Genomic DNA, 1,153,433 nt, shown 5'->3' with positions numbered 1-1,153,433 from the left:
TTGTCTCACTTATTCCTTGAACCTCTCTTACTCCTTTCTTGTCATTTTTGAATTTATCTCACCATTTTTTTTCTATTAGTATGAAAGTAATCCATTGGTTAACTATTTTAGCAGAGATGCTAGAAATTTCAAAATGCATTCTTGATTTTGAAACATTTCATATCAATAGACATATCTATCCTTCTTATAGAAAGTAAAGTATATTGGATTACTCCAATTGCAATTATCCCTTTATGGTTTATTGTTGTATAATTCTATTTCAATGCATTTTTGAAGACAGTATTGTATCATTATTGCTTTATACTGTCAAAGTTCACTTAGGTATAACCACAGATTTGTTGGATCTGCATCTGACCTTCCTTCTGGAATCATTAACTTTTTGCCTAAAGAAATTTTTACAATTCTCTTTAGTGTTATTCTTCTGGTGGCCAAGATTCTCAGTTCCAATTGTTTGATAAGGTCTTTTTATTACTCTAATTTTTAAATTTCTTTTTTCATTTATGATGTTTTAATTTTGGAACGTTTTTAACTTCTCTCAATTTAATGACATAATTCAATTGCCTTATAACTTCAGTTGCTACTGTTGAGAAGTCAGCTGTAAGTCTTTCTTTTCATCTCTCATATTTCTTAAAGCTGAAAATGCTTTCCTATATCTTTTTGACTTTTTTTTTTTACAGTTTCACAACTGTAAACATGCTTATATGTTTAAGCAGGGAAATTTTAAAAATTTCCTTGAGAGTTTCTGCAATTCTTGGAACTATAAATGTTCTTAATCAGTTATTTAAAAATTTTCAGCGATTTCTTTTCTTAAAAAATTTACTTTTCCCAGCTGTTTTTCTTCTTTTCTTCTGAAACTGCAGTAGACTATGTGCTGTACACAAATACTCTATTCTCTATGTTGCTTACCTTTATTTCTGCATTTTTTTCCTTTTTGTTTGCATGGTTTACTCTAAATAGCATCCACTGACCTATTTTCCTGGTCACAATTTTCCTTCAGCTATGCCTGTTCTACTGCAGTACAATTTAACTGAGATTATAAGCTTAATATACACGTTCATATACGTATTTTAAAATCTATGTAAATTTTTACTAGTTTTCATTTCTTCCCAAAAGTTTCAAGCTTGACTTTATCATCTTGAATGAATGAAAATATTATTTTACAGCAATATTTCTAATATCTGGAGCCCCAATGGATCTGTTTTTATTAATTATTTCTGCTCTCTCTTGCTGATAGAGTCCAATGTACTGATTTGTAAATGTGTCTGTATGTACCTATATGTTGAATATTACATTTGAAAAGAATTGGAGTCTCATATTGATTATCCTCTTAAACCATGCTAAAGTCTTGAGATTCTCTGGGCCACACAGAAAGTGCAAAGGCTAGCTATCGTCCATAGGCCAATTTATTTTGTTCATTTTTTAGAGTTAGAGCCAAAGGAAGGTGATGGTTTAACAGTTCTCTATTCTTAGTAGGCTCAAAATCCCTTGTGGGCTGAACACTTATGAACCAAATTATGGATTTAAATACTACTAATGCTCCTTATACACAGTATTATTCAAAAGAGAAGGAAGAAATCGTTGGTTGATGGGTAAAGAAACATACACATTTTTAAGTGGACATGAACATATAATCTGTATTTCTCACTATTTTTCTACTACCCATTTTATGCTATTCTTGCACCAAACCAGCACATCAACTAGATGAGAATCTTTACTTAGTAGATTAATATAAGCTTTCATTTTTAATGGATCTGAGTCTTTAGAGGTTCTGCATTTACTGAAATATTATATATTTATTTTGACCATTACTATAGGATATGAAAGCATCAAATATTGTCTTCCCTGCTCTTATTTGTAGTAGCAAACAAATTTTCAGTTAATAAAAGACATTATCATCACAGATTGCAGAAACCACTGTTTGTTCAGGGTCATGAGAAGAGCAAACCAAGAGGAGTGAATTTTCTCACAGGAAGTAAGTGGGTAAAGAAAGAGGACCAAAACTAATTCCTCAATCCAGCTTGGCCCCAGACTCTTCTGTGATATTGTATTTGAAATGTAGACTTTTGGACTTGCTTTAGTCTCCTTTGTTTGGTATTTTTCAGGCTAAGGTCCAGAAAACTTTTATTTAAAAAAAGGTCATATATTTATAAAAGCAGTTTTGAATTGCTAAAACAATTAATAATCTGCAGGTATCTTTTTAGATTCAGATGGAAAACTTGAAACAATGATAAAAAGGTAATGAATAAGTAGATATAGCTTAATATAGGAAAATGTTCTGGAAATTCAATTTTCTTTAATAGAAAGAGCTACTATTTAAGTTGCTGAGCATACCAAGTGTCCAAAATGTTTTAGCTTAGAACAGATGCCTACTAAGGATGCATATTGTAATGAAGATCCCTATGGTGATCAAAGTTTGCAAGTAATAAGTAATTTATCTTCTGATTGATTGTAATATATCATCCTATGTTTCAGCCCCTCAGTTGGATACATTAATATCTAGTGAGAAGAAATAATTTTGCTAATATATATTATTTATGTTCTTATGTTGACAAGACAAGGTTTTATTATAGTAGAACAGAAGTTGCTCATATAGTTTCTGACTTTTATGCTCATGAGGAACTGCTGTGAGACCAGATATTACCAGTATATCGCATTTCCAAAGAGTAACACTGGCAGACTCTCTTCTGAATATGTCTTCAAAACAATGAATTATCCAAGTATGCACTCCTTGGTAAAATGTATGGCTTCTCTGTTTGCAAGATCACATCTTTAATCTGCCTCTTTGATGGACTGCCCTTCCTTCGCCTTATCTTCAACCATGACTTATGTGCTTTTTCTGGCCATCCTTTTTTTAGCATCTAGGTTTACACTGCTACCAAATCTAGAGTTTGGGGTAAAGGACACAAAATTTCCTGAAGTCAGTATCTACACTGTCATTATTCCAGGAACATAACATTTCTACCTTGCTAATAGTAACTTTGAGATGTGACTCACTTGAATTAGATTCATGATTTGGCAATTTATTGGCTAAATGATTTCAAGCTAGCCATTCCATCTTATTTTCTTTTTATTTAAGGGGATAATAATATCTTTCTCTCCCTCAAGGGGCAATATGGAGGTTAATTAAATGGTACAACTTACATAAAGCATTAGACAGACATTAGAAACTCAATAAGTGATGTATACATATTTTGTTTTGATTCTGCAGCAGGCTAAGATATCAAAGGCCTCAGAAGTAGCGTCTGAATCCCAAATCTATTTTGCTCCAAAAGTTTTTAAACAACATTACTTTGTTAGAGAAAGAACAGCCAAGAGGCTCACTTTTTACTCACTGGGAAATGAGTGATGATCTTAATCTATAGCAATTTCAAGCACATTGACAGGTCAGGGAAATATCATATTTGAAGGGATTGATTTTTCCAATGAGAAGTCTTTGTTTTTGTTTACAGTGATTGGGAAGAGGACATTGGAATGAGGCAAATATTAAACTGAGCAAACACAGCTCAACACATCTACATAAAGAAGGCAATCAACTAGCATACTATTGAGTAAGAAATCCCTTACCCTTCCTTGGTTATTTTTAGTCCTTTTTTCTCTGCTTCTCCTCTCTTTTCTGGGGCCACTGATCTACTTCTAATTGCTTTTATGAGGATCAGACTAGGGGGCATTAGAATGCACAGAAAACAGGAAAAAATATGTTGACTATCCTAGGAGAAGGGCAGAGTTGCTCCCTCTAAAAATGCTCAGTTACTAGGTAAGCTGAGGCTTCAGGTAAACAAATAGACAAAAAACATTAGTCACATTAGTCTACAGTCCAGATTGAGAACACTATCCTATTAAAACCCAATTTCTTATGTTTTGTGTCTAAGCGGCCCTGATAAATCAAGGCAAAGAAATATCATGAGTGTAGTGGAAAAACTAAATGTAAAAGTAAGAAAATGAGATTAATTTTGAGAATGCTTATTTTTAAATACCTGCAACATATTAAGAAGAGATGTCAGAATTCATGGTATATAGGAAATACATGAAACTATTCTGTTAGGCTTATTATTAAATGCTACTATGCTCATTTTGCATAATTGTTTTTATTTCATGTATGGTCTGACTACCGAGTAGGTTATAAGATTCTTAAGAAAGGTCTGAGTAAATCATATTTCTACTACATAGAGTTATGCAATTATTATAGCAATTATATAGTAATTATCAATAAATACTTAAGTTGATTTGATTTGACACTAATAAGCTGTATAGCTTGTGCTCACTGAACTTCTGTGGGCTTCAATGTTGTAATCTATAAGATGCTGGCATGAGATAAACACAGTTTCCAGTTCCTGTCATGCCTAAAGTGCTGATTTTTATATATTGTTGAATTGAACTCTATACCTCTTGTTGGTTGTTTATTAAATGTTTGTAGATGGGTCTTTGAAAGCCCATGATTAAATGAGATATGCTAGTTGTCATCTGGATGAGCAAAGAAGGACCTGACTTATGCCCTAACAATAGTTTTATTGTCCAAAAGGCTGTGTGGCCAGGAAACATATTTGGTTCCAGTGATTGTTTTTATTAGTAAAAAATAGCATGAAATGTTTCCTTAAGTTGTATCTATATAAGACAAATTCTTTGAGGTGAATTGTATAAATTTGTGGCTTTTCACCTACTATGTCTCAGAGAATAGGATATGACTGAAAAATACTTATTTTGGTTTTGGAAATTTTAAAGTTATGCACTCAAAGGAGTTCTTTAAGAAAAAAGAAGTATTTTTCTTTTTGTTACAGAAGGCAGAAATGTGAAGATTGGCATTTGCTGTCTATTTGGGTATTGCAGAAATTTCAAAAGGCTACCATCCTCTTTCATCGGTGTCCCAAAGTGTGTTGACTGCCTGCATGGTCTCATCAAGTGGCCTAATCTAAATGAGCCTCTACTTCCTCAGGTCAAAATGTTGACATTTTTGAACTAGTTCAAAAGAGTCATGTTAAATAATAATAATCATACCAAATTGAGCATGCATATATATAAATTTTGTCTACATTATTGAATATATTTTCTTGAACATAGTACAGACCGTAACAAGCACTTACTATAACATAATTATTTATTTCTTGATGAAGTAGTACTGGAATTAAGCAAAAAAGGATAGAACAAAGTTTTGAGGCATTAATATGTAGAAAAGAGGTCAAGAAAAAAAACTAGAATGAGATTATTTAAAGTTGAACTAACATTTCTTGAGCATCCAAGGAATGGCAGACACAGGGTTAGAATTCTTCCAAGTACTATCTGACTTTTTCTCTTCCATCCTGCTAGGCTTATAATCAAATGCTACCAGAGCGTGGCCTGGCAGCAATGAGCATTGTGCACTGCATAAGAGAGGCAGCCCAGAAAAATGAACTAACAATTGAAGTTGGTGAATTATTGAGAATGACTTCACATACCACAGAGGTGGTTGATTTTTATTATCTTAAAGAAACTATCAACTGCCTCTTTTATAAAATAAGTACTGCAGTTATATAGTTACTGTTGAAGAAAAGTAACTTTGTTTCCCATGTCAGAATATAATAAAAGAAGTGGCTTAATGGCAATCAATTTATTAAGAGAACATAAACCCAGGAGAAAAGTGAAAAAAGAAAAAAGCATATATGGAAACAATGGCATGGGGAATGTAAGAAAAGGCAGGATGTTAAACCCCATGGCTATGCCACAGATGCGAGTAAGCCATGGGTCATCCTGACTACATGTAGTTTTACAATACAGCTGGCAGTGGATTGTGAGTAAAGTTCCCGTGTCCAAACCTTGATAGGAAGATTAGAGTTAGAGAGAGATTTGGAAATTATCTTTGTAGAGATGACTGAAAACCATAAGAGATGATAAAATGCCCAGGAGATACAGTTTCTTCATCCAGTAAAGAAAAAAAAAAGAGAAAAGGAACTTGTCATAAATAATCCATTAGATCCTCAATAAGCAAGTGGACACTGAGCAATAATTAAATGACAGGCAATATTACTGGTGCTGAAGACAGGTAAGCAATGTCCATGCCGTAAAGGAACATCAAGGTCCATGCTCTAATGGAACATAGAGTACAGTTGGAAGAAATAAAGTTGGTAAATTATATACACAAATACATGGATTTTTAAAAAATGAGATAGGCTGAGCATGGTGTCTCATGTCTGTAATCCTAGCACTTTGAGAGGCCAAGGCAGGAGGATGGCTTGAGGACAGGAGTTCAAGACCAGCCTAGGTAACAGAGCAAATACCATGTCTCAAAAAAATATTAAAATATAACTGTATATAGCAATGACTGCTAAACTTACAGATGATGGGATAGAAAACACTGGCAGCAAAGTGGAGGTGACAGTAGGTCACTCAGATAGAGGTGTCAGAATTCCCTCACTGTAGAGGGGACATTTGACCTGAATTAAAATAACGAAAGAACAAGAGAACTACTTGGGGAAAGGTCAGCCTATGCCAAAGGGTCAGGGAGTACAAAGATTCCAAGAAAGAGAAGGCTTATACGTTTTATTGATTTATTGGTTTCATTTTTTTAAATTTCTATAGCTTTAGGGATACAAGTGGTTTTTGATTACATGCATTAATTTTATAGTGGTGACATCTGGGCTTTTAGTGTACCTATCACCCGAATAGTGTACATTATATCCAATCAGCAATTTTTCATCCCTCATGCTGTCCCACCGCCCCCCACTCCTGAGACTCCAATGTCCATTATACCACTCTGTGTGCCTTTGGGTGCCTGTCACTTAGCTCCCACTTATGAGCAAAACTCTGCAGTATTTCATTTTCCATCCCTGAGTTACTTCACTTAGGGATAATGGCCAATTCCATCTAAGTTGCTGCAAAACACATTATAGTGTTCTTTTTTTATTTAGAATGTCATGGGTGCTGGTCAGAGCAAGTTAACATTAGGATAGAAAGAAAATAAGTTAATGGTGTGACTGAAAAAAGTAAGAGTAGAAATCTCTAAAATTCCAGGTGATCTGAAGGCAGAAATCTTACACAAAACCTATACCACAAGGTTTTTAGGGCATCAGCCTACACAATATTGCTCAGATTGAACAAATGTAATGCCTATAGTTAGGAACTCCAGTCAAGGGATATATCCGTCTTACAGCAGGTGGAAATTGCTTGTAATGGCTTTATTTATTCTTGAGATTTTATTTTTTTTTTCTATTCCATTCCCTGCCCATGTTTGTTTTGTGTGTACAGGTGCAAAAGGCAAAGACAAAATTAATTTAGTCACTAAAATGAAAAAGCCCACAGGTGACATCAGCTGACCTGCTTCTGCCATGAAGACAACCAGACGGTATTAGGCTTGGGGGTAATAAAGCTACTCTGTACACCACCCCGTACAAAAAAAAAAAAGTCAACCTAAGAAGAGTCTATAATACAAGTCACAACTATACCTCCAGAGCCTGGTTTATAGCTCTTTCTTCCATGACTGTTTTCATTTCTCCCTTTTACACCAAAAGACCTAGAGTCAGTAGATGCAAGCAGAGCAGCAGAATCTTGTTATGGCCTAAGTATTAAAACTCACCAAACTCAGAGAGTTGGACCAAAAAGACAAGCTCAAAAGTAGCCCTCCTAAAATGCAAAGAATCACTTAGGACCAATCAAAACTCCCATGCATAAACACACTTTGAAAATTGGCTTTCAGTAAAATGTATTCCAGTGTAACTATTTTCAACTCCTTTAGAGTTTGCTCTTAAGCTCTGTCATTGCGTATTTATTTCTCAATTTCCCTGACTTTTCACTTATTCTGCAATCATTAAGTTCTGGCTCTTAATGTTGGAGCCTCAAAATCTTTTCTAGTGACTAGCACTGAGCAAACATCTAACAAGCTTGTGATTTTAATGTACAGTGGCAGCATGAATGTAAACTAACAAAGAAGAATCAAAAGCACCAAGTACAATTGTTCATTAAATTATCATCATTTTCTCACACTAAAACCTTCAATAAACCCGTTTCATTTTAACATTGTTATGTATCTCAAAGATATTTTATAATTTACCTAACCAGTAGCTTGTTGTTAGTTATGCAGTTTGTCCTCATTTTTCTCTAACAAATAATGACACAAAAATTTTCTCCCAATGTATAGGTTGTGTGTTCATTCTGATGATAGTTTATTTTGCTGTGAAAATACTCTTTAGTTTAATTAGATTCCATTTGTCAATTTTTGCTTTTGTTGCAATTGCTTCTGGTGTTTTCATCATGAAATCTTTGCCCATGCCTATGTCCTGAATGGTATTGCCTAGATTATATTCTAGGGTTTTAAAGGTTTTGGGTTTTATGTATTTAAATCTGTAACCCACCTTGAGTTAATTTTTGTATAAGGTGTAAGGAAGGGGTCCAGTTTCAATTTTCTGCATATGGCTAGCCAGTTTTCCCAGCAGCATTTATTAAATAGGGAATCCTTTCCCCATTGCTTGTTTTTGTCAGGTTTGTCAAAGATAAGATGGTTGTAGACATGCAATCTTATTTCTGAGTTCTCTACTTTGTTCCGTTGGTCTATGTGTCATTTCTTGTAACACTACCATGCTGTTTTGGTTACTGTAGCCTTGTAGTATAGTTTGAAGTTGAGTAATGTGATGCCTCCAGCTTTGTTCTTTTTGCTTAGGATTGTCTTGGCTATTTGGGCTCTTTTTTGTTTCCTTATGAATTCTAAAATAGCTTTTTTCTAATTCTGTAATGAGTGCCAATGGTAGATTAATGGGAATAGCACTAAGTCTATTAATTACTTTGGGCAATATGGCCTTTTTCATGATACTGATTCTTCCTATTTATGAGCAAGGAATGCTTTTCCATTTGTTTGTATACTCTCTAATTTCCTTGAGCCATGGTTTGTAGTTCTCCTTGAAGAGGTCCTTCAATTTCCTTGTTATTCCTAGGTATTTTATTCTTTTTTAGCAATTGTGAATGGGAGTTCATTCATGATTTGGCTCCCTTGTCGCCTGTTGTTGGTGTAAAGGAATGCTAGTCATTTTTGCATACTGATTTTGCACCCTGAGACTTTGCTGAAGTTGCTTATCAGCTTAAGAAGCTATTGGGCTGAGACTATGAGATTTTCTAGATATAGGCTCATGTCATCTGCAAAAAAGATAATTTGACTTCTTCTCTTCTATTTGAATACCCTTTATTTCTATCTCTTGCCTGATTGCCAGGGCAAGAACTTCCAATAATATGTTGAAAAGGAGTGGTGAGAGAAGGCATCCTTGTCTTGTGCCTGTTTTCAAGGGGAACGCTTCCAGCTTTAGCCCATTCAGTATGATATTGGCTGTAGGTTTGTCATATATGGAGAAATTTTTTACCATCTATCTATTTGACAAAGGTCTAATATCTAAGTCTACAAGAAAATTAAACAAATTTAGAAGAATAAAACAAACAATTCCATTAAAAATTGAGCAAAAGACATGAACAGACACTTCTCAAAAGAAGACATACATACAGCCAAGAGGCACGTGAGAAAAAAGCTCAACATCACTGATCATTAGAGAAATGCAAATCAAAACCACAATGAGATACTACGTCAGACCAGTCAGATTGTCTATTACGAAAAAGTCAAAAAACAACAGATGATGGTGAGGTTGTGAAGAAAAAGAAACATGTTTACACTGCTGGTGGGAGCATAAATTAGTTAAACCATTGTGGAAGACAGTGTGGCAATTCCTCAAAGATCCAGAGGCAGAAATACCATTTGACCCAGCAATCCAATTACTGGGTATATACCAGAAGGAATATAAATTATTATATTATAAAGATACATGCATGTTTATGTTCATTGCAGCACTATTCACAATGGCAAAGATATGGAATCAACTCAAATGCCCATCAATGATAGACTGGATAAAGAAAATTTGGTACATATACACCATGGAATACTATGCAGTCATAAAAAGGAATGAGATCATGTATATTGTGGGGACATGGATGGAACTGGAAGCAATTATCCTCAGCAAACTAACACAGAAACAGAATACCAAATACCACATGTTCTCACTTATAAGTGGAAGCTGAACAATTAGAACACATGGACACATGAGGGAAACAACACACATGGGGCCTATTGGTTGGGGATGTGGGAAGGGAGAGAAGCAAAAAGAAAAGCTAATGAGTGCTGGGCTTAACATTTGGGTGATGAATTGATCTGTGCAGCAAACCACCATGGTATATGTTTACCTATGTAACAAACCTGTACATCCTGCACATGTACCCCAGAATGTAAAATAAAAGTTAAAGAAAAAAAAAGTTGTGAAAAAACAACAACAAAAATAAATAAATAAATAAAAATATTGGCACAAAAAAAGTCTGCAAACCTTTTTGGTCAAAGGCCAGATAGGGAATACTTTGGATTTTGTTGGCCATATTGTCTCTGTCCCAAGTATCCAACTCTGCTTTAGTGACACAAAATTGCTATAAACAATAATAAATAAAGTCTTTCTATAAATTCCATGGGCTGTTCTCCTATTAAACTTTATTTTTTAAAAAATGCTATAGGCTAGATTTGGCCCATAAATAGTATTTGGCCATCCCCTGGTTAAAGCACATTACTAACCCTCACATATTAAATTATTGTTTAAGTATCCCCAAAATGTAATTAATCAAAGAAAGTAATGATTTCAAATTATTTGATATATTTTACCAAATTTCTTTCTAGATCTGTGATATTCAAAAGTAATGCATATGTGTGGCTATCACTTCACATTCTTACCAGTATATTTCTAACATTTTGTATGTATATGTCTAAATACACACATATGTACATTTACATTCCTAATCTGGAAAACCAGAAATATTTTAGCCTATAAGTTCTTTCAGCAATTATCATATAAAAAAATGATATTTCACTTTACTTATAGGCTTACCACAGAAATGTTGCAGGTTTTGTTTCAGACCTCCACTATGAAGCAAATATCACAATAAAAAGAGTCACACAAATTTTGGTTTCCCAATACATATAAATGTTAACTTTATACTATACTGTAGTCTATTAAGTGTGCAGTAGCATTAAGTCTAAAATAGTGCGTACCTTAATTAGAAATAAAATTATTATAAAAATGCTAATAATCATCTGAGCCTTCAGCGAGTCATAATCTTTTTGCTGGTGGAGGGTCCTCTCAGGTTTTTTTTAGCTTTTATTTTAGGGTCAAGTTTACATGTACAGCTTTGTTATACAGGTAAATTCCATGTCATGGGGGTTTGGTGTAGAGATAGTTTCCTCACCAAGGTCATAAGCATAATACCTGATAGGTAGTTTTTGATACTCACCCTTCTCCCAATCTCCACTCTCAAGTAGGCCCTAGTGTCTGTTGTTCCCTTCTTTGGGTCTATATGTACTCAATGTTTAGTTCCCACTTATGAGTAAGAACATACCATATTTGGTTTATTGTTCCTGTGTCAGTTTGCTAAGGATAATGTCATCCAGCTCTGTCTATGTTCCCTAAAAATACATGATCTCATTCTTTTTTATGGCTGCATAGTATTCCATGGTGTATATGCACTACATATTTTTTTTTGTATCTATTCTACCATAGTTGGGCATTTCAGTTGATTTCACTTCTTCGCTATTGTGAATAGTGCTGCAAAGAACATATGCACCCATGTGTCTTTACGGTAGAACAATTTATATTCCTTTGGGCACATACCCAATAACAGGATTGCTTGGTTGAATGGTAGTATTGTTTTAAGCTCTTTGAGAAATTGCCAAACTTCTTTCCATGATGGCCAAATTAATTTAAATTCCCAGTGTATGTAAGTGTTCCTTTTCCACCACAAACTTTCCAGCATCTGTTATTTTTAGACTTTTTAATAATTGCCATTTTGACTTGTGTAAGATGGTATCTCATTGTGGTTTTCAAATTGCATTTCTCTAATGATTAGTGACATTGAGTATTTTTTTACATGCTTGTTGGCCCATGTTTATGCCTTCTTTTGAAAAGTGTATGTTCATGTCCTTTGCCAACTTTTTAATAGAGTTGTTTGGTTTTTGCTTGTTAATGTGTTTAAGTTTCCCATAGATTCTGCATATTATACCTTTGTCAGATTCATACTTTGCAAATATTTTCTCCAATTCTGTGGGTTGTCTGTTTACTCTGTTGATAGTTGATAGTTTCTTTTGCTGCATAGAAGCTCTTTGTTCAATTAAGTCCCATTTGTCAATTTTTATTTCGGTTGCAATTGCTTTTGGTGTCTTTGTCATGAAATATTTTCCTGGTCCTAGGTCCAGAAGGGTATTTTCTATGTTATCTTCCAGGGTTTTTATAGTTTTTAGTTTTATATTTGTCTTTAATCCGTGTTGAGTTTATTTTTGTATATCAACAAAAATTGATTTTCATGTGATGTAAGCAAGGGGTGCAATTTCAGTTTTCTGCATGTGGATAGTCAGTTATCCTAGCACCATTTACTGATGGGGAGTCATCTCTTCATTGCTTACTTTTGTTAATTTTGTCAAATATCAGATGGTCGTGGGTGTGTGACATTACTTCTGGGCTCTCTATTCTATTCCACTGGTCTATGTGTGTTTTTCTACCAGAACCATGCTGTTTTTGTTTTTGTAGCCTTATAGCATAGTTTGAAGTCAGAAAATGTAATATCTCCAGCTTTGTTCTTTCTGCTTAGTATTGTTTTGGCTACTTGGGCTCTTTTTTGGTTCCATATAAATTTTAAAATAGCTTTTTCTAGTTCTGTGAAGAATGTCATTGGTAGTTTGATAGGAATAGCACTGAATCTGTAAATTTTGGGGGGCATTATGTTCATTTAACAATATTGATTCATCCTATCCATGAGCATAGAGTGTTTTTCTATTTGTTTATGTCATCTCTAATTTATTCCAGAAGTGTTTTGTATTTCTCATTGTAGAGGTCTTTTGCCTCCCTGGTTAGCTGTATTCCTAGGTTTTTTTATCCTTTGTGTGGCTATTGTGAATGGGATTGCATTCTTGATTTGGAGCTCAGCTTGGATGTTGTTGGTGTATATTTGTACATTGAGTTTATATCTCGAAAATTTGCTGAAGTTCTTTACCAGGTCAATAAGCTTTTAGGCAGAGACTATGGGGTTTCTAGGTATAAAATCACATCATCTGCAATCAGAGATAATTTGGATTCCTCTTTTCCTGTACGGGTGTCTTTTATTTATTTTATTTTTCCTGATTGCTCTTTCCCCGATGTTGATGGTTTCTGAATGATCAGGACGATGGTTTCTGAAGTTTGAGTGGCTGTAACATTTTGTTTTACATCAGAAATGAGTGAAACACTTAATATTGCGAATTAGTTTTTGTCTGCTGAACTGTATTATCATCATTGTATGTGGAAATTTACTAAAATGAAACAATGAAGTTTGCCACATTGATTGACTCTTCCTTTTATGAAATATTACTCTGTAGCATGTGATACTGTTTGATAGCATTTTGCCAACAGTAAAACTTCTTTAAAAATTGGAATCAATCCTCTTAATCCCTGCCACTGCTTTTTCAACTATGTTTATGTAACATTCCAAATTCTTGTAGTATAGTTTGAAGTCAGGTAGCATGATGCCTCCAGCTTTGTTATTTTGGCTTAGGATTGACTTGGCAATGCGGGCTCTTTTTTGGTTCCATATGAACTTTAAAGTAGTTTTTTCCAATTCTGTGAAGAAAGTCATTGGTAGCTTGATGGCGATGGCATTGAATCTATAAATTACCTTGGGCAGTATGGCCATTTTCATGATATTGATTCTTCCTACCCATGAGCATGGAATGTTCTTCCATTTCTTTGTATCCTCTTTTATTTCACTGAGCAGTGGTTTGTAGTTCTCCTTGAAGAGGTCCTTCACGTCCCTTGTAAGTTGGATTCCTAAGTATTTTATTCTCTTTGAAGCAATTGTGAATGGGAGTTCACTCTGATTTGGCTCTCTGTTTGCCTGTTATTGGTGCATAAGAATACTTGTGATTTTTGTACATTGATTTTGTATCCTGAGACTGCTGAAGTTGCTTATCAGCTTAAGGAGATTTTGGGCTGAGACAATGGGGTTTTCTAGATATACAATCACGTCGTCTGCAAACAGGGACAGTTTGACTTCCTCTTTTCCTAATTGAATACCCTTTGTTTCCTTCTCCTGCCTAATTGCCCTGGCCAGAAGTTCCAACACTATGTTGAATAGGAGTGGTGAGAGAGGGCATCCCTGTCTTGTGCCAGTTTTCAAAGGGAATGCTTCCAGTTTTTGCCCATTCAGTATGATATTGGCTGTGGGTTTGTCATAGATAGCTCCAAATTCTTTATTGTCTATTCAACAATGTTCACAGCATATTCAACAGGTGTAGATTCAATCTTAAGAATCTACTTTATTTGCTCATCCATAAGAAGTAACTCCTCATCCAATAAGGTTTTATTATGAAATTATAGTAATTGACTCACATTTCTAGGATTCACTTCTAATTCTGGTTCTCTTATTATTTCTACCGCATCTGGAGTTACTTCCTCTGCTGAAGTATTGAATCCCTTAAAATTATTTTTAAGAGTTGGAATCAACTTCTTCTAAGTTCCTGTTAATGTTGATAATTTATCCTACCCCATGGATCACTAATGCTCTTAATAATATCTAGAATGGAGAATCAGTTCCAGAAGGCTTATAATTTACTTTTCCCAGATCCATCATAGGAATTACTATCTATGGTACCTATAGCCTTATTTAACTTACTTCTTAAATGATAAGACTCAAAAGTCAAGATTACTTCTTAATCCATAGGCTGCATAATGAATATAGTGTTAGGAGGCAGGAAAACAATATTAATCTCCTTGAATGTCTCCATCAGAGCTCTTGGTGACCATGTGCATTATCAATCAATAAACCATGCTTTAAACAGATGTGCTGTCATCCAGGCTGTGTTGTTCCATTTCTAGGCCACAGTCAGAGTAGATTTAGCATAGTTCTTAGGGGTCCTAGGATTTTCTGAATGGTAAATGAGCAGTGCCTTCAACTTAAAGTAACCAGCTGCATTAGCCTGTAACAAGAGAGTCAGCCTGTCCTTTAAAGCTTTAAAGACAGGCGTTGACTTCTCTCTAGTTAAGAAAGTACTGGATGGGGGATCATGGTGGATGGGAAGAAGGACTAGATTTCAGCGTCCACTTGGATGGGCAGAGCAGCATGTGGAGTATTGCATTGTGAATGCTTGCTTTAGAACTACTACATGAATAAATCTGAAAAGCCAAGAGAACCCATGACCCTCTAAAGGAATCACATTGCTCCTGCAGGAACCAGGAGATACTCCAAATATTGTGAGTGCCCAAACTGTGAAAGTGGGAAAGGAGGGTCATCCACCCCTGAACACACACCCTCACTAGGGAACAGGAATGTCTAGATCACAGGAGAAGATTCTGACCTTACCTGAAGCTGAGTCAATTTAGAGAGCCAAGAAAAATACAGGGGTAGAGGAAGCAGCAGATAAAGCCCTGTGGGCTATCTGGGTCCCCTAGGAAGCCATTTCTGCCTTGCCCCACAGGGGACCTTGGGGCAGGTTGCTAGCGGTACTGGGAAAAGGCCACAGGAAGAAGAAAACATCTAGCCAAACTTTAAAACAATTCCAAATGAATGAGAAGTCTCCTGGCCAGAACTTGGGAGAGGGTGTGAATCCCATATGCAGACTCCACAGGTGGGAAAGCACAAAAGCCCTACTTGCTTTCACAGCTGGGAGGATGGTAGCCTGGGGCAAGTTCTCATCCCTGCTTGCCCACTGCCTGGAAACAGACTTGGTGCTGTTGGGAGTGGGGGCAACAGTGGGAGTGAGACTGGTCTTTTGGGTTTTCTGGGAGCTGGGTAAGTCCTACGACTGCTGGCTTTCCCCCACTTCCCTAACAACCTGCGTAAACAGCAGAGGCAGACATAATCTTCCTGGGAACACAACTCTATTGACCTGGAATCCACACCCCCATCCTGCACAGTAGCTGCAGCAAGACCCATTCAAGGAGAATGGACATGCCTAGCCCTGCCTCACCTGATGGTCCTTCCCTATACCACCTGGTAGCTGAAGACAAATGGCATATAGTTTTGAGAGTTAGAGGGCCCCGCCCACTCTCTGATCCTCCCCATACTACCACAGCTGATGCTTTCTTGAAAATACCACCTCCTGGCAGGAGGCCAACCAGCACAAAAATAGTGCATTAAACAACCAAAAGTAAGGACTCTCAAAGAGTACATTTCCCCCTACCACCACCTCCACCAGAATAGGTACTGGTGTCTACAGTTGAGAGACCCACAGAGAGTTTAACGTCTCAGGACTCTGTCCAGACAACCCCCAGTACCAGCCTGGAGCCTGGCAGACCTGTTGGGTGGCTAGATACAGAAATGAAATAACAATCACTGCAGCTCAGCTCTTGGGAAGCCACATCCCTAGGAAAAAAGGAGGTGTACTACATCAAGGGAACAGCCGCTGGGACAAAAGGATCTGAACGAGAGCATTGAGCCCTATACCTTCCCTCTGACATAGCCTACCCAAATGAGAAGGAACCAGAAAACCAGGGCTGGTAATATGAAAAAACATGGTTCTTTAACACCCTCAACAAATCATACTAGCTCTCCAGCCATGGATCCAAACCAAGAAGAAATCCCTGATTTACCTGAAAAAGAATACAGAAGTCAGTTATTAAGCTAATCAATGAGGCACCAGAGAAAGGCAAAGCCCAATTTTAGAAAATTTAAAAAATGATATAAGAAATGATGGGAGAAATCTTAAATAGATAGTATAAGTAAAAAAACAATCAAAACTTCGGGAAACAATGGACACTCTTATAGAAATGCAAAATGCTCTGGAAATTCTCAGCAATAGAATCAAACAAGCAGAAGAAAGAACCTCAGAGCTTGAAGACAAGGTTTGCAAATTAACCCAATCCAACAAAGACAATGAAAAAAAGAATAAGAAAATATGAACAAAGGCTTCAAGAAGTCTAGGATTATGTTAAATGACCAAACCTAAGAATAATTGGCAGTCCTGAGGAAGAAGAGATATCTAAAAGTTTGGAACACGTATTTGGGTGAAAAATCAAGGAAAACTTCCCCAGCCTTGCTAGAGACATAGGCATCCAAATACAAGAAGCTCAGAGAACATCTGGGAAATCATCACAAAAAAATCTTCACCTAGGCACATTGTCATCGGGTGATCTAAAGTTAAGGAAAGGGAAGAATCTTAAGAGCTGAGAGGCAAAAGCATCAGGTAACCTATAAGAAAAACCTATCAGATTAACAGCAGATTTCTCAGCTGAAACCCTACAAGCTAGAAGGGATTGGGGCTCTATCTTCAGCCTCCTTAAACAAAACAATTATCAGCCAACAATTTTGTATCCAGTGAAACTAAGCTTCATAAATGAAGGAAAGATATAGTCTTTTTCAGACAAACAAATGCTGAGAGAATTCACCACTGCCAGGCCAGCACTACAAGAACTGCTAAAAGGAGCTCTAAACCTTGAAACAAATCCTGAAAATGCATCAAAACAGAATCTCTTTAAAGTATAAATCTCACAGGACTTATAAAACAAAAATATAATTAAAAAAAGTATACAGGCAACAAATAACACGATGAATGGAATCCAGCTCAATACTAACGTTGAATGTAAATGACCTGAATGTTCCACTTAAAAGATACGGAATTGCAGAATGGATAAGAATTCACCAACCAAATATCTGCTACCTTCATGAGACTCACCTAACACATAAAAATTCACATAAACTTAAGATAAAGGAGTGGAAAAAGACCTACCATGCAAAGGATACCAAAAGCAAGCAGGAGTAGCTATTCTTACAACAGACAAAACAGACTTTAAAACAACAGCAGTTTAAGAAGACAAAGAGGGACATTATATAATGATAAAACACCTTGTAAACAGGAAAATATCACAGTCCTAAATATATATGCACCTAACACTGGCACTCCCAAATGTATAGAAGAATTACAACTAGACCTAGGAAATGAGATAGACAGCAATGCAATAATAGTGGGGGACTTCAATATTCCACTGACAACACTAGACAGGTCATTAAGACAAAAAGTCAACAAAGAAGCAATGAATTTACACTGTACCCTGGAACAAATGAACTTAACAGATATTTACAGAACATTCTACACAACAACCAGAGAATAGACATTCTATTATTCAGCACATGGAACTTTCTTCAAGATAGACCATATCATGTGCCACACAAAACAAGCCTCAATAAATTTAAGAAAATTTAAATTATATGAAGCACTCTCAGACCACATGGAATAAAACTGGAAATCAACTGCAAAAGGAATCTTCAAAACCATGCAGATACACGGAAATTAAATAACCTGCTCCTGAAGGATCATTGGGTCAACAATGAAATCAAGATGGAAATTTAAAAATTACTTGAATTGACCAACAATAGTAACACAACCTATCAAAACCTCTGAGATAAAGCAAAGGCAGTGCTAAGAGGAAAGTTCATAGCCCTAAATGCCTATATCAAAAAGTCTGAAAGAGCACAAACAGACAACCTAAGGTCGTGCCTCAAGGAACTAGAGAAATAAGAACAAACTAAGTCGAGACCCAGCAGAAGAAAGGAAATAACCAAGATCAGAGAACTAATTGAAACTGAAAAAACAACAAAAAGCAATAAAAAGACAAATGACATGAAAAGCTTGTTCTTTGAAAAGGTAAATAAAACTGATAGACCATTAGCAAGATTAATCGAGAACAGAATAGAGGAAATCCAAATAAGCTCTAGTAGAAACGAAATGGGAACTATAATAACTGACACCACAGAAATATGAAAGATCATTCAAGGCTGCTATGAACACCTCCATGTGTACAAACTAGAACAGCTAGAAGAGATGGATAACTTCCTGGAAAGATACAATTCTCCTAATTTAAATCAGGAAGAATTAGATACTTTGAACAGACAAATAACAAGCAGCAAGATTGAAATGGTATTAAAAAATCATCAACAAAAAAGTTTAGGACCAGATGAATTCATAGCTGAATTATATCAGACATTCAAAGAAGAATTTGTAGAAATCCAATTGATATTATTCTACAAAATATAGACAGAGGGAATCCTCCCTAAATCATTCTATGAAGTCACTATCACCCTAATACCAAAACCAGGAAAAGACATAACCAAAAAAAGAAAACTACAGACCAATATCCCTGATGAACCTATATGCAAAAATCCTTAACCAAATGCTAGCTAACCGAATCCAACAACATATCAAAAAGATAATCCACCATAATCAGGCGTGTTTCATACTAGTGATCCAGAGATTTTTTTTTGAAATATGCAAGTCAATAAATGTGGTACACCACGTAAACAGAATTAAAAACAAAAATCAAGTGATCATTTCAACAGATGCAGGAGAAGTATTTGACAAAATCCAGTATTTTTTTCTTTTTTTAGATGGAGCCTTCCTCTTGTCACCCAGGCTCGAGTTCAATGGCAAGATTTTGGCTCACTGCAACCTCTGCCTCATGGGTTCAAGTGACTCTCCTGCCTCAGCCCTCTGAGTAGCTGGGATTACAAGTGCCCACCACCATGCCTAGCTAATTTTTTTAAAATTTTTTTTAATTATTATTTTTAGTAGAGACAGGGTTTCAGCATGTTGGCCAGGCTGGCCTCAAACTCCTGACCTCAGGTGATCCACCCGCCTCGGCCTCCCAAAGTGGTGGGTTTACAGGCATGAGCCACTTCACCCGAGCCAAAATCCAGTATTTCCTTATGATTAAAACTCTCAGCAAAATCAACATACAACGGACATACCTCAATGTAATAAAAGTCATCTATGACAAACTCACAGCCAACATAATACTGAATAGGGAAGAGTTGAAAGCATTCTGAGAACTGGTACATGACAAGGATGCTCACTCTCACCACTTCTATTCAACATAGTACAGGAAGTCCTAGCCAGAACAATCACACAAGTGAAAGAAATAAGTGGCACCCAAATCAGTAAAGAGGAAGTTAAACTGTTGTCGTTTACTGATGATACATTTTTCCCTAGAAAACCCTAAAGAATCCTCCAAAAACTCCTAGAACTGAGAAAATAACTCAGAAAAGTTTCTGGATACAAAATTAATGTACACAAATCAGTAGCTCTCCTATACACTAACAGTGACCAATCTCAGAATCAAATCAAGAACTCAACCCTGCTTACAATAGTTGCAAAAAACAAAACAAAACAAAACAAAAACCTTAGGAATATACCTAACCAAGGAGGTGAAAGACCTCTACAAGGAAAACTAAAAAACACTGCTGAAAGAAATCATAGATGACACGAACAAATGGAAACACATCCCATACTTACATATGGGTAGAATCAATATTGTGAAAATTACCATACTGCCAAAAGCAATCTATAAATTTATGCAATTCTCATCAAATTACCACCATAATTTTTTATAGAACCAGAAGAAACAATACTAAAATTCATAAGGAACAAAAAAAGAGACCACATAGCCAAAGTAAGACTAAGCAAAAAGAACAAATCTGGAAGCATCACATTACCTGATTTCAAACTATGCTATAAGGCCATAGTCACCAAAACAGCATGATACTGGTATAAAAATAGGCATATAGACCAATGGAACAGAATACTGAACCCAGAATAAACCCAAATACTTACAGCCAACTGATCTTTGACAAAACAAACAGCAACATACAGTGGGGAAAAGACACCCTATTCAACGAATGGTGGTGGGATATTTGGCAAGCCACATATGGAAGAATGAAACTGGATTCTCATCTCTCCCCTTGTGTAAAATCAACCCAAGATGGATCAAGGACTTAAACCTAAGACCTGAAACTTTAAAAATTCTAGAAGATAACATCGGAAAAAAACCTTCTAGACATTGGCTTAGGCAAGGATTTAATGAGCAAGAACCCAAAAGCAAATGCAATAAAAACAAGGATAAATAGCTGGAACTTAATTAAACTAAAGAGCTTCTGCCCAAAAAAAGGAACACTCAGCAGAATAAACAAACAAGCCATAGAGTGAGAGAAAATCTTCACAATCTATACATCTGACAAAGGACTAATATCCAGAATCTACAACGAACTCAAGCAAAGTAGCGAGAATAAAACAAACAATCCCATCAAAAAGTAGGCTAAGGACATGAACAGGCAATTCTCAAAAGAAGATATACAAATGGCCAACAAACATATGGAAAAATGCTCAACATCACTAATGATCAGGCAAATGCAAATCAAAACCGCAATGTGATATCACCTTACTCCTGCAAGAATGGCCATAATAAAAAAATAATAGATCTTGGCATGGGTGCGGTGAACAGAGAACACTTCTCCACTGCTGGTGAAAATGTAAACTAGTACAACCACCATGAGAAGCAATATGAAGAAAGAACTAAAAGTAGAACTACCATTTGATCCAGAAATCCTACTACTGGGTATCTACCCAGAGGAAAAGAAGTCATTATATGAAAAAGACACTTGCACATGCATATTTGTAGCAGCACAATTTGCAATTGCAAAAATGTGGAACCAACCCAAATGCCCATCAATCAACAACTGGATAAAGAAACTGTGGTGTGTATGTATACGATAGAATACTACTCAACCAAATAAAGGAATGAATTAATGACATTTGCAGCAAGCTGGATGAGATTAGAGACTATTATTCTAAGTGAAGTAACTCAGGAATAGAAAACCAAACATAGTATGTTCCCATTCATAAATGGGAACTAAACTATGAGGATGCAAAGGCATAAGAATGACACAGTGGACTTTGGGGACTCAGGGAGAAAGGGTATGAAGGAAGTGAGGGATAAAAGACTGCAAGTTAGGTGCATTGTATACTGCTCAGGTGATGGGTGCAACAAAATCTCACAAATCACCACTAAAGAACTTACTCATGTAACCAAACACCACCTGTTCCCCAATAACCTATGGAAATATTTTTTAAACGAATGTCCTGGATAGCATCATCTTTCAATAAAAGGATTTTTTAAAATCTACATTGAAAAATCTGTTGTTGAGCATAGCAACCTTTATCAATTATCTTAGAGCTTTTGGACAACTTTCTGTAGCTTCTACATTGGAATTTGCTGCTTCATCTTGCACTTTTATGTTATGAAGATGACTTATTTCCTTAAACCTCATGAATCAACCTCTGCTAGCTTCCAACTTTTCTTCTGCAGCTTCCTCATCTCTCTTAGCATTCATGGAATTAAAGAAAGTTAGGGCATTGCTCTGGATTTGGCTTTGGCTTAGGAAAATATTGTGGCTAATTTAGTCTTCTATTCAGACCACTAAAACTTTCTTCATATCAGCAAAGCTGCTTCTCTTATCATGCATGTGTTCACTGGAACAGCATTTTCAATTTCCTTCAAGAACTTTTTCTTAGCATTCATGGCTTAGCCATGTGTTTGGCGAAAGAGGCCTAGCTTTCAGCTGGTCTCAATTTTCAGCATGCCTACCTCATTAAGCTTAATAATTTCTAGCTTTTGATTTAAAGTGAGAGACATGCAACTCTTCTTCTTTTGAAATAAATACTTAAAGGCTATTGTATGGTTATTAATTGGCATAATTTTAATATTGTTGTGGTTTAGGGAATCGAGAAGCCTGAAGAGAGGTAGAGACTTGGGGCAATATCTGGTTGGGTGGAGCAGTGGCAACACACACAGCACTTCTCAATTAAGTTCACCATCTTATATGGGATCGCAGTTTGTGGCACTCCAAAACTATTACAATAATAACATCAAAAATCAGTGATCACAAATCACTATAACACATACAATAATAATGAAAAAGTTTGAAATATGGCAAGAATTAACAAAAAGTGACCTGCAAAACTGAATGCATAGTGCTGGAAAAATGACACCAATAGACCTACTTGTGGCAGGGTTTCCACTAACCTTCATTTGTAAAAGGCAATACCTGAGAAACACAATAAAGTGAAGCTCAATAAATATGAGATATGCTTGTTTTTTTTTTTTTTTACAAACAATAGATTTGCTGCAAAATACTGCAAAATACTTGGGCTTATACTAAACTAAAAACGTTACTACATTACAAAAATATGAAAAGTACATTTTAATGGGTTTCAGTACTCCAATACAACAATAATTGTACAAAGCCATTATATACTAATCTGCTGTCTGGATGACACTCATTGGCAAGAGTGGCAGACATGTTTACAGCATCCGGGAATAATGGATTAAATTTGGTATACAAGCTTATATGTGATTGAATGATTACCAAATGGAGGAAAGAGAGCCGGGTTTACTGTGCCTGCTTGTCTTAGTAAGAAGTGCTTACCTAAGTGTAGACAAAGTTACTAAAAGTTGAAAAGTATTTCCTTCGTAACAGGGGTGTCTGAAAGGCTCCACAAAGAGAGAAGCAAAAAATGACACACAACGGTTCTGTGCTGACTGAAGACATCAGTGAATGGCTTGAAGTCAGCAATTAAATTTTATCAAAGACAAATTATCATTATTGTAGATTATTGAAATATCATTAATGAGCATTGTTTGAGAATGTCTATCTGTTGTCAATAAACATTGTAAGATAAATAAATGAAGGCATATAGACAGTGGTACTGTTTTTGAGTTATTAAAGGTAGAGAACCAGTAATGGTAGTTCTTATTAGACTTTCCCTATAGCTGATAATAATTATAAACCCTGGACAACAACATTAAAAATGTGAAAACAAACATTTGAAGACACTAGAAAGTGAACAAAATTACGGAGAAACTTGAGAGTAGTCATTCCTTGAAAGAAAGGAAGGCATATGGAAATGTTTGTGTTTGTATGACTTTTCACCTGATGACAATCCAACATCTTTGCAGCAACAGGAAAAAATCAGAGATAAGAGTTCATGGACCTCAACGCGACTAATAAATGGAGCCTCAAGATCTATGTGCAAACACTGCCAAGCTTCTTGGTTGAATCTTTGAGAAAAAGTGTGGGATTCAACCAAGAGTTCAGCAGAAGGTAGCAGCAGGAAGACTGTGAAAAATGAACTGATTTCCACTGCGAGGAAGACGAAATTTGGAGTTTAAGTCCAGCCAATTTAACTACCTACTAAAACAAAAACGACACATTTCAGAGTAAGAAAACACAATTCAGAATATCTAAAACACATCAATGATAAACGTTATATATTTATATAACACAAAATATATGGTTATATTAACATATTTATTTGTGCTTAAATTTATGTAAGTATTGTCATGGTAAGAATATAGTCTTTCAATACAGGAACATGGGATGTTTTTCTACTTAGTTGTCTTTAATTTTTTAGCAATGTTTTGGAGTTTTCAGTGCACAAGTCTTTCACTTCCTTTATTAAATATGTGCCTAAGTATTTTATTCTTTTTGATGATACCGTAAATAATTTTTTAATTTCCTTTTTAGGTTTCTTTTTTGTGTGTAAAATGTTTGTAAATTTTATACCCTGAAACCTTGGTGAATTTGTTCATTTGCTCTAATCGTTTTATTTTGGAATCTACAATGTTTTATACATATAAATACTGCCATCTGTGAAAGCAGTTAATTTTGCTTATTTCTTTTCAATTTGGATGTCTTTTGTTCCTTTTACTTGGCTAATTGTTCTGGCTAAATTTCCAATACTACATTGAATGGAAATGACAAAATGACTATCCATGTCTGGATGCTGATTTCAGGGGAAACTATTTCAGTCTTTCACCATTGAGTATGAAGTGATCTGCGGTTCTTAAATATATGGCATTTAGGCCTGGCACTGTGGCTCATGCCTGTAATCCCAACACTTTGGGAGGCTGAAGTGGGAGGATTGCTTGAGACTAGGAGTTCAAGACCAGCCTAAGCAACACAGTGAGACCTCATGTTTACAATAATATAAAAAAAAATTAGCTTCAGTTTATTAATGTAGTATATTATATTAATTTGTGTATGTTGAATCAACTGTTAATTCCAGGAATAAATTTCAGTTGACTGTAATTTATAATTTTTTAGTATACTACTTAGATCTGTTTGCTAGTATTTTGTTGGGGACTGTGGTATCAATATTCACATAGGATATTGGCCTATAATTTTATTTGTCTTGTCTGGATTTGGTGTCGTGGTAATGCTCACCTCATAAAATGTACTAGAAAGTGTTCCCTCCTTTTCTATTTTTTGGAACAGTTTTAAGAGGATTGTTTTTTCTGCTTTAAATATTTTCACTGGTCACGTCACCTAGTTCTGAACTTTTGCTCGGAAGTTTGTGATTCTATCTCCTTTCTAATATAAGTATATTCAGATTTTCTGTATCTTTTTAAATCAGTTTTAGTAGATTATGTTTTTACAGAAATCTGGAATTTGTCCACTTTATCTAAGATATCCTTTCTGCTGGCATACAATTGCTCATAGTATTATCTCATAATCTTTATTTATTCTGTAAAACTTTAGTAATGTCCTTACTTTTTTCTGATTTTAATACATTGAGTCTTGCTTCTTTTAAAGCGTTTATTTTAGCTAAGGATTGGGCAGTTTTGGGGATCTTCTGAAATAACCAACGTTTGGTTTTATGGATTTTTAAATTTTTTTTATTCTTTATTTTTCTGTGCTTACTTTTTATTATTCCCTTCTATTTGTTAGATTTAGATTGAGTTTGCTCTGTATTCTCTACTTCCTTAAGTTATAAAGTTAGGTTATCGATTTAAGGTATTACCTGTTCTTTAATTTATATATTCAAAGCCATAAATCTCTCTGTTATTGCTGCCTTCAATAAATTTAGGTACATTGTTTATTCATTTTCTTTCTTTCTTTTATTTTCTTCTTTTTTTTTTTTTTTTTTTTTAGACATGGGCTTGCTGTGTTGCCCAATGGGGTAAGGTACAGCTCACTGCAGCCTTGACCTCCTGGGTTCAAGTGATCCTCCTGCCTCAGCCTCCTGAGTAGCTGGAACTACAGGCAAATGCCAGTATTCCCAGCTAATTTTTGTATTTTTTGTAGAGGCGAGGTTTTGACATGATGCCCAGGCTGGTCTATTCATTTTCACTTTTCCTAAGATATTTTCTAATTTCTTTTTTAATTTTTTCTTTGACCCATTAGTTGTTTAAAATTGTGTTAATTTTCCCTATTTGAGAATTTTCCAGTTGTATTTATTGATTCCTAGTTTCATTTCATTGTAACCAGAAAAGATATTTGATGTTATTTCAATCTTTTTAGAGTTGTTTTGTGGCTCTAAGTGTTTTGTGGACTTAACAATCATGTATGAACTCATATGAAATTAACATAAAACACATATAAAATACATACAATGTGTTATGTTAACATATTGTTTATACTGGAAAATGTTCTACTGATGCTTGAGAAAACTGTGTGTTCTGATATTGTTGAGTGGAGTGTTCCGTATACAGTTCTGTATATGGTATGTGTTTTCAGTACATGCTATAACTTTTTAGTTACTCATTTCTCTACCAATTTTGTAGTTTATTTTTGGTGGTAAAATTTCTTATTTATTTCTCATTTCCTTTTTAAAATATTTTATAGTTTGTATGTGTTTGTGTGGTTAGCATGGAGTATATTGTATATATATAAGGATATTATATATATATATAATATATAAAATATCCTTAAGACTTAACAATCTTGTATGAACTCATATGAAATTAACGTAAAACACATACAAAATCTCAACTTCTATGTATCACGAATTACATTGTTATATGTTGTGTGCCTAGTAACATAGATCAATACTTTTGTTTTGCATTTGCTTCTTAAATTCTGTAAAATGTGAAATTACAAACCAAAATTACAATAGTACTGGCTTTTATATTTGCCAATTTATTTCTCCTTAGTGAAGATCTTTATATCTTCATACTGGTTTGAGATACCATCTAGTGTCCTATTATGTCAACCTGAAGGACATCTTTCAGCATTTCTTGTAGGGCAGGGGCAGGGTAATGAACTCCCTCAGATTTATTTATTTCAGAATATCTTTATTTCTTCTTCACTTTTGAAGGTTAATTTTGCTGGATACATAGTACTCAGTTGATTTTTAATTTTGTGGCACTTTAAAAATATCATCCAACTGCCTTCTGGTCTCTAGGGTTTCTGATAAGAAATTGGCTGATTATCTTATAAGGATTCCTTGTATATAATTAGTTTCTTTTCTCTTTCTGCTTTCAAAATTTTCTTTGTATTTATCTTTCAACAATATGATTATAATATGTTTCACCATAGATTTCCTTGGGTTTATTCTTACCAAAGTTTGTTGCTCTTCTTAATTTGTAGATACATTTCTTTCATCAAATCTGGGTTGTTTTGCCATTACTTTTCCAAATATTCTCTCTGCTCCATATTTTTTTCTTTTTCTCCCTTTGATAGCCTCAATGTGTATATCAATCCACTTCATGGTGTGCCACAAGTCCCTTATACTCTGTTTGCTTTTCTTCATACTTTTTTTTTCATTTTCTCAAACTTAAAATTTTAATTTTCCTGTCTTCAACTTTACTGATTCTTTTTTCTTCCTGTTCAAATGTGCTACTGAACCCCACTAATGATTTTTTTATTATAGTTACTGTACTTTTCAGCTGCTGGATAAGGAAGTTGCAAATATGGAAAGTAGAATAGTAGAATATACCCTAAGTTTTGGGGTTTAACTTACGTTTTTTAACATATTACAGATAGATACACACATAAGAGTCATATGCGTAAATATAGGATTAGAGCTGATATATGAATGTATACATATTTAGACATATATATATTTATAAATATCTATGCATTTCCGTGTGTGTGTGTGTGTGTGTGTGTGTGTGTTTCAGCTCTGTTTGCTACAAGGACCTAAAATTATTTACACACTAGTGACAATGAACATATCTTAAACTGGTTGTTTCTGAATACCAGTCTACACTAAAAAGATTTACGGGCCTTGGATAAAAGATTGTTCTAGAGGCTGGAGCAGAAATGTGCAAGATGACATTGAGAGATCTTGTTGCTTCAGAAAGCAGAAAACTATGTTTGGAATAATAGAAACATAGGAGCCAAATATTAGATTATTTGAGTATGAATAAATTAATAATTATTATGAAATATTGCAAGACTATGTAAATATTCCAAATTTTACACGTGCATATTTATGTTTGGTAGTGTGTATATTTGTCTGGCATGTAATACAATTAAAGTTAAGCAGCCTATCAAATCAACATGAATACCATATGCAGTTAGCAAAATGTAGCCAATTCTGCTAATTAGTTTTATAAAAATCATCAATCTAGCTCACTAAAGGCAAAAGTCCAAATGATTGGCTATCACAAGCTAAAAAAAATGAACATAATTGCAGGCATATATCTTTTAATTAAAATGTTTTTTAACACAGCAAATTTTATTAATAAATAATTAATAAAAGTGCTACCATAAATTTATTTACTGATTCTTTCTGAAAATACTTTTGAATTATTCTGCATCAGAGAGTGGTAGGAGCACATGCTCTAAGGTAAGAATGTCAGTCATTAGATCCTAGCTTCACTCTTTACCAGATACATGACCTTGTGCAAATTGCTCCCACCAAGGCCTCTAATGCCTGATCTATATAGTGCAGACAATAAGGATTCATATTTCCTAGGGATATTGTGTGAACTGTGTGAGTTATTGCATATAGAGATCTCCTTACCTAGAATGTACTAAGTTTCCATTAAGTGTTAACCATTTTCTCATCAACTTTATCAAACAATTTGCATAAAGCTGGCATCAGTGTATTGATTTGGTACTCCTAGGTCCACAAAGTTTTAATTAAAAATTACCAATGCCATAATATCTATACCAAATATTAAAACATATGTAACACCTTCCCAGTGAGAAGATACATCACACACACACACACACATATATTCCATGTGCACACACAAATACAAATAATTATCTTTGTACATATTTAAATGTATATATGTGCATTACTATAATTATGGGTATGTGCATTTCTGTCAATATATACATAGAAAATCAATTTTCAGAAGAAACTTATACAAATTGGACAAACTGTCATCTGTGTGAGTGAAATAATGAAAATTTTAATTTATTTACATTTTAAAGTATTTTTGTTTTACATATATAAAGAGTATGGGGCCTGTGCTGCTTCTTTTTCCTTTTCTTTTTTTTTTTTTTTTTTTGCTTTTGAGAAGGAGTCTCACTCTGTCGCCCAGGCTGGAGTGCAGTGGCAGGATCTTGGCTCACTGCAACTTCTGCCCCCCAGGTTCAAGTGATTCTCCTGCCTCAGCTGGCTGAGTAGCTGGGACTACAGGCATGTGCCACTACACCCGGCTAATTTTTTGTATTTTTAGTAGAGATGGGGTTTTGCTGTGTTAGAATGTTCTTGATCTCCTGACCTCATGATCTGATACCTCATGATCCTGATCTCATGATCTTACTGGAAAATTATAAATAATGAATCAACCAAAAAAAAAAAAAACCCAGAACTTTTGTCCTGAAAAGAGACAGCTGTGGAAGATAAAAAGCCCACTGAGCTTTTGCACATTTATTTTCTCTTCTACCATGTGGAAATGATCTGAAGGAAACTTAAAAAGGTTGACAGGTCCCCAACCATTGTTTATCTTGTGAACACAGTGAACTTATTGTCACAGGAAAAGAATAAAGGTTAAAAAGAAGTTAATATGGAACTGAAGCTCTATAACCTAGACCAGAACATATTAAAAACAGATATCAGAATTTGGATATTTAATTTAGGAAAAGGTGAAAAAAATGCTATTTTTAAATGACTAGTATGTTAACTGCATTATCCCATGTTAATCTGAACCATACACTGATGACATAACTATTACCACCAACATTTTAGACATGAGGAAACTGACGGTCAAAGAGCTTAAATAATTTTCTCAGTATTACATAGCTAGGAAGTGATAAAATCAAAATTATATTCAGGTTTTATATGCCAGAGTTCTTTTCTTTATTTTTCTTCTTTGTAAATAATACATTTTTATTATAAAAGTTGCAACTTTCAAGTTTTAGGACATCTCAAAAACACAAAAATTATTAAGATTAAAATCACAAAATAGTTTGAATATGCATAACAATTTATATTAAACAATTTATAGAGAATAAAATCATACTCTATGTTTTTAGTCAATTGATATTGTATTACATGATATGAATATTTGACTTTTGTATAATTTTATATTTTTTATTAGATTCAGTGGTTACATGTGCAAGTTGGTTACATGTGCATGGGTATATTGTGTGATGCTGAGATTTATATTTAAAAGATTCATGGTGTTTTTTGAATTGATTAATTTTTTAGAAATTTTCTGTATATTCTGGATATTAATGATTTGTCACTTATATATGTTGGTAATAAGGTTTTTTGAACCTCTCCGTTGTCTATTATTAATACAATGTTTAAATTATAACATGGTAATTTTAGCCAATTTTTACATCTTCATTCTATTTTGCGGTTAAACATACCATCTCATTTCCAAGCTTACAGATACAGTATTTGTACGTTTTGCCAATTGTATAATCATGATCCTGAATTACATCGAAAAGAGCATTCTTTATCCAACTTATTTGATACGGCATATTTGTTATATGAATGTCAATTTCTTGGCTATATCAATACTACATTATATTCATTTCTGTTAACTTATATGGGGCTTCCACTTTTACTGAAAATTCTACCACATCACCCATCTTTAAAACAGTCATAACTACTGTTGCCTGTTTTTCTTTTTCATATGAAGTTTAGGCTTAGGTTGTAAAGTTGCTTAAAAAGTTATATTTGGTTTTTGATTGGAATTATATTAGAGTTATTGTATCTAGAATTTATATTACTGATTATATTAAATTTATAGACTACTTAGGAGGATAATTATTATTTTTAAAATAGGGTCCTGTGTTTAAATAATATATTACCCAATTTTATCCAATTTCTAGAAAATATTTATGGTGGGGGTAGCAAATACCCATGTCTCTAGTGCCAAAGGAAGAAATATTAACAAAACAAGCTGATTAGGAGTAAAACAAAATAGAAAATTAGTCAATGGTAATTTATTATATATTTTTAAATAACTGAAAAAGTAGAATTGGAATGTTCCTAACACAAAAAACAATGTTAAGTGCTTGAGGGATGGATACCCCAATTTTCCTGACTTGATCATTATACATTGTATGCTTGTACCCGTAAATATATACACCTATCGTATACCCACAATTACTAAAAATAAACAAAAGAAAAGAAATAGAAACTGGTAGGTTATGAAAAAGTACTATGTGTATTATGTGTATTTATATTTATCATTCAAATTCATTGTCTTTAAAAACAAAACAAAACAAAAGAGCTGCTGGTCAAATAAGTCTTTCACCAAGAGTTGACAGCGTTGTGGTCTCTGATTGTTATTTTTTGTGTTTATTTTCCATTTTATTTAGATATTTATTATTTCTTGTCATTAGTAGGTTTTTTCTATAATTTGATTATGATTTTATTTTCTATTGACTTCTGCTAACACATAAGAAAGTACTTGATGTTTTTATGCTGATTCATATCTAGAATAAAAAAGCTCATTATTGTATGTGCTAATAGTATGATCATATGATCAGGTGACTTTTTTGTACTTTACTATAATAGAAATTACAAATAAAAATGGTAACCACTTTTTTAATATTTATACATATGATATTTTACTTTATTACTTTGACTAAGACCTCTATTTCAATATTGATTATTAATAAGGTTTTTAATAGGATTTAATGAGATTTTTAAGAACTCGTATTCATAAGCAAGCCTGCAGTACGTGAGATGAGCAGACTTGTGTTAATCTATTTATGTTTATATTCATAGACACATATGGCATTCTTATCTGATTTGGATATTAAAGTTACAGTGAGTGAGGAAATTTTCATCATATCCGAGAAAGTTTACATTACATGGCAATTATCTAGTTTTCAAAGTTCTGATAGTCACCACCTGTAAAACCATCAAAATTAGATCCTGTTTATCTGGATAGAACTACAGCTTCGTATCCTTTATGCATATTGACATAATCATGTGTCTGCCTTTCTCTTATATAACCTTTTCAGTGTACATAAAATGTATTTATTCCTATAAATTATCTATTCATGTAGGTATTCTAATTTTGCTAAGAATTTGTACAGAGTAGTTCAATATATTCCGTGTCTATAGTTATTAAACTTTGTCATACTTATTTCATTACATTTTGTCTTTTTCTCTATTTATTCTTGGCCATATTTTCCAACATGTATCTTTACATTTGTCTCTTAAAATATAAGGACATATTTTTAATGAATTTTAAAAAACATCATTATGGAGGACTTTGATTTTTAGCCCTGCTATATAAAGAACATGGAAGTCTTCTCTCTCATTCTTACAAGACAAAAGTGAAAAAGTAAAAATTAATGATTGGTTTTTGGATCCATCAGAAAACTGAAGTCACAGGAAAAACTGCCATCCCAAACTCTGGACAAACTGGTGAATCCAGAGAGTCACACTCAATATCTGGGTATATGGATTAGAAGATTCTAGTGCTATGAGTAGTAGAAACACTGAAATAGTCATTTTAATTAATTGACATAGGTTGAGTGTGGAATAATTTGAGAGATAGAAACTACTGCAAGTGTAGCCTTAGAAAGTTGCCACAATTTTACGAATTTTTCTTTCATGAAACCTACCAGGTTATCATAGTAAAAACTCCAAAAAAAATTTTCTCATGGCTAGTGGAAAAAAAGAGTAATCATTTTGGAATAAACTTGAAGTGTTCTCCATAACATATGCCTATTTTCCAAGGTAAAGGCTTATCCCAGTGGCAGAAAGGCTTTCTCCTACTGCAAACCCATATCATTGGATAAACACTTCTGAAAGTCACAGCCCAGAGACAGAGGGACACTAAAGACTGTCACTGAATCAAAATATTATATAGCATTTCCCCTTGCCCATAAATGACCACTACACTAACAGAGGTACAATAAATTCACAATGGATTACAGTTAATATTATTTCAAGGCACGGATTCCATTCACGAAGTAGTTCTTAGAAAAAATCCAGAGAAGACAGGGGAGACAAAAACAAGAACTCTAGAGGAATGTGAACCCTTAGGAACGTATTGCTACAGAAAACAACCCAATTAAACCCAATAAAAAACAACCCAGTTCCTATCAATTAACATAATACTCACATTCATACTCAGTGGTTATTACATTGTAGATGTTCAATTTTAATAAAATATTACAGGGCATGCCAAAGGAAAAAAAAACACAAGATGTGAAGAGAAAAATCAAATATTAGAACCAGACTTAAATATAGCACAGGTGTTGGAATTATCAGACAGAAAATATAAAACTCTGATTAATATGTTAAGAGTTCTCCTGGATACATAACGTGCAATATTAGATGAGTAATGTAAGTAGAGAAAGATAATTTTACATCCAATAAAGAATTAAAAGAAATGTTACAAATTAAAAAAACACTAACAGAAATGAAGCATTTGAAGAGGTCATGATTAGACTACACACAACTTATAAATAAATAATTGAGCTTAAATATAGGTGAATAAAAAATTTGCAAGCTTAAATTCAAAGAAAAAATAAGTGGAAGATGCAAAATGGAAAATTCAAAAACAATAAAATAATTTCAAAAGCTCTAGCCTATGCTTACTTGAATACCAGAAAGAGAAGACTTAGCAGAAGGAATATCTGAAGTAATAGTGCCAGAGAATGTTCCAAAATTAACAGCAGACACCAAGCCACAGATCCAGGAAACCTCAAATAACATCGCACAAGATAAATTGCCAAAAAATTACAAGTCTTGTCATATTCAAACTGCAGAAATACAAGAAAAAAAAAGTCTTGAAAGAAGCTGAGGATGAGAAACTTATCTAAAGAAGGATAAGAATTACAAAGGACTTCTCATCAGAAATCATGAAAGCAAAGAGACAGGAATAAAATATTTAATATTTAACATTTTGAAAGAAAACAAATTTACTAACCTAGACTCCTATATCTAGCAAAATTATCTGTATGAACTTAAGGAGAATTAAACACTTTCTTAAAAAACCATTCTAATAGATAATAACCATTCTAATAGATATGAGGTAATATTGAAAGTTTGTTTGGATAATAACCATTCTTGTTTGCATTTTTCTGGTGATTAGTGATGTTTAGAATTTTGTCATACATCTTTTGGCCATTTATATTATCTTCTTTTGGGCAATTTCTATTCACGTCCTTTGCCATTTTTAATAAGGGTTTTTTTGTTATTAAGATATTTGAGCTCCTCATATATTTTCAATATTAGCCCCTTATCAGGTATGTGGTTTGCAAATATTTTCTTCCAATCTGTGGGATATCTCTCTACTCTGTCAGTTGTTTCCTTTGCTGTGTAGAAGCTTTTTATTTGTTGCAATTTCATTTTTTTTTGTTGTGGTTGTCTGAGCTTTAAGGTTATATCCAAGAAATCATTGTCTGGGCCAATGGCTATTACTGAAAAGATGGAAGATAAGAGTTGGTGATGATATGCAGAAAAGAGTTGAGAACTTTTGCATCCATATGGGATGCAAAAAATGTGCTGTTGGTAGAAATGTAAATTAGTACAGTCGTTATGAAAATTAGTGTGGAAGTCTCTCAAAAAATTAAAAATAGAAATACAATATGATCCAGCAATCCCAATTTAGAGTATATATTCAAAGGAACTAAAATCATTATTATTGAAGAGTTATCTTCACTCTCATGTTTATTGCAGCATTATGCACCATAGCCAAGATATGGAAGCGATACTAGATGTCCATTAATGGATAAATGAATAAAGAAAATGTGATGTATATATACAATATATTACTATTCAGTCGTAAAAATAGAAAACTTTATCTTTTGTGACAACATGGAAGAACCTGGAAGACATTATACTAAATAAAATGAGTCAAGCACAGAAAGACAAATACTACATGATCTTACTTATATGTGGAATCTAAAAAAGTTGAACTCATATAAGTGGAAAAAAGAATTGTGGTCACCAGAGGCTGGGGGTGGGGGTGAGTGGAAAATGGAGATGTTGGTCAGAGGGTACAAAATTCCAATTATACAGGAGGAATAAATGCTAGTAATTGATTGCTCTACACAGTGACTTTAATTAATAACACCATATTGTATTTTTAAAAATTACTATAACAGATTTTAAATGTTCTCATCACAACGAAGTAAGTATGTGAAGTGATGGACATATTATTTAGCTTGATTTAATCATTCTACAATGCATACAATATATTATTGCATCACACTGCATGCATAACTATATACAACTATTATTTGTCATTTTAAAAAATGGAGGAATTTCATCACCATCAGACTCATCCTTAATGAAATTTAAAAAAAATAGTTTTCAGAAAGCCAATGATATAGGTTGGAAACTCAGATCTACATAATAAAAAAAAAGTGATGAAAAAGAAATAGTGAAAGTAAAATAATACCTTTGTGTTATTTTTAATTGATCAAAATATAACTGTTTGTTTAGAGTAATAACAGCAACTATGTGTTAGGTTAGTACAGGTTATGGATATCTTAGTCAGTGTGGGCTGCCATTACAAAAATTCCACAGTCCGGGTGATTTACAAAATAGAAATATATGTCTAACATTTCTGAAGGCTGGAAAATGCAAGTCAAAGCACCATCAGACTTGGTATCTGAAAGGGCACTCTTTCTGGATTGTAGACCACCATCTTTGTCTTAAGCACTATCAGACTTGGTGTCTGAAAGGGCACTCTTCCTGGATTGTAGACCACCATCTTTGTGTTATATCATCACATGGTAGAAAAAGGGAGACACTCAAGATGAATAAATATTATGTGACAGTAATGTCATGAGAGAGGTATTTGGAATACTTTGTTATAAGGTACCTGTGCTGCGTATAAATTGGTGTAATGTTATTTAATCAAATTGAAAGAAAAAAATGGATAAATTTACTTTTATAAATGTAGATTTCAATATCATTTTTTTCCAGTAACTGACAGATCAAGTAGGCTGAAAGCCAGTAATAATACAGATGACCTGAACTACACTACTGATTTCAAATTCACATGAAACATTCACCAACATAGACAACATTCAAAGCCACAAAACACTTTAGCAACTTTTAAAAATAGAAATCATACAAAACATGTTAGACTTCAATGCAATTAAATTGGAAATGAATAAAAGAAAGATAGTTGGAAAATACATAAACATTTTCCTAAATAATATGTAGGTCAAATAATAAATCTCAAGAAAAGTAAAATATATATATATGCACAAAATAAAAATAAAAGTCCAATTTATCAAAATTCATGAAATTCAGATAAAGCAGTGCTTAGAGAAAATGTGTAGTACTAAATAAAAGTGTTAGAAAAGAAAAAAAAAGATTTGAATCAATAACCTAATATTTCTTCTTAGTAAATTAGAGACACAAGAGCAATTCAAAGCCAAATAACCAGAAAAAAATAAAAAAAGTAGAGCATAAATCAATGAAATTTAAAGCAGAATAAAACAATAAAGAAAATCAACAACATAAAAATCTGGTCATATGAACACATTAATAAACTTGATAAAACTTTAGTCAGGCTAGTGAAGCAAAGGAGAGGACACAAATCTCCAATGTCAGAAACAAAAGACAAGTTCATCACTACAAATCCCATGAAATTAAAACAATAATGAAATATATTGTAAACAACTCTTTGCCACACATTTGATAACTTGGACGAATCCTTGAAAGACACAAAGTAGCATACTCAGGCAAGATAAATAGATCATTAGAATGATCCTACATATATTAAAGAAATTAAGCTATGATTAATAATTTTTTAAAACAGAAAGCACCTGGTCCAAATGGTTATACTGGTGAATTCTAGCAAAAATTTCAAGAAGACTAATGCCAATTCTTCACAATCTCATCCAAAAAAAAAAAGAAGCAACAGAAACATGTCCTAATTGTATCTATGAGATCAGCATTACTGTAATGTCAGAACCGTTAAAAACATTACATGAAGGAGGAAAATAAACAATACATCTCACAAATATAGATGTACAAATCCTCAACAAAATTAGCAAATTGAACCCGATAATGTATAAAAAGAATCAGACACTATAACAGAGTTAGATTCATTGCAGTCACGCAAACAGATTCAACATTTGAAAATCAATCAACAGGCTAAAGAATAAAAATGTGATCAATTGGTAGAGAAGGAACATTTGATGAAATCCAATATCCATTTATGATTTTTAAAATGTCTCTCAGTGAACTAGGAGTAAAAGGGGAACACATTCAACTTGATGAATAACATCTCCAAAAATCAACAGTTACATCATACTTACTGGTAAGAAAATAAACTCATCCTCCCTCCCTCTAAGATTAAAAAAGCAAAAATATCCCACTCACCACTCCTATTTATTACTATACCAGAAGCTCAAACTATTGTAATAAATCAGGAAAGGGAAATAAAATGTATACCACAGAGAAAGGAAGAAATAAAGCTGTCCATATTTGTAGATGACTACATTTAAAAAAAATTAAAAGAATCAACAGCAGCAAAAACAAACAAAAAATTTATTGACACTTTTAAAACATAGCGTAAGTTGCAGGATATACATTAATACACAATGGACAATTAATTTTCTGTAAACCAAGAATAAAGTATTAGAACTTAAAATTTAAAACTCAATACTTTTTATATATCTCCATGCAAAAAAAAAAACTCAAGTATAAATCTTGCAAAAAAAAAAAAGTATGGGATCTACATGCAGACAAAAATACAAAACACTCATAAAATAAATCAAGGAGGACCTAAACAAATGAATATATAACAAATGTTATTCTGCTTATGAATTGAAAAACTAAATGTTATTAAAATATTCATACTACCCATTCTAATCTATAGATTCAATGCTATCTCAATCAAAATCCCAGTGATCTTTATTGTAGATATTAACAAAAGTGTTCAAAAAATTTTATATGAGAAGCAGAAGACCTGGAATATTCATCACAATTCTAAAAAATAAAAACAAAAAGTTGGAAAACTGAAACAAATCTATATCAAGGGTGACTACAATGCTGTAATAATCAAGACAGGGTGGTATTGACAAAAGAAGGGATTCATAGATTTAGGACACAGAATCGAGAGCTCAAAAATAGATGTACAGAAGTATGAATAATTGAACTTTGGGCCGGGTGTGGTGGCTCACGCCTGTAATCCTAGCACTTTGGGAGGTCGAGGCGGGCGGATCATTTGAGGCCAGGAGTTTGAGACCAGCCTGGCCAACATGGCAAAACCCTGTCTCTAATAAAAATACAAAAATTAGCTGAGCATGGTGGCCGTCGCCTTTATCCCAGCTACTGAGGAGGCTGAGGCAGGAGAACTGCTTGAAACCAGGAGGTGGAGGTTTCAGTGAGCCAAGATCACGCTATTGCACTCCAGCCTGGGCGACAGAGTGAGACTCCGTCTCAAAAAGAATAAATAAATAAATAAGTAAATAAATAAATAAATACATAATTGATCTTTGATAAAGGAACTAAGGAAATTCCATTAAGAAAGAATAGCATTTTAAAAAAATGTTGTAATAATTGGACATTCACACGCAAAAACACAAACTCAGGCACAGACCTTACGCCTTTGACAAAAATTGCCTCAAAACATATAAATCTACATGTAAAATGTAAAATAACAAAGCATCTGGAAGAAAGCATAGTAGGAAATCTGTTACCATTGGGTTGGTGACAATTTTTAGATGCAGAACTGAAAGCCTAATCCATGAAATCAAAATTGATTTGAGCTTTATTAAAATAAAAACTTTTGCTCTGTGAGATAATCTAAGAAAAATAAAAGATAAGCCAAAAACACAAATCTGATGGAAAAAAAATTACAAAGACAACAATAATACAAATACACAACTAAACAATAAGAAAGGAAACAACCCAGTTTTTAAAATGAGCAAACGATCTGAACACACACCTTACCAAAGAATATATACAGATGGCAAATAAACATACGAAAAGAGATTCAACATGATTTTTCATTCAGGATATGCACATTAGAACAATGAGATATAACTGTGCACCTATCAGAATGGCCAAGATCTAAAATTTGTCATTGCCAAATGCTGGTGAGAATGTGGAGGAACAGACACTCCCATTAATTGTGGGTGAGAGTTCAAAATGGTGCAGTAATTTTGGTAGACAGTTGAGCAGTTAATAAGTTATGAAGGTATAAGCATTGTCTTATCATATTATCCAACAACAGTGTTTCTAGGTATTTACCCTACTAATTTGAAAAATTGTGTTCATATAAAAACCTGAATGTGAATGTTTCCAGCAGATTTATTCTCAATCACCCCAAACTGGAAGCCACCAAGATATTCTTAAATAGGTGAATGGGTAAACAAACTCTGGTGCATCCATATAATGGAATATTATTCAGCATAAACAGAAATGAACTTGCAACTCATGCAAAGGTGTGAATTTATCTTCCATGCATATTGCTAATTGAAAGAAGGTAGTCTGAAAATGCTATCTACTGTGTAATTCAACTATATATCATTCTGGGAAAGGCACAGTTCTGTGATTCTTCTGTGGGTGTGTGTGTGTGTATGTTACATATTTTTTTTATTATACTTTGAGTTCTAGGGTACATGTGCACAACTTGCAGGTTTGATACATAGGTAGACATGTGCCATGTTGGTTTGCTGCACCCATCAACTCATCATCTACATTAGGTATTTCTCCTAATGCTATCCCTCCCCAGCCTCCCACCCCCCCAACAGGCCCCAGGGTGTGATGTTCCCCGCCCTGTGTCCAAGTGATCTTATTGTTCAATTCCCACCTATGAGTGAGAACATGTGGTGTTTGGTTTTCTGTCCTTCTGATAGTTTGCTGAGAATGGTTCAGGAGCGAGAAGAAAGCTTGAAGAGGTGAAGGGCGGGGGACATTTTAGGGCTGTGGATGGATGCATGATGCTCTCCATTTGTCAAAACACACAGAACTTGACCAAACAGAGTGAGCCTCAAAGTGTACAATTATTTAAAAACTCATTCAGGAGATTGTGAGATACCAGGATAGAATGCAGAACATGATAAAAGCAATCTAACAGTATTTCAAATGCATGTACCAAACTAACCAAAGAGGGCGGAGGGAAAAGGGGCTGACCTAAGTAACTCTGCAAATGAGTGGAGTCTGTAAGACTAAAAGAAACTTTACATAAGTGCTATATTCTAGTTGATAGAGTTATTTACCAGAGTAGTATAATTTAACACTTCTATACAAGTATGCTGGAAGTGAAAGTTTAGATGTATGGACGGTGGATGCTGGGAGCCATCTGGAGTCTTCTCAGTGTTGGAGTGGGAGGTTACAGAGAAGAAGGATGGAGATTAGAATGATCTATGCAGTTAGGGGTTTGAATTGGAGGCATCAATAAGAACCATAGTTACGTTACTACAGATGCAGGTGATCACATAAAAATATTTATAGAGATGTGTATATACACTTAGTATATAAATATGTACTCCTTGCTCTGTCAGGTAAGAAAACCTAGAAGGAATAATATTCAGTATCATTAAGCACATTTAATGCCCAGATCTTGGTTTGCATGACGATTCTTCAATTAAAGAAACAGGCTTCTTTAGAAAAATGGCTGATTTGGGGGCTGGGGCTGGAAATTAAAAAAAAAAAAAAAAACAATATGAGCCTGGAGTGTTTTATAGTGCCAAAAAGAAAGAAAGCGCAAACTAACAAACAAACAAAACAAAGAGAGAGATGGGTTTATGACACAAGAACTCCAATGGTGAAAGTTGGAATAAGCAATCAAAATAAATACCATGGTTTTGGATTATAATCCAAAGTTAAAAATAAACATCTGTCCACCTTGGCTTAATAATTTAATAAATTGTTAAATACATAAATATTTGGGAGAATAAGACACATCTCCTGTGCAGAATAATTCCAAATAATTTACTTCGATGTCCTGCCCTGAAGTAGATGGAGGCTGCCTCCCTCTGTTTAAGTGTGTGGAGTGCATAGTGACTTCCTTTTGAAAAACAGGGTATGAAAACAGAAAGAAAACACAGTTAAGAAATCTGAGAAATAATATCTCAGCCATGTGATCAAGACTAACATGTTGAGAGTGTATGCTGTTGATACGATGCAATGAAAATGATAACTTACCTCTGTGGTCTTCCTGACAAATACCCAGAACTCAAGTCTACTCATGAGAAACACAACAAACAAATCCCAATTGAGGAACAGTCTACAAAATATTTGACCAGAATTCCTCAGAATCACCAGGGTCATTCAGAAGTAGGAAAGACTAAGAAAATTTCATAGCCAAGAGGTGACTAAATGTAATATAAAATCCTGGGCCGGGCGCGGTGGCTCACGCCTGTAATCCCAGCACTTTGGGAGGCCGAGGCGGGCGGATCACGAGGTCAGGAGATCGAGACCATCCTGGCTAACACGGTGAAACCCCGTCTCTACTAAAAATACAAAAAATTAGCCGGGCGTGGTAGTGGGCGCCTGTAGTCCCAGCTACTCGGGAGGCTGAGGCAGGAGAATGGCGTGAACCCGGGAGGTGGAGCTTGCAGTGAGCCGAGATCGCGCCACTGCACTCCAGCCTGGGCGACAAAGCAAGACTCCGTCTCAAAAAAAAAAAAAAAAAAAAAAAAAAAAAAAAATCCTGGAGAGGATCCTGGAACAGTAAAAGGATAACAGCTAAAACTCAGGGCATTTTAATAAAGTATGGATTTTAGTTAATTATAATGTGTCAATATTGGCTCCTGAATTTTAACAAATATATGATGTAAGATACTAGCAAGAAAGGATACTGGGTCTGGGATATATGAACGCTTTTGGTATTATCTTTACAATATTTCTTTATTTTCTTTTTCTTTTTCTTTTTTTTTTTTTTGAGACAGAGTTTCACTCTTGCCGCCCAGGCTGGAATACAGTAGTGCGATCTTGGCTCACTGCAACCTCCGCCTCCCAGGTTCAAAAGATTCTCCTGCCTCAGCCTCCCAAGTAGCCGAGATTACAGGCCCTCTCTACCATACCCAGCTAATTTTTGTATTTTTACTAGAGGTGGGATTTCACCATGTTGGCCAGGCTGGTCTTGAACTCCTGACCTCAGGTGATCCACCTACCCCGGCCTCCCAAAGTGCTGGGGTTACAGGCAAGAGCCACCACACCGAGCCCTACAATATTTCCTTCAATCTAAAACTGTCCTGTTACCAGCAGTGAATCTGTACAGGTCTGCAGCAAATTCAATTCTTGCCTCCTTAGAAGAAAGAATTCAATTGAGGGGGCATAGGGCACTGTGAGAGATGACAGCAACTTTTAAAGCAGGAGCAAAAGTTTATTAAAAAGTTTTAGGGCAGAAATAAAAGGTAGCACACTTGGAAGGGGCCCAAGAGGGTGACTTAAGAGAGTCAAATGCACTGTTTGACCTTTGACTTGGGGTTTTATATGTTGGCATACTTGAGGAGTCTTGCGCCCCTTCCCCCTGATTCTTCCTTTGGGGTAGGCTGTCTGCATGAGCAGTGCCTGTCAGCACTTGGGAGGGGCTTCATGAGCAGTGTGTTTAGTGGAGTTGTACGCATGCTCCCATAAGGTCATAAGGTGTTCTTCCCTTCCTAGCCGAATGTCCCTGGGCAGTCATATACCAATTAAACTGCCATTTTGCCTCTTAGTGCACAAATGTGAGCCCACTCACCCAACTCCTGAGATCTTATTGGGAAGCTGCTGATCACCAGTTTCAGGAGTTTCTGTTTATTGGGAGACTGTCTTTCCCTGGCACTGGCTGTGACCAATTGTTATTTTAGAGAGACGGTGCAACACCTGCACTGTGCAGACCATCATTTGACAGTCATCTGGCATTCTGGTGGGTGGGGGTGGGGGGCCTCTCCTGCCCTGCTCATGTCTGACTAGCTACGTACTGTAACAGCACTAAAATAATTTCGAATTATTATTTAGTGTTCACATTCATTCAGGCACTATGGAAGGCAGGCAGATCAAGTGATGAGTAAAGCAGGTGACATTCTTACCACATTGACTTCGTATACTGGGGAAAGAACAGATAATAAAAGTGTAAATAAGAATGATAATTTTATGTAACATAAAACTATAAGAGGGGAATAGATAAGTTTGTAAAATAAAAACTGACTTTGTGAGGCACAGTAGATGGTGGGGGAGATAGGGTTTAACAAGGTCATCAGCAGGGCTAAATTCAGCCTTGAACACTGCAAAGTCTATGGGCCATTTACTCATACAATAACCAAAGTAAAACAATAACTTTAAATAAGGGTACATTTTCTTCAGTTTTTATCTTCTTTGACAACTATTTTTTTAAAAAATAAACACTCACTACAAACCCTGCCTGCTGCACCCTCAAAAACTCAATTATTCTGGGCATCAGGAAACTATATCTGAACTCAAATCTGGAGGTAAGAAAGAATCAGATATTTCAGAATGAAGGAAAGGATTCTTAGAGACGGAAGAGTCAAAATAACAATGGCTACAACAATCATAACAATGTTAACTAAACAATATTTAGCACTTACTAAGTGTCGTGCATGGTTCTAATTGTTTCCTGTGTAGAATCCATTTGATTCTTTCCATAGCCCTATGTGGTAAGTACAATTATGAACACCAATTTTAAAGGTGAAAAAAATTGAGGTCCAGAGACACTGACTTACTGGCCTCAAAAGGGCAGGAACTGGGCAGTCTGGCTCTAGAACACAGTCTTAACCAAATTTCCATACTGGAGCGCTCTATTGACTGACATTTGTTGAGTGCTCAGTGTTTGCCAAGCAATGCTCTTGGTGCTCACTCTATATTAGCTTGTTTCATTGTCACTATATTACAGGAGTTTGGTACTTATAAATATCTCTGTTTCAGAGGTGAAAAATTAGAGTTGTTTCCAGACTAAGCAAGCAGTTTGGCTCCAGAGTCCATGACCTTGGCCATGTCGACACTGAGGCAGGGATGTGTTTAGAACATTTTGAGGATACAAATTGAGCTAGGATTGCTAGCACCAAAGTGGAATAAAAAGTTTTTACTTGATTCTATTATTTGATATTCTGAGTTTTTTAAAAATCATTTTTTATTTGTAGAAATATTTTTATCATATTCATGGTAGGTTTTTTATTAGTATTTTCTTATTCTTTGAGTTAAATGCATAGTTGAAATCTCTTATTTTTATGTTAGCACATATCTTAACACATATAAGACAGAATTTTTTTCCCTAGCTTTTGGAACTTGAACTTTTATAATGATTTCTAAGAGCATTGAGGTTGATGGTATGTACCTCTCATGAAAAAGCAATTTTTACTCCTAATTATATAGGCTAGACTTAACACTTTTACTTTCACTGCTGTAGTAAGATGTTATTTCCACTGCTACAATGCATATATCTGTTCATGATCTTTTCCACCTGTAGTTTACAAGCTCCTTTATGGAAGACTCAAAGTCTTATACATTAAAGATTTTCAGTGCCAAGAGTTGTACTGAGTACAAAGTAGATATTTAATATATGTGTGTCGAAATGTCCTCAACATTTTAAAAATAAATAAAATAGTGAAGATTATTATATATTTAGTTATATCTACTTCTTTGGGAAACTGCCTATATTTCTTGAGACATTTTATTCCCAGGCAGGTTGTGAAAGATGGGGAGTTGTGTAATTAATAAATAAAAGCAAAAAACTCAAAACAAATAACTTTTTTATTGATAAGGAACACATAAAATACCAAGCAGTTATATTTTTAGAAAGAAGTAATAAAACATTAGAAAAAGTCTGAGGATTATAGATCCAAGAATCTCTTGTTGCATTATGTATACTGCACTGTATTTTTTAGAATACCAAGGGATTAAGGGATATATTGGATTTACCATTATGTAAGCATCAAATCCCAAAAGTTCTTAACATTTCTCCATCTCAGATAACCCAAAATATACTTCAGTGCTTATGTAACTCTATGAAATTCAAGTTCCCCAGTCTCAAAAAAACTCAAGCTTAAGCAACAATACTGTGTTAATGATGTTTAATTTTTGCATTACATAGGAGAGTGAGGTGTGTGTGTTATAAATTTATTACCTAAAACTAGAAAATATATTTGATCCTAATTAGAAGACATATATCTGTTTGCCTTTGAAATGGTAATAAAAATAAAGATTTTATTGGAATTGCGGAGAATTTAAATTTTGAATCAAAATATTTATACCTGTACACTCTCAGATCTTTAAGAATTTTAGAATTGGCCATTATCTAAAAACTCCCACAAAATTCTGAAGCTTGGTTTACTAGTATTTTAAATTTATCTTGTACATGTAAGAAAGAACAGAAATAATGGCATTGTAACTACAAGTAAAAAAATTAATCAAAGATAATAATGAGACATTATTATGAGGTTAGTGGGCATTGTGGTTAAGCTACATGAAGTAACAGCAGTGCCATTTGGGAAACTGAGCTCAGATGGGCACCTGATTGGTCTAAAGATAATCCTATTGACAATATTTGTTTCACAAATAAACATTTGCCTAAATTCTGGCCAATGAAATTCAAAACAAACTTGCTACAAGATCTGAGAAAACATACACTTTGTTCACTAAGGACTAAATGGGCCAGGAGCAGTGGCTCACGCCTGCAATCCCAGCACTTTGGGAGGCCGAGGCTGGGAGATCACTTGAGATCAGGAGTTCGAAACCAGCCTGGTCAACATGGGGAAAGCCTGTCTCTACTAAAAATATGAAAATTAGCCGAGTATGGTGGTGGGCAACTGTAATCCCAGCTACTTGGGAGTCTGAGGCAGGAGAATTATTTGAATCTGGGGGGTGGCGGTTGCAGGGAGCCTAGATTGCACCACTGCACTCTAGCCTAGCCAAAAGAGCAAGACTCCGTCTAAATAAATAAATAAATAAAATGGAAAGACTAAATGAACACAGACTTTACTTCCCTTATGATATAAACAAAAGCAACAACAAAAAAACAAGCAACAAGCAAAATTCTTAATAAAAATTACCCATTAATAAAAGAGGAACAAGCTTTGAGGTATAGCCAACAATGTTGACTGCATAATAGAAGTAGAAAAAGAGGTTCACAATGAGTCCAAAATCTGTGTTAACCCTAGGCCTACTATGTGTACTAATGAATTTCATAATTGTGTAAGGTAGTATGGGACAAGTTATCTGTTATTTAAAGCCAAACCTTTTAGGTACTCCAGAGAGTTCTAGAAATAGCACCATTAGAGCTGTTTTCTGAAATCCAACCTTCAAGCTTTCTATATTACAAGCTCTGCTCACAGACAATCTTTCATAAGGGCAAGTGATAAAAAATGACTCACCATCTTCACATGTGCTCTTGTCCTTTTCCCCCAGATACACATCTCAACTTTCCCATGTACTTTCATCACTTTCCAGAAGTGAAAGGATAGAGTAATTGAAGGTCGGATTATATTTTTCCCCAATTACTTAGATAAAAGAGAAAGTGAATAAGAGGGCAAAATGGAAAGGGCAGAGTTAGGCATTTGCACAGGAAACTGTCAAGAAGCATGGCAAAAAGCAGCTCCTCTCCTCTGGTCCTGTCATCCCTTGAGTGCTGGAAATTCAGCACTTACAGTCACTTTCTAAAACAGTGTCTTTCTACATAATGTGCTTAATCAACTAGCCTTTTAAAAGTATATGTTCTACATTAGGTGCTTCAGGGCTAACAAAAAATGTGCAAGGGCAATCCCTACTCCTGGAAGCATTGCAAACTTAACTGTGGTGGGCAGTAAGTACATGCAAAAGTAGGAGAACTTCGAGGAAGAGAATTGAGATTTAGGTGCTACATTTATGTGAGGGTCACTATTTTTACATGGCAGATATAATGTAAAATTCCTCCCGCCTCTCTAAATTTTGTGGTATTATCCCCATTTTGTAAGTGGGGAAGTGGGAGCTTCCAATGTGGAACAATTTGTAGAATTAATACATTTTATGAAAGAGCTGATACTTAAAGTTACTGTTGGGGTCAGGGATAAAGAACCCAAATAAGTACATGGAAGGCATAAACAAAAATACATAATTGAATCAAGAATATTGATTGAGTATAAAAGTCTGTATATTTTTTCTGTTAAAAAAAGTCTGTTGAACAAATAAAAACATAATATAAAATTTTCTGAAAAACAAAAAGGTTGCCATTAGCAAACCAAAATATTGAGGCCTTTCTGAATCTTAAAAACCTCTTGTAAATGAGTCAGCAAAATAAGAAGTCCACCCCTTGTAGGTGAAAACTGTCATTGTTCCTGTAGAGCTCAAGCTCATGGTCAGTAGAGGTGAGAGCAGAAACACCCCTAAGGCAATAGTCAGAATGGGGACACGGGACCTGTAGAAGGTACATTTACCCTCCATAGAGAGACAGGGCCATATGTCCATGCAAATCATAAAATAACTTATATGTAGAGACCATACACTGAGATGACAAACAACAGGCAATTCTCACTTTTAAGTACAGATCTTCTACCCTACTCCTTAACCCACCAGAAGTCATCATGTATAATCACAGCTTGTACCTACCATGATAAGAGAAGAGGATCACAGAACAGAAAGGGGAGCAAACATACCCCAAAACAACCAATATTTGTAGGAACTAAAATCAAGACAAAAGAACAATTACTGGAAAAATTATCAGGAGAGGAAAATGAGTCAATAGACCAAATAAAAGCATTTAAAAATAAAAAAGCTTTTATCCTCAGAGAGATTAAATAGAATATTGTGTCATACATATACAGTGACGCAAAGGAATCAGAAATATTGATGTTTGAGACTTAGTCACACAAATGAAATACATAAAGAAAATAGTTGTAATGTGCATTGTCTTTAGACTCTCAGAACATGGCAAAAAAGGTCAAAGATATTATTTGTGAGAGAGAATTCAATAGATAAGAATAGAAATAGAAATTTTAACCTAGAAAATGTTTTAAAGTTAAATAAAAGACTTTGGTCATCAAATGATGAAAGTTGCCACTTGATAGTACAAAATAGTATTTACATAAAAGAGACCAATAACGAGGCATAGTGTGATGAAATTTTGAAACATTGAGGGCAAGGAAATCATATAAAAACTTCCAAAAGAAAAGGAATGATACTATTTCTTGGAAAAATACAATTAGGCAATAACTTCAAAATGTGTACTGAAATTACTGAATGAAATATAATCTCATATCCAGCAACATTAGCATTAAAATTTTTAAAAAATAATTAAATATATAAGCAATCAGAAAATTAATCACAGTCACACCATCTATAAATAGGCAACTCAAAAACTTGAGAAAGCAAAATAAAAAGTACAACTGTGGGAAATACAAAATATAGCAATAAAATTAAAAACAAAAAGTACATGGTTCAGTATATCAGAAAAAAATAGACTTCAAGTGGATATTAAATAGGACAAAAAGGATTACTTTCCATTTATAAATTTTACAATTAACTCTCAATATTTATCAGTCATGTACATTTCTGTATCTATATATTTATACTACTCATCAAAATAAACTGATAAAAATAAAGTAAAACTTTTTATAATCTATAATCATAAAATGAAATTTGATCATCAAATATTAAACAACTGTTAATAATGAAAAAGAGGTAAATAAACCATGCATTTAATAGCAATTAAAAGCAAAAACATGTAACTTTGCATCCAACAAATATAGAACACTAATTTTTTTCAAAGTTGGAATTATTATAACATACATTTTTCAAAAATAAATTAATAGTGAAACAACAAAGATGACCATGAAAACATCCACAACTCAATGAATAGGAGTTGAAAGTGGTGGTTGTTATGGAGAAAGGAGTGCAGGGACGGTGACCTGGCAGGTGTCATGGCTGTACACTGCTACCTGCTTTTATCTTCCCAGGTTTAGCTGATTAGCCATGGTTCTGCTTTGATGAGCTGTCACACGGACAGAAGTTCACACAAATTTGTGAATTCTCATAGTCAAATTGTACAATGTGGTGCTTCCCTGACAATATAATTCTTGACTAAAGGGTGGAAGGATGGGTGAGTGGCAACTTTCTATTACAAAAATAAGTGGTGATTAGTGCAGAATATATCAACGTTTTGCCAATTATTTTACATTGTCTTTTTAGAAAATAATATTTGAATGGCATGCTGGGATAAATGGGTTCCAGCTGTTTCTTTCCCTGCTTCCCTATTTGGATGCTTAAAGACTAGGGAGCTCAACATCTTGGCATCTACAACCAACTCAAGGTTTTGCCGTCTTACATTGCTACATAAATCATGCTTAGAATATTCAAGAGTAGGACTTAAGCATAGGAAGAATGGACACATAATTCAAAGAAATATGGCAGCCTAAGTAAAAGAAAATAGCATGGTAAATATATAGATACGGGGCAATTTTTAAAAAATCCATAATAATGTGTGTGCATATGTGTGTGTGTTTGTGTGTGTGTGTGAAAGACAGAAGAGAGAGAGAGAGAGAGACTACCCAACATATTTATGCTGTTCTCCATTTACAAAGCATATATATGAGCAAATTGATAATTTCCCTTGGGTAACCTAAAAGCTCAATGGGCTCTCACATTTTTTTAACTGATGTGTCACGTTCAATGCTTGTGATAATTGCTCTGCTTGTTTAAATGGTAATAGAATGCTTGGAATATTAGTGCCAAAGCCCTTCAGATTTCTCTATGTAGGAACACTATTGATAGTTGACTAAATTAATTTTCTCACTAGTTTTTATTTAAAAAATATGTGTAGGTTGTATTAAGCTTAATTAAATTTTGTTTTACAGGCATTTACTTTCACTATCATTCTACACAGTCAATTCCGAAATGATGAATCCATTTGCTCATTGTAATTACAATACATGAACTGTTTGGCAGAAGTGTTTCTGGGCATGAACATCATTCTTTGGATGTAGAACACTTGGGGGCAATTTCATGTTATTTATAGAGACACATAAGCATATAGACTACTCCCTACACGTGCACATGGACACACATACACACACACAGAAGTCACTTAGCTATTAGGAAATTGCATGCAGAAGCAACATGGAGTACTAGAAAGATCTTGGGTTTAAAGTCAGAAAATTCTACATTTCTAGTCCAGCATGGCCACTTACTGGTTATGTGCTCTAGCATCTATTTCTTCTATTATAAAATGTAAAAAGGGTACCTACCTCACAGGGGTGCTATGGAGCATCAGAGTGGAATATAAACTTTCTTAGCACAAAGCTTTATACTTGGTGCTCAAGATATGGTACCTGATAACATTATATAATGCATATTCAGTACTGGTACATAATATGCATTTACTGCTTAATATATTCCAGGCATTATTTTGGGGTTTTTTACTGTATAAAAACCTCATGAGTTGGACAATATAAAGATTATGTCTCTTTTACAGATGAGATTGCTGAGGCCCAACAGGTTAAGTGACTTGCCTAAAGTTACATAGTGTGACCAAAAAAAAAAAAAAAAAAAAAAAAATGCTGGGTGATCATGAATAGTCTTATCCCTAATTTTTTTCCTGAAGAAAACCTCATTCTGTTTTCTAACTGAAGGCAATTGGGCTAAAATGCTGACATCACCCCCAGGACTGTTATGAGAGCCTGCAAGGTCTTTCTCTTGGGTCATTGGCCGATTGGCTGCTGTGGATATGGAAGGGGACTCCACCGGGATGATGGAGCCCCTGTCTCTCTGAAGGGTTAAATGGAGCTGAGCCTCCTCATCTGCAACCTCTTTCACCGGACTGAAATGTGAGGAGAAAACAAACTTGCTGTTTATCTACAAAAACCTAATGATGGCTTATCACAACATTCGGTGTCACCTATGTTGCCTGAAGTTAACGTAAGAGTCTGTGTTCACTGCCTCTTCTAAGAACAACCCTGATGAAATCATTGTAGGCAAAATGTCTTGTTGCCAGGTGTCTCCTTTTTTTTTCTCTTTCCAGCCTTGGTATCCCAAGTGTTCTTGTGTTGGCCCTAGTGTGACTGATGCTTCCAAATTTAGGTGCCCCCATACAAAAGAAGTAACCAGATACACTGGCAAGAGCCCTTTATATGACGCCCCTTCCTCCAAAACCTATTTCTTTTTTAAATAAACACCTTCTCCTTTAAAAAACCACTCTGTAACTCCTGGCTTAACTTACAACTTCTAGAAAACCATACAAAAATGGTCACTAGTTCTTCTCATCTATCCAGTGGCTTTTGAAAAATAATTCTGTACATCATGACTTGTCTTTTATAGAATAGTTTGAAAACTCCTCTTTGTCCTTACCATAAAGATGCTGTATTCACAATCCAACACACCAATCTCTCAATTACTTGAATTTTTTCAATTTCAATGGCTTTCAACTGCTTCACTAATTAAATCTCAAATTCAAGTATCTTACTCTCTCCTACTACCTCATATCATTGGTAGGTATTTTGATCCATTCCTTCCACTATGTTGTTTTCTAGGCCTCCTTCATGTCTTATCCACATCTCAAGTTTCATGAAGTTTAGGTGACAGTGATTCTCAGTGCTCACACATATAGTGGAAAAAATATATATATTGGCTGAAACCCCACCTGTAGAGATTCTGATTCATTGACATGAGTTCTGAGAATCTATCAACTTAAAAATATTTTTTTTCCTTTTTTCAAATATGCAGCTACTGGTTCCATATTCTTTTTTTTTTTTTTTTTTTTTTTTATGCGGAGGATGACAGAGTCTCACTCTGTCGCCCAAGCTGGAGTGCAGTGGCACAATCTCGGCTCACTCCAACTTCTGCCTCTCATGATCAAGCAATTCTCATGCCTCAGCCTCTGTAGCAGTGGGGATTATAGGTCTATGCCACCACGCCCGGCTAATTTTTGTATTTTTAGTAGAGACGGGGTTTCACCATGTTGTTCAAGCTGGTCTTGAACTCCTGACCTCAGGTGATCCACCTGCCTTGGCCGCCCAAAGTGCCAGGATTACATGCGTGAGCCACCACATCCAACCTCTATATTCTTTCAATTAGTCCCCTTTTTGAATACTCGATTCAGCTTTGGCTCCATGGCTCACCATTTTACCACTTTTGTCAATACTTTTAACTCCCCCACTTTGGCCATAAGGCTTCTTGTCTGGAGATACTCCAACCAGGATTATCTCATGATCCTAAGCTTCCTCACCAGCACCTGGGCTTGAGTGCTTCTGGAGCAAACAATGACCAGGAACACCACGCATGCCCATTGCATGGCCTGGCCTTCAACCACAGTTGGACCCTCACTTTCATATTCCACTTCTTCTATGCTACTGTTCCAGCCATGATTTGTCAAGGGCTTCTCCACCATCTCTTTTGCCTCCTAGCCTCTTACTCTCAACACCAAGGAGAACATTCTTTCCTCTTGACCATGGTACAATCTGTGAAGGGAGAAAATGGATGTATACTCATTTTTCTACTAAGAACTAGAAACCCTCGAATAGTTTAAATATTGTTGCATACATTTTGTTTTATTTTGGCTTGTTTTAACTGAGGGCATTGCCAAAAATCAAAAACACTATTGGGTATATGATTTTTTAAAGATAATTTTCAGACTTTTATTCCACCAAAAACAAAAACAAAAACTGCTAGAACACTGAACAAAAGCTCTGGATATAAAACACTTTCCAATTTGCTCAGGGTGATGTTAGCCATCGGGTCCAAATGTTCCATCAGGTGCCCCATTACAATTCCTGGCATCTTTAAATCAAAGTCCCAGGTCACACAAATTATAAATGTTAGGTGGCGATGAAGAGGCTTCTCTGTGCCGTGATCACTAAAAGTGTGTAAGTAATCCACCTGAACTCTCAAGCAAACATGTAGGAAATTGTCTCTCTAGAGCCACAGTTCTGCTTAGTCTATTCTGAAATGATGAATACATTTGCTCATTACAATATATGAACTGTTTGGCAGAAGTGTTTCTGGGCATGAATGCCACTCTTTGGATGCAGAATGCCGGGGAGCAATAGTTTACTATAAATAGAGACATGTAAGCATATAGACTGTTTCCCACGTGTGCCTGTGATCACCTAGGGTCATCTTCCTATGTTAAAGGTGACAGTACCTACATTAAAGACCTTCACTAGGAAAACAGAGAAGCTGAGAATTAGCCATTGGGCTTTACAGGGAGTGATTTTTCAGGATTTTTTTTTTTTTTTTTTTTAAGGCTCAGGTAGATTTAGAAATCCTGCCATCTCAGTATCTATTGAAATTCAACTTAATTCTACTTGAACATCTCCTAGTTAAATCTTCCTCAGTGTTTGAAAAGTCCTGGATGTTTTCCATCTAGATAAGTAGGTCACTTTCTGGGGGCATGATAGGGCTTTTCTGAAACTAATGATTTACCTCAGAGGATAAGGTCCTTTGGCTAAGGCTTACATTTTCAACATTACAAGAGAAAGGAAATTACTGTTTTACATGGTGGCTATATTAACGTTTCATGAAGCAGATTAAAAAGATTTTTTCTTTTAAGTCAAAAGGCAGAAAAAGGAAACTACCTGTCTGGCAGTGAGACCAAAATGTTTCAGATATGTTTCCAGGATGATGGACAGATTGAGAAGAGAATAAGACTAATACTAGGGAATAATGGATAATACAATTGCAAATTCACATAACATATATATATATACACACACATATTTTATATAAATAACATATTTAATATTTATATCAGGCCAGGCGTGGTGGGTCATGCCTGTAATCTCAGCACTTTGTGAGGCCGAGGTGGGCAGATCATGAGGTCAGGAGTTCGAGACAAGCATGACCAATATGGTGAAACCCCGTCTCTATTAAAAATACAAAAATTATCTGGGTGTGGTGGTGTGCGCCTGTAATCCCAGCTACTTAGGAGGTTGAGGCAGGAGAATCGCTTGAACCCGGGAGGCAGAGGATGCAGAGAGCCGAGATTGCACCACTGAATTCCAGCCTGGGTGACAGAGCGAGACTCCATCTCAAAAAAAAAATAAATTAATTAAATCAAACATATATGTATATAAATATTTATATGTTTATATAGATGTTACACATATATAAAGATTGAGGCAGGGTCTCTCAATGTTGGCACTGATGACATTTTGTGCTGTGCGTTTTGTATGTGTTGCCGTAGTGAGCTGTTCTCTGTGTTGTAGATGCTTAGCAGCACCACTGGCCTCTACCCACTAGATACCCATAGCACCTGCACCCCCAAGTGTGATTATCAAAATTGTTTTCAGACACTACCATATGTCTCTGGGGATACGAGGAGCCAAAACACCTCCCAGGTTTTTAACCGGACTAAGGAGTAAGAAATGTACCTGTTACCAGTGAGAAATAAAAGAAGACTTTTGAACAAGGAAAACAGCTTTATAAAAAATACTGAGGTGACATTTTTCTGGATATATTGCAAGTGAGAAGGATCAGCAGAGTAGTTCAGGTGTTGATCTGCAATAAGGCATAACATTTGAACTAAATGATGGCAGTTGGAAGAAAAGGAAAAGATGTTAGAAGAAAAGGATTAGGGAAAACAGATTCAGCAGCATAATGACGGGACCTGAGGAGTAATGAAGAAAGACATAGCTTCTGTGACTTAGGCACTACGTTGAATATTATGTCATTCTTGCTCTGTTTTTGGAGCCAGATTTTATTGTGATTTCTTTCCTTCCATCTCTACGCAAGGACAAGCTGGATGTTTGTCCTTGGTGTGAAGGCAGAGCAAAAATGTGCAATGAGCTGATGGTGATTTGGAATTAGAGCTAAGTAAAACACGTAGAATAACTTTTAGGAAGTATATTATGCACAGAGGCGCTTGCTGAAGTGATGTGACCAGCTATGGAGAGAAAGGTGGAAAATCAGGGAACGTATCAAATGTATAGGTAAAGGCCTCCATGTAGAGAGGAAGAAATGAGAGAAGAAAAAAATAATGTCAAGAGGATAAACAAAGACTTTGATTCAAGGGCAAAAGGAGAAAAGTTTCTAGTAGGGGTAAAATCAACTTGAGTAATTCGGGAGTTAAATATCATGAGAGCTGTAGGGGACCAAAAGATGTAGGTGACCAAAATATAAAAGGTTCAGGTCGTTAACTGAATGATGCTGAGGACAGGAATTAGATATGAGTTACGGGGTAATGGGTGATCGCATGGAGGCATAAGATGATTACTGTAAATATTTTGCTAGAATAAGAAAGATAAAGATATTGAATGTTATCCCGAGAAGAAAGAAAGAACAGGTATCCATTTTAATGAGGTAAGAGAGATTCGAGTGTATATGAGGAGTAGGTAAAGAAAAAAAAAGTTTGAAAACATCACAGATAAGCTCCAAATATTATAGATCTTGATTAGAATATGAACAGGTCCCTGTGTTTGTGTAAACACACATAAATGAACTACTTTCTGTTTCAATGGCTTTGAGCCATGCTGAGCCTTTTAAAAGAACTAAACAAATATTGACACAATTAGATATTGCATCTATTTATGCCAAAAAGGAAGCTCAAACTTCACAAAGTTTGTCATTTTTTTAACAATTAAAAATAGACCTACAAAAGGAAAGAAATAAACCATGTTCTCGATCAAAATCATGAACAAAAGCACATCCACAAGAATCAATAATACTGCTGTATTTATAGACAGTGTTCCTGGTATGGCGAAACAGGTGGCAGATGTTTAGTGAACTTTGTACCTTGGCTATTTGTTTTTCCTCAGACTTTTGCCATATTTTTTGTGAGAAGACTTAAATTTTCTCAGCCAAGACTGTTAACCATAGGGGCTGCAACATGGAAGTTGTGTAGGCTATGTTTACTCAATTTATTTTAGAAATGCAAAATAATGCAAAGAGCCTATTTACCGCATTTGCCTAACACATTGTTAATAATTACTGAGAGTGGCTTTGGGTTCTGATAGAGAATGTGGGGGAGAGAACTAAAGTCTACACCAACCTTCAAAGCCAGAATTTGGAGCTACCTCTAAGGATGAAATTTTTACAAGAAATTAGGATAGAAAGGCAAGGGCAAAGTCCTGATTATTTTCTTACTTATGTCTTTCCTGAGGTAATGAGAGACAGTGAAATGTTCTCATTCAGAAAGAGACAATAGTTCTGCAATTTCAGAGGAGGCTTTGGGAATTCAGCAAAGGCTGGATTGGAGTGGTTCAGGATTTTGGCAGGGGTCCTTTGTTTCCGACATCTTTCCTGGAATTAAAGTACACATGTATATGACTGAGATGTGACTGGCATCCATGCTGATGTCTATGTAACAAGCTGGCATTTAATTTGTTTGCCTTGATCATGCTTTCATTACTTCTGTAGTTAGGCAGTATCATGTAATAGAACCAGACAAGTCTGCTTCAAATTAAACTTCAGCCCAGTCATTAACCATATAACTTTGGGTAAATTGTATACTCTCCTTCCCACATTTCCTTCTTCTTTCTCTTCCTTTCTTCCATATTTGAAAATTCTATTCTAGTGTATTTATTTTATAATATTTATTTTAATTATTTAGGCATGCATATATATTAAAGAATTAATTCTATAAAGATTACTATAAAAACCAGCAGACTCCCACTTTTGTCACCCCAATTCCTATTTCCCAAAGCAATACTTTTTCTTTCTGATTATTTTGGTGTTTGTTTCTAAATATTTTTCTACTATTTATTATTCTTTTTATTCAAAAACTATTTTCTATTGACATCTTCCATGAAAGATGAAGATTTAGATTTGTGTATATCAATAATCTACCTCTACCCACCCCTACACACACACACGCACACACCCCTACCTGTCCATCTTCCATAATCCACATTCTGTCAATAGATAGATATAATTGTAACTAAATGAAAACGCTTCCATGATTAAATCACTGCAGCTATTCACAGTTGAGGCACATATACCCTGTTGACATTTTCTTTCTCATTTAATTGGTTTGGTTTTGCAGAAGTTAAGGTTTGTTGTTGTTTTGTATTTTTTATCTGTCTAATTTTCTAGATAAATTTCTAATTAGCTCAACTCTCAGCCATCTCTCATTTATGTAATTCTTCCATATGTTCAGTCATGACTCCAAGCTTCTGAACTGCTCTAGTTTTGACAGAAATTCTTTTATATACAAGACATAGGCATCATTCTAGATAAGACATAGTCCAACAGAAACAGAATGGGAGCCACGTATTAAGCTTAAAGTTCTAGTTACCACATTTAAAATTTAATTTCAGGCTGGGTGTGATGGCTCTCGACTGTAATCCTAGCATTTAGGGAGGCTAAGGTAGGAGGATCCCTTGAGCCCAGGAGTTCGAGACCAGCCTGGGCAACATAGGTAGACCATATCTCTCAAATAATAATAATAACTTCATTAATATATTCTATTTAACCCAATATGTGCAAAATATTTCAATCTATAATCAATATAAAAGTTTGAGATAGTATGTAGATAGCTAGATGATAGATAGATAGATAGATAGATAGATAGATAGATAGATAGATATACACAGACATACTTTTATGCATTAACTTTCGAAATCCATGGCATGTTTTATACTAAGAGGAGGGGTCAGCAACTTGTGTGTCAAAAGCTGCTTGTCACTTGATTTTGCAACTACACTTTTACTAGGATATAGCCACTACCATTTCTTACTGTCAGCGGCTGTTTTGTGTTGCTATGACAGAGTTGTCTGACCCATAAAGCTTAAAATATTTACTATCTGGGCTGTTACAGAAAAAGTTTGCTGACCCTGATTAGAACATATCATAGTTTGGACTAAACACATTTTGAGTGCTCAATAGCTATGAGTGCTGGCATATGGAACATCACTTCTACATAAATTTGGAAAATGTACTTTCCTCTCTATTGATTTATAACCCTATATTCTACTTTCTTTCTTCCTTTTTTTTTTTCCTCTCAGGTTTTGGCAGAGAATATCCCTTGGTTTATTTCTGAGAAAAGATAATAGGAAGTAAAATTGTATAGACCTTTATGTGTTTATTGTACCCTCAAAATAAATCAGTACACTGGATAAGTATAGAATTCCAGATTGAAAGCCACTGTCCCAAGCTTTAAACGTAAGCTTCATTGCCTTTCAGGAGTGAGGTTTGTTTTTGAAAATCTGAGAATATTTTCTATTTTCTTGTCCTTTGGATGAGACTGTGTGTGTGTGTGTGTGTGTGTGTGTGTGTGTTTCTCTTAGGCAGAGATTCTATAAGAATCTTCTTTTTTTCAGAGTGTGCAGAGTTTTCGCAATGTTTAACTACATTTTCTATTTGGAAATGTTTATTAGAATTCTCTCTTTTAGTGTCACTATCTTGAGCTATATTCAATTGTTCCTTCACCTCTCCTAACTTAAGTACCTGCTTACACCATCATATGGATATTTTGGACTCCCTCGCCTGCCCTGTCCTTCCTTCCTTCCTTTCTTCCTCCCAAGTTGCTTCTTTTCTTTTTCCATTGCTAACTAAGACAAGAATACTCTATGGTTTGTTAAGTAAGTTCCATGCATCTACTTGATTTGCAGCTTAAAAATAAATTATAGCTGTTGTCTCTTATTTAATTGCACATTTATGCCTGTAAACAAATCTTTAAATTAATTCTCATGAAATTTTTGGGTAGATTATATGTGTTTAATTTACCAATGTAATAGAAAAATTTTTAATTGCCTTCTAAACCCTTGTTTTCTCATCTTTAAAGTGGGTATAATACCACCTTACACAGTTGTTATGAAGATTAGAAACAAGATTTGCTTGGAATGATATCTGTGACCTAGAAACTCCAAAAGTGAACAAGTATGTTAAACTTCTTAACGACAAGACAGTAGAAACAAAATCAGACAATATCAAAAGAGAAAGAAGCATTATAGACTATTACACTTCCCTTTCTCTTTTAAAATTTAACTACAAATTCAATTGTAATCTTCCTGCACTTGCTCATCTCAGTCCTTCAGAAGACTGTTCATTGCACTATGCTCGTGGTGGTTTATACCATGACATATAGGTAGAACTCAGGCCAATTATGAAAGAAAAGTAAAAAAAAAAAAACTTTGATGAAGCTGGGAATTTTAAAAGTAACTGGATTATTTAAATGAGACCTGTATTCTTCTATATGCATAGTATTCAATATTTATCTTTTGTCAACATGTCTAATACCAAGTTTCTTCAATCATTGTTAATTCTCTATTTCCTCAGCTGCCAGAGTTGGGACAGGGTCAATGATGCAAGACTATACCAGTTGGCAAAGTTCTCAAGTGTCTAAAACAATGGCTCAAAGTCTAAAATAAGTGTAGAGCTAGAAGAGGGGACATGCAGTGTGATTCTAAAGTGCACTAGAAAGATGAAGAAACCATCCGCCCTTGGAAAGACCAACAAGAAGTGCTAAGCAGACAAGAAAATACAGAGAAGAAATTGAGGTTATAGCAAAGAGGGCAGAAACAGAATACGGATACTGATGTCTTGCAGCTAGATTCAAGACAAATTTCACATGTTCTTTAAGCCTGTCATGGATTGTGCTGCCTTGTTAACAGAGGACATTCCATGGGATTTTGCCTCCCCTGCCATTTCCATATTATTCACTGAGAAAAATCTAAATAGTACTGCATTTACTCATATGTTCTGAATCTGTTCACATCCCTTCTTCAAATGTTATTGCCAGTCCTGCTCCTTCAGACTGGACCCATTTCAGCAGGTATTTACTAAGTCTTCCCTAACTGGTCTTTCTTTACTACAAACCATCAGGTTAACTTTCAAACACCTCTTTGCAAGTATCACCTAAATAAATCTCCAAGGAACAACACATGGACTATCAAAAAAAGTTTTAACTCATTATTACACAGGCTTTCTCAGCATTTTTATAAAGAAGTTATCATTTCGACATTTTAAACAAATGACCAAAACTCCACAGACCTCAAATATTAATGGATGACTTTCAGAGTATAAGATATTTTAATGCAATGGTTAAGAATAAGGCTATGGAAATTTATAGCCAGGCTTCATGTCCCACTCCACCATTTCCTAGGAATATGTCCACTGGCAAGCTGCTCAGTTTCTCTATATCTTGGTGTCTTAGTTCATTTCCTGGTGTTATAAAGGAATACCACAGACTGGGTAATTTAAAAGAAAAAGTAGTTCATTTGGCTCATGGTCCTGGAGGCTGGCAAGCTCAAGAGTATAGCCCTGGCATCTGACAAAGGCACGTGGAATGCATGGCATGGCAAGAGCAAGCACGCACAACAGGGAGGTGGGCAGGAATAAGCAAGAGAAAAAGGGGAAGGGGGCAAATTAATTCATTTTATCAGAAATCCACTCCTGTGATAACTAACCCACTCCTGTAATAACAACATTAATACATTCACAACGGCAGAGCCCTCACAACCTAATCACCTCTTAAAGACCACACTTCAGAACACAGTTACTGGCAACTAAACTTCAACATGAGCCTTGGAAAAGACATTCAAACCATAACACTCAGTCTTCCAATCTCTAAATACAGCAGAGCCAGTTTATAACATTAAGAATTTCAGTAAAAAACAAGAAACAATTTTTAAAGTTCCTAACTCATTTTGTGATTAGTAAATATTAGCTATTGTTTAGATTGAAAAGACATTCATTATGGTTTTAGGTCTAACATTCAAGTCTTTAATCCATCTTGAATTAATTTTTGTATAAGGTGTAAGGAAGGGATCCAGTTTCAGCTTTCTACATACGGCTAGCCAGTTTTAACGGCACTATTTGTTAAATAGAGAATCCTTTCCCCATTTCTTGTTTTTGTCAGGTTTGTCAAAGATCAGAAAGTTGTAGATATGCAGCATTATTTCTGAGGGCTCTGTTCCATTCCATTGGTCTATATCTCTGTTTTGGTACCAGTACCATGCTGTTTTGGTTACTGTAGCCTAGTAGTATAGTTTGAAGTCAGGTAGTCAGATGCCTCCAACTTTGTTCTTTTGGCTTAGGATTGACTTGGCAATGCGGGCTCTTTTTTCGTTCCATGTGAACTTTAAAGTTGTTTTTTTTTTTCCAATTCTGTGAAGAAAGTCACTGGTAACTTCATGGGGATGGCATTGAATCTATAAATTACCTTAGGTGGTATGGTCATTTTCATGATATTGATTCTTCCTATCCATGAGCATGGAATCTTCTTCCATTTGCTTGTGTCCTCTTTTATTTCGTTGAGCAGTGGTTTGTAGTTCTCCTTGAAGAGGTCCTTCACATCCCTTGTAAGTTGGATTCCTAGGTATTTTATTCTCTTTGAAGCAGTTGTGAATGGGAGTTCGCTCATGATTTGGCTCTCTGTCTGTTATTGGTGTATAAGAATGCTTGTGATTTTTGTACATTGATTTTGTATCCTGAGACTTTGCTGAAGTTGCTTATCAGCTTAAGGAGATTTTGGGCTGAGACAATGGGGTTTTCTAGATATACAGTCATGTCATCTGCAAACAGGGACAATTTGACTTCCTCTTTTCCTAATTGAATATCCTTTATTTCCTTCTCCTGCCTGATTGCCCTGGCCAGAACTTCCAACACTATGTTGAATAAGAGTGGTGAGAGAGGGCATCCCTATCTTGTGCCAGTTTTCAAAGGGAATGCTTCCAGTTTTGCCCATTCAGTATGATATTGGCTGTGGGCTTGTCATAAATAGCTCTTATTATTTTTAGATACATCCCATCGATACCTAATTTATTGAGAGTTTTTAGCATGAAGGGCTGTTGAATTTTGTCGAAGGCCTTTTCTGCATCTATTGAGATACTCATGTGGTTTTTGTCTTTGGTTCTGTTTATATGCTGGATTACGTTTATTGATTTTTGTATGTTGAACCAGCCTTGCATCCCAGGGATGAAGCCCACTTGATCATGGTGGATGAGCTTTTTGATGTGCTGCTGGATTCGGTTTGCCAGTATTTTATTGAGGATTTTTGCACCTAAAACCATAAAAACCCTAGAAGAAAACCCAGGCAATACCATTCAGGACATAGGCATGGGCAAGGACTTCATGTCTAAAACACCAGAAGCAATGGCAACAAAAGCCAAAATTGACAAATGGGATCTAATTAAACTAAAGAGCTTCTGCACAGCAAAAGAAACTACCATCAGAGTGAACAGGAAACCTACAGAATGGGAGAACATTTTTGCAGTCTACTCATCTGACAAATGGCTAATATACAGAATCGACACTGAACTCAAACAAATTTACAAGAAAAAAACAATTAACCTCATCAAAAAGTGGGTGAAGGATATGAATAGACACTTTTCAAAAGAAGACATTTATGCAGCCAACAGACACATGAAAAAATGTTCATCATCACTGGCCATCAGAGAAATGCAAATCAAAAGCACAATGAGATACCATCTCACACCAGTTAGAATGGCGATCATTAAAAAGTCAGGAAACAACAGGTGCTGGAGACGATGTGGACAAATAGGAACACTTTTACACTGCTGGTGGGACTGTAAACTAGTTCAACCATTGTGGAAGTCAGTGTGGTGATTCCTCAGGGATCTAGAACTAGAAATACCATTTGACCCAGCCATCCCATTACTGGGTATATACCCAAAGGAATATAAATCATGCTGCTATAAAGACACATGCACACGTATGTTTATTGTGGCACTATTCACAATAGCAAAGACTTGGAACCAACCCAAATATCCAACAATGATAGACTAGATTAAGAAAATGTGGCACATATACACCATGGAACACTATGCAGCCATAGAAAATGATGAGTTCATGTCCTTTGTAGGGACACGGATGAAGCTGGAAACCATCATTCTCAGCAAACTACCACAAGGACAAAAAACCAAACACCACATGTTCTCACTCATAGGTGGGAATTGAACAATGAGAACACTTGGACACAGGAAGGGGAACATCACACACCGGGGCCTGTTGTGGGATGGGGGTAGCGGGAAGGGATAGCATTAGGTGATATACCTAATGTAAATGACGAGTTAATGGGTGCAGCACGCCAACATGGCACATGTATACATATGTAACAAACCTGCACGTTGTGCACATGTACCCTAGAACTTAAAGTATAATATATATAAAGAATAAAAGAGAAAATTCATTGACAAAGAGGCCATGTGAATTTGTGTATTTACCACAGATATGTATGCATATATTGTGAAAAAGGAAATAATGGCTAATAAAGGTGGGAGATATTTTTTCAGTGTGTAGTTGATATTTGGGGCACATTTGAATTTGTAAGTAGGTTTAAATAGTTTTTTGGTCAATTGGGTCTAGCGTGATTCAATTCAAGACCATTTAATTTGCTACTTATATCACTTATGAAATTAATGTTTTAAAATAATTTTGGCATCCTGAAACTCTTTAAAAAATCTGATAAAATTTTTGGCTCTCTTCCCACCATTGAAATACATAAAACAGAGTATATAAAACATTATGTATTTTGGGACTTTCATTAAAATTAGTTAATAGAGATGTAAAAACTGAAAAATGTCTGGAACCTAGTCATTGCATTAAATGCTACACATAATTATTTTACTAATAGAAAAGAATACATCCCCAGACATTTTAAAGAACAAAACAGAAACTCAAGTTTGACATTTAATGAAACTAGGTATTCCATCTGGTGTCTTCTTACATTCAAGAAGAATCTGGCCAGGTGTGGTGGCTTATACCTGTAATCCCAGCACTTTCGGAGACTGAGGCGGGCAGATCACAAGGTCAAGAGATCGAGACAATCCTGGCCAACATGGTGGAACCTCGTCTCTATCAAAAATACAAAAATTAGCTGGGTGTGGTGGTGCACACCTGTAGTCCCAGCTACTCGGGAGTCTGAGGCAGGAGAATCGCCTGAACCTGGGAGGTGAAGGTTGCAGTGAGCTGAGATTGTGCCATTGCACTCCAGCCTGGCAAAAGATCGAAGCTTTATCAAAAAAAAAAAAAAAAAAAAACAAAGAAGAAGAAGAAGAATCTACCAAATCTACCTCCAAATCTACTGAGGATTAAATACAAGAGTGTAGTGGAGAGACACATGCAATGACAGCTGTTGCTGAAGAGCTTGGATACATAGAGAGACTAAGCACAATTCGCCAGAGTAGGTAGCTTGCCTTAAAGCTACATGTTCAAAGTCACTGTTAAGTACAGTGACCATGGGATGTTTCCTCCAATAGCACAACTTTTTTCCAACCCCATTGTACATGGTAAGGTAACAAAGGAGACAGACCTGAATGAAAATACACAGAGAAGCTATTTTAGCAGAAATCAGTCTGCCAGTTAAAAAAAAAAAAATGTCAAAGAGATAGTGCCATTCTGAGTAACCATATAGTTTTGGATCTCTATTGACTAGGAAGAAGAAAAGGCCAAATCAATGTGGACCTGACAACTGCATATCTGTGGAGCTTGTATTTGGTCATTCTTGCATTACCATAAACAAATAGCTGAGACTGGGTAATTTATAAAGAAAAGAAGTTTAATAAACTCTTGGTTCTGGAGGTTGTATAGGAAACATGGTTCCAGCACCTTCTTGGCTCCTGGGAGGCCTCAGGAAGCTTGCAGCCATTGCAGAAGGTGAAGGGGAACAGGCACATCACATGAAGAAAACAGGAACAAGAGAAAGAATGGTGGTGGTGGGGCACACTTTACAACCAGATCTTGTGAGAACTCACTCATCACTAAGAGGATGAGCTAGGCCATTCATCAGAGATGCGTCCTCATGATCCAAACACCTTCCACCAGGCCCCACCTCCAGCACTGGGGGTTTCAATTCAGCATGGGATTTGGGCTGGGACAAATATCCAAACCATATTAAAGCTTCACTGTGATCTAGAAAAAAAAAATCCTTCTGGCTTAGGATGCTTCTCTATTCCATTCCTAAGAACGTGCTGCAACTAATGGATCCAAGAAAAATACATGTTATTCAAAGATAAGTAACACTAAAATAATTCGGCAATACAATGTACAAAGATACTAGGAAAAATACTAAAAGTAGGCTGGGCATGGTGGCTCATGTGTGTAATTCTAGCAGTTGGGGAGGCCGAGGCAGTAGGACTGTTTGATGCCAGGAGTTTAAGAACAGCCTGAGCAACATAGAGAGACTCCACTTCTAAAACTGAAAACTAAAAAACTAGCCAGGCAAGGTCACACAAGTCTGTAGTGCTTATCTGGGAGGCTGAAATGGGAGGATCATTTGAGTCCAGGAATTTGAGATTACAGTGAGATATGATCCTATCACTGCACACTAGCCTGAGTGAGAGAGACCCTATCTCTAAAAATAAAGAAATGAAAAAATGAATAAATAAAATACTAAAAGTAAACAGGTGGTTAGAACCAATAAAATGAATTGCAGAGAAGAAATACGCAGTGGAAAAAAATCACCTCAAAGCAGATAAAAGTGGTGACCACAAATAAATTCAAAGAAATTAATAATACAATGAGATAGAATCAGAGGCATTCAAAATTTTGAAATATCTTACAAAAGTAACAGCAAGAAATAATTCAGAAAATAACACATCAGTTAAAAAGTGAAAGAAAAATAAAACACCACAGAAATTCTATGAAGTAGCATAAAGAAAAAGAAGTCACCACGAAAAACAGGGAAATAGGGAATAGAATGGAGATTGAATAAGTAAAAAGAACAATTAGGAAGAAATAAACAATTAAAAATGAATTAGGAGAATTAAAAAAGAATACATTTCCATTAGGAAAGAGAATAGAGATATAATATTTACATAATTATTTTCCTCTGGAAATAAAAGAGTCTAATTTGAAAAAAAACTAAATAAAAAATATAACTCCAGAAAATTTTCCAAGATATAAAGATGACTTAAACCTTTGGATTAAAAGGTAACATCATTCTCCTAAAGAAATAAATATAAAAATGATCACTAACATAACTTGAAAAATCAATAGATACTTACAAACCACTGAGGGGTATTGAAGTCATAAATCCCAGTACTACAAAATCTGACTCTATAAAGCCTTTGTAAAGGTAATTAAGTTAAAACGAGGCTGTTAGGGTGGGTCCCAATCCAATCTGCCTGGTGTTCTTATAAGAAGAGGAAATTGGACACACAAGAGTCATCAGGGATTTGTGTACACACAGGAAAGACCAAGTAAAGAGGAGGTGAAAGGGTGGCCATATGCAAGTCTTCCTATTTAGGGAGCTCTCAGTGGAAACAAACCCTGTCAGACCCTTAACCTTGAACTTCCAGCCTCCAGAACTGTGAGAAAATACATTTCTATTGTTCAAGACACTCAGTCTGTGGTATTTTGTATGGCAGTCATAGCTAACTAATACAGAAGGACATAGGGCAAAATGAAATATCACACTATAGGTAAAATAAAACAAAGAAACATATAAACTTGAGGTGGGTTTTAGACTTCTACAGTAAAATTTAAATTTAGAGGATATTTCCATAATGCCTTTAAAGTCCTGTTGTCCAGAGTGATTCAATAATTTTGTAGCCAATCAAACTTCCACAACTCCAATGCTACAACTGAATACTTATGAATATGTGAGAATTTGCAAGGTATATTTTGCATGAGCCCTTTATAAAAAAAATGATAAAACATAATTTAACAGAAACACTACATGTCTAATTAACAGCAAAATGTCACTGTGAGAAATAAATTGATTGAAATTTATAAGTAAGTCTAAACTTTTTTGTGTGATTTATTATTGTAGAACAAAATGAATACATTATAAACTACATTAAGGTAGAAATAATATGACTAATAATAGGTAGGAAAGAAAATAAGTTGGAATACTGGGAATATTATAAAGTACAATGGCTTTCTCAATTTTAACAGCACTGGTGTCAAAATATAATTTATAAAATATAAACCAAAGATTAGAGATAGTGAGGTAAAATGTCAAAAACTAAAAACAAAAAATAATCAACTAAAATTCATTGTGAAGGTGAGAGGAGGAGGAAGGGGAAGTGTAGAAAATTATAAAGTATGTTGATCTATTTCTTGCTCAGATAAGAAAATCAAGGGTTACTTTCTAAGGTAGAAGAGGAGTAGGTATATTATATAAAGCTGTGGTTAAAATAGTAATACTGGCCAGGCACGGTGGCTCACGCCTGTAATCTCAGCACTTTGGGGGATCAAGGCAGGTGGATCACAAGGTTAGGAGTTCGAGACCAGCCTGGCCAATGTGGTGAAACCTTGTCTCTTCTAAAAATAGAAAACAATTAGCCAGGTGTGGTGGTGCGTGCCTATAATCCCAGCTACTCAGGAGGCTGAGGCAGGAGAATTGCTTGAACCCAGAGGCAGAGGTTGCAGTGAGTCGAGATCATGCCAGTGCAAACCGCCTGGGCAACAGAGCAAGACTCTGTCTCAAAAAAAAAAAAAAAAAATAGTAATGGTTAGAGAAGCTTAAACTACAAGCATACATTTTGAAAAATATATATTTACCCAAACGAAACAGAAGATATACAGAAAAATGAGAAATAAAGGTAGCAAAATACCAGAGGCCAACAGGCACATAAAATATTAAATATGAGGGTTATACATCTTTTTCTGTAAAGGAACAGAGAGTAATTTTGTTTGTTGTTGTTTGTTTGTTTTTGAGTTTGTTTGTTTTTGAGTTTGTTTGTTTTTGAGATGGAGTTCTCGCTGTCGCCCAGCCTAGGGTGCAAAGGTACAATCTCGTCTTACTGCGACCTCTGCCTCCTCGGTTCAACTGATTCTCCAGCCTCAGCCTCCCAAGTATTTGGGACTACAGGCATGGGCCACCATGCCTGGCTAATTTTTGTATTTTTAGTAGAGACGGGGTTTCACCATGTTGGCCAGGCTGGTCTTGAACTCTGGACCTCAAGTGATCCAACTGCCTTGGTCTCCCAAAGTGCTGGGATTACAGGCGTGAGCCACTGTGCCTGGGCAAGAGTAAATATTTTAAAAGTTGAAGATCATACGGTCTCACTTGCATATATTCAAGTCTTCCATCTTAATATAAAGGAAGCCATAGCAATACATAAATGAAAGGGTGTGAGCATATTTGATTTGGAGGCTATAGTTTTTTGACCCTTGAGTTAATAGAGTGACTGGATTGGTCCACAAAGTAAAACACAGTTACACATTGTATATAAGATAAACTATAGAAAGAATATTTTTTACTTGTTTTTTGGGGGTGTTTTCTTTTTTTTTTCTTTGATTTTCTTTTAAATGTTTATAATAAAGGAAAGAGCAAAGGTTGCTAATAATATAATAATAAAGCAAAAATATTCATTAGTATAACATTTGATTGAATTTAGGGCAAAAAGAAAATGTTAAAGAATAAAAATGTGTTTAACTTATAATGACTAATTAATGGGTTACAAATGTCTCTGTATCGAATAGTATATCATCCAAATCTACCAACTAAAAGTAGAGAAACAAAAAGGGACACAGAGTTCCAGTAGAATTAGTAAATATTGGTCTATTTTTCAGTATATGACAGATGAACTCAGAAAACATACACAGATTACATAAATAAAATGCTGTTGGTAAATTGAAAATTTATAATACTTTATACTTCCTACAAGCTAATAAATTGAACTGCCACAGTTTCCCAAGTACTGGCAGAAGATATCATTCTCCTACATCAGAGACAACATAAACATTAGCATATTGCGTTAGTTCTTCTTGATCACCACAAAGCTCAATAAGACGTATTATAAATACAAAATCATTCACATATATATAAAAGTCAAAGTGTGAAAAACAAAAGTCTTAAAAGCAGCAAGAGAAAAAATACTCATCATATACAGGAAAGTTCCAAGACAATTAACAGCTTACTTCTCATCTGTAACAATGGAAGATGCAAAGCAGTGGAATGACATATGCAGAGTTTCGATGCATGGGGTGTTAGCTGTCAATTAAGAATTTTACTTGATTGACAAAACTATTCTTCAAAAAACTAAAGTGAGACCAAGACATACTTAAACAAATAAAAACCGACAGCATATATTGCTAGCAAAACTGACTTATAAGAAATAATAAAGTTATTCACACAGATAAAAAATAGCACCACATGGTAACTCAAACGTTAAAAAATCATAAAAAATGTTATATATGTGTGATTATGTGAAAAATTACATAAATCTATTTTCTCATTTCTTCTTTTAGTATCTTTAAAATACATAAAATTGTATAAAGCAATAATTATAACAGTATTTTTAAATAATGGTTTTTAGGTCGTGATATATATGATAGGAAACATATTTGAATATAATAATATAAAATATCTCTATGTATCTATTATATATATTTATAAAGAGGAGGTAGAAAAACAGGGTAGGTAGTAAAAGTTTTATTTTATATTTTAATGGAATTACATTAGACTTAAAATAACTCAAAAACCAGTAAAATTTTTTAACAAATGAAGTGGTATATATATATATATATCTGATACATATATATATATATCAGAAAGGAAGCAATAAACTAGAAAAATGTAGGAACAATAAATACAGAAGATATATACAAAACACATAGCAAAATATGAAATGTAAATCCAAAGGAAAGTTAACTAAGAACCAATCAAACATTAGGTGATATTTGACTGGGTGAAGCAACATTTAATTATATATTGCCTAGAAGCAAAAAAAGGTAGGTTCAAATAAACAAGTTTTTACTTTAAAAGTATAAAACAATATATGCTATAGAAACATAAATCATAACAGAAATAAAGGAGTTAGATTAACGTGAGATAAAATAGACTTAAAAAAAAGAAGGCAAAGAGGGAACTTTCCTAAAAAAAAAAGCAATATATAAGGAAGACATAGCAAGCATAAATGGCCTTATAACAGAGCAGACCCAAAATATATGAAACAATAATGGAAATGACTGAAAGAAGAAAGAGACAATTCAGGAGTAATAATTGAGGATTTCAGTACATTATTATTAATAATAGAATGAGACAGAAAAATAAGACTATAGCCTTGAAAAACACAATAAACGACATATATGGAATGCTCATCCCAATTAATGCAGAATATACATTATTTTCAATCATACTTGGAACACTTTCTAGTGCAAATCACACATTAGACCATACACAAAATAATAAAGTTAAAAATACTGAAGTCATACAAATTGTGCTTTCTGACCACAACAAACTGAAATTGCATATCAACTACAAAAAGAAATATCAAGAAGTCCTAGCCAGAACAATTAGGCAAGAGAAGTAAGATAAGGGCTTCCAAATTTGAAAGGAAAAAATCAAATTACCTTTGTTGGCAGATAACATGATCTTATATTTAGAAAAACTTAAAGGCTACCCAAAAACTGTTAGAACTGATAAATGAATTCAGTAAAATTGCAGGATACAAAATCAACATACAAAAAAGAGTAGTGTGTCTGTATGCTAACAGTGATCAATCTGCAAAAGAAATCAAGAAAGCAATCTTATTTATAATAGCTAATGAAAATAAATAAATCAAAGACTTAGGAATAAATCCAACTAAAGAAGTGAAAGTTCTCTACAATGAAAACTATAAAACACTGATGAAAGCAATTGAAGTGATTACAAAAGAATGGAAAAAATGCTTATGGGTCAGAAAAATTAATATTGTTAAAATGTCTATACTAACAAAATGATCTAAAGATTCCATGCAATTCCTATCAAAATACCAATGACATACTTTACATATTTTTTAATCCTAAAATTTGTATAGAACCACAAACACACACACACACACACACACACACACACACACAAACAAATAACCAATACAATCCTAAGAGGAATGGGGGTAGGGAACTGGAGACCTCATATGTACCTTTCTCTCTTTTATTCTCTCTTACTCTTTCACTTTGTGATTAAGTTTTCTCTAGTTGTCTGTTTGATTCTGTGCTATTTATTTTTAGCATATCTATTATAACTTTTTGTTTTGTGGTTACCATGGGACTTAATCTAACTTAAACAATGGCCTGTTTTGTCCCATTCTAGGGAGCAATAAAAGTGAGCCACAAAAACTAAAACATTGAACTGGAACTAACTTGTCCTTCTATTATTTCCTGACCTGGGGGAAGAATTATAATGAGCACTTAAAATATAAACACTGCTCCAGAACTAAATTACTGCTTTGTTGTTGCTTCCTGTTCTGGGGAAGACTTGTAGTGACCGCTGGAACTTAAAAGTTTCCCCAGAACTATATTGCTGCCTTGCCGTTTTTTCTCAGTTTGGGAAACACTTAAGTGAGCATGGGGAATTAATCCTTACATTTCAGGTGTTTCAGTGTTAGGGGGAGGCTCCACAGGAGCACCTGGGCTTTGTGAAAAATCCAGGTACACATTCAGGCCCTCCCATGGATTGTGTCCTTTGCAGCACTGTGGCACTGGCCAGTCTCTTCAATGTTGCATCTCCACTAATTGGAGCTACAGAGCAACAGCCACAAACCACATGTCCGTTGCTGTGGTTAGCACCTGTCTCTTGGTCCCAAGTTCACTTGGGATGGCTCAGCCCTCCTACCACTCCCAGTGGTTCCTGTGAGAGAGAATCAGAGTGGAATTCCCATGAAAATTCCCAGATTGGTGGGAAGACTGAACATCTACCTTTAATTCTCTCTTCTCCCCTCAGCAATCATGGGTCTAGGAAAATTATCTGTGAGTGTTATTATGCCAGCTTGGGAGAGTAGTAATGCAGTCTTGATGACAATTTCTCTATCTGGCAACTGCTCTTGATTCTTTGGTCCCAGGGGCTTCTCTCCTGAGTTCTGGTAAGTTCTGGTAAAATAAGGCTAGATTCTGGTCTTTGAATAGTTTTTAGTTGTATTTTTGTTAGGAGAATGATGCCAGGGGATTTTCTATTCTGCCATATTGCTGACATCACTCCTTCAAATACTTTGAGTTCTTTACAGAAAAAAATAAAAAAGTGCAATGCCTGATACAGACTGAATAAGATTTTTAAAGATGCTAGTTACTTGAGAAATTAAAATTGAAAACAGGGGCATAATTACCAACCCTCCAGATTATGAATAAAATGCCAGGAAATTAGTTTAAAATTTTATAAAGTTGAAAATTACCAAAACTGAACAAGAGTAAAGATAAAACAAACAGAATGAATTAATAATTGTAAATACTTATCCAAATAAAATCCCAAATATTTAAAGATAATATAATGACAATCTTCACACTTTCAGTTAACAAAAGATACAGGACATTTTCTAAAACTATGAGGCAAGTATTAATTCTGATACCAAAGCAAAAGTTAATTCAACATTGATCATAGATGAAGTCCATTTAGCATTGCTTATGAGTCAAGTCTACTGGCAATAAATTATCTTTCTCAGTTTTTGTTTTTCTGGAAAGTCTTTATCTCTCCTTCATTTTAAAGGACAGTTTTGCCAGGCATGGTATTCTTGGTTGGCAGTTTTGTTTTGTTTGTTTTCTTTAAGCACTTTGAACATATCATTCTCCTCTCCTGGCCTGCAAAGTTTCTACTGTGAAATCCACTGATAGTCTTATGAATGTTTTTTATATGTGAAAAGTTATTTTTATTTTTTCATCTTTGACTTTTAATAATTAAATTATTGTGTTTTATTATAGGCCTTTTCAGATTAACTCAATTTGGGATCCTTTAGGCTGCATAAATAGGAATCTTTATTTTTCTTTCCAGATTTCAGATTTTCCAGTAATTATTTTTTAAGTAATCTTTCTACCTCTTTCTGTTTTTCTTCTAGGATTCCCCTAATTTGTTTATTGGTTTGCTTGATGATGTTTTAGACCAAATGCAAGAGCAAAAACTACAAAATTTCTAGGAAGAACATATACAAAAATTTACAACATCGGGTTTGACAGTGTTCTTAGATAAAATACCAAGAGCATGATTCATAAAAGATAAAATAATAATAATTGACCCAGTTACATAATAATAAAAAACATTTATGTTTCAAAGGACACCAATAGAAAATGTAAAAACAAGCCACAGTCCCCCAAACTTGAGGAAAACATTTAAAAATTATATAACTTGTATTTAGAGTACATATATATGTATGTCTCTGTAAATATACAGTAATATGTGTATACATACATATATATTTACGTACATATATATATGACTTTTATCCAGAGTGTATATGTGTTGTATATATAGAGTTACATACACACATATATATTACTTATATTCAAAGTGTATATTTTCATATATATACCCTATATATAGTTACAATTTATTAACAAGAAAACAACCAAATTACACAGTAAACACAATATTTGAACATTTGTCTCAGTGATGTAGATATTCAGATGGCTAATGAGCACATGGAATGATATTCCAAATCAACATTAGAGAAAGGTTAACTTAAAACTGCAATGAGTTATCACTATATACTAACTATAATTACTATAATCAAAGAAAGAAATAATATAAGATATTATTAAAGATGTAGAGAAACTGGAACCTTCATTCACTGTTGGCAGGAATATAAAATGGTAAATCTACATTTAAAAAAAGTGGCAGTCTCTTAAAATGCTACACAAACATTTTTCATATGGCTCAGTAATTTAACTCTTAGGAATCTATCTAAGGATAAAAAAAATATGTCCACAAAAAGGCATGCACACAGATATTACAGCAGCATTGTTCCTGATAGTCAAAATCTAGAAACTGTTAGAATAGCTGTCGGCTTGTAAAGAGAAAAACAAACTCCCATTGTATTCATACAATGGTATACTTTCATTAATAAAAAGGAACCAACTACTAATTTATGCTACAATGTAGATAAGTATATACTATCTTACACAAATATCATTAATGAAACCAGTTAAACACAAAAAGCAACCTATTTTATGAGTCCTTGATGTTAAATGTGCATAAAAGGCAAATTTATAAAGACAAAAATACAGAACAATAGTTGCGTAGAACTGGGAGTGGGGACCGAGTTTACTGCAAATGGTAATGAAGAAAATTCATTAGATAATGAACACTTTCTAAAACTGGATTGTTATGATGAATGTAACATTCTATGAGCATATTAAAAATATTCAATTTTACCTTTACAATGGATAAATTTTATATTTAAATTATACCTGTACGAAACTGTTAAAAATGTGTCAGAATGTCCATAAAAAAATTTGTCAGAATGTCCACTAAAAATGTTTTTTAAATGTTCAAAGTCACCAATAAGAAGAGAAATACAAAAATTCTAACCTTCATTTAATATTCCATGTTATACCATTCAGAATGCAAATGTGTGTATCAGACAGTATCAACTCCTGGATGAAAAATGAAGAAAAGAAAACTCATATGCTGGTAAATGAGATTGTGATACTACTCTTAGGAACAATTTGGGAAACTTAGTAAAGTTAATGGTATGCAAACCTTAAAGCCCAGCAATTTTTCTTTTCCATGTGTACCTACTACCATGCTTCTTACACTGTGCAGAGGAATTATCTTGTTTTTTATAATTAAAATTCTGATTTTGCAGAAGTGACAGCCTGAAATTGTGCACCTATTCTCAGATGATATCAATTTTGCTAGTCTATCATTCACATACCCTAGGAGATGCATAGAAGAATCTTTGTAACAGCATTGTTGACTTTTAGAAAGTCAATAACTGATAGGCTTATCAATAACTGAGTGAAAAATTAAACACATATGTTTATACAATGGATAATTTTGTAGCAATAAATATTTTAAATGAAATATGATACAGTATAAGTAAAGCAAATAAACTAAACCCATACATATTAACACGAATGTATTGTATAAGATATAATGTTGAGAGAAAATAGTAAGTACCAGAAGAATAAGTATAGCTCTTTGTGACAAATATTTTAAATAACAAAGTGATACAATATATTTATTACAAAGAATTTAAATATCATAAATATGTAATAAAGAAAGAGGAAAACAGTTTTATAAAGCTTCAACTGCATTCATCTGCAGTTATTGTTTTAGCTGATGGTGAGGATAAAGAATTGTTCAGTGTATTTTTTAATATACCATTTTGCTTTCAGTATTATAACACAAACAATTTTTAGAAATAAGAATAATTTCTTATTTCTTCATTACCCGAGGTAATACCATTTAGGATATAGGCACAGGCAAAGACTTCATGATGAAGGTGCCAAAAGCAATTGCAACAAAAGGAAAAATTCACAAATGGAACCCAATTAAACTAAAGATCTTCTGCACAGCAGAAGAAACTATCAAGAGAGTAACTTTTTTTTTTTTTTGCAAACTATGCATCTGACAAAGGTCTAATATCCAGCATCTGTAAGGAACTTCAAATTTACAAAAAACAAAAAAACAAAAAAAAAAACCACACACATAAAAAAGTGGGCAAAGGACATGAACAGACACTTGTCAAAAGAAGACATACAAGTTGCCAACAAACATGGAAAAAACATCACTGATCATTAGAGAAATGCAAATCAAAATCACAATGAGATACCACCTCATATCAGCCATAATGCCTACTATTAAAAAGTCAAAAAATAACATGCTGTTGAGGTTGTGGATAAAAGGAAATGCTTATACACTTCTGGTGGGAGTGTAAATTACTTCAGCCATTGTGGAAGACAGTATGGCAATTCTTCAAAGACCTAAATACAGAAATACCATTTGACCCAGTAATCCAATTACTAGATATCTACCCAAATAAATATAATTTTTTTTATTAAAAATACACATGCACAAATATGTTTATTGCAGCATTATTCACAATAGCAAAGACACGGAATCAACTTAAATGTCCATCAATGACATGCTGCATAAAGAAAATGTGCTACATATACACCATGGAATACTATGCAGCCATAAAAAAGAATGAGATCATGTCCTTTGCAGGGACGTGGATGGAACAGGAGGCCATTACCCTTAGCAAACTAACACAAAAATAGAAAACCAAATACCACATGTTTTCACTTATAGTTGGGAGCTAAATGATGAGAACACATGGACATGTGGTGGGGAACAACACACACTGGAGCCTTTGGAGAGGGGAGAGTAGGAGGAGGGAGAGGATTAGGAAAAATAAAGGTACTAGACTTAATACCTGGGTAATAAAATGATCTGTACAACAAACCTCCATGACACAAGTTTACCTATGTAATGATCCAGCACTTGGACCCCTGAATAACATTTTTTTAAATGTTGGGATAAATCTTTACAATACATAGTAGAGATAACTAGATTATGTCTTCAATAAATAAATCAACTTTATAAATTAATACAACAGTTTAATGAGACACAGAAAAATGGCAAAGAATGTGAGCAAACAGCTCAAACAATGAAATGCAAATGTCTTGAAGTGGCTGAAAAGGGGCACAATGTCACTCAAAGAAGTGTTCACATTTAAATTACAACAGGATAACTATTTAGAGTGATAAAGTTCAAATATGTTTATAATACACTGCATTGTTTGATAGAGAAACAGTAATTCCCTTACTTTCTTAGAAAAAGTGTAAAACTCCAATTCTCTGTGATGGCATTTTGGCAACCTTCATCAACATTTAAAGTGCACATTAACATTTAACATCAACATTTCAAATGCACATTGAAGTACACAGAAGCTGGATTTCTGTGACTATGTTGTAAAGATGTACTCGTACCCATGCAAAATGACAAATGCACAGGTTGCATATGAAGTATGTGTGTGTGTTAGCAAAAGATAAGAAACAACTTAGAAGTCCATCCATCAAGGACTGGCATTGTAAATGTATATAATTGAGAATTAACTTTGTTTTGCTTTGTTGTTCCTGCAACAAAGACTGAGACTTCTGTAGATGGATATAGAAGAATTCTTGAGGTATATGATACTCAACAAAGATGAAAGAAGGACTAGAATAATGTTTATAATATGCTACCATTGGTTAAAAAATACATTATATATTTGATACACAGAATATTCCTGGAAAGACACACAGGAAAACAATAGGAGGTGTTACTTGACAGGGATAGAGGGTAGCCAAGGAGGATGAAAAGATACAAAAATTTCTCAGTATATCTATTAGAATAGCATCCATTTTATAACATGTTCATATATGACTTACTAAAAAAATAATTACACAATATACAGAATGGGTGATAGAATGGGATTACTAGCTTTTCATGTTTGTCTGCAACTAGAAGACTAAGAAATAAAACAAGAGTTGCCAAATATTTCCACATTCCAAAGCAAAATACTAGATAACTGATAGAGAAGGTGTTCAAAACCTGGTTCTTCCACTCTCACCCATCATCCACTGCAATGTTACATTCCATACAGATTGTAACATTGTATGGAATGATCAGGGATTGATCAAGAAGCTGAGAAGACTGGAAAGTATTAGGTTTTTTACAGAGTTGTTGATATTCTGTGGCCCCTGCATCTCCCACAATCCTTAAAAAAGAAGAGGAGTGATTTTCTTCACCTTCATACAGATTTGGGGAGCTTCAGGGGAACCCCTTCAGAGAGCTTTATCTTTGTCCCTGAAGTTTTCACAGTGTAAAGTCATATCATACTCATTGCTGAATAAATTGACTTTTGAGAGTCTAGGTAAAGGGTCTGAAAAGGGTTGATGAACAAGTAGCATATCTAACAATTTTGGGCAAAGAATAATTTTGAAAAGAACCCACAAAATGAGAGTTCCTTGAGAGTTAACCTCAGTAGATATTGTCTCTCTGGTGAGGCAGGCTTTTGAGTGTGGAAGCTCATGGGACACCTTAGTAGCCATCAGAAGGGAGGTGGAGAAGCTACAACCTGCAGGGAGTTCTGGCAGAGAAATTTCTGAGACTGCCATGAGCCAAATAACCCACATTCCAAGTTCACTGTGCTGACCAGATCATATATATATATATATATCTGTTCCAATGTATCAATAGGGGCCAATAAGGAAACAGAGAACCAAAGGGGCACAGGAGATCCTGAGAACCTGAGCAAGGGACAGTGAAGGAGCTCACAGGTTTACCATGGCAAGAAGCCCTTACCACTTCAAGAGGCAATGAGAAGGGGCAGGGATATTGAGCCCAAGGGCTGGAGTTATCAAACGGTAGGTTGGTAGGAACCTCAGAGGGCCTATAAACAAGAGACAAGACCAAAGTAGAAATGCCACCTGAAACATTTCAGGAAGGGAGAGAAATGCCATAGCTTTTCTTTTTCTCTTTGTCATAATCTTATTCCAGTGACTTCCATTGGTCAATTCCAGACAGAAGTTCACCTCTTGCTGGGTATGTGGTCAGCAAGGGCCAGCTGCCCTGAATCATAGAGCAGAGAAGAAGGTTGAGAAATGTATCTGAGTGCAGAGGTGCTCAAAACAACAGAAACAACAGCAATCAAATGAGACCTTTGGTGTTCCTATCTTTTCTGTAGTACCCAATAGAGAGGAGAGAGAAGGATCACACCACAGAAACCAGAGAATAAACCAGCTATTCTCTTCCACCTTCCTCTCACTCCCAACCACCCTCCCCACACAAACACTCATACACAGAGCCACTCCTTCCATCTTCCACTGGGAGAGACTCATCTGTGTAAGATTTGATGTCACAGCAACAATGGTCCAAATGCACCTCACACTGACCATCGCTCAAACTACACTAAATACAGACTCTTTGTGCCACCTAGACCAGTTCCATTCTCTAAGCTGAATACAGTCACCAGCTATCGTGGAATTTTTCCTAATGGAAGAATGTAGAATTAGGAATTATATGAATGCTAATTAAAATCTTGTTCTATTCCTATTGATACCTGCAATCTCAATCGAGCTGCTTAATCTCTCAGAAATGAAATGTTCTCATGTGTTAAATGAGGATGGCCATGCCAATAATTTAGGCTGTTGCAGGATGAATGCCTTCACTTAGAACTGGGTAGATGCTTATTAGATATTGGTCTCATTTCCAGAGTTTTATTAATTAGAATGTTCTTAATCACCTCTCCATTTGTGAAAAGCTGGTCTCTTCAATAAAGCCCAACTTAAAATCTCCTTTTCAAGATTATATCTCTGTCAAAGAGAGGAATACTGTTTATCCATTTATTTCTTTCCATTGTATCCATTCCTTTGCAGTCACATGTAGTTATTTGAGATACGAAAGATGCGGGACATGGAGGATGACCACTTGGGAGAGGATCATTCACATAGTGGGCTCCAATTCATTCAGCATTCTTCTGTGTATAATCATCATTTGCTGAGTGTTCACTGTTCACATTCTTGAGAAGCTCAGGACAAGAAGCCAGATGACTTTGGTTCAAATCTTGGCTGTACTTCTTTGGCAACAGAGGGACTTTGGGAATATTATTTAATCTTTCTCTTCTGCAGTTGTGCCATCATCTACAAAATCAAAATAATGACAGTACCTACCTTATAGGATTATTGTGAAAAATTAGTTTATGTAAGATATCTAGTGTTGGATCTAAAGGCTTATTCATACCTCCAAAGGATAACAACATCCAGTGGTTATGCTTCGGAGGTATGAATAAGCCTTTAGATCACCCAACAAGTAATTCATATTCATTCAGGTGTGGTTTGTTACTGGAAGAATTTTCTATTTATTTGTGTGTTTATTCATCCATTCCTTTTTAAAGATTATTTCCCACCACATTTATTACCACAGAGAATTCAGATGAACATGAAATTATCTGGATTCATTTCATCAAATATTTCTGATGGGCTTAATTGACTTTATAGGTGGCTTTTCTACAATAAATGATAGACATCTGAATAAAAAAACACGTGGCTGAATCGAATTTCATGAGAAAATGGAAATCTTATCTATGTGTCTGTATGTATTGAAAAACTACCTCTGTATATATAATCTTTGTATGTATTTCCTCTTAACAGAAGAAATTTTAGAAAATTTAAGTATTGACTAAGATTGACCTTTAATTTTTTTGCAGAAAATTAAAAAAATAAATTTATGTTTAAATGTTTGTAATTTTTTACTATCTTTTCTTATAAAGGAATTTGGTCTTTGACTTCTGTCTCTAGCAGGGTCTATGTAGTCATGCCACATTCTGTCATTCTGTACAGTTGATAGTTTACAAAGGAGAAAAATAAATTACAAATGGGTCTACCCTGGCAGAGGCGCCTGTTTCAGTGAGCAATCATGTCCAAGCTGACAGGTTCACAGCCTCACATCTCTGAGACTTGGCACCCTCTTACCTTGCCAATGGGATGATTTTCAAATTAAACTTTCCCACATGCACCTTCCAAGGAAGTCATGAATTTGATTGTTTTGGTTTGTGTCTTTCAGGTATTCTAATGAACACCTGTCATTTTTAGATCAATATAATTTAAAGCACTGTTTTTTATTTTCTTCTCCTCTCCCCTTTGGTAAATAAAGGTTATAGCACTACCTACTACCCAAAACGAGCCCCCCACATACACTTATCCACCAGCAAAGGCACATCCAGCCAGGCTGTTTTATGTCCAATTTGTTTATCGTGATGAGAAATGAGGGAATTTTTGGCAGAGATCATTAATTTTATAGCTTGTGTTTCAAAAAGTAGTTCCTGGGCTATTTACATCTCTTCATATTAACACCTGAGAAAATGAGTGTGCTGAAGACATAAACCTGGAAGCAAAGTGTGTTTACCGTCCCCCCTAAATATAATTCATGTCTCAGAACAGATCTTTATGACTCATAATCAAATATTTTCCTGGGGTTGCATTTGATGTTTGCTGCAGTGACACTGAATGTCTTTGGGTCTTTTGATTCAAAGACAATTAGCTGCCTGTTGGATTTTGATATTCAAGATGGAATTATTACAATTTATCTTGGCAGGAGGAATCACTCTTTAAATTAACTGGTATTAGTGTCATGCATTGCAAAAGGTTATTAGTCCAGAAAAATGTAATAAATAAAAATTTGGTGAGAGGAAGGTCCTAAAGGAATCCCTGCAATTACATGGTGTCATCTTATTGGTTTGATAGTTAAGGCAAATGAAATTTGATAGGCTGACCTAAACAAGGACAAAGGCTATTCTAACTCTAGCATCTGTACAAAACCTGGCATAAAATATGCTGTCAAACTTACTACAGAATGTAATAATGTATACTATTTCCTTCCCTCCTTTATTTCTTATTTTTCTCTTCTTCTAATGTATGTTTATTGAATGTTCACTGGCTAATCAATTAGAAGTATGTATAAACAAAGGCGGGGTTCATGGCTAATCAATTAGAAGTATGTATAAACAAAGGTGGGGTTCATTTTCAGAGATGCTATGAAACGGGACAGGCCGACTGGGCGCATTGGTTCAAGCTAATTGGTTCAATCTCAGCACTTTGGGAGGCCAAGGCAGGCAGATCGCCTGAGGTCGGGAGCTCAAGACCAGCCTGGCCAATATGGTGAAATCCCATCTCTACTAAAACTACAAACATTAGCTGGGCATGGTGGCCCATGCGTGTAATCACAGCTACTCGGGAGGTTGAGGCAGGAGAATCGCTTGAACCCGGGAGGCAGAGGTTGCAGTGAGCTGAAATCACACCACTGCACTCCAGCCTGGGTGGCAGAGCGAGACGATTTCTCAAAGGGGAAAAAAAAGAAAGGGGACAGGACTTGAGCAAAAGCTCTGACCAGATCTTCTCTAAGGCAAATCATTTTAAATTCTGACCTGCACACCTGGGCCTGCCTACACCACTGCAGCAGAAATTAATTTAAAATTATTTATACATCCATTACTATAAATTCTATTCAGAAGGACTGAAGTGTAATTTAGGGATACACATGTTATTATCTTCTTTTAATTTTATTTTATTACTATTATACTTTAAGTTATAGGGTACATGTGCACAATGTGCAGGTTAGTTACATATGTATACATGTGCCATGCTGGTGTGCTGCACCCATTAACTCGTCATTTAGCATTAGGTGTATCTCCTAATGCTATCCCTCCCGCCTCCCCCCACCCCACAACAGTCCCCAGAGTGTGATGTTCCCCTTCCTGTGTCCATGTGTTATTGTTCAATTCCCACCTATGAGTGAGAACATGCGGTGTTTGGTTTTTTGTCCTTGTGATAGTTTACTGAGAATGATGATTTCCAATTTCATTCATGTCCCTACAAAGGACATGAACTCATCATTTTTTATGGCTGCACAGTATTCCATGGTGTATATGTGCCACATTTTCTTAATCCAGTCTATCATTGTTGGACATTTGGGTTGCTTCCAAGTCTTTGCTATTGTGAATAGTGCCGCAATAAATATACATGTGCATGTGTCTTTATAGCAGCATGATTTATAGTCCTTTGGGTATATACCCAGTAATGGGATTGCTGGGTCAAATGGTATTTCTAGTTCTAGATCCCTGAGGAATCGCCACACTGTCTTCGACAATGGTTGAACTAGTTTACAGTCCCACCAACAGTGTAAAAATCGTCCTATTTCTCCACATCCTCTCCAGCACCTGTTGTTTCCTGACTTTTTAATGATTGCCATTCTAACTGGTGTGAGATGGTATCTCATTGTGGTTTTGATTTGCATTTCTCTGATGGCCAGTGATGGTGAGCATTTTTTATGTGTTTTTTGACTGCATAAATATCTTCTTTTGAGAAGTGTCTTTTCATGTCCTTTGCCCACTTTTTGATGGGGTTGTTTTTTTCTTGTAAATTTGTTTGAGTTCATTGTAGATTCTGGATATTAGCCCTTTGTCAGATGAGTAGGTTGCGATCTTCTTTCCATTCTTTGCTTAAGATGCAAACTGATTTGTACCATTTACCTACCAACCTCCCCAAAGTTTAGTGAAATTATATAGAAAATACACAAAGGAAAATAACTAAGTAACAGAGAAAAGGAGGTGAAGGGCACCAGTGTTTTTGATGACATTCTGGAAGACAGAAAGAGAATAGGACCTTACAATTGTGCTAAAATCTCAGCCCAGAGAAGCTACAGGAAGTTGGGAGCTGGGGCTATTCTTCCCATTAATGGAGACTCTCTTTGAGATTGGTGGGAAGAGAAATTCAGAGCAGAAAGAGGGCAAAGATCGGGGGATTCATTAATCAGAGCTGTCATATTACCTCTCCCTGAACCCTCCCCATGTACAGATACAGGCACCAGAGAGTAGATTATCATCCAAAAGGAGAGGATTCCCATCCAGTAGTGTTTTATTATCTTCCTTGGGAAAGCCAGAACTCCTAGTTTGTACCTAACATAAGGACTTAGTCTTTAAATCTATAGAGTGGAAGTGGGGTAGAAAATCTCATACTTATCTTACTTCTAAGCAAACAGACCAGACACACATACAAGCTTATAACGAGCCCCTCACCCTCCTCAAAAATAGAAACCTATGAGTGGAGAGACAGACCAAAGAACAGAGGAAACACATGATGGCTTCTTACGCTAAACAACACTTGTCTTAATCCATAACCATAAATGAATAGCCAAGACACCACGAGATATTTAAGAAAATCAAATGTAAGAATAGCAAAAACAAAATGAAAAATTCAGGCAAAAATTCACATATCCAAATAATCAAAATAGGTATTTGAGGGGATACAAAGAACTTAACAACAAAAAAGTGTTTTTTAAAGGCATTTTTTTTCCAGAACAGAAAATAATCTATTATTTATTAATTAATAAATATTTCCCAGGCACTTGCTATGAGGCTATAAGTGAGGCTCTGTTGAAATAGAGAGGGTATATCATAGAAAGCAGATAGATGATGTTCTGCCTTCATGAAGCTTACATTCTAGTGGGAACAGCAGACATTAAGGAAATTAGTAAGATAAATATAATTTCAGGTAGCAGTAGTACTAAGAAGTACTAAGTACTAAGTAGTACTAAGGATGTATAAAAGGAATATCACTCATTCATTCAGCAAACATTTTTTCCACCTCCTGCATTTATTAAAATAAAATTTATACTGTCTGCTTCAAGGACTCAGACTAGATATATTAACAATAGTATTAGTATGGCAAATGTCATAAAAATCAGTAAACATATTATCTCAGGGAACAGAAAAATGGTACCTAACAGTTTGGGAAGAACATATTTTATATATATATATACACACATATATATATATGTGTGTATATGTGTGTATATATATATATACATATATATGTGTGTATATATACACACACAAAATTATATATAAAATATATATTATATATAATATACATACATTATATATATAAACTATATAAACACACACTCTAAATATTTCAAATACAGACAGACACACACAAACACATACACACATATTTCCAAGAGATCAAGCTGCATTTTGAAAGAAAAAAGAGTTTACCAGGACGATAAAAAGAGTATGGCTATTCCAGAGAAAAAGAGAACATATGATCTGAGGAAAACACTGAAACAGGAAAGTCTTTGACTTTTTCAAGGTCAGTGCAGTTGAGATGGTGCTTTCTTACAGAGAAAAGCACCCGGAGATTAGGATTTTAGCCGCCTCGTATTGGACTTTGTGTGTCAAGCTAAGTTGCTTGGGTTACATTCTGAAAATGACAAAGCGATACAGGAGAATTTGGGACAAGAAAATAATAAGGTCAGAGCTGACGAGCAGTTTGGAGGTTAGAAGCAACAGAACACATGAGAAATTGATTTTAACAGAATCAAAACAAAGCAGTGATTGCTGGGCCCAAGGAAAGGTGGTGGAGATGGAAACAACGGCATGATGGGTTCAAGAGAAAATATAGACCACTGAAAATGACAAGGATGTGAGGAGGTACACAGGCTAATTAGCTCAATTTAGCCATTCCGCAGTGTATAGGTACTTCAGAACAACGTGTTGTATGTGAAAAATATATACAGTATTTGTCAATTAAAATAAAGCAATAAAGACAGAAAATATGGAAGATGAGCTAAGAGAATGCAGAGAAGTAGAATCCTGAGGATGGTTTTCTCAATCCCTACCAGTAACTTTCAATCCCAGGAGGAGGAAAAGAAAATATATGTGCATTTCTGTGTGTGTACAGACAAGTATGCACATATAGTATATAGATACAAAGTTATAGAAAAGCATAAGAGAGTAAATTGTTACTTTAGATGTGTTTTGTGATCAATACCCTGAGTGCCACATTTAATAATGGTAAATGGTAGCATTTTTATGAGGCTAATATAGTCAAGAAACGGAAATAGTGCAATTTGTATTGTATCCTTAAAAACAATTAATATTTATCTCCCCAGAAAAAATGAGAGGCTAGGCTTTCAGTTGTAGAGAACGAATTGATGTATAAGTTTGGTATGAGTCTGATTCGACCTGGGGTGGTGGGAAGATGATGCCATCTAAATAAACAAACTAAACAGTTAATGCTAAGGAAGTTAAAAAAATCAGATCTCCAGAAGAACCATTGTTTTTGGTCTGTGGATCATTGTAGTAGAAGGAATTGAAAGAAGGTTGGCTTAAGAAATAATCTGGAGACAGAAAGACAGAATGGGGCCACATGAGATAAAAACACTGGCCTTTGTTGCAGATGAGGCTGGCTGTTAGTGGTTGGAAGAAAATGGAGAAAGAGCCCAGGAACTGAGGGGGTTGGGAGGGTCCCTGAGAGCAGGAAAGGTGGAAGAGGTGTGTTGATAACTGAGCCAAAGTCTAACAGAAAGACAAAACAAAGGTCATTTCAGACAGCAGGATTATCCTATGTAAAGACAGGCAAGCACACAGTGGCAAGGCATGCTCACAGAACATAATTGGACATGTCCAAATGACAGGATGTGTGTGTGTGTGTATACATGTGATTTGGGGTTTGGGATGCTGAGAAGATGGTATCAATCATGTTTTCAGGAGAACGTAGTGGGTGGAAAAGACACACGGCTAGAGAAACACAAGAAGTACATTTTAGAAGACTTGATGTAGAATATCATGGAGCCCGAAGCCTGAGATTTATTTAATAAAATGGTGTCATTAGAAAGGTCTATGATAAGATTGCTAATTTTGAGAAATCTGTCATTATAATGGAGAATGAAGGAAGGTAGGAAGAGACAGAATGATCCCATAATAGTTACTCCAGTGGTTATCAGCATTTATTGTGTATATGAAATTCACCTGGGGATACTGTTGAAACACAGATTCTGATTCAGAGAATCTCAGTGCATCCTGAGTTTCTGCATTTGTAACATTTCTAACATCAGAAGATATAAGGCTGCTGGCCTATGAGCAGCACTTGGAATAGCAAGGATGAAAAGATAATTTGTCTGACCCTGGTGAAATGGTGAGGGCCTGAATTATACACTGTAGCTGTTGCTATATACCTTTGTAGTGTCTTAACTAGGTATTTTCCTGATTACTTGTAATACTGATATGTAACATACATGAATTTCAAGTATTAACTGCTATAGCCACTTAAGAATGTTCACACAAACCTGTGTCCTCTAGGTTTTCTCTTGTGTATGAATTAAGGACACATTCTATTGCCACGCTTCCTCATATCAACATGTCTCATTTCATTTACAGGTGAGTTCTGAATGAAGTTATATGTGCAACTGATGCATCTTTTGTAATACTCATGGAAGGAAGTTTATACTTCAAGCTGGAGAGGCTGTGCATATTAAATATGTTCTTTTGCAACGTATACTGAAACGCTGATTAATGAGGCTTCTGTTTCCTCTCTTCTCAAACCAATTTGGGAATCTATACTTGTCAGTGTAAGGGGCTTTCTTATGTTCTATCTGCTTCCTATTACATGTGCATATTATTCATTTTGGTCATTGGCTTTAGGCTAAAGAGTGACTGAGCCTTCATTTTCTAAACAGAATGGAAGCAAAAGAAGACCTCTGCACGCTTTTATTTTTGTCAGTTTGGTCAAGCTGTTTAGAAAGTCAATCTTCTTTATCTGACACAAACTGTGTATCACATGCAAAAATAACTGGTCTATACAAGTTTTAGTTGCAAAATGTTGTATTGCCCCACTTATGGCTTTTATTTGTACCCACCTGTTGTTTATCCTTTCTCATCTCCTGGACCCATTCTTAGTCTTACCTAACTTTTTTTTTTTCTGAAAATACTATCCAAGTTTCTCCTAAGAAAACATATTAGTCTATTAAGTAAAAAGAGGAAATGAAGTGAAATATTTCTCTATAAATAAAAAAAACATCCATTGGGTCCATTGTCTAAAATTACAGCAGGTCAAAGATTTTACTCTCTTCACAAGGTAAGAAGTTAGACTGCTATATTTTCAGTGGCCTAAGAGAAGAAACCAAGACTCCTAGGTGAGAGGCAAAAGATGTATACTCATAGCACAAAAGATTTACACAGGCTTCAGGTTCACATTGGGTTTTCTTATCACTCCATCCCCAGTCCCACAGGGACAAACAGGAAGCCCCAGAAAGGCACTGCCCAGGCAATGAGTTTGTGTCACTGCTGAGAACATGGACCTTAAGGAACCCAGATCTTTTGTAATGGGCTGCAAGCAAACCTGCCCAACTTTCACTCAGGAGAGAGATACAATCTTTATTATATTGGACAGTAAGCCAACCTGTCCTTTCTTCTAAAGGGAGACACTATCTCTATCTTCCAAAGCTGTTGAATCTGTGAACATCCTTGACAAGACAGTCCAGAATGAAAAAGCTGTCCATGTTGCCACTCACGAGAGGTGTAGAAATGTGACAGACCCATGGAAAATTGTCTCCCACAACTATTACCTGACTTCTGTAATTTAAGATGTAAGGCATCAATACCAACTTCACAAATGTAACAGATTTTTTTAAAATTTCATTTTGATCAGCTACCACATTGAAAAGTTACCATTATATTTCTCAAAGAAGGCAGCATGAAAAGGCCTTTGGGGGTTGAAAAGTCATGAATTTAGTTGTGGTTCAACTACATCTAGATGAATCACTTAGAACAATATACATTATCTGTCTAAATCTCAGGTACCAGAACCCTAAAGCCCAATGCCAGAAATATTGCAGGCACTCACTAAATTTGTTTGCTTCTCACATCCTTCTTCTCAGCATTCATTCTAGGAGTCTACTCCTATAAATAAAGGTATCCCAGCCTTCTCCCTCAATTCCAAGTAGTTGCAGAAAGAATTCGCTGTCTGCAAAATACTTGCACTTTATTCTCTGAGTAATCCAAGAAGAAAAGAAGATATAATCTGAGACAGTCTTGTTAGAGAGACAAAAAGCAGCACACTGGACTGCAAATCTTATTACAAACTAATTCTAAGAAAACAATTGTTACAATGATGCAATTTGATTAATTAGGGTTACCTTCAGGCATATGGCATAGCAGTTGGAAAAGAACACAAATGTTGGAGTCATGCTTGCCTTCAACTCAACTGTGTTGCTTAGTTTATATGCCCATAATGTTATCAGACCAGGGAGTTTTCCATTTTCTGTATACAAAATGGGCTTTAAAATATGTATCTACATTATTGCAAGGATTAAATGATATCACATGGGTGAAGTACCTAACACACCAAATGACAGATGCACAAAAAACTCAGTCTCCTTTTCTTATTTTTTCCCTCTATCATTTGTATCACAAAGTTTATTTAACTTAATATTTGGTGACTTTCTGATCACATTTGAGAAATGTCTCATGTGACCTCTTTCTTCTTTCAATCACTATCTTACTTTTTTCTTTCCCTAATTTCTGGAATTCTCAAGTGAGTGACCTTATGTCCATTGCTCTTTAACAAGTTTTCTTAAACAGGAGCTCCCTGCCAACCATAATCCTGTGATAAATCAATACAAATCCAATGTCAAATCACACACCCTGACCTTTCTCTCAAGCATGTTTCCTGTCATACTTTGTGATGAGTTATATTTTCCAAAAATGGTCACAGACATATTTGCAGCCCTCCAATATGTCTTTCCTTTCAGAACCTCACCAATCCCATCAAGATGTAGAGTCTGTTTCTCCTCCCTCTGAGCAGACCTGTAACGGCTCTGACATGTAGAATATAACAGAAACCATGCCATGGGACTTCCAAGGCCAGGCCATAAAATGTATGCAGCTTCTTCCTGGCTCTTTCTCTGTCTTAACATACTTGTCTTTGAGTCCGGCCACCCTGCAGTGAAGAGACTGAGCCATAGGATGAGGCTGTGTGTGTTGTTCCAGCCTTGCAGCCCCACTGAGTTCCAGCAGACAGCCACCATCAGCCACCAGATGTGAGTGAACAGCCTTAGGGTGAATCCCACTTTTAGCAATTATGTCCTTCAAGCCTTTGCATCTTCCTAGTGGAGGCTCCAAACCTTGTGGAACAATCTGTCTCCACTGTGCCTTATCTGCATTGCTGACCCATGACTCTACAAACTTAATAAATGCTTTATGTCACAGATTTTGAGGTAATTACTTTCTCAGACCTGGTAACTGGAACGTATTCCTTACCAACCATTCCTTCTGAAAATTCTCCCCTATTTAAGGGCTAAAACACTTTAATGTTCTAGGCTTTTACCCTGATCCTGTTATAAATCCTCTTTTGTTCTAGTTTGTCTTTCTGCCCCGTGATGATCCCAAGATTTCCTCCCTAAATCTTTCTCTCAGCTCTACAGTGTCCCTTGATGAGAACGCAGGTTCATGCTAAGTGTTTTTAAGCCTCTGTGCCTCAGACCCACAACAACAGTGACACAAGCAAGGCTCCTAAGGAACAAGGTTTAAGGAGGCTGTCACAATTGGGATCATACAAGTCCCTCCTCAAATTTGTATCACAGGTGCTTCACTTGCCCAATCTGAACTCTACCCTCTGTCTCTAGATGTATTTCGACCAAAATCTCAGCCCTGTCTCTGGCTTAGTGATAGAAAGAACAGGCTCATGAGTTTGTCCATATTTAAATCCCAAGTTTGCCACTAACAAACTGTGTCATCGTAGGGGATTATTTTAACTCTAAACATTTCAGTTTTGTCATCTATAAGATGAGAATAATAGTATTATGTATATTTTAGGACTAATGGAGAGAGAAAATCAATTAATAAAAATAGCTTACAACAGTGCCTGTAACATAAACTATTAATAAACATTACCTATTATCATCCTCTATTATAATTGTTACATGCCTCCTCATTACAATCATTTCCACAAGTGTGAAATAGGACTCACAGTCAAAGCCTAAAATTACACTTCTTCTAAGTCTCTGCACTCCAGATGATGGTACCAACATGACTAATGTCACTTAGGCTCAAATCTAAACTAACCTGTGAGCTCTTGTTTCCCTTCAGCCAATTTTGCTGATTTTGCTTTACCCCTATTGCTTGTACCCATCTCTCTTCTTCATCTGGTGTTTTGGCCTTCAGATATTTGATGCAATCTTGATTGTATAAAAATTATCATTTATGTGCATTTTACCAGATTCTCAGTGGAAATGCCATCCTCACCACTCCCCACCTAGAAAACATTCCAAACAGCATCTTTATGGCTGTGTGTGTCACCACCTCTGGCTGTTGCACATTGCCTCATACTTTCTAGCTGACTTGTTTTTCTACATCCTTTGTCCTGCATGTCAATCTTACTACAAAAAATCAGCCTGGGCCCCCTATTTTCTATCACAGCAATATACACATCCCAAGCTCACTGTCAAAGCTATCCAAAAAATATGCTTGATTAATTTAACTGACCTCATTTTACCCAATTTACTTCTTTCTCTATAGATATAAGATATATTTTCCTTTCTCAGGTAATGTTGTATAAAGATACATTCTTCTGAGATTCTACAAAAAATAGCAAATAAGATGCAAATTGACGTGGCTAGATCACATAATCACAGAATCATTGAAAAACTTATAGAAGGCATGATCTTATTTTCTGGCCAGGTTTTATCTAAAACCATACAACATTAATAAAATTATTTATAATTATTGTATTTATCTTTTCTTAACTCATATTAAATTTTATCTCAATTTTCTATAAGATTCAAATTTCCTCCTTAACATTTAGTTTAGAGTTTAAGTTATGAATAAAATGATGCTGAATTTGTTTATTTTATTTTTTATGCATCTTGAAGCACTGAAAAATCCTGTACTATTATTATGACTTACATCGGCTTCCCAATTTTGATACTATAATCACAAGCAAAAACTAAACAAGACCATCTTCCAAGTAAATTATAGTTTTTTCTAACTGACAAATGGAGAAATTTAAATTGAGATGATTGTTTTGGTAGACAAATCAGTGAATTGTAGAAAAAAAGATTTAAAATATGTTGGAAAAAGAAAAAAATTTTCATTGAACGCTATCCTTTTGATTTATTAAAGAAGATGAAATAAATAATAATATTGAAGGAAGAAATCTCAACAGTCTATCTTTTGCAAGTAAACCTGTCCTTCCTCTAGGTATTGAATAGTTGATAATTAAAACTGTGACCGATATGTTGATACATCACAGATGAGAGTTTCCTATGAAGCTAAGCAAGAAATGGGTGACTGAGTATCTTGAAAGGCTATGACTGATGCATTTCTCAAGCCACTGTATTTGCATCTGAAACCTCTCAAATGTGAAAAGCAAATAAATAAATAAATATTTTGTAAAAAAAAAAAAAAGTAAAAGAAGTCTATTGGGGTACTTCCCTTCAAGTTGTAGAAATAGCAGCTGACCTTCACCATCATCTTCTATAATATTTAATGTCAACCGTCAGAGCTATTAACAGAAACAAAATATAATAGCAAATGAATATGTTTCAAGAACGTGGTGCATTTATGATGAAGAAAATGCATATTACTGCAGATCAAACTCATCCCTGACTTTGTATCATTAAAATTAACAATAGACAAAAGATAAAAAGTCTTAATTCTATTAGGTAACCAGAAACCATGAATTCAGCTTGGATTTTATTTGAAGCATCGTTTCATGGATTGAAGAATGACCAACTTGCTAGATCTAAAGTCAGGTGAAAAATGAATGCTTATTCAGCTAAGAGGCTTTCCTGTGAGGTGCTATGCAGCTGAGAGTTGGGTCACATTTAATTTGTCATTGTTATTAATGTTATGGAAAAGAGAATAAACAACAGAAAAATGAGCAAGAAGATTGGAAAGTGTTGTATGCCAAGGCAATACAGTGATGAGGCCAAAGGCAAGCAGAAAATCTATCATGCACCCAAAAGATGACAAATCACCATTTAAACCAGAAAGCAACAAAATGCACACAAAAGCAAATAAAATATATAAATTCAAGGAAAATGAAAATAAGAGCATCAAGTTCATCAAGTTAAAATAATTAAGACTTGAATGGCCTAGGATATATCATATATGTGGTTTTCACATATTCAAGTAGCCAGGGATCTCTTAACACTATATTTTATTTTCCTTTATTGTACTTCAGCTCATTTATAATGTCAAGTTCAAGTATTAAATGTTAATGGTAAATGTCTACTTAAATAAAAATAAATACATGGTTAGTGCCATTTCTTTTGAAAATACGGTATAACCAAAGTTAAAAGAACAGTGACTTAGCAAAAATTAAGCTTTTTTATAATTGTTTCAAGGGTCCTACCAGCATAGAAACTGTCAACCATAGTTCTATGCCTCATGTGGACATAAGGGGCAAGTAGATTCTCACTTCTATTTAGTTCTGTATTCTTGGCTAAATAGAGATTGTGTGTGTATGTGTGTGTGTGTGTGATCATTTCTCATGAATCTACAACCTTGTAGTGCTGCAAACCCATTTCAGAATTGGCTTCTTTGTGGTCCTAATTCTCCTTCAAATGTTCATAATTTCACAAATTGTGAATAGTGAAAAAAATTTGTCCTATGTACAGAAAACAAAATGATTCTTCAGGATAGTGATGGGGTCTTAACTCAATATACTTTATGCTCAACTACTCTCTCTTTGTGTGGGAAGGAGCTCTGCTGGGACAGGAGCCACTAATCAACACAAGAGGGCCAACTTATTGACTCCAATTGTAATATACTTCAAAAAGATATATAACAAATAACAAAATACCAAAAAGTATCAAGAGGCTGCCAAGTTGGTCATAGATCCACCAAATTGGCTCTGGCTATAGTAATCACATTAAAACATTCTTGGAGCACACAACCAAGTATCGAATCATAGACTCTCAGAATGGGAAGAGAGATTAGGTCATCTATATTAACCCTCAATCTAGAGTCATAAACTCCAAATAAGTGACCATGTAGCCTCTCACTACACACTTCCAGTGATGGGAAATTCACTGCCTCACCAAGCAGTTTATTCCATTTTAGGACAACTTTAATTATTTGAAAATCCTTGCTTCCATTAAACCAAAATCTAGCACCTGATAATTTTTCACATATAGAACTTAGCTTTTTTCTAGGGCTACAAAATAAAGAATAAATAAAAATAAGAGGTCTAACAATTTCTTCTTAAAACAGGCTGCTAAATAATTGAAAACAGCAATCATGTCAACCTACGTCTTTGTCACAAGCTATATAATTTAATTATTTTCTTTATACACCCTCAGTTGCACCCCCGCTACCTTCTTGGCCTCTCTTCATCTCTAGTTTATATTGGTAATTTTAATGGGTTTTATTCAAGATTTACTCACGATTCTAAAATGTAATGCAATGAGCATGAAGTAAAGTGGTACTGTCACCATCTGGTGTCAAACACTGAGTTCATTCCACCGCCAAAGATTGCACTAGCTTTCCTGGAACTTCTATTAGCTGATGACGCATGCTTAGTTGGTGGCTGGTCACCTACATGGGATAATTTCTGGCTCCTTCTCCTCTGAAAACTCTTTCTTTATTTGAAATATCATTAGTGTCTCAATAATTTTTAAGCAAAAAATAATTTCTCATTGCGGTATCCCTTGGTGGATGGTAGACAATAGTTTAAAATCAATAATATGAAGGCATAAGTAGTTATCAGATTATTACCTGGGAAAATGAGGAAACTAGTAAAGGGTAATTCTGTATAAGAAATAAAAGGGGGCTAGAAAAAAATGTATACCTGTAAAAATATTTTGCTAACTTACACATTTTTCCTGAAGTTATTCCTAAAGATACATGTGGTGAGGTAGAAGTGTCATCTTTGAGAAAAATATACCAGGCTGTGAATCCATGCTCATCTACCTACTTGTCCTCTGAATTTAGAGCAATTAAAAAACTCCTCTAATCTTTGATTTCCTCCTTCATAAAATCTATATAATTCTAGAACATACTTTAAAAGTTTAGAATGGTAATAGGTTAATGTATGACATTGATAAGCATGATTGACCACTATAGAGGTCTAAATGTATATACAGTAGTTTCCTTTTCCTAATACCTAGTATATGAGTCATAAAAGTCTATAGATAACTCATTAATAACTCTGATTACTCTTAATCCAAACATTGACTAGGAGTAGATGGATACTTATGAACTGTTGAGGGGAAATAAAAGTAGTTTTTTTTTCCTGCAAGCATCCCCTTCCTCTCTTCCACCTCACTGTCACTGTGTCTCGATCCCTCCCGAGTAATTCAGGTAGCAGAAGCTAATGTGAGATGAAGGATTCCTGATATCTTTGGACAGAAAAGGGTACTGGACATGCACGGCCCTTGAATGATGGTCTCTGGGTATGGAAGGTGGGATTTTCCTAGAGTCAAGAGAGATAAAATGCAACCAAGCAAATACTCTTTTGAACTATACCACACGTTAGCCCTTACCAAAGTAACATGCTAGTTCAATTTCTTATATCTTTAAGAATCTTTGTTTTACATGATCTAGAAATACTGAGAATGTACTAATATGCATGACTGGGCAAAATACCAACACCATAATTATCACAGACATGTTAACTATAAATAATGAAGTTGTTGGTTAGATCTGAGCTCATAAAAAAGAAGGGTAGTGATTAATGCATCAGTGCCTAAAGGAGCCACAATTGCTTGTTTTGCTTGTTTGCTTAATTCTCATTATAGACAATGGTGGGTCCTATCTACTTGGCTTGCTTTGTTGAAACTCAGTTTTGTTTTGAAACAGGGTCTCACTCTGTAGCCCAGGCTTGAGTCCAGTGGTGCGATCTCGGCACACTGTAATCTCCACCTCCCAGGTTCAAGCAATTCTTATGTCTCAGCCTCCCGACTAGCTGGGATTGCAGGGGCACACCACCATGCCTGGTTAATTTTTGTAGTTTTACTAGAAACTGGGTTTCACCATGTTGACCAGGCTGGTCTCTAATTCCTGACCTCAAGTGATCTGTCCACCTCTGCCTCCCAAAGTGCTGGGATTACAGGGTGAACCACCATGCCTGGCCTCAGTTTGCTTTTTGTTTTATTTTGGTTTATTTACCTACAAATAGGTATGACTGCTATATTCTTGGCTGCTGAACTCTGGTTGTTATTTTCTACAAATGAAGTAGGTAAGAAAAACATTTTCTTGAATGAGGAAGACTAAAAAAAAAAATTTAAAGATCAAATCCATCACATTAATCATGGTTTGAATAAATCAGATTCCATCTTTTAAGAACCCTTTTAGCTCTAAACAACTTGTAATTTTAGTTAATTCTTAAAAGGTCAGCTGTAAGATTATAAGTCTTTTGTCAAGAGCTTTTGTTTCAGATGCATAGAGAAGCATAAAATGAGTGAGTCCACTGTGGTCATGTCCATGCGCGCACACACACACAGACACACACACCCTGTGCAGCAGAGTAGAACATGATCATGCTGCAGAATCAGCCTCACTCAAATTCAGTTGAAGCCCATAAACTTAGCTTTGTGACCTTGGAAAACACATTTAACATCTTTGTGCCTCAGTTTCCTTGACTGCAAAACTTCCTCAAGTTGATTGTACCAGTTTGAATAATGCTGGCACATTGCCTAGCAAACAGATGTTCGTCATCTGGTGGCCAATAGTATTTTCTTCCATATTTACAAAGAACTTAGCATAGTGCCACATATATAGAGGTTATTTAAGAGATAGTGCCTAGTATTATAGTTATTACTATTTTACCCTCATAGTAAGTGTAGAACATCAAACAGAATACCATATATATAACTGCCAAAAAATAAATGATAGCTGCACAGTGTGGTATAGGTAGACTAAAGACTATTCTTACATCAATCCAGCAGGTGAGTGGTATCTAGGTCAGGACCACATGCATAGGAGGCCCTTGATAGATGGTGGTGATAACAGGGACAATTCATATTGCATGAAAAGCTCCTACTACCAAACAAAACCCACAATAGTTGCTTCATAAATGGTAGATATTACTATGTTCTCCATAACCAGTATCAGATATTTATCCATTGCCTCAATCAATGTCCATATCAATAGTGACTATTTATGCTTCTTAAGTAGATTAACTTTCCTTTAGGAGGCCAGCTTTCATTTTCAGTAAGTCCTCTGCCATTTTGTTTTGTTTTCTTTGTTCAAAGTTATTTAGGTCATTGTTGATACAAGGTTTATCTAAAACAAACAAGGGGAGTCTGTGCAAAGGAAAGCATCAAGTAAAAGGAAAGAGATGTCTGTCTCAGAATCCCAGTAAATACAGGCAGATTGGATGTTTGCTGCAGATGCTACTCTGCTGACATGGAGCTTCCATACATCATTCCGTCGGTGCACGACCGTCCAGAGCTGACAATCACTATACAAGCTCACTGCAAAGTGCAGACTGCAGGAGATAAATGTGAATGGGATATTTTGTTAAGCATTTCTCCTCTGTGTACAATCCCAAAAATAAGGACCACGATCCCTTTAATCTGAGGAGGTGAATCTGCCTTAGCCAGCTTTCAAGATCATACTTCTGAGAAAAGTGACTGTAATAAGCCAAAAGAGAAAGAGCAAGATAATTTAAGCATGTTGTGTGATTGTTGTTTTGCTTGTTTTTGTAACTGGTCATTGTTCATGCCCACTTATGCCTGTTATTGGGTTAAGATTCTGATAGTTGAACAAATTTACCTAAGATTCACCCTTAAAACATGCATATATACTCCACATATAAGAACAAATAGAAATTTGTAAGTACTGTTTGACTCAAGCTTAAGAATAAATCACATTCCATGTACCACAGATTTAGAAGTCCTTGAGCTGCATGCCTGCTGAGAATGCAGCATAAGGTCTCATCTAATGGAGTATTTCTGCTTTTCTCTTCAGAATGTTTTCATAGATGTTGGGTTCCTGACTCCATGCCAGAGGACTCCAAAATATTTGATGTTTGAAGATATCCTCAGACTTGGGAGGTAAGTCCATGGTTATGATTAAGTGGACAAGCTCATGGTCCACATGATGGACTTGCTGAGGCATTGGCCTTCAAACTTTTCCACCATTGCTTTGCTGAGATTCAGTCAGTCGGGTTTTAAGAGACAACTAAAAACTCCACCCTCCTTGGGGAATAAGCACAGTGGCTAATATTTATGTGATTATCAACAAACTTTCCTGAAAATGGACTCAGATCATAAAAAAAGGTGGGGGGAAAAAAGAAGATGATTTAGGATAAAGAAGGAATGGCACTAAGAGAGTCAAAGTGATGACGAAGTTTGAAGGACAACTTTGTCACTGTATTTCAGCAAAAATTCCACCCTGGATATTAGGAACAAACACACTTGTGCATAAACATAGATGCATGACTATAGCAAATTCATGGGTAGAGATCTTTTTCTGGTTTAATTAATAGAAAAGAATTTGCACAGCTGAATTGACTTTATTAAAACAATTATGATATATTTTATTGTATTTACTTTTTCTTTCTTTCTTTTTTTCTTTTTTTTTATAGAGATGAAGCCTAACTATGTTGCCCAGGCTGGTCTCAAAACTCCTAGACTCAAGTTATCCTGCCATCTCAGCCTCCCAAAATGTTGGGATTACAGGCATGAGCCACCAGGCCCAGCCAACAATAGTGACATTTTCTAAAAAGTCTCTGGAAACTTGAGTTCTAAAGAGCAAGTTAGACTCAGAATATGGAAAACACACTTACATGAGGAATATTCTATTTATTAAAGTTTTTAGTTTTCTGCTTAGTTTTCTCTGACAGTTTTTTTTTTTTTTTTTTTTTTTTGGTCTGGGTGTATAGTAGGTTCTTCTAACCCTTTCAACATTTTTATTTTTTATATTTCTGATTATAGCCATACTCGTGGACATGAAGAGATATCTTGTGGTTTTGATTTGCATTTTCCTAATGGATAATGATGTTGAACATCTTTTCATGTGTTTATCGGCCATCTCTGTAACTTATTTGCAGCAATGTCTAGTCAAATTTTTTGCACATTTTTAATTGGGTTTACATTTTATTATCACATTAAATATCACATTGAAGAGTTATTTTTGTATTCCAGATACAAGTTTCTTGTCAGATGTAAGATTTGCAAATATGTTCTGCCATTCTGTAGGTTCTCTTCACTTTTTTTTTTCTTTAAAGACAGGACCTTGCTTTCTCACCCAGGCTGAAAAGCAGTGGCACAATCATAGCTCACTTTAGCCTTGAACTCCCAAGCTCAAACAATCCTCCCATCTCAGCCTCAGAGTAGCTAGGCTGAGTTTTTTTTTTTTTTTTTTTTTTTTAAGACAGGTCTCCTATGTTGCCCAGGCTGGTCTCAAACTCCTGAACTTGTGTGACCCTCCTGCCTCAACCTCCCAAAGCACTGGGATTAAAGATATGAGCCACCACACCCAGCCTTATCACTTTCTTGATAATACATTTACAAAACAAATGGATTTACATTTAGATCTATAATCCATTTTAAAGTAATATTTGTGTAAGATATGAAGTTGTGATCTAACTTCATTCTTCTGAATGTGGATATCCAGTTAACACCAGCAAAGTTTGTTTAAAAAGACAGTTCTTTCCCCCCACTTAATTGTCATGGTTCCCTTGTTGGAAGTCACTGAACTACATATTAAAGGGTTTATTTCTGCCCCCTCAATTATATAGAATTGAAATATGTATTATGACTCTATCCTTATCCCAGTACTACACTGTTTTGATTACTGAGCGTACAGAATGTTTTCAAATCAAGAAGAGAGGAGAGTGACTGTTAATAGGCCAGGGGTTTCTTTTGGGAATGATGTTCTGGAATTAAATAGTAGTGATGAGGATACAACTCTGGATATACTAAAATCATTGAATTGTACACTTTAAATATGTGAATTTTATGGTGTGTAAATTATATTTCAATAAATCTGTTTAAAAAGTCAGGGAGCACTTCCCAGAGAAGCTGAGGTTCCATTTACATTTGGTGTAAGAATTTGTAGGCAGAGAAGAAAAAGAGGCTCCAGGCAGAGAACCTAGGGATGCAAACGCAGGGAGGCATAAGGTTACACCCAAGTGTCCAGGAACTCAAAACACTTTAGTGCTATTTTATTTAAGTGTAAACTGTTGCAGAAGGAAAAAAAAGTCAATTGAAGATTTTATGCAATGCATTAAAAAGGAGTTCAGATTTTATCCTGTTAATAAACGTAATGTATTTTTACCATGTGCTGCCTATATACATAATTACTTAGTACCACATTGTAATATATATGCTACTTATTAAGTGTATAGTATCTATATATTATACAATAATATGTACTATATTTGAATATTTTATATAGCTTGAGTATATGATACTTAATATTTTAAAATTACTGAAACTATAAAATGAACAAAAATATAAATAAATGTAAATGTTTACATAAGCAGAAATGCTAATATTCACTTATCTCTTTCCAGGCAATCTGGCTTATTCCTTGGGAATAATCAAAAACAGAACTCTTCATTGTGTGAGAGAGAAAGAAAGAGAAAGAAAAAGGAAGGGAGGGAGCGAGGGAGTGAGAGAAACAAAGAGAAAGAGAAAGAAAAAGAGAAAAAGAGAAAGAAAGAAAAAAAGAAAAAGAAAGGAAAGAAAGAAGAAAATAGTGTATTCTAATTTTATTTGCAATGTTAAACCACCACCCCTCACCCAAAAATTGAAATTCCAAAGGGAGTCCATTTCTAAGAATGGAGTTTAGCCAAATGTGAGATGTTGATAGAGAAAAACTGTGAAGGCTGGAGGCCTGTCTGGCACATTTAAAATAAATGTGATTTGATTGATGCATTTCTTTACCTTAATCCACATGTCTCAATCCTGCTATTGCATAAGTCTCTTTTTTTTTTTTTATTTTTAAAGATCAAGCTATGGAGAAACAGAACAAAATATCACATTTCAAAATTATGCCCTTCTGGCTGGCTCTTTTCCCGACTTCAGTAGAAAAGTATTTGTATCATCATATTACCTAAAACATGTTCTTCATGATTACTTAGAATAAAAAATAATAAGGTAAAACTCTTGTTCTCTTGACTGTTTGAAGAAAGGACCAATTACTGAAAGACTAAGGAATGATTTTTTTCTAGTTTTCTTTTACCCTTCCTGTGTGGAAAAATAAAAAGCTTCATATTTCATAAATGAGTATTCAAAGTGCCCTCATTATTTCATTTGATGGTAGTTTCAACCTGTTTAACAATAGAAAGAAACAATTTATCATTTCTACATTATAAAGAAATAACAGATAAAATAAAAAACTAATATTTGTTAGTTCTTCTGTACGACACATAATACTTAACATCCAAAATCTTTGAAGAATTTTTTACCAAAACTGTGTGAAATAAGTATTATCTTCCCATTTAACAGATAAGAAAACAAAGTTAATAAGAACAACCACAACAGGGAAAGTAGCCAGCCAAGATTTAGACGCAAGTTCTTCTGCTCCTGGATCAGTGTGCATTTATTCATTAAATACACACTTACTCAGATTTGACTGTGTGCCAGCCAGTGTTTCGAATACAGAACAGTGGACATGATTAAGATGGATCAAAACTTTTCTTGGGCAGCTTACATTCTTGAAAAATCATACAAACAAAAGTAGAGATAGGTAGCATAATCCCAAGTGAAAATAAGTTTTATGTCTAGGAAATAAAGCAGAGAAAGAAGTCAGGAACTGGCTGGGGAGGAAATGCACTATTTAGGTAAAATGGACAATAATAGCTTTCTGACTAAGGGGACTGGTACACAGAGATGGGAACAGAAGTGAAGACAGTGCCTTGCTAGAGGTAGTATTGGAGTGTTCCAGGAAGAAGTGGCAGCAAGTGCAAAGGCTCTGCAGGATGGAGAAGCAAGTAGCCTGTCCTTGCTGAGTAAGAGTAAGAAAGCTGGTGTAGCAGGAGTAGAATGATACATGAGATGGGAAGATTGGCAGGGCCCGTCCATGTGGGGTTTTGAAGATCAATGTAAAGACTTGGGCTTTAATTATTGGTGTAGGGTAAACCATTGAAAGATTGTGAAGTAGAGAGTACCATGATCTTTTTTAAGATTTAAAGATAGTGTTCAGGAATAGAAACAGGGAGACTCATTGGCTCTCTGGACAAGAGGTGATGCTGTTGTAAAGAGACTGTAGTGGAGTGGAATAGGAAGTAGACAGATGAGGAATATTTAATAATGAAGAACTGGTAAGACCTACGGATAAGTTCAATTTGGGAAGTGAAAGAAATGGGGGATTTAAAACAGCTCATTTTTATTTTTGTTTTCTGTTTGTTTTGCCTGAGTGACAGGGAACATGGTATGTCTAATGAGCGATCTTGGGGAAAACTGAGTAGGAGTAAATTTGGGGGGTTAGTTAGCTAAACATTCTGTTTGTGGCATGGTGAGTTTGGCTTGTCTCTAAGCTGCGCAAGTAAGAATGTAGAATAAGCAGAGGAATATGCTCTGATTTTATTGATTCCAAGGCTCATTTTCCAAGCATGCTTTAATAACTGTGTAAAATAGAGTTGCCTTTTTTTTTCCCTCAAGATGGCATATAGGAGCCAGTACTGGCGTGACTCTCCCACTTGGAAGGACAGAATAGTGGGTAAAGACTCACACTGTGAATACTTTTTCCCCCCAAGAACCACCACAGGAACTTACCAGGAAAACTAAAAGAATCCACAAACCCTTTCAAAAAAGCTGTAGGCTGCAGCCTACCCCATGAGACAGGTAAAAAACTAAGTTTCTAGAATGTGAGAGAGGAAGAGCCTGCTTCTGAGCATACATCCACACCAGGGAATCTGAAAATCCAGAACATGCATGGGGGAAGCCCTTAACCCAATCAAGAGCTGGAATAGATTTGGGGAGCCGTGTGAAATATAAAGGTAGAAGCAGCAGTGGGAAGAGACTTGCCAGCATTCCCAGTCTCCAGTGCAAGCCCAGGGAAGCCATCCTTGACTGTATCTCACAGGGGCCCTTGGGGAAGTCAGCCAGTGAACATAGGGAAGAGTCGAAGGGTGAAAGAAGTTCCCAACTGAAATTTGTGATGTAATTTTGATGGGGACGAACTCCCTTGAACAGAATCCAGGGCAAGAGGGAAATGTGTGGCAGACAGGAGCTGAGTGGTCAGTCTTATGAGCAGATGGGGAGGGGCGGGGCCTGAAAGCCACTGTGCTTGCTATCTGAGGGGAAACCTATGGTGTGGGGCAGCTTTGAGTTCTGTGTACAGAGTGCCTAGATCTGCCACCTGGTACTGTTAGTGGGGCACTGCAGGAATGAGACCAGCCTTGCCAACTGCATGGGAGCTGGGTGAGGCTTACTGCTGCCCACTACTCCCCAGTCCCTTTGTGAACTCTTTTGCAAGCAGAAGCAGTTATACTCCCTTCAGGAACATTACCCCAGTGGCCTGAGAACCACGCCCCATTCTCCACAGTGGCCATGGCTGGCAGCACCCAAGGAGAGTCAGAGCTCAGATCTGCGTAATCCTGCCCCTACGTGATGCTATTTCTCCACCTGTTCTACTAGCGGAACACAGAAGACATAAGGTATGGGAGTGTTATACACTTGCCCATCACCTGAGAAACCAGAATACTTCCCCTAGCCACGTTAGGGCAAGCTCAAATCCCACTGCTAATACTGCAGCTGCTTCTCTCTTGAAAGTACCACCACATGGCTAGAGGCCAAACCACCCAGGCCATTACAATACCTCTCCTCTGGAAAGGATTACACCTTGCCCAGGAAGGAGAAAATAGCTGCAGGATCTCAGCTAACACCACTGCCTGCAACACCTCAGCTAACCAGAGGGTCCTGTGTCTGTCCCCATGACAAGTTCACTGCTAGTATAACCAGCATTCGAGAAAGCCAGCACACTAAACCCATCTACAATCAAGGAATCTGAGAGAGTCTACGTCATTCCCCTGCCACGCCCGTCAGAGCAGGTGCTGGTATCTACTTTTCAGAGACATGAAGACAGATCACATCACTGGATCTTTTGCAGACTTTCCCCAGCACTACATCTAAGAGTCTCATAGCCCCACTGGGTGGCTAGACCCAGAAGAGCAATAACAATCACTGCAGTTCAGCTCTCAGGAAGTCTCATTCCTAGGGCAAGGGGGAAGGAACCATATATCAAGGGAATACCCTGTAGGACAAAAGAGTATCAATGGTGGTCCCAAGTCCCAGATCTTTCTGCTGGTGGGAAGTTTCTTACAGCAAAGACACAACTGCAATGCTGGTCATAATAGGGAAAGTCTCCACCTGTACCCCAACAGACTGGCAGCCTCTGTGATTATGAAAAGCCTTGGAGAAGGGATAGTTTCCCCTCTGGTACACCACTGCAAACCACTGCAAATGCAGCTGGGGCTTCTCCCATGGGAACAAAGCACGGATGCACTGATAAACAGCCTTCCTGGAACAATTCAGGGTGATCGCAGCCCCACAGGAGGAGCACTTTCCAGATTCAGGCAGTCAATTCCTATTTGGAAGATCAACATTACTATAATGGAAAAGAGATGCCTGTACGATATGAATAGCTGGAACACTGGGGACAGAAGTGAGGCTGTGAGGTGGATAACTTTCGTACAGACCTGGCTGAGCTCCCAACTTTCATGCTGGTAACACCTCAGCATATTTGAGAGCACCCTTAAGCACCTTCATCAAGGCTGGGACCTCTGCCCATGTGCCTTAGCTACAACCAGTGCCTGCCCAAAGATACCTCCCCTATTGGCCTGAAGCCTGATCACCAAATCAGTAAATAAAATATGGGAAAAAATTAAAGAAAGAAATAAACTCTACACTATGACAGAATGAGGTGAGCTTCAAGAGATCCCTGCCATCCCAAACCCATAGGAGACAGTGAGCTTGCCCACACACCAACTATGTCCAGAATTGGTGGGTTGTTGGTCTTGCTGACTTCAAGAATGAAGCCGCGGACCCTTGCAGTGTGTGTTACACTTCTTAAAGATGGTGTGACCGGAGTTCGTTCCTTCAGATGTTCAGACATGTCCAGAGTTTCTTCCTTCTGGTGGGTTCGTGGTGTCACTGGCTTCAGGAGTGAAGCTGCAGACCTTAGCCGTCAGTGTTACACCTCATAAAAGCCTGCACCGACCCAAAGAGTGAGCAGCAGCAAGATTTATTGCGAAAAGCTAAAAAACAAAGCTGGAGGTGAGTCAGTTTCAGCCAATGGCTCCCTGGCCTGCTTTTATTCCCTTATCTGGCCCCACCCACATCCTACTGATTGGTCCATTTTGCAGAGAGCTAATTGGTCCATTTTACAGAGAGCTGATTGGTCCATTTTGACAGAGTGCTGATTGGTGCATTTACAAACCTTGAGCTAGACACAGAGTGCTGATTGGTGCATTTACAATCCTTTAGCTAGACAGAACAGTTCTCCAAGTCTCCACCTGTTCCAGAAGCCCAGCCAGTTTCACCTCTCAATGGCACTGGCCAGGGGACTTTGCAGCACCTAGCCTGGGCACTGGGGCAGCCCAGAGGGAGTTCCTCCCTGATTAAGCCCAGCAGGCACTGGCCGGCCACTCAGTGTGCGGGGCCCCGGAGCCCGCGCCCACCCTGAACCCGTGCTGGCCCAGGAGCACCAGGGCCCTTTGAGCCCACGACCACCCGGAGATGTGCCGGCCCTGCTCGAAGCCCCAGCTCCCGCGCCTCTCCCTCCACACCTCCCTGGGAGCAGAGGAAGCCAGCTCCGGCCTCTGCCAGCCCCAGAGAGGCACTCCCACAGAGCATTGGTGGGCTGAAGGGCTCCTGGAGCACAGCCAGAGTGGATGCCGAGGCTGAGGAGGCACCTAGAGCGAGCGAGGGCTGTTACCATGTTGTCATCTCTCACAAGTACATAACTACTACAACCAGCATCTAAGAGAGCAAGCACACAAAGACTCACTGTAACTAAGGAACTCATTCGGAGTCTTTACCTCTAAAAGGACCAAGAATTAAATTAGGCTAAAATAAACTATAAACATTAAACCTAAGATTCTTAAGAGGGGGAAAAAAAGAAACTTAAAAAACAAAAAAAAAACACAGTCCAATCAAAAATAAATTCAAGAATAATTTGAAGAAACAGTCTACCCAAATGAGAAGAAACCAGAAAAGTAATTCCAGTAATTTGACAAAACAGGGACCTATAACATGCATAGAAAATCACACCAGCTCCTCAGCAATGAATCTAAGCCAAGAAGAAATCTCTGAAATACCAAATAAAGAATTCAGAAAGTTGATTGTTAAGCTACCCAAGAAGATACAAGAGAAAGGTGAAAAACAACTTAAAGAAATTTAAAAAACAGTTCAGGAAGTGAATGAAAAATTTTCCAGGGAAATAGATATCATAAATCTTAAAAAAAAAATCAGAACCTCTGGAAATGAAAGACACTCTTAGGGGAATACAAAATGCAGTTAAAATTTTCAACAATAGACTACAACAAGTAGAAGGAAAATTTTCAGAACTTAAAGAGAAGGCTTTTGAATTAACCCAATCAAAGAAAAAAGAATTTTTAAAAAATGAACAAAGTCTTTAAGAAATATGAGATTATGTAAAACAGCCAAACCAAGAATAATTGGTGTTCTGAGGGAGAAGAGAAGTCTAAAAGTTTGGAAAACTTATTTGAGGAAATAATTCAGAAAAACTTCCCTGGCCTTCCTAGAGATCTAGACATCCAAATATAAGAAGGTCAAAGAACCCCTGGGAAATTTTTGCAAAAGGCTCATCACATAAGGCTATCTAATGTCAAGACGAAAGAAAGAATCTGAAGAGCTGTGAGATAAAAGCATCAGGTAACCTATAGAGGAAAAGCTATCATATTAACAACAGATTTCTCAGCAGACGCCCTATACACTAGAAGGGATTTGGGGTCCCATATTCAGTCTCCTTAAACAAAACAATTAACAGCCAAGAATTTTGTCTCCAGCAAAACTAAGTTACATAAATGAAGGAACAATAAGGTCTTTTTCAGACAAACAAATATTGAGAGAATTTGCTACTACCAAAACAGCACTACAAGAAATGCTGAAAGGAGCTCTAAACTTTGAAACAAAAGTTCAATGTGTACCAAAATAGAACCTCCCTAAAGCATAAATGTGACAGGGCCTATAAAACAATAACACAATGAAAAAAAAAGTATGTAGGTAACAACTAACATGATGAATCATATCTCAATATTAATATTGAATATAAGTGGCCTAAATGCTCCACTTAAAAGATGCTGAATAACAGAATGGATAAAAACACCACCAAACGAATATCTGTTGTCTTCAAGGGACTCACATAACAATAAGGACTCATAAAAACTTAAGGTAAAGGGGCAGAAAAAGTTTTTTCCATACAAATGGAAACCAAAAGTGAGCAGAAGTAGCTATTATTAAACCGTCAAAACAGAATTTAAAGCAACAACAGTAAAAAAAGAAAAAAGACAAAGGACATTATATAATGATGAAAGGATTAGTCTAACAGGAAGATACTACAATCCTAAATGTATATGTACATAACACTAGAACCCCCAGGTTTATAAAACAACTACTACTAGACCTAAGAAATAAGATAGATAGCAGCACCATAATAGTGGGGCACTTCAATACTCCACTGATGGAACTAAACAGATCATCAAAACAGAAAGGCAACAAAGAAACAGTGGACTTAAACTATACCCTACAATGAATACACTTAACAGATATTTATAGAACACTCTTCCCAACAACTGTGGAATATACATTTTTCGCATCAGCACATAGAACATTCTCCAAGGTAGACCATATGATAGGCCACAAAACAAGTCTCAATAAATTTAAGAAAATAAAAATCATATCAAGTATCTTATCAGACCACAGTGAAATAAAACTGGAAATCAACTGCAAAAGGCACCCTCAAAACTATACAAATACATGAAAATTAAATAAACTGCTATTGAATAACTTTGGGATTAATGATAAAATCAAGATGGAAATTAAAATATTTTAAAAATGAAGGATAGTGATGCAACTTATCAAAACCTCTGGGATACAGCAAAAGTTGTTCTAAGTTCATAGCGTTAAATGTCTACATCAAAGTGTCTGAAAGAGCACAAATAGACAATCTAAGGTCACAGCTCAAACAACTAGAGAAATAAGAACAAATTAAACCCAAACCCAGCCAAAGAAAAGAAATAACAAAGATCAGAGCAGAACTAAATGAAATTAAAACAAACAAACAAAAAAAACTGTACAAAAGATAAATGAAACAAAAAGCTGGTTGTTTCAAAAGATTAAAGAAAATTGATAGGTCATTAGTAAGAGTAGCCAAGAAAAGAAGAGAAAAGATCCAAATGAGCTGAATTAGAAATGAAACTGGAGATATTACAACCAATACCACAGAAATATAAAAGATCATTCAAGGCCACTATGAACACCTTTATGTACACAAACTTGAAAAATCTAGAGGAGATAAATTATTGGAAATATACAATCTTCTTGGATTAAGTCAGAAAGAAATAGAAACCCCGAATGACCAATGAGAAGCAAAATTGAATCAATAATTTAAAAAAAAAATGCCAAGGAAAAAAAAAGTCCAATACCAGATGGATTCATAGCTGAATTCAAAGAAGAATTAATACCAATCCTACTGAAAGTATTCTAAAAGACAGAGAGAGAGAGTGAATCCTCCCTAGATCATTCTATGAAGCCAGTATCACCTTAATACCAAAACCAGGAAAGGACACAACAACAAAAAAGAAAACTACAGACCAATATCCCTAATGAACATAGATGCAAAAATTCTCAACAAAAATCTAGCTAACCAAATTCATCAGCATATCAAAAAGATAATAAACCATGATCAGATGGGTTTCATACTAGGGATGGAGATATGGTTTAACACACACAAGTCAATAAATGTGATACAACACATGAACAGAACTAAAAACGAAAAGCGCATGCACATCTCAGTAGATAGTAAAAAAGCATGTGATAAAAATCCTTACGATAAAAGCCATCAAAAATATGCATAGAAGGGACTTACCTCAAACTAATAAAAGCCATATATGACAATCTATCATATACAACATCATACTGAATGGGGAAAAGTTGAAAGCATTCCTTCTAAGAACTAGAACAAGATAAGGATGCCCATTCTCAGCATTTCTATTCAACATATTACTGGAAGTCCTGGCCAGAGCACTCAGACAAGAGAAAAAAATAAAAGGCACCCAAATTGGAAAACAGGAAGTCAAACTGTCACTCTTCACCAATGATATGACTGGTTGTATACCTAGAAAGACCCATTCAAAAAGCTCCTAGATCTGATAAATTCATTTACTTTATCTCAGGATACAAAATCAATGTGCACAAATTAGTAGCATTGCTATAATCAACAATGACCAACCTGAGAACCAAATCAAGAACTCAATCCCTTTTACAACAGCTACAAAAAATGATAAATAAAATACTTAGAAATCTACTTAACCAAGTAGGCAAAAATTCTCTACAAGGAACACTACAAAATGCTGTTGAAAGAAATCGTAGCTGACAAATCAAATGGAAACACATCCCATGCTCATGGGTATGTAGAATCAAGATTGTGAACATTACAATACTGCCCAAAGGAATCTACAGATTCAATGCAATTCCCATCAAAATACCCCTATCATTCTTCACAGAACTAGAAAAAAAAAATCTTAAAATTCATATGGAACCAGAAAGGAACCCACATAGCCAAAGCAATACAAAGAGAAAAAGAAGAAATCTGGAGGCATCACATTACATAACTTCAAATTATACTACGAGTCTACAGTTATCAAAACAGCAAGATACTGGTATAAAAATAGACTCATAGACCAATGATATAGAATAGAGAACCAAGAAATAAAAACCAAACACTTTCAGCCGATTGATCTTCGACAAAGCATGTAAAAACAAAGTGAGGAAGGGACACCCTATTCAACAAATGGTGCTGGGAAAACTGGCAAGCCACATGTACGAGAATAAAACTGGATCTTCACTTCTCACCTTATACAAAAATCAACTAAAGATGGATCAAAGACTTAAATCTAAGACCTGAAACCATACAAATTCTAGAAGACAAGATTGGAAAAACTTCTCTAGACATTGGCTTAGGCAAATAATTCATGACTAAAGCCCAAAAAGCAAATGTAACCAAAAAAAATGAATATGTGGGACCTAATTAAACCCAACATTTTCTGCACAGCAAAAGAAATAATCAGCAAAGTAAACAGACAACCCCCAGAGTGGGAGAAAAAATTCACAAACTATGTATCCAACAAACGACTAATGTCCAGAATCTACAATAAACTCAAACAAATCAGCAAGAAAAAAACAATCCCATTAAAAGGTGGGAAAATAACCTGAATAGACAATTCTCAAACGAAGATATACAAGCTGACAACAAACACATGAAAAAATGTTTAACATCACTAATGATCAGGGAAATGCAAATTAAAACCACAGTGTGATACTACATTACTCCTGCAAGTATGGCCATAATTAAAAAGTCAAAAAACAATAGATGTTGGTGTGAATGTGGTGAAAAGGGAACACTTTCACACTGCTGGTGAGAATGTAAACCAGTACAACCACTGTGGAAAACAGTACGGAGATTTCTTAAAGAGCTAAAAGTAGAACTACCATTCGATCCAGCAATCCCACTACTGGGTAGCCATCCAAAGGAAAAGAAGTCATTATACGAGAAAGACACTTGCACACCCATGTTTAAAGCAGTACAATTTGCAATTGCAAATGATAGGGACCCAACTTAAGTGCCCATGAACCAACAAGTAGAAAAGGAAAATGTGATATACATACAACAGGAAATACTACTCAGCCAAAAAAGTAACAAAATAATGTCTTTTTCAGCAACTTGGAGGGAGCTGGAGGCCATTATTCTAACTAAAGTAACTCAGGAATAAAAACTAAATATCGTATGTTCTCACTTATAAGTTAGAGCTAAGTTATAAAGATGCAAAGGAATAATAATGATATAATGCACTTCAGGGACTTGGGGGGAAGGATAAAAGACCACACATTGGGTACAGTGTACACTGCTTGGGTGATGGGTGCACCAAAATCTCATAAATTACCACTAAACAACTTATCCATGTAACCAAAAATGACCTGTACCCCAAAAACTATTGAAGTAAAAAATTAATTATAAAAACAATAATAAATAAAATAGAGTTGCCTTCTACAACTGATATTTCCTTTAATCGCTGGTAGTCAAGTAGTGGTCATCATGTAGCTGCCATTGTCTGATCATGGGCAAGCTTAGTCATAGCTGTTTATTTTTTTAGGACTTCAATTAAGTGCTGTACATGTTAGTTTTATCCCACACAAATGCTTTTCTGGTTGCTCTCCAAAATAGTTTGGAAGTCTTCAACATATAAATAGCGTTTTAAGCTATGGGACTGTATGAGATGCCTTCTTTTGATAGAAAGACAAGAAGCCTCAACCTTAGCCCCGTGGCATGCAGACATTAAGAATTTATAAGGCAAGAGAAGACTCAGCTAAGGAAACTGAAAAAGCATAGTCAATTAGGTAAGAAAAATGTAAGAAAGTGGTGTTTTAGAAGTGATAGAAAGTGTGTGTTTACAGAAAGACAAAGTAATCACCTGGGTTAAGTGTTACTGAAAGCTTAAATAAGATACAAACTGAGGACTGACCATTGAATCTGGGAAAATGTTAACCTTTTGTGACTTTGACAAGGGTGGAGGCAGTTCCATGAAGAGATGCAGACAAAAGCCTAATTGTAGTAACTTGGAGGAAGCAAGAGTTGAGGAAATAGTATCACAGAAGATAACTTTTTAAAGAACTTTCAGAAAAAGGATGAGCAAGGCAGGCCAACATTCAAATTCAGGAAATACAGAGAACGCCACAAAGATACTCCTTGAGAAGAGCAACTCCAAGACACATAACTGTCAGATTCACCAAAATTGAAATGAAGGAAAAAATGTTAAGGGCAGCCAGAGAGAAAGGTCAGGTTACCCACAAAGGGAAGCCCATCAGACTAACAGCTGATCTCTTGGCAGAAACTCTACAAGCCAGAAGAGAGTGGGGGCCAATATTCAACATTCTTAAAGGAAAGAATTTTCATCCCAGAATTTCATATCCAGTGAAACTAAGCTTCATAAGTCAAGGAGAAATAAAATGCTTTACAGACAAGCAAATGCTGAGAGATTTTGTCACCACCAGGCTTGCTCTACAAGAGCTCCTGAAGGAAGCACTAAACATGGAAAGGAACAACTGGTACCAGCCACTGCAAAAACATGCCAAATTGTAAAGACTATTGACGCTAGGAAGAAACTGCATCAACTAACGCGCACAATAACCAGCTAACATCATAATGACAGGATCAAGTTCACACATAACAATATTAACCTTAAATGTAAATGGGCTAAATGCTCCAATTAAAAGACACAGACTGGCAAATTGGATAAAGAGTCAACACCCATCAGTGTGCTGTATTCAGGAAACCCATCTCACATGCAGAGACACATATAGGCTCAAAATAAAGGGATGGAGGAAGATCTACCAAGCAAATGGAAAACAAAAAAAGGCAGGGGTTGCAATCCTAGTCTCTGATAAAACAGACTTTAAACCAACAAAGATCAAAAGAGATAAAGAAGGCCATTACATAATGGTAAAGGGATCAATTCAACAAGAAGAGCTAACTATCATAAATGTATATGCACCCAATACAGGAGCACCCAGATTCATCAAGCAAGTCCTTCGAGACCTACAAAAAGGCTTAGGCTCCCACACAATAATAATGGCAGACTTTAACACCCCACTGTCAACATTAGACAGATCAAGGAGACAGAAAGTTAACAAGGATATCCAGGAATTGAACTCAGCTCTGCACCAAGCAGACCTAATAGACATCTACAGAACCCTCCACCCCAAATCAACAGAGTATACACACTTCTCAGCACCACACTGCACCTACTCCAAAACTGACCACATAGTTGGAAGTAAAGCACTCCTCAGCAAATATAAAAGAACAGAAATTATAACAAACTGTCTCTCAGACCACAGTGCAATCAAACTAGAACTCAGGATTAAGAAACTCACTCTCAAAACTGCTCAGCTACGTGGAAACTGAACAACCTGCTCCTGAATGACTACTGGGTACATAACGAAGTGAAGGCAGAAATAAAGATGCCCTTTGAAACCAACAAGAAAAAAGATACAACATACCAGAATCTCTGGGACACATTCAAAGCAGTGTGTAGAGGGAAATTTACAGCACTAAATGCCCACAAGAGAAAGCAGGAAAGATCTAAAATTGACACCCTAACATCACAATCAAAAGAACTAGAGAAGCAAGAGCAAACACATTCAAAAGCTGGCGGAAGGCAAGAAATAACTAAGATCAGAGCAGAACTGAAGGAGATAGACACACAAAAAAATCATTCAAAAAATCAATGAATCCAGAAGCTGGCTTTTTAAAAAGATCAACAAAATAGGTAGATCGCTAGCAAGACAAATAAAGAAGAAAAGAGAGAAGAATCAAATAGATGCAATAAAAAATGATAAAGGGGATATCACCACCGATCCCACAGAAATACAAACTACCATCAGAGAATACTATAAACACCTCTACGCAAATAAACTAGAAAATCTAGAAGAAATGGATAAATTCCAGGACACATACACCCACCCAAGGCTAAACAAGGAAGAAGTTGGTCTCTGAATAGACCAATAACAGGCTCTGAAATTGAGGCAATAATTAATAGTTTGCCAACCAAAAAAAAAATCCAGGACCAGACGGATTCACAGCCGAATTCTACCAGAAGTACAAGGAGGAGCTGGTACCATTCCTTCTGAAACTATTCCAATCGATAGAAAAAGAGGGAATCCTCCCTAACTCATTTCATGAGGCCAGCATCATCCTGATACCAAAGTCTGGCAGAGACACAACAAAAAAAGAGAATTTTAGACCAATATCCTTGATGAACATCGAGGGAAAAATCCTCAAATACTGGCTAACCGAATCCAGCAGCACATCAAAAAGCTTATCCACCATGATCAAGTGGACTTCATCCCTGGGATGCAAGGCCAGTTCAACACATGCAAATCAATAAACGTAATCCAGCATATTAACAGAACCAAAGACAAAAACCACATGATTATCTTAATAGATGCAGAAAAGGCCTTTGACAAAATTCAACAGCCCTTCATGCTAAAAACTCTCCATAAATTAGGTATTGATGGGATGTATCTCAAAACAATAAGAGCTATTTATGACAAACCCACAGCCAATATCATACTGAATGGGCAAAAACTGGAAGCATTCCCTTTGAAAACTGGCACAAGACAGGGATGCCCTCTCTCACCACTCCTATTCAACATAGTGTTGGATGTTCTGGCCAGGGCAATCAGGCAGGAGAGAGAAATAAAGCGTATTCAATTAGGAAAAGAGGAAGTCAAATTTTCCTTGTTTGCAGATGACATGATTGTATATCTAGAAAACCCCATTGTCTCAGCCCAAAATCTCCATAAGCTGATAAGTAACTTCAGCAAAGTCTCAGGATACAAAATCAATGTGCAAAAATCACAAGCATTCTTATACACCAATAACAGACAAACAGAGAGCCAAATCATGAGTGAACTCCCATTCACAATTGCTTCAAACAGAATAAAATACCTAGGAATCCAACTTACAAGGGATGTGAAGGACCTCTTCAAGGAGAACTACAAACCACTGCTCAACAAAATAAAAGAGGATACAAACAAATGGAAGAACATTCCATGCTCATGGATAGGAAGAATCAATATCATGAAAATGGCCATACTGCCCAAAGTAATTTATAGATTCAATGCCATCCCCATCAAGTTACCAATTACTTTCTTCACAGAATTGGAAAAAAAACTATTTTAAAGTTCATATGGAACCAAAAAAGAGCCCGCATTGCCAAGTCAATCCTAAGCCAAAAGAACAAAGCTGGAGGCATCACTCTACCTGACTTCAAACTATACTACAAGGCTACAGTAAGCAAAACAGCATGGTACTGGTACCAAAACAGAGATATAGACCAATGGAACACAACAGAGCCCTCAGAAATAAGACCACACATCTGCAACCATCTGATCTTTGACAAACCTGACAAAAACAAGAAATGGGGAAAGGATTCCCTATTTAATAAATGGTGATGGGAAAACTGGCTAGCCATATGTAGAAAGCTGAAACTGGATCCCTTCCTTACACCTTATACAAAAATTAATTCAAGATGAATTAAAGACTTAAATGTTAGACCTAAAACCATAAAAACCCTAGAAGAAAACCCAGGCAATACCATTCAGGACATAGGCATGGGCAAGGACTTCATGTCTAAAACACCAGAAGCAATGGCAACAAAAGCCAAAATTGACAAATGGGATCTAATTAAACTAAAGAGCTTCTGCACAGCAAAAGAAACTACCATCAGAGTGAACAGGAAACCTACAGAATGGGAGAACATTTTTGCAATCTACTCATCTGACAAATGGCTAATATACAGAATCTCAAACAAATTTACAAGAAAAAAACAATTAACCTCATCAAAAAGTGGGTGAAGGATATGAATAGACACTTTTCAAAAGAAGACATTTATGCAGCCAACAGACACATGAAAAAATGCTCATCATCACTGGCCATCAGAGAAATGCAAATCAAAACCACAATGAGATACCATCTCACACCAGTTAGAATGGCGATCATTAAAAAGTCAGGAAACAACAGGTGCTGGAGAGGATGTGGACAAATAGGAACACTTTTACACTGTTGGTGGGACTGTAAACTAGTTCAACCATTGTGGAAGTCAGTGTGGCGATTCCTCAGGGATCTAGAACTAGAAATACCATTTGACCCAGCCATCCCATTACGGGGTATATACCCAAAGGATTATAAATCATGTTGCTATAAAGACACATGCACACGTATGTTTATTGCAGCACTATTCACAATAGCAAAGACTTGGAACCAAGTCAAATGTCCAACAATGATAGACTGGATTAAGAAAATGTGGCACATATACACCATGGAATATTATGCAGCCATAAAAAAGGATGAGTTCATGTCCTTTGTAGGGACATGGATGAAGCTGGAAACCATCATTCTCAGCAAACTATCACAAGGACAAAAAAAACAAACACCGCATGTTCTCACTCATAGGTGGGAATTGAACAATGAGAACACTTGGACACAGGATGGAGAACATCACACACCAGGGCCTGTTGTGGGGTGGGGGGAGGAGGGAGGGATAGCATTAGGAGATATACCTAATGTAAATGATGAGTTAATGGTTGCAGCACACCAACATGGCACATGTATACATATGTAACAAACCTGAATGTTGCATTCATGTACCCTAGAACTTAAAGTATAATTAAAAAAGAAAACATAGATAAGGTGTGTGTCAAAACAGATATTAAGATGGAAGATCTTAGAACTTGTTTACAAGCTTATTATAGTGTCATAAGGAAAAAAACAAAAAAGATAGAAAAAAGAGATATGAAAGGGTAAGGTGATTATAGGGACAAAGTTGCAAAGTAGATGAGAAAGAATGAGTTGTGACATAGCAGGTCTGGCCTTCAACGGATATAGGAACACCACCATGTTTATTGCATGGAAGAGCCTTCTGCACATTTAGCAGAGGGGAGATCATTCACCTGTACAAAGGGCAGTCAAAGTAATCTAAGGCGCAATGACTTGGTGTTCATAATAGGGTGCTTCATGCTTCCCCTCTGTCAAATGTATGCCACACAATGTGCCTTTGGGTAATTCTCACAATGCTACAGGGATGCAAGGAAGGCTCGATGCCAGGATGGTGTGAATAGTTCAACATGCTCTGCAAAATGCAAGCTGCTGTTTTTCATCACACTGCTATCAGAATCATTTTTTCTTCCCCGTCCTAATGTGTATCTGGATAACACTCCCATCAGCACACCAATTTATTTTATTGGCAACAGTAAAAAGCCGTGCTAGGGGACAAAAACGTGTTTCCCTTCATGTAGCTTTCTGCATACCAGTAGCTCAAATACCAGGACAATTTGGAACACAGTTGGTACCCTGGATCTCCTGGTGTGACTTTCCTTAGGGTGTGATGGCTGTCTCAGCACCACCTGGCACCTTCCAAGCAACCAACTGCTGTGCTTTGGAAGAATTCATGATGACTAGGATGCAGAAGGAACTTTAATGCCATATGTCTTCAGAAAATTGGAAAATGTGAAGAAATATTAGTGAGATTTGCTGGCCAGTGGATTTGTCTTTTTTTTTCTTTTTTAACTTCAGATATATGTTGTATGTGTGTTTGTGTTGACTGTTATCCATTAATTCTGTAAATACCTATGGAATGCCTACATTTTATGCATCTCCTCAATCTTTGAGAGGCTCAAAGCCTAGTGATATCAGTACACAAATTATTGTTTGAGAAAAGCCAATCAGGAAAAACTTCACATCCCAGAGTCTCCACACCAACTAAATAACCTGGGAACCCTGACCATATTTTAAAGGAGGTAGGGGGTGGACATTTCAGAAATGCCAGAAAGGGAGAGCAAGCATTCTAAAGACTCAGATACACAATGGCAATATTTGTGAGAACTGTAAACTTTTAAGTGGATCATTCTTCTGAAGACTCATTGGATCATCAAATACTCAGGGAAAGGATTATCTTTTATTTTTCTATCATCTAATGACAGAAATCATCCGTACAAGATGTGTATTGGACATGGTCAACATGTAGCTGCATTGCTCAAATCCTCATTCAAGAAACAGTTTCTACCAGACACAGGGGCACCATCAGTAGGTGGCATCAGATGTCTCAGGATCTGCCTCTGCTGCACCCACCTCAGGACATGATCTTCCTGTGGTGGCCCACACGTGGTAACTGACAAATGTGGAGGTATCAAGGCCCAGCCTTTTAGCCCTATGTGAGAACACCTCTATCAACAAATATTCACTCCAGGGCTCCTACCAGATATTCTGATGGGTTGTGGGCCTGCATTATGATCGGACCTTTCCTTCTGTAGGTGTTGAACACCCTGCACTTCAAATTCCATGTCCGTGTCTGCTCCTGGAAAGCTCAACCTATGATGAGCTTTGCACATGGTAAGCACTAAGCCAATGGTGCTTATTTTTTTCTCTTGTTTTCATTATGGTTATTACCAGAAATAGAAGACAGAGAGTGCAAGGAGGACAAGCTTCACCTACTCTATAACTTTGCCCAGGTCCAGTCTTCTTGCCTGTGGGAAAGAGTTTCCGGGGTGCCAGTTGAGTTTGTCTCCCCTGTGTGAGACACCCATGGGAAACCATGGGCAGCCTCTATGGAGAAAAGTCTCCTTATTGCCTTCATGTCTTTATGCCTCGAGAGCATAACCGCTCAGCGGCGTTCCACAGGTTGCTCAGGGAGAGAACACTCCCTTGAAGCAGTGGAGTATAATCAAACTTCTTGGCTCCTCCTGAAACCCGCTCCCACCCATTTCACTCCTAATAAGTTAAAGATCCTAAGTAGTTTAGACACACACCTTTGCTCAAGGAAATTCACAGAAACCCCCACTGCTATACATCTTGTCAAATGACTCACAATTTCTCCTTCACTGATTAATCCTTTTCCTTATCCCTTCCTCCCCCTCCCATCTGCCCTAAGAACAAAGAGCTTGTAAACCAATAAATTGGGCGGAGCCCGAGAGCTCTGGGCCTTGAGCAAGTCTCGAAGCTCCAGACCCCTGGACCCGCCTTTTAAACGCTTATTCTGTCTCTTTCTAACTCCTTTGTCTCCGCCGGACTCAGGGTACCCACTGGGTGGTGTGGGGCTGGTTTCCCCAATATTGCCCCTTCAAACCGAAGAAAAATTGCTTAGCATCAATGGTTAAAAATAAATGAATAAATTGCTATAATTGGCTGCAAAGTTTTTCCACAAACGTAAAAAAGTGGGGAAACAAGAAAAAGAAATTAGTAATGATAAGAGAAATTGAGATAATGAGCATTTGAGAATAAATGTTGATTCATTCTTTTGATTGCAATACAGATCAGAATTGATTCAGACCATCTCAGAGGAGGCATATGAAAAGAAGGAAAGAGGGGTGTGAATATCAAATGATTTCAAAAGCATTAAGATAAACTTAGATAAAAGGCTTGTGAAATATTGAATTTTAAATAAATATTCAAGGGATGAAAAAACTTCTTGCCTTGTATAGATAACTGGGTCTGCATAAAAGGAGTGTTCTTGTATCAATACAGCACGATATCTGTTCTCTAAAGAGATATTATCTAGGCTTTTTTTTCCATTAAGTAATTTTATGGGTGTTATCGGGCAAATATTTTTAATATATATTCCTTCTAAAACTAAAATGATAATCAGTAGCAAATTTTATCCCATATGATTTAACCCAATGCTTTTGTTTTAAAACTGATACAGAGTCCAAGGGAGATAAAGCAGTTTATATCAGGTAACAGAGATGGCAGAACCAGGATGAAAACTCAGGTCTTAAATCCCAGGGCAGCATGCTTTATAATATCCCAAGCTACAAAGTATAATTTGATTGCAAGTGAAGCATGTTTCCATGTTGCTATCGCAGATAACACAATTCTTTTTGTCCCAAAAAGTGGTAGAAAATAATTCAGAGGTGTGATGATATACTGGCTCTGTGAGGGAAATGTGGGGAAAAAAGCCAAGATTTGCAGCTTTGCTGATTTCTGTGATGTAAATATTCATAAATGTGTTCAATCTGGACAATCTGAAGCTGCAAAGTGACATCACTGGACACTAATTTGGAAAGAGGTGTGCATGATCAGCTATAATCAAACTCATCCAGACCACTAAACTTGGCCTGCAGCAGCCATCCACATCCCCTCCTGTTTTCTCAGATTCCTTGTATGTTCAAAGAAAGCATTCCTCATAGGTTACAAATACAGTTAATTAGAGAAGAAACAAATGTCAGCTACTGCAAAGAATCTGCAGAGCTGACCCTGAAATGTGAATTACTTGCTTTTGAGATCCTTGGTAAGCAGGTAGGAAAAGACAAAAAATGTTTTGCCTCTTTAGAAACTAGGATACATGTTGATATGCTAGAAAAATCCTGTCTCCATCTGAACCTTATAGTCCTGGATCTTTGACAGTTGCATAGTTTAATATTTTCAGCTGAAGGAAACATTCATCACATAATGGAGCCTTCCTATTCTTACCCTTAACAGATGAGAATCAGAAGTCTGTGTACAAAGCTTATTGGCAAAGTGAGAACTAAGAGTCTGTCTGCTTACTTCCAAATGCTCTCAAACTTACTGCTGTCTACTGACCTAAATAGATTTTTGTTTCTAGAATTAGCACTAAGTTTCTATGAAAACTTTTTATCTCCTAGAAATTGAAGGGTCTGGAATTTCTTCCTCCTATGGGAAGATCTTAATATGAACTGTGCCCTAGGCAGTTTACCCCTGTCTCTAACATCTCCTTCTTGAATTCTGTTCTCAGTATGACATTCTTTCTTTCATATCTTCATCCTTTAACTCATAAAATATTTATCGTGCAGTAATAGGACCTCAAAGCCAGCATTATAAGTGCTCACTGTTTAAAAGAGGCTGTAGACAACTCAAAACAACAACAACAGGAATATCAAAGTAAAAGAATAAATATAAAAACGCATGTAAGCACACACTGGGGAGACATGCGGGGGTAATCTAACCTTTGGTGGCAGGTAATCAGTGTTTCAGCATTGACATCTGATCTGAGTCAATCAGAAGTTTGTCAATAGGTTGGGAGAGGGTAATCCTGGCAGAGGAAATAACATGTACATATGACCAGATGTTTTCAGAGAAACCCAAAGGCATTCTCTCTCTCAAGCTACACTCCCTTTGTACTCATTTTCTTTCAATCCAGACTGTTCGGTTAAGAAGTATTCTTCACGAAGAATAAGAAAACATAGACCTCAAATGCTTGGCTTTCATGTTGAAAAAAGCAAAACTCCAAGTCCAGCAATAGAAAGATTTTGGAAAAAGATACCTGGAGATTGAAATGCCTACATCCTGGAGAAGATCTAAAATTGTTAGGCCAGAGGATTGACAAAAGAGACAAACAAAAGTTAAAATAGGTGAACTGATGAGATGTTTGAGAAAGGGCCCTACCCCTGTTTTCTTCTTCTCTCCAGGAAGTGTTCCAAGAAGGAAGAATGTCAACAAAATCCTTAGTTAAGTTTGGGAGATGAATTTCAGGCATGAGAGCACAAGGAACTCTGCTAGCATGCTCCCAAATGAAACTGGTCGTAACTATTAAAAAAGGACTTTGGAAATGGACTAAAAGTGAAGCAGCAAATAAAGACTTATTCAAACAATGTATGAAAAATTGGTTTGAAAGAACAAGATTTTGTGGTATTTGAACCAAGATTGCACACTTCCTCCTCCCACTGCTCTCAGCTCTGTGAGGTGGAGGCTCCACTCCAGAGGACCACAGTGAAGAACACAGGGTTTCATTTCTCCCAAGCTGAAACACTTTCTTTCTGTTCAATAGGATGTCAATAATCCTGCTCCCACATGCCTGTTGTTGAGGCCAAGTCGCAGATAGTGCATTAGACAGGTGAGGGGGTGCCTTCTTCTCTCCAGGCTTCACTCAGAGAACGAAGGCTGTGCTTCAGAAATCAGATGTCAAGAATAATAGGGTCCAAAGAGTTATTTCCCCAGCATTTGAAGAGGTTGTGGTGAAGACGACTGGTAAGATATTCACAGATCTAATGGAAATACAGCCAAACTACAGGCTAGCTTGTTTGCAAAAGAAAACCAGAGAATAGGAGAAATGGGAGAACTGATTCCTCCTGGAATCAGAATAAGTATTAAAAATTGACCCCAGAAACTATGTTTTCGAAGTAGCCTTAATTGGGTTGGATTTGTTTATAAAGAGACATATGTCCCAGGATATTATTAAAAATAGTAGAGCAATGGCTATTAGTAGATTTTACCGGTTGAATATGGTTTGAAAAAAAAGTGAAGTATAGCCCTTCCAGGATCACTGTCTTCCCAGAGTAACTGTGGGTACACCCACAAACTGCACATCCCCGAGAAGCAGACCCAGAGGCTGATCACTAGGGGTGTCTGTGTGTGTGTGTGTGTGTGTGTGTTTGTGTGTGTGTGGGGGGGTGGCACACAGACTTCATTAAAATAATCTAGCCAGTTACTAAACAAATAAACAAGCAGATAACAATAAGAAGCCTCGGAAGAATGTGGAGACCAGTACCTGTAGTTGCTGCAATTTGTTTTCTAAAATATCCAGCTCCCAACATAAAATGAGTCACGCAAAGAAAGAGGGGAACATATAACCCACACAATGGGGATCAATCTGCCTGTAAGAAGAACCATATGTTGGATTTAACAAAAATTATTTCAAAGTAACCAGTATAAATATGCCCACAGCACTAAAATGTAGCATGATTAAAGTAAAAAAAAAAAAAAGACAATGCCACATCAAATAGAGAATATTAATAAATAGAAATTATAAAAAAACAGATGCTCATAAATTGGATACTATAATAACTGAAACTTTAAAAAAATCACTAGAGAGGCTCAATAATATATTGACCTAGCAGATAAAATAATTACCAAAATTAAACAAAGATCGATGGAGATTATGCAAGCTGGAAAATAGAGAAAAAAAATTTAGAAAAAAAGAACAGAGCTTCACAGAAATATGGGATACCATTAAGTGCACCAACTTAAAAGTAATAGAAGTACCAGAAAGACAAGAGAGAGAAAGTATAAGAAAAACTACTTGAATAAACAGTGCCTGAAAGCTTCCAAAATTTAATTAAAAAGTCAATAACTTACACATCCAAGAAGCTCAATGATCTCCGAGTGGTATAAACACAAAGAAATCCACAAACTAACACATCATAGTAAAAACGCTGAAAACATCAAGGAGAAAAATCTTCAAATCAAGAGGAAGATAATGTGTCCACCTACAAATCAACCCAGTGAGTTATTCAGTGAACTTCTCACCAGAAACAGTGGACAGAAGGCAGTGGAATAACATATTCATAGTGCTCAAAGGGAACAAATTAAACAAAGACTTATCAGACTCCTATAAACAGCAAAACTCTCTCTCAAAAATAAGGCAAAATAAAGACTTTCTCAGAAAAGCAAAAGCTGGTAGAATTTGTAGCTGGCACCCCTGTCTTACAAGAAACACTACAAAAGTTCTTCAGGCTAAAAGCAAGTAACCTCAGATAGTAATCAGGAACCACATGAGCAAACACAGATCACCAATTGAAAAGGTAATTATTTAAACTGTAGAAGACACTGTAAATGTATATTTTCTCATCTTTTCTTATTTAAAAAGTGCATAAAATAATATGTAGATTATGTATTGCTGAGACTATAACATATAAAAAATATAATATATGTATGATATATTTGCCAAAATAGTACAAGGGAGGTGGGTGGGAGCAAAGCTGTGATGTGCTAAGGAAATGGTGACAGATGGTAAAGTAATAACTGTAACAACGTATGGTTGGGTTTCTAACATTAGTGGATGTCATATGTATAACAATAATATTACAAAGTGAAATAGAGCTATATAGGAGAAATATTTTCATATATTACTGGAACTGAGCTAGCATAAATCCAAAGCTTATTTTGTTAAGTAAAGTAATATTCAGTAAACCATGCAGAAACCATAAAGAAATACTAAAATAATCATTAATGCAATTAAAATGCTACAATTTCAAAATAATCCAAAACCAAACAGTAAAGGAGAAAGGAAGAATATAAAAGAAACATGTAGAAAACAAACATTTAAATGGCATATATAAATTTGGCTATATCACAACAACATTAAATGTGGATGGATTAAACAATTAAATAAAAAGATATTGGCCAGGCATCATGGCCAGGCATGGTGGCTCACGCCTATTATCCTAGCTCTTTGGGAGGCCAAGGCAGGAAGATTACTTGAACGCAGGAGTTAAAGATCAGCCTGGGCAACATAGCAAAACTTCATCTCTACTTAAAAAAGAAAAAAATAAATAAAAGATCATCAGACTGCATTAAAAACATGACAAAACATTATCTACAGGAAAAACACATTAGATTCAAAGACAAAAATCAAATGAAAAAAAAGGGATGGAAAAAATACTGTGAAAACAGCAACAGCATGAAAACTGGAGTGGCTATACTTATATTAGACATAACAGAATTTAAAAAAAAATGATTACTAGAGGTAAAGAGGACCTTGAATAATGATAAAACGGCTAACCCACCAAGAAGATAAAAGAATTATAAACATATATATACCTAGTAACAGAGCACCAAAATGTGGATAGCAAAAACAGAGATGAAGAAACATATAGAAAATTACCTTCAGTAATGGCTACAACAAGATAGAAGATCAAGAAGAGAATAGGAGACTGGAAAAAAACTATGAACCAACTAGTCTTAACAGACAACTAAAGAATATAACACCCAATGACAACAGAATATGCATACTTCTAAAGTGTATATGGGGCATATTTAAGGATAAACCACATCATATGCCATGAAACAAAACTCAATTAATTTAAAAGGCTAGAAATCAAGTATCTTCTACAGTTACAGTGGAAAAAATTCAAAAATTTATTAGTTCTTTATCCAAAACAAAAGAGAACCAGAGGAAAGATTTTAAGCAATAGACTATTCTGCCATAATTGGGAGGAAAGATCAGAGTAGATAAGACAAACAATAGGGAGACCAATTAGATGACTTTGGCAATACTCTGGCAAAGGGGTTTCAACTAGGGCAGAGAAGGTGGGAATTCAGAGGAAATTCATAAAAGGTATCTTTACCTGATTAGAAGAATGCTAACAATGAAAATGTGTGATAAAAATAATTAGCATAGTAGCAATAATAAGAATAGCAGAGCTAATCGGAACAAGTATCACAAGAAATTATATTGAAGTGAAGAGAAAGCTTATAATATAAACAATGTTGGAAAACATTTTGGGTCACTGGATCTTTATTAATAATGTATGGGAAAGTGCAGGGTACCTTGAAGGTGAGGGAACTATTGGGAAAGAGAAAGCCTACCTTTTGCGATGAAGTTTTGCTCCTGAGTTTGTTCCTGTGAATTGAGGGAGAAGACATAAATTAGGTAAGTAAAGTGATTTGGACTAGGCTTCTGTTTAACTTAGAGCAGGAACTACCCACTCATGTGTAACCAGGCACAGGGACGAAAGGCAAGAATAGGAGTAGGTGAAAGGTGATGCTACAGCTCATGAGTAAATTCACAACTATGTATGTACAAAAGGTGTATAAATATATGGAATTGAGCATACCCTGTAGGGGTTTTCCAAGTGCAGATGCAGAAGAATGGAGAATCACGGATAAATGAAAGAGGATGACAGGAGAATTAAGAGGAGTTGATACTGAATTGAAGATTTAGTGACCTCAAGAGTGACAGGTGTCAACAGCTGAGTTCCCCGCAGAACCGATTCCTCATTGGATTATCAGCATCTCTGAGGCAAGACTGAACTAAATTATTGTGCCATCCCTCATCTCCAATGGTAAATGATAAATTATTTAAGCTGACAATAAGTTCTGCTACATTGCATGAGATTATGAGGCTCATCTTAAGAAAATCTTCATTCATGGTTTAGTAAATGGAATAGATAGAATACTAATTAAACTTACAACTTTAGAAGTGTGGTTAATACCCATATTGAATGTGAAATTGCTCAGATACCTAAGACGTGATTATTGTGATATAGTTAGTTAAATCAGCTTTAGAAAAAAATGTGAAGAAACTATTAGCAGTGGCAGAGATCCTAGTTACCTTGAGTAACCGGCAGCGAATCCAGATGGGTCTGCAGCAACCTCAATTCTTGCCTCCTCAGAAGAAATAATTCGACCGAGGGGCACAAGGCAGAAGGAGAGACCAAGGCAAGTTTCAGAGCAGGAGTGAAAGTTTGTTAAAAAGCTTTAGAACAGTAAGGAAAAAAGGAAAGAAATTAAAAAAAAAAAAAAGAAGACGGAAAGTACAAGTTGAAAGAGGACCAAGTAGGTGACTTGAGAAACCAAGTGCTCAGTTTTGACCTCTTGACTTGGCGTTTTATACATTAGCATACTTCCGGGATGGTGCCTTACTTCTCCTCACTCCTGAGACTTATGGGGAAGCTGCTGATCAGTTTCAGGTGTTTTCTATCTACTAGGAGCCTGCCTTTTTCCTGGTGCCAGCTGTGAGCAATTATTACTTTAGAAAAACAGTTAACATCTGAATGACTATCACCTGATGGTTGCCTAGGTGTGTTGGCAGAGAACCCTCTCCTCCCCTGCTCATACCTGACTAGCTACCTAATGTAACAAAACCTGAAAAGTATAAAATTTAAAAATAAGAAACCTTCAGGGGATCATAAATCCAATTAGACACAGTCCCCCAACACCACTTCCCGAATTTCCTCTTCTATGAATTTCTCTATACATCCAAGCAAGCAAGATGGACAACCTTGCCTAAGATTTTCACTCTTTGAGAAAGCCCTTAATGATTTTTGTGTCCAAAATGTGTTTGTGGGCATCTTTAAATTGTTTGAGAACATTTTTCAAATTCATAGCAGAGAGGCTTTCTACTCAGCCTACCTCCTGCTAGAGTGTTATATTTGTTATCCCAACTACTGCAAAACTGGTTCTTTGAGATGCCATAGAGGATAAATGCACATAAAAGTGCTTTATACATTAAGAGAAGAGAACTAAATTCAGTGTCCCAAACTGTTCTTTCCTCTCCAATGGCTAAAAGGCTGCTGATTTTCAAAGTTGCTCCTGAGTTGGATGGGGGGATGGGAATAGGGAAAAGTGAAAAGGCAAACAGCCCATTATTCTTGCCAAGGTTCAACATTTTTTTTTTCTTGAATATAAACACTTTTCAAAATATTGCAAGCTTTTGGTTAATTTACAGAGTTCTGAAGAACTTGATTTTGACAAATTTTTGTAGTGTTTTTGTTACTTTTGTGAAGGAGTAGATTTAGGGAGGTCCTCACTCCCCTATCCCAGGTTGTGTACACCATATTTAATTAGATCTTCATCTTCTAAGCAGATATGTAAGGAGAAGAAAGAGGAAGAGATGAAAGAAAAGGAATAAGGAAGAAAAGAAAGTGAGTAAAAGAGAGGAAAGGAAAGATGCGATGAACTGATGCTTAAGCACTTGGCTTGCCTAAAATCAAGTATCTGGGCAAGGGTTGGGGAGTACTCACACCTGCGTCTTCTAACTCAGAACTTTTAGAGTATATTCAAAGAGAAAAAGTGTAATTAAAATAAAAAAAATTAAAGTGGATTCCTTAGTTGGAAAAAGATGTGGCTAGGCCCAAATGCAGATAATCTCATAAAATGAGTGGAGCAGTGAGCAGATCTCAAAATAATGAACAACTTTCAGAGTCTCTTCCCCACAGGGCATGTAGGTCAGGGTCACACAATTGTTTATGATATTGACAATAACACCATAAAAACTAGAGGTGTTTGAAAAATGCGCTAACGTCTTTTTCATCATTGGTATGCATGCGAAAAAATAACATCACTTTGATAATGATTTGTTTTTCCTTTTGGGCCCACTCCCAATTTTTTATAGATGGGTTCATATAGGAAAATTCTTTTCCCACGAATATTTGCCTCTTAAGTTACCTTGAAGAGCAGCCCAAGGACCTCACTGTAGTGGGGAGAAGGAGGAGGATCTGAGAGGTTAAGTGATTTATCCAAGGACTTTATCTTAATAGTAACAGAACCATAGCTGGGACTCAAGTCTCCTGATTCCAAGAGCTGATGCTTTTCATATTATCCCGTTCTCTTTAAAAATAAAATTGGCTGAGCACAGTGGCTCACTCTTGTAATCCCAGCACTTTGGGAGGCCAAAGCGAGAGATTCACCTGAGGCCAGGAGTTTGAGACCAGCCTGGGCAACATGGCAAAACCCTGTCTCTACCAAAAATACAAAAAATTAGCCAAGCATGGTGGCATGCACCTGCAGTCCCAGCTACTTGGGAGGCTGAAGTGGGAGGATCACTTGAGCCTGGGAGGTGGAGGTTGTAGTGAGCTGAGATCTATTGCACTCCAGCCTGGGTGACATAGCAAGACCCTGTCTCAAAAAAACATGATGATGATAATAATAATAAATAAAATCATGTTTCTTCCTGGCTATCATGAAGTCAAGAGGAAAACAGTAATTTGCATCTGGGTGAACAGGGTTCTGGTTCCAATTAGAGATGGTCGGCAGAACAGAGAGCTTGTTGAAAAATCAGTGGTGAGATTGATATTTGGATTAGGTTGCTTAATTATGGCATGGAGTATCAATTTTTTAGCTGCCTTTACCTACTTCCAACCCTGAAATTGAAGTTATCTTTATCATAAAATGTTTGAATTGTTTAAAAAACACATTTTCATGTCATTACAGGTAGCAGGGTTGGGGGGTGGACAAGAAAGGAGAGAAAGCCAAATCATTCATTAGTCAGTTGTCCATCATCACAGGCTTTCCTGACAAGTAACTAGCTGCCTGGGGGGCTAAGGGAAGAACATTCATCCATTGACTTCTTCCCCCAGTTGGTCAAAGTGACCACATGACCGTGAACTTCTATTTTTGGATGCACATGATGAGTGATAAGCAGGTTCCTGTGGATATGGCATGTCGCAAAGTGAAAGAAACCCTAGGGCAGAAGTGTTCCAAGGCAAATCACCAGCAGGTTGCACCTGCGTGAATTGATTAACACCTATGCAGAACTAGTCAGCCCAGCCGTGGTTAGAATACGAGGTGGGCTTCAGAGGATATGACGCAGTGCACAAAGGCAGCAAGGCAGCCCACTCCTTGCTCTTCTCTGTCCTATTTTTGCCTTATATTACATCCACCCTGTCACAGAATTTCCTTCAATTTGTTGGCCAACTACAACTTCTGCAAAGGTTTCATACAAAGGATTAATGAAATAAGCTAGAATCCTTACTATTGCAGCTATACTTGAAGCAATAACTGATTTTTTATTATTTTCCTTTTCCACCCAAATTATAAAATTTCGCACTTTGGCTAAACTAATTTGCTTTCCTGGTAGAATGATCCAGACTTTTATCCTTAAGTACTTTATGTCCTCAGCTGCCTTGTGCTATTTGGTCAGGATTGCTATCATGGCCCCTTCACCCTCACTACCTGTATAGAAGCATGAAGAGTCACTCTAGTGAATTCACAGATTGTGAGACACACTTGTCACTGTCCACATTATGAAGCAGCAGCTCTGCAATGAGGGTTAATCTTTCCCTGCAAACTGATGAAAATGTTTTTCTACCTCTGCCCCCAAAACAAGCATTTTCATTACATCAGAGGCTAGGTTTGTGGGGAAAGTGAAAATAAATTTTATAAGCACATCATTGTGAGTGATGGTGAAACGAGCATGTTACTTGTACCTTTGGTTTCGCAGACTCTAGCTCTTAGGAACATGACATAGTATATTAACTGCTTATTCAGCCCATACCCTTAGAAGGTGGCTCCTCAATGCTACCTGTCCTTGAGCAGGCACCTTATCTGAGAGTTTAATATATCATTTCTCACTTAAGACTTCAATAGCTCCAGTTGCATCATCACCAGATATTCCTAGGGCAAGAGCTCTCTCCAGGACAGCACTTGCCATAATAGCAGCTGCTTTTATTTTAATTTAATTTAATTTAATTTTATTTTATTTTATTTTATTTTATTTTATTTTATTTTATTGAGACAGAGTCTTGCTGTGTCCAGGCTGGAGTACAGTGGTATAATCTTGGCTCACTGCAACCTCCGCCTCCTGTGTTCAAGTTATTCTCCTGCCTCAGCCTCCCGAGTACCTGGGACTACAGGTGCATGGCATCACGCCTGGCTAATTTTTTTTTCTTTTTTTGTATTTTTAGTAGAGATGCGGTTTCACCATGTTGGCCAGGGTAGTCACGAACTCCTGACCTCAGGTGATCCACCTGCCTTGGCCTCCCAAAGTGCTGAGATTACAGGTGTGGGCCACCGCGCCCAGCCAACATCTGCTTTTAAAACATTCAGTCATCTTCTGCCACCATAGACATGGTCTTTCTTTACAACCCTAGAGTTAAGCTCTGCAACTCTTGTATTGGAGCTTGCCAACTTTATATGGCAGCCTTATCTATTACATATGCCATAGCTCCATTGGGTCTATGAGGTCCTATGACTGTAGTGATGTCCACCATACCTGGACCTGCTGAAGATTCTCTCATTTTCTAGATCCTACTCAAAACTATCAGCCTTTCAAATCACCAGATAAATAATATGGAGCATTATTCAAAGTACAGAATAGGCTGACAGCAAAACCAAAGAGCCACATCCATTGCTACACCTCATGCTTGATAATAGCAGGTATGAGAAGCAACCACTTGTCTTTTACCTCAGACACAAGGTACCAGCATGTTCCAAACTATTGGGTCCATGAGAATCAAATTATATTCAGACCCCTAAATGCTTGTTGAGTTTATCTCTCGTCTCCTGTCACATATGTGTTTTACTAGAATATTTATAGTCTACTTGCTACCCTACAAATAAGACCTTCTTCACATTATGTCATCAGTATAGTGGATTAGCCAAATGTTCTAGAGATAATAAAGCTGACTTAGTCCTTCAGGCTACTATAACAAAAATATTATAGACTGGGTGTTTTATAAACAACAAAAGTGTATTTTTTTTTAGTTCTAGAGGCTGGGACATCCACAATCAAGGTGCCGGTAGATTTGGTTTCTGATGTTAGTCGGCTTCTGGGTTGATAGACGGCCAACTTCTCACTGTATTCTCACATAGTGAAAGGGGTGGCAGGTCCTTCTGTGGCCTCTTTTATAAGGACACTAATTCTATTCATGAGGGCAGAGCCCAAAGGCCTCATTTTCTAATATCTTTTTATTGGGGAGTAGGTTTCAACACATGAATTTTAGGAGGACACAGCATTCAGTCTATAGCAATGATCAAGGTCCCTTTCTATATTGTAACAGAAAGCAAACATATTAACTATGCCTGGGGACAGTTAACATAGCAGTTTTTCCCTCACTGATTGCAGCTTTTTTTGTTCCTTCTTACTTATGTGTTTTGAAGAGAGTATATTCACCAGATTCATAGCCACATACTGAATGCCAGAGGCTTTGATATGTAGCCTACTGTAAACTTTGCCAAAGGATTGCCACGATTGTGGCATCATGCTGTACAAAGTTTACAGTAGGCCAGTGAACATTTTCCAAGAGCCACTTTTATTTTCAGGGGTCAGGCAAACTCCTTGAATGTGATTATAATGGCAACATATGGCAGCATCCTTTAGAACTTTGCATCTTTAATGGTGGCTTAATCTCTACAATTCCTATAGGTGCATTTATAACTCCTGATTTACTACTACCTTTGCTGAAGGGGGGAAGCGGGACACAGGGTCATGTCAGGGACTTCATTTCCTCCTTACTATCAACATACCTCTGATTCCACAAGTCATGGAACCAAAATGAGGATTCTGCCAGCTATCAAATATATTTATCCCAATTATACACTTGAAGACTAGGGAAACGATAACTGGGGCAATCTGCAGAAAGACTTAATCCATTGAGAGACGGCTTGGCCAAGAACTCCAATCATAACTGGTCTCAGTAGGGCCTTTAGAGTTGGAAGACTCTGATAGCATTTCGGTTTTTCTGGTACCAGTGTTACATCAGAACTCAAAGCCAACAATTATTTAAAAAACCTGAGTTCCTTTTGTCTCCTGTGCAATTTTAGTCATATTTGTGATCATGGTTTTTTGTGGGGAAGGACCTGGGGAACATTTAGCATTAGTACTTGTGGTGGCATTGCAGAATTCTCCCTTATGCTGTCTCCCTCAGTGAGTTCCAGGCCTATGAACTGTCTTACATTGGGAACCACAGTTTTCTGTGCAGGCTGTCATCTGCCTCCTGGGCAGCAGTTTACGCTCTTCCTTTCTTCTCTTCTTTCATCCTTCCCTTCCCTCCCTGCCTCCCTCCCTCTCTTCCTTCTTTCCTTCTTTCCTTCCTTCCTTCCATCCTTCTTTTCCTTTTTTCCTCTCCTTCTCTTTCTTTTTCTTTCTTTCTTTTCTATCTCTCTCTGTGTGTCTTTTTTCCTTTTTCTTTTGTCATACAAGTGAAATAACACCACAACCAGGCATTGACCTATCTTGCCTCATTGAATGCCATAACCTGTTAGCCCTCACCACAGATCTCAGGGTACAAAGCCACCCTCCTTGTCACTCTAGCTTTCCTACATTTTTGTAATTACACCTTGCCCCTGAAAGTTCAATGCCATCACCTGGCCTCTGCCCTTCCAGAATCTCATCTTCTGCACTGATACCATCTGCTCATTATCTGCATTTATTCTAGGGAGCTCAGATCTATGGCAGCATCTCCTGTTGTGAGCTTTAGCCTCCAGAGGAGGGCCTGCATCAATATTAAAGGTGTGCCCTATCAGCCTGCCTGGGAAACATAATGAAGACTTTTGTTGTTGTTGTTTTGGTTTTACAGAATAAATCAATTACCACATTTCCACTTCTGCTTCCCTAAACCTCCTGGCCCTTACTTCAATGCTATGACACTGCAGCCCTGCCATCTCTATGGTATTTACTGTTAATCATTCTTATGCTCGAGCTTTGAAGCTCTACCCCCACAGTACGTTGAAGCTCCTTCTGGCTGACCTCTTCAGATGTTAAACTTCAGGCATAGGCCATTGCTCCCAGGTTATTAAATTCTTTTCTATCCAAATTTATACCCCAGCTTTGCCCCTCCAGCTCCAACCTTCTCAATATCCATTCCCAGTCCTCCTCCGCTAATTCCTACTGGTGTCTTATTATGTAGATGCTGGTTGTTTTTCTTCTTTTTCTGTTTGCATTTATTTCCTTCCAGATATTGGACTGCATGTTTGTGCTGTGCTGAGACTTGACCTCCTAACCAGACCAAAGACAATGATGAAGGTGAAGGAAGACCTCCAGTTAGGACAAGCGTCACCTGGCAAGGCACACATTATTATTATATATATATATTTTCTTGAGACAGAGTCTCACTGTGTTTCCCAGGCTGGAGTGCAGTGGCGCGATCTCCACTGCAACCTCCGCCTCTCCGGTTCAAGCGATTCTCCCGCCTCAGCCTGCTGAGTAGCTGGGATTACAGGCACACGCCACCACACTCAGCTAATTTTTGTATTTTTAGTAGTAGATTGGTCAGGCTGGTCTCAAACTCCTGACATTGTGATCTACCCGCCTTGGCCTCCCAAAGTGCTGGGATTACAGGCATGAGCCATCGTGCCCAGTCAAGGCACACACTTTTGTAAGGTCCTTATAGAGACTCTAAGGAGATAACATTAGGGCAAAGACATGAAAAAGAAAACTGGAGAAGCAGTAATAAAATCTGGGGTAAGAGTGATGTAGGTAAAGCTAAGTTTAAGAGCAAAGCATTTAAACAAGGGTATGCATGGCAGAATTGGATAGGAGCACGGGATATGGGGCAGCATGCATTCTGAAGAGTCCGTGATAAAGAGAGTGGTAGGAAGTGAGATCAAAGAACTTACTAACCCTACCAGCACTTTATGGGACATTGTCTTAGTCCATTTCAACTGCTATTGTTGGACAAAATGCCATAAACTGGTGATTTTTAAACAAGACAAAATTTATTTGTCACAATTTTGCAAGCTGAGAAGTAAAAGATCAGAGCAGATTTGGTGTCTGGTGAGGACCTGATTTCTGGCTCAAAGATGATACCTTTCTGCTGTATCCTCACGTGGTAGAAAGGGAGAGAGGCCTAAGACACTAATCTCATTCATGAAGCCTCTGCCCTCATAACATAATTACCTCCCAAACGGCCCACTACCCAACACCATCACCATGGGGGTTAGCATTTCAACATATGAATTGGGGGGAGACATAATCATTCAGTTCATTTTCGGCATAATTTATCACTTTCTTCGACTCACAGCTAAGGAAACTTTCAATGAGTTTAAATAGTTTGCTTTCAGGCACTCCTCTAGAGATACTATTGGAACCAAGGAGGACAGTTTCTAAAGAATGCATTCTTAACAACTACACTATAGTATTGAGTGGGGAAAGGAACATGACAGCCAAGTTCTGTGTAAGCCCCTAAGTCTGACATTCCCTGCGTACACTGTTCATGCTCTTGACCTCAGTTTTCATTCTGGTCCCCGCTGCAATGACAGGTAACTAGATTTGCACAGATGTAACCCATCAGTGCTTCACCTTGGGTGTTGAAATTCATTTCCTCACTTGCTTCCCCAAAATACCCTCCATCCTATTTTAAATTGCACACACTTCAGCCGTCTCTGTTCCCTCCCCTGATGTATTACTCTGCATAGCATTTATATATTGCAATATTATAACATAGGCCAGGTGCAGTGGGTCACACCTGTAATCCCAGCACTTTGGGAGGCCGAGGTGGGTGGATCACCTGAGGTCAGGAGTTTGAGACCAGCCTGACCCATATGGTGAAACCCCATCTCTACTAAAAATACAAAAATTAGCTGGGCATGGTAGTGGGTGCCTGTAGTCCCAGCTATTCAGGAGGCGGAGGCAGGAGAATCGCTTGATCCCAGGAGGTGGAGGTTGCAGTGAGCTGACATAGCTCCACTGCACTCCAGCCTGGGTGACAAGAGCGAGACTGTCTCAAAAAACAAACAAACAAACAACAACAAAAAAAAACTGTAACATAAAATGGACCCATTTGTTTACTGTCTGTTACTCAGCTAAAACATGAGCTGTGTGACAGCATGCTGTTTTGTACCCTGCTGTATGCCTAGAGCTCAGAGCAGTGCCTGGTGCATGGTAGGCATGATATAAATATTTATTAAATAAATTAATAATGAATAAATACCTGATATCCACTTGAAACAGTGTCTGACATATGCTAATAGCTCAATAAATGGCATTTATTGTTACTATTACTTGCTGTGTAGCCTTGCTTAATTACTTAATCTCTCTAATTTTCTGCTTTGACATCTGCAAAATGAAAGAATTATCTGCCCCAAGTGATTGGTGTAAAAGATACGTAAGATAATGTGTGGAAGGTAACATGCTCAGAGTAGGAAATTAATATATGGTAGCTTTTATCTTTTTATTATTAGTTTATCAATTTCATAAGTATTAAATTCTGTATGATAAGTTTGCTTAAATTGATAGAGACTTGTTCCATTTAATTTCATTGGGGCTGTGCAAATTCACAGATTCTTTTTCTTTCAATATTTCCCTCCGTTCATTATTCATTATTTACTAAATGCAGCCATCATGGCTCAGCCTCAAGGTCCTCTTTACAAACGGCACTGCATGAAAACCAAACACATTTTCTCACACATGCACACAGGCCTTTCAGAGCAAATAGAGATGATTAAAAAATCTAGAAGAAGTCCCTGGATTCTTAGAGAAAGTGAATTATTCTAGGAAAACACTCATGCCCGCAGCTCTCCATCTCCCTGTGGCTAAGAACTGATTGAAGCCTGGTGCCCCTTTGTGCTATGGGGCACCCACTTGAACTCACTGTCATTAGTAGAACCTTCAGTGCCGGCTCATTTGCATATTGGCTACATCATATTTAAGTGAAAGAGGTTCTTGATTCAACTTCTTTAACTTGAAAGAATGGTTTTCCAGCTGTGGTTAAGAGCTTCACGTTTTTATTATGAAAAATAGGATTTTCTGGAATTATTCCAGTCAGTGTTCAAAATAAAGCACAACCTCAGAGGTCAATCAACTTTTTTTTTTTTTTTTTTTTTTTTTTTGAGACGGAGTCTCGCTCTGTCGCCCAGGCCGGAGTGCAGTGGCGCGATCTCGGCTCACTGCAAGCTCCGCCTCCCGGGTTCACGCCATTCTCCTGCCTCAGCCTCCCGCGTAGCTGGGACTACAGGCGCCCACCACTGCGCCCGGCTAATTTTTTTGTATTTTTTAGTAGAGACGGGGTTTCACTGTGTTAGCCAGGATGGTCTCGATCTCCTGACCTCGTGATCCGCCCGCCTCGGCCTCCCAAAGTGCTGGGATTACAGGCGTGAGCCACCGCTCCCGGCCGGTCAATCAACTTTAAGTAAATTCCGTCTTGGCCACTTAAGTAAGTAATGCAGTGTAACTGATCTCCACTGAGCTTGAGTCTCAGTTTTGACATCTATGAAGGGAATAATAATACTTTATAAGGTCATTATGAAAATAAAATTAAAGGAAGATAATATAAAGTGAATATCCCATACTAATAATTCGAGAACTATAAGTGTCATAGTCTAACATGTGCATGTTTCTAAACACTAACCCATGCCTATAATATATTAAGTATTGCTCTAAACTCTTTGTTTGTATTAACTTACTTGATTTTCCCAACCCTTTCAAAATAAGCAATGTTATTATCTTCGTTGTACAGCTATTGGCCTGCACAGAGATCTCATGGAAAACATACAAAGCAGCATTTCCTAGTATTCTTCCTCCCATCACCGATCACCCATGATTCAATCCTTTTTGCAACTCATGCATGAGGTACAGTCATGACTAGCATTCCCCAGAGGAGGAGATGATGCCACAAAGAAGTCAGGTAACATGAATGCAGTCCCATTGTTGGTAAAAACAAGACTTAGAAGCCATGCCTTCTGAGTCCAGGACAAACTTAATTACTATGCTCTATTATCCTATTTAATCAGTGAGCTTACATGATTAAAGGAAAGAAAACAACTTATTTTTGGAAATCCACCTTCTGAAAAAGCATTATTGCTTTCAGGCTTAATGCGGTTCACTAACTCCTGGAACTGTCAGTTACACTGTTGAGGGCAGGAAGAGACTGAGGCACTCGGCCTCCTCATTGCACATAGAGCCGCCTGCAACACGTACTGCCGTTCTCAGCCTCATGCTGAGAAGTCAGTACCCAGTTGCCAAGCAGAGATAAATAGAGACCTAATTGGTTTCATACATCTCAATTGAAAAAATATTTATTCATGTGAACAAACATCTCACTACATTAAAAGTAATTTGATTTAGAAATATTTTTTGAAAGGGTTCTGAATAATGCCTCCACATTCTATGTCATGAAGGCAGAAAGGGAGATATTTCTAATTAAACACTTCAAAACATCTTATCCATAAGTTATTTTGCCAAATTTACAGCAATAACTCCCACAGAAGCTAATGTGTAGATTGAAAAGAGTGTTTCGTTTTTTCCTTTTCACAATGAATGAGGAACAAGGAAAATATAGAATATTCTCTTTGTAAGAGGACCTCTGAGAATAGGTGGTCTTTACTGATCAAGGTTTGCTAAGGTAATTATTCTACAGTATTTATACAAATATTTTATCAGGTGTTTTTCTTTGTTTGTTTGTTTGCTTGTTTTTCTGTTTAACTCCAGTATGGACTGGATGTTCTAATCCATTCCCACAACACCCTAGGCTTCAACCTTAACACACTACATTTTAACTGTGTTTATTGAACTGTCTTCTCCACTAGAATGTAAACATCTTGAGGCCTACCCCCTAAATATTGCCTATTCATGAGGATAATGTAAGAGAGAGCTCACATTTAATAAGTCACAACCTTAGAGTTTCGACAGCAAGGACCATGAGCCTCTTAAGTGCCAGGAAGAAAAGCAAAGCAGAGAGATAAAAATACCAGGAGACATATTTTCTTCCTACAAGAAACTTAGAGTGGATTTTAATAATTTCCAGCCATTTTTATCCTTTGTTTCTCCAATCAAGGAGATTTTGAGGGACCAAATTTCTACAGTTTATATTATGAAAACAATATATATTTACTTTCTAACTATGAGATCATAGCAGCATATTGAATATGTTAGTTGACACTAACCTCACTACCATAACCCCTTCACACCCAGGAATGCTAATCTCCTTTGAGAAAAGGTCTTTTCTTTTCACTGATTGAGAAAATTTTATATCTGTTGAGTAAAATTATATACCATTATAAATATCTCTGCCTAATTGTATAAAACCACTATTAAAAATGGTTCACTAATTTTGCATTGTTTAGTGTGTACTGAATATGGAACTGTCATACAAATGGTAGTCATATTTGAAGTCATACAATGGGTAGTCATATCTGAAGCACTTATATACAACTGTCACAGATTAAAATTAACATGCTTAATCATGAAAACACAATATTATGTTACTGCAGAAGCTGAGGAAAAGTTGCAAATCTCCTTTTTCTGTTTTTGCTGCTGTGATTTTTGGCCTTATATAAAGGGGGAAACTCCACTTGAACATAAGAATAAAGAGGATGGTATCTCCTCTACTCCCCAATTCTAAAAGCTCCCACTGCAGTTAATCTGCTGATCAAGAATCTGAAGCCAATGGCAATGCTGTTAGCTTATACCAACTTCATTTTGATGTTAAAGAATACAAAAACAAGTAGACCAACCTTTGGTTTCTTAAGTCTCATTCGTACCATTTCTGCCATTGTGTTTTTTCTAATAATCTGTCCTCTACCCTAAATATCTTCCCCTGTCTTCCTGGGAAGTCTAGTGTCCTTTGGCTCCTCTGAATACATATTGCTGTATGGAACCGTTCTTGGCCATTACAAAAAAACAAAAAGGGTAGAGTCTTTCATAGCATGAAACTAACTTATCTGTGTCTCTCCAACTACAAAATGTTCTCATCTATTGGTTGATTCACAGTGATAGTAGCTTTCACTAACCAGTTGGTGTGTCAGGCATGCCATTTCAGAAGTTGAGGAATTTGAAAATCACCACTGGAGTAGCTGAATAATCAAATAAAATACTTCAGAAAATGTAGCAACCTCCAGGCCAGTATGTTTATCCAGGCTGCACGTACTCCCTGAGCACATGCTAGGCAAGGAGCTGGGCTCCATGGGTGAGGAAGCCAAGTCCAAAATCATGTCCCACCTTTTAGAAGTCTACAGCTGATTGAAGAGACTTGTGCACAGATTCCTACAGTTTACTGCATGGTAAGTGACAGATTCAGAGTTGAGGCATTAATATTTCAGAGGTTTAGAAATGGGAAAGATTAACAAAGTGTTATTTTATTTTTATTTTATTTAATGAATCACCTGCAGCCTCAGTGCCCAGAACTTAATGACTCATTATGGAACCATGAGGAGGAAAACTGGGCAACAGTCAACTGATTTCAAACATTTCATTCATCTCCATTGTCCATACGCTACCGCTGACTGCTCATGAGTTTTGGATACCTCTTCCACGAGGGCTGAGAATCGTCCCCGAGTACCAGATATAAATGTAGTTCCAGGCACTAAGGTCTGCTAAGGGTTTCCCAACTGTAAGACAGGCTCTACATTTGACACTCTGAACTCATTTTCCCACAGGAAAAAATTATGTAAATCAGGTTTAGTTCTCAGACTGGGCTTAGAAAATTCATATAGTGACTCACGTACTACAAGAAGCATAATGCCAAACAATCTTGAAAGCTGTTTATAGCAATATTTTCTAGGAGAAATGTAGGTGAAGCTCTAATTTGAAATACTGGCAAGTTTGGTATGGAATTCAGGGAACATGTGTAATAAAGAACCACAGATATCTATGACTGCTCAAAAATGTACTTTCTCTGCCTCCTTGTCATTTCCAGCATCAATCTGCTAATCTAATTGGAATACATTTTAGGACTAGAATAAATGTAAACTAGAAAAGAGTTCTGATAGCTATTTCTATTACTCTCCATTTCCTTCTCCTTATTCCTAGCTGTAGGACTTTGGTGAGTGTTGGTTCTTATTAATATTTTTATCACCTTGGGTTCCCACATATTTTAACAGAGAGAGGTACTGGGCTAAATTTCTAGAACATGATAGGTACTTTATAATATATATTTTTTAATTGGAGCATTATGTGTGATTTAAAAAGTCACCAGTTTTTAGGAAATAATGCTCATAAAATTCAATTTTGTCATACTAACCTATTTTTCTTCTTGACATAGATACCTACTATAATATTGAAAGATTTTGTCTTTGTAATGAACACAAATAGGTTACATTAAATACACCTACCTACCCATGCACTGAATTCCCAAAAACACAACTTCTCTCTCCCACTCGCTTTGTTAGATTGGTGAAGCACCAGGTCAGCAAGTTTGTTCAACATAACTCTTTTCACAGTAGTCACAGTTGATTGGTCAATGAATAAACACTCAACTTAGGCTGGACCAATCAGATGGCCAGAAGACATGGTCTGAGAGGCTGCTTTTATTCCTCCTGTCCACAAGAAAGAAAATATGGTGATCTGCCATCACTGAACTTCCACGTTATGGGCCTGACTTCTTTTTCTTGACCCCAATTTTTATCTCTTGAAAAGCAACATCATTGGCTCTCCTGGGTGAAAGAACCAATCACTCCTGTAATTAGAATCTCTTCACAGTTTATAATAAAGCATTTTGAAAAAAGTGGAATTTTGAGGAACAAACTATTAGGGTTTTCTTTTCTTTAATGTTTCACTTTTTTCTATCTTTTTAAAAATTCAACACATATATTCCCTGAAAGTGCTAAAGTTTTCAAGATATTTTTTAGCTAAAATTGATACATAATAAAATGATCCATAATAATTTGGTAATTTAAAAAATTGACACATATAATTGTACATATTTACAGGGTGTGCACATGATATTTTGATACATGCATACTATGTATAATGATCAGATCAGGATATTTAGAACACCTGTAACTTCAAACATTTATCATTTCTTTGTGTTGAGAATATTTCAAATCTTCTATGTTGAAATGTACAATAAATTATTGTTAACTGTAGTCACCCTATTGTGCAATTAAACACTAAAGTTATTTCTTCTATCTAAAGGTATTTTTGAGCATATTAACCAGTCTCTGTTTACTATCCTCCCCCCTACTCTTCCCAGCCACTGGTAACAATCATTCTACTCTTTACCTCGATAAGATCAACGTTTTTAACTCCCATGTAGTGCATACGATACTCTCGGCTTTCTAGCACTAGAGTTTTCTACCCCTTGCTCAAGAAGCTGGATGAGATCACCGAAGTGGGTTCAGCCCAAAACAAAGTTCTTGGTAATATTTTTTTGCCAAGGGTATGAAAACAAATATTCACAAGATAGGGTAATACAATTATCTCTTTAATGGAGACATAGGAGTTCAAATTAAAGAGAGCTCAAAGCCAGAGGGTTTCACGTATGGGTGGGAACAGAGGAGTAGAACTGGAATTTGCAGCATCAGAATGTTCCAGCTTTGCAGATGTTCTTACATCTGATGTTAGTTTTCGGCTACCCTTCATTGTTAGGCACTCAGGACAAGGATAGCAGAAAGGCACTGAGTCTATTACTTTATGGTGTATTTCAATTTTGGGGGTTCAGAAACTGATACCGCAAAATATAGTGCTTTGTACATGCTGCACTTATATAGAAGCCTCAGGTCTCTCTGACCTCCTCCCCTATCACTTCTGCCATAGCATAGAATACTCTGAAGCTTCCTTGTTCGCATACATTCTAGACCTGTCAAAGAGAAAAACAATTATCTCCAGTCCCTTCCCAGAGTCTTCATGAAATGAACCCATATTGAAGAAGGAAGACTAAAGTCTGTCAACAAACCTGGATAGAATTGTGTCCACAAATCATTGTCCACTCTAAGAACTCACCATTTTTTGCCCTAGACGACTGTAAGTTCATCAAGCCCATTAAATTCTACCTGGTAATTATGTTTGACCCTCAAGAGAATTCTTCTTCTCCCTCTTCCCATAATGTGTTTTGCAAGGATCCAAGCTTCCTTTCTTTCTGTAATGTCAACATGGTATATAAGTTTCTGCACTCCACTGGGGTGTTGGGTGTTCATTCTGAAGGCTCTTATGTCATTTAAAACTATGATCTAATAAATTTGCCTTTTCTCATATTCATCTGCCTTATTATGAGTTGATTTTTCAGCAACCTTCCAAGGGCAATATAACAGTGAGAAAAATCTAACCTGGCTGACCCTATCTTGCTTCTAACCTCACAAGCTAACTGCCTTTGCCCCTTCCTGTATGTAAGCTAAACTAAGCTAAATCACAAAAATAGCTTAGATGATAGTTTAACTTTAGAACTCATGACTATTTCTCTTTCAAAATGGCCCTGAGGAGATAAGGAAGTATACAAAGAAGTAATAATATTATGCTAAAGATGTATAGAAACAAGATGGTCTGGTTTAGCCATCTGAAAAACAGTTGACTCTGAACAAACATGTTTTGCAACCTTTTCTGAATGCTGCTAATGCCCAACTATCTGTGGCCACCAGTCATCTCTTGACCCCAACCACCTCCTTGTTGTCCCTTCCCCAATATAAAAAAGAAGCTTGAGATTCATACCTTTTAAGAGCTTATTTAGGACCTTAGTCTGCTATCTTCTCAATGTGCTGGCTTTCCAAAATAGTCTCCTTCCTTACCCCAACACCATGTCTCTTGACTAATTGGCTGTCTTGCAGTGAGCAGTATGAACTTGGACCTGACTACAGTGGAGGGGAAGTTCCCTTAGGTCCAGCATAATGTGAAAATATATAACCTTCAGAACTTATTGTTTCACTTAAAAAATGGATGTGATATTTATCATGTATAGCTTATCCATTGTGTAGGATAAAATAAATTTATATTAAAAATTACATGGTAAAGTGCACCATTGAAATATAGCCATCATGATCATCATCATTGTTCTCTTTACCTCTCTTGAATCTCACCTGAAGCTTTCATAGTCCATATCTAAAGGCAGTGCTATAGTCTTGCACAGGGGATGACCTCCAATCAAAGTATGCAGTTGAATTCCAGATCCAAATATGACCATCTGCATATTACTTCCACATGTGTAATACACAAGCCTTCTCTGTCAAATAACCTTAAGAGTATTCCTCATTTTCCTCCATAAAATCTCTTCCTGATGTTATGATGTTCTGATATTATGCCAATTGCGAAAGCAGAAAACAAAGAGTCACCCTTGACCTCAACATCCATATAATTGATATTTCTTATTAGTTTCTATATCTATTACCACGATATATACATATATGTGTGCATATATATGTGTGTGTGTATATATATGTGTGTGTATATATATATGTGTGTATATATATATGTGTGTGTGTATATACATATATTACATTAGACAAATATACATAGATTTGAAACATTGAACTTAGGAGTTGAATTGACTAAAGAATGATTTGCAAATTGGACATCCTCCCAAACCAGAATAGGCTCAGAGAGGCTGCAGCATAGCCATGTGGTGGAGGAAGATGTATGGATGGTAAAAAAAAAAAAAAAAAAGAAAGTGAGTATGGAAAATAGAAATGAGGTGTAGAAACAGCCAGATTCATTACAGCTCAGAGTTTGCCTCATGTGAACCTAGTTTGAACAGTTGGCTGCCTGACCAAAACTTGGTGATTGGCACAAGAGTAGGTTGCAGTCTGTTCTACACATCCAGCCAGAGTACAGTTCACTATGTATAAAGAATCTTTAAAATATGTAAAGAGGCAGCTTTAAGCTAAACTTCATTTAACAATGTTTATATACATGTATTATATATATAATTGTATGTAATTACATATAAAATATATTTAAGTGTATATATAATATATAACTATATATAATTATATACCTATGTATAATATATATGTAACTATATATAACATATATAACTATATATGCAGTTACATATATAGTTATACATACATATATGTAGTTACATATATAGTTATATATACATGTAATTCTATCTATCTATTATCTATCTATCTATCTATCTATCTATCTATATCTGCTACTACCACTGCTATTGTCTTACTTATGGCCCCTAGGTTGTCACTCTGGAGCAGATTACGGAAAAGCAAGCTACGGAACAATTGCTGCTTATAATTTAACCAATTGCTGATTATAATTAACTAACCTATTAATTTGTTTTCTAATTCCTTTCTGACTCATCATATACATTCTCTGTACCTCTAACAAAGTGATTATTTTGTGGTTAGCAAAATTGAAATTCTATTTTAACTTACAGAGTTCCTCTACATTATCTACAAACTCACCTCCTATACCCTCCATCCCATCCACCATCTGTCCCCACCAAAACCTAGCTACAGTCCCTGACCTTGGTCAATATTACACAGCAAGTAAGCAGTAAACCCAGGACACAAAAGTTAGTTGTGAAGACCCCAGAATCTTAGTATTTCCTTCACTCGTTTATACAATTGTTGGTCTTTTTGTTATTGCAGTTTTCTCCATCCCTACAATAGATACTCCATGACCTTCTCTTTGCTTCTCTCTTCTGTGTCCCATACCTCTATCTCTCAGGAGGTGCTTGGGAGTATCTATTCTAAGTCACTCCCTCAGGGTAAGCCCATTCTATGTTGTTCACTGAAATGGAAATTGCTACCCCCCACAATTCACCCCATGTCCTCTCCTACTGTGAGTGCTTGTCATTACATTCACCTTAACATCATTTAAAACCAGTCAGGCAATCACATTCTTTAAGGAATAAAATTTATGTTATAGCTAAAATAAAAATTAAAAAAGTCAGTTATCTTAATGAGTTGCAGGTGGAGGAGAGAGAGGAAAAAAAGAGGCATTTGAAAGGGCATGTCAAGGTGCTATGGATGATGGAAACCAGACAAGTACTGCTTAACTCCTAGAGCAGAGAGGATGACTGTGTCTGAATGTTGGGAATAGAATAAGCAGCTGTCCTACCAGATCCTGACTGAGTTAATTCTTAGCCAAGAGAGTATGAGGGAGAATGGGGTAGTACACTGGGAAACTGAATGCAGCATTAAAAGCTACATCATGAGAGGGAGATAAACTATTTGGAGGAGAGAAAAAAAAAGCAGTGGAACAGAAAATAAAGGTATAATAAAGAATGATATTGACATTCTAGTCCTGCCGAAAACCTCTCCCAGGTATGAAGAAGATGAGTTCCTGAGGGAAATGAGTTCAGATGAAAAAGCCTTAGTTTTACAGTACATATTTTAAACAGGGAGAGATTATCTATGCCATTTTCAACTACTAAATGTCTTTCTGGAAAATGCCCTAGGTTATAACAGGAGCTTAATGTAAGATTTATTTGTTGATATGGCTTTTTCTTTCTTTTTTCTTTCTTTTTATTTTATTTTATTTTATTTTTGAGACACAGTCTCACTCTGTTGTCCAGGCTGGAGTACAATTGCAAAATCTTGGCTCACTGGAACCTCCACCTCCCAGGTTCAAGTGATTCTCTTGCCTCAGGATCCTGAGTAGCTGGGATTACAGACATACACCACCACGCTGAGATAATTCTATTGTATGTTAAGTAGAGACAGGGTTTCACCATGTTGGCCAGGCTGATCTCGAACTCCTGACCTCAGGTGATCCACCCGCCTCGGCCTCCCAAATATTGCTATGGTTTTAAGGTGTTTTTCTTTGCTTTGTGTATGTTTGTTACCTTTGCTGGTTTGCTTTGCTTTTAAATAAGCAGGGAGAACAAGAGTCCTCAAAAAGGCAGGAGCACATTAAATCCTTACTGAAGATACTCCCAGTTACCCATCTATTCTAAAAGCCAACTCAAGTCACATTGAAACCGCCTTTGCAAACACTACAACAGAAAGAAGTCTAGCATGGCTGATTCCATCCTGCTTCCACCCTCACAGGTTGGCTGTCCTCATTCATTCCTGGCTGTACCCCGACTAACAATGAGAGAAATTTAGTTTATATTATAGTTTAACTTCGAAGCAAGTATGATAATGGTCCCACCCTAAAACTGACCCTCACCTTGGTCAGGGATTTTAACCACCTTTGTAAAACTAATGAAAGACCAGGAGATTAGGATTATGGAGGGACATTGATTCTGCTAAAATGTAGGCATGGTTAAATTATAATCAGCAATTGTTCCATAGCTTGCTTTTCCATAATCCCTTACTGCTCCAGAGTCATGTGTCCAGAAGTCAATTTGTGACTTTCCCAATTGCTCCTATAGGTAACATCCCTGTTGCAGAACCAAAAGTTGGTCTTTTGAGATGTTTTTCAGACATTTGCATCCAAGTGACTGACCCCACCTGGACCTGTGAGTCATGGCTCAACCTCAACCATTCCTATTTTTCCCACCTAGTGGCTGCTCAGCACACATGACCATTTTCCATACCCCTATGATTTCATCCCCAACCAATCATAGCACCCATTCACTAGACCCCTGACCACCAAACTATCCATAAAACCCTAGCCTCTGAGTTCTTGGGGAGGCTGATTTGAGTAATTCCTCCCATCATTCTGTTCAGCTGTGCCTGTGATTATTCAAATCTTTCTTTGTTGTGAAAACCTACTGTTCTCAGTGCACTGGCTTTTCTGAAAAGCAGGCAAGATGAACCCATCAGGTGAGTACAGCATAACTTTCTGTAGCCTAAAGCTTCACACATTTATCTGCCTGAAATTTCCTTAGATTTCAATCCCTACAAGTGCAAAACTTTGGCCAGGAACTACCAGTATTAACTCTCATTCACATATAAGTCTTAGACATGGTTGTAGTGCAGAAAACAATTCTCCAAAATATGGTGCTTAGACATGTTGAATGCTTTTGAAAATTGAAAGTCCTCAGAAATAAGCCTCAGAATCAAGGTCCTTTTAACCTTGTCTTGTTCCTCCCCTCGAGCGCAGGGGGAAACTCTCTATCTCTATGAAATTTCCTTATCTGGCCAAGAAAGCTTCTCACCAAAAGAAACACAACTTCCTTCCCTGCCATCCCTGAACTCTCATTATCTACAGCAGAAAAGAAGACTGAAGAATGCAACCATACTTAGATGAACCTTTTCACAAGATAATGCCTGCCTCTGGGTCATTCAAATTCCAAAGAGAATCATTTAAAAGTTAATTTCTGCCTCCCTTGTCCATTCTCCTTAATCATCATTTACTGTCCTTCAAAAGAAATGTCTACATTCCTATATCCTCCCTACTCTAGGACAAAGGGTATATAAACTCCTGTACCCCACTGGGGGTCTGAGGTAATCATGTCATTTTTCTTTCTGTGCATGTTAAAAAATAAAGTGTATGCCTTTTCTATCAGTTTGCCTTTTTTTCAGTTGATTTTCAGCACACTTTCAAAGGGTGAAAGGGAAGTTTTCCCTTAGCCCTTATAACATTTTTAGGAATTAACTATTTCCATTAGATTGTGTGATATCGTAGGGGCCAAGGCCCTTGCCCCCGAAGGTGCACTGAAAAACCAACTATCAAAAGGCAGATTAACTGGAGGAAAGGCATACAAATTTATTTAATATGTATATGGAACCACTTTTGCAAAAACTAACAGCAAGAAAATTATCGCAGTGTAAGAGATCAGACATAACCAACCCCTATCTTGCCTTTATTTTTCAAACTGCCCTTAGTTATTCCTGGGCTTGGGCCCAGCTAACTTTGGGAGACATTTAGTATATAGTTTAAATGGTAACAGCCCTTCCTCAAAACTCATCTGCCTTTGTAAAGGTAATGAGAGACAACTAGGCTAAGGATAGGAGGATAAGAGAAGACTGAATTCGGCTATGGTGTAGACATAAACAGTTACCAGCCATTACTCTGGAGGTCACAAAATATGCAACTTCCCCAATTGCTTCTACAGAAAACATTACTATTGTAGAACCTAAGATTGGCCTTTTGAGATGTCTTTTCAGATTTTTTGCATATCTGATGAACAATGGTTCCACCTGGATCCACCAACCACACCTGTGGCACCATCCAGAGGTGACTCAGCAAGCATGAGGATCATTTCCCACATCCCTATGATTGCAACTCAACCAGTCAGCAACAAGCACCCACTGCCTAACCAACACCCCCGCACTGCCACAAGCTATCTTTGAAAAACCGTTGCCTTCAAATTCTTGAGGAGGAGGATTTGAGTAATAATAAAATTCCTGTATCCCATTTAGCCAGGTCTATATGTATGAAAGTTTTTCTATTGCAGTTCCCCTGCCTTGATAAATTATCTCCATCTGGGCAGCAGGCAAGAAGAACCCAGTGGGAGGTTGCATAAATGCGGGGAGATCCACTGAATGATTACCACCCCTCAGTGTGGCTCAGAAGCTTACACAGCATCCTGGAAAAACAGGTTTCGGGAGCAAGGAGAAGTGGAATTTTGTGGAGGGGAGTACTAGGGAGAGTAAGTGGATCAGGGAATAGATATTAACTTGTATGCTATTTAGTGAAAGGGTCCATTCAGGTGTGGTTTATATTTTTGGTCTTACAGGAAGAGGAAGAAAAAACAATTTTTCTCCTTGGTGGGTCTAAATCTTAGGCAGATAAACATCTGTGCTTTTGGAGAGATGATGGGGGTTAGGGATGAGGTCAGAGAGACCTTGAGGCTTCTTCAGTTCAGCAACTCCAAACTCCATGTTTAAATTCTTCCCATAGTTACCTTGGCCTATGCTCAGGAATGGACAAGGACGGCTTGGAGATAAGAAGCAAGATGGAGTCAGGTCAGATTTCTCTCACTGTCATCAGTTTTTTTGCAAAAGTGGTTTCAATCTCAAGTATCTGGGTCTTAGCTTCAGCACAGGCCTCAATGAATAGCAGGAAAGCTACTAAGAAGAAAGCAGCAAAGGCACCATTCATTCCCAACAAACTAAAGTACACTGACGTTTAAACAACTTTCTTACTCACCTCTTTCTCATTTTGGTTTTAGGGAGTTTTTTCTCTGTCTGCTTTACTTTAATTTGTTAAATTTTTTTTTTAAAACATAACCATCTCTGACTTATTTTATAGCATTCCAGCTAATTCCTTTTCAAAAATTTTAATTACTTAAAAACAATTCAACATCCAGTCATTTAAAAATGGCTTTAATTATTTATCTTTAAAAAAAATCCCAAATTAACAACTTTTCAATAGCTAATTTGTCGGGCACTAGTGTTACTGGAAAGGGATCTGATCCAGATTCAAAGAGAGGGTTCTTGGATCTTGCACAAAAAAGAATTATGACGAGTCCATAGAGTAAAGTGAAAGCAAGTTTATTGAGAAAGTAAAGAAACAAAAGAATGGCTACTCCATAGACAAGGAAGCGGCATAGGGTGCTCGACTAAGAATACTTACCGTTATTTATTGATTAGATGCTAAATAAGGGGTGGATTATTCATGAGTTTTCCAGGAAAGGGGTGGGCAATTCCCAGAACTGAGGGCTCCTCCCTTTTTAGACCATATAGCGTAACTTTCTGACATTGTCATGGCATTTGTAAACTGTCATGGTGCTGGTGGGAGTGTCTTTTAGCATGCAAATGCATTATAATTGGCATATAATGAGCAATAGACGACCAGAGGTCACTTTCTTCACCATCTTAATTTGGGTGGATTTTCGCTGGCTTCTTTTGCCTGGCTTAAAACCACAATCTGTTTTACCAGCAAAATCTTTATGACTTGTACTTTTTTCCAACCTCTATCTTTTCCTGTGACTTCGAATGCCTAACTTACTGGTAATGCAGCCCATTAGGTCTCAGACTTATTTTACCCAGTCACTGTTCAAGATGGAGTTGCTCTGGTTAAAACAACTCTGAATATATTTCCCTGCCCTTTTACAATGGAAGCCTTAATCCTAAGGGTTGTAGAGGGATGAAGATCCATCTTCTGTAACTTCTTCAGTCTGAATAATGATGATGATATTCCAGCCTAACTATTAGGTTTCTGACATTTAGGGTAGAGAAGGTCTCAGTCAGAAAGTGTAGGTATGGCCAGGGCCATTCATAACTCTGAGTTCCAACAAAAGGTGATATCTAAAAGATTAATAAATGTTCAACTTAAGAAAACATATAGTAAGCTTATACTGCATTCCTACACAGAGTACAACAGCAATATAGTCCACAACAGTAAAGCAAAATAATCCCAAGTAAATAAAATAAGGCTTTGCATGAACTGGGCAATTGTTGGAAGCAAGCAGATATAAGGTCACTAGCTGATTCCATTGTGTGCCCAGAATTAGAATATTGATCCAGATATTTAAATTGCCCATACCTCTTGTGTCTTCTGAGCAGCAGCCAGAAATCAGTGGTTGGTTCACAGGAATAAGCAGAGTCCATCTAAATTTCAGGAAAAAATGTAAAAAACAACTGATGAGACTAGAATCTAATAACAAGTGTACCACAGTTCTTGAAACATATTTTTGCTTTTTCCAATCTCCCATTTTTACTAAAGACAAATCAAGGTAGAAATGAGTTGTTTGTAAAATAAACTTTGGTCTTATTATACTTGGCCTGATTATTTGTATAAAGTGCAGCAAGAATAATTATTTGCCGTGTAGGTTCTTTTTAACTGCCTTTAATGGAATTTTGTTCCATAAGGAATCTCAGATAAGACCTTTTTAAAACTGAGCCCAGTCATCAATTTGAACCATCAAATACCTATATGGGCTGGGTAAATTCCTCTCCTGTTTAGGTCCCAAGATAACTTTGTGCTCCTGAGCCTGTCAGAAAGTGACCTCCTTTATTACCACAAGTCAAGAATCCTGTACAGGGACTGTGGAGACAAGGGATGAGGCCAGTTTTCCCAATGGGCTTTTGTTGATTCTATAAGTCAAATTTAATTCCTTAAAGGAAAGCATGCCATTCCAGTCAAAGCCTTGGTAAAATAACCAGTTTCTCCAATTGTATCCTGTTACAAAAGAAAACAGATTCTTATGGCACTTATGCAAATAACTATATGGCCATAAGTTAAGAATACTCACAAGTACTTTCCAAATTTTGGAGAAATAAAGCAGAGAGAAACAAATATGCTCCAAATTTTGTCCACAGGAGCATAACTTACTTAATTGTTAAAGGTGTCGATAGCTCAAAAAAAAAAAAAAAATTTTCCCAGCTCCAAAAAGACAAAACAAAGAATCAGCAACCTTTTAAACAAAAAGTCAGAAAAGATTACTTCAGTTTTCTGTTCATTCAGTATATGCAGTTAAATCCTGTTCCACTTGATATTCATGAATATTTCAGCTCTCTATGAGAGTCCTAAAAGTTTTTCCCTATACTCTAACATCACAATCTCCAAAGTTATCAGAAACTTGCATTCAAAAGCACCTGTCAGAGTCCTATAGCTGATTACAAACCATCTTTTGAAGAGGATCAAAACAAGACAACAATTGTCTGTGGATGACAAAAAGCCTTAGGATAGCCACTATTGAAGCCACAATTGACTAGGAATTTTGGTTACTTCTGTGGCATACAACAATTATACATAACAATTAAAACTATTAGTAACATACACTAAGTGCATATCAGAATTAAAGGAGTTTCGTATAATTTTGGAACACATACCAATAACATATTTATACAAATACAGCCCAAAGAAATCCGAACACCAGCTCATATTTGACAATGTTTCTGGTATGATTTTTATACCAAACATGCTGTGGATAGTAGGGGACCTACTATCTAAAGATTAATTAGGTCAGGATAAGACAGAATTTAAAATTTAATCTTGGAAAGTTTGTAAAATATCAAAGGTTTAAAACACTTGATATTATAAAATAGAATTCCAGGTCACATACGTCATTACTTTAGCCAAAAATGATAACTCAAAAATTTTAGAAGGTAAAAACCTTTACTCATTGACAGAGGGAAGACTTAGCTTTCCAAACAATTTGTCTCTTGTCTTTCCCTTATTTTTCCTTTAGTTTATTCTAAAGCCAAACAATTTTTTAAATTATTTTTTAATTTTACATGAAAATCCTGTTCGAGTTAAAGCCACATTTCACTCTTGCATTAGTGTACCATTAATGGCAACCCCAATTCTTAATAAAACTTTAGAGACAAATATATTCAATTTTAATATCTGACCATAAGGTAAGTTTCTTATGAACCTTTTATAACCCTTTATAAATTTTTGTTAAAGAGCAGATTAGTGCTGTAAGAAAACTTGGTTGTTCTTTTATTCCAATGTTCATTTTATGGAAAAAATGAATGATATCCCTTTAACTTTAGCCCATATTTTCCACACATAATTTCTTTTACAAGATTAATTTTCACAAAACTTCCACAACTTACTCAAATGTCCAGCTATATCCTATTCAACTTAGAAGTATCCTTTAACCTTTTGACATGGTTTGGCTATACCCCACCCAAAATCTCATCATGAATTGTAATCTGAATTGTAATCCGCACGTTAGGGGAGGGACCTGGTGGGAGGTGATTAGATCATGGGGGTGGTTTCCCCATGTTGTTCTCATGATAGTGAGTGAGTTCTCATGAGATCCGACAGTTTTATAAGGGGCTTTTCCCCTTTTCACTATGCACTTTTCTCTCCTGCCACCATGTGAAGAAGAATGTGTTTGCTTCCTTTTCTGCCATGATTGTAAGTCTTCTGAGGCCTCCTCAGCCCTGCAGAAGCATTAAGTCAATTAAACCTCTTTCCTTTATAAATTACTCAGTCCTCAGCAGTTCTTCATAGTAGTGTGAAAACAGACTAATGCACTCTCTAAACAAAAACAAAACAAAACAAAAAAAACTACATTCACATGAATTCTTATAATCTTTTCCCAAAACCACATTTTATTTTCCTTACATACCTTGCATGTAAAACTTTTCCAGTAGTCTCAAGTACATGTTACACTGTTAACTCTTAGTAACTTTTACTTTGGTGAAAAAGCTGGTAAGTAAGTGATTCTAATTTTGTACCAGGTGTGGAGCCTAGGACACCAGACAGAAGTTGGGATAAAGTCTGACTCATTCCAGCAAGCTAGTAGGCATGGCTAACTCCACATGTGCCCAGGACTTAACTAGACTCTAATGGCTCCACAGCAGGTAAGTCGAACGATTTTCAAAAGTCAAAAAAGCAGCTTATAACCTTAAATCATTTAGCAAACCTAATATCTGATCTGTAAAATTTAGACTAAATGTCTAATTTTTGAAGACATTTTTATTTTACCAATAAGCTTTATATATATATATATATATATTTTTTTTTTTTTTTTTTGAGACAGAGTCTCGCTCTGTCACCCAGGCTGGAGGACAGTGGCACCATCTCAGCTCACTGCAAGCTCCACCTCCTGGGTTCACGCCATTCTCCTGCCTCAGCCTCACGAGTAGCTGGGACTACAGGCGCCCGCCACCACGACCGGCTAATTTTTTGTATTTTTTGTAGAGACAGGGTTTCACCATGTTAGCCAGGATGGTCTCGATCTCCTGACCTCGTGATCCGCCCGCCTCGGCCTCCCAAAGTGGTGGGATTGCAGGCCTGAGCCACCGTGCCCGGCCTAAATTTTTTTTTTTTTTTAATGAAAGCGAGTTCAGCCCCAAGGACTGCGGCTTGGATATTTTAGTGATTATTTCTTGATTAAATGCTAAATAAGGGGTAGATTATTCAGGAGTTTTCCAGGAGAGGGGCTGGGAATTCCTGGAACTGAGAATTTCTTCTCTTTTTAGACAATATGGGGTAACTTCCAGGAGTTTCCATGGCATCTGTAAATTGTCATGGTGCTGGTGAATTATAATGAGTGTTGTCTTCTTGACTGTGGCTGGCTTCAGCAGGCTTCTTTGCCACATCCTGTTTTATCAGTGGGGTCTCTGTGACCTGTGTCTTGAGAAACAAGTCCTGCTGAACTCCTACCTCACAGTGAACCCCAATGTTAAGAATGAACATCAACTTAGCCACTTACCAATTTACCTTGGCACTCCTTCTAACTCTTCCTTGCCTCAAATTGCTCACCATTTTATTGCGAAGATTAAATAAACTTTTTCCTGTAAAGTACTTTATATAGTACCTCTGCTCTGTACCTATCTGTAATAAGTTAAAAACACTATTACTTTTTAGTCTGAATCTAACAGCTTTCTCTCAGAATTCTAAGGGAGTATTATTAAATTATGTTCTATTTCAGCAAAATAGGAGAAGTCTACATTTATGCTGAGAAATATGGTAATCCATATCTACTATCAGAAATGTTAGAAATTTCTCCTGGATATATTATGTGATGATTTTGAGACAGGTTCCTAGAAGTGGAATTGTAGGTATTCATAGTATTCATATTTTAAAAGTTGGTAGTTATTGTCAAATTGCCTTTTATACCAGCAGTATTTGAAAGTGCTTATTTCTCCACATCGTAACCAACAATGAATATTAGCAATTTATTAGATTTTTGCCAGTTTAATAACGAGAAAAACCTCATTTTAAGTTTGTTTCGCTCTAATTACCAGTGAGAACAGGCATCTTTCTAAAAAATATAGAATGCTTCATGAATTTGCATGTAATCCTTTCACAGGGGCCATGCTAATTTTCTCTGTATCATTCTAATTTTAATATATGTGCTACCAAAGTGAGCACAACCAATCATCTTTAAAAATGTCTTTATGTCCCACAGCTTACTAGTCACGTGAACTAAAAGGCATTACAGTTTGTATTTTTCCCACAAAATATTTGCTTTAAGTTCCCACTATTTTTAAGCCAATTAATCAAAGCTCTTTCATATCACACACAGAACACCTATAAATACTTAGTTAGAAGAGGATCTAGTACTTGTATGATTTTTCATTTGCCAGTTTCAAGTTTCTCTTTAAAGCATGCAGTTTCTATGACTTAATAAGCAGGCACAACTGAAAGGCAAAACAAATCCCCCCAAATTAAGGATCCCTTTTATGTATATATGTATTTTTGAGATGGAGTCTCACTGCTTTGTCGCCCAGGCTGGTGTGCAGTGGCGCAATCTTGGCTCACTGCAACTTCCACCCCCCCGGGTTCAAGCGATTCTTATGCCTCAGCCTCCCGAGTAGCTGGGACTACAGGAACCCACCAACATGCTCAGCTATTTTTTTTTTTTTTTTTTTTTTTTTGTATTTTTAGTAGAGACAGGGTTTCACCACATTGGCCAGGCTGGTCTTGAACTCTTGACCTTGTGATCTGCCTGCCTCAGCCTCTCAAAATCCTGGGATTACAGGTGTGAGCTTCCTCAACCTGCCAGGATCGCATTTTTATAGCAGATCCTGGATTCCCCCCAAAGAAAATCAGCCCATCTCCCGTAGGAATCTTATCTCTCAGAGGGGGGTGGACATATTTCCATACTTTCTGGGAGGCCAAGGGCATGGCTTCTCTGATCCAAACAGGCAAAGAGCAGAGTATCCTCCCACAACTGCCATTAGACATCCCTAAAAGTACATTTTCTACCTAGTTATTACACACCAAAGCCCTTTCATAATTCAAAGTAATTTCTGATATGCCCTCAATAGTCAAAAATGTCAGATGACCTAATGCAAAATGGAACAGAGCCTTAAATTTTGAGAGAGATTTACCCACTTTTAGTTCCTGGGGTTTCATGAGGAAAACAGAGTTTTTTTGTTTTTTCCCAAAACAGGGTTGGTGTCGCCTCCTCTGTTTTCCTCAGGAGTCCCAGGCTGCTAGAAATTCTCTTAGATCATCTGATGTGTGCATCAAGAGTAGCAGACAAAATGGAGAAAAACAATTCAGTCAACTGAGAAGAAAAATAAAAAAAAATTTTTCTTCACAAAAATAAGATTCAAGAAGAGAAAAAATAACATGAAGGCCTTTTAAATATATGTATAGTTTGGATATCTATTTTTTAATTAAGCTGACTTACAACCATAGTGAGAGGTGACAGCCTGCTGGCAGTCCTCACAGCCCTCGCTCGCTCTGGGCGCCTCCTCTGCCTGGGCTCCCACTTTGGCGGCACTTGAGGAGCGCTTCAGCCCACCGCTGCACTGTGGGAGCCCCCTCCCTCAGCTTGCGGGGAGGTGTGGAGGGAGAGGCACGAGCGGGAACCAGGGCTGCCTGCGGCGCTTGCCGGCCCGCTGGAGTTCTGGGTGGGCGTGGGCTTGGCGGGCCCCCGCACTAGGAGCAGCCAGCTGGCCCTGCCGGCCCTGGGCAATGAGGGACTTAGCACCCGAGCCAGGGGCTGCGGAGGGTGTACTGGGTCCCGCAGCAGTGCCAGCCCACCCGCGCTGCGCTCGATTTCTCACCGGGCCTTAGCTGCCTTCCCCCGGGGCAGGCCTCGGGACTGCAGCCCACCATGCCTGAGCCTTCCCCCGCCTCCGTGGGTTCCTGTGCAGCCCAAGCCTCCCCGACGAGCGCCGCCCTCTGCTCCAGGGCGCCCAGTCCCATCGACCACCCAAGGGCCGAGGAGTGGGAGCGCATGGCACAGGACTGGCAGGCAGCTCCACCTGCAGCCCCGGTGCGGGATCCACTGGGTGAAGCCAGCTGGGCTCCTGAGTCTGGTGGCGACATGGAGAATCTTTATGTCTAGCTCAAGGTTTGTAAACACACCAATCAGCACCCTGTGTTTAGCTCAAGGTTTGTAAGTGCACCAATCGACACTCTGTATCTAGCTGCTCTGGTGGGGCCTTGAAGAACCTTTATGTCTAGCTCAGGGATTGTAAATACACCAATTGGCACTCTGTATCTAGCTCAAGGTTTGTAAACACACCAATCAGCACCCTGGGTCTAGCTCAGGGTTTGTGAGTGCACCAATCGACACTCTGTATCTAGCTGCTCTGGTGGAGCCTTGGAGAACCTGTGTGTGGATACTCTCTATGTAACTAATCTGGTGGGGAGGTGGAAAACCTTTGTGTCTAGCTCAATTGTAAATGCACCAATCAGCGCCCTGTCAAAACAGGCCACTGGGCTCTACCAATCAGCAGGATGTGGGTGGGGCCAGATAAGAGAAGAAAAGCAGGCTGCCTCAGCCAGCAGTGGCAACCTGCTCGGGTCCCGTTCCACACTGTGGAAGCTTTGTTCTTTCGGTCTTTGCAATAAATCTTGCTACTGCTCACTCTTTGGGTCCACACTGCTTTTATGAGCTGTAACACTCACCGCAAAGATCTGCAGCTTCACTCCTGAGCCCAGTGAGACCACGAACCCACCAGAAGGAAGAAACTCCGAACACATCCGAACATCAGAAGGAACAAACTCCAGACGCGCCACCTTAAGAGCTGTAACACTCACCGCGAGGGTCTGCGGCTTCATTCTTGAAGTCAGTGAGACCAAGAACCACCAATTCCGGACACAATAGCACTTCTAAAAATAATCTTTTAAATTCTTTTATTACCTAACTTTAGCCAGGGAAAACAGCCAATATGTCTGGCTTTTGTGGTTTACCAAAGGTAACCGCCCAGGTCCTCAGAGAAAGGAAAATTCAAGAAGGGAAGTCAGAAGTTGTTCATGGAAATGAAGATAATCAATACAGGGCAAAAGTCACGCGGATATCAAACCGGAAAGGACTCATTTCCTAAGTTAGGAATTGAACCCTGAACCCAGGCCATCCTTAGGAAAAGACAAAGCCTTAGCCACTAAGCTACAGCACTGGGCAATTTCCGCTGCTCTTCCCAGAAGTCTAAAGCAGCCAAGTTTGAGCTTGCAAAGGCTCAAGATAACTTTTAGAGCTAATTATGACATGAACCCCCAAATTCCTCTTCCCTGGCTGTCAGAGACCAAGAGAAAGTACTGCCACATTGTTACAAGGTCAAACTCTCAAGGACATAAAATAAGATGAGAGGAAATCTTCATCCATCTTTTTTTTTTCTTTTTTCAGGGACCTGCAGCAAACTTTGCAACTGACCAGTTTGCCAGGCTGGTTTGAACAATGGGCTTATGGGGTCCCAAGATGATGTTCTATCCTAAAACGCTCCTCTTTATGACAGAGCAATACAGAGAGACACACTTTTAGCACAAAGTACACTAGATTCTCTACAGCTTAAGAGTAGCCTCACAAATCCTTTTTCCCATTAATCAAAACTTTACAGAGAAAATAAACAGTGATTTTTAACCATTAATTTCAACCAGTTTGCACAGAGAGACAGAGGTCAGAAGCCTGACTGGTAAAAAATTCTTACCCTTTGGCCGGCATGTGAGGTTTCTAGGTTCCCTTGTCCTGAGCAGCCCTAGTGACCCTGCTTGCTGCACATACCTCTGGGGGCCAAGCCACAGTACAAAGGAAAATTACTTTTTTCCATTTCATAAAGCCATAGGCAAAAGCCTCTTAGTTTTGCAAGACACCATGCAAGAGGTTGCACAGGGTAACCAAATTAACATTTCCCATTATGAGCAGAGCAAAATACATGTGATTTGACAAAACATAGACATTAGTCACTTCACTTAGCAGCCAATACCAAACTAGGAAGTACCAAACTTGCCCCAGGATGGGCCGTGTCATCTTTAATCCATTCAAAGTGGGTTAGAATGACCTCTGACCAGGAGTTTCAACATGTGGACTCTGGGCAAGCTGTTAGCCCTGAGGAACAGAAAAGATAGAAAAGGGAAATGAGAGAAAGAGACAGAAAAGCATTGCTTGCCGCAGGGTGAGGAAGGCAAAGAGCTCAGGGAGGCAAGAGAAAGACCCACCTATTGCAGCAAAACTGAATCATAAGTTCAGGCAGCCATTTGTCAGTTGCAAAGGGAACTTTTCCAGCAGTCCCATCAGCTCTCAAGTCTCCCGCTTTAGGAAGGAAAAAAGCTCCCCATGTCCCATGGTTATGTACATGCCTAATCCTGTCCCTCACAGCCATCAGCAAAGAGTGCAAGGCAGATTAATCCAAAGAGAATAGTGGTTAACATCCCATATTGCAAAATCCATTTTTAACCAAAAGAGACTTTACTAAGAGGGGGCTCTCACCCTCTAAATCTTAGGAGGGACACTAACCTTCTTAAGTTGAGCCTTTAATCCAAGTTTGGTCAAGCGTTCTTGCCTTTTATTAAGAGGTGTCTTGGCCAGGTGCGGTGGCTCACGCCTATAATCCCCATACTTTGGGAGGCTGAGGCGGACAGATCATGAAGTCAGGAGGTCGAGACCAGCCTGGCCAACATGGTGAAACCCCATCTCTATGAAAAATACAAAAATCAGCCAGGTGTGGTGGCACATGCCTGTAGTCCCAGCTACTCGGGAGGCTGAGGCAGGAGAATCACTTGTTGCATGAACCCGGGAGGAGGAGGTTGCGGTGAGCCAAGATTGCGCCATTGCACCCCAGCCTGGGTGACAGAGTGAGACTCCGTCTCAAAAAAAAAAGAGGTGCTTTTAACTCTCTGTGTTTTAGGTGAGACTGTAATCCTCTTAAATTGGGCCTCTAACCCAATGTCACCCTTTACCTAGGTAAAAAGTACCTCACCACTTACCCAAAGTCGGCTAATTAGTGCTGCATTCTATTTCCTTTGAGTCGGGTTTCCTCAGTATAGTCCCTTCATGGTTGCCAGGAAGATGTTACTGGAAAGCGGTGCCAATCCAGACCCAGGAGAGGGTTCTTGGACCTCAGGCAAGAAAGAATTCAGGGCTAGTCTACAGACTAAAGTGAAAGCAAGTTTATTAAGAAAGTAAAGAAACAAAAGAATACTCCACAACAGGGCAGTGGCATGGACTGCTCAGCTAAGTATACTTATAGTTATTTCTTGATTATATGCTAAACAAGTTGTGGATTATTCCAGAGTTTTTTGGGTAAGGGGTGGGCAATTCCCAGAACTAAGCGTTCCTCCCCGTTTTAGGCTGTATAGGATAACTTCTTAACATTGCTATGGCATGTGTAAACTGTCATGGTGCTGGTGGGTGTGTCTTTTAGCATGCAAATTCATTATAATTAGTGTATAATGAGCAGTGAGCACCACCAGAGGTCATTTTCATCACCATCTTGGTTTTGGTCGGTTTTGGCTGACTTCTTTACCACAATCTGTTTGATCAGCAAGATTTTTATGATCTGTATCTTGTGCCAACCTCCTTAGTCATCCTGTGACTAAGAATGCCTAACTTACTGCGAATGCAGCCTCTGACACTAGGACAAAGAGAATAGTCTTCTATAAAGGATTTCAAGTCTAGAAAACACTGAGAATTGAAGCTACAGTCCCCTTTTTTATAGATGAGGGAAGTGCAAGCCAGAGATGGCAAAGACTTGTCCAAATCCTGCCAGCTGGGTCACAGAAAGGCCAGGCTCAGAGGCTGGGCTCCTGAGAGGACCTCCTCATCGTGCCCCCTCCCATCAGCAGCTGACACCATGACTGTGGATGGAAGGCTGTCCCCTTCCTATGGCATTTGAAAGGAAAAAATTACTACTTAATTCTGCAGTGGTTGTCCTGATAATTACAACATGCAGGGTAGCAGCCTTCTCTCATGTCTTTCATTTCATTCTGTATCCCATTTGCAAGTTTGGTCAAGCATTCTTTCCTTTTATTAAGAGGGGCCTTTAACCCTGTCTGTCTTAGGAGACACTATAATCCCTTAACCCAGTCCCATCTTTTACCCAGGTAAAATGTACCCTACCACTTACCCAAAGTAAGTTGGGTAATTCTCTTTTCTCTGTTAATGCTCAACTGTGCAACATGAGTAATCACCTCCTCACTTTACTTGCATTTTATACATTTTGGGTTGTAGCTTGAAGGTTTTTTGTTGTTTATTTTGTTTTGTTTTAATCAACTAATCCCAAATATTCTGTTAAAACAAAATGAACACAACATGAAAAAGAGCTTCTGTTGCTGTTGCAAATCTATCCTGTCCCTTTGAATGCAGGATCTACAGTGTTTGGGTTTCCATCGTATTACTTTTGTCTTCGGCTGGATGCTAGCTATGCATTACCTTTATAGAAAAATTAGCAGTCAGCAAATCAGCAAACAGTTACTGAGATCATGCTAGATGTCAGACAAAAAAAAAGAATTTAAATTTTGACTGTGAACATACTATCTATAAATGCTTTAATTACTCAGAATTTTATTTCCTCAATATTAAATTAATATTATTGATCCTCCATTTGAACTACTATATATAATATATATATAATATTATAATGTTATTGATCCTCCACTAGAACTACTAGATATATTTTTGAATATATATTAAATATATATTCTCTAACAGTAGTTCAAGTAAAGGATTAATAACCATATATGTGTGTGTGTGTGTGTGTGTGTGTATACATATATATCTGTGTATGTATACATATATATATAGAGAGAGAGAGAGACTGACACATTGCATATGCCAAATAAATGGATAAATGGTCATTGCTATATTTATTTATTTACAAATTTCACAAAGTTACTTTCTGCTGAAGTAAAATACATTTGTTTTCATTTTCCCTAAGTTAATGTATTTGGTTCTTATTTCTAACACTTCTATTATTTTACAAATTATTTCTTCACCATTGGATTTGTGAGGTTGCTTAATGCAGTTTCATGGAAAGCCTGCATGTTGCAGGGCATTGGAAGACAGAATGCTTACCTTACTCTTCCACTGTCTCTAGGACCATGGAGACAGGTCTTTAAACTTCTGTGATCTCCCTTGCTTGGAAGAAAGGCCTCTTCTTGTGTGAACCTTAAGCTGTGTCTTCCAGTGACATGCTTCCAGAATGGCCATGGCCCAGCTCCAGAGGCTCCCATCACAGGGAGCCTTGTGAATATTTGTTCTGAGTGAGGATGACACAGCTCCTGGTCATCATTCAGCAGCTAAATTTGTTGCATCCTCTACGTAGTACAATGAAAGGTTACGGATCAAATTCAGCTAGAACAAGAGATACCTAGGGCAGTGTCTGGGCCAGGTGCTCTGACTGTGACCAATGGATATAAGTCAGCATTAATTCTCTTACTTGAACACTCACATGAGACACATTGGCTAAAATTATTTCAAGGCTCAAAACAACTTGAATATGCTGTCTCCAAACTCAAGTTCCTTCTGCAGACAAAAGAGAGTGTTTAGGAAAATAGACATTTCAGAAAGAGGAGATGAATACAGTGAAAGGCAGGAGCCCTGAGAGGCTCATGGGAAGGCACAATCTCAGCAACACTGGGGTTTGTGCTGTCCTTAAGAATGAAAAAAGAGATGGAGAAGTTGTGGCTGATCAGAGGAATTCCAGGGGCACAATGACAAGCACTGAATTCTTGGTCAAGTGGCTAAGTCCTTCTGTTAGTGCCACACATTCTTTCTATTTCATTATTTTCTTCTGTGTTTCTTTTCTTCTTTTCCTTTCCTCCAACAATTATTTAGGAATACCATAGGCCTAATCTAGTGTGAAAAGTTAGACCTTCAAAAGTGAATAGAATGTGATCTTTGCACTCAATGACATCACAATCTTTCATGATGAGAGACTTCAAAAGATGAGTACATCCTAACTATACAATATAATGAAAGCAAAGCTACAAATTACCCCATGTGAACACAGATGTGGGGGAAACTAACCCAGTTAAATGGGGAAAGGACAAGAAGGCTTTGAATAGGAAGTGGCCCTTCATAAATTATTAGAATTAGAGAAAAAAAAGGCTGAAAAAGAAACAAAAATTTGGATAAAGCAGATCTTATGCCTAAACACACACGTGTGCACACACACACAAACATGGGTACACACAGATACACAAACACACACAGAGACTCACATACACAGTCATAAACAGGCACACACACAAAAGAAACACAGACACACATGCAATCACAAACACACACACTGACACACACACACAGAGAAGAACAATAAAACTTACAGAACTTAGCTTTTTACTTACAGTAAAAAACAATCACAGATAACAGCTAACATTTATCGAATATATAATTACATGTCGGGTAAGCATATCATATTTATTAGCTTAGTGTTTCTCACACTATCAGTCATAAAGAACCATGTTTTTCTTACTTTTAATCTGTTGCAGTTAGATAATAATCCAATTGCATGACTAATGCAAAGCTGGTGCCCCATGCAACTTAATACATCAGTTTGACAACATCCAAACCAATCTGAAACTTGTTCAACTAGACCCATCCACTGATCGCACACTTAGATGTCATGATAATGTCAAATTACTATAAGATATTCAAATGCTTTCTCTCAGTGTCTGCACTGTTTTTGGACTAGTAACCAACAATGCTCCAAAGGCAGAGGAGCTCATGGACATGTGACCTGTGAGGCTGCCCAGGACGCCATGCTCCTACGGGACCCAGGCTTGGTTACCTGCTCAGCTGTCATCATTTTGAAATTCCTGATGATCTCTGAGCAAGGATCCCTTAATTTCCCTTTTTGCACTGGGCCCTGCCAACTATGTAGCTGGTCCTATCCACAGATCACCCTCTGAGTAGCATGGTATTAATGCATTTAATTCTCACAAATGTTATTTGAGATAGGTACAGTCTTTAGCTTCATTTTCAGAAGAGGAATGTGGGGCACAAAGTGGTTGAGGCTAACACAGCTGATGAGGGACAAGCAGTTCTGAAGCCAGGTAGTTGGTCTTTAAAGCCCAGACTCTTCACCACACGCAAAGTAAGGCAAACTCTGGGAGATTATTGCACACCTAGTGTTGCCAAAGCAGAAGAAGAGAATAGAAATTCCTCATAGGCAGAAAGAATTTGTCGTTTCCAACCTGAAGCGGGGCTGATTTCAAAGATACTGCAGTATAGGCAATAAGGCTGTGCTATTCTACAACTTGGTGAAGATGCCACGGGAAGGAACTGTCCTGGGATTTCTAAATTTTTGGATTATCAACAGATGAAATTGTTGTCAATTTGGGATGCAATCCTGATGGTCTGAATGGTCCACAAACATTTCTTTCAGCCTCCCTTTCCTCAGGACATGGCCAGGTGACTGAGGCTCGGTGAGACAGATATGTGCATCAGGCCAGGAGCTCATGATATATCAGAGCAATTATAGTTAAGGATTCTCTCCAGTGGCTAAAGAGGTGGCGGCGCATCTAGTCCCCAAGGTTCGCAGCTGCCTCATGCCAAGTGCAGAGCCTTGGTTGTACCTTCTGTGGTGACCTGCATCTGGTGATAAGGGACATGGTATGGTGGTGATCTGTCCTGTGTCTGCTCTTGGCTCCTTTCCATTTACAACCTACATCTTCCATGCTTCACTATTCCTTCACTCCCTGACATCCTTTCAATAATTTTCACTTTTTCTCATGCAGCCCCAGTCTGCATGCTTTAATTGCTAACAAGAGCCTTTACTGAGAAAAAGACTGAATGCAAACATGACATAACTCTCGACATTTCAAAGGAAAAGAAAGCCTCAGTTTTAAAAGTGAGGCACTGTGAGTTGTACATGAAAGAAAGAGTTCTAGAAAGACCATAAAAAGGTGGAATTAGAATGGGGTTAATTATTCACTTTAAAATTAAATATTAATTATCAAGATTAATAACAATTTTACATTTATGGAAGGTATTTTCTACCTGAAGAACCTCTAGGAGCCCATTTGAATTTATAAGCCAAGGTAATATATAGAACATAAAATCATTAATTAAAACATGAAATTCATAAAAGATATACATCCTTAACCAGCAAGAAAAAAAGATTTGCAGAAGCCTGTTATTAGCTTCCATTATTAACAGAGTTTCAGGGAGACACTAGTGGTTGGGTCGTTCATTTCTTTCCACTGATGACTTTGTATTGTGCAGTCTTTTTTCCGTTTGTGCCTGGTCCCCAGAATCCTCTGCCAAATTGCTTTCCCTCCTCTATCATTTGTTCACAGCCCATTATGACCCTGCCAGCTACCTTCTCTCTAATCTGGAGGTATGGGGGTATAGAGTGCAGGAAGGGAGTATGCCTGTGTTCTACAATGATGACACACAAACTCCAAAGTCCGGAAGCTAGACTGAGGGAAAACCCAAAGGAGAATGCAAATGCTGTCATGCACTCATTTTCTTGAGCAAGGCTGTGGGCAGGGAGTAGCCATATGTAGTTCCCAATCTGTAGAAGTGATGTGATTACATTAACACACATAACTTCTAACACATGTGCTTCCCAAGATAGTCTGACAATGACTTGAGCTATCAGAGAAAGATTGACTTGGTATTTTTCTAGTGATAAGTGGGTAGGAGACAGGTCCTTAAACTTCCGCTTGGAAGAAAGGCATCTTCTAGTGTGAACGTTGGGTTGTATCTTCTAGTGGCATGCTGCCAGCGTGGCCACAGCCCAGCTCCAGAAGCACCATCACAGGAAGTCTTGTGAATGTTTATCCCAAGTGATGATAACACAGCTCCCGGTCATTCTTCAGCAGCTGCATCTGTTGCATCTTCTACATGGTACAGTGAAAGGGTACTACACAGGGAAACACCCTGGCCCCACCCTCTCTGTTCAATTCTGGGTAAGTGTACATTCTTACATACTTGGTCACCTGCTTTTAAGGGCAGGTTAGGCAGCAGCAAAGGTGGCCTGGATGGAGAGATGCAGGGTGAAGGAAAGCCACAATGGCCAACGTGAAAAACAAAACAGAACAGGGCTGGGCTCCCAGAGGGGAGCAAGGGCTATGGGGACTGGTCCTCTCCTAAAGCCGGTGCTGAGGCTTATGAATGTGTCTATTCTGGTCCCGTGGGAGGAATGCCACACAGCAGCAGCCTGGGCAGGACACAGCGGTCTGAGTCTGAAGTGTCCTGGGTGGGAGCGGGGGAACCTCAGAAATGCAAAGCATCCTCGTCTCCCACCTGCCATCATTTGTTAGAAATATGTTATGCATTTGCATTTTAATAGGTGTTTTCTATGTTTTTATTTTCTTGGTTTTCATTAATGAAAGTTTAAAACATTTTCTCCATGTATAGGGAGCACACTGAAGCTCAGAGAGGTAAAGAAGTAGCCCACTCAAGGTCACACCGTTTAAAAATGGAGGACTTTGACCTCGAACCCACACTCGCTTATACTAGCCCTGCTCTGCCTGGATTCAGAGTCAGAGGCATCTGGTACCTGACCATGGTGGCAAAGGGCCACATGGCCTTCCTAGGATTGGTGATAGAAATTTATATTGGTTAGAGGACTGAGCTTCAACATCAAAAGGAAAACAGTGCGCAGCAACAGCTGACGAAGGCTCCCAGTTCCCATCTTACATTACTATATGACCAATGACCATGCCATGCTGTGTTTCAGGTCAGCGGCCTTAATCACACAGACGGGCTCATGCCCAGTCTTTATCACAAACTTGCTAAATGATCTTTGCTGAGATACTCAGCTTTTCTAAGCTTCTTTTGCTTCATCTGTAGGAAGGAATGAGTAGTTGTCTACTCCACAGGATAGTTGTGGGGATTCAGTGAAATCAGCATGGAAAACATTTGGTCTAGCACCTGGAACTGGGTTCCTGGACTCTAATGCTTTGAAGCATTCTTCACACTTGTTCAGTTGCCATCATGAAGTACTGCTTGTAGTCTAAGTCTGTATAATTAAAAGAGTCAATAAAAGTTCCTTGTATTTAAAGAAAGCAAAGAAACAATTCAGGGTTGGAAGGAAAAAGGAATCCCTAAGTTAAAATAGGTAGAGGCATTTTGTGGAAGACGGGAAATCTGGCCAAATCTCTGGGTCTTGAGGCAAAAAAGGCAAAAACAAGGCACGCCAGAAGCTGAGCAGCACACGGTGTGGGGCTCGTCAGCCACTTACAGTCTTCTGGTTCCCAGGTGCTTTTTGTGGCTGCACACTGGAATCACATGAGAATGTTGAGGATGGCCCAGGACATTCTGGTTTAATTGGTTGGGTGCAGCTGGAGCCCCAGGAGTGGTTGAAGTTGCCAATGATTCTACCTTGTAGCAGTGTCTGTTTAGGTATCCAATCAGCACTCCTCTCTCCTCCTCAGCCACTGCAAGCCCAGTTCTGAAATTCCACTGGACATGTTCTTTTGCCTTCCAGCCTTGCCTCTTCCATCCCATTCACATTTTCTAGGATCTCATCAGTATTGGAAGCTTCTCCTTCCCATCCCTCTAAGCATCGTTTGGAGTTTGTAACAATGTGAGACTCAACATAGACACATGCAGCAGAGGTCATGGTTGCTTTGACTCCTGCTCCACGTGCAGCTCAGTGACCATCAAGAAGAAGCCACATGTAAGAAGTCCCGTATAACCTCTGGGCTTGTCCTGCTTGTTCATTCAGATCATGAGTCTTTGAAGGCATAAACAGAGTCCTGGTTGTCTCTGCAGTCTGAGCCCTAAACTAGGGCAGTGAGAGAAGAGCTCAAGCACGAATGAAAGAGAATTTATGGAATGCAACTGGAAAATATTTAATTGATTGATTGTGTACAACTAAAATGTTAAATATGTGATATTTTCATGGCAAAGATGATGAGTATGCTCATTGAACAATTATTTGTGATCCCCCTCCCTGGCATTGACTGAAATCAGCATTGTCTTGGAAGAGCTCTTCTTTGGAATAAACCTATTGAGATGTTAGCTTTACTCTTTTATATCCCTGTATTGCCTCAGACCCTAGCAGGCCACAACATTAGAGTAAAAGTGAACACTCCTTCAAGAAGCATAGTATTTTTTTATATCGTGAGTGCTCAAAAAATAATCATCACTTTCCATGAGACACCCCAGTCCTCTTCCAAGAGTGAATTCTGCCCCTGGGCGCCTGGCTGGCAGGGTTTTCCTAATATTACTTTGTAAGCCATATATAAGCATGACCTTCTGAACAGGAAAAAGCATATTGAAAATAAAAACAAAAACAAAGTACCACTGTCAACCGCAACAGTATAAACCCTCCCTTAGGACTCCATCAGCTTTTTCAGACCTGAAAAAGTATGACTCCCTCAGGGGTAAACTTTACCTGAACTACACTGGGGTTTGTTTCCCTGAATATCATCCTATATTTTTTAATCATTACCTTCCTAAAAAGGCGGAGATAGTAGAGATTCAGGGAGATGGGAAAAGCAGATTTTCTCGTTGGAATTAGGGGACTTCCTCTTTGCTTTCCATTTAATGTGATTTACCAGGTTCTGAGCTCTACCAGGGGGCAAGGCTTCAGATGGCTTTGCATTCCTCTCCCTTACTGTCATCAACTGCACTGACTTGACTTGCACAACTGCAGAGAATGTGATCCTTTTCCTGTGATAAACTCACAGCCATTAGCAGCTATCCAAATGCAAAGAGAGTTGTGAATGTGACCTTATGGGAAATGAAGAAAAGTCAGCTTATTAAAGTCCACTGAAATGCCTTGTTTTCTTCTTTCAGCCTTTTGTTTATTTCTTCTTCCCTTTGGAAATTTCTGCAAGGCATTGTGGTAATTCTTTGAACAATTTCATGACTTTTGTGTACAGTCTATGCAATGAAAGGCCACTTGTGTAAATTAAAAAAACAAAACAGAACAAAATTGTTTTGTGGGTTATTGAGATGCCCTAGGGAGAGGGGACCTGAGCTGGTCTGGGAATGCAGGACTGCCCTTTGTGCAACAGAGAGCAAGCAGCCACTCTGGAGGAGTGATCAATACTACAGTAGCTCCCACATGGAATGTTTCCTTCTGCTGGTCCAGGGCGATGGCTCCCCTTCTGGCCTAAGCTGTGATAGCTCTCATTAAAGACACATGGACAAGAGGGAAATGCTCACTGCTCTCAAGAAACACACCTTCTCACTGTACTTTGAACATGCAAATTCACTCTTGCATTAGGGCCTCCACAGGACACAGCTTAGCATGTGCTGTTTTCTTGATTTTTTCTAGACAATATAGACACCAACCAACAGCTAAAGAAGAGCTGCTATTTTTGTGTTGTGTGGGAATGAGGTAGAAGGTAGAGGAAATTCAGGTAGAAAAGGTAGAGAATACATGTAACTGCTATGCAGAGCAGCAGAAAAACAGTGGACAGGGAAAGAAACTGAAGGACATGCTGTATCCAGGTGGTTCATGTTCACAGAGAAGACAGTGATAATAAAAATAGGCTGTGCTCATTGCAATCTTTCACCAGGCATGTACTGTCAGGCCTCTGAGCCCAAGCTAAGCCATCATATTCCCTGTGACCTGCACGTGCACATCCAGATGGCCAGTTCCTGCCTTAACTGATGACATTCCACCACAAAAGAAGTGAAAATGGCCGGTCCTTGCCTTAACTGATGACATTACCTTGTGAAATTCCTTTTCCTGGCTCATCCTGGCTCAAAAAGCTCCCCCACTGAGCACCTTGTGACCCCCACTCCTGCCCACTAGAGAACAACCCCCCTTTTTCCTTTACCTACCCAAATCTGATAAAACAGCCCCACCCCTATCTCCCTTCACTGACTCTCTTTTGGGACTTAGCCAGCTTGCACCCAGGTGATTAAAAAGCTTTATTGCTCACACAAAGCCTGTTTGGTGGTCTCTTCACACGGATGCAAGTGAAATGTACCAAAAGTCAACCCTCTTTGCTCTACCACCTAATATGCAAGAGTATAATAAATGTTGTGACTAGAAAGGGCCTCAGGAGGTCACCTAACCTAGCCTCTGTAAAGAAGCATTGCAAACAAATGGAGAATAAGTTTTAGAGTCCAGACCTATGTTCAAATCCTTGATGCATAGTTACTGCCTCGTTCACTTTAAATAAGCTGCTCAACTTACATAAATTCCAGTTTTATCATCTTTAATATGTTAACAATAACATCAAACCTAATGATTACTTTGAGGATTAAGTGAAATGTTTTCGGTAAATATGCCTAGTGCAATGACTGCCTATTTATTATACATTAATATCAGGTAGCTATTACCAGTTTTTAGTAGATAAGTTACTGTATTTTATCATATTTCACTAAACTCTATTGTGGTACATGTTACCAAAAAAAGCAACTGAATCAAGACTTTAATTGATTTGCTGTAAGTCACATGGTCCAGTAGAAAGGAGGTTGGAATCCATATCCTGTCCTATTTATTCAGTATTGTTTTTGGCACCTTAGAGAGCAAGGATTTGTGGAAATTTGAAGAACTTGATTAAGTTCGCATGCTTAGTGACCTATGAGTCTTCCTCTTTCTGTCTGTCAATCAGCAAGTCAATGAATGTTTAATGAGACCTCAGGGTTTGACAAGATATGGAAAGGCATTTAAATGACAAATGATCTAATTGCGTATATGAGAAAAGATCACGGTTACAGAAGAATATATTATCACCAAATTATAACCCAAATACCAATATAGCTTAATGTTATGGGTGTTATACAAGGTAATGGGCACAAAAAGTAAATTTAGTTCTGCCTAGATTTCCTTGTAGCTGTCTGTATGATTCTTCAGATTTAGGTAGATGGAGAATTGGCTGGTCATCCACACAGAAACAGCTAGAGGCTGCCGACAATGGAATACAGCACCTTGCTTGTGACAGCAAGAATGTCTTGTGTAAACACTGAGAGTAGAAATTTGCCCCTTGCCCTCTATGGCCAAGAAGGTCTATGAACAGTGACACAGCCAAGTGAAGAATTTGAATATCAGGAGAAACAGACAGTGAGATGGAAGGTGTTCCTACACAGTACACCACTATCTGATTAAATTCTATTCTATTGAAGAAAATATATGGCAGTTGCTAGATGCTTTCATACTGTAGTTTCACCTATTTGCAATCTCTGAAAAGGTCTTACAAAATTTATCGTATTTTTGTGATCATTAATTATCCAGGATCTAGTAGTTCTATGTTATGCTCTTGAGCACAAGTAGAAACTAACCACTATTTCGTCTTCATCCTCAAATGCCTTTCTCTTTAGCTTACTAGAGTGGTGTAAATGAACACATCTTGGAATCATGTCATTTTTCAATATAGACACCCTGTGAGAAGGCCTCTTGGAACAGAATGTTGCTTGGGTTCAAGAAAGAACAATTATATAGATTGTGTCATTATAGTGAGCTGAAGAGTGTCCCTCAAAAGTCATGTCCACCCTAAACCTCAGAATGTAACATTATTTAGAAACAGAGTTGTTACAGATATAACTAGTTAAGATGGGGTCATGCCAGATAAAGGTGGGCCCTAATCCAATGGCTGGTGTCTTTATAAGAAGAGAAAAAAGACATACACACACATACTCATACACACACACACACACAAACACAAAATCGTTAGGGAGAGCACCAAGTGAAGATGGAGACAGAGAATGGAGTAATGCATCTACTAGTCAAGGAAGGCCAAGGATTATTGGCAACCACCAGAAGCTAGACAGGGCAAAGAAAGATTCCTCTCTAGAGTCTTCATGGGGGCATGGCTCTGTTGAAAACATGGTTTTGGATGTCTAGACTCCAAAACTATGAGAATAGCCTTCTGTTGCTGTAAGCCACAAAGTTCATGGCACTTTGTTATAGTAGCCCTTGGAAATTAACATACTCATCTGCAGGAGGAGAGGAAGCAGTATATTGAAAAGTATGCATTGAGGGATGATGTTTTTTATCAATACCTTTTAGTTGCAGGAAAGAATACCACAAAAACATGGTCAGCATGTAAAGGAGATGGCTGATAAGCCCCAATACATAATCTTATGGATGGCCATAAAATAAATGAAAAGTTCCAGATCTGATGCAATCTGCATCATTCATTGGGGTGTACTGCATCTTGCATCTACTTTTCCCTGCATAGCAACTTTACTCTCTTACTTTTCTGTGAAGATCAGCATTTTCTGCTTATATATGCTTTCCCCATTCTCAGTGCACTTCTCTAAACTTCAGTGGGTTTTGCATTTTGATTTTTATGGTCACTGACTCTGACAAAAAATGAATATTTTGGTCATTGTCATGTCACTGATTATACATTGCTCACTTGCCCAGTTTCTGATTCCCAGGAAAGGCAGCCTGATTGTTTTCTCTTGGGTCAGCTCACCAAGTACATAAAGCTGTCATAATGGGTCCTTTCGGGGCAATTATGTGAGGAAGAGTCCCTAAGATGTTATATGAGCAAGAACACAATAATTGATATGCCTTCCACAGGCAAAACTGGAAGTATCTACCCCAACATTTCTAGGAAAAAGATAAGTCAGGCAGTCGCAAGAAACTTCGACCTTAGAGAACATTTTCTTCTAGAGAAGAGAGCAGGGAACTATTAAGCCTTGCCATTCCTTGGATAAGAGTTTATGGAAGAGTATTTTCCCTCTGTGGGATAATTTCATACTTGACAAGTCTAGCATAGGGGACATAAGCATACTTTCCAATAGAAATGTTCATTGACACACTAATCATATATTAGTAACCTATTATATTAGTCCTACTAGTACTCAGTATTTACGAAGTCCAGTTTCCAGCCAAGCAAGGACAAGGGCAAGATTCTAAAAATGTGGATAATTTAATAAGGTGTTAGTTCCTATCAAAGCAAAGATATTGACATACTACTAAATGGAGTAGACACTTGCTGAAATATTGTGAGTTCTCCTTGGGCAAATTTTCTGTCTCCTCTCACAATACACCCACATGTAACCACAAATGCCTGAAATTTCTTAACACTATATTTCTCAAATTGACTGGGCATTGTTGTTCACATCTATAATCCCTACACTTCGGGAGGCAGAGGCCGGGAGATACCTTGGGGCCAGGAGTTCAAGACCAGTCTGGGCAACATAGCAAGACACCTCCTCTGCAAAAAATCTAAAAATTAGCTAGGCATGATGTGGCAAGCCTGTAGTCCCAGCTACTCAGGAGGTTGAGGCAGGAGAATTGTGTGAGCCCAGGCCTGAGTTCAAGGTTGCAAGGAGATATGATTGCACCACTGCACTCCAGCCTGGGTGACAGAGCAAGATCCTGTCTCTAAATATTTTATATATGAAGTATATATACATATATATGTAATATATATGTAAAGATGAATAAATATATAAAAGGTAAAAATACAAAGTTTAATATATTTATATATCTAAATACATATGCAATATATAGTATATATCTAAATATATACAAAATATAAATATATTTAGATATATACTATATATGCAATATTGCATATATATAACGTATATAAAGATATATACTATATATCTAAATATATTTATACTTTATCATATATGTATATGTTATATTATAGATATATGTAGAGACAGTATATATTATATATATTAAATATATTAAATAAATTATATATATATGTATATATTGCACATTGGAATCACATAGGGAGCATTAAAAATACTTATGCCTGGGTTTCATCCTCAGAGCCTCTGATGTAATTGCTGGGCATTGGGAGTTTTAAAAGCATTGATGTGTAGGGTGGGCAGAGAAAAAGGAGACCTTTCAAATTATTATGACTTATGAATTTTATCAAAAGTAGGCCCTTCATGTGCCCATGAAGAAACATTACTTAAATTACAATGTAAATTTCTGCAGCAGATAAATTCCTACACATGATCTTAGCCAAAAGGCCGAGAAGCAGTTGATAAATTCCTGAACAAGAGATTGCTTACCTTTAAGACAAGTTTGTTATCAGCAGTGGAGACTTAGCCTGTCTCAAAATCCAGTGATGAGTTTATATGTAATCTCAAACTTTCCCCTCCACACTCTACCCCAGATCTTTCTACTGAATATTCCTATGGATGTAGATAGAATGGAGCTGACAGAAAGAATTTTAAATGGTACAAGGAGTCTCACACGCATGATTCATATGAAAGGAGCCTCTACAAGGAGAGAAGAAGAGAGCAAATAAATACCTCATTTCACCCAAAAGCTGAGCTGCAGCTGGCAAGCTGAGAATAGACTGGCTTTGTTCATGTCCAATCTTGTTCAATAGAGACAGTCTCACATGGCTGAAATCAGAAGGTAATGCCAGCATTTATCCTCTCCTTCTGGGTTTCTGGAATTTTGTAATCCACATAAAGCTTGCCTTATGTAGTGCGCAGAAAACAAGACTCATTCCACTCCCTAGGACCAGCTTAACTGCTGCATTCATTACCTGTGGATCACCTTTTAGAATAACAGGGGACAATTTCCCAAACACCCAACACTAAAAAGAAACGAAGCATTTTATCTTCTGTGTAAGCTAAGTGTAGATAGGAAGACAGAGTGTTTTGTGGGGAGCTCAGCATACAGATTGGTTTGACTAGTCATTTCCTAAAGCACATTATTTAGGATCTCTCTCTATGGAATGACAGATTAGGGATAATTCAAGTCTGGGGAGAACTGACATTTCTAAAGATTTCTGTAGAATAAAATGAATATTTCTTAAGATAAAGGACAGAAAAACAGAAGCACAGCAATCTCACTGTTCCTGCAGGATCTTAAGCCTTTGCACCATTTTGCCCTTACCTGATTTAGCTCTTCTTTCCCCAAGGAGCCTGAGAATGGTAGCTCCCGCTCTCCTCGTTCAGAAGAGTTAACAGCTGCTGCAGTTTTGCAATCATGAAAGAAGATATGTTAGTTTCCTATGATTGAAGACTTTTTTCCATATCTTTAGATATCCAATGTGATTGGCTGAATAGGGGTATCTTTGGGGCTTGGAGGGGAGAGCAAAAGAGGCGGGTAGCGTATCTCACTGGTTATTTGCAAAGCACTCAATACATTTTTGTGTGTGTGTGGGGAGGGAGAAATAACAGAAAAAGGAAGAAGGAAAATAGGCAGGGTCAGGGGATACTGAAGGAAAACAAGGAAGGAAGAATGCCCGCAAAAAGCTTGAGCAGCTGACATTATAAGTGGGAAATTCAGAGTTGGAGCCCATCCAAAACAAAGGACAGACAATTAGGGGTGGGTGTGAGTCACTGGAAGGGCAACTACCTGCCTCTTTTTGCTCTCCCCTCCAAGCCCCGAAGATACCCCTATTCAGCCAATCACATTGGATATCCAAAGATATGGAACAAAGTCTTCAATCATAGGAAACTAACACATCTTCTTTCATGATTGCAAAACTGCAGCAGCTGTTAACTCTTCTGAACGAGGAGAGCTGGAGCTACCAATCTCACCCTAAGAGACTCCATTCACCCCCTCTCCATGCTCTCCCTCTTTAGGGTGAAGCTAGTTCTCAAGCATGTTTAGTCTTGGACAAGTAGCTGGAAGCCAGTGAGAAACCCTGTCTGCAATGTGGAGTGAGGAGGAAAGTGTGCCAATCCTAACGGAATGTCCACAATACTTTGTATCAAATAAGGAAAAGGTGAAATTCCAAATGGAAAAATGAAAGCACTAAGTTGACACTCTTTCCTTTCTTCTTTTCCTGTCATTTCTAGTTCTGAACGGACAGATAATTGAACTTCTTCAAGTCAATTTGGAGATATCTATCTACTGTCTATCTATCTATCTATCTATCTATCTATCTATCTATCTATCTATCTACACACATATATATTATATACACATATATATGATTGAAATATCATATATTGTAATTCATATGCTCATAATTTGTCATGGCTCAAAAGACTGTAAAGAATTTGAAATGGCTTATAGAAGTCTATATAAGACTCACATTTTTGGTAATAAAGATATAGGGCATTGTTAAGAGAAAGGAAGATATTTCTATTCATTTTTCTATATGCGTATAGTTTACTGCACATATATAAATGATTGCATTATATATGATTAAAAATAGACATATAGAGTTTCAATCCTGAAATATGCTAACATTTAATTCTAAGAAACTGTTTTATCCGAAGAAAAAAAGTAAAGCCTGAAAAATCTACTTGTTAGTAACATAGACTAAAGCTAGGAAGCCAAGTACCTTAATTGAGTTAGTAACCTGTATCATAGGATTCTATTTCATTGTAAAAGAAAATAAGAACTGTAAGCAGATAATTACCTCTAGAGGGATTTGAGAGAAAAAATGAAAATATTTTCAGCTCCCAAGAGAAACCATATATCTATAAATGGGTACATGGGAAGTATATATTTTCCTCAAAATACATCTGTTTTATGCAAAGAAAATTGCTAGCATACTTATGTTTCCATAAATAAAAAGTAAACTGCAATATTTTACACTTAGGATAGCACAAGAAACTATCTTAAAGCACTCTATGGGTGGGGGATAAATCGTGAGTTTTCTAAAGCTTATTTCTCTTTGATTTCAGAGCAATTATAAGTTTGATTTGCTGAGATTACCCTAGAGAGAGGCAGAGTTAAAATACAGTCATATACACTCTATTCCATAACAATCTTGGCTTCATAAGGAGGAATACAATTCTGACATCTTACATTCCTCTACTTGTGGATTGAGAGTCATTACTAAGCCATTCTACCCATGAGAGGGACTCTGTTACACACACACAGGGACACATACACACATGATGAGATACCTCCACTTATATGAAGCAGAGGTTCTATTTGGTTTCAGTTTAATAAGGCAACCCTGAGGGTCTTTTCTCTTTCATTCCAGAAAAACTAGGGGTAAAGCCTTTTTATACACTGCTGCTGAATGTTTTTTAGCTCCATTTAATCACTTTGTGTATTGGAATTCAAGTTATAAAATTTGGGTGACTGATGTTCTTTAGTTGCACCTGCAGTTTAGACTGTCCATTAGACTTATCTTGAAATAGGAGTGTGACTCACAGAGTTGCTATTAAAAGGGAGAGGCTGCAGGAGTATGTGCTGCTAATACACAAGAAGAAAGGAAATATTCTTTCTCCATATATCTTCCCACATGGAATTTGTTTTCAGAATTGACCTGAGTAGGAAGCCCCTGAACCAAAAAGAGTATAGAGAATTCCCCTTTTTCTATGGCAGCAAGAAAAGACATCACTGAGGATAAATAGTCACATTAAGCTAAACCAAATCTACAGGGAATCTTACTGAGAGAAACAACTTTCCTTAGAAGTTCACACAGAATCCAAGAAGGTTCAACCAGTCATAATAAGAGACTTAATACAAGAGAATAAAACAATTTTATTGGCAACTATTATGAGACCAAAGTGAAGCAAAATGAATAACAGAAGAAAAGGGCTTGGAAAAGACCAGAATGTAGATATTTAAGTGGAATTGCTTGTTCATATCTGTTTCTTAGACAAAAGTCGCTAAAAGTTTGCATCATTAACTATGTTTCTTACAGTTTATTGATGACATTAGTGCTTAATTTATTCTGAAGTGTGAGTACAAACACTACCAATAAAACTGTTATCTTTCTGTAGTATTGAATTTTCTGACATTATTAGAAATGTGTGCTTGAACTTAGTGGGTCACCTCTGACTACCAGAGTAAATAGCCTGCTTCCCAGAGTGGGAAAAGGAGTAATCAGTCTTGTTTACACAATTTTGCTATGGCAAAATATATTTCTAGCAGAGTACGTGATGTGTTTCCATGCCTTCCTGAAACACATTTTCTAGTCCCTAGATAATCCTTTTTTTTTTTTCAGAAGTTTTCAGAAAAAAAAAAAAAAAAACATTTCCTAAATGTTTAACGTTCTTACATTGATGTAGGTAATTGGCCAATGTCTTCCAAAAGTGTAGTGATAGATTTAAATTCACTTCTCATTTGTGATCTCAGGAAAGTTGTTTAATCTGTGAGCCTCTGTTTTTCTCTCAGTATAAGAAAGTACTACTAGTGATTGCATGGAGTTGCCAGGAAGAATAAATAATCTGATTATGTCAGTGTCATTTCTCAAATCCCAATGTCACCCACTTTGCTGTTGGTTTTGCCTTGTTACTACTCTCAGTGAATGATAGTATCTCTGAAACGGAAAAGAAACTGAAATGTTAGAAAGGCTAGGGCCTTAGGTTGAAAGTTTTATTTCTATTTGTGATTTTGTAAAAACTCTTACCAAATTGTCTGGAAATCCGATTTGCCACACAAAATTATTTGCCTGTTGATGTTGGTTTTTCCTTCAGTGATGCTGTTGAAAGCCTAACTCCTGCACACACATCATTCTTGCAACACCCTGGACAGTGCAGTTTTCATCAGCCCTACCTCTGTAGGCCCTTGAAGTCTTCATGTCTTTTCTGGCAGCTATTTCCTCACATGGAATGCAAAGAGATTTTAGAGTCTGTGTCTCTTTTTAAAAATTAAACATAAAGCATTATAAAATAGCTTGCAGGTTTAAGGGAAATTGTTCTATTAAGATTAATGTAATTCATCGGAAGTGTAATATAGTGACTCCCTTTTTATCCAACGTAAAAGGAGAAAATACCCTCTTATTTCAAAGCTGCCAGTAAGTTCTATTTTTTTACACAGGCAATGGCTATTGGCTATTGTCAACTAATTATTATATTATAATTCTCTGCTGATACATGCATACATAATTTTAATTAATAAACTAGAAAGAGGCAATGGCTATGCAATATTATCTGTACAGTTTTCTACCTACAAGATCACCTATTTCATAGTTGTTGAAATAATCCTCAAAAGCTTGATGCCGTGACCTTGATGTCAAAATTTATTCCATTTATTTCTAAGTTATGCAAACTGATGGTTGGTTAAAAAATAAGATGGCAGGCACCACCTTAAAAATATGAGAAGAACAAGTAGAAATCAAAACAGGAGATTTCCCAAATCCAGTATGTTTCTTTTACTTTTAAAGGGGAGACAACTGGAAATGAGTCATAATTGAGGCTAGGCTGAAAACACAAACACAACAAAAAAGTTCCAAGGAAATGAGAAAGAATATCAGTGGAACACTGGATGCATATAATTTAAAAATAAATGCTAAGCAGCAAATGTGAATCTCCAAAATGACTAGGCATAATCCAGTCTCAATCAGAAAAAAATATCTTAGAAATTTTGCAACGGATATTTTCTACCACATTATGTTATAGGAAATATATATGATGGGGCCAAAAAAGAAAACCTCATTCACAGGTGAGAATACATGATTCAGAAGTCTTCCACATTTTATTAAGTAATCTTCTTGGGTGTAAGTCAAAGATGAAAAATTTTTTATTGCTTTTCATACCAATTGCAAATTGAAGGCTTTCAATTCTTTGGAAGTGCCTCTCTTTCCTGTTACAATATGCTGATGATGCTGTAGTCAGGGGTAATATCCCACCAGAACATGGGCTTTAGTAGCCAGGGGCTGGGCTTTCATGTGATCCATGGGCAAGAGACATGGCGTTGGGTCCATATCGAGTTGGAACTAAGGGCTCTGAATAAAGAAAACTCGTGAAATCACTATCTTTTTGCTAAAAGAGACACTGAAAATACATCATCCAAAGGTCTGAGGAAATGTCAAGTAAAGAATAATATCTATTGTGAGATGGAGAGCCCTAAACCTATAGCACCTGTGAATGCACAGGCAGAATTTACACATCACATAGTGGCTATGCATCTCCAAGCTAAAAATGTAAAACGAAAGTGAGCAGGGAAAACCCTGGGGCAACTCACTCACTGAAGACATGTCCAGAAACCCAAGGTAAATTAATATCTGTAGGAAAAAGTCACTCCCAAGTTTACTAAGCCCATGAAGAAAACTTTCAAACTATACATGTCATGAGGGAAAACCAAACAGAAGAAAATTGATAACCACAAGATTAAGAGTCCCAGGAACCTCAGCTAATCAGACAATTTGAAAGACACAGTAAATATGTCCAAAAGTATTAAAGGTATAAAAGTAGGAGTAGAAATCAAAATATAAGAAAAAGATGCTATAAAATTAGAATAATCAGGACAGCTCTTAAAATGTTCTAACTAGTAATCTAATAAAAGGAAATATAATAGCTTCATTTAAAAATTTAATTGGTAAGTTTAACGGCAAATTAGACATAGCTAAATTACAAAAAGATGTGAGAAAACTCTTTGAAATGCAGTAATAACAGACAGAGATTTAAAACAATAAACAAGCAGTAAGCAAACACAGATAACAAAATGACACGATCCAACAAATACTCAGAAGGAGAGTTAGAAATGAATTGAGGGTCAGGTACAGTGGCTCACGTTTCTAATTCCAGAAATTCAGGGGGCCAAAGCGGGAGGATCACTTGGGCCCAGGAGTTCAAGACCAGCCTGGGAAACATTGTGAGACCTCTTCTTTACAAAAAATTGTAAAAACCAGCTGGGCCTGGTGGTGCACACAGGTGGTCCCATTTAGGATGCTGGGGTGGGAGAATCGCTGAGGCCCAGGACGTAAAGGCTGCAGTGAGTCTTGACTGCGCCACTGCACTCCAGCCTGGGTGACAGAGCAAGACTCTGTCTCAAAAAAAAAAAAAAAAAAAAAGGAAGCAAACTGAGAGAATGTTTCAGGTTGAACAAAAGACGTGAATCCTTGGACTGTAGAAGCATGCCAAGTCCTTAGTGATATAAATAAAATTCAGTGCATACTTGAAAATTCCTAGATAAACAATAGAATATCAAATGTTGGGATAAGAGCAAAATATTTAAAAATTTAAAATATTTTAACAATGAAATAAAATCATTCTAGTGCTAATGAAAAATCGCCATTGATCTAGGATTCTGTGCACATCAAACTGTCATTCAGGTGTGAGGGTGCCATGGAACAAAAGAGAGAACCTTGAAATAACATATGAATTTGTCAGCGAACTAGTTTTTGACAGGGACACCAAAAGGACATAATGAGGAAACAATAGTTATTTCAACAAACTGTGCTAGAAAAACTGGATTTTCACATGCAGAGAATAAAAGTGGACCTTTTCCTTATACTATACACAAAAATCAACTCAAAATGGATAAAATACCTAAATGCAAGCTAGAAACTGTCTTAGAAGAGAACATAGGGGAAATGCTGCTAAACATTGTCCTTCCAATGACTTTTTGGATATCACACCAAAGGCTCAGGCCACAAAAGCAAAAATCAGTACATGGGATCAAATAAATGGGATCAAGTGGGATAAATAAATGGGATCAATTCAGACTATAAAGCTTCTTCACAGTAAAGAAAACAATCAACAAAATGAATCCACAGCTTTATACCTTTATTACAACTTCTTCAGTTTTGAGATGCTCATTTTGATGCATTTATTTTTTCTCTTTATGATCAGTGTCTTATCATGAAGTATTTCTAAATATGATACTCTTTCATTTCCGTTTAAGCTTTTTTTTCCAGATAATTGAAGAATCATATGGAGTTACAAGAAATAACACAAAGACCCTATGCACCGTTTACCCAGTTTCTCCCAATAGTAACATCAAAACTAGGGTACACCATAACTAGGATGTCGGCATTGACCCAGACTCTTGACAGTTCTTTCACCACGAGGATGCCTTACAGTGCTTTTTTGCAACAAACCTCCCTATCACCTCCATCCCTTCCCCAGACTCTGGCATCCACTAATCTCTCCATTTCTACAATTTTGTCAGTTTTCAAATGTTATATTAATGAATTCATATGGTATGTAACCTTATAAGACTGGCTTTTTTCACTTGCCATAATTCTCTGGAGATCCATCCGAGTTGTTACTTACATAAAAAATCTGTTTCACTTTGGGAGGCCGAGGTGGGCGAATCAAGAGGTCAGGAGATCGAGACCATCCTGGCTAACACAGTGAAATCCTGTCTCTACTAAACACACACACACACACACACACACACACACACACACACACACACACACACACACACACATAAAAGTAGCTGGGTATGGTGGCGGGCGCCTATAGTCCCTGCTACTCCGGAGGCTGAGGCAGGAGAATGGTGTGAACCTGGGGGGCGGAGCTTGCAGTGAACCGACATTGCGCCACTGCACTCCAGCCTGGGTGACAGAGCGAGACTCCGTCTCAAAAACAACAACAACAACAAAAATCTGTTTCTTTTTACTGCTAAGTAGCATTCATGGTGTGGATATACCACAGTTTAACAATTCACTCACTGAAAGACATCTGGATTTTTGCAGTTTGGAGACATTACAAATAAAGCTACTATAAGTATTTGTGTACAGGTTTTTGTGCGAACATGAATCTATTTCTCTGCGATCCATGCCCAGTAGCGGTATTGCTTAGTCAGATGGTAGTTGCAGGTTTAGCTTTGTTTGTTAGTTTTTATTTTAACAAACTTCCATTCTGTTTTCTAAAGTGGCTAGAGCATTTTACATTCCCACCAGCAATGTGTGACAGATCCAGTTTCTTCTCATATTGGACCTAATAGTTCTACCAATTTTTCATTTCAACCATTGTCACAGGTGTGCAGGGATATCTCACTTTGGTTTTAATTTGCAATTCCTTAATGCCTAATGATGTGGAACATCATATCATGTGCTTATTGACCATTTGTATATATCCTCAACTTATTTTGCCCATTTTCTAATGGAATTGTTTGGTATTTCACTCTTGAATTTTGAGAGTTGTGCATTCTAGTCCCTTGTCAGATATATGGTTTGAAGTATTTTCTCCCACTCAGAAGCAGACCATTTCAATCTTTTAACAAGTTCTTCCAAAGCACAAAAGCTTTTCATTTTTATGAAGCTGGTTTATCAATTCTTCATTTTATAGTTTGTGCTTACACTGTTATCTAAGAACTATTTGACTAGCCCTGAATTCTAAAGATTTCCTCCCATATTTTTTTTAAGTTTTCTACTTTTACCTTTTACATTTATGTGTGTCATTCATTTTGAGTAAGTTTTTTTATGAAATGTGAGACTTAGGTCAACATTAATTTCTTTTGCTTGTGGATGTCCAGTTGCTCCAGCACCATTTGTTAAAAATTTCCTCCGTTTTACTGAATTTACACCTTTGTCAAAAATCATTTTGAAATAGGAAAATTTCCTGATCCCCCTCGCAGGACCTGAACCAGGGGTGTGGCTTGCCTGTTTGGTCACTGCTGCTGCTCAATCCCCTGAGGGGCGGGGTAGCACCCAGATGGACAGGTGCAAGATCCCAAGTGGGAGTGTGTTACAGTGTGCCCATTTAGCCCTGCTGTCCAGGGACGGCTTGAGTGTTAACCAGCTCAGTGGATCCTCTGCCTTTCTGCAAGGCCAGAAGGCCAGCGTGACAGCCTTCTGTATTCTGAGCCAGAAGAACTGGGTCACATACAGGCTTGAAGGATGAATGCAGTGTTTTATTGAGTGGTGGAGGTGGTTCTCAGCAAGATGGATGGGGAGCCGGAAGGGAGGGATGGAATGGGAAGATGATGTTCCCCTGGAGTTTGGCTGTCCAAGAGTTGAACCCTTCTCCAAACGCGACCAGCCAAACTCCTCTTGGCATTCACACGTTCCTCCTCTTCTCTCTTTCTCTGCCCGTGTCGTCCTTCCAAAGTCCATCTGCTTGTCTCTTCATTTCCTCGTCTGCTTATCTGCTTCTGGAGCCTGGGGTTTTGGGGTTTATATGGGAACAGGATAAGGGGCATGGCGGGCCAAAAGGCAACATTTTGGGCCTGTCCCTAACACAAGACAAGAATGCCTGTCCCTATTTAAGGGCACGGGTCTCCCAGGTTTGAGGATGGGGCCTTTGCCGGGAAACCGCTCTCTTCTACCCAGCATTTCCCTGTCTCCTGTCCATATCAATTTGGGCATTTCTATCAGCATCTGTAAGAAGTTCTTCCTCTGGTCCATGGATTGATGTATCTGTCCCTTTGCATATAGCAAATAATCTTGACCACTGTACCTATACAAATCTTGAAACCAGGTAGACAATTTTCTTCCAATGTATAATATTTTCAAAATTGTTTAAGCTGTTCTAGTTTTCACTTTGGATATACATTTTATAGTAATCTGGTTGATATCTACAAAAAGATATTGCTAGGATTTTTATAAGCTTTGTGTTAAACTCATATATGAATTTATAATGGGAGAATTAATAACTTTACTATGTTAAGTCTTCCAATCCATTGATGCAATATGTATCTTTACTCATTTAGCTCATCTTGGATATTCTTTCATCAGTGTTGTATAGTTTTGTGCATGTTTTGTGCAAACAATCTTGTGCATGTTTTTTTACATTTACACCTAAATATTTCATTTTTTAGTAATTGTAAATGGAATTCTATCTTTAAATTTCAATCCATGTATTCAGTGCTAAGATTTAGAAGTGCAATTGACTTGTGTATTTTGATCTTGTATTTGCAATCTTTGTAAAATTACATATTAGTTCCTGGATGTTTTTATAGATTCTTTAGGATTTTCTCCATTTTTAATTATGTTGTGTTTGTATGTTGATCTTTTATTTCCAACCTTGCTGAACATACCTGTTAGTTCTAAGAGGTTTTTTATAGATTCCTTTGGATTTTCTCCGTACATAATTGTGTCACCTGAAAAAAAAAAACTCTTTCTTTTCAATATGTATGTCTTTTATTTTTTCTTCTTTCCTTAGCACACTGGTATAAATTTCAGCACTAAGTTGAATAAAATAGCGAGAGCAGGCTTTCTTGTATTTTCCCCAATCATAGAGTGAAGACATTTAGTTCTGTTTGGCTTTTGGGCAACTGCCAAAATGTCTTCCACAGTGGTTGCATCATTTTGCATTCCCAGTGGCAATGTAGGAGGGTTACAATTTTTCCACATCCTTGTCAACATCTATTATTTTTCATTGTTATTATTACCATACAGGTAGATATGAAGTGATATCTCATTATGGTTTGATTTGCGTTTTCTGAATGACTAATGATGTCGAGCATCTTTTCATGTGTTTATTGTCATTTGTATATCTTCTCTGGAGAAGTTTCTATTCAAGGCTTATGACCACTTTTAAATTGGTTTACTGGCATTATTGTTGTAGAGTTGCAGAAGTTTTATTATTATTATTCTAGATATTAAACCCTTAGGTGATGTATAATTTGAAAATATTGTATTCCATTGTATAGGTTGTCTTTTAGCTTTCTTGAGAACATACTTTGGTACACAAAATATTTTAATTTGAATATCATCCAATTTATCTAAATTTGTGTTACTGATTGCTTTTAGTGTCATATCTAATAATGAATTGCAGATTCCAAGATTATGAATATTTTCTCCTATGCTACATTCTATAAATTTTATAATTTTAGCTTATATTTAGGTTGTTGATTAATGTCAAATAAATTTTTGTATATGGTATTAAGTAGGTGTTCAATTTTATTTCATTGCGTATGAAAACCCAGTTTTCCCAACACCATTTGTTGAAGAGACCCTTACCCCTCCTCTCCCATAGTATGTACTTGTCACTCTTGTCAAAAATCAGTAGGCCAAAATAACAAGTTAGGATGCGCAGTAATTGGAAAGTACATGCACTGTTGCTAGGAATGTAATATGGTATAACCACTGTAAAAAACAGTCTGGAGGTTTCTCAAAAAATTAAAAATAGAGTTATCATATAATCCAGCAATTTCTTTTCTGGTTATATACCCAAAATAATTGAAAGCAATTTTTTTTTTTTTTTTTTTTTTTTGAGACGGAGTCTCACTCTGTCACCCAGAGCTGGAGTGCAATGGCATGATCTCTGCTCACTGCAACCTCTGCCTCCCAGGTTCAAGTGATTCTCCTGCCTCAGCCTCCTGAGTAGCTGGGATTACAGGCACATGCTACCACAACCAGGTAAGTTTTGTATTTTTAGTAGAGACGGGGTTTCACCATTTTGGTCAGGCTGGTCTCGAACTCCTGACCTTGTGATCCACCCACCTCCGCCTCCCAAAGTGCTGGGATTACAGGCGTGAGCCACTGCGCCCAGCCTGAAAGCAAAATTTGAACTGACACTTAAACATCATGTTCGTAGAAACAATATTCACAATAGCCAAAGGGCGGAAGCTACCTAAGTGTCCATCAAAGGATGAATGAACAAAGAAAATGTGATATATACATACAATAGAATATTACTGAATATTAGAAAGGAAGGAAATGTTGACACATTGCAGTATGAATGAACCTTAAAGACATAATGCTAAATTAAACAAGCCAGTCACAAAAGGAAAAATACTTTACGATTCCACTTACATGAGCCACCTAGAGTAGTCTACTATGTAGATGCAACATGGTTAATTTATCCATTAATCTCCCAAAGGGTATCATGGCTGCTTCTAAGTTTTGACAATTATGAATAAGCTGCTATAAATATGAATGTGAAAGTTTTTTTGTGAACACAATGTGAGTAAGCATCAGGGAATGTGATTTCTGGATTATATGATAAGAATATATTTTGTAAGAAACTGCCAAACTTTCCTGCAAGTGGCTGCACCACTTTACATTTTTACATTAATGAATGAGGTTTCCTTTTGCTCCACATTCTCAACATTTGGTGTCTTCAGTGTTTTGAGTTTTTGTCATTCCAACAGTGATATCTCATCTTTGTTTTAATTTGAAATTTCTTAATGAGTATGATATGGAGTATCTTTTCATTACTTATTTGCCATCTGTCTACCTTCTTTTGCAGAGTTATCATCTTTTTTTTTTTTTTTTTTCAGATAGACAGGGTTTAACTCTGTTGCCCAGACTGGAGTGCAGTGGTGTGATCACAGCTTACTGCAGCCTTGAATTCCTTGGCTCAAGTGATTCTCCCACCTCATCCTCTGGAGTAGCTGGGACTATGGATGCACACCACCATGCCTGGCTAATTTTTCAATTTTTTTTTTTTTTTTCAGAAATGGTCTTACTCTTTTGCCTGAACTGGTCTAGAACTCCTGTCCTCAAGTAATTCTCCTGCCCTGGCTTCCCAAATTATTGAGATTACAGGTATGATCCACCATGCCTGACCTCTTTTCATATCTTTTCCTCAATGTTTTATCTGGTTGTTTCTTTCCTCATTCTTGAATTATGTGTTATTATTACATTTTAGATTCAAGTCTTTTTTCAGATATATCTTTTGCAAATATTTTTCCCCAAGTATGCTGTGTTTCTTTGCATTCTCTTAAAAGTGGCCTTTTCAGAGCAAGACATTTTTTTTAGTGAAGTCCATACTATTAATTACTTCTTTCATGGGTCATGCCATTGATGTTATATCTAAAATGTCATTATTAAACCAAAGGTCATATATATTTTCTCTTATGTTATCTTTTACAAGTTTTATCATTTTGTGTTTTACATATAGGTCTATGAACCATTTTGAGGTAATATTTATGAAAAGTGTAATGTCTGTGTCTATATTAACCTTTTTGCCTGTTAATACTCAGTTGTTCCAGCACAATTTGTTAAAAAGATGCTAATTTTCCCATTATATAATCTTTCCTCTATTGTCAAAGATCAGTTGACTATATTTGTGTGAGTATATTTCTGAGCTGTCTCTTCTGTTGTCTTGATCCATTTGTCTGTTCTGTCTCTAATACCGCACTGTCTTTGTTACTGTAGCTTTATAGTAAGTCCTAAAGTTGAGTAGTGCCAGTCCTCAGAATTTATTTTTCTCTTTCAATATTGTATTGACAATTCTGATATTTTGCCTCTCAATACAAAATATGGAACTATTTTGTCTACATCTGCAAAATAACTTCCTGGGATTTTGATTGGGATTACATTAAAATCTGGATCAAGCTGTGAAGAACTGACCTTTAGGGAATATTGCATCTTCCTATCATAATATGAGCTATGTTTCTGCTTCTTTAATTCTTTAATTTTGATAATCAGAGTTCTATAGTTCTTCTCATGTAGATCTTGTACATATTTTGTTAGATTTGTATCTAAGCATCTCACTTTTGAGGGTTCTAATACAAATGTTAATAATTTTTACATTTCAAATTTCAGTTGTTTATTGTTGTATATATACAATTTTCTTCCCTGAAATTCTGGTATACTCACTAATTCCAAGAGTGTTGTTATTGTCATGTTTTATTCTTTCAAGTTATTTACATGGACAATCATGTCATATACAAACATAGATAATACTATTTATTCTTTTACAATCTGTATAACTTTTATTTCCATTTCTTATCTTATCCCTTTAGCTAGAAATTCCAGTACAATGTTGAAAAGGAGTGATGAGAGAGGATATTCCTGCTTTGTCCTGACATTAGCAGGAAAATTTCTAGTTTCTCACTATTAAGTATATTGCTAGCTGTAGGTTTTCTGCAGATTTTTTTATTTTAAAAATTTAATTGACATCTTGAATTATATATATTCAAGGTGTACGATGTGATGATTTGATAGCTGTATACATTGTATAATGATTATCACAGTCAAATTAATGCCTCTATCACCACCCATGCTGTACATTAGATTCCCAGAACGTATTAATTATAAAATTGAATGTTTGTATTCTTCAACTAACAACTTGTTATTTGCTCCACCTCCCCATCCCTGGAAACCACCATTCTATTCACTTTCTATGAGCCCAACTTTTTTCATTTCCACATATAAATGAGATCATACAGTATTTGTCTTTCTGTGTCTGGCTTATTTTACTTAGCATACTGTTTTCCAGTTTATCCATTGTAGATGTTCTTAATCACATTGAGGAAGTTCCTCTCTATTCCTAGTTTGGTGAGGGTTTTTTTGTTTGTTTGTTTGTTTTTTTATCACACATAGGTGTTCAATGTTGTCAAATACCGGTTCTGTATGGATGGCTGTGATTTTTCTTCTTTAGCCACTTGATATAGATTACATTAATTAGCTTTTCAATGTAACTGGCCTTACATACCTAGATTAAATCTCATTGAATATGGTGTATAATACTTTTTGTATATTGTTGGATTCAATGTGCTAATTTTGTTGAGATTATTTTCATCTCTAGTTTTCTTTTCCTTAAATGTTTTGGTCTGGCTTCGGTATGAGGGTAACTCTGACCTCATAGAATCCCTTAAGCATCGTTTCCTCCTTTTCTATACTTTGGAAGAGTTTGATAAGTGCAGTTGCTAATTATTTTTAAATGCTTGATAGAATTCAGTAGTGAAACAATCTGACTTGAGCTTTTCTCTTTATGAAATTTTGATTGCTGTTTCAAAATATTTATTTACTATCGATCTGCTGAGATTTTCTATTTTGCCTTGAACAGTTTAGGCAATTTTCGTGTTATGAGCACTTTTTCTATTTCATCTAGGTTACCTAATTTGTTGGGGTACAATTGTTTATAATATTACCTTCTTATTGTTATCATTTCTGTAAGGTCAGTAATAATGTCCTCACTTTCTTTTCTGATTTCAGTTATTTGTGTTATTTGTGTCTTCTCTCTGTTTATCCGTGTCAGTCTAGCTAAAGGTTTTACCTATTGTGATATTTTTAGAGAAGAAATTCTTGTTAATTTTATTTTGTTTTTCTATTTTCTATGTTGTTTATCTCTGCTCTAAATCCTTATTATTTTCTTTCTTCTACTACCATTTGGTTTAGTTTCCTTTTGTTTTTCTATTTTCTCAATGTGTAAAGTTTGGCTAATAATTTAAGATCACTCTCTTTTTTAATGTATTTGCAGCTATAAATTTCCCTTTTAGTTTCCCTCCATTGCATGTCATAAGTTTTGGAATATTTTATTTTTGTCATCTGTTATATCTATATATTTTTAACTTTCCTTGTCATTTCTTCTTTGACTCTTTTGTTACTTGAGTATGCTTTGCTTCATTTTCACATATTTATGAGTTTTCTTTTTGTTTTTCTTTTATTATAAATTTCTAGCTTCTTTCTATTGTGGTTGGAAAAGATGGTTTGTGCAATTTCAGTCTTTTTAAAATTAGAGACTGGTTTTGTGGCCTAAGATAGTCTGTCCTGGGGAATGTTCACCGTTGCTTGAGAAGATTGTGCATTTTGCCATTATTGGGTGGAGTGTGCTATAGTTGTCTGTTAGGGCTAGGTGTTTTTTAAATTTTTTTTTATAGTGTTGATGAAGCTCTTTTTGTTCTTACTGATCTTCTCCCTAGATGGTGTTGATGTACTAGTAATAAATTATTTTGGATATGAATGTGAAATAACATTTACTTCTTTCCCTTTGATTTTTGTCTTATTATAATTGGAGGGTTTGGGCTCTCAGATGCCATAATTCTTTTCCTTTTTAATGTTAATTTTAGTTTTTTTTTTTTAATTTGCCATCTGTTATGATTTCCTTATCTTTCTTCTTACTCATATTTACTATGACCGTATTGTTCTGGCTCTATTTACTCTGAGATATTTAGGGAGAATTCTTTTAGACTTTCTGTTTTTTTTTTTTTTTTTTTTCTTATTTCAGGCTTGTCTGTTTTCCACTGAAAAACAGTTGAGGCCACACTCTGTTTGATGCATTGTTGTAGCTGAAGAAAGAAAAGGCACATTCAGACGTGACTGTGTTTAGAAGTTGTTGGAACAACCAGGCTCTGTTCTTCATGTATTTTACTAGTAAGGAGGGTGTCCTATTTAATTGAAAAGATACTCAGAGGATACTCTTACATTTTCTAGTTTAGAGCTCTAGCTTCTAAGAGAGAAAACAAAATTAGTTTTCATGTTTTACTTCCTCCATTGTTCCTAAGTCTCTATGGATCTATTTTTCATCTTGAACCTATTCCCACTCCTGTCAAAGAGGGCAAACATCCCTTCATCTACTTCTTTCTAAAAATAGAAATAGAGTGAGAATTCTGGGAATTTTGAACTTGCCAGTACCTGTCCTGTAGTTAATCGGGGCTGGGAAAAATCTTCTTCAGCCAAACTATCCTCTGAAGTCATGTTGATTTTGCCTTTTTACTATCTCAGGACACAAGAAATTTGTGAAATAACACATACATCTAGTAAAGCTCATGTTCCACATAAAAAATATGACCAGACCCACAAACCCATGCCTTTGTCTCTTGTGCTATGCTCATGTTTTAATATAGTGTCTTGCCCATCACATTTGCTTTTTGGTGTTTATGAATAAATGCTTCATTAACGTTGGACTGCAGGTGCACTGGAGCTCTGTCAGGTGTAGCATGTAATTCAGTATGGTTAGAGGACAGAGAATGTGAGAGGGTGTAGAAATACATGAGGCTGAAATGTAGAAGGAAATCAGAAAATAAAGGACATGCTGATTAAACGACTCAGATTTTATTCTGAGGACAACGGGTAGACACTAAGGGAAGTGTTTAGGACACTAAGGAGTAAAATAGTCATATTAGTGTTTCAGAATTCAATCTTTGGTGGCAATGTGGAAGCTGCATTTAATGCCAGAAAAATCGGCTGGATGTGGTGGCTGTATGCCTGAAATTCCAGAACTTTAGAAGGCCAAAAAATATATATAAATACGTATGTGTGTGTGTGCATGTGTGCGTGTATGTGTGTGTGTGTGAAAAATTGGAGACAAAGAAACTGGTTAGGAGATTACTATTGGCTCTAATCAAGAGATGATGTGGATTCTATTGTGCTTCAGCCACAAGACCAGGAGAAGATACCTAGTACCACAGGAAGGGGAAAGGGGGTCTAGCATCAGCGATGATAACAAAACCGGTATTTACATCCTAGGAAAAGTAGTAAGCTCAAATCTATCCATCAGAACCTCAGAACCTCAGGTCAGAGAACTAAATAGTGCTACTAACCTCTCAAGTCTACTGAAGAAAAGTGGGTGTCTTATCAGGTTCTAATAGGATTTCTTTGACATTGATTATTTGTGTTTCTGATCACGTTCATGGTTCTGCAGCAACCTCTTTCTTTCCTACAGGACTTTAGTGCTGTGAGGAAAAAGGAACTGGCAATTCAAATGAGTAAGATAAGTGGTGTTTTATGAGATAGAGAAATTAAAATGGAAGTAAATTAGGGGAGGAGGGAGAAAAGAAAAAGGAAGGAGTTCATATAAATGAGAAATCAAAACTAACCAAAGTGCCAAAATGCCAGCATCCTTCTGGTAAGTGTACTAAATCTAAACAATTATCAGATAACCATGGTGTTGTAGCAACTGAACTCTTCAAACCATTTGTAGGTTTTGAGAGTTTTCGAAAAGTAGACTGGCACCAGTCAATTTGTATTTATTTAAGTTTGCATTTTAACGAATATTTTAATTCCATCAGGATCCACAGTTAATCTCCACAATGTGTGGCCCACAAGTGGTATACTGCTGCCTTCCTTTTCCCTTCCTCTCCAGGAAGTGCTGGTTTTTTAATAGGACTCTTTTCCTTCTTACCTCAATATCTTCAAATAACATGCTATTATTGTTACTTCTTGATTTTCACTCTTAAGCATTGGTTATTAACCTTCCGTAATAAAAAGTAATGTGTCTTTAACCTTAATACAGATTTAGATTTACCTGCCTCCTCCCCACACCCTTACACCCTTCACAACTTTCCCTCCCACCTCTCCTCACCCTTCCAATAACACAGAATGGTAATCTGGGTTATTTTAGTCATCAGTTTTCACACGTTTTGGCAATTTAAGTGCTTTTTCAATATGAGCCATGTAATAAACGGATTACTTTTAATTTTTCCCACAACTTTCATATTTCTTGAAATAAATAATTATTATTTGACTGTTGTCTAGTTCTATTTGTTAGTTTTTTTATAGGCTTGTTACTCATTTCATCCCAAACTCTCTTAGAACACTAACATATCAGGTCTTATATCAATGGCAACTTCTTGGAAAAATCTGTCTTGAAACCTCTGGCTCTTTTCATTATACCGAATCCCTCTAATTCTGGTACAAATCTGTCACGTGGCTTCTTCCTTCACCAGCACAATGGTGACTTTTTGGGAATCCCCTGATTACTAGACGCTTCTTCTCATTTCTATTAGCATATTTTCTCTTTTTATTGGACCAAATACTCCCATAGCTTGTTGTGAAAACAGACCACGGTAGGTACACTTTTGGAGATGCTATATCTTTTAGAGATTTTTCAAACACCTTACCATTTGATGTATAATTTAACTTGCAACATAATTTTAGATCGAAATTTTTTTTTCTTAAAATATTTAAATCTTGTTTCTTTTGTTGGTGTAAGAAAATCTCAAGCCATTCTGGTGGACTCCTGGTTTTTTTTAATGCAATCTCTGTATTTTCTATTTGTCTTTCTATGCTTTTGTTTTGTTTTGTTCTAAGCATTCAGATCTTTTTTTACGATACACTTTGTCATGGGTTTCTTTTCATCCAATCAACCAAGTGCAGGTACACTGAGCTCTTCCACTCCGGACACTCATGCCCTGCATGGATAAGAATATCTTTTCAATCTTTTTTTTTTTTTGCCAATTCTCTTCTCGATTATTATGAAACATGTCTTAGGCACATATTATAATTTCTGGACTGTTTCTCTAGTTTTTGTATCTTTATTGTTACCCATATCATTTCTGGAGTTTTATTTTCTGGCAATTTCTGCATTCAGTAGGCATCCAATTATAAAGTTCTTTACACGCATAATTTTAAAATGTTCTCTTGTCCTATGAATATTTATTTTCCTTCTAAGTTCTTTTTCTTCATAATTGCAAAGTCTTTTCATATTCCTCTAAGGGCATTTATTGAAAATTACTTATTTGAAGTCTTGCTCTTCTTGACGAAGCAGTTCTAATTTGTCTTCGTTGGATGTGATGTCAATCTCTCATGTTACAGGAATTTTGAAGATACCAAATAATCTCAGGTTGTCTATTCATAATTATGTATGGGAAGCTCTAAAATCTATTTGTAAACTCTAAGAATGTGTGCTGTATTCTTGCTTGCTGGGATGTGACTGATCTGTTTGGTAGGGCTGGTTAGAGTTTCCAGAGAAATCCTTTCCTGTCTGCAGAGGAAAGGGCCGAAGGCCTGACTGCCAGGATTCTGGAGACTGAGTAGAGTGCAGGCTCCCCTTCATGCAGTAGGCATGCAGTCACGCAGTGGCTGTGACTTCAGTAGAGTACCCCTGGTCACTGTATTTTGGTCTTCCCTTATTTAGAGACTTTGTTTTTCCCCCTCTTTGAAGAATATTTTCACAAACTCTCCTGGGATCAGGGAGGGCGTTAGCCCAGGGATGCAGAATGGAGAAGGATCAGGGGAACTAATTCTTAATGATTTCTAACCACTCATCCTTGATCTTACTCACCTGCCCACCCCATCACGTCTATTTCAAGGAATACATTTTGTATCAGCCGCCGAGCTCTTAGAGATGATGCAGTGTAAATCATGTTGTTTTTCAGTTCACACCCCTTCCGCCCACCCTTCTGCCCATGGGCTTTTACTAAGTGAGTGAAACCTCACCCCCCAGTGTTTTCCATCTTCCAAAATACTGTTGCTGTGTCTCTCCACTATGCTGCCACTCTTTTTATGTTTATAACCAACAAGCAAACAAAAAAAAGTCTTGTATCAACTGTTTAATGGGATTGTACGATAAAGTGAAATTAAATGTGCATTGTCTATCAGCCTTATATATCCATAAGCCACACCCTAGTTTTCATTTGAGCATGTGCGTTAAATTCTGCTCAGGTTAAGTCACTACTAATAACTCCAATGGGTGACTTGGGCAAGTCCAATTTGTCCATTTCCTGAATAAGCACATAATCAGGTTTTCTCATATATGTAAAAGTCTGAAACACATGCATAGACACACACATACAGTCACACACACATATAAGAATTGTATGCAGTTGGTGCAAATGTTTTGCGATTTTTGCCGTTGAAAGTAATGGCAAAGACCGCAATTACTTTGCAACAACCTAATGGAGTTTGCAACAACCTAATGGAGTTCCTCAGAGAAATACAAGCAATGAGATGCACAGAGAGAGAGAGAGAGAGAGAGAGAGAATTATTTTAAGCCATTACAGAGACTGACAAGTTCAGGAACACTTGGACACAGGAAGGGGAACATCACACACCGGGGCCTGTTGTGGGGTGGGGGTAGGGGGGAGGGGTAGCCTTAAGAGATATACCTAATGTAAATGACGAGTTAATGGGTGCAACACACCAATATGGCAAATGTATACATATGTAACAAACCTGCATGTTGTGCACATGTACCCTAAAACTTAAAGTATAACCAAAAAAAAAAAAAAAAAAGAAAAAAGAAAAAAGCTAATGTTAGCAGGCTGGAAATTTAGGAAAAAGCCAGTGCTGCCATTTAAGTCTGAAGGCCATCTGCTGGCAGAATTTCTTCTTGTTGGAGGCGGGGGACAGGGTAAGTCAGTCTTTGTTCTATTAAGTCCATCAGCTGATTAGATGAGATCCACCCACATTATGGAGTGCAATGTGCTTGGCTCAAAATCCACCAATTTCAATGTTAATCTGATCCAAGAAACACCCCTACAGAAATGTGCATATGGCCAGGCGCAGTGGCCCACGCCTATAATCCCAGCACTTTGGGAGGCCGAGGCGTGTGGATCACAAGGTCAGGGGATCGAGACCATGCTGGCTAACATGGTGAAACCTCATCTCTACTAAAAATAAACAAAAAATTAGAAAAAATTAGCCAGGTGTGGTGGCGGGCGCCTGTAGTCCCAGTACTGGGGAGGCTGAGGCAGGAGAATGGCGTGAACCCAGGAGGCAGAGCTTGCAGTGAGCCGAGATCGCGCCACTGCACTCCAGCCTGGGCAACAGAGCAAGACTCCATCTCAAAAAAAAAAAAAAAAGAAAAAGAAATGTGAATATGTGTGAGCAAATACCTGGGCATTGTGGCTCAGCCAAGTTAGCATGTAAAATTAACTCTCTTTCCATCCCTTTCTCTCAATCTCTCCCTCTCTCTTTCACACACACACCCCAACACACATACACATTTTTTTAAATTTTTTTCTTTTTAGAAATAGGTGTCTCCATGAACATAATGGCTATGGACTCAGGTAGACCAAGATTCAACTTATATTTCACCTTTGAAGGTGAAACATTTTCTTTGTCCCCACTTCTTTTCTCTTCCTTATTTTCTTACAGTGAGAAGGATCTCAATATTCTACAAGCATAAGAAGAGTGAGTGTCTTCTAACATAGTGTGAAGAGTGAATTGATTGCGCACGTGAAACAGACTGGTCTGTTTGGCTCATAGAAAAGGCTCAAAAAATGTGCCATATCACTTTGGTTACCATTATAGTGTTTGCCTAAATACACATTTATCAGAGAGGCGTTTCCTGCTCATTTTTTCTGACATGGTACTCCCTCCACATATTCAGCTCTTTTCCTGAATCATCTGCTCCCTACTGCTGAAGGACAGCAGAGCTCTTTTTGTTTTGTTCACCATTGTATTCTTCGGAAGAACCTGAGAAACAAATGGAACTAAACTGAGAAGAGAATTGAATAAATGCATTATCAATATCACAGAGATTGGATTTCTGCTGAAACCATTTTAACTCTTTAGGTTTACCTCTGACTTGGTCTCAGAAGTGATTAAAGTCATTTTCAAAACTAAACACAATATAAACTGAGACAAGATAGGAGACAAAAAGTAAATAAATAAACACAATATAAGCATCTATTCCTAATAAAAAGCAGAATAATGGAAAAAATTAAAAATTGAACTTTGACAAAATAAAATTTCCATTCATTAACAAGCCACAGACAGTGAAAATATATTAAAATGTTATACACACACACACACACACACACACACACACACACACACACACAGAGTTCTGGCAAAGGGCTGGTAATCAGGGTTTATGGGAAACTTACATTTCAATAATAGAAAGACAACCAATACAGTAAAAATATGAGTAAACCATTTTCACAGACACCTCTGAAAAGAAGATATAAAAATGGCCAATAAGAACATGAAAAATCAACATTATTAGACAACAGAGAAACATTCATGAGAACTTCAGTGAGATACATCTACCCCTCGCTAGGATGGCCAGAATTAAGGATTGATAACAAATGCTAGTAGGCATAAGAAGCAGTAAATCTGTTACATTGTTAGTAAGAATATAAAATGGTACTAAGCACACACCTCCTCAGCAATTCTAAAGCTATGCATGTACCCAAGAGAGATGAAGATATATGTTCACAAAATACTTACATATATACTCACAGAAGATTTATGCATGTTAGCCAAAATATAGAAACACCCTGGTGTCCATCGATAGAACAATGCATAAATAAACTGTGATATAATCATTCAAACATATTATTCAGCAATAAAAATAAATAACTATATATACCAAGGGTGTATCTTAAAAAGTTATTATGCTGAATAAAGGAAACTTAACATAAAAAATTCCACACGATAGGATTCTATTCATGTTAATTTTTTAAACACACAAATCTAGTCTATGGTAGAAAAAAAAATCAGTAGAAATTTCCTGGGATGGTGGTTTGGCAAGAAATACATGGGAGAAATCAAGAGAAAACTTCCTGGGGTGGTAGTAAAGTTTAGTCATTAATAGGGGTTTGGTTACCCAAGTGTATGCATTTGTCAGCACTTAGCAGAACAAAATAAGATTTATGCAGTTCATCTTTTGTAAATGTTACCTCAAAGGGCATAAAACACTCTAAACAAATCTTGTGCTATAGTTAATGATATGCAGGCTGGAGTATTTATCATGCACATTTATTTAATTTACTGTGAAATAAATCAAAAAGATAAGATGGATTCATAGATGGAAATTCTGATAAAAAGGAGGATGACATCTGATAAAGCAAGTACAATAAAATTTTAATAGTAGGTTCCAGAGCAAACTTCTCCAACTTGTAGCCCACAGGCTGCATGTAGTCCTGGATAGCTTTGAATGTGGCCCAACATAAATTTGTAAACTTTCTTAAAACATTATAAGATTTATTTTGAGATTTTTTTATTTTGAGATTTTTTTTTTTTAGCTCATCAGGTATCGTTAGTATATTTTATGTGTGGCCCAAGACAATTTTTCTTCTTCCACTGTGGCCCAGGGAAGCCAAAAGATTGGACATCCCTGCTCCTAGAGGAAGTTCACTGTAAAATTAATCTAATTTTGCTACATGTTTGAAAATGTTCATAATAAAATGTTGGAAAAAATAAAATCAAAATTTAAAAATAACCATCAAAGATATTGTAGGTTTTCAGGAACTGATTGTGTGCTTGTTGCTCTAGTTGTACTTCTAAACTTTAAGTTTTCAAGATGTCAAAGAAAAAGGACAAATCCACTGAGTTATAGAGTCTTTCTTGCCAAGAATTAGATCGTTTCTGGTCATGCAACGATCTGTGATTCTACATAAGCCTAGCTTGCTCTCCAAATATCACTTTGGCTCAGAGATAATCTGAAAAACAAACAAAAACAAACAAACAAACAAAAGCAGGCACATTATTCTTTCCATTGACTTTGAAATATACAAAGAAGTATATGTCTTCCAAGAAAGTTACATTTAAAGGTCAAAGATTTAAACCATATTCCAAAACCATGGCACACACATTGATGGCCCCCAGTGGGGCTGGCCCAATTCCTGCCTTGTGAAGTTTTACAGCAACGATCATCCTCCCTGTGGTTACATCAATATCTTAAAGTCAATACCTGAAGTTTTGGTGTTTTGTTACCACCAAGCATTTCTAAGCATGCTGTTTCACAGAAAGTTCTTCAAACACTATTGTTCTGGAGAGGACTTGGGAAGAAAAATACAGCTATAAATCTTAAAAACACTCAGTGATGCAAAGATTGCAAAGTAGAAAGTATGGATTCCATAGTGACCATGCTTTAATTCTCATTATAGACAGCATTTCCCACCTTAAGTCTTCCTCATTTTGCAAAACAGATCCAGATGCTCCAGGCCTATGTAACATTTGCCCTTAGCACTTGTTTGCATTATAACATTTATCACTCTGGATTATAACGACTTGCATAGGAAACCTTTCACTGTACTCTGAGTCCTTGAAGCCAGCCCAATAAACTTTCACCTCTATATTTCAGCTTGGTGCTAGATCTTGTTTACAAGGTAGAATTAAAATTACGTGATAAATAAATGATGAATGAAAGAATGAATATTGTTAGTTAATTTGATTTTGTACAGACTTTGACTTTGTATTTTCTGATGCCATATCCTAAGATCTTCTATCACTTAGAAATTTTGTAGTTGCAAATAAACAACAAAAACCAATCCAAATTGGATGAAGCAAAAAGAATCATGTAATGAAAAGTCCAGTGATAAGACTAGTTTTAAATGTGCATATGTTTGGACTAATGTGAATCTATTTTCTCTTCATCTCTCAGCTCTCCTCTAACCTGGTATTCTCTACATTTTTAAATCACTGTCACCCTCCCCTGAGGTCTCAGCTGGCTGACTGCAACCCCGCGGAACATCCTTCCAGGTTCTGAACAAATGGAGAAAGAAAGAGAATCTTCTTCCCTGTATTCACATCAATAGTCCTGACAGTTACAGTGATTGTTATAGCTTGGTTGTTTCCCCTACCTGAAAGTTAAATTTTTTGTTTCACATAAACTATCAACTTTCACTTTATACACAATGAATAAATTCACAATTCACAAAGGAGCTTTAAAATATTTTTTTCTGAAGCATTCCTCACATACAATACTAGACCAAGTGTTTTCATGACTTTTTTTCTCCAAGTGATATTTCAGCCAGATGATACGTTATATAGAAAATCACATCCTAATGGTTTTACTCCATCTTGCCATGAAAACTTAACTTGCTCATGTGGCCAGAGCCTTTCCTTCCCTCCTTTATGGCTTATCTGAATCCTACCAGGTCATTTTTCAAGGGTGCGCTCAAACACTGTCTTTTCTCTAAATATTTTCTAACTATGCCCAAAGTGAAGGCTGTGTTCCCCATCTCTGAATTGAGATGATATTTAACGCCCTTGCCAATCTTTGTGTATTATCTGTAACACACATTTTGGCACTGTATGTGGACCTTAGTTTGGTATAGTGGATATAAGCACTCTATAAAATTAATTTGCGATGACATCTCGCACCTTTTTCTTAGATGCAAAATAAGTAGAAAGTTTGCATGCCATAAATCTAACCAGGAATAAAAAGATATCATAAGCAATGTGTTTAGAACTGTGTTTGGCATACAATAGCATTCCAGAAGTTGTAGCTGCAATTTTCATTATTTTATTATTCCCATTGGTAATTTTTAAGTATATATTGTGGCTTCACAAAATTGTAAACTCTTTGAGGACAAATACTTTGTATCAAAGTTTTTTTGTATCCTTAGGATCCACCACAACACCTTGAAGATCAAAGACAGTCAATAAATTTTGATCTAATATCCCCAGTTGCTATTATCTGCTATGAGAGATTTGTGCAGTGGAAATTTTCAAACATAAAATACTATATGCTAGTAAAGAGGTATCTTTTTAGTAAAATATGTATCACTTTTTTGATGGATTGCTTGTCTTTTCTGAAATTGTTTTGTCCCCAGTACGTTTTTCAAGGGTCCTTGTTCCTAGAAGCCTGTCTATGCAGTCTGTATAACACTGAGCTATTTCATTTCCGTTTTTATCTTATTGGGATAAAATTCTGACAGTAAAATGATGTAGAAGGAAAAAATGCTCATAATAGTGATTATTTTAGGGTGGGCAGATTCTCTTTGTTAAGAACATTCTTTGAAAAGGATTTTCAACAAAATTATTTGCCTTCACTATACATATATTGGGTGGAACTTCTGGGCTTAATTTTTAAGATATTTTTCAAAATGAGTAGCTTATGTAGGCATATGGTTTGTTTTGACATGTGATTACAATTTGCTGTTATGGTGGTTTAAAACATGTTTGCAAATTATCTGACACTTCGCCATCAAAAGGCAAGATCTGCAATCCCTTCCCCTGGGACTTTGGCAAGGTGGGACTTTGGGATTGCCTCAGCAAATGGAAAGTGACAAAAAACACATGACTTCCATGGCTACTTTAAAAAAGCATGTGTAGCTTCTGCTTATTTCTCATGGGACACTGGCTCCACCAGTCATGACGTGACACGTAAGGTGTCTAATTATCTTGAGATGACCATATGGAAAGACCAAGTGGAGAGACCTCATAGAGACAGAGACACCCAGGGAACCCCAGTTCTTCCAGCCCTTACTGTTTGAATCTCCCAGCCCAAGAGGCAGGCATGTGAGGGAAGGTGCCTTCCAGATGGTGCCAATCTCAGCCACCATCTGACTTCAATGGCATGAGAGACCACAAGAAAGAGCTGCCAAACCAAACCTAGTTATTTCCCACATTGGTGAGTAAGCTAGATTATTGCCAATGTTTTAAGCTACTGTTTTGGGGTAGTTTGTTATACAGGAAAAGATAACTAGAAGAGTCCTATAGCCATTAGCAAAGGCAATATTCTTCACAATTAAAGTTCTAATACCAAGGTATTGACAGCAACCAATCATGATATATTAGTTTTAACATTGATTTGTGTGGTTTTGCTTGATATGAAAGAAATTGATGAGGGGAAGATTATTTCTCAATTGCTCTGGATAGAGGAAAACAAGCGGCAAATCTGGTTATTTTTCCCCCTGATTTTTCATTAATAGGTTTCACTTTTTGTTAATATATTAGGTGTTGTAAAATATTATAAGGACTTACTGTATTAGTCTGTTCTTGCATCGCTATAAAAAAATACTTGCGACTGGTTAATTTATTTAAAATGAGGTTTCATTGGCTCATGGTTCTGCAGGCTGTACAGGATGCCTGGTGGCATCAGCTCCTGGGGGTCCTCAGGGAGCTTACACTCATGGTGGAAAGCAAAGGGGAGCAAGGCATCTCATATGGCTGGAACAGGAGAAAGACAGAGAGGGAGAAGGTGCTACACACTTTTAAACAACAGATCTCATGATAATTCATTCACTATCACCCAGGGAATGGTGCTAAGCTGTTTATAAGAAATCTCCTCCATGAGCCAATAGCCTCCCACCCTGCCACACCTCCAACATTGGGGATTACAACTGAACATGAGATTTGGATGGAGACGCAGATCCAGATGATCACTTATATGCTTGCTAATTCATTTATGTATTATGGCTATAGCTTATTGTCTCTATCTCCTGACTCCACCAGGTATCAGCTTGATAAGAGCAGACACCTTTCTTCAATGTGTTCACTGAAGAATCCCAGAAGCTGGGAACAGTATCAAGCACAGAACAGGCACTCAAGACAATAAAACAACCTTAATAGTAATTAGGAAGAAAAAGTAAGTTGAAACACCAAGATTCTGTGCCACATCAATCAAGTTGCTGGTGTCTGAAGGACCAGAAATTCAACAGAGATTCAGAGAAGTGGGCACATATATGTATTGAAAATGTGTGAATAAATGGTGCCATAATTTTGGAAATTTCCACCATTAGAGGAATAGATAAGATGTGGCATGTACAAAAGAATGTTTATACCATAGCTTTCATTAATAAAATGTATCCAAATGATTAAAACCTGAAAACTTAACAGTGAGTAGAGATAAACAAGTAGTAAAAGTATATGAGCACTATGATACCATTTGTTTTAATTTAAAGAAACTTTAAAAATTGACAATATATATAAATTTGTTTAACATGTAGACATTTATATAAATTGATGTGTATTTATATGTAATACATTTTGATGGGTACATAAATTAATAGCAAATGTATAGAACATTGTTCAGAAGAATCCTGGTTACCTCTACCAATGGATGGAGGGAATGGTAATGAAAAGCGGCACATAGTATAGTCTATGTCCTTAGCAATAATAACATTATTATTAAAATATTAATAATAGTTTAAAGACCTGAGCCAAAAATGGCAAATATCTCTAATTGTTAAATATGATTTCTGGGTGCATGAGAATTGGTTATTTTCTGTACTTATATCTACATTTGAAATATTTCCCATAAAAGAACCTAATTATATAGTCTCAGCATATATTTAAACTATTTCATCAAAAAAAGGAGCTAATCACATAAGAGTCTGTTGAGGAGTATGTGTGGGGCTCAGGTAGAGATGGAACAATATTCCTAGAGCAGTGACAAGAAAGGTTGCATAGAGGAGATAAAACTACTGCTAGTCTTTAATGCCTTGTGAGCGTTTACCAAGGTTATGCACTGAGAAAGGAGACCCCAGATACAAATTGCAAGACCAGAGGAATGGAGGTGAGGGGAGCTGCCATGGGAAGTCCATGCCTAGAAGAAGCTGCAGATAGGGTGTTTGGCAGGATGGAATGCAAGGCTGATTCCCAAAGTGGACAGAGGGACAGAGGGCAGGGTCCCCTCATGAGCTCCTCTGTTGTGGGGGTCCCCAGGTCCCCATGCTAAGTCAGAGACCATGCTATACTTTCCTCAGTGGCACAGCTAGCTTACTTTATTTACAATTGTAGCAAGTCCTTTTTTAGAAAACAATTATCTTCTTTTGTAGGACACAGTTATTTTTGCAGTATTAATAATTTAATTAACTTAATAATATCAATGGCAAAGAAAGGAAATATGGACAGTGAAATTTTTCTTTTAATTAACTCTGTCTGTATAATTATGCCAATAAGTAATGAAAATGATAAAACCTAAAATAAAGTGAACAATATAGTGTTAAGTAAGCACAACAATCCCAGAAATAACTTTCTATTTTAAAGATGTGCATGTATGAATAACATTTCACGCATGAATTAAATTTTGAAACAAAAATGCTATACCTCACAGTTTCCACTTTAACAAATATTTAATCAAATAAGAATTTCAATCAGTCACACAGAATACCAGATTCAAAGTAACTGAAATTTTATTTCTTCTTATTATATTTATTTATTTATTTATTTATTTATTTATTTATTTATTTATTTTGACACCTAGTTTCGCTCTTATTGTCCAGGCTGGAGTGCAATGGCACGATCTTGGTCCACTGCAACCTCCGCCTCCCGGGTTCAAGCGATTCTCCTGTTCTGCTGCGTCAGCCTACCAAGTAGCATTTCTGCTGTTTTCTTAACCACGTGACATTGTTTTGTCCACATGCATCTGTGGGGTAGCAAGGGGATTGGAGATAGCACCAAAACACACTTGAACAATTCCATATGAGGACTTACTGACTCTTCAAATGAATATGTGTGGTAAGTCCTGTAACACATGTCAGTCTCCTACCTCCTGCCTTCTCGCAGTCAATCTGGAGCCAGCATCTTGTGAGGGCTTGGGAGCTGGAGGTATCTGGCCCAGAGAAAAAGTACCTCCCCCATCCCCTCACTGTAAGCCACCCTCTAGCCAGCAGTAGCAGCCCCTGGTTTGGGAAGAAGAGTATTAAGTTTAAGCCTGGCAAAGTTTTGATTAATAACTGGTTCTGGACATGTTAAATTTCTGAAATGAGACTGTGTTGAGATCCCACATCACTTCAGAACTTCAGTTATCTACGAAGCACCAGAAAGCAAAAATGACTGACTAAATTTTACACCAGGAACAGAGCTCCCTTTTCTTCCAAGCTGATTATTTCTAAAAGTCAGTGGTTGGGTTCATCCCACAGGAACCAGCATAGTGTAGTCACAGAGTAGTTCACAGAAGGTTGATTGGATTATTAGATAACTGAGTTAGCCCTCTATGGCTGCCATAAGAAAACCACACACTGGATGGCTTAAATGACAGAAATTTATTTTCTCACAGTTCTGGACTCTAGTAGTCCAAGGTCAAGGAGCTGACATGGTTGATTTCTGGTGAGGTTTCTCCTACTCACGGCCTCTTCTCTGTGTGCCCAAAGAGAGAGGGAATTCCTGGTGTCTCTTCCTCTTTTTTTTTTTTTTTTTTTGAGACAGTTTCACTCTCATCGCCCAGGCTGTACTGCAATGATGTGAGCTCAGCTCACTGCAACGACTGCCTCCAGGGTTTGAGTGATTCTCCTGCCTCAGCCTCCTGAGTAGCTGGAATTACAGGTGCCCGTTACCATGCCCAGCTAATTTTTGTATTTTTAGTAGAGATGGGATTTCACCACGTTGGCCAGGCTGGTCTCGAACTCCTCACCTCAGGTGATCTGCCCGCCTCAGCCTCCCAAAGTGCTTGGATTATAGGCGTAAGCCACTGCACCCGGCACTCTTCCTCTTCTTATAAGGATATCAGTCCTAGATTGGGGCCCCATTTTTATGGCCTCATTTTACCTTAATTACCTTCCCAAAGGCCCTACTCCAAATGTGTTCACAATGAGAGACAGGGTTTCAACATACAAGTATTGGCAGCAAAATTTAGTCCATCAAGTAACCGTGGTAGAGGAAAGACCAATGGGCAAGCACTTTTGCAAGCTGCATTTGTTTAACAGCAGATGAGAGCAGTGTGTCAGCTGATAAGCAAGGAGGCAATTAGGGTTAACAGGTCTTTGGGGCCAGAAAGGGAAGGAAAGGAGGAGGCCCGCTTTACTCCTACTGTTGTCTGATCAGCATTGCTGATGAGGAGCATTTCCCCACACCTGCAGGACAAATGTATGTTTATACAAATCTACTTTAAAGAGTAGCCTGTCTGAGAGCAAGTTTGCATGCATAAGTTTTTCTTAAACAGATATTAAAAAGTGAATTTGTTCAAAACTGTTAGATTTGCTCCAACTCAATGTAATTTAATTTTGTCAGGGATGAAGGAAGGTAGAAAATAAGAAAAAAGAACAGGGCGTTATAATAAGGAAGGATTAAGATAATAAAGTGAAACTATGATAGTGTAAATTCAAAGTTCAGAATTGGAAATGATAAAGGTTAGTGCAAAAGTAATCGCAGTTTCAGACCATCAACTTTAAATCTTTATAACTAGGCTCAAATATATCTGTATTAATCAAAATAGGAAACATTACAGTCAAGTCATTTTTGCCAGTGAGAAATGTTTGTGTATTCCTGTAGCATAAAAATCTGTCTTTGGGATTCGACAAAACTCCTGGAAAAACATTTTCTGCATCTTGCTGGTGGTGGAAACGTTTACCCTGCACAAAGTTGTCAAGATGCTTGAAGAAGTGGTTGTTGGTTGGCGAGAGGTCAGGTGATCATGGTGGATAAGGCAAAACTTCATAGCTTAATTTGTTCAACTTTTGAAATATTCATTGTGTGACTTGCGGTTGAGTGTTGTTGTGGAGAATTGGGCCCTTTCTGCTGATCAATGCCAGCCGCAGGTGTTGCAGTTTTTGGTGTATCTCATGGATTTGCTGAGCATACTTCTCAGATGTAACGGTTTCACCTGGATTCAGAAAGCTGCAGTGGATCAGACTGGCAGCAGACCACCAAACAGGGACCATGACCTTTTTTTGGTACAATTTTGGTTTGGGGAAGTGCTTTGGAGCTTCTTCTCAGTCCAACCACTGAGCTGGTCATCACTGGTTATAGTATAAAATCTACTTTTCATCGCATGTCACAATCTGATTGAGAAATGGCTTGTTGTGTAGAATAAGATGAAGACAACACTTCAAAATGATGATTTTTTTGATTTTCACTCAGCTCATGAGGCACTCACTTGTCGAGCTTTTTCACCTTTCCAACTTGCTTCACATGCCAAACAACTGTAGAATACTAGACATTGAGTTCTTTGGCAACTCTTCTTGTAGTTGTAAGAGGATCAGCTTTGATGATTGCTCTCAATTGGCCATGGTCAATTTCCAATGGCCGGCCACTATGTTCCCCATCTTCAAGGCTCTCTTCTCCTTTGCAGAACTTCTTGAACCACCACTGCCATACGCTCGTTAGCAGTTCCTGGGCCAAATGCATTGCTGATGTTGTGAGTTGTCTCTGTTGCTTTATGACTCATTTTTGAAGTCGAATAAGAAAATTGCTCAAATTTGCTTTTTGTCTAACATTATTTCCATAGTCTAAAAGAAATACAAAATCAGCAGCAAGTAATAAGTTATTAACAAAAAAGCAAGAAATGTGTGTTAAAATGATGTATAACATAACCACATTTATTTAAGAATGTACTCCAATATCAAATGGAAAATTTCAATTATGCTAAAACCACAATTATTTTTGCACCAACCTAATATTAAGGAGAATACTTAGAAAGAAGAGTAAAATGATGGAAAAATAGAGAGAGTGAGAGCAAAAGCAAGGAACAAAACCACAAAATCAGACTCAGATGCTCAAAATCATTTTGTTCCCAAAGACAGAGAAATCAGAAAGGAGGGATTTATGACAGAAATGCTTGAGATTGTCCAGGCTGCATCCTGGAGCAACTTGCTGTTCGCAGAGCACATGAGTGGAAAATCACTCACACCAAGTGACAGCATCATGCAGTTTCAGAACAAAAACCAGAGGAATATCCTAAAAGGTTGGAGAAATGGTAAATCAGCAGTCATCCTATAATGAAGGAGGAGTTGATGTAAGGTTCTGCAGTCGCTATTTCAGAAATTAAAACTGCAGTGGAAGAAATGCTTTCAAAATTCCAAGGAAAACGATTTTCAAGCTAAAAATTTTATACCTCACCCAGCTACTAATCAAGTATGAGAAAGTAATTCAGACTTTTCAGATAAACAAGACCTAACATTTTTGGTTTTGTCCTATTTTTTTTTTCAGGATATACTCCCCAAAAAGGAGGAAAAGAAGCAAGGAGTAGGAAATCCTGGTATTTGGGCAAAGGGAATGTGATGCTTAATAAAGCACAGTGTGATTCCTGGCTGACGGGGAAGGGGACACTCAGGAGAAAAGCTGAGCTGCCGGCCTGGGAACAACGTCTTGACTGGAGCAGTGAAATCAAACGCTTCAGGATGCAAGGATGAAATGAACCCGCATGTGTGATGTGTTGGGACTCATTGAAAGGAGAATCACATCTCTGGTAGTTTAAGGATAAACTTGTGATAGACCTATAGTCCATCAAACATGTGAAAACTTAAGAAAATAGAGATTCATGAGAGAATCAATGTAATACAGTAATTGGCTTAGGTCCACTACTATTTATGCGGTCACAATGACAACAACACTGAATACTGATGTGAACCAAAATGGTGCCTTAATTATTCTGGGTGGAGGTGGGAGGATGTGCAAGGAAGTGCAATCCTGATTTTCCACAGTAAGAAACCCATAGTGATACCTGAAATTGACAAGTCAAAAGTTATTAGCATAAACAGGTTATTTAGAAAAATAGAGGATGGTACCAGAAGAATTTTTAGGGGATGAGTTAAAATCAAGGGAAAAGATGGATGGTACATCTTATAAAACATTTTTACTTTTTAAAGTAAGTATACTTTATATGCTGGTTAGGTAATTTTTAAAGATTTAATTATTCAATTAAAATTCAAGTGTGGAATACCTAGGAATTGAAATTGGCACTGTGGAAGATGTAGGAAATACAGGGGAAATTTCAGTATATGTTCTACAGAGAACCTGGAAAAGTTAAAAGTCAAAGTCTTGTACATAAATAAACTACTCAAAGATTGATAATTAAGTGGTAAGTTTTCTGGAGCAGGTTGGAGTAACAGGGAACCAAAGAAGGCAGTCCCATGTGGACGAAGCAGTCAAGGGCAGCTTCATGGAGGAGGTGAGATACAACAGGCCCTGGAAGGAGATCTTCATGTAAACTGAGACTTGGCAACATTTTCTGAATGTTTCTGCTGATTTCCTTTCTTTTTTTTTTTTTTTTTTTTTGAGATGGAGTCTTACTCTGTTACCTAGGCTGGAGTGCAGTGGTGCGATCTCTGCTCACTGCAACCTCTGCCTCCCAGGTTCAAGCAATTCTCTGCCTCAGCCTTCCAAGTAGCTGGGATTATAGGTGCCCGCCACCACACCTGGCTAATTTTTTTATATTTAATAGAGATGGGGTTTCACCATGTTGGCCAGGCTGGTCTTGAACTCCTGACCTCGCAATCCACCCACCTCGGCCTCCCAAAGTGCTGGGATTACAAGCGTGAGCCACCACGCCCGGATGGTGCTGTTATGATTTCTGTTCATTCCTTGATTTAATTCTCGATTTAACTCCATGCAGTAGGTTTTACTGTGATGATCTCTCCTTTTCAGATGAAACCTTGCAAGAGCTACACAAGCTGAGCATCTTGTCTGCACTCACATGAATTTTAAATAGCTAGTTGGGGTTGAATGAGCAACTTACATGATAGTTCAGTGTTCTCATCTGAACAATAAGTATATTAGACTAAGAGAACTCCAAAATCTCTTCCATGCGCCATTCTTTGGTCCTATAATCCTGAAATTGTGACTTCTCTTGGACCTTGGCTAGGGGTGAAGTGGGGGATGAGCGTGCACCCAGCGTGTTCATGTCTTACATTTTTATAATTTAAATATTAGTACCCCTTGCCTCCAAGTTAAAAAATAATAATAATAATAAAAGAAAAGGGGGTGGTGGTTAGGACTTCAATGTTAAAAAATTCAATAACCCACCAGCTAGTTAGCTCTAGTGACTATAGTTCCTCTTCATCACCAATACAAGGTGACTAGAGCTTAGCTTCCAAAGTCAGTGAATTCAAGGTTTGGAAAACAGCCCAGTTTATAGTTCAAGCACCTTTAACTTGTATTCTAATTTAGTTGGGTATTTCATTGAGTTACTTGACCCAGAGCAAAGCATTTGATCTCTTCATGAATTCCAGCCTCACTTATATGCACCTCATAAACACTAAGAAGGCTTGAATCTAAGTGTGCTCACTTAATATTAGGAGTTAAACCTGATAATCCTAAATTTCAGCCCAGGCTTTCTTACTGCATTTTCCTACTGGCTGACACAGGGAAGTAGTACATAGTGGTTGAGATCAGAGGATTGGGATTCAAGATCTGTCCATAAGTCCTTGCTCTACCCTCGCTGTATGACCTTGATGCTCAACACTCTAGACTCTACTTTCTTATGTGAAAAATAAAGAAAGAAAACAAAGTAGTGCCTACTGAACAAGGCAATTGTATTAAATGAGATAATAAACATAAAACTTTTAGCATAGCACTTCAAATTTTATGTTTCAACAAATATCAAGTATGTTTTGTTGTTTTTTTGGTTTGGCATTAATTTGCTTATTTATCTAGATCTGTCTCTATCTATCTATCTATCTATCTATCTATCTATCTATCTATCTATCTATCATCTACCTACCTACCCATCTTTTTCAGGGACTTATTGATAATATGTATTTTTATCCTTACCCCAATCAAATCATTGGTTATTTGGGGACCACTTCTGGGTGTTCAGACTTCATAATCAATGACCAGATATACTGTAACCAGCTACTTTGTACTGACTTTCCCACTTCGGTCTCTGGAGTTTGTTTTTTCCCAGTCTTATGACACTCTTTTTGAGATGGCTCTAGGAGACTAATATAGTGGTTGTTGGGGCTCAGAACATGCAAAATAACACAAAATATGGCATGCTGTCTTGCCGAGTCCTTAGAACTGAAGGAGATTTGGAAGGACTTCAGCTAGGTCTTCTGGACCTTCTCCCACCCTCCTTTCTTCCTCTCTATTATCTACCAAGTGAGTCACAGAAACTGGAATTTCTATCCTCAAAAACAAGCCATAAAACCCAGGAAGGTCTCTGACCCCCCCCCGCTCCTTCCCCTTGAAGGTCCTCCGCTGACCAGGGCCCTGTCCCATTCCCCAGGTGATAGGAGGAAGAAATTTCTTACACAGACACAGAAAACAAGCTGAGAAAATAGGCCTTGCTGGGTTCACCCCTCATTTTATTATCTAGATCATACACTTTTTGTCCAATCATGTTTCTCTATAATCATTCACTTCTCTCATCAGACTTAGAAGTACACAATTTTCCCTGGGTCTTGTAAAACTGTGATTAAATAAATTGTTTAAGCCTCTCTCTTGTTATTTATTTATTTTTTTTTTGAGATGGAGTCTTGCTCTGTTGCCCAGGCTGGGGTGCAGTGGCGTGATCTCGGCTCACTGTAACCTCTGCCTCCCAAGTTCAAGCAATTCTCCTGCCTCAGCTTCCCAAGTAGCTGGAACTACAGGCACTCGCCACCACACTCAGCTAATTTTTGTATTTTTAGTAGAGATGGGGTTTCACTATATTGGCCAGCCTGGTCTTGAACTCCTGACCTTGTGATCTGCCCACTTCGGCCTCCAAAGTGCTGGGATTAGAGGTGTGAGCTACCATGCCCAGCCTTTATTCTGTCTTGTCTTGTAGTAGTGTTGGTCATGACCCCTGCAATAAATGAGGAGGAGATAGTACTTTTTCTCTTCTACATGGTATTAGTTATGCTGAAAAATAAGGTATTCAGAATCAAATTACTCCATGTCCTATGTGCTCCTCTTCTAACAATGACTAGCAGAGCAGCAATTGAGGTAGTTATCTTTTGGAGACTAAACTTCCTCATCAGCAAATGGGAATGTTGGGACATACTTTGTCCTTAGAAAGTAAGAGTGTGATTGTGAGACTGGGATGGTGAGAATGAGAGATAATGCACAAATGCAGTGCAGAGAACAAAAGCTCAATAAAATATGTTGACATCATTGTTATTACCTGCTCTGGCTAGAAAGAAACTTAACTCATCATTATTCTCACTTCAGAATTTAATCATGGTAAACTCTAAGATTTTATATATTTTATGGAAAAGTGAATCAATTTTTATCTTTTGATTCTCCCTCAAAACTTATGAACATGTTTCTTAAACTCAATGGATTTTTATTTTTTCTCAGAATAGAATCACAAACTGATAAATTGAGTGGAAAGGACCCCAGTATACATCTTATCTACTCCCCTCCTTTGAAGGGGAAGACACTGAAGTTCCAAGTGGCAAAAACCAAACCAAAACAAACAACAACAACAACAACAACAACAACAACAAAAAACAAAAAAAAATCTGCCTCAACCCTCCCAGCTCCTTAGGAGAAGAATTCTGCCCTGTTAGAGGAGTCTCACATCTTTACAGAGCAGCATTCTGTGTCTGTTCTCTGCTGAGGTTTAATGCATTATTTGATAGCCTCTTTAGCACTTGAGATTATTAAAATTATTAAAACCACTGACAATTAAATCACAACACTATTGTCCTTCTTGCCCCTCATTTCACTCCCAAACTTTAACAAAGCATTTAGGCTCTCTTTTCTGCACAGAAATGCACCCTAATCTTTCCAGTTAACATCTCTAACCTGTTTCAAAACAGAAACAGTGGTGGTATCCGGTAGCCTGTTCCAGTTTCTACAGAGCTATTCAGAAAACTGTTCCTTAAAACTGACAGTCTAGCTCTCATCAGATGGACACTTTCATGTTCAAATCTATGAAAACAGCACTATATCTACTTAACCCTTCTTCATTTTCATCTAAATAATACTAATTCTTCTAATCTCCTTTTGAGTCTTCTTTGTGTGTTGATTATTTATTGTCTTTACTCTTTTCTTTTCTCCAGAGAGAGGTTCCCCAGGTATGAGGGCCTTTATATTTATTTGAATAGACTCAGTGGGGATATTCTCCCTGAGAAAAAGACAGGAGCACAGGTTAGGCATTTAGTGTACATTTGTGAGGACGAAAAGAGGCAGAAATTCAAGATGAGAGGCTAACACCATGGTTCTGTACACAGAACAAACAAACACAGACATTTGTACCCAAGACCACTTCTTGCCTCAAGTTGTGCCCAAGAAGGAAGGCAGGGCTTGAAAGCTCAGTGATGGGCCTGAGCCTTGATTTCAGCTCCAGGTGTTGCTCTTGTATTTTTCTGCTCACCTCTTCCGACTTACCTGGGATCAAATTCTGACCTTTTAACAGTGTGACCTTAGATATTTGACTGCATCTTGCTAATCTTCTCAACTTCTGCATGGTGTAAAATGAAGATGAGAGTGCTTTTCACTAATTCTGGAAGAATCTGAACTGACAGTGTTGAAGTAAGTACCTGGCAAGCAGTTGCTCAACATATGGCTGAGAAAACACTGCTGCTGCTGTTGATGTGGAATCAGAGGAAACAGATAGCATTCATTCCAAATGTTAGGGAGAACGATATTTTCTTAATCCTTCAGGCTATTAGTTTTAGTAAAACAAACAAAAATCATTTGCTTTGCCAAAGAACCCAAATCTATGAAATTAACCACTTAGACAACTTTCAACAACCAGATAAATTTATGAGTTGGAGGATAGTCTAATCCACAGATAATAGATTCCTAGTTATCAATAGTGATGTGGTAATAAATGGGGTTTCTAGGAGGTGTTTTCACCTTGTGGATAATGTCATGGTAGTTAACTAAATTGTTTTGCACAAAGCATTTCTTGGTGTCTTCTGCCAAAAGTTTATCATCCTGCCGTTCAAGAACTAACCAGGCCCAACACTGCTTAGCTTCTGAGATCAGACAGGATCAGCATGGTATGACAATACACAAAAAGGTATCATCCTGAGCTTGAAGGAACATTCATCACATTCAGGGCACAATTTCAAAATTCTTAACATTTTTACCTATGCAATTATTTTTTAAAGAAGTGACTGATTTGATCGGTCTTTGGTCTCATCCTACATGAGCGTTATTATTTTGTGTTCTTTGGCTTGACCTAGCCTCGTGGTGGAAAACCGATATTGAAGAAGCAGCGTCTTCTTGCCTAGACCTTTCCTAATGGCATCAAGCTTGAGAGCTGTAAAGCCTCTGCATCTCCCCTGGACCAGCTCTCTCATTTCACATTAGAGGAAATTGCATCGTGGAGAGTTGAAATGTCTAGTCCAGGGTCACACCATGTGTCAGGAATAGATTTGAGGCTAGGATCCAGCCAGGCTTCTGAATATCAGGCCACTGTAATGTCCACTTTCACAGAATAAAAATAAATTAATGGGGGCTGAGAGAAAATGTCACATGCTGAGAAACACTGGTATAAGTGATATAAAATCATCATGTCTCTTCACTGCAGAGGTTCGTTCAGTTTGTTCATATACATTAAAGTGTCAGATTTAGGGAATATACTTTATTTCTAAAATATTTACTCATATGATGCTTTTTATTTGTATAGTATTTTAATTTTTCATGGGAACCCCATGTATAGCTTTTAGGACTTTTTTGCAGACCACAGTTTCAATGGCGCTACATTAACTACTTCCTTACATTAACACAAACTAAATCACACCTCAAATTGCAGGACCAGCAACAGCTATTCCTGTATCTCTGAGACCACCAGATACCTGGCCCATAGTGGGAGCTATGTGCATTTTGAACAGTGCTGCATATTTTCATAAGGATAATAAAATATTAGGCCAGTGAGCAGTTAGCCCAATAACTGAACCTAAATGGATTATTTCCATTTAGCCCATCACGCCACCGTTGAGATGCATTTTGATAAATTCTTTCATTAGAAAGGCTTTATTTCTTTTCTTTTCTTTTTTTTTTTTTTTCAGAGTTTCACTCTGTTGCCCAGGCTGGAGTACAGTGGCACAATCTCTGCTCACTGCAACCTCCACCTCCCAGGTTCTAGTGATTCTCCTGCCTCAGCCTCCCGAGTAGCTGGGACTACAGGTGCGTGCCACCATGCCCTCCTGGCCAATTTTTTGTATTTTTAGTAGAGATGGGGTTTCACTATGTTGGCCAGGATGGTCTCCATCTCCTGACCTCCTGATGCCCCTCCTCGGCCTCCCAAAGTGTTGGGATTACAGGCGTGAGCCATCGCACTCAGCCAGAAAGACCTTATTTCTAAGTGTCCTTCAGTTAGAAAAATAATAATCAGGCTTCTGAAAGAGTTGCCTTAATATAAGGTTAACATTCAAAGAATACATATAAAACTTAACATGGAAATTCAATAAATATTCAACAATAAGAAACTAGGGATAATTGCTAAGTTTTCTAGGATACACAAGTTATTTACTTTCCTTCAAGGTTTTCAGGAATATATTCAACACTTTATTTTTGTCTTTACCAAATTCAAAATCTTCTGTCGGATAGAATTTCAAATACCTGATTTTCTGAACTCTCCTCACAGTCCTCTCCTGTTCCACACTTCTCACTGAAGTCTCCATGCAATTTCAGTTTGACCCTTAACTATTGACCCGTTCAACAACACGAACATAGAGGCCCCAAAGCCTTGTATGTGCTCAGCAGCACATAACGGATAGTGTGGTATAAGGGATACCGTGTACTCAGTGTTGGCCACTGCCCTCAGGAAGCTCAGAAACTGATGGGTAATCCTAGAAAGAGATAATTGGCAAACACCATCCTAGTAACAGAGGCATACAAAAGTTGCAAGAGGAGGAAAGCTGAGGGGCGCACGTCTGTATCATACAGAAAGAGCACAATGGAGAAAGGGTCCTTCCTTTGGCCTTTATTCATACTAAAGGTGTGGTCTTATTTGACTCCACTTTATTTTTTTCTCTACAAATCCTCCCTTTCTGAATTTAGTTGTGTTTTCTCCTGTCATTCAGGTTCATCAAATTTTGTCACCCTTTTCTCAGTAGTAACCTTTGGCCAGCATATCCTGTCACCTTAAAATATATTCATTTCTTTCACATTCACAGATTTTCCTAGTGAGCTTTAACTATATATTTGATAAGCATATTATCACTCGTGTAAGTGGAGTTATTGTAGATTTGCAGTATAACATACTCTAGGACTAATTATTGCAAAATAGTAAGTATGGCCTTAGTTGAGATTGAGTTATAGAAAGTCACTCTAAAAGTCAGTTATTCTTCCACCAAAGTGTTATACTCAAGTCTGCACCATCCGTGATTATGGAGAACATCTTTTGAGACAGAAATCATCAAAGCCTTTTTAAAAAGAGATAGATTGTGGTTATTGTTTCTACCTTGTTCCTACATTCCTGTACATTTTCACTGAAACAAACTAAATTGGTATCGAAAGGCTTGTTCTTTTTGGAGTCTTGTGTTATAATGTCATAACATCTCATGCTTTTTTAAAGCATGATTACCCCAGATGGGTTATATGATGGTTCACCGTACCTTTCTTGTTTTCTGACTGGCCTGAAACTTTTCAGAATGTCTCCTTTCCCCTCCTAAGGACAAGTATCTAGAGTCAATGCCAGGGATTATGGCGAAGAGCACTGAAAGCCCGGAAGGCATGGCATTCAACTCTTCTGATCTGGGTGTGACACCGCTCCTGGGTTTTTCTTTATCTTTCAGCATGTAGGTTTGACCTTGCCACAAAGCTGACAGTTATTCAACTCGAAAATTCACATCCAGCTTTTTAAAAAGTGAGCAATGAGGAAGCCATACAAACTTTTAGTATTTTTATGGCTTTCTATAAAGGGCTCTTCTTTCTAGCAAGCAAAAACTTTTTGGCCAATTATTGAATGTGAATTTATATCATTTATTTTCTCTTTTTTGCTTACAAGTGCCTTCCAGCTGTAGGCTTCCTTGTTTTGTCCTTAAACAGCCTTTTTACTTCTTTATGCTTTTTGCTTAACTGCCTTGTTTGTATTATTTATCCTAACTCAAAAATGCGGATCTGAAGTTATGTAATTTGACCCACCATCCGTGAGATGCTCATTCTAATCAGACCATTTTCCCAAAACCTGGGGACAAGATCACCAGTTGGATTGTTCCAGACACCCTAAGCCCTGCCATTTCTCACAAAGGTTTTAGGTGATCAATATCTCATGACATACCTATTACTCATGTAAAGCACATGTTTGGAAGCTTAGAATTATTCTATAGACATTTCTATACATTAGCATCATCTATGCTAAGCAAACAAAACTCCCTTTCTCAATATAATTATTTTCTTTAAAGTGGCCCACTTAGCCTGATTAACTTGATTGTACAATTAAATGCATAGTCCAGTCATGTTCCTGAGACTTGTGCAGAAGTTTTAAACTTCCTCTGGGTCCTCCAACCCAGACAAACAAGATTCCAACAAATAAGAGTTTATTTCTATCATTTAAGTCAAATGTTTATATGTTTTATGGCTGGAAAATATTTTCATATTCACAACCTCTTCTTTTTAAAAGAAAAAAAAAATTTCATGGGAACTCTTTTAATTAAAAACAAGAAACTGGGATTATCTTGTTCATCACTGTCAATGCTGTGACCCAAAAATCCAAAACGCCCCTTTGCTTTAAATCCTTCCCTATTCAGCTTAAGAGTAGTCTTGGACTTTTGAACTCCACACCTTTCCAAAAGCTAGCCCTCGGTATTTTCAGCCTCATTTTCTAAGTGCAAGTGCGCACTTTAATAGCATCAGTTTCCAAGAGGTAAAGAGCATTTATTTCTTATCTCTGCTTCTCATACTAAAACAGGCTAGACTTTGAATTCAATTAATATTTGTCTAATTCTGGAGTCAGAAAAAACACAACCTGCGAGTAAAAGCAGGCCAAGTGCCTGTTTTTGTAAAGCCTATGAACTAAGGTTTTTGTTTTGCATTTTAAGTGGCTGAAAAAAATTAAAAACACACCAATATTATATGAAATTTATGTTTCAGCTTTTCTGCACAAAGTTCTATGGAACACAACCAAGTTCATTCATTTATGGAGTGCCCACAACTTCTGTCACACTACAATGGCAGAGTGAAGTAGTCGCAACAGAGACCGGCCCTTGAAACCTAAAATATTTACTATCTGTTCATTTACAGAAAAGATTTCTCAATCCCTACTGTAATTGATGGATATTTTCTCCTCCTCCTGGCTTGCAGGTGTAATACCAATAACTGATAACTGATATCAATAGCTAATATTGCTCTGTATAATTTACAAATATACTTTCACATTGTTCATTTTATTACTCGTAATAATTGAGTGAGTGGAATATTTTATATACATACTACAAATTAGACACCCGAAGCTCAAGATAGTGATTCATCTATCACTAGGAAGATGATGGCTGGAATGAAATGAAGCCTTCCGATACCAAATCTCGTCTGATACTTGCTTGGAAACAATGTGCCCTAAATATAATTCTGTTTCACTTTAACATGTGCCCTGTTGTGTCCGGAGTTGTTCCTTCTGGTGGGTTCATGGTCTGGCTGACTTCAAGATTTAGGCTGTGGACCTTCGCAGTGACTGTTACAGCTCTCAAAGGTGGCACGGACACAGAGAGCGAGCAGCAGCAAGACTTGTTGTGAAGATTTAAAGAACAAAGCCTCCACAGTGTGGACAGTGATCCAACTGGCTTGCCGCTGTTGGCTGGGGTGGCCAGCTTTTATTCCTTTATTTGCCCCACCCATGTCCTGCTGATTGGTCCATTTTACAAACCTCTAGCTAGCCGCAGAGCACTGATTGGTCCATTTTACAAACCTCTGGCTAGCCACAGAGTGCTGATTGGTGCATTTTTACAGAGTACTGATTGGCACATTTTACAAATCTCTAGCTAGCCACAGAGTGCTGATTGGTGCATTTTTACAGAGTACTGATTGGCACATTTTACAAACCTCTAGCTAGCCACAGAGTGCTGATTGGTGCATTTTTACAGAGCACTAATTGGTGCATTTTTGAAACCTCTAGCTAGCTGCAGAGTGCTGATTAGTAGGTTTTACAATCCTAGCTACAGAGTGCTGATTGGTGCATTTTACTATCCTCTTGTAAAACAGAAAAGTTCTCCAAGTCCCCACTTGACCCATGAAGTCCAGCTGGCCTCACCTCACTATTTGTTGCCTTTGTTCCCTTAGCCCATAAGTGGAAACTTTGATGTAAAAAGGTCATTCTCCCGTCTTTGCTGTGCCATCTGTCATTTTTAAACAACAATTTTCTAACCTTATTCTAACCTATATTGAGCTATGTACAATTTCCTGAATTGTCTTCTTTCAAATGCTACTTCCTCTCTCTTGAGTACTATTTTCCACCTAAATTTTAATCATAATCTAGGCCTGGGAGACACAGCTGGAACAACAGCTCCCTCAACCAGGTGCCCTCTCATATGTGCTAATCAGAACACTGGGTTATTCTCTGCAGCACCTGCTATACAGGCTTGTTGCTCACCTGCTGACCTCCACTACATCACCATGGCCCCTAGCAAGCAGAAGCCACGTCTTATTATGTGATTATTCCCATTATCTTACACAAAATGTACATCAAAAGGGCTGACCAACATTTGCTTAAAGAGTCAACGAATTAGGGAGGAAATGAGTAGTTTCTCACAGATAATATAAAATAAGAGTAGTATTAGACACTACAATATTAACACAAAAAGTCATCTCACAGGCCAGGTGTGGTGGCTCACGCCTGTAATCCTAGCACTTTGGGAGACAGAGGCAGGCTGATCACCTGAAGTCAGGGGTTCGGGACTAGCCTGGCCAACATGGCGAAACCCCATATCTACTAAAAATACAAAAATTAGCAAAATTAGTTGAGCATGGTGGTGCATGCCTGTAATCCCAGCTACTCAGGAGGCTGAGGCAAGAGAATCGCTTGAACCCAGGAGGTGGAGGTTGCAGTGAGCTGAGATCGCACCACTGCACTCCAGCCTGGGGAACAGAGTGAGACTCTGTCTCAAAAAAAAAAGTCATTTCACAAATTCTAAGGAATGATAAAATAAGAAGATATTGTTTCATGTCAAATAAAATGCTAAAGAACCTATATGCAGACAGACACTAAGTTGATCCCTGTCTATTTGTCTTCTAGCAGCTTGATTTGTAAGTTTGCCCACTTTTTAGAATTTATTTACTTAATTATTTGTGTGTTTATTTTTTAGAGAGGGGTTCTTGCTATGTTGCCCAGGCTGGAGTGCAGTGGCTATTCACAGGTGTCATCACAGATCATTTCAGCTTTGAACTCCTGGCCTTAGTGATTCTCCCACCTTAGCTTCCCTAGTAGCTGTGACTACCGCTTGTTGGAATTTAAATAGACAAAGCATTAATGGGATGTTTAGCATCTAACACACTGCAGGCTCTCAATTAACGTTGCATCATAGAGTTTGCTCAATAAGCTTACCAGCTCCTTCACAGAAACCCAAAGAGAAGACTCGCAGGATACGAGTGAACTCTTACATGAATGTACCCTCGAGATTCCAAGATGGGTGCCATGCGTGCTGAACAAGTTTTCTCTGTTTATTGGTGGGAGCACTTGATTTCTACTTGGTCATAAGTGTATGTACTAAAAGATGTTTCCTATTGGCCCCCGCTTAAGGGAAATATTACTCCTCCGGAGAATGTTTTACTGTCTTAGACATCCAAAAAATATTCCAGCTGCTCTCCCCATTCACCAAGGATTAGTCCTGAGAGTAGGCACATCAGGAAGCAATGCTGGTGGGCATGGAATGAGTCTAACAGTACTGTGTCCCACTCTCTTGCTGCCTCTGTTTCAATGTTGGTTCAGTGTAGCTGGCCTGAGAAAGCCTCATTTTTATATTAATGGCCTTTACCAACTCTCTTTAGTATCTCTTTATGTTTTTGGAGGGAGATGTTTTTTGTTGTTGATTTTTGCTTTTTGTAGTTTCATTAAGCAGAATAATTCTGGGACAGAGCAGTTGCACTACAGTGAAAATGAATCACTTGAATTAGTTGTGGAGCAGCTAGGTTGAGCAAGGTGTGGCTTAAGCCAAAATGTGTTATATATTTACTAACTCCACTAACCAGCAGTATGATTCCGGGAAATAGATATTGTTTCCTGAAAATAGAAAAATTCCAGTTTTCCAGGTGAGAAATTGAATAACAGGGTGAGAGCTTTGCCCAAAGCCACATTGATAATAATGAACAAACAGATGTTGAATTCAAGTGTTTGTGACATCAGACTATGTATTACTTTTAACAACTTAATTTTCTTAGGCTAGATGTTCTTATGTACAAAATGAGAAAAATATTGCCCCTGATGGTTTTATTATGACAATAAGAGGTAACATATATAAAGAACTGTACACACAATAGGTCCACAGAAATGGTAATATTCTATTATTTTATTTATTATTATTGTGCATTCATGAAGATATTTGACTCATTTTAATTCTCTTCATAAAGCCAGCATTTATTTTTTCCCCAATTTTTTAAAATTGTGGTAAAGTACACATAACAATATGTACCATCTTTGCACATTTTTTTTGTATATAGTTCAGTGGTTTCTTAAATTTTCTTTTAATCCTTGCTAGCAGGAAGTCAAGTTCAGTGATATTAAGTACACTTACATTGTTGTGCAACCATTACCACCATCCATCTTCAGAACTCTTTGCATCTTCCCAAATTGCTTGGAAATATGGAATTGAATCTCAGTAGTCATCAAATAGTGACTCTTCATTTTCTTTTTGTTACCACCCCCTGCACCTCCCGCCATCCCTGGCAACCATCATTCTACTTTCTGTCTCTATGACGTTGACTATTCTAAACACTTCATAGAAGTAAAGCCTGTATTTCTTAAATAAGAGCTTCACACACAACGAATGGTCCTGGGAGAGAGGGACAAGATGTCACAGTCTCCAAACCGAAGTGTCAGGAAAGTGAGAGCTGCCATGTCTGCCCTTTCACAGAGAACATTCTTGTGCACTTTCAGCTGATGGCATTTCTCCTCCACGCAGGTGAAAGATGTGCTGTAAGACAGGTATGAATTCTCTAAGGCCCTTTCCAACAGTTAGAGTGCTTCAGAGGACATGGCTGAACTGGATTTACCTTTTCTACCAGTCAGCGCTGTCATTAGGGCTCCTGTTTCTTCCCCATGGAAGGATTTCACATTCATGGACTTGGCTCTCAGCAACCCCTGTGTGTTGGTGTCAGACTGAGCTCAGCCATTGCTCTCATGCATTCAAAATGCTTTTCAGCCTGGCCTCTGGCTCAGAGGAGCAGGTGCTGTGAGATTATTTACCTGATAAGAGTTAGGCCAGGAAAAGTTTCTTTTTGAACCACCATGAAAATTAAAATAAATGCATATCGACTTTGCAGTAGGCTGAATGTTTGCATTCCCCACAAAATTCATTCACTGAAAACCCAACCTGTAAAGTGAGCGTATTAGACAGTGAGGCCTTCTGAGTGTGGAGCCCTCATGAATGGGATTAGTGCTCTTGTAAAATAGACTCAACAGCTCCCTCTTCCACGTTCTACCACATGAGGATGCAAGAGCAGACGGCCTGACCTTGCTGGCACTCTGATCTTGAACTTCCAGCCTCCAGAAATGTAAGCAATAAATTTCTCTTGTTTATAAACCACCCAGTTTATGGTATTTCGTTATAGCAGTTTGAATGGGCTAAGAAATCATTTACAAATATGAGTATTTTTAAATAACTTTAGGTTTTTTTTCCCCACATACTGTATGTCTGCTTGGACTAAAAGACATCTTTTTCTCCTCCTTTAATTCATTGGCCTACACCAAATGCAGGGATGAAAAAGAGACCTCAAACTAACATAGTCCTTCATGAACTTCCCGCTTTACTCTGATTCTGCTATGCGACTAGAATCAAGCTTATGATAAAAGAAGGGAGAGACGCTAACATTTTTTCTGAGAACATGAATATTGTTTAAACACCTTTTGATAACCTAAAAACACTCATATATGTACCACAGACTGTTCTAAGCCCTTTGCAAAATTAAACTAATGGTATCCCTATAACAGCCTTATGAGGAAGATGCTGTTATTCCTATGCGGTACCATGCTTAGGTTGATGATAAGGCCACTAAGGAATATGATTGTATTAGTTTTCTATTGCTGTGTAACAAATTACCACAAATTTAATGGCTTAAAACAAAAAAAATACAATAAAATCTTTTGAGTGATAAGGAATTGAAACTCGGAGATGAGATGAGAAGGCACTTATCCACTTACTATCCCTCAGCTACCAATTAAAAGAGTTAACATTTTGGCTGAGCACGGTGGCTCACACCTGTAATCCTAGCATTTTGGGAGGCCTACATGGGTGGATCACTTGAGGTCAGGAGTTCGAGACCTGCCTGGCCAATATAGTGAAACCCTGTCTCCACTAAAAATACAAAAATTAACTGGGTGTGGTGATTCACTTCTCTACCTCTGGAGGCTATTCGGGAGGCTGAGGCAGGAGAATTGCTTGAACCCAGGAGGTAGAGGTTGCGGTGAGATGAGATCATGCCACTGCATTCCAGCCTAGGGGACAGAGCGAGAGTCTGTCTCAAAAAAAAGCAAACAACAAAAAACAAAACAAAACAAAAACATTGTAAGTCATGACTCTGTCCAAAAGCCTGTAAGGCCAATTTCTTTGCTATCACAAATTATCACATTTCTTTTAAGATAATTGATTCATTTCATTATTTAGGTTCACAACCTTTCTTTCAAGGGAGACATCTCAAAGGCTCTCGGCATATGATTTATTAAAGGTCACAGACCTAATTTATGGCAGAGCCAGAATTCGACTTATTTCTAGCCCGATTTGCTTACAAATCACGATTGACCCCCTCATGCTGAACTAAGCATGATTGCCTTTTCTATGCCTCACTTTATTTGATTCTGTGTGATATGTGTGTTTATTTCCTATAGATTAGAATATGATAAAAAAATTAAGTAATGACACACAGCACTGCAGAGAGCCCCTGACCATGTAATCTGCTCCATGGTTGGTGAGTGTGCATGATCTCATTCAATCCTCAGGACCTGCGAAGTTGTTTCGGTTTGGTTTTATTTTGTTTCCCAATTTTTATCTGCAAGATATAAGGGTTACATTGGTTAATTTATCTCAAATCACAAAATTAGGGAAAGGGGTTTTATGTTATTTGAGCCCCAGTCTTCCAGGCTCTGATGTTCACGCGTCTCTACTGCTCATAGGCCCTGAGCCTTGTTCCACGCCTCCCCGGCGCTTCACCAACTTTTCAGCTGACTCCAATCATATTTTCTCCCAACTTCTTCATTACATGGCTCTAGAAAGGGTCATCAGTGCCTTAATCTTGCTAGGCCTGTGGCTTTTATTTATTCTCACCTGCCTTAGTTTCTCAGTAGCATCTAATAACTCTCTGCTTCCTCCTGATGAAGCACTTTGTAGTCAGGGCTCCAACTGATTCACCTGGTTTTCCTCGTTCTTCAGTGCACCTTTACAGGTTCCCTTGTGTAGCTTATCCTTCTAGAACATCCATTGTTTCTAGATCTATGTCCTAGTTATACTCCTGCCCTAGATGATGCCAACCTGTGTGCATGTGTGTGTATGCACACATGGCCGTGTGTGTGGATATACCTATTCATACGTAGACATATACACATATACACATCTCTCAAGTGTCTGCGAACCAGACCTCACTGCTGAACTGCAGACATGTACCCAGCCACTTACCTTCCATCTATACTTGCTGCCTAGTTAAACCTCAAACTTAACAAAATCTCAAACTTGTCTACCCTTCTCATTTTACAGCCACCATTTTCCAAAACAAAATAAAACAAAAACTCTGCCCCAGTCTACTCAGGTGCATAAGCCCCAAATCCAAGCTTTCTTGATTGTTTTCTCCCCTCCACACTCTCTTTCCAATCCACCATCCCTGTTGTTTCTGTCCAGACCCAGCTACTGCTAGAATCTTTGCTGCTACAGTGCTAGTCCAAGCCAGCACCACCCTCCCTCAGGCTTTTGAAATGGCCCCTAACTGTTCTCTCCTCCTCTTCTCCTATCCTGCTATTGTCCCTTCTCCAAAGGACCATAAACCAAGTTAGGTTTTACTTAAGGGTAAATCTGGTAGTGTCTCTCTTCTGTTGAAATTACTGTCCGTTTTAAATTTCTGTGTGTGTGTGCTGACTACCTTATATACATAGAAGGCTTAATAAGCACCACATGAAGTGGGTTCTGTTTCACAGCAGTGTTTGTTTAGTCTCAAACACAGAGGGTTAAGGTCCTTTGTAAGAAAAAGATGTAGGGCAGGAGGCAGAATAAATACAGTTCCTGTGAGTGGGCACTGATGAGGATGGAGGAGAGTCCGAAGTTTCACGTGGGTAGCTGAAACCAAGGTGGCTCCAGAACACTGAAGCTGACATTGACTGAATCAATGAGCTTGCTCTTGTATACATTTGAGCCAGGCGTGTTGCCTGGGATAACTCAGCTCAGCGATGAGGGAGCCCAGGACGGCACTTTTAGCCATGCTGAAATCAATAAACCCAGCCAGTGGGAGTTTCATGTTTCTCCAGCAACCCCACAGGTCATGTTGTCTGCAAGTTAATGGTCTAAGGAATGAGAATGGGAGCTAAGGGATTAATTGTTTGACTCTTCATTAACTCAAGAAAACACAGCAAGGCACATTTGTCTTCCACACAAAATCATACAAAATGTTCTCTTTATTAAATATACATTATTTACAGTTCGTCTTTCTTCTGTACAACAATAACCATAGAAAACAAAGAAATCTAAGGCTAACTTTTATTTTTTCCCCATACAGTGTATTAAGACATGTTACATGGTCTACAAAACTGACTTGGAATGAGGCAACATCACTTGGGATTTTATTTTAGGAACAAAAATCAGAAGATAAAAAGGAAAAGGTAGACTCCAGCATTTCCACAAAAAGATGACCTGTTTTGTGCTTTTACCATAATAAAGAGTCTGACATATGTGTATTTTTGTGGGGAGGGTATTCTTCAATTTATTACTTGTTGAAATACCCTCCCCACTCTTTCTCATTCCCTGAAAAGGAGGGTCTGAACATGCCATAGGAAGACTTACTTCCCATCTGCAACAGACACTGTAATGCTCTATCTTAGGAATCAGCAAACCGTAACCTATGAACTAAATTAGATTTTGTAAATAAAGTTATATTGGAACATGGCCATGGGTATTCATTTATACATGGCTGCCTTTCTGCCCTAGGCTAGTGACTAAGGAAAATGTTAGTCCAAGGCAACACAGGATATCAGGAGGCCTGTCAACTGCCACATTCAGAAAGAGAAAATTCTTGGTCTTTGTCCTCACTAAATGCAGTCTCTTTCTCAATATAACTATGCTGCTTTAAGCAAAGTTTGGTGTTTTTTGCAACAGTATTTAAGGCAGGACAAGGTTACACAGGTTGATACTACCTTTCAAAGAGAATAGACTAGGTGAATATTTCATGTAAAATGTTTGGGATAGAGGCTGACTCTGATGGGAAAGTATGCCCAGGCTGACGCCCGTTAATATTTTCCCTTCAAGTTTTCTTGAAAGAGAAAGCCTTTCAAAGAGTCTGTAGGGGAATGCATTATTCCTGTTTCATATCCAGCACTTTGTTCACGTTCTCTGAAGATATTTCTGGCATCTGAAGCATGTAAGACTATGACACTCATTAAAATAAGACCAGGCGTTAATCACTAACACAATTATCTTCACCTTTGGTCTTGGCTTGGGACTAATCTCCTAATTTTGTCCTATTTTATAAAGGGTTTCCTTGTGTCAGCTGGAAGGACTGAGAAAAAATAGTGTTCCCAGATGGTGTTAGATGGTAGGTCCCTGGCGGTACTCGTTGTCAGGGCTGGGACACTACACTCCTTCTTACAGTTATGGTATGCTTATTCATGTCAGGATGAATGGAAGGAAAAGAAAGACACTGGATGGATTCCAGAATCTGAGGACTTCCACTCACAGGGGCTCTGATTGATAATAGACCTAGGGCAGTTTTCTGACAGTTTCATTTCCTGAAAGTTGTATCTGGGTGCTTAACCTGGGCAGGTTAGATAATTATAATAATAGTTCTAAAGCACTCTGAGAAAATCCTGAAAAAAAATTTAAAAATTGAAAAAAAAGAATGTGACTGAAGAAGTGTTGGAAGGTAAAAAAAATATCATGCAAATGTGAGTAAATAATTATTCATGCAAAGCCCATGATATTGCCTCTTTCCCTAATGAGTAAGACAATGATCCAAATGCACTAAAGAGACTCCTGAGTGAGGAGCCATGAAAGTGGAAAGGCTGCCACCACTGATTCATGGTGGAAGCAATTTCCTTCCTCACCTCAGATGGCCACCAATTACTGCCACCGGCCCCTCTTCCTCCTCGTCAAGTTGGCAGCAGGTGTGGTTGAAACCAAAACCAACTTTTGCATTAACCTTTGTTCATGTCTGCTCAGCCACTTTGTAGACTATAAACATTACATAAGACAGACATCTAGCTTACAAAGTACAATATTTCACTAGAAAATGTGCTTTTCTGTTCTTCCTTAGAGTACCTTAGTGCAAAACAAGATAAAATAATCACTGAAAAATAGCAAACCGGTTAACCATTAAAACCTTATATGAAGGATTCAAATAATTGTCAACATAAAAGAGGAATGCTTCTCTCCCTACCAAACAGATATGTATGTAGAATGTTCAAGAGAAAAGTTGAATAACAGCCCTATTTGTACAAAGTGTGCATGTGTGCGTGCATGTGTGTGTTGCATTTTTTCCCCTTTAGGTGGTTCAAATTCGGAATTTGTGAAGGCAGAGCTGAGAATTAGAGGCAATAAAAATCTGCAGAGTAGATGGTTCCACAAACAAGACTGTGAAAGAGGGGATAAAAGAAGAGGTCAAGAAAGACTCAAGAACAGTATATAGAAATAATTCAATTACATTATGTGTATTTTAAAGAAAACATGTTCAAACTGCGTGAGACACAAAATAGCACTCAGTTATCCTCCTAGACTTCTGAAAGTTTTGAGTTTGTCTGCCTCTTCTTCCATTAATCACCTTTGCCATCTTCAGAAACAATGAAGTCAGTTTATTTATTTAGTCGATACATGACCTGTAGGATAATTGAGGACTAAGTATGTCCAAGCCTTTTCGTTAAGGAAGAATGAGTGGCAGAACCATACAGGTATCCCAAAGGCCTTTTGGTAGGCTACAGCTGCAATGAGGTTTTGATGGATGGTAGCTATGGGGAAGCTTAAAGGAAGCTAGGGCAGTTGGTGAACAGTCTGTCAAGACCTTTCCTTTCCTAAGAAAAAATTCAACAGGTCTGATCCTCATCTCCCTGGATATCTTGGACTGGATAAGTTGGCTGTGCTTGCACCCTCCCAGTGCAACTCTTCTAACTGAATTAACTTCCTGCAGAGAGGGAGCAAGTATGACCTTCAAGACAGGAAACACTCACTCAGGCTCAGAGGTGAGACCTCACATAAATGGACAACATTTTTTAGTCAATTACTGATGGAAGGGTAGACTTCAGTTAGGTTCAGAAATTTTATGTAGAGTCAAAATGGCTCATCAGGACTAAGGAGGGTTTTAGGAAGAGCTGGACGACGACCAAACCGCCTTCAGGAACATCTGGAAGAACAACGGCATGCAATAGGTCATAAACACATGGCTGTGGAAGAACTGAGAAAAGGGAAGGAGAGGGGCCAAAGTGGACACTCTTAGGTCCAACTCATGGGAGGCAAGACTTTTGGAATCCCCCAACCTAACCCGAAACAAGAATGTAGAGAATTCAGCCTCCCCAAATGTATGGCAGAGACAGAGACCATCTATTCTTACTGTTCCTAAAAGTCAATCCACCCCTTTCTACAGAAATCTATATGTGTTGATAGATATCTACTTTGAGGAGGAGAAACAAAACAGCTTACAGAAGGTGGAAGCAGTAATTTAAAAAATAACAGATATTTCCCAGAAATTTACGTTTCTTTCAGTCTGGCAGATGCTTCACAAAAATAATTGTGCAGGACCTTGTGCTGCATTCTAGGACACTTTATGTGTGGCCCTGTTGCAACAATACATGCCTTGCCTGCTAGACTTTGAGCTCCCCAAGGGCAAAAACAAGGTGTAATTTATATATGTTCACCCAATGCCTAGCCTGGCACTCATTGGCATTCCATAAATACTTCATGAATGAAAAAAGAAAAACAATCTCTTTATTTTGTTCTATCCTGCTCTTGCTACCCGTTGGTGGAGATGAGTCTGACAAAAGGTAGAAGTCAAGTTAATACCATCTCTGTTATTACCAAGGAGAGGAAAAAAGTTGTTTTAAAATATCACCGCTAGGATCCTTAAAATCTTCTGCATACAGCAGAGGGTAAATAGAAGAGGCAAAGTTAGTCATAAAAATATGTCTATAGAAATGACAAATGTCTATTTCTCCAGACAATTTTTCATAAAGATGGCAATTGAGGCTATATATGCAATAAATGATGCAGTAGGATAAATATATTTTAGAGTAAGCAAATATACTGTTGCCTACATAAATAGATTTGTTTGGTGGAAAAAAATATCAATGAAACAGCTCCATTAAAATGTGAAATTTCACAAGTACTTTTGGCTTTACTGTAAAGTGATCCATATTCCATAAGATCTTTTTGTAAACAGCAGTTATTGAAGGCTGAGGGTTTAAGTGGAAGAGATCATGGTGGCCCAGTTAGCCAGAGCATGTAGTTGGGAAACCTGAATGTGGTAGGAAAAAGAAAAAAAAAAAATGGTTAAAGAGAGATTAAGATGCTTTCAAAGTCTCCTTCGAGATGATAATTGCAGAAGGATTGAAACACTCACACAATTGAACAATTACATGAAACTACATAGATCTTGGTACCACTGAGGAAAGACAGTCAGAGTTAGCACGATTTCTAATTGTGAATTACATTCTACTTTGGAGGGTACGGCTCACTTGCATTTCATATATATCTAGTGAAAGTTAGTGTTCTCTGGGGTTATGAAATAATTCAACCCTGTAAAAACAATTCTGCTTTAGCCCTGAGACTACTTATAGGAGTGGCGTGTAGACGGCACTGTCCTGGCATCTACATTTAGGTCTGTGGTATGTAGTGTGCATGGAGTCTACACATGTGAGGAAGATGCCAGTTGATTTTGTAGTGCCATTGTGGTCAGGATAGAGCTTCACAGATTCTTCATCCTACAGGACAATCTACAAGCATATATACTTAGATGAGAAAATCAAATACTCTGAGTTAGCCTTTGCTAGTCTCCATTTCTTCTATTAGCACTATGTCAGCAAAATATAGTCCTCACTGCTCAAAGATTGAATAATGAAGATTTCCAGCTTTATTACCCATACCTTCCTTTGCCTTTCTATTTCATTATTGGAGCTGCTTCAGGCTAAACCTACTACACTTCATGGTGACTTTTATTTCAGGGGACAAAGGAATATATAGCCAAGCAAAAGGCTGATTTATATAGCCTTTTTATGGAAATAGAAAATTCAAAAATGAACATTGAAGAAAGGGAGGAAAGGGCAGGGGAAAACAGTGTTTAAAGATCCTTCATCTTACTAAAGAATCATTCATCTTATTAAAACTAAAAGGAGAGAAATGGTATCATGGTTAAAATCACTTTAAAATAAATGTACTAGCCAAAAGATATCATGTAGATGATAAAGCGATTAAGCTCAAATCCACAGAAAATTTCGAGGAGAGAATATGCATTTGAAACAACATCTTAAAATAGAGAAATATGATTGCAAACTAAATCCTTAACTCATAAGCTCTGAAACTGAAAGAAAAGCTGTGTTTGAAATGGAATGAAGAAACTAAGTTCCTCATTGTGAGAGGCGAGAGACAGTGTACCCTAAGCACAAGTTGGAATGTCTGCTAACTGTCAAGGATGGCAAATAGAGCTGTGGTCATTGTTTTCTGAATTGAATCTGCCTCATAAAGAGAATCAGCAAGTATTTTCCACACCTAAGAATCATTACATGAGCATTTCCACCATCTTGGAGTCTTTACATTGTTTTCTCCTTACCTTTTTCTCCAAGATGGCCCAGGACAAAGAATGATGCATATTGCCACAGAAAATCATTAAGATCTTTACCGCCACCCCATGGATGAGCTCAAGGTGCCTTCTTGAAGGAATGACTGTTTTCAATGCTTCGTTACCAAAAGGGACAAATACCCTGAAATTTGTCACCACCTCTTTTGGGAGTTTAAGCCTATAAAAAGATGTTTGGAAGGGTCTTTATGTATATAGGGTATAGCAGATTTGAAAATGTGATATGCTACAGAACCTAAGGGCTCCTCTGAAATCAAGCAATGCTAGTTAGCTAGAGATGACCATGTCACTTATGTTAATGCATCCTAAACTTCTTGGAGAATAGCTTGATGTTAAAAAATGTGAAACTTGTAAATTTGAATTAACTATCTTCACCAGGTCTTTAGTGAGTGAATGGAAGGGAAGAATTCTGTTTGGTATTTTTCTTCTTTCATGCAGTTTTTTTTTTTTTCATTTTTTCCTGATTTAATTTTTGTTTTAAAGCTGAGTTAAGATGGTTTAGGCTCTTTCATTGAACCGGGTACTATTTTAAACTTTTATTTCAATTTCTTTATGCTACAGCAACATATACGTGTGCGTGTGTGTGTGTGTGTGTGTGTATATATGTGTGTGTGTGTATATATATACTCACATATATATATACATATATACACATATGTGTGTGTGTGTATATATATATATCTCAGTATAATAATCCCAGGAATACCTAGCTAGCATTCTTACAAAATTGGAGGAGGCATTTTGAAGATATGGAACATCTACTTCCTAGAAGCTTTCTTGTTACCTCCTAGTTTCAAGCTGCTATTTCCATGCATCCCCTAGCTTTATGCTATGGTGTGCTGTCCCAACGTGTCGGCCCCAGGAGAGAGTGGTAAGAAAGGAACAAAGTAGTTTTGCTCACTACTATCAGCAATCATATATTTGAAAATACTCAGGATCTAAGGGTCATAGTGAAAAAGGGTGATGAGTTAAGGCAAGGGATTGCTTATGGTAAAGAAAGTAAACCACCACAAACCAAACCTCTCTTACTCTTTCTACAATGCCACCAAAGCAAACCAGGCCTCTAGGTTCTTCTCTCCCTGCCCTGGGTTCCATGGTAAGAATAGACTTGAGCTGGGGTGGATGTCAGGAATGACCATCATGTGCCTAAGAGCTCAGGTTCAAAGCAAGCCTGAACCACCAAGTGGTTGGAAAACTGAACAGTGCATTTTAGAAACTGGAAGTACAGAACTGAACATGCAGGAGTGCACACATGTGTCTCTTCCTTGTCTTGAATGGCGAAGTCAGTCTCTTGAGTGTTCGTTTTCACCCAATAGGTTCATCAGAGAAGAAGGCAGTGGCCATGGCTGCCTGGTCTCTTGGGCTGGATCAAGGGAATTGATGCTGTGGTGGATGCAAGTATGTTCCGGAAAAGACATGGCAAGCAGAAAATAAAGAGAATGACCAAATCAAAAGACAGGAGAGAAGAGGGGGAGGAGATAATTGAACAACAAGAAAAAAGAGTAGTAGGAACCCTGCAGTTTCTCAGATGAAATATTCCCGTTTACACTCGCTCACTGTGTTTTGCAAGTCAATATCATTTCTGAAGGAACTGTCCAAATTTTCTGGATATTCCTTCTCCTTCATCTGGCTCGTACGATGTGACTGCTTGTGCTGGTAGAGGAACCGGGTCATGATGCCGATGATACAGAAGATGATGAATATCACCACTGCTATCACCCCTGGAGAGAAAGGGGAAGGAAAGAGAGAAGGAAATCGTCACGAGTCATCTGCTTAGGAGAGTGGATTCCCGCCAGATGAGGGGAATGCTTAGGAGAGAAAGCAAAACAAAACAAATCACACAAACACAACTCTGCCACCTGCCCAGAAATAAAGACCTGCTGAAAGGCCCTGTCTTCAATTACTATAAAACCTCCTTCTTTCAGACTAACTGGGGGAGAGAGACACTTTCAACCATAGAAGATTTTGTTTAAAGAACTGAGAATACCATCTTATACATATGGAATTGGACTAGCAAGGGGTTTGTTTGTAAATTTTTCAAGTGTGCTATAAATAATGTGTCAGAATCATTTGTAATTAGCCCATTTTTTGTCACCTCACAACTAAGTATTTCAGAGTTACTTTAGCATCTTAGAAAATGGTACTTAAATATCTCACATCTTAACACATGCTCTCCTGATGTAAATTTGTTTTATGTTACGTTTGTTTTGCTAAAACATTTTCATTAATAATTAAATGATCGCTATAAATTTAGAACATTTTTACACTGCTCTGAACTCTGTTAAACTAAGGCTCATTCAGTGACAAGATGCCTCTGTTCTTGAGAAACTCAAAGTCAACTGAGATGGCAAACCTCTGCCCAGACCCATCAGATTCCCCTTTATTCTGACTGTGTGTGATTTAACTGGATTATGTTGCAAGCTATTCTTGCTTACCCTAGGGTCTCACCCCTACCTTTGCCAGGAAGGCTCTTGGAACATGAAAGGCAATATCAACAAAGGAATAGTGAAAATGTGGAAGCGGGAGATGTGTCTCTGCATGAATGTAGTATTTCAGCATGAAAATATTTAAAAATATGTATGATAAGCAAAGAATTTACTTGTAATAAGTTCTATATTTTGCTGTTTCATTTTTCTAAGGAGAGGAGATATTGAGGAAAAGTGTCTATTTTAGAAAGCTATTTTTGGACACAATACATTATGATTTACAGAAGCATGGACATTTGTAAGTTTCATAAATGGACTGCATGTCTTCCACCAATTTTTTGTAGAACTGAGACCATGATTAAGATTTATTTTTATAAATATATATTCCTAAATCATTTTGTGGCATTTTCTACAACTATGTTAGAACAAGTAAGAGTAAAATCATCTAAGTTAGCAAGTCTATGAATAAACTGGGTGGTAGTGAGTGACTCCCATGAGTGGGATGCAGCATTAAGAGATGAAATAGGAAACTGGTTCCTACTCCTTCAATGCATGGGATAGTCAGAGTCAGCAGCTGTGCAAGCCTCCAGGAATTTTCCTAGGGGGTCAGATGACTTTCCTGTCCTTAAAGAGACTCATAGAGCATGTAAATAGCTGGAGAGGAGTCAGCAGTCACAAAAGTCTTTTTTTTTTTCCACTTGTCAAATGGGAAATTATTGAAAGAGAAATAGGCACAAAATTATTTCCCACATTTCTCTATGCCAAACAAAAATTAAGGTGGTCCAGCTTCTCTGGAGCAAAAATTCAGGTCAGAGGTTTTAGGAACTTCCTTAAGGAAAGGCGTGGTTTTCCTTTCTTCATGTTATCAGGAGTGCACCTCTGTGCTCCCATAGCCATTTGTACCTCCTCCCTCAGAACAGCCTTCACTGGTTGTCTTGTTGTCTGTTTACCCATCTCCTCGCTGGCTCATTCATCCCCATATTCCTCTACTTAGCACAGAGCCTGACCCATAGCAAGGCTCATTAAATATAAGCTAAATGGAGAGATACTGCAGGTTTTTAAAAGGAAAACTCCATCTGCCAAGGATCAGTTCATCTAGGCTTCCAGAAGGCAGGGATGGTGGCACCTGCTAAGGTTATGTTTCTCAGATAGAAATGAGTTTGGTCTTTCACAGGCATCTTACATGAAGCAAAGCTTGGGAATCATTCTGTGTTGGTAGACCCAGATGTAAAAATCAAGCCACAGCAGGAGGAAGCCAAGCTGAAGCAGAATAAAAAAGTGGGGAGGCCAACAGCCAATGAGAAAATGGAAAAGCAGGAGAGCTGAGCTCACAGCAGAGCAGACAAGGTCTGCATCTGTAACCATATGTGCAGTGAGATTTGCAACTACAGTTCTGTGGGCTTCACCCTGCTCATTAGACCTAACCCAAATCACTTGGTGGGGAATACTCCACAGGACTGTGGCTTCACCCATTGTCTGCCCCAACATGGCTTCTTCCCCGTATTTAGTTTTATTGGTTTGCTTTGTTTGCATTTAGAAACAGTGAAAACTGTATGAAATGAGCAGAATGTGAGCTGCTGTCTGTAAGTAAATGCTCCAGCTGTTGACTCAGTGCTCAGCTGCCTCATGAATCAGAGGCAAGATGAATCTGCAGAGTTGCTGGTGTCAGCAGAGGGTGCTTTTGATCATTCAGCACACAGGACTACTCATGAAAAGCCCACAGTCTTGCAGGTAATGTAGGGGGCTCTGAGTGCTGGATGGCCATAATTAAGGAAAGCTTCAGATAACTTTCTCCAGAATACAGGATCGTTTATGTCTTTTTGCATTCAACAACAATGAATTGTTTACCTCCGATGACTGCCGAATCACTTCGAACAGCATTTGTGAGTGGTTCCCGCTCATCTGTCTTCCCAAAAGGATCTGAAAGGAGTAAAAGACATGGGACTTTACTTCTCACTCAAAGCACTGGCAAGAAGCCTACAGTGTGGCCCACCTGGAATGACACACCTGTGCATTACACCAGGTGCCCTCAAATAGTTGTGAGTTGACATGTTGCAAGGAACTCAAAAAACATGCACAAGCAAAAATCATTTGAAGTGCACTGCTCACACCCCATAGTTCAATGGCCCTGTTTGTTTATATGCAAATTGTAAGATAAGGGGTTAAAACAGAGGATGGTGGTATCCTGCCCACCTGCCCTCACCCTGCTCCTAATGTCCCCTGTTGCCTCGCTGGACAGTTCCTGTTCCTATGCATGATGCCCTGCTCTGCTTGAGAGGTTTCTTCAGATGCAAAAGGATCCTGAGTTTATTGACAGTAAAGAACAAAAGTGCTGGAGAATTAACACCTTCAGGAGCAGGCCTCACTGATGAGAGAGGAATTGTACTGTGTGTACAGTACCATATATGATATAAGAAAAAGCATCAAGTTTAAGGGTACACAGGCCTTAATCTGAGTCTTTGCTCTGTTGTTTGTTGGTCTGGTGACACTGAGGAAGACCTCTTTTTAAATATAAATTTGCACATGTATTAAAGGAGAGTAGTAATATCTATATGTGTGTATATAATGCATGCTAAATTTTCAGGATCTATACACTTATAAGTAGCCACTATGATTATTATTGTTGTATCATTTGATCATTGGAAAATGACTACAACATGAGTATTGTTGTTCCCCTTTGGCAAATAAGGAAACTAGATTGAAACAATCAAATAACACGTCCAAGTCCTACAGATCATTCATGGAAGAGGCAAAATTCACACCAAAGCTATCCAACTACTGCACTCAGAGTCTTTCTATTACTCCTCTCTGCTGCTCGAAAAATATCAAGATTGGTGATGTGCAGGCAGCAACAGAACTCAAGCCCCCATATGACATCATTAGTCCTGTCATGTGTCATTTAAACTTTCTTCTCTGTCAAATGGTAAAAATGATAGTCTTTGCCTTAAAAGGTTTTGTAAGAATTATACAAGTTAATATACTTGTTTTTACAACAGTGGCTGATACAACGTAAGTGCTCACTAAATCTTGTTTCTTCTTATAATTTTGCTTACTATTAATTACATACACATTTATATGTGTATAAACATGCACATCCTAGTCTCACGAGTGGGACCTCAAGCTTGCTAATGAAAAAACCAAGACACGCAATTCTTCATACCACAGCACTTGCCACACAGCCATGTGGAGACACACGTGAAAGATGTTTGGTAAGTATTTATTGTGTCTTCAAGTGAATGGAGTGTGGTAGTTTATGCCATTTGTGGTGTACAGGGGTGGCCTTTTCCTAGGACTCTCGAAATTGGAGCAGAAACAAATCAACATGAGAGAGAGGCTAATGGGGTCAAATGGGAAGGGTATTGTAATTAAGTGGGAAGGGTATTGTAATTAAAGAAGGTGCTGGCCATGGAGCAGGTATTCAGAACTGGTGACATTGATAAGGCGGGTCTGGTGGAAAAAACTTGGAGTTGGAAATTGATATTATTAATCATCTCTGTACACCTGGATGACCTACATACATGCATACATACATGGAGAAGAACATAGACATATATATATGTCACCAATTGATAACAATGGGGTGATGATGATGATAGTGGGTGTTAGAGACAGAGAGAGAGCGGGCAGACAAAGAGAAGGTGGAAAATGAGAAATCAGAGGAGTCAATAAAAGGGGGAGAGAGAGAGGGGATGAGGTATGGTAAAAGACGGGTAGAAGACAAGGAGGAAAGAAAGAAGAAAGAAAGGGAGGGAGGGAGACAGGAAGAGAGGAAATTCAAAATATTTAGTTATTAGATCTCCTGTATCACACTGTCCACTGTGCTTGTTATTCTTGTATATCCCTGTGCTACTCCACCTGCTTAAAATGCCTCCTGCTTCTTTATAAATACAGTCATGTGTAGCTTAATGGTGAGAATATATTCTGAGAAATGTGTCAGGCAATTTTGTCATTGTGTGAAAATCATAGAGTGTGCTCACACAATCCTAGGTGGTACAGCTTATGACACACCTAGGCTGCACATGTAGTATAGACTATTGCCCCCCAGGCTACACACCTGTATAGCATGTTGCTGTACTGAATACTATAAGCAACTATAACACATTTGTGAGTATATGTGTACCTAAGCATATCTAAACATAGAAAGGGCAGAGTAAAAATATGAGATTTAAATAAATGCTACATCTGCACGGGGCACTTATCATGAATGGAGCCTGCAGGACTGGAAGTTGCTCTGGGCGAGTCAGTGAGTAAGTGGTGAAGGTCCAGGACATTACTCTACACTACTACAGGCTTTATAAACAATTTACTCTTAGGCTACACTACATTTATTGACTTTTTTTCTTTCTTTAATAATAAATTATCCTTAGCTTACTATAACTATTTTACTTTGTGAACTTTTTATTTTTTTAACTTTTTTACTTCTTTGTCATAACACTTAAAACAAATATCATACAACTATACAAAAATATTTTCTTTCTTTATATCTTTTTGCTAGAAGATTTTTTCTATTTTTAAATTTATTTACTATTATTTTTTACTTTTTAAACTTTTTTCCTGAAAACTAAGACACCAACATACACAGTAGATCAGGCTTATGTGGATTCATGACATTAATATCATTGTCTTCCACCTCCTCATGTTGTCCCACCGAAAGGTCTTCAAGGCCAACAACATGCAAGAGGTACCACATGCTACCATAACAACGCCTTCTTCTGAGTTATTTCCTGAAGAAAATGCCTGAGGCTTTTATTGAGGAGTAAGTTCATACCAGACTCACCACAAACATGTGGATAAGGCGTTGTACTAGGACCTTATGATTGTTACAACTTCATTAGGTCATAGAAATTATTCAGCTCCGTTAAAGTCTTATAGGACCACCGTCTATGCAGACCATTATCTTTACATGGTACATGACTGTATTCAAATCTGAATCATCCATTATGGTTTATTAGATCATGGCCTTTTTCTGTTCTTTTCTTTCTTTTCTTTTTATTGAGACTGAGTCTCACTCTGTCATTTAGGTTGGAGTGCAGTGGTGTGATCTCAGCTCACTGCAACCTCTGCCTCCCAGGTTCAAGCTACTCTCCTGCCTCAGCTTCCTGAGTAGCTGGGATTACAGTTGTGCACCACCATGCCCAGCTAATTTTTGTATTTTTAGTAGAGACGGGGTTTCACCATGTTGGTCAGGCTGGTCTCAAACTCCCCACCTTGTGATCTGCCCTCCTCGGCCTCCCAAAGTGCTGGGATTACAGGTGTGAGCCACTGCACCCAGCCTCATGGCTTTTTTTTCTTACTCTGACTTACAATGGTTTCTCCCTTATTGAGTCTATGTACTACTTTTAACATTATTAACCAAAGTAATAACCTTGGTTATTACTTAACATTGATTTCACAACAGATTTCCCCATTTCTAGCAAATTTTGCTAATGATACATTAATATACATTAACCCAGCTTGTTAATTCTAACTCTCTAATATTTATTAAAGCTGCAAATAAAATACTTCAGATCTAGTATGATGACAGCTTCAGTAACATGACTACAAAAGTTAAAAATACCATGCCTATATCCATGCTTAATGGACACCTTCTGCAAAGTAACCCTTGGGGTAGTTATTCATTTATTTCAATAGTACTTCTCTGTTCACAGTGTGTCTAAATTGTCTTTAACAATTTTAGAGCGATCTTTTAGTTTCAATTCCCCTCTCAAAAAAAGAATGACTCAGCTTAAATGTATCTATCTATTTATATCATATATATAGATCTTGATCTATAAATATAGATATAGATATAATTAAAGATATAGATCAAGATCTATATATTTTATATATTCTATATCTATATATTATACATTATGTATATATTATATATATTCTATATCTATATATCTATTCTTATAGAATAGAATTTATTGTATACTATAATAATATAGACATTGAGCAACTATCTGTATCTATCTCTATGAAATATCTATGTATATATAGAGATAGAGAGAGAGCTAACATTCCATAAGAACTCCTCATTATTGAAATATGTTGGACTTCTACACTTGCACCTAATGATTTACCTGTGAGGGGTTTTCACTGATTACTAAATATGCTACACTGTACCAGAAATTTGAACTTTAACTTACATATTTCCTTTTGTAATGGTCTTCTGTCTTCTGAACATTGCAAACCCTTCTCCCTAAGCATTGCCATGACCAGATTATTTATAAATCTATCATTAGTTCATCTAAAATGTATTTGCTGCCTTTTCTTGGTTCCATACAACCCAAAACTCTGTTCGTATTTTTCCTTTAGCATTGCTCACACTGTATTATGATATAGTGCCGGGCATCCAATGCCACACCCTAATTCCCTGAACCATTGCCTTCCATCATCTTTCCAGATTTCTAAAATTAGGGACTTTAAATATTTCTTATTTTTTGTTATCTCCACTAACTATGGAAGTTAACACTAAGTAGCTGCTTAAAAGATATGTGATGAATAAGGCAACAGGAGAATCACAAGAGTCGCCTGGAAGAACTCAAAATCATATTTGAAGAATAAAATGGTGAAACATAAAACAGTAAAGGAGTGGGCAATACATTGCTGGAAGAGTAGATAGAAATATTTAAATATCCTACTCAGGTTACCAAATTTGTTAAAAAATTTATTTCTCAATTTTTACAAAATATTGGACTGGGCACTACAGATCTCAGGCTAAAAGTCTTGGCTAAGAGTCCTGCCATATAAAAGAGAGTGCGTGTTTCTCAATATATTTCCCAAGATATTAAAATCCCCTAGACTTGTTTAATGCAATAAGATGTCCCACCTTTTATCTTCCTACTAACACATCATGACCTATCGTAGACCACTGCTGGGGGAATTGTGCCTGTAACAGAAAATTACTGTGGCCCAGAACCCTTCAACACCTACCACTATTGTTCTTAGTGTGTGCTGGGAAGCAAGGGGAGGGTAAAACAATACCATAGTAAAACGGGAGCTTTATCAAACATCTCAGACCCAGCCTCTTCATCACCACTACTTGCAAAACCCATATTTCATACCAATATTAGCAGCAAAATCTGAACAAAATATATATCCCATGGATTTAGAAAAAGCATCCTAGAAAAATCTGATAATACCCCCTCACCCATATACAAACCACTTTAAAGCATAATCAGAATGAAGACACTATCACTGTTTCTATCTATATTATATTGACCTGTTGATACATGTTAATGTCTTGGTTTTATCCCAGTGTATTAGTCATTTTTTTAATCAGTATTTATGATGCTTTGACATCTTGAGGATCTTGCTGTCCAGGGAGACACTGCCCCTCTCAGGGCTAGCTGATGCCTAGAGATAGCAAACAACACGCCTGCAAGCATGCATTTTATACACAAACCAATCAATCCAGAGCCCATCTCCCACACTAATCCATTTATCTAACTCACATTCACAACCCAGTATTTCTCTTGCCTTAAATCACTCGAGGCCAAGTATTAGATAACTAGAGACCACCCCTGTAGCGCAGATCCTGCCCACATTATTCAAACTATCCAATTCTAACTGGCTCAAGCTTGCCTACCTGGTTCACCCCATTCCTTCCCATGGAAGCTGCAACACAGCCACCCCACCACACTTTCCCCTTTCTCTTTCTCCCTCCTGACCAACGCTAGCACTTCTCCATGTGGCTCTGAGTGGTAGAATGTATCTCTTTTTCTTGAGAACTGTAAGAAATAAACTTTTCTTTCAAAGGCAATCATCTCATGCCTGTCACCTTATCATACCTGATTAAGACAAAATCCCAGATACATTTTCAGACACCCAAAATGACAGTGACTAAGAAAAGATAGAAAAGGCACTTAGAGGGTAGTGAAGCAGAGAATGTATGGATGATGGTGCTGTGGGCTTTTTCTACTTTTAAGAAAGGCTGATTTAATTTATTTTCGTTACATATTCAGAAATAGGATTCGAGTTTTAATATTTTGACAAATCTCTCTACTCTTTTCCATAATGGCTGTACCAATTTGCATTCCCATCAGGAGTGTAAAAGGGTTCCATTTTCTGCACTTCCTCTCCAACATTTGTCGTTCTTGTCTTTTTGATACTAGCCATCATATTATCAGCTGTGAGGTGACATCTCATTGTGGTTTTGATTTGCATTTCCCTGACGATCAGTGATGTTAAGCACCTTTTCATGTACCTGTTGGATGTTTGTATGTCTTTTGTGAAAAAAAAAAAGAAAAGCCTATTCACATCCTTTGCCTATTTTTTGAAGTGTTTTTCTTTTCTTTCTTTTTTTTTTTGCTGTTGAGTTATATTAATTCTTTTTATGCTTTGCATGCTAACCCTTCATCAGTCATATGGCTTAAAAACATTTCTTTTTCCAATTCTGTAGGTTGCCTTTTCATTTTGCGGATTGTGTCCTTTGCTGTACAGAGGGTTTTTTAGTTTCATGCAGTCCCACTTTTTAAATTTTCACTCTTGTTGATCATAATTTTGGTGTCATGTAAAAATATATATATATTTTCAAGACCAATATTAAGGAGATTTGTCCTTATGTTCCCTTCCTGGAGTTTACAGTCTCAGGTCTTATATTTAAGGTTTTAATCTATTTCAAGTTAATTTTTATATGGTATAAGATAAAGGTCCAATTCTATTCTTTTGCATGTGGATATTCAATTTCCCCAGCACAATTTATTGAATAAGCAACATTTTCTGCATTATGCATTTTTGGAAATTTTGCCAAAGATTAGTTGATTAAATAAGCCTGGGTTTATTTCTGGCTTCTCTATTCCATTCTATTAGTCTATGTGTCTGTTTTATGCCAGTATTATGCTTTTTTTTTTTATTACTACAGCTTTGCAATATAGTTTGAAATCAGGGAGTGAGATGCTTGCAGCTTTCTGCACTCATGTTTACTGCAGTATTATTCACAATCGCCAAGATATGGAAACAAACTCTCTGTTAATGCTTAAATGATTAAAGATATTGTGGCATATATGCACACAATTGGAAATTTTCAGCATTAAAAAAGATTGTGCCATTTGTGACAATATGGAATAACCTAGAGGACATTATGCCAATTTGAAATAAACAAGACACAGAAAGACAAATACTATATGATATAACTTATATGTGGACTCTAAAAAAGTCAAACTCATAGAAACAGAGAGAACGGCGGTTGGCAGGGGCTGGTCTGTGCAGGAAATGGAGAGTTATTGGTTACAGAGTACAAGCTTTCAGTCAGAAGATGATAAATTTTGGTGATTTTTTTTTTTTTTTTTTTTTTAACAGAGTCTCGCTCTATACCCCAGGCTGGAGTGCAGTTGCACGATCTTGGCTCACTGCAATCTCTGCCTCCCAGGTTCAAGCGATTCTCATTCCTCAGCCTCCCAAGTAGTTGGAATTACAGGTGCCCACCACCACGGCCAGCTAATTTTTGTATTTTTAGTAGAAATGGGGTTTCGCCATGTTGGCCAGACTGGTCTCGAACTCCTGACCTCAGGTGATCCTCCCACGTTGGCCTCCCAAAGTGCGGCAATTCCAGGCATGAGCCACCACACCCGGCCCAAATTTTGGTGAACTAATGTACAGCATGATTATTACAGTTATTCATACTGTATTGTTTACTTGACATTTGCTAAAATAGTAAATCTTAAGTGTCCTCATCAGATGTGCGTACACATACACACACACACAAAGGGTAACTGTGCAGTGATGTGTTGATTAATTTAATTGTGATAGTAATTACACAATGTGCATGTTTATCAGATTATTACATTTTACACTTTGAAAATATATAATTTGTATTTGTCAATTATTTCTTAATAAAGCTAAAAAAGGTTTATTTTAATCACATGAATTATCATGTTATTTCAGGAACCAGCTTGCTACCTCCCTGTTCTCTAAATATCTCAATTCTCGGAGCAGTATCCACTTCAACAGTAGTGACTATGTATACAAACACACACACACACATACACAATGCATTATATACGTGCATAATAAGCAAAGTACACAACTATGCATTTAGTTTTAATTACTCATCATATTAAAAATAAAACTACATCAAATATGTATAAAATCACCCATGAAATAACAGTCATAATTTTTAGCCACCTGTTATTATACAAAGTAAAAACTGAGTCACATTAGCCAACTCTTTAATCTGGAAGCTTCTTGAAGACACAAAAAGTAGTGCTAATGACAGAAGCTTCCTTGTGCATGCTCTTGAGTGTACCTGATGAAGAATGCACCGTGGTCACTGCATTCACATCTGAGTCCACCATGAAGCCACAGCTGGATTCCGTCAAGGTCCCATGGACAGTCACAGGCGCGACGGTGGCATGGCGCAGGGCAGCCTTCAGTGGTGCTATGTGGTTGTACTGGACGGAAGACATGCATCCAGCAAAACCCATGGCATTTGCTTTAGCAACTTCAGAATCCAAACCAAGATCCTCTGCAATGTAAAAGATAATCAGAAGTCCTTTACTTTTTTTGTTTTTTCCAAATTATATGCTGGGTCCTCTTTGAGTAGTATCTAAAACTACAGAAATTACCTTGTTATTCTTTGAGTAAAGAAAACCCTCCCCTATCTCTCTTTATCTCCTTTCCCCACCTCCACTCCCAATGCAAGCATCAATATATCAACTACATTTCATAGAAAATTGTCAGGGCCATCTCTGCTTTGAGATAAAAATTTTCCCCAACTTCTAAATTTTCATTCATGTATTTTATGAACTGTAACAAAGACAATAAATCTGTTCTGTGCTTTAGGTGTTTTATAAAATTTGTATCATTATCCCCATCATCATTTATCTTTGGATACTGGTGATTAGTGCAAGCACCCTATGATGTTCATTACAACACTTCACTCAAAAATGTAGCAAGAGAAAAAAAATAAAGAGGTAGAGAGATTAGAAGTCAATGTTGTCCTTCCAAAGATTTATTGTGTAAATTATTTTAAGCCACCTGTGTAGACTGACCCTCTATTCAAGATTTCCACCTGCTTGGTTCTGTCCATGGAACTGATTGGTGTGCATGGGTTTTTTATGACAGCATTCAACTTCCTAAAGTATCTTTGAGACTTTATAAAAGATGGACATACAATAATTTGGGATTCACAGCAAGATCAAATGTCTCGTTTTCTTCAAGATTTGTGGTAAGATTACTCAGTATTCCATTTCTTTTTCTTAAAATAGTCAATTGAACAAACTGCTATGATGCAATTATATAAAACTGCAATGCATAATGAGCCATTTTTTTCCTAAGGTGTAATAGTCTTCACATACCAAGATGGTTATTTATTAAGATAATGTGTTTGTTTTCTGAAAGGCAGTAGGGACTCTCTCATCTACCGGCATAGATTATAATTTTATTTTGATTCATAAATGGTCAAAGAGCCTCCACTGATCTATAAGCATGCATTATGTTGGCAACATTAAGACATATGATAAGGATATGGAGGAAAACGAGAAATTAACCTCCTTTAATAATGCCTTTTCTAAGTTTTGCTCTAATTTTACTCTCTTCCATCAACACCCATGTAAACTTAGCCAACTTATCATCTCTGTCTTTTCACATAAAAAAATCAAATCGTGTATTGTTATGTGGCTGTTGTGACAAATTGCCACAAACTTAAATGACTTTAAACAGCTTAAAACACAAGTGTGCTATCTTGCAGTTCTGTGCGTTTGAAGTCTGCCATCGATCTCATTGGGCTAAAAATCAGGTATCAGCAAGGCTGCATTAATTCTTGACACTCTTGGGGAATATTATATTTCCTTGCCTTTTCTAGCTTCTAGAAGCCACCCACATCCCATGGCTTCTGTAGACTCCTTCTCTATTTCAAGGCAAGCAATGTTACATTTCTCTGTGCCTTTCTTTCATACTTACTTCAACCTATAATTCTCTTCTATCTCCTTCTTTCACTTTTAAGGACCTTTTGATTACACTGGATTTATCCTGATAATACAGGATTATCTTCCTATTTCAAATACAGCTGATGAGCAACATTAATTACTTTTGCAACTTTACTTCCTCTTTGACACATGGTCTAATGTATTCTTGGGTTCTGAGGATTAGGACACAGACATCTTTGTGCTCTATAATTCTGTCTACAACTTCAGGTCTGAGATTTTGTGAGAACTTTCCCAAAAATGATAATGAAAATCCAATAATAATGTGAAGTGTCACTTCTTCAAATATAAAAGGACTCTGAGATGTATGAGAAAACTTCTATCTTCCAAATATTCAAATAAATCTCCTACAGCATTGGTATATATTTGCTACTTATTCATGAAAGGATCACATATGTTTGTTTGGTATGATGAGCATTAAAAGACTGTGTCCCACGTAAAGCATCTCACAAAAAACTTTAACGGACTAGATGCTTTTTGCTGGTGGCATCAGAACTCAGTGTACCCAGATACAATTCAGAATATGCATTAGCTACAGATTGGTGGTAGAGTTAAAGATCAGAAATATTTAGAGGAAGAGGCAGAAGACAAGGGAAGAGGAGCATAAACTATCACGAGGTTTTTGCATTGTAGGATTTCAGAGCATGGAAAATGGCAAGTCATTGTAGTTCTGTCTGAAGGATCTGAGTCAACATTGCCAGCTCTCACTCCCAGGACTCAGTGGGAAAGAAGCCTACATAGTGTCCAGGTCCTTGGAGGACATCACTATAATGACTGTCATGACGCACTCCAGATGTAAGAATAGGCACATTGATAAGTCGGGGGAAATGCCAGCAAATGACATTCTCACCTTGAATGAAGAGATGTTTTAAATAAAGCCCTATCTCTAGGGAAGTGTGTTTCTTCCAGATGTATTATAAGGACAGAAACCTTGAGGTGTTTCTGAAAAGAAATGCAAAGAACAAGAATCCCTGATAGGAGAAAATATTCTCTGCATGATGCTCGAGATCATGATTTCTCAGATTCTCACACAGATGGAGAGGAAAAAAACAAAAATAAGACAAAAGTTAGAAAGGTTCTAAATGATTTTAGTTTCTTATAATAGCATTAACTGATACGTAGTGTGCTATAATAATTTGATAAAAACAATACTTTTAAAGCTGCAAAATACTCAACATTCACCACTCACTGAGTAGCTACATACAACTGCAATAATTGTTGTCGAAGAATTATTTCTATTCCCCTCAAAAGTTCTTCCGGATATGTGTTCTCAACCTTCAAAATTTACAAATGAAGTAACTAGGACTCGAAGAAGTTCAAAGATGTACTGAAGATCACGTAGCAGGGTTGAGATTTAAACCCAAGTCTTTATGATTTTAAATGCCAAACTGTATTTAAGCAATGCAGCCTCCAAAAAAAAAAAACCTCCAAAATATCTCCTGTATAGAGTAAAATAATTTTACATAAATTATCTAAAAAAATGGGTTGCAAAAACTAAGGAAAGCACAAGTTATTTTGGTTAAATGCCTCACAGAATTCACTGAACTCTGTATTACATTAAAGACAAATGTATTTCCTAATTCATTTTTCTGTTTTTAGGTTAAAATTACATTAGATTCATGTGGAGTTAGATAAGGGGACTGTTTCATGTGCTGTGTTAGAGAATGGATGTTGAAGACAAACTTAATAGTGAATATGGCTCCTCAAAAGCTGACAAAATGGGAATGCAAGCAAAGGCGACACCACTGAAAAATACCAGTGTTCCCTGTTTCATTTTTCCCAAGATTTTCTACTAACATAAAAATCTTATCCAAAAAATGAATTACAATGTTCAAAAGTCTTGTCACTGCCTTAAGAAACCAAAGGCATCTTGGAAAGAAAAAACAACAGCATATCCAAATGTCTTATTTGAAATTGACTTAGTTTCTGTCACTCAATACATTTTAAATATCATCAAAATAAGGTTCTTGATTCTCTTTTGATTTTAGCCCCATGTCCTCCAAGGGTGATGTAAAAACAGCATGAGCTGCTGATAGGTACAGGTTGGAAATTAGGTCGACCTAAGTTGATGAATCATGAACTTGCCCATATGATATCTGTTTCCATGTTTCTTCAATGTTATCCACTATAAAATAGGGATAATAGTACCTACCACATGAATTTTGTCAGAAATAAATACAATAATATAAATCAAATTTATAGCTCAATAACCATTAATGCATCTTTGGTGTTTTATGTATTTCTTTGGTTTTTGTATATATTTATATTGCACAACATGATGTTTTGGTATATGCATACATTGTAGAATGGCTAAGTCAAGCTGTTTAACGTGACATGGGGGATCACCTTATATACCATTTTTGTGTGTTGTGAAAAAACTTAAAATCTACTGTCAGCAATTTTCAAATATATAATATATTGTTATTAACTGCAGTCACCATGATGCACAATAGGTCCCCTGAATTTTTTCTCCAGAACTTATTCTCCAGTCTAACTAAATGTTCACCCTTTGACTAACATATCGCCATAATAAAAGCATACTGTTAGGAGGAGGAGGCCGGGGGGAGTGGTAGTTAGCAGTAATAGTAAAATCTTTTACTCCTCCTACTATTCATCAGTTCCAAGCTCTGTTGCCTGGCTTCAGTGCCCCTCAACATGCCCAAATACTGTTGCATTTAGAACTATGGTGTAGATACTAATATGCTTGCTGTGGAACTCTACTACATTTCCATTTACTACTGATTCACAATTGAACAAATGTAGCACTCAAATTTTGAATGACTTAGTTAACTTATTTTAAACTAATGTTTTTGGGCATTTAAAATTTGACTTTCTACATTATTTTGCAAACACCTTTATTTCTTGTAAGTAAAGCTATGCTCCTCTATTAAATCTAGTAGATCTGTCATGCCAGAGAAAGTAACAAAGAGTCAAGTGTAGCCTCAGAATGCACAATACTTTACACATTCGCAATTGTTTTACAGGAAGAGAGTGACAGAATGAATCCAGGATAATTTTGTGCAGGCAGGTTTGTGTGTGCATGTGTTTTTTTTTTATATGAAAGAAACACGAAGAGATCAGAAATCTGCTAAAAACAGACATTGCTCTAGATTGTAACATGACATTTTCTATGTGTGAAAAGTTACTTATGACACTTGAATTCTGAAGTGTAACAACACAAAACCATACAGACCCATACAACAGGGGCTTATAAGAGTAAAATGTTGTATCAAGGTAAAATATAATTAAGCAGAATCAATGTTAATGGAAGGTATGAGAAGTATATACAAGTAAAAATTTTTCCCTCTGGAGTTCATTGTGGCTTTCAGGTAAGGGACAAACAGTTTGAAAACTTAACTACAAGGAGGACCCAAAATCCAAGAAGTAAATAAATCTTTCAATCCTGAAAGAGGATTGTCAAATTTAGTTAAACATACACACACACACACACACACACACACACACACACACACACTTGGCATTTGCTTACTGCTTTTATGTTTATCTTAGTATGCTCATTTGTATGTCCTATGTAAATATTTTTCCTTATAAAGGGAGAAAGTGAGATAATTATACACAACTTCCAGTTTGGAAAGACAAAACACATAAGGTCAAGTAATTGTTTAAAGTAAATTAATCAGTCCAAGGCCAATGCAGGCCTGAAACCTAGGTTTCATGGCCATAGCCCCCCTCCACCCTTTTTTTTTCTGTTATGCTATGCTTGACACTTTTCTGTAGGTATGGATTGTTCATAAGCTAAACACAATTTTATTTCTCTAGCCTGACTTAACAGCCATTCACTCACTAACACCCAGTCTCCCAGCTACACATCCAACCTGTCTGCTGTGTATGATCTGAGCTAACTTGCTCAGACATGATTCTCTCTGCCTGGAAGACTGTTCTGTCCCTTTATGACCTGGATAACTTCTGTACCTGCTCTGCAAAACATACATCTAATTATTGGCCACCTAGACACAGCTCCATGTTTGATAGTGGACTTACAATGACTAGCAAACACATTCCTCCTGTCTCTGTGAGCTTTCAATCATATTGGTGGATTAATGTAGCAGACCAGCAAAGATTTCAGGCAATAAATCTTACAGTAGAGGGAGATCATGATGTCCATGGAAACATAAAAGAGACCCCTGACAAATCTAGGGTAACAGTGATCAAACTGAGAATGCAAAAGAACTTTCAGGAAAATGTACTAACATGTATATTTATGGTTCCCTACTCATTCAGAGGGTGTGGTTGGGGATGTGTGCAAAAACCTGCAATTTAAAGAACACATTTTCAGGTAATTATGATATAGATGGTTCGTGGAACACATTTTGAGAAACACTGATTTAAAAAAGATTGCTTGGGCCGGGCGCGGTGGCTCACGCCTGTAATCCCAGCACTTTGGGAGGCCGAGACGGGTGGATCACGAGGTCAGGAGATCGAGACCATCCTGGCTAACACGGTGAAACCCCGTCTCTACTAAAAATACTAAAAATTAGCCGGGCGTGGTGGCGGGCGCCTGTAGTCCCAGCTACTCGGGAGGCTGAGGCAGGAGAATGGCGTGAACCCAGGAGGCGGAGCTTGCAGTGAGCCGAGATCGCGCCACTGCACTCCAGCCTGGGCGACAGAGCGAGACTCCGTCTCAAAAAAAAAAAAAAAAAAAAAAAAAAAGATTGCTTGGAATAAATATATTCAAATAAAGGCTTAAATGATGAATAGAAGATGGTTACATGTTTCAGGCACAAAACAAAACCTTTACAAAGTAAAGAGGGAAGGTGCGTCACATTTAAGACACTGAAAAATGAAGTTAACTCTGCCTGAAATAAGGCAAAAGATAACACTGAAGAGATAGGTAGGAGTCAGAGCAAGTTAAGAACTTCCATATTCTTAGCCAGGTGTGGTGGCTTACACCTGTAATCCCAGAATTTTGGGAGGCCGAAGCGTGTGGATCACCTGAAGTCAGGAGTTCGAGACCAGCCTGGCCAACATGGTGAAACCCCGTCTCTACTAAAAATACACAAATTAGCGGGACATGGTGGCACACACCTGTAATCTCAGCTACTTGGGAGGCTGAGGGAGGAGAATCACTGGAACCTAGGAGGCAGAGGTTTCAGTGAGCTGAGATTGGGCCACTGCACTCCAGCCTGGGTGACAAGAGCAAAACTCTGTCTCAAAAGAAACCAAAAAAAGAACTTCCATATTCCTAAGGCATTTTGCTTAATTCTATTAGGCTGCCTTTGCTTTGCCATTTTGTCTGTCCTCCCCTTCTTGCTTTAAGAAAGGCTGTCCTTTTCAAGACTTCATTCACATCAACCAGAACACAGTGTCCAATACAGAGTGTCAAGCCAATATTAGTAAAATAAATTAGTGAATGAAAAAATAAAAATCTCTTAATATCAACAATAATGGCATCTAATCAGTGATATTTGTGTGTGTGTGTGTGTGTGCATGCATTTCAAACTTCTTCATTCTTGACCTTGATAAACATATTTTCTTTACTTTTACATTTACATCCACAACATGTTATCCAGAACTCTCTCTTTGTTGAAGCAAACCAAGTTCTGATTAGAACTTCATTAATATTTCTTACAACTTTGCCAGGAGTGCACAGGGAATATTTCTCTCCATTATTCTCAGCATTTTGATACCTAAAACTAAATGAACTGTTGATATGGAACCGGAATGGCAATGCAAGCCTGGTTGCCACACATCACGATGTCTGTTCTGTTTACAGTGATGCCACAAGCCTTACAAGGCACGGCCCATGTACCGACTCTTCACAATGCCCACTGGCCTTCCCCCAAGCATTGTATGACAGGCTCCTTTTTTTCAGGTGCCAGACTGAAAGTCCTTGCCTCACAGAGGACTTCCTTGGGCACCTTCCTAAGGAGCACCCCTCCCTCCTCTCACTGTCTGATTCTCTACCACTAAAAACAGTTGATTTCCCTTCTGATTCTTCCACTAACTTCATAATTGCATGTGTGTCCATGTGTGTGGTTATTGAGTCTTCCTTTATGTACCACTCTAGATCATCAATTTCATGAGGAAAGGGTTCCTGTTTTGCTTATAACTAACCACCTATTTCTCTATTTTTTTGAGACAGGGTCTTGCTCTGTCACCCAGGCTGAAGTGAAATGGTAAGATAATGGTTCACCGCAGCCTCATCCTCCCAGGTTCAAGCAATGCTTCCACCTCAGCCAACCCAGTGGCAGGGACTACAGGCACATGCCACCACACCTGGTTACTTTTTAAAATTTGTTGTGGAGAAGGGGTCTCACTATGTTGCCAAGTTGGTCTCAAAATTCTGGGCTCAAGCAATCCTCCCACCTTAGAATTCTAAAGTGCTGGGATTACAGATGTGAGCCACCATACCTGGTGTTACTTCTTAGCAAAGTACCTTGGACACAGAAGTTGGGAAATAAATGTTTTTGGATGATCAAATGGGTCGACATTGCATAAGGTCTGGCACTTCACAGGTCTTCCATCAGCCTTCTTATATAAAAATGCGCACATACTGACAGATAAAAGGATGAAGAAATAGATAGATAGATGATAGATAGATATTAATGATACAAGAAGTAAAAAAAAAATAACCTAGTCAATTCAGTAAACAAACCTTCTACCATTTGAGAATTCATTATTTCAACTGAACACTAACTACCTGGCTAAATTAATTTTTCACTTTTTAATTGGGTTTCTTGATAACATGCATTATGTAAAGGCCCCTGGATGGGTGTAAGACAGTGAGTGCTGAATCAGTAAAACCTTAGCTACATAACCAAATTTAAAACTCCTAGGTATTATACTCCTAATGCCAATTCTGCTTATTTTTATATAAAAATCACCTTGTTGGCATTAAGACTGGGACTTGAAGGCCAGGTGCGGTGGCTCACTCTTATAATCCCAGTACTTTGGGAAGCCAAGGCAGGAGGATTGCTTGATCCCAGAAGTTCAAAACCAGCCCCGGCAAAATGGCAAGACTCGTCTCTATAAAGAATTTTAAAATTAGGCAGGTGTGGTGGTGTGTTTCTGTAGTCCCAACTACTCAGCTGGCTGAGGCAGGAGGATCACTTGAACCTCGGAGGTCGAGGCTGCAGTGAGCCATCGTCAGGCCATTGCATTCCCACCTCGGTGACAGAGCAAGATTTTGTCTTAAAAAAAAAAAAGAAAAAGAAAAAAGAAAATAAAAAACAGCAGGATTTGCACGTTGATATAAAATCTCATTTCTTTGGGACTGAAAGAAACAAAAATAATTCCTCCTAGGTTGTTCATTATTTACTTGATGCGGAGTCAGAATAAATGACTCATGTGTACTGGTTTACAGCTATGTTGTTTACTTTATTAAAGGAAATGAGCAAGACAAGGGTACTGCATATGCCAAGAGAGGTTTTTTAGCAAAGCTTAAAATTAATCATAGAAATATATCCTACTCCAATGAAGAATTATAAGTTGTGAAGTTAAGAACACCAAAAAAATGTAAAAGCCATACTGGGCATCTTCAGTGACTTAATATTATCTACTTTTTATTACAGATGTAAGCGTATCGCAAATTTTATTTGTTAAAAGTCTTTCTAAAACAAGTAACAGAAAATCCAAGTATAAGCCCTGTTGGTAAAGGAAAGGGAGTCAAAATGGATGCTGGGTAGGCAACCAACAGTCAGTTACACACATGTAAGCCAATCTTTGAAAGCCAAGTGAGATTTTTTAACACATATGTAATAAAACACATATGATATGTGTGTTTAAAATGTGGTCATTTTTGATGAGTTATATCTAACTGCTATACATATTCTGATGTCTAATATGTCTAATATATATATGTAATTTTATCATATACATTTTTATGAAATACACTTTTTACAGTTTAAAAGTCAGTTATTTCTGATGAGTCATATACTGGCCTCTATAAAGATCCAGAGAGCCTAAGTTGAATGACCTAAATTTGGCTGTTATCAATTTGTAAAAGTGGAACTATTCTCTGGGGACTGGAGTCCAGCCTAAAAAAAGAATGGTCCCACAGGTGACCATTACATACAGTATCCAGTGCTACTTGCCTTTTTGTGTTTTTTAGTGCCAAGTCTCCTGCATTCTGATTCTAACCTGTAGCAGGTTATCTCATACTACAAGGCAATATTACATTCCATTCAGGATGCCCTTTGTAGTTATTGCTCCATAATAATACTAGGAGACACTAATTATGGAGCTTCCACCAGGTTAAGTGCACCATCATGCAGAGAAATGGCATACAGTAGCATTAAGACTTGGAAAGACAACACACTGCTTTGATGACAAATTTTAAAGGTCATGGAACTACCATAGTTCTTATTAAGATCGCTTTACCCAGTTTCAGCTTGTGTGGTCAGTTTTACCACCCTGCTGTACTGAGTAAAATGAAGACTGTTTGCATAATATTTCTCACAAATCGATCTCTAATGTGCACTAAATTCTGCTTTAAGGGCCTGATGACACTGGACCATCTTCTGTGTTACTCTGCTCATTTTAAAGCAAAGAAATGGAAACAAAAGAGGTTAAATAAGGTGCCCAAAATAGCAGCCAGAAAGTGGCAGAGCTGAGATTTGAACCCAGCCTCTGTGAACCCAGTCCCAGCCTGTAGGATGGTACAGTGGCTTCCTTTTGTAATTGTTAATGCTCCCAGTGAATGAATCTTTAAATTATATTCTATATACATTTTTCATAATTTAGCAATCATTTTCCCCCCAAACTTATTAACCTTCTTCAGCAAAGTTTGCCCATCCCAGAGAGTCAAACACACTTCCTTCCTAATGAAACAAATTGTTAACTGACTGGCAACCTAATAAGGTAATAATGCATGATGATCTCTTACTGTGCTCCTCTTCAAAACAGCATATTTATATTTTAAAAGTCTTCAATGCCTTCATGCAAAGAAAAAACATATTTCTGGGATTTCTCTATAGGAGGCATTTTGGAACTAGTGTGTTTTGCAGCCTGCTTCAAATCACACCACAAATTCAATTCAGTAAATACTAATTGAGGTCGAACTGAGAACAAAACATTGGATATTGTGTCTGCATAAAGGTTGCCTGCTTAGCTCTTCAAGCAAGCATGCCACAATTACAGTATATCACTCACCAGTAGGGCTTGACCCAGTCCAGAAGGCTCCACCTGCAGAAAACCTCCCGCCCAGCTCAGTTTAAAGAGAAAGGTCCCTTCTCTGCATCTTACAGAATTCTTTATCTAGAGCTCTTGCCTCAGAACTCATGTTATGCTTTCTTGTTTTGTCTCTTGAATTTTTTTCTTTGCTACATGATGAGGTGGCTGCCAGTATAATGGAGCTCAAACTGGTTTCATTGACCCAGATGTGAGCAAACATAAATTCATCCACTGACTTTTCTGTAGGGCAAGGAACCCCTAAGGGATTGTCCGGCTCACAGAGTCATCAGTTCTTGGAAATTTATATCATTGTTCTTCTAGTACAGCTGTTGATTTTGCTATAATGGTAGCATTTCCTTCCCAGTTTCTCCATCTGATTCCAGAAAGTACAAAAACATAAATCATCCTTATAAGTTAAATTTACATTTGACTGCATATATCAAGAAGAAAACAGTGGCTCAAACAAAATCAGAGTTTATTTCATTTGCGGTTAATGAGAAGTCTGATATTAGGCAGTCCAAGGTTGGTATCTTGCTTCTAGATCATCAGAGGCCCAGAATTCTTTCTAGATTTATACTTCCCTCTCCATAGACTGTAGCCTTAGATAGCCTTAATGACTTTAAAAGCTCTAGCCATCACCCCTATGTTCCAGGGAGAAGAAAGCAGGGAGGGTGAAGGGCCCATATTTGTGAAGCTGGGCCAATTGGAAAACTCTAGTGACTTCTGCTTTTGGTACATGGTCCAAGGACAATGTCACATGGCCATTATTAACTAATTGGAGGCTAGGAAATGTACTGTTTCTAACTGGGAATATTACTCCCTCAAAAACAAAAACAACAAACCACAAACACCACTGTATTTAATTAAGAAAAAGATAGTGAATATTGAATGTTGGATAGGCAGTCCCTGCCTCAACTCTCTTCTAACAAATAAACTTTCTTCTTCTCTACACCTACCTTCAATTAAATATGTACACAGTTTCCCCTTTAGAACAGGTTTTTACCACCAAGGAATCAGACTTCCAGGGTTCAACATTAACATTGTATCCTTGGACAGATTACATGATATCTTTTGGGATCAGTTTTCTTATTTATAAAATGGGGATGAATATAGTGCCTGCATATTGTAGATCAAAAAGGACAGTAATCGTCATCGTCATCACACCCTTCACCAAGTGATGGGGTCTATTTCCCTTCCTCTTGAATCTGAGCTGATTTGTGACTGCTTTCTCCACTAGAACACGTTGAAAATTATTCCCTGCCAGTTCTGAGACTAGCTTTCAAGAGGGCTGGTACTTTCTGCCTACTACAGAGACTGTGGAGAGGTCCTCAGACTAAATGGAGCAAGAAAGGCCAACTGAGCCCAGCCCCCAGATATCCCCATCAAGGCACCCAGCATGTGAGCAAATTCATTCAGATCCTCCAGACTATCCCAGCCACTAGCCATATATCACCTAGCAACTGAGACTTAGTCAATGTCACAAGTAGCTGAAGAACTCTAGTAGGCTCCGCCTAACTTTCTAACCCACAAAATGGTGAGATATTGTAAAATGGATACTGGTTTAAGCTACTAAATTATGAGGTGGTTTAATACACCACAGTAGATTCTACCACATACTTTTTTGTGAGCATTAAATGTAATAATGAAGGTAAAGCTCTTTTTAGCTCATTGCCTGGCACATGGTAAATACACAGCACTAGTTTATACACTATATTCTAAGATCTAACATGTCTGTCAGTAGAAGGAGACTCCCCACCCATGTATGTCTCTATACACTTACCAGCTTATGACTAAGGCTGTTCTAATTAGTCTTTCAGCTAGCATTTTACTTTGATTCAGCTATTTTTATTACTCCTTCAACCTTCCTGCACTAATGTATTGTCTATCTAAAATTAGAAGCTCTACGAAATGGGGTTTATGCCTTATATGCCTTTTATTTAAGGCTACATCACATAGTGGAATAAACATATTGTTGGCATCAAGCAAATCTGGCTTTGCACACCAGGTCAACCAATTGATGAATGGATGGTGACAGTTACAGTTTAAATTTGCTCTGAAGCAGATACCAAGGCAGGCATTAGAGTGCAAGTAGTTTATTTGAGAAGTGAAGAAAGCACTGACAGGGTGGTGGCAGAGATAAGGAGGGGAAGGAAACATTAAGGGAACCAACCAGCACTGGACAACAAGAGCTTAAACTCTCTAGGAAAACTCCAGGAGCCAATGAAGAACACAATCAGACTTATCTCTATGGATGGTGAGGGAGCTAAGATATTAATGCATCAGCTCACATTATAATTGGCTGAAGATAATTCCCAGGAGGAAGCAAAACCTGGGCACTTCCGGTATAGATAGGGAAAACAAGCTTCTATGACCAGAGAAAGATTTTAGCAAAATTTCAGGTGTGGAGGTTGTAACTGAGCTGGCATTGAAGTGGTAAAGGCAGGGGCTATGAGAGAGCACCAACAGCATGTACTAGAGAAAGCTTGGACAAGATACTGAACATTGATTTTCTCACCTCTCAAATCAGGATAAAAATAATAAATCTAAAGAGCTATTCTCCTGAAATCTATGTATATTATTTCTAATACTCCCACAGTTCTACCCCTATAGAATTTACAGATATAAGTCAATAGAGTTGGATAAATAGCTTCGGTGAAATAAATGCCAGTTGACTAAAACTCATTAATTCTTCTAAAAAATGACAGCATATGACTGTCTTTGAAATATTCATTCCCAGCATCCTAGCATATATAACAGTGGCGATAATACTGTCTTGGTTTAAATCACTCAAATACTTTAATAAAAACAAACAAAAAAAATCACTGATCCAGAGGACAAACCTTACCTGAAATGATAATAAAACCCAAAAGCACTTGCTACTATTTTTGTCATAGCAATTATTGGCATTAGCACTAACAGACAAGAAGTGTGTTTGCATTTTGGTTTAATCAATAAACACCAGCTATGTTATAAAGGAGCACTTGAGTGAATGCCTACAAAAATACTTTACGCTAAAATCAAAAGTGTAAAATTTAGAAAAGAGCTTAGAAAAGAGCTCTCTAGGAAAAGACAAGGAAAATGCTATATTTAAGAATCCTATCTCACTCCATATTCAATAAATGGCACTGGGATAGCTGACTATCCATATGTAGAAGAATGAAACTGGACCCCTACCTTTCACAATATACAAAAATTAACTCAAGGTGGATTAAAGATTAAATGTAAGGCTGGGTGTGGTAGCTCAAGCCTGTAATTCCAGCACTTTGGGAGGCCGAGGTGGGCGGATAACTTGAGGTCAGGAGTTGGAGACCAACATGGTGAAACCCCGTCTCTACTACAAATACAAAAATTAGCCAGGCATGATGGTGCATGCCTGTAGTCCCAGCTACTTGGGAGGCTGAAGCAGGAGAATCACTTGAAACCTGGGAGGCAGAGGTTGCAGTAAGCTGAGATTCTGCCACTGCACTCCAGCCTGGGTGCCTGGGTGACAAAGCGAGATTCTTTCTCTCAAAAAAACAAACAAACAAACAAACAAAACAAAACAAAACAAAAACAAATGCAAGACCTCAAACTATAAGAATCCTAGAAGAAAAGCTAGGAACACCATTTCAGACATTAGACTTGACAAATAATTTATGACCACATCCTCAAATGCAACTGTGACAAAAACAAAAATTGACAAATGTAACCTAATTAAACTAAAGAGCTTCTGCACAGCAAAAGAAATCAACAGGGTAAATAGACAACCTACACAATGGGAGAAAATATGTGCAAACTATGCATCTGACAAAGGTCTAATATTCAGAATTTATAAGAAACTTAAATCAGCAAGCTAAAAACAGCTAACCTTACTAAAAAAAAAGGCAAAGGACATGATCAGACATTTCTCAAAAGAAGACATACAAGTGACAGACTTATGAAAAAAATGCTCAACATCACTAATTGTTAGAGAGATGCAAATCAAAACCACAATGAGATACCATCTCATATGAATCAGAATAGCTACTATTAAAAAGTCAAAAAACAACAAACATTCATGAGGCTTGGAGAAAAGAAGAAGCTTATTCACTGTTGGTAGAAATCCAAATTAGTTCAGCCACTGTGGAAAGGAGTTTGGAGAGTCCTCAAGGATATTAAAACAGAACTACCATTCAATACAGCAATCCCATTACTAGGTATATATTAAAAAAGAAAATAAATTGTTTTACCAAAAAGACACACGTGCTCATATGCTCATTATAGCACTATTCACAATAGCAAAGACATGGAATCGAACTACATGCCCATCGATGGTGGATTGGATAAGGAAAATGTGGTACATATACACTATTGAATACTATGCAGCCATAAAACAGAATGAAATCAAGTCCTTTGCAGCAACATGGATACGGCTGGAAGTCATTATCCTAAATGAATTAATACAGGAACAGAAAACCAAACACTGCATGTTCTCACTAATAAGTGGGAGCTAAACATTAGGATGGACAAAAAGATGGCAACAATAGACACTGAGGACTATTAAAAGGGAGAAAGGGTTAAAAAACTCACTGTTGAATACTATACTCAATACTGGGTGATGAGAGCAATCATATCCCAAACTTGAGCATCATGCAATATACCCAAGTGACAAACCTGCACATATATCCTCTGTATCTAAAATATTATAAAAGTTAAAATTATTAAACAAGAAAAAGAAACCAATCTTCTTTAAAAAAAATCATTGATGATTTCTCATTGCATTTTAGATAAAGTAAAACAAAAACAATCCTGGCTTTTCAGGTCTTGGACTCGCCTGTCTGTCCCATTCCACCTCCACTGCCTGACTTTACAGGGCCTGGCTCTGCACGACCAGGCTGTACACGGGGTCTCCCATGCCAGGAATGAAAATGTGGTAAAACAGAGAGAATAGGAGGTGTGAAGTTTATTTTCTGCCAAGTTTTCTTTCTAGAATGAATTTCACAGGAGTTTCTTCTTTCATCTTCATTTTCAGATTCCCCAGCTATAATTGCCTCCATATGGCACCTAAATATTTAGCAGTCACTGTGCACTAAGCAGTGTGTGTAAAAGCATATAATACATACATACACAGCTATTTAATCATCAAAGCAACTCTGGTAGGTTGCTATGATGATTCCTGGTTTTCAGATAAGAAAACTGAGGCCAGATAAAGGGAAGAACTTGCCAGGGTCTCAGCTACCTGTGGTTGAGCCAAGCTTCAGGCTCTGTCTGTCCAATGTCAGGTCTCAAGCTCTCACCATTATACTGTCCTACCCCTGTCACCTATGCAAGTGTCAGCTCTTCCTGCCAGATGTGTTTCTACTGATGCTTTATAATAAGCATCTCCCTCCCAAAGGAACAGAAGGGAATTAGAGACAGGCAATATTTGGGGAGCAGGGAGGAATGGCTAACTATGATAGAAAAGTATGTTAATCCATCCCTCACCATCTATGGAAGCCCTGGTTAGAAGGGGTTTTTATATTACTTATGACCACTGAAGATGTGTGTCCAAGAGATATAGTAAGCTGAAATCTGAATTCAGTGTTCTTCAAGTTTATTGACATGTTGAGATGCAAACTGCAATTGCTAATAACTTAGATATAACTTGTAGAATTCTAGAGCTTCCAGAAGCAGAGCACAAAGAAAGATACATGTTTAGTACCTTATTTACAGAAATGGGAGCCATTTTTTTCTGATGTATATCTAGACGACTAGGGGCAATTTCAGAACTGAAACCTCCACTGTATGAGTCTGGGTTCTCCAGAATAACAGAACCAACAGGATTATATAAACACATGGTATAAGGAATTAGCTCATATGATCATGGGGGGTGGAAAAGTCCCCAGACCTGCAGTCAGCAAGCAGGAGACCCAGGAGGTCTGAGGGTGTCAATTCCAGTCCTAAAGCTAGATGGCTGTATCACCAAGAGAGTTAATGTTTCTGTTTCAGTCCAAAGGTAGAGAAAGACCAGTGCTCCAGTTTGAGGGCAGTCAGCAGGAGGAGTTCCCTCTTACTCAGCCTTTTGATTCTATTCAGTAATCGTCATCGATTGAGTGAAGCCCACCTACACTGGGGAGGGCAATCTGCTTTACTTATCTACTAATGCTAATGCTGATTACATCTGGAGACCTTCTTCTAGACACACCCAGAATAGTGTTTAACCAAAGGTCTGGGCACTCCATAGCCCAGCCAAGCTGACACCTAAAATTACTCATAACATCCACTTCATGAGTGAGTCAACTAATTTCCTTCTTCCTCCCCTTGATTCCAATTTTCTCCTCCTAACCTCACACAAGAAAATTCTTATTCAGAGTTTCAAAATTCTTATATCAGAGTTTCAAAATGAGTCAATCACAAAGATACAAGATGGATACAAATGATGCATAATAAAACTTTTTCCTATGCATATGATAAAAAATCCCTCTGATCCTTCAAAAAAATTAGATGGGATGAAGTCCTGAGCAATTTTCAGGCATAGATTTTACCAAAGAATGCAAGGGGGAATGAGAAGTCCTGATATGAGATCCTGAGTCCCATCCATTACATAACTCAGCTCTTTCGATTTCCCTCTTTTCTCTTTTAAAGCCTTCGGCAAGGCCAACACTTGGAGTCCCAGATTCCTTCAACCTGCCCCTCCTAAATTGGAACTAAGAGCTTATACAGCTTCAGTCACCACAGTACTATAAATTAGGAATTTCTCTCAAAAAGATTTCAGGGTCCACATAACAACCATACTTCAGAGTCCAGACTACAATGGAAGTTGGTGGCATAAGACTCCAAATTCCATATTTTTTTCACTATGCCAAGAAAAAGGAAAAAGATTAAGAGTATCCAGGATGACCACACACAGAAGTAATGATATATCTCAAATGAGAATGAGAGCTCATTAACAGTCAAAGTGGCTGGGTATGTGTTTGCAGCCGGCAGTCAACGAAAGGAGCACTTCCATGGGAAGCCCAGGACATGTGGTCAGTACATGCACAGGTGTCAGTTATAAAGGTAAGGAACTATGCCTCCCAGTGAGGTAAGCAGGGGGAGTTTGGAATTCCACAGGATAAAAGTATAAAATATCATAAGATATTCACACTTGTGTTTACATGTGATTATTAAATGCATGTTAATGTTTTAACTGTAAATATCATCAAGCTCAATTTCTTTTTCATCACCTACTGAAAAGTAGGTTTGCTTGCAGCCCAGAAATTCATCAATTTGGGTCAGCAAATTGGATTTCAATTCTCTTTTTCTCCCCTTTTAAAATGTAGCATGAAATATGACTTTGGGGTCAGATTTGGCATCAGAATTTTCAAAGCCAAAGTTCATAACATTTTCATGCATCACAAAATCATATAATGTTCAAAACTGGAATAAACTCCAAAGATCATCTGGCAGTCTCTGACATTTCAAAGGGGATAGATTTGCAACCAAGAGATGTAAGGCAGCTGCTCACTGTCACAGTGCTCTATGAGTGCAGAGACACTCCTGCCTCCAATTCCACTACTTGCCCCAAGTCTAGTTGCTAACAAAATCTCCTTGAACCATATATTAGAGAATAACCTTGGGATGTTACCCCATGATTATCCTTATCCTCATTAACTTATATTTGAGAATTGCTAGGGTAAAGTGTGGCAACCCTGCTCTTGGATACACAAATGTAGGATAATTAAAAGAATAAATCCAACCAGAATCATCTTTAAATATCTCTTTGTTTTGACAAGAAGAATGGTAAGAGTGTGGGAAGCACAGTTTGTAATATACAATTTCCTTGATTGATTCCACTGGGCTATCCCTCGCGTGTTAATGGCTTTCAAAAGGCAACAAATCCCCTCCCAGAGATATGCCCAAGATAATTAAAAACAGGTATTTAAATAAATACATATATACACATGTTCACAGCAGCCCTATTTATACAACAGCCAAAATACAGAAACAATTCAAATGTTCATCAAAGAACAATAGATTTTTTAAAAAATACCCTGACATATGCATACAACATATTATTCAACCATACAAAGGAATGTAGTACTGTTACATGCTGCAATATTATAAATATCAAAACTATGCTAAGTGAAAGAAGTGAGATACAAAATGTGACAAATTGTATGGTTCCATTTATAGGAAACATCTCAAATAGGTAAATCAATACAGACAGAAAGCAGCTTAGTGGTTTCCAGGAGCTAAGAGGAGGGGTGAAGATGAGATGTGACTGTTTAATGGGTACTGAGTTGTTTTTTTTTTTTTTTTTTTTTTTTTTTTTGTGTGTGTGTGTGTGTGTGTGTGTGTGTGTGATGAAAATGTTTTGGAGATAGATAGAAACAATGGTTGCAAAATATTGTGGATATACTAAATGCCTCTGAATTGTATTCTTTAAAATGGCTAATTTTATGTGCATTTCACTTCAATAAAAAATAAAGAGAGAGTATTATAATGGTCTGAGGATGTGTCAAATTGAGCAGGCTATAGTCCCTACTTATTCAATCAAGCCCTCATCCAAGTACTGCTGTAAAGGTACGTTGTAAACGTGAATGACATCCATAATCAGTTGACTTTAAGTAAGGGAAATTATCCTAGATAATCTGTGTGGGTCTCATTCAATCAATTGCAAGGCCTTATGAGCAGAATGGCTTTTAAGACTTCCCAAAGAAGAAGAAATTCCACCTAGGGGCAGCAACTTCCACTCATGCCTGAGAGTTCCAGCTGCACTTCCTGATGGCCTACCCAGTGGATTTCAGACATCATACCTCTCCTCCATAACTACGCGAACCAATTCTGTGCAATAAATCTCAATATATTATCTCCTACTAGTCATGCTCCATTGGTTGAACCCTGACTGATATGAGTGGGTTCTACATTTATAAGACTTAGCATCTAAAAGTCTTTTGTTCTCCCCCAGCCAGCTTCACAGCAATACTCTCGCAAGTAAAGCAATCTTAGAGAAAGAGAAAATAGTTCGAAAAAGTACCCTTTATACCCCCCAAATAACTATACTGCTTGGAAAATGAATAAAGAAGTGCTATGAGACTGAGGGGTTATTACAGGTAGGTGAGAGTAATGTTGATAGCTGAGGCAAGGGTGCTCACCAAAAAATGAGACATAAAGGGACTTTTACCTAGTAGACCCTGACATCCACCAGCTCTTGTCTGCACTACGACTTTCAGAACCTCTTTCTTTCTAAGCAAGCGATGGGAAAGTCTTTTATAGGAAATGTGCCTGTCCCAAGATAAATGAGCTAAAGATAAAGACATTGGAGTTATCTAACTAAAGGCCCAGCCCTACTCTTCAGGGTAGCTCCAAGGCAATGCATTCCAGACACTTCCTTCTGAAACATGAGCACAGTCCAAGATCATCAGAAGCATGAGTAAAGCCTCTAACAAGAAGGAGAGATCACATGATATGACAGAGAAAAAGCAAATTGGGAAATGTGACTACTCAGAAAAGAAGCAAAACACATGGACACACACATGGACATGCATGTCCAGATATGAATACATACATACACACAGAAAGGAATATGCACATACACATACAAACAAATGCACACACAGAGACATGCATGTACAGGTATTCCCATACACATACACACAGAGAGAAACATGAATGCACACATACATATGCATGCAAAACACTGACATACATGCGTACAGGACTACACATGTGCATGCACACAGACATGCATGTACAGATATTCAAATACACATATACATAGAAATATGCACATATAGGTACACACATGTACATGCACACAGACATACATGACAGATATGCACATACACATATACACACAGAGCGGAACATGCATGCACACGTGTACACATGTGCACGTGCATGGGCATGTATGTACATGTATTCACAGACACTATACAGAAGGAAACATACGTGTATATGTACATTTGCAAGCATAGACATACATTTACACACACACATATACATGTGCCTGTACACACAAGAGACATATATATACACAAATATGCAGAAACATAGATATCCAGATATACATATATACAATACAGTTATAGCACACAGTTGCCCACACGTGTTTATGCACATGGACATACATGCATATGCATGTGCATACATGGACGCATGCAAGCATGCACCCATATGCATATACATGCATGTACAAACCCACACACGAATATATGTGTACATGTACCAATATGTGTACACACATGGACAAATGCAAACATACACATATGCGTGCACATACATACCTGTATCAGGATGTACATCACCACACATGGACATACATATACATGCACACACACATAAAAACATTGCTATACCCAGAGTTATAAAAAAGATAATTTAACCTGGAAATTCCATATTAAACTCTGAAAGCTTAGCTTGGTGTCTCTGTGTATAAAAGTTTCACTCATGTTTTGAGAAGCACTCTACCCACACACATGACCAAAGCCCCTATCTCCCACCTCAAGCCAAAGTAACCTCTGAAGCTCCCAATATAAAGTAAGCTCTTGTTAGAATGGGCACATACAGGCTGGGCACAGTGGCTCACACCTGTAATCCCAGCACTTTGGGAGGCTGAGACACGTGGATTGCTTGAGCCCATGAGTTCGAGACCAGCCTGGGCAACATGGCGAAATCCCATCTCTATACAAAATACAAAAATTAGCTGTACTTGGCGGTGTGAGCCTGTCATCCCAGCTACTTGACAGGCTGAGGTGGGAGGACTGCTTAAGCCTGGGAGGCACAGGTTACTGAAATCATGCCACTGCACTGTAGTCTGGGCAAGAGAAGGAGATAGTCTCAAAAAAAAAAAAAAAAAGAGAGAATGGATGATATATATTGATATGGTTAGGCTCCGTCCCCAACCAAACCTCATCTTAAACCGTAGTTCCCATAATCCCCATGTATTTTGGGAGGGAGAGAATTGAATCTTGGAGGTAGTTTCTCCCATCCTGTTCTTGTGATAGTGAGTTAGTTCACATGAGATCTGATCGTTTTATAAGGGGCTTTTTCCCCTTTTGCACTGCATGCCTGCCTCTGTGTAAGATGTGCCTTTGCTCCTCCTTCACCTTCTGCTATGATTGTGAGGCCTCCCCAGCCATGTGGAACTGTGAGTCTTCTAAACCTCTTTTTCTTTATAAATTACCCAATCTCAAGTATATCCTTATTAGCAGTGTGAGAACAGACATACACATATGGAACTTCCTGTTCACAGACCTAAAGCAGCTGATGTGATCTGCATCTGAAATGTGCATATTTGCAGGACTTCCCTCTGATGAAGACAGCATCTCTGCATAAGCTAGACAGAGTGTGTCATCCTTCATAGAGAAGGTCTGGCCTTCCATCCAAAATCAGTAGGGAAACAGGATCTTGGTTACACATAGTTTTACTTCTGATTTCTCCTTTCTCTAGTCTTTTAATGATGCCCTTTGAATACAAGTTCCATGCTTTAAAGATCAATTGTTCTGTAATTACTGCTTGCACACAATTTTGGGTTTCCACCCAGGGAACTGAATATTTAAGGGCATAAACAATCCCACACCCCCCTCCTGTCATCTCAGCACACCTGGTGCTCTATGCTGCACCCCGGCAGAGACTCAGTGAGTGCTGGTCAGTGGGCTGAGTGGTTCATTCTCACTCCTTTCTAACCTCACCTATTCAAACCACAGCATATCCTCAGGGATGTTGGCCCCTGAACTCAGCTGTGGCTAGGCAAAGCATGAAACTCAGTTGTTCATCTGGCATTCAAAGCCCTGGGTCCAGTTCCATTAAATTACTCAAAACCCCTGAACTGAGTGTGGCTTAGACGACAGGCTGTGCTGGCTTTCCTAAGACTGCTTCAGTTTTAGGACCTATAATCCCACATCCCTGGGAATCCCGCAGTCTTGAGTAGACTAGCATGACTGGTCACACTAGTAGGGATCCTAAAATCAGGAATAGGAGTGCAAGCATTTCCCCCTTGAATGGAAAACATGTCTACCACCTGTGATGCATTACTAATCAGAAGAAGTGTATTATGAAACACATAGAAGCATAGACAGAGCACAAAGGCCCATGTTTCAAAGTGGGAGTGATAAGAATATTGACGACAAAATGTTCCTGCCTTCAAGGACCACACTTTTCCCAAGGAAGCAGCTACACACACAGATAAGAAATACAAGTCAGGCAATCGTAAAAAATTCAAGGCTGGGAGAGATCTGTCCCATGCAGCTGTGGACTACTGTGGACATCGCCACAGTGAAGGCCCCCAACTGGACTCTCCCCACAGCAATCCAATCCACTTCTCTTCCCCCTGTTCTTGATGACAGGGATTTCTCAAATCCAGAAGCAGCTGAGCAGGACTGGAGAGCTGGCTCAAAGAAGAGGGTAAGGTATCAGCTTTATAATCCATTGTAACTTATGCCCCAAGTCAGTAAACTCGGGCTCAGGCCAGACCAGAACGAATTTATTTCCCTCTGTAATGACTGGAAAAAGCTGCTGTAATTTCCTTTCCTCTTGTCCTCTCCATTCCTTCCCTGGGTACTCTGCCACCCACCTACCCAGTGAATTACCCAAATCTTCCAATTCTTATTTTACAAACTGCACCTGCACCTGCTCCCCTGTTCCATTGCTATCTCTTTCATATCCAAAGGTTAGGCATTCGCATAGCCTGCACACCAGTCTTTCTTTCCTCTATCTTGCTTGTTACTAACAAGAGAGGCTGATAACAGCAGCTCTGACCATGAGAGTTCCTTTCCATGCTCTCTCCCCTCTACACAATAGATTCTGAATGCCTTTGCAGAGCACTGGATGTCCTCTGTAATATTCTCCCAATGGACTGTTCTTGTTTCCCTTGTCTCCCTCTACTCTGCTGCATGTATGAAACCCTCTCAGATGGCCTATTTACTGTTTCTATCCTACTATCTTTGTTTTCCTACAGTCTTACCTGGTTCACACCATTCCTCCTTCCTGGAATGTACTCCATCTATTGAGGTCAAACCTGTGCTTCAGGACTAAAGTCAAGGTGATCTTCCACACAATAACATTCTGGGTCATCTCAGCTAGAAATGATCTCTTCTTTTTATGAATATTAAGCACACTCCATCTGTAAAGCACTTATCAAAACTATTTATATCCTAATTAAATAAATGTCTTATCCTCACAGATACTTGCTTTATCACTTTGGGAACAAAGATCCATAGGCTTTACTTCTTTAAAGTTTTCATATTTTCTTTTATTATATCACCTTCTATATAATAGGTATTCAATAATGCGTTCAATGAATTATCTACAAACAATGTTAGGGAGCAATTTACTGATTCCAAATATTTATATAATGTTTATCTTTTATGGGAGGCATGCTCTGTGCAAGGCTTATATTCTATGGAATCATTTTGAAGAAAAAGGTAAGAAAATAAGTGAGAAAGATAAGGCATATATTCAAGTCATATATGATTGATTAGAGTTGATTAGAGTAGGCAGCAGTTGATTTTAACGGAATTAACTAAAACTAGAATTTCCTAGGTAGAATGATTTACTTATTTATTTTCCTCACTAAGAAGCAGGCCATGTGATTCTTTATCAAGAAAAAGGCAGAGAACTTCAGAATATTAACCACAAGACCCTAGCTCTGACACTGATCACTGGCAATGATAATTGTGCAAGTGTAAAGGAAAAATCCACAGATTCAGGTCAAATCATTCTTAGAAATGGATAAATGGCATATACAATCATTCCTAAGTGACAGTGAGCTTTACGTTATGTTAATCTGTTTTAAAACTCAATTTATTATCATTAATGGCATCCTGCAAAAATAAAATCTTGGTAGACTAAATGAGTAACCAGTGGCCACACAACACTCCTCGAGCCTCAATTCCCTCTCCTTCCTTGTGGGAAAGCAACCTAGAATTCTAATCTGTGTTTGTTCCACTTGTTTCTTTCAGCTTCTGGCCAATACAGTGCTTCCATTCTCACCAAGCTTCAGAGGGGTCCCTACAAGGCCGCTGCAGGGAGTTCATTACTCTTAGCTTGGATCCTTTTTACTTCATTACCTTGTCAACATTGACATTTATAACACTGGCCCAGATTCCCCAGGCAAAGGGCAAACAAATCAATAGCAGAGCCATCGGCAAGGAAGAGGGATATCAGGCAAAGAAAATCAATAGACAGCATGGTTGTATGATCTTATTAACAGTAGCTGCTGTTTTCAAATACCACTAAGCTCCAGACACTTCACAGGCATTATCTCATATCTTCAAAACAAATAAATAAAGCAAGTATTACTACTCCTACTTTACAGATGAGGAAACCAAGGCTCAGAGAGGTGATGTTGGTCATGACAGAGCTAAGAAGCAACCTTTCTATGGTTTGAGCTCAGCACTGTCTGACTCCCAACCCATTCATTTCCCATCTCACTACCACACACATTCGTGAGAAAAATACATTGTAAGAGGAAGCTGGAGATACTCATCCAAGTCTGGGAGGCAGCTAGCTGCACAACACTGGGCCCAGTCATGGGTAGTGTGATAACCTTTCAGGTAACCACAGTTCTAATATTTATACATTATACATATACGTGTGTGCATGTGTGTGCCTGTGTGTGTTTTCCTTCAACATACATTATAGAACATGTAATATGTGTCTGCCAATACAGTAGCAGGGAAGATAAAACCGTAAATGAGGCTGGGGTCCTGTCTTTGGAACCTCATGACTACCCCATGCTGAGAAGTGGAGAGGGACAGTGGAAATGTCTGGGGTCTTTAAGCATCGGACTGGATTTGATGATTTTAAGCTTGACTGACTCACAAAGTATAACATGATTATAACCCATCAGAGGCAGCTTGACTCCTGAGAAAATAAGTTTAAATAATTTCAGGTGGGTTTTGGCCTAGTTAACTCTTTTCAGATGATTTTATCAAAAGTATTATTGGCCAGGTGCGGTGGCTCATGCCTGTAATCCCAGCACTTTGGGAGGCCGAGATGGGCAGATTACTGGAGGTCAGGAGTTTGAGATCAGCCTGGCCAACATGGTGAAACCCCATCTCTACTAAAAATACAAAAATTAGCCGGGCAAGGTGGCACACACCTGTAATCCCAGCTACTTGGGAGGCTGGGACAGGAGAATAGCTTGAACTCAGGAGGCAGAGGTTGCAGTGAGTGGAGATTGCACCTGGGTGACAGAGTGAGACTCCATCTCCAAAAAAAAAAAAAAAAAAAACAACAAATAAAATAAAAAAGTAAATATTGTCCACACCACCACCTCCACTGTTTACCAATCATCAATTAAAGTCATGTTAACACCTTGCCTTATCCATTCATTCCCCTAGAGTGGGAAAGAAGAGTAAAATTTAAGCTTTGTTACATAAAGACTAGGATACCTTTAGCTGGAAGGCAATTAGAGTCCAAAAGGGAAAATGCTAGGTTGGATGAAGTGGCTTCTTATATTATTATTATACTGGTGTTACAAACCTTACTGAGCTGTTATTAAATGGCAGGCATCATCCTAGGTATATCATTTGCATTACCACCAGATTTTCAGAATTATAATTGTTATAATAACATATACCTGTGTTTTAATTGAGACGACTGAAGTTTGGAATATTTAGTAATTTGTCCAGGTCACATTAGTCAGCGGTGAAGTCGTAATTTGAACCCAGAGCTGATTCCAAAGCCTGACTTACAAGAAATGTGCCATCCTCTCTCCATGATTAAAGACTCCCTCACTCTACCTCTACTTTTAAGCCCATTAAGTCTAAAAAGACAAACTTTTGATGCAGAGCTCCTCAGCAGAAAAATGAACTGTGCATTGTGTGAAATTTTCATATCATTCCTTAAAAACCAAACTGTGGCAGGATTTATTAGGAGTTTGGAATCCAGACACTTACTGGTTATATGATATTGAGAAAGTCACTGAACCTCTGTGAATCAATTTTCTCATCTATAAAAATAGAAATAAGAATGGTACTTATCTCCCTGGGTAATGACCAGGGGAAAAATAAATTAACATAAGGAACGAGTTTAGACTTAGCATACAGAAAGATATCATCAAATAATAATACTAACAGTAACTACTAGTTTTATGATACTATTGGTATTAGCATGCGGTAAATATTATACCATTTTTAGTACTATTATTTTGTAACAGTGAAGAAAATCTAATATTTAGCATAGCCTACACGGGATACTTCAAAACCTTGAAAAACTTTAATACTACCAACAGATCCCACCCAAATAACTTTCCTTTGAAAGAATTAATTTTTAAGATAAGCAGGATCTTTAGAACAAGGACAGTTTTTTTGCCGTTATATTTGTTTGTTTCACACATTGTGTGGCCATAGTAATGCTCAATAGTTTTTGCTTGAGAACGAATTTGAAGTTTATATCAATGAGAGTCATGTCATGTGACTTCTGGGCCACCACACAAAACATCCTTCACTATCACAGTCAGGCAAAGATGTGTAATGTCTGGCAAATCCTTGAAGGCCACCCCTCTTGGAAGGAGATTACTAACAGCTCCTCCCAGCTGAAGACAGTCTGCATTTAGAAACAACATATCATTGATATTTTTACTTCATTCATTTTTTAGTTACTAGTATAGACAGAGCAGGCAAGTGACGATATAAAATGAGTAACTCAAGGGCATGCTATTCATAGAGTGGTTTCACTCTTAGAAAAAACAGACAACTTTTACAGAGCAGCGCAGAGCATGGAGCACGCTGGCACTGCTATCATGAGGTGATTCATTTAACACACAGAAATAAAATTGCATCTTAAATCAGAAGATAACACACATTCCTGTTGCATGAGGAGAAACTAAATCATCTACTGAATTTCTCTGTGGGGAAAAAAATGTAACTTGTTATTGTTAAAGGAAAAAAATAACAAAAATCCCATCTAACCCAGTTGCAATTCAATGCTGGTTATCTACAAAGTAGAAAATATAAGACATGCGTGTTTGGGAAGTTGGGATGATTATTGACATCTGATATTGACATGCGTGTTTGGGAAGTTGGGATGATTATTGACATCTGATATTTCAGGATGCTCTAAAACACACCATTTATTTCATGATGCAGAAGGTCAAATTAGATTAAGGAATCTAAAATACTGTATTACCCAAACAGACAGTATCATTAAAAATTATCTGGACAAAATATAAAGCAATTACACACAATGTGAGGATTTGAGTCTGAAAAAGGCTGTGGTTTGGACATTTAGTATTTACTAAAGAACTATGTATGACCATAAGCAAAATGAAATATAATTTGAGAAGCCTATGCATTTGAAATGAAATAATCTTTTAGAGGAGTCACTTTGGAAGCTATAAACTTGTTCTAAAGAAGATTACATGCATTTATTTATTAAAAGAGCATAGCTCAACTATTATTTTTCCTACCACAACATATTTGAACTGTTGATGCACACCGGCACAATCCTTTCCCCAAATGAGCCACAATTCCTAGCCCATGGCTACAACTGCACCCTCTTCTCTCCTCTTAAAAGAGGGAGAGCAAAATGCAAAAGAGAAAAAGAGGTGGCATTACTAGATCATTGTTGATTTTTCTCTTTCTCTGGTAAGAACAGCTCAACTTGCTTCTGAGAAGTAGCCTTTCCCTGTTATCAACCCATGCAATTAACGCTGAACTATCTCCACTCTCTTCACAGCCATAGCTGGGTGAATAATTTGGCCATGGCCATGCAGTAGATCCCAATCACCTGAACACTGCCATGGTCTGGGATTGGTCCTTGAAAACTCAATCCCATGACTTAACATAAGGAAAGTTTTCTGGAACTTTAAAAGTGGGAGGTTTTCTTTCCACATGGAATGTTGAACTGCTGCTACTTAAACCTGGAGTTGATGATTTCACCTTCATTACCACTGAAATCTTGCCTGCAAATGAAGCACCTCCAAGAGGTAAGCAGTCAAATGTGGAGTGAGAAACAGATAGACTGGAAAAACCCGAATCATAATATTTGAGATTCTGAAGCCAGCTATACCTGAAGCAGATCTTACACCTTGAAACTTCTATTTTCACCAACTATTATTTTCTCTTTTGTTATTATTGTTGAAGCTGGTATGAGTTTGATACACCCTTGAAACAGTGCTAATTGATAATGAGTCACACTAGATTCTGTATGAGTCACCATGCTTCAGAATTGCTCTTTTGGAGCACAGTTGAGCACCTCCCTGGAAGTTACACTTACAGTCACCTTGACAGACACATTAACAAAAAAGAAAACAGAAAAAAAAAAACCCTCACGGTTCTCTTTTATGTTTCTACAACCTTGAAAATAAAGAAAAAAATAAGCCAACATTTCTTGAGTATATGCTAAATACCAAGTAATTTGCATATAAAGCTTCAAGAAATACTTACACAGCTCTGTGAATTAATTAAATGAATTAAGTATTACTATCCTCATTTTACCAATAAGCAACCATAAACAGGTTAGATAAATTCACCAAGGTCACACAATGGTTAACTACATGAGAGATGCAAACATGGGTCAATTTGTCTCCAAAAAGCTGAGCATCTTCCACTGTAGAATTTTGCTTCCTAGTTTAGCATTGACTCCCAGATTTGAATCATAAGAAGGCTCTGCGTCCAAAATCAAAAAGGAATTAGAGTACAGTCTTCCAAAGTGAGCATTTTGAAGTACACACCTTTTATTTATATGCATAAATTCTTCTGTGCTTTCTATAAATGGCAGCCATAATTCAACCTCTGCAAGATGCTTGTAAAGTGATTTTATGTGAAAGCATTCAGGGTATTCATTCAATGATACTGTAATGTTGGACAAGACACAGTAGGCTCAAAGTTTAAACCTGAGGGATTGGGGAGAATTAAAGAACCCTGTTCTGTAGATACAATCAGAACTCATTTTAACATGTCAAAATCATGTGTAAGTGCTCACAGATAGCTCTGCAATTTACAGATTAGCTGTAAATTTTATGTATCTTGAGAAGAAATTCTTTCAATTTCTGTATTTTTTTGAGGCAAGTAAATATTGAAATCTAGATGGGCAAACAGCAATTGGAGCAGAAGAATAATGCCTCTGTCAGGTGTGAGCTTAGGCCTATCAAACTGGCAAGTAGGAGATTAACAAACGTTGGCTGCATAAAAAAATAATGCTATCAGCATGCCATGAGTGCAAATTCCATTTTAATGTCTCTTCAGAATTTGGTAGCAATAGTTTAAAGGCAGTACTATAATTCTTTTCCACCTAAACTTTAACCTGTTTCCATATGTTTAAAAAGTAGCTACTTCTTAATTCTGCATATTGGCAAGAAGTCTTCTCTAAGAAGAGACAATAATAATAACTGAATTCTTAATTTCACCAAACAATAGTAGTTTTTGTTTTGAAATCAAATTTTCTTGATATATTTTAGAAGAGTAAAGAAGGGGACAACAGGATCAGAAAAAAAATAAATTAAAAACAAAAAAGGCAGAGTTTCTTTCAGAAGTTTCAAGTTTTTTCAATTCCTATGTCTGCCTGGCTGTCTAAGCTCTTGTGACAGGGCCAAGTTAAACAAAGACTTAGAAATAACAGTGATAAAGCACACTATGTTTGAATCTGAGGCATACACATCTATACTTTCAAATGAAATAAGCAAGTTTCCAGAAACATTATCTCTTCCAAATGGATTACTTCCCTAAATATGTGCTCTCTCTCTCTTTTAATGTTATTTTTCTTAAATTCACTGATGCAATAGGCCAGAACCAAGTAATCTCTCTTGAAAGTTAAGAAATGTCAGTAAACCAAAGAATAAACCTTGCAATATCCCGTAACTTGATGGATTTGAGCATCAACATTCTCAGAGAACCAACAGCGAAGTTTTAACGTACACAATTATATCTGCTATTTTTCATGGGCCAGTATCTACATCATGGGGACCTTCAGGAAATAAACAAATAAACAAACAAACAAAAAACTGCTTTATTTATAACAGTATCTGTAGCACCGTGGCTAGAGTATGTACTAAACATAGAGTATGTACTAAACCACTGTCCTCTTTAGTAAGGAATTGTTCCTTTCTCAGACAAAAAGAAAATGAACAAACTTGCTTTTGCTTTGCAATGAAATGCTATTGATGGTACTGAAGAAAACTGAGACACTAGATTTACTACGTATGTTTTCTTTTCATATCTACCATGAAAAATGCTTTCTAGTGTTTGATTTACAGTTGGAAATGTCCTACAAAGCAATCTTTTCTAAAATTGTGAAGTTCAGTTGCATTTGTCATTAATTTCACGTAGCCATTTTAATACCATCTCTTCCTGTTTTCTCCATCCCTACTCTACTCCATTTCTGATACATAGGGCTTGGTTTCCTTTTCCAAAGGTCCCCCAGGATTAGCGTCCTTTCTAAATAATAAGCCTGAATGTTCATATTGTCTCCCTTTACCTTCTGCTAGGGAACTTTCATAGACCAGAGTGTTAAGGTTAAGTGTTGGTCAAAATCCTTCCATCTGTTCAACGGCAGTTCAAATGGGAAGGCAGCCCAGTAAGCAGATGTCTCCCATTCTTAGAACAATGAAGACATTTTATTGGGTATTTGATATGGTTTGTATCTGTGTCCTCACTCAAATCTCATGTTGAATTGTAATCCCTAATGTTGGAGGTAGGACCTGGTGGGTGGTGATTGGCTCATGAGGGAGGATTTCTCATGAATGGTTTACTACCATCCTCTTGTTGATGTCCTTGCAATGGTGAGTAAGTTGGTGAGATATAATTGTTTAAAATTGTGTGGCACCTTCCTCCTCGCTCTTCTTCCTGCTCTGACCATGTGACATGCCTGCTCCTCCTTTGTCTCCTGCCATGACTTTAAGATTCTTGAGGCTTTCCAGAAGCTGAGCAGATGCCAGCATCATCCTTCTTATACAGCTTGTAGAACCAGAAGTCAATTAAACATTTTTTCTTTATAAATTACCCAGTCTCAAGTATTTATGGCAATGCCAAAATGGACTAATACAGTATTCCTCCTCAATCTTAACAGTTCTTTTCTACCTGATAATTACAAAGCACCAGAAATAAAATAACAAGTTGTCTGTAGTACCTTGCTTTAAAGTTTCAATTCACCAGCCTTATTGTTGGCTTAGCTAAAAGTGTGAAGGGTCATATGAATGCTATACACAGTGGTAAGATTTAATGAGGATTTTTTTTTTCATTTTTAACAAGAGGATATTATTGGAACTTCCATTACACAGAGCAGGGGCCATGAGAAAGGTCTGGGCTTTGTGGTCCGTAAGCCCACATTTTCCCTCTTTCCCAAGGGTGTTTTAATTTGGTTAATGATATTAATAGTAACAACATTTCCGCTAAGACTTCAACCAGAAGACTGATCTCATTCAGGTATGGAGCTCAAATTTATATTTCTTCTCTGTTCAGAAAACAAAAAAGTGAGAAATTAAAATTGTCCTAAATTGGTAGTACCTCCTGGCACCTGGCAGAAGTTAAAAAAAAAAAATCTTATTTTGAGGAAAGTGTCTTAATTTTTGATCCTTAGAGTTGTCACAAATTAATTGTAATCAATATGAACAAACACACATGCACACACACACACACACACACACACACACACACACACACACACAGCATAAGGAAACAAGCTACCACAGGAAAAATTTAGAAAACAGCTAGTAACAGACTGGGACCCTCACAGACTTCAGATGTTGGAATTATCAGAGACAAAATGTTTAATAACTATTAATGAAATGCCTAAATACATAAAAAGATGGAAACAAACAAAAGAACAGAGACAACAAATTATCTTTATTAATAGCCATGCTTCAAAAACAACAAAATACTATTTTTAGAAATGAAAGATAAAATCAATAAGAAATGATTCATTGAACGGGATTAGGCCTAAATAAGGAGAGGACTAGTGAATGTGATGCTAAAGCCAAATGAATTGCCCAGAATGCAAGATGTTAGATCAAAGAATGAAAGCTATAAAAAGAGGGTAAGAAATATGATGATAGAATTAGCAAGTCTAAGTTCATATAATTTAGATCTAAAAGAATTGAGTAGATAGAATAGGAGAAGCAAGATTTGATATGTTGAGAATTTTTAAGAACTGATGAACAGATACCTATGAATAATAAATAGGAACTGGATACATAGATACATATGACATAGTGAAAAGGAGACATAAAAATATCAAGTAAGATACTTTAAAAAGAAATCTACAAGCAGATACCTGATGACAAAACTGCAAAACATCAAAGAAAAAAGGATGACTTTAAATCAACTTGTAGGTGGTAGGCATGGAGGTGGTCAGAGCACCTTCAATAGCAGGACAGATGGACAGCGGACTTCTTGGTAGCAACCGAGGAAGCCAGAAAACAAGAGGACACTGATGTGCCAGTGAGTCTTTGAAACTGGCTCTTCAGTAGGAAGAGGTAGGGAAAGTCCTGGCTTTTAGCATTTCTGATATCCACAGTGTAAACCCTCCTACTACGGCTGATTTCAAGCTGGCATCCTGCCACCACTGAAGGATGCAGAGTTGGGGAGAGACATGTATACCTGGCTCTTAAAGGCCAGTGCCACTGGCTCCATCACACCTCTGACTGATTTCTCAGTATCTGAGAGAAAATATTCTTCAATATTGCATTGAAGATCTAGCAAAATTATCTTCCAAGATTAAAGGTAAAATAAAAACTTTTGTTCAGGAAAAAAAATATACATATATATGTATATGTATGTATAATGAAGGGAACCTTAAACAGAAAATAATTCAAAATAATTTAGTTAAAAAGAAGGAAATAAAGCCTGGCAGAAGATAGAAAAGTCTGATATAAAGGAAGAAATGAGGAATGTATAAACTAGTGTCTATATTAATAAATCAAAAATAAGCAGTATCTAAAAAATATAAAAATGATTATTATTAGGACGGTGAATGGAATCAGAGATAAACTCAATCAGGGATCAGTGTTGATTGGTTCTTCCAACTGCTATTTGGGGAACTAAAATGGACATTTTTTTGACCCTACTGCAGCTAGGTTTCTGGATCAACATTACATCTGGAAATTATAAACCCTTTATGAAGCTTGAGGGCTGTAGCAAGAATCATTTTTATGCCTTTTCAGCTCTTTCTACTGGCAAGCAAAAGCAGGGGCCCGTGATGCCTTTTCCACAGCCATTTTTCAGATACCTCCTCCTTCTACCTGTGAATTTGCATACAGTATGGGGCACGAGGAAGTCATTCCAAAAGACCCCAAAAAGAACCCACACTGTAAGTACTACAACAATTTTGTAAGCAACTAACTTACGTGTTAAATGTATTTCTGCTTACCATGCATTGAGTTATTAATGTTTTCTGCATTGTACTGTGATAGAGAGAGAGTCAGAAAGAATATGATAGAATCACAGGAAAAGCTGGATACATAGGAAATCGGGTAGCAGAAACAAAATCCAACTTTACAAGTAGCCCCACAATGTAGAAGGACCTACATTTGCCATTATAAAAAAAAAATGGATGGACAGTTGGGTATAAAAAATAAAATCTAGCAGTATGTTCTTCACAAGATCACCTACAAAGCTGAAAGAAAAGGAAAAATTGAAAGAAAAAGAGTGAGAAAAGAGGCCAGGCAAACACTAAGTTAAGCGAAATTGTAATAGGCATATTAATAATAGGCAAAATAAATTTAAGCATAAAAAGACATTACTAAAGTTTAAAAAGGTCACTTGTGTGATAAAATGTTCACTTCATCAAGTAGATAAAAAATTTCCATCTTGTATGCATGTAATGAATACTCTCATCATATATAAAGTGAAAATTGACAGAACTTCCAATAGAAAAAAAAAGATTCACTATTATAGTAGGAAATTACAATGCCTTTAAAATTTTTGATGAACTATTGAGTTGCTCAAATCCTTAATGTATGCACTCATACATTTAAGTTAAAATTAAGTAAAACTTAAAAAAAATTTGAAAATTAAGTAAAAATTTAAGTATTCTGCGAAATTATTTTAGTATTTTACCTCTTGCAAATTTTTATAAAGTAGATAGAAATGCACTGCCTATTTCTGCCACAGATACATCTTAGCATTTTCTGAATAAGAAATCTTGGTTTCAGGTCTCAGATATTATGGGAGCAAAAGGCTGCAGACTTGAATCCTTAAACACCCTAATGAAAATTATGCATTCATTTATTTTAATAAAGCCCACTGGAAAGGTATGAACTAGAACAACATACCTGTGACTTTGCCCAAGGTGAGTGACCTTATAACCCTGAACTCTACTTCCGGAGAGAAGTTATAACTGAGTCGAAGTTGCTGGTCCATCTGCAGGAAAACAGAAAACAAAGGCACATCAGCAGAGGTCTGCAGGTAAGAAGCATAAAACGATCCCATCTGGAAATAGCTTGAAAAAATGCATACAGAGAGCAGACCCCCCTCTGAGATTTTCTCTCAGGAGAGATTAGACAGGTCTCGCTAATTTGCCCACAATGCACATAAAATACCCCTTTCTTTTTTTTTTTTTTTTTTTTTTTTGAGATGGAGTCTGGCTCTGTCGCCCAGGCTGGAGTGCAGTGGCGCAATCTCGGCTCACTGCAAGCTCCGCCTCCCGGGTTCACGCCATTCTCCTGCCTCAGCCTCCCAAGTAGCTGGGACTACAGGCGCCCGCCACTACACCCGGCTAATTTTTTTGTATTTTTAGTAGAGACGGGGTTTCACCGTGTTAGCCAGGATGGTCTCGATCTCCTGACCTCGTGATCCGCCCGCCTCGGCCTCCCAAAGTGCTGGGATTACAGGCGTGAGCCACCGCGCCCGGCCCCCTTTCTTTCTTCTTTGTGAAATAAGGGTTTTCACACAAGTCTTCTCCCTGGTAAATTGTATACAGCGTTTTACAGGTATTTATCTCCCCACAGAGATTTTCTCACCAAATTCTTTGCTGCAAACAAGGAAACAAATGAAACCTGCTCAGGAACTTGCTGTGCAAGATTAACATTAATAGGAAGCAGGAACTCATTTTCCATTTCTCCCCCTTTCTCTCTGTTTGTCCTTAGGGCCACCACTGTCCCCATTGTCCCGTAATTCTGACCTGGTCTCATTTAGTTGTGGGCAGAGAGCTTTTCCTGGGCAAGGATTGCAGTTTGACAAAACATGTGGTCCTGGGGAGGAGAGGGTAGCTGAACAGTTAGTTGCAACCAACATGGACGATTGATAATCCCATCTTGCAGGGGTGAGCAAAAGCCAACACTGGGACTTTAGTAGGACTTTATTTCTATGACCATCCTTTAGAGATCCCTCCTTACCTCACCCATTGCTAATTCTAGCTCCATTTGTTCAGTCCCCTTCCCATTCCTAGGCAGCCCTCCCCATTCATTCTCACTTTTTCAGGCTAGCCATATCCTACTGGTTTCTTCCAGGCTCTACTCTGACTATGCATATGGTGCTATTCCAGGAAAGAGTCCTCATTATTTTACAGTTCACCTGTAAGAAGAGGAGACTAAGATCCCACTGGCCATGTGCCTGACTTTGCACAGCTTGAGTGCAATCCACCAGGGACTCATACATAGTCCTCCCATCTCCCCTGCCATGACTTTCCTTTGGCACATCTGCTCAGAATGACCCTCCTCTGTTCTCAGGCAACTTACATTCTAGAGGAGGGAGACAGAAAATTTGATAAGTAAATACATTGTATTGGAAGTTAAGTGCTGAGAGAAAAAAATAATGCAGGCAAGAATAAGGGGGGGGGGGTGTAGGGTTGAAGTCAAGGAAATAGGTTGCTCTATTAAATAAGCTGATCAGAGATGGCCTCAATGAGAATGACCTTTTGAATCATTTGAGTCCAGAAGGAAGTACAAGAACTGGACATGAGTATATATAAAGAATAGCATCCTAGGCAAAGCAGTGAGTCCAAGGGCTTTGCAAATAGCAAAGAGGCCAGAGTGGCACAACTAGAGTTCCAGAGGGCATATAATCAGATGAGGTTAGAGAAGCAACCAGAAATGAGCAGGGGTGTCAGATCATGGAGATCCTTATAAGCCACTGGAAGACCTTTGACTTTTTCTCTGTACGAGAAAGGAAATCATTGACAGGGTTTGGACAAAAGAATGCCAGGATCTGACTATTCCTTCACCAGGATCACTCTGACTGCTATGTTGAGGATAGACAGCCAGGGAACCTAAAGAGGAGCAGGGAGATGTCAATCAAAAGGCAACTGTAAACAGTGATAATCCAAGCAAAGGGCAAGGGTGGCTTGGGGAAAGGTAGATGCTGTTGATCCACGAGATGCTGCAGGTAAGAGAAGGAGAGATAAAAGGAGAATACCACAATTTTGAGACTATGAACTTGAAAAATGAAGCTGCCCCTAACTGGGACATGCTTGCAGGGGATGAGGTCATTGTTTCAGGAGAACTTCCTAATAAGTCAATTTTAACTATTTACTTAAATATTCCGATGCCTAACAGATATTCATATAGATATGCCCAGTAGGTAGTTGGTATAAGGTCTGGAATCCAGGGACAGGATTAGTGTTAGATACACATTCAGGATTGATTCATTGGCATGTACATGAAATTTAAAGATGTGAGATAGAATGAGATGAGTATGGAGTGAGTGTAGATCAAAAGCAGAAGCTGGAGTCCTTGGGCATTCTGAGAGTTCCTTGGGGTAGAGTTTTGAGAGATGATGCGAAACCAACAAAAGAGACAAGAGTGAGAAACTAACACAGGCAGAAGGATCAACAGGTGAGAGTTGTATCCTGCAAGCAATAAAGACTTAGGTCAAGTTGCAAGAACAGGAATGAATCCCTATGTCAGTTGCCAATGAGAGGACAAGGAAAGATAACACTGAGACATGACCACTGGATTTTGCCAGGTAAGCACAATGATGCCTTGAGAAGTACAATTTTGCTGCAGTGCAGAGGCAATACCTTTTCGGTATGGGTGTAAGAAAAAGGTAGGGAAAATTTGAAGAACAAGCATATAAACAACATTTCCAAAAATTCGGGCAAGGAAAGGACAAAGAGAATGGAACACTGTAAGAAGTCAGATAAGAGAAAGGTTTCCTCTCTTTACCCAGAGATATGCTGGCTTGTTGGCTTGTTTAGCTATTGTTGTCTGTATATTAGTTCTTAATGCATGTAATAATTATTTGTTTTAGGCTTTGGGGAGCCATTCAGTAGAGCTGGAATAAATGATGAAAGGGAGGGAGGAAGGAGAATGCTAGAGTGATTTTCTTCAGTAGGGTATCAGATCTGGCCCACAGGTAGCAAGGTCAGGCCTTAGCTAGAACCATGAACTATTCAGGAGGGAGAGAGAGTGCAAACACACATGTGGTAGGTAGGTAATGTGCTCTTGAGAATGTGCGGATATTCTCTTCTGAATGTAAGAGTGTAAATTCTTACAAGAAATAAGAAAGCAAAGTCATCTGCTGAGAGTTAAGACAAACTGGCAATTGTTAGCAGTATAAGTAAAGAGGAGAGAGTGTAAAATGCTCAACCAGGAGAACAGGAGAACAGATTTAAAAACATGGAGTGATTGATAGGCAGATGCAAGGGCTTGCTGAGGGTCATGATTTTAAAGGGGATGATCTGGACTCTGTCTATTCTCTGTTGGGCTCTGCCATCATCTGCTGCTGGCCCTTTATATGGAGCCCGCTGAGTTCTCATGGGGTGCCTCCCACACAACATGCTTTCAGACAGCTTTAGCCTGCGCTCACATGGACCCTCTTCCTAAGCACTCTCCTCCTCCCTGTGGCCAACTCCTACTCATCTTCAAGACTCAGCTTACTCCTAACTTCTTCCAGGAAGTAAGTACTGATGCCCAGGTGGGATCAGCACCCTCTTCAGTATCACCTGTGCCTGCTTCCACCACATGCCTTCCCACAGCCTATTATGATTTCCTCTTTGCCCATGCGTCTTCCTCACTTTAATGCAGCCCAGGGGTTGGCAAACCTGAGCAGACATTAGTATCACCTGCTGCTTTCCCCCTTCCATAGCCTCCAATTTAATAGATCTGCTGTGGAACCCAAGAATCTGTGCTTCTTTTTGTTTGTTTGTTTGTTTTTTGAGATGGAGTCACTCTGTCTCCCAGGCTGGAGTGCAGTGGTGGGATCTCTGCTCACTGCAACCTCCGCCTCCCAGTTTCAAGCGATTCTCCTCCCTCAGCTTCCCCAGTAGCTGGGATTATAGGTGCGTGCCACCACACCTGGCTAATTTTTGTATTTTTAGTATTGATGTGGTTTTGCCATGTTGGCCAGGCTGGTCTCGAACTCCTGACCTTGTGATCCACCTGCCTCAGCCTCCCAAAGTGTTGGGATTACAGGCATGAGCCACTGCACCTAGCCAATAATCTGTATTTCTTTATTTCTTTTCATTTTTTTTTTTTTTAATGAAGTCTTGCTCTGTCTCCCAGGCTGGAGTTCAATGGCGTGATTTCTGCTCACTGCAACCTCTGCCTTTCAGGTTTAAGCGATTCTCCTGCCTCAGCCTCCTGAGTACCTGGGACTACAAGTGTGTGCCACCACACCTGGCTAATTTTTGTATTTTTAGTAGAGATGGGGTTTCACTATTTTGGCCAGGCTGGTCTCGAACTCCTGACCTCTTGATCTGCCCGCCTCAGACTCCCAAAGTGCTGGGATTGCAGGTGTGAGCCACCACACTTGGCCCAAGAATCTGCATTTCTAACAGGGTCCCAAGTGATGCTGATACTGGTGGGACATGGGAAGCACATCTTGAGAACCACTATCCTAGTTCTTCCAAGTCTGGGGGCAAGTGTGATTTGTAACTATGTTTCCAGCACTAGGCACTACACTGGCATGGGGTAGAAGCTTAGAAAAGTTTGATAGAGTAGCCAAGGCACATTGGCTGAAGCAGGAGAAAGTAAGGAAGGTACCTGAATGGTAAGCTCTCTTCCCTCTCGGTTAATCTTCAAGTGGTGCATCCTTCTGTTAGCAAAGTTATCTGCATCAATGGTGAATACATGGGTTTCTTCCTTGTTTAGGTGATAGCGAACCTGTAAGCTTCCTTGAAAGAAAAATATTAGAAATTAGAATTTAAAGCTGCACCTATAAAATGCAAAGACATGATCAGATTGTCTTTTAATTGATTATTAGGGCCCCAGGTCTTAATCCTTCCATTATTCAATTTTTAAAAATATATCATGTATATTTATCAGGGTCCCTAAAGAAAATTCTGAAGAGAGCTGCAAAAATAGAAAGAGAGAGAGAGAGAGAGAGAGAGAGAGAGAGAGAGAGAGAGTGCGTGTGTGTGTGGTGTTATCACAAACCAAAATGCCAGTTTAGAAAATAAAACATCTATTTTGTAATTGGATCATGAAACTTTAATAAGGTAGAGTTAAGATCTTTTCTACTTTCTCTTCAATTCCTACCACTTCCTATAACTCTCTTTCTTCCTAATTGCTGTCTCCCTTTTATATCTAAGGACTGGAAAGAGAACTCAGTCCTGTTATCACCCGTTGATATATAATGCCCATGATGGGAATGTGGCCAGATTAGGGCACAGTGCCTCACTTTAACCCTTTAGGGCCCATTAACCCTTTTAACCCTTTACAGCCCACTGGAACATTCAAATTTTATTAGGACTGCGTTTTTCAAACAGCTGTTAGCTATTCCTTGTTGGTTAGGAAATCAATTTACTGGGTCTCAGTCAGCATTTCTTATAAAATGAAACAGAATTTAGATATATGAGACTCCCAGGAGACATATTAAAAATAGAAGTGTATCAATTGTGTGTGTGTGTGTGTGTGTGAGACAGAGAGAGACAGACAGAGAGAGAGAGACAGAGAGAGAGAGAATATTAGCTCACAGTGCAAAATGGCCACTTGGGAGAAATTTGTTAAGGGAAATAAAATTAAGCTAGATGGGAGGAATAAGTTCCAGTGTTCTATAGCTCTGTAGGATGACTAGAGTTAACAAAAGTGTATTGTATGTTGTTTCAGGTAGCTAGAAGGAGAATACCGAATGTTCCCAAAACAAACAAGTGATAAATGTGTGAGATAATGGTTGTGCTAACTACCCTTATCTGATCACTATACATATATGTATTGAAACATCTCTATGTACCTTATAAATATATACAAGTATTATATGTCAATTAAAAATAAAATTTAAAAAAATGTTTGAAAGACACTCTATATTTAAAAATTGCCATGGGGTAATAAGTTGTTGAGCCGCTACTTTATCTCAGACACTGTGACAGGCACTTTTCCTCATTTGATCCTTTCCCCAGCGTCACTGGCTGTGAGAGTTGAGCCAAGCAGCCCAACTGCATGCTGCTTGCTGTCCTTTTCTGTCTGTAGGGGTCATCTGGTCTGGAGTCACTGGAGTCCCACACACAAAATGGCAGGAGCTCTTCCCATGGACATACGTGGGAATGGAAAATAATTGGAATTGAGGAGCGATGTCATAAGCTGATGGCCATTGGGGAGAAAGGAGTATCTGCTCAAATTTGAGCTGAGAACAACTAAAGTAACTCTTTCTCATCCTTTCAAAGTTTCTCATATTCCCTCATCCCAAAGAAAAACTCCCTGAACGCTCTCAGCCTGCCCATCTTTCCCAGGCTGCCAACCCAGTAAGGCAAGAGGGTTGTGAGTAACCACCGTGTCCCTGACTGATCCCCAGTCCTCACCCAAGTATTTGAATACTTTTGCGGGGAGAGGGCAGAGACCATTTCAAATATAAGTTGCTACTCATAGAATTTCAGAATACATGCATGTGAAACAATAAATGAAGAATAGAAAAATGTAGTTTGGAGCTATGAGGCCATTGCCTAACACTTCTGAGGCCAGAAGGAGAAGCTCTCTATACCTGGTCCTGGTTTTCCTGGTTCATTCTCTTTCTGTGGTTCTGACCACTGCAGATTTCCGGATATTATTATTTTTGTTATTTCACTACTTAAAAAGTAATGGCTGCTCCCAACAGCAGCATATTTTGTGCAGACAGGAGCTGGTAGGGGCGAGTCACTGTGCAGATCCCGGGCAAGGTACCCCTCCTGCCCGTGGCAGGGAAAGGCCCATCTGGTGCACTGGTGGGCTGCTGGGCAGTATGCTCTTCCACACTTTTCTAAGAATCTGTGTCTCTTAACATTTAATTCAACCTCGTAAAATAAACCAGTGTGTGATAATTACGTGCCAGACATAGTGATCAACCCCCACATTCCTTAAGGCTGTTGAACTCTCTTAACATCTTACTGTTCTGGTAATTCATATTCACACACATATTCTTTACATATTTTTCCATTTTTGAAAACACTTTCATTTTATACATGTTTGCTGGCCTCCCTCTTGCCACCATTCCTCTTAGGACCTAGTAATCTCAGCAGAGATCCTATCTGCTGAAGTATTCTGAAGCTTCCCCCAATATCCAAGTTCGTGATAAAAAAAAAACACCTCAGCTAGTTCTTCCAAAGCCATACAAATATTTCACTCGCCTTCTTAGGAGCTTTGATGCAATCAGTGCCTCTTAAAGTATCCCTCCACCCGCGAATGTGATGTTCTGAAACCTCCCACTAACTCATTTCACATGACTCTTGGGGAAGCAAACTCACTCCATGACTTTTCAAAGTAAGTTTGACCCCATGAAAGGCTAACTTCCAGAAGGGATGTGGGTCAGAGCTGGGGGCTCATTAATCACCTCCCTGAGCATCTTCTTCAGTGGCTTTGTTAGGGAGCTAAGAGACATTTCCACCTCTTCAGCTGGGCACTCCAGTGGTTCAGATCACCATCAGCTTCTTGCCTGGCATTGCCATGTCTGCTTGTCTCTGGAGAATCCTGGGCCCAGAGTTATTCCCACTATCCTCAGTCCTTCCTCTACCCCTTCGGCTTGCTTCATCTGTGAGCTTCCATTTCCTCCCTGGAGTTTTCTGTCCCCATCCCCTTTCATTAGGTTGACGGCAATGATAGACATTGCAAGTTTATAATTCCACAGACAGTGAATTGTCAGAGGGAAGGTGTTGTCCCTAAGTCTAATAAAGCAAAGAATGAATTGAATATTCTGGCCATGAATGCGATGCAATTTCTCTGACATGCTGTAACGCATTTATTTTCTATTTGGTATCATTTTCTTGTTGTTTATATATTAACATTGCTACACTATAAAGGACATACATCATTTTTTGTTCATATAAACAGAGATAAGATGTTCACAATGTGGAAATTAACAATAAAAGAGATTTGAGCCTTGGCTTAAAATAAAACTTAGTTTAAAAATAAAACTGGGCTAGGTGTGGTGGATCACCTGAGGTCAGGAGTTCGAGACCAGCCTGGCCAATATGGTGAAACCCCATCTCTACAAAAAATACAAAAATTATCTGGGCATGGTGGCACATGCCTGTAATCCCAGCTACTCAGGAGACTGAGGCAGGAGAATCGCTTCAACCTGGGAGGTAGAGGTTGCAGTGAGTGGAGGTTGCGCCACTGCACTCCAGCCTGGGCGATAGAGCAAGATTCTGTCTCAAAAACTAATAATAATAGAATAAAATAAGTAAAAATAAAACTAATTTGAGCCTTAGTTGCTTCTGGAATAAATATGTATGAAAAGGAATAAACTTTTGTCACTAGCAACTACTCTCGAAGTTTTAAAGGTCCTATCCATGTTGGAGCACTCAAGTTAAATCTAGCTGCTTCTTCTTCTTCTTCTTCTTCTTCCCCGTATTCAGGCAAAATCATCATCATTATTTTTATATTTATTTATTTATTTATTTTTGAGATGGAGTCTCACTCTGCCACCCTGGCTGGAGTTCAGTGGCGTGATCTCGGCTCACTGCAACCTCCATCTCCTGGGTTCAAGTGATTCTCCTGCCTCAGCTTCTCAAGTAGCTGGGATTACAGGCTTGCACCACTACACCCAGCTATTTATTTATTTATTTATTTATTTTTGTATTTTTAGTAGACTTGTGGTTTCACCATCTTGGCGAGGCTGCTCTTGATCTCCCGACCTCAGATGATCCACCCGTCTCAGCCTCCCAAAGTGCTAAGACTACAGACATGAGCCACCATGCCTGGCCAGCATCATTATTTTTAGAAATAAACAACAGATATTATAAATGCTGTTTTTCTAAAAAATTGAAAAATCTATATTTAAAAAAGTACTTAAACACATGATAAGGAATCCTCTTAAAAGAACCGATGGTTTATCACACCCTGATAAGATCCCTTTTCACTTACTAGACATCGTTACACTCCTTGGCTTAGCACAGGTATTCCATCATGATTGAGCACCTACTCAACACTCCACTTTCATCTAGAATGCTTTTTCTCTTTAATTTTCTTCATTTTACTGCGGAAAAAACAGAGCTGCTGGGAAGTAAATAACTTTTCCTGTTCTCTGTAAATGATGAGGTCAGATTTAAAAACTAAATTCAACCGGTTCCAAAGAGCATGAGTTTCCCAAGGGCCACAACAGCCCGTGGTGATCACCATTGCCCAGAATGCCCTTCTCATTAGGTTGACTCTCCCATACTTCAGAATTCATCATAAGTTTCCCTCTCACAAGAAGCCCTCCCTGGCCTCTGTAAACTGCCCATAACTGATCCAATAGACCCTACCATCTCCTTTATTCTAACATGTACTGTGTTGTGTTGTCTACTTACTTGCCTAACTCGCGCAAATCAATAAAATCCTTGGGAGCCAGGACATATCTCATTGGTTCTTGGGTTTCTAGTTCCTGGCCCATGGTAAGCACCCAGTAAATTTGGAAAGAAGGGAAAAGAAAGAGAGAAACAACGGAAGAAAGGGAGAAAGAAAGGAGAGAAGGAAGGAAAGAAGGAAGGAAGCAAGGAAGGAAAGAAGGAAGGGAGAGAGGGAGGCAGGGAGGAAATAATTGAATAATTTGGTGGGTCTTAGAAATTTTTTTTTTTTCTTTTTTTGAGACAGAGTCTCACTCTGTCGCCCAGACTGGAGTGCAGTGGCACTATCTCGGCTCACTGCAAGCTCCGCCTCCCGGGTTCACACCATTCTCCTGCCTTAGCCTCCCGAGTAGCTGGGACTACAGGTGCCCACCACCATGCACGGCTAATTTTTTGTATTTTTAGTAGAGATGGGGTTTCACCATGTTAGCCAGGATGGTCTCGATCTCCTGACCTCGTGATCCGCCCACCTCGGCCTCCCAAGGTGCTGGGATTACAGGTGTGAGTCACCACACCCGTCCTATTTTTTTTTTTTTTATACTTTAAGTTCTAGGATACATGTGCACAATGTGCAGGTTTGTTACATATGTATACACGTGCCATGTTGGTGTGCTGCACCCACTAACTCATCATTTACATTAAGTATATCCCCTAATGCTATCCCTCCCTGCTCCCCCCACCCCACCACAGGCCCCAGTGTATGATGTTCCCCTTCTTGTGTCCAAGTGTTCCCATTGTTCAATTCCCACCTATGAGTGAGAACATGTGGCGTTAGGTTTTTTGTCCTTGGCGATAGTTTGCTGAGAATGATGGTTTCCAGCTTCATCCATGTCCCTACAAAGGACATGAACTCATCCTTTTTATGGCTGCATAGTATTCCATGGTGTATATGTGCCACATTTTCTTAATCCAGTCTATCATTGATGGACATTTGGGTTGGTTCTCAGTCTTTGCTATTGTGAATAGTGCTGCAATAAACATACGTGTGCATGTGTCTTTATAGCAGCATGATTTATAATCCTTTGGGTATATACCCAGTAATGGGATTGCTGGGTCAAATGGTATTTCCAGTTCTAGATCCTTGAGGAATTGCCACACTGTCTTCCACAATGGTTGAACTAGTTTATAGTCCCACCAGCAGTGTAAAAGTGTTCCTATTTCTCCACATCCTCTCCAGCACCTGTTGTTTCCTGACTTTTTAATGATCGCCATTCTAACTGGTGTGAGATGGTATCTCATTGTGGTTTTGATTTGCATTTCTCTGATGGCCAGTGATGGTGAGCATTTTTTCATGTGTTTTTTGGCTGCATAAATGTCTTCTTTTGAGAAGTGTCTGTTCATATCCTTCGCCCACTTGTTGACGGGGTTGTTTGTTTTTTTCTTGTAAATTTGTTTGAGTTCATTGTAGATTCTGGATATTAGCCCTTTGTCAGATGAGTAGATTGCAAAAATTTTCTCCCATTCTGTAGGTTTCCTGTTCATTCTGATGGTAGTTTCTTTTGCTGCGCAGAAGCTCTTTAGTTTAATTAGATCCCATTTGTCAATTTTGGCTTTTGTTGCCATTGCTTTTGGTGTTTTAGACACGAAGTCCTTGCCCATGCCTATGTCCTGAATGGTATTGCCTCAGTTTTCTTCTAGGGTTTTTATGGTTTTAGGTCTAACATTTATGTCTTTAATTCATCTTGAATTAATTTTTATATAAGGTGTAAGGAAGAGATCCAGTTTCAGCTTTCTTCATATGTCTAGCCAGTTTTTATTATTTCTTTTCTTCTACTAATTTTGGCTTTGAATTGTTCTTACTTTGCTGCTTCTTTAAAATGCATTGTTAGATAGTTTATTTGAAGTTTTCTCTGGTGATATGATTTAGTTTCTTTTTATTTTTTGTGTATCCATTGTATGCTTTTTGACTCAATGTTTCCATGAGGCTTGCAAATACTAACTTATAACCCATTACTTTAAGTATAACCCATTATTTAACTTGATTTTCACGATATTGATTCTTCCTATCCATGAGAATGGAATATTCTTCTATTTGCTTGTGTCCTCTTATTTCACTGAGCAGTGGCTTGTTCTCCTTGAAGAGATCTTTCACATCCCTTATAAGTTGGATTCCTAGGTATTTTATTCTCTTTGAAGCAATTGTGGATGGGAGTTAACTCATGATTTGGTTCTCTGACTGTCTGTTATTGGTGTATAAGAATGTTTGTGATTTTTGCACATTGATTTTGTATCCTGAGACTTTGCTGAAGTTGCTTATCAGCTTAAGGAGATTTTGGGCTGAGATGATGGGGTGTTCTAGATATACAGTCATGTCATCTGCAAACAGGTACAATTTGACTTCCTCTTTTCCTAATTGAATACCCTTTATTTCCTTCTCCTGCCTGATTGCCTTGGCCAGAACTTCCAACACTGTGTTGAATAGGAGTGGTGAAAGAGGGCATCCCAGTCTTGTGCCAGTTTTCAAAGGGAATGCTTCCAGTTTTTGCCCATTCAGTATGATATTGGCTGTGGGTTTGTCATAAATAGCTCTTATTATTTTGAGATATGTCCCATCAATACCTAATTTATTGAGAGTTTTTAGCATCAAGGGCTGTTGAAATTTTTAATATCTAAAAAATAATTTCTCTGGAACAGGACAACTCTCATAGTACTTATTTTCATTAAGTCCAGAGACCAATTCACTTGACTTGTTCTTATACACTGTCTCACCTAGAGTGTGTTATCCTTGAGTTGGGTGTATATGTTTTTGTTTTTGTGGTGTTTTTTTTTCATAAAGTGTCACTCTCGTTGCCCAGGCTGGAGTACAGTGGTGCGATCTCAGCTCACTGCAATCTCTGCCTCCCAGGTTCAAGCAATTCTGCCTCAGCCTCCTTATTGCAGGTGCTTGCCACTGTGCCCAGCTAACTATTCATTTTTTTTTCTTTTTTTTAGTGGAGACAGGGTTTCATCATGTTGGTCAGGCTGGACTTGAAATCCTGACCTCAGTTGATTCACCTGCCTCGGCCTCCCAAAGTGCTGGGATTACAGGCATGAGCTCCCCTGCCTGGCCTGAGTTGGGTGTATATGTATCTCGAAAATCCCAAGGGTGGCATGCCAAAGGAGCTTGCTAGAATCTGGTGGTCCTGTTGGAGTTGAGCAGTGTCTGCACTGGTTTAGCCTCCTTCTCACCTGCATCTGAGGCTGTAACACCTCAGAAAATTTACTCAGGTTTGGGCTCCCACCAACTGCCTGGAACCTGCTGACTGTTGCCTGTGTTTAGGGTTCCATCTCTTTTGCATGCACCTGAGATTGCCTTATATGCCGAGTCCAGTAGTTTTCAAATTTGTTTCCAATTGAAACACTGTATTCAAATGATGCGGACAGTGAAGGCTAGTACAGAAAAGAAAAAAATGTAGAGCTGCACGAGTTGAAGTGGGAGGGGTGCTTATGGGGAGGCTCACTGTCTCTTCCTCGTCACCCCATCTCCACCCCACAACTTCATTTGGCCAACACAATGCCTTGGTCTCCAAGGAGTACAGTGGAAACCATTTGCCATTTCAGAGAGAGCTTAGCCTACTGGGATTTGGTCACAGATCCCCAGGACAGCTTTTTGTATCACTCCTGTGAGCCCCATGAGCCACAGCCCAGAAACCAGTGCCTCCCTGCAGGTTTGACCCCTAGGACCTCATGCTCTAAGTATCCAGAGGTCAGATCTGACAAGCTTGCCATGGATATTTGGCCAGGCTTTAAGTTGATCAATGTTAGACTCTGTATACATCTAAGTAGACATAACTAGCTTCAAGAAAGAACCTCTCATGGAAGAGATACTACACTCCTCCTGAAGTAGGATATGTTGGATCTATTTCAAAGCACCTCTAGTACTCAGCCAAGGATCACCCAGTACCTTGTAGCAAGGCATTTTATTATTATTTATATCCTACTTTAAATTCAGCTACACATGACAGGGGGATGACGGACCAGGAACTCAGGGTCTAAAAGTCCAAATAAAATGCTCAACATCACTAATGATCAGGGAAATGCAAGTCAAAACAACATTGCGATATTACCCTACTCCTGCAAGAATGGCCAAAATCAAAAAATCAAAAAATAATAGATAATGGCATGGATGCAGTGAAAAGGGAAAACTTCTACACTGCTGGTGGGAATGTAAACTAGTACAACCGTTGTAGAAAACAGTGTGGAGATTCCTTAAAGAACTAAAAGTAGAACTACCATTTGATCCAGCAATCCCACTACTGGGTATCTACACAGGAAAGTAAGTCATTATACAAGAAAGATACTTGCACACGCATGTTTATAGCAGTGATATTTGCAACTGCAAAAATATGGAACCAGCCCAAATGCCCATCAATCAACTAGCAGATTAAGAAATTGTGGTATGTGTGCATGTGTATAGGTATATATTCTTTATCAACTAGTAGATAAAGAAATTGTATATATACACATAAGTATATGTATATATATATATACACACACACACCCCACAATTTCTTTATTTTTTTATACACACACACACACAAACACACACACACAAACACACACACACACAAACACACACACACACACACACCATGGACTATTACTCAGCCATAAGAAGGAACAAATAAATGGCATTCGCATCAACGTGGATGGAACTGGAGACCCTTATTCTAAGTGAAGTAACTCAGCAATGGAAAACCAAACATTGTAAGTTCTCACTCATAAGTGGGAGCTAAGCTATGAGATGCAAAGGCATAAGAATGATACAATGGACTTTGGGGACTCAAGGGTAAGGGTGAAAGGGGGGTGAGGGATAAAAGACTATAAATTGGGTTCAGTGTACACTGCTTGGGTGACGGTTGCAGCAAAATCTCAGAAATCACCACTAAAGAACTTATTCATGTAACCAAATACCAACTGTTCCCCAAAAACCTATGAAAATAAACATTTTGAAAAATAAAATAAAATTACATTAATTAAATTAAAAAGTTCAAATATCTAATTCAGTATCTTGAGCTGGGACTTAGGGTAAAGACTCTCATACGTTGGTTGCACAAGAACATAATTTTTCTGTTTTACCTTTTCTCACCATTCTACTCTTCCTACTCTAATCTGTTTTCCACACTTTTATTAATATGAATATTATAACACATATTTGGCCATATGACTCTAGTGCCTAAAAAACTCCAAGGTGGCTGGGCACAATGGCTCATGCCTGCAATCCCAGCACTTTGGGAGGCTGAGGTGGGCAGATCACTTGAGGTCAGGAGTTCGAGCCTGACCAACATGGCGAAACCCTGCCTCTGCTGAAAATATAAAAATTAGCCGAGCGTGGTGGCACATGCCTGTAATCTCAGCTACTTGGAAGGCTGAGACAGGACAATTGCTTGAACCTGGCAGGTGGAGGTTGCAGTGAGCCAAGATTGTGCCATTGCACTCTAGCTTGGTCAACAAGAGCAAAACTCTGTCAAAAAAAAAAAAAAAAAAAAAAAAAAGCAAAAGCCCAAGGCTTTCTAACTCTATATGAGAAATTCCAACTTCTTACCATGACATTCAATGTCCTTTCTTACCTTTCCAACTTTATTATGTATGTATTGTTATATCTTAGTCACATACCTGAACACACAGTATCCCTCCAAATGCTTTTCCTTGCCTCTGCACATTGTTATGTTTTTGTTTTATCTTGTTTCTGTTTTCCCCTTAGCTGAAAACACCTACTTGCCTCCTAATATGTCTGGCAAGCTCCTCCTCATTATTTAAGACCCAGTCCATGTGACCCAGTTCCCCACTTAACCCAAAGACTAATAACATCTTTCTTTTCACCATATTGCCACTCTGGTCATGTAGAATACAAATCTCAATTTATCAAGACTCTTTTGTCTTTCTCATCCTCTTGAATCTAAGCTCCCCTAGGAGGAATTGTTGCTTATTCATCTTTGTGTCTAAAGAGAATAACATGGGACATGCTATCTTAAATCTCCAGAAGGCATTTGTTGAATAAAATAGCCACTATGGAGAATGTTATCAACACTTCCCCCAAATTATAAACTAACATTTATTCAATGCCTGCTGGTGTAAGACACTAGAGAAACAAATGGCTATAATGCTATAGTTCTATCTTCAAAGACCTTATAATCTAGTTGAAGGAGACAAAAGCAACAGTCACACTGGCTGATCTGATGTGCCTACTCTGTATTAGGCACCTAACCTGGTACTAAAGATAGGTTTTTCATTAAATCCTCAGATTAAAAAATGGAATTTTACAGAGGTATAAAAACTCCACAAGTAAAACTGTAATGAGAATATTCATAACGAAATGGGATTTAAACCGAGGAGTGCAGATGTATATAAAGTATGTGCCCTTTCCACTATGTCATGCTACCTCAAAAGAGATGTGTGGCAGCATAGAAGGATGAGTGGATGGATAGAAGAATGGACGTATAAGCAGAGGGAAAGGGAGAAGCTTTGATCAGTGCTACGGAATACATGTTTTGTGAATTCAAAATCAATAAGCGGTTATAAGGGTTGAGGTACATCCACATGAAAGTTCACTGCAGTACTATTCGCAATAGCAAAGACATGGAATCATCACAAAAGCCCATCAATGACAGATTGGATAAAGTAAATATGGTATATAGACACCATGAAATACTATGCAGTCATAAAAAAGAATGAGATCATGTCTTTTGTGGGAACAGGGATGGAGCTGGAAGCCATTACCCCTAGCAAACGAATGCAGGAACAGAAAACCAAATACCTCATGTTCTCACTTGTAAGTAGGAGCTAAATGATGAGAACTCATGGACTCAAAGAGGGGAACAAAAGATGCCAGGGCCTACGTGAGGATGGAGGTTAGGAGGAGGGAGAGGATCAAGAAAACAACTATTGGATACTAGGCTTAGTACCTGGGTGACAAAATAATCTGTACAACAAACCTCTGTGACATGAGTTGAACTGTGTAACAAACCTCAACGTATACCCCTGAATCTAAAATAAAAGTTAAAAAAAATGCGTGGAGGTAATCAGAAAGAGTTTGTCTGGGAAGAAGTTTTGTAGAAGCAAGATAGAACTTAGTTTGGAAAACAAAAAGTGATATACTATTAACTATGATGTAAACAGAGTGATGTAGCTGGATCTCACTGCACCTGAAGCTGTAGAACTGTAGGACAGTGGAGCTGATGAGAACCTTAGCAGCCATTTGCATAACCAACCTCATGATTTTGAAAAGTAGGGAAACTGTGACCCCACAAAAGGAATGGGAACTTGGAATGAAATGGTAAAGAAAGAGACCACAGTGGCAAGGAATGCCAAGGAAATTTTACCTGTTTCTGTAAAGAGGAATTCCATTAGGAGCAGCAAACACATGTGTGACACAAAGTGATATTTAAGAATGTTAGCCTGGGTGCCACAATGTACATATAAGATCTAAAGGGAAAGACACAAAGCACTACGGCCCTCACATCATCAAAGGGATGACTGATCCAGACTCTGGACCACCACTGAGGGATAAGAGTTCGCTCTCATTCTCCCTTTACTACGGCATTGCTAGTTTCTTGCTTTACCATTTCACTTTGAAAGAGCAGGCTCTTCTCCATGTTGATTCTTTTCTATCCCACATCAGTTCATGTCAATCCTAGACTTAGACAGCTTCCTATGCATCTTTCAGTTTCTGCTAACCAGATTGTCCTCACCAAAAACTCCCCTTTTAGTTTTTACCACCTCACATAATGGCACCCCTCTGTGCTGGCTGCTCAGGTTAAAATTCTAGGAGCCATACTTGTTTCTTTTGTTTCATTTTCCTAACCAGAAACCCTATACATGTGCCCCAAACCAAGTCATTGACAGCCCTCTCTGGTCTCTACTAAATACATTGTGCATCTTTGCACTTCTTTCCAGGTCTGCACCGTGCCGCAAGGCAGTCAGTCCATCACCAGCTCTCACTTGAACAACTACAACACATCCGAACTTGTCTCCCAGATTCCAGCCTCACCTCCTCATTCTCCCACACCCATCCATTCCCTACACAGCAGTCAAAATAAGCATTTACACTATAAACCAGATGCCACTACTTAAAATGTTTAATGATTCTCCAGTGTACTTAGAATAAAATCCAAATTCTTTGACATGGTCTGCAAGAAACTATATCATATTCCCTTGTACCTCTTTGGTCTCATTTCATTCCACACTTGCCCTCACCCACTAAGCTCCAACTACTACTGACCTACTTTATGTTCCCCTAATGTGCCAGCTCACTCCTTCTTTGGAGACTTTATTCCTGCTGTTCTCTGCACCTAGAATGCTCCTGTTACAGATCTGTGCCAGGAAGCCCCTCCTTATTCACATCTTAGGTCCCATGAGAGCCACACAATAATGTCTCCATATCCATGCACACCACTTCAGCACCTCCATCTAACTGTTTTTCAAGCTGTCAGTCATAATTGATTAGTGCATCATGGACTCAATATCAGACTTCAGTATTTGTTAGTACCAATAATTGCAAACCCTCCGTAATTGCAACTGTAGGAATTTTGTTTTCTGACTACAATCTCTTCCCTTTCTAATTCCCTTCCTCTAATGACTGTACTTCTCCAATACTTAGTGTAAGGGTTAATCTCACCATCTACTCAGAGCTCTTAACTCCTTTGTGTCCTCTCCTCTCTCCTTCCCCAGCTCATATTGTCTGGTCCATCACTATCCTCTCATTTACAGCCTCAAGTCCCTTGGCCCATTCTTGCTTCTTGAAAGTGGATATTTGTTTGTCCGAAAAATGCCTGCTTACTCTACTTTTGAATGGTTTATCTGGTGGAAGAAAACACAAACCATGCACACTGTTTATAAGCCACTTTATATCCAGGACTGCCAACTTCATGTGGGCCTTTCCCCCTCCTCTTAATCTCAGCTTCTTTCTCCTATCCATTCACCTGTTGGCTAAGGCGACCATATAATGCCTTCTCTTCATTTCTGCCTTCTCCTTCCTCACTCTCAGCTAATAATCTTGTCTCCATCTTCTCAAAGATAACTGAAACATTTGTAAAAGTACCACAAAGTCCTGCCCCCACATTTACTGACGTGTCAATAGCTGAACCCCTATGCGCTGACTTTCCTTTTATTAATTTAGATGAATTATCCTCGTTTTTTATCTGATGCCAACGTATTCTTTCCTTCTCATCGTTATCACCTTGTAAAGACACTACTGAGGCAATACCCGATTCCTTTACAATTCTCTTTAAAATTTGATTCCTTCTGCTATATAATTCCCATTGCATTTTTTGTATCTAAAAGGAAACTTCTGCAACTTTCTTTCTTTTTTTGGATGGAGTTTCTCTTTTGTTGCCCAGGCTGGAGTGCAATGGCAAGGTCTTGGCTTACTGTAACCTCTGCCTCCAGGGTTCAAGCTATTCTCCTGCCTCAGCCTCCCTAGTAGCTGGGATTACAGGCACCTGTCACCACACTCAGCTGATTTTTGTAGAGATGGGGTTTCACCATGTTGGCCAGCCTGGTCTCGAACTCCTGACCTCAGGTGGCCCACCTGCCTCGGCCTCCCAAAGTGTTGGAATTCCAGGCATGAGCCATTGCGCCCGGCCTGCAACTCTTTTAATGTTAGCTAATGTCACATTTCTCTGCTCCCTGCTGGTTTACAGTAAAACTTTTAAGGCGTTATCTATACTTTCTCTAATGCCTCTTTTTAATTTACTTTTGAAACTTACTCCAGTCAGATTTTAACCCTAAGCTACCACCAAAACTTTCATTTTATTATTACTTCACCAATGAACTGTATGTTGATAAATCGAATTTTCCTTTCATAATCAGTATCTTATTTTTATTAGTATTCAATACAGTCACATTCTTTTCTTTCTAAAATGCTTCAATTTCCTAATATTTTTCTCTCCTAGTTTCCTTCCTACTTGACTGGTCATTCATTCTCTCTCTCCATGGTGATTTCTCGATGTCACCTTGCTTTCTTCATGTTAAAGTCCCCGGGCTCGGTCTAGGAACTTCTCTATCAATACTCACTGCCTTCACAATCTCATCCAGTGCTGTGGTTCCATTTACCATCTGTTTCGTCTCCTGGGCTACTGTAATAATAGAAATTTGGAGGCTGGAAGTTTGAAACAGAAATATCAGCAGGTCCACTTGTCCTCTAATGGTTCAAGGGGAGGATGCTTTCTTGTCTCTTTTCAGCTTCTGGTAGCTCCTGACAATCCTTATTGTTCTTTGGTGTGCATTGCTCCAATCTCTGCTTCTATCCTCATGTCACATGGCCGTCTTCCCTCTGTGTGTCCCTATTTGTCTCTGTGTCTCTCTATCCGCATCTCATTTTCCTTAAAAAGACACCAGTCATTGGATTTAGAACCCATTTTATCCAGTATGACTTCATTTTAACTTAATTTATTACATCCGTTAAGACCTTATTTTACAAATAAGTAAAATCCTCAGTTCCAGGTGGGCATGAATTTGGGGGAAACAAAATTAGTGACCTATTTTTACTGTTATTACCAATATCATTAAAATATCGTTGGTTGCCCATTTTGTTCTAGGAACTATCTCAAATGCATTTCATATATTTCATCCTTCAATCTGAAAAATATGGCCTACTCATAATTAACTTTACGCTAATTTTACACATGGGACAACTGTAGGTCTGTTTAATTGGGTTGGACATTTAAATATTGGCCATTTCACACAGTTCTTCCCTCTAATTTGGCTGTGGCCTACAATTTTCCTGAAGGTTAGCAGCCATACTTGACATCCTTCCTTAGCCCCCATCATAGAAAATAAAAACATTTAATGAAAATTATTTAAATAAACACATATGATAATCCCACTCAGTTAGGCATCACAGAGCAAAAGACTAAAATACAATTTGTGACCATTCTGAGGCCAAGCTTCATTGTCAAGAACTTGTCCTGGAACCATTGCATGTACAATCGAATGTTAAATGTGTATGACGCTGATGAAATAAATTGTAGAAGACACAAATAAATTAATAGAGAGCCCACATTCATAGATTAGAAGAATCATTATTCTTAAAATGTCCATACCACCCCCAAATGAGCTACAAATTCAATGCAGTTCTTATTAAAATTCCAATTGTATATTTCAAAGCAATAGAAAAACAATTCTAGAGTTCATATGGAATCAAAAAAGATCCCAAATAGCAAAAGGAATTTTGAGAAAGAACAACAAGGCTGGAGGCATCACACTTCATAATTTCTAGCTATATTACAAAACTATAGTGATCAAAAGCTTATATTATCCACACTGAATTCCTAATTAGAAACAAAAACAAAACAAAACAAAAAAATAGTATGGTACTGGCATCAAAACAGACACATAGAATAAAGTAATAGAGGAGAGATCCCAGAAATAAACCTATACATTTGTGATCAACTAAACTTTGATAAGAACAGCAAGAATACACAATGTAAAAAAAGACAACCTCTTTAATAAATGGTGTTGGAAAAGATAGATACACACATACAAATGTATTAAGTTGGATCCACGTACAAAAATTTACTTGAAAATAAAGAGTTAAATATAAGATCTGAAACCATAAAACTCCTAGAAGAAAACATGGAGGAAAAACTCTTTAATATTAGTCTTGGCAATATTTTTTCTTTATATGACACCAAAAGAATACACAGCAAAAACCAAAATAAATAAATGAGACCACATCACACTAAGAAGTTTCTGCACAATATAAGAAACAGTTGAAAAAATGAAAACGTGACCTAGAGAATGGGAAAAAATATTTGCACTACAGATCTGGCAGGGATTTAATATCCAAAATATGTAAAGAACTCAACTCAATAGCAAAGAATAAACAATGACAAAAGTGAGCAAAAGTTCTGGATAGATATTTTTCAAAGAAAACATACAATGACCAACAGATCTACAAAATGGTGCTCAATATCGCTACTCATCAGAGAAATGCAGATTAAGACCACAATAAGATATCACCTCACACCTGTTAGGATGGTTATTATCAAAAAGACAATAGGTAACAAGTATTGGCAAGGGTGTGGAGAAAAGCGAACCCTTGTACGCTGTTGGTGGGAACATATACTGGTATGGCACTTATGGAAAACAGTTTGAAGACTCTTCAACAAATTAAAAAGAGAACTACTATATGATCCATCAATCCTACTTCTGGATATATATCCCAAAGAAATGAAATCAGTACCTCAAAGAGATATTTGCACCTCATGTATATTTCAACATTATTCAGAGTAGCCAAGATACAGAAATGACCAGAGTGTTCATTGAGAGATTAGTGAGTAAAGAAAACGTGGTATATTATTTAGCCACAGGAAATAATAAAAATACTTTAATTCTCAGTAACATGGATGATATTGGAAGACATAATGCAAAGTGAAATAAGCCAGACACAGAGAGACAGACACTGTATGTTCTTACTTACATGTGGAATCCAAAAAGGTAGAAATCATAGAAGCAGAAGGTAGAATAGTGGTTTCCAGGGACTGGGGTTTGGGGAAATGAGAGGATATTGGTCAAATTTTCAATTACAAAGTGAACAAGTTCAGGCAATCTAATGTAAAGCATGGGTGGTGATAGATGTGTTTTTTTGATTGTGGTAACCATTACCCAGTGTTTATGTGTATCAACCCATCACATTGTACATCTTGAATGTATTCAATCCTTATTAGTCAAGTAAACATTTTTTTAAATGCAATGATATGACTCCAAGTTTTTTTAAAAATAAATATTTTTAAGCTTTTTGGAAAAAGAGACACTTTATGCTTAAAAATTATAAATTCTATGGAAAATAAAGCCAATTTTTACGACAAAAGTAAACATTAAGGTTATTTGCCATAATTTCCATCTTAAGCAAGGTAAGAAAAGATTAGAACAGAAAAGAATTTGATATCCTCAAGAGAATATTCTCGAGAATTAAGATGTCAGATAGCAGGCAGGACTAGCTTGCAGCCGCCACTTGGAGGGACAGAGCAGTGTGTGGAGACTCACGTCATAAACTTTTGCTCCAAGAACTACCACAGGAACGTACAAGGAAAGCTAAGAGAACCCACAGACCCTTTGAAGGAACTGGATCACCACTGCAGGGTCCCTGAGATACCAAAAACCTGTAAGTCGGCTTGCTTTCTCTGCTGGGAAACTCATAGTCTGGGGCAAGTTCTCAGCCCTGGTCTCTGGCTGCCTGGATATAGACTCGATGCTGTTGGAGGGGCACAATGAAAGTTAGACCCGCCTTTAGGACTATGGACTACATGGGAGTGGGGTGAGGCCTGTGACTGCCTGCTTTCCCCCACTTCCCTGGTGACCTGTATGATTCAGCAGAGGTAGCCATAATCCCCCTGGGAATATAACTCCATTGGACTCGAAGTCACACCCACATCCTCCACAGCAGCTGAAGCAAGCCCTGCCCAAAGAAAGGCTGAACTCAGAAAGCCCTGCCCCTACCTGGTGGTCTTTCTCTGCCCATCCTTGTAGTGAAAGACAAAGGTCAGAAGCTTTTGGGAGCTCTATGGCCCTGCTCCCCACCTGAAAAACCTGAATACTCAACCAGGTGTTCCTAAGGCAAGAATGCATCCTCCTTATAGGGCCACATTTGATGCATTCTTAAAAGTGCTGCCTCCTGGCTGGAGGCCAACCAACATGCAACCTGCACTCTAAACAAAAACACAACCAAAGACCCTCACAGAGTCCACTTCATTCCCCTGCTACCTCCACTGCAGCAGTTGCTGTTATCCACAGCTGCAAGATCAGAAGGCAAATCATATCACAGGACTCTTTGCAGAAGCTCTCCAACACCAATGCAGAGCCCAGTAGCTCTACTGCGTGGCTAGACCCAGAAGAGCAAAAACAACCACTACAGTTTGGCTCTCAGTAAGTCCCATTCCTAGGGGAAGGGGGAGAACACCCCATCAAAGGAGAACCCCATGAATGAAAAATTCTTAACACTAGCCCTTGAATCCCATATCTTCCCTCTGACATAGTCTACCCAAATGAGAAGGAATCAGTAAAACAATTAAGGCATTATGATACAACAAGTTTCTTTAACACCCCCAAAAGATCATACCAGCTCACCAGCAATGGATCCAAACCAAGAGGGAATCTCTGAATTGCCACAAAAAGAACTCAGAAGGTCAATTTTTAAGCTAATCAAGGAGGCATCAGAGAAAGGTGAGGTCCAAATTAAAGAAATCAAAAACCTGATACAGGATATGAAAGAGAAATTCCTGTGAAATAGACAATAAAATAAAAACAATTACAACTCCTGGAAATGAAGGACACACTTAGAGAAATGCACTGGAAAGTCTCAGCAGTCCAATCAAACAAGCGGGAGAAAGACCTTCACAGCTCACAGACAAGGCTGTGAAATTAACCCAATTCAACAAAGACAAAAAAATTTTTTTTAAATGAACAAAGCCACCAATGAAATCAAGATGAAAATTCTAAAAATTCTTTGAACTGAACCATAATAGTGACAATATTTATCAAAACCTCTGGGATACAGCAAAAGTGGTGCTAAGAGGAAAGTTTATGGCATTAAATGTCTACATTAAAAAGTCCAAAGGAGCAAAAATAGGCAATCTAAGGTCACGTCTCATGGAACTGATAAAACAAGAACAATCTAAGCCCAAAGCCAGCAGAAGAAAAGAAATAACAAAGATCAGAGTAGAACTGAATGAAATTGAAACAACAACAACAACAACAAAAATGACAAAATACAGAAGATAGATGAAAAAAAAAAAAGCTGGTTCTTTGAAAAGATAAATAAAATTGATAGACCATTAGCAAGATTAACCAAGAAAGGAAGAGAGAAGATCCAAATAAGCTCAATTAGAAATGAAACAGGAGGTATTACTACTGACAACACAAAAATACAAAAGATTATTAAAGGTTATTATGAACACCTTTATGCACATAAACTAGAGAACCTGGAGGAGATGGATACATTCCTGGAAATACACAACCCTCCTAGATTAAATGATAAAGGTATAAAATCTCTGAACAGACCAATAACAAGCAGTGAGATTGAAATGGTAATACAAAGATAGCCACCAAAATAAAAGGCCAGGACCAGGTGGATTCACAGTTTAATTCTATCATTAATTCAAAGAAGAATTGGTACCAATCCTATAGACACTATTCCAAAAGATAGAGAAAGAAGGCATCCTTCCTAAATCACTCTGTGAAGCCATTATCACCCTAGTACAAAAACCAGGGAAGGAAATAGCCAAAAAAAAAAAAAAAAAAAAATACTACAGACCAATATCCCCAATGAACATAGATGCAAAAATCTTTAACAAAATACTAGCCAACCAAATTCAACAACATATCAAAAAGATAATCCACCATGATCAAGTAGATTTCATACCAGGAATGCAGGGATGGTTTAACAGACATAAGTCAATAAATGTGATACAACATATAAACAAAATTAAAAACAAAAATCACAAGATGATCTCAATAGATGCAGAAAAAAAGTATTAGAAAAAAGCCGGTATCACTTTATGATTAAAACCCTCAGCAAAATGGGCATAAAGGAGACATACCTTAAAGTAATAAAAGCCATCTATGACAAAGCCACAGCCAATATTATAATGAATGAGGAAAAATTGAAAGTATTCTCCCTGAGAACTGGAACAAGACAAGGACGCCCACTTTTACCACTTCTATTTAACATAGTAATGGAAGTCCTAGCCACAGCAATCAGACAAGAGAAAGAAATAAAGGGCATCCAAATTGGTAAGAGGAAATCAAACTGTCACTGTCACTATTTGCTGATGATATGGTTGTATACCTAGAAAACTCTAAAGACTCATCCAAAAAGCTCCCATAATTGGTAAATAAATTCAGCAAAGTTTCAGGATACAAAATTAATGTACACAAATCAGTAGCTCTGCTACTCTGCTGTAGACCAACAGAAGCTGAAAATCAAATCAAAATCTCAACCCATTTCACATTAGTGGAAAAAAAAATTTTAAAAACCACTACAAGGAAAACTACAAAACACTGCTGAAAGAAGTCATAGACAAAACAAACAAATGGAAACACATCCCATGCTCACGGATGGGTAGAATCAATATTGTGAAAATGACCATAGTGCCAAAAACAATGTACAAATTCAATACAATTCCCATCAAAACACCACCATCATTATAAAAAACAATCCTAAAATTCAGATGGAACCAAAAAATAGCCCGCATAGGCAAAGCAAGACTAAGCAAAAAGAACAAATATGGAGGCATCACATTACCTGACTTAAAATTATACTATTAGGCCATAGTCACCAAAACTGCTTTGTACTAGTACAGAAATAGGCACATAGACTAATGGAACAGAATAGAGAACCTGGAAATAAAGCCAGATATTTACGGCCAACTGATCTTCAACAAAGCAAACAAAAACATAAAGTGGGGAAAGGACACCCTATTCAACAAATTGTGTTGGGATAATTGTCAAGCCCCATGTAAAAGAATGAAACTGGATCCTCCATCTCTCATCTTATACAAAAATCAACTCAAGATGGATCAAAGACTTAAATCTAAGACCTAAAGCCATAAAGATTCTAGAAGATAACATTGAAAAAAACTCTTCTAGACATTAGCTTAGACAAAGACTTCATGATCAAGAACCCCAAAGCAAATGCAAGAAAAACAAAGATAAATATGCAAACAGGACTTAATTAAACTAAAAACTTCTACACAGCAAAAGAAATAATCAGCAGAGTTAACAGAAAACCCAGAGTGGGAGAAAATATTCACAATCTATACATCTGAAAAAGGACTAATATCCAGAATCTACAATGAACTCAAACAAATTAGCAATGAAAGAACAGCCAATCTCATCAAAAAGTGGGCTAAGGTCATGATTAGGCAATTCTCAAAAGGAAATATACAAATAGACAAAAAGCATACAGAAAACTACTCAACATAACTAATTATCAGGGAAATGTAAATCAAAACCACAATGAGATATCACCTCACTCCTGCAATAGCCATAATCAAAACATCAAAAAATTATAGCTGTTAGCATGGATGCAGTGAACAGGGAACACTCCTACACTGTTGGTAGGAGTGTAAACCAGTGCAACCGCTATGAAAAACAATGTAGAAATTCCTTAAAGAACTAAAAGTAGATCTACAGTTAGATTCAGCAATCCCAGTATCTACACAGAGGAAAAGAATTCATTATATGAAAAAGATACTTGCACATGCATGTTTGTAGCAGCAAAATTTGCAATTGCAAAAATATGGAACCAGCCCAAATGCTCATCAATCAACGAGTGGATAAGGGATATTACTCAGCCATAAAAAGTCATTATATGAAAAAGATACTTGCATGTGTATGTTTATAGCAGCAAAATTTGCAATAGCAAAAATACAGAACCAGCCCAAATGCTCATCGATCAACGAGTGGATAAGGAATACTACTCAGCCATAAAAAGGAACAAATTAATGGTATTTACAGCAACCTAAATGCCTGGATGGAATTGGAAACTATTATTATAAGTGAAGTAACTCTGGAATGAAAAACCAAACATTGTATGTTCTCACTTATAAGTGGGAGCTAAGCTATGATGATGCAAAGGCATAAGAATGATACAGTGGACTTTGGGGACTCAGGAAAGGGTGGGGGGCATAGTGAGGAATAAAATGGTACATATTGGGTACCATGTACAATGCTTGTGTGATGTGTGCACCAAAATCTCGGAAATCACCACTAAAGAAATTATTCATGTAACCAAACACCACCTGTTCCCCCAAAACCTACTGAAATTTAAAAAAAAAATTAAAAAGAGAGAGAATATTCTCAGCTTTTTGAGAATTTCTCATGAGGCAGTAACTGCACTGCACTGAGCATTTTCAGATCCACTCAACTATGATGGTTTTCTAGGGCTCGATTCATTTCTTATTCAAAAACAACCTTGAAAACTCTCAAAGGAAGTAGTAAACAGGTACCAAATCCCCAAACTATTCAGTGATGGGTTCTGGTTTACTTGATTCAGCTCTGTTCTAAGCACTTTAATAAGCAACAATTATCTTCTTCTATTTCAGTGCTTCTGTTTACGTTTGCACAAAATATTCTACAACCTGTCTTACCTTTAATTCAAAATGCATTTGCATAGAAAAAGAGTCCCATTACTGGGAATGAATATAGACCAACTGCTACTCTTCCATGGGACTCTGTTCTGACAGGTTTCCTTACTGTATGCTTCACTGAATGGCAGCCCTTTTTCAAGGAAATAAAAATACATGAAATTATGAAATCAGGAGTTTCTTTAATTTATATTTTTCAGTTCATATATACAAGCAAAATCAAACAGGTTCCTTGGTTCAGGCCTGCCCTTTGAATTCAGTCTCTGTTGCATGTGTAAAAGGTACACTCCACAAAACTCCATGGGAGAAACTGACCGATGTTTTATGGGCTTAGAGATTTCATCGAGCTACTAAAGATCTGTTTTTCTTTCTTCTGAGACCCAATTAGAGTCACTTACATTTACAAACTCTCTTCTCTTATTTATATATAATTTACAGGGCTTGAAGGCAATAGTCATTAGGACTCAACAGAGTAATTAGTCTTTAAAGTATTCAGGATGAGGCAGCTGTGTAAATTTTATGTTCACTTTTTATGATCCAATTGCTTTTAAATATAGATGCTTTTGAGCATGACACTTAAAACTTTTTAATATTTGGAACTAATGTCAGCCATTCTGTGTTTCTGAAGATTTTTTTTTAAGTTTTGGTAACTACAGATACTGACAGTATAAACAGATGCAATTTTACAGAAATATTGGGTCACGATTTGTGGTTTGTTACCTGGTTGGTTGAAATGCCACTGAGAGTGAACACTTCTGTCTAACAAGGAGCTCATGCTCACATTATTAACATCTCTGTGATCCCAGTGCGGGGCTCAGCTGGGAAGCAAACCTTCCATCCACATACAACAGGCAGATAGTCAACACCTGTCATGTACCAGGGACAATGGTGTGGACGCTGGCTACAGAAGGAGACACAGACTTTCTCCCATGACACTCAAATCTAGTGATGAGTTACTCATAACAATAAGCAGACTAGTATAATACTGTGAAGAGGAATGCTGCGAGGGAACATCCACAGGCAGGAGAGTTGGGAAATCAGAGAAGGCTTGGAAGGAAAGATAAACCCTTAATTAGGGTCTTGAAGACCTTAATTATTAGCCATGGGTCTTGAAGGGTCTTGAAGACCCTAAAAATTAGCCATGAGGGTGAGAAGAAAACAGAGGATCTTACTAAAGGAAAGAGCATGTCCAAAGCAAGGGGATTTAAAAAAAAAAAAAAAGGATGGAGTGCATATCTATGGTTGGGTGGAAGGTGGGTGTGTAAGCTTGGAAGAAGTAGAAGAAAGTACTTGCTGAGCAATTTGAGAGGTGAAACCAAACTCTGATCCTGAAGGGAGGCATTACTTCTTTTGAGCTATGACTTTTTTTTTAACCAACCTATCATTTGCTTTTTCCCAATGTTATTTATGGGGGTAATTTCAAAAGAAGCACTACTGTGAATGGTGGCTTAGATACATTTTCCAATGATATCATTCCAGGGAGTGGGGTAGGTGGCAACTTGACCCACAGCACAAATGCATCACATAACAGGAAGCTGAGCCACACTGCATTTAATAACCAATTCCACAACACATCCTCAGCATCTCATCTCATGTGCACCACTCAATATGCATTCAAAAAATGTATGTTGAGCTCAGAATGATAATTTTTAAAGTTTAAAGGTGTCAATGATGTAACTTGGTCAGAATGGTCTGCACATTGCTTGGTCCTCATGTTTTCCTTGTTTCTGTCAGCCCTATGCAGCCTGCTAAGCGCAGGGAAGACAGACTAGTTAGTGCTGGCTCCAGGCACTTTCATGAATGAAAGTATAAATGATGGTCAATTAGAGATGATTTCCTAAACCATTTTCTAAAATCATTAACAAATCGTGTAACTAGCTCATGAATAACTTTGGTCTGTTTTCACAACGTAAAGTTGTCAGGACATAACCAGAGAATCCTGTTTACTGGCATAAAGACAATCAGGTGGAAAGCTTTTCTGGATTGTGAGGGGTCAGGGCTCCACGTTCTGCCTCTGAGTCCACCTATTCTGTGATGTGATAAGGTTGTCAGTTGCAGCCAGCCAGCATGTCTTACTCAATGCATACTGTCCACCTTTCGTTAGCTGGAGTCTGAGACTACATAGCCAAGGCCTCTGCTTTCATGGAGCTCACAACTACAAACAAAACAAATGTCATGACCCAGAGAAAATATTCCAGGCTCTGAGGCAGTATGCAATGGGGAGAGAGAGGGCCAGCTTATTCGAGAGGATCTCCCTTGTATTCTGTAATGCCCAAGCCTTCCCACTGGCCATCCTTTCTCTAGAATCTCCCCTATATCAGCAGCAAAGTTGTCTTCCTCCACCATACCTGATAGTGTTGCTTCACTGTGAAGAAACATCCTTAGCTATCAACACAGTAAAGTCCAATACCTGCACTATGTTCTAAACTTATCTCAACCTGTCAGTCATCTCTCCAGGAATCTCCTCCTGATGTCCTATACTTCATGCTAAAGAGACTCACATCCTCTCAAGCTTTATTATTCCCCCTCCTCACTTCCTTACACATATTAGGTGCTGCCTAAATACCTGCTAAATGAAGGCATAAATGTGATTCAGAAAACCTATGCATAGAAAGAAAACTGTGTCACTTTTTTACCTTGTCACATGTATTTGTTCACTTATGGCAAGGTTGAAAAAGAGACAAGTGTGTTTTCCTTGAAAGAAAAATAAAATGTAATTGAGTTTGAGTTCCTTCACTTTTAGCAAAGATCTCCGGAGCTCTCCAAGCAGCCCTTACAATTGACAGTACATTCGAGTTCAGACAAAAGGGTTGATGGGAACTTCTGATGGGAAGTTCAGTGCACCACGTACAGCCGGGCTGGGTCAGATGCTAAAGGGCTTTTCACTCTGTCCCACTGTGTTTTGGTTTATAAGGCAGAAGTTTCAGGAATCAGTAAAGGTTCTTAAGAAGAGAGTAGTCTAAAATGTATTTTAGAAAAATCAAAAGGAAAAACTGCAGATCTCAATGAAGGGATGCCCCGGGGTAAAGAGGGATTGGAGGTGGAAAATCATCTAAAGATTGGAGGGCTGGAGGTAGAGTTCAGGCAAGATTGGATTTAAAAAGGGAAATCTAGCTCTGAGGCCATAGGAGAGTAAAGAGAGAGGGGGAAAGGGGGAAAGAGAGAGAGAAAGAGTCATTTTTGACAGGATTTGGTGGAAGATTGTGTGCATTGAGGCGTTAAGGCAAAGAGAAGAGCCATGAGCCTAGGATTCCAGGTCCAGGGGTGATCTGGACCCAATCTGCTCACCAGCCCCTCTCACATCATTCCCCTTTATACTCTGTACAAAATATACTCTCTTTATACTTTATCCCCTTTATACCAGCCAGACTTTCCTTCAGTTCCTCCTTACCCCATCTTCCCTCATAGGAGAACCTCCGCACAAACCATACACTCTACTGGAAGGAGCACCACCCATCTCAGCCAACCCAGCCCACTCTCAGAGCTCAGCTCACCAGGGGAGCCTTCTTTGATCCCCATTGTCCCTCATTTGGATATGAGCTTCCATACCCTAAATTTTGTCACATGAAACAGTTCATAATTATATTTCTACTAGTATGGATATTTTATTAATGTATGACTCTTCTAATCAAATGTGAGCTCTGGGAAGACAGAGATTCTGTTTGATTCATCTTTGTATCTTCAGTACCTATCAAAGAAAGATATATGGCAGATGGTAGTTAATAAATACTAATCTCATTAAGGAAATAAGGAATTTACTAAGTGTTTTAAGTAAGAATAGAGGAAGAAAAAAATGCAAGTTTCACAACAGGGGAAGAATCAATTTAACCACTATTTTTTTGTGAAATATTATTTGTTACAGATGGCAAACCGACAGCAACAAATGTGGAACCAGAATTTTGGAGAGAAGTGAAGAGCGGAAATGGAGATCTAAGAGTTATGAATGGGGGTTTGTGTGGACTGTGACCCTATTTGATTCACAGCCAGCTGCATGAGATAAGACATTGCTTTATAGTAAGTTAGGAATGTTGCCTTCAGATTACTTCTTCCCAGATCACCAGCTGAAAGATTAGTCAAAATGCATAATAATAAAAACTATGTTCTTTCGTAAGACACCCCTTTCAAAGACAGAATCCTGGTAGAGCTCCACGACATAGTGGCCCAGTTCAAATCTTAAGCCTGTGTGCCCATCAACATGTTTTCTGAGAGGCAGGTCAGAATAGTGTTTAAGAGCTAAGCAATCTGGATCAGATCTCAAGGCCTCTAGATATCACCTGTGAAAGCCTGGAAAAATCTAATGGTCTTCTAGTGTTTCACCTACCTGTGTGCAAAATGTATATAATCATAGTATCTACTTCTGCTTCATTAAATTGTGAAGGTTGAAGCTGAATTAAGCACTTTAAGAGTATCTGGCACATAATATTCATAAATGTTAACTATTCTTGCAATTATTATCTTGATTATTATTTTTTAATCTCTCTGAAGCTACATTTGCAGACATTCTACAAAGAATCCAGATAATGAATCATCATTATCATCATCATCTCTAGTCAGCTTAGGCTTGATCCTCTGTGTCATTATTTTTGTCATTGTTAAAATGATCCTGAAAAGAGTTCTATTAATGCAGCACCACATTTAAGAGCTCCATTTGCACAACAGGAAATTAGAAGGAAGTCAGTGCGGTTTTGAACACTGAAAACAGTGGCCTGGAGTGCTAGTCTCATTACCAATTGATATCAATTGAATGTGTACAATTTGCTATGTAGGCAGCAGCCAAAGAATTCTGAAAGGCCTAATCCTCATCTCAAGTTCAAATTTCTGCCTAGTGAAGGGGAAATTCTGAAATGGATGAATTCCTAGGAGAAGCGTGTTTATATAGAAAGGAACCAGTGGTTCTTATTTATTTACTGTTTTGTAAACAACTGTGCCTAAAATATCACTTTTGCTCGATGATAATTTAATTGCTGTTGAGTTCTGTGCTCAAGCAAAAAATGACCCAAATAACTCTCCCACCCCTTTCCCTGGATAAAAGAGGGACTAAAAATAGAGTAAACTGTGAAACAAATAGGGCCATCTGATCTACATACATTTTATCTGGATAACTATCTTCGGTAGCAAAAGAAATGAATTATTTTCGCCAATGTTGGAATTTAGTCACTAAGGTGCTTCAAAGCCAATAATTAACTGAGAATTATAGTTGTAGTCCATGTTTTGAACCTTCCCTCCTACCTCATCTTTTTGTTGATTAATGAGGATTTCTCACAGTCAAGATTTAGTAGAAAGCCACATTTTTCCTTCTAAATGGCACTTAGTGTCACATGCCCCACCTACCCTGTATTGTTTTAACTTTGGAATTTTCCCTGAGTGTTTTGAGGTAAGTAACTTTCTAAAATCTGCAGTTAACCTTTTTTTTTTTTCTATAGTCATACCCTGGAAAATCCTATCTTTTCTCCAGTGTCTGGTTTCTCTCCCTTCTACTTTCCCTCCCTTTATACATTCCTGTCCCTCACATACTCAGTTCCACTCTGGTAAAATCAGGCCTGTGAATAGTTCACGATCCCCTCTCACAGGAGAAGACGAGAGGTGCTGACTCTTGCCCTTGGGTTGTGAGGGCTTTGCTCCTAGTAGAATGCTGAGAGAGGCATAAACTTAAGACCTTAGAGATAGGTGTCTTAGAAATCAAAGGCATTATTTATTATTCGCAATTCATATTTGCAAAGTGCTTTGAGCTCCCTGGGGGAAGCTGCAATACAAACACGAGGTATGTGTATAATTAATCACTGTTCAGTGGGGATTATGGCCTCTCTGGGTAAGAGCATATTTATATACTGACACTCACGAAGATAGTTAAATAATCTTAAAACAACCCGGGGCATATTACCCATGGATGTAGTGAGAATTCATCAGCAGAACACTCAAGAGCACAGATGGAACCTATTACAGATAACAGCACACTGCAATCCACTTGCACCCCCATAGACCACAGCACACATTCACACAGAGCTGGGAGATTACTATGCTTTCTTGAGGATGGGCAGGAAGGAGCATGATAGCCACTATAAGTAAGTGTCCCAGGAATCCTCTCCTAGAAAATCAAAAGCAAAACAGAAAACCAAATCACCATTCCCAATTCCTCCCTCTATAAACAGTCTACAAAACTGACATGAATATTTGACAATGAAAGCCTGTAAGAGGATAAGTTGTCTGTGGCAGGAACAATTTCATTTTAGAGACCACTTACATTTTTAGATGACATTATGATATCAATATCTGTCCTAACATATTAGCTTCTGACTAATACTACTAATAATATGCAACTGTATTTGTGTGGAGTTTTACAAAGCATTTTGGAAACCATTCATTAACTTCAGAATCTTTCATGAGCTTTCCAAGGTAAATAACTTTCTAAAATCTGTGTTTAGCCATTTTTTTTTCCTAAAACCATCCCCTCGGAAATCCTATCTTTTCTCCAGTGTCTGGTCTTTCTCCCTTCTACCTTCTCTGCCTTTTAAATCCTTCTGCCACTTACCATTGGCCACAGAATAAAGGTGCAGTTTCTTACCATGGTCTACTAATAGCATGTCTATCTCCTTTTTTCTTTCTTTCTGATATTTTCTGAATAATCTAACTAAAAGACTGGAACAGGCAATATGTTTGCCAGGGTATTGGTGTCCTTCTTGTTGATGACAGTATGTGTGATCTAGGACAAGAGATACAGGCCCTCTGTGAATCTTTTTGTATTGTTTTTAGTAAGTCAGAAGAGAGAAAGTGAGGTGGTCATTCTTTACTGTGTGAGTTTTGACAAGTCATCTAACCTCTCTGCTCCGTGGCTGCAAAATAAGGATACTAATGTCTACTTCACAGATATTTTGTTAGATTTAGAAAAAAATAATGTAATTTTCCAGGCTTGCACACCATATAACAGATATTCTACAAACAGTAATTGTCCAGAAGCCTGAAACTTAGCACCATGCCTGGGGACGGGGTAATGTCAAATGCCATTCCAGGGTTGGATTTTATGCTTCAGACTTCATTAATACCACTTCAAACTCTCTGGCATGGACCTGGATGTCGCCACCCTGGAGGGTCCTAACTTCCAAGCAACTGCCCCTGCATTCTTGGGTCTTGGCCAGAGGCTGTCAGGATGGACCTTTCCCAAGTTCTGCAGCAATCCTGGCTTTTGAAATGGATATCTAAGATTTTAAAAGGATTTTTTTATTCACTTAAATCTAGTCATTCAGGTCCAAGAATTTACACAGGGCAATAATTGAGACCCAAAGGACTGAGCAGTAAGCAATTGATCATAACATTTGGGGAAAAGGGAAGTAGCAAAATTTTAAATTAACCTAAGTGTCCAACAATGAGAAAGATGAAAACAAGCTACATAATCTAATACAATTTGTTTGCCAATATGTAGCAATGTGGAAATATTACACGATATTATTAAATGAAGATAATTCTAAAACTGTGTAGTTTGATTACATTTGCGTTTAAGTATCTATTGGTAGTTAAAGTCATTATTAATTATGATCCCTGTTTTAAGCATTGTGATATGTGCTTTAACTGCATTATCTTATTTAATCCTCATAATAGCCTTTCAAAATATGTATTATTATTTATATTTTATAGATGAGTAAACCAAGGGTCAATACATTTTATGACTTTACCAAGGTCACTAGAGAACTGGATACAAAATGAAATCTTAGCCTATCTATCTTAGTGATGTGGTTAAAGGTGATTTGTTATTTCTTCTTTTTGCATGTACTTGTTTTTAAACTTCCTTTGATAAGTATATATATAATATTTCACAGTATATTATATATATACTGTATATATATACTTACATATATACAGTATATATATATATATACTTATATATATATATACAGTATATATATATAAGTATATATATATATACTGTGAAATATTTTAAAGATATCTTTAAAGCAAGTACACTATAGAGGAAGGTGTTGAGGATGCAGCTGCAGACAGGTAAGCAGCACCCTCAGTGCCACCATGCACTTGACTATAGAGCTCCCTTAGTATGATTTGCCTGGAGCTCCCTTAGCATGATTTAAAAGAGCTCACTGTCCTGTTACTTACAGATCACACCACACCAGCCCCTGTCTCCATTGCCATTAAACAAGAAATGTGTTCTGGCAGCTTGCAGAGGCCTTCTGCTGCAATCCCCCCCATTACAGCCTGGATATTTAAACATGAACTACTTCTCTCTGTGTGGAACAGCTGGCTAGGAAACCTGGTGCCATAATTAGCCATTTCTCCCTGGGGATTTGTGCTCAGTAAATTCACTTTTCAGAGAAAGTACAGCTGGTAAGATGAAATAACAGAATCAATTGTCTAAAGTGTTGTTTTTAAGGAAAATATCATTTGTGCATATGTAAGTTGGGGCAAAGAGGGTTTTTTATTATTAAAGATACTAGACATCAGCTTTAGAATGAACCACTCAAATTTGAAGTTTATGAATTAGTGGTCAAGAAAACAAATTTAAGAGCAGGGTATCTGGTGCAAATCTTGGCTCTGCCAATTTATCAGCAATTTATTTAAAACTGCTCTTCCTCAATTTCATGATGTGGAATAATACTAATAGTAACTATCATAAAGGATTATACATGGTGCCTGGAATGTAGTAGATTGCTTACATTTCTTCCTTTGTTATTATCTTTTATTTCTCATGTGAGACAAAGTAGCAAACATAAGAAGCAGTGTTCACTCATTTCTGCATGCCAGCGTAATTTCACAAAGCCCCTAACTCTGTGATGATGTGCAGCTCCTCAGAAAGAGGCTTTGAAAATAAAACAGGACAGGGCACATGCCCCCCACCACATCTCTTACCTGAGTCAATATATTCCTTAAAATATGAATGACCTTAGCTCTTGCCTTTTCCTAAACATAAGACAATGTATGATGAAGTTAATGATTGTGCCTCTGTAATCTAAAACCAGATCTACACTTGATTTGAAACCCTGATGTGATTCTGCTTTGATGTAACTTCTGAGCAAGTTTGATGTGATTTTTGCATGTACTGAAGTACTGAACCCTCACCACCTCTATGTAAGCAGTGGGTTGAAACACTGTTACAGAGCCATCTGATAACCTCTCTGAAGGACTGCTCCTAGGTGAGGTCCTCGTTCCATAATCTTTAGTCTTCAGTAAGACTTCTGAATAAAACTAACTTTAACTTTCTTAAAAGCTTAATTCTTTTTTCTTTAGTCAACAATCATGGTGTCCCAGAAGAAACCCATAGTATACAGATAAGGACCATTTGGAACATTGTGGGGACCCAGAGCCTTGGTACCAGCATGGCCCTTAAAGCCCCTGCATCTCCTCCACATTTGCAGATGACTAGGTGGGTCTCTCCTGAGTCTCAGATCTCATACTTTGTTGCCAAAGCTGAGTTTTATTCAGCTAGTTATTTACACTCCTTGACAAAAGGGTAAGTTCTTCCGTGAGATCTTTTGTTTCTTAGGAAGGGAAATTTTTGTCCAGGTTCTGTGGTTCATGCCTGCAATCTCAGCACTTTGGGAGGCCAAGGAAGGCAGATCTCTTGAGCTCAGGAGTTTGAGACCAGCCTGGGCAACATGGCAAAACCTCATCTTTACAAAACTTCAAAAATTAGCTGGGAGTGGTGGTGTCCATCTGTAATCTCAGCTATTTGAGAGACTGATGTGGGAGGATGGTGTGATCCTGAGAGGTGGATGTTGCAGTGAACTGAGATTGTGCCACTCTCCAGCCTGGGGGACAGAGGCAGACCCTGTCTCAAAAAAAAAAAAAAAAAAAGAAAAAAAAAAGAAAAAGAAAGTTCAGAGCTTAAATGATCATTACTCAAAAAATTCGCAACTATAGAGTTAACATGCGGAGTCTTTTAAGTTCTCTATTATTTTTTCTGCCTACTTGAATCTGTTGTCTATTCTACTGGTGTTGAGATAAAACTCATTGTTTACGGCATTATTACTTCAAGGCTGTATTAGTAACTGGAGATTTTGTTTATCTTACACAACTTGGCAAGTTCTCCCTAAAATGTAATCATTGAAGTATTATCCTTTAACTCACTTGAAATTGAAGGAAAAAAAAAAAAGGTAAAAGAAGTTTCTAAAAATAAAAACTTTCATGGAAAATGCTTTACCCAAAATTTTGGTCCACAGCCTCCATTAGATTGCCTATTGGGTTAAATAAAGTTTAGTCATGGAAAAAGGTTCCAATTTTGTCAGAAATAATTTAGGTCTAATTGTCTTCTTTAAATTAGTGAGTTTATATTACTATCTCATAACTAAATTTATGAAATGAAAACTATAATATTTTTATTTCTATGTGTGTATATGTGTTGAGAAGTGTGTGTATATGTGTTGAGAAGTGTTTGCATATGTATGTGTATTATTCTGTATGTTGTGTCATATGGTACTAAGTAGATGCATAAATAAATGAGCACTCATGAATTAGTAAGTTTAAATATTTTCCAGTTCATGTGACTTAAGAAAATCCTTAATAAATAAGCTTGTTTAAAAATTATGGATAAAATAAAAATAAAATTGTCTTCAGAATCATCAGCATACATTTTTGCCTGGATTTACTGAAGAGACAGTTCTATATTTGCCTCTGCTAGATATTTTAAGGTGGCAGGTTTTAGAATGTCATAAAACTACAAACTCAGCCCAAAACAGAAAGATCTGTGTGTATTCTTTTTATAAGTAAGACTAATTTAATATTGTTGGTTTAATGAAAACAACTGAATTTTCTGAGCTATCATCAAAATACCCATGTATTTAATTTTAAAGTTCTTACTTAGGTAAACACTTGATATTCACAGGCTGTAAAAATGGTCAACTTGGAAATAAATTTAAATGATGACTAGCTTTGTCCAATATGTCAGTTTTCATAAGTAATCTAGGCAATCTGTTAAAAATAATAAATTAGGTAAATACTTGTAAATAAACTTTTCATGTAATTTTAAATATTAAAGTTATGTTAAATTAAATAATAGATAATCATTCAATACTTGGGTCATTTTCAATTGAGAGAAAAATTTTGTTATAAGGAAACATGTTTCTAAAAATTAGGAAATTATTTTAGTATATAAAATACTGATAAATGAAGACAATTCAAGATATTTCTTCCTAGATTTTGACTAAAATTTAAGGTTACTAAGAACTTAAAATATTTTAATATATAATTATATATACAAAGTATGCAAAAATATGGTTTTTTGATGGAAAAATATAAGAAAAGCATAAAAATGCATCATTTTGAGAAAAAGGACAATTTTATCTAATTCAGTGGTTATTCATGAAACAAGATAGAAAGGAACCAGTAAGTAGGAAAGAAAGATATGAAGAATGTATATGAATGGAATGGATATGATGATGTATTCTTGGTAATGAAGGTAAGAGGAAAGATATTAATCTTGTATGAGAAAGAAGCTTATATAAATTGTTGTCTTAAAGTAAAATGAGTGGTTATTTAAAAAAGAGAAGGTATTGGACAAACCAGAAAGTCCAAGCATGTCATAAATGGTCTGGGTAAGTCATGATATAGTTGTGAAAAGAGAATGTATGAAAGATATGTTTTATGTGGTCAAGTTGGCTATAATAGAAATAACATTATTCATAATAGTATTTCTAAAGATGGAGCTTTGATATTAAAATATATTAAAACAAAACAAAATTTTGTCAGTTATGTTAGAAAAATAAGGCTATCTAAAAATACTGATTTGCTCTTACTGCAATTGCAAGAGGTTTTGATTTTTAATTCTGAAATCAGTTTCTTTTTGAAACTTTTCAGATTTATGTCTCAAAAGTTTAACTTTTGCTCTATTTCACTGCACCTGATGTGTGAATTATACATAATTGCCTTCAGTTCCTTTTCTCCTTGAGAAGATATAACTTTTTGCTTAGCTGAGTTGATAACTCTCTCTTTCAACTTTTTCATCAGTTCTTGTAACTTTTGTTCTCCAGTTCTAACTCTGCTGTTGTGACCTGAGGCTGAAATGTTTATCTTGAAGGTCCAGAAAAACAATTTTTTTCTCAAGTATAACTTGATTCTGTGCCTTGGCTTTTCTTGATATGCCTGAATTGTTCAATGTAACCAGGAAATTTCCTATATTGTTACTAAAAGCCATGTATTCCCTCTGCTCAAGGTACTAGTTTTGTGTTTACATTCCTCTATTATATAGTGTACATTCATGACCCTGGACGCACTCTTCCTGTGTCTGATTGAATTCAAGGGCTCTTTTCATCAGATTTGACAGTTATCTAAATGTGCTTTTCATAAGAAAAGACAATGACACTATGGGAGGTTTTTCTTTACGTTTTTAGTAGCTGGCCTACACAATAAAGATTTTACACTCTATTAAGATAATTCGTGTGTTGTCTTTATTTAGTTTTTGATTAGGAAAACTGAGCTTAAAAGGGTTAAGTATTTTACATCCATGTTATGACTCTAGTGAAATGAATAATTATTATTTTACAATAATCTGTGATTCTGTTTTGATCAAGTATTTTAAACATTTTGACATCTTTTGCAGTTTTCCCAAAGATCAAAATTCTAAATTAAGTCTTTTTGATTAAGATATTAGACTTATTAGGTAGATTGTATAGAAAATATTATCAAATGATAAATAATCTAGATCCTCTTTCCATTATATTTATGGATATGTTATTGCTATAAATGACATAAAATATATAAATTCATAGAAATCTAATATGGTATCAGCTATAATTTTTATTATGTTAAATCTTTTCTAAAATTATATTTTTATAAATATATTATTAATGTGAGTATTCTAAAGACTACATAAACTTTATAAAAGTTTGATTTTTCTGATGTGGCACTGTCAGTCATGATTCTAATTATCTTAGTATACTGCATATAATAGAAATAACTAGATGTTCTTGTCAACTGGGAACTTTCATCATATTTTAATCATGGCTATTCAAAGTTTTCATCATCCACAGTATCATTTTGAAGTATTCTCTAAAAACATTTATAATAAACTCTAGGTCAAATTTTTTCATAAATAATAATAAATATGGATACTAAAAAGGAAAAAACAGTACAATTAATGAAAAAATATGCAAACGTATGTTCCAGTTTTGTTGCATGATTATCAATTTTTTTTTTAAATTTCTAATTTGTAACTGATACTGATGCTATTATGTATATACCACTATGTATAATCTGTAGTATCCTTGTATAGTCCTGTTGAGGTGTTATGTTAGGTGCAGGGAAATGTCAGGAAAGAAAATCAGATTATGCTAGTTAAAAAATAGAAGATATTCAAAATATGCTTTCCAACAAATAGGAAAGTAAGCATGCTGCCCAATTCCTTACAAATACAAATGAAGATCACCGACCTTCCTAAGGAAAGAGCCTTCCTAGCTATGTGGAACAATCCATATTGGTTCTGTAAATGCAACCAGACAGTTGATTTATGATCAAAGGGGGGATCTTGTGAGACAAAATGTCAAAGGGAAGAAGGCCTTTTCACCCTTTTCAGCTTGCCAGCATAATTTCACACGCCCCTGACTCTGGAATGATGTATAGCTCTCCAGACACTTTGAAGACAAAACAGGATAGGGCACATGGCCCCCCACATCTCTTGCCCGAGTCACTATATTCCTTAAAATATGAATGACCCTAGCCCTAGCCTTTTCTTGCACATAAGATGACATCTGATAGGGTTAATGATTGTGCCTTTGTAATCTATCACCAGAGGTACTCTTACACCAAAACCTTGGTGTGATTCTGGTTTGATGTAACTTGTGAGCAATTTTGACGTGATTTTGCATTTACTGAACCCCCACCCCCATATGTAAGCTGTGGGCTGAAGCACTGTGCCAGAGAAGTCTGACAGCTTCTGTGAAGGACCGCTCTGGGGCTATAGTCCTCATTCTATATTCTTCAGTAAGACTTTTGAACAAAACTTACTTTAATGATTTAAGTGATTGATTTTTTTTTTTTCCAACACTTGCGTTGGTCTGCAAGGCATATAGTAGGTCCTTGGTAAACATTTGTTAAGCAAATATTTGCCTTATACTTATAGAGAAGCCATTTCTCAGGCTAATCCAACTATTCAAACACAGCTTAGATAGGACTAAGAAGAGAAGGGAATTCAAATATTTTGAAAACCTACGATATGGCAAAGCATGGTTTTAGTTATTCTGTGCATTCATCCTTAATAACTTATTTATTTTTATTTTTATTTTTATTTTTTGTTTTTTGAGAAGGAGTCTCACTCTGTCACCCAGGCTGGAGTGCAGTGGCACGATCTCAGCTCACTGCAAGCTCCACCTCCTGGGTTCACATCATTCTCCTGCCTCAGCCTCCCAAGTAACTGGGACTACAGGTGCCTGCCACCAAGCCAGGCTAATTTTTCTTATATTTAGTAGAGATGAGATTTCACCATGTTAACCAGGATAGTCTTGATCTCCTGACCTCGTGATCCGCCCACCTCGGCCTCGCAAAGTGCTGAGATTAGAGGTGTGAGCCAACGCGTCTGGCCAATACCATATTTTTTAAATAAGAAGTAGACATTATTATCAAACTTTACAACCTTTGAAAAAGTCTTTGAGAGATTAAATAGTTCTTGCAAGATTACAGCAGTAGTGGACTCAGGTGTCAAACTACAACATTTTTCCTGTCACTCAAGGCTGACATCCCTGTCCATGGCACACTGGGTGCAAGTGGGAGCAACTCAAAGGGAGAGCAGCCTGGAGCTGAATTGGAAACAATTTACTCTACCAGTTTACCCAGAACAGGAAAAATCAGAGGCAGCAAGTTGAAGAGTTTCTAGGATACGAAGAGCTTTGGTCCAAGAAAACAGACAACAAGGGAAGTGGGGGAAGAAAACACAGAAACTACAGAACACGGACAAAAGAACTCACCTGCCTTAAGTATTACTCTATTATGGCATACAATAAGCATTAATGTTTATGAGCCTGACATAGAGCTACTTATGAAAAGCTATATCATATTTAGTTGGTAATTACAATAAAAAAGGAAAATGTATTATACAAAACAAACACTGAACTAGTATTATTTTATTTACAAATCAAAAAAATATGTAAGTGGACTATGTTCATCTTCACTTCCTTCCTCTAACCTCAGATACTGTGACACCAGGGTTCAAGACGGAGGTGCTGCTCTCTGTCACGTGGGTTAAGTCTCATCAAGGAACATGACAGAAGAAGGATGTCTCAGTTCACGTGGGTTATGCTGGAGGACAAAACATCAGATTTAGAAGATCTCATGACTTTTTTCATCACATCTGCAGAGACACTGGAGTGCACTGACTTGGCTGCTCAGAGAGGACCAGTACAAGGACTTTAACTGACCCAGGCCCACCTGGTCAGTGAGATTTGAGGGGAATCCATGCCGAAAACCCCTGTAACTCGCCACCAGCACACAGTGTGCCACAGGATGTGGTGGGGAAGCTTGCTTGGTACTGCCAATGTTTTCTAGCGGGAAGAATCTTTGTAGGCCAGGTGCGGCGGCTCATATCTATAATCCCAGTACTTTGGGAGGCCGAGACAAGATGATCACTTGACCCCAGGAGTTTGAGACCAGCCTGAGCAACACAGGGAGATCCTGTCTCTAAGGAAATAATAAAAAATATTAGGTGGGTGTGGTGTTGCAGGCCTGTGGCCCTAGCGACTCAAGAGACTGAAATGGAAGGATTGCTTGGGCTTGGGAGGTTAAAGCTGCAGTAAGCTCTGATTGCACTGGTATTCTCCAGCCTGGGTGGCAGAACAAGACCATCTCAAGACAAAAAAGAAAGAAAAGAAAAAAAAATTTTCGTAGATACTTACCTATTGACAACCAGCCTTTCTGGGGCTCATCACAGATGCAATCAAACAGGATCTTCAGGAAGAGGTCTGGGAAGGTACACATTTACCTGCTGCTCAGGTGAGCGCTATCTCAGGGCTGTTTCAGAAATAGTGTCTGGCTATAATAGCAGATTTTCAAATAGGAGGATCACCTAGAGGGTTTGTTAAAATACTGAAAGGTGGGCCCTACCCCAGAGCTTCCAGTTTTGCAGATGTGAGAGGGTAGGGGTTGGAGGGGAGCATCAGAATTTGCATTTCTAATGAGTCCACAAGTGAAGTTCCTTCTGTTGGTCCAGAGACCACACTTTGCAAACCCTGTGTAGCCCTGGAGCAAAAGACAGGGGAGAAGAGGGAAACTTATTCTGGGCTTCATCCCAGAATAAAGTGATCAGGGGCCAGGGAGGGGCTGGGAATTTGGCCTGGAAGCTCCACACTTCATCTAATCCCCCACCTTCTCTCTTTACCTCCCGTTCATCCCTGAGTTTTCTTAACATCCCACTCTCCCAATGGTAAGCCTACTCAATCAAAATTTGAACCTCTATGGACCCAATCTGACACTAAGAAAGGCTGTGAAACTCACCAAAGACTTTCACCTTCACAAGGAACCCAGGAAATTAGAATTAAAACAGCAAGACAAATACTTTGGAAAGGTTTCAAATATGGTAGAAATATGGTTATAAAGTTTCTTAAACTAAGGTACTTCGTTTGACATTTAATAATTAATGTAGTCATAACTCTCTTAGTAAGATCTCAAGATCCAAATGATTCAGTTTTTTTTTAAAAACAACTTGAGGCTAATATATTAATTTCATTATGCAGTTATGTTTGTTATATAAAAAATAGAGCATACTAAAATGCAAGCATATCCAGTACAAATATTTCAGTCTCTATAATTTACTTTTATTAAGTAAGCCAAAATGAGTTACAATAACTCCTGAGCCTTCTTAATTTTCTGCAGTTACAGACACTTTTGAGCTTCTAATACAAGCTATGGGTGCTGTTCATAGAAAATTCCAACAGATACAAAGCATGGGATGTAATTCAGGGGTTCCTGGATATCCTGGATGGGATCACCGTCATGCCCCGATCCCAAGAATGCTTGGTGTAGTACAGCAGCAGGTCTTCTACAAAAATAAAGTATATGATTTCTGCCTTCTCCCCAGATTCCAGAATAAAAAGAGACTTTTGATCAGCAGCCCCTTCCAGGCCCTAAAGTATAATCCTCCCCTCCCCCAAGTGTTTCCCATTTCAAAAGCTGTTCTGATTAAGAATGGGTTCCTATCCAAGCAGGAAAGTGCCATTAGGATGCATTCATTTCTCACCCTGAAGATTCTGCTTCCTGCCTTGTGAGGGACTCACTCTCGCTCCACCCACAGTATAAGGGGTGTTCTATAGTTAAGGTCAACTGTCTAAGGTGGCTGTTCATAGCTTTGTCTTGTTATCGTAAGGGCCCTTCTTGAGGGAGAGTCAGTTTAAATGGGACTTTAAGATAAATAATTACATAGAAACATCCCCTGTGTTATCACACTTATCCCTGGGCACAAGCAAGTATTCGTTGGAGATGAGAAAAATCTAAAAAATAAATACTATTGGAAACAGGTTCTTCAATTACTTTAAGAAAGTAAATTTGTTATCCTCATTAAAGGTAAGAGGCATACATACACTATGCCTTGTATACAAGAAAATACAGTGTAGATAGACCATAGCAGAATGAGGTATATTTACCAAGCACTCTCAGTATATATAGTTAAAATACTTATCTCAATTTATCTAATAATTATCAGGTTTTTCTATTGTCCTCTTCATTGACCATTCTCTTATTTTTACAATAGTTAAGAATATGTAAGTAGTTGAAATATTTGTAATATGAATAGAAGTCTACTGTTTTTAGGAGGAATAAAAGGGTGGACTGAAAAGAATATGAATGTCAACTAATCTTTGTTTCATTTCTGAAAGCTTGTAAGAGTATGCTAAATCCAGGAGTACAAGATGGATTGGAACGTGTATAAATTAATAAATTAGGCATAAAATCTTTGCTTGTGTGACAGTCCTGTAGGAATTAGTCCTGCAATTAGTTTACGGATTCGGACTGGTAGGACATTAAGAGAAGCCTTCTGTTTCTTGTTTTACTACCCCAGGCAGACACTACTGATCGTGCTCTGCTTCCAGCTGGGAGCAAAGTGGCTCCAGTATTATTCCAAGAGCAGTCAAAACCAATCAATGGGAGTTGCCATGAGCATCACCATGCTAGGACAAGATATTACTTAAGTAATTGACAAACCATGGATTTTTTTTCATGCTAACCTTCACCAGATGCCATTACTGAGTGAAGCCTCCCCTGATCACTCAGCTTTGGGCATCCTTCAGAGTGAGCTTCTGGCTAATGAACCCCTTTCCACTGCACATGATGGATTAAACATCCTAGTGAACTGTTTCATCACAGATTTTTGTTTATTTCTTTTAGTCAAACAGTCAGAACCTGCCAACAACATACTATTTTCTGTTTGAAAGTACAGCAGAGGAATAAGCAGCAAACTGGTTCTGACATGTTAGTATGAAAATTGAAAATAACATGCAAAGATGGTAAAAAGGGAGGATGACTCCCAGATGGCTTTGGGAAAGAGCATGGTCACTCATCTAAAAGAACATAAGGGCCAGGCATGGTAGCTCATGCCTGTAATCCCAGAATTTTGGGAAGCCGAGGAGGGCAGATCACCTAAGGTCAAGAGTTCAAGACCAGCCTGGCCAACATGACGAAAACCCATCTCTACTAAAAATACAAAAACTAGCCTGGCATGGTGGTATGCATCTGTAATCCCAGCTACTTGGGAGGCTGAGGAAGGAGAATTGCTTGAACCAGGTGGCAGAGGCTGAAGTGAGCCGAGATCCCGCCATTGCACTTCAGCCTGGCGTCTCAAAACAAAAAGAAACAAAACTCCGTCTCAAAACAAAAAGAAAAAAAAAGTCAGAACTGTCACTCATGGCCAGCCCTATGTTGCAGTTAGCAACTGCATCAGTGAGAATAATGACAGCAACTCATCACCATGCACCAGATACCTACTTGGCAGCAGAAACTTGCTTGGCATTTCACATATACTGTGCTCAGTCTATACAATGCCCTCCATGGTTCTGTGGCTATTACAAATGGGCATCCTGTGGTTCAGAGGTGTTCAGGGACTTCTCTAAGGTCACCTAACTGGTGAAGTGTCAGAGTGGTGACTCATCCATAGGTCTGCCTGTACAACTCTTTAGTGTGATAAGGGCACCAAAGAACAATGTGAGCAGGGACACTGATGATGTCCTTCTCATGTTTGTAGATGTTTACTGATTAGTAGAATGTGTCATGGCTGGTTTGCAATAGAATCAAGGTTAAACACAGATGCTTGTCAACCTTAGTCTGTTACTCTTTCTGTACGTAACCAGTAGGGCATGGAGCTGGTGTGGTGATGGTCTTTGAAAGGTGAAATGTGTGAATGGTAAGAAAAGGAGACTAAGCATTTGATAATGGTTTGGCTTTAGAAAGAGATCTTGACATCCAACACAATAGTTTGTAAATATATAGTGAATGGCTCTAAAGATCAACAGGACAATGAAACATATTAGTTCAATAAGCGCTAGATCTGGTGTCTTAGGTAGCTTTCCCAGAATCATCCCCCAAGGAAATGTCTGTTCTAAGCCTACTTCATATCTGCACTTATCAACTGTAACTAGAGTGACCATATAAGCGGTGTGCCAGGAACAGCTACAAAGTATGCCTGTTGTGTGAATGCCTGCTTTGGTGATAAATTATTGGTTGCACTAATCACAGCATTTATGATAAAACATTGCATTTTTTCTCTGTGTTGTTTGTATTTTGCAAGACTATGAGCTCTTTGAACACAAGAAACATGCTTTATGCACCTCCATATGACCACATTTCAATGATGATGGGCACACATTGGTAGAGTTGGGACTCGGGAAATATTCACATGTTCCCAGAGGTCTTCCTCCTGACATTTTAACCTCAGATACCTCTACGTCAATATCCTCTGAGGTCAAGTTTTTTTTCTCTAAAATTTTTCTCAGCTAGCAAGACATACACTGTCTAAAAGAATACCCCATGAAAGTTTTCCATGCAAGCCAAGACTTTCAGGGAACGCTCTGCAGTGAGTAAACATAACATCTGCATTTGCTGTATAAACATCACAGATCTGAAGTGAAATGACTCAGAGTTTGCCTAGAATCATTAGAGATGTCGATCTGTTTCTCTCATTTCATTGTCTGCAGCCTTGTTTTTTTACTTTATTTAAAGAAAAGACTAAATGACTTCTGGATGTAGAAATGCTTTTTTTAAATGGCAATAGTACATCTCGTTGGAAGGGGACTGGTAATTGCATCATGTTTTCTCATGAACAACTCATGCAAAGGCAATCAGCTGATTAGATGATTTGTGTTTCATAAATACACAATAGTATGACTGTAATTATGTTTTTAATACACTGGTTAAAATTGTCCATAAAGCTAGTCTCAAAGAATGAGGGCAAGAGTTAAGACAAGGTTGTAATGAAGGAAGGTAAAGAATTTTAATGGAAAAATACAAATCATGAGAAATAGAGGCTCTCACATCAACCCTGTCTAAGCATCCCCACACCAACCCCCTTCCAAGAGGGCTGATAAGCTACACCTGGAGTAAGGTTCTAATATTGGCCAGGGAAATGAGCAGGAAGATAAGTCCTGAGGCTACAGAGCACAGAACCAAGGATCATTCAGGGGTAAAATTATAATTGAAAGTCAAGCAGATAGTCAGTTGTAATAAATGGACTAAATGGCTGGGTAATGCAGCAAAGACTAGGGGCTCTGCAAGAAGAAACCCCACAACATGAAGATCAGTCAGTAAATATAGGATGGGACCTGAGAGCTTTCATTTCTAGCAAGCAGCAGGCATGCAGCAAACAAGTCCTGAAGACCTCACCATGGTGTTGCAGTCTAGCTGTAGGACCAAACCACATTTCTCAAAATTGAGCATACATCAGAATCATCTGGAGGACTGCGCAAAACACAGAGGGCTTTGCCCCATCCCCAGAAATTGGGAGTCAGTAGTTCTGGAGCAGAGTCAATGATGCGCATTTCCAACACATACCCAGGCAATGCTGGTACTGTAGGTCCAGGGACCACACTTGGAGAGCTACTACTGTGGGGCTGCTATAGCCTCTCCTAAGATCGAGTGGAGCTGTTAAAGTTACAGAACCAATTCATTGAAGTCGCTGTTCACTTATTCTACAAAAAGCCTAAAAAACATAGGTAATTGGAACAGTTGTACATTGCACTCTACTCTGGAGATGGAGCTTAAAGTGGTGGTTTTCAAAGTGTGGTCCCAGGATCAACACCCTCAACACTAGCTAGGAACTTGCTTAAAAAGAAAACTTTTTTAAAAAGCCCTATGCCAGACATAACAAATCAGAAATTCTGAAAGTGAGTTCCAGTCATCTGTGTTTCAAGGAGTCTTTCAGGTGATTCTGGTGCCTGCTGCCGTTTGAGCAGTGCTACCTTAGTGTAAAAGAAAATGCAAGTAGGGGAGGGAAAGAAAGTGGACAGAAAGGCCAAGTCAATTATCTGGAAATTACATAACCTGAGATCTAGGTCAGGCTCTGTTTCTCCTTAGTTTTCTGTCCCTCTCTTTTCTTATCAGTAAGTGGAGTGGGCCCTCAAGCCTTATTAACTTACTCTGGTATTAATGTAGGTTGTATTATTGTTCCCAGATACATATTTACTTTTCCTATAAAAGGTAATTACACACCCTGGCTTATGGCCATGAGACCGGCCATGCCTTGTGGGAACTGCATGGTTCCCTGCCTGGCGATGTTGGGAATAACCCTCCGACTTCCTTTGACAAAGAGCCTGTGAGCACAAACTGTGAGAACCACTGCATATTTCCACAAGTTTGTTCACTCTTTTCTTCTATCTTGAGAAATAGAAAATCCTAAATAGAGTTATTGCTTCAACCGGGGGCTTTGAATGAAAAACTGCATGGAACAAAATCACAGAAGCTAACCCACAGCCAGTGGGATATAATGTGAAAGTAAGTGGCATATAATGTTATTACAAGCTACTGAGATTTGGGATTTGTCAGCTATGATAGCAAATCAGATTAACACAGGCATGGTATACAGATCCAAAGAGATAATGCACATAATGACTTGTTGAATAAATATGAGGGACTACCATATTTAAGAGAAGATTACAAATAATTGAAACTAGAAGCTCATCAACTCAAGAACTCCACTGATACAAGAACTCCACTGATAGGATTTTTGGATTGTACCTATTTAATGTTTACTTCTCTTTTGCTTTCTTTCTCCCTCCCCTTTCCTTTGTGTCATTTCCTTCTTCTATTTCTCCTAAATTCACTGCATTTTTATTGTTTTTTTTTCCCCCTTCCTTTCCACCTCACCTGAGGAGAGAGATTAGGAAGCAACTGGTGAGGGAGAGCAGGTCCCTTCTTCTGGGTCACTGATCAAATTGTGGTTTAGATATCATTATGGAGTGGAAAACCATCATTCTCTCAATGTGTGATAGAATGGGCCAGTAGTACTGGGACATTTACTGTAAATGGATTCAATCCCCAATTATTATGATGATAAAATCTCCTAATATTCTGAGACTTTCAAAATGCCTCAAATGTTTGACGTCACGTCTACCTTCCCGGCAAACAAAAAAACAGACTAAAGGCTTAATATAACTTACAATAGATAACAGCTTGACTCTGGGTGTGTAGTAAGACCAGAGTAAGGAAAGAAAAAACAATGCACACTCATGGAAGTTCTATTTGTTTGTCCAGGTCTGGCCCATTTCTGCAAGGGAGAGAATCTTCTCCATTACATGTTGTTGTGCAAATCAAATAGCTGTGTGGCTCTAGGGCCTTAAGTTGATATGCAATTGCACCAACCAGGCTAAAATGCTGCAACAGGAAGTAAGGCAGAGCCTACATGGGGAAAGCATGGGGTCCAAGAGAAGAAACTTTAAGGAAGAGACACACAGTAACTGTGCAGCTGATGGGAAAGCCTGAGGGACATATGGCATCGAGGCCTGGATATTTTCTCTGCTTTTGTTCTTTTGTCCCAGACTCTCTATTTCTCAATGTCTATTTTTTCTTACCGTTTTTGGTGTCCTGGCTTCCTGGACCTCCTTTCCCTTCTGCTCTTGTTTCTTTCCTTTAACTTTGAGATGTCTAACCTGGTTCTTAATTTCAGCCCTGAAGCTAAAGGATGAAATCATTCAAACACATCTCAGCCCAGCAGGCTCCACTGACCAACTATTATTTGAAGATAATGTTAATTTCACAGTGTCCTGAATGTTGCTTTCATGTAGGTGCTCCATTAACAGCATCACCAGTTGTTTACTCATTTTTTATAAGAAAATTTTGATGAAATTCTGGTGACAGATGATTAAAATTCCCAACAAAGCTCAGGTCATGGGGTCAAACTGACCCATACTGCCATGTTATTTGCTGGAAAAATTTTACCAAACAGAAATAGGAGTCCTAAGTGGTAGTGAAAATTCAATATGACTAAACCAGACTTTCAATCATTCAGTCAACTGAATACTGTAGTGAATATCTACTCTGTGCTAAACTCCATCCTAGCTACAAAGGACAACATCTGTGCCCTCCAAAGCTTACATTAAGGTTTGGATGACAGGCAACAAACAAATAAATGAAGAATATAATTCCGGATAACAAGCTGATGAAGAAACACCAAGCCAAGTAGAAGGCAGAGAGTGAAGGTTGGGGCTGATTTGGAGACGGCATGGTCTCTATAAGCCCCACTCCTTGGGTTCCTCAAATGGCAGCCTGTGGTCAGGGAAAGACTGCCAGACAAGGTGACATGTAGGGCCCAGACAAGGGCCCTACATGAAACTGAGCTAAATGGGTTTGCAGATAGAGAAAGTTAGTGTAAAACCCAAAACAGTGGCCTGCTGGGCACATCCTAGAAATAATGAGAAGGTCGATGAGCCAGGCCTATGACAGTAGGTGAAAAAAGTCTGCCATCAACTTTAAGGGCCAGATTGTGTACTGCCTGCTAGATCCAGGTTTGAGAGGAGAAATGCAGTTGGTCTCTCATGCTGTGAATGGATAGCTCTGGGTGCCCTATGGAGAAGAGACTACTGCAGTCCAGAGGAGAGGGCAGGGGGCCTGGGAAGAGGCTTGTGGCTGCAGGAGGGGATGGAGTGGAAAGTGGGGGGGGAGATGGCAGCCTGCAGGGGTGAGGTGGTCAGCAGTGCTTGGATTCAGAATTTGTCTTGAAGCTGTAAGTGAAGGGATAATCAAGAGGTACTAAATTGGAGATGTATTTTTTTTAAGAGACAGGTTCTCATATTGTTGTCCAGAATGGAGTGCAGTAGTGTAATTGTCCCTCACTGCAGCCATGCACCCCACCCTTGGGCTCAAGTCATCCTCTCACCTCAGCCTCCCAAGTAGCTGGAACAACCTACAGTCACATGTCACCATGCCAAGCTTATTTTATTTTTATTTTTGTAAAGGCGGGGGTCTCTCTTTGTTTCCCAGGCTGGTCTTGAACTGTTGGCCTCAAGCAAGCAATTCTGGGAGCCAGTTACCTAATACTTCCAGGGATCATGGTTGCTCAGTGGGGCTTGGAGAAGGAAGCTGAGGGACAAGTGAGGCTAAAATATAGTATGTTTCTGAATATCCAGACCTCTCTTTGAAGAGGGTCTTGGTGTGAACGCAGTGTTAGGTGGGTGTGCACATATCCCTCAGCTTCCATGTCTTATATACCAGCATAGAGTGTCACATCTTAGCTATACCTGCAGCCAGTGCTTTATAGGAATTTAGCACAATTGCGAAGTGAAAACACGGGGCAGTGGTGGAACTGTCCGCTGCAGTGTGTGAGAATGTGTTGGTGGCTAACGTTGTCTAGAAAGGCACTTACATCGTGGTAACACAAGACCGGCCCATTTGCACTCAGTTTTATTATTGTTTTAAAATTCTCTGCAATGCACCTCCTTTTTATCTACCCCCAGGCCAGATTCCCCCACCACTGCCTGCTCTCCACCCTGGTTATAACATAGGTGCCTAGTCAGAAGGTGTTGCCAAATTAGTAGAGTATAAATATGTTTTGAGCTGAATAAGGCCTCAAGAAAACAAAAGTGCATTAGGGGTTAGGTAACTTCCTCAAGTCACACTGTTTGTACATGGGAAGACGTGTAACTGAATAATTTTATCCTCCAGTAAGAACTGTGCTGGGACACGATGACTCCTGAGCTCTTCAGCATCATCCAATGAGTTTTATAGCCTCTCAAGACTTTATACAACTCTAGCTATAATCTGTTAGAATAGATTTAAACATCATCAAGACCAACCTCATGGTATAGATTAGAAAACTGAGAGCCAGAGAAATTAAGCATCTATTCTAAGTTAACTCAGGGCTTTTGTTTTGTTTTGTTTTGTGTTTTACTTTTTTTTTTTGAAGTATAAGGGATAATTGTACTTACATCTATAAAAGTGCAAATAAATATAATACTCCATGCTCCATATGCTTTTACAAATAGAATGCATCTACTTTAGGAGACAGAACATTCTATCACCGTATAAATCCCCTTGCATTCCCTCATTCTCCCTACCCCCAAAGTTAACATTATTTTAACAGCACAGATTAATTTAGCATGTTTTAAAAATTTATATAAAATGAATGTATAGAGAATGTGTCTTTCTTAAGTCTGTTTTTTTCAACATTAACTTTGTGAGATTTATCAATTTTGTTTAGTGTTAATATGTCATTCATTCTTGCTGCTTACAGCAAATACATGAGTATCTAGTTCTTAATAATAATAAGGACTACTTATGTGGGAGAAACACCCTAGGGTGGCCCTCATGTTTACACCCCACATAGAACCCCAACTTCTGAGTGTAGTTGAGACTTGTGACTTGCTTTAAACACATAGAATATGGCAACGATGATGTGATATCATTCGCATGATTAGGTTACATTACATAGCAAAAGTGATAGAATATCCTCTCTGTAATTACATTAAAAGATTCATCCATACATACATATATTTGCTTTCTTTTGCTGGCTTAAAAAAGCAAGCTGCAGCCATGCACGGTGGCTCATGCTTGTAATCCCGGCACTTTGGGAGGCTGAGGCAGGTGGATCACCTGAGGTCAGGAGTTCAAGACCAGCCTGACCAACATGGTGAAACCTCTTCTCTACTAAAAATACAAAAATTAGCCAGGTGTGGCAGCAGGCACCTGTAATCCCAGCTACTCAGCAGGCTGAGGCAGAAGAATCACTTGAACCCCAGAGATGGAGGTTGCAGTGAGCTGAGGTTGTGCCATTGCACTCCAGCCTGGACAACAAGAGCGAGACTCTGTCTCAAAAAAAAAAAAAAAATAAGCTGCAAGGTCAATAGGGAGTGCCACAAGGAACTTTAGTGGCCTCTGGGAGGTGGGAGCAGAGCCTGGATGGCAGCCCAGAAAGAAAATAGGAACCAAAACTACAAGGAACTGAGTTCTTGCAACAATCTAATGGAGCTTGGAAACAGAACTTTTCCCAGGGGAGCCTCTGATGAGACCACATCCCAGCTGATACCTTGATTGTAGCCTGTGAGCCCCTGAATAGAGCACACAGACAAATGGTGCTTGGACTCTTGACCCAAGGGAACTGTGAGATAAGAAACATTTGCTCTTCTAATCCAGTACATTTGTAGAAGTATTACTCAACAATAGAAAACTAATACAAGAACCCAGCTCCCTGGCTTCCTAGTATAGTGATTTTTATTCATTTATATTGCTAACGGTAAGACACAGACCCCTATAAACACTTAAATATTCTTTCTCCACAATCCATTCTCAGTAATGACCAATTTGGCAAACACAGATCTTGAAGAACATTAGTCCTGGTTTCATCATTTTAAGTTTATAGTGGTCCCTTACCTTTAAAACGTAATTTATTAATTGATTAGACACAAATGAGGAAATTAGTGGAAGAAGCTGAAGTTGAATATCATGTCCCAGCACAGTTCTTACTGGAGGATCAAATAATTCAGTTATACACCTTTCCATGTACACATGGTGTGACTTGGGGAAGTTACCTAAAGCCCATTTCCTGGGAAGAATGATCTTAGAGGAGGAAAAGAAAAAAAAAAGAAAGAAAAGAAAACTGGAGTTGTATATTTTCATGACGCTATTTTCAGCATGTATTTCCCATAGATGCATCTTAAGCACTTTGGAGCAATGCCAACCAGGGTGCAATGTAGTTGTAAGTCAATATCATTACAACATAGGCACTTAACAGGAAGACATGACTGATGCAATACACCTGCTAGCATGAGACGAAAGCTCGGCCGCTCTGGGGAAATAAGTTTCTGATAGCCCATTTCTATTCCTTTTCACTTTGTCCTTGATTTATTGCCTCTGCCTGGCTTCAGCATGACAAAGCCTTCAGCTTTCAGCACAAAATGATATTCCAGACTCCACTAAATATATTTGTAAGACAAGGGCAGCCAACAAAATTAAACTGCCGGCACAAAGACTGGCTGTTATTTAAAGCTGGAGAGAGATTACCGAGGATTATTACTTTATCAAAAAATATTTCAGCTACGAAACCAGTGCTTATTCCTCCAGTACCTTTGGCTGTGTGCTAATTTATCTCCCACCTTGCATGAATTTAGTCTTTCATTGCCAGTTTATTGAAAATCCTGACAAATGTCGATGGCCTATGTTGCTGGACACCCAGGCTTACTTAGTTATTGCCACGGAGAGCTGGAAATCAGGAACGTCAGAGGGGAATTAAGTGTGCTGTTTCTTTGATTTTTCATTGTTGTGCTTTCATTTAGACTAGCAGGCACTTCATCTCTAATCTCATTTGTCTTTTTAGAGGCCCCACCTAAGGTGGGCAATTCAAACACCTGAAAACCAACAGTATTAGCATTACGGAGCTGATGACTTGATCACGTTTTTCCCCTCTCTTTGTTTTAATGCAATATTTTATCTGTTTTAAATTGCCTCCCTTTTAAGATATTTTTTTCTCAGACCCTTTGAGAAGAAAAATATCTATCAAAATTAGAAATAAGAAGAGTGCAATCCATTTTTATTATCTGCAACTTTTTGAAGTTTTACTCTCATTTTATTTCTGTGCTTTTAAGCAAGGTTGTTAGCCAATTTAATTTCTTCTTTTTCTTTCTTCACTGTGCTTTAGTGCACAACAAAGATATGCCAGTGAACTCTTTTAAAGATGAGCCATTAGTATATGCTTGTAAAAAATGATCTTTTGCCTGAAAAAAAAAATGCCCTATTTTTAAAAGAAGCTCTTAAGCAATTTCACTAAGAAAAGTTGTCCACAATGGTGGAGTATTTATCGCCTGTAGACACTGGGCCCCCACACTGTGCTAGGCCAGGAGTGCTGAGTCCTGGGATTCCGATCATAGCAGTGGATACAAGTGAACAGTGATTGTGACAATTTCTGTAATAGACTGATACAGAAAGCTCAGATGAAGGGCTCTTAATGCAGTCTTTGGGAGGGGACCAGGAAAGCTTCCCAGAGAAAGTGACATGGAACCAAAACTTGGAGAAATTAGAATTTCTGGCAAGGAGGGAATGGAGGCAGGAAAAAAAAAAAAGAGGATTCAAGCAAAGGTAAGAAAATGTGCAAAGACCTAGAGGAAGGACAGAACATGATGCATTCAATCTTCTGAGCATAATTTAATATAGACAGAGAGTATAGTGGGGTGTAAGAATCATAAAAAAAAAAAAGGAAACTTCAGAGGATAGCAAGAGCCTGGGATTGAGGAGAGTTTAGAGATGAACCTGCAGGCAATGGGAAGCTATCAAAAAATAAGTGACATGAATATATTTGAATTTTTAAAAGATCACCCTGGTCAGAATGGAGAATGAATTAAAAGGGTACAGGCCTAGAGGTTGGGAGAAGTATTTGAACTCCGTGGCAGTAATCTAATTCCAAGATTAGGGTGGCCAGAACAAAGATAGCCAAAGCTATCTTTGTATAAAGAATTGAATAGATTTAAAGAGACTGTGGAAGCAGCTATGCCACATGCAATATAAGTATATTCAGTAAAGTGTGGTGTTTGATGGACTCCAGAGGGGTGAGAAAGAGGAAAAGAAGAGTGATGCTTGTTTCTGACATGGACATTTGGGTGAATGTAGAACATTTCTCTGAAAAAAGAAAAAATCAAGCAGAAGCAGATCTAGCTGAGGAGTTGGAGTGGTGGGGAGGTGTTGAGGTAGAGCTTGAGTTCATTTTGCGAAGTGTTGAGTTTTAGAGGCCTAGGGGACAACCAAGTAAAGTTGCCCCTGTAAGTAATTGAGACAATTCTTTTAAGGCCAAATAGATCTACCCAAGCTAGGCATATAGATTTGGGTTCATCAGGATACAGTAACCAGCTGAAGTTTTGGAAATGGGAATGGATGAGTTAGCTCAGTGAGGGTATATCTTTCCTTCAAAAAAAGAAAAAAAAAAAAAAACAAAACAGGCCGGGCACGGTGGCTCATGCCTGTAATCCCAGCACTTTGGGAGGCCGAGGTGGGTGGATCACGAGGTCAGGAGATCGAGACCATCCTGGCTAAAATGGGGAAACTCCGTCTCTACTAAAAATACAAAAAAATTAGCCGGGCGTGGTGGCGGGCGCCTATAGTCCCAGCAACTCAGGAGGCTGAGGCAGGAAAATGGCATGAACCCAGGAGGTGGAGCTTGCAGTGAGCCGAGATCACACCACTGCACTCCAGCCTGGGCGACAGAGCAAGACTCCATCTCAAAAAAAAAAAAAAAAACAAAAACAAAAAAAGCAAAAAAAAACAGAGCTGACACAAAAAGTCAACATTTAAAGGGTGGGCTCAGGACAAGGTGTTCATCCAGAAGACTGAGAAGTGGCCAAGAGAGCTCCAATGCTCTTGTAAGAGCATGTGTCAATGAAAAGTCAAACTCTGTAAAATATTTGAAGAGATTTATTCTGAGTGAAATATGAGTGATCATAGATCATGACACAGCCCTCAGGAGACCCTGAGAACATGGGCCTAAGGTGATTTGGGTGCAACTTGGTTTTATACATTTTAGGGAGATATGGGACATCAATCATATACATTTAAGATAACCATTGGTTTGGTCCAGAAAGGCAAGACAACTCAAAGATGGGGGTTCCAGGTTATAGGTAGATCTACAATTTTTCAGATTGTTTGAAAGAGTTAATATCAATAGAAAGGAATGTCTGAGTTATGATAAGAGGTTGTGGAAACCAAAGCTTTATCATGCAGATGAAGCCTCCAGGTGGCTGGATTTAGAGAGAATAGATTGCAAATATTTCTTATGAGATTTAAGGTCTGGGTTGATGTCAAATGCTAGTTGACTTTTCCTGAATTCCAAAAGTGGGGAGGGTATAATGCAGTATGTCCGACCGCCTCTTTCCTGTCATGGCCTAAACCAGTCTTTGAAGTTAACTTTGGAGTGCCTTGCCATAAAGGAGGGATTCCACTCTGATCACTGGGGGGTTGGGGGACTTCAAATTTTATTTTTGGTTTCCATATGTGTGCTCTAGGTAGCTCATGGAGATTAAGGCCTGAACCAGATCTGGCAATGAAGAGCTTCTTATTAGCCTTAGCATGAACTATTTAAATAAAATGTGCTTTACCATTAAAAAAAGGGTAGAATCATTTGTTTTATATATACTTACGTATTATAAATACATATATTATTTATATATATTATGAATATATATATAATAATAAATAATAAATATAATGTATATAATATATATTATATATAATATATAAATATAAATTATATATTATATAATATATAAATATAAATTATATATTATATAATATATAAATATAAATTATATATTATATAATATATAAATATAAATTATATATTATATAATATATAAATATAAATTATATATTATATAATATATAAATATAAATTTTATATATATTATAAAAAATATATATATATATATTTTTTGAGATGGAGTTTTGCTCTTGTTGCCCAGGCTGGAGTGCAGTGGCACAATTTTGACTCACTGCAACCTCTGCCTCCCGGGTTCAAGCGACTCTCGTGCCTCAGCCTCCTGAGTAGCTGGGATTACAGGTGCCTAACACCATGCCCAGCTAACTTTTTGTATTTTTAGTACAGATGGGGTTTTTCCATGTTGGCCAGGCTGGTCTCGAACTCCTGATTTCAGGTGATCCACCCCCCTCTGCCTCCTAAAGTGATGGGATTACAGGCATGAGCCACCGCGCCCGACCTGTTTTCAATTTAATTATTTCATCATGCATTGTTCATTCATTCCTTCATTCACTCATTGAATAACTACATTAACTGAAAACATCAAAAAGGGGCATGTGTGCCACTGTCCACATAGTCATCTTATGTGTCTTCAGCCAATATCCTTTAGATATTTATACATATCTATTGGTAGGGAAAAAAGATAATTTTCTTTTAACAAAACTGTAAACAACTTTCTTTATAACCTAACAATAGATTTATTTGAAGCACTTAATTTTTTTATCGAAGTAATACATTTATAAAGCCAAATAGTATAGAATAACTGAACATAAGAAAGCAGCTGTTGCCCCACCCTCTCGCCTTCCTCCTCACATGCAGTTATTTTAGTTCCATTACTCTTCTTATTTTTAACTCTATTTTACTAAATATGTTGTTATTTCTTGATTTATCCATTTTAGATATAACCTTTTCCCACCCACACTGGTAAATGAGGAGCTGTCTTTCTGAGACCCAGTCACATAAGAGTCCCTGTCATGCTTTCTGTATAGGTCTATCACCATTTTGGTGAGGTTGGTTTTCAAAGTCCTTATTGTTTGTCTGATATATGCACGCAAGTGATAAAGCTGGTATTTGTTACTTGCAGACTTTTTCTAGGATCCTCCTTCCAAATGGCCTGTTTTCTTGTATCTCATTCTAGACCCATAGATTTGGTTTCCTCAACTTTAAAATTCTTAACATTCTTCATCAGAGGGGCTATCCTGGTTTTACAGATGTTTTGCAGCATCCCTCACTCCCACTCACTGCATACCTGTAGCAGTCCCATCTTGACAATGAAAAATGTCTCTGTATATTGTTAAATGTCCTCTGGGAGGGCAATAGCATGCCCAGCTGAGAACCATTGACCCAGACTGGTTTTTCTCTGTGACTTCTGCATGGCTGCTATCCCGAAATACCTGGCCTGTTCTGTGGTGGGTTCTCTGTTTCCTGGATCTCATGTCTTTCTTTTTTATATACTTCTTTAATTGGGTGAACCACGTTGTGACAGGCAATCTTCACGATGGCATCCAATAATCCCTGCCTCCTGGTATTCACACCCTTGTGTAATTCTCTCCCAGGTTGGACTAGGCATCCCTTCTCCAGTTAAGGTTCTAAAAGACTTTAATTTCTGTTTTAACTGTTCTCCTGTGTCCTCCCTCTATACGCTTGCCCCCTGCCCTCCACTGTATCTGGGGAAGCCAGATGACATGCTGTTTAAGCAGCGCTATTAAAAAACCAGCCTGTCAAGAACCTGAAATCTCCTGTCAACAGCCACACGAGGGAGCTTGGAAGCAGATTATCAAGCTCTTTGCCCAGGACAACAGTTTGACCTCGGAGACACCAAGAGCTGGAATCATCCAGTTAAACCAGGCTGAGATTCCTGACCTCTCCCAGAACTATATAAGGTGATAAATGTGTGTTGCGTTAGGGTGCTAAGTTTGGTGGTAGTTTTTATGCAATATCAGATAATGAATGCATGCATATCAAGTAGAGTCCCAGGAAAGATATTTAGGAAGTCTTCAATAACGACATTACACATGACTGATAATTTGACTAAACATAGGATTCCAGTTTGCAAACCATTTCCACTTAGAATTGTGGTGTTTTTCCACTATCTGCAAATGGCCAGTGTTTTTCTTCAGAAGTTCCATGTCTGTCTGACTCCTGATTCATCTATCTTTAGGAGATTTAGGATTTTGCCTTTGCCTTTGTGTGTGCCGTTTTCTATGCACTGTGCTGGGTAAGAGAACAAACTTTTACATCAGTTTTATTCTACAAAATATTTTCAATTATATCTTTGCTAACACCTCCTCCACATTTATTCTCTCTTTCTGTAAATACTATTAGATATTGGACATTACATTTTGACCCTCTGATTTTCTTCTTTGTTTTTGATTGCCCACTTTTTTTATTTTTATTCAACTTGCTAGGAGATTTCTCAGATTTTATCTCCCACCTTTCTAGATTTTTTAACAAATTTCTCTATCACATTTCCAAAAGTTATTTCTCATTGTTTGCCAGGTTTTTTTTAAAGATCATGTTCCCAGCCGGGCAGAGTGGCTTGCAGCTATATTCCCAGACATGCAGGAGGCTGAAGCAGGAGGATCCCTTGAGTCCAGGAGTTTGAGGCTGCAGTGAGCTATGATCATGGCACTGCACTGCAGCCTGGGCAAGAGAGAGAGAGAGACTCCATTTCTTAAAAAATAAATAAATAAGTAAATACCATATTATTGTTTTATGGGTTTATATATTATCCTATCTAGCTGAAGATATTATGTTGTTGATGTTTCTTGTGTCTCTTGCATCACCCCTGTTTCTCCATTACCTTTATTTGTATGCTTTCATTGTCATCTTTTGTCTTGGAAGGCTGGTGAAAGTACTGAGTAGCCTTGGTTATTTGTTCACACTCATGACTGAGGCACTACAAATTGTACTGAAGTTCCCAAGTGCAGGAGCTACGCAGGTCAGCAGATGGGCTTTACTGTCTGGTGATCATATGGGTAAACTATTTTTTTCAATGAGGGGACATTTCTATAATTCCAGTTATCACACATGTTTTTCATGGGGCTGTTCAGTTCTTCCATGGTCAAGGACTCATCTCCAGTATAGAGAAAAAAAAAAGTCTCACCATAAGAGCTCTGGGAACAGGGCCACAAAATAAGGCTAGGGATCCCATAGCCCAGTGTGCAGACAGTCCTTTATTTCCGTATTTAGCCCAGTATCTTCACCTTGCCTTCAGCTTTGGACAATCTTTGGTTCAACTTCTATATGCTAAAGAATAAGCCTGGGATGGAAGTGAAAAGGAACTTGCATATTAGCCTGAACAGGAAAACTGTTCAGCAAACATTGGGGCAGAGGCAGCCTTCCTCCTTCATCTGCTCTCCAATTTCCCACAGTGAGTTCATATTTTTCACTCATACTAAATTCTCTTCTGTTGTCTTTGTCTTTTCAGTGTCCTACTTCTAAAATAAAATAAAAAGTTATTTGATTGCTTTGTCTTTTTTTGTTTGTTTGTTTTTTTGGACCGAGTCTCGCTCTGTAACCCAGGCTGGAGTGCCCTGGTGCAATCTTGGCTCGCTGCAACGTCTGCCTCCCAGGTTCAAGCGATTACTCTGCCTCAGCCTTCTGAGTAGCTGGGACTACAGGCATGCGCCATCACGCCTGACAAATTCTTGTATTTTTAGTAGAGACGGAGTTTCACCATGTTGGCCAGGCTGGTCTCGAACTCCTGACCTCGGCCTCCTGAAGTGCTGAGATTACAAGCATAAGCCACCGTGCCTGGCCTGCTTTATGTCATTTTGAAGGAGTTTAAGAAGGGAGAGATAATAAATTTTCACATTCATTCTTCATGTTTAAATGAGAACATACATTTATCACATGTAATTTTTCTGACCAAAAAATAAAAAATCCTGGGGAGCCCTATTAATACTTTAAAATCACTTGTTCCAAGAAAGTAGCACTCCCCTGTGTGCTATTCCACTACAGCATTTCAGTTGACAGTGGCTGTGGAATTTGGCTGGTGAGTATCGGAGCTGGAGGCTCTTGCTGCATCCTGAAACTTGCATTACAGAAATTGACAACAATAAAGGCATGGTATTTTTTCTTGACTTGTTAGTCCTGTGTGCATCCTTGTGCATCAAAGTACAAATTGCTAAATATCAGGAGATATGTGGCAAGTTCCTTCATTGGCATTGTGTTTCTAAATCTTCCAGTGGTGTTTTAGCACTCCTGATATATTACCCCATTATTTCTGCCTGGCCCCTCTCTTGAATGAAGATCTACAAGCAAGACGTGGTGGTGGGGTGCACAGGAAGTAAATGTGGCATTCCTAGACAAGAATACAACCTAGATGGGGGCTCGAGCAAGCATCCAGAAAAACATGGCAGGTTCCTTGAGAGAAGTACACACAGTACCATGAAATGTCAGAGAACAAAGCAGAAGAGTTTATAAGTTAAAAAGTAAATATAATGGGCTTTGATTTCCAGCCCCACTGATCCCTTGCTGTGTCTTCTTGGACACGTCATTTAACCTTTCTAGGCCAAAATTTCCTTGTCTGTAAAATAGGGAAATACTAGTACCGACTCCATAGTCATTGTGTGAGAATGAGATGAATTAATGTATGCAAACTACGAAAACTATGCCTTAGCACATACTCAGCACTTGATAGGTATTAGCTCCTAGGAAATATTTTCTAGCTGAAAGATCAAAGACAGTGGCATATGGCTGGTGTTATGAATTTGAACTGGATTCTTAAGGCTGGAAACTCCCCCGACCCATCTTTCCACTGCAGATTTAGAACAGGGCATCTGACTGTCAGAGTCCTTATTTCTTAACATCGAGAGGTCAAACTACTTATTAAAGTGGAGACATATCTTCAATAACTTTGAATTAGGAGAAATAATGATAATTCAAGGCCTCCTTGCTGGACAAAAGGTAATTAACTGCACAGAGAACTGAATAAGCCCTGAGCTCAGGCCTTTCATTGAATTTGTTTCACATCTCAAGATGTAAGTATTTACAGGTCAAGTGCTCTAAGAAGAATAAAAACATGTCTTTTCTCTGAGAAAAGCTTCTTCACACTGACTCCAACTATTTTTTTAATCCTTAAACCTCTAATTAGAGTTCCAGTCCAAAAGTTAAACATTCAATCTCCCATTTTCTCTATCCCTGGCTTAAAAAAAAAAAAAAAAAAAAAGTAAAATAAAGGTAGTTCAGTAACTAGCCTGTTCTTTGGTCTGTTTTGTAATAACCCTTCTTTGTATTTATGCCACATCTTTCAAGTGAGTTTCTCCAAGCCCTTTACACACAGGATCTCATTAATGCCCCACCACACTGCTGTGAGACCCTTGACCAACAAGATTATCCCACATTTACAGATGAAGAACCAAGGCACTTTGTGCACTCCTTTTTTCTTTCTACAAACAATGAAGCATCATAAGGGCAAATAATAATTATTCTGATTCTCACAGTACAGCTGTAAGCAACCAGCCTTGCTGAAAAAACCAGCAGTTGCTCAATTCTTGGAAAATTTCTGAAGAGTCATTTAAACTGGGAAAGTACAAAGTGAGAAGACCCAGAGGCTGTGAGAACATAGAGCCACAGAATGCCAGATCTACAGAGACCCACTCCCCAAGCAACCCTGCCTCCCACACATACATCACAGGTGGCAGGACAGAATCTCAAAAAGAATATGATTAAGAAATCAATTAATGCAATATATATTCATGCCTATTTATACTAGAAGACTTTTGAAATGCACCAGGAAGAGCTACCTCCTTTCCCCAATATGGCCCCACTGTCATCCTATAACATCTTATGGATTCTACAGGGCATTTCCCCTCTCACTGTATATGTAACTTCTCCTCCTACTAGATTCAAAATACATTAATTAAATCCAAGAATAATCAGAGGTGAACTATGTGCTAAGTTACTCTGCCTCACACTGACGTTACAAAGATGAATTGTATATTAATCTTAACCCCAAGAATCTTTCTGAAGCCAACTACACCATACTTATTTTTCTACCATGAGCACATACAACAGTATCTAGCACATGGTAGGGATTATAGAATAAATGTTTGTGTCTCCAAAAGATTCATATGTTGAAGACTAACTCTAGTGTGGCTGTATTTGGAAAGGAGGCCTCTAACTAAGTAATTCAGGGTAAATGAGGTCATTAGGGTGGGCCTCTCATCCTATAGGATTAGTGTCCTTATAAGAAGACACACCAGCAAAGCCCCTCTGTCTCTCTCTCCCTTTCTCCTCATTCACGAGGAAAGATCATGTGAGAACACAGGGAAAGGTGGCCAACACAAAGGCAGGGTCCTCAACAGACGCCAACACTGCCAGTACCTTGAACTTGGACTTCCAGTCTCCAAAACTGTTAGAAAATAAATTGTTGTTGTTTATGTCATTCAGTCTGTGGTATTTTGTTTCGGCAGCCCTGGCAAACTGAGACAGTAGGTATTAAACAGATGTTTGTAGAGTTGATTGTATTTTGACATATTTGTTGGCTTTATTTCCGTACTAGCTCTTTTCTGAGGGTCTTAGAGGACTGACTTAGAAGCTGCTATTGTCTCTATTTTGATTTTCTTTGATGCTGGCACATGCTGCCCAGCTAGCTCCACAGCCAAAGTTGTTGGGGTTGAGGTGGGGAGTTTCCTTGTGTTTGACTATGTTGCCCCAGGTGTACTGTGCAAGGACTAGCACTGCAGTGAGCAGAAGTCTTTGTTAGTTAGTTCTACACATAACTGTTTCCTAGTTATTATAGCTCTCTCTGTATATACACACACACACACCCCTCTCTATTTTAGAGACATCAGGGAAGTTCCCTGAAGGTCTGTGTCAGGGGGCATTTGAGAAAGTCATTCTTAAAAGGTTTCGTTTTCATGCTTGTGTATATTAAAATCTGTTTCCTGTGACTAGAGACAGCCGGTTTTCAAGAGGACACCCCGTACCTTATCTTTCTCCTTCTTCAGGGTAATGTCCCTTTCAGGCCCAAGTGTTCTGCCTCTACGCACTGCACGTTTTCATTACAAAGAAGAGTATGTCATACAAAGAGGAGTATTAATTTTTAAGAGTATTCATACAAAGAGTATTTCATACAAAGAGGAGTATTAATTTTTATCCCCAAATTCCCTAAATCCTAGCCTTCACATTCATTCTCTGATAACCCCAGGAGGCAGATCATTCATATTATTACTTTTACCAATAAGGAAATAAAGTGTGTTTTACAGTATACAGTCTACACAGCATAGTTACTTGCATCATCTCATTTGACCTTTGTCAATGAGTTGCAAAGTTTTACAGTATACAGTCTACACAGCATAGTTACTTGCATCATCTCATTTGACCTTTGTCAATGAGTTGCAAAGTTGGCTCAGTTGGCTACAATAAAATGTCATAGACTGAGTGAGTGACTCAGACAACACAATTTATTTTCTCAAACTTCTAGAGGCTGGGAAATACAAACACAAGTGCTGGCTGACTCGGTCCTTGTTGAGGGCTCTTTTCCTGGCTTGTGGATGGCCGCCTTCTCAGTGTCCTCACATGGCATTCAAAGAGAGAGCAGGAGACAGAGTTCTCTAATGTCTCCTGCTTTAAGGACACTAATCCTGTCGGATTAGGGCTCCGATCTTATAATTTCATTTAACCTAATTACCCTGTTACTCCAAATACAGCTACACTGAGGGTCATGGATTTTGGGAAGGGGGTGGTTCACAACTCAGTTCATAGCAATCTTCTTGGGATTTAGGAGCATATCAGAAAATAAAGCATAAACAACAACAAAGAGAAGAGAAACAAGAAAGATTAACCAGATCCAGTGCTACTAAGCATGCCACTGTTTCTCCAGTCAGGCCCACCCTTACCAACCAAGTCTAACCCTGTGATAATGGAAGTGCCCTCTGTCCTGCCCTTATCATCCATTGACCTTCCCTAGGAGAAAGTGACCAGGAGGACTCTTTATCGCCCTCTAGAGGTCACAGTGTCTCATAACCTCATTACTGTGAAATGGATGATGAAAGTACAAGAAGATTGTTGGAAAGCACAGAAATGTAGGGAATGAAACAACTAAAACAAAGTCTGGGAGATAGCAAAAGACTACTGGGAATTTTAAATTCAAAATCAGCAAAGTGTTACTTGACACAAGCCCAGAGACTGAAGTGGTCAGGGCTTAGTTATGCTGTCAAAATAATCCTTCCAAGGCTTGCTTTTCCCCTTCTGTTTATCAGGATTCTTTCTGCTCTGAGGAAATCAAGCATATGCTAGTGTCAGGGAGGGGCTATGTGGAGGCAGCATTACACTTTGAAGGGCTTCCATAAGATAGCAGTAATGGCAGGGGTGTTCTAAGGTCAACCCAGCCCTGGCTAGCCACTGCAGAGTTTTGTGCTTTGAAAATGCTCCCTCCCTGGCTTCCTTCTTATTCTTGCCTCCCTTGAGTTAGTGTGTTCAAAATATAAAGTGTCGCAGTTCATCATTATTCCTTCCAAGGTGTGTGCAATCACAAATGCAGACAGTGCATCTTTTGAATGCGTATGCTTAAAAAAAGATTGATAAAAAGGAAATCCTGAAGCAAAGTCAGACAAACCATTTGGTGCTGGAGGGCAGCTGCACAGCCTCCCCAGAAGGTGATCTGGGAACCATATTTGGATTGTGTACCCAAAGGATTTCACCATAGATGGATAGCCCTAGAGTTAGTGCATATTCTAAATCTGACTTTGCATTTCTATCAACAAAGAAGATGATGGAAGAATAGAAACAGAAATTGATCATAACACATATATAGATTTCAACTGCAATGTGAATAAAATGGAGAAAATGAGGAACAATCAAAAATAATCTTTATTTTTGTGAAAAAGTATAATGTCTGCTGGAGAACACTAATTTATCTTTCATGACCAACTCAAGCGTCACCCTCTCTAGGAAGCCTTTTCTGACCTTCTCTCCCAGAGAGAATTGATCATCTTTAACTCACTCTACCTAGAACAGACTTCTACCTAGCATCGATGACATTCGTTTTTTTAACTATGTTTCTGTCCCATAACTAGACTTCTTTTTTTTTTTTTTTTGAAGGAGTCTTGCTCTGTCGCCCAGCCTGGAGTACAGTGGCGTGATCTCGGCTCACTGCAAGCTCCACCTCCCGGGTTCACATCATTCTCCTGCCTCAGCCTCCCGAGTAGCTGGGACTAAAGGCACCCGCCACCATGCCTGGCTAATTTTTTGTAGAGATGAGTTTTCACTGTGTTAGCCAGGATGATCTCGATCTCCTGATCTCGTGATCTGCCAGCCTCGGCCTCCCAAAGTGCTGGGATTACCGGTGTGAGCCACCGCGCCTGGCCAATTAGATTTCTTAAAGCCAGGGAAGGATCCTTTCTGTCTGTCTTTGTCTCTCCAGTACATGAGCTAGTATCTGCCACATGGTAAGTGCCCCATGAATATTTTCTGAGTTGCAAATTTAAAAGAGAAATCCCCACTACTGTGGAGAAGGCAAAGCCATCACTCAATAAAATTCTGTGAAGGTCATGTGTATCTTCAGAATGAGCTCATCTCCCTTTCTGTACACTTTTCCTGTCTTCAAGACCCTTTCTCCTCCAACTGTCCAGACTCAGAGAAGTTGTCTGTGGCCACAGCCCCAGGTTATAGAACTAAAACTGCCTTCTCTTTCCTAACAACTCTGTGACCTCAAAATGTCTCTCTTTCTGCCTCTGTTCTTCCATTCCAGAAATTAAACTAATTTCTTTTTATTTAGGAAGAAGTACCTGTTTTCCTTTGAAAAGATAGCAGCAGTTTAACCAGAATGATTCTCTAGTTGGAGAAATTTCAAGAATAATGATAAAGGGCACAGAAGAATTCCAACCCTGGAAAATCAAACCCCTGCCAGGGAGAGACTTATAACCATGACTTTGAATCACATTGATCTTCTTTCCTCTGGCCTGTTCAACTATATTAAATAAATTTGCAAGCTGAGAATTGTGTGCAGTGTTTATGCAACTCATCCACCTTACTCCACCTGCGGACTTCTTATCCCAGAGTGCTAAAATTAGAGCCATTGTGCACAGCCTGGAGGCGGATACTTGATTTTTATTTGGAGAAAGCAAAATGGGCTCCCTATAAGAGTGGCCCTCTTATAATTTCCACCAGATTCCCAAGGCTATCCTCAGTCACAAAGGTTAAGACAACTAGACTAACAGAAGACTCTTAATTCTTCTCAGGGAGGTTTGAATCAATCTTATCATAAAAACTCTCACAGATAATAAATAACCTTCCCCTGTAAACCCTGTGGTTTTCTGATCTTTTTGCAACCTCTAATAATCCTTAACTCCCAATAGTATTTTCACAGGTATTTTTTTTCACGACAGTGTATCAAAGTCACATTAAAATATTCCCAGTTCTTTATAATGCAATGCCCACCCCCCATGATTCTCTGGTAATTAGGTCAATGGCCTAATAGAACAAACATACTGGGAACAAGCTGTAAGAATATCGATTCTTTATTCCTCAAAGCAGCATTTCAAAGTCTGCAAATGAAGCCTTAACAGAAAGAAATATTAATGTAAGACTACACAAGAAGGGAATAAAGAATCACAAAATCTAAGACTTGGGAAGAAACTCAGAGGTTATTATTTTTTCCTCTGATCTACTCCTGTGATAGTTATTATGGTTTCTCCAACAAATAGTCATGCATTATTATTTGAGGACCCCCAATGGCAAAGAATTCACTACCACTCAAGGTACTTTATTCCACTGTTATAATCCCTGAATTTTTAGAAGATTCATCTTAAAATTTAGTCAAAATCTCCCTTCTAGTTAGGTTGCTGTAGAAATCTGGGAAACACGACTGCTTCCTCTATCTAGATTGCCTTTCAAAAAGTTGAAGGCAGATTTTTTAGTCTCTCATTCCTTATCTCCTTTAGACAGCACTTAGTCCTGCATTTCTTTGCTTATCTTCACAGTTCCTGATACTGTGCAGTTTGACTAGTAATTACCCACAGAGTTAATAAAAAATGAATGATTGAGCACATATCTTAGTTGTATCTCTGCAGTATAAGGAGATGGCAAGACATGTCCAGGATTCTAAATCAGGGCATCTTTCCCACTACCTACTGCTATGGGTTCCCTGGAGCAAGGTGTGGTGGGGGTGTTCCAAGCTGGAGTGGGGAAGGGGGACACTCTATTAATAACAATGTCCTGGACATCCATCTCCCATGAGTTAGCCTGAGCTAACTAAAATATATAAAATATATAAAACCAAGCTGTACCTTGACCACCTTGGGCACATGTTCTCAGGACCTCCTGAGGACTGTGTCACAGGCCATGGTCACTCATATTTGGCTCAGGACTCATACCTGAACTTTCACACATGCCCTGAGACCTAAACTTAAACAATCATACAAACAAGGCACAAGTACCTTCTTGATTCCTGCATGTAGCCAGGACTTTAAAACATGCAGATGCCTATGGGATCAGGCAGCTTTTAATAGAGTAAGACTTCAGGATGTAAAAAGATAGGGGCAGGGTAGAATTCAAGAATGCTTTCTCAATGAAACAGATTCACATTATTTAAAACATTGTGCATTTTAAAAACACTCTTAGTTTAGCCCTTGTGGTTAAGAGTACAGAATATGCCACCAGACTGAGGAAGGGAGGGTGAATCCAGCTCTGCTTCTTACTTGCTGTGAGATTTTGAAGTGCCTCAGTTTCTACAATAAATCAATCAAACAGGGTTGTGATGAGAAGTAAATGTTGTGCGAATTAATTAAAATAGTGCTCAGTATAGAGTTATATATGCGTGTGTGTGTATATGTGTGTGTGCAATTTGATACAATTATATTCATTATGCACTGTCTGTCTTCATGGCAGCTGTATTTCCCTAGGCATGGCCTGACAGGTACAATTGTGCCTATGGAACTATACCCAAAAGATGCTTTGGAAAAAATCTTGCATTGGTTGTAACCAACCATCTTACCATGGTCCAATGACATCATTAGAGGATGATATTGTTTAGAACGAAGGCTGCTGGCTGACTATTGGGAAACCTGCATTCTGGTCCCCAGTGTGCCATAGATTACCTCGTTGGCACGCCCACCTACTGAACTTCTCCATGCCTCAGTGTCCTCAGTCAGCTTTATCACCCTCACAAAGCCCTGATGGGCAGAGTCTAAGACCTGCTATGTTGATAGAATGGTCCTAATCATAATCACATAAAGGGCTATTGATAAACAGATCTAATTACCCATAGTGTTTCCCCCTCTCTCTTGTGGATTCTTCAAGTCCAGATGGGCTTAGAATGAGCCATTGTCATCCTAGTCTCTATTTCTGTCTATTTTCCTTCCCTTCTATTTTTATCTTAGAAAGAAGGACACCTGTTAACATCATGTGGTCCATCATCATTATTTCACTTCATGCCTGATTCAGCATTTGATCATTTCTTTACACCCATTCATCATTCATGGCTTTTGGTGCTGTAAATAGCTGGAAAGCAAGATGAATCAAAGAGGAATAAACCAAAGAAAAAATAAAGCAAGATAATAATTTAGAGTTTCCTCATAAGGCCTGGAGAGGATTCTGTGTATGGGGCACACTCCAGGCTTCCTTTCTGCTAGGTCCCACCACTGTCCATGCAGAAACTCAGTGGCATGGCTTGGGCAGAATCTGCCAAGGCCCAGCCCCATCTCATGACACCAGCAGATGACAAAGGGAAGAAAGTTGTGTTCTTGATCACAGGACAGTGTTTTTTGATATCACACTGTTGTATGTTCTACCCCATAAGTTTTTGATCTAATAGTGTTCCTGCCATGACTATATCAAGAATAGTCATCCTTGCAGGGTGGAATTAAGCAGTATCAGAAGAAAATCTTAACTCGCAGTAGCCATCCTAAGTGGTGTCGTTCACCATTCCTTGCATGAAGTGTATTCCAACTTGCTTATCACTCTCAACTTCTCATATTACATTTTGTCCAAATGCTTTCCAAAATCTGATTCTCACCTACTACTTAAATTAATAATGGGCAATTTAGGCACTAGAACCTATTAGATACCATGCAAATTGAAAAATGATCCCTTCCTCAGATACTATGATATTGACCTTATCACTAGTCTTGAAGCTTAAATAATAAATAAAATTTAAAAAATAATCCTTTTATTTAGCATTAGGAAAATATTGCCCTGTATTTTTGTGAATTTTGTATCAAGTTGGAGTAATTATAAAAATAAAGGAAGTGATAACATTTTGATTTGTGAAACAATAGTACTATAGTTTTGTCAAATAAAATGCCCCAAATCTTTCTGTTTCAAAATAGCAAATGCCGCAGTTTGTCATTATCTTAAAAAAAAAAAAAAGCCTGAAAAAAAGAAATTTGATTCCCAGAAGCAAGCCACCTATTCCCCAAGGTTATGACTCGTATACTAACTACTTCCCTCTAAGACCTGGACAATTGCCTTCTATTAATACAGCCTGCATGTATGCTCATTGTTTTAACAGCCCTCAGTAAAGAAGACTGAAGCAAAGATGACAAAATATATGTGACAAGTGTCCTTCTGAAATTCAGACATGCTTATGATGTTCTCCTTTGCACTTAATGGATTCCAGCACAGAATAAATAATAAAGAATTACTGCTATTCAGTTGAGGCAAATTAAAGTCAATGCATTTGAGACTTCAGCGGTGAATTGACACTGGCCCTGAATACCATTTGCATCTCATAAAGGTAAAGAATAATCAAGGATTTGGCTGGAAGTCTGGAAATAAGCTTCCCAGATGGGACCAACTTGAGGTTGAAATTATGCAGAGTTCTGGAGGGCATGCACCGTCCCTCCAGCCCAGGATGAGACTCCGCTAGGTGTCATGCCATCACACTCACCATTCTTGCAGAGCAGAACAGCCACGAAGTCCTGAGAAGAAGAATTGATAAAGAGCAAAAGACTGGGTGCCTGGGCTGTCACAAAGCTAAGTGCGATGTTTTCCTTGGATGGAGCTGAATCTGTGTAAATAGCTGAGGATGAGAGGCTTATATTCTTGGTCACAGGATAGGGTTCTTGAAACATGTAAGTAACCGACGTGCCAGCCTCAAAAACAGCAGAAACCTCTGCAAAATATAAGAGGGGAGAGCACACATTAAAACCTTTAGATCCATTGTTCAAGCTAACCTTAGCTGCTTTCTCGTTTCCTATGCACTGGGCACTGTGCGAGGAGTATTACATGCATCAGACAACATGTTCCCCACAATAATTTTGAAGTGGCAGAAGTCACTATTCTTAATTTACAAATGAAAAACTTAACGCTCTCATAGGTTACAAACCTTGAACAGGGTTGCATAGCCAGAAAAGAAAGCTCAGGTTTGCCTCCTGTGGTTTAAGTCCAGCTCTACATACATCTGCAAAATAATGACCATGTGCCTGGCTAATTTCCTGAGAAGCAAAGATAACATGTCCCTGCCTCCAGCATAGTGCATAGAGAAATACACTGGCACCATCTTACTCCCAAAACTGAGAACCTGACAGTTCTAGTTTGTGTTCTTCTCTGGTATCTCAGGGAGATTGTGGATGGTCTCTAAATACAGAGCAAGACATTGGGGTGAGCAGCAGTAATTCTGTATGATGTTGGTAAATCATGAAGAACAACGAAAACAGCAAAGAAGAAATTTATGGACAAAGTAGAAAAGGCATAGGTCTCCAACTCTTAAACTCACTTTTTTAGATGTGTAGGCATTGGTACTCAGTTCCAAAATATAGCCAAGACTTGGGTAAATAGGCTTTCCTATGGGAAACAATCCCTCTAGCATAACACACTGAATGGAGATCTGCCACCACCAGGAAGAAATACGGGATCTAAAAACTGATAAAATTCATTTAGTGGGATCTGTAAATCACCCAGCCTCCTTGAAGAATGCTCTAGCACACCAACTGTTACCATGTTAGTGTAGTGGAACTAGCACTGAGTGACTCAGCACTGGATCTGAGTCTCACTTGATTTCATGCCGGCCATGTGGTCCCAGGCAAGATAATGAACTTTGTGGAGAATGTTTTCTTATCTGATGAATGGGAATCATAACACCTACCTCATCAATATTTTTCTGATGTATGTGATCTGATGTATGTAAGGCACTTAAGAGAGTTGCCCAGTACAGTTTGAACTTACAGAGTGTTAGAAGAGAATTTAACTTGAATCCATCCCAATAGACTTTATACAATATATTCATTTATTAAATGTTCATCTGTCCAAATGCTGAGATACTCTCCTTAGATCAAGGCTGCTCTTGAGTTCACTTTAAATTTTATCTCTATACAGTAACAGAGTGTGTGGGGAAGGCTCTTTCATAGGGCAGCACACCTTAGATCAGGCAGCAAACCTCTGCCATAAAAACTGCACAGTAAACATAAACCCATATTGGCATGATTAATTTCCCTTTGCCCTAAATGGCATATGGAATGTTCCAAATTCCCCATGAAAGTCTCTGATTGAGTTAGTCGCACCTAGAATATAATAATACCTGGCTTTTGCTTCCTAATTCTATTGCAAATGTGTTCCACCTTGTGAAAATTCTGTAACAGTCTGTAATAGTGCCAAAAAATTAAAGTTGCATATTTATGCATATTGCCTAGCAGATTGAGAATACCAGTTCATTTTTACTAAAGGTTCAGAGAAAGTGTTTGGCATTTATCATGCAGGTTACAACCTTGGTACTCTTGTTTATAAAAATATGCAACAGACATCTGTGACAGTGAGAATTCTGGTTATCATCAGCTTGATTCAAGAATTTTCCTTGAGTAAATTTTCTCAGGGATATTTGGTCTGCATTTTGAGCTACTGCCTCCTAGTTAACAAAATAAACGACTTTTATTTGATATTTGTGTGTGCGCTTAAACAGAAGTAAAATTCAGAGCATTCTGTTAGGAATAACATAGATATGGGCATATACACGATACTACTTTTTTCTTTATACTTAAGACAATAAATTAAAAATGAAAAGCATTTTGTGATTAGAAATGTCAAACCAAATTTGTGTTGTCACTCTTCCTCCAGCCCCAGTTCTAGTTATTTTTAATGTTTAAATATTGTCTGTTTTATCATAAAGCTAAATTCAGCAATACACCTGGACTCTATTATTCTTTCAGTTTCTTATGCTTTATAATCTAAGTGTTTAAGCTTTTGATCAGATGGGTTGAGTTATCTGAACATCTAAAACCACTGGCCAAAAAGGATAAAGACACTTAACTTGAAAGTGATTTCTAGTGACCATGATGATTCTCCAAGGCCACCGAGCCACTATCAACAACACCCCTTGAGCATCCACCTGGTGGAAGAACCTATGCTAACTAGATTCTGAGATGGTAAGACACATATTTTAAAAAAAACAAACATCTGGGCCAGGCAAAGTGGCTCACACCTGTAATCCCAACACATTGGGAGGCCGAGGTAGGTGGATCACCCGAGGTCAGGAGTTCAGGCCAGCCTGACCAACATGGCAAAACCCCATTTCTACTAAAAATACAAAAATTAGCTGGATGTGGTGGCAGGTGCTTGTAATCCCAGCTACTGGGGAGGCCAAGACAGGAGAATCACTTGAACCCAGGAGGCTTGGGTTGCAGTGAGGTGAGATTGCGCCATTGCACTCCAGCCTGGGTGACAGAGTGAGACTCTGTCAAACAAAACAAAACAAAACAACAAACAAAAACAAAACAAAACAAAAATACCAGTGGACCAATGGAAGTTAACCTTGGGCTTGATGTGTTAGTGACAGAGACAATGTTTTCCAGAGCTGGATGTCTCTGAGAGCAGAGCCTCCTGAGACCTGCAAGAGGATCTCTGTGTCGACAGGGCATTGATGGGTGACATGAAGTAGGAGAAGGAGCTGGAAATAGGATGGTACTGGAGGGTGTGTCTCTGAGCCTCCATGGGGCCTGTAGACTTGGAGATAAAACCTGAATCTACACACGTCCTGCAATCACAGGATCCCATTCAATCTCACGTTACTCAAATATAAATCAGGATGAATTCAGTCTTGGGATGGGTGAAAGGATTGGAAGAAAGTACATAAAAGCACAGCACATGGTAGGAACTCAGTGAGCAGTAGCCCGTTTTAATAATAGTAGTAAAATTAGATTTGGAATTAGAACAAACAGAAAGACCAGTCCTGGGTAATGAATAGTCTAGAAATTACCCACAAATCATCCAAGCTGTAATTAATTTAGATAAAATCAAACAAACTAAATAAAAATAAAACAATTGGAAATTTGAACACTGAGCAATTATTTCAAAAATTATTATACTTTTCTTATGATAATGATCTGTGGCTATGTGTTTATCATGAGTGCTTATCTTTTAGCAATACATGATGTAATATTTGTAGATGAAATAGTATTATATCTGGGATTTTCTTCAAAATAATAAAGGAGGAGGATAGGAGGTGAGTGTATCGATGAACTAAAAATGATCATGAGTTTGTAACTGTTGAAGTTAGATAACCGGTGAATGGGAGTTCTTAAACTCTTCCCTGTCCTACAGCATATGTTTGCCATTTTTCCATAATAAAAAGTAAAAATAAATGGTATAAATTGAAATGAATATAAGTATTAAGTGATTTCTGGACAGGTTTTTGGCAATATGTAAAGAGTACCCAAATGTACATACTTTTATTTTTTTCACTGAAATTCTGTTATTAAGAAAATAATCAATATATGTGTTTATTATAGCACTATTTACATACAAAATTTTAGATAATGAAAAATTTCAATCAATAAGAAGAGTCAGCATTTAGTGAGACTTTACATGCCGTGGGCTATCCCAAATGCTTTGTAGAGTGCTCATCAAATGTTAAACATGACTCCCTGTGAAAGAGTCCTGCACTTCCCACATCTCATAGATGAGGAAACCAAGGAATCTTGAGGTTGAGGTACACAACCAGTGTCATACAACATGGACTGTAGATGAACCAGAACCTTAACTTGGGCAGGGGTGGTGCCAGAGCTCCACGATTTATCTGTGAGCAGTAATGCTATGGTAATAGGATGGATTAAACAAGAGAAGGCAGTAGCACCAGCTGGAACATATTGCAGTCATTAAGACGGATGCTTACAAATGTTGGTGACTTACATAGAAATGCTTTTGAAAGGAAATAAAGAAAATCCAGAATATAAAATGTAATGGGCAAAATTATCTTAGTTATATTAAGTGCAAAGGGATAAAAAACTAGAAGGAAGTACAAATTCCCTATTAATGATTATTTTTGAGTACTTAGATTGGGTTTTAACTTTTCTAGATTTCTAAATAAATTTTCAAATAAATTTTATAAATAATTATGTTACATTTTAATTAGGAAGAAAAAACATTTAAATTAAAACACTATGACAGTTGTACCCAGGTTCTTTATTAATGGTGTGTGTGTAGAGGGGATAAGAGAGCTAAAAACAAACACACATCAACAAATGGTGTTGAGACAAGGATATCTCCACATGCCAAAGACTAAAGCTGGACCCCCTACCTCACAACAAATATGAAAATTCACTCATAACGCATCAAAGACCTAACTGTGAGAGCTAAAACTATAAAACTCTTAGGAGAAACCATGATCTTGGATTAAGCAAGGCTTCCTTGTCTATGATCCTAAATGTATAAACAAAAAAGATGGGAGACTAGAGAAAATGAACTTGATCAGAATTTAAAATTTAGTGTTTCAAAAGATACTATGAAGAAGACAAAATACAGCCCATAGAACTGGAGAAAACATTTGCAAATCATATGTCTCATAAGGGAATTATATTCCAAACATACAACAAATTATTACAACTGACTAGTAAAAAGAAGAAAAATTTAAAATCTACAAAAGATGTTAGACATTTCTCCAAAAGATTTATGTATACAAATGGACAATAAGCACAGGAAAAAGATATCCAATATCATTAGTCATTAGGGAATGCAAGTCAAAACCACAATGCGATAGCATTTCATATTCAGTAAGATGTCTATCATCAAAAAATCAGACAATAAAAAGTGTTGGCAAGAAGGTGAAGAAATTGGATCCCTCATTCACTGCCGGTGAGAATGTAAAATGGAACAGCCGATTTGAAAAAGTCAGGAAGTTCCTCAAAAAGATTAAACCTATAGTTACCGTACGACACAACAATCTCACTTCTAGGTATATATCCAAGAGGATAGACAACATATGTTTGCACAAAAATTGTACATATTTATAGCAGTGTTATGTATAATAGCCAAAGAAATGAAACCATCCCAACATCCATTAACTGATCAATGGATGAATGGATAAACAAACTGTGGTGCTTTCACACTGTGGAACACTCTTTGGCAATTAAAAAGGAATAAAGTAATGATGAATGTTATAACATGGATGAACTGGGACAATATTATGCGAAGTAAAAGAAATCAGACACAAAAAGATCACATACTATATGGTTCTATTTATATGAAAGGCTCAGGATGGGCAAATCTACAGAAAAAGAAAGTAGATTAGTGGTTTCCAGGGACACGGGAAGAGGTAACTGGGGAGTGGCTGCTAATGACATGGAATTTCTTTTTGAGATGATGAAAATATTCTGAAACTGATGGTGGTGATTGTTATACAACTGTGTGAATATCCTAAACATCACTGAATTATACACCTTAAAAGGGTGGGTTTTATGGTATATAAATTACATCCCAATAATAGAAAGAGAGAGAAAAAATACACAAAACAAAAGCTGCATATTTGAAACGATGGAATCCTATTACCATGTTCATGTATAGAATGAAATTAGGGTCATAAAGAAAAAAAGAACCAAAAACAAGCTAGATGGACCTCCAAATCTGACATTTAGCAAGTCAGTCCACCTTTATGAGCCCCAATAAGTTAAATTTAGATTTTAATACCTGCTCTATTTGTTTGGATGAGGAATATATGTTGCAGTTAATTACTAGTTTATTTTTTATGATGATTGCTTCTTCGTATCATTATGAGAAACGGAAAAATCGCCAATGAAACATAGCTCTGACCTAGGAATTGGTAATGAAAAAAAGTCCCTAATTCTATCCAAGATATATTCAGTATTTACACACCATCTCCTTGAAATATACTGCGCCATAGTAAATAGCATGGAAGGCTGCCCCAATCACCAAACAGACCACCCTCTGTTCAGAACCATCTTGTAGCCGCTGGCTTCCTATTTCAGTTCCGGCCACATTCCCCAGAGGCAGTTGGCAGGGCTCAAAGATGTGACTAAAAAGGCCATCTTACTTACATTGCGAGGACTAAATATCGAGGAAATAATTTTCTTAGAATTATCAGAAAGAATGAACAGTTTGGAAATAGTAAAATACAAAGCATATGAAAAGGCTAGGCACACACTTGGGTATGTAACTTGCAGATCATAATTAAAAGTGGGAGGGAGCACAGAGATGTTGCAACATATGCAGGGAAAAGATACAGGGCCATGGACAGAAGAAAATTAGTATGAATGGTTTTGGAGAAAGGAGCCAAAAAAAAAAAAAAAAAAGAAATTAGGCTACATTTAGAACAATATGATCTACGAGATCTTTGAATAATGTCCCCAGAGAAATGCAGAGAGGTCTACTGTCCATGTTCTTCCAAACAAAAGACTTGGTTAGAGACGCTGAGAAGAATGCTTGTGCATTTCAGTGCCAGGGTCTCATAGTATTTATTCAGTTTGTGCTCCTCCTAGCATGTGGGATGGGTCAAAGGGGAGCATTCACACTTCTCAGGGGAAGTTGTTCAGAGACCTCCCCCAGTGTGAATACCTAGCAGCACTTTGCTTGTTTAGCTCATAATATGAGCCCCTGGAATGGAAACTGTTTTATTTTAAGCTTCCATGCAGTCAGCCCGAAAATTTTTACCATTAATTTTCTCCCAAGAAGCGTGACATGCTCTTCAGGAATAATAAGTAAGTAATTCAAACTAATTCAGGAGAAGGCCCCTGTATGAATGAATGGAGGGCTCAAACTATAGTATCCTTCAAATAAAACAGTGAGTGCTTTTTTTCCCTTTTGTTTCTAAGTTCCAACAGTAGCAAGCTGGACTAAATAAACCATTGCTTTGTAAAGGTGCTTTGAAGATATGCTTTAATGAATTGAGAAGAATTATTTATAATTGCTCTGATTGTTTGTTTGCAAATGGTGTCTCTAAGTGATTCAAGCATTTTATTTTAATAATTTAAATGCTGCTTTTAAAATATTGTTTACATTATTTACTGAACAAACTTTTTCCATCTTTAAAATATTGCAAAAATTATGAGTACACCAAATCTTTTTCCTTATGTTTGAAAAATACTATGTATTTATACTGAATATTGAGATTTTCTAGTTTCTTGAGGTATCTTGAATTTATCTAGAGAATTTACGCAATGATCCTCATTCCTTGTCCAAGGTGTATATCCGTGATTATTAATTTGTGTCAATGTAATGAACTCAGGAGATTATGAAGGGGTATAGGAAAAGCCCTGGAGCAGAAATTTTGACTTTCATGTGTGTTTCAGTCCCAGCCTACCAATGAACTAAATATGAACTTTCAGAGAGGGCTTTTAAAGCCTCAGACATTCGCTCAAGTCACCTGCAGAATAGAGAGATTTCACCAAATACACAGTACTGTGTTTACTAATTTACTGATATTCTCTTTGTTGTAAAAAATAATTTAAGATGGCTTAAGTATCTCTAAGGCTCCCCCAGGGCTAGATTCTACAATTCTTTGATTACATTTGCGGGCTGAGGGATTGGAAGTGGAAATATTAATGTGTGCACTAACAATCTAGCTAACAACAGAAATGTGGGTCCACCTCTCTCTACTTAACTGGCTTTTTGGCCGTGGGCAGGGTGTTTTCCTGTAATTATCCATCCAGTTCAGTTACATTGCCAGTGAACACATGTAATACCAACAAGTATATGCAATTACGTTGAAGAACTATGCAGACTCTCTAAACAGAGGGAGAGTAGATGATAAAGACTGTCTCAGAGTGTGAGTATCACATGGCCTGACCATAGCGTGTAGGTGATACAGCACTGCACTCAGGAGAAACAGGAGCGCCTAAGGTACCTTTTTTGCAAAAGGGCCCTTCATAAGGTGAATTGGTGCAATCACACAGGTAGCCATTGTGCTTCTCCACACACTTGCCCCCGTTGTGGCAGATGCTGCCGTAGCTGCTGCAGTGGCCGGGGCAGCCTGGCCTGACTCCAGATGTGACCTTTGCCCTCTCTTCCAGGTCCATTTTCTGTCCATTCAAGTGTAAGGAGCGAATGCATCCTAGGAAGCCTTTCTGTCTGGATGACGTTCCCCCTAAGAGGTTAAATAAAAGGAAACAAATGTAAGGTATTATAGGGCTGAATACATTTAGGTTTAATGTTGGCATGGGTAAGAGTTAAGTAGTTCTCTGTTGTCATGAAGGTCTAAATTAATTTTTTTATTAAAGTTTCAGTGAGAGTTGGAATTCCGAACAGCCTCAAATAAATGCATGTCCTAGAAACAATGGTGGAGCTAGAGGTCACTATCTTTAGCAAACTAAGGCAGGAACAGAAAACCAAATACCCCATATTCTCATTTATAAGTGGGAGGTAAATGATGAGAACACTTGGACGCAAACAGGGGAGCAACAGACACTGGGTCCTACTTGAGGGTGTCGGGTGGGAGGAGGGAGAAGATAAGAGAAAAATAACTATTGGGTACTAAGCTTAGTACCTGGGTGACAAAATAATCTATACGACAAATCTACGTTATACAAGTTTACCTACATAATAAACCTGCAAATCTAGCCCTGAACCTAAAATAAAAGTTAAGAGAAAAATACACATCCTTCTAGGCTGGGAACCCCCTCCCTCAAGCTCTTTCCATATACACACAAAAAAAGTAAAAGATTGTAGTTCCTGTATTTTACAGGTTTAAGAGTAAAACTTCAGATGGCCATGTTTCTTGTGAAAAAAAAAGTTCTCACACAGTCCACAGCACACTTTCATCTGAAGTGGAAGGCACAGAGTGGGACTGTCCTTTCTGGCAAAGTTAGACAGAAGCTCTTAGGTACACCAACTTAGAAAAGTTCAGTAGACTTCCTAATGCTTGCACAGTGCAGTGCAGTGGAGTGGAAGGTGGATAGACCAGAGCCAGATAGACATGGAGTCAAACTCATGTCACTTGCTGATTAGCCATATTGACCATGGAATTACCTAAGCCTCAGCTACTTCATCTATAAAATAAAAATCAATCTATTGTGTGGGTGTATGGTGAGGCTTCACTAAGATCATACAATAGGCCGGGCATGGTGGTGCATGCCTGTAATCCTAGCATTTTGGGAGGACAAGACGGGCTGATCATTTGAGGTCAGGAGTTCAAGACCAGCCTGGCCAACATGGTGAAACTCCATTTCTACTAAAAATACAAAAATTAGCCAGGTATGGTGGCAGGCACCTGTAATTCCAGCTACTTGGGAGGCTGAGGCAGGAGAATTGCTTGAACCCAGGAGGCTGAGGCAGAAAAATAGCTTGAACCGGGGAGGCGGAGGCTACAGTGAGCCGAGATCACGCCATTGCATTCCAGCCTGGGCCACAGGGCGAGACTCTGTCTCAAAAAAAAAAAAAAAAAAAAAAAAAAAAGAAAGAAAGAAAGAAAAAAGAAACAAAAAAAAAATAACATAGAATACAATACCTGTTCAATCACTGCTGCTCTCTTATGCCTTCTTGTGCACCTTCATAATGGCTAGAACCAGTTCCTTAATATATATGTGCTGATTAATCCTTAAATTAAGCTGATTAATAATGAGCTTATTCTTACATTATGATTTAGAAGACAGATTTCTTTTTTGTGGAATACACAATAGGCTTGTAACTTTCTGCTGAGGATATATCTTGAAGATTTCAGAGAGATTTTATATGTTTCTTGAAAATTATTCAAGAATCAGGCAGATTTAATATTTCAGAGTGTTTTGTTCCCATCAGAAATCCAGTTTTCCACCAGCCTACCCCTCTGATATCAGAAAACGTGTGTTGAAAGACAAGCTGGGAAATTAAGCTAAGTCCCATTAGAAGGTATTTATTTGGTGCTGAAACTCCCGGGAGAACCCAGGGGAGGTGGAGGTACAGCCTGGCCTTAAAGAACACAACATTTGTTTCAAATCTTCAGGCTCAAGTCTACACATACGGATGAGTGAAAGCCACACACAGGCCTTTGAGGCCTACCAGATGTACTAATGGAGAGGAGGAGAAGGTGGAAGGGAAAATACCAAGGTCAGGACCAACTTGTCATTCGTTTTCTGTACCCTTAGGATCTCTCATCTGAGCCTCATTCTAGAAATTATTCTACAACTTTATTAAATCTTTGTCTGGCAAATGACCAGATAAAAATGTGTCCTTATCAAAGTGGATCAGATGAGAAATTGAAATGCATAATCTTAGACAGGGAATAGAGATGTTAAGTGAGAAACAAAGCTGTAAGTTAAAGGAATGAATAGATAATTTAAAGAATTCCTGGCATTAGTCAGACTGGCCCAATGGTGGGTCAATGGCTTTGAGGAAAGCAAGGAAATAATTAGAAATGGGGAGGATGTGAGGGGGACATGGGGCGGGGGAGAGTGGGGAGAGAAGGGCTGTTTTTCCTAAATCCCACCAGGTCAGCAGACTCATAAATATATGTATGACATTCACTTGCTACATCCAAAGAAATTTATCCTAAAGGATAGATCTCGTCTTGCACTCTGAAGTAATGATTTATAGAATACAATATGTGTTCAATTATTTTATTTTCAGTTCCCATAAGTGATACCCAAGCAGGCCAGGAGGCCAAACCCAAATTGCATTCTCCTGTCTGTCTCAATTTTGGTAAGTAAATCTCTTTAACCACAAGATAAATCAATTATAAACACAAGCAGATCATAGAAGAAGGTTCATTATTTCTTTCCTAGAGAGTGTCTAGAATAAAGTGGAGTGGATTTATGTAGTCAAATGTTTTGTTTGGTTTTGTTTTTCTCATTTTGTTGTCACTCCCCATGGTGGATTTGAATAACTATTCATATATCTTGTTAGTGTCATTTTTCTTTAACAGAAGTGAAGAATGCAAGATCTATTGCACATGTTCTTGCGTGTGACTTAGTCAACAACTTTATTAATGGAGAAGAAGATGACTGGGGTTGGTGGTTTCTTGGGCAAAAATGCACTCCTTAAGGTCTGAGACTTAAGGTGAACCTGGTGATAGTGACACAAATCTGGGGGATTATTTCAATTACAGATGCTGACAAACCATAATGACACAGTGAGTTATGAACTCAATTGCACAGTGAACTAAATTTCCATTTTTACCTGGCTGTTTTAGTCTTTACAAAGGAGAAAACTAGGAGTAAGTTTGCTTTTTCTTTATAAAGAGAATAATTTTTTAAAAGCGGCCCTTCTTACCTACTATGTGTAGAGAGTTATTGGAGGCATGAATCTTCTGTAAAACTTATTGTACGGAAACAGAAAGGCAACAGTAACCTTCCCTCATCCTCCTCTCTCACTGTCCTCCTCCTCTCCCCTACCCCTGTGGATTTTCTCTCCCTCTCCCAGAAATCTCTGTTTCTGAATCCATTTGCTTCTCTCTCTCTCTCTTCTTTCTCTTTCCTTCTTCCTTCCTACCTTTTTCTCTTTCTTTTTTCTTTCTTTCTTTCTCTCTCTCTTCTTTCTTTCTTTCCTTTCTTTCTTTCTTTTCATTCTTTCATTCTTTTCTTTCTTTTCTTTCTTTCTTTCTTTCTATTTCTTTCTTTCTTTTCCTTCCTTCCTTCCTTCCTTTCTTTCTTTCTTTCTTTCTTTCTTTCTTTCTTTCTTTCTTTCTTTCTTTCTTTCTTTCATCTTTCTTTCTTTCTTTCTCTTTCTTTCTTTCTCTTTCTTTTCTTCCTTCCTGCCTGCCTATTTGTTTTATTTTTGAGACAGAGTCATATTCTATCATCCAGGCTGGAGTGTGGTGGTGTGATCATAGCGCACTGCAGCCTCCATCTCCCAAAGTTCAAGCAATCCTCCTGCCTCAGCCTACCGAGTAGCTGGGACCAAAAGCGCACACCACCACGACCAGCTAATTTGTTAAAATTTATTTTTATTATTTATTTATTTAATTTTACTAGAAATGAGGTCTTACTATGTTGCCCAGGCTATCTCAAAACCCTGAGCTCGAGCAATCCTCCTGCCTTGGCCTCTCCAAGTGCTGGGATTACAGGTATGAACCACCACGGCCAGCTTGTCTGCTTCTTTCTATGCCTGAAGACTGCTTTCAGTATATTCTCTGTCACCCTAACCTGAATCCCTGCAAAAACCTCCTACCTTCAGCCCCTGCTCTTCCTTTCCATTCAGCAATTTGTGGCTAGAATTAATGAAAATTTGAAAATGTGATTCTGCTGCACGCGTTTGATACCCTTTGGAAACTAGTCATTGTCATAGGGATCAAGCTGAAATTCCTGATCACAATTGACACAGCAAGGGAGATCTGGCCTCCCCTTACCTCACCAGCTTCTTTCTCCCACACTTCCTGCACTGACTTCAGTGCACCAAGCATTCCGAACCACTTGTGGCTCTCATGCCACATGGCCTATCTACACTTTGCACCTCTTCACATATGTTGTATTTACTAGTATGTTATCCATCCCCATGCACTCCACTGCTTGTCCTACACTACCCCTGTAGTCGCAGATATGCACACCTGAACTCACATAAACTTATTAGTCATTTATCTTTCTACCCACCGAGCATTTCCTCATTTTAATTATTTGTCAATTTTTTAAAACACAAAAAATACTTCTAAAAATTCTAGTTAGTTCCTTATTGAAAAATCAGAACATCTCTTAACAATGAACCTGCTTTCTTGCATGGAAATTCTCAACTGCACTGGGGTCAGCTCCTTTAAGATAGGGCATGCACTCTCCACTTGACCACAGACCCCACCAGGATGATTTCATTCATTCATGTTGCCTTCCTGGCCACTGCAAGTATTTAATTTTTCCCCTATTGCTCTAATATACTTTCATTTTTACTTGTTTGTTTCTTGTATACAGTTCACTGTAATTTTAGAAGAACAAAAAACATGTAGCTTTATACTTAGAGATGCTTAAGGGTTTTTTTTCTTTTTCTTTTTCTTTTGTTTTTTTTTTTTTTCTCAGCCTTAATCTCTGAGCTCTTTGAGGACCAGAGCAATGCCTCTGGTTCTAAAAACAATATTTAAAGATACTAGTCATACTAGTTGTAGGCTAGAAACTTTATACTAAACTCATTAAATTGTCAATGGGAAAGAAGGTATTCTTCATATCATTCACATTCCCTAAGAAAATTTAACATCCACATTGCCTAAGAAAACTTAACATCAGAGATTGCTTTGGCCAGAGTGGGGAATTAAACAGATTTTATGTGGCAAAGCCTAGAGTCACACTGGACATGGCGACCTTCAAAGCCTGCATGTAGCTCCTTGCCCTAAAATTCTAAGATGAATATTAGACGATTTGGGTCAATACCACAACTAAGTGATTCTTCCGGTTTCTTCCTCTTACCTCTTACATGTTTTCTTTCACCAAATAATATACCAGCATGCATTTATTCTCTCGGCTTCTCTATCAGTCTTTTTGACAACTTAGACCATTAGTTGGCTGGCCTAGCTAGAAGCAATTTTGTATGATACTCTTCAGTTGGCCCTTGGTATCAATTGGGTTCATTATGATGATGTTTCCTTGGACTGAGTATGAATCAACTCTTAAAAACTTCACTATCATCATTCTAAGACTGTCTTTGAAAACCTCCATGTGTCAGTTGGACAAATGCTCATTGCTTTCAGAGAAGCATCTCAGTTTCTTTCACCCTCCTTGAGCACAAACGCGGAGCCTCTATTTCTCTCATGTGTGTCTGCTCTTTCCTGCACATGCTCCAGCAAAACTGATTTTCAGAGAAGCCTCTGGAAAAACACAGACTGCATCAGGTCAGGCTCTTATTTCACAAAAATTAGTACAGTGCCACCTTTCCATCCTCCCTTCCTCCCTCCCACCCTTTCTTCCTGCCTTACTTTATTTTTATGCCCTTGAACATGGAGCAGTTTGTTTTCTACTGAAGTTCAGCTGCATTTACCACCTAGATTTCAAAAAGTGGCAGACTTTTCGACTAAAGTGGCAGAAGGTTTAACATATACATGATGAATAAAAACAAGTACGCTATCAATTATGTTCTTCTTTAAGACCTAGTTCTCCAATTGGCAGAATCTTGGTACCAGGAGGAAATCCTACTGTAGACTTTAATTTCAAAATGTGATTTCCTTAAGGATAAGGCATGTATCTGGTTGGGTTTTGCCAGATAGAGAGATTTCTTGCTCAGGAATCACTAAACATACACTATTTAATAATACTGGTAGTATTAAGTGGATGCCCAAAATGTAAAATAATAATAATAGTGATCAGAACAAAGAATTTATTTAATATCAAACCTTCTACATGCTTCATTGATTTAATCCTCACTACAAATTTTGACACCTCAAACCAAATGCCAAACCCCCTCGGGAAACTGGAAAAGAGTTTAGTGATAACTTGAATTTGGTTATCAGATTAAAATAATTTCTTTATTTGTTTGGTAGAAATAAATGTTGTGAAAGACTTGTGAATAATAATTCATCAATCCATATCAAGAGCCATTAAAGCATTGTTATTACTGGCTTTATTGCACTTTTTAAAGAAAAAAGCTGAAAATGGAGCTTGGAGGAGGATTACAAGCAGAAATATTAATATTTAATCGATCTTTTGAAATAGTTGTTACAGACTGGGGGAGGGAAATGTCTGACAAAAGAGAATGATAAATAAGTCACGGTAATTCTATATGGGGAACTACTTATAAAACCATTAAAACTTATGATGACGAGAAAAAATTTCAATGATTGAGGCTGTTTTTAGTACTGTGTTTTATTGTTTCTTGTGTTCAAGAACAAATGCAAAAGTGCACAGGAATATATGACTTGATAATTTTTCACAAACTGAACACACCAAAGTAACTAGCAACCAGAACAAAAGACAGAATTTTACCAGCACACCAGAAGCTTCCTTCCAGTCACCAACCACCCCTTCTAAGAATACCACTAACCCGTTTCTGAAATCAGAGGTCGAATATGATTTAAATGGAATCACATTGCATGTACTATTTTGACCCTGGCTTCTTTTGCCTAGCATTGTATTGATGACATTTGTCCATATTAATAAAGGAAGCTGTACAGCATTCTGGTGTGAGAAACATTTCATAAATCATCTTTCTTTCTACTCTCAGTGGGCATAGTATAGGTTTTGGCTATTTTGAATAGTGCTGCCATAAGTAATATTCTGTATTTATTATGGTTCATATTTCTGTTGATGTATACCTAGGAGTAGAACTGTTGGTCATAGGGTATGCATATGTTTGACTTCAGTAGATAATGCAAAACAGTCTTCTTAACTGTTTCAATTTATACTCCCACCAGCAATAAATTAAATTTTAATTGTTTGCATTCTCAGAATGGTGCTTTTTTTTTAAAAGTTCTTTGGTCAATATGCTAAATGCCAGTGATTATTTTACAAACTACAGATGAAAAAAAAAATGTGAGCAACTGAACTAAAATTCTCCCAGTCCTGGGATACTTATTGGAAATCTGATTTACACTTTCCATTTCTACCTATGGCTTGTGGTTGGTCTGAAGCCTCCCCTATACTGGGTTCAAGCTAGATCTTTCCTACTGTTTAAGGTCCACATGACCTTCTAGTGCAGAAAAAGGTATCAATTTCACAATACATAATGATGGGGACAAGTTAGAATGACAATAATAACAAGGATAAAATACTGAAATATCTAGAGGCTTTTAGTCTTTTGTGAACACAAAGCAAGCAGGACACATTATCATCCATATTTTCCTGCTGGGCATGCAGGCACCATCAGAGGTTACTTGGCCTTCAGGAATAAATGGAAGGAAGCAAGGTGGTTTTGCAGAAGATAAAAGAGGAAAAAAATGAGGGCAAATAAACAAAAGGATAAAAAATGATGGAATCAGAGGAAACGCATAACACAATATGCTCTGACGGAAAGGGGAAAACTGCAGGCTTCAGAAACTCTAAGAGAGTGGAGGTATTATAAAAAAGAAATGAACCTCATCTACATATGCACACATATGTACATACATAACTGCTCCACTGCCCTCCATTACTGCTTTTGGAGCACACTCCTCTGGGCAAGGACTATTTCTTATTATTGGGTAAGACCTTGTCAGCCTGAATCTGCCCTTCAGGGCAACAACCTCATCTGACAGTAACCCCCACCCCCATGTTTTTGATGAATTAATTTATTTGTGAAAGGATGGGAGATAAAAGGTAGAAAAGGAATGGTCCTTGAGGATAAGAGTTTGTGGGAAAATGGCAGAGAATGTGGAGCAAAAGGGCACCTGACTCTGTCATTGATACAAGCACCATCTCACTATTTTAAGACAAACCCGAGCCCAAAGCAGGGCTCCAGTGCACTGTAGATGGCAGCGGGGAATGCAGTGTCCACGCTGAGTACCCCAAATAGACAGCAAGGTCTGGAATGATGGTCAGTCTTAGGCCCTGAGGTGTTTGGGCTCCAGGTGTCCTCCCAGATACCTGAATAAGTGAGCAACTGGCTTAGAAATATAAGAGATCTGCTTCCTATACACTGAGTAGGCACACAAGTCTCAGGCTGCCTTCCAAGGGCAAATTTCCTTAGACACTGTACTAACTGCAAATTAATCTTATTTCACCAATATAAGAAAGAGAGAGGCAGGAAATAAACACACAACGTAAGAGAAATAGAGCCTGGGGCCTGCCTCCGCATGGAATTGGGAGCTGCATCCAGTTTTCCCTGCTCATACCGCCTTGAGTACATAACACATACCACAGCATGAAGGACTTACTAGAAAATCCAACTCACCTCTTCCCTGAGCCTGTACCTCCCAAAGAGTGAATGGATCTTATTTATCTCCATGACCCCATTGCCCAGCCCAGGGCTGACTGAGCATGCACTTGGAAAATATTTGCTCAGTGAATTATGGAAGGAAAAGAATGTGAGTGGGGAAAAAAGGATGAAGGACAAAGAAAAGCAAGTGGCAGTGCAGAATCAGACCACTGTCCCTCACTCCCCATCCTGCAAAATGCTCCAAACTCCACCGAAGCACTCACAGGCTTTTAAAAACTCTTCGGTGAGATAGTAGGAAAAGAGGAGGTTGATCCCTGGGAGAATGAAGAATAAATTCTGCTAAAGAAGGTCATTTCAATTTAAAACAATCATATAGTCTGGCTTTTTGATGCACTTTGTTCTCAGTCCAGACCAAGAGAAGGTCAGTGGCTGAGGCCAAATCCTGACTGCCCAGAAGGCATTGCAAATGTGTGGTCAGCTTTCAGTTTATTTCTGGTATGCTTAAATCACAAGTAAAGGTCCCATTTCTGGTCTGGGCACATCCTCTCACTACCAGATTGGACACAACTCTCTGATTTGGACAAACAACCCCAAAAAAGGCTGTCTTATTGAACAGATCGGGGGAAAATAATAGCAGTGAGAATGTAATTTACCAATAACAATTCTGAAGCAGGCATATGTGAACCATATAGTAATTTGAAAATGTGGTTTTGAAATCCCTTTATCTTTAAAGTCGATGGCCAAGAAAATGGCAAGAAACTTTCCCCTTTATAAGGACCTGCATTCAGCTTTTGAGGCACTCACAGTCCAAGTACACTAGTGTGTGGGGACATTTCTGTTGATTTGTGAGAAGAAGTAAAATCCAGCGTAGGGAGGGATCTTTCCCCCTGGGGCCATTACACCAATTGAGTGTGTCCTTTAAATGTCAAAACCCCTCAGTTTCCAAAAGGAGTGTCTCATTATTCCAATGGGGTGAAGGCACAAATCATTTCCCATTTGAAACAGTCTTTTGCTTGCCATTCTTATTTAAGAACCCTTAAAAGAAAATCCCATGTGGAACAGGGACATCCATTGCTGCATTCAATGTTTGAAACTGATTTGCAAGGTATTGATTATTACTAAGCCCAGTGGGCAGATGGAATAACTGAGGCTCAGAGAGAGTAAGTGTCTTGCCTAATACCATAAAGCCACTAGTGGAATGGACGGCACGGGGAGCTCTGCCTTCATTCACTTTCATTAATCCATTAGATTTTTATTGAACACTAAATATATTAGAAAACCTTTACTGGTCCCAGAGATGTGAAGATAAATTAGACACTACGTCTTCCCACAAAGAAACTCCTAGAAAGGGGAGATGAAACAATCAGGTCAGTATAATCAGGCGTATTGTGTGTGCTCACAGAGATACGGGGGTGTACCAGGATAGACTCCCCTGAGAGGAGATAGTTCATCTGACTCATCAAAGTCTGCATTATCAATGAAGAGGAGTCTGTCAGGTAGATCAGGGTAGGGGCAGGCCCATTTTATTTTGAGTACCAGGACCTTCAAAGGGTAATGAAGCAAAACCATGCAAACTTGGTCTTAATAACCTATTAGTATGAAACAGTGCTTTGGAAAAAGAAAGTAGGAGGGGAAGAGGCATTGTTTTATAGCTAATTCTCAGGAGAAACGAAAAATAAATTTCACTTAAGAAAATTAATTTGATTTAAAAGAAGCATGTGTGTGTGTGTATGTGTGTGTGAGTATGCACACATGTGTGTAAGTTGCACGAAAAATATATCTGATTCTGTCTCAGGTTGGGTTCACCAGGAAGCAAGTTCTGTGATGGAGTTAAGGGTACAGGATATTTTTAGGGGAAACCTTGGAAACCACACTTATGGTTGGACAGAAGAAAAAGTAAGTATGAATGGGCAGAAAAGTGAACTATGGTAAAGGCCCAACATCAGCCCAGCACAGTCCCACCGGGAGTGCTGAAGCCAGAACGAATAACCAGAGATGTTCCTTCTTGGGCCCAACAGTTGTGCCTTTGCACTCTGGCTCAGTCACTGGATGTGAATCCCCCTGGAAAGGACATGACCTTGGTCAAGTCTTTCTCTGCTGCTGAGGCAGCTTCTGAAGGTGCAGACAGATGAAGACTGTCCACTAACAGCACTCCCAGCCACAGAGCAAATCCTTCTTTGAAGGGAGACCTGGACAGCAGATTACAAGGTCCTACCACAGATCCCTAAGCCCCTCTACACACGGAAGATGAGCCTGAGAGCAGATCCTTATTTACCTTGAAACAGGGATGATAACACTGGAAGCCGAATTGGAGCGTGGCACTTCTTACCTCCTCTTCTACAAAATCACCTTCCCTACTGAAGCAGCTTTGAATCCACATCCCTTTCTTCCAGGTTCAGAAGAAACTCTTTTTTTTTTCTTTTTAACTTGTCTCTATTTGTTACAATCCTTTTAAGCAGAATGTGAGTCGGACACTACATTACCATTCAGAATCCTCTCTCTGAGCTATTTTTGAATGGCTTTACAACACGCCTAGGTAGACTTATAATTTCCCTCCTCTGAACTATACTTCTCTTTGGAAAACAAGCCCCTTTTGGAGAGTTTCTTCCATTAAGTTGCTTCTTGGTTTATGAAACTGTGTTCCTGTTTTCTGGCTTGAGTGTGGAAGATCCCCAGACATGTGCTAACAGGATTGACAGGATGATCAAACTCGGTCTGGGTATTGATGAAGCTAATGATGCCAGCGCTGCTGAAACTGAAGCAAGGCCACCCTTAAAGGAGATGATGACACATTGTGCATGGAAAAGGTAGACGAAGCTTTGGCTGAGACACCACTTGTGCATGTGTTCAAAAAGAACTTGATAACAAAATGAGAAGAGTATAACTTGGCCAGTAGGACTTACTGGAGGTTTTCGACACACTTCCCATCCCCTACTCTACCCAAGGGCTTTCTCACCTCGTCTGAGTCATCTGCTTCCTCTCGGAAGACTCAGAGAAATGGAAACCAGCTCACTAAGCTCTAGGCAGTGTTGCAGCCTCAGCCATCTCTCTGGTTTGCTCTTTTCCAAATGGGAGCTTCCCTTGTGGCTACTCAGCATGTGGCAGTCACATTAGCTCCAGGGCAGCCTGATTTCTTTCCTGCAGTTGCCCCTCAGATTGGGTCCTTGAATGTCCAGGGAGAACTGTTTTATTGTCCAGAAAGATCTGCCTTAAGTTTCTTTTTACAATTAGAATGCCAGTTTCACATAAATGATGCTCTTCTAATGATTTCTTTCCTTACTGAGTTATAAATGTTGACAAGTGGAAGTGCCAAGAGAATCAAATTACTGCTTCTAACTTTGAGTTTTTGTGAGGTCTGAAGACCGGGTCCTTTCTTTCTGAGCTGCATGAGAAGATGATACCATGCTTCATTCTCCTTTAAAAGAGACAGTATGAATCATGACACACACACACACACACACACACACACACACACACACACACACCCCTCCATTCTGCTTCAATTGTCCATTGTCAATCCAACAGAGACCAAAAGATCACAATATGAGCTCAATTAAAGCAGAAGAAGTTGTAGACAAATGTTTCAAAAGTGTGTGAAATAGTAGGGAGCGATCTGGGCAGCCAAGGTGGGCAGATTGCTTGAGCCCAGGAATTGGAGACCACCCTGGGCAACAAGGTGAAACCCCATCTCTATTAAAAATACAAAAATTAGCCAGATGTGCCAGCATGAACCTGTAACCCCAGCTACTCAGGAGGCTGAGGAAAGAGAATTGCTCGTACCCGGGAAGCAGGGGTTTCAGTGAGCTGAGATCCTGAGATCGTACCACTGCACTCCAGCCTGGGCGACGGAGAGAGACTCTGTTTCAAAAAATATATAATAGCAGGTAGAAAACACTAAAATGGGTGTTGGGATGGGTTAAATGTATCCAATTCTCAACATCTTCAAGAAGAGACAAAATTTTGCTGAAAGGATGATTTAATCACTCACTTTTCCTGAATATAAAAACAGAACCAATGTTTTTTCAAACATTTTCAAGCTACAAGAACCTGATTTTGTGGAGCACTGGTGCTAGGGACAAACCCAGGTGTTCTTCATCTTTTTTTTTCTTTTTTTTCCACTAAAGAAGCATTTTTGAGTGACCACTGGGTGCTCTTCTAGTGTTTCTTATGTGGCTACTGAGGCAGTCCCAGGACCTGCCTGCTAGCGCTCAGAGGTCTCTTACCATCTCTTCAACCAACCAGAACAATTTCCCTTATGTAATTGGTAAGGGGACATTGAAAGTCATACATTAATGTTTCCTAAAAAAATTGAAGTATACTTAATATATTATTTAACTTTGAAAAAAATACACTTTTATGGGGAATAGTAGACATAATCAGAGATTTATATAATGTTAAAAAAACAATTATTTCTTCACTTTTTGTTTCACCGTTGATGTCATGATAATTATTATCCTCCATGCACAACAGCTTTATGTAAAAATATGCTAACAGCTAATTTTCCAATTATTTCTCAATGTGAAGAGAATATAGATCTCTTCCTATACTGTGAGACACATGACATCATGCCTAATGGAAAGCACTACAGGCGTGTTTCAGGACGGCTATCTTCATGAGACACTCACAAGCATAAAACATAAGTTACTATTCCAAGAGGAGACTGGGGCCAGTTACCTCTGTGTTGCATTATGCCACAAATCAAGAGTTTAGGAAGTGCCAGAGCACAAAATTAACATGTGCACGCCAAGCCTGCCTGGCTTCACCCTTGACCTCACTGAGTTTGACACGCTTCACCTGAAATAGGAATAATAATTCCCTCCCAGCCTGGAAGCAAGAGCAGCAATTTTGGGGGATCTCTCCAAATGTTATGACTTATCAAGTCAGTGTAGTATTTTCCCCAGGGGATTGTAAGTTTGGAGTAGCTTCAGTTTATTTTGACACAAATAGAGCAGTTGGGCCGAGAAAAAAAAATAAGCCCATAGGAAAAATAAAAAGTAGAAGGAAATAGAGTCATAAAATGAGACTCACAGGCCCCATCTTCACAAGATTTCCACTCTATAATTGCCGCATATTTTGAAAGATCTTGCGTTAAGTTTGGAGGGAATGAGACATTTTCTTTACTGTTACGTACACATGGGCATGACGGTAGGTGTGACAGTTGTTCCTAATTTGTACATGCAGATAGCAGATCTTCAAGCCTTAGAAGATCAGTTACAGTCTCTTCATTTTCATTCTGCAGATAAAGACAATAGTACACTCATGCTAGTTAGTTTTCTACCCAGGGCCTATGGCTTGTTGGCATCTGACCAGGAATGCATACTCAGATCTCTCCATTGGATCTTGGATTTTTCTTGCCTCATCCTCACATTGATGGACACATTAGCGGGGAATAACAAAGCAGAAGGGGCGGTACTATTGAGCATTCCAAAGGTGAGAATGCCACACGCTTGCAGCTTACATTTCAGAAGCTGCATGTTGTGAAGAGTCTCCTGCTCTGTTAAAGAAATGTGACTGGTGAAATGACATGGTTGCAAATGTCCCTAACCATCATGGTGATATAACAGCCTGAAGTTAAAATATTGATTCTGGAAATCCAGCATGCATTGACTCATGTATCAGCACTTCAACCTGTCACATTCCAATGACAGGGGCAGTGCTGAGAGGAACATCCTATCGTAAAAACGCAGCCTCTTTCTGGTACTCAGGAAACACTCATGACCACGGCAGCTGTGTCAGTGATTACAATGCTGAAGGATGCTCCATTTTGATTGAAAGATCCTTCAGCGGCCAAAGATATCTAGACAGACATATCCAAATTAATATTTAAGTAATGCTACACTCAATCTATTCCAGTAAAGAAGCACACGCCAATGATATCTTTTCCTGCCTAGCAAATATAAATATCCAGGGCCTCTCAATTTCTGAATAATACAGAATGCAATTGTTCATTTTGGTGACTATAACTAAGCACCAAAATGCTTATTTATTTATCTATATATTTATTGAACAACTGAATTGTGCAAGATGGAAATGTTGAGACTTCAGCTTTGTTGGCTACCTGACATTTCTAAGTGGGCATATCGCTGAACTCTAAATAGGAAAATTCAAACTGAAAGACCATTAAAGTGACCTCCAGCAGCATTTTATTCTTCTTCAAGTACATTAAGACAAATTCAATAAAGCAGAGTAACATCTGAGATGGGACTTATTGGAGAGAAACATAGCAGAAGCAGGTGCTCTTGCCACAGCTGACCTGGGCTCCAGCTCCAGCAAGATATCTCCTCCAGACCCATCGACATGCTCTTACAGCTCATTGCATTTGTGATCAATTTAACCGAAACGTCTGCAGATAGAAATCTGCCGTGAAACACAGCTGCCGCCTTTCCCTTTTGACTTGCGCAAACTTTATCACATATCCAGCCTGTATGATAATTTCGTAGCTACATAAATTTTGCATGAAAGGGTAAAAAATTATTCCGTCTTTATATATACCTTTCAGCCAGAAAGATTCATAAATACTGCCTGAAGATAAATTAAACTTTGGCATGGAATATAATTTACGAAAATTGTGAAACACTTGACTTGATTCCACCAAAAAATATATTAGATTTTGACGACTAGCAACCTTCCTCAGAAGTCACCCATCAAAATGTGATGTTTAAATAGAATTAAAACAGCAATATAAATTTCTAAAATATTTTAATAGTGAATCATATCACATATATGAGTTATTAATTAAACAAATGACTTGCAATCACAAAACTGTTTTGATAATTTATATCTTAGCTTCTGCTGGATCTGGGGAACATAACAGACAAAGAAAGAAATATGGTTCCTGTTGAGAAGAGAGAATATGATATCCTCACACTCTATTATTTTATTTCAGCTGGTGTGATTTTAGTGACTGCTTTCCTCAGAGTTAAAAGTTGCACAAACCTAAATTTAAAGGAAGCAAGTAAGGAAACTTCCACTGAATGCTGGTGGCATTTCATCACTAGCAGTAAAGCTATGTAGTGTGGGAGTTGGCAAAAAAAATAAATAAACAAAAAAGGAAACAGTTAAATCTGGGTAGACTGACAAATTCTGTTACTTATTTACATCACTGTTCTAAACATCTGAACTCCAAGTTTTATATAAAAGCACACTCTTCGTTTTGGTAGTATTGACAATATTTCTTAACTTTAAGAGCTCGATTTTGTACTTTAAAGCTTTGCAAGCCCTCCTCAACCTATGTTAATTTTTTTTAACTACAGCTATAAGGCTCACCCTGTATTAGTCTCTCTCTCTCATATCTCTCTCTGTCTCTCTCACACACACACACACACACGCACTCCCTTATGTTTAACAAAATGTAAGAATTATGTCAAGGGAAACAAAATGCCAACATAAATGTAGTTAAGGCTCAGGCACTGAAGAGAGACTTCCAAAACCCCACGCTGTCTTCTCTGTGAAACACACACACACACACACACACCAGAGGATTATAAACTCCTTGAAAAGCAGTGGTAGTGCTCAATTCATCTTTCAATACCCACTATCTAACAAGATACCTGACCAGTTGTAGATGCTCAGTGACTATGAGTGGAATGAAAGAAGTGAGGAATCACTAAAGAAGGATGCCTGGATCTTTCCAGGCCCTCACCAGCAGCAGTTGCCAGTTCAGATGAACAGCCTGTGGCAGGTTGATCCCCAGTGCTATGATTTCAGGTACTATCAAAGAGCCCCCTGATTTAGAAAGGGATCATTCCTCTCTCAACCATGTTACTGTTGACGAAAATCCCTTTAAAATGGTTCAACTATATCATTGCATGGATATCTGTAATTATCAGGACTGGGGTAGCACTTGGAAGGGGCAGCCCATGACTTACAGTCTACACCCACTAAGTTGTAAAGAGTTGACATGTCCTGTCCCTTGGAGTAGATTTATATTACAATGATGTAGAACAAAAGGGGTCCCTGGACATCTGAAGACAATATTACAAAAAGAAAATGTACACAATCTGGACAACCTCAAAATTTGCTAAAGGTTAGCCTTATCTTAACTCGATGTAGCTAATGAAGCCAGAATAAAAGAATGTATAGAATGAAATTTACCATTAGAAATGATTTATGACATTTTGATCATATCCCAGATCTCAGATAAAAGAGAATTTTTTCTTGGGCATGGTCACACAGTGATCTTGTAGGGTTTAGCACAAAAGGAGCCTTAAGATGTCCCCTACCTACAAACAACTGGCTGTTCAGCTGCAGTCGAAAATGGCCCTCCTCCGACGTCTCCCTGGTGCTCCTTGGAAGGTTGTCCACCTGCAGGGAGGTCTCCTTGAGGTTCCTCTCAGCCCGGACATAGTGCCATTGGTTGTCATTCAGAAGAGAAGGAGACTGGACTACAAGCTCCACAGGACCATTCCCGACATCGATGGCAAAGGTGATCTCTGAAGGAGCTGAAACCGGAAAGGAAAACAGGAAGGATAGAGGGAGTTGTTAGCACATTCAAGGCACAGGCTTGAGTGGGAGAAACGATTGTAAGTCAATATCAATATAGAGAAGACTTCTTTTGAAATCCCTGCAGCATTGAAATCACCATTAATAGTAACAGCTACCAAATTAAATGTGTATACTTTTTCCAAGTTGTTTTTTTCCTGCTACTTTTGCAAATTCAGGAAACAGGATAGGCACCTGGACCATTCATGCTCATCTGATATACCTGCATGAATGCCGAGGCCCTGGATTTTCTGGATCTATTGTGGCTTCAGCTGTGTCCTCCAGGATATCTGCAGACATGAGGTTAGCAAGGCAGCTCCACTCCTGCGGGGAGGAGACTTAGGCCCTGGGAAGTCCAGTGCTTCCTCTTTGTTTTACTAATGCATGTTATATAAGCATTTGTGCTATTTCCATAATGAAAAAAGCTCAGAAAGTTGTATCGCCTTGTCCAAGGAGACACTGCTGCAGGTGGCAGTACCTGCAATCAAACCCAAGCCTCCTGTCGTCACATGGGACTCCTTCCATTATTCTTTCTGCCTCTCTATAACAATCTTTGTATAATGGAAGCCAGATGGCACCCAGTCAGAAGTAAGCATACTGATGATGGTGAAATGACAATGGTGATGGCAGCGGTGATGGTGGTGGTGGTAGTGCTGTAGTAGTGGTGGTATTGATGGTGGTGGTGGGCATAATGTTAATGGTGATGGTGGTGCTGATGGGGTGGTGGTGATGGAGGTGATGATGATGGTGATGGTGGTGGTGGTGATGATGATGGTGGTGGTCGTGGCAATGGTGGTGATAATGGTTGTGGTGATAGTGGTGGTGGTGATGGGTGTAATGGTGATAGTGATAGTGGCAGTGCTGATGGTGGTAATGGTGATGGTAGTGATGGCGCTGGCAGTGGTGGTGTTGATAGTGGTGGTGGCAGTGGTGGTGATGGCGATGGTGGTGGTAATGGTGACAGTGATGGTGATGGTGGCAGTGCTGGTGGTGGTTAATGGTGATGGTGGTAACGGTGGTGGTGATGGTGGTGATGAAGGTGATGGTGATGGTGGTGGTGATGATAGTGGCAGTGGTGGATAACCATTAAGAGAGAGAACTGGAAGGGGTAGCACAGTGGGAACAACGAACTCTATGCCAGGCACCATGCTAAGCACTGACCATGGATTATCTCATTTTAATACACAAAACCACCCTATGAGAAATGTACCATTATTAGCATTTTATGAGTGAGAAAACTAAAGTGCACAGAAATATAAATAATTTGCTGCAAGTGTCCTAAGTGGTTAGCAGAATCTGACTCCAAAGGCAGGGTTCTTCACGATTTTGCTGTGTTGAGTATATTGTCTTGTGTTTTCCATTATCACATAAGAATGTTCTAAATTTAAAGGAAATGGAGAGGCTAATTGTAATTTACAAATTAAGGATGAGGAGAGGACTGGAACTTTCATATGCTAGGCATTCCTTTTTTTCTAGGCACCTTCACAATTGCTCCCTCTCCTCTACCCCCTAAAATAGGAAATGGGTATTTATTTGATGAAGTCATCAACTGCCAGATTTAAATTATCAGAAATGCCAAAAGACAAACTCCACCTCAGAGCACTTTCTTCCCAGCCTTTAAACCTTAACTGAAAGCAGCCTCCATCAAAGTCCGCATTACACAGAATTTTGAGTATCTGAGAGCTCGAATTCTTTTGCTTTCTACCGAGCCCTGGCCTAAAGGAAAGGTAGTAAGGTGGAAGCAGTAAGAATGGGATTTAAGAGCTTAGACTCTGCAGCTACTGTGATCTAAGGCGAGTTTTCAATGTCACCATGCCTTAATTTTCTTGTCTGTAAAATGGGAATAAAAACAATACTTAAATCATCAGATTATTTAGACATGAATCCTGATAAAGTTATTAGAACTGTGCCTGGCACATACTGCATGTTCAACAGGTGATGGCTGTTGTTATTATTACTGTGATCTGTGATTTTTCAACCTAGGCAAATTGGCTTCAGGTGACAAATTCATGCCTTAAAGGAAACAGAATTGAAGGGAACAGATTGAGTGACGAGCAGTTAGACTAAATAAGAGTGAAGGTGGCCCCTTGAGTCTTTCTCTGTTTCTTATTCAGATCACCAGTGCCACCTGGCAGCCCTGCACATCCCCAAATTTAAAAACACTTAACTGAGAGATGACTGGACCCCACATTTACATTTTTCTATAAAATACAGAATAAGATTGGTGATAATTTGGGTGAGGAATGTTAAAGATTTTGCTAAAAGCTTTCCTGCAAGGCTAGTCTTGTGGATAATAAATTCCACTGAGACAACACATGTTTGGGGAGGGCTTGCTGCTTCGCTGGCTGTGACTAGCCTTGCCCCCTGACCACAACCTCCATAATAGGTTTCCCATCTGTGCTTACCTCTGCTCCAAACTGCAGCCCTCTGCTGTATAATAATCTGTTTATTGTCTCCCCCAAGTCTGCAACTCTAGAAGAATATCTGATTTATCGTATACCCAGCACCTAGCACTGTGCCTTGTATACAGGAAGTTCTCATTTTATTCATTGAAACATCATTACACTGCACATACTAAATGCCATTCTGCAATTTTCTTTATACCTTTACAGTTTTATACCAAGTTATTAGGGTCCTTGCAAAGTCTTTAAAATTATTATTATTTAACTTTATTAAAGCAACCGTTAAAGACATACTATGTTTAAGCCGCACCTCCTAGAATCAGTAAAATTCAATAAAATCAGTAAAATTCAATAAAAATAGTCAATATTTATTGAGTACTTACTGTAAGCCAAATACCTTACTACTCATTTTTCATTAATTGACTCACTAAGACTTGCTACAACTTTATGAGACAGGGAATCTTTTACAGATGAGGGAAGTAAGGTACAGGTAGTAAGCTGTACTTAAGTAAGCTGACCCAGTGTGGGTGGGGCAGAGTCTGGATGTGAATCCAGATGGTGTTTCCCAGGGCTCAATTTTTAAATTATTATTCCTGCGATAAAACCTCCACACCTGGAAACCTGTGCAGTTGCCCTGGCTAGTCAAAGCTAGAATAGATAATAAAGATGCCTGAAAACAATGTGAGAGAATGAATGATACATGCCACTGTGGCCCAGTATAACAGGGCCCTTAAGGCAAACTCAAGCTGGCTCTCACTTGCTGAAGAGGTGGACATAGCCCACTGGCCCTGAATAGGAAGGGAGAAGACCAATGACAGCATTAGCTCTATCATGAACTTACCCTCTAAGTTCAACTTCCCCAAACCTTCTGACGAATGCCTTCTCTCACCAGCTACTTCTTTATGGTTCAAGGCAAAACTAAGGAGTCTCAGCCTTTCAGGGCATTTTTTTCAAGCCAGACCCTGTGCTAGGCACTGAGAATTCTGAGACAAATGAAACAAGATGAGTTCATGATTTACTTTTGAGAAGACTGATAAAGAAAAGAAAGGGCATGTTTAGGGCTGTAACAGAGTTTCTACCAAGTGCTCCTAGGAGATGAGAAGAAGCTGCTAAGAAGACTCCTGCATGATGTTCTTCCAGGACTGACCACCAAGCCCATTAGAGAATATCCTTAGGACACACTCTGCACTTCTCCCAGCACTCAGTCCTGAGCTCCATGAAGACGGAACCACACTCCATTTCTGAGTCCTCAATCCCCACCCCAGGTTGGCATGAGAGAGATTTCAGGGTCAATTTATGGAATAAATAATTCATAAGGCCTTAACATAGTGAGTTAATCTCTCTGGCCTTCCACGTGTCCATGTGTAAAATGAGAAATAGGAACTAAATAAAATACTGTTAAAACTTTTCAGGGACATAATCTCTTCAAGGATCTGATGGCAGCCACATTTTCTATCTCTAGAAAAATAGTACCTGTGGTATTGCACAAAATTGCAGGGGCTTCCTTTATGTCCTGTGCCTCAAAACCTGGAGGTAAATAATTGTATGTTCTCTTAAGTTCTAACATTGTCAATCCTGTGGGCTGGTGCAAAGCAGAGTTGGGGTTGCTGCAAGCAGTCAAACAGAGCTGGGTGGGTCCTCGATTCTAACCTTCCCAGCCGTGTGATCAGGGCTTGCCACTTCCCCTCTCTAGGCTCATCCTGCCTGCCTGTGCACTGTGTGGTGGTAATCACAGTACAACACAGTGATCGTCATCGATGGGAGTGCTTGGAAAGAAAATGAAATCAGGAATGTGAAGAATTGTATAGTGTCTAATCAGAATAATTGCGCAACAATTCAACAAAAGTGTAATTATTAGTAGTATTCATTTGTACTATTTTCTGAGGTTCTAACTATAGTGTGTCCAAGTTAACATCATATTTTGTAATATTCTCAGTATGATACTTCTGAAATCATAAAGTTAAATCTTTCTCTCTTTTCTCTCATATTTATGCAGTAAATATATACATAAACATACATATACATACACATACACACACACACACACACACACACACACACACACACACACACACACACACATATATATATGTATAGTTTTTCCCCTGAGCAGCTCAGCAAATTTCTGGTTTTGTTTCCTTCCAAGGTATTTTTAAAAATAAATTACACATTTCAATTCTGACTACTGCCTTAGAAGAATCCGCATTGATTGTCTCCCTGACGATTACCTTCTTTCTAATAATACTGAGTTTGCTTTGGGAAACTCTTCCCTCTTTCCCATTCCCATGGGCTTCAGGGGAAGCTAGCCCACTCTCTGGTGTGGGGGTAGGCCCTGGTATAAATCAATCTGCAATCTATACTTTCCCAGTCACACACATTAGTTCTTGGGGACCAAGTGAGTGGCCTCTCAGGAGGATTGCTTGTAAGGCTGGAAAGCAGGGATTCTTCACCAGCTGGGATGCAGCTCCACCATGATGGAGAGCCAGCCTTAGACCGAAGTAGACATTCGACATTCACAGAGAGAAAACCATCAGATGACTGACAACTTTGTTAAACTACTGAAAACAACCATAAACGAAGCCAGTCCTACCTCCTCTGGGCTTAGTCACATGCTCCAGTACCAGTGAATTCCCATTCTTGTGGTTGCCAGTTCAGATTGCATTTTCTGTTATTTGCAGCCAAAGGCATCTGGGTGGCATATGGATGTCACCAACCCCATGTTGCATAAATAAGCATAGGAAGGGAGAAGAACTTGCTCAAGGCAGCTCACAAACCCACTTGGAAGAACAAAAGTTCGAATCCACATTGGGTTCTAGTCTAGCTTCTTTCCACTATGCCAGACTGACTCTCAAAAGCCATTTCCCTCTGATCTCCTCATCTACTCTAAAATATCAATTTCTACCTGTACAGCCATTGTGAGATAGGTATCAAAATAGTTATTGTTTTCACGGGCCCACTAAAACACATTCACTAAGACTTGCGAACATAGTGGCGTGTCTTCTTTTTCATGGAGTATGGGCTACAAAATTCAAATATCTTTGAAAGCAGGCTGGAAGGAAATGGACTGAAAATTTCATGGGAATCTACTGTTCCCTGTCCAATAATTTGGATATATCAACCTTGGAAACTGCTGCTCAGATAGTTTTAAAGGAACACTCCTTGCGGATGGGAGGGAAATCTATTCTGAGTCACTGCATCTGTTAAAAGGCCATTTCCTTTCCAAGTGCCTGGTCTGTAGAGGTTTCTTGCCATGAACCCTTTAGGGTAAAAATTCCATCTGCCTAAAATGCGTAATATGAGTGTAGCTGTAAATAAAGAATACAAGATGTTTCCATCCCACTTTGGTCTTTTCCCCTTTTAAATATTAATAATAACAAATATTTGAGAGTATAAGATATTGATCTTTTCAATGTTTTTATATAAAATCTTGTCTTGGAGAGTGTATGTTCTCCAATCTGGTGATATATTATATGCCAAGCAATTACTTCAGTGGGTTTTGATTTTTGTCAAATGTAATTCTAAAATACAGTACCACAAAGTGCAAACAAACTGGACATTGATACGTAATTAACACTAAATCATCAGTCATTACCTTGTAATAATATACGTTTGCTGCTGTTTTAATGAATCAAAAGGCCATGGGGCCTGATTTTTATTAAATTTACATTGAAGTTATTATATCCATATTATGAAATTGTTGGCATTCAACTCAACATTTTTAGAGACTGGCCATGTTAGGTATGAGGGATCTTGTTTCACACCAAAGCCACAAGAGCTTCCTCCCATTAATAGTCTCAATAGTTGGAGCAAAAGGAGGTTAAAACTACCAATTAAGAAGATCTTTTTCCTTGTATGTATTGTGCGGTAACTGCAAAAGAAACGCTTAGCTGCTTGGTAATTTGCAGGAGACTTAAACACCTCTGTCATCTCCTCCAGTCATTTTTTTTTTTTTGTCTCCTTTTCTGGAGCTCTCAAGTTTCCAATTTCTGTTGCTAAGACATGACTTATGCTTTCAAGGGTATTTCATGCAGTCACATCATTATAGTGATATGGTCAATTGCCTCAATCAAACTACAGAAAAACATTCATTTAGACACACATACATAGGGCACCTAATGACAAGTCTGAGTCTTTATGGTCATGGGAATAACAAGGGCAAGGTGGTGGGTACAGACTACCCCGTCTATAAGCAATAAAAAGTGTGCTGCATGCAGAGAACCAAAAAAATAGCAAATGTCACTAAAAATACATCTTTTTAAAAATTATTACCTACACAAGTAATTCTAAGCAATGTTAGTGATAAAACATCCCTTCACCAAACAAATCGTTTGTTGGTCTGTTTCAATAGATGCTGAAGCTACTGTTTATTTTTATTTTTTTTAACCTATTTTTTTTTTTTCTGAGACAAAGTTTCACTCTTGTTACCCAGGCTGGGGTGCAGTAGTGCAATGTTGGCTTACTGCAACCTCTGCCAGTGGGGTTCAAGCGATTCTCCTGCCTCAGCCTCCTGAGCAGCTGGGATTACAGGCACCTGCCACCACACGTGGATAATTTTTGTATTTTTAGTGGAGACGGGGTTTCACCATGTTGGGCATGCTGGTCTCGAACTCCTGACCTCAAGCAATCCTCCTGCTTAGGCCTCCCAAAGTGCTAGGATTACAGGTGTGAGCCACTGCGCCTTGACTTAAGTTCTTACTCTTAAAAATAAACAAATATATTTTGTTTGTATGACGCTACTGTTAATTTTTAACAATGTATGTATAAACTTCAAATTAGTATGTTTTATCTCTTTCCACTTAATAAATATTATATTCTGAGGGAAAGTTAATACAGAGAACTCTAGATTACCATTGTCTTCTAAAAATACAGACTCAAATCTAATTGTTTATTTTTAAGAATAAGAACTCAAGTTCTCATTTTTCATCTGTATAATTACTGTGCTAGCTTTGTTTGACTCAAATCTAATGTTGAATACATGAATGTATGGAACCACAGAGGTCTGAGACAAAATTTGCATCCTACTAGAACCCAAGCAACTTCAAATTCTTAGGAATATGATAACTTTTTACCTAATAAAATAGAAATTTATCATGAATTTTCTGTTGAAATTATTGTAGTAGAATTTTTTTGCTTGCAGAGACATGTAGAAGTTTCTAGAATCAATCCTGAAGTAAAAACATTGACAGTACTAGAATTTACAAAATTTAGTATAAAATGAAATTTTTATGAATTTTTAACAAATATATTAGGAAGTTTAAAACCTTATCTATTTGTATAGCTCTTGCTTGATATGAAACAAACTAAAATTAATAGAAAGTACTATTTTCTCAATATAAGATAAATGGACATGAGTTACACTCTCTTTTGAACATGAACATATGAAAAAACTTAAATTTTATGAAGTCACTCACATTTCGAGAAGTAGAGACTCAGAAACATAAATTTTAATGTTACTATGATCGCAACAGAGCAATATATAGGTATGCTTTTTCCCTTTTTATTAAAAATACCACTTGATGTAATTTTTTTAAATTGTATTTTGTTGGTATTGGAATATTGTTTCATTAGTATGATTATATACAAAATGTTTAATTATAGGAAATGTCACCATCTGTATTCCCATTATTTTTCTTCGCATATCATGATTATTACTGAATATAGTTTATATGTAGGATATGCAGTGCTAAAAGGTGATCCACATCCTGGCATCAAGTTTATTAGATACGCCACTGTCCATGGGGAAGTGGCAGAGAAACCATGGGAATTCCGATTGGATAGTCACACGCTCCTAGTGTGGGAAATAAGTCAGGAAATTACTTTTGGAACAAAGGCAAAGCAAAAAAGTAGACCCTAAATATGAATAGAATGCATAATAATCCTCTTTTCAGCTTTGCATGGGAAGTGTCATGAATAAAGTCCTGTAGTGTGGAAGATTAAAGTCACAGGTAAGAAATACCTTTGGAAACTGTAATAGGTGTCTATGGGAATTTTCGGAATGTCCATGTTTTGATGAGAGAATGACTGATTAAATACTGACAGCTCATAATAAATCATAAAGCCTCAGAAGGAACTAGACATTATCACTGCTAATTTTACAGATGTCCAGTGAGATTAATTTGCTGGTACAAATGCCCACTAGTGACTGGTGGCAAAAACAAGACTAAAACTTGTTTGTTGATCAGTTACATTAAATTCATAATTGAGGGCACTTACAGCTTATTTCGAGTCGAATGAAGTCTTTAATGCCAAGATTTTCTAGGAAAACTCCGGATAATGCTGTGGTTTTAAAAAAGAAGGAAATATCGGCACTGAATTCCGCATGGAAGGTAGGAAAGTGGAGGTAAGAGGCTTCTGTATAAAATGAGACGGCGTTCCAGAAGCGTCCTGCAAATGAGAAAATCCTTCAACATGGTTTATCGTTTTCAATGGGGTATGGGAAAGCACTGGACATGTGGATAATTTTCAAGACTAGGGCACACTGCAGGGAAAAGGGATAAGGGAGTAAAAACATCTTGTGCTCATGTAATGCAGAGAAAAAGCTTCTTTCGATTTTGTACTCACGGTCACCATAGCAACGCAAGGGACCAATTCTCCAAGCGGCTTCTGAGTTTGATCTGTCGGTATCAGTGATAACTATCTGAGTGACAGGCAAGTGGTCTTTGAAGGAAAGAAAGCCAGTATCATTTGTCCTGCAAAACATAAATTTAAGAAAAAGAGAGGACAAAATGTAGGTAATCTAGGGACTCTTTTCCATGACCCCTCTTTTCAGAAGTGATTTGGCCAGTTGCAGCAGGGTAGGGGCAGAGAGGGGGAAAACAGCAGGCCTTTCATCGCCTAAGTGTGTGTGAAGGGAAGGAATGTTAATTACAAAACCCATGGCTGGCTTCCAAAAACAAGTGAATTTTACATCTTCCCCACGTGTGCTTGTAGAAATGGATAGTTTACAAAGATGCTGCTTTTGGTGGCTAAGAGCAGCCCACCAGCTCAATGTGTGCTAATGTGACATTAAACCTCACCTCTCATTCCCATAAAGAGATCGGCTATCTCAGCAACTAACTTGAAACAGCCATCACAAATTCCACTCAAAAATCACTCCAAGGACTTGTTTCAGCCACCTGCCAACAGGTTTTAATCAACTTTAGATTTTTTTTTAACCACTTTTAACTCGAGGTGCTTTATAGTTACTGCTTTGTTGCTTTTCATTTTGTTCTTAAAGATCTCGGTAGTTAGTGACTCTGGCTTTGTTTTTGTTAACCATGCAAATAAAATATTGACTAATCAACTTTGGATAAAGTTTAGAAAAATAGGATAAGCCATTGGATATTTTCCCCTTTTGTTTAAGGTGGCGTTTTTGGACTCATGGTAAGGGCCACATCATTTGGCTGAGAAGGAAAAATTGGATGTAGGAAACTAGCATTGAACGTACAACGGTTTTGAGCAGAAATAAACTAGGGGATAGGTATTTTTCCCCCCAAAAAATCCTATGCTGTAGGTGTCATTATGCTCATTTACAAATGAGGAAACTGAGGCTCAGAGATATTAGATAGCTGGCCTAAAGTCACACCTCACACCACAGAAGAGACAGGGACAATGCCACATTCTTGGTACCCCCAGTATCTACCCCAGGTCTTTAAGGACATAGTTTTACAAGTATACAGCTGTGCTCTGGAATCTCAGTCCCCAGGTCCCAGCTGTGTTAGACTGGGCAAATAATTTCATTTCTGAGATCTTCAGTGTGCTCAATTTTAAAATGGAGATAATATCTACATCACAGTGACTGATGGGTTTAAAAGAGATTATGTAGTCACTTAGCATGGTGCCTGATCTACGGTAAATGCTCAAAAATGGTGGCAGTGACACTTATTTTAGTTCTAATCTTTGTTCCTGAACTACTCTGTGGCCCCAGGCAAGTCAATTTATCTTTTTATGCATCCACCTATGATTTTGTATTGGAGAGCTTATATTACACAGCACATGTAGAAAATTAAATTTTCAGATTTATTTTCCAACTCATGAAAACGGAGAAAAACATATTAATTCATCTTGATTATGAATAAGTCAAATATTCACCTGTACATATATTCCTACAGATCAAAAGGAAAGTGTAAAGAGATATACCATACAGTATCTACAATTCGAATACCCGTACTTAGAGGCCATTCAAAGGATATAGAATAAGGCTTTTGTCTCAGCTTGAAAGTACATCTATGAATGTTGCATAGACACAGGGATGAATTTCAGTCTCCACATTCCAGTATCTTTTCAGGCAGAGATTTCAAAGCAAATTCCAAACAGCCGAAGTGGAATGAAAACCAAACCCATATCCTCTCCTGAAGAAATTCTGTACTGCTATAGAATTGTATGTCTCTCCATTTCCATTTTCAAGGTGAAAATGGTAGTTTCTAAAGTCTGCCCATCAATGCCAACGACTGCCTTTCATACACATTCTGGCATCTTTTCCACAAAAGTTTGATGTTTTTGTGTCAAAGTGTTGGGATCTAAAAATAGCACTCTAAGAATAAAATTATCTTCCAAATAACAGAGGAAAGAAATCGTATTTAGTTTGATGATGCAAAGCACATTACTAAGAATACTTTTTACCTGAAAACTTAAAGTAAATTGCTCTCTAAAGCTGTTTAATGCAACAGAAACAGATACAAATTTAAATGCCTACAGGGGCCAAGCAAGTCAAAAAGCATGTGAATCCAGCTTTGTGTTAGTAATAAATGGAAATTGACACACAATCTCTTGTCAGGGGGAAAGAGAGATAAGTATAAAGTAGCTGTCCCAACTAAAACAGGCCTGTAGTACTCACTAGCAACAGGAAATTATGCTATTCTGTAATATGAGACCAAAGAGCCAGGCTAGAATCTTAATGTAAAAATTTTCAGTTTTTGAATATTGGCAGTGAATTTTAAATTTCTTTAAAAATTATAATGGGAACCCACACAAACTGGACTAATAAACTGCAGATGAAGGCTGTGTTGAGCCTATAGGCAATGGAACCATCAAGGGGAATTTGCGTATTTATTCCTGCTTTTAAGGTCATATTGGGAATATGATCGGATTTAATTAAATTTGTGAGTGACTGGTACCATTCCAGCACTTCAAAACAATGGGTAGGACAATTGGTGGTGATGGTAGTGGTGATCGTCATGGTGAGTTTTAGTCACAATAAAATGATGCAAATGATGGTCGTACCTATTGATAGGCAAGGAGTCTACAGCTGTAGATTTGCTTTCTTCATGCCAAGGGTAAGGACTCTGCAAACTTTCACTTCCTTTGGAACAATGCACAAGGCCCTTCCTAAGTACAGTTGAGAGATGATTGTGTTGTATGTAGTAAGAAAGCCTGTCGCTGGGATCAGACGACATGAGTTGAATCCATGTACCTCAACACCCTAGTTGTATAACATCAGTGAGGTCACTCTGGGGATCAGCTTTCTTATGTTTCAAATGGTTATAATAATAACAATAATTCGATATTGTTGTATTAATCAAAGGGAATAATGTATACAAAACAATGAACACACCAACTTGTACATAGTAGAAACTCAATACATACCTATGGAAATTCTCACTGAAGTTTGAAATAAAAATATGACATACAAAGAATATATAAAAGGAGACCAAGAAACGGCACCCCACACCTGGAATGCATGAGCAGGGCAGCCAGACATTCCCATTTATGGAGTCTACAAGGGCACATGGAATAGGCATATGATCCTTAAAAAATACTTTAGTATGACCTAAAAATAATAAAACACATGTGGCAAGAAAAAAAAATTAAATATTCTCAAGAGCAAGGGTATGGTACAGAATTAGTCAATGTGGTCTTCTCTAAGTTTAAATATCTGAATTTTGGTATTTCACCAAATTTAGAGTCGCAGAGTGGTGGGGGCGGGGTACCATTCAGGTTTGATGAAATATCACAGACTGCCATTCATTTTCATCAACCAATTTTGGTTAACTGCTGCTCGGTAAGCTTATTTTAGTATATAATTTGGGTGACTTAACTATTAAAAATTACAGTGGGTTTTTTCCCCTCTTTTGTGTCCTTTCCTCTTTCAGTCACTCAGAAGCAGCAAATAAAACGTTATATATATATGGTAGACAAACAGAAAATTATAGGAAGAATTCAAGAACTCAGTTCCCTTTGAAGTCCTTATGTGAATCTGAGTGGATCAACCTCAAGAGACCCCACACCCCCTTCTCCTGAGTAGGGTACATGATGTTTTTCATTTCTTATGGCTGCAAAGGAGGAATGGCCAGTAAGATGCCTGCAAGCAACTCTTCAAGTCTGCAGTGCTGCACTGATGCTTGCTGATAATTCTGTCTTAGCTTTGTTTAAGGAGCAATTATTTCTCTTTTGCTTTCTTTCTCAAGGCTTCCAGATTAAAAAAAAAAAAAAAAGACCGAGGAGTTTAGGTAACAAGAAGCTTTAAATGAGCTTAAAGGTCATTTGGCTGCCAACCAAAGCAAATGCAGGCATTGAGTGGTCAAATATACAGTCTACCCCAGGATAATATCCATCTCCCTGTGCTCCACACAGGGGTGGGTGGGGGGCACTTGACCACATCTGCAATCTTGTTTTTATTTCCTAACATAAGAAACAAGGGGTGAAGGCAAATTAAGTATGTATTTAAAATGTTCAGAAACTATTTTTTTTCTATAAATGCTCCAGAAATCTGAAACCATAGGACTTTTCACAAACAGATACAAGAAAACAAAAGCAGGTCTTGGCATATGAATCAGCCAAGGTTTACTCAATGTCACTTTACTGTTAAGAAATTAAAATGACTCTTAAGACGTTAGAGATGTAAAACTGATTTAAAAAATACCACAGATGAAGATTTTGGGAGTCATAATTTGTAGAACATTCCCTCAATACAAAGAAAGAAACAATTAGTGGTGCCATTATATATATATAATGTGTATATATATATAATTTATATATATAATGTGTGTATATATATAATTTATATATACATAATGAATATATATAATGAATATATATAATGTATATATATTTTTCTAGAAATATATTTATACATTTCTAGATTGCCTTTGGTCTTATTCAGGAAACAAGTAGATTGAAAGTCAAAACTATTAGACTATACACCATACTTGTGATTCAACATCACTTAGATCTTGATGATTCCAAAATATATATCTCTCTTTCTCTGGAACACACCAACTGTTTGTCTTCTCCAACTCTTCAAATTTCTCAAGACTCAACTCCAGTTTCCTCTCAAAAATGTTCCCAAATGTTCTGTATTCTCTTTTCCCTCTCTATTCTAATTTTAATTTCTTGCATAAAATATTTTGTGACATTGATTTATATATTGACTTGTGTATGTGTGTGTAATTCTTGTTTTCCCTGTTGGAAAATGAGTAAATGTTTTGTAGAGAATAAGCTCGACATTAAACAGCAATCTAGCAAAGGTATCTGCAAAGTCAGACCATCGAACCCACTGTGATTTGCTTTCTCTTGGCTTCAGCAATCCTCCCCTTGTCCATGGCTAGTATTTTATCCTGAATCTCATCTTCTGATTTCTCAGGGCACTTTCTCCTTCAATTAAGCTCTCTCTTTATGTTGTACCTTCAACTTCTCCCACTCTTTGTGCTTGCATGCTGTAGTCATCCTCAACCCTATCTCTCAATCTAGTTACTTCCCTTCTTTTCTCTTCAGAGCCAAATTTTCTTCAGATAATTGCCTGCATTCTCTCATCTCATCTTCCTCTGCACCCTTTTCCTCCTCAACCTACGACAATTGGCCTTTTTCCCTTTCAGTCCACTGAGACTTCTCTTATTAAATTGCTAGTTTCCATGGAACATGTCGGCCCCTAATGTCCTTCACTTTGTTACACCATTTTACATTTTACTTTTGCCTTCTTTGCTGCCACACACACACACACACATGTTCCTTCATGAATATATATTTATTGGACTGTCTACTAAATCCTTCCCTTGGATGTCATCAGGCACCTTAAACTAAGATGTTCAACCTCCTTCACTAGTCATTTTCTCAGGGGTCAGCTTTCCCACCTGTCTGTCACTCAACTCTGTGAATGACTTGCCCTGTACACTCAGTTGCTGAGATCATAAGCATAAGAGTCTTCATTTCTTTCTTACTTCCTCCCTCACTCTTAATTAACAATTTCCACCAATTTCACCTTCTTCATATCTCTCCGTTCAACTGCTTTATCCTCATGCTCCCGGACTCAGTTTTATTTTGAGATCTCATGGTTCTGCCTAGGCTTTGGGGCTGGTGACATAAACTGGATCCCTGCTTCTAATCTATCCACTCTCTTAATTCCTATCATTCTTCTTATTATTCCAAGAAACATGTTTACATAATATGTACCATGATTCATACTTTATTGCTTAAAACCTTTTAAGAGGTCTCTACCTCTCACAGGCAAAGTCCCAATACCAAAATATTTATAACATGGACAATAAAATTCTATTTTAAATCACTGTTGCCTTTTCCAGAGATAAACTATTTTTTAAAAAATAAGATCCCTAAATTAGAGGCACTGCTAGAGTTTGAGGTTGCTGCTTTATTATGTACTGGTGGTTTGGGGACTCAGATGAGCAACTCATATCCGTGGATGCTTTCCCTGGCCATGGGAGCATTGAAGTAGAGTTTCACTCATGAGCTCACTTAATCCTGAGAATAACACTAGGAAAATATTGTAACAATTTCCTGCATTGTACAGGAGCAATAACTGAGATTCAGGAAGGTGATGAAACTTCTCAAGGTTTATCATTTGCAAATGGAAAGGCCAGGATTTGGACACAGATTTAGATGCCAAAGCATTTGCCTATAACCACCAATGTCTCCTGTGCTCCAACACAGGTCTCCCACCTGCCGACAGCAGCTCTCTCAAGAGTGGAAGCTGGTGTTTCTCACATTAGTCTGTGCCGCCTCTGGACTGTTCTGGAATCAGAGCGCCAGGCCCTGAGTCCTCACACTGTTCTCCTTAGGTCTCAGGGTGACCATCCCCATTCTGTGCACACAGGCTTTCTCCACATAAGACACAGCTCAATTGACTAGGTTTTAGTTTACTAATTTGCAATCATTTTCCAGCCCTGCATTCCCTGAGATTACACATGGATCACCTTGACAGGATTTCTGGGAGTCCATGAGCTCTTCTGTTCCACATTCACAAGGAATCTCTTGGTTTATTTACACACAGGGCAGATCCATCAGTTACATGGTGAAGTTTAAGAATAAACTTTCAGACAGCAGCCCTATTTTGGGGAGAAGGAACCTCAGTGCTATTTCCTTACTCCACTTGAAGTTTGGTGGTTGAATGAACTTTCTGCTGGTGTGCTATTACTTCTGTTATGTTTTTGTTCATTGCATACATGCATTTATACTTTTATTTCTTTTCCCTTTAGTTTTCTTTTTATTTCCAACTTTTAATTTCAGGGGTACATGTGCAAGATGTGCAAGTTTATTACATATGTAAACATGTGCCATGGTGGTTTGCTGCACAGATCATCCCATCACTTAGTTATTAAGCCCAGCATCCAGTAGCTATTCTTCCTGATGCTCTCCCTCCTCCCACTCCCAACCCTCCTACAGGCCCCAGTGTGTGTTGTTCCCCACCCCCATGTGTTCATGTGTTCTCATCAGTCGGCTGCCACTTATAAGTGAGAAGATGCAGTATTTGGTTTCCTCCTCCTGTGTTAATTTACTGAGAATAAAGGCTTTCAGCTCCATCCATGTCCCTGCAAAGCACATGATCTCATTCATTTTTATGACTGCATAGTATTTCATGGTATATATGTACCACATTTTCTTTATCCAGTCTATCATTGATGGGCACTTAGGTGGATTTCATGCCTTTGCTATAGAGAATAGTGCTGCAATGAACAGACATGTGCATGTATCTTTATCATAGAATGGTTTCTATTCGTTTGGGTATATGCCCAGTAATGGAATTGCTCAGTCAAATGATAGTTCTGTCTAAGTCTTTGAGGAATCGCCACACTGTGTTCAAAAATGATTGAACTAATTTACACTCCCACCAACAGTGTAAATGTGTTCCTATTTCTCCACAACCTCTCTAGCATCTGTTGTTTTCATGGCTTTTTAATAGCCATTCTGACTGGTATAAGATGGTATCTCATTGTGGTTTTGATTTGCAATACATGCATACAGACTTTTCTTAGACATCCATTTAACTTCTATAAATCAATGTTGCCTTTTATAGCTTATTTAAGATCGGATGAAAATGGAGAAAATAATAATAAAAAGATGGTTGATAAATCTTTGAGCTCTGACTCCATGCCACGTCTGCTGGGTGCACAAATTATTGCTAACTCAGCCAATATTTCCCAGAGATAGATATTCCCCCACTTTTAAAAAATAAATTAGAAACCAGAAGCTCAGAGAGGCTAAATGACTTAGGCTTTCTAGTTAATAAATGACAAATCCACAATTTGTTCTTTCCATTACATAATAAAATATTACTGAGAGATTCATTACATTTTACATCCAGAAAATGACAATGATACCAGCAAAAATAGCTACAATTGGGTGTATTCTAAGTGTTATTACATGAATTAGCTCATGACACTTTCACAAAATACCTATAAGACAGATGTGCAAAGGAGATGGAATTATTTCTCCTTCTGCTACATGATGAAGGCACTACACTTTTAAAAAATGCAGACATTGGGATTTATTTGTAGTTCACAGAGAGCATTGCCATGGACCACGGAAGCAGCCCCAGGCAGAGTAGAAATGACAAAGACAGAGAGAATGAAAGGAACACGAAAACAGCATCACCAGCTTCCCATTCTGTCAGAGCTGTCCCCTTCAGACATACTTGGCTAAGAGTTCCAGTAAATTCTGATCAAGAAGAAGTTGTAAGGAATGTCTCCTTGTGTATCTGTGTTCTGACTGGTGAGTTCTGAATATCCCTGTGGTAAAGTCACCTCCTCAGGGAGAGGATCATTTCATGTAAATGCAAAATCATAATCTCTATAATGACTTTGAGTTTTATTTCTGATACAATTTTGCAATTGCTCAAATAATGAGACTTTACAGACAATTTAGTGATAGTATATTTGTAAGGCTTGACAGATAACTGATGTAATAGAAACCTCAGCGTATGTTTTGTTTTCCACAAGATTAAAAAAAAAAAAAGTATTTCATAGCTATGTTTTGTTTTCCAGAACTCATGGATGATAAGCTGTTCATATTAGATATTTTTCCCTAAAAGGTGGATAGGATGGTGGCATCATTAAATAAAAAGAAAGAAAAAAAAAACCTGCTTTAATGCTACACCAGGCAAACTATCAGCTATTTACCTCATTTAGAATTCTACAAAGTAATGATGCGATATTTTGGTTTTGAATTTTCAACCTGTTATTACAAGTTCTTTTTTTCTATTTTCATATTTTTTTCTTTATCTCTTAATTGGGCAATGCCTTTTTATTCTTTCCACTGAAGTACATCACAAAACATTCTGCCTAAAAAAAAATGTAGGCTGGGCACAATGGTTCACGCCTGTAATCCCATAACTTTGAGAGTTCGACGCGTGAGGATTGCTTGAGGTCAGGAGTTTGAGGCTGCAGTGAGCCAAGATCACACCACTGCACTCTAGCCTGGGTGACAGAGTGAGATTCTGCCTTAAAAAAATAAAAATAAAAAAAATTGAAACCCAGTCATGGGAACATTAGCATAAGGAAGCCAGTATCAAGTTACTCCAGAATGTATACTTTAAGAGTATATTCAATGACTAAAACAGCAGAAAATAACTAGAAAGTGGAGCGCATGTTTGGCCAGGAAGTGTGGATGAGGAGAGAGAAAATGTCCCATCTCTTCATTCGTGCATCCTCTCATTCAGCAGTTAATGCGTGGAGGACCCACAACATGCCAAGCACACTCCTCTCCAACACAAGAGGCTGGCCCTGATTAGTTTGCAAGATGTGTCTGGGAATTCAGGGACTGAGTGAGCAAAAACCCACATAAACCCTTCCTAATTCCTGTCTGCCTAGAGAACAAGCACTTTCAAAACTCAATAAGCAGTAGAGTAGCTCATAAACAGATTAATGAATAATAAAATTCAACCAATAGAGATTACCTAATTTATTATTATTTTTAAATAAGGGATGGAACATTAGTGTGCCCTGAGGTGAACTTTTTATTTCTCTCAGAATTCAGGATTGGGGCCCCTTCTCAAGATACTATGTGGTCTAAGGCGCCCTTAATGCACGGAGCCTGGGAATCTCAGAGGTGAAGGTTTTGAGGAAACCGAAAGAGTTCTGAAAGATCAAATAATGACCCAGGTGAGGAAACAGCAAAATTCGACACCACTAGGAGGTATCCAGCATCATCTCATTCAGCATCTCATGGGAAGGGAATGCAGGGCCCTTGGGAAGGGCAATGTCCTGGGGCCTGGATTAGACATGCATTCACCAAAACAAAAGCTTATTTTGAAGGCAAATGTATACAAAGATAACTTTTGGAACAGGAAGTTCACCTGTAACTACTTTTTAAAAATTAATCATTTAATTGAACAACAAAAATTGTATATATTTATAGGGTATAACGTGATGTGTTGACATATGTATAAATTGTGTAATGGCTAAATAAAGCTACTTGACATATCTATCCCCTCACATGGAAACAATCTCAGTGTCCATCAGTGAATAAATGAATAACGAAAATGTGTATATAACCAATGAACTACTGTTCAAGCTTGGCAAATTAAGAAAACCCTGCCCTTTTCAATAGCATGAATAAACCTGGAATATGTGATGGTAAATGAAATAATCCCGGCATAGAAAGACAAATAACTACTCTTGATAGCCAGAAGAAAATCAATCTGTAGCAAAAGGCATGTAGGTTAAAATTTGGTAAGCATTTATTGTGAGATTGTGAAACAGGAGTAATGGCTAACAAGGAAGTAAATTTCAACTAATTCTATCATGGCTATGGCCTGACCTATCTAAAAATACATTGGTAAAAATCTATCTAACAGATATCATTCATCCATCATTCATTCATGAATTTAGCAACATTTATTAAATAATTTATCTGTAACAGAAAAGTAGAACCAAAGAGTAAATAGTAGCTTAAAGCTCCAGGATTCCATGTGCTAAAAAGATAACATCCCATAAAAATATTCTATTCTTTATGGAAAAGAATAAAATATTTTCTTTTTTGGATTATCAGATGACCGGAATTTACACCTTACATCATTTTCTCTTCCTATTTTTGCCGTATCACTTTATACAAGGGTACACTAAGGGCAAGAGGCAAAGAACAGAGTTACTAAAAATCAAATAAAAACTTCTGTACTTTCTTCTAAAATAAATAAAAGAATGTTCTACTGCTAAGTAAAAGAGCTTCACTTTAGGGCAACCCGGTTGTTTGGATGAGAAGACTCTTCATTTGGGCCATGGGTCATCATCATGAGGGACATTGTGTATTCTCTCTGCCTTCTCCAACATGCTGCTCCACCAGCCTTTGACCCCTCTTGCTGGATGACTGTTTTTCCACCTTCCACACAGCCCAACACTCTCCTGTGCTGTCTCCAGGGTCTGCAACCCAGAGCTGTCACCAGAGTTCCCTTTCTTAATCTCAACAAGCCAGCACTCTAAAGTAGCTGGTTCAGAAACCATCTAGTTGGGAGGACTCCTAGAGATTGAATGATTATGTTGAGAGATGTTCCTTTGCAAACAGTCATTAATCAGTAAAATGATTATTCTTTATATGTTCCTTCATTTATTCCTTTTTCATTACAATTTAGTGATTTGGCTGAGATAGAAAAACCCCTAGGAAATCAGCTAATTCCAACGGGTAGTTAAAGCTTTCCTCTTACTCTAAGAAGGAAATGTGCTTTTGAGGTTCACTGAATGACTTTTTTTTCTCTCCCCACCCACCTCAACCTTGTGAGCTGTGTCACTTTCACTCAGCCCTACAACATGCACTCATTATCTTCATTGACTTGGGTCTTATTGAAATGTATGTTATTCAGTTACAGTGGCTTATTAAAATAGAACAAGACGGCCATGGTTGAATGCACCTATAGTCCCAATGCTTTGGGAGGCTGAGATGGGAGGATTGCTTGAACCCAGGAGTTCAAGAACAGCCTGGGCAACAAAGTGAGAAGCGTACTCAAAAAAATAATAAAACAAAACAAAAAATTATCAATCACCAGAGGCTTAGAAGATGCCCCAGTTTCCGTAAGCACCCTGGCTTAGCAAAAAGAAACATGCATGCTGCGGTGATGTGATTTGAGAGATTGTGGGAGAGTTCTCTCTAGTATCCTTACTGACTGGCTATTATTCAAAACTCCAACATTAGCAGCTCCTTTGACATAATCATTAAGGGCATCCTTAGATTCAGCTAAAATGCCTACTCTGCCCCTTAGTCAAGCGACCTTAACCGAACCATTTATCGTCTCTGAGCCTCAGTTTCTTTTTTCTGGGGAAAAGAAATAATAAAACCAACCTCAAGAGTTATTGAGATGTTAATATGAGGTACAGTATATAAAATATTAAGAACAATTCAGGATACGATAGGTAACATTTAAGTGACAATACTATCTAGGAGTTGTAACATATTCAACCGCTATCCACTGGGTGCTATACAAGGCCAAGTCAGTTTTCTGATTAATTTCACAAGATCAAACACTTGAGGGAATTTTACAAGGCAAGAATATCCAAAGTTTCTCTGAGGCACACAGAGCACCACTGATATAAAAAGAGGTGTGGTGGTCTTAAACAAAAATTTGAAACGTGTGGAAAGTCAGTTGTCAAGAAATAAGTTGCATGTATGTTGAACTTGATTAACTATTTCACAAGTGTGTTAGCTTTTGTATTTTTCCTTTCTGCAGTAAATAGTAGAGTTTGATAGATAAATAATAAATGCATTTTCACAAAGATGTGCCTGGTGTCATGTGTGAATACTTATCGTATGCCCATAATCCTTGTACAGACAAAGCTAGCTCACTGTTGTTTCCATACAAGGAGCTTCATAACCTGGATTTGACCTTCCTCCTTTCCTTTATCTTCTGTACATTTCTCAAATGACGACTGTGCAACAACCACACCAATATATTTGTGGTTTAAGAGGCTGGTGATTTTTATACTATTTTAAATTTCCCACTGCACACAGATGTTCCCCCTACCACCACCCGCTACTTGTAGTACACCAGTTTGTTTATTTATTTAACTAGCTGCTTCTGCTCCTTCAAAACGTAACTGCTGCTTCTCTTCACAATCTAAATTTTCCAGCTCATTTCTACCCAGGTTCAGGCACATCTGTGCTTATTTCTCTCGCCAAATTTTTTAAACCCATGTATTTCTATTAGGTTGGTGCAAAACTCATGGCAGTTTTTGCCACTACTTTTTTTTTTTTTTTTTTTTTTTTTTGAGATGGAGTCTCAGTCTGTCACTAGGCTGGAGTGCAGTGGCGCGATCTCGGCTCACTGCAACCTCCACCTCCTGGGTTCAAGTGATTCTCCTGCCTCAGCCTCCTGAGTAGCTGAAACTACAGGCACGCACCACCATGCCCAGCTAATTTTTGTATTTTTAGTAGAGATGGGGTTTCACCGTGTTGGCCAGGTTGGTCTCGAGCTCCTGACCTCGTGATCTGCCCACCTCGGCCTCCCAAAGTGCTGGGATTACAGGTGTGAGCCACTATGTCCGGCCTTGCCACTACTTTTAAATGGCAAAAACCACCATTACTTTTGTACCCATCTAATAACTAAATAGCATTTTCTTTCCAGTGTTCTGAGGGTTCCTCAAGGGCAGATACCATAACGCCCCTGACTTTCTCTGCACAGCAGACTGTCTGGCACAGAGTAGGCACTAAGTAAGTAAGTGATAAATCAATAAATATCTGATAAAGTAATACATATAGATGCTTCTATAATAAAGTATTTATAAAAATCCTTTATCACAAGCTCTGACTTGCACTAAGACAATGAATGAAGCTCAGAAGTGTTGAATCAGAATCTCAGTCTCTACTCCCTCTTGAGAATGACAGAAGAAACTTTCTGATCTGTTCTCACCTACACTTTGCCCCAAGATGGTCAACGTGCTACTATGGGACATCCAGGAGTGAGTCAGGCATCCTTAAGAGGGGAAGTTCAGTCGTTTTCTCTTGACCTTTGATAGGCTGATTGTTGAACAGGACCTTATCTAATAATAAATTCTGGTGCCCTGAGCGAGGTCTCTTGCCACAGAAAGTGGCACTGGATGGAAAATTGTTCCTGGCTCTAAAGGAAATGGAAAGGGTCATGGAATATGTAATAACTTCTGGAGTGATCAAGGTGAGAGAAGACATTATGAAGAATCCCTCTGGGCTCACTCTAGATGATGAAGTGAAATTATCAGATGAGGGGTTCAGAGTGAAACATTGAGCAAGTCAAAGGAGGGAGAGGCTGGGAGCGGAATGGAAGAGATCAGTGGAAAGTTTTAGGAAAGGAGACACAGAGCACTTCAGCCCAATTAAGGGATATAAGGCCACGCTTTTCCCTGCCCCTCAGTGTGCACTAATTTAAGCCTGGGTCAGTTGTTCCCAAGTAAGAGGAGGCACTGAGGTAGTGTTCAGTAGGCAAATGTCCTATAAAGAAAGGGGTAAAGGAAAAGAAACAGTGAGCAAAGATCAAGAAGGCAGCTAAGAAAGAATTCAGAGTCTGCCGGGAGCGTTGGCTCACGCCTGTAATCCCAGCACTTTGGGAGGTCGAGGCAAGAGAATCATGAGGTCAGGAGCTTGAGACCAGCCTGACCAATATGGAGCAACCCTGTCTGTACTAAACCTTAGCTAGGCGTGGTGGTGTGCCCTGTAATACCAGCTACTAAGGAGCCTGAGGAAGGAGAATCACTTGAACCTGGGAAGCAGAGGTTGCAGTGAGCAGAGATTGCATCACTGCACCCCAGCCTGGGCGACAGAGCAAGACTCTGTCTAAGAAAGAAAGAAAGAAAGAGAGAGAGAGAGAGAGAGAGAGAGAGAGAGAGAGAGAGAGGAAGGAAGGAAAGAAGGAAGGAAGGAAGAGAGGGAAGGAGGGAGAGAGGGAAGGAGGAGGGAGGGGAGGGGAGGGGAGGGGTCAGAGTCAAGAGTAACTAGAGGGAAGCACTTCTACTTATTCTAGCTCCTATATCTGTTTCTTTGACTATACACATAGTGTCTAATATGCACTGTGAGAGTAAACTTATAAATCAAAGGAATGAGTGAATCCAAGCGATTGGGAGCAGATGTTTGAATATGTTTTACGGCTGCACTATCCGTAACCATCTAACCATCTAACCGAACCATCTAACCGAACCATCTAACACTTCAACACACCTCCCAAGCTCATAGGTGCCATCTTGTGATAATTCTCTTCTTTAAAGATTGTCTAAATTAATCTGTTCAACTAATTACCACTGAATGTCTTCTGTAGGTCTTGAGAGGTATAATGTTTAAAGAGACATGGCCTCCACCCAGGATACAAATCATAGTTGGTTTGTAGGCATCCACAATAATGAGATAGAATTCGCTGCAGGATAAAGTGGGGGCTCACAGAATGCAGAAGCCCATTCTACCTGTGGTTAACTATATCTGATTTTACCCACATGAAGAGGCAAAATTCATTACCCTATAACTTCGGCCAGCTTGAGTTTAGGAGAAGGCACTCGGGTAACCTGCCCTGGTGCCCAAGCAGCCCTAGGGTGTTCTGAAGTGATAATACACATCTCCTAGGACCCAATGAAGACAGATGCCTGGTCCTTTCCTTGCTGAACTGAGATTTTGACTTAACTTTATATTTTATGTGAAATAGTCCTTGCTGTTAACAGTTTGAGGAGTGAGTAAAAACACTAAAGGGAAATTTGGGGATTGAGACTAGTTTAACATAAGAATTTTTAATTAAAATTAAGTAGCATTTGATGAAGTAAGCAAAATTGCTAAGCCAAAACCAAAGAATGCTTTAAATTCAGTCAAAACAAAAGTATATTTGGAAATGATCTGTACATATTTTCATAATCAATACAGTAAAAAACTAGCAGTTCACCTGGAGGATAAAAGAAGAGTAAATGTAATGGGCATGGAAGCTTCAAACTAAATTGATTTTACAGAAGTAAGTTGGTGTAGGAGACTAAGAAACTCTGGCTGCAGAAATGGCTGATTTCTGATTCTGTATCTATCACTTGACAGACATGTTTGACACTGGGAAAATTATTTAACATCTCTGCAATAGATACTACTCAACATTAAGAAGCAAAAGTAAGATAATTATGTGAAATTTAATAGATGCTTAATAAATATACATTTCCTTTGCTATGTGTTTATTGGTAGCAAAAGGGAAGGTTGGTGACTGAAACATCAATGGGAGCATGAAGAAACAGCCTATATAACCCCACATCCCTATCTCTCTCACTCTCTCCCCCCAAAACATATAGTCCACATATCATAAATACCCTGACTCAATCGCAAAGCTCAATATTGCATGCCATTCCTTGTTTGAAATGGGAAGTTCTGAATATAAGAAGCTGATGGGGGCCAAGTGCGGTGGCTCATGCCTGTGATCCCAGCACTTTGGGAAGCTGAGGCAGGTGGATCACGAGGCCAAGATATCAAGACCATCCTGGCCAACATGGTGAAACTCTTGTCTCAACTAAAAATACAGAAAAAAAAAAAAAAAAACAGAGCTAGGAGTGGTGGCACATGCTTTTGCTCCCAGCTACTCAGGAGGCTGAGGCAGGAAAATTGCTTGAACCTGGCAGGCGGAGGTTGCAGTGAGCCAAGATCGCGACACTGTACTCCAGCCTGGTGACAGAGTGAGACTCTGTCTCAAAAAAAAAAAAAAGAAGAAGAAGCTGATGGTATGACCACATGCTTATATGTACCAAACATAAGTTATCATACTGAAAACACTAGAATTTACCATTTTTAAAGTTAAAAAACAAAAGTCACTATCGGGGGAGCTCCAGTTTGTATTGAATTTCTCATCCATGTCCTTCTGTCTTGGGGAATTTTATGCATCAATTAATGTGCTTTCTCTATAATTGCAGAAAGATGGAGATTCTCATTACCATTCATCCTTGTCAGCGTCGCAATTGCAAAAGTGCTGAATGTCCAGGCAGCTCTCGTCTAGGCCACACTCACACTGCTGGACCCCAGGAGGGGAACCTCCCCAGTAAGGGTGCCTTTCATTGGACCGCCCAATCCACCAGGTAAATGGTGTTCCATCTGGAAGACAAGATATTCCACCAGTCACGGTAGGGCAAGCCTGAAGTAACACAGGGGATGGCACAGAAACTGAGCTGAAAATATCTTGGAGAATAGATGTATATAGATAATCTCCTTCCCTTCCTGTCTTCTTCCCTCCCTCACATCCCCCCTTCCCTTTGCTTGCTTTCTTCATTTCTTTGTTTCATTATCTCATTTTTTTGTTCCTTCTTTTTCCGTCTCTGTCTCTCTTTCTCACTTTTTCTATATATTTAAGTTTGTATTTCTACATCTATATGTGCCCATATATGTACACATATAAACAACATTTTCATCAAAATGTTTATATAGTCAAATATTGATGAATGGCAATGCTGAGAGGCAGTGTCATAAACTTGAATTCTTACCAGATCAGGCATGATTGAGTAAGTTAGGTCAGAATTTAGACCAAAATATTTTAATATATGAATTTTTAAAAATAATAACTTTCTTTTAAAACTACCAAAGAGAAAATGAGAGCACTAGGGCCAAGATTAGCCTGACCTCTGTCCTCAGTTCTGGGTAGACAATGAGGAAGTTAAAGACTCAGGTGAAGAAGAGGTTGGCTGTGTAAGAGGGCTGGTTCTGATGGCCTCCCATTGATTTCTCTCAGGATAATAGTAGCCCCGCAGTTGCCATATCCTCTGATTTTGTTTTTCTAAAAAGACGTCATTAGTTCTAAGCTCAAAGATTTGGGGGAAAAAAAAATAAAAGCACTGTTAAAGCTGATAATATGTGGACCAAACAAACCCTTGTGAAGGTTATATTTAACCCACATAAAGGTGGTATGCAACCTGTGATTTCCAGTCTTTATAGCTAACTGGAAACCATTTTTGAGTCTTGTCCTTCTCAATTTTTTTCTTTACAAAATGTAGTTTAGTGAAATCTGTTGGATTTTTTATGATTGAGAATATTTCAGTAGCTTAGAATTATCATTCTTAAAGTGATACTGCATCCAAAACAAGACAGACAGATGAAAGTGTTATACATCATTAGGCTGAAGGATGTGAGGCCTTGGCTCCCTTTGGTAATTGTCTTATTTGTGATTGATATACAACAGGTGCTTAACATGTGCTTATTTAAAAAATGAAAGAAATATTTATTAAGGGCCACTTTATATCATTTGCAATTTTACAGTGAATAATAGCAATTGTCTGAGGATGTTACAAGGTTGAAATTTTGCCTAATCAAGATTCTAGTTTACATGCATATTCTTATGTACAAACATAAAAATCACAATTAATCTCTATATACAAAGAGCAACAACTTTCTCTTACTTGCCTCCAGGCTATCATCCCCATGAAAGCCACTGAGGTAAGTAGGAAGAGACCAGGCAACCTAAAGCTTTCATTAATCTGAAGGTCATGAGAAAAACATACAGAAGGTACTTTGAAAAGCAGCAGCATTTTAGGGGTGCTGATTCATGAAGCAGAGGGCCTGGAGGACTACAGTCATCCCAACATGGCACTCCACACTCTGCCTAAAGTAAGTTCAATTCCTATGTTATCTTTAAAGCTAGAGTTTCAATTGGAGATGTCTGTTAACCAGTGTGTTCTTTTAAAGAATAGTTATAAACAATATGAATTCATTTTCTTTAGTTTCAAATAACTGTAAATCACTGTAAAATACTACACATGAATTGCTTTCTTCTTAAATCCCTGCTCGGGTGAGCCAAGCATACCGGGCCTAGAGGACTGGCAGGCTTATTTGGAGCATGGAGCACATTCAGGAATGGAGTAAGCTTAGGTGGGTCATCACAGCATGAGTCCAGCCAGCATGAGGGTGAAGCATTTTGTATTTGAATACATTTGTCAGTGTTGTCCTTGGGCCCAAGAATGGAAAGAAATCTCTAAAACTCTCCCTCCTTTCAACAGCCCAGGCCTCTACTCTCAGACTCTAGAATCCAGACTACACAGTCAAATCCAATGAGCAAGAGATACTTTGTTTATGAACTACCCAAAAGACTATAAGCACATTAATTGCATTGTTACTAATGGTATAAGCTCTGAAGAGCCAATTTGTGTGCAACTTCCGGTGGATGTGTTGCTTCTAGTAGATTTACCAATTCTTATTTGGTGTTTTTACTCCCTAGAAGTTCCATTAGCAGTCCAACTCTTAATTCTGTTTTGAATCCATCAACATCTTGCACCACTTTGGCCTCTTAGTGCCTCCCTCCTAATGTCTGGCTTAAAGGTTGAGAAGTTTAAAAGTTGAAACATGTTTTAACCAAATGATTCTCAACAAGCAAGAAGAAAAAGAGAGAGAACAAAAAATTATGTATCTATATATGAAAACTGGAGGATTATTGCTAAATTTTCCCTTTAGATGTCCCATCTTTGTGTCTTGGTCCCTGTGCAGTACTGGAGAGATTATAGCAAATGAAGATACTGAGGATCAAACAGGGGTTTGACTTGCCTCAAGTCTTGATGCTAACCATGTAGTCAGGAAGAAAAAACACAACCTAGGCTGTAAATTTTGGCCATTGCAGAAATTGAACTTTTTCTTTCCTGACAGGAGTTTCTTTCAAAAGTGAAGGAACAAAGCATGATTGCAAATATTTTATTTACAAACTATGAATTCATTCAACAAATATTTACTAAGGATTCATACTATTTCAGACAAGTTTCTAGGCACTTGGAATAAATCACGTAAGAAAACATACCAAAATAAAGAAACAAACAAAACATGCCCTCCTGCTCGTTACATGGTAATTAATAGGAAATGACAATAAAAATACTTATATAATTTAGTATTTAGAAAGGGATAAGAGGTATGTTGTATTAGTCCATTTTCATGCTGCTGATAAAAACACACCTAAGACTGGGTAATTTATAAAGAAAAAGAGGATTAATGGACTCACAATTCCATCTGACTGGAGAGGCCTCACCGTCACGGTGGAAGGCAAAAGACATGTCTTACATGGATAAGAGAGAACTGAGTGCCAAGTGAAAGGGTAAACCCCTTATAAAATCATCAGATCTTGTAAGACTTATTCACTACCACGAGAACAGAATGGGGCAAATTGCACCCATGATTCAATTATCTCCCACCTGGTCCCTCCCACAACACATGGGAATCATGGGAGCTACAATTCAGGATGAGATTTGGGTGGGGACACAGCCAAACCCTATCATATATGGAAAATATAAAACAGGCTAAGGACAGCAAGTGTGCTGTGAAGAAGGGTGTGTTGCAATTTTAAACCATACCAATCAGGAAAGACTTTGATGAAAAGACATCCTGAACAAAACTCATAGGCCACGGATAAGTCACCTGTGGCCATCTGGAAAAGCTCATTGCAGACAAAGTAAATGAACAACATAAAGAACAAATCAGGGCATTTTTTTAGAATCTATGGCTAGGTTTTTAAACTGCACTTTGCAAAATGTTGCAAATGTTCCAACAGGAAGGTTTAACAGGAAAAAAAATGGGTAGCATAAAACAGATAAAATAGAACTTAATTGATCAGGTTCTTGAATAGAAGCTAAGAATTCACTCTGTCTGTTCCAAGCCAAAATGCATTATTATGAAGATGCTGGACTACCACAGAATCATAAATATAAAACCCTGCCCAGCTGGCTGCCCCCAAATGCTGAACGCCTAGAGACGGATTCAGTCGACATGCTGTCTGCACCACCATGACCTCCCTGCAAGTATCTTGAGCTGCAACCCCTGTCTCCCCAAAGATGAGTTTCTGCAGACCCTGTGTCTGCAAAAAACAAGGTTCACGTAGAGCCTGCTTCCTGGGGCTATCTTCCCATCAGAGCATCTCACAGGAGGGGCTGATGGGTAAAGCACAAGTTGCATACTTGGGTCGCAGCTAGAAAGGAGATTCGAGATTTAAATTCTGACTTCTTTGCTGTGGAGGCGGGACTCAACAACACATTTTCCCCTAATACAGAAGAGTTATTCAAAAACTAAGCAGAAACTTAGTATCTCTTAATGGATCAATATTTTAAATCTCTGAAATCTCTATTTCTTCCACCAAATGGGGTTATTAAACCAAATATAAACCTGTTTTGATGCTTCTGATAAACAAAGAACTCTATGAAATCTGGTGAGCAGAGCTTAAGGAGGTTCCACAATTTTGCTTTGAAAACCAGGAAGGCACCTCACTTTGACAAGAAGCAAATGGGGAAAAACTCTGTCTATCCCCCAGCTGCCTGCATGTGACATAGATATCTCTCCATGGTAGAGTTCTGCGTTATGCACTGTGCTTCCGGGGCCTGGGGCTCTCGGGATTTGTGAGGCCAGCTCCTTGGCTAGGAAACCAGAGTTTTCATACACAGCCCCAGCAGCCATGCAACGCAAGGACTTCCACAAAACAGCCAAGATTAAGAAAACAAGAGGACTGGGACCTGATGGGAGACTCCTCCAGGAACTCCCAGTAGCAGCCACAAAGCTCTTAGGGAGTTGTCAAGGTCCTCTGTAAGCAGGGTATAAAAAAAGTACGACTGAGGAATTGCATGAGTTTACATTACTTCTATGCAAATATTATTGTCATATGACCTCATGCATATAAACAAGGTATGGGAAAACTCAAATTACATATATGTGTGTGTGTGTGTGTGTGTGTGTGTGTGTGTGTGTGTATGTTTAATATATATGTATATCTATAAATCCTCCTAAGAAAGTATTTGTTTTAGAGTTTACACAGTAAGTGATCCCAGAAGGTGATCTTACACACTGCCACACAATAATAATACTATAGCACAATGCAATGTCAGCATTGAGTGCTGGAACCTTCTCAGGATCTCCCTACCCCAAGTTTCAAGGGGATAACCATGAGTGTGTTTTGCTTTGTTGCAGACAACATGCAAACTGAGAGGCACAGTTTAAGCCCTGTAGCTGCCTTCTTTTCAAATGTTCAGTGTCTTTCTGAGTTTTTACTCAAAGTGTTTTAATGGACCTAAATTCTTCCCCAATTTTAAAGTAGAGTATTTGACAAACAAATTAAAAGAAAAAAGTTTGCAAAACTACTATTTAACCCATTTGGCAGAGCAGACTGCATAAGGGTATGTTGTCTTAGGTCTGCCTATAAAACTCCTTGCCAGTGAACTTCCCCCAGTCATTTCAACACAGTGAGCCTCTTCCCCTCTTAATCAGTGTAGATGTAAAGTCCAAATATCTTCACTGTTTCTCCACTGCAGAAATTTCTAGGTGTGTTTTACCTCCAATTTAGATTGCCAGCTGCAGGTTTCTATTTTTCTAATTATCCTAAACAGGATAATGCATCATAAACTTGGAAAAGAATTATCTCAATTGAGCCACAAAAAGACAGAAATAAAAAATAAAGTTGCATATTCTAGAATGTCTTATAAAGAGAGTGTAAGTTTGGGGAGGGAATGTATGTGTGAGAGAAAGAAAGAGAGAGAATAAGGAGGAGGAGGGAGAGGAAGTAAAAGCGGGAAACAATATTGCATCTCCATTTGTTAAATCAGAGATTTCAGCCCATATAGACTCCTCTATGAGCTGTCCCAGAAAAGTATTATACTTGAATTTAAATCATTCCAGCAGATCAAGTCTAGGGATTTTGCTAATGAGTGGATAACCACACTATCCTGACCATAAAGTTTCCTCAAGTAGAATATATATATATTATATGCAGAGAAATGGTTCAAAGACAGAGAAAATATATATGTTTTATAGAAGACCTAAACACAAATCTAATTTGTACATGATTAGTTCAAATGATGATTTTTATAATGTAAGAAATTGAAGAGAATTCAAACAGGTTAGTTGCACAATTGTATGGCTTAATCATTGGGAGCTGTTGAACATAATTCAAATTGGAGATCTCTCTGTAATCTTGCAATTGTTTCAATTAAAGTTTTGACAACTGGAAAACAGTAAACACAACAGCTTCCTGGTGATAACTACAGCTACGGCCAAGAGAATGTGGCCTCTTCCTGTTGCTGTGAACAGTCCCAGCAAAATTCCAGACAATATCAGAATGGAGCTAGAAAGTTCCATAGATGTATACAGACTGTGCTCTGTTGAGCTGTTGTTGCCTTTGTGGTTATTGTTTCTCTTTACATTTTTCTAAGTTTAGATGTAATGTATTCTCACAGCCTTAGATTCTGGCAAACTGAGTATGCCAACAAGAAGAGTTTTAGTTCTCATTTCTTTTATTCATACAATGTTTGAAGTTGCAGGAGTAAAAGTTGCTGCACTGATGAGCAAATACATGTGGCAGTGGGTTTAGGGGTGGAGTAAACCCACTGCCCCACTTGATGTGAGGCTTGGCCTTGCTACTTGTGTAGCTCCATGGAATGTGTGCAGAAATGATGATGGTTCAGTTCCAGTGTAGACCTCAAGAGGCATGCATGTTTCCACCTGCCCTTCCAGAGCTTCCTTGACATGACCCTGGGAACATGCCCCAGCAGGTCATGACCTCTCCAGCCACTGCCCCAGAATGTAACTCAGGAAGCACAGTTACCCAGTGGATGCACAGATGAGTGAGTGTGAGAATAAGGACTGCATGTTGTATGTCACTGAGCTTTGGCAACTGGTTATATAGCATTTTTGCAATAATAACTGATAAAATACAAATTAGGTATAAATCACGTGAAAATAAATTCTGTAGGGGTTATAAAGAAGTACATAGAAAGATCAATGATGGCTCTAATTTCAAGGTGTTTGCAATATGGTTAGAAACCGCTAGTGTCTTTCCCATCTGCCCTTCTTCCTTCCCACATGTGATTTATATAAACCCAATCTGGGTTCACCTGGAATCTGTCCCAACCCAGCCCCAATGATTGGCAGTGTAACCTGACTTCCATGCCTTTGTCCCCTTCAAACACGGTGCTTGGCTGTCACTGCAATGCAGATAGCAGTTTTCCATGATAGTAATGGTCCTGCCTCATCTTTTTAAGTCTCGATGCCACTTACCCATGCATTCAGTTAAAAACTCTTCACAGAACTTTGAAGAAACTATTCTCACAACTGGTCACTTAACTGTAACCTAATGAAACCAGATCTTGTACAGTTTTCTCACAGCCTCTGCCCATAGAATGATGCAAAGTTGAAAGTTTTGTGTGTATGTGCATGTGTATACACACATATATAATTATATGTAAATTAAATATTATATTCATATTGTATAAAATTACTAATTTATATATAAATTAAATATATAATTCATAAAATTATATAATTAAATGTAATGATGTGAATTGCATATATTATATTCAATGGTTTAACTGTATTCTGTGAAAGGTCATGGTGTAATACGTGAGTGATATAAACTTTAATGAACTTTTGCTACCCTAAAAGAGCTCATAACACTTATAGGAAGGAGGCCCCGCACACAGCTAAGAGCAATGAAAGTCAGAGTGAGATCAGTGCCAGAGAGAGCAGTTAATAAAATTCTAGAAAAGCCCAGAGTAAGAAACTATGACTTCTCACCGGGGGTCGTGGGAACAGTTTTATGCAAATGATGGCATTTGAGCAGAGGCTCAGAGACTTGGTGTTGAGGAGGACTTCAACAAAGTGTGCCATGGAGAAAGAATTTGTGCAGGTAAAGATCACAAAGAAAAGGAGATCTGATTTTCACTGCAGTCGTCTTTAGGAAATGACTGTTTGGGATAATGAGATTTCTGTACATACTAAACATGCTTTATTTCATTGCTTCTAGTTAAGCGCTGGGGGCTTAAAAAATAAATCTAGAGAAAGAGGCCACCAAAGTTATAAGGCCAAGAGATTACCAGTGATTGTAGCACATGTCTCACTATATGAACAAAACACACACCATCAAAATGCTGATTTAGAAAAGAAGACTCTGCCAACAAAAGAAAGTGTTTTATATGCTCTTTCTTTCTAAATAGAATATCGTTTCTGAGAAAACATTTAGTCAGAAAGAAAAACAACTTCATCCATCTTTAAAAATAATGGCAGGCACTCATCAAAGTCAATCTTCGTCTTCCTGCTTGCTGGTCAGGATCATTAATTCAGAACATATGTCTAACAGTGTGATTAAGGGCTAGTCCGTGACATTAGGAATTAACATTTTTATAATGTTGTTCAATGTTCTCTTCTCCCTGCCTGTTGAATTGAAGTGAGCCAAAAAGAGAGAGGGGGAAACAGAAAAGATTAATGGTACCACCTCTCAAAACAAATGATAAAAGTCATTTTGATGGGATCATTTCAAGCTGGACTAGACAAAGCTCTCTAGAATGTACTACGGGGATCCTTCATGGTTAGACAAAGAGACGGACAACGTGATTAACTTAAATGATACCTTGGGCATTGTGTGAGTTTTTGTAGGAGAATATAAAAATACTTTTGTTTATTGTACAATTTTTTGCTAAGTGCCTCATTGAAGGATCCCTGTAAGGTTAAATGACAGAGTAACACGATGACTGAGCAAAATGTGGGCTGCAGGCTCCAGACATCTGAGACCCTGCATAGCTCCTGTCCTGAACATCCACCTTCACAAAGACTCCCAGACCTTGATACTTTCTTTTTTCTTTCTTTCTTTCTTTTTTTTTTTTTTTTGATGGAATCTCACTCTGTCTCCCAGGCTAGAGTACAGTGGCACAATCTCGGCTCACTGCAACCTCTGCCTGCCAGGTTCAAGCGATTCTCCTGCCACAGCCTCTAGAGTAGCTGGGACTACAGGCGTGTGCCGCCACACCCGGCTAATTTTTTATTTTTAGTAGAGATGGGGTTTCACCATGTTGGCCAGCCTGGTCTTGAACTCCTGACCTCAGTTGATCTGCCTGCCTCAACCTCCCAAAGTGCTGAGATTACAGGTGTGAGCCACCTTGCCCGGCAGACCTTGATACTTTCCAATGTGCTGGAAACATCATGAAATAACACGAGACTTACAGATAAAAATGAACATTTTGAGACACTCTTATAAATCTGTAGGAACTGATAACAATGAAGGAACAACTCAGCATTGGAGTAAGATCTTCAGTTTACTACACAATTTCCCTGATACGACAAAGGCATTAGTTTTCAAATGCAGAGTGAAAAGAAAGAGGGAGGACTCTCAACTCTTCATCAAGCTGTGATGTAATAAAGAAACCTCTATTGTGTTAAGCCTCAGAGATTTAGTGTGGGGCATGTTCATGACCTCAGCATAGTTTAACTTATACCGATTCACACAGTAAAAAAAAATAATGAATGAAAAGCAGAGTTGGAAAAGTAAAATATCTGATATGTACACACAATCTAGAAACTAAGAACTGCAATAAATCTGGCTACTAAAGCCATTGTGTATATTTAGACTCATGATACTAATAAAAACATCCAGAATTAATTGAGCATTTAAAATGTTCCAGGCAGATTCATGCTTTTTTTTTAATGTTCTAGCTTATTTAGTCTCCACAACAACACTATGAGGTAAATACCTTTATTTCCCCTTTGCAGATGAGAAAACAAAGGCATAGATAGAGGTAAAATTACCTGCTAGTAACTCAGCTAGTCGAAGACAGACCCTAGCCACAGCCAGAATGATCTCTTTTGTGGGTAATTACAATAGACTCAAAAGTAAAATGCTTGCCTCCATTTTTGTTCCATCCTCCAAAAGTTATTTTTGTAGCATCCAAAAGGGACTTTTAAAGTATGGATCACATGATTTACCTCTGATTGAAATTTCCCAATAGTTTCCTATTGCAACAAGAAACAAATCCCACCTCCTCGCCATGGCCCATGAAACCCTGTGCATGTGGTCCTGCAGATTTCTCAGCCTTACGTCTTATTCCACAATCCAGCCTGTGCCCTGCCCTCCAGCTGTACTGGCCTCCTTGCCAGCCCTCGCACATGCTCTTTGATGCTTGCTGCTGTCTGCCTGAACCCGTCCTCCCATGGGTCTTCATAGAGGCTGATGTCTTATCACTGGGCCCTGAAATTAACCAGTTAATTATTTCCAGTTAAGCCTATCCAAAGCACTCCAACATCACTCTATCGTTCCCATTTTTTTTTTTTTTTTGAGATGGAGTCTCGCTCTGTCGCCCAGGCTGGAGTGCATTGTTGTGATCTCAGCTCACTGCAACCTCCACCTCCCAGGTTCAAGCAATTCTCCTGCCTCAGCCTCCTTAGTAGTTGGGATTACAAGAGCATACAATCACGTCCAGCTAATTTTTGTATTTTTAGAAGAGATAGGGTTTCTCTATGTTGGTCACGCTGGTCTCAAACTCCTGACCTCATGATCTACCTGCCTCGGCCTCCCAAAGTGCTGGGATTACAGGTGTGAGCCACTGCTCCCAGCGTATTGTTTTTAAGAGTACTGACTAGAACCTGAAATCATTATTTTTGTTTATTTTTCTTTGTTTGTATAATGTATTCCCCATTGGAATTAGGAAAAGGGCATTTTATGGCTTGTTCATGACTGTATATCCAACATAGAGAATGGTGCCTTGCTTGCACTAAGAACTAACTGCATATTTGCTGAATGAACAAATGACCAAATGCCAAAAAAAAAGAGAAACAACCCAGAAAGATTTTCTATAGATGACATTAAAAAAATGTGTTTTGCAGAAATATATACGATTATGATGCCTTTAGCTTCTATATAGGTGCATTCATCTTTGCCATTTTAGGTTATCATTGAAGAAATCAAGTGCTTTTTTCCATTTTAGTCACATCTCCAAAAAGAGACATCTATTAAGCCTTTGAATAAATGCTTACTATAAGTGTGGCATAGAATGAGACCACCATACAGTAAGGTTTTCACATATCAGTTCATTCATGCATTAAACAAACCGATATAAAACATCTGCAATGGTCAAGACTCTTGTCTGATTGAACCTGGTTAGTATAAAAGACAAAACACTTATGAATCCTGCCATCAGGTTCTTCACAATGAAAGGATAAGGGAAAGAAAATGTTAAACATTATTTTTAATTCAATTTAGAATGAAATAAATTTGACGTACAATATTAAGCAATATGTGGAAAGCAAAAGGAAGAAACATGGCTATTTAGTGGAGAGTACAGTGTCAGGGGAAAAATCTAAAGTCATTTTTTGTTTTGTTTTGTTTTGTTTCCTTTTGTTTAGACAGAGTCTTTCTCTGTTGCACAGTCTGGAGTGCAATGGTGTGATCTCTGCTCACTGCAACCTCCACCTCCCTGGTTCTAGTGATTCTCCCACCTCAGTCTCTCGAATAGCTGGGATTACAGGCACCCACCATCATGCCCAGCTAATTTTTGTATTTTTGTAGAGACAGAGTTTCACCATGTTGGCCAGGGTGGTATCGAACTCCTGACCTCAGGTGATCTGCCCGCCTCGGCCTCCCAAAGTGCTGTGATTACAGGCGTGAGCCACCGTGCCCAGCATAAAGTCATTTATTTTATGAATATACCTGCCATTTCAGTTTACAAACCAGTGAGGAAATTTGGATATCCATAACACTAACATTCGAAACAAGGTTCACATCACATAACTCATTCAACCCTCTCAACAAAGCTGTGAAGATGCTCATTCTCATCTTACAGATAAAAAATGGTAGCTGACAATGCATTAGCAAATTCCCCAAAATCACACAGAAAATAAAAAGGATCTTGAATTTAGATCTTATGGCTCCAAATCCCAATAATATTTTTACATATTAAGTGAAACCTGGTCCTATTAGAGAAGGGAATAAAAGAGTACTATATATTTTCACAGCACTTGTTCTTGAATCAATATTAAAATAGTATAAATAAAATAATCATTACACTGGTAAAACTACAGATCATTATTGAGTATGTATCCTCAACCCTCTTGGGGATATTCCCAAATATATTGTCTTTCCAACTGTATTAGTCTATCTATTGATTTATCTAAAAAACAAATTAACAGAAAAGCAAAAAAAAAAAGTCTTGTAGAAATAATTGTTCTAATAAGTATCATTGTTTCTATGAAGTCTAATTGGCCTGAACCTCTATATTTTTTCTCAGTAGCTACCTAGGAGTGATAGGCTAATCACGTAACTGGGAATCAGCTGAAATTTTTCCTTAGAAGTCTTATATCAGCATCTCTTAAAGTATACCCTATGGCCACTTGAATCAGAATGATCTGGGATGTCTTAAGGACAGGTTTTGTTTGTTTGTTTGTTTTTTGGTTGGGCAGTCATTGACTCAACTAAAAATTAATTATTGTGGAGGAAAGGGGGTACATATATAGAGAGGGGAAAGCTAGAATTCTCTGCCCAAAGCTGTCAACAACATTAAAATGGATATCACACAGCCATGCATTAATGCATTTTACCCAGGATATGGGTTTTTGAAAACTTCCCAGACACTTGGAGAGTACAGCCCAAGATTCTTCATTTACTTCACACTTATCAAGTGACACTAAAACTTTACTCAAGTTTACACACCTAAATTTTAGAATCACTAATTACAAGGTTTGAACTTTATTTAAAATTGTCAGGCCTCTATCCCCTCTCTTTTATGAGGAATTCTTGTTCGATGACACCACGGATTGCTAAACACTAATGAGCTACTTAGTTTTAGGTTTTACTCTTACCAAATCACATGTGTTAGGTTACAGCAGATCCATCTAAAGAAAGGTAGGATGATAAGTGGAGACAAATAAAATACAGAGAAAAAATAAAGGTTAACTTGGAAATGAGAGAAGGTCACCAAATCTCCGGTTTAACTAGTTCTTATTAGAATTAAAAACAGGCAGTTGCTTTGCTTTTGTCTTGGTCAAATATAAATCTAGTGTGCATGTGATGATGCTACTTTTCTCACAAATTTGCTACAAGAGTCCCAAAAGAACATCTCCCACAGTTACTCTTTCTTCGCTAGCCCCCATTCCCATTCCCTTTTGCTTCATTTCTGCAGCAAACTCTGTTCCATCATTTGAAAATATCAGTGAGGTTCAGTTAGATTTCTTGTGATTTTTGTTTACCCTGCTTCACACACACACACAAAGTCACTAGGTCCAAATTCCTGTGTCAAACGCTCTCTCATGCTCACTTTTCATTTGTTTCCATGGGGAGATGATAACATTTTTCCTGTCTTCATTCTCTCTCTCTCTCCGTGTGTTCGTTAGTGTCTCCATGTAGCGGGGTTTACCAGCCTTCCTCCCATCCCACCACCCTTCAGCGGACCAGGCCTTTGGAGATGTGGGGTGTTTTTCTCTGTCCTTTGTCATAGATATTTTATCTATTGCTTATACACAAATGCCTAAAAAGTCTTGGTTCTCCAGCTCTGCATTCTTTTCTGAGCTGTTTGATGGACAGCTGCTCCATGAGTACCTCAAACGAGTAGCACATTACTATGTGGTGTGTCCTTCTTCCTACTCAGGCTTCACACATGTTTTCCCATTTTTTGCAGCCTTAGGTTGAGAAGTTTAATACTCTATTCAACAAACACTAGTCTCTTAACCATCAAGACAGCAAAGCCTGTGCATGTCGTATTAACGCTCTCCCCCATCGAAGCTTTCTTTGCAGATTTCTTTCCAAATCTGCAGTGTGGGCTCACTGTGTCCTGCCTGCACATCACTGCAATCTACTTTGCACACATGCACTCAACTAGTTTTCTTAAACTAACTATTCGATTACAATGCTTTCTGCCAGCAAAACATTCAATAGTATCTCATTTGCAAATGAATTTAAAGAAACAAAAAACTAGCAATCTGCTCTTCAAAACCTCTACTCCCTGGCCCCCAAGCTACTTTTCATATTGGTCTACTTTCCTAGACAGATGTTCTTCCTCAATCAAATTGGGTTGTTACTCTTTTTTATTAAAAAAAAAAATCTTGTTCGTTTAGTTTGAATTTCTGCTAACATAATTCTTTCCTGCAGGAATAGTTGACTTCCACCCTTCCACATTTTGACATATGTAAATTCTACTTCCCTTCTTTTTCAAAGCCCTTTTTAAATGCTTTTTCCCATAAGAAGTCTTCTCTAACAATTTTATTTGAAAGCATTTCCTCGATTGTATAGCACTTTGAAAAAAAATGAAAATTATTGACTGACTGCATACTATCTTATATCGGGCTATTTTTCTTAAATTCCTTAACAAATTGCAATTTCTTTATACAATATCAAGACTAATTATATGTATAATATTCCATTTTCCAGATACTTCTTTACAAAGTTTGAAGAATATTTATTACCTACTGTGCTATGTGTGTGTGTGTGTGTGTGTGCGTGTGTTTATAATATACACATGGAGGTATTAACATTTCCCCCAAAAGCTCCTAATCTTTTCTTAAATAAGGTGTTCAATAAATCAATAATTTTGTGTTAAATAAAGTGAACAGGGAGTAAATGTTGCATTGCTAATCAAAATGCCATTGCAATTATTCATGTTAATAGACCCACCTCCAAGGCACTGTTTCATTTATCAAGACAACAACTAATCCACTGTTGTTTATATTCTGAGTCTTTTAATCAAAGTGTAAATCCCTCATGGTGATGGCATATTTTATGGAATTTTTGTGTTTGAAAACATGTCACAAAGGGTGAGAACTCTTATGTAAGGAACTCAGTATTTTCTATAGCTTCATCAACTAATTAATACACTTTTACTATAAATTAAAGTTTGAAATAAGTACTCTTTAGTTGAAAATGTTAAATTCAGTGCATTTTTCTTATGAAAAATAAATTTGGTATGCATTTTGGTCTATTTGGCCGGCTATAACAAAATTCCATAAACTGGATAGCTTATAAACAACAGAAATTAATGTCTTACAATTCTGGATGCTGGGAAGTCCAAAATGAAGGCAGTTCCCATGTCTACCGGGAGCTCACTTTCTGGATCAGGGAAAATGCCTTGTTGATGTGTCCTTGCGAGGTAGAAGGGCTTAGGGTCTCCCTTGGGCCTGTTTTCTAAGGGCATTAATCTTATGCATGAGAACTTTATCCTCATGGTCTGATCCCTTACCAAAGGCTCCACCTTCTTATGCCATCACACTGGTGATTAGGTTTCAATGTATGAATTTTGGAGGAATAAAAATATTCATACCATAGGAATATGACACAATTTTATTGATCCATTAAAATTTTCTAAGAGAACCTAGTTGCTGAAAAGAAACAAGAAGTATGGAATAAAATAAGTTGAGCAACTGAGACTCAATTATGTATTTTCTCTTCAAAATTATCTAGTCTTTATCAACATTTTATCTTGAGCTCACTCATTATAAAACAAAAAAGAATCAGATTTCCAGCAGTGCACTCAAAAAAGCTATAACACTGATCCCTGACAAGCTGCTATTTTGCATTGTAATACATTTTTAAAAATTTCTTTGTCTAAGTAAAATATACTAAGATGAAAAACTAAACTTGCTCAGAGTAAAAGAATAAATTTTCACCCAAATGATGAACAAAGAGACCTAAATGGAAGGAGGGTATGCTGTGTTTATATAATAAACTCCTGAATTGTCTTACCCAATTAAGTATTACATTCCTTTCAACACACATGTACACACACACACATACACTCACACTCATACACACACTTACACTCATATACACCCTCATACATGCACACTCACACATACACTCATAAACACACTCACACTCATACACCCAGAAACACACACTCATATACACATACACACACAAATACACGCACACCCATACACACATTCTTACACATAAACACCTATATGATTTTTCTTACCCAAGATTGCCCTTTGCTCTTTCTTATTTCTTTTTTCTTTCTTTCCTGGTTCTCCTTTTTCTCTCTGTCTCTGCATTTGTCTCTCTCTCCCTCCTTCCTTTCTTTCTTTCTTGCTCCCTTTCTCCTCCTCCTCTCCCCAAATTATTTTTACCTCTCTTGCTCCCTCTGCTCTCCCCATATTCCTTCCTTTGATCCCCTCCTGAAAGGCAACCTTTTTAAATGCCTTAGCACAATCGATTCAACAAGAATTTATCACAATCCTATCTACAGTATTTTATTGTTGATGGTTAATAAGCATTATCTGCTTATGGTAAAAGAAAAAAAAAAAGAAGTGAAAAAAGGTGAGAAAGGAGCCAGCAAGAACCTTTTAAATAAATACCTGCATGCATCAAGTTTCCCTTCAAATTCATTATAGTAGGTGGGCAAATACATCAAAGAGAACAGGAAGGAGACAAAATGAGTTTGCTTTTCACAATGCTAATGAACAAACAAAAATTCTCTATTCATTTATGTCTGCACTTGAAACATGACTGATGGCTGCAAGTCTAATATTCATTAGAGGTCTGAGCAAGGCATAGACAGAAAGTTGATGGAGCCCAGCGATCACACCCATTAGGAAGTGCTGGAAACGGCACGAGGCAGCAACATAAGAAGAATGGGCACAGAGCAGCTCTTCTAATGAATAAAATATGAAGAACTTTGCAATTACACAGACTAGAAAGAAGTGGCCAGAGGATCATCAGCATAACGATAGTAATAAAAATAGGATTTCATGCCTGTATCTCCTATTTCACAGCCCCATATCTGAAGAATATTAACCACTCTCCTGTTTATGATTATTTACAGGGTATATAACAAAAAATAAAATAAGGCTATGGATTTCTTGCCTTTGAGGATTTTCTATTCCATAATACCCCACAAAGGTCATTTAATTATTCTGAAAGATATTCTACAATCATAAAATATATGAAATTGGCAATTTTGGTTTCTGGGCAAAAATGTACCATTTAAAAATATACTTTGTGTTTTATAAAACTAGATAAAATCAAAACAAAAAAACAGATGAAATCAAAATAAAGTTATTTTCTAAATAAAAATACTGAAAACATTGGCTAGTGTTTACACAAGACTTACAACATACTAGTTGCTATGTTTCCACATCATAAAAGGCAGAGAAGAAGAATTGAATTTATGAGAGGTTGACTGTAATCTACTTAAGGGCAGGGATGATTGGTAGTCATTACATGCCAGCATATTTTAGAAGTTCAGTAATTCTTTAAATAATAATTGAATGAATAAATACATATCTGTTTGCAGATATATATATATATATATCTGTACACATGTCCACACATACACGTGCACACCTGTATACTACACGAAACACCATTCTCATTAAAAGATGTAGTGATACAAACACTCTTAATAATAACTGCAATACAGTTTCCCTAAAGACACATTTTTTACCTAAGATTTAAGACAGGATTTTTATTGAAAAACTTGTAGCTATATTGGTCAAAGACAGCTATGCATTTTTTCAGATAACATGGTGCAAGTCTTCATTTTTCAAGAAGTCATTTTGTCGCTATCACAAGAAAAAGCTAAGTGATTGGAAATAACATGATATACTACATTAGCACTCAAGTCTGATGCTAGCAAACCTATTCCTTGTCTCTCATCAGGATACACCATTAACAGAGGCTGCCTTCTAGGATCTCAGTCAATACGAACAAGTCAATTAAAGGGCCTTTCAGCTGACAGAAATAGTTAATGCATTGTTGGCTGCTCTCTTAGAAGTCTAGAATCAAATTAGAAAAATAAGCACAGTATAAAAAAATGAATGTGAACAGGTTTTTTGGATAGTGTAATTCAAGCAGTATCTAAGATTTAGGACTCATTTCTGGTTATAGAGAAAATATCTCAAAATAGAGGGTGTGGTTATTTTATCTTGAGTATCTGGTTACTCCAGAACTTTGAGTAACAACTATCATATTTCATCAAAGATGATAAAATAGGTCATCATTGATAATTGGTCATACCATTATTTTTGTATTGCTAAGAAGGAAAACTGCTGCCAGTTCAACAATCTTGCCCCATTGATTCTAAGATTCATTTCAATTTCAGAGATATCAAAAATGTAAAACAAAATTAGGGTTTGACTGTATTTACACATATAATTAAACTTCTTATAATTCATTGCATCTGAAATTAATGCTCTTTTATTACCTAGTCAGAAAAATTGCTCAGAATTGTTTATTGAACATATGACAAGGATAAAGGATGATGCCTAACAAAGAAAACAATAATAACAAATTCATTATTATTCTATTAATATTTTCTTATGAACAATAACTACCTTTTTGCAAAAATTAGACATTATTACAAGTATTTCATTGTATTACATTAATAAAAATATTTGAAGATTAGAGTTCTCAACTAAGAAATGCATATACATGGAATCATTTCAAAGGAGGTCCTGAAATTCTCTGATATTCCTCTCATTGGGAGATAAGGTTTGTGTCTCCTCTTGAATCTGAGTGGGCTGACTCCTGCAGCCAGTAGATCAGGATTGATGTGACATTACATGACTTCTCAGGTGGGATACTAAAAGGCCCAGTAAGGTCCAGTAGTTCTTGGATTATAATTCCATGAAAGGCCCTTGTGGATTACATCCTGAGAGCCTAAAATACTGTCTCTCTCTGCATACCAGCCAACAAAGTGAGAGGGTCTTTATAAGACTTTAAGCATATTTGGAAATTCACATTTGGAAATTCACATCAGATAATAGAAAATAGTCTAGCTTATATATTTGATTATAAATTAGAATTGAGTTTAGTTTACAAATTGGATTATGAAGACTCATTCAAATCTTATTTGTGGAGTTGCCAGATTTTAGAATAGTGTCATTCAGAAAAAGGCAAAAAATCCTCAGAATTTTATTAAAGGTTTTAAGCCAATTTTTCCATGCCTCATTCCATATTTATTACAAATATCACCTCTCCCATGAAGCATTTTTGATCAAATCAGCTATGAATAACTATTACTTCAGGCTTTTTTGAAAATAATGTATATGTATTACATTAAAATAATGCATATGTATTAAAATATTTAAAGATATTTTACATTCATTGAAATAAAGAACAACATTACTTGTGTCTGTTCATTTCTTTGATTTCAGGGGGTTTTCAATGAGAACATGATCAATAAATCTGAACAGATCAATAATGAGTATGAATATTGCATCAGTAATCAAAAACCACCCAATAAAGAAAAGCCTAGCATCGTGTGGCTTCACTGGTGAATTCTAAGCAATATTTAAAGAACTAGTGTCAATCCTTCTCCAACTCTTACTTCCGTAAATTGAAGAGCAAGGAGCATTTCTTAACTCATTTTAAAAGGCCAGCATTGCCCTAATATCAAAGCCAGACAAGGGCAAAGAAAATTGCAGCCAACATCGCTGATGAACACAGATGTAAAAGAATCCTCGATAGAATACTAGTAAATGAAATTCAAAAGCACATCAAGAGAATCACACACCATGATCAAGTGAGATAAAAGGATTGTTCAACATATACAAATCAATAAATGTGATACACCACATTAGCAGAATAAGAATGAAAACCTTTTTATCATCTAAATATATGCAGAAAAAATATTTGCAAAATTCAACATTGCTTCATGATAAAGACTCTCCACAAATTAGGTAGAAGGAATGTACCTCAATACAATAAAGGTTATATATGACTAACCTACAGCTAACGTCATACTCAACCTTCAAAGTTGAAAGTTTTTCTCTAAGATTAGGAACAAGGAAAGGATGCCCATTCTGACCACTTCTATTCAACATAGTACTTAAAGTCCTGGCCAGAGCAATTATATAAAATAAAGAAAGAAATAAAAACATCCAAAATGGAAAAAATAAGTAAAATTGTCTCTGCAGATGACATAATCTTATACATAGAAAACCCTAAAGATGATGCCAAAAACTGTTAGAATAGATGAATTCGGTAAAGTTGCAGAAAATGAAATCAACATTTACAATTTAGTAGTGCTTCTATATACGAACAATGAATTGTCTGAAAAATAAATAAGACAATCTCATTACAATAGCAACAAAAATGAATGAATTTACTTAGGAATAAATGTAACCATGGAAGCGTAAGACCTGTACACTGAATACTATAAAACATTGATAAACGAAATGGTGAAAGACACAAATAAATGGAGAAATAGGCCATTTCATTGATTCAATGAGTTAATATTGCTAAAATGGCCATACTACCCAAAGTTCAATGCAATCATTATCATAATTTTAATGGTATTTTTCACACAAAAAAGGAAAAAATGATTCTACAATTTATAAGGAACCACAAAAGACCCTGAATAGTCAAATCAATCCTCAACAAGAATAAAACTGGAGACATCACACTTCCTTATTTCAAATATAAAGCTACAGTAGTCATAATAATATGGTACTATCATAAAAGCAGACATATAGGCCAACAGGACAGAATAAATAACCTCAGAATGAATCCAGGCACTTAGAGTCAACTACCTTTGGCAAGAGTACAAAGGACAAAACATGGTGAAAGGTCAGTCTTTTCAATAAAGATGTTTGAGAAAACTGTGTATCCACATGCAGAAAAATAAAACTGGACCCTTATCTCATGCAATATGTAAAAATCAACTAAAAATTGATTAAAAATTTAAACAAAAGACCTGTACCTGTAAAAATAACAGAAGAAAACACTGGATAAAATCTTCATGATGTTAGTCTGAACAACATTTTTTTAGCATGACCCCAAAAGCACAGACAACAAAAGTAAAAATAAACCAGAGGGACTGTATCAAACTAAAAATATGCTTAAATTTAAAAAAATCAACAATCGAGAGTGAAAAAATACCCTACGGAATGCAGGGGAGGAAATGTTTGCAAACTATACATCTGATAAGGGGTTAATCATCAAAATCCATAAGAAACTGGAACAACTCAATAGCAATAAATAAATAAATAATATTTTAAAAGAAATGAATAGACTTTTTTTTGAAGAAGACACACAAATGGCTAACAAGTATATGAAAAGCTATTCAAAATCACTAATTGTATTAGTCTGTTTTCACACTGCTATAAGAAAACTACTTGAGACTGGGTAATTTATAAAGAAAGATTTAATTGACTCACAGTTCCTCATGGCTGGGGAGAACTTAGGAAACTAACAATCTTAGGGGAAAGCAAATGGGAAGCAAGGCACATCTTACATGGTGACAGGGGAGAGAAAACGAAAGGGGGGAACTGCCCAACACTTTTAAACCATTAGATATTGTGAGAACTAACTCACTATCTTGACAACAGCATAGGGGAAACTCCCTCCATGATCCAATCACCTCTTACCAGGTCCTTCTCTTGACACATGGGGATTACAACTTGAGATGCAATTTGGGTGGGGACACAGAGCCAAACCATATCACTAATCATCAGAAAAATGGAAACCATAACTACATGAGCTATCACCTCAGACCTGTTTGAATGGCTGTAGTTAAAAGGGAAAATATAACAAGCATTGGTGAAGACATGGAGAAAATGGAACACTTGTACACTCTTGGTGGGAATGTAAATTGGTATTGTCATTACAGAAAACAGTATGGAGGTTCCACAAAATAATTTAAATGGAACTATCATATATATACACATACATATATATCATATATCATATATATATACACACACGCATATATACCATGCACCCACACACATACACAATACATAATGAAACGTTATTCAGCTTTTAAAAAGTAATTCTTGACATTTCCAATGACATGAATGAATCTGGAGGACATTATGCTAGTGAAAAAAGCCAAACACAGAAAGACAAATACCTTATGATCTCACTTACATGAGGAACCTAAAAATTTGAATTCACAGAAGCAGAGAGTAGAATGGTAGTTTCCAGGGGCTGGGGAGTAGGGAAAGTAGAGACGTGTCGTTCGAAGAGTACAAAGTTTCAGTTATGCAGAATAAGGTCTGGAGACCTAATATGTGGCATGATAACTATAGTTGATACTACTGTACTGCATACTTTAAATGTGCCAAAAGAATAAATCTTAAGTGTTCTCACTACACACAAAAAAAGAAAAAGCGAGAGAGAGAGGAAGGAAACAAGAGGAGAGAAGAGGAAAGGAGAGGAGAGGAGAGGAAAGGAAGGGGGAAGGAGGAAGGGGAAGGGGAAGAGGAAGGGGAAGGGGAAGGGGAGTAAAGGGAGGGAAACCATGTGAGGTCATGGATATGTTAATTAACTTCATTGTGGTAATCATCTCATAATGTATAACTGTATCAAAACATCATGTATACCATATATATACAATTTTTGTCAATTATTTTTCAATAAAGCTGGAAAAAATAACAATCCTTGCATCTGTTATAAAGTATAGATGAAGACTGTCCTAGTAAAAACAAAAAATAAAATTATGGAAATATTTTTAATTCAATTTTGGCAATAAAAGAAAAAATCATCATCACACATTTCTTACACACAGAAATAGATTTTACAAATCAGTGAGAAGTAAATGATTTTTTCAACATTGAGTTGGAAAATAAATTCGTGTGTATGTGAGACCCTGTACAGAAGAACACAGAGCAGTTTGCCGGAAAATGTCCTCAATAGACTACCCTCCAAAAAGTCAGTACGTTGAATTTCATGGGGAAGAATTTCTTAGAGAAATTCATATAGTGGAATCTCCTTTAAAAAAAAAAAAAAAAAAGCTAAGGGAGTTTCCCTTGAAAAAAGCTGAGGGATTGAAGCTGAGGGATTAATGTACCACAGTAAAGGAGTTGCCTTCCAATTGCTGGCTTAATCTAAAGACTAAAATTCAGAACAGATGAGTAGCATTGTCTTCCCATGACCCTCCCTCCCACTAATACTACTTTTTTGAGCTGGGCTTTGGGTGAGTTCTTGATAGAGAGCACATTAAGGGCCTGTGATGTGGGATGCTGCTTGGAATTATGGTCAAATGCTTTACAGAAGAGATAAGGATGCAGCTGTCCATCCAGTGTATTCAAGCAGGGCCAGGGAGAGAGGGAGAAAGCTGGACTCAACTGTGTCTTCAGACTTTTAGATCTCCACACACATTACTATTATGGTGATTTGAGCATAGGCTATCAAAAAATATTGGTGAATTAATTGATCACATGTATATTTATCTTTAGCTTGGTATCTTCTATGGGCTGACTTGTGCGCCTTGCCACCACAATTATGTTGAAGTGCCAGTTTCCAGACACCTGAATATGTGGAGGTTCCTGGAGGGTGATGCCCCTGGCGAGGGTGTGGAACCTCCATGGTCCTTCACCTGTACTTCACCTTACACATCTCTTAATCTGTATCCTTTGCAGTATTCTTTATAATCAACCACATGGTTAAACAAAACAACAAAACAACAAAAAAAATGTTGAAGTGCCAACATGCAGCACCTCAGAATGCCTCTGAATTAGAGATAAGATCTGTATCATTATTATTATAATTATTATTATTATTATTATTATTATTATTATTATTTGAGATGGAGTCTCCCTCTCTCACCAGGCTGGAGGGTAGTGGCGCAATCTCAGCTCACTGCAACCTCCACCTCCCAGGTTCAAGGGATTCTCATGGCTCAGTCTCCCGAGTAGCTGGGATTACAGGCACGTGCCATCACACTCAGCTAATTTTTATATTTTTAATAGAGACGGGATTTCACCATGTTTTGCCAGGATGGCCTCAATCTCCTGCCCTTGTGATCCACCCACCTCAGCCTCCCAAAGTGCTGGGATTACAGGCATGAGACACTGCACCCGGCCTAAAGATAAGATCTTAAAAGAGGTGATTAAGCTAAAATGACGCTGTTTGGGCGGGTTCAAATCCAATTTGGCTTGTGTCCTTGTAAGAATGGAAGATGAACTGGGCATGGGAACACACAGAAGAAGCACTCTGTGGGGACATATCAAGAAGGTGGCCATCTGCAAGTCAAAATAGAAGCCTCAGAATAAAACCAACCCTGCAGACACCTTGATCCTGGACCTCTAACTTTAAGAACTGTGAGATAATAAACTGCTGATCAAGTCACTCAGTCTATGGTATTTTTTTTTTTTTGTTTTGTTTTTTTTTTTTTTTTGAGACGGAGTCTCGCTCTGTTGCCCAGGCTGGAGTGCAGTGGCGCGATCTCGGCTCACTGCAAGCTCCGCCTCCCGGGCTCACGCTATTCTCCTGCCTCAGCCTCCGGAGTAGCTGGGACTACAGGCGCCCACCACCATGCCCGGAGAATTTTTTTGTTTTTTTAGTGGAGACGGGGTTTCACCGTGTTGGCCAGGATGGTCTCGATCTCCTGACCTCGTGATCCACCCGCATCAGCCTCCCAAAGTGCTGGGATTACAGGCGTGAGCCACTGCACCCGGCCTATGGTATTTTGTTAAGGCAGTCCTAGCAAAGGAAACCAGATTTGATACAGGGAAGTGTGGTGCAGCTGTAACAAATACCTAAAAATGTGGAGCAGCTTTGGAATTGGGTAATATGCAAAGGCTAGACGAGTTTTGAAATACATGTTAGAAAGATCTTACACTGTCTTGAAGAGACTTTTGGTAGGAATATGATGAATGTTAAATGCGATTTTTGAGGTCTCAGACAGAGATGAGGAGCATGTTACTGGAAATTGAAGGAACATGATCTTTGTTATAAAAGTAAAAAAAAAAAAAAGGCTGAATTGTATTCTAGTGTTTTGTGGAAAGTGCATATTGTACGTGATGAACTCGAATATTTAGCAAAGAAAATTCTACACAAAGTGTCAAAGCTATGGCCTAGATTTTTTGACTGTTTATAGAAAAATGTCATTGGAAGAGATAAATTAAAGCAACTGTCAAGCAAAAAGAAACAAGAACTTCATGATTTGTAAAAGTATCAGCCTGTCCATATTGCCAAAAAGTAGAAAGTGGGTTCTGGAGAGGACACAGTAAGTATGGCTGGAAAATTATTTGGTAAAGAGATTATAGATGTGGCTCCTGGATCTAATCTGCCACCTCCCAGGAAGCTATGAATAGAGAGAAATGGGAGACACACTGCCATCCTTGACTGAAGGTGACAGAGAGAAGACAATAGGAAGGAAGACTGTCAGCCTTCTGGGATGCGGCAGGACGGGAAAATAGAGCTATCTAGCTGCAAGCACATGTTTTCATTCAAGGAAAGGGAAGAAGGACTCAAAGGTGACTCAAAGATTGCAAGGGCTGTCACTGCTGCCACTGTCCTGGAGGACACAGGCTCAGGGGTCAAGGCTGCCTCCAATTCATTTTCTGAGGTTGAGGCTACCCCCTTAATCTCAGCAGCCCAGCTGCCATTACCCAGCTCCTATGGATAGGGCTACCACCCAGGAACTCAGGAGGTAATGCTGCCACTTTAGTGGGCCTTGAATATAAGGCCACCATACCTACCAGTAGGCCTGGAGGATGAGAATGAAGCCAAAAAGAATTAGTCTGGAGCCTTAAAATCTAATCAAATTTGCCATACTAGGATTTGGTCTTGCTTGGGACCTATGGCACCATCTTCTTCTCAATTTCTCCTTTTTGGCAGGAGATGTCTATCTGGTGATTGTCCTGCCATTATATTTTGGAAGCAGATAGCTTGTCTGCTCCCCCAGGTTTACAGCTGGAGAAAAATTCTGCAGCAGGATGAATCATACCTTGGATCTGACACTTAGTTTAAATGATATTTTAATGAGATTTGGGCCTTAGAGTTGGTGCTGAAATGGGTTAAGACTTTTGAGCTGTTGGGATGGAGTGATTGTATTTTGCATGTAAGAAGTGTAGCAATTTGAGGGGTCCAAAGAGCAGAATGTTATGAACTGAATTGTGTTCTTCCCAAATTCTTATGTTGCTATCTAACCCTGAAGACCTCAGAATATGTCTCTATTAAGATATAAGGTCTTTTAAAAAATGAAGGTAAAACAGGACTGTTTATGTGGGGCCCAAATCCAATGAGACTGGTGTCCTTATAAGGCCTCATCTTCAGAAGATAAACTAGGGGTGTGCAAGCAGAGAAGAAAGGCTGTGTGAGGGCTCAGCAGGAAGGCAGGCATCTGCACACACAGGGGACAGGTGTTGGAAAAAAAACATTCCTGCCAGCACCTTGCTTGTGCACTGCTAGCCTGGAGACCTGTGAGAGAATAAAATTTTGTTCTTTAAGCCACTCAACCTGTGGCATTTTGTTATGGCAACCCTAGCAAACTAAATCAGTACTGTTTAGGATTCCTCCTGATATATCAGAATTTTGAATTTTAAAATCCCCAACACTTTGAAGGAAAACTATACTTTCCCTTAATTATTAAGGGGAAAAGTAGTATTTGTGAAAATAAATAGGTCAATACTTTTGCTGGTTTGTTTTCAGAACCTGCTGACCTTAATGTCTCCTGAGATTTTTGTATGTCTATTTGTCTGCTTCTGACACCCTATATTTAATTTTTTTTGTTTTTTTAATTTTTATTTATTTATTTATTTATTTATTTTGAGATGGAGTCTCACTCTGTCACCCAGGCTGGAGTGCAGTGGCATGATCTTGGCTCACTGCAACCTCCACCGTCCGGGTTCAAGCAATTGATTCTCCTGCCTCAGCCTCCCAAGTAGCTGGGATTACATGTGAGTGCCACCACGCCTGGCTAGTTTTTGTATTTTTGGAGAGACGGGGTTTCACCATGTTGGTCAGGCTGGTTACAAACTCCTGAACTCAAGTGATCCACGTGCCTCGGCCTCCCAAACTGTAGGGATTACAGGCATAAGCCTCAGTGCCCAGCCGCGTTTAATTCTTGTAAATAAACAAGGTGCAAATCTGCTGGTCAGTTCTGAGTACTGTAAGATCTGCCCTGTATCTAGTGTAGAGAGGGAGCTGGACGGAGGCAAAGGTGAGTGTTGATTTACACTATCTTCCTCTGTCTGATTAATGGGATTTGCCCTTTCCACACTTCAGGAGGTACGGGAAAGATGGAAACAGAAGCAGAGGAAAGTGCCAAAGAGCATGGACCAACGTTATTTAGGTTCATAGTAAAGAAAACAATTTTACCATCTTAAAGTATATTAAAGAAGAAAAAAATTAAGGGGCCATAAATTATATTCTCCGTGTGATCCAATGAAATATAAACTAATTATCAGCCTTTAAAGAAATATAGCACTCCATTTCATAGCTAAAGGGTTATAGGTACACTAATAATCAATTTGTCATTTTAAATTTTCAAAAGTACAACTGTCTTTGCTATAGCAAATTGATTCAAAGTTGACATTTTAATTTCTGAATGTTGTGGTTTTTATTCTCAGGATCTCAGCAAGGCTCATTCAGAGGAAATGAAATTCCTGGCTCTACCTTTTCTCACTCCATGCCTAACTCTACTAAAATAGCTTTTAACGCAGTAGAGTCACCTGAAAATTTAAAATCAAATTTAAAAAGTGATTTTCTGAGTCATTTTTTTTCTTGGGATGCAAAGAAGATTCTTTTTGGAAGTATGATCAGCTGTTAAGTTATTTCTGGTTAAATCAATTGTACACTTTAAACTCATCAGAGCAGAATGGGAAGTGAGAGAAGCAACCAGATGTGTCTACAGCTTCAACTGGGGAAAAGGGAACACATGTTTTCAGAAAATAGTCAAAGGGGGAAGCCACTAGATTTTTCGACAGTTTTAATGACAGTATTTGGCAGCTCAAATACTTCAGTTACATACCGAAAACAACTAATAAAATTAGTCAACAGCAAACATCCAGGCTATACAAAACCCCTTCTTACAGATGAAGGAATTGAAGCCCAGTTTATGGGAATGGTCTCACAATGTGGGGTCACCGTGAGAATTCAGATGCTGGGATGGTGGAGGGACCAAGGCAATATTAAGCTAAAAGGTCATTCAAAACTGTCCTGGAGCTCAGAGTCTCGCTTCTGTCTCATTCATACTGGCTGGCTTGGCTGTCCATAATTCTTAGTTCAACTCTGAGAGAATCTTGGTAGCCAGATTATCCACACTTTTTTCTTTCTCCATGGCTTTCCCCACGGAAATCATCTGTTTTAGGCGAAATAAATCATCTACTACCAAGACTAGGACCACTGAGCCCTTGCTTCAAAGACCAATCTCAATACATCACATTAAAATATTAGCCATGCACTCTGCTACACTCTTGATACAAATGTTAAGGCAAAGTTTCTCGAGAGGCATTTGGCCTTATTAAAAGTCTTAAAATTCCTCTTATAAGGATGTTTCTTAAGATTTCACAATAAAAAAGATTAATTACAGTATTATTGAGAGTTAAGAAAAATGGGGATATAGTTTAAGTGCCTTCAACAGAGAAAGTATAAAATAAATTGTCACAGGACCACAAGAGAAACTATTATGTAGCCAGTGGAAATCTCTGTGCAAGGAAGTTTTCAAATTTATGTGGTGAAGTTGAAAATCAGAAAGAAAATTAAAAGTAGGCATCATTTTAAAACCCCTTTTTTTATACACCAGATATCAGAATGAATAATATTCTCTTCATTCCCGATCCTGTGATAAACTTACTACTCAGTTCAGCTGTTCTTTATTTGTGTGCCTTTTATTTATTTTTAGATTGTAAGCAGCCAGAGACGGGAACTTTGATTTCATTCATTTTCCAAACAGTATGTCAGCCACAGAATTAAAAATGTTTGTGTGCATACTACAAGAGACAATGAGGAATTAAACATTTCTTAAACATGAATTATTTGCTGGTCATTGTAGGAGGTGATGTAGATATGCACTTTTATTTAATCCTTTCAATATCCCATGAAGAGAGTTTTATTATGCCATTTTATAGCTGGAGAGAGTGAAACCCAAGAGGGTTGCACAATTAATACAAAGTATAAGGAAAATAAGTTAAATTTAAACCTGGCCTTGACAGACTACTTATACTTTGATCCATGACAAGGCACTGCCTCTTCCATTGAAGAGGCACTCAGTGTTCTGCATTTAGTAAAGTCACTGGCTTGGCTTGACCTTAAATGAGTCTATAGCATTCACTTAGTCACTGGTCTTATTTCCCATTCTTTTTTTTTTTAGATGGAGTCTTGCTCTGTTGCCCAGGCTGGAGTGCAGTGGCATAATCCCGGCTCACTGCAACCTCTGCCTCCCAGGTTCAAGAGATTCCCCTGCCTCAGCCTCCCGAGTAGCTGGGACTGCAGGCATGCGCCACCACATCTGACTAATTTTTTGTGTTTGTTTAGTAGAGACGGGGTTTCAACATGTTGGCCAGGATGATCTTGATCTCCTGACCTCGTGATCTGCCTGCTTTGGCCTGGCCTTACTTCCCATTCTTAATGTGGTCAATGGTCACTAAGTATCTGGTCACTAAAGAGACAGGATTTTAAAACCCATCACACCTAAGAGAAACAGTTCCACATACATAATCACCAACACCGTTGCAGCAACAGCAGTAGCATATTTAAAGGCAATAGTGGGTTTATTTGATTGTTTTTCCAATAAATGGGCAGTTTGGGCTCTTCCATTTTTTCCTTCCATGGTTTATACCCTGACACAACACGAAACACTTACAAAATGCCTCAGAAGAGAAATAGGAAAAATAAAGGTCAGGGACATTAACTGATGATAGGCTCTACTGAAAAATGGAGTTTGTTGGATTGAGTTTTTACACTGTTTACGAGGTGGAAAAGTGGACTAATGAAGCAGAAATAGGAACCTTTATCTTTCTTCATTGCCCTCTACCCAGATAGAACAGCTTTCTTAAGCAAAGAGGAGGTAATTAATGAATAATAATACTTTATCTTTGTATTTTTATATTTTTTATAATTCAAAGCTTTTATGTCCCACATCTCATTTGGTAAGAATGGAGTAGAAAGTTGGATATGTAAGCAAAATCAATCAAACAGTCATCCTCTTTACATTTGTTAGTCTTCTCATTTATTTTCTAGAAATAAATGTAAGAACTGGCGTGGGTAAAGTATAATAGCATCTTGTGATTAATGTAACATAGACATGAATAAACTTACAATAAAACCTTAATATTGTTTTCAGGAGTGAGCAAGCAATTTGGACTTCAGGTGTCCTTGCCCATAATAGGTATCTAGTTTTTATTATGGAAAAGTTCATCTTTATTGACTCCTTTGAACATTTTATTAATATATTTGTGTTTGTATCTGTCAGTTAAACAAATATGAATTTAATGAGAAATGAATAGACTACCTCTATTGAAGGTAGAGCAATCCATAAAAATTCCATCCTCAATTCCCTTAACTTTCAAACCTCGTTCAGGCCAACATAGCTTACACCATTTATGTCAGATTTCCCAATATTCTGCCTAGTTGACATCCACATACCAGCAGCAACAGAATCATGTGTGATGCATCGTTCAATTCTTTAAATTGTGGATTCCAGGTCCTTATGTCACATGGACTAAATCGGAGTTTCTAGAAATAAGGCTTAGAAATCAACATTTCAGCAAACTCTTCAAATGACTTGTAGGCACACCAGGGTTTGGGGGAACACTGATGTCAAGTCAACGCTTCTAAAATTGTCTGTGTTTCAATCTATTTAAACCAATATTTATTGAATGCCTCTAGGCAGGTGCTATGGTTATATGCGCTAAAGTGCAACGTTCAATTCTCAAGTATTCCCTGAACATTAAACTGATACAAATTCCACAATTGCATTCTGAAATGAAAACCGTTCATAGGGTGGAAAGGATGCCAATCTGGCAGCACGCAGCCTCTGATCTTCATTATGGCCCAACACAGCATACACTCCCCTGCTCCTCCGTCGCCTCTGAATCACCATCACAAAGCAAATCAAATTCGATTCTAACAATTTTAATTTTCCACCCTACTCTGGAAATGGCATCATTTGCTATCACAGTTAAAAAAGATGGTGCTCCTGATTAAAATAATTATATAGTGGGAGCATGGCCAAATGAAAATAAAGTGCGGGGGATGATCATCCAGAGATTAAGAATGATATTCAAGAGGATAAGCACCCGGGATATTTAGGCAGAGGGTAATTATGAGTAATGGGAAGAAATTAGGCAAAGAATCACTTGCACTGAATACCACAGAAGTTTTGCCAGACCAGCCCTATGTTACAGCAGGATGATTTCCCAAGAGATGGGAATTTCCACAGGTTGTTGGAAACTGCAAAGAGACCAAGAGCCTAATTTTATTTTCTGTCATCCTAAGCAGGTACCATGCCAGAAAAATCTATCACCTAATCAATTTCTATTTACTCTTCATCTAGCAGTTGCCTATTCTAAAAATATGTGTTTTTGTCTTCTATTCTCTTAGGCATCCTCAATATCAAGCATGAATCTTTACTCATGGTAGGTGTTTGGTTGTTGTTAAGTATGGAAGGAATATAGAGAAATATAAAGTTTTTCAATGCCCTTATATTGTTTACAGTGTAATGCAAAATGTTTAAAAACAACAAACATTGATAATATTCTATTAAAGATATTTAGAATTTTTAATATAATTATATAAAAAGTATTATATAAGTTATAGCTTGTACTATTACTACTGCTATGCTTTATTTATCCAGCAGTTTCACAGAAGCAGGTGTTCTATAAATAAATCTTCCAAATAGTACATGTGGATTTTTCATCATGCATTTTGAGAAAAATAAGGATAATGATATATGTTGATGGCAATTTTTAAACAGTCCTCAGCTTCCTTAAATGGATGATGGTGCCACACATTTAGGGTTATTACCATGAGAAAAACTGTATGTGCCAGTGTTTATTTAAATATTTGGAGTTATTTCAATTTTTTTGTTTTACTTTGCACGAATCATTTCTGCATATTGATAGTGGCCTTGTAGGGGGCTTGGCAAAAATATAAAAATAATTTTAAGATAATTGTCCATTTGGAAAAAAATGCAATCCAGGCTTTAAAAAGTTAAGAAATAAAAAAGTAACTTAATCAAGGTGCACCTGGGCTTGAAGCTTCACCTGTATACTGACTTATTTAAACATATACCTCAGTAGAATTAGTTTTAGAGGAGTTGTACACTCGCTTTTTGATAGATTCTGATATATTTCAATGGGAGGGTCATCTTGGGAAGAATTAAGCTTACAAAATCTCTATTTTGAGAAGGGGACTTGGTAGTCATTTTATTTGTCTGCTTATTTATTCAAGCATCCGTCTTCTATTAGACAAGGTGACAGACTAGTAGCTGTTCCCCCATATCCAATCTCCTTCTTTCTATAGCAATGGCATTTTTGGGAAAGTATTGTCACCCAGATGAAGATTGCATTTCCAAGGCTTCTTTGTAGCAAGTTAAAGCCATGTGACTAAGTTCTCATCAATGGTATATAAATGGAAATAATACATGTTCCTTAAATAAAAATACCACCCTTTTTAAATGACGAGTTAATGGGTGCAGCATACCAACATGGCACATGTATACATATGTAACAAACCTGCACATTGTGCACATGTACCCTAGAACTTAAAGTATAAAGAAAAAAAGAAAAATACCACCCTCCTTTTTTCTTTGGTATTCCAGCCTCAGTGGGAACATGGTGGTAAGACACCCAAGATCATAATAAATTTAGCTTTGGGGGGATGACAGAGAGCAATGAGTGAGGAGTCTGAACCAAAATAACCCAAAAACATCATGTGAGAAGCATAAATATATGGTGTTCAAGATGTTGCTATTTTGACTCTAAGCTGTCAAATGGGTTTTCTAAGTAACAAGATCTAAATGTCAGGAAAGCCATGTCTAATATCTTACTTATTTCTATATCCTCAATGGCTAGCCCAATGCTTGACACATAGTAAGTGCTTGAATAGTTGGAGCAGAGGGCTTGGTGCTCAGATGGCATTCTCTTCAGTGAAATGCCCACTCAGTTCAGCTGCCTCGTGTAACTAACCAAGGATTAAACACACTCCGCATTACTGGGATCCAAGCAATAGCATTACTTTTGCCTCTTATTGCAATGTCCTACTGTCTTGTTTTCTTATTCATGGTAGTCCTGTCTTCCCTCATCCCTTATGTGAAATTGTACTTTCTAATTTGTCTTAGAGGTAATTAACAAAATTGCTGGAGTTCTGCTTGAAAGATCAATAGAGTATTTTCTACAAGTTAAAAACATGACTTTGCAAATCTGTCTTCATAGACCAGAGGTTTTTCCAGATTATCTCTGGACTCTGGATTCCTAGTTGTGTTTAGCAAGTAAAAAATGTATATGTATGTGGCCCCAGTAAAATATAGATTATATATTTAATATATAGGTAGCTCCATATAAATACATCCATAAATATTATTATACAATATATAGTAGAAAGTACAATATATAATTCATGTATTATGTATTATTACAAAATATATATTTATTGAGCTCACTAGCAGTGTTGCATTTAGAATTCCCTAACTAGGAGCTACTCTGGGCTTACTCTGAACAGACAAAGGCTTTCCATAAATATTAGGGAATGGTGGATAATGGATAACAACTTGAAGGTAATGCCTTTGCCTTTGAAGTAACACTATGTGACGCATGGAACCTCACCTAAAAACCACTACAATACTCAAAACTGAAGGGCTAGTTTTCATAGCAAATAAAACTCATCATAAATTAAGAGGTTGTATTTAGCTGTGATGAGGATCTCTCTTTGAGCCAATTATCTATTATAACATTTTCTGAACTACAAATACCTAATTTCAAATATTTGTTTTACATCACTAATTTCTGAGCTCCTTGAGGGTCATTCTGTGTATTTTTTCAGTGTTTATACCAAGAATCATTGAGCAGATAGAGGTGAAAAAATCACAATGACTGTTCTCAAGCAGCTTACAAGGCCCTTACACTCAAGCGACTCTTGAGAAGGCAAACAAGTATTTCATAATGCATGGAACACCATGGGAGCAAAAATGAAGCTCAGCAAACTCAGAATGACGTCAGTGAAGAAAACCTAGAGGAAATGTCATACTATGTTTGGGGGGAAAAGAAAGAGCCTAAAGACATTCTTGGCCAAATAATAATAATAACCACATGTGCAAAGTCAAGAGAGTATGGGGGAATATGGTATTATCTGGAGGCTGTAATTCGTTAGGCAACGTTGAAGTACAGAGAACAAGGAAAGATGTTTTGCTGAACTAGGGAGGAGAGATGGGGAGTCAGGTGTTGATGAGCCTCATGCTCCTTGATAAAGAAGTTGGGATTGCTCCTAAAGGTAACTGTGAGGCATTGGGCGATTAGCACAAGAGAAGATCAGGTTTCTGTTTTGGAATGGATCTTCTGGTAGCAGTATGGAAGCTGGTTTGAGAGGGAGGTGAGAAAAGGAGCAAGGATGGAAATAGGAAACACATTATGGCCCAGCGTGGTGGCTCACGCCTGTAATCCCAGCACTTTAGGAAGCCAATGGGGGTGGATCACTTGAGGTCAGGGGTGACCACCCTAGCCAACATAGTGAAACGCTGTCTCTACTAAAAATACAAAAATTAGAAAAGCCTGGTGACGCACTTGTAATCCCAACTACTAGGGAGGCTGAGGCAGGAGAATCACTTGAACCAGAGAGGTGGAGGTTTCAGTGAGCCGAGATGGCATCACTGCACTGTAGCCTGGGTGACAGAGCGAGACTCTATCTCAAAAAAAGAGGGAGAAGAAAGAAAGAAGAAAGAAAAAAGAAAGAAAGAAAGAAGAAAGAAAGAAAGAAAGAAAGAGAAAGAAAGAAAGAAAAAGAAAGAGAGAGAAAGAAAGGAAGGGAGGGAGGAAGGAAGGAAGGAAAAGAGAGAGAGGGAGGGAGGGAGGAAGGAAGGAAGAAAGGGAGACATTATTACAGTCCCATAGTAGTAGAAATTCAGCAGATGCTTGGTAGCCAAATGCTGTGGTGTAAATGTGTGTGATCTCCACTTCTCTAAATTCATATGTTGAAATCCTCACCTCCAAGATGATGGTATTAGGAGGTTTCCCTTTGGGAGGTGATTAGGTCCTGAGAACAGAGGCTTCATAATGCGATCAGTGCCCTTTATAAAAGAGGCCTGAAGGACAGACTCAATAGCTCACACCTTTAATCCCAGAGCTTTGGGAGGCTGAGGCAGGAAGATCCTTTGAGTCAGGAATTCGAGGCTTCAGTGAGCTACAATTGCATTATTGCACTCCAGCCTGGGTGACAGAGCAAGACCCTGTCTCTTAAAAAGAAAAAAAAAAAGGCTGAGAGTGCCCTGGCCTCTTCCACCATGTGAGGACACAGCAAGAAGGCACTGTTAGTGAACCAGAAAGACAGCCCTCACTGTATGTTGAACCTTCTGACACCTTGATCTTGGACTTCCCAGCCTCCAAAACTGTGAGAAATTAATTCAGTTATTTTTAAGCCATCCAATCTATGATATTTTATTGTAGCAGCCTGAACTGACTGACACACCAGCAGCAGCTCCTTCTCCACACACTTCTGTCATGCTAATAAAACCCATGTTAGGTAGAACATCAGTGGGCAAGAGCAGAGCTCCAAATCAGGCAGCTTGGATATGAATCCTGGCAGCTGTGTTACCTTTGTCAAAATCCTGAACCATTCTAACCTTTCGTTTTCATTGCTGTAAAATAAGAATAATTATGCTGTCTACCAAATATGGTTGTTGTGAGGATTAAATGAGGCAATACAAGTACATGCTTAGAACAGCATCTGGCCTGCTCAGATTTAGCCTTATTTGTAGTTATTATTATGATTGCTACTACTGCTACTAATTGATTCATGTATCCACCCGACATGAGTCTGAAGGGAGGTAAGTCCCAGAAGAAAAGTAAATCATAACTGGTCTAAATTAATGAACATGCTTAAATTTCTCTTGCAGTGATTGTTTTAGACAGACATATCACACACTCCTGGCCAATAAGACATAAAAGGATATCAGGCCAAGAACTCAAAGTGAGTTGTAAAGAAGGCTTCCTTCTGCTAATGGATGTAATTCTTTCTGTTGAGATGCTGGAACTTCTGCACGTGTCTAGGGTCAGGCTTAAGGAAAATAGTAAAAAATAGAAATTACTTATCTGTGATGAGGTGCTGAATTAAATAATACTAGAACTGTCCAAATATAAATTATTATTATTGTTTTTTTTCAGACAGAGTTTTGCTCTGCTGAGCATGCTGGAGCGCAGTGACACTATCTTGGCTCACTGCAACCTCCACCTCCCTGGTTCAAGGGATTCTCCTGTCTCAGCATCCCATGTAGCTGGGACTACAGGCACGTGCCACCCTGCCTGGCTAATTTTTTGTTTGTTTGTTTGTTGGTTTTTAGTAGAGACGGGGTTTCACCGTGTTAGCCAAGATGGCCTCAATCTCCTGACCTCATGATCCACCTGCCTCAGCCTCAAATACAAATTATTTTTGTTAATGAATATCCATATTGCTTAAGCCATGTTGCCTGTTTTCTGTTACTTATGGTCAAAAGCATCTTCACTGTTACATTTAGTACAAAATAAGAAGAGCCTGAACTAAAGCAGATAGAGACAGGGAGAAGGAAATAATTTGAAGACTATTACGGAAGTAGCATATAAAGGAGTCAGTGACTACTTGGATGTTGGGGGCATGGAGAGATGGAACAGTGTGTGTGGGTGCCATTCCCTCTGATGAATTTTATAGGAGAAATATATATTTTTTAAATTTTATTATTATTTTTTTATTTTCGAGACGGGATCTCACTCTATCACCCAGCCTGGAGTGCAGTGGTGGGAACTCTGTTCACCACAACCTCCGCCTCCCAGGTTCAAGCTGTTCTCCTGTCTCAGCCTCCCGAATAGCTGGGATTACAGGCGCATGCCACCACACCTGGCTGATTTGTGTATTTTGAGTAGAGATGGGTTTTCACCATGTTGGCCAGGCTGGTCTTCAACTCCTGACCTCGTAATCCACCCAACTCTGCCTCCCAAAGTGCTGGGATTACAGGCGTGAGCCACCGTGCCCAGTTTATAGGAGAAAGATTGTAAAATGAAGGGATGATAAATTCAAAAAATCAAGAAGTGAAGAAAGAAGAATCTACTACAACATGAATGCACAGTAGTGGCAAGGAGAGAAGCAGTGGAAAACTTTCCAGAACACCCAAAGAGAGGTTTTCAGGAAAATCAGAACAGACTTCACTGTCACAGAAAAGTCAGGCTGGATAACGATTAAGACATGTTTGCTGAATTAAACAATGAAGTGGTCCTGGATTGCTCTGAAAACAGTAATTTCAGAAAAGTTTTGAAGGGAGGAGTCAGTCTGCAGTGAATTAAGGAGTCAGCCTGGGATCAAAAGCTGGAGACTGAGAAATTTGGCTGCAAAATGTCCAGGAAAGATGGAATCAAATAGCCATATCTTCAGCACCACACATGGCGTATCATCTACACTCTGCAGACATTTGCTGGATGGAGTGGTGGATTGACTGATGGGTTCACCGACAATGGATGATAGGTTCTCTTGTTGAACCTAGAAGACTTAAACATTCTAGGCTCTAGGATCCAAATTTATATAGAGAAAATCTATTGGTTTTCTATTACAGGTTGCGTACAAAAGCATCTGAGAAACTAGAATTTCCCTACCAAAGCTTGTTTTATTTAGCTTATGAAGAAATTTGCAAGATGGAAACTCTCTGACCAGTGGTAGCCTGAAATTGTTGCCCATAAAGTGCTTTTAATCTTCTGAATTAATTTGTCAATATTTAAAAATCAAGAGATTTATTATAAAGAGTTTCTTGGGGCTTTCTAGAAAGTCAGAAGTCTTGGCAACACTGGGTCCCACATTCCCACTAACCAGCTGCTCCTGTAAGGGGTCCCTTGAGTTTTCTCTTCACTGCTCACCATCATCTTTGGCATAACACATCATTGTCAAACTCTGAATTCCAGCTTCGATGACCATCTACTCAGTCACTACAGATGGCCAAAAGTAAGACCCAGGACCACTTTTTTTGGTAATTTTGTAGGAAATTTTTTAAAGTAATTACTTTTTTACATTTAAATCTATCAACATTGAGAAACCTAAGAAAACCATGGTGTATTATGAGAAAAATAGAAGCTACTATATTATTTTCTTAAGAAAAGTTAGCTGAAGATTGGGAATAGGACAAAGGAATGACTGATACCCTTTCAATGTCATATGAAGCATTGTTGAACAGGCCTATTCAATATTTAATTTAATTTTCTAGAAGATTATTTAATTATCTGGTGGATTAATTATCCCTTTAGAGGATTTATCTTTGTTTGATGTGCACTTTACTATTGATTAGGACCACGTATTAACTTGTAGATTTCGTCCAGTGGGGATAAAAATAATTTTAACTCCAAAAATTATGATTCATAGTCTTATAAGATATTAACTATTTTGTCTCTGAGCAGATTGCTGTCCTGACTGACTACACAAATCTCTGTTCCTCAAGCATTCTTTGAACCAACTTTACTTCCCATTTGAACCAACTTTACTTATATAACTCATTAATGGTTCCCTCTTCAATTGGTTATACAAATTTTCTACTTGTATTCATTCTGTATTTATGTAAGACTCATTTTTTTAACTTTATAAAATTTGTAATTTAACATCTTTCAGGAAGGCGGTTTTCCTTAATATTTATTGCTTAGACAAGATGGGTCTTTGTAGAAATGATGTCTTCATTTATGTGACTGCTTGGCCCTCATAGACATTTTTATTTGGAAGTCTATTAAAAAGAGCGTGTGTGCGCGCACACACACACACCCTCCCTCCCCCAGGAAGCTTGCAGTTCCTCTTCAACTGTTATCTCACATCTCAGTTTGAATGAGAGTTCTGACTGCAGCAGAGATTGTCCAAAGAAACTTGCTACTTTTATGGGCCCGAGGCAGGAAAAAAATACGGAATACAAATGGTGCTAGATACTGCCCATTGCACAGTTTTGCCCAGAGAGGCTCTGCTCCATATTCTGTGGAATGAAGCACAGTGCACGGTGAGTGAGTTTGCACTGTGATTTAGTGTTCACAGAAGGGTGCTGCTGTAAGCTGGGCCCTCCGCCCAGGTTGCAGAGGAGAAAAAACACATTTCTCAAGCTTCTCTGTAGTCAGGTAAGATTTCACCAAAGATAACATGGACATAAACAATTGCTGATTCACCACAGTTATCAACTGCTGAGCAATTCTGGCTTAGAGAACTCAGCAATTAGCGCCCACAATTAATGACCACTAAGTGATGATGGGGGAATCCACTGCCACCAAAAACAGAGTCAGACTCATTCTTAGGATAAAGGTAGTAGCAAGGAAACTCTTTGTAGCATCCTTACTCTGGAATTCCAGAACTGCAGCTCCAGCAAAGACACATAAATGCCAATGTCTGTCACAACACTAAACGGCATTGTAATTTCCATCCCTCTGTGCTCAGTGTTTTCCTTGTACCTCCAATCCTGAGATACATTTTCTGCCTTTGTTTGGCTTTTTTGTCCCTGCAGATTGCACTGCCAGGTTCCCGTGTCCGCCCGCCAATAGAAGCACCAGCAGGAAGTGGAGATGAGAGCGAGATCATGACGTTTCCTTCTGGATTCCTCTCTGCTTTTGAGAACTACCAATGATTGAGCTCCTTCATTGACTCTAGCTTCCACTGGGCACTTCTCTTCCACTGCTCCAGCTCTATTTCCTCCTCAGTACCAGGCTTAGTGATGACTTCCCACTTCTGCTAGCATCCAGGTGCCTTCATTTTGCCTGTGGATACCTCCATTCCTACTGACACCTTCGTAAGCAGTTCATCAGTAAAGCCTCTCCATTTTGACTATTTGAGTTAAAGTCTGGTTTATGCAGTAATAAATGTGAAAAAAAGTTCACTTGAGTTTTCAGCCTATTAATTAAAACTCAAAGAACATCATAAGCCTAGTTGTAAATACTCAAATGATTTAGAAAGCAACAGTGAACAAAACACCATCATGTAGGTCCGACTAGTAACTTGACATATTAATTCCCTGTATTCACTTCAGCAGTTTCTGTTACATCATTGATAGTGATTTTTTTAAAAAATTTTATCCTGGAAGCATTGCTTGTATATACAAAGTTATTTGTCGTCACTTTTACTGTAAGATGTCCAAATTGGAATAATAATTGTATGTAATTCAGCTTGCACTGAAAGGAAATTTATGATACTTGAGGCTGATGACAAAAAATATTCCTTTAACAACCAATTCTTTTTGAATCCAGAAAGTTAAAGGAAGAGATGCCCATTTTACAGAAATAGAAAGTGAGGTAGAGAGGTGTTAGGTTTGTTAGATGTCATGGGTTGAGCCGCTGCAGAACTGGACTTAGAATTCAGGCTCCCACCTTCAAATCCCTCCTAATCTAGCAATTCCTGGCCATCGAGGAATGTGATTATTTTGTTTGGAATATTGATCTCTTAAATGGCTAAGACATGACAATGATGCGATGGGTGGAGTATGTGAAGGATTTTTTTCCTTAAAACTTTATTAACATTTATTGCACTCTGGATTTATTTAGATAATGAAATAATGTGATGTAGTTCAAAAAATGTACCACACTTTCTAGAGGTATTTTTATTCCCACTTACTTGGGAAAATGCCAGTTGCACAAATAAACAAACAAAAAACTCTATTTCAAGTTCTGATGGAAATTTTTGAAGGAATCAAAGTCCATGCCTCATCCTCTCTCTCTTGCTAGACCTCCAGGTGACCCTGGGCATTACCTCTGAGCAGGGACTCTCGCCCTCTCCTCAGTGTCAGTGAATGATCCCAAGTTGTTTCTTCTTCTCCTTCTTCTTCTTCTTCTTCTTCCTCTTCTTCTTCTTCTTCTTCTTCTTCTTCTTCTTCTTCTTCTTCTTCTTCTTCTTCTTCTTCTTCTTCCTCTTCCTCTTCTTCCTCTTCCTCTTCCTCTCCTCCTCCTTCTTCTTCTTCTCCTCCTCCTCCTCCTCCTTCTTATTCCTCTTCCTCTTCTCCTTCTCCTTCTTCCTCTTCCTCTTCTTCTTCCCTTTCCCCTTCTCCTTCTCCTCCTCCTCCACCTCCTCCTCCACCTCCTCCTCCTCCTCCTCCACCTCCTCCTCCTCCTCCTCCACCTCCTCCTCCTCCTCCTCCACCTCCTCCTCCTCCTCCTCCTCCTCCTCCTCCTCCTCCTCCTCCTCCTTCTTCTTCTTCTTCTTCTTCTTCTTCTTCTTCTTCTTCTTCTTCTTCAGACAGAGTCTCACTCTGTCACTCAGGGTGGAATGTAGTGGTATAATCTCAGCTCACTGCAACCTCCACCTCCCAGGTTCAAGTCATTCTCCTGCCTCAGCCTCCTGAGTAGCTGGGACTACAGGCATGTACCACCATGAGCCGCTAATTTTTGTATATTTTATAGAGATGGGGTTTCACCACTTTGGCCAAGCTGGTCTTGAACTCCTGACCTCAAGTGATTCACCTGCCTCGGCCTCCCAAAGTTCTGGGATTAGAGGCACGAGCCACCATGCCCAGCCTCAGGATACACTGAGGGACACAGAAATCATGACAAATAAGCAATGAACTAATAAGAAATGTTTTGGGAGAAAATACACATATTATCAGAAATTCACATCAATGTAAAATTTTCCAAAATAAAATTTCCCTGAATTAATAATTTGCATCATGCTTTAGCTGTGGCTGCAAGACACAAAAGAGTTGACACTGCAGAAATCTTTAAATTCTGTCTTTTTTTTTCTTTTCAAACCAATGGACATTGACCCCAAGCCTTACAAAACTAATTATTTCTAACATTTGGAAAGGGAACACTCGTCTTTTGGGTAAGTCCCTTTGCTGGAGATGGTGTGGAGCAGTAACCTAGAATCAGAGCTGCTACTTCATAATTCTCTAGTGCCAAGGTCAAATCTGCATAGATTCATTAGTTTCTTATGGACCCAACAACAGCAGTTCAGGTAGGAGAGATGAGACCTGGGCAGAATGAGCTGTTAGGTTTTCCCTCTGCCTGTGATGATCAGAGGCCTAGAGTGAAGGAGAAACAGTGGATGTCCACAGTATTTTCAAACTAAACATCACACAAGGTGACCAGGTGGTAAAGAATGATGAACCAAGGGTTAACTTGAAATTTAACAGTTTGCTTTATTAATTTCAAAACCATTCAGTGTCTAGGTATTTAAACATCTTAAAACTTCATTCAGATTTTTTTTTTTTTACTTTTCCTATGGTGCTAAAATACTTTGCTCAGATTTTTATGCTACTCATTTTTATGCTATTCATACTCTCTTTGCTATTAAAAAATCATTTGTTTTATGGAATTATATTATGTTCTTCTTATTATAAATCATCCATAATGTCAACCCCCATTAATTCAACATTTATTTAAAGTGCCTACTATATGCAAGATACTATTGTAAGCATTGGATTTGTTTATTTATTATTTTTATTTTTTTGAGATGGAGTCTCTCTCTCTGTCACTCAGGCTGTAGTGCAGTGGTATAACCTTGGTTCACTGCAACCTCCGCCTCCCGGGTTCAAGCAATTCTCCTGCCTCAGTCTCCCTAGTAGCTGGGATTACAGGCACATGCCACCACACCCGCCTAATTATTTTATTTTTAGTAGAGACGAGGTCTCATCAGTTTGGCCAGGCTGGTCTCAAACTACTGACCTCAGGTGATCCTCCTGCCTCGGCCTCCCAAAGTGCTGGGATTACAGGTGTGAGCCACCTCACCTGGCCAAGCATTGGATTTAAATACAGCAAATGTAATTTTCCCTCATGGAATTTACATTATGGAAAGGAGAGTTACACAGACACATGTGCTTGTACATATGCTACACTCTGTTAAAAAAAAGTGTGTGTATAATACATAACTATATGTATACATATAACTACATATATGTTGCATAATATGATTATAAAGTACACAATTAAGTGGAAAGTACTAAGAAAAAAAGCAAAAATAGGAGACACTGAGGGAGATTGGGTATGGGGAAAGGAATAGGCAGCAACAAGACTACATAGGAGTGTCTCCATGAGCACAGGCCTCCTAGAAAAAGTGGTATTTTAGTCAAACTTGAAGGAGGTAAGGGAATTAACTAAGGTAAGGGAAAGGGTTTCAGGCAGTGGCACCAGCTGGCACAAAGATGCTAAGCTGAGAGATGGGGAATAGAAAGCACATGGTTTAACTGGGGTGTAGGGGGAGGTGAGGTGGTAGAAGTTGGGGGTAGGGAGACTGGCAGCTGGATGATGTCAGGATTTACAGGCCCCTGCAAAGACCACTGTAACCAGGAAATAGCTGTAAACATTCTGGCATTTTTCCTCCAGAATTATTTTTTCTGTTTATACATAGGCAAACATTTTTAAAGAGTTGATATAACATTAAACATATAAGAAGTACTCTGTCTCATCAATTAACGATATTTTAAAATCACTTCCCTATGGTATAACACATTCTGCATAAACATATTTAAGGACTGCATACTATTCTACTTTTCCTTCCAACGGACAAGAATAAGTAAACAGATATAGTTCCTGGCATGTTCCTGGAATAGTGATGTAACAAGTTTCACACCTTATGTCCAAACACTCTTTTATTATGTTTGTTTAATCTCTTTTAAAAAATCAGAAGAAAGAAAAAAAAGAACACTTCACTTAGGTGTTAATGATTTTTTCAAGGCTGATCTACTTGTCCAGATGGCAAAGCCCCTCTGTGGGCCCCCTGGGGAGCACCTGTGCTTGCAACAATGGAGAAAAGTCTAAGCTGAGGCCACCAGTTCTATCTTTGTGGGTTAGGTCGCCCCACTCCCAGTGCAATCTTTGGAGTACAGATTTAAATCCGGTATGTTATCTTCATAAAGAATACAGAACTAAAGCAATTTAATGTGGGAAATCCTTGACCTTCTGTGTTTTTGTGCCACAACAGGAAAAAATAAAAAGCCTAATAGGCAATGCTGTTCGAATGGTGACAGCTACCAAAATTCATGGATGTTTGCCAAAAGGAATGTAGCCAGCCTCTTACATCTGTGGATGGAAATTTAAAAACTCATATCTAAATCTAGGACACTTTCTTTAAACCCCATTTAGTCCTGTGCTCAATGATAAGAGTGTGTCATTCACTGACTTGGCTGATGTCATCAGGCATTGACCTTCTACGATTATCATCTTCATTCACTGACTTGGCTGATGTCATCAGGCATTGACCATCTATGATTATCGTCTTCGGGGCTCAGCAGCTGCAATGCAGGTAGAAGAGACGAGACCTGGGCAGAATGATGTCTTAAAGCCTCCCTTTGCCTGGGAAGATCAGTAGTTGGAGGGAAGAAGCCAAATGGTTTGAATATACCAAATGCCTATGGTATATTCAAACTAACCATCGCACAAGGTGACCAGGTAATTAAGTGCGATGTGCTAAGGGTTGACTTAATTAATTACAAAGCTAGGCAGCATCTAGGTGTTTGAACATAAAAAACTTTGCCTAGATTTTTATGCTACTTATTTTATGATACTCTTACTTTCTTCGTTGTTAAAGTATCACTATTGGGTCAGAGGTTAAAAAGTAGAAGATATGCAGGATGAGCAAGTATAGACCTGTAATATATGACATGAAGATATTAGCCAATAAAATATATATGATATTCATGCTATGATACATCCAGAGATAGCAAATATTCTTCTAAAAACCAATGATTCTTTCAAAATAAGGAAGGAAGGCAGACAGGAAGGCAGGAAGGAAGAAGAAAGAAAGGGAGAAGGAAGGAAGGAAAGAAGGAAGGAAGGAAGGAAGGAAGGAGAGGAGGAAGGAAAGCTGAATTCATATGGAGGTTTATGAACAGAGGTTTAAAATCTTTGTTTCACTTTTAAACAAAATGCATAGATGCTTATTGTGACATGAGAACAGCTGGCACATTTAACATTATAATGTAAACATCTGTTCATGTTCATGTGTTGAAATAAGCATATCAGATGGTTATGTTCCAAAAATTCAGATTGGTCTTAAAATAGTACTTTTTGATGTCCTCTGAAGTAAATGACAAAATGAGGAAAAGAAAATGAGAGAAAAGGGCAAATAAATCCTTTAACTGTGTCCCTACCTCCCTTTAATGCTGTATCCCATTCTGTTGACAATCATCTTAAATTCAGTTGTATCTTTTTAATAGCTACTTTCACATAATGGGAAATTTGGTTTCAATTCTCTTTTCCTCGTGCTGTACAAAATTGATATAGAGCAGACATTGCTTGGCATGCAATTCTCCAGCCCCTTCTGAAATTCTGCTGAACTTTCTCTTTAGAGCAAATAAAGCAGGTAAACTCAACGGCCATGGAATTGGCACTGTTAAACTCAGGGACATAAAATAAGGCAATAGAGAAGATAACCTCTCACTCACTAAGTCTTAGGGGGAAAGCAATGTCTACATCCCTAAAGGATTACTATATCTATTGAGGACACACCAAGTTGAGAGTGGCATTAAAGGCATTTGTCCTCCTTGAAGTTCTTCACTAGCAAAAAAAAAAAAAAAAAAAAAAAAAAAAAAAAAAAAAAAAAAAAAGTGTTCATAGTTTCACAGAAGGACACCATAATTCTTCATTTTAAATGATTTGCAGAACAGAAGTACTTATGCTTAATGTAAATCGGATGACAACTAATTTGACCACTCAAATACATATGTTCCATATAAACATCGTCATTTTGGGCAGAAGAATTTGGTTTTGTTGTGTTATTCTTTTTCCGCTAGCCCTGAATGGATCAAAGCCTTGGTAGGTGATGAGAAAAAGAATTGTTGAAGTTTAAGGAGAAGGAGGTTGCACCAGAAATACTCAGAAAAGTTGAAGGAAAATAAAAATAGATATGTGATGTCATAAAGAGAAAATATTAATTGTAGAATTAGGTAATGAGTATATTGATGTTCACTCCACAATTTTTAAATTTTATATATATTTGAAAATTTTCCAGTAAAATGTTGGGAAAAAAATAAGACAAAAAATCCCCCTTAAGTCAATCATAAGAGAAAGTAAAAGAAAAAACAAATAACTCAATTAAAAAATGGGCAAAAACATGTAAATAGACACTTCTTCACCAAAGAAGACATAAAAAGGCCAGCAGGCATATGTAAAGGTGCTCAGCATCATTCATCATCAAGGAAATGCAAATCAAAACCACTATGAGATATCACTTCATATTTAAGATGACTATTATCAAGAAGTCAAAAAATAACAAATGTTGGCAAGGGTGTGGATAGAAGGGAACTCTTGTACCTTGTTCACAGGAATGTAGATTGTTCTAGAAAGCAGTATGAGGAATTATCAAGAAATTAAAAATAAAACTACCATACAACCTAGTGATCCCTATTCAATGCATATCCCCAAAAGAAATGGAATCACCACCTCATAAAGATGTCTGATCTCCCATGCTTACAGCAGCATTATTCACAATACCCAACATATGAAAACAACTTAAGCATCCATCATTGAAGGCATGAATAAAGAAACTGAGGTACATATATACAATGGAATGTTATTCAGCCCTAAAACTGAGTCAGATCTTGCCATTTGTCACAACATAGATGAGCATGGAGGACACGAGGGTAAGTGAAATGAGCCAGACACAGAAAAGAAACTGTTGCATGATCTCACTTATAGGTAGATCCTAAAAAATAATAATTCAAATATACAGAGATCGAGAACAACACATTGGTTACCAGGGTTGGCAGAGGAGGGTAGAAAATGCATAGGAAATGGGAATATATAGGTCAGAGGACACAAAGCAGCAGCCATGCAGGAGGACCAAGTCTAGAGATCTAAGGTACATTATGAGGACCATACAGGTAATAAGAGTGTACTGTGTATGGGATTCATGCTAAACGAGTAGATTTGGCTGCTCTTGCCACAAAAACAAACAAAAAAATGCATAACTATGTGAGATGATAGATACGTTAATTTGCCTCACTATAATAACCTTTTTACTATTAGGTTGGTGCAAATGTATTTGTGGTTTTTGCCATTAAAAATAGTGGCAAAAAACGCAATTGCATTTGCACGAACCTAATATCTATATGTATCTCATAATATCATGTTTTGTATACCTTAAATATATACTATTAAATATATTGTAAAAATACAAAAAAGAAAACTCATAGAATTGAAGAATATATTTTCAAATGATATATCAGACAAGGGCCTAGTATACAGATTACATAAAAAAAAACCTCTTGCAAATCAACCACACAAAGAAAAGTAATGCAATTTAAATAAAATGACAAATCCTTTACCATGAAAGGATGTTCAATGCCATTGGTCAGGAGGAAAATGCAAATCAAACAGTAATGAGATGCCATTTCACACCCACTAGGATAACTATAATAAAAAGACAATGATAAGTGTTGACAAGGTTGTGGAGAAATTAGACTCTTCAAGTACTCCTAATAAAAATGTAAAATGGTGCAGCTTCTACGGAAAAAATTTGGTGATTCTTAAAAATGTAAACATAGAATTACCATATGATCCAGCCATTCCACTCCTAGGTATGCACTCAAGAAAATTAAAAACATATTTACAAAAACTTGTAGTGATATTCATAGCAGCATTATTCATAAGATCCAAACAGTATAAATAATCCAAATGTTTGTTAACTGAGGAACGGGTAAACAAAATGTGATATGTATACACAATGGAATATTACTCAGCCTTAAAAAGGAAGGAAGTACTGAAACATACAACAACGTGGACGAATCATGAAAACATTCTATTAAGTGGAAGAAGCCAGAAACAAATGACCATTTATTGAGTGGTTTTATTCATATAAATGATCCAGAATAGGCAAATCCATAAAGACAGAAAGTTAATAGATTAGTGTTAATGGTTGCCAAAGGCTTAGAGGAGAAGAGAATGGAGAGAAATCGCTAACAAGTACAGGGTTTCATTTTGGGTTGATGAACATATTTAAGATCACATAGTGGTGATAGTTGTACAACCTTGTGAATATACTAAGAACCACTGAAACAAACACTTTAAAATGATGAATTTTATGATATATGAATTATATCTAAGAAGAGAAGAAAGAAAGAGAAGGAAAGAAAGAAAGAAAGAAAGAAAGAAAGAAAGAAAGAAAGAAAGAAAGAAAGAAAGAGAAAGAAAGGAGAAAGAACAAATTATAAGACTCTGAAACTGAGAATTGTGGGAGAGCCTGGCAGTGACTTCTAGGCATGACCAAATGCCTCTTTGTCTTGACCACCTCCACCAATTAACCTTCCAGGACTGCTAAGAGCATGCATGGTGAATGTGCTTTCTAAGTATGGGTTACTGAAGCAGTGAGGGACAGCCAAGGGAGAGGTTGGTGGGTGGTGGCACATCCGCACAAACTTGAGAGTCTGAGAAATCCCATTTCCCAGAACAGCCTGTTCACTTGACTCTGCTGAGTGAAGCAAGGCTGAAGCTGACCTCGCTCAACATTGAATGTCCTGAACCTCCCTGACTTTGGCCACGCTTCCAATGGGTAGACTGTAGGGTGAGAAAGAAAAGCAGAAAATGTTCTGGGGGAGTTTTCCAGTATTGCTTCGATTACCAATCTGAGCCCCTCCCTGCAACCTACAAACAGGCAATGCATCCAAAGCATATAAGCATGAAAGTGAATGTATCTGTGTCAGGATGATGTATTGAGATAAGAATTTCTGTATATTTCCCTCCCCATTCTAAGCAGACCACAAAGCCCCTGTGCACTTAATCTTCTTAGGGGTGATTTGCATGGCAAGGCAGAAAGCACAGCTGCTTAAATCAATTTCTTCCTGGCTTCTCCCTCTCTCTCACTATACAGTATTGTAGCTATCAGCCATAGAAGCTATTTAAACTTCAATTTAAATTACATAAAATTAAATATTAAATCGCTCATTTGCACTAGCCATATTTCAAATGATGGCTAGTGGCTACAATTCTGGAAAATGCAGAATAGAACATGTCCATCATCATACAAAATTCCATTCCTCACACTGGGCTGCCACTCTTCGAAGGATCAGAGGCAGAGACACTGAGGAAAAGAGAGGAAGTGTCCCTCTGTGGAAAGAGGGCAGAGTGACTCTCTCATGCAGGTTTTCTAATGGCCTAGGGGGTGGGAAATCCTCAGAGTGGGAGGCTCCCCAGGGGCTAGGATGGCCAACCACACACCTTGGCGCTTGGGGCAGAGACAAGGGTTTTGGCCTACATCTCTCAGGAGTCAGCAGTGGAAAGCACCTGCCTGGACAATGGGAATGCCAGTGTCGACCATGATGAGCAGAAGCATAGAAGACCTCCCCCAGTTCAGGGTACTATGTGAGCCTTCCAGAGTCCTCATGCCCAGGTAGAATGACCCAATCATCACCAAGATTGCATCTCAGCTCAGATTCAGATTCAATTTGACAGGAACAAAATACAAAAATGTTCTATTTCTTGCTTACAAAAGTTTAAGAAAAAAGATTTAGTACCTGCTACCAATCAAATAATTTATGATAAATAACTAAATATATACATATAAATAAGCAAACGTGTGTGTGTGTGTGTGTGTGTGTGTGTGTGTGTGTGTATCCTCTCGTCTACTTGGGCATACTAAAATCTTGAGTTTTCCAGTTGCATCTCTGAGTATCTGCAGAGAATGAGGCCTATTTGAAGCAAAATTTCAGAGACCAAGAAATATTCCCCCTTCCTCAGCCTTTGTGCAGATTACCTCTCTCACCCATAAGATCTAACAGCCTCTCTGATCCAGTCTAGTCCACCTCAAACCCATTTTGCATGCTGCAGGAAAGGGATTCCCTTAAAATATGAATCTGAGCAGATCATAGCCCTTTTTATAATCTTTCTATATTATATCATTATTTGTGGAAAAATCTATGACCTTAGCATGGCCAAAAAGGGCTTCCAGGATGTGGCCCCATCATATACCACTCACACAGCTTCATGCTAAAATGTCTTCTACTTTTCTATGAGTCCATCCTCTGTCTCCCCTCTGGGTCTTGGCACACATTACATCCTAATTGTGTACCTTGGTTTTCTTATACAAAATGAGGATAATAATAGAACCTATCTGAAAAGGGTGCTGAAATAACGTAATAATTAATTAATGCAAGTTCATAGAACAGTGCCTAGTATATAGCAGGTAGATGTTTGCAAATATATATATAAAGTAATTGTGCAAGGATATTAACAGATGATGAAGCACTGGTGTGTTGCTTCTGCTTGGGCAGCGTCTGCACTCCAGAGGGCACTCCTGCATGAAGAAGTCTCTAGTGAAGGATGTGCTGGCCTTATGCCAGGCTTCTGGAAGGGTACAGCTTTTTTTTTTTTTTTTTCAAACTAAGGGATGTCCTTTCAGATCTTTTCATCAAATTACTCATTCACGTTGCTCACTTAAGGTAAGATAAGGCCTTGTTGAAGTTCCTAGAGAGAAAAAGGCAAGTATTGAATAAACAGAGAGATAACACTGGATTAAAAATGAGGGGATCATTCTACAAAACATGTGACCAGTGCTCCTCAAAGCTGTCAAGGTTTTTAACGAGGAATGTCTAAGAAACTGTCAGAGCCAAGAGGAGCCTAAGGAGGCATGACATGTAACTGTAACATGGCATCCTGGATGGAATCTCAGAAGAGAAAAAAGACATTGGGTAGGAACTAAGGTAATCCAAGTAACTCTGGACTTCAGTTAATGACCATGTATCAATATGGGTCCATTAATTGCCATAAATGTACCACACAAATGTACAATGTGAATAATGAAGAAACTGGGTACAGTGTATATGGGAACTCCATAGTATTGTCTCAGTATTTCTGTAAATTTAAAAGATTCTAAAACAAATAAAGATTTTTTTAAAAAAAATCAAGGCATCTGAGTTGTATAAGCAGATTTATCATTAAGGGGATCCATGTTTGCATGACTCAAATGAAGTCAATTAACCTTCCTGAGACGTTGTATTCTCATGCAATGAAAAGGCTGAAAGAAACAAAACTTACTTTCCCACAAAGTTATAAAATTCCATGAATTTAAAAAGAGAAATAAAAGCCCCAATCCATAAGTGGTACACTAGCTATACCAGATCTGCTTTATTGAACCAAATCTTAACCTGGAAGTTACAAGAAAAATGTACCTATGGATACGTATGTGTGTGTGTGTGAATGTGTGTTTAATGGTGATGGTATCAGGACTGGGCATACGTTTGAGAATTGAAGATCGTCACGTATTCTTTGACACACTCGCCTTAGATGCTTCAAAAGTCACACAGTCAGAAGGCAAGTTGCCCTGAGTTCTGGGTTTTCTTAAGTTCATTGATTTATTTGACGAAGGCCATATTTTAAGAGATTATTAAATGAACACAACTTCCTTGTTCCTTTTCAGGGACATATGACTCAACGACTTAGACAAGCACCAAGTAGCTCCAGGGAGAGAAGGCAGGGCTGACTATGGCCACTAGACAGGAATCAGCTTTTCACTGGTCATTTAAAGACTACTTCTCACTGAGAGGCAGAAGGTAAAAAAAGATAAGTAAAACTAAGAGAATGGATGTTTAAGGAGTTATTTCTCTAGGATAGAAAAGATCACATGCCTTTTTATTTAATTTGCACTTGAAGTTCTGGGATAAAAGTGCAGAAGGAATAAGGGAAAGCAGAAAATATCACTGCATTGTTTCCTGTCTCTTTAACTTACCAGCAAAAGAATTCTTGCTACTGGGGGAAAACACACGCTCTGAAATATTCCAAACTTCACTCCAGTAACATTTCTTCACTTTTAATAGGAATCATTCCAGCCATCATTGTCTGGATCCTCTGAACAACCTCCAGCAGCATCATGACCTTTACCAACATCCGAGGTGATTCTCAGCTCTAAGTATTTTTTATTTATCTGAATCTTCAGGATAAAAGAGGGAAAGCTTTGGGGTTCTTCTCCAGGTTGACATTCTGACTCCACCTCTTAACAGATAAGTGATTTTGAGAAAATTACTTCACAGGTCTTCAACCTCAGTTTCATGGTTTTAAAACTAGAAGCAATGCTACTACCTAGGGGAAATTTGTTTTAACAATTACAAGCAAAAATATGCACAAGGAACCTGGGACAGGTGCCGAGAACTCTTCACTCTGCAATGATCACCCAGAAGACAACAGAGTGATGCTTCTCTCCACCTGCTGTATGAGGACAGCCTGGGCAATGGGGACATTGGTATGAGCTGTCTATCAGTCCTAGCTCCCTCTACCTGGACCCAATGTGGATTGCTGCTGCTTCAGCTGACCAGATTCCTCTGGATTAACACAGACTTTCTTGAGATATGTTAACACACCCTTTGCATCCCACTTAAGTTTGGAAGACATTTCCTCTATTATAAATGATATGAAAATGTCTGAGAGTTTAGGTGCATATTTTGAAGTCTAACTCAAAACAGTGATTATATTTTCCCTGTACACAAATTCTTCATGTACACCCATTGTTGTTCTGCAGACAGCTTATACTACTTCAAGGGAGCTGCTTGCTAAATATTCAGAAATTTTGTGAATTGGCTGGGAAACATAGTTGTTATTAAAAGATAAATTACACAAACTTACAACTGATGAATCATATTAAAAACAAAGACAATACTCAACTCATGATTTTCTGTTCTTTGACTGCATTTCACAACTGTCTATGATCTTGAGATTGTTTATATCTATTGTAACTGCAAGTGCTGTGCTACTGCACACTTCTGCTCAGGTCCACCTTCAGGGACTGCATGGTGGTACGGTAAGCTCAGCCGTGGTGCGATTATTCACACCACAGAAACTATACACTGTTATTATACAAATCATGGCCTGACGTATTGTTTTATCGATTCTCTGGACTGAAGAAAGCGATGGAGAAAATACCAGTAATATAGATTTAAACTTAAAAGTGTGTCATGTTGCTTCCATTACATTGTAACACACACACACACACACACACACACACACACAATTTAGGAAATATTCTACTAGTATTCTAAAGCTATTATTTGACTCACCAAAGAAGCAGCTTCCATCATTGACAAAGAAGCAAAGCTTTAGCATATGCCTTCATTGTTTCACTTTTGTCTTACTCACTGATGTAAATGAAAATACTGACTGGTACTTGTGTTTATATTCTTTCAACAATTGTAACTGTAGGTTGACTATGAATGCCAGGATTTGGAAAAAAAAATCAATGAATACATTCTGTGAGAATAAAATGCCCATGTGGAATGTACAATAAGAATAGCATGCATTTTTACTATTATTTGTAAATTGCTCTGCATCCTCTATGTCAGTAAATTTATAATAAGCGTGTATCTAGACACATTCACATTTTTTTGGAGACCTTGTTATTAAACATTACCGTTAAACCACTAGGGACACTAAAAACCTGTGCCTATGTGTTTACATGTATTATAATCAGTGATTTTTATTTTTTATATCATTAAGGTCTTTACCAATATTCTGCCAAACCACACAGCTGTGAAGATCATTTCAGACTATATTTAAGCACCTGATATTTCACTATAGAAAAGAGCCTGGTGCTCAGTATTTGACTCTATGCAGGCGAGCAGCATAAGATGGCAGGAATGCAGGTTCTAGGGACAGCCTGCTTGGGTTCAAATCTCAGCTTTGCCAACTACAAGCTGGAGTCAGCAAATTACTTATTCATTCTATGCCTCATCAAAGAACTAAATAAAAATGACTAGAGTTTAAAAATAAGACAAAACTATTTTTTTAAATAATTAAAATGTCAAGTTTGTTTACTACCTAGGCCTGAAAGCACTCATTTGAAGAAACTTAATGAGTAGGTCACTAAAGAGGGGGAAGCTCAGGAGTTTTAAAGTTAGAAGTGGGAGGTCATGGAGCTGTGCCAACTTAGCATTGAACACCAGCACTCAGACAAAACAGAATGAGCCCATAAGTGTGTACACAGTTGTTTATACGAAATCCCATTGTTGTTTATACAAAATCCCATTGTTCATGGGTCAGGCAAGTGTCTTCAGCTAGGTCAGATAATGGACATTCAAAGCTCACTGCCCCTTGTCAGCTTGTGCTGGTTAGAGCCAGCTGTGAAGAAACACAACAGTCAAGCTGGTTGGTTGTTTTTTTATGCTTTTTTTTTTTTTGCTTTCTTTTGTTTTTTGTTTTGTTTTATTTTGCCGTATGACACCATTTAATATGATATAGGCTCAAACATCTTCACATTTCCACTCTATTGAAAAAAAAACTGGCCCATGCCTGTGATGTTAAAGTAGGGCAGTGGAGCCCAGTAGGGCTCATTATGGTACATCCGTGTACCAGCCACAGCCTCCACAGGGGCGTCAGGGACAGAGTAACTAACACATGTAAAGTACTTAAAATTAGGCACATGGTAAGCACTTAATGGATGTCAATGGTTACCATTCTAATTTCAGAAAAACGAATAAAACTCAGCCTAGCCCTCTATCCCAGCAGATCTGACTGTTAACACCTCTGAATCCTCATACTAAGGAGGTTTCTATGACTTATGATATTCATCTTTGTTATTTCAGAACTTTGCACAATGTCTTGGACACATTATGTTCCCAAACAAATGGTGATTACTGTTAAACTCTTCTGGGTAAGCAGTGATATTCCTGGGATTTTTATTTTGAACATTGAATGAGATCATCTCAGAGCATAGTCAAAGAATACATTTTGATTATAAAAATAACAAAAAGGCATTTATTCTGTGCCAACTATGTTTCCATTTTTGTCCACACTTTGTGGAAAGTGGTGCACAGGAAGGTTAAAGCACTTGGTCCAGGCCCAAATGGAAAAAAAAAAAATAGTGAAACCAAGATTTGAACCTGTATCTGTGTGTCTCTGAAACTCACACTCTTGCTACCAAGCCATGCTGCCACCTTTCTATTAACTGAAATTTGTGGGTAAAAAAATTTCAGAATTTACCAGAAAAGATTCATATGTCACAGGAAAAAAAACAGAAAGAATTCTTTGATTTCTGAAGAACAGATGGATGTGCCCTTTGGGGAATCACAAGCTGGGAGGGAGTTAAAGACGCTGAACAAGAAGAGGCCAACTCATCAGCCAGGACCTTCCCCCAGAGACCATTGGCGCTCATTCTCCTGGCCTTTCAACAGTTCACTGTGCAGTTTCCTTTGGTAATGAGGGAAGATAATACCTTCAGCAACTCTAATCCCATCACCTGCATATAATTGGGGAATATGTTTTACTTAACTTTGCTTAGTCTGTGCTAGTATTTTCTTTCTCAACATTAGTAAGAAAGGGGGAGAAAAAATCTGGAGCTAAAAAGAGATTGATTTCTGTTTGTACCAACCTTCATGTCCTGGACTCTCATCAATACTTGCACATTAAGGCCTGACCTCATATCACTTGTGACATCTTTCCTTCCCCCTTCCAACCTCCATGGATAAGCTGAAATCTGAGAGCAGTTGTTTCAGTGATCTTTTGCTGTTTAACAAACTTGATCAAACTTAGTGCCTTAAAACAGAGTCCATAAATTTTTCTGTAAAAGGCCAGATTGTATATATTTTAAGCTTTGCAAGCCATATGGTCTCAGACACAACTACTCAACTCCCCTCAGTAGTGCAAAAGTAGCTATAGTCAATATGTAACTGAATACACTTAGCTGTATTCCAATAAACCTTTATTTACAAAAACAAACAGTGGGCCACATGAGCTATTGTTTGCTGACCTCTGGTTGAAAATAGTTAACTATTTCTCAGAATTTCCTGGGCTGTTGCTTTCTAATGTGATATTCACTGTGACCACACTCATCTGGTGCTGGAACATCCCCAAAGGGCTTCACTCATGTGGCTGGCACCTCAACTAGGGTACTTGGAAGAACTGAGAACTTTTTCATCCTTTCTTTGCCCATGTGGTCTCTTATCATCCAATAATCTAATTCGTGCTTCTTTACATGGCTGTTAGATACCAAGAGCACAAAAGTAAAAGCCGATATATTTCCTAATGCCTATACAGAGGACTGGCCCAGAGCTACGTGTTCAAAGCAAATCATAGTGGCAAGGCAGCCTAGGCTCATGGGGAAGGAAAACAATTTTGTCTCTTAATAAGAAGAGCAGCGTGCACAGACAGGGATGGAAGGAATTGCTGGTGGACATCCTCACAGACAACCCCTCATTGCATTTATCACATCACATATTTTATCTAGTACAATAGTGTGTGCAGAAGTCCCAGATCACAGAAGTTCATGGTCTAATTGAAGAAAATTGGGACCACTGAGCTCATGGAATGATCAATTCACCCATGAAACGCTGACTGAGTTTTCAATAGGTGCCAGCGACTGTGCTACGGTGCCAGGGTTACAAACACAGAAGCATCTTCCTCTTTGAATTCACAAGACAATATGAGATAAATGAGCCTGAAACAAAATAATTTCAACAATACTGAGGATCAGAAAACGATATCCCTAAATGAAATGAAGTCCTCAGAAAGTCAACATTGTCCTCTGACCATCTCCTGCCCTGCTGTTTCTGGCCTCTTATTCTCCCCTAAGGCTAGGCATAGAAACTAGAATCCCTCTTCCTCAAGGCAGACAATAGAAATCAGAATCCCTTTTCTCCAAAGCCAGCCATAAAACCTAAAAGCATTACTCTAACTTTACCCACCAACTTTTGGTATAAAAACTGGCCATAAAGAAATGATCTGACCTACCTTGTATGATTATAGGTCATAAAACCCCTACACCCAGAAGGAAGAATGCTACGCAGAGAAGCCAAGAAAAATGTTGCTTAAATTCTTACCCTTCTGAAAAGCCAACAGACAGGCTTTTCTGAGTTTTCCAACTCAGTCTGTTTGCATTAGATCACAGCCTTCTCGTCCAATCATCTTTCTGCACAGTTGTTCATATTGTGTTGAGCCTAAATATAAAAATGGGGTTTCCCCTGTGCCTTTGGGCCTTCATGCTGAAGGCTTCTGTATTGTGTAAAAGTATGATCAAGTAAATTTGTTTGCCTTTTCTCCTATTAATCTGCCTTTTGTCATTGATTTTCTGCAAACCTTGAGGGTAAAGGGGAAGTTTTCCCTTTGCCCGTATAGCAACATGATAAATTTTAGACTAAGACATGATACATTTTTGAATAAGCAAAGAACCATGGGAATACATTCAGGAGAATTTAGCTTGGATACATTAAGGAAGGCTTTGAGGAAGAGACCATATTAGAATGAAATCTTAATGACTAAGGAGGGGTTGAAGTGATGGACCAGACATGGGGGTATTCTAGGCAGAGGGAGCAGTGTGAAAATGTGAAGAGGCTAGAAAGAGCTTGGATGGTTAGGGGAAGTGTAGAGGAATAGCAGGAGAGGGGCTGGAGATCCCAGCCAGCAGGGAGCAGGGTCACAGAGGGCCTTGAGTGACGTGGGCAGATGTCTAGCATTTACCTGGTAGGTAAGAATTTAAGGGTAAGAATTTAAGCAATATTGCATAACAGAGATTGGTGAAACAAAGAACTAGAAACAGGGACATCTGATAGAAGACTATTAAGTATTGCAGACAAGAATTGGTGGCGATTTGGGGAAAAAAATCGTTTGAATATTGTCTGTATATTCGTGTTGCTCAGTGAGGGGAAACACTGCTTCTGGAGACTGGTTTAGAGGAAAAACTATGCATGAGGAAGAGTCCTCAAATAAATAACTAATACAAAGCATGTTGACTTGTAGTAAGACCACTTGAATCAAAATGCACTCTGAATGAATCTAAATAATTAACTTAATATTCAAGAAATGAATAGTTTCACATTTCTATAATAGACCTTGTGCTGATAGTTAATATGTTTTTAATAGATATAGATGATTTTATTTTTTTTACTTTTCACTCCAAGTGAGAATTCATACTGGTGCTTAACATAAGGTTTTTAAAGCATCCCTTGTTTCTTCTCAAGTTATAAAAGTAATGTATATTCATTACAAAAAAAAATTTCCCATAAGTGAAGATGAAAGAGTTGTAAAACAGAAAGAGTGTGAGGGAGAACAGAACTTCCCCTTTTGGCATCTCTTACAATTTCCTTCTGAACACCCCCTTTCCCTTTGTTCTACAAAAGTATAAAGACTCATTGTCCTATATTGGGCACACAGGCAAAATGGGAGAGAAAAGAAGTAATGCTAATTTTACTTCTTACAGAAGTCTGTAGTTCTGCTCACAGCAAGACCAACTGAACTAAGAATAAAAATATTATGAAGATTTTAAATAGAGGTTGAAGTGTTTTTTGACCTATGCTGCAGAGATACTGACTCACCTCTGATTCTATTGCCCCACCCAATCAAACACACACACACACCATAAACACACATGCACATTCACACATCTGAACATACACATATGCGCACATAAATGCACCCATGCATATACACAGATATAAACACACATATCCACACACGTGCACACATATACATATATGTAGACAGGCAAACATGTGTGCATACACATGTATACATGCAGAGACACACATGCAAATACCAGATACTATTTTGTATTACAGAGCCTTTGCTGATGACCCAACTTCACCTTCCAGCCACATGCCTCCTCCGACCTCATCTTAGCTTGGTCAATTCCCATTCACCTTCCAAGATCCAAGAATTGCTCAGTCCTAATCTCTCTCAAGAATCCATTCCCAGGGCCGGGCCTCTACAAATATCTTCATCCCGATAATGGTTATTTTGTTTAAAATTATTTGTTTACTGATTTATCTCCTGCATCAGACTGTGAGTTTCCAAGGAGCAGTGCTCTGGTCTTACCACTGAATCCCCAGGAATTGACATAAACCCAAGGAAAGAGTAAATATTTGATAAATGTCTACTGAGCTGGGTGTGGTGGCATGCAAAGTAGAAACAGTAGTAACATTAAAAGCAATAACATGACAGTTCTCTGAAGCAGGAGAATGGCAGGGGTTGATGTGTTCATTTAAGAAGACCAATCTGACGAGTAATTCTTCATATCCTATGTGTGAACACTATCCTTGTATAATTATCTGCCTGCTATTATCAAAATACATTACCACTGAATTCAATGTTTTCCTCACCTTTTATTTTTAACATGTTTTACAGCTAACTTTTACCCGTGAATTATTCATAATACATTTTAATAGGTATAAGGTAATTGACCTTGTCCGCATGAGGCACCCATAGTCTCACCCTGTAATAATTAACTCTCAGATGTGGGCTATTATTCAAAGGTAATGACTTTTCATCAGTTTGGCAATACATTACTGCTTAAAATGTCCATCTGATTAGATATTTCACAGCTCTGCTTCGTAATTCCTCCCCTTCCCCAGACACTTGCTAGCTAACTGCATGTCCCCGAGTGAACTCAGCCTCATAGTATTTCCAATTGTACAAGGGATTCTTCCTCTTTGTATTAATTGAATTATCATGTGCTTCCTCATGAACCCAACATTCTATGACTTATCCTAAAATTCTACGTCATTCTATCTGACTCACTCCTCTGCATTTTCCTTTTTCTAAAATAGTCATCCAGGCTAACTGACGTTTTCCCTGAATTTTGCCCCCTTCAGCAAATTTATGAAAATAATACCTCAAGTGGTAGCGATTTATGGAAACATCCCAGCAAATAATATCTTATAGATAGCAATGTTTCCTCCAATATCTTCAAGGAAAAAATAAGGTCTAGACTCCCCATATGCCCTCAGGATTCTATTTGTTTTTTAAAAAAAACTTTATTCCAGCATTTCCAAAGATATTATTGCCAAAAGAATCTATCATAGCTGTATTTCAACAAAACAAAGTCCAATTAGAGAATCTTGCTGTCTTTGTTGTTGGCAATTGATATAGAGTTAAGTTATAGTATGAAATTTGCAGTAGAGAATTTATGGAAAAATCCCAGAAAAGACTACCTTATAGCTAGCAATGCTTCCTTCAATATCTACAAGGAAATAAAGCAAGGTCTGGAGGGGGTGTGAACCTAGGATTCTCACCTGCTTTTGATGACTACGGGAGTTTCATAAATTTGAACACTATCAATTCAGAATTAGTACTAGTAAAATGTACTTGAATAAATTCTTCAATTTTTGAATACATAATTTGATAAGTAAATGTCTACCTCAGTATAACAAAACAGGGCAAATTTAATCTATTAAAAACACATAACATACCTCCACATTTTATTACCCTAATTGTATGTACATGGTAACTAATATTACAAATGATTATTCTATATTCATTAAAATCAGGGTTTTTGCCTGAGAGAAAGTATGTTCTAAAGGAAAATAGCTATTTTTCATTACAGACTTTTTGTAGTTCAATCAGATCTCTCTACCTGCCACGTACAAGTTTCTCGATAGTTTCCATGCTCAGGAAGCACCATCCTTTCTGAGTATAGAAGTTGCTTCCTGTGATTACCAACCACCTTTCACATCAATATTCTCCAAGCACTCAAGAGAGGAAGTTAAGAAAAATGTAATTCCGTGTGAAAAGGAAACCCATGAACCATAATGAAACTTGCAGAGTAGCGCATTTCAGATTAAAGAAAAAACAGGTAATATTTAAAAGGTCTTAAAGAATGTTAAACATATCTAATGAAATGCTTAATAACTGTTCAGGAAGGCCTAGCTGTTAACACCACCCACAGTCATCTAGATAAATTGGGTGGTTGTTAAGTGAAGACCTGAGTATAGAGACTGCACCTGCACTACCTAATCCAGACTCCCTCTTATAATGCAGTGCTCAGGCTCTTCAAGCAGAAGAACTTGTGTGGGAGATTTTTAACAGGTACCCCAATCTTACATACCATGATTTGAGAGACACTGGCATGGAGAGAATTAGTGGCACTATTGCCCTTCTCTCCGTTGCAACTCTAGCCCCAGGTACCCAACTAATCACACGCCAAACCTAGAAGGAACATAGCCACAAACTCTGGTAATTTCTCTCCTATCAACTCAACTTGTGGATTGCAAAAAGATCATTCGCAATGACTGCATTTCAAGTGCTCCACACCCACAGGGCTAGTGGCTGCCATATTGGACAGTGTAGCTAAGAACATTTCTACCATTTCAGGAAGTTCTATTGGGCAGTGCTGCTTTATAGAATTTACTTGGGATTTTTAAAAATGTATTTAAACTTGTATCGGAAGTCAATAAATTTCATATTATTTCTCACAACTTCTGGTGCTTATAATTCTGGTCGACTTGTCTAGATTATATCAAATCTTCAAAGTGCCACATATCTATTGCTGCATAACAAACCACTCCAAATATGCTGTGGCTTTAAAGCACTATTTTATTATTTTTCACAACTCCGCAGGTTGACTATGTTCTTTTTCTAGTTTTTCTTGGAGCTTCCCAAACTTCTGCAGTCAGATGGCAGCTGGGATTGGAATGTCCAAGATAACTTCACTCCCATGTCTGTCATGTGGGAAAGGACTGTTGACAAGGCTGGGCTCATCTGGAACAAAGGGGAAGCTGGATCTTTCTCTCTCTCTGGTACCAGGTCCTTTTCTTCTACAGGTGAGCCATCTTTGGGGAGTATTTAGCACATCCATTAAATCACACTCTACCACAAAGTATCCTCCTACCCCTTCAGTTCAGTTTTCTAAATTTCCACAAGACTAATTTGCTTCCAGAATTCTGCTGTTCAAATAAGTGTCATGTTGTCCTTTAAATCTTTCTTGAGATCATGCTGCCTTCTTTACTCCACTCCTCCAAAATATATGATAATTTTCTTAAGGAAAGGAATTGGGTCTGAACTATCTAGTGTCTGTGTACCTCTCCCCAGTTGCCAGCTCACAGCTGAGTGCTGAGCAAAAAGTAAGCCACTAATAAATAAAAGATTGAATTGAATTCTCCCACTCACCCCAGACACTACTGTCTCTATTTAAGAGTAGGAGACTGTTCGCCAATTTCTACAGAAGGTAGTATGACAAGAAATTATGGAATTAGATGGGCCAAGGGTTAAATTCTATGTCCAACATTCTATTACCTCAATTGCTTCAAAACAACTGTGAGGTCTTCATAATAAAATTGTGAAGATGACCTAAATTTATGAAAAGTTAATTATAGAATAAGAAACTTAAAAAGTGGAGGGAAAAAACAGCAAAAAAAAAATGAGGACTCAAGAGAATTATAACATGAGGCTTCTGAATCTTACATAACTTAGGAGCTCAGCATTTTAGCTTATGTGCCATTCATTCCCTCGCTATCACAGGAATGCTCAATAACACGCACACATACACACACACACACAAACACTTATTTTAGATATTGGGTGTCTACAGACTCCTTAGAGGCATTAACCACATAGACAAATCTGCCACAGAAGACTGCCTAGATAATAAATTGCATTCGTTTTAAAAAACCTCAGTTATAAGCAGTACAATTTGCTCTACTGAAAATCCAGATTTTAGTGATTCAGGATTGAGCACCATAAAACTGCTTTTGTTGGCAGTAAAAATATTTTCACTACCTTAAGTCATCACAAACACCAAATGTAACTATTTTTCTTTCAATGAAGAGATGCTGGGATACTCAGATGCATAACCTACAAGGAAAAAATTTTATCAGCTGCCTTAGCCTTTGACACAAATATTTCTATAGGTGATTGAGATGATCTATGTGGGTACTAAGAAATAAAGTGTAAGCAGAAATGAGCCATTTTACAGTATTTATTCTGCACAGCCTCCAAAATAGTGGAGAAGGCAAGATCTGAGACAGGAAAATGGAAATAATGTGTCTTCTTTAATTTATATTGAAGGAAAAGGGAAATGAACCCCCTGCACTTTTGCAGTCAGAATTACAAGAAGTATCCGAGGGGATTTTCATCCAGGGGCGTCTCGGCTCACAAGCAATTTACATTTTGAAGATCAACAAGCTTTATTAACCAATGTGAAGATTGTGTACCTCAGAGCCTAGCTAGAAAAGTACTTTGATGAGTTTTAATTCCTATGGCAGGCATGAGGGGTGGAAGTGGGTAATAAGAGACAAAGAAGGAACCCAGCATCTGTTGAGGGCTACCATCTGTAAGCATAGGAAGGCCTGTTGATTAAAAGTCAAGGCTTTGGGGCCTGATGTCATGGATCTCAAGTCTACTTTCACCACTCACTAGCTCAGTGACCTTGGGCAACTTGTGTGACCTCTTAAATATCAGTTTCCCCAAATGTAAGCTGTGGATCATAATAATTGCCACCTTACAGTTTGTTGTGAGAATTAAATGGCATGCTATATGTAGATCTCCTAGCACACTGCCTGGCACATACTAATAATTAAATAAGAGCTATCTATGATGAGTATTGCATAGATTTTTCTCGCTTAATCGTCACAAGACTACTCGGTAAGGTGGGATCCTCCTCACTTTACAATGAAACAAGCCTCAAAAACCTTCCAAGGTCACACAGCTTTCAAACAGTCCATTTGATTGCAAAGTCCATGCTTAAGCCAAAATAGTCAATAACCTTTTGGCTATCAAGGCAGCTGTTTCCAGTTCACAAGAGAAAGTCAGCTGTCCAGGGAGAAAAAGATGGCCATACCCAGAGCTTTGGTATAGAGTAAGGATTATTAAAATTTCAGCACAGCTAGTGTTCAATAGAAACTTTTCAAATAAATGAAGAAATGGTTAGTAGATATAAGCTCTGACTCTTTCCCTGCAGTATAATGTTTTTAACATACACTGAGTAAGTATGATTCCTAGCTCTGGTCTTATAGCCCATGCATTTGCCCCGTGAGTGTATATTCAGACATTGACAGGACCGCATGTTAACAGCACTCCGCTGGCTTTGTTTAAGCAGCTGCAACCCTCCACCACAGAATGACAGCTGCTGTCATTTCAGGGTACTTCTGTTTACACATTTAGCTTTTGCTTCCTTTCCCCAACTCAGATTCTAAACTGACAGTGGGTCTAATGGGCTGTTGCACTTTGCTAATTTACCTATTAATTTTGCAAATGGTCTGTTTCATGGAAGATAAAACTTATCCTTTGGAAACATGACATTCTTTAGCACAATCTGGCTGGAAGCATCCCCAGGCCTTGTGTGGAGAAAGAAAATGAATTGTCCAAGGTGGTATTTCACAAATTACTACCTCCCAGTGGCATCACGTAGATAAAATGATTACTCAGTCAATAAAGTAAAATGATTAGTCAGGCAATAAACGTTAGTTGCCTAACATTTTGTGACTAGAAAACTTTTTTTCTGTTTTTGTCTTGAAGAGGGTAGAAAAGTGAAGTGCAGCACATATATAACTTAGCGTGTCCAGAATGCAGTGAGAGATAAAAGTTAACATGAGCAAAGCCACAAATATTCCCTTGTTTCTAGTGATTAACGGAACAGAAAAATAAACATCAATGGAATTAGTAAGAAATGCCTCATAGATTCCCTTATTTAAAAAGCCAGCAATGATAAGGATGCAAAGGCATAAGGATGATACAGTGGACTTTGTGGACTCAAGGGGAAGGGTGGGAGGCAGGTAAGAGACAGAAGACTGCACATTGGGTACAGCGTACACTGCTTGGGTGATGGGTGCCATAAAATCTCATAAATAACCACCAAAAAACTTATCCATGAAACCAAATATCACCTGTTCTCCCAAAAAAAAATTGAAATAAAAACTTTTTTAATAAAAAAAAGTTTTACAGTTCAGCTTTGCTTACCTAACCACTTAAATATTCTTACCACTGGCTTGTTTCCTGTAATGCCAAATAAGTCATGAAATTACTTCAGAATAAAACATTAAAAAATAAAATCCAGCAATGGGCCAACAAAGCAGTCTGAAAAGAATCTACATAGTGTATGGGAGAGTGGGGCACACGGCTCCCCCAACAGCTGAGACTCATACATCAGCCACATTCTGTGTACTCCTCAATAATTGAGATTAACAGGAGTAAACACCAAAATTGTTGCTTTCAGTTTCTAAAAATAGTTGACTTTACCCCAAAAAGGTGTTCACAAGACATACACAACTCGTTACCACGGCCACCAACTGCAACAACGCAAACCTAAAAATTCACTTTAGATAGATAAGAAAAATGTGTGATGATCACTGCAGTTGTTTACGTACAAGTAAATATTTACAGAGTAATTAAAACAATTTTTTTGGTTAAGTTCCTAGATTGCTTGTATCCTATTTTTGTGCCACTAATTAGCCAACATCCTTTTCCATAGCTGGTAAGGTGGTACGATTCATTCAAAATCCCACCAACACTCACAAGTTCAAAACTATACATTCACTACCTCTTCCAGAATTGCAGATTGAGGAACCTGGTAGATTCTCTCTCTCTCTAAAACAACATAAACACAGGCAAAATAACTAAAATCAACCATTTCAGAGTTCTAGCAATTAACCTAAGCCATTGAAGAACTGAAAATTGTCTACCCGAGAGAAGCTACTGAGCCTCGGGAAGATGTGGGGTATTTGATGTTTCCATTTTTCCCCTTCTTCCCAGTCCAGTGGTCCAGTGGCCAGAAGCCTGCAGTCTTGCAGACAATTGAAAGATCTGAGAACTTTTGACATTCCATTAAAAAAGCACCATTATTAGAGCACAGTCAACACTTTGTTTAAAGTCATGTTGCCCTGACAAATCTCTGTTCTCACAGTGTGGTGGTTATTTAATTGAAGTCAGACCTCAGCTGGGTTGGGGAGAAGCAGGGCTAACTCCAGCGCATGACCAAAATGACAGCACATTGTTGATGACCTCTCAGCTGCATAAGGTTGCGATTTTAGCTGGAGCAAAGACGAGCTTGGTGTGGAATTTAATGGCAAATTTTGGAGAAGATCAGAGAGACTCTGAAAATCTCCTACATGCTCTTGGGAATCTTCAAGGTTGCATTCATGTGCATGGATGTGCACATGCCGAAAAAGACCTCGGAAAGAAGAGAGCATCAATCACTCACCTATGACTGACCTTGAGGCCCTGCACAAGCAGGAAGTAAAAGCTAAGGCTGTCCTGTAAGATGATTGAAGTTCAAGGTATCCACATAGGTCCCTTTGGCAAAGGGAGGAAGATATATAGCAAAGCATTTTTTAAAATCTGACCACTCATTGGCTGGCCACTAAATTATACTGACAGAGACATAATTACTAGGAATCAGGATTGAAAAATAAAAACAAGAACTAAAAAACAAAAACAAGGGCCTGGCATGGTGGTTCATGCCTGCAATCCCAGCAATTAGGGAGGCCGAGGCGGGCAGATCACGAGGTCAGGAGATCGAGACCATCCTGGCTAAAATGGTGAAACCCATCTCCAATAAAAATACAAAAAATTAGCCTGCCGTAGTGGCATGCAACTGTAGTCTCAGCTACTCAGGAGGCTGAGGCAGGAGAATAGCTTAAACCAGGGAGGTGGAAGTTGCAGTGAGCAGAGATCGTAGCACTGCACTCCGGCCTGAGCGACAGTGTGAAACTCCGTCTCAAAACAGAAGAAAACAAACAAACAAAAATAAAAACAAACAAGAGCTAGAAGAGAACTTAGAAGCTGCAAACTCCCAGGAAAACAGAATAGACAGAATTAATTCAGGAAGGTCACTACATGAACACGCAACAACAAGAAAAACAGCAACAAAACAGCAACAGCCATGAACACTGGGCTGTGGAGAAATCTGATAAACGAGTTGTTACAAGATATTATCTGTATAATATATGCCCCCATGCCCACAACATGGCTTTCTCAACTTTTTTTTTTTTTTTTTGACATGGAGTCTCACACTGTTGCTAGGGCTGGAGTACAGTGGCTCGATCTCAGCTCACTACAACCTCCGCCTTCCAGGTGCAAGCGATTCTCCTGCCTTAGCCTCCTGAGTGGCTGGGATTAGAGGCGCCCACTACCATGCCCGGCTAATTTTTGTATTTTTATTTATTTATTTTTTTTAGTAGAGATGAGGTTTCACTATGTTGGCCAGGCTGGTCTCAAACTCCTGACCTCAGGTGATCCACACACCTCGGCCTCCCAAAGTGCTGGGATTACAGGCATGAGCCCCGCACCCGGTCAGCTTTCTCAACTTTTAAAGGATTAGAGTCATCCACTGGTCTTAGGAAGCAAAAATATTGGTGCAACTACAAAAAAAAGTTACAAACATGTATTCTTCCACTACTATAATAGCCCTCATCCCCTTAATCTTACCATTACTACGTTAGCCAACCCCCGCAAAAAAGGTTCATACCCAAATTATGTAAAAATATATATTGCATGCGCTTTCATCATTAGCCTCATCCTTACAACAATGTTTATATGTACAGACCAAGAAGTCATTATCTCAAACTGACATTGAATGAGAATAATATATAGTATATTGCAAATTGAATGACCAATTTCCAACAAAAATTTAGGAGACATGCAGTGAAAGAAAGTCTGCCCTATACATAGTGGGTGGGGGGAAATATAGTCAACAGAATATGCCCCTGAGGAGACCCAGATTTTGCACTTGGTATACAAGAAGCTGCTGGCCTAGAGAAACCAAAGTGAAGGCAGCCCTTCTGGGACCCAGGTCTGAGAACTGAAATAATCACAGTCCGTGATTTGGAAAATGCTGGGAGCCCACTGTGTGTCAGAATTTGGGCAAGCCACAGGAATGCAGTTGGGGACAATTGTTCTTCACTTTCCTTGACATGGTACTCACATAGGTGACTTAGACAAGTAGAGGGGCAGTACATGCACTGTTTTGAGAAGTGGTTGCAGAGGGTTATGCTAATGTCTCTGTAAAGAAAAGTACTGAATACCATGGAAACTTCCAAAGGAGGAACCTAACCTGGCCTGGGGAATTCAAGAAGACCTTCCAGAGTACATGACATTTATGCTGAACCTTGAGGGATAAAGAGGAGTCTGGTTGACCTTCAAACAAATTAAAATCTGACAAAGAACTTTTGAGGGAATCTGACTAGAAGTGGTACACTTCTTTCTGGATACCCATTTGAGGGTCAGGTTATAATTTCTATTCCTTCAAACAAAGGTGGAAAGCACAGTATCCATAGGATAAAAAATGGATGGAAATACAGAGACTGCTGCAGAGTTGTGGGGGTGGGGGTCTTGAACTTCTTTAGAAGACAAACAGCCATGTACCCAAAGAAATTAGCAAAGAAATGCATTTTGCTTTAAACTCAAGACAAACCATAATAAGATATGAGGCCAATGAGGTGGCTCATGCCTGTAATCCCAGCACTCAGGGAGGCCGAGGTGGGCAGATCACTTGAGCCCAGGAGTCTGAGACTAGCCTGGGCAACATGTCGAGACCCTGTCTCTACAAAAATTACAAAAATTAGCCAGGCATGGTGGTGCCTGCAGTCCCAGCTGCTCAGGAGACTGAGGTGGGAGGATAACTTGAGCCAGGGAGCTGGAGGCTGCAGTGATTGCATCACTGCACTCCAACCTGAATGACAGAGACCCTGTCCCCCACTCCCCCCTCCAAAAAAAAAAAGATATGGGACAATTAGCCAGCATTTTGGGTTCTAGGATCAACTCTGTCACTTATCATAATTAGTGATTTGGGAAAAGTTCCTCAGTTTCCTCACCTGTAAAATAGAGATTAAAGGGTGTCTGTCCTCTATGAGGGTCACCATATGTGATTGTTTTATAAATGTCAAAGTCCTTCAGAATCAGAAGGGATGAGATGATAATGATGTTAGTGATTACTTTCAATGCAATGAAAATGAGGAGGCATAGCCAGATCCTCCTATTAATAAAGAACAAGACTCCTGGATCTCAAATACTGCTTTCCTGATGTGTGCACCAGCAACCAAGGCTAGCTCTTAGCTCAACTCATCTCCTTGAGGAGATCCATCATTTACCAGTTTTATTTATCTCGCTTACCACAGAGGCACCTCTCAAACCAGAAGTTGCTGTATACCTCTCTGCCTTGTCAATGCCTGCCTGTCTTCTGTGACTTTGACTCTGGCCATTCATCCCTCTAATAAAGAAGATATGGGTGGAGCTGACAGGTCCCTTTCTGCTTTCCTGCCTGAAACAGGTTTGTTGCAGAGTTTACTATGCCCTGCCTATCCTATGTTTGAGATTCTGAAATGAAAGCTGTTTGTGGTTGACTTTACTTCATAAACATTTATTGAGTGCCTATAGCATGCCAAGCATTGTGCTAAGCCACAAGGATGCAAAGGGGCAATCAGACATTTGTCTTGCCCTTGAGAGAATTTATCTTCTGGTGAAGAAGCAGAAGCAACAGTTAAGCTACCAGGCAATTGGATCTGGAATAAAGATAAGTATGAGCATGGAAGGAGCACAGAGAAGCCAAATACCTAGCCCAAGGAGAGTTGGAGAAGGAGGCCATGACAAAAATGGTGCATTCCTTTCCTGGCCTCTCCTTTTCATAACAGGGGGTCCCATTTGCTATAGTTCCCACTTTTCTACCCTCACCTCGGGAATCCTTTTTGGGCCAGTCAGCTCCCATCATAGGACATAACATTTAACAAAGCTGAGCATCAAGTCCTACACTAGGTCCAAACCCTCACATTCTGGAATTTTTAGAGCAGGCAGACAGACATGAGCAGAAAAGGAAGCCTCTCGGTGAGGAAGCTCTGGAAAATCTTGTGCCTCAGAGACCACCTGAAACATGTAGTTAGGTATTAGCAGAGAGAAGGGGCGATACCTATGTAGACAGGAACGTCCTGAAATGCCGCTTAAGACACCCAGTAATTGCTCATTCTGTGGTTAAATTGTCAGAATGTAGCCAGCTACATGCTGACAAGAAAGGAGAAAGGATAAAGGGGAAATTCCTGACATATTCAGGCACAATCAGTACAGTTTTAACTGCTATGCAACCTTCCTGGGGAGGCGGTCATGAACAATGTCATCATTAGGTCGGATTCCTATTGATCACTGGACTCCAGGCATGTGCACCAAATGACAGTAAGGGAGGATCCCACAAACCTGGGTGGGAACTAGACGGGAACAAAGATGGGGATGTAAGACAACAGTGGAAAACTAGACAAACAAAAAGGCAGAGACTTAAGACATGTGGGAACTTAAAGAAACGCCCAACATGATAAAAACTGCAACGCAGAATTCTTGGGGGTGTTTCTAGCCAGGTCAGCCCAATCCTTTCTTGGAGTGTACTTTTATTCCCTTAATAAACCTTTCTGCTTACTTTACTAATTGGTCTCTTGGCTGAATTATTGAGAGGTGAAGCCAGCTGGGCTTCTGGGTTGGGTGGGGACTTGGAGAACTTTTCTGTCTAGCTAGAGGATTATAAACACACCAATCAGCACTCTGTGTCTAGCTAAAGGATTGTAAATGCACCAATCAGCACTCTGTAAAACCACACCAATCAGCACTCTGTGTCTAGCTAAAGGATTGTAAACACACCAATCAGCACTGTAAAAACGCACCAATCAGCACTCTGTGTCTAGCTGAAGGATTGTAAATGCACCAATCAGCACTCTGTAAAAATGCACCAATCAGTGCTCTGTGTCTAGCTAAAGGTTTGTAAACACACCAATCAGTACTCTATAAAAACAGACCAATCAGCACTCTGTAAAATGGACCAATCAGCAGGATGTGGGCGGGGCCAAATAAGAGAATAAAAGCTGGCCACCCCAGCCAGCAGTAGCAACCTGCTCAGGTCCCCTTCCATGCTGTGAAAGCTTTGTTCTTTCACTCTTCACACTAAATCTTGCTGCTGCTTACTCTTTAAGTCCGCACTACCTTTATGAGCTATAACACTCACCACAGGGATCTCTGGCTTCATTCCTGGAGTCAGCAAGACCATGAACCCACTGGGAAGAAAAAGCTACTCCAGATGCACCACCTTTAAGAGCTGTAACACTCACTGTGAAGGTCTGTGGCTTCACTCCTGAAGTCAGTGAGACCGTGAACCCACCGGAGGGAAGAAACGCTGGACACATCTGAACATCTGAAGGAACGAACTCAGGACACACCATCTTTAAGAACTATAACACTCACCACGAGGGTCTGCGGCTTTATTCTTGAAGTCAGTGAGACCAAGAACCCACGGGAAGGAACCAATTACGGACACATTATGTCTTCCAAAAAGACAAGAACTGAGACGCTCCACACTTCCCAGTAACAGAAGCACTTCCAGATGGTGGAGGAAGGGCCTCCAAAAATCTACACCTTCATAAAAGCAATGAGAGCACTATTCAAAATTGTCAAAAATTAACTTTTTCAAATGTCTGGAAAATAATAGAGGCTTTTAACCATCCAAGGAGTCTTTAATAAAAATAGCTCAATCTCAGTAAGAATGGCAAGGCTTATTATGGTGCTTTAACTTGCCCTGCTCCCTTCCTCCTTCACTTAGCTCCATGGCAGCCTCAAAAACCAGCAACCTCACAAGTATAGTAGCCTAACACTATGCAAGGGAGCAGAATGAGTTTGGTAGCCCCCTCAAAAGCCCCAGATACAGAGAATGTTTACTATTTGACCTTTCTCAAATCTCACTAAGAAGCTCCATTTCCAGAGTCTCACTCAGATATCAGTCCATGGGAGCAGCCCTATTCCCATAGCATTTGTTGAAATCTTTCAGTGACAATTGTTTAATATCACATCTGCCTGAGGCAGTGATGCCGATTGGGAATAAGAAGTTGACTAGAACTGTTAAAGGAAAAATTGGGGAATGGTATGACAATAGGGGTTTTGATAAGCTTCAACATATTTCTGGTAAACCTGAAGGGCTACGCACATGGGCAGGGCTGTGCACATGCTCAGAAAATAACCAAAAAAATCTTACTTTCTTACATCCCAGTAATCTTAAGGACTTGCAGAAGCAGGATGTGAAAGCTAAGGAGGAGTTGTAAACTGCTTGCATTTAAGTAATGTTCCAACACAACTCAGAGACACTCAGCAAAGCCTGAAAGACTTATTGGTTCAGGGCATTTTAGAAATATAATCTAATAGTTAGCTGAAAACAATGCTAATTAAGCAGAATCTTCAGTGGCCACACACAAAAATGAATACAGATATTTTATCATTAGTCCAGTAAACAATTAAACATCATCAGAAACAATAAAAACAACAGAAAACAAACCCGCATCTGTATTTCAGAATTTCTACATTATATTATCTGAAATGTCCTATTTTCAAGAAACACATTACTAGATATAAACAGGAAATTATGGCCCATACACAGAACAAAAGTCAACAAAAACTGTTCCTAAAGAAGACCAAATATGTTGAACTAATTAGACAAAGACTTTAAATCAGCTGTTATAAATATGTTCAAATAAATAAATAAAAATATCTCTAAAGAATTAAAGGAAAATATGACAACAATATCTCGACAAATAAGACTACTAACTGCACAAAGCAGTACATACTAAACTGTATTAGTCGGCTTATATACAGATGTAAATTGCATTGTAATGAATATAGAATGGAGGAAAGAAGAAATAAAATATGTTGCACAAAAGCTTTTGTATACGATTGAAAATGAGTTAGGATTAATGCAAACTTGATTGTTTAAAAATAAGGTGCCAATTGTAATTCCCAGGATAACCAAATTGAAAAATAGACTCCAATAAAGAAGTAGAAAAATGGTGAGTGGGAATCCTGTCAGATCTATAATTACATTAAATATAAGTGAATTAAATTAATCATAAGGTAGAGATTGATACAAAAAATGGAGAATATTTAAATGATGATTGGAATATATTGTCTATATGAGATATACATCATATTCAAAGACACAAATATGTTGGAAATAAATGGATGGTAAAAGATACACCATGCAAGCATAACTATAAAAGAGAGCTAACATTATTTTAGCCACAAAATAATGTTAGAGAAAATAAATTTTAAGAAATCAATTGTTACTAATAACAAAGAAGGACATTTCATAATAATAAGAGAAAATCATCAGGAAAATAAAACGATTATAAACATATATACGACTAACAACAGAGCCCTAAAGTAATGAGACATATGCACAAAAAAAGTTGAAGAAATGGGCAATTTAGCAATAATGGCTGAGAATCCAATGCTCTTGTGTTAAAAATAAATAGAAGTAGGCAGAAGATCAAGAACATAGAACATTTAAAAAACAGTATACATCAATAGAAAACTCCAAGTAACAACAGAATGCATAATCTTGTAAGTACACAATAAAAAATTATCCAAGATAGACATATGCTTAAAAATAAAACAAGATTTAATGAATTTATAATGATTAAAATCATTAAAAGTATGTTACCCAAAATTCTTAAATTTAAATTAAAAATCAACAATTTAAACTTGAAGAGGTTACAAATAAGTGGAAATTTAACAGTACACTTCCAAATAACCAATTGGTCAAAAAGAAATCACAATGGAAATAAGAAAAACTTTGAAACAAAAGAGAACAAAAGCAGAACATACCCAAACTTTTTGGGATGCAAGAAAACAGGCCTAAAGGAAAATCTATTGTTGTAAATGCCTGTATTTAAGAAGAAGAAGGAGTAGGAGGAGATGAAAAGAAAGAAAGAAAGAAAGAGAAAGAAAGAACGAAAGGAGGTAGAGAGGGAGAGAGGGAGGGAGGGAAAGGAAGGAAGGGAAAGGAAAGGAAGGAGAGGAGAGGAGGAGGGAGGGAGGAGGGAGGGAGGGAAGGAAGGAAGGGGAAGGAAGGAAAGAAAGAACAAAGGAGGGAGGGAAGGAGGGAGGGAAGGAGGGAGGGAAAGAGGGAGGGAGGAAGGGAAGAAGAGAGGGAGGGAGGGAAGGAGGGAAGGATGGTTCTCAAATCAACAACCTTACCTTTAGCCTTAAAAACTTAGAGTAAGAAGTGCAAACTAAGCCAAAATCAAGGAGAAGGAATATTAAAGATTACACACAAATAAATGAAACAGATAATAGTAAAACTATAGAGAAAAATCAATAAGACTAAATGTAGATTATTTGAGAAGATCAAAACATTTGATAAACCTTTAGCTTGATTGAGCAAGAAAAAAGAGAGAAGACTAAAATCACTAAAACAGGGATGAAAGAGGATCTATCACTGCTGGGTTTGGGACATTGTGGTGAATGCGGCAAGGTGGGAGCAGGAATGGGGAATGACTGAAAATATGTAGAAGATATTATTTGGGAGTGTTTAAATATCCTAAAATTAAATTGTGGTGATATTTGCAACTCTGAACACACTAAAACACTAAATTATACATTTTTGTGAGTACATTTTATGTCTTATTAAATATATCTTAATAAAACTTAAAAATGAGTACCTTATCATCGTGAAAATATTTAAGGGCATTGGAGTCAGAAAAATTGTCTAGAGGATCTCTCTTTTTTTTTAATGCTGTAGGACTCTGCAGAAATTACTTATTCTCTCTATGCCTTGGATGCTTCTCTATAAAATCAGAAAAATAATACGTGATTATTAAATTACATAATGCCCGTAGTTAGAGGCCTGGTTTTCTGACACAGAGTAGTTATTTAATAAAAGGATGCCACTTTTATTGTCCTGGTAGATAATTTATTATGTACAAAAGTGAGTCCCAAAAACAAAGCCTGTTGGAAATATTAACATATACCCTCATGTGTGAGGCCTTCAAGAAATGTAAGTTATCTAAAATACCTAGGAAATCAAGATGAGAGCTAGGGAAAAAAAAAAAGAAAGTGTAACTCTCAAGTACCTTAACATTTTTTATGACATGATGTTACTACCGCCCTATCAAAAATTGCAAATTCCTCATTCATTATTGCTCATTTTAGTCATCATCATCAGTGCCATCACTGCAACTGCAATCACCAGATTAAATTCATTAGGAAAGCACATTCTGAGAACATGTTAGTGCTTTTAAATGTGTTTTTTTTAAGATAATGTAGTGTTTTAAGATTGTGTACTTGACTCTTAAGACAGAACTGTTATTGTTAGTAATAAGCTCAATACTGCTAATAATAGCTACCATTTAAAGTATTATTTGCCAGGTTTACTAGCAAATAAAATTAAGCACACAATTTACATTTTGCACAGCATCTCAGGAATGATTTTCTTACCAAAATGCCAATTTGATATATGTTAGCAATTACAATTTTATTCTCCATCACTTAAATATTTTTTCTATTTTCTATTTCTTTGCTCTGTGATGCATTCTGGGTAATTTTTTTCAGAAATATTTTCTAGTTCTGTAATTCTCTTTTTAGTCACTTCTAATTATCTCTTAAGTTTATCCCTTGTGCTTTTAGTTTTAATTATTACATTTTTAATTTTGAGAAATTATTTATATTTCTTTAAATCTTCTTGGTCACTTGAAATAGTTTCCTACTCATATTTTAGTCTTTTTAACATGTACACCAACTTATTGAACATATTTATAAGAGAGATTTTTATTCCATCCTGATTGGTACAGGAAATTTTCCGTATGTTCCCTTGGGAATTGATTTCATGCTTCTCCTTTAAATTTCAGTTTTATAAAGCATGAGAAGTTAACAACTCTCATTAAACTCCTTGCCTTAGCTGTGCCCTAAGAAATGTCCTCTGCTTTTGGGGCCCTAAAGGCCTTGAGGACCAAAGGTCAAGATCACCTGTATTAGGCACATGCTGTCAAGGTAGAAGCCAACCTCAATGATGGATTTAGATTCTCCTACACTTTTTTTGACTTTCAGTATTTCTTTCTTTTCAGCACATTAATAAAGTAAAAAATTTTACAAAAATTTCCTCCTGCATATTTTTCACTGTTATGAGCTAACCTGTGTCTTCCTAAATTCATATATTGAATTTCTAATACCCAATGCCTCAGAATGCAACTGTCTTTGGAGAAAGAGCCTTTAAAGAGATAATTAAAGTAAAATGAGGGCAAATGGGTGGGCCCTTATTTAATATGGCTGGTGTCCTTGTAAGATTAGGACAGTGACACACACAGAGGGTAGGTCATGTGAAGACACCAGAAGAGGGTGGCCACCTCCAAGCCAAAAAGAGAGGTCTTGGAATAAACCAATCCTGCTCACACCTTGATCTTGGTTTGTATCCTTCAGGAATGTGAGGAGGTAAAACAAATTTCTCTTGTGTAAGCTACCAGTTTGTGGAACCCTGTGATGGCATCGTTAACACATGAACACAAGTCTCACTGGGTATATCTAAAGTGGTGGCCTTTGGGCTTTCTTTAAAAGAGTCTTGGCCAGGTATGGTGGCTCATGCCTGTAATTACAGCACTTTGGGAGGCCAAAGCAGGAGGATCACCTGAGGTCAGGAGTTTGAGACCAGCCTGGTCAACATAATGACACTCTGTCTCTACTAAAAATACAAAAACTAGCCAGGCATGGTGGCACACACCTGTAATCACAGGTACTTGGGAGGCTGAATCAAGAGAATCGCTTGAACCTGGGAGGCGGAAGTTACAGTGAGCCAAGATCGCACCATTGTACTCCAGCCTGGGCAACAGAGTGAGACTCCATCTCAAAAATATAAATAAATAAAAATAAAAATAAGAGTCTCTAAGATTAAAGTTAGCATTCATAGCACATTCCTGAAACAAAAGAGATAAGCAAAGAATCCAGAAAATTCTGTTTTTTGTAAAGTCTTGAAAGATCACTTAAATTAAATTATAGGGCCATGAGTATTACATTATTACATTTTTTCCTCCTTTGTCTTTAAAAAAATAATTTTCTTTAATCCTCACAACAACCTCATTTTACAGGTGAGAAAACTGTGGTTCAGAAAGACCATGCCATTGCTGTAATGTCACTCAGTTCAGGAGCAAAAATGTAGAATTGCTGTTTCTTATGCCTTTGTTTTTTGAAAACAAAAATTAGATTACATTCTCTAATAAACTTATTTTTAAATCAGGATTGTCTTGGGAAATCCCAGATATGTGCTTCTATGCCTATGCTTAGCTTAACACCATGAAGAGGTGGAAACTTTCTAAACATTTCTTGGTAGTGATGATTATGCTAATAATTATACCAACGATAAAGTAACAGTTGAGGTCAAGGATGGGTGAGGAAAGGCAGATAAAACTGCTTTTACACAGGAAGAATGAGGCCCGTGGCGACAGGCTGAACTCCCCTGCCAGTCGGTTATATTGGGCACCTCCTCTGTAGCAAGCTATGCTCTGGGCATGGAAAAAACAATCACACATGAACAGACACTAACCTCTGACTTAGGAAGCTTAAGTCTAAAAACATGCTTACATAAGTTAGTAAATTATATCATACGAAAATAAGTACTGAGGAAAAATAAAGTGAAGAAAAGGGGCCCAGGGTTGCTGTGTCCAGAAAAGATTGCAATTTTAAATAGAGTGAACAGAAATAAAGCTTGCTAAGAAGGTTCTATTTATACAGAGTTTTGAAAGAGGTGAACGAGCAAGGCATGTGGTAAATTGGAAAAGAGATTTGCAATCAGGGGAACAACAAGTGCAACACCTCTAAGGTGGATTTTAGCTTTGACATCAAAAGTACAAACAACAACAACAAGAAAATAGATCAATTGGGCTTCATCAAAATTAGAAACTTTACATCAAAGGACAATGTCAATAAAGTGAAAAGATAGAATGGGAAAAATATTTGCAGTCATATGTTTGATAAGAGTCTAGTATCTGAGATAAAGAACTTTTACAGTGCAACAACAAAAAGACAAACAACTCAATTATACAAGGTCAAAGGAGCTGAGTAGACATTTTTCCACAGAAGACACACAGATGGCCAGCAAGTACATGAAAAGATACCTGACATCATTAATTATTAGAGAATGAAAATCAAAACCACAATGAGATATGCTTCATATTCACCAACATAACTCTTAAGAAAGAAAGACAGAGGGAAAGAAGGAAAGAAGGAAACAGAGAGAGAGAGAAAGGGAGGGAGGAAGGAAGGAAGGAAGGAAAGAAGGAAGGAAAAGGAAAGGAAGGCAGGCAGGCAAGTGTCAGCAGAATATAGAGAGATCCAGTGCCTCCAGAACATGGAAGGTCTAAGAGGGCCCCTGGTCTCGCTGTGAGTAGTGAAATGGGGATGGGGATGGGCACTGGATCACTGAAGTCAGGAGGAAACACACAGATATTGTGGGCAGTTTGTCCCTCTATAACTGAGAGGTGTTTGGGAAGAAGCAATCTCAGTAATCGAAAAGACAGGTGATGCATCTTGGGTCTGGGAATGGCCAAGGTAGTGAACACAGTGCTTAAATTTTGCATCTGTTTCAATGATAGCCAGTTGGATTAGGAATGTTTTTATGAGAAAGTATGGGAAAAAGAGAGGAACCAAGGATAACTCATAGGTTTTTTGGTCTGAGTGTCCGGAAGAATGACTTGCTATTTACAAAGTTTGGGAAAGAATGCTGGAAGAGCATATTTGGAGGAAGAAGATCAGGAAATTATTTTGGGACATCATAAGACCAGTAGGCAGGTGGATATATGCATCTTGTATTCAGAAAAGGAATCTTGGCTGGAGATCTAAATTTGAGATTCTCCAGCATGTGACTGAATGGCAATCCAAGAAGAATGCATAGATGAAGAAGAGAGCCCTGGGCTGAGCCCTAAGACCTTCTTGTTTAACGTGGAAGGAGCCAACAAACAAGGTAGCAGAAGTACAGTCAGAGGCAAGACCACACTGGAGGGTATCACATTCTAGAAGTTAAGTAAAGCAAGTATTTCAAAATAGGACATGGTCAACTGTGTCAAATGCCACTAATCAAGAAATGATCTCCTAGTATTGCCATGGGATTTGGCGGCTGTAGAGCTTGATGAAACTTTGATAAGAAAGGATATGAATAACTTGTTTGCTCAAAACTAATCATTTAATATCTCCCAAATGCAGGTCCTGTCCCTGAGGATATAAAAATGAATACCATTTGCATAACATCTCTAGGTGTGCAACTGACTGAAATGAAAGTGAGTGAATAATGCAATTAAAATATGAACCACATAAAAAGGGAGCAGAAAGAACACATGCTGAATTATTCTGAATAAATCAGGGTGGGCTTCACAGAGGAGGCAGAGCTGGGAAAGCAAAATGTAATGTTACCAACAGGACTGCAGGAAGAAGGCACCTCTGGAAGTGGGAAGAGGAGTGAGTGAGTAAGGCTTAAAGGTATGGCAGCACATCCTTAAAAGATGTGTCTGAGGAAGGAAAAGTGCCCTAGCACTTCCTAACCTTCCCTCATTCCTTCCCTCATTCCAGAAGCATCTTCCAGTTTGTTGCCATTTCTACCCAAATGACCACTTACTTCAAATCTCTTTAAGTTAATTGACGTGAATTACTAATTTCTTTTTAACTTACACTACTCTCTTAGTAATAAGAGATTTGAAATTATAAATCTTAAGTGCTAATGGTATACCTTTTTGTAACACATTAAAATAGAAAAAAATGATGTTTTCAAAAATTCCATCCATGCATCACATAAACCTTTCCTGTGTTTCATACCTTGAGAATTCCTGCACTCAAGCACAGAGTAGCAGGGAGGGCCTGTGGAGGGAAACAAGTGTGAAGATAGGATGGAGCTTGGCAAGACTTGGTAAATAAAGTAATTATGAAGGCCTCTCCCTGATACACAGTTTCCAGGGCAATTTATTTCTTTCCAGTAATGATTCAACACATGCTCAATTTCCTCCTTGCCCTTCAATGCCTCTGGAATGCCTGTCATGCTAAACAGCTGGTCCCAAACCTTTCCATTAGCTGCTTAAGATCTCTCAGCTTCTCTGCCACTTATGCCTCCCTCAGGGAGAAGGAGATCCATAACCTAGTGGAATCTCTTGGCCTGCTCCCTGCGGAAGCCCCGGATGCCAAAGGTTTTTCCTAGCTAAATGTATGACTACAGCATGTTTTAACAGATGGATGTTAAGGCCCTCATGGTTGTGTATTAATTGAAACAGGCCAAGAGAGCCTGATACCAGACAGCCTTACAGGGCCAGGGAATTCCCTGATGCATCATCATCAGTCACTCACGTTTAACCTTTATAACATTCACTCTCTCCTGTAATGACCTTTCCATTCCAGGATGAAGGGAAAGTTCACATTTTATCATTTGATGAACTAGTTCCATCATATTCGTCTGTGGCAAAGCTTTCTTGACAATTCCTCATCCTCTGGGTTGTTTCTCCCAAGGACTGTCTTTGATCAGTAAAGCAAACCTGTCTCAAGGATGCCACTCTTAGCTTCCCTTACGGGAGAAATGAGAAAGAAACAAGCAGGAACAATTATCACTTTTTGTCTTTCATCAACAAAGGTGCCATTGCTACCATTAGATTTTCATTAAGTGGTGCAGGAAGAAAAAATAAGAGAGAGAGAATAGACAGGAAAATGGCTACTGCTTAAAAAATGAAGCCATAGGGAGTGTTTTCCATGCACTATTAATGTTAATGTAGTGGAATTGCTCCATCCTCTTAATTGGACTCATAATTCTTAACCTTTAGGTAAACTGCGTATTCAGGCATGGTGGAGGATGAGAAATGAAATTAGCATTGCCCTGAGGCAGGGAAGAACACACCCACCAAAACCCAACGGTACTGATGAATGACTGCAAGAGGCATTATACTTACCTTGACCAAAATGGCAAGGAGCAGGTGCAATGAGCAGGTTTACATACATGAACACTGTTGTTCAGTAACAAAGATACTCTCATATTCAGACTGTGAAATGCGTAATATCAGGAAGATAGCACAGACCTGAGTTGTCAAATCAAGGATGTAGAATTCTGTGGCACCTGGAGTACACACATGTACATTAAACAATCCTCTGAGATTGCACAGAGCAGCCATCCTCCATTTAGCAGGAAGTAGAAATACTTTTCTGGTGCTAATCAATCAGGACTATAATGGTCTTAGCACACCCTATTGAGGTGCATTCAAATTGCATGCAGTCATAAACTGCCCTGGGGCAATCTGTTCTTCTAGCTCATTCCTTGGTTAATCTTTCCCAGCTACCAAGATGTTTAAAGTCCTTTATAATATCAATGGACTTCTACCCATCTCTAACTGCCCAATCATTGCTAATGTTTCCCCCATCGTTTTTCATAAAGCACATCAAGCTATCATAAAATGTGTATTTAACGTCCAGAGTAATAGTCTCCCTTTAGTTCTTTGCTGTAGTTCATGCACCATCCTGAACATCTTTGAAAGCCTTGAGGAATCCAAACAGCAATTTCAAGCACAAAATATGCAGCAGCAGAAGAGGTCAGTATGGGAAAGAAACGCAAGCTGCTGGGATGCGCTCCCTGCAGGATGGCTCAAAAGAATATTTGCAGCCATGGGCACTTGCAGAGTGAGGTGATGGCCCTCACTGGTCAGCTGCCAGAGAATAGGACAGTATTTAGGGGATGAGGAAAAATATGTCAACAGTGCATAGTGGTGTACCATTTTATACTGTAAACAAAAATAAAACCCTAAGATCCCCTCATCTCTGAACAGACCCCTCGCCCCTTGGCCAAGGGGACTCTAGAGAAATCTGAAAAAGTGAATTCCCTGTCATGATGGGAAGGGAGATCAGACATGCCTTGTGATGACAGCTCTCTGTTGGAGTTTAGGCACAACTGACCGGCATTAATATTACAAAGACTAACAAAAGAAACTCTTTGTGACAATAAGATACAAAATAATAAGTAAGACCTAAGGCTCTGCCAGACAAGGGTTAAGTCACACACCTCTACAAGTCACTCTCACCCAGTGTATTGGTTAACAGAACTCCTTATCTTAAATATTTTTTTCTGCTGACTCCAAATTTTTAGACAAAGCTTTACTCCTTTAACCCACTGCAAATTAAAGAATCTTTTAACCCACCTATAACCTCTAAGCCCCTGACTCAAGATGCCCCAACTTTCTGGGCCAAATCAATGTATATTTTCCATGGATTGATTTGTGTGTTTGCCTGTAACTTCTGTCTCCCTAAAATGTATAAAACCAAACTGTAACCCAACCGCTTCAGGACTACTTACTCAGGGCTTCTTTGGGTTATATTTTACCCAGGTCACGGTCACTCATATTAGCTCAGAATAAATCTCTTTATTTTACAGTTTTTTTCCATTAAAAATACATGTACACAAAAACACATGTATGAACACTATTTCAGAGGCCACAGATTTATAAAAGCAGCATTAAATGGGATGCTGTATCAATAAATATGTATAATTTTTTTTTTTTTTTTTTTTGAGACGGAGTCTTGCTCTGTTGCCCAGGCTGGAGTGCAGTGGCGTGATCTCGGCTCACTGCAAGCTCTTCCTCCCAGGTTTCTGCCATTCTCCTGCCTCAGCCTCCCAAGCAGCTGGGACTACAGGCACCCGCCACCATGCCTGGCTAATTTTTTGTATTTTTAGTAGAAACGGGGTTTCACCGTGTTAGCCAGGATGGTCTCGATCTCCTGACCTTGTGATCTGCCCGCCTCGGCCTCCCAAAGTGCTGGGATTACAGACGTGAGCCACCACGCCCAGCCAATATTTTTTAGCTACACATCAACATGTATATGGAGACAGTTTTATCCGCACGTATGTGAGGGCTTTGTGACTAACCACGAAGTTAATTTTGAAAATTTGCTTTGCTTTTTCTAAAAAAGGGAATAAAATAATGCTTTCCAAATATTTGCTCGTCAGTTGATGTTGACATTAGCTTGAACTAACACTGAAACTATAATATTAACTAAATAGTAAAGCTAATTTTGACGTTAACCAAATATTTGATGTTAGCTGAAACTGAAATTCAGGATATTCACATTCACGATTACATGAGGATCTGTAAATAGAGTTACAAATTTAAAAATAGTTCATAGTACTTCAGAGGTCTGACGGATTTTTCTTTGGTGTGCCATGCATTAAGGAACGATTCACTTTATAGTAGATAGTAGATAAAAAGGGAAAGACAATATTGTAAATATACCCTTTGATTTCAATTCTTCTATTGGGTATGCTATTTTTCTTTTTTTTTCCTGTTTTTGCCTTTTCTTTGTTGGTTTGTTCCTTGTGTTCTCACTGGCTGATAGACATTAAGGCTATGCACCAATTACTTCTGTCTCTTCACCTTCTGAGCACACGGTAGGATTAAACTTCCTGGCCAGGTACAGTGGCTCACGCCTATAATCCCAGCACTTTGAGAGGCCAAGGCGGGTGGATCACCTGACGTCAGGAGATCGAGACCAGCCTGGCCAACATGGTGAAACCCCGTCTCTACTAAAAATACAAAAATGAGGTGGGCATGGTGGCACATGCCTGTAATCCCAGCTACTCGGGAGGCTGAAGCAGGAGAATCGCTTGAACCTGGGAGGCAGAAGTTGCAGTGAGCCAAGATCGCGCCATTGTGCTCCAGCCTGGGTGATAAGAGCAAAACTCCGTCTCAAAAGAAACAAACAAACAAAACTTCTTTGTCCCCTGCGGATTGCATATATTTCATTCAGGGCAATGTGCTGTAAGCAGAAGTGACATGTGTCATTCCCAGACTGCAGCAGGTTTGACATACTCCAGAGCCCTCTTTGCATCTGCCAAGGTGACCAGTAACACTTGAGAGAAGTGCTACTCTATCACTCCGGGTGCTGGGAGGAGAAGACTTAACACAGAGCCCCAAGCCAATTCATGAAACATATCTGGCCTACTTGAGAAATGAAAGCATGCTGTTTTAAGCCGTTAAGATGTTCTGTTTCTGGGTTTTGTTTGTTTTTACCTTGTTGTTATTGCACCACACTTAAGCTTTTTCTTTTCCTTTTTTTTTTTTTTCTTGAGACAGGGTCTCACTCTGTTGCCCAGACTGGAGTGCAGTGGCACAATCATAGCTCACTGGAGCCTTGACCACTTGGGCTCAAGCAGTCATCCCACCTCAGCCTCCCGAAGTGCTGGGATTAAATGTGTGAGCCACCAAGCCCCGTCACCTTTTTGTGTCTCATATGAGAATTCCAATTATTGTCTTCAAAGTACTTTTTTGGATCATATTCTCACAGGATTTTCATATCCATGAAAATTTGGGAGGGAGATCTACTTTGTGCCAGTCACTAAAATGGCTCTAGAGGTATTCAGAAATAAATATGACCCAGTTACTGTTTTTGAAAACTCAGAGAGTTAGAAAAGTTCCACTTGAAAAAGGAATTTGTATTTCAATTTTACCACCAAAGAATTCATCCCTGTTGAGCTTCTTAGCTGCCAAGAAATTGCCAACTCTGAGCTCCCATTGCCACCATATCCCTGTCTTCCTTTAAGAAGGGAGGAATTCATCGTGGAATGTTGCTATTTTAAATAGCTGTGGGTCATTATCATGGACTCTTGTTTTTCAGCATCATAATGTATGGCCCTTGGGAAGATCACAAAGGGTTATGTACCTAAGATCATGTCTCCATGTTGAGAATCTGTCTTCATTCACTCAAGATAAAAAATGAAGCAGAGTACAGGTTTCTAACTCAGAGGCAATTCCCCAAAGGATTTTCCCTCCTTTCCTGTCTCTCTTTCTCCCTAGCCCCCAACCTCCATACTCCCAAAATGGATTCTGCAACTACTCCAATATCCTAACGTTTTCTCCTTTCTAAATTCTAATGCAAAAATTGTGCTGAATATACAGATAAATTTTTACAGTGTCGGCAACTTTGTTTCTGATTTTCTTCTTATCTTATTCCTTTTCCTTGTCAATGATGCATTCACAGAAATATTTAGCTTTTTATTTTTGGGGGGCAACTTATGGAATGATTACTCAGACAGCTTTTGAGTGACTTCAGACTATGTCTATATAATACTAGTTTACTAGCTAAAATCCAGTCTAGGCTTGGCACAGTTCAAGCGAATGTCTAACTGGCGTCTGGGCAGCTGGTGACATGGCTGATTTAAGCAAGGATTGTTTTTGTCTTTCCATGCTGCGGGATTTAACCGTAACAGGTTTTACTAGATTCGTGTGTAATCCTACAGATACAGATACGGTCACATGGTTCTTACTTTACTTAACCTCTTTGAACTTGCATTTGTTCCTTGGTAATAACCTACACCTCACGGGATTCGAAGGATTAACTCAGATGGTTTTGTAATTTGTGTGTACTAGGAACTGAAAACACTTACAACAAAGCCTGGCCCATTGCAGCTGTTACAATCAAAAGCTGGGCTAATGTTAACAGCTTTCCTTTTTCTATTTCCATATTTTAAGTGTTTCCTCCATAAAGATTATTTAGGAACCAGAAAAAACATGTAAAGTGCATATATGTTCATATATTTGTATCATATGCAATAATATATAGGTAAGAGTTTATTTGACATGTGGATACATATGACATTTGTAATCAACTACGTATAGTATGTTCTAGTCGGCAAACATCTCCCTCCTCATTTGGCAGAACCATCACATAGAGCAAAAGTATTTGGACTCAAGGTCTCCTGATCCTGCTTTACCTTCATTCTCTCTTGACATGTGTCTGTGACTTTTAGAAGTATGGGCTTTGAAATTAGATCTGCCTAGAATCCCATCCTTTGTGTAAGACTTCAGTCAATTTACTTCACCTCTAAGTGTCCATTTCCTCATTTATATAACTGGACTAACAAGATCATATTTAACGGCTGTTGTAATACAGACACATTTATATAAATACATGTATACAGTCACGTGCTGCAGAATGGCATTTGGGTCAACCACAGATCTCGTGTACAAGGGTGGCCCCCTAAGATTATAATGGAGCTGATTCCTCAAGGATCTAGAACCAGAAATATCATTTGACCCAACAACCCTACTATTGGGTATATACCCAAAGGATTATAAATCATTCTGCTATAAAGACACATGCACACGTATGTTTATCACAGCACTCTTCACAATAGCAAAGACTTGGAACAAACCCACATGCCCATCAATAATAGACTGGATAAAGAAAATGTGGCACATATACACCATATAATTCTATGCAGCCATAAAAAAGGATGAGTTTATGTCCTTTGCAGGGACATGGATGAAGCTGGAAACCATCATTCTCAGCAAAACACTGCACGTTCTCACTCATAAGTGGGAGTTGAACAATGAGAACACATGGACACAGGGAGGGGAACATCACACACTGAGGCCTGTTGGGGGGTGGGAGACAAGGGGAGGGATAGCATTAGGAGAAATACCTAATGTAGATGATGGACTGATTAGTGCAGCAGACCACCATGGCACATGTATACCTGCATGTTCTGCACATGTACCCTAGAACTTAAAGTATAATATATATATTAAAAAAAGATTATAATGGAGCTATAAAATTTATAAAAGATTATAATGGAGCTAAAAAATTTGTATTGCCCAGCAATGTAGTAGTCCTTTTCAAGTTATTGTGCAATGAATTACTAATGTGTACATACTGGTGTAAACAAATCTACTTTGTTGCCAGTTTTATGAAAGTATGGCACATTTAATTATGTACAGTACATAATGCTTTATAATAATAATAAATGACTATGTTCCTGGTTTATGCATTTATTATACTATTTTTATCAGTATTTTAGAATGTACCATTTCTACTTATTAAAAAAAAAAGTGAAACAGCCTCAGGCAGGCCCTTCAGGGGGAATTCCAGAAAAAGGCATTGTTATAATAAGAGACAACAGCTTCATGCATGTTATTGCCTCTGAAAACCTACCAATGGGACAAGATGTGGAGATAGAAGACAGTGATGATGATAATCCTGATTCTTTGCGGGCCTAGTTTAGTATGTGTATTTGTCTTTATTTTTAACAAAAAAAGTTTCAAAGTAAAAATAAGATTAAAAGATTAAAAATAGAAAAAAGCTTATAGAATGAAGGTAGAAGAGAGAAAATATTTTTGTACAGATGTGCAATGTGTTTGTGTTTTCCGTTGTGTTATTATAAAAGAGTAAAAATGTTAAAAATGCAAATGTTTATAGAGTAAAAAAGTTTCAGTAAATTAATGTTAATTTGTTATTGAAGAAAAAATATTTTTTTAAATGTAGTGTAGCCTAAGTGTGCAGTGTTTATAAAGTGTACAGTGGCACCTTGTAATTTCCTAGACCTTCACATTCACACATCATTCCCTCTCTGCCTCACCCAGAGCAACTTTCAACTTTTAGTCCTGAAAGCTCTGTTCATGGTAAGTGCCCTACACAGCGTAATTTTTTTTTCTTTCTTTTTTTTTTTTTTTTTGAGACCCAGTCTCACTCTGTTGCCCAGACTGGAGTGCAGTGGCAAAATCTTGGCTCACTGCAACCTCTGCCTTCCGGGTTCAAGTGATTCTTGTGCCTCAGCCTCCTTAGTAGCTGGGATTACAGGTTTGAGCCACAGTGCCCAGCTCATTTTTTATCTTTTCTCTTGTATTTTTACCATTCCTGTTTCATATTTAGGTATGTTTAGATGTAAAAATATTTACCATTGTATTATAGTTGCCTACAGTATTCAGTACAGCAACAGGCTGTGAATTAAAATATGCTGTAAATGCAAAAAATGCACCCAATTTTGAAGATTTGGTATAAAAAATAATGTAAAACAGTGTATTAGGGTTTTTCTTTACTAATTACATGTTAAAATGGTATTGCTTTAGATATCTTGGCATAAAAATAACATATAATTAAAATTAATTTTGCCTATTTCTTTTTATATTTAACATGGGGCTATTAGAAAATTTTAAATTGCCCATGTGGCTTGTGCTATATTTTCATTGGACAGCACTGTTTTAGACACTACTTGGTTCATTGAAACCAGTAACTCAGCAGCCTGTACTAGTGCTTTCATCTAAGTGTTAGTGTCTTTCTTTATCTTTCTATTCCTATGACCCATCACCTCCATGCTTTTTAACTCTTCCCTAGACCACTAAGATAGATGCCTACCTAGCCTCTCTCTGTGGTCTCCTCCAGACTCAGTGGGTTCTCTCTACCTCCATCCACATGGTTAACCTTCTCCAGTTCAAATGTCTCCATTCAGTCAAAGAAGATGAGTTAATCTATAGGAGCATGCTGGGAAGTATCTGAAACATAGAAAGATCTCCATCTTCCTTCCTATCTCCCTTCCTTCCTTCCTTCCTTCCTTCCTTCCTTCCTTCCTTCCTTCCTTCCTTCTTTCCTCCTTCCTGCCTTTTTTTCTTTCCATCCTCTGTGACTCCTTATCTGAAATAAGCAGCAAGAACTTTTGACTGTTTTATTCCTACAATGTCTCCCCCATTCTCTGAGGGTCAGTCTTCCCTTCATGCCTTTCCCCATCACTTCCCTCAACTCAGAATGACTTCTACCCATGTTGTGTCCACAAAGAAGAGGTGCTTTTCCATAGAAAACCTCTGGAAAGGTGTTCACCTAACTAGAAGTAGTTTCTCCTTTTCAGAGCCCTGTATACCTTGCTCACATGTACATATAGTCTCTAGTTCTGCCTGTAGGGGAATAGGCTCCTTAAATAATAATAGCCACTATGTCCAGCCCCATACTACGCATGCATAGTGTTAGATCAACATGTTAACTATTTTGCAGAGAAGAAAATGAGATGCAAGTGAGGTCAACATGTTAGCTATTTTGCAGAGAAGAAAATGAAATGCAGATTCAGATTACCTTTCCTGATGATGGCTACTCCAAAAATAAGTGGCAGAGTGGGGGAATTATGTTGTGTTTATTTTTTTATTTTTTTATTCAGAGGCTAAAACATTTCCACTGTCTCTTTCCAAGATAATGATTTACCAGTTTTAGGAAGCTTCATATCTTCTCTGTGAAATCACCGGTACCATATAGAAAGCACATTTGGTATTTCTCATCTGATCTGACACACACACATAAACACACACACAGAAAACCCACTCCCTCTTCTCAGCAAATAATAAGACAATGAAAATTATGTTCAGAAACGCACCCCTGTAATTTCAAAACAACTTAGGTAAACTGAAAAGTTATGAAGAGTGAAATTTCAAACACTTTTTATTCTTCCAATGATGTGGGTATCATTCACGTTATTTTTCTCATCTTCATTCTTAGAGTTGAGGAAACTGAGGCTTAGAGATGGTGAGTACCTCATCTAAGGTCACATGGCGGTAGGAGTGGAGCAAGTGCTTGAACCAAAGCAACTGATGCAACATGTAATTGAGCTCATCACCAGAACTCTGGAGCCCTCTCTTTGGGAAGGTTCCAGTGAGGACTCAGGTGTGAAGAAAGTCTAGTATCTAGCCATGGCCCCCTGAAAAGCAAGCTCAGAGGTGCCATTATAGCATAACACCTATGCAGGCCCATTAACCTCATCTGTGTAGTAGGTATAATTTCATTTCCATATCTACCCCATAAGCCACCAAATATGTTTATAAAGAAAATACATGCATACATATTCTACGGTAATACACACAAACATATGCAAGAAATTGTTTTTCTTGCTATTCTTGACTTGTTATGTATGACCCTAGGGAAGCTTCATACCTTCTTTGCACAATCTATGCTACGGTAAAGAAAGTATGTTCTAAGGAGAGTAGGTGTATGAAGGTGTCAAAAAATATCACCTATTACATAACTATATTAGCACATTTCATAAGCTTGAGAGGCTGACAAAAGCCTTTTTTTTTTTTTTTTGGTTTGTTTGTTTTACCAACCCCGACAAGTTCCTTACTGTGACAAAAAAGTAATAAACTCTGACATGTGTTTTAACTCACTTTGTGTGGTGAATATAGAGACATGGAGTGCCAGAGTGGAAAGGACACTCGGAGAACATTAAATATAAGCCTCTAATATCAAAGAGGAGAAACCTGTGGCCCATAAAACATCAGTAACATCTCAAGGTTACAGAGAATCAATGGCAAAGCTGGGAGTCAGAGGGCAGCTCCCCACAAGCCTAGCCCCTTGCTCTTTGAAGTTGCTCTCCTCCCACCAGGGTTTGTGTGACAGGCTTGGCCAAGTGCACGTGTGTTGTCATCTGTCCTTTGACATCATATGACTACTGGTGATACTTACTACTGAGAAGAGACTCTTTATTCATTCAACAACTATTCACTCAATTGTCCCTAGGTGCCAGGTACTATTCTAAGCATTTTGGGAATAAAGAATGAGACAAAGAAGGCCCCTCTTACAAGAAGCTCACATTCTATTGACAGAGGCAGATAGTGAACAAATAAGCAAGAAGAAGGTATCCGATAGAAACAACTTCAATGCAGACTCTTCAGGAAGGATGAAGCAAGTTAACAGTAATGAAGTGAATACTTTAGTTGTATGTAAAATCAGAGACAGCTAAGCATGGAGAGAGGAACAAGGCTTCTGGGTAGAGACAGCAGTCAGTGTATCAGGTCTGAGAGGTGGGGCAAGCTGGGCAAGAAGCAACAAAAAGCAAAGTGGGGCCAAGTCACTGTATTAGTGGGAGAACAGGGGCTGGCAGAGGCCTGTGGCTGGCAGAGCTCTGCAGGCTACAGTTAGGAGTCTGGGTTTTGCTTCCAGGCCAGAGGGAAAGGTTTGGAGCCATGGTTATATAATCTAATTTTGCAAAGATTATCACTCTGGCTGCAGGCTGGGATATCCGCTGTGGAGAAATGGGGCATGGGATGGTGGAAGACAGGAAGCAGGAATCTACTGCACTTGTCTAGTATGGTGAGGAGATGATGAGGGTGTGAATGGAGGTGGTTGATGTGGAATTAGAGAGAAGAGACTGGAGAATATACTGAATGGGGAATGGAGATGGTGAGGAGGAAGGAATCGTAGGTTTTGGTCTTAAAAAACTCAGTAGATGAAGGTAGCATTTACTGAAATGAGAAAGATAAGCAGATGAGTGGATTTGCGTATTTGGCAGAAATGGGGAGAGGAACATAGACCTAACTCTACGCTCTCAACAGTGCTACCAGGAGTAGGTAAATGCCATAAGTTACAAATAAATAAAGTGCAATTTAGAAAGTAGGTGTGCCCACAAGCTATGAAGAGGCAAGCTCCACAACTGAACTCTTTGAATGGCCACACCATGAGATTGGGAGAACCTCTATCAGTACCTAAGGGACCTAATGTTCTCCTTGCCCGCTGATAATGTGATAAAATACTGGCTAAAATAACAGCAGTGTCTAGAGGGCCTACTCTGTGCCAGACATGGCATCTGTCTCATTAAATGTCACACATAAGAAAACTGAGGCTCAGAAGGCCCGTTTAACTTACTTAAGGTCTCACAATGAATAAATGAAGAGAAAACATTGAAGACCCAATTTCATGATTCCAAAATCCATGTTCTTTCCATTCTGCTGCCGCTGTACCGTATCTTAATATTAGAACATTGTATTCTTCTTCCTATATGTGCATTCCTTTATCCTTGAGATAAAGGGAGTGGACATGGGCTTTCATAAAGTGATGGGAAAAATGCATATTTTATTTTATGTAGTGTCTGAGTGTTGATTCTTGGGCAATCAACTTTGATTATTTAAATAATTCATGGTCTGAACAGCAACTCAATTGTGGTCAGATATATACCATCTGTTGACTTTACATAGGATAGTTTTTATTTTTCCTCAGATTCATATCAACATCTTTAACTTGATTAAGGTATCCACCTTGTTGGTAAAACCCACCCACTTCTAATTTTGACTTCAAGTCCCCAGTGAAATACCAAGAGTAAATTACTAGGACATTAGGAAAGGTGGCTTTGGCTTTCATGCACTGTAAATTGCACTGGCTTGATTCATGTGATGATCTCTTTATTTTTGAAAGCTGTGGCAAACGCTTAAAAACACATTTTAGCTGTATCACTTTAAGGGTAACAAAAGTCCCTCACAGGAAAAAATGGAGGGCCAAACCCATTTCCAACATGAATTATAACTGACTTAGACACCAGAGTCTAAGGGCCTAGACTTTGAGTTAGAAAGAGCTTGGTTTGACTCTCGACTCTGCCCTGTATTCACTGCATTGCTTAGGCTAGTTGACTATTCATGTAAAATTTTGAAGATGACATTGTCATTTAAAACATGTCTGTATACCTGTTCCATTAGAAGATAGAAGCAGATTTCCCTCCCCTGGAATGTGGGCTAGTCGCAGTGACTTTTTCTTTTTTCTTTTTTTTTTTTTTGAGATAAAGTCTTATTCTGTGACCAAGGTGTGCCCTCCCTTCCTTCCTTCCTTTTTTCTTCCTTCCTTCCTTTTTTCTTTCTTTCTTTCTCTTTCTTTCTTTCTTTCTTTCTTTCTTTCTTTCTTTCTTTCTTTTATTTCTTTTTCTTTCTTTCCTCTTTCTTTCTTTTCTTTTCTTTCTTTCTTTCTTTCTTTCTTTCTTTCTTTCTTTCTTTCTTTCTTTCTTTCTTTCTTTCTTTTCTTTCTTTCTTTCCAGTTGAGGTCTCACCTGTTGTTGAGGCTGGAGTGCAGTAGCACAATTATAGCTCACTGCAGCCTAGAACTCCTGGGATCAAGCAATCCTTCCATTTCAGCCTCTAGAGGAGATAGGACTACAAGTGTGCCCCACCACACCTGGATAACTTTTTAAATATCTTTTGTAGGGTCAAGGTCTTGCTTTGTTGCCCAAGCTGATCTCCAACTCCTGGTCTCAAGCCATCCTCCCACCTTGGCGTCTCAAAACTCTGGGATTAAAGGTGTAAGCCATGGCACCCAGTCCACTTGGGTTTATTATATTCTTGTTGTACATAAAGTAGAAATAGCTTTTTGGTAAATATATATATATATATATATACATATATATATATGTATATATATATATATATATATATATATATATATATAATCATTTGATGCAGAAATCCCATTACTGGGTATATAACCCAAAGGATTATAAATCATTCTGCTATAAAGACACATGCACACGTACGTTTATTGCAGCACTATTTACAATAGCAAAGACTTGGGACCAACCTAAATGTCCATCAGTGATAGACTGGATTAAGAAAATGTGGCACATATACACCATGGAATACTATGCAGCCATAAAAAAGAATGAGTTCACGTCCTTTGCAGGGACATGGATGAAGCTGAAAACCAACATTCTCAGCAAAGTAACACAAGAACAGAAAACCAGACACCACATGTTCCCACTCATAAGTGGGAATTGAACAATGAAAACACATGGACACAGGGAGGGAAACATCACACACTGGGGCTCATCAGAGGGTTAGGGGAAAGGGGACGGAGAGCATTAGGACAAATACCTAATGCATGCTGGACTTAAAACCTAGATGGCGGGTTGATAGGTGCAGAAAAACACCATGGCACATGTATGCCTATGTAACAAACATGCACATTCTGCACATGTATCCCAGAACCTAAAGTATAATAATAATAATAACAATAATAATAATAAAAAGATGATAGGGAGCATAATTTAAGAAATAAGTTAAAAAAAAAAGTCAAATACTACCCTGATATTTTGTCTTCCAGATGTCATGATGTAAGTTTGTGGTTTTAATTCTGGTGTGGAAGAACTGTAGACACTGGGGATCAGTTCTACCCACATGTTTGTGTATGTTTAAGCGTGTGTCTGTGGAGGCGAGGGGTGGTTAAGAAAGAAGGAAGGAACAAAGAAAAAGATGAAAGAAAGAGGGAATTAAGAAAGGAAAGAAATATGGGAGCAGAGGTGGTGCCACAGACTGCAAGGATTGCAGCTCTCTGACACAGACCTCCAAGCTTTGTGAGCATGGTGAAAGTGGGCCACAGCAAGAACGTAGTGGGTGAAGTAGCCAAAGCAATCTCAGCTCAGTTAATTGGGTGACAAAGAACAGAAGCACCACCATGAATCAGAGGGGATCCAAGGTGGTCACTCAGCCTTCCACACACAGCCCCGAATTAGAATGTGAGGTTACAGAGTGATATAAGACATGTTTCTTCCTTCAGGGAGCTCATACCTTTTTCCAGGTCACTAGGCATAGGGGTGACCTAAAATGTCTATGTGCTTAGCAAATTATTCATATGAAATTATTCATACCTGGTTTAGCCTGACTTACATAAACTGACATTACCCTTTGGATTTGAAACAGAAAGAGAATCCTCTGCTTAAAATCTTCCGGTGACTTCCCTTTACTCTTAGAATAAAATTCGCAGTCCCAGGCTTTGTAAAATCTGGCCTCTGGATACCACTTTCCATCATTTTCCTCCCACCCTTGCTCCTCCTCTAGCCACACTGGCCTTTTGGCTATTCTTCAGCCTGGAATCTTCTGCCCCAAAAAGGCACCTGCCTCATCCTGTCCCTTCACTCAGGGTCCTGCTGGATAGCTCCTGCACACTGGGAGGACTTTCCCACCACCTCATGTGAGGTGCAGCTCCCCACATCCACTGATACTCTAGTCATTTGTCCTTCTGGACCTTTCAGCATCACTTTCATCATGCACTGATTCTGTGTGTGTGTCTGGGGGGGGGGGTTGGGGGCAGTGGGGGGATGTTTCTGTCTTCCCTACTACAAGTATGCAGGCAAGAACTCTGTTTTTTCAGTGTTTTATTTTCACTCCCCAGTGCCTGGCACAAAAAAGATACTCAAAAATGCCTAGTGTGTGAAAGAAAAATGTTAATTCTGCTAATTGATCTTGGGTGGTACAAGTATTGAGAAGAAAGCATTTTTAGTTTTGTGAACCCTAGAGTATCTTGACATACTGTTTCTTTTCTACCTGTAATTTGACTTTTCTACATCACAATTCCTTACTCAGATTTCTAAACTAAATCATTAATTTTTCACATGTGAAGGGGAATATTGCAAATAAACAGAATTAGTATGCACAAGTGCATTTACAGAGCTGTTTGGACACATAAAGAGTATGTGATGAATGTATATACCACTATGGACAAATATGACATAGCATATACTATATAGTATATACATCATATATTGTATATATGTATATTTATCCATACTATATACTACATACTATATACTATCATACATACACATATATATTTATCCATACTATATACTATGTATTATATAGTCTAGATTATTATGTATGGTATATATAGTCAGTTAGCTGTATGCTCACTAAAGTATCAGTAATTAAAGAAAAAAATTCAGAATTTTAAAATACTTTAAAATAAACAGCATGCTGTCCCTTTAAATTCCATTGTAACATGACTAGGTAAAGCAATTGACTGCAGGTGGAAACCACTCTCAGCTGCATGAATGAATTAATAGGAATGGCTTTTAACCAGCATGTTACTGGTAGGTAAACAGAGGTTCTGTGGTGCTGTAGGGCTCTGGAGTCTTAGGGCTCCTGAAGAACTTACACAATCCTCACGGCAATCTTGCTTCCATGACTGAATCTTGGGGATGAGACATGACAGTGCTTGGGGATGAGATTATCTACATTGAGTTTTCTAATCAATTCTGTTACTACATAATTATTACAATTATTCTATTTACATTGTTAAAATAGAAATAAAATTTCCCTTTGTGCTTGTTTCCCATTATGGAACACATTTTGGATGTTCCCTGCTGCAATGGAAGCTACGAATAAGGACATCAGTATTTGTTGAATACCTATTATGTACCAGGCATAGCACAAGGAGTTCAGACTAAATTGTTTCTTCCATCCTCAGATCAACTGCATGGGTTCAGGATTTTCATGCAAACTTTTAAAGTGGTGAAATTGAAACTGTAGAAATTGAGCAACTTGCACAAGGTCACATAACTGGTAAATGACAGCATCAAGCCCTTACTCCCAATATGACTTGCTGCCAGACCCATGCCCTCCCACTCAAATAAGGCCAGGGACAGTGAGGCAGCTGAGTTAGGAAAAGAACACATTTGCAAAGTCAATGGTGTAGCCAAATTGATATCACAGAGTGCATATGCTAAAAGAAGTCCCATAGTCAGAATGAACATACCCCGCCATTAGTCCTACAATTCAGCCAAACCCAAACCTTCAAAAACTAGAAACAACGCAATGAAAAGAGGGAAGGGCATTTCTGGAGACAGGCACCCAGAGAACAGTGCTGAGGTAGCACGTGCAGGCTTGACAGGCATGGAGAGAGAAACACACATAAATATAAACATTGACTCTGGCAGGGCAGCACCCTCTGAGGATGCTGGGTAAAGGGACACGAACCGGTACGTCTGATCTAATCAGCCCTGCAAGCCTGGCTGAATCTAAGGAGAGTACAATAATTGATTTTCACAATGCTGATGCTGAGTCATCAAGAAAGGTTACATTTTATGTTCAGAATTCTCTGTTTAAGAAGGCATGGAAGCGTGTAATCCATTTGAGAAAGATTTTCATTTTAAATAGTTAAAAATTCTTTGGAAAGATTTTTGATGCTTAAAAGGATAAGTGACAGTTACCTGGAAAATTAAATTACGTGGAACAACGTCTTCCCTGAAGATCCTAGATCAAGGAGGCATTCTGTTGAATTTAGTTAGGTTTCTATGATTTCCCCTTTGTTGATATTTTATTCTCCATTTTTTCCCCAGCCTTTCAAACTTCTTAACTTCTAAGTGCTGGAATGTAAGCTTCTTGAGGCTAGAGATTATAACACCCTTTCTTAGATACTTCAGATCTTTTGTCCTTTTTTCTCCCATGAAACAAATGATGAACTGACATTCACAAAAAAATGACTGACTCCCAGGAAACACATAAATTTTGATGAACCCTATCTTAATTTTACAGAAACTCTTGAGTCTTGGTAAGCAGTTCTAGAAGTTGTTTTTGTTGTTGTGTTTTGTTTCGTTTTTTCCTTTTCAAAGCATGTTAATAACTAAATCATCCATTTACTGTAAAAAATAACCGTGGGAAAATAAATAAATAAATTCATATACAGCGTTAGTTTAATTTTTTCTAGAAGCACACTTTACTTATAAAAAGAGTCATTTCCCCTAAAGCCCCTATTTCTCAGGCTCCGTTCATGCCATGAACCCACAGGCTTGCCCTGCCTGCCTTGCTGGCCTCCCTGCCTAACACTGCCCCCTTAGGCATCCAGGTATCCTCCACCCCAGACATAACTCATCCCTCTCGGGTGGGTGTGCTGAGATCCTGGTGCCTTATCAAGCTCTATTCTCTCTCCCCAAACTAGCATTTCCCATGGCCACACTTTCTATGTCAAGCTCAAATGCTCTCTTTGAGGCCCATTCCTCTTCAGATGTTCTTCATTCTCACAACTGTTGCAGGGTGGGTGTTGGAATCGTTTTCTTTATGATGAGGAGAAAACCTTGAAAGGTGACAGAACTCACTCCAGCTTCCATGCTGAATTTCAGAGCCAGGATTACTACATAACCAGACCCCTCTTGTTGTGTTTCTCTCGAGTGCACAGTGACTAACTGTAACTATAGCCCCCTTCTTGGCAAATTTTCCTTTGCCTAATACTCCAGGTCTGAGGGTCCCATCTATCCCACTGTGGTCATGCATGCAGAGGCCTTACCCGGCGTGTTGAGCAGGCGGGACCTCCTGCAGTGGTAGGCCACCTCCTGCTCACAGTGCTCAGAGCCGTCGATCACGGCCTCCAGCTGTTCCATGCTGCCCCCGTAGTCCAAGGCCATGGCATAGGGCTTCTCAGGGTTAGCGCCCCGCACTCGGGTCAGCTCTGTATTGTTGTGCTGCACGGATGTCCAGATCTTGTCCTCTGCCCAGACAACACAACATAAAGCAAGAGACGTTAGAAGCAATGTCAAAAATGGAGCATGTGAGCAGTGTGATGGGCCACTCAGCGTGCAACATTAATCAACACCCCGGTACCGTATGGAGAGTAGAACAGAGAAATTGTGTTTCCCCATGGAGCTCCACCAGACTTAGCATGGGGGTCAGTAATCTTAAGAGCTCAATTTGCGGAGCCCTTTTCCCACAGGCTCTACAGTAAGCATTTAATCCCATGATCTCAGTTAAAATTGACAATGCCTAAGTTGGAAGTGAAGCGATACCGCTATGTCAAAAATGAGGAAAATGTGAAGGAAAATTAGGCAACTCACCCAATATCCCACAGTTAATAAGTGACTAAGCAAGGACTTGAGCCTAGGATGTCTGACTCCAAAGCTACTGACACACTTCCTCACAAGAGAAACACTAGCATGTTTTCAGAGAACAATTTTCTCAGAGAACAAGGTCGAGATTATGTGATCCACACTCTGCATGCAATGAAGTTAATTGTAGGGTTTTGTTTTGTTTAGTATTTATTCCCCATATTACCTCTCTTTGCCAAAAATATTTGGGAAGGTTTACAATGAAAGAGCATAGAGATGAGGACCTTTAAATCATGACGGAAGGACATATTTTGCCTAATAGGTGAAAGAAGGTAAGGCAGTGAGAGAGGGGAGATATTTGGGCATTAGAACATGGGAGATCTGTATTTGAAGCCTGTATCTGCCAACAACAAGCTTGGATAAATCACTTCCTTTTATTAAAAAAAAATTTTTATTTTTAAAGAGACAGGGTCTCTCTCTGTTGCCCTGGCTAGAGTGCAGTAGTGTGATCATAACTCATTGTAGCTTCAAATTCCTGGGCTCAAGCAATTCTCCCACCTCAGCCTCCCAAGCAGCTGGTACTACAGGCATGAGCCAACGTGCCCAGCCCCCTTCTCTTTTCTGAAGCTTAGTTTTATAGTCAGTTAAGAAAACAACAACAATTGCAACAAAAACAAGAGAGCAATACCCTGGTAGCACTGGTAATATGGAAAAGTGACCACAAATACAAAGTTGCAAGGCTCTATCTGGGATGTATCAGACACTCTGTAGTAATAACCTAGGCTAAAACATTTACTGCAATTGGACATGCAATTTAATTCTGAACATCCTCTCAAATACAGCAAAAGAGGAAATAGGAAGACTTGAAAAGCTTTTGTCATCTGAGAATCTTGCCCGCATAATTACATCATTACTCTTCATAAATTCTCAGAGCTGAAAAGGAACCTAGCATAGAAATCATGTGGTTTCTTCCCTCCCCATCCTCTTAGTCTTACAAATGGAGAAACTAAGGTCCAGAAAGTAAAGAAATGACCCGAGGCACATCCATGAAACAGTAATGATGAGCACATACACTGAAAGTCACCACGATTAATTAGCACAGCTACAAAGCAGAAGCACAGCAGTTGGCATGACTGAGCTGAAAAGAGAAAAGAATAGGCCACTTGGGTGCCCTTTGTTAATGCTTTCTCCCTCACTAGCTCTGTACACAACTTGGGACATGTTGTTTCATCTTTCCAAACCTCAGTTTCAACATATTAGAAGCAGGAGAAAAAGACAGTATGATTTTAATTACCTCTAAAGGATTTTCCAATTCTATAAAAGAAAATACTTCTTGCAGCATGATATGGTTTGGATATTTGTCCCTGCCCAAATCTCAAGTTGAATTGTAATCCCCAGTGTTGGAGATGGGACCTGGAGGGAGGTGTTTGGGTCATGGGAGCGGATCCCTCATGGCTTGGTGCTGTCTTTGCGATAGTGACATCTGGTTGTTTAAAGTGCATGGCACCTTCCATTCACTCTCTCTCTTGCTCCTGCTCTTGCCATCTGAACTGCCTGCTCCCACTTCACCTTCCACCATGATTCTAAGCTCCCTGAGACCTCCCCAGAAGCTGATGATAGATGCCATCACCATGCTTCCTGTACATCCGGCAAAACCATGAGCCAATTAATCAAACTCCTTTTCTTTCTAAATTACCCAGTTTCAGGTATTCCCATTTAGCAATGCAAAAATGGCCTAATACACAGCAAAAAATTAAATTGTGCTCAAACATTCTGACTTGTCTTAAGACCATTTCCTAAAACCAGCCCATTGATGACCCACATGTCCCCAGTGTTTCACTGAGGCAAGGTTATGTTTTATTTTTTAGAGACAGGGGCTTGCTATGTTGCCCAGGCTGGAGGACAGTGGCACGATCGTGGCTCACTGCAGCCTTGGCCACCTGGGCTCAAGCGATCCTCCTGCCTCAGACTCCCAAGTAGCTAGAACCACAGGTATGTACCATCACACTGAGATAATTTTTAAAAAGTTTTTTAGAGATGGGCTCTCATTATATTGCCCAGGCTGGTCTTGAACTCCTGGCCTCAAACAACCTGTCAAAGTGCTGGGATTATAGACATGAGCCACCGCATCCAATCTAAGATTATATTTTCTATAAAGTCTAAACAAGTTGATGTTATTTGCTTTTGACTTTAAAAACAAAAATAAGACATAATTCATGTTGGTAAAGATAATAATATTATAAAAACAATTAACACAGAACTTTTAAAATGTTATTCATACCAGTATAGACAAATGCTAATAAAATAACCAAAAATCTTATCCATCAATAATGTGATATTGTAGAGGGAGAAATAAAGATGGACAGTTTTGAAATGTCCATGATGCTTATACAAAGAAGACAAGGAAAACCCTGTCTAATCTATAATACTAAATGTTGTGTTACTGGTTTACGCTAGCACATTTAGCATATATTATCTCCAGTACTCACAATAATCCACCACACACAGTGTGTGTGTGTGTGTGTGTATGTGTGTGTGATCATATGATATATATATAACTGACATCACAAACCTTAGCTTCAAACACTGTACGAGGGACAGGAGAAATGATTGCTTGAAACCTAGAGCCCCTGAGTTGGCTTTTATTTTGAATCTGCCCTATGTCCTCTGATTATTGTTCTCCTGGGAGACAGCAGGATAAAGACTAAAACAAGGAAGTAAATGTATATCATTTTTTCCACCTGTATCATCTGTATCTGTCTCTTAGACTTGTCCCCAGTCTCAGTGCATCCAATCTGATTCCAAAATTGGTCTCCACATTTACTAATTCATATAGATTTATATTTCCTTCTAAGTAAACATAGATTTTCATATCCATATATTAATTCATCTGATTGTTCATACATTCATTTATTGATTTCCTTATTCATTTACTCATTGAATTGCTTTACCAATATCATATTGTTTTTGGCAATAAAGAAAATAAAGTTGTATTAGAGAGTCAATCTTTCATCTTAAAGCCACTAATATTATTGTCGTAATATTTTTCCTGGCTTCCTATCTTTTCTTCCTCAGCTGCATTGGTGGTTGTGTAGATTTAGCCCTGCATCCTGACTAAATATTGAAAGGTCAGGTGTTAATGCCACTGAAAGAAAGTCAGCTGTGGTGACAGATACTCCTGATGCCTGCTCTAGGCTAGGGAAGAGTGGTTTGAGCTGGAGAGGTTTATGTGACGGTCATCTTTGAATGATTTTTTAACAAGCAAAATTCATTTTGACCATCCTTTAGATGGGTGAGGAGGTGGAGATTCTCTTTTAAGTGGACTCACACATGACTTCAACGAAAATTGGACCCACAAACTTAAATGTTCAAGATGGTCAAGTTAGTTGGACAGTGGAGGTTAGTGAACAAAGTATGGGCTCTGGAGTCAGCAAATCTGGGTTTGTGTGCCAGCACAACACTAACTGTGGGAGCAACCTTGATGAAATTATCACTTCTTCAATGCCCAGTTTTCTTATTGGTAATATTTGAAAAGCAGCAATGGTACCAATAAGACCATGAAACAGGTTGGCTTTAGAAACAATCCTATTCGGATTGGAATCTATGTTCTGCTCCATGTCAGCAGTAAAGCTTTTAGCAAGTTTCATAACATTTCTGAGGTTTCCTCATTGGAAAATGGTCATATTTACACCAATCTTTGCATCCATAAAAGTATTATAATGATTTGGTACACATAGACTATCTGGCACTCAAATGAGTAAAGACTCTAAACATTAGAAGTTTTCTACAACATTAGAGTGAGGGCTTGGACTTCATTCCTTAGAGGACTGCAATGGGGAGCATACTCTGCAAATGAGGTTACCAAGTGTGATGGACTGTGATTTCTTGTAATATAGCTGCTCCTGTATATACTAAATTATTACCACCTTGTTAAGTTTTTTTTTCCACTATAGAATAGCCCTATGTATCTCTGTCTTTATTTGTGTCCTTTGCATTTCCTGAAATTCCTTCAAGATAATTTGCTCTTTAGTACTCATGGAGCCAGAAACCTGGAAAAATATTGCCCTCTGATACTACTTTTTGCTACCCAGTTCGTTTTTCTCTTTCATTACTTCTACTGCACACCACTACCCAATCCCACAATTAGACACATAGCCTCTTCTCTTTCACTGCTCAAAGGCGTACATGTATTGACTAACCCAGATCAATTCTTTTACTTAGGAGAGGACTGCATTTGGAGATTTTTGAACAGGGAGGAACCTGTTCATCATTAGCTGGGAAAGGAAATAGGGCCATTTCACTAAGCATTCTAGTTCCCTGAAAGTAATAGTTATCTAAGTGAAATATTGGCTTTTTTAAAGTTGCATTCAGCACAGTGGGTTGGCATGAGTGTGAATGATCTCATGATTCAGATCCAGAGCAGCTATCATGCCTTCTTCATGTAGAAAGGAACTATGAGTTATGGGCCATCAAATACTGTGCCCCATGGCTTCCAAAGACAGACCGTGTATTGATATATAAACCAGTAAAGTATTTCCCAAGTTGCATTGTGATTTTGAGCTTTCAAGTTCATTTCTTCATAAAGCTATGAGATCTTTTAGGACTTGACATGCATAATTCATTCTTGTGTTTAAATACGTGCCCAGTTAGTGCTCTGCTATCCACCAGAGTACATACACTGGAGGAAAATATGTTAACTTCTCCAAAAGCCTACCATCATCTGGGGAGAAAGTTGTGTACACAAGAATGACAAATGTCTGACGCTGTTATAAATACTCTGTAGACTACAAGTAAAGGAAGAGGGGCTTTCCAGAGATCTGTCTGGGGCAGAGTTGGTGGGTAGAGGTTACTACAAGTAAAGGAAGAGGGGCTCTCCAGAGATCTGTCTGGGGCAGAGTTGGTGGGTAGAGGTTACTACAAGTAAAGGAAGAGGGGCTTTCCAGAGATCTGTGTGGGGCAAAGTTCGTGGGTAGAGGTTATTAGAGAGCCCTGTGCAGTGAAGTCTGTGCACTCTTTTCCTTGAGAACTTCCAAGGTCAAGAGTGGTCTTTCATCCTCAGGCTACCAGAACCTAAGCTAGCATTGAGCACCTGAGTTAGCACTTCTGGATGGCTTCGTCAAGTGAAGAAACTAATTAGTCCTTTATATACTGTCAGGTTCTTAGTTTCAGCATTTCTGAAGCTGCTCTTTTAAGCCTGTATTATGTAATAGTCCAAACTGAAAAGAAGTCTCAAGTTAAAAGATCAAAACACACACATATACACACACGCACACTCAATAACAAAAAGAGAAAAGAAAAAGAGGCTGTACAAAGAGCCAGCAGAGTAGTAATGGTGGAATATTCTGAAACATTTTGTATTCGCATCAGTGTGGTAAAATCTTCCCTGGTCATTACCCCAGAAAAGCTCCCAGACAGCCTTCACTAGTGCATCTCTGTGTGACCTACCTTGTTCCTCTGGCTCTCATTTTGGAAGCCGTAAACGGTTTACATACAGAGCCACAATTTAATTTCCTTTCATATTTTTTCTCTCATCATATCAGATTGGTCTGATTATGATGATCATTATTATTAATAATAGTAATTACAGATGCTGTAAGCAATTCCATCTGTTACCATGGGGATCGCAACTCAGAAGAAATAGCAAACAAAAGGAAAGTAAAAAAGGAGACACAAGAAATAACTCTGATTAATAAGACCTCATTCTACACACATATCTGTCTCTTTGCAGAGCCAGAAAAAAACTGCAATTTTTATATCAACGTGCTTGGAAGGAAGGGAAGCCTACAGATTGTCAATACCCAGCCTAATTGAACTGAAATCACTGTGGGGAGCTGCTTCTCATCCTTTGAACAGTGTGCCAATTCACTTATACTCCTATTGTAATAGAGCAAGTCTATATTAAGGTCCCCAGGGTCACTTCTGCTGTAGTTACCTATGTTGACAAAGTGAATTTTCTATGCCAAGGGTAAAGACAGTTTAAATAATCCTCAAAGTACTGTCTCTACCTCTCATTTTCCATCTACTCATGGGCAGTCTTGTGATATCTCTTGTCATTTTGCATTGATAGTTATTTAATTTTTCATATGTTTCTCCCTTATCTCTCCATTTAAATCATAGGTAATGACTACGAGTAAATATAGGCTTGGAAAGGGCTTCATGGTTCATGGAGGCAGATGTGATGAGGGAAAGCTTGAGCTTTGTCATCATTAGGGCTGGCTTCCAATGCCAGCTCTGCCACCCACTGGATTCCTGGACATGCAAGAGACCTATCACCTCCCGCAGCCTCAGTCTCCTCCTCTGTAAACGGCATAACTCATTGTGCAGTGTTGTCATAAACACTGAATAGAAAGCATAGGGTTGAACTGAGCATGGTGCTGGCTCTGAGTGCTGCTCCTCCGTCCTTTTTTTTTTTTTTTTCTTTTTTTTTTTTTTGAGATGGAGTTTTGCTCTTGTTGCCCAGTCTGGAGTGTAATGGCGTAATCTCGGCTCACTGCAGCCTCTACCTCCCGGGTTCAAGCGATTCTCTTGCCTCAGCCTTCCAAGTAGCTGGGATTACAGTCATGCGCCACCACGCCCAGCTAATTTTGTATTTTTTAGTACAGACAGGGTTTTTCCAGGTTGGTAAGGCTGGTCTTGAATTCCAACCTCAGGTAATCCTCCTGCCTCGGTCTCCCAAAGTGCTGGGATTACAGGCGTGAGCCACCGGGCCCAGCCTGCTCCTCCTTCCTAACCCTTCGCCTGGTACCTGACTCCAAGTCAAAGCTGAACTGCTATGAACCGTTCTGTTGAAGCGAAGCCGGGAGGATGTGAAGAGATTATTTCATTATTAGAAACACTTCTGGGAACCTTTATTGAGAGGGTACATTGCACCTTCCCCCTGCCCGACCTTTAAAAGGAAGGGAGACAATTGGTGTAAAGTGATTTCCAATTCCTTTAAAAGGCTTCAGAAATCCCCCAGGAGCTGTTTTCCCTCCCATGTGTACCAGCCCAGCTGTCTGTGCGAGAATCCATCCGTGCCTCACTAAAACCACGGCAGACGTGGCTGCTTTTAGTGTCTGGGTTTCAGCTGTTTGGGGGTGTGAGCACTACCGGTTCAGGGTGGCTGGTAGGGCTACCATGCGCTCTGCATTAGTGCCATGCAGACACCGCAGCGTGGCGGGCTCCGTCCATTACTGCCTTCCACCTGCCTGCGTGGGCCACACTTTACAACTTCCGGACAACATACTTGGCTGATTTATATTCACACTTCACTTTAGCCTTTACTTTTTATATATCTTTTCAGGGGGGTAATTTTTTTCTTTTTTCTTGCTTTAAAATAGGTATGATCAAAGAGACCTGGGAAATTTGTTTTATGGTCTTAGAGGGTAGTGGTGTGGAACGGATTCTATGTGCACTATTATCATATTTGTTTATTTGTTGTTCACTAGTTTATTATTATTATTTTATTTAGACACCTAGTGTATGCAGAGCACTGTTAGGGACTGGAAAGGGGTCGGATGAGGGGTGCAAGTTTCGCTAACAGGCTGGACCCTGAGCTCAGGGAGTTCACAGCTGGTTCTAGGAAGGCAGACTGCCTTGTGTTGCATTCCTGTTGGGAAGAGTATCTGCAGCAGCAAAGGGCGAACTGCAGGGGGACGGGGTGGGAACAAGATACCATCCCCCCATACTCAGTGTATTGGCATTTGGGGCAAAGGAAAAGGAGAAAAGAAGCCCTAAGTCTAAGTCACCTGATGGAAAGAGGACTGTGAGGCTGTTGATAAGTGTTTTGATTGCCATTAGAAAGCTTTATGAGGTCATTAGGAGTATCATGGTCATAGAAACTATTTTGGCGCACGCTGAGGATAAGACTGGGGACCCACACAAGTACATAATGTACTGGAACACAAGTTCATAATAAACAGTTCTTGTGTTTGTTGTGCTGTAATAGTATAAGTATAATAGTACCTGTTGTCCCTCTGTTTATAAGATCTAAAATAGCCAGCATTGAACTCAGAGGACGTCATGAGCTAGTCAGCTGATTGCAAAGGGCTAGCCTTTGTCTTTTGAAGAGATATCCAAAGGCAGCATTTATATCTCCTTGTACCGGGTCAGAAAAGAAGAGACACCTTCTCTAAGGGTGAGAGCGTCTACTTACTCTGCTCTTATGGAGCTTATATTAGCTTATATTCTGATTCTGGAGGGGATTGACAAAAAGAAAACTCAGAGACAAGAGCAAAATTACTCATCTTTCTTTCAGCTGACATCTCTACTCTGGAGCTCATCACAAGATGAATGAGATTGTGTGATGCTGGTGGCCTCTCCAATGGGTGGTCTTTTCCGGTCCTGCCAACATCCCGTGCTCGTCGCATTTACATGGTATTGCAACAACCTGTTTCCTCAGTATCCCATGCTAAACTGCAAGTACTACATATGAAAACCTGTCTCAGAAATCTCCGTGTCTCTAACATATGGCCTAAAGTAGGTATTCACTTACTACTAAACACTTAATGGACTACCAGAATTTTTATCCACTTCAGTGACAGCTTTTGAAATCAGCATGAAAGTGACACATGGTGGGAAAGGATGTTTAGATACATACTTGAAATTCCGCTGTGCAGCCGAGATTATATATTGCAAATAGCGCAATATTGGAAAAAAATTAAATACACATCCATAGGTGTCTGATCGAATAAAGCATTGTTAACTGACACAGTAAAGTACAATGCAGCCATAATAAATAATACATAAGATCTCTGTAAACTGATCCAGAATGATTTCCACTGTATATTGTAAAGTGACAAAATCAAGGTATTGATGCACAAAAGAGTATGATACATTTTGTGAAGGCATAAAAGAGAAAAATGAATACACACAGAAAGGACAAACTGATATAAATAGTTATCTGAAAAAGATGGATAAGAACAAGATGAAGGCAATAGGAATGAGAGCAAAATGTCTCTGATCAGCCAGTGTGTGCATATTTGTCTGTATTTGACTTTTGTAACATGAAAAAGCTTTAAACTGTTAAAATCAAAAGGATAAAGAAAAAGCAAGTCCAAAAGTTGAATATTAATCAGAAACTAAAAAGCCTAGCTGTACATTAAATTGATAAAATAACTATAAAAAAGAAACAAGTTAATTTAAGCAAGTTTCAAATAGTATTCTGTCTCACTATACACCCTTGGCAGAATAAATTCTAAGGATAAAAATTAAAATTCAAGGAAATCTTTAACTTTACATTGTTATTGATGTGATATTGCTGAAGTAATTCTGAAATGATTGTGTGCATACTGTAGAATGGAGCAAATGGGTAAATATACTGACATTGCTGAAACAAGGTCTCACTGTGAGAGAAGTTACATATATATGTATCATATATATGTATCATATATATGTATCATATATATGTATCATATATATGTATCATATATATGTATCATATATATGTATCATATATATGTATCATATATATGTATCATATATATGTATCATATATATGTATCATATATATGTATCATATATATGTATCATATATATGTATCATATATATGTATCATATATATGTATCATATATATGTATCATATATATGTATCATATATATGTATCATATATATGTATCATATATATGTATCATATATATGTATCATATATATGTATCATATATATGTATCATATATATGTATTATATATATCTCATATATATCATATATATATAGAAGACAGAATGATGAGAAAAGAATCTAATGGAACTAGGTTTGTTTTGTAAATAACCTTATGAACTCATAAACACACACGCACACATACACGCACACACACACATGCACACACACAATTTTAGTTCTGCCCACTGAAAGGGCCCAGAAACAATGAGCAAACAAACATCTAGGTCTTGGTTTCCAAATACCATTTGCTTCAAAAAAGAGGTAGGCTTCTTTAGGAAAAGAGCTGAGTCTGGTTCTAGGGTAGGGAAAGTTCTAGTTGACATTGAGAATATCTTTCCATGCCAGAACACAAGAAAATGCTCCAATATTAATAGACACATGTAAAAAAGAAACCGGAGCAGAATTAAAGGGACCATGAATTATAGTCTATAACGACACAAGGGGAGATGGAGTCAGGGAAAGGGAAAAAAAATCTCTTCTGTAGGTAAGACTTCAGAATGGCAGCAATAAATATGAAAGGAAATTGTAGAATTAGAAAAGCAACACGTCACAGATTCCAGTGTAATAACTTAAAAGAGTCAGGATCCTCACCATATTGGGAGGAAATGTTGAGGAACAGGGCATTCACATAGTGTGCTCACATAATACTACAGATAACTCACTCACTGGTTGTAAACTGCCTTCACAATGCAACGATCTGGCAGAGCTGTGTTAGCCAAATGATAGCGAGAAGCATCCCCAGTATCGGGACAAACTGATGTCAGGTGTCTACTCATGGGCTGCACTAAAAAGGCAAGCATTGTTCATGAGACTTTCTGGCCAAAATGTTCTACAGTGATTAAATAATCAGAAATATCCAAAGTATGGGACATTTTATTTAACAACTGTCTTTTAATCTCCAGAAAAGATCAATGTCATGAAAACCAACCAACCAACAACAACAACAACAAAAGCAAAAAGAAGGGGTCAGGGAGTTGGGCCTTCCAGATTAAAGGAGGTTGAAGGGTTGTGGCAATCAATTCCAAATTGTAGACACTGCTTGAATTCTGAATAAAAATATGAAAATAGACGCTGCTATAAAACACATTGTAGGACTTTGGTTTCTTGGTGCATGGACTATATATTGGATAATTAATTTAATTAATGCTTATTTTCTTATGAATGGTTTCTTACGTCTGGTTACATAGAAGAATATATTTGTTCTTAGAAGATAAAACCTAAAGTCTTTCTATTTAAATTATCGCTGTGTCTACAACTTACTTTCAAATGGTTCTGTAAAAAATTTTTTAAAATGTCTGAGAAAATGAGGAGAGGAGAAAAAGAGAAAGAGATGAGGGCACAAATCTGCAAATGTGGCAGAATCGTAAACGTGAAGGGTATCTGGCTACTCATTATTTTTTCAACTTTTCTGTAGGTTTGGACATTTAGGAATAAAACTCTGGGAAAACAAGATAGTTTGCCAGAAAGTTTCACATGTAGTAAGTGCTGAAAAGTATTCTAAGCTCCAAAAAATTCACATGCACATGCTTTTATAACAGCACCAACACATACACACGCAGACACACACACACACACACACACACACACACACAGAGTTAAGGAGTAATTGGCAAAATAATGATCAGAAAGCTATTACTAAATTTAAACTAAATTACAATCATTATTAAATTTAACCATTTACATTACGGTAGATCATTCATGTTCAAGTATAAGTAGTTATTCACTCTTGAATTAATTTTCATGAGTGCTTTCATTGTGTCAGGTGTTATGCACACAAAAAAATGTTACTAGTCATTATTTTTATCACAATGTCCCCAGAAACACCAAGAAACCAGAGTCTATATTTCTGGGGACAGAATAATGAAAATAATAATTAATAGTATCTACCACGCATTAGATATGTAATGTCAAGTCTTTTTTCTTGCAGTTTACATCAATTACCTCATAGAAGCTTCACAACAAACTTATAAATAGATTCTATGATTAATTATAAAGGAAGAAACTGAGGTATAAGGAGGCTGGGTAACTCAACTAAGTCAAATAATTTGCCAAAAGTAGGAAATGTGAGTGCTGGGATTCCTACCAAGACCACACTCTAAATAACTAACTTGGTAGATGTTTTTCAATTACAAGCATAAAAATTGTGACTTTCAAAGGAGCTTTACATGAGAACAAAATGACAGCATACTCTAAAGAGGGAGAGCAAAACTTCCTGTAAGACATAAAAGTTAGAATACTCACAGCTAGCACTGGAAAACCCATGTTGAAATTGTCCCTATGGACAGCAATCAGTCAATGTCTCCTACTTGCTTCTCTTTACAAATAGACATAAATATGAGAACTCAAACACATGCACACTGAGAATGCAGGCTGATTGGTGTTCCTGCGACGTGAGCCTGCTCAGGAGGAATAGTAGGAAAAAGCTCTCAAGCAAGGGGTGCTTGGCCTGCCTACTTCCCAGAACAAGGACCACAGTCAATCTTGGCCCTTTTATTCTTTGGAATGTCTAGACTTACTTTGATTCATCATCTCTCCTTGGAAGCTGGGGCTCAGAACAAAAGTGAACAAGAGCAAGCAGGCTTTCTGGGAGACACCTTTGACACCCATTTGTTATTTTCCACTTCCAAACAGGAAAAGTATTCATTCAGCCAACATCAGACCATCAGAACACCCAGGGAAGTCAGGAGGACTTGACAGACCTTCTCATTGCATCTCTGCATTCATGATCCTGCTGAGCTCAACAAGGCTTGTCTTTCCTCCAGTTTCCCTTCTTTGCCTAGCCCCATGATATGGTTTGATCTGTGTTCCTACCCAAATCTCATGTTCAATTGTCATCTCCAATGTTAGAGATGAATCCTGGTGGGAGGTGACTGGAACATGGTGGCAGTTTCTAATGGTTTAGCACTATCCTCCCGAATACTGTTCTCATCATAGAGTTCTCATGGGATCTGGTTGTTTAAAAGTGTGTAGCCTCTCCCTACAACCTCTCTTTCTCCTGCTCCCACCATGTAAGTCATGCCTGCTTTTCATTCACTTTCCATTATGATTGAAAGTTTCCTGAGGCCTCCCCAGAAGCCATCATACTTCCTGTACAGCCTGTGGAACTGTTAGCTAATTAAACCTCTTTTCCTGATAAATTAATCAGTCTCAAGTATTTCCTTACAGCAATGCAAGAATGGGCTACTGTAGAAAATTGGTACTGGTAATGGGGAATTTCTCTAAGGATGCCTGGAAATGTGGAAGCAACTTTGGAATTGGGTAATCAGCAGATATTGCAACAGTTTGAAGGGCTCAGAAGACTACAGGAAGGTGCGGGAAAGTTTGGAACCTCCTAGAGACTTGTTAAAATTGTTTTGACCAAAATTCTGAGTCATATGGACAATAATATCCAGGCTGATGAGATTTCAGATGGAGATATGAAATTTATTACGTGAGGTACAGTGGCTCACGTCTGTAATCCTAACACTTTGGGAAGCATAGGTGGATGAATCACTTGAGCTCAGGAGTTTGAGACCAGCCTGAGCAACATGGTGAAACTCCATCTCTATCAAAAAAAAATTAGCCAGGCATGGTAGTGCATACCTGTAATCCCAGCTACTTGGGGGGCTGAGGCAGAAGAATCACTTGAACCCAGATGTCAACGCTACTGTGAACCAAGATCATGCCACTGCACTCCAGCCTAGGTGACAAAGTGATACCGTGCCTCATTTAAAAAATATATATATACACACACACACACACGTGTGTGTGTGTGTGTGCATCATATATATAAAGAAACTTATTAGGAACTGGAGCAAAGGTCACTTTTACTATGCTTTAGTAAAGAACCTGGCAGCATTGTGCCCCTGCTCTTGGGATCTGTGGAACTTTGAACTTGAGAGTGATGATTTAGAGTATCTGGTGAAAGACATTTCTAAGCAGCAGAGCTTTCATGATGTGGCCTGCTTGCTTCTAACAGCATATGCTCATATTCGTGAGCAAAGAAATGACCTGAAACTAGAACTTATATTTAAAAGGAAAGCAGAGTGTAAAGGTTTGAAAAATTTGCAGCCTGGCCATGTGGTAGAAAAGAAAAGCCCACTTTCAGGGAAAGCATTCAAGCTGGCTGCAGAAATTTGCATAAGTAAAGAGGAGCAGAATATTAATATCCAAGACAATGGGAAAGCCTCAAAGGCATTTCAGAGACCTCCATGGCAGCCTCTCCCATCACAAGCCTGGAGGCCTGGGAGGACAGAATGGTTTCATGGGTCGGGACCAGGGCCCCACTGCCCTGTGTAGCCTGGAGACATTGCTCCCTGCATCTTAGCCTATTCAGCTTCAGTATGGCTTAAAGGGACCCAGATATAGCTTGAGCTGCTGCTTCAAAGGGTGCGAGCCATAAGCCTTGGTGGTTTCCAGGTGGTGTTAAGTCTGAGGGTTCACAGAGTGCAAGAATTGAGGCTTGGGAGACTCCAACTAGATTTCAAAAAATATTTGGAAAGCCTGTATGTCCAGGCAAAAACCTGCTCCAGGGATAGAGCCCTCAAGAAGAAGCTCTACTAGGGCAATGTGGAGGGGAAATGTGGAGTTGGAGCCCCCACACAAAGTCCTTACTGGAGCACTGCCTAGTAGAGCTATGAGAAGAGGGCCACCATCCTCCAGACCCCCAAATAGTAGATCCACTAACAGCTTGCACTGTGAGTCTGTGAAAGCAGCCACAGAGGCTGTACCTTGCAAAGCCTGAGAGGCAGAGCTTCCCAAAGCCTTGGGAGCTAGCCCCTTGCACCGATGTGCTCTGGAGGTGAGACATGGAGTCAAAAGAGATTATTTTGGAGCTTTAAGGTAATGACTGCCCTGCTGAGTTTCATGGTGCCTGTACCCTCTTTCTTTCAGCCAATTTCTCTGTTTTGGAATAAGGCTATTTACCAAATGCCTATAACCCCATTGTATCTTGGGAGTAACAAATTTGTTTTTCATTTTACAGGCTCATAGGTGAAAGGGACTTGCCTTGTCTCAGGTGAGACACTGGATTGAGGACTTTTGAGTTAATGTTAACATGAGTTAAAATTTACGGGGACTGTTGGGTAGGCATGATTGTATTTTGAAATATGAGAAGGACATGAGATTTGGAGGGGCTAGAGGCAGAATTATTTGATTTGGAGCTGTGTCCCTGCCCAAATCTCCTGTTCAATTGTAATCCCCAATGTTGGAAGTGGGGTCTGGTGGGAAGTGACTGGATCATGGGGTGGGTTTTTAAATAGCACCATTCTCCTAGTGCTGTTCTCATGATAGAGTTCTCATGAGATCTCATTGTTTAAAAGTGTATAGCACTTCCCTGCCTGCCTCTCTTACTCCAGCTTTGGACATGTAAGACATGCCTGCTTCTGCTTCCCTTTCTGCCATGACTGAAACTTTTCTGAGGCCTCCCCAGAAGCATCATGCTCCCTGTACAGCCTGTGGAACTATGAGCCAATGAAACCTCTTTTTAAAAATAAATTACCCAGTCTCAGGTATATTTTTAAATAAACATTTTATTGTTTTTTTTCAAGTTACAAGGTACATATGCAGGATGTGCAGGTTTGTAACATACATAAACATGTGTCATGGTGGTTTGCTGCACCTATCAACCCATCACATAGGTATTAAGCCCAGCACGAATTAGATTTTTCCCCTAATGCGCTCCCCTCCCCCATCTCCCCTAACAGGCCCCAATAAGTGCTGTTCCCCTCCCTGTGCCGACGTGTTCTCATTGCTCAGCTCCTGCTTATAAGTGAGAACATGTAGTGTTTGGTTTTCTGTTCCTGAATTAGTTTGCTGAGGATAACGGCTTTCAGCTTCATTCATGTCCCTGCAAAGGACACGATCTCGTTTCTTTTTATTGCTGCATAGTATTCTGTGCTGTTTATGTACCACATTTTCTTTATCCAGTCTATTATTGATGGGCATTTGGGTTGATTCCAGTGTCTTTGCTATTGTGAATAGTGCTGCATTGAACATATGCACGCATGTACCTTTATAATAGAAGAATTTACATTCCACTGGGCATATACCCAGTAATGGGATTGCTGGGTCAAATGGTATTTCCAGTTCTAAGTCTTTGAGGAATCGCCACACGGTCTTGCACAATGGTTGAACTAATTTAGATTCCCACCAACAGTATAAAACCATTCCTATTTCTCTGCAACCTCGCCAGCATCTGACTTTTTAATAATGCCATTCTGATGAGTGTGAGATAGTATCTCATTGTGGTTTTGATTTGCATTTCTCTAATGATCAGTGATGTTGAGCTTTATTTTCATGTTTATTGGCCGCATGTGTGCCTTTTCTGAGAAGTGTCTGTTAATATCCTTTGCCCACTTTTTAATGGTTTTATTTTCTTGTGAATTTGCTTAAGTTCCTTGTAGATTCTGGACATTAGACCTTTGTCGATGGATAAATTGCAGAAATGTTCTCCCATTCTGTAGGTTGTCTGTTTGCTCTGATGATAGTTTCATTTGCTGTGCAGAAACTCTTTAGTTTAATTAGATCCCATTTGTCAATTTTTGGTTTTGTTGTAATTGCTTTTGGCAATTTCATCATAAAGTCTTTCCCCTTGCCTATGTCCTGAATGGTATTGCCTAGATTCTCTTCTAGGGTTTGTTAGCTTTGGGTTATACCCTTAAGTCTTTAATCCATCTTGAGTTGATTTTTGTATAAGGTGTAAGGAAGGGATCTAGTTTCGATTTTCTGCATATGGCTAGCCAGTTCTCCCAGCACCTTATTAAATAGGGAATCTTTTCCCCATTGCTTGTTTTTGTGAGGTTTGTCAAAGATGAGATGGTTGTAGATGTATGGTTTCATTTCTGAATTCTCTATTCTGTTCCATTGGTCTATGTACCTGTTTTTGTAGCAATACCATATTGCTTTGGTTACTACAGCCTTGTAGTATAGTTTGAAGTTATATAGCATGATACCTCCAGCTTTGTTCTTTTTGCTTAGGATTGTCTTGGCTATGCGAGCTTTTTTTTTTTGGTTCCATATGAATTTAAAATAGTTATTTGTAATTTTGTGAAGAATGTCAATGGTAGTTTAATGGAAATAGCACCGAATCTATACATTGCTTTGGGAAGTATGGCCATTTTCATGATATTGATTCTTGTTATCCATGAGCATGTAATGTTTTTCCATCTGCTTGTGTCCTGTCTGATTTCCTTGATCAGTGGTTTTTTGTTTTCCTTGAAGAGATCCTTCACTTCTCCTGTTAGCTGTATTCCTAGGTATTTTATGCTCTTTGTGGCAATTGTGAATGGGAGCTCATTCATGATTTGACTCTCTGCTTGTCTTTTGTTGGTGTATAGGAATGCTTGTGATTTCTGCACACTTATTTTGTGTCCCAAGACTTTGCTGAAGTTGCTTATCAGCTTAAGAAGCTTTTGGGTTGAGTTGATGGGGTTTTCTAGATACAGGATTATGTCATCTAAAACAAAGGCATTGATTTCCTCTGTTCCTATTTGAATACCCTTTATTTCTTTCTCTTGCCTGATTGCCCTGGCCAGAACTCCCAACACTATGTTGAATAAGAGTGATGAGGAAGGACATCCTTGTCTTGTGCCAGTTTTTAAGGGGAATGCTTCCAGTTTTTGTCCATTCAGTATGATATTGGCTGTGGGTTTTTCATAAATGGTTCTCATTATTTTGAGGTATGTTCCTTCAATACCTAGATTATTGAGAGTTTTTAACATGAATAGATGTTAAATTTTATTGAAGGCCTTTTCTGTGTCTATTGAGATAATGATGTGGTTTTTATCTTTAGTTCTGTTTATGTGATGAATTACATTTATTGATTTGTGTATGTTGAACCAGCCTTGCATGCCAGGGATGAAACCAACTTGATTGTGGTGGATAAGCTATTTGATGTGCTGCTGGGTTTGGTTTGCCAGTATTTTGTTGGAGATTTTTGTATCAATGTTCATCAGGGATATTAGCCTGAAGTTTTCTTTTTTGTTTTATCTCTGCCAGGTTTTGGAATCAGGATTATGCTGGTGTCATAAAATGAGTTAGGGAGGAGTCATTCCTTTTCAATTGTTTGGAATTGTTGCAGAAGAAATGGTACCAGCTCCTCTTTGTACCTCTGGTAGAGTTCAGCTGTAAATCTATCTGGACTTGGGATTCTTTTTTTTTTTTTTTGGTTGGTAGGCTATTTATTGCTGCCTCAATTTCAGAACTTGTTATTGGTCTATTCAGGAATTTAACTTATTCCTGGTTCAGAATGGGAGGGTGTATGTGTCCAGGAATTTATCCATTTCTTCCTGGTTTTCCAGTTTTTTTTGTTTTGTTTTGTTTTTTTGCATAGAGGTGTTTATAGTATTCTCTGATGGTTATATTTCTGTGGGGCCAATGGTGGTATCCCCCTTATAGTTTCTGATTGTGTTTATTTGAATCTTCTCTCTTCTTGTTAGTCTTGCTAGCAGTCTATCTATTTTATTGGTTTTTTCAAAAAAAAAAAAAACAGCTCCTGGATCCATTGATTATTTGAAGGGTTTTTCATATATCTATCTCCAGTTCCACTCTGAGTTTGGTTATTCCTTGTCTTCTGCTAGCTCTGGGGTTTGTTTGCTCCTGGTTCTCTAGTTCTATTAGTTGTGATGGTAGGGTATCAATTTTAGATCTTTCCCACTTTCCGATGTGAGCATTTAATCCTATAAATTTCTCTCTTAATACTGCTTTAGCTGTGTCCCAGAGATTCTGATAAATTGTCTCTTTGTTCTCATTGGTTTCAAAGAACTTCTTGATTTCTGCCTTCATTTCATTATTTACCCAGGAGTCATTCAGGAGCAGGTTGTTCAATTTCCAAGTAGCTGTGTGGTTTTGAGTGGACCTTTCAATCTTGAGTTCTAATTTAATTGCACAGTGATCTGAGAGATTGTTTGTTATGATTTCAGTTGTTCTTCATTTGCTGAGGAGTGTTTTACTTTCAGTTATGTGATCAATTTTAGAGTAAGTGCCCTGTGGTGCCAGAAAAAAATGTATATTCTGTTGCTTTGGGGTAGAGAGTTCTGTAGATATCTATCAGGTCCACTTGGCCTAGAGCTGCATTCAAGCCCTGAATATCTTTGTTAATTTTCTGTCTCAGTGATCTATCTAATACTGACAGTAGGGTTTTAAAGTCTCCCACTATCATTGTGTGGGGGTCTGAGCCTCTTTGTGGGTCTCTAAGAACTTGTTTTATAAATCTAGGTGTTCCTGTATTGGGTGCATATATATTTTAAATAGCTCCTTTTGTTGAATTGAACCCTTCAGCATGATGTAATGCCCTTCTTTGTCTTTTTTTACCTTTTTTGGCTTAAAGTCTATTTTGTCAGAAACTAGGATTGCTACTCCTGCTTTTTTCTGCTTTCCATTTGCTTGGTAAATTTTCCTCCATCCCTTTATTATGAGTCTATGTGCATCTTTGGACATGAGATGTGTCTCTTTAATATGGCACACTGATGGGTCTGGTCTTAGTACCCAGGTTTCCATTCTGCGTCTTTTATTTGGGGCATTTAGTCCATTTACATGTAATGTTAATATTGTTATATGTGAATTTGACCCTGTCATGATGCTAACTGGTTAATTTTGCAGACTTGTTAATGTAGTTGTTTAGTAGTGTTGTTGGTCTGTGTACTTCAGTGTGTTTTTGTAGTGGCTGCTAATGGTTTTTCCTATCTATGTTTAGTGCTTCCTTCAGGAGCTGTTGCAAGGCAGGCCTGCTGGTGAAAAAATCCCTCAGCATTTGCGTGTCTGAAAAAGATTTTACTTTTTTCTTTGCTCATAAACCTTAGTTTGGCCAGATATGAAATTCTGGGTTGGAATTTATTTTTGTTAAGAATGTTGAATATTGGCCCCCAAGCTCTTCTGGCTTGTACAGTTTCTACTGAGAGGTCCACTGTCAGTCCGATGGGCTTCCTTTTGTATGTGATTTGGCCTTTCTCTCTGGCTGCTCTTAACATTTTTTTGCTTCATTTCAACCTTGGAGAATCTGATGATTATGTCCTGGGGTAGATCTTTTCATAGATTATCTTATTGGGGTTCCACGGGTTTTCTGAATTTGAATATTGGCTTGTCTTGCTAGGTTGGGGAAGTCCTCCCGGATGATACACTGAAGTGTGTTTTACAACTTGGTTCCATTCTCCCCATCTCTTAAAGATACTCCAATCAGTAGTAGGCTCAGTCTTTTTACATAGCACCATAATTCTTGGAGGCTTTGTTTGTTCCTTTTCATTTGTTTTCTCTAATCTTGTCGGCCTGCCTTATTTTAGCAAGATAGTCCTTAAGCTCTGCCATTTCTCTTCCACTTGGTCAGTTCGGCTGTTGATACTTGTGTTTGCATTATGATTGTCTTGTGCTGTGTTTTTCAGCTCCATCAGGTCATTTATGTTCCTCTCTAAACTGGTTATTCTAGTTAACAGCTGCTGTAATCTTTTATCATGGTTCTTATCTCCTTTGCATTGGGTTAAAACATAATCCTTTAGCTCAGTGATGTTTATTATTACCCACTTTCTGAAGTCTATTTCTGTCAGTTCATCCATCTCAGCTTCAGCTCCGTTCTGTGATCTTGCTGGAGACGTTTCAATCATTTGGAGGAGAAGAGGCATTTTGACTTTTGGGATTTTTCAGTGTTTCTGCATTGGTTTTTCCTCATCTTCATGGATTTATCTACCTTTGATCTTGAGGGTGATAACTTTGGATGAGGTTTTTGTGGGGTCTTTTTTTTTTTTTTTTTGATGTTGTTGTTGCTTTCTGTTTGTTTTTCTTCTAACAGTCAGGACCTTCTTCTGCAGGTCTGCTGTGGTTTGCTGGGGGTCCACTCCAGACCCTTTTCTCCTGGATATCACCAGTACAAGCTGCAGAACAGCAAAGATTGCTGCCTGCTCCTTCCTCTGGAAGCTTCATCCTAGAGGGACACTGACCTGATGTCTGCTGGGATTTTCCTGTCTGTGGTTTCTGGTGACCCCTGTTGGGAGGTCTCACCCAGTCAGGAGGCACAGGGTCAGGGATCCGCTTGAGAAGACAGTCTGCCCCTTAGCGGAGCTGGTGTGCTGTGCTGGGGGGAATCCTCCTCATTTGGATCAGCTGATTTTTTCAGAGCCGGCAGGCAGGAAAGATTAAGTCTGCTGAACCTGAGATGACGGCTTCCCCTCCCTGCAGATGCTTGGTCTCAGGGAGGTGAGAGCTCTTTCTGTAAGTCTTTGACTACAGCTGCTAGATTTCCTACAGGGAGGCCCTCTCAAGTGAGGAGGGATCTAAAGAAGCCATCTAGCCGTGATCTGCCACAGCTCCTTTGCTGCACTGTGGTGAATTCTGCTCAGTCCAAATCTCCCAGTCTCCTTAGCACTGTCAGGGGAAAACTAAAGCCACAGTAATGATGGTCACTCCTCCCACCGGGAACTCGGTGGTCCCAGGCCAACTCCAGACTGCTGTGCTGGCAGCGGGGATTTCAAGCTAGTGGTTCTTAGCTTGCTGGGCCCATGGAAGTGGGACCTGCTGAGCGAGACTGCTTGGCTCCCTGGCTACAGCCCCCTTTCCAGGGGAGTGGACTGTTCTCCTGTCTTACTGGAGCTCAAGGCACCCGTGATGTATGTAAAAACTCTTGCAGCTCAGTGCCTGCTCGAACAGCCACCCAGTTTTGTGCTTGAGACTGAGAGCCCTGGTGGTGTAGGCTCACGAGGGAATCTCCTGATCCACAGATGGCAAAAATCCATGGGAAAAGCATAGTACCCTTGGCAGGTAGCACAGTCCCTCACCATTTCCCTTGGCTCGGCGGGGAGGTACACCCACTCAGTGCAACTCCCAGGTGAAATGATGACCCACTCTGCTTCTTCTCATTCTCTGTAGGTCAAGCCCACCACCTAGTCAGTCCCAATTAGATAAACTGGGTACCTCAGTTGGAAATGCAGTAATCACCCAAGTTCTGCATTCGTCTCACTGGGAGCTGCAGGCTAGAGCTGTTTCTTTTCTGCCATCTCGGCCCCTTTCTTACCAGGTATAATTTTTATAGCAATGTGAGAGTGGACTAACACACCCCAGGATACCTGTCTTCCAAGATCAAACCCAAGCCTAGTGTCTCCCATAATGCTTCCTTGACTACTCCTGTCTCTAAATTCCTTTAGCATCTAGATCATTCTATGATGTTGGCTCTGAAATAAAAGTGATTACTTTTATTTTAAGAGGTCTTAGGGCATGTCAGATATTGCACTGGGTGTGTTGGGTACATTTGCTTATTTAATTCTACCTAATTTTGTACAACTCATTGAGGTAAGAATAAATGATCCTTTCTATTACACAGATGTGGAAATCAAGCCTCATAAAAGTTAAACAACTTGACCAGGATTCCATTATTGTCAAGTTGCTACAGGATAGTTGTACAAATAAATAAAATGGCCTAGATAAAATTGCTGTAAGAGATGGATGGCTTTATTTTCTTGTTACAGTGTGAGGTCCTTTGTGTGTGGACCAGCAGCTTACATTATGCAAGCAGTGCCTCAATAAATCTTTGCTGACTGGACTGTCTCCCAATCCCCTGATGCCAAAAATGAGACTCACCAGTTATCTGCAGTAAAAGATGAAAAGACCCATCCGGAAGGAGTCAGGATAAGCCCTGTGTTCAGTGCTTAGAAGAGCAGCGATTCTAGGCCCTGGCCTGAGCCCCTTGGAAGTGGGGAGATACATAAGGATGGGGACTTATTAAGCACTGAGCACTGTGCTAATCACCTTATATAGATATATCCCAAAGTCCAGTATCTTCAGGTGCTTGCTAAACATGCTATTTCTGATCACTACTATACTATGTATACTATACTATGTATACTATAGTAGGTATACTATGCTATACCTACTGAATAAACATTGCTGGGAATAGGCCTAGAAAATAGCGTCTTAAACATTCATCCCAGCTCATGCTTTAGAAAACTAAACTTTGTGAACCTCTGCTTTATATAATTTTCATATGATACTCAGGAAAACCTGGAAAAGTGGGTATGATTTTCCCCACATTACAGATGAGGAAAGTGACGGACACGGAGGTAAAGTGGGTATAATGGAGCCCTCACCCTTCAAGGCTACTTCCTGGAGGAGTTTTCCACCATGGCATAGAGTTAAGGGACTGTGAACAAGAGACAGGGCAATGCAGGCCAGAGGGGAATTCTGTTTGGACACAGGAGGCTTTCTCTGTTTCAGAGATTGTGTCACCTGGCCTTGATAACCCAGCCTCACAACCTCACCCATAGCTTCCATTCCTGGCTTTACCGTTTGCTCCTTGTGAGACCTTGGGCTAGTTGCTTAGTCTCTCCAGATGGTGCCTATCTCTGTAACATGGATTGCTAAGAAAATCAAATAACATCTTGAATGTAAAATACCTAGCACGGTGCCTAATACCAGCAGCCGCTGGATAAATGTTAGCTGCTTCTACTAATATTTTAACTAAAATTCAGCTCAGAGGGCAGCTCTTCAAGGGCATCTTCTCTGCCCACCACCCCCAGCCTCCTTGTGTACTTTCAACCCCTGTTTCATTTGTACTATTTCTGTACCATCTACCAGCTTCTATTCTATTTTCCACACTGTGCAAAATATCCATTTACAATGTCCATCTTCTCCAAACTGTGAATTCCTTGAGGACAAGAACAGATTTATTTATTTTGTAAACTTGATGTCAAGTTCAGTCAATATTCAAAAGTTTATTTGAATTACTTAATTTCTGAATTACCAACTGAATAATTGACAGAGTGACTGAATTAATGAATAATGTGTAAGTAATTAAAAACCCGAAAAAATAAATGAGGAAGTAAATAAATGAGAGAATTAACAAATGAATACATAAATGAGAGGATAATAAAGGAATTCAAGAAAGCAGCAAATACGTTAATAAAGGGAGGGATGGATGAATGAATGATCAAGTAAATGAATTGAAATCACACTGCAATCACCTGAGCCTCCTGCTACCATCCATGTGGGTTGGAGTCAACTGGCCGTGCTAAACGGGTATGTGAAAGGAATTTCTCTAAGTGCCTGTTAAAATTCTTGGCAATTCAAAGGTGACAATGCTTTAATTTCAGGGTAATACTACAGCTTTATGACTTAGTAGTTTTATTTAATGGCCCAATTTAGCAGGAGATTACGCCTTCTGCCACTAGTCCAGAGAGACCACTTTAAAGCTCAGCCCTTCAACACACGCAGAGAAGCTCCAGAGCTTCGCCTATGAGACCAGCCTTCTGGAAGCCCTATGTGGTCACCACACTTTGGTCGACATCATAAACCCATTAGAGAGAAAAGAGAGACACTTAAATAAAAATTCCCACCTCTAAGCTGTTAAATTATTATTCTTCAGCCTAAAATAGTCCTCTGGAAAAGCTTCATTTACAGAAAGCAAATTGTCCCTCTGAAATATAAGCAACAATACGAGTATTATTCCAACTGATTAAACTACCAGTGAGCCACAGCACATATGTCACCCATGAGTGAGTCTCAACCAGGAAACGATGCTTGTGCCACCAGGGGACTCAGCTTGTGAGCTCCTCCCTAGGATGAACTAAACCTGCTGTCCCTAAAGACGGTGGATGTGTTTCCAAGGAAAGGCAAAAGAAGATAAGGAGAAGGATCTAGGCTTTCTTTCCCACCTTCTCTGTGACTGTCACTTTCTGACATTGTTTACATGTTAACTCATTCAATTGACTATGTGGCAACCATAAAAAGCTGTCATCATCACCCTCCATTTACAGACAGAGAAACTAAAGTATAAAGATGGAGGGTTTTACTCATGTCCCCACAAAGTAATTAGACAATAATATAGTAATTCAGAAGGTGTAATGATTATGGGCACTGTTCTAAGAGTTTTCATTGATGCATATAAACTTATAAAGATTCACAACCATGCCCTTCAAACATTGTAAGCCATGGGTAGGAGACGGGAATATATTCAGGTAGAGGTGGAAGGGATGGGGAGACATGGCCATCCCTGTGTTTTTTAAAGATCAGCCTAGCTGTTGTGTGAATTATGAATCATGATGGGGAAAGCTGAAGACATGGGCATTTTTTCCCACAAGGACATGTGATTATAAAGTCTGTGAACTTGCAGGACCATATCTTAATCATTTCTATATTCTCAGTGGCTTGTCAGTGCCCGGCCAGAACAGATAACCAATGAATATTGATTCAACATAATAGAGGAAGTGTTGCCACCCACACCTTACTACCCTTTGATAAAAAGCACAGCATACAGGGCAGAAGCTTCATCTCTAGACAGCTATAATTGGTATCCTGTTTCTAGTACTTACTAGCCTCATTCATGCACTTATAAAATAAAAATTATTCCAGCTACTTCATCATAATGCATGTTGTACTAGCTTGGTACCCTGTAGATATTCTGTGCAATATTTTACAGTCTGTAATCAAATGACAACTTTGTGGTAACAATACTTTTGCAATGATGATTACCCAACTTGTGATAAAAAAGCAAACTTCAGAACTTGAACGCAGCTTGCTTTTGTATAAGCCTGAAGTAGGGCAATGGAAGTTGACACTTGTGCATGTGTGAGTGTGTGTGTGAGTGTGTGTGGGTTTTGAAAGTAGAGTGTTTTCCAATGAGATATCATCTCACACCAATCAGGATGGTACAATTAAAAAGTAAAAACAACAGACGCTGATGACACTGTGGAGAAAAAGGAATGCTTTTACACTGTCGGTGGGAGTGTAAATTAGTTCGACCATTGTGGAATACAGTGTGGCAATTCCCCAAAGACCTAGAGGCAGATATACCATTTGACCCAGCAATCCTGTTACTGTTTATATACCCAAAGGAATCTAAATCATCCTTTTATAAAAATACATGCATGTGTATGTTCATTGCAACATTATTCACATTAGTAAAGACATGGAATCAACCTAAATGCCCACCAATGATAGACTGGATAAAGAAAATATAGTTCATATGCACCATGGAATACTATGCAGCAATAAAAAGAAATGAGATCATGTCTTTGCTGGGACATGGATGGAGGTGGAAGCCATTATCCTCAGCAAACTAACATAGGAACAGGAAAACCAAACACCATACGTTCTCATCTACAAGTGGGAACTGAATGATGAGAACACATGGACACATGGAGGGGGAACAACACACACTGGAGCTTGTAAAAGGGTGGGGGTGTGGGGGTGGGAGAGCATCAGGAAGAATAGCTAATGGATGCTGGATTTAATATCTAGGTGATGGGGTGATCTGTGCAGCGAACCATCGCGGCACACATTTACCTATGTAAAAAACCTCCACATCGTGCATATGTAGCACTGAACTTAAAATAAAAGTTGAAGAAAAAAAAAGAAAGTAGAGTGTTTTCAAACAGGAATCTGCAAGGAGATACCAGTACCAAATTGTATTACAGATACAAATCACGTAATCAACTAAATTCTACTTACTTTGCTATATGATACAGCTGCCAAAATTAACAACATCCTAAGAAGGCTGGGGAGAAATAAGTGTTTCATAACCAGTGGTCCCATTTTATGTCATGGATCACTCTCATTTCCCCTACACTGGCAGACCTGGGTGCAGCCCACAGGTAAATTCACTGACATCACTCTAACTTCAGGAAGCAAGGCTAACAATTTAGGCCAAACCACATGGATACATTTCTTTCTTTATGTCAATACCTGGGATGATAATCTATTACTGCAATCACACTGCACAATTATGTGCAGAAATATTGGAGAGACCTCAATTGCAGCTTTCTACCTACTCCATTATGCATGCTTTGATGAGTTTTAATGAAAACAGAGGCTGCTGCCAAAGGAGTGAGAAACAGAGCATCATAATAGCCAGAGTGACAAGATATGGAGACTTGTAAGTTGGTTTGCAAATGGATTATGAGCTGTTTGAGAATGGAAAATAAGTTTCGCTTTAGAGATTTGACTAAATGTTCCTTGCAAATTCCTTGTAATGCCTGATGATTGCCTTACAGATCCACATGCATGAAATTGGCATTGAATCCATCAAGATAAGAAATAAATGTGTTTTTGCTAGTGATTCTAGACAAACAATTTTGCATATCAATATACAATTATACTGTACAAAGGAAAAACAGTATACAGCTAAGAAATATCTTTTAACATGTTGACAGTGTGTCCTGTTAACATTAAAAAAGGCACAATGTAAACTGGGTAGAATAAGTTTAATGTCAAGTTTCAAGGAAAATCTTGTCAGGGTGCCTCACCCTTATAATTCTGTTTTATCAATATTGAAGGAGTCCCAGCAGAAATGCTCTCTCCAGGCTCCAAGAGCCTCTGAAATCTCATGGTGCCTACACAAGTAAAGATTCTATTTTTATCGCTGGCAAAGGTGATAGCTATCTTTCATGACTAGAATGACTATGTAATATCATTCATACTATGTCAACTGTAAGAGTGGTTGGAGACACAATTAATAATCACACCATGACATTACATTAGCATATTAAATGACCATCTACTTTTTAAGGCTAGAAAGTTTGCATATATATGTGTGTGTGTGTGCATGTGTGTGTGTGTGTATAGCATATATATATGCTAATTCTCACAATCTTACATGTCACCAATTTTTTATTGTCTCCACACTACTGATAAAAAAACCAAGATCTAGAAATAATAGATGATTTATCCAAGGTCATACAGCTAGAATGTGCTAGAATTTAAACTCCAGTGTGACTCCAAATCATATTTCTACCCATTAGTCATTTCTATGTTTGAAGGAAACAGCAACTTGGAGAGAGGTTGAGCAGCAACAAACAGTCATGAAGGCAGTGAGGAACAGATGGGCACTCTGTACTCTTGGACTTATAGAAGGCATTGCAAAGAGTAGGAATGACTCAAGCTCAGTCAAGATTAAATACTGAGGCTATTTCCAACATCCCAAACTGTTATTGATTTAATGGAACAGGGCTTGAGTCAAAGATAAATTATGGGAACAGGAAAGAAAAAAATGGGAAAGATAGAAATTATTCTTCAATTTGGCAGTGATTTATCAGAGTTCAGTTTACACTAGACTCATTCAAGTGTGTATAAAAGAAGATCCAAAGATTCATCACACCCTGTTCCTTATTTTCCAACAAGGAGCTCACATCCCTGTGGGGACACATAGGTAAACACTGCATTATAATGCAGTGTGATTAATGTCATGAGCAGAACACAGAGTAGGGGCATTAAACCCATCTTGAGACACCCAAATGGATGAGTCAGGGTTGTCCAGAGACAGAACTACCTGAATAAACTAAACTGTGTGTGTGTACACTATATATATATATATATATATATATATATATATATATATATATATACACACACACACATATATATATATATATATATATATATGAATGAGACAGTGAGAGAAGGAGATCGATTTCAAGAAATTGGATTATGAAGGTTTAGTATGCCCAAAATCTGCAGGGGAAGCTGGCAGACAAGAGACCCAGGAAATAGCTGCAGTTCCAGACCAGAGACATCTGCTTTCAGAATTCCTCCTCATTTGGGAGAGGTTAGTGTTTGTTCTATTAAGGCCTTCAACTGATTGGATGAGGTCCATCCCCATTATGGAGGGCAATCTGCTTTACTCAAAGTCCACTGATTTAAACGTTTATCTCATCCAAAAACACTTTAACAGGAAACATTCAGGATAGTATGTTCACATATTAGGTACCATGTTCCAGCCAAGTTGATACATAAAATTAACCATCACCCCAAGGGCAGATCACCCCACCTCAGAAGCCGATTCTTCTGTTTTATCAACCCAAGCTTCCTATACAGCCACCTCAGGTGTTCATGGATTTCAGTTAGTTACTGTGACCTGCTCTTTCACCTTTTCTTTTATATGGGACCCAGTTCCAAGAACTCCTTTTCTTCCTGGTGACATCTCACCCATCCTGCAAGATCTCCTTATGTGCATTTTCATCCAGAAACCCAATTCTTAGTCCCCAGTGGACTCCTGGTTGTCTCAAATGCATCTTTCCCTACCAACCCAATTAGATTGGTGCAGCAAAGGATGATCACAAACTCCTACATCATTGGCTGAAATGCTCTGCATCCATTCCAGATTTTTATCATCCGATGGAGGTATGAAGCCGAGAACTACCTTTTGACAAAATATTAAGTTTAAGCATGTCACAGTTTTTCTTACTTATTTACTTGTTTGTAGGTTGTTTATAAATTGAGTACCTGTATTAAATCTTGGAGTAGGTCATTTTCTAAATCTCTTATTCAGTGTGTGTTTCTTACATTCATTCTAACCTTAGTGCCATTTAACCCATAAAGAGTGGTCTTTTCTTGTTCAGGTTAAAATTGATTTAACAAGTCTACGCTTCATTTATTTGCATGGTTTATGAATTCCACTTACAGCCCCTACCCTCACCACCATCCTTAATTCTTATGAATTTTAATCATTCTCCCCAGACGTTTTTGGTCAGTCCTTTAAGCAGGTCAATATGGATATCTTCTACTTGCCCCACCAGTTCCACTTTCCGCACATCTCCAGCCTTCTCTGTGCGCAGGAAGGCTAACTAAAAGCATTCTATCAATATGCACTCCTGCATTCTCGATTCTAGTTGGGTTTCATCAGTGGGGAGCATAGAAAGGAGCCTAGAAGGAGCAACGAGAGACTGAGGTCAAAGTGATCATTGGATTGAGCTGGCTGCTTCCCACACAGGGGGCCAAAGATCTCCAGAGGCACAGCTTCTGAACATGTGCCTTTTTTCCCACTCTGTTAGTATCTCTGTGCTATAGTCCCTACACTATAAATTCCTTTCATATATTCACACCTTTATGAATAGTCCCTAATTTGAACAAGCCATATGAGAGATCCACTGTCCTCAAGATATGGGGTCAGTGCTAAGGTCCATGCATGCTGTGAGGACATCTTGTTGCTAACTCTTAGTATGTTGCTCATCTTTGTTTTATTTTTTTCAGGGCCAGCTAAATAGTCTCACATGCTGAAGAGCTATCTATGATAAAGCCATTCCTCCTTTTCTATTCTGTTGAATCTGAGACAGCAGATGTTTGTACTGGGAAACTCTAGTTCAGATTACAGAGCTTCAACAGCCTTTGCTTGCTGCTGCTCAAGTCAATTCGATCCTTTCTCTTCTGTTCAGTCACAGCTTTATGAGATTTTCTGGGTTCCAACCTATCAAGTCAGCTCAGTGGGTTGGTGACTCCTAAAAATATGCAGGTTCTAGGGATGCTGGTCCTTTGTTCCTGCCCTTCATTCTGTCTTCCTGGAAATGCTTTCCTGCAGCTCTTGACCAGCTTCTACTCCTATCCAGGTTTCAGAGGCATTATCTGCTGCCCAGTAGCCTTCCCACTGCACACCAGGCTAGGTTAGGGTCTCTCCTGTGAGCTCCCAACAAGCACTATGCACAACTTGTCATTGTCCTTATACTTTAATTGCTGCTGTGTCATCTCCTTGATTAGTCTGTGAAGAAGACTGAAATAATACTATTAAGGGTTGAATTTTGTCACCAGAAAGATAATATATTGAAGTCCTAACCCTCCGTACCTGTGAATGTAATCTATTTGGAAAGAGATTCTTTACAGGCGTAAACAAGTTAAGAAGAAGTCACACTCCATTAGGGTGGGCTTAATCCAGTATGAAGGGTATCCTTGTAAGAAGAAAAGAAATGGACACACAGGAACATGGGAGGAGAAGGCCACGTGACAACATCACATGAAGGCAGGGTAGCAATCTCTAGAAGGCAGAGATTAAAGTGCTGAGGCTGCAAGTGAAGGAGTGCCAAGGATTGAGCAAACCATCAAGAGCTAGGAAGTGGCAAGAAGAGATTCACCCTACAGGTTTAACAGGAAGTGTGGCACTGCAGGTACTTTTGGATTTCTGGGCTCTAGAACTGTGAGAAAATATACCTCTGTTTTATAAGTCACCCAGTCTCTGGTTCAAGCATAGCTTGTTTTATTGAACTTCACTTTACTGTGCTTCACAGATAGTTCATTAAAAAAAAAGTGAAGATTTGTGGCAACCCTATGTTGAGCAAGTCTGTCGGTACCATTTTTCCAATATTGTGTGCTCACTTCATGTCTCTGTGTTACATTTTGGTAATTTATGTATATTATTATTATAATTATTGTTATTATATTATATTATTATCATTGTTATATCCCTAGAGCCTGAACATTGGCAAGAGCCACGAATCCACCATTGCAATATTTCAAATTGTTTATTATTATTACATCTGCTATGGTGATCTGCGATCAGTGGTCACTAATGTTACTATTCTAATTGTTTTGGGGCATCATGAACTGCACCCATATAAGGCAATGAACTTAATTGACCAATATTGTGTGTTCTGACTGCTCTACTGGCCAATGATTTCTGTCTCTTTCCTTCTCCTTAGGCCTCCCTACTCCCTGAGATGGAACAATATTAAAATTAGGCCAAATAGTAACCCTACAATAACCTCTAAGAATTCAAGTGAAAGGAAGAGTGGCACATCTCTCATTTTAAATCAAAAGCTGGAAATGATTAACCTTAATGAGGAAGGTGTGTTGAAAGTGGAGATAGACCAAAAGCTAGGCCTCTTGTGCAAGTTAGCCAAGTTGTGAATGCAAAGGAAAAGTTCTTGAAGAAAATTAAAAGTGCTACTTCAGTGAACATGTGAATGATAAGAAAGCAAAGCAGCCTTCTTGGTGATGTGGAGAAAATTTTAGCTGCTGAATAGAAGATCAAGCCAGGCACGACATTCTGTTAAACCAAAACCTAACCCAGAGCAAGGCCCTAACTCTCTTCAATTCTATAAAGTCTGAGAGAGGTGAGGAAGCTGCAGAAGAAAAGTTTGAAGCTAGCAGAGGCTGGATCATGAGGTTTAATTAAAGAAGCCATCTTCATAACATAAAAGTTTAAGGTGAAGCAGCAAGTGCTGATGTAAGTTACCCATAAGGTATAACAAAGATCATTGATGAAAGTGGCTACACTAAGCAATAGGTGCCATCTAAGATTTTCAGAGGTAGAGAAGAGAAGAAAGACAATGCCTATCTTTAAGGCTTCCAAGGATAGGCTGTATCTCTTGGTAGGGACTAATGCAAGTGCTAATGCTCATTTACCGTTCTCAAAATCCTAGGATCCATAAGAATTATGCTAAATCTACTCTGCCTGTACTCTCTAAATGGAATAATAAAGCCTGGATGGGACCACATTTGTTGACAGCATGGTTTACTGAATATTTTAAGCCCACCATTGAGAACTCCTGTCCATAAACAACAAAAAAAGGATTTCTTTCAAAATATTACTGCTTATGGACAATGAACCAGGTCACTCAAGAGCTCTGATGGAGATCTACAAGGAAGTTAATGTTGTTTTCCTGCCTGCTATCACAACATTTACTCTGCAGCCCATGGATCAAGGAGTAATTTTGACTTTTCAGTCTTATTACTTAAGAAATACAGTTTATAAGTCTACAAATGCCATAGATAGTAATTCCTCCCATGTGTCTGGGCAAAGTAAATTGAAGACCTTCTGGAAAGCATTTGCCATTGTAGATCTCATTAAGAACATTCATGATTTATGGGAGAGGCCAAAATATCAAACAGGAGATTGGAAGAAGTTGATTCCAGTCCTCATGGATGATTTTGAGAAGTTCATTACTTCAGTGGAGGAAGTAACTGCAGATTTGGTGGAAATAGCAAGAGAACTAGAATTAGAAGTGGAACCTGAAGATGTGACTGAACTGCTATATTCTCATGATAAAATTTTAACGGATGAGGAGTTGCTTCTTATGGATGAACAAATAAAGTGGCTTCTTGAGATGGAATCTACTCTTGGTGAAGAGGCTGTAAACATTGTTAAAATGACAACAAAAGATTTAGAATATTCCACAAGCTTAGTTGCTAAAGCAGTGGCAGAATTTGGAATGACTGACTTCAATTTTGAAAGAAGTTCTACTGTGGGTGAAATGCTTTCAAACAAAATTACACACTACACAGACATCCTTCATAAAAGAAATAGTCAATTATGTGACATGCTTTATTGAAGTCTTATTTTAAGAAATTGCCACAGCCACCCCAACCTTCAGCAACCACCATCCTAATCAGTTAGCAGCCACTAACATCTTTTTCCTCCACCAGCAAAAATGATGGGGTCTCTTAAGACTCACTGAAGGCTCAGAAGTTTGTTAGCACTCTTTAGCAGTAAAGTATTTTTTTAATTAAGACATAGACTTTGTTTTTTTTGATATAATGCTATTGCACAATTAATAGTTTACCATGTAGTGTAAACATAACTTTTATATGAACTTGTGTCAGAGACATTTAAACCAGAGTGACTCCGTCTTGAATAGGGACTGGGTAAAACAAGGCTGAGACCTACTGGGCTGCATCCTCAGGAGGTTAAGGCATTCTGAGTCACAGGATGTGATAGGAGGGTGGCACAAGATACTGGTCACAAAGACCTTGCTGATAAAACAGGATGCCGCAAAGAAGCTGGCCAAATACCACCAAAACCGAGATGGTGACAAAACTGACCTCTGGTCATCCTCACTGCTCATTATACACTAATAATAATGCCTTAGCATGCTAAGAGACACTCCCGCCAGAGACATGACAGTTTACAAATGTCATGGCAACAGCAGGAAGTTATCATACATGGTCTAAAAAGGGGAGAAACCCTCAGTCCTGGGAACTGCCCACCACTTTCCTGGAAAACTCATAATTAATCCCCCCTTGTTTAGCATATAATCCAGAAATAACCATAAAAATGGCCAACCAGCAACCGATGGGGCTGCTCTGCCTATGGAATAGCTATTCTTTATTCTTTTACTTTCTTAATAAACTTGCTTTAACTTTACTGTATAGACTCTCCCCAAATTCTTTCTTGAGTGAAGTCCAAGAACTTTCTCTTGGGGTCTGGATCAGGACCCCTTTGCGGTAACACTTGGAAAGCAGAAAATTCATGTGACTTGCTTTATTGTGATACTCATTTTATTGCAGTGATGTGAAATAAAACCAGTGTTATGTAGTTTGTTATAGAGCCCTAGGAAACTAATATAGACACACTATTAAAACTATAGCACTTTCACAGTGCCCACAACGCCCAAATTTATATTGAGTAAAATTATATTGGCTGAACCTTATTGTAAATCACTTAAAAAAATTTTTAAAAGTCTGACAAGTGTGTGTTCCTGTGGAAGCTTACTCTTTAACTTCCTTATCCATCACTTCACTCAATTCTCCAACCAAAAATTGTGCTCTCCCCGTCTCCCATCTGATAGTCCTGTGGTGAAGCAACTTAGAACATAGTTCCAAGGATGGCACCCCGTCAAAAGTGTGTGGAGGTCCAGATTCAGTCCACTTTATCAATAAGCTTAATCACCTCCCTTAAGTTAATTTCCTTTCGCAGAGATTATGCCTTTTTACATTACATAGGGTGGTTGCTGGTTGAGCATTTGGGGAACTCCCCTCCTGAAGACTGCCCTGTGTGCAGGAGATATGCACAGACTTACATCTCCCAGGACAGGTTAGGGACTACTTTGCATATAGGAAGGGGGAGCTAACGTTCCCCAGGGTGCACTGTAAGAGGAGACAGCTGGGACTCCAATGTACTATTGCTTTCTACAATGGAAACCTGTCCATCTTCAGTCCCATGACATCCATTTGCAAGTATCTGTAGACTTCTTAGAAGAAAAGTCTCTTTTCTCTGGAACCTCAAAGAAAAGCTCAGAGAATTCTCAACGAGGAAAGGCTGTGGAAGCCAGAGGACCCAGATCTTAATTTTACAGATGTGGGCTTGGGCCCCAGGCACTTAACTGAGCTGACAGGCACAGGTGCAGAAAGAGAGCTTGGTTTTCCTGCCTTCTGGTGCTCTGGACACCCATTCTGGGATTATCCCAGTGTTAAAGATAGCACAAGTTTCCTTCTGTTTCTTCTCTCCCTTCTTCCTGACTCTCTTCCCTGGACCACTGTGTCACACTTTTCATAGTGTCATAAGTCACTCATGTTTTAACAACATTCAACTTATAAAATTTTCAAATAGAATGATGCATATTTGATCATCATTACATGTATGTATCAGAAAATTGTTTTCCATTTAAATATGAGAGTTGTGTAGTTCAGCCTACACAGAGCTTTGCTTTTATTTTATTTTTATTTGTTTATTTATTTATTTGAGACAGAGTCTCACTCTGTCACCCAGGCTGGAGTGCAGTGGCACAATCTCGGCTCACTGCAATGTCTGCCTCCCAGGTTCATGTGATTCTCCTGCCTCAGCCTCCAAGTAGCTGGGACTACATGCATGCGCCACCATACCCAGCTAATTTTTGTATTTTTAGTAGAGATGGGTTTTCACCATGTAGGTCAGGCTGGTCTCGAACTCCTGACCTCAAATGATCCTCCTGCCTTGGCCTCCCAAAGTGTTGGGATTACAGGCATGAATCACTATGCCTGGTCTGCTTTTATTTTTGTAGGTATTTTAAAAAACCAAAACAGAAACTTATACATCGTGCAGCTGAATATGACCCAAAAAAATCATATTCGGAATAAATACCCCACCATACGCAACAAGCTGATCAACTTGGGACACAATTCTGAGGCTCTGATTTCTTCAGGATCATATCAGCAAAACAGTAACCTTTAAATACAAGTACACATTCACCTTTAGCCATTCTTGGACAAATGATCAAACATACACCCTGGGAGAAGGCTGTTGGATGGTGAGGCAGAGAGTTTCATGTACATGAAACCTATTTATCAATCAGGCTCTCTAAGTCCTTGTCCTTGCATTATTTTGAAGAGTTTAACATTTCTAAGCTATATTTATCTTAATTTCAAAATATATTTTAATAGGGAAAATCTACACCACACATTAAAATTAAAATTTATAATTTAAATGTATATGTATATTTCTGTGTCTGTATGTATATAGATAACATATACATTCATAGCAAAAACACACATAAACATTCATTTTAAAATGTCTTGAGGAAATTCTAATAATTTAATAACAATGGCAATCTCTGGATTGAGGATTACAGGTGGCTTTAATATTTCCTTCATACTTTTTTCCCTCAAAATTTCTTCAATTATTGTTACAAAATTTTCTAAAAATAAAACAACACTTTAAAAACAAAATATATGTAATAGAATGTATCCAATTAACGTTTTAGTGATATGAATTATTACTGAACCAGAAGGCTATGCCCACTTCCTTAGTCTTGACTGTGAGTCACAAAATTTACCTTGAGCCAGTCACGAAATGCTCATATTCTCTTCCCTTCTACGTTAGATGGAGATAAAAAAATGTCTGCCTCTGATTTTTGTTGTGAGGATGAAAAGAGATGGTATTTGTAAACTCCCAGCTCAATTCCCAGAGAGAGTCGAAGCTCAGTAATTGCTGTCCATTATACCACTCTTATTATTACAAGTCACACCTGGCCACTCAGCAGTGGGCATTTATCTCTTTTGCCTTATTCTGCAGCCAAATTACTTTCCCTGTTTTTTGGAAAATGGAACAGGGACAATTTGCATCAGAATCACTTGAAAAACTCAGTAAAAGTGCATTTACTGAATTGGAATTTCTGGGGCTAGGAAATCTGCCTTTTTAGCAAGAGTCCATATGTTAATTACATTTTAAAAATAACTGAGATTCACTGAGAAGCCTAGTTTTTGACCAGGTTGTTGAACACTATAGGTTACCACAACCATGAAAAGACAACAGGAGCACAATTTCTAATTATGTCACAGGGCTTTTGAAAAGCAGCTATCATACAACCATTTTGGAGAGATAAAGAAAGTATTACGGAAATGCAAGGACATGGCACCGAATGCCAGGTCACCAGCATTTTCTACGCAGACAGCATGGGACTTTGTATCCAGATGGGCAAATTACTGTGCTTCCTTCCTCACCATTTCTTTTCAATAGTTTTCTTGCATTTAGCTGGAGATACCTCATGGTAGTGTTCCTGACTTTACTGCCTCATGAACAATAGCCACTGTGTCTTACTTTTCATACCCTCTCTATCTAAAACAGTGTCTGCCTACAGAAAGCACTCCATAAATGTGGTTGCTTTGTTGCAGAAAATCCTGAGGCCTGAGGGCTCAGGCTAAAGAGGCCCCTACGTTCCTGCTTCATTACATGATGCAGCTGGCATCTCTGAAGACCAGTGCTTGAAACAAACAAACAAACAAAAAATGTGCATGTGCCAATTAATGATGCTCATAATAGGAGTGCTTGCATAGCTGGATTGTTTTTTTTTTTGTTTTTTTTTTTTGTTTTTTTTTTGTTTTTTTGAGACGGTGTCTCGCCCTGTCGCAGGCTGGAGTGCAGTGGCGCGACCTCGGCTGACTGCAACCTCCCTCTCCCGGGTTCAAGCGAGTCTCGTGCCTCAGCCTCGGGAGTAGTTGGGATTAGTCACATGCCACCGCACCCAGCTAATTTTTGTATTTTTAGTAGAGACAGGGTTTCACCATGTTGGCCAGGATGGTCTGGATCTCCTGACCTCGTGGTCTGCCCGCCTAGGCCTCCCAAAGTGCTGAGATCATAGGCGTGAGCCATCGCACCTGGCTGCATAGCTGGATTTTTAAATAACGATTACCTCAAGATTTGGTTTTGTGGAAATGTATTTCATGGTAAATTGAGGATCATATGCCATTTCTAAGCCCGTGTAATGATTGCCTTTTACCATGTCCTTCTGCATTTAAGAAATAAGTTTAAGCTATCAAGAAATTTCCAGAGAAAAATGAAAAAACTCACCTTTTTGTTTTGTTTTGTTTTGGTTAGGCATCTAAGAACAACCAGCCTGGCTAGCTGCTCCAATACACATGATTGTATCTAATCCTCACAGCTCTGGGGGTAGGCACTATTATTCTCATTTCACTGATAAAGCTCAGAGAAACTATAGTATTCACCTAAGGGTCATGCATCCCTTGGGGCCAGAGTGGAATCAAGCTTTCCAGCTTCCTGAGTCAGGGCTTCCCACTGATTTGGAGTTTTGTTTGTTTGTTTGCTTATTTACCTTTTCTTTCTGTTTTTGAGTTTCAGGAGAGAAAATGCCCTTGGAGGCCCTAAAGAAAACCACTGATAATTAATTCTTGCTTCAGTGAAACATTATCAAGACCATTAACAAGTTTTCTTTTTTCTGTCTCATGAAAATTAACCTAGCTGCAAATTTGCATTACTCACCAGAATACCATTTCCTCCCCAAAGGAGACCAGTTGGTCTTTCAAATTTTTATTCACTTAGGTATCCCCCTCCAGTGAATTTCTTTTTGCTTCCTTCCATGAAGTGGGGTGGTTAAGTGTGAGTAGGGCTACTGCACCCTTACCAGTGATATTGCAGTACACCTGGAGAGGTCCCAGTGGGCCGCTGCCATCTGAGTCGATGTAGAAGAAGCCGGCTGTATTCCCCTGGTGCCTGTACACCTCGCAGGATTGCTCGTAGATGGCTGGAAAGACAAAGGCAGCAGAGAGAAAACTTTGCTTGGCTCTGCATATCCCTTTGCAGGAATCAGTAACTCCTACTTAGATTTGCTCTATGTGTATTCATTTCCCTTCTTCTATATCCTTGACTTTTTCCCCAAGCCTTAACACACCAGTACCAGTGGCTTGATACTGATGTTTGACATTCAGATTTTCCATTCATCCCTCTTTCTCTCTTTTTCTTATTATTTGTTTTAGACTGCAGTAGCGCGATCACGGCTCATGGCACATTGCAGCCTCAAACTCCCAGGCTCAAGTGATCTCCCCCTTCAGTCTCCCGAGTAGCTGGGAGTATAGGTGTGAGCCACCACCCTGACTAATTTTTTAAAAAAATGTTTATAGAGATGGGGTCTCACTCTGTTATCCAGGTTGGTCTTGAACTCCTAGCCTCAACTGATTCTCCTGCCTCAGTCTCTCAAGCTGCTGGGATTATAGGCATGATCCGCCAGGCCCAGTCTTATTTTCCATTTATTTAAATTCATTCATTCTTTTAAAATCAGTGCAGATGTAATGCCTCTCAAAATGTGGCCCCTCACTTCTTACATGGCCCTCCTCTTTGCTTGTCTCTATGACCTTCCTCCTTGCTCCCACTGTATACTGAGCTTGGATCATCCAAATACCATTGTGTCTCTTTCAATGGGTTACAGAACCTGTAAGAGTAGTGGTGACGTGTCATTTGATGTTGTGCCCCAGCATCTAGCAGAGTGCAACAATCACAGCAGGGCCTGAGCAAATGTTTGACTCATGAATTAAAAAAATAACTGCTTACATACAGTATGGCTTTTTACTAACAAAAGACTTTTTCTTTTTTTTTTCTTGAGGTGGAGTCTGCTCTGTTGCCCAGGCTGGAGTGCCGTGGCTTGATCTTGGCTCACTGCAAACTCTGCCTCCCGGGTTCAAGAGATTCTCCTGCCTCGGACTCCTGAGTAGCTGAGATTACAGGCACATGCCACCACGCCCAGCTAATTTTTATATTTTTAGTAGAGACGGGGTTTCACCATATTGATCAGGCTGGTCTCGAACTCCTGACCTCGTGATCCACCCACCTCGGCCTCCCAAAGTGCTGGGATTACATGTGTGAGCCACTGCGCCTGGCCCAGACTGTCTTTTTTTTTTTTTTCTTTTTTTTATTATACTTTAAGTTTTAGGGTACATGTGCACATTGTGCAGGTTAGTTACATATGTATACATGTGCCATGCTGGTGCACTGCACCCACTAACTCGTCGTCTAGCATTAGGTATTTTTATGTACCTAGTACTAAGTATAGTACATAACATGTAGTAAGTGCACAATGAAGTTCAGTTTATTTTGACTTAATAAGCATTTACTGAGTTCCTAATACGTGTCAACAGATGAGGTTGCCACCAGAGGATGGAACCATGGAGGAGGCAATAAATCTCTACCCCAGAAAGCTCACAGCTTGATTGGCAGCCACAAAAGTCTGCATGCTCAGATAGAGGCAGGTTCAGGTGTCCTGAGATAGGGAGCTTTGATCAATCTGCAGGTTTGGGAAATATATAAATTTTATTAGGCTAACATGAATAAATCTGTTGGGGGTACAAAGGAGACATCTACTGTCTCATATATGAGAATATAGAATGTTGTCTGATGCTTCAGACAAAATGCTGTTGCTCAGAGCAGCAGGTACATCTCCAATCATGTCACCCTATGATGCTTTAAACATTTCAGTGGCTCCCAACAGCTTTCAAGATATAGTACCAACTCCTCTCCTAGCCAACTCCTGCCCCTTGTGACTAACGTCCCATCCCAGGAAGAGGAAGCTGCAGTTTGTCATGATCAAATGTGAGGGGTGGCTCAAATAATTTATTACCAGGAAAGTTATGAAGCCTGAGAGGGTTTGACTTTTTATAAATTAGAGTGAACTCAAGGTTATCCTTGTTCTCATGGCATTCTCTCTTGCATTCCGGCAAACTTTCCGCAGCAGGAGGTATGTGGGAGTGCCACAATCTGTGCCCCACATTGTGAGCATAATGTACAGATTATTTTTGTTTGCCTAAACCTGATAATGCCCTTGGGTGTTTGTCACAAAGGTGAAAATCAGCTGTTGTCTATGTTGACCTCCCAACCACTCCCACATTCCCAGGATGACAGCTATGTGGAAGGAGTTGCTGTTGTCCCACAACAGGGAAACACCACCCCACAGCATGTGAGCAGTTGCATAGTAGTTAAGAACATAAACCTTGGAAACAGAATGGGTGGTTTTTCCTGGCAGGGCTACCCCTTTCTCCCTGTGGAAGCGTGGACAAGCTACCCCACCTGTGCTAGGCAACCTCTAAGGTAATTCCCGTGATGGACAGATACTTCCTGGGATTCATGTTCTGCTGACAAAATCACATCCTCCCTCCAAGTGGGCTGGACTTACTGGCTTGCTCTAACAAATAGAACATGATAGTGTGGTAGATACCATTTCCAAGATTAGATTATAAAAAACCAGTGACTTCCATCTTGGGTGTTCTAGATCACTCACGGTGGTAGAAGCCAACTCCAATGTAACAAGGCAGCTCTTGCAAGAGGCCCACAGGAGTGAGCCTGGAAGTTTCGGCAGCATGCCCTGCGAATGGGCACCAAAGCAAGATCCCCATATCAAGCCTTAAAATGAAAGCAGCCCTGTGGACATCTTTTTTGCAGCTGCATGAGAGACCGAGCCAGAACCACCTAGCTAAGTTGCTTACGGACCCAGAGACACTCTGAGATGATAATGTCTGTTGTTTCCAGGTGTTGTTTTAGAATCCTTCATTACAATAGGTGGCTAATCAACTCTCGAAGTATAAATTGTCTCATTAGACTACAGTAACTCAAAAAGAGCCTCCCTCATACTGTTGTAGTAAGGATTCAAAGACGTAATCCACATATGGCACATAGAAAGTGCTTGATTAATATGAGCCTATATTATTAATAGTAGTAGTAGTAGTTTCATGACTTGTTGCCTCTCCTTTTTTTTTTATGAGTTTTTAATACGGTTTGGCTGTGTCCTCACCCAAATCTCGTCTTGAATTGTAACTCCCACAATTCCCATGTGTTGTGGGAGGAACCCGGTGGGAGGTAATTGAATTAGGGGGCGGGTCTTTCCTGAGCTGCTCTCATGATAGTTAATGAGTCTCAAGAAACCTGATCATTTTTGAAAGGGAGAGTTTCCCTGCACCAGCTCTTTTTTCTTTGCCTGCCGCCATCCACTTAAGATGTGAATTGTTCCTCCTTGCCTTCTGCCATGATTGTGAGGTTTTCCCAGCCATGGGGAACTGTGAGTCCAATTAAACCTCTTTCTTTTGTAAATTGCGCAGTCTCAGGTATGTTTTTATCAGCAGCGTGAAAACGGACTAATACAGTTTTTGTATACCTGATTTTTTTTTTTCAATTTTCATCATAAACCACAAGCCTTGGTATAAAAGATCAGTAGCTCCAACTTCCCTTCTGCACAGAAATAACTTTTCATTCTTAGTTCATTTTTCTGTTATTGACTGGAATGACTAAATAGCATGTCTATATTGTTACTTCTTATTTTTTTTTTACTTTTACAAGTTATCTATTTATTTAACAGTTGGAAAATGGGAATTTAGCCCTTTTTATCCCCCCATCCCCAAAATAAAAACAACTTTCCATTCCCCCATCCATCCAATCTAGTTGTATAATAATTTTAGCTACATCAGTGATTACTATTTTGGTGATATGACATTGTAAATGCTATTCATAGATTAACTACATATTATAATGTGATTACTTTTTCTTTTCTGAACAAAATTTAGTTTTTCTTGAAATTTAAAATTGTCATATTTTCTCATTTGCCTAGTTTTCTACATATAAAATTGCTAATTTAACTCCAAATTTACTAACAACTATCTAAAATATCTACCAAAATGTTCAGGTAAGAATTAACATAAGAGGATAACTATGGAGAGAGAGGAAAAATGTGGGAGGGGACAAAGATGAAAGTGAGACATTTCTGAATGTCTTATATTTTTAGTTTTGAAACCATAAAACTATTTTCAATAATTTTTAAAAGTTAAATATAATAATTCTTTCTATTCTTTCTTTCTTTCTTTCCTTCTTTTTTTTTTTTTTTTTTTTTTTTTGACAGAGTCTTGCTCTGTCACCCAGGCTGGAATGCAGTGGCATGCTCTTGCCTCACTGCAACCTCCGCCAGGTCCAAGCAATTCTGCCTCAGCCTCCCGAGTAGCTGGGACTACAGGCACACGCCACCACATCTGGCTAATTTTTTCTGTTTTTAGTAGAGACAAGGTTTCACCATGTTAGTCAAGCTGGTCTCAAATTCCTGACCGTGTGATCCACCTGCCTCAGCCTCCCAAAGTGCGGGGATTACAGGTGTGAGCCACCACACTCAGCCTAGAATAACAGTTCTTAAACATTGAAAGAAAATGAAAACAAGAGAATTTAACCAGGAATTATTTAAAGCAGTATTGAAATTTAATATTTTCTTTTTAACTTTCTCATTGCAGAAACTTTCAAATACAAAGAGCACAGAGAGGATCCTGCTAGCATCACAACCAGCTTCTGCAACTCCCAGTATATTGCTAATCTTCCATCATCTATATCCTCAGTGCATCAGTTATTTTGCTGTACAAAAACAAACACACATAAAACTCCAAATTTGACTTTAAATCATGACTAAGCCATGATTCTGCAGGCCAGCCATTTAGTCTGGGATTGGCTGGGCAGTTCATGCATCTGCAGTCAGCTGCTGGGTCAGCCAGGCTGGGTGGTGGTAAGCTGTAGTTCTTTGCTTCTGCCCACGTGGCCTCTCACACTCTAGCAGGGGAGTTTACATGGTACAGCCTCCCAGAACAGCAAGAAACAAAGTACTTGTCAGGCCTCTGCTTGCATGATGTTTGCTGATGCCCCATTGCCCAAGGCAAATCAGTGACGCATCCAAAATTCTCAGAAAAAAATCCCAAGAAGCTAAATGAAATGGATCAATAGGGTAGACATGGATTTTATCATTGTTTGACTTCATTGAACAGGTCACACAGCATGGGATGTGAACATAAAATAAATGTTTATTTCACTAAGTCATTGAGATCTTGGGGTGATTTACCATCTTAGTTAACCTACTGTTATTGATATACTTGTTCCTTAACTGCTGGCTCAGTAACTGGGAGATCTCTGAGGGCAAAGCCTGGTAACAGCATTGCCATTTATGGACACTGTAAATGAGTTTATAAAATATAAGTACTTTGCCCAAAGACAAACCAGCTTGTAGGTGGTTAATCTAATGCTATCATCCCTTCCTGATTTATTAATGGGAATGTTTTACAAAACTGAAACAACCCTCATCATTTGATTTCCCTAAACTACAAGATTATTTGGGAAAAGCGAGTTACATGGTTGATGCTTTCACTCTAATTCATCAGTTTCGAAATGCTGAAATGTTTCCCTAGGGTGCCCCAAAGTAACGGATGAAAATATTTTTAGTATTATTATGAATGTATAGATTTAAACATATTTGATATTGAAACAGTAGTTTGACTAGTAGGATGTATCCTACCAAAAAATTTAAAATATAAAAATACATTTAATAACCTTATTTTAAATGATATTGCTATTATATTACGAAACTATTAAACATAGCAAGAAAAAGCTAATAATTGTCTTATCAACAGAAACTAAATTACTTATCATAAAAGATAAAATATAAAATGCAAACATTAGATAAAATTCTGCAATATATCTTAGAATTGGTAATAAGCTTCAGCTTATAATTTAATGCTTTTAAAAAATGATGCATCTTCACATTTGGACCACTGAAAGAGCAAGAAGCAACCTAATGCACAGAGAGTTGTCTCTAAATAAAAGTTAACACATAAAAGGAAAAAAGATTTTACTGAGTCAATTTTGGGACCATGAAAAGTACAGAATGAAAGTGGAATGTCTTGCTTTGCCTAAAAACAAGACTTTTATTAAAGACTGGAATTATCTCAAAACAGCCCAGGAGTTAGTTTGATGGGACAATTTGGGCATAAAAAATAATAGTCACTTTGATTGTTAAATATATACAATTTGTTAGTTTCTATCTATCCATCAATCAATTTATATATGTATGCATGTATGTATGTAGATATGTATGTATATATGTATGTATGTATGTATTTATCTATCTACCTACCTACCTAGCATCTATCTTGTCTCTCTACTCAAGTCCATTGGTCCCCTCTGAAGTTTAATAGAGAATGAAGTCATGTCCTGAATATTAGAAAGAATAGAGATCATATCCTGTCTTTCTTGTATAAATGTATTTGAATGCAACTTAACAGTCCATGAAAAAAATCTTTAGAGAATAACCAAACCAGAATCTGCAAAAGAATAATAGAATTTGAAAATCATCCTTTAGTAATGCCCAGTGAGATAAAGGATTAAACAATGATCATCAAGGACTGCCAAACCATTAGTTGAAACATTAATGGGATATTTTAGTCGGTGGATTCAATTAACACCTGAACTCATGGGTCAATCTTAACGTCATGAAAAGTGATTATCAGGGTGCCTCTAATGTGGCACAATAAGACATATGTAACACCATCTAAAACACATTCTTGCCACAAAAATTGAAGCTAAATGTATTCGAGCCCCAAGATCTAAACACCAATTTACAGAAAGAGGCCCACATGCCCAGCCACACTGTAAGAATGCAATTAGTTAAATCTAGAATACGGGAATGTTTCACTTAGTTTCTTCAACAAAAATGGCAAAAACGGAGTTGAAATGCAAAAGATATATCAGTCAGTCAAACACTATGCTTAGATCTTGTTTAGACCCTAATTCAAACACATTAAAGAAAAGATGAGAAAGAAAGAAAGGAAGGAAAGAAGAAGGAAGGAAGGAAGGAAGGAAGGAAGGAAGGAAGGAAAGAAGGGAGGGAGGGAGGGAGGAAGGGAGAGAGGGAAGATGTTTTAAGATAACCACAAAAATTATAGATCAGATTTTATAACAGATTATATTAAGTATTTTTAATTTTGATAGTTACAATTATGGCAGTGTGATTATGTTTTAAAAGATGAGTTGTCCTGTGTTAGAGAGTTGTTCACTATAAATACTGTAGTTGTAGTAAAATTATATGTCCACAATTTGTTTCTAAAATGCTCCATCAGCTGTGCACAGTGGTTCACACCTGTAATTCCAACATTTTGGGAGGCTGAGGTGGCACAATCACTTGAGGCTGAGAGCTCGAGACCAGCCTGAGCAACATAGTTAGATCCCCGTTTTTACAAAAAATTTAAAATTAGCTGGGTGCGTAGCTTGTGCCTATAGTCTCAGCTACCCAGGAGGCTGAAGCAGAAGGGTAGCTTGAGTCCAAGAGTTTGAGGCTGCAGTGAGCTATGATTAAGCCACTGCACTCAAGCCTGGGTGACAGAGCAAGACCCTGTCTCAGTTTAAAAACAAACAAATAAATAAGATGTTGCATCAAACAAGTAAGGAGGGGATAGCAGAAATAAAATTGGGAGAATATTGATAACTTTTGAGCCTGAATGAAGGATACATGTGGGACAATTACATGATAGTGTCTTTATTCTTTTTTTTTTTTTTTTTTTTTTTTTTTTTTTTTTGTGGAGTCTTGCTCTGTCGCCAGGCTGGAGTGCAGTGGCATGATCTTGGCTCACTACAACCTCCAACTCCCTGGTTCAAGCTATTCTCCTGCCTCAGCCTCCCAAGTAGCTGGGATTACGGGCACATGCCACTATGCCCAGTTATTTTTCATATTTTTCATAGAGATGAGGTTTCACCATGTTGGCCAGGCTGGTCTCGAACTCCTGACCTTGTGATCCACCTGCCTCGGCCTCCCAAAGTGCTGGGATTACAGGTGTGAGCCACCGCGCCTGGCCGATTTTGTCTTTTTCATATGTTTGAAAATGTGTTTGAAAATCAAAAGTATCTTCTGGATTCTTCTGACTTGCTGTAATATGGGATATTGAGCTACCCGTCTGGTTACAGTTGTCTCCCCAAAGCATCTCCTCACCCTCAAGCTGGATATTCCTTTTAAAACTGGCCTTTTTCACTAAAAATAATTCCCTTGAGATCCATTCAAGCTTTGTGATGTATCAGTTGTCAATTCCAGTTTCACTGCTGAGTAGTATTTCATAACATGGACATACTACAGTTTAATAATTAATCCATTGAAGAACATTTGGGTTGTTTCCGTTTTAAGCTATTTCAGTTGTAGTATTTTTAAAATTATAGAAGATTGGTTTTTTTCTTTTAAATATTATTTTCTCATAGCACGTGATGCTTGACTCATTGATGCAATACTTCATTCATGTCTCTAAGAATATTAATCATATTACAGTGCCTTTGATCCTTTCTTTGCTCCGTATAGGCTGTTCCCTTTAAGCTGTGCTTGTTTGCTTAGTTGCTTTAATTGTTGTGTGTTTTGTTTTGGTCTCTATCTTATATTTCATGTGATAGTGCTTTCTGGGATGTTCTCTCGTATTTGATAGTGGTCCCTGAAATACTACTTGGTATTTGTAAACAAATGTCTGTGGTTTGCCTTTCAAGGACTTTAATGTAGGCTTATCTGGCTGAAGAATTTTGTGAGAAATGCTCATGTTAGTGTCTTTTGTCTTTCTCTTGCTCTTGTTAGAGTCTATGATTTAGAGGATGTATGCTTGGCTGCGGAATATCTCGGAGCTGAAGAGAAGAAGGCCAGGTCTTAGCATTGTTTCTATATAAATGTTTTCATACGTTACCCCATTTTCAATATGGTACAACCTTCTTCAACCATACATGTTTTCTCTCAGTTTTAGGAATTGTGTTTTCTCCAAAAGAAAAACTTCCTGTCTTCTCTCTCAGTGGTGAAGGAGCAATCACCAAGTGTCCACAATTGGAAAGAGGATTGATAATCTAACTACTTCTTACACAGATGTAGATTTACTCTTCCTGTATTTATCTTACCTTCACCTTCACTTGCAAAGCTGACTGATGATTCCTACTTCTGTGCCTTTGGGGGATTTTGTAATGTGGATTTGTTTGTTTCTTGGATTTCACTGCATGTAAATTAAGATTCAGCATTTTAATTATGTTAATCTGTTACCTGTTCCTATTCGTCTACTCACTTTCTGCTTTCAACATTTTCTTGCCCTTTTCCCCTGTGGTTTTTGCTTCTCTCTTTCTCTCTCTCTCTCTCTCTCTCTCTCTCTCTCTCTCTCTCTCTCTCTGAGTATTGTTGTTGTATTTTGGGGGTTTTTGTGTGTGTGCCCCTGTATTTGTCTCCTTTTGTCATGCCATTGTGGTGGATTCGAGTTGTGTCAATTTAAGCCAAACTGGAACTACATTTACCAGAATTCCTTTCCTTGCATAGCTCTGGTCAGCATATCCCACAACAGACATTTTACATGAGATGTGGCAGGTGCAAGAGCATAGCACAGACATTGATTCCATGCGTGTAAGGTCAATGAAGGGCAGGATGTGCTACTGTAGATTACACACATCCTTGCTCATCTACTGATACATGTTACTAGTGTGTGGCAGCCAGATGGGCTCATCTACTGATACATGTTACTAGTGCGTTACTCCAGATGGGCTACCTTCTCCTTCAGCTTCCCTCATTTATAGCCTAATTTCTAGCCAGGTGAATTTTCAGTCTCCTATGAGCACCCCATCACTGAAGTTGCTGTTTTGGAGATGGTAAACAGCAAAGAGTTCCTCTGATTTGCTGCTGACTTACAGAGCCATTAAAAAAAAAATCATTTACTATTCTTCATGAGGAGTGTAAGGAAGCAGTTAAACACACATGTGCAATTCACCAACTGTTTCAGGAAGTACAAGCATACACTTTTGTTTACTAAATTATTCGGCCTACATTGCTTGCCTAACACATTATGGAACAAATACTCCACACACGTTTATTGAGAATGCACTTGTTTTTCACTAACTCTAAGGTAAGCTCTGAGAAAATTACATGCAAAAAAAAAAGACATGGTTCTAAATCTCAAGTAATTCAGCGTCTTAAACTTACCAACATTAACCTCAATCTGACACAAAATTTAAATTGACCTGTTCCTATAAAAAATAGAAAAAGTATTTAAAGAGCTCCCCCAACCCATGAGTTTGAGGCTGCAATAAGCCACCCTTTTGCCATTGCATTCCAGCCTGAGTCACAGAGTAAGTAATACTGCATCTCCAAAAAAAAAAAAAACAAAAAAACGCCCTGAGATAATACAGTAAGACTGTAATATTGTGAGAGTAAATGGTTTCTCAAATGAACCTTTTAAAGAACAAATCATCTCACTGGTACTTCTATTTCTCCAAAGAACAGAAAAAGAAAGATATCTTCCCATCTTCCACATTTGTTATGTAAAGTAAATGCAAAGCTGATGCTTAACCTGACAAACATCATAAAGAAAGAAAACCAAAATTATAGAATCGCTCATGAATATCAATCACAAAATTTTAAATCTAGTGTCAGCAAACAGAACTAAATAACGTATTTTAAAATTACGTAATGGCCAAGGGAATGTTTAATCCAAAAAATCAAGAGAGGTTCAATATTTAATAATTTATCTAAATATTTAAATAAATAATTCACAACTATAGATATTTGTTGATAAAGGCAACTCAAATCAGTAGAAAAACAAAAAAAATTACATGTGGTATTGAGATAATTGGGAAACTATATGGAAAAAGATGAAATTAAATCCACTCCTCATACTGCAGACCAGGATCAAATTTTAATTGAATCAGAGATTTAAATATTGAAAAATAGAATACATACATGTACTAGAGAAAAACAAGGCTGAATTTCTATGTAAATTAGAAGCAGCAAAAGTATTACTAACAATGATTCAAAATCCAGAAGCAATAAACAAAAATATAGATAAATTTCCTAATATTCAAAATAAATTACAAAAATAAACATTTTTGAATGGCAAAAGATACAATAAACAAAAAAAAAGGGCAAATGGACAAACTGGGAAAAATTACAATTTGCATCACAAAGCACTAACATTTCTAATATACTTTTACAAGTTAAAAATAAAGACAAAATAGGTAGCAACCTATAGGAATATATGCTGATGATATGAGTGGAGACTCATAGAAAAATAAATGCAAATAAATCTAAAACACATAAAAGATGTCTGACGTTACTTACAGAAAAATAAGTGCTAATGAAAATGAGAATATTAGTTATATTATAGGGGAATGGCCTTTTCCCTAGCATTGGAGTGTTGTCAATCTTTTGGATCATTGCTAATTTGATATGTGAAAAATTGGATTTCAATGTCATTTTCTTTAGCATTTTTTTTTCCTATAAGCAAGGTCAGACATGTTTTTATGTGTTGTAGATTTATTTGCATTTATTTTTCTATGAGTGGTCACTCATATCATGAGCATATATAATATATTGGATCATTGCTAATTATATATATATATTTGTCCATTTACCCTTTTATTGTGATACACACACACACACACACACATATATATATATACACACGTATACATATATATATGTGGCTGAGAGGGAATGCAAAAATCATACAAATCCTAAATGTGGAATTTAGCAATATCTAGCAAAATTACAGATACATTTAAACTTTGACCCAGAAACACTACGTCTAGTGATCTGCTCCAAGAAACACTGGTAAAAAATGGGGGAAAAAAGATGTTTCCATATTTTTTTAAAAACACCATTTGTGCTTGCAAAAAGACAGAAATCATCCTCGGTGTTCATCAATTGAGGACTAGTTGAATAAACCATGTTGCACTCATAGAATATAGTTCAGCTTTGAACAGGAACAAAGCATCCCCACACGTAACACTACAAGCTGAGCTTCTGAATATATAGCTATGAGAGAAAAGCACAGACAATGCATGTATAATATGCTAATGTTTATCTAATAAATGGGGGTATGAACTTATTTGTATTTGCTCATCTTTTTTAAGAAAACAGCATTTTTATAAAGGTTATGTATAGAGAATGGAAAGGAAGAGGAAGAAGGAATAAGAATAAAAGCAAGACTTGTTTGATGAAGACTTATTTTGTTGGTTTTACATTGTTCCATAAACAAGCATTTTTTGAACTGCTTGTAATTATAAAGTAATCTTTTCTGCAGAGGTAGAGAAGACACCATAAATGTTCCCACCATTAAGGTAAGCTTTAAAATATGAGTAGGAAAGCCTTTCCATATCATCAGTCTGAGTTAGGTAGACTTCCTTTCTCTTTCTCCACGCTATGTATGGAAATCCTTGGATTAGCATTTTGATCTCTCTTGTTAGACCATATATTTCTAGAGGACAGAGATGGTTTCTAAATTTAAAAGATATACATTTAATTAATATTAGTTGAATGTCCCCATTTAACCTTTGGTAAAGGTTAAATTGAGCTAAACTTAAAAGTTCTATGGCAATATCTTTGTTCTCTGCAATACCTAGTAGAGCTCAAGACAGAGATTACCATCCACTGTATATGAAATGACTTGCTACATCTTACGCAAGCTCTAAATTAGCATTGAAGGTCATCTTTGAGGAAATTATCACATTTTCTGTTGGGAAGAAGATGGGAGTGTGAAGGAAAAGCAAAATAAATATTATCAGTAACAAGATTTGTCTCCATTAGAAAAAACAGTAACTAGTAAACCTATTGTTGCATTTGAAGGTCTGATATTAGGGGTACTCACAAAGATATGTGCTCTTCAATGAAAAGGACAACGATAGACATATTAAGTCTCTTCAGAATAGATTTTTATATTAATGTGAACAGATGTATAATGTAGCTGGACAGAGCAGATGGATCAGTGTTTTCATTTTTGAGGAAAATAGTCTGAATATAGTTCTGGCAGCTAATTTATTGCCTAAGGTACAATTTGAAATGTCCTTGTGATGCCCACTCTCATTAAAGATAATGATAGTATTCAGACAGCAAAATAGTTTTATTTAGACCTCACCTTTTCAAGTATCAAGGTCAGAGATGTGGTGTTTCTGCACTGCCATTTATATTCCTATTGTAAAACTATAGAAATAGACAAGAAGCTGAGTACAGATTTTTAAGGCCTGATAAATGTATCAGTCCTGTTTCTTCCTTTGTTCCTATGTCCCCAGCAATATAATATTTACCACATGACTGCATATTTAGTTACAGGTCTCCATGCACAGCCTACGGACATCAATAGGATCAAATTAATTCTAGTAATTAAGTAAATGCTTGTGAAGCATTTTGCATTTAGCAGCCATTTATTTAATTAAGTTTATCAAACCCCTTGTGCGGTAGGTTTGCAGGACTTTGCCTTGGCCTTATTTCAGTGAAGAAAAGAAAAATAAATATGTTAAAACTAATGGGAGTGCTGAAATTAGTTCAAACAATGTGTCTGGGGATTAAATTAGAAAATAGATCTTTTGGTGTCCCAGTCTGCACATAGCTGGTACAGGCTGAAAATAGACATAGATTCTGTAACATTTTCATTACCTAAAAGGAGGTTAGTAGAGATGGAACCAGATTAGTGGTTGCTACAGGTTACAAATGGAGATAGGAGAGTGCAGGTGTGGCCATAACAGGATTGTCTTAGTTTGCTGTCTGCTATAATAGGGTATGTGAGACATAGTAATTTATAAATTACAAAGTTTTATTTTTTATGGTTCTAGAAGCTTGCAAGTCCAAGGTCCAGGGGACTGCATCTAGTGAGGACCTTCTTCCTATATCATCCCTTGGTAGAAGGTGGAATGGCAGGGAGACAGAGAGAGAGAGGGAGGCGAAAACTCATCCTTTGATGAGAAACATAGTAACTAACCCACTCCCATAATAACAGCATTAACCCATTCAGGAAGTCAGAGCACTCATGGCCTAATCACCTCTTAAAGGTCCCACCTCCCAACACTGCTGCATTAAGCATTAAGTTTTCAACATGTGAACTTTGGGGAACACATTCAAACCACAGCAAGGATAGCAGGAGGAATCCTCATGATAAAACTCTTCTGCATCTTGATTATGGCGGTGATTGTGCAAGTCTACATGTGGTTAAAATTCCATGGAACTAAACACACACACAACTGAGTTCATGTAAAAAGGATACAATCTGAGTAAGCTCCATATAGTATACCAACATCAATTTCCTTTTGAATATCGTACCATAGATACGTAAGATATTAGCACAGGGGAAACTGGGGTACACAGAACCTCACAGTGCTTTTTTTTGTTCAAAGTTTACTATAAATTATGTCAAGGTACAAAGTCGAAAAAGGAGGCAGGAGGTTAAGTCAGCAATCTCACTTGCAGGTATATATTTAAGAGAAATGAACACATGTGCCCAAATAAAAGCTGACATATGCATGTCCGTTATTCATAATAGTCAAAAAGTGGAAACAACCCAAAAGCCTACCAACCAATGAATGGATAAACAAATGTGGTATTTCCATACCATGAAATATTACTAGGCAGTGAAAAGGAATGAGACATGCTACAACACAGATAAATCGTGAAAACATGCTAAATGAAAGAAGCCAGTCATAGGAGAGCATATATTGTATGATTCCATTTATGTTAAATGTCCAAATTAGACAAGCCTATAGAGACACAAAGTACATTAGTGACTGCAGGGGCTGGGGGTGGTGGAGGGGAGATGAGGAATGACTTACCATGTATGGGGTCACTTTTTGGGGCATCGAAATGTTCTACAATTAAGATAGTGAAGAAGGCTTGCACAGCCAGGTGAGTATGCTACAAACCACTAACCTGTACACTTTAAATAGGGGAAATGTGTGGTCTATGAAATATGCCTCAATAAACCTGAAAAAAAGTTAAAGGATGGAATGTTATGTTGTAGGTCAGATCCCAAAAGATGTTTCAGGCTCCCGGGACACACTGCACCAGAGCCTGGTGTCTGCTTGATTTGGCCTGTGGTGTCTGATTAGGGCAACACACGAGCCAGATGACCTCTGGCTCTGTGAGAAAGGCAAAGAAAGCACTGTGCCTGCCTCCAGCTTCACCACCACCCAAGCCAGCATCTGTACTTCATTTTCTTCTTAAAAAACACCACACATTTTACTTAAGATAAAATGTAGCAGCAGTTGCTAAATATAAGTAGAGAATGTTGTTGTGACTAACATTCTTATTACATTGACGTCACCCTGACCCTCCATGATCTGATACATTAATCTATGAGATTTACAAAATAATAAGGTTTATATTTAAAATATAAATACATAAGCAAGCTCAATATAAACTGTCCCAGTAATTCAAAGCTGAATTGAGTCTAGGCCATCAGATGCCTGGAAGTAAAGTCGTTGGTATGTAAAGATACAGGCAGGCTTGAACCTTCTCAGTGGGCACACACACCTTCTAAAGCATTGGTTCCCTGAGTATGTTCCTCAGACCGACGACAATTGGCATACTCTGAGCTTTCAAGATAGGCATGCAAATTATTGGGCCCCATCCTGACCTATTAAACCAGAATCTCTGGGGATAGGGATCTGGAAGTTGCATTTCATAATATTGTCAGGTAATTCTTTTGCAAGTTAAAATTTCAAAAGCATTGTAGAAAGAAAAGAAGAAGAAAGAGGAAATAAAGAAAAAGAAAAGAAAGAAAGAAAGAAGGAAAGAAAGAAAAAGAAAGAAAGAAAGAAAGAAAGAAAGAAAGAAAGAAAGAAAGAAAGAAAGAAGGAAAAGGAAGGAAGGAAGAAAGAAAGAGAGAGAAAGGGAAGGGAAAGGAAACTTTGAAAATTAACTCTTATTAAATTGTGACAGGCTTGAGATTTTTACACTTTTAAACCCATTGCTGAAAACTCAAGTTTCCAATATGTATCAGCATACCACTAGTCAAAACAATAAGTTTACCTTTTCCCAGAACCCTAAGTTTCTATATATATTGCTTCTCTCCTCTTTTGTTTTTCCTAGTAATCTTACTTTTTTTTAGGGGAAATAGTCATCATGTAACTATGTAAGTTAAGAATGTTTCCCAACTCACTTATTCAATAATTCTGCTCCGACTAATGATTTTATCATCTTACCACCTGAGGTCTTTCCAGAAATAATTTTTGGAGGCTGATTACTCTGAATTCAAGCATCACTGATGATTTATAAAGATGTGGCCTTCTGAGAGACCTTTCTGGAAGCCAGAGTGGAACTAGCTATACAGAGGCCCCAAAAGACGAGGAGACAATCCCCCTGAGGAAGAATAAAGATCTGAGCCAGAGAGAGGCAATAAGAGATCTTTTAAAAAAGAGACCTAAGTTTGGCACAGGGACATATTTATGCACACTAGAATTTGGAGACAACTGTTCTATACCTTATCTTGGACTCCATATATCTGGGTATAACATATGGAAACAATCGGACATCAGAGAAAAATATAAATATTTCTTCCTTCTCGGGCAAAAATTGTTTACAAGTTGATTCAATACTATGGTAAGATTTAAGCCTTAAATGCATCTGTCATTGTAATCCATTTCAAATTATCCAAAGACTCAGAATAAATTGAGGATGCTACACAATACAGTATATAATGAGGGGGAGAAGTATATTCAGCACAGGGAGATGGTCATGGAACAGATGATTATAGCACATGGAACTAAAGACAAAATCATAGTAGCTACCATCTGATAACAATAGTTAGCATTTGATACTATAGTTACAACTTGAGTTAGTGGTTACCATTTGATCCTATAGTGCCTGACTCACATACAGTCAGGAATCTCATACAACAGTGTTGAGCCTCATTTTTACAGGGAAGTAAAAGGAGGCTCAGAACAGGACTCTGACTTGTCCAAGTCCACTCACCATTCAGCAGGAAGCTGGTATCTGAACCCAGGCCAGACTTTGCTCTGCGTATTTTCCCCTTCACAAAGGTAGGAGCTCATGCATCTTACCCAGGTACATTTAATATAAAAAATCGGATATGATATTCAGAGACTTATTTCAGTATCAGAGTGTCCAGGAAATCTTTACAAACTTTCAAGTGTTCCCTGTAGTTAGCTTCCAAACACAGCTGGAGGTTGCCCTGGAAGGATCTATCCACCCAATTGCAACTTTCTAGCTTGATGCATAGCAAAGAAAGCCTTTAGATTGTTTTGATCCTTCACTCTTGACACACCCTCCCCATGGATAACATTATTTGTTCTCTTATTTCTCTGAGGCCTCTGACTTGATCACATCACCTAACCTATCTCTAAGCTAAAAAGGTAAAGAGGTGAAAGTTTAAATAAGAAATGACTTTTAAGAATTTGAAGATGAGGATATTATTGTATTCTTCATTTGATACATAAAAAAGCTAAAAACAAAAACAGGAAAGCAACTCAACCTGAAGCTCAGAGAGGTAAAATCCTGTGTCCTGCAGGCAGGCCAGTGCCCGCTCCTGGCTCTGCTGGATAGTGGCTAAGCCGTCCTCATGCTTACAGGGGCTCAGCGACCCTGACTCATGCCATTGTTGTTATATTACATGGAACAAAACCTCAATAACTCAGAAGGTTTGGGGACTTGAACAGATCAAACGATCAGTACAAATTGCCAGTTGAGTCATACAACTAGAAAATAATCTCTAAAGATAAGATAGCACAGCTCATTCATTGATCCTTGGCTTTGGTATTGAAATCTCCATCTAGTGAGCAGGGAGTCTAAGTGAGGAAGTCCTGCCTCTTTTCTCCAGGTATTAAACAGTATATATGAGAAGTCCTACTATAGGAAGTTGCCTGAGGCTTATTCCAGACCCACCTTCTCCAGTCCTCTTTCTTTACAGCTCCTGGTCAGGACCATATATTCAGAAGCAGATTCATATCCTGTGTGAGGAGATTCACACTTTGTTTCATATTTGTAAGCCTTGACCTCACAACCAAGTGATACTGTTGTTGAGAGTTGAGTTCGTGGTGTGCAGTAAAAAAGAGAGAAGTGTTTTAGCCAAGGAGGTTTTAATTAAAATCCTGGCTTTGCTATTTATGAGTTTTATAAACCTGGCCTCATTACTGTTCCAAGGTTCTGTTTTCTTTGAAGAGTACTAAAAGATCTGCTTCAGAAGATTTGTAAGGTTGGGGCTCAGGAACCAATACCCCAAGTACTACTCTTCCACATGCTAACTCAAAAAAAAAAAAAAAAAAAAAAGCTTCAAGCTCTCCCTGACTCACTGTCCCTAAGCCAGAATGAAGTTGTTCTCTGAAGTTCCTTTATATGCCTAATGTCTGGACCCACAGTAAAGAACAATTGTTTTTTCTTCCCCTCCCTGTAAGACCAAGAATGTAACCACACTTTGAAGAGATCCTGTCTCCTAGGCTCATTCAAATTCCAAAGAGAACTATTTACAAGTTGATCTCTGTTCCTGGATCCATCCATTCTTCCTGTTAGACCTTGATGCCCCTCAGCAGAATTCCTCTCTCCACTCCCATCCCTGTTTTGCCAGGATAGTATGCAAGCTTCTGAACTAAGGGTAGTTTAGTGTTACTCAAGTAAAAATTGAGTGAGACACGTGCCCCACTTTCAGGCATAACCCTTAGAACTTCCCACATGATTCTCATTTTCTTCTCTCTCTATCAGCTGAAAAGAGCCTCCCCAGGACCTGAAAGGAAATTGAGTGATAAGATAGAAGCTGATTGAGCCCCTGTACAGCTTCATGTACCAGCCATCCTGCAGTGTGAGTGAGAAAAACAGAAACTTTTCCTTTGCTAAGCCACTGAGAGGTTAGGGTCATTTACCACCTTAGCCTACGTGCTTGCTCCCTAAACTTAAGCACGGTTCCTGGAGCCTTCTGGGGAAAGAGCCTGCTAACAAGTATTCCTATTTATGAATAATGCAAATGAGCTCATACAATGTGAGAGCTTTCCCCAAAGCCACCCCCATTAGTAAGGGCTCTATCTGTAAATCTGATGTTGGTTCTTGACTCTACACTCCATGCTTTCGCCTCTAAATGTGGAAAACAAAAAACTCATAAAACAGTTATATCGTGGTCATAAGTTTTCAAAACTGGTTTCAACTAGACAGAGTAATAAGGGCTATCCTAGTGGAAGTTATTTGAAGGCATCCTTGGAAATAATTATACAGTATTTATTTGTCTATATTTCACTGTCATTGTTTTAATGAGTCCAGAATTCTTTGTGCAGAGGCTGTGGTGGTAATATAATAAACATTTTTGCATTTGCATACCATTAAAGAGTGGTCTTTCGGTGTGAATTGGTGAATGTCTATTTTTCAAGCTGTGAGAAGGATATTTTACGATGAAAAATCTGTGTCCTTTAGCTTGTGCAGTTCACATGAGGTTTGAGGAAAAGATGAACAAATGTGCCATGAGCTACACTTAGAGGATATTTACTTTTGTTACCCAGGACATTTTATGTTAATGCAATATGAGATACCCATTTCCAGATTAAATACAAATCATGTTGTAATTCTTCCTACTAGATCATGCTTATAGTTAAGTTCCTTCTCATCATCACAGTGATGAGAGAATACTAATTGTCGTGAAACTTCATGACCACCAGCAAGAAAACCGAGGCAGAAAGCTCTGGGCTAGAGATGAATTTATTTTAAAGCTCCGGAAGCTGCAGCTTCAAGATCTTCTTGCAAAACCCGAGCAATGTGTTTACAACATTATGCATTTTGTAAACTATGTGTGTCAGTAAGGGCTGGTGTGTGTAGGCTGTCAGAGAAGTAGGCTGTTTGGAAGTATACCTGTATTTATTATAAGGATTTGACCTGATGCTATTGTGGGAGCAGGTGAAGTGATCTCTGGAAAGCTGTTGTCTTCTCATCAGATGCTGGAGTTTGAAGACCACAGTGGAGAGGAGAAGGTGGATGTGAGGAGGTGCGGGAGCTAGGTTAAATTGAAACCCATAAGGACATTCTGGGGCCAGGAAGACAGACTGCAACCCATGGAATTTCCTGTTGTCATTGACCTTGGTGATGTGAGTATTCTGGAAAAGCTGGGGGGCTTTGTCACAGAGCTAAACACACACACCTGACCCAGAAGGTAGAGATGCTGAAGCAGGATCCAGAGGAAGGTGGAGCAGTTCCAGGCCCAGCCACTGCCTCACCAGTGAGATGAGTCAAAAAGTCAGCAACAGTGGATGTAGTGGATGTGAAGCACATAAGGACTGCAGTCTCCCTTCCCCCTTCCAAACCTCCCAAAAGTATCTTTTCTGTGGTTTTCCCCTAACTCGAAATATACAGGAAAGGAAATGCTTTGGAATATAGTTCAATCAAATTGTGTTGACACATTATAAAGCTATTAAACTTCACCAAAGTTATTTTAACGGCAATCAGTAAAAACAAAACATTGAACTGCAATGGGTTAATACTACTGTCTCTTTCCCCTGCCCTTCCCACTGTTACACTTCTCAAGCCAGGTGGCATTGGAGAGGCCACAGAAACTTTTAAGATCCAGTGAGGGGAAATTATGCCATGGATACATATTTAGTTTAGATTGGTAGCATATAACCATATCGTTCCCGGCTATGTACATGGATTGTTAGCCATTGCATTTGAGGAGTTGTTTCCCTGAGTATTCCTGCTCCTTGCTATGCAAAGTCATCCAGCATCAGAGAAAAATGGTGCAGGGCCAGAGGTCATGTCTCCATAGAGATGTCTCCTGTAGCACCAGCAATGGAAGAGTGTAGGTCATGTAGGGAAGCAAGGTGTGAAATATACAGAAGCAGAAGCTGGTCTGTGGAAATTCTAAGAAATCTTACTATCTAATCTATGGAACTTCACATGGATATCCCCAATTCAATCACAGTTATAAAAGTTTATGTGGCATCACCAATAATGAGGTGTCAAGCTGGAAAAAAAAGCCTTTTTTAAATTATGAATGTAATTTTTTAAGAAATGATTTTATCAACCATACTAGAGGAAAAACTGAATTACTTATTTATTTTCTGCAATTTTTTAAACAAAATCATCATATAAGGAAGCAATCAAACACTAGCCAAAAGTTGTAAGGAAATAAAAGTGTTATAAAATTGTGTCAAGAAGTTAATTAAAACATTATGTTGTTCTAAAATTTGCAAATATCTGTGGTATTGTCTTTTTCCTAAAATGTTAGTAATTTGTAGTGACTTCTTTTCTCATTCCAAAAATAATTTAGGAAAAAAAAAACTTTCATGGATTATATAAATTTTGAGCCCTTTGAAACTTGGTCTGCCCCAGCTCAGTGCACAGAGCCTGAGCAGGGCATCAGAACTGGATCACTTCCAACGTCATCCAGACAAGCTGGCAGCCCCCTTTTGCAGGGATGTGTCCCAGCTGCTAGCCCAGGTAGGCAGGAGCTCTGGACTCTTGATTTAGAGTTTGCTTAGTGTCCAGGGATCTTTATCCTGCCTTTTGACTTCTAGGCTCTGAGTTTGCTTTTTTATTATTTTTTTGTCCTTATCAGAAATCTTGAGTTCAATCTCCTTTCAGAAACTATTATAAACAGACATTTGACAGGCGAAATCAGCTGCCTCTTTGAGTCAAATGCTGGTTTCTGGAGTGAGTAAAGTCAGGTGAGCAACAACCACTGCCACTTGAATACTGTCCGATGAGGCTGCTTTGTGCCTGCCTGTGCCATCCAATTCCCAACCACATGCCTGCAAAATGACAGACACGAGACACAGCCACCGAGGCCTTCCGATCCAAAGAAATCAGCTCCTGCTAAATGGCATGGAACCGCTTTACACTGAAAAGTTTACCAGATTTACACAGCAACTTCCATTTGTAGTCTTTCCAGATCATTTGGATTTCAGTCTTTCAAGATTCATTTTAACGCAGATTTAAAGTAGAGAGAGATTTCACCATCTGTTTTAATAAGTAATTTAAACTCCTACTCTAAGCCCCTGCCTCCGTGTTTGTGAAACAGCACCAGCTTAAGAATGTTCCTCTGTCTTTGACTTGAGAATAGGTTCCCTGAGGTACCATCGACACTGCAATATGACGGCCGCCTTTGGAGAATGGTGTAATGCAGGTAGTCTTTCTCTTCCTGGGGATGCGTCATGTGCATATACAATAGGATTTCTTTCCTCAGCAGGCTGGGATCTCAATGGGCTTCACCTCGCATTTCTTCCTATTAAGTTTGCATTTCAGGACAATGGTTCATCTCAGTGCTGGCTAGGTCTTTGGGTTTAAGGGAGGGTCTCTTGACCGATCATTACCTGTGGGCTTTCTCTTTTTGTTCCATTTCAGCTTCCTGAAAACTTAAATCTGAAGTTTTCCAATTTTTGCTCAAACTCTCAAACACTTTTTCTCAGTCCCTGCCGCCTGAACTCTGTCTAACCTTTACCAATATTCGACAAAGTCCTTAATGAGATTGTTTTATGTTGTCGTGTTAGAAAATTGAAAATGAAAGAGCTTTGATTTCTTAGTAGAAGAATCACATAAGGGAATCTATGCACTCACTTTTATTCTTTATCTTCTAATTAGAGGATTGGACTTTTTAAAGAAAGAAAAATGAGGAGACTAGAGACTATTACAAAGGCATTATTTCAACTTTTACGTTTTTTCCCTGTTTCACTTTTATTCCCACCTTGGCATGATTTTAATTTAAAATTAAGAAACCTGAAATGATCTTTGCTGATAAAGACTCATGTTCAGAGAAGAATTTTGAAGAATTTGAAAGTATAAAACAGGATATTCTCTCTCCAAAGGGTTAGTGACTCCCAGCCTTGTTGCCTACCGCCTCCCCAGCAGATACTTCATTGTGATCCACCTATTCCCCTGGTCTCCTCATTGGCCCCAAGCCCACAATCTGTGCTCTTCCCTATCATATCCATCACATTCCATAATCCTTCAGTGAGAGCCTTTGAGGAGCCAGGCATTCCCTCTACTTCCAATGACTCCTGTTCCCCCTGTGCTCCGCACATTATGCAAATACCTGCATCCTGTAAGGTCTCGCTTCTCCTCACTCCCTGTATAAAGATTCCCCAAACTTAGGACATTCCATATTGTTCTGAACTCCTCCTTTATATCTATTTTATCATTCAGCAAAGAATCAAGTACTGTCATGCAAATCACTCCATATGCATAGGTTTTGTCCTCTCACCTTGTTAAGGCGAACAGATACACACATGCATAGGTCTATATAAACAGATATTGAGAGATGGGGATGGATAGCTGAGAGAGAGAGACGGAGACTGCACCCTTCTGGGCATCATGACCAAACGTAAATGTTATGCACTGTGGAGGCTGTGAGGAGGAGGGGGGCCAAGCACTTGTTAAAAGAAAAACTGTAGCCGAATTACATTTAAGTGTTTAATTGAGCAAAGAACGATTCGTGAATTATGCAGCTTCCTGAGTCAGACTTGTCTCAGAGACACCAGCGCAGCCACGTGGTAGAAGAAAATATGTGGACAGAAAGTGGAAGTGAGGTACAGAAACAACCAAATTAGTTACAGCTTGGCATCTGCCTTATTTGAACACGGTTTGAACAGTTGGCCACCTTTGATTGGCCAAAACTCAGTGAGTGGCTACGGTCTGTTTACAACTCTGTTTAGGTTATAGTTGACAACGTACAGAGAAGCCTTTAGGCTGAACTTAAAATATGTAAAGAGGCAGCTTTAGGCTAAACTTGATTTAACAATTCCCTGCTTTTGGTTATCCTCTCAATTTTGAGAGATTGACCAGAACTTTAGTCATTGATGTCACTGTCACCATTGTCAATGTACTTATTTAGTCTTGAAACCCACTGGGAAATAGCAGAATAGTGAGTTTTGTAAGGTGGGGACAGGATTTCAGGTTATTTTTTGTAAAAGTTAGAGTAGAGGGTGCCTCCTTATGATGGAACAAACAAACAAACAAACAAACAAACAAAGAACAAAACCTGGCCTGTTCTAGGATCTATGTATTTCCTTAAAGTCTTAGTTTGATTATGTCACATTTAGCATAAGTGACTACACTTTGGTTTGGTCTGGTCTGTTGGAACCTAGTGCATGAACTCAGTCCAGAACAATTGCTTCCCATTATTTTGCTTAAAAACTCTCTCCTTTTGGTCATTTTCTCACTTAGGTGAGAGTGTGACCAAAACTTAGGGCCTTAGCACCACTCTCAGTGACCATCATTTAGGGTTTCTGGTCTCAGTATGTTATTCACAGGTTATGGTGCCCTCACAGTCGCTCATTTTTTTCAGCTCTTGTCATCCCAGTTGAAGACAGATCATTTCACATTCTAGAGAAGGCTGCATGCAAACATTTAAAACTTTTGAGAAAATACAGTGCACCAGGGAGACTACTATTATGACTATCAGGGGTATAATATAAGAGTTTGGAGGGTCCCCATAAACCAAACCAACTAAAATAAAATAGATCAAAGAATGAGCTAGATGAAGAGTCTACTCATTTTAACTAAGCAGTCTCTACGTTAATCTCCTACAACTGAATCTCTATAATACCCGATGTGATGTATTTCTCCATGGACAACAAGAAGTTCCAGCAGCTGCACAGACACTTTTCTGTTTAGCCAGTAAGTAAGTAATCTAGAGCAATTCTATTATTAACATAACTTTTATGGGAGAATATAAAATATTTTGTGTAACCATATCCTTTACAATAGAATCTACTATAGAGCCTATCATGAGGGATGAATTTCTAATCATTGCCTCATTTACTCCAAATCATGGTAAAAAGGACCTAACAAATGATGCCCTTCTAGAAGAGTGAAGACCTCCTGGCAGCGTTATTTTTGATCCATTACATGTGTTAAGAGGAGTAATACAATGTCTGTTTCTGACTGATTATGAGGCAACATATGTACCATTAAATTTTCTCACCCACACTGGCCCTTCATCTCCCATCTATCAAGGTATAAGGTTATGCATGTTTAAAGCTAGCTGAAAAATCTTTCACAAATAAAAGTGTATCCCTTGAGTGTGCACAACAGACCCCCTTGTCACTTCTATCTTTCATAGAGGCATAAGCAAAGAAAAAAAAATTGAAAAACAAGAGTGTCATGATAGTAGAGAAGTCTTGATCTGTGATCCTGGGAAAAAGCTGTCCACATCAAAGATGCTGTTGTCTTATTTATTTATTTATTTATTTACTTATTTATTTTTGAGACAGGGTCTCACTCTGTTACACAGTCTGGAGTGCTATGGTGTGATCTCAGCTCACTGCAGACTCAACATCCTGGGCTCAAATGATCCTCCCACCTCAGTCCCCACAAGGAGCTGGGACTACAGGCGTGCACCACCGTGCTTGGTTAATTTTTTTAGTTTTTGGTAGAGATAAGGTTTCACTGTATTGCCCAAGCTGGTCTCAAACTCCTGAGCTCAAGTGATCCACCGCCTTGGCCTTCCGAAGTAGAGATGCTGTCTCCTTCTAGGGAGAAAATTCCCTGGTGAGCTTTATCCTGTGGTTTCCAGTGGGTGTACAGTTCCAAGACTGTGGGGAGACCCTTTGGAGTTGTAAGATTATGAATCCCCAAGTTTTGTTGCAATGTAGAAAGCAAGGGCAGTTTTTTTTCACATGTTCAGCATCTTTTTTTTTTTTTTTTTTTTTTTTTTGAGACAAAGTCTCGCTCTTGTCCCCCAGGCTGGAGTGCAGTGGTTCCATCTCAGCTCACTGCAGCCTATGCCTCCCGGGTTCAAGCCATTCTCCTGTCTCAGCCTCCTGAGTAGCTGGGATTACAGGTGCCTGCCACCATGCCTGGCTAATTTTTTTTTTTTTTTTTTTTTTTGTATTTTTAGTAGAGACGGAGGTTTCACCATGTTGGCCAGGCTGGTCTTGAACTCCTGACCTCAGGTGATCCACCTACCTCGGCCTCCCAAAGTGCTGGGATTATAGGCATGAGCCACCGTGCCCGGCCATGTTCAGCATCTTGGTCAATTCAGGATAACAATATGACCATTGTTGTCATGTATTTTTCCACTGGTTCTGTTCTCTGAACTCTGGCTGATACCAGTTTTGTCTATCATCATTATTTCTCTCCATTAATAAGAATCCCGAAACTATTCAAGTCCATATCCCTCTGACCCCAACTCCAACCAAGTTAATGTCAGTCTTGATTCTTGACCCTCTGTCATATTCTCTGTCTGTGCAGATCCCATGTACGCCCCAGGGTTTGGCTCAAGTCCAGCATTATCCAGCATCCCTTCCCTTCATGGCTCATCTGCTTCTCCTTGTTTGGTGCCTATATTTTGGCCATTTCCTATATTCAATTTAGCTTCTGACCATGTACAATCTTGCATTGTTTTCTTAGTATATAACCCATCTCCCTTCTGCCCACATTCCTGCTAATTTTCAAGTCCTTGAGAACAGGAAGCAGACCTTCAATTGCACAAGTGTCACCCACAATATTTGGTTGACTGTTGAACCCTGAATAGATATTTATACATGCCTGATACAAATGTGTGTTGCATGAATGGGTGACCCCAAAATAGGAGAGATGTACAAGAATTGGTGTTGAATAAAAATAAATATCTCAATGAAATTATGTCATAACAACAGCCAAAATAAACTGTGGAATCAGCTACTTTCACGGATTTAGGGATGTATTATAATGTAATGATAAGTAAACTACATGCTAATTAAAATAAGTAAAGGCAATTTCTCACTCTGATTGTTCCTAGGTATGTTCTGAATCCAGTGATTTCAGGAGCTGTGGAGCCCACCATTATACTTCATGTCAAGCAACTGAGACGTGATGATAGTGCTGTGGAAAAAATGGCAAGTCCGTAGTAGGATCATTGAGAGCCAAAATAAAACTAACTAAAGAAAGTTAGAAGGTACATTTTACTTCTTAAAAGAAATAAATCTTATAGCTACTGGAGAACTACAGTGATAACAGGAGGTATTTATCAGTCCGTTTCTAGAGCATCGATTTGAAGAAGTCTGCAAGAAAACATACTTGCACTTAAAAGTCCCTTCCAAACATAGAAATCAGAACTTGCTACTAGTCCAAAAGCTATGCACAGATGGCCAGAAAATGTAGAAGTGTAGAGGACTGATGAAGTAAAATAAGTAAACTTAATCAGGCACTTCCTATATAGGCACTACATCCACCACTCTAAGCATAATCTCTTATTTATTAAAAAATTTTAAGACATAGATATCACTATCCCTATATTTAGAGAAGAGAGAACTAACGTTCTGAGAAGGTGAATAATTTCCCACAGGTCACTCAATTAGTAATTGTTAGAGCCTGGAATTTAACCCAGGGCAGCCTAATCTTCAAAAACAATTCCTTTCTCATACTGCATTGCAATTAAACACAAAACCAAATACAGAACGGGTTTATTTTCTGTAGTTTTGACTATTCCCCCAGTGATGTCATTAGATGGAAGACTTCTGTTAAAGTAGAAGCCAGAGAGCCCAGCTTCTCCTCTGATGGCCTGTGAGCTGCAGGTATCCCTAGTCTGCATATGTCATGTAACAGTTATTCCATTGAATGCCCATTTAGTCAACATGCAGTAATGAAATAAAATGTTAGCAGACAGAAATATTAACTCCCTCTTCCAGGCATCACGACAGCAAAATCAAGCAGACAGGAACAAGGGAATGATTGCCAGGGTCTTCATCATCACATTAGCTGCCAGCAGGAAATCTGTGCCATTGAAAACTGACTTTGACAACTCCTCCGTTAACAGACTAATAAACTCAGTTGCATGTCCTGCTATGACAATGGAAAATTTTATCTCCTTTTTATGTTTTCTGCATATATTATATACATATACAGCCATCCAAAAATCCTATTTATGCTAATATCTTAAAATCTGGAACTACAGCTATGCCAAGTGAAGAATCATTTACAAGCTAGTTTGAGAGCAAATGCGGACGTAGTGTGAGGATCTTTAAGAAATACTCTTTAAATAAAAAGCAGGATCCTCAATTCTTCCATCAAATTAAAAATGGGAAGTTTTCCTACATGATTGCTAAAAGGGAAAGCCTAACGGAGGTTGTGGCCTGTTATCTGATTTGCTATCTTTCACCTTCCCTCAATAAGGAATGGATATAAGTATATTTCAAGGTAGTGCCAACAATTTGAAAATTAGAACTCCATTCTCTCAATACCTATTTTGCATGAGTAATATTCCAGACCTGGTTTAGGAGTTGGGAACACATACAAAAAACAAAAAACAAAAAGCCAAAGTGCATGACCTCAAGGAGCTCAACCTAATGCCAGAGAAAGATCAAAAGTCAATTATTGCAGCCACCTGTATACGTGGAGGTGATACTAGAGCAGAGCATAGAGTAGAATAGAGAATAGACAATTATTTGGAAAACAAGTCAGGAAGAACATTCCAGGAGAAATAACTTCAAGGCCAAAATACTGGAAAGATAAGAAAAATGGAACATGCTCAGGGAATGAATAGTGGATCACAATTGCTATAAAGTGGACACATACAGGGCCATGACTGAAAATGGTTTGTGACCCAAGAGGGTTCCAAATAATGAAAAGCCTCACTTACTGAGATCAAATAGTAAAGGGTTTTCTTCAATAAGATTATAGAGAGCCACTAAAGAATTTGAAGTTGGACAATGATATAATCAAAGTCACTTTTAGGAAACAACAGAAACTATATTTTAAAAGAACCCTGGATTTTCCCTAACAACTGACCTTGTCTAGAGCATGATATATCTGAAAAATCTTGGAAAGAGTCACAATATTCAGGCTTGTGTCCTGCTGGGCTGTTGAACCTGAATGTCCTTGGGCTCTCCATATTAAACCATTGTACATCTCATGACTTTCCTCTGTACATTAAAGCGTACTTGCCTCGTCCCTCATCAAGGTTGCAGTGGGAACAAAATGATGTAAATACATGAGAAGAAATCTATAAGAAAGGGTTATGATCATACTTGTCAGAGAGATTTCATGCCCATTGATTCATGAATTTATCCCAACAGCACTGAGGGGGAGATTCTATTATTTTCCCTTGAATATGGTACAAATGAGGCTCACATTGCTGAAATAACTTGCTATACATAAGTCACAGTGTTATTGTGTTATAGAATTTTAATGACTAGAGAAATATATTCTGACTTTTGTCTCTGAATTACATAGTCAAAATATATTTGCATGAATCGGAATGAACACACTGGAAATTCCTTCATTTCATGACAACTTAGTCAAGTCAGTCATAGTTTAAAAAATCACTGATAAATTATACTGAACAATCACATGATGTCTTCATTTTATTATTGCTCACTACTCTTATTACTCTTTGAGTTGACTCATTCCAAATGAAAACCCAAGTAATTAAACTATACCAAATGCTTCAAGGGGAAGCTGAAAGAGCTGTGATGCTTGCAGAACATTCCTCATATTTTAACCTGTTTTATTTTAAAAGCCTATTTGAGGTAACAGTGTAAATTAATACTTAGTGTTTTCTATAGACAAGATGTGGACTATGTGGTTTATGTAATTGTTATTTTAGGCTAGAATATTATAAAATGGCTAAGATAGGAGATAGAAACTATTGAGTGAGATTATATCACATTCTTATTCTGAGTCATGCTGCTAGAGCAAATCAAAACAGTTTTCATTAGTGACCATGTATAATCCACACAGTATTCATGAGGAATCATGGATCACAAAAAGTAAGTGACTTGCCTAAGGTCATTTGTGGCAGAGAGGATCTGACTCATGCAGGAGTACCCCCCGTTCCCCCCCACAACCTGCCACCGGGGTTCTACTGGTGACGTTTTGCCTCTTGGTTTTTCTACTGATGGCAATACCTATGCCAAAACCTAACCTCTATTTGGTAGTCTATAGTATAAAAAATGTATAGTAGAAATCCATAGTAGAAAACAGCCATATGACCTAGCAGCATAGAAAGGATGTCTCTTATATGAAAAAGTGTTTCTAAACTTTTATGGAAATAACTTTATATATATGTAATAGATACCATTTAACCTGGAAATGCCAAACTTCAAATATTGTGCTAGATGTTGTCTGTTTCTTGCCTTTAATCCACATAACAATTGTGTAAAGGAGTTACTGTTATTTTAGAGACCAAAAACAACCAAGGCTGAAAGAAGTTAAATAATTTGTCTGATACCAGAGAGCTATTGATAACCTCGATCTGTCTGGATTCAAAGTGGAGGCACAAATGAAAGCTGTGTCTTCATATATTGAGTTTATTACGTATGTATATTCCAGATCACTTCTTACTCATGGGACATACTAGAGCTTTGTATTTCTCTGGCAATTATTCTTCTGTTGATTGAAATATATTAAAAATAGGTGCTAATTTTTCTTGCTCGGTATTCAGAGTAAATATCAATGATTCTCCAACGGAAGCAACATCAACAATTAAATTATATTCAGTTAATTATCTTCACTTATATTTTGGAATCTTTTGTTGCTTGTAGGGGTTTGGAACAAAGCTAAAACTTGTGATTACATTTCTTGCTCTTTATCAACCCAGTGTAAATACTCGAGGTTGGCTTTACTGTATCCTCAATTAACAAAGGGGTGGAGGAAGATGGAGAGAAAGACATAGAGAAAGAGGAAGGAAAGAAGAAATGGAACCAATTGACATGTAGGATATGACTGAGGGAAACTCTCAAATCACTGAGATGTATTCAAAAGGAAGAAAATCAATCCAAGGTGAATACACACCCTGCATTCCTTCCTTTCTCTGATAAGAGGTCTTTGGATTAGTTTTGCTTTTAAATCCTTCTGTGTTCCATAAAATATTTAAGAGTGCTCTTCAATGCACTTAAGATGTTGTAATGTGAAGAGAAAGTGTTTTCAAGCCATCTAGAACTAAGGTCAAACTCCACCGGTTCTGTGGCTTTAAGCATTTTGGCCATAAAAGAATGTTTATGTTCAGTGATTGTCTACTATGTGTAACTAGGTGCCAAATATGCAAGGAGAAACGCATAGAAAAGTGGCAGTTTGCAAGGAAAAACAAGAAGCAGACAATTTTTATACGGTGGAATAAGTGCTATGTGAGAGAATGCTAAAGGAGCAAAAAGAAGCAATAGCTGCAAAAGGCCCGCTCAGATTTCTTGCATCAGTTGACAGAGGCTCTTCAGGAAAAGACAGTGGTAAGAAGTCTTTGTGGCCAAGAGATGTACAAATCTGAAGATCTAGTTGTTTGAAGAGTCGCCGGAGTCTAACAGGGCTAGAGCTGAGAATGTGAGATGACATGTATTCACCACTGAGTAAAGCATATGGCACTTACATAGGGCTCAACAAATGTCCATTCCTTTCCCCTTAGGCTAGAGCACTGGGTGAACCCCAAACATCCCCTGTGCTCATCCTTATTTTTGGTTCTTATTTTAATATCCACCCTTGAAAAACACCCTCCTGACACCTATCTGACTCCCCAAGTCCAGCCTTTATGCCCAGGTCCAATCTCTTCTTTAAGAAGACTTTCTTCCTTTTTAAATTTTATTTTTGGTTTGGGGGTACACGTGCAGGTTTGTTCCATAAGTAAACATGTGTCATGGGGGTTTGTTGTATAGATTATTTCATCACTCAGGTATTAAGCCCAGTAACCAATACTCATCTTTTCTGCTTCTCTCACTCCTCCCACCCCACCACCCTCAGGTAGACCCCAGTGTCTGCTGTTTCCTTTTAAGAAGACTTTCTCACATCCAGTTCAGCCTGCTCAGATCTCTCCCTCCCAGAAGAAGCATTCCCCCTTACAGGCAGTCCTGTGCACTCAATTGCACAGTGCATTCACTGTTCATTAACGGATTCAAGGAGGTTGGAGTTTTTTCTCCTGAAGGAGAATGAAATCCTCTCAACAGCAGTGAATGCTTTTGAATCACCTAGATCCTGACAAAATCTGGGATACTCATCAACGAACAAATTCTCTTGGATCAGCAAATTCCAGTGCATCCCAATACTGCCACAGTCTTAGGCTGCCGACAGAAAATTACTGATTCCTTTCTTTCTTTTTTTGAATTAGCTTCCTCAGGTTGAATTTTATTGGTTTGCTTATTTCATTTTTCCCCCTTATTGTGCTTTTTTTCCATCTTCTCCCTAAACATCGATCCAGTCGTTTAACAATTACCAATCATTATGATGAAAGAGTACTCGGCCTGTAATCCCAGCACTTTGGGAGGCCGAGGTGGGTGGATCACCTGAAGTCAGGAGTTTGAGACCAGCCTGATCTACACGGTGAAACCCCATTTCTACTAAAAATACAAAAATTAGCTTGTGTGGTGGCCTGTGCCTGTAATCCTAGCTACTCGGGAGGCTGAGGTAGGAGAATCGCTTGAACCTGGGAAGCGGAGGTTGCAGTGAGCCAAGATCGCACCACTGCACTCTAGCCTGTGGGTGACAGAGTGAGACCCTGTCTCAAAAAAAAAAAGAAAAAAGAAAAAAGAAAAGAAAAGAAAAAAGAAAAAAAAAGAGAAAAAGAAAAAGAAAAAAGAAAAAATAGTACTCAGTGGGATACCATGTACCTAGACATCTCTGTGAATAGTCTATTCCTGAAACATCACTCTTCTGACTCCTAGGTTACACTTTCTGTAGTACTTTATTTATATGTTTTGGCTATCATTCCTTCTTGACTGTATCTCTTCTTGAGTCTCTTAAAATATTTTACTTTCAAAGTCCCACACTTGGCCTACCACTCCTGATTGACTTCATCTACTCAAAAGGCTTCAGCAACTATACACCCACTGATTCTGATATTCCCCATGGACCTCACTCCAGAGTTTTCCAGCTAATTCTGCACAGTGGGAAACTTTCCAGGCAAATACTGTGCCCCAAACTAGACTGAAGTCCAACTACTAAATCTCCTCCTCTTTCTACACATCCTCTGTCTATTTAAACAGCAGCTAACATGGAACAGGAAATTTGTATTTGTCAGGAACCATGCTAAATAAGATTGTTTTACTCAGTCCTCATAATACTTCTTTGAAATGATTGCTATCATTAGCCCCATATGACAGGTGAGGAAGTTAAAGCACATGGAGCTCACATGGCTTCTTTCCCTAGGTCATGTATCTTGTAACTTGTAGAGCCTGCATTTGACACTAGGCTGTCAGAGTGAGACAGACCTCAGGACTTAGTCACTCCATTCTTCATCCATGAGGTCTTCCAAGTTAAAAAGCTAAAAGTCATCCTTCTGTCTACTGTGTTCAATTTTTCTTTAAGTCTACTTGATCCAATTTTAGATATGCCTTTCATATCAGGTCCCTGCTTTCTAGCTTGTGCTGGTTCTCACTATTTGCTGCCCACAAAATTGCAAATTGCATCCAGTATCTGTCCCTAGTACCCACACCTTCCATCTTCAGTATATGCTCCAAAGCACCATCACTATTACATTAAAAAAAAAAGAAACTGATGAACAAAGCAAACAACAAACAAATATTAGCAACCCGATCCTCAACACTAAAATGAAACCAACAAACTGTGGCTGGCTCTTAGTTGGCCAGCAGAGAAGTAAGTTCCTTCTCAATTCATTGTCTGCCTTTTCTATCCTGGCTGCATTTCCTGCATCTCCTTCCTGCCTCCCCCATTTCACCTTCAATTCTAGCTATGCCAGGTGTCCCATAGCCCCCACTTTGTTGTTTGACATTCATGTCACTTTGCCTTTGCTCATGGAGCTCACTCTTCCTGCAAGGCCGTTGTCGGTGCTCTTCCTCTTTCTCATCCCTCAAATCTCTGCTCAAAGGTCAATTATTTTGAGCACTTTCTCACTTTCTCAAGAAAGTAACAATGCTCTTGCTCCAGTAACTTGACATTGTTATGTGCACATGCCTCATAAATTCATTTATTTGTTTTTGGTATACATCAAAGAGTGGATATCTACTATGTGTCAGGGATTAGACCAGAGGCTGGAGACCCTGGGAAGATTCAGATATCATCCCGTTCTTATGGAATTTCCACTAAGAGCACACTGTATTATCTTTTTCTGCTTAATCTTCTGTCTCACCATTTCTATAATAGCCTATATGCCACCAAAGCCTTGAATGTGACTGGTACAAGTATAAGTAAGGCATGTTTTCTCACCTAAATAGGTTTATAGTCTCAGTAGTTAGTTAACATAACTACATGCAGTCAAAGGACCATTTACCTACTGTTAAAGCAAGTGTTGTCCCTCTGCAATGATTACTATAGCATCTGATAGCCAGATGACTTGATATGCTTCAAATTAATACATGGCTATTGACTTCCCCATAGAAGAAGCACTACATCAGGCTTGGAAGAGGAAGAAAGCTGACATCCTTCTGCAAAGCTGAAAAATGAGCTAAAGGGCATTGTTAGGATGTCAGAGAGCCTACACTGTTGAAAAGGGATTGGCAAAGGCTGAGAAATGGTGAAAAGATCCTGAACAGGGCACATGTGAGTGTCATCAGACATAAACATCGAGAAGATCAAGGACAAGTGCTTGTATCACTTACTGGATCTGTTCAATGTGACAGTAATCATTAAATTCACAGTTTAATGAATCAGATGTACTTTCAAAAAGTACTTGTTGAATGAAAAAAGAAAATTCTGTGGAAGTAATCTTATTCCTATAATACAAGTCATCTGAAAAAAGATTGTGGAAGCAATCTTATTCCTATAATACAAGTCATCTGAAAAAAATCTCTTTTTTTAAATCTGGAACTCACAATGAGGGTCAATAATAATCTCTATTTTAATATGCCACTGTGTTAGTAAAAATACATGTAAAGAAGTTTTACAAGTTGTAGTAAACAATAATGGCAGAGAAGGTAAAACAAGATCTCACAAAGTAGTGATCAGAGTGTAAACCGTAATAAGAGTTTAGGAAAACAAGTTGGAAATATGAATCAAGATTCTTAAAACTATTCAGAACTTTTGACTCAATAAAGCAGTTTCTGAGGTTTGTTTAAGTAAACCATAGAACTTGTGGTATTAGAAAAAAGATATATATATATTTTTTTTTCTTTTGAGACAGAGTCTCGCTCTGTCGCCCAGGCTGGAGTGCAGTGGCGCGATCTTGGCTCACTGCAAGCTCCGCCTCCCAGGCTCAGGCCATTCTTCTGCCTCAGCCTCCCGATTAGCTGGGACTACAGGGGTCCGCCGCCACGCCAGGGTAATTTTTTGTATTTTTTTAGTAGAGACGGGGTTTCGCCGTGTTAGCCAGGATAGTCTCGATCTCCTGACTTCATGATCTGCCCGCCTCGGCCTACCAAAGTGCTGGGATTACAGGCGTGAGCCACCGCGCCCGGCCAGAAAATACTTAAATACAAAGATGCTTAACACAGTGCTGGCTACAATAATAAATATTTGGAAACAAAACAGATCCTCTGCCTCTCTCACCAAAATAGGAAAGACAAAGAAAAATATTAAGATGGTTGAATATAGAAACAAAAACGTCTTGGGCTATTTATTTTGGTGTTATTAAAATAATTTGGAGTTATTAAAATCATATTTATAGGTGTTGCAGTAGCCTGTGAAAAGCTCTGGTTATAATAGTAAGTGTGCTTCAGTATTCTCTAGGGGAAAGTGCTTTATAGGAATCTCATTTGGCCTTCAGGAATGAATGACTAGTGCAATTCATGTTTTCTTTTTTTGAGCCAGGCAAGTTCTGCATTGTCCCAGAACACGGCATACATATGTCTACTATCATGTCTTAGCCCTTGACGGTCTGTTTTCGACAGTCCTCCCTTTTCCTTTCGTCTACTTCAATTTTAGATGTCCTCCAAGTCATTCTACTTCCTTCCATAATGCTTTCATGATTATTCTAGAACACAAAAACTTTCTCATCTCTCAGTCTTCTAGAACTGTATTTTCAATTACGATCTCACACTATTCTACTGCGTCTTAAGCAATATAAAGGAGGTCATGAATGTCCCATCACCAAGTCTGTAATACAGAGGTTTGCAAATGCCTTGCTTTTTTGAAGGAAGAAATAAGATGCAGGATTTAGCATCTGGCATCAACACGCAGATTCCCTTGGCTTAAAGCCCAACCTCTACCATTTACTAGATATGAGACCTTATGGAATTTACATAAGCTTTCTGGGCCTCAATGTTCTCACCTGTAAAATGGAAATAATAACACTATGCATATCCCTTTATTGATATGTTGTAATGATATCTATCTATCTATCTATCTATCTATCTATCTATCTATCTATCTATCTGTCTATGCCCTAATATCCCACAATCAAAAAGTTGCTCTTTTTAATCTTAATTTGGATTCTTAATAAAGAAGATATGATATACCATGACCAAAATATACCCTGAGTACTTAGAAGCTTGGTTTTGATTATACAGGCTTCTGAACTTGCACGTTATATTCCACTAATAACCATGGTATCTATCTCTGGGAGTCGGAAGGCATTGAACATTTGTTGGGTTGCCAGGGATTGATCTGGTGGAGTGCAAACACCGTTTTTATTCGGTTACTCCTGTGGAGAATAGGATACCACTTTGGGAGAAATTTTCTAACCATAACAACTTATAAACATCATATAATAGTCTCCAATGGCACTTTATGGGGTAGGTTTCCTCTTCATATGGGAAAGCTGCCACAGATTGGACAGAAATTCCCACACATTCATCATGTTTTTCTTAAAAAGGTAGTTTTGAATGATGTATGTTTGAAAAGTGACCAAATTAGCATATCCAAGTCCCTTAAGTATCATCAGGTAAGGATAAAAAAATTAAGACGGACTGAAGATATCTCTACTTTCGACAGCAGCATGCTGTGTCTACACGCTTTGGGAATTTCCATTTTGTTATTCTTTAGAGAGTCCATTGTGCCCGCCTCACCCAGGACCTCTCTTATCCACAAAGGCTGGACAAAAAGAAGTTAATCCTATCTGTCCTAAGTCTGTCCTCTTGCTTCACATTTACTAGAAAGCACCAACAATGAGGGGGAAAAGACTATTTCCGAAGAGCTTGACAAAACTAAGAGAATACTCAAGAAATTATTATAAATAATGTATTAATCCAAAGAGTTTGTATTTCTTGTTCGACTGTGGTCAATTCCTTCAGTAAAACATCCCTCAAACACAACAAGGATTCTGTCATTTCCACAAGTGCAGAATTTCAGGCCTATTTGTTTTCGTTTTTGCCAAAGGGTACCCTGTGTGCCATCTTCTGCACTGCAGAAGCTCTCACCTGGCCTGTGAGTGGGACCCATGCTTGCTGAGAGTGAGACACAAGCTTGCTGATGAAATCACTTGGTTTGCAAAATGACTAAAAACAATGGTCCTCATCCAGCTGGGGGACAGGGAAATTAGTTAGAGGGAGGACAAATATTTGAATTGCACAGGGAACCAAGGTGTGCTTGCCAAATGTCACAAATATTCAAGGTATTTTGATTTGTCCTGGCTGAGTGCCCAGAAGCAAAGATAGAGTTTCACAAAGTTGCAGCCTACAGTGTAGGCATTGAGCAATTTCACAGAAAAGGAAATAGGAAGGTGTTAAAAAATGATATTTTTAAGGTTTTTGTGTGTTGAGTCTCCTGCTCATCAGGCTTGACAGTGTTCCTTTAAAAATCAGCACCTCACCTCCATTGATTTTCAACTTCACACTTTTTTTTAAAGCTCGACATCTTCTATTTTTAGCCTGATGGATGAAGTAAATTAAAGGAGAACAGTATCCATAGAGATGAACTCCTCAAAAAATTGTTAAATTACTTTTGGAGAAAGTGAGCGAAATAAGCGTTAACAGTCACGGGAATGTTGTAATGTGATTTGTCTGAAATTCGGGTTGTTTTGACTTAAATCTTCATGTTTCCCTTGTCTTGCTATTAAATTGTTGGCCATTTCAGTTGTCTCTGACTTCTTACAGCAGCACTGACGTTACAATCTGGACAGCCTTATGGGGGTTCTGCAACATTTCTCTATAGGTATATGGTGTTCTTGGCTATTTGGTGATAATATTTTTGGAACCAGACTTAAAACCTAGAGATTGGTGTTTATTGGGACTCTTAGATAAAAACACATAATTTTAGCCTTAGATGGACCCACAAGAGTTCATTAGTTTTTCTTCCTAGGATCTGCAAAAAAAAAAAAAAGGATCCCTCAATTGATAAAATCATATACATATTCACATATAAGAACTAGGTAAAGGCCGGGCGTGCTGGCTCACGCCTGTAATCCCAGCGCTTTGGGAGGCCAAGGCGGGAGGATCACGAGTTCAGGAGATCAAAACCATCCTGGCTAACATGGTGAAACCTCGTCTCTACTAAAAATATAAAAAATTAGCTGGGCGTGGTGGCGGGCACCTGTAGTCCCAGCTACTCGGGAGGCTGAGGCAGGAGAATGGCGTGAACCTGGGAGGCGGAGGTTGCAGTGAGCCGAGATCGCGCCACTGCACTCCAGCCTGGGTGACAGAGCAAGACTCCATCTCAAAAAAAAAAAAAAAAAAAAAAGGAACTAGGTAAAATTTAAATTCAATCTCTCTTATTCTATTGTTCTTTTCACTGTTCTAAATTTCTTTTTAATTGTATTTTTATTTTTAATTTTTGTGGGTCATAGTAGGTGTATATGTTTATGGGGTACACGATATATTTTGGTACCGGCATACAATGCATAATAATCACTTCATAGAAAACTGGGTATTCGTCCCCTCAAGCATGCATCCTTTGTGGTATGAGCAATCCAACGATACTCTTCTAGTTACTTTGAATTCTAAATTTATCAGTAGAAAAGTTTTAATGAGATATATTTTTATAAAGCCAAACAATATTTTTTTTGTTTCTGCAGGCAACTAACAGCAATAACCACATCACTCCCTGATGACCAGTGGACTAGCGGACTAGTTCTTCTCTAATTTGATCAGACCTCCCTATGGACATCATCAGTGAATCCTGCTTTGAAGGAATGGAAGAGGCTAAGGAATGGCTGAGAGGTCTTTAAAGATGAGAATATCAACGTTACTTATCTTTGCTCAGTCTGGTTCCAGCCCTATTGGCATCTACCATGCTCTTTCTGCATCCCCAAGTGCCAGCCCAAAAACAGTAGGCACTTAAGAAAAACTGGCAAGAACTGTCCCTGAGCGATAGTTCTCACTGGAGTCCTCAGAAAAGCTCCAGGCCTTGGCTGTACTCTTATGTCTAGAAAATGTTTATCTTACCCTTCTACCTTCTAAGCCAATTTCAAATTTCTAATTTTTCATGAAGTGCTCTACAATTCCAGACAGTGATTTCAGAATTATCTTTCTCAATCACACTTATAGTCCATAGTTGGGCATACATTTCTCTGACTGGCAAATTTTCTATACTTTTTCATGTGTTTCCCCCTACCCATGGTCTCAATAATACTATACAATTATAAAAATCAGGGCTGGGCTGGGCACAGTGGCTCAGACCTGTAATCCCAGCGCTTTGGGAGGCTGAGGCAGGTGGATCATGAGGTCAGGAGTTCGAGGCCAGCCTGGCCAACACGGTGAAACCCCATCTCCACCAAAAATACAAAATTTAGCCGGGTGTGGTGGTGTGCACCTGTAATCCCAGATATTCAGGAGGCTGAGGCAGGAGAATCACTTGAAACCAGGAGGCGGAGGTTCCAGTGAGCCAAGATCGTGCCACTGGACTCCAGCCTGGGCAACAAGAGCAAAACTCTCTCTCTCAAAAAATAATTAAATAAATAAATAAACGAATAAAAAATCAAGGCTCATATTCTTTATTTGTTTTCTATCCCTCACTCCTTATCCTGTGTACACCCTAGCCTATCTCTGTCTCCCCTCTTATCACTCCTCCTCACCTTCAGCATCCTCCAGCCATCTGGAACTATTTGAAAATTCCAATTTTCCACAGAGCAGAGGACCCCTGTGCTTTACGTCTCCATTCGTTTCTTTGCTTCTGAGTATCCTTTTTCTTTCTTTCTTGTTTTTGTCTCCTCCCATATTTCTACAACAAGATCAGCTCAGTTCTTCTATTTGAAGTCTCCCTAACACTGCGGTTGACAGGCAGTCATTAGCACTTTTCACCAATATTCAGGTTCTGTTTTCTCCCATTCCACGGTAAGATTGCACTTCAGCCCCTATTGAGGTTGGGTGTGCCCACGTGGCTTTATTTGGCCAGTAGAATGTGAGTGGAAGTAATGTTTGCTACTTCCAAGTAGAAGCTTTGAAAAGCTAGCGCATGCTTCCCTGTGCTTCCCTCCCTGTGTTTCCTCTTACTACAGCAATCTTCCAGATAATAGAATTTTGTTACCATCTAAGAACAAGGACAAGGTGGAAGAAGGGCCTTTGTCATGCATGATGGGCATGTGACACAGGTATAGCATGGACCTTGTTACTTAGACCACAGAAATGTTAGTTTGTTTATTATAGCCACCTAACAACTCATCAAGGCTATGCAATTAACAGCTCCCTCTTGTGTGCCTACAGCACCTTCCTTTGCTTCCACTTTAAACTTATTCAACTGTACTGTCATGATCTCATTTCCTGCCTGTCTTGCTGGTAGACCATAAACTCCACAAGAATATGGCTTGTATCCACGCATCCTCTGAGCCCAACAAAGTGTTTGGTATATAATAACCTCTTAAAACACACATGCTGAATGAGTGAATAAAATATGCCTGCCCCATGCTAAATACATCCTGAAGTTAACAATGGTATTCCTGGAGCTTTGTCCAAACCACCAGGGGCAAATGATCAATCTACTCACAGTTGTGGCAGGTGGCACCAGTGTAACTTGTGTCACTGCAGTTACAATAGAAGGTAGTCCAGGACTGGGAGCAGCTTCCTCCATGTTCACAGTAGTTTGGCAAACACCTAATGGAAGAAAACATAAATGAAAAGAAAATAAACCAAATCATTTGGCAGAAAGAGGAAAGCAAAAATGTCTCATATCCAACTGCCTCAATTAATAGTAGATATTGATTTGCTATACTCCCATACCTAAGGCAGATTGAATGACATCAAAATAGTATGAATATTACAGTTTTAGCACAAAAGGTAGAATCACCTTGCATTACTGCGCAATGAAATTCTCAAAGCTGATGTAAGTACTTAAGTTAAGGATGTTAATATTGAGGCAAATTCATGTTGACTTAAAGTTAATTTGAAGTGGTCAGAATTTGTAAGGTTTTTCACTTACTAAAAAATAAAATGTATAAAGACAATCATTTTACATTTTTTAATGGTTTTGTATTTTTAAAGGAGAGGCAGTTAATTGAGGTCATTGTCCTCATGCTTCTCTTTTGGGGAATGACCAGGTATCTATTTTAAACTGCACAAAGACAACACGAAATTAGAAAAGATGATATTTGTTCATCTAAAATGCAAGGATATTTTATCATTTGTAAAAGTATAAATGCTATCCTTAAAACAAAGGCTTCACTACTTAAGGTCAAAATAACACGGCTATTCTGAAAAATATTTTTACCACACACATTAAAAACTCCATAAAATATTTATATAATTAGAATCAGCAATCACACTGAGATGACCCTGTCTTAAGGCTATTGTTCAAAATATGAAAAATATATATGCTAATTAGTGTTATTCACAATGATGCCATTCATAATGGTGAATCAACATAAGTGTCCAACATTAGAAAATTACTTAGGAAATCTGCAGTACATAAAATTAATGGACTATCATAAAACTCCAACAAATGATGTGGACAAACATGATTATAACAGAACAAACATGATTATAACAAACATGATTATAACAGGACAAACATGATTATAATAGATGAAGTAAAAGTTTAAGATACGAAGCATGAACACCACAAAATAAAACACAGGCTTTATAAACTTCAAAAATAGTTGAAAGGAAAAATCTTTAGACTTGGGCTAATGGGAGTGGAGGTAACGTTTATTTCTTCCAGACAGAAATCACAGACTTCAGGGAGACATGTATCTGAGTTCAAATCCCATTTACTACATGGTGCCTTTGGGTTATTCTTTGCACCTCTTATACTGCCAACATTAAGAGATAACCTGGTTGGTGCTCAGTAAATGCAGTGAATCAAATTAAGAGTAAAAACAATGATACATACCATAATTTTTGAAAACAATCTTTATAGGGTCTGAGAGAGTACAGGAAAATAAATTCCGCGAATTTAAAAAGAGAGAGGGTGGAAGCAATGAAGTTACAGAAGTGGTATATAATACAACAGATGGGTTCATTGTGAAGCCACTAAGAATCTGAGGCAAGCAAAAGTAAGATGATTTACTCTGACTGCCCTATATAGGTAGGAAAGCCTCCAGCAATGATTGTTTCAAATCCCAGAAACTAATATTCCTGCATATGTTCAGACATATTATTAGAAATTTTCTGCTCAGCACAGCAAATATAGAATTGTGCTGACGGGGCTTATGTTTGGGAAAAGCTTGTTGATAACTTTATGGTATTCAACGATAGCCTAAAGTACAGGAAAGATTTAAATAAAGGACCCATAGTTTTGCTACAGGATGTATTCACACAAAACAACCAAACAAACAAACAAACAAAAAAGTGGTCCTCTCTCTGTTCAAATTCTACCTTTCCTTTTTATTCCCACCCACTCTCCTGGTCTTGGTGGACCGCAGAGGCCACAGGATTTTCTCTTGGGTAACTCAGAGATCCTGTCCTGCTCTATGCCTGTGCTGGGAGGGAAGTTCCAAAAACTTAGAGCCTTGATGTCCTCATCCAAGTAAGGATTTCTTTCTCCAGGCATGTCCTCAGGAGATCCTGGGGGGCTAGCACTGTTTTGAATGCCCCCTGTCCCCACACCCTGTTTCCTTTCACATCCCAGCATCTCCCTGCTTCTGAAATACTGCTTCTTCTGCAGTTTACCTTGCGCCATAATTTTCTCTTCTGAAGCTGCCCAGTTTTTCCATGACCTTTCCACACCTCCTTTTGCCCCAGCCCATCCCCTCCCCACAGCACACACATAAACACAAACAGAGATTTCCATATGAGCAAATGATAGTATTATTGCTGCCCTCCCCCAACAAAAAAAGAAATTGCCTTAAGAAAGAAAAACTGAGCAAAGCACACTCAATAGGTGCTTATTCTGTAGTTTTTTTTGTTTTGTTTTGGGCCCCAAGAAAGTTCAGGGTTGACTTTTTTTGGTGGCTGAAACTATAAAATAAAAAACCCAGACGTTCTCAGTGGTCAAGTTTTGAGACACAAGAAAATTTGTCTGCAGTGAAAGAGAGACAGAATAAACAAAAAATATGCTGACATGCAGCATGCAGCAAAAAAGGGGGATGCCAACACTGTGTGGTCGGTCCCTGCTGTTCTTGAGACTTCACTGCACCCGTGAACTTCCTAAGAGCTGGCTATTTTCATATATATTAGATGCGGTGAAGTAGCCTAACCCTTTTCCAGAAAAATCCCCAATGCAATTAGGCTAGTCCGAGCTGGGATTCTCTTACATTCAACTAACAGAATTTTAACTTTGGGTAAGAAAGAAGAATCCTGTAATTACAAAAAGAAAAAGAAACGTTTTCTGCACTTTAGTTTTTTTTTTTTTTTTTGAAATGGAGTCTTGCTCTGTCACCCAGGCTGGAGTGCAGTGGCAAGATCTCAGCCCACTGCAACCTCCGCCTCCTGGGTTCCAGCGACTCTCCTGCCTCAGCCTCCCGAGTAGCTGGGATTACAGGAGCCTGCCACCATGCCCAGCTAATTTTTGTATTTTTAGTAGAGATGAGGTTTATCCATCTCTACTACGGGTTGGCCAGTCTGGTCTGGAACTCCTGACCTCAGGTGATCCACCTGCCTCGGCCTCTCAAAGTGCTGGTATTAGAGGCATGAGCCACATGGCACCTGCCCCACTTTAAATGTTTTTAAAACAAAAGATTCCAAAATCTACTTCGGCATGTTGGGAGAAGGGTTTAGGGGAAAGCTCTAAGAAATATCTGGGCACTTAGAACACATCTTTAATATGCCTCACACAGACCTTGTTTTACAATGATAAACTCAATTTACCAATAAAAATGTAGAAACTACATCTTTATTAACTTACTAGAAACTCATTTGTCTATGGTCACTCAGAAAAGCCAATGATGCATTCCTGGAAGGGTAAAAGAGTACTTGAGCAAGGAAAAATCTAGTTTTCCCAGAATGAGAAAGAAAAAATAATAATAAATGAGCACTAGTAGAGCTGCCTTCAAGCTTGGTTCATTTTGGTTCAATGCACACTGTGATTAGAAAAACTCATCTGTAAAGAAGACGCTTGAGATAAAAGACACATGACACCAATTTTCTTATTTAAAAGGGGCAGTTTCATGAGTATAATTTCCACATTCTTTAATCAGCTCGTTTTAACTGGGCTTTTGTTTCTTTCTCTGTCTACGTGGCATAAACTGAGCATCGAAGACATTAACCCAGAAAAAGACCCATCATAGAACTGGGAAGTGGAAAGAGTGAATTAAGCGTGAGGGCACTCACTCTTTTAGGTGTAAGGCTCTTAATCCAAATTGCTAGGAGATAAACACATAGAACATCTGTCTTCTAAAATCCTAACAATATTGCATCTATAACTGCATCTGGATGGATGTGACCTCCTTTGGTGCACAATGTTTAACAAAGAAAGCTTTCAGCATGGACACAATGGCTTTCCTCTTACTCCCCAAAGCCCTGGTGATGTGTCCCAGGAAAAACTTAGATAGTGTGGCAGACACATTGGAAGCTGTTAGCCTCTGTAAAAAAGCAGAATGTGCATTGTCTTAAGGGAAATGAGATAAAGGGTTGAAAGAAAGAAAAGAGATAGGAATGAAAGGAGAAAAAAAAGTCAGAGGGTTAAAAGTCTTTATAATGTTTATCCAAATAAAAAATTCTTCCAAAAGAGAAGGATCATTGCTAGGTGGGGCTATTGACAATCCAAGTAGTAGATAAAGTGAAAAGGTTTATCTAGAGTGGTCCATGGACCTAAGCTCACAGTCCATCCTACAGAGGTACATGGTTTGGGCCTCAAGGTGGTTGTTTTGTACTGTGTTTTGCTGTTCATGGGAAATATGAAGAAACAGAGTATTTCTCTTTAAAGGCAAATGCACAGCAATGGAGAAAGCCAAATAAACTGCTTTAGAGCAGGGATAAGATTTTGTAGGATATTGTGAGATTGAGCCACTAGGTAGACTAGAGACAGACATTTCTGAGTATGTAAACCGGAGTCCAATTTCATCCTGGCAAGCACACTTTCAGCAGAACATGCTCTCTCTAGGTTAGCCTTAAGAAGAACAAAAGGACCCCCACAGCTTTCCTTCAGGAAGATCAGAGTGGTTATTTCTCTGTAACTTAGCTTTAACTGGGGCCGGGCTGAAGTTTCCAGCTGGAGTGGATGAGGCCTGGGAAAAGTGTGATGAAAGCAGTAGGAATCAAGACAGTACAGGGAAATGCAGTCTGTCAGTTTGTTTTTAATTTGGAAAGTTTCACAGAAGAAATATGAATTTTTGGCTTCTTTTAAAGCAAAAATAAGATTACTGAGCAAAGTCAAAGCAAATCTCACGGCTACACGCCAGTGACTTCAACGTTTAGATTTGAGTTCAGTCTTCGCTCCTGAACTCCAGACTCCTCTACGCAGCTGTCTGCTGGACAGCTCCACGTGGGTGTCTAATAGATATTCCAAACTTTGGGTACCCAAACCGAACTTTCCAATCTCCTCCTTCACCCTGCCCCCACCACCTGCTTTACCTGTGTTCTTCACTATCACAGTTGATGTCAACACCCTCCTTACCAGTACCCAGGTTCTTAAACTTGAAGGTCCTCTCCTTCTCTCATAGCCTATATCCAAGATGTGAGCAATTCCTGCTGGCTGGGCCTTCAGAAGCTGTCCTGAATCTCACCACTTATCACCCCTCCCCTGATGTTCCTCTAGTCTGAGATGCAAGAATCACTCACCAGAATAACTGCAATTATCAACTAACTGGTCTCCCAGCTTCCGTCCTTGACCCCTTCAGTTAATTCCCAACACAAGAGCAAGGGGGACCCTATAAAAACCTAAGGCAGATCATTTTAAACGCGTCTCCTCTGGCTCCCTATTTTATCTAGGGTAAAAGCAACATCCTTAAAATGATCTTCCAGTTCTTATTGATCTGCTCCCCTTAACACTCTCAACTCACCCCTACACTTTTCCCTTTTCTACATCTGCTCCAACCATGTTGACTTTGTTGTTCCTAAAGCACACCAAGAATGCTACCTTGTCAGGGTTCTTGCACTGGAATTCTCTCTACCCAAAGCATTTTTCCCCAGATGTCCACATGCCCCATGTCTCAGCTCATGTTCCTGCTCAAGTGTCACCTTCTCAAAGGGGCCTGCCACCATCATGTTATTTAATGTGCAAACCTTCCTCATTGTTTCCCTGGAATCTCTTTTCCTGCCATTTTATTTGTCTTTAGTGTGTATTATCTTCTGACACACTAGATACTCTGCTTATCCATCAGCTTATGATTCAGTGTCTGTTTCTCTGAAAATGAACGTTAGCTCCATAAGAGCGCTCCTTGTTGTCTGTTTGGTCCACTGATGTACCCAAAGTAGGAAGCAAGGTAGGCACTCTATAAATTGTTGTAGATTGAGTGAATGAATGACAGGCATCTCTGGGGTGCAGCCCTCTGTTAGCTAAGCCTCTTCAGTTTGTCACAGCCTTGCTGGCCTTCACCCATTTACTATTACCTGCACACTCTTGAGCAGCACAATCAGAGCTCAGTAGGAAAGAGGGCAGGCAAAGGAGCCTCACTTTTGTGTTTTTTTTTAAGAGGTGAGAAAACAGTGGAAAAAGAGCCTTCTTCTGTGCAGCCACAGGCAAGGAGCAATTGAGAGAGGGAAGAGAAACTCAGGTTTCTCTGAGTGGAGAAGTAAGATAGAGACCATAAATTGGACGTTCTTTAGTGGCCACTTAGGGATGCAAGTCAGTAATGCAATTCCTTTTGATTACTTATGTCCATTGAGCTGTATTTTTGGGCCCTAACAACTTTATTGCTTAAGTACTTAGAAAGATAATTGTCCTCTAATTGGATCAGAAGCAGAACCCTTATGCATGATGCAACTTAGAGCTTTTTTTTTTGAGCGGGGGGGCAGGCAGGAGAATATCTAGCATTCCTGATAAAATCTTTGTACAATTTTGATAGATTTTCATGAGATAAAAAGTCTGCTGAAAAATTCAATTTACCCATCCAGCTCACCTTGATCCTTGTTACCTTTAACCAAACCTGACTTTCTGATCTCCTCCCTCACCCTGCCCCCACCACCTGCTTCACCTGTGTTTTTCGCTATCACAGTTGATGGCAATACCCTTCTTACCAGTATCTAGGTCCCGAAACTTGAAGATGCTCTCCTTCTCTCATAGCCTATATCTGAGACGTGAGCAATTCCTGCTGGCTGGGCCTTCAGAAGCTGTCCTGACTCTCACCACTTATCACCCCTCCCCTGATGCTCCTCTAGTCTGAGCCACAAGCATCTCTCACCAGAATAACTACAATTTTCAGCTAACTGGTCTTCCAGCTTCCGTTCTTGACCCCTTCAGTTAATTCCCAACACAAGAGCAAGGGGATCCCATAAAAAACTAAGGCAGATCATATTTTAAAATACAATAACCTTAAACTTAGCCTTAAGACTATCTTAATAATTTTTAACCAAACGTTTTTTTTTCCTTCCTAGTCTCCTACAAAATATCTCCACCAAGAGGAAATTTTGATCTTGGCTTCTTTAAGGCTTTTCCCTGTCCAAGAAGCTTGAAAAAACTTTGACATGTGCTCACAATCACATCTGGGATGTTGCTTTAATGGTATTATTTCCCCTGTTTTACAGATTTAAAAAGTGAGACTAGATGAGGGTGAATAACTTGTCCAAGTACAAAGTGACAGAGTCAGGAAGGTGAAGCATACTACCTGTCACTGAAGCCTGTACTCTGGAGCACTGCACATCCTCCTTCAAACAAATGCCAGATCATCTCCCTAAAAGTGATACCTAAGCATACATCTGAGGCATCACTTCTGCCAAAGTGAGGGTTAGGGGGCTTTGCATATTTTGCACTGATTCCAGACACTGTTATGCAATGTGGAGTTGTCAGTTTAGATTTTTTTTAAAGATAATTTTTGGTAGGAAAAGGAATCTTAATATGACAAATGGATTAATTTGAAATAAAATTACACTAAAGAAAAAATATGTACGTTTGCACAATTAACATAATGATATCGAATTTATTCTGCAAATTCCCAATGGGAAAGGAAGATGTCAATTCTATTTTCAGTCCCTCTTCACTTCTAGTTTGTGAAATCTTTAAAATAGATTAACCCAGAAGACAGCATTTGCCCCTGCCCTGATCTTGTAGTTTACATTTCTTGCACATGACAGAGAGTTTTTCTGTGTCCTGAGCCTGTGTAAGTTAACATGGTTGCTTCCTCTTTCTTACTACTAATGTCAGAAAATTTCAGACTCTGCCTGCTTTTAGTAGAAAGACCTTATTAGTTATCATTGCAAGCCAAATAAAATCATTTAACCTACCAAACTTTTTATTGGAAAACTTAAGTTGTATAATCCTACAAGTACGGAAAAATGTAAGAGTTCATCAATGTGTATTAAGCAAATGGAAAATTCGTTGAGGATCCATATTTGGTCTTTGAATCCAATGATACAGTGATATGGGTTTCATGGTCAGCCAACTGTGGATGTTATGGAGACCTTGTCTGAGCTTCCACGCATAGGGGCCAAAGTGCTCCACCACAGTCACCAACATTGACAGCCTCAAATCTTCATCACTTAGCACATTACACGTCTTCCTTAGGCATGCAATTTTTAAGCCCAGAAGTTTCCAAATTCAGTATCAAAAGTTTAAAATAATCAAAACTATGGTATGAATGTTTTTGGGTAAAGAAGTATGGTACTGAAAGAGAAAAAAGGTCACAAAACTGGTCCTGGACAGAAACTTCTGTGTGATGTAATTTTCACCTTTCTCAGAAAAAAATAGCATTCCCAAGTTAAAAAAAATACTAGAGCATATTTATGATGAATTTTAACAGGGTTAAGACTCAGTATCAGTTGACAGTCTTAGGAAGAACCTTACCCTTAGAATCTTAATGTCTTACATCAAGTCATGAAGTCTAATAATCATTCATTGAGTTTTTAATTTTTAAATTTTTCTGAAAACATTAAGTCTAACAATGAATATCTCATTTTTCTTTTCTCTTATAAAGATCCCCTGCCAAGAGTGAATTTTTGAATTGGCCAGCTCTAGTTCGTGTCTCTTGTAGGAAGATTATAATAAAACTTTGAAGATATTTTAATAGTCCTTTTGTATTTGTAGTTTTTCAGAGAATTTGGCCTATTCGAGTATAATTCTTGTAAACTTCACTTTAAAATGTGTAAGGCTGAGCTCAGTGGCTCACCCTTGTGATCTCAGCCCTTTAGGAGGCCGAGGCAGGAGGATTGCTTGAGGTCAGGTGTTCAAGATAAGTCTGGACAACACATGGAAACCCTGTCTCTACAAAAAAATTCAAATATTAGCTGGGTATGGAGGTGCACGCCTATAGTCCTAGCTGCTTGAGAAGCTGAAGTGGGAGGATTGCTTGAGCCCAGGAATTTATGGCTGCAGTGGGCTATGACCTCACCACTACACTCCAGTCTGGGTGACAATGTGAGACCCTGTCTCAAAAAAAAAAAAAAAAAAAAAAAAGTATGAGACAACTGATTTAGATCCTTAATTGAAATCTTCCTTAGTAAAAAACCTAAGAAAGAAGTTCATTTAAGTTAAATGTTTATTTTCTGAATGTTCAAGTTTGACAAGTGTTTGTCACATTCTGTTTGTTCATTAACAAATCAATGAACTTGGAAAGTTAATAAAATATATCATATATGTAGTTTAAAGTATTTGAAGGTACTTAAATAACTAAATCCAGGATTAAATATTTCCAAAGGTCCCTTAGACTTGATAGCTAAGACCTGCTAGATTTATAAATAGAAAAAGACATTGTAAGTTGAATTTTAAAAAAAGAAAAAAAAAAACTTAAAGAACAAGGATTTTAAAATTTTAAGAAATTCGACATCACTTTTTTAAAACCAAAAATAAATCTTGCTAAAGTCTGTTCTACATTCAAAAATCATCCTGTGCAGGCACCACAACACTCCCATCGGCACCTGCCTTGGCTCACAATTCTGTTCTTAAATCCCACCTTTGGCCCTCATATCCCTGAGGAGAACTTCAGCTTCTCCATCAGGCTCTGCACAAATGCCCGGGAGCTGACCCTGGGAGCCACTTCCATTTGTTCAGTCTGGAGCACTGAATTCTACCTCTAGTTTCCCTTCCTCTGTCTGTCTCTTTGTCTCCACAATGGTTGCCTTTTGGTGAAAATAACAGGTTTTAGACTTAATCTATTGGCCAAGTTGTTCACCCAAATTCCCTAAACTCCTTAAGTAGTATTTTGATAAATCTGTTTACTCAAAATTGGAAAACTCTGGATTTTATTTTTCTTAATTTGCAAATATTACAGAAAAACATTTTGCATCATTTTATTTGCATTCTTTTTTTGATACTGCATAATCAATCCTTTTATTTTCCTTATGCATTCTAACTTTTTTTTTTTTTTTTTTTTTGAGACAGAGTCTTGGTCTGCTACCAAGGCTGGAGTGCAGTGGCATGATCTCGGCTCACTACAACCTCCACCTCTTAGGTTCAAGCGATTTTCCTGCCTCAGCCTCCCAAGTAGCTGGGATTACAGGCACGCGCCAGTGTGCCCAGCTAATATTTGTATTTTTAGTAGAGACCGTGTTTTGCCATGTTGGCCAGGCTGGTCTTGAACTCCTGACCTCAGGTGATCTGCCTGCCTCGGCCTCCCAAAGTACTGGGATTGCAGGTGTGAGCCACCCTGCCAGGCCCAACTATTTCTTCTTGGAACGCATTGCCCCTTTACAGCCTTTGCCAGTGTTTTGTGTTATAATACTTTCTGCTCATGTAGCATATGAAGAACATTGCCACAATGCCATGGACACAGTGGCATTTTAAAAACTTAACTTATATATCTGCTTTGACCTAGAATTCTATTTCTTTCAATAATGTCCCAGAAATGCATTTTTACATGCACAAAAACAATGTAAAATTATTATCACTGATAACAGTTAAAAACATAATTAACAGATAATCTACCATTTAGGGAATGGTTAAATAAATGATGGTACACCCATACTGTAGAATGCCATGAGACATTAAAACGAGTAGTACGTCTGTATGTAAAGAGATTGGAAAGTCCTTCAATGGACTGGAAAACTGTTAACAGTGGTTAACGGTGGGAATATAAGTACCATCTCACTTTTTGTATATTTCTGCTCATGGCTTTTGCAATGAGTCTGGAAAGAAATGTAGAGATATTTTATTTTAGTTTGTATATATGCATGTGTGCATACATAAATACACACACATATATACACACACAAATTTATAGATATACTCACACATACATATATGTGTGCATGTGTGTGCATGTGTGTATATGCTTGCTATCAGACAATGGTAAAGGGACATTCATGCAGCTGATGGAGGAAATGGTCTCTAAAAAGAGAGTCAAGCTGTCCTAAGGCACATTATAAGCCCAGGAATGAGACCAGCTGGACAAAAGAAGATGTTCAGACATCCGAGCGTGGGCAATCCACCTGGAAAGGTGGGCACTGGACATGTATCATTGCCAATATGTTCAAGGGCCCCATGAGATGCCAGGCCTGTCCTGGTGTCACTGCCTGGATGCAGCTGTCATAGTACCCACAAGGGGTGTAGTGGGGTCACCTTTTCATGTGAAGCTCCTGAGACTCGGCGAGTTCCAGATTTCCAGTGAGGGCAGAGTGAACATTTAAACCCAAGTCTAGCCGACTGCCCTCTACTTCCCTCATCAAACTCTAGAAATCAAATTAAATGGGGAGGGCCTTTGCTCCTTTGGATTAAGCTCATCTGATAACACACTCCTCATGATCACCATTCATTATTGCCCCCTATTGATTCATGTACATTCTAAGTCTCTTGTAAAAATTAAAAGAAAATGGTCCTTTGTCTAAGAAAATAAGCACAGTAGTTAACTGTGTGTGCCCAAGTGCCCATTTTTTATTGCAGTTATTTAGACATATGAACTTTTTAGACACATGCCTACCCCTCTTAAAAAAATCTTCAACCTGAACACATCTTGAGAAAATCATCGCTTAAAAGATAAGAGCATAAAAAAATATACTCAGTGTACTTAAATAAAAACCTACGGAAATAATTTTTCTTCCCTGTTAAATTTCCCTCTTCTCCATTTCCCATAACAGACTGAAATGAATAGGACACCAAATGACAGGCCTTTGAAATTCCCAAATGTTCAGATAAATGATTCTCTATACATGAATCCGAATGTATTTATGCTCCATGGAGTAACCTCCCTTTTAAAGAATTCTCATTCCTTCTTTATAAAATTGAAGGTCAGTTTCAATTTCTATATGCTTTCCTTGGAGACAAAAGAACAAAACATTTCAATAGTCCTCAAAATTCAAGCTGACTAATGTAAGCTGTGTTATGAAGCTCATACATTAAAAATCAGCTAGGTTGCGTTCCTTTGTCTGTTTGCTTTAATTAGCAGCCAACTGCATCGATCTCGTTTTCGTCAGATAGCTTTTCTGAAAGCTTTTGAAACCTATTTCTATGTCTTTCCATTCTAACAATTATCATAATCCCATTTTACCCCCACAGTTGGATCTCCATTATAATTTAAATTTGTTGTAATTACAGCAGATGCAGACATTAAGAAATTAAGGGAATAAAAAGAAAAGTGTCAAAAGTCAGTTTCCTAAATTTTCCAGGGTCTAGTTCACAGCAGGGAGTCAATTGCAGATTGTTGCGATGATCCCCAGATAATGGACAAGCAAAGATGATCGAATGAGTTTGCAATGCACGTCAGTGATCCCAGCAACAATGCTGGGGTTCAAGAAGAAGCCGGGCACAAAGGGCACACATGCCTCTCCCTGCACGGGCCAGTGAAGGCCACTAAACAGAAAAGGGAAAGGTCCTCTCTCTACTCTACCGCACACTGAAAATGTATGACCCTGAAGTGCTCAGTTCTTCAAAGGCCAGTTCTTCAAAGCAGAGGACATTCAGAATCAAGAAGAATATATCAGCATCATGCATACTAATATTGTTAGTATGACAAACAACCTGAGCCTATGAAAATAGTAGCAAGACATTGCTACCTGGGAACTTTAGAAACAAGTCCCCTACCACCAAATTATAAAATAATATATATCAAAAAATTCACAAAGGAAGAGAACTCCGTATTAGCTTGGTAGGGGTCATTTTCACAAAATAGAATATAATTAAATTTCTTTAATCAACCCATTTATCTCAGTGACCTAGAAGTGATCCATCAGAATGGAAATCCACCACACAATTGACAGAGGGGCTGTAGATTTTATGGGAGAGAAATCTGGTTGGGTTAGTCCACCTCACATCTACTAGGAAGCAGGTTTTGTGTTCCCTGCACTCACAGGCTTTTGTTCAGCATCATGGTTATGATACCTCGGTTGGAATATTGGAGCTATCAGGAAATGCACAGACAGTAGAGCTCTCCAGATTACTATAAGGGTCTTCTTAATTTTAGGATTTCACTCAGATTCCACTATGAATAAAAATAATTCTATTACTTGACTCAGTGCTTCTCAAACTTTGGTTAAAATGAAGACCCTGATACAGAGGTTCCGCATTTATAATAAGCTTATGGGAATGAGAAAACTGCTGGCTCCCAGACCTCACTGAATAGCAAAGTTCTGCACTTCAGTAGAGAGTCATTCTGTAGAGATGGTTCAGAGGGGTTGCAAATTGTGGGGGTTTATTTTTTCCCTTTCCTTTCCTTGTTTTGGGCTCTCTTGTGAAGTATTTCTAATTATTTTGTAAGTTTTATGTTAAAGTGGTATCGTTTTCAAATGTGTCATGAATCAGGTTTTAACACACTGCACTAGCAATGTTAGTCTTTAGCTCCAGGCTAACTCTGGGGACTTTGATGGAAATCTTTCCCCACCTCCCCTGGGATTCCTGTGAACTTTAATTGGGAATGATGTTACACTGCACTGTCATGTATTATCAGGTCTGCTCAGGCCCACGCAGGTAGCGTGGATACAGAGAGGGCACCGCTGCTCCACAGCCCCATCCCCTTAAACCCAGCCATGCTCAGGGACACCTGCATGCTACAAGCTCTTTCCACTGCATACTAATGAAGCAAGAACAAGTGAATGGATGAACATGACATTAAAATAATAACATATCATAGCAAGTGTTAGCACTGACTATATATTTATCTGGCTTTTACTTTTCTAAGAAATGCAAACGATTCTCAAATTTGAAGTAAAAAAAGCAATTATACCTACTTTTGAACGCTTCTAGATCAGTCTTATTGAAAAACATCTACTATTGCAAAACAAGGTATCTAGAACTTCTATCAGTGGGCAGCTTATTTGTGTGAATCAAGATTTTCTTAATATTTAGCAACCAAACCAGAACAGCCAAACAAAATGAATACCGAGGCTAATGTACGACTGCAAATTTTGACACTCCTCCCCCTGGATCAAAGAATTATTTTCATAGACCAGGTCTAGAATTATTTAATTTAATCTTCAAATATTGTATTTATTTGTTATGGATAGAACTCAAATTTTATTTGATGGAATAAAAAGATTTCACCACATTAAAGTAAAAATGAAAACTACTCATATAGTGCAAGCCAAAAAGGACACAGGTTATAATTGGGTCCACTAATCTCCCTCTGGATCTTATTATCCCGGCTCCTCTAGGTTTCATTTTCCAATGGAGACTACCACTGTCCAAGCTTGGCGCTTACCGCTATAGTGACTGCCGTGGTCTCTAGAACCCATGGACGAAGTGAACAGATACCAGCAGTGCGTGGATTACCCAGGACGCTCATCCATGTTGACATGTTGCAAGGTTCTTTAATTTTTGCTTTAAAGGTCATGCAATGAAATTAAAATTGAGCTGGTGTTTGAGAATCAGCGGATTAGGGACTGTGCCCAGAGGCTACCATGTCTGAGCATGGAGGCTGTTGTGATGGAGTAAAGGCTGGTCTGAGACCATCCCCTTGTGCCCCAGCTGAGGCATAGCCTGACCTCCTTCAGAGGTGACAAGATTCAGTCATATAGCCCAGGCGTCAGATTAGAGACCCAAGTTTCAATCCCAGTTCCTCCAGTTTCTAGCGCTGTGACATTTGCAATTATTGATACCTTTCAGAGATTTAGTGGCCCTGTTTCTAAAATCAAGACAAAGCACAATATCTTAATCCTTGTGGGCGCTAAATAAGGTCTTGTAAAATGTAAGTAACTGGGAACTCTTGTTATTTTTGTCACTTATACTTGCAGATGGTTTTGTGACACAGTCATAGACTGTGTTTTTTTCTTTCCTGCACTCTTTCCTCTTTTTAACTGTTTTTTTTTTTTTTTTTTTTCCAGTTCATGGAGAGAGAGATTTGGTTTGCACATTGCTAAGCTCAGTATACTACTCAGCCTGCCTATGCAGATCTGGGATTTCCATTCCCTGTTGCCAACCACAGGAGCTGAAAACAAAGGTTACACTTCATCTTTGTTCATTTAAATTTCATCAGTGTCCTGTCCTTGTGAACAGCAAACCTGGGTTCATGGAGTGAACTAGGCAGCTGCCTCTCCACTTCAGTTCTGATCTGCATCTGGGGCTTGAGCGGTGAAGGCAGAGAGATCCTAAGCCACGCTCAGTGGTATAGCACAGCCTCGCCATAAAACTGCTGGTGGCCACAGGTTGTTGCTACTGATTCAAACTACAGCTGGCCAACAACTTAATTGGCCCCTGACATCGTGCCTGTTCTAGAAATAGATTCGGAATCCAATTTGAGCTAAAATGTCACGACCCTTACACATGGAGATTATGGAGAACACAAACAAAGAGGAAAACACTAAATCCTTCCTTCCACAATTAATGTTTTTCTCCCCCCCTTTCAACTTGTTTAGATTCTTCAGCATCTAATTTAAGAGTGTAAAAGATGTGGTCCAAAAAGACTTATACTAATGAAAACCTCAGATGGAAATGGTGAAAACCCAGTTTAAACCATTTTAGGAAATGAAAGAGACATGGGCTCGAAGATGCAAGTAAGAGCTGAATGTCTCTAAACAGCAGGAAGAGACACAGCATAGCTTCAGGAAATGCTGAACCTCAGGGCTTGAATACAACCAGGTTGCTGTCTCCTCCCTGGCCATCTCTTTTCTCTGTGGGTTGATTTCACTCACCCTCCCACATCCCCGCTTCCTCCCGCGGCAGGAATTGTGGCGGCCAATTGCTGAATCCTGCAGCCTAAGGCTTCTGCTATGAGAAAAGAACCTTACTCTTTAATCTTAAATATGAGAACCCCTGCAAGGGGCTCTCTTTGGCCTGGCTGGACCAGCGTCCCTGGCCAAGGCAAGCACTTACGCAAGAGTACAGAACTCTTGGAGGTCCACACCATGGGAGATGAATAGGAGCAGCCACCCCAGATACTGACACAACAGGAGCCCCTTGATCAAATCATAGATGGGTTCTAAAGGGCCTCACACAGGAATACACATGTCCCCTGCCTTTACTGGCTCTCGCTTTTGCATGAAAATCCTCTTTGTTATTCTAAGCTCAATTTAAGTTCTATCCCGGGAAAGAATTCCCAAAATGAACCATCCACACCACAAAATTCAGTCTTTAACTGCCCATCAACTGTATTTTTATTAAGTTAGAATTAAATGCCATACAGACAGTCAGTTCTTAGATGGCTCAGGTCACTCCTCATTTTGTTTTTAATTTTTCCTTGCGGGGCTTACTCTCTCCTGCTACTCCTGTGGCTGATGTCACCTCACTCATCTGTCATTCAATGCACCATTTCTCTATTGAGCCCAAAGCCTGCCAGGGAATCTGCATACTGTCTGATGCCACCATTGCTAGCATTGAGGCTGGTATAAAACTTGCAGTCTATTTGCTATCTCTAGGGTTTTGGTCGGGGGCGGGGGAGGTAGTGGGGTTGGCAGGGGAAAGACAGAGAGATTCTGCTCCCTCCCTTTTCTTGCTTAATTCTCCCTAAATATTTACACATATAAAATAAAGTTAACTTCTCTACCAGGTGTCAAACTCTGGACTCAGCATGCTGGACTTGGTGCTAGCTTATCACAATAACTACTTCAATGAATCAATAAAACAATCTTGTAAGACAAGTATCACTATCTCTAGGAAAGGGAGGCTCACAAGTCAAGTGGTCAGTTAAAATCACAGACACTAAAAATGCAGGCTACAAATTTGTTTGTACAAATCAAAAGCACAAGTCCTCCACACTAGAAGGAAAACGAGGCAGAAGAAGTTACCTTTAAGGGTGTTTGTTTTGTAGAGAAAAGCAGAAAGTGAAGGCTAATGTCAGCTTATGACTCCTGAGTTCTCTTTAATGGTAGCTTTTGAAGCCACATTGTCTACACTACCAACTACCTCCCAGAGTTGCTGCCCCACTGCCCACAATGAGCAGCCCAAGGGGTTCCTGGTGTTTACTGTGATTTATTCACTCTAGGGCAGCATTTCCAAAAGCTCCTTATGTGAATGAGTAGTTTTGTGGAAACAAGGGCTTCATAGTCATATACGTTTGTAAACTTGTGCATAGCTTTCAGTGACTTCCCCCCTTGCACAGTTTATAAGCATGAGGATGCACACTTGCACACACACACACACATTGAGAAATCCTGCAGTAAAGAAACACACTTTTCTTACTCCAGCATTTCTCAAGCTAATTTGAACAAAGAAAACATTTTCCACAGACTACCATTAACATTGGGCAGAACTGGAAGTATAGCTCCCCACTGTGCAGGAAAAAATTTAGATGAGCCTGTATTATGATGAACTCAATACAGAAATGTCTTTATTTAATCTTCTGACACAGTACTTCTAAAGGACTGATCCACAGGGTCAGTCTTTTATCCAACTGGGGTGTTGGATAAAATGCAGATTCCAACCTCCATTCCAGATGGACTTAATCAGGATCTCTGGGATTGTAGGGTCCAAACAACTGCATTAAAAGAGCTTTTAAGGGATTTTAATGAATTCCAAAGTTTGAAGCTATCAGTTGGTAGGGCTGAGGTCTGACTTTCAATGTTTTATTTATTTATATCTTAGAGATGAAATCTTACTATGTATCCCAGCCTAATCTTGAACTCCTGAGCTGAAGCCGTCCTGCCACCTCAGCCTGCCCAGTAACTAGGACTGGAGGGCTGTGCTACTGTACTTGGCTCAAGGCTGAGTTTTAAAATTATTTGTAACCCATCCTTAGCTTTGAAGAGTGTCCTGGGTTAACATCTGTAGTCTGGTATAGGTCTTTATGTGACGCCATTTGTGCTAGTACGGAGACTCAGATGAAATCAAAGCCAACTGGGTTTTCCACATGATAAGGCCTGAAATTCACTCTTGACAGATTCCCAGGACCACAGTCACCACGATAATGACTCATGCAAGCAAACTGACAAGAGACTAGTGTGTGATACTAGAATCCCAATTAATAAATATATGTTAAACGTTATGATTTTCAAAGGGACCAATATTTCCACCAGACTGATCAATATCTTTTCTTCCTTTAGGTTAGCTTCTTAGGTTTGCCAAGTGTTTGAGGGCTGTGAATTAAGCTTGAAATCAGGAAAAGAATAGTCACAGAATTTGGGGGTTTCATGCCTCTACTTTGTGATAGGCATTAATCTAAACCCACCCTAGAAAACGAACTCACATGTTTTGTGGACCAAGCAGAGTACCTCTTACTCTGAATTACTCAGATTTGAGCAGGTGGTTTTGGGAGTTCTGTCAATAACTTCAACATATAGTATGCTACTGGAGAGTTTAAAAGTGAAGACTCTCTTATTTTAGAAAAAAATTAGAAACCAAACCTTACTAAATGGATTATGTTTAGATTACAATGTGTGTTTTTTTAAACATGAATTCTAATTTAGAAAGGAACTTTGAACTGGATAACAGAAATAGCAAAAGAACACTTGATATAGTAAACTTGTCTTCCTAAGTAATATAAAGTTTTTGACATTTTGATCTAGTCCTCGTTAAATCACTTCTTTGCAAGGATGTTGGGAGAAATTAAGTCAAATAGTGATAAGCCCTTGTCTCCTGATGTAATTGTCTTTGGGAGAAGGGGCTCCATGACAGATAGTGACCATGACCATATCCAGCCTGGGCTGCTAAGGTTGACATTAAATCTACCACACCAGATCTGAATTTGAAGGCCCAAACCCAATCTTTATACTTAACCTCTGGTGCAGTCCGCTGCTGAACTTATGGATGAGAAAAATGTAAAATCCACAAGTACTGGCCCTAGCAGAGTGTCTAACCCTGCCCTAGCCAATATGGTAGTCACTAGCCACATGTGGTACTTAAATCTAAATGTATCACACATTTTGAGTTCTCTATTACCAATAGTAACAAGATGTTAGACAGCATAGAGAAGATCATTTCTATCACCACACAGTGTTCCATTGCACAGTGCTGGTCTAGACAAGTAATATTTGATTCACTGAAGCAATAATTATATTACATTCCTGTAAGCTTTATCAGTTATAAGGGGGGATATTCCAACTCAGTCTGAGAGGAGGATTAAGAACTATGGGAATGTACAATTGATGTTATTTCTATTATTCCCCATTGATATTGCAACAAAGAATGGGCTTCTTTCTTTATATATCTGATGTTAGGAAGTCTTAATTTAGTTCTTTAGCTAAAATTAGCTTTATCTATTTGATTTTCCTTATTTATAACTCATCTTCTTACCAACCTACTTTTATTTGACACATTTTTTTTCTTTAGAAACATTAGCCTTAGTCCAAGCACTATCTAGCCTTGCATGGATACTCTCTTGTATCTCCAAGATGATCCCTTAAGACCTATTAGATGGTTAGTTTAACTTTCAAAGGGCACTTTTTTTTAACTTCTAAGTTTTTTGGGGGTGGAAGATACTTGCCAACTCTGTAATCTTGGGAAAGTAATTTCGTACCTGTGAACCTCAGTGCCCTTCTTGGTAAAATGAGCATAGTTCATTTTAAGATATTTTATTATAGTTCTCTATGGATTTGAACAAGAAAATTAGCAGGAAAAAAAAACTAGCTAGCATCTGGTCCATTGTTGAATTTTAGTAAACCTAGGTGATTCTAGTTAGAATCCACTGTAGAAACAAGTATGGTAAAACATCAAAGGAGAAAAAATATATATCTTCTATATTCCTTTTTATTAAATAAAGAGGCTTTAGATGGCATTTGGCAAAAGTTGGAAGCAACTCTCTACATTTGACGATGCTACAGAGTTTGACAAAGCCAAATGAATAACAATGTTGTTTAAGTTTCTGCCAGGCACTTCTGAAAAAGAAAGAAAAAAATAAATAAATCTAAAAAACAGTGGCAGTGTATGGACCGTATCTGATTCGAATGCTGCTTTCTGGGCTAATGTGAAACCTTTCTTCTTCAATAACTTCACTTTCAGATAAACAGCCGACATGGTTACCGACACATCAGCATCCTTCCACGACAATTTTTTGTTCCATTCCTGCTAGGTAAACAACACCAACTTTACAAGCGTTCACTACTCAGCCTGTAGGAGTTGCTTAGGGGTGCACAGAATCCACAGGGTACACTCAGCAGATCTTATTACCAGGAGGCTGCTTACATCCTTTAACAATCACCAAAGACATTTTGTCTATTTCTCTGGAGCTGCCTTCTATTACAGAGCTAACCTATTTTTTTTTTTTTTTAAGGCACAAGATTGTAATATGGATAACGTGCTCCTATGCTTCCTTCCACTGTATTATTTATAGACTACATTGCTCAAATACATTGCTATGGTTTGCTTGTCTAATTTTATGATGGCCTTGCTAAACAAAAATACTCTTGCTAGCTAGTGCTTACAGAAGGAGCACTTAACACCACGTGAATGATGACAGCTGGCTCTGGCATTGCTTTTATTAGGCATTCTTGCTATTCAAATGGAGCAGTATTTGGCGTGAACCACATTGGGAAGTTTTCAAGATGAGAAAATAAGTGAAAGGCTTTAACTCCTAAATCTCGGATAGCAGCCTCCAGAGTTTTGGGTATACAAAGACATTAAAGATTATCAAGTTCATTCCATATCTTGAGGCAATACTTGCCCAAAACCAAGAGTCGTGTTGAGTTTTGTTAGCTTCATATGCAGTATATCCCCCAGCTACTGAGAGCAGATGCTGTTAAAGCTCAAAAGGTTCAAATTATTAAATAAATAATCACAAGGCACATGTCTCAGCTGAATGCATCAGTAGATGTGATGAACTTTGGATGGGCAAGATACAAATAGAAAACCAGTCATGACTATGGTTGGGAGCTAAACAAAATATAAGAAGAAAGTGCCAGAGACACCCAAATAAGCAAAGAAGAGTGTGAGCAGTCAAGAAGACTTCGTAGAGTAGGTAGGATTTGAACTAGACTTTGACAGATGGGCTGGATTTGGGCAAAAGAAACTGGGAAGGGAGCTCCAGACAAGAGAAATAGCAGCAAGTGCCTGGAGGCTGGAAGGCAGCTGGCTGCTTTGTGGCAGGCAGTGGTGCACTTCTGGAATCCCATCACACTCCCATTTTCCTTACTTCTCTCCTGTTAAAATGCAGCTGGGATATAACTTCATGGCCCTCAGTGCCGTTAACTTCCCTTTGTAAGATGTCTGCTTTCAGGTTTCTTATCTAGCTCTCTTGCTCTTGAGCTTCTTTAAGGCAGAAACTATGTATATATGTCCTGGAACATACTAGATGCTCAATAAATGCACACAGATGGAATGATGAATTATTCATCATATAGTAGGAGGTAAAAATAGTTAGGGAGGAACAGGTGAGGCCAGAAGACTGCAAAAGTCAAGCAGGAGGACTTGGATTCATGTGTTTAATGCCTCAGGCTCCATCATGTGCTGGAGGTCATGTGAAATGCACGTACAGAATCTGATGGTTAGAATAGCTACGGCTGCAATAACATATGCATTTGGGGAGGTGGGAGAGATATATGAGGCAAACCCTGTCTAAAGGAATAATTCTTGGCTATTTTGTTTTCCTATTTCAAAAGCAGGAAAGGTATATCTACATTTAGGATAATTCTATTGAGAAAAATTGAGTTGGGAATCCACTATGACATGGAGAATGCAGTGGTTGCAAATAGACATTTTAATGCAGACAAGAGTTCACCCTTGAGACCTCTTCTTCTGGATCCTCATATAAGTGTGCAAAATGTAGATCAGAAGTAAATCCGTCATGGAATCCTGGGCTCTTAGAGTTGTGAGGATTTGCCCAGCTATTTATCGATAGTTGGCTTTCCTCTACTTCTCAGACGCCTCTGAGGTTGAAGAATGATTTAATATCACAGAAAACAACAGTGATTTGTATTACCTTCCTTACTATTTGTTCGAGTTTCTCCCGACCACATGTTCTCATTTATCTCCCCAGTGCGTGGGTCTTCTCACATAAACTCCAGAGTTTCAGCTCAACATGAGTAAGCATGGTAATTGGAATGACCTTTAAAATGCATATTCCTTTTGTCACTTTCAGATTCTTGGGATTTACCAAATTGCTAGCTGAAATATCAGTCCCACCTTTACACTGGTGTTTATTTTGAGTAGGTTGACTTTTTTTCATATTTTTCTAAGTGTAGGGGTGTAGCCTGTATACTATTAGAATTGAATTACTAGAAGCCTAACCTTTTAACCATGGCAGCCAGGGGAGGGATGGGGGTGGTGGGAGAACAGTAAGAAAGTGGTATTAATGGCAGACAGGAATTCCCAGCACATACATGTTTTGGGAAAATGTGGGGAATTTGTTTTCAGCTAAAACACCAGTGAAAAAATTTCTTCTCACCAAAAAAAAAAAAAAAAAAAACAAAAAAACAGAATTTTGTACTTCTTATCCTCTAAGTCTCCACACCAAACAGGGATTTCAGCAGAGGACACACACAGAACATGGAGATCAGAGTCATCAGCCAGAGGTTCCTAGAAAGCCATGGAGAGGACAAAGCTCTGAGAAAGTGACTGAGAAAAGTTTGCAGCAACCTCTGTACAGATGCTTTTGTAGAGCCTGAAGATAACAATGTCCACATCCCCTTTCCTGGCACACTGCCCCCTCTGCAGTATAAAGTGGCCTTCCTCTCAGGTTCTCTCCTGGTGCTCTATTTATGTGCATGAGGACACTCATGGTATTTGGGAGCATATATGTTTATTTCCATGATTATTTGGTTCAAATGTTTGTCCTTCCATGGAGCTTTCTGAAGTTAGAGATTGTCTACTGTGGTTGGCACTCAAGTATATCCTCAGCTTCTACCCAGCACCTGGCACAGCAGAAAGGTTCCAAACACAAGAGAAGAAAGAATAAATGAATGAATGGATGAATGAATGAATGAATGAGTGAATGATTCATAATACTAAAAAAAAAGCAGATTCCTGATCCAAGGAAGATCAGAGCAGGGAAAATCAATGACATGGCTCTAAGATCAAAAACTCTCTGTCTTGCTCACTTTTGGATGTTCAGGCAAAGAAATGTGCCTGGCACAGAGTAAGCATGCAAGGAAATTTTCATAAATGAATGACTAGGTCACAGAAGAATATTAGCAGAGCACAGGCAGTCTCTCAGTTAGTAGGACCTAGAAGTGTGCATCAGAATTCACAGGCTAGTATCACATTGCATGTGAACACATACAGAGCTATGTACATACACAAATGCTAATGTTGATACAAATGATTCTCATTTCAGAGTATAGGGTTTTACAATTCTCAATACAATGATTTGATCAAACCTATAAACCTAGAGTTACTTAGGAACCACATCTGAGAAGATTTCCATACCCAAAGCAGGGATAGCCCCCTACCTAATTATTACAGTCACAGTTACATTTTTCAGCATGGGTACAAGCAGGTAGCAAGGTGATTCTAACATTTTGTCATAATAAAGTTAACGGTGTTCTGGATGTACTAGACATCACATGAGTTTAGAGACTAAAATTTGGCAAGACATAAAATCCAACTTAATCTACATTCTCTCAATTAACTCTCTGTTTTAGCTTTGTGTGTTCCCTTTGCATTTCTCAGGTGTTGTACTGCTATGTCTACAGTACTCCCAGAATTAGGAGAGAAGAGCCCTGCAGTGGGCTTAGTAAATCATGTCCAAGAGATATTTTTAAGATGAAGCTAAACCTAGAGGGAAGATTTCACATTTGTAACTTGAATCAAGTGAAAACATGAATCACTTGTCTAAAAAATAAAACAGGTTATATATGTAGGTAAATTATTCAGAGAAATGTCATTGTTTTCTGCCTGTATATGGGTTTTCTAAAACCTGGCCTGCTGATATACACAGAACCCCATCCATTTCTGTCTCTCTCGCTTTTAACTTTAAGAACTTTTCTTTCCGATCTCAGTCAATCCTTGCCAAAATTCCAAGAGGCAGGCAGGAATAATATCGCCTTGCTTTTGTTTAACACCTTGCAGTTATAACATGTTATCTACATTTGACAACTAGGGGAGCTAAGATACAAAGAAGTGACATATTCATTGTGTCCAAGATTGGGCTAAAATATAAACAGCACAAGCTTTCCCACCTTAAAATTCTGAGTCTGATTCCAATTTGAGGCAAGTTAATAAATTTATGTGAATATCGATTTTCTCAGTTGACAACCAGGGAGACTGATGCTCCCTTTGGGCATTTTAAGTGTTAAAGTGGATGGCATCTATGACGCTGCCCATGCCTATGATACAGATGCAGAAGTATCAGTTCGGCCTTCAGAAGTCCATGTCACAATCAAACCCACAAGGCCTAATTGGAATTCTATGAACTTCCTATGAAATATCTTAATTCAAAGTGTAAGTAGCATAGAGCTAATTTTAAATTTACATTTCACTGCAGACACAGGTGAGAACCTTTTACTGCAGGTCAGACCTGCCTTTTTCCCAACTGAAAACATATTATACTCCTTCTCTCTTCCAACTGTGTCTATAAATGGTGCTTATAATGGGCCATCGATGAATGCTTTTGGACCAGGGAAAAACAGCATTCAAAGGCTTCAGGTGCTTCGCCTCAAGGGCCCCATGAGTGGACATCAATGTAAATGAGGAAAAAATTAATGTGACATTGGCTGTGTAGAAGGGAGTGCTCTTTAGAGAACATGAGAAACAGATAGAAGGCTCTTATCGGGATGTTGGATGAAGGCTTATTGAGATATCGATCATGTAAAGGAATCAATACCAAGGAACCTCTTTATTCTTTTCATTAATTTAGGAATGTTCTCTGCTTCACATAAGTGGCTTGAGAATCTAAACCTTTTTCTCACATTTCTATCTAGATAAAAAGTCTCCTTTGCTACTCTGCCATCTAAAACATCTAAATTTCTTTCTTTCTTTCTTTCTTTCTTCCTTTCTTTCTTTCCTTCCTTCTTTCTTTTTCCTTTCTTTCTTATTCTTTCCTTTCTTTCTTTCTTTCCTTCTTACTTTCTTTCCTTCTTTCTTTCTTTTCTGACAGAGTCTCTCTTTCTCTCTCTCTTTCTTTCTGATAGAGTCTCACACACTGTGTCACCCAGGCTGGAGTGCAGTGGCATGATCTTTGCTCACTGCATCCTCTACATCCTGGGTTCAAACGATTCTTATGCCTCAGCCTCCCCATCAGCTGGGATTATAGGCGTGCACCACCATGCCTGGATAATTTTTGTATTTTGGTAGAGATGGAGTTTTGCTCTGTTGGACAGGCTGGTCTCGAACTCCTGGTCTCCACCAAACTGGGTCTCCCAAAGTGCTGGGATTACAGGCATGAGCCACTGCGCCTGGCCTAAAACATCTGAATTTCTAAGCCAGTATATCTCAGGACAGATATGATCCAGAGCCCTGGGGACTTTGTAGACATTTTCTTCCTGATACGTTGACATGCATGTCGTACCTCAATCGCATAAATACAGCACTTGGAATGAACTCCTCGTCTTTGGAAGTGCTTGTGATAATTCACCTGGCTCATGGTTCTGGCTTCGTTTTCAGCATCAATATGTCAGATTACCAGTTGGTGGGGAAGGATTCTCACCACCATCTGATGGGCCAGAATGAAGTGCCACCCCGGCTTGCTCAGCCCTCCGTGTTTTCCATGAATAAAGGCTCTTTTGTGCCCGTCCATATGCACAGGTGGAGCAGGACCATTTCATCAAGATAATGATCCACTTTTCTTGTAAAAACAAGTGATGATAGAGATGAGGTTTGTAAGAGGACACAGATGCACTTGTTCAAGGTCACTTATTTCTAATCAAATCCAGGTTTCCCCTTTCTCCAAAACCTTCTTTTCTGAGATTCAAACAGGTGTGAGATAGATGGGGGAAGGAAACCCTCATTAAAGAAGTAGAGAAATGAATCAGTCCTTTTTCTGGGCAGTTCCAGATGGAACACCTTTACAAAGTCAGCTTGAAGCCTGTCTTCTCAAGACAGTCATTCCTGGCAAGTTCCCAGGTTCTTCTATTCCCCAATCAGAACTAGATCAAGCCCAGTGTCTCAAGGGAGCCCTGAGCTCGTTCTGCGTCTATCTCAGTGTGTTCTTTAGGAGATAGTGACAGTGAGCTGTGAGGATAGGGATGATAACCCATGAGGCACCGAGGTGCTCCATAACTCTTGTCTTCCTGCTTTAATACAACCACCTTTGTGATTTTAATGCAAGACAAAAATGCATCATTTTCCACTTCACAATCCTGCCGAAGAATGTGGGGCACCTTCCCACAGCAGGGTTAGAAGTAGCACAGTGCCAGGACAGGCCTAATCTCTCCCAATAGACTCCATGAGTTGCAGCCAGGCTCTACCACATATAGGCTGTGTGACCCTGGGCAAATTACTTAGTGCCTCTGTGCCTCCAATTTATTGTGTGTAAAATGGAGTTAATAATATTAACCTCACAACACTGTGGTGAAGATTAGTCTCTCTCTCTCTTTCTCTCTCTCTCTCTCACACACACACACACACACACACACACACACAGACACACACACACATTGTCGCACTGTCCTGGCCCACAGTAAGCATTATTTAAAGATTCACTATTAATGTGGCTGGTCTCTCAAGTTTTAAACTGTTTTGTGCGCTGGCAAGTTTACTCCGGTTCTGATTTCAGTTCTCTTGCATCCATTGCTGCCAAGACAGCCCTTCCAATATGGGCAAACATTCGGCACCGCAGCCCTTCCCAACCCCAGCTTTACACTCCCCACATGAGAGCCCTTGGAGCACCCCTCCTCGACCCCCGTAAATCCAACCTGCTCTTCAAGTTCCTCAGGAAGTGCTGCTTCCTCTGTAGCCCCTCCCTGGCCTGCTCTGGCTACCCAAGCCCATGTCTCCTCTTTCTCTAGCCTTTTGGTAGCAGGCTTTCCTTATTTATATATTCTGAGGAATCAGCAAAACCTGAATTCGAATCCTGGCTTTTCCAAATACTAAGACATGACCTTGGCAGTCACTGAACCTCTCTAAGAATTGGTTGTCTAATCTAGAAAACGGCGATCACCGAACAACGTGGTGGTTCTCAAATATGAGTGTGCATCCTAGTCACCTGGAGGATGATTAAAACACAGATGCCCCGGCCCCCATCCCACATTTCTGATCTAGTAGAATTGGGTTGCTGTCTGAGACTTGCATTTCTAACAAGTTGACAGGTGACACCAATGCTGCAGTCCTGGGGGCCATACTTTGAGAACCCACTTGGTAGGCCTTGCAGACTATGGAGAGAATAAAACGAAATAACATTTAGGAATGTTTGCTCAGTAAGTGTTACATAAAATATAACTTTTTTTCCCCTCTGTGAAACAGACCACAAATGATAAATAGTAAAGCAGAAGTGATCTTGTTTTGATTTTGGCCCCATCCCATGAGTTAAGGGAGAACAGCATATTGTAACATTTCTCACTTCAGAGTTAGAAGCTCAGATTGTGTGGGCATTGCCCTTCCAATGGCTTTTCTGGCGCCCAATGTAAAGGCTTTCAATTTTAGAGAAGGACTAAAACATATGTATTACCGCGCAATGTAATCTTTTTATATTACCCACTGTTTTTAACAAGCTCCCACACACAGGGTGGGTTTTTAGCAAGAGTCTGTTTATGGGAGGTAATCCAACATAATGCTTGCCAACTCTCAGTGTTTACTGTACTCCAAACCCTGAACCAACAAGGTAAGAATTTTGACCAGAGAGTTCAGTAGACACTTTCTTTTTCTTTTTTCTTTTCTTTCTTATTTTTTTTTGTTTTTGTTTTTGAGAAGGAGTCTTGCTCTGTCTGCACTCTGGAGTGCAGTGGCATGATCTCGGCTCACTGCAACCTCCGCTTCCTGGGTTCAAGCGATTCTCATGCCTCAGCCTCCAGAGTAGCTGGGATTACAGGCCTGCACAACCACACCCAGATAATTTGTTTTTTTTTTTTTTTTTTGTATTTCAGTAGAGACGGGGTTTCACCATGTTGGCCAGGATGGTCTCGATGTCCTGACCTTGTGATCCGCCCTCCTTGGCCTCCCAAAGTGCTGGGATTACAGGCGTGAGCCACCACACCTGGCTTTCTTAAATGAATGTGTGTGGGAGAAAATACAGTGGTGATGGAGGGAGAAGCTACATTTCATAACTTATTTGCCACAAGAAATGTAATGCGGTGCTCACCATGGGATCTCCTCTTTGGAAAAAGTAAATGGTTTAATTGTAGAAAGGATTACAGCAAAAAGTCTCCATAGGATGCAAAGGCAAAGACTGCAGGAACAGCACCCTGCTTCCATACCTGACTTTGCCACCCTCTGTGTGGCCTCCATTTCCTCCCGTGCACAGCCAGAGCTGGGGGATCTCCTCGGATCTTCCGCAGTAGCATCACTGGATGAGGAAATGATGAAGGAATGGGCCAGGTGACCATCCAGGTCCCTGGTGGTCAGCAGAAGGCCATATGAAATCAGTGTCTGTCTAATCATTTTTTATATGTATAGATTGTGAGGTTCAATTGTAATTTTGCTACATGCATAGATTGCTTAGTGGTCAAGTTAAGTCTTTTAGGATATCCATCACCAGAACAACGTACACTGAACCTGTCAGAGGCTTTTGAACCAGAGCGACTCTCTTGAATAGGGGCTGGGTAAAATAAGGCTGAGACATATTGAACTGCATTCCCAAGAGATTAGACATTCTTAGTCACAGGATGAGATAGGAAATCAACAGGACCGGTGTCACAAGATACAAGTCATAAAGACCCTGCTGATAAAACAGGATCCAGTAAAGAAGCCGACCAAAACCCACCAAGTCAAGATGAAAGTGATCTCTGCTCATCCTCAATGAGGATGCTCATTACATTTTTTTTTTTTTTTTTTTTGTATTTCAGTAGAGACAGGGTTTCACCATGTTGACCAAGATGGTCTCCATGTCCTGACCTCGTGATCCACCTGCCTTGGACTCCCAAAATGCTGGGACTACAGGCATGAGCCACCACACCCGAATTTCTTAAATGAATGTGTGTGGGAGAAAATACAGTGGTGATGGAGTTTACATGGCAGTTTATAAATGCCATGGCAATGTCTGAACGTTACCTTATATGGTCTAAAAAGGGCAAGAACCCTCAGTTCTTGGAATTGTCTGTCCCTTTCCCGAAAAACTCATAAATAATCTACCTCTTGTTTAGCATATAATCAAGAAATAACTATGAGCGTACTCAGTAAAGCGGCCCATGTCACTGCTCTGCCTGTGGAGTAGCCATTTTTCTATTCCTTTACTTTCTTAATAAACTTGCTTTCACTTTACTCCATGGAGTCACTCCAAATTTTTTATTGTGCGAGATCCAAGAACTCTCTCTGGAGGTTTGGATCAGGACCCCTATCCAAAACAAACCCATTAAGTAATTTCTCATTATCCACCCCACTCCAACTCCCTCACTTTTCTATGGCCTATCATTCCACACTCTCTAAGTCCGTGTGTCCATGTTATCTAGCTCCCACTTATAAGTGAAAACATGCAATATTTATCTCCTTGTATCTGACTTGTTTCACTTAAGTACCATCCATGTTGCTGCAAAAGTGTCCATCAATCTTTATAAAGTTTTTTAAGCAATACTGGGGAGAGGTGGAGTCACTCCTATTATATAGGCACCACCACCAACCGCAGGCTGTGAAGTATTTTAGAAGGAAAGATCAAACTGTGACGTTCAGGGGTACCCCACAACAAATAGTTATGCTTGTCAGCAGCCGTAGCTGTTCTAGAACCACACTTTCCTCCAGTCGAAATACTCCTCACTGAGGCGTGCCAGAGGATCTGATCATTTTCCTTGTTATTCATGAAGGCTTTGTTTGTAGTGGGAAGCAGGGGAGGAGCTGAGAGAGGAAGATCAGGAAAGCTCAGAGGCGGAAGAACCTCAGTGGCCTCCTGCAGCACCCGTTAGGCTGATTTCAACACCTCTTTGGAGAAAGGGACTTTGGGACTTTGAGGGAGCTGCAAAAACTTTTCAGAGAGACTCTGGCCAGGAGAGTAGCTGCTTGAGGCCCTAGGTGGGGGCAGGAACCATCCCTCTCCTCCACACCCACATCAGCTTTGCAGATTCCACACAATTCCACGTCCTCCAGGAGCAGAAGCTTTACAGCATGGTTCTCAGCGTATGGCCACCAGGCCAGCCCAGTAGCAGCAGCATCACCCAGGAATTTCTTAGAAATGCAAATTTACAGGCTCCACCCCCAGTAATTTGTGTTTTAACAAGCACTTCTGGTGATTCTGATGTTAAAATGCTCCAATTTGCCTATAAGATTTAAAGAGACCCTCACTCTCAGGTTTCTGCAAATGCAGGATCCACACATGCATGGCCCTAGAAGTAGGGGTCTCCTTAAATTTTACTCTCTAGGCTCATTCTAGTCCTGATCTTGAGACTAATGCTTTAGGAAAATCTGAAGACCATAACCTTGGCACCGAAATTAATGAGTGCTTTCCTAATGGGCCATGGCAGGTCTTCTGAAAAAGTGGGACCAAAGTCCAAGGGGAGTCACAAAGCAGACTGATTTGGGAGGGGGGAAGCATGTGAAATATTCACATGGGAATCACCCCAGAAACTACTGAGGATCACTTGCAACAGTGGGGGTTGGGGAAAGGGTGGCGGGGCACTTAAGCCTCTTCTCTCCCCATGGAAACTAGAGAACTGGCAAACCTTTGGCCAGAGGAATTAACACAGTGAACATTTACTGAGCATCTACCGCATTCCAGTCATGCAATTGAACACCTGACTTCTCGCACTCTCTCATTTTTCTCGCACTCTCTCATTCAACTCTTAGCACAAAGGTAGGTTTTGTGATCCCGGTTTTGCAAAAGGGAAAACATGGACAAAAGTTTAAATAATGTGTGTCACATCTCAGACTGTGGGCGGGGTGGTTTAAATGTGTCCTGCTGCTTCTCAAAGCTGCTGCCACTTGCACTGGGATTCTGGATTTTTCCCAGGTATGGCCTCTGCTTCTCCCCACCTCAGACACCTTCCTCATCAGCATCCCTGTTTTTCCCTCCTGGTTTGGCTTCACACCTTGGAGCCTGTCTCCTGTTGATACTCTTGGACAGCATTTGCTAATCTGTCTCTCCTGTCCTGGATCTTGAACCTCATGGGACTGGACATGGCTCCTGGAATTGACTGGGAATCATCTACATGGATGTGGGGCAGAGACTCTTTGATCCTGGCTCACCTTACTCCACTCAGACCCTGCTAGACATTGAATGCCACTCTGAATGTCCCCTCATAGATGGAATTGCATTAGGCACATAAATGTTACAAAGAATCTGACATATTGCGTATTCTTAAAAATTCAATCTGGTTGAGCATGAGAAAAGAAAACAACTTTTATGTGAGGAATGCAAGTCCTTTTACTTATCAGGCCAATAAAACATTAAAATGACACCCCAGTCATACTCTACACCCCCACTTTGAGCTGTGTACTCACCTCTTGGAACTGCTTGTTATTAACCTAATAATGCTGCACTGGACACACTATAACCCACACCCTACAGCTTAACAATACATAGCCAATCACTGATCAAATCTGTAAACTGTAAACCATTGAGAATTCCTGGCAGAACTTTATATCAGTTCACTCCTTGTCCTCCCATTTGCCTTTAGAAACCCAGTTGCAACGGCTGCTAATCCGAGTGTCTATTCAGGGCAACTTGAATCTGTGCTCCTGGATTGCCTCAAGCAAGCTCGGCCCAAATGAACTCTCGACTTATATTAATTTTGCATCAGCTTTTTCCTTTTAGGTTGACAATTGGAAAATGGGGTTACACATTTAGAGCCACTGACACAGACTGACAGCCTTTTCCAGATCAGTGCCTCCTTGCTAAATAGTACCAAGGAGAGAATACTCACAGTGCTTGACTCTTGATCATAACTTCAGCCCTGTGGGACCTTGAGAACACTGACATACGTCTCCAGGTCTTAGCTTTCCCTTTTTAGAAGGTGGAGATATTAGTGCCTCTGGACTCCTAGAGCTTCTAGAGCTTTTACAGCATCATATCCTACTCAGGGATAGATGTAAGTCAGTCTCCCTCTCTCGCTCAATGCCTACCTGTGAGTCAGAACTACAGAGGGTGTATCAACAGCTGTTCACTGAATAAAGCCTTATTGAAAGTGACTTTTCTCTGTGATAGCTTAGACCAGGGGTCCTCAAACCCTGGGCCACAAACCAGAACCCGTGCTGGTCCGTGGCTTCTTAGGAACTGGGACCAACAGCAGGAGGTGAGTGTCAGGTGAGCAAGCAAAGCTTCATCTGTACTTACAGACACTCCTCATCACTCACATTACTGCCTAAGCTCCTCCTCTTACCAGATCAACTTCAGCATTAGATTCTCACAGGCATATAAACCCTATTGTGAACTGTGCATGTGAGGGATCCAGGTTGCACACTCCTTATGAGAATCTAATGCCTGATGATCTGTCACTGTCTTCGATCACCCTCAGATGAGACCATCTAGTTGCAGGAAAACAAGCTCAGGGCTCCCACTGACTTTGCATTATGGTGAGTCTCATTATATATTACAATGTAATAATAATAGAAATCAAGTGCACAATAAATGTGTGCTTGAATCATCCTGAAACCATCCCCCCAAGCCCCCAGTCCCTGAATGCCAAAAAGGTTGGGGACCGCTGGCTTAGACTATTTTGTTTTGCCTACTTCAAGTCAAAGAGGCTGGAAAGATGGTTATTATGAAGGACAGGGGCTTAGGGTGTAGAGATTATGAGGCTGGTGGTTTGGCCTGCAGAAGAGGGGCAGCAGCTGCACACTGTGTCCTAGAGGTTTAGAAGGACCGTGAACAGGGCACAGTGTGTGTCAGGAATGCCTTATTCTAATTCCTACTGCTTCCTTCTCCCATCCTGCCCATGGACTGCCAGGCACTGGAGCTGCCCAGCACCAACACCGTCCTGCTTCCAGAGCTGTGCGCAAGGCCAGTTCTTCCAATTCCTTTCCTCCCAGGAGCCAGAAGATTTGGTAATTTGCCCGTCCCTGAGATGCACATCGGTTAAAGTTTCTTAATCCCTGAGAGAGGCCCTTTTAGCTTTTGCTCAGGATGAAGTATCAAAGGTGGTTTGTAAATAGTGCAAACTGGGCAGCAGATGTCAGGGTCTTAGGCACCACCTCAAAAGGAAGTTGCTTAAAGGACCTCCACCGGAGGGAGCTCTTGAGATTTTGGAACATTTGTGCCTCAGGCATGAATGCTACTTTATTATTTATTTATGTATTTATTTATTTTTAGACGGAGTCTTGCTCACCCAGGCTGGAGTGTAGTGGCGCCATCTCGGCTCATTGCAACCTCCATCTCCTGGGTTCAAGGGATTCTCCTGTCTCAGCCTCCCAAGTAGCTGAGATTACAGACATGTGTCACCACACCTGGCTAGTTTTTGTATTTTTAGTAGAGACAGGGTTTTACCATATTGACCAGGCTGATCTCGAACTTCTGATTTCAGTTAATCCATCTTCCTTGGCCTCCTAAAGTACTGGAATTACAGACATCAGCCACTGTGCCTGGCCAGAATACTACTTTAGATGTCTTATATCTGATTTTCCCACGTGACTAGCACTAAGACCCTTTAAGTATGTAAGATGCCCAGTTGGGGCCAGCAAAAAAAGAAAAGCTGGCAGGGCGGGATCCCACTTCATTTTGAGAGAGAAAAAGAGGGAGTAGGACAACCACAAAGAGGCAGATGGAGGCCTGGGTCTCTACAGCCTGTAACAAGGGACTGGGAAGGGGTCTCAGAGTAAGAAGAGATTCTCAGACTGTCCTCTGTGGGCTTTTCAGACAGCAGTCCAGGTAAGGAAAACCACTGCCAGCCTATTCCCTTCCTTTCTCCCAGCAAGTAGCAAGCTCCTTGAAGGCAAAGAGTTTGCAATTAACCTGAAATCCAGCTCACGTTGATTAACACATTAAAAATGAAACACCAAATTCAGAAAACGCCTGCCCTTCTAACTCCTGTCCCTCTCCAGATAACATTAGTTATGAGTTTAAGAAATAGTGACTCAAACACAGTCCCTTGCCCCAGCTTTCCCTTCTGTTACACACAGTGCCTGGTAAATCAAGAAAAACTTACCACTTACTCACAAAACTAAACACAATCCCTTATTATACAATTAACGAAAGCACAATTGTATGTAATACAATTATACAAGACTACAATTACACAAAACTAATGATGCAGTGTACATGGCAATGACTTCCATGCAATCGAAAATAATGAGAGCTTTCTTGATTAAAAATTAAGGTAGCATAAGAGACCCCTGTTGATAAATGTTCCCTGTATTGATCAACACTTTGGAAGAGGCTGCACTGGCTGATGAAGTAGGATGCTTCTCCCTCGCCATTACTAAAGACTATTGGTCTAGCCAATAGTTGCCAACCGTCGCCTGCAATAACTTTTATTCTCCGAGCTCTAAACTAGCACATTTTAATGAAGCACATATTTTATTACTACTTTTTCAGCTGGTCAAATAGAAAAAAAAAAAAAACAAAGCAGAGGAGCCAGAAAATCTGCGTGATTTGTTGATGATCCCATGCATAGTGATATTAATGGAGAAATGTGTGTAAAGTTTCACCAAGTTACGCAGCTCATTCTAGCGTTAGCAGAGACTATGCACTGCATGGCTGATTTCTGTGCCCCTCAGTAGAGGCACCTGCTACTACTCATTATTCCTCTCCTGAACTGGGGCAGTCACCTGCCTAGTTGTGGGCCAGCTCTCTTCCAATCCACCTTTCTCACTTCTTCTTGAGTACTCTTTCTAACAGGAAAAGCTAGCCACCTTCCTCTGTGGTTCTCACCAAGAGCATGAAACCAAATCCCACTGGTACACAAAGTTCTTCATGACTGGTCCTGCCCCACATCTCTGGACATATTCATACCAGGTACACAATCCACAGTGGCCTACCATCCCTACTGAGCTATATATTATTGAATCTAAGACACCATTAATTGTAAGATATACAATTATTTTATATGCCACTATGAAAAATAGATATTGCCAATTCAACTATTAGAGATTTCAAATGCCTTCAAATGCCAAAAAAGTATTTTGAATTGATGAAATACTTGCAATTCATGCTTTCTCCTGCTTCTATGCCAATCTCCCTTCCCCTCTCAACCTTGGCCTAGCCTGCCAGTGTCTTCTCCTTTAAGATTCAACTCAGCATCACCTTCTGAAACCTTCTTCGACTCATTCTCAGGGTCAGACTAAGTTGCTGCTGCCATGTGTCTGACAAATAAGGGTGCATTTCTTGGTCATTTATCTAACTTTATTGTAACTTTATTGCTAATTTATTCCCAGATGAAACATAAGCAGAGATCCTTTATCATCAACACATAGGCAAGCACTGAACAGATATTATTCACCCATTCTATAAACGATATTTTGACAAGGGTGAGAAGAACTGGAAGAATGAAGGAGGTAGGCTCTAGAGAGGAAAGAAGAAGAACATGGTAAACCTTGATGCAAATTCAGAATCCATCCTCTTTGGTTTTCTGCAGTGTGTCTTTGCATTTAGAAACTTCTAATATAAGAAGAGCCAGATCCCAGGGGAAATTGAGAGATAAAGTGAGTTTTTCTGATCTCTGGGCCAGAGAAGCAGTGGTAGGGGCAGTAAGAGCAAAAAACAGCCAAACCCAGGAGTAGTTGTGTGTTATTGGCATTTTGGGAACCTCTGCTGCAGACTTCCCAGATGGTCCGATGCTCATCTGCCTGTGTTAGAAAGGACACCCACAGCAGTGAAAAATGAAATGGTTTAGGAGAGAAGTAATTCCTTCCTCCTTTTTACTTTAACTTCAAAGTAATCAAATGTTGTTTATGCATAAAATTTTAATCCTTTCACAAATTTGTATTTTGATTTAATTTGCATATCCCATTTACTGCAAGTCAACATGAAGAGAGACTCAACTAATTTAAACCATTTTTCTCTGGGCCTGAAATCCTTTCAGAAATATTTTCCATTAGGCAACTCAATTATGTCTAATGTGGCTAATGTCGGTGGATTAGAATTTTGCTTAAAGAAACTCATATTTAGAACAGTAAGAATGGGAAGGGGGTGGGAGAACAGAGGAGAAGAGACAATAATTACCTGTCTTTGATGCTACACAGATCAATGTGTAAATCACTAAAATTCCCCAGGGAACCTTGCTGAACTGAAATGAGGTCCTTGGGCTGGTTATCAATAAAGATGAGCCTCATGCAGCCTTGGAAAGCCTTAATGGGATTTAAACATTGGGAATCGGTGAGATTGTCGGGGCACCCTGTGGGACAGAGAAAAAAGATGAAGAAGAATGCTGAAATGATCCGTCATTGCTTTGGCGACCTATTGATGGAAGACCTTGAGGTCTAATTAGTTTGGTGCTTTCTCATTCACAGCAGTGCACACCCTTTTCATTGCAAATCCTAGCATTCTCAGGGAGGGGACAGAATTGGTATAAAATAGGGCATACTCCATCACTGTAGAGAAAATAAAAAGCAAGCGTGGCAAAGGGAATACCAATACTGTAACATGTGTCTCCTTCTTACTTTGTTTTCCCATTGATAAACTATTTGCTATTCTTTTATATGGCATCCTTCACTCATCCCAAGGAAGAAATGTATTATAGCTGCTTCAGAATTTTGGTTCTGTCTTGAAACACATATCTAAATGCACAATTCAATTCTGAATTACACTTTCAAAGGAAATTACGCTCTGGGTAAAGATGGCAGCAGAGTAATTGTCTGGTTAATTGTTAGCATTAACAGGCTTAGTTCCTGAGAAAGGTACACACAGGAGCGTAACTGGAATTTTGACGTGATGTGCAAAGCAAAATCAGATATTTTGCTGGTTTTAGAAGGAACTAAGGGTTTAAATGCATGTCATTTTAGGGCTGTAATAGCATATGGGAAAGGTTAATACTATACCTTTTTAAAGAGTGTTCTTAAAAAATTACACTGATTTAGTGTAGCTTGCAACCAGGGCATATCTACTTCTCATTAAGACAGGTATAGAGCCTTGAAGGTATATGAGTGCTTGTGCTCCTTACGAACTCCATCCCAATGGCTTTAATAGGTTCAGAGCATATGGGAATGCAAGCTTGAAACCATGGTAATAACCCATAAATAACTGGGAATTATTTCAGCCGTCTCTAATAGACAGTCACTGCTGGGCTGAAGCCCAGCAGCTGGTTAACAGCTCACAGGCACACTATAAAATGAAGTGAGATGCTACAACTTCTAATTGAAGCTGTAGAGAGAATTTATGTAAGTTGACTATTATTACTGAAACTCATTTTTCACCTTCCTTAAGTTTACAGTCTACGCGTGGGGCATTTGTTTAAACACTGTTCAAATCACTGATAAATCTTCACCTTCTAAACCCAGGGTCCCTTAAAACTTGCCTCTAAGAACGCTTCTTCAACTGAGGGAGGAGAGACATTTTGTCTCTGAGGCATGTTGGATGCTTATTGTATCAGAATTATTTACAAACATTTCCCTCAAGAATAAATTCAAGATAGCGTTTTTTTCCTCTGATGCTGAAATATTGCATAAGATGCAAAATTATTTGGTCTGTGAGGTTATCTTTGTGGACCCCAACACCCTTGTTCTACGATCATTATCATACATTTGTTCCAATCTCTGTTTTCACTGGTGGGCTGTGGGAACACAGATCTGGAATTGAATTCATGAGCTCTATGGCCTTGCACAAATTCTTTCATCTCAGCAAACACCAGTCTTATTATCTATTAAGTGGGGATATTACCTACTGCACAAGGTTTCTGCATGAATTAAATGAGGTTAAGTCATAAAACTTTTGCAGAGACTGGATGTGTATTCCCTCCCTAAAGGAATTTGTTATCCATGCACAGGTGGAGGAGATTCGAGGTAAAGGTCACAGGCCCTTCCTCACCCTAAAATCAAGCCACAAAGATATTGCTTCCCTCCTAGGAGACCTCGATATGTACACTGCCCCTGTGCAAAATCCCTTTTGCATTTTAAAGCTTTAACCACATTCCACTGGTATGAGAGAAGTGATCTGTAAATTCTATTTAAGAGACTATGCATAATTTTATACAATACTTCTCTTCAATTTACTAATAGGAAAAAAATAAGGAAACTGTAGACCAGACCCTGACTTATATCTATAGGAGCTGGAGTCAGTTTCCCCATCCCATGCCATGTGGCACACTCTGTGCCATATGCTTACACCCTGGTCGTACTTAACTTTTCCAGAAATTCTGGAGGTGAGCTTATTTCCCCGTGTTTCAGATTAGGAAGTTTAGGGACTATAAGTATCTCTCTCAAGGTCAGACAGCTATTGAGGTTAAATCGTTTTCAGAGACTGTTTCTAGAATACAAACAACTATGAAATTAGATATTAATTTTTAATGAAAAATACTTTTGAAAGACTAAATACATATATATAGATATGCATTTATAAAAAATCAGTAGATGCCTAATTATGTTTTTCTTCACCATCAGCTTGCCCTTGTGTTTTTGTCATTGGAAAGGTTCCCAGGACTCACTTAACATCAGAGAAGGCAGAATGTGAATAATCTGAACTGGCTTCTGCACGTGGAGTTACAAATTGATGGGCCTCCTAATTCCTCCCCATTCCTGGATTTCTGTGAGCATGGCCTCTAGGGATGTGGGGAAGGAGGAGACAAGAGACTAAGAGAGGAAAGTGGCAGAGGAGGGGCCTGGGTGCTAAGCATGCTGATTGTGACTTTCCACCTGAATTTTGCCTCTTGCAGGTACTGCTGACACTTGATACACTTTCTCCAAGTTTTCAGCTGAGTTTCTCCTTTCCCATGTGATTACAGGGCTTGGCATGGCTACAAAAATCTCCTTTGGATGTGTTATATAACACCAGCTCTTGTAGCTAAAGTTCTTTTCTTCCTCAGCACTGACCTAGATAATTTATATTTGCACACAGCTGTGAGAGATTTTGCTTCTCACTATTTTGAGATTGAGGGTGTGTGTGTCTGTGCATGTGTGTGTGTGTTTGTGTGTTGGGAGAATTGTCTAATTGACCAAACCAGAACCATCATAGTGAAATAATTGCCCACTTCATTTTCCCTCCCTTCTTAATTTTCCCTCTTAAAGACTGGAGAATTTACCTCCAAAATAGTAGCTATTTCCAGAATAAATCTGCACCCAAGTGCTGTCTGGAGCCGGGGGTGCTGCTTCATCATCCAGAGTGAGCGTGATGCGGTTCCTCCTGGCGTTGATGCTAACCGAGTGCCACAAGCCATCATTCAAGTTGCTGCCTGCAAGAGAAACAAGAGAGTAAGCATAGAGATGATGGGTCCAGAAGGCTTGGAGAGAGGGGGCTCATTTCCCAGGCTGCTGCCGTCCATGCCATTCTCAGAGCAAACCCACTCCTCACTCGGCTGTATACAAGCCCTTGGAAGGTTCATAAAAAGCATTGTTCTTCCTCTTTTTGCCACTTCATTCTAATCTCTTTTCTAAAAAGGATGGCTGAACTACTTCTGATATGTTTTGTTTTAAAACAAAAGGGAAAAATACAAAATGTTGTACATACCACAACCAAAGTTATGTCACATATTCTGATCTATTGTTGTATAAATGCACAGGAAAAAAAAACAGAAAAATAAACGAACTCAAAATATTACCAGCAATTTTAACTGAGTGGTAGAGTTATGAGCAATTTTGGTTTTCTCATACTTTCCTACAATTTTAGGAAAAAGTAAGCTATTTTTAAAGTAGATGAGGAAAGCTAGATTCCAATGATGTGCTAGGCAGAGGCAGCCTCCTGTTGGAGAGAGGTAACATATAATCCAATTGCAGTGTTTTTCATACTAATTAGGAGACATTGTCAAAGTTACTCACTTTCATTAAGCTCTGATTTTATCATCTGTAAATATTATAATTCCTACTCCTTATTATTGTTAAACGGATCAAATGAAATGAGGCACGACAGTCTCTAAAGGCACTGGGAGAAAGGTGGGTGCTTTTGTAAGGTTCTTTTCTCTCCTATTCCATCACTCCAGCTGTCTTTGCTGTACCCTGTGCTGCTGACCTACCTTACTGAGAAAACTGTATTGGGAACTAGTCATGAGGTTTCAACTATTTCCTTTAAAGAGTTTGTCATCTGTTAAGACTGTGTCCTGTTGGTGTCAAGTGCTTGCTGAGAAAATAAAGTCATATTAACTGATTGGTCACAAAGACTTTCTGTGGCAAGAGCACACAGCCACACAATTCTAAATTGCAAATAGTCATTTATTGTGCCCTGTTACATGTTGAGTTGTCTTTCTTCTCATTGTGTCAGCTTCCTCACTTGCAAAGAGGACAATGATTGTACTTAACAGGCCATTGTGAGAATTACTCCAGTTAGTCCAGCAGTGTATGCAGAATAGTTCATTTCAATCATATGTGGGCGGTCCTATTAGCTTAAAAAATGAACAGAGCTGCAAATACGAAATGGTCTTTGGCATTAGAGGGTATGGATATTAACATCACATGATCTCTACCCTAGGGTAGTCCATTGTTAAAAGGCAGAGACATATGCAAGGAGGATTAAAATAACATCTTTTGAGTTCAGGCTAGTGGGGTAGACAGAGAAGTAAGCAAACAACACCACCTCTTGCAATTCTGGGTGGAACAGCAATATGTGAGCAGAGAAGAAAGAAAGCCTAACTAACTCCATGTGAGGATCCCAAGAATGTTTCATGGAAGTGGGTGACAGTTAAGGGGAGTCGTGGAAAGTGAGCAAGAGTGTGTAATTCTTGGAGCAAGGGTTCCAGGAGACAGAGAGCCTGTATAAAGAAACAAAGGTCTGGACTGAGAAGCAGGAGATGACAATATGAAGGCAGCTGGAAAGAAGATCCAATCACCCAGAGGTCTCACATACCAGGCTCAGGAGGACTTTAAACAATATCCTTTGACAAATCATTCTGAAGAGCACTTTTCCCAAACCAATTCCATCAGCATCTCTGGGCATGGGCCCCAGGCGTCCGCATTTTTTCAAAAGCTCCTTGGGTGGTTCTAATGTGCAGCCAGAGATGAAAATTACAGCTTTAGAACATGGGACTCCATGAGGGCTCTCTAGGATGGTAATATCAGGGTGGGAGGTGTTTATTCAAAGAATCAGCCAGCACCAGAGCCAATGATAGCAGCTGGAAGGGGTCAAGGCTGGAGGCAGAACTCACAGGTCCTACTGCTTGCAGAGTCCCCAGGAGGCAGAATGAGAGGATCTCACAGAAAGTAGCAGCAGTGAAAATGCAAAGTAAGTGATGGATTCAGAGCTATTTCCGCAGGTAAAATAGACCTGCCTTGGTAGAGACTACCGGAGCAGCCCCAAAGCAGCCAGCTGGGAAGAAAACACTGAGGATCACCACAGAGGTGTGCCAGACCGTCAGAGTGGCAAGTGAAGAGCCGGTGCCCCTGAGCTCCCAGATGGCTGGAGAGGCTGCCCTGGGAGAAGCAAGCACCAGGCTTGGAGCCCAGCTGTATTTGCACCTGGGCAGCTGTGACCCATCTGCTCAGAGCATCCCAGATGTAGGACACCTGATGTGTTTTCGGCCAGATCTCTCAAGCCAGATCACTGCAGTCCTGAATATCTGCTTGGGATGAAGAAGAGAACCCAGAGGCTTCTCAGCCTGGTGGCCCCACTTCCTCCCAAAGGCAGTTGTCCTCAGACAAGACCAGGGTTTGGGTCCTGGCCACAGGGATTCTGCTAATGACACAGAGAATCTGTCAGGTGTGTCTTGGTGAACATTTGACTTCTTTCAGGGGTATTTGGGGAGCACAGTCAATTGTAAGTCCTTTTTAAAAACTTTCATTTGCATACTCATTTGAATACATCTGCATAACATATGGGACTGCATTTGCAGGTAAACTCTAGACTGGAAGGGAGTTAGTAACTAGTTCAGAATAAAAGTTCTAAATACTCCCTAAAGGCCAAGCACCCTGCTAGGCATCAGTGATACAGTAGAGAAGAATGTATTTATAGAGGCCACAGTGAGTGTCCCCTCGAATTAGGTATCTATCATGTATTCATGTTACAGATGGCACTGGCCTGAGGGGAGAGGTCAGCTCAATGGGAGTCTGTAGGATCATCTGTTGTGATTGTGGGTCCTGTCCTCTCCCCACATCGCCATCTATGTCTCTCTTTCAAGTTTTCACATAATGAGGGTTTGCTTGGTTGGTTGTTTTCTTTTTTTCTTTTTATTTTTTGGTCTGCCTTTTCTTTAATTTGGTCTTTTCCCACATGTTCCCCAATGCCTGCAGCGGGAGCCTAGGTGAAAAGTTTAGCTCTGTGGAGGAAAATTATTAGAACAATAGTTCTCAATGCAGGTATTGCCTGGGGAGCTTTTGAAAATACAGAACCTGGGGCTCACTCCAGGTTAATTAAGTCAGATTTCTGGGGATTGTCCCAGGACTTGGAAGGTTCAAAGGTCCCTTGGGATTCTGTTGTGCAGCCAGGGTCAGGAGCCACGTCATTGGAGGTGCCAGAAGAGAAAGGAAAGAAGCTGGGAAATTGGGACCCGCCCAGGAGAGCTGCCCAGGCATGGGTTTCAAGGCAAGTGAAGTGGTACATCCCCTGCTAAAAATCTCCACTTTCATCTGGTCCTCGTTTTCACTTCATTCTGATAACAGATCCAAAATAACATCCCTAGAGACTCTCTGAGGTTTTGTTATTAAAAATACTCTCTTAAAGGTAAAAGTGGAAGTGCTATTAATTATTCACAAGTTAGGGAGAAATCACCTTATCAGATTGCTTTTTTCCCAAACCTCCTTGAGATAAATGGCTTTGAAAGAATAGACATGTCCAATGAGGAGAACAGGAAAGCAACACCTTTTAGGCCAAGAATGTCTTGATGGGGGAAAAAAATTATCTTAGGAGAGAAGAGCAGGATATTGAGGGCCAATATGGGGCACTAAGCACCCCCATGATATAGGGGCTGAGGCCTAAAAGATGGGATTTGGGTTCCAGAAACAGATGAGGACAAACATACAATTTCTGAACTTTAAAGACATGTTGGGTATTATTTGCCATCTCCCAGACTAATAAAGGATAAAAACTGATTATGCTCAATCTCAATGAGAATAGAGGGAAACAGTCAATTTTATATGTTGTTCGTGGCAGCCTAAATTTGCACGTTCTTTCTGGAAGGCAATACACCAGTAAGTATCAAAAATCCCATGAATGTCATACCTCATTTCCTGTGAATTTTATTCTGAAGAATTATTTCTAAAATAGTAACAGAGCTGTAGCCAAGATTTATGGTGAAGGTAGTTCATGACACCATTATTTACAACAGCAAAAATTCACTGCTACCCATATTTCCCATAGTAGCAGGCTAGCTAAAGCAAATATGGTTTATTCTTAATATGGTATATAATGTAGTCATTAAACATCATAATGTCCAAGAATGCTACCGATATCTTGATAAGAGAAAAGCTCTAAATAAATAGTACGTGCTGCATGATTCCCATCTTGTTAAAAACTAACACCACAAAAAACACTGCAATAATGTAGAATGACAGAATCACAGATTCTTTTCTTTTATATTATACTGGAATTTTCAATGTTTTTTAATGTACATTTTTTATAATCTTAAAAAAACCTGATAAACTGTTTAAGCTGAAATAAAAGACAGAAAACTTTTTTGTCCTTTTCACTTTTGTTCTCATGGCTTCTCTCAGGTGCTGGAATTCAGCCTAGGGCATCAGTATAAAGGGTTCCTTACAGAGAGAGAGTTAAATAGGCTGCCCTGTGCTTTCCTAGGAATCAAATAAAGACTTGGAAAATTTTCTCCATAGAGAAAAAAAGAATGACAGTTTTCATCCTTCCAGCTGAACTTGCAAATGAACCTTTGAAATACCCCAATTGTAAAAATAGCTAATAATACATCACACTACCAGTAACAAATGCCTATAATGTGCCAGGCACTTTAAATAATGTAATTCCTAATTCCTACAATAGTCCTGGAGGTCAAGTTGATTGCCCTCATGTAATAGATGTAACAGAGAAAAGTGGAGAGGCTGCCCAGGGCCCCATGGCTGCTCAGAGGCAGAGCCAGCGTTCAAAGGGAAGTGTGGGTACTGGAGCTGAGCTCCTTTTGCTCATCATGCTGGCAACTCCAGCCAGCCCTGCCCTGCTCCTGCCATCTCTTTGATGACCAAAAAGCTCTGAAAAGTTTTATGTTCTGCTACTGAATTCTACTTTGCTTTTATTATTTTTTGGTAACAGATTTATTGAGATAAAATTCACATACCATATATGTCATCTAAAGTGTGAAACCCAATGGTTTTTAATAGATTCAGAGTTATACAATCACTACAATCAATTTTTAAAACATGTCATCATCCCCTAAATATACTCTGTAACCTTGATATACTGTCCCCCAATCCCCTTATCCCTGCACCTCCAGCCCTGGCCAACCACCGCTAACCTACCTTTGTGCCTCTATGGATTTGCCTATTCTGGGCACTTTATATAAATAAAATCATACATTATGCTCTATTTTCTGACTGGCATTTTTTCCTTAGCATAATGTTTTTAAGATTCATCCATGTAGCATGAATCAGTACTTTTTTTTTTTTTTTTTGCGGCCCAGGCTAAAGTACACTTTGCGGCCCAGGCTAAAGTACAGTGGCATGATCTTGGCTCACTGCAACCTCCGCCTCCTGTGTTCAAGCGATTCTCCTGGCTCAGCCTCCTGAGTAGCTGGGATTACAGGCACCCGCCACCATGCCAGGGTAATTTTTTTGTATTTTTAGTAGAGATGGGGTTTCATCACGTTGGCCAGGCTGGTCTTGAACTCCTGACCTCAAGTGATCCACCCACCTCAGCCTCCCAAAGCGATAGGATTACAGGCATGAGCTACCACACCTGGTCAATTAAGTATGTTTTTATGGTTGATGGATATGTGAATTGTTTCCACTTGGGGCACCATTAAGAATAATGCTGCTATGAACATTTGTGTACACATTTCTGTATGGACATGTTTTCAATACTCTTAGGTGTGCATATAGAATTGGAATTGCTCAGTCATGGGGCAATTCCATATTTAACCCTTTGAGGAACTTCCAGAATTTTTCCAAAGTGGCTACACTACTTTACATTCCCACCAAATGACTTCGCTTTTAACAATACCGACTTCAAACTTTAGTTCTGTTCTTTTGTGAATCACCTAGCTTCTGAAAATAATTAAATGAAAATTCAACTTTTGTTTCTCAGGATGTCTACTTATGTCAGAAATTAGAATTCTAGTCAATTGTTATTACTTTGATATATCTTTCTAGATAAAACAAAAAATAGTTACAGAGCATATAATATGTCTTTTAAAATGCTTTTGATAATGAGATCTCCACAGCCCTTTATAGCTCACACTTGATGAAACTGAGACTCGGAACAGTTAAGAGATATTCTAAGGTCCTAAATTTGTTTTACAAGAGTAGGGTTTGGGGTTAAAGTGGGGTTCCTCAACACTGGCCCTGGGTATTCTGGACTGGCTTATTATTTGTTAGGAGTAGGTGTCTTGTGGTATACCTCCTGTGTCAGATGTGCAGCAGCACCCCTACTCACTAGATGGTAATAACAATCCCCCACCACCATCACAACCCTCCATCATCACAACACAACCTTCCATTATAAACATTATCACCCTCCATCACCAACACCACAACCCCTCTTCACCAATACCACAACCCTCCATCACCAACACTACAACCCTCCATCATCAACACCATTAGGAACAATCATCAAAACCACAATACTCCATTATCAACACCACAACCCCCCATAAGCAACAACACAACCTTCCATCACTATCACCACAAGCCCCCATCACCAACACCAAAACCCTCCATCACCAACACCACAACCCCCATCACCACCACAACCCTCCATCACCAACACCACAACCCTCCATCACCAACACTACAACCCTCCATCACCAACACCACAAAGAACGATCATCAAAATCACAACTCTCCATTACCAACACCACAACCTCCCATGAGCAACAACACAACCTTCCATTACCAACACCACAAGCTCCCATACCAACACCACAACCCTCCGTCACCAACAACACAACCCCTCTTTACCAACACCATAACCCTCCATCACCAACACTATAGCCCTCCATCATCAACACCACAACCCTCCATCACCACCACAACCCTCCATCACCAACACCACAACCCTCATCACCACCACCACACCTCATCACCAACATTACAGTCTCCCATCACCAATACCACAACCCTCCACCACCAACACCACAACCCTCCACCACCACCACCACAATACTCCATCACCAATACCACAATGCTCCATCACCAACACCACAGCACTCCATCACCAATACCACAACCTTCCATCATCAATGCCACAACCTTCCATTACCAACAGCACAACCCCATCACCAACACTACAAATCCCCATCACCAACAGCACATTTTTTCACCATGTGGAGGAGGGGTGGGCTAAAAGGTGAGTTTGGTGGGAATGGAAATCTTCCCTTGGCTCAGAACCATTGAGTTAAAGAAACAATTTTGAGGTTGCAGAGCCTTGACACACTCTTGTACTCTGGCTCTCAATTGTACCTCTCTCTCTCTTTCTCTCTAACCCCACCAATTCCTCCATAAAATTTCTAACACATCTTTGCACTTCAATTGTCACCATATTTTGACATCTTTTTTTATGTTTTGAAGACAAAATGAAAAGTAAGATCATAATCAATGTTGCAAGGTGTCAATGAACCTTTGTAACCAAGTGGCTGTTCAGGGCCCTTAAGTGTCAGCTGTGACTACCCTAGGCCATGACAGCCACACACAAGAGCAAAAAGACAGCCCAAACCAGATCATAGTCCCCAAAGACTGTTTCCAACCCTGGAGATAACTTGTTACAGATTTCCTTGATGGCTTTATTCACCTGTTATTCCTTGCTCAAGTGTGTGCCACTTAAAAATTTCCGGAAATTTAGACAGATTTCTTAATATCTCTAAACCTATTACATCATCTGTAAAATAGAAACAAAATTGATTGGCTTGACTTGAAAGTTTCTAGGCTTTATCTTCCCCAGAAAACTCAATTCAATGGCCTTTCTATGTCCTCTCATACATGCTCTTATTTAACAATTCGAAGGTAGCTGTCAACTTTTGTTGACTGTCTCACAGTCAACTTTTGTGAGAATAAAGTGGGCAATATATGAATAATTGAATAAGAAAGTCTGAAAATGTCAGTTACATAGTAGAAGAGTATATTACCATTACTAGTACCATTATGCTACAATTTAGAGCCTGAGTTATGTTTTCCTGGCACACTGTTTATCCATCAGCTATCAAATTCTATTAACTTTTCCCTACTTATGGTAGATTGAGTTCACATATGCCTTCAAATTCCCTCTCTTATTTTTGTTCTACTCCTTATCCCTGAAGCTGGAAATTTCTTTAGTGGTCCCCCTCTTTTCCCAGCCTCCTGTCTCTTTCTGATAGAGGACACCTTGCTAGATCCAACTACCTAAAGAGCAAGGTTATCATGGACCTCACAGCAAATACCCCTCCACTGGGTCATGGAGCCCAGAGAATGAAAATCACACTGCTTAGTTGGACAATCTACTCTTTCTCTAACCAAGTCTCCCTCTGTCTTTTCAGGCTATTTTCCAAAATCCTTACAAGAATTCCCTGCTCCAGCTGGACCATGTGTTCATTATGCTCCAAGTAAATATACTTAGTGAATTGGGGCTTCCACACGCAGCCTCTGCTCCACCTATATGCTACCCTTACCATTTCCTGCTATCAAAATCCATCCCCCAATCTTCCAAGGCCAAGTTTTCGTGTCAGCAAATTCTTTCCTAAACTGTACAGACAGAGAACATATGTTTTATTACTTTCTATCACAGCCAGCTAGCACAGTGCAGGGCATATAAAACGTGATGAATGATTGATTGATTGAATAAATTAGTAAGTTAATAAATCAGGAAATGAATGAAGCAGGTTTTCCTTGACTAGACTAGTGCAGGGTGATTTCTCTTTCTAAATTCCTATAGCATCCACTGTCTGATCTATTTATTTAGTTCATAATATTTACTGCCTTGTGGTATTAATTAACAATCCGTCCATGTAAGTCTCCTCTTCCCAGTGGGATAACAGGTACGTGGGGGTCAGAGTCTGAGTCACGTTTTGGGACACCCCCCCGCTCTGCCCCAGTATCAGCAGGGCAGCATTCTGCCCTCTCCAAAGGCTCATTGATGGCTTGAGCATCAGACCAACTGAATCTCCACTGCCAAGTGTCAGAAGCAGCCCCTCACGTGAACACTAGCCATAAATCACGGGTTAAACCTTCCCTAGTCGTTTAATGCCTGGCTCATATTTCAAGGTAACCTGGATCCTGAAAAGCCTTGATCAGTGCATAAAGGGAAAACGTCTGGCTTTGCCATCCGCTAGGGTCTGTTAGGAACTCACGATGCATTTGTGGTTGATGGTGAAAGTGTGGTTTCCTCAGTAGACTTGAATGCTGAGATCAAACATCCACACGCTAACCATTAAGCTAAACTCAAGAGAGTTATTTCCCTATTCTCTCCAAGATACAGCACAAACTCTGGGGTCCCTGACCAAAACTCTGCTTCATCTTTTGCCCTCTGGGCCCCAGGCATCTAAGCTTCCATAGTCTTACACCTCTGGTTCTCGTTCTATTTCTCTTCTCTTATTAGAGCATCCTTTCCTTCCCTCCATATTTGGCCAAATTCTATTTATTCTTAAGAACCAAGCTGTGATATCCCCACCTCTAGAAAGTCTTCCCTTTCTCACCTATCCAGTTACCTCTTCCCTGTGCTTCCCCAGTGTCCCAGGCACATGTTCTATTATTCATTAATGTCTCTTTACTGTCTCTTCCAACCATGCCTATGAGCTCCTGGAAGGCAGTGCCTCCTTCCCAGGTTCAACCACAGTACCCAGTGCAGAGTAGATACTCCAAAAGTTTCCTAAAGCCAATGAGAGGAACTTTAAGTTATATGAGAAAACTGTCAAAGTAAAAAATATAAAAGAAAAAGGGAAGTGATAGCAGGTTTGACAAGAAGATTAATCTATGATAAAAAAATTCTATTTCCTGCAGTTCCTCTTTTGAGTGAGAGACAGAGAAAAAAACAGTGAGTTAAGAAATACAATGTCTCCATTGTCATTATCCAAAACTTAAAAAGCTGAAGACACCCAAGAAATCACTACTTTGGTAAACATTTCCAACCTTTGCTTGGTATCTTAAAGTTCAGGCAATTGCATTTCTCAGTTTTCCATAACACGAAATGCTTCATCATGTTTCTATCTTCTGAAACTCGAACACTGTGCTTGTTGTGACATCATGTAACTATCTTCTGAAACTCAAACCAGACAGCTTGTTGTGACAGTCACAGCCCTGTGGCTATCCACTTTTTTGCCCTTGCTAATGGGATTTTCTCATTAACATTATCTTAGCTCAAATACCGAGGCATTAATGACAACTTAATTGAAGCAGAGGATGAAGCTTGCAGCCTCGTCATGTTTACTTGATGTGCAGATGGTGGCTAGCTACAAATGGCTTCTAGGAGAAAGGGCAGTATTTGGGATCAGCTCTGTTAACTGCAGGGCTGTAGCCTATAACCACCTGGCTGCCAGCATTCCACAGAGTGAGCACTTCCATCCTGCACGATGCAGCTCTCCAGGCCATCTCCCTACCTCTGGGAGCTCCCCTGCCCTTTACCTAATTAGTACTCCCCCTGAGTGTAACTCATTCCTGGGTTTGACACATTATGCGGCATATAATTGTTGTAACAGGACTGTTTGTTAAAAATCACTACTGACTCTTCTTTCCCTGTTAAAATTCTATCTTTCAGAAATGTTTTAGAGGTCAACTCCACTAGTGTATTCATGCGTGTGGCAAATAGTTATAGAAGACGTGTGGTAAGCAAGGTGTTGGACCAAGGCTTGGGCAAATAATGTACTTGTTTCCATGGTTGCTTACATTCTAGTGATGAGAAGGGCATTGGTCAACAATTAAATAGACATATTAATATACATTGCATGAGCTGAATCGTGTCCCTGCAAAATGCGTATGTTAAAGTCCCAACACCTAATACCTAAAAACACAATTGTATTTGGAGACAGGATCTTTAAAAAGGTAATTATGGTAAAATAAGTTTCCATATGTTTGGTGTCCTTATGAGAAGAAGCTATTTGAACACAGACATGCACAGAGAAAACACCATGTGAAGACAGAAAAAGACAACCATCTGCAAGCAAAGAGAGAAGCCCTCAGAAGAAATCAATCCTGCCAACATCTGGATCCTGGATTTGTAGCCTCCAAAACTGAGAAAATATATGTCTGTTGTTTAAGACACTTAGACTGTGATATTTTCTTATAGCAGCCTGAGCAGATGAATACATGCATATACATACTTAGTAACAAACGTTAAAAAAGAAGAAAACCAAAGAAACAAGGCACCTGGCCTGCCTTGGAAAGGTTTCTTGAGAAAATATCAATTGAGATTAAATTCTGAAAGCTAAGGGTGTCATGTTGACCTTAGCTACAGGATGACATATTTTATTTAATGTAAATGTAGTCAATGCTCAATAATCATCAGAAAAAACATTCATTATGGCTGTTAATCTGAGAATCTCATCATATTTCGAGCTAGAGAAAGAACAAGCCAGTCACAGAAGTCCACTGGCTATAGAACATTAACTGATAAAAAGGACGGCTTAAATGTTTTTTTACATTTTTGTTTGTTTGTTTGTTTTGGAACACCTTATCTCTAACTAATACTGTTCAAGGAATTATCGAAAGAGTGAAACATTATAAGGTGGTTGAGGAAATATGATAAGCACTATTGCTTGCTCCCAGGAATTAAATGGGATGCACTGAGATGGCATCTCCGATAAGCCATTTGCCTTGACTATAGACACTTTTTCATGGCATTTTCTTGGTTTCTGGCTCTTTGCTGGCCATGTCACCTTTTGTCCAGAGATTTTGTCTGTCCCAGGTGATCAGCTTTCACCTTTTGCCTTTTCAGCTAATAATGAGCAAGTGGTGCCAGCTGCCAGGGTCAGATCTCTTAGTTTGGATTCTCCCCCCCGGCCCTTCTGGATTTCATTTTATTGTGCCAAAACCATGTCTTTAAAATGTAGACTTACTCTTTAATCCCGAAAATCCCAGTCTGAGTTTGATGCCTCTGGTGACATCAAGGCAGTACACTGTGCATCTAGGAAGCTCTGGGGAGAAGATGCTTTAATGGAATCCAAAGTGGGCTCTTTGCCTGCCTCACTGCTGCTTGCTTTGCCTTCTGAAGAGATGTTCACATATACCAACCATTAGCTATAAGAAAGCCGGTCCCACAGCCAAAGACCCTTGCTGTGTCTCTGCCTGGATTTCTCTCTGCAGGAAACAGCTTCAGTACCTACAACTAATATTGTTCCTCTACTAACATAGTTTGAAGACCTAATATATTTTGTTAACCCTCCTACCAACATAGGTGTGCGCACACACACACACACACACACACATTTAAGGAAGGTTGCAAAAAAAAAAAAAAAACCCTATTCAGGTTTAGATATTTGTCTCCTAATTCTCTACAGGTTGTGAAGAGTCATAGCATAACCTTTTTAAGACCACGCAAGCAACTCATCCACAAAATTCATGGTATCAAATAGGCTAAGTTTACTTTTCTGACTCCACAAAGTGCACCAGAGTTTTGGGAGTTGGGTAGCATGACCTCTGGCAAGGGGCTTGGCCCTGGGTACTCCCAATCTTTCAGGACCACTTATGCCAGTTTCAAAAGAAGAGCCTTGGGTTGATGATTTCTTTGAAGATAATAAGGGGTGGGTTGGCCTATTGTTTTCTCTCAAGAAATCATGAATAGTGCTGGAGGGAGCATCCATGATTCTAGACTGATCCTCTCCTTCAGCAAATGAGGACAGTGAGGCTAACGGAACAAGACTTACTCATGTCCTACATCTGATTAGAGCACAGGTAGGCTGACGCACAACCACTGAAGCCTGAGTTCAAGCCCTTTGGCCAGACTGGCTGACATTTTGAGAAGCACTACAAAAAACAAAAACAAACAAACAAACAAAAACGTAAGCTAAAACTCCATGCCTGTTTCTTTCGATTCTCCTTGCCTTGTATTTTCCCATCGGAAAAATAAAAATAACATTGAAATGTCAGATCCCTTTCAGATAATTAGAGTGGTGCCGGTTTTCTCTTCAGATTGCTTATGATTTCATATGACATTCAAAACAGTCTGCCCTATTCCTCCTAAGAAAACAAACCAGGTGGTCTCCTTTACCTTTATAAAATGTCCTGTTTTCTTAGTAATTCAGGTTGTTTTGAAAAATACTAAACTCCATTCTAAGCATCTCCATAAAAGCCTTTAAAGCGGCAACCACATCCTTCATTAAAAATAGAACATGATATCTATTGCTCAATGAAAGGGTATGGAGTTTGAGAGAGCCTCATGACCACATGACCATGTGAGAGGTCCCCATGGCACTTGGGACCTTATGAAAAGTAAGAAAGAACTGGGAGCTTAAAATATATAAATTAGGTTATCAAGGTAGTTGCTCATTCATTGGAGAATTGCCTAAATGGATTTTCGGATAAGGTTCACAGTCCAGCAAGACTCCTAGAAGGTGTTCTCTGCTCTAGTGAAACTCATGGCTTTCCACATGGATCAGATCTTTCAGTCTGAATTCTGAGAGATCTAATCTTGTTTCATGCGGCATAGGGAAAATTAGAATGGGAAAGCCTGCAGAAAGCAGGGCAATGTCCTTAGAAGTAGACAGGCCCTTACTGAAGTAGACCTCATGTCACTTGGCAGCCTTCATCCTTAGATGATAGTCCTTTTAAGGAATCAGTACTGAGCACCAAAAAAAGAGTCTGAAGAAAGTATGACCTATTTTCTCAATGAATGTTGGTGTGTGTGTGTTGATACACAGATATATATATATACATAAAATTTACTTTTTTGTTTGTTTTTTTGATGGAGTCTTGCTCTGTCACCTAGGCTGGAGTGCAGTGGCCAATGAATATCTGTGTGTGTGTGTGTGTGTGTGTGTGTGTGTGTTGACATATGGATACATACATACATATATATATATATATATGTATAAAATTTACTTTTTTGTTTGTTTCTTAGATGGAGTCTCACTCTGTCACCTAGGGTGGAGTGCAGTGGCCAATGAATATTTGTGTGTGTGTGTGTGTGTGTGTGTTGACATATGGATACATACATATGTGTGTGTGTATATATATATATATAAAAAATTTACTTTTTTGTTTGTTTCTTAGATGGAGTCTCACTCTGTCACCTAGGCTGGAGTGCAGTGGCAGGATCTTGGCTCACTGCAGTCTCTGCCTCCTGGGTTCAAGTGATTCTCCTGCCTCAGCCTCCCGAGTAGCAAGTAGCTGGGATTACAGACATGCGCCACCACACTCAACTAACTTTTGTATTTTTAGTACAGATGGGTTTCACCATGCTGGTGAGGCTGGTCTTGAACTCCTGACCTCAAGCAATCCACCCGCCTCAGCCTCCTGTATTATTTACTTAATAATATTATACAGTTAATTTTAGCTAAAGTACACAGAAGTTTATAAAGACAACAGACTTCCAATCTAGTGTGAATCCCAAGGTCTTATCCAAGTCTTATTCTTGTATAAGACCACCATGAAACCGGTTTTGAAAGACACAGCTTTACACCTAGCCACTTTCCTTAAGAGTCTTCTGTAGATTATCTATAGATGTAAAGCAGAGGTTCTTTACATTTGAGTTATTTAAGCAACGGACAGTATGCACAATGAATATGGAGAGCAGCAGGATACTGTGTAAAGACCATGAACTTGAGAATTCTAAGGAAAAAGCTGAGGTTGAACATCTTTGGCTACTTTAACTTAAATTCATATTCTCAGTTTCTTTCTATGTGTGTTGGTATACTAACCGCCTGATAAAGTTTTATGAGTTTTTTTACAGTTTTGTATGACAAGCCCCTAGCACAATGCCTAACTGGCAGAAGATCTACAATGGCTGCTGGTTCTACTTTCACATCCCTTACAGTGAAATGAGGTCTTCTACCTTTCCTCACACATACATATATAAGGCTTGCAAAAAAAGGAGATGACAAAAATAGAAAATAAAGAAAAATACAAGAAAGGGATTCCACTGTTGTCCTTCATCTTCCTGAAACTTCATCCCTAGAATAGCTAAATTCAGATGCCTTCTATTTTGAGGATGCATTTACTTTGCAAGTCTCTCCTTGATATTCAATGCAAAAATCCCTAAATAAGAACTACTTCCTTCCTAAAAAGCCAAGCACACTGTACAAAGCTCGGGGAACAGGGTTGAAGGTGTGAGGCATCATTGTACTGACCTTTCCAAAGGAATTACCTTCTCTTTTAGATCCAGGATGTTAGAACTAGTCTCAAATAAACCTTTGATTATCTGCATTCTCTGACCCATTTGGGACATACCAAGTGTCAAGTATAGCCCCGTTGACTCTCAAAAATTATTGGAACAATTGTTATTATTTTTTCATTGTTCATATGAGATTTTCATCTTCTTATAAAGCCAGTATAAGCTCAAGTACTTTGAAAACAAATTTCCTCAGAAATGTAAGAAAAGAGAAAACTGTTTTTGTTTGATTATTTGTTCGTTCTTCCTCCTCCCAGATGGGAAAATCGAAGAATACACAAAACCTTGATCCTTTTCTAGAAAACATTAAGTTCAAATTTTCCAAAAACATAGAAATTGTCCTTAGGAGAGAATTATACAAGAGTTTTTGAAACTCTGGCTGCACATTTGAAAAACTTCTTTTTGCTTATTTCAGTTTCTGAGAGGTGGGTCTGAAATAACTGATGATTTGTTCCCTTTCTGCAGCTGGGTAAGGTGGCAGCTCTTACCAGGCTCTCTTTCAGTCATAAATGCATTTTAATGGACTGACGTGTGCTTAATAAAACAGACAGCACCTGGATTTCTAAGAGCAATGTGCTGCCAGGGCCTTCCTTGTATTAAAACTTCATTTTTGACCTGAGGCCTACAAGTCTCTGTACTCAAAAACATCTCACCGATTAGAGAGAAACAGCTCAATGCCAGCTCACGTTTTTCTTTTTCAAATAAGGAGGATTGAGGTTTAACTTTTATAATTTGGAACATGAAAAAATATTACAATTCTAAGTGATTAACTCACCTCCATTACTGGAAATCTAATAAATTTTATAAAAATCGTCTGACTGCACAAATTCATTCTTAACTTTTATGACTCTGTAGAAAGAGGCCCCTTCTAGCTGTATCTCTTGAGTCAGCATGGAAGGAAGAAAAATGTGTTAAATAGCTACTCAACACTTTGTTCTGTATTTGAGATATACTACCTCATTTAACTGCCAGCACCAACATAATTTTTTTTTATCTCTTGTGATAGGCAATCTCTAAGATGATCCTGGATAATCTGTGCCTGCTAATATCCAAGCCCTGATGTCATCCCCTCCATTTGGACACAAGCTGGGCATATTTACCTGCTTCTAAGGAATAGAATATGACAGAAGTGATGAGATGCCATTTTCAATATTAGATTATAAAAAGACTGCGGCTTCTATTTGGGTGCTTTTTCTCACTCACCCTTGGCAGCCTTCTGGAGAGGCTCATGAGGAAGCTTCCGAAAGAAACTAAAATATTTCACCTCAAAATATACTTCTTTGACATATTTTGAGAGGGCTGTTCCAAAAGAAGTAGCCCTGCAAAGCTGTCTTTCATGGGGGACTTGCATCTGTAGAGAAAACCTGCATTGCTACAACAAGGCTTTCTGTGAGGCTCTCCCTTGTATGGATCGAGGACTGAGAGTCTAAACATTTAAAAGTCTGAAAAAAACATTTGTCATTTATTCTCTCTAAGGGCTGATACCTGTATGGCTTCACCTACATTTTAAGACCACCTTGGTAAACAGAACCTCCTCTTCTCTCCCCTCAATTACCTGTCTTGCCATCATAACCTGATTTACTACCATACCTGTTTTTTGTTGTTGTTTTTGTTGTTGTTTTGTTTTTTTGAGATGGGATCTCATTTTGCCACCCAAGCTGGAGTGCAGTGGCATCATTATGCCTCACTGCAGCCTCAGCCTCCCTGGGCTCAGCTGATCCTCCTACCTGAGCCTGCCGAGTAGCTGGTACTACAGGCATGCACCCACATGCCCAGCTAATTTTCAGTTTTTTGTAAAGATGGGGTTTTGTCATGTTACTCAGGCTGATTTTGAACTTCTGGGCTCATGAGATCCGCCCTCCTTGGCCTCTCAAAGTGGTAGGATTACAGGTGTGAGCCACCGTGCCTGGCCCATAACGTGATTTTGGCCATGCTCTAAACCCCAGTTCTTTCTATAATGTCAAGGTGATATAAAAGCATCAACCATCTGCCATTTCTTTGGGCTTTTATATTTTGTATGTCGTTGTGACTCCTGTGTGCATGTAATAAAATGTGTGTGCATTTTTTCCTGTTAATTTGTCTATAATTCATTTCTTTTATAGACTCAAGTTATTCTCAAATAACTTGAGGGTAAAAATGTAAACTACCCTACATGTGGAAGTGGATTTTCTGAGGCCTTCCTGAGCACATGAGTGAGTGTGGAAGCAGATCTTCCTCCATTGAACCTTGCCATGGCTTCAGTCCCCATTGGCAATTCAATTGTGACCTTATGGGAGACTCTGAGCCGGTCACCCAGCCAAGTTGTCCCTGGATTTCTGATCCACAGAAACTGAGACATAATAAAAAATGTTTTCAACTATTAAATATTGCTGTCACTTGATATGCAACTATAGATAACTAATACAATTCAGTTTGCATATGAGACAAAGTTTATCCAGGGCCACAGGAAAGGAAGGAGAAAACATATTAATACTTTTAAACTTGACTGCCTGACTTCCAGACTCAGGCCTTTCTGCTATGCTCAGGGGTTCAGTGGGCCATTTTGTTCACTATGGACATTTGAATGTCTCCCACGGTCTGACATGACCATAACTATGAGAAAAGAAAAACAGCTCAGAGCAGTCTGAACTATGTGAGTGATGCAAAGTATATTGGGCCCAGAGAGGCATGAGTATGAAACTTCAGTCACACACCCCTCCCCTGAGCTCAAGGAACCCATGCTCCAGGCAATTGTTTAAAGTCATTTTTTTTTTTCCTGACTACCTGCCTCACCCATTATCTTCTTGCTCCTGGAATCTGCGATACAAAGAACAATGCACAGGCAATCTTTAGCTGGTATGATTTTAATGTAAATTTCTGATAAACACCATAGAAACTGCCTCTTTTTTTTTTTTTTTCTTTAAAAGTCTGCTTCTAACTGCAGCTAATCAGAGCAGAATATACATTCAGGGCAAGCTGAATCTATATTCCCAGGTTGCAATACTCAAGCTTGGCCCAAATAAACTATCTACTTATATTAATATTGCCTTGGCTTCTTCCTTTTAGGTCGACAACTATTAAGTCATATCCTTTACAATTTAACTCAATTTTTGCTAATCTACTTGGATAAAAGAACCATGTAGTCCAGTTGAGAAAAAGGCATCTAAATTAAATTGTAGTATAATCCATGATGGATGTTGACCTGCGGTGAAAAGCAGAGGGAGGTTTTTATTCAGATTGTTTATTCAGGGAGACTTCTGAAAGAACTTCTTCATCGATCAGCATGCCGCAGACCAATCCCTGCCCAATCCTTGGCATGTGAGATTTGACCTCAATGAGTATTTGTCAACTTAGTAAATACACCGCTGCTTGAAGGACATCAGAGATTGGTAACACAACAGAGAATGAGAGAGAGACTTCCACTGTTTCATGTTGAAGAAACAGCAGCTGGAGGAGCCAGGGTATCCAAAAATACAATTTGTTCACCGACCTGCTGCATATTGCTAGGCAGTAAGATCTGTAGTACATGGCAATGAATCAGTGTTTCCCAAATTTTGGCCATTTGAGGACCATTTAAAAGTTTTCCCATTCCCTGGTGCCATATGTACTAGCATTTATTCAATACATTTAAAATATATATGTATACATATATATTTTTTAAATGGTTTTAAATTTACTGATTTTTACTTGAAATAAAATTTAGGGGTTATACAAACTTCCATGGTAATGTGGTTTAAGAGGAGAATATAGACTTGGAAGTCAGGCAAATTCAGGATAAATTCCCAGCTCCATCACTTAGGAACGTGGAATTTTGAAGTGATTGCCATGACTTCTGATTTCCTCATTTATTAAGTGTAAAATAGTAACTTCCTTCTGTGAGCATGGTGAAGATTCCATATGATACATGCCATGTTTATAGAGAACCTAGCAGAGAGTTCTATAAATGGTCTAGATTATGCTAAATACTCCCAGGTAAGAATTCTTATTCCCATCTTTCCAACGAGACTGCTAAGAGACTAAGAAATTTAAGCACTTAACCAAAGTTGACATAGCTAATTATAAATTCACTTTTTGTTTTGTTTCCTACTAAGAAAAAAAATATGCTGGCCAGGCACAGTGGCTCAGGCCTGTAATCCCAGCACTGTGAGAGCCCAAGGCGGGCGGATCACAAGGTCAAGAGATGCAGATCATCCTGGCCAACATGGTGAAACCCCGTCTCTACTAAAAATAAAAAAAATTAGCTGGGTGTGGTGGTGTGCACCTGTAGTCCCAGCTACTCAGGAGGCTGAGGCAGGAGAATCACTTGAACCCAGGAGGCGGAGGTTGCAGTGAGCTGAGATCGAGCCACTGCACTCCAGCCTGGGGACAGCAAGACTCCATCTTCAAAAAAAAAAAAAAAAAATGCTGCCTCTTCAGACTTGGAGTACATTTGTGAATACTGGGCTAACCCATATCCCTGAGATTTGGATTCTGTATGTTTTTGTCAGGACCTCAACCTTTGTTGACTTGGATAAACAAGAAGCTGATCCAGAGTGTCAGCAGACAGTACCTGTGAGGATTTCAGCTACGCGTTCTGTCATTTTCTGAATCACGAGTCTCAGGATTCCACCCTCCAGGCTCAGCAGCAGGGTTCCCGAGCCCTCAGACAGCTCTGTGGACAGAAGCAGACCATCCTTGTTCCATGTTCGAAACTGGAAACTCACTGAGAGCCCATCAATTTGGGGGGTGCCGGGCAGCAGCAAATAGCTGCCGCTGGAGTTGACAAATGTGATGGGCACAATCTGTGGTTCGGAGCAGGAAAAAGTGACATTGCCCTGGAAAACAATAAAAGTCAAACATATAAAAGCCATTTTTTATTCTGCAATCTGACAGCTGATATAAACAACCACCTGGAGCTGACCTTAATTTCAGGATCATTCCACATTCAGCGGCAAGATCTTAAAGAAGAAAAAAATGTCGGCTTTGCTCAGACACACTCACAAGATCGTTTTCCGTTCATTTGTTAAGGATCACAATGCTATCTGCAAAGAGGGCCATCTGAGAGTCCCAGAAGGAAGGGGGATGGAAGTATCCACACTTTCTAAGGGGCGTAAAAATAATTACATTTACTCATTATATAAATACCTATGGCAAGTCAACTATGTGCCAAGCTCACAATGTGGAACGTGCTAAAAAAGGGATAGATACTAGCTCCAGCGGGAGCCGGACAGGAGAAATAACTGGACAAGCAAAGGTTATGCGAGGGAAAACAAAACAAAGGAAGGAATTAGGAAAGGGGTGGAGTGGGGGTGACTTGACTAGCATTTTCAGCAAAGGCTTAAAGAAATTAGCAAAACAGCATCCCTATGAAATTCCAGGGAACCTGCCATTTCTAAGTAGTTAGTGGGACAGGAAGGTCCGGGTAACATAAAGGAGGTAAGTCTGGAAAGGTGAAGAGAGGCAGAGCTTGAAAGCCCTCTGATGCTTCCTGAATAGTTTTCATTCAAACTTAGAAACAGTGCAGTGACATGGGCCATATATTTAACTTAGTAAAAGTATTTTCAATAACATAGATGAGGAGTAGATGAGAGGACTGGTCATGGGGAATATTAAGTGTGCATCGAACCCAAAAGAAGAGTAAGAAGATTATTCTTTGCATAGCAAAAAAAAAAGGTAAGGATCCCACAAGGGGAACGCCCTAACCTGAATGGCTACCTGAATTTAACTTTCCACAGAAGTGGCCAGGTGGCAGAGTTAGATACGTAGTACAGTTCTCAGTTCCAGAGCAGGGTAGTGGTTTGATTCCAAAACCCTCTACCTGGAAGAACATCCATAGGTCCCAACCATGTTTGTTTATGATAGTCTCGTATTCTTGAAAATGAATAACAGTCCCCAAACTTCTACCAGTAGCACATTTCTGATGATTCATCCATCAGTCACACTGCTATGAGCATATTATTGCATGAATCATTTGTTGTAGTTGTTTAGATGTTTTCTTCCCTTCAGGCTAGATCCTCACAAGTTAATTAATGTGTCAAAGGGTAACGCCCTTGATATCCATCAAGCAATCACCCACAGTATATATCACCCCACTGTGCTAGGCAGTAGGATAGGCACTTACATACATATCTTGTGAATTCTGCACAACAATGCCATAATGTATTATTTTCTTCATTTAAAGGATGCACAAACCAGACTTAGAATAAATAACTTAGCAAAAGCCATGTGCCTAGTTGGCAGGGAACATGGGAGACAAACCCATGTTTGTCTAACTTGGAGGCTTTTGCTTTTAGCCACCATCTCTGATACCTGCATCCTCTGCACTGAGTGCTACCATTTAAAAAAAATCCACCAACTTGCTCTTGGTATCTCACAGTTGTTTTAATTTGCATTTTTGGATCTCTGGTAAATTCCCTTTCAAGAATAAAAACATCACCAATAATGGCCAACTCATTGTGGTAGGGCTGTCTTTTGGAAGAAGCCAAATCACAAATGCTCTGCAGAGAAGCTAGGAAGTAGTAATAATTTTTATTTATCTTTTCCTTTCCTGAGGTCAGTATCATTTTTGTAAAAACAAATCTGCCAGAACACAGCTGCATTCAAAGTCTGAGGTTGTGTAGAGTGGGAATGTTCACAAAGATGAAGAAGGCAAAAGTATCCCCTTTCCAGGAGTTATCTAAAACCCAGTTTAGCTTCACCCAAGCCCTCTTGTGAGTGTTCTCTGGATCACAGCCATGGAAGGCGGCTTCAGGACAGTGGAGGAGTAGAGGACTTGAGATTCTTTCCTTATTTGATCAGTTTGCTCACATCTGACCAGAGGCCTGGCTCTCTTTCCTCAGTCTCCCTTCATTTCATTGTTTAATGGGCCCAACTTCTTGAGCACAATACAGGGTTGTTCAGAATCTAAGGAGTTCCTGGATTGGTCCTCCAGAGCAAGGGCTTTAAATAAACGCCTTCAGAGATTGTCACTATTAAGATAAGGTTGTGAGTGGGGATGCACACCTAGCTCAACAGAAAGCAGGAAAACTTTGAAATGCACTGGGATATGCTTTCCGTCCTTGGACAGCTCCCTCGCTCACCTTAGGCCAGCTTCTCTCTCCCTTCCCCCGATTCCCTTCACACTTCCCTCTATCATTCTTGCCCCTATGAAGCCACTCCAGCTATCTAAAACTTCTTTGTCTTTAGCACATGCCTCTACTATATTCTCTAAGGGCAAATCCAAAGGCAAGTAGGAGAGAAAATATGTGGGTGGACGGGAAATTCCTTCTACACAGAATCTGACCCAGCTCTCTGGGCTCACGTGAGTGTTGGCAGTTCAGTTTCCTGTCACATAGCTGCTGTGTGCCACTATTCTGACAGCCCTGTCTCAGCTGTGCTTACTGCTGACAGAAATGACGTACAGCGTTGAGGGCCATCGGTGTCACCCCTATTCACCAAAGGGAGGAGAAAAAAGAAAAATGAGCTGCATGTAAAAATGCTACTTTTGAAATCAACATGGACTGACCATTTTCAATAGTGCCATTTGTGTCTCCAGAATCTGTCTCAAGACGGCATTTGAGGAAGTTCCCACCGGCCATTTAGAAAAGCCATGTGAGAAGACATTACTTTAGAATTGTGTCGAAGGAGACATGGCAAATGGTCAGTGGCCTATATTCTACGCTATATATCTTTTAATCTCTTTCTTCAAATATCATTCCTCCTATTCCCGAGAAGGAAGTTTCATTCCCCAAAGCCCCTTTGTCCCTCTGTATGTTTAATTCCATTCAACATTTCAACATTCATTCAAGATTTTTCAAGCATTATAAAATTGTGCTAAGCACAGGGATTAGTTAATTGTACACATAAATGTGACCTGATCCTTTGCATGCTGTAGTAATTAAATTCACTTTATGTACTTACTCTAATTTACTGTAATTGGTACAAAGTATGCCTGGCAAGGAAGTGTGCATTGATCAAACCTTCAAGGTAAAACCACTAGCCTTGACCTCATAAGTGAGATTGAGAGGAGGTCAGTGAGCTGCCATGGGTCCTTTTTTTCCTCCCTGTATCTTATAAGAACTCCAGGGTCCTTCATTGTCCAAAAAGGAAGTCAGTCTTCAAGGAAGGAAGGAAATCCTTGGGGTCTGAGTGCTTTTCCTTACCACACCCCCAAAGCTCCAGTTGAACCGTGGACTCCTCTGTCTGACTGTGACTGCTGTTCCAGATGATAATGAGACCACCCCAGGGCAGCAACTGCCACAAGTCACTGGTCCCTCCAAGTGTAGGTCTCCTATTGTTCCTAAGATGGTAGTTCTCAGTGCCCTATATTTTCACTGTCATACATGCCCCTTCTCGAACAGCCAAGATGTTCAGAAGTGCTGGGCCAAAGATGGAGTAGACGTTTGCCCCTAGGGATCCCCAAACAATGTCTGTTTTTTCTGGCAAAAGACTCTTTCCTTGACCTAACTCTAGTCAGGCTCCTCTGAGTCCTCCCTTGGACTAGGTGTGATGTTGGGCTCTGTCCATGTCCCATTTTTTCCAGTTTTAGCAAGAATTCTGCAGAGTTCAGTATACCAAAACCTCCCACCTTGGTCTGACCTCCTTGGATATATTATCACACTTGCCTGCCTTCAACAAAGCTCCTGTTGGGCTAGTTTAGCAAAGAAGTACCCTACCTCTAAGTAATTTTCCATTCCCTGACCCCCACCCTACTCCTTGGCTATAAATCCCCACTTTTCTTTATTGTATTCAGAGCTGAGCCCAATCTTTCCTGCTACTATAAAACCCCATGTAGTAGCCCCCCTTATCTTCTCTAACAATTGTAAAGAATATTGTTTTTTCAACACTTCTCTAGAGACCCACTACAGTCTTTCCTTGGTCAGCTTGACTGTGCCATGAGGCGCCCAGATTAAACATTATTTCTGGGTGTGGCCCTGTGTGTTTCCAGATGAGATTAGTATTAAAATTGGTGGACTTGGCAAAGTACAGTGCCCTCCCCAATGTGGGTGGGTATCATCCACTCCGTTGAGGGCATAGAGTAAAATGCATAGGAAGGAGGAATTTGTACTTTTTTGTTTCCTTCCTCCTGGCTCGATCAAGAAATTTCATCTCATCTTCTCCAGCGTTCAGGCTGGGATTTACACCTTCTGGTACTCAGGCCTTCAAATACAGACCAGCACTGACTTTCCTGGGTCTGCAGATTATGAGACTTCCCAGACTCTGTAGTCCAGTGAGCCAATTTTTCATTATAAATCTCAATCTCTCTTTCAAATCTATTTCTCTTTCATATATGTATTCCACATATATAGAGATCCTGGCCATACTTTTCTGGAGAACACTGATTAATACCAATAACAATGTGGGAGAGTGAGAAAAGAAAACAGATCTATGAGAAATTTGCAGGTACAATTGATAGAAAGTGTTGACTGACGAAGGTGCTGGAGGGGCAAGCGTGGTTCCCATTCTTCTCTGAGAGTACAATGGATTTCAAACAGGAAAGCACAGATGGCTGCTGACTACTGATAGACAACCACCTCCCTTGGATTGTGTCCCTCATCATCGGCACTACCCTCACTAGAATGAAGAGATACACTAACAGCAAAGCTGTCCTCTAGACATACGTTGTGCCTTCCTTCCTCCACCAGGCATGACCTCTTCATTCCTCTGCACCCTCCATCCCCACTTTTGCCCTGCAGGGCCCAGTAAGCCTTCTGGGCTTGCCCATGCCCAGACCTTTCCTGACATCCATCCCACAGTGGCTGACTTCTCCATGGGCTTCCAGTCGTGTGTGCTACCTGTGGAAATCTATTATGTTTCTTATACTGCCTTGTAATAATTAGCTACTTTTTGATAACTGCCCATGCCTTACACAATAGGTTTACAATTTGGTATAGAGCATCTTGCTCTGAATTCTGAAGGAAGTGAGAGTGTTAAATTTAGGCAGAACTAGATTCTTGTTACAAACATTTAAGGAAAAAAAAAAAAACATGCCTTTCTCTGGTCCTCATTGTTTCCTTCATGATCTGGGGAATAATAGTAGAGGGATGATTTAAAACCACATGAGACCACATGCAATGTATCTAGCATTGCTCCTGGCTTATTGTTTCTCTCTTCTCCCAGATCTGATGCTTTTCTGGGTGGCCAGAGGTGAGTCAATTCTAGAGGCTTAGGTTTCTTTTTTGTAACCTGAGGCTATTGAACTGGAGGCCCTAATATTCCCACTTGTTCTTCTAACCTTGGGTATCTGAGACTGAAGACCCACATTTTTACCATCTGTCTTGTCTTTGGAGAGGATTTAGGGATCATCTGAATCATTCTGTTGTTGGCATGAGAAGTGTAACCAAGTATTTACATTTTAGAAGACTTTTTCTTTGAGTGATTCAGGCTGTAAAGAGGGAAACTTAGGCCTCTTCCCTAACAATTCCTGTCTTGATGCAGGAAAGAGGGCAAGAATCACAATCCATGATAAGTATATTAAAATAAAAAGGAAGTGAGCAAAAGATGATATATTTTTACATGTTAAAGAAATAAGAAGGCCAAGCGTGGTAGCTCACATCTGTAATCCCAGCACTTTGAACGGCTGAGGTGGGAGGATCACTTCAATCCAGGAGTTTGAGATCTGCCTCGGCAACATGATGAGACCCAATCTCTATTTAAAAAGTAAATAAGAAGCCTGATATTTTAAAACACACTTACAAGAGTATAATAATCAATTGACTGATTATGCTTTCCCCTTCCCTCCCCCTCCCCAGAAACTGTAGCCTAAAATATTTTACAAAGAGAAAGCTAGATTAACGCTGAGCTGTATGAGGAACTACAATGGTTGCAACTTTCTTGCAGAAGATAAAATGGGAGAAATTATATGCAGCCACTTAGACAGGTGCCAGTTCAGGGACTATGTAATGAAAACCAGAAGCAAACCGCGAGAGAGAATGAAGTTCCTAAGCAGCGCCTTCCTTGAAGTCGTATTCAGGCCATTCTGCCACCAAACCAGAAGTGTGCCATATACTGATGGAAATCCAATAAAACCCATCCACCTAAAAGCTTTCCTCTGTCGCAGAGAAACTCATCCAAAAGGAGATATTGCAGTAGTAGTGTAATTACCGTGATCATCTCATGACTGATGGACAGGAGTGTCATGGCAGAAGGTTTACTTCCTCAAGACTTTTGACACAGAGAACACAGTAGTAGTTAAGTCTTTGTCATGTGACTACAGAACCAATCGAATGAATTTACACTTATCTGTTACACAGACGAACAACTTCAGAAGATGCTGCTCTGCTGATAGACACAAGGATGGAACCACTGCAGTGGTCTGAATGTGATTGTATAATAGAGAGAATAGACTGAAATGTATTGAACAGGGAGCTCAGGCCTCCATGTTAGTCAAATATTCCTAAACCTGGACTCTCGTATGTTCATTGGTCACTGGGTATTTTAGCCAGGTCTCAGCACGTGGCATAGGAACCATAATTTACTAAGCTAGAACAAGTACCTATCAGAAATGAGAAGAGAGACATTCTTAACAAATGGCTTCATTTGTACTCATTTCCTGGCTTTATGATTAAACATAATCCTTTGGTTATTTCACTTGAGGTCATTGATGTACATGAAAAACTTTAGAACTTAGCAACAAAAGACAATTCTGCTTGAATTTTCCATTTGGATGCTGGCTTTGTCTTACATCTCTGCTAGGAGTCCATCCTCTTTCAAGACTTTTACTGAATTACTTGCCAGCCCTATGTTGGCTGCGTAGACAATAGGTTATGCTAAAGTGAACCATCACTGTTAAATGGCTCAGAGGTGTTTCTATTAGTGGGCATTATACCTCTAGTCAAACATTGGTCAGTTATTTTGGATATTCAAGCACATTCCTTTTGGACTCCTTTCACTACCCAAAGACACCTATTACTGTTTACTATTAGTGACTCAAGCCATTTAGCCATTTTGTGGAAGACTCCAGAAAGTTGTTGGCTGCTCTGCTTTAAATGAAAACTTGAAAATAAAAAAGCTATAAATAAAAAGCATGTGACGACCATGCAAGATTCATGGTCTCTAGCGGATTCTCAACCAGGCTGTCACCACTGCTTCAAACACTGCTTATCAGCTCAACAGTAAAGCTCTGGTCTGACTTTGAGTCACCTGGGAAGAATAAAACAAGAATAAGGGACTACTCTTTGTTGAAAAAAGACCTGAGGTTATACATTCAGGTAGCTATGGATAGGCTATGACTGAAAGGAGAATGCATCTGAATCCAATCAGGTGACTAAGGCAGAAGACAGAGAAAGGGGATGCATGGGTTGGTGAAGAAGATGGAAGGAAGACAGACAGTCTGCTCCCATTGAGACTCCTCTACTGTAGGGACAGTGAGGTCCTGGCACGTCCTTCATTATTCCTGAGAGGAAATAGTAAGTCAGGTGTGGCTGTCCCGCCACTCCAGGAAACTGATTTTTAAGACCTGAAGAGAATACAGCAGGCCCAAGCTTGAAGTTCTGCTTACCTTGGCTATTTTTCAAGTTTCTTATGTGTGACGCTTCCAAGGGTTACATTACTGTGCTGAGCTGTTATTTACAAAACTTTTTGATTGTGGGTGTTTGTTTTGTTTTTAATCATCATCTAGACACCACAACACCCTGGTGAGTAAAAAATAAAGCTAGCAGTGCAAAGCTGAGCTTCAATCATGAGGCATCAAACAAAGCCAATCAAGCATTTATAAGCTGGAGAAAATGATCTTGATCCAATCTAATTTGCGGGGAAAGATTTCAAAGCCAGTTCTTGATTTTCCAAATGAGTACAACCACTTCTAATTTGATTTGTCTGAGAACTACCAGCACTGACTGGCACGCTGTCAGCAAATGTAGGGAAAAGACTGCCCTGTGAGCTCAAGCTACCTTCCTATTCACAAACTCAGGGTGACTCGGGAATCAAATCAAGGCTCTTTTTCATTTTTGGGAAAGACAGGCTCCTTCATTTTTTTATTGACTTATTTAGCAGTTCTCTATTTAGCAGTTCTCTATTAAGCAGTTCATATGGGCCACCTTGATTCTCATGACTACGGATACAGTGAAGGAGTGAGACAGACTCAGACCCGCCCACCTAGAGCTTACATGGCAGTAGGATAAGGGTCATGGAACATGTCATCACAGCTATGACCAAGTGCCATGAGGGAGACTCGTATTCTGCTGGGAGAGCATGTAACAAAGCATTGTTACAGGGTTTTATGAGGTGCCTTTGGATTTGAGCTTTGTAGGACAAGTAAGAAGGAGTGAAGCTGGGAATAGGACTTGGGTGGAGGAAGAGAAAACAGGGAAGAGAGTGAAGCTGGGAATAGGACTTGGGTGGAGGAAGAGAAAACCGGAAAGGACAAGTACTGAAAAGAAGTCCATAATGCATGTTAGGAATTTAAGTGAAACTAAACAAGTGGCATTATTATGGACAGGCAACATTCTGCTTCTGCCAAAGGAGGCCTTCAAGGATAAAGATCATGCACATTAGGGTTTCATTTGAGAGACACCCACGAGAGACACATTTTTAGAATTGGAAGAAAGGCCCTGCTAATGGCCACGGTGCATGGGCAGGCTAGAAGATGGTGCCCTGCATGGCCTCTCCTCTGGCCTCTCAGCAGCTGCCTATGCACAGGCACCAGTAAACAGGGAACTACTAGAGCCACATGCTGCCTTTGGCCTCAGAGATGGTCTCTTGTCTTTGCTTCTTTTTTTGCCCTCCCAAATCTACTTTTTAATATCCGTTAGCAAATATTGCACAAAGCTATTTGGAACTATGAATCAAGAAGCTCAAAAATATTAATACTCCTTTTGACACTCTACTTTCACTTCTAGAAGTCTTCAGGAAATAATTTGAAATTGGACTAAGATTTACACACTGAGAACCATTATTTGTAATAATACAAAACTGGGTCTGAAATTATATAAATATTTAAGTAAATTATGGTATATGTATATGAAAAACTATTTTGCCACCACTAGTAGCGATGTTTATGGCAAGCAAGAAAATTGCTTATAACATTAAATTGAACAAATAGAATACAAATTTACACATAGGAATCAGGTGAAATATACCCATATAAATATGTAGGTATAGGACCATGACTAATATACTAAATAGTGACTCTTTCTGGGTGGTGGAATTATGGCAATTTTTATTTCCATACTTAAAATCTTTTGTATTTCCAATGTATTTAAAATAAAGAGGTATAGCTTTATACTAGGAGTTTCAGTTAAACAGTTCTCTGCATGTGAATTCATTTGAAGGCTTTCATGACAAAAATATTCAGGATCAGTAATTGCTATTAGGAAATTAGTGTAGATTGCTGAAAGAAATAATAGCAGGTAATCCAGGTAGGAATAGAAGCATCCAGGTTTGAAACCCAATGACTACTACTTTTCAAATGATTTCTACTTTTGCATAATTTCAGAATTGCTTGTCTCCTCTACTGCAATCTTTAGTCATGCGTCCAGTCTACTCACATAAGGCAAAAGCAACAAGTCATTATAACAGTAAGGTGTGATGGTTAAATGTAGGTGTCAACTTCACTAAATTAAGAAATACCTAAAAACCTGGTAAAGCATTATTTGTGGGTGTGTCTGAGGGTGTTTCCAGAGGAGACATGTGAGTCTGAGTGGACTAGGAGGGGAAGATCTGTCCTCAGGGTTGGCAGACACCATCCAACCTGCTAGGGGCCTAGAGAGAACAAAAACAGAAAAAATGAACATGTTCATCTATCTGCAGGAGCTGGGATGTACTCTTCCTCTCCTGTCCTTGAACAGCAACTCCAGGCGCCTCACCCTTTGGCCTCTAGGTCTTACACTGGTGCACCCCACCCCCTTGGGTTCTCAGGCCTTTGGCCTCAGCCTGAGAGTTACACTATTGGCTTCCCTGGTTCTCCAGCCTTCAAACTTGGAGTTAGTCATGCTATAAACATCCCAGTGTCTCCAGCTTGCAAATGGCATGTTGTGAGTCCTCTCAGCCTTAACAGCCATGTGAATCATTTCCCCTACCCCCCCCCCCCCCACCCACACAGGCACACAGACACACAGACACACACACACACACAGTCTCCTATTGATTCTCTCTAGGGAACCCTTTCTAACACATAAGGCTAAAGGAAGTGGAGTGTGTGTGTGTGTGTGTGTGTGTGTGTGTGTGTATTTATGGTTTTCTTTTGTCTCCAAACTACTTTTTTTTAGCCCACAAACAAAACAACTTTCCACTTCACATACAAGTATATGCTGCTTTTCTAGACTAAATTCACTTTAATCAGGAAAAAATATTCTTAGCTCTGAAAATATGAGTACCTTTGTTCTTGAGTAAAAATAGAACAAACAGCAAGTGTGTGTGAAGGGAAAGTACCATCAACAAATAATGAGTATGTTATAGAAGTCAACTTCTCAATTTAATCAGTAATATTTATAACATAGGAAGGAAAGTGTGTAATTATCTTCAATGAAGTACTTTTAAGTTAAAAAATTAATTAAGGCAGGATGCGGTGGCTCACTCCTGAAATCCCACAACTTTGGGAGGCAGAGGCAGGCGGATCACGAGTTCAGGAGATTGAGACCATCCTGGCCAACATGGTGAAACCCCGTCTCTACTAAAAACATAAAAAATTAGCCGGACATGGAGGCAAACGCCTGTAGTCCCAGCTACTCGGGAGGCTGAGGCAGGAGAATCGCTTGAACCTGGGAGGAGGAAGTTGCAGTGAGCTGAGATCACACCACTGTACCTCAGTCTGAGTGACAAAGCGAGATTCTGTCTCAAAATAATAATAATAATAATAATTAAATATTTTTAATTAAAAATTAAATAAAGAGAGGCTGCAATGCAAGCATAGCTCAACATATGCAAATCAATTAAAGGAATTAAGGATAAAAATCTTACGATCATCTTGATAGATGCAGAAAAGAATATTTGACAAAAGTCAACATCCCTTCATGAAAAAGCTCTTAACAATTTAGGTGTAGAAGGAATGTATCTCAACATAGTAATGGCTATATAAGACCATATAAGACAAACCTATAGCTAACATCATACTTAACATTAAAGGTTGATAGCTTTTCATCTAACATCAGAAACAAGACAAACCACTTCTGCTGCCTCTATTCAACAGAGTACTGGAAGTCCTAGCCTAAGAAATTAAGCAAGAAAAAGTAAAATTATTAAAAAATCCAAATCAGAAAGAAGTAAATTATCTATGTTTGTAGATGACATGATATTATATATTAAAAAATCATAAGGACTCCACCAAAAATTTGCTAGAACAATAAATTCCGTAAAGCTGCAAGATACAAAATCAACATACAAAAATAAGTTGAATTTCTATACACTAACAACAAACTATTTGAAAATAAAATAAGCAATCCCATTTACAATAGCATCAAAAATGGAAAGATATCCCATGTTCGAGTCATAAGAATAAATATTGTTAAAATGTTCATACTACCCAAAGTCATCTGTATATTTAATATAATCCCTATCAAATTTCCAATGGCAGTCTTCATAGAAGTAGAATAAAAAAATCCTTACATTTGTATGAAACCGAAAAAGACTTCAAATAGCCAAAGTAATCTTGAGGAAAAAATAAAGCTGAAAGCACCACATTTCCTAATTTCAAGGTATACCACAAAGCCATAGGACTCAAAACAGTATGATGCTGGCATACAAACAGACACAGAGATCAACAGAACAAAGAACTCAGAACTCAGAAATAAACTTATTGCACAGTGGTGAAAGAATAGTCTCTTCAACCAGTGGTGTTGAGAAAAGTGGATATCCTTCTGCAAAAGAATGAAATTAAGTCCTTGTCTTACAACACTCACAAAAATTAACTTGAAATGTATTACAGACTTAAATATAATACCTGAAACCATAACACTCTGAGAAGAAAATATAGATGAATATATCCTTGACATTGGTCTAGGCAATGACTTTTGGATATTACACTAAAACTACAAGCAACAAAAGCAAAAATAGACATGTGGGATTACATCAAACTAACAAATTTCTGCACAGCAAAGGAAGCAACAGAATGAAAAGGCAACCTACAGAATGGGAGAAAACATTTACAAGCTAGCTATCTGATAAGAGGGTACTATACAAAATATGCAAGAAACTCATAATATAATTCAATAGCAAAAAACAAAACAAACAAACAAAAAACCCAAATAATATAATAAAAAGAGCAAAGACCTTCATTAGAGATTTTTCCAAAGAGGACATTGAAGTGGCCAACAGGTATTCATATTGCTATTCGTTTAGGGAAATGCAAATCCAAACCACAATGCAAGTTGAAACGACAATAGGTACCATCTCATACCTGTTAGGGTGGCTGCTATCCAAAAGAAAAAAAAAAAGATACAAGTATTGGTGAGAATGTAGAGAAAGGGAATGCTTGTACACAGTTGGTAGTAATGTAAATTGGTACAGGCATTATGCAAAACAACATGGAGGTTCCCTAGAAACCAAAAGGTAGATCTGCCATATTAGCAATTCCACTTCTGAGTATACATCTGAAAGAAATGAAATCAGTATCTCAAAGAGATATGCGCACTCTCATGTTCATCGCAGCATTATCTACAATAGCCAAAACATGAGAACTACCTTAGTGTCCCTCAACAGATAATAAAGAAATTGTGACATCTCTCTCTCTCTCTCTCCATATGTGTGTGTATATATATAAACACACATACATAAATAAGAATATATATATACACACAGACATATATAAGAAAGAGGAAAACCATGTTATTTGTGGCAACATGAATAAATCAGGAGGTCATTATGCTGAGTTAAATAAACCAGACATAGAAAGGCAAATATGTGGTATCTCAAGAGATCAAGCTCACAGGAGCAGAGAATAGAACAGTACTTGTCAGGGTTAGAGGGTAAGAGAAATGGAGAGACGTTAATCAAAGGGTACAAACTTTCAATTATAAGATGTTCAAACAAGTTCCTGGGATCTAAATTACAGCATAGACGATGATGGTTGTGTTGATTAACTTGATTGTGGTAATTATTACACAATGTATACATACATCAAATTATCACATTGTACACCTTGAACATATATACTATCTTTGTTTTTCAATTAAATGTTTTAAAATAAAAAAGTAAAAGGAAATCTGCTACTGAAATACTGACATTTGGGGTGATATCCCAGGTCAATGCTGTCTAATAGAAATATAATGCATACCACATAAGTAATTTAAAATTTTCTAGTAGCAGTATTTAAAAAAAAAATTTTTTAAAACAGAGTAACTTAATTTATATTTTAATACAGGGTTATTTAACTCAGTAGATGCAAATATTATTTAAATATACAATCGATATTAAAAACATTACATAATAATTATATAAAATTATTTTACTTTTATATGAAGTCTTAAAAATCTGGGATGCCTTAAAACACATCACAATTTGCACCAGACATACTTACTTCAAATATTCAATAGTTACACATGACTAGTGGCTACCATATTGAATGACACAAATCTAGTGCATCATTATAATAGTAATGATAGTTTTGCCAATTTTGACACTAAGATAGAAATTGTTTTACTTCTTACATAAGAACTCTTATATACTGATCTTTATTGTTCAAAGAGATTGTGGAAAGATCCCTAGTTATATAACAAAAATTAATTATTATTCCTGCTCTTTCTTTCTTTCTCTTTCCCTTTCTTTCTTTCTTTCCTTCCTTCCTTCCTTTCTCCCTCCCTCCCTCCCTCCCTTTCTTTCTCTCTCTCTCTTTCTTCTTTAGTTTTTCTGAAATGGAGTGTTGCTCTGTTGTCCAGGCTAGAGTGCAGTGGTGCCTTCTTGGCCCCCTGCAAACTCCACCTCCCTTGTTCAAGCAATTCTCCTGCCTCAGCCTCCCAAGTAGCTGGGACTATAGGTGTACACCACCACACCTGGCCAATTTTTTATTTTTAGTAGAGATGGGGTTTCACCATGTTGGCCAGGCTGTTCTTGAACTCCCGATCTCAGGTGATCTGCCTGCCTTGGCCTTCCAAAATGCTGGGATTACAGGCGTAATAATTAATAATAATTAAGCCACCACACTCTGCCTGTTCCTCCATTTCTTGGTAGTGAAATAACGATTTGTTTGAGGCAAGAATGTGCTCAACTGGATGACTACATTTCCCCACTTCCCTTGCAGACATGTATGTTCAGGTGACTAAGTCAGACCCATAAGGCATGGCATGGAAGGAGCATTGGATGGGACTTGCTGGAAGGCTCCTTGAAGGGAGCTGACTCAGCTGGGAGGAATATCCCCTTTGCCTTCACTTCTTCCTTTCTTCTGCAGCCTGACATGCAGATAGAATACCTCAAGCTCCAGCAGCTTATTGGGACCCTCAGAATGGAAGATAGAGAGTTGGAATGGCCAAGCAGAGGGTCAGAAGGATCTGGATACCTGACTACTTCATGGAGCTGAAAATCCTATATTTTAGTTTTGTTTTAGGAAGTGGAGTTGGAGGAGAGGTCTTAGAGACTGCTCACACAAGCTCTTTAGATGGTTTGCAGAGTCTAATTGTTGTGGACTGAATTGTGTTTCCTCTAAATTCATGTGTTGAAGGCCCAGCCCCCAGTACCTCAGAATGCGACTGTATTTGGAAACAGGACACTTCATGAAGTGAATAAATTAAAATGAGACTGTTAGGATAGACTCTAATCTAACAGGACTGGTGTCCTTACAAGAAAATGATATTAGGACACAGACATGCCCAATGAGGAGACTATGTGAAGACAGGGAGAAGAGGGCCATCTACAGACCAAGGGAGACACCCTCAGAATCAACCCTGCTGACATTTTCATGTTGGACTTCCAGCTTCCAGAACTGTGGGAAAATAATTTCTGTTGTGTTAGTCAAACAGTCTGTGGTATTTTGTTTTGGCAGTGAGAGCAGACTAATACAGTGATAGAAGGAGTTTTAATAGTTTTTCTTAATGAAACCGCTGAGTTGAAAAGTATTTTAGACATTATCCAGAGGACATAATTCTCAATCATGGAAAGCACCAGAAAGAACGAGTTCATTGTGAACTTTAAATAATGAATTCCACTAGCTACGTAGTGGCCCAATTGACTGGAGAAGCCACATCTTCTGACACACACAGTGCTCTTTTTAATTAGGTCATGCCACCTCTGCTGAATCAGGGAAGGAGAAAACATTTAGTGGAGGGAGACACCTGAAGATAGTCTTCAAACACTCTATCTCCAGGCAGCTAAGAGTCAGACTGTGCAACAGATCTCTTAAGTGTATATGGAGATCTTTAGGTACAGAGAGGATCAGCCTTCTATGAGAAGATGCTCCATTAGGAAGACATTCTTCTTCACCTTTCATCAGATCCTTCAAGTTCATCTTGGTATAATCATCACAACATAAGCTTCAATGAATATTTACTATGCACCTCCAATTTGTAGTGTGCTCACTTCTTTACAGGAAATTAACATTACTCATTTCTCTTCTTATTAAAAATGCATTCACTTATTCAACATTTATCGATCACCATTTTTATAATGTAATTTCATTTTAGTTAACATTTAGAAACTCAGTGATTAGAGCAAAATATAAAACGTGTGTTAAGCATATCATAGCAGCTAAGCACAGATTTGGCATTAGAAAGGCCACTAATGGAAAGCAGATTCTATCACATGCTAGTTACGTATCTTGGGGAAGTTACTTTAATGTTACTGAACCTCATTTTTCCCAAACTGAAACCACAAAGTTTCAGTTATCCACTTTATAAGGATAGCTATCCTTATAAAGATAGCTATCCACTTTATAAGGTTATTCTGAGGATTAAAATAGATGAATATAAAAATCAATTGACACAATATCTGGCATGTAATAAATGTTCAACACGTTATTTTCATTGCAGAATACTGATAACAAGAAAAGGAATTACACAAAATTGCACCAAAATAGTCCTTTTGAAATGAAGACTAAAAAATCTACACCTGTATAGTATTTATGATTGCTTTGATAAAACTGTAGGTGACTTCTTTTCTTTCTGCTTTTCGGTGTTTACACAATTTCCTATAATCTATAAGTATTATTTTTTCATGAATAATGGTAATGCAATGTGATTTACAAGATATTTTTTGGCTTATAGTTTGGTTGTTGAGTTACATTGTTGAGAAGACTGTGATTCTTGTACTTTTCCAGAGCAGTCTTAGACCTAATGATCTCTGGACTCTTATGAATCATGGAGACTGACTGCTTCCTGTAGTGTGCATGAGGGTTGCAAAAATCTTTGGGTCACAAGCTGGAAGTTTTACCCAAATGTCGTGGATTGTCAAATCCTAGTATAAGCATTCGATTTTGTGGGTAAAAACATGCGGAAAAAAAAAGCCTATATTTTCTTGGTCTTTGCCAGTCATCATAAGGAATTAAAAGTTTGATAAAATGCACTCCAGTTTACTAGAAGCCTATAGAGAAAGCATTCATTATGATTGCAATATGGAGGATTATATGTGCCCATATACATGGAATGAGCTTGCCTAGAAGCTCATTCCATGTGCATGGGCACACATAATCCTCTACCAAAGTCATCTTCTGGAGCTGCTGGATCTTCCATTTACCTTGGGAAGCTAGCATTGAAGTTTCTGTAACAAAGATCAGATTTTCAGCTGCACAAACATACTGTCCTTACAGGCATCCACCATGTGGCACGTATAAATGAAGTAAATGGTGGGTTTTAGAGCATACTCTCACCCTAAAATTTGTTTGGATACGAAATTTCTGTCAGACACATCAAATGCGGCTTATGAAGGCTATGTATGTTCATTTAGCTTTGTTCTTTATCTCAGAGTCACATTCTTAAAGACCTAGTCAATCTGTTATTTTTTATACTTAAATTATCATTAATATTTTTAAAGATAAGATATTTATTTAGCTACTGAATTTCCCTGATGCCTTGGGGACGAATATGAATATGCTTCAGAGAGCTTGCTTCCTAGGCTGACACAGGGCATATTTTGGACCTTGTTACAGCATCAGGGAAAATACTGAAGTAATCACTAGCCACCACTGGGGATACTGGATAACCCCATGGGTGGATGTACTGTTAGAGTGATGAGCTGAACTAAGGTATTAGACAAACGTAGAAAGAAGTGGCAGGGAAATAAAACAATTTCAGCGGAAAAGAATAAGCTATGTAAAACAATTTTTAGGTTAAATATGAATAAGTTTTTGTGAGAATTACAGTAAATCTTCATGTAGACAGGTAAATTATTAGAGTACTTCTAATTCATGCCCACCTATACAGTGTTCTCAACTTTTTGAGTATGAGAAATGCATTTTAATGTAATAAATTACATGGGCCTATAATAAAAATAGTAGTTTCACTAGTTTTTTATGGAGCATATACATAATGACAAAGTTAAATAAATTGACATTTTACTAATTACAAGAGCCTACGCCTATACTTGTGGTTTTGGACTTCATACATTTGGGAGACATGCTGGTATTGCATAAAACTGTGATCAGGTGACGTATGAAACCGTGAATATGTGTATGTCTCCTTTTGTCTTCCCAACTCTCTTTTCCAGATGTCCAAGTTCTCTAGTTTTTAACCTAAATTTTTAAAAGAAGAAAAGAGATTGGCAGTTGTGCCAGTTATTTATTCTGAAGTTCAGTTCCAAAGCCACTCTTCTTTGCCCTGCATTTTGTTTTTACATTTAAAAAAGTGTTATTTCAATAGTTTTGCGTAAATTGGTGGTGTTTGGTTACATCGGTAAGTTCTTTAATGGTGGTTTCTGAGATATTGATGGACCTGTCACCCAAGCAGTGTACACTGCACACAGTTTGTAGTCTTTTATCCCTCGCCCTCCAGCCACCCTCCCCACAAGTCCCCAAAGTCCGTTTTATTATGATTATACCTTTGCATCCTCATAGCTTAGCTCCCACTTATAAGTGAGAACTTCTGATGTTTGATTTTCCATTACTGAGTTACTTCACGTAGAATAATAGTCTCTAATTCCATCCAGGTTTCTCCAAATGCCATTATTTTGTTCCTTTTTATGGCTGAGTAGTATTCCATGGTTCATATATACCACATTTTCCTTTTCCATTTGGTTGATGGGCATTTAGGCTGGTTCTATATTTTTTCAATTGTGCATTGTTCTGCTATAAACATGCAAGTCCAAGTGTCTTTCTCTTATAGGGACTTATTTTCCTCTGGGTAGACACCTAGTAGCGAAATTGCTCAATCAAACGGTAGCGGAGTTGGACCCTGCAAACATTTCTCTTTTGTCTACTGGCTGATTGTTATGCTTTGCCCATAAGGGGCACTAGAGGGCCGCTGCAGGGTGACAGGCTGGAAGATGCTTCCAGGTTCCTGTCCTCCATTACTGTTCTTCAGTGGGAGTCCCAGGGAATCTGCATGGTTGAGCCCCAGCTTCAGTCTCCCCACAGCCGTCAGCTTCTGCAGGAAGCTGGGACCTAAGTTTTCCGGCAAGCTTCTTTGCTATCTGTATGCTATGTGTTCCCCGGTAAATGCACCTTCTTCTTTTTTTTTTTTTTTTTTTTTTTTCTGAGACAGAGTCTTTCTGTGTCGCCCAGGCTGGAGTGCAGTGGCGCGATCTCGGCTCACTGCAAGCTCCGCCTCCCGGGTTCACGCCATTCTCCTGCCTCAGCCTCCTGAGTAGCTGGGACTGCAGGTGCCCGCCACCACGCCCGGCTAATTTTTTGTATTTTTAGTAGATACGGGGTTTCACCGTGTTAGCCAGGATGGTCTCGATCTCCTGACCTCGTGATCCACCCGCCTGGGCCTCTCAAAGTGCTGGGATTACAGGCGTGAGCCACCATGCCCGGCCGGTAACTGCACCTACTTGAAGAGGCCTGAATCTCAGCCTGAGAGGTGGGCAGAGAGAACATTTCTAGTCCTTATTCCTTCACAGTCCACCCTATCTCAAGCTAGAGAAAGTACCTGATTTTTGCACGTGCTATTTTTGGACAACTTGGAGTCCTATTTACCTGTTTTATTAGCTACCCATCTTCTACTAGAAAGCCACTTTTATATAATTTTTTTTTGCATTTTCTAATAACTCAGACCTTGACACATAGAGATGTCTTCTGAATCTTGTGACAAAAGGTGAAGCGTTTCTAAGAAGCCCGCCCAACTGGCTCACATGGAACAAATCCAGCGTCTGGTCCCTACTTACTAGGCGTCCTGGTGATTCAACAAGGAACACTTATAGAAGGTTATTAGGAACTTATAAAAACACAGTTTTATTTTACATATAAATGTTTCCTTGTCTAAAATTTAACCTGGAGTTCTTGGGCTGCTGTCCGTGGATGAGCTTCACAGGCATCAATGAAGCCTCAAAAATGTTATGTGAAGTAAAATGTGTTCATAGTTTTCATTACATTCTTAAAGGGGTGTGTGCCCTATAAAATACTAATAATCACTGATCTATAACCTTTAGTGTTGTACTTCTAAGAGGCCATTTGTCGAGCAGGCTAGAGATTACTCACAGGACTATGGTCTTCATGGGGAACATGTGAGAAGAAATGGTGAGCAGAGTGAGGCTATAAAAATAATTATGATAATATTATCAGCTCTTAGTGATTCCATGCCTATAATATCCTAGGAGTCACTCTATATATGTAAAGTAGGCATTATTATCTCTACCATGTAGATGAAGGACACTGAAGCAGAGACAGCTTAAAAAAACTTTATCTAAATTTTGTATCCATTACGTGGTAAGGCTGGGATTTAATCTTACTTCCTTCAAAGATTATTCTCTTCCTCAACACCTAGTGCCTTCATCCATATACATTTCCTGACCGTATATCACATATTTAACACCATCAGTGACATAAAAGGGTGTTTCTTTTATATACTTATGGTAACAGGAATAACTCTTGCAAAGAAATAGACTAGAATAAAGTTTGTTGTTTCCCACAGTCCCACCTTGAGCTTTTGCATCTACCATGTCCAAGCCAAGTTCCTGCACTTACATAAAGTCTTTCCTGAACTTACTATCCCTGTGATTTCTCCTTTCTAGCTCTTGTAAGCTGTGTTTGAGTCTTGCCATCTGGTGCAGTGGCTGTGGCTGTGGTAGCTGGAAGTAGTGTTGGGATCCACAGGCTGGAGTTGTGGTGAAAGAAAGGAAGTGGAAAAACCAAATGGGAAACCAGAATTGTGATGAGTGATCAAGATGGAGAAACAAAAAGTAAGGGTCAAACCATAAGGGCAAATGAGATAAAAAGGGGAAGGGTGGCTGTCAAACGGTGGCCAGGAGAGCAGAAAGGTAGGAGGGGATGGCCAAGGCCAGGGCATCTGCTATGAACTCTGAGTTCTACAAAGGTAAGACCATGCCAGGTGTGTAATTTCTGAGAGCAGAGAGGATGCTTCTCTTTGAAAAGAAGGATCATTTGCTGTCAACACAGTAGATGTTCAATAACTACATTTTAATGACAATAATGACTCAAATGCTAAGTTATGCCATGTTGTATATGTATGAAATTCACAGCAAGAAAGGTATTATGAAACTGAGAGTCTGAAAGGGGCTCTGAGGAGAAGGTGGGACAAGGAGTGCACCTGGACAGAGTGGGCAGACAGCACATTCAACACTCCCCACTGCCCTACCCCGTGGTAGACACTGCTTACAGATTACAGTAGCCTTCTCTACCCACTCTGAATACAGCCCTACAGTTTTTCTCAGCATTGTGCTCCACAATGCCTGGAGTTGATAAGGCATGGAGGGTATGCAGCAGGTTCATACGGGCCTGCGCTAATGGTGATTCCATTTTTAACAATTTCAGCCTTCCACATTACTTGATATGTAGCCACTGGTCCCAAGCTCCCAGTGGCTCCCTGAAACCCGGGCTTGCCTGCCTGTCTTCCAGTGCCCTCTAGGCCTCCCTACAATGTAGCAACTCCAGGTTTCTGGGTTAGCACAGCCTGGGGGCTCCAGGACCCTGCTTTACCTCTGAGAACCTGGTGAATATTTTGAGCATTACTCTGGTTCAGAATGTGAACCCTACCAGTGAGTTTGAAGAAGGATGGTAGGTTTGGGGCTGGGTCAGGGAAGAGATAAAGGAGAAAAAGACAGCTCTGCTGGCATGGGAGAAACACAACATGCAAAGGCTGAGAGAAGGATGTGCATGGAGTGAATTCCAGAAACAGCGAGTAATCCGGGTCTGGTTAGAAAAGAGGCCACACCAGTGAGAAACTGGGAAGCAAACTTTTATATGTAGGACAAACTGATTATAACAGTTTTGAAACACTCACATAAAAGTTTCTATTCACCTTGAAGGAATACAAGAGCCACTGGAAACAAAGGGCTGAGTTTCTGGGGAAGCGCTTTGACCCTTTGCAGCACTCGCCACCTTCTCCTTCAACCCAGAGGGAGAGCCTGCCAGCCAGATGCAGAGACAGGAGCCGCTGGGAGCCAGGGAGCAGTGGGATTCCATACTCTGCCCTTCGCTGCCCTCCTTCCTTTTTCACACCAAAGACAAGGATTCCGCCCTCAAGCTCTTACATCGCAAGAGACACCCAGGAGAGATTTCTTCGGCAAATAACAAAGTACACAGGGGCGATTTCTGAAACACCTCATTGGTCTTCAATACTCAGAGATCAGTGCTGTTCACGGATCTGCCCAGCCTTGTATTATTTTTTTCTTCACTTTGACATGAAAGTCATTCAGGACCCTAAAAAAAAAAATGCCTAATAAAAATGAATAAAACCTGATGGTGGATTGCTTTCCATAAGAGGAGGAAGAAGACTGTGAAAGGCACAGCCACTAATATATATCATTGACTTTCCCTAATCCTGAGTATATTTTTTGGTATAAAACGTGGATAATAATGTCTGCCTCCTGCCTGCTACACACAGGAGACAGAGGATCTCTAATAGAACCACAGCTCATCAGTAAGCCCTCCACTGACCGCCCCTCCAGTGCTAGCACCGTGATCTGTGGTCTTGTCTATAAGCTCTCTGAAATACAGGATCTGCGAATGGAGGAGTGGTCATTGCGGTTATTACTGCAGGTGCGAGAGCATAAAAAGAATATGCTCAGCTCATTAGTTGGATGTTTTGCATCAGGAAGCACATCTGAGGTCATTTCAACTTTTACATAGCCCGTTTTTTTAAAAAGCACTTGAAGATTGAAATGACTTGAAAAGTATCAGGTGAAACTAGCAGGATAAGCCGTCTCCTGTGTACACGGCCAGCGGGCGTGGAATGTGGTGTGGCTTTATGCAGTGTGGGTTGAGTCAAAAGTTCACAATCTTTGACCCAATTATATTCATTTCTAGTTATCTGTTTTAAATTTCAGAAAATTATTTTTGCACCATGGTTGTAGTCTCAATATTATTTTTGGCAGAAAAAAAATTCAAACAACTCAAATTTTAACACAGTAGATTCTTAAATGAACTATGGTAAATTGATTTAGTGCTGAAATAGTATTTGTAAATAGAGAAAAAACAACTTTTAATAAAAGTTTTAAAAACATTGAAAATACTTTAAAAAGGTAAAATATAAAATTGTCAATAAACTGTGGTCTATGATATATGAATATACATTTAAAGTGTGAAAATGAAATACCCATAATAGATGAGAACAGTATTTTCCTCTCTGGCTGGTTGCATACCCTATTCTGTATTTTGCAAATTTTCATTTTATATAGAAATATTTTTAAGACATTCTAAAGAAATTTTCTTTAATACTTTACATAATAATTTTATCAGATGAGCAAAATAAACTGGTTACATTTGCTTATCTGATAGAAAGGAAAAGTCATAACACTAATTTCAGGTAAAACAATTTTCAGACAGGCTGACTGCTATAGTTTGAATGTTTTTATCCTCCCCTTCCTGAAATTCATATATTGAAATTTCATCCCCAGTATGTTGGTATTAGGAGGTAAGGCCTTTCAGGAGGTGATTAGGTCATGAGGTCTTGGGATTAATGGCTGCAAAATAGCCCCAAGGGACTTGTTTGTTTTTCTACCACGTGAGGAAGGAGGAAAACACAGGGAGAACTGTGAGGTCTAAAACCTGGAAGGGAGCCCTCACCCGAACCCGATCGTCCTGGCACTCTGATCTCAGACTTTCCAGCCTCCAGAGCTGTGAGAAATAAATTTCCCTTATTCATAAGCTACCCAGTTTATGACATTTTGTTATAGCTGCCTTGATGGACTAAGATATTAACCATTATGCTGTTAGTTTTTCCTTTTTTCTTTAAGGCACATTATTCTTCATATGACCTTGAAACTATTTAATTCCAATTTTCCTGAAGAAAGGAAGGAAGCAACTGTTCAGGGAGTGAATAACTTGGAAATGATTTTTGCTGGGTATGAGGAGCATACAGCATAGATGCAGGTGATGTGGATGTCAGACTGGTCAAATGGAAGTAGAAGAGAGCAGGAATGAGAAGAGAAAAGACACAATATGTTAGTTGCTTTTTCAAATGATTCCTTCAATCAAGAGAAAGTATCATTTATCACAGAGCATACTCACACAGATGAAGCATGATCCCAGAGACAAGCTAAAGAGATTATAGGCTTTACTAGACAGTAGGGAGTTTTCTCTGAGCAATTTTCATGAGGTTTTGGGTCACAGGGAGGTAAGATAAAGGTGCCTGTCACTACGTGTGTGTGTATGTTATATGTGTGCACCTGCAGATGTAAATGTGTGTGTGCTCTCATGTCCACCCTTATCTCTTACACATAACTCTGACAGTGAGTGTTTGCTTGGCTTTAGAGCCATAAGAAATAATCAACCATGCTCCAATAAGTTGCATGACAGCAGAGATGCAAACAAAGGGCAACATACTTCAAGAAAACTCACTGTTTTTACTCTTCAATACATCTGTTATACCCAAGCCTATCAGGCAACACTTTTTTAAGTTCCTTATTTTAAAGGAGTCTACCATTTGATCAAATTTGAAGTAATGATTTTCATCAAATTTTCTCAAATAAATGAGATGATTAAGTTTGTAATATATTTACTGCAAACCCACTTCATGACTCATAGTTTGGGAGTAAACAGAAACTCAGATTCAGGAAAGAACAGGAGCTATCTCCAATCAACTTTTATTATTTGGAACTGTATGTGACTGCATTAATTAGCTATCTAAAATGGCAAATAAATATTGGCTTATATGTCAACTTCAGTTGAATGGATTTATAGATGTTTTTATTAATAGCTCCAATCTACTGGGTGCTTAGTGTGTACCATGCACTGCCCTAAGGGTATTGCAGATTTAATCTTCACACTAACGCTTTGAAGTAGATACTATATTTGCCCTCATTTTACGTATGAGGGTACTGAAGTTTCGTAACTTTCTAAAGATCCCATAGCTGAATAAGCCATGGAGTGGGGATGAACAACCTAGGAAGTCAATGTTTCAGTTATGATTTTATTGAGGATGCTTCCAGGAACACTGAAGTGAGAACTTTGGGTTTCCCTCTAGGACAAAAGAAAAGGTATTTTGTGATTATTTAGCAATTTCAACCATGGGGTTGGGAGTATTATTATATTGGCTTAGTATTGGCCATCGCCCATCCAATTCCCTGATTCCAATTCCCATTTGGAAACAAAGGTACAGAAATGAATTGACATAGTCAATTAGCTCCAAAGCCAACTCTGTAAGTAGAGTCTTCCTATTAGTTATTTGCATTTTCTTCCCTTCTATTGAAGACAAAGTAAAGTAACACATGCATTTCCACTATGATCTTTTAAATAAAAAGGAAAATATTTTGAGACCTACAATGATGGGAGTGAAACTTCAGCCAGTTCCCAGGGAATCATGTTACGCTCCTTGCCTCTGGGAGAGGAGATGGAAGACTCAGAAAGGACAGCTCAAAAAAAGCATCATTCTGATGGAGTGCAAGGTATGAAATTAATCATTTTCAGGAAACTATCAGAGCAACATATTTCTTATACTACATATATAATAATCCACATTACAGGTACTGTACACACACTTCAATGGGCCATTTGCTTTCTGATTGTTTATTATATAGTGCTGTATTAGCATATGATAAAGGATTTGAGGAGGAATAGTGAGGTATTTTTTATGTCTACTTTAAGCTGTTAGTTTTACTGCATTTCGGGATATGGAGAATTGTCTTGTAGTCAAATCGAGCTATAAAGACTAAATTGAATTATCCCTATGGAACAGCTGTTAAGTCTCCAGGGAGTGGGAAGGTCCCACAAGAAAGAGATGACAGATTGCAATGAGGATGCCTGCTGAATGCAGCCTGCTAAAGAGGCATACGTTAGATTAGGCAAAGGCTGGAGCTTCCGTGGGCCTTGAAACACATTTTATAATTTATGGGTAGTACCGTACTCTTGCTGCCTGATCTGTTGATCCCTTGAATCTGAACTTCCCAAGGCTTAATAACTGTAAGAGAGTCTGCGAACACTAGAAAAGGACAAAAATATCATTCCTTCCAAAAGCCCTTACTTAGCACCACAGTGACTTAGCGATGGAGCAAAGCTGATTTTGTAGCAGATATGGTGTCTTTGGGGGAAACTTTAAGCTTGACTACAGAAAGGAAGAGTTTGTACTTCAGTATTTAACAGTGCAAACCATTGCTTCCCGTAAGAAATTCCTAAAGGAGATAGACTAGGTATATAAATATGTGTGTGGGTGTGTGTGTACATGTGCAAGTGTATAGTGATACGAATTCTCACTTAAGCAGGGTGTTGGAAGCAATTTGGAAGAAAAATAATGTACATTTTTTCTTCTAAATTGTGAAGGTTAAAACTAAGGTTGCCTACCTGCACAATGAAACAATTTTCTTGGAATTTTTTTCCAAATACGTTAGTGCTAAATGGATTCTTTATGCCTCATATTAACAATACTGCCAATTAAACCCCAAGGAGTAACGTATGCTAGCAAAGTTTTAGGCAACTTAATAAGTGCTATAGTAGTTTAAAAGTCACCACAACACTTATTAAAGTTTTAGATAATGATTCTCTCAGAAAACGAAACGGTGAAAGCTACTGATATTCAGAAACTGAAGTGTTTTTTTTCTCTTGTTCCTTTTTATCTTCCTTTTTTTTTTGCTTTGCTTATTCAGTAACTCCAATCTATCTTATCATTAAAGATATTTTTTAACACATAATATGTATAAAGATATTCTTTTTTAATATTAATATAGGGATCTTATTTATATCTAAAGCTCAGGCTTTTATACTTTTAAGCCCCAGTTTATGAACAATGAGTGTGCAATGTTTTTATAAGCTTACTGTTGTTTCACTTTGCTCTGCCACATCTTAGCAAAATGGTAGGTAGTGATGCCCTTTAATATTTATGACATTAGGCTAATCTAAACTTCTGGTAGTGCATGATTTCAATGTAGTGCCCCTGCTCCAATCACAATCTGTGTCAGCAGATTGGACTCAAGGAAACTGATATGTTATGAAATATTTCTTGAAACATTATTGGGAAAGGGATAGGAATGAGTGTGCTTTCCATAGCCCAAGACTCCAAACCTAGAATCAAAAAAAAAAAAAAAAAATGTCATGAGCAAGCCAGTGCTTATGTTAATTAGGAGATGGTTGACCTAAGCTCATGTGGATAAGTTGCAGAATTGTCAGGAGCCTTGGGCATTAGCCAGAGATGGACAAGTAATGTCATGGCTTTTCTAGAGCCAGTGAGGTAATTAATCCCTCCCTAGCATCATCCTAACTTTTCCAAACCGAAGGAGTCAGGGACTTCACACAAACCTTTTAAAATGCTGACAATCTTTAATCCAAGTGTGATTCCCCATGAGCATCCCCTGCCTCACACCGTTGAATCCAATGGCAATTTTCAAGAAAATGTGTTAATATGATACCTCAAAACATAAAAAAATTCTTATAGATTATATTTATCAAAGAAGAAAACAAACACAAAGTCATTTAAGCCATAGTTTGTTCAAATAATTCTATAATAAGATTGCAAAGAGAATCATATTTTTCTGTCAATGACAGGGTGACCTACTCTTGCCATGGATTAAAGAAAAAATGTCAGTTGAAGAGATTTCCAATTCCAGGAATATGAAGTAACATAGTTTTCCCTATTTATTCTGCTAAGTACAACTAAAAGACTATAGGAATTATGTATAAAACTTACCTAAAATATCTCTGAATGGCAGGGAAAAGAAATAAAGGATATATAAAAATCTCGGGACCAAAAGAAAAACATAGTGGAGAATTCTCTGGATTTTCTCTCAACCTGATCTGTTTTAAGTATGCTGCTGAAAGACAACCCAGAGAGACCGACTGGTGCAGATAAAATTTTGTTTAAAATTGCCATTAGAAGACTGCTGTCTATAGCCAAAGGATGAGGAAAGGATAGCATAGAAAGAGAGATGTTGTTAGACAACGACTTCTCTCCCTAAGCCAAATGCCATAGAAAAGACTACGGCCCCACTTCCATTGAGCCATGCTGTAGTGAGGTGCCCAAATTTCTGGCCAGGGTGGTATATGAGAAGATCAATCTGGGACTCTCTGGCTTACAAGGCCAATTCTGAAGATCTGTGAATTTAATCATTGTCAGATAGAACCAAGTCTCTCCCTATGGTATCAACTGCGATCACAAGGAAAGCCTAGACTTCTGTCCCTACTGAGCTATCATGAGGAACCCCCTTCATCCCCTGCAGGAGCAGTCTCAGAGATGGTTTAGTGGTGAGTCAGGACTTTCATCACATTCCAGTGATATGAAGGGCATCCCTCTCCCATCCACCCACAAACACTGTGATGTCACTGCAGATCACATGGGCAGCAGTCACGAGTCTTTAATACTAATCCAAGCCAAACATATCCCTCGTGGTTTCAAGAGTTTTTCTTTACATTTTGTCAATATTGGGCAAAAATATGAGTAAATGCAACAAACTATCCTTCTCCTTTTGAATTCTTTAAATGATGTTTGACATTGTAGCAAAATAATACCACTTGAAATGGTTCTAAATGTATAGAAATGGTTCTAAAAATATAATTGCCTAATTAAGACAATTGTAAAATAAATAAGGGAAGATAAAGGGATGTCAATGGAAATTAGGTTTCTACACATCAGCTAAATTGGTAAAATGATTAAACCAGTAAACCACAATAAGTTACGCATATATAATATAATGTCTACAGAAACCACTAACAAAAGCTATACACTGATATACTCTAACACTAGATAAAGAAAAATAGAATTTTAAAAACTATCCCAGGAAACACAGGAAGTTAGAGAAAATAGAGAATTTTTAAAAACCCAGGAAACAAAATAAACAGGCACTTAAGCCCAGAACATTCATTACATTAAATGTAAATTTGCTAAATAGACCAATTAAAAGATAGAAATTGAAAGCCTGAATTAAAAACATTACCCAACTATTTGTTGTTTACAAGAAACTTACTTCAAAAATGATTACATAGGCAGGTTAAGAGCAAAAGGATGGGAAAAGTTACATGACAAAGACCTTTACAGAGGAAAAGCAAGAGTGGCTATGTTAACATCAGACAGACTTCAGAGCAAAGAGAGTTATCAGAGACAAATAATAATATTATATAATGATAAAAGAGTGAATCCACCAGAATACATAGCATACTAAATGTGTGTGTACCAAACAACAGAGCTACAAAATATATAAACCAAAAATGGATAGAACTGGAGAGAGAAACAGACAAATCTAAAATTATTGTTGGAAACATCAACACGTTTATTGAGCACCTACAATGTGTAAGGCACTCTGTTAGGCATTGTGAATGCAGTAGTAAAAAGAAAACACAGTCCTGACCCTCATGAAACTCATTGTCTATTAGGGAAGACAAATGTTACTTAATTAGAAAATCATTTAATTTTTCAATATGATAAATGAGAATCTCAAACACACTAAAAGTTTAATCTCCTTCATTTAAAAGGAACTATTTTTAATATTAACAATAAGTAGACACATATGTAACTCCCAAGCCATAGAATTTAATGGAATATGTGGTTTTCTTGTTTCATATTCCAGAGATAATAAAAAATTCATGTTGTCCCAATATAGACTGCAAATACTACCCACAGTTGAAATATGACCCACAGTCAAAAAAAAAAAAAAAATGAATTCTCTGTATGGCCCTAATGTCTTTGTTTCTTCCACTAGTGCAATTAACACAGATTCAATATCTGCCATTCTCTTTCTCTCCAGTGTCATGTCAGACGCTGATGGGAACTCAGAGCATAAGATAAACATATTACGAATGGGTTGAGGAATGGGCTGGTGAAAGCAAGACTTACCCCAAAGTGGTAGAAACCATCAAGACAAAACAGATGGGCTGACTTACCACAGTATAGATCTGATGCTTTCGTCTCTTAGCCAGGTCAATTATGTTTACTCCATTGTAGTAAAGGTTTTCGATGCATCCATGGAAGTTTTTCTTTAAAAAGGTCCCAGGTTTTCCTGGTACTGGAATTCCTCCAAAACTAAGCTTTTGGGGTGAAAATAGAAACAAACTCTTAGTTTTAAGCTCTGAAAGATTAGGAAAGGAAAGTAAACACGTGCGTTTTTGGTAGATTCAATTGTATGCTTGAGCCAAGTGGCTCAAATAATTATAGATGCCACTCGATTACACATTTAAAAGGATACTGATTAGCCTATGTAAAAATAACTGTAATTGCTTGCTTCTTAAGGGACTATTTTACACAACCATTTTCACTTCTTTTCTGAACCTTTTTAATACTAAATAAAACAATAATTTACAGAAGGAGGGAAAAAGAAAAAGAAAATCAATGTCTTTATAATTATCTCTTATTCAAGCATCTTAAAACATATGGCCATACTAAAGCCAAGAGACAAACAAAACATACCTCTATTCAGCTACAGAAGAACCTAGTTTAAAAGCCTATATTGTAATCAAAAAGCCTTATGCATAAGATTGTCCACGATTGTCATCTATAACGATGAAAAACAGGAAATATTCCAAATGTTCTATATAGTTTTGTAAAGCAGGTAATTAAGAATCAATATGATGAAATTTCACTTGTCAATAATGATGCTTATTAAACATTTGTAATATAATAGGAAGTAAATATAATGTTGATTTTAAAATGCAAGAGTTATAATTGGGTATAAAGTATGATGTCAACAATAAGAAGTTGAGCATAAAGCATAGTCTGGGAGGAAATACACTGAATTGTTATTATTAGGTTGAGGCAAAAGCAATTGCGGTTTTTGTCACTAAAAGTAATGGCAAAAACCGCAATTACATTTGCACCAACCTAATTTAATAGTGGTTCACTTTGGAAAGGTTATGAGATACTAGGGGTTTTCTTCTTTTACAACTTTTATTTCTAATTAGTATTAACACAAATTGCCTTTTTAATAGATATATTATTTTAAAAGCAAGGCGGCCTGTTATGAGTATTTTTTCTACTATGAAAAAGAATCAAGATAATTTATATTATCAGGTTTATCCCAATACCATTTAATGAGAAATGCAGTTTTTTCCACTGCTTTGAAATATCACTGTCAGCATGTACTTCAACTATATCTATATTTGGATACTTCTCCATCTTTCTCTAGTTCACTGTCTCTTTTTAGCTGTCTCTGTCTTAATGTTTCAGGAGGATGTGGTCTCCCGATCAGAATGTCTTCTTATATGAATAACTACTGATATACTTAAGGCTATTTTTAGATTTTTTTACAAGCTTCGCACTAGTAAAAAAGTGTTTCTTAATGCAGTGTAATAGGTGAAGAGTATTATTAATCCTGTTGCCCACTTTTACTTACAACTACTTTAATTTTTAAAGAGAACTTTTTGATATTTTATCTATTTCATTTTAAAGTTTAATTACAGAATAATTTTATTTAACTAGCTTGTTAGAATTTTTATTGATAATTTATTATTTACATTAAAACATTTAGTTAGAGAAGAATGGATATTTTTTAAATATTTGATTTTTCTTTCCAAGAACCCACTGTTGTTTTCTATTTTCAGAATATTTCTAATAAAGTCCTCCAACTAAGGTTATTATTTTCTTTCTCTAGTTTTCATACCCATCATTAAATTAATTTCTATGAATTTCATGATTTCAAAAATTCCATTGTATATGAATTGTTTTAATTCATTAAACATTTTATCATGTAAATGCCATGCTCATCTCATTGCTGCTGGTATATTTTCTTTAACCAGATACTTGTATATACTTTTATATTAAATCATATACTTTTTAGTTATTTTCTTTTAATTTGTGAGGGAGATACAGGCAATACCTTGTTTTATTGTACTTCGCTTTGTTGTACTTCACAGATTTTGTGGTTTTCATGAATGGAAGGTTCGCATCAGCCCTGTGGCAAGTAGGTCTCTCAGCACTATTTTTCCAACAGTGGGTGCTCACTTTGTGTCTCTGTGTTAGCTTTATTTTTTTGCAATAAAATATCTTTAAATTGAGGCATATATATTTTAAATATAATGTGATTATTGCACACTTAATAGACTACAATATAGTATAAAAATATATTTTATATGTACTACAAAACCAAAAACTTTGTGCGACTTTATTATTTCAATATTCACTTTATTGCATTCGTCTGGAATGGAATCCACAATATCTGCAAGGTATGATGGTAATCATATGATATATATGTATATATATATATATAAAACACCTTATTAAATATAATTAATATGAAATCAATTTCTTATACATTTATTTCCTATTTTACTGTCTCCATCAAAACTTCCTAACTCCTAGCCAAAATTTTTGAAGCAATATTAAACAATAATAATGGTATACAAACTTGTAACATCAACAACAACACCATCACGAAACAAAACAAAAATTTTATTTCTCAGGTATACATAACACTAGTTCTGACTCCACATGAAGAGAATATCCTTCGGCTCTTTTACACACAAATTATTTATTTATTTTAAATAAGAATGAATGCTTAGTTTTATTCACGATTATTTCAAAAATCCACGTGACAGACAAGAGAGTATTTTGTTTGATCTACTGATGAGCTGAATTATATTACTACACTGCGAGTTAACAAATTATCTCTTATTGAACCACTCTTGTGTTCCATTTGTGCTCATATTTTAAGTAATAAATTAGTTTGAGCTCTAGTTTTCTTTTGTCAAGCATTTAGATCAAGTCTAGATTTGTCTCTGAGTTTTATATTTTATCATATGAATGGCTCCTAAATCTCATAAAACATTCTGGAAAATTTTAAATTACCAATGAACTTGTAAATTCCACAAATATTTTGTAAAAGTATTACAAAATCTCCTTTGTTGATTTATTGCTATTTTCAAACATTTTAAATTTGAGTCATTTACATTAAGAAAAGGTCCAAATACATAAATGTGGATAAACAGAACTAAAGACAAAAACCATATGATTATCTCAGTAGATGCAGGAAAGGCCTTCGGTAAAATTCAACATCGCTTCATGTTAAAAACTGTCAAAAAACTAGATATGGAAGGAACATACCTCAAAATAATAAGACCCACATATGAAAAGCCCACAGCCAATAGCATACTGAATGGGCAAAAACCAGAAGCATTTCCCTTGAAAACTGGCACAAGACACGGATGCCCTCTCTCACCACTCCTATTCAACATAGTATTGGAAGTTCTGGCCAGGCAATTAGGCAAGAGGAAGAGATAAAAGGTATTCAGGTAGGAAGAAAGGAAGTCAAATTATCTTTGTTTGCAGATGACATAATCCGATATCTAGAAAACTCCATTGTCTCAGCCCTAAAGCTTATTAGCTGATAAGCAACTTCAGCAAAGTCTCATAATACAAAATTATGTACACAAATCACTAGCATTCCTATACACCAACAACGGGCAAGCCAAGAGCCAAATCATAATGAACTACCTTTCACAATTGCTACAAAAAGAATAAAATACATAGAAATATAGCTAACAAGGAAAGTGAAGGACCTCTTCAAGGAGAACTACAAACCCCTGCTCAAATAGATCGAAGAGAGCACAAATGGAAAAACATTCCATGCTCATGGATACGGAGAATCAATATTGTGAAAATGGCCATACTGCCCAAAGCAATGTATAGATTCAATGCTATTCCTGTTAAACTACCATCGACATTCTTAATGAAATTAGAAGAAACTCTTTTAAAATTTATATGAAATGAAAAAAGAGTTTGAATAGCCAAGACAATCCTAAGCAAAAAGAACAAAGCTGGAGGCATCATGCTACCCATCTTCAAACTATACTACAAGGCTACACTAACCAAAACAGCATGGTACTGGTATAAGAACAGACACACAGACCAATGGAACCATAGAATAGAGAGTCCAGAAATAAGACCACACACCTACAATCATCTGATCTTCGACAAAACTGACAAAAATAAGCAATGGGAAAAAGATTCCCTATTTAATAAATGGTGCTGGGACAACTGGCTAGCAATATGCAGAAAATTGAAATTGGACCCCCTCCTTATACCACATACAAAAATCAACTCAAGATGGATTAAAGACTTAAATGTAAAACCCAAAACTCTAAAAACTCCAGAAGAAAACCTAGGCAATAGCATTCAGGACATAGGCACAGGCAAAGATTTCATAACAAAGATGCCAAAAGCAATTACAACTAAAGCAAAAATTGGCAAATGGGACCTAATTAAACTAAAGAGCATCTGCACAGCAAAAGAAACTATTTTCAGAGCAAGCAGACAGCCTACAAAATGGGAGAAAAATTTTGCAACCTATTCATCTGACAAAGGCCTAATATGCAGCATCTACAAGGAACTTAAATAAATTTACAAGATAAAAACAAATAACCCCATAAAAAGTGGGGCAAAAGACATGAACAGGCAGTTCTCAAAAGAAGACATACATGCAGCTAACAAACATATGAAAAAAAGTTCAATATCACTGATCATTAGAGAAATCCAAAGGAAAACCACAATGAGATACCATCTCACACCAGTCAGAATGGCTATCATTAAAAAGTCAACAACAGATACTGACATGGTTATGGACAAAAAGAAACACTTTTACGCTATTGATGGGAGAGCAAATTATTTCAACCATTGTGGAAGACAGTGTGGTGACTCCTCAAAGACCTAGAGGCAGATGGGTCTTTGAATCAGCAATTTAATTACTGGGTATATACCCAAAGGAATATAAATCATTCTATTATAAAGATACATGCACATATACGTTCATTGCAGCACTATTCACAATAGTAAACACATGGAATCTACATAAATGTCCATCAATGATAGACTGGATAAAGAAAATGTGGTACATATACACCATGGAATACCATGCAGCCATAAAAAGAAATGAGATCATGTCCTTTGCAGGAACATGGATGCAGCAGGAGGCCATTATCCTCAGCAAACTAATGCAGGAACAGAAAACCAAACAGTGTATGTTCTCACTTATAATTGGGAGCTGAATGATGAGAACACATGGGCACAGGGAGGTGAACCACTCACAGTGGGGCCTGTGGAAGGTTGGGAGGAGGGAGAGCATCAGGAAGAATAGCTAATGGATGCTGGGCTTAATACATAGGAAATTGGATGCTCTGTGCAGCTAATCACTATGACACATGTTTACCTATGTGACAAACCTGCACATCCTGCACATTTACCCCTGAACTTAACATAAAATTAAAAAGTGTAAAAAAAAAGAAAAGATCTATTTTGGATTTGCAAATTTTTCACATACATCAAATTTATAATGTAAAAATATATGTTATTTGGATATATGTTACTTTTACTTATTTTTATTATTTTAAATATTTAATGACATTTTTATTTTTGTGTTGGCTACTCTCCTCAATTTCAAAAAAATTAATGCTCTACTTCACTCAGTTATGGTTTAAGAAAATATTCTTTGCAGGAAAATGTTAGTAAAAAAACAGAATGAAAAAAAGCTGCTGTCTTTTAAATAGCAAAACACGTGCTATTGAAAATATTCAGGGTGGAGAGTTTTTTCCAGTCAGGTAGTATAGAGGGTACCATATACTAAAACATTGTAGTTTCCTATTACACTGAGGGGAGCAATCTCTCCTCTACTCTGGGTGGAAGATTTTCAGAGGCAGTTGGTTGAGACAAGAGCACAGTTAGGTGGTAGCTTGAGGCCTGCTCTCTGGTTCTCCCTGAGGGATTGAAACTGGATGTGAGTTGGGTGGATATGGATAGAGGTCACAAGACAGATCTTGGAAAACACAGAAAGGTACTGCCTCCAGAAGTACCCATAGCAGTGATGGCTGCAAGCCTGTTAGGGCTGTCTCAAGTTCAGCATGATCCCAGAGCAAATCAGCTGGGGAGGAGAAGACAGGTTAGCAAAGGCTGAGGAAGAAGCAACGCAGAAAGTCTAGAGGGGTTCCACAGTGACCTGGTCACTCTAGCACAGTGTGAGGCAGGCAACTGAGGGTCCCCAGGACCAGAAGAGCAGGTTGAGGGTACAAATGGGCTGAAGTTATCAGTAAATGTGTTAAGGGCCGGTAGCTGGATTTGGAGGTCTGGGAGAGTCCAAGTGACTACATCTCACTCCCTTAGGCCAAGTGCGATGGTTAGTATTAAGTGCCAACTTGATAGAAGGATGCAAAATATTGCTTCTGGGTGTATCTGGGTGTTTCTGGCTGTTGCCAAAAGAGATTAACATTTGAGTCAGTGGACTAGGGGAAGACTCACCCTCAGGAAGGTCCACCCACAGTGTGGGTGGGCCCCATCTAGTCAACTGCCAGAACGGCTAGAAAAACCAGACAGAAGAAGATGGAAGAAGCTGACTTGCTTCTTTCTGCTGTGTTGGATTCTTCATGCTCTTGAATATCAGACTCTGAGGTCTTTGGCTTTGGACTCTTGAACTTACACCAGTGGTTTGCCAGGGACTCTTGGGCCTTCTGCCACAGGCTGAAGACTGCACTGTTGGCTTCCCTATTTTGAGGTTTTGAGACTTGGACTGAGCCACTATCTTCCTTGATCTTCAACTTTCAGACAACCTACCATGGGGCTTCACCTTGTGATTGTGTGAGTCAATTCTCCTTAATAAACCCCTTTAATATATACATGTATCCTATTAGTTCTGTCCCTCTAGAGAACCCTGGTTAGTACACCAAGGTAGGTCCTACGGACAACAGCAATGAAAGCTGTCATGCAAGTCTTTTGCCTCCAAGCAGGTGGGACTCATGAATGGCATGACTCCCTTGACGCAGCATGATACACAAACCACCCCGTTAGTGATCTGCCAAGGGAAGAGGAAAAAAGTACAGAGAGAACATCACAACATAACCCAATATATACCCAATAATGTACTATCTTTTAAATAATCATTAAGTAATTATTATTCATCATCAAGGTTAGATTTTTCTACCATTAGAAGCAACAGAGGCTGATGAGCATATTGAATCCAGTTAGGGAAAAGAAGCAAAACCGTTCTTATGTGCATTTGAATATGAGTGTGAATTTGCAACCTGATTTAGATTTTTAGATGTTTTATGTAGTTGAGAATTGGAAGTTATAATTCGACTATTGAATTATAGATTTAGTCCATTATCAGATTAAATTAGACTGGAGAAATTTGCTTCATATAATGATGTTTTTCTTTTCTGAATATTTCATAAACACTTATAGGCTACACACCTCTTAATTCTATATTAATAAATATATCCCTCAGATCATTTGTTTTCATATTTTTGTCTGATTTACCAAAACTTTGAAAATTAAAATTAAAATCTTCCTCTAAGCTGTTTCTCTCCATCAAGCCCTCCATATAAGAATTACCACTATGGAAGATTTGGGCTGGCCGAGTTATTGTACCTACTCTTTGCAAAAATTGAATACTGATCATCCTCAAGCTATTCTCCTGCTTAGTTCTGCTGGCTTCTGATTGGCTCCTTCCAACATTCCCAACCTTGGCTTTTCCTCTTGAACTCTGTCCATTAGTTGATTCATCTAGCAGCATAACTGGTTAAACCAACAACCATCTTCCTCAGTCTGGCTCTAGGGCCTCTGCATGTTGGAACTGCAACACAGGTACTCACATAAGGGCACTATTGACCAATATCTGCATAGGAACAATTGGAAGTCTTTTACTCTTGCATTTATTGATATTTTATGTGCTATACACATGGGGTTAGTATGTGTTTTTAATTAGAGACTATAATGATTATTTTACAATGGCCTGTTTTGATCTTAATGTTTACTTTCAAAGGTACTAGTTTTTCCACTTCTGCTTTCTTTCTGTCTACATTTAATTGGTGTACCTTTGTCCGCATTTCAAACCTGTTTTTAATAATTTTTAATTTTCCTTCACAGATTTCATTTCCGAGGATGCTGAAGATCTGATTATGCCTTTCTATTCATACTCTAGAATATTTCATTATTTGGCAGATGTGGATGATACTGAATGGAGATTGTATTTCTGAGTACATAGTTTGTATGAAATGACCCAGGGCCTTCAGTATATGGAAGACTGAGCTGGAAATCCTGCTTCCGTTAGGTAATGTGCTCATCCATTCGTTGGCAACTTACAGTTGTCACAGACTTTCCGAACAAAATCTGTCTCATCTGACCAGTAATTTTCAGTGAATACTGATCAAAAACTCTTTTATTCTTATTATTCTGTTACCAACTCTTAGAAACACTTGATAAAGTTAATTCCAATTGTTTGGTACAAATTCGATTCACTTAGTAGTTGCTGAACCCTTACTTTTTGTGAAGCATGATTCAAAGCCCTGTGGTGGAATTAAGGATAAATCACACGCTGCCTCTATCTAAAAGTGTAGGGCCAGTCACTAAAGACAAATTCATGCTCCAAAAGACTGATGGAAGGCAAAGTATGATAGAAACAATGCGAGCATACTGTTGACCAAAATCTACAGGAAACCATCAAATTTTAAGTCATAAGTAAAGAAAGCAAGATCAGTTGGTGCCATGGGATAGGATATTTGAATGCTAGGCTGAAAAGAATAGAGTTATTGTATTCTCTGAAGGATTTTCAGAGAATAGTTACACTATTCTGCTGAAGGATTTTTGGAGAAAAATAATAATCACCTTTAAAGAAAATTATTTTCTTGAAGTAAAAATGGAAAAATAAATAAATAAATAAACAAAGAGGGCAAATATTAGATCAAAGAGGCTTATTTTGGCCTCAGGTGAGAGGTGGTGGAAGCATGAAAAATGGAGTCTAGTTGTGGTAGGTAAAAGAGATCAATACGCTGAGCAAGCACTCTCAGACAGCATCCTGGAAAACTGACTTTTTTTTGTCTCTTCTCAAATGGCACCGTCTCAATGATGCCTACCCTGACTGACATATCTTAAATTGCAATCTCGTTCCCTCCATCCAAGAACTCCTAGATCCATTACCTTGATCTATTTTTGTTCTTCTCATAGCATTTATTATCTTCTTACTTACTATATAATTCACTTACTTGTGTTTATTCTTTATAGTTTGCCTCTCCTGCTAGAATGCAAGCACTATGAGGGTAGGAATCTTTTTGTCTTTTACATTGAGATATTTCACCTGCTTAAAGGGGTACGTGAAACACAGTAGATGCTGAAAGAAACATTGGTTGAATGTTTTTGGAATACCTCCCTAAAATTTTCTCAGAGGCACAGATAATATCTGATTCATTTTTGAATATGTAATTCCAAGAGGTATGATTAAACCATTAATAGATTCAACAGATATTTGTTAAATTGGATTTTAAAAAGAGCACTGACAATTTGCTCCTAAATCTGCTTTTGCCTCATTGTCTTTTCTGGCAATTCGGTCTCTTTCTTTTCTTACTTTTCTGGCTTGCTTGGTCTTGGCATATTGAATGAGTGCCTTTCATTGATCTTAGTGGTCATTGAATGGTGTGCCTTTCATTGATCTTAGTGGTCAACAATGCCAGGTATTAGATTGCAAAGTTTCACTCACAGTCTCAGTGTCTTGGACAACATAGTCCATCTGGTAACTTGCTGGATTTACTGTTGTCACAGGTGAGCTCCAAAAGGATAAATCCCAGGAGAAAGCCTGCATTGATGTTAAATGCATGAGGTCCCAGAATCTGCCACTCTCTTTTTCTTTGATCTTATTATGTTTTTTTTTTTTTTTTTTTTTTTGGTTTGGTATTTGCTTGTCTCTTTTTCAATCTTTGATGTTACTTCCACAGCAAGGAATTCATTCCTCCCTTGTTGGCTTTTTCTCTGGTCCTGTTTAAATTTGGAGTCTTCCTGTTCTAAAGATCCCACTTCATATCTGACTTGAATATCTGATACTTTTGAAGTTTCTCATTTGTAAATATTTGTCTCACTTTTGTTCTGACAGTCCACTTCTTAAAGAAACAGGTATAAAAAAAGGATCCAAACTGCTGTCTTCTTTTTCATCTTTTAAGACTTACACTGGCTGGGTGTTTGCTGAGGTACATGCAAAGCTCATGGCCCTTCAAAAGGAGAAATGCACCATCATCAGCCTTTGGGATACTAGTCAAGGGTGGATGAATTTCTGCCATTACAAATGAGGACAAAAATTCCAATTTTCTGGTTAAATCTCCTGATTTTTAAAAATTAGCCTGAAAGTTGAGTATTTAAAAAAGAAAGTAAAACAGCATATAGGCAAAATTGGACGATGGCTTTCCAAATCTTGCCCAGGGTCATCGTTTTGTAACTTATGTTTTACTGTTTGACAGGATGAATGACTCAGTCTGTCCCATGTTTGGAACTTCTGATGTCTGTCACTTTAATATGCTCGTAGTACATATCATGCCTTATTTTTGCTTCGACTTTGGAGCCAAATAATGAGTGGAGGCAATTGTTTACATTTTTACCAACAATTACTTCTTCCTTATTGGTTTTACAATCTATTATTTCACAAGTTTCCAGTGTCCCTCTTTTTTCTGCAAAAAACTTATCCTATTTCTTTTTTGCCAGTGATAGAGAGTGGGTGATTTATTACCCAGACACAGCCCAGCATTGAGTAAGAGAAAGCATTGTTCTTGATAGTCCTCCTCATTTAGAAAGTGCCTGCGCTCCCTTGCTTCATCCATGCCCTGACATCCTGCCCCAGTGCTCCAGGCTCACATCCCTCCTATTACATTCTGCCTATGGCTTCTGACCCAACCCCAATAATTGCCCTTAAATTTCACCTGGATTTTGTCTCTCTTGTTCAACCCTGGGCACTCTCTCAAAGTATTGTTTTAGTAATAGCAATAGTAGGACTTATTGATCATGTTTATATATCGGGCAACAAGCTTAGAGCTGACCTTCACTATTTTTTCTCTAACCTTTGAGTTGGGTACTCTGATTTGCTCCATTTAACAGCTGAAAAAAAATGACAGCATACAGAGGTTTAGCAGCTTGACTGAGACCTTGGAGCCACAAGGTAAAGAGCTGGAATTCCACATCCTTCAATCTAGAGCCCCAACTCTAAGTGCCACACACACAGTCTCCCCCTAGCTTCTTCTACACCTGGTTCCACTAAGTAGCCGTCTCAATGAAAAGTCCCAGGCTAAGGTGACCAACTTGTCCTCATTTGCCTGAAACATTGCCATTTTTAAAACTAAATGTTCCACATCCTTACGGCTGTCTCCATTCTGGGAAACCTGGTAAAATTTACCCCCTTATCTCAGGCAAAGTGAGCACACTGGCCCATGTGATTTGGTGAGTCTTTTGCAGCCCTGGAGGAGATGAAAAGCAGAAGTGGGGCACAGTGATAGCAGCAGACGCCACGCATGTTTTCTTAACAGCATAAATCAGCTCCTCATATTTTCTGCTGACAGGGCAGCCCTATCTTCTCAAACTACCATCAGGTTTTGCAACGGGGGTATATTCAGACCATTTTTCTTATTGTTTTGGTTGTCCTTATTGCTCCTGGTTTAAACCTGATCAATGCCAGGCCTACAATTCCTTTCTCTAAATAGGTATTTTTCATAGACTGAACGACATCAGCTGCTGACACAGCCCAATAGGCCTAACATATATTTTATAATTTTTTGTCTGAATGAATTTACTATATTTTTACATTAGATTCTTTGGCCAATGAGGTAAATTATGTACATTTTAGTATTCAAGCAAAGAGTTCAATGGAAATCCTCCGTTCACATCCCCCTTATACCCAGGCCAGTGGGCCTTCCTGCCCTGAACTGGGTTCCTAAAGGGTCTCACTGCGGTCTTCCTCGGTCATATCCTGTGTCACAAGGGCAGGGCCTCATGAGACCAGGGGAGATGACATAGGAAGTTGCCACCGCCTTCCAGAACATGATCTCTGCACACAACACCCTGTTTCCTGCCTCAACAGCTCTGATAGTCCTTCAAGGGTCTTCACCGTTCTCGTCCCTCATCTGCCTTCCTGAGGGGTGGCCAACAGGCAGCTGTTTGCAGTGTGGGCAGAACTTTGACCTGTGGGGTATGGGCGTGAATGGATGTCTATCTGTCAAGGGAGGGGAGTAGAGCATATTTGATTCATTAGTTTCTTAGCTTGGTTTGTAACTCTTTACAAATTTAGATTCATGATATGTGCTTCTCTATTTGTACACTTGCCTCAGGCTTACAAACACCCTAGAGGGGCTTGGCTAGCTTTACATGAGTTTACTAAGGATTACAGTAACTTAGCCCAAATTTAGCCAGTCTCCAAATGTCTTATTGGCCACTTCCACTAGAAATAGCACACTAATTAAAACCTACTAGCATCCCCCTAATAGCAGCTAATAGAAAACAAGATGTTACCATTTGCTCCTTTAGTTCACGTTAATGAAAGCAATGCATTTTTGTATAATACTCGTATTAAAATATTCCCTTCATCATATGTAAAACAATTAATTTGCTTTTAACAAATTTAAGAGAAGTCTTTATATCTTATTTCACTCACATAAAACTTGAAGAAATATAAGGTTAGCAAGTCCACAAATCACAATAATCTTAAATTTAAAACTAGAAGGAAAATGGCACCAAGTAATGTGATTTCATGTCTTATACACAGGCAGAGCCCAGGCCAAGCCCCAGAGTCTGTGCTTGTATCTCCAGACATTGATTTTCTCTCCTCAGAGGGAAAACCTACTCCCCAGATAAACCTCTGGTCAAATGGTCACACAGACCTGGGCTCAAATCCTGTTCGTTTTTCTTGGTGGCTATTGAGGAATAGGGATTGGAGACTTCTTCAACTTCTCTGTGTCCTTTTATATTTGTGATATAGGAGATAATAGCCTTTCTCACAGGGCTGTTTTGGGTGGTTAAACAAAATTTTAAAATGCCATACATAATAATAACTCTTTATTTTATTTTTATTTTATTTTTTTTCTTAGTGAACTTTATTTCCTGACCTGAGACAAATATTTTAATCTTCAGTTTTTAAAACTTGAAGGATATAATGATTAAAAACGACTTTTTTTTTTTTTTTTTTGAGGTGGAGTCTCACCCTGTCACCCAGGCTGGAGTGCAATGGTGCAATCTTGGCTCACTGCAACCTCCGCCTCCTGGGTGGGTTCCAGCGATTCTCCTGCCTCAGCCTCCCGAGTAGTTGGGATTACAGGCATGCATCACCACACCTGGCTAATTTTTGTATTTTTTATTTTATTTTTTTATTATTATACTTTAAGTTTTAGGGTACATGTGCACAATGTGCAGGTTAGTTACATATGTATACATGTGCCATGGTGGTGCACTGCACCCACTAACTCGTCATCTAGCATTAGGTATATCTCCTAAAGCTATCCCTCCCCCCTCCCCCCACCCCACAACAGTCCCCTGAGTGTGATGTTCCCCTTCCTGTGTCCATGTGTTCTCATTGTTCAATTCCCACCTATGAGTGAGAATATGCGGTGTTTGGTTTTTTGTTCTTGTGATAGTTTACCGAGAACGATGATTTCCAATTTCATCCATGTCCCTACAAAGGACATGAACTCATCATTTTTTATGGCTGCATAGTATTCCATGGTGTATATGTGCCACATTTTCTTAATCCAGTCTATCATTGTTGGACATTTGGGTTGCTTCCAAGTCTTTGCTATTGTGAATAGTGCCGCAATAAACACACATGTGCATGTGTCTTTATAGCAGCATGATTTATAGTCTTTTGGGTATATACCCAGTAATGGGATGGCTGGGTCAAATGGTATTTCTAGTTCTAGATCCCTGAGGAATCGCCACACTGACTTCCACAATGGTTGAACTAGTTTACAGTCCCACCAACTGTGTAAAAGTGTTCCTATTTCTCCACATCCTCTCCAGCACCTGTTGTTTCTTGACTTTTTAATGATTGCCATTCTAACTGGTGTGAGATTTTTGTTATTTTCCCTTTGCATCTACTTGCTTCCTTTTTCTTTATTTTTTTCAGTTTATTTTCCTCGATGGAGGCCTTCACTTTTAACCCTGCAACTGAATTTCCAAAGGAAACAAAGGATCTATAACTATTCTATCATATGGTCACCAAATAAATAGTTTTATCATGTCTGGCCAGTTTTCAAATCAGGTCTGAGTTATTAGAGAGATGTCCATTAGGCAATGCCAAGTAAAAGTAAGGAAAGCAGCAAGGGGTGGCCTCTGAGCATGGAGAACCTATTAGGAACTTCTTAAGGGAAGAAAGGTAGAATGCAGATTAATATCATTTATAATTTACAGAAATAAAATTCATCCAATTACTCAGCAACTTTTTACAGAGTATATTTTATGTGTCAGGCAAAATGCTATAGATATAAATGAAAGTAAAGAAGAAAATCTCAACCTTTATGATGAGCTTAAATTCTACGGCTGGACTAGAGATGATGAGATAGACAATTTAAAAAATAAGTATATTTAATTGTGTATTATAAAGTAATACGTGTTTTTAAAGAAAACTACAAATAAAAATAAATCAGTGCATGCAACTTTAAAACAAATATAAGAACTGTCTTTTAAATAATGTGTTCTTTCTACTGCCTCAGTTTCTTCTTAAAGTACTTTTCTGGATGGAGTAAAATATTCAGAAAGTTTAAAGAGGGTATGCAGTAAAAAGTAAGGCTTTCTTCCTTTTTTTCCTACTCTCTGAGATTCTAACTTACCTCTTGCTTTAGTATCCTTTCAGAAATTTCTATGCCTATATGTGCTTTAATGTTTATATGTTATCTTCTGTTTTTTAAACACAAAAAAACTGCTTACACTGCATTGCATCTTGATTTTATTTTTTCTCTAACAATTTATATTGGAGATGATTCTGTATCAGAACATATAGGATTGCCTCATTCCTTTTAATGAGTGCATTACACTTTCGTAGAGGTTTGTCAGGCACCAATACATAAGGTGAGCCTAAGACCAAAGCCTGACCAATAGACTGGGAAAGATAAAAGAGTCATTTCGATTCAGACAGTTTTTTATTTGCACAAACAGCTAAGCAAAGAATAGCTATTCACTGTAGCTGTAGATACCAAGAAGGATGACATCTGAACAAAATGGGTTAGATGACCACAACATGGGCTGTGTTATTCCCATTGCTAAGAACACAATTCCTTTTTTTTTTTTTTTTTTTTGACAGAGGAATTTCACTCTTGTTGCCCAGGCTGGAGTGTAGTGGTGTGATCTCGAGTCACTACAACCTCCAACTCCCAGGTTCAAGAGATTTTCCTGCCTCAGCCCTCAGCTTCCTGAGTAGCTGAAATTACAGGCGTGTGCACCATGCCCAGTTAATTTTTGTGTTTTTGGTAGAGATGGGGTTTCATCATGCTGTTGGCCAGGCTGGTCTCGAACTCCTGACCTCAGGTGATCCACCTGCCTCAGCCTCCCAAAGTGCTGGGATTAAGAGCATGAGCCAACACACCCGGCCAAGAACCCAATTCTTGATTGAGCTAAACAATTTTGTATTATGCAGCTCTGTTCTGAGAGGAGAGGGCAGAGAACGCTACCCTTTATCACAATCTGAGAGGTAATGAGAAACATGGTGGCTTCCCACAGGGGTAGGGAGGCAAATGATGTAAGTTTTCAGAGCACCTGTTCACTGGCCTTCACCTTCTCACATTTCGAGGTGTCCTGCCAAGACTCAGATCAGCTGCGGTGCAAGCCTGTGGCTGAGTGGACTCTGGGTACCTGCAAGGAGCACCGTGAGCAAAGCTGTTCCCATGCAGGGCTGACCACAATTTTTAATCAAATCCCTTTTTGATAAGTTAGTGGGTAATTTCAAATCTTGTATTATACCTAGCATATATTCCATTGCACACATTTGCTAATAATTGTAGGACAAATTCCTGGAAACAGAATTATTGGGTTGAAGAGCATTTGTTTCCAGTTTTGAATAACATCACTGTTTCTTTTATATATTATTAATTATAGTGCCATCAACAGTGTATAAAATATTTGTTTTCTTCCATGTCAACATGGTATATTATAACTGTTGGTCTTTACAATATAAGTTAAAAATACTTTAGCATGGATTAGCATTTCTTTTTTTATTAGTGAGGTTGAGCATCTTTTCATACATATGAAAGTCATTTGTATTTTTATGTGTTCCTTTTCTTTACATATTTTTTCATTGTTACCTGTTTTTTTAAAAAATTGTAAACACTTTTAACTTATTAATAAAAGTATGATTGTTTAGCTTTATTTATTTATTTACTTATTTTATTTCCATAGGTTATTGGGGAACAGGTGGTGTTTGGTTACATGAGTAAGTTCTTTGGTGGTGATTTGTGAGATTTTGGGGCAGTCATAACCTAAGCAGTATACAACGCACCCAATTTGTGGTTTTTTATCTCTCACTCCCTTCCCACGCTTTCCCCTTGAACCCCTAAAGTCCACTGTGTCCTTCCCATGCCTTTGCATCCTCATAGCTTAGCAACCACATACGAGTAGGAACAGACGATGTTTGGTTTTCCATTCCTGAGTTACTTCACTTAGAATAATAGTTTCCAGTCTGATCCAGGTCACTGTGAATGACATTAATTCATTCCTTTTTATGGTTGAGTAGTATTCCATTTTATATATATATATAATATTATATTATATATATTATATTTTATATTTTATATATTTTATATATAATATATAAATATATATTTTATTATAAATATATAATATATAATATATATAATATATACTTTAATATATATATTTTATATATAATATATATAGTTATATTATATATAATAAATATATATAAATATATATTTATATAAATATATATAAATATATATTATATATATATAATAAATATATAAATATAATATTTATTATATATAATATATATATATTAGTTTCTTTATCCACTAATTGATTGATGGGCGTTTGAGTTGGTTCCATGTTTTTGCAATTGCAACTTGTGCTGCTATAAACATGTGTGTGCAAGTATCTTTTTCATATAATGACTTATTTTCCTCTGGGTAGATACCTAGTAGTGGGATTGCTGGATCCAATGGTAGTTCTACTTTTAGTTCTTTAAGGAGTCTTCACACTGTTTTCCATAGTGGTTGTACTAGTTTACATTGCCACCAGCAGTACAGAAGTGTTCCCTGCTCACCATATCCATGCCAACATCTACTATTTTTTGATTTTTTGATTATGGCCATTCTTGCAGGAGTAAGATGGTATCGCATTGTGGTTTTGATTTGCATTTTCCTGATCATTAGTGATATTGAGCATTTTTTCATATGTTTGTTGGCCATTTGTATATCTTCTTTTGAGAATTATCACAAACCTGCACGTTGTGCACATGTACCCTAGAACTTAAAGTATAATAAATATATGTGTATATTTAAAAAATAAAAGGAAAATCAGCTAATGGGTGCTGGGCTTAATATCTCGGTGATGGGTTTATCTGTGCAACAAACCACCATGGCACACGTTTACCTATGTAATAAATCTGCACATCCTATACATGTACCCTGGAACTTAACATAAAAGTTGATTAATAAAAAGACATTTTCCTAATTAAAAAAAGAGAATTGTCTATTCATGTCCTTAGCACACTTTTTGATGTTTTCTTTTTTTCTTGATAATTTGAGTTCATTGTAGTTTCTGGATATTAGTCCTTTGTCAGATGTCACAAAGATTGTGAAGATTGTGAAGATTTTCTCCCACTCTGTGGATTGTCTGTTTATTCTGCTGACTGTTCCTTTTGCTGTGCAAAAGCTCTTCAGTTTAATTAAGTCCTAGCTATTTATCTTTGTTTTAATTACATTTGCTTTTGGGTTCTTGGTCATGAAGTCTTTGCCTAAGCCAATGTCTAGAAGGATTTTTCCAATGTTATCTTCCAGAATTTGTATAGTCATCGGATGTGACAAAGATTATATAGATTGTGAACATTTTCTCCCACTTTGTGGGTTGTCTGTTTACTCTGTTGACTGTTCCTTTTGCTGTGCAAAAGCTGTTTAGTTTAATTAAGTTCCAGCTATTTATCTTTGTTTAAATTACATTTACTTTTTGGTTCTTAGTCATGAAATCTTTGCCCAAGCCAATGTCTAGAAGGGTTTTTCTAATGCTATCTTCTAGAACTTTCATAGTTTCAGGTCTTAGATTTAAGTCCTTGATTCACATTGAGTTGACTTTTGTATATGGTGAGAAATGAGGATCTAGTTTCATTCTCCTACAAGCAGCTTGCCAAATATCCAGCACCATTTGTTAAATAGGGTGACCTTTCTCCACTTTTGTTTTTGTTTGCTTTGTCAAAGATCAGTTGGCTATAAGTATTAGGGTTTATTTCTGGGTTTTCTATTCTGTTCCATTGGTGGATGTGCCTGTTTTTCTGCCAGTACCATGCTGTTTTGGTTACTACGGCCTTATAGTATAGTTTTAAATCAGGTAATGTGATGCCTCCAGATTTGTTTTTTGCTTAGTCTTGCTTTGACTATGTGGGCTCCTTTTTAGTTCCACATGAATTTTACAATTGCTTTTTCTAATGCTGTGAAGAATGATGGTGGTATTTTGATGAGGATTGTGTTGAATTTGTATGTCAATTATGGTCATTTTCACAATATTGATTCTACCCATTCATGAGCATGGGACATGTTTCCATTTGTTTGTGTCATCTATGATTTCTTTCAGCAGTGTTTTGTAGTTTTTCTTGTAGAGGTCTTTCACCTCCTTGATTAGGTATATTCCTAAGTATTTTATTTATTTATTTATTTATTTATTTATTTATTTATTTATTTATTTATTTATTGCAGTTATTGTAAAAGGGGCTGAGTTCTTGATTTCATTCTCAGCGTGGTCGCTGTTGGTGTATAGAAGAGCTACATTGATTTTTTTATCCAGAAACTTTGCTGAATTCTTTTATCAGTTCTAGGAGCTTCTGAATGAGTCTTTAGGGTTGTCTAGGTAACCAATCATATCATCAGCAAACAGCTACAAGTTTGACTTTCTTTTTACTGTTTTGGATGCACTTTATTTCTTTCTCTTGTCTTATTGCTCTGGCTAGGACTTCCAGTACTATGTTGAAGAGGAGTGGTGAGAGTTGGCATCCTTGTCTTGGTCCAGTTCTCAGAGGGAATGCTTTCAACTTTTCCCCACTCAGTATTACGTTGCATGTGGGCTTGTCACAGATGGCTTTTATTACATGGAAGTATGTCCCTTGCATGCCAATTTTGCTGAGAGTGTCAATCATAAAGGGATCCTGCATTTTGCCAAATGCCTTTTCTGCATCTTTTGAGAGGATCATGTGGTTTTGGTTTTTGATTCTGTTTATGTAGTGTATAATATTTATTGACTTGAGTATGTTAAACCATCCCTGCATCCCTGGTATGAATCCCACTTGATCATGGTGGATTATTGTTTTGATATGTTGTTGGATTTGGTTAGCTAGCATTTAGCTAAGGATTTTTGCATCTATGTTCATCAGGGATATTGGTCTGTAGTTTTCTTTTTGGTTATGTCCTTTCCTGGTTTTGGTATTAGGGTGATGTTGGCTTCATAGAATGACTTAGGGAAGGTTCTCTCTTTCTCTATCGTGTCTCTTTCTCTATCTTGTGGATTAGTGTCAGTAGGATTGGTACCAATTCTTCTTTGAATGTCTGGTAGAATTCTGCTGTGAAACTGTCTGGTCCTGGACTTTTTTTGTTGGTAATTTTTTGATTACTATTTCAACCTCGCTGCTTGTTATTGGTCTGTTCAGCATATCTAATTCTTCCTGATGTAAGCTAGGAAGGTTGTATCTTTCCAGGAATTTATCCATCTCCACTAGGTTTTTTAGCTTATGTACATGAAGGTGTTTATAATAGTCTTTAATGATCTTTTGTATTTCTGTGGTGTCAGTTGTAATGTCTCTCATTTCATTTCTAATAGAGCTTATTTGGATTTTTTCTCTTCTTTTTTTTTGGTTAATCTTGCTAATAGTCTATAAATTTTATTTATCTTTTCAAAGAACCAGATTTTTGTTTCATTTATCTTTTGTATTTTTCGTATGTGTGTTTCAATTTCATTTATTTCTGCTCTGATCTTTGTTATTTCCTTTCTTCTGCTGGATTTGAATTGAGTTTGTTCTTGTTTCTCTAGTTTCTTGAGGTGTGACCTTAGATTGTCTGCTTGTGCTCTTTGAGATTTTTTGATGTAGTTGTTTAGGGCTATGAACTTTCCTCTTAGCCCTGCTTTCACTGTATCCCAGAGGTTTTGATAGGTTGTGAATGACTACTGTCATTCAGTTCAAAAAATTTTTTAATTTTCATCTTGATTTCATTTTTGACCAAATGATCATTCAGGAGTGGGTTATTTAATTTCCATGTATTTGCATGGTTTTGAAGGTTCCTTTTGGAGTTGATTTTCAGATTTATTCCCCCGTGTTCTGAGCAAGTGCTTGATATAATTTAAGTTTTCTTGAATTTATTGAGGTTCATTTTGTGGCCTACCATATCCTCTATCTTGGAGAACATTCTACGCACTGTTGAATAGAATGCCTGTGGTTGTTTGGTGGAATGTTATGTAAATATCTGTTAAGTTCATTTGTTCCAGGGTGTAGTTTAAATCTATCATTGCTTTGTTGACTTTCTGTCTTGATGACCTGTCTAGTGCTGTCAGTGGAGTATTAAAGTCCCCCACTACCATTTAGCTGCTGTCTATATGTTAGGTCTAGTAGTAATTGTTTTACAAATTTGGGAGCTCCAGAGTTAGGTGCATATATATTTATGATTGTGATAATTTCCTGTTGGACAAGGCCTTTTATCACTGTATAATGACTCTCTTTATCTCTTTTAACTGCTGTTGCTTTAAAGTCTGTTTTGTCTAATATAAGAATAGCTACACCTGCTCACTTTTGCTGTCCATTTTCATGGAATGTCTTTTTCCATCCCTTTACCTTAAGTTTATGTGAGTTCTTATGTATTAGGTGTGTCTCTTGAAGGCAGCAGATAGTTGGTTGGTGAACTCTTATCCATTCTGCAATTCTCTATCTTTTAAGTGGAGCATTTAGGCCATTTATATTCAATGTTAGTTTTGAGATGTGAGGTAAAATTTCATTCATCGTGCTATTTGTTGCCTGTATACTCTGTTTTTTGTTTTTGTTTTTTCAATTGTATTTTTTGTTTTGTAGGTCCTGTGAGATTTATGCTTTAAAGAGGCTCTTTTTTTTATGTGTTTCCAGGATTTGTTTCAAGATTTAGAGCTCCTTTTAACAGTTCTTGTAGTGCTGGCTTGGTAGTGGCAAATTCTCTCAGCATTTGTTTGTCTGAAAAAGACTGTATCTTTCCTTCATTTATGAAGCTTAGTTTTGCTGGGTAAAAATTCTTGGCTGATAATTGTTTTGTTTGTGGAGGTAGAAGATAAGGCCCCAATCCCTTCTAGCTTGTAGGATTTGTGCTGAGAAATCTGTTGTTAATCTGATAGGTTTTCCTTTGTAGGTTACCTGGTGTTTTTGCCTCATGGCTGTTAAGATTCTTTCCTTCATCTTAACTTTAGATAATCTGCTGACAATGTGTCTAGGCAATGATCTTTTGGTGATGAATTTCCCAGGTGTTCTTTGGGCTTCTTGTATTTGGATATCTAGTTCTCTAGCAAAGACAGGGAAGTTTTCCTTGATTATTCCCCCAAATATATTTCCCAAACATTTAGATTTCTCTTCTTCCTCAGGAACGCCAATTATTCTTAGGTTTGATTGTTTAACATAATCCCAGACATCCTGGATGCTTTGTTCATATTTTCTTATTCTATTTTCTTTGGCTTTGTTGGATTGGGTTTATTCAAAAACCTTGTCTCTGAGCTCCGAAGTTCTTTCTTCTACTTGTTTGATTCTATTGCTGAGAATTTTGAGAGCATTTTGCATTTCTTTAAGTGCATCTGTTGATTCCTAAAGTTTTTATTGTTTTTTATTTGTGCTATTTATTTCACTGAATATTTCTCCCTTCACTTCTTGCATGATTTTTTTTTTTATTTCCTTATGTTGGGCTTTGACTTTCTCTGGTACCTCACTGATTAGCTGAATAACTAACCTTCTGAATTATTTTTCAGGTAAATCAGGGATTTCTTCTTGATTTGGATCCATTGCTGGAAAGCTAGTGTAATTTTTTTGGGGGGTGTTAAAGAACATTGCTTTGTCATATAACCAGAGTTGGTTTTCTGGTTCCTTCTCATTTGGGTAGGCTATGTGAAAGAGAAGGTCTGGGGCACAAGGCTGTTGTACAGTTCCTTATGTCCCACTGGGTGTTTCCTTGATGTAGTACTCTCCCCCTTTTCCTAGGGATGTGGCTTCCTGAGAGCCAAGCTGTAGTGATTGTTGTCTCTCTTCTGGATCTGGCCACCCAGCAAGTCTACCAGGCTCTGTGCTGGTACTGTGGGTTGTCTACACAGAACTGTGGGTCTCTCAGCCATGGATATGGGCATCTGCTCCAGTGGAGTTTGCAGGGGCCTGAAGTGGACTCTGTGAGGATCTGTAGCTTTGTTTGATTAATGCACTACTTTTTTTCTGGTTGGCCTTCTCCCGGGAGCTGGCATTTTCAAGAAAGCATCAGCCTTAGTAGTATGGAGAGGAACAGGTGGTGGCCAGGGCCCCAGATCTCCCAAGAGTATATGCCCTTTGTCTTCATTTACTAGGTTGGGTAGAGAAGGACCATTAGGTGGGGGAAGGGCTAGGCATGTCTGAACTCAGACTCTACTTGGGCAGGTCTTGCGGCAACTGCTGTGGAGGATTGGGGTGAGATTCCCAGGTCAATGAAGTTATGTTCCTAGAAGGATTATGGGTGCCTTTGCTGTGTCATGCAGGTTGTCAGGGAAGTGGGCAAAGCTGGCAGTCACAGGCCTCACCCAGCTCCCACGCAACACAAAGGGCTAGTCTCACTCTCACCGTGCCCCACCGTCAATAGCACCAAGTCTGTTTCCAAGCAGTGGAAAAGCAGGGCTGTGAACTTGTCCTAGGCTACCCACCTCACAGCTGCAAAAATAAGTTGGGCTTTCCTGCTTCCCCTACCTGTGGATTCTGGACACTGGATTCATGCCCTTCCTTGAGTGCCAGCCAGGAAACTTCTCAATGGGTTCAAATTGTTACCAAGTTCAGCTAGAGATTTCCTTCTCCCTATGGCCTTTTCTCAGTGCCTCTGGTAGCCCTCCTGAAGGTCCACTGTGAAGCAAGGCAGACATTGACTCAGCAAGCCCACAGGGATTTTCCTGCTTTTTCCTCATTTGGGTATTTTGCCCAGCTTTCTAAATTCAATGAGCTCCAAGTAAGGTCAAAATCTTCTCCTGTAGTAATCTAGACCTTCGGGTTCCCCAGTGGGGGTTTGTGTTCAGGGGCAGATGATCCTCCTTTTGTGGGATGATCTCCCTTTCCCTCCACAGTTTGGGCACTCGCAGTATTTGGGGTGTCTCCTGGGTCCTGCAGAAGCAATCTGCTTCTTTTGGAGGGTCTGTGTGTCCTCCGGGCTTTCCTAATGTATTCCTGCAGTCGTTCTGTAGCCAAAGTTCACGATGCGAGTCTCCACACGCTGTTTTGTCTGTCTGAGTGGGAACTGCAATCCAGCCCTGCCTCAAAAGTGTGATTTTTTTTGAAGTACTTTTTAAAGTTCTTGGGAGGATGACATAATTATATAGATTTTTTTGGTGAACAGTCACATGGTTTTAAAAAATTTTACATAGACGAAATTTTTTATATATTTTAGTTCCAAGTTTCTGGATTTTATGCCATTCCTAGAAGAACTCCAGCACTCTTACATTTAAAAAATATGATCTCTATTTAAAACTTCTGTGAAACTTATTATTAGAGATTAAACATCTATGTATTTTAAAATGTTTAGTTCAATCTAATTTTTTGTTTGTTTTTTTGACTAAGAATTTTCATTGAAAATACATTTTGTACTTTGTAAAATGCCTTTTCAGTATCTATGAAGTGATAATATGTAAATCAAATATGTCTGTGTATATACATTATATATTTGTGTGTGTACATATATACATTATGCGTGTGTGTGTGTGTGTGTGTGTGTGTATTTTCTTTTTTAAGAGACATGGTCTTATTCTGCTACCCAGGCTGAAGTGCAGTGGTGCTATCATATAGCTCACTGCAGCCTCAAACTGGGCTCAAGCCATCCTCCCTCCTCAGCCTCCCAAGTAGCTGGGACTACAGAAAAAACACCACGCCTGACTCCTGAATCATATATATTTTTCAAATATGTTTTCAACAGTTTAAGAGCTTACAAAATAGCTATGTAAAACAAGATTACTGAGCACTCTTGATAAGAAAAGACTTCTTGGATTACAAAAATGTTAGAAAAGAACTATTTTTTCTAAAGATCCTAAAAATATCTTTTTTTCTAAAGCCCTTCTGCTCCAGGCTGGAAGTAAACTGAGCTGCTATAATCCTTCTCACAGCGTTTGGAGAAGTCACATGGGTTAAGTGATGTAAACTGAGAAGACATTTCAATGAGAAGTAAAGGATCTACATTCTGCCTCTTTTTTTTTTTTTTTTTTTTTTTGACAGCAGATTCTGTGAGCTCTTGTCTGTTTGCCTTCTGAGCAGGAAGGGAAACAGACCACTGCAGACATCTTAGTGCAGCAAAGTTCATGTTAGTTGCTTTATAGAAAGTCATTGTGTCACTTGATTGATATCCCCTAAGGTAGTCTAAGATGAAGAATGAAAGCTACTACCTTTTCTTGCCATTATTACCACATCATGGTAAAGAGTAAAAAGAAACATAGGTTTGCATAATTATATTTGCTTTGATATAAAATTAGATAGGGTGCAGAAGTATATATCAGAGTAGTACATGCTCCAAAAATTAGTCATTGGCACACAAAGACACGACTGTTGTCCTCTAGCAGGTGATGTCCAGGCCTCATTTGTGCACATATGGACGCATGGCAGAAAGCAAATCAATGTAGATTCTAATTGATATGCAACGTTGTGATAAAATAGACCTTAGATTTACATATCCTGTTTAGCTCCATTCCTTCCAACAGGGGTGCGGATCGTGCTTCTGGATGACTGAAGTTAGAAATTTTTATTTCCCAGGTTTACACAGCCAGTTAGTGGTCATGTGGTGAGTAGAACACAGGGTTTCTGCACCAGTGCTCTTTCATCTCCACACAGCCTTTGGGGTGAATCTTCAAAGGCTGGAGGTTTCTCTTGACACGTAACTCTTGCCTTCCAGTACAGCTAATGTCAAACGCCGCTATTACAGCCAATCTATTTTATTTTATAATCACTGGAGCAAGCTGGCTGAACAATCTGGAGAAGACTTGAATTCCCTAAAGCAGAGGTTACTTCAGAGAAACGTTTCAAGGTGCCTCTTTCCTAGGGAGCACATTTTATAAAGCACCAAGACATCCGTGCACGCCCTGAAGAAATCAGTTCCAACTTCATCGGATTTCATTTCCCTAAATGCTGACTTTCACTGTAATGTCACTCAGCTGTGATTTTATACAGATTCCACACACAAGAGACAAAAGATAAGCAGACATGGGCTTGTAAATAAACATTAAATCTGGCAACAGAGTGAATTTTAGAACCATCTTCTGGGACATTAAAGGGAAAGTATGTCGGGGGAATGACGAGACTTCCAGATGATTTTATAGGTTTTTTGTTTGTTTGTTTTGTTTTTTTTGCTGTTGTTGTTGTCTTCGATTTTATAAAAGATATCTCTTTTCTTTGAGATGGTTCCAATATTGAGTGTGTTCTTTCTTTTGTCAATCAATTAAACAAGTTGACAAAGGAGAGCAATTGATATTCACAGATTTCCAGTTTTCAGCAACTCAAAAATATCCACCTGTTATCTTGTATTCTGAGTCAAAGAGCGACACATTCCTTTTTGAAGTTAATGAATGGCATATTTTATCCACAGTATACTAAACTAAGGTTAAGATCAAAAGAGCTCTCTTATTCTCATGATAGTGATTGAAAAAATAAATCCCGATTTTTCAATTATTCATCTCCACCTCCACTGTTCTATTATCTATCCCACTAGTGATTGAAGTTGTCTCCTAGCAGGCTGTCCAAGGTGGGACACAGGAACACACACATACCCACAGGTATGTACGTGTTGGTGTGCCATGACTGTGTATCCAAACGTAAGATTCTTTTAATGATATTAACAACTTGTAGCACACAATTTATGAATAATGATAAAATATGCAATAATCTATTATTGTAAGTTCTGTATACCAGTTGAATTTTATAGAATGCTTTTGCTGACCTTTGTTGAATGATTTTATCTGTAGCACTTAAAGTCTCTGTCATATATTATTTTTGAAAAATTTCTTTATTGCCTTTACAACCCTTTAAAAATGTAAAAATTAGTCTTAACTCACACGTCATAAAAAAACAGGCCTCAAGCCAGACAAGCCAGGTAGTTTTCTGACCCCTGGTCTAGACAATGCACAAAACAATAAAGCAGTCCCTGATTTGTAATGTATGTCAACCACTATGGTAGACTTCAAGCTGTCAACGGGATTTCACTGAACATGGAATTGGGAAGAGCTGTGTGGTAGCAGCCCAACCTACAGTATCCCCACAACACAGATAGAACAGTCATGAAATTCCTTCAGAGCACCTTTAGTTAAAAGAGACAGGCAAATCGATATAATATAGTGAAATAATTAGAAATCAATGAATGTATTAGCTTTTAAAACTAATTTCAAGTTTATATAACTTTATTATTATTATTATTTTAAGACGGAGTCTCACTCTGTCTCCCGGGCTGGAGTGCAGTGGCACGATCTAGGCTCACTGCAAGCTCCACCTCCCAGGTTCAAGCAATTCTCCTGCCTCAGCCTCCTGAGTATCAGGGACTACAGGCGCGAGCCACCATGCCCGGCTAGTTTTTCGTGTTTTTAGTAGTGACAGGGTTTCATTCACCATGTTAGCCAGGATGGTCTCTGTCTCCTGACCTCGTGATCTGCTGGTCTCAGCTTCCCAAAGTGCTGAGATTACAGGTGTGAGCCACCATGCCCAGCCAACTTAATTTTTAATAATGGCTAGGTTAACCAAGGGCTCACAAAATTTCTGAAAATCTAACACTTGAAACTCATGAACTGGTAGCAAGCTGACTCAAACACACCACTGATGGCCTATTCTTTTGAATTCCATAAATGCTGGACTGTTTGACATTTTTTGAACCATGCTCTGTCTTGCCTCCCCAGTCTTCTAACCCTATTCTTTCAAGACTTAGCAGCATCTCCTGCTAGACAACTTCTGCCATTTTTCAAGGTTGAATTAAGTGCCCTGTTTCCTATATAAATACATAATTATATAAATATAAAATTTCTCTATTCTAAACCTTCAGTGACAGGGGCTTCATCCTCTGTAGTTTTAACCTCCTTGTTCTGCAAGAGCTTATCTCAGTTTCTCCAACTCAGAGACTGGACATTTATGGCCCAGCAGAGCCTGGTGTACAGCAGGGGCACAACATGCATTCCTTGAACTGAACTACTAACAAAGCTGGCAAACTCTTGGCTGCCAGTTTGCAGAGCTTTGTGCAGCCTTCTTTGCATTGAACTGGTGCATTTCACTGTACCTCTTCTATAAGAGAGCATGGAAGAAACAGCTCGCCATGGTATTAGTCAAAAGTTTGCATCGGAAGAGTGAAAGTCAAAGGGTAGTCTCAACTGCAGGTTTTAGATTCCATGGGTTTTGTTTATAATGTAAATATCTTTCATCACCACAGATAATTGAGGTCTTTTTTTTAAGAAGATACATAACCAAGAGACTAGGCAGCAGCACAGAAAAGCTACAAGCAGGAAAAAAAAAATGAGAAGGAGACCTGCTGATTTTAGAATGCACAGAGCTGCTATCTTGTGGTTTAGCCCATCACTCCTTCACTGCTCAGATTCTCTGGCTGCACTCCTTTCCTTGTTGACTATCTGGCATAGATGGAGGAAGTAAGTCCCAGGGTAAGACTCCTCAGTGCCCCACCACTTCTCTCAGTTGGTCTGCTCACTGATTTTCTTGCTGCGTTCATTGAAGCAAGGGGCCGAGGAGGTGCAGGAAGGAGGATCAACTCACCTCATAGTCAATGTCTAAGGCATCCGTCTCGCCCTTGGTGCGGAAGTGCTGTGTGTGCTTGTCCACCGTGAAGTTCACCTGCTTGCCCACCCGCTCGATGAGGACCGAGTGCCAGTGCTGGTCATCCAGGAGGCTGCCCAGGGTGGCAGAGGGCAAGCTGCTGCTGAGCCGCGCTTTGCTGTCATCTGTGAAGAGGGGAGACAGGCAAGATGATGTCTGTGTCCAAGGGCAGCTTTGCACACCGGAATGCTCCACAAGCAAAGGCAGCTATCTCTGTTCTAAAGGCAAAGAATGATGTCTCCCTACAGGCCTGGAACTGTGCTGGACCTGGGAAGGAATAACAGGCTTTGCCCACAGATTCCAGAATCAAGTTCAATATGCACACCTCCTTCCAGACAAAATAGGGCATGTTTTTAGGACTTGAAAAATTCAATAATGGAAGGAACTATGTCCTTATGGCTACATAAATATGATTGAAAATGGGGATTTTGTTTTTAGAAAGAATGCATATTCTTTGAGTTTGAATGGTTCTTGAGTGGAGAAAGCCAATTAGGAGCTGTGCCTGCGAGGACGGGTAAAGCTGGGATACGTAAAGGGAAGACAGCTAGTAAGTTTGTGGGCAAAAGCAGCGGCGAGGAAATAATCATCCCATATGTCATGGCTGAGTACCTACTGTATGAATGGCACTTAGGAAGAAATAACTTTCATCTTTAATCCTCTAAGGGAAAATTATCATCTCCATCTGACCAATAGGAACTCTGAGGCTCAGGGAGGTGAGGCATGCATGCCTCAGGTACGGTCAGGACTTGAATCTAGGTCTGCCTCATCCTTTTTACTTTGATCACAGCTACGGATCATGGCTCGGGTCATACTGTTGAGGATTTAGCCTCTGTTGAGTTTGGAAGACCCCTTTGGGAAGACATGAGAGATGCAGCTGGAAAGGCATGCTTTGCAATCCAACCTGCCTGGTTCCCCCTCCCCCTCCTTCTCTCTCAATTTTATGGAAGTCCCTGGCTGTACCCTTCTACCAAAAAGATTACAGCTTTTATCTTCCCCTGCGGAACTTGCATCAACCTTAGCAAAATGAACAATTAAATAGAACTAACGTTTGTGTATATATACATTTTCAATTTTTGCAACATTTTATATATTAGGTTCCTTAGTAACTGAAAGCTAAATGTCTGTCTCCTCCCTCTTGGGAAGTGTTTTCTCCAGCACAGCTGCAGCAGCCTGTTCAACAGTGTGACGTTCAGCAGGCGGGAGCTGCCACTTCCCCGAAGGCTGCTCACTCCCACCTCCGTTATGGCCCAAGGCATTATTTCCTTCACTGAGTAACTTGGTTGCTTCATATAGGGTTAGAAGCATCAGACTCATTATAATTAGAAAAGTAGAGCTGGTGAATTAATAGCTGACTTGATTTCATTGGTTTGTTCCACAACTTCTGAGTTTTCATTGTTTGATGGATTATGCTAATGAATTAAAAGATACTTTCATTTTTTCTCCTTCCCTCCCTTTCTTTCTCCTATAGAAAGGTATTGTGAGCCAGGTACAGTGGCTCACGCCTGTAATCCCAGCACTTTGGGAGGCCGAGGCAGGCGGATCACCTGAGGTCAGGAGTTTGAGACCAGGCTGGCTAGTGTGGTGAAACCCCATCTCTACTAAAAATACAGAAAACAAAAAAAAGTTAGCCAGGCGAGGTGATGGGCGCCTGTAATCCCAGCTACTTGGGAGGCTCAGGCAGGAGAATTGCTTGAACCTGGGAGGCAGAGGTTGCAGTGAGCTGAGATCGCGCCATTGCACTCCAGCCTGGGCCAGGCCACAAGAGCAAAACTTCATCTAAAAAAAAACAAAAAAAAGATATTTGTGTGATCCACCTGAGCTGGTCACAGTGACAAGTAATGTATTAAGGAGACATGGAGTTTAAAGGTATACTGTCCTCTCTGAAGGTCTTCGTGGTCTTAGTGTAGAGATGCTCATCAAATAAATCTATAAAATGTATGCAGGTTTCCAGCACTCAGTGCACAGAGCCATGGAAATGCAGAGTGCGGTGCTGTGAAACCCTCCTTATGCAGCAGGGACAGGCTGAAACCTGAGGGAAGGAGGAGCATGGTTGCAAGGCCAGGAGAAGCAGCAGCCAGGTTTAGAGATGTAGGGGAGCGTGGCCCAGGACTTCCAGCGGCTGAGTGCCAGGAGCTCGTCGGCCTGGATCCCATTATGCAGGACTTTGTAGGCTAGGTTACACAGTTTACACCTTTTTTAAGAAATGGAACTTTGAGTAGGCAGAGGTTACTAATGCAGATTACTGTGTTTTTTTGTTTGTTTGTTTTGAGATGCAGTCTACCTGTGTCACCCAGGCTGGAGTGAGTGCAGTGGCACGATCTGGGCTCACTGCAACCCCTGCCTCCTGGGTTCAAGTGATTCTCCTGCCTCAGCCTCTAGAATAGCTGGGATTACAGGCACGGGCCACCACACGAGGCTAATTTTTTATATTTTTGGTAGAAACGAGTTTTCACCATGTTGACCCGGCTGGTCTTGAACTCCTGACCTCACATGATCCGCCACCCCGACTTCCCAAAGTGCTGGGATTACAGGTGTGAGCCACCTGGCCTGGCCAGCAGATTACTTTTAAGAAAGATTATTTTGGCAGCTGTGTGGGAATTGGATTAGAAGGTAAGACAGGCTATAAGATTGGCCATAATCTGGATAGATGGGGCATAAAGGGATTCAGGCAAGAAGAGTACAGGAAGAATGGGATCCAAGTAATTATGAGGCGTTGGCAGGAGGTGGCCTCCAGGTGACGGAGATAGAACAAAGAACACCACCACCGCCACCCCACACACAGTTTTTATGTATAAAATGAAATGATTCAGGAGCTAACATTGGCTGAAGGAAACTTTATGCTTTATAAACTGTCAGTTCTAGATGTAACAAGGCCGGTAGATTTAATATTGGAGTTTTCACTTTGAAATTGAGCTGCATCTCACTTTTTTCTTAAAATAAGAAAGGCATTGAACAAAAATTTATTAATAATAAGTCCAAATATTAAACATTTGAAAATTTAAAGTCATTATACATCACTCACACACACACACACACACACACACACACACACACACACACAAACAGGTCAAGGAATTACACGCTTTCCCCAACTTATTTGTTCTACGTGCTGTTTTTGTGGCCTTTAATCAGCTACTAAGTTCTTTAATAGAGCCAATAATAATAATGATTAAAATAAAATATTTTAATATTTTCCACCCTATCCTGCTTCTAAAGATAAATTTTATAAGTATTATGAATCAGTCAAACTGATTTTATTTTTTATGTAATTTTGGGTATAGTAAAACACCCTCCCTGCCTCCCTTCCTCACTTCCTCCATCTGCTCATCTTCCATAGCCCCAGGTAATCACTGCTGTTAATGTCTTGCTTGTGCTTCCAGAAAAATATTAGGTGTATGCAAGCAGCAAAGGTAGATTTTCTTTATTTCTACTCATTTAATTTTTTACACTGATGGTAAAATAGAATGTGCATTTATCTCCAACTTTCCATTTTTATTTAATCTATCCTGAAAATCTTTATCAAAATACAAAGAGCTTTCCCATCCTTTTTATAGCTGCATAGTATTCCATGCTCTAATATATATACATATATAAATATAATATATGATATATATACATATAATATGATACATAATTATATATAAATAATATATAATCATATATATGATATATAGGGCATATCATATTTCATTTAATGAGCTTCCTAGTGATATAAATTTAGATGTTTCTATTTACTTTAGATCTTTAAAACTGTTGAGATACTTTATTATGTGGATATTATCTCGCTTGGGCACAAGCGTATTTGTAGCATTCATTCTTAGGTAAAGAACTGGAGGACAAAGGCTTTCATGTTGGCAATTTTGCAAACACTGCCAAATTGTCCTATATAAAGACCATGCCTATTTAAATGCCTAGGAGTGCCTTTACCACAGGCTTGCCAACAACATACGGTCTAGCTTTAAAATTTGGCCTGTCTGGTAGGTTAAAAAAGTGCATTTCTGAGTAATTTTAATATGCATTTCTTTTAATAAGAATAAGGTTGAAAATCTTTTTATTTTTATTTCCTTTTCTTTGAACTGTCTCTTCCTATATCTTGCCTGTGATACAAATGTTGAAAATATCTTTTTGCCTTTCTTTATTTGTGTTTGTTGCTGCTTTTCTGTTTTTGTTTGTTTGATTGATTTTTTTAAATTCACCACTCAGGTATTTGTGTATTGGGAACAAATCTATCATTTTTCTTTTATAGCTTCTGGATTTGTATAATAGTTTAAAAGGTTCTCCTTATTCTGAGATCATTGAAGAATTCTTCTAGTTTTCTCTATGTCCTTTCAACTGAAATTTATTCTGATGTATGGTATGAGGCACCGTTCTACCTTTATGTTTGGAGATGGCTACCAAATTGTCTAAATTCCGCTATTTTAAAATCCTTGAGTGGCCTTATTTAGTGAAATAGATTGAATAACTTTAAAATGGCAGGAGAACGCTAGTAAATTGGATAGGGTGGTATTTGTTATGTTGACTGGATCAAGGTTCTCTAAGTACATGATTGGGACCTTCAAATCCTAAAGCTTCTAGTAGTGGGTTATGTCGGTTGTTGCTCACTGTACCCTTCCTGCATCCACTGCCACCATCATCATCACCATCTCAATGGGCAGGAACATCTCCACTGCGGGAAGCAGAGCTAGCATCAGTAACTTTACCTTTATCCTCCTCAAGGTCTAATGTCAGCCCTTTCTCTCCTGGGTCTTCACTTTGGCTCAGAAAGTTTGCTACTCTCATTGCATCCAACAATTCTTCTCTTTATAATTTTAAGACTTTAGGAAAATAAAAGTACTTCTTAAATAAATAGTGACTACCTTTCACTTACTGCATCTAATGAAACCATAAACTTAATTAACACACTTATCATTTTATGCAAAGTAGCTCATGAAATTTTTACGAATACTTAAAGCAATTTGTTGACATTTTCTCAAAAGTGGATTAGCATTGCTCCTTGTTTACATTGTTCATTTACTTAGTGCATATATATATATATATGCCCAAAGATAATGCAAAATTGAGTCCCACCAATTCTATGGAGAAACATTTCAGTTAGTATCAAGGGACTTAAATTTATGTTCACAACTTTTTGTTGTGGAAAAGTGTTTAAGTGGCTAGTGATTTAAAAATTGGATATAATGTCCAATAATTTGGAAGGAGAAAAAAAATCTAAGTACATTTATGTAGACTCACCAGATGAAGTATTATATTAAATAGCCATCAAAATGATATTTATAAAATACTTACATTATTTCAAAAGTATACTCAGTAGTGACTGCCCTTTTTGATGAAATTAAAAGTAATATTTAATAAATAGAATACTCAATAATTAGACTATACTGATTTAAAATATACTTGAGCAGAAGACAAAAATACAAAATCTAGACTAAAAACAATTCTGGAAAAGGCACAAATAAGCACTATGTGTGGATAAAACTGAAGAATGCATTTATCATAATCATTTTTTTTTTCTTTTCTGTGTGTTTTAGGGTGAGCATAACTATTTTGGATAATGAGAAAAATAAACTTCATTAAAAGCACAATCCTCACGCTGCATAGTATATTTGTTGAAGACTATATATCACTGATGTGTAATTATTGAGTCTCTTGGGAATTACAAGTTACTTATTAATTAACCAAAAAGGAGCACATATGGATAAATTTCATCACTCTTTCTCCATTAGTTATTCTATACCAACACGCAGATATCTTATATCAAAACAAGTTTAGTGAAACTTGATTTGGTTAAAAAATTGGGAAAACAAAATTTCTGCTCTTCATTAAAAAAGGATGCTTAGAATTGTATTTATGGGAAGTGTAGGATGGTAGTCCTCAGAAACGTTTCATTTTCCCTAGAAATTTCCATTATTAGAGATCACAAAACACTTAATTCTCACGAAATTATCAAACTCTTGATCTTAGAATATCTATTTTAAGTTTTATCTCAGTGGCATTTGAGGTTCAATTACTAGTTTTAACTTGTTTCTAATTTCATAAGACAAAGATAAAAATTTTCATGGGCAATTGTGAAGGACAAAAACAATAAAACTATACAGAAACTAACTTTCGGGACAGAAATAGAGAAGGGAAATAATTATTTCTAATGAAATAAAAACTCATTTTCATGGGGTTTAAAATATAGTTAAAACAAAATAAGATATATACTACCCAAGGCCCTAAGAAATATAACAATTTTTATAGGAAGCTTGAAATGTTTGCAAAAAGTGCTTAACTTTACCTGTTTATTCTCCTCCCTCCACCCCAAGATGCTGTGGATAAGCATGCCAATTCTTTCATCCTTACTTAGAACTCACATTTTCTGGTAAAGGGCATGCATGTTGCAGTATTTTCAAACAAATGCCTTGTTTGATTAAATCTCCTTTCTAGGTCTTATCTTAACTGTTCAAGCATGGATGCTACTTTAACTTTCATAATCTGTGAATTTCAGACAGCCTGAGAAAAAGGGGATGGGAACTCTCATGTTTAAGATTGTATTTGACAAAAAATAAATCATTCTTGAAAAGGGCTTGATTTACTCTTGATAAAATAGGTGGCTAGTCACATGAATTCCCTCATGACTGCCTCTATTAGATCATCAGAATCAACTTTCCCACCCACCTTTAATTTGTCAGACTATCAACACCGATATTCACTTGTATTTCTTAAGCTTCTCACACAAGTTAAACACTTCACATATGTTGTTGTTATAATTATTTCTGACTATGATAACCCTGCAGAAAGGTGAGTCTCCAAGAAGCCACAAGATTTACCTAAGGACTCAAAGAATAGGGGTTACAACCCAACTCTGTTTGACTCCAAAGCTAAAACTGTCTCCACTACTCTTAGTGGAAAAATGGATACTCTCATTCTCCCTCATTTCTTACGCTCTTACTATCTGTATCTCCCATATATGCATGTAAGTTATGTAGCTTAGTAGGAATGGAGAGCATTCTTTTGCAAAGGAATTTAATGGATTGGAAAACAGGGAGCTGTAGAAAAGTAAAATGGGGCAACACTAAGAAGGGAGGACATGACACAGAATAAGAAGACAAGTTTTACCTCCCTGTCCCAGCCAGTATTATAAAGGTACCCCCTTTCAACTTTGTTGGGCAATACGCAAAGCTATTGAATGGTCTCCTAAGTATCCAAGTGAGAGCCCTGAAGAAAATAAGAAACGGACAGGAAACAATGTGATTTCAATGGACTTGACTCTCAATCCAGAGCAAGTCTCTATGTTTCTCTAAAGCAATGAAACACATGTCCTTAGTTGTTAAGAAATTTCTAAATTGTATTGACTAAAAACACTCTCCAGATTTAGGAGTTGTTGCTCTACTCTGGTGTCTAACTTGTGTCCGTCTTCTGTGACTTTGCTATCTTCGAAAACATTATCTTAATACATTTGTTATATGATTTTGAGGATGCATAGTTATTTTATTTCCAATTAATATAACCAAGCTAAAAAGTAAGTAGAAATAACTATTTTACCAGGCTGACAGTCTCTTGAAAATAGAGACTGATAAATCCAACTTTTAACCCCCAGTGCAGAATTCAGTGCCTGATTTACTGTACTTGTTTAACCTATTCTTATTGCATAATGACAGAATTTATGAAAAATGTGATGCATTTTATCCCATTGATTCTTTGTATGAAATACCTGTTTTTCTCCCCTCTCCATAATAAAATCTCCAGATTACTCAAGGTTGATCCTGGATCCCTCTGTTCCTTCCTGATCTCTCCTTTCTCAGAACTTAACACATACATATTGTTTGCCTGATATTTAACATTTTTATGAATTGTTTTATAATTTTTATTATTTGTTTTATAAAAGTTTATTACATTTTAGTGATTAATGTCAGAGAATTGGGGTAGGATTGAATAAGGTTATAATCCCATATCTACAGCTTTGCAGCTACGTGACCTTGAGCCACTGACTGGGAATCACTGACCAGCAGTTCTTCATCTGTAAATGGGTTTGGATATAGATTGTAGGATTGTCATGTAATTTAAATAAAATATGTATTTTAAATGTTTAATGCAATGCCTAAATGTGGGCTCTCAAAAAATGGCAACTAAAAAAAACTTTTATAGTATTTAGTACAATTTGAGAAACATGATAAACATTCCATAAATATGTGTGAGTTGGCTGACTAAAATGCCTGAGTTTCAAAAGAGCTAAATTAAATGTTCATTTGACTCTTTGGAGAATGGAAAGAACTTTCTCTGGCATCTCAGCGGTTGATTATGCAATCACATGCTTTGGCGCCTGAACCCTGTACTCAGCCCCCAGGTGCTCCTCAGATGTTTGTTCTATTCTAGGAGTCTCACTTGAGTCTCACTTTGCTACAGCTGTATATATTGGGGATTGCATAAACATCCTGCCTCAGTTAAAAGGCACTGGGCTCTTCTAAGGATGATTGACCTGCATGTACTATTGATGTCTTCTTTATTCTTACAACAGTTCTCTTGTCACGTAATATCTCTGCTCTTTGATTCTCTACCTGCATGAATGGGTTCAGACTATTGTAATTCGGCAGAGGGCAGACTGCCATGGGCAATTTGAATAAGATGTGTAAAAAGTGAGAAAGGATACATATCTAACCCCCTTATGGATTGAAAGAAGAAATCTCTTTCCCATCTAGTAGTTCTGGAAAAATATCAATGTTCTACTTTAAGAAAGTAGGCAAAGAGGAACCACATAGTTCAATTTTGCCATAGAACTGTCTCTACCCAAGCCAGACACAGTAAGGGTTAGGGTAACTATGTAATGTAAATTGGATACTCATCAAAGAGCATCACTAGAGAAGAACAACAGCACACTATGTATGTCCCCAGTGCCGTCCTGAGCAGCTGACCGTGGTGCTGAACTTCTTCACTCTTAGCCTGAATTTCTGAATTGCAAGTAACTGATTAGAAAATGAATACACATTGCAGATGAAGAATTGTCACTAAAGGAGACACTGCTGAAATGTCCATATAAACTGGAGAGGGAAAAACCAAAACTCTCTCCTTTATTTGACCAGCACTATTCTTTAACCCATTAACTTGAATCCTGCCTCTCTTTCTCTCTGTCTCTCTCACCTCTCCTGACTTTCTCTTGCTTTTCTGATTCATTTTTTTAAAAGAACAAACCTGATCATGGATGTTATTAACTCTTTACCCTTTGAGACTGTGTGACAACAGGAAAACAAGAGTATTTTAGAATAATATTTAAAGAATTCATATAAATAACTAAGATAAATACTTAAAAGATACTAAAATGTTAATAAAAGAGATAACCAGGTTGTAAGATTTGGATTTTTTCTTTTTTTATATTATTTTCAGGTTTTCTAAAACTGATATATATTTTATAATCTAAAATTAATAGTAAAACACCTGGAGATGGTAATAGTAGCTCCATTAATCACTATCTGTATAAATGGGACAAGTAATTTATCCTCTTTGAGTCTACTATTTCATATCTGTAAACGGGGGCTAATGTATACTTATGCCATAGGTCTTCCTTGAGGATCGGACTGGACATTACCACACTGTGAATATTCTGTAAATATACCCCATTGTCAGAGAGAGTGGTGGATCATGGAGGAGTCAGGAGTGCAGGCTTGAAGGTGAACAAGCCCAACAGGAATAATGAAATTTGAGATGAAAACCCTGTTCCTAATGTACTCAATCTGCCTCAATCACCTACTTAAGGAAGGGTTTCTACTAGAGGCTAGAGATACAGAAGTGAACAAGGTGTTATCCTGGTGCTTATGAAACCTACATTATAGATTTCCCATTATGGGCAAAGCAAAGCTATTACCACTCCCCTTTGCTTAGTGCTTCCAGAGATCTTCTAGCTGTAATGAGGTAGGAGGGACTAAAGTACTAATCTGTGGCAGTGTTTCTCTAGAAGAGGAACCTAGAAACTTATGCTATTTAAGAAGTATCCTAGGTGACTGCTTAAAACAGGTAAGTACAGAAAACACGCAACTGTGGTAAACTGATAGAAAGGGAAAAGCTGCAGAGACAGATAAAAAAGATGAAGAAATCTTAAAACTATGCAGAATATAGATAAAATATGTTCTTACTACTTAATCCTCCATCAAGTAAGGTTTTACTTAATCACCACCATGGTTGGAAATATAGAGAAGATGGAAACTGGGAAGAAAGACTTATCCTGCATCTATGTAACATAGCAAGGAGTAGGTGCTATTTATCTTAATATTCCACTTATTTTCAGAAAAGCCAGCATAGCACAGTGTGAGGTATTCAGATACTGTTTGAATAAATGAGCAATACGGAGCTTCTATTTTTGGCATTTGTCCATGTTTACTCACTGCTATAGAAAATGTATTTACAGTGCTCTTGGTTTTCATGTCCATACTCTGCAAGACAAGTCATTAGCCCCAGATTAGAAATAAGGAAACTGAGGCTCAGAAGACATTCACCATAATAAATCACATAATAAATAAAATAAAAAACACAATTTGATTGCACATCTGTAATCAAAAGAAAACTTGTTACATGACCACACCTATGCTATTTCTACCATTCACACCATGAATGTATCTGGTTTACAACATTAGATTTTGTACGTTGGAGCAGAGTTTTGGATGTGAAATGCCATATCTGAAATGGGAATCTAAATAGTAGTAACTGAAATATTTCACAATGTTATCAGTAGAAGACACTTGCTTTACTATTGATAAGTAATAGTAACTGTACCCCCAACACACAATGCTATGTGAGCCACTTGTAACTGGGAGACTCAACTTCATTCATCTGATCTCCTTTCTGGAAAACTGAAAACCAGTAAATGTATTGACGCATGTTTGTGTAGTATTTGGACGCCCAACATTCAGAAAGCTCTGAGGCTTGCTTCTTTAGTTATGGTAATTACAACCAATGAGGTTACCAGCAAATTTTTTTACCACTCTCTTCTAGGTGAGATTCTACTTTTAAAGGTATTTTGGTGTGTATATCTAATATATTAGGTGTCAATTTTGAGTTAAATTTTGAAATCTAGAGATTCTTTCTGCTACCCCTGCTTATGGTCACCATGGGGCCCCAAGAAGATCCTCAGAAATGCCTCAAAATAAAAGCCTATATTGTTTAGTTTTGGGGCACTAATATTCATCCTTATGTCTCTCCAGCTAATTGCTAAAATGTATTTAACTGTGGTTTTTTGTCAGTCTTCCATGCAACTTAGGGTTACAAATTACATTTTGCAATTTCTTTCCTTCTTTACTATTTTATAGTGAAGACAAAAAGATAACTATTTTCCTCTCCCTTTAATACTAGTAAATATCAGATGGGAGGGAGGGAGTCATTCTTATGAAAAATGGCCATTTACTTTTTTTTTCAGCTTATTTCTTTCTTTCTTTCTTTTTTCTATAGAAGAGTGTTTTTTTGTTTGCATCCTTGGGAACTGTGCTCCTGCCTTTTGTACTCAGCTTACCCTTCCTTCAGAAGTGCCTTTGATCATGTACAGGAGGCGGGCCTCTCTCCTCTTTCTCTGGGATAAGAAGTTGGTCACAATGAACGCGACCTGCCTGGAGTGCAACAGGCCCTGATGGATGCCAGCCCACAGTGGGAGGCCATGTCCTAACTGTGTGGAGTCAGGAGGGCATTCTGTACTAAGTTTAATGGAATCTGGTGAGTCTGGGGCTTACCCTGGAACAGTGAGGGCACCTAAAGAAAAGAGTTTCCCTTAAAAAGACATGGGAATGCCTAGAAGCTTAGATTTTTCACCTCACACATATGATCCCCTCTTCCCCAACAAAATAACCCAGAGCAACCAAATGTTTCTCCGTCATTTTCCCTCTGAAACTTAACTTTCTTATATGTACCTAATAGCATAGATTCTGAGCAAGCCTCCTTATAATATGTGTATATACTTAAATTTGTGAAAGTTTTTTTAGAGTTTGAGTTACTAAGAAAATTAAATGGATAAATACGTAGCTAGGTCAATAAATACATAACAATGAGTTTGCAACTCTCCCTACATGTCAATATTATATGGTGTCAAAGAATGCTATACATGCCTTAAACATTTCTATCCCCACCAATATCACTTATATTGTGCTCCAGCGACTTCCACCAGATACACTGCAAGTGTCAGACACTGTGACCTGTGGAGTAAAGGAGCTCTCCATCCCTTGGCATTGGAAGAGGAAGTCTGAGCCTACCCAAATTGAGGTGTAGGGCGAGCCTCCCCTTCTGGAGTTCCAAGGTGATGTGGTCTCCACGCTGGCCTTCTCCATGGAACAGGACCCCATCTCCTTGCATGCTCTTGAACTTCAGGGAGATCACATCTTTGAGAGTACTCATCAACTTCTGATTGAACCTGTACAGAAGTGAGCTTCGGCCATCAAAGTCAGCAACGTCTGATTCTGGGAACAAAGAAGGAGCAGAAAAGAAAAATTAGTGCATATTCTCATGACTGCTATTACTGTTTCCCATCTTATTTCATGTCCAGTTCACAGAAATGTTCTTGAGATCTGCCAGGTCTAGTCTCAACAGGAAACATGTAGACTAGAACCACCCTAATTAGACTCAAGGGAATTATTCATTTACAAGCAATCACCACACACTGAGTCAAAGTGAACTGATCATTAGTTTAGAAGTAAAAACTCTCATTAATGATATGTCAGCTTTTGCTGGAGGGGACAGGGTGAAAATACCGCAAGTATCTATGTCTGGCTTACTATGTCAGATGGCATAGAATAATCTCTCTTGATTTGTCTTCCTGACAGTCAGAACCACTTGATCTCCTTATCTCAGACACAACATTAAAGATGAAAAATAGATATAATTATGATGCCAACTCCACATAGTACTGTCTCCCTAGAAGTCTGTGTTGAGAAGGATTCTGAGGCTTCTACTGGGTTCAGTGGAAAAAAAATACTCAGCGAAAGAAGACTTGTTATTTGAACAAAGAGGGCAAATGTATCACTGCCTTATCTGTGCTGGTGATATTTATCATTTTAGTGTTTTTATACAAAACATTCAATTCCTTATTGTCAAAGCAAAACAAGGTGAAGATCAAGTAACCATGATTTAGATAAACTTATGTAACGGGCATGTGTAAACATATCTGACAAATTATGCCAAAAATCTAATAGAGATTCTATTTGGAATGTGTTGTTCTAGGTTATTTTTGCAGTTTTTTTTCTATGTTTTTAATTACAAAAACTTTTATAATGAGCTTTTATTGTAGAAAAACATGTAAGACTGTTTAATTATAAATTGAAACTGATTCATTATATACCATGTTCTGTGGGTGGGATTGTGGTGATTATGTGGAGGGGGTGGGATTTTCTATTTAAAATTGAGTACCCAAGAAAACTCAACTTTTCTATTATTCAGCATGTAATTAAAATCCTCAGCCTGAGCATACACAATGATAATTTTTTTTTCCAAGGATCTAGAAACACTCTTTGTGAATCTGAGGTTCTGAAATGAAAAGGAAAATGAAATAATACTTTTCTGTAATTAGTTTTAAAACCCAATTTCACAATTTATTTATACGGAATAAAGTGTCCTAGCCAAAATGTTGCTGATGGAAACCTGGACTTTGAAAAGAAACTGTCCATATACAAAGAGACTTTCACAAATGTCCACCTTTCTCAGCACCTCCCCTCCCTACCTCATCAATGCACTTATGACTGTTATCTCAACTAGGATTCCACCCAGACCAAAGTGGGGCCACAGACCAACAGCTGCCACCACTCATGGAATAGTGAGGACTGTGGTATAGATAAGATAGTGGATTCTAAACTGTGATGGCCATAGTTTGTTAGTTGGGTCACCTTGGTCTAAGGTGATTGTATTATTTATAGGATGAAGATAATTATATCCATTAGAGAAAAGTGCTTTGAGAAGTACATGTGCTAAGACTTATAGAGTTATGACACATCAATGTGAACTCACTGTGCATGGCACATTATTTGTGTTAAATCAATAATAGATAGGAGAGGTATTAGTAGTAGCTGAAATAACAGGAATCTTTTAGTTCCTATCAAGGCCACTCTATTGGTTGGCACTCTACCTTCTTACCCCAATTGATGCTTTTTCAATTTTGATTCAGATGTTTACTGCCCACGGATGCCAAAGTAGCCCCAAGCTTCTTGTTCTGTTATGTTTTGGCTTCTCACATTCTAGCTGAAATTAGTGTGTGCAGAGTGCGTACATCACAACGTACACAATATTAATATTCTCTTCTGATTGCTTCTACTCTGCCACTGTACCAGATTGTGGAGTAGAAATTGTGTCCTAGGTAGCCCCTGTAGTGCCCAGCAGTGAGTAGAAGGACCACATAGTGTCCCACAGAGGTTCTAATGGCAAATGCAGACATTAATACTCACAGTAATGCTCACTGAACTGACTCAGTTCAAAGGGGGTAGATTCAGACAGGGTTTCTTAGAGAAAGTGAGTGGTATATTGGCCTTTAACAATATGTAGGAGTTACCCCAGGGAAAAGAGGGACCCAGTGTCTCCAGGAGGGAGAACAGAGGCGTGAGAATGTTTGGTGCATCTCAGTACTGCAGGAGGCCAGCATGATGGAGAAGGGACAGAAAGATCTCTAGTTCCCAGTGAGGCATTTCTTGCAAGGTGAGACATACCCACGTGGTGTCTTTGAAGCAGTAACTCAATTCCATCATTATTCATGGATGCATTTGTCCCGCCCCCATAGACAGATATTGCATCTGAACTTTGGGTTTCCCTAGAACTGGGTACACCCCTCTGTTTTTGCTATCACATGCCATGTGATAATCACCATCCACAAATTATATACATCCTGTCCACTCACTCATACCACCACTATACTCTTCATCTCCCAGCCAGCACCAGCACTGAGCACAGAGCCTGAACATGGCAGGTGGGGCCCCTTGTGTGGTGAACTAAAACCACATGGAGGAAATTTGCCTTTGGTTCCCCGGTAAAGACATTAAACTAAGGAGAGGAGTCCTCTATAGAGCAGCTCTACTACTCACCAGGTGTCTGACTGGGGTTAAGTTTATGTCAAAACTAAGGGCCTCACTTTCCATCCTTGTAAAATGGTGCATAACAATGTATTCAATTACACTTACAACTGATTGTAAGGATGCAGTGAGAGAATTTGGATTAATATTTATATAAATAAATATTACATATAATATTTATTTATTAAATTTTATTTATTAAAATTTATTTATATTTATATAAAGAAATTACATATAATATTTATATAAAGAAATTATATATAATATTTTTATAAAGAAATTATATATAATATTTATATAAAGAAATTATATATAATATTTATATAAAGAAATATATAATATTTATATAAAGAAATTATATATAATATTTATATAAAGAAATTATATATAATATTTATATAAAGAAATATATAATATTTATATAAAGAAATTATATATAATATTTATATAAAGAAATTATATATATATATATATCTTTGACACTTTTTTGTCCAAGCAATGGTTATGGAGAAATCTATGTAAATATAAATATTCATTATGTTGCTGCTATTTCTCCCATTCCTCTTCATTTTATAATGTCATACTCCAGTGTACTTGGCTGCCAGGACCCCTCATGCAGGCCTGAGTTCTTGGGTCAAGTACTGAATTCCAAATGTTTTCTTTTCTCCAGTCCACTCACTCACTCACCTCCCTCTCCATTCATTATCGTTACTATGATCTGCATTCCATTCCCTCCAATGTCTGGCTAGTCTAGTGACTTAACTGAGGATACAAATGTTGATGGCAAAGGGACATAGGTTATCTCTTAAGAAAACACATCTCCACGTTGTCATGAGACCTAGAGAAAACTAAGCCAATCAGTAGAACGAGTCTAACAGAGCTGGGTTTCAGTTCTGGTTTTGCTCCTTACTACCTGGGGGCAGGCGTTGGTTGAAGCAACTTTCTTGATTTCTTTGAGCTCCAGTTCTCCTATCTGTATGATGGGGCTTATAGGAACCTACCTTCAAAGTCATTGTGAAAATTGCACAATCTCAGACCTGAAAATACAAGGCATTCAACAACATTTTATCCCCACATTTCCTTATTTATAGAAAGAAAGTACTCAGTAGTGAAGATTCTGTCTGGGTTTGGGATTCGGTAGCCTTCACATCACACTGAGTAGGCGTGCACTCATGCCCTCATCATCATTGCCTGCTTTCCGTTTTCTGTTAATAGTTTCAGAACTGCCTCCCAGATTTCACTTTTGCCACCTTCACCTGACACAGTTTTTAACGTTAAAAAGCATAAGAAACATCACACCTCGGCATTGCTAAAGTATTTCATTGAATTTCCTTTGCCCTGATAATTAATTTCAGTCTCCAGCACCGCACATGATCCTGCTCTGTTCACCTCTCCCACCTCATCCTCTGTTCCTTTCTTCAACCCTCGCACTGCTCCAGGCATGCTGTGATTTTAGTGTATGTGCATATGCATGTATGTGTGGGGCTAGGATAATGTGTGTGGAGCCCACATCATAAGCCCTGCAATTCTCTAGATGTTTTTTTTGCACAGGAACTCATTTAATCACATCAATTAACCTTTGAGGAAAATACTATTATTATTCCCCCTTTACAAATAAGAAAAACACGGCACAAAGAGACAAAGAGGTATATAGTGAGCAAGTGCCAGGGCCAGGATTCAAACCTACCCTGTCTGACCCACCCATGCTGAGTCCACTGAGCTCTTTCCCATACGCTGCCCACTCGGACCACGATGCTCAGCTCATCTGTCGGTTCCCACCTGGCCCTTTTTCTAATGGGTCCTCCATCCCTGTTAGTCTCCCTCTAAGCACCTTGCCATTCCCTTCATAATGCACCTCGCAATTAGATTAGATGCTCATCTGTTTTCTCAGTGGTTTATAGTCCAGTTGTCCAACACATCAATGCATCTCATGAGGACAAGGGCCAGATGTACGCTGTTTGCCACATTAATTCAGAGCCTCGCAATGGACTCGGGAGGGTATGCCATCCAGAACCACTTGTGAAATGAGCTGTGATCCATTGAGGTGCGTATGCCCAAGTGTGATGTTGCCCAACTCTCCCCTGAGTTCCTGCACATCATCTATTTCACCATTCAGAGCCAGCTTTCTATGCACACTGGGAGAGTTAGTTTCTTCTGCAGGCCATGCTCAGCCACTGGAGCTGTGATCCCTGTGTGACTCACACATGCTTATTGGTGCAGAGAGGATGCATGACCTTTAGTAAGCACAGAACTAGCCTGGTGGGGGTGCGGGAGCTTTCCTCCGACCACCACCAGTACCTGATAAGAGCTACACTTTGCTGTTCTCAGAGATTTCAGCCAAACACTCTGCGCTTCTGCAATATTAATTACATTGCACACAACAGGCTCCAGCCATTTCGCAGAGAGAGAAACGGATTTTCAAAACTTTCAAAGAAGGATTAAAGGTTTCCCCAACTGAATACTTCATACTCCTTCCCAGACACTAGTATTGAGTATTTTATAATGTACTATTTTATTTAATATAGTTAATGCTTTTTATACTGTTGCTTGATTTTTTTTCAACTCCTTCTTTAGGATTTAGCATGTACATTAACTTAGAATCAGCTTCCAAAGCTAACTGTGACAACTCCTAACATAGCTTTTCTTTTAAAAATTCTGACATTCCTATGCATGATAGCACATGAAAAAAAACAGGATGAGTTTCAAGAAGAATACTCAGCACTCCCAACTTCACTTGGAAAAGCAGATTTAAAATGATAATAATAAAGACCCACATGGTTATATGTTGCTGTTAATAAAAGATAAACTATTATATGCTGCTTTTTCCTCATGAGGTAGTATCATAACCACCTTTTCTGGATATCTCTTTGGAACTTAATTTGCTGCATGGGGTCTGGTTACAGAAATCAAAATCTTTATTTGTGTTGTATAAGCATCTTGGCAGATTCTCTTTTAAAAGGAAAAAAAGAAAGTGTGTAGAAAGGAGTAAAAAGGGTAGACATGGGCTCTTTATGGCAGATGGGAAATGTGTGATCACTTCAGATTTAGTTTTAAAGGTACCAAAAACATAAAACTGAATAGTCTCCCATATTCTCTATCACAACTTCTCTAACAGACTTGTGGAGGTTTCTTTCTCTGAATCCATTCGCCAGGGGGAAAAGGAACTAATTAGCACACATTACCTAATGTAATGTTCTTAGTAGCCCTGAAAGGTCCATATTTTTCCCCATTTGTAATGTGGGAAAACCAAAGCTCAAAAAAAATGCTGATTGCTGATTTAAAGAAGGGAAGGATGATGTTAAATAAGAAGTTTTCTTTTCCTTAAATGTTGCTCTGAATTTCCCTGGGGTCCCTGCTCTTCTGCACTTGCTCCTTCACTTGCTCCCTTTCTGGGAGAGCAGGAAAACCATGTACACACCTGGGAGGCTTCGTTATGGTAGAGGTACAATGCCCTCTCTATCCCCACCATCTTCCCGAAGCTCAAACCCTCTATCCTTTCTTATTTTTGTGGTTTTCCTTCACTCATGCATTCTTGCATTCAAGCTCTACAGAGGTCCCTGCTCTCAAGGAGTAAGCTGGAGAGAGCAAGCACACAATTCTACATCCACTGGAAGGAGGTGAGCACTGTGGGCTGAGGGAGCCCTGAACCCTCTCCAGGGAGGGGCAGAGGGTTAGGAGGGTGTCCAGGCAGGGTCAATGTTTCTCCAGAGTCCTGAGACATAAGAGGCAGTCAGGCTGGTGAGGTGGGGGTGTGGTGGGAATAGGAGAATAGAAGGAGGGAGTGGAAGTGGGAAGGGCAGTCCCACCAGAAGGAAGGAGCTGCAAGCTCAAGGCAAGGAGGAGAGAGACAAAGTGCAGGGTCCCATCTAGAATCTATCAGGAGTCAGACTTGCTGAAGGGAACCATACCCTGTGTACCAGCAGCATTGAGGTCACCAAGGAGCTTGTTAGAAGTACAGAATATAAGACCTCACTGCAGACCTAAGGAATAAAAAACTGGGTGTGGGACCCAGTAAGTAGTGTGTTAAGGAGCCTTCTCAGTAGCTGTTCTTCTTGATGAGGTTTGAGGAGCTCTGTGCTCAAGTGTAGGGTGCCAAGGGCAGTGGGGATTCAACAGATCGGAACTAGAGTAGGAAGTCTCATGATGGAGAGTCAAATTAAAAATAAAGTAATATGGGTTTGGCCGTGCGCGGTGGCTCACGCCTGTAATCCTAACACTTTGGGAGGCTGAGGCAGGCAGATCACCTGAGGTCAGGAGTTCGAAACCAGCCTGACGAGCATTGTGAAACCCCGTCTCCACTAAAAATACAAAAATTAGCCAGGCATGGTTGTGGGCACCTGTAATCCCAGCTACTCGGGAGGCTGAGGCAGGAGAATTGCTTGAACCCGGGAGGCAGAGGTTGGAGTGAGCCAAGATTGTGTCACTGCACTCCAGCCTGGGTGACAGAGGGAAACTCTGTCTCAAAAAAAATAAATAAATAATAATAAAAACAACAAAATAAAATAATATGGGTTTCAATGTGACCCTGATATCAATGGAGAAATAACTACTAAATCATTTAAAGTAGGGAAAATGTATGATTGGTTTGGGTTTTTAGAAAGAGCTCTTTGTGTTTTAGAAAATGCATCAGATTACTTGCATGGTCAGCCTGCATTCTAATCCTGGCTACCTACCCCCGTTACCCAATTTTATTGTGCCTTGCCAAGGTAGTAAAACCCTAATGTGGTCCTTGTGGAATGTTTTCCTTCATATTAATACCTGTTATCTGTTCCTCAGAGTTCTCTATTTTATCTACCATGCCAGTGACCCAGAACACAGCTGTTAGATATTTACTTCCTGGAGTGAACAATTTCTTCCCCTTTTTTCAAAATCGATTTTTAAGATCCCATTATTACAAACTTAATTCAGTTCAATTCGTGGTTTGTTAAGATGATGATACATTGGCAGCCTTCTCTAGAATATGAAGGAGAGGCCAATCATGCCCCAGAGTCCTTAGAATGAAAGCAGGCTCTACAGTGCACAACCTCTCCTTTTGGGTCAAGACAGAGCCAGCATGCGCTCCCCCGTCCTGGAGTACTGAGAATGCCAGCACTGGCCGACTTCCCACTGGGCCCATAATTGCTGACCTGGCTGCCACAGCTTGTTTTCTGAGAAAGACAGAGTTCCGGAGGCATATGCTGGCATATTTGATGGATGTTGGTAGCTTGTCAACAAACCAGCTAAAAAAAGGGCTTCACTGAATAGAAGATTGCAAGCTTGAATCCCCAAGTGGGCCAGCTGAGCTCCTGAGTGGGCCAGGGACAAGGAGTCAGCTTCCTCATGGGCCAGAAAGCCAAAGCTCAACATTGACAGCAGAAGCTATCGATTCACCCTGAGACAATCAGTCCCAATTGGACTCTTCAGTTGTTCACAGTAAACATGATTTTCAATACAATTACATTTTGAAGCTTATGTCATGATACATTATATAAGAAAAATGATTATTATTCAGACCATACTCTTGCACTGAAGACTCAAGGGCTTTGGCTAGCAATCCACAAACCACCAAGGTTTCCACAGCAGCTCAAATTTGCACAGATTCCTCCACCAATTCTGTGACTGCCAGGCCTTATCAGTAACTCTGATCACCTCAGATGAACTATGAAAATGATGAAAGTTTCCAAAGCTAACTGTGACAACTCCTAACATAGCTTTTCTTTCAAAATTTCTGACATTCCTATGCATGATAGCACATGAAAAAACAGGATGCATTTCAAGAAGAAAACATGAAAACAATCATAGTACAAAAAAAAATCAAAACTCTGAATTCCAGTCGTAACCTCAGCAGAAATACATTCTAGCTCTAACAGTGAGACTCGCCTTCTCATAATGCTTAGGTTTTTTTTGTTTTGTTTTGTTTTTAGATATTTCAGATGCATAGATGTCTTTCGGGGTGCACTTAAAATTTGTAGTTCAACTGGACTGTTGAATAATGACAAAGATTACACAAAAATAATGTACTCATTTTAGGGAACTCCCATAGTAGATACCATTTTATTCATTACTCCTAAATTCATTGGCAGGTATTAAGCATATTCTGTACTCCTGGTCACTGTACTGAGGTCTGAGATACAAAGATAACAAAGACATGAGCCATGCCACCCAGGAACTCAAACACCCTAACAGTGACATAGCAAATGCATCACTATGCCACTGTAAGATGCGGTACAGGGAAGCATTATGGTGATGCCTACAACTTATTACCCTAATAAGGACTTGTGGGATTGAAAAGGGGAGCTATAAATAATGAAATGGAATAGAACTCTAAGGAGCAAGCTGGGACATATGGTCATCTAAGTAAGAGGTGCATGGTTGGCAGTGAGAAGATAGTGATCACTCCACTAAGGTATAGACAGGTTAGCAAAAGGTTTCACTATGGGGATGAGGTTTCAGAAATCTTAGTCACAAACTCACAGAAGGAAAGGAATGATCAACCCATGTAGTGGCAGCAGCATCCTGCAATGACAAGCTGCTTCCTGACTTCTACCGTCATCAGTAGTCTTAAGCCACAGTGTTGACACAATTGCCCACTAAAAGGATGTTCATACAATGAGAGTCATTTAAATAGCAATGTCAAAATTAGAGATGATAGTTATTATTTTTCTCCCTTACAGTAGTTGACCTGTTTTTTTAATAAAAAGATTTAGTATGGTTTTATGTTTAAGGGAAGGTGAACAGTCTTTGTTAAGGATTCCACCTGGGAACAGACTAAGCCACTTAGTGCTAGGAGGCAGAGGGGAGTCACGGTCAGTCACTCCAGTGACCACTTCAACAGGGAGTAAATGCAAAACAAATTGTAGGAGGCAAAGCCTTGGCATTTTTGTGGAAACCTACTGCTGCATAAAGTGGTTGATCCAACTACTTGGTCATTTTTCGCTTTTCAGGTTTCCTTTAAAATCACTGCCATTAGCATATGGGTCACAGGAATCATGGCAATATCGTCAGTCAAATCACATACTGGGCAGCAGGGCATTAATTCATCAGGAAACAATGTTAGCTGTGTATTTTTTTTCTCCTTTGCAAGCCTTGCCAAAGACTTGGTTTCCTAAACCTCCATATTTATGAGCATTTGTTTATCTGCCTTTTGTAGCTTCTGAAAATCTGTGAGTTCCTAAAGGGCAAGGATTGTCTTATTTATTTTTGTATCTCTGAAGCCTAGCAGAGGGAGCCTACTGGGTAATGTTTGTTGACTGTTGAAGGAGCCTTCAGATCCTCAACCAGTCAGAAAAGTTATAAAGAAGTCATTTATTTAAGATGGAAGATCACAGTGTCTTTTATTTTAGTGTTGTTATTCCATGTATGTGTGTACATTTGTCTCTTCATAGAAGAGATTTTTCAGTCATTCCTATAGGAACTAAGAGAAAGAAGGGTAGGAAATTTCATTTATTCTCAAATCTAATGAGGGGACTGCAATGAATCTGGCACCTTGGAGATTTTTCCAACTCTTAAAAATGCCATGATTTACAAAGTGGGAATCAAAGTTCACATTGGACTGCCAATGCCCCAGGTTTGACTGCTGTCATCCTGGCCCTCCCCACTTGGAGGGCTGACAGAGCTGTAAACTGTGCCTTCTGAAGTTCCCTGTGATAGGGCTGTATGGGCCTTAGCATGTCAGAGGTGAGATTTACAACTGTGTGGCCTCTACCGTGTATGACAAATGATCCCAGATGATGAGAACAGCAACAAAGAGGGCAGCTGAAGCTGGAATTACAAGAGTATTTATCTGGGGAAGGACAATATGACTTCAGCTCTGAGAGTGATGAATTTTGGATGATACCACTTGCGAGTAATTAACCAAATAGGAGCAAGGTCTTGTGTGGAACGGAGGCGACCTGAAGTATAAAATGATGTTTGTAATTCATAATGAGACTCGGAGGCCTGACAGATCATTAACTTTATCAGAATTTATAATATTTTTTAAAGTTAATTAGCCGGGCGCAGCGGCTCACGCCTGTAATCCCAGCACTTTGGGAGGCCGAGGCGGGCAGATCACGAGGTCAGGAGATCGAGACCACAGTGAAACCCCGTCTCTACTAAAAAATACAAAAAAATAAAAAAAAAATAAAGTTAATTAGCTTCCCATATTTAAAGAAATGCAAATGGAAGCCCCCAGACAGAACTCCAGGTAGCCTAGACTCCAGATGGCCTGATGAAGGTGCTGAAATCCTCTGATACCTGGTATATAAAAAAGCTGACCTTCCTTGGAGATACAGATGAGATGTGGTCCTGAGTAAGAATGGGAAAAAAATATATAGGGAAGTTTGGTGAGCAGCCTAAATATCTGACGAAGGTAACGATGCCCGTAACTAACACTTTTTGGGTGCTTACATTATGCAAAGCACTGTTTCATACAATTACTTGCTTGAAGCAACACTAGTATTACCTTTCTTTTCATAGAAAAGGAAACTGGTGTCCACAGAGGACCCAAGATTGCCCAAGATTACCCAACTAGTAGGTGGTGAAGTCAAGTTTCTATGTCTGTTGGTTTGAATTCAGAGCCCATATATTTAACATTATACTGACTTCTCAAGTTTTCAGATTTCATTTAAAATCCTTAGGATTAGCAATCACAGACATGGAAATGATAGTGCAGACTAAGAATGAAGCGATGTTTGAGATAACAGCTTTAAATTCTGGTTCCTCATCACGCTTGCCTAGAACCAACAACAACAAAATGCTTATACAAGCACTGGAGACCCTACCCAGAGATCATGATCTAATTGAAGTGCAGCCAGAGTAGGTATGTTAAAAGCATAAATGTCCCAAGGTGATTCTCATGTAGAACTAGGTCTGAGAACACAGGCAAGGAATAGAGGATTGGAAGCATGCAAGCCCGGAAGCTCTTGGCCCAGTCAACAGCTAAACTTTGTACGTGGAGCTGCATACGCTCAGGAATCATAGGTTGCTAACTTTGATTTTGTGAATAAAATAATTATCTGGGTATTAGAAGATTCATTAGGATGTGTTATCTCCAAGAGAATTTCAGGTTCCAACATTTGGCAATGTTGATAATCCAGGGCATTGTGGAAAGCTATCTTGTCGAGTCAGGGGAAGCAGATGTTAGACAATCACGCAGTTAACTGATGACATGTAATCACAAGAAAAGTGCTTCAAAGTACAAATACAAGACTGATAAAGTCTAGAAAAAGGTCTTATTTTCTGATGTTCCTAGAGTGTTGCAAGATGCCTGGTATCTTAAAGGCTAAATAAAAGGTATCTACTGAATGTATAAATTAGTGGAAGAAATATGTTAATATTTCCAAAATGTAGAGAGTTAAGTCTGAAGAAACTATAGAGCTGTAAGAATTCTACCAATCTTTAGCAACATACTCAACTAAATTTTTGGAAAAATTGTTAAGCCCATAGAAACAAAAGTAATTCCTTAGAAACTACAACAGATTATTAAAATCAAGTAATTCCAGATGAACCTGGTTGCCTATGCTGAGAGAATGAGGCTGGATTGATATATCTATGTACCCATTCAACAAATACTTACTGACTGTCTTTTTGTGCCAATTAAGTGCTGGCTGTTAGTAGACAAGGTGCCTGGTCTCATGGTACTTTTTCCTGTGCAGATACTAGAGTAGGCAAACAGGAAAGAAGTAAGCAAACCCAGCCAGTGAGATTCTGGGTTGTTGGCCGACACCACAAAGTAAATGACAGCACATCACATATCCACGGGCATATAATCATGGGCTAATGGTGGGTGTACAAGAAGGAAGGCAGGTGACTTTAGAGGAACAGTCGGGGGGACTTCTCTGAGGAGGTGACATTATAATTAAGAATCACATTGGCAGAAGGAGTCAACCTTGTAAATTCTGGGAACAATTGTTCAACAAGAACTTTTACTTGCCTGTAAGAAACCTCAATTTTATTTCACATGAATCAAGAAGGGGAATGCTATGCTTTCATTCCTTCTTTATAAAGAACATTTTGGTGACTGTGTAAAAGATGGTTTTGGGGTGAGTGTAGTGTGGAAGCAGGAACTCCAGACAGGAGGCTACTTAACAACTCCAGGTAGGAACTGACAGAGGCTTCTACTCACAAAGGTGGGAGAAGTACATGGATTTAAGATACCTTTTGGAGGAAGCAACTGATAGAGTTACTGTGAGCTGTAGATAAGTTGCGCAGGACTTGAAGTTATAGAGAAGGAAGAACAAAGGCTGCTTCCCAGAGTTTTGCATAGGCAAGTGGATGGAGAGTGCTACTGTTTACTGAGATGGGGAGGAGTGCTAGAGAAGAGCAGGTTGCTGAGGGCACCACTAACCTAGAGTTCCATTTTGCTATATTCTATTTAATATATCTACTATACTTTAAGTGGAAATATCAAGTAGGCTGCTGCATACATCATCTCTGAGGTCAGGCCGTGAGATACAAATGTGGGGTGACCAGCATGTAGATGTGCTTAAGTTTACAAAACTCTGTCAATTCAGCAAAGCATGGAGTGTAGATGGAAAAGTAGTAGAAGAACTGAGATAGCCAGTTAGCAAACTGAGATAGCCAACTAGCAAGTGAGATAGGAGGAAAAACGAGGTTTTAAAAATATGGACATAGCTTTTTGAATCAAGTACTGCTGAGAGCTTAAGTGAATTAAGAGACATTAAGTGTCCACTGAATTGGGCTTCTTGGAAATCACTGGTGATCTTGAGAAAAGTAGTTTCTCTAGAACATTCTGTATTAGTCAGAGTTTCCCTAGAGAAACAGAACCAGTAGGATACTTATATATATTAAAAGACGAATTGCAAGGAATTGGCTTATACAATTGTGGGTCTGGTTAAACGTGCCTGAAGTACATAGGGCGGGCCATCAAGAAGGGGAAGCTGGAAACTCTCAGGAAGGATCTGAAACTGTAGTCCACAGGTGAATTTTCGTCTCTCTCAGGGAAATTTCTGTTCTGCTCTTGAAGCATTTCAACTGATTGAATTAGGTCCATTTAGATTACTTAAGATAATCTCCTTTACTTAAAGTCAAATGATTGTAGACACCAAAAATATCACAGCAGTAACTACATTAGTGTTTGGTTGGATAACAGGGGACTATAAATAGCCAAGTTGACATGTTAAACTGCCCATCGAATGTCTCAACAGTGATTGGAATCAGTTGCAGTGTGAAGGGAGGTAAGCAGGTGGGGAGAGCAACTGAAGAGAAGTTTTAGAGAGAAGCCATTCTGTGAACAGGAGAGAGGAGGAAAAGGAGAGGTAGTTGCTAAAGAGAGCCATGAGCTTTTGTTGTTTTGTTTGGTGGTGCTTACAGTAAGATTTTATGTTTATAGAAACAATCGAGTCGAACTTGGGCACGGTAGCTCACCCCTGTAATCCCAGCACTTTGGGAGGCCGAGCTGGGTGTATCACGAGGTCAGGAGTTCGAGACCAGCCTGGCCAACATGGTGAAACTCCATCTCTACTATAGATACGAAAATTAGCCAGACATGGTGGTGCATGCCTGTAATCCCAGCTACTTAGGAGGGTGAGGCAGGAGAATCAGTTGAACTCAGGAAGCAGAGGTTGCAGTGAGCTGAGATCTTGCCATGCACTCCAGCCTGGGCAAGAAAGCGAGGCTCCATCTCAAAAAAAAAAAAAAAAAAAAAAAAAAAGAAAGAAAGAGAGAGAGAAAAGGAAAGAAAGAAAGAAAGAAAGAAAAAGAAAGAAAACCAATCCAGTCAAATAAAAAACATAATAATGCTGAAAGGGAGAATTAGGTTCAGAAGGCATGCTAACCCATTGGTTTTAGATACAAACTGAGAAATGTATTCGTTTTTTAAATTATTTCCCCCAAATAAAAAAAAGTACCAAAGCATCAGCACTAGTGATTGAAGATTATAGGGTTCCTGCTTGAGGCACAACATAAAGACATTCTGTGTCCGACAACCCCCCAAGGTTGTTAACTTCCCATTACTGGTGAGGTTGACCTGAAGGCAGTTTATCCCATTGGAGGATGCACTAGACCTGGAGCCTACATGGAGAAAGGTAGACTCTGTTACCACAAAGTCAGGAGTTCTTTCCTTGGCTTAGAACTGGGCTTTAGCAGACCTCTGAACCTTCTCATACTGTAGAAAAGATACATGTTATCGTTATTATTTTTCTGGATAGAGTGTTCCTTATCAGATTATCCAAGGGGTCCATCACCAGAAGATGCTAAACATGCTGCTCAAAGACATCTTTCAACCCTGCAGCCTGTGATTTAACTCGATGCTGTGACTCTTTCTGTGCAAGTAGACAGTGTGGGTGAACAATTGGCATGAAAAATAAGTACAACTGAACAAACTGAGAAAAAGCAAAAGGATAAGGACATGTTAAAGAGTAATAAGATTCTTAGATCAAAATAGATGGCTGGCATAATAATATTAACAAACTGTTAATTGTAGCATAAAAGCTTCATACTGTATTTTAAAATAACCTAACAGTGACAAATTGTTATCAAACAGGAGGTGACAAGAGGAGCTTGATGCCCCAGACATCCCAGGATAGGACACATATACCCTTGTAGGTGTTCTGTGCTTTATCATACAAAGTTTGGAGTGGAAGGCAGTTCCTCCTGGGCCTAATGGTTTGTTGATGCATCTGTTCTAAACCATATTCTTTCTGAAAGTGCTTGTTCAAGATAAATACAGTCATTTCACCAGTAAATTCCCTGTGTGCAGGGCTTTATTTTTAGCGACACTCTATATCCATAGTTTACTTGGAGAATTTGTAAACATTCAGCTTTTTGGATTTCCATTTTCAGAAATTATAATCCAGTATGTATGGGATGGGGCGAGGGAAATGCATTTTCTAGGCAACACTCCTATTGATTCTGATACAGGCATTCAGTTGATCTCACTATGGAAAACAGTACAGACATGTACTCATTAAGAATTCCTACAGCCCAAAACAGGAATCTACTGAACTAGTTTGGATGAAAGTGTTAGTGATCAAATGTGTTTATGCATTAGGGGCCATTGAATTTTAGCATATAAGCAGAATATGTCACTGCTTACGGCAGAAAAACTATTTATTATGATGCAATTTTAGGTTTCAGTATAAAGCCCGCAGGAAAGAATTATAGGGATGGGAATCTTCCCTGAATAATTTTAACCTTATTCTAGAGTGATCACTAGTTCTACCCATCTTTATAATCTTTATGTGCAAGATAGAACTCTAATTTCAAATTTAATACAAACAATTCACAGATGAATGAATGAAGGAGATCATTTCAAGGAGAAAGCATCTTGTGAATTACATTTAGTTGTTCTTTCTCCTCGTCTTCTAGAACAAGTCAAGAAGGTGAATGCTTTTCTCTCATAGCTCTGGGAAAGCAGGGCAGAGAAGACTTTATAATACCTAATGCCACTTCCGGGGAAGAATTAAACTCAATTTTGTTTAACTGCAAAGGACAAATGGTTACTTGATTCCCCAAGAGTTATTAATTTTGAATGTTTCATTGAGCCTTTATCACACCATCACAACTAAATTCCTACAGTCCTAAGTAGAATGTTTTTTCTACTTTGGGATTGAATTGAACATTTTTAAATATGCATATGAAAGTCTAGAAACAACTTTAAAATAAGATGATTGTCAATCTCAATGTAGATAAACTGATGTTACGTAGGCGGTGCCACTCACACTCAGCAATGGTAAAGGGTACATGTGAGTACTTACTATAGGAACATCCGTAGACCTCGACTCTCATGCCAATCTTCCCACTGGGATTCCATTCCAGGGGCACAAAGCGAACAAATCGGGCTCTCACTGAGTGCAATAGCTTGTGGTGCACCACGCTGTCAGCATTCATGTTTCCTGCAAAGGTCTGCAGAGAAGAAAGGAGAGGCAGTGAGGTCTGTGTTATCATGGAATTTCAGTGGAAAACCATATTTGTTACTCCACGAACTCGTACTGAGAACATACCTAATTTCTCACGTATTTCAAATGAAATATGACTTGGGTGAAAATCCTGCACCATGTTTGTTTATTTTCAGAAATACTTCACATTATTCTTTAAGAAATCCCTTTTAGGCTGGGTGAAGTGGCTCACGCCTGTAATCCCAGCACTTTGGGAGGCTGAGGCAAGCGGGTCATGAGGTCAGGAGTCTGAGACCAGATTGGCCAGCATGGTGAAACCCTGTCTCTACTAAAAACACAAAAAAATTAGCTGGGCATGGTGGTGTGTGCCTGTAATCCCAGCTACCCAAGAGACTGAGGCAGGATAATCACTTGAACCCAGGAAGCGGAGGTTGCAGTGAGCCAAGATCATACCACCGCACTCCAGCCTGGGCGACAGAGGGAGACTCTGTCAAAAAAAAAAAAAAAAAAGAAATCCCTCTTAAACATTTTATGAATAAAGCAATTCTAGCAAGTCCTGAGGCATGACACCTAAAAGCTTTACAAAGTTAACAATACAATGAAATTCCCATGTTCCTAATGTCCATTCGCACTGAGGAATGGAAGATAACTGACAATCTGCTTTTAGAAGGAAAGGATTTTATTGAAGTAATTGTTACCAATAATTGAGGCCAGTCACTATGCTAAGCACTTTCCATTATCATTAACACCATTTCACAGATTTTTAAAAAAAGAAGCCTAGAAAGAGAAAAAGGGAAGGAAAAAAATCTCCAAATCACCCAATTGGCTAGTAATTAGTCTGAAATTTCTACAGCTTTCTACTCTTCAACAATTTCATTGTTGTTACAGGAGGGAGACAATGCAACTCAGATTTATATCTTGTTCTTTTTCATATTTCCTTGTGAAGCTTAAGCAAAAGAATACACAGCACAAAAGCTATGTGGTCTACTAACATTGTACTTCATAGCCTTTAAAAACATGAATGACATGTGAACAACAAGAATGACAACGAACTACTCATCAGAAAAAAAAAAAAAAAAAGGAAATCCAAAATGCTGAAAGTAAAATGCTATCAACCCAGCATTCTATATCCAACGCTGGAACTCAGAAAATGATACCCCAAAACATGGCACTTTGACATACAACTAAAGAAGTTGCCTCAATTCTCTCTTACCTTCCCCTCCTCATTCCAACTCTCAATACTTCGTTCCAAAGCACAGGTTAAGGCTATTCTCTGAAGTTCTTTTATCTACTTGGAAACTGAACCCACCAAAGAGAAACAATTGTCTTCAATCCCCTCCCTGAAATGTAATTAATTAGGGAAGATTACAACTCATATTACAGAGAGAAAAAAAAAAAACTAAAAATTAAGCACCACACCTAGAATCCAGATGATCTTTATCTCTAATCCTACTCAATGCCTAAAAAGAATTATTAAAAATACTCTGAGCATTGGGCTCATTCATTTTCCCTGAAAATTATTGGGGGACTTTTTTTTTGCTGCAGATGAAATCCAAAGGCTCACACCTAATATATTTTTTTAATTGGAGTAAATATACGTAGCAAAAAATGTATCATTATAACCAATTTAAAGTAAATAATTCAGGGCATTAAGCATATTCACGTTGTCGTACAACCATCACCACCATCCTTCCCCAAAACGTTTTCATCATCCCAATCATACCTCATCTTTAAGATGGGATGTCAGCTAGCATACCGATTTGCTTGCTTCATTATGAATCATCAACGTTCTTCCTTTCAGCTTCTAATATTCATAGATAAAACCTACTTGCTGGTGTGCAATCAATGTCAACCAATGAAAAGAAGATCCATTGCTTTCGCAAATGACCAAAGTGAAAATCAAGTAAGATAATTTTGTCTATTTAATGAAATCCATTTTCAAAGACCTTAACCTTAACCTTGATTATATTTTAATAGCACCTGTGGATTTAGGTTATCTTGCATAATCTTTGACATTTCTACTACGCACAAAACACCCGCTAGCTAATAGCTCTGAAATTAGGCAATTGATGTAATTACTATCATGTATCACAAAGTGGCTTATAAAGAAGGAATTGGTTCACTTTCTATTTTGCAGCCCCTTCTGCAGCAAAACTCTCATACAAAAGAATGACTTAGTGGCGAGGAATTTCTTGAGGTTCAAATTCAACATTTCAGCTCCCAGGTTGGTCAAAGCTTTGAACATTTTCTCTTTATCCAGATGGAGAATGGCTTTATTTGACAGAAATGCTCTTCCACATCCCCTGCTCCCAGCACTAGCATCTGGCACAGGTATGAAGCTGTCCTCCTTCCCTGCTCACCTGGAAAGGATGCCTCCCTGTGGAGTTTAGTTCTTTTAAAATGTCCTTGCATCCATACCACTTTGATATGTATGAGGGAAGGAAGGGAGATGGGTTCTGGTGGTTTCTTACTGTTTTGGGCAGAGTAAAAGTGTGTCATGTTTTTCTACAGCCTAACTGTGGAACCTTCTGTTCAGCACTCTCAATTCCCTACTGATTGCTACTGATTGTGTGCACCATATCTCACCTCCCCAGGCATGTGAGTCCGTAGGTCTATAGCATTATTTATTTAATCCAAATGTGCAGTAGAAATTTATCCACCTTCAAATGACTGGCTGCCCCTTCTGAGTTTGGCATAATTTGTAGATCGAATATCACATACACACACACACACACACACATCTTAAAACAATGTTTAAAATTTGATCGCATGCTCCAGATTAGTTTCATGACCTGGCAATGCTTTATAGGAGTTAATCCCATGACTAATGTATGGTGTGCTCCAGTGAGAAGGAATCTTGGACTCTCATTCTGAGAAGAGGCAGCCTTAGTATTGCAATCTCACAGTCTCAAAGTCCTACTATCCCAGAGACACATCGTTTGCAGTTTCATAGTCTTAGAGGCTCATGTCAAGTAGATCCAAGGTCTCACAGTTCTGAGATCTCGAAGTTTTCAATGCATGGTCCCAGGGACTTCCTGGTGCTAGCAGCTTAAGGTCACCTAGAAAGCATTAACAGTAGAGGCAGATTGAATCTAAACAAAGCTACAATCAGCCCCTCCCCAAGTTCACCAGTGGATCAAAGTCAATCAATCACTTATCAATGCCGGAAGTTATGTGCCGGATGAATAGCAAGAAAAGATCTTCCTGTTAGATGTATTAAAGCCACCAACCTATCCAAAGCCATCTCAGTTGTTGAATGTAACATGTGAACAACAAGAATGACAACAAACTACTCATCAGAAAAAAAAAAAAAATGGAAATCCAAAAATGCTGAAAGTAAAACACTATCAATCTAGCATTCTATATCCAATGCTGGAACTCAGGAAATGATACCCCAAAACATGGCACTTTGACATACAACTAAAGAAATAGCCTCAATTCTCTCTTACCTTCCCCTCCTCACTCCATCTCTCAATACTTTGTCTGTTCCAAAGCACAGGTTAAGGCTATTCTCCGAAGTTCTTTTATCTACTTGGAAACTGAACCCACCAAAGAGAAACACAATTGTCTTCAATCCCCTCCCTGAAATGTAATTAAGTAGGGAAGATTACAACTCATATTACAGAGAGAAAAAAACTAAAAATTAAACACCACACCTAGAACACAGATGATCTTTATCTCTAATCCTATACAATGCCTAAAAAGAATTATTTATTAAAAATAGTCTGAGTACTGGGTACATCCATTTTCCCTGAAAATAGTTTACTGCTCTTCAAAATTACCACAGTTCTCCCATCTCCCTTTCCCCTGTGAAGAAGGGTATTGAAGCACCTGAACCTCATTGAGTTATTGAGTCATATTCTCTAGCAACTCCCCTGGGCTTATCCATGTTAAATACACTGATATGCCTTTTCTTTCTAGTATCCTGCCATTGTTAATTTGTTACATTTGTTAATTTTCAGTGAACCTTTAGAAAGAAGAGAGGAAGCTTTCCCCTGACCTCTACAACCCCCCCCTCAAAAAATAGCTTTCAAATATGAAGGAAAAGAAACAGTTCCATGAACAAAATAAATAATTTATTAGCTATAAAGCTGCTAAGAAATGCTAATACAAAAGTAGAAGAAATTGATGCCAGGTGAAATTTGTGGTGTATAGGAAGGAATGATGAGCTCTCAATCCCGCTAGTGAAAATGTATCAAAAGGAAAGGAAATTAGTATATCAAAAGGATACCTGCATTCCCATGTTTATCACAGCACTACTTACAACAGCAAAGATATAGAAACAACGCGTGTCCATCAATAGATGAATAGTTAGAGGAAATGTAGTATATGTATTATTCAGCCACAAAAAAGTATGAAATCACGTCATTTGCAACAACATGGACGGAACTGGAGGTTATTATATTAAGTAAAATAAGCCAGCTACAGAAAGACAAGCTTCACATGTTTGCACTCATATGTGAGAGCTAAAAGTAAGTTGATCTGATGGAGGTAGAGTAGAATGATAGTTACCAGAAGCCAGGAAAGGTATATGTGAGGTTGGGATGAAAAAAGATTGGTTAATGAGTACAAACATGTAGTTAGATAGAGGAAATATGTTCTAATGTTTAATAGCACAGTAGAGTGACTATAGTTAACAACAACATGTATTATATATTTTAAAATAGCTAGGAAAGGTGATTTGAATTATTCCCAATACAAATAAATGATAAATGCTTGAGCTGATGGATATCCCAAATACCCTGACTTGATCTTTGCACATTCTGTGTATGTATCAAAATATCACATGCACACCAGAACTGTGTAAAGGTATTACACATCAATTTAAAAATCAAATGAAAACTGCATGGTTAAATATAAAAGACTATTTTTCTTTCTTAAACATTTTAAAAGTCAGTACATAGTTTTTTAAAAAATAATATCTTGTAACGTTTGCAAGGCATGTAGAAGGAAAATATATGTGAACAAAACCAAAAAGGATGGAAAGTACAGAAAATGGAATTATACAAGAGGACAAAAAATCAGAAAGGATATGAAAGATTCAAATAACATTATCAGTAAAATTGACCTAATTTACATTCATGGAACCCTCCATTCAACAACTGCAGATTATACATTAAAGTCCACACAGCACATTCACTGAGACCATATCCTGCACAATAAAATAGGTCTTAGTTAAAACCGTACAGTTTGTTTTTTAACCACAATTGAATTAAATTAGGAATCAATAATAAATTATCTAGAAAAACCTCAAATATTTGGAAGTTAATCTACACAGTTTTAAGTAACCCGTAGGTCAAAGAACAAATCTAAATGGAAATTAGAAATTAGTTTGAATTGCATGATGATAAAAACACTGTATCAAAGCTTGTGGGACACAGTTAAAACAGACCTTAGAGAAAAACTTGTGGCTTAGTGCTTTGTACATAAGAAGAATAACATAAAATTAAAAATCTAATTTTCCACTTCTAGAGGCTAGCAAGACAGTAAATTTAATACAGAATATTAGTAGATTGGAATATTACTCAACAATAAAAAGTAACAAAGTGCTGATCCCTGCAACAACACATTAGTTGAGCAAAATAAGCCAGCCATAAAGAGTGCAAACAGCACGATTCCACGCATATAAAATTCTAAATTAGGCAGATCTAAGCTCTGAGGATGGAAACCAGATCAGTACTTTTCTTGACAGTGTGAGGCCATGAATAACTACAAAGAACATTCATCAATTCATTTGATCATAGCATTCTTGTGAAGTAGGTAGGCTGTTTTATCTTCATTTTAAAGGTGAGAAAACTTAATTTTGGAGAGGTTAAGTGATCCGAGGTCGTAAGTAAAAAAAATTATCAGAAGTTGAGACTAGATTATAGAGATTCTGATGAGAGTCTAGTGACCCTTTTACTTCACTCCCATAATCACCTCCATATATAAGTGGAGTCCGGTTTCTGCAACCAAGTAATTGCAGTGGCTGCATCATAGCTACCGTTTTCAAGGGTCTCCTCCATGCCAGGCACTTGCTAGGCTCTTTGCATGTATTAGTTCACTTTGTCCCACTTATCATCAAAGAAGGTTTCAGCCCACTTCCTCGCTAAAAGAGACACCCTGTTCCCACCCCTCCACATGTATTTAATCCTTCTGAATTTGCAGTACATCTTACAAACATGTGGCTCATTGATGTAGTCTCGCCGCCTCATGAGGAAAACCCTGGGGCTCAGAGAGATTAATGGCAAGAACACACTGCAAAATCAGTGCAGGTCCTTTCCATTTACAATTCTGAGTGATATTATATGCACTACTTCTCAGAAATTTGTCTTTTCTCTTTTCCCCAACCGCCCCCACCCGCCACCCCCACAACCTTAAGTACTAATATACTGAATTTATCCATAGACCTTTTAAAGTTATAATGAGATAAATGTTATTATATTTGTTACTCTCAAATATCATTCATATGATTCTTAACAAAGCTGTTCACTGATCTTATCCCTACACGGAAACACGGTTTAGGAGTTTGTCTTTCCTTCCCTGGAGTTAAAGAACTTGAGGCTTAGAGAAGTTTCTTGTAATGGTCACAGAGAGAGTGAAATTTGCTCTTCAAAGAGAATCTCAATCTCCCATCTTCTTCCAAGAACTCTCCACCACATTTGGCCTGAATATTAGAAAAGAAAATAAGCACATAGAAAGGAGATCACAGGGAGAGCTTACTCAGGATTGACACACAGAAGAATATGCCAGAAGTGAAAGAAAAGAGTATCAGTCAGCATTCACCCCCTGCCCTTTTGCCACTCAGTCATTCCTAAGTGTTCAACACTGTTTGGTTAATGAATGGAAGAACTTGTGGTCACACAAAAGTGCTGATGCTCTTCCTTGACTTTGTTAAGCAGGTCATGGTGTGGGCAGACACTGTGAGGCTAAGGCAAGATTGGTGCTGGGACTGATCAGTGGAGAGTGGACAGGTCTGAGCTGGCTGCCACCAGAGCCACTCATTTGGATTCTGTGAATTCACTGTAGCCAGCCGACCTACACTGTTGACTTTGACTGGCAGTGAGATTACAAGTATCCAGGTGCCACCAGGCAGATGTTATTAATTTGCCTAACTACAGTCTGTGCAAGAAATGACAGGTACAACAACAAAATTCTGCATCAGTGACCTTGACAGGGGATGTCGGGAATTTTCAGGGAGACTCTGTTGCAAGTCTGGTGCTCTGCCAAACACACCACCTTGCCTAAGGGTCCATGTTAAGAGAAGCAGTGGGAAAGAAAAGAGATGAACTTTGGGTGCTAATCCTAACATCCCCGCGGATACGGTTTGGCTGTGTCCCCACCAAAATCTCATCTTGAAATGTTGCTCCCATAACCCCCACATGTCATGAGAGGGACCCAGTGGGAGGTGATTGAATCATGGGGGTGGGTTTTTTCCCATGCTATTCTCGTGCTAGTCAATAAGTCTCACAAGATCTGATAGTTTTAGAAAGGGCAGTTCCCCTGCACATGCTTTCTTACCTGCTGCCACGTAAGACGTGCGTTTGGTCCTTCTTAGCCTTCTTCCGTAATTGTGAGGCCTCCCTAGCCATGTGGAACTGTGAGTCAATTAAACCTCCTTCTTTTATAAATTACCCAGTCTCAGGTATGTCTTTATTAGCAGCATGAGACTGGACTAATATGATTTGCCCCGTCATCCCCAGCAAGGCACCCGGACTATAATTCCTCTTTGAATCTGGATTGTATCTCGTTTTAAACTGCATTGTCTAGAACAGTGCATGGAGCACAGTATTTCTTAAAGGTATATTGAAATGGATTTCAGTAACCCAAGCCAAATATGTGTACTTTTTTCAAAATCAGTCAATTTACAAACAGCATCTTAATGCTGCACATACTGTTATTAAAGACTTGCTGAATAACTGGGTGAATGAATGAACAAAGAAACATAAAAAAAAAACTTTTCTTAATCTGTTTACTCATCAAGAAAATAGAGAAAATGAAGTCTCCAGGGAAGATGTGAATCTTACATGTAATACATATGCAGATGACACTTCATTTTGTAGGTTCTTCAATACATGCAATACTCTTCAAGAGAAAGAAAGAGAGAAAAAAAAGAAAGGTGGGTTCCAATAGAAAATACTTGTAAAAATATCTTTGTATGACAGTGTACGCTGAAGCAACGACCTGCTAATACCTCGAGCCACATACAAGGAATGTGTCAATGACACTTACATTTTCTGAATGACTTTCAAAGGGATGTCCCCCCAGAAGAGTACAAACTAAAGTTAAGGAGGAACTAGCAGCACAGAGGTAATTAGAAATGATTGGTTTTCTTTTCTAATTTAAGAAGGTACATTTAATAAGGCAAAGGGTAATTAACATGCAAACCACAGACTTAAAGCTAAAATTGACAAACCCATTCAGCCTTCAAAGTTCCAAACTGCTATTCAGAGCAGTGCAAAAATGGATTTCAGACAGGCAGTTATAGAAAAGAAAATGAGAGAAATCGGTTTTAGGCACTGGCCACTACTGGTAGCTAAGAGGAACTCTGAAATGATAGATTTGAGGAGACAAAAATGAGAGTTAAATGATTGAACTCTCCTTTTCCCCCACTCTTCCTTATTTGGAGCACAGGGTCTATTATATCATAAGTGCATATGTGTGTATCTACTTGTCGTTTAACAGCGACAGTTATTTGATTAGCTTAAAAGACCACTCAGAATTTGATTGCTAAGAATCCTGTTGTAACTTAACAGTTGGCAAGAGGGGAATGACTGATTGGCACCACTTGTCACCCTGCTTGCTTTGCCTGGTTATGACCTCCAGATTAGAGAAACAACACAAGGATTTCAGCCAACACTAGAGAAAAGCTGACATTCCAGTCTGATCTCACCACCAGTTGTGTGGGTATAGGCTCTCAGAGCTGTGCTAGTGACAATCACGTGCTCATGTTCTCTCCCTTCTCTCAGGGAGTCGCTATCAACTCTGTGCTCTTACTCTGTTGGAGTTGTGTACCTGGGACACTGAAGATGTATTTGTTTATGCCTCTGTCTCTGGCAGTAAAAATTCCCTTCAGTGGGTATTAGTGCTTCCTCATTCCCAGCCCAGCCTTGGCACATCTTCTGTGACACATGTGCTCCCGTGCCACCAGTGGTCAACTTGACATTTTCCTCCTAGTCTCCTTGTCCTGGCCTTCACTGTCATTCATTCTCCTGAAGCTTGATGTGGCCACTTCAGAAAATGAAATATGAAGGGATCCTAACATGGACCACTTTGTTATTCCTTTACCCCTGTGAAAGTTATTTCTGATGCAAATCTTATCAATATAGAGTCTCCTAATACACTCCTGGAACCCCTTCCTAAACCATCAGTTATATCCCTTTTTATTCTTAGTGAGGGGATATAATAGAACTTGTCAGCAGAAGTTACTCAGTAAACCTGTGAAGGTTGCAGGGGGTAATGTCTTCCATTAAGTGACTCTCCCACTGGAGACTCCAGTGTTGTCAGAGTGACCAGCACCTGGCCCCAGGCAGAAAAGCCCAGCTTCCCATAGAGGCAGTGCCCCATGACCATGGAGCTACTGCATCGCTACCCTCACTGCCCCATGAAAGTTATTACTTCTATATTCCATTTTCTCATCCTTCTTCTACTTTGATGAACAAGTGTCCTTGCCTGTGAATTATTTGCATCAAATCTCCTCCATCAATAACGTAAGTACAAATAGAATTTATTGAAAGTCAAGAGTTACAAGCACCAAGAAAGGGCATTGATAAAGTTATTTTAAGGTACATGTGGAAGAACCTAAATCACCATTGGGCCTCTGCCTATTTATGGCTTTAACAACCAAACACTAATTTAGAATGAAGTTTCTGAATAAAGTTCTCAAAATTCTTCCTAGAACAATATGAACTTTTGTATATAAGTAGTCTATCAGCATCCCTATGATAATGATAAGTGTCTGAGCCACTTAGTACTAGAAGATAAAATATGACAACTGATATTATGTACATCAACCCAGAAACAACGAGAAACATGCCTTTGTTGCCCACTGGCTTGTAGGATTCAGAAGAGAAATTCTTCTTGAAGGCATTGTGCATGTAAAGATAAATGTTTGTTAAGTAATTGACGGCATGTATATGACACCAGACTCCTCTGTTGCTACTGCTGTGTTTGTTCTGAAATTCTGGATTTTGTGTGACTTCTGCTGTGTTAAGTATAAGAGATAATTGGCTGGGCACGATGGCTCACGCCTGTAATCCCAGCAATTTGGCAGGACGAGACAGGTGGATCACATGAAGTCAGGAGTGTGAGACAGCCTGGCCAACATAGTGAAACCCCGTTTCTACTAAAAATACAAAAATTAGCGTGGTGGCACGCATCTGTAATCTCAGCTACTCAGGAGGCTGAGGCAGGAGAATCGCTTGAACCCAGGAGGCGGAGGTTGCAGTGAGCCAAGATCATGCAACTGCGCTCCAGCCTGGGCAACAGAGACTCGGTCTCAAAAAAAAAGTAATAAAAAAAAAGTGTAGGGGGTAATGAAGTGACTGTTGACAACAGTGTCATATATTTATGTTTCTGTCTCTGCACTGAGAGATAACACCAACATGTATGGCAGCTCCACCATATGGTACATGCCTGGAAAAGACTGAAATACCCTCTTAGCAAAATCACACTTTTCACATTCCACTAAAGAAAAACAAACAAACAAACAAACAAACAAAAACAATGCCTTTGCCCTTTCAAAAATTAAATAGAAATCTTTTTCAACTTTCTTGCCCATGACGTAGGGAACTAGAGCATGGGAGTTGGCAGGGCAGCCTGACCTTCTATTAGAGCACCTGGAGTTAAGGAGTGATATTGCAGCAAGGGCCAGGCCCAGAGCTAGGGAGAGGCTAACTCAGGTATACAGGGTAAAGCCTTGGGGCAAAGAGAAAAATAGAAACAAAGATGAAAAGGCTGCCAGTCTTCATAATGCCTTTATGTTCTTATGTGCATGGCAGTAGCTTTAGTAAGTGATCTTGACAAATCTTTTTCGTCTTCCCAGCATGATTTCTCTTTCTCTCTGTCTTGCATTATTTTCCTTCCTATGCTTATCACCACCTGACAAACTAAATATATGCATATATATTCATTTACTTGCCTATCTCCCTGCGATGACACTCTAAGCTTCATGAGAGCAGAGTCTTCTCCTAAAATCTCAAGCAGAACAGGTGGCCCATAAATCCTTGTTGAATGAAGAAATAATATGTAGCATTGGTTTCCCTATTTTTTTTTCATTATAAGCCCTGTTATGTTTTCATGGTGCATCTTGAGGGAATAGTGCTCCTCAGGAATCTGAATATAATGTCTTAATGGGAGATCTTCCTGGTCATGGCTTTGGATGGAAAACAAAGGATAGGAGTTTTGAGGAATGTTCTCAATGAAATGTCATTAGTTTAAGAGGAAACTGGTATGACATTATAGTTTAGAGTTCCTTCTACTACCACAGTGGATTTAGGAATCTTAAGTGTCAGGCTAGAGTGCTTCAGAGAGGCGAATAATAAAGCGTCAGTGTTCAAGGTTCACCAAGCCCTATGTTACCCAGACTATCCAAAATTATTTGAGGTGGAAGTATCAAAAGGAGTGAATGGGCAGCATATGAAGTCTGTGTTTCATCCTTGATGCCATTCCATACCTGGGAAAGTCAGCTTGTTAACCCCACAAACTACTCACAGACTGTGGGCTCTAGTTTCTGCCATCCTTTACATTTAATTGACCAGAGAATAAGCTAAGGCTGGTGCTGGTTTCATGAGAAACAAATGATGACTAAATAAATCTAGGATGCTCGCTCATCCTTATTTCCTCCCCTGAGCTTTCCAGGCTCACTTCCAGGGATGAACGTCTACACCAGCAGAAAAGCCCCAACTTGCCTGTCCTATAGTCAATTTTCGCCAAAGATAATTTCACCTCCCTGAATGGGAATCTTTGAGGAGATAGCAGATTCTTGCGGGAAAGAGGAATATGAAGGCAGACATCATGTGTCTTTTTTAATCATTCATTTTATTGAGATTTGGATCTTAAACTAGCACTCTATGGAGAAGATGTAAGCTCACTAACAGCCTTTGGCAAAACCAAATAATAACCCACGTTTATCATGATCTCCTCCTCTCTTCTTCACTCCTCTGTTCCCTTTCTTTTCTCAGGTGACTTTCAACTTTTTCTGTTGAATTGTAAGTAGCCCAAGCAATGAAATTTTTCCCTTCCTAGGGAAAATGAGCAGTTGAGGAGGCAAATTTTAAAAGGAACATGTGAAGAATAATGGAAGAAAGAAGAAAGAGAGAAAGGAGGAAAAATCTTTACAAGCTAAAGGAATTAATTTCTCTTGCCAATTAGTCTGGTAAATTGAGACAGAATTACTGGATATTTACTGTAAACTCTGAGATCTGGCCTTGAGTAAACACAAACCCAAGGAAATACCTGGTATACAGCCCACCTCCCTCCATCATCACCATCATCTTCATCATGTCCTTCCTGGATAACTGCAATAGCCTCCAGACAGTTGTTTGGCCTCCAGTGTTACTCCCATCTAATCAATCTGACAAGCGAGTTCATTACCTTTAAGATAAAGTAGGGCCAGATGCAGTGGCTCATGCCCGTAATCCCAGCATTTTGGGAGGTCAAGGCAGATGGATCACCTGAGGTCGGGAGTTCAAGACCAGCCTAACCAACATGGAGAAACCCCGTCTTTATTAAAAATAGAAAACTAGCCAGGTGTGGTGGCACATGCCTGTAATCCTAGCTACTCCAAAGGCTGAAGCAGGAGAATCGCTTGAACCTGGGAGGCAGAGGTTGTGGTGAGCCGAGATCAGGCCATTGCACTCCACTCTGGGCAAAAAGAGCAAAACTTCATCTCGAAAAAATAAATAAATAAATAAATAAAGTAAAAATCTCTTAATATTCCCTATAAAGCCCTCTGCTTTCCAAATTATCTCCTGCTTCTTCTCTCCTTTCCATGTTCTCCTTCTGTTACATCAAACTGCGAGATGTTCCCCCAAAGACAACAGGGAACTAATTCCTTAAAGCATCTTCTCAGCTATGTTTTTCCCCAATCTCTGTGTTTAAGCTGGTGGCACTCTCCTTGTTCATCCTAATGGTATTTGCTGTCATGGAAGGAAATCAGCAAAGGAGCTGGAATGTCTGTATTTAGGTTGGTCTCCTCTTCTAGGCAACAAGTACTTTGAGGGTCACTGCCCTGATTCATTTTGCATCCCTGGCACCTGCACAAACTATAGTACACAGAAGGTAGAGAATATATGGTTGTTCCCACAAACTCAATGGAATTTTGTGTAAATCACAGTGCAAAGAAAGTAGAGGACATCACTAAAGGAAATTTCTGCTTGTCTATTATGAAGCAGAAAAAATGTAAACATTTTGCCTAACTCAGGTATCGGTTATCATGAAATTATTTCCTTTGAGCTAAAGATAAATGCGAAGTCTGACGGCAATGTTTTGCTGGTGGCTCTACAAAGTTGCGATTTTTCATTCTTCATTTCACTTGCTATCCCTAGATCCCCTTGAGAAGTGTCGCTGGATCGCTGGCTGCATGTGCAAGGTAAAACCACTGGGCTTTGAAGGGAATGTTCCCTTGAAAGTCATCTCCAACCATTACTTCGTGTGTCACCTTAGGCCATTCATGTCATCTTTCAGAATCTTAGTCTATTCATCTATTAAATGGAGATAACAATACCGTGGGAAAAGAATCGTATATATTAAACACTCATACGTTTATTCGTATTTCAGAGTAACATAACATCATTGTAGTGACCTCCAAAGATGACTTTGCAGAAGATGATATAGACTGAACGCTCCTGCAAATTCATACATTGAAATCTTAATGCCACTGTCACATTATTAGGAGGTGGGGATTTTGAGAGGTAATTAGTTCATGAGAATGAATGCTCTGTGATGGAATTAGTGTCTTTGTAAGAATAAAAAAAGAACTAGCCCTCCCTATCTTGGCTTTCCCTCTTATGAGGAGGCAATGAGAAACCAGCCACCTGTGCACCAGGAAAAGTGCTCTTACCAGACACTGGATCTTCCAGCGCCTTAATCTTGGACTTTCCAACCTCCAGAACTGTGGGAAATAAATTTCTGTTGTTTAAATCTATTGTACATTTGTTATAGCAGCTAGAACTTTCTAAGACAGAAAGGTTCTAGAATTGTCAACCTGCACCAAGTAATCACACAATCTAAATAGAAAAAAAACTTGCTCACTATGCAAATTCAGTGTCAAAGAAATTCTCTGGCCTCTCCTATCCACAAGAGTGTCACCTAATTTTTTCTTCCACACAGAAAAGCCTGAAAGCTTTCATCATTGCAATATAGTGATGTCCTAAGACAGGAGACTGAGACTCAAGAAGATGCAGTGATGCTCAGTGTTAACTCCTGGTCAGTAGCCCTGTCTGCATTTGACTCTAAGACTGGCCTTTTTCTGCACAGATTGTTATAGTTCAAGACAAAAAGTCCTGGAGCAAAATACTGGGGGACCTGTATTCTAACACTAAATGTTTATTAAACAGTTGTTATCATTATCATTATTGCTATTATTATTGTTGTTGTTGACAGGTTAGCAGAGGTATTGAATTCATATATAGAAAGATCTATCTCAAGCCCCAGTTCACATTACCAGTGAATTTACTCAACTAAGAAATTCAGTGAATTTTTCTTTATTTTTATGGCTTTCTGGAGCATCCAGATCCAACTATTCATTAGAAAAGGTATAAAATTGAAAAGAAGACTCTGACACTGTATTTAAAGTACCAAGCTATTTTTGATTTGATAAATTGTTTACAAAGCAGAAAAGGGGGCAAAATAATGCTTGTTGTAGCCTGCATTTCACTTCAGTTCTTTACAACGTATTTATTAAAGCATTTCGTATCCAGAAAAAAGGGACCCCCTAGAACTGTGAATTGATTAGCCTTCTCCAATAGTTTGCAACAGTGCTTCCACTGCTGATATTAATCATGCTTCCAGCAGCTCCTCTGCACCAATACCAGGGAGGTCTGTATGCCCCATATCGAATGCAGAGAATTAACGCTGGATAAATGTGTTTGTACCTTGCTGTGTTAAGGAACACTCAGGCCCTGTTTATACTTTGCTTCACTCCCAAGTTTAAATAGAAATAGTGATTTTCAGACTATCCAGCTTGGTAATTCTATACTTGGTCTGATTTCATTGTTGACAATGTTTGAATCAAGCCAGACAGGCATATGGAGTTCCTTAGCTTGACTTGCAAGGTCTTATAAGCTGGCCCTGTTCTGCTTTGAGTCTTATTTCTCACAATCCCTGAATGTACTATAAACTCCAAAAAATTAGACTGCTCAATGTCATTGGCCAGACACATTACATGCTGTCTTGTTTTAGGGTCTTGGTGCTATTCCTGCATGGTACTGTAGCAAGGTGTTGATGATGGACTCTGGGGCACATTGCCTAAGTTTAGTCATTGCTCTCCCACTTACTGGATGTGAGAATTCAGGCACGCACTTAGCTTTTCTGTTCTAGCATTTGCCCAACTTTAAAATAGGGACCAGAGTGCATTTCTCAAGAGGATGGTGAATGTGTATGTGTATGTGCGTGAACATGTGTGTGTAGAAATATAAATATATGCATGCATATTAGTTAACATGTATGCTAATAATTTATGCTAGAATTATTCTAAGTAATATGCCATACACATGGACATAGTGTTTAGATATTGCTTAGAACAGTTCTAGCATGAAGTATGAAGTTTTGGCACAGTATGTGACCTATATAAGTGTTAACTACTATTATTGCTAGTTCCACACGTTTAGTTAAATTGTAGTTATTCTTCAGGCTCATGTCAACTACTGACTCCTTTATTAAATAATCCTAATTTTCCAAGCAGGAGAGCAGAGAGAATATTTATTGGATGTAGAAAATGATCCAGCTGCATGTTTTCACATCAGTCTTTTGTCACATCCTATGCTGTTTCTGGGCATTTTGGAATGAGGAAACTGAGAACTACAAGTCAGTAAGTTGCCCACAGTGGACTCGGGATGTGAGCCCAGGTCTGTCCCCCTGTGCAAACTAACTTCCTTTCTGCTCAACACTGTTGCTTCTTGGGAGGCACGCTCTCTGTTTCCTCTGAACTGCCATGGCAAATGTTCTCCATCTCTCATGGTACTGGATTCTTTCTATTTTGTATTATAACTATGTGTGTACATATTTGACCTTCATTATAAAAGAATGTGTATTTTTAGAGCAGAAATCTCATATATTTATATAAACATTCCCTTCCCCAATTCCACCTTTGTTTGTTCCTTTGCTTTATCAATGGGCATGTTTGCTTCCTCTATAAGATTCTGCATTTCTTGGGTGAATTTAATTGTTGGAAGACTATTTTACCCCAGCATTTGTCACAGGATAAGATCAAGAGAATTTTATTATGTATTTTACTGAGTTATAAATATATATAGTATGTAAAAGACTGCCACTACATGAAGCTCTGATACTTTAGTGGGATATTAAGCCTGAATTGGAGCTTCACAAGATTCCTTGGTGGGCAGCAGAATGCATGTGTCTCAGCAGAGGCGAAGCAGTGAGAAGGAAGGGTGAAGGAAAAGCAGATAGGCTGCAATATTGTCTCCACCACAATGAGACTTGGGCAAGCTACTCTACCTCTAAGCCTTAGTTTCTTCCTCTGTGAAATGGGAATGACAACACTGGGTTTATCAGAGTGCTGTTAAAAGAATGAAAGGCAAAGCGTATGTCAATTACTTGCAGGTTCCTGAATATAGCAAATCCTCACTGAGTGTTCAATATATAACTTCTCCTTCTTGTTAATATGCCATTTGGGGTTGAATTGTCCATGGAACTCTAAGCCATTCTCTGTCAGAAATTGTTTGTAGTGCTTGTCCAGGGATGTCCAGGGATGTCTCATTCCTTCATTACTCTCTCTCCTCTTTTCATGCTCTGCATTCACCTTTTTGTATTTATTTATTACCTTTTTTTTTTTTTTTTTTTTTTGAGACAGAGTCTTACTCTGTCACCCAGGCTGGAGTGCAGTGGCTCCATCTCGGCTATCTGAAAGTTCTGCTTCCTGGGTTCAAGCGATTCTCATGCCTCAGCCTCCTGAGTAGCTGGGATTACAGTTGTGAGCCACCACGCTTGGCTAATTTTTGTATTTTTAGTAGAGATGGTGTTTTACCATGTTGGCCAGGCTAGTCTTGAACTCCTGACCTCAGGTGATCTGCCTGCCTTGGCCTCCCAAAGTGCTGGGATTACAGGTGCGAGCCACCATGCCCAGCTTATTCACCTTTTATTAATGGCTACAGAAAGCATATAATAGCTGTAACAGTTAAATATTAGAAATGTGTAAACGATGACTGATATTTTATATAAAATGTAACTAGGTTCTCTAACTTGCCCAAAACATTTTAAAATATTGGTGACTAGTAGCCAGGATAAACCGCTAGCTTAAAGCTGACAGTGTTGTTCATTCATATATAGAGAAGAATTGCAATTTACTTTGCAGAAAATAAATCACAAAACTTCAATGTGCCCCTTGGTTTACCAAAGTAAAAACATATCCCTGTTCAGGTGAGGTGCAGCCTGACACAATGAGATGTCCCAGAGAAAGCCTGAGCCTGGGCTGGGCAGAACTACATCCTGCCCTGCTTTACTTAGCCCCCTACAGTAAGTTTGTATGCACCCATGGTTTTGGGGTGCAGGAGATCTGGTCTAAAGCACCCTGTGGGGACAGCTGAGTGAATCCATACAACGAAGTGTCATACTATGGGTGAAGCAGAGAAGTCCAGCAGGGTTGCCTGGCATTAGGGGCTGAACCCCATGCATAGGTCTAGCATCTTTAACACATAATAATCAGTATAAAGCTTTCTGTGTGTAATTTGCTTTGACCTATCTGCAAACCTTCTCCTTGTCTCCAAGCCTTACAGTTAAGTCTTACCTAGCCTTTGGAGAATTATGAAAGCAGACTGGAGAAGTCTATTCTGATACTGCAAAAAGGGCAGGAGTCCCAGCTGAGATGAAGAGCAGCAACCAAGGTGAATTTGAAGAGCACATGAGCAATCACTGGGGACTCTCAAAAATATTTAGGAGTCAGAGAATTCATGGGAAACGGTGGGTTGGCTAATTGCCACTTGGAAATTAAAGAGAAGTTTGACATCTGAGGACGCCGCATGCCACATTACGCATAGCCTCCACATATGACTCTACAATCTACAACGGTAAATTGGCAGGGATTCAAATCTAATAAAACTGTGCTCACTTAACGAGGTTCTCCCATTCTTCTTTTTAGATTACATGATAAGGAAACTAACAGAAAAGTTTGGGATTGCAAAAACAACAAAACAAAAAATAAAATAAAAAGAGTTAAAAATTGTTTACACAGTAACCTAAAAAGCTAAACAACTTTGACAATTGTCCTGGGATTGGTCCACATCAGACTTAATTGTCTGTACATGCCTGAATATATTTAAGGAAGAGTTTTGATGAGTGTTAAACCAAAGGTGCTTCTTTATAATTCCTTAATTAACCTGAGAACCATGTAGCCAAAGCAAACTGACCAAAGCTTGTTTTTGTGTTTTTGGTTTTGGTTTTGTTCTCCTCTTTTTTTCATTCTCCTTCCCTTCCTTTCTTTTTTTTTTTCCTTCCCTCCTTCTTTTCCTTTTTTTTTTTTTGGCAAAGAAAAACAAAATGCAAATCAAAAGCCAGATTTATTCAAATGCCATACTTAAGAAGCATATCTGAACAAATTATTCAGAGCAGGAGCTAGGGTTTCTGAGAGAGATGACAGAGTGTATGAATAAATTTCAATATGGCTTTACTTCTCTGTGATATAATCGCAGTCTTAATTCCCAATGAAGCTGCCACAATACATTATAGCTCTGTCTCCATTCAAGAGATTTTGGTTTTGTCAACTTACTTTCTGAGTATTTAGAGATTTCATTTAACTGACCTACTCCTAGAGATTTGTAAAGACAACTGGTTTAAAAGATTAACAATCTTTTAACAGTTTTCCTTTTAAAGGCAATCAAAGCTATTTCTTTCCATCATCATGGGCGGTTGTTGAGCATATACCAGAGTAATCCTGCTTAGATTATTTGACCTTTTCCTCGTCAGCTTTTATAGTTCTTCATTCCTGCTAACATTTCTTCACAGTAAGCAGTCTTGGTGTATAGTAAATGCTAATTGGTCCTTTAAAAGATCCCATGATAAATACCTTTATGCCTCAATTTAAATTTTCTGGGCACAGAACAGAGATGGGAGAAGTCACTTTGTGCTGTGTCCTTCATCCAGATTCATGCTTTTCTCTAACCTCCCTGACTTTTGATCACTTACTCCTTGCCTTATTTTCCTGTCATTCTCAGTGCCTGCTCTCACCTTTCCCTTTTTTGTTGTTTTTGTTTTTGGGACGGAGTCTCGCTCTGTCGCCCAGGCTGGAGTGCAGTGGCGCGATCTCGGCTCACTGCAAGCTCCGCTTCCCGGGTTCACTCCATTCTCCTGCCTCAGCCTCCCGAGTAGCTGGGACTACAGGCGCCCGCCACCGCGCCCGGCTGATTTTTTGTATTTTTTAGTAGAGACGGGGTCTCGCCGTGTTAGCCAGGATGGTCTCAATCTCCTGACCTCGTGATCCGCCCGCCTCGGCCTCCCAAAGTGCTGGGATTACAGGCGTGAGCCAGCGCGCCGGGCCTCCCTTTCTTTTTTTGCGGTAAGAACAGCAGGTGCTCTGGTTTCACAAGACGGTCACTGGTCCTTTTTGTTTTTTATTTCTTCCACAAGAGTTAAAACAAAAGACTCAGAGGCTGCAAAGAAAAGCAATGAGGTGGACTGACAAATAGCCATTTGTCCAATGCAAGTGGCAATTTAGGGAAGACGATGAGGGGAGGCGGCTGCTTTCTTCTTTTTATTACCTGAGTTACATCAGGTAAAAAGTGATATGAACAGGTCAAAACGTCACAAAGACGACTTTATCATGTCCACCCATTTTTGTGATCACATTGTGTCTTCTTTCCATTTTAAATTTTCTAAATTTTACATTCTAATTAGCATATCTAAATACGTTAATATATTAAAATCTAAAATTTCTCAAAGATCTAAAATATCTTACTGTTTATACATTCTTCTTAACAAATGGTGTATCTGTTATGTAACAGGTATTTTTAAAATGGACACGAGAAATACACTATTTTAGTTAATTTCCTAGACAGTCTCTGTGAGGTATATTTTATTATACTCATCTCATAGATGAAGATATAGATCCATGGAGTTCAAACGACTTGTCCAAGGCCCCATCTTAGTTAATATGCAGAAGCAGATTTAAACCGCCGCTGGTTTGGCTTCAGAATTTAACTTTTCTAACTGGACCATGCAGAATAATACTGGAACCATCAGTTCTCTGAACCCATGTCTAACACAAATACTTTTTATCTCCCTTACAGAAATACTTTCATAGAAATTTCTCAATTCCAGTCTTCTGCCTTTATGGAAAGTAGGTACCTCTTCCTGAATGTTGTACAAAAATATTGTTGAGCCTTGTTTTTATATATTGTATCACACAGTGTATGCACCACCTATAAAACCACTATTCAAAATATTGTACATTATAACACCCAGTGTTTTTGTATAAGGGTTTGGCCAAATAATTTTTCCTTGAGTGTAATTATAGAAAAAAATAATGAATTTACTGCACAGCTAAATGGGCATTTTCTGTTAGTACAAACTGACACGTTGCCATTTTTGCCTCAGCTACTAGAAAAAGAAGTATTTCCCAGGTGCTTTAGTCTACTTGATTAACTGCACCCTACTACACTCTGCTTTGTGTACTCTACACATGCTTCCAGTATGTTTCTATTTACTTTGTCCTCGTGGTGTTATTTCTCATAATAATATTTATCAGATTGGGGCTAGCCAGTGACGTCCCACTGAAAGAAGCAGGGACAGGTGGGCTGTCATGGCTTTTTAGTAGATAATTCTGTGCTGGAAGGTAACCCTTTCTGTATCATGGAAGAGATGTAACTAAATTTAGACTCAGAAGCCACTCATCAGGATTAGCTGCTAAGCTATTTGGTTGACAGGTGAGAAGCTAATCGGAAGATGCAGATGAGAAATCAAAATCACAAAGAAAAATTAAAAAAGGAAGGCAGAGAAAGATCTAGGAGTTGACTATCAGCTGTTGGATTATCTAGAGCCAGGGAGAGGGTCTAGCCCTTTGATCATCAATGGAAAGATCGATTCATGCTCATCTCCCTTTTGTTATCATTGATCGTGCTTTGGGGACACTCATAGTTCGGATTTTTTAGCTGAAAGAGACTCTGAGCTGACAAACATCCCAAGTTTTTGTTGTTGTTGCTGTTTAAATTATTATTATTATTGTTATTATTATTATTACTATTATTATTTTGGAGATGTGGTCTCCTTCTGTTGCCCAGGCTGGATTGCAGAGGTACGATCGTGGCTCACTGCAGCCTTGACCTCTCAGGCTCAAGAGAACCTCCAGCTTCAGCCTCCCAAGTAGCTGGGACAAGAGGCAGGTACAACCACATCCAGCTAATTTTCATATTCTTTTGTAGAGACTGGGTCTTGCTATATTGCCAAGACTGTCTCAATCTTCTAGCCTAAAGCAATCCTCCCACTAAGCCTCCCTAAGTGCTAGGATTACAGGCATGAGCCACTGCACCCAGCCTAAATTATTATTATTATTTTTTAAAAAGGTGTGCAGATTCTTCTTTTATTTACTTGCATCTCTACTACTTGTGGAAGGCAAACATGCCTTGTTTATTGTGTCAAAGCAATTGAGACCAGAATCTCCACTATGTGAATAATTAACTCATTTGTTAAACATAGATGAATTTTTTTGTCTGACAAAAATAAAACTGGTCTAACTGTGAAAAACAAAAGGGAAAAACATGTTTTAGAAGGCAAGGGACAAAACCTATGGGCTAACTAGCTATAGCAGGAACTACATGAAAAATGTCAAAAGAATGTCACAGACACTAAGCATTACATTCTTATTACTGACAATCATTTAAAAAAACTGAATATTTTATTTCGAGTAGAATTTGGAAAAAAAGACAGTGAATTATATTAATATTTGCAGCAGACAGTCTTTTCTCCAAGTTGTAGCAACACATTTTTTTTTTTCAAACAAAACACTTTATTAGCTTTTTAAACTCTCTATCTGCACTTCTTATCTGCGCCTAAACATTACAGGACAGAAAAGGTTTCTGTTTGTTTGTTTGTTTGGGTCAGCTCTTTTTCCTTTAATTCACCTTATTGAGTTTGACTCCATTGAAATAAGATTTTTAAAAAAAGAGATGTAGAAGAAAATATGGCGTTCCTGTAGCCTCTCTGGTCCTGTTGACATCGTTCAGCCGCTTTGGTTCAGGAATGAATGAACCCTGTTAAGTGTTTCTTTGTGTCCAGGATTCTGTGAGGCTGTAGGAATAATGGTGAGCACGGGTGACCCCATGCAGCCTGGTCAACATGGTGAAACGTTGCCTCTCCTAAAAATACAAAAATTAGCCGGGCATGACAATGGGCACCCACAATCCCAGCTACTCGGGAGGCAGAGGCAGGAGAATCACTTGAATCCAGAAGGCGGAGATTGAAGCCAGTGGAGTCTCACTCCGGGCGACAGAGCAAGACTCCATCTCAAAAAAAAAAGAAAAGAAAAGAAAAAAAGGCCCCGTGCTTGGTGCTTGAAGTCAGACCAGGGATGGACATTAGCAAATATTCACACAAGTGAACGCACGATTATGAAAGACAAGGAGCGGGAACATATAAATGCTCTGAGAGCGTATAACCGTGGCACTGGGCCTAGAATGAAGGTTCAGAAAATGCCTTCCCAGGGAATTGATGCATAAGTTAAGGCTGGCTCCCTAAGCTTCTTAAAAGCCAAGGCTTTTGCTAAATATGGGAAGGCTAGAGCCTGCAGGAGGTGAGATGAGCTGCACTCAGAGATCCCTGCAGAACCACATGCTTGCCTTTCTGGAGTGGCATCAGCAGTGCTTTGCAACCCAGGGTTCTGGTGGTAGCTTCAATGACTGCTGCCACTGCAGACCGGCAGTCCCTCTGAAGCCACTGCTCCCCCAGGCTTCAGCTGGCCTAGCCACCATCTGACGGCACCTTGGCTCATGCCTAAGCCTCACATCTCTGGAGTCCTGCCCCTGAGACATGATGCCTTTAGGAGGTAGTCTGTGCTCACAAATGTTCATCTGAAAGCATGGGGAGTTAACGCATCAATGACAGAGTTGGAGGACAAATTCTTTTCTTTTCATCCTCTAGACACACTGTTATAAAGTGTAATCTCTTCCTAAGGCCACTCCGAAGCCTATGAGGAGAGGTGGCTAGTTTGAAATGTCACCACTTTAGAATGACTTTCCCTATTTTCCTGCCTCCATCCCATTTTCCCTCACTCCTGATTCTCTAGGATTGCATTCCCCAGCAAAAGCTTTGGACTCAGACTGTACTTTTCAGGACACTGTGGCTAAGATAGGAGGGCTGTGGAAGGAGCTTGAAATTGGTCCTCATTCTACTTGCTTTGTGTCAGGCCTCTGAGCCCAAGCCAAGCCATCGCATCCCCTGTGACTTGCACGTATACATCCAGATGGCCTGAATTAACTGAAGATCCACAAAAGAAGTAAAAATAGCCTTAACTGATGACATTCCACCATTGTGATTTGTTCCTGCCCCACCCTAACTGATCAATGTACTTTGTAATCTCCCCCACCCTTAAGAAGGTACTTTGTAATCTTCCCCACCCTTAAGAAGGTTCTTTGTAATTCTCTCCACCCTTGAGAATGTACTTTGTGAGATCCACCCTGCCCGCAAAACATTGCTCTTAACTTCACCGCCTAGCCCCAAACCTATAAGAACTAATGATAATCCATCTCCCTTCGCTGACTCTCTTTTGGGATTCAGCCCACCTACACCCAGGTGAAATAAAAAGCTTTATTGCTCACACAAAGCCTGTTTGGTGGTCTCTTCACAGGGACGCGCATGAAACTTTGATCTCAGAGTATAAGCTCAGAGACAAAAAACAGAAATAGAAATAATAGATTTGAAGAAAATTATTGGTGGGGCATCTTAGCCAAAATAGCCTAAGCATGGCTTTGCTATCCCCAGCAGAAAAGATGACATTCTAGTCGGACTCTGTACTCATCTTTTTCAGGCCACAACTAGGGTTTAGTGGGAGGCAGGGGGTCTTACCTCTGATTGCTATAACCAAATACCATAAATTAGGTTGCTTAAACATAACAATACACATTTATTTCCCATAGTTTTGGACATTGGCAATCTGAGATCAGGGTGCCAATATGGCGGGGTTCTTTGTAAGGGTCCTCTTCACCATTTAGAGATAACCATCTTCTTGCTCTATCCTCACATGGTAAGAAAAAAGCAAGTTAGCCCTCTGGCTTCTGATTATAAGAGCATTAATCCCATGATTAGGGCTCCACTCTTATGACTTAATGACCTTCCTTTCAAAGGTTCCACCTCTAAATATCTTCACATTGGGATTAGGGTTTCAACATAAAACTTTTGGGGGGACACGAACATCCACTCCATTGCAAAGGAGTGGCAATTTTGGGGGAGAACATACAGAGCATGATCAGAAAAGTGAACAAAACTGGGGAGACATTTGAAATAATCACAAGAGGAACACTGAAGGCACTGAGGCGTGCCATATGGAAACAGACTGTCAAAGTGTGTAGGGGGAAAAGGTGAAAGGGAAGGTCAGAATTACCATCAGATAGTTATTGAAGAAGGCTGCAACTTCTTTTGTACAGCTGTAAACTACAGCAAATTGGATGAAGTTATTGTAAGAAAGATTTAGCTCAAAACAATTAAAACATTTCTTGGTAGAAATGCCATTCAACTATGGAAGAGACTGCTTGATGAGGTAGCAAAATCACTATCCCTGCATATTTTCAAGTCTCTGCAGGTATGTTACAGGAAAGAGGATTCTGGCCAAGGGTGAGAACTAGATTAAACTATTGCCAAGGTTACTTATAATGTAGAGTCTGTGATTCTGAGTTTCAAACAAGGTTAGTACCTCATTTATAGGAAACCTGTATTGCAAGCTTCTTAAGGGCATGACTAGTATCTCTTTACTGGCCAATGACCTTCACACAATGGAAAATAAATTTAAACAACATTGTTTCTTCAGCCTTAGGTGATTCTGAGCAGCTATCATACAAAGGCAGGCATTTGGTTCCAGTAGACCATGTGAAAGAGAAGGACAGTGAAGTACCCTCCATCACTCCACAGGAAATGCAGCTCAATGAACAAGGTTAACTGACTGTACATCTCTTGGTGCGCTGAGCCTGGGCAGTTCATTTACTCACTCACTCATTAATTCATTCAACAAACATCAATGTTGTCTACGTGCTCAACATTATGGAGATACATAGTGAATGATGTACTCTGAAGGAATCCATAGCCAAACGGCAGAAAACAAACAAACAAAAAAAGAATGAATGTATTATCTCAGAACACGATAAAAAAGGAAGTGGACATTGGTAGGATAATGTGAACCCCTCCAGGGATAGAGTACTCAGGGGGCACTTCTTGGGGATGGGACACTTTTCTTGCCTCTAAGAATATATATGATTATTTTTGCCCAAGAAGGAAGTGAACATTTATTTATTGCAGCACTTAAGAGGCTCAGGAAGGTCTGGAATTATATACTGATTCTGCCACTTACTTACTACTTAAACATCTGTAAAAGCAGATTCATTTATCCAAAAAATATGTTTCTGTGCCTACTCATGCAGCAAGCATTGTGCAAGGCATTGAAGACAGAATTATAAAAAAGGAAGATATGGATCTTGCCCCCAGAGAATATAGTCTTATGGGGGAGGTAGTTATTAATTGCAGATTAAACTACTTAAATTCTTATATTGCACAATTGTGATAAGTGGGAGGAGCAGGGGACTTAGTTTGGTCATGGGTGCCAGAGATAATAGGCATGTATATCTCATAAGATTGAAGTGGGGTAAAGAGAAATGATGCATGCAAAATTCTTAGCAGGGTGGATGGCACAATGAATAATAGGCACATATTCACTATTAGATTATGTTCATAATAATGATACGTTTTCTCTCCCATTAATGCCTGCCGTAAAAACAAACACAACCATCATCCTTATCCACCAATCTCTTTTTTTCTTTCTGATTTTCATGCTAAACTTTCCTCATCCACATACAAACCAAATTCATACCTTTAATTCATGTTCAAATGAAATGTCTTTTATGACAAAAACTGAGGTATGGTAGAGGACCTCTTGCTCAAGGGTTGGGTGCCTGCCATTTGCAAAGTGACCTCTCATCACTTGCTAAGTGCCGGCTGCTGCTGTGGGAATACACAAGCCAGTGAGGGTCCTGTCTCACCTTTGAGTCCATATGGCATCTCTGTCTTCTTCTGGATTGTTCAACCTGTGTGCACTCTCACTTGTCAGGAGCGGAATTGTGGATGGGAAAGGTAGGCACAACGTGGTGATCACAAAAGAAAGGGCTTGGCACCTGTCTCTGAGATCATCCCTGGCCCTTTTCACTTTGCGGGTTAGAACACTGGGGAAATCAAATAGCAGAGGAAGAAAAAAGCTGAGGGACAAGAAATCCACAGTTTATTTCACGTTTGCCTACTTAGTTATTTTTCTTCTTCCTCAGAGGAAGGATACAGATTTTGAACTCTGATGAATTTGGATTGAAATTTCAGTGTTCTAATTAAATAGATATATGGCTTCAAAAATCTAACTTACTTTTTCTAAGTCTCAGTTTCCTTATCTTTAAAATGAAGATAATGTGCCTTTTCCAAATGGGAATTAAAACGGAGCATATCTAAAGAACCATGTATACAATAGTTACTTGATACGCATCTTCCCCCTTCTTTATGTCCAAAATACACCTCCTTTCTCTATGCTCTATCCTACATAGGAGCTTTTTTAAAAAAACCCTCTAAAGAAACTCAGGTGAAATTCCAAATTTCCTACTACAATAACATATAAATGTATATATTTTTCCATATGGGAAAGAGAAGAAAGGCAAAGTGATACATTTTATGATAGGAAAAATATTGTGCAATGTGACTGTGTGAACTGGACATAGCCAAGGATACTCACACTTCTGCAGCACACTTGGAGTATTTATAAAAATCTGTCCTTCATTATGTCACAAGAGAGACCTCTTTAAGTTTCAAAGAGATAACCACATAGGGACATACAGGTTTGACTACAATCTAATCCAATTAAAATATATAATATAATAATACATGTTTAAAATTATACATCTGCAAACTCAATAACACACATATTAAACCACGGATTAATGGGGCAATAATAAGAGAAATAAAAGAAATGACAATACATTTAAAGATGAATGAAATGTGAAAAACTCCACCGCAAAACTAAAGAATTATTTAGAGAAAAATGTGTAACTTGGCTGCATTGATTAAAATTGCATGAAGAGAAGCAAAACCTAAGAATTCCATTCCATAATATGATATTGGTTGTTTCCTGCATGACTTTATTATTATTAAAGAGTAAAAAAGTATATTCATGTGAAACAATTAGTAAATGATAAAATACACTTTTACTGTAACCCGAGAGTTATGATTCATGGAGTGCCAATCATGGTAGGAACTCTGCTAGTAAGGCACTTTGCATAAATCAGCCTTCTCCTTCATAATAGCCTTGCAATTTTTGCTAGTAAAGAAACAGAGGTTCAGAGATTTTAAATAACAGCTAGCATATGGCAGAGTTTACTTGTAGTTCAAGTTTTGTTCTGATGTGTCTTCTTTCCAAGCTACAGTACCACATTACCTCCCACTGGACTGCAGTACCAGAGTGTATGGGGTTGTCTGTCAGCACAATGATGGAAGTAGTTTGGGAGCAGAATCAATTATTACTGCGGTTAACAGGAAAGGTTTCATGGTGCAGACAGGCTGCAATGGGCCTCAAAAGACTGCTAGAAGATGGAAAGTTAGGAAGAAGGACATAAAAAGCAAATGATATAGCTGGGCCTGTAAACTTTCAAGACCTCGGTTTTCCCGTCTGCAAGTCTAATGCTAATGTTTGCTCCAAGACGGTGATGGGAGACTAAATCAGCTAATACGCATGCAGATTGTAAGCTCCAGGGAAAGCTGGAGCTCTACAAACCTGAGGAACTATTATTACTCCAGCAATAATGTTCGCCAAATGCGTTAAACTTCTTGCAAGAAAGGTGATGTTGAAATGTACGGGCCATTGTGATTCTTGGCACAGGAATGTGCGGCTGGAGCTGGGACACCTGGAGCAAATTGAAGGTGTATATGCAGAAGGTAGCAAAGCAAAGGGAGCGACTTCGCAGCGGGTTTGTAGGAGTTTATTTGAAAACTTGACATTTCAAAACACATACCTCATTTTATTTCAAGAAAATGTCAGAATCCAAGGAATGTTAAGAACACTTTAAAAGAAAAAAAAAATATTTTTCTGTGTTAAACATCTTGTTTTTCCTTTAGAGGAACACAAGCTCAATTTCCAAACTTCAGATATAGGAATCAAACTAGAAGAGATTCTAAAAATCGATCAAGAACTAAATAGTTTGAGCTAGGATTTGTGGATAAGAATAATGGCAGGAAAATATTTTAAGTGCCTTGTTTTTTACAGTTTGCAAAGCCTTTTCATATAGATATTTAGTTCTTCCAAATAATCTCTCTTCTAGTAGGTGTCATTATCCCAATTTTACAGAATAAATTGGAGAGTGTATATGAAGGTACCCAACATCTCATAGATGTTATGCAAAAACCCACAATGATTGTACTGATGGGAAAGCAAGTTTAAAGTATTTAAGCTGCTTTTTCCAACATCATAAAGCTGGAAAGAGGAATACATTGAGACTCAAATCTATTGTTCAGATTTTTAAAACCACCCAGTGATGCTTCCCTAGGAAAATTCACTCTCCCACTCTCCAAGATGATTTCATGCAATCTTCTCTCTTCACATCTCCAATATTTCTTCCTCACCCCCACACTTAGCTGATGACTTCCTCATATTTTTAGAACATAACAGAAACAGACTAGAACTACCTCATCTACCCATCCACAAAGCCACCTCTCTCTGTGCCTGCATCTGAGCGCATAGACTACCTTCTTTCCAGTGCGGAGAGCCAAGCCAAGTACTCATTCTAGCAGGAAGGGCCAGCCTAGCAACATTGATGGCTTATCTCAACCCTCCTGCCCATTCTTCCCTTCCTGAGTTACCCCTTCTATCATGAGTGTTCTTTTTCTACTAGGTTATTTATTTGGGCATGCAAGTATGCCTTGATACATCTCACAAATCAAATAACAAACACAAAGCAAGCAAACAATAAAAATGACCTAGATTTCACTTCCCCTTGTTGCTCCTGCTTCCCTTCATTGCTTCCCTGACACCACGCTCTTGTCATTTCCTTCCTCCTTCACTGTCTCTCTCAGTTTGCTTCACGCCTCTTCCCTTCTTGTTTTTAATTGCTAGAGGCTCCAGGGCTCTGTCGTGTGTCCCATTCTCTTCATCAACCACAGGAAGATCTTTCCCTAAGTGGCCTCATTAAAACCATGGCTGTAACTACCACTGATAGGCTCAATACCTCCCATATTCACATGTCTAACCCTGGAGCAAATACACTTGTAGGTCCTGCTCGACCTCTCCCAGGCTCATAGGTGACTCAAACTTCGTAGCACTCAAGCAAAGTCTTTCATTTCCCCACTTTACCCCGACCCTGAAAAGTCAGCTCTTGCCTAGCACTTACACATCTCAGCAAATGGCACCTCTCTACGAGGATCTTCCCATAGTGTGCAGTCTTGGGTGGGGTGGGGGGGGGGGGGGTGATCCTATCACCATTTCCCCTCATGCCTCAGAAATCACCCATCAGTCTTTCCCACTGTCTCTATCCCAATGTGATTACTTTTAATTTCTTTACTGTTGCGTGCTTGTCCAAGACTTATCATTTCTTTCTTGAGCCACAGCAATGACTTCTTAACTGGTGTCACTCCTGCACTTGTTCTGCCTGCTGTCCATCCTCCCAGAACTGGTGTACTGGTTCTAATAGGTAGAATAAAAAAAGATCACATCACTCCCCCATGTAAAATATTGTGTTGGTATCCTGTTCTGATTTGAATGAAGTTCAAACTCAGGTCCACATGACTTGCGGCTACTTTACTCCACCATTCTCTTTGCCATGTGCACTTGCCCCCAGCCACCCAGCTACATCAGACTTTCATCTGTCCTTAAACACACCCAGCTAGTTCCCACGTCAAGTTTCCTGCACTTCTTGTTCCTTCTGAGCAGAGCTCACTTCTCCCAGGTCCCCACCCATGGCGTCCTGTTCTGAAGGGTCAAGTTTCAGCTCCAATGCCACCTTCTCAGAGATTCCAGCCCTCTCTTCCCCAGGGAAATATCAGGTCCTTCATATTCCAATCTATTCTCTATTATATTAACTAGTAGCTTACTTTTTTTGTGTGACACATATCATTATCTAAAATTGTTTCTTTAGAGCATGCTTGTTTCCCTGTTTTCTTTCCAGTGGAACGTAAATTTTCAGAAGGCACAGGCTGTTTTGATTGCTGCTCTATCCCCAGAGTCTAAAACAGTGCCTTGCGCATAGCACACACCCAGAGAATATTCACTGACTGGCTGTCATCTTTAAACTGCTTCAAAAGAGAGTGGAGGTAGGGGAGGGAGATTTATTGGATATAGACTTTATTACAAATTTCGAAAGAGATGATATAAACCCATGGAAAGGAAAACAGTGAGCAGTACAAGAGTCTGTAATTTACTGCTAAAGTACATGATATGTGCTAAAGTACATGATATGTATGGCAAGTGCTGTAAGGAATATGCTTATTTGATGGAGACAGAATGGACTTAGGCTAGGCTCCTGTGATTTCCAGAGAATTACAGCAATTATCTGTCTCTCTCTTCACCAGAGTACAAATGCATTATGCTCCACAATATCCCCAAGGACAAATTCAATAAAAATTGGTCGGTATTGTGAAAAAGTATGAGCATTGCAGGAAGAGGAACCTGTCTTTGAATCTAGCCCAGTCATGTACCAGCTCTGGCAATTTTCCTTATCTCTCATTCAAATTCTCAGTTTTCTTATTCTATAAGATGGCTTTTAAAAATAAATGGGATGGTGTACAAAATGTGGTCCTTGCCACATGGTTAATCTTAATACACTGTTAAGCTATTAATAAGCTTAATAAACTATTGGTATCTGAAATAATGTCTTCAACTATTACAATTTATATAAAATCTGATTAATTATAACAGTAAATTGATAACTAGGAAAATAGTTTTAGATATGCAAATAAACTGTATTTAGAATCACAGAGAATCATTTTTAAGAAAAATAATAAAACATAAACAAACATGGTAATCCAGATCTGAATTCTAATTCTGATTTCTGTGTAGTTGTAAGGCAAGGGGTTTCCACAACCAAAGTATCAGGAACAATGGGTCTAACTTGTAACCCTCTTCACCCTCTCCTCTCCTTGAATAAACTTACAGTATTCCAAAAGATATGTTATGCTACCATCTACACCTCTGCGCAACAATTTCATCACCGACTCCTCTTAGGAAGCTGCAGTTACCACTGACAGGAGCAAAATCCCAGGGCTGGTTACAAAACTCCCTTGTGAGGGCGCTGCCAGACCTCACAAGGGAGGCCATGCCCAAGTTAATAAAATGTTAGCAGCAACCCAAGGAGTGGAAAACTCATGTCCACACAAAAAACTTGCACACAGATATTTATAGAGGCTTTATTCCTAGTTGACCAAACTTGGAAACAACCAAGATGTCCTTCAGTGGGTAAATAGATAAACCATGGTATGTCCAGACAATGGAATATCATTCAGCACTTAAAAGGAATAAGCTAACAGGCCATGAAAAGACATGGAGGAAATGTAAATGTATATTGACAAGTGAAAGGGGCCAGACTAAAATGGGATACATATTATATGAAAAAGACAAAACTATGGAGACAGCAAAAAGGTCAGCAGCTGCTGGGGGTCAGCGGAGGGAGAGATGAATAGCCAGAGCACAGAGGCTGTTTAGGGTAGTGCAGATACACTGTCTGATACTGTCATGGTGGGCACATGCCATTATACATGTGTCCAAACCACTAGCATGTGCAGCACCAAGAGTACACCCTTATATAAACTGTGAACTCTGTGTGATAGTGATGTGTCAATGCAGGTTCATCAACTGCACAGTTGTAAAAAAAAAACAAAAAAAGGTACCTCAGTCTGGTAGAGAATAACAAAGGAGGTTATACATGTGTGGGGCCAGGGGTATGTGGGAAACTTTTGTACTTTCTGCTCAATTTTGCTCTGAACTTAAAACTGCTCTAAAAAATAAAGACTATTAGAAAAAAAGATAGCAGTAGCCATTTTTCATAGGGCACTGGAGAAAGCAATCCTTATATGTAAGGTAATTCATATGCAAAGTGAACTTGTTCCAAGTTGTTCTCACATAGAAAGTTGTTTCCCTTTCTCAAGATGTAAACAAAGAGTAACGAGTATCCACCTGTGTCACTAATAAATGAAGCCAGCAATACCTCGATATGAGCATCATCCAACAAGAATAGATATATAAATATACACACTCTGAACCTCAACAGTTTCATACCCAAGAAGACATCCCATAAATATTCTCATAAAAGTATGTCAAGATAAGTTTACAACGACCATGTCTGCACTATTTTTAAAACACGAAAGCCTAACTGACAGCAACATAATTGTACAGAAGTCAAGGACTGTTGTTGAAGAAGTACGGGTAAGACCATACAATGGAATTTTAAGCAGCTGTTGAAAAAAATCAGACACATGTACATGTGATAATAGGAAAGTTTTAAAAAATATGTACTGTTTTACATTGATAATATGTAATTATGCTTTTATATTTAAAGAAAAATCTGCAAGAATACATGCAAAAATACTAAAAATGGTCACCTTCATAATCCTACCAGTGGGAGTTAGAGAGAGAGTGGGGTAGGTGGAGGAGGAAATAGAGAACTTTACTTTTATCCTTACATTTTTCTCTAATGTCTGCTTTTTAAAAAGCATGTTTTTTTTTAATTGTGTAAATTACATACGGTTGATTCCATAGAGTAAATTCAGACTTTCTCCAGTCTTTTTGTTGTCCTCATGAAGTACTTAATTTAAAGGATGAAGAGGTTTTGTGATGGATATATATATCTGGACCAGTGCAATCCACTCAGATAATCTAATAAAGCTTTTAAGTAAGCATCAGTCCCTATTAACAAAATCCTGTGAGTATGTGGAGTGCAATGGTGCCAAAATGAGTACACAGTAAGTAGAAGTTCTTAAACAACATTCCCAGAAATTAGCATTGGCTCCTAGAAACACAAGTGGCAAAGAGCTTGAATTCAAAGGTAGGCTGTCTAGACTCAGCCAAGAGGCCCCCTTGAATCAAAATTGTTCTTAAGATTTACACAGGGTGGATGTGAAAGTTTTTCTTTCATTGTTCACATATGTAGCTCAAAAGCTCTTGTATTTCCTAGAATTTTTTTGAAACTTAATTTTTAGGTACGACATTCTCTGGTAGCCATAACATTTCCTAAAATTTATTTTTTTCCCCCAGGGATTTGCATAATTATCCATAAGATGCATTTATTTTTTTTCTTTTTTTTTTTTTTTTCCTTTTTGAGATGGAGTTTTGCTCTTGTTGCTTAGGCTGGAATACAATGGCGAGATCTCGGCTCACTGCAACCTCCACCTCCTGGATTCAAGAGATTCTCCTGTCTCAGCCTCCTGAGTAGCTAGGATTACAGGCGCATGCCACCACGGCTGGCTAATTTTTATATTTTTAGTAGAGATAGGGTTTCATCATATTGGTCAGGTCTGGTCTCGAACTCCTGACCTCAGGTGATCTGCCCACCTCAGCCACCCACAGGCCCATTTTTGATTGCAGAAATTACTGGTAGCTCCTAATAAAATTTTTATCTACAATTTCTTTTGTTTTGTTTCTACACCTTTTACACTCCTTATTCTTTCTCTTAGGCAAAGAGTGACCCATTAGCTAACCTTTAAATACATGGGAAGAGACCTTTTTTGAGGAATAAATCCTTCTATTAAAGCAAAAATAATGTATTCAGTGGAAGACAGTGTTCCTAATGTAAATAACCACCATCTTAGTTAACTCCTTGGTGAGCCTGAGTTTTGTCTACTGCATTCTCATCCAAAACCTTAGTGGTAACTACGTGAGAGGAACCTTAAGGCTATTAAAGATTTTTTCCAACTTCTTTCTCCTTGGAGACTTTTATTTTGTCCCTCACACTTCTTATTTTAATGCCAAGGAATCTAAATCTTACTTTGATTCAAACACAAGACACAGGCTCACATCCCCAAAACCTCAGAAGAAGCCTATGCATAGGTATCAATATTTCCATTTAAACACAGGAAATGAGTTGAAGAAAATAGATCAATAGTGCATTCCCCAGTACTTCTCTGGTGCATGAAGCCTGACTCATGGAAGAACTCTAATTCATTTCTCATTACTTTCTTAAGCTTAAGAGAAAAAAAGGTAGGGCCATCCAAACTCTCTGTGGATGCTCACAGGACAGTAAATATCTTTTGAAAAATAAAAGAAATTGGATATTAGCATGGAATGACATGCTCACACAAAATTGGATATTAGCATGGAATGGCATGATCACACAGCTATTCAATCACAAATTTCCACCTCCCAAATGATAAACTTATGATAATAAAATAGCTAGCACATTCAACTTTGTTTTACACACACACTCACACACACACGGTGCATATAGTAATGTCAAGCATCCTGGTATTTTAGTTTAGAGGCACTCATAAAGATCATGAAAAACTTTTATCTTAGCAGAGCAAATCTCAGTTCCGTCATCTCAGAGACCTTCTATTCTTCCTAAATACCTCCACTTACCCAAATGAAACTCTGTGCTTTGTAAATAACCACTGCAAGGGTTTTCTTGTTCTGAACCAGTAATTGCTTCCGAGTAATGTCTATGCTTGTTCCTGCTTCTGCCTTTGGGAATAATACAAAAAGTTCCATTTTCCTCATTATAGATTTTCAATAAAGAGAGCTTAATTATGTTAAATAAATGGCAGCTGTCACTCACATATTTTATTTCACCTGAATTCATGATAAGCAGCATCTTTCATTTTCTATATTGGTATAGACTGTTGCTTTGAAACAAAAGGCAATTATTGCTTATTTATCTTAGAATATGTTTTTCTTCCAGTTAACTTGGGTACTAGGTGCTTTCATCTACTATATTATTTCTTCTTCCCAGTTTCAGTTCTTATGAAAAATATATAAGTTTGATATTCATCCAAACCTGATTCCAGTGCAGAACAGCAGGCCAAAGCCTGGAACGACCTTTGGTCCCATTTTGAGGACACTTTTCAAGGTGATGTTCTCATCAAAGCATTTGGAATATTCTGTGGTAAGTAGTTTTGAGTTTAACAGTGTTACTATGTAGTATATTTCTTCATTTTGTCTGCCTAGATATCCACTAACATATTAATCTGGAATGATGTAGTTTTTTAACTTTTATTTGGAAGTAATTTTAGACACACAAAAATACTGCAAAAACTGTGCAGAGAGAATCTGTACGCCACTCAGTCAGTTTCGCCAGTGTGAGAAACTTGCATTATCATAGCACAGTCCCCCAAACCAGGAAATTACATTGATGTCATACTATTAACTCAACTACAATCTTTATTTTCATTTTATCAGTTTCTCCATTGCTGTCCCTTTTCAATTTTAGCTTCCAATCCATAATCTCATATTGCATTAATTACCATGTGGCCTCCAATCTGTGACAGTCTTGTCAGTCTTTCTTTGTCTTTCAGGTTGTTTTATAGAACACCCCTCAATTTGAGTCTGTCTGTTTTTATTTTTACAAATTAGATTGAATTTATACATTTTTGGCAAGAAGGCCACAGAAGTGACATTTTGCCTTTGTTTGAGCATCATTTAAGAGAATCATGATGTGAGTATGCTTGTTCATTGGTGATGTTAATCTTACCAGTTATGCTGGGGTCAGCAGGTTTCTTTAATTGTATAAAAGAAATTTACTGGTTTTTTTCTTTATAATTAACAAATATCTTTGGAGAGATACTTTCAGGCCATGCAAACATCTTGTCTCTCCTGAAATTTTCACCCACTAATTTTACCATGCATAGATGATCCATGTATTGCGACCATTATTACTGTGGTGTGCTCATGGTGATTTTCTATCTTGCCCATTCTACTTCTGTTCATTAGAATTCCTCTGTAAGAAAGAGCTGCTCCTTTTCCCTTTAATTATTTATTCAACTATTTATTTATATCAAGTTAGATTCATAGAATTTTAGTGTAATTTATGAGTTATAATTTGATATAGCCATGATTTATTTTCTCTCTCCCATTGTTCTAAGTTTGGGAGCTCTTATTAGCTTGACTTCTGTGTCCTTGAGATAGGCCTTCGACCTTTCCTCAGTATTGCCTTACTTTTGTGAGTCATAGGACGTTCCAGGCCCATCTTATATTCTCCCTGCCCCAGCTCCACTGTCAATCACTTCTCCAAGATTCCCTGGTTGTGTGCATTGGAGAATGCTGTTTAGAAACCAAGATTTTGCCACTAGGTGTGGTCATTCCTAATAGAGTTGGTCTGACTTATGTGACATGTCCTCTTACTAACTTGTAGTGATGAGCATGTCGCCTGCTAGGCACTCACAGATCATCGATTAAGTCATCTTAAACCTTTGCCTAGAATACTTTATCGACTCTGTTTTCTTTACTTTCCTAAAAGTGATAATTAGTTTGAACTATTTTCAGTATTTCAGAGCATCTGCTCAAATTTTGAACAGAGTATGATTGACTTCTTCTCTTAGTACTCACAGATGCAACAGTCTAGAGAGTAGGACCAGGAAATGTGAACTCATTTAGAGCAACTAGAATCTTTGATGTTCTCCCTACTATTGGGAGTTCATTTTCCTATTGATCAGCTTGGTTCAACCCTTTCCAATTTGACAAAAATTATATTTGATAGAAAACTACAGAACTTTGACTTTCTATCTGGTTTTTGTCAGAACATGTTCTATTTATGTAACCCTATATTGTAACTAGTGAAAGAAATAATTAACCATAATATAATTGACATTTCTCTAATATAATTGTTTTTAATGTATTGAATTTAACTTAATTTGTACTTAAAATCTAAGAATTTATTTTTACTTAAATATAGTACCAGTCTCTTTATTACAAAGCAATATAGGATCACTGTAGAATTAAGTATCTCATAATATCACCACCATAGATAAATATTATCTCTTCTGTGCACACATGCACACATATATACATGTACACACAAAAGTGATATCACACTGCAAATATATTAATGTCTTGTGATCTTCACTTAACATATCATAAAATTAATGTTACATGTAAAATTATTCATAAATATAATTTTATTAATAGCTTAGTACATCATTCTATATGTCCATTAAAATTTTTAACTAAGTATTTGTTATCAGGTCTTTTCTTCAAATATTGTATCATTTTAAGTAACACTGTAATAAATAACTTCATACAGAAATTTTTGTGTACATTTATAATCACCACCCAGCCTTCCTAATCACATTGCTCATAATATAACTGAAAATACATTTAATATAATTGAAAGTGGGTTTTTGTTTTATTTTTATTTTTACTTTTTTGAAAACCTCAATTATTCTGAACCTTAGTCTTCTAGATAGTATTTTTATAATCATATGCTATCCGTTTGAATTTATCTATTGTTACATGTCTTTTTTTAATAAAACTGGAAAATATCTTGCTAAAAATCTCAATTTATCAGTGAACTCCTCGTGGCACCACTTTAGTTCCTTTTTATTCATTTGTCTTGGTCATTGCTGGTCATTTACTAAATCACAATTTCCTTGTGGGCTGTCTCTCCATTTCTTGATCTATTTCTTTTATAATTCCCCTTTAGGGAAATCCTGATTGTGGTCAATTTTGAATGAGTATGCCAGGATCCTTTCAATGGATGAGAATCAGTGCTTTTGTGAGTCTTCTGTTGTTTCCAATTTATACAGCAACACCTACTTTTAGATTAGAAATAATAGTTCTCGTCATCATTTCTTATGTCTTCCAAGAGTTTGAAGTTGCCTGTAAGGCAAATAAAAAATTTATCAACTGTTCCTCTCTCCGCTGAGACTCCAAGCTAATGTCAAGAACGGCACTGCTCCTCTATCACAGTGGTATTTTTCATCTGTGGCTGTTCTGATATCTGTCTTTGGACTGCCACGTTCTCATCTTCAGTTTGAATGGTAGTCTATTCCCTCAAGGATATAATTTTTGTTGTCTTTGTCTTTGTCTTTTATATCTATGTCAAGTTCCTCAAGTGTGCTTCAACCATCAGGTTGAAGGAATTCCAGGTCATAGCCTATCTTCCTCACATGCATATTTGATACTATCTTCCTTTTTCTTCAAGATTCTCATTGCTTTGCGCATAGTTAGTGCTTCATCCTGTGTTAATGGGTGTCGCATTATTAATTCTTGGTACACGTACCAGTTAGCACAATTCTGTCTATAATAACAGGAACCCTGAGTCAATTTGGTTTAAATAAAAAGGAATTAAATACTCCACACTTTCGTAAGCATAGAATTAAAAAAAGCTTAAGGGCTGATTGATTGAGTAATTCTATGATAGCTTCAGGAACTTAACTTCTTTGCAACTCTGCTACCATCCATAGGTCCAGCTTCATCCTAAGGTTGATTCACTTCGTTGTCAGAAGTTGGCTACAAATCACTGCCTGGCAAGTTGGTTCCTAGGTCTTGTGAATTAGGAAACAATTATATACCTTCAACAGTAAGATATAAATCCTTCTGTATTAGTCAGGTTTCTCTAGAGATACAGAAGAAATACAATATATGTATATGTAAAAAGGAGTTTATTAGGGAGAATTGGCTCACATAATTACAAAAGCAAAGTCCCACCATAGGCGGTCTGCAAGCTGGAGAACAAAAAAAGCTGGTAGCATGCTCAGTCCAAGTCCAAATGCCTAAAAGCCAGGGGAGCCAATAGCGCAGTCCCCAGTATGAGGCTGAAGGACTGAGAGCCCCTGATAGGCTGCTGGAATAAGTCACAGAGTCCAAAGATCAAAGAACCTGGAGTCTGATGTCCAAGGGCAGGAGATGAAAATTCATCTCACTGGGGAAGGAAGATAGAGAGGAAGCTCTGCAAAACTGAATATCCCCCTTCTTCTACTTGCTTTCTGTTAGCCAGGCTGGCAGCCAACTGGACGATGCCCATCCAGGTTTAGGGTGATTCTTCCTCTCCCTGTCCACTGACTCACATGTCAATCTCCTCTGGAAACACCCTCACAGACACACCAGATATAATGCTTCACCAGCTGCCTAGCCATCCCTCAATCCAGTCAAGATGATATCTAATATTAACTATTACATCTTCTTTGCAGTTGATTTGAAAATTTAGAACACTTAGTTCTACCCAGTGCAGCAGAGTCTCTGTATTGTTGGAGCCATCAATGAAAGTGGCAGTGGTGTAGACAAACATTCTCTTCCTTCCCTACCCATTGGCTAAGAATTTAGGTATAGTATGTTAAGATTACATATATGATTTCCTGTATCTTTCCGTATCTCCCTCGACATTTACTGTTACCCAGCTTTATCTTACCAGCTACTACAACATTTCTCTAAGAGTGCTTCAGTTGCAAAAGTCCCCCAAATTTAGGAAGTGCCATGTATTAGATCTGTTTGGAGAAGACTCATAAAGCCTATTAGCACACTAAACTCTATGAGAAATCCTGCAGTTGAAAATAAGTTTCTTTTGAGATATTTAACTCCTCATTTTCCAAACCTAATGGATTATGGAACTCCCATGTTGCATGTTGTCTTTTCGAATCTTACAAGGTTTTCTAGGGGAACACTTTGAGAAAATCTACCGTATCGTATATAATAATTATTTCAATCAGAATTTCCATCCCTTGTTACATACTTTGGTAGACTAAGAACCTATGATGAGACTGCAGATGTCAAAGCAAGTGTATTCTTCCCATACCTGATGAGGTTCGGGACACATTACCCCAGGATATTTTAAGCTACAGCAATTTTGAGAAAACAGCAAAAGCAAAAGGGTTACTCTCACTTTCCCTCACCCTTCTCTGAAGCAGGTCGTAAAACCTAAGAAAGGTTTTCTAACCTTCCCCTGAAGCAGGTCATAGACACTTATGTGAGAGGTACCCTCCTTATATCTGGAGGACAGTAGCATCCTTATCTCTGAAGATGCAGGAACACAGGGAAAATTCTGCACAAACAGTCTCTGCTAAGCTTTCCAGTTTATTACAATCAGATCTTTTTTTTGCTGTGTAATATTTCTGCATGACTATAAACTCTTCAAGCTTACTCTAAAACAAAACAAAACTCAGGTTTAACTGTTATTTCAGGTCTTCATTCTGACAACTCTTGTGTCACATAAAAGTTTTATGAAATAAATGTGCATGTTTTTCTCTTGTTAATCTGTCTTTTACTATAGAGGCTTCAACCATGAACCTAAGATCAGGAGAAGGAAAGATATTTTCCTCCCTTATGTCCCCCATGCAGCACACTCAATCTCCAGCCAAGAGTCAGTGCTATGGACATCTAAACAGTGGATCTGGTAAATCAAATTGTGATATCAAATCTCAGATCAATAACCAGCAGTTTGTACTTCATATTCATTATTTCCCTAATTTACCCTCCCTTGATCTGGAGTGGAAGGTAGATTAAAACATCTTGCATCTCCAAGAGTTCAGTTTTCTCTCAAGGACATCATGGTCTCCAAAGTTGCTGTCCAGAGCTGTTTCCTCCATCAGTATTCTTTGTCTTCCATGTGACTCTGAGAAGAGGCTAGTAGTCACTTCATTTGAGAAGTCCTAAAAGCAAGGTACCAGCAGAGTGACCCGGAATACCCAAGTATATGACTGGCTTTTCCTCAGAGCATCACACAACCCACCTTGAAGCCCTCATCTTCCCTCTAGCCATTGCAGCCCTTTCTCTTCTTCCTGCTGCTTTGTCTTCGTTTTCCAAAAAGCACAACCTTTACTGCTGAGGGTCTAGATGTCGTCTCTGCAAAACAGTGTTGACGTATGTAGCTTTAGTTTTGCAGTTTTTCTTTGTGAAGTATTTTCTCACTTGATAATTGTTTGAATCCCTTTTCCTCTCAATTCTTGAGATGCTGTTTTCTCATCAGAGAATTTATTTTGCGTCTCTAGAATAATCTACATATTTGTTATACATTGTCTTTAATTATAGTGGATACAGTAGTGATTATGTAAAAATATTGTGTGGTAACTGCCTTGTCTATTTTTTTCCAACAACCTTACCAAGTATTGTTATGACCACTTTGTACCAGAGGAAGCATGCTGAGTGAAACTGCCCCATGACCACACAGCAGGGTACTAGTGAAACTGACCCCAGATTGCTCTGATTATAAATTTCTGTGCTCTTTCTGATAAGCCTGAGGGAACTGCCTTTCCTGGGTTTTGATGTGCACAATAGATATAGTCAAGACCTCCTTGCATTTGTCCGATGAAGATTTTTGAACAGACATGTGACATATGCATACATACCATTTTTTGAGTGATTTTTATGTGGTGAGCACCGTAGCAAGCTCTTACAAACCTTGTCTTTATTTTAAGAACACTTTATAAGGTTAAATTGTGTCATTTGATGCTTATAAATCACAATTTGACAGGTTATAACACTAAAATAAAACTACAAAAGGAAAGAAAAGGTTTTCAACCCTATCTCTGATTTAGAATCACCGCAGGAACTTCTAGAACATACCAATGCCTATGTCTCTTCCTTACAGCTTCTGTTTTAATTGGTCTGAGTAAGATCCCACCCCCACCATCAAAACCAACTTTGACTGTAGTTTTTTAACGCTTCTTTGTTAAATCTAATGCGTAGCCAGAATTAAGAACCACGAGATTAGATGATTCAGCTAAAACCACATAATTGACTGTTTGTAATTAGATCTATAGTCTCCTGGTTGCTACCCAAGTTCTCTTTCCATTAGGCTCAGTGGCCTCCAAGGTTTCTTTCTATGAAAATATACAAAGGCATTCAAAGACTCTGCAATTATAAGCCCCCGGCTCTCCTGAAACAATTGGATGGGTAGAGATAGCTCTCTTGTTCCCTTGCCCCAAGAATCATCTCTGGTAACACTACCCAGAGCTGTAAGACAGCCAGCGGTCCACCAAGCTTTCCACAACCCCATTTCTCTTGTCTCTCTCTTCCCCTTTTCTAATTAAATTGGCTTGTCTTGATACTCTCAGCTATCCAACTATTTTTTAAAAATTATTTGTTTTAAACAAGCCACAATTTTATATGGCTAAACTTTGTAAAAGATAAAATGGGTATTCAGTAGATTTCTCTTCCAACCTTGAGCTCCCAGCCACTTAGCTTCTCTCGTCAGAGCTGCCTAAGTCCAGTGTCTTCTGTGTCTTTTCAGAGATATCTTATGCCTATATAAATAAATATGTATTTTTTGTTTTTATTTTCTACAAATAATAACACAGTATATGCAGTAGGAATGGAAACCAGGCCTCCCACCCCCAGCACAAAGTTTACCACTCTCTGTGTTCACCAGTTCAGATCTGTTTTACATCTTGTTTTTTCATGGATTACTGAATTTTGAATAGTTTTCCATACCAGTATATAGGTGCCTCCTCATTCTTTCTTATGTCTTTGTTCAATGATATTCCACCCTTCTACTGATAGGTATTTGGTTTGTTCCCAATTATTTTATTATTATAGACTAACCTCTAAACTAATGTATTTCATGAGTTTGTCCATGTGAAGTATATTTCTAAGATAGATTTCTAGAAATGAACTTCCTGGGTCATATTTGTAATTTTGGTAGATATTGCCAAAATGGCTTCTGTAGCAGTTGTACTGATTTTTATTCCGAGCAGCACATATGAGTATCTGACTCTCCTCATAGCCTCAAAAACGCTGCGTATTACAAACGTTTTGATCTGTATGTCAGTCAGATGAATGGAAATGGCATTTCAGCATAGTTTCATTTTTGTGTATCCCCTTACAGAATCAAGCCTTACAAACTAATTTTTAAAACCATTTTCTCCTGTGTTTTTCTTATACTATATTTTATTACATTATATCAGGATTGCACTAATCAAACTTGCTATTTATTATTGCAATTGTTTGTTTCAACCTAAGCTTACGAGGCTAATGCATGGGCTAGTGTGGGAATCTAACCAGCATTTGCAACCTTACTTACATGGGAAAAAAATCACCTATAGTTCCATATAACTGAATTATAGACACATTTGAAAGGCATGCGATGTCCAGCGTGACACTCTCTGTGCTCCACATCACACATGTGCAACATATTTGATGGGAAGTAAATATCTGTTCAGATTCACAGCATAGTACTGAACAGCAAGTACATTCAGAAATTGCCTGCTAGTCCTCTTCCAAGAACTGATTTCTTTCTATAAGTAATTGTACCTTGAACAAAGGTCATTAAGCAGCCATAATAAAAGAGTTAGCATTTTAGAAGGTTTTGTGAATTTTGTAATTTTCCTTCACGTCAGGGAGCCAGGTCCTTTCTAAGGTTCAGATGGAGTACACTTTAAACCTCAAGGCCCTCAAAGATTAATTTATGCCAACAAACTGCATTCAGATGTGAAATGGAAGCCAGAGGGGCTAGTAACTTACATGGTGTCACACTGGAGGTAGCCCAATAGGAACAAAAACCAGGTGATATGGTTTGGCTGTGTCCCCACCCAAATCTCATCTTGAATTGTATTTCCCATAATCCCATGTGTCATGGGAGGGACCCAGTGGGAGGTAATTGAATCATGGGGGTGGTTACCTACGTGTTGCTCTTGTGATAGTGAGTGAGTTCCCTTGAGATCTGACAGTCTGTACTTCTCCTTACTGCTTCCATGTGAAGAAGGAAATGTTTGCTTCCCCTTCCACCACAATTGTAAGTTTCCTGAGGCCTCCCCAGCCCTGCAGAACTTTGAGTCAATTAAACGTCTTTCCTTTATTAATTGCCCAGACTCAGGTATTCTTCACAGCACCATGAGAATGGACTAATAGGCCTCCTGCCACCAGTCCAATGGTTACTGTTCTCTCTGTGTTTACCATTTCAAATGCTTGTCTCTGTTCATCAAGCAACAGTCCCAAACTGAAACTAATAATTATCCTTCAGCATTAACTGCAGACTAAGGGTCACTCTGAACTCATAGTTACCTTTTTTCTTTTCTCTGACTTTGCATCAAACACGTACATAGACATGACATAAACCCAGTTACGATGTCCCCTGGGGTGGTGCCATATTGTGTGGCCCAGATTCCCCTCCAGACTGAGGCTCAGCTGGGGGGTGTCTTATCAGCTACCAGCCTTCTGCTGAGCCTCTCTCTGGACATTGCTCTCTCAGCAGAAGAGAGCCTCTTTGGCCAATGTTATGCCTCCTTCCTGGGGCCTACCTAAGACTGGCCCATGTGTAGGAGCGAGGCTGGGATAAGACTCAGCCCTCTTTTCTCAATTTGGACAAATTTGAAGGGCTCTCCCAGCCCCAAAGCTTCCCATGAGATGATTGAGGTCTTAGGTATGACTCCAATTACAAGTCAATCGGAGGAAGAAATGGTTGGAAATATGTTGCTGTGGTTTGTCATTAAAATAACACCTGGAGGGGTAGAATTGGGCAAAAGTCATGCTACTGCTTCTCTTTAAAGAAAGTTCCCTTCAGATCCAGGGCTTCAGCCTGAAGTTGATTTTCTTTTCCTGAGGACACAGACTTGGTAGTTTAAAGGACACTGCACTTGGAATGCCATTCTTTCTCTTATGGAAGCCCCTTGGTGGCCACTGCTAGTCTTGGGCTAGGAATTTCAATGTCAATTGGAATTGGGTATAATTATTTTTCATTGTATTTTTTAATGTGTTATATTTTGACTACAGAAAATGAAGATTAAAAACAAGAAGGAAGAAGAGAAAGACTATCAATATCAGTAAAAAAGAAAGTATGTACTGTTATTTTGTGCTTCATAAGGTGCTGGGTACCCTGGTATGTGCTTTATATGCAGTGCTGCATTTGAGTCTTGCAGTAACCTCCTGGAATGAGCCCTGTGATTCTGGTTTTACATTAAGAGACTGAGATGACTAATGCTAATTAATTGGACTGAAATCAAGTACTTAGTAAAGAGAAGAACCAGGATTTGAATGTGTGGTCTCACCCCACCTGTGCTAGTCCCCTCTGTATAGACTATCTCTCCAAATAAAAACCAATGTTAAAAATACCCGTAATGTAACAGGGGTTGTAGGATAAACAAGCAATTGAATAAGAAAAAAGTTACATGACCTTAAAAATGCATCCCAGGCACCACTTGTAAATTAAGAATATAAGAAATATATTCAGTTAGCTCCAGTACTTACTCATAATTGACTATTTGATGCAAGAGCTCCTGGTAAAGATGAAAGATCTAAGACTTAAGAATGGGGTCTTCAGATTCAGCATACACTTATTAACATACGGTTATGAAACGGGTGTCTTTTAGATCTTTCATATGCATTGACCTATATAATCTTTAAGTTAATTGTCAGTCTCATATTAGGAATGCATAAAGGGGAGTTTCACAAAGTAGGAAGAACTTTCCCAGGAAACTTTTATAAGAGGTAGTAAAGCTGGATCTCAAATTCAGGTCTAAGGAATTATAGCAAATCTTTTGCTCTGCTTCCCAATGGTGTTACTATTGGAAAGGGACATGCAGGGCCAACTGTTTCAGTGTTTCCAATGCCATGTTCTCTGTAGCACCAATAGTTTGTGAAGTATTTGGAAATTCTAAGCTGAACTTTGTTAAATTTGTTTCCTTATTTCAAGAAAGAAATATCTTCCCAAATCCTAACATGTTAATGTGAATTGTGCATTTCTGAGAAATGGCAAAGTATATGCAAGGATTCCCGAAAGTATTCTTCCCCATTGACATCCATCCTTTTTTTTTTTTTTCTTTTTTTGAGACAGAGTCTCGCTCTCTTGCAAAGGCTGAGGTGCAGTGGCATAATCATGGTTCACTGCAGCCTTAACCTGCTAGGCTCAAGCGGACCTCCCATCTCAGTCCCATGAGTAGCTGAGACCACAATTGCACATCACCATGCTCGGCTAATTTATTTCATTTTATTTTTGTAGAGATGAGGTCTTACTACCCTTTCCAGGTTGGTCTCAAATGCCTCATCCCTCCTTTTCTTATCGGCTATTAGGATTTCTAATATTTCTTGGAAAAATTCATTCAAGAACCATGAAGAAGAGTTCTATCAACTCTACGGCCAATAGTTTTTTAGTGATTAACTTATGTCTCTTAGAATTTCAGTTTAGTTCAGCACACATTGATGGTGTGCCGACTATGTGCCATGTGCCAAGCAAGAAGTTAGGGCATAATGAGGAATGCCCTAGGAAGATAAGCACACTGCTCTGCTCTGTCTCACAACCCTTAGAAGTAAAGCTCTACTGTATTATCCTCCATTAATTTCCTTTTTCTCCTCTGGTATTTTTTATTTTCTTTCTGGTATTGTACTTAATGCAGTTAATTTCTGAATCCAATGTATTGTAAGGAATTCTATCTCAGGAAATTAACTGGCATCATGATATCTCTTTCTTGCTTTAGAAATAAAGAATCACTAAGTGTGTTCATTTTTTCATCTATTTATTTATTTACTGAGGGTTCCTTGAGTACCTAATCTGTGCCAGACATTCTTTGAGACACTTGGAAAACCTCAGTGTATACATTGGGAAAAGATTTATGCCCTCCTGGAGCTTATATGACTAGCAGAAGTGTAGGCAGAGACAAAATAAGTAAGATAATGATATCGTGTGATAGAAGGGTTTGGGTGATGTGGAAAAAATAAAAAGGTGAGCAGGGTTAGGAAAGCTCAATTGCTGAGGTGACAGAGGTGAGGCAGGTTGCAACGTTAAAGAGGTTCATTGCAAATGCATTTGCAGAGTGTGAGGTCTGGAAAAAAAGGGGGTTAAAGGAGTAAAGAGTGAGCCATGTAGTTATCCCTGGAGACATCCAGAAGTAGGAAGTAGCTAGAGCAAAGACCCTAGTGTGTTAGAGAAAAAACAAGTCAGCCAGTGTGGCTGGAGAGAGTGAAAGAGCAGCAACAAAGGAGCAGTGAGAGGTCTCCGGAAGTTTCATGCATCATGTATAACTTTGTAGCCACAGTAAGGATTTTGCCTCTTACTACTCTGAGTTGAAATGGGAGGCACTTCTCAAGACTAAGTAGAGGAGAGCCATCATCTGATTTAAAATTTAAAAGCATGCCTCTGGCTTCTGAAGTGACAATAGTCTCCAAGGAGATAAGTGGTAGAAGCAGGACATTGTCATGGGAAAGGTGACACTGGCTTGGAGCAGGGGACACAGTGGCAAAAATTAATGGGATTCTGTATATGCATATATCTTTATTAAGATATAATTGCTACACACAGAACTACACATATTTAATGTTTACAGTTTAATGAGTTTGGACATATGCGAACATCTAGAAAGTATCACCACAGTCAAGGTAATAGACATATCCACCTACTTCCGAAGGTTTTGTTCTTGTCGCTTTTGTGTGTATGTGGTAAGAACACTTAACATGAGATCTATCCTTTTAACAAAAATTTAAGTACACAATACAGTATTGTTAGATATAGGAACTATGCTGTACAACAAATCTATAAAACTCACTCATCTTGCATAAATAATTCTGTTTATATTTTTTGGAGGTAGAGCTGATAAATTATTGTGAGATATGAGAAAAAGAGAAAAAAATAATATTTCTAAGATTTGGGAACTATTGGAAGAATGGAAGTGCAATCCACTGGGATTTCAAAGGCAAGTTTGGAGAAAAAGTGATGTTATTTTGGGTGTGTTGAGTTTGACACAGGGAGATGTTAAGAAGGAGGGCTGATCTGCAGGTGTAGAGTTCAGGAGGGGAGTCTGTTTGGAGACTCACATTTGGGAACATGAGAATAGATGAAATCAAGTCAGGGAAAAGAATCTGGTCCTACAAACAAATTTGACAGGGGACTATCACCAAAGTGGAAGGAAAATCCAAACAATGAAGTGTCCAAGAAGTAACTGAAGAAGTGATCAAATAAGATTTTCAGTGGAATTGGGGTTGGATATGTGCTAATTAACAGCCAGCAACAGGGCAATTAATATGAGGCATTACAAACATCATAGTGCCTTCATATCACTCACCACAACTGTCACAAGTGAAACTTACTTGTGTGTTGCTTGTTTAATATGTTTTCTCCACCTTATTATAAGCCACATCCATTGATTTTTTTTGTTGTATCTTGAGTTGCCAAAGGAGACTGATTCATAGTAGGTGTGGTCAAAAATATTTAAAGAACAATGACTGAATATTTATTGAGCAGTAATTGAATATTTATTGAGCAGTGATCGAACACTGAACAAAAAAATAGAATGTAGTCGATTACTTATTGAGAGTGTGGTGTGTGCTCATGAGGCGTAAAATCCATTGTTAAGCAGTTGGGTGTGCGTTGAGCTAAGGGAACTGAACTCTTCAAAGGTACAGACGGCAATCTCAAGGTCAAATCTGAGGCTGAGCCTTGCAAGCTGAGAATAATTAAAATTGACAGAAAGGTACAGGGAGAGTTATCCAGGCAGTACTACAATGATTATTCCTTCACAGCCCCATAAATAACAGTTTTCTTTTTCTAACTTTATGTACTGACATCCATGATAGAGAAGCTGAAAGACATGCTCAAAGTTACTGAGGTAAACAGTGATTTAAAAAAAAAAAGGTAGGAGTCTAGGTTTTGAAATGATAGTAATATAAAAATAAGTAGAACCATTTGTCTAATGTATGATAAGATGCTAGACAGTGAGATAGGATTCTGAAAGTCAACAATACTTAGTCGATATATCCTCTTTATCGCTTTCAGGACTATCTTGTTAATGATATTTAAGATGTTGAGATTCTATGGATCCACATCTGTCAAAGCATATTTCTAAAGTAAAGTGTTAACATAACTGAGTATGTCCATATTTTAGTAGAAGCAGGATATTATCTTTTATTTTTATACCTTCTAAAATATTTGTTATGATTTTATCATATTTTTATAAGACTTGTACTGAAGACAGTTTTCAAATCATGGGACAATCTTGATTCTGTCATTTGGTCAAACTATATGACTACCGAGGCTTAGAAAGAGGAAAATATTTTTAACTATATTTTATCTGTAAGCATTGTTTATTCTTACCTACTCTTAACACTCACAGATTTATAAAATATATGAGAAAAGTAGAATCATTTCCATTTCATTTGCAGATGTGTTACAACATCTTAGCATTGCCTCTATTCTTTTAGACACTAGATATTCCAAAGGCTAAGCAGAGCTCACAGGGTCAGTCTTTCTAACCATAGAAATGGCCTCCTTCCTCTTCAATATCCATGACTTTTTATCATTTTCAGTAAATGCAAATTACAAATGTCCAACTTTCCTTTCTATGTTTAGATCCCTTAACTCAGAAAAAAATAATAATGGATCCTGGCTGTAAAACCCACACAATGTTGCAGGCTTTTTGCCTGCCGGGACTTTGAGCTCACTCCTGAAAGTAGAAGTAGGAGAATCTTACTTCCCAAAAAGGTGGTGAAAGTTGAACCTCTGGGCTCACCTGCAAAATGAAGTAAAGGAAAGTCACTTGATTTTCCCGGGATTTCTACCAAAGACAAATCATGCAGCATACAGGGCTGACATGGAAAAGTTGGTTCAGTGGGAGGGTAGGGTGCCTGCTGCTCGGGAGGCTGTTTGCTAACACATTGACCAGCTCTGCTCCATTCCACAACACCATCCCTCACACACTGATCAAACCCTCGTGAAAGTTTAGGGTAAGAAAAGAGGATCTAAAAGCTAGTTTTATTGTATTTCTGTAAAATTAAAATGAGATTTCTACCAATGGCAAACATTATTTCTGTTCCTTAAAGAAATGTGAAAAATGAAAAAAGCAGACGTTTAAAATCCACCTACTTGGCCCATTTTGCAGAAAAATAAACTTAATAAACACTGTGGAACATTTATCCTCTAATTATTTTTTGTAGACATCTACTTAAATATCTATATTTAATTTTTGAAAGTATCATTCATTTCTTATACAAAGCATATATTATTAGAAATATTAAATATATTATATTATAAATAGAGTATTAGAAAATTTTTTAAAATGATAAGGAAAAATATTATTGATATGGGACATGGAGACCATGGACCTGATTTAAGAATAGCTATTTCTACAGAAGACCAAGCTCATGGTTCAAGAGTCATCTCTGAGACTCAATGGAAGTGACCTCCTAAACTGAAGATTGATCTGATTGTGCTTATCAAAAACCGGGCTACATTACTTGCAAAATTATTGACAAAAACTCTACATATAAAAAATCTGGTCATATTTTTAAATTAGAAAAATAAAAAAATCTAGTCAGAAATGAAAACTAGATTACCTATTGAGAGCTGAAACTAAGATCATGTTTTGTCCCTGTGTTAAACAATACTCAGAGTAAGCAAGAGTGGCTTAGACCTTGTCACAGGAAATACGTGTTTCATAAGATAAAACTGAGAACTGGCTCAAATAGCTTTTGCTCAAGACTGACAGCTTACTCATAGAGACTCACGTCAAGATTCCTGATTCTCTGTGGCCATCAATCCAAAGATCTTAGGTCAAAAACTCTGTCCAGTCCCAGCCAATTTCCCATCTGGCAAGATTAGCTTTAAAATAATACACTTTGGGCCCTAACTACTAAAAATATCTGCCCCTGCCTTCTAGACACTACCAGGACTGACAAAGTAAGGTTCTCTGTTATTACGGCAGGTCCAATACATTTAATTTTCCTTTGGCAAAGTGTGTTTTTCGTTGTTTTTGGAGATTTGTCAGTAGACATTACTAAAGATCCCAAATCACTGTCTCTCTAGTTCTCTTGTGCTCTGAACTAGATTCTCAAAGATTTTTTTTGTTTGTTTTAATTCACCTTTTAAAAAATATCTGCAGTGTTATTTGTGTCTTTTACTGCCTCAAACAAAGCAGACAATAATTTTTACCTGGTTATTTTAATGTTTTTTCATTAATTTGGAATTTAATCCATGTTTTTTGTTTTTGTTCTTTAAATCTCAACAACATAGCGTCTCTTTCTCCTTATTTTCTTTTTATATACTTATATCTGGTTTCATCATAGTCAAGTCTTCTGGAATCCTGTTAAGTTTTTATGGTTCATTATTTTTGCTCAGGAAGTAGATAATTTTCATCTGCCCGACAGGTGGCATACTGTCACTTATAACTCTTGGACAAATGTCCAGGCTACAGCACATTTATCAAACGCATGAACTCCCTTCAACTGAAATGTGATCTGACCTGTCCTCACTGACTCTCTCTGTGACACAATTAAAATGGAGCCCATGAAAAACTACAATGCCCAGAAACCTTGTTATGCACCTTCTTGTCTCCAGTCCTGTCTACACTTTTAACTGTTGTAGACTGTTAGTCCCTGATGGAATGTTCCACTTCTGGATTCTTTCTCTTGTTTAAAGTTTGTACAGATATCACTGCTTCTGTTCTACAGTGCTCTAGAAGTGAGAAAATTCGTGTAAGAATTTGAGGCACTGTATTATGGAGATGCACGGAGAGAGGATAATACAAATTCTCACTCCGCCTGCCTGAGAGCAGACCTGAAATGGGACAGGCTTATAGTTTTCTGTGTAAAATATGCATTGCCTGTCTGACCCAAGAGCATGCTACTTCCAGGCAGACAGCCTTGCTGTTTGCAGAGCATGTGTGATTCTAGAATTTCATTTCATGCTTTAGCTCCTCCAGCCTACTAATCTAAAACAAACAAACAAACAAACAAAATCTCCAGTTTTGGGCCATTAGATTAAATGTCACACTCTCTTCTTATGGTGCTGTAATGGCCTTCATCTTTTTTTTTTTTTTTTTTTGGTCTGTTTTTGTTGTTTTAGTGAGAAATTTGAAACAAGGGGATCAAAGACTGAAGCTGGATTTTCAGAAGCCCCTGAGAGTAAGGAGTTCTTGTTCAAACTCATTGTATTGATTCATAGAAGAATTCGCTTACATTGAAAATGTGCTTCCTTTGTCTACTGTCTACTGTGATCTTTGTGTCATTCCACAAGATTTCAACTGGGGTTCTCCTTTCCCTGGAGACCTCGCTCAATGTGGCTCTCCCAGTTCTGTGGCCCTGCCAAGGGTCCAACATTAATTGTTTTCTCTTTGAGATCTGAGCCTGTGCATCTTTCTTTAGTTCTGCTTCACCTTGACAGAGGCCCAAAGCATCACCACTTCATTGTGAAAACAAAACATCTTTATCCAAGCATTTTATGAGTCCAGTAACTTTACTACAGATGCATGGGATTGTAAGAAGGGGTCAATTCATGAATTTTCAGCTTCCAGTTATATTGCTGTTTCTATGCACAGTCTGAAGCAACACCAAATTATTTTTACTTGTCTCATGAGCAGAACACTTTTGCCTGTGTTCAGGCCCTGGAAGCTAAACTTCTATTCGGAATTGTGCTTATCAAACCACAGGTTTTACTACAGATGCTAAAAAAAATGAGGCAAAACATTCTCTTGTCTTTTGTATTTACAGTACTTTTGGATGTTGTTTTTTCTTTCCAAAGCAGACTTCAGAAGCTGAGAAATGTCATAACTTCCAGAAAATTGCACAGCTAGAAAGTGGCAGATGTTCAGACACTGAGGACTCTGAAAACTCTTCATCTAGACTTGGTATTTCTCTGCATCCAGGCACTGTTTTGTCTTTCACAGGATGGCCCAACACTCACCTTCTTTATGTGCCCTCCATAAACTACTTAACTCTCTTGAGGCTCTGTTCTATGTGTGTGAAATGGTTGTAATATTCACCTGTAAAACGGTAGTGTGATTGAGACTTCCGACAGGTAAGGTGGAACTGGACATGTAATAAACACTTCATATTAATTTTCTTCTTATTCCCTTCATAATTGCTTGGTCAACATGATGACCAGTATACAACTTAATGTGTCATAGAAAAACGAATCTTCCAAATAATGTTTATTTTAGGTGGATTTGATGAAATGAGGCAAGGTCATTGTAGCAGGTAATTATCTTGTGTGCCTGTCCTGTTTGTATACCCAAAAGCAAAAGTACACTGGTCACTCGTGTTCCCCAGAAATTTTCTCTAAAGTAATAGCTTCACACCACTATTACAGCTCAGCTGTCACCTATTCTTGGAATCCTTCCCCTACTCCCAATTAAGTTCAGGTCCTTCCTCTGTGTTTCTTCCAGCTCCGTAATTTAAGTTAATATGTTAAATTGTTTATCTTTTTACTCCTCCATGTAAATACCAGCTCTTAGTGTTGTGTATTTAGCATTTTTGCTTCAGTAATGTAATTACAGAAATTAAGTTATAAGTAATATGGTAGACATTTGATTAATGTGTGAATGAGTGGCTGCTGATCTCCTTTTATTCCCAAGTAAAATATTCTTCGACACTACCAGTTGTTATACAATGCCCCAGGTCTTTTAACTAAACTTGGTCAGGTCACTCAATAGATGTAGGGAAACATTTCTTTCTTATTCTCCATGATTGCCCTTCTGCTTCTCTTTGTAGTCTTTCCGCTTCCTCGTTCCTCTTGTGTTATTATCTCCCTGTAACTCTTATTCCACAACTTCTCGTTTTGAAAACTATTCAGTTAAGCTTCTTCAATATGCCAACTGGAATCCACTCTTTCCAGCTTCCATTAGCTCTCCTTGTCCATGGCTGAGGTTACATATGAACCCATGACAGTTCTATTATGCCAACAAGAACACTGCCAGGCTGGCTGGTCTTCCTGCCAGAGAAGGTGAGCTGAACAAATGATAGACAGCCAGTGGAGCCAGGATGTATAGTCACAGAATGAGAAGCACTGCTCTAAGACTGGCCTTCTCTCCGTACTTTAACTCTGGCATTGGCATGAAAGAAAGTGGCTGCCCTGAAGGAAATCAACCCTGAAATCAGGTCACTCTCAGGGGTCTGCAAAGTGTTAAAGAATGCAAAGAATATCTTTGGTTTCTGGAAGCCTCTTTTCTACAACATTTCTGCAAACCCATCTCCCAGTTCCCCAAAAGAATGAGTTTCTTGGTTTGATGTTCAAAACTTGTTCTCTTCTCTAGAGAAATGTAACTATCAAAGACACTATCTGTCGTGTACAGATAAGGTGATATCAGAGAATGATACAGAAGAGTGTAAGCCAGTGTAAATCGAAGTCTTTGGAAAAATAGAAAGTTTAAAGGGAAACATTTCTAATGATGTGCAGGGCAGTAGCCTCTTTGAGGAAACACACAAAAGCTTGGCTTGTCTGTATTTTTTAAATATGAGGCAACATGCTGAAAAAAAGGCTTTAAAGAGAGGGCCATAAGGTAACTGGTCCTAGTTACTATCTCAGGATGCACAAAGACTTCATGATATGTACATTCTGGGTCCAAGAATTTTAGTCTTAATCATTTATTTTTGGTTAGCAAAATATATAGCCTTACATATACTATATCTCCAATAAATTTCTGTTAATTTGATTTAGAAATTATAGATAAAATAACCTAATAAAAATATTTTATACCTTCTATTCTTAAAAAAAATCCTCAAGTCACTCTCCACATAAACTTCAGATATTGAAGCTTTTGGGGGGGTAGATTTTAAAATTTTTTTGAAGTTATTTATATTTGAGTAAATTTATTGAAGAAGTGTAAAGAATTAATAGTACGAATGTGAAGGCATAAGAACTGACCATGGAAAACGAAGGATAAAAAAAAAAAACAAGCAACAAACCGTCTGCATTTACACAAATTACTCTAAATTTATATACATATGTATTTAAATGCATCAGAAAATATAATGAATATTTTAGCATTCCAAGCAGTCATAGCTGGAAGGAGATCCAATTTTCCTAATAACACTAAGCTTGCTTAGAAGAGTCTCTCTTTCTAACAAATTTACTTCGGAACAAAGATCTCATATTTTTCATACTATCACTGGCAGCAAATTTTCATCTTTCAAGAAGAATTTGAGTTTAGAAATAGCCAGAAGTCGGCCGGGCATGGTGGCTCACACCTGTAATCCCAGCACTTTGGGAAGCAAAGGCGGGCGGATCACGAGGTTAAGAGATCAAGACCATCCTGGCCAAAATGGTGAAACCTGCCTCTACAAAAAATACAAAAATTAGCTGGGCATGGTTGTGGGTGCCTGTAATCCTAGCTACTTGGAAGGCAGAGGCAGGAGAATCACTTGAACCCAGGAGGCAGAGGTTGAAGTGAGCCAAGATCGCGCCATTGCACTCCAGCCTGGGCGACATAGTTAGACTCTGTCTCAAAAAAAAAAAAAAAAAAAAAAGAAAAGAAATAGTCAGAAGTCATTTCAAAACCAAGTCTAGGGAATAGATGAATGAGCAAGATGGCTACACTGCATTAGGCTCCCAATGATTTAAAAAAGGGCTGAGCTGATCCTATGGTTTGCATGAGAGCTCTAAAGACTATTTCAGAGTAAAAATATCTTACAGTGTTTTAATAAGTGGGACCATCATTGAAGTAAGTGTAATTTCACACTGTGACTATGTTGAAGGAAATGCCACTGAATTCGAAGTATAGTTTCTATTATGTTGAAAGAATCAGTCTTCTTATAGGTGTGTTAGACAAAGAGTTAGTGCTTTTACTATATACAGGACTCAAGCAATGTAAAAGAAAGCACTGGAAAACTAACAAATATGAGGGACGTGAACATCAGTTCACAAAGGAAGAAAATTAAATAACTTACACAAATGGGAAAATAAGAAGCTCAAACTAATACAGTCATGCACTACATAATGACGTTTTGGTCCAAGACAGATGGCGTATATGATGGTGGTCTTATAAAATTATAATACAACATTTTTTATTCTACCTTTCCTAGGTTTAGATATGCAAACACCATTATGTTGCAATTGTCTATAGTATTTAGCGCTGTACCAGGCTGTACAGGTGTATAGTCTAGGAACAACAGGCTACATCGTACAGCCTAGGCGTGTAGCAGGCTGTGCTATCCAGGTTTGTGAAAGTACACTCTATGATGTTCACGCAACAATGAAATTGCCTAATGACACATTTCTCAGAATGTATTTCCGTTGTGAGTGACATGACTATATTTTAAGCCAGACATGTCCAATCAAAGCAACAATTCTACATAATCTCTACTAGTTAAGTTCACAAATATTTTTTAAAGATGCCAAAAATTGGCAAGAACACACACCTCTGGGCAGGGCATCAATTTAACAAGAATTATTGAAAATAAATATTAATGTTATATATGTATTTACATACATAGACATATAGAGAGAATTATACACAGATAATAGATAAGAAACAGCTTGACACACACATGCACACACACATATGCACTCATGTACACACGATGTTTATATCCTATGATTCTATAACACTATTTCTAGAAATTTGGGGAGAAATAAAATATAATATTGGAAAAATTACAAATACAAATATGTTAAATACAATATTATGTCCAAAATGAAAAATAGTAAATAAACCATGAACTCTGATATCTTCCTTCGGGTATGTGCCAAATTGGATGTTACTGATGGTTTTATTTTGGTAGTCTATTTAGGGCTGGTTAAAAATACTCTTCTTTCTACATGTCTGCATTTTCTAAATTTAATATAATAATTATACAGTTTTAGTTATTAGCAAACTAAGGTTTATTATTAGAACATTTCTTTAAAAGTTTCTCAACTTCCTCAAATTGATAAACAGCATCTACAAAATGCCCATAACTAACAACATACTTAATAGTGAGAGACAGAAAGTTTTTTCCCTAAGTTTAGAAACAAAACGAGGATGCCCTCGCTTGTCACTTTTATTCAACATTATACTGGAGGTTTAAGCCAGAGCAATTAAGCAAGAAATGAAATAAAATTAATCTAAATTAAAAGGAATAAGTAAAAATCTATTTGAAAATTCTGTTTTCTTATATGTGTTAGCAATGACCAACCTGAAAAAATTAAGAAAATAATTTATAACATTATCAGAGGTAATTTAAAAAATTAAAATGCGTTTTAACAAAATAAATATAAGACTTGTACACTGAAAAATTGTGGAGATAGTGTGAGCACTATTGTGGGTAAAAATTATCGGGGAGGCCGACGCGGGCGGCTCACGTGGTCAGGAGATCCAGACCATCCTGGCTAAAACAGTGAAACCCCGTCTCCACTAAAAAATACCAAAAAAATTAGCCGGGCGTGGTGGCGGGCGCCTGTAGTCCCAGCTACTCGGGAGGCTGAGGCAGGAGAATGGCGTGAACCCGGGAGGCGGAGCTTGAAATGAGCGGAGTTCGTGCCACTGCACTCCAGCCTGGGCGACAGAGCGAGACTCCGTCTCAAAAAAAAAAAAAAAAAAAGTGTCAGGGAGACACACTACATGTGTGTATGTCTACATTTGTGTGGGTGTATATGTAAACACATACACACTTACATATTCACCTTTTTAATCATCTAAGTTGACGGCCACAAAGAGCTATGTCTGCAATGCTTGTTGTGAATTAGCTGCTAAAGTGTCATATTAAATAGAAATATCAGTCAGGTAGGCAACCATAAGCACAAAACATGTGTGTCAATAGACAGGGATCATAGGATCATAGGAGCGCACCCCGGAAAGCAACACAAATTTAATTTTGGAAATAAAACCTCAGGGGTATCACCCCATGTGGAGCAGTTTCCCAGCTTTCTTCTGCTCAATCTGCCCGCCTAGTGGTCTCAGACGTGTCCTTCTGCCCTGGTGGAGGAGGGGAAAGAGGTTTCCTGGTAAATGTGTAGTCTGCACTGAGCTGTTAGCCACTCAACAAAGAGGGCTTGTGCCCCCGCCCCCTCAGTCTCCCAGACTCTGTCACGCTCTGCAGTGAAGAAGAGGTAGGAAAGAAGATAAATAGTAAACACTACTGGAGAACGCCTTAGCTAGTCTTTCTCCAGATGCCCCGTCATGAGCGGGAGGCTGCCTCAGGACCAGGCAGTTAATAAACCATTCAAGCTTTGGTGTCTCTATTAGTTTCCTATTGCCACTGTACTAAATTACCATAAACATAGTGGCTCAGAAAACACAAATTTATTATGTTACAGTACTGGATTTAATTAATTAATTAATTTATTTTTTTGAGATGGAGTCTCCCTCTGTTACCCAGGCTGGAGTGCAGTGGCATGATCTTGGCTCACTGCAACCTCTCCCTCTGGGGTTCAAGGGTTCTCCTACCAGAGCATCCTGAGTAGCTGGGACTACAGGCACGCACCACCATGACCATGCCCAGCTATTTTTTTTTTTTTTTTTTTGGTATTTTTAGTAGAGACGAGGTTTCACCATGTTGGCCAGGATGGTCTCGAACTCTTGACCTCAGGTGATCCTCCCACCTCAGCCTCACAAAGTGCTGGGATTACAGGTGTGAGCCACCATGCCTGGTCAGTACTGGATTTTAATAATACTGTATGCAAAGTTATTTATAAGCATCTGAGTAGTAAAATCGGTAATCAAACAACTTCAAAATTTGTTCTTTAATAAACATATTTTTAGCTACTAAAAACAGGTCTTGGTCTTTTCCCCTAGCTCTCCATTTTACCTAATGTTAATTAGGAGAGCAAGCAGGTGCCATTGAAAAAGAAGCATTGGTAGTTTATTTTTTAAATTGCAATCAATAGAATTTATATATTCTAACATGTTATGAATTAGATAGCACTATTAAAATTGTCATCTGCCTCATCCTCTTGCATTTCATTTAGAAGTTCTAAGTGCTGGGCTGTTGCTAACTGGTATGTTCATTGTGTTCTTACTCATTTGAAAAAAGGTGCACCATTTTACTTTATCTATCTTGCTTTTCTTCAGACTAAATCTCTATCTATAGTTAAAATAAAAAATAAACCAGAGTAAGCCATAACAATCACAACTCAATGTTGCTAATGACCTTGAACTAATACTAGTCTTATTTCATCACTGACAGTTGCCTCTCCAGTGCTGCAGTGTTATGCAGTTACCCTTTTGCTCGCTCTCAAATCATGCTTTTTTTCTGCTGCCCAGAAAACGTCTTGGAATTTAAGTAAGCAAGTGAGTGTGGTATTTTAGGAATACCACTGGGATCATCTTAAGTACACCTTAGTTTATTTTCTTAAAGTAAACCATTCACAAACTTCAACACTTTATTATGATAGCAAAATATCTGCAGCACATTTTAGAATCTCACCTCACTGGTCTTGCCAACTGTTGATTAAAAAACAGCATTAGATTCACATGTTTGTAACTTGTCTTATGGTAAGTAATTTTCAGAAAACTGCAAGTTCAAACAACTTGGACTTTTTCTTTTTGTTATTTCTCAGTTTTAGTAACTAGTTCAAGCTGATTGGTGCTTTGGGTAAATGTAAGCAAGAGGGAGGGAAAAAAGGGTGGGAATAATAGGGGAACGGATAATTTTGCTGAATATGGGAAGAAAATGAGATCATGAGAGATTGAGCAGCATTGTGGCAATGTCACTTCAACTCTGTCCTTATTTTCTCCTCTTCTCTATTCCAATTAGTTGTGATGAGCACATTTGGCAGCCAAGATGAAAACTTTTTTGAAAAATAATGGATACTATGAAAATATAAAGACAGACATATGAAAGAGTTATATCTACCTCTTTAACCCACTCACAACATTATTTTATTTATGAAAGCTGAGATTTTCATAAGCACTTCTTTCCATTTCTATTTAATTCTAAACTGCTTCTCCAAGTTGCTGTGTAATTCCTCCCCCATACTAATGACAGCAGGTCTCCACCTCCACACAACTGATAATGAGCTTGCTGTGATGTTGGATTTGTTTCCACTGAGTTTTTATCTGGGTCACAGTAATAGAGGAAAATATGAGTGAGAGGAAACTAGGCCTCAGAAGCTCTAGGAAGCACTGCCTAGCCCATCACAGAGGTGATGAAAAATGAATATTCTGATATAGTTAGAATACCTTAGAAGAAAAGTGCATTCCAACACTACTCCATGGAACGTTCTACAAAATGCTCTATGGCTTAAAGTCTAAGGACTGGATTGCTTTCCATACAAAGGACTCTGTAACATTGAAATGTTTTTCACAATCATTGTCTACTTTCTTCTCCCACGTGTATTAAGCTAGTTCATGCCATTGGGGCTCAGAAACTAATACCCTAAACCTGGCACTTTCTCATGCTGAGCACTTAAGCAAAGAAAATTAAAAGGTCTTACAAGCAGTCACAGAACTGATAACTTTGTAACATTTTCCTGCTTCTCCCCACTTCCAAGTACAGAGACTGGTAGCCATGTAGGTTGCATCCAGAGAAGCCATGGATTCAGGGGTTTCCAAGTGCTTGGGAGCCCAACAGTCATGCCAGTTTGCCCAGCATGTGAGACATGAAATCAAAGAAGATTATTCTTGTGCTTTACCATTTACATCTGCTCTGCTGGATTTTAGACATTTTTGTTTGTTTGTTTGTTTTGAGGCAGGGTCTCACTCTGTCACCCGTGATGCAGTGAAGTGGTGCTATCATGGCTCACTGTCACCTCCAACTTCTGGGCCCAAGAGATCCTCCTGCCTTAGCCTCCTGAGGAGCTGGAACTACAAGTGCACATCATCACATCCAGCTAACTTTTAAATAATGTTAATTATGGTGCCCAGGCTGGTCTTAAATTCCTGTCCTGAACTGATCCTCCTGCCTCGGCCTCCCACAGTGTTGGGATTACAAGGGTGAGCCACTGCACCTGACCTAGGTTTTGGACTTACATGGGGCCTATCATTCCTTTCTTTTGGCCTATTTCTCTTTTTTGGAATGAGGATGTCTACAAAATGTCTGTTCCAGCAGTGTATCTTGGAAATAAATAACTTTTTTTTTTTTAAATTTTACAGGCTCACAACTGGAAGAAACTTGCCTTCAGTCTCAGGTGAGACTTTAGACTTTGGACTTTTGAGTTGGTGCTGGACCAAGTTAAAACTTTTGGAAATATTGGGATGATATGATTGCATTTTTTATTTGAGAAGGACATGAGTTTTGGGGGGCAGGGGTGAAATTGCTATGGTCTGCATATGGTTTATTTCTCTTAATCAAAACTCTTTTTGAAATTTGATCTTCAATGTGTTTGCATTGGGAGGTGGGGACTAATGGGTGGTGCTTGGACCATGAGGGCTCTGCCCTTGTGGTGGCTTGGAGCCATTCTGTCAATAATTTATGGGTTCTTATTCTGGTACAACTGAATGAGTTCTCATGGGGATAGATTAGTTTCAACAAGAACGGGTTAGTATAAAGCCAGACTGCTCACAGGTTTGGCCTCTTCGCACATATCTGCTTTCCCTTTTACATTCTCTACCGTGTTACGATGCAGCAGGAAAGCTTTCACCAGAAGCCAGGGCTAAACTTCCCAGCCTGCAGAAGTGCGAGTTAAATAAGCCTCTATTCTTTATAAATTATCTAGCCTTAGGTATTTTGTGATATAGCAACACAAAATGGACTGAGAAAAACTCTCAAAAGAGAGAGGAGAGAGAGAAACACATTCTTTGTACCTTATACTGTCATATTAGGTCTTTTGATTACTTAGGAAAACTGAGTCTCCTCTTTACCAAAGAGTAAAAGTTTCTCTACAACTATGTAACTTCCTGTTTTTGCTTTTGAAATCTTTTTATTGGCACTCTGGCTACATGAATATCATATTATGGCGACCTGTGATTTTATTTTGATCAAATGTTTTAAACATTTGATATTTGACAAACCCCCTAAGAATCAAAATAAAAGTACTTCGACCCCCAAACTAACTTTTGGACAATTAAGGAAAGCCTCTAAAATTCCCCCTAAAAAGATATTAAACCAATGAGGCTTATCCAATATGTTAAATTATATGAAAACATTGTCAAATAAGAAATAATATTTAACTTTCTTTAAGTTACATTTATATGGGTATGTTATTAATATGTGTCCAAAGATTGTATGCAATGTCTAGATCTCTGATATGTCTTAAGATAATGCTATCATTTATAACCTTCAGTTATTACATTTAATTATTGTATAAACACCACAGAAATAATCGAATTTTCTTTTCAATTTTTTTTATTATAATGAACTCTCTCAGATCTTTAACCATTGCCATTTTAAGTCTTGTCTCGTTGTCCACAACTAACTGCTTTATGTTGATGCTTTTTCTGAAAGCTTTTTGTAGGCAATTATAATCCTAAGGTGTTGTTTCTTCAAGGAAGTATATAGGAAAAATAAAAAGAACTTTGACAAGTACAGGTTTCTGAAAACTCTGAGAATTTCCAAGACTCAAATGAAAAAGAATACTAAACTGATACAATTGCCAACCCAACATTAAGCAGAGCAAGAATTAATTACTTGGGACTGAACTCATGAAAAACCATGATTTTTTACAACTTTCTGTTTGAAACATTGCTGATTCTTTTTATATTTTGTCTTCCGTATTTAGCAAGACTTTGTTTTTCTTTTAAACTTTCTATAGCTTGCTTCAATTTCATAATGTGTACTTTTGTGAACAGAATTGAAACATTTACTTTTCTCCCTGATTGATCCCTCCAAAATTTGTGAATTATTCCTGAGTATTCTCATTTTATGGCAATGTAGTTACCTAAGTTCAATACGAATTTATTCTTCTTCTAATAAGACACAATTGGAAACACTGTTATATTACCAAAGCTTTGGCTGAATACTCTAACTTTCAGATGTAATCTGACCATTTTAAGGAAATGAATTTGACTTTATGAAGCCAATAAAAAGCCCCCTGGAAACTGGTCTAGTACTTTGAATAAACAGTTCATAGGGCTGCCATGCTGGTAAGTAAAGAATGTCACTCTCTGACAAACCCAAGAACTTGGAGATAGTTTGAGAACTTTACTGAGAAGAGCAGTATTAACCCAAATCTACAGGTATTATGGGCAGAATTTGAGGATGTGTCTCTGGCTTGGCTGCACACCTGTAAGAGGCCTTTTAAAAGCCTAATTTGAGATTCTCTAGAAATTATCTCAACTGACTGCCCTCCAGAATCCAGAGAAACTAGTGTATAGATGGCCACAGACTTCAACCTTTGTTTTTCTTCTGATTTAGAAATGCCACATATTAAAGACTCGTTCACCTTAACTGTGATGGGAGCTCTGTAAACACCACTTCCTGAAATAAGACACAATTGTTTAATTGGACCAACCTAGTCCCAGAAATGGAAGGCTTGTTTAATGAGATTCTTTGCCATTCCATTACTAACATTTTTCTCTCCATAGCCACCAACTCAGCTCTTAATGTGTAAAACTTCTAAGGAAATTTCAGACAGGCAAATGTTGGGGCTCAGAAAATGATACCCCAAAGTATGGTACTTTTGCTTGCCTATTGCTTTGAACTAAAGAAAATGAAAGAGACTTAGTAGCAGCTTCAGAACCAATGACTTTCTAACCAGGTCTTGTTTCTGAGTACTCCACCCAACTCAGGGAGGGGTTGTCTCTGTAAGTTCCCCTGTCTGACTGGTCAAACTTCTTTTAGAAGAAATGCAAGTGTCTTAAAACTCCTCCATAGAAGTTTTATTTAAATAACCAGACAGACTTTTTATGGATTCTCTTTGTGTGTGTGTGAGACACACCAGACAGACTTTTTATGGATTCTTTTTGTGTGTGTGTGAGACAGGGTCTCACCGTGTCACCTAAACTGGAGTGCAGTGGCACAGTCATAGCTCACTGCAGCCTGGAACTGCAATGGACTGAAGCAGTCTTCCCATCTTAGCCTCCTGAGTAGGTGGGACTACAGGCGCACACCACCCTTCCCACCTAATATATATATATATGTGTGTGTATATATATGTATATATATATATATGTGTATATATATGTATATATGTGTATATATATGTATATATATGTATATATGTGTATATATATGTATATATATGTATATATGTGTATATATACGTATATATATGTGTATATATGTATATATACGTGTATATATGTGTATATATGTATGTATGTGTATATATGTATATATATGTGTATATATAGTGTGTGTGTACATATATATACACACACGCATATATATACATACACATATACATATATACATATATATGTGTATATATATATAGAGAGAGAGAGAGTTGTTTGTTTTTGGTAGAGACAGATTATCACTATGTTGCCCTGGATGATCTTGAACTCTTGGTCTCAATGGGTCATCCCATCTCAGGCTCCCAAACAACTTGGGATTATACCTGTGAGCCTGGACTTTATCTGTTCTTCTGAGGGTATTTCCAAGAGATTACTGGGACTTTGTTTGAATAATAGTACAACCTTTATTCACAGTGAAGTTCTACCCTTTACCTTCCCACAACTTGTTGCCACAACTCCAGAGCTCAGAGGTGCTTTGTTTCAGAGTATGGTATATTATTTGGGCACATTCAATTTCCCTGAAAATCACTGATTACTCCTCAAAACTGCCTACATATCCCATTTTCCTACCCCGCTCCCCAACCCATAAAGAGAGTATTTGAGTCTCAGCTATCTGACACTTTCTTTTGAGTCTTATCCTTTGTATGTTTCCAGTGTACATGAAACCATCTTCACAAAATTATAACAGTAAGAGAAATCTGATAGAGTTGACTCCATCTTGCTTCTGACTTCTAAGCTGTCCTTAGTCATTCCTGGCATAGGCCAAGCTAAATTTGGGAGGAATTTAATTGACAGTTTAACCTTAAAACAAGGCTGATAATAGACCTTCCCCAGACTAACCTGCCTTTGTAAAAATAATGAAAGTCTACAAGATTATGAATATGAGAGAGGACAGAACTCTGCTGAAATTGTGGACATACTTCCTATAATCCTTTACTGCTCAGGAGTAATGTGGACAGAGGTCATAAGATTTGTGACCTTCCCAATGTTCCTGTAGATAACACCTCTATTGCAAATTCTAAGTTTTTTTTTTTTTAAGATTTTTTCAGACTGACGCCAGCAAGACTTGTGACTCATAACTCAACTGATTCTATGGCCCCACACAGAGGCAGACTCAGGGGAAGAAAAGCACTTTCCACACCCCTGTGATTTCATCTCCAACCAATCAGCATAACCCATTCCCTCACCCCTGCCCACCAAAATGTCTACAAAAACCTAACCTTCCAAGCCTTTGGGGAGACTGATTTGAGAGATGACTCCAGTTTCCCCATGTGGGTTGCCCGCACATCAATTAAACTCTTTAATACAATGTCATGGTCTCAGTGAATTGGTTTTGTCTGTACAGTGAGCACAAAAAACCCATCAGGCAATTACACATATTTGTATGTTAAAAATTTGTATTCCTTTTCTCCAGTTAATCTATTGTCTATTTCCTCCTGCAAACTCAAAACTTCAGAGGGGAAGGAAACAATTCCCTTTGCCCTTACAAGGCCCAGTTTACCATATCATTATTCTGTGATATTACACTCCACACTAGTCAGCTGTCTCTGTTTCTTTTCTCCAGCCTAGTCAACAAACTTGTAACACATTTATCCCCTTCATTCCTTTATCTACAATTTTAATTTTACTACACTCTTGATTATGCCAAGTGCACTGGAGACATACAAAATATGAGCCTTTCATTTGTCTCCCTGACAAGAGACCTACCTTGACTTGTTATTGAATAAAGTTAAAGAATGTGTTTTTACTGTTCAGGTTGGAATGGGAGCGAGAGGGTTCTAGAACTTTCTAGCTAAGCAATGCTTGTCAAAGTTTTTTAAAGTCCAAGAACTTTCTTTATGTAAAGGTATAAAATTTACCTCTCAAAGTTACAGTGTGATTGAATGAAACTGAGAAAACATAAGGCACTCAGCAAGAATAGTCCTCTTCCTTTTCTCTCTAGCCCCATCTAACTTTTTTCCTCCATGAGTACCCCAAGTCTCAGATAGATGATGTTACAGCTCTTCTGTGAATATAACCCATAAGACCATCTGCTCTTCTTTTGACATTGTTCATGACATTTCACCTCACTATTCACCGTACCTGAATGTTTATTTTCAAATGAGCAACCATAACCTTTGGTTTTGTTGGACCTCAGTGAAAAATATCCCAAAGTATGGCACTTTGGTATTTGGAGCACTTTGAAATAAAGGGAACAGGAAGGTCTCAGAAGCTGCCTCAGAACTAAGGACTTTTTAACTTTTTCTTGTTTTTTCCGCAACCCCCAATGGCAGAGAAGGGCTCTCTCTGAAGTTCCCTTATCTGACTGAGGAAATTTTTTCTAAAGAAAATTGCAATTGTATTAAAACCCTCTCCCTAGGAATCTCACTAATCAGCAGAGATGAACCACCAGAGAGGAGAAAAGACTAAAAATTATCACCACACACATTCAGACTTTTTATCTATTTTTTGAAGCCAGCTCCTGGCATTAGACTTTCTCAACACTAACCAGGCAACTGAGGTTAAAATAACAAAAGGCCCTTATAGAAGAACTCCTTATAAGAAAGGGATGCCCTCTCTCACCACTCCTATTCAACATAGTGTTGGAAGTTCAGGCCAGGGCAATCAGGCAGGAGAAAGAAATAAAGGGTATTCGATTAGGAAAAGAGGAAATCAAATTGTCCCTCTTTGCAGATGACATGATTGTTTATCTAGAAAACGCCATCGTCTCAGCCCAAAATCTCCTTAAGCTGATAAGCAACTTCAGCAAAGTCTCAGGATACAAAATCAATGTGCAAAAATCACAAGCATTCTTATATACCAAAAACAGACAAACAGAGAGCCAAATCATGAGCAAACTCCCATTCACAATTGCTTCAAAAAGAATAAAATACCTAGGAATCCAACTTACAAGGGATGTGAAGGACCTCTTCAAGGAGAACTACAAACCACTGCTCAATGAAATAAAAGAGGATACAAACAAATGGAAGAACATTTCATGCTCATGGGTAGGAAGAATCAATATCATGAAAATGGCCACACTGCCCAAGGTAATTTGTAGATTCAGGGCCATTCCCACCAATGACTTTCTTCACAGAATTGGAAAGAACTACTTTAAAGTTCATATGGAACCAAAAAAGAGCCCGCATTGCCAAGTCAATCCTAAGCCAAAAGAACAAAGCTGGAGGCATCACGCTACCTGACTTCAAACTATACTACAAGGCTACAGTAACCAAAACAGCATGCTACTGGTACCAAAACAGAGATATAGACCAATGGAACAGAACAGAACCCTCAGAAATAATGCTGCATATCTACAACTATCTGATCTTTGACAAACCTGACAAAAACAGGAAATGGGGAAATGATTCCCTATTTAATAAACAGTGATGGGAAAACTGGCTAGCCACATGTACAAAGCTGAAATTGGATCCCTTCCTTACACCTTATACAAAAATTAATTCAAGATGGATTGAAGATTTAAATGTTAGACCTAAAACCATAAAAACCCTAGAAGAAAACCTAGGCAATACCATTCTGGACATAGGTATGGACAAGGACTTCATGTCTAAAACACCAAAAGCAATGGCAACAAAAGCCAAAATTGACAAATGGGATCTAATTAAACTAAAGAGCTTCTGCACAGCAAAAGAAACTACCATCAGAGTGAACAGGCAACCTACAGAAGGGGAGAAAATTTTTGCAGTCTACTCATCTGACAAAGGGCTAATATCCAGAATCTACAAAGAACTCAAACAAATTTACAAGGAAAAAACAAACAACCCCATCAACAAGTGGGCAAAGGATATGAACAGACACTTCTCAAAAGACATTTATGCAGCCAAAAGACACATGAAAAAATGCTCATCATCACTGGCCATCAGAGAAATGCAAATCAAAACCACAATGAGATACCATCTCACACCAGTTAAAATGGCCATCATTAAAAAGTCAGGAAACAACAGGTGCTAGAGAGGATGTGGAGAAATAGGAACACTTTTACACTGTTGGTGGGACTGTAAACTACTTCAACCACTGTGGAAGTCAGTGTGGCAATTCCTCAGGGATCTAGAACTAGAAATACCATTTGACCCAGCCATCCCATTACTGGGTATATACCCAAAGGATTATAAATCATGCTGCTATAAAGACACACGCACAAGTATGTTTATTGTGGTACTATTCACAATAGCAAAAACTTGGAACCAACTCAAATGTCCAACAATGATAGACTGGATTAAGAAAATGTGGCACATATATACCATGGAATACTATGCAGCCATAAAAAATGATGAGTTCATGTCCTTTGTAGGGACATGGATGAAGCTGGAAACCATCATTCTCAGCAAACTATCGCAAGGACAAAAACCAAACACCGCATGTTCTCACTCATAGGCGGGAACTGAGCAATGAGAGCACATGGACACAGGAAGGGGAACATCACACACTGGGGACTGTTGTGGGGTGGGGGGAGAGGGGAGGGATAGCATTAGGAGATATACCTACTGTTAAATGACGAGTCAATGGGTGCAGCACACCAACATGGAACATGTATATATATGTAACAAACCTGCACGTTGTGCACATGTACCCTAAAACTTAAAGTATAATGAAAAAAAAAGAGAAAACCTCCGCTTTATACATTTGGACAAACAGAGTGCTGCTGAATAACAATTTGTGTGTTCAGTTTCCAGTCTTTTCAGACTGGCCACTTGGCAGGACCCAAAAATTGGGCCCCTTTAGGGAGGGAAGACTTTTTTTGTATAATATGGCAACCTTTGTTTATAGCAGAGTTCTGCACCTCACCTTCCTTGGTCCAAGCTATTATCTGTACTATGGTCCCATTTCATTTCCAAAGAATATCATTTAAAATCTGTTATCTGCTCTTTGCCCATTCATTTCTCATAAAAAACATTTACTACGCCTCAGAATTGCCTAGGTTTTTTTTTTTTTTTATCTCCCTCATCCCTATAAGGAGGGAGTTATTTAAGCTTCAGCCACCTAGTCATTCATGAAGTCTCATGTTTTGTATGGCTCCTAAGCTCGTCCACATAAATAAATATGTATGTCCTTTCTCGTATTAATCATTATGTTATCCGTTTATTTCAGCAGACTTCAGAGGGTGAAGTAGAAAGTGTTTTGTTTTGTTTTGTTTTTCACCCCTGCAAATCCAGCATATTTGGCAGTATACCACAATCACCCTGATCCACTTGAAACTACAGTTGAGAAAACCTAGGACTGACAAGCTGGCAAAAAGGTAAGAGACCTTTACCAGTCAGCCTCCTTAATTTCTGTCTACAAAATCCAGTCTTTCCTTCCTTTTCAAATTTAGATTAATAGGAGAAAACCATTTGTATGGACTGGTCTTTACAACTCTGGTTTATATCTAGTATGAATACTCATGTCGTCTCATCCTTTTCCTCCCAGAATTGGTCTTCATTTTGCTCTCTCCCTGTCTTTTTGTGTCATTCATCATAAAAAGAACTTTGGTGTATAAAGTTCTCTTTTCATCTTATATCCTGACAGCCTGGCTTTGTGACCAGGTGGGAATCTTCCTCCTTTGGTCTTTGCTAGCTGGGAGCCCAATTTTTGGGTCCTGCCAAGTGGCCAGTCTGAGAAGACTGGAAACCCAAGACACAAATTGTTATTCAGCAGCACTCTCTTTGTCTGAATGTACAAAGCTCTCAGGGGAGTTTCTCTTAATAAGAAGTCCCATCCTAAGGGCCTTTTGTTATTGCAACTTCGGTTGCCTGGTTAGTGTTGAGAAAGTCTAATACCAGAAGTGCCTACCCAATGTCATAGATTGACAGGTCTGTGACTAGCAGCACCCCATATTTTGGGTGGAGACTAGAGACACTATTTGTAAGCACCAACTTTAACCACCTGTGGTAGCAGATATCTTTTTGCCGTCTTAGTCTGTTTCTGTGGATGAAAATTTGGGGGCAACGGCAACTGCATCTTCTGCACCCTTTTTGGAAACCTCTTGCTTAAAGAGTTTATTCTGAACTTGGAGATTTAGCGTCTAGTCATTCCATAAAGGGGTTCATTGGATTGAGTCACAGTTGGAATAAATGTACCATCAGAGATCCTAATTGTCGATAACCAGACAATAGATTCTTTAAGTTGGAAAGTCTTCTATATTTGAAAAAAAAAATTAGACAACTCTCATATTATGCAATTACACAATTGACATTTATGGGAAGATTGAATTGAAAGAAAAACACATAATAGTGTCACATCAAGCCTTAGAAATTCTTCTAATAAAATTAAAAGCAAAAATCTGACCTAAAACAAAAGTAAAATCCTTTTGACCAGAAGATCATCTGGACGTCTGGATTCCTGACTGAGACTTTTCCTTCCCCAATTCAGTTCAGTTTAAAGTAAAAAACTGTTTTATTAAAAACAGCCGCATTTTTAGGTCTTTCTAATCTCTCTATAGGATCCTGTTTCTCCCATGAAAACTTCACAGTGGACTGAAACTTTCTCTTTCTGAATCCTTGTTAACCATATGCACTGTTTCCTCTGTCTTTCTTTCTTGTGGACATGATTTTTGCCAGGGATAGTGTAAAACTCCATAGGCCTTTCTGAAAAACTCCCAAGGTGACTCTTCTATGATTTGTTCTTTCATTTACTGATGCCTCTACTTCTTTTTGATGGCATCAACCTTCCATCTGGTTCCCTTGATATATTTTTCTTAAAGCTTCTACCTCCTCCATTTGGTGGTCAGTGGACAAAAAATTACCAATAGAAAACATCACACTTCTGGTTATTACATAAAAACATCAAAAACAGGCCTTTAGCAATCCAGACACCCCTTAAGGAACACAGAAAAGGCACCACACAACGCGTTTTTGGGGTCCTCAGCCTTCCTCATGGAGCCCTGAGAGTCCTGGACTACATCCACTGAAGTCTGAAGCTCTGCACTGTTTTACAGTCAGCTGTGTGATCTTTTGGGTTTTTAGGAGTACCAAGGGCTACTTTGTACTGTAAGAGGACACTCGACCTTTGGGTGTTTATTAATTCATGAGTCACCAGCAAGACCAGCAATTTTAAAGACAATTGGCAGCAATTACAGTAGTGGTCATTATGCAGGGGGCTAATTCAGATTTGTTTTGTTTCTTTGCATGCTTAGGTCCTTAATTTTTAAAGATCTTAGTACTTTGCCTTCCAGTTACACCTGTCTTTTACATGTATAAGTATTAGGCCCCAGAACCCACAAATTCTTTGTTGGTCCTATTTGTTACCGGGCTCTGCCTTGAAATCAAAATCTAGTTAAGAAACAAAAAATGAATTGAAAAACCATCAATCTAACAAAATTGGTCTTTGAACTACAACCTTCTTATATTCAACCAGTTATTTAAAACAGCCTTCTAAATTTTTCTTATAGGCTGTCACTTGTATACTTTCTTATAAAATCCTGTAATGGATTGCTATTATTTTATATTACATTGACATATATTTTAAATCTTCCTCTTTGTCCCACCTGACAAACCCAAACACCTTCTTGGAAAAACTTATGTTCTTTCTCTGTGCTGATAATATGTAAATTTCCTACCTTGTCTTTTCTAAAATTCAATAAGGGCTTTGTCCATGTGAGATAGACAGTCTTTAACTTGCTCCATTTACAAAGACACAGTTTGTATCCAATTGTCTTTTTATTTTGTTTTTTTGTTTGTTTGTGTGTTTTCATTTTTTTGTTTGGTTTTCAAGACGGGGTCTTGCTTTGTTGCCGAGGTTGGAGTACTGTGGTGCGATCACGGCTCACTATAGCTTCAACTTCCCAAGGCTCAAGCATTTCTCCCACCTCAGCCTCCCAAAGTGTTGGGATTACAGGCATGAGCCAAAGCGCCATGCTCCAATTATCCTTTTAAACTAGTGAGTTTTACTTGCCTCATGATTAAAATTATAAAATCAGAGCTATAAATTCTTTATTTTGGTCTGCCTATATTTTTATGTATGCATGTGTATATCTTTGGGTTTGTATTCTGTCTACATGGTACTGAATTGACTTAGCGATAAATGAGCATTTATAAATAAAAAAATAAGCTCAAATGCTTCTAAAGTTTATGTGGATTTATAATCTTTGGGAAATAAAAATAACATTACTTGATTTAAAACTAGGATGTCTGTCAACATTAAATCTAATACAGACACACAACTTTTATCACTATTAGATGTTTAAAATCATAACAGTATGAATTTGACCTAAATGCAAGTTAATTAAATACATGTAACTGGAATAAAAGTTTAGAAATGAACTTTTTAAAATAATAATTATGCTTTATATTAAGTTTACTTAAAGTTTTTCTAAATCTCTTTGGTAACTACATCATTAGAGTTTTACTAAATTAAATTAAATGAGTGTTCATTGAATATCTAGGTCATTTCCAAGTAAGATGAAATATTAAAACATTACTTATTAAACATATGTTTATTTGTTTTTGGTTTCTTAAGTTTATAAAAAGACAAAATATATTTGGGCTAGTTAGTAAATATGTACTATTCCACATTGAAATGTTATTCTATGAGGTAACACATATTTATAGAAAGTATAAAATTGTGTTAGTCTACAGAATGCTGGTTTACAACTGCTAATAATTAAAATTTTAATTAATATATGTAATTAAAATTACTAAAATTAATGGAAACAATTCTGTGTGCAAGATATACAAGAGAAGTAAGAAGTGTGTTTTGGTGAGAAAAAGAAAAGTTATTTTAAATAGACATGAAAATGTATTTTTGTTAAAGAAAAAGTAATTTTTGTCCAATGTAGAGGTTTTTAAAAGGTTCTTTAAAAATATGGATTTAGTACAGAAATAAACAAGGTAGAAAGAAATCAGTAAGTAGAAGAGAGAGATTTATAGAAAGTTACATGAGTAAAAAATATATATCTGTTTAAAAAAGTTGTAAAATGTCTTTAAAAGTTATAAAAATTTTATAAAGGATGAATCATAAAAATTTTATGTGTAATCAATTGACAAAGATTAAAAGGAAATTATTTATGAACTTTTCTTAAGATGAGCTTTAATATCAAAAGTACACTGATACAAAAGTAAACATTAATGTTTTCTTTGAATTAAGATTTTCATGTAATATTGATAAAAGATTAAAATTAAAAAAATTGTTAATCTTTTGAGTGAATTACAAAAAGAGGATGAGTGAGAGAGACACATTCTGTGAGCTTGTGCTCTCTTTTCTAAGTCTTCTGATTAGCTGTAAAAATGGAGTCTACTTTCTATGAAAGAGTAAATAATTTTTTTAACATCTATTTAACATCTTGTATTTTCTTTTGAGCCTTTTAATTCTAATTCTGGTTAGTTGAATGAATGACTATTATTTTGTAATAATCTGTGATCCTATTTTTAATGAAGTATTTTAAACCTTTATTAAAAAAAAAAAAATCCAAAATGCAAATGAAGTCTTTTTGACCTCAAACTGAGTTTTGGAAGTTCCAGAATAGCACCTAAAGGTACAAAACAGAGATAATAAACCAATTAAGGTTATTTGATATGTTTAATACATAGAAAGCACTGCCAAATAAAAAATTAGGTTGGACCTCTTTTGAGTTACACTTGCATAGATATACTATTCATATGTGTTCCAAATTTTATGAGTTTCCTAAATATCTGACATGTCATGGTATATGTTATCAGTCATAATTTTGGCTATTAAATTATTGTCGGCTACAAATATAAGCAAACTTCCTTGTCATTTGTGACATTATTATAATGAACTACCATCAGATATTCAACCATGGTCATTTTAATTCTTGTTGCTTAAAGCTAATTGTTTTATTCTGATGTTTTGTCTGAAGCTTTTTTATAGGCAATTATAAAGTGTTGTCATTAAGGATATATGGGAAAAATTAATTATAAAGTGTTGTCTTTAAGGATATACGGAAAAAAAAGAACTCCGACAAGTACGAGTTTCTGGTAATTTCTGATATTATTGGACCTGGTAAGAATTTCCAAAACTAATGCAAAAACTGGACTCATGAAATTGCTAACTCAACATCAAGTAGAACAAAATTAATTATAAGGAACTAAACTAATGAGAGGTTATAATTTTTATGAATTTTTGTTTGAAACATTGCTGATTCTTTTTATGTTTTGTTTTCCAGCTGCAAAAAGACATTTTTTAAGCATTCTATGACTTCCAGCAATTTGGTAATATATACTTTTGTAAACATAATTGAAGCATTTATTTTTTTTTTGCATGATTTCTCTAAAATTTCGAAATTATTTGTATTGGTCTGTTCTCATGCTACTATGATGAAATATCTAAGACTAGGTAATTTATAAAGGAAAGAGGTTTAATTGACTCACCGTTTTGCATTACTCAGGAGGCCTCAGGAAACTTACAATCATGGTGGAAGGTGAAGAGGAAGCAAGGCACCTTTTTTACAAGGCAGCAGGAAGGAGAAGTGCTAAGTGAAGCAGGAAGAGCCATTTATAAAACCATCAGATCTCGTGAGAACTCACACACTATCACAAGAACAGCATGGGGAAACCACCCCCATGACTCCGTTACTTCCCACCATTCCCTTCCAGGACATGTGGGGATTATGGGGATTACAATTCAAGATGAGATTTGAGTGGGGACCAACCATATCACTATTTGTGAGTATGCTTTTATTATGGCAATATAGTTATTTGCATAAGTTTAATAAGTATCTGCTCTTTTTGTAACAGGACAATTGGAAGCACTGATTATATTACCAAGGCTTTGACTGGAATATTATATCTTCCAATATGACTAGACAGCTTTGAGGAACTGAGGTTGATATTACGAAGCTATAGAAGCCCCTGGAAACCCAGCCTCATACCTTGATTAAAGGATTTCCTCACAGAGTTTCTAGTCTTATAAGTAAAAAGTGTCACTTCCTGACAGGTCCCAGAGCCTCATGCTATTTTGAGCCTCAAGAAGAGAAGAATCCACCCAAATCTTACAGGTATTACAGGTACAATTTTGGGGCAAGTTCACAGGAACATCTGATATAAACTACAATTCAGAAAAATCTGTGAGATTGCCACTGCCTGGTTCATTTCCAAGTGAAGATACTTCAAACCCAAATCTAGGAATCTTCTCAACTGACTGCCTTCTAAACTGTAAACAAACAAAAAACTAGTTTGTAGACTACACCAAACATTAACCATTGTTTTTCCTCTGTGCCCATAAAAATGCCTCTTGCTAAAGACCTGTTTGCTTGAGCCATATAGAGGCTTAACTTTGATGGGAAGCCTCCAAACACTACCTTCTGAAATACGAACCAACTGTTTAATTGGACTGACAAATACCCCGAGATAGGAGAGTGGTTTAATGGGATCCTTTGCCACCGAGCTACTAAAATATATGTTTTTTTTCTTCACGGCCACCAACTTAGTTTTTGATGTATGAAACTTTTAGAAATATTTGAGCAGGGAAATGTTAGGGCTCAGAGCACAATATACCACGGTATGGAGCTTTGGCATGCTGAGGACCTTTGAATTAAAGGCAGTTGGAAGACCGTCGACGCAGCCTCAGAACCAAGGACTTTCTAACCTTCTCTTATTTCTCAACCCCCACCTTCACCTGTTTCTCTGAGGGGCTATCTCTGGAAGTTCCCCTATCTGACTGAGGAAAGGTCTTTCAAAAGAAATGCAACAGTCTTAAAATTGCTTCGTAAGAGTCTTATCAAATAACCTGGAAAGATTAACCACCTGAGAAAAGAAAGAACTAAAAGTTGTCACCACACCACACATTTTTTTTCCATAAATTACCTGGGAGACTTTATCTATGTAACAAAATAATCTTTGTTCACAATGAAGTTTCACTTCTCACTTCCTCCAGAGCTCAGAGGAACTTTACCCCAAGCTACTGTCTTTTCTTTGGTTCTATTCAGTTTTCAGAGAACCAGTTACAAAATATTGCTCTTTGGGCCGATTTATTTCCCCTAGCAATCATTTATTACCCTTCAAAGTTGCCTACATTCCCTGTCTCCTTCTTGCCTACGAAGTCCTATTTAAGCTTCAGCCATCTGTCCCTTCTTTGAGTCTCCTATTTCATATGGCTCCCATGGTTATGCAGGTTCATAAGCATGGATGCCTTTTCTCCTTTTAACCTGTCTATTGTCAGTTTATTTCAGTGAACCTTCTGGCGGCAAAGAGGAAGCTTACCCTTTTCCCCAGCAGTTTCTACAACCATCTTCTTTCTAAAGATTTTAATTTTCACCTGATGAGGATAAAAAACTACTCCCTTTAGACATCCCAAGCCTTTCTTTTGTATGTCTGTTATAGAACTACTTATCTCACCCCATCCTATTAGAACTGTTCAGAAAAAAACTTATTCTCCCAGAGACATCTCATACTTCACTCTTCTTTTTATCCTCTGCAGGAACAAACAGGCGCCTTTATCATTTGCGTTTCTTTGAGGAGAAGCCTTGCTAAAAGACAATGCTTATAAGCACTTAAATAGAGTGATAAAAAGAAGGAAACTTTAATCCATCTCCTGGGGTGTGAGAAGGGAGAAGGAACTAATTTAGGGGACAAAAAATGGAGATTTTGGATTGAGCTCTGGGATGAGTTCAAGAATTGAATGAGCTTAAATAATTCTGAGTAAGAAGCAAGATACTTTAAATCATGCCTATAATGTGAGCAAGGTTAGCTACGAACCCACTGCCTCATGCATGGAAGCTAAGGATAAAAACAAAACTACTGGTTTGAAGAACAGAGAACATCAATGTAAAATCTGCAATGTAGAAACCATCTTTTCCCCCGTGGAATTTTTACTCTAAAGTACCAACTTGCTAGAACTCATTTATCTTATATATGATAAATGAAAAATGGGAACAATACATTGTCCTTCAAAAAAAAAAAAAAAAAGTGTTGTAGGACCTGAATTAAACATAACTTTTTAAAAAAACTTTTCTTCTTTCTGTAGCTCTGCTTTTTTTTATTTTTTCTTAAAACGTTCTTTTCAGAAAAGCCTTCATTTTGAGCACATTCTATGTGGCAATCCCTGCTCTATTTCTTTTGTAACATAAAAATACTCATTTAATTTTCATGACAATCTTATGACATAAAAGTATCTGAGACAGTTCTCAACCAATTTGGAAAGTTTATTTTGCCAAGGTTAAGGAGAGGTCCTTAACACAGCCTGAAGAGTTCCTGAAGACATGCGCCCAAGTGGTTGGGGTACAGCTTGCTTTTGTACAGCTGAGGGAGACATGAGACATCAATAAATACATGTAAAATTTACATTGGTTTGATCTGGAAGGGCAGGACAACTCAAAGGGGAAGGGGCCTTCCAGTTCTTAGATAGATTTTAAAATTTTCTGATTGGCAATTGGTTGAAAGAGTTATTATCAATAGAAAGGAATGTCTGGGTTACAATAAGGAGTTGTGGAGACCAAGGTTTTAGTATGCAGATGAAGCCTCCAGCTAGCAGACTTCAGAGAGAATAGATAGTAAATGCTTTTCATCAGATTTAAGGTCTGTGTTGATGTTATGATGTTGTGATGCTGGTTGGCTTTTCCTGAATTACAAAACTGAGGAGGGTATAATGTCAAAACCCCACTTCCATCATGGCCTGAACTAGTTTTTCAGGTTGACCTTGGAATGCTCTCAGCTGAAAAGAGGGGTCCTTTCAGATGGCTGTAGGGGGAGAGGGTTAGAATTTTGTTTACAAGTGTTTGTATAATGCTTGTTTCTTTTCAGTTTTTTAGTTTTAGTTTTTGTTTTTAAGACAGGATCTGCCGGGCGCAGTGGCTCATGCCTGTAATCCCAGCACTTTGGGAGGCCGAGGCGGGCAGATCACAAGGTCAGGAGATCGAGACCATCCTGGCTAACACGGTGAAACCCCGTCTCTACTAAAAATACAAAAAATTAGCCAGGCGTGGTGGCAGGCGCCTGTAGTCCCCGCTACTTGGGAGGCTGAGGCAGGAGAATCGCTTGAACCCGGGAGGCGGAGCTTGCAGTGAGCTGAGATCGCACCACTGCACTCCAGCCTGGGCGACAGAGTGAGACTCTATCTCAAAAAAAAAAAAAAAAAAAAAAAAAGTCAGGATCTAACCTCGTCGCCCAGGCTGGAGTGCAGTTGTGCAATCTCAATCTTGGCTCACTGCAACCTCTACTTCCCAGGATCAAGTGATCTCCTCACCTCAGCCTCTCCAGTAGCTGGGACTATGGGTGTGCATCCATCCCCAACTAATATTTGTATGTATGTATGTATGTATGTATGTATGTATTTATATAGTTGTATATTTATTTATTTTGTCAAGATGGGGGTTCGCCATGTTGCCCAGGCTAGTCTTGAACACCTGGGCTCAAGTGATCAGGCTGCCTCGGCCTCCCAAACTGCTGAGATTACAGGCATAAGCCATCATGCCTGGCCTATAATGCTCATTTTAAGAATGAAGAAACTGAAGTAGGCCTTAGGTCACACATCTACTAATAAATTTGACAGCAGACATTTCCTCTCTGAAGGAATCTGCCTCCAGAGCCCATGTTCTTAGCTGCTTTAATAAACTTACTTTCAAATAAAATATTATTTAGTTTTTTTCTCTGTCAAGCACAGGCTTTTTAATCATAGTTGGGGTTACATATGAGAAAAGCTTTATGCTTTACTTTTGGAGTTTCTGCCCACGACTATCACATGTCTGCACAGGCACACACACAAATGCACACCAGAAGATCTTGGCTGAAAAACAAGTTTAGTGCTTTAAAAATCATGCTGAAATCCTCATAATTATAGCACAACTTTGTGGAGGCTTATTTTGCGCAGGCCATGCACATGGCTTATGAGGAATGGTAATCCCCATGCACAGGCTCCCTGGGGATACAGTCTTGATGATGAGCCTTCCACAAAGGAACATCATCCTCACCTTCCCTCCTCTGTCTCCACTTAATGTACTTTGGCTGTCTCCCATGGCTGCACTCCACTCTGGTACATTTTGCAAACACTTAATCCTATGTATTACTTATTTGATGTCTTCATTTATCCTCCTTATACTCATTTCATGTCTTCATTGTTGCAGCCAGCATGGCTGAGCTGAAATCTTAAGCCTTTAGCTGGTGTGGTTCATGCTCATACTCCCTGTACAAAGCCCTGAGCCAGCTCACTCATTTTAGAGAGCTGCAAGTAGAATGGGGCCCAGCAAGCATGGCTCATCCCCCTAGTGGAGGTCTATAGTCATAATTTCTTCAATTTCTTTAAATGAATATGAGTTAAGGCAAACAGATTCCTATTTATCAATCCTCACTCTCATTTGCAATATATAGTTAAATGTACAGTATTCTACTGGGAAGGAAGCTTCGAAATGGCCTCACCTCCCTTTCATATTTCAGAGGTAGAGAAATAGAGGCTCAGGGAGACGAAGTGACTTGATCAATGTCTTAAATTATGTTAATGAGTTCCAGAGTTGGAGCTCACAGCCAAAGTTTTTTTACCCCAAGAGGAATGCCTTTCTACCAGTTTATCTATGCCAAAAATGAAATAAAAAACAAATCACTTCATGGAGACAATCTGCATTAGAGAAACATCATTGATGAGATAAAGCTTTTACAGAATTCCATGATGTGATTGTGAATTGTCTTCTCCCTTTCACATTAGTGGTAATGATACCAGTTTAATTCCTCACTACCTCATCATGAAAACGCTGTGTCTTAGTCTGTTCAAGTTTATATAATAAAATATTGTAAAGTAGTTGGCTTATAAACAAAACACATGTATTTCTCACAGTTTTGGAGGCTGGAAACTCCAAGATTAAGGCACCAGCAGGTTTGATATCTAGTGAGAACTGTCTTCCTTGTTCATGGTTGGTGCCTTCTGACTGTGTTCTTTCATGGCTGAAAACATTAGGCAGCTCTCCGAGGTTTCTTTCATAAGGGCACTAATCCCATTCATGAAGGCTTCACCCTCACCTTCCAAAGGCCCCACCTCTTAAAACCATCACATTATGGGTTAGAATTTCAACAAATGAATGTTGTGGTAACACAAATATTCAAGCCATAGCATCCTGTTCCTGAATGAATAACTCTGTCTCCTTTATTTTCATTAATTGTCAAACTCTTCTACTTAGAGCTAGAATAAAAGAGCATTTCACAAACCGTGTGCTTATGTCTTTCCTACTCACAATACTTCAATCAAGATTGCCTTGAAACTCATAGAACTACAAAAACCTTAGATTCATGAAAGCTTGTCTTATAAAATGTCCCTTTTCCATTGTCGAAAAGCTAACTTCCTCTTTCTCTTCCCTGACTTCTCCTCCAGAAAGTCCTCCAGAAAGTCCTCCTGCTTGCCTTCTCTGTCTGATCAGTAATACAGCATGCAGGCTGTCTCCTCCTCCTTGCACTAACCACATTGTTTCAGCATTGTCAGTTTACAAGGCTATCAAAGTCCTTAAGGAAAGAAACCCATTCACCTTTGAACTTCCTTTGGTTGGCACATCTAATTTGGCTTCCCACTTTTTACCCGTCCCTCCAAACTCAAGGGACCCAATTAGCTGGCTGTTAGGCTCAAGCACTCCAGGCATTCTTCTTGAGTCCCACATTCCATTTACCGCAAATCTCACTCCCTTTCATTATCATTCTCCAAGTTCCACTTTATCTGATGTCTCTCAGACCTATTTAAATCTGACATATACATCTATGGCCTAGACATTTCATTACAAGGGCTCTGTGCCCAACAGTCAATGTCAGTATAACCTCATATTCACTCTGGCTCTGGGAACTCCCTCTGTGTCTGTGTCCTGGACTCCCAGGCTGCCTAGAAAGTTGGTTCAGGTCTTCAGGGTGAAATAGAACTGCCACCAGAATTCCAAGAATACATGAACTTTTTACCAATTCAGTGGTTCCCTAGGAGCTAAAGGTGTGATGGAATTGGGCTATTTCTGTCTGGTTCACGTTACATCCTCACTGTCCATCATAGTACTTAACCCATAATAGATAGTCAAGTCTTTAAAAAGACAAGCAAATTAATGAATATTAATGAATGTATTTTTGGCTCTTTTTTTCGTAATGCTCTCTACTTTTCCCAAATTGCACTCCCAGAACCTAACACAAATACTTTCTCCTTCTTTTCTCTCTGTCTCTAAAACCTCAAATCTCTATTGCTCTCTTTCTCTATTTCTCCTTTCACACACAAAAACACATCCACACACACCCACATACACACACACAAAGGCCATAACTTTTTATTTTTATTTCAACTTTCAGTTGGAGTAATTGAAGGTGGAATATCAAATGAGCCAGTGCAAAGATGAGGTAATGCTTTCTTTCCTTAGCTGTCTAGTTAGCTGCCAACATGGTCTAGTTAATTCTGAAAGCCTCCTCAGGAGGCAGGGGTTGGCAGGCCTGATTTAGCAGGCTAAATGGAAAACACACCTGTCCTTTGCATGTGATATGAGGGTGCTGTGGAAGTTGTGTCAGGGCTATACATAGATGAGGCTTGAATCTCCACCTCAGGCTAGGTGCTTCTGCCTCCCAGAGTCGGGTCCACAGGTGTCGTCCTCTCCTGTAGATGGAACCTCTGCCCCTGACTTATTTGCTGCACTTGATTCCCTTGCACAGCTTCAGCGATGCAAGAGACACATTGCTGAAGGGTATGACTCATAGGGCACACAAGATTTTCTCACTTGTAATAAGCTTTATTTCCATTTGTTTATAAGAGTAGGTCTTGACTTGAGTCTATGGAATTCTGTTTTGGTGCTCCCCTATTACAGCCTTAGGATCAAGTCAGGCAACTGGAGATGCTATGAGATAAGGATCTGAGATCTCTGTTTTGTAAGTTTCTGAGTTTCATGAGAACTTCTGTCACCTGATCAAATTCCTCCTCTGGGAAAGTGTTCCTGACCCACTTGGGCACACATGGGTCTCCTGTATGCCTTGCACATTAACTTCTATAACATCATAAACTTACCAAATTACTTATAAGGTTATAATATGCCATATCTGTTATCAAACCTGCTGGTGCCTTAATCTCGGAGTTTCCAGCCTCCAAAACTGTGAGAAATAAATGTTTTTTGTTTATAAGCCAACTACTTTAACTACTTTAGAAGACTATGCACAGAAGAAGCATAGTCTAATCCTTCTTAATATTTCTATATTACAGAACAGAGCACATTGCTAGTTACATGTTAGATGCTCAGTTAATGTTTATTGAAAAGATAATTTTGAATTCTTTGAATTTTAGAGAGGCAGCATGAGGACTGTAAGTAGACAGTAGTTCTGCCTGGTGAGATTGTGGGATCCAGAAGGAAGTGATGGTTTCATCACCTGAGGACCTGCTCCATGGACAAGTATTCCTCAGAAAACTCTAACTGCCCAAGGAGTCATTGCAAAGCAGCTAATAATATGCCATATCTGTTAGTCAATTTTCAGCTGAGACTATACGAACAAGGACAGAACAGCTCTACTAAATAATTACTTTGCATGCATACCAATGACCCTGATTTATTATCATGATTTTCATTATTCATTTTGCTGCAATATAGATTCTCAAATACCATTTTTACCCTTTTACTCATTTATCCTTTTACCCCCTTTATATTACATGCCTGTCCTACCTGGTATTTGACTGTGGTAAAATTTCTTAGGTTAACTTGAGTATCTACAGATAATAAGCCCTCTCAAACCTGTAACAAACTAACACTTGCTGGTAAATGACTTGCCTGGTTTCTGGCAGAGCTGGGAATGAATGCAATCTCTAATCTGTGCTGCAGGTGCCAAGCCCTGACAAATTTTGTTTGTCATCTGTCGAATGAGAATAATATATTTTCTTTACAGATTTGTTTTGAAAACTAAGTCTATAAGAAAATGGTTTATAAAAGCAATATAAGCATTTTATTTTATTATTATTACTTTTGGAGATGGCGTCTCACTCTGTCACCCAGGCTGCAGTACAGTGGTGCAATCTTGGCTCACTGCAACCTCCGCCTCCCAAGTTCAAGCGATTCTCCTGCCTCAGTCTCCCGAGTAGCTGCGATTACAGGCGGGTGCCAACATGCTCTGCTAATTTTTGCCTTTTTAGTAGACACAGGGTTTCACCATGTTGGTCAGGCTGGTCTCGAACTCCTGACCTCAGGTGATCCACCCACCTTGGCTTCCCAAAGTGTTGGGATTACAGGCGTGAGCCACCTCACCTGGCCGATATAAGCATTTTAGATTTAAATTTAGAGCCTTAAAATTAGAATCCTCTTAACAGAACCTGCCTTAACTTCCTAATTTTTTTATATTTTAAAAGATCCAGAGTACATAAAAACTCAGAATGGAAATTGGGACTATCAACCCAATGCTACAACCTTGGAGACATTCTATTAATTTCTAACCACACTTTCTTGAAAAATACATTTTCTAGACCACCACTGCAAGATGTCTATTAAAATGTTTTTGTTTTTGCTTTTGTTTTGAATTTACTGTAATGAGCAGGTACTCCTTTATGCTGAAATTTATTTTTCAAAAAAATTCATAGTGGAATTTATACTTTTCCCCTTTTTTAGATGATAAAAACACAAGGCAAAAGAAATTCTAATCCTTTTCTTTTTTTCTTTTTTTTTTCTTTTTTTGAGATGGAGTTTCGCTCTTGTTGCCCAGGCTAGAATGCAATGGCACAATCTCGGCTCACTGCAACCTCTGCCTCCCAGGTTCAAGTGATTCTCCTACCTCAGCCTCCCTAGTAGGTGGGATTACAGATATGTGCCACCACACCCGACTAATTTTGTATTTTTAGTAGAGACGGGCTTTCTGCACATTGGTCAGGCTGGTCTTGAACTCCCAACCTCAGGCGATCCGCCTGCCTCGGCCTCTCAAAGTGCTGGGATTACAGGCCACCGCGCCCAGCCATTCTAATCCTTTTCTTTATTTTTAGCTCCAGCACTGACTTTCCTCTGCATCCTTACAATGGGGTAAGCTTGTTTCCTTCAGCCCATCCTCTGTGGAGCTATGTTGCAGTTGCTGCTTGAAAGACTTTACAAGATCTCCAGAATGACTGCTTATCAGAGCCCTGGAACATAGCGACTCCATTCTCCCTCACAGAGCATTCCATCTTCCCTTAAACTCAACCCAGCAGCTATTCATTTTACAATTGATCTCTTTTCCCATTGTGACACATTCCTAAAAACAGAGAATACTTAATTTGGCATCAGAAATGCACGGTCCACCAGTGAACATGTCTCACATTTTCTGTTTGGAGGGGTCACACACACACACACAGGCTCAACACACAAATACCCACACACATAAAATGTGAGAAATACTTGACAGACAATTTAATTATGAGGAAAGTATTTTTTTTTCCCTGAATGCTACCAAATAAGGTTCTTGAATCTTTATGCTTTTTTCCTTCTTTTGGTGCACAGAAAACTTGTTTGAGGAAGGGGTTAAAGGTTTACAACATACAGCATAATTTTAGAGCATGTGAGGTCAGGTGAGTCTGAGCTTGCATGGCAGTGGCTGTGGCAGCTGCTCCAGAAATCAGAAGTGGGCAGTAAATGCGGCACTTGGGGCCTTGCAGATGTCTGAGGTCACACTATTTCAGTTAGACACTCTATTCAACAAGTTCTTCAATATTACTATTAGTCAGGGAAATGCAAATTACAGTGACAATGGGATATCACTCCAGATCTATTAAAAAGTAGAACCTTGACAATGAGTGCTGGTGGGCAGGTGCTCTCATACATTGCTGGAGAAAATTTCTATTGTGACAGCCTTTGAGGAAAGCAATCTATCAACATCTGTTTCCATTAAATATCCACATACTTAACAGTGTAGAAATCTCACTGCAGGGAAGGTAGGCTATAGAAATAAATGAGGCAGCATAAATGGATATAACTGTAAAGGTGCTTGTTGTGGAATTGTATGTTACGATGTAAATGGAATCAGAGTGGGTGTTCACACAGGGAGCGTTGGCTAAGAAGACTGTAACATACCTGTACCATGGAAGATTTTGTGGACATTAAAACAGAATCAGTTGGTATCATATCTATTGACTTGGAGGAAGTAGAGAAGGGATACAATCTTAATTTATAAACAAAGAATAACAAAAAATTCTATGCATGCCTTCTAATATATAGTTATAAAGCTGTGGAAGGAGTTGTAAAAACATAGCCATCACGTTGCACTGGCCACCTAGAGCAGTGGTTTTCACTTGAGGCAATTTTGCCACCTTCCCAACCCCCTTCCTTTCTGGACATTTTTGATTGTCACAGTATAGGGGAAAGGTGCTACTGGCATCTAGTGGGTAGAGGCCAGTGATGCTGTGAAATGTCCTGCAATATACCAGCTTGCCCCCACGAAGAATTATCTGGCTCAAAATGTCAACCATGCTGAGGCTGAGAAACCCTGACCTCGAGAATGGAGATGAGTAACGTGGAAAACAAAAATGACTGCATAATTTTTAAAAGGAATCTGTGACAACACAAACACACACCAAATACATGATCAAAATCAATAACATTAGTATGGAAAAGAGTCAAATATACCCCAGTCTACACTGAAATACAAAATCAGGTACTTATTTTCAACTGTGCCAGTTTGAGGTTTAGCTTTTCTTCATGTGACCAGAAGGCAGAATCCTGATACAAAATAGTCTTTGATACATTTAACAGGGAATGAGAGACCCTTCATTAATATCATGGAAAATGAGTTGTTTACATACATTTTTTTTTTTTTTTGCCACTTATCATATCAATGTGCTGAAAATCCCAAAAGTGAAGAACTGCCATCTGCTTTGGACTTATGTATTAATGAGCATGTTAATTAATAGGAAAAGCCACGTACAGAAATGAAGGAATGAAATAACTGGGCAAGAGAACCTTTATAGGTATTTTGTCATTCACTCAACAAGTGAATGTGTTGGCAGCATGCCAAGTGCAGAGAGGAAAAGGGAGTGCAGCACCATCCTTCCTCTCAACAGGTAGGGTAGGCCAGAGCTAGAGCAGGAAGGGAGACAGATACCCAGTTGAAAAGGCTAAAAACTATCCCAGGAGGTTCGGGTATTTCGCAAAAGAGGCGAGTTACCAGTTCCACCCAACTAGAGGAGAGGATGTAGGAACACTGCCTGGAGAGTTGAGCTTTGATGACAACACAAGGACCCAGTAGGTGCTGTAATGATGGTGTGGGCAGGGGGACTGGAGAGAAATAGAGGGAGGCATATTTAGGAGATAGAGATGGAAGATTGATTGGAAGTGGGAGGTAGGAGAGGAGGGGGAAGGAGATTTTGGGGTTTCTGGCTTAGGGAACAGAGAGGCTGTGTAGCCAGGATTAACATTGGATTGAGCTAAAATATTGCAAAATATTCTGCCCCAGGATTTTATACAGATTCTTTTTCTATTCTCAGACATGATCTGAAACTAAAGGGAAACTCTAAGTGCTGTTTTTCAAACTCTTCCCTTGGTTTATTAATAGCTTCAACAATTACACTTAATAGAATTTTAGACATTCCTTAAAAATGATAAAGCCTGACTGTGGAGCAAAAAGTAATATAATTATCTCATTATTTCCTGATCACAAGTCTCTGCACTGTACCTGAAATGTGAGACAGATTCATCCATACTTTGAAGAATTACTGATTATTCAAGCCATAATTTAACACTAGGCCTTATAAAAATGAGTGGTTAAAATATATATTCTGTTTGAATTGAAGGTATATTTTAACAGCAGTTTCTAGCTTAACATTACTTAAGGTTTAGATGTTAATGTTTTTAAAAAATTCAGCTCTTCTACATAGCAAAAGAGGCCTGCGTGACTTGCCCCTGTTTGCTTCGCCCTGTGATCTCATCCCTGTCAAATGCTCTGCCTGTAGTTTTGGGGCCAACCAATACTGAACCAGGACCCACTGGTGTGTGCTGTGGCCTCTGACTGCAACTCCTTTCCTCTCCTCCATTGCCTCCAGTGCGGTCTCAGCTCATCGTCCCAGTCTTGCTGCACTTTTGCATCTTTTGGGAAGCACTTACTTCCTTTACATTTCCCCTATGAAGCCTCACAAACACTTCAACCCCAGATCTTATCACTCACACTGCAATTTTTAAAGAAACAAAAAAGGAGTGTGTGCTGTCTCTGCTTATCTGTGTCTAGCATACTGCTGGCTTCACATCTCCAGCAAAAGTTCTGGCATATAATAATGTGTATCACACACACACACACACATGTTCCATTACTTTAAGGGTGCACCTACGTGTGTATGGTGTGTGTCTGTTTGTGAATTTGAATATATGTGTATGTGTATTTTAAATCAGTGACCTCAGTGATCTGCAATTGGGCAACTGTACTTGGATATCTCAACTGGCTCTTAGACTTTAATAATTGCCTATTAGTAACTTCTCTTTAGACCAAATAATATGTTATACAGAATTATTAAAGCAGAAAAAGTGTATTTGTTTTCCCTCCAGAAAAAAAAAAATGCTGAGATTTGGAATACATGGTTTGATGTTCTAAATGCCCTTTCAGAAAGATAATGTAGATGGCTCCATTAACTGTTGGGTTGGACAGGGCCTAGATGGGCAGGCAGCCTTTGTGAGCACTGGCGAGCAAAGTGGCAAGCCAAGTGGTCTGTCTCAGGCTCCTGAGACAGCTTGCATTCAGTCTTAGCTTTTCTACTTAAAAGCTGAGTGACGTGAAAATTTGCTTAAACTTTGTATGCTTTAGTTTTTGTATCGGTAACATTGGATAAAACAGCACAGTTTACAGTTCCAATTTTCAAAAATGTTTGAAAATTATTATTTTTATCATCGTTACTAATAGTATTATTATTAATTCATTGGGTTGTCAAATCTGACCTGAACTTAATCTAAAGGTAAGTCTGCCCTGAAGTCATGTGAGGTTTTTATGGTCTTAGTTGAAGCCACCCGGTGTAAATAGCCACATATTCTTCAGCAGAAATATTTATGTGTGAATAATGGCGTGCTGCCCAGATTAAGCAGATGTTGCTCCATAGCACCCACTGCATGCTCAACATAACCTTTCTAAAACCCAGATCATTCGGGATTCTAAAGTACATCTGAGTTTCAGATATAAAATTGAGTAGCTGTACCTACTTCATACAGTTTTTTTGTGTGTGTGACCATGAAAGTCAAGTTTGTAGTGTAGACCTTGGCATACAGGAAGGTTCACTACGTGAAATCCATTCTTTCTTTTCTTTTCTTTTCTCTTTTTTTTTTTTTTTTGAGACGGAGTCTCGCTCTGTCACCCAGGCTGGAGTGCAGTGGGATGATCTGGGCTCACTGCAAGCTCTGCTTCCTGGGTTCATGCCATTCTCCTGCCTCAGCCTCCAGAGTAGCTGGGACTACAGGCACCTGCCACCACTCCTGGCTAATTTTTTGTATTTTTAGTAGAGACGGGTTTTCACCGTGTTAGCCAGGATAGTCTCAATCTCCTGACCTCATGATCTGCCTGCCTTGGCCTCCCAAAGTGCTGGGATTACAGGAGTGAGCCACCGTGACCGGCTGTGAGAGCCATTCTTAGCACACTGCAGATATCACAAATATGAGACAGCCTCCTTACATTTTGTATAATACATAACATGCTTCAGTGTGAACCTTTTAACAGTCCTGTGACTTATGTATTATAGATATTTATCACCAATTCACTCATGTGCTAATTGAGTTAAAGAGATATTAGGCAACTTCACAGGAAGAAAATTTATCTGGTTTCACTTGGAATCATATTCAGGTCCTCCGACCCCGGGCTAGTTCTCTTTTGTAACACCCAGCAGGTTACTAACCCACTCCAGGGCTACTAACCCTTTCCAGGAAAATGTGGTCTGCAGGCATGGTGAAGATCACATTTTACATTCATTAGTGGATGTACAGCAGAATCCCCAACTCCTGCTGGCCCAAATAATTATGGCAATAAAACCAACTCAGTTGAGAGTTGAAGGTGGGGTCAAGGGCGGTAAGTAGTTGAGGTTCTGTTGGAGTCTGCATCTATGTCTCTGTAGTTCTCTTAGCTCTGGCTTCCTCTGTATATGGTCCATCCTCAGGCTGGTATCGGGAGTTGCAGTAGTTATATCAGGACTTACATCAGCAGGTAGGAAGGAGAGCCATCTTTTCTGTTCAAGATGAGAATGCAGAACTTTCTTTCCCAGAAGCTCCTAGAAAATTTTTTTCTCATGCTGCATATGCATTAGACCCAAAAGAGACTATATACCTAAATTCCTAAAGTGGTAATCACTGCCATGAGGGGTAGATTTTTTTCAAGCTATGCAGGATCCCCTTGCAGCTCAGGGTTTGTACTTTCATGCTGAGCCAAGAATCCCTGGGGGAGATAAAGTAGCTTCTCAGAGCCACCTGTCAGGCTTGCTGTAGGAGGGGCGAACACCTTGAGAAAGAAGTTGAACAAGATCAACAGCTTTCAAATATTTTTTTTAAAGCAGCAAAACCTTTATACTAAACATTAAATTAAATTACATTAAAAATACATCATCTTATGAAACCTGACACTATTTATAAAACAGAGAAGTGGAGCAGCTCCAGTGGTAGCCGAGCAGAAGCCTTGTTCTGCTTGCTTCTACCTTGGCCCAAAGCAAACCCCGAGGCACCTCCTTGGAACCCTTGAGATTTGAAAACCACAGGGCCAGATGGTCTCTGAGCTCCCTTTTAGCCTTCAAATTTTACATATTATATAATCAAGTTTTCCTCTGATGGAGGAAGGATAGCATAGGCTAAGTAGTATCCAAAACTGACTGACCAGACAGAAAGGCATATTTGGGGCTCAGCGTAGTGGCTCATGCCCTGTAACCTCAGCACTTTGGAAGGCCTTGACAGGTGGACCACTTGAGGCTAGGAGTTCAGAACCAGTCTGAGTAACATAGAAAGACTGTCTCTACAACAGTTAAAAAGATTAGCCAGGCATGGTGGCATGTGCCTGGAGTCTCAGCTACTAGGGAGGCTGAGGTGGGAGGATCGCTTGAGCCCAGGACTTCAAGGGTGCAGCGAGCTGTGATTATACCACTGCACTCTAGTCTGAGCAACAGAGCAACACCCCATCAAAAAAAAAAGGCTTATTTGTTTGATGTATGCATTATATACATATGCATATACTATATACACATTCAGTTAAATTTCCCTTAATATTAAGAGAAATTTTGAAACAAAAATTGCAACCGACACTAAGACCAAGTAATTAATGATATTTTATTAGATAAGAACATGTTCATAATATAAAATAAGCTGTCAAATACATTCGTAAAGTAGGATATGCAGGAGTGGATGGATGGATGAATAGATGAACTGATAGTTGGATAAATACATACATAGGTGGCTTTTGAAATGCCTGGGTAAAAATGATGAGATTATTAGAGATTTTTATTTTCTTTTTCATATATTTTGTATTGTATAAAATAAGCATGCATTATATTTCTAAACGAAAACAAGCAAACTCATAAATATTAATTTAAAATAATCAGGATGGGAATCCTGAGCTTAGACTGGGAAAAGTCAGACATAATCAAGTGAAGGCCCTAAATCCATTATCCACATGAAAATAATTTAGTCAATTGGTGCCTCAATGTGTCCCCTCAGCTAAAATCATGAATCAACTCTGTGTTGCGCCTGCTCCCAAAGACAAAATATGGGTCTCTCAGGGCCCACTACAGAGATTCAAACGAGTCTCTGCAAATCAAGGAGAAATAGCTTTTCTTACTGGCTTTGGCAGGGCACTTTTGAATTTGAGCTATGTTTCCTTTATCCCTGAAGACTAGGAAACTGCAGGTTGTGAAACACGGAAATCAGTAATAGAATGCAGACAGAAGTCCCCCATTTCAGTAATTCAGATGAAGTAGTACGAGATTGCATGTTGCCAGCTCTAGGCCGGCACATCTGAAAGCTTGAGAAAACAAGGCATCATTATCGCATTATTCCTTGTGAATCTGGTACTTGGAAAATATACAGCATCTCAGTTTTACTACAAATCATCCACGCACGGTATTTCTGAAAAGACCCATTGGGCCAACACATCAAAAGCTACTTTGAAGGACAAGGAATATAATGCAGTATATTTTCAGTTATTAAGGGAAGCAACTGAAGTCTGAGATTTAGTTCTAAGTCTGAAGATGCCATTAGGAAGAAAAGTAGTAAGTTCATCTACAAGTACAGTTTTGGGGTCCTAGGCAAACCACCAACAATTGAATGGAAAACAGGAATGATCTGGATTAAAGGTTTCTGGTATCCCTCGCACCATCACTCCCCCGCCTGCCCCGTGGTTTTATTGGATTCCACATTACTCTCCCTGGGCTGGCCTGCCTAGGGTGTATGCTGTATCCTCAATTAGCCACAAAGACATGATGGCATGATTCAGACAATGGCACAATCTAAATTCTAGACAGTTACCACGGGTGGAGGGGGTGTGAGGACACAGCCACAGCTAGATTTTTTTTTCCTTTCTTGTTTTTAGGTCAAGAGACAAATAGAAATGTATGTTAAGACAGAAAAAGAAAGAGGTATGTGAGAGCAGAAGCTGAATTTTGAGTTTCTAGGCAATTCTGTGAACAAAAATAGTGCCTGCAGCTTGATTTTCTGTTGGCTACTGTTCACATCTTTCCTGGGTGGGTCTGATGTACCAGCTCACTGTCAAATGATCCTAAAATTTAGGGACTATACCTTGAACAAGTTCCTATTGCAGTAACAGAGATTCTAGAAGTTTTGCCCTTTCTGTTACAAATACATTTAATGATTGGATGCCTAAATGTAACAGAAAAAAACAAAACAAAACAAAACAAAACAAACAAATCTAACCACTCCTGACTGGTGATTAATCGTATAATAATCGAGAGTAGTTACCTCATAGACTATTTTTGGTATGAATTGAATGTGCAAGCCTGAGTGACTGTTACATATCGATGATGGCACAGGGTTAAGTGAGAAACATGATAAATGTTCTCGACACATTGTTAAAATGCACACACAGTAATTTCCAGTCTATTCAGAGCCCAGAGCTGAATCCTATTCATTCAATAGCTCCGATGAAAGAACTGATCACTGGCCAGGCGTGGTGGCTCACGCCTGTAATCCCAACATTTTGGGAGGCCAAGGCGGGCAGATTACCTGAGGTCAGGAGTTCGAGACCAGCCTGGCCAATATGGCAAAACCCCGTCTCTACTAAGAATACAAAAATTGGCCGAGCCTGGTGGCTCACGCCTGTAATCCCAGCACTTTTTGGGAGGCCGAGGTGGGCGGATCACGAGGTCAGGAGATCGAGACCACCCTGGCTAACATGGTGAAACCCCGTCTCTACTAAAAATACAAAAAATTAGCCGAGTGCTGTGGCGGGCGCCTGTAGTCCCAGCTACTCGGGAGGCTGAGGCAGGAGAATGACGTGAACCCAGGAGGCGGAGCTTGCAGTGAGCCGAGGTAGTGCCACTGCAGTCCGGCCTGGGCGAAAGAGCGAGACTCCGTCTCAAAAAACAAACAAATAAACAAACAAAAAAACCCCCACAAAAATTAGTTGGGTGTGGTGGCATGCACCTGTAATCCCAGCTACTCTAGAGGCTGAGGCAGGAGAATCACTTGAAGCCGGGGGGCGGGTGGGGAGTGGTGCGGAGGTTGCAGTGAGCCGAGATCACGCCATTGCACTCCAGCCTGGGCAACAAGAGTGAAACTCCATCTCAGAAAAATAAAAAATAAAAATAAAAAAGGAAATAACTCATCACTAAGAATTCTGCTAAAGACTTACTCACTTGCAAAACTCACTTTTGACTCAATCCCGTATATCTCTAACCTAATATTTATTTCAAACACTGTATTGTTAAAATACACTTAATGCCTTGAAGGACAAAGAATTTGCTCTTCAGCAAGCTATCAGTTCTTCCACTAAGGAGCCCCCATATGAAATGCTGGTTTTATGGCTCACACTGGGTCACCTACTTCCATTCAGCTTCTAGAGCCTTTGAATTGTCTGGAGTTTGTTTATTACCTTTGCTGTTCCAGGCTGTTTCTTGCCTTCTGTTTCCTTTCCACATCACATTCTACCATTATTTCAAGATTCCCTGGAATCTTCATTTCCAGTCATAAGTGATGATCCCTTCCTTTGTACCCTGCAGTACCATGAGCCAGTTTGTATGATCATATCTGTAATATGCTATTGCTCTAATTTTTTTAAGTGTCTGCCTCTCCCAGTTAGATTCCAGAAGGGCAGAGATCATGTTTTACTAATCTGGGCAAACCAGAGCCTAGTATAGAGTTCATCATATAGTCAGCTATTAGCAAAGTTTCACTGAGTGAATACACGTGACCATCAGGTGACTTGTACAAATGATTTACTTCCTCCTATGGGAGCATTAGAAAATTAGAGAACCTAAGGACTGCAGTTAGGCAGTGCTATGGACTGAATCATGTGTACCCAAAATTCATAGGAAATTTGAGCTTCAAATTGAATGGAAACCTTAGCCCCCAATGTGAACATATTTGGAGAAAGGACTTTTAGGAAGTCATTAAGGGTGGAGACCTAGTAGGATTGGTGTCCTTGTAAAAAGACAAAAAATCTTTCTTTCCTTCTTTCTCACTTTCTCCCCACACTCCTCTCTCCCTCTCTTTCCCCCTATCCTTTTCTTTCCTTCCTCCATCCAAGGACATGCACTGAGGAAAGGCTATGTGAGGACTCCATGAGAAGGCGGCCGTCTGCAAGCCAGAAAGAGAGGTCTCACTCGAAACCAAACCAGCCATCACCTTGATCTTGGACATTCCGGCTTCCAGAATTGTGAGAATATAAATTTCTATTGTTTAAGCCACCCAGTCTATGGTATTCTGTTATGGCAATCCTAGTGGATTAATACAGGCAGGGAAAAAAAAGACAGGTTATTAGAAATAGTCTAGAAAAAAGATACAATCTAAGAAAAAAATGAAGCAAAGAAGCTCATCTGAAGGGATTCTTAGGAAGACGTGAGAAGACGTGAAGTTGTCTTGCAGTATCAGAGTAAGGAACCCAATAGTACTGGAGTGCTTCTCTCACTACCAGGAATATATACTGAGTTTTATTTACAGAGACTGTCTCATTTTCATCTAAATTTAAAGAAAAACAGTGATGAAAGTGTCAAGGACTGGCATTAAACTCAGCATGGTTAGGCACTTGCACAAGGCCCTGGGGCTGATGAGCGCCGGGCTTAAACCTATGTGGGTCTCCCTCTGCCACCGGCCAACCTCAAGCTCCCACTGCAAATGCGGTTCATGATGTAAGGAAGCTTCTTCTACTTATCCATAACTTTAAAAATAGCCATTTTTATGACATTAGACACTGTCCTTGAAATTATTCCCTATTTTTCTTAATGAAAATTTCCATAAATCCCATGGGGCCTTTGACAACCTTCTAATAGGAACGTTGTTTGAAGAGATCTAAAAATACAAATTTAAAAAAAAGAAAGGCTTTTCAAAAGAATCATTAGGGAAATTGATGAGGCCTGTTTTCTTTTCTTGCTTTCTCCGAGGGCTTGTTAAGGGAGGGCTTGGGTACGGTAAAGGGGGCATTAGAGGAAGGAAGGAAATTAAACTATAATGGGAAGTTATGATTCTAGCCAATCTTGACCTTTCCTTCAGAAGGGAGGTAGAGATAAAAGTTATTATTAATAGAGGGGAAAGAGTTTACCAACCCACTAAGTAGGAAGTTCCACTCATTCAAATCTCTTCTTTCTCACTTAACACCTTCCTCCTCCCTCCTTTTCCACTCACAAAAACACAGACACACAGCCCACACTTCCACCTACAATCTACATCAGGGACCGCAATGTATTGCCCCAATATGCCAGCATTAATGTCAACACAGGGTTCTGGGAACCACCTCAATCAGCTGACTTAGTTTCTGATGCTAGGAATAGAAATCTGCAGTTACAATAAACACCCTGGGAGATTCTTATGCATAAACTAACGTTTGAGAACCACTCCATCTCCCTAAACTTAATGCTCATAAAAAAAAAAAAAAAAAAGGTAAGAGATTCAGGCCTCTTGAAGATGAAAATTGCCTAGAGCAGACAGACTGTGTAAGCTAGCCACCTTCCATTGCTATACGAAAGCACATGCTTGCTGATTAACCCAACAAATATTCCCGATGCCTAGTACAGGCAAGACACTGTTCCTGTTATGCCCTTAGGATAAATATGTATTTCAGATAAATTCGTGGAATAGAAAAGATCGCCTGCCTTGTGGAGACGATATTTTGTTGATTCTATGCAGAGCCCTTCTCTTTCATGTCTCAACTATCTTGATGGGAAACATGGTCATCAGCAGGGCCTTGGGACACAGCTGCAAGGGACATCACATGCATAGTAGCATATCCTCAGGGGAGGCACCGCTCTGGCTAAAGGCCCCAGACTTTTGTCATTGGGAAGCTGGGATTCAGCCCTAGCTCTGCCTCAGAATGGCTGGGGACCTTACATCATCAATGGACCCCATTGCTGTTTGTATTCCCTCCATATTTATTAAGTTGGGAAATTATCTACCTATCCTACTGTAACTGCTGGCTTTGAAGATCAAATACGAAAATAGAGAGGTGACTTTTTTTTTTCAGTTTAAGTGGATTTGTCAAATAAATGTTCACTGGCATCAAACAATCTCACTCCTGACATGCCTCCTCTATCAATTTTGCCCTCAATATTACTTATTCTCCTTTACTGAATATCTGTAGTATATGTCAGGCTCTATAAATCAATACTCACATCTAATCTGTGCAATGGTCCTTTAGAGTTGCTGTCACAGTCACCCCTCCCATCCAGTTTTCCTTTCCTAGGTTTTAGTTTGCCCCCAGTATCTGCAGTCCAAAAATAGGTTAGTACAGTACAGCAAGATGTTTTAAGAGAGAGAGACCACATCGCATAACTTTTATTACAGTATATTGTCATAACCGTCCTATTTTATTATTAGTTATTATTGTTAATATTTTGATGTGCTTAATTTAGAAGTTAAACATTATTATAGGTGTGTATGTCTAGGAAAAAACATATATAGGGTTTGGTCTCATCCGAGTTTTCATGCATCCATGGGGGTCTTGGCACATATTTCCCTTGGATAAGGTGGGGCACTGGACTATTTCCATTCAGAGATAAGGAGAATAACTCAGGGTTGTGCAGCTTGACTGGTGAGTTGTAACACGCACAGGGTCTGTGGGAATTTGAAGCCAGTGCACTCTGGTTCACGGACACAGATTCTTTTACTACTTCCCAAAGCCTCTGTTTTCAGTTTTACAAATCTACCAGATAATTTTTCAGTGTAACGTGCAAGAAGTTGGCCCAGTTAGTGCTTTTATATTTATTTATATATTTGTTCATTTTTAATTGCAAAAACATTAAAACACCTGATACTTCATTTAGAAGATAAATCTACAGTTCAAGAGGCAAGTTTTCTCTCCCCAATTCAGCTTAACTTCTTATTTTATCACTCAAACAAACTGATTATGTGCTTTTCCTTTGGCAACCTTTTAAGCCTGTTTAAATAGTGTCTGGCTTAAATCTTCTATGCTTTAATTTTCGATTAATTTGGTTTGAGCCTTCTGGTCATTCAGCTTGTTACATAAAATAGTCAATAAAATTCTTAGCACATTTGGTGTGATTTTAGTTTGCAACATTGGGATTGGCTGTTTGTGCCAAAGGAAAAGAAAATTGAATAAATTTAGTCTGCTAGCTGAGCAGGTAATAAAGAATCATGTTAGAAACCAGGGCAGGGGATGGATAAACGGTTTGTAAGCAGAGTTGGGGTGTGAATTCATGACCAAGACTGGCAGTTTAGGTATGTGAGGTCACAACTAACCTTGGTCTATAGGAAAGAAAATATAACTTTCTTACAAAAAAAAGTCTTCCAATATTAGCAATGAAAAGTGACTTTCCATAAAGAGAAGAGACGTTCATGTAAGCCCAACATTTCTTCCTTGAAATTCACTTTGCTTGTGGGAGGAGTTAGTAAATAATTATGTCCCATTAACATTATAGCCAAGTGTAGGATCTCAAATCTCCCCCCACACCCTGAACCACAGAGTACCTGGCACTCAGACTTTCAGAGCGGTGTTTCTCTAACTGTAAAGTTGTGAATGACCCGCCAGCTTTGTCATATATTGTAGGTTCTGACCCAGCAGGCCTGGAGTGGCATTAGAAATTTGGCATTTCTAATTAGCTGCCAGCCAGGTTTAGGGAAGACTCTGCTAAAGCTATGGAGGGCCAGTGGGGGAAATAAAGCAGTGAGTATCAACAACCACGTAATCTGGTTGCTAAATCATCACTTGCTTCCCCACCTGTATCTCTTCTTCTTTGCTTGAGACCTAAGAAATGCCGAGCATTCATTGTCCTTCCTTCATCTTCAGTTTGCATTTCAGCCCCCAAAGCAAGAACTTGTCTTCCTACTTTCTGAATCTGGGGTCACATTATATCAGAATACAACCAATAGAAAAATAATGGCTGAGGCTAAAGCCAAAAACCCTTGAGTTCACAGATTTCAGGTCCTGGATACAATGCTCCAGTTTGGTAACAAAAATCGAAGGTGGAAGCAATGCCCAGCAAGATGAGTTCTAGGAGAAGCAAATGTAGGTGATTTCAGTGAGTAGAGCTTTGTTGTAGACAGTAGGTTAGTGTCCTTCCCCAAATCGTATGTTGAAGCTCTAATCCCCAGTGTAACGGTATTTGGAGATGGGACCTTGAGAGCTAATTAGGATCAGATTAGGTCATGAGAATGGAGCACCATGATAGGATTGTGTCCTTATGAAAGAGGAAGAGACACAAGATCTCTCTCTCTCTTTCTCTCTGTCTCACCAAGGAAGGGCCATGTGATAATATAGCTAGTAAGAAGGCAGTAAGCAAAAACCCAATCATTCTGGCACCCTGATTTTGGACTTCCAGGCTTCAGAGTCATGAAAGGCAAATGTTTGTTATTCAAGCCATCCAGGCTAATAGCATCCTGGACTAAGATAATCTTCTTCATCCCAGCCTCCACGGGAGAAAGAGAATTAGATGGGAAACCAGGCTGGCCGCAGTGGCTCATTCCTATAATCCCAGCACTTTGGAAGGCTGAGGCAAGAGGATCACCTGAGGTCAGGAGTTTGAGACCATCCTGGCCAACATGGTGAAACCCCGTCTTTACTAAAAATACAAAAATTAGCCAGGCGTGGTGGCAGGCACCTGTAATCCCAGCTACTCAGGAGGCTGAGGCAGGAGAATCATTGGAACCTGGGAGGCAGAGGTTGCAGTGAGCCGAGATTATGCCACTGAACTCCAGCCAGGGTGACAAAAGCAAAACTTCACCTCAAAAAAAAAAAAAAAAAAAAAGGAGCGAGAGAAACCAAGTTTGCAAATACATGACCATGCAGGTGTGTTCTGGGGTAGAGATTGTTCCATAGCATTCTCGTTCTGGTGATAGCACCTCAACACTCTCTAGAGAACCTGTGCAGTGCACACTGTTAGCTCATGCCATCTGTGTGAAGCAGGTGCCACACTTCTTCTTTGTCAGGAGTGTGCGTGTGGGCTGATGTCTGGGCAACCAACATAGGTCATATTCCTGGCCAGAGTCATTAACTCTCTGACCATGTGGAGCTCAGTTCTGAATTTCCATAGACTTATTTGGGGGGAAAAGACTGCTTTCTTCTGTTTGGGACACGCTGTTAGGCTGTCATCCTAAGACTGCTTGTGTCTAACTCACTTCCAGGTGGAAAGATCTGCCTGGGAGTGTAGCAGAAGTGAGAGGCAGAAAGGGTGGCTGAGACTGAGAGGGTGGGAGCAACTGGGAGCACTTTGGGGAGGAAGAGAGGGACCACATAGCTGGGATCTTATTTGATTCCTGTATCCAGAGGTGCCTTGAACTGGTGTAGTCTTCAATTACAAGCTAGATAAATTAACCATGTTCCTGTTTTTACTAAGCCATTTGAGTTGTGGTTCTGTCAAATGCAATCTCACGATCTCTGACTAATAAAAGATGCTAAGGAGACGGAATTATACACCAGAAGCAGGAAGAGTGCAAAGAACTGGAAATTAGTTTGAGTAGGAAAGATGAGACCTGATTAAAAACAATATTTGAGAACTGAGCAGAGACATATATAGGCAATTAATAAAATGTTCCATAAGGGACACAGGCAAAACAACATTGTCTTCTTCCATTGTGTATTACTATAAAATAATAAAAAATATTAGGTAATTTATTTTTTGAAAGAAATTTATATCTCACAATTCTGGAGGCTGAGAAGTTCAATATAAAGGTGTTGGCACATGGTGAGGACCTTCATGCTGTGTCATCCCATAATGTAAAGCAGAAAGGCAAGAGAGAATGAAAGAGCAAAAGGGCAAGAAGTGGCCAAACTCACTTTTATAACAAGGTCACACTTGAAATAACAGTAATGGACAAAGTCCTAATGACCTAATCACCTCTTACTAGGAATTCTCTTTTCAACACTGTTGCACTGGGATTAAGTTTCCAACACTTGAACTTTAAGGACGCAATCAAGCCATAGCAGACATGGTAACTATTTTTTCTCCTAAAAAAATGACATAATTAAACAAAATAGTTTCTAGGGTCTTGCTTTCAACTTTCCTAAATGTCAAACTAATAACTTATAGGTAACAGCCAATACTCACGAGAAACACTTGGATAATTTTTATTCTTCCTTCGCTTCTGTGCATTACCAGCATTACCTCTGTGAAACACTTCCTAACTCCCCAGCTTCTGGTTAGGTGCCATTTGCAGTGTCACCTTTTTTGTTTGTCTGTTTTTTTTTTTAGACTGTCATCCAGGTTAGAGTGCAGTGGTGCAATCTCAGCTTACTACAGTCTCAAACTTTGGGCACAAGCAATCCTCCCACCTCAGCCTCCTGAGTAGCTGGAACTAGAAGTGTGTGCCACCACACCCCACTTTTTTTTTTTTTTTTTTTGTATTTTTTGTACAGATGGAGTTTCACCATATTGCCCAGGCTGGTCTTAAACTCCTGAGCTCAAGCAATTCACCTGCCTTGGCCTCTCAGAGTGCTGAGATTACAGGTGTGTGCCACCACACGTGGCCTGCAGTGTGACTATTCCTCTTTGGTTTACTCCTGGGATAACCCCCAATCTACCATAACTCAATTACCTGTCCCTAGAGGACTCCTTGGGGGCCAGGGCTGTGCATTCCCTCCGCAAACCCAAGTGCCTCGCATAGGGTCAATGCACAAACAATGGAGGTTGAATGAATGAATGAGGTCATCTTCAAAGAAACACCTAGGTCCTGAGAATACTTTTGAAAATTAGGAAGCAAATTAGGAAGCCTCTGGCCATTTGTATATGGCATGAACTGAGAGATGCCACTGTTCCTTGTTGATGGCTACTAGTTTCCTCCTTCGTTTTCTCATCACTGTTCTTGTCTCTTTCCAATTGACTCTCAACATTGTAGCCAGAATGTTATTTTTTTAAAGGAGGTTCTGTTCATATTACTCCCTACTTAAGAATCCTTTACAGCTGTCTAGTGCTTTCAGAACTCTAAGTAACTAATTACTTATCGTTGCCATCAGAAACCTGAAGGATCTGGCCCCTTCCTATCTGGCTCCTATGACCTTCTGCAATTCTAATGAACAATTCTTGGTTCAGTGTTTTTATATCATCTGTTTTCTTGCAGGGTCTACTTTGCCATTTCTCCCTGTGGTTATCCCCTCTCATATTTCATATCTCAGCACAAATGTTAGTGCTTCACAGAAGTCTTTCTTGGTCCCCAGCCCTAGGTCAAGGGCTCAATTTATAAATTCTCCCTTTGCAAAGTACTTCTCCTTAGCATAGAAATTATAATTACTTATGTTTCTAATGATTTGCCTAGTTATTTATTCAATTATCCTTGTTGCCAAAGTATACAACTTATAAAGTTGCTAAAGTATACAATTTATACAGTTAGAGCCTTTGTCTTGAGCATCTCCCCAGGACCTAGCATAGTTCCTGGCATTAATAAAATTTATGATTATTTGTATTTACTTTTTATCTTTTTGAGACAGGGTCTCACTCTGTTGCCCAGGCTGAAATGCAATGTCCCAAACATGGCTTGCTGTAACCTTGGACTCCTGGGCTCAAGTGATCCTCCCTCTCAGCCTTCTGAGTATCTGGAACTACTGGCATGCAAAATCATGCTGGGCTAATTCTTTAATGTTTTGTAACGACAGGGTCTTTCTATGTTGCTTAGGCTGGTCTTGAACTCCTGGCCTCAAGCGATGCCCCTCTGTGGCCTCCCAAAATGCAGAGATTACAGATGTGAGCCATGGTGCCCAGTCTGTTATTATTGTTATTATTATGATGATTATGATTCAGATAGGTGACTTAGGTCATGCCTCATAATGTGGAAATAACTGATCCCAAATAAGTTGCTCTTTTAAACCTTTTTTACTCTTTTAGATAATCTATATATTTAATTCCATTAATAGCTGAAAACTACATTACACTTCAATGTGTCCATGTTTTAAAGAAACAGAGAGAAGTAGAAATTTTGACAACTGTTTGATTCTAACTTGAACACCTGTCTTGGTTGCTGTGAGCTCCATCAACAGCTGTTTCTAGCCTCAGAGGAAGTGTCAGACATTTTCTATGGCTGTTGACATGGATAGGCTGCTGCTTCTCTGTCTGTTATATACATTTGCACAAGTTTGCAAGGTGGAATCATCTATTTTTGAAACTCACCATTTAGAAATGTGTATCATGACTGAATACATAGTTTACAAGAATTTCTTCCATAACACTCTGGCTATGTGTCCAAACAGACACTGTCCTGTTTGAGTAGCTTCAGGGGAGTGATACTTGGTTTCTGCCTCCCTCTTCCCCATATGCTGGTAATGATTCAGCAGGGCTTAGAAAAAATGAAAAAAATAGACCTCCCAAATGTTCATGAGAAGGAGTGAGGGTGTTTCCACAACACAGTGGAAGCTGGTGGAAAACACAATTCATGGGGAACTGCAGTCAAATACAAAAAGATTAGCTAAGAAAGGAACAACAGGAAGGTGGGTTTGTCCCTTTACGTAGGCAAAGAGCAAATCTACGTAGTCAGAATACAAAAAACAAAGAGCAACAAAGGATTTAATTCCTAGGAAGAAGCTCTGAGCAGTAAACACGCAAGATCCAGGCCAGAATCTGGTGACAAGATTCATTTCACCAAAGGCAAAAAAGGAGTTTCACATTGGACTAGCTACTTTCTAAACTAAGTATTCTTTGCAACATACTCAGCTTACTCAAGCCCAGAAGTCTTTGGTTAGGGTAAAGAGCCAAATCTACAGATGACAAAAATGGGTACCACTGTTGCTTGCTGGTGGTACCCCAAAGTTCACGTGTTGGAAACCTAATCCCCAGTGCAAGAGTGTTGGGAGGTGGGGACTGACAAGAGGTGATTAAGGTCATCAAGGGCTGTGCCCTCGTGAAGGGATCAACGCTGCTATTTTGCAGAGTGAGTTAGTTACTCCAGGAGTGGGTTCCTGGTAGAATGGTAGGTTTAGTTCTTTTTCTCTCTCACTCTCTTGCCCTCACCCTGTGTGTCCCTTCACATTCTTCCATGGGATGATGTATCACAAAGACTGTCATAAGATGCCAGAGACATGCTCTTGGATTCCCCAGCCTCTAGACCCATAAGCCAAATGCATTTCTGTTTATTTAAAATTACCCAGTCTGTGTTATTCTGTTATAGCAGAATAAACTAAGCTAAGATCGGCACATAAATGTGAAACAGAGCAAAGGGATAGGGATAGCATGCTTTTACTTATTTATTTATTTATTTGTTTATTCTTAACAGTATATAGTCTGTGTAACAGTTGTCTAGAATTTCTATAACCAAATATAGACCGTGTGGCTTAAACAATAGAAGTTTGTTCTCTCAGTTCTGGAGACTGGAAATCTCAGATCAAAGTTCTAGTTTTTTTAGTTTCTGTTGCGGCCTCACTACATGGCTTACGGACAGTTGCCTTCTCACTGCGTTCTCACAAGGCCTTTCCTCTGTGTGTGCCATCTTAGGGTCTTTCCCTCTTCTTACAAAGACATCAGTCCTATTGGATTAGAGCTTCACCTTATGACCTCATTTAATCCTAATTATGTCCTTAAAGGTCCTATCTCTAAATATAGTCACTTTGGAAGTTAGGAATTCAATCTATGAATTTGGGGATAATAAAATGTAGTCCATAACAGTACTTCAGTGACATTTTCCCGTAAGGAGTCACCTGTGGTGAGTGTCCTCCAACAATAATCTGAAGTGGAGTTTTTAAGGTGGATCCAGAAATTAGTCACCCAAGAGATCAGAGGCAAAATGGCAACAGTTGCTGTTGCATCAGGAGCATCATCATAGGCCTGATACAGTGCCAAGATCTGGGAGAGGATGAAACACGGTTTGAATAGAAGCTTTTGGGAATGAGGTTTTAGGATGTACACAGTGAATGGGATATGAGTGTGTCCTGCTTTCTTTTGTGGAGTATAATGTACATGAGTGTCACATAGCACAATAGGTAGTAAGCCAAGCTGAGCAGCATAATTTCACGTCATTATAAAATCATTTTCCAAAACAGTATCAATGAAATTTAACTATATGAGGATAGCCAAGAATACCACATTATGCATAAATCCTTCACTAGCGATTGCCTTCTTATGTCCCTGCTTGGGGAGCAGAAATGCAGGCAAGAGTCAAGTGTGATGGATAAGAGCAAAATGAATAGTGCAATGTTAGTTCACAAATTATGAAAGGCATGATAGTTTAACACGTTGATCGATACTACACTTTATTTAGCAAGCACATCTGTCCGGTTTTTGGAGATGACATGCTACTTTTGCAAAGAAAATAAAGATTCAGAGACTATCAATTGCAAATGGTATATAATCCATCATCAAAGCAAAAGAGTCAGTACTAGCAATTACAGATCAACATCTTTGTAAAGCACGTGATGCCTAATCCCAAAACTGCTAAATCACAAATTCAAGAAGAAACAAGTGTGAGCTTAGATACTGCAGCTTCTTCAGGGAGCTCATTTTGTTTAAAAGCATACAATGTTTTAAAACTTTTCACTGTGGTATTTTGTACTGAAGTATTTGAGGACACATTTTTCTCCAAAGCAGAAATTCATTATATCTAGAATGCTTGGATTTCGTATTTCCTGTAACTGGATCTGATGGGCAAGTAGATTTCCCTTCAGTGTTTCAAGGTGAAAGCTGCAGCAGAGTCATGCCCTTTGGCCCCCCGGTTACCTTTGTTTAATCATCTGGAGAAGCTGCCTGCTGAAAAGCTGCTGTTGGCCCTCAGGCCAAACCTGTTCTAAGGCCTTGCAGCCTGCAGAGCAATGGAGGAAGGCAAGGGAATGAAAAAGTTCCTGGCCCTACTTTGCTTAAATCTTCCATCTTCAGCATAAACTAACCTCTTTCATGTGGCCTGCCAGTGCTTCTATCCCTGCCACTCACCTGTGGTCCAGCCCCACTGCTGTCCCCTCTACAGGAGGCATTGCAGACCTGATGACCTTCCTCCATCGTACCAAGGACTCTTACGCTCTTCTTCCTCCCAGCCTGCTCTATTCTCTGCTCCATGCCTAGAACTACACTCCTCTCCTATCTTCACGTGACTCATTCCTATCCATCCCAAATGCATCAGCTTAAACCACCCTTCCTCCAGCAGATCCTTCCTATAGACTCTGTGAGGTGACTCTGCACTTGTTATAGTTTATCAGACTTATTTGCCTTCCTTGTGATTATGTGTCTTTGTGATTACAGAAATGTTTGGGCTCAGTGATAGTGTTTGGAGAATAAGAAAACAGATTTCTGTGTGCAGTAAACCTAAGATAAGAGGAAATGCTACGGAAGTCAGTGTAATCAAAGACAGGTGGATACTCATAGATTTTCTCATCCACAGAGCTGGAATGAGTCATGACTTTGCTGTCTCACCTCTAAGAAACAGTTGAAATTAATATTAAATCATGGATGTGAAAGCAGTTTTACAAAGGAAAGCTGATTTGTAATAGTGCGAGAAAGAGATTTAATCCTCACCAAATATTACATGTGTTCTCCTAAACTTCCTAGCCATACTTGAATTGAGATTGGAGCCATCAGACTAGTTCCAGCAAGTAGACACAAGCAAGAGTGGTATGTATTAACTATGGGACACGATGGTTAAAAGCTAGGGTACCACATCCATTAGTCCTTCCCTTCACCATGGTCTTTGTGACCTCAGACACCAGGCATTCCAGGTGGCTAAGCTATAGATGAAGGAAGGATGCCTCATCCACATCCAATTATAATGTGAGAAATACATTGCCGCATTCAACATTGAGAGTTTGGAAGTTTGTCTTCCATGAACAGTTAGTATTAATTACTTAGACTAGTATGGAAATTGGTAGCTTGAAATCAAGTGCTTCTACACACATGCACACACATGTTCATTGCAGCACTATTCACAATAGCAAAGACGTGGAATCGACCTAAATGCTCATCAATGATAGACTTGATAAAGAAAATGTGGTACATATACACCATGGAATACAATGCAGCCATAAAAAAGAATGAGATCATGTCCTTTGCAGGGACATGGATGGAGCTGGAGGCCATTATCCTTAGCAAACTAATGCAGGAACAGAAAACCAAATACTGCATATTCTCACTTATAAGAGGGAGCTAAACGATGAGAACACATGGATACATAGAAGAGAAAAATGCACTGAGGGCTTTTGGAGGGTGGAGGGTGGGAGGAGGGAGAGGATCAGGAAAAATAACTAATGAGTGCTGTTGAGACAGCCGGGTAAAAAGGGGTCCCCTGAGAAACTCCAACCAGCCTGTGCACTGGAAGGAATGCACCCTGCGGGGGAGCCACAGAAATACGCACCAATTGCAGTGGGGAAGAGCCTGGCCCCTCCTCTTCCTGCGTGGAACCTGGGATTTAATCTGTGATGTGGGAAGCATATACTAGCAGGATTCTCTCTCTGGGTTTGTGACGCGTCCCTGTTTCCCTTTTCTTTCCTTTTTGTCCAATAAATTCCATTTTTCTTCCCCTTCAAATTGTCTGCGAGACTTATTTTTCATGGCTGTGTGACAAGGATCCCCCATATTTAGCTAAACTAAGGAGATAGTCCTATGACACTGTGGCAGGCCAGGTCTTCCTAATGGCTGAACAGTCAGCAGTCAGGCCTCTAGAACAATTGTTTCAGCACTAAGTGGTTAAGTTAAACATTAAAAGCTGATAGAGCCAGTGTCCTTACAAAAAGGCTGGAAGGTAACAAAAGCCCACCAAGAGTTTTGCCTAGGCCATCCCTGGGTCTTGAAGTATGACAAGATAATGAAGGAATTCTTAACAGGACCCATTTAGGATTAAACAAGTTTTATTGGGGGGTCTGAAGGAACTCCCAAGGCCTCCACAACAAGTTTATTGGGGGTCTGAAAAAACTCCCCAAACCTTCATGATTTAGCAGGAGACAAGATAAGGTCAATCACCCCAGCTCTTGGACCGATTTAGATTAAGTAAATTTACTGAGGCTCCAGAGGAAGGTCTTCAGGACTCAGATCTTAGTTATAGTTTAGAAGAAGTTAATCACTTATGACTTTTGATGAATGAACACTTACACATAGATACATAGTTTAGAAGGTATATAAGCTCTGGAAAACTTTGTAATTTTGAGTTGGTCTGGTGATATTTTCCAAGCCTTCTCCCTGTACCCAGTTACAGACATAAACTCCCTTCTTTCCCAGCTCATCTTCATCTCATTTTTGGGCCGTGAAAATAAGCAGCCCGACCCTCAGTTCGGTTTGGGAACAGTGCTAGGCTTAATAACTGGGTGATGAAATAATCTGTATAACAAACCTCCATGACACAAGTTTACCTATGTAACAAACCTGCATTTACATCCCTGAACTTAAAATAAAAGTTTTAAAAAAGAAACAAATAAGAAAAAAGGAAGAAGGGAGTGCCAGTAAATAATTGGATATGTGGGAGGCTGAGATGGGCAGATCACAGGGTCAGGAGCTAGAGATCAGCCTGACCAACATGGTAAAACCCCATCTCTACTAAAAGAACAAAAATTAGCCAGGCGTGGTGGTGAGCACCTGTAATCCCAGCTACTCAGGAGGCTGAGGCAGGAGAATTGCTTGAACCCGGGAGGCGGAGGTTGCAGTGAGCCAAGACTGCGCCACTGCACTCCAGCCTGGGCAACAGAGTGAGACTCCATCTCAAAATAATAATAATAATAATAAATAATAATTGGATGTGGATTGCCTGGCTTAGTAGTTCTCTGATGGGTGGCAAGGAGCCTGATAATGGAAGTTGGAAAGATGGAGACTACGTTTGGTGATGGTGAAACCTTTATTGAAATCATGACCTTTGAAGGCAGACTATATGCACAGAGGACTTAAGTCTTAAGGGAAGAAGCTGCAAATCAGAAGAGTATATCAGCTGTGTGTGGTAAGATTTAGAAAAAAGAGAAAAAAAGATTGTATATATGAGGGAGCAGGAGACATTGGAAGATTGCAGAAATGTGGGAACTGTTTGATTGGAAAAAACGGTGCTTCTAGATAACCAAAAGAAATGATAGGATTTTATAAAGATTTTCAGCAGCAAAGACCCAGTACAATCTCTCAGTTAGATAAAGCAATTCAGTGTAAAGATCCAAAGGGTGTATCATTCCTGTGCATTTTCCCAGAAAGATTATTTGAAATCAAATTGAGAGAGACAGGCTCAGGGAGGGGGTGCTGCGACAGAAGTCAAAACTTCCGAAAGAACTGTGGGTGTGGTTACTGGCACGGAGAACCAGGCATATTGACCAGTAGTTCACTTAGTTTTTGAGGCAAATATTTTATCAAACATACCATGAGTTTGGACCAAAAGGACTTTTTAATATTTGGTGCTTAAAATATTCCTTGTGGCTCTAACTTTCTGTGGATAGGAAGTGAGAGGAGAAAGTATAACTCCAAAAGGCATATCCCCTAATTTCCATTTTTGCTGATGCCAGAGAAAGTAATAGGAAAAGAATAACCTTCCAGAGAGAAGTCTAACAGCCTGGATAGTGATAGACAAAGGAGCTGCCCCAGAGAGCAAATCAAGCTTCCATTTTCCAAGGCAGGAGGATGTTGCAGCGTTTGCTGAACAGGATTGCAGAACGGCTGCAGGCTGGGGACTGTTGAGTGGCAGAGAGCCCTTCTCCAGTCTCACCCTCTGAATGAATAGCAGTGTCTACTGCAGCTATCCTTTTCCTGTTCTACTTTTGCACATTGGATATATATGTGTATACATTTATGGGGAGAGGGGGTATTGAGGAGAAGGGATGATATTCATTTTTTTAATTTTAATTCTTTTTTAAGGTCTCTATACTAAGAGAGGCCACATGCCGACTTTATGAAAACACTACCACACACGTGGTCTTGGAGGTAGACAAGGTAATTGGATGGCACTTTGGAATGACTTTCAAAAGCACGAATGACAAAAGTGTGGTGTATCATGACCACCAATGAGTGGAGGGACAGGAAATGATGGGAGTGTACATGTATAAGAGGGTAGCAGATATTCGGTGACAGAAAGGCTGGTGGTGACAAAAACAGTGTTCACCATCCATTTCATGTCCTCCATTACATTTAGCCACGAAACCAGATCTGCCCAGTACTCTGTAAGGGTGTGTGCTGTGGGCCATTTGCAGGCAGTTAAGAGCTGCTCTGCATCTTCTGCTTTGTTTCACTTGTCTTTGCAACTTTGCAGGGTGCTTGTTCTAAGCAGCACGCTACAAGATGGTGAATGGCCACCCAATCACAGACCTGAGAAATACATCTTTGTGGCATTAAACCACTGGAATTTCAAGCGTGATTTTCTGCTGTGAGCAGCTAATATTAATTACCTTGACACATTGCATGAAAAAAAAAGTGCACTATATTATAATCAAGTGAATAGCAGCCTGCATGATATGAATGGATCTAGTAAGATATACATATAAACAAGAATAGACCAAAATATGAATAGAAGGGAAAGGTACCATATAAATGTACATAATAGGTTTTAGGACTTTCTTCATTGAATATGCAAACATAATATACTGCTCAGGGGAGGATTATCTAAAACTTTTTGTTATTATTAGTGTCCTAAAGAATTCCTTTAATCACTTATTTCTTGCAGATGATTACCTCTTGGAAAAAGGTTGAGTGAAAATCAATCAAAGTCAGAATGATGGTAACTGCCATGGCAACGTCAGGAAGTTACCCTATATGGTCTAAAACTGGGAGGAACCCTCAGTTCTGGAATTGTCCACCTCATTCCTGGAAAACTCATGAATAATCCACCTTTTGTTTAGAAATAAACATAAAATAGGCAACCAGCAGGTCTTGGGGCTTCTTTGCCTATGGAGTAGCCGTTCTTTTATTCCTTTACTTTCCTGACAAAATATTTGTTGTAAGCACTAATTATTTTTAAGTCAATTAATGAAAGCTCGTTTGTATCACACAGAAACAACATCTATAAATACACAGACAGAAGAAGATCCACACTCAATTTTGTCTCCCAGCCCTATTCAATGGTCACCAGGTGATTTTCGCTGTCCTCAGTAACCACTGCCATAAGGACAATCAGAAGGAAAATTAACTCATTTCTCAAATAATATTGTACTGAAAGAAAAGTCAGAAAGTCTTCTCTATATATTCGAGCATACAAGGCTGAAACTGAGGTATCTACCTGGTAGGCCTCTGTACACCACATAATCCATTCCACATAAACGACTCTCCCACCTCTGCCAAACATGAGCCCAAAATCAAAACTAGAGTTAGTAGCGATCCAAATTGATCTTCACAGTTATGCAAAAAAAGAAAAAAAAAAAAAAAGAAATCAACCTGAGAACCATGTGCAAGCTCTCCTCTTCTCTAGTTTGTTTGTTTGTTTGTTTGTTTGGTGGTTTTTGAGATGAAGTCTTGCTCTGTCTCCCAGGCTGGAGTGCAGTGGCAGGATCTCCTCTCACTACAACCTCCGCCTCCCAGGTTCAAGCAATTCTCCTGCCTCAGCCTCCGGAGTAGCTGGGTGCCTGTAATCCCGCCATCACACCCAGCTAGTTTTTGTATTTTTAGTACAGATGGGGTTTCACCAAGTTGGTCAGGCTGTTTTCAAACTCCTGACCCTGTGATCCGCCCGCCTCGGCGCGCCCAGCCATCTCCTCTCTAGTTTTATACAAAGCTATATTTTTAAATATTATATAAAGCCATGGATGCATTATACTGAGTAATATATGTGGCATGTGCTCACTTCCACATTAAAGTGAAAGTGCGAATTTTTTGTTGCCGGAAAATGTTACTTTAGTCTAAAAACTTCCAGTAGCTGTGCATAGCATTTAGCATCAAATTCAAGCTCCTCACAAAGACCTATAAGCCTCCAAATACCTCTACATTCCCTTCTTGTACCCATCTCATCCTTATTCTGTTCTGGAACTTCAGGTACTGGCCTTCCTCCAGTTCTTCAAACTGCCAAGCTTGATCCTGCCCCAGGGCTTTTGCGCTTGTCATTTTGTGGTTTCCACTGTCTAGATTTCTTCTCCTCTGGTACTAAAGATGGCTGGACTCTATAGTCCACATATCATCTTTTAAGAGAGACCCCCGCTGTGTTAATTCAGAATATGTTTACATTGAACTCCAGCCTGAGGATTAAAAAAAAAAATTCCTGTTCTACTTATTTCATAATACTTCTCATTACTTAAAATATTACCTTATTTTTTTTTCATGTATTGCTATTGCATTTATCTGTTGTGCCCAAGGCTCTTTTTCTGGGATCAGAAAAGTGTCTGGTACGCAGAAAACAAGGTATCACTAAATATTTCTTGAATAAATATGCTATGTGGGATAGTAGCATAAGTACCAGCCTCCAGAGAAAAGTGCAATTTAATGCAATCAGAGCATCCATGTCGGGACAAATAAGACACATCCCAATTTAATACAGGACACCCAGCCTCCTTCCAACCTACCCTTTCTCCCAGCCCCATGCATCCTAGAATCAACTTCACAGTGGTCTCTGTTCCTCAAATACACCATGCTTTTCCCTATTTGAGGACTACATCCATGTTGTCCCTATATATCTACATTCTTTCTCATCTCTGCTATCAAACTTCTCAGCCTCCCAGACTCAGCTCCACTCTCACTGCTTCCTTTGAAATCTACCCCAAGCATGCTTGGTCCCAGTCCTACTTTCCTGCAGGTGAGATTGGTCAGTCTCTGTGTTTGCTGTCCTCGGGTGTTTTACTAGGACAATTGTAGAGGATTATGGTGATTATCTCGGTATATGCATTTCAGTCACTACCAGAAGAACCTCTTAAGAACAAGATCTTTTCTTTCTTTTCCTTTCAGAGAGAAGTATGCATAATGCCTAGAACACGGCCAATACCTAGTAAATGCCTTTGATATAAAAATATAATTGATTGAAAATTATAACTATTTAAAAATAATTTTCACAAGTTCTATTCATATAATTTACTGAACATTATGTTACTACAAAGTGCTATTGATATTCTTTTAGTTATTTAAAACCTATTTCAAAATATTTTTGTTTCAATTATGCATTGGATTGTTATTAACTGCATTGGATTATGCATAGAATTAAATTATGCATTGGAATTTTAATATTTTTATTTCTTGATATTCAGAGAATACCACTCAATGCAATTCAGTTTTGAAATTTTTATAAGATTTAGAAATTCCAGTACTTGGAACCTATCCTAACAAAATGATCAGAATTGCAAAGGGAGGGATACCCATTTCTATTGAGTACAGTAGAGGAAGTAGAACTATCCTAAATGATCTACAGTAAGGAAAGGGTTAAATATCATATTAAACACCATATGAGAGATGATTTTCAAGTATAAAAAATTTAAAAAATTTTTAAAAATATTTATTTGCTGAATCACAAACTGACTTTATTATATTGGTGGGATTTTTAAACTTAAGAAATAAAACAATTTTCACCAATAAAATTATTTTTAAAAACGAAAATAATAATTATTCTTTTTGCTTTTTCATATACTTTATACTTTAGCTCTGTCTCTACTACCTCATTATCGCATTTTTCTGAAAAACGTATTCTTTCAATACGGTAATTTTTATAGAAAACTGCTTACAGTTTTCTTCAGAATTATAGTTTAAAATTTATATGTTGGAAATTGTTGACATAACTACCTGCGGCTTCTTTGTAGACCATGATATTATTTATTCTGTCCTTAGATGCTGAGATTTCTGTAAAATTCAGAAAAACATTGGTAAGTGGAGGATATTCTTAATTCTAATATTTTTGCATAAGGTTTTTAACATATTTCAGTCAAATATTTTATATGCGAAGTGTTTTCTCCTCCTTTTATAATATCTTTCTTTAATAAAAATATTATACAATAAAACTTGTCAAATAAGCCTCTATGCTTCTCTTCAATCTATGATCAGATTGAGGTTTATGTGAAATCACAGACTTTCTCAATTTTATTTCTTTCTGATATAAGATATGAATTTATCTATTTAAAAATAGGAGCTCTATCAAAATATTCTTCCCAGAAGTCAAGAGATTCCAACATGTAATTATGGGTTTTTAAAATTAAATTTTGTACATATCTGAGTGTCCATCATTTAATTTGCTCCGTTCCTCCTTTGCTTTTGTAGGAATAATTTTCAATATATTCCTGTTTGTAAGGTTTGTTTTCAATAATCGTAATTTTCTAAAAGCCTCAAAAGCTGAAGGCTTTTGGTGCTACATTAATTGAAGACTTTGGAAGAGATTTTTTCTAAGGGTCTTAAAGATACTGGGAAATGTTCTCAATATTGAATGGGAATAAAAAAAGAGAGATAAAACTAAATAAAGCACCCTAAAAGAAAAAATATGTAATTTTTCAAGCTGTTCTAGCTGTGTATATTTTTTGCACTGTAGCATGCCTAAAATTGAGGTGCACCCTCCTGTCAATAGGTCACTGTTGGTCCTCATATGACTGTGCTTGGCCACATGAAAACTGTGTAGACTTGGGCAAAGCTGGGCACAGCTTCATTATTTTATGAGTCAATTTTAAGTTTAATTGCTATTTAAAATGGCTTTAAAATATTATGCTGTGATTCAACATTGAAAAAAGATTGTTTACTTGGGAGAAACAGCAGCACAGAAGACCACACCATGTTGGACACAGATGTGAATAAGCCAAACAGGAGTCAAGAGAGACAGACCGTGAATGTGGTTTCGTCTGAGGAATATGTTACCCAATTAATTTTGCATCTATTTTTAATGTATGCCCAAGACTGATACTATGATAAAAACCTCTGCCTATATAATTTGAAGGCCATTTCAAGGCATACAAAATAGAAGTTCTAAGAGGTACAAAGCAGTGTGTCAGTGTTTATTTGGCAGCATTTTTTTCTCCTTAGGAAATAATTGTAGGTCTGACAATCACTGGCACCTTAGATTAAATCATAGGTCTACGCATATAAAAAAAAACAGAAGAAAATATCTTAAAATGTGGCTCTCTCTGGCGCACAGAATTACAAATACTGATTTTTTCTTAATTTACTATCTATAGTTTCTAAATAGATAAAAATAACTACATACAGACTGAAAATATTAATTAATAGTTGCCAGTATTTGTAATAGCAATATTAAGTGTCTATCTTTCATTATAGAATGAAGAAGGTATCATAAAACTTGTATAAGTATATATAATTATATTAGTGAAAATATTTATTGTGTTAATAAAAATGAAAGCAAAAAACACCAAAATTTTAACAGTAATTTAAAATGGTTGTAGGTAGCAGTGATAGAATCTATCTGTGGAGATATCTCTGCCTCCATTTTCTCTTTGCCGATTTTTCAACAATGAATATATATGCAAATCAAATTATATGAATCAACAAAAAACAAACAATAATTATTACAAGATTATTAATTACAAAATAAATACAAGATTATCACATTCAAAATGATTGGCATTTATATCTCTGCTCAGTTGCATCTACTGCCCATGAGGATCTCACTCTGTGACTGCCACTGTGGCAAGCTTTTCACACATACCATTTCATTTCCTATTCACAACAACTGTATGAGGAACATCTATAATTATCCCTGCTTAAAATAAATAAATAAATAAATAAATAAATAAATAAATAAATAAATAAAGGAAGGAAGGAAGGAAGATGAGACTTGGCATGGCTCAGGGCCTCTGCAATGCCTGTGGTGAGTAAGAGTTGAAATCAGAAGGAGGGCCCATTCTGTAACTTCAATAAAGTTCAGGACCGTGAAACACTCATGGGTTCCTCATAGGACCACCATGACAAACAGCATCACAAAATGCCTACTGAGTGAATTGCAGATGGAACAGTTCCCAATTTACACGAAAACAAACTATAGTAGAGAGAGGTCAAGTAACCTGTGGATGACAGCAGAACTATTCTGTTCGGTGAGAGCATTAGTCTAGGACTTGCCTAAACAAAGATGAAGACCTGTGACCTGTGAGTAATGGAAATTGAAATAGAGGTCCCCAAATCATGTTTTAAATAGTACTGTGGCCAGCCTGGCAGTTGAAGATGACTTTTCTAAAATTTATGTTGCATCAGTAGGTTCAATTTTAAAGATCCATGTTCAGAGCAGGTACAGGATCTTTTACAACAGCGTTGCAGTCAAGATGTGGATGAATTGATTTAACTTTCTTTGGCAGATGAAGGTGGAAAATAATTGTAGTAATAACTTATATCATGATTTCCAAACTCAAAGCACTGGGGAAAACACATTAAATAGCTCAATGCCTTTTGAATATGGCATTCTATTAGCTATCGAGTTTCAGGAACGGCTACAAGACTGGAAGGCACATTCAATATGACTCAGTGAATAGTTCATCTTCAGATATGCCATGCTGAGTCAGACCAGCGATCTACCCGGCCTAATAGCTTGTTTCTCACAGCAGTTCCAAGGGGAAGTCGAGGGAAGCACAGATAGTACCCTTTGCAATGTCTTCAAAGATTTATAAACACCCTCCCCAAAACCCAATGAATATTTTTGGATGCACATTTTAAAATGTGACATATTTCTTGAATAAATTTGGAATAATAAATATAAACTAGAAAATTTAAAAAGTACTCATAATCCCACAAGTAGAGTTTCTCAAAAGCCACACTACTGGGTAAAAGTGTACACACACCTAAGCATCTTCAAAGATCACGTTTACACTGTGTGTAATTTCAGCCAAACTCACAAGAGGCAATGCTGTAGAGGCAAAAAGCATGGCACAGGAAGGATACTTGGCTCAAATCCCAGGTTTAGCTTCACATTAATTCTTTAATCTGTCCAGCTCTCAGTTTCTTCAGCTGTAAAATGATGGCAATATATCTATTTCACAGGATTACAGTAACATTTAAAAAATATACATTGAAGGCCTGGTCCTCTGTCTGGCTATGCAATGAATGTTCATAAGTGGTAATTGGTTATAAATGTATAGATTTCATTTTATTACATTTCTTCTAATGCTGAAACAATTTTCTTATGCTTCAAGAAATAGACTTTTATTTTAATATTATGGGGACTGATGACAAATTTGTATTCACAACCTTATACATTTTCATATCCCTTAAACATTCTTCTGTAATTGTCTACACTTTTAAGCCATGTGAAACAAATTTTATATCACTTAACTCTTTCTTTAGACAGCTGAAAATCCTCCATACATTTATTACTCTAGATTGTTAACAATAGCTTAGTCACCTATTTCATTAAAAACAATCTTTATTAGAGCAATACAGTGAAGGTTAACTTTGGGTCTTTGCCAAAAATGATAGGTGTCTAATTAGTGAAACGGTGTTTAGAAGATTAAGAAGTAAAATATATATACCAGACACCTTTGAAGACTGAAACACAGCACAATACAACAGAGAAAATGTCAATACTGAGTGCTGTTTTGATGACTAGCGTCTTTGGGTCACTGGCCACCTAACCGCTCTGATTATATATTGGCCTGCTCAAGTAGTGGTTATTATTGTTAATTAGAAAACTGAATTGTAAAATTCTAAAGTCTTATGGTTTGACAGAGGACTTAAAAAGGCATCTTTGTTTAACTTGTCATCTAGGGGTAGAATTCACTTCTACTACATGCATAGCCAATTTTCATTTATTCACACATTCATTCAAGGAAAGTTGGTTGAGTTTCTCTGACTTTCCAGTCACTGTTCTTGGCTTTGAACACCAAACCAGGAAGAAACTTTTAGCAGCATAGAACTTAAACATTCATTGCAGGAAAAACGGGCAGTGTATCTAAAGGAATAAATAAATGACTTTCGAGAGTAATAAAGTGCCTATTAGGAAATAAACCCATAGAAGGGAGTGGAAAATCACTTAAGAGACGGGAGTTTCAAGGGTTTAATTTAATTAAAATAGCAAGAATCATGAGTTCCATTTTTTCTTATTACCCGAAGCATGCTGAAGGAAGTTAACTCAAAATAAAAGTATTTATCAGAATTTATAGATCTTCCATGACATCAAGAGAAAATAATTTATAGAGGAAGCAAACAATTAAATTTTTAAAATTCTATTTACAAGAAAGGGCCACATCTCCTTGTAAGGAGGCCTTAGATTGGGCTCTTTCAATTCCTGGGTCTCAACACAGTGCCCCAGGTATAGAGTTTTCAATAAAAATCTGTTGACTAATTGATTGACTTGATTTACAGTGAGAGTATAATTGGTGAATTGAGCAGAGAAAGCTAATGGTGAATACTTCTCAAAAGTTTTGCTATCTGGTACTTAATTTTTAGCAGTTTGTCTTTAGTACTGAATGATACTGTCCTGGCCAGGTGCAGTGGCTCATGTCTGTAATCTCAGCATTTTGGGAGACCAAGGCTAGAGGATCACTTGAGCCTAGGCATGCAAGACTAGTCTGGGAAACATGGTGAGTCCTTGTCTATATTAAAAAAGAATAAATTAGCCAGGCATGGTGACAGAAGCCTGTAGTTCCAGCTACTTGAGAGGCTGAGGGGAGAGCATCACTTGAGCCAGGGAGGTCACGGCTGCAGTGAGCCAAGGTTGCGTTATTGCACTCCAGCCTGGGCAACAGAGCAAGCAAGGCCCTGTCTCAAATAAACAAACTAACATCAAAAATCAAAATTATACAGTCTTTAGTCTTTAGTAGTCAGTATTCATTATAAATATCAAAAATTTGTGTTTCTGAACACTAAAGCAAAAAAGATGTAGCTTCCCTTGAATTTTTCGCTTAAAAATAAAACATTAGTGTTTCTTTAACCTATAGAAATATTGCAGACTCCACTAGTCAGGTACATTAGAATAAAACAAAGTTGACTGGGGAAATCTCTAGGTTCTTAGACGAGAATTATGACCTTGTACACTGATGACAAATCAAAAGAGGGGTAGATTGGAAGGACCAGACTCATATTATGGTAGGTAAATCTGTGGATACATTTGCTGCTCAGATTCGATGAAGTTAAAATGCTCCCAATATTATGCAGTCCTTCAATTTTTCTTTTTAAACTTACAGATGGTCTAATTTGAGCTTCTCTAAAAACACAATAAATAAACAAGGTAGTCATCATCAGCATAAATTGAGAGAGGGGACAATGCCGAGATTAAAGAAGCTTGACAGGGACATGCTAGAAAAACATATTTTGAAGTTTCCAACCCCAAAGAGCTGCAAATCCTTTATCACCCCTAATTTACATTGGTTAGCACCCGGCATACTGGCCTAAGTCCTTGGATTTTGGGTTATCTACAGGTTGTATGCTGTCAGAAGGTGAAAACCATGAACCCCATTTCCTCATTTATCCAATGGAGATAATGAGACCACCTACCTCACAGAATGTTGCGAGGATTCTAAAATGTTTACCGCAGTGCCTGGCACAGGTAGGCACCCGATTGTAGCTAACATTGCTGTGTCTTTATTTCCTATCAAGATATGCTATTGACCTTTGAGCAAGTGGGAGTCAGACTGTGGCTGCTGTTCTGGAGAGTATTGCATGTGTGATGGACATGAAGCATTCATCTCTCAGGGACAATCCCATACATCTGAGCCATGGCTGGCCTGGAGACTTGGGTTCAGGGCACAGAAAAGCTAACTGGTCCCTGTGGATATTAAACTTGGGTATTGATCTTGTGACCTCGACTTCTTTACATGCCACCCCCCTATTCTACTCAGCTAACAGAGTGTTTTAATTGAGATGGAACTTTCCAATGATTAACGGGAGCTGCTGAAAGAGAACAGCTACATTGAAAGCACAGTGCAAACCCTGAACTGGAGAATTTCTCCCAGGAGGAGGGTGACCTGGAAAAGAGGAGATGGGCGGGCTATGCAGAGAAAATGGGGATATTCTGGGGCCTTGCCAGCAATGTCTTGGTCTGTAGGCCAACAGAATAGCATCACTGGGGGCTTTTTGGAAATTCAGTATCTCAGGTCCAACCTCAGTTCTGCTGAATCAGGATTTTCTGTAACACATCCCCAGGAGGTTTGTGTGCACATTCTACCTGAGGGCCACTGCTCTAAAACAATTGTGGTAACTTTGCTGCATATCCACATTGATAGAAAACTTTCATAAATCCAGATGCTCAGGCCCAGTCCAGAACAACGAAATTAGGATAGCTAGAAGTGGGACCTAGAGCTCCCCAGGTAATTCTAAGGTGCCACCAAATTTGAGCATTGCTGCTCTGGAATGTAACTGTAAAGAAGTTATGCCTGCTTCCAAGGTGCAGTGCATGCTGGGCAGAAGAAGTAGGCCGTCGCCGAGAAGGCATGAGTCAGCAGGGAATGAGAGATGGCATTCCCAAGGGAAAGGCCTTTGTGAGCCAGAGCCAGGCAGATTCGAATTGAGTCCCAGAACCACCAATCAGTAGCTCTATGGCCTGCTGGAGATCATTTTACCTTTCCGGCTTTTGGTTTCTTCATAGTTAAAAATCAGGATTCAAATACCTAGTTTAGTGTTCTGTTATCAAAATAAAATGTGATTTATTTAAAACACATGCTGTATAATGAGAGATCAGTAAATAATAAGTATTGACTCAATGAAAATATTATTAATAACAAAATATTTTATCACCTGAATAAAAGGGTACCCAAATGAGATCTTAATAGAGACTAAACTTACATCATCCAATAATGTCCTTGAAAAGAATGAATGTTTGAGACAGTGTCAACAAGATTTACATACCCAGGGTTTTCTCTCCTCTTTTCTTCTTCTTGTTTTTTGTTTGTTTGTTTGTTTTTCGAGACAAGGTCTCATTCTGTCACCCACATTGGAGTGCAGTGGCACAGTCCTAGCCCACTGCACCTCTACTTCCTGGGCTCAAGTGATCCTCCCACCTCAGCCTCTCAAGTAACTCTGACTACAGGTACACGCCACCAAACCTGGCTAATTTTTTTTTTTTTTAATTTCTTGCAGAGGATGGGGTTTTTCCATGTTGCCCAGGCTGGTCTTGAACCTTTAGCCTCAAGCTAGCCAACCTCTTCGGCTCCCCAAATTGTTGAGATTACGGGCGTGAGCCACCACACCAGGCCACATCCAGGCCTGAGCACGTAGAAAGATGGAAAGTCTAAAACTGTAGATGAGATGAGAGCCAACACATAAAATTGGCTAGCAATTTAAATGACTCCATATAATCTAGTTTCCTCCTGTTTAATGTATGCATTACACAGTATATAGTTAATCTCGCTTCTTAAGATAACTCTATGAAAAGGGAGCTCAGCCTATGTCCCAGATATTCCCAAGAGTAGAAAGGGAGGGAAAGCTGTCAAAGTGGTGTTAGCTCATGAAAGTTATTCTCCAGGGAACTCATGCAAAACTGCACTGACTCAGGCATTATAAAGGTATTCGGATAATAACTATCAGTGAAGAGAACGCTATCTGGGATCTTACAAACTAAAGCTACTCAAGTTGCCCGGTGGAAAACAGAAACACATCCAAACTATCGAATGTATATTCACACTCCAAGAACTAACCTGTTTCAAATTCACAAACTGTACTGAGAAGGCTGAGGTGGGAAGACTGCTTGAGCCGAGGAGATTGAGGCTGCAGTGAGCTATGATCATGCCATTGCACTCCAGCCTGGGTGACAAAGCAAGACCCTGTCTCAGAATACCCTGGGTGAACTCTCTGGTTCACACAGGCCTTTCCCTTGGGAGTGTCATTTCTCTCATTCCCCACTGACTCATGTCTTCTTGGGGATAGCCTACTGCTTCTGCCCAGCACACACTCCACCTTAGAAGCAGGCATAACAATTTTATAGGTGTGTAAAGCTCGATGACACTGTTTCAAACATTCATTCTTTTCCAGTACATCACTGAATGCTGTGAGTTTAGTCTCTATTAAGACCTGCCCGGGCCTTTTAGTTTCTTGAGAACACAAGATGCTCTCTTTTTGGTTCTTTTTTCTTTTTTAAAATTTTAATTTAATCTTAAGTTCCAGGATACATGTGCAGGATGTGCAGGTTTGTTACATAGGTAAATGTGAGCCATGGTGGGTTGCTGTACCCATCAACCCGTCGCCTAGGAATTAAGCCCCACACGCATTAGCTATTTATCCTGATGCTCTCCCTTCCCCCATCCTCCTGAGAGGTCCCAGTGTGTGTTGTTCCCTTCCTGGGAACAAATAGCTTCCAAATAGCTTCTGGCCATCCTAGCCCCTCCCTAGGAAACCCCAACTCTTCTCATGATTGAGCATCTAAAAAGTACATCTGGGGGTCTCCCTGACCCATCTAGAAATGGTTCCCCAGGCAGTAGCCTTGTGGGAAAAGACTTGTTTTATATTTGAAATACCACCATTCCTCCTTTTGGAACTATTAACAAAACTTATAAATTGTTTTGATTTATCTGGTTCCTCTGCTAAACTATAAGCTTCTGGAGGGCAAGAGCTCTGCTTGGCTTACTCTTGTAGGCCTCACCCTCAGCATGGCGTTTAGAACATCCTGTGTTCCAGTAACAGAAAACCAAACACCGCATATTCTCACTTATAAGTGGGAGCTGAACAATGAGAACATAGGTAAAGTACAAGTACTGGGCTAAGAGGAAAAGCCCCTGCTATGGTCTCAATATTTGTGTCTTCCCTACCCCAGTACTGACATGTTGAAACATAATCAACAATGCAGTAACACCAGGAGGTGCACAATTTGGAATGTGACTAGTTCATGAGGGTGAGGCTCTCATAAGTGAGATTAGTGCCCTTATAAAAAATCTCCAGAGACCATGTGAAGACACAGCTAGGAGGTGCCATCTATGAAACAGAAAGCCCGCACCAGATATAAACTGTGCCAGCACCTTGATCTTAGACTTCCAGATCTCTAGAACTGTGAGAAGCAAATAAATATATTGCTTATAAGTCACCTAGTATGTAGTATTTTATTACAGCAGCCCAAACAGACTAATAGTCCCTCTTTCATTCTCCATGATCAAGGCAAGTCTTCTCAGCAAAAATTTAATATTGCCAAGACAGAGTAGGTTTCCATTGTTTCCTGAATTTATTCCTATGTGCTTGACTGAAGCCAGCCTCTCTGCAACCAGAGTTGGCTTACAAGAGTCCACAACTCACAGAGCCCACACCTGAGTCCCAAAGGCACATGTGCCAGGATGTCTCCAACTGTGGCACTCACAGCAGTGCTGCAGCAGATGCTAGGGTCAGATAGCTCACCTCTTTGCCCCTGAGCTGGCAAGACTTGTGACCTCTTTTACTTAACCTCCCAACAGCATCACACTCTGACATTCCATTGTGGTGTGTCCTGAGGAGCACTTCCACATAATAAAGAGGCCTGGCTGCCTGCCAAAAATGTTGAGGGGAAAATGCTCTCCAGCAAAACTAGAACAAGCAAGCAGGTGGTAGCTGAAAGCTACCTCCTCAACCAAGACCAAACCAAGACTCTGGCAGGACTACTGACTTCACAAATTCATACAGTGGAAAAAAGATTTGCTCCTGCCTAGGCAAGCAAATCCTGGACAGCCAGCCAAGAGCAAAGTTAAGGTAGGAATATCCTGAGAATGGTTTTCATGGTGACCCGAAAGTAGGTCAAAAAAAAAAAAAATAAATAAAAAGAGCAATGGACATCTAATTGGAGGCCTGGGTTTGAGCCCCAACTCTGCAAACATCTGTTTAACATTCTCTGGACTTCTCTTTATTCACTGATTGAAAAATGACAGTAATGATACATTATCTATTTCATATATAATAGAAACTAATATTGACTCTAGAGAATCACTTCTTGGTCTGAATCTCAGACCCTCTGTACTACCTATGCTACTTTAGAAAAACTGTTCTTTCAGAGTCCCAGCTTTCTCACCTGTGAAATGGGAAAACCATTTTTGAAGGCTCATTTTAAAATTTGATTTAATGTATTTATCTGTTGTGTGCTAATTTTGCATTAGGAATCTTTGTATGCCTTGGAAACATTCATGCAAAAAAAAAAAAAAAGTCCTTCACCTGAAGAAGTTTACAGTCTATTAGAAAACACATTTTAAACTACATACATTAATAAATAGAAACTTCCAGCTGTTGTCAATTGCAGAGAGGTGCTTGGTGCTGTAAGCATATTCTGGAGAGATCTGTATCAGTCAGAACAGACTGGCTGTGAACACTCTCTGGCATGTAGGGCATAAATTATCTGTTACAACCAATTCCAAAGATGAATAAAGGGAAAATAAATCCACGTAGGTTTATCATTTTCATTTCAAAGACATGACATTTGCTTATTGAACACCTAGTTCTTTAAACTGATCAGTTCTAAACCTCAAAACTCACTATGATTCCCATTTCAGAAATAAGTATACTGAGGTTTGTTGTAGCTAAACATTAGACACAAGGTGCACGTTAGTATACTAATAATCTGGCATTCAAACACAGGTGTGTCAGATTTCAAAGCCCTTTGTTTTACCATCAGTAATGTTTTGCCATTTTTGGGTGCCTATGCTTGTTGGGATCTCTACCTATGTTTAAACTTTTTAGCAGCTCCAGTCTTGAGACCCTGAAAACCTCATTGCCTTGGATCTTTGCATCTAACATATGGGGGACTGGGGATTCATCCCAGGCAAAGAGGAAAGGACAGGGAAGGTAGTTTCTGAAAAAGAGTGAAGATTTAACCTGCCTGCAGACAAATGCCGCCGGGAATCCTGGGAGAAATTATGTGCTCCTGGGAGAAATTACGTGAGGGAAGAGCTTGGGTTAGCTACAGAAAGAGATTGCTGTTCGGCCTGAGCCTGAGGAAGTAGAGCTCTAAAAGATGCCTCTAGCTTTCTGGCTTAAAAGGTCCCATCCGGCTTCCGTAGTCGGTCAGCAACAACCCTGAAGCCAGCTTGTGAAACCACTGCAGAAAAAAGCAAGCAAAAGCTCATTTCTCCTGTTCTTACCTAATTGGTCCCAGGAGAACCACATTTGCCAAGTTTCCTCAAGTCGTTGGCTTCTTGTCGCTTAACTGTAGGATGACGCTAGCTTTATAAAGATGGTAATCTTTTAAATATCTTCATGTGTAAAAACATAACAAGACAGTATCTTTTTTGAGAAAAGAATTACTCACCTGAAACTTTCCATGGTAAAATGTTTTTCATAAGTCTATGTTTTCTACTTTGACCATGCTCAATGAGATATTTTACTGAACAGCAATTTAGAATACTCTTTTTGCAAAATCTCCGAGTGCCATCACTTTCTAAAGGGATAGGAGTTTGGGAAATAAATAAGCACTGAATTAATTTCAATTAATTTACTTAAAGTTTAAAGAATATGTTTATTTTCGTAGACTTCTTTTAATCTTCATACCAATTTTCTCTAATGAGGCAGGAGAAGGGGGTGTAGAAGAAAAGCATAGCCTTTTTACCCTCTTTTTCCTTTGTATCTATTCTTCAAAAAATTTCTCCCTTAAACTGACTTGACAATTCTTTGAGGATTCATATACTATGCTGCTTTATAGCCCCATAATCTGCTTCCCCTCGTTGCTGGAGTGTTACAGGAGTTCAATAAATATATTTTTTGCGCTTAATTAAATATATTTTATTTACATCATTAGGACAAAATTTTTGGTTTAAAAGCTAATTTCAGTATTTCTTTGTTCTAGAATGGCAGTAGAAGACATATCTTGGTATCCTATTTAGAGAAACAGCTTAATGAATATTTTGGTTATGGGAAGGTCTAAACCAAAGTAGTTAAAGCAAGGTACAATAACAGAAATGGTGGCTTCCTTTCTCAGGGGAAATGATTATTCTGCTGCATGGGGACTTTTTGCTATTTTTAGAATTGTTTAATAACTAGATAAAATAAATGTAGGTTTTTTTTAGAGAACTGGGGTCATGTAATAAGATGGGATAAGAGAAGTGTCTTGATTTGAAGACATAATAGTTGCAAGGGACTGGGGCCTCCAAAGCTAGAGGCCACTTAATTATCTAGAGCTAAATAATAGCTGATGGCCATAGGTAGAATGACATCCAATGCTCAACGTTTTGCTGTCTCCCTTTGGTGCTGAAATCACTCGCCATCGTCACCAAAATGTCAGCAAAATCTCACTCTATACAACAAACAGCCTTGTGCCACTGGTGGTGTAGAAAACTTGTGGCAAAAAAATAATCACAGTGGTTGGGTGTGGTGGCTCATGACTGTAATCCCAGCACTTTGGGAGGCCAAGGCAGGTGGATTTCCTGAGATCAGGAGTTCGAGACCAGTCTGGCCTACATGGTGAAACCCTGTTTCTACTAAAAATACAAAAAAATTAGCTGGGCATGGTGATGGGCGCCTGTAATCTCAGCTACTCGGGAGGCTGAGACAGAGGAATTGCTTGAACCAGAGAGGTAGAGGTTTCAGTGAGCTGAGATCGTGCTACTGCACTCCAGAGCAAGACTCTGTCTCAAAAATAAAAAAAAAATTGTATATATATACGTATAAATATGTATATATATAAAATAATCACAGAGAAGGTGGCTGAGATGTTTAAACAGAAATAAGAGGTTAAGGATGACAATCAGGTCTTGAAACACATGCAGTAGGAATTTTCTGATATAGTTGAGAGAACACTAAATTTCTAGAAGCAAATGCTGGATGGATATTTAAGTTACATGTTTAAGTATAAAGTAAAGAAAAATATTAGGAGGGTGAAAGGCATGGAACAGAGGTTAAATGTACATTTTTTTTTTTTTTTAGTTGACAAAGGCATAATATGTATGTGTAGGGACTGGGGAGGGTGAAGGTAAGGAGACTGGAGTATGGGTGGTAAGGGATGAATCCCTGAATCCAACAGGTTTCACCAGAAAGTGGGAAACCACACAAGCTCATCAAATGCAATGATTGTGACTCCTCTCACATCCTTTCTCTCTACCCTATCTACAGCCGGGTGAGAAGAGATTCTGTGTAATTGGTAGCACTTTTTAGATGCAGTGAGTCAATATGCATCATTCCCTAGTTAGGTTCCAGAGAGGTTATGGTTGGATGCCCTGATAAGTAAAACTAACTTTACTTATCAGAATCTGTGTCTTCAACAAGAAAATAGAAATAAATGTCCTTCCCTACCATATGGATATTGGTGAGGGTTGAATGAAGTTTGAGGGCCTTTAGCACAGAGTCTGGTACATAGTGTAGAGTCAGTGAATGCTACCTATCATTACCTCTATTATATGAGCTCATACTACACAGAATTCTGGGTGGTTCCTGTGTTTTCTGGTAGGTGTCAGAGCTGCATTCCATATGCAAATTATGTTACTCCCTTGTCAATCATATGACTTGAGGTTTCTTAACCTAGTGGAAACTACACATAGGAAGACAGGCTGCCAAGCTCACCAATTTAAAACACACACACACACACACACACACACACACACACACTTCCTACAGTTTTAACTAAGAATATAGATAAATCACAGACTTTGTCCTCCAAACTAGAACACTTGAAGATGAAAAAGTCAGTATAGTCATGCTCAGACAGTGGCGTCAATCAGAGCTGTCCCAGGAAATACTTGGCTATTAGGTCACCCTAGTGTTAGCTCTGTCTAGGATATGTGGCAGCCCATGGTGCTCTAGAACCTGTCTTGTTCAGGTCTCCTGTTGACACTTGGCAAGTGTTCAGTAAATATCGAACATAAAATTAAATGAGTGAATAGAAACAAATTCTACATACATCCTAAACTGATGTATAAACAAGATCAATACTAAATTATGTTAGAAATGTTCTTTAAGGAGGTATGTGTTTACTCATAATGAACTTAGAACACAAATAAGAAAATGTGAGAAAAGAATAAGGATTGGAAAAGGAGGAAAGAAGAGGAGATTAATTTAAAACACTGGTAAAATCAAAGGCTAGAAACCAAGAAACCAATGTAACTCAATATGTGTGCATATCTCTCCACCTTCATTCAAGCTATTTGCTAAAGGTCACCTGTTTTTCAGTCAGAAATCACAGCTTGGAATGAGCAGATTGGGTTTGATGACAGCATTCCACATCATCTTAAGCTCTTGGTCATTCAGTTGAAGTACTGCATCATCTGCGTGAGGCTTATTTGCTCAAAATGTCTACTAATTTGCAGAAAATGTTGAAGTCACTGACTGTCTAGGGCTTTGTTTTGATTGTGGATAGAAAGTGAACCCATGATGGGCCATCTGGGATATTAAGATTTGGTCATCTCCATATAAAGCTGAGCATAATGAATAATTAGGCAAAGGTAAATGTTTTCAAAAATCTGTTTATATTATTTCTCTATAGGAGCAAATGCCTTACTTTTTAATCGAATTATCACTTCTTTCCCATTTTTTTTTATCTTGAAGTTAATTTGTTATTCTTTTGGTAGAAATTAATTAAATGAGTAGAATCTGCTTATATCTTATTATGAACTTATTTTTAATGTCTCTCCTTAAATATAGCATTGGGTCCATTGCCTTGATGATCTTGGATTTTTTGTGCAACTCCAATGAGCTTATTATCCCATATAACTTAAGAATGGGCTTCATCTGTATTTGTGAAATCTGCCATCTCTGTCTTAAAATTTCCTTCAGCGTTTTTAACAGTAATCTCCCCCAGTGAAGATGTTGCAGATACCCACTGGAGGAGGAACTGGCACTGATAGCTTAACACAATGACATGGCTGTTTCCTCTGCTGGGAGAACAGGGGCACTTGATGGGAAGGTAACAAGGGCAGTTATGGAATGACCTGTTTCCTGAGGCTGGCCCCTTCTGCATATCAGCATGGTGGTGATTGCTAATGCATGGACCCTGACTGCAAATGAATCTAGATTAAAATCATAGCTCCTGCACTTACTGGTTGCTTGATGTTTGCCCTATTAGCCTTGAATTGCCTGGATTTCTGATGGCAAAAGACAAATCCATGCCCTGCCTCCATTAGAGCTGTTCTTGCTAGCAGATCAACCTATTCACAAATGATGTGCCAAGGTAATTGACAGATGGTTGAAACGGCAATTATAAAAATAATGAAAAAGAATTATTGGCCCAATATTTATTTTAATGTAAAATGGTGGTATTTAGTAAACCTCTTGGAAATGAAAGTTAATAAAGACTCATTTTACCCCATCACTTTTTAAAGAAATACATGTTGGGGTTTCATGGAGACAGGAATAAACCTATGGACTGTTTAGCTTTCTGCATCACTCCTGTATATCATATCCATTTTGAAAATATGGCAAATGCAATACCAGGACTTGCAGTTTATAGGACTCCTATGGTTTCTCTCCTTTGGCTGCAGATTACTCATGACAAGTGCAATCAATAAAAGCTCTCTTGCCCAAGGCCAAAAAGGGCCTGAGCTTTCTACCCTTCAGGTATAAGGAAAATGAGACCAGGAGGATATGCTGAGGCCAAGCCCATCTTGCATGGCGATGTGCATTGCTGGTTATTTATAGAGAAACAAACCCCAGGTCAAAGTATAAAGTCCTCACTAGCAGGCATTCTCTTTTCTCACTTATTTAAAAGCAGCCTGTCCTTGGTTGGGTTTCAGGGAGCAACATTTATATTTCACATGTGGTGTGGGAAAGGAATATTTTAGGATAGAATCTCAGGGCTGGAGAGGCCTGTCAAGGTCATTAAATTCACCTCCCCCATCTAATATCTGCACCACTTCAGGTAGGAGGTGGTCCCACCCACTGATGTTTGCTGAGCCCCATTTTTCTGTGGCTTCTTGTTTTTGTCATGGAATCCATGTCTCCTCTCTTAATCCTGCCAAAATAACAGCCTTCAGACTGAGCATCTGTAATGTTTTCCAACCTTTTACATGTTACTGGGTTTTAATATGTTTACTCTGCTGGTGTTTGTCCCCTGGGTGCACACTCATTTGTCTATAATAGCCTTTAAATGTGTAATACTTAAAAATAACGCCCAAATGAAGATTTTCCCTGACCAGCCCAGAGAATGATAGTGTTAAAGGATTTATAGATGAATTGTGGGGGGAAAGGCCCTGTCACATGTTTAGCTAATATCAGCTTTAGACTTGGGAAGTCATTTTCATGTAGACTCTGAACTTGGAATTTTGAAAGGTTGGGCCCAAATATGTCCACTCCTTGGATTGGGCTCATCATCCAAACATGTACAGATTTTGATGAATTAATATTTTGAAATCTACTAGGTGCATGTATCATTTAAATAAATCAAGGAACATAGTTGTAAAAATGCCAACTAGGAGAAGCTGTTCCACTCAGTTGTTTTCTTGATTCAGTCTTTAATTAGATAAGTCAATACTCCCTTTATGTTAAAAGCAGGGATATAATCTTGCCTAGTAAGGTATTTTGTTTTTACATCATTTCATATTTGAAGTGTGCCTGATATGCCCTTAGGCATGGGATATTAGTTTTCTTTCCTCTTTATTTCTTATTTCCTCTGAAATTGTTAACTTTAGACTTGTATTATATCACACAAGGTAAATCTAAGTTCATGGGGAAAATCTTATTTAAGAAGCTGTTCCATATACTTTTGGCTTTTGTGGCTCTTAAAATATTTCCCAGGAGTACAGAGTGTTTCAGTGTGAAGTTTGCTGAATAAGGATGCTAGGTTTATTTCTGAGAAATCTCATAGTACTTGAAATTAAGGGGAAAAAAACAAACAAATAAAGAAAACAACAACAAAAACCACTTTCACTTGGCAGACATTAGACAGTTCCATTGGCAGCAAACTTGGCAGGGCAACTAAAAGTCACATGAGGAATCCAAGTCAGGAGAAAGTCTGATGACCAAGTACAAGTCTGTTGTTCTCACTGGGTCACTTGGGAGGCATCTAATGAAATTCAGATCACGCAGTTTGTGGAAGTCTGAAATTGAGTAAGCATGCAGTAAATGCCAAGAATACTGGAGATTGTAGACAAAACTAAAAAGTCATCCTACTCAAGCAAGTCTGATGCCATGTGAGAAAAACCATGGTAAAGAGGTACTCTTGGCAGAATGTAAGAAAAACCATGGGTCAAGAAGCAAGGCAGCCATTGGAAGGGGGATTAGAGATTAGGATAAAACATTGGGTCAGAAATTGAAATAGACACAGAGATGTCAGTATGAGGCATCAACAGCCAGAAGATGGTGCAGACACATAGATAATGAGGTAATGTGTCAGGACCTGGGCCCATGCAGTAGATTTTTTTTGTGCTGGATTTGAAAATATGGATTTAGGCAATGGAGTGATCATCCTGGGATTTGTGGTTCATAAGCAGGCATGTGACTGTAGCTGATTGGACAGAGTGGTTTAGGTTTAGGGTAATGGGATTGGAATGAATGGTCTGATACTGAGATTTAGAAACTCAACCTCATTACCAGGACAGCCCTGATTAAACAACTGGAAAAGTTCTTTTTCTTACTGTTTTTCTTTATTCCCTGATATGGTTTGTCCATGTCTCCCCTCAAATCTCATCTTGAATTGTAACTCTCACAATTGACACATGTCATGGGAGGGACCCAGTGTCAGGTAATTGAATCATGGGGGTGGGTCTTTCTCATGCTGTTCTCATGATAGTGAATATGTCTCATGAGATCTAATGGTTTTATAAAGAGGAGTTTCCCTGCACAAGTTCTCTCTCTTTGCCTGACACTGTCCATGTAAGATGTGACTTGCTCCTCCTTGCCTTCCACCATGATTGTGAGGCCACCCCAGCCATGTGGAACTGTAGGTCCATTAAACCTCTTTTTCTTCCCAGTCTCTGGTATGTCTTTATCAGTAGCGTGCAAATGGATTAATACAGTCCCTTTATTTATGGGCACAGCTGCTTAAAGAAGTCAGATGGCCCGGGATGGTGCCAGAGCTTCTTGACCTCTGTCCAGACTACCAGAGGGAGATAAGAACCCCAAACCAGCAACACTGGAGCAGACAATCCCTAGTGGCCTTTAGATTATTAACATATTATTATAATGCAAAAATTTCCCCTCTAAAAGAAAACTTCTGCTATTTTGTTTATGTGGGTTGTATGAAGGCATATTTATGAATTAAGTCTGCAGGTCTGGAGTCCCACTCTGCACATGCAAACATTCCTCTCTGGCCATGTACCCAGTCCTTAAAAACCCTGTGCTTTCTAATGTTTGGGGAGAGGTGCATTTAGAGCAGGAGAGTGCCTTCTCCATTCCCTGGCCAGCGAAAAAAAAAACCTGATTGTCTTTTCCAGCTGGAGGTTCTTTCTGTGCAATCCACACAAAATGGGAAAAGATCTCAGTTTACCAGTGACAATATTGAGGGAGGGAAAAAGCGGTGAAAATAAACATAGGACTTCTTGTTCTTTCATTGTTGGTCACTTTCAAGCCTCCACAAGTGTTAGAAAATTAAAGTGTACCTTATAACTTAGATGCTCTCTGTGAAAGATGTTAAAAATGGGAGGTGGCTAGTGAGGTGGCTGTCCAGTATGTGGCTATTCAGCACCTGACATATGGCTAGTGCAAATTAAGATGCGCTCTTGGTATAACATACACACTGAGTTTTAAAGATCTTAATACAAAAACAAAGCAAAACAAAAACAGCAAGCTAACTGATAATTTTGAATGATCATATATTGAAATAATAATATCTGGGGTACATTTGCTTAAATATATTGCTAAGTTGATGTCAACTCTTTCTTTGAGCTTTTTTAATGAGGTGATTTGAACATTTAATGCTGAATATGCAGCTTGCTAGATACTTCTCCAGGCCAATGCCAGCCTACAAATGTGGACTCATGCAAATGTGTACCTCTTCTCCAGCAATTTTGCTAACTGGGCATATGTAGTTGGTCAAGTTATTTAAACTTTTTGAGCTTCAAGGTCAACATTAAAAATATTGTTATAAATAAAGTTATAGGGAAGAGAATTACTGCAAAGAGAAGTCATTTATAAAGAACACACATTTTCATTATGAAGGAAATTTTACAAGTGGTGCCCCCACTTGACTCCTTCTGGACTTTGTTGGGGAGACCACAATACCATGCTCCAATCACATTCAGGTGAACCAGGGTTTACAGCTTAGCAGGTCGGGGTTAAGGGGGACACTCCCTTTGTTCCTTTCCAGGGTTGGTAGGTCAACATGGCATCCATCCTGAAAGCACACCATGTATATGTTCTGTCTTTGGGAAATGGAAATTATAGGGATTCTGGTCTGAAACTCTAATTGTAAGGGGAAGATGGAGAAGGAAACAATGACAGCAGCTGAGAAAAACTCATTAAGTCAGCCCCATATGCTGACAAATTAAATGAGGACGAGAGCAGATACTCAATAAGGGGAACCTGGATGTCCATCTTTCTCTTCAAGCTATCAGGATTTCCATTTCTCATCTATTGTTCCATATCAGAACACTGATCTTGGATAATTGCTTTTAATTTTAGCTTGCATATGTATAATGTCTCTCACTATATCACCCACTATATCTTTTGAACTCAAAATAACCTGAGAAATAGGCAAGTCTGGTAGCATTCTAGCACTACAGATGAGGTGCTAAGAATACAGGACCAATGCTTATTGAGCATTTAATATGTGACAGGCATTATACTGGGTATGTTGCACACTTTATCTTATTTAATACTCCTAGATCTCTTAGCCAGAAAATCTGAATGGCTTTCTTAAGGCTGCACAGCTAGTGAGTATCAGAATCAAGTCCGTCACCATGCCTTCTATATTTTAGCACTTTCCTTTGGAGAAGAAGGTCAAGAACTAAGCAGAATTCTTGAGCGAATGACCTACAGGGTCATGCATTTGTTCATCCAATAGTTAGACATAGTTTTTAGAAGATTCATGCATTGAATTCTTTACTTTACCAAACAGAACCTAATAATCTTTTCTACGATGTTTCGATTTATTTTTCATAAAAATATTAATGAAATAATATTGTATAGATATGATTTAATGAACTTTTACCTCATTACTGGTGTTGCACATTTAATCATTTCAACAGTGCTGTCAGGCAGATACTGTTATCTAATTTTATAGGAAACAGGCTCAGAGCACTGAAGCAATCTGATCAGCATATAGCTAATGAATGGTGAGGAAGCTGTATTCAAATTTATTTAATTCACCCACTCCTTCTTCCTCTTCTGTGCAATGACAAAGCCAGAATTACATTATCTTGACTTTAAAATTCTAGGGTTTAACATGTTGTCTCTCTGTTTCTTTTCTGCCCTCCTCTGAAGAGGTGGGGGAGAGAGCAGATGGTTTCTGCAAAGTTCTCAGGCTTCAGATTCCCTTTCTGTAAGCACATTCTGTATAAAAATGTCTGGTATATATATGCCACAGCTAGTTTCTATTAAAGAGCATTTCAATCCACTTTCATAACATATTTAAAAGTAAAGTTTATTGCCAGAAAAAGTACCTACTTCATAAGCCAAAGCAATCCATCTTATCAGAACTTAAGAAAATAAATGAAAACTGGAAGTCCAGATCAGGAATTGGGAAAACTAAAAATATCTCAGAAATAAGCTTCTTTGCTGCTTAATTTTTGATGTTAGCTATCTATAGCAAAGTCTCAAATGTGGAGGACAAGAAAAATAAGTTTATGTCACAAGCGTACACAATTAAAGCTTAAAAACCATACCAAGAGGAATTTCTCAAGCAGAAAACTGTATTTATTTGTTTTAGAAATATATAAAGTAAATTTAAAATGAAGGAAATTAGGCCAGGCACAGTGGCTCCCACCTGTAATCCCAGCACTTTGGGAGGCTGAAGCAGGCATATCACTTGAGGTCAGGTATTGGAGACCAGCCTGACCAACATAGTGAAACCCTATCTCTACTAAAAACACAAAAATTAGCTGGGAATGGTGGCGTGCTCCTGTAATCCCAGGTACTCAAGAGGCTGAGGCAGGAGAATCACTTGAACCTGGGAGGTGGAGTTTGCAGTGAGCCGAGATCGTGCCAATGCACTACAGCCTGGGCAACAGAGCAAGACTCTGTCTCAATAAATAGATAGATAGATAGATAGATAGATAGATAGATAGATAGATAGATAGATAGATAGATAAAAACTAAATGAAGGAAATTAAAGCTGTATCTTTTCCAAGCCAAAGTTTTTCTGATGAAAACCTAAGAAGTATAACTTCAGAGAGACCCTGATCAGATTTTGTTGATTCCATTACCTTTTCCTTCCATCAGTCCTGCATGCAGTTAATAGTGCATTTTCCCAAACCACACATTCATCCTGTTACATCCTTACCCAGAGACCACCTTTTTCTCTTGCCTTCTAGCCAACCCCCATCTCCAGGCCTCTCTGACCATGAAATGGGCTTTGGTTGCAGTCTCCTGGCCCAGACATGCCCCTCCAGAATGTAAGCCACACTACTGTTTCCTTCACACCTTCTAATCCTGCACTCCTAATTTTGTCTCTTGCTGTTCTCCTCTTATGGAATTTATTTTCCTTTTTTTTTTTTTTTTTAATTTCTGTGCTTCTCTCAAGACTATGCATTTAAAAATCTACCTATTCATACATTTTTTTCTGACTTATTCAAACCATTTTCATCTTTCCCCTTTCTGGAGTTGCCTGGCCATGTTTTCCAACCTTTTTCACATCGAAACATTCATTGATTATATAGGTATAGCACAGTAGGAGATTGCTCATGACCACAGGGACAGGGGTTCTACACGGGCCCAGACCAGCAGCTCCAAGGGCTGAAAGAATCGACATCTCTCTATAAAATAATCCTATTCCTTGCCACAGTCCGGCAGTCAGAAAACCTTGCTTGATGGGATTGAAGACCATAACTTAGGAACCCAGTATGGGAGCACGTAGTGTGATAAGCATACATATTCTAACAGTGGGAGGATTGAGGTGGGAGAGAAAGAGATCTGACATTTTGACTCTGTCATTTTGATATGGCCATTTACATGTATTTTGGAATGTGATTATTTGACATGACTTTTTTGGATAAGGAATTTTGATGTGGTAACATTTTGTCTTGGCCTAAAACACACACGCACACACATGCACGCAAGCACGCGCACGTGTGGCATTTAATTTACAAACTTAAAATGACCAAATTACATACTCAGTAGTCATTCTCACTCTCCTCCTTAAAAACTTACAGAACCTTAAAAACTTAGAGAACTCAAATATGCTGCTTGTCAAACAGACGTGACCCTGGCCCGTCCCCAAACATGCATGAAATGAAGTTGGACTGTCCTGCACACTCACCTCCTGCCAGCCTCTGACCTAGGAGCTTTATTTTTGTCATTTCATCCTCACTGTGATCTCTGAAATGAGGTGTGTGGCTGGGACCTGGGCCTATGGCCTTTATGCAGAATCACTGCTAAGCTCCCTATGAGAGATTTGACATCTGATTATTTAAAAATTATTTCATAATGTCCTTTTTTTTTTTTTTGAGATGGAGTCTTGCTCAGCCGTCCAGGCTGGAGTGTAGTGGTGCAATCTCGGCTCCCTGCAACCACCGTCTCCCAGGTTCAAGCGATTCTCCAATCTCAGCCTCCTGAGTAGCTGGGATTACAGGCCATCATGCCTGGGTAATTTTTGTATTTTAGTAGAGACGGGGTTTCACCATGTTGGCCAGGCTGGTCTCGAACTCTTGACCTCAGGTGATCCACCCGCCTCGGCCTCCCAGAGTGCTGGGATTACAGGCATGAGCCACCACACCCGGTCCCCATGATAGCTTATTTATATTTGTATATTTTTTAAAAAATATAAGAACTGTTATGCTTTTGCTACTCTAGCACTAGTTTGTCCTCATTAACACCCGCAGACATGATTTGAGTAAGTGGGATATCTATCTGACCAAACAATGCCCAGCTTTCCAGTTGACTCAAATTTTTACATTGCTTTCTTTCAATTTGACTGGATGTTTTGACCTATTTTACTACAGAAAATCTTGAGACTTCTTTTTTAAAACATACATTTTTTACTTCTTTGCTCCATCACATGCTGTAGGATAAGGTCGTGACTTGAATGGATGGAGATCCTGCAGCCAGCTACCAATTGTGCAGCTGCCTTATCTTCTTATAGTCAGGGCTGCCTTTTGTTCCACCTGCATTTGCTTTTCGGGTCAGTCTGCAGAGGCCTTCCTCTCTTATCACTTTCCGTGTTCAGACTACAGGCGAAAAAAATCCCTCTCCCTGGTGCTTATCATGGCTGTTCTCTCCCAGCGATTGCAGGCACAAAGTGTCCCAAAGCTCCTGTCTCTCACTGGAAGCACAGCTGGGAAATCAACAGAGCCCTGAATATCTTATCGCAGGCATTACTAACAGATAAGCAGTCCTGGGGTGCTCCTAAGGCTCAATTCAACAAGACCCCAAAGAAAGAAATCTAGCTCAGCTTAATGGGGGCCCTGGTTTGGGACCTGTGGCCACTTCTCAAGGTACTCAAAGGTTCTGCACTGGGATGTGACTCTTAAAATATTTTATTTTGTTACTATGAAAAGGATTCCTGAAATAGGTGACCAGATTCACATTTTTATTTTTTCTTAGGTTTTCATTTAAAATACTAGGAAGTCAGCAAGGTAGAGTGGATAAAATACCAGCTTTGAGTCCCATGATCTTGATTTGAATTTAATTCCTTTCAATCACAATGCCCAGGTGGTAGTATTTCCCTTAGATGGGTGGTGGGGAGCAGGAGGGACTCTCCTGGGCTTCCTGCTTTAAAGGGCCCCTGCTTTGGTCCTCCTTTGGGTTTTGCTGTTGTTTTCCCATGCCACGAACACTCAGGGGTCCTGGCAGGCTATGAGCAAACTTGGAAGCCTGCCCTCCCCCTGCCTTTCCACCCAACCCTCTCATTCTGGTCTACACCATGTTTCATGCATCCGAACTTCAGAATTTCCTGACCAAAGGGCTCTAAGCTCACTTGTGGGCCTGTGAAGGACTCTCCCAGTGAAAATAGGCCAGGCCACAAGACCAGTGTGGGCACCTACGGGACCAAGGTGTGGACACTGGGGCGGTGTGGGCAACCCGGAAATGTAAGCTTGGCCCCCAGTGACTTGAAGGATGGAGTCAGATGTTGAATGGGCAGGGGTGATGTGTATCATGTATTGCTCTGATTTCACCCTAGACTTCCACATTGCTGTGAAAGTATACTTGTTAACAAAGGAGTAGAGAATACAAATTATTTAAGTTTGGTAGCATCATTGATAACATTTACCTAAGTAAGCATATGGTAGGTAGGTCTCTATTTACGGTTTGGCCCCAGGACCCATCTTGGTCAGAAGAGCACTACCTCACTGTAGGGTTGGGGTAGATTTCTTAATCTCTATGAACACGATCCTTCCATCTGTAAAAGGGGGATAGTCTTACCTATCTTTTGCTTGAATTTAAATTTATAATATCTGTACAACACAGAGCTTATACAAAGTGGTCAGTACATCAATTTACAAATCGACACTCAAGGGGAAGGAAAAACACAACAAAACAACACAACAACAAACTCACACTTGGATTTTACTAATGTCCAATTACAATGCTCACACATTTCTTGCTACTCTTTTAAATGGCAGTTCTCTTCTTTGACTGTTTCAAAGCAAAACCAGGGCAGACAGTCACAAACCACTGACTCGTTCCTAGCTTGGCCAGTGTCTATTGGTCGAAAGATAGCACTGAGTTCACACGGTAAAGGCCAATCCCCTTGCAAATGTGCTTCGCTTGTACAGAAAGCATTGCTTTGAAATATTGAGCTGGATCCTGACATTACCATAAGTGTTCTCACTCCATCTGCACCCCTCCCTCTGCATACTCAGACTCTTCTGACAGAGGTCTCACTTGGATTGTGAGTCAGCCTCGGAAGCTGCATATTTTAAAGTTCGAGAAAATAGAAGTTGCATTATGTTTTCCCTCTGCTCCTGGTTTTCAACTTTCCCTTCTTAAAAACAGTTTGCTTGCCAGGAGCATTTTCCCCAAATTCTCCCAAGCTGTGAACATAATCTTGTATACAGAACATTTTATATTATCCAAAGCTGCATATTAGAAAAATATATATTTCTCCCCAGATGCTTATGCTGTATAAACAATGCAAGTCATTCTCCTAGAAAGCTACATAAATTTTATACATTTTTGTATCAACATGTTCTCCCCTAATTTAATCAAAATTGATAAATGAGTACAGAAACAGGAGCTGAAGCCCTAAAGACTAATATATTTAGTCTTCCTGATGGGCCATATGCATATTTACACTTCACAGTTAAATAACATACAGGGAGACGTGCAATATCCCAAAGAAATCCTGACAGCTTTATTAATTCTGCCAACAGCTCACGGGGTTGTCGGTCACAGGGGAATATTTACTGGATTTTTTGCCTATAAGAAGAGTTACGTTTGGAATGGAAATTAATCACCATGACCCCAAAGGTGAGGATTTGAATTTTTACTTTAAATGTTCACAGTACATAAATTCAGCAGCCATTCCTTCGCAAATATTCTTCTGAGCAGTATCCACTCCATTCAGGACTCAGTTTTCACATCCTGTTAGAAAATGTTTTCTCAACTTTTCAAGTATGCTTTTGAGATGGCAGTGGGACACCCCATCAGGTATCACTCCTCCCCGTGCAGCCTGCATATTCCATTCAGGGGCAGGCAGTCTTTAAAAATTGTGAATCTTAAAATAGAGTTTTACCATAAAAAACTGGAGAGATAGATCAGATAATGTCTGCTTCCTAATGATAATGAGGACAGTAAATAATTTTAAAGCCTTCCCAGCATTGTAAAAAAAAAAAAAATCTCTCATCTATCTTTCCCACATAATAAATCTATATTATGCTTAAGCCAGCAAAAGCGTACGTAATTTCTATTCTATGGGGGTGTATTTTTGAAAAGGCAAACAAGATGCTGTCTTTTTGCCATTCCCGGGCTAGCACACAAAAGACAAAGTGTCGCTTGTCAGATGAATCCTAATTGGCTGACGGGGCTGAGTTTTAGGGCTTCACTCCATCCGCACTGAAGACCAGATCATTAATATGCTGGGAAGTAAAACATGATATAAAGTTCATAGTGCACGAGTTAAAGTAAGAACACTAACACATCAGTCAAATATGATCATCCCAAGACCTATCAAGAGAAGGCATCAGGAAAAATACTCCTCCTGCATGGGAGGCTGAGAGGGTTACAACAACCAAGTCCTGCACAAGACACACATGGGGAAATCTTTTGACAAATGCACTAAAGAAAATGAGATTTTATGCGTCAAAGACCTATTCATAAATCATTCTGAGGGCTGCCCAGCTTTTTTTTGGAAGGTGAAATTTAGCTCTCTCCCAGAGACAAATAGAGTCAAATCGGTTTCTAAAGTCTGTAAAGAAATTGATACTATATTCATAAATGCCATGTGGTTGATTTCATCCACTCAGTTCAATATAATATGTTGATTTAGTTCTTAAAAATGGTCATGTGTAGTCCTGTAGACTAGAAAATTCTGACTGGTTAGCAGACATGGTGATGCTGGGATATCATAGTGCAAGATGCCTCAAACTTAGATCCAAGTCTGTAGATAAAAGTAATATCAATGGTCATTGGTTGGGCCCTTACCATGTATAAGGTTTGGGAATAGGGCTTAACATATCATCAGTCTTATGGGGCCAATAATTTAATTTTTCTTTTTATAGATGAGGAGACTAAGCTTTGGCAAGATTAAGCAACTTGCTCAAAGCCACGGAGCTAATAAGGATGGGAGCCTGGTGGTGGGAACATGGAGGCTGAATTCATAAGCTTTGGTTATGTAGTGTGAGCTGAGAGAAGGTTGTCAACACTAGACACATTTGGGACTTTGCAGTTTGTCTCCTTGTGGCTACTGAATTATCCGCTTGGAGGTTTGACTTTGCACTGACCCGTAACCTGACTGACTCTGTTTTTTTACCATTCTCATGCTGCAAATGGAAACGTGAAGGCCCATTAATTTTGTGTAGTCCAACCAGAGCTGCTGGAGCAGAAGACAGGTCCCTAGCTCCCAGGCTGGCCCTCCGTCACCTAGATAAGCCAGAGTGTGCACCTCCAATTTCATGTCAGAATCCTTTACCCATGAATTAGTTTCATTCCCTGCATCTCAAAACCTTGCCAGAGGGCCTTCTCTCTTCCGTAACTTGCTGTAATCTCTGTCAGGCATGTTGCCCTCCGTCCCCCACGCTTTCATCTCTGAATGCTTCCTGGAAGCACAGGCACAAAGCATCCTTTTTAGGGAGAGTTTTTTGGGTTCTAAGAATGGCTGGTGTGAAGGATAGTGATGGATTAGGACAGGAATGATGATGTTAAAGTGGCGATTTGCACCCCATGGTCATGAGGGGTGATAATGACCCCATTAGTGCAGTCAGCGAGCCGTTATTAGCATAATTAGAGTGTGCAGAGGTGCCCTGCCGCCCATTTGGACCTTCATGGCGGCAGAAGGTGAAATTGACACCAAGGAATGAGGCGAATGAGCAGGGATGAGCTGCGCTGGAAAGGATACAGTTCTCGCTTAAGGGATTCCAGATGGTAAAGCAGTGCACAGTAGGAGCTTTATTCACATCCTTGTGCACCTAGGTGGGGAAGCAACAGTGTGAGAGAGGCTGGACATTATTTTACCAGTCCCTGTCTGAAACTTACATTTCAAAAACAGTGAATTTACATGCTCCTAACTAAAGCACCTTAAGTGAGAAGTCTCCCCACATCCTCTAGCAACACCATTTATGGGTGAGAACAGCCACTCTGTCATCTCTTAGGAGGTCTGTGTTACTGACGCTTCATGTGGCTTTCAGCACAAAGCACACTAACTTGGGAAAAGGAAATGTCGCATGCCCAAAGACACACCCAGTCACACAGACACAGACTCAGATACACGTGCCCATGCACACACTTCACAGACACAGGTAGACACACACAGTAGCAGAGCATTCCAGTCCAATGAAGAATACAAATAAAATATCAGGAATGACCAGAGCTGCCGTCAGCTGTCTGTCTGCTCTGCCTCTGGCATGCGAGCAAAGCCACAAAACCACTGCAGATGGTTGAGGGGAATCAGCCAGGACCCTCCTACCTTGCCCAGAGTTGGTCTCATTCCATCCCACCCCACATGAGCCTGAGCTCTCCACTGACAACCTAATTTCAGTCTTGCTCCTGACCTTTTGCCCTGTGTTAGTACATCTCTCAGACATGATTCTGGAGTTTTCCCAGGAACCTTGACTGGACTGACTCTCAGGCTGACCATATTTATGTTGCCTCAAAAGGATCAACTGTCCGAGTTCTGGTGTCTTTGAACCTAATCTTGATATTAGCCATGGCGATTTGTGTGTGTGTGTGTGTGTGTGTGTGTGTGTGTGTGTATGTGTCTGTCTGTGTGTGCCTGTGTGTGTGGGGGGAGGGTATAGATTTGGGCACTGCATTGTTTACTCGAACACTCTCAACCGGAATATTATTTCTATGTTATGTTACAGGAAGTGGCCATTTGTTCTTGTTACTTGTAAAAATAGTATCAAACATTTACAAGGTTAAAATGAACTCACTTTGTGAATCAACTCAGAAGTTTCTTATGAACACCCATGGTTTGAGCATCCAGACAGTTTTTAAGGGGAGTCTGGTTTCCATTTCTCTGACATGTAGGGATTGAAAACATTCTCTTCCTACATATAGCAAAATTAATTTGTGCAGGTACCAGTAGCTAATAATGTAAACCATTATTACAGTAACCAAAAACAGCAAGGTACTGGTACTAAAACAGAGATATAGACCAATGGAACAGAACAGAACCCTCAGAAATAATAAGACACATCTACAACCATCGGATCTTTGACAAACCTGACAAAAACAAGAAATGGGGAAAGGATTCCCTATTTAATAAATGGTGCTGGGAAAACTGGCTAACCATATGTAGAAGGCTGAAACTGGATACCTTCCTTATACCTTACACAAAAATTAATTCAAGATGGATTAAAGACTTAAATGTTAGACCTAAAACCATAAAATCCCTAGAAGAAAACCTAGGCAATACCATTCAGGACATAGGCATAGGCAAGGGCTTCATGTCTAAAACACCAAAAGCAATGGCAACAAAAGCCAAAATAGACAAATGGGATCTAATTAAACTAAAGAGCTTCTGCACAGCAAAAGAAACTACCATCAGAGTGAACAGGCAACCGACAGAAGGGGAGAAAATTTTTGCAGTCTACTCATCTGACAAAGGGCTAATATCCAGAATCTACAAAGAGCTCAAACAAATTTACAAGAAAAAAAACAAACAATCCCATCAAAAAGTGGGCAAAGGATATGAATGGACACTTCTGAAAAGAAGACATTTAGGCAGCCAAAAGACACATGAAAAAATGCTCATCATCACTGGCCATCAGAGAAATACAAATCAAAACCACAATGAGATACCATCTCACACCAGTTAGAATGGCCATCATTAAAAAGTCAGGAAACAACAGGTGCTGGAGAGGATGTGGAGAAATAGGAACACTTTTACACTGCTGGTGGGACTGTAAACTACTTCAACCACTGTGGAAGACAGTGTGGTGATTCCTCAAGGATCTACACTAGAAATACCATTTGACCCAGCCATCATCTCATTACTGGGTATATACTCAAAGGATTATAAATCATGCTGCTATAAAGACACATGCACACGTATGTTTATTGCGGCACTATTCACAATAGCAAAGACTTGGAACCAATCCAGATGTCCATCAATGATAGACTGGATTAAGAAAATGTGGCATATATACACCATGGAATACTATGCAGCCATAAAAAATGATGAGTTCATGTCCTTTGTAGGGACATGGATGAAGCTGGAAACCATCATTCTCAGCAAACTATCACAAGGACAAAAAACCAAACACCACATGTGCTCACTCATAGGTGGGAATTGAACAATGAGAACACTTGGACCCAGGAAGGGGAACATCACACTCTGGGGACTGTTGTGGGGTGGGGGGAGCGGGGAGGGAAAGCATTAGGTGATATACCCAATGTAAATGACAAGTTAATTGGTGCAGCACACCAACATGGCACATATATACATATGTAACAAACCTGCATGTTGTGCACATGTACCCTAGAACTTAAAGTATTAAAAAACAAAACAGAATGCTGTTGGAAAAATTCTATTTTGTCCTCCACCCAAAAACCCTAGTGTCTTTTCAATGACCTGCAAAGTATCTAGGCAGTTTTGTAATCTGACTAGCATTTAGAAGTAAAAGGTGAACAGGGGATAAATGGCTAATATTTCTCTCTGAATTTATTTAGTTTACAGAATGATGCTGGTATTTCTCAAGCAATAGCAATGTTAGCAAAGATGACGCTTGTCATAGAAAACTCTACTATGTATGTAATCTAATTTGTGGTATTAGCCTCACACTGGATTTACTGTGTGTACCATCATTTCTTCTTTTCCACTATTCACTAATTGATTCATATCATACTTTTCTATTATATATCTTTCATCATAGTCTTGCTTAGAATGGGGTGGTTATTCATTTATTATTTTTTGAGACAGGGTCTCAGTCTGTGGCCCAAATTGGAGTACAGTGGTGTGATTTTGACTGGTGGCAACCTCCACCTCCTGGGCTTAAGCCATTCTCCCACCTCAGCCTCCAGAGTAGCTCAGACTACAGGTGCATGCCACCATGCCTGGATAATTAAAAAAAAAAGAAACATAGAGACAAGGTCTCACTATGTTGCCCATAGGTTTCCAACTCGTGGGCTTAACTGATCCTCCTGCCTCAGCCTCTCAAAGTGCTGGGATTAAAGGCATGAGCCACCGAGCCACCTGTGGTGGGTTATAAATAACTAATAAGTAGCTACAATCATCATATAAATATAATGAAACTAAAAATTGTGCTTGTTTAATCTGCACATGTTTCCTTGACCCCTTCAATTGGAAAATCCTGCTAGCATTGAACCAGCACCCTTTTCGCTACAAATACAGCACTTTCTTCTCTTACTCAAGAGCAGGAGGACTGGTACCTGAACAGCCTCTGTTTTTGACAGCCAAGAAATAAGGAAATGTCACTGCAGAAATAGTAACTTGCCTGTAGCTCCTGAGTACAGAATGGCCTGGTTACAAGGCAAACACTGCGGCAGGTAGCAGGCAGGTGGAACATCTCCTGAGGAGGAGGGCTCCCACTGCCACCCACCTGGACGCTGGGAATTCAGGACATAATGAGGCAGATTTGTGCTTGGGGCACGGGTTGGGGTATTGGGAAATGCTATCAATGCTACTGCTGCTGCTGCTTCTTATCATCAATCGTTATTGATATTTTTATGTAAGTTACAGTTTCTACCTTCTCTCAAATCTCACTCTCTTTTGGGGAGCAAGACAAATAAAAAGCTTACAAAATAAAGTGCGACGTGTTCTCTCCATGGGACAGTTGGGGAAAACTCCTGAGACAATGAATTCTGCTGAGAGGGAAGATTGTTGGGAGTTTGGGCAGCGAGGCTTTTGTTGAAGAGTTCTATGTAGGGAGGATATTTATATTTTTAGATATCTCTATATTTAAATGAGTCCCAAACAGAATAGCCACTACCTCTTTAGTAATAAGATTCACTGAATTAGCAGATGAACATGGCCTTCATTTATGTGGGCTATCATTGATATTGATATGTTATCGCTTTTCAGAATGACAATTTTATTTCTTAAATTGCCATAAAGAAATTTCTGATACATAGAACTCCTTGCCATTTCTAATTTTATTACAAAATTTGAGGTGTATTTCCACCCATAAAAAATAAAAATATAAAATTATCTCTCAAGATGCTTTTAAAATGACATATTAAAAGGGAATAATTATTTGGTAAATACAATCATTTTTCAAAATTATTTAAGATGTGACAATTGCACTCCGTTTGTGTATGTGTGTCTATATGTATGACATGTATTATATCTAACTAGAGTCAGAGCTGTGGGGAAGGGATTCCACATATTTTGCATTGGATGGTATTTTCATTTCGGTGTATAGCTCTTACTCTGTGAATGAACGAATGTTTCCTTTTAAAGCTAAAAAATGTACCTCTCTCATCCAAAACCGTTTGTTTTATGATGCATATTAAGCTATGCTGGTTGAAAGTATTACTGTATATTTGAGTTCATTGTAGATGCTGGATATTAGCCCTTTGTCAAATAAATAGATTGCAAAAATTTTCTCCCCTTCTGTAGGTTGCCTGTTCACTCTGATGGTAGTTTCTTTGGCTGTGCAGAAGCTCTTTAGTTTAATTAGATCCCATTTGTCAATTTTGGCTTTTGTTGCCATTGCTTTTGGTGTTTTAGACGTGAAGTCCTTGCCCATTCCTATGTCCTGAATGGTATTGCCCAGGTTTTCTTCTAGGGTTTTTATGTTTTTAGGTCTAACATTTAAGTCTTTAATCCATCTTGAATTAATTTTTGTATAAGGTGTAAGGAAGGAATCCAGTTTCAGCTTTCTACATATGGTTAGTCAGTTTTCCCAGCACCATTTATTAAACACGGAATCCTTTCCCCATTTCCAGTTCTTGTCAGGTTTGTCAAAGATGAGAGATTTGTAGATATGTGGCATTATTTCTGAGGGTTCTGTTCTGTTCCATTTGTTTATATCTCTGTTTTGGTACCAGTACCATGCTGTTTTGGTTACTGTAGCCTTGTAATATAGTTTGAAGTCAGATAGTGTGATGCCTCCAGCTTTGTTCTTTTGGCTTAGGATTGACTTGGCAATGTGGGCTCTTTTTTGGTTCCATATGAATTTTAAAGTAGTTTTTTTCCAATTCCGTGAAGAAAGTCATTGGTAGCTTGATGGGGATGGCATTGAATCTATAAATTACCTTGGGCAGTATGGCCATTTTCACGATATTGATTCTTCCTACACATGAGCATGGAATGTTCTTCCATTTGTTTGTATCTTCTTTTATTTCATTGAGCAGTGGTTTGTAGTTCTCCTTGAAGAGGTCCTTCACATCCCTTGCAAGTTGGATTCCTAGGTATTTTATTCTCTTTGAAGCAATTGTGAATGGGAGTTTACTGATGATTTGGCTCTCTGCTTGTCTGTTATCGGTGTAAACAAACAACCCCATCAAAAAGTGGGCAAGGGATATGAACAGACACTTTCAAAAGAAGATATTTATGCAGCCAAAAGACACATGAAAAAATGCTCATCATCACTGGCCATCAGAGAAATGCAAATCAAAACCACAATGAGATACCATCTCACACCAGTTAGAATGGCCATCATTAAAAAGTCAGGAAACAACAGGTGCTGGAGAGGATGTGGAGAAATAGGAACACTTTTACACTGTTGGTGGGACTGTAAACTACTTCAACCATTGTGGAAGTCAGTGTGGCAATTCCCCAGGGATCTAGAACTAGAAATACCATTTGACCCAGCCACCCCATTACTGGGTATATACCCAATGGATTATAAACCATGCTGCCATAAAGACACATGCACGTGTATGTTTATCGCAGCACTATTCACAATAGCAAAGACTTGGAACCAACTCAAATGTCCAACAATGATAGCCTGGATTAAGAAAATGTGGCACATATACACCATGGAATACTATGCAGCGATAAAAAAGGATGAGTTCATGTCCTTTGTAGGGACATGGATGAAGCTGGAAACTATCATTCTCAGCACACTATCACAAGGACAAAAAACCAAACACCACATGTTCTCACTCATAGGTGGGAATTCAACAATGAGAACACTTGGACACAGGGTGGGGAACATAACACACCAGGGCCTGTTGTAGGGTGGGGGGAGGGGGGAGGGATAGCATTGGGAGATACACCTAATGTTAATTGAGGAGTTAATGGTAGCAGCACACCAACATGGCACATGTATACATATGTAACAAACCTGCACATTGTGCACATGTACCCTAAAACTTAAAGTTAAAAAATAAGTATTACTGGATATTAATACATGCTTTTAAAATTATTCGAGATTGTTTAATGTCAAAGGTCCAATGATGCATACATGTCCTATTGTAGGAAGGCATGTGAGTCATAGAAGGCAGTCATCATAAAATCTTCTTTGCTGAAATGTTTTTTGTCCAGTGGATTCTTTTTAAGTGAGGCACAGGATAGCACAGTCACAACTGCCTATCTCCCTAGAGGATTGCATATCCACTAGAGAACCACTTCATTCCCTTACCATAGCATACATCTGGCCACAATTTGAACTTGTACTTTCTTAAACATGCAGTATTGTTTCCCAGTCTTCAAATAATGAAGGGTGAGAGAATGTACTGTATGTCTGAGACACCCATTGGGGTACTGTAATGTCATCATGCATTTGTCCAGCTCTTTTACCCAAATGCATCCTCATAACCCATCTATACAACATATTCACAATCTTCCAAATTGGGTATAATGAGTCCTCTTTCCTCAGCAGTGTCATCAATCCAACAATTACTGTTTTGAAATGCCTGCCAGATCATCTTTGGTCATGTACAAAGAGCATATTCTAGGGGCATTATTATGTGGCTAATCTTTGAAAACTGTTGGCTGGGAACAAATTAATGAGGTACTGCACCCTCTTCTTTCCCCTGACGACTCTAGGCTGCCTTCTCCAAGTTAGCTCATCCATCGCCCATATCCCAGAACTGTAGCCACCCAGCAGAGTCATCACACAGTCTGCATTGCTGTGGGTATTTATGTCGTGCCAGGGCATTTGCATGGGTCATTTTCTCACTTGGGGACTAACGTTTAGCTGTTCCTATAAATATTGTTGCTATATGAGGACAGATTTATTGAGTGACGGGCGAAAGATAATCCCCAGCAAATGCATCAATTGCATGGCTTTCAAGTCAAATTTATAATGATGGAAAAGTAATTTTAGAGAACATTTCGGTTTTATCACTGTGGAATGAGACAGCCAGGGCAAATAGTCAGCAAGTTACTATTGAACATTTACTCCATACCAGACCAAGTAGAGAGATGAAGGTAAAAATCAGACCAGACTTTGTTTTCCAAAATCACTCTATCCAGTTTCATGGACAAGACTAACTCGCATGGAGCAACATGTTGGGTGGGGGCAGGGGGGGTGGATTAGAACCAAATCTAGAGAAGAATTGTTCCAAGTCCGAAGAGATGACCCAGAAAGGAGAAAGGGAGTGCAGATGTGCAAAGGATCACTTTTACTTGAAGTAATTGAATCAGGAGAAGTGTTGTTGTAGACCTGGGATTAGAGCTGAACTAGATCTTGAAAGATGAGGAAGAATTTACAGAAGGTGGAGACGTATGTGTTAAGAGAGTATGGGGAATTTGAAGGAGAATTCCAGGTGAAGATGGTAGTATGAGCAAAGGCTTAATGATCCAGAAGCTTGGCAATGCATAACCTGTCATGGACGTATTGAACCAGCAGTGGCATTGTGCTAGGTGCCCTGGATACAAATTATTGTGTGCAGGCTGCTGTGTTCAGTGCATGGTGGCCACACCCTAGCAGAGGAGCTCAGAGTTAAATGAGGAGTAATAGCAGAGGTTGCAAAATAATGAATATTTAAAGAGTACTGTTTTCCTATGGTTGCCATAACAAATTACCACAAACTGGGGGATTTGCAAAAGAAAATTATTCTTTCATATTTCTGGAGGCCAGAAGTCCAGAAGCATAATTCCAACAGGGACACGTGATCTCTGAAAACCCCAGGGAAGAATCTTCCCTTTTCTTCTCCTAGCTTCTAGAGGCTCTTGGTAGTCTTTGGGACTGTGTGGTTTGTATATGCGTTGCTCTAGTATCTGCCTTTTTCTTTAAATGACGTGTCTTAGATGTCCCCTCTGTTTTTGATAAAGATATCAGTCATTAGATTTATCTGGCCCTAATTTCAGAATGATTTTGCCTTTAGATCCTTAAGTACTTAATCAGCAAAGACCTTATTCCCACATAAGATCACATCTGGGTTCCAGGTGCACAGGAATTTTGTGGGAGCACTCTTCAACCTACTACATCAAGTCTATCTGTGCACAAGTTTAAAACTGACCCAAAGAAGTGAGTTTAATCTTATAGCTGTTATATACACTTCCATAGAATAGAAGAATGACTTTGTTCTTCTGAAACTTAGTAAAACTAAGTACATCCTTCTTTAATTTGCTAATCCATGTTCTATCGGGCATCTTTTCTCCAAATAAACTCATTTTGCTTTTAATAAAAATCGATAGAGGCAGGTAAGCTCCTTCCTTGATTATTTTCACGAGCCAGCTGCAGGAACTTCCTTAGCAGTTAGGGTTTCTACAGTACTGCCTTATTGTACACTCTAATTTCATGTATGTTCCTAAAGATGGTGAACTTATAAAACCATTGGAGACTCACAACCAAAGTTTTATCTATCGACAGGCCTTTCTTCATGCTTAAACTTTAAACTTAAAAAAAAATGCCAGCCCTCTCCTGAATTTACACTGGTATAAGGACCATGTAATAGCAACTAATACTATGATCCAACTTCTTGTCACACATACTTCAAAGGTAAGGCATATCCTTAGTTTGCTTTATTTCTGAGTTAAGTATAAGTTGCTCACTCTGAATTGATGGCAGCTAGAAAGACATTGACAATATAATATATTATCCGAACGAAGGTTTTTTTTATATTGACAAGTGGCTCAATTAATAATTACACTAGAACAACAGATGTAAGCAAGGTACCATATTTTCCTGAGCAAACGCATAAGATACATCAGCCAATATATCTATCAAGACTTATCTCTTAGGCCCCCAGCACAAGCCCTGTGTTTCAGCCAAACTGATGACATTTCTGTTATTTTCTACACAGTTTAAAGATATTATATGTATTTTTTTCAAACAATCTTGTGACTTGTCACAATACCTACCTAGCTAATGTTTCTTGAAAATGACATCGCATTTAATTATTTAAAGCCAGCATTTATTGAGTACCTACTATGTGCCTGGGCTGTGTACATGCATCTGGATAAGATACAGCCTTGGAAGCTCAGAGGGATTAAGTGGCTATGAAAATGCACAGAATAATAAGGGACACAGCCAGGAATGGCACATGGATTCCTTACTTCAAATCCTGTGATAATTGTACTTGGCACCTCTCTTAAAAGATTTTTTAAGTTTCCCCAAATAGGGATGATTCTGAATTTGGTGCCTTAAAGACTCCTACATCTTTCTTGATCCCTTATTCCCATTGCTTTTATTTACTTTTTTAAAAAAATTATTATTTTATTTTATTTTATTTTATTTTATTTTATTTTTGAGACAGAGTCTCGCTCTGTTGCCCAGGCTAGAGTGCCGTGGCGTGATCTCGGCTAACTGCAGCCTCTGCCTACCTGGTTCAAGCGATTCTCCTGCCTCAGCCTCCTGAGTAGCTGGGACTACAGGTGAACACCACCACACCCGGCTAAATTTTTGTATTTTTAGTAAAGATGGGGTTTCACCATGTTGGCCAGGATTGTCTCGATTTCCTGACCTTGTGATCCACCTGCCTTGGCCTCCCAAAGTGCTGGGATTACAGGCGTGAGCTACTGTGCTCAGCCTAAATATTTTATTTTTTAATTGAGATGGAGTCTCATTATGTTGCACAGGTTGGTTGTAAACTCCTGGGCTTAAGCAATCCTTCTGCCTCGGCCTTCAGAGTAGCTGAGATTACAGGCGCATGCCACCACACTTGGCTGCTTATTCCTATTCTCTTCTAGTACAAAATCTGTTACTTTCCTGACCTCTCCTTGCTAACCTGCATTCTTTCTTTAGGACTTTCTTCCACAGCTTTGTACAAACTTTGCTGCTATTTGAGCTTTCGGGTAACAAAATGTTCGCTTATATGGGAATCCTTGTTAGATAATATCTTATCTAGTGGAAGGAGGTTAAGGAATCTGTGTCTGCGGTAGGACAAGTTGCAAAACAACTGCATGCTTCTGGAAATTAGTCAAAAGTCAGTATTCTGACTCACCCATTTTGAATGGCTAGGCAGCCCATTCTGAAATGAATGTACGATGGCTCTGCTATTACTTAGCGTTGCAAGAAGAGATGTTGACAAATGGTTCCTGAGATTCTGGGCCTCCATCAAGTTACTCCATACAGCATCCCATCATCAACCAAGTCCCCAGCTTTTATTTTAAAGCCATGCTCAAATGATTTTACTGGGAACTGACTTAAACAAAACGCCAGTGGCTTAAAATCTGATCATTGTTAAATTTCTGGCTCTCCTGGTGGTTTACCTTGTTTCCAGATCCACTTACATTTTCTGTCATGTTACTTAGTAACCCATGTCTACCCACAAGCATGGCAGATGCTTCTTCTATCCTGGGAGCACGCTTAGCAGCATCACCCAACAAGAGAAAGGCTGGACTGCGCAGGAGCCACGAAAGGGAGACTGCCCCCCTTACCAGCAGAGCCAACAGACACTGGCATGCAATGGCCTCTGGAATTTGCAAATGCCTCAGGCCTAGGAAAATACATCTGGGGGTAGGAGCAGGGATATTTTGAAGATACATTTACATTTGAGGGAATATTTTCTTACATTTGAGGGAAGAAATGTGTCTTTTGGGATTCTGCTAAAGTCTTGGTCAGCATTCAAGTTTTCTTTAGATAAGGATTTAAATATTTCTAACTTGAGTACTTTTTATATGTCAGGGACATTGGGAGTCTATGGAGATTGCCTCAGTGAATTCTTATACCGCTCTAATGTAGGTTTCATAAAAATTTTACAGATGTGAACTCTAAGGCTTAGGATATAAAATGCTGCCCAGGGTGATACCATTAGTAAGTAGCAGGGATTCAAACTCAGATTTGCCTAAATCCAAAGTTCATGCTCCAAATCCGTTCATAAAGGAGAATGTTATTAAATACACTTGAATTAAAAGAGACTGAAATGAAACAATATAATCCTGATCTAGTTTGACTTAAAAATCCCCCTTCCCCATCATCTTCTTATCTAAATCCATGGAGTACAGTTACACGTTGCTGCCAGCACTGTGTCTACTGTTGAATAAACAAAGGTACTTGTAACTGGAAAAAAAATAATTTGGAGTCTACTATCCTGATTAGTATCCAGTCCACCAACCACTCTGATAAGTAGTGCCCAATTATTTCTAAAATACATTATTTTCTTTGGCTTCTTTGTTCTTGTTTAAATAAGGAAATCACACAAGTCATTGAACCACAGAACAATACTCTCAACAAATCTTCATATGTCCATTTATCTGAGGTCCTGCTGATTAGGGAAAGCAATGAATTATAATTGTCTCAAAGAATTGCAATTGTTGCTTTTTAAAGTAAGGCAGCTGGCATACCTGCCAAGGAGGTAGTGGAACAAAAATCTTCTAAATCCTCTATTTACTACAGGAAGGTAAAAAGTTTGAATAACCAAAATTTATAGATAAGAAGAAATCAAGATGAAACAAGCTAAGAATTAAAGATATATATGTATAGACACATATATTTACACCACACATATATTTATTTAAACTTATTTAAATATATATACTAAAGTATATACGGTAATTCCTTAGCGTCTTTTACAAGTTCTTGGAAATTGAGACTTTAAACAAAACAATGTACGAGTCCTCAAATAACATTGTTTTCTTCAATATCTTTTCATTATAACATTAATGAGAAAAAAATTGATTTTGTTACCCACCATTTTGCTTAAAGTCACAGTTTCCAGGAACCCGTGGATGATGTTAAGTGAGAACTTACTGTATTTAAATCTACAGATATAAAAACATATAATTTAAGTATATAAATAAATATATATTTTATGTACTGTTATATATGTGTATATATACACATACTGATGTATATGTTTAAAGTTTCAACTTTGTCTTAAATAATTAGATCGCCTTCTACAAATATTGGTCTTTATTCACATCTTTACATTTACATTTAAATAAGTCCATGTGTATGGTTTCAATTTCCAAAAATAAATAGGTTTATGAGATATTCTTATTGATTTTGCAAACTTTAATACCTCAAATTTTTTTATAATTATGCAGTTACTTTTGAAGTCTTTTAACAATGTTGTAAAAAGAAAGATTTTGCATTTCCTACATGATAATTTGACTTTCCATTACACAAAATTGACAAAGCCATTCATTGAGTTGTCATTTAATTGTTTCAGAAATTATTCAATAAATGACAAATGTATTTCAAGAAGAGAACTCAAACACATTACGTGGAATGAGGGGGGAGTGTATGAAGGAATCACTAGCAACAGATTAGAGTCCCCACCAAAGAAAAAGAAACAAGACTCAAGGGCTTTTTGAGCTGCCATCTCTCCCCAGAGAGGGCTCAGAAAAAAGATGGCCTGGACTCTGCTGGGCAGGGTGGTTGGTCATCACCCATGAATCAAGGACATGAACTAACCTATATACACCTATGCCAGCAGTGCAGCTTTGGCATTTCTGGGTATGAGGGATGCAGGAGCAGCAAGCTTGATGCAAGGGGACTTAGGAACGGGCCTCTAAGCAAAGCTTCTCTGGTAAGCACAGGATCTTCCCTTAAATTATGTGCCTATTAAGGGGTTTAGGATGCCCCGCCCAAGCTGTGGCTTGGTTCTTCTTCTATACACACACATACATTCTTAAATTCTCACATATTTATAGCCCTTACATATAAACACAGTGTCTGAAACACAACATAAGCCTTTGCAAAAATACGCACTAGATAGGGAAGGCCTGGAGGATGCCCAGGCATGAAAGTGTCCACTCCTCAGAGGAACACGGCTTTGGGTCACAGTCATTTGCACCTGCACTGCATTTTCCTTTCTCTCATCTACATGCAGAATGCTTCATATTCAAGGGAGGTGCCACACCCAGTCAGCTGAGCTGTTTACACGTAGTGGGCTAGCTTGCTCATGCTTACCTGCTGTGTCTTCTGTTTATCAGTTCTTTCTACTCTGTTTTACAGTCCATTCGTGGAACTCTAGCTCTCAATTATCGTTTCATAAATACAGGCAGGTAGGACAAAAATGTGGCTGAATCATTGCAAAATCAAAATATTTTCTGGGAGAAAAAAATCATAGCACTTCTTCTACTGACAAGTCAGAAACTTCATGCTCTCGTATATGTGCCCATCTGTGCATATTCCTCCATTTTGTACCTGTCCATGCATTCTTCTTACCTCTGACAGGAAATTTCCACATTCTACTCTTGAATCCTCCTTAATTTAGTACCTGCAGAATGTGCCTAACAGATGCTTAATACCCTAAATTACAGTCAGATAAGGCAGGATGTTAGGGGTCCATGATTCTTTGGGGATATTTTTGCAAGTACATCTTCCTTCCTACAAAAGGAAAAAAAGAAAAAAAGCACCCACAGCGTTCAAGTTGAAATAACTCCAGCCCAATTTTTATGACTCCTTCTCTGTACTTCCAATACTTCTCTGTACTTCCAATACTCCCTTCCTACAAAAGGAAAAAAAAATCACCCACAGTATTCAAGGTTAAATAACTCCAGCCCAATTTTTATGAGTCCTTCTCTGTACTTCCAATACTTGGGGGGGCGGGGGGGGGTGGGGGAACACTTTTTCTTTTTCCTATGAGCTCCTGAATTAACTTCCGAAAAATTCTTGAGTCACTAAATTAGAGAATTATTTTCAAGACAAGTCTAGGGTGTTAGACAAACTTAGGGGCATCATTCAGCTTCTCTCTCTGATTCCAAGAGCAGCCACAGCAGCAGAACTGCCCTTTGGTTACAAGGCAGTAGGAAATGTGCCTCTCATATGGACAATTGCAATTGGTCAGAGACGTGAAACACAAGAGCAACTCCTGCTCACACTTATTTTGTTTGCACTCTCTACTTTTATTAGCCTCACATAATCAGTGACTAAAATCAGTTACCTTTATCTGCAATTAACATTAAGGCCCACAAAACTGGAAACCGTACTTAAGAATAGTAGAAACTTGTGATTACTGTATTATGCTTTCCTTCTTAATGTTGATTGTTACCATTGCAATAATAACTTCAATGAAGCCTGCTTTTTTTTTTTCAACTTAAAAAAAAATACTTGAGAGATTCTTGGCTTTGTTGATGTTCCTGCCAGGCCTGGAATATTTCCATTTGGCTAGAGCCAGGTAGACACCTGGGGCCTCGAAATTTGACCTAGAGTCCTTTTCTTTGGGCATCAGTAACTCCCCCAGGCTCCTCCTCCAGCTCCTCTGTATGCTGCCAGGACTCTGTGCGAATGGTCCCTAATGAGCCTGCTTGGGTAAACTGTCTTCACCTGCAACCACAAGATCTTACTGTTTCCACTGAGTATTTAGTTTATCAAGTGAGAGAAAGACTGACTTACTGTTTGCTTTTCCTTTTGTATACAAAGGTCAAAAGAAAGCAGACCCTGAGAGCCAGTGTCCTCTGGGCCTCTCCCCCAGGCGCATCACATACACCTACCTTTCATGGCAATGACATCCCTTATTATTGACAATGCTATGTAAAGATCCTTGTATGGTTCAGTCCATTTAAACTTTACGCACTGTTGCTCAAAGTGAGGTCCCCAACCAGGAGCACCAGCAGCACCTGAGATTTCATTATAAAAGCAAATTCTCAGCCCCACCCTAGGTCTACTGAATACTTTCTGCAGGCGGAGTCCAGCAGGCCTTGCCTTGACATGTTCTGTGGGACATTTTGAAGCATGCTCGTTTTTGAGAAATCTCTCCTTTACAGATCATATGAGGTGACTACCCTCATGACATCCACTTTACAGAGGAAAAACAGTGCTCTAGGGTTTTAGTCATTTATCATGGTCACAGAATCCATGTCACACTTCAAGGCTGAGATAATCTATATAAGAAAACAACAACAAAGAAACACACACACACTCTCACACACACACACACACAAAAGAATTCATCCATGTTAGCTAAACATTAAATAAATAAGGATTAGTTTAAAAATCTCTTCAACTCAGTCATTACACCTAGCTAGCATCATTGATTATATTTACATTTTAAAAATCCGAATACTTTGCTGGATGTTAAACTTGAGATATTAACTCTTGTCGATGAAAAGAGTCAAACTCTGTAAAACATTTTAACAGGTTGATTCTGAGCCAAATATGAGTGATTGTGGCCAATGACACAGCCCTCCAGAGGTCCTGAGAACACGTGCCCAAGGTGGTCAGATGCAGCTTGGTTTTATATATTCTAGGAAGGCATGAGACATCAATCAAATACATTCAAGAAATACATTGGTTTGGTTCATAAAGGCGGGACAACCCAAAGTGGAGGGGGGCTTCCAGGCTATAGGTAAATTTAAACACTTTCTGGTTGACAATTGGTTGAGTTTATCTGAAGTCCTGGGATTAATGGAAAGGAATGTTCAGGTTAAGCTAAAGGATTGTGGAGATGAAGTTGTGCAGAGGAAGTTCTCAGATAGCAGACTTCAGAGAGTGCAGGTTGTAAAATGTTTCTTATCAGACTTAAAAGGGTGCCTGGCTCTTAGTTGATTATATCCTGGATCTGGGAAGTAAGGAAAACAAAGGGGAAAGGAGATTCTTTATAGAATGTGGATTTTCCCCACAAGAGACTGCAGAGTAATTTCCAGGTATGGCAAGGAAATATATTTTGGGGTAAAACATTTTTATTTTCTTCCTTGTTATGCCAGAGTCAGATTGGAAAGTAAGTCATGATATACAGGGTCAAATAAAACCCATCTGAGGAGAATTGATGGTTTGTAGGGCATGACTCCGCAGACCCCTTAGGTAGGAATTTGGGCAAGATAAAAAATCAGAGCTTAGGTTTTGGAGACATTCACTTTAGATTAAGAGGAATCAGAGTGAGGACTAACAGGTTTATACATATTGAAAACACAATTACAAGTTGAGATTGCTGGGAATCATTAGGCACCTTAACAATAAGATTAATTTAATAGCAGTGGATTTAGGAGAATTAATTTTAAGCAGATCATCCTCCTTATTTTGATATCAGCTCTTGGATCCTATCCCACTACACATGCAACCAGTTTGTAGGGGACTGCAAACATCTGGTCTCCCCTAGAACGTGTCCATATGAATATTAATCCTGAAGACTACACATTGACTCCCTGTCCTTGTGATGTGTTTAAATGCCACATGTGTAAATGTGTGAGTGCATTTACTCCTTAAAGAGGTTAGGCCCCATGTTGGGAAATTCTCTGAAACATTTCAGCAAATTCTAGTGTTAAGAAGAGAAAACAGATGGGCATCAGTGAGGAGCTTTCATGGGCTAAATGTGGAGCCAGAGGGCTGCAGGGAGCCTGCTGAAGCTGGGGTGAAGACCAGCTGTTGCTTTCACAATGCTGATTGGCCAGTTTTTCCCTGTTTCCTTTTCTGCAGAGCTCTATCCAGTTATAAGATCATCTAAAATCAGCAAAAGAGCTTAGGACAGAACCACTGGGATTATTCAAGGGGAATGATGAACTTTGAGATCCTTTAGTTGACTATTCTAAGCTGGCTTCATAGTGAAGTCCAGGCTTTATCTCCATGTATTTCACATTGCAACCCACAGGGTAAGCCAAGAACCAGTGTCTGAGCAAGGAAATGTGGAGGAATGGATGCAATGGGCCTGGAAGATTCTAGATACATCCCTGCCCTGGGCAGGGAGAAAGACCTGCTATAGAGGTGTTAAGGGACATTTTCAAGGTCATGCAAGCAACCACTGGTGCAACTGTAATCAGATCGTAATCAAAAGCCTCTGCATTTCCCTCCATACTTTATTTCTGTTCGTCTGTGACATTGTAATAACTTGCTTTTGCATTGGTGGTCTCCATTAAATCAGCAGCAAGATTCTGGGCATGCTAAGTTCTTAATTGAGCTTTTAATAATTGCCAAAACTGAAATTAATATCTATATTAAAAGCTTATTAGTATATGTGCGTGAGAGAACACAGGAGAGAACCATTTAAAAAATCCTGACAAATATATTTGCGACCATGTTCCTACATGTAGTCTTTATTATTTAACAAAAAATTAAAACAGAGAAGTGTTAACAAACTTTGTTACAATGGCTAATAAATAATAATGTATTAGCTTAAAAAGATACGAGTGTGCTCTTAGTCTACAATATCTAACCAGTCTCTCTCTTCAAATTAATTTTCTATCACTAACCAGCTATATCTTATATCTAATTTATTAATTTTTTGTGTCCTTAATACATCTGCCTTTAAGATTTTGCTTATAGCATTTCTCCTGCTGTGAATTCACCTCACTTTCACCATTTTCTCTTCCCATTTTTTTGTATATTTATTGAATTTTTGTTAGACATACAGTACTTGGTAGTTGCTGACAAGCCAACATAACTTAAACATGGTCTCTTCTGGTTCAAGTAGTCTAAGCCTCTCACATTCATATATTGCCAGGAACACCCTCTCTGACAAGCTTCATGCATGTGAACTGCTGCCGTGCTACCATATACACATATACTGTGTCGCATGCCATTGATTTGTCTCCTTAATGGTTCTGCACACCCAGAAATGGAAAAACCATAGCTTAAGCCCCTTTGTAAGCCTAGCACCTTGCACAGTGCTTGGCATATAATGAGAGCTTAAAAGATATATGTTGATGGTGATGAGATTCTCACTCTCAAATTGTTTTCTGAAATTGGTAGGGTTAAAATACTATATCAAACAGTGATCAATACTCAGGATGTTCTAGGCCCAACGTGGCAGAATAAATGTGTATAAATCATGAAGATCAGAGAGCATCTCCCAGAGAATTTGGAAGTCACTCAAGGATGAAATCGGGGAACTGATGACCAAAATGTATAATCCATTGCTTGAATTGACCTCTGTGTGAGAAAACTGCCAGGTAACAAATGCAAGTCCTTCATGTTAAGACAGATTCCAGAAAGTTACAGGAAATCACAGACCATCAGAGTGCACAGGCCAAAAGCGTCTATAATAAAGGACTATATGGCTGTCTGTTTGGGGAGAGGCAACATAATTTTAATAAGAGAAAACTGCAAGTTTAATATTAATAAAATATAGAATATTCGCAGGAGATGATAGGGTAGAGAAGGGGACTGACATGAGCTATGTGATGAATAGCTGAGGATGTAGGGACATTGAATTAGGGCAGAAGAGCCTCACTGACAGTGTGAGAATTGTGCTCATGAAGGAAAGGGCTCAACATTGTGGTTATTCATGGATACAAGATGGACAGTACATGTTTCTTCTGGCATATCTTTCAAAAGGACTGCTAACAGGACCTGGTCTGAGTGGACTTAGTTAAGAGGTTCCTTTGTTCCAAACAAGTTTACCCACTTTACCAAGCATTGGCTCACATTGCTGCCCAGAGTTGGAATTTTAATATTTGTAATGATTCGGCATGTCTACACACCAATCAGGAAGAGGTTTTGGAGCTGCTAAGATTCTGAACATTGTTGCATTGTGAAGCGAGGGACTCTGGCTTGTGCATAAATCATGGTGCATCACTAAGTGGCTGTTTGGTGACCTCATTCATGAGCATTCCATTCAGTGCCAGATCAGAAACTCTCCAAATTGGATTTTTAGGGCATGAAAAATTGCTACCGTACATTGCAAAGGTATCCTTTTAGGATTATTTTTCTGAAGCGAACCTTGTGAAATGTAATAAATCTCTTCAGTACTGGTGAATGGATTGTCCCATCCTCAGGATGTGCTATGTATTGTTTGGTAAATCAATTTTAAAGAGCACTACAAACTATATATTATCTAAAATTTGAGGGTCCGCAGAAGACCAGGTGAACATAAGCATTCAAGAGCTTCTCTGCTTCATTGGCCAGGTGCGGTGGCTCAAGCCTGTAAACCTGAGGTCATGGTGGGAGGATCACTTGGGCCTATGAGTTGGAGACCAGCCTGGGCAACATAGTGAGAACCCATCTCTAAGAAGAAAGTTTTAAAAATGTCAAAAGAATTAGTCAGATGTGGTGGTGCATGCCTGTAGTCCCAGCTACTTTGAAGGCTGAAGTGGGAGGATTACTTGAGCCCAGGACATCAAAACTACAGTCAGCTATGATAGTGCCACCGCACTCCAGCCTGAGTGACAGAGTAAGACCCTTTCTCCAAATATATATATATATATTTGTGTATATATATATTTGTGTATATATATACATATATATGTGTATATATGTATTTGTGTATATATATGTATATATATACACACACACACAAACACACACATATACACACACACACATGCATATATATATATATTTACACACACACACATATAAATATATATATTCTCTATTTTCTTGATAAACCACCTTTAAGCCAGTACTTGATGTTTTAGGCATTGACTTTTTCTGAAAAGTTAAACAAAACAATTTAGACAGTTTTGCAAAATCTTTTGTTTGACTATTGTTCTTGTCTTAGTTATAAGGCTTAGTTTTGGTGGACCCAGAGTCTTAATTCTAATTTAAAATTAAAAATAAAAAGTAAAAAGAAAAGCTCTCAAGATAATCTCTTTAATCCAGCAGCGTAATCTGATGAAAGCGCCAATAAATATTAGTTAGCCACAAGGCAAATTTCACAGATTTCTGTGAAGTGTTTGTAAAACACCCTGAAAGCCTAGAGGGTTTTAGAGAGTCCAAGCACTATTTACAACATACACAAATACAAATAGGTATTATTGGTATCTTCACACTTTTATATTTAGCAACATGTGAATTAAACAATAGGGCTTCATATTATTCTTAAAGAGTTGGCTTGACAAAGTTAACATTTGAGGTGAGAAAAGTAAATCAATTCTGTGAAAATCAAAAAATAAAAATAAAAAATAAATCAGTGTACTAAAAGAGAAACAGAAACTACAGTTTTGCAACCAACTATATTTAGGAATAAATCTTAGTTGTGAAATATTTTGCCACCAGTTTCTCGTTGTGTGAGCATGGATTGGGCTCTGTGAGCCTCAAGCCCCCTTGTTCCTGGAGATGTTAACATTGAATCACCAGTATATAGAATGACAATTTAATATACATAAAGAATTACATTTGCTTACATATCTTGTGTAACAGGTGTTTAGTAACTGTTAGTTATCCCAGTATTAATTAAGGGGACACCTATTTTTCCAGGGTTGAGCCTAGTTACTGTACATGACCGGTCATGGTATTCCTGCCTAACGCCACTCTATTTTACTCTTTAAATTGGAAGTTGTAATGGTCCCTCCTCAAATCACTTCTCCCTGTATTTACTTAGTAAAAGGCTGCTCCTGAAGCTGCCTCTCTCCCAATTGCCCTGCAGCCACTGCAAGCATCTCTGGGGAGCTGTTGCTGGAATTTCCTGCCTCACTGTAGACGGAGGACCCTGCCTTTCCTTCTCTGCCCATCCAGCAACTTCTACCTGCCCTACCATGTCAAGGCTGTTTGGGATGCAAGGTAGGGGATGGGGAAAGTCTCCTGCCCCCACCCTTCAATTCAGGGAGCCCTAGTAATTTGGCAGTTCTCTTAATAATCACCCCAAAATAAGTTCGTGCCATGTGTCTAGTGATACCGGGCACACGGGCTAAATGGACATATAAAGAGATCCCTGCCTTTGAGGAGCTTGGAATCATTTAGAAACACAGGGAAAGTGACAAGGGTGAGGAAGTGAAAGAGGCCTTGCGCCCCCTGCTCATGAGCCCAGAGGAATTGTCATCCCTTGAAATACATCCCAACCCAGGGGCTAAGCTGAAAGTAGATTATTTGGTTCTAAAGAAGATGAAACTCATGATTAAAAACAAAAAAATTAGGCACAATAACTCAAAGCTACAACTCAATCTAAAGACAACCAGTCCCGACGACAAGTACCAGAGAAAACAAAAAATCCCACATCGATGTGTCCCTCTAAAGTCAACATAAAAACCTTAAAATTGTTCCTCAAAATGGAAGGTGTGCTTATTTCTTATCTCAAACTAAAAGTGAAACAAAATGAAAACCTGTAATAATTTATGGGGACCTCAAAATTGAGAAAAAATAAAATAGTCCCCAAAAGACAATTTATTTTCTTTTTCAACTTTTATTTTAGGTTCAAGGGGTTACATGGGCAGGTTTGTCACATGGGTAAATTGCATGTCCCTGGGGCTCAGTGTACAAATGATTTCATCACTCATGTTTTGAACACAGTAACAAATAGGTAGATTTTGGACTCTCGCCCTCCTCCCAACCTCACCCTTCAAGTAGGCTGTGGTGTCTATTTTCCCCTCTTTGTTTCCATGTATACTCACTGTTTAGACTATTTTTAAAAATGAAGAAAACTTACGCCCTTTATAAATATTATAACCTAATATTACAAGTGACCCAGAATAAAGATGACATTAATACTATTCTCAGGATTCAGTCTGCCATAACTAATCTTAATCCTCCATTTATGACTGTTTTCAATTACAAACCCAAGTGATGGGTAGGCAATTAACAAATAACAATGAGTATATAAAACGGAAGTCATTTCATTTTTATCAGGGAGATGGGGCCAACATGGGAATGTGAATGTGAAGACAACACTAATGTAAAGTATAAATTGGCATTGATTTAAGAGGGCAGAATCTGAAAAGGAAAGAATATGCTATTAATTTCCGTATCTTCACATTTTACACACATTTGGATTTAAAAAATGGTGACTTATTTTCTCAACGAAAAATAATATAAACTTACAACTTATTTTATTCAGTGCCTGAGGTTCTGAAGCTACCTCCAGGTGACTTTTGCTATCTGCTTCACCTCCACCTTTTCCTCCATTAATAATTTGCTGACAGCCTTTCACCCACACAGTGAGGTCAAGAGTGTGGGGCTGGGACTGGGGAGGAAAGTTCTGTTTTGTAACTTGGAGCAAACTGTCCTTCACTCTGAAGCTGAAGATTGTTTCCAATGACAGAATAATTCTAAATTTTCTATTTGTTTTGTAGTTTTAGTTTTCAATTATTTGTGAATCTACAATAGAAGCTGCTTAGTGGCTTTAAAGTCAGACCAGATTTTAAAGATTCCCAAGTCACAATTCATACGTTGGGCAATGTTGATCAAATGATGTAATTGAGCTAGCTGTGTTGTTACAAAATATGTCAAGTGCCTGGCATATAATAAACTAATAAATAAGTCAATAAACAGTAAATTAGTATAATCACATTAATAATCATACTTTTTTGGTACATTTATCTGTTTTTTAATTAATTTTTATAGATGAAGAAAGTGAGGCTCAGTCAGTGAATTACCCAGTTTACTCCAAAAAGGGGAACATACTAAACTATTTGCGACAGACATCCTAATTTTCCTAGGAACTAGAACCATGCATGGGCCTTACAAATTGTCTAATTATTTCTAATGGGCACTCACCAGTTATTAAACTACCAACAATCTGGATATTGGAAAATGATGGAAATATACTCTGGTTACCATTAGCACATCTCAGTTTTATTCATTGGAAGGAAAAAGATGTCCTACCCAGATGCTGTCTTCTTGTTTGTACTGTTTCCAGTTGCGTCCTGTGTCACTGAACATCAGGCTGTAACTCGTCACCCAGTCAGAGCTTCCGTATCTTCCCTGCGTGGCCACTGCTGTAATCTCTACTCTGTTTCCCAGGTCCATCTGGAGCCACTGTTGAGCATTGGAATCTGCTGGGGACCAACCGCCAGTTCCTGGAACAGGATCAGAGAGAGAGAGAGAGAGTTGTAGTAATGTCTCACATAGCTACAATTTTCAACTATCAAAGGGAAATGAAACAGTGTTCAACTAAGATGACTCTACCCCCAAATGGGCCCTACTCTTCCCTGCCTCTGTACTTAACCCCCTGGTACTTTCCATTCTCCACCTCCATCAAAATCTCTCTCATGGTTTAAGACTCATGTCAAAAGCTGTATCTTCCATTCTTCTATCCCTATTTCCTTGGTCATTATGACTTCTATCTTACAAACTCCTAGTGACATTTGTTTTATTTATTTCTCTTCTTACAACTTCAGCCTTTGATTGCAGATATATATGAACTAGGCTTACATGTGCTCTCTCTCTCTGTCTCTGACTAATATATCGTTCCTTCTTTTCTTCCTTCTCTTCCTTGTTTTAGTGTTCTTTCATTACCTTCTCTCTCCTCTGTCTCTGACTAATATATCGTTCCTTCTTTTCTTCCTTCTCTTCCTTGTTTTAGTGTTCTTTCATTACCTTCTCTCTCCTCTGTCTCTGAATATTTACTATGAACCTATCATGGTCAAGATATTGTGCTGCAGATACAAAGATGAACGGACACCGACTATGGCTTTGAAGAGTATCATTCATTTAATCGGCAGATGTTTGTTGAGCACCATGAGTATGCTGGGTGCTGAAGAGAGAGAGAGAGGCTGACAAAAACATATGATGTGAGAGAAACCATCACAAGAGGTAAACAGCAGGTACACAGAGCACAGAATGCCTCAGGAGCTGATCAGAGAGGCCTTCTAGAGATAGCAATAGTAGAGGTGAAACCTGAGGCAAGTGCAGCCATATCCTAGGAGAGAAGGTGGAAAGTTCAATGGAGATTAGCCAGGGAAGAGGGAACAACATACCCAAAATCTCAGAGGCATGACAGAGTCTCTAACATTCTTGGATCTCATGTGATTCAATATACCTGACATGTAGGGGCGTTCTGACACACATACAAAAACTGTTTTGGCCCGAGAATTTTGTATTTATCACACCTGAGGTTTGCAGAAGATCAATGTGAGTTCTCTCTTAGTTGAAAGACTTGTAGCCTAAATTTTCTGTTTTTATTTCACATAGGAATAAAAAAGACAATAGTCACTTCTACTGTTCCCAAGTTTCACAAATCTTCTGAAGCCCATGTGGGAGCTATTGCAGACTGTATTATGCCATGGGTAGAGATAGCATAGAAGCAACTCAGGACATCAAGTAGGGAGAGGTAATTGAAGTTTTCATTTAGAAGAGTTAGTCAATAACCTTTTTCTTTCAATCTATGTCATTGAAAATCATTTTAGCGATGTTTCAGTCTACTTTCTCGCCACCTTGGAAGAAGTCATTTGGACATCTCCTTGGTAACTGAGAGTTTTCCAGAGCCCCAGCTCCTCCTGCAGAGTCTCTCATAGTACAGGACTGCAATGCAGACAGAGTGATAGAGGGCATAAAGCCAATCCTATTCTGTCTTTAAGGATGGAAAAATAGAGGACTTAAAGGCACATCTTACAAATTGTGGTTGATTTTCTTCAGTAAGCAGCTAGCCCTTAGCAGATTTTGTTTGACAAAAGTTTTGATTTTTTTCTTTTTTTTTTTTTTTCTCACCATTCCTGAGAAGATTCAAATGCAGGAAAGAAGGGGAAGGGAATGTGCTCAGCGTCTATTGTGGAATGTGTTTTTTTAAGTGTTTTTTTATGAATACAGTGGCAGTTATGGCAGATAGTCACTAATATCCATTCTCTCTTCCTTCTGTGGTAATAGAATTGCAGTGAGTGCATGGCTTAATGGCAGTTTTCAGCTTTCCATACTTTCATGGTTATGGCCATGTGGTCAAGTTCTCTCCAATAAGAATGTGAGTGGGAATAATTTGTGCCACTTCCAGGCTAGCGTGCTCCTTCTCCACTTGCTTTCCTTTTCCACCACTGATGGATGCAGCTGACAACAAGATCTAGATGATGGCAGAATCACAGTATGGAAAGATCACATGAAGGAAAGCACTTGCCTACTTGAACACGTTCACCTAGTAGACGAATGAGAGCTAAACACCTATTGTGTTTAAGTCATTGTGCATTGGACTCTATTTGACACTGCAATTTTGCCTACTTGAATAAATATACAATATCCTTTTAAGTAAATAGCATTATCTCCATCATAAAGCTGAGGAAACTGAAGTCCAGCAAGTTTGAAAAATTTGGCACCCAGGATTAAAACATAGGGTAAATCCAGCTATTTGCAATTATTCTTCAACAGGAAAAAAAAAAAAAACGGTTTATAAAACTCCAGAAAATTAGTAAGGAGGAAAATCACTGGAACTAGGTATTTGAGCAGAGATTCTGAGATGCCAGATCTAGGAGTACATTTTTGTCATTCAACTCTGTCTTCCTCAACATATTCACAATTCCCATTCCCCTCTGCCTTTCTCTAGCTTCTCAAAATTGACAGAGAGGCTTATAGAGAGGGAGGTTTTATATTTCAAAAAATCCTAAATAATTCTAAACATATTCTTTATTTTATTCAATGTCTTCTGCTGCCCAGTTCATGAGGCTGCATTCTTTCTCAGTAAAAAAATATGTTGTTGAAATGGTCCTCTCTCAGCAATATTAAAACATGATAGAAAAATGTATATGGCGATTTTGTCTGTGGTGAATGTATGAGTGATTTTATACTCTTCTGATTTTTGCATATAACATAGTTTCCCTTATCAACATTTTGTTCTTTTATAAGCTGAGAATTTTATTACTCATATGTGATTTATTGCATAAAGAATATGTACAGCAATTTGGGAGCTGATGATATAATATAGGACTTTTGCTGTTTCTGTGACCATCATTATTTTTAAAATGAAAATTCTTAAGCCTTAACTGTTTCTCTTTTACCCTCAATAGTTCACAACTAGACTTCCTCATCATGCTTTAAAGTTTTTCCTTCATCTATTCTAATTAGTATATGATAAGAACTTACATGAAGAATGGAAACAAGGAAATAAATTGACAAGAAATTTTGCTTGCAAAGAATAAAATAACAAAAGACTGATCAAAGCTAAACCAAACCAAGACAAACGAAAACAAAAAATAGAGAATGATTTAGCATTAAAGTTTCTGCAAATTTGTCTAAAGAAAATCATAGCTCCCTTTTTCCCACAGTAAAAAAATTTAGCTTATTAATCTCCCCCAAATTAACCAAAATGGAATAGCTGTTGTTACCATTCATCAACACATCATGTTAAAAATTTTCTGAGCCCAAGAGCTTCAGCCAAAGCTTTTAAAATGGAGGGATGCTGTCTGGGTGATAATTGCCGAGGACTCTTTCCTGCTGTTGAAGATGCTCCCCGCATTACCGCTGATAGGGAAGACACCCAGGGTTGCCATGGTTGCTATGGCAAATATTTTGTTCTTTCCACCAAACAATAAATGTGTTTTCACAAATGATGAAAGTAGCCTGAAGAAACGATTTGTAGTCGCTATAAAAACGCACTGCACCCACACTAGCTTCTTGTTTCTGAATTATTCTCTAAATTGGGGGTATAACATACATACAAATAAGTGCATTTGGCAAGTTGAAGGCGTTGACTAAGGCAATGCTGTCTGTAATTTTGGCTGATGTATCAATGGCTGTTAACTACAAAAATTCCTATAAACTCTGCAGTTTAAATTTAAAGGATATTTAAAGAAGTTTACACTTAAAGGGAAAACTTGCATTTAAAGAAAAAATAATCTCACCTTAGAGAACATCTGGAATTGTTCAAATGTTTGACCAACAAAAGATCCAAAATGATTTGGAGGCTATGTCTTAGTTATTTCTAGCATACTCCAAGCCTCATACTCTACAAACTATATTATTTGACTTTGGAGGAATAGATGGAATAGAGATGCTGTACCAAAAGTCAGGCAATCTGGTTCAAGACCCAGCTCTGTTCCAGATGTCACACTAGATGAGAGATTCTCAAATGATCTCCATCATGCAAACAGGATAGTGGGTAGCGTTTCCAAGATCATAAACTAGGAAGTAGTAATGCAGGAGCTCCAGACCCAGGAAACCTGCATCCAGCACCCAGGTCTTCCCTGGGCTACAAGTGGCCTCTCAAGTGCACCAACAAATCCCTCAGGTCCTCGTCCTCCTGCTTCCTCATAAGAGCAATTCTCACTAGAAACATAATTCACCTTGACATTGTTTCCAGTATCTCAGTTGATTCTCATGGAAATCAGCAGTAGCCTTTTTTAAATTTTTTCAAAGCAGCCTCAATGGGCCAGGCAGCTAACCCAGATGTATGGCTAAAGACTGCACTCCAACCCAGTTCTAATTTCAAGTCCCTGCCTGAGGTTTCAATAGGAACCAACATCTTAAGAAACCAAGAATAGACTTGTATGGAAAATTCTAAGCAATTGTGTTTTGTTGTTGTTGTTGCTGTTGTTGTTTTTTCTTTTGAGACAGAGTCTTGCTCTGTCGCCCAGGCTGGAGTGCAATGGTGTGATCTCGGCTCACTTCAACCTCTGCCTCATGGGTTGACGCGATTCTCCCAACTTAGCCTCCCGAGTAGCTGGGATTACAGGCGTGTGCCACCACATCCAGCTAATTTTTGTATTTTTAGTAGAGACAGGGTTTCACCATGTTGGCCAGACTGCTCTCGAACTCCTGATCTCAGGTGATCCACCCCCCATCTCAGCCTCCCTGAGTGCTGGGATTACAGGTGTGAGTCACCATGCCCAGCTGCAGTTTTAAGTAAGAAAAACAAAACAAAACAAAACCAGATCTCCTGCCTCCCAGTCACTCCATGCTCACTTCTATATACCAAGACACTTATTGCTAATCCTACATTCCAAACTGCACACACTGGGGTAGGCTGTAAGCATGAAGCAGAATAACCAGTAGAAAATGCAGAAATTCCTCAGTTTCTACACTTATTTCCACTTCTAACTCAAAAAGGGAAATGAGAAGTGATTGATGTCACACACTGGAAATGGGCACAAAATGGATTATATCTCTGCAAAACGATATTTCACAACCGTCTTTCAGAAAAAGAGAGTACATTTGGTCCAAGACCAACTGGAGTTGAAAGTGTCATACACACACATAGCAGCATAGCATTTTCATGCCTAATCTGTTTTTTTTTTTCTTTCTTTTCTCTTTTGACAGAGTCTTGCTCCTGTCACCCAGGCTGGAGTGCAATGGCGTGATTTCGGCTCACTGCAACTTCTGCCTCCTGGGTTCAAGGGATTCTCCTGCCTCAGCCTCCTGAGAAGCTGGGATTACAGATGCCCGCCACTACACCCGGCTAATTTTTTGTATTTTTAGTAGAGACGGGGTTTCATCATGTTGGCCAGGCTGATCTTGAACTCCTGACCTCCAGGTGATCCACCCGCCTTGTCCTCCCAAAATGCTAGGATTATAGGCATGAGCCACCATGCCTGGCCACACCTAATCTGTTTTAAAAATACAGCCTGACCATTTTTTTTAAAGCCTAAAATAAACCCTATAGGAAACAAGTTTCCCAGGCAGTTACTTCTGCTGTCTTCCAGAAGGCCCTATGAAACTACAAGCATATTCTCACAAATTACTGTGAGGCTAACTTGAATCACTAGCCACATCTTTAATTATTAAATGGTCGATGCCTCTGTAAGTAAAAGTTCTAGATGTTTTAGGGACACAGCTACCTGGTAATGGTAATGAATAACAGAAAGAGGCTCTCCCATAAATATCGAACATTATGCAGTATGTGTAAGAGTAATAACAACATTCACAGACATGCTTGTAGCACTCAGAAGGGCTTCCTGCTCCTCCCTGTAGAACAGGATCACCCATGTGTAATAGGACCTGTGGCTGGGCAAGAATCTTTGAGGAGGGAAGCTGTTGGCAAGAACCCTGGGCGTAATCTTTCTGCTCCTGGGCAGGTGCAGGAAGGCTAAGGTGTTGCAGCCTGGTCCAGGCCACGCCTCCTGCACTTCCAGTTCCACATTAATTAGGGACTAAGGAGTTAACCAGGGGAAAATAAAGTGGGAACTTGGCTCACGCCTGTAATCCTAGCACTTTGGGAGGCCAAGGCGGGCGGATCATCTGAGGTCAGGAATTCAAGACCAGTGTGGCCAACATGGTGAAACCCTGTCTCTACTCAAAATACAAAAATTAACAGGGCATGGTGATGTGTGCCTGTAATCCCAGCTACTCGGGAGGCTGAGGCAGGAGAATCACTTGAACCCGGGAAGCAGAGGTTTCAATGAGCCAAGATCATGACACTGCAATCCAGCCTGGGCAACAGAGTGGGACTTCATCACTAAATAAATAAATAAATAAATAAAGTGGGAACTTGCCAACACACCATGTGGGTTGCAAAAATGATAAACACCTGTAAGAAAATCTGGAATGACCCTGATTGAGACCAGTCTGCAGAAAACAACAAAGGAGCTTTTAAGAGGAGGTTCACCTAAGCGAGTGGGGATTTTGGATAATAATCAGACCCGGTTATTACAGTTGATGGCTGCCAAAAGAGTAATGTCTAGGGAGAGTGATTCTGTGTATGACTTAGTTTGGCTTTCCTGGAAGTCATTTACAACACAAGGATTTGAATGCAAGTAGTTCATTTGGGAAGTGATCCCAGGAAGATGAGGCAGAGCAGAAAGGAAAGCCCATCTGTGGGACATCATCAGGACATCATCCCTGTGAGTGAGTTTCATCCCAGTGGGATAGGAAGCACCTTAGGGTTATCTCATTTGAGTGGGAGGGAGCTGGGGTTTTTATACACCAACTTGGTCAGGTATTAATTGAGAGCTTCTGAAGAGCAGGATGGCATCTAAAGCACAGAGAGAAACACCGAGAGGAGAAGCTTAGCTATTAGGGTTGAAAGTGGTCTTGTTGAGGATGTTCTCAGGTCTCTATCCAGATCATCTCTAGCAGGTGAACTCATCCTTCAGCTGTGAGTGCTAGATGACAACTAGAACTATCCCCTTTTCCGGAGATTTGTCCTTGGCCAAAGAGAAGCCTTCTTGCCTGGGAGCTATCACTTCCCATGTCCTCAACTCAGCGAGTGTCAGATTTATACAAAGTTCAAAAGGCTGGTCCCAGTGTCTCAAGGCATGACAGACTTTATAGTGTAGTCTGAGGTCTAGAACATCTTTGTGGCATCTGAAGGAATCTTGACTTCAGTGGGGACTATACTCTTGCTAGCTTTCCCCTCTGTCTTACCCTGCTTCCCTCACGCCCTATCTCCAGAGACCACCGCCTCAATAATTACTTCCACAAAAAGTCCTGTCTCTGCTCAGCTTCCAAGATGCTGGCTTTTGGCTGAAATGGCGAAGTCTGAGGCATATGAGCAGGAACAGCCTCTGAGACAGTGTGTGAACCTGGCTTCACACTGGTGTGTCTGTCAGTGTCTATAGTGAGAAAGCTGTGTTATCATTTTGAAAGATGCTCAGTACTCAAGACAGTTTTGCTGATGTCCTCCAATAAATATCTTCCCTTTGGAAAAATGGAGCAATCAAGGCCCTGATGGAGCAGGAAAGGAGGTCTGTCTGCCTGTTTCATAGTTCAGAAGTTATAAAAGAAGTGAGGGGGTTTGGCAGGAGAGCAGTCTGGGCTGGGAAGAATTGGAGTTCAGACCCAAGATGGATATTCCATATTCATGACCCCTACAGACCAAGGGCTGATTCATGTGTGCATGAAAACACCCAGGCATTTTAAAAATCTTGGATGGGAGTGTCATGTATATAAAACTTAAAGGCTTTAAAACTAATTGTTCAATATGGTAGTGAATATTTAAATTTAAATTTCACTTAAAATAAATTAAAAATTGAATTTCCTAGTCACAGTAGCCACATTTAAATACTTAGTAGCCGTGTTGCTAGTGAATACCTTGCATAGCACACTTACACATACTTCTATCCTTGCAGAATTTTCTATCGGCCAGTGCTGTTGTAAAATTTCTCTTATAAAATGAGTAGAGGCTCAGTTCAATTTCAACTTGGCAAATCAATACACTCTAACTCTGCCCATCTGCTGCTCAGGACTAAGAGATTGTTAGTGGATTCTAGTGGATTATGTATACCTGATTTTATATATATATATATAGAAGATTCAGCAGCAAGGTAAAACACTGTTCCTGTTTTTAGGCATATGGAGAAAAATTACTCTCCCAAGATTATCAAAGGGAAAAGGGAGAACTGGAATTGGAAGTGATTTGAAACTGCAGATCTCATATTGATGACATTACCACTTACATTTTTTTTCTCATGAGCAATATATACTTTATGCACAGTTGAGCGTATTACATTTAACTTAGATTCTTGGAGCAATTTTCTTTTAAAAGACAGTGTCTGGTCGAATTCTGGTGTTTTTGAGTTTAAAATGTCACTTTCTACCTTGTGACTTTGGATAAGTGATTTCCCTACTTCTATAAAATTAGTATGGTTAGTGTCTACCATACCATGGATAAAATTATATATATATATATATATATATATATATATATATATATATATATAAACTCACAGGCATCACAACTATGGACACAAAATGATTAAATATGAGTGTATTGAATTGTATTACTGTGAAAGAAAGAGAGAGAAAGGAGAGAAAGAGGAGAGAGAGAAGGAGAGGAGGAGAGAGAGAAGGAGAGGAGGAGAGAGAGAAGGAGAGAAAGGGAGAGAGAAAGGGATAGAATGAAGATTTATAGACATGGTTGATTATTCTCTATCAGATAATGAATGTAAATTCAGCGATGGTAATTCCATCCTCCTTGACTGTGATTGTTTCAGGACTGGGCAGATGACCAAATTGTGGAAGCTGGTGAAATAGGAAAGGGTGATTCTGGGTCTTGGATCCTTGAAGAGTTTCAGTGCTCTAAGAAGTGCTTCCCAAAGTTTTGTGAGCATCAGAATCACTTAAGGAACTTGGAAAAACATAGGTTTCTACTGCCAGAATTTCTAATTTAGTAGGTTGGTGTGAGTCTAGATAATCTACATTTTTATCAAGTTCCTAGGAGATGTTCATTATGCTGCTATTCCAGGGCTCACACTCTGATAGCTTAAAAAACAAGCCACAGGAGGTCGTGGTCTCATTGATTCCCAGAATGTTGTAAAGCTGGCTGAGATGTTGGGCAGGCTTATCAGTTCCAGGACAATGCTGCCACTGAGGATGGTATTGTTGAATTAAATCTGCCAGCCCTGGAGCCTGCCCTTTTTGAGAATTTCCTTTTGTTTTTAATAATTAATTTTTACCTTTAATCCTTTTGTAATGAAAAAAAAAACCCACAGATACAAAAAGTCTCACAAAATGAATGTTCAGCTTAATAAAGTATTATAAGGTAAAGGATCTTGTAACCCCCTGTTCTGGAAATAGAAATATGAATGCCTTTCAATCTTTATGTGCCTAATCTGAATAATTTAATATTTTTCAACCAGTGTGAGCTGGATTTTCTGTTATTTACACACAGAAGCACACCAATAAAGATACCCCAGAACGCTTTCTGATTGCCATGGATATTTTTTGTAGAAAAGATTCATTAGAAGCCAGTCGTTAGCAAAACAAATGATAAAAGTTCTTTGATAAAATCTGGATTTTTAATGAAACATTTTCATTGGCTAGAAAATTAAAGTCCAGACACGATCAACCAATTGCGTAGATGAATATAACTGAAATAAGCAAGGAGTGAGATACTCAAAAGGAGAAATGAGGAGGGGGTCACCATGAAAGAAGGAGTCTTCAAATTGAAAATCTGGAGAAAGATGAACTAAAGGATTATATTAACTCCCATTTTCTGTTTCTTTGGCGTTTGTTATATGTTACCATTTTCACTTCTCATGGAGAATTCAGTAAACCTAAACTCATCTTTTTAAGGACATGTCCACAATGTTTAAATGAAAGGCTTCTCGAGAAGAAGACTCCAGTATCCAACAACATATCCAGTAGACTCCTTCTAACTATTCCCGGTTAGACAAAGGAAAAACATCTACCACACAATGTTCCAGCTGAACATAGCTTATTTCCTCCTAAATGTGACACACATTGAAAACATTGTAAACTGACATTGTAAATTGATGTTATAAACTGCCAATCACTAGACAAATATGTCACTAATAATCATGCTCTTAATTCTATTCTTACAGTTTTGTTGCAATGCTTTAAGTTAAATTCAATGAACTAATGAATTAAAGAAGCTCTTGTCTCTTTGCAAAGTGTTAGAAACATCAAAGTGGTGGTTTACTGCATTTCATGGAGTGCTGCTTAGAAGTCATCGCAACCTGGCCTTTCAAAAGAAGTGACTTACAATCAGGAAAAAAAAAAAAGTAAAGGATGAAGTACATGAATTTCGCTTCTTTCTTGGAACTTTTTTTTTTTTTGTGCCAAATGGTGATGTTCAAATCTTTTGATTAGTAGCCAGTAACAAATTTTCTATAATCCCTTTCCTTCTCCTCCTCCTCATCATGTGGTTTTGCAATTAGCCAGCCTGAATAGAGGGCTATCACATTGAATTTGTCTCCATCTGATACAGGGTCCCAAGGCTCCTATTAAATAGCAGAAGATTTCTGTCCTGTATCTTTCAATGATCTATAGCTGTCCTAGTAAAAGAAGAGGCCTAAGGCATTGTTTAAATATCCAGGTCAAGGTTAGTTTTTCCCTCAGGCATATTAGGCCACACAGTATGATTTTAGGGGCATTCAAAAGGCAAGATATATAGATTTCTCTTTCTTCCTTGATGTCTGAAAATCTATTATTTTAGTTAAAATACTGAGAACACTAAGGGAATATCAAAATTACCTGAAAGCTAATTATGTCAAGAGCACCTTTATTCAGACTAAGATCTTACATCAACATCAATAAAGATATTGATTAATGTGGAATAGACAGACCTAGATTCAAATTCAAGCCCTACCAAAATTAGCTGTGTAGTTTTGGGCCACTGACTTAACCTCTCTGACTCTGTTTCTCCATCTTAAAAAATGAGAAAAATGAGTACCAGAGTACCGAAGTGATGACAGAAATGAAGAACAAAAGTTTTCAACACAATTCCTTCTTTTTAATAACTTAGCCAACTTTGATTTCTTTCTACTCTCTCCTACCCCTAAGATCCACAGTAAATAAGTCATAGAGGTGAGAACTGAAATAACAAAAGGTTCAGTGATACTCTAGAATGCTGCATCTCAAATTTCAATTTGCAGAAGCACCAGCTGTTAATGCACGGGTTCTGATCCAGGAGTTCTGGGTAGAAGCCAAGATTCTGCATTTGTAACAAGCTCCTGGTGGATGTCCCAGCTTCTACCCACCATACACAATTCGAGTGGGAAGGGAGAGTGTGATGAAACAGAGGAAAGCATAGATTTGGATGCTTACCATGCCTGGGACAGCTAGGACAGGACACAAGAAAGGAAAGGTGCTGAAAAGAGAGAAGGGTGGTTCACAGGGAGAGGGGGTAATCCACTGACCATTTCTGTATAGCTTACTGTCTTTTAAAACACATTAGAGGCTGGGCGCAGTGGCTCACGCCTGTAATATCAGCACTTTGGGAGGCCAGGGCAGGTGGATCACCTAAGGTCAGGAATTCAACACCAGCCTGACCAATATGGTGAAACCCTGTCTCTACTAAAAATATGAAAATTAGCCGGGCACAGTGGCGTGCACCTGTAGTCCCAGCTACTCAGGAGGCTGAGACAGGAGAATTGCTTGAACCTGGGAGGCAGAGGTTGCAGTGAGCTGAGATCATGCCACAGCACCCCAGCCTGGGTGACAGAGTGAGACTCTGTCTCAAGAAAAAAAAATTTATATATATATATATATATATATATATATATATATATATATATACACACACACACACACAAAATAAATAAATAAAAAATAAAACAGAGTAGATTAGATCTATATTCTGTGGGGCTTAATAAATCCAGAGAGAAGACTCATGTTGTCTCCAGAGAGCAGATGTTGTAGTGTTGTTTATGAAATTGGGTTCCCAGGATTTTCCCTTGTAATCTGGAAAAAGTCCCTAGACAGCTGAAATGCTAATTGTGCAAATTAACCCTGATTTCTGCTTGCTTCCAACCCTCATCTCCTCATGGATGGCCTGATGACATCATGATGAAAACCAACTTCAGAACACCCTTAGGGTCCTTAGCAATTTGTAACAAGTACTGCCCAAGGAAGTGGTATGGGGGGTGGTAAGTGTGCATGGAATCTGTGCCAAAGCGGGAGGTAAGGATTTTAAATCTTTTTATCCATCCATGAGCCCAGGGAGCTGAAAATGCCTTGACATAAGAAATCAAATTCTCCATGGCAACAAAACTGTCATGCTAGAAACACACAATCTCAACTTACACAGGCAAGCATTTCAAAAAATACATTGAGTGAAGAAGATGGATTAAAATTTCAAGGAACAAATGACAAACATAATTGTTTTCAAACTCTATTTGGAAAAAAAACATGCAATAGAAAAATACAAACCTCTCCTCTCATGGGGCCAAAGACATCTATTTCTATTTTCCTTTTAATCATCTAAAGTAACTTAAATCCTTCCCCTTCATTTTCAAGAAGGCCTAACCCACAACTCCGTGGCTTCGTGCTATACCACCAACCCCTGCACTTCCTGCTGACAGTAAGTGCTTCTCTGAAGCCCAGCTGACTCTAATGCCCAGATCAAAAGCTTTCTTGCCACAAAACAAATCATATTTGACAAAGACTGATCCGTCCTAAGCCACAATTATATAGATTGAGTTGGCAACCTAAGTTAATGGTGATCTGACCTCCAATTTAATGTATTTTGTTGTGTTTTTTTTTTCCTTTTTCCAAAAGTAATGAGTTCTCTTCCTTGCTTTTCATTTTAGTTTGTGTGTGATGAGATGAAGGCTGAAGTGTTTGTGGAAGTAAGAGAACAAAAATTCTATTTGGCAAATCCCTTCTGTCCATGAGATAGCAGCATGGAGACTATTATAGCTGGGCTTTAACTATTAATCCCCTCCTCGTGTGCTGGATTGCCCAGACCTTGATGGGCACAGCAATACCTACAGCCCAACAGCTGTTTCCAAGGGTGTGTTTTCTCTCAGAAAAATTAGTTTGTTATTGATGGAACTCATTAAACTTGGTTTACCTAGGGTTGGGGGAGCTCATCGGTTAAGATTTGCCCAGCACATTTTTCCTTTAGTCTTTATTTCAATGTTTGAGTTGGTCTTTTCTGCTATGGCAAACTGATCAGTTATGCACACTTTCTTCCTGGGTATAGGGCAGACATGTGTCTACCTGAGTTCTGAGCACACGTAGGGGTAAAGTGTTCCCCTTTATGTTCAATGTTTGCCAAGGTTTTATATAATCATCAAGGGACTCAGCAATTTTCAATGGTGCCCAAAAACTTGCAGGGGAGCTCATCAGTGTGAAATAGTTCAGCAGTGATGACATACAAGGATATTATTGAGGACATTCTATCCTTTTGAGGGGGATTTGATGCTCTGAAGGTCATGGGTTTTACAATTTAAATTTCATCTTGAGTGGGATACCCAGTGGGATACCAGGATGTTCCTTGACAAGAGTGTTGGAAGGCTGAATGGTACAGAGTAGAAGAAATTCACTAATTACTGTAATAAATGAACCAATGAATAAATGTGTTAAGGAAACACTATCTAAAGCTTTGAAATCATAAGAAAATATAGTATGATCTTTCAGTATCCTCCTGGAACAATTTGAAGCAAATCCATTTAACAATTATCTAATTTTCCAGAAAAATGCACATGTCATTTGGTTTGGCTACTTCCTGGGTGATCAGAGCTTAGATACTGTGAAGTTGTCATATGCTAACTTATAAATGTGTGCCCAATAGAGAAGGTATAACCCCCAAGTTTTATAACCCTGTAAGACATTGTGATAGTTACTATTAGGTGTCAAGTTGACTGGGTTAAGGGATATCCAGACAGCTGGTAAAGTGTTATTTTTGGTTATATCTGTGAGGGTGTTGATGGAAAATATTGGCATTTGAATCAGTAGAAAGATTCACCCTCACCAATGTGAGCAGGCACCATCCAAACCATTGAGGGACCAGATAGAACAAAAAGGCAGAGGAAAGGTGAATTTTCTCTCTCTCTCCTGGGGCTGGAATATTCATCTTCTTTTCTTCCTGGACATCAGAATTCCAGGTTCTTGGGTCCTTGGGCTCTGGGACTGATACCAGTGGTTCCTTAATTTCTCAGACCTTGGGCCTCAGATGGAGAGTCACACCACTGGTTCCCCCAGTTCTCAGATCTTTGGACTCAGACTGAATTACACCACCAGCCTCCCTCTTCTCCAGCTTACAGACAGCATATCCTGGGACTTCTTGGCCTCCATAATCATGTGAGCCCATTTTCATAATAAATGATTTCATATATATGTATATGTGTGTGTGTGTATATATATATGTATTTGTGTGCGTGTGTGTGTATGTGTATGTGTATATATATCCCGTTGGTTCTGTTTCTCTGGAGAATCTTGACTAATACATACATTAACTAATTTTGTATCTACCTAGCAATTTTATTCCAATAGTATTTTCTTCCGCCTTCCCCCACCCTCACCAAATGTCTCTGAATACGCAGTTCTCAAAAATTACTCTTTGAATTAGCTTTACCATTTTACTGGTTCCTGCCTTAATAAGTTTAATACACACACACACACACACACACACACACATACACACGATGTGCTGAGTTTATATTTGTATAAGAGCTATGAGTTTATATTTGTATGAGAGCTATGTTTTTAACTTATTGAAAATTATACTTTGACAAGTATTTATTACTTACTTATTTTAAACTATTCCCTGGGAATTAAAATAATGCATGTATATCTTAGTACCTACTCTTTAAGAGTTTAAATGTAATTCTGAACACATGTTTGTGTTTGTGAGTGTGTATGTGAGGGAGAGAGGGAGGGTGTGTGTAAAATCTGGTGTTTGGACATTTAGAAGGGGCAGGGATTTGGTGTTGAGTGGTAGATCTGAAGGAGGCAGGTTCACCATACCCTCTTGGAAGAAAGAATAGAATGAGGCTATATAAAGCAGACCATTGTGACTGCATCTATTAGCAAATCTGTTAGGGAGGAGAACATGCTGGAAGTTGAAGTGTTGAGGCAGAATATTACAAAATATGGCTCAGTGTATTGAACAAGGCAGAGTGGAGAAATGCCCAGCACACTCAGAGTGATTGCTCATTGCTTTCCAAAGTAAATGATACTTTTTTGGATATGACACTGCTACAACTTGAATGTTTGTCCTGTGAAACTCATGTGGAAACTTAATCCCCAATGTGGCAGTATTGAGAGGTGCAGCCCGTAACAGGTGATTGATTAGCTCATGAGTATTCTGACCTCATGAATAGATTAATCCATTTACTAATTAATGGATTAGTGGTTTAATGGATTAATGGGTTGTCATGGGAATGGGACTGGTGGCTTTATAAGGTGAAGGAGAAGGACCTGAGCTACCATGTTAGAGCACTCAGGCACCTTGCTATGTGATGCCCTGGGCTGTCTCGAGACTCTGCAGAGTCCCCATAAGCAAGAGGACCCTGATCAAATCTGCCCCCCTTGACCTTGGACTTCTCAACTTCTATCACTGTAAGAAATAAATTTCTTTTCTTTGTAAATTACCCAGTTTTAGCTATTCTTATATAAGAAACTGAAATGGGCTAAGATATCTAAAGCACAGACAACAAAGACAAAAATGAGCAAGTGGGACTATATCAAACTAAAAACCTTCTGTACAAAGAAGAAAAAGAATTAAAAAAATTAAAAGGCAACCTATCAAATTGGAGAAAATATTTGCAAACTGAATATCTCATAAGGGGTTAATACCCAAACATTTAAAGAACAAGTACAACTCAGTAGCAAAAAAACAAATAACCCAATTTAAAAATGAGCAAAAGACTAAATTGACGTTTTTCCAAACAAGGAATACAAATGGCCAACAGGCACACAGAAGGATGCTCAACACCGCTAATCATCAGGAAAATAGAAATCAAAACCACAATGAGACGTCACCTCACACCCGTTAGGATGGCTCTTATAAAGAAGGAGATAAGTGTTGGTGAGGAGGTGGAGAAAACAGAACTCTTTTATACTGCTGTTGGGAATGTAAATTAGTATAGTTATAAAAAACGGTATGGAGGTTTCTTAAAAAAAAGGAAACTACCATAAAATCCAGTAATACAACTACTTTGTATATATCTGAAGGAAATGAAATCAATATCTGAAAGAGATATCTGCAATCCAATGTTCATTGCAGCATTAGTCATAGCAGCCAAGACAAGGAAGCGACCTAAGTGTTTCTTGATCAATAAAGGGATACAAAAATTGTGGCATTTATACAATGGAATATTATTAATCCATAAAAAAGAAAACCTGCCACTTGCAACATCATAGATGAGCCTAGTGGGCATTGTACTAAGTGAAATGATCCAGGCACAGAAAGACAAATACTACATTATCTCACTTACATGAGGAATCTGAAAAAAGTTGAACTCAGAGAAGCAGAGAGTGGAACAGTGGTTGCCAGGGACTGGGGTGTGAAGAAAATGGAGAGATGTTGATCAAGGTACAAACTTGCACTTGTAAAATGAATACATTCTCTGAATATAATTTGTACAGCATGGTGACTATAGTTAATAATACTCTATTGTATGCTTGACTTTTGCTGAGAGTAGATCTTGTGTTCTCACTACAAAACAAAGAAAAGGATAACTACATGAGGTGATGGATGTGTTAGCTAATTTGATTGTGGTAATTATTTCAAAATGCATACCTATCAAATCATCATTTCGTACACTGTAAATGTATACAGTTTTATTCGTCAATTATACTTCAATCACATAGGAGGGAGGGAAGTAAGTGAACTAATAAAAATGACACACAGCTTTCCCTGTCTAAAACACTGAAGTTATTCTGGCTCTCTGGGCAGGATAGTGTTGTGGTGCTGTGGCCAATAGCACCACACAGATTCAGATCACTTGGGTGAAAGCCTGGCATGGCCATTGCTTTCCTCTCTGTGTCACCTATGAATCAGAGATCACAATGACATCTACATAAAGGGTAGTTGTGAGTATAGAATTAGTGTACCTTAAGGGCTCAGAACAGTGAGGGCTCATGGGAAGTGCTCAATATAGTGGTGTTATGATTTTTAGTTGTGCGCTGCCAGGCATCAGCTTACAACCGGGGGAAGAGGGAGGGTGTAATTCTTAGGCACACAATCTCACCATCCGGAGAGATGCTGCTTTACATCTGCACGTATATTTGAGAGCATCTGAGATTTCAAACCATGTGGTACAATTTGCTCTTTTGGATATATTGCCTGTCTTTTCTTTGTAAAACAAAAGATAAGTCTTAAAGGAAGACACGTTAAAAAGGAGTGTTCACTGAGACAGGGTTATAATTGCTTCTAAGCCATGTCAGTGGATAGACAGGACATAAGTTTGGTCTTAAAAGGAAGAAAATAAATCAGTACTTTATACTGATATTTCCAATATAAACAAAAATTATAAGTTTTCTTCTTAACTTTCTAAATTTTATATTTTTCCACTCATGAAACAAAATCTGTTCTTAATAGCATTAATATAATGACTTTCAAGGTTTATCTTAATGTATCTGTATACCACATATGTATATATTTGTACATGACTGTATATGCATGTATGTTACTATATCCATCTATATAAACATATATATTCATCCTACTACGCTTGAATATATTTATATAACCAACCCTGTATATATCCACCTCTTTGTATATGAGAGACTCTGACTGTATATATTCAACTACATATGTGTGTGTATATATATATATTTTACTCTATATATTACATACACATATATATCACATATACATGGTTTATTATAGTATAAATACGTATCTGGACATATTTAACAAAATAATTATGTTGATATTATTACTAATGACAAATGTTAGCTGTCAATCAGTATCACAGTTTGTAATTGTATGGTAATGGTATTATCCGTGTCAACTCTTTATGAATACTGTTTGTGCCTATTTGTGCCAACTATGTGTCAAGAATCTAGAACAATGCCTGACAAATACTAGGGACTCAATAATTATTAATAGAAGGATTTTTTACTCATGAATTCCTCCAATGTAGCAATTTGCAACTCTTGTTTCATTTTAGAATCATCTGGAAGCTTTTGTTTCTTCACTTTATCAATATCCTTGCTTGGGTCCCATCCAAGACAATTAATTCAGAACATAGGAAAAATGGGCTCAGGCAATGCTCCTTGTAAAGCTCTCCAGGTGATTCAAATGCACAACCCTGGGATGAGAACCACTGATCCCGTATCTCCCTGAGCCAGCGTTTAATTCCCACTGAAGGCCACGGTTGGGCCTCGGTGAGTAAAGGAGGGGCTGTCCCCCTTGGGAGTCTTGGAATATGCACTAGAGGATGAGTTCTAGGTCAGTGCATCCCAACTGTATCACTGTGTCTTCTGCTTGGCCTTCCTGATTTAGACTCTTGTTGGGAAACGGAAGAAAAGTGAACCTCTCTGTACACTTATGCTAGCCTTGGATTCAGGCACTCAAATTCCCCGGTGAGCCGAACAATTATAATAAGTTGGAGCAGAGACACTTGTCCTCACTCAATATCTGTCTGTCAGGGAGAGAGCTGGCCTGTGATCAGACCCACAGCTTCCCCCAGAAACTGCTCAGGAGCTATTAGGCAGTAGTAATTGCTTTCTGCTGCTGCACAATTTGGGTGGGATCGAGACAACTCCTTTCTCTGGAAGCTCTGTTGGAAACCGCGTTAAATTCTGCCAACCTGTGTTTCTTCCTGAAATGGAAAGTGGGCTTCCTGCTCCAGTTCAGTTCTCTACCCTGCTGTGAGAAAGATATTTTGGATATGCAAGTCTGATCTTAATCTGCACATAATGTTGCAAGGCAGACATTCCTGGGCCACTTTACAGATAAAAAACTGAGGTTGGGAGAGGTAAGTGACTTGTGCACAGTCAGAGAGTTTTTAAGTGGCATAGCCAGCATTTGAACTGTGGTTGATTGATTAGTTTTTGTTTTCTTGCTGCTACACTCCTTTTCAATCTGTACTAGTGAAGCGATTTGTTAATGGGATGAATATAAACACGAACTTTGAATTCAGATAACCTAGGTTTGAATGCAAGCATTTCCCCAGACTAGTTTTGCTGTCTTGGGAAACTGATGCCTCAGGAACCCTACCTGAAGGTAAAAGGTAATAATGCTCGCAACAACTTTGTGAGGACTAAATATCATCATAAAACTAAAATGCTTAATCAAATTTTTGGCACAGAATATTCAGCAAAGGACATTAGTACAAAATTTTAATTGAAATTTTCCTGTTGAATCTTTGGCCATTCTTTTGTTTTTAGAATATTATTCTTAAACAGCTTTCTCAACAAACCAGTGACACTTGCTAACTTTTAAATTATGAATCCCATTTTAATAGAAAACTGGTGAAATGAGGTACAAGACAAACAGGAAACAAACATACAAGCAAAAACTATAAATCAATCTCACTAGTAATGGAGATTAAAATTATAAATTAAAGTGTTAACAAATTAAATTAGTTAGCATGTAAAAAAAAAAAAAAAAACAACAACAACCAATTAGAACTTAGTCCAGAATGCAAAGATGGTTCAATATTGCAAAAACCTGGTAATGTAACCTACTTAAGATATCAATGGAAAATATAGTCAAAATTAAATAATATAAACTCTAATAGACCCGTAGCTCTCTTTAAATTGCATACACGCTTTTCTTGACCTAGGGAAACTTTATAATATTTAGTAGATATTAATATACTATCAGATACCTAAAAGTCCTTAAAAATTGAAATAATTCAAATCTCTTTTGCAGTATTTATCTACCTATGTATCTATGCATTAGAAAAGTCAACATCCAAATCTGACTAAAACGTATCTGCCTAGATATCCAACATCATATTTGTTAACAACATTTCATATGAGAGATTAGTTAAGGAGGTGCTCTTACTTCACACAGATGTTAAAGATAAACACCATATACTTAACTACAGCTATTTCTAGCTGGTAGAATAACAGATTATTTATATTTTCTTACTTTTAATTAATAGTATTTTTGTATTTTAAAAATCAGCAATATTAATTTTCAAGTAAAATTAAACTTATTGAAAGAAAATTTAATAAGCATTCATTATAAATATTTTATTATAAAACATGTTTTATATCTATTTATGTTAGCTATGGAAATATAAAAATAAAGCAAATGCTTTTTATAAAGTAATTTTCACAAAGACCTCTTGTGATAATCAAAAAAGGATATTGTGATTTGGGTGAACACAAGTCAGCATACTTTGAATGACTATTATGCTATGGAAGTATGCTTACATTAGATTTTCACTCCTCTCCTCCTAAATATTTTCCTGAAGACGGCCATTGGACATGATTTCAGTGTCTGAGAGTGCTCACTTTCCTTCAACTACCCACCATGTAATTATTTAGTGCTTGGCATTAGGATTTCAGTCAGCCTACTTACCAACTCTCCAGTTGAGTTGAGCTGGGCTGTGAGTGCCAGTGAGGTCTGAGGAACTGGAAAAAGCCATTGGAGAGAGCAGGGATGCTAGTGGATCATCACAGTTGTCTATAATGATAGGAGGACAGAGGGAGAGAGACCAGATTCTATTAGCAAGAAACATTCCATAAGAAGAGAAGTTGAGAAATTAACTACCATCATTTATTAACCACCTGCTCTGAACAAGGTCAGGTACTCCCTGTTTCCATGTGTTACTGCATCTACTCCTCACAGCACCCCTGAAGGACAGGTCCAGCTTTATTTCACAGATAGGGAAAATTAAGTTCAAAAATGTCAAGCAGATTGTCCAAGGTCTCAATGCTAGAAAATAGTGCAGCCAGAATTGTCACCCAGATTTGTCTGACTCAAAAACCCAACTAGCTACATTTCTTCAATAAGCCACTTGAGCAAAGCCTCAAATTATTGCCATCAAGATTATTCGATAAGAAGCAAGATGATTAAAAGGGGGAAACATTGTCTGACTACTCTCCCATCTTCAGTCCCTAAGAGCTCCCATAATAATTGGTCTAGAGGAGTAGGATAACTTAAAATATCTTATTCCCAGTTGTGTGAAAGTCTTCAGAAAACAATTTACTTATTCTAAGAACTTATTTCTATTCCATGAAGCAGTAGTGAATAGTCCTAGATCTTGTATATTCTGAATCTGATATTTACTTCAACAGCTATCCTTCCAACCTATCCTAAATATGGAAAGTATTCTTTCTAATGATTCTTTGATGAGGCCCAAATGTGGGACAGGGTGGGGCCATGAGCAAAGATGCTTGTCTTGACAAAGTAGATATACCCCTCTGGGTTGACACTGATGTCCTGACCATCCAATCTCATGGAGAGGAACTGCTCTTCCCTCTTAGTATATTGTTGCCATGGTTGGAATTTTTGTCATTTCCAAAACTCATGATGAGATCTAATGTCATTATAACAATAACAAGAGTTGGGGCCTTTCAGAGATTATTAGGCCATGAGGGCTCCACCCTCATTGGCTTAGGTTTACAGCTTTAATAAAAGAGCTTTCAGGAGTGGGTTCTCTCTCTCATTCTCTTGTCTTCTGCCATATGATGATGCAACAAGAGAGCTCTCACCAGATACCAGAACCTTGATATTCAACTTCCCAGCCTTTAAAACTGTAAACCAATAAATTTCTGTTCCTTATAAATTGCTCAGTCTCAGGCATTCTGTTATAGCAATACAAAATGGTCTAAGACAATTGGTCATCTACATTTTTTGTAATAATTCACTTATCTGTTTATATTTTCCATTGGGGACACACATTTTGTGGGACCCTTGCAGAGAATCTGGTACATAACAAGCCTTTGATAAAGGTTTGTTGAAAGAATGGGATCGTGAGCTAATGAAATAAGAAAGGAAAGAATGGGAGGCAGGATCGAGCAGTCAATCTACCAGCCAATTAGTCAGTATAATATTACCAACATTCTTTTCCTATTTTTTGTCTTGTACACATTTAATTTTATAGGACATTGAACAATGACTTCATGAAATCTAGACATACCTCACTCAAAACAAATTTAAAATGTGCCGTTTAGTTTGAAGGTAAACTTCATGGTAGTAAAGGCTCTCAGGAAGAATTGGTTTGATTTCTTTTTTTTTTTTTAAAGAACATTTACATAGGATTAAGCTTGTTTATTCAGCAAATTCTTAGAGAGCAGTATTTTAACTAACTGCAGAAAAATTAATTAGAAACACAAGGATTAAATTATTGTTCATTAAGTGTATTAAAAAATCAACTGGCAAAGTGTATTTTGAGTTTTTCCCAAATACAAATGTTGAAAAATATTTTGAGGTATTTGACAAATACAAAACCGAGCCAGATCCTCACTGAAGAAGAATAACATAAAAATCGCAGATATGGTTTCTCGGCAGTTATGGTCATTTGGTGAACAGAAAGCAGATCACTACCATTTTACCTCTGGCAGAAGATACAGGTGACAGAAGGTGCATACATACCTCAACGCACTTGTTTAAAGTCACATATTTGTTGCATTATTTATATATTAGAAAACAATATATAATAATCACTTATTAAATTATATTCAACATAATGCAGATCTAGCATGTACGTATGCCTGTTTTGTCATCAAGAAGCATCAGATGAATGTGGAAAAAAAATGAGCCCCATACAAAAACACAAACCACACACACACAAACACATATATAGGTCTTAAGCATCAATACGGTATCTACATTCACAGAAGCCTTCTAAGCCTCATCCATCCAGATGTGTAGATATAACCATCCTCCTATTTCAGGTAACACTCTCTCCACTACTTAACAAGAAATCACAGCTTTTCTGACACCCACTTCCACTGGAAAGTTGTAGCTCTTTTTAACATAAAGTGTTATAGCTATTGTATATAGTAGTTATGTATTTATTAGACATTGAGCATGTATACAACTCTGCTACTATTTTATTAGGTTTTTATAGTCTTACGTGTGACTAATGAAATTTTTGAGTATTGTACTCCTAACCCTACTTCTCCCCTAAATCTTTTCTTATAAAATTTTTATTGTACAATTAGCAAGCCATTTTTACAAATGCATATATTATGTTGTAGCAGAATTGACTGTACCCCTGTATATGTTTCAAGTCAACTCAATCATACATTGCTCAAGAAACAACTCTGGAATTTATTTTTCTCCTCTCTTTTTTTTTTTTTTTTTTGGTAATCTTTGCATTCATATGTAAATTGTTAAAATGATCATGGAATAGTAGAAGTATCCTAATCATTTCAAATTAATTCAGTCCAACCAATATTTATAAAGTCTCATTTTGTGCATATTCTCAGAGAGGCAATCAGGATAGCTTTGGGTAAAATAAAGTCTAGACCTCAAGGAGCTCCGAGGCCATTGAGAAATATAGAGATGTAAACAAATAAATAAATTGATGAGGAAATTTAGGAGACTTTCACTATGATCACAGCGAACCAGTAAAACTGGGATCTATCAGTCCAGACTCTCAGGCAAGTGATACGTTTTGTTCTTCCAGACCTGTGCAGTCCCCTCCATTATAAGGTGCTGACCTCCAGGAGAACTAAGCTTCCAGAGCCCATTAGCTTGTGGCAATAACTGCCATTCCCTACTGTCTGTTTTCTCCTCTGAAAGATGTCTGCCTTGTATCTCAGTTTCTAGGGACAGTGGTTCCACTTTGGAAATTAGCCAACCCGTAGATTTATGCTAATGGAAAGATCCAAGGAAGACTTTTCAGCAGCCCTTTCCTCATAGACCCTATGCATTTGAACAGCGGATTTTTGGGAAACATATCTGAACTTTTGATCTCCTGTCCCTAAAAGTGATAAGAATGGAAAAATCTCAAATCTAAAAGGAAGAAATCACCCCCTGCCCCCCAAAGCAGATAAATCTTTTCCTCTCTCACTTCTATCTCAAATGAACCACTTTGGCAACCTTGCTTACGTTGAAGACAGAGCAAGTCTCTTATGAAATTAGTCTAGTAAACAGGAATTGAAGTCGATTTTTGCCTAATGTTCCATTATTGGAACGCTAAGCATGTGGGAGTTATCTATATCCTACTGCTCAAGGTTATCGCCAAGGTCTGATTGCAAAAATTCAAAAAATTGCAACCTCAAGCATAAACAGGTTAAGGGTTTGATGATAGAACTATTCTAAATTCAAATGTCTATATTTTTTAAAATATGTATCAGATTCTTAAAGCAAAGGAAGAATGATCTAGCGTAAATGAGAACAATAAAACTTGTTTGTTTTGTTTTGTGATTTGTGATAGGCTGCATTAGTGGAAAGCATATTGAGGGTTAGAGCTTGGAGATTCCTTTTTCCTAGATTTGTTTCTTCTCTTGACTGGATGATTCCAGATAATACATTTAGGTATACTAAGTCTTATTTTCACTGTCTGCAAAATAAAGAGTCATTTTCATCATATCCAGCCATAGAGTCATTTTAAAGATGGAATAAGAATAGATGGGAAAATGTCCCCTTTTAAGTATAAAGCCCGTAATGAGAATAGGAAGCAGTATGTGAATTGCCCAGTAATATCTGCTACATTTGAGAGTAAATATTTTAATGATTTTATTTCTGGGATCTTTTTTCTCTTCCACAAAACTTGCCCACAAATTGGTATCATAAATAGCTCATTCACATTAAAGGTTTACAACTGGCCAGATGAACAGGATAAGGTGAAGTGGAGGGGTAATAAAATGGGTGAAGACACGAGCCTGCATAAAGATGACACTGCACCTTCATTCTCTCCTCTGCAGGTCTGCAGCATTGTGGAGACTGGGTCAGTACTACCCCAAGCACATGGCTGGGGAGCAAGGAAAGAACATGTTATCTCCCTCAATGCTCCTGCAGCCTTCAATAAGCAAACCTGTGCTCTCCTTCAATTTCAGGCTCCACATGCATCTCAGACTTCTAACAGTGTGTCTGAACAATGCTGAATCCATCACTCTGTTCCTCCAAAAGTGTATGTGAATATTCATTAGTGTTTAATGTAGAAAAGAAGAAGGGGTGAAGAAACTGGGGTCTGAAGATAGGTATTTGAATTTTAAGAAAAAAAAACATAATGAGAGACTGAAAGGCTTCTCTCATACTCACTTCCAATGGGACACACAACTTGGGATAGACTATATTGATTTCCCAGGAATCGCTTTCCAAGAATGAACCAAATTTCACAGATGCATTGGCCTAGTATTTTCAAAATGAGATCTTTAAAAGCTTTTTCATGGGTCTTTTCTCTAAAAGAGTTATAGCAAAACTCTGATAGGAACACTTTTACACTGTTGGTGGGACTGTAAACTAATTTAACCATTGTGGAAGTCGGTGTGGCGATTCCTCAGGGATCTAGAACTAGAAATACCATTTGACCCAGCCATCCCATTACTGGGTATATACCCAAAGGATTGTAAATCATGCTGCTATAAAGACACATACACATGTATGTTTATTGCGGCACTATTCACAATAACAAAGACTTGGAATCAACTCAAATGTCCATCAATGATAGACTGGATTAAGAAAATGTGGCATATATACACCATGGAATACTATGCAGCCATAAAAAATGATGAGTTCATGTCCTTTGTAGGGACATGGATGAAGCTGGAAACCATCATTCTCAGCAAACTATCGCAAGGACAAAAAAACCAAACACCGCATGTTCTCACTCATAGGTGGGAATTGAACAATGAGAACACATGGACAAAGGAAGGGGAACATCAAACACCGGGGACTGTTGTGGGGTGGGAGGAGGTGGGAGGGATAGCATTAGGAGTTACACGTAATGCTAAATGATGACTTAATGGTTGCAGCACACCAACATGGCACATGTATACATATGTAACAAACCTGCACGTTGTGCACATGTACCCTGAAACTTAAAGTATAATAATAATTTTTAAAAAAAGAATTTTTTAAACTTAAAAAAAAACTCTGATGCAATAAAAGGCTATTTTTAAAATGCAAATCCTTTTTCATATATATTTTTGATTCCCCATTTTTCTTCAACAAATAACTTTGCTGTCATCTGTACTCCTTTTCTTTATAATGTAAAGGCCACCACTAGCTCCCATCATCCCCCCAGATAAAAATCTACTTCTGTGGGTATAACCAAAAGCACCTTAGCTCTTTCCATCCAGTAGCTGTTTAAATACTCCCAGTCCTGTTTGCATAACTTTGCTTTACATTCATAGATTAAGAGGATTTCTGAACCAGGAGGAACCTCTGAAATATAGGTTCCAAGCCTTTCACTTTATATATAAGGGTTTGGGGGGAGCTTAGGGAGATGAGAGGACTGCCCAAGATTATTCAGTTAATTATTTGACCAGCTGGAAGCAAAATTCAGGTTTCCTTACTGTTTGTAGGTGACCCTAGTCCAGTTTTCTGGCACCTTTGCAGAAGGCAGGTAACCATTAGTAGTAGTATTATTTATAACAACTGTTATAATGGATGATCTTTTTTCTGCAAAGTGAAAGACATTATATTATTTCCCGGACAACAGAAAAACATTGATGAAGAGTAGTTTATAACTTTCAGGATAATTTGAATTTCTCTTCTTTTTTTTTTTTTTTTTTTTTTTTGCCTTTCTTCTATTCATCTTCAATACTCTCCCCTAGATAAACCCTACCCACCCAGGGGGCAGAAGTCAAACAAACAGAAAAAAGGCAAAAGAAAAAAAGGTAAGAAGAGAAAAATAAAAGAAACATTCATTTCCTTATTAATATTTGCATGGACAAGCATTTTGTTTGTTATTTCCCATTCAAAGAAGAGGGGATAATATGTTCTTCAATATATCTATACAGTTAAATACTGAAGGTCTTCTTTCATATTAATTACAAGGTAAAGGCACAACAGAGAATTCTAAGTAAATATGATATTTACACAGCTATTGAGAAATTATCATTGACTCTTTAAAATGATTCTACTTCGAGTAACATTTTTTGTTGCCAACGTATATTTTTATTCATTATTATTAAAATACCAGTAGAGTTACAGATGGTACTGAAGTTAAATTGTGTGCATCGTCTTGATTACCACGGTAAATTGTCTGTATGTGGGGATTTGGAGCTTAAAAGATTCACTTGTATTTATAGGTGAGATAAAATTCCTCTTAGCATTGCACACTTAATAGCCTACTTTGTTTAAAAGATATAAAACATACATTTTGTGGAGCGCCTACAACAGTGCTTAGACATGACAACTCATGCCTTTTGCTTCAATTATTTTTCCCCTTGTTACCTATAATTTCACTTAGAAAATAACAAGAATAAATACTATAATATTATTCTTGAATCTGACCCTGCCCCCATTCTTCACGATGAAACCCTAAAAGATAAATTACTTCATAATTAGTAGACCAAAAATACAGCTTTCTAAAATCAGTCGTGAAAGGAAGGCCAAGTCTTCTCTATCCTGACATTCATTTCCAGATTGATGCAGAACTTGCTTTTTGATCATGGCTAAATACTCATGGTTGTGCTTCTTGCTGTGAGAAGACAGAATAAAGTCAAATACATAGACCCTGAGCTCCAGAAAGCAATCATTTACTTTGGACTGAAAGATAATCCATACATTTTTTGAAATAAGCTCCTTATGTTCATGAGCAATTACATGCAAAAGACCATTGGTCTGGGATCCAAGAGTCCTGAGCCTTCTGCCTGCACTAGTAATGTGCTCTCTTTTTTACTTCCCTGTATTTCAGATTCCTCAACTTTATAACGGCACGGGTTATTGTTCATTTGTTTCATCAACACAATTTAATTGAGCACATACTAGGTGTCAAAATTTCTGTCAGGCTTTGCAGAGAGTAAAAGTAATTATCGCAAATTCATCAAACGTGGTGGAGATAAACACAGCACCACTCCCTGCACTGCAATAGTGACTGGTGATGGGGCCAGAGCAGACTGCGGGAACACCCAGAAGAGGGGGTTAGTCCCGTCCAGGGCTAACAAGAGGGCTCTGGGATTCTTTCCAGGCTTTTAAAGCAATTCTGTGTACGATTTTAGGACATATTTTATTTGGAGTTACTAATTTCCTGTTTGTAAGTGGCTTGCTGGGAGGACATCATGGTAAACCCCATAAGCATAACAAGGTAGCAGCAGCAGGCCTGACTCCTTGGGAGCCTCCTGGTGCAGCTTTCTGAGTTGCTCACAGTCACTGCAACAGCTGCAACGGGGAGACCATCACCTTATTCCATGGATGAGGACTCTATACATTTTTTTGTCCATTTCACAGTCTCTGCAATATCTAAACTGGGCTTTGAACCAAGGTCAAAGTGACTCTGCACAAAACCTGAGTTGAAACCTGCTTCTAAACTCTAAAATGACGGCAGACCTCTCTCTATTTGACAATTTTGTAGGAATATAGCTCTTTCCTTCTTGAATTTCAAGAGCATCTGCACACGGATGCCCCACAATGAGCCCAAACTCAACAGCTCTGAAATACCCTTCCCTAAATTGATTTCTTCTCAGATTACAGCTGAGAGGAAAGCAGTGTTTTTGTTATTTTTGATGTTGCCACTGATTTTTTTTTGTTATGTTTTGATTCTCAGGTTAGAAATATTTTTTTACAACAGACTGTTTTGCTTTATTCTTTTCACTTTCATGCTCTAAATCTAATTTACCAGTGACTTAATCTAATGCAACAAATGTTGGTAATTCTGTACCAAGAGCTATGTTGTTTACAACTGAGCCCCTCATATGCGACAAATATAATGAGCTAATGATGTGCAAATATAAAGGGTCAGGCTGGACAGATTTCTTTTTTTGCCCTGGTATTTAGTATTTGAGACTACATAAATTAGTCAATACTTCTTTGTTGAGTGAAAGGATGAAAGACACAAGTTCTATCCTGTTGAATTGTTGTTTTCTCTTGGGATGATCTCTCAGTTTTCCACTTATTTATTTTCTCTTTCTCACGATTTGATTCTAGTTCTGACTATCCAAATATTATGTTATGATTTTTGCAATGGTCTTTTCCATTAGTTTTCTCACTGAGAGAGCCAAGCAGTACCCAGCTCCAGTCCCATTAAGCCATCTTTTTAAAAACCCCATTTTTAATATGTTGCCTTCAAAAATACTTACAAGGTATGCCAGCCTTGAGCTTGGCTTCCAGGGGTGGCATCATGAGGATAAAAGAGCAGAATTATCTACACATGGGCCAGGCCCGGTGGCTCACGCCTGTAATCCCAGCACTTTGGGAGGCCAAGGCAGGCGGATCACGAGGTTGGGAGATCGAGACCATCCTGGCTAACACGGTGAAACCCGGTCTCTACTAAACATACAAAAAATTAGCCGGGCGTGGTCCCAGGCGCCTGTAGTCCCAGCTACTCAGGAGGCTGAGGCAGAAGAATGGCATGAATCCGGCAGGTGGAGCTTTCAGTGAGCAGAGATAGCGCCATTGCACGCTAGCCTGGGTGACAGAGCAAGACTCCATCTCAAAAAAAAAAAAAAAAAAAAAAAAAAAAGATTTATCTACACACGGTAGGTCCCAGCCAAGCCTAAGTTAAGGAAATCATTGGTGGTACTGAAAGTTGGTCAAAGAATCAAAACGTAAGACCAAGTTCAGGAGTAAGTGACCTGTTGTTAGGATCGGCTTTATCAGAAGCCGAGGACTGTGCCTCCAAAGGCATCACTCTGACAGTGTTTAAAATCAAATACGGTAAAGCTATTAAACCTTTAAGGTTATGAATAATGTGTCATAGCTTAATTAGAAAGCTATTCAACCTTTTATAATATTGAGTGTAACAGGTAAAATTCATAAACCAAAAAAATTAGAAGTTTCTGGAATAGGAGAAGCTAAGAGTGGTGGCTGGAATAGTTTGGTGGGTTTTATAGGAGACTCATAAGAAAAAACACAAATCTTTGAAAAAATATAATGTTTCCTACTTGAAAAGTTTCCACAAATTTCACTCTGCTTCTATAAACCCCTTTTCCCTCCTCCTCATCTATTAACACTTCTCACAGCACACACACACACATCATTACAAAGTAGTGCCAAATTATGCTCAGAATTTATTGGTTCTGAAGAAAAGCTACATAAATGAATAAATTGGATGGTACTGAATGATAAGATTGGGAGAAAGAAAAAATACGGAAGGTAGAACTTTTTTAAAATTAAAAGTAGAGATGATGTCTTTATAAGGTCATTGTCCAGATGATTATGCATTGAATATTAAAATGAGGGAAAGGAGGCAACTAAAGAATTTGTAAAGACAGTATTTCTGTTCATTGAATAGTTATCAGAATTGAGAGTTTCTCTTCTAGAACGTTGTCTTTCTCACTAGATATCTACTCTTTTTTGAATACAATGGGGCTAAACTTCCAACAGCTAATCATGACCCTGCATTGAGTGTTTCTAAATTACATGGAAAATCCTCGTTGCTCAGGAAACCATGATCTTAAAGTGTAGCTCAATCAATCCATACACATTCATAAACCTTTTTCATCTTGCATGGGTCTAGGCATAATGATTCTAAAATAAAATGAACATCTCTGTATTCTCATTCTGCTTACTGAACTTAGGAAAATGCCTGATTAGAAAGATAGGCTTGAGTTGAGTACTGGCCAGCTGGCTAATAGCACAACCAATGGGGTCAATGCCAAACATTTAGAAGTGGATGGGTTAAACGTGTACTGATAATTTGAACAAACATTGACCTTTACTGGTGTACGTAGATGAGAAAATAATGGCAGCCCAGAGACAGAAGGAGTGGTCCTCCAAGATCATAATGTGGTTGCTTGTGTGTGTGTGTGTGTGTGTGTGTGTGTGTGTGTGTGTTGGAGACTGTAGTATATTTGCAAAGAGACCAGACCAGTCTGAATTCAGATCCTGACTCTGCAACTTACTAATTATGTGTCCTTTGGGAAGTTAATTAATCTCAGTTTTCTCTACATGTAGTGGGGATGATAACTATACACAGGCTTGTTGTGAGAACAAAAAGCGACAATTCATGTAAAATATCTAAATCGATGATAGGCAGATAAATAGATGAATTTAAGTTGCCTTCATCTTCTATTGCTTTCTAAGCGGATCATCTCCAGTTCCAACTACTGTCCTTGAAAAATGATATTCCCAGGACTATCTACTATATATTTTAAAATGTTTCCATCCACACGGTTTTTAGCACTTTCTTTATCATCTGTTCAGAATATGTAGGATAATTCTGTACCAAGAGCTGTGTTGTTTAAGCATTACTTATGCTCCAAGACCAAACATAGTATACTTTTTAGGTTTTATCACATTTTTCTTATATTCAACAAATATTTTTTAAGTACAGTGTCCCAGGCATCATGTATCATGCTATCTGATACATAACCTGGTGACTCTTAAAGGGAACAGAAAGCATGGACCTCATATAACTTTTAAAGGGATGAGGCAGGTTGGGACAGCTGGCTGGAGAAAATGTTTGAATTTCATTCTAGTTCATATATATAATTTATTTTTAAAATGTGAATATATTAAAATAGGGCCTCCCAAGCTCATGTTTTGAAGATCATAAACTTAAAAAGAAGGAAATTCTGCACTTATACAGGCAGTAGGAATCAAAATAGTTTAAAAACAAAATGAAATAAAAACAGAGAAATACTGTTTTGGGCAAGAGAGTCACAGCAATTAGTATTTTAGAAAGTTTGCTTCAATTTCTATATGGAAAAATGTCTTGGGTGGAGATGGGGATAGAGAATTGAGGGTAAGAGACTGTGCTAACAAGACCCAATCAGGGGATTTAGAATAGTAAAAGAATATATATATAATAATGGTAGCCTGAACTAAAACAATGACAATTGGAATGGACAGAGTTATGTAACTTTAGTCATACCGTATTGGAATCATCATGACCTGGTGCACTAAAAGGAAGGTAAGAATAAATAATTAGTTCAATATTTCTAGGTCTATTGACAATCTATTTTGTTATCCTGAAGAACTGGGAAGCTCACAAATCAATTTCCAAAATTAACATATCTTTATATCACGCAGAAAAGAGGTGATAAATGGTCCTACATTTAGATGACTTCCAAATCATAGTTAAAGCTTCTCGTCTTTCTTTTAGATAAATATAATAAAAAGTGTCACAAGACTAAAAACCATATATTTATATTCAGATGGCAAGTCATAATATGTCATAAGGTGATGGTTTTTAATTACCCAAAGACAGGTGAGCAATGAATTCCATATCCAGGAAATAAGAAAGATAACTGACCTGAGTTCGGTAGTCTCCCATGCCTTCAGAATAAAATTTTAGTTCCTTGCTTCTATATATCCCTTCATGATCAAACTCTGGATTATTTAATCTTCTGGCACCCTTTATTTCTCAATCTGTGCTTGGATTTGCCAATTTATTGGCTGTGTTTATATTTGACTCTGTCTTGGATGCCCGCACATCACCTTCCTCTTGCTCACTCATCAACAATGCACTTACTGCACAGGATGTAAATACTCCATAGCCTTCCTTGATCTCTCCAGGCAAGAAATTCCTTTTCTCCTTTATGGGGTCTTTTGTGTATAATACTCCGCCTCCACTAGGAGGACCAACTCAGTGACAGGTGTTTATTTTGAAGATGTTGTAGCACATGGGTCCTTGAGCTCTTTGAGGTCCCATCTTACTCACTTTCCTACTTACACTGCATTTCACAGTGATGACCACAGAGAATTGCTCAATTGCTTGTTGGTTAAGTAGAGGTTTAGATAAGGGGAGGACAGTCTTAAATGAAGACTAAGAAATCGGAGTAGAAACTGGACAGGTCTCTAAAATGGAAAATGTGTGGGCAACAGTAAAGTGACTTATGTTTCCAAGTCACACAGGGAAGTGCGTTCAAGATTGTGAGCACTTAAAGAGAATATCGATGAGATTTGTCATTACCATTTGTCCTATGTGTGTGACTTCTAAATGCTTTCTTTATTTGAGCTTTGCAAAAATCATCTCAGCCAGGAAGGACAGCCAAGATGGTGACCATTTGACAGATGACGAGGCACAGGTATGAAGGTCATAAGAGTATTAACTGGGTAGGCAAAGCATCTTCTCTCTGATTTACTTGTTCCAGCCTCCAACACCCTCTCATTTTGCAAGTAAAGAAATCAAAACTCCGAACAAGTTGGGGATATATCTAGTAATTTGGAGGAGAGCCTGGTTGTGTAGGGCCTTGAAGTCTGATGAGTGAGCAAGCTATGGCAGAAGTGAATGTGTGAGATAGAATGGAAACCTCAGAGCTGTGGGTCCCAGTACCTTGTGTATCCAGTTGTTCTGCTGACTGATTTGGTAAACTGGGGCCATCCATTTCTTTCTCTGTGATATAGTATTCCTCTATGGAAAATGAAGATGATGATGCCTGTTTCCCATGGGGAGGTCACAACAAATGAGGGTTGTCATGAACCACCAACAAAGACAAAAGTGGTTGGCACAAAGAAAATGCTTAATTAATGATAGCTACAGCTTTGCAATTATAACTATCCTGTGAACCTCTGTAAAGATTTTTGAGTTAGGAAATGATATTTAGAACATGAATAAATTGAAATTCTATTGTAACATGAGAATGTTTTTAGCTTTCAGTAGCTACCACTCCCTCCTGATTTTATCACTAGGCCTCTTGGTCTGGATTTTTGTATTTTGGGGATGAGAGCTATTTATTTGTCAGGAATGGACAATAAACTGGCATGGTTTGTCCCCAGTCACCATCTAGTCTCTTTGATCCATGATGGATGTCTCTGCTTTCTATATTTATTCTCTTCTAGAAAGATATTTTCTCACTGGAAGGGAAGGGCATGGGCAGAGCTCAGGGCTAAATCTCAAGCCCAGGCCTCTGGTTTTTGACATTCTTTCACATGCTATTACTCTTACAAAATGTATCCAAGCTAAGGCATTGGAAAGAAGACCTGAATGTATGACATGGAGGTAAGTATAAATTATTGAGAGTTCCTTATATCAATTTTGGAAATACCACCTTTCATAATAACTCAATAAGAATCCTGGATATAACATGCTGGACCAAAGTGTGGTGTGCCATTTGTTAAAACTATACACTGGAGAAAGTTTGCATGTCAGAACTCAGAGGAAAAGAGTAGGTCCCAATAGACAGTCATTCCTTCAATTGCTCTATGGTCCAGATAACAAACCCACCTGATATTAAATACGATTCTTCAGGACTCTATGAAATGACCTACCAGGTATTCAAATATAATGATTTTTTGAGACATTTCAGGCCTCTAGATAATGATTTTTTGGGGACAGCCTAAAAATAAAAGCTTGTTCCAGGCAAAATGCTTCGGCATGCTCTACTTTTCCTTGTAAAATGCTCTTCTTGCTCATCCTGAATTACAATTGTGATTCTTAAGCAAATGTTGGCTGTAGCTATGAAGACATAAAATGCTATAAATGTTATATGGACATGTCCAGGTATTCAGTGCTGTAATTTAAAAGCATCAATAAAGTTTAAGTTGTATTTAGAGTTTGCAAATCTGTCACGGTCAGATGAGTTCAATTTCCATTTTTCCCTCACCAAACCCTTCAAATTATGCATGAACAGATTAAAAATAGCAGGAAAATACATTGTATTGTGTTCACTAAATATCTCCCATTTTGAAGAAAATCTTTAGCAATCAAATAACATGAGAAAAGACATACTGGAAAGCAATTACAACCCTGGGAAAATTTCGTTTCATTGCTGAAGACACAAAGTGGTGTATTTCAAAACTGTGAGCAAAGATTAATGGTGATGAAGGGAGTGGTAAGTGCCCGTGAACCAAGACATTTAACTTTAATGTCATTGCAAAACATGAGTAGTCATCATTTCAAGTCTCAATCTCAAACATCAATGCATTCATTGCTATTTTTCCTTCCTTTTCTATCCCCCCAACATTGTACTTTGCAAATTGAATGGTCTGACAAGGAGTTGGTTTGAAAGTTGCGGGTTCTTTTCCTGAACAAGGTTAAGTTTAGCTTTGATGACAGCACAGCTTGGAAATCTCCTGCCAAGCTTTTCCTCCAGGCAAGAAGGCAGAGGATTTTCACTTTCTCTGTCAGCTTTAGCTCCATCTCAAGTGGTTAGGAGTCAAGCCTTGGAAAAGACAGAAGGAAGAAAATAAAATCTTTAATGTGTAGCATTGGTCTGAGAGCTCCAGACAGAATTTTTCAAGTGCATTTTGATGAACTGGGTCACAGAGTCTAGTTCTTTAAAGTCTGTAACATGTGTTAGGAAGGGATTCTCGTTTCTTTAAATGGAATTTTAACTTGGGAATAAATTTAGCATACTAAGAAAATGTGAATGGCTACCATTTGATACTAAACATCATATTTGCCATACAGAGTTGAACAGAATATATGTGAAAAGTTAAAAAACTCAATTGTTTGCTTATGTTTCGTATCTATTAATATTTGGGCTGTATGGTGCTTTTTTTCTGCCTGCAACCTGTGCCTTCAAAACAACTGGACCCTGATGGAATTCCTACCTTGGTCATCTCCCTGTAATTCCTGCATGTATCAAGCTTCTGTCCCCTATTACTCACCCAGGAACCAGCTTTGGATTTTCTAGGGTACTCCCTGGGACAGAGCTTCTCAAACTTTATTGTGAGCATGAATTACCTTTACAAAAATGAAGATTATGATTTAGGTTCAAGCTCCTAGGTGCCTCTGATGCCGCTGGCCCATGAGCCACATGTAGATCATCAAGAACCTGGAGCACTGGTGGTCTCTCTTCTCTAGCTATCCCTCATCTTACTACTTCATGCAACTGCCCCCACTGGCCCACTCAGACCTCCAGAATCAACCTAACCCTTGTGATAGCACACAAAGAGAGCTTGGCAAACATGCCCCAACGCTGTGGTTGAGGGAAAGGAGATGGTAGGTTAGGAAAATAAGGGGTTATTCATACAGGCATTATGTTGACAAGGTTTTCCCTTTGCATCACAAAATGTCCTGCAAGGTAAGCCATATCTGCACTGTTGCTGTCATCACCATCATTATAATACCATATACCAATTATTGAGTCCAGACAATAGGCCACTGGGACAGGCAATTCACATAAATTAACTCATAGGGTTAGGTGTTATTGACCTGGTTTTATAAAGAAACTGAGCCTCAGTGCATTTAAGTAACTTGCTCAAGGTCACAGTGCTGGGATTGGCACTAGTTCTGCCCAAGGCCCATTGGCATTAATCACTTAGTTACTATCCAGCAGAATGGGCCCAGAACACTTGGTTTATCCATTCTATTCATCTGTTCTCAATCTTGGGACCAATTTCAGAATGTTTAGGACAAATACAAGTGATTTCTACTTATACTCTGCAAAGCAAGATGTGTATCAGAATATACTCAAACGAAACTTTAAATCACCGAGTAGGGACTAAAGGCCCACTTTTAGAACTTCCAAATGGAAACTTCATTTGAGCCCTTTTTTGAGATCTTAGATCAGAAGTTAAAAAAATATCATGTACATATGACTACATCTTCAGGATCTACCAGAGACACCAAAACACGCAGGCTGAGAAAAAAAGGAGGCAGCAAAACACACAGAGGAAAAAAGAGAATTATCTCTGTATTAGTCCATTCTCCTGCTACTCTGAAGAAATACTGGAGACTGGGTCATTTATAAAGAAAACAGGTTTGGCCGGGTATGGTGGCTCACGCCTATAATCCCAGCATTTTGGGAGGTGGAGGTGGGCGGATCACAAGACAAGCTGGCCAACATGGTGAAACCCCATCTCTACTAAAGATACAAAAATTAGCTGGGCATGGTGGTGCACACCTGTAGTCCCAGCTACTTGGGAGGCTGAGGCAGGAGAATCGCTTGAACCCAGGAGGCGGAGGTTGCAGTGAGCTGAGACGGCACCATTGCAGTCCAGCCTGGGAGACAGGGCGAGACTCCATTTCAAAAAAAAAAAAACAAAAAAAGAAAAGAAAACAACTTTAATTGACACAGTTCCACATTGCTGGGGAGGCCTCAGGAAACTGACAATTATCATAGAAGAGGAAGCAAGCATGTCCTTCTTCACTTGGTGGCAGGAGAGAAAAGTGCAAGCAGGGGAAATGCCAGATGTTTATAAAACCATCAGATCTCATGAGAACTCACTCATTGTCATGAGAACAGCATGGGGGAAACCGCCCCCATGATCCAATCACTTCCTGCTGGGTGTCTCCCATGACACATGGGTATTATGGAAACTACAATTCAAAATGATATTTGGGTGGGGACACGGTCAAACCGTATCAGTTTCCAACTTAAGATTGGGTCTACTCTACTGTCACTAGTTCTAGGGCTACAACTAATGGCTTTTACTTTCTTGAAAATTAAAATTTTCTTTCCTAGTCTGGACATATCACTAGGCCCTTACATTTTAGTGAACTTCCTGGCCTCAGTAGCAGTTTACTTTGGCTTTCAATGAATATCCTAGAAAATGGGGCTATGGACCTTCAGATTCTACCTGTCTTCTTGCCTCAGTAGATGCTTGATATGGTTTGGCTGTGTCCCCATAGCTCATCTTCATTTGTAGCTCCCCATAATCAGGAACCTGTGGGAGGTATTTGAATGGTGGGGGTGGGATTTTCCTGTGCTGCTCTCATGACAGTGAATAAGTCTCATGAGATTTGATGGTTTTATAAAGGGCAATTCCCCTGCACATGCTCTCTTGCCTTCCACCATGTAAGATGTACCTTTGCTCCTCCTTTGCCTCCTACCATGATCGTGAGGCCTTTCCAGCCATATGTAAATATGAGTGCATTAAACCTCTTTTTCTTTATAAATTACACAGTCTGGAGTATTTCTTCATAGCAGTATGAAAATGGACTAAAACAGTAAATTGGTGCTGGGTAGTGGGCTCTGCTATAAAGATACCCCAAAATGATGTGAAAGCAACTGTGGAACTGGGTAACTGGCAGAGGGTGGAACAGTTCGGAGGGCTCAGAAGAAGATAGGAAAATGTGGGAAAGTTTGGAACTTCCTAGAGATGCATTGAATGGCTTTGACCAAAATGCTGATGGTGATATGGACATTAAAGTCCAGGCTGAGGTGATCTCAGATGAAGATGAGGAACTTGTTGGAAACTGGAGAAAAGGTGAATCTTGTTATGCTTTAGCGAAGAGACTGGTAGCATTTTGCCCCTGTCCTAGATATCTGTGGAACTTTGAGTTTGAGAGAGATGATTTAGGGCATCTGGTGGGATAAATTTCTAAGCAGCAAAGCGTTCAAGACATGACTAGGGTGCTCTTAAAAACATTCCGTTTTATTCATTTCCAAAGATATGATTTGGAATTGGAACTCATGTTTAAAAGGGAAGCAGAACATAAAAGCTCAGAAAATTTCCTGCCTGACAATGCGATAGAAAACAAAAAACCATTTTTTGATGAGAAATTCAAGCCAGCTGCAGAAATTTGCATAAGTAACAAGGAGCCAAATGTTACTGGCCAAGACAATGGGGAAAATGTCTTCAGGGCATGTCAGAGGTCTTCATGGTAGCCCATTCCATCACAGGCCTGGAGGCCTGGAAGGAAAAAATAGTTTTGTGGTCTGGGCCCAGGGCCTTGCTGCTTTGTGCAGTCTCAGGACTTGGTGCTCCGCATCCCAACCATGGCTAAAAAGGGCCAACGTAAAGCTCAGATCGTTGCTTCAGAGGGTGCAGTCACCAAGTCTTGGCAGCTCACATCTGGTGTTGTACCTGTGGGTGCACAGAGGTCAAGATTTGAGGTTTGGGAACCTCTGCCTAGATTTCAGAGGATGTATGGAAATGCCTGGATATCCAGGCAGAGGTGTGCTGCAGGGGCAGAACCCTCATGGAGAACTTCTGCTAGGGAAGTGAGGAAGGAAAATGTGGGGTTGGAGCTCCCACACAGAGTGCCCACTGGGGCACTTCCTAGTGGAGCTGTGAGGAAAGGGCTACCATCCTCCAGACCTCAGAATGGTAGATCCTCCAACAGCTTGCACCATGAGCCCAGAAAAGACACAAACACTCAATGCCAGCCTGTGAAAGCAGCCAGGAGGGGGGGCTGTACCCTATAAAGTCACAAGGGGTGGAGCTGCCAAAGACCAAGGGAATCAGCCTCTTTCACTGGCGTGACCTGGATGTGAGACATGGAGTCAAAGGAGATCATTTTGAAGTTTTACGATTTGATTTCCCTGCTGGATTTTGGACTTGCATGGGGCCTGTAACCCCTTCGTTTTGGCCAATGGCTTCCATTTGCAATGGGTGTATTTACACAATGCCTGTCCTCCCCTTGTATCCAGGAAGTAACTAAGTTGCTTCTGATTTTACAGGCAAAAGGGACTTGCCTTGTCTCAGATGAGACTTTGGACTGTGGACTTTTGAGATAATGCTGAAATTAGTTAAGACTTTGGGAGACTGTTGGGAAGGTATGATTGGCTTTAAAATGCGAGGATATGAGATTTGGAAGGGGCCAGGGGTGGAACGATGTGGTCTGGCTGTGTCCTCACTCAAATTTCATCTTGAATTGTAGCTCCCATAATTCCCATGTGTTATAGGAGGGACCCAGTGGGAGGTAATTGAATCACGGGGGTGAATTTTTTCCATGCTCTTCTTGTGCTAGTGAATAAGTCTCACAAAATCTAATGGTCTTATAAAGGGCTGTTCCCCTGCACACACTCTCTTGCCTGAGGCCATGTAAGACATGTCTTTACTCTCTTTTGCATTTTGCCATGATCGTGATGTCTTCCCAGCCATGTGTGACTGTGAGTCCATTAAACCTCTTTTCCTTTATAAATTATGCAGTCTCAGGTATTTCTTCATAGCAGTATAAAAACGGACTACCACAATGCTCATATGCAGACTTCACTCCTGAAGTTGGCCCCGTCCTGCTCTCCAGCCTAACCTGACTGGTTGTTTACCACTCACAAAACCTGCAGGATGGATTTTTTCATTAACATTACGCTACTAACGACATCCCAAGATAAAGTTAACATTTTAAAAACCAAAGTTTTCCTTCAAAAGTTCTCAGAATGGCCACTGAATCACATTTATTGGGGCTGCTATGACACTCCCACAATTCATTTTTATTGTAGTTCTAACAGAAATGTTAAATGATCACTGAAGTAATAATATTGAGAATAGGAAATTGGGAGAAACTTACTTCAGAACTATAGGGGCCATAACAAAATGATAGAGTACATTCTTTCACCTTGATTTTAGACATAGTTTAAAATGATTATACTAATATTTTTCATGTTTGCTTTCCAGAACTTAGGGCACAGCATAAATATCCTGATATTTAAATTAACATCAGACTGATTTACATTGTAACAATAATCTTGCAACATGCTTTATGAAGTATATGTATAAAATATACATATAATATGTATATGACTCAGATTTTGATTATGCAAACACTGTCTTAGGGGCCGAGGACAAAGCAAAAGCAAAACAATATTAATGGTGAGGCTAATGAACAGAGTCCATAACTTTTGCCAATGTTGATACTAAGATGAACCAATACTATGGAATGTGGAAAATGTATTGAAATATTGCTGCTCTAAGCTTGTATCATAGACTTTTGAGAACAAATTTATATATGCAAAATCCTCATCTTCTGAATCAATTTCAAATACTGCTTTCCTTCTTTAATCATTCCTGAGCTCCCTGATTGCATCTCCTCCAAATTCAGAACCAGACAACAGGGGCACCTGTCACTTACTGCTTAACATGATAGTTAGTGTCTCTCCAGCAATACTGTGATTCTCACAAGATAGTTTATACATTACTCTGTACACCAGAATGGTGAGCCCCATGGGGAGAGGTTAAGTGTCAAAAGAAGCAGGGTTTTAGACGTATACCCTTGAATACTCTATTTACCTTTCCTAAGCTTTGTTTTCTTTGACATAAGATGACAGAATTACCCTTTCTTAGCATGATTGTGTTGAGGAGGATTAAATGTGATCATATATAACGGATATGGCTTATTGTAAAGATTCTGTAACTGCTGCTTCTCCTTCTTTTTCAAATGTCAATAAAGATCAAATGTCTTCTGACTCACTGATTGATTGATACAATTTCCATATTCATTAAACATTGTTACACCTCAATTTTATTCTCTCCCTTTTTGGCTAGGTTTAAAAGTAGGGCATGTACCTGAGAGTGGTCCAGGCTGAGAGAGAAGTCCTTCTCAGTTCCTATTAGGTGACCTGCAGGTCGAGCAGTGCTTCAGGGCTCCATGCCTGGTACCAGATGTTTGAGTGAATTGTAGAAATGAGGAGTAATTAAATTCTTATTTACAAGCCCTGCTCTTCAACTCTTAGCACTTGTGATGGGTGGCCCAGCAAAAAGAGAAAATGAAACATAGCAGGATGCCTCCTTTTCCTTAGGGTGAAACAGATCCCCAGAGAAATATTGACATCACTTGGGCTGCCTCCAGAGGACACATGGGTCTTAGAGGTGATTTGGCCTGAAGATGGCTCTGCTACAGACGACAAACAAGGGAGCTCTATAAGAGGGGATGGAAAACTGCAGGAAACCCAGGTTTCAGTCAGTATTTGGGTATTAGATGAGCAACCAGAGAAGCAGCCAGAGTGTGGACAATTTGTGCCTCTGGGCTGGGATTTCAGGATACAGGTAGGGAGTAAGCAATACGTGGCAGGACATAAGTGCCTGCAGCTTCAAAATCAGGTTACAGATTGAGAATTAGGAGTTATCATTTAACAGGTATAAAGTTTTTCAGTGAAGCAAGATGAGTAAGTTTTAGAGATCTGTTTATATAACATTGTGACTTTAGTGAGTAATGTATTGTGCATTTAAAAATTTGTTAAAAGAGTAAATCTTATGTTGTGTTTTTTTTTTACCACAATTCAAAATAAAAACATATTATAAGAAATAAAATAGGGTGTGACTTAAGATGAAGAGGAATTTAAGTTATTGAGATTAGTCCAAACAAGATTATGTCAATAAATTTGAAAACCAAGATAAAAGGGAAATGTTTTGAGAAAACCATAACCAATCAGTGGTGTCTCAAAAAGAAATATATATGAATAAGAGACCTCAGCAATTTAGAGTAAATTCTAAAGAGAATTCAGCAATATTCAATATGAAAAATCATGACTTCGGATTAGAAAACTATTTAATATTATTTACCAAATTGAAAGCTAAAAGGAGATAACTAATATGATTAGTTCAATAGATTGAAAAGTCAGTATCCAATAAAAATATCTTAACATCTGTTCTTGACAAAGACTTTTAGCAAATTAGGATTGGAAGGGTGTCTATGCCAATCTAGAGCAAACATTACCCTTTTTGATGAAATGCTGCAAAGATTGTTTTAGAATCACGAAAAAGACAGATATGCCCACCATGAACATTACTCACTTGACATTGCAAATGAGGTCCTAGCCAGCAAAGTATTCAAGAAAAAGAAAGAAAATTTCTGTTGATTGGAAAGCAGGAAGCGTAACTCTCATTATTCATGGGTGATGATTGTATATTTAGAAAACCCTAAACAATCTACATAGAGATTATGAGAATGAAGAAAAGTGTTTATCAAGTTACTATGCATAAAAATCAATGTACAAAAATCAATTGTGTTTAGATACGCCAGCTATAAATAATTGAAAAGGTGATTTTAAAAAGGGAAATTCATAGTAGCTTTAAGAACTTTAGAATACCAGCCAGGCGAGGTGGCTCATGCCTGTAATCCCAGCTCTTTGGAAGGATGAGGCAGGTGGATCACCTGAGGTCAGGAGTTCAAGACCAGCCTGACCAACAGGGAGAAACCCCATCTCTACTACAAATAAAAAATTAGCTGGGTGTGGTGGCACATACCTGTAATCCCAGCTACTCAGGAGGCTGAGGCAGGAGAATCGCTTGAACCTGGGAGGCAGAGGTTGCAGTGAGCTGAGATCATGTTATTGCACTCCACCCTGGGCAACAAGAGCGAAACTCCGTCTCAAAAAAAAAAAAAAAAAAAAGAACCTTGGAATAAATGTAACAAAATACATGAAAAAATTATAAAATATTCTGGAAAGACCTTTTAGAAGATCTAAATAAATAGAAATAATTTTTTTCCTAGAAAGACTCAATACCATAAAGTTTGCAATTGTGATGTTCCCTAAATAGATCTATGAATTCATTGAAATTAAATCCACACCCCATCTCAGAATTCCTTTTCCTCTCTCCTTCCATTTTCTCCTTCCAGCTTCGCTTCCCTTTAACAATGACAAGCTAATATAAAGTTTATTTAGAAGAGGAAAGACCCAAGAATATGCAAGATATTCCTGAAAAAGAAGAAAATAATGAGAAGAAATACCTTGGTACATATAAGGAATTACAGAAATCTGTAGTAATTGCCGTGTGAATATTGGCATGGGATAGAATATTACCACTATAAAACAAAATAAGACAACCAGACACAGCCCCAGGATATATGGCAATTTGGTTTATGATAGACTTGGTCCTGCAAGGTTTTTTCCAGTAACAAAGGAATAGAATTTACAGTTAATGGAAAAAGAAAAAAAAAGAAATCATGTGGCAAGAAATTTGGCATACTTCTCATCCAGACACAAAATAATACATGCCAGATAGACTAAAGGTTTAATTGTAAAAGGGAAAACTGAAAAAAAAACCTAAAAAATATGTAAGACAATGTCTTTATGACTTTAAGCTAAAAAACTATTTCTTAAGCAAAATACAGAGAATTTAAAATATCAGAAAATAGTGGACTAATTCCCCTATGTAAAAATTAACAACTTCTGGGTACACGTGGACAAAAAGATGGGAACAATAGACGCTGGAAACTCCTAGAGTGGGGAGAGACGGAGGAGGGTAAGTATTGAAAAACTACCTATTGGGTACTTTGCTCACTTCCAGGATGATGGGCTGAATCATGCCCTAAACCTCAGCATCACGCAGTATACTCATGAAAAAACTGCACATGTACCGCTTGATTCTAAAATAAAAGTCGGAAAAGAAAAAAAAACCAAGCGCTTCTGTACATTGTAATATATAGGTACATGTATATACATAAGAAGGGAGTAAAAATCTAGGCCACAGATTGAAAGATAATTTTGGCAACCATATAACTGACAAAATATTAGCATCTAGAATATATAAATAATTTCTACAAATCGATTTGAAAGAAGGCAGATGGCCCAGTAGAAAAATATTCAAAATATCTGAAGACAAACTTAAAAAAAAGAAACTCAAATGGCTCACAATCTTTAAAAAGCCTGATTAGTACTTAGGCAGTAAAAATTAAAGTGGAAATGAAATGCCATTTCACACCCCCCATATTGACAATAACCAAGGTTTCTTTCAATATGAAGTTTTGATGAGAGTCAATACAAATGGAATACCTACGTATTGTTTGTTATTATTATTATTATTATTATTATTATTTATTTATTTATATTGAGACAGAGTCTCTGTCACCCAGGCTGGAGTGCAGTGGCGCGATCTCAGCTCACTGCAAGCTCCGCCTCCCAGATTCACGCCATTCTCCTGCCTCAGCCTCCCGAGTAGCTGGGACTACAGGCGCCCGCCACCACTCCTGGCTAATTTTTTGTATTTTTAGTAGAGACGGGGTTTCACCATGATAGCCAGGATGGTCTCGATCTCCTGACCTTGTGATCCGCCCTCCTCAGGCTCCCAAAGCGCTGGGATTACTTGCGTGAGCCACTGCGCCGGGCCGTATTGTTTGTAAAATATGAATTGGTACAAATATTTGGACAATGATTTGATAATTTCAATAAAGTTAAAGATACACACACCTCATGTCCAAGAAATCCCATTGCTAGGTAAATACTCTAAACAAGTGTCCTCCCCATGTGTGCTAGGATATGTGTGAAAGTATTCATGATGGATCTGCTTGTTAGAGCAGAAAACTGGAAGCAACACAAATATCCAATAAAATAAATAAGCTGTTGTATGTTATTCCAAAGGAAAATCATTCAGCGCTGAAAATAAACTATAGCTATATGCAATAGTATCAACGGAACTCAAGAAAATAATATTGCCTGAAAAGTCAACTCAATTTATTTATATGAAGTTTAAAATCACACAAAACTAAATATAGAAGTGTAGATGGTAAAACTTTCTTAAAGAAAATCAAAGGATTAATAACACAAAATTCAACAGGATATGCAATCTGCAAAGGTGGAGGAAGGAGGGATCCACGGAATGATTCCCACATACTGGCAGTTATTTTCCCTAAATTGAGATCATAGGCATATAGATATGTATTTGTGATTATTCATACCTTATACATAATTTATACATATTTATATATTCCTGCAATTTACTGAAACAGAATAGTAGAAGGAAGAAATAAAACATGTAACATGTGAAGGAAAGTATATGAAAGATTGAGATAGGATGTAGGAACCTTAGGAACCTGAGACACGAGATACATGCTACTGTAGTTATCCAGACCACCTACTGTTTCACTTAGAGGTTTTGCAGAAGGTGTATGCTCACTGCATGCCTTGCAGGCAGAAGACAAGGAAATGGGCTGAGCAGCATCTATGTAATGCCAACATTGTCCCCAGGGCTTGGGGACAGTGTAGATGAGAGGCTGTTACGGGACTTTTGAGACAGGGATCCGGTGTGACCCTGTGTAAGCTTTGACTATCATGGTGTGTTTCTTTGGTATTTTACTAATTTGCTAATTAACAAATTTACTAAAAATGGCTCTTTTAAAAATCAACCTATTTTAAAATGCTTTGTGACTGTTTACAGTGGGAAGTGGGATGCTTTCTAGATGCCTTGGGGTTCAAGACAACACATGATAGCATTCCATATGATATACTTTTGTAGCAACAGACATCTCTCTGTTAAGGAGTATGGGATAATGAGTGTACTATCTTTGCATGCAAATATGGAAAGCAACAATAATTAGGAATCGCTAATCGTACAAACTATACCATGTTATTCCTGAGTATCTCATGTAATCGCTGTGTACACATCTTATTTTTTAAATTGGGCATTTAACCCTCAAAATATTTCTTCCAGGTAAATATCATGCGTACTGTAACATGAGATAACGGATGCTGCCAGAGTCCATCGTGTAGCTATGAAGTGAAGATCCAGGGTGTGAATTCAAAATCCGCTCCAGTCCCTCGCTTTTAACAACTGTAGTATGCGTATCCCTTAGCCCTTCTCACCTAGGGACAGACTTTCATTGCGTGACAGCTCTATTTCTTCTTTATCAGAGGTAATATCTTGAACAATTTAAGCCATTGTGCATGTAGCTTGACAATTTTCTTCTTCCCTTGGGCATTTTTTAAATCATTACTTCCTGATCAAGAAAAAAAAAACTGCTATTTTTTACCTGGTATCATTTATTTTACAAAAAAGGGGCACTCAAAATGAGTCCAAAAAGTACTGTGATTCCCAGCCACAATTAGGTACATCATCAAATCAAATCAGAGGCCCGCGCTTCATACTAACTCACCGTGGGCAATTTGGCAGCACTCTGCACAGAATCTCAGTTCTTAAAAAACTGGGAGCAAATTATAGCTCCTCATCCGAAACCATAGCTTGTGTGCCTTTGCTTAGAAGAAATGAAATTGGCCCTGGGTACAGAATCTTGAGTTAGGACAATCCTTATTTCTAGGTTCATTTTCATCACTCCCCACCACACCATTGCTTAGTCTCTGTTTGATCACTCCATTCCCCTCTGCATCCTCCACAAGCCATCATTCTTATATGATTATGTGTATGTTATGTTTAATCTTGCTAGCTTTTTGAATTATGTGTGTGTGTGTGTGTGTGTGTGTGTATTTAATATGTGTGAAAGGAATTGGGATATACAGGAATGGACAAACTACAAACTACAGTCGGGGCCAAACCCAGCCTACTGCCTGATTTTGTAAATGACACCTTGTTAGATCACAGCCATGTCCACTCATTTGCATCATGTCTATGGGGCTTCTGTCGGTGCTGTGGGACAGCGTTGAGTATTGCAAGAGAGCCTCTGGCTCACGGCTCTTAGACCTTTTATGGATGAAGTTGGCAGCCCCCTGCGCAAGGGTGTTCACTGCATTTCTCAACACCTCTAAAAGCACAAAAATGACTATTCTCAGTAGTGTTCCTCTAGGATCCTGTGTGAGAATTTCTCCAGGATGCACGCTGTCCGCAGGAACTATGGGGTCACGTCTGCTCTCCCTGCCACCTGGCTCTCCAGCTTGGCCACACCCGGCCATACCACTCCTAGTGGTGCCCAGCTTCTTGCTTTTGCCAGAGTAATAAATGTTCAGTGAATTCTCATCCTTGTTCAAACGTGCATTCTTGACTTTTAATACGATTGAGGTTCTCTTTAGATGTTTTTTATGCTTTTTGAGTTTTTTTTTTTTTATTTAATTCTGAAAGCACTTGTGATCTATTTGGCCAGTTTTCTATTGGTGTGGTTTTCCATTTAGTTATGATTTTTGGTTTGCAGGATCCCTTATATAGTATAACAGCAATTACTTACTGAATTGAGACACTGCAAATAACTTCTAGTTTTCCCTTATCCATCTATTAGTTTTTCCCATTGTGTCCAATATTGAAAAGAAACGTTTTTTTAGAAGATAAATGTGTGATTAGTGAAGCTATTGTTATTGTATTTCTATATTACACATAGTTGTATTATATATTGTTACTACATTATGTGTAATGTTACCTATAATATATAAGGTTATATATAAAATATTATGTTATATGATTATAATTACATTATTATTATTTCATTGTTATAATGTGGCAACCTAAGGTAAGAAAATTATTCTAAGCAAAATTTTTTGTGGATTCAGTTTTTCCAAATAATACAGATTAGTAACTAGTTCGATTGGAAGTAAACCATTTTCAAATATTTAGAATAATTTTCTGGCCTCTAAAGGAAGCACACAGAGGACCAGTAAATGCATCTTTGTCAGTTTACCACATGTTCTAGAAAAGAGAAAACAGGCCTCATTGCATTACCTGAACACACAGCACACCTATTTTATATATATATATATGTGGGACCTAATTTATACCTGCGCTATGTGCAATTTGAGTTTTGCTAATAGCTATGGTGGGTGGTTGCTCCCACCTGTGGTCCTCCATAGCTGGCCTTTCTGGATATGAGATATAGCCAAGTCATTTGGGGAGGGGATGAGGAGGATGCTGGTATACCAAGTGTTGGAAATGTTAAGTAGCGCAGAGAAAATAAATGGGGGAGGGGTTGAGAGGTGATTTGGAATGAAGGGATATTGCAGCAGCTGTGTCCTGGATCCCATAAAGGGCTCTGGATATGCCCGCCAAGGCCTAGGATGAGTGAGAATCAGGGCTGTGTGCAGCGAACAGGCACAAAGCTATTGCAAGAAAGATGCAAGCTAAGGTTGATTAGGTCACTTATGACCCGGAGCTGGTGGACAGCAATAAAACCAGCTCACACCCGGTCCTGCTGGGTCTCACTTCTGTTTGTTTGCTGAAGTCTGTCCAGGGCTGAGGTTTGGCAGCCCCTCTTGTACTTCCTGTCTCTGTCTCCTCCCTCTCCACCCTCTCTTTCTCTCCAAGGTACATATCTACCATCTGCTAAAGAGTCAAACCTCAGGTCTGAAATTCAGAAGATTTAACAGGAGTTAGCTTAAAAATAAATGCTTCACATTTCATAAACTAATTGTAGAATAAAGAAAAGAAATACTAGGGTAAAATTTTGCTCTCTCCTTCTCCAGTGAGGTATTGTTTTCCAAGTGAAACGTTAGTGGTTTGGTATCTGTTTATATCATAACAAGGTGTTTGCTTTTCACAATCAGGAATGCCAACCTAGAGCTTCAGGGATATTTCTTCCCCATGCTGAGTGAAATTCCATTTTACGTTAATCTTAAAACAGCTTGCTGTTCAGACTTTCCCTCCATTTAACAGACATCTATTGAGCAACCACTGTTTTCCCACATAGCCCTGGATGCTTGGGATATATCAATGAACAAAAGATACAAAGATCTCTGCCCTGAAAAATACTAATTCTTAGCTAGTGGAGATAGACAATAAACAGTGGACATAATAAATAAGTCAACTATAGGTTATGGGTTGAATTATGTCCCGCTCCACAAATTAAATAAAAAGAGGCATTGAAGTCTGAAGTCCTAACTTCAAGTACCTGTAAATGTGACCTTGTTTGAAAATAGGGTCTTTGCAGATTTAATCAAGCTAAGCTAAGGCCATTAAGGAAGGTGGGCCTTTATCCAGTATGACTGGTGTCCTTATAAGAAGAGAGAAATTTGGACACATAGAGGCAGACACACAGGAGGAATGTTATGTGATGACTCAGAGACACACAAACACATGAAAACAGAGCCAGAAATTGGATTGGCTTCCACAAGCCAGAGAAGACCTGAAGCTACCAAGAAATGGAAGAGATAAGGAAGGGTCCTCCCTCAGAAGCTTCAGAGGAAGTAGAAACTCCTTCATTTTGAAATTCTAGCATTTGGAAATGAGATACATTTCTGTAGCTTTAAACCATCCAATTTTGATGGCAGTCCTATTGTAAATGATAAATGCTAAGAAACAAAGAAAAAAATACAGCAAGACCAGGAGAAGAAGGAGTTTTTGGGGAAGCAAGAGATGAGGTTTAATATTCAATAGGGTGGTCATGGTAGGACTCCTCGTGGCCATGACATTTTATGAAGATTTGAGGACAGTAGCCCAGGAGAAGGAGGGAAGTCAGAGAAGGATCTGAGATTTTCAGCGAGACAACTGGTGGGTTAGAGGTGCCACAGCTGAGAGGATGCAGAAGCTGAGAGGTGGAGAGTGTGTGGAGTTCAGTTTTGACACTCTGATTCTGATATGCCTATTAGATGTGAATGTCAGTTGTGGATATCAGCAGGAAGCCACTGGCACCATCAGGCACATGGTTTGGGGGGAATAGAGTTAAGATACTGTCCTCAGGGCATGGGGAGCATGAAAAGAAACCCCCACAGGACAGTGAAGCACCCTAGACAGCCACAGTGGGTAGTACTTGATCGGGCAAAGAAGTGCCAGGCCTGCAGGGGGCAGCTGGTGTGAAGGTCAGGACAGGCAGGAGCTACAGCATTCTCCAGGGAGAAGAGGCCAACTGTGGTAGCAGAGAGCAAGAATGGAATGTACAATGAACATTCTGACCCACTCTTCCCCAGCCCTTGTATGCCCTCGTGCATCCCATGGACGGAGCCCCACAGAAACCAGAGAGAAAGAAAAACAACTGAGAAAGTCTAGGATCCCAGGGCCAGAGCAGGGGAAAAATGGAGCATGTGGATCTGCAAGTTTGACACAAAGCATCCTGCTCCACACTTAAGCAATGGAGTTAATTTTCATGGGAATGAAAGAACACAGGCTCCCCATCACCAGGTCCTCTGTAGGATCCCAGGAATGTCTCAAACTGAAGATACACGAGACTGCAGCTCCTTAAAGCCTGCTAGGGAGAGTTTTGTATTTTTCTTTTTACTTTTTCTTTTCTTTTCTTTTCTTTTTTTTTTTTCAGAGACGGAGTCTCGCTCTGTTGCCCAGGCTAGAGTGCAGTGGCACGATCTCTGCCTCCAGGGTTAAAGAGATTCTCCTGCTTCAGCCTCCCGAGCAGCTGGGATTACAGGCGTGAGCCACCATGCCCAGCTAATTTTTGTATTTCTAGTAGAGATGAGGTTTCACCATGTTGGTCAGGCTGGTCTCAACTCCTGACCTCAGGTGATCCACCTGCCTGGGCCTCCCAAAGTGCTGGGATTACAGGCATGAGCCACTGGGCCCAGCCAGGCCAGTCTGTTTTAGGTGTTCTTCCACTGTACTCTCCTAATATCGAATGATTGCCTCTGTCATCTAACCTAAGCACACTGCCATATTTGGCAGCTGACTTGTCTCTCTCTCTAACTTGACTATACATATAATATATATATAATATATAATTTAGAAGTTTTTCAAGAATTTCAAGGAATGGAAGCCTTTCATTGCAAGAAATATTTTATCAAAGTCTGTTTGGCAAAAATATCAAACAAGCAAAACCTCTTAAAGAAGCATAGTGGGCAAGTGGAAGTTCAAAACTAAAAGGGGTGAGCACACCCTGAAATACACAACTAAGCAGTTCAGAGAATCCCCATCCTTTGAGATCTTCTCCAAACATCCCTCACCAAAAAGTTTATGAATAACAAGATCTGTGTCATATGGATTTGTTGGCCTGATGAGATGGGTAAATAAAATGTGCACTCAATTTCATTTTCAGACCTTAGTCAGAAAACAAAGATACCTATTGGTGTTTGCACTTGAACATGCAAATTCCTTAAAGACACCAATAAAAATAAAACACAATCCACGAAAACATAGGTATATATTTACAGCTTTAGTTCCAATAAAATATGTCTCAAAAAAAGCCAGGCTTCTACCGTTATCATTCAGTAGATGAGAAGGATCTACTTTTGCAAGATAAACAACGGACACATGGAGTGGTCTCCTCCCAGAGAATGAGAAGATAAAAACTCATGCCGGGGTAAATAACACATAGTCAATAGTTTATGTAAACAAAAGTTGAGAAAATACTTAGAACAAACTACCCACAGACATGGAATTTACATATGTAGGTATATGTATACACAATATATGTGCATATACATGTGTGTAATACTTGTATATTATATTTTTAATAACTGTATTATTTAATAGATCTATGATCTTATCAATGACATAGACATCTCTTATAACACCCTTATTCCTGTTGTAAGAAAGAAGCAGCAGCTTCAGAAAATTGGATAGCATGAGAGAAATTTCCATTTTCCTATCTTTTTTCTAGGATCATAGTAGTTTAATTGAGCTTTCGTTTTTCTTTTTCTCCATAAATTTTTAATTAATTGAAAAACCAGGAAGTGGTTGTTTGTAAAGCTGGGGTAGCTCTGATTTTTGGGTTGGGAGACTTGGTCTAATAAGCATCCTACAGGATCAGTGTGGTAAAATCTGCCAGTTGAGTCCTCAACTCACACAGGGAAAAAGTGTGTAAGTGGAAACTCACGCACTCATCTCCTCCTCCTCCCTAATGGAACCTTTAGCATTGGCTACAATCCATTATTGTGTTTAGCTCATAAAGCACACTCTGTTAGACTTCTCTAACTACCCTTGAAGTTTGCTCAAAAACATCATTGCTACCAATTGTTAGTCTATTAGTGGCTCTTATATCCCTATTCAGGCCACCAAAGCAATAAATTTTTTGAATAACATACACATTATGGAATAAAAGGAGATGAAGCTTACCCATAAGAGTACTTAGAAAAAGTGGTCTAGCAAAACATATGAAGGTTGTAATTTTTAATTCAAGCATGAAGGTTTTGTATCTTCTTTTCTCTTTGGAGAGAAAACTCAATTCTCAGGCTCTGCAAATAGGAAAGTTGGTAATTGTTTCCAATTTTACAGAAGCAAACATACTCAGTGAAGTTAAAAGACTTGTTCAAAGCCCACTTGGGAGGCAGAGAAAAGGCCAGGCATATGAAGGCACCTGCTCTGCTCTGCAGTACCATCTTTCCGAGGGGTTGATGTGCTGAGAGCAGCTTAGTCTCCTATACCTGCATCCCCTATGCCCTTTAGATGAACCCATTGTTACCTTTATATTTAGAATACCAATCTGGAAGCCCTGCAAGGTGTGGAATCTATAGTAATAGATGCCAACAAAAGTCTTGCCAATTCTTAAGGTGTAGACCTCTGTCCAGTCTATTAAACAAAACAAAACAAAATCCCCATAAATAAAAGGGATTTTTCTCCTTGGTTAATTTGAGTTAGTGACATTGGTAAAATTATGTTAATGAAGATTATGCATGGCTGTCTTGATCAAGAGTTACATTCACACTCTTTCACACCTATTATCTCCTACAAAATGCTCAACAACTTTCAGAGTTAATGTCAGAATCACAATTCAAAGTTGCGGTAACTGAGGCTCAGAGTAGTCTGGAACCTCTCCAGGGTCAAAAGATGAATAAAATGCATAGTAAGTGTGTGAGGACCAAGCCAAGCTGCAGGGCCTCCACACCTCCAAACCTCACAGGGTCTGCATTGACCCCGGGAGTCATTCTGGCTAGCAAGGCTTAGAAATAGACTTTATGAGGGCTTTCAATAATATTAAGTATTCAGAATATTACATATTTTACTGATTTACTTTGTTTATCTCCCTTTGTTAGAAAATAAGCTCCACAAGATCAGAAATTAATTGTTTTGTTTACTGCTGTATCTCCAACACCTAAAAAAATGCCTGACACAATTGCTTGACAAATATTTCTCTCCTGAAAAATAACTAAAATTAAAAATAACAATTCTTAATTATCTAGAGGCCACTCATGATTAGAATATGTGTTTCCTAAATATTTTGATTTCTTTCAGTCTGTTTGGCAGGAGGAAACTTTGAAGAATTCATGAAAAACTTAATCTTCAAAATACTGAAATCCCATTATACGCGGTCTTGGATTCACTCATTTAGGCCAGGCTTAAGAAACCCAGATGTGAAACCCTTTAGGTTATGATTAATCCAATTTTTCATGATGGCAGAATGTCTGAAGCATGACAATGTCAGATGCCACTGCTGAATTCTACCTGGTGCTGAGATAACCCTCCATCTCTAAGTCTTTCTGTCCCGTTGTCTCTCTCTCTTTCTCTCTCTCTTTGTCACTGTTCCCGTCTTTTTTTTTTTTTTTTTTTTTTTGAGACAGAGTCTCACTGTCACCCAGGCTGGAGTGCAGTGGCGTGATCTCGGCTCACTGCAAGCTCCGCCTCCTGGGTTCACGCCATTCTCCTGCCTCAGCCTCCCAAGCAGCTGGGACTACAGGCGCCCGCCACCACGCCCGGCTAATTTTTTGTATTTTTAGTAGAGACGTGGTTTCTCCATGTTCACCAGGATGGTCTCCATCTCCTGACCTCATGATCCGCCCACCTTGGCCTCCCAAAGTCCTGGGATTACAGGCGTGAGCCACTGCGCCCCGCCCCTTCTTTCTTTTTGTTCCTTCTTTTATAAATAGATGTTTCTGTTAACTTATATAATCTTAAGAATCACGTTTGGTTTTGTTAAAGGACTTGATTTCCAAACTTCTTAAAGGATCATCGTAAACAAATATACTTGGGGAAACACAAGTTTAGCTGATTCATAAACCTTGTTACTACTGTTTTTCCTACCTTCAGGATCTTTTGTTTTCTATGGTGAATCGTTGATACCTCTTCTTCTCATGTAAAACAAAGTCTAAGCACAATGACTCTGGAAAGAAAGGCTGCTAGGAAGGCTTTTGTGCACAGGGTCTCCCAGCTCCCAAAGCCATTTCTTGCCTTTCCTCTGTTGCAGTTCTGCTCAGAAGACCAGATGCCAGGAAACTAGTGAAATAAGCACTTCGTCTGATACCACCAGATTCTCTCATTTTTGTGCTCATCCCTACTCCCTGATCAGATCTTCAGTGACCTTCTCCATCTCTCCGATAAACCATAATATCAGAAGATGATCTACCATTGATCATTTATACCCCCAGGTGCTGAGTCAATATGTTTCCTCTTTTTCTGCATTATTTGCATTTAACCTTATCTCGGATTTGAAATGAAATCTTATCCCCTGGTAAAATTGTTATAGCCATCAGAGGACCAGGAAGGGAAGTTGAACTTGAAGCAGGATCAGCTCTAAAAAGGCAATTAATTTAATGAGAGTTTGCTGTGAACTCACCACAGGTCAAACATCCTGCTAAAAGCTACGGATGTAAAAGTATACGAACCTCAGACTTTATACCAGTGAAGTTCCTATTTGGGCAACTCACCACCTTGTTTTTGAGAAATGTTGATGTTGACAGCTCACCATATAAGTCTCCCCTCTTTCGTATCTCAAAATTAATTTACTCGTTCAAAATTCAAGCCCACAAGGTCCTCTCCTGCTTCTCTTGTCCCCATTGCAACATGTATATTTAAATGAATTCCCAGAGATTTTTATTTATTATTTAACCCTTCCTTGCAGACCATTTTAGGAAAGCACTGATTTATGCTTCTGGATCTAACCACTGAAATCAGGCAGATCTTAGCTCAAATTCTATCTCTTCCACTTTTAGTTGAGAGTTCTTAAATAGTTTACCCAAAGACTCTGGACCTCAGCCACCAGTTATGCATGATGGGTAATATTTATTGCAATGTGATGTCATGAGATATAACCAAAGCATAATCATGTCTTGGAAATGCAGTGACTAGTAATGCATATCCATCTCTTTTTGCTACCTTTTCTTTTTTTCCTTCCAGGTTGCTCTGTTTTTCTCTTCTATTGCATTTGAAGAATTGTGGAGTAGGGAAGAAAGAAGCTGTTATTGTACTGTATGTCACAGGAGATCTGGTCAATCTGGTGCTTTCATTTCTTTTGTTTCTACCTTAGCCCTCCTAAGTGTCAGGCCCCAAACTCATGTCTCGCATTTCCTCCTCTTCCAAAGACAAAGTTTGCCTTTGAACAAAGCAGACCCTTTTAGCACAAGAAGGATGTAAGACCCAGGAGCACTCAACACACTGAGTTTGCACTGCATTTTTGTTAATTTAGTCAGTTAAATGCCAGAAGAATTGTACTATCTCTTTGGGAGGAAGGCAAAGAAGTGAAATGATTGAAATTTGACTTTATAGGAGGGCCCTGGTGGTTCTGAAAGACCATGAAGCTTATTTAATTTGGCACTTCCATATGTGAAATATAGCAAATATGTAAGAGGCTCTAGGGAAATTGAAAAGATCATCCTTCTAATAAAGCTTAACAGGGCCAGCATGGAGACATCTCCGCCCTCAGGTTGGAACACTTAAACACTGCTTTTGATGATGAGTTTAACTAAAATATTAAATTTGATGTTATACTTAATAAGGCCTTTGTTGTAAAAGGGAAAGATACGTTGATACTATACACATGTACATACACAATACAAGTATCACCTAGAAATATAACTATATTTCTATGTACAAACATGCATATGTGTTTGTATACATAACATTATATAGGCTTATAACCTTTCATAAGCATTTATTTAGACTTAAAGTCATATACAAACAACTTTTGTGAGTAAACCTTTTATTTGTATATTTTTATATATGTATGAGTAGCTATGCAGATAAGCATATTTACAGTAATTTTTGTCTAAACATAACACACAACTATAGAATAGATGTCCTCATATGTAAGCCAGTGTGTGCACAACACGTACACAGACAAATGTGAAACTGTATTTTCTACATCGATGGATCTCAATGTGTGGTTCTGGATAAACACAATCAGCATCACCTGGGGACCTTGTTAAAAATACAAATTCTCATGACTACTCAGGACCCTAAGGCCCAGCAAGCTGTGTTTAGCAAATCCTCCGGGGGTTCTGATATACTTGTTGGCATGGTTACCATGAGAATAGCTGCTCTATACAATACATAGTAAACGTACTTTGCAATTATCTTATTTATAGGAGTATACACGTATGTCCTATGCTAAAAATAAATAAAACAAATATTTGAATATATCCATTAACATAAAGCAACTGCTCATTAGTTAGGAGCAGATTATAACCAGTTAGTGGATTCAACTCTGATATGCAGAGGGACCTGCTCACAATCCCCCTCCCTGGGAAGCAAAGAAGCTGAGCAATGGTTGGGGAAGACTGAACTCACACCCTGAGGGTTCATAAAAGAGGAGCCAAGGATGGTGCAGTCAGCTGTCAGCTTCCTTAACTCCATCTCATTGGTAGACCCTATCCTGATGGTGCAGTTTGAACAGACACTCTTCTTTAGTGTGGCTGGTGCTCATTCCTGCACTGACTTTGAGAGATGAATAAAGCATCCTCTGAATAACACTGGGCCTCCAGTGTTGTCTTCATTCTCCTTGAAATCACACCTCTGTATGGTTTGACAGGGGATGAAAATTTTTAAAAAGTATGAAGGTAACCCAAAAGAGCAGAAGGCTGCATATTGAGATACTAGATTTTTAATTTATTTCTGGCTCTTCCACTGCTAGTCTGATAATCAAACATTTATTAGGAGTCTTTTATACGCCTAATACTAAGATACTACAGAAGTGTCCTGGAAAATGCTAAAATTTGTCCTTGCCTTTTGGCAGCTTGCAGTCCAGTGGGTGGCAATATGAGTTCACAAGCCAAAACCAAACAAGGTCTCAGAGAGGAACCTTGTGCAGGGCTGAGTAATGCTGACATAGTAAGTGGCAGGGAGAAGAAACTGAGGGCTGAACATTTTGGTAGAAAATGTGGAGTTTCAGCTTGGATTTGACATGCAAAAGGCATTTTAATAAGGAAACTAAGGCAGAATACGTGTATATGTGCAGATATCCTTATCTGTCAATTGGGTTAATGATAACTGTTTCCTGACTGCAAAGCCATTGTGATGTAGATAGAAGATACTGAGTATGGGAAGAAATTGAAAAGTTCAAATCATTATACAAACACGAATATGGGGCATGTGTGAATACTTCTCCTTGAGACCCAGGATGAATGCATTGGGTCTTTGTTTCCTATGTTTTATTACAACAGTATTGATTTTACCCCACAGTCTTCAGAGGAAATGTGCACACATGCCATCTTCTCCCCAGTTTAAAGTATGGTTCCATCATAGGTCCAGTGCTCCTGTAAACCCTGGAGCACTAAAATCTCCTATTTGTTCCAGAATATCCATTGTCTTTCTCTTCAGGCTGTGCCTCTCTGGGTCTCAGCCATGGTAACAAAGTTGTCCACATCCTGCACTTTAGCACAATGTAATAAATAGCAATGCCATTGTGACTCAAAGGGTGAATGCAGATTTTAATAGGTTGTCCCTTGAATCGGCCTTTCTGCCTTGTCCTTTCTTCTCCAGTTCATTCTCCACACTGCTATCAGAGTAAGGTTGTCAGATTTAACACAGAGAAATACAGGATGTTCAGTGAAAGATTAATTTCAATTCGGCAATGAATAATTTTTTTGTGTAAATATGTCCCATGCAAGATTTGCGACATGTTGATACTGAAAGAAAAGATTCAATCTGAAGCAATCTGAAATGTAACTATATTTTATCTGACAACCATACACCAGCGTGCTGCTTCAACATGCTAATATAATCACATTGCTTCTCCATGCAAAGCTCCGCCCACCCCAAAGCTGGGGAGGGGCATATATGGTCCCTTTTGAAGTAATTCTCACTTGTATTTCCAGCTTTGTCTCCTTCCATTCTTTCAGATATGCGAATCCAATGTTCCTATAATATAATTCAGCCAATAAGCTTTCAGTCTTGTAGACACTTCCTCTGCCCATCTTGTGTATATGTCTTGGCACATGCTGTTCTCTCCCACTCAAAAACTCCTCGACCCTCCCTCCAACTCCCCAATACTCTACCAGCAACTAGTTGCAACTTAGCAAATGTAGAACTCCCTCTGGAATCCTCTAAATGTCTTGGCCTGAGTGGTTTTCCCTTCTACTTTTTGTCTTAAAATTCTGGGCATTTATCTGCTGAGACTTAATCACATAATCTATTAGGTTCGTGCAAAAGTAATCGCGGTTTTCGCTATTACTTTTGTGGCAAAAATCGCGATTATTTTTGCACAAACTGAATGTAATTATCTACTTATCTTCCTCTCCATCTTGATTGTGAATACCTTGAGCTGGTGGACGTTATCTTTCTTCTCTCTACTCCCAGCCTTTGAGAGATGCCTGGCGCATTACACTAAAAAATGGGTTTTGAATGAACGTATGAATAAAGTAAGTCAACTTCATTATAACCTTTTCTAAAGTAAACGTTAGAAACAGAACACCTGAGGGTTGCAATGAAGTATATTAACTGTGCTTTATCTGTTTGCCAAATAAGAAAGGACAGACTGTAGTTTACTGTTCGATTGGATTGATTAATGCCAGGTCTGACAGTTTTTGAAAGGAAGCTATTCAGCCTTGTGCAATATAACACAAGCACAATAACATAAGTTCAATTCCACTGGATTGCGACACATTGAATATACATCTCATTCTCAACTTTTCACAAGACTTGAATGTATTTCAAAAGAAACTAGACATTTTTGCTATTTATCGAAAATAGTTAAGATGGAAAACCATTAAAGGTTTTTAAGATTACCATAAAATAATTAGTAGAGAACATTCCCTTTTGGAGCTAACACTATAACATGAATCAGAGAAACAGAATTTTTTAAGCAGCCTCATTTTTAGACACACATTTCATTCATCCATTAAATTGCTCTCTTATTCTACCACTAAAGGAATGTTTATTAAATGCCAGTCACTATAGCCAAGTGGTAGGAATATAGCAATTAATGTCCATAGAGAAGAAGAATCTAAATCATACCGATGTACCTAGTAGTCTTCCTGATAAAAGTGATATCTTCACCAAATATAAAGGGTTGGCACAAATTACAAAAATAAATAAGCAAAATGTGGAGGGTCTTCCATGTTGAAGGATTTATTTGCTATTTACTTGCTACTTGTGAGAATGAAGAAGAAAAATCCTGTCATAAGCAGAGGCTCCTTGGTAAGGAAGGCAAACTGTAAGCATGAAAGATTCAGAAATGTAATAGTGAAATAACTTGGCTGGTATGGAACAAAATGGAAGAAATCTTCTGATTAAAAGGAGAGAAACAGCAGAGCCAAGGTAGCTTCATGGGTACTAAAGACACAGGCAGAAGATGAATGGCAAGAAAACCTAATACCTTGGAGACAAAGAATGACCTAAATGCAAAAATGTGAGTGAAATGTTATATGACAAATGCTTGGAACTTGTAAAAACATTGGAGAATTTTAGTGGACACACTTAAGTAGCTGAAAAATACTTAAATAGAAACATACGGTCTCATAAGAAGATTAGGAAGAGGAAGGATGAGACTAAAAGATTAATTTTCACCGGATTTGTCAGTGACGAACTAGATTTCAAAGCTTCCTTGTGCGTAGGTCAACATGCTTGTGTTGATTGATAGAAGGTTTTAGTATTCTAGACATACTGTGTGAGCTTTGGCAAGTTACTTTGGCTCCGTGAGTCTCAGTTTTGTCATCCGTAAAATTGGGGCAATCAATCCCTTGTTAGAAATATTTTGATAATTCATTGAGATAACTGTTTGTAATTTTACCTAGCATTATATTTAAGGAGGAGTGCCTGTGTGTAGACTAATCACTTTTTCATATTTCATTTGAAGAGGATGTGAGGGTGAGATTTCCAGTGCTGATAAACAATATTCATATAAAGGATAAATAAGGAACGGACACATATATAGTTTTCTGTCACAAAGGAAAATTAGATTAATGTAATGGCTAAAAGTGCGCTCCCAATTCTGATTATTGCGAGAAGAAATTATATTTGTAAGTAATTAGTATTAAATCCACTTTTCTTAAATTTCAGATAATTAAACTTGTATGAGTCAAAACAAAACTTTACATATTATAGCTGTTTGGATGACTTTATGTCTAATACATTTTGGAATCACGACATTCCCTCTGTCCCAGTGCCAGCTTTGAATCTCAACATATCTTAGATCCAGAAATAGCTATCGATTAAATCAGGATTGAAAGGGTAAAAGAGAAAATCCTGCTGTGTATATTAAAGATTAGTCTGACACATAATTAATACCATCATCATCATTGTACAAATGATACCATCTTATAAATATATAGCATTTTCTACATCTCAGAGCGCATTTATAATCTTAGTTGATCTTCACCTTAGCCAGTGATGCAGGCAGGAGATACATGATTTCTATTTGTTAGTTAAGGAAGATAAAATAGCAGACATAAAACGAAATGACTTGATCAAGTACATACATACAGTGAAGATCAGAGCCAGGGCTGGAAGTAAGCCTTTCTCAGTTAGTGCAGAACAATTTTCATGTAATTCAATGGGACACTTTATCCACTTGCCCTGTTAGCTAGATCAACCAGTTTCATCAGACATAGAATAAAAATATATCAGGAGATAGGCAGCTAGCTAGAAAGAAAGAAATAATTTTAAAAATGCAAAAAACAAAAGGAAAACCTGAATATAGGGTTATTTGCACACAGGTAATTTATATTCCTAGAATATCTTTATGATGCTTAATATACTATATTGCTACAGCTTGATTATATACAAAAAAGAAACTCCTCAATATAATTTTGATGCAGAAACATAAAATCACACTCTTATGAACACAAAAATTCTTACATACTTTAATTAATTCTACAATTATTTATTGAGTCTTCAAGGCAAAGTACTATCCTAATTACTATAGTTATTCAAATAAATATCGAACATTTTATAAAATATGCAATATAACTATAAAATTAATATTTAGATGGAATTAAATACAAAATTACATCGAAAATGTGAACACAGAAGAAACTTGGTTCCTTTTCTTGTTAATGTATTGGTCTGAATGAGTTGACTGGCTAGAATTTTTTTTTTTTTTTTAATTCTGGCTTTTCTCAAACTCCCCTTCACATTCTCTTACAGAAGGGGAATTCATGGTGGCCTTGGGTATCTCTGACCTAGCTCTTTTCCTGTGGAAGCCCTTGGCTTTTACCAGGCTTGATACATCTGTAGGGAGAGGGAGGCATGAAAAGGTAGCTGAGGGCCCCATTCAAGGTGAACAATAAGAGGAAATGAGCTGGCAGGGGAGGGTATTTCCTGTAACTTACACAGCAGAGCTTGAATTATTTGGGGGGAGATTGGGGGGGCTTTCATTTCCTGAAATCCAGACTGAGGAAGTGGAAAGATTTACTAACTATGTTTCCACATAACATATTACCAAACAGTATTACAATTCTTTAAATGATTTCTATCAACTGTTGGAATTAGTTATAATGAGTCATAATAAAACTCATCTTGAATTTATATGCAATTTTAACCTTATCTAAATATTTCTAAACTTCTCATTTTATTTTCAATTTATGTAGATTTAGGCTTTGGTTACTGAATCTTTATTTTCTTCATTTCTCACTAGCATTTATATGTATATTCAGATTGCAAACAGGAAACACTCAATATTTATTTTTTAACTGTATTGAATGTACTGTTGGAACAAAATGGGGTCTAAAATATTGATAAAATATTAACTTTGATATTTCTGATGATGATGAAAAAATAAGAAATTAATTGATAGGGCAAAATATCTATTTCAAATTTCCACCAAGCGCTTCCAGAAAACAAGCAGGAAATAGATTCTCGAGAATCATATCTGATGTTGGCCTAAAATCTTTGCTTCTTCACTATTTACAGGAAATTGATTTTCTGTGATGGAAGTCATCTCAGCCATGCAGGCTCTTTGACATCCTGTCAAAGACCACTGTGCATGTTCATGCATTGTTTGTAAGCCACCAGAAAACACTTTCATGAAATTAATTGTTGGAGACAAGAAGCCAAATTTTTGTATATATTTACATCCTTAATGTGTCTTAAATCACATCTTTTCATCTCTTTCATTCACTGTGGAATTACCCAAATTACCTAGGTAGAAAAAAAAATGAAAAAGAATCATGGGTTTATTTTTTAATGAAGCTCTCCCTGGTTTTGATGGAAATACAAAACGTGTCTCCTGAAATAGTTCTGTCTTCGGGGAGCAGAAACAAGCAGATGAGCAGCATCAAGCTTTGGCATGGGGGCCAAGAATTGAAATTTATAAGTCAAACTTATCAGGAATGCATCGAAATCCTGTTAATTTTGTTAAAGCTACAGGGTTAGGATTTTAATAGAAGTTGTAAATACATTTGTCTTTTGGTGATTTGGAATAACCCAACCCCTTCCATGCCATGCAACTTGCAGACTGACATTTCATATAATTAAAGGAAGCATTTTCATCTTGAATGATGATTGCTCTGGTTTGGTAGAATGCAGCATCATACAATAATGTAATCACTCTAAGAAAAAGCTCTAACTTTATTGTTTTGTGATTTTTTAAAAAAGGAAGGAGAATAAAATCAAAGAAAGCCTTCATACCTTTTCCTAAGCAAAATTGATGTGTTCAGTACCAATAACTGAAGTTAGGCCGGGCATGATGCCTCATGCCTGTAATCCCAGCACTTTAAGAGATCAAGGCGGGCAGATCACCTGAGGTCAGGAGTTCGAGACCAGCCTGGCCAACATGGCAAAACCTCGTCTCTACAAAAAATACAAAAATTAGCTGGGCATGGTGGCACATGCCTGTAATCCCAGCTACTCAGGAGGCTAAGGCAGGAGAATTGCTTGAACCTGGGAGGCAGAAGTTGCAGGGAGCTGAGATCACGCTACTGCTGTACTCCAGCCTGGGCCACAGAGCAAGACTCCATATCAAAATTAAAAATAATAATAATAATAAGCAGCTGAAGTTAGAGAATGAGTGCAGGTACATGAGAATGCAAAGCCAGGGTCAGGGGCTGGGTGGGGTATGGAATGGGAGTGAGTGGGTGAAACACTAATATCAATACAGCCTTTCTTGAAAGAGCTCTAAAAATGCACTCCAGCCTGGGTGACAGAGCAAGACTCTGTCACACACACAAAATAAATAAATAAATAAATAAATAAATAAATAAATAAATAAATAAATAAATGACAAATAAAAATCAGAGAGCTTTTCACAAGTATTGTATTCATATTCAAACTATTGCTGTTGCTATCTATTTACAGGCTATATGAAGTCTATGATAATGAGCACACTATCTAGAGTTCAAGCAGGATAAATGTGAAAATCTTAAAAGGTACTTAGAAGTTTTTAAAAAAAAGTCCAAAACCAAAAATTCAACTGCCACCATCACCATCACAACAAAAACCCTTCAGTTCCAAGGTGGAGAATGAGCACTACCTCTGAGGAACTGAGATCAAAGTTGACTTGGTAGTCTTAATGGAACACAAGCTAAATAGTAGTTTCCAAAAGCAGACTAAAGCATTAAACAAAGCATTAAATAAAACATTAAACAAAAACATTGAAATTACTATGGGAGATCTCAGCATGTAGGAACTACCAATTAATTCCCAAATTTTGATCAGGTTGGTTAGACTATAATTAGAGTGCTCAGCCTAGTTTGTAGTCCTAGAAACTGAATGATAATATTAAGAACTTGGATAAGGTCTAGTGGAAAGCAACACTTCTATTTAAAAGATAGAGGAATTAGACAGCAAGGAATAATAAAGGAATTGATTTTATAGCCTAGTGGATGCCTGCGTAAATGAGGGTGTTAATTTCTACACATACAGTGAGTTCAACTGAAAGAAATATATCACTGAGAAAAAATAGTTGCTTAGTATGTGCAATAACCCAGGAGTTGACAAGAATGGATGCTGAAGAACACAAACAATAAAAAAGCAAACCATTGGCTGGGCATGGTGGCTCAGGTCTGTAATCCCAGCATTTTGGGAGGCCGAGGTGGACGGATCACGTAAGGTCAGGAGTTCGAGACCAGCCTGGCCAACATAGTAAAACTCCGTCTCTACTAAAAGTACAAAAATTAGCTAGGTGTGGTTGTGGGTGCCTGTAATCCCAGCTACTTGAGAGACTGAGGCAGGAGAATTGCTTGAACCCAGGAGGCAGAGGTTGCAGTGAGCCGAGACCATGCCACTGCACTCCAGCCTAGGCAACAGAGCGAAACTCCGTTTCAAAAAAAAAAAAAAGTAAACCATAAACAAAACAAACAAAAAATAACCAACCAAACAAACAAAAACCTGATATAGAAAGCAGGAAGAGCTGTTAAAACTATCACTGTAGGTACATTACAGCATTTACCCCAAATATCTCCTTGCTATGAGGTTCTGCGAGAAGTGTGTTTGTGTGTGCTTTGTGTGCGTGCGCACACACAGAATGAGCATTGATTAAAAATATCTAAAACATGCCCAGCATTGCTCATACATTCATGTATCTGTTTCTCCAAGCCACCAACATAAATAGGGGATTTTTGCCACTTTTTAGATTAGGACACATGGAAAGGGAAGAAATGGCATATCTAGATATATAACGTTTCAGATACAAGAGTCGGGATTTGAGTCCAGACCTGTTCTACCTAATAGCTTCTGTTTTCTCATCACACTTTCTGATAGAGAACCCAGAAGTTGTTTTGGAAGTAAATAAATAGCTGTCTGCCTGTTGTTGGAGCTCAGAAAAATGATATCCCAAAATGAAGGTCTCAGAAACAAAAGATTTTCTCTGACCTTCTCCGACCCTCCTGTCTCTGGCCCCTCATTCTCCCCTGGGGCTAGCCACAGAAGCTAAAACCCCTTTTTCCCAAAGCCAACCATAAAACCTAAAAATATTACTCTAACTTTCCTCCCGCCTTTCTGTGTAAAAACTGGCCATAAAGACATCATCTGAGCCAGTTGCGGTGATTCACACCTACAGACCCAGCAATCTGGGAGGCCAAGGCGAGCAGATCACCTGAGGTCAGGAGTTTGAGAGTAGCCTGGCCAAAATGGTGAAACCTCATCTCTACTAGAAATACAAAAAAATTAGCCAGGCATGGTTATGCATGGCCTGTCGTTCCAGCTGCTTGGGAGGCTGAGGCAAGATAACTGCTTGAACCCAGGAGGCAGAGGTTGCAGTGGGCCAAGATCATGCCATTGCACTCCGCCCTGGGCAACAAGAGAGAAACGCCATCTAAAAAAAAAAAAAAAAAAAAAAAAAAAACCTGCAACAACAAAGACATTATCTGATCTACTTTGTCTGATTTTAGGTCATAAGATCCCCCTTCCAGAGAAGGTCCTGCCCCATACCCAGAAGGAAGGAATGCTGCTCAGAGGCAGAGAAGAAGCTAGACAGACAATGCTCGTCTGTTTTCCCCTCTCAGTCTGTAAACATTAGATCATGCTCTATTTGTCCAATCAAAGTTTGGAGAACTGTCCAAACTTCACTGAACCTAAGCACAAAAGTGGAGTTTCTCTTGTATTTTCAGCTCTTCACTCTGAAGGCTCCTGTGTCATGTAAAACTATAATCAGGTAAATTTGTATGCCTTTCTTCCTATTAATCTGCCTTCTGTCAGTGATTTTCAGCTACCTTTCAGAGGCAATGGGGAAATTTTCCCTTGGCCCCATACTATCCAATTGAGTGCTTCCTGATGTAAAAGTGACAAGACCCTTAGAAGGAGGACTGCTTCAGAGCTCTGAGTTTCCTACTTTGACAGTCTTTCATCATCAAGTTCAGTAAATGGCTTTCCTTTTCTTTATTTCATCCATAGAAATTAATGCATGTCCCCCCAGAATGAGATGTGAAATAATGGTATTGTCTCCTCTTATTTAATGGTAATTTGCCATGTTTTAATGGAACTGAAGTCTAGGGAACACGCACAGCATGTGCCATCACTTCTTTAGACCAGGGACATGGAGAACAAGGAAGACATTAGAAAGGAGGAGAAAGATCCTGGAAATGGGGAAGCGAAGAACATAGCAAATTTTGGAGCTCTCCGGTGGACTCAGTATTTTCAGCCACAAGGACCACCAAACTAGTGTGTTCATTTCCACATTTTAATTTATAAGAGTGAAAATTCACACATGACCCAGCAATCCTATTACCACATATAGACCAAAATGAGAACAAATTGCTCTGCCAAAAAGACACAGGCACTAGTATATTCATTGTAGCACTGTTCACAATAGCAAAGACATGAAATCAACCTAGGTGCCCATCAGTTGTGGACTGCATAAAGAAAATGTGTTACAAATGTAGTACATATACACGATGGAATATTTTGCAGCCATAAAAATGAATAAAGCCATGTCCTCTGCAGCAACATGGATGTAGCTGGAAGCCATCATCTTAAGCAAATTAACATGGGAACAGAAAATCAAATACTGCATATTCTCACTTATAAGTGGGGCTAAACATTGGGTGTGGTGGCTATAAAGATGAGAACAATAGAGAATGGGGACTACTTGGGTCGGGGGCAAGGGCTGAAAAACTACCTATTGGGTCCTATGCTCACTACCCGGGTGATGGAACCATAGTACCCCAAACCTAAGCATCGTGCAATATACCCATGTAACAAACTTGTACATGTACCCCATGAATCTAAAATAAAAGTTGAAATTATAAAAAAGATCACAGGAGAATATATGGATATTATTTGGCAAAAAAATTATAAGGAATAAAAGAGTATAAAAGCCATTAAAAATAAATTAATTAATTCAATCAAACTTTTGTGGAGCATTTAATGACAAGGGAAAGATCATAATGTAAATTAATGTTGAATAAAAGTAGGGTACTAAATTATATACATGCAAGCTTCTATACATACATATGTATGTGTAGATCCCACTTGTGTGATGTATACATGCCCATACAGACATAACTTAGAAATATTGCAAGTCTTGTTCCAGACCATTTAAGTAAAGCAAATATTGCAATAAAGATAATCATACACATTTTTTGGTTTCCTAGTGCATATAAAAGTTGTTTGCACTATAGTTTATTAAGTGTGCATAACATTATGCCTAAAAAACAATGTACTTACTTTAATTAAACATATTTTATTGTTAAAAAATGCTAATGATCACATGAGCCTTCAGCAAGTCATAACGTTTTTGCTGGTGGAGGGTCTTGCCTCAGTGTTGTTGGCTGCTGACTGATCAGGGTGTTGGTTGATGAAGATTAGGATGGCTGTGGCAATTTCTTAAAATAGGACAACAATGAAGTTTGCCACATGGATTGACTCTTCCTTTCATGAAAGATATTTCCGTAGCATATGATGCTCTTTGATAGCCTTTTATCCAAAGTAGAACGTTTTTCAAAATTTGAGTAAATCCTCTCAAATTCATATTCTAAATTCTTTGCTGTCATTTCAACAATGTTCACAGCCTCTTCACCAGGAGTGGATGCCATCTCAAGCAATCACTTTTTTTGCTCATCCATAAGTAGCAACGTCTCACACTTTAAAGTCTATCATGAAATTGCAGCAATTCAGTCACATCTTCAGGTTCCACTTTTAGTTCTATTTCTCTAGCTCTTTCCACCACATCTATAGTTACTTTCTCTGCTGAATCTCTCAAATTCATCCATCAGGGTTGGAATCAACTTCTTCTAAACTCCTGTTAATGTTGATATTTTTACCTCCTTTTTGAATCACAGATGTTATTAATGGCATCTAGAATAGTGAATCCTCTCCAGAAAGTTTTCAATTTACTCTGCCCAGATCCATCAGAAGAACCATTAAGTGGCAGCTATAGCCTTACAACATGTATTTTTTAAATGAAAAGACTTGAAAGTCAAAATTACTACTTGATCCATGGGCTGCAGAATGGATGTTGTGTTAGCAGACATGAAAACACACTAACTTCCTCGAACATTTTTATCAGAGATCTTGGGTAACCAGGTGCATTGTCAATGAGCAGTAATATTTTGAAATCAATCTCTTTTTTTTTTTTTTTCCTGAGCAGTAAGTCTCAACAGTGGGCTTAACATATTCAGGAAATCATGCTATAGACAGATGTGCTGCCATTCAGCTTTTGTTGTTCCATTTATGAGGCACAAGTAGATTATATTAACATATTTCTTAAGGGCCCTAGAATTTTCAGAACGGTCAATGAGCATTGGTTTCAACGTTAAGACACCAGAGGCATGAACCCCTAGAAAGAGCCTGTTCTGTGAAGCTTTGAAAATAGGCATTGACTTCTCCTCTCTAGCTATGAAAGTCCTAGATCACATTCTCTTCCGAAAGAAAGGCTGTTTTGTCTACATTGAAAGTCTGTTTCGTGTAGCCACCTTCATCAGTGATGTCATCTAGATCTTCTGGATAATTCCCTGCAAATTCTACATTAGCACTTACTGCTTCACTTTGCACTTGTATGTTATGGAGACAGTTTCTTTCCTTAAACCTCATAAGCAGAGCTGTGCTAGTTTCAGATATTTCTTCTGAAGCTTTCTCGCCTCTTTCAGCCATTATAGAATGGAAAGGAGTTAAGGCTTTTCTCTACAGTGGGCTACTGCTTAAGAAAATGCTATGGTTGGTTTGATCATCTGTCCAGACTACTAACATTTTCAAGGCTGTTTTGCATTCTTATCATTTGTGGGCTCACTGAGGTAGCACTTTTAATTTCCTTCAAGAACTTTTTCTTCACACTCAGAACTTAGCTAACTGGTACAAGAGGCCTAGGCCTCAGCCTGTCTTGGCTTTTGTCTTGTCTCCCTTGCTAAACTTGAACATTTCTAGCTTTGACTTAAAGTAAGAGAGGTGCAAATCTTCCTTTCACTTGAGTACTGAGAGGCTATTGCATGGTTATTAATTGTTCTATTTTCAATATTTATTGTTGTGTGCCAGGCAATAAGGAGGCCCAAGGAGAGGGAGTGAGATAGGGGAATGGCCCATCAGTGCAGTAGTCATAACACACAACACTTATCACTTATGTTTGCTGTCTTATAGAGGTGCACTTTTGGTGCCCCGAAACAAGGAAAAGGATAACTAACATTAAAGATCACTGGGCACAGGTCACCATAACAGATATAATAATAACTGTGTGAGAAATGTGTGAGAATTACCAATATGTAATGAAAACAAGAAATAAGCACATGCTATTGGAAAGATGGTGCCAATAGATTGCTCATTTCAGGGTTTCCAAAAACATTCAATTTTTAAAAAGTATAATATCTGCAAAGTGAAATAAAGCAGAGTGCAAAAAAGTGAGGTGCCCTGTATATATTACTGTGCAAACAATTTATGCACACACACATACACATGTACACACACACACAGAGAGAGAGAGAGAGAGAGCCAGAGAGAGAGAGAGAGCAAGCATTTACAAACATACCAAAGTAAAGACCATGATACTGCCGGGTGCCATGGCTCACACCTGTAATCCCAGCACTTTAGGAGGTCAAGAAGGACAGATTGCTAGAGCTCAGAAGTTCGAGATCAGCTTGAGCAACATGGCGAGATCCTGTCTCTACTAAAAATACTAAAAAAATGCTGGGCACGATGGTGCGTGCCTGCAGACCCAGCTACTGGGAAGGCTGAGGCAGAAGGATCCTTTGATCCCCGGGGTCAGAGGTGGCAGTGAGCCCAGACTCGGCCAGTGCATTCTAGCCTCGGTGACAGAGTGAGGCCATGTCTCAAAAGAAAGAAAGAAAAAGAGAAAAGGACCATGATATAAAACATATTAAAAGTCAATATTACTCACTGATTTAATTACAAGTGTTTATATTTTCTAAGTTTTTGTAATTTAGAAATTTCTAAACTGAGCACGTCTCACTTTTATAATCGGACAAATATATTTTAGTAGTTATTTAAAAAAATAAAAAATATTTTAACAGTTATTTAACAATGACTTATACCAAGTTAATTATCACATCCATCTTCATGTGGATATATTTCTTGGTACTCTCAAGAATTCCTACAAATTTCACTGCTATTTCAAGAGGAAAAATGCAGCCTTTCTCTACATAATTTATTTTAAATATAGGCATGAGGGATATGGAAACTATGAAAGTCTAAGAGAAATGAAAACTGCATTTCATTAAATACTGACAGAGAAAAGTAAATAGAAATGTTAAAGCCTTAATTTCTAAATCATTCAGCATTTTGGTGTCATTCATGAGTAGGTCCTATGGCCAGCCTTTGAGTACACAAGGACAAATGAAGATAGCCTCTGAGCTAATAAGTTGGCCAAAAGAGACTGGTTTACATCTAAGTGAGGAAGGGAGTCATAGTATTCCTATTTGCTGATAAAGAACCTAAAACATAACCAAATTTGGCTAACAGAAATCCTTTCTGGACCATTTTCCTCAGAGAGCCGTGTGTCTGTATTTACTCTGTGTACAAAAAAAAGCTTGACCTTTACTGAATGCCCAGAATGGCTAGGACACCTTGCCCTTTGCTCTAGTAGATAGACCTTGACTCTGAGGAAATAGTCAATTCCCAACACCAGAGACAGGAGAAAGCCAAGAGTCTGAGTTAAAGACAGAAATAATTTGCAAAATGTGGCCGCCAAGGACTTCAGCTCACAGGATGACCCCAAGGACTCTGGTGATGGCTGCTCACATAGCCAATCTGACCATTCCTCTGCCTTCTTATGACTCTTGGTGCCCATCCAGGAGCTGCCATCATATCAAGAGACAGCTCAAATTAGCAACGTGCTGAGGGTTTGTGGTGATAACTGTTGTGCTGGCACCCCAGTGATCAAAAACGAGGCAAGGGCATTTTGTGGCTGGCCAAATGGGGTACCATAATTTGTGTGTTCAATATCTAGCAGAAAATATACTTCAGCTCCTTTCTCTGACCTTGCTCAAGGAGACGAAGCAGCTTCCGGCCAGTGAACAGAGAAAGAGCATTTGCAGAGGACAGGAGAGCCAACAGGACATCTGAAATTACTCGATGAAAGCCAACATTTTATATCGCTGCTGTAACTCTATCCTGTTTTGAAAAAGCAATAACCTTCTTTCTATCTGAGTGACAGCCATATGGGGTTGTTACTATAGTTCTCAGCAACTTAGAAATGAAAAAAAAATAAAATTAACCTACATGGCAGGGTAGAGAAGATGGGAAAGGAAGTAAGGGGCTTCTCAAATGGCTAATGGATCAGAACACAGCCACAAGAGCCTGTTGGGTTTCCTATGTAAGAGATATGGAAGCCAGGGTAACTGGTGCAAGGTCACACAGCTAGAAGGGACGTGCCATGGGGTCTGTGAACACGGTCTTTCCACTCCCTCTGTCTATTTGTTCTTCCCGATTACCTGTCTCGGTGGGCATTTTCTGCCCTTTTCCTGTTCCTGTTCTCTTTTCACCAATCATTTGTCTACTACCCACAGTTACCTTTCACCGTAGAGGCAGCCAGGCAGCCATATGCAATGGGAAAGGCTCACACAGCTCACTGTGGCCCATGGCCGCCACCTTGGCTCTCTCTATCACACTTATCCAAATGCACCTCACCACCATGGTAGGTTACCCAGGGCACTCCTTAAAAGGCCCTATAGTTTATCTGGAGGCATCCGGAAGCTGCGGCACTCTTGCCTGCCTTTCATAGAATGGCAGAGGACACTGGCTGTGTGATTTAATAGCACCATCTCTGCTGATGTCCCAAGACGCCACTCATCTGAGAAGCATCTGCACACAATGCTAATACTGGCAAGATTTCTGAAAAGCTAACTCAGGTACTAAATCATGCCAAATGAACAAGTCAAATCCATTTTGGGCTGCTCCCAAGGTAACTCTCAGAAAGAAAAGCAAAGGTTATGTCAGTGACTGAAGCAGAAGTCAACCCAATGCCCTTTCAGGAAAAAACAAAAACAAAAACATATATATATATTTCAGACATAATGTCTGAAAGTGGATTTCTTCATAACTATCACCATATGCTGCCTGCCTTTCTTTATTCTTGCAGTTCTTGTCCTCAGATCCTGTGTCATCCTTTAGTGGTCCTGTTGTAGATGACTACCCTGCTTTTCTAAGTCATGCTGCCTCTTCTCTCTCCTGGAGGTGAATATATAGCCCATTTCCCTAAATATACAGTTGAGTCTGTTTGGTTTTAGCTGTAAGTGCACTCTATACTGAGGCTACTCCTGGTCTTTACCCATTTTCTTTTCCCACATGAAGAGAAGGACAAGACACATCTATGTGGGGTGGTGGAAGGCTACCCTCGCATTATGCATGTGGAAGAGTAAGGCTCTGAAGGATAAGATCAATTGTTGGACCTTTGCTCTATGCAGATGATGCTGGCTCTTAGAACCAGGGGCTACTGCCTTCACACTGCTCCCTTCATGTTAGGGAAGTCACATGCTAAGTCTGAGTCTAAGAACCTTAAATATGCCCTCATTTTGTTCTGTACCTTAAACAAACAAACAATAATAATTAATAATTGGGCATCATATTTTCATTTTTGAAGCATTATAAATTCAACAGGATAGGGTTCTTCAATCTTAGAAATGGAGTTTTCCAGTGGGTTTTGCTGGAAGTGCACCACTGCATTACGAGTTATTTTTTTTCTAAAAATGAATCACATTTTGTCCAGCATTCCTTGAAAGTTCACAATAAATGTCAAGTCTTTGCGGTTTCTATTCATAACTCAAGAGCCTTTACAGGAACTTTGCCCATACTAAAGTTTTCTTTCAGAAGGAACCGTTTTTCCTTTTTTCTTTATTGTGTTTCTTCATCATCCTCAAAATCAATTTTTTTAATGGATGAATCAGATTCTGCTTTTGTCCATTTGTCCTTTGAGTGAGTGGATAGCTGTGCAGAGCATCATCAAAGCCTTCATGTCCAACATCCCCGAGCCAGTCCCTAACCCAGGCCAATAAGAACCCCAATGCCACCATAAGAGATATGAAAAGAAAAAGCAGCCCTCTGGTTCTCTTCTGTTTTGCCCCATGCTATTCTCTAAGTATGCATGAGGACTGTGAAGGATAAGATCCAGTCCAGTGGGAAAGAAGACAGGTTTGTGAATTGAACAAAAAAAAAAAAGCAGCAGCAGCAAGAAACAAACCATGGAGGCAGTGCTCCGAATAGAAATAGCTAGCCTACTGATTCTAAGTGGGCATCGTGAAACAAGGAAGAGGTAGAATCTTTGGATTCCATCTAAGGAGTATGATGGCTGTCAGGTGTGCTATGTGAGAGGTAGGGATGGTCAGATGGAGTGAATTTTTTTAAAGTTTACATCAACTCCAAAGTTCCATGCAGATAGGTCAAATCCTCAATTGACAGTGTGTATTAATATATAAATGCTTAGCTTTGTTTTGGTGAGAAAAAAATTTCAATAAATAGTAATGATGTAATAACATTAATAGCCATTGGTAATTTTATTTTTTTTACTCTATATTTTTATACAGAAGATCTGAGATCGCGGATGACATACGTTAATGTCTTAAAATATAAATGGTGCTAAACAATTCCATTTGCTTTCCTGTTCTGTTCTTCTTTCTATTGAGGCCAGGTCTAATCCCCAAATGAGATTCTTGCAGATATTTGAAAGTATTAAGGGGATATTTTGTAACATACCTTTTTCTTCCCCCAACCACATCAGAGCAGGTTTGCTCCAACTCTTTCTTAACATTCATCTGAATGTTTACAAGGTGAAGAACTTTTTGTCTAATAAATGGAGTCATTTGGGTGAAGGGACATTGAGCTTATGCTTGCCACTATCACTGCCAAACTAATAAAACCCATGCTAAGAAAATACTGAAAGTTGAAAAATATGCATTAGCATGATAGAGCTTTACCTTCTGCTCTCTAACAGTCCAATGTCTGGGCAGACTCTTTACCTTGCTTGCTCACCTTCCTAAGATAATTTGTTAGGAAATGATCAGAGATACCCATCTATGCTATAGTGTGGACTTATAAACACAGAGTACCAGTTTTCTGTTCCCTGATAGAATTAATAGTTTACAGTTGAAAAATGTAATCATGAGAGGGGAAGGAAACCATTTATCACGTTAACTAATACATTGATGTGTTTCCTATAGCAAGACCTTGTTTAATCCTCACAACAGTTTCATGAGGCTTGTGCCCTTCTTCCTCTTTTATAGTAAGGAACTGACTTATCCTGGGTCATACATCCAGAAAAATCTGAAAAGCATTGGAATAAAAACATGCCTCCTTCCTGGCTCTCTTTCTTCTCTTCCTCCCTACATTTCCTTCTGTCTCCTCTGGTACTCCCTCCCTTTCTTTCTTTTGGTTTGGCTTCCTGCCTCAGCCTTGCACCACTTGGGATCCTACTTGTCTTTCTTCAACAGATTTCAGGCATGAAGAATCAGCACAGGAAGGGGAAGGTAGTTCTTTGTATATGTGACCTTTCCTGGGCTCTTGAAAGCATACTGGGCTGGCCCTCTCACACTGCAGAGTAGCTATGACCCTGCAGGAAGCAGCTCAGCTGTCCTCGAGATTGCTGTCTAGATAGGTTCCCTGCCTAACAAGAGATGTGAAGAGACAATCTGTTCTCCATTGCCCCACAATTATTTTCAGAATACTAGGGAGAGTACACGGTAGTGAAATCAGTTTTTCCCCATTAAACCTGCTACCTTGATTTTTGCTTTAAAAAACAAAAAACACAGTGAGAAAAGTATTTTTTTCAAGAATTTGTATGCAGTGTTGAGAAAAGTGAGAACCCTTTTACAAAATTGTTTTGTTTTACTTGACAACTCCTGGTGATAAGTGGAGTTAATATTGCCAAGTAAAAATTGACCCTGGAGTGTAAAAGAAACTTTATTATTACTCTCTTATGGTTTTAAGTCTACAGTCACATGTGAAAATACATTAAATAGAGATCACCCCTAAAACTTGTGTTGAGGAGCAGAAGCAACATGTTTTAATGAATCATGTGTGGTTTTCCCAAACATGAGAACATCACTTAAAAGTAAAGTCTTCAGGTGGGAAGAAATACCAACAGTTAAACTGTCCCTGAGTATGGATTATTAGTCTTTTGTTTGAAAGAGAGAGATATCTGAGACATAGTTTACAGAAGAGAATATGTTAAGTTGGAGAAGTTAGAGAAGACGACAGGACAAAAAATATATACAAAAATGAGAAGAATGAAGAGTGTTTTATATTCATATATACAAGAGTTAAGGTCATTAAAGAAGAAAAAAAGGGAAGGGGTGCATTGGCATTCACTCTGTGGGCAGAGGCCTTAGATATAATCCTGTGGGCTCCATCTTGGGGGAAGCCTTGGAGATGGATTTGAGGAAGTTTTATCAAAGGACAAAGAGAAAGGATTGAGTCTGTAGCTTGGGGACTTCTTGGATTCTGCAGACTCCTAATCTCTACCAATGACATATTAGTCTTTGTTCATATAAATGTTCTAATCTCATAAAGCCTAATTGTCTGATTTGTTCCCTCTGGTGGCCATCACTGCATGGAAGGAAACCTAAGGAACTGGAAATAGTAGAGATCTTTCTTTTGGTGGTTTCTGTTAATTAGCTTGAATTATTGGCACAATAATAGAGCTGCCACCACCATTAAGAATAAGTAAAAGTGGAAGTCAATAAGAGAACAAGGTATAACAGAAAATTGACAATAAGTAGCTGAATGATCTACCAGAGAAGGTTTTAGTATCAACTAGTCTAAGCTGATCTGACACTTAGAGACCTAATCAAGGCTAGAGAGCAGACAGCAGCAATACCCACTTCCTCGTTCTTGGAATCCCTGTACTTAAATCTCCATGTACTTAAGTGTCACTACTTCCAAGCTTTAGATTATTAAATGTGATTCAGATTCCTGCTGGCTCTAATGGGAACTACAGATAATTATTATTATAAAATCTCCCACATGATGCTTTAATCAGGATTACAGCCATTCGTTTTAAACAAAACAACAGTCCGTGTCATTCAGCCCGTGGCCTGTTTACAGACTCGCAGATGTGAAGCCATAGGAACGATGGCTAATGAAGCAGAACAGGCAAATCACAGACCCAACAGTTGGCTGTTTCAAGAATTTTGTCTGCATTATTAGTATTCATGTTTCTACCAGAAAACATGAATTCTGGGATCTGGAAATCTGGAGAGTCTCCAGGTCTAGATGATATTCTTTCTTAGAGTCAACCACGATTTCACACTCACAATCCTCTGCATACTCATTAAGCAACAAGGATGAATGAGCGGGCTGGGTGTGAAAGCAATGAGGAGTTTTGGGGGTTGTGTCTAAATGAATGGCACATGACTTGTGGAGAGAGCCGGTCACTGCGCCGCTCCATGTACTTGTTGTAAAGTATTCAGATTTTTACCAAAGCCAAGTCAGCAATCTGGGGGTTTTATGTGGAAAATTTCTGATTTTTAATCGTAGAGGCAGGGACAGATCCCTCCACATTCTGTCTAATGTCTTTTACCCTAGAATACGCTACCCCTCCATGTTTGGTGACTTAAAAGCAGAGATAGAGGATTGCAGGCATTCTTCAGCCTGAGCACCTCAAGCCATTCAGAAACTTGGTCTTTGATGTGAAATGTGTTTCATGTGCTTGGAGCAGGGGAGGTGAGAGAAAGGTCCTGCTGGTGATGATCATGACATCACCCTACATTGTTTTTAACATAAAGTGCATGCCAGGCATTCTGGTAAACACTACACATATGTTTTCTTATTTGATCTTCACAAACATATCAGACGTTTCCATTTTACAGAAGGAGAAACCGTGGCAAAGAGAGGTTAAGGGAACCAGTTCAAAACCTTGCGGCAGCTACTAAATTGCATCCATTGTGTCTTAGGTGCTTCCACACATGGTTTTAATTCTCAAAACAATCGTGTGAAATGGATATCATTCTACAAATTCTGCAGAAGAGGAGAAAGGACCTCTGAGATTTACCTACTGCGCAAACTCCTCTACCAAGCAAAGTGACTAATTAAGCTGGGATTCAAATCCTGGTCTGACTCAAAAGACTGTGGCTTTGACTATGAACACATTAGCTGCCCTGTTAGAAACTCTGTTTATATCATCACCTGATAACTCCTAACACCACTGCAGGGTAGGCAAGAGTGTCCACACCTCACAGTTGAGATCAAGCTCTTTATCCACATGTACACAGACATTAAGTCAGCCCAAGTAGATTACAACGTGAGGATCAAGCCCTTCTCTGGCTGACTCTAGGGCTTGTGTTCTACCTGCTCCACCACAATGTGTTATAAAGTCTGCAGGTTCCCCATTTCCCTGCACAAACATGCTACCCAGTCCTGCCAGCCACCCATCCAGTAGCTTAGGACAAAACCTGATTTTTCCTTCCCCAGCTGAGATCTACCCTCTACAGAGTTAGCTAGGTGAGGTGAAGAATATTGAAACTGCCTCACTCAAACCCCTGCCCAAAAGCCTCCAGTAGCTTATGATTATGCTTAGAATGAAATCCACATTTCTTTATGTGATTTACGTGGCCCTGTGTAATCTGTCCTTGGCCTCTGTCTTCTCCCTTTCTGCCTTTCTCTTCTGTATTTCCAATCACTTTAGTGTTCTAGCAGATTGTCCAATAAATCAAAGGTGTTTTAGTGTCATGGACTTCCCCTCCACTTAGAATTTTCTTCTCCAAAACCTTACTTTTTCACCTTATTTAGGTGTCTGTTCAAATGTCACTTCCTCAAAGAGATATTATTTCAGGAGGAAAGAAAAGTATATATACATATAAAACAGAGTCTCTGCACTTAGCTGGGTTTATTTCTCTCTTTGTCACTTACAGCTATCTGAAATTATATTATAATCTATCTATGAATGAGCAGGCTGGGTGTGAAAGCAACGGGGAGTTTTGGGGGTTGTGTCTTAATCAATGGTGCATGCCTTGTGGAGATAGCCAGTCGCTGCACCGCTCCATGTACTTGCTGTAAATTATTCAGATTTATTATTCTTATTGCCTGCATCCCTTACTGTAAGTTCCATGAAGGCAGGAGTATTGCATGTTCATGGCAGTGTTGCTTAGGACAGTGTCTAAGTCTGCACTGAACATACCTCTTTGAATGAATGGCTGAAAGACTTCAAAAGTGCATGTACATTCTCTAACATTTGGCATGCATTCTAGTGTTTTCAGAGCCAGAAACACAAGGAGAACAGTCATGTTTTGAAATCCACTAAGAACAAATACTAGGGATAAACACAGATGTAAGAAAATGAATGTTTTGGATAGACTCCAGCTAAGTAAGTGAAGTGAAGAACAGAGTCATAGACCTTGGAAAAAAGAATGAAAATGATTAAGCTGTGAATGTTGTGAAGAGAGGTTTTAATTCTTTTCTTTTTTTAAAGGCATGCAGAAGCAATAATTGAAGTTAAAAGAAAGAGAAGATTTGTTCTTCATGGAAGAAGAGTAAATGTTATTTTATTTCTCCTTTCCTTAACTTGAAAGAAATGAAATGAAAGAGGAGAGTTATCAAGGTGAGAATGGGGGAGGCATATAATCTTAAGGGCTGTCACAAAAGGTAGTAACTTTTTTGTAGTGCAGATTTAAGGGAGGAAATCACATTGCTTTCAAAATGGAAACTTCAAGCAAAGCCAGTGTTGCTTGTATTGACCTTTAGGGGAGGAAGGTAGTTAGCATTTTTTGTTGTTCAATTTCATGTAAAAGGAGGAGCCCTGAGAGCTAGCAATTCTGTCCTGAAGCATCTTCATGTAGATCAGATTCAGACCCCCATGCCTGACTCCTCAAAGCATGCTAATCCCATCTTGACATTTGCAGTAAATGAAAACTCTCTGTCAGTAGGTAGATACAGGCTTTCCTTCTAAGGGTCTCCTATGACGACAATTTGATATAAACAAATTAAGTATTTCTATAGCCCTATTCTCCAGGGCTGGAGGCAGCATGTCACCTTCCTCATTGCAATGTTGGTGGGGTGGAGGGTCAGTGTGGTGTGGCCCAAATATCAAACACTGATGGGCAGGATATATTTGCTTTGATCTGATACTTCCAGTTCCTCATGATCTCATTTCTAGGCTTCAGTTTCCACCATTGCGAAATGAAAGGATGGATGAGATTAAATATGCCCTGTAGTTGGTTCCCAAATTTAAGACTCCATGATTCTAAGTCTTTAATGGTCGTAGGAGAAAGGGTTCAAGAATGTACCAGTTACATAATATTTTAGAAGTACACTGTCACTAGAAACGTGAGGTCCCCTTTTTTGTCAACTTCAAGGGATGACTTTTACTTTAGAGAAAATTTGTTTCAAAGGACTCTGTCTATCTTTGGAATTTCTACTTGGTTAATGATGTTTAGGGATATGAGGAGGTACAGAGAAGAGCAGAAATCATGGTGGCATGCATAAAAAACATGCCTTGAAATACATTCTATGATGTGCTTGCCATTATTACGGTTATTATAGTTATTGATTCACATAGGCATATAGAAGCTAAATAATTCCAAGCTTACTTTTCAAAAAGACAAAAATTAGTGTTTTTCTCTTAATTTTAGATGAAATCCTAGTTTAAAAAATTTTAATCTTACCCTTATCTTGATTTCTACTTTTCACTCTTCATTTCACACTACATATGGGGGTAGGACAGAAATAAAGAGGAAGAATCATGTTTCCTTTATTTTAACGCCCAAGTCATCTTCCCCAAATCAGTGATAAGGGTTTTATCTGCATACTGCGGATGACTTGAGAAAAAACTAACCAGGTGGCAAGCCAGCTACATTGGACTTTGTGTGGGTGTAAAGTCCAGCTCTGCCACCTTTACTTGGTGTGGCATCACATGAGTAACTGAACCTCTTTTTGTCTTGATTTACTGTCTGTAAAGATAATAAGATCTGCCTCATAATTTTTTTACCAAGTTTAAATGAAGTAATACCTATAAATAATCAATACAATCTCTGTCATAAACTAAATATGCAATAATGGTCTAACTCCAGTGACCTATACTTCATTCAATAATTACTAACAAAAAAACCCAACATTTATTGAGTACTTATTATGTGCCAGGCTTGGCGGCATGAACTTAAAGCGCACTATGTTATTTATTCTTTACCTTGTGGCATTTTTACAGAGAGAAATATGCATAAGAGATGAGTAAATAGCTTGCCCAAGGCTTTCAGGTAGTGAGTGGCACAGGATTCAAGTTGAATGAGCTTTGCCACAATCGTGTCCACACATACGGTGTGCATCTGCTACCCTTTTTTCCTTTTATTATTTTCCTGTGTTTGCTTTGTTTTCTCAACTCTTGAAGTCTTGATATGATTAAATATATGTCTCAAATATCATTGAACCTATAAAATATTTTCCAATCATCCATAATCTTCTACTGAATTCACAGATGAATTCTGAAAAACTTTCTAAATTTTAATCATCAAGATCTGTTTAATGATGCTCACATTTTAATTTTCAGGGTCTGTGGTAGAACATTAAACCATTAGCCTCTCTTAATCTAGGGCAGAGACCATTTGTTTTTGTCCTTTTCTTTTTTTTTGATCTGCATTTGCAATGAGCACAGAGATTATCATCTTTCAAAATCATTTTCTTTAAAATACGGATGACTCTTTACAGCAAGGAATGGGTCCACATTCAAATGAGTAAGTAATATATCAGTGTATTGACAAACACATACTTAATACGTTTTGAAACGTCTCCTCCTATCAATAAATCATTAAATAAATGCTGGGTGCTTGCTGACTGCTAATAGCCTCTAGGAGCTGTCATGTGGTTCCCGTTAGTGCTTGTGTTTGCATGGGCCATGCAAGGCTACCAACTTCTGTTCTCTCTGTTTCCTAGGTGCTAGGAAGCCAAAGTTTATTTTCTCCAAATCCAAACCCCATCATCTCCCTCACTTCACCTCACTCCAAGTCTCCTTATATCCAGTAGAGTGCACTATGACATTGGAGTCATGAAGACCAAGTTTTCATCTCAGCTCCACTCATTTACTGGCTGAATGAACATAGTCAACATACTTTCATCTATCTCACCCTATCTATAAAATATAAATGAAACATCTACTTTTCGGGGTTGTTAAAATAATAAGAAATAAATTGATGTATTAGGCACTCAGTTCACAGATGTTATCATCATCTAGCCATTGCTACAAGAAGCAAAGTTAACTGTTAGCCTCCTTTATTATCTATACTTCCTTTTCTCATTGATATTTCCTCTGATCTTGCTGTTTTGTTGATCATTGTATATGCATTTGTTAATTGCATTATAGATGGTTTATGCAGATGACCCCAAAGCCTTTGTGAAACTGGCAAGATATAGTACAAACAAACAATATAAGGAAACAAATAAAATTAAATAAATAAACATGGCTCTTTGGCCATGAATTTCCATAGTTTTGCACTCTTCAGTTACAAAATCTGTCAACAATGATGATTATTTATAAATCCCAAAGAACCAACCAGGTGACAAATGTAAAATTTAACACAGGGTTTGCTTGTGCTGAAGCAATACTAATTGCAGCCATTTATGTCAACAGCTTACCATTTTATACCTAATTACCGTGCTTCAAAACTGCGTTATGTATATCATTAGGTGTGTGTCACATTAACTCTGTTGTAAGTTTTATTTAATTATGCCACTATTCTGTACACCTGCAGGCTCAGTTTGTATAGTTTATTGCTTATGGGCCATGGTCTATTGCTCTTAACTTTAAAAAAAAAAAAAAGGCAAAGACAGCAAACACTGGCGAGAAGATTAAAATTTCTGCCTCTACCACTAAAGAGCTTATTGTTGGGGAGAAGGAGGGACTCCGACTGTTGATCTGATCACCTTAATGTTATCCCATTTCTTCCCACCACTGTAGATTTGTATTTCTTTATTTCCATGATGGGAATATCAGTCTTATTCTCTATTAGCCCAAGAATGTCTTATTCAATCCACTGAAGGCCTAAATAGAACAGACTCTTAAAAAAGAGTGAACTAATATTCTCTTTCTTTGCCTGACCTTGGTCTTCTCCTACCTTCAGACTTGACATCTGACTGAAACTTTAACTATCATTGTTCCTGGTTCTCATACCTTTAGACTCAGACTAGAGTTATACCATCTGCTCTCCTGAGTCTCCAGCTTAGTGACTGCAGATACTGGGACTTCCATAATCATGTGAATCGATTTCTTATAATTTCTCTCCTGTATGTATAATGAGAGAGAGTCTGTTCCTCTGGTGTACACAGACAATACACTATGTCATAGGCTATGTGGAAGGATAAACAATATCTGTAAAAAACAGGAATATTGCTTAGTCTTTGGAAGACTCTTAATAAGTAGTAGTACTCCTAGTTATTCTCCTTCTTCAAATGCATTTATCCCTCGAGTCCTTTAAAACTTGGATGAACATTTTTTTCTTATGAATTTCATAGAATTTTTGATTTTTTAATACAGTTGGACATGCTGTTTGTTGATACTCCATAGTGACTTCAGAATCGAGTGTATTCAAAACAAGACCGCAAGGTTCTTATTCATCTTTACTTAGTTTTTAGCTATACCCTTGAAGAGTCATGCTGAAATCACAGAATTTCACATATTAGCTGTAGAGGCAAACCTAGGGGTCACTTTGTCCAGTGCTTTTGTTTTCCAGATTAAGAAAACTAAGACCTAGTAAGGTTAAATAACTTAACATGGTCACACAGTTGGTTAGTGACAACTGGGACAAAGTGTTCAAATTGATCTTTTCACTGATTAAAAACAAGAACTGGCAAGCTATGACCCACAGGCCAAATCTGGCCTGCCATCTATTTTTGTAAATAAAATTTTATTGGAACACAGCCACACTCTCATTCATTTACATATTGTCTATGGCTTTCCTGATATTACAACAGAGTTGAGCAGTCGTGACAGACACCATATGGCTTGCAAAGCCAGAAATATTTACTATCTAGCCCTTTACAGAAAAAGTTTGCAGATTCCGGTTTAAGAACAAGAACACTTCCAAAGCTTCAACTCACAAACTGAGATATCACCTAAACCTTTTAAAAAAATCTGAATGAAAAGAAACAACCAAAAAAACTATGTTAGATGTTTTTACATTAAGTGAGTTTTATATCCCAAGAGACACACAATGTCATATATGCAATGTCAACAATAAAGGCAATTGTTCTGTTAAGGGACTATGCATGTTGAAACCCCTGAAGTATAAATGTCTCTCAAAGCCACCTCACATAACCTCTCTCCCTAAGGTTTGAAATGACCATTAAGAAATTCTTAATCAAAGAAGACAGACTAGAAGTTGAACTGTAAGATTCCTGTGGGTGTCGAGGGCATCTTATTATTCCTTCTGTCTATTGTGAAGCACTCTACTGGCCACCAGCCTTGTACCTTTAGCACACCTGTCCCATACCTGCCAGGCGCTCTTGAGGTTTAATGGAAAGATATGCCAAATGTTCACCCTAGTGAGATGTCTTGGTAAGAGGAAGTGAACCAATCTGATGCCTAGAAAGGCAACAATCTATTTTGAGGACAAGAACATAACTATTAGGTAACCCAGAAACAAATAAAATATCTTCTCATAGCAAGAAAAGAAAGCTATTATAAATGTATCAACATTTGTTGGACATGTTAACCTGTCTGGCACAAAAAGTAAATAGAGTCAGCCCTCCACATTCATGGGTTCTATATCCATGGATTCAACCAATTGCAAATTGAAAATATTTGGGAAAAAAATCCACAAATTTCTAGAAGGCAAAACGTGAATTGGCCACACAGGTAGTATTATGTTGAATTTAAGCAACTGAAGTGACATAGGCAAGTATTAGGTACTATAAGTCACTCAGATAGGATTTAAAGAAAAGGGGAAGATGTGCGTAGGTTATATGAAAATACTATGCCATTTTATATAAGGAACTTGAGCATCCACAGATTTTGGTATCTGTGGGTGGTCCTGGAACCAATCCTTCATGGATACAGAGGGATGGTTGTACTAGGCATTGTACATTATCTCATCAACTCCTTCGATCACTCTAGGCTATGGATAATGTTTTCCAAGGGAAGGTTTTGGGTTGCCAGTAATAGAAAAGGCCAAATTGACTGGCTTAACCAAAAAAGAAAATTCATCATCTCAGGAAACAAGAAAAGGTTCAGTGGCTCCAGGATTGTTTAATTCAGTGACCCACCAATGTTAACAAGACCCTACATTCTCTCTATATTTCCACTTGACCATTTGCAGCATGTCATCTTCATTTCAAAGCTGCAAAATGAACAGAGTTATGGCGGTCCAATAGAATAAAATGAGCTGTTTATTCTTAAGCACCTCCTTTTAGCGCAAGAACAACCTTTGCTTTGCTAGAATTTTGTCATATAAACTTGTCAGAGGCAGTTCTTGGCAGAGATATTAGACTTCCATGATTGTCCTAGACTTTGGTGTTAAGGTTAGTTTGGGATCTCTCTCCTCATGAGCACACAGTTGGGTAGAAGAAGGGAAATTCTTGAAGAAAATTGTGGTTTTGGCAGGAAGGAAGACAGAAAGGAATTTTGAATGGTCACTAATTGCACCTCCTATAGATCCCCTTTAGATTATGAATGATTAAGCACAAAGAAGTTACATAACTTACTCCAAACTATTTAATAGAAGTGGGATTTCCTTTCTTTCTTTTTGTATGGACCGCTTCTTTCTTCTAAAAAGAATTATTATATTCAAATTTTAACTACAGAAAAACAAGATAGAAAGTAAGTGAGGAAATTTCAGTAAAGGAACCAGAAAGATGGAATACTGAAAAAGAAACAAAAGGTGGGAAAACTAGGAAACAGAAAAGTCAAAGTTTGCCTTTCAGTTTCTTGTCTCCAAGAGCCTAACACAGCTTCTTCTCCATAGAGCACTAGAGAAGCCAAACACCAATGCCAAAAGAACAGGTGTTACTGAATTTTTATATGAATTACTCTCTTTATTTCTTCAAAAACATTTATCAAATGCTGAGTCTTTGTTTTCCAATGAGGCACTGGAAAATAAAAACTCATGGTCTCTCTACCCAGGGGAAGAGGGTGGCTGTGAGGGAGACAGACACGTGACCAGACTCACGGTACAACCTGCAAATCCTGCGATACCAAGAATAAGGATAAGAATCCTCAAAGACTTTAATCACGTTCTTCATTTTACACTTGAATAAACAGAGCCCCAAAGGTTTTAGAACTAGTGGAACACAGTTAGGGGAGAATCCTTTATTACTAGCTAGCTCTTTTTGCATACAAACTATGTTATCAGGCTGTGCTCCATTTGCTTTCCATAACTATCAGGTGATTTGGTCTTAATAATAACTCTACAAGATAGGTAATGTTATGGTCTTTATTTTACAGAGGAAACTGAGGCATAGAGGTAATCAGTGACTTCACTAGATCATGTTACTGGGTGCTTGGTGGAGCTGAAGTTTGATCCCGACCTACTAGCTCTGTGAACTCTCAAAAATTAGGCAAAATGGGCTGGGTACGGTGGCTCACGCCTGTAATCCCAGCACTTTGGGAGGCCGAGGTGGGTGGATCACCTGAGGTGAGGTGACCAGCCTGGCCAACATGGAGAAACCCCGTCTCTACTAAAAATACAAAATTAGCCAGGTGTGGTGGCGCATGTTTGTAGTCCCAGATACTTGGGAGGCTGAGACATGAGAATCGCTTGAACCTGGGAAGCGGAGGTTGCAGTGAGTGAGACCACAGCATTGCAATCCAGCCTGGGTAACAGAGAGAGACTCTGTATCAAAAAAAACAAAAATAAATAGGCAAAATGTTCACATTTTTGAGGGTCTGCCATCCAGGCCTGGCACAGGAATTCACTCATGCTATTCCTACAGCAATTCTGTGGTTGAACATTGACATCATGATGATCATTCATCTTCATTTCACAAATCCATAAGCCAAGGCTTTGAAAGCGAATTTTACTCCCCACAGATCAGTGTGATCATCAGCAGTGGAGCTGGAGGAACATTGACTGCCCTGCGATTCAAGTCTTTCCTCTTGTCCGCAGGTCATCTCCACTCTCCCTCCTGCTGCTCCACACTGGTCTTGCTGGAATTCCAAACTGTCTCTTTAAGATTCTTTCAGAGTCGACCATGAGATTCTCAAAGCCTTAACCCTTTTACGAAATCAAGATTACCTGTCAACTCTATTTGCCTGTGTTTTCTGCAACATGATACATTAATTGGCACAAATCTACCCTCACCCTGAACCCTTTTTTAGATGCACTTTGCAAGGCCAACTGGGCTTCTGTTTTACACGAGGTGAGGGTGGCTGGCCACGCACATTGTCTCCAGAGGAGCAAAGGCTTGCTCTATCCCACTTGTCCAGAAGAGGCTCAACTGCTTGCCCCCAGAATTTGCAATAGACTTGGTCATTAAGGTAAGAATTGCTTTCCCTGAAGTATCACAGATGCAGTACTCCCTTTCTTTCAAATGTATTGATTTTTATTTTGTTTTGTTTTTCAGGCCATGAATTCCATGGATCAGCACTCCTAAAAAACGGATGGGTGAAAAAAACCTCAAATATAAACCTTTTCTACGCCCTCTCCTCTACAAGTTATGCATGTTAAATATATATCCACATTTCCCTGAAAAGCAAAACAAGAGCTGAGGTGTTCAAACCAATTAGCCAAGAGAGAAAAATGCTGTTTAAGAAAACAAATTTTGGGAGATGGAACAGAAAGAGTGAAATCTTATTTTTTTCCTAGTAAATCCTATTTTTTCCTAGTAAAGCAGATTTACTTTAAGTCAGCCGATCACTCATAACACTTTACACACACCACACACGCGCACACACACACACACACACACGCTATTCATTTAACATTTGCTGCCCTGTATATTTCCAACTGCAGACACAGACCACGGATTCAGTTGAGAATTCCACAGGAGAAAAGTGGTATTGGCAAATGAAAATGATTACAGGAGGTTGAAGAGCAGTAGCTGAAGGAACTGAAAACGTTTAGAGCATAAAAACAAAGGTCAAGTTAGGGCATTATTGCAGCCTTTGAATATCTAAAGAGCAGTCATGTACAAAATGGAATAGACTCATTTTGCATTTTTCCAAACTGCATAGCTTGAATGACTGATGGAAGGTACAGAAGCAGGTTTTGGCTCACAATAAGGAAAAAAAATTGGAACAATTAGTGCCATCAAAAAAAAAAAAAAAAAAAAACAGGAATGGTTTGCTTCTGAGAATAGCAGAGTCCCTCCCCATGAAGAGTTTCAAAAAGAGGCTTGCATGGCCATCTGTCAAGGATTTTGTAGAAAAGATTCATGTGTTAGTTGAACAAGAATTTTCAGTCCTGGCTGCATAGTGGAATCATTTGGTAAGCTTTTAAAAATTCTGATGCTTGGACCCCACAGCAGATAATCTGACTTAACTGGTCTGCACTGGAGCCTAGATATCAGGCAATTTAAAATTCCTCATCTGATTATAATGAAAAACTCAGGAGAAGAACCCCTGGGCTTGAGGCTGCACTCATCCCTTGAGGCTGCATTCATCCCATTGGTCATTATTTGATGGGTATTTATGGAGCAAACACTGGAGGCCTGATCTGCTCTGAGCTGGGTAGAAAATGGTGTCCCTTCTGGCACTTCAGCACACTGGACTTCTCAAGGCAGCACCGACCTTTCTTCATTGGAAAAGTTTCTCTTTCCAGTGGAGGTCTCTTTGTCCATCATGTGGCAGGACAGAGTGCAGGATAATTTTTGCTCCTTGGCTGCATCCCTCTACCCAAGAACAATGTGAACTTCTGCACCTCGGGGGAGGGGAGGTGTAATTGTGAGGTGTTGTACACTGGCCCTTCGCATTTCCCAGTGAATTGGCTCTCATTCCACCTCTCCTCACCCCCATCAGCTCATAGCACCCATTTTGCCGTGCCCTTTCTTCCTTTCTTGTCTCTGGCGCCTACTACTGCTCCCTTTATCTCCCAATCAAACCCCTTGCACTTGAATTCATGTCTTAGGGTCTGCTCTAGGGGAATACAAACTCAGCAGACATAGAATAACCAGGCTCATTCTGGCTCAGACATAGAATAACCAGGCTCCTTCTGGCTCAAAGGGGCCCACTTTACAAGGAAAGCCCACAAGAACAGAACTTGTAACTACGGAGGATTGTATTCTAGCTATTCAGAAGAGGACATTAGAGGTTAAATAACGGATGTATCTACTTGTTATGAACTGAATGTTTGTGCCCCCTAAAATTCATATGTTGAAAGCCAATCTCCGCTGGGATGGCATATGGAGATGAAGACTTTGGGATGTGATTAGGTCATGTGGGCAGATTTCTCAGAAATAGGATTAATGTCCTATTTAAAAAAAAAAAAAAAAAAAAAGCCCCAGGGCCGGACTTAGTGGCTCACACCTCTAATCCCAGCACTTTCGGAGGCCGAGGCGGGTGGATCACCTGAGGTCAGGAGTTCTAGACTAGCCTGGCCAACATATAGTGAAACTCCGTCTCTACTAAAAAATACAAAAATTAGTGGGGTGTGGTGGCATACGCCTGTAATCTCAGCTACTTGGGAAGCTGAGGCAGGAGAATAGCGTGAACCTGGGAGGAGGAGGTTGCAGTGAGCTGAGATCACACCACTGTACTCCAGCCTGGGTGACAGAGCAAGACTCTGTCTCAAAAAAAAAAAAAGTCCCAGGGGGCTTTCTTGCCTCATCTTCATGTAAAGGTATAGAGAGATGATGACTGTCTATGAACCGAGAAGCAGGCCCTCCTCACCAGACACGGAATCTGCCAGTACCTTGATATTGGACTTCCATCCTCCAGAACCATGAGACATAAATATCTGCTGCTGAAGCCACCCAGCCTCTAGTATTTTTCATAGCAGCCTGAGCTGACTAAGACATTGACCTACTGTATTCAGTTCTCCTGCAGCCTAGTCAGCATCTGAACCCAGCAAGGTTGGATGCCAGGGGCCACACTCTAGACCTCTTGCTATTGGAGACTATTATTTTAAATATTTATTAAGCGTCATTTACTATGTGTGCCCCACTTCATGTTTGCTTTCTAATTCTTTTCCTAATTTTCAGTTTGTTTCCATCTTTTTAATGAATTTCACTATCCTTTCTCCTATCTTCAGAAAATCAGTGAGTGATGTGAATTATTTAAATCATGTCATTATGCTATGAAGGGTTAAGTTTTTATAAATCTACTTTAGCAATCCTGACCTCAAATTTCAGCCTTGGCCTAGGGGTAGTTTTAGGTTGGTTAATCACTCCTGGAATATTCAAAGCAGAACTAACCCTAGGGATGGTCTAGCTGACCTTGATTCCAGGATTCTGTATGGAGCCGCACCAGTAGTTTCTATAGAAACCAACATTGATGAATGAGGATGATTTTCATTTGCCTGTCTCCCAGTTACAACTTTCTTTTAATAGGAAACTAGAGGAGAATTATGATTGCCAAGCAGAGAAGTATATGCTATAATAAGACAGAATCACTGGCTATTTCCTTCAGAATTGAAATTTAGATGCTTGCTTGTCTGTTCTGTCCGTGGTCCCTCCAATCTGTCATGTTCCTCTCCAACACACTGGCTGTGACATCGCCTTGCTTGGAATGCCCTCCTCATTCCTCTCTACCTTCTGAATTCTCTCCAGCTCTCAGCCCATGTCCCTCCACATGCTCTCTCCCTCCACGAAACCTCCTCCAGTCCTTATTAACTGATCTCAACCCTGAAAAATATATCAATTTTAATTTCATACAGCGTATATAATGATTCCATTCTGGTGCGTAAGAGGAATACTCAAGAACAAAGGAATGAGCAAAAGGGAGATCTGCGACTCCAGCTCTGCCACGTATTTGTTCACAGGCCTTGGGCTACTTGCTTAACCTGCTTGAATCTCAGTTTTCTCATTTGCAAAATCCGGATGATAGTACAATCTACCATATAAGAAATTCAATGGGATATGGATATTATGCACTTAGAATGGTGCCTAGCATGTAGTATGCATTTAGTCAATAATAGTTAAATCATATCAGTTTTTGTGTTGCATCACTTCTTGGGGGAATCCTCAGGTAAGGTACTTAGACAGGAAAGTCAGACAAGCCCTGTTTTACCCTTCTCCTGTATGTGCGCTGGCTTACCTGAGGTAGAGCGCAGTCAGCAAGTTGCTTTACCTCTCTCAGACCGCACTTTCTTTTCTAAAAAAATGAATTTGCCACCATCCACTTCCCATAGTTTCAGTCAAGTGTAATTTAATGAGTCACCATATGGCAAGTGTGTGTTAATGTATTTCAGTGGGTGTCCTATAAACTTATTTTCCTATTCTCACTTATCCTCTCAGCCACCCCTTAAGAAGTTGTAATTTCCTTAAGTAACAGTGCCTGGCAGTCACGAGATAATTAGTTCTTGGTTATATGCCTGAGGACACATGTACATTTGGTATAATCACATGCAGTGTATGTCCAGGCTAAACTAATAGTAGTTGTTATTGATTCCTGGGTCTGAGATCTTTGTTCACCTGGGAAGAAGGATAAACAGGGATTATCTAGGCTAGGGAGACAGGGGTGAATTATCTTTACACGAGACAACTCCATAGAGCTAGGTCCTGCGTTATCTGTCAGACGTGGTACATACATATTCTTAACGGCCTTAGGCCAGTGAGTTAAGACATTTAATTGAAATTCATATGACAAAGACAACAGAGAAGAACATTTTTTAAGTGCTGAAACAGAGATTTAATTAGTAACCCACTAGGAGGTACAAATGAGGAAGAACATCTCGGTAACACAATGTCTAAAATCACACAACTGGTAAGTGGCAGAGCTGATTTTTAAACCTGGTTCATCCGACTTCCAAGTGCTCTTGACAAAGTCAGCAGCACTTATCACGTCCTGAAAGCAAGCTCATGAGGAAGCGTAGAGAAGGGAGAGTCACTGTGGAGATCTGGCAGTGCAAAATGAACCTAGCGGAAAAGAGGGGACCAATGCGTTCATCTCTCTCCTCTGTTTAGAAACCTCTCAGGGCTTGGCATTGCTCTTAGGATTCAGCCTAAATTGCTGACACTGGCCACAAGGTTCCCACTGGGAGCTCCAGCCCAATTCACCCCATATCATGGACTGTTTCTCCCTTGTACTCATTGGACACGTGCACCTCCTTTCTCTGCCTCACTCTGGGGTCTAAGCTGGGAAGTCACATCCTAGACCGTGTTAGGTCTTCTGCTTAGAACTTCCTGCTACCCCTAGCAGACACTTCCAGCATACCGTGTCCCTGTTACTCACATATGTATCTCCAGCACTGAGTTTGGCCCATTTAAAAAAAATGACTGCATTTACTTGGATATGCCAAAAGCACACGCTACTCTTCAGAAGGGACGGGGGCTGAGTAACAATCTCTAATATCCATACTACGGACTAAATGTTTGTGCCCCCCACAAATGCACATATTGAAGCCTTAATTCCCAATGTGATGGTATGTAAAGATGGGACATTAGGAGGTGATTAGGTCACCTGGGTAGACCTCTCATGAAGAAATTAGTATCCTGATAAGAAGAGACAAGAGACAGCTTGTTCTCTTTTTCTCTCTTTCTCTTTCTTTTTCTTTTTCTCTTTCTTTCTCTCTCCCCACCATGTGAGCGTACAAGGAGAAGACAGTCATCTGCAAACCAGGAAATGTGTCCTCACTAGACATTGAATCTGCTGGTACCCTCATCATGGACTTCCAGCCTCCAGAATTGTGAGAAATTAATGTCTGTTGTTTAAGCCACACAAGTCTATGGTATTTTTGTTATAGCAGCTGAAACTGACTAAGAATCCATTATCTAATATCTCTAAATTATCTGTTCCCATAATCCATATCTATAGCCAGTTTATAAGTTACCAGCCTAGATTTTGGGTTGTAACTACAACCTCCATGAGGTAAGTTAGTCAATGAATGCACAAAATCGATAAACAGAGGCTGGGATATACACCTTGGGCATGTTTGGAACTATATGTTGCTGCATTTCAATTCTCAGTTACTTAACACACTAATTTAAATATAGTAGGGCAAACAAATCTAAATGTTTTGATATAACAGCAAATGGATATTTTCTGGTGCTGTTCCTTTTTTAATCGGAAATGAATCCATACGCTCTTGTAGAAAAAAAAAATTCTGATTAGGATTTCACCCCTTTACTTTCCACAGTAGTTTTTAAAGAGTACAGAATTAAGCGCTTTCCCACTTCACCATTGTCCCAGATTTTTTTGAGTAATGCAGAGAGGGTACAAGAGACAGAGATCTAGATTCTAACCACCAGGATAGACGTTAACAAAAAGCAGCAGTGTTGGCCAGAAGGTGAAAAGCCAGAATGTCCTCATCTCCATCAGGAATGGTCTGGGAGGGTCAAGAAGCTGCTTCCGCACTGTTCACGGATGCCAAGGGGATTGTTTTGGCGGCAACAAAAGACACACAGGTGGCCCGGCCAGCTGCGAGCTGTTCAGTGTTTGCTGGCCCTGTAAAAATGGGAGGAGTTTTATTTTTATAGTCAGGGCCATAGGAGAGGAAGAAGCAGCAGCAGCCTGACTGTTGCTATTCTCACTCGGATTGGCGCTGCTCACTCCACTACTGCTCTCAGACCTGGTGATAGCCTTTACAAAAGAGTTTAGTCTGTCTTTTTCTTTTCCCTTCTGTTTGAAGAAAATTTCTTAGCTAAAGAGAAGTAATGCAGAAAATTGTGTTATTTGCCCTGGTTGCACATCTCAAAGAGCTCTGAATACAGATAATGCAACTGTAAAGCCAGTGTGTTTGTGATATTAGCCTCCATTTCAACTGATCTCAGAATGAAGTTGAGCTTTTCCTGAGGTTTTGTTTTTTTTTTTTTTTTTTTTTTTTTTGCAATTGACACCGTCTTGGAACACATGGTATGCTAGCAAATGCATGTTCCTTCCTCTTGATCTAGTGATCCTTTTTTTGTAATAATATGCACCAAGATTTAATGTCTGAACAGGCCACTTCCTCTCTTTACTCATTTATCAAAATTAAATATAAGATATAGGGACCCAAAATGTAATGACTGGAAGGATAATGAGAGTAGAGTGAGGGCTATGAACAGACTAACTGGAGCAGATCTGGATGGTTGGAAGTCAAGAAGAATTTAATGAAACACCTACAGCCTTGAAGCATTGCAAGGAAACAGGTAACATATGTGATTAACCTGGAATACAACTGAAAAAGAACAGCTGCTGATCATTTTGTAGGAATTCAGTACATTCAAGGAAAGCTATTGATAATGCTCATTCATTCATCTTATATATACACATACATGTATATATATTTGAGTGTGTGTGCCTATATATGTGTATATATATACATACATATATGTGTGTATACATGTGTATATATACATACATATATGTGTGTGTGTATATATATACACCTCTCTATAGATGCATAGTGTCTGATTGTGTGTATATTTGTGTGTTTATATACACATATGTATACACACATATATGTATACACACATATGTGCACACGCAAATATATATACAATATGTGCATATATATGAGATAAAAGAGCATTATCAATAGTTTGATATATATATGCAATAGTGCATATATATCTCATATAATATGCATTAGTGGATATATATATATGAGATAAATGAGCCTTATCAATAGTTTCCTTGAATGTACTGAATTACTTGAATGTACTGAATAGGCCCTAACACATATATATATAATATATATATTATATATATGTGTTATATACATATATATAATATATATATTATATATATATGTGTTATATATAATATATATACATATTATATATATATACATATTATATATATAAGTATATATATACCTCTCTCTCCATAGATGCATTATGCCTGCTTTGTTATAGGCACAGTTTAGAAACATGACGATACGGCAGGAAACAAAACCACCACTAGTCCCTGGCTCATGACAATCTGCATTTCCATAGTAAAATGTTTTCTCAAATAGTTTTTGGAATGTGGAAACCAAAACTAAATGAGAATATTTTCTTTTTTTTCCTTCTTTTTTTTTTTAGAGGGGTCTCGCTCTGTCGCCCAGGCTGGAATGCAGTGGCGCAATCTCGGCTCACTGCAAGCTCTGCCTCCTGGGTTCACGCGGTAGTGAGAATATTTTCAATCATGAGATGTCCTGCAAATGTTAGAAATTATGTTCACCAAAGTAATTTAGTTAAAAACTAAATAAAAAGATAATCAAGTAGCTTATAAGCCTTGACAACCTGAGACAGTTATCCTGTGAAACCTTGGTGTGAGGCAAGGCATGGGCAGTGTGAGTGAAAGTGCCCGCAGCCAGCGCTGCCATCAACCAAACATTCCTTCTGCACAGATTTATTAAAACCCCCACATGAATCAGCATCGTGTTCGCAAAGGTTAACGGCCGGCTTTATTCGGCATCTCAGAAACATTTCGGCCTCACTACTCTCCCTTTGGAAAAGTCACTGTTGAAGATATCCACCTAGATGCACTGATGAATTTAAGGACGTGCATTATCTTGGAGAAGAGGAACACTGAAGGGTGCCCGAGCCCAAGCCTCTATGCCCTGCAGGAGTTCCCTCTGGGAGAAGCCTGGGCCACTTGCCTCTTGATGACAGGAGGCTCCCAACAGAGCTAGTTAGAGCCGTTCCATCCCCTCACTGGAGCTGTTTCAAACCCACTCCAGAGCTGTAGCGCCGTCAGAAGGACATCTGGAGCAAAATGTGTAAATGCTAACAGCAATACATATGAAATGTTATTTCTGATTGCATCACTTCACTCAACCTCTGTGTGTCTTACAATTTTACAACCCTGTATCTCTCTTTCTGAAATCCATAAAGCTGTGTAATCAAATATGTTTTTCCCAAAATTCATTTGGTGGAGAACCCTAGCCAGAACTCAGGTGGGCTAATACTCTCTTTATTCCGCTTTGTATGAATATTCATGTTTCCCTGCAGAAATATTAATGTGTTTGCTTAAGGGCACTGTCTCAAATCCCACTGTGTGTTAGCTAATATATAGTGTGTTAGCTGATATATAGTACATGCATTGAATTACTTCTCTGAATTTTGAAAAAAAACTGAAAACAAACCTGGCCCAAAGTATTAAAGAAGAAGTTATGTTCTGGCTGAGGCTCTCATCTCCTTCAAGACTTTATTCAAATGCTACACTCCTCAAAAGCCCAACTTTCATCATCGCCTTCAAATGGCAACTCTCCGTCTTTCTCTAAGCTCTGTATCCTGCACATTTTTTCCCCTTTTTGTATCATCTTTGGATTACTTCGAGAAAGCATCATAGAGTACTTGTTATAAATGCTATGTCATGTACTTGGTATGTTTATTGTTTATTTTCTGTTTTGTCTCCCCCCAACCCCAGCCAACATCCACACTCAAATGTGAGCTCCCCAAGGGAAGAGACTGGCATATTCAGTTCCTAAGAAGAGTGTCTGGCCATAAGAGAAGCTGAGGAAACCACATTGAATGAGATAATACATTAATTTAGAATATCACTTTTACAAATAAAACTTAAAATGTCTTCCTTTCTGTTACTCAAATAATGTTTATTGTGAAACTTTTAAACTAAAACAACAAAGAGATAGAATAAAAATAATAAACTACTATTAATAATTTGACATAACTTTAATTTCTTATCTATTCTTTATTTACTTAAGGTTAAGTCACAGGAATTTCCTACCTTGTTAAATATTCTTTGGAAGTAGAAATTTTAACAGCTTCATAAGATCCCCACATATAATATAAATTATTTAAGTATTCTGATGTTGAAGAACTGGTTCATTTTCAAATGTTTACTTTCATAATTCTGAGATGAGCATCCTTATTCAAAAAAAAAAAATCTGTGAACATTTCTCTCTCTTTATTTAGGATAGATTCCCAGAAGTGAAAATCGTAGGTGAAAGGTCCAGAGTGTCAAGGTTCTTAGCGTTGAAAGAAATTTAATATGATTTGAAAATTTTCTCATATTCATGTGTCCTACCCCTCTCAGGAAATTTGGGAAGGGAGGGTTTTGTGTTTGTGTATGTTTTGTTTTGGGAACTAAGTTTAGCAGCATGAGTGGCTTTTGGCACAGTTAGGCATCTGGGCATTTAACAGCTCGGGTTTGAGCTGAGGTGGCTACTTCCGGTGGTAAAGACACCTGCCCAGTGTCGGGACGACTGCCGCCAGCTCCTGGCCTCAAACACCTGCCTGCTCCTCTCTGTGCCTCCATCTCCCTTTCTCTTTGTTAGCAGGTATGGTGACCTTTGTCCTATCTGCTTTAAGTGGCCTCTTCTGAGAATAAGATAAAATATTGCTCACAAAAAGCCTTTTAAAATAAAAATTGCTGTACAAATGCCAAGTGTTATTAATTCAATACCCCAGCAATGGAAATTTTCATTAGCTGTGTATCATTTACAGTCACTATCAACATGTATCACATTTCAATCCTTCCCATGAACTTCAAAGCTCCAAATCCCATTAAATATATTTTAAAACATCAAAACTTCCCTATAATTAATAACAATGATCGGGCACAGAATTCTCAAAGACAGGCTTATCTCTATTCAGCAACAGTGTGCACTGAGAGACCGAAGGAAGGAGATAATTACAGATCAGAGTCTCCTTCGCTGGTCTCTGGAGACCACTGCACAGGAGAAACAGGCACCTGCCTCACGTGGCAAGTATCCTGCTTCTGAGAGTCCTCTTTCCCGAGACTCTCTTGTTCCTCCTCTGAAGTAAACTACCAGGTGAAACAGGCACCTGCCTCACATGGCAAGTATCCTGCTTCTGAGAGTCCTCTTTCCCGAGATTCTCTTGTTCCTCCTCTGAAGTAAACTACCAGGTGAAGGGGAACTGGGAGAAGTCTACACCAAGAGAGGGCAGGTCATGGTGCGAACTGCTCTCCTGCTTTTTAAGGGGCCGGACTTGCTTTAGGGAGCGTCATTGAACTTCTCTTGTCTTTAGTATTTTTCAAATGGGAACAATTCTTTATTCAATGGTATGAAGGTGATCAGATAATCTCTTGAGAGCTTTTTTGTCTCTTGAAACAGCATTGTGTGTGTGTGTGTGTGTGTGTGTGTGTGTGTGTGTGTGTGTGTGTGTGTGTGTGTTGGGGTAGAAATAAGAGGATTTTATATTAAATACTTCATTTTACACCATTTATTTTGTTAGGAATATATTTAGATTTCTTGATCAAAGATTAGAAAGCTTGACTTTGCTTTTGAGTGGCTCGTAGTTTTATGGGGGAAAAAAAAACTCCAACAAAATAAAACAATGGATAATTCCCACAGGTTCATTTCCAGGATGAAAAGAAGATTGAACAGCTGCAGGGATGTGGTGGAAGGGAACCTACTGTAGACTCAGGACTCAATATATAGCACCCTAGTGGAGTACTGAATGGCTAATAATAGTTAGGCCAAGAGTGTTCTAGAGAGGAAATGTTTATTATGCAAAGGTTGCTACTGATGGGCAGGACATGGCTTCTTCTAGAATTATAAGTAAATCTAGAGGGCTGATATATATATGTGGTGTGTGTGTGTTTGTAGGGGAAGGATCAGTTGGAACTCCTGGCACTCAGATCATGTAGGTTCTTACATGCCGTATTTCGGAGACTCTAGACAAATAATAGAGCCATTTATTTTTCTGTCAATAATCAAATTAAATAGATTTTCTCTCAAACTCAGGGACTAATTCTCCAATTTGGCTTTGCATGCAGAATCCAGCTTCTCTCCAGCTCCAGATGCTCTGGCCATGGTAGAACAGTTGAAGCCCAATGTATGGTGGTACAGTTATAGAGTAATGAATTGTAGAGAAACTCTCAGGTGAAAAAAATAAACAAACAAACTTTAAGGTCTTCATGAAAAGGCATACATACATATCACTGAAAGTCCATCTCTTAATATTTGTAATGAGGCATGAAATCTAACTTCTCTGCATGCTGCTCCATTAAGAATACAAGGCTCCCTCAGACAGTATTGTCAAAGTACCTGAATGAAAACAGGATATTGATAACAGTTCCTTAGGAAATCATGGCACGAATGTGTTTAAGAGCAGGTGGACTTCGGCTTATGCCTGACCTCTTTTCTCATTTGCTTGTTGTTGCTGTATAGGGGAGGTCATGTGACAAGAAACAGAGAGCTCATATACACTTAGTATCTCATCAGTGCTGGGGCCTCACCTGAGTCTCATCACATACACTAGTGAGATGCTGACAGGAGGGAGAGGAGGTCGGCCTCAACTGCCAGGCTTTTGCCCACACTTCCCCATCGGTAAAGGATCATCTCTAACTTTCTCTTTGAGGTAACATTTTTCAGTTCTCCATTTTTCATTGAGGAAATCTAATCTTGGTAAGATTATGCTCCCTGCTGAAATCTACGAAATCCCACAAAATTGAGTTGCTCCCGAATATGAATCATAGTGGGTAATGAAGGCATGTGCAGGGCATCTCCTTGGCTTTTCTTCTGAATTTAGAACCTGGAACCTCCTCTGATGCTGTTGACTTCAGCCAAACAATGTTAGTCTCTAGGCTCATGGCCCTCTGCATGCTACTATCTCTCCACAGCGACCACCGACTTCTCCACATGTTCACATCTTGCCATCTCTTCAATGGCAAGTACAAGTCCTCCATTTTCTCTCCAGATTCCTGACATAGTTTCTGCACCTTGCAACAGCATTGATATATCTATGTGTCACATACTCCTCACCAGAATGTAAGCCCCTTAGTATTAGACCGGTTTTAATTTCAATTTTTATTCCCCTAAAGCACACAAAGTAGAACTTTTTTTGTGTGTTAAATACATGTGTATTTGTGAGTGAAAAAAAACCTTTAAAATTGAACTTCTCCATGCTGCAGTGGTTTTAAGCTATTAAATCTGGGTAAATGGGCTCATAGTTTATTTTAGAATTCAAAGTCAAAAGACTTCACTGAAGTTTTCTCCACACCAAGTCCTATGTGGATCCAGACGAAATTGAGGATTTTTTCCTTGTATTTCCTCCTTTTTCATTTATATGCAAATAAAGTTTGGATTAACATGGAGAACAAATTTGAAAAAAAAAACTACAGAGGAAAAGAGACATTATAAAAGTGTCAAAGGCAGCTTTATCTTTTTTTCATATATTCATTCATTCATTCACAAATTGACTCCCTCACACACCCTATGTTAACACACTGACAGCAGGCCAGTAGCCAGTCAGACCATGTTCTAGGCAGTACAAGGTGGTGATAGAAAGGGTCATCTAGCCCTTGAGGAGCTCATAGGCTGGAGGAGAAGACAGGCATGACCACAGAACCCAGCACAATATAAGTCAAGCTGAAGGAAAGAGTGTGAGGCAGGAGAACTCAGGGGAGGAATTTCTCCTCCAGCCTAGGTTAGAGAGGTCACACTTCTTAGAGGTTGTTCTGTCTAAAACTCCAAAGGAATTGTGACAGGACATCCCAAAAAGACAAGACTGCATATACAATGACAAAAGAGCATTGTGAAGGGAGAGCATGTTGCTTTCACTCACCAGAGCTTTTCTGATGAAGGGCCACTTCCAAGAGGAGGTGACAGTCTAAGCAATGTGCAGAAAAGAGGTGCATTGCTTTCAGCCATCCAGTTTCAGTATAAATTGATTTTGCTTACACGTTCCCTAGTCTTGTTAACTCTACAGACAGTCCCTGACTTATGATGGTTCTATTTATGATTTTTGACTTTCACAGTAACTCCAAGGTGAAACACATTCAGTAGAAACTGTACGTCAAGTACCTGAACAAACATTCTGTTTTTCACTCTCGTTACTGTATTCTGTAAATTACATGAGATGCTCAATATTTTATTATAAAATAGGCTTTGTGCTAGATGATTTTGCCCAACTGTAGGCTAATGTATAATAAGGGTCAAACTGATCCCATTTAAGGTGGACTAGGTTAAGCTTTGATGTTGAGTAGGTAAAGTATATAAAGTGTGTTTCAATCTATGATTTTTTTAACTTATGATGGGTCAATTGGAGCATAACCCCCTTGAAAGTCTATAAGTTCTGTAGCTGTTTCACTTCTCCCCTCTATTGTCAGTTATTCTTCTCATATTTGTTACCCTATGGCTGCAGCAATGAGAAAGCTCAAAATATGAAAGCATGAAGCCATTTATCAAGCTTTCTCTGATTCACTTACAGCTCTGGGGATTTATACATTGGAAAAGACATAGACTATACCCTTGAGAGGGTCAGGTGATTACAAGACAAGATTACATTCTCAGGGAAAAAATAGGTGCCTCTATTTAATTGGAAATTGGACATCATAGCCTTTAAGTATGAAAACCACATGCCGTAGATTAGCTACATGGCACAACTTCAACATTCCTCATCTGCTGTTAGACAGTTCACCTAGATTTAAGGTTCAATGCCACCACAAGAGTCCATTGTACAGGAGTTCAGATAATGGCATGATGAAAAAAGCAGGCCATCAATAAGTCTTCGTGAAGGAGATTGTGATTGCCCTAGCTTGGAGGACAGAAGGGAATAAACACAGTTTATATGGCAACACCATGAATTAAAAGACACTGGCAAGTATCACAGTTTGTGTAAATACACACACACAAAACACAAAATCCCAAATGAACGAACGAAGCCTGGATCTTCACACCTAGATTTTTGGTGGTGAGAAATATTTGACAGGGATGTGTAGACATTGGTGTATAGTTTCTATGGAGAAAGGAATAGGAGTGGAAATAGCTAGAGGATGAGACAAGCTTAAAGACTCCACAAGGGGAGGCAGAGTATTTGCAGCGTCAGAGGGAAACAGACACTTGTTTGATTAATGTAAGTTCTTCTTATGAGCGCTTGAGTTGCCTGTTCCTTTTCTAATTTTTTTTTCCTAGTCTTTCTTGAAGCCCATTCTTACTAATCCAGGGCAGACATGTATAACAGAAACACAGAGGAAATAAAGAAAACAAGCTTACATCTTCCTTATAGAGGTGGAATGACTGAGGTCCAAAGAAGTACGGGCCAGCCCAAGGTCCCTTTGCTTGCCTGTGTCTGGCTTTGGTGGAAAACTGATTGCAATGTCATGTTGCTTTCGGAAACACGCCTGGCCCTCAGTGGGAGCTGGCTGGGGAAATGCCCTGTTCTCCAGCAGATATGAGTTCTCAGAAATGTTGCAAATGATAACGCTTCATAAAAGGTGAAAACCTTGGCCGTTCATTAGCTTATTCAGAGAAAAATTATATAGCGTTTGAGTCTTTCAGGCTTTCTTACTTCTTGTTCTTCTTGCCATTCTATTAAGAGCCTCACTGCTTGTAAAGGAAAGAAATGGGAATGAATATGGAACTCTGCAAGCCACATGGGCATACCTTATCCCTTTCATTTCAATGTAATTCTCCCAACAATCTGTATAGTAGATATTTTTATACAGTTACACAAATAAAGAAACCAAAATCCTGGCAATATAACTCAGGTCACACAGCCAGGAAGAGGTAAAATCACAATTTGAAGCCTAGTTTATTCAAGTATAAACCTCAGCAATCATTCTACAATGTAACCTTTCTTCTGGGAGGATAGAGTCTTGGGGAATGGTCAGGTCAGAGGAATATTCGGAAATGGTGGCTGCGAAGATGGGGAATCCAAGTATATGTAAAAAACTAGGTGGGAAAGATCGTTAGGACTATTGACTACAGCCAATTATTTATATTTGTGTGTCTTTCATTTCAATTATCTGCATGATTTCTGGGCCCCAGGACCATGCACAATTGGGTTTTATTAGACTGTGTGTTTTATTGACTAGAAGCAGACAATATGGATTTTATGAGATAGAAAGAGCATTGTGCCAGAACATTGGCTGAGGTTAATTTACTAATAGCAAGCTTTCTGAAGAAAAGACTGCCTTATAATAGAATGTTGTTTCCAAACTAATTTTAATTAATTGACTCCATAGTTTATGTCTGGAACCCAGGTGTGTTAATATAAATGGCTTGCCTTGGCTTTACCATTTTTTTTTTCTTTTCCAAGGGCTAACTAGTGTGGAGGAGTATTTCTCAATTGTGTCAGCCCTATTTCCCTTTAATATACACAGTTTCATCGTTCTTGTAATTTTCTTTTCTTTTACTCCAGGAAGAAAATGAGGGTAGGATTAGGCAACTAATGGTCCAGTGGAACGAACCCCTGAGAAGCTCACTGACAAACGGAGTTTAGACGTTGACAACACCTCAACTTTGGCCTTTACAAATGAGTGACACCAGAATTGGGCCCCACACACATCTACGAAATGTGCTTGGGTGACACGTAGGACGAATTAGCACATTACACTGGTAATGTTGCAGGAAAGAACAGCAATTAAGGACTCACAGAAAAAGAGGACGCTACTTTGGCCACTTCAACTTCCATCAGACCACAGCTGCTTCACAGAAGTGATAGACACACTGCCCTTTAACAGATGCGGGTGTTGTTTTGTTAAAGTTATTCACTCATTCAAAAATTTACTGTAGAAAAAAATAAAATATACACTACGGGGTTTTTGTTTGCCATTTACTGTGCTAGGACATGGACACACAAATATGACCAAGGTGTGGTCTCAGCTGTCAGGGGTCACACAGTCTGCAGTTAGAACAGATCTGTCACCACGTCAGGGGTCTGATAGCTGATCCCTGACATAATCACAGATCTGTTCCAACTGCAGAGGGAAAAAAAAGCACTACTGGTGCTCCACAGAAAGTCAGTGCTGGATACAGAAGAGACACAAAGAGGGCAGTGCTCTGTGGAGAGGTGTTGGCAAAGGCTTCACAGGAGAGGAGACACTTGGGTGGAATCTTCTAAAACTCCAGCGAGATAAGCAGAGGGAAAGCATTTCCTATAGAAAGAATGACACATGCCCTTGCCCCAACTGTGTGACCAGGCCCTTTAAAGAGAAATAGAACTAGAGATGATCACCATAGACCTCCTTCAGACTGTACGGAAGCTTAGATCATCCAAGGAAGGCAAGTCACTTTGCAAAAGGTGTTGATATAAGAAGCTTTGAAGAAGCTATAGGGACTCTCATAGACCTTTTTTTTTTCTTTTTTAAGGACCAAAGGGCCTTGGAAGGGAGAGGGACACTCACTTAAAACAGAAGGAGCTATGGAGTGGAATGGAAATATCTGAGTGTGAATTTCACTTTGTCACCAGGTTGAGTTAGAATTGTCAGTCTTTCTGAATCTCAACTACCTTTTTTGCATTTTCAAATGAAAAATGAGCATTATGATAACGGCTTATCTTCTTCGCAGGGATATTTTGCTGATCAATTACATGCCATCTTTGTAAACCAGGCAGGCTTCTACAATGGAAGACATGCACTGTAATTATTATTCCTATTATTATTGTGGTTATTAGTATTGCTTTTAAGGAATTAAAGAGAGAAATGTGAATAGAGCTGCATGACAAAAGCAGCTTAGACAGAGGTGCGAGGAGTAGGCAGTTCAGTGAGCTAGAGAGAAGAATTCATTAGTACAGTTGGTAGGCTGAGAAATGGACACATAGATTGAATAGTATTGAACATGCCAAGGTACTCAAACACACATTACTGCATCTAATCTGTACACACCCCCTGCAGTGGACAGAACAGTAATTATATCTCCAATTTGCAGGTGAAAAAATTGAAATGATTCTTAGCTGAGTGCTTAACACATAGTGAGTCCTCATGAAATATTAGCTATTGATAATATTGTTATATTAGCGTTAGTAATATTATATCACAATTATTGGATGCTTATATAGCTTGAATATTTGGATAGCCTCAATTGAACAATAATGACCACTTGTTAACTAAATTGCTGATCTGTAAAATGGGATGAAGTTGATCCTCTTTGTCTCACAAAATTATTCTAACGATAAAATCAGTTAGCTCATTTGGTAGCATATTATGTAATACAACCAGATTAATGGAAACCACCATAATACCATATTTTATAGGAAATATTTGTTTATCTGTGCAAGAAAATCTTACCTCTAATAGTTCAGCACAGATCAGCTCACTTAAATATCAAACTACAATAATACAGACCATTAACTCTGCACTTTATGAAGCCAACAAAAGGATTTGGTGAGAATGACCATTCACCAGTGAGCACTATGAGGAACCTTGTGTATTCTTATACTCAGCAAACTGTCAAGGAGAAGTGATAGGTTCTGATCAGATCTCCAGACCTTTCCACTCAAGAGTAGTCTGAAAATGGGCCCTTATGAAACCCAATGGCACTGTCGGTACAGGGCCTTTGAATAATCTCCTTTCTTCCTGCCAAAGCAGAACAAGACCTGTCTGTGAAATCCTTTATCTCAGGAGAGTGTGAGCATATTCAAAGGACCGTCTCTGTAGATTATTATTAATACACATCTCCTTGGGTCTCTTTGATGGTTTTTCCAGGAGAGGACGAAGCCCTTGGTTTTCATCCACTCTTCACACACACCCATTGCACGCTCATGCCTGAGGCACAATGCCAAGACACACAGCAAAATGAAACATTGTCCTTATCCCCACTCAACTAAAAAGAGCTGTTCATAAGAGAAGGGGCCTATTTCTTTCTAAAGCTTCCATAGTGGGATGAAAAAATACGTAAATAGAAGAATGCTTATAACATACCTGTGGGGCTTTTTTTCCTATAAAATCTTTTATTTAGCTCTTGTATAGAAACCATCCACTCTCCTCAATGGAGAAATACTATCAATGTCTTGCAGCTGCACTACGCAAACACATTTGGGTTGAATCTGCATGAAGCCGCCAGAACTAAATGAATCCTGAGATTAATTCCCAATCTATTACCCCCGATCAGTCACCTATCAGCACATCACTGAATCTGCTGAAACAATGATACAATCCAATTCCTGACTGGAGAGTCAGATAAACTTGAGATTGAATCCCACATCTGGCAGTTACTAATGTGGTCAATTTACTTAACCCTTCTCCATTTCCTCATCTGCAAATGCAGTTAGTAATACTCATGATATAAGATTGTTGGCAAGACTGAATGATCCTGGGGGAAGCATCTCATGGCATTTCTTCACAAGATAAACAACAAGGTGCCTTTTGCATATAGAATGTGTGATCTTAACGAGGGCATGGTTTCAAATGCATTACTACAGTATGGCTCTAAGGCAGAGATAATCTTCACTAAAATTTATAAATCAGAAAAGTGGGGCTCCATCAACTTTAAATAATGCACTTAAGATTGCATAGCTATTTCATCAGGGTCAATACAATAACCCAAGTCTTAGGTGAAGCATATATCAACTAAAACACAGCTATTCACATTAATGAAAACTGGCTAACTAGATTGCCCTAATGTTTAAATTTCTCAGAAAAATCAAACTCCACAAATGGCTATTACTATAATACTTATGTGAATATTCTTCTCAGAGTCTTTATACTTCTGGGGACTGGTACTATTATTACAGTATCACCTTCTTTCTTTCTTAATTATAAAAGAGAGGAAAAGCATACAAATAATTTTAATGAATGCATATTCTGTATATATTCATTCAATGTCTGAATGTCTGCTCTGACCACAGTACATTACAGAGCACTAAAGGAGAAGATTCTCTATGACAGTTTAGGGTTAGGATTAGGGTTGGTGGCCTAGTATGGCATATATTCAAAGTATGATAAAAAATTATATAAACCTTGAAATAATTAAATATAAAAATGAGTTTGGGGCTCACAGTTAGTGCTGGAAGAGCTAATAGGATACTGTAGCCACCAGTGAAACTTCCATGGAGGACCCCTGGACCGCACCTATAAAGAAGATAGCTTTGCATAGATGGGGTGACCAGACATCCTGTCTGGCCCAGCCAAGCCTCATTTTTTGAAACTTTTTCAGGAATGATCATTTTCTTTTTTCCACTCTCAAAAGTTGTATGGTCAGCCCATGAATAGGGTAAAGGGCACTCATTCCACCTGCAAGATTTAGCTTGGATGGAGGAGGGGGCAGGTATACAGGCGAAAGACTGAACAAGCATAGTGGGAATTGAGCCTGAGTCGGTGGGCCCAGAGATTTGGCTACAGGGCACTGTGTTTGGGAAGGATCCTGACCACCAAGATATAGGAGTCTGTGATTCCTTCTCATTCCTTCTCCTGTTCACTCATATCAGAGTTAGTACTTTGAAGCCAACTAAATTAAACAGTAAAACAACGGTAATTTCTTGGAACTTAAGAGTGAAATGAATTATGATCAGTTGCAGACCCTGACGATATATTTGCAATTTGTAATTTTCAGTAGCAAATCCTTGTCAATGGTGAAAAGGAAATCAGAGAGAGATTTTCAAAGTCTAATTACAATAGCTTGCGGCTTTGAATTTGGCAAATTGACAATCCATATAGAATGAAGATGAGATCCCAGACCGGGATTTAATGCCAAAAGATCCTTCTTTCCTTCTGTGCATGCAATTTACCATGATGTCTTCAGTGCTTTCAGGATTAGGGACAGTATCTGTTTACTCATTTGCAATCCTAACAGAAAGCCTTTTAGAATGCAACACAGGTCAGCTGAAGGCACCCTTCCCTCCAACATCCGTCAGGAAAATAACAAACCAAGATAAAGAGATTTTAAAGCAATCATTTTGGAGCTTCAATTAAGGCTTTCTTAATACTATTTAACATGATTTTCCAGCCTTTCCTCACAATTTTATTGTGCTCAATCTAATACCTTGTGTTGGGGCAAGATGTGCCTATTATGTTTGCCAAAATTTGTGCACTAGGAAATATTTAATACCATCTTTAACAGAGAATAAGCAAACCCCTGCATGAATGCAATTCTGGAAACGTCAGGAAGTCCTACACTCACCCCTCTTCCTTGCCCTTTGTCTTCTTGTAATTGTTTTAAAATTATTCCCACTTAATCTTCTTAAATACTAGCAAAGTGGGTATCATTGCTGCATGTTACAGAAGGGGATGAGGATGCCTGGGAAAGAGAAGTTATGTGATCTTGGCCACACAGTTCTTAGCCCAGCCTGGCTGTGGGGCAAAGATATGCTTAACCTCAAAGCCCATAGAGTTCTCTTCATCCCACTGGCTTTAGAGAACTGTCTTTAAAAGAACTTAACTCACAAGAGTGACTACCTCTGGAGAAGAATTACACCTTCATCTACTTCTTTTTTTTCTAAGTAATATGCTTATAACTTTATTTCTTTTTATTATAAATTAAATACATCACAAGGTACAAATGTATGATGTAACCACCATCTAGCTGTATTAAATGCAAATATTTTGTTGTACGTTGCTTCCGTTTCTTTCCTTTTTTTTCTGTTCTGATGGGTATTTTTTATTTATTTATTTATTTTTATTAAACTTTAAGTTCTAGGGTACATGTGCACAATGTGCAGGTTTGTTACATATGTATACATGTGCCATATTGGTGTGCTGTACCTGTCAATTCGTCATTTACATTAGGTATATCTCCTAGTGCTATCCCTCTCCCCTCCCCATACCCCATGACAGGCTCCAGTGTGTGATGTTCCCCACCCTGTGTCCAAGTGTTCTCATTGTTCAATTCCCACCTATGAGTGAGAATATGTAGTGTTTGGTTTTCTGCCCTTGCAATAGTTTGCTCAGAATGATGGTTTCCAGCTTCATCCATGTCCCTAAAAAGGACATAAACTCACCCTTTTTAATGGCTGCATAGTATTCCATGGTGTATACGTGCCACATTTTCTTAATCCAGTATATCATTGATGGACATTTGGGTTGGTTCCAAGTCTTTTCTATTGTGAATAGTGCCACAATAAACATACGTGTGCATGTGTCTTTATAGTAGCATGATTTATCATTCTTTGGGTATATACCCAGTAATGGGATGGCTGGGTCAAATGATATTTCTAGTTCTAGATCCTTGAGGAATCGCCACACTGTCTTCCACAATGGTTTAACTAGTTTACAGTCCCACCAACAGTGTAAAAGTGTTCCTATTTCTCCACATCCTCTCCAGCATTGTTCTTTCCTGACTTTTTAATGATGGCCATTCTAACTGGTATGAGATGGTATCTCATTGTGGTTTTGATCTGCATTTCTCTGACGGCCAGTGATGATGAGCATTTTTTTCGTGTGTCTGTTGGCTGCATAAATGTCTTCTTTTGAGAAGTGTCTGTTCATATCCTTTGCCCACTTTTTGATGGGGTTGTTTGATTTTTTCTTGTAAATTTGTTGAAGTTCTTTGTAGATTCTTGATACTAGCCCTTTGTCAGATGGGTAGATTGTAAAAATTTTCTCCCATTCTGTAGGTTGCCTGTTCACTCTGATGGTAGTTTCTTTTGCTGTGCAGAAGCTCTTTAGTTTAATTAGATCCCATTTGTCAATTTTGGCTTTTGTTGCCATTGCTTTTGGTGTTTTAGACATGAAGTCCTTGCCCAAGCCTATGTCCTGAATGGTATTGCCTAGGTTTTCTTCTAGGGTTTTTATGGTTTTAGGTCTAACATTTAAGTCTTTAATCCATCTTGAATTAATTTTTGTATAAGGTGTAAGGAAGGGATCCAGTTTCAGCTTTCTACATATGGCTAGCCAGTTTTCCCAGCAACATTTATTAAATAGGGAATCTTTTCGCCATTTCTTAGTTTTGTCAGATTTGTCAAAGGTCAGATGGTTGTAGGTGTGTGGTATTATTTCTGAGGGCTCTGTTGTGTTCCATTGGTCTATATCTCTGTTTTGGTACCAGTACCATGCTGTTTTGGTTACTGTAGCCTTGTACTATAGTTTGAAGTCAGGTAGCGTGATGCCTCCAGCTTTGTTCTTTTGGCTTAGGATTGTCTTGGCAGTGCAGGCTCTTTTTTGGTTCCATATGAACTTTAAAGTAGTTTTTTCCAATACCGTGAAGAAATTCTTTGGTAGCTTGATGGGGATGGCATTAAATCTATAAATTACCTTGGGCAGTATGGCCATTTTCATGATATTGATTCTTCCTATCCATGAGCATGGAATGTTCTTTCATTTGTTTGTGTCCTCTTTTACTTTGTTGAGGAGTGGCCTGTAGTTCTCCTTGAAGAGGTCCTTCACATCCCTTGTAAGTTGGATTCCTAGGTATTTTATTCTCTTTGAAGCAATTGTGAATGTGAGTTCACTCATGATATGGCTCTCTGTTTGTCTGTTATTGGTGTACAGAAATGCTTGTGATTTTTGCACATTGATTTTGTATCCTGAGACTTTGCTGAAGTTGCTTATCAGCTGAAGGAAGATGATAGGATTTTCTAAATATACAATATGTCATCTGCAAACAGGGACAATTTGACTTCTTTTTTTCCTAGTTGAAAACCCTTTATTTCTTTCTCCTGCCAGATTGCTCTGGCCAGAACTTCCAACACTATGTTGAATAAGAGTGGTGAGAGAGGGCATCCCTGTCTTGTGCCAGTTTTCAAAGAGAATGCTTCCAGTTTTTGCCCATTCAGTATGATATTGGTTGTGGGTTTGTCATAAATAGCTCTTATTATTTTGAGATACGTCCCACCAATACCTAGTTTATTGAGAGTTTTTAGCATGAAGGATTGTTGAATTTTGTCAAAGGCCTGTTCTGCATCGATTGAGATAATCGTGTGGTTTTTGTCTTTGGTTCTGTTTATATGATGGATTACATTTATTGATTTGTGTATGTTGAACCAGCGTTGTATCCCAGGGATGAGGCCAACTTGATCATGGTGGATAAGCTTTTTGATGTGCTGCTGGATTCGGTTTGCCAGTATTTTATTAAGGAATTCTGCGTTGATGTTCATCAGGGATATTGGACTAAAATTCTCTTTTTTTGTTGTGTCTCTGCCAGGCTTTGGTATCAGGATGCTGCTGGCCTCATAAAATGAGTTAGGAAGGATTCCCTCTTTTTCTATTGAATGGAATAGTTTCAGAAGGAATGGTACCAGCTCCTCTTTGTACCTCTGGTAGAATTTCGCTGTGACTCCATCAGGTCCTGGACTTTTTTTGGTTGGTAAGCTATTAATTATTGGCTCAATTTCAGAGCACGTTATTGGTCTATTCAGAGATTCAACTTCTTCCTGATTTAGTCTTGGGAGGGTGTATGTGTCGAGGAATTTATCCATTTCTTCTAGATTTTCTAGTTTATTTGCATAGAGGTGCTTATAGAATTCTCTGACGTTAGTTTGTACTTCTGTGGGATCAGTGGTGATATCCCCTTTATCATTTTTTATTGCGTCTATTTGATTCTTCTGTCTTTTCTTCTTTATTAGTCTTGCTAGCAGTCTATCAATTTCGTTGATCTTTTCAAAAAACCAGCTCCTGAATTCATTGATTTTTTTGAAGGGTTTTTTGTGTCTCTATTTCCTTCAGTTCTGCTCTGATCTTACTTATTTCTTGCCTTCTGCTAGCTTTTGAATGTGTTTGCTCTTGCTTCTGCAGTTCTTTTAATTGTGATGTTAGGGTGTCAATTTTAGATCTTTCCTGCTTTCTCTTGTGGACATTTAGTGCTATAAATTTCCCTCTACATACTGCTTTAAATGTGTCCCAGAGATTCTGGTATGTTGTGTCTTTGTTCTCATTGGTTTCAAAGGACATCTTTGTTTCTGCCTTCATTTTGTTATGTACCCAGTAGTCATTCAGGAGCACGTTGTTCAGTTTCCATATAGTTGAGCGGTTTTGAGTGAGTTTCTTAATCCTGAGTTCTAGTTTCATTGCACTGTGGTCTGAGAGACAGTTTGTTATAATTTCTGTTCTTTTACATTTACTGAGGAGTGCTTTACTTCCAACTATGTGGTCAATTTTGGAATAAGTGCGATGTGGTACTGAGAAGAATGTATATTCTGTTGATTTGGAGTGGAGAGTTCTGTAGATGTCTATTAGGTCCACTTGGTGCAGATCTGAGTTCAATTCCTGGATAGCCTTGTTAACTTTCTGTCTCGTTGATCTGTCTAATGTTGACAGTGGGGTGTTAACGTCTCCCATTGTTATTGCATGGGAGTCTAAGTCTCTTTGTAGGTCTCTAAGGGCTTCCTTTATGAATCTGGGTGCTCTTCTATTGGGTGCATATATATTTAGGATAGTTAGCTCTTCTTGTTAAATTGATCCCTTTACCATTATGTAACGGCCTTCCTTGTCTCTTTGGATATTTGTTGGTTTAAAGTCTGTTTTATCAGAGACTAGGATTGCAACCCTTGCTTTTTTTGTTTGTTTGTTTTCCATTTGCTTGGTAGATCTTCCTCCATCCCTTTATTTTGAGCCTACGTGTGTCTCTGCATGTGAGAGGGGTCTCCTGAATACAGCACACTGATGGGTCTTGACTCTTTAACCATTTTGCCAGTCTGTATCTTTTAATTGGTGCATTTAGCCCATTTACATTTAAGGTTAATATTGTTATGTGCGAATTTGATCCTGTTATTATGATGTTAGCTGGTTATTTTGCTCATTAGTTGATGCAGTTTCTTCCTAGCATTGATGGTCTTTACAATTTGGCATGTTTTTGCAGTGGCTCATACCGGTTGTTCCTTTCTATGTTTAGTGCTTCCTTCAGGAGCTCTTGTAAGGCAGGCCTGGTGGTGACAGAATCTCTCAGCATTTGTTTGTCTGTTACAATTTGGCATGTTTTTGCAGTGGCTCATACCGGTTGTTCCTTTCTATGTTTAGTGCTTCCTTCAGGAGCTCTTGTAAGGCAGGCCTGGTGGTGACAGAATCTCTCAGCATTTGTTTGTCTGTAAAGGATTTTATTTCTCCTCCACTTGTGAAGCTTAGTTTGGCTGGATATGAAATTCTGGGTTGAAAATTCTTTTCTTTAAGAATGTTGAATATTGGCCCCCACTCTCTTCTGGCTTGTAGAGTTTCTTCTGAGAGATCTGCTGTTAGTCTGATGGGCTTCCCTTTGTGGGTAACCCGACCTTTCTCTCTGGCTGCCCTTAAGATTTTTTCCTTCATTTCAACTTTGGTGAATCTGACAATTATGTGTTTTGGAGTTGCTCTTCTCAAGGAGTATCTTTGTGGCATTCTCTCTGTTTCCTGAATTTGAATGTTGGCCTGCCTTGCTAGATTGGGGAAGTTCTCCAGGATAATATGCTGCAGAGTGTTTTCCAGCTTGGTTCCATTCTCCCCGTCTCTTTTAGGTACACCAATCAGACGTAGGTTTGGTCTTTTCACATAGTCCCATATTTCTTGGAGGCTTTGTTCATTTCTTCTTACTCTTTTTTCTCTAAACTTCTCTTTTCACTTCATTTCATTCATTTGATCTTCCATCACTGATACCCTTTCTTCCACTTGATCAAATCGTCTACTGAAGCTTGCACATGCGTCACATAGTTCTCGTGCCATGATTTTCTGCTCCTTCAGGTCATTTAAGGTCTTCTCTACACTGTTTATTTTAGTTAGCCATTCGTCTAATCTTTTTTCAAGTATTTTAGCTTCTTTGCAATGGGTTCGAACACCCTCCTTTAGCTCAGAGAAGTTTGTTATTACCAATCGTCTGAAGCCTTCTTCTCTCAACTTGTCAAAATCATTCTCCATCCAGCTTTGTTCCGTTGCTGGAGAAGAGTTGCATTACTTTGGAGGAGGAGAGGTGCTCTGATTTTTAGTATTTTCAGCTTTTCTGCTCTGGTTTCTCTCCATCTTTGTGGTTTTAACTACCTTTGGTCTTTGATGATGGTGACACACAGATGGGGTTTTGGTGTGGATGTCCTTTCTGTTTGTTAGTTTTCCTTCTAACAGTCAGAACCCTCAGCTGCAGGTCTGTTGGAGTTTGCTGGAGGTCCACTCCAGACACTGTTTTCCTGGGTATCACTAGCAGAGGCTGCAGAACTGCAAATATTGCAGAATGGCAAATATTGCTGTTGGATCGTCCTTCTGGAAGCTTCGTCTCAGAGGGGCACCTGGCCATATGAGGTGTCAGTCGGCCCCTACTGGGAGGTGTCTCCCAGTTAGGCTACTCGGGGGTCAGATACCCACTTGAGGAGGCATTCTGTCCGTTCTCATATCTCAAACTCCATGTTGGGAGAACCACTACTCTCTTCAAAGCTGTCAGACAGGGACGTTTAAGTCTGCTGAAGTTTCTGCTGCCTTTTGTTCAGCTATGCCCTGTCCCCAGAGGTGGAGTCTACAGAGGCAGGCGGGCCTCCTTGAGCTGCGGTGGACTCCACCCAGTTCAAGCTTTCCGGCTGCTTTGTTTACCTACTCAAGCCTCAGCAATGGTGGATGCCCCTCCCCCAGCCTCGCTGCCGCCTTTCTGCAGTTCGATCTCAGACTGCTGTGCTAGCAATGAGTGAGGCTCCGTGGGCGTGGGACCCTCCGAGCCAGGCATGGGATATAATCTCCTGGTGTGCCATTTGCTAAGACCTTTGGAAATGTGCAGTATTAGGGTGGGAGTGTCCTGATTTTCCAAGTACTGTCTGTCATGCCTTCCCTTGGTTATGAAAGGGAATTCCCCGACCCCTTGCACTTCCTGGGTGAGATGATGCCCCACCCTACTCCATGGGCTGCACCCAGTGTCCGACAAGCCCCAGTGAGATGAACCCAGTACCTCAGTTGGAAATGCAGAAATCAGCCGTCTTCTGCATCACTCACGCTGGGAGCTGTAGACTGCAGCTGTTCCTATTTGGCCATCTTGGACTGAAAAAAACTCATCTACTTCTTAATGTGAGATATATATATATGCATATTTTTTTTTCTTATCACTAGACTTTGAAGGGGCACTGACATGGGTGTCAAAGAGCCCTCAATTCCAAAAGCAATCTGCTCCCTGTTAGCTGGGAAAAGGTGTGTGTGTGTGTGTGTGTGTGTGTGTGTCTTTTAACATCTCTGTGGTTTGGTTTTGCATCTGTAAAATTGGGACAGGAAGATTAGCAACTCAAAGATCTAAGGGATCTGGCACACAATAAGCATCCAGTAAATCGAAGCTCTGTGACTTGTGCCTTTTCCTTCTATCTCAGCTCATCACATGCTTGTGCTTCTAGAAATTGTAAAGTGTGGAATGTGCTAATTCCAAAGTTGAATGAAACTCATTTTAGTGAACCTCATAAAAGGGTTACAGAGAAGGAGAGAATGTGAGATAAAGGAGAAATTGCTCTCTTGGGCCTGGATTTATCTTAGATTGACTGTTATGCTTGCAGATACCATGGAGATGAGCACTTTATACTTGGTCTGATAAATAGAAACAATTTTACCAGAATCATTCAATATGCAAACACTTTAAAAATAAGCAAGGGCTGTTACGACTTTAAATATATCTGTGCCTGACAGACTGCCTAATGTTTCACGATTTAATTAGTAATATCATTTCCCTGGACTTAAGGTTATCAATCACGTTACAGTTATTTCATTTCTGGCTGTCTAAATATAGCTGGATAGGGTTCTGGCATTGTTCCCTTTGCAAAGATGAGGGGAAATTTTCAAGGAGAAAATGGTGGCAGGAAGAAATAAGACCACTGTGCATAAGGAGCCATGAATCTGGCCCACCACGTAATCCCATCTTTAATAAATCCACAGCTATTTAGCATCTTCTTTCTCCCCATCATGAATTAGCTGGTATGAAACCTCCAGACCTCCAGTAGAATGCTTGCTAAAGAGCTGAGGAGGAAAAATGAACATACAAAAGCCAATTAATCTAATTAATGGTGGTAATAGTTCCATGCATCTGTCTCGTACAGTTCACAGCAGGCACTTCTGCAGAAGTGATTTTATTTAACCTCATTTAATTAGCGTTAAGTGCTAAATTGTTTGATACACACTCTAAAACTCAGCTGATGTTCATATAAGGGAAAGATCAATGTGGGCTGCAGTGGTAGGGAAACTTCAGGTATTGATGAGGGTTGTAAAAACTGGGTGCATGGGATAGTTTAGGAATGATTGGGGGACGGGGCAAGGAGTTCCCTCAGGTACGTCTCGTGTCTTAAAATACCTCATAATTTTCCCATTTGTAGCCTCTTAAAGCCTAATTTACCATTTGACCACAGCGACATTTGCTATTACTTGCAAATCTCTCCTCAATGATGATAAAAGTCCTGGAAGTCAGACATAAGCAATAATTGTGTTGACGGTGCAGACACACCAATCATGCACAGCAGTCTCTCTTGCAGCGCCACTGCCTTAGGTGTGCTGATGTTGGTGAAACCAAAATACAGAAAAACGAGAAAGCCTCCAAAATATTTCAGGAACACAAGTATGCTAAGCAGGAAGGAAAATGCACACATGTGTGCCACAGACCAACTGGAAAGGAAGCCTTGTGTTTTTGGTCAGGGTTTGCACTGATGAAGTGTGATTTAAAGGGTCAATCTGTACCCAATAAATTGAAGTTAAGACACTTAGAGGAGGTAGTAAGGGTGTTCACTTATTTAATTCAAAGCAAAGGCCACAAATTGTATGCATCTGTATGTGTGTGTGCTTGTGTGTTTGTGTGTGTGTGTGTGTGTGTGTGTGTGTGTGTATGGCAATAAGACCAAAAGCTTCAATGCTTTTAAGATACAGAAATGCTGTCAGTAAGATGGAGCTGGCCAAGGCAGGGAACACACTGAACCTCCTGAGTGATCCAAATCTGTTATACAGATGAACAGTTATTATGGCACTATTGTTAATACCAGCACCTTTCTTACACCAAAATTTATCCTCAAACAACATCAAAAAAATAGATCCAACAGAGACCCCTCACATGCCTTCCTCAACTTAAAAAGAAGAGCATCTTTTGAACCAAGACTCAGGTATGGGCGATTGCGTACCCAGGCACTTTGTTGAGGTCATATAACGAGAAAAATGACATGTCTTCATTTAGTTGATATCTATTTTACTTTCTTGTAAGACCAGTATTGTGACTCTTTCAAGCACACTACACTCTTTTTGCTTCCATTCATGCCTTTCCCCTATGACTGCACCGCAGTGCTTGAAAACTTGCCTGTAAATCGCCAAGCCTACATTGCAGTCGAGGTTCTGTCCTTACATGATTTGGTTGGTTGGTTGGGACAGGTTGAATAACTGTTCTGCACCCTAGTTAAGACACCTATAAAATTAGCTGATTACACCAGATAGTTTCTAAACCTGTTATAACTCTTGTTTTCTCCAAGATTAACTTCCTTTTCTCTGAGCCTATTCATGTTCTATTCATCTCTTAAGACAGAGTTTATGTCCTGAGTCAAAGAGTACTTGTCCAGACCTGGCTTTTTTCTTCCTTTTACATGCGACTTCATGCACCAAAGATGTAAAAGTTCTCTCTGGCTCACCTTTGTTCCCTGCCAATTGAATTGTCTCTATTTCTGCCCTCAATGTTCTTCCTTTTTTGTCTCTCTATGCTTTGCAGCTCAGCCTAGGCTCTGGGAGGTGATGGGAGGACCTTGGTTGGGGAGCATCTACTTTGTGCTTCCATAGTAACCTACAGTCATGGTTATCACAAGACATAACTTCCAGCCGTATTCCGTAATTGCTGAATCTGTCACTTGCATCAGACTCTGACAACCACAATGGCTGGTGTTCTATCCCCAGAACAGTGGTCCTCAAACCTGTCTGCACAGTAGGTTGATCTTGGGAGACTTTAAATATCCCAAAGCCCAGGTCACTCCACAGAACAATTAAATCAGATACTCTGAGGTGGAACCCAGTCATAAGAGCACTTTTTAGGTCCTCAAGGTGGTTCCAAGTTTGAGAACCACTGCTTTACAGTGTGCAACACTAAATTATTAATATTAATAAATGAATACATTATTCCCTGATGTAAAGAGCCTGCAGTGGTTTCTTCCCTTCCTTTCTGTTCACTGCAGCTTTTGACTATCACTTTGAGGTTTTGATTTTATTAAGTAAAATGCTATATCATAGTCTATCTTATATCTTGTCTTTAAAGGGTGGGATTTTGCTGTGTTGCCCAGGCTGGTCTCTAACTCCTGGCTTCAAATGATCATCCCTCCTAGGTCTCTCAAAGTGGTGGGATCTCAGGCATGAGCCACTATGCCCGGCCCCTATTCTATCTCAAATTATTTTTGTACATAACATGACATCACCCATATGGAATTTGGTGAGCTCGTTTTGTGTAAAAATTACTATCAGTCAGTCCCACATTGCTATAGACAAAATTTTTAAAAATTGAAAGTGTTTTGTTTTTACTGGTGAGAACAAGATTTACCCGTTCTATTAAAATATCCAGGACATACTAAGTGCCTAGTAATTACCATGAATTGCTCTAAGGATCAAGTATACAACAGGCATAAAAAAAAAAAAAAGCTGCCTGCTCTTAAGAAATGTTCATTCTAAAAAGAGGAAAAAAGAGAAATGTTCATTCTAATTAAAAAATAGAACAATAAATGAGTGATCAAAGGCATAAACAATGCACAGAAATTTCAGCTGATAAGTGCCAAGAGGACAATGAAGCAGTGACGTGATGAGAGTGAGTGGGGAAGTTCCTTCTTTCTAGGTAGTCAGGAAACTCAGGATAGAATTCATTAGAACTGACACAGAAATGGCAGGAAAAGTCAGCCTCACAAAGACTCGCTTGTGAGAGTGTTCCAGGCAAAGAGAACACTAAGTGCAATGGCCCTAAAGAGCTTGGTCTGATCCACCAACAGAAAGAAAGCCAGTGTGAATCCACCGTATCCACTAGTAAGATGGGAGTAATTCTGACACTGCCTCCTCCCAGGGCCTAGCAGCATTGTATACATGAAAGAGTATTTGGAGCCAGATAGACCTGGGTCCCATTTACTAGATCTATGATTCTGGACAAATTATGTGGTACAGGAAACTGAAGGTAAAACTGAACTGTCTAAAATACAAATGGACTTTTTTTAGCATGTGGGTTATTACGAAGACTAAATGAGATACGCATGTTAATTCCCAGCCCATAGAGGGCCTTCACAAATGTTGGTCCTCCTTCTCTCCCTTACGAGTCTCTCTCTGTCACATAGCAGCTCTCCACAAGTCCTGTAGCAGGCAGCTTTCATTAAGAAGTGTGAGCTGCTATCAAAGAACTAGTTCTCCTTGACCTTCCATTACCCTTATTTCCTCCCAAAACACTCTTCATGTTCTCTCAAGAGCTCAGAATTCCCACACGCAGATTGGGTCATGATGGTGTACACAGTGAACTAGCTTACTGTCATGTCAGTTTCTTACTGGAAAACAAGGCTCAGTGCTTTTGAATCCTCTTTACTATCCCTTCAATCTGCCCAGTGACAGAGATGTCCTCTGAAAGGGACAGGTCTGAGAATGACTTGTCAACTGTTCTAAGTTGAATGCAAGACTTATAGTTTGCACAAATGACAATCCAAGGTGGGTGCTGTGGCTTTTCAGGTCCTTCAGTTATCAAAACATTTAAGGATATACATTTGGCTTTATAGGCTTTGTGTATGTGTGTGTATAACATGGGGGTGTGTGTGTATGTATTTTAAACACAAATATATAAAGAGATATATACATATATTCTAAAGTATCTGTTGCATGATCATGAACAAACCTTATTTCAGAAGGACTGAAAGAAAAATGATTTTAAAAGAATAGTGTCATTTAAAAAAAAAATACCTAGACCAATGGTTTGCAAGCTTTACTGCATGTAAGAATTCCCTGAAAATTTTTTTAAATGTATGCTTCTGTGTTTCTGACTAAATATAGTTCCATGTAGCTGGGACTACAGGTTCATGCCACCATACCTAGCTAATGTTTTGTATTTTTTTGTAGAGACCGGATTTTGCCATGTTACCCAGGCTGGTCCTGAGCTGCTGGGCTCAAGCAATCCTCCCACTTAATTTCTGACTAAATCAGAAACTCTGAGAGTGAGGCACAGAGATGTTACGTTTTAACAAATTCTGGAAGTGGAGCCTCAGAATTGGTATTTGAGAACTACTGTTCTAAGTGATTTAATCAATTTCGTGCTTGAGTGCAGAACAGGAGAGTAGGTAAGTACTGGTTTTTTAAGAAGTCGGTGCTATGAAAAGAAATTCACTTATGCTGAACAAGGCTTTTTTTTACTGAGTACTATTTGATTAGAAAATACAGTGTTAAGTACTCATTAAATTACTATATTTCATTATACATTGTTTAAATATTCTTTTCCTTCATTTCCCAACCTAACTTTTTACCCCAAATCAACTTGGATAATTTAGGATGCAGTGCTTCTTGTTATAAATTGAGATAATGAATTATCTCTACACAAATGTATGGAGCATATGCTATACGCCTTGTACTGCTCTAGGTATTAAGGACTCATAATAAAGTCTCTGCCTCCACAGAGTTTGTATTGTGCTAAGTGAGACAAGTAAGAGACAAGTCAATCAAGTAAGATATATAATATGTCAGACAGTGATAGAATAATATCAAATGGAAAAGTGGGATTAGGAAATGTGAGGAGAGGTGAAATTCAGATAAAGCCTCCAGAATAGACCTCAGGTTTCTGCCCTAGGAAGATGCAAATTCTTGGCTCGGTTTATATTTTCTGAAAGCAAAACCAGAAAATCAAATGAAAATAAGGGAAACTTAAGCTGAAGTAACACTTTGAGAATAATGCTGACAATATCAGTGTGTGCTACTCTGTTAGGAGAGGTGGATAGGAGAGTGTTTCAGTGCTGTCTCACATTTCAAGGGCAAAGCTATGGAAATAATGGCAAAACATGCCAAGGACCCACTCAGATATCTGTGCTTAAAATTGTAATCACGATTCATTTTCTTAAAAGTCCTGGCTTGCTTTATTTCAGCCTGGATTCTAGCTCACTGGCAGTAAGCTGTATTGGGATGAAGGACCCAGTTAGTGAAATGCATGCCACTCTGAAAGGTGGCCTCCAAAAGATGATGTAGGAGGAATGTCACAGAGGATCTTCCTCATGAAGGATGTCCACTCCTTTAATGCAATCTTAACAGAAGTTCTGGTGTATGGAAATTACTAATAGACAAATACAAAATTTTCAATAAAAACATGACCCACATTTCTAGGAGATCTGTGCTACACATTTAAATTTATGTAAAAATGGAAGAGTTTATCTTCTAGGAAAAGCCCAGTCACCATGGCCCAGCTCAATGTATGTGCAGTGCTTCATGCACAGGTGGGGAGTCTGTGTTGAGTCACCAAAGGGAAAGGAAACAACGAAGCTCACCTCAGGGGACTTAGTACATGGATGCAGTGAAATAAAACTATGGATGTCCAGCTGCTAGCCCTGCTACTGCCATCTCTTCCCTTCTCTTTGATTCCTTTGTGTGAATAATTGCACAGAAGAGAGTTTTACCCGATACCCTTCTTCACTTCCTACAGAAAGTAATAGGTCATGTTCTCATGCTGTGGGGACTGTGATAGCAGGATTCACACCCTTGTATACATCCCTCCTAACTCAGCATTTATAGTTTGAACACCTGGTACCCACTTTATCTCCGTACTAAGTGGGAGGGAGGGACCACAGCCTCAGCTACCATCCAGTCTGGATTTTCCTTCTGCTGTAAGTGCTGCTATGTTTTTCCTCTTATTAGTTCCTTGTTTCTACCTAAAGAACAAAAGAAAACAAAAACTGGCCCTGTAGAGCATTTAATGTTTATTTCTTCATTGTTGTAAGTTTGTGTTAACTGAAGGCAGATGTAGAAAGAAAGAAATTAACATTGACTGAGCGTTGACTGAGTGCCAAGCATTGAGCTTTACCAACCAGCACAGTTTGGTCTCAAGACTCTTAAAATAAGCATGGTGACTGATGCCTGTAATCCCAGCACTTTGAGAGACTGAGGCAGAAGAATAGCTTGAGGCCAGAAGTCTGAGACCAGCCTGCACAAATGTGAAACCTCATCTCTACGCGCACACACACACACACACAAATTAGCCAGGCGTGGTGGCATCTGCCTGTAGTCCCAGCTACTCAGGAGGCTGAGGCATCAAGGCTGAAGCAAGCCTTGATCGTACCACCTCACGTCAACCTGGGAGACAGAGTAAGACATCGTCTCAAAAAAAAAAACAGACTATTGTACGGAAGGCAATAATTCAATCATTTCTTGGTTTTGCAGATGAGAAATCCTAGTTTCATGGTGTTACACCCAAGTCTATCTGACTTCAGAATCCTTGGTCTTTTCCTACCTTAAGGCCTTTGCCTATAGCTCTGCCAGCAGCCCACTCGGTTTTGTTTTCAAAACGTATTACTCTTTTCAATTTTTTCCAAAAACTGAGGGCCTGGCTAGCCCTTACTTGGTTAGAATGTCAATAATCTTTATGCCCCAAATATTTATTTCCAATACCCTGAGTTTCAGTCCGAAATTCCTAAGCCTGGTGATTAACAAAAAATAAATTAAAAAAACTCTTAATGTGTCCATGGTTTATGAGATTGCTATGATCTAATAAAATCTGTAGCAAAGTGTTAGCCAACTTAGTTATGAAAGGGTGTTCATTTTATGATGATTATTTGAATTGTACATCTATGATTTTTGCACATTTCTATATATGTGTCATTCTTCAAAAATAAAATATAACAGTCAAATGATTCTAGTAATATGTAAAAAAGATATGTAGAATCCTTGATTTTATATATCATGACATAATAATATGCTAATCATAATAATGTGCTATTATCATAATATCATTATAGCATCTACAGATATTTAGATCTCTAGATATATAGAGCTAAATACAGTAATTAATTTGGATTTATTTTTAAAAGGTGAGGTTTAAGATTTAAAAATTAATCAGTGTAATTCATTATATTAATGACATAAAAATAAAATCTTAGATGCAGAAAAAGCATTTGAAAAATCCATCTTCAATATTATAAATATATGTACATATAATATATATATCCATATGTTTGGTATATTGCATATATTAAAGGAAATTATTTAAGTTAGTAAAGTGTATCTACAAACATATTCAATCAGATATCGTATTTACTGATGAAATTTTGAAATACTTTTACTAAGATTATGAATGAAGAAGCTTGTCTATAATTCTTACTTCTACTGAGCATTGTACTGAAGGTCCTTTTCAATGTAATAAGGCAAGATAATGATTTAAATATTAGGACCAGAAAGGAAAATATATAAATGCCATTAATCATGGATGGTTTGATTATATACACAAAAAATGTGATAAAATTCATAAATAAATTATTAGGATTCATGAGGTTAGCAAGGCTGATGAATCAAGGTCAATTTACTAAAATAAATTTACTTCCGTATACCAGTAATAAACAATTAGAAGATCCTATTTTTAAATAAGATACAATTTATAATGTATCATAAAAATATTAATAGCTAAGAATAAATGTAACTAGAGAAGCACAGTCTTGTATTTAGAAAATTTTAAAACATAATTGAGTGAAATATACAAGAAGAACTAAATAAATGAAGAGAGAGATGGACCAGTTTCACTGATTCGTGACTTAATGTTGTAACAATGTGAGTTATTCCTGAACTAATCCTGATCTACTGATTCAATGCAACGCCAATTGATATTGCAATACATTTTGTTTAGAAGCTTGGCAAGCTTATTCTAAGAGTTGTATAAAAAATTAAAAATAAGAAGTATAGCTAATGATGCTCTTGAATGAGGTGAGGGACTTTTTTCCCTTGTGTCTACCACAAATCATTATAACTACAGTAATTAGGACATGCGATATTGGCACAAGGTTAGGCAAATAGATCAGTGGGATAGAATTGGAAACTTAGTTATATATATATATATATGTATATAGACACTTGATATATAGCAAAGGTGATGCTGTAGAGCAGTGAAAAAATGATCTTTTCAATGATGTGGACAATTGGAAAAAATAAAGTGTGACCTTACTCCACATCATCCACAAAAATAATTTCAAAAGGATTATAAATATGGATGTGAAAGGTAAAACAATAAAGCTTCTAGATGATAGAATATATTATAAATTTTTAAAACAAGATGCAAGAGGCTATAAGGAAAAACATTGCTGAATTAGATTAGTAAAATTAAGAACTTATGTTTTCATTTAATTAAGAAAATGAACAAACACACAGTCAGATGAGATGACATATTTATAACACAAGATAGAACTAGGGCTCCAATCCAGGATATTAAAAAATTACTACAAATAATATATTTATATATATATATATACACACACACATATATATATATGTATCAGTTGAATAGATATATACAATATAGATATTCAAATAGAAAAAAGTGGGCAAAAGACTTGAACAGACCTAGTATTTCATTTACCCAGCATAGAGGTATAGAGTACTTCTATTTAAATTTGTAAAATGAAGAATTTTTTAACCTTTTCTTTTTGAGTGAGAAATATAATACCTATAAAGAAAGGTGTACAAAAAAATTTTAAAGGAATTATCCCACATCAGAATTAATTGTAAGATTATGAAATAATTTATCCTTTTACTTCTGACATTCATTTGGAGTGTTTCCATCTTCTAGCTACTATGAATCATGCTGTTAGGATGATGTGCATGTGATTCAGAGGGATAAATATGTAGAAGTGGAATTGCTGAGCCACGGGATGTGGGTATACACATTTAAATTTTAGTAAATAATAACAAATTGTTCTCCAGATTATCTGGATATACTTACATTCCCAGGCAGTGTATCAGCTCTCTGCTAACTCTTGAAATTGTCCATTTAAAATTTCTTTTTAACCTTAGGTATTCTTTCTATTGTGTATGTAATCTTATTTTGGTTTTGTGTGGATTTTCCTGATTACTAATGAAAATAATGAAATATCTGTATTGCTGCAAACAACTTGAAAGAACCTTAAGGGGACATAATATTATACACAAGAAATGAAACACAAAATGATACGTTCTGTTTATAGAGTTGAAAAATACGGAGTGTTTAAGGATGCTTGCTGCAGAGGTAATAAATACTATAAAGAAAAACAAGAAGTACAAATGGGTTTTTTTTTTTGGAGGAGGGAGGTGATAATGGGGACTTTTGAATGCTTGTGATGTTTTCATTCTCAACATGATTGGTGCCTACACAAGCAATCACTTTGCAACAAATCATCATGCTAAATATTTTTGTTTCATGAGTTTATCTTTAGGAGCACAAAATTTTATAAAGATTAAAAAGTAAAACACTAAACTCAACATAAAAGCTCAGTTGATACATACAAGGAAGTCTATGTCTAACTGTGTGAGAAGCCTATAAGAGAAACAGAACAGAAACTAACAGCCATCCTATCTAAGAGGAGTGTGACAAGTTGGCTTAGCAAGCATGGACCTTTCAAGCAAGGCAGGAGGCCAGAACATCTCTTATATGAAAATATGATGCTTCCAATCAGAGCTAGAGCCATATTTTAGGTGTGAGACAGAGTTCTAGACGTTCTTGTCCAAATAGTCAACTCAGGGGGAACCTGAGGGAAGTATTCGCAGCAAAAGTGGGAAATCAATGTCTTTGGAAACTAAATAAAGTGATGCCAAGGAAGGACAAGCTAAAATTAATAGTCAGGAAGGTAATCCCTGTGAATACTTAAAAAGCCAGCCAGATTTCTGTACAAGCGTGAATGGACCAGAAATTTCTCTGTCTGCCTTCAGGGAGTTTCAGATTTGCTTGGGGGAACACATGAAACTCCAGTATTATATACTGAGCAGCACGAGATTCCAGCAAACTTGCATAGATGGGATACTCCCATGGCTAGCTAGGGAGAAGTCATTCAGTGTTCTTGCCCATCAGATAATGTCTTCCAGGACAGAAGTGAGAAAGACTGGACCAGTACCATAGCAGTGTGCATGCTGAATTATGAATTGATTTCTTAAAAAAACCTGAATAGATACAGTGTAGTGACACAAAGCTTTGGGTTTGGAGAAATTGTAAGGACAGGAATAAATGTTATTATTTGGAATAAAGGCCCACTGTATGATTAATGTGAAGAAGGGCTGGAAAGAAGACAAGGGGATGTCATAGAAATTTTTATGCCAACTCCCAATAAATCATTTGCCTTGGGCCTTTGAGTTTTGAAAGTTTGATATTCCCTTTTGTGACCACCCTTCTGGTTTTGTTTCAGTTGTACTATGGCTTCTTCATGAGAGCTGTTTTTAGTTACTGACATCAGTGATGAAGCCTGTGGTATGGTGATTTGGATTTTGAGGAGAGATCAATAATTTTATATTCCATGAATTTTAAAATACACACTGATAAAGGCTCATATGCATCAGTGTACAAGTGATATTAAGATCATTAACAATGTCAGAATCAGTCATGCCAAGCTACAAATGTATGAAACAACCCACCCACCATATCATAGCCAGAAAGGAGCCTCCAGTTTAATTGCAATCACAGTGGCTACATGTAATTTCTCCCCAAGATATGCAGCTACACTTTAGCATGTTTTCATCATGGACTTCCAGCAGTCTTGGGAATCTAAATGCACTCTAAACTCTCAAGAGTTCCTCGTCTCTTTTTGTGTTCTTCCTTTGCTCTCTGTGGCCTTTCCCAAGTGTGTATGGAATTTGCCCAAATTTCATTTCATTTTTTGATTGTCTGCCAGCCAGATAATAACAGGCATCTGATCAAGGGTTTAGTTAAGTGCTCCATCCAGCAGTATTTATGCTACATAAATTATTCATACAATACCACCCTGGACAAATCGCACTTTGATTATACAGTCATTTTTCAGTCCATTCATTTACCAGACAAGTAGAGATCACGGGAGATCAGAGGAGCCTCACTTGTGAATCGATAATGAACTTGGGCTCTTCACCTGCTCTGTGCCTCAGCTCCCCGTTCTGGTGGTGAGCTTTCTATCAAGGGCCTTTGTGAAGATCAAATGAGGTAATAGATGTGAAAGTCCTTTGAATGGCAAATGTACTGAATAAATAGAGATGAGACAGTTATCCTTGGAAGGTACACTTTACGGTAGAATACTTTGGGGTCACATAGACCTGCCTTTAAATGACAACAGGTTGTGTGGCCCTCGGAAACTACCTAAGCTACTTGAGCCTCAGTTTCATTGTCTATAAAATGAGGATACAAATAGCCCTCGGAAACTACCTAAGCTACTTGAGCCTCAGTTTCATTGTCTATAAAATGAGGATACCAATAGCCCTCTCTCAGGAGAGGTGGAAGGAAGAAATCACCTATATAAAATGCTAGCACACTGCTTCACCTATGGTAAATAGTCAATAAACAGTCTTCTCTTTCCTATGACTCTTTGAAGACACTGTTCATCTGACAGCCATAATAATTATTATTAATTTTGATTGTTTATTTCTCTTTAATATGAATATGTGTTTTGCTGCCAATTTCATTCTAAGCTCTTGAAAAACCGGCCTTTTTTTATTGTTTTAACTTTCCTCCCTTCCAGGGCCAAACAGCCCAAATATATGCATGTGAATTCATCGAGTCCAGATAGGCTTGAATATGGAATCTCCAGTCAGCGTTTTGCTTATCTTTGTATATACTTCCCCATTCACAAATCCGAATCCCGGTGCTCAGTACAAAAGGAGCAGTCCATACATAACAACAGATGATTTAAAGGGAAGATGCCACAGTCAGGTTTACAGAGGCTTCCACTGAGCTCACAGCAAAAGAATCACAACCTGGAGAAGTATTCTGCAAATCTGCAAATGATTGGACCTCCTGAAGCAAGTAAATACCAAAAAAAAGTGGTTGATATGCCTTTAATCCCTAAGTAGGACTGAACACATGTGTGGCCTACTTAGAATAGCTTACAATAGTACTTTTGAGCACTTGTTGTAATTTTGTGAAGTTATGCCCTAATAGCTAGAGCCATTGGTAAGATTGTCTTGTACTTAAATTACTTCTAGGACTAACCACATTATTTGAGGAGCTCAATGTAAGATAAAAATGCGGATCCTTTGTTCAAAAACCAGAATAAAGTGCCGTTAATAGTGCAAAATTCCATATGCACATATTTTACTTTCTTCCTGGTATCTCTGTTGACTTGTCATGGTGTTATTTACCTGCTATTTAACATCATACCCTATCAGGCAATGGGCTACCAAGGTGCCTGGGGGCCAGCCCTGTGACATAGCCAGCCACACCTGTGGCTCACCAGCTGTCTGTTTATCCCTCCTGTGAGCTACCTGACAGATGCCCTGTCCCCAGGCAGGGAAATCGGTCTCTGGTTTCCAGGTGCCAGCTTCCCAGTCCAAGAAGGATGGGTATTCCCTGAAGGACCACAACTTTTGTTCCAGGATACGCTTGTTATCTGAACCAAGGGTGGGCAAGAGGCTTGCCACTACTGACGCACCTACCTCATGTGTCCTGGTATTTCCAGCCTGGCAAGGGACAGCTCTGTCATGCCCCACACCAAGATGCCATGGGGATGTGTAACCATCCCCAACTCTACCTGTGTGTGTGCCTGGGCCTTGCCTCGAGTACAGGATGGCCGCTATCACTGTGTGAGGTGAGGGCTGAGTGGGGTTTGGGGCATCCAGAGGCAGAGAAGCTGGGAGCCTAAAATCTACCTGTGAGGCAAGGGTTTGAGGCCTCAGTGTGTGCCCCTTTTTCCCCTGGGACATCAGTTAAAAAGCACAAATTTAAATACAAAATTAATTATTTCAAGGATTTTCAATCAGCGACCCTTTGGAGCAAGGGGCCTTGTGTGACCGCACTGGCTGCCGGCTCAGGAAGCTGCCCGTGATTGAAGACCTCACATCTCTGTGCTTTTTGGGATCCACTTGCTTGCTCCCAGGATGTATGATCCTACTTAATTTATCTCTGGAAAGCTCTTATGTTAGGGTTTCAATGTGATAGTGTCTCAGTAATAAGCTGTCGTTTATTAGAATTGTGGGAATATGATGAGGATAGGGGCATGAATGACAGTCTAAGAATATCCCCTGTAAGGAGCACACATGAGCCTTATAAACTCAATTTAGATAAAAAATAATTGATCACTTTCTGGTTTCTGAAATGTCTTAAGGAAGTTGCTGTTATATCTGCACTGGACAAGTGGTTCTCCAGTGAAGGGTTTCTACAAACCGGTGGGTGACTAAAATTATCATGCTGTGTGGCAAATAAACATTAGAAAATAATATTATCTAAGTGACTAAATTTGGAAATCATTAACTTTGAACACATTCAAAGCTTCCCATATACTTCTAATGTGCACGTGAGAGAGGAACGTAGGCATTTTACCTTCCTTTTCTGAGACATGGCACAGAGCACGGGAGCAACAGTATCATACATGCAAACTCTGTTACAAATATTAATGAGACAGAGAGATGGCCTGAGAGGGCAAAGGGGTGAGAAGTGGGAGGAAGTGTCTTCCGGGCTGCTCATCTTCTATTGATGGTCCCTAAGCAATAACATTTGAAGTAGTAGAAGGGTAAGCCTATTTAATATTACAAAGGTAAACACTGAGAAAGAGAACATAATAAAATAAGATCAGGTGACAGCTGCAAGTGAGAGGAAAGCTATTAATTTAATCATTGCTCATAACCAGAAGTCAACAGATAATGTTTAAAGAGAGAGAGGATTAAGGATATTATATGAAGTTAGAGCTCTAAGGTTAAAATTCCTTGTGGGCCTCAAGATTTTTACCCTAAAATAGTTCTGTGCAATTTCACCCTGGCAATGTAAACCAACAGCTAATCTTCACAGGTGCAGGACAGAAAGTCATCGCTCTGCTCCCCTGAGACAAATGCATATCTGACTGTTTCTTCTGCCCCACTGTTTATGTAAAAATGCAGATTCACTATGCTCAACTAAATTGTGTATTCAGTGAAAGGTTGATCAAGGACTCAAAATAATGCAACCTTTTGTCTTTTATCTAGCTATGACCTGGAAGTCCCCAACCACTACAAGTTGTCCCAGCTACCAGACAGAACCAATGCACATCTTACATATATTGATTGATATCTCATATATTCCTAAAATGTATAAAAGCAAGCTGTACCTCCATCACCTTGAGCACAGGTCGTCAGGTCTTCCTGAGGCTGTGTCATGCATGTGCATCCTTAACCTTGACAAAATAAACTTTCTAAATTGGTAAAGACCTGTCTCAGATATTTTGGGTTCATACACATTACTAGCACAAAGCCAAGAACACACAGTCTGCTTGAATTATTTTGATACAGTCACCAGAGGAAATACTGTAACAAAAAATTTGATTAACTAAAAGCATAACTTTCTACTACACAATCAAATCTGTATAACTGAACTCACCTATTAAAATTTAAAAAATCCAAGATTAGACAAAATCAAATCTAAACTCTATACTGTATGTAGGAGACACATCTATAACAAGTGATTCAGAAAGTTTGGAATATCATAATGAGCAAAGGTGAGTTGTGTTGTACTGAGTCAACTTTGTTAAGCTAGAAAATTCATTTTCCAGATTTCCCTTTCCTATATGGTTCTGGGAGACAAAAAGTTCACTTGAAGAAGATTCAAAATGTGGTCTGGATGCCTCTGGAAGGTCTTCATGGTCAGGGACAATGATAGACACAGTGGTTTCCAATAGCCCTCATTGTTCTCAATTCCAGGTCCAGCTTTTCCTCCTCACTGCCAGCCCTGAGAGCATAGTGGTCCCAAGCCCATCATCAGAGGTTAGTTTCGGACCCACAAAGGTAATCACTGCACAACAGCACCAGCCCTCTTTCTCTCTGAGCTCTCATTTCACAGTCCTGCCTACGTGGTTGGATGTGCTGGCTTCTCAGACATGCCTGAAAGCTCCCACTTGTCCACCACACTGGTGCTTCAGGAGCACTGATCTGAACTGTTTTATTCACAATGCATCTGACACCAAATGTCTGGGATTTTTCCCTCACACCAACCAATTTTCAAGTCTCTAGGCACCAATGGATGTTGAACAATTCAACTCAATTCTGACAGTATCTACCTGGAGTCAGTGTCAGATCCCACAGGTTAAGGACTCAGTCCCATACGATGGCTCCAGCTTCAAGTGCCAGCCCCAAGCCTCAGGTTGTCACTAGCAATTCTGACTGACCAGCTATATATATATGGGGGTTTCCACAAACCCCTCCTCAGTTTCTATAATTTGCCGGAACGGCTCACAGAACTCAAGTAAGCACTTTACTTAATGTAACTGATTTATTTTCAAGGACACAGCTGAGGAACATCCAAATGGAGGAGCTGCATTCAGAAAAGAATGGGTGAAGGGGTAGAGTCTTCATGGCTTTTTGGGATATACCACCTCTCAGCACCCCAGTGCGCTCACTGACACAGATGCTTTCCAAACCCCTTTACAGGCTTTAATGGAGGTTTAATCTCATAGGCATCCTTGATTAGTTCATTGGCCATTAATGGTTAACTCAATCTCTACCCCCTCTCCTCTGCCCAGAGGTTGGGAGGTGGGGCTTAAAGTGCTATAATTCCAACCATGCCTAGGACTTGCTGGTGCCCAGCCTCCATCCTGCATCTATCCAGGGTGCTCCAGCCACCAGTAACTTGTTGGTACACCAAATACACAGAACTCTGCAGATTCTAAGGACTTTAGGAGCTGTATGTCAGGAACTGGAGACAAAGCCCACATATTTATTTAATTTTTTATCACAAGTGGTTAGTGAGGACACCTTCTCGAATCCCTAGTCTACTTCTAGACCTTCACTTCCCCACTTCTTGCACTTTTGTGTAGGCCTAATTCCTACAATGATAACTTGTATAAAGAAAAAAAAAAGCAGTATCTGGAGAAATACACAGAAATAAAGTAATCATAGATTTCAATTCTCCTTTTCCATTTCATGAAAGATTAAATGAATAAAAAACATATACAAAAGATTTGAGCAATATGGTTTAAAAATGAGATGTAATAGATATATAGTTACCCTCCGCAGACTAATAGGTGAGATTAAACATTTTTCAGATGATCCATTGAAAATTCTCAAAAAAATAATCACTAGGAAAGCATCAATATGTTCTCAAACATGGACATAATGCAGACAACATTATCTGGTCACGGTGGGGTAAAACTAAAATCAATATAAAAGCCAGAAAATCCATTTATTCTACTACCTGGAAATTAAATAACAACAAAAACAAAACTACCACAATATGTTAAAACAACCACCAGGTTAAAGTATAAATAATGAATACCAAAAATATGCATAATATCTACAAAAATGGCAACAATGAACAATAAAAGTTAAAATTTTAAAAATCTAGATAAAGCAAGGCTGATAGATAATGCTAAATAATTAGTCCAAGATATTGTTTTTTATTAATTGGACTTGAGTAGGTCAGAAAAATTAATAAACAGTATTTACATGAAAGTATTAGGAAAATGCCACCCTTTTCACTGATTGGAGTGTACATCGGTGCAAATTCTCTGTTGGACAATATGGCACTATCTCTCAAAAAATGACAAGTTTTCATATGTTTTAATTCAGCAATAACACTTCTAGAAATTTCTTATACATGTATTCAAACATTTGCAAAATGTCAGGTATGCAAAGTTATTTACTGCAACATTGTTTTTAATGGCAGCGATTAGTCACAGTCTAAATGTCTATTAGTGGAAGATTGGCTGAAGAGATTATGATACACCCACACAATTTAATACTGTGCATCTTCAAAAGGAATGAAGTGTTTTATGCACCGATCTGAAGAGATCAGTAAGATTTATTGCTAAGTGGAAAAGCAAGGTGCAGAACAGTGCATTTGTATGCTAATAGGTGTGTATTAAAAAGGAGGGAGGATGTCTTTATATGCTTATAGATGTGTAGAGCAGCTCTGAAGGACACACAGCAACCTGAAAAGTGGTTGGTCCCAGGGAGGGGACTTGGTTTTCTAAGGGACAAGATGTCAGGAAACTTTAACTGTATATGATTATGCACATTTCTAACTGTGTACAATATAAATGTATTAATTACTCAAAAACAAATAAAAACAAGGACAACAGCAACCCGACTACCAGCTAACAAAGCTGTCAGCATGATACGCTCCTATGCTGTTTTGAATGGGGAAGTAATGGAGTGGAACTAGTGCTGGGCCAGGAGAATTGTGTGTAAGTTCTAAAGCTTCTCTTATTTATATCAACTATCAGAGTCCACTCATGGTAATGCATTCTGCAAGTGTTCAGAGTGGAGTGGGAAGAGAAAATAAAATTATAGGAAAGTGCTTTACTTTGCCATATAAGTAACACTATACAATATAAGACTAAAAAATGTTCATTGGATTTGACAGTCGGGAAATCATTAGCAAACTTACCTGAAAACAAAAACAAAGCAAAACAAAAAAACCTTTTCATAAATGGGGAAAATGAGGCACAATATGGAGTGTTAAGGGAGGGCATTCAATATTGCCCAGATGATCACTGCTCTGTCTATCTATTTGGTGTCTAGAATAGACGTGTGTCTACATGTTCAAGAGTGAGTGGAAATTCAAAAAATAGAGGAGAAAAAAATCTCTCAATGACACTTACTGATATTTATGGAAAAATAATATGTCAATAATTTGCCTCAGAATAATGTAGAGAACAGAAAGTTGGTGAGGTATGGAGTTGATGATGGAATGTGTGATACATACATGGAGTTTATGATACTTTTATTTTTTCCTTCAAAAATGAAAGAAAAATAAAGATTGTAAATGTTGATCACTTGGTCAAGAAGTTTGGTTGTATAGGAAAGTTGAGAAATGAGGTAGTATCTAGAGGAGGATACAAGTCAGAAGAGGTTAAGAGAGAAATATATACATAATCTATATATAATATAGATTTATGTATAATGTATACATATATTTATAATATATAAATATATGATTCATATACAGTACATATATTATGATTAGCTATATTTTAATAACATATATAATGCTTAAATTATATAATATATAATCTATATAGAAATACAGATTCATATGTAATATATAAATTATATTTATATTATATAAATTTATTTATATATAGTATATCTATTATTATTAACTATATTTTAATAACATATATAATGGTTAAGTTATATATAATATACAGTCATGCCTCACTTAACAACTGAGATCTGCTCTAAGAAGTGTGACATTAGGTGATTTTGTAATTGAACATCAGTGTGTCCTTACACGCATCTAGACAGTATAGCCTACTACAGACCTAGGCTTTATGGCACAGCTTATTGCTCCTAGGCTACAAACCTATACACCATGTTGCTGGACTGAATACTATAGTCAATTGTAACACAATGGCATTTGTGTATTTTAACATAGCTAAACATGGAAAAGGTATAGTAACAATAGAGCATAAAATAAAAAATGGTACACTTGTATTGGGCATTTACCATGAATGGAGCTTATAGGGCTAGAAGTTGCTCTCGGTGACTCAGTGAGTGATGGGAGAGTGAATGTGAAGGCCTAGGACATCACTCTACACTGCTGTAGGCTTTATAAACACTGTACACTTAGCCTACCCTGCACTTATTTTAAAAAATTATTCTTCAATCATAAATTAACTGTAGCTTACTATAACATGTTTACTTTACACAGTTTTTAATTTTATTTCACTTTTTGATTCTTTTGTAATGGCACTGAGCTTAAAACACAGACACATTGCCCCACTATACAAAATAATTTATAATTCTTATTTTGTAAGACTTTTTTCTATTTTTAACTAACTGTTAATTTTTTTTAACTTTTGAAACATTCTTGTTACAAACTAAGATACAAACACACACACAGTAGCCTAGGCCTACACCGGGTTAGGATCATCAAGATGTCATTAGGCAGGAGGAATTTTCCAGCTCTGTTATAATCTTGTAGAATCACCGTTGTATATGTGGTCCATTCGCTGTAACGTTGTGATGTGGTGCATGACTGAACTATGTTTAGATATTCAGGTATTTCAGATGAAAGACACTTGAAAATTTCTCATATGTGGATAAATAAGAGCCACACATAAGAAGAGCTAACATTTATTGTGTACTTTGCATGTACCAACCACTGTCTTAAGTGCTTTACCTGATTCAGCTCATTTATCCTCACAACATCGCTGTGAGGCAGGCATTATTTTTAATCCCACTTCATAGATACAGACCGAAGCTCAGGCCAGATGCCCCCACAGGAACGGGAGGTGGGTTCACAAGCGCAGATGGAGAAACCAGCTTTCCCGGGAGGAGGAGACTCCTTTATTGGAACTGGAGCACGGGGCTTATTTGAATTTATGTGATGAGGGTAGAGAGAAAGGCAGAAAATAGTTAGCTTTCTCATTGCTTCCAGGTCCGCCTCTGTGACTTCTGTTGGTGTTATCATTTCTCTACAGCAGAAGCATAAACTGAGCTCCAAAGAGACTGAGTGACTTGCCTGAAGTGAGGCTACAAAGCCAATGAATGGGCAGAGTGGGATGAAGAGCCTGGTCGCTGAACTTCTGGCGCTATGTTCCTTTCATCTGCAAAATCAGCCAGGATCGAGGAGAAAATTATCCCCCGAGGATGATTTACATGTCTTTATTTTATTATTCAGCAATTTTAGCTGGAGTTTCTTCCTTTATTTCATTTAGAGGTTTACTTACTATTACTCTTTTCTTTCTTTGAAAAGTGGCCCCAGGGACTTGGATTAGTTCCTGTGCCAGTGGCATTGCTTTTAATATTTGCAAAGGACAACGCAAAGGTTGCTTTAAAAATACAATGTATTTTACTTCTTTAATATTTAATTCTGGTTCAGGGGGTGGTGAAGCGAATCTGGAAGCCTCAGCATTTAGGAGTTCAGTTTATGGGGAGGTCGTAGAGCCACATCTGCAATGGTTCCTAGAAGATGTGTGGGCAAGTGTCTCTGGAGCTGGTTGTGGACAATCAGTGATAACGCTGTCAGCAACCCCACCAGCCTGTGAGAGGGGCAAGTCAGGCACCAGGCGGCTACGGCTGGTATGAGACAGAACTACTGATCCACATTAAGAAGAGTGAATGTCTGATAAAATCAACCTTTTCTATTTGGAGAAATGCCTGAAATAAGTGATCAATGTGGAATGGCCATTTAGGTACCCCAGGTTGTTAACGTTGAATTGCAGTCTCTGTCTTAGTCCAAATGTCAAGAGTGTATTAGCACAGTCTCCAGATATTCTGAGGCATGTGCTGATTAGGGCTGAAGTGAGTGAACAGCTGAAATAAATAACTTTTCAACTTTTAACTTGCAGGTGTTTTTTATAAGCAGGGAAAAAGCCTTATCTGAACTTGCTCTTTACCGCCTACCTCTGGGCCAAGTCATGTGTTAAAAGGAGGTCTCCATGGATGTTTGGGATCCGTGATGTAAATTCCTAAACCACCTTCAAATATGCCTGACTTGTCTGGTCGCACCATCCCTTCCCTACTCTTGCCTAGGATTCTTGTGCCCCTTTCCAGCTTTGTTCCTCCAGGTTAATGTAGGTGAGCACCTAATTAGAGGTCAACAGTAGCCAGACAAGGAAGGATTCTTATTAATGAGTGTGGGATCTGAAATCAGACTGGGCTTGAGTCTGAGCGCTTCTACTTAGTGAGCAGAAGACAAATTTGCACAAATTATTTAATTTATCTTAGCTTTTTCATCTAAAAATGATGATGGCATATTTTGTTATAAGGAATATATTATATTATATAGTAAATCACATAAAGCCATCTACATCTTATGTAAGCAATTAAAAATGTCACCTATAATTATTTTCATGTTCCTGAGCAACATGATTATTGTGAATCTTCCAAGCATTCGCGTATCTCCTCAATATCTGTTGTGATCAAGGGTTGACCAAGTTCTATGGGTCCTTTCACTTTCTAGATAAACCATGGGTGTTCAGAAGTGAGTGTTTAACACATTCCCAAAGCTGATCCTTTTTTCTCTTTTTCAGGTGCATTGATTCAGGAATCATGAATCAAGAATTGAGAATCTTGATTGTTGATTTTTCTGCTCAGTTTCCCAAACTTCGACTTTATCTTGTTCTTTTTTTTTTTTTTTTTTTTTTTTTGAGACAGAGTCTCACTTTGTTGCCCAGGCTGGAGCACAGTGGTGTGATCTCAGTTCACTGCAACCTCCGCCTCCCAGGTTGAAATGATTCTAGTGCCTCAGCCTCCCCAGTAGCTGGGATTACAGGCACGTGCCACCATGCCTGGCTAATTTTTGTATTTTTGTAGAGATGAGGCTTTGCTATGTTGGCTAGGCTGGTCTCAAACTCCTGGCCTCAAGTGATCCACCTGCCTCAACCTCCCAAAGTTCGGGAATTATAAGCGTGAGCCACTGTGCTCAGCCAACTTTACTTTATTCTTAAGGAGACAGTTAGTGTGATAGAGAATACAGACCTAGAAAAAAAATTCCAGACTCTGAACAATGCTAGATTTGAATCCTGAATTGAACACTTCTTATTATACGTATTAGTTATTATATGCAATTTTGAATATATTTATTTTTCTGAGCTCATATTTTTTCACAAGCAAAGTAGGTTTGTGATATAGTTTGTATATTTGTCCTCGCCCAAACGCCATGTTGAATTGTAGTCCTCAATGTTGGAGGTAGAGCCTTGTGGGAGGAGTTTGAGTCACAGGGGTGAACTCTCATGAGCAGTTTAGCACCATCCTCTTGGTGCTGTCCCTGAGATAGTGACTTATCATGTGCTCTGGTTGTTTAAAAATGTGTCGCCCCTCTGCCCCTCGTATCCCTGCTTTTGCCATGTGAAGTGCCTGCTCCTGCTTTTCCTTCCACCATGATTGGAAGCTTCCTGAGGCCTCCCCAAAAGCAGAAGCTCTTATGCTTCCTGTACAGGCTGCATAACGGTGAGAAAATTAAACTTCTTTTGTTATAAATTACCCAGTCTCAGTTATTTCTTTATAGCAATGCAAAAATGACCTAATACAGTGATATGGTTTGGATCTATGTCCCCACCTAATCTCATGTCAAACTGTCATCTCCAGTGTTGGAAGTGGGCTTTGTGGGAAGTGATTGGATCAGATGGATGGAGGTCTCATTAATGACTTAGCACCAACTATTTGGTCCTGTTCTTGTGATAGAGTTTTCATGAGATCTGGTTTTTTAAAAGTGTGTGGCACCCCCTGCCCCCAGCCTTGTTCTCTTGGTCCTGTTCCTGCCACGTAAGGTACCTGCCCCTCTTCTGCCTCTCTCCATGAGTAAAAGCTCCCTTAGGTCTCACTGGAAGCAGATGCTGCCATTCTTCCTATACAGCCTGCAGAACTGTGAGCCAATCAAACCTCTTTTCTTCATAAATTGCCCAGTTTCAGATATTTCTTTATGGCAATGCGAGAATGAACTAGTACATACGGCTCGATAATCTCAAACTCATAGGTTATACTGAGATTAGAACTGGATTCAAGGTGCCATACCCAGGGTCTGATACACAATTCCAACTGTCACTTTTTGACACAGCCTGTGCAGGTGCTGTGCTGGACAATAGGGTACAGGTGAATATGACAGATTTTGCCCTCAGAATTTCAATACTTGGTGAACGTTAGATGTACAAACTGAGGTAGTTATTATAGTCAGTAAATATGAAGACAGATGTAAACCCTTCCTGCTCTAGAGACCCAGAGGAGTGGTATTTCACCTAAGCTATGTGCTATGCGGAGTCTTCCCGGATACGGGAATAGTTGAATCAAGGCTGAAAGAGTTGTGTAGGTGTAGAGAGCATAAAGGACATTCAAGATGGGAGAAGAGTGTAAGTGAAGCCCTGAAATTGAAGGGTGCAGAGGAGCAATGAACCCATCAATATCACTGGAGCTTACAGCGTGAGGATGGATATATGGGGCATGAGTCTGAAGAAATAGGCAGATCTTGTATTACGAAGGTCCTTGAGCACTGCACAAAGGAGCTTGGGCTTAATTTATAACAATAGGGAGACATTGACAGTAATAGGAATTTGTCAGTAAATGGTGGATGTTAGTATTATTATCATTATTGCTGTTAATCAGGCAGTTGGTGCAGTGTCTTCAGGCTGGTAACTGATGCTGCGTCCACAGGATCAATTTCCTCATGTATGTGATATCACTGCAGTGGAGTTCCTGACACTTTATCCCCCTTTCTGATGTTTCCCAGAGGAATAAAGTCAGACTGAAGCTCTAAGCCATTTCTTAAGCTGGCATCTTATCAGTTGTTTGTTTGTTTGTTTTTTCTCAATGCCAGACACAGAGAGTATGGCTCAGGCTCTGGTGGGCTTGCCTGAAGATATAACCCAAATCTAACACTAGTTGTGCCCCTGGAATTTTTTTTACCTGTGCCTCAGTTTCCTCATCTGTAAAATGGGGGAAATAATGGGACACTACTTCTTAGAGTTGTCTTCAGGATTATGATTTACTACACATAATATCATCAGAACCATCTCTAGCCCATAGAATATATTCAGTAAAGCAATTAGCTGTTATGTCCTAAGTTGTGTTGATCCTTCCACCCGCACTGTGAGTACAGTTCACCCTTGAACAACACAGGTCAGAACTGCATGGATCTACTTATACCCAGATTTTCTTCCACTTCTGCCACCCCTGCATATCAAGACCAATTCCCCCCTCTTCCTTCTAAGCCTACTCAGCAAGAAAACAATGAGGATGAGGACCTTTATGATGTTCTACTTCCAGTTAATAAATAGTAAATATATGTTGTCTTCCTTTTGATTTCCTCAGTATCATTTTCTTTACTGTAACCTTCTTTATTGTAAGAATAGAGCAAATAATACATATAACACAAATATGTGTTAATCAACTGTTTACGTGATCACTGAGGCTTCTGGCCAATAATAGGCTATTATTAATAGTAGTTAAGTTTTTCGGGAGTCAAAGGCTTTTTTGTTTTTTCATCTATTTATTTATTTTTTTTGAGACGGAGTCTCGCTCTGTCACCCAGGCTGGAGTGCAGTGGTGCCATCTCGGCTCACTGCAAGCTCCGCCTCCCGGGTTCACGCCATTCTCCTGCCTCAGCCTCCCAAGTAGCTGAGACTACAGGTGCACGTCACCATGCCTGGCTAATTTTTTGTATTTTTAGTAGAGACGGGGTTTCACCGTGTTAGCCAGGATGGTCTCGATCTCCTGACCTCGTGATCCTCCCGCCTCGGCCGCCCAAAGTGCTGGGATTACAGGCGTGAGCCACTGAGCCTGGCCGGCAGTCAAAATTTATGTGTGAATTTTTGACCGGGTTGGGGCGGCCCCCCAAACCCTGTGATGTCCAAGGGTCAACTGAATGTGCTTCAGAGGCTGTCTTTACTGTTCTTCAAGTAGAGCATAGGGAAACAATGACAAAGGGCCAGCTCATTCCTGCAAGGTGGTGCATGCTAAGGACCACACAGGCTCTGGGGCGCCAGCATGTCCTTACAGTGGGGCTTGGTTCCGAGGTGAGAGTGGCGAGGGGAATGGGAGAGGAAAAGATTTGTCTTAATCTGTATTTTCAGGATATGCATACTGTTTCACTTTGTGCATTTATTTGGTTGTTAATATGATAAAAACTTCTTGATGCTATCAAAGTGTATAGAGGTTGAGAGGACGATTCGAAAGCAACATCTCCGTGGTGGAGATGGAATTGGGGTAGGATAGTGTGATAGTGCTTTAGAATGTGGACTTTAGAATCACAATGTCTGTGTCAGGATCCCATCCAAAGCCTTCATTAGTTTGGCAGTCCCTGGGCACATCAGGTAACCTCTACCTTTCTCATCTGAAAAATAAAAATGCTTAAAATATTTTTCTCATAGGGATACGGTGAGAATCTGAGGAGATAATATATGTAAACATGCTTTCCAAGCTCTAAAAGAATACCCAAATTCGAGTTATTACTAGGAATAGGTCATGTTTGGATGGCAGATGAGTAGATAGTCCAGTTCAACAAATAAAATAGTACATTAAAAGATTTGGGGCCGGGCACAGTGGCTCACACCTGTAATCCTAGCACTTTGGGAGGCTGAGGCAGGTGGATTGCCTGAGCTCAGGAGTTTGAGACTACCCTGGGGAACACGGTGAAACCCCGTCTCTACTAAAATATCAAAAATTAGCCGGGCATGGTGGTGTGATCCTGTAGTCCCAGCTACTCGGGAGGTTGAGGCAGGGGAATTGCTAGAACCTGGGAGATGGAGGTTGCAGTGAGTCAAGATCATGCCACTGCACTCTAGCCTGGGTGACAGAGCGAGACTCTGTCTCCATAATAAATAAATAAATAATAATAATAATAAAAGAAGATTTGGCTTCTCTGGGCCACAGAGAGGAAAACAATTTTCCCAGAGCTAGGGAATACAGTTCCCCAAATAGTTCATTGGAATAAACATGATATGCCTCCTATCTGTGAAGAGTATACAGGCTACTTTGGGAGCTAGACATGTGAAGGTCATGTGAGGGAGTTTGTGTCATAGAATATGAAGGAAGTGCATTTAGAAATGAATGTCTAGTCCCCTAAAGAATGGATACTAAGTTGCCAGCAATTGAGTTGATTAAATTGGCAAGAAGGAGCTATTGAAAATTTTTGCATGAGAGTGATGAAATAAAACTGTATTTTTTCATGCACACCTCTTGCCCAAAGGGATTTTTCTATAATCCTTTCAGCAGGGCTCCCGTATGTTTCTATAAATGAGTTTTGAAAAATAGATATAAAATATGAAAAAAATTCAGGCTAATAGAGTAGGTTATTCATCTAAGCACAAATGGCAACTAAAGACAAATAGTGAATGTTGACTTACTTACAGGGCAAGGATACTGGAATGTTTGGAGCTACATGATGCAATAGTGGGGTGTAATTACTTCATGTTTCTGTATGTCGAGGAAAATAAGAAAATATTAGAATAACTTTTGAGAATAGCACGGGAAAGAATGTTCAGGGTCCCACTGAGAAAAATCTTTAAGAGCAGTTTGAAGACAGGGGGACTTAGTTTTGAATCTCTCCTCTGCAATCAGCTCACTATGCAATGTTGAGCAATTTACTATTTTTCTATCTAAGCCTCAACTTATTCATCTAGAAAATGGGGCTAATGATGTTTATCTCATAAGAGTGTTAAAGATTAACTAAAGATTAAAATAAAGAAAGAAAATGATTGTCATACATTGTGCATTCAATAAATGTTGGCTGACACAAACCAAAAATTCAGAATAGAAGAGAAAAAAAGATGCATATTAAAATCAAAAAATCAAGGCAATTTAAAATAACTAAGCCTAGAAATATGACACTGACCTCCATGGGAGGCAACAGAAGAGAGACTCATTCATCACTTTTTCAGAAACAATGTACCAAGTGTCACACAGGCTTCAGGAACTTTCCTAAGGAAGCAGGGATAGTAGGGTTAGCTTCCAGCCTTCCAAGGAGCTCACAGGAAAGGGAAAGAGACAGATAAGGAAGCAGGGATAGTAGGGTTAGCTTCCAGCCTTCCAAGGGGCTCACAGGAAAGGGAAAGAGACAGATAAGGAAATTGGCAATTGCAGTGCAGCTTTTTTTTTCTTTTTTTTTTTAACTTTAAGTTCTGGGATACATGTGCAGAATGTGCGGCTTTGTTACATAGGTATACATCTGCCATGGTGGTTTGCTGCACCCATCAACCTGTCATCTAGCTTTTAAGACCCGCATGCATTAGATATTTGTCCTAATGCTCTCCCTCCCCTAGCCCGTCACCCCATGACAGGCCCCAGTGTGTGATGTTTCCCTCCTTGTGTCCATGTGTTCTCATTGTTCAACTCCCGCTTATGACTGAGAACATGCAGTGCTTGGCTTTCTGTTCATGTGTTAGTTTGCTGAGAAGGATGGTTTTCAGCTTCATCCATGTCCCTGCAAAGGACAAGAATTCATCCTTTTTTATGGCTGCACAGTATTCCATGGTGTATATGTGCCACATTTTCTTTATCCAGTCTATCATTGATGGACATTTGGGTTGGTTCCAAGTCTTTGCTATTGTACTAGTGCTGCAATAAACGTAAGCGTGCATGTGTCTTACCCAAAGGATTGTAAATCATTCTACTATAAAGACACACGCAGTGCAGCTTTTTAAAGGTAAAATCCTACAGGAGCACTGAGGGCAACAGTGCCCACCATGGTGGATTCTTTCTGTGGCTCCCAGTGTTTTGATTTTCCCTGTACTGTTCCATAGTCTCACACTGACCCCTGGCAAAGCAGTCATCTCTTATCAGTGAGCAGCACCAATCTGGAGAGAGGTGCCTTCACAGCTGGTGCCCATCTCACCCAAAAACTCATCCCCCTGGGGCTGTGCATGCCTCCAACCAGGACATCTTTAGCCCCCACACCAGTTGCTGTTGTGCCTTTAGCAATTTAGAAAAGAAAAAAAGTACCCCTTTCTCAACATATTTTGCCTCTATATAGCAGTGTTTTTATTATGTATATATTGATTAAAACAAACAAAATAAACAAACATGAAACTTTGAGTCTGTCTATAAAGAGCATGGTGCTTAAATGTATTAGACAAATGTATTTTATAAATGTATTAGACATATATATGTATTAGACAAATCTATAAATGTATTAGACAAATCTATGACATTTGCAATGTGGGTGATGGCCTCTCAGCCCAGAGACCCTTATGCAGTTCACCTGACAACACCATATCAATAGCCCTGACAAATACTACTATTCTCATTTTCAGATGAAGAAAATGGAGTTCAGGTAGATCAACAGAATTACTCCAAATCGTATAATTTTGGAAAAGGAGCAGAAATTAAATGCACATAGGACAGATTTCAAAGCTCCTCCTATTTCTGCACTCTGAAATGCTGATTACTGCATGTTAAAAAGTGTTATTTACTTCTGGTGACCATTTCTGCCCTTTGCTGCAAAGAAAAAACAATTTGAGTTTGCACGTTTAGGCCATCCCCTTTATTCACACATCAACATTCTTTGATTTATTGTGCTAAAGCACTTTCAATTCATTAGGCATTCCCTCCCTTTAGTCTGTGTTTCAAAACTCATTATTCAACATTTATCTACACAAACTGTATTTGCCATCCATTAGCTCTCTATTAGCCTGAGGTGCCCAAATGAGCAAATTTCTCCTCCATCAGAATACGTTGTGCCTCATTATTTGTTGTTTTCTCACAATTTAGTAGCATCTGCAAATTTCCAAACTTGGCTTTAAACACTGAGGCTGTGATATCATTAATACAAATCATGCAAGATAATGCTGAGTTGAAATAAGCTTTTTTATTTTCACCTCTATCAAGCTGACATGCAAATGCAATGCTTTTATTATTGTTGTCCATATTCCATGAGTATTTTCTCTATCTTATACCCAAGTATGAAGATTAGAGAGAGTGAACAAATAAGTTCAAGGTCGAGATTTGCAAGATGAAATATGAGCTGTGGCTTTGTTGGGCTTTACCTTAACAACATCAAATGTGCTTTATTTTTTAATATGACTGTGGGTGCCCATTCCTCCTAAAAAATTAAGATCCCATCGTCTCATACATAAACTTGAAACATCTAGCATCAAATCATTCATATTCAGGCATTTACCAAGAATCATTAAGCATTTATCTAATAGCAAATCAGTTCTGAGTTGTCTGTGCTTTAACAATCATCACTCCTGTATCTACAGACAGCAATCATAATAGTAACTGTTCATTGAATTGATCATGTGCCAGTCTCTTCTAGAGGCTTTATGTATATTTACCATTCCTCACCACAAGCTCTCAGGTAGCTATTCTTAGTTCCCATTTCACAGATAAGGACATGGAGGATAAGAAAAGCCAAAGGACTTGCCAATTTCATATTGCAAGAATGTACCAGAATAAGATTCCAACACAGGTTGTCAGCTCCACAAGCCATGGTCTAGCCAATAAACAGTGCAGCCTGATATGTACTAATTGTGAGATATAAAACCTGAACATGGCTTTATACAGTGCACTGTTCACACAGAGCCCCTGGAGAAATGGCTACTTGTTCTTAAAATCACAAAATATGTGCTCCAGCAAACAACTGATTCATTTTAAATGTGTGAACGCTGACTTTTGTGACTAACCATGAACTTCTCTTTGTTATAGGCATCTTGAAGCCAGAGGCAAAGTTCAATACTTACCGCTAATCTTTCTGTTAGCATTATTTCCCTGTTTCATTGTTTGTATCACGTGATTTTTATCATTTATTTATTATTGTGAACTATTTGTACTTTTTTACAGCACCTCAAACAATCTTTGGACTTAGGCAGTGAAAATTACATTAAAAAGCAAGGGACCAGCATAGATACAGAGGTGAGGAGACAAACTTTGGCACCTCGGTCTCCATGGCCTTTCAAATGGCCCATTTTGGAATTTAAATAGGTAAATAACTACTTCCTACAATTGGCAAGTGTCTGAGAAATTGAACTACGGCAAAGAGAAAAATGTTGTTGAGGAAACTTGAGGTCTAGCCCAGCTCCACCACTCTCTAGACTTGGTGACACCTGGGTGCCTCACTAAATTCATCTGTCTTTTTGTCACCTCATCTATACATTGAAAGGATTAAAGTACTTCAGGGTTGGCAAACTTTGGTCCAAATTTGGCCCATGGACTATATGTGTACAGCCTGCGGGCTGAGAATGTTTGCTTACTCTTTCAAAGGTGGAGGAGGAAAAGCAGCAGCAACAACAGTAATGGGGATGATATGTAGCCTACAAAGCCTAAAATATTTACTATCCAATCCTTTACAAAGTTTGCCAACCCCTGGACTAGTTGATGGCTATCGTCTTTTTAAGACCTCATCTTCCCCACAGAAACGTAACTCTGGCTTTACTCTAATAGGCTATCCCAAATAAATCCCTTAACCTTTCTGTCTCTTAGTTTATCCCCTTGTATAATGGGTATAATGTAAGATAACCTTGTAACAGGACAGTTCTAAAACCCAGAAAGAGATTGTAGAGTTAAAGGAAAAAGGAAGGATACTCAGAAAGGATAATACGATAAAAAGATAGGGGCCACCAGAAGTGGTGTGGGGAACTACCATTCCTCTGAGTTCAAAAGTGCACCAGCCCAGATCGACACAAAGAAGGCACAGAAGCCGAGGACCTGCCTTATGCAAAGCAGAAGGCTCCACATTCCCCAGAAATTTCAGGTAATGTGTATTTGACCTACTTGGGGTTTTCAATTCAGCCAGCTGGCTCAGCAGAAGCCATCTGCACTATCACAGGCACCGACAGCTCCTAGCTGTTTTCACCTAAGAATCTCAGGGCACAGAGCTTGTTATCTGATTTCATGGATTGAGGACCTCTGACCTATGTCAGGGTCCAGATCAAATTTATTTCTATAAACGTGTGTGGGGTCTCTCCAGGAAAACGTTAGAGCTCCCAAGGTAAACTCAATCATTCCAGTCACCTGTGCTTTCTTTTCCTTTTGAAAAACACTGCCATTCACCCAGGGATATAAACTCACAGTTATTGGAAAGCTACTGTGGACTAGGTTCTTTACATATTTTATTTCACTGAATTTGCCTGGCAACCCCGTATTCATGACATTGAAACTGAGGTTCAAAGTGATAAAAACTAATAAGTGATGAGATCACGACTGCAAGCTTCTTTGCCATGTAGCTTACCGGGTTCTAGCAATCACCCCAGTTTGAATTTTGCAAGTCATTTCTCTCTCCTTCTCTCACATCTGTCCATCATCCAAATCTGAGAAGCAATCCCTCAGGGAACCAAGTACTCCTTTCTCACTGTAGTTAACTAAATTCAGGCCTGGACAAACTGCCCCCACCCTAAATTGCTCTCTTTTACTGAAACCACACTTTTATACTGATACGTTCTTCGTCCTATCAGGTGCGATGTACACTCCCTGCTCATTATTTCACCCTACCAGGTGAGGCCTTATCTGTTTCCCACTGTGTCTCTTTCCTCATCAGACTGGTCTGTACTCCCCTGTTTGGGGGACTCTTTGTGACTCTTTCCAAGCCCTGCATTTTCGCTTCCTCATGCATCCAAACCCTACACATCTTTAATCTCCACACTTCCCCCAGGTGGATTTCTTCACTTCTGTCACATTCTTACTCTTTTTCTTTTACTTTTGAAACACACTTATTAAACACTTACTAGTTATTTAGCTCAATGGGCTTAATGTATTGAACAGAGCACAGGTTTTCTTTCCAACTCTGTTTGAATCCTACTTATTTCAGTTACTGTGCAGCATTAATCTAGTTGTTCAGCTTCTCAAAGTCTCAGATTTCTAACAGGTAAATTATGGCTGACAATAATGGTTTGAAAAAGTTTTCCTTAAAGATAACAAAAAAGTTTCTCGTATCATGGCTAATACAATGGTAGACAATCAATACCTAATTCCTTCTTCTTTTTTTAAAGCTATCATTTGTGATTATGTAATATGTCTAATGCAAGCCAGTGCTCCAATCTCATCGTCTTATATTATTTATCATTATTTCTTCCATGAAAACCGTGTGTTCAAATACAAGGTAAGTAACATAAAAGAAGGAAGCATATGTTTGTTTCTTCTTTAGTTACCTTAGCCTTTAGGATCTTATAAAACATACAAGAGCTAGTCAATAAATACTTGGTATTGATTAGAGTCTCATAGATAATGAGAAAAATCAATGGTCTTATCTTCAGCCCCAACTAAAGTAATCAGTATAATCCCATGAAAATATTCACCCTCAGGAAGTGCTTTGCAAGTTTTATGTATTCCTATTTTTATTAAAGAAAAGCAATATCCTCCCCCAAAGAGTAATTGGTTCTTTTTTTATTTTGAGAAAGGTCAGAAAAAATAGAACATGCCGAAACTGATTAATTTGTGTAATTTTATAATCATCCTAAATTATTTTTCAAAGTAGGCCATATGCCTTTGCTAAATAAAGGGTTATTCAATCAGAACTTACTTTCTCACATGCAGGATATTTTTGCTGATTTTACTTTATTTTCCTCATCCATCCATACATTCACTCAATATTGTCTCTTGAGGTCCTATGATATAATGGTCAATTCTGGTGCCAGGAATGTAAAGATGGAAAGATTCAGTGCTTTCCCACTCCGTGGGGGAAAGACAGACTAACAGAGAAGCCATCGCAGCATTAGGTGATGGTCGTAATGACATATGTGCACTCTTAGCTCTGAAGTGCTTCACAACCCAAAGGCTGAGATTTGAAGCATGTGCATGAAAGGGCTAGAAGAGCTAGGATAATAGTGAGGCCAGGGAATTCCAGGCATCCATTGCCCTTGTAAACACTCTGTTCTCACTTCAGAGCTATGATCAACTAAGATGTGTGCAACTCAATGATAAATAAGTGAACTCATAGTCCTTTTATGGTAGCAGAAAATGCAGCATAGAGCAAGATCCGGACTGGGAGCAAGATCTGTAAATCAAATAATTTTCTAATTCTTAAATTCTATAATTTTGATAAATAATTTCTCCTTTAAGTAACCTCACACAAGTATTCTAACACTTGAGAAAATAATTCTCAAAACTTTTGCTACCTTGAAAGTATTAGAGAAATTAATGAATGGAGAGTACAAAACATAATGGAGCTGGTAAGTGAGCCACATGTGGGCTCAAAATTCCAGCTCTTTTTCCATCTGTGTGAGCTGGGGCAAGTTTCCTAACCTTCCTGTGACCTGGGTACCTCATTTGTACAACTGGAAAAACACCAAGAGTGTAGTAAAAATTTGAAATGAGATGCTACAAGTCAAACGCCCAGTACAGAGTAGTCCAACGAAATATTTTTCTTCTTTTGTACTTAAAAAAAAAAAAAAATAGGTAGGGTCTTCAGCCTTTGAGAAGGTGGAGAAAATAGATTTTTGCCTCTTTTGCCTAGTAATTACAATGGAGAATCCTGGACATTCTAATAAAAATAAGCATATGAAGACTGAAAATTGTAGAGAACAAAGCTGATTGTCTAGGGAATTTCAGAAAGGACACAGTGGTGCATGCCTTGAGTTTTGTTTTTCCCTCATTTATCTCTGAGTTGACGAAGCTAGAATCTGGAATTACAAATGAGGTAGATGAAAAGTGCCCCCAAACAAGCCTGTTCTCTCTAGGAGGTTGGCCAGGGAAATAGCAATCTAACAAGTCAGAAAACTTAAAAATAACTACTGTGACTGGTTAAACACCCAGAAAATATTGTGGCTCTATCTTTACTCATGCAAAGGCCGAGTGGTGAACCTGCACTTCCACGTCCATGAGATTATCAAGATGCACTTGAGTGGTGTCAAATAAAGCCAAGTAGGGAGCCAGGACTTTGAACTCACTGGCAGGAATATGCTCCATACAGACAGTTCCAGGGCAGACTCCATGGAGAGCCAGAATTTTCATCCATGCTTGGCAGTAATGAGGAACCCACCAGTCAGGTACCAATGGAGACTGAATAGAATGCATGGATTTTTATATACGCAAGGCAATTATGAATTTTACTTCCCACTTTGACTGCTAGCACAGTGTAAAAAAAAAAAGCCAGTTAAAACAGAAGGTTTAAATAAATTTAATGATCTCATAACATAATATGAAAATATCCAAGTTTCAATTCAAAATTACTCATCATATTAAGAACCTAAGATCTTAAATAGTATGACAAAAACAATAAATGCATACATCAAAATGAAAGATAGAATAAGCTGACAAAAATTTAAAAACAACCATGATAAAATGCTTCAGTAATCAATTATGAACACACTGGAAACAAATGAAAAACTGGAAAAGAGCCTCACCAAAGAAAATTATCAGCAAATAAATAGAAGATAAAACACGAGATGATAATATTAAAACTAAAAAAATAGAATTGTAATAAAATCCTCAGAGGATAGGCTTGATAGTCTTAATAGCAGAAAAGGAGATAGAGGAAAGAATCAGAAAACTGGAAGATTAAACAATAAAACTTATCCAATCTGAAAAACAGAAAGTAGACTGAAGAATAATTAATAGAACTTCAGTGACCGGGGGTCAATAACAAGTTTTAAAATTTGTGTCATCAGAGTTCCAGAAGAAAGAGGGTGGGGCTAAAATAACTTGAATAATGGCTGAAAACTTCCCACATTCAATGGAAGACATAAACCTGCAGATTCAAGGAGCTGAGGAAACCAAAGATAGGATCGACCCCAATGAATCCATAGCAAGACCCATCATAATTAAACTTTTAAGAACAAAGAAAAACATCTTGAAAGCCACCTGAGAAAAATGACATCTTACCCATAATGAAAACAAAACAAAACAAATCAAGTGACAATAGGTTTCCCATCAGAAACCATGGAGTTCAGAAAAAAGGGAGCACAATACTTTTAGTGTGGTTAAGAAAATATATTTTTTGTTTTTGGAGATGGAATCTCACTCCGTCGCCCAGGCTGGAGTGCAGTGCCACCATCTCAGCTCACTGTAACCTCCGCCTCCCAGATTCAAGCAATTCTCCTGCCTCAGCCTCCCTAGTAGCTAGGACTACAGGCCCACGCCACCACGCCCAGCTAATTTTTGTATTTTTAGTAGAGATGAGGTTTCACCATATTGCCTAGGATGGCCTCAATCTCTTGACCTCATGATCCGCCCCCCTTGGCCTCCCAAAGTGCTGGGATTACAGGCGTGAGCAACTATGACCAGCCAAAAATATTCTTTAAGTGTAAAGAGTGAATTTTAAAAACCTCAGATGAAGAAATCTAAGAAAACTTGTCACCAGCAGGCCTATCCTAAAATAATGACTATACTCTATTATCTAAATAGAAAGAAAAAATAAAAGAAGGAACTTTGGAACATCAAGAAGGTAGAAGGAACACAGTAAACAAAAAATATGGGTAGATTCAATAAGCTTTCGTTTTTGTCTTGAGTTTTCTAAATTATGTTTGGGACACTTGAAGCAAAGATTGTAATGTCGTATAATGTGCTTCTAAGTCTAAGTGTATGCAGAGGAAATAATTAAAACAATTATATGACCAAAGGCGAAGGATAAAGGGGCACAAAAAGAAGTAAGGTTTCTGTATTTTATTCAGACTGATAAAATGATGACACCAGTAAACTGTGACAAATTACCTATATAAAATAGAGTGTAATACCTAGCAGTTACTAATAAAGCTATATAAAAAGATGTATTCAAAAGCACTATGAATAAAGCAAAATGGAATTTTAAATAAATGTTCAAGTAATCCACAATAAGTTAAGAAAAAGAAAGCAGAGAAGAGACAAACAGAAAGCACACAGAAAACAAAATATTAAATGTTAAATTCTAATATATTAAAATAAAATAAAATATAAATGGCCTAAGGTCACCACTTAAAAGACAGGGATTATCAGATAGGATTATAAGCCATGACCCAACTATGTTGTTTACAAAAAACTTACTACAAATATGACAAAATAGGCTGAAATTAAGAGGATGGAAAAAGATATCTCATGGAAGTATTAATCAAAGGAAACTTAGAGTGTCTATATTAATATTAGATAATATATCTTATCTTCAGAGCAAAAAAATTTACCAGAACCAGAGAGATGTATTATATACTGATAAAAGGGTCAATACACCAAGAAGTTGTAGCAATTATAAAAGTGTGTACACCAGGCCAGGTACAGTGGCTCACACTTGTAATCCCAGCAGTTAGAGAGGCCAAGGCAGGCAGATCACGAGGTCAGGAGATCGAGACCATCCCGGCTAACACGATGAAACCCCGTTTCTACTAAAAATACAAGAAATTAGCCGGGCGTGGTGGCAGGCACCTGCAGTCCCAGCTACTTGGGAGGCTGAGGCAGGAGAATGGCGTGAACCCGGGAGCCGGGAGGCGCAGCTTGCAATGAGCCGAGATGGCGCCACTGCACTCCAGCCTGGGCGACAGAGCGAGACTCGGTTTCAAAAAAAAAAAAAAAAAAAAAAAGCGTGTACACCAAAAACAAACCTGCAAAATATGTGAAATAACTGATAGAACTGAAAAAACAGTTCTATCGATAGAACTGAAAGGAGAAATAGACAAATTCACAAGTGTAGTTTGAGACATCCACATCATTCTCTACATGATTGATACAACAAGGAGACAGAATATCAGCAAGTTTACAGAAGAACTCAACACCATTAACCAACAGTCTTCAATCGCAGCCAAATGTACATTCTTTTCAAGTTTTCATTGAATGTATGTCAAGACAGACCATATTGTGGGCCACTAAACAAACCTCAACAAGTTAAAAATAATTGAAATCAAGTAGCGTGTATTATTTGACGGAAATAGAATATCACAGATTCTCAATAACAGAAAGTAGTAGGAAAATTTTCAAACACTTGAAAACTACACACTTTTAAATAATAAACTGGATCAAACAGGAAGGCTCAGGTGTAATAAAAAATACATCGAACTGATTGACAGTGAAGATACAACATATTAAAATTTGTTACATATGTCTAAAATAATGCGGAGTGAAATTTACAGGACTAACTGCATGCACTAGAAAAGAGTTCAAATCAATCATCCAAGCTGCAAGCTCAAGAACTTAGAAAAAGGAAAGCAAAGGTAGCAGAAGGAAGAGGGAAGTGAGCAGAAATCAATGAAATTAAAAAATAACAAAGAAAAATTAATGAAGTAAAGAGCTACTTCTTTGAAAAAAAATCAATAAAATTGACAAAACTCTGGCAAAACTGACAAAGGAAAGAGAGAAAAACCAATATCAGGAATGAAGCAGTGTATGTCACTACGGGCATCAAAATGATAATAAAGGACTGCCACAAACAGCTGTATCTCATAAATCTGAAACTTTGACGAAATGAGTGAGTCTTTACAAAAATACAAAATATCACAACCAAACATGAAATATATCATTTGGATAGTCCTGTAACTATTAAGAAACTTGAATTCGGCAGGACATGGTGGCTCATGCCTATAATCCCAGCACCTTGAGAGGCCGAGGCAGGTGGATCACGAGGTCAGGGGTTCAAGACCAGCCTGACCAACATGGTGAAACCCCGTCTCTACTAAAAATACAAAAATTAGCTGGGCGTGGTGGTGGGTGCCTGTAATCCCAGCTACTTAGGAGGCTGAGGCAGGAGAATTGCTTCAACCCAGGAGGCAGAGTTTGCGGTGAGCCGAGATCACACCACTGCACTCCAGCCTGGGCAACAAAGCGAGACTCCGTCTCAAAAAAAAAAAAAAAAAAAAAAAAACAGTAAACTTGAATCCATAATTTTTAAAACATCCCCAAAAAAATCTCTAGACACAGAAAGTTTCACTGGAGTATTCTACAAAACAATTCAAGATAAATTAACATCAATTCTAAACTATCTCTTCTGGAAAACAGAGAAATAGGGAAGGTGGAATATGTCACAGTTTATTTAATGAAGATATATACATATAAATGTATTTTTTTATATTTAATGAATATATATACATATACCTTCATTAAGTATATGTAAACACATATATGCACATATGTATATATACACACACATATATAGACACATACTATACACACACATACATGTATGTATAGCCAATGCAATAAATCAAGAATCTACAGGGCAGGCACGGTGGCTCAGGCTTGTAATCCCAGCACTTTGAGAGGCCAAGGTGGATGGATCTGGAGTCCAGGCGTTTGAGACCAGACCAGGCAACATGATGAAACAAACCCCATGTCTACCAAAAATACAAAAATTAGCCTGGCATGATGGCATGCATCTGTAGTCCCAGCTACCCTGGGGGACTGAGGCAGGAGAATCGCTGGAACCCAGGAAGTCCAGGCTGAAGTGAGGCAAGATTGAGCCACTGCACTCCAGCCTGGGTAACAAAGCGAGACGCTGTGAAGAAAAAAAAAAAAAAAAAAAAAAAAAAACCTCTACAAAATGACTTCTAGAATTAATAAATGAGATCAAAAAGGTTGCAGAATTCAAGATAAAAATGAAACTATAAATTGTATTTCTATATACTAGCAATGAACACATATAAAAATAAAATATCATTTGCAATCACTCAGAAAGTTAGTAATTAAATCTAAAGAAAACATGACCAGGGCTTTTATGCTAAAAACTACAAAACACTGATAAAACAAGCCAAACATCTATATAAATGGACAGATACACAGTGTTCATGAATTAGAAAATTCAATATAGTACAGATGTCAGTTGTCCCCAAACCTGATTTACAGGTTTAACACAAGTCCGATCAAATTCCCAGCAAGATATTTTTGTATTCAATTATTTTACTTACAAAAACTGTAATTAATTGTTATATTACTATTATTTTAAAATTTCTATAGAGAGGCAAAGAAAGAATAGCTGAAACAATTTTTGAAAAAAATGAGAAAGAAAGAAGGAAAGCTGGAAAGAAGGAAAACAACAAAGAAAAGAAGGAAGAAAAAATAAAAGGATAAATTAGTCTACTCAATTTTAAAACTTATGTCTACAGCAATCAAGACTGTGAACGTGGTAGAAAGAGGGACACATAAATCAATGAAGAAGAAAGAGAACTTGGAAATAAACCCACAAAAATATGGACAATTGATTTTTGACAACTCAAAAGCAATTCAGTAGAGAAAAGATAACTTTTTAAAACTCTAAAACTTTTAGAAAAAACGGTAAAAACTATTTGGTATCTATAATACTAGACAAACAGTGCATAATCCATAAAGTCTGATTTGACTTTACCAAATAAAAAACTTTAATTCTACAAAAGACCCTAATCATGGGAATGAAAAACAAGTTACAGAATGAGAGAAAATATTTTATTTATTTATTTATTTATTTATTTATTTATTTATTTATTTATTTTTTGAGATGGACTCTCGCTCTTAATCTGTTGCCCAGGGCTGGAGTGCAGTGGCACAGTCTCAGCTCACTGCACTGCAACCTCACCTCTCGGGTTCAAGCAATTCTCCTGCCTCAGCCTCCTGACTAGCTGAGATTACAGGCACGCACCACCACACCCAGTCAATTTTTGTATTTTTAGTAGAGACGGGGTTTCGCCATGTTGGTCAGACTGGTCTTGAACTCTTGGCCTCATGATCTGCCCTCTTAGCCTCCCAAAGTGCTGGGATTGCAGGCATGAGCCACTGCGCCCAGCCCGAGAAAGTATTTTCAAGCCACATATCTAACCAAGGGGTAGTATCCAGTACATATAACTCTTAAAACAACAGTAAGTAAATGATCCAATTACAACTGGGCAAATGACATAAAGAGAAATTTCACCAAACAGGATATTCAGTTGGCAAATAAACACATTAAAGATGTCCAACACCATCAGCCAGTAGATAAATGCAAATTAAAACCACAATGAGATGTAACTATAGAGCTATCAGAATGTCTAAAGTAAAAAATAGTGACAACACCAAATGCTCTCCAGAATGTGGATCATTCATACATTGCTGGTAGGAATATAAAATGGTAGAGATACTTGGAATACAGTTTGACAGATTATTTAAAAAGTATACATGCCACTGCCATATGGCCCAACAATTGTACTCCTTGACACTGATTCAGAGAACTAAAAAATTATGATTACACAAAGCTTTGTACACAAATTTCACAGTCTTGTTTGTAATGGCTCAAAACTGGAAACAATGTATTATCTTTTGATAGGTCAATGGTTAAACAAACTGTGGTACATCCACACCACAGAAAACTACTCAGCAAGGAAAAGAAATAAGTAAACGGGAAAGAAAAGAAAAATAAATAGTTGATACATGCAACTCCATGGATCTCTAGAGAATTAAGTTAAATGATAAAAGCCAATCTCAAAGGTTGGCTTCTGCATGAGTCCTTTTTTTTTTTTTTTTTTTGAGAGAGAGTCTCACTCTGTTGCCCAGGCTAGAGTGCGGTGGCACAGTCTCGGCTCACTGCAACCTCCGCCTCCCGGGTTCATGCCATTCTCCTGCCTCAGCCTCCCAAGTAGCTGGGACTACAGGCGCCTGCCACCACGCCTGGCTAATTTTTTGTATTTTTAGTAGAGACGGGGTTTCACCGTGTTAGCCAGGATGGTCTCGATCGCCTGACCTCGTGATCCACCCGCCTCGGCCTCCCAAAGTGCTGGGATTATAGGCATGAGCCACTGCGCCTGGCCCTGTGTGACTCCTTTTATATAACATTCATAATAGGACAAAAATTACAGGGTGTAGAACAGTTTAGTGATTGCCAGGTGTTGAGGTTGAGAAGAAACTGACTATAAAAGGGCAATATAGGGGATTTTGTATTGATAGAAAATTCTCATATTTTGACAACATTAATGTCATCATCATGGTTGTGATATTGTACTACAGGACAGTGCAAGATGTTGACACTGGGAGAAACTGGTAATGGGAACACAGGATCTCTCACTATTTCTTACAACCGCGTGTGAATCTACAACTATCTCAAAATGAACAGGTCAATTAAAATAAGGAATGAGTGGATCCTTTGCCTTATGCTAGTCCTCCTTGTAAAAAACTTTGATATTTTGCCCAATATCTTCATATAAAGGCACTCACTTGCTACCACATCCCCTATCAAAGAAACACAAAGATAATGCTCAAGAGCCATAAGAAATTCTGCTGATTCATTCACATTTTCTAGAAGTGAGTTCCTCAGGCCTATGACTCAGAAAAGAAAACTATAGAGGAATGCCTACATTTTCCAGAGATAAGAAATTATCACCTTACAGAAGCTTCCACAATTTAAAAGCTACTTAGACAAAGCAGAGAGCACCTAAAAGAAGGTTGCTAGGATGGTGAGCAGTTAGGAAATTGTTTCACATAAGAAACAGTTAAGGAAGTTATAGATATTTCACCTGAGGAAGAAAAATGTTCACAGATCTATGCATTTGAAGGGCTGTTAGGTGAGACAGATAGGAGGCTTATTTCCTCTTACTCTAAAGAGTGTTTCCCAAAGGGTGGTTTTAACAGATGATTTTAGACGATGTAAGAACTAACATATTTCATGTTAATTGTTATTTTCTCATTTAAGTGTGTATTAGAAAAAAAAAAACCAGTACATCTAGTAACACAAAATTTTTACTTATAGTAAGGCATATATACTCTCCATTAACATACACCTAATTTTTATAAGACAGTTTTCAAAGAAAAATATAAGCAAATAAAAGTCCAGATGATTTATGACTACAAGAACTTTGAAGCCTGTTTATGATTGCAACTGTAAAGTTTTATTGGAGACAAATGACTACTTATCACTAGAATCCTTCAATCACCTCTAACAAACATGTCAAGGATGCTAGGGAAAGGGTTCTTATCGTGACTGGGGCCCTGGAAAAAGCATTCTCTTGATCTTCTCCTGATATTTCAGAATCTCAGTGTCTATGGTTTTTAAGGTTGTTCTTGAAGAAGCAGTGAAAATCAATGTATTGTATAATTGCTTCAGATACACTAAAAATAATTATAATGGCATTATTCCAAGCGAAGAATGAGCAGTCAGCAAATTTCAGTCAAGGTATTTTCAAAACTGCTTATCTTTCAATCCACTGTCACTTTCTAGGAGCATTTTTTATAGAATGGATTTGGGGACACTCTCAGTATTTTCTATGCAATTGGCCCAATGCAATTGGAAATGATTTTCAGTGTTCCCTCGGATGAATTTTGTGTGCAATCAATTCAGAAATGACTACTCTAGATTACATAAACAGAACACACCCACATTCATGCAGCGGTTCAAAGTCACTGGCTCTTTCACAAAGCCTGAGTTACAGTGTTCTTTCTGAGCCAGAAGGTATAATAATCCTGTCTTAGTTTATGGCAATTTGAGAGTCATTTGTTTAGACTGCAAGACTATTTATGGAACAAGACCGTCTTATACAGTTCATTTATCCTCCTGAAAACTAGAAAAATGCATATTTTTGAATGAAATTTTAGCTGACTAAATATTTTACATTAATTTTCCTAAGACCTTCATTGTTTAAGTTGATAAATACTGTGTTTATAGGGCTAGAACACTGGGTAGTGAGGGGCAGTTGGGAGAGAGCACAAAATAAATGTAAGGAAAATGCTATTTTAACTCAATCTCCATAGTATGTCTTTCCAAATAATTGAAAATACTTGATGATTTTCTTTTCCCTTGTTCCATATTAAACAAAAATTACATGCAAACTTTGTACTTCATATATTGATTATACTTTTACAATGAAAAGTAACAATGACTGAGTAATCCTAACGTGCTAGGCACTCTTCTCAACTTTCTACGAGTAGCAATTCATTTATTCTTCAACAGCCCTTGAGGTTAGCCATGTTTTATGGATAGGAAGACTGAAACATATCTGGCTAGTATGTGGTGGAGTTGGGACTTGAACCCATGCATTTTGAGCATTATTGAGCCTGCATTTTGAACCTATTTGTCAGTGGCTTTCAAAGTTTCTTATCCATGTCCCATCATATGAAATAAATTCCTTGTAGAGACTCAGCACACACACACGTATACATACACACGCATGCTCATACACACTCACATACACATGAATAAACATTTTTTCCTTTGATAAAGTGACAGAAACCACACACTTCTGATATTTTCATCTATTTTATTTTTAAAATGTTAGTCAAGTCTCACTAAACTGATTTCACAACCCATCAATTTATTGCAATGCACTGTTTGAAACGATTTGTACAAGTTCACTGATTCTGTGAAGTGAAAAATCAGGGTTTTGGATAGATAAAAAGGATAGAGCCCTTAGGTCTGAACACTGAGGCTGTAGGGGATTTTGAGGTTGAATGGGTGGTATACAGCAGGGCACACCACTGTGCTATGCCCAAACAGCTGTGGCCCAGAGCAGAGTGCCTGGAGCTTCCATACAAGCACAAAGTGCTGGGCTTTCTTGGAGGCAGCGTGGGGTGATGGGAAGAACATGGGGGTTGGAGCCAGAAAACCAGAGTTTGAAGGCTGTTTCTGCCAATTACTGGCTGAGTGCTCTCAAGCAAATTAATTAATCTCTTTGAGATCAAATTTTCTGCCTATTACACTGGACTAACGTAACAGGTGTTTTTGCTGCCCCAAATCACGCACCTTTGTCCTACTTATGACTTCAGCCACAGTTCCAGTGAACAGTTTCACTTAAGCCCAGACTCACCCTGACAGTCCTGTTTCTGCATCTAGCCCTGTGTCTTTTCTGAAGCGCTTGGAATTGCTAGATCCAACACCATGCATTTTGAGGAATTATTACCCAGGGAGGTGGTTTTTGTTTAGATGTAATCACCCCTGCTTCCTATGTGAGAAACAGGACAAACCTGGAGATTCCTCTCTACCTTTCACAGAGGTCCCACACAACTGAGTCCCTGTTGCCTTCAGAATCTGCTCGGCCATGCCCCATATATTGACGTTTCCTCCTTCCCTGCATCCCTCTCCAGACACTCTTCCTCCTACTTCCTGGGACAATCTCACAAATAAAATACCTGCACCCAATTCCTTGTCTCAATGTTTGCTATCAGAATGGCATGAATTAAAAGAAACAAAACTGACATAACAGTGGTTTTGAGGATTAGGTGACAGAAAGTATATTCTATCTCTAGTGGATGCATATTGCATCAGAGCTGGCAAAAATTGTAAATTGCTCAAAACTGAAGATTCCATCACAGTTTGAAGGTGATCTTTTGAAGAATAAAACCAATGTATTTAGGCCAAGTCATAATTTGAAATTAATAGCTAATATCATACCACTAGTATATGCAAGAACTGGAATTCAAACTCAGGTCAGTCCATAGGTACCAGCAACTAGGAATATGTTTATAGACTTCAACCCAGAATTATTTTTTCTAAGGCTTTATTTGAAGGGTATAATTCAGGATGTGTACAAAAGAAATCATTGTGCCTATATACAATAAGCTATTACAAATGCATAACAAAATACATTTACAGATGTAGAAAGATGTTCAGAACATATTGTTAAATAAAAATAGCAGGCTGCTATTCAATATGTAGACCACAATTCTAGTTGTAAACATATTATCTTCATGGGAAAATGTACATATATTCATAAGAAAACAGAATTTGATGATTATATGCTACAATTTGTAGAATTCTTGTCCTTTCAAGGATTGAATCTGAGGTTTTGCTTGGCATTTTCTTCCATGTTTTGTCTCCATCTTTTGTAATATTTTATTTCCTGAGTCAACATATATTGCTTAAGTTAACTCAACAAAGAACACATTTGACTTCATTGTCATTTTTCTTGCAACTTCACAAGAAACTCTGCAGTGGATTTTGTGAAGAAATGGTAAACCATGTCCATATGCCCTCACTGTGTTTAATGGACCTCACAACAAAGGAGCCCAAAGGAATAGTTCTCAGTTTGAATCTCTTTGGAATACAGTCAAACTCCTAACTCACAAAGCTGATTCAAGTCAAGTTGTATGACAAACTAGAGAGAATCTTGCCTGATTCTACCTACTTTCTGTAAAGCTGGTATTAGAGACCATCTTATTTATCCATATTTTAATTGAGGACAAAGAATCAGGAGGACCAGCCTAAACACAGGCATGATGGCATTGAGAGAAAACTAAATAAAAATTAAAACTCAAAGAATAAGGGAAAGGACTTTGAGATCTGACCCTGTGTGACAAATGGTTAGGCTTCCTGTAGTGAACACTTCTGGAGCAAGAGATGGCCTATGTCAACATATACTTTTCTATGTGCTTGGTTCATCAGACACTGCTATCGGGCCACAGGTAGATAGATTGTTTTTAAGTGAGGACTCCCAATAATTTGTGACAACACAAATGTCAGAAAAGTAGAGCTGGACTTTGAATTTGGGAGTTATCTCTAGTTTATCACACAGCTTAGCTTAGGAGAACAACCTATTGGCAAGTATCTCTTCTCAAATAAGGCTTATAATACTGATTGCAATTATCTGGTTATACCTGTAAAATTAAGGAGGTTACACCGAGACGTATTTAGAGGTATGTTATCCAGGGTGTAGTTATAAAGTGGCCTTCACAACAATGATTAGAGAACAGATTTTGGGAGACACTGCAAAGGACTTCTGGATGCTATCATTCGATCAATCAATCATCTTTGTGTATAATTGTATATGCCACTGTGCCTCACTCTTTCAAGCCCTAATAATAAAATCTAACTTTTGCTTGACTTTTACATGTATCAGCCACTTTATAGTAACAATATTTTAATCTTCACTGATGTTGGTAATGAGAGTTCAAGCTTTTCTTTATGTTATAAAGGAGGACACTGAGGTTCTGAAATGCTCCTTGCCCTAAGTCACAGAGATGGCAGATGATGGAGCTGTTTTTTATAGGGAGATTATAGGTCTTATACTTGGGCTGGTTGCTTTTATATTATGCTGGCTCCAGCTCCAGGACCGTCATTCTGGAGCCATCACTAGCTAGCATCTCAGCTTTGCATAGTGCCAATTTGACCACTGTCTTCTCCACTTTCATTACCATTTTTCAGAGTGAATAACAAACTGAGATGACTACAGATTAGAAAGGAATTCTTGCCTTTCCAAAACAGGGTTAATGCACTCTCCTGAAAATATACAAATGCAAAGGGACAACCTGGGAAGAAAATAGGGGTGTCATATAGTCCTCCTTTGCTGGCAGATATTACTGAGAAAAAAAACTTTAAAGACACCAGGAGAGTGTTTGTGGTAAAAGCCCAGGACAGGAGGATAGTTGAGAAAGAAGGAAAGCTTCAAAGTGTCAACCAAATTGCCATAATCAGGGAGTTGAAGGATACAAGAAAAAGCTTCAAATGTGAACACTATAGTACGTGTAGTACACTGTAATATTATAATTGTAATAGACTATAGTCTTTGAAAACAGTCTTAAGTAAATTGAGTCTTGAGAAACGGTTTCAAGAAATTTGAGAAGCTGGAGACTCTGTCATTAGCAGGAGGTAGAGTTCTTGATTAACTAGAGCTGCTGCAAAATCAACTATATTTCCAGGAAGCTTAATTGACAGAGATCACAGTCAGGGTTCGAGTCGAGACAAAGAATGTGAAGTCAGGGTTTGAGAGTCAATCTGATGCCAAACAATGTGAAGTTAAGCTATAATATCTGTAATGAGGCTACCTGAATTTTAAAATCTAAATCAGCCTTTACCACTTAATACATATAATCATTGGGTTAATCATGTAATCTTGGTCTGACTCAATTTTCTTTTCCATATCATGGGCAAACTCATAGTTCCTACTTCAGAGTATAGGCAGTCCTCACTTTGTGCACATTTCTGAGATGCACAAGTTTTACTTATCACAGTTTAAGTAAATGACAAAGCCCTCCAAAACCATGGCTCAATTTTTAATTACTATGGTATATTAATTTTGAGTAAAGGCATAAAGTACAAACTTTGCTGCTAGCTCTTTAGTTCACAAATCACCACATACATAAGAGATGCACAGCATGACCAGTGGCCAGTCACATCACTTCCAAAGTCTTTCAGTGATTGCTGACTGGGTATCTGCTAATCAGTCCACACACAGACAGCAAAATGTGTGGTTGTGTTGCTTCCTTCTCTCCCGGTGGTAAATCGATGTGACATTTACAAAAATTGGTAATTGAAATGCAGAACTGAGAAATAGAGATGAAAGTGCAGCAAAGAAATGAAAAATGATAACACTGGGATTAAAATTTAAATGGAAGCCAAATGGAGACCAAACAGCTGACCTTAGAAACCTTGACATTTTGCCATTCAAGGGACTGTAGACATGCAGGCTAAGAACTTAGCAAAGATGAACTCATCAACATAAATGAGAAAAGTGATTGTGACAAAAAGGTTGAAAATGTCCCAGACTTACTGATGATGGCAAAAAACTTCACATGAAAGGGATTATCAGAGATCTTTCGTGGCATCGAAAGTGCAGAGGCTAAAATGTTAGAAGCGGATCTCAACTTAGAAAGGAGTATGACAGGTCACCAAAGATTAGAAAAGATTCCTGCTTTGTGTAGTAAGTTGTATGACAAAAAAGGAGGCAAGCTAATCTAGCTGTCTTAGGTAAATTGTTTTAATAAAGAAATGAAACACTTTAGTTGTCAGTGCTTCTAATATTTTTAAATTAGGGTGTACTAAATACGTATAAGTTATATTTTTTCATATCCCTATTCATTTATCCCCAATTGTAAAAAAAAGTACATTTTTAATGTTTGACATCAATTTTTTAAAAGTCACAGAAAACTGCACTTTTTCATGTTGATTATTGTGTTTGATGCAATTTCAGCTTTCACAGACACAAGGAACACTGCCTGCATTGCCAGAAGATTAAATCAAACTATGTAAAATGGAATAGCACCATGCTTTGCTCACAGTAAATGAGGCTTAGGAATCAAATAACAATAGGAGTAATATTGGCAGTTGCATAAAATCATAATAATAATGACAATAGATGATGACGATAATGATGATGATGAATAGATCTGATGTCAATGTTTCTGCTGGAGATGGTAGACACAAGATGATCAAATTTATAGATCCTGCTTTACCCATTCCCTCCATTCCACATTCTCCACTCAGAAATATAGATCACAGGCTGGTAAGTGCTGTCTAGGAGTCAATACCCATGACACTGCTAAATGCCAAAGGGAGAGGGCAAGGGTTCCCCTGGTCCCATTTGGTGTTTCTGCACTGTTCTCCATATGCAACAGCCTCGCCTTGACATTATTCCCCTCCTTGTTCTCACTTGCTCCCTTTAAAATAATGTTTTTTTAATTTTTGTGGATACATAGTAGGTGTATATATTTATGGGGTACATGAGATACTTTGATATAGGCATGGAATGTGTAATAATCACATCATGGTAAATGAGGCATCCATCCCTTCAAGCATCTATTCTATGTGTTACAAATAATCCAATTATATTCTTTTAGTTATTTAAAAATATACAATCAAATTACTATTGACCACAGTCACCCTGTTATACTGCCAAATACTAGGTCTCATTCATTCTTTCCAACTACTTTTTGTACCCATTAACCAGCACATGTCTTCCACTATCCCCACTACCCTTCCCAGCCTCTGATAATCATCCTTCTACTCTCTAGATCCATAAGTTCAATTGTTTTAATTTTTAGCTCCCACAGATAAGTGAAAATATGCAAAGTCTGTCTTTCTGTGCCTGGCTTATTTCACTTAACATAATGACTTTCAGTTCTATCCATATTGTTGCAAATGACAGAATCTCATTCTTTTTTATGTATAAATAGTACTCCATTGTGTATATGTACCACATTTTCTTCATCTATTCATCGGTTGATAGACACCTAGGTTGCTTCCAAATCTTGGCCTTTGTGAATAGTGCTGTAATAAACATGGAAATGCAGATACCTATTCAATATACTGATTTCCTTTCTTTTGAGTATATACCCAGCAGTGGAATTGCTGAATCATATAGTTGCTCTATTTTTAGTTTTTTTAAGAACCTTCAAACGTTCTCCATAGTGGTTGTACTAATTAACATTTCTACGAATCGTATATAAGTGTTCCCTTTTCTCCACATCCTTGCCAGCATTGGTTATTGCCTGACATTTGGATAAAAGCAATTTTAACTGGGGTGAGATGATACTTCCTTGTAGTTTTCCTTTGCATTTATCTGATGATCAGTGATGCTGAGCACCTTTTCATATGCCTGTTTACTATTTTTATGTCTTATTTGAGAAAAGTCTATTCAGATCTCAGTCAATCTTTCCTATGGGATTGTTTGAGCTCCTTATATGTACTGGTTATTAATCCCTTGTCAGATGGGTAGTTTGCAAATACGTTGTCACACTTTCAGGGTTGTCTCTTCACTTTGTTAATTGTTTCATTTGCTGTGTAGAAGCTTTTAAACATGATATGATACCATTTGTTCATTTTTGCTTTGGTTCCCTGTGTTTGTGAAGTATTACTATAGAAATCTTTGCCCAGACCAATATCCTGGGGAGTTTCCCCAATGTTTTCTTGTAGGAGTTTCATAGTATGAGGTCTTTAATTTAAGGCTTTAATTCATTTTGATTGGATTTTTTGCATATGGTGAGGGATAGAGATCTAGTTTCACTTTTCTGCATGTGGATGTCCAGTTTTCCCAGCACCATTTATTGAAGAGACTGGCTTTTCTCCAATGTATGTCCTTGGCAACTTTGTCAAAAATGAGTTCACTATAGATGTATGAATTCATTTCTGGGTTCTCTATTCTGTTCCACTGGTCTATGTGTCTGCTTTTATTCCAGTACCATGCTGGTTTTGGTTACTATAGTTCTGTAGTATTATTTGAAGTCCTGTAATGTGATTCCTCCAGTTTTGTTCTTTTTGCTGAGATAGCTTTGGCTATTCTGGGTCTTTTGTAATTATATGTAAGTTTTAGGATTCTTTTTTTCTATTTCTGTGAAGGATGTCATTGGTATTTTGATAAGGATTGCATTGAATCTGTAGATTGTTTTGGGTAATGTGGACATTTTAATAATATTGATTCACCTGATGCATGAAAATGGACTATCCACTTTTTGGTGTCCTCTTTAATTTTTCTCATCAATATTTTGTAATATTCATTGTAGAGATTTTTCATTTTCTGGTTGATTCCTAGATATTCAATTTTATTTGTTGCTATTATAAATGAGATTATTTTATTTCTTTTTCAGATTGTTCCGTGCTGGCATATAGAAATGCTACTGATTTTTGTATGTTGATTTTGCACCCTGCAATTTTACTGAATTGGTTTATCAGTTCTAATAATTTTCTGGGTGAAATCCTTGTTTTTCTGGATATAAGATCATATTGTCTGCAAACAAAGTACTTTGATTTCTTTCTTTATAATTTGAATGTTCTATTTCTTTCCCTTGTTTGATTGTTCTAGCTAGGACTACCAGTACCATATTCAATAACAGTGGTAAAAGTGGGTATCCTTGTATTTTTTTCCCACATCTTAGAGGAAAGGCTTCCATTTTTTTTTCCATTATTCAGTATAATACTAGCTGTGGGTCTGTCATACATGGCATTTATTATGTTGAGGTATGTTCTTTCTATTCCTAGTTCCTGAGGAATTTTATCATGAATCAGTGTTGAATTTTATCTAATGCTTTTTCAGCATCAGTTGAAATGATAATATGTCTTTCATTCTGCTGATAAGATGTATCACATTGACTGATTTTCATATGTTGAACCATTCTTACATGATGGGGATAAATCCCACTTATTCATAACAAATAATCTTTTTAATGTGTTGTGGAATTCGGTTTGCTAGTATTTTGTTGAGAGTTTTTGCATCAATATTCATCTTGAATATTGGCCTGTAGTTTTCTTTTTTGATGTATCTTTGTCTGGGTTTGGTATCAGGGTAAGAGAAGCCTCATAAATTGGCCTCTTAGAATTAATTTGAAAGTATTCTCTTTTCCTCTATTTTTTGAAATAGTTTGAGTAGGATTTGGTATCAGTTCTTCTTCAAATGTTTGGTAGAATTCAGCAGTAAGGCTATTGGGTCTCAGGATTTTCTTTACTGGGAGACTTTTTATTATGGCTTCTATCTCATTACTTGTTATTGGTCTGTTCAGATTTTGGATTCCTTCATGGTTCAATCTTGGTAGGCTGTGTATGTCTAGGAATTTATCCATTTCTTTTAGATTTTACAATTTATTGACATATAGTCACTCATAGTGCTCATAGTAGCCACTAATGATTTTTTGAGTTTCTGCAGTATCAGTTGGAATTTCTTATTTTTCATCTCCAGTTTTATTTATCTGGGTCTTCTCTCTTTTTTTCTTAGTCAGTCTGGCTAAATGTTTGCCAATGTTGTTTATCTTTTCAAAAAACAAACTTTTCATTTTGTTAATTTTTTGCATTGTTTTCATTTTAATTTTATTTATTTGTGCCCCAATCTTTATTATTTATTTTACTAATTTTGGGTTTGGTTGGTTTCTGCTTTTCTAGTTCTCTAACATGCATTGTTAGGTTGTTTATTTGACGCTTCCCTTATTTTTTTATTTAGGCACTTATAGCTATAAACTTCCCCCTCAGTATGAAGAAATAATATGGTTTCACTGTATTCCATAGGTTTTGATATGCTGTGTATTCATTATCATTTGCTTCAAAAAAATTTTCAATTGCCTTCTTATTTTCTTCACTGACCCTCTGGTAATTCAGGAGTATATTGTTTTACTTCCATGTGTTTGTATAGTTTTCAAAATTCCTCTTGTTATTGCTTTCTGCTTTTAGTCCATCAGAAAATATGCTCGATATTATTTCCATTTTTTGAATATCTTAAGACTTGTATTGAGGTCTACTATATGGTCTATCCTTGAGAATAATCTGTGTGCTGAGGAGAAGAATGTATTTTCTGGAGGTATTGGATGAAATGCTCTGTAATATTTATTAGATCCATTTGCTGTACAGTGCAGATTAAATCTGATGTTTCTTTCTTGATTTTCTATCTGGAAGTTCTGTCTAATCCTGAAAATGGAGTATTGAATTCCCCATCTCTTATTGTACTGAAGTCTATCTTTCTCTTTAGTGCTAATAATATTTGCTTTATATATCTGAATGCTCTAGTGTTGGGTGGGTGAATATATATTTACAATCATCATTCTTTTCCTGTATTTACTTTGTTATCATTATATAATGCCCTTCTTTGTCTCTATTTTCAGTTTTTTATTGAAATCTCTTCTGTCTGATGCCAGTATAGCTACTCCTGCTCTTTTTATTGGTTTCCATTAGCATAGAATATCTATTTTTCATTCCTTTATTTTCAGTCTGTATCTTTATATGTGAGGTGTGTTTCTTAAAGGCAACAGATCACTGGGTCTTGTTTTTTTTTTTTTTTCTTTTTTTCCCCATTCAGCCACTCTGTTTCTCTTTATTGGAGAGTTTAGTCCATTCACATTCAATGTTATTATTGATAAGTGAGGACTTACTCCTACCATTTTGTTATCTGTTTTCTGGTAGTTTTGTGGTTTTGCTTCTTTCTTTCCTTCTTATCTTCCTTTAAATGAAAGTGATATTTTTCTGATGGTATAATTTCTTGCTTTTTATATTTTATGTATTTGTTGTATGTTTTTGATTTAAGATTATCATGAGACTTACAAATACTATCTTGTAATCCATGATTTTAAAGAGATGACAACTTAACACTAATTGCATAAACAAAAAGAAAACTAATAAAAACTGAGCATTTTAACTTTATCCACCCACCTTTTAACTTTTTATTGTTTCTCTTTATATCTTATGGCACTATATATGTTTTAAAATGTTGTTGCCATTATTATTTTTGATTGGTTCATACTTTAGTCGTTCTGCTTAAGAATAGTTTATATACGACAATTACAGTGTTATAATATTCTGTGTTTCTCTGTGCGCTTACTATTCCCAGTTAGTTTTGCACCTCAAATAATTTATCACTCATTAACATCCTTTTCTTTCAGACTGAGGAACTCCCTTTAGCATTTCTTGTAGAACAGTTCTGGTGTTGAAGAAATCCCACAGCTTGGTGATCTTGGATAAGATCTGAAAGAATTCTCTGGATTATCAGGCACAGGATCTTCCTTACTTTCTCCTAAACAAATAGCATGTCCCTCTGTGATGAGCTGCCTGGAGCTAGGGGTAGGGTGATGCACGCACTCCTGTGGCCACCACCACTGAAATTAACCTGGTTCAGACCTGAAGCCAGCACAGCACTGGGTCTCACTTGAGTCCTGCTGTAATCACTACCTGGCTACCACCTATGTTTATTGAAGTCCCTAGGGATCTACAATCAGCAGATAGTGAAGTCAGCCAGGTTTGTGCCTTTCCATTCAGGGTGGCAAGTTCCCCCAGACCCTAAGCAGGGCCAGAGACGCTGACTTGGAGCCACGTATTCAAGTTAAAATCCTTTGAAATATACCTGGTATTCTATTCTACTGCAGCTAAGCTGACACTCAAACCACAAGACAAAGTCCTTCCTGCTCTTCCTTCCCCCTTCCACAGTCAGAGGAGTCTCATCGTGGCCACCAGAACCACTGGCCCACAGGGAGTTCTGCTAGGCCACTGCTAATGTTCACTCAGGGTTCAAGGGCTCTTCACTTAAGGCCCTTGTGAATGCTGACAGGCTTGGGACTCACCCTTCATGGCAATGGGCTCCGCTCTGGCTCAAGACAGGTCCAGTAATGTTATCCAAGAGCCTAGGCCTGGACTTGGGAACCCCAAGATCCCACTTGGTGCTCTACTACACTGTAGCCAAGCTGGTACTTGAAGTGAGTATGTCTCAGAATTTCTCCCAAGGCCCATGGTATACTACCTGGGTATCACTGTTGATAATTCAGGGCCCAAGAGTTCTTTAATCAGCAGGTGATGAATCCTTCCAGGACCAGATCCTTCCTTTCTGGCCTACGGTATATCTAGCAATGTTGTCTGGGAGCTAGGGCCTGGGATAGGGGCCTCAGAACTCTGCCTGGTGTTGTATCCTACTGTGGCCGGGCTGTTATTCAAAATGTAAGACACAGTCCTCCTTACTTTTCTCTCTCTTCTCCTCAAGCAGAAGGAAGGAGTCACTTTCACTGCCGTGAGTTGTGCTACCTGGTGTTGAAGGAGGGGTGGTGCAAGCACTCTCTTAGCAGTCATGTCTGGTGTTTCACTAGGTCATGCACCACCCCAGTCCATTGGCTCTAAGACCAGCACAGCATCAGGACTTGCCTAAGAAATGCCATTCCTGTGTCCTAGTTTGCCTTTCAGATTCACCTAGGACCATAGAGCACTTCAGCCCACAAAGGTGAGGCTTCTAAGGAACTCAAGTTGCAGCCTCAGGGCTGAGTAATTCTCTTCTGGCTAGGCCTGGTCCAAATGCTCCTTCTGTGGGCCCTGGATCAGTGCTGACTGAGTCGAAGATGGCTTTGCTCTTTGCTATGACAAGGCAGCACTGAGTTCAATGCAAAGTCCACCAGTTGCTGCGCTCTGTCTCCCTGAGGTATACAGATTCTCTCTTGGTGCCACACAGCCACTGCCAGGGGGTAGAAAGGGGTAGTGCCAATGATTCAAGACTGACTCTCCTAGTCTCTTCAATGCCTCTTCCAACCATATGAAGAAAGATACAGGTAGTGTGATTCTCGCCTGATGTTTGGTCCTTGTAAATGTGCGTTTGTGTATGCAGAGAGTTAAAAGCGTTCTTGAAGAGGGTGGGGAGGGCGGGAGGACAACTGGTAGAGCTTTCTATTCTGCCTCCTTGCTCCACTTGTCTACTCCCTTTTTCTTTGGTTTTATTGTTTATTCCTCCTTCTCCAATATGACTGTATATATCCAGGCTATACACACTAATTTTATTTATAGTTAAAAGTAAATGTAATACTGTTATTTCAATTCATAGAATTGAGTAATATCAAGTCACTTAGGCTTTTAAATGATAGGAAAGTATAGTCTAACTATGGAAAATACAAGTTCTCATTTCAACAAACACCAAAGCTTTCTCAAGAAAAAGATAATTGAACAGTGTGTTCTCCATTCCCACTTTTCTCAGCCTTAACACTTTTTCTGAAAACACAAGGATTAAAAAGTATAGTTGAAATTATGTATCTTAGTTATTGGCAGAAAATGCCATGTCCCCCAACCTTCAAAAAAATAGTTACTCGTGCTCTAATTTCTTGAACCTGTAAATGTATCCCCTATGGCAAAATGGACCTTTGCAGATGTGATTGAAGATATTGAGATGGGAAGATTATCCAGGGTTATCTGTGGGGATCTAAAGGCAATTACACTTATAGGATAGAGGCAGAGGGAGATTTTAAACAGATGAGGAGGTGGCAATGTAGCCATAGAGGCAGGGATTGGGGTGATGCAGCCACAGATCAAGGAATGCTGGCAGCTTCCAGAAGCCAGAAGGGGCAAGAAACAGATTGTCCTCTATAGCCTCCAGAAGAAGCATGTTCTTGCCAACACCCTGATTCTGACCCATGGTACTGATTCCAGACTTCTGACCCTCCAGAACTATGAGAGAATAAATTTCTGCTGCTTTGAGCCATGAAGTTGGTGGCAGTTTGTTATACTGAAGCCACAGGAAACCAATAGACTATACTTCCAGATTTTGTGTGTTCACCCAAGTATCTTTTTGTTTGTGGGATTAATCCAAATCCACATTTATTGAATATATATCAAGTGCAAAGCATCTAGAAGACAGTTTGAATGGAACAAGGCTCCTGTCTTCTAGGTACTTGTAGTCTAAACAAACAGCTAAATAGAAGAGTTGCAATGTGGTCTTGAAGAGTACAATGTAGTCTTGAATTCTTCAAATTCCTGCACTTGATTACAAACAGCAGCATATTTGTGTAGTAGGATACCATTTGGCCATTTAAAACAAGGTTGTAAACAAACATACTGACATGGAGCTATGTCGACATATATAGACATATTAAAAGGACAGTACCATTAAATAATTTTTACAGTGCACAAAAATGATCAGGAAGCATATGATTGGGGCATTCTTCATAGTTTTCCATAGGTAGTGGGTTTATGATGTTTATTTAATCTCTGTTTTGTTAAGTGTTTTCCAGTGTCCTGATTTTTTTAAATAATAAGATAAACTATTTTTTTTGTTGTTGTTAAAAACTGTCTGGATTCAGTGCCAGTTAGAAGCACTTTCAGGATGTAAAAGTAACACCAAGGAGAAATCAAGTGTCTGACCAGGTGGGGTCTTCACATCGAAGGTCCCAAGCGCAATAATAGATATCTTCTCCTGCAGGACAGGAAACTTTGCCACATAGAAGAATGTATGCCATATTTATCCAATGCTCAGATGCCATTGATCCAATGGGATATTACTAATTTAAAAACAGTTTCAGAGGGGAAATAACTCATCACTAGATTAACTACATATATCCTAATCTCCAAATGTACAATGTGAAATGAAGTCTACATTGGATTTAAGAAAATATGATCTTTTTCAAAAAGTAATCTGGCTTTTGTTCTGATCAAGACTAAACTGAAATCATTTGGATCAAACAGAAACAGTCCAGAGTTTTAGTGTGAGTATCCATAATGCTTTTCAAGATGTGGGGAAAGAAAAAAACTGTCTCTCTCAGGTGGCACCCTACCCATTAACCCTACTTTCTTGCCCCACACACAGTTAGAGATGTTGCTGAACCAATACCCAGTGTCAGCTAAGTGGAGATTTCCTGAACCTAAGCATTCAGGCAGACTGCAGCGGGAAGTTCCTTGGATTGTTGTGCTGGCTGCTCTGATACTCTACCTCGAGAGCATATCCACTTACTGTTAATAGCTTCAGAACATATTTCTCAATTTGAAACCAAAACCAGACTGTGAATACATCGTCCTTTTTTAGCTTTATAAAGCAGATGGACTTTAAGCTGATAAACCTCCAGACGGAGACTAACATTAGTATCAATACTGTGAACTAAATTGGATTTTTTACTTTTGATTTTGAGTCATCCAGTTTGTGGATTGTAGCTCAACCGTGTTAAACTGAGAACACCAACCATGAGAGGAGGTGGCTACATTGCTCAGCACTTGAATTCCTATTTCTGTTGGTTGGTACAGCCATTCTTCCAGGGTTCTAAATTTGGATCCTTTGTGTTATTATAATGATAAGTTTCAGTTTTGGGGACATTGTAGCTGCTGCTCTGCATACAGAGCCTGAATTTGTACAACTGTTTAACGAATTCATGTCAGTTTCAAGTTAAGATGCTTGAACTTGGTAGAGCTGGCATCTGACCCTGTGTGACTCATTCATGTCTCTACTGATACTGTAGCTCATCTTTAGTGGTGGGCAGATCTGCTGGGGGGTTTTTTATACCCACAGAATACATTAAATAAATTACCTTTGCATCACACAGGAAACTGGCCAGACCAATTGGAATCAGTCAGGATTAGCTGAATGGCTCAAGGTCTGAATCAGGTATGATACCAGTGTTATGTGTATATATTTTTTAATGTTTATCTTGTTTATCAGGTTCTTAACTGTCTGCTTCAATCTCTGGCCATTTATTTGCTCAACTCTAAGACAGAACATTCAGTAATTGCTGTTTTTCTGCCTGAATTCTAACTGCTTTTATTTATCCTCAGTGTCCGTACTTTCCCCTACCCTGGCTGCTTTTTAAAAGGTAGTCTGCATAATTCTCCATGTACTCGAACCATTCAGCTCTTCAATATATTTGGCGTATCCACTATAGAAAGGTACTGGGGGATTACAACAGTGAACAACACAAACGAGGACCTACAAAAATAAAAAGAATTAATCCAACAAATAATTATACTAGAGTGAGATAATGTAAGTACAGAGGGGTCATGGGAGCCTTTAGCAGAAAGGAGCAATCTACACTAGGGTCAAAACCCACTTTCCACATGAAGTAACATTGTATATGAAACCTGAAAGATGATAGGAATCAGACTGGCATGAGAAAATGGCATTCCCGGTGGTGGGAAAACCACATGCTTTACCCCATGGGAGAACACACATGCATTAGCAAGATTTGAAGGAGATTCAGAATAGCTGAAGCCCAGTGGTAGTCACGGGAGGGTGGTGGAACACTGAATAATGATATGGGAGAGGTAGACATTATTGATACAGTCATAAGACATTTTATGAAGTTTTGACTTTATCAAAAAGCAATGAGCTACCATTAAAGATGCTCTGTAAGTCAAGAAATTATAAGATTCGCATGATAGAGAATAAAATAGAGGAGTGAAAATTGATGGATGCAGGAGACCAGTTAGAAATCCACAACAGTGATCCAGGTATGCAAAGACCCTGGTTTGGACTGTGTTGGTGTTAATAGAAATGGAGAGAAGCAGGTAAGATGTATGAAGGTCATGGAATTGACAGGATTGGGGATTGATTAGACATGGCTAATGAGGGAAAAAAAGGCAATGGATCCTTGTCTGAACCTTTCTCACCATGCCTGAAAAACAAACTATGGGAACCCTATAGCGAGTGACCTCCATCAGATAGTGCTCTTTATTCTAAGCCTTTAAAGCATGTAACAGGCCAATTTCCAGTATCAGTTATATTCTTTCTACTCTACGTGGTAGAAATCTTGATTCAGATGCACTTAATACAGGGGGATTTGATCTCAGATATCAGGAATCTAAAGGAAGAATAGGCCTTCGAAGTCGCTAATTTAGCTACTGCATTGTGTCATCAGAGATTGAGTTTCTCTCCATACTTCTCCTCTTTTTACAAACAACAGCTTCATCCTAAGTCTGGCTGTCTGTGTGTTCATAACATAGTTGTCTACAGCAATGGGAGCAATATGTTTTCTTAGGATTTTCAGCAATAGAAAGTGCCTGACTTCTTTCTCTCAGAAAGTATAGCAGATTTTGCTTTTCATGTCATTGGTTAAATGGGCATAAGCTGACAAATATCTAGCACCAAGAATGGACATACTATGCTACCTTAAAGTAATCATCTAATATGGAATGTCCTGTGCCCACCTTTATTCCACTACTTTGATGACATCATTTCTGTCTTGTGAATCTTACTCCATCTCCACGTTCATTATCAGGCCTGGAAATGGTTTGCCTTACAGGATTTGGGCAGAGGCTTTGGTCTCTTTTTCTTTGCATTCTGGGCACTTATTTTAGTGCCAGACATATAGAAGGACTTGAGAAGTATTATATTTGCTGAATGTAAGAAATACGTGTTGCGTCCTGGATGTTAAACAGAGTTTAAGTACTTCCATAATTGTCATTTAATGCTCCTTATACCTTAAACTTCTCCTTCTAAATTATAACTCAGTAAGAACAGGAACCAGACCTTCTTATTTTATGGCTGGCATTCCTAAGCATGAGAAGGTTTCAATAAATGTTTTTGAAATCATTTAAATCAGAGTTGTAGGATTTGAAGTCATAGAATTAAAAGATATCTACATCAACGTTCCTATTTCATGAAAGAGGAAAGTGGCACGTAGAACTATGTACAAATTAGCTTAAGATGACATAACTAGATGGACAGAGCTGGAAATTATAACGTGATTTTCTAACTTCAAGTTCAGTGTTGAATGACTTTTTGTTAGGTGTCGTGATTGTTACCCGTTCATAAATTAGTATTTATGAGCTCATTATTTGTCTGTATTAGTTTTTCAGTTTCGGTGGGGAATTAAAAAACAAAACAGATTTTACTGCCCCCAATATTCACTTGATCTTTTTGCTGGAACAACATAACCAATTTGAGAGAATCAGTAAGGACAGGAAAAGAAACAAAAACATAACAAAACAACAAATCCAATAATAACTCACATCTTTTATCACTAAGAAGATTTTCTAGTCTTCAGTTAGATACATTCTCTAATGAATGAATGTGATATACTCTCCCAGACTCTACTACCGATGCAGAGATAAATATGACTGCTGTGTCCTCCATGAAAAAATGCCAAAAGGACCCTTTGTGTCTTTCTTTCCTGTTAAACAAACAAACAAAAAACCACACCGAAAAAACTCCCAAGGAGAAAGGGACCCTAACTTTGTGTGTCCTGCTTCATGGCCTCAACTGATAGGTTTTCCCCACACAGACAACCTAGAGCTTTCTTACCACTGGTTCTAAATCCACAGGCACCACTCTACCCTTAAACTTCTTATGACACCTGTCGTAAGAGTTCTTTCACTGTGTATATAAAGCATTTATGGACCATCTACTATGCTCTGGAGCCCGTAATAGGTACTAGAGTAGGGGAGGGAGATTAAAATGGGGTCTCAGCTTTCAGTGAGGTAATGGTTTAACAGGGAGTAACATAGAAGGCAAAACATTTCCACACATTGCATATGCAAACCTAAGGAATCACAGTGGTATAGCCCATGCTGGGGTCACAGGCAACTTCCTCAAGGAGAAGACAACTGAGTACAATTGTAGGAAGTATAATAACAGGATTTAGTTAAGCAGAATTAAAGAAGAGCATTCTGAGCCAAAGAAAATGGTAGAATAAAGATGCAGAGGAGTAGATTGTGAGGGAGGAGAGAGGTAGCAAGGAATGTATGGAAAGGATGGTTATAATAATAGGAGCAGTTCATATAAGCCAAATCATGAAGAGTTTTGCATGTAGGACAAAGGTTTTGTGATATAAACTATAGCAAATATTGGACAAAATTAGAGGTGTTAAACAAACAAAAACAGAATTAAATCTGTAATAAAAGCAAGTATTGGCCATGTGGTGGCTGGATTTAGTTAATAGGGTAGCCCTGAAGATAACAAGACCTCTCAGAGGCTGTGGAAACAGCCCAAGTAAGAGATGAAAAATCCCTGGACTATCCAGCAGAGTGTAGAACAAGGCATGGATGTGGACGGCATTGCAGAGGTAAAATCAGCCAGATTCCTGCTCACTGGATAGTAGGGTGGTGAAGAGGGAGGGCAAAGGATGGCTTTGAATTATTGCATTCCCTCCATCCAGGACAATAGTGCTAATCATTAAGATAAAACTCAGGAAAAGAAATAGCAGGTTGAGAAGAGGAGATATTGACTTAAATTTGGGCCTACTGGGAAGGCTGAATTCAGAGATTAAGTATTAAACCCAATTCTGTTATTATTTAGTTGGCTAGCCTTGAACTAATTTTTTAACTGTGCTACTTTTTTCTTATTTGTCAATGATGTGTGTGTGTGTCTTAGATATACAACCTAATTACAAACTCTTACAGTCACGAAATGTGTTCTACTTTTTTTTGTATTATCAGCTGGAAAAGAAAAGCACCTACTAGAATGTCCTCCCCATGGTCTTCTTTCTTTTAGGAAAGTGGCCAGTGACATGACCTGTCGGTACAGAGACTAACAAGCTTTTCCAAAGTCCATGTCCTTCACATTTTCCTTTTCTCATAGATTTAAGGTCAGAGTAGCTTCTATTAGAAAAAGTGAAATGATGAATACCACTAGTCAGACATCTAATATAAATTGAGAGGATTACTGAAACTTTGGTTAAACACAAAAACAAATTTTGAATGATTTATGTAGGCAAAAAAGAAAAAGAAAAGGTAGATCAAGAGATAGATTAAAGACAATAGTTAAGCTTCGCTGCTTTACAGAACCCTCTTCCACACTGAAAGGTGAAATGCAGTAACAAGGCAAATACCGAGGCTTTGTTTAATGGGGCACAGGGAAGATCTCATGATGAGTTATGGCTGACGTGGCTTCGCTCTAGGCTTCCCCGGCCTTCAGGAACATGCATTTCTAATGGAGACGGCACTTGATTTCCAGAAAAAAAATGGAAGGGGAATGTGCTCGGATCTTGGTTGATGCAGTAAATGGCACTGGCAGCCCCAGACCTTTCACAGGGTCTACTCAGAAAGACAAACTTAAATGACATTGGCTGAGTCCATCCACTGTTGGGTCAACTGTATCTGCATGTTTTTTCTGTCATAAAATTTCCAGTCAAAAAAACACCATGACAAGTTTAACTTGGTTGTTCACCTAATTTGAATGAGGTCAAAGTCTTTAGAAATCACAGCTCTGAGAGACTGACAGACATCCTGGGAGACTTAAGAGAGCTTGACTAGAAAGCCCCATTTTATCTTAAGTGTATTTCTGAATCTCCAGGTATGGATTTTGTCTTCTGTACGAAATCCTTGTGCTGCTAATAATGCAAAGAAGCTTAGAAGTATTCCCACGTGGTCCAAACTAAAGCCTGCCCAATGTCAGATTTCTTGCTCTTTGTATACCCACTGACAGGCCCTTCTTCACCTAAGGAAGCCCATAAAGGCCCATACGGGTGTACCCACAAATAGACTACTTGTAGTTCAAACTGTTGACTACCTGAGTTTGCAAATTCTGTTGGGACTTTTCCGTAATGCAGCTTCTCAGACGTAAGTGTAGGCTTTCCTGTGAATTACAGAGGAGCTGCCCATGAGCATCTGAAAAATTTTATCGGTCCCCCAATCTGTTTTTACCTGGTAAGTTGCCACCCCCAGCTGTTTTTCAAATTAATATGATCAGGGCAAGCCTGTGCTGTAAAACAAACTCACTCATGCTTTCTTTATTGAGAACTGCCTAGCCTTATTAATCATGACAGATATCTTCATAGTGGACGGATTTCTGATACAAGTGGGTATAGGCATCTCTCAGCTTTAATTCCACTTTACGCTCTGTGGAGTCATCGATTCCAAAGTAGCAAGTCTTGGAAAGGTAAAGGGGCCACCCTGAACACACTAAAATAAAATTTCTTAAACTTCTCATAAGTGTCAAGCCTTAGAGGTTATGGACACCAGCCAACTAGAGAAAACATCTTACAAATCATAGACTATTACAGTTGGAAAATATTTGAAGTATTTTCATTTTCACCTCATCATTTTAAGAAAACCACGTTTGTGAGAAGAAAAATTATTCTTTCCAGCATAACATTGCTTTCCTTACATAATATCATGTTGGCAATTCTAAGACTAGAATCCATGAGACATTTTTATATACTGAGCATACACCCCGTGCTGGAATTCACAGGCTCTTGCCCTTGAGGAACTTGTCATCTTGTTCAGAAGACCAGAGCCACACAGATATTGAAAAACTCTATGGTGATGCCAAACAGAAGATAATCAAGGCTGACGGCAACATGCCAGGGAAATGGCACGAGTGTCCCCAACTCCTTCTTAACAGCCCTATGAAAAACAAGTATACTAGCTACCATGCTAGAAAATCAATTTAAAAAAAAAAAGAAAATGCAGTTATTGAGTGCCTAATATGTGCCGTGTATGACAAAGCCTGCTACAGGTTATTTTGACAGGAAAATCTGAGGGTCAGGAATGACATCCTGTGCATCACAACCACACAGGCAGTAGATTACAGAAGAGGACACAAACTGGCTGGCTCAGTTTGACTTGAAATGCTGAGCCCATTCCGGTGTAGCACATAGTTTTCCTTTGGGCAGAAAAAGCAAAAACACAGCTTTTTTGAAGACATTCATGTGATTAGAGGGAGACCTTATTTACTTTATTCGATGTTCACAGAAATGTGATATCTTTGCCAATTCAATAAATGGTGAATTCATTTTATAGTTATGACTTTAAAATACAAACAAATCTAGTGAGGCCATTAGTTTTTGGAAATTTTAATAATACTGTTAAGGATAACTTTTACTACTTAAGTAAGAGAAAATAATAAATATAATAAATTTTAAAATGCGTTAGTGCTGTTGAAAACACATTTTACGTCTAGGACTTAAAATATGAAGAAGTAACAATAAAATATTAGTGGAAGAAATTCTAATAACATTGCTGTTAATTATATTGTTGATAATAAGTTTACTTCTGTAACTTAAAAAAAATACCCTGTGAGATAAAAAATAATTCCATCACCAGAGTTGGTGATACAATAGCTTACTTTAAAGAGTACCAGGGGAATAGGCACATGGCCAATTAAATATCCCTGGCAGATTGGATCAGCAGGAAGCAACTTGAAAAAGCACTTGCTCAGAAGTAGCAGGACTCAACATGGGGATAAAAACCTCCCATGCAAGGTTACTACTGGATTTTCAGAAGGTCATTGATGTACACGATTTGGCTCATAAGAGTGGTAGAAGACAACTGGTAGACATCATGATTTAAAGAGAGAGTTCTTCAATTAACAAATAAAATTTGAGCACCTAATATGTGCCATGCATTTTTTTCAAGTGTTAGGAAGCTTTTAGGCTGATGACAACGACAGGCAAATTACCAAACATTTAAATGCAGTGAGATATATACAATGGTATACTAGACTTGGGGATAGTACAGGGAGGAGAGGGATTGATACACTTGAATTTTTGAAAGCATGGAAAACGGACTTATCTAAGATCAGAGGGGTGAAAATTAGGAATCTCAGAGAACTCTTACTAAGGGAGAGATGATTGATGTGGGCTATTCTTAGAAGGATAAACAAGTGTGATAGGTGAATCGGGAGTGGAAGGACTTTGATACTAGGCAAAGGCATGATGGCATGATGGACCAGACCCTGCAACAGGCATGAGAATCATATGACAGGATGGTTTTCAAGGGGGCTGGAGAGACAGTCAAAAGCTGGATTATGCAAAACCTTATATAACATTCCATAAAATTTTGTCTTTATTCTACTGTTACACGTTCCCAAATTTTAGTGTGCTTAAGCCTGATCCAACCAGGAAATTGTTACTTAGGGGATCTGTGTTGATGTCTAGGAATTCGCATATTTAACAATCCCTGTAGGTCATTCACTTCTATGTAGTTTCAGGATCACAATCCCAAAAGACACTGCTGACCAGGAACTACTAAAATAATTTCAACTTGGAGAGTTAGCTATGCTTATTAACTTATTTTTTAATTTTTAAAAAAATAATTTAAATCTACTTTTTGTGGTTACATAGTAGGTGTATATATTTACGGGTTATATGAGATACTTTGATACAAGCATATAGTGCATAATGATCCCAGCAGGGTGAATGGGGTAATGGGGTATCCGCCCCCTCAAGCATTTCTCCTTTGTATTACAAACAATTAACTACTTTTTGTACCCATTAATCATCCCCATTATCTACCTCTCCACACACTGCCCTCTCATTACCTTCCCAGCCTCTGTTAACCATCCTTCTTGTTTATCCATTAAAAGATTCATTCTGGTAAAGTAATTTGTAGATTGGATTGCAGCTCAAAAAAGGAGGCACAGTGGCTCCTCAGTAGGCTATTTCCACAACCTGGGTAAGAAGTAATATATCTGTGAATTAAGAATGGACTTGTTGGCCAGGCACGGTGGCTCATGCCTGTAATCCCAGCAATTTGGGAGTCCAAGGCGGGCGGATCACGAGGTCAGGAGATCCAGACCATCCTGGCTAACACGGTGAAACCCCATCTCTACTAAAAAAAAAAAAAAAAAAAAAAATTAGCTGGCCGTGGTGGTGGGCACCTGCAGTCCCAGCTACTCGGGAGGGTGAGGCAGGAGAATGGTGTGAACCGGGGAGGCAGAGTTTGCAGTGAACTGAGATCATGCCACTGCACTCCAGCCTGGGTGACAGAGTGAGACTCCACCTCAAAAAAAAAAAAAAAAATGGACTTGTTAATTTATTCGATGTAGGGGACAAGGAGAAAGAAAGAGTCAGGTATAAAGGTATAACTACCAGAAAATGGTGGTGTTACACAGTGAGGGTGCACAGGAAAATGAATGGGCTTAATTGGGTAAAGAACTGAGCCCAAAACGGGCATTCTATACCTGGGTCCTTCCCAATTGTGATGTCAGTTGGTTTAATGGGGCTCATGAGATTAGTATTGGACATGGCCATTGAGTAATTATCAATCAATTAATGCTAGCTAATTTCACAGCCTAGGTAAGTAAAAAATATTAAAAAATAAAGGAAACAAACAACAACTGAATTTTGGAGAACATAGCTTTTGATAGAAAACAGAAACTTGGAGAAAATGCTGAGAATGGGTAACCAGAAAAGCAGAGGAAGAAAACTACGATAGAGATGAATCACTGAAGGCAAAAGCAAAAGTGAATTCCAAGAAAAGTGGACTGGCCCATAGGATAAAATACTGCTGAGATGACTGATTCACAATGACTCGATGTGTCCAGTGACCTCCACATTCTGCTCTATGTATGTTATCACTTTGCATTCTCATCATGACCACATGGCAGGAGTAGTCACTCCAGTTTTGTTGTTGTTGTTGTTGTTGTTGTTGTTGTTGTTGTTGTTGTTGAGATGGAGCCTCGCTTTGTCACCCAGGCTGGAGTGCAGTGGCATGATCTCGGCTCATTGCAAGCTCCGCCTCCCATGTACACACCATTCTCCTGCCTCAGCCGCCTGAGTAGCTGGGATTACAGGAGCCCGCCACCGCAGCCGGCTAATTTTTCTTTTCTTTTTTTTCTTTTTTTTGTATTTTTAGTATAGACGGGGTTTCACCGTGTTAGGCAGGATGGTCTGGATCTCCTGACCTCGTGATCTGCTCGCCTCGGCCTCCCAAAGTGCTGGGATTACAGGCGTGAGCCACCGCGCCTGGCCATCACTCCAGTTGTATAGAAGATGCTGAGACAGAAAAGAGATTTTTGTAATTGCCCAAGTTCACATGGCTAGTGAGAGGAGATGGTCAATTTCCGGCCAGCTTCTCTCTAATTTGGAAGCCTTTCTAGAAACTTGAGTGGATGAAATAATCAGCGAACTTGTATCCAATAAATGGAAGAGTATATAAGAGAGGTAGAATAACAGCACTGCATGTAAATGATTTTTTCTAAAACCTTGTCTCTGAAAGCAAAAGAAATGTAACATGAGATGAAGGGATGTGAAATTGAGAAGGGAAAGAAGTATGCTTTAATTCAAATGGGAAAGAGCCAGCAGAGAGGGAGATGAAGGTGCAAGGGAAAGAGGCATAGGTGTTTTACCTTTACAGTCACAGAGGGAGTCAAAATCAGAGCCATGGCAGTGGACGTGGATGGTGTGGGAGAGGGAATTGAGGATAGAAATAAGTATGTTGTTAAATGTGGAGAAGATGACGAAGGTCCTGCCAGGCAAATGGCTTCTGTCTTCTTGATGACTTAGGAGAAATATGGAGTCTGAAAATAATGGAGTCTGGTGCGAAAAAGAAGGGCGTAAATACGAGGAAATGAAAGTTGGAGTAATCCCTCAGAGGATATTGGATTGCAGGTGGTCAAGGTCATAGAAACCTGGCTGGGCAACTTATGAGGTCCAGGTCAGGATGGGGACAAAGGACTTGGGATTCTCTCAGTTTCCATGGTCAGGTAACTCTCAGCAACTGACAGCCACTGTTGACAACCCCTGTGATCATATCCCACTGGTAAGGAGTCACTGGACTAGAACATTCTGGGGAGGATTCATGAAAGATGTGAGGCTTGGGGTGAACTGTGAAAGTTGAACAGGATATAGGCTGGCAGAGAAGAGGAAGAACGCTATCCAAGAAGAAAGAGTAACCAGAGAACATAAAAAAGCATTCCCCACACGCTGTAACTTAGCAGCGGAAGGGGTTGGAGGAGATGAGGAGGAGGACAGGGATCCTTCCAGGGAATGTTGGAAAGTAGAGTTAAATGAGTCTTAGTTTCTGGAAAGAACTCCACTCCAGATGAAGAAGTTGGACTTTATCTCTTGATAACAGTTTTAAAAGTAAAATGTCACCACTGGCTTCACAAGCATCCTTTCTTAGGCTTACAGATGTTCACATCCAGCTGTATCTCATGATGTCAGGAAAAAGGAAACATTTGGTTGGCTTCTTGTCTGTGTTGCAGATATATTTACATACAGTATGTGTAATCTTCAACACACTCTGCAAGGTGGGTATTATGCCCATTTTGGCTAAGGAAACTCAAATAGGAAGCAGAGGGGTGAGAGCCCAGACTCCCACCCATTTGGCTCCAGTTCAAAACTCTGTTAGGGACACAATTCATGGAAGTACATCAATATGAACTTCCCAACCAGAGCTCCTCTGTGTACAGTAGAGAGAGCTACTCTTTTTGCCCTGCTAGCTGGAATAATTTTTGAAAATCAAAAAAGTTCTAGGGCTGTTGCAGGAAGGGAAATAGAAAAGGCAAGTATTTCTTTCACCCAGAGCAGGTGAGGGTAGGCAATTTTACTAATGAACAGCAGGAAGGGGCTTGAGTGCTGTGAGTTATATAGTTTCCATAGCTCTTGGAATTATGAAAAGAGTAATCATGGGTTACCAAGATCCACAGGGCTGAGATCTGCTATAGTAAACTTGGGATTTGAACAGCAATAACATCCCACAGAACTTAATTTCTTTTTTACTTCCCTCTCTCCTCATGCTTTTTGACTCCTTTTTCTGCAGGTCTTGCCTCGGGCAACTTTCAACCAGGCTGCTGGAAGTGGAGTGGTGACATTGACAGCTGTTCTCAGTAGACAAGTCCCTGAGGCTCCTGCTCCTTTTGAAGTATGACTTAGGTCCACCCTTGTCGAGAGTGAGGGTATAGGACCCTAGGAGCTTAGGGATCCGAGTGCATCAGCTCTAATTTTTAAAAAATACATTTTTAACACTGCTATTTTTTCCATCATATTCCTTTAAAAGCCATAAGCATTTTCCCACTGCCCAAATGCCCATATCTCCCCTCACCCAAATATACAGTTTAAAAAGACAACCAACCCAAACATCCAGACAAAAAGCCAAGTGCACATAGTTTCTCAGAAGAGGGCAAAGAACACATGTCTCTTTTATGCTTGAATTGAGGGATTTTTTGGCCTCTATTTGCTTCTTGGTGTTCTTCAAGTCAAATTGTTTCAGGATCTGTAACTGTGATAAGTCGATCCTTGTCTAATCTACACGCTCTTGATTGAGTGCCAATATGATGCCACTTTGTTCCAGTAAATCATGTTGACATCTTTCTTTCTCTTTACTTTGTTTCATTCAAATTCCTCAGCATGGGTTCCAAGTCCTGCCACAACTTGGAGAAACTAGAATTTTCCAGCATCTTTAAAAGCGGCAGGCTAAGAAACATTTCCTAAGATCAGATGCTTGTTATAATTTCTAGGGCTGGTTTTACATTGAGTAGAGATATGCTTTCATGGGCCTTCTGGATTATATTGCCCCAAATCTCCTAGTAATGCAACATTAGGGTGTGAGAAATTGCATAGCAGAGTAACATTGAGCAAGCTTTCAAACAGAACATAAATAGCTACCTCTGATCATAATAGCTACCATTTATTGTACCTGACACTGTACTAGGTGTTTATGTAAACCATGCCATTTAACTCTCAAAGTAATCCTGTGACATACGTTATTGCCATGGTTTTCTCAGCTGAAGAAATAGAGACTCAGAGACTCAGAAAGGTCAAACGTTCGTTGAGTTTATCCATAGCAAGGCCAAAACTCCAATTTAAGCCAGGTATTCTGCCCATTATTCCAGATGCGGCCTCATGTCTCTCATGTTCTTTACCTGTCTCAAGACAGAAACCTTTGTCCTCGTGGTTGATGCTCTCTGGGCTGGTGCTCAAATGGCTGCACTTAAAATGTATGTACAGTATTTAGTTTCTATCAGAAAAAGGAAGCAGAACAAATAAATAGAAAGAGGTGAATACAGAGATTACCTTGTTTATGAATTTCTCACTTTTCTAGTGGCTGAATCTGATGATTTTTGGTTCTGCTTCACCTCAGCCAAATTTGCACAATAAATTTAGTTTTCTGCTTGTCCTTAACAGTTTGTTCTTGAGTGCCTCTCAACACAGCCAGGACATCTACCTCAGTTACAGTCAGTTCTCAAACATTTATTGAGCATTTGCTGATGAATAATAAATGAGGACAAACAGATGGTTTCCGAATAATGTGGCTGGTTCAGTGATCAAGGTATGCAGAGGAAGGTATGGGCCCACAGAGCAGGGACACGGGGAGGAAGGGCCAGGGAAGACTTTCTGGAGGACTTTCTGAACCATGTCTTGAAGGATAAATAGAAGTCAGCCAGGCAAGGAGGGGTTGATACTGGGCTAAGCAGAGAAAATGGCATTAGCAAAGGAGGGCACAAAGATATGGAAAAAATGACATGTGGGCAGGGAACTGCCAAGAGTTCAGAATAATTGGAATACAAAATGCAGACCTAATTTCAGAGCTGCAAAGGAGGGCTGAGTTCAGAGAGGTCAGCCAAAACCAGGCTACTTAGGTTCTTATTTGCTGCATGAGAGGAGAGACGCGCACAGGTATCCATTTTATATAGATCATTCTGAACTCAGGGGGAAGATGCAGTAAGAGGTAGGAGCTGAAAGCTCAGAACACAAGTCCAATTATCTCCACCCCCTCAAGAAAGCAAAAGGGTTAGTAATAATTGTTGAATGGGAACTTTGGAATGGAAATCTATCAAACACTGAAAGTTCTGCACTGCAAATGCTTGCATTAATTTACCCTTCCTCTCTGCTTTAAATCCTGGGACCCTTGGTTGAGAGGGAATAAGATAAACATCCAGGCTGCCTCTCATTCCTTCAACTCTGGTGCTGTGTCCTGTTAACTCACATCTGAGCATTTCCTCGCTCCTGTCCTTGATGTCTGTTTGTATGACTACTCCCCTGGGTCAGAGTTTTTACTATCATTTGCAGATGAAGGTTGGTCTTTCAGTCAATACTAGCTTGAAGTAAAGACTTTCAATAAAGTAACTAGGTGATTTCTAATCTTAATCTGATGAAATTTAAGGATCATATCACTGTCTTCCAGTTCATGCTACTCCAGATGTTATCTGCAGACCAGCGTGGGCCCAGGGACCTTTGTCACCACTCCAGGATAAAATAGGTACAGAATGTGAGGATAAGCACTTAGAAACCTGTCACAATCCAGATGCATCATTTCTTCTATGTAGAATCTAGTAGTAAAAAGTTGGCTTGTATTTTCTTTGACTTTGTTATTTTCTTTATTCTACTTTTCTAGTAGTTCATCTTTTTGTGTTTTACAAAAATATTAGTCTGTGCTGGATGGAGCCAGAAAGAGAGATTTGGGAGGGGTTGGTCCTTTATCACAGATAGTTTGAGACACCTTGTTCTACTTCATGTGGCAAAAGGAATGCCGGAGCAGAAGGAAATCAAGCAAAATCACCCTAGCAGTTTTGAGTGACTACGCTGTGTCAAGCAGGTAAACTGTATGTCTCACTTGACATTCACCAAAGCTCTGTGAGATGGACACCACTATAGCCATTTTGCAAGTGAACAAACTGGGGCTAGGAGAATGTGTGCAGATTATCTGGGTTGGAATCAACTTCAAATCTATGTAAGCCCCCACCACCACCACCATCAATGCTCTTCTTAATACTTCCTGCGTCCCTGCTACAAAGCATATAATTTAGTGCTAAAATTAGGCTTGGCATCACAAAGAGATGGACATTGTATTAACATCAGGATTCCTGTCATATGCCATTTTTAATGTCTATAATTCCTAGCACAGCACTAGACACAACATTGATTTCCAGTATGTGGTGCATGATTGGCAACACCCTAGAGTGCCCTTGTTATTAACATGCTCCCTCAGAGGTAAACAGCAGCATCAAATACTCTGGGAAAAACAAGTGCAGACCTTCTCATAAGCAGGCCATGCTGTCAATTAGAGTGGAGCCTGCATCAGATCCTTATCTAAAAACAAGCAAACCTTAGACCGCCTGTTGAACTGATGAGGCATTTTCTTTTTATCTCTGAGAACTGTTTGTGTGTATTTTTTTTTTTGAGGAAAGAGGTGGAAAGAAAACTAAGTTTATTTATTTTTAAGGCCTCAAACTATTGCAGATGTTCAAATAGGCTGGAAGGTCACCAAGAAACACTTTGTCACATGTCATTATCTCTGATCCTATCCCACCTCAGCCATCTGTAATGTTAGAGTAACTGAATGATTGAATATACTTCTGTTTCAGGTTTTAACTGTGAACATTTAACATGCTACAGTCCAGGAAAATTCTCCACACATCTGAGATTAAGCACTCTAGATGTTGTCCTGGTGCCTATTTCATTCAGGACTAACACACTTTGAAGAGAGCATGTCTCTGGGCTGGTCCCTACTATGAATTTTGTTTCAGGACTTGCCAGTGCCCTGAGCAGAGTATGCAAAGTGCAATCCCAGCTGCAAACAGTGTGTGAGACTGATATTTCAGATCAATTGAAATACAGTCAGAAGTATTCTTCATCAAAGTACAAAGCTATATTCTGGGATCCTAGAGGAACCAGGTGCCCAAACTGCTCAGCTCACCTACCAGTGTGTCAAAGGTACCACGTAAGGAGGGACTGCAGCACACAGAGGCAGAGGCAGAGTCAACAGGATGGCAGGCATGAGGGAATTTTGAAATCTGGAGCACCCCGGAAAGTGCAGAAGTGGAGTAGATATGCCCCTTATCCCGACCGTGCTTTCTCTTTCTAGGACCTTGCTAACAAAATCTACTTATTTCTTTATTCTTTTTTTATTATTTTTTGAGACAGGGCCTCGCTCTGTCTCCCAGGCTGTAGTGCACTGTTGAGATCTTGGCTCACTGCAACCTCCACCTCCCGGACGCAAGCAATCCTCCCACCTTAGCCTTCTGAGTAGCTGAGACTACAGGCACGTACCACCACACCCAGCTAATATTTTGTATTTTTGTAGAGATGGGGTTTTGCCACGTTGCCGGGGCTGACCTCGAACTCCTGGGCTCAAGTGAGGCCACCTGCCTTGGCCTCCCAAATTACTGGGATTACAGGCATAAGCCACCATGCCCAGCCCATTTCTTTATTCTTAATAATAACAATTGTATTAAGAATATCTATCAATGAGTGAATAGCTACTAGATATTAAGCAGTATGCTTAAGGTATTGCTATGGTTTGAATATTTGTGTACCCCAAAATTCATATTAAAATCCTCATCCCCATGGTGACACTATTAGGAAGTAGAAACTATGAGAGGTGATTAGATCATGAGGGCACAGCCCTCATGAATGGGATTAGTGTTCTTAAGAAAGAAACCCCAGGGAGCTTTCTCGCTCCCTCCACCATGTGAGATTACAGTAAGAAGTTTCTATCTATAAACCAAGAAGCAAGCAGGCCCTCATTAGACATTGAATCTGCCTGACTCAGAGTTTGATTAGGATTCTCCAGGCTTTACAACTGTAAAAAATACATTTCTGTTGTATATAAATCACCGAGGCTATGGTATTTTATTATAGAAGCCAAAACATATTAATTTAGGTATAATGCAATCGTTAGCTTCTTTAGCCCTCTCCTTAATCATCAGGGGTAGGTATCATTACCTTCACGTTACAGTAAAGAAACTGAAGCTCAGAAGGTAACAAGGCTAATGAGTGATAGAGCCTGTGTTTAAATTCAGATGCATTGACCCTTAAACTGGTAATTTTTATTGTTTTGTTTTCCTCTAATAGGAAGTAAAGTAGGCCTGATAATTTTATTATGGTTTAAAAAATATAGTCCTGTATACTGAAAAGTCTAAGTTATACATAAAAGTTTTGACTGTTCAGGTTGAAAATCAACACCAGAATCATTCCTAGCAAGAACATCATCTTTAAGACTTAGACAGGAACTACTGCCACCTCTGCATGTCTCTTGGGATGTGAGTAAGCGGTGTGCCTTTCTGAGGCATTCGTATTGCAGCCTCCAGAGACACAGAGCAACATGAAGCCTTCCTGATGGCAATGAATAGTTTCTCACCTCATTTCCTTGTTGCCGCAGACATTCAAAGGGAATAAAAGGACAAAAACTCAGAGTCTTGTTGTGGTACCAAATGAAGGAGATCATAGGGACGTTAACAGTGATAAAGCAAAAAGCCCTGAAATCAGCTTTTCTCAAAGTGACCTCTGCAGAGCAGCAAGCCTGGGTCGTGAGATAAGATATTTGGCTAAGCAAATGGGGGAAGCACTATACTATCCCAGTTTTAGACATCCTCCCTTGCACATTGATATATCAAAAGCATTGGAGAAAACTGCCATTAAAGAAAGAAAAACAAACTTGCATTTGATGTAACCTAAAGTATTGCATAACACTCATAAAAATAAATGTGTGTAAATATTTGCCTTAGTGATATTCTTCAAGGACACTGTGTCCAATTTCTGCTGTATACTTATGAGGACATCCAAAATGGTTAGCATTCTTGGGGACTCAAATAACCTTGGATGACCCCGTTTATCACTAGCTCCCTGTCTGAGCATGCACACTGTCAATACTTCCATCTAGGTGAGTCGGGTTAAAGGGAGAATAAAAGACTGCCTAAAAAGAAAGCATATTTACCAACAAAAAAGATACTCATTAATCTTTTCAGTTTTGAATTTGTATTCCTTTTACAGTATGATGAATGCAACAGGGCACAAAAACAATTTGGCAAACAATTTAAGAAAGTGTATAGAGAGCCCTCAAATGTCCCATGGACCACTCCAACCAAGTTAACAAATCTCTAAACAGAAATTAGAAACAAACAAAAGTGTTATCAGGTAATATCTTGGGAGAAACCAATAAAACTCTTTCATGGACACTTACTGAATGGAGACGCAAAGGAAAGAGCAACCATTAAATGGCATATCAGTATTAACTGTCAAGAATGTGCTCAAAATATACGAGGAAGAAAAGAACTCACATTTTACTGACAGGAAATAGGATAGTTAAGAGGTTACTCAAGCTGACATTCCTAGAGTAGAGCTGGTTAACTCCAGTTCTGTTTGATTCTGGAAAGCATTCCCCCATGACACCATGCTGCCAGTTTAATCAGAACAACATAGATGGGTAGCAAGTGTCTCTAGCTTCAAGGAGCAATTTATTTGGGGAAGATTAAAGATATGCATATGACAAGAAAACTAGTAAAACAGGCAGAATGTGTTAGAGACACAGAGAAATCGTGCTAAATAAAATAAAGAAATGAATGTTTCAGTGCAGCTTGGAAATGTTTATGACGGAGCTAAGCAAAGAAGTCCTGTGTGTGTGCGTGTGCATGTGCCTGAGTGTGTGCATGCACATGTGCATGCTTGTGCTACAGGAGCGGCATAAAGACACTGAGAGCACCAGAAACAATGCTCTGGGCTTCCCTGATCCTGGGTCTAAGTGGCGTGAAGGCAGGTACTAGCTCTTTACCACTATTGAACACTGTCTACACACAACAGACACTCAATAAATACCATGGAGTGCAAGGAACGACAGAGCTGAAAAAAGAGAGGAGGGCTGAGTAAGGAGTCTGTCCCTTGAACCATTTACAGCTGAGTCACTGACTGCACTTTTTCATGCACCAGGGACACAGAGAAAACCTAGATAACATGGAGGCCATGGCAGGAGGCGTGGAGTGCTTCTAGAGCAACAGAATTAATGAGGTTCAGTTGGGCTGCAGCCCTACTACTTGATTGGGTTTAGGCACCAGTGTTAGAATCCAGTATCTCTCCTAGGGATGAATTCCAATATGATTATACACAATATGCAGGTCATGTGAAGTGATGTTGAATGGGAAAATGTATGTGAAGTCGGACAGAACTTGGCTTTGACCAGATCCGTCCAAGCTCTGTGTGTACCAGTGATAAGCCTTGGGTAAGATACTTCACCTGTCCCAGTTTCACTTTCTCCTCTGTAAAATGAGGATCTAAACACTGACCTTCTGACTTGAAGATTGTAAGTCCTAGAGGCAGTCTCCCTGAGTGGACATTTCACTTTCCAGCTATGTGACTACCCTTCCCTTCGGTGCCTCTATTTCCTTACCTGTAAACATTCAGCATATTTTACCATGTGGGGTTATTATGAAGATTAAGGCACTAATAGATGTAAATAGCTCAGTATTGTTTCTAGTCTGTAGTAAGTGTTGGATAAATGTTAGGCCATCCTCATCACTTGTCTTGGTCTTATTTTTGCTGTTATCTAGTAAACACTCGATTCTTAGGCTGTGATTGATACTAAAGATGGATCATTTGAACAAGCCGCTCTCTCAAAGCTGTTCTAGGAATTTCTCAGATTTCTGTATCAAAGAAATTTCTTACAATTGGAGACCTTAATGGCCATTCAAGGCCATGTTTTCACTCAAGAAAAAAATGTGTGCCCAAGGCTACATCTCCCTTCCCAGTCCAGCCTCAGCCTTTCTTCACTTCCTCTGTACAAGGCATGGTATCACTCAGGGGATGTTGAGGCATGTCAGTGGAGCTTTTGTCATTATGAAACCATTTTTTAATCCCTATGTCTAAAATGTCCCCTTGGCATTAAAAACCCAATCGTCTTCTTTTCTTGCAACTTGACCTGGTAGGAACATGATTAGTTAATTGCTGTGGGCACCTGACATTTCAAGGAAAAAATGAATACTTCAGCCACCTTCTTTCTGATGCAAAGGGAAATGATTAAGCTTCAGTGGTTTCTCAGCAGGAGGCGGCTGTTGTCAGGTGGCTATTCAGAGCCTTGCAAATTCTAGATATTAACCTGTTATTCTCTGTTGCTTTTTTTTTTTTTTTCTCTTTTGTGAGCAAATATCAGGGGAGGTGGAGGAAAGGACAAAGGGAAAGGCTCAGTAATTTCTTCAAAATCTCTATTCTTTGTATTAAAAATGTTCATTCCTATTAATTCTAGATTGTTTGCAATGTGCATACTCTGCCACTGGCAAATTGTGACATCTCTGAAGTTTTCCTTTTCTGTCATTGTCTTTTATTTTCTAGAAGACTTTTTCCCTTTTGGGGGGCTCTTTCCCACTCTCTTCAGCACCCCAGAGCTCACACTCACCCTGTCAGGTGCTAGAAAATGGCACACCGCTCAGGCACATTTAGGTTAAATTTCCAGCATCTAGAATAAAGCTGTTCCCTCCTCCCCTCCCTGAGGATGTTCAGGGTAATGAGGCTCTCAGAGCCTTTCTTTCTTCATCTTTTCTGGGTCATGGATGCGTTTTGGAAATTGGGTGAAATATAAATACCTTTATCCAAGAAAAATGCAAATATGCAGATATATGCACAGTGATGAGTGCACAATTTCAGGGGATTCACAACACCTCTTAAACACAGAATGTGAATTTTTAAGGGTCCTAATGTGGCACCCATAGCAAGACTCTCTGTGAGAGGCCTGCCAAGGGGGAAGTGGAGGAATGGCCTTTCTGTCGATATTACTTCATTCTACCTTCTTCCCCAACACATAAAGCCAGTAATAGAGATTGTCTAAAAACTGTCATTAGAATAAAAAGAAGGTTATTAATATTATTATTGTCTACACAGTGCATTTTTAAAATCGGAGGGTGTTAAGAGATAAGACATTATATACAACTATAACATCATTCTGTGTTGTAACACTATCTAGTAACTCTGGCTTAAAGAAAACCAGGCCTGGCATGGTGGCACTTTGGGAGGCCAAGTCGGGTGGATCTTTGAGGTCAGGAGTTCAAGACCAGCCTGGCCAACATGGTAAGACCCCATCTCTACTAAAAACATAAAAATTTGCCAGGCCCAGTGGTGGGCACCTGTAATCCCAGCTACTTGGGAGGCTGAGGCAGGAGAATCACTTGAACCTGGGAGGTGGAGTTTACAGTGAACCGAGATTGCACCATTGCACTCCAGCCTGTGTGACAGAGCTAGATTCCATCTCAAAATTAAAAAAAAAAAAAAAGGAAAAGAAAAGAAAATCAAAGTTTGGAGAAAGACATTTATTTTCAAATGAAGGCCAATGTGGAAGACTTACCTAGACCCACAGAAATTGAATCAGGGGTATTTGTTACTAAGCTTGCTTGTTTGCTTTTTCCCTGAGGCATCTTGAAGTGGGAAAACAGTGAATTCATTGATATCAAGTTTCTGTGAACACATTTTGGAGCCAGAGACATATTTGAAATCTCATGTTTTATTTGAAAGTTTCCTGAAATTTTGTATTCTACTACAGAACATATTTGTATTTTTTAAGATATACACATAATGTGTATTTCTTACTCTTTGGATGAAATTGACATTCCAGGAAGATGGGCCTCACTTATTCGTGTGTGTGTGTGTGTGTGTGTGTGTTTCCTCACTACCATTGCTTCCGTCTGTGGCGGGGTTGGGATTACAGCTACAATTAAGAAGTTTAGTTTCTGAGATAAGGTCAACCTGAAGGATATGTGTCCTCAAACATGCCGAGATCATTTCACAGCATCCACCATCATGACAGTTAAGGAGATATAAGCAACCATATGGCTTTATGAAATATTTAAGCAAGAGAAAAAGCACACTGGGGAACTATCAGAAAAGAGCCAATATAAATCATCACCTCCATAAGGGTGGCCGTGGGAAGGTGGAACCCAAGACCTGTGGGACTCTCTGTAGTCCACAGTTTGAAAAGAAATAGCCACGGTTTATATTCAGAAATTGAATGTCTTTCTTTACCAATATCTAAGACCAGTTCCTGGTTTGGAATTGGTGTTCTAAGAATATTTGTAAAATGAATAAAATTTCCCCCAATTAATTAGAATGATATATTGACAAACTGCTGGGAGCTCATATTCTACCTGGGTTGTGAAATCTTTTCTCCAACGTAAAGGACACAGTACTTTGGGTTCAGAGACCAGGGCTGGATTTCAGGCAAACCATTTAATAATTGTATAAAGTTAAGAAAGTTACTTGGACACTCTAAACATAAATTTATTCATCTAAAAAGTAAGAATAATGGTATTAACCATATAGGGTCATGAGCCAGATTAGTAGTAATGTATGTCAATGATAAGATCTGGCACACAGTAAGCAGTACTCCTGTTGCTATAGACAGAGGCTATATTAAATGTAATTCTTCTCATTGATTGCAGTTCAACGTACTCTGAATGAAAATAGAAGTAGAAGCCAATAAAAGACAGCATATAATACAGGGCTTAAAGATGTAATGTATACTGTACAAGAATTAAGGATTTAGAGGACAGTCATACTAATTAAGACTAGAGAAGGGAGGACAAGAACTGGCCCATGGGGAAGATCTGGGCAGATAAAGGTAAGATGTGAGTTCAAAGTTCACTTAATTTGGGAGAAACCCAAAATTGTACCAGTTATCCCTGAAAAAAGTAAAGAGACCGATTTGCATTAGTTGAGGGCCAAGTAAGTGAAAGAGTGAGTGAGAGAAAGTAGAGACAATGTCCTTTCCACAACACAATTTTTTGGTACTTTCATTTTAGACTTTAAGGTTTATGTTGTTGTAAACTTCACTGAATCTTCTCTCCCACCCAGGATTCCTTATGACCACCACATTGTAGCCCACACAGGTTGGTAAGAACAAATCAGGATTGCATTCTATTCCAGACATCATATTTTAAAGAAAACATTGGCAAAATGGAATACACTACAAATAAGAGAACATGATGATGGGAAGTCCAAGGGAAAGGAATCATGTCATAGAAAAAATTAAGTAAAAGAAGATATAAAAAGATTGAAAAGATTGAGAGAAGTGTGGTGGCTATCGTTAGGTATTTGTGGAATAATTATGATGAAGACAAAGAAGGCTTGGTTTGAGATGTCCAGTGAGTAGAGCTAAGGAGAGTGGTTTGGTGGTACTTGAAGCAGACTTGTGTACAGTGGAAGAAAGAATGTCCTGCCAACTATAATTTTTGTTGAGGAACTGAGCTGTCTTGTGAGGTCCACCTCTTCACTTAGGAGGTTAAGTAAAATGGAATAGTCAACTATCTGGAATGTTTTACGGAATGTGGTGATCTATATACATTATGCAGGGTAGGCTGGACTACATCACTTCCAAGGTCCTTTTCCCAACTCTGCAGTCTTTTACTTCTGATTTTATCACTTTCCTTTTTCAAAAGGCAGACATCCAATAGAGACCAAGGCCATACATCCTCTTTCCATTGAAAAGACAAATTAAAGACTATTTCTAATGTAATTGATGTTAAAAATTGAATATTGGACTGGAGAAGATAAGCAATCAAAGCCAGGATTATTATCTAACTGATCTTTGAGCTCTAAATAAGGTAGAGAGTGTCATCTAAATAGATTGGTTCATGGCCTTTCCTGAGTCATGTAGTTACGTCACCTCCAAAGCATAGGCAACTTTGGCACCTTTAGTTTTTATCCCATTTTTCAAACATAGATGATAGATAGATAGATAGATAATAGAGAGTTATGCTTATGCAAGAGGGGTCCTACAAAAAGAAAAAACTTTGACAGAATGTGCTTTACTAGAAACAGATTTCAGTGATTGCATTATAGCACATGCACCCTGCCAAAAGATGTCCTGACCAGATAATTTTTAAACAGAGGTAGAAATTTAAACCAACCTTAAAAACCCTTTGAAAACCTAAAACTGGTATAAAATGTACCTTTGCAGTTCCTAGTCCAGGATACGTACCCCAAGTCCAGGATATGTACCCTCAGTCCCTCTTTGCACTGTGCCCATATCCTCCATGTTATCCTTGTCTGTCTAAAGCCTACGAGGACAGTACAGCCAGGCCATTACTCCTCCAAATAATGAAAAGTATAATAAATATGATTTCAGCAAAATCATGTTACGCCTTCTTAAAAATATTCTTTATCTCATATTATTCACAATAGAAAATAGTTGGGGAGGGTATCATCACCTTTTTTGGGAAAAGGTGTGAAATAATGAAAAGGAATTTATATAGCCAGTAAGCAGAACCAGGATGAAAGTATATGTCATCATATTTCTCTTCTATTTTATATATCTTTCTATAAGTCTAAATGCTGGAAGAAAACCTCTTTTAAAAATTTTTAATGGGCTGGGCATGGTGGCTCATGCCGGTAATCCCAGCACTTTGCGGGGCCCAGGCAGGTGGGTCACCTAATGTCAGGAGTGCAAGACCAGCCTGGCCAACATGGTGAAAACCCTTCTCTACTGAAAATACAGAAATTAGTTGGGCATGGTGTCTCACACCTGTAATCCCAGCTATTCGGAGGCTGAGGCAGAAGAATCACTTGAACCCAGGAAATGGTGGTTGCAGTGAGGTGAGATGGCCCCACTGCACTCCAGCCTGGGCAACAGAGCGAGACTCTGTCTCAAATTATATATATATATATATATATATATATATATATATATATATATATATATATATTTGACACATCATGATGCATAAATCACTAATAGATCTAAACTAGTCTCTCAACCCTTGATTATCTTCACATTTTGAGCTACATAATTATCTGTTGTGGGAGACAAAAGACAACATATAATACAATGTGCATTGTAGAATGTTCCTTTCCAATATCTCTGATCTCTATTCACTATATGCCAATAGCAACCCCCAAGCTGTGACAACCAAAAATGTCTCCAGACCCTACCATATGTCCCCTGGGGCAAAGTTACATCTGATTGAAAACCACTAATCTGACTCCACGTTAATTCCTTTTTTAAAAAAGAAGCACAAACTAAACTAATGGACAGTAAGTGTATATGTCTGCTATGTGTAGGATGTGTGCCTATACACGTGCAAATAATGCATGAAGAAACCACCCAATGTCTTTGGCTTCTTCTAGGACTCAAACCTTCCCAGCACATAAAAGCAGTGGCACCTTCTGGGCACCAATGTTTAACCTGGGCTGAGGATTGGATGGTGTGTAAAATGAGACTTTCATTGGCCATCAAGTGAGGTATTTTTATTTCCTCATACACAAAATGACATCATTTCCCAATGAACCACGAAACACTTAGCTATAGGAACCCAATAAGTCAAATTGAATTTGCCAACAAAAATTGATATTTATGCAGAAGACATAGAAATCTTTACTCTAAACAATGTATCAACAAGGGTGAGAACATCAATAGAGTTATACATTCTCCCCTAGGATTGATTTTGTTTCAGTTGCTCAGATGTTTTTTGGATTAACTTTACTAACGAATTTTTACAGTGGTTTATTCCCTTGACTACTAAGCCACAGTCTGTGCTTAATTATGATATGCTTGCCTAAGTCCAGGTCTTTTCTCAGACCATTAATGGCTAGGAAAGATTTGTGGGGATGACAAACTAATACTCCTTGTTTGTAAAGGACAAAACCAAGAATGCACTGCCTATGAATATTTGTATAGAAAAGCATAGATGAATTCCACTGATATACAACAAAATACAGCAACTGTCACCATTATACTTGTATTTAAATGCCTTAGTTATTTTAAGGTTGAACATTTCTCAGTATATATATTGTGACCCAGTATGCAAAATTAATACAACAGTTATAATAAGAACAACAGGAAATATTTCTATTGTAGTCTCACAATTTTAGAATTTGTGGTTTGATATATTAAAAGCTGTCTACCAAAGATGTCTCTGTCTTCTGCCAGTAAAGAAGTAAGCACTGTTACAAACACACACACACACACACACACACACACAGAGGCATACAGAGGCACACAGGCACACACAGGCACACAGAATTGAACATATTATATTTGTATGAACACACATATATATATATGTACAAACACATTATATTTACAAAACACATGGCATACTGTAAGGTTATCTCAAAACGACGAATCAATACCTCAAAACCAAAGGAACTACTGTGTAATTTTATGTCTCTTCCTGTATTCTTTATATAATTAGATAATTGTTGAAGGAGCTTTGTGTTTTTCAGGTAACAGTATCTTGCCCTAAATAAACTCCAAGGCCAAGGTGCTCACTAATCCAATGTGTACTTACTATCCATATGCTCAAATATCACGATCTCCTGATTGTGGTATTGAAATGTCAAGCCGAATACATTTGAAGTTCACAGTCTATCTGTTAGGCAAAAGAACCATGTGAAAGAGGTATAAAAATAACCACAGTAAATCAGAATGCAAAGAATGATTATTGAACGCCACCCTGAAACAAGCAGCCACGGTGGAGCATGTCTGCACACCTCCCGACAGCATTTGATTTCAGAAAATAAGTGGATATTAATTTCCATCCAAATGCCCATTTCAATTAATTATCTAGAGAGGTAAATATTCACAAAGGTGACACCCAAGTCAATATTGACCTTGGGGGATAATAAATCTTGACAGTTACCAGAACAAGTGGTTTACATAGCGGATATGCACATGTACAATTCCACCAGGTGCACTAACCATGAAAAAAAACTAAAAATAAATCATTAAAAATCTGAGCATGCATATATATGTGTGCATACTATTTAATATTAGTAAATTATTTTGAGTAATCCATTAAATATACCATCCTATATTTAATTATTGCTCATATTAAATTTTATTACACATACAAAGCAGGGATATTTGGGGTTCACTGGGGGGAGGAGAGAGCTCAGTGTAGACCTAAATAAAAGGATTTTGTGATGAATGGCACCCTAAGTAAACACTCAAGGATGTGTTTAAAATTAATATTCTGACCAGAATCAGAAATGAAGACTGAATCCAGGTATATGACAATTTTATTTAATTTGTATACTTTCATCACTTCTACTCACATTACTTAACATTAGGGAGCACTGAGATAGCCTCACTGATGGAGCCCAAAGGTCCATTTATTTCACAGATGTTGGGAGACAGAGGCTTGAGGCGGTGGAGGGAGCACTGCACTATAAGCCAACACTCAGGGGTTTGCCCCGTATTATCCCTCATCCAGGCTTTCTGTCTATGCTTGGGTTTCACCTAACCTGTTGTGCTTCAATTCAATTTATTAAGTAGTTATTTTGCCACTTACTGTGCTATATATGGGCAATTTAATCACAGCTAACATGAGATTCCTTTTCTGGAGGAGGTCCCAAGGGAATGCCTGGAATGCAGGTAGATAATGCAAGGGCTTTCACAAAACAGTTATTTAAAATACAAACAGCTATTAACCACAAACTAAGGATATCAAGATAAGGACACAAGCATTTGACAAGCTACCATCTTTTCAAATCAGTAAATTCCAATAAGATTGTCTTGCCCTGACACTCATGTAAATAGTAGCAAGATATATCAGATTTACAATGGTTTAGAATAAAGCGTCTGCTTATTTAGTGTAACTTAGGGCAGAGATCATATTTGAAGTATTTACCAGCCTGGACATCAGCTCCCGGACCAATACAAGCAGAGGCAGGTGGGGCATACCCAGTGTGGCTCTGCTGCTGTGCACCAGCCAGGCATGGACCATGACTGAGGTGGGATTCCATCCCCACTCTTCCTCAAATGTTGTTGTACCTAGTTGCTTTTGCGTGAAATTGTAGGCTTAGAGATTCCTGCAATTAAGAATAAGGCAGAAGTCTTCACATGGTACCTACATGAAGAATCAGAAGAAGGGCAGGCTGAGTGGTAGGATTCTAGGCCCTTCATTCCATTTTCTTCAAAGCTGCTCATGTAATTTATTTTACATATTAAAATCATATGTAAGATTTCATTTAGTAAACCAAAAGGTTCTGCTTTTAAAACAAAATTTAAATATTTAAGGCTTCATTCCTTGAAAGGCTAATTATTTTTGAGAGCTAGAACACTACATTGATTAACTGCCTCAGTGTGAAAAGCCTCAGAATACTCTGTGTCCTTTTTTGATAGCTCCCGTTGTTGATGCAGAAGAGAGGCAAGACTGTAAGGCACTGGACATTGAACAAACTATTTTGCCTCTCTAAACCCAAGCAAGCAGGTCCTCTGAGTCAAGACAATAGCTGAAATAGAAGATACAGGAGACCCAAAGACAGGCCTCACAACCAAGCCAAGCAGCAGGCCTAAGTTCTCAAACTCATGAGAACTTGAGAATAAAACAAAGCACTTACTACTGTGGTTTTCCATACAGCTGACAATGAAAGCAGGTATGTACAAGCACTGGTCCTTGCCTACCAACGGGATGCTCTGAAGCCAGTCGGACAGGGTCCCATCATTGAGCACTAGTCAGTGATAGTCAGTGGTGAAAAATAATGGAATTGGGTATACACTTGTCAAACCTAACTTTCTGTCTATCCCTATTGGGTAAAAAGAGCTTACAGGCTGGATTTGGGGATGAATCTTGCAGCGTGAAGACAAAGAATAGATCTGAATGCATCCAATAATTACCTTGTTTGAAACTATTATCTTAGTGTCAGGAATAAGGTTTTTCTAATTAGTACAAAATTTTATTGTTTATTTAATTGGTCTATATAAATTGTATGTATTTGTGTAGTACAACATAATGTTTTGATATATGTAAACAGTGTGAAATGGTAAAAATATTTAAATCTTATTCTCAGCAATTCTCAAGTATATAATACATTATTGTTAAGTATAGTCACCTTGCTGTACAAAAGATCTCTAGAACTTATTCCGCCTTTCTAAGTGAAACTTTGTACCCTTTGACCAACATCTCCCATCCCTCCCTACACCTACAGCCCCTGGCAACAACCATCCTACCTCCTGCTTCTAGGAATTTGAATTTTTTAGATTCCACATATAAGTGAGTTTGTGTAGCATTTGTCTTTCTGTGACTGGCTTGTTTCACTTGACATAATGTCCTCCAGGTTAATCTATGTTGTCACAAATGACAGAATTTCCTTCTTTTTCAAGGTTGACTAGATTCTGTTGTGTTTTTATACTATGCACCTTTTATCCATTAATCTTCTAATGAACACTTAGGTTAGTTTCATGACTTGACTATTGTAGATAATGCTGCAATGAATATGGAAGAGCAGAATTTAAAGATAAAATCCATGAAACAAATTCTAGGGCTGCAGTATTCTTTAGGGGTGAAATATTATGTAGTGATAAAAATACTGCACTTAGTAACAGGAGGAGTCTCAGGAACAGACACTAATAGTGGGCAGTGATCATGGAATCCACAAGGCCATCAGTGAAAGCATGAAGCCTGGCCACAAAAAGTTGGTGAAAAGCTTTAGTGAGCAATACAAGCAACTTTTATAAACAGCTAACCTACAGGAACTGGTTGACATAGTGACTTCTAGATATGGGGAAGGAGCCTTCTGCAAGACTGGAATAAGATGGCCTGAAGATTGGGGCAGAATCTGTGGGTCTGGACACATGAGGGTTTTCTCACCCTGGATTATAGGGAAAGACTGTCTCTGCTAGGACGAATTATCTGCTGGAGTTTAACAATAGCTAAGTCTTTGTGTTGAGTTCACTGAAACAGCAGATAAAATTTTTCAAAGTATGAGTTTTGGAGCCAAGGAAAAGTGGGTTAAAATCCCAGTGTGACCACCTATAGCTATTTAATCTTGGGTAAATTACACCATCCAGGCCGGTATATCCTCACCCCAGAATGGGGAAAAGAACAACTGTCTCATAGGACTGTTGGTAACAAATAGAGTAAAATCTTACCAAGTACCAACCTTGGCACAGAGTGTAGGTTTGAAACCCTGCCGAGAAAGAAGCACATTACTTAACTTTATCTCTAATCTCCAGTGTTCCAGCATTCCAATCTGCTTGGTTTCATTTCTTTGGATTGTGTCAAAGGGTTCCTGATTGTTGCAGAATCAGAGGCATTAATCTTTTAATATCCTGGTGGTTTCAGCCTATCAGAAAGCATCTGCCCTGGTTGACCCCATTACTGTAAACTGACAGAGCTCATTCACTCAAAGGTACAACTCATGGATGTGGCAGCATAGTCCCAGGTGACCGTAACAGGGGCGAACAGTATCTGAAGACTTGGGGTGGGACTGGGGTTTCTTTTAACCCACAGCTCATCCAAAACTTAGTGAACAGTTTCTGTTCACTAAGCCAGTCTGTGGGTTTCCTTTTCTCTTGTGAATTAATAAGTCCTTCTTACTCCCCATTATTGATTAATCATAATATGCACTTCACAGATTAACAGTTCATCCTGGGAAATGCAGCAACCTGTTGTTCTGAGATGAGGAGAGAGACCACGAAGTAGGACTCTGTGATACAGGAATACTGGAAAACATAAATAGGGAGAAAGAGCCAAAAAACTGAAGCCTTTGCCCCTGGGATTATGCAGCCCTCTGCTATGGGTTAATAAACTTGGGTCATCAATTTTAATTGGGGATTTGGGGAAAATATTTTATTATAGTATAAACATGGATATAATATGGAGCTGAATGCAAATTTGCCTGAGTGTTGAAGATAAAATTCAAGAAATTACATGCTTCAGTGGCCATTTGAAGCTGAGCTCATAGAATCCCCTGGGTTCCCGTGCACTCTATTTTCCGGTGAGCAGCACTTCAGTGGAAAGTTTGAAAAGCATTAACTTATGCCATAAAACATAAAAACAAGACATTTAGTAAAAGTTAATTGCAACAGGAAGAGTGAGGGAAGGGAGGTAGAAGGAAGAGATGGAGAGGAAGAAGATAGAAAGAAAGGAAAGGAGTAGAAGAACATGGGGAAGAGAGAGGAGAGGAAAGAGAAGGAAGAAAAGCGGATTAGAAAGAAGGCAGATCAGAAAGTTGGGGAAGAATATTGAAGATAAAGGAGCAGGGGGAAAAGACTTAAAAAATAAGAGATACTTCATACATGGAGCAAGAGTAAAGGAATGATGGAAGGGTGAGTCACAGTGCTATGACCTTCCTTTGAGATGATACGGTTACCTTTTGTTTTGGTTTTCTCTGGAGCTATGTGGATGGCAATTCTAATCTTTCTTCTTATCAAGTGTTTTGTCATGAACAAAAATATTTCAGAAGTGTACAGATAAACGGATGGGCACTAGGCATTTCATAAATATCTGAAGAAGGAAGGAAGGAAGGGAGGGAGGGAGGGGAGGGGAGGGGAAGGAGGGGAGGGAGGACTTGTGGATAACATGTCTTAGTAACTCATCATGATGCAGCACCTGATTTTTAACCCAAAATCAACAGGAAAATAGGAATACTTAATGCCATTTATTCACCAGAAACAGACTTCAGTAGTACACAGGAGGGTAACGTGGCTCTCTCAACTTTCCAATTCTAAGTCCATCTGCCTGAATCTCCTGCAAATGGTGGTCTTAGGGAGCTGAGAACATTGTCACACACACTCCTTCCCAGGATCATGGGTTTACCTAAGGTCTGTTTAAGGATCTTTCTGCCATAATGCTGACATCTTCTCCATTGCCCTCTTCAGTTTTTTGGAGGGGCTGTGCTCCTCACTCTCTAGATGAAGCTTGTTTCCCCCACTCTTATGGGGCTCCTTTTGTGAGTTTCTCAGCAAGCAGGTTCACTGGCCAAGGCCTAGAAGCAGTGATTATGCTATGACCCAACCCAGGAACTAAGTGAGGGATCCAGAACGGTGATGCTTCTCTGTCAGGTGGAGGTAGACTCTACTCATAGTCTGTTTACATGGGAGATAAAATGAGAACAAATTTCTATTCGTCTTAGCAGCGACTCACCCATCTGATTACCCAGATGAAGGGGAAGTGGGCCAGACTTTGTTTGAAAATGGAAATGTAGCTGTCCTTGCCCTACACTGTATTATTAGTTATTATGAGAAAATCCATGTTGAGTTTCATTAATAATTATAACAGGTATAATGATTGGATGTCCACATTATATGTATTTTATGCAGAGTCACTCAAACTTACAGACTTTGCAAGGTGCATGTTAGTATACACAGAACATATTCACAGAATGAGAATTAAATCAATCCCAAACTGTGTGACATATGCCCTTCTCACTGTCCTTTTTCATCTCCTCATTGGCCATCTACTGCACTTTTGGCCGTGTAATATGAGGGAGGGTTTCAGCCTGGGCAAAAATAGGAAAGCGGCAACACTTGTTTTGCACACCTAGAACATCCCTGTTCTTTCTCCTTCCAGATTCAAAACATTATCCTCCCTTTTCCAGATACCCAGTACTATCTCTTTCACACACTTTTTTTTTTCTGGAAAAGGTCTGTTTCTCTGTCAAGTACAGTATAGATTTGCTTTCCTATACTCAGTGGGGTTCTGTGTCTTAAAGCTTATCTATATGAATTGGAAGGCTCCCTTCCCCACACAACTCTACCCATATTTACAGATTCAGGAGATTAATGGAGTTAGCAGAAGGGTTGTTTGGGGACAGAGTTGGATGGAGCATTGCAATCAAGGGGCCTTCCCAGGTTCCCTGTGGGCACCAGGCCCATGTCTGGCCTGCATCAGTAACAGGTCTTGTCTGGAAGTTTCACTTTTGATGACTATGCCCATGTTGTTTAGCAAGGCAGCACTGGAATCTCAAAGACTTCTTACCCTTTTGTCGTACATCTGAAAGAGAATCATCTCCTCAGGGAAAAGTCAATGGTAATACACAAACCACATGGTCACAAGACAGAAGAAAAGGAATGGGGAAGAGAAGAAGAAAGTGTGAGAAGAAGGGAGGGAGGGGAAAACAGAGATACAACTGAACCCACCTATTCAGTAAATAGTGGCCTAGACTAACACCTACATAACATCAGTCTGTTTGGCACATTTCTTTAGACTGCTGTTTGCTTTGGATTGCCTTTAGAAGGATATTTCTGCTTCTAAAGGTGGATAGTTAAAAATAATATACATCACAAGCAGTGTTTTGGCATTTCCCTTCACTTTCTTTCTATCTTCAACATTACTGTTGTCATCCTTTAAAACTCTATCAATTCAGCTGATCCTGTGAACAGATGGCATTAATCAACCCCCAAGAATATGCACAAAAGCAATTAGAAATGTAGAGACACGGAATTTACGCCAGCAAATCAATTACCAATGATAGCACATCAGAGTAGCACACCCAACTTCCCCTTGTTTCTCTTTCCACTGAGCAGCCCCTGATAGCAGTAATGATCCCTGGTTTATCCCCCTGTCAGAGGGGGAATGAGAACTGGGATGTTGAGGTTTAATTACACATTCCTTAATGACTAGTTCTCACTCTGCTGACAAAAACCAGCATAATTTACAGACTAGAAGATGCATCAGGATGATGGATAGAGACAGCATGTGCTATACAATGTCATGCAAATATGAAATATACTGCACTGAGAATATGGTCGTTTGGTATTCCCAGAGAAGAACTTCATTTCAGAGAACTGAGTACCTTTTCTAGCATCTATCCCTCTCATTTGTCAAAAACAATCGAAACAGCTATAGAATACATTTTACAAATGTAAAATGTATTCTATACATTATGCAGAATACAAATCTGTACCTTCTGTGAGTTTACTAGCTCATATATGCCTAGGTCTTAAATTTACTTGGCCATTATTTTTTTTTCCAACGCTGTGTAGCTTTTGCAGATTCCGATATATCTATCCTTCTTTATTTAAGGTCTTACTAATTGTCACTTGAGTTATTGTAATCATCTCTTAACTGGTTTTCTTACCACCAGTCTTGGTCTATTCCAGTCTATCCTTCACAGAGTAATTTTTTTAAAGCAAAAAAATCTGACTATAATCATTACCTGTATAAAAACATTCAATGAATCTCCATAGCTTTAAAAATAAAAGACTCTCATGCTTACCTACAACTCTAATTTTTTCTTCTATCCTTCTACCAAGTAATAACTGCCCCCCTCCCATTTCTCCAGCTAGCAAAATCTGACAGTTGAAATCTTAGATGAATTTGTTTTTCCTCAAAGAGCATACTTTGATGTCCCAGCCAGTATGAGATGCTCATTTTGTGCCTTAAAGTGCATGCCGTGTTTACCTTTATCATAGCATTTATCACTCTGACATGACTAAAGGTTTATTTTTCTAACTACCAAGTGTTCAAAGTTTCTTGAGGTTATGGACTATATTTTCTTATTCATTATTATTTCTCCAGATTCATAGACAAACTTGAGTTTAGCAAAGAGAAACTGTAGTTCTAAAATAATGTTTTCAAATGCATAACACACAAAAAAACTACTAACATTTAAATCTGCTCTTGACCACAGCTTAAAAAGATGACATGGGATTCATGGAATCATGTTATCAGGGTAATGGTGTAGGCTTGCAATAAAAAAAGAGAGATCTTTTCAATAATTTATTAATAAAGCCCCACTGAGTATAATCCAAACTTCTCCTTTTTATACTGATCCTTGGGCTATAAAATAGTTTTTATAGCAATGTGATTATGTATTTTTTTAGATTCTATAAGCAACACTCATTAAAATTCCATAAAGCAAGTTAATAAAATTGGCTCCAACTTGATACTGAAGTCAGTGGATGGAGAGGCTTCCTCTGTTAGGAACAAATGGCCATGCGATACATAAATAAGACCATCATAAAAATGAAGTCATGGAAATATGAAAGCTTCTATAGCTGCAGGGGCTTGTTTTTCAGCTCCCGCATCCAATCAGGTGATCTGAACTTCTGTTCTTTCCTTTAATAGCTAACCGTTTCTTGGTATTTCCAAAACAGTAATGAGTTGTACTTGTTTCAAAAATAAACATAAAACAAATTTTAAAAGTAATACTCTAGCAATAGAGCCAAGAGAGAACTTTAGTTTAGAAATAAGCATTCTTAGCAGGAAACCAATCATTTATTCTCTCATCGTTTCACTTGCCCAATGTTTTACGCATTGAATATAGACTTTCAAATAAAATATGACCATCAGAGAACTTTGCATCCTAGTGGAGGAGACAAGGATTGTTAATACTATGGAAATGTAATATATAGGGACACTTGATATGCCTGAGAAAAATATTTCTGGGCATTTGTGTGTGTGTGTGTATGTATAGCGGGGAGAGAGTGAGAGAAGATAACAAATGAAAAAGGGTATTCTAGACCAAGCAGGCAGTCTATGAAAATAAATGCAAGATTTGAAATCAACATAGCTTGTTTGTGGAATGTGAAGGAGTTTCATAACTTTGTGTTGGAGGAGTGGTGAAGATGAGGTTTAGTCAGAGCCAGATCAGGGCCAGTCCTGTGCTAGGACAAGGAATTCATAACTACTAGTTAATTAATACTTGTTGGTCTGACATCTGTAGACTTACAACCCGTAATGTCAACATGTGCCTTTCATGGTACTGTGTGTTTGTGTATGTGTAGGAAAGGGATTCACAAGTCCTCATCAAGGCTGTGTCCTTTCCCTATCAACTTTTTAAATCAAAGCTCATAAAAAATAAAGCATCAAGTGCTCATCCAGATGAGGCTCTTATCTTTGGTCATTGTGATGTTTAGCATTTTGCATCAAATCTAGATCTCCATTTTTTTTTCTTTTAGATGTGACTCTGGAGTTGGCTGTGGTGCTAACTTCTACTCTCATGCCCTTTGCCATGTGTAGAGCTACAGAAATTAACCATAAAGAACCCATGTCAAGTTTCCACAGATATGTATATACACAGTGTCAAAGTGAATGTTTTGGAGTAAGTTTCATATCTTGCAAAGAGTTTGGTGTTTGAAAATAGATAAATAGAGGTCCAGATGTTGATTTTTTATTGTTTAGATCTGTGATCTTGAGGAAATCATTAACTTCTACTAACCTTGAATATGCTCATCTGTAAACTGGATCCGTAAGTATACCTAGCTGTACTGCCTTGGTAATTTATGTGGACACAATATGAGGTGAGAGATAAGTGTATAGAAGTTGGTAGGAATTAAAACCCTACTATATTGTTATTCTAATTATAATTGCTTTACAATGTTAGAATATAATCATCCCAGAAATATCCAAATAAAATGACCAGTAGGTAATATCAGCATTTAAAGACAAATTACATTAAAAGTCAATAGGATGTTAATAATAATGATCTAATCCATTTTCTTCGTTTCATACAGCAAGATCATTGGGGTAACTAAGTAACCTCTACAAGGTCACCATCCAGAAAGTGGCAGAGTTTTGATGAATGAAGAAAGCTTCCCTTATGAATTAAAAATGTCATTATTGGCTCCAAATATGTACACTGCAATCTTTCAATAAAGTCCTGTTGAGTGAATTGCAATTGTCCTCTGGGATTTTAGGTAACTAGATCTTTTCTCCATCTTCTCATCTAAGGGGGATAATTATCATTGTATACACAGGAAATATTTGAGTAAAGTTCTGGCTTATCAACTCGAAGACTCTGAATCACCAACTGAAGGTTTTAGGGGCATTTCAAATGATATCACATTACTTTGTTTTTTTAACAAATGGGCATTAAGAAATAAAGCGATTCAGTAAAGGGAAACCGAGATCCAGTAAAGAAAGCAATGAAACTGGGCAGAAGAACAAAGGAAAAAGAAAGAAAACTGCAATTTAGAGGGCAGTCATTCATTAGAACAAAAATAAAGCAAGGAGAGAGTAAGTTTTTCGTAATAAAACTAATTTTTTCATAATTTTGAACTTGTGTGGAAATCGCTAGTCTAGGGTTTGGTATACATTTCCCAATTGCAGAAATATCAATTTAGTTTTGAGATGGGGGACTATGTGAAGAGAAAGGAAAAACAGCTCATATGTACTGTCAAAGATAAGCCAATTCAACAAAAGGAAAATCTTTAGGACTCTTCCAAATGAGCATTGGAGTGCTTCCTTTACTTGTGCTGACTGTAAATGCCACAAAAAGTTGCTGCTGAAAAAACCAGCGTGATTGTTTATTTTTAATATTATCTATTGATTGAGTTTGTGCATAAGCTTCAGATAACTCAAAGTATAGTTCATCTTCTTATTTGAAGAGCCTTATGAATCTGATTGAAGTCCTCATATATCTTAGATGAAATTCTACATATGATGAATGAGCTAGAATGAAGAGTTTTTGATCCCTCTCTCAATGCTGTATTTGTGTGACCCTAATATGTAGCAACAAACTTAGATACTGCACATGGAAATCATTCAAAGTGATGTATTGCTCAAAATTAAAGCTCTTTATAATCGCACAACCTATACTTATTGTTAAAAATAGTAAATAGTGACCCCATATGTGCTCCATGCATTCCTGCTATCTTCTGAATGCACATTTTATCAGTGCAATCATCTCTTAACATACTTAATATTTAAATAATTTTCTCAGTAACATATTTACCTGCTGTTCTGTTTTGGAGTAGACGCATACCTCAATTGCTGTTTTATACTCAAGCCTGTGAGCACTATAAGGTTGAATAACATAATAGGTATTTGAACGCTTAGCTGTGGCATAACTAGGGCTAGAACTCCTCAGCTCTTCTAACTCCCAGTTTCACTTTAACCAACTATCAAGTCATATCACTTCTTCTTGTGTCAAAAGAGTTAATATTATATGTAAAATGATTTTTCATTAAACATTGGCCTACTATATCTACATTTGATGTTAACTAATTCCCTCAGGATAAACCCAAAGGAGGAATTGTAGCTATTTAATATCCTGAAAATCTGAAATGAGGGAATTTCTGCAGTTTTTATTACTGGTAAGTAATTATGTTCTCTGCACAGATTCATAATATCTGTACTGAAGCTGGCCCTTCTAACCTGACTTTTTAATTTTGTTTAATTAGAAACTTATAAAATCTATAATTGGGCAAGCATTCATCTTTCCTTTGAAGTTAAAAGCCCAGGTTTCGGTCAGATTATGAGAAATGTAAATGCATGTGCACACACACACACACAAAACACACACATACACACCACACCATAGTAACAACCACCAACAACATATTATTATAAGAATAATAAAAACAATTAGAAGTTATGTATACCTGAACAAAGTCCACAGTGCAACTATATACTATGGAAAATATTGGGTTAATAAATCCATTTTCAAGGCTACTGTCACAAATGTCATGACATATTACTTCAAAATATAGGAAGAATAATCTTGTAAAAAAATTTCCAAATAAACTTTTATAAAGTGACTATTTGAAAATAAATTGCTAATGTTCAGTATATGTATACAAATATTAATTGATTATAGATAAAAATAAACCCAAGTCCTATATTTAATGAATAAAGAGTGTGGTCAGTAGAAATCTAAAGGAATTGTGGAATTTTAATGCATATTTCTTAGAGCTTCTGCATCATAGGTTATGAAGACACCAAAATATATCAAGTTCAGAGCTAATTTTTTCTGCTGTTCTATTATTCAGTCAATTAATAGATTTTGTACAGCATAATGATCATTAATAATTATTCCTTAAGAACATTGACTTCAAAATATTTAGCAAGCAGTGAGCATTCAATTAAAATGTTGATTGGAAATAGGGAAATTAAACTGTCACTGATAAAATACTAAAGCTCATTATCACAAAGTTTCATTTTAAATGTTCAGAATTAGCTTTATTACTACATCGGTAATGATAAGCATGAGTCTCAAATCCATGTCATTTAGGTTTTATGAGCATTATTAAAACACATTAACCATAATTCAATTAATTTACAAAAAATGCTATTCTAAAATATTTGTTTTATTGGCTCTTAAGAAAAGGTGTTGCATTAGAAAGTCCACAGCCATATGCGTGTGGAGTATGTTCTGTCTTTTTTACCCTTATCTCTCACCCCCACCTTTGTGGCTTTTCAAAGTATTCACTCTTCTCAGATAGGTAGCTGTGCTGAAGGGAAAACACAGCTAGCTTGCTGCCACGCCTTTGTATCATTAGGACAATACTGACCTCTAGTGTTCTAGAAGGTGGAGAAAAATAGCCCAGCGCTGTGCCGTACCTCCTCTTACTAACCACTTAGATCTTTTTTCTAAAGCACCACGGGAACAATTTCACAGAAGAAGAAAAAGAAGGAGGTGGAAGAGAATGAGATGAAGAAGTAAAAGAAAAAAACTCAGATTCCAACGGCTCCTACATATTCTCTGAAATAATTTCTAAACCAGGGCCCTTTGGATCCTCCCTTAGAGAAGATGATCCCTTTAGCCTTCCTGTAGAATACAAACTTTAATACAATCGGTATAAGGCATTACGACTAACTATAGATGCTGGCCCTCCAAAACTTCCGACCACAGACAGAAACACTGGCTCAGTTTTGAACATTTTTCTATACACCACATTTGTCCAATTGTCTTCCCTTGAGACATAACTCCGGGGATAAATGCACAGGGTCCTCTAGGACCTAAGTGGGTGGAGAGTGAGGTAGAAAGGTCCCTATGTGGTAAGTATTCTTCCTACTGTTCTCTAACCAACCATGATAGTGCAAATTACAAAAACTAAAAAATAAAACTGTTCCAATATGGGTAATATTTCTGAGCTTCATGACAGGGATAAGGGATATGGGAGCAAGCCCAGAAACTTGAGGGACCTTGATAAACCATCTTTGGAAACAACACAGATGGCTTAATTGCATTCTTTCTCATTTAGGAAGTCCCAGAGCTGGAAAAACTTCCCCTTCTCTGCCTAGAGAGGCAGCTGAGAAATTGAGCCTGAACCTCTCATAGCTCCAGAGATTTATTCAAGTTTGATGGACTGGATTCTTTAAATATATAGAGCAGTTGGTGGATCCCCGGGAGCCCAGTCTTCCTGCCTATTAAATTAAATGTCCTGCACTTGCCGAGGTTAGAGCTTGGACGATAGAGTGTACACTTAGTGCATACTCATTAGTGTTCACAGGCACGAAGATTTTTGGGGTGGGGTATGCATCAAAGCTCTTCCTCCTGTAATAGGGGCAGCCATTGATCTTGTGGTTAACAACATTGGTCCATGACTCTTAGGCCAAAACTCCCAATCCTGTTAAACCGGTGCCCATTGGTTGCAAGATACCCCAACTGGAGCCTTCTGCCTAGGGCAGAACGCAGAGCCACGTATCGTGGGGTGCTTGGTATACTGCAAATCCGAGGCACTGCATTCAGAGATGAGCCACTGTCACCGAGCACGGTGGCCGGGAGCGTCTCCATCCCAGGAAGCTCAGCTCCCAGTGCATTCTGTCTGAACCAGGGGCCCTTCTCCGGAAAAAGCACTGGCTGAGATCAGGCAGGCATGGAACGCGGAGCTAGCAGGAGGTTAAGGGAAGAGAAACCTTTCCTTATCCCTTGAACTTTGCGATAACGGAAGAAGGGAGGAAATCCAGCAGGGTTGGCTCATTTGAGCTCTACTAACTTTTGGGATGGTTGGAGTGATGGAACCACACTGATCAGCATTTTTTTTTCCGTTTCCTTTGCCCAAAGCAGACACAATCGAGTACGCTTAGATAGTTGATTGTCTTTCTGAATGCGATCGTTTTCCACCTCACCTTCCCGCCCCCAGCTCCTCGTACTCACAATTTGTCGCTGTTAATCCTAAATGCCACAAGCCAGAGAACAGCAAAGTCAAAACGCTGGTCAGCCGTGGTAAAGAATCCATTTCCCCCGAGTGAGCGGTCCCTCCCAATCGAATCCCAAATTCGCAGTAGCCGGCCGCGGCTTCTTCTCGCCGTCTCTCTCCTCTGCACAGCCTGACCCCCTCCCACCCCCGCTTGGAGAGGCACTCGCTCTTTCACTCCATCCCGTGCCCAGACGCTCCACCGAAACCGTGGCGGGGGATTCTTCGGAGCTGCAGCTGGGGCTACGGTCCCCGCAACAGCCGCTAGCTGGACTCGCCTTCCTCGCCCGCCTCTTCCTTCTCTTCCCCCCTCCTTAACGGTGCAAATCCAAACCCAATTAGAACGACAGGCGCCGGAGCTCGGTGGACAGCCAAATCCACCTCGTCGGGCGCGAGAGCTGGAATCAGCACCCGGGTGGCGGACAGCTCCTTATAGGCGAGCGGGGCCGCGCGGCACCGCCCCCAGCCAGGCCCGCCCCGCGCTCGCCTATAAGAGCAGCCTGGGCGGGTCTTTGCCCGGCTCGGGCGCTTTTCCTCCAGGCAGCCAAGCCGCTGCGGAGCGCTTTGGCTACCTGGGAGGGAAAGGGGAAGGAAATTCTCTCTACCCCCCGGCTTTCTCTTCCCTTCCCCCCATTTGGGAAACGAGTAGAGGTATTGAAATTTAAAGGAGATATTCAAAGGCCGCTGCCGAAGGATGCTAATAGGAGTTGGAAGACAGACGCATTAGGAAGAGGGAATTTCCCACGGAAAGCTTTGTAATGAGCTAACGAGATGCGTTCCCCCACCTCACCTTTGGAGGGGAGGGGAAAACAGAGCTTGAATTACGCATTTAATTTCCCCTGCGTTCGTTCTCAAATGGGAAAAGCTGATGGGTCTCGATAGGATCGGGATTTCTGGTTTCAAGGTTTAACGTTGTGCGCGCTCCCCTGCTTGCAGACCCCGCAGCTACTCCCACCGCACATCCTCTCGCCGGTCTTCGCGTCTGCGTCTCCCTGCCGCTGTTGGCGCGTTGCTTCGGGCAAGTACTGCAAGGTGCTCCGGGGCTCTGGATTCCAAGCCCAGGTGGTTCACTGGCGTCTCAGGGAGACGGAGAGAGGAAAGACACATGGGTGTGGTAGTGATGAGAGTCAGGGTGGAAGCCCGGGTTAGCTCATAAGAATTCAAAATATGAGGGCTCTGCTGGAGGGATTTGAATTTTGAAAAAGGGAAAGAATGATTTTGGTTTCTTTCTAGACACCCCCGCTTACAAATTTTGTTTCTATTTTTGGCTTCTAGTATATATCTGGAAACTCTCCTGCTTTATCATAAATCAACTTATTTTGTTTTTATTGGAAGCTGTCAGAAAGCTGTCAAACCTTAACAAAATGAGGGACCATAATGATTTCTTCTATTTGAAGCTTACAATGAAGTTAGGGTTGATGAACTCTACCTGCTTCAGAGGAATTTGATGTCTTCCTCTCTCTCCACCCTCCTCTTACCTTCAACAGAAGCAATTATACTGCCTTATTTGACACTGTAGACTCCTGACAATCCTGGCTGCACGACTATAGATGGGACTAGGTTTCAAGCAGCTTCTGCATGAATCCTGAGGTTAACCTTGTGTTTTTTGGTAACAGCTAGACTCACATCATTGAAATATTAAGAGATAGTTGAATGACAACTGGATTAGTGACCTCATTATTTTATTAGAGAAGAAAGAATTCTGAGGGTCCTATCACTTATACATAAACGATCCTCTTCTCTCTAAGCTTCTAACTAAAGATAATTATGTAAGTCACTAGATTCCTGAGCAAACTGAAAGACTTTCCCAGCTGGAGCTTTACTTGGGGTGCATGGTAGGGTGCAGTGGAGGACCACACCCAGAAGATGGTGAATGTCAACATATCCAGGCTGAGGTGACCTAAGGAGCTGCCCTGTTGGCAGCTGGAAGGGGTCTGAAGAGAGGAGAGGGCTGGGGTTCAAAGTCGAGCTGCATGGGCTTCTTTTTTCCTTCTACCTAGAGTCCTCAGGAGCTGCCACCCAACCCCTAGCCTTTGAGGATCCCATGGTGAAAAACATCTATCTGGCTATTAATCATACTAAGAAATCTAGAGGAATACACTGAGCCATTACAGCTTGGTATGTTGTAATTGTATGCAAACACTTAGACATTTTTAAAAGTAGAATATTAGAGATATAACTTAAGCTCCTTTTGCATTCTTCTCTGATCCCATTCATCTGCCATCATACCTAGAAGTAAACACTTTACTTATCTGGTGTATATCATTCCTATACATAATGTTTTTAAACTTTTACCACACATATTTATCTCCCTGAACAATATGTAAGAGTGCTTTGTCTTTAACCAATACATAAATGGTGTCATGTTCTTTCATTTTGCACCTTGCAATTTACTTAATATTATAATTTTGAAATGTATGTATCCAGCTGCATAAAGTCCTAGTTATTTTATTACAACTACTGTATTGTATTTCATTTCATAAATATGCCAAAATATATTCATTAATTCTTTTATGTAGGAATCTACAGATTGTTTCCAGGGTTGTTGATTTTTCCCTTAAAAAAGTACAATCTTGTACCTGTCTCTTAGTTTTTCTTGCTCATATACTGAAGAGTAGAATTTCTGGACCATAGGAAATGCTTGTTTTCAGCTTTACCAGGTATTTTCTGTTATTCTTAAAATGATGGTACCAATTTATAAGTCTCCTCCCCCGCTAGCAGTGTGTGAGATTTCCCCTAGTTCCACATCCCTAACAACACTTCAAGACCCCTCTCTTTATGAATAGCAATATGATAGACAACACAGATCTTTTGTCACTGAGTTTAATGTTCCACTATATAATTCCACCTTCTATACCTCACCCCCCCAAAATGCTTAGTTTAATATAACATTTCAAAAATTATAGAATATGTTGGCTTTGTCTTCCAGCAGAATGGCTTTAAATTAATTATCTGTGCCAGTAAAATGTGCTTAAGATAGATATTAACAGGCAATTAGGAAATTTTTTGCCATGAAGCCCTCGAACTGTGAATGGTATTCAAGTTATTAGTAAATATTGAAACTCTGCATTTATATGTCTATATGCAGACACAGTGTATAAATTTCACCTAATTTAAACTCCTATTTACAGTTTTGTACCTTTTTTTCTCTCCCTCAAACACACCTGTTCTCAGAGCAACTTGAGCCTTAAATGTCAGACATTTGTCTAATATTTGTTAACATTTTAGTAAGAATACTGCAGCTCTGAATGTAGTGAGGGGTAAACAGCTGTTCCTCTCAGACAATAGTGTAAACAATGCCATCTTCTGGGGGCATTTTGCCAGCAAGTATTTATTAGCAGTAGAATATTAATCACTATAAAAACTGTTTTCAGCCAGATTGATATTTACCTATTGAAACTATTTTGTAAAGCTTTTAGTCTGATAAATCCACTTTCCAAATGGTGAAGTAGAAGCTGAGTAAACTCCCTTTTCTCCCCCATGTTTCTCCATATAGAAAAATAACTCATTTTTGCAGAGCACTCTGCTTTGAAGAGGCTTAAAAGTTCTGCATGGATGGAGCAGGTTGAATACTAACAGGAAATGGGGAAAAAATGGATAATTTTGAAACTGGAAAATGTCTATATTTTCAAGATGATAAATCTGACCATCTTCTCAAGACAAACTTATATTTGAAACCTTAAAAAAGGAAATGAAATGGGTAGGATGGCATTTCATTGTTTCTTTGATTTTCCCTTCAGCACTTCCACTTATTCTTCCTTATGGACAGAAGGGAAAGAATCATTCATCAAATGGAATCTTAGCATTGGAATATTCAACAAGTGGTTCATCTCATTGATTTTATAATTCTCCTGTGAGGCATGTAGAAGGCACGTTTGGTCATCTCCATTTTATGGATAGGATACTAAGAGGAGACGGATATTGACATGATAAATGTCACACAGAATTAATGGCTCCAACCCATAGGGGCACAGAAAATGAAGGTTACCCCCCCCGCTCCCCTATTCTATCAAAAATAGTTATCTTCTGTCATCTGCCTCCTGCCAGTACAACGGCCTTTGCTCTTAGATGCCTTTGCCAGATGTGCATGCTTTTCAGCTGGTAAGATGCTGTGCTCTTTGCATATACTGCTCTTTCCTCTTTTCCTGGACTTTTCATTCCCACTGGCAAATGTTCAAGTCCAAACTCCGCTAACAATTCTCTGTTTCCCTAACTCAGTAATTTCTCAAGAATAGTTCCCTGAAGAATATTTAACTTTGAGTTTTCAGCACACATAGTAGATTTTCAAGGAATAGTTGATGTCTGATAATGTTAGCTACAAAAAGTCCTTGTCGGTTATTTCAGGGGTTATAACGATCCCCCAATCCACTCCTTGCACCAGAATGCAGAGGCTCCTTTAAGGACATTTATCCTTATTTACCTTAAAATCAAGATGTCAACTATATTAAAAAAAAAACTGAAAATGCAGTTTAGGGTTAATATCCTGATAGTTTATTTTCCTAGTCACATATTTCTCCAATATTTAGATTCATTTCTCTGAAGGAATTTACCCTCTAAAGTAACTATATAATTGCATTGATACAAATCTAGCCATGCCACATCTAGAAACATATGTCAAAAATAGTTTTTCTTTTTCATTTATTTCTGTCTCTCTCTAAAAGAACTCCTGCCTATAATCACCAAGAAGTCATTTTGAGATATATAACATTTCAGGAGAAACTTGTTTGGGATAATTAAATAAAAATAATTCGGAGCTTAAAATAGGAAATTCTAAGTGTTAGCCTTGGCTTTGCAGCTTACTATTACGAGGCCTGGAGTATATAACTTGGTCTCTTTGAGATTCCATTTTCATTCCTGTGAATTGTGAATTATGATAATCCCTGGCTTTGGTATTTGTGCATATTCAAAGGAATCATACATTTAAAAATACTTTTGTTATATGGACACAAGTTGTAAATGCTGTGTCCTAGGCTGGAGAAGACAATTTATTCAGTCCATAATCACAGGATTTCTAATGCATTTTATTTGCCAGTTCAAGTAAGTGCAAACATCTAAAAAATAAGTGCAAACATCTAAAAATTACTCATTCCGGTGGAAACCTGCAAGATTTTTTCTCAAAATAATCACAATAATTTAATTAACTCAACATTAACTTATTGAGCAACACTAATGTGCCTAGCCTTGTATAATTTTTTTTTTTTTTTGGTCAAATAGATGTCATCAATGACCTGGTCCTATCTGAAGTTTTTTATACTTTCCACAATTTCTAGCTGGGAAGTTGACATGTACAAACACAAGTAATAAGTGCTTATAGGAGAGGAACAATTTAATCCTGTATCTTTCAAGTCCATCCAAGTGGCAGACATTGAGGTCCTGGTCAACAGCCAATTCCAACTTTTTCCTTGGTTCCAAAACAGGCTGGTAAAGAAATCACAATTGGAGTAAGCCTACCATAGCAACTGCATACCCCTTTCAGAGTGATTATCTGGTGCTTGCTGTGTGACTCAGCTCTGACCAAAAAAACTTAAGAGGAAAAAGAGATCTTCTTAGTGAAAAGGAGAAGAGTGGGAATAAAAAGGTCATTGCTCCTGCAGTTTTCCCCATAGCATGTACAATATCTTGTGAGGGGATGAGGTTTGTAATGACAATAGCCAATTTAGGAACCTAAAGAGCTGGCCAAGACTACAAGATGAGAAAAAAAAAAAAAAAAAAAGATGGACATTTCCTGAATCTTTATCACAACATTAAATTATTTCTACTCAAAAACCATAAATATTTATACCCTTTAAGCTACTACTTGTTAATTTCTCTAGAAGAAAATGAAACAGTGTTCATTAAATATCAACCTGCAGTAGGCATTTTGACTTTGTTTTCTCATTTAGAATTCATGGCAAAATTCTGAAGTCAGTATCATTAGCTACATTTGGCATATAAAGATATTTTTAAAACTCCTGAAATTTAAGTAACATTGTCCAAAACACAAAGCTATTATTTAGAAGCGCAAGGATCTGAATCTGTGTTTTCTGATACCAGATTTTTGGGTTATCACGTCATTGCTCGGTGCCACAAGTGTTCACAAATGAAATAAATGTACTAAATCTTCTGTGTGTTTGTAGAGTATGTGTGTATGTGTGTATGTAATTAATCTGATCATTTGAGTCCACATATGATTGACAATTTGACTTCTATAAAAATTATTTTTAGTGTTACAAAGGCCTTGTTTCTGTCTCTCAGGGAATAGCTTACTTCACAGCCAATGTGCTATTACTCAGTTTTTTAAAGGCAATTAATGAAGAACAGCAGATATCTGTTCTATCCTAGGTGCACATCTGATTTTTAAGTCAAGCTGACATCTAAACATACGATCTGTGATAGCCACTACTAGGAAAACTCTTTTACAAAATTTTCCAAGGATGTATTTTTCAGGGAATAAATTATTTGGAAGAAGAAGGAGCTGATTTCAAAAGATTATTTTATTATATAACCTAATCCCTAGTATTTATGTCCTTTTATCCCTTTTGAATTTAAATCAGCACACAAAGCACAGTAAAAACATTTATAATTTGCTTTTTATTGGCATTTTTAATAAGGTGGAAAGAATGTTAGCCTAGAGCCAGCAGGGGGTGTGCTGACTAGTAGGAAGAAAAAAATGTAGAGCAGATTTGAAGCAGCCGTGTGAGAAACTTTGTAGGCTGCTGAATTCTTGTTTATTTGTGGGAAAGTAGGGAAAGGATGCAGGAGAAGGCACCAAAGCACAAAAACAAATCAAAAACAGAAAAACAAATCTGCTGATGATGTTTTTAAAATTGTTGTTTATATCTTTGATGTTACATCTACCAAGAAATCACACAAGACCTAGAATAATAATTATTTATAACCCAAAATATTGAATACAAATTGTTATCTTATTTTTACTGTTATTTTTAAAATATGCCACCTGCCTCTTTCAATGGAAAACTTCTCAATTTTAGCCCTGTTGGAGGCACTGCAAACATACTAGTTTAATTGGACTTAGGCTGTGCATATTAGTAGATCATGATGTAGCACTGAAAACAAAGGCATTCAAACAGCAGAGAAACTTGCTGTGCGGTCAATATACTTTTATTTTTCCTTTTGCATGAAGGAAAATTTATTTTAAAGGGTAAGTAATATATAAAAGGACCTAATACATCTTTAATTAAAAATGGCTAAAATAGGGAGGTTTTCAAGAGTCAGTTATATGATATCATTTAAGTGGAGCATATATTGATTCAATTTACACAAGATTTTTTGTAAATCTGGCAATGTATAACTAAATGCTAGGAGTACATGTACCTGTGCTCAAGCTTCATTCAATTTAAGAAAGAGGATTGGTATACAAGAAAAAAAGAAAAACATGACATACTCAAGAAGTCAGCAAACCCTGTCCCACAAGCCCAAACTGGTCGGCTGCTTACCTTTGTAAGTTCGTAAGCTTGAATGATCACTACACATTTTTTAATAGTTGAAGAGAATCAAGAAAAGAATAACATCTGTGACACATGAAAATTACATAAAATTCAAATTCAAATTCAAATCCACCATAAATTGTGTTTTTTTTTAACATTACCATGCTAATTTGTTTGTGTTATCTAATCTACAGCTGCTTTTGCACCACAATCGTGAAGTTCAGAAGTTACCACAGAATCGATGTGATCTGCAGAGAATCGCTTGAACCCGGGAGGCAGAGGTTGCGGGAGGTGGAGGTTGCAGTCAGCCTAGATCGAGATGGCACCACTGCACTCCAGCCTAGGTGATAGAATGAGACTGTCTCCGAAAAAAAAAAAAAAAAAAAAAGATCTGACCCACAAAGCCTAAATTAGTTACTATCTGACTCCCCAGAAAAGGTTTGTTGACCTCTGATAGAGTCTAGTAAGTATATCCTACTAGAATAGGATACAACGTATAGAAGGACTATACATTAGGGGGCATGATGGTTCATTCATCCATTCAGGATTACTATTATTTTTTATTTTTATCAGGACCTTTTGATGTGCCAGATACTGTGGGATAAGACTAACAACACTATCTCTGAAATCTTAGAAAATACAGGCTGTATATGTAGATTTAGTGATGCCTATTAAAGGGGGTTGAAACCATTTCTGCTCACCAAGTTGCATTTGAGACTTCAAATTATTACCCATCTCACTTCCCTTAAAAATATAGAATAAATATCATGCAGTGCTTATCATTTCTCTGATATCTTAGGATTAGTGATTATCGATCAGTCTTTATTACCTTCCAAAAAATTCTGACAGCTCAGTATCACTGCATGTTTTTGTGAATACTTATATTTTAGTATTGTGACATATTTTCAAACTTACAGAAAAGTTGCAAAAATAGTATAAAGAACTCCCGTTGTCATTTTACTTTTAGCTTTTTTTTTTTTTTTTTCCGAGATGGAGTCTCGCTCTGTTGCCCAGGCTGGAGTGCAGTGGCGCGATCTCGGCTCACTGTAACCTCCACCTCCTGGGTTCATGCCGTTCTCCTGCCTCAGCCTCCTGAGTAGCTGGGACTACGGGCGCCCACCACCATGCCTGGCTAATTTTTTGTATTTTTAGTACAGACGGGGTTTCATTGTGTTAGCCAGGATGGTCTCGATCTCCTGACCTCGTGATCCGCCTGCCTTGGTCTCCCAAAGTGTTGGGATCACAGGCGTGAGCCACCACGCCTGGCCACTTTTAGCATTTTTTAAACATTTTTTCCTATTTTCTTAATATTTATCAATCTGTCTCTCTGTCTCTCTCTCTCTGACCAAAAATCTCTACAGTTTATCCAGGTCTCCAACTCGCCCAATACCTGGATCAACACAACGAAAGCACAGAAAGTGGACAAACAGAAGGAGAACAACTATAAAGGCTCATGAAAACTCATGATTTAGTAAGTTTTGTCCCTGTAAGACAACTAATTACAATTACATTACATGACAAGGAGAACAACTCCAGTGCAGTAGGAATGTGATCACACCTCAAAGAGGACTCCACCTCATCTTGGGGTCAGGAAAGATTCCTAGAAAAAATGACTTATGTGGTGGGCTGAGAGACGGGAGGAGGATGGTGTGCTTGTGTGGTTAGTTGACTTCAGGATGGAAACAGAATGACTAGAAGGAAGACAACCAGAATTACTGTGACCACCAAGTGGATAGGTGATTTAGCTAAGAGCCAGACTATGTAAGTGTGAAGTGTTTGATATTGTATATATTGTTGAAGAAGAAACCGGTATTGGAGAATTTGTTTGTTTTAAGGAGGGCAGTGGCTAGTGGTCTTATATTTTATAGTTGTTTGGCTCCAAAAGTCAGTCAGGTCATTTCTAATCAGATAAACAAATTCTTACAGATGCGTTAGTAATTACAGTGAGATAATGTGTTGCTTCTCCATTCAACATATGTTTTTTCTTTAGGTGTTTCTAACACTTTACTCAAAGAAGCTTATGGATTTGAGATTTCGTATTCAGAGTATTGGGCACATGCTTTTCACCTCACTTGACATATATGATACTGAAGGCAAATTATATAAATTATTTGTATCTGTAAAATGGGATGGCAGGAAATCACAAAGTGTTGTGAAAATCAGAGGTGAGGTAAATAAAATGCAATGCCTAGTGCCTGCAGCACTCATTAGTTACTGTTACTGATAATTAGGTGGCACTAAATATGACACATTAACACCCAGCAAGTCTTCGTCGGGAATATTTTGTTGCCTCTCTCATAGCAAAGTTTTGTTAAGTGTGGCAAGATCATATAGTCATTGTCTCTATTGATGATAATTATTGGCAGGGCACGGCAGCTCATGCCTGTAATCACAACACCTTGAGAAGCAGAGGTGGGGGCATCACTTGAAGCCAGGAGTTTGAGACCAGCCTGGGCAATATAGCAAGACCTTGTCTATACAAAATAATAATAATAAAAATAATTAGCCAGGTGACGTGGCACACACCTGTAGTCCCAGCTACTCTGGAGGCTGAGGTGGGAGGATCACTTGAGCACAGGAGCCCTAGGTTGAAGTTAGCTATGATCACGCCACTGCCCTTCAGCCTCAAGACAGAGGGAGAACTTGTCTCTAAAAGAAATAAAAACAAACAAACGAACAAAAAAATCACACTCCTTTGGGGAAACAAGATATTTAGAACGTGGCCAGTGCACATTTTCTACATGTTTCACATGTGTCTGGCAACTTGTTTCTAGTGGACAATGATGATGTATTTTCTGAAAAATTAATAGCAAGTTTCAGAAACTAAATTGCAATGCCTCACAGTAAAGACAATTTCTTTGTCAATACAATCAAAAAGAATAGGCACGATTAAGCCATAAAAATTTATCAGGGGAAAAAGATGGAACACTTAATTATCTAAAGAAGACTTTAGAAAAAAAGCAAAATGTTGTAGCTCTGATTTTTGTTAAATGATTAGAGATGGAGGAAGATCAGAATTGTAGGTGCTGAATTTCAAAGTTTATTGCTAAATTTACCAGACAAATATTTATCAAGGAAATTCTATACTTATAACTTGCTGACTCTATCCCCACTTCCTATGAATAGCATTCTTTCTTTGGTATGATATTATTTCTAGTTTAGGAAAGAATCATCTCTTGTGTATAACCCCAGGAAGTATTTGTTTATAGCAGTAATGAGGATGGAGAAACTTCAGTTGGTTTCTTAGAAATCTTTTTGCTGTACTCTTGGGATTACATACAAAATGTTATTTTCATCTTTTTCTTGTTTGTCAGAACATCTGATTAATTGATTTGAAAATCCATACCCTGGTTGTCTAGCAGATTTTCACTGGGTAAAAATGAGAACTAAATTCAGCATGAGTCTAGGGATTACCAGTGTGCAATTTCAGATTTATGGGATTGAATAGGATTCAATTAGATTTTGGGAAAAGAGTATATATAAATAAAATATGTATCCAATTTAATTTTAATCAAACTTTTTATATGGGGGAATTTAATGATTTCAGCTCACCATTTCTGAACCATTTGCATAACTCTGTACTGACATTTGTTCTGCCATTAAACAGAAAATAAAGCATTCCCAGATCAAATGGGTTAGAGGCAAATATGGGAAGATGATAACATCATTTAATAATGTGTTATAACAAAAAGGAAATCAAAGACTTTGGTAACTTCTGTTTCATTCACAGAAGATCACATTTCTCCACTTGGACTGATTTAAGAATTGAGGTTAGTTGAATACTATTAGCAAGACTTGCAATTATGGCATGCAGGCACATCCTCTTCTGTTCACTTGAGTTATTTCTGTATAGCAGTAGATCATGAGGACATGGACAAAGGCATTGCATTTACTTTCTCCTTGAGCAATTTCCACTGATGTCTGTGATGCTAATACTGAATTACAGAATCCCGAGGATTCTGTATTGTTGTAGTTCTAAACCTTTTGCTGTGGAGGTTAGCCTGTGGATAGGAAGAGTTAAACAAGAACAAGTTATACAGTTTCTCTGGCTAGAAAATGAACAATACATGCTTCCTGTCCTTATGATGTTCCCACATGTGGATGGTGAAGCAGGCACCAAGATGACTAAGCTAGAACAACAAGATTTGGTGAATCCAGAGCTGATGAATAACAGTTCATCTGGCATGGAAGCAAAGGAGGAAGTTCCAGGGAAGGCAAAGTCCCAAATTTGTGAACCTGTGTGCCGTGTGCTGGGGAAAATTGAAAGCTTCCAATAAACTAGAATGAATGTTGTGTGTATGGGAAGCCTATGGTCTCAATGAGAAGAATAATTAGTGAATGTGTCCATGTTGTCTATATTTTACATGGGTCAGAAGGAAGGATTGAGTGCAGAAGACAAAATGCTAATCTGAAGTGGGGTCATTTTCATATTTAGGCTTAAACAAGAATATAGACATTACTATTAAAGCATAGAAATAAAAAAATATGATGATATTTTTAAGTGTCATAACTTCTAACTATTTGCCATCATATTTTTGGTTTACTCCCTTTCAAATACACTTAAGCATAAGTGTAGCCTAGAAGAGAGCAAGACCCAATATTTCGCTAGTTCAGGGAGTGACTTACAAGCAAAGCAGTTCCAACCATGACCAATTTCTTAAATTTCTGAAGCAACCCAAGTAGCAATACTGGCAAAATATGACTGAATTTGCAAAAAAATCAAGTCACTTCTTTGGAAAGATGTTAAACTCCAAAGATCAATGTATAGACCTTTCCACTTAGCTTACAATGAGATAAAACATTCTTTTGACATGAAATGGCTTAGAACAAATGCTTTAACAAAAGAACTGATTAAACACTACTGTTACTAAAGCCTCACAATAGTTAATGCACTTAAAGAGTTCTAAATAGGCTGAGCATTGACGTGTTAAAGGATTATATTGAGTGTCACCATATACACAGGAAAGTCTCCTTCAAAACCTACTACGGAGTATAATGGACTACACATGTTGTTGTAAACAAATTGGCAAGATTCGAGGTTTTCTCTGGATTCTAGCGTCTTTAAAAAGAGAATGTCTGTTGTTTTATAAAAGCATTTATTTACATCTTTATCAGGAATCCTCCAGTCCCAAATGTGAGAGGTTAGGGCAATCTGTGGATTGGGGTGGCTTTCTGAGTCACCCCCAGACTAGGGAAGTGACTCAGAAGAGTCACTGAGTGGGGAAACAGAGAACCAGGGATGGCTCTGTAGCTCTGACCTAACTTAAAGCTCCAGATTGGTCTGACCTTTTCTCACTTCGCGATTCAGACCTGAAAAAAATGAGGCCGAAGTTGGCTCATCTTCCTCCCTTGAAAATGTTCTAAGGAGATGAACCACATCCTGTCCTATCTCCCCCAAACCATACCTCAGCACAGGGGCTTGTTTCATTGGTACAAGAATAAGTTGTCTTTCTTTTGCTAGAAAGCTCACAACTTTAAAACCTAAAAAAAAGGAATGAATTATAATCTAGACCTTCAGATATCTGTATCATAATATTTGGATACGCTTATGGAGTATGATATGACCTTTTGCAGCAAAATCTCACTTTGTACTCAACAAATACATACAATTTTTATTTGAAAGTTCAATTAATTAGTTTAAAAATCTGTAGAAATATCAGTGTCTTCTGGGGAGGAAATTATTACGTGCATGTCAAGATTTGCCAACATTTTAATACTTTGTTACCCTATGTCACTTTTGTGAAGTGATTATAGGGATATTTTTCTAAATATAGAGTTTATCATAAGGAAGTTTTGTTAACAATAGAATCTTAAAAGTGCACAAGGATAGTCATTGCAATTTTGTTTTTAAAAGTGAAAAATAAATGGCTGGATGTGGTGGCTTATGCTTGTAATCCCAGAACTTTGGGAATCTGAGGTAGGCAAATCACTTGAGGCTTGAAGTTCGAGACCAGCCTGGCTAACATGGTGAAACCCCGTCTCTATAAAAATACAAAAATTAGCTGGGTGTGGTGGTAGGCACCTGTAATCCAGGTATGTGGGAAGCTGAGACACGAGGATCACTTGAACCAAGGAGGTGGAGGTTGCAGTGAGCCGAGATTGCAGTGAGCCACTGCACTCCACCCTGGGCAACAGAGCAAGACTCCATGTCGAGGAAGAAAGGAAGGAAGGAAGGCGAGAGAGAGAGAGAGAAAGAAAGAGAGAGAGAGATACAGAAGAAAGAAAAGAGAAAGAGTAAAAGAAAGAGAAAGAAAAAGAAAGAAGAAAGAGAGAAGAAAGAAAGAGAGAGAAAGAAGAAAGGAGAAAGTAAAAGAAAGAGAGAGAAAGAAAAAGAAGAAAGAAAGCAAAAAGAAAGAAAGAAAGAAGGAAGGAAGGAAAGAATGGAAAGAAAGAAAGAAAGAGAAAAAGAAAGAAAGAAAGAAAAAGGAAGGTAGAAAAATATAAATAGCCTCTATTCAATATCACAGTTTGGCCAATAAATTTTGTATGTATGTGCAATGAAATCTTATGCAACTGCTGTCATTCCTAATTGTGAATAAAATGTAAACTTAAAAATTGTATGACATGCTAAGGCAAACAGCATACAATCTGAATTCAAAATGTAATAAAAATGTACCTGTTCTATATGTACATGTAAGATAATAAAATAGAATAAACAAATGCCTAAATAAATACGCTAGTATAGAAGCATTGTGGGATTTTTCTTTAAAAATTTTTTTATTTAGTGCCATTACATCCATCTTTAAAAAGATAACTTAAAAATGTAGCAATGAAGGTCATAGAGCAAAAGAAAGTCACTGATGATGACTAAATGAATTACAATGTTGACATTCTAATTACCACCAGTTAATGATATGAAATCAGTTTACAAATTAGATAACCTCTTGTGAGGACTGAGAGGTAGAAGTGGGATTTCATCGCATGCTTCTGGTGAAGAATCTCACAGCAACAATGTGTGGCCAAGGAAGACAGAATATAAGAGAAGAAAAATGAGAAACCCAATACAGTTGGCTTTCTGTTGTGTGCCAGGCACATGTGGGTTTGGCTTTGCCTCCTTCTTGTGCACTCTAGATTTACTAACAGTGGTGAACATGAGGTGCTTTACTTGCTGATCTAGTATGTTGCATATCGCTTCCTCAATTTCCTTCGTCTATAACATGAGGGAGTTAGCTCAATAATTTAAAGGACAACTTCAGCTCTTAGTGGTATTTGATATTAGCATAGCCCTGTACATAATGCTAAAAGGATTTAGTAGATTTCATCACAATGAATGCCTTTGACAGAAAAACATGGTAGCTAACTGGAGGTCATGGGCCTGTCTTAGTGCTATAGAGGAGGATGAATCTGTCTGCATAGTGGATAGAGGGATTCCTCATACAGACAGGGCCAAACGGGGCTGAGGGAAAATAACCAGCCTGAAAGTTTCAGAAATGTGATCTGAAGTCTTGGCAACTCCATTGAGTGTCCTTAGGTAATTTATCTGCCTGCTATTGGCCTCAAATGCCCCATCTGTAAGAAGAGTCTAAAAATATCCTTGTCACTTTTTTTTGCAGGGCTTCCTGAATGAAATAATGTACTGTAAGTCCTTTAAAAAATACTAGCAGTTGATGAAGTGCTAAATACACAACAGGTTTATTTGCTCTCAATTTCAGCATTTGCTGTAGTGAGATTACTGCCAGTCATTCACTGTTGAAAATTTCAAATGGTATGATCATTTTAAAAAGCAATCCCACATGTGTATTTGGAGTCCTGAAAATGTCACTTAACTTTGACCCAGCAATACCAATTTCAAGGATCAATTCTAATGAAAATATACTAGAAACATATCCATGCCAAAGTTGTATTTACATGAAAATAATTTTAAAGACAGACAAATGCTCAAAAATAGCAGTTTGATTAAGTAAATTAAGACATGATAGAGTAGAATATGACAGTCATTAACAATATTTACAAAGATGTTACAAATCCTTCTCTATATTAAGAAGAAAATGAAAATAAAGCATAACTGATCTATGCAGTATATGTGCACAGTTGTGCAAAATATATACACATTAAATATGTAAGCATTTGTCCTTAAGTGATGGGATTTTTCTATGATTATTATATATTATTTTATAAACAGGAAAATATTTTTCAAAACAAATCAGAAAGGGTCAATTGTCACCAGTTACCAAAAGGCTGAATGGCCAACGTGGTATACTTACTGAGAAAAATACTGTTCATATCATCTTATTGTTTCTTTTATAAATGTCACATGTGCATAATGTATTTAAGACATTGTGAGCACAGATTGGTTGATGATTTTTAATTTGCATTTGGGTTATTTTTAAAAGAAGGATAGCCAGTAAGAGATTAAAATTCTCAGGACAAGTGGGATACATTAAGATCTAAGATATATTATTTCAATTTTAAGCAATCTTTTTTTTCTTAATGTGTGAAAGAACTGGAAAAGAAAGAGTGTGAACTGAGTGTGCCAAACAACAGCATTGCCTGTTAAAAAAAAATCTAAACGTATCACAGTGTGAATTAAAAAATAAAAAAAGGAGTGAGACAAAATTACTGCATTAAAAACAAAACAAAACAAAACAGCCTCCATCTGTCTTGCTTTTCATGCCCCAACCCCCCAAACAAACAGTGTTATTTTTATTACTTCCTTCAATTAGTCTTTTGATAATGTGGTCACCAAATTGTAGTTTGAGGCGTGGTGTTCTTGTCATTTTTGCACTTGGAGGTTTCCCTAAATTCACTCACACTTATCCTTTGCAAATTTCTATTAAGAAAGAAAAAACAGAACAAAACACTAACCATGACTCCCTTCCCCCCAGAGGCCTGCAATTTGACATTCTAAATATATCTAGAAGATGCGTTTAGTTGCAGTGACTTCTTAAGGACATCAAGTTTCCTGGGGCTCAGCCATTTTATTTCAGACAAACCTTATCCGGAGAGTGTAAAATCTGAACCATTCATGGGACTGAAGCTGGTTTAATTGCTTTCAGTTTACAGATTGCATCCATTGTTTTAACTCCTTCACAGGTAAGAATAGAAAGGAATGAGATGTAATGGTTTGGCATCAAGGCAGCCCATATACAAAAGGCTAGCTCTGGGCTGGGCACGGTGGCTCATGCCTGTAATCCCAACACTTTGGGAGGCTGAGGTGGGTGGATCACGAGGTCAGGAGTTCAAGACAGCCTGTCCAAGATGGTGAAACCCCGTCTGTACTAAAAATACAAAAAAGTTAGCCGTGTGCGGTGGCAGGCGCCTGTAATCCCAGCTACTCCGGAGACTGAGGCAGGAGAATCGCTTGAACTCAGAGGGTAGAGGTTGCAGTGAGCTGAGATCACGCCACTGCACTCCAGCCTGGGTGACAGAGTGAGACTACGTCTGAAAAAAAGAAAAAAAAAAAGACTAACTCTGCTAGTTAGTGCTGTCTAACTTGGAAAGAATTGCCTCCTTGTGTGTCTAATATCCTTGTGAGTTAAAGGGGTGATTATTGATTACACTGCTGGGTAGATTACATGAGTTAACACATGAAACCATGTCTGGCAGAGAATGGATACTCAGTATATGAATGTTCTTCTTATTCTAAATGAAGATACTTTTAAGTAAAATAAACAATTAAATACATGGGGTCAGACCTGTGCTTTCAAGATCTTAACCTGGCAGGAAAATGAAAGCTGCATCACCACGGGAGAGATTTCTTGCTAGGAGAGAAGTTGAGACATTTTAAATGATCCATACATGAGCTAATAAATACCAGAGGGGAGCTAATATTTACAGGGTGCATTTGAAAGGGTACTACAATTCATAAGCTCGGGAAGGAATTAGTCAGCTGTCACTCAGAAATGAAAAAGAGTAGAGTTATTTGAAAGCTCCAGCCTTCTAATATCAGAAGAACAGATATTCCTGAAATTCTAAAGTCTAGTAAATAAAATTGAGAGAGCTTTGAGATACAGGGACTAATTTAACTTAGCTTCTTGATAGAGATCGGATAGGTATGGCATTCACACCTGTTGCTAAAGAAGATGCTACAGAAGGCAAAGATAATTAAGACTATAGCTTTTCCATAAACTAGCTTTAGTCTGAAGAGAGCCCCTTGCAATGAAAAGGGAATAGGAAAGAATGGGGAATAAGAAACAAATATAACAGATCAGATAATACTAGCTTTTCAAGAACTGTGAGAATAGTCAAAAAGCATAGAATGTCTCAAGAAGGCATTGACATTAAATTGATTGGCATTAAATAGACAAAAAAGCTGCGCATTTTTGGAAGAATTATAAAGAAATTTGGAACTTGAGTTAAATGATAAACCCTTTGAGGCTAAAAACATGTCTTAAGCTTTCAACTTTCTCTAAGAGCTGTATAGCACCCAAGAAGGAGTATATAGTTCTCAGTACTGACTTCAAATATGTCCAAAGAGGAAAATAGAAAAGCAAGCATCCTACGTAGGGTGGAACCCAGGCGCCTTGGAGAAAAATATGCTGCAGAGTCATAATTAAGTTTAGTCAGAAAAATCTTCTCTGACCCAGGACAGGAGGCCCTCCCAATCCACTCAGCGAACATGCAGGTGTCTGTGGACCTGTGCAGCTCCCTGCTTCATCTCTCTCCTTTCTGAATGAGATACGGGTGCTTATTGTAGTTATTCTCTGTCTGCCCCACGTTATAATTTGAGTATTGGGGGCATAAATGATTTGTCTTTTTGGATTATACGCGTCTTTTCTAAGACAAGCCTCTTTCAATCTAAAGAAGAAACTACAAAACATCACCCGGAGATGTCAGATTTTGAGCTTTATGCCTCAGATGAATGGAAACTGAGGATTGTTCCACTTATTGAGGAATGAGCATGTTACATGTGTGAAAAGAAGGGAATAGAGAAATGTTCAGTGAGCAGAAGGGTGGATTGCGGCCCAGCACCCCATGTGTTACACCACACTCCCCAGCCCTTCTGTAATTATCCAGGGAACTATGGGAGGAAATAGCAAGTTTTCCTTCTGGACTGAAGTGCCCAAAAGCTGGCAAATAACTTTTCAGCTTTCTCTCTCTGCCATTGTATAGGAAGGTTGTGTGTCTGGATGGTGCAGCTCCAAGACAGTAAATGATCCATCAGCCTGGAAACACCCACCAGCTTCCCCTGTCTTCCTGAATTAGGCAAATAACAAAAGCAGTAAATAAACTGTGGGTTATCTGTTTTGTAGCAGTCACTTAACCTATCTTGATTATTACACAGGCTATCTGGTGTAAAGGATAAAAACAGAGGGGAAGGCTGCTAGGGTGATACTTCCAGAAACTTCATCTTTCTACTGTTTTCAAGAAGAAATATTCAAATCTGTATCAAGTGAGACAACTCAAAATATATTTAGCCAGGGCATCAAAGTCAAACTCAGATCTCAGGGCCATGTGCAGTTGTCTGTACTTTGGGTATGGACATAGATGTTTCAGAAACCAGTAAAACAAAGAGACAAAGTTATATGAGCCACACTTACTCAAACTACGACAGTGGAGGTAGGGATAAGAAAGCTACAGAGAAGAATCTAAAAATGTTTGCAATGATTTTTATGTATCCTTATCTTCTCCTCTCCTGGTGAAATGAAGGATTTGAGGATGTATTTTTCCCAAATTTAAAAATAATCCCTTCACTTATTTTCTGGTTCATTTCACTGTCTCAGGAACCTTGACATATGGATTAGCCTCTTTCCCCCCCGTTTTTCCTAGATCCTCTCTTTCAGATTTGAAATCAGGTTTAGTCAAAAAAATCTTCTCTGACCCCAGGACAAGAGTCCTTCCCAAGCCACTCAGTGAGGGGTCAGGTTTCTGTGGGCCTGTGCTACTCCCTGCTCCGTTCTTCTCCTTTCTGAATGAGACATGGGTGCTTACTGTAGTTACCCCATGTCTATTTCACATTACAATGGCTAAACCTTTAGAGTCTGAAACATATATTACCTTGTCTTCAAGTCCCCATCCAACTGTGATACCCTTTCTCCTGTCCTTCATAGAAGAACATAAGAAACTCCCCATATTTAGCATCTAGATATCTTTACTTCCCATTCACAGGTCAACTCTTGGCAAGCCATCAAAAAAGGTGGCTCTACCTATGAAGTCATCAATGCCTCCATGACAGTAATATCACTGAACACATCTAATCCTCTGCATCCTTGGCTCTCATAAGCATTTGACACGCTCTCATTATTTTTTAAGCATTGTTTCTTCTTGGATTCTATGGACTATTCATTTACTCCTGATTTATTGACAGCTTCTTTTTATCATTTATTTTCTGCTGCTTAGACTTTCATGTTTTGAGTTTTTCAAACTCGATTTTAAGTTTTTTAAATTCGATTTTAAGTTTCAATTTTAAGTTTTTTTGTTTTTTTTTTTTTACTGTATAGTCTTTCTCTCAGTGAATTCTTACACTCCCGTTGTTTCAATGATGAAAATTATATTCAAAGCCAAGACCTCTCCTTCTAGATCCAGACACACATATTCAGCTGCCTTTCCAATGTCTCCATTTAGATGCTGCAGGGAGACCTGAAACTCAGCGTGTCATAAATATCTTAACTTTAGTGTTGCCTACTGTGGGGAAAAAAAAAAAAAAAAAACATGCCCTACTGAATTTTCCAATCCAGAATCTCCTCCACTCCCTCTTTTCCAAAAACATTCTCTCAATTCTAAGTCTTATACATTTCCAAATACCACTGGTTATTTTTTGTCTCCTCTTACATGCCTTAGTCTGTCCCAACATAATAATTTACATGTAGCTTTCCTTGCCAGGTACTTCTGTATATTGCATCCATAGTCATCTATGAAAACATAATTCTGAACTTTTAATTCACCTAGTACAAACTTGTCAATGATTTTCTATTACTGTCATGAAAAATACAAATCCTTAACATGACCTCCCAGGCCTCAAATAAGCTGACCCTGCTTCTCTGTCTGGTATTTTTTTATTTCATCCCTAATTCTTTTTACACATCATAATTTTGATTTTGATATCCTCTTTTATATGGACTTTTTATATATTATTCAGAACAGAATGACTAAATTTGCCTGATGGCAACGTATCTTTCACATGTCCCATTTATATTCTATTCCCAACATCCTTGACTATATTAGAATCCATTTACTTTTTTGGTAACACTCACCACAGTTGTATTATTTAATCATTGGTATATTTTTGAGGCATACATATTTTTTTCTCTTGACTGTGAGTGCCATGTGACTAAGAACCCCGTTTGTTCTTCAGCAGCAAATCTTTAGTCCCTAGGATGGTGCTTACCACAAAATTGGCTCTCAATAAAAAGCTGTTGACTTATCAAGGGACACATTTGTTCATTCACTTTAAAATCATTAAGGAATACATAAAAGCAGACATATGGAGAACAAACTGTCACAATCAAATCACCATTGAATATATCTGTCCATCCTTTTGATTGACAGAAACTGTGGTGAATGAGAAGAACATTTTCTTGCTCTTATCTCAGGACTTCTCTCACCTTGCTGACGGCCAGTGAGGGAAGACCAGGAAGGATCCCGCCAGCCTGAATTGAGGCTGAAAGAAAAGGAATCCTGGAGCAGATGGCGCTGAACAAGATGACTCTGGCCAGGTCTAAACCTTGGGGGTGAAAACGATCCCTGAGACTCCTTTAGGATCTGGCATGTGATAAGAATCCTTATCAGGATTTGGACCAAAGTGATAAACAGAGATTAAGAGCTTGCATTGGCACAGTATTGTTCCCAGTTAATTGCTCCTCTAGGTAAGAAGCATGTTGGGTAAAAATAAAAGCACTTGCCACTAACATTAACTAATAACTGGTATCCAGTTATTAGTTCTAAGCTGTTGCATGCATGATCTCATTTACTCTTTACAGAAATCCTATTGAGTAGCTGGTACTTTTATGCTATTTTTATACATGTAGAAAATAAGGCATGGGGAATTAATTAACGTGCCCAGTAACTCCCAGTTTAAAGGTGGTAGGACCTCCATTCCAACCCAGGAAGTCTGCATGCAGAACCTGCATCTTAAACCATTGTGCATTTCACTAGAGAACCAAACAGCAGTGTTTGGCCATTCTATTCAGGATTTTAATCTTTTAATTTTTTATTGATTAATATTTTTTTAGAGACAGGGCCTTGCTCTGTCACCAGGCTATAGTGCGGTGGTGTGATCATAACTCACTGTAGCCTTGAATTCCTGGGCTCAAGTGATCCTCCCGCCTCAACCTTTAGAGTATCTGGGACTACATGCACGTGCTACCATGCCTGGTTAATATTTTCATTTTTATTTTTGTAAATAGGGGGCATTGCTTTATTGCCCAGGCTGATCTCAAACTCCTGGCTTCAAAGGATCCTCTTACCTCAGCCTCCGAAAGTGCCGAGATTACATGCATGAGCTACTGCACCCAGCTCTATTCAGGTTTCATGTAAACTTGATGAGATAAATCCTGGTGAAAATATTTTGTTGTAAATTTTGCCTCATTCTGTAACATGATCCTTCAATTGTTTTCTATTCTCCATACAGGAAAATCTTCAAGCGTTTGGTTCAATATGGAAAACATTATTTTCAGAAATCAAGTGTATCCACTCAGCTTTACATTTAAAAAGTACATTATATTATTTTCCAGTGCAGTTACCTATGGTGTGGTTCTGGCACATCATATTTCTTTTCTAAACTTTTCAAAGATGCACATATTTGATAAGCCTCTCATTTATTCTTAGGTTTGCAGTGGGAGAAATCAGACTTCATTGTCAGTAAAAGCTAAGCGTAGAGATCCTCCTAAGTGGGAGAAAAGAGTAACTTGGTAAGTCATATTGGGAAATAGCTAAATGGATTTTTGATTAAATTTTTAAAATTTTTATGTGAATGAAGCAGAAAGATTTTAAGGCTTGGAGGTAAATCTTCTAGCACATCAAAGTTTTAAAAAGTAAAGCCCCATTAATGCTCTTTCTTCAATGATGGTATGATGTGATTTAGTGTGTCGGAAGTCACACATTGACCCCAAATATATCCACATTAGACTGCACGTGGTGTTCAAAATTCTGACATTTTTGAAATAATTCTTTCAAGTTTTGTTGATATCTCTAGTTAAATTGCAAATAGTCTGCCTAAAGAAATAAGTTTATGCCAAAACTACTCATTAGCACATTAATATCACAGTTTCTCAGAAACTGTCTAGCAAGACAGGGTTGGGAATAGAATTGTGAGGGACAGGAGAGGACCAATGGATGAGGTTCTAGTGCTTTGAGCAGACATAATGGGCAGTCTGGATAAAACAAAGGCCAGAACTGGGCTGAAGAATACCTGCAGAATGAAGGAGGGCAACAGAAACAGAGCACGGACATGCAAAGAGAAGTCTGGCCAAGACATAAAATTAGTTCATTTTCTTTCTCCATGTTGTCTAGCACTCACTATGACCTGGCTAAGTATCCTATTGTATTATGGTATCTCCGAAGAGTTTTGAGAAAAATTCAGAGCCCTTGATTATTTTTCTATCTACTACTTATATATAAGAGTGCTTTGAGATCACAGTCAGAGGTGGACAAGACGTCAGAGGTGGACAAGACGTCAGAGCTGGACAAACCCATAGGGTCCACTTACATAGAGTATGCTGAACTTGTGAGCATAAACAATGTTTAGGGGCGACTTTATCCTCTTTGAAGATTCAGATTTTTCATCTGATATGGGTCCTGGAAATCTGTATTTTTGATAAATATCTCATGTGATTCTCATAATCAGTCAAGTTCAGAAAACCCCAGTCAATCAACAGATCAGAAAACAGCCCTGGAGAGGAGAAGGAACATGCCCAAAATAACATTATGATGAAATTCTTGCTGAGTTAAAAATCTAAAAATCCCAACTCAAAATGCATGTTCTATTCACTACCCTAAGCCCTTCCCAGCTGTGCTTTGATTTATCTAGTTATAAAACAGGCCTGATGCTTTTTCCCTTTTTTGTGATTTCTAATGTAAGCTGCAGCCCTGGATAAATCAGATGAGAAGGGTGGGGAAGAAAGATTAGATTGCTCTGGTGTTAACCTTTTAATTAAATCAATGGCTTGTACCTCTAATAAAGGGAGCATTAAAGTGGAAAATGGAAGAGAACTACTATGACATATTAAATGCCCTCATTTGTGGGGAGCGCTGAAAACATAACTGCCGGGAAGTGGGAATTCGTCCATTTTGATGGAGGAATCCAGAGGATAGAAATCTGTGGGGCTCTGGATTGTTAGAAACAATACACAGGCCTACAGATGCTTCTGCAGTGGCTCCGTTCATCCCCAGAGAACACCTATTAGCAAGTTGGAGCAGGCCCAGGAAAGCAAGCTGCCTTGTTATTAATGGCAAATGAACCGTGGATGATGCTGACAGAGAGCCTCTCTCCATCTGACCCACGTTCTCCACTCCACATCATTCTGTTTATGGTATTGTTTTTGGGATTATATTCAGGCTGAGTCCGAAGTCTGCTTCCCTGGTTCTAGAAATGGCTGGTAGCCAAAGTGGTTTTGTATTGAGAACTAATTGGAGGTGAGGCGAGGTGTTGCGGTCAGCTTTTGGAGTTAGTGCAAAGGAAAATGTCTAGAGAATCTATTTTTAACTGCCTTGGCGCCTAAATTGGCCACTGGAAGGGGGAGCTCCTCCGAGTGGTCAATAAGTAGATTCCTAATGTATCACACCTGAGACCAAGTTGGTGCCAGCTATTATGGACTTTATTATAGAAAGGGGATGTTTTTCACCATCATACAGTTCAGTTCCCTTTACCCACCCAACACTTCCTGTTTATGGAAGGCAACATGGCGCAGTATAAAAAATGGACGAGTTCAGGTGAGACAGTCTTGGGTCTGAATACCAGATCTGTTCCATTTTACATATATGATTTATTACTTAAACTCCCTGGGCTTTATTCTTCTCATCTATCAATGGAGGATAATATTTTTTCCTACTTTTTTAAATAGAAATTTCTTTAAATTAATGTTATTTTCTAGCAGATAAAATTGTTAGCTTATACATTCTTTGAGCACATATTTCTGTCCTCAACAGCCTGACTTATTCATTGCTGTAACCAGAATTCACTATGAGACTTGGTAGGGGAAATAAACTTAATATATATGTTTAAGTGAATGGATGAATTAATAATTAAAAAATGACACTGGGTGCATTTAAATTCTCCACAAATCCTTAATAGCCTACTTATTCTTGCAGTTAATGTCTGTAACATTTATTCGACTTTGGCTTTTTTTTTAACTTATACTTCTTGAGCACAGCCTATATGCCAAATCCTGTATGATTTGCTGAGGGAAGCTTCAGAGGAACGAATCACAATACAGGCCCTCAAAAAGTAACAGCCTACATAGATTTACAGTAAAATAAATAATAATTTAAATATAAGGTATTACTTTTGATTGAGGAGAAAATAGAATTCTAGGGAAACATTAGAGTATGGCATTTATCCACACTGGGGACTCAGGTTGGTTTCTAGAAGTAAATCTAATATTGCTATAATGTACCAGATACAGGACTTTCAAGTATGTTCTACGTGTGTGTGTGTGTGTGTGTGTGTGTGTGTGTATGCGTGTGTGTCCATGTGTTAAGTATTAGAAATGCATGCCTCAGTATTTTCACACAAACTCAGTACATTCTGGGAGAGACAGAGATTGTGTACTTTGGATTGATGACTTCCTCAGCTGTCTTATTTGTTTCTTTGTAAGGGTTTGAATATGAGATCTGCTCTTTTCTAGATACATGTCTTATCACTTAAACTCCCCGAGCTTTATTGTTTTCACCTATCAATTGAGGATATTATTTTTTTTCTTGTTATACTAACAGAGGAAGGACTCAGAAGCTAGTAAGTTCATTAGTAAATCCTAGATATGCTTTTTTTCAGTGGTAGCCAAAATCCTGTAGAAGTTGAAATACATGATTGAGAGTAGAGATTTCTTCTAATTAACATAACTGATGACGGTAAAAGATGTGCCTGCTGTCCTAGAATGATGAGTGTGGTAGACAGTCTCAAGGAGGTGAACACCAGAAAGAGGAATAATTAGATGTTATGCTTGGAAGTGCCCTTTTTCAGTTGTGTTGGAAAATAGAGGCAGCTTGGAAGACACGTTATTTGACTCAACTGCATCCCCATCATGCCTCCCTAGCAACTGCACATTGTGCAGGCCAAAAATAATTTTTGATTGACTTGTATTTGATTTCGTGGTGGAACAGGGTATTATGAGCTTTGAGCTCAAGCTCAGGCCAAACTGAACTCCATCAGCAGATTTCTTAATAAAAAAGCAAGGTCCCTGCAGGAATTCTACGCTTCAGCCTTATATCTGGCAGTTGTAATTCAACTTCTGAGACACTCTCTTCCAGCCAGCTGATGTCAGAGTTTCTTGGAATGTAGTCTGTGTCTCTTGGGTAAAGCTATGTTCCTGTGCTGAGGTGGGACGTACTCTTTAACTGCATTCAGGGAATAAATCAGATGAGATTGACAGGTATTTTAGAAAAACCTGGTATAATTTTTAACTGCTAACTCTCCTCCCATTAAGGATACTGTTAAAGCGAACTAAATATGGCCTGAGAAGGACTCTGTACTTCTATATTTGAGTCCTTCTGGGTGAACTGTAACCTAACTTAACAGATAGAAAATATTAAAAGTCTAGCTTAAGAGTATGTGCCTGTAACAATAGCTGAGTCTTGGCCAATCCTAGCAGCTGTACTTCAACCACTCATACACTGCTGAGTGTTCAAACTGTGTTCAAATAAGACAACCGCCAACCAGTAACCAATTCAGCTGTTTCTGTACCTCACTTCTGATTTCTGTACATCACTTTCTTTTTTTTGTCTGTAAATTTGTTCTGACCATGAGGCACCCCTGGAGTCTCTCTGAATCAGCTGTGATTCTGGGGGCTGCCCAATTTGTGAATTATTCACTGCTCAATTAAACTCCTTTAAATTTAATTCAGCTGAAGCTTTGTTTGTTAACAATATGGATGAAAGACAAAGCAGCTCTGAGCCTAGTACATAGAAGACACCCAGGAAGTGTGAAACATGCCCAACTTCCTGTGCATGTATTTTAGGCAGACAATTTAGTTGGCAAAATATTTGGTTTCCAAAATCCAAATAATATGGTTATGTTCCTGTTACCTAACACAACACACATCCCAACCCTTATGCTTTCTCTAAAATCTACCCATAGTCCATGTTACCTGGGAGGCTTGGGAGTTATCTGAACATCACTTTGGACATAAGAATGGCATATGAAAAGTTACAGTGGTCACACATGTGGAACACATTTAGGGAACTGATGTGGCACCTACTGTTGGCAAGAAGTTGGACAAAATATCTGATAGATGGATTGCTGCCAGATCATGGACAGCCTTGAGCATAGGAGAGAAGGGATGTATATGATAATATTGATTGAGTTTCTGTTGGGAGTCTAGTATAGCATATGACAAACAGCATGCATGTGTCGTGGCCCTCACTGTCCTTACACGATTTGTTGTGTCCTCCTTTTTCTGCTAGGAAAGTTGAAACTCAGAGACTATAAATAACTTTCTCTCAGTCACAGAGTGAAGAAATGGCAGAACTTGGATGTGAATTCAGATCTAACTGAATCAATGTCTATATTTTTAACGAAACATCTATTTTAGGTCCTTGAGCAAAGGGTAGATCTAATACTAGGCATAGGTGAGATGTTAGAAATGCTTGTTTTTTTACCACTCTCCTATTTTTTTCTCGCTTTTGCTAATCCTGTTCTTGTCATATTAAAATCTTTCTCTCCTAGGTTGTTCTGTTCCCAAAGGAAATTACTTTCCTCTAGCTGTCACTGTTTATAAGCGCATGTGCCAATAATGACTAATGTATCAAAGAGCACCCTATCCAAAAGAGGTTGTAATTTTAATGGGTGAGGCAAAAATGCCTTAAAGACATATTGTGAAATAAAGTGTCAAACGTGTGTTCTTAATAAATAGGATAGGTAGAATCAGATAGAGTTTCAGATGGGGGCAGGGAGGAAGTATTTTTTTCTCAGTGGTCCTCAAATCACATTCTACTGGACACCTTTTAATGACTGATACTTGATTAAGGCTTATTTTAAAAAACTCATTCATTCATTCAATATATGGCCATTAGCAAAACTCTATGCCAGGAATGACAGCAGCATTGGGGATACAGAGAAGAAAGGTATAGTCACTTTCCTTGAAGAGCACACCATCAAATGAGAGAGGCTGTCAAGCACACAGGAGATTAGAGCACAGGGCAATGGGTCAAGTGATAACACAAAGTGGTGTAAGGGCATGGAAGGAACCTTTTAAGTCAGACTGTGAGATCAAGGTCTACTTCATGCCTACTCTCAAAAAGCAAAATTTGAGCTAAGTGGAAAAATTCATAGAAAATGGCTTGAAATAGAAGTAAGGGATTTTAAAAGGAAAAATATATTGTCCTAACTTCGGAGGCCTTCTCAGTCTACCAAGGTGCTCAGTAAATGCTTAACCCAAATTACATAATTCTTTAAACATTGAAACAAGTATTGCTAATTTCTTTACGGCAGTGTTATCATCTCTCCATAGGTCATAACTTGTATCAAGGTGAGAATGTTCAGGATCCCATGGCATTGTGCTGTCCAATATAGCAGCCTTCTGCCACATGTGGTTCTTGACCATTTGAAATGTGGTTGATGTGACTGAGAAACTGAATTTTTAATTGAATTGTAATGTGACAAAACTATAAAGTATATACTGAGTTTTGAAAACCTAGTCTGAAAAAGCATATTTGAGCTATTTCATTTTTTGGTTTGTTATGTCTGTTGAGTACATGGGAAGGGCATATTGGGTCAAATGCAATGTAACATTTTAAAAAGTGGGGCAAGAGCATCCCATGAAGAGGAACTAGCACATGCAAAGAAAAGGAAGTGTGGGAGATCAAGGCACATACAAGAAATTCCTTAGCTCAGCTGCTATAACAACATACCAGAGATACTGGGTGGCTTAAACAGAAGAAATGTATTTCTCACAGTTAGGGCTGAGAAGTCCAAGATTCAAGGTGCTGGCTGTTTTGGTTTCTGGTGAGTGTCCAATTCCTGGCTTGTAGATAGACACTTTCACGTGGAGAAGAGAGGGGAAGAGAGAGAAACATGCTCTCTCAGGTCTCTTCTAAGGGCATTAATGCTATCATGAGGGCTCACCCTCAGGACCTAATTACCTCCTAAAAGACCCATCTCTAAATACCATCATGTTGAGGATTAGGGTTTCAAAATATGCATTTAGGGTCACAATGTTCAGTCTATATCAGGTAATTACAAATCATTCATTACAGCTAGAGCGATGTATACACACACAGGAATATCAGAAAGATGAAAATGGAGACATTGAGAGGAGCTCAGTCAAAAGGGGGTTGTTAATGTCTATTTAAGGAAACTGAAAGACAGGCAGATGACAGAGATATTGTGGGTTTTGTTTCAGAGCACCACAATAAAGCAAGTTACATGAATGTTTTGTTTTCCTAATGCAAATTTAAGTGATGTTTACACCATACTGTAGTCCATTAAGCGTGGAGCAGCATTATGTTTAAAAGCAGTATATACACCTTAATTTGAAAGTATTACTAAAAACTGCTGTTGAAAATTGTGTTGCTATAAACATGCATGTGCAAGTATCTTTCAATCGGCGAGTGAATAAAGAAAATGTGGTATGTATATATATATATATATATGTATACACACCATGGAATACTACTCAGCCATAAAAAGGAGTGAAATAGTGGCATTTACAGCAAGCTGGATGGAATTGGAGACTATTATTCTAAGTGAAGTAACTGAGGAATGAAAAACCAAACATCATATGTTCTTACTTATAAGTGGGAATTAAACTATGAGGATGCAAAGGCATAAGAATGATACATTGGACTTTGGGGACTTGAGAAAAGGCGGGAAGGGGGTGAGGGATAAAAGACTACACATTTGGTACAGTGTACGCTGCTTGGTTGGTGGGTGCACCAAAATCTCAGAAATCACCACTAAAAGACTTATTCATGTAACCAAACACCACCTGCTGCCTAAAACCTATTGAAATAAAATATAAAGTTTGAAAAAAGAAAATAAATAAATAAAATGATAATTCCTCACTATCATCAAATATTTGGTCAAAGTTTACCCTTCCCCATGAATCGTAATGATTTGAAATCTTCTTAACACAAAGAGCTGATAAATGTTTGTGGTGACAGACATCTCGATTATCCTGATTTGATCATTACGCATTGTATGCATGTATCAAAATACCACATGCACCACATAAAAATGTACAATTATTATGCCCCAATACAAACAAACAACAAAAAAAAAAGAAATGCTCTAGGAACTGGAGATACAGAGATGAGTAATGCACGGCCCTCGCCCTCAAGGAGTTAATCATCTAGTAAATAGAACAATCACATATCAGAAGATTACAATTTGGTAAGTGCAACAGTGCATCATGGAGTGCAGAGGAATTGATGTCTGAGATAAGTTTTAAAGGATGGTTAGGCATTGAGAGAGAGTGGGGTTGGAAAAGGCCATGGTGGGCAGAGGGAAAGGCATGAAGAAAGGTACAGAGGAAAGAGATATATGAGAAATAAATAAATAAATAAATAAATAAAAGTATTACTAAAATATGTTAATGATCATCTGAGTCTTCGTGGAGTCCTAACCCTTTGGCTGGCAGAGACTTAACTCAATTTTGATGGCTGCTGACTGATAAGGGCTGTAGTTGCCAAAGGCTTTGCAATTCCATATATAGAGCATAAGCAGAAGAAATGTAGCATAATTCTTAAGGGCCCTAGAATTTTGGAATGTTAAATGATCATTTGCTTCACCAGCTGCATTAACCATGAACAAGAGAGTCAACTTGTCCTTTGAAGCTTTGAATCCAGGAATTTACTTATCCTTTCTAGCTATGAAAGTCTTAGATGGCATCTTCTTCCAATAATAAAAGGCTGTTCTATCTACATGGACAATCTGTTGTTTAGTGCAGCCACCTTTGTTAATTATCTTAGCTAATCACATGGTAACTTGCTGCAGATTTTCCATCAGCACTTTCTGCTTCCTCTTGCACTTTTATGTTATGAAGACAATTTATTTCCTTGTATCTCATGAACCAACCTCTGCCAGTTTAAACTTTTCTTCTGCAGCTTCCTCTTAGTGTTCAAAGAATTGAAGAGAACTAGGGCTTTGCTCTGGATTAGGCTTTGACTTGAGAAAATGTAGGTAGTTTGATCTTCTATCCAGACCACTAAATCTATCTCCGTTTCAGCAATATGGCTATTTGGCTTTCTTATCGTTTGTACGTTTATGGAAGTGGCAATTTTAATTTTGTTCAATAACCTTTTCTCTGCATTCACCACTTAGGTATTTGGCACAAGAGACCTAACTTTCAGTTTATCTCAGCTTTTGACATGTCTTCCTCACTAAGCTTAATCATTTCTAGCTTTTGATTTAAAGTGAGTAATGTGCCACTCTTCCTTTCACTTGAACACTATAGGCCATTGTAGGGTAATTAATTGGTCTAATTTCCCTATTGTTGTGTCTCAGGTTACAGGGAGGACTGAGGAGAGGGAGAGAGATGAGAAGATGGCTGGTTAGTAGAACGATAAGGACACATGCAACATTTATCAATTAAGCTCACCATCTTATTGGCATGTGGTTCACGGTGTCCCAAAACGATTACAATAATAATTTCAAAGATTACTGATTATAGATCACCATAACAGATAAAATAATAGTGAAAAAGTTTGAAATATTGCCAGAATTATCCAAATGTGACAGACACCAAATAAGTAGAAGCCGTTGGAAAAAAATGGCACCAACAGAATTGCTAAATTTAGATGGTTGTCACAAACCTTCACTTTGTGAAAAAAAAAAAAAAGCAATATCTTTGAGGTACAATAAAGTGAAGTGCAATAAAACAAGCCATGCCTTTATCTAGACCCTGAAGGCCGTGGCTTCACCGGAGAATATGAAACAGTTTCTGAAATAAAAATTCACAGGCAACGTTTTCATTTAAAGGCATGACAAATGCAGGTTTTAGTGATAGTGATCCATTGGGTAGTACTCCTAAATACCTAATTACTCTTTGAGAACACCTCACACATTGTAACTGCTAGGTAAGTAATTGGTAACTGATTATAGATTTTTTTTTCTTCCAAAGAAAGGATACTGTAGTGCACTTACAGCTGCCAGTCTCTCCTCTTATCCTTAGAACTCTACTCACAGGCAGAAAACACAATCAAGGAGCTAAAGTTATTGGTTAGAGATGCTATCAAAAGGAGCATCTCTGTCATTGGAAGTGACTTGTAATTATCACCAATGTCCACGAGGTGGCAAACAGCCGTGGATCCTGGTCTAACTGGGTCAGCTGCCTATTCAGGCTACTGTCTCCTCAGTGAAAAGGTCTTAGAAATTCTTGTACGTTGCCTCGTTGTTCTCGTTAGTTTCAAAGAACTTGGTTTCTGCCTCAATTTTATTATTTACCCAGGAGTCATTCAGGATCAGATTGTTCAATTTCCATGAAGTTGTGTGGTTTTGTGTGAGTTTCTTAATCCTAAATTTCAATTTGATTGTACTGTGGTCTGAGAGATGGTTTGCTATGATTTCAGTTCTTTTGCATTTGCTGAGTAGTATTTTACTTACAATTACGTGGTCGATTTTAGAATAAGTGCCATGTGGACTTGAGAAGAATGTATATTATGTTGATTTGGGGTAGAGAGTTCTGTAGATGTCTACTAGGTCCGCTTGATCCAGAGCTGAGTTCAAGTCCTGAATATCCTTCTTAATTTTCTGTCTCATAGATCAGTCTAATACTGACAGTGGGGTGATAAACTCTCCCACTATTATTGTGTGGGAGTCTAAGTCTCTTTGGAGGTCTCTAAGAACTTGTTTTATGAATCTGCATACTCCTCTATTGGGTGCATGTCTACTTAGAATAGTTAACTCTTCTGGTTGAATCGTTCCCTTTACCTTTATGGAATGCCCTTCTTTGTCTTTTTTGACCTTTGTTGGTTTAATGTCTGTTTTGTCAGAGGCTAGGTTTGCAACCCCTGGGGTATTTTTTTATTATTATTTCTTATTTTTATTTTTTGCTTTCCATTTGCTTGGTAAATTTTCCTCCATCCCTTTATTTTGAGTCTGTGTGTGTCTTTACACATAAGATGGGTCTCCTGACTACAGCACACTGATGGGTCTTGACTCCTTATCCAGTTTGCCAGTCTGTGTCTTTTAATTGGGGCATTAACCCATTTACATTTAAGGTTAGTATTGTTATGTATGAATTTGATTCTGTCATCATGATGCTATTTGGTTATTTTGCACACTAGTTGATGCAGTTTCTTCATAGTGTCATTGGTCTTTATATTTTGGTGTGTTTTTGCAGTTGCTGGTACTGGTTTTTCCTTTCCATATTTAGTACTTCTTTCAGGAGTTCTCGCAGGGAAGGCCTGGTAGTGACAAAATCCGTCAGTATTTGCTTGTTTGTGGCAGCACAATTTTCAACTGCATTTTTTAGTAATACTTTTAAGGTATATAAACTGCTTTTTAGACATAATGCTGCTCCACACTTAATGGAATACACTATAGTGTAAACATTACACATTATGGTGTAAATTTGGATTGGGAAAACAAAAAAATTATGTAACTTGCTTTATTGTGGTGCTCTGAAACAAAACCCATATTATCTCTGTCATTTGCCTGTCTCTCCATTTTCTTAAACAGACCCTAGTAGCCTCCTTTTGACTGAGCCCCTCTCCATGTCTCCATTGCTTCAAGTCACCTGCAACTCCTCCTGTAGTTGTTTCTTAATATCTTTATTTTATTTTTTCTTTAGGAAGTGTTGAGGAGATAGGGGAGGTTTAGGCTGGAAAGCTACGGATTCTAAAGTTCTTCTCATAAAAAATTGTTGTTCCTGACCCTCCTTGGAAGTTCACATTTATCTTTTCCAATCTCTTTTATTGTGTGATAAATTATTCTTTTCAAAGTATTTTTTAAAAATCTCATATAAAAATCAACTCCAAGTGAAGCTGTTTGAGATCATCCATAAATGCATTTTTGTGGTGGACAGAAACTCATGTGCTAGATTTGGGCAAGCCTGGATTCAAATCCCACCTCCAATACCTGTGGTCCCTGACACCTGGCATCTGGCCTCGCTTCGAGTGTGCTTTTTCCTCCCAACCAATATGGGAGTAAACCTGAGGGAATAGTATGTTCTCATTTCACATTTGACTCTTGAGACTTCAGAGCAAGATATTTAAAGGGGAAGAAAATAGGAGAGCTTTATTTTTGCAAGTATAAAGAAGGTATGACCTCACACCTCCCAAGAAATTTTCTTTTTTTTTAGGAGAATAAAAATAAACAGGATACATGTATAGAATGTGCAGGTTTGTTACATAGGTATATGTGTGCCATGGTGGTTTGCTGCACCTATTGATCTGTCCTCTAAGTTCCTTCCCCTCACCCTTCACCCCCCAACAGGCCCTGGTGTGTGTTGTCCCCCTCTCTGTGTCTATGTGTTGTAGCAAAATGGTATGGATTCTAGTCCTGCGTATATTATAAATTGGTTGTTTGACTTAGTCTAGCCACTTGTTTTCCCTGGTCCTCAGTTTACTTATCTGTATAGTGAAGATATCGGAGAACCACTAATTTTAATTCTTCTTCAATGAGCACTAATTAAGAGCCAGATTCTGTGATAAATGATTTGTGGCAATATCTCCCTTCTCAACAACCACCTTATGAGACAGGCAGTCATTTACTCCCATATTGGTTGGGAGGAAACAGCACACTCTAGGTGAGGCCAGATGTCAGATCTCAGGGATGGCAGGTATTGGAGGCAGGATTTGGATCCAGGCTTGGCCAACTCCAGAATCTGAATTTCTGTCCACCACACAAATGTATTTATGGATGATCTCAAAACAGCTATTTTCTCTAATAAAGATAATAGAAAATTTGAAAGACTTATTAGAAAGTGGTAGAATTGCAGAGCTGTAAGTTGAATGAAACTAAAAATAACTTATTTGCTTTAAACAATTATGTAAGTTTCTGATTGGGACTGTGACAAATTACCACAGACTTAGTGGCTTAAAACAACACAAATTTACTGTTCTAAAATAATTATTATTAAAATTTACAATATTTTTATGAAAATAAATGTAGTATTTAAATGTTTTTCTGATACTCAGATGTCTGAAATGGCTCTCACTGGGCTAAAATCAAGGTGTCAACAGGGCTCTCAGGGAGATTCCACTTCCTGCTTTTTCAGCTTTTAGAGGCCTCCTGCATCCCTTTGTTTATGGCCCCTTCCATCATCGTCAAAGTCAAAAGCAAAGCAGCTTCCAGATTCTCTCCGGGTCTGACACTGACTCTCCTGCCTCCCTCTTTTGCTTATATGGAGGGCCCCTTGTCATTCCATGGGAACATCCAGATAATCCAGGATAGTCTCAAAGTCCCTAACATCTGTTAACTCCTTTTGTCAGGTATAGTGGCATAGTCATAGGTGCTGGAGATTAGGATATGACAGGCTATTATTCAGCTTACCACTATAGCTAACATGTATTGCATTCTTACTGTGTTTCAGGCACTGTTCTAACCACTTTACATTAAATGTTCTCTTCCAAACAGTTCAGTGAGGCTGTTACTACCAGCTCCTTTTTAAAGATGAAGCCCCTGAGGCTCAGGGATTTTACATAATAGTTCAAGATGGTCAGCTAGTAAGTCAAGATAGTCGTTTCTCCAGAGCCTTTGCTGTTATTATTTTATATACAATAGGGTCTCTGCAGTAAGAATTATGGGTGCTTTCACAGGTGTATTCAGTGTGCCAATATCTTATGGTTAAGACTGCCATTTTCAATTTACCTTAGGCCTTCAGGCCCTCTTAGAAGCAGCTAAAACTATATCATAGCACTGGAAAATCGCACCTTTGGCAATCTCCAGATACCCTGATACTGTGCTCTACAGATACTCAAATTTCCACACAAGATGATATGATCACTAGCTAAAAATAAGTTTTTCACTAATGGATATAATTTTGCTTCTTTGTCTACTATATCTGCTATAACTCAGTTTTGCGGGGTTTTAACCTTTCCATTATAAACTTTTAAATAAACATACAGTAAAATTGACATGTTGTTGTTGTTTTTTTTTTCACTGTGTAGTTCCATGAGTTTTAACAAATGTATAGATTTGTGTAACCGCCTCCACAATTGTGATGGTTCTACCTCCTCCAGAACTCCTTGTGGTCCCCTTTGTTGCCATCTTCACCCAAGTCCTAATGCTGACAGCTACTCATCTTATCCATAGTTTTACCTTTCTAAGATTACCATGTATATGGACTCACACAGTAGTTAATCTTTTGAAACTTTTCTTTCACACTGCACAATTTCATTGAGATCTGTATTTTGCACTAACCGATTGTTTGCTTTATTGCAGAATAGTATGTCACTATGAGTGTCCCACAGCATGTTCACCCATTCAACTGTTGGTGCACATTTGGTTGGTTTGTAGTCTTCAGAGATTATGAAGGAAGTGCTATAAATAGTCACATGCACTTTCTTGGGTAAACAGAAGGCTTTATTTTAATAGGAAAATTCTTAAGAACAGTATTGTTGTTATATAGTAAATATACGTTTAACTTTATTGTAAAAATTGCCAAACTATTTTCCAGAGAGGCTGTACAATTTTGCATTCCCACCAGCAATATATGAGAATTCTAGCTGGATGTAGAATTCTAGTTCTGAGAATTCTACAGTCTCAGAGCCAGTACTTTTTTTATTATCAGCTTTTTGTTTTTCTTTTCAGTCATTTCAATAGATATGTAGTGACATATCATATTTTTATCTTGCATAACTTCTAATTTTTCAGTTTCCTAATGGCTGGTGATGTTGAATTTCTTTGTATGTGCTTATTTGCCATCAGTATATATACTTTGATAAAATGTCTGATCTTTTTGAACAATTTTTTTTTCTTTTTCTACTGTTGAGTATGAAGAGTTTTTTTTATATATTCTAGATACTAGTCCTTTCTCAGATATAATATTTAGAACGAATGTTTTCAAACCTGTACCTTGTATTTTTATACCCTGAATAGTGTATTTCACAGATCACTTTTAAAACCTTTTTGATAAAGTTCAATATATCATATATTGTCTTTTATTACTTATACTTTTGGCATCATAGCTAAGAATTAGTTGCCTACCCAAGGTCACAGACGTTTCCTGTGTCTACCTCAAATACTTTATTCTAAAAGTTGTATATCTCTACCTTTTACATAGTGATGTTTATTGAATTATTTTTGAATAAGTTATAGGTTTAGGGTATGGTTCCGTTTTGCATACAAATATCCAATTGTTTCAATACATTTGTTGAAAAGACTGTGCTCTGTGCATTTAATTTCTTTAGCATCTTTGTCAAAAATCAGTTAGGCTTATTCGTGTGGATCTACTTCTGTGTTCTCCCTTCTCTCCCACTGATATATGTGCCTATCTCTACACCAATGCCATGCTGTATCCATTACCCTGGTTATATAGTAAGTCTTAAAAAGCAGAAAATGCAACTCCTCAAGATTTATTCATTTATTTTTTCCAAAATTGTTTTGGCTATTCTAGTCCTTTCGGTTCTCAAACACATTTTATAATCAACTCATCTGTAACTACAAAAACATCCTGCTGAAATTCTCATTGTATTTGTACTAAAATTACAGATCCATTTGGAAGTAATTGACATCTTAAGTGTATTTTTTCTTCTAATCTATGAATACAATATAACTCTCTATTTATTTATAAATTATTTGATTTCTCTCATCAGCATTTTGTAGTTTCTAGCATATAAGTTCTTCATATTTTTTGTTAGATTTATGACAGTTTTTTTACTTTTAAGCTATTCTAAATATTATTTTTTAAATTTTATATTTCCAGGTTTTCATTGCTAATATATAGAAATAAAAATTGATTTTTCTGTATAGCTTACATCTTGAGACCTTGTTAAACTCATTTATTAGTTTTACCATCTCTTTTTGCAGACTCCTTACAATTTTCCACTTAGACAATCACATTGTTTGTAAATAGAGACAGTTGTGTTTCTTCTTTTAATTACTTGTTCCTTTTTGCCTGTTGTCACTTACTATTTTGTATTATGGTGAATAGAAATAGTAAGAGTTGAAATCCTATCATTTTCCTCTGTCTTAGGAGGCAAACATTCCATCTGCTATCATTCAGTAAAATGTTTTAGATTTTTGTTGACAACATTTTCCAGGTGGAGATAGGTTCTTCATATTCCTAGTTTGATAAGAAGTTTTTTATTTTATTTTGCTTGTTTTAAATCACAACTATGAGTTGAACACTGTCAAATACATTTTCTGAATGAATTAATATGACCACACAGTTTTTCTTATTTGTCTATTATAACATGATATTTTATACTGAGTGGTTTTGAATAATGAACTAACTTTGCAATCCTTGGGTAAACCCCATTTAGGCACCATGTATTGTATATATTGTGCATTCCATTTTTCAATATTTAGTTGTGAATTTGTGTATCTATGTTCATGATGGGTGTTGGTCTATCGTTTTCTTAGACTGTCTTGTCTGGTTTCGGTATCAAATAATCTGTGACCTTTTAAAATGATTTAGAGAGTGTTACTTCCTCTGATTTTCTGGGAGAGATTGTGAAGGATTGTTATTATATATTATTTCAATATTGATAGAATTTTTCGGTGAAACCATCTAGACCTAGAGTTTTCTTTACATGAAAAATTTTACTAGATATTTATTTTTTTAATATATATAGGATTATTTAGTTTTTGTATTTTTATTAATTCATGTTTTTTTAAGTCTTTCAAAAAATTGGTTCATTTCATATAAATTTTCCTATTTAGGGCAGAGTAGAATGTCATTTCAAAGTCATTTAATTTTCCCATTTTTCTTCCCAAAATTGTAATTTGTTTCTTTCCATTTTTGTTTTCTTTGTTTTATTGATATTTATTTTTATTTTTATTATTTTGTTCCTATTTCTGTTATTTCATTTATTTCTTACTTCTGTATGCTTTGGGTTCATTTTGCTCTTCTATCTCTAATCTCCTAAGGTGGAAAGTTATATGCTTGTTCATTTTTAATATAATAATATATACTATACATGTCCCTCTAAGAACCGTTTTAATGTCATCACAGAAATGTTAGTACAGGTCGATTATGCCTAATTAAAAAAATCTAAAGTCTGAAATGCTCCAAAATCCAAAACATTTTGAGCATCAACATGACGCTCAAAGAAAACACATATTGGAACAATTTAGATTTCAGGTTTTTGGATTGAAGATTATCAACTGGGAAGGTATGATGCAAATATTTCAAACAAACAAACAAACACTGAAATCCAAAACACTTTTGGTTCCAAGCATTTGGGGTAAGGAATACCCAACCTGTAAGTTACATTTTCATTTTTGTTCAATTCAAAATATTTTCTAATCTCCTTTCAGACTTCCTTCTTGGCTGATGTATTGTTTTATTTTCAAATATTTGGAGAGCTACCGTTGTTCTTTCTGTTATTAATTTCTAGCTTAATTTTATTATAATGAGGCAATATACTTGAACAATTATTTCAAATATTTTAAGCTTATTAAGGATAGTTTTATAGCCAATAATAAAGTTTATGTTTGTGAAGATTTTATGTACACTTGGAAATAATTTGTGTTTTGCTATAATTCTGTGGAATGTTTTATAAATGTCAATTACATTGTATTTGTTTGATAGTTTTTCAGTTCTTACAGATCCTTTTTCATATTCTGTTTACTTGCTCTATTAGTGAAAGAAGATTGATGCCTCCAGCTAAATTTGTGGATTTGTCCATTTTTCTTTTAGTTTCTGCTTTATGCATTTTGAAGCCTTCTTATTGCCATTTGGGATGAGCATGCCTGTTTGCTGAATTTCTATTATTATGTAATATGTCTTTTTATCCCTATACTTTTCCTTACTCTGAAGTATAATTTGCTTAACACTAATGTTGCAACTCCATGTCCTCTGTGTCTGAGATTTTGCTCTATATGCAAGCTAACAGTTAGCCTATCAGGGTTCCATGGATGTTGATGGAGTACACTAAATTCTTGAGTCTGAGACAAAAGACAATTTATGTCTCACAGAAATAGCAGTATCTATATACTCAGCATTTTTTTGCATCAGCTTCCCAAGCCCCAATTCCTACCAGGGAAATATGAACGAGACAAGATGACTTAGGTATAAGAAGTGGTTATTTATAGTTGAGAAAATCTGAGCTTAGAGTACCCACATCCTTTAAAATAGGCAGTAATATGCCTGCCCTTTGGTTCAAAAGATGTTAAAATATGGTATTATTTGCTTTCTCTTTGTTTCCTCTGTTTCTTTTCCTTATTTTCATCTATGTCTTATTTTGTATCATTATAACATTATTTAACATTTCTTTTTTATTTAACTATTACTTTTTTATTTTATCTGTGTGCTTTCTAAGTTGTTGCTCTTAAAATTATAATTTAAATATTTAGTGTCTTATAATCTATTTGGAATTAATATTGTATCACTTCAAGTGAAATGTAGATGAATGAAGAAACATTACCATTACAGAGATTGTTTTATTCTTCTCTCTTTATGGTGTATTTGCCATTTGTATTGTCTACATACATTGAAAACTCCATCAGACAATGGTATAATTTTTGCTTACATATTTTTTTAAAAACTCAAGTAGTGAAAACTAGCCTACTTATATTTAAATATTTATTTCACATTTTAATCACTCTTTGCTTCATTCTGGAAGTTCCAAGTATCCACTGAATATAATTTCCCTTCTATTTCAATTACTTCCTTTACCATTTCTGTTGGAGAAGTTCAGCTGCTGAAAAATTGTATCAGTTTGCCTTTATCCAAGAATATATTAACTGTACCTTCATTTCTGTAGAACAGTTTGGTGGATTCTCAGTTGACAGTTCTTTACTTTCAGCACTTTATAAATTATATTTCACTGTTTTCTGCCCTTCCTGATTTTTGTTGAGAAATCCATAACAATTTGAATTATTGTTCCCTTATAAGTGATGTTTGCTTTTCTCTAGCTTTTTTTCAATACATTTCTCCTCTCTTTTTTTATTATGTCATTAGCAGTTTGATTATGATGAATCAGAGCATGGATATTTTTGAACTTGTCTTGTTTAGGGTTCATTGCGGTTCTTGAATCATTTAACTTATATATTTCCCCAATTGTTTTTCATCGATTATTCTTTTATTTTTCCTGTATATGACTTCCTTCTTTCATTCTGATAATCTATGATATGAATGTTAAATCTTTCATTTCATATCACAGGTCTTGGAGTCCCTCTTAGCTTTTTCATTATTTTTTATTTTTATTTTTTTTTACTTTTTCCAGATTAGATAAATCCTATTGCTGTATCCTCATCACGCTTAAGTTTTTTCTCTGCTATCTCCATCTATTATCAAACTCACCTAGTGCCTTTTTTTGTGTGGTAATTTTGGTATTATGTTTTTTATTTATAAGTCATTTTAAAAAGATTTTTTATCTTTTTTTCTGAGATCTTTTCTTTTGCATCAAAAGTATTTTTCCCTAGTTCTTGGATCATGTTAATAATAGCTGCTTTAAAAATCTGTGTCTGATAATACCAACATCTCTATTATCTCAGGATTGACATCAATTGATATTCTGTCTGCTTATAAAATGTCATGATTTTCATGCTCCTTCATATGTTGAGAAGCTATAGATTATATCTGGATATGTTGGGTACTATGTTATGAATCTCAGAGTCTTGTTAAGAATGTTGACCTTGGGAGGCCGAGGAGGGCGGATCACGAATTCAGGAGATCGAAGACCATCCTGGCTAACACGGTGAAACCCCATCTCTACTAAAACATACACACACACACAAAAAAAAATTAGCCCGGCTTGATGGCCGGCGCCTGTAGTCCCAGCTACTCGGGAGGCTGAGGCGGGAGAATGAAGTGAACCCGGGAGGCGGAGCTTGCAGCGAGCCGAGATCGCGCCACTGCACTCCAGCCTGGGTGACAGAGCGAGACTCTGTCTCAAAAAAAAAACAAAAAACAAAACAAAACAAAAAAATAGAATGTTGACCTTTATGTTTTAGGAGACAAGTGACCACAGTGTGTTCACCAGGCAAATTTTACACACCTGAGGGCCATGGATCCGATGTCAATCAGTTTTTAAAAGTTTTGCTGTGCTTTAAGATCTTTCCTGAGTTCACTACTCAACGGCCAGCATGGGATGTGGGTGAAGGCCAGTGCTTTAGTTTGGTTCTCAAGGTATTTGATATGCTGTTTAAATCCATGCATGCACAGATTTGGGATGAGCTCAGAAGTTTATGTATACTCTATGGGATTATTTTCTTATATTCAGAGAGATCCCTTCTGTCTGTAATTGTCCTGACATTTTCTTGAACCCAAGGGATTCTCTTAGGTTTTGTTTTGCTTTTTTTTTTAATAACATCTTGGTCTGTCACCCAGGCTGGAGTGCAGTGGTGCGATCATAGCTCACTGCAGCCTCCACCCCCTGGTCCCAAGCAATCCTCTCATCTTGGTTTCCCAAAGTATTGGAATTACAGGCATGAATCACTGTGCCCAACTTCTTTCTGATCTGACAAAAAACCCAGGGCTTTATTTCTGTGTTCTATCATGAACTTCCTATGACTGTAACTTTCTCTGGGGCCACGTGGCAAGAAGGTAGGAAGAAAGGAAAACAGGAGTATTTCCTCATACTTTTGAGACCACAAATACTTATTTCCTGAAATTTTAGGTGTCTTCCCTATTGCTTCTGCTTCTGTGCCACTGTGACATTGCTAGGGGGCAGGATTAGTAGAGAATAATGATAGCAACAACAAAATTAAGGAACTTTCTTCTCTTATATCTGCCCCATAAATGCTCCCTTTCCTATCACTTCTATGAGAAACAGAGGGATTCCTTTGAAGTTCTTTCTGTCTAAACCAGGTGCTCACTTCTGAATATTGTGCTATTTTATGAGTCCAGGCTAAGAATAACCAAAGGAAAATAAAAATGGGTATGTGGGGGGAATTACTGCCAATTTAGTAGTGGTGCAAATCTGGTTTTCTTCCCCAATATTCTTGCTATCATTTGCTTGTTAAAGTCCTTAGGTCCTTTGTGCATGCAGCCTGCCCAGGTTCTTAGTTGCATTTAGTGGGAGAGACATATTGGTGTATGCTTACTCAATCTCTACCAGAGTTGGACCCTTTTCATTTACTATTAACAATCTTAAAATTATAGCTGAAATGAGCTTCAATACAGTTTAAAAGTCCTATTCAGAAGAGACAAAAACATGCAATCCATTATATGGATCCTTTTGTTTTAATTTTGCTTTGTTTTTTTTTTTCCCTCCAGCCAATCCTCTACCAGTTATGATATCTCAAAATGACAAAAATTAGAAATCAAATTTGGTCTGACATTTGTGGCAAGCTTTGTTACTGTTGTAGTACAGAAGTAATGATTCAAAACATCAGTATCCAAATAACCCCAGATAAATTTTCATTAAAACCAGCTCGAATTAGTCAAATCCACTGAAGATTGAATTTTATCCATTAAGCCACAGGATGCAGCAAAAATAGTAAAATACCACAGGACTTCCAGAAAAGAACACTACTTAATATGTTATTTAATATGCTGTCAAGCCTTAGGTAAGTTATTTAACTTAAGTAGGGCTTCATAACTGAATATCTAAAATGGGTTGTAAAAAATTTTCACTGAGATTTGTCCTTGATGCACTGAGACGAGATAAAGTTCTCAGCAAATATAGGCACTCAAAAGGGCCATTTAGTGACATATGATACAAAGTGCACATTTAAAAAAAAAAAGAAACCAAATTAGTGCAGAAGAGTAGAAAATTAAATGACATCAGAAAAAAGATGCTTTAATTTTAAGCATAGTTATAGCTATTTGAGAGAAAGAACACTAAAAATAATATATGTATATACTCAAATATAATGGTAATAATAAGTGGTAATAATAATGTTTTATACATGCATTGTGTTTACTATGCTTCAAGCACAGATTCTCAGTCGTTCACATGTTACCTGATTAAATCTACATCCTCTCAAATAGGTATGATATGCTTCCCACTTGACTGTTGAGAATAATAAGGCAAAACAAGGTCATATAGCCAGAAACTGGCAGAGCTGAGATTCTACCCAAGCAGTTTTGGTCCAGATCCTTTTCTATTAAACACTATGCTATGCTACCTATCTCAATAAAATTATGGTTTATATTAATATTGTTATTATTGTATAATTTTTATTATCATATTAAATTTGTTATTTCTAACCAACATCTCCCTTTGGATTCATAGCATTTGCTCTTCCATGTTCTTTATATACCATCCTGAGTAGCTAAATCACTCCTTGTGGGACTCATATCTTAGTTCTCTTTAGCTGCCCATGATCCTTATATAAGAACAGCATTCCATCACCTTTTAGAGAATCAGTAAGAACAAGAGAGTTGTCAGAAATCACATCTTTGAGAGGAAAATGAGGAAAATATTTTTTTCTCATGAAATAAAGCTGATAACAAATTTTCTGAAGACCACATGCTAAAGCCAAATCATCAAATAATAATGTATTTGTGGAGCCATTGCGCTACTGGAAAAGATGAAGCTCTATTGATATCATCATATAAGTCCATGCAGAGAATAAAAAATACTTCACCAAACATGTGCAAAAATATTTATAGCAGTACTAACCATAATATACAGAAAAAGGGGGGCAGAGAGAGAGAGCAACTCAAATGTCTGTCAACAGTATCCTGGATTAATAAATTGTATATTGATACAATAGAGAAATTTATTACAATGAAAATAAATGTATCATGACCACATTTACAAAACATCTAAATATAGTTGTATTAGTTTGTTTTCACGCTGCTAATAAAGACATACCCAAGAGTGGGTAATTTATACAGGAAAAAGCTTTAATGGACTTACAGTTCCATGTGGCTGGGGAAGCCTCACAATCATGGTGGAAGGCAAGGAGGAGCAAGTCACGTCTTACATAGATGGCAGCAGACAAAAAAAGAGCTTGTGCAAGGAAACTCCCCCTTATAAAACTATCAGATCTCGTGAGACTTATTCACTATCATGTGAACAACACAGGAAAGACCTGCCCCCATGATTCAGTTACATCTCACCAGGTCCCTCGCACAACATGTGGAAATTCAAGATGAGATTTGGGTGGGGACACAGCCAAACCATATCATTCTGCTCCTGGCCACTCCCAAATCTTATGTCCTCACATTTCAAAACCAATCATGCCTTCCCAACAGTCCCCCAAAGTCTTAACTCATTTTGACATTAACTCAAAAGTCCAGAGTCCAAGGCCTCACCTGAGACAAGGCAATTCCCTTCTGCCTACGAGCCTGTAAAATCAAAAGCAAGTTAGTTACTTCTTAGATACAATGGGGGTGCAGGCGTTCGGTAAATACAGCCATTCTAATTGGGAGAAATTGGCCAAAACAAAGAGGCTACAGGCCCCATGCAAGTCTGAAATCCAGTGAGGCAGTCAAATCTTAAAGCTCCAAAATGATCTCCTTCGACTCCATGTCTCATGTCCAGGTCATGTTGATGCAAGAGCTAGGCCTTGGGAAGCTCCATCCCTGTGGCTTTGCAGGGTGTACCCCCACGCCCCAACCCTGGCTGCTTTCACGGGCTGGCATTGAGTGTCTGTACCTTTTCCAGGCACACAGTGCAAGTTGTCAATGGGACTTCCACCCACTGAAGCAACAGCCTGAGCTGTACCTTGGCCCCTTTCAGTCATGGCTGGAACAGATGGGATGCAGGGCAACAAGTCCCTATACTACACAGCAGGGAGATCCAGGGCCCGGCCCATAAAACCATTTGATCCTCCTAAACCTCCAGGTCTGTGATGGGAGGGGCTACCACAAGTCTCTGACATGCCCTGGAGACATTTTCCTCCTTGTCTTGGTGATTAACATTCACCTTCTTGTTACTTATGCAAATTTCTGCAGCCAGCTTGAATTTCTTGTCAGAAGATGCATTGTCAGACTGCATTGTCAGACTACAAATTTTCCACTGCATTGTCAGACTACAAATTTTCCAAACTTTTATGCTCTTTTTCCCTTTTAAAACTGAATACCTTTAGCAACACCCAAGTCGCATCTTGAATGCTTTCTTAGAAAGTTCTTCCACCAGATACCCTAAATCATCTCTTTTAAGTTCAGAAGTCCACAAATCTCTAGGGCAGGGGCACGATGCCACCAGTCTCTTTGCTAAGACATAACAAGAGTGAGTGACCTTTGCTCCAGTTCCCAACAAGTTCCCTGTTTCCATCTGAGACCACCTCAGCCTGGATTTCATTGTTCCTATCACTATCAGCATGTTATTCAAAGTCATATAACCAGTCTCTAGGGAGTTTCAAACTTTCCCACCTTTTCCTGTTTCCTTCTGAGCCCTCCAAACTGTTCCAACCTCTGCCTGTTATGTAGTTCCACATTTTCAGGTATCTTTTCAGAAGCACCCCACTCTACTGGTACCAATTTACTGTAGTAGTCTGTTTTCATGCTGCTAATAAAGACGTACCCAGGACTAGATAACTTATGCAGGTAAAAGCTTTAACGGACTTACAGTTCCATGTGGCTGGACAAGCCTCACAATCATGGTGGAAGGCAACGAGGAGCAAGTCATGTCTTACATGGATGGCAGCAGGCAAAAAGAGAGCTTGTGCAGGGAAACGCTCCCTTATAGAACCATCAGATCTTGTGAGACCTATTCACTATCACAAGAACAGTACAGGAAAGAGTTGCCCCCATGATTCAATTACCTCCCATCAGGTCCCTCTCACAACACATGGAATTCAAGATAAGATTTGAGTGGGGACACAGCCAAACCATATCAATGTTGAAAATAATTTTGAATGAAAAGATCTTCCGTATAATGTTGACATTCTTGATCTTCGTGCTGATGACATGGGTGTGCACCTGTTATGGACATCACTTCACTTTACATTTATAATCTGTGTCTGTCATTGTGTGGATATTCCACTTAATACAGGTTTACATTAAAAACTAGGAACCAAAGGAGCAAAAAGGATTCAGGGGAATTGGGTTTGACTCTCTAAGCTTTAGTTTTTCTATCTATAAAATAAAGAGATATGAATAGTCTATATATTCCATTCTGGTTTTGATATTCTTTAATTTCTATGCTTTGTCTGGGTTTGATTTTAAACCTTGGTAACTCAGTTTATCAAGATTTTTACATGCCTCAGAAGAGGTCAGGTGAGCCAGAAGGGACTCAACTCTGTTTCTTGTCTCTACTCTGTCCACATAGCTCCATTTCCTTCACACTCCACCTGCAATCCATCAGGTATTCTGTTTGTTCTCTTTTTAAAATATATCCAGATCCCATCCACATTTCATCATCTCCTTTGCTATCCCTGTTGTTCTAAACCACAGTCTTCTCTCATCTGGACTGCCATGAAGCATCTTAATTGGAATAAGCTCTCCTATCCTTGTTACACTATAACATAGCAGTCAAAATGATTCATTTAAAATAGAAGTTAGAGGGTGTCACTCTTTTGTGCAAAATGCTGAAATAGATCCTCTTGTCACTCACAGTAAAACAAAATTCCTTATGATGGCCTACCTGTTCCAATATAGCTGGTGCCCTGGTACTCCAAAAACGTATTCTGCTATCTCTCTCTCTGGCTCATCCCATTGCAGTTACATTCACCTCCCTGGTGCTCCTGGGCAGGTGGGCCAAATATCTCAGTGCCTCAGGGTATTTGCACCTGTGTTTTCCTCTGCCTAGAATGTTCTTTCTGGAGCTATTCACAAAGCTACTTTTTTCTCAACTTTCAAATCTTTGCTCAGAGATCACCTTCTTAAAGAGACTTTCCCTGACCGTCCTATATAAATTTTCAAATGATTTCATCTCCAGCATGCCTTCTTTTTTGATATTTTTGCTATTTCTCACCTTAGCACTTGTGTCTTCTAACATGTTGTAAAATTTGCTCACTTATTTTGTTTATTCTCTCCTCAATCAGCCCCAGCCTCCTTTACTTCAGAAAGATCAATCCTTAGGGAAAAACCTGCTCAACTGAGAATAAGCCATTAGTAAAATAAGAAATTGATTGCAAAGTTTGTTTTTGCAACTAGGAAATAGTAAGAAAAATTGCAACCTGTTTTGAGAGGGTGAGATTTGAGCCAGAGTTAAAAGAACAACCACCTAAAGTTCTTAGGTAACTTTTCAAGTGAACTTTTATCAAAGTTCTAAGAGCTTTTAAAGTTCCCTTTAAAGAACAACTTTTTAATCAAGTGAATACAACAGACCATGAAAGAAGATGACTTCAATGATTGACCCATTTGATACGAAAATGCAAAGGAGAGAGAAAGAGAGAGAGAATACGTTAAAAGATTATAAAAACATACTGTGAGTCAAGAAGACAAGGTGATCAAAATCCATTTACCAAACCCTTCAAAATATTATCTTCCCTCACCACAACTTACACATTGGCCCACTTGAATGTTGAAACTCAAATAAATAATCTCAATAATGGGAAAGCAGGATAGGGCAGAATAGGTGTCATAGGTAAAATATGTACAGCTTTTCAAAAGAGGTTTGGAAATATGTTTCATATGACCCAGTTTTTAAAAACAAAACATAAAATATATACGTATAGAGCTAAAAAGCTATACGCTGAAATATCTACATGTTCTTTCTTTACTTGTGCAATACCTTTTATCCCCCATTTTTTCTCACGAACATTTCCAAATTCTTCTATAAACTTACATTTTACTAACAGATTAAGAAAGCAGTAGGGGTGTTTTAAAATGAGACAGAGTTAAAGATCGTTAGGAAAATTAGAGGTCAGTATTTTATTATTAACCAGCTGCAGAGGAAAGCCCGAGATGCGGAGGGACCTCCTAATTCTGCCCCCTTAAGTCTATTTCAAATACAGGTTCTTGCTTTGACACCTCTCATACGTTTACAAATCTTATTATAACGATGCTTATCACACAGTGTGATGGTTAATATTGAGTGTCAACCCAATTGGATTGAAGGATGCAAAGTATTGTTCCCGGGTATGTCTGTGAGGGTGTTGCCAAAGGAGATTAACATTTGAGTCATTGGACTGGGAGAGGCAGACCCACCCTCAATCTGCCTGAGCACCATCTAAGCAGCTGCCAGCATGGCTAGAATAAAGGAGGCAGAAGAAAGTGGAAAGAGCGGACTTGCTGAGTCTTCCAGGCTTCATCTTTCTCCCGTGCTGGATGCTTCCTGCCCTCGAACATCAGACTCTAAGTTCTTCAGCTTTTGGACTCTTGGACTTACACCAGTGGTTTTCCAGGGGGCTCTCAGGCATTTGGCCACAGACTGAGGACTGCACTGTCAGTTTCCCTACTTCTGAGGGTTGGGGACTTGGACTGTCTTTCTTGCTCCTCAGCTTGCAGATGGCCTATTGTGGGACTTCACCTTGTGATTGTGTGAATCAATTCTCCTTAATAAACTCCCCTTCATATATACAGTCATCCTATTATTTCTGTCCCTCTAGAGCACCCTGAATAATACACACAATTTCAGGTATTCAGAAGTTATCCCAGAAAATACAGAAGGGATATTGGTGAAGATATTTTTAACAAAAGAAAAAAAAAAAAGCTTAAGGAGTTTTGTCATGTGAGAGAAAAAAAATAAAAACAGGGTAGACCTCCCTTTGTTTCTCCAGGACAAAAATTCACGGATGGGAATTTTAGGGACACAGACAGTATGTAATAAGTATATTCTTTCTAATAATTGGAACTATCTAATAATGCTCTGGTCTGCTTCCATGCATAAAGCACTCTGCCTCTAGACTCTTCAGGCTGAGAGAAGGTGGCCTGGTCAGATGCCATAGAAACAATCTCTGCTGCCTCTAGGGTGAAGTTATCTAAATGCTTCCTGATGTCTTTGCCAATTCTGAAAAACAATGATCTGGAAATAAAGGTCAGATGGCTGTAGTTTAAATGATTCATTTCAGTTCTTTGTATAATTTTGAAAAGAGGTATGCTAACTAAATTATTCTGCAAATGCATTTTTTTCAATTATGGTGATGCTTTTGAAGTTTTCTGATGGCCCTGGTTAATCAGCCTCCCTAGGGGCAATTTCTCCCCTTCAGTCCAATTAGCATCGAAGATGTGTCTTAGATGCCACATGATGTTCCAGCAATTTATTTTCATAGCGTTCTTATAAGGTGGAGAGCAGGAGCAGGCGAGCTGCATGGGCCAGGTACAGACAGGGATCTGATGATCGACTGACCAGGAGGATCTCTGTCCAGAAACTGTTCTCCAAGTTTGAAGAATATTCCTCCAACATGGACTATATAGAATATACCTCTATTCAGTCCATGTTAGTTACCAGCTATTTTTTTAATAAAGGAAATTTAAGCCATTCTTATAAGGGTAAGCATTGTTTTACGGTTTATAAAGGTTGTGTCTGCTGAGGTGGCCTTGTCTGTTGCAAATCCACAGGCCAGGAATGGAAGCCCTCAGGCCAGTTTGCATCATATGGCTAAGTAATGCATAGTGTATGCCCTTCCAGACCTTAAGTTGGCATTATGGTTATTATCAACCTTATAGCCACTATATGTCTCCTGTAGTATACTACACGATGTTATATATTGTTAGTTTACTTAAATTTATATATATGCATGTGTATATACACACATAAATAAACAAACGTGCTCAGCATTTATGCTAGAAAACCAAATAGAAGTTTCCCAAATTTGAGTTTTGAACAAAAGTATGTCCTAATAATTTGGATATTTTCCAAAATTTATATAATTTTTTGAGATGGAGTCTTGCTCTGTCACCCAGGCTGGAGTGCAGTGGTGCAATCTCAGCTTACTGCAAGCTCCACCTCCCGAGTTCACGTCTCAGCCTCCCGAGTAGCTGGAACTACAGGCACCCACCACCACACCCAGCTAATTTTGTTTTTGTATTTTTAGTAGAGATGGGGTTTCACCGTGTTAGCCAGGATGGTCTCGATTCACCTGCCTCAGCCTCCCAAAATTCTGGGATTATAGGTGTGAGCCACCATGCCTAGCCCGAAATTTGTATTTTTTATAATGAATACATGATGGCAGCCTAACACTTTCTTTGCTAATTCCACTGTTTAATATTAATATTAAAAGGGTGTTTTGTCTTTAATATTATCTTTCTGATTCTTCCTTCCTTCATTCGTTCCTTCCTTCCTTCCTTTTCTTTCTTCCATTCTTTTTCCGTCTAACAAAATATGGTATTTAAAGTCCCATGCTACTACAATAGAACATAATGTATTCAGAAATGAAAACAGCCTATGGTAAAGTTATCCAAGTTTGCCACAAGGATGGAAGGTAGATGTAATTAAAAAATAACTTGAATTAGAGGTATTTTCCAACTTCCTAGTTTTCCCCAAAAAGAAAAAAATTCAAGTTGCTTTTCTTTCTCAGTGTATTTAGCTTTAAGTTGTGTTCATAAAAAAAAAACCTTAGCCTCTTGGATATCTGGAGGACCTCCCAGCCACCAATCCTCTTAGGCTACTGAATGAGACTGCCTTATCTTTTTTTTCCAAGACCAGTTACTCAAGTTGTGCTTTTAGGTTTTCATATTTTTAAATTTATTTTTAGATTATCTTGAGATGTAGTTAGTGAGTAGTAAATGGTGTCTAGAGACAGAGGTACTTAGATCCAAATTTATTGATCTCTTTGAACAGCTGTGCCACTCTGCCAGTTGCTTCAAAATACTGAGCCTCAGAGTACTCAGCCATAAACCGGAAACTGGGATGGACTATTTAAGGTTTAAATCAGATAAGGTGTGTAAAGGGACTAGCATAGTGCCAGGAAGATAGTAAATACACTATAAATACTAGCTATTATGGAGAAGTAACATAATTTGAGTCTTACTTACACACTGATGTTCTATTTTAAGGCGTATTTTAAGCTAATAAATTATGAACAGAAGAAACACACAGGAATGAAAATCAAATGTGTGTAATTAAAAATATTCTCCAGTAGTCAGCATATTGGTAGAGAATGGCTGAGTTAACACTTTCATTTACAACAGAGTTTTACTGATTTCACCAAGGTTCAGCATTTCACATGAACATCAAAGTGCAGTGATACAGCGCGTCCCTCCCAAGCCCTGAAAACGCTTTTTGTGAAAAAAAATAGCTTTAGTACCTTCAGGCAAATAGGACAATTAAATGTAAACAAACATAAAACCACCTTTAATATTAATATGTTTTTTAGAGGCAGAGATCAGTCTGGGTGTATCACAGTGATTTGAGACCTACATAAGATCAGGTGGACCAATCTCAAGTCCTAAAGAAGTCTAAACTCTTCTCCAGGATTTCTTAGAATACCAGTTGGCAACCTAATGTGGTCTCCTGAGACTCAACCTCCCTACTTTCTGGGGATTAAATTTCTTTACGTCTTGCTCTCTTGTATGGGCTGTTTCTTCCCTGCGCCACCTCACTCCAGGAAGGCAAATGTCTCTTTTCATATTTCATACAAGATAAAACAAAAGTAAAAACAAGCCCTCACTATATCTTATATGTGTGCAGTAGATTCCACTGGAAGTGAGATGAGGTGGAGTGGAGGAGCGGCAGGAGTCACATCACAGCCACACAAAATCTCTCCAAATTGAATGTTAAACATCCTCTGGTTTAAAATGTTCCTTGGCCAGTCTTCCACTTGGGCTTTTTTTGCTTACTTCTTCTGACGGACGACGTCCCCAGCTTCAAATTCCCATCCCTTCTGCAACTTACAGATGCTTCTTGCTCGGCCTTGTCTCTCAGGCCCCTCTCCCTAGCTACAGAGCAGAGCCAAGGCTGCCATCGTTGCTCAGAAGAGCCCTTGGGCTTTCTCTATTCTTACTTGGTTCCTATCAACATTCACACTTACAGGCTTCTCCCTTTCCTCCCGGTCAGCTTACCAAGATATTTCCTAAACAAAACCTTTCTTTTTTCTTGTTTTTCTTTTGAGACAGAGTCTCATTCTGTCGTCCAAGCTGGAGTGCAGTGGTGTGATATGGCTCACTGCAGCCTTGACTTCCCAGACTCAGTGATCCTCCCACCTCCACCTCCAGAGTAGCTGGGACTATGGCTAAGCACCACCACACCAAGCAAATTATTTTTTTGTATTTTTTTGTAGAAGTGGGGTTTTGCCATGTTGCCCAGTCTGAACCTTTCTTTTTTCTAAGGTAAATTATATTTCCTGCAGATGAGAGAATTTTTGAAAATTCCTTCCCCACATATATTTACACTCTGCTACCTCTGTCACAGCCATGGTCTCTCTCTAGTTTCCATAATGATTTATTGATTTAAAAAGTCCAGCTTTAGCACCTGATCTGTGGCATTAGGGGCTACCAGAGCTACTTGTGAACCACTTTTTTCCAATGAGATCAAGTGGGCATTTTGTTCTCAACCTAAAATCTAGTCATGATAATATCAGGTGGTATTGAGAGATGAAAGGCCCATCATATCTTTAGGATTCCATACTGTCAGAACTAGAAATGGCACAACCTTGGCTTCCCTTCTCCCCAAAATGGAGTGTCACAGAGCTGGCTTTCTCATAGATGTCATCCTAGATTCAAAGCTCTGGGATCCCAGATAATTATAGACTGCTGTATGTATAGGTGAATTCGTTGCCCAAGGCATTCCAAGACTTAAGTTTCCAATTTTCTTATCCAACCCCCTGCAACCCTTCCCCTCTCAGTAAAGGCTCTGGAAAATTTAAGTTAATTGGAACAACGTGGGAGTCAAAGAGACTTAAGTCCAAGGTGGGAGGCAAAGATAAATAGCACTAGTTTTTAGATGGCATTATGTTTTCATTGCAGTTAATTACTGAGAGTTAGCAGAGCATGGTAGGAACACGTGGCATGCCATGGTTCTACTGTCCAGGTTCGGATCCCAGCTCTGCTCCTTGCTAAGCTGTGTTACCTTGGGCAAGTCACCTAACCTATTCCTGCCTTACTTTTTTCATGGTCATTTGGTTCTAAATTACCATGTAGTAAGAACCCAGGAAATTTCACTTATTATTAATATTAGTGGAAGAATTCAAAAGTTCATTTGTAAATATTTATTAAATACCTAATAGGCAGAAGCACTGCACTGTGCCCAGGAAGACAAAAGAGAAATGTTTTCTATTCTCATACAGCTTTTCTTCTGCTAGGGAAGTCAGAAATCACCATACTAGGTTATAATAATCTTCATCACTGCTTTAAAAAAGAAGGAAGTAAAACAAGGGGACGCAGTGTTGATATTTACTCTGCATACTTAACCTAGGCTGAAGATAGGGAGGCACTATCTATAGAACTGACATTGAATCTGAGACCCCAAATATGAACTAGGTGCAGTGAAGGCATGGAGCTGATTGGGCAAGGGATGCAGCAAGGAGTGTGCTAAGCAGAGAAAGATACATGTTCAAAGATCCAGGGCAGGGAAGTAGGTGAATTTGTTCAGCCACGAGGGAGGGTGAGGTCAGCATAGTGGGAATGTTCTTGAAACCAGCCCAGTTGACTCATAGAAATCATGTTTAAGGCGTTTTGTACGAATGTAGAAATTTACCCTCCCTGTCTTAAAACTTGAAACTTAACGTTTGTCTTACTTGAGTTCCTTCCTCAGAAAACGAACCCTCAGGTGAGGAACTGAAACTTATTAAAACTTATCAGGTCGCCACATGCAGACAGTGAGATGCCACCCCTCATTCCTCTTGATTGCTTCCTCACCCCTCCCTAAGTCCCGTTTTCCTGTGTAGCCTCATTACTTCCCCGCTATATAAACCCTCAATTTTATATTGAGGGACAGATTTGAGACTTGTCTCCCATCTCTCTGGCCACTGTCATGAAAATAAACAGCCTTCTTTCTTGGCAATACTCATTGTCTCCGTGATTGGCTTTCTGTGCAGTGAGCAATAGGACCTAGAGTGAACCTCTGACATTTGGATAACATTTTGAACTAGAGGCATGGGAGATAGTGTAATGGGAGGGTCTGGATGTGCGGGCAAGGACTGGATCCTGTGGGACCTTTTGGTTCATATTATGATTTTTAACTTGATTCTAAGAGACACTGGCAATTCATTGAAGAGTTTTCATTTTTCAATTTTTCTTCTTTTTTTTAATGGAATATTCTGACTTTTTTTCCAAATACAGTACTGAGATATTGGGTGGACCTGAAATTATGTATGCCAGGTATATATTTTTAAATGAGTTTGTTTAATCCCACAAAAGTATTCAAAGCGTGCTTTAAATATTTGTCACCTTGCTATGTGTAAGGGGGCTAGCATATTGTGTGAGGCCAACTGACATCCACAGACCTGTTCTCCACCTGCCTCCCACCCCTGAATGTATTCTTTTTTGCAGAATGTACCCTGATGTGTTCAAATTTTTACTCTTCCTAATTAGCAACCATGTGATTTAGGGGGAAATCCCTGGAGACATGGCTGCAGGAGTAGAATGTGAGAGGCTCTGGTTGCATGGACAGCTCACAGTGCTCTGCCTCAGGGATTTGAATAGAAGAACCTACCCAGTGACACCAATGAGAAGCTGGCTGGAGACTCTGGGAATGGAAACCATTGACCTTTCTTTGAGATTTGAAACAATTCTCTTTACCTTTTTTTTCCAAGATAACTTAAGATTCTTTCCTTCCGTTTCTTCCTCCCTCCCTCTTTCCTTCTCTTTCCCCTTCCTTTCTTCCTTTTTTCCCTTCCTTTCCTTTCTTTTTCTTTCTTTCCATATTCCCCTTCCTTCCCTTCCTTCTTCCTTTCCTGTTTCCCTTCCTCTCTTCCTCCCTCCTTCCCTCTCTTCCTTCCTTCCCTCCTTTCTTCTTTTCCTTCTTCCTTCTTTCTTTCCTTCTATCCGTTGATGACAACAGAATTCCTAACTGATATTAGTCTCCACAAGTATAACTAGAACTGATGAGGAGAAACAAGAGAAAGACCAACATAGATCTGTATCAGACAGAAAAGGGAGAGAGAGCAAGAACACTTAAAGCTTCTGTATGCCAAACTCCTCATAGTTCTCTGAGTACTTGTTCAAATTCTCCCTTCGAGGCTCTGCTTTGGACTCTGTCTTCTGCAAGACTTCAGATTTCTGAGCTGGGCTGAGAGCCTCTCCACACATAGATCCCAGAGTAACTATCCTATCGCCTTTGTATCTCCATCACCCAGCGGAACAACTGACTCACTGTTTCCACTGTCAGAAAATGCTTAGAAAATTCAATCAATTTTCTCAAGGTAGTTACTCTTTATAGTAACACTGGGGTATTCAAACAGAAGTTATGCCAGTGCTCTGCCTTTTTATTGTCAGTCTAAGATAAGTAGAGAACATAAGAAAATAATTTAGAAAATTTATAAAAGTTGACATGAACAAAATATCTAGGCTTTTTTTATTTCATAAAAGTATCAATCCACAAGAGATTGATTTTTTGAACATTGTGGGTTGTTCATCACCTATAGTTTAGTACTTGTTTGGGAATAATGTGGAAGAATAAATTCAAACATTATTTGAGGAGTCATGTGAGATGGCCTGTTTCTCTTGTTTTATTGTGAAGAGAAAAAAAGGAAACAGAAAAGGTTACTTTTGGCATTAGAACCATTATGGAATATATATGATTTACTTCATATCCTCTCACTTATACCATCTGCTACCCCATTCTTGCCAATTGGTACTCATGCTGCCTCGAGTCAACTGATACAATGGAGACCATTTGTTGTGACTTCAGCACCATCCTATCTCTCAGTCAGGCAATGTCCAACCTAAGAGAGGAAGCCACTGAAGGTGGCTCTTCATATTACAGTGACAGTGCATTGAGAGATGTCTGGATGAAGCTGGAGTCCTTCTCCTAATTCATCTCCATAAGCGAGTGCTTCCTCCATCAGTGTGGGAGCCAGGCTCTGGAAGCACTCTTAGTGTGGGCAAGACACCGAAGCTATTTCTATTTTTCTATTTATTATTTTCCTTCTAGATACTTTCACCTTATTCTCCTTCTGCCTTACTTCTTCTTACCAATTTTAAATTTTTTGGCACAACTTTTCCATTTGGCTTTTGGAGATTTAGGATAAAATATCTCTATATCTAATATTTCAGGGACTGTGAAGTAGTTGTGTGTATGTGTGTGTGAACTTGATTCAAGATTGATATAATTCTAATGGAGAAAAAGAAAAAAAATGCTCAGTGTACTTGACATAGCATTACACTTGCCACATTAAGCAAACCATGTAGTTCTTTCCCTTTTTATTAAAACTTGTGTGGCCCTAATGAGCTACAGTATCACCACGGTGCAAGGATCACAGTTCTAATGACAGTGTTAAGCTTCATAAAAATGCTTTAAAACAGCAGTTGTGCAAAACATCTTCAAAGCCAGCTGTCTGACTGTGCATTCCCGTTTCAACGAGAATCCAGTCACCTCCCAGGCCGGCATGAACAATTCTGGGTAAAAGGTGAAAGCTCTTTAATTCTCTGTGAACTGCTTTCCTGAGAACTCCTACAGATTCATGAATACATTGTTCATCCTCCGGAGAAGACACTTTTTTTAATGTTATTAATAGTTATTGGATAAGCTTTAAATTTGGACAAACTAGGTATGGAATTCTGTGTTCAACACAGTGTAGCTTTAGAATTTCAGAGAATTTACTGAGCCTCCTAAAGCCAGTGTTTCCCAAACTGCAGATCATAACTCATTAGTGGTTGTAGAATCAATTTAATGTTCACAGAAATATATGAAAACTGAAATATAATAGAAATATCGGCCGGGCGCGGTGGCTCATGCCTGTAATCCCAGCACTTTGGGAGGCTGAGGCAGGCAGATTGTGAGGTCAGGAGATCTAGACCATCCTCCCTTCTCTACTAAAAAAAAATACAAACAATTAGCCGGGTGTGGTGGCAGGTGCCTGTAGTCCCAGCTACTCGGGAGGCTAAGGCAAGAGAATTGCTTGAACCAGGGAGGTGGAGGTTGCAGTGAGCCGAGATTGCACCACTGCACTCCAGCCTGGATGACAGAGTGAGGCTCTGTCAAAAAAAAAAAAAAAAAAAAAAAAAAAAAATCAGAGTTCATTATGTATTGCAAAAGTTAAATTTTGTTTCGTTTCTATGCATATGATATATTCCTTTATGTTTCAGAGTTTCTCAAAAAATTTTGAAAACTTTGCTCTAAGTCTTAGTTTCATTATCTTCAATCACCATTCAACTATTTAAGACCTATATAAAGTCAAAGTTGACTGTATCCCCTTCTATCTGCTAGGCAAGAGCTAATTCCTTTACAAAGTATTTGGGATCTTGTTTAGGAAAATGCCCTGAGAAGCCATGTAATGAACGGAAGTCAGGGTTGTTTAGCACATGGTCCAGGTGGAGACACTGAAACTAAGATGGGGCTTGATTTCTTTATGTCACAGACAGGGTTTGGGAAGGGACAGGGGTGAGTTAAAGATAATAGCTAGATGGAGAGGAAAAAAAGGAAGAAGAAATCCAATGACATTAGGTGTCAATCAGTGCTGTGCATGTAGGGATGGCTAGTACACAGGAATTCGTAGAAATTAGAATGGCCAAAAAGTTCTCAAGAACACTGAGGTCCACGATTTAGCTATGCATTCTGTTTCCTGATAGAGCTCTGCTCTCCAGTGCCAAAAATAAAAATGAAAACAAAAATAATCCAACAAATACAAAATAATGCTGTTTTTTGATGTGCCCCCAGATTATCCTCAATCCTTATTTTTAACATAAATTTTCAATAAAAGTCTAGAATACTCCTGAGTGTTGAAGGGCAGAGTTTGAGATGGATTGTGGAAAACGAGTCAGTTACTGTCTTAGGGCTTACAGACCTCTCGTGCATAAAATGAAACAAAAGAAAGAAAAAAAAAATCTAAAGTAGAAATTTGGAAAAATAAGTTCCCTGGAGGAATGTAAGAATTTATCTCTTCTCTGCAAATCCCGTGAAATATTCAGTGGTGTGCTGGATTTTTCACAGAACCTAAGGTGACACTCTAAAAATGTTAAAGGGGCTAGGTGGGGTGGCTCACGCCTGTCATCCCAGCACTTTGGGAGTCTGAGGAGGGTGGACTCCCACAACCAGCCTGGGCAACATGGTGAAACCCCTTCTCTACTAAAAATACAAAAATTAGCCAGGTATGGTGGCGTGCACCTGTAATCCCAGCTACTTGGGAGGCAGAGGCATGAGAATCATTTGAACCCTGGAGGCGGAGGTTGCAATACACCGAGATTATGCCATTGCACTCCAGCCTGTGCGAGAGAGTGAAACTCTGTCCCTCCCCCAAAAAAAAATTTAAAAAAAATTTAAAAAAGGTTAAAGGACAGCCTGAAAACTTGGAGTCATCAAGCAATTGACACGTGGTTTACATGAAGATGATATATCATGGACTTTACATATAATTATGTTGCTTTCTAAATGACCTAGAGGAAGATCATTCTAACCATTCTATTTGGATGAAAATTGGACAAATGTATCCAGTTATTTTAGTATATTTGAGTATCTGTAGATCAAATGGAAGAATACATTTATAATGTTCCTTAGTAGGATTTGGCTGACAGGCCACAGTCTAATTTGACTATCAAAATTTGATGTTAGAGTTCACTCTACATCATACTATTGGGATTTTACTGCTACATGTCCAAATTGATGTTTGGAAAAAAAAAAGCATGTTGTATCAGTAATTTACCATGTAGTCCTTAGAGTCATTATCACAAAATTGTTTCTCAGTAAAGATCAATTTGTTAGGAAGGAAGGAAGGAAGGAAGGAAGGAAGGAAGGAAGGAAGGAAGGAAGGAAGGAAGGAAGGAAGGATGGATGGAAACATCACTTTTCAGCTTGCTTCTCTGTGCTGGCACAACATACACAGGGCTTTGGAATGGGTTTGTTTGTGTGCTTATGGATGCATGCAAATATTTTTGTATATGCATATGTGTATGTTTTAAGCCTAGTGTTGAAGTCAGTAGGGTTCTTCACCATTATTCCAGTTAGTCTCATCCAGAGACACGGTGAATTATATTTGCCACTGCCTTGAAGGTGGGCATGACCATGTGACCTGCTTGGGTTACTGAAACGTGAGCTGACGTGATATTTGGCACATCTGGGTAGCATTAAAGCCAGTGTTCAATTTCCCACACCCCTTTCTCATTTAGTTAAAGATGGTAGAGGCCTTGTGTGAGGCAATTGTGGAGCAGGCCCCTGCGTGCCCTAAAATTCACACATAATATGAGCAAGAAAGACTTTTTGCTTTAATCCACTGAGATTTTGAGCCTAATTGTTACTGCAGCATAACTTATTCACCCTGATTGACACCAATGGCAAGGTGAGTAGAAGGATACACTGTGGAGTATGATGCCTAAGTTGTGATTGTGGTCCTGCCACAGAGGACTGTGTAGTGTTGGGCAAGTTAAAGAACCTATATGTGCTACAACTTTGTTGTCTGAAAATGAGAATATATAAAAGCAATTTTGGTTAAAAAAAAGTCAGCATTCTTATGCATTGATGGATTGATTTTTTTAATGACCATAGCTATACAATCCAAGACGCCACAACAGGAAGAGAAATTCACGTTAAGATATAACACAAAGTAGAATGTCTCATATATGGATCCCTGCAGCTACAGGTAAGTCCAATGTTTTAGAAAAAGTAAAGACAGTGAGCGGTTTAGCATGGAAATTGTTTGGTAATTGCATCCAAGGGTTCCACAGTCATTTACCTAGAGATGAAATGGTGCAGCTGTGATGTGGAGCTCCAGCATCCTGCTAACATTTGCTCTGCTTGCCTCTGAACATCCCCCTTCCTTTTCTTGTCAAGTATTAGATACTATCTCAGTTCTGTTGGTGACCATATTCATGATTCATTAAGAGCCTAGCATGAGTCAGTAATTCTCCTGAGCACTTCAGAGGCCATCACTAAGGCCAAGTCCCTGTCCTTCAGCCTATTGACCCCTACTCCTAGATTGCTTTATATCTCAGAAATTGGTTAAAGGAACTCAGAGTGCATTTTATGCACCCATTAGGTTTCCAGAATGGAACCACTGCTCAAATATTCCTAGGTTATAGGAAAATTTAAGCCTGGAGGAAAGCAGTTGATGTCTTATAAGTCAGAGTTAATGGAAATGTCCAGGGCAGTGGAGACAAAAATAAGAAAGGGAAGCAAAGAAGACAGTCTTGCTTATTTAATGCTTGGGGAGAAATAAAACTCAGTTCACAAGATCTCACAAATACTGCAGTCTATTAAAACATGACGGGTGGTAACTACAGATAAAGTTCAGCTGGTGTGAGGGCAAAGGCACTGGCACTTTTCTCAATATAAGGAAAAGATGGGAACATCAACCAGTGTGCCCTCCAGCAGGTCACAAAGCCTCTGGCCAGGCCTCAGCCAAGAGTGCCTGAGCCTGCAGATGGCTGCAGCCCGGTTAAATGGACCAACGTCCTTTATTTCATGCAACAGAACCCAAGAAGCCCATACTATTAGCTATCTAAAGTGTTGCAAGTTAAAAAGGAGCCAT

At 38.5% G+C, this 1,153,433-nt stretch overlaps 1 protein-coding gene and 1 non-coding gene across 2 annotated transcripts; both read right to left on the bottom strand.

The window, feature by feature from the left end:
- Positions 1 to 152,816: 152,816 nt before the first annotated feature.
- Positions 152,817 to 152,923, bottom strand: LOC115933929 (U6 spliceosomal RNA). Its single transcript, XR_004069755.2, has one exon. It is a non-coding gene; the product is annotated as a U6 spliceosomal RNA (small nuclear RNA).
- A 69,631-nt stretch (positions 152,924 to 222,554) lies between these two features.
- Positions 222,555 to 1,092,927, bottom strand: CNTNAP5 (contactin associated protein family member 5). Its single transcript, XM_031008908.2, has 24 exons — positions 1,092,482 to 1,092,927; positions 902,362 to 902,466; positions 881,661 to 881,854; positions 719,119 to 719,266; positions 702,647 to 702,850; positions 690,381 to 690,565; positions 662,386 to 662,529; positions 632,704 to 632,968; positions 612,886 to 613,035; positions 609,876 to 610,047; positions 573,995 to 574,101; positions 533,441 to 533,560; positions 494,993 to 495,193; positions 398,413 to 398,569; positions 381,929 to 382,056; positions 381,581 to 381,751; positions 372,707 to 372,925; positions 355,657 to 355,896; positions 347,479 to 347,703; positions 280,195 to 280,325; positions 275,548 to 275,635; positions 240,605 to 240,823; positions 232,222 to 232,293; positions 222,555 to 229,668 (listed from the first exon to the last, which is right to left on the bottom strand). The coding sequence occupies exons 1-24, from the start codon at positions 1,092,561 to 1,092,563 to the stop codon at positions 229,472 to 229,474; spliced, it is 3,924 nt and encodes a 1,307-aa protein (XP_030864768.2). The 5' UTR covers positions 1,092,564 to 1,092,927; the 3' UTR covers positions 222,555 to 229,471.
- Between the last annotated feature and the right edge of the window lie 60,506 nt (positions 1,092,928 to 1,153,433).

This window comes from Gorilla gorilla, chromosome 11, assembly GCF_029281585.2.
Source record: "Gorilla gorilla gorilla isolate KB3781 chromosome 11, NHGRI_mGorGor1-v2.1_pri, whole genome shotgun sequence".
Classification (NCBI taxonomy): Eukaryota; Metazoa; Chordata; class Mammalia; order Primates; family Hominidae; genus Gorilla; species Gorilla gorilla.
Note: the sequence above shows the minus strand (reverse complement) of the source record. Positions and strands in the feature narration are given on the sequence as shown.

What these genes read in the sequence shown, in the direction of transcription:
- CNTNAP5 (XM_031008908.2), bottom strand. Translation starts at nt 1,092,563, where the DNA reads ATGGATTCTTTACCACGGCTGACCAGCGTTTTGACTTTGCTGTTCTCT. An exon ending in TGGTGCCACCTGCCACAACT is followed by an intron (nt 533,561 to 573,994) that starts GTGAGTAGATTG and finishes TTGTCTTTCCAG; the next exon opens with CCATCTACGAGCAATCCTGC. An exon ending in CACGGTGCATTCTTCATCAG is followed by an intron (nt 232,294 to 240,604) that starts GTACACTCAAGA and finishes TACTCCTTTCAG; the next exon opens with ATCCTTTTGGGAAGACAGAT.